Source organism: Lepus europaeus, chromosome 11 (genome assembly GCF_033115175.1).
Source record: "Lepus europaeus isolate LE1 chromosome 11, mLepTim1.pri, whole genome shotgun sequence".
NCBI lineage: Eukaryota > Metazoa > Chordata > Mammalia > Lagomorpha > Leporidae > Lepus > Lepus europaeus.
Window position 1 is genome coordinate 41,935,003 of NC_084837.1, and position 1,076,281 is coordinate 43,011,283.

General features: G+C 41.5%; 3 protein-coding genes, 2 non-coding genes and 2 pseudogenes across 9 annotated transcripts in view; 1 reads left to right on the forward strand and 6 right to left on the reverse strand.

Annotated features, from left to right (window-relative positions):
- NPAS3 (neuronal PAS domain protein 3) overlaps nt 1-52,954 on the reverse strand; it is a 913,697-nt gene extending 860,743 nt beyond the window's left edge. For both annotated transcript variants that reach the window (XM_062205293.1, XM_062205292.1), the window contains exon 1: nt 52,797-52,954. In XM_062205293.1, the coding sequence (XP_062061277.1) occupies nt 52,797-52,954 (158 nt within the window). The remainder of the gene's footprint in view (nt 1-52,796) is intronic.
- An 85,601-nt stretch (nt 52,955-138,555) lies between these two features.
- On the reverse strand, nt 138,556-638,876 carry AKAP6 (A-kinase anchoring protein 6). 2 transcript variants are annotated; one of them, XM_062205295.1, is made up of 14 exons: nt 638,846-638,876; nt 515,017-515,374; nt 416,960-417,211; nt 404,471-406,234; nt 380,462-380,584; nt 361,392-361,488; nt 360,096-360,259; nt 282,131-282,279; nt 264,985-265,105; nt 220,817-220,963; nt 217,537-217,761; nt 182,993-183,208; nt 145,001-148,415; nt 138,556-138,927 (listed from the first exon to the last, which is right to left on the reverse strand). In XM_062205295.1, the coding sequence occupies exons 2-13, from the start codon at nt 515,338-515,340 to the stop codon at nt 145,038-145,040; spliced, it is 6,960 nt and encodes a 2,319-aa protein (XP_062061279.1). In that variant the 5' UTR covers nt 515,341-515,374; nt 638,846-638,876; the 3' UTR covers nt 138,556-138,927; nt 145,001-145,037. The 2 variants fall into 2 exon arrangements, with proteins under 2 accessions (XP_062061279.1, XP_062061278.1); XM_062205294.1 differs by having other exon boundaries at nt 360,096-360,262.
- Nucleotides 638,877-737,304: 98,428 nt separating this feature from the next.
- On the forward strand, nt 737,305-737,411 carry LOC133770643 (U6 spliceosomal RNA). The gene has a single exon (XR_009867353.1). It is a non-coding gene; the product is annotated as a U6 spliceosomal RNA (small nuclear RNA).
- A 590-nt stretch (nt 737,412-738,001) lies between these two features.
- Nucleotides 738,002-738,108, reverse strand: LOC133770644 (U6 spliceosomal RNA). The gene has a single exon (XR_009867354.1). It is a non-coding gene; the product is annotated as a U6 spliceosomal RNA (small nuclear RNA).
- Nucleotides 738,109-775,646: 37,538 nt separating this feature from the next.
- On the reverse strand, nt 775,647-864,283 carry ARHGAP5 (Rho GTPase activating protein 5). 3 transcript variants are annotated; one of them, XM_062205297.1, is made up of 7 exons: nt 864,225-864,283; nt 849,491-853,374; nt 819,051-819,198; nt 786,492-786,569; nt 785,426-785,557; nt 783,660-783,765; nt 775,647-779,187 (listed from the first exon to the last, which is right to left on the reverse strand). In XM_062205297.1, the coding sequence occupies exons 2-7, from the start codon at nt 853,208-853,210 to the stop codon at nt 778,860-778,862; spliced, it is 4,512 nt and encodes a 1,503-aa protein (XP_062061281.1). In that variant the 5' UTR covers nt 853,211-853,374; nt 864,225-864,283; the 3' UTR covers nt 775,647-778,859. The 3 variants fall into 3 exon arrangements, with proteins under 3 accessions (XP_062061281.1, XP_062061282.1, XP_062061280.1); XM_062205298.1 differs by lacking the exon at nt 864,225-864,283 and adding an exon at nt 863,848-863,979 and having other exon boundaries at nt 819,051-819,195; XM_062205296.1 differs by lacking the exon at nt 864,225-864,283 and adding an exon at nt 863,848-863,978.
- A 52,765-nt stretch (nt 864,284-917,048) lies between these two features.
- On the reverse strand, nt 917,049-917,382 carry LOC133770466 (cytochrome c oxidase subunit 6A1, mitochondrial-like; annotated as a pseudogene).
- Nucleotides 917,383-1,057,825: 140,443 nt separating this feature from the next.
- LOC133770467 (large ribosomal subunit protein uL6-like) lies at nt 1,057,826-1,058,427 on the reverse strand (annotated as a pseudogene).
- Nucleotides 1,058,428-1,076,281: the final 17,854 nt, after the last annotated feature.

Below are 1,076,281 nucleotides of genomic sequence, written 5' to 3' on the forward strand. Positions count from 1 at the left end.
GAAAGGTATCACACAAATACAAGAGTTTCCCATGCTTCTCACATAACAACGGACCAGTTGCTTGAATCCAAAGCAAGTTTATGGATTAGTCAGGTTCCTGTCCATTGCTATGTTTTAATCAATCACTGTGAATATATGAAATATGTCTGTTTCTAAACTACTGTCAAACACCAGAAGAAATCATTTTTTATTATTTTATTTGAAAGTATTGATTTTATTTGAAAGGTAGAGAGAGAGAGACTGACTGACTGACTGACTGAGAGAGATCTCCCGTCTACTGGTCACTTCCCAGATGCCCACAACAGCCAGGGTTGAGCCAGGCCAATGTCAACAGCCAGACATCTGAAACTAGATTATTTCAGGGTCTAGAAATACAATCCAGGGTCAATCTGATTGTGCCCCATGGGCAGCCAAATCTAACTGCTTCTCAAGCCACCATCTGTTGCTTCCCAAAGTGCGCCCTCGCAGAAGCTGGAAACTGGAGTGGGAACCAGGGACACAGGTGTCCCAAGAAGCTTCTTAACTGCTACACTGAATGCCTGCCCAAGTGTTAAATTTTTTTAAACTGAGGAGATGAAAGGTTAAAGAAAATTGTCCTATTGTGCCTTGTATTTCACAAAGTTCTGCCATTGACACCCAGAAAAGATAGCTTTATGGAATAAAAAAAATGGGTTTTTGTTTGTTTGTTTGTTTGTTTACAGGACCAGTAGATTAACTTTATCAACTGTTCAACTAGGAACCTTCATTCTGTTGTTCCCAAAGTAACCAAAGTGCTATAAACAACTACAAAATTCCCAAAAGCTTGATAACATGCCTACAAACACCACAAGCTCTCACTCATCACAGAGAAATTCATTAGCAGAAATGTCTCTTAAACGAAGTGAAGTCAGGAGTCCTAAATATCTTCAATCCACGGCTGAGCTGGAAAGTGCATTTTCCTGCTGCCTCCGTTAAGTTCCTCCACGTCGCTCTATTACAGCAGCTGTGTTCTCACCCCCGAGAAAAATCCACGTGTGCGCGCACACCCGGGATATGCAGCCCGAGTGAAAGGTCTGTCCAGTCTCTTCGTTTTCCTGTCATTTCGAATGGTTCAATTTCTGCAAAGCACATATAAAAAGTAGACAGAAGCTGCCTTCTGCCAGCCTCTGTCGATTCCTGAGACTTCAGGGTCTGAACAAACGCTCCCTTTCCCCGGCCCCTCCCTTCCTGCTCTCAGGGCACATCACAGCACTCTTGAAACTGCCACAGGATAAGGTCAAGGCCCTCGCCGGCCTTGCCCTGCTCAGCCTACACGACCCAGCCATCTCTTCCTCTGTTATTTCTTTCTGGGCAGGCAGAAATATTTTGATCTAACACTTCTCCTGGTACAAACAGCTCAACCATCTATATAGAATGATTAATACTTCAAGTTATAACTAACCAGAGAATTGCAGTGCTCAAACATCAGAACTAAATATATAAGCAATAAGTCGCCAAATCAATGGCTTCTTAAGTCTGAGTCGACTATTTTACATATTGGCATTTTGATATATTTCACTGAAATGTTACTAGCTACATTTTTTTCCAGAATATCCATTTTCTTCTGTTGATGTAGAATGAAGAGTGGAAACTCATAGCAGTAATTAACTTCATCTATAAGGATGCTGATAGTTGAAAAGGGAATAAAATAGGCATGTTTCTTTCCCAAGCTGAAGGATGACAAAGTGTTTAGTTGCTATTTTAATTGACATGCACTGTATCCAAGTACAGGAAATTTTATGAAAATGCTCCAACCTAAGTCATGGTAATACCCAAGAAGAGCAAAAGAAATTAAAGAGAAAATAAAACATTTTTAACATACAATCTCTTAATCGCATAGATTAATAAAACTATATTGTCCTAAAACAAAGCCACACATTGAGGACTTAACATTCGCAGTTGTCAGTTTGTGCTTTTTATAAAGTTTCCAGCGTTTTGCAGTCCGGCTGTTGCTGCTGGCACCGGTGACTGGCACGCTGTGCACTGGAGGGGAAAGCGCTGGCCGACTCTGTCCCACGGCCAGAGTCGTGTCTCTAATGGCTGGAAATAACAAACCTTTCGGTACAGGGCTGACCTAACTCTTCCCTCGAGAGGATCATCCTGAATTTTTTAATCCATCCTGGAAAACGTAACTTTTTTTTTTTTTTTTCCAAGCAGCTGATGCCCTGCAACCCGCTGGTCTGAGCTGAGCATTCCTTCCTCCTGATGTCATCTGCTATGGCGTTTGTCTCAGAAGACATCTTTTGTAGCTGTTACCAGACGGCAGAGAGAGAGAGAGAGAGAGAGCGCGAGCGCGCGCAGGGCTGTGAATGGGGAGAGAGGGCAAGAGGAGGAGAACGGCTTAGCCCGGGTCACGGAAGGAGAGAATTCTGACACAAGCCTGTACCTTTTTAGGGACTCAACAGTCTTCCTTGAAAAACGAAGCCTTCCGACTTCCAGGGGGGCACTGTGCTTATTTCCCCACTTTTGGTTTGCAAACTGCTCTCTGCTGTACGGGGGAGTGTGTGGCGGGGAAGCCAGCGATAGTGCCATGAAAGGCGTTTTCATCTCCTCAATAGCTGGGGCCCAGGCACACGGCTCTCTCGCCCGGCGAGGCCCCGAGCGCAGAAAACAGTGCAGCATTCATAGCTCATTCTCAGCACCGCGGGGCAGCGCACAGAAAAGCTTCTCTAGCCTAATGGCTTACATCACTCCAAAGTCTTCCATTTGGCCTAGGTGAAAAACATGAATGCATGCCTCATTCATTTCGCCACCTTAAAAAAAAAAAACATGCAAGCAAAAATCATATCCCTCCCCCGCCAGAGCTGCAGCCTCGCGTTCCCACAGCCCCAGCGAAGCCACCATGGCTGCAGTGGAGCCACTCACCTTCCTCACTGCCGCTGACCTGCACAGGAAGTCGTGCAATTTGCACCACTGGTGCAAATGGCCAAGAAGGAGCCCCCAAAATAACTTCAAATTCTCTAACAGAAAAGTCTTAGAGGGGTGTGAGCCTTGCGTTAGATGTATTCGGGTCACATTTGGAAAATGTCCTTGTCGCTTGGTAATGGAACCAAATACCTCACCCTCGCCACTGACATCACGCAGAAGGCCACTCGCTCAGAGTGTCCCTGTCGCCTTCCCCCGTGCCCCTGCTGCCAGAGGAAGTCAGCTGCGTCCGGCTCTTTTCCCAATGTGCCACGTAGCTGTGATTCTTTGGAAGGTAGGCAGCTGGCAGTCTATCCAAAATATTTCAGATGGAAAAGAATACACTTGCCTGTCTCACCAGAATATACCTTCAAGGCTCACCCCTAGTGAACCCCATGAGGCCGTCTTCACCTTTTTCTCAAACACAGGCTCAAGTCCCAACTCAGGAAGGGGGAAAAAAAAACCCATCGCTCACATTCTGTTCTCTGAACCAAACAAATGAGAGAGCGAGGGCTGGGTCAGCCTGGCGCCCTGGCTGTGAGTTTAAAAAGGATGCAAAACACCCAAAACCACAGCTGCACACAGACGCCCCGGAGGCGTGCACAGTTCAGAATCCCCACAGAAGTCTCGGGCGGACAGGAAAGGTGGCTGTGAGATGTCAGCAGCTCCCTGCCCGTCCTGCCGTCTGTCTGTCTGTCTGCACGACACAGGGAAGCCACGTCAATGAGGAAGAATCGTGGGCTTTCTGACCATAACTCACTCAAAGCCATTTAGTCCCTGGATGGTGTGCATCCATCCCCGCCTGGCAACCCATGACATGACTCAAGTTTGTCGCTTCTCCTAAGTTGGCGCCCTGCGTCACAGAGAGCTGAGCTGCTGCCATCCCTGGTCCCAGTCTGAACCCTGGCATCCTTCTGGAATGTTCCTGCTAGTAGCATTTGCACTCCTACGGGCCTGAGATCTTTTCCCTCCTTTCCTTTCCCTTCCATGGTATATCCTGTCTTGCGAACTTATTGACTTTTTGTTTCATTTCTTTTCAAACATAATCCTTAACTAGCATACCTTGGAAAAGTAATCTTCCCCCAGAAAGGTGACACTGAAAATTCCAAAAGGAGTTGAATTCCAAAAGAACCTGATGTCTTCACCAAACATAACATATATTTTGGGCACTAAACGTTTTACAGAAAACAAGAATAAACACCAATTCTTTCAGTCCTACAAATTCCAATATGCATGGAAACAGCCTCAGAATGACAAGGAGCTTCTTTTTTTAAGATTTTATTTTATTTATTTGAAAGACAGAGTTACAGAGAGAAGTAGAGACAGAGAGAGAGGTCTTCCATCCACTGGTTCAATCCCCCAGATGGCCGCATCGGCCGGAGCTGCACTGATCCAAAAGCCAGGAGCCAGGAGCTTCCTCCGGGTCTCCCACATGGGTCCAGGGGCCCAAGGACTTGGGCCATCTTCTACTGCTTTCCCATCTTCTACTGCTTTCTCAGGCCATAGCAGAAGAGGAGCAGCTGGGACTCGAACCAGCATCTGTATGGGATGCCAGCACTCCAGACCAGGCCTTTAACCCGCTGCGCCACAGGGCTGGCCCCTACAAGGAGCCTCTTTTAATATGCAAAGATCTCCTTACTCCGTTATGCGTATGATACAGATTTTTGTGTACAAGAGATGTTTGACTCTGCAACAATGTCCAAGAGTCTTTAGACTGCATAGCTGACCCTCTCTCTTCCAAGACAGAATTCCAGCCCTACCTGCATGAAGCATAAATGAGATGCTGGCACACTTGCAGGCTACTTTGTCCATGCCCATCTAGAGGATCTCCTCTTTGTTCTCTGCTTGCATTATCCATATATATTGGGCTCTCTCTCTGCCCCACAAATAAAATATTTTGTACACATATAGATAGATAGAGTTGCTTATTTGACTATAAGCATGTCATATTGACACATCATACCATATGAGCTCCATAAATATCAAGTAATAATCATTACCATGATTGAAAGAACTCCCATTATGAACAAACAGATATAACTTGGCCCTGAAACTCCTTACATCTTTCTGCGCATAATACCGAGGGCTTAATTGGCTTACAAGGCAGCCATCAGGTCAGAAAATTCCCTTTGATGTGGTCATCTTAGCAATTAAATCAAGCACTGGGCTTTAAGAATGCAGGACTGACTATACTGGGGCCATAGACTTGGTGGCTACTCCTCTACGAACTCTGTTAGAAGACAGGGCAAAAACTCACAGAATATTCACATGACTAAGGATAATTAAAGTCAACCATTTCCACCCTGCAAGAGAAAATGGAGCTTCTGTGAGGAATGAACAATAAGGACATTCTGTGGGTCCCATTGTGTTTTTCTGAAGGAGTTCCCATCTCTACAGAATACATACAAACACAACAGCATTCCAGCTATTCCAACACGACCCAATTCACTGATAATATTTTTTGGAAAGAGTTTTGTAAGCACTAAAAAAAGTTTAAACTGTTCTAAGCATTATTTCCATCCTAAATACAGAAGAAGAAAGGCTGACAGAGAACTGAAGCATGCGTATTTAGGAAGCCTTTCAACTTAAATGGCCATATCTCCAAAGACTGATGAAGCCAAATATTAATTTTTTTTAAAAAAATCTGTTTTAGGCTGGCGCCGTGGCTTAACAGGCTAATCCTCCGCCTAGCAGCGCCGGCACACGGGGTTCTAGTCCGGGTTAGGGTGCCGGATTCTACCCCAGTTGCCCCTCTTCCAGGCCAGCTCTCTGCTATGGCCCGGGAAGGCAGTGGAGGATGGCCCAAGTGCTTGGGCCCTGCACCTGCATGGGAGACCAGGAGAAGCACCTGGCTCCTGGCTTCGGATCAGCGAGATGCGCCGGCCGCAGCGGCCATTGGAGAGTGAACCAACGGCAAAAAGGAAGACCTTTCTCTCTGTCTCTCTCTCACTGTCCACTCTGCCTGTCAAAAAAAAAAAAATCTGTTTTAGTTCATCTCTTTCCTGTTTTGAAGTTACTGAAAACTTTTCGAGCATTGTCACCTTGCCTAAGAAAGTGATGAAGAAAATGACAAGAGTTTAGTGAGCTCATCACTCCACTCCAAGTAGAAGACCCTTGGAGAGCAGGAGGAAGAGTCTTCACTCCACTTTTAACTCCATAGGAAGCCAGGACTGGAGCATTTTTCATAACATGGGGCGACATAGGCTCTGCTTTAAAATGCTTTGTGTTAAACAATTTCTCTACTGAATGAGCTGTTCTGTAAAACTATTAACTCCATTTCATTCAATAAACTTTACTAAATTGCATAAATATAGCCTGGCATCACTAACTTATGGCCATTATTGAAGAAGAAGGAAACCCAGCACACATCACATGGTTTTGGCCAAAGATAAACTCAAGGGTACTTGGCAATTCTGGATAAATAGTTGTACAAATTACTTTTTCATTTTTAAATAGACATGTTGCCCTTAATATCACTGTTGGAAGAACAAAAACAAGTGAAAACTTACAATGCCTGATCAAAGTGTTCGACCCAAAAATGAATGATTTAATACAAATCAGTGGCCTCCCTTCTGATTCTTGGGTTATCAATCACAATAAGTCATTCCATCAACACAAAGTGTGTACATACACTATTTGGAAAGATCAGGATGGGAGGATCTCTATTGTGTACAGAAAAATATAAAATTGTACTTTCTTTTGATCCTTTATCCTATGGTTAGCAGAAAATGCCCACTGACTGGTTCATATGATGTAGTGGATAGGTGTCAGGGACCATGTAGAAAGTAAGTGTGCAGAACTTAAGAATTCTGGGTTTCAGAAGAAGGCAGTTTCCAGCACTGCCAAACCTAAACATATACAGCACAAGTAACAGCATGGAAGCACAGACACATTATTGTAAGGGGCTTCTTATTTCAGAATTTAAGGTGCTGGGGACACACGTTGACAGAGGAGTCCACTGCACGGTCAGAAAGACAAAGCAGACACTGAGGCAAGAGAGGGGAAGAAGAGACGACAGGGCTGAGGCATGAGGCATGAGCACAGGGCTGCCAGGTGACCCGTCCGGAAGGGACCAGCAAGTGACGGGGATTATTTGTGTTCCTGCAATTCAGAGCGGAGGGGTGAGCTGCTCCCTCTGCACTGCCCCCACCCTGCCCCCGCTCCAGGCAGTGAAGCTGCTGTAAGAACGAAGAGAAACACTGTGCCGGAGTCCTCCATGGCTGGACAAAGAGCTCAACAGAGATAGGCTGGCGCAGTCAACTTCCTGAGTGTTTCTCCGATACAAAGAGCTGTCTGGGTTTTAGGAAGAAGAAAAGTCAAGTCTAAACAATGTCGTACAAAATATAGTATCTAAAAGTCCTCAGCGACCCGCGCTGTAGAGAGGTGCAACTGAGCTCGGCGTGGACCCCGTTCAAAACCACTCAAGGGCTGCCACCTTCCACCCAGAGGTGAATGCCTCGCATGTCCATGGACCTCAAGATCGCTCTCTATAAGGACTGTCAAGAAACATGTTCCGCTTACAAAAGCTCTTCAGGTTAAAGTTATTTTTTTTTTTTTGCAAATGCAAAATAAGAATTATTGTCCTCCTCATCATTTGGATTGTTCTGGGCCTGTGAATGGCTTTTGCATCTGGTGGCGCTCGGGTTTTACCCCAGCAGGGCGGCTGGGTTGAAGTCTAAATTCTTAAAGCAAGACTGTAACACTGAGAGCCGGAGTGACGTCCAAGAGGGATAATGACTTCCTGATGAAGTGAGCGGCTCCTCCGTGGGAAGAGGAGAAACGTGGAACCTGGAACCTGGTGCAAGCTCCCTGCTCTGGAGGTGGATAAGAAATGGCTGCGGGCAGTTCTGGCCGCTTCTGCCTGCGCTTGAATGGAAAGAACCTCTGCAGGTCACAGGGCTGAGGAGCTTAACAATCTGAAAGATGTGTGCGTGTGTGTGTGTGTGTCTCTCTCTCTCTATATATATATATATATAATCTAAAAAATTAAATTGAAATACTATTTTCTAAATACCTTCCACAACATAAGTGGCCTGTATCGTCTTTCAAGACAGAGTATCAGTTTATTTCAAATTTAGAGATACTGGCCTCGATTCAAATTCATGGCAGTTATAGAAACCAATGTTCCGTGCCTTGATTCAGGTGGCAAGCATTAAATCTTTTCCCGGCTGTCATGCAACAACAACTTTAATACAAATTAGCACTGCCAAACTCAGTTTCCTGGGCTCAGAGGTCCTTGATGCTACTCTGTGAATTTGATTCCGACTTCCACGCGAACTGTGTGCTCTTTGGAGAAGGTAGTACCCCAGAAGAAAACCCTAAACAAAATACAATTCAATTATTCCCACTTCAGGATTCTACTTCACAATACACTACAAGAAAAAAATGGGTAGCCCTCTTTTTGCCATTTTGATTAATGGGAAACTTAGTCATTGCATCTTACAGGAGAATGCTCTTAAATGCAAATTCCGTTTTCAAAACTGCAATTCTCCCTTCAAGCTGTTTACGCGGAATAGAGAGCTGTCAATCAATACTAACACAAAATATAATGCTTGTGTTAGACTCTCATGGTCTCAGGGTCAAACCTTCTTTCCCAAGCTCGCAACCCTAGGAACAACAGACCAAAATGAGCAAGCCATCTCTTCTCACTGGATGGGAAAACCCAATTAACTGTGAACTAACTCGATGCTCCAAAAAATTTTGGGATAACTTCCAGCAAGGGAAGCTCTGTCAGAGGAACAACAAACATTTCAAGCTAGGAACGGATCCTTCTTGGATCTTAAATTGGTTTTTAATTAAGATACCCTAGGAGGAAGCAGAATGATAGAGAAATTGGTGCGAGCTTCCAGGTCTCCGGTATGTTATATATTCAAAACCACGATGCTCTGGCAAAGTTGAACACTCACCCCCACTCTATCGAGCTGCCTTAGACAGGACCTCCAGGTCTTTTCTTCTCTTTCCTTTGTTTTTTAAGAAATTTTTTGACAAGTCAACTGCTATGATGCTAAAACAAAATGGACCTCCTACTTTAGTAGCTGCCTGAATTTAATAACCACTTCAAAATTCCCACACAGGCAATGGGACACTCACCAAAAACTCATGGCCAATGGTAGTCAAGCAGTTTTATTCTTTCTAGATCTTAGAAATTCAGAGTTCACTGTTTAGACTGATCACCATAAGAAAAAAGGGGGCAGGGCTGAAATTTTTAAAAATCAAAGAGCAGTGTGGGCCAAACATCCATTCTGCATTGATGCATTTAAGCCTCCCCAAAGGGCAGATTGGGACTCTGCTACATTGCAGCTCTTGGGCTCAAAGCAAGATGTCACAATAATGGTCCTTGCAGGCACACAGCCATGTACGTGGTCTCAGGACTGAAGAGTACAGGACAGCGGTACAGACATTGGCTATTACGACTTATGTGACCTTAAGGACCCCACGGCTCCTGACTGTTCCGAATTGTCAGATGAAAGCAATGGTGCTTCAAGGGACTTTTGCCAGAATTAATTGACTCAAAGTGTCCAACACTGATGGGGCTGAAACAAAAGCACAGTTTAGATCCACTTGTCGGGTCCCAAACGCCCCCTCCAGCCCCCTCCATGGGGAAACTTCCCAACCCCCTGCATTCGTCCTCACAACCAGCCTATGAAATCCTAGGCTGTGCAAGCAGCCAGGCTCTGGGTCTCACATCAACCGATCGAAGGTCCCTCTCAGGTTTACTCCTGAATAAACCTGTCTGTGCTGTTGAGTTCATGTCCCGCTCCCTTTCCTTCTTCCCTGAAAAATCCAGTGACACATGACACACACTGAATCCCTGTTAGTCCTGAATCTTAAACTTCATAGCCATCCGTGAAGTGGGCATTCGTATCCCTGTTTTACAGAGTAAGAGAGAAAGAGAGCTCAATGCGTGTTTTTGAAGGCATGCTGGTTTTAAGTGGCAGGAGCCTGGAGTTATTTTTCGAACAGACAAACAGCAATAAGTAGAATAATAACAATAGTAACAGAAAACTTGCAGTGTGTGCTTCTAACGTGGCAGGCACTACACTATGCTTTTTAAGCTATTATCCAGTTTAACCTCTTAAGGACTCTAGGGATATTCATACTATCATCCCCATGTCACAGATAAGGAGGACTGAGGCTTGGAATCACTGAGGAATTTTCAATCACTCAACTACTTTTTGAGTCTTGAGAATGTGCTAGGCTTAGGGGACACAAACACAAGAGGACAGATGGAATTCCAGACCTCTCAAAAAAAAAAAAAAAATCTCACCTAGCCAATCTTGAATGGTTGACACCTTACAGCCTGAGGATAGCCTAAAACTGAATATAGTCATTATCTGACACTTTGTCTTAAAGGGGAAAAATTCCCAAGCAACCCACTGAAGGTCACTTCTAACTAATCCACCCAGTGTGTCTCCTGCACACAAAGCAGCTGTCATTTCCGTTGTACAGAACATGGAGATGGAGAAATGTTAACAGCCGCACATTTAGAGACTGAAAAAGTTGTGAAGTGAAACAGATGCTTCTAAGGGAGCCGAGACACCTGCTGAGCCCCTCCCCTGGCAGAGACCCGTCTACCTTCCTGAAGAGTCTGGATGGCTCTCGCCGCACCTGCTTCCCAGGTGCAGAGCCACAGTGAGCTGCTCAGATTGGCAGGTGCCTTCCCAATGGCTTGGCTTCCGAAGAAGCTCTGCAGAGTTGCAACATGTGGCTGGGCTCCGGGGGCTCCATTCACATACAAGAAATAGTGCCCTGAAAGTCGCACAGGCCTGGCCATGCCCCTCTGGGCTAGGGCAGGCATGTTGGTGTCTCCCCAGAGGGTCTGTCCCCACCCAAACTTCCACCCTTGCCAGAAAGCACCAGCGTCACATCCTGTGAGCAGATCATCAGACACCCTGCTGAGGAAGGGCGCCTTTGACACCTGCAGTCCTGCTTCAGCCCGGCTGAGGGACAAGACAAGTGGTTCACCTCCCCAGGCCACCAGTTCTCAACTGCAAAACGGGATACCAACAACAGGACCCACCTCAAAGAGTTATTGCAAAAATTAAATGAGATGACTCAGGGCCCCTCCCCCAGTGCCTGGCACATGGGGGCTCAGTGAATAGTATTCGTGGTTGGCTGTCTTAGTATCACTTTACCTGCAATGCTGCCGTCCTTCTAACTCTCCCAGACCAGTGCAACAAGGCTGAGAAGTACCAGGAAGGAAAACAAAGCACGAGTATCAGAAATGAACCTCTTAAATGAGAAACCAATAGATCTCAGAGTTTCAGACACTGCCTGTACTATATGGCTACGAGCCTGACAATACCCTCAGAAACTGCCAAAGTCTCCCACATGAGCAACTTGATGTGTGTTTCCCCCTTGATTGACAAGTCAACTGAATGGATTAGTTGTGTGTGTGTGTCAGGCAAAATTTCTAAGTAATAATGGTCTTATGGCTAGAAATACTGACCAGAAGAAATTGGATTAAAAGGAATGTAATCTTTGGTGGAGACCAAGTCTGTTTTAAAGAACAAAAATTATGGGAAGCAAAAACTTGATGGATAAACCTCTGCCTGTGATGCTAGCATCCCACACGAGCACCAGTTCGAGTCCCAGCTGCTCCACTTCTAATCCAGCTTCCTGCTAATGGGCCTGGGAAAATAGCAGAAGATGGCCCAAGTGCTTGGGCCCCTACCACTCGTGGGAGACCCAGATGGAGTTCCAGACACATGGTTTCAGGCTGGCCCAGCCTTGGCCACTGCAACCAGAGGATGTGTCTCTAACCCTCTCTCTCTTTCTCTCTCCCTCTCTCTCATTCTTTCCTTCTACCTCTCTGTGATTCTGCCTTTCAATGAACAAAAAAAATCTTTCAAACCAAAAAAAAAAAAAAGGGTGGAGGGATGAAAGCTGAACTAATGGGACTATATTCATAATTATGGTGACAAACTAGTGTTTTTAATTGTAATTTAAAAATACATTTTAAAATATACTGCTGTGATGTGAAAATAGCACATTTTTCTTTCTTGAATATACATACTTTAAAAGAGGGTTTTTATGAACAGAGGAGAAGGAGTTGAATAGATATTGAGCAGTATAGTCTAGAAAATCCACTTTTACTAAAATCCCCCCCGGAGTGGCTGAGCCACTGTGGCAGAAAGGTGAGCCCCACTACCAGCTAAGGAGAGGCCAGAACCAGACCAACTGAAGTCACCTTGCTTCTGTTCTGATTTTCAGTAGGGCTTTCTCTAAATAAAGTTATCAGATCAGATCAGTGACCTTAGTACACAAACATTTCTACCTGACATTAGTTACAAAGCCCTTCCTTCCTCTGAATCTCTTGCTATTCTCTGTGTATTTATATACTAATAAAAAATCACTGACTAATGTCAATATCTAAGTGAAAAACAATTAAGGAACAATAAACTCCTGCAAAGAGCTAGGCAGTGGTATGGATTTTGGCCTTGTAAATCGTTTAAAACCCTGATCTCCAAACTTCTTTGATTGTGCACCACTAAAACATCTTCTAGAACAGGTATTCTAGAAGAACATGGACTGCTCTATTCCTAAATTATAAATTAAATATGGGCAACAGTAATAATACAATAGAGCACATACATTACAAAACCTGGAGTGAACATGGCCCAGGTGGAATACTTCTTGATTGATTGATTGGTTGACTTGACTTGAAAGGTACAGAGATACAGAGAGAAAGATACAGAGATCTTCCATCTACTGGCTTACTCACCAAATGCCTGCACAGCTATGGCTAGGCCTGGCCAAAGCCAGGAGCCTGGACCTCAGGCCAGGTCTCCCACATGGGTGGCAGGCACCCAAGCCCTTGAGCTATCAGCTGCTGCCTACGAGGGTGTGCATCAGCATGAAGCTAGAGTCCAAGGTGAAGCCCACACCTGAATCCAGTCACTCTGATATACAAAGTGGGTGTCCCAAGTAGCAACTTAACCACTGCACCAACTGCCTACCCCACACATCCCATCTGGACAGTCCCTGATTTTTGACCAGGTGAGATACACAGAGAGCTGGTGTAAGAGCCCTCATCTTAGCTGGCCTCACCAACCTCACTCACCGTCAGCATGAGCTTCTCTGAGTGGAGTCAGCAGTCCACTTGCATCAGAACTGTCTGGAGAACCATACACTCCCAGTCTCCACTTTTGTCCTGCTTGATAACTCAATAGGTCTATACCTGTGCATGCCTATCAAGCTCCCCACAGCACCTGTATGAACACTGACGTCTGAAAGCCACTGATAAATACCAATCCTCAGGTGCTGACCGCCTTTGCTCCTCCTAGGTGTGGCCCCCAAGGAGACTGAAAGAAGATAAAGTCCAGACAAGGTCAGGGTGGTCCAACAACAACACACACCAAGGAGGAAAATCACTTTAGGAGGTAGAGATGCTGTAAACAACACAGAGCTGTTTGTTGCTTTGCTTTATGAACCACATAAGCTATCAGTCTTCCATGATCCACTGCATTTTTGGTCTTCCTGTTCTGCAAAGAACTTCACATTTCTCCACTAAAAAAAAAATTGTAAACACAAAAATAAAAACAGATGTAATACCAATTCAACAAGAAATTGTGAGCACCTTTTGGCTCCATCACACTGGCCTAACGACTTGAAGACAGTAAAGATGCTTTTTATCAATCTCCTCTGTTGATAAAAATCAACAAAGGTGACCATGACCATTTGAAAGAAAGAAAGAACAGAGCAAGGTCTTTCTAGAAATTTAAAGAAAAAAACAAATATACGTCCTCAAACACAGGCAAGCAATCATCCAACTGTTAATAAAAGTTCTTTAGGCTAGGGTTATTAAAAAAAATAGATATGAAGGTGAAGGTTTCCTTATTGAGATTTCCCCATCCATTAGGAGTGGTGAGGATTCAAATGCATAGTCTTATGTCCTATTTTTGTTACCGTTGAACAGTGGAAAAACTATTCCACCAACAGCATCGACTAACATAGGCAAATCTAAAGATCATGATTGATTACCTGCTACATTCTGACAGATTACTTTATTGATCACTCTTTCTATATATATCCTCATTAGTAACACTAAAGAAAATCTTGTTTTGTTTATGTTTTGTTTGTGTTTGATTTTTTTAAATACCTTTCCAGTATGGTTATGATGACACCATGGTAATCGCTGGCAGCAGGTGGCACCAATCTGGCCAATGAGATGAAAGCAGAGGTCAACTTGGGGCTTCTGGGTAAGTCTTTGCTTTTCTGATAAAAAGGCATGACAGTGGCTGTACCTGCACTTACACTCACCCTTCCTGCCTTGAGAGCAGACAGAATGGACCTGGGGTAACCAGAGGGGGATTAAAAAAAAAAAAAAAAAAAGCCAAGGGAATCCAGGAAGACATCAGCTTTGCCTTTACTTGGGTATTAAACCAACACGTCTACTTCAATATGTCTAACTATGAGGGGGAAAAATTAACTAACTTTTGTATAAGCCACTGCTGGCCATTTCTTCTGCAGACAGCAGTGCAAAGTATCCCTCACTGATATGCGAGTCTTCCCTCAGTGTCCACAGGAGATTGGTGTCAGGATTCCCCTCAGATAGATGCCCAAGTCCCTTATACAAAATGGCACTGTATTTGCATAGAGCCCACCCACAGCCTCCCGTGTACTTTAGTTCATCTCTAGATTACTTATAAACCCTAACACAATATGCATACATATAAGTAGTTGTGTTGTTTAAAAAATAATGACGTGGAGGAAAACTATAAATGGCCACCACAGATGCAGGTTTTTTCCTGAATATTTCTGATTTAGTAGTTGGTTCCTGTGGATACAGACAGCTAACTTTTCTTTGCCACACTTCCAAATTCAAGGCCAAATGTCACCAAACAAATGATTCATTTGAATCATTCTTACCTGCTGACCTACTACAGCACTTTATCTGTACCTAAGTATTAGCTCTCATCATATTTTCCTGTGTTTCTTATCACCACTGTCCCAGTGGAAAACAAACTCCTTGAGGGAGCAGGTCCCATTTCATGCCTCTTGATTCCCATAGAGAGCTTAGAACACGAACAATCAATTAAATATTCACTGAACGAACTGATAATCCAGGGGACCTCCTTTTTCACTTAGATCACAACAATCAAACCCAAAACCTCCTACCATGAATGTCCCCTATGCAGATTCTGTTTTTACACGGAACACCTACAATGTACAAGACAATGTACTATATGCCAAAGGAACAGAAACCATTCAATATAGTTCTGCATTGAACTGATTTATATGAAATGAAAATTTTAGGTAGAAAATAAATATATTCACTTAAGTTTTACCCTCTGGCTATTTCAGGTATCAGCACTTAATCTGGGTATTCTTATAGTGGAAATGACATTTTAAATTCAAAATATACTCCTAGTACTACAAACAGATTTTCATGTACAAGCAATTCCAAACTTACAAACAAATGAAATTCTAAAAGTACATTTTTATATGAAAGTTGGACCCCCTTTTTTTTTTTCAAGCAAATGACTTTCTAGATTGTGGTTAGGCGTCTGATCAGTCCCAGATGCCTGTTTAACCTTAACGTAGCAGAATCATGGAGCATGTATTCCCAGAATGAATACCACGTCAGTGAAAGAGGAAAATACAGACAAAAATTGTTTTAAAAAGAGACATGAACCCCATTCTACCAGACTCCTTGTTTGGGTTTGGGGTTTGGAGTTAGCTCAAGACAAAACTTCAGACAGATGCATGTGTCCTTAGAATGTTTTTATTATTATTATTTAGAAACTTCTCTTTCCCAGATACTTGTTCAAGTCTTTATCACCACAGAAGGGTGTGCACAGAGCTGCTCCATCAGCACCACAGTGCCATTCTGTGTTCTACCCTAACACCACAACAAAACTCACCGAACCTCAGATATAAGAAAGAAGGCAATGTTATCAAACTTGGGGCAAGAATGTCTTCCAACAGTATCTACCTTGTACAAACACAAGTCAACCATCAAAATGAGGTGACTATTTTCATTAGTTTGCCAGGGGGTAGGGATGGCACTTCCTTATAAGTAAACAGCCTGAAACTAGCTATAAGCTACCCTACTCTGATACCTCCATTGCATCTAACCATTTTCCACTCCTGAACTCAACAGTTCTTAAAGACCCTGTCAAAAAAAGTCTTCAGTTCAACAAAGAAATGCAAAGGATCTACTATATGGCAAATTGTTTCTTTTCCCTTCTTTCCTATAGTAGGTTCAACAGCAGACACAACAAGGATTTTAATAAGGGAGAGAGCCACGGGTGAGCAGGGCCAAGGGGCTGGATATATTATGGGTCATCTGAAACTTGCTAACCATCTGTACTCGTAGGGTTGAAGACTTTAATTAAAGCAAAAGCATGATTATAGGGAATTTAATGGTTATGCTGAAGACTTCAACAAAGATGGTGTGTGTGTGTGTGTGTGTTTCATTAGGCAAATTTGATCTCTAGGGATCTTCAAAACTAATAATAGGCATAAATTATTTTTATATTTTTAAAGCTAAAAAAGCTTATATTTATTCCTCAACAAGACTTAATAGGGTAAATAAAACATCAAGTTTCTTTGCCTGTGACTAGTATTATCTTGGCAGTTTTTTTACTATATGGATATCTCAGGCTGACCAAGACACCCACTGATAAATATCTGTCACTAACTCAGTAAGAACAGCAAGATTTGAAATATCTTGGGGCCGGCACTGTGGCGTAGCAGGGAAGGCCGCCACCTGCAGTGCCTACATCCTATATGTGTTCTAGTTCAAGTCCTGGAAGCTCCTCTTCCAATCCAGTTCTCTGCTATGGCCTGGGAAAGCAGTAGAAGATGGCCAAAGTCCTTGGGTCCCTGTACCCTGTACCCGCGTGGGAGACCCGGAAGAAGCTCCTGGCTCCTGGCTTCAGATCAGCATAGCTCTGGCTGTTGCGGCCAATTGGGGAGTGAGCCAGCAGATGGAAGACCTCTCTCTCTCTCTGCCTCTCCTTCTCTCTCTGTGTAACGCTGCCTTTCAAATAAATAAATAAATATTTTTAAAAATAAAAAATATTTTTAAAAATTTGAAATATATTACTAACTTTTATTTAAGTATTTCAAACGCTGGTTAAAATATTTCAAAATGGACTCAGAAGAACCACAGTTTTTTGAGCCCTTAAGGATAAAAAGCCTGGAAACCATGACCATGGATTTCATGACACTATGAACAAACTGCAAAAATTAAATACTTTACAGAGAAGTTTACATGGATATTATTCATCAAATGAGGAAAGAGCATGAGTATGTACAGAAGAATTAAAATGTGATCCAGGGGGCCAACACTGCAGCATGGCAGGTAAAGCCGCCGCCTGCAGTGCCAGCATCCCATATGGCGCCAGCTCGAGTCCTGGCTGCTCCACTTCCAATCCAACTCTCTGCTGTGGCCTAGGAAGGCAGCGGAAGATGGTCCAAGTCCTTGGGCCCCTGTACCCATGTGGGAGACCCAGAAGTAGCTCCTGGCTTCGGGTTGGCCCAGCTCCGGCCGTTGCGACCATTTGGGGACTGAACCAGCAGATGGAAGACCTCTCTCTCTGCCTCTGCCTCTCAGTAACTCTGACTTTCATATAAATAATAAATCTTTTTAAAAATATGATCCAAAATGTGGCTCAGAAAATATCACTTCTTCTATTTTGCCTATTAAAAGTTATAAGGGTTATTTAAAGTTATTTAGCATCTGTTTAGGAAGCAGGAAGATACAAGTCACCGTGACCTATAACTCCCAGTTCTGCTTTTCAAAGCTTACCCACTGCAGTAACAGAGGTTGAAACAAAAGCTATCTTTGTGTTAGAGATGATGCCCAGGTAGTGAGACTACAGAGAAAACACAGAAATCCTCTTCAGGAAGGCGCCGTCTTGATTAGCACCAGGAAGGGGGACAGCACACACTACCGGGTGGTGTTGTCTGGGCTGGAAATGCTACCCAGTAAAACCTGTCTAATCCTGCATGGGTGTCAGGGCCTGGGTCCTCCCCACAAGAAAAGGTAAAGTCTGAACTCCCAGGCTCTCGGAATGTGCCCCCATTCGGAAGCGCCCTAATCTGATACCATCAGTGCTCTTACAGGACGGGGAAACATGGGCTCAGACACCCACACAGGGGGCACAGCGGGTGACGATGAAGGCGGAGACTGGGCAGCACATCCACAAAGCCAGGCGACTCCACAGGCTGGGAGGTGTGGAACAGCATCTCCCTCACAGCCTGGGGACAGAAACGCTGGGCCGACATCTCGCTCCTGGACTTCTAGATTCTAGAAGGATCAGAAAATACAGCTGGGTTGTTCAAGGTACATGGCTTGTGGTTCTCTGTACAGCAGCCTTGAGAAATGAATACAATAGGATTATTTTTATTTTTATTTATTTATTTTTTTATGTTGATTTTTTTAACTTTTATTTAGTAAATATAATTTCCAAAGTACAGTTTATGGATTACAATGGCTTTTCCCCCCCATAACTTCCCTCCCACCCGCACCCCTCCCATCTCCCACTCTCTCTCCCCTTCCATTCACATCAAGATTCATTTTCAATTATCTTTATATACAGAAGATCACTTTAGTATATATTAAGTAAAGATTTCATCAGTTTGCACCCACACAGAACATACAAGTGTAAAATACTGTTTGAGTACTAGTTATAGCATTAATTCACATTGAACAACACATTAAGGACAGAGATCCCATATAAGGAGTAAGTACACAGTGACTCCTGTTGTTGACTTAACAATTTGACACTCTTGTTTATGGCATCAGAAATCTCCCTAGGCTCTAGTCATGAGTTGCCAAGGCTATGGAAGCCTCTTGAGTTCGCTGACTTCAATCTTACTTAGACAAGGTCATTGTCAAAGTGGAAGTACTCTCCTCCCTTCAGAGAAAGGTAACTCCTTCTTTGATGGCTCGTTCTTCCTACTGGGATCTCACTCACAGAGACCTTCCATTTAGGTTTGGTTTTTTTTTTTTCCAGAGTGTCTTGGCTTTCCATGCCTAAAATACTCTCATGGGCTCTTCAGTCAGATTCGAGTGCCTTAAGGGCTGATTCTGAGGCCAGAGTGCTGTTTAGGACATCTGCCATTCTACGAGTCTGCTGTGTATCCCACTTCCCATGTTGAATCGTTCTCTCCCTTTTTGATTCTATCAGTTAGTATTCGCAGACACTAGTCTTGTTTGTGTGATCCCTTTGACTCTTAGACCTATCAGTATGATCAATTGTGAATTGAAATTGATCACTTGGACTAGTGAGATGGTATTGGTACATGCAATCTTGATGGGATTGTATTGGAATCCCCTGGCACATTTCTAACTCCACCATTTAGTGCAAGTCTGATTGAGCTTGTCCCAAATTGTACATCTCCTCCCTCTCTTATTCCCACTCTTATATTTAACAGGGATCACTTTTCAGCTAAATTTCAACACCCAAGAATAAATATATGTTGATTACAGAGTTCAACCAATAGTATTAACTAGAACAAAAAAAATATTAAAAGGGATAAAAAAAGGATTATTTTTATAAACATTCTTTAATTGTGTGTGTGTGTGTGCTGTGTAGACTTATCTGAATGCATGTTTTAATCAACAATAAAAAGGGAAAAAATATTACAAGCTTTAAAATCCTCCTGCGGAGGTAAGAGAAAACCATGACACTTTGCGTGAAGAGCAAAACGGACATTCATGCTAGGTCTCTGGGTTGGAGAATTGATCAAGTCTCAGAGCTTGAGGCTGATGGGAGAATTCAAGGCAACAACAACACAGCGAGGACAGACAGGGACAGAACCTATCTGTAACTCAGAATAAACTGGTAGGAAAGAGCCAAAATCACGTTCAGCTGCTGGACCACGAGCAACCTTTGAGGGATGTGCATTTGGCACAGGGGTTAAACCACTGCTTGGGAGTGCCTGCGTTCAAGTCCTGGCTCTGCTTCTGATCCAGGTTCCAGCGAGTGTGCACCCTGGGAGGCAAGCAGGTAGTAGCTCAAGTACTTGGGTTCCTGCCACCCACAGAGGTGGGTCAGAAGAGTTCCCAGCTCCTAGCTGCTGCAGGCATCTGGGGAGTGAACCTGTGAATGGGAGAGCACCCCCTCTGCCTTTAAAATAAAATAACTAAAAAATTTAAATAAAACATAACCTTTGATTCTTTTCATACCATGTTTAGAAATTCTCTTCACAGGTCTATAAAATCAATTTTATTAATATCTATGTATTTCAGTTATGTTTTAAATTTTTACTCCCTACAATTACTAATATTCTTAACTCAAGTTTTATTTCACTTGACTTATTCAACCTAAGAGCTGCTGTGTCACTGTTCTTTTGAATTAGCTTCATTTTATTGCTTTCAGGTATTAGTACTATGGTTTATTTTTTACTTACTTAGTTTTCAGAGGCAATCTTGATGTTTTTATATAATGAAATTATTTTAATGCATCTTTTCTTTAATTTTTTTTCAAAAAGTAAACATTTGCCTATTCATATACTAATTCCACTGCCTAGCATTTCTTGTTCATCCTCAGGCTAGGATTTTTACCAAGCCTACAAGGCTGGCTGATTTCAGAAGTGACACAGTAACATCTCAATCTGGCACCTACAGTTCTCTCATGGTAAACACTGCTTTTCAGTCTGATACAATATATTCCATCTAAACCAAAGAATTCCATTCAACAAAATCACCAAGTTCTATTCAAGAGGATTTGGTTTGGACTTTTAAAAATGTACACTTTTGGGGGTACAACATGGGCAGTTTTTTCACACAAAAACTTTGGGACGGCCGGTGCCGTGGCTCAACAGGCTAATCCTCCGCCTTGCGGCGCCGGCACACCGGGTTCTAGTCCCGGTCGGGGCACCGATCCTGTCCCGGTTGCCCCTCTTCCAGGACAGCTCTCTGCTGTGGCCAGGGAGTGCAGTGGAGGATGGCCCAAGTGCTTGGGCTCTGCACCCCAGGGGAGACCAGGAAAAGCACCTGGCTCCTGCCATCGGATCAGCGCGGTGCGCCGGCCACAGCGCGCCTACTGCGGCGGTCATTGGAGGGTGAACCAACGGCAAAAGGAAGACCTTTCTCTCTGTCTCTCTCTCACTGTCCACTCTGCCTGTCAAAAATAAAAAAAAAAAAATAAAAAAAAAAAAAAAAAACTTTGGGGCGTCACTGGCACAGCTGTTTCCTAAGGAAACCTTTGCTGTGGTAATTTAATTGCTGTCCAGGACAGCTCCCAACAGCCCCCCTCCCCAGTGCTTCACCCCCACCGTGCTCCCCAGCCTCACTCACTGGGCCAGGGTTGGCCTCTGTGACCAACAGAACATGGAGCGACACTTCCAAGATTAGGCTCTGAATGAAGATGCCTTCCCCTTTAGGTTCTCTCTCGTTCCCCGGTTCTCCCTTCCACCATGCGCTCTGATGGGAGCCAACCACCACCCAGAGGACACTCAGGCAGCCTGTGGAGGTGCAGGCCCGAGACCATCAGCCAGCAGCCACAGGAACAGGGAGGCCTGTCCACAACGGAGGGAGCTGACCCGCTGAGGGGCAGACACTCCAGCCTCAGGATTTGGCTTCAGCTTCATAGGATATGCCCCGCTGGTACTACCCAGGCAGGCACTCCAAGATGCATGGCCCTCAGAAATGGTGCTAGCCAACCAATGTTATGGCATCAGTGCGTGACTTATGAATGTATTATTTATGATAGAGTGGGAGGTGAGAGGAAGGAGGCATTTAGTCCAGCAATAAGATGCCCCGTCCCACACAGTAGTACCTGGCTTCTATTCCCAGCCCTGGCTGAACCCTTCTGTTAATGTGCACCCTGGCAAGCAACAGGGTCGGATCATGCACTTAGGTTCTTAAAACCCTTGTCGGAGACCCAGATTGAGTTCTCCACTTTGGCTGACCCAAACCCCACTTTGGGGGGCATTTGGGGAGCCAATCAGAAAATGGGAATTCTCTAAGTTGTCTTCTTCTGTCTCTCTGCCTCTCAAATAAATATTTAAAGAATAAAAGAGGGGCCAGTGCTGTGGTGTAGTGGGCTAAGCTTCTGCCTGCGGCACCGACATCCCATTTGGGCACCGGTTCATGTCCCAGCTGCTCCACTTCTGATCCAGCTCTCTGCTATGGCCTGGGAAAGCAGCAGAAGATGGCTCAAGTGCTTGGACCCCTGCACCCGCATGGGAGACCTGGAAGAAGCCCCTGGCTCCTGGCTCCTGGCTCCTGGCTTCAGATTGGCCCAGCTCGGCCATTGTGGCCATCTGGGGATTAAACCAGTGGCTGGAGAACCTTTCTCTGTCTCTCCCTCTCTCTGTAACTTTACCTTTTAAATAAATAAATAAATATAAATAAAATCTTAAAAATAAATATGTTTAAGTGTGAAAATGTATCATTTTAAACTTTATTACTGAATTCCTAAAACCTGTCATTCATAATTATATTTCAAGAATAAACTGATTAATTCACAAGTAGAGTTAAATATGTATGAAGACACCAACCTACAGTTAAATCTCATAGTATGACTCATTAAGGACAGAGTCCTACATGGAGAGTAAGTGTACAACGATTCCTGTTGTTGATTTAACTATTAACACTCTCATTTATGACGTCAGTGATAAAACTTGTTTTCAAACAGTACTTTATATTTTGTGTGTGGGGGGTGTAAATTGTTGAAATCTTTACTTAGTATAGAGTTGGTCTTCTGTATATCAAGTTAATTAAAAACAAACCTTAATGAAGAATGGAATGGGAGAGGGAGTAGGAGATGGGACAGGAGTGGAGTGGGAACGGTGGGTATGGGGGTAGAACCACTATATTCCTAAAGCTGCACCTGTGAAATGTGTATACATTAAACAAAAGCTTTCTTAAAAAGAAAGACACCAATCTAGGTCACCTCCAGAGTGTTAAAACCAATGGTTCAAATCAAAATGTTTTATATACACTTCTATTTTATAGCAGGTATATCAAGAATACTTTTAGGCTCTTGGTTAGACTTTCAACACTGCCACCTGGGGAGCAGGAGGTATCCTAGCAGTTATGATGCCCCCATCTCACCCCACAGTGCCTGCATCTGATTTCCAAATCTGCCTCCTAACCCCAGCTTCCCACCAAAGCAGACCCTGTGCCACCCACATAGCATACCTGGCCCCAGCCTCAGTACCTTCCTGGCTACTGTGGACATCTGAAGAGGAACCCATGGGTGGGAGCGGGCTCTCTCTCACTTGTCTTCCAAATAAATAAAAAATGATTTTAAAAACTTATAAACTACAATGCTTTATGCTTCTCTAATTTCACCCTTTAAACTTTACAAATTTCCTCTGGCAGAAATAAATACCCTATCTGATGCATCCATTAAATCTTGAGAACTTCCTCTGCTTAGATGTAATTTTCAGTGTCTTCATTGTACATATGTAACAATTACACTTTGTAATAAGAGAATGGTCAGAATATTGGGGTCTGGGGAATTCAGCTTATTTGGCATAAAGAACATGGTATAAGAGGTCTTCAGAAAGCTCATGGACAGGCTGGTTTGCAACACAGTAAATTAAGCAACCACTTACCAGCAACTGTACTGGGGCACCAATTCCAGTCCAGACTGCTCTGCTTCCAATTCAGCCTCCTGCGAATGTGCCTGGGAAGGCAGTGGAAGATGGCTCAAGTGCTTGGGGCCATGCCACTCATGTGAAAGGTATAAATAGCATTTCTGGCTCCTAGCTCCTGGCTTCGGCCTGGGCCTGGGACTGGCCTAGCCCTGACCAATACAGTCACTGGGGAGTGAACCAGTGGACTCTCTCTCTCTCTCTCTCACTCTTACTCTGCATGTATGTCTGTGTATGCCCATACCCACCACTTTGACTTTGAGATAAATAATCTTAATTATAAGACAACTAATGGATATGAAAAAAAAACTACATGTAGATTTCAAAATTTTGGGTACCAAAATAAATTTACTGCTTAATTTCATTCTTCTGTGAACTTTTTGAAGACCAGGAAGGAACCTGGGCCCTGGAGTTGAGGAGACCAAGGCTGTTTACTTAACCTCTTTATATCTCAGCACCCTCCTTTATAAAGTAGCTACAACAACACCTATCTCACAGAGTTAAACAAGGGATGAAGGATGCACAAAATATTTTAGCTCAGAGCCTACCATTTAGCAATCATGAAATCAATGAATGCTCATCATTTTTAGTGCAGGAAAAAGTGGGAAAAAGCAGCATAAAATTTCCTAGTTGGAAACAACACTGTTTGGGATATGTTGGATAATATCACTTTTCCCATATTCTGATCATTATTATTTTTGTACATGGCATCACCTCGCAATCTGCATGTCAGTAAAGGCAAAACAATTAGCCTTTGGATATTATTTTACAGTGTAGCAAGGAAGAACAAGGAGTAAAAACTGATCTTTCCATTAATTAATAGTATGTTCCAAATCGAGGCTTCTCCAAGTCTATTTTTCTTTGTCCTGTAACAACAGTACAAGCACTCACATTAAGGATCAGGGCTGTTTGTGCCACGTGATTATATATCACTTGTTACTTAGAACTCCAGAATCTATAAAGCGCTTTCCCATGCATTATTGTACCAAATCATATACAAGGTACTTCAGAAAGTTCGTGGAAAAACAGAACCGAAAAATAAGTTTATTTTGGTGCAAAAATTCTGAAGTCTGTTCATTCTTCCAAGTTCTGGCTGAATACTAAACATTAATTTCAAAAGCAAAATTAACTTAAACATTAGAACGGGGAGTCCAACGCTATGTGACTTCAGAGTAGATCCAAGCACTAACCACTGCCTCTGCCTCTCGGGTTCTCTTTCCCAGGGAAGGAGGCCATGGCTGGCCAGAAGTTGTGCTCACGAAGACCACAAAGATGTCCAGGGGCTGCAGACTGCCTTTGTGTCAGCTGCACACACCACAGCTAATGCTTTGCTGAGGTAAAAAGAGAACCTCTCTTTGAAAACTCCAGAGAACACCGTTTCAAAGTTCCTCTCTGCTTTTTCCCCCCAAGATCTGCTTTGGAGCCACCTGATTATTACCGTTTGTAGCAGCTCATTATATCAATTTGATGCCCAGATTGCACTCATCCTCCACTTGGCAAAGCTGCTTTTATCAAACGTTGTTACCCTGTATTTACAATCTGAGAGATAGCTAATCCGGAGCCCACTACAGCCAATATAGAAAAGACTATTTATTTTGCTACAGTTTGTTTGCATTTGGAATGACTTGCACTTTCTTTAAGCAACTTCTTTAGTCTCAGAAAGTATAGTGTTTCTCATTAAATTCTATTGAGATGTTCTTGAAGATCACAATGAGAAAAGCCACTGGGATAGTACCTATTCAAGCAACAAAACGTTTGCAGAAGGGAAGGAGATGAAGAGATCTTGAATTCAAAGAAAGTAAGCACTTTCAAATTGTGGTATAAATATTCCTAAACTTTACCATTTTCTTAGATTTCATAGCGTGTTAATCACTTCTGTCATGTTAATGTTTGCATTTACAATGGTGCCATTTTTTTAAAAAGATTTATTCATCTATTTGAAAGGCGGAGTTACAAAGAGGCAGAGAAAGAGCGAGAGATCTTCCATCCGCTGGTTCATTCCCCAAATGGCGGCAACAGTCAGACTTGGCGCCAATCCAAAGCCAGGAGCCAGGAGCAGAGGTCCAAGGACTTGGGCCATCTTCCACTGCTTTCCCAGGCCATAGCAGAGAGCTGGATCAGAAATGGAGCAGCCAGGTCTCGAACCGGCAACCATACGGATGCTGGCACTGCAGGTGGCGGCTTTACCTGCTATGTCACAGTACCGGGCCCCAGTGGTGCCATTTTAAAGCACAGTTTCTTCTTCAGACTTTTCGTCATTTATTTATGCCTTATTAAATGGTTTTATCTAATTTCTTCCTTTATGCTGATGTTATTACTTGCAGTTGGAAACAAATTAGTGCTAACTTTTTAAGCCATCACTTTTAATAATAATGAAATGTGCAGTCTTTATGTTTTTTGATTCAAACTAATGTTAATCAACCAACTCATGCCTTGGCATCCTCCTCATGTCCTCTTCCTCCCTTCAGTATAATAAAGCCCTAAAACTCAAATAAGGACAGTCTCTCCCTAACACCAAGAAGCAATACACCCTGAACCAAAATAGTTAGTCATCCCTTTTCTTTCTAATTGTTTCTTCTCACTCAGCAATGCAAAAATTCTTGGAAGGGTTTTACACTTGTGTGCAATTTCATAGGAGCATTTCAACTTGCACTATACTTAGGTAACAGTATATCATATGATAGTCTATATTTGAACTTCTGGGTTACTCTGTTTACTTTATTCCCTTTTATTTGCAACTTTTGCAAATAGGGTTTAAATAAGTTCAGAACTAACTATGAGACTCTTAACTCTTACAAGGTTCACTTCTTCACCCACAAAATGGAGATATATCTTTCTCAAGGGTTACTGGGAGAATGTATCAAGCTAATGTGTGCGAAGCTCTTAGCACAGTGCCTGCAATGGGAAGAGCTGAACGTATGTCCATATTTGTGAGGATGACAGCCTTGAGGAAGACGAAGGGCGTGGCCCTGCAGGACCCCACCCAGTACTCACACAACCAACATCCAGCAGGCTTCTTCCCCTGAAGGAGCCACTGATCTCAACACTGGATGCAGACTGCATGTGAAAGACAACTGAACCAACACCAAAATCAAGTAGGAATCCACAGTTTTCAGAGAACTCTTAACTCTGATTTCAAATTACTGGTCAAATATTGCTTTGAGTTTTAAGTTTCTGTAATGGAAATAGTCACCAAATATTTTTGAATTTAAAAATGTTTATTTCAAGAACTGCCATGAAATTACCATTTATGTGGGGAATTAAGCAGTACAAACATTTCCCTAAATACTTCCAGAGGTTGGTGAACATGTTTAAACACATATGCTGGGGGAAGTAAAAGAAACACAAACTCAAAACACTGCTACCACGGTTCTCAGGGTTAAATGAAGCTGGCTTGTTGCAGGTTTTCATCCCCATTATTTCTTAAATGATTGCTACTAGGTTTTACATAAGATCTCCAATTTCTCCTAATTCCACATTAAACAAATAAATATATATGGAACATGAACTAAACTTATGGAGAAGGAATGATTTCATCCTATACTGAGACTCGAGTAATGGTTAAAATTCAAATGTATTGGGGTCGGTGCTGTGGCACAGCAGGTTAACTCCCTGGCCTGAAGCGCCAGCATCCCATATGGGCACTGGTTCAAGACCCGGCTGCTCCACTTCCAATCCAGCTCTCTGCTATAGCCTGGGAAAGCAGTAGAAGATGGCCCAAGGACTTGGGCTCCTGCACCCACGTGGGAGACTCGGAGGAAGCCCCTGGCTCCTGGCTCCTGGCTTCAGATTGGCACAGCTCTGGCCGTTGCGGCCAACTGGGGAGTGGACTATCGGATGGAAGACCTCTCTCTCTCTCTTTCTCTCTCTCTCTCTCTCTGCCTCTCCTCTGTATAACACTTTCAAATAAATAAAATAAATCTTTAAAAAAAACCAAAGTTATGACCACCTTTGACTAACTAATAGAGCAAAATCTATTTTTATTATTCCTGAATAAAACCTATAATAGTGTACAGAATAACTATTTCCCCAGCACCACCAAAATAAATATATATAGAGAGAGACACTGATAATTTGCCTTTCCACTGGTGTCCTGATTTTCTGAGATGCTCTCTCAGCCAAGTACCTTAAGGCTCAGCGAAAGATATAGCTCTTGAGCTTCCATTTGAATTTAAACTGACTCTTTATATTAAAATCTGATTTTTACTTTTTCTTTTCTCCTGTTCCAAGAAACATTCAAGTATATGAACACATAATAAGACACGGCTTCTCCATAGCTACTCAATAAATATTACTTTCCCTGCTTCTCTGTAAAGAATATGTCAATGACAGTAAAGATTATTTAAGTCAATGAAAAATCCTAAATGCTTGGAAATATAAAGGTCAACAAATCCCTTGGATGATCTCCCTTTTAAGGTTCTCCCTAATGCTTCATTGCTACCTTATAACCAGTATATTCCCCTTGCCTTCCAAAGCCCCCTGACACAGACCTGGATGCCTGGGAAATGCTACAGTTTCTCCCCAGTCAACAACTACACACACAGACTAACTGTAAATGCAGGCTCACATGAGACGTTAGACAATGGTATGCCCCTGATAGAGTTCTCATAAACGGCTTACTCTCAGTCAGCATATCCCTACACTTGGAATACACCTGGGCAAAGGCAGACTATAGATAGGATCATTCCATGAACACTTCCTACCTGATAAATTCAGCAAGTGGGGTTTTTTCCTCAGTAAACCTGAACATATTCAGGAATCCTAACCCAAAGTGGTGATGCTGTGATTGAGGAAATGAAGTGTGCTCAACACTTCTGAAAACCAGCACCATGTGCATATTCATGGAGCTTATGCTGAAAAGGTTCACTCCCTTTTTATCACAGTCATAATTAAGTCCCTGTCTACCAGAAACTTGAACACGATTCATGCAAGCTGTAAAACACTTCATGAAAGAAGTTTAAAAGTGATAAAATGATAACAGAATCAAAGTGTATGAAGTATTTATCCACATACTTGCAACTCTGCTTTTCTGAGGGTTAGCTTATTTCAACTGCCTACCTTCAATATTACTAGTCTCAAATTCATTTCTCAGCTTTAGAATCTTTATTGGAACTACAATTTAACAACCCATGCACTCGTGTGTACATACACACTCAGCCGTACATGTTAAATACCAAGCACCCCCTAGCAAAAATCGGGCAGGGTGTAGGATTAAAGTTTATGTGGTTCATGAAGCCTACGAAGTAAGGCAAAGTATTAGCAACAAAAACATAGAGAAGTTCAAGAATCAGCCAACATAAGTACAAACTGTGTCTGAAAAACAGGAGGTTGAAAGAGATGTAAAAAAGACCAAATTTCAGTGATTAAGACAGGTAAGAGTTATATACGTCATGGTTTTGGCACAGTCAGATAACAATATCACCATCAACACTTTGATATGAGCCTGTCCCTGGGCTTATTTTCCAAAGTACAACATATTTTCCTGCTCAATTATGTATTTATTTACCTACACACCCATGTGATATATAATATACCAAACACCCACTATGTACCAAGTACCATATAGTTTGGGGTCCCATTGAATTTGCTCATGGGACATCATATGAATGGCCATGGACAATTCATGGTTGTGTACATGAGTTTAGTGACCAGGAGGAAGATCCTGGTTGAAAACCAACAATGGTGATGTTGTCAGCATCTTTATTCCCTTATGAAGCCATGGAATGAAGGTAGGGTACCAAATGGAGTACAAAATCGGATTAGCAGAAACTCAAGACAGAACCAGGGACAACAGAGAACTGGAGGGAATATAGGAAAGCATGGCATTAGGGAAGTAAAGGGAACAGTGTCACAAAAAAGAAGAAGTGATCCACAGTGTCAAATGCCACCAAGAAACCATGAAAAATAAAGACAGATAGTGTCTACAGGCAGATGATCTTGGGTTAGAGGTATACCAGAAAGCTGAATGCAGGTGGCTAAGGGAAGATTAAAATAATGGTAGGTTCCTAGGGACAGGGTGATGGTATAAACACTTCTAGAAGCATTCAATTATTTTAAAGAATTTATATGACAAGGGGGGAAAAAGTCAAGGCAGAGAATAGGGGCCACAGGATTTATTTAAAAAAAAAAAAAAGAAAACAAATCTTTGGTGGCACTTAAAAATGGAAAGGCCCAATTGTAAAAGGAACTGATGAAGTATATTTAAGGAACACTGGGTGAGTCTGAGAAAACAGAGTCTAGTGGTCAAAGCGAAAAAGTTAAACTGGAGCTTTTCTGGGATGGGGCTGGGATGCACTAACTGATGGATCGAGGACAAAAGTCTTAGATCTATTTTAGTACCTTGCCTACTGACTGAGAGCAGGTCCCAACCTCTGCATTATTCCTCAATTAGCACAACCCCTCACACATCCCCAGGGCCCTGGGAGCAGAAGGACCAGGACCTTACAGCCTCCCTGCAACACCCCCTCCTGCCTGTACAGGAGGAAGCTGGCTCTCTGTCCTCTCTAGCAGGGGGGGCCCTCTCACGTTGTCTCCAAATAAACCTGTTCTGGCTGTGAACTTCATGGCCTGTTTCTTCTTTGTCTTGCTCTGTCTCCTCCTTATCTTTGATCTTATATTCTTACAGGGACAGTACTGCAATGATTCAAAAGCTACAGTTTCTGCATTTATGCCACAAAAAATCCTAACTCATAAAACTCAGAGAAAACAAGAACTTGCATAAGTCTATAATTCTTGCTGCGATTTTACCACCATATTCAGGATTAAGAAATGCAGAGTCCCTGAAATGAGAGACAAAGTTCAGTCCAAAGGATAAGACAGTGACTCAATTAAACAAAACAAACATTTTAAGCTTTCAAAATTTCTAAGATAATAGGCAATTGCAAAGTAAAACCTAGGAAAAGAAAATAAACACTCAAAGATTTGAAGATGGGTTACAATGGCACAGCTCATTAAGCGGTTGCCTACAATGCCAACATCCCATATCAGAGCACAGGTTCAAGTCCAGTTGCTCTACCTCCCATCTAACTCCCTGCTAATACACCTGGGAAAGCAGCAGCGGATGGGCCGAGAACTTGGGGCCACGGAGTTCCAATGCAGTTCCAGACTCTTGGCTTTGGTCTGGCCAGAATTGCAGCCATTTAGGGAGTGAACCAGAAGATGAATATCTGTTTCTGTCTTTCCATCTCTTTGTGTCACTTTGCATTTCAAATAAGCAAAATAAATCTTTTCTCTTTTTTTAATAAAAAAAAATAGGAAGCTGTGTTAAAGAGCTTATTGCTATCTGGCACATAATGTGATAAACAGTAATTACTAAAATATTGTATTAAAACTGCAAAGCAAATCTTTAAGATAGAAGGGAGCAGTACAGAGACAATGTCGGTTTTTCAGAGAGCAAACTTCTCACATAGAGTTTAGACACATCTGGAGTTGGGAAGCCCGAGTGGATGTGGAGAAATTAATTCAACCCATCATCACAATAAGGTGGCATACCAGTTAGCTATTCATGCTTTTATTTGTTTCTGGAACTCAGTGTTCTCATTGGGAAAATAGAAAGCTTTTGTCCATGAGATTGCTTTCATTAATAACACTGAACAGAATGTCTGTGTTACAGGGTAGAGCTCTGTTCATATTTGCACAGCATGTATGTGAGAGGGGCATATTTTGGGGATGTATTTTAATATACTTAGGTATATATATCAACATGTGGGATCAAAATTTGGTTTGCGAAAATTAGATGTGTTTCCTTACCTGGATAATACTAAATTGGTAAATTATATTCTAAAAACTATTCAAGACATTATGTCAATATGTCTGAAAATGGTTAATATGCACTAGTGTCTACAGATTATAAACTTTGGAGAAAGTAAGCAGTGTCCAAAGTAAAGAAAGAAAGGAATAAGTATATTTGAACTGCTGATCTACTCTTTCCCTAGAGTTATTAATTATTTCATTTCTTTTTATATATTAAGTTCAAGCAGGTTTATCAAGATTTGGCTCTCTACTGATTTGTTTGAAAGTAGCAATATTCACCACCATTAATCAATCATGGCGAAGAGCTAAATTAATCAATTATTAAATATGTTCTGACATAAGCCCTTCTGTGCAAAGATTTTTGTTATAGTTACTATGTACATAAGGACATTTGATGGCTGAACTATACTACCAGGGAAGAGATCCCCAGAAAAATGTCAGCTTTCTTTGCAACCTGTCCTATTTTATGTGATTGAATTTTTCAATTTTGGTCTAATCAACTCAAATTATTATAGTTATAATTTTGTGAAATATGGAATTAATGGAATTTAAATTTTATGGAATTATAATTGACTATAAAATGAGTTTAATATGAGTCTAATCAGAAATACAGTAGTTCATTGTTGCAGAATTCATCTATTTGGTGCTATCACTTGGAGACTTAAAAATGCTAGCAATGGTATACTTAGTTCTAATTAATTTTCTTGATTCCTTGCTTAATAGAGACTTGTGACACATCTTGAACCTAAAATGATACTCTTTAGAGTCATGGAGCAATAATCTTCAAAGAGTCCACAGTAGAAAAATGTAAATAATTCAACTTTGAAACCAAGAATATACTAAGAATTACTAAGCATTGGCAAAAGATTTGTAATTACACAATGTTTATTTTTCTCTACTAGCTTCTTATTTAGATGTGAAGTCATGAGGTCTGCCAAGGGTGGTTACAGATTTTCAACAGACATAGAGGGTTCGTGGGATGAAATGTAAATATGAAGTAGGCAGAATTAGAGCTGGACTTCATTCATTCCTGCATTCAATTACTCTGTTCCAGGAATGTATTTCCATACTGGGCATGCAAAATGAAGACTAATTTTATTCCCTTTCATGGAAGTCAAAATGTATGTAGAAAGACAAGTACAGAAGAACACAATTTATTTCTCCATCACCCATCACTTTGTTTAAAAGTTCTCCAAACTGGCTATGGATATTTTGAGATCCAACAAAAGGTTCTGATGGAGAACTGTGACCTGCTTCACAACAAACACTTTCTATAGAACATTGTCACCTGGTCATTAGCCCCACTTAGCTTGCAATCTTGGCATGATCTTCAGATATTAGACTGACACTTATGTAAGTAGTTCCACTGCAGAAAAACATTCTAGAATATATTTAACTGACAATATTTGGGCCTGAAGAGTCTCATTATCTGTTAGACTGTGCTTTGATAACTAATTTGGATTATCATTATACATTATATTCGCATATGTGTATTATTCCATTATATTGAGATAACAATTGAGTTAGAAAAACAAATTGTCAAATTACGTGCCACTGATCTGAGGTAAACACCTAATTTTATAACTGAATCTGAGTTTACCAGAAGTCAGGGTTATTTTAACCAAGCCTTTTACTGAGTTACATTAATAAACTGAAATCCTATGCAACATACAGGAACATATTATGATTGTTAAAGGGTCCATGCCACCATAACCCCCAGGATGCATGTGCATGGAATAGCTTATAAAAGCTCTACAGGAAATAAACTTCACAGTGTAAGTTGCTAAGCAAGATCTTAATCTCCTTATAATAAATTTTAGCATTACCCTATGTGTGACTGCAAAGTTTTGGTTAATCTGTTTCTGTCATAATTATAATTGTTAGCTTTACAGAGGTAGTTATAATAAAATCTAAAGATAAGGAAGGGGATGGTATAGTCTAATTGTGGAGGAACAAAAAGGTTTCATACCTCCACGGGAGTATGTAAGAGAGGAACTACAGCATCAGCTGGCCCCATCCTGAGGTGAAGTGTAGGGCAAGGACAAGAAAAAGGCAGCATCAAACAGAAAGGAAATAATGGGGAAATACAGAAGCTCCAGAGCAAATAGCTGAGTAGAAAATGACTTCGCAGGAAGGTACCTAGAACGATGCCAGGATATCATCCTCATCCATACAGCCTGCAGCTGAAGCCAAGTTTCAGCTGCTTACTATCCTACTTTATCGGGTTATGGAGAAATTTAAGTGATACCACGCAAACACACAAAATGAAACTCCAATAAGTTAAAGTGTATGGATAAACAGAGAAAATCAAGGAGATGGTGTGCTTACAAAATAAAGCAAACATCTACTAGGATAAAATGTAAGTCATGAGAACATAAATATATGAATATCATAAGGACTCAATCACTATTGACTCAGCCAAATCTATATGAGGTTAATGTATTGCATCATAATTCACACTTAAGCAATTTGGTGGATGACATATTAGGAACCTTTGTTTTTTTCTCTCCAAACAATTGACTTTATGTTGGACTAGCCTCAAAGAAGGTCTACACTCTAAGATCACTCCCACACCAGATCATCTCATCCCTCTATAATAACCTCCAGAATAAAGTCTCTTGTGGAAAGACAAGTCTATGGGTTTCACATTTCCTATATCTGTCAACATCCAAACTGTCCTTTCTGTCTGCTTAAAGTGATGTGCGTAGAAAACAGTGTTGGAGGAGAGAGGGCGGGAGCTTCCCTCCAGCACCAAAGGAAGACGTATTTACAGCCCATCCTGAAAACTGCGGATTCCCTAAGCCCGATGTGCCTCTTATAACAGAAGCTAGCATTTGGCCTTCTTCACATCACCCTATGGGAAATGGGGCTCAGACAGCCGATTTAAATGCTGACACTCTGGTTACTGCTGAATCTGGGAATGTGAAATTGTCCTCCATCTCTGATCTCCACCAGCATCCACTACACTGTGGCAGACGGACTTCTGACTTCCAGGAAGAGTAAACTTCAAGACTCCTCACAGTTCTCTGGGGAGCCACACCCCCATGAGTAACTGCTGCAAGGGTAGGAATATGCCATTTCAGGAGACCCCCTGAAGCTCATTCAGCAACCATTATAATAGGAGAAGCCAAGCTCACCGGGGCCTTTGAAAATCTTTGTCATCGTGTATGAAATAGAAGCTGCTGATGGACAACACAGCAGCAAAAGATGGTGAGGTGTCTATTCTTGGAATAAGATTGTCAAAGAAGGAAAAGGATCAGGTCTTGTGAAGTCTAGTGTGGTTTGGTTCAGTCCAATTCTAAATGCTTGTTGTGGATTCCTTTCTACAAAGAACAGTGTGGCCACCTATAAACCCCCAACTGAAATTCTATTTCAGCACTGAGCAGATATTTCCAACTTTGATGTCACCATTTATCACCCAGTCCTAAATTTTTTTACTTGGTGGTAGATCTTCATGAGTTGAAAACTTCTACTGGACAGAAAAATATATGGTCACCAATATCTGCAAAATATTAATTTAACCCAATTCATGATATTCATCTATATTTATACTCAATAATGTAATAAAATTGGAATTTTTTTCTGACACAATGTCACTATGAGTTCTTACTTCAAAGAGGTATTTCAAAGCATGGACTACCATATCCACGAGGAATATATGGTATGGGTGTCAGGCTAGGGTACACTAAAGGTTCTCCATTTTCTAATTGAAAACGCATTTGTTATTATAGGCTCCAAAATGAAAATAAGGCTCACTCCAAACTATGAACAGTTCTAATCATATACTCTTCTTCCATCTAGAGAAAATTAGCTTAAGAAAGACAAACTTTTGATGAGCAAAAAAGAAAAGAAAGAAGTTACAGATGTTCAGTTTACATTATAAAAATTTTTCCTGATTGTTTTTTTGTAATGGAAAAATGAAAATTTACCATTAGAGGAACAAAGTACTTCTTTTTTTTTATTTTTTATTTGACAGGTAGAGTTATAGACAGTGAGTGAGTGAGAGAGAGAGAGAGACAGAGAGGAAGGTCTTCCTTCCGGTGGTTCACCCCCCAAATGGCCGCTACAGATGGCGCTGCGCCTATCCGAAGCCAGCAGCCAGGTGCCTCCTCCTGGTCTCCCATGCAGGTGCAGGGCCCAAGCACTTGGGCCATCCTCCACTGCACTCCCAAGCCACAGAGAGCTGGCCTGGAAGAGGAGCAACCGGGACAGAATCCGGTGCCCTGACCGGGTCTAGAACCTGGGGTGCTGGCGCTTAGCCAAGTAAGCCACAGTGCCGGCCCCAAAGTACTTCTTTAGGGGAAAATATTTTATCAACGGGGTTCAATTTTCATTAAGAAGAGCATAATATGGGTATAGAGGTAAAATGTGCTTAATCCATATTCTACAAACAAATATACATATAGATAATCCACGTATACACACTCATAGAGATAACCCATATAACTGGATATATAATCTATTTATGTGAATTATCTATATACACATGTAGATTTTACAAATAGAAATGTAGATACAAATACATATTATTTCACTATATAAAACAGGCACAATAATTTACTAATTCATAAGAATATACTTTCAGTATTTGTTAATTATCACTAACTGGAAAATTTCAAGAAAAAAAACAAATAAGTGATTCACCTACTTAAAGGGTCACTAATCCACTAGCAGCAAGAGACTTTACCTAAGCAGAAACCTTTAAATCTGCCTACATTACAAACACTAGATTAGTTCACCTGTAGAAATGAAGGAGCCGAAGAAAGCTCTCCTGAAAAACAAGATTAAAAGGACATAAGCAACTGCTGTAGTCTGGATGAATTTATTTAGTCTGGATAATTTATTTCTCTATAAATTCTCTATAATTTTCAGAGATCAGTTATTTCCCTATACACTTGTCTGTCCAACAAATATTACATTGCTGAAGTCCTTCTTCATGTATATCATCTAGTTTTCAAATATTTCCAGAGTTGTATTGTCACAATTGAATTCAACCTACATACATATTTATCTCTAAACATTTTTAGTTCCACATTGAGTCGTGTGCATACAATGTCACTTTAAAACACAACTTATTGCATCCTACTGCTTCCATTGGAATATTCCCTGGTCATTCTTGCAAGAAAAAGTTCCCCTTTAAAGATGCTTTCACAGAAGAAAAATATTTAAATATCCTATATTTTATTGACAAAAACCTCTGTGATATGTATCATATTTGACCTAAAATATTTATTTTATGGTTTTTTATAAACTAGAATATTAGAAAAAATCTGTCATATACTTCAACTCATTATTTTGTATGAAATAACCATGTAATTATAATCATGCAAAGATCTTGGTAGCTGGGAGGAAGTCTGAGGGGGCCAATATACAAACGAAGAAACTGAGCCGGCAAAAGGTGCAAGGACCTAAGCCCGATGCAACTTCCTAGGAAGATAATGGAAAAGTGACACTCTTCACCAGGATGTACACCACTGGTGCTTCTGTACAAGTTCCCAAGGGGTAAATAACCGATAGAAATCCATAATGTATTGCCCTGACAATCTTGATATCCAAGGGCTTCTGTCTTAAGTACACATTTATTACTGAGTAACAGAACCCTTGCTTGTTTGCCTTCCCATTGCTGTACCCAAAGACTGACACCCTATGGTGCAGTCTTGACTGTGAAGGTTCTCTCCACCAACTTCTGCGGTTTGAATACCCCAAATCAGCATTGCTACATAGCATTACTTACCACAGGTATCTTTTAAAATATACAAAACCGCATTAGTTAAAGAATGGGGCTGTGGTCACAGGAAGGGCCAGGTTCCAGCCCGGTGTTGCAGCTGCCATGCAGCCAGAGCAGTAGGACACAGCATCGGGCCTCAGGAAATTCTTAACATTCTAATGAGAAACACAAGGATGTGGGGAAATTCTTTCCTTTTGCTAGGAATGTTCTACCTTGCTAGCAATTGCATCACCTGGGAAATGAAGGCTAAAAGATGGCTTCACCTAACTTTTCACAGTTACAAACTTCCCGTTATTCACGGGAAGGCTTTCATCTCATTGTTTAAATGATCCTGACTTTTTTGTCCCAAAAACAAAACCAAAAAAAAAAAGTAAATAAAAGATGCTGTGTGAGACTTAACCTTAAGGAAGAAACCACATGGAACAGCAACACAGGCGCTGGGAAAATGTGCCTGCACAGTGTCTTCTGCTATCTGTGTTGCTAACTATAACTCTTGCATATATAATTCCATTATACTTTTATAATTCAGGGCTTTGAAAATGCTTTTGAACCATTAATATATTTTCCTGGTTAAAATTCTTTGAGATGTTCTTAACAAGAGTCTTAGATAATGAATTTGGGCAAACTCTGGAACAGTCTTTACAGTATTATCATTCTCATTAATTTTCAGAACTACCCACTGTGTTGAGATGATTGTCATGGGCCTAAGACTTCAATTTGGCTAAATATTTTTGCATATATTTCAACATATAAGTAACTAACAAATGTTTAAATGTTAAGTTCATATGGAAGAAAAGGTTAAGTGTTTTTAATCTCATGATTTCTTTGCCACACTAATTCTTATTTTACTATTTCCCAATGTAGTACACAATTTCTTCTATACTTTGGTCTACAATGGACTAATACTTCTGAAATTCCTTAAAAGGGAACAGTCCTTTCAAACATTCTGGAATTTGCCATTTGTGCATATGCAGTATCTAACACATGTAGCATCACTAGGTTTTAAAATAGTAACTCAAACATTATTTTTACAAAACATACAGAGTTCCTATAAAGCATAGGGCTGTGCTTTCCCTTTTCTTTTTGTTTTGTTTTGTTTTGTTTTAGCAGAAAGAGTGGTTTCCATTTATATTCTTATTTGGCTTTAGCAACCTGGTATCTGATACTGGCCTAACCTGCCAGAAAAAAAAGATGGGGATGGAGGCTAAAAACAACATTACTTCCAGAGACTTAATGCAGTAGACACTCCACACTTTCATGCAGTTTTTGCTTTTTTTTTTCTTTGCCTTTTTGGTTATCTCTGCAGACTGCTTCTGTTTCCATTGTTTCATCCTTTCGCATTCACATATCAGAGCAATAAGTATTTCATTACTGGTTTATCTGTCCAGAGGCTTGAGAAGCGGTAACAATTAACCCTCCCTTCACAGTGATTGATACAGGCTTTGCTTTCAATTTGTTCCACTACACAGATCATGAAATTCTGAATGCAATCATCCTCATTGACCTACACTTTCAAACACACAGCTACAATGAGACGAAAGTAATTATGAAAAGGAACACAGGACTACTGAGATCTGAAACAAAGTCTTTTAAAAATCTGTTAGATGACCTTCTGGCAAAATTGCCAAATTCTGATGCTCGGGAAAATGATAGCTTCATGTCCCGGTCTGGAAATGCTCCACACAAGCTGGTGGATGCACATGATGGTGACTGTCCTGGCTAAGGCATACACTGAGAAAATATAGAGAGACATTCTAGAACTGTTAAAAACAAAAAGAGGTAAGCCCTTAACAATGAAGCTCAATCCATCTGAAAATTGTTTAAGGGAAACGAAACTTTCTGATTTGTACACAAAGAAGAATCACTCACTGGGGTGATGAATCAAGGCTGGTAAAGCAATAGTTTCACTCTCCACGAAGACTTGCATAGCTGAGCCCTATATTTTCCTCTCCCCCTCCCTTTAGATGAAGATTCACCGTAAGAAATGAATACATTTTTCACAAAGTCTGAAAAATAGCTTCAAATAAATATTAATCTACTGCAATCGATATATATGAGCAATGGTGAAGGACTGGTAGCAGAGTGGTGACTACAGAACTATATTAAAACAAGGGTTGCAGTTAAAGAAAATCAGAGTGGAAAGCAAGGCACCAGGCCTGAGGCTCTAATCACAGCACAGAATGATGGAGATGAACCAATACTGCATGGATTAGCAATGAATTATTTTGAGCTGTAATCATATGCCTGCACAGAAGAGAGGCAAAAACTAACCATTACTCATAAACTGATCTGCTGATTGAGAGAAAGAGAGAGAGGCTCAAGAAGAAGAAGAAATTCGTGCACTAAACGAATTTAGAATAATGAAAACCTAAAGATGTGGTTACACTTCAAGTAGCATTTTATTTTTAATGTCTGCTGCATACCACATAATCCAGAGGGTTTAGAATGTAAACTGCAGAGGACTGGGATTCAAACAGGATTAAAGGAAGCATCTCTTCTGAGATTCGGATGCGAGAGTGTCTCCTTGCTCCACTCTTCCTTACCCAACAGAACCATCTTTGGATAACTTTGACATCTCCCCAGGCCCCAAATAATTTTTTAAAGTATCTACTTATAAAGAAACACTGTGCACGGAATTCAGTGCCTTTGGATAATCTGGAAAAAGAAAATATATCAAACCAAGATTCAAATGATAGAAACAATTTTGTTAAGAAGAAAAAAAAAAATCAAAACTGCTGGTAGCAAGAGATTCCTGAGATTCTTCCGAACAGACTGTTTAAATGAAGAGCACTTTAATCAGTAGAGGAATCCTCACGTTTCTAATGTCTCGCTGTGCATTCTGCAGGTTATAGTAGCAGCTGGTAGAGGTCATATATCTTTTGTGAGCATCCCAAAAAGGCTCACTGCCAGACTGTTAAATTATGAATAAGCAATGAACAAAAGAATGCAGATACGGTGGTGACAAGATAATCCAAGCAAATTTATCTATGACAAATTTCACAGGATTAACAAATTACATTTACACAGAACAATAAAAATGTGCAAAAAAAAAAAACGATGAGCCTACTTTTCCTTACAGCATTAGGAAAACAAAAAAGTCACCAATCCACTGCATATATTTAAATTTAACTCCAACTAAAGTAAGACGTTTATAATTGGGTAGATATCTTTGTAATAGTCTTCTACTTTAAGTAGACTCAGTATATAATTTATATAAACATATGTTGCAAACAGTATATATGTATGTATATGTATATATAGCTTATATATAAATTGTGCTTATCATATACAAAAATGTGGACAATCAAAATATTATCCCATTCACATACTCATACATGAGTAGAATGCATATGTCTTTCAGAAGTAGAACCAGAAGAATAAATTATTTTTGGAGGGAAAAAAACGCTCCCTCAATCAGCACAATACGTATTTCTTACTAAAGTATCCTTATTGGTTGATGTCTCCTTTTAGGAAAGGCAGGAGACATTGAGCAGTTGCCCCCACCAACATACTGCAGTCTGAGTCATCTACTCAGGAACAAAGTTTCTATCTAGCATATTCCTCCCCCCACACACACGCCCCTCAGTGCTACCAAGTAGCTGACTAGGAGGATTGGGAAGAGCCAGTTGATTGCAGCTCTGTCTCCATAGAGATGACTCTTAGTCTAATAATATTAAGTTTTTATTTATAATATAATTCTTTACATAATATTCTTACAAATCCTACAAATGAAAAAGCACTCATCCATCAGATGTAATGAGATGTTGATGAAATGATCCATGGTTTCAAAAAGTGATCTTTTTTAAAATGGCATGTGGTGCTACTTTTCAAAAGATGTACTCTGGCCAGAGCCCTCTAGGTCTGCATTAACACACCAAGGGTAATAAAACACTGTAATCAGATTCAATGATTTTAAGGTGATCTGACTGCTGTTTTAAATTCTGTAGTCTCTTCTCACACTTCTGACTCTCGCTTTTTATCTTTGATATTTTAATAAAGCATCTTGCTAAATGAGGCCCTCCCCACATTTTGTAAGGCAACCTTTTCTTTATGAATGTTAGGGAATATTTAAGATGCACAAGCAAAATACCCTTTTCAACCACAAATACTCAAGAACTGCTACCCGGTCCTTTGAAGTTCTGAAATTTCGACCATACATTGTATGTTTAAAGTAGCTATTTGGTTGACAGTATTACACTCAAAAAGCTAAAGATAAGGGTGACTTGGTTCTCTTCTGCAAATGTAGCTTTGGGTCCAATGTTACAAAGGTTCCTAGGGTCTAGTTTTTTGCCCAAGAATTGCTACCTACCCTACCAACCCCTGTGATTCCTGGCATAGAGAAATAAAAATGGTCCCAAGGCTCAGACTTTCCCTTTGTGGAAGTTGTGGGGTGCGTGTTGAGGGGAAGGAGGCCTAAATAGCAACTTCCCATTTATGTAGTTTCATATGGTCCATTTTTTAACACGTTATATTTTTAATTAATCGAGTTTATAGGTAAAGTCCTTATGACAGTATCTGTTTATTAGTGCATAATGCTATATAAATGCTTGCTATAATTATTACAATGCCAAATAATTTGGGAGGAGGCCAGCTTGTACAAGTCCTCATATATTTCAGCGACGATATCCAGGGACAGGCATCTGGCCTGGCAGTTAAGATGCCTGCCCACATCCCCCAGTTAGAGGAGCTTGGTTTGATTCCAGGTTACATCTCCGGAACCCAGCTTCCTGTAACTACAAGACCTGGAACACAGTGGTGATGGCTTAAAGAACTGGGTCCCTGCCAGCCATGTGGGAGCTCTGGATCAAGTTCCTGGCCCCAAGATTCAGCTTAGCCTAGTGATGGCCATTGTGGGTGGGTGTGTATTTCTCTCGTTCTATCTCTCTCTTTTTTCAAATAATTTTTAAAAACACAATATCCACAAATACAGTTAGGTACTACAAGATGTTATTCAGAAACTCCCTTGAGGCTGTTTCCACCACTCAAGTGGCAAACCTACCATGAAATAAATGGGCCTCAACCATAATCTTCAAGGAGACTGCAGCACCCTCTGAGGCGTGGAAGGTGCACATGGACGTGGCCCTTTCTACTCTGCATGTTGTGAGCAAAGAGGCACGAGATGGAGCAGACTGATTCTCCCAGAGCCATTCCGTGAAAATCTGCCCTACGTATACACAGCTGTGGATCTGGCCTAAAATCTCCTGGAATGTTGAAGTGTGAGGTGAGGATACTCCACACACTGATTCCTCCTCACACTGCCTTTCAGAAGTTCTCCAAATACCTGATGAAGGACCAAAACAGAAGAAACATGGGTCACTAGCCATGTAGTTTAATGAGTCTTTCTGCTACTTGAACTGTGTGACAACAGTCCTGTGTCTCTGATTTGGGAAAATAGGAAAATCTATCAATCTCCCCTCTCTCTCTCTCTCTCTCTCTCTCTCACACACACACACACACACACACACACACACTTGTTACACATCCACAGAGACCACATGGCCTAAATCCTCATTGGACACAAACTCTCTTCCATCTCTGGCTCCAGCACCCTCACTAGGGTTGTTTAGCCTCTATTTGTTCTACCATATGTGGGGGCTATTCTAAGGACAGTAAGGACAGTGGCAACATTAATGAGAAGATCACCATGCAGTATCGCATACAGTGTCTGAAACACGGCTGGTGTAGTAAGTGTTCATTACATGCAATCAATTGTCAAATCCCATCAAAACTTCTTTTCTAAAATCTGTAATTTCACTTTACACAAGCATAGTTCAAAAAGTCTGTGGAAAATGGAATAAAAGGGTAAGTTTCTTGTGGTGTACGAACTGTCACAGAAAATGCATTATGAAAAATTTGCATGAATTTCAGAATGTTTGTCCCAAAAAAGGTTACTGTTTCATTCCATCCCCATGAAACTTTTGAAATGCCCTATATTCAGTCAGCAATGCTTCCCTTTCTTTCCTTCTGAGCCTCTAACCCACTTACAGTAACCAATTACAATCGTTTACAAATCGGTTGCCTATCTTGCCAGAACACAAAGCTGCCAGAAGTGGAAAGATAACCTTATATTTCCATGAATTCTGCACTTTTAACCCACCAGAAAAGATTGTTTTCTGAGTCTCCATAACATTTTGCATGTCCAGTCTAAGAGCACGTCTACAACCCAAGCTACTGCTCTTACAGGGCACAGGACCCAACATTGTCCCCAGCACAGGCCACTGTGGTCCAAGGCAGAGGTTCGGTAAGCAGAGCTGAGTGGAAGAGCCCATTGATAACCACAGGCCAGGGCCAGAAGGCTATCATCGTGCACCCCATGATTTTGTACACATACTAGAGGTAGTCCAATTAACGCACCACAACATAACACCTGACAAATGCACACAGACAACCACCTCTGGGGCTGCTTCCTCTTGTGACTGCCGGGGTCCTTGCAGGCCCAGCTGCAGTCATTCTATTCTTTCTGAGCCATATCCTGTTTATGCACTGCAGTATTACTAATATTACTACAAATTATTCTAACTATGTAAGGTTCTATCAAACTTAATAGTGCAAACATCCTATTCACACTAATGAGGCCCAGCGCAGTAAAAATACCATTCAGTTACAGTTGGTTTATTACACTGTCCAATGAGGGGAAAAAAAGGCCACTATTGACTGTGAAAATACTAACATCATTAAATGCAAACAACTGAATTTTCCCATAAATTCTTGAAGTTCTCACCTAATCACTGATTTAAATATTTGAAGTTTTATATATTCCTGTATGTGCAACTCTGGTAACATTTAAGACTTTAAGCGTAATATTTAATCAACTACTCAATGAAAAATGTCAACATACTAACTTCTTCACTAAGTTTCCAACTCAGCCATCCTAAACAGCTAAAGACACATCCATAAAACAACTGAAGCTGGATTCTAAACCAATTGCAATACACAGCTGTTCATACACACACACACAAAAACAAACAAAAAAACTAAAATGATTAAATGCTGTAAAGTAGGAAAAGCAGGCCATGCAAAACACAGCATGGGGCAGGGTTGGTTCCACTCTCATGTGCCTTCCACTCTCCTTAAATTGAGTGACATTCTGCCTAAGAAAGAAAACCACAATTGCAGAAAAACCAGACTGGGGTTATTATGGATAACAAAGCACCTGAGGATGGTTACAAGAGAAAGCATTACCTGGAGTGTTTGAGAACCTTCTGTGACATATTCCCCATCAAGATGCCAAAGTATGAATCTTGACAGTTTGTTTTTAAAAAAAATCTAAATAAAAGCTGAAACAGAAGCTGCCTGTAACCTCTCCCCAAAGTGCCGTTTTATAAAAGCATGTTATTCGTATGTATGGACGTGCAGGTGTGTTGTACCCAATTGCAGGAAATGTCGCCAAAGATACAGGACTGCATGTCGCACTTCAAACAGGTGGCGATTTAACATGCCAGGGAATCCCACGCCAAGATGAAGGGCAGAGAAAAAAAGTTAATGGTTCTTAGAAATCCTGTCATTCCCATACAATGGTTTTATTTTAGAGCTAAATAAATATATGGAAGAATTGCAGGATAAACCCCAAATTCACATTACTGAAATTATCAAACTGTTCTAATTTGTACATTATATTTAAAGAGCCACGTACCTCTTACCAAATTTACTGCTGGCAGGGGTACTCATCACACGTAACTGTGAGTCAAACATCAAAGTCACATTTTAAGAAAACAGAAAGACCTGAGGAGTGAAACATTGCTCAAAACAGCATCAGGCACTGAAAATACCTCACGCAACTTTTCGCAAGAGACCAAAAGCGTCAAGTGACACTGAATTCCAGTTTGCTCACTGTATCAAATGAAATCTAATGATGGGCATGTTGCTTACTTGGAGTCTCTCAATTCATAAATGAGAAATTGGAAATCAGGAAGCTGTGAAGTGGGGGGGGGGGGGCTGTCCTGTGTAATCCAGGTCATTAGAACTCTTGACTCTGGAGCTCTGCCATCTAATATCCTCTCTCGTGGATCTAGGATATGCCCATGCATTACAGTTCTTGTTGACAGTCTGTTGCCTTGGAAATATTTCATTATTTCAGTTTTTCCATTTGTGGACCCTTGGCCTTGCGATACGAAGGCCATCCTATTTCATATTTTCGATTATCATTTAAGCAATCTTGTGGAGCTATTTATATATATAAGCATGTGTTAGACAATGCATATCATCATTTATCACTCCGTGTAAGCTTTACACTGTATAGAGAAAGATCTCCAAAAAAAATCTCCACCCCACCTTTACTTTTTAAACCCATAATTCCATGCTACCTGACTATGCTTTGCAAACGAGCACGGGCATCCGTCTGCTTTTCCGCCCTATACATCCACAAAGCAGAAAAATCTCTGTGGCAGCGCTCCATAATTTGAAATCTATTGGAGTTTCAGGAAAATCGAACAAGTTTATACACAGAGTTTCCAGCTTGCTCTTCCAGGATCTCATGAGGCACTTTCTGTATGTAGGATTCGGAGACATCTGAGTAGCACTACATCGTAAAGAAAGGCATTGTCAAGAACAAGTGGCTTTTTCTAAAACTTATAAGGAATGATCTCTGTACTCTCAAACTTAAGCCAGCCATTTCATAAATAAAGGAGACAATTCAAAAGACAGATTTTTTTTTCCTATGGAAGTTTCTGACCACAAGTATATTTGAAAAGCAGTAGTCTCCATAAATGCTTTTGTAAAATCGGTGATTTGGAAACTGTTGTGGGAGTAAATGGAAGGATACAACTTACAACGCGTCCACAGAAAGTCACCTCCTCTAAACACATCTGTGTTCAACACTTACAGAGAAACACTCCCGTGAAGCAGCAAATTCGGCACCAAGTGCAAACGCACTGGGCGACGGCCTCAACCTAGCTGAAGCAGGTAACCAGGAGCAACATCCTCCTCCCAAACAAGCTGACTTCTCATTACCGAACCAAAGCAACTTCAGGTGTAATGTTTACACTTACAGTGCTAAGAGCATTTAAACCCTGATAACAAACCAAACCCTTGGGGCATAAAACAACTGTTTGGATAACAGGCCAAGTTTGTGATTATTGCTGTTTGCAATGCTTAGTTTATAACTCCCTCCCTCATCGCCTCTGTAATGTTCCTCTGCCCCCTTGCCCCGTTATTACTCCTCCCTCTCCCTATAGGTTAAACCTTCTCAGATCCAACCTTTAAAATGACAGCATCCAAGCTGAACAAGAAGATGCTATTAAAGGGCATTAAATTAAATACAGTATATCCTCCTACAACTTCAATCAGAATTTCAGACCAAGTGTTATTTAGTTCAGCTCTCAAGTGGAGCAGAATAACAAATCGCACGCTTTGATTTACCTTCTTCGAATGCCAAATGGAGACAGGTGATAAAGAAGGCGCTCATGCACAGGCTATGAAGTTTCCCCTAGAAATTAATTCTATCTTCAAGATTCCTATCTCAGAGAAATTCCCAAAATGGCACACAAATAGGCCACTGCTAGAGAGATTACTGAGGCCAACCCAGTAAATACATTTACTACTAACTGAACTGCGGGGGAAGAAAGAAAGAGGGGAGGAAGAAAGGAGGAAGGGAGAGAGGGAAAAGAGGAGGGAGGGAGGGAGAGAAAAGAAGGAAGGAGGGATAAAGTGGAAGGCAGGAAAGGAGGGAAGGAGAAAAAGAGGGAGGGATGGGGCAAGGATAGAGGGAGGGAGGAAGGGAGGGAGGAAGAGGAGAAGGTGGGAAGGAAGAGGAGGAAGAGGAAGGAAATCAATTAGAAACTTCTGATTTCAAAAAGTATTTGTCACCATGTTAGAAAAGAAATAGCCATCAAAAGGCTTGCACAGTGTTGCAATAGATTATTTTCTCTACCTCTAAGAGTAAAATATTTAATATGTGAATTCATCACAAAACACTAGTATTTCTTAAGAATTAAATGTTCATTTGTAACTATAGGAGCTGTCAGGTCTTCTGCCCTTACCGAGTCACAGTTAACGCTGTGTACATTTAACCTCTTTTTAAAACTGGATTCTGGATGATTTACCTTGATACATGACTTTGACAGATTCATCGAGAGTTTGGAATTAGTCACTAAGGTAGCCACTTAGCCAAACTAGTTCCAAAATCCTGACAAGCCTGCCATCCCTTTTGCACGACAGAAACAAGCAACACTCTAAACAGAACAGCTTTTAAAGGCACTGACATCTGAGGCTCTCCCAGCCTCTCCTGATGTTAAACTCTGGGTCCCATTCTATGTTGCCTCAACGCAGTCTGTGGTCTCACAAAGAAAACTGGCCACGTAACAGCAATCGCATCTTGCAGGTCCCTCATCTTCCTTCCACGTCCACGGAAGCCTGCGAGGCCACTCAGGGTCCCTTGCCCGTGCTGTGGGGGTGCCCACCGGACCGTATTTGTTTTCCTCCGGAGTCAACGGGTAACATTTCATGCTTCCTACTGAGGCATTCCTCGGCCAATATGCTATATGCGACTCATGTCATTAACGCTGCCAATTAATAGCAAATCGGATTCCAAACAAAGTAGGCTGGGTGGACAGCGGGAGGGAACACCACGTGCTTGGTTACTGGGCATCCTCAGCATGCCATTCACGTAGGACGGGGCCAGCGTATTTGGAACGCCAACTCCCGTTCCCTTCGGCTCCACTAGTTTAACTAACTTCCAACAGACACGCTCGACTGGCTATGCAATTCTCACCAGGAACTTTTTCAAAACACAGCTCCCCAAACAGGAACGAACGGGGCACAGCTGCTCCGACTGCGGGCGCACCGGGCAGCTCGCCGTGCGTCGGCGGCTTTGCAGCGAAAGGGGTTTGCTTCTGGCTTTTGCGGTTTTTCGTGGCTGGAGGGGGGTGGGAGTGGGGGTGCGGGTGCGGGTGGGACTAAGAGGGGCGCGAGCGCGCGGAGGGCAGAGCCGGGCGGGCACCCCGACTGGCCGAGGCTGCGGCGGGGAGGCGGTGGTGGTGGTGGCGGCGCGCGGCTCGCGCGCGGCCCGGCCTAGTGCTGGGCGCGGAGACGGCCCCCGCGCGACACCGCCGGGCCTGGCGCGAGCTCCGCGCTCCCCGCCCCCGGCCTCCCCGCCTCCGCCCGCCTCGCCCGCCCTCCCCCTCCCCAGCCTCCTGCCCTTCCTCGAGAGCAGCTGCCAAGGGACCCGCGGCGGCCCCGGGGATCCCCGGCCCCCCACCCTCGCCGCCGCCGCCGCCGCCGCCGCTGCCCGGCACACTGCGGCGCCTTCTCCTTTTCTGCTTGTTTCGCTTTTTCTGTCTCGCTCGCTCGCTCTCTTTTTTTTCTTTCCTCTTTTGCATTTCTTTCTTTTTGCTTTTTTTTTTTTTTCCGGCGAGTCACTCCATTCGCCGAGCCGAGGGGGGTGCGACTGCTCGCACAGCCTGGCGCCGCCGCCGCCGCCAGAGCCCGCTCGCTGCCGCAGCCGCCGCGGGCGGACAATGCGCGCGGGAGGCGGGCGGGCGCTGCGCCGCAAGCCCCCGACGCGGTCCCCGCGGGCTCGCGGCCCAGGAGGCGGGCGGCGGCGCGGGCCCCGCCACCCCGGCGGCAGGTTCAATAAACAGAAAAGTGTTACCGTTCTCGCCTGGAAGGATCCTGCTGAAAGCTGGGCTTGGTGGGCGCCATCTTCCTGCTATTTTTTTTCCTCTCTTACTTTTTGCCTCTCTCCCCCCCTCCCGGGGTGGGGGCGCGGGGCGGGCGGGGGTGTGCGTGTGCGTGGGGCGGCGGGAGTGGGTGCGGGCGTGCGCGGCGCGCGCGGCGGCGGCGGCGGCGGCCCGGCGGGCGGCGGCCGTGGTCGTGGCCGTGGCCGTGGCCGTGGCGGCGGCGGCGGCGGTAGCGGCCGCGCTGCTGAGGCGGGGAGGCTACGGAAAAGTAGTGGGGCCCGAGCCGGGCCGGCGACCGGCCGTCCCCTCGCGCCGCCGGTGCTCCCCGCCGCAGGTCGCCGCCTCCTCTGCCGCCTGCGCCTTCTCCTCCCCCTGCTCGCCGGGCGCCGCCGTCCATGCGCCGCAGAGCACCCGCGGCCCGGGCCGCCCCGGCTCCCGAGACATGCCCGGCGCGGAGACAGGCGACCGGCGGAGGAGGAGGAGGGGGAGGCGGCGGCGGCGGCGGCGGCGGGGGGAGGCGGCCGCGCGGCCCCGCGGGCGGCCCGGCCCAGGGCCCCGCCGCCTCCGGCTCCTCAGCCTCGCGCGCCGCCTCGCACGCCCCCGGCCCCCGCCCCCGCCGGCGCTGGCCCGGTGACAGGTGGGGCACACACGCTCCCCGGCGGGGCGGCCGGGCCTAGGCCCCGAGGGGCGGGGACGAGGACGACACGCAGGGGGCTCCCAGCTTGACCGCTGTGAAAGTATTTCTGGGTATTTTCCAGCTGCTTTGCTCCAGAGCGCTCCTCGCACGCAGACACACACCCCCTTCGTGCTCTCTCGCTCTCGCTCGCTCGCTCTCTCTCCTGCTCGCTCTCTTTGGGGGGACGGGGAAGCCCGGCTGCCGGCGCAACAACGCCACTCAGTTGCAGTTGCGAACACTTCGCTTCTCTGGAGGATCGCAGCCAGAAGCCAAGAAAGAAAGCGAAAGAGGAACTGGGCGGCCGCGGGAGTGAGCCGGGGCAGGACAGCGTCCCGCGCGCGCCTTCGGGGCAGCGGAAGTGAGCGCGGGCGGGGGCGGCGGCGGCGGCACTGTCCGCCGCCTTCCCGGAGCCGGCGCCTCTGCACGGGTCGCGCACAGACAGGCGTGCACACCCCCAAGGTGCACAGGTGAATGGCCCAACCCTTGAGATGCCCCTCCAGACTCGGGGCCTGCTCCCTGGCACTGGGCAGCCGGGCCTCTGGGCTCCAGCCCTGTCGCCACCCCGCCCCGTTAGGGCGCAGCGAGGCCTAGAGCGACTCGGTGTGGAGCCAACCCTGGAATCCTGGCCCCTGGGTAGAACCCTGGTCAGCGCGCCTTCCTCCCTTAGCCACTGGGCAGCAGCGTGTGGGCAGCTTTTTGCGCGGAGACTTGGGTCAGTCACGTGTCAAGCGGGCCAGGAGAAAGCACTACTACTCCCTGAGCATTTCCACTTGGAATAACTGAAAAGAGCCCGACAGCCGGACATCAGTCCTGTGTGAGGCTTTGCATTCCGCCTTAAAGTGCAGAAACAAAGCTCTGAAAAGGGGTCTCTCCGCATCCCCTCCTTGCAGTCAGGCAGGGCTAGGAGCTGCCAACTTGGCAGGAGAGCTTCTGTGGGTTTGGTGGTGGTGGTGCTGAATCGGCCTGCTGGTGTGGGAGCTCTCATTGGACTACACTCTACAGGCAGGAGAAGATGAGAGCTGCCGAGCTGGGGACTGGCAGGTGTGGCCCACGGGACCTACTTAGGCCACTCCAGAAGGGGGAAGTTGCTAGTTGGAAGTCCTGGCTCCAGAGCAGCCCCAAGGTGACAAATGGGAATGGCTTGTGGTCTCCACACAGGCAGCCAACTCACTGCTTGACGGACACCCCCCCCCCCCTGCTGTCACTCCTTCGTCAGACTCCCAAAAGTACTGAAAATGTTTCTTCTGTAAGGTGGTGTGTTGCCATTCAGTTTGGCACACCTATCCAGCGCCCGAGGTGCAAACTCAGTGTGTGCACTCGGAGTCCCTAGAGACAGACGTGGGTGGCGCACAGTCCCCAAGAAGTGCTGGGGGACAGGGACTTGCAGACCCACACCCCATCGTTAGCACACCTGCCACAGGACTCAGCCTTCGGGCCCCCAAATTCCCTCCAGTTCAGGACAGTAACAGGTGTCATCAAATCTGAGACACAAAACCAAAGAAGACTACATTTTTCACAGCGATCATGTTCTCTTCCGCCAAAGTAACAAGACATGGAAAGGGAAGGAAGGGATAATACATCCCAACGGCTGAAGTTGAGGGCTGACCCTTTGGCAAGCCTTAGGCTTTAGAACTGCGGGGGCGTTCAAAGGCTTGACAAATAGCCCAAATCCAAAGAGGAAGGCAGAAGGACCCGTTCTGTGTGCAGGTGTCAGACAAGGGGGACTACTGCTGGGTGCTCCAGTCTTGAGGAGAAAATGAGCCCTGAGATGATCTGGTGGTGGAGGACAACACTAACACTCTGAGCAAACGCAAAGGCTGGACGTTTTAGACTGCCCCTTCTGCCCAGTGCCTATCTCCTAGGGTAGCTCCGGTCCCCAGAGGGCCCTGAAATCCTGCAAAGGCCACCTGACATGTCTGAGCCTTGACTCCCTACTGCACAGATCACACTATTGTACTATTGCCTGCACTTCCTAATACTGACCGCCAGATTCTATTGTCATTGAAATGTTTTATAAATGACAAAAAAAAAAGACATACCTGAGCCATGAAAAGGGGGAAAAAAAACCTTTAACTCTTGTTTAGTCCTTTATGTTAGAAAGATTCGCAGAGCTTTTGTGCTAAACGTTCTTGTAATCACTGAAGTAAAACAAGACTAAAATCATTTCAATAAAACAATCTCTTTGGCCAAGGAATAGTCCCTTTTTGAATTATTCTTAGACTCTTTTTAAAACTTCCAACAATCAGCAGAGCCCATAATGAAGTCTTCGACAGAATATGTGCAATACTGGGCATCAAGTTGGAAAGCACTCAGTGTGTTATGCAAAATCTGCTCTGGTCACTGGGCCACTGGTTAGAAGGCACAAAATATGGCATGATCGATTATCTTAACCTTTTCAGTTTAAATACTGTTGGTTCAAATCAAAGGTTCTCAAATCAATGAAGTTTGAAATACAAGGTAAAAACAGGAACTGTTATTTGAATTATGCATTGTGTATATTTTAAGTTAAATGCCATTGGCAAATCTCTCAGATGGTTAATCGTGTGCAACCTGGGAAACACAAATATTTAATTTCACACTTTCATATGTTCTTTTTTCTTCCATCTCATAGAAAACTGAGCTCACCTTTCACACTACATTGTTCGTTTTTCTCAGCGCAGGTTTGTGGATTACATTTTTGATAAAAGCTTGGAATATCGAAAGTTGTTCTTCAGGAAAAAACTTTAGGGTTCTAGGGCTGGTGATGGTGGTAAAATTTCCCCCTTCCCTCCCTATCTGAGTCAAAGAATATTTCCTGTTTCAGTATCACATCTGGCATTTTTTAAAAGATATCTGCAAATATGCTTTGGAGAAATGCAAATAAGCAATACTTTAAAACTTCCTTCACACCACCTAGCCTAACTTTGTGAAATTTGCTTGCGAGCTCGGATCTCCGAATCTCACGCATTTGCATTATAATGCGTTTAAAATGAATACTTAACAGCGCCAAAGAGACTCGGATTTCATGCTGTAGTTCCCTGTAGTAACAGGTGACATGATAACACTATTATGTAGAATCGCAAGGCTACCGCTACACGTGAAAATCGTTCCTAGTCTGTTTGGAAACAAATGATCAATCAGCCTCCGGTGATCAATTGGCCCCCCTGGCTGTCCATCAGCGCGGGTCCGCACTCGGCAGAGGCGAGGAGAAAATTCTGCGGCAATTTGGGACCGGGATCCCAAACTTTGCAGAAGCACCTCGTGCGACGTCTCAGACTTCGCTGCAACTCCTCCGCTACTCGGGGCCAAGGCTCCTGATTTAGGGGGCGGGCAGAGGGCGAAGGATGACTTCACTTCGCCAGCGCACTGTAATGCTTTCCAGTCTGGATTGTGAATTATATTATTATTATTTTCTTCCTCATCTGTAGAACGAGCGGGCAGGCAGAGTGAGCCCTGGCAATGTTGCCTGTGTGTCGCCAGGCACCAAACAGAGGAGCAAAGTGAGTCCCAACCCAGCACCCCGGGGCGGAGGCACCATCCCAGCCCGGGCGGAACTACTCACCGCTGCTGGTAGGAGGTGATGCCCTGGACGTTCTGCGGGGTGCCGTTGGCCGCGGCGCCGGCCCTCCCCATGCCCGCGCCGGCCGGCACCCCCGCGGCCGCCCCGCCGGCCGCCGCGGCCGTCACCTGCACGCTGAAATCCGGAAAGATTCGGATCATCGCCGCGGCTTCGGCCCCCGGGCGCGGCGGCTCTGGGCTCGGGCTGGCGCGGGGCTCGGGCTCGGGCTCCGGCTCGGGCGCGGGAGGCGGCGGCGGCGGCAGCAGCAGCAGCGCGAGCAGCGGCGGCGGCGGCGGCAGCAGCGGAGCCAGGCACCAGCCTGCAATCCCATTAGTGAGCCGCGGCCACTGTGCGCGGCGGAGAGGCGCTTTGATGTGCGCGCAGCGGGCTGGGGGGCGGGGGGGGGGGGGGGAGCCGCGAGCGCGGGGAAGAGGTGCGGGGGGCTTGCGAGGGACTTGCTAACAACCCAACGTGTCAGGGTGGGGCCTTTTTTCCCTTTTGGGGGGCAGCGGCGCTCCCCCCTCTTTGCAGGATGTTGCTCTCACTGGCTGCTCGGGCTGCGCCGCGCGAGCCCAGCTGAGGCGGGGAGGGGAGGGGTGGCGGAGGAAGGATGCACCGGGAGGCTTGGCGAGGACTTGGCCGGTGCAAGGGAATGACCGTCAGTGGAGGGTGCGTTTCTTTCCCGCCCCCTCTGCGCGCGCGCACACACACACACACACACTCGCCTCGCACTTCCGACCCAAAGTGCACGACGGCGCGCTCGCTCCCCTTCTTTCTCTAGAGAAAATAGCCAGCATCCAGGCAGGCTCGCGGCTTTCAGCCACCTGGACTGGCGCCCGCGTGCACGGCCATGGGGGCGCAGGGCCGCCCCTCCTAGACGGGACCCCTAGGTGCCCTCCTTGCGCGCGACGGCCCGCGCCAGGGTTGCCGAGCGCCAAGTTGAGCTCCCAGAGAACTTGATACTCAGTGAGGAGCGATGCTGTGCGGAGCGCAGCGGGGAAAAGAAGCCGCTTTTGTGCAAAGGAGAGTTTGCTTCCGTTATCCGAACGGGTTCTTCCCGCTCCTGCTGGGCGGGCGGCTCGGTCTCCCCCATCCCACCGCACCAGCTCGGAAGGTGGGGACGGCGGTCCGGCTAGAGGGACCCGGGTGTGCCCCGCCGACCCACCCCGGTACGCCCCTTTCGACCGAGGAAACGAATAAATTAGCAGCCGCAATTGAGACCAACTCTGCCAATTCCAACCACCAGGGAAACAAAAAGAGAAAACACGTGCGTTTATTTCCTCGCGTCTCCCCCGCGACTTCTCCACATTTTTGCACCCGCGTTGCTCGAGGGGGTGCGGCGGGGTGCGTGTGGTTTGGGAGAGCCTCTCCCAGCGCAGCATCCTCCTCCTCCTCCCCGCGCTGCTGGGTGGGGGTGCCGGGAGTCCACCGCTTCCCCCAACCTCGGCCCGGGATCCCCGCTGTCCCGCTTCCTCCCCTTTCTTCCGCCTGTGAGCAGGGAGAGGAGTTGCGGGCGGCGGGGTGAGAAGGGGGGGTTGGTGGGAGCAACCCCCGTGGGATGCGGGGCTAGGGCTCCGTTCCCATCCCGCGCCCCCACTTTGCCGGCGCTGCTGCGGGTTTCCCCCTTCTCGTTCTCCTTTCCACACCCCGCACGCCAAAGGCCCGGACCCCACAGCCGGGGGACTAGTGGCCCGGGCACCCTCCGCGCAAACCCAAGTTGGGCTCAGCGAAGCTTGGCGACCGCCGCCACCCGGGCCCTTGGCCAACAGGTTTAACCCTTTGAGCCTGGGGCGCAGCCGGCCCGCGGGAATCCGGAGAGCCAGGACCCATTGGCCAGAAGTTGCCGAGGTCGAGAGTGACAGGGGCCGCCCGCACACGGGCCGGGGGCTGCAGATCCCGGCGCGCCCTTCCACCCTGCTGACTCTCGGGCTGCAGCTGCGACGCACAAAGGCGAGTGGTGGTCGCCCGCGGCGTCTCGCGCCTGCAGGGGCAGACCCCCGGAGCTTCCCGAACCCACGGCAGCTTCCGGAGCGGCCGCCGCGGGCAAGCGGAGGGAGGGAGCCTCGGCTCGCGCTGGCTGGGCCCACGGCGCAGCTGCGTTTCCATTTTCCTCTCAAAGAAAACGCTTTGGACGGCAGATAATACCAGGAGATATGAAACTGCTGGGTCCCCCCACGTGTTGCACGGAAAAAGAATAGCAATGAGCATCTGTGGCTGGCGCGAGGGATCCCACGAGGTAGCTGAAGCCCTGACCTGGGTCCAGACTCCCTCAGGCCAGAGAAGGGGGCGTGTTCTGGCGGGACCATGGCCTGCCTTTTGGGGACACTGGGTCGTTCAGGGTCAAGGGAGAGGCGGTTGGACGCGGGGGCGAGAGCGCCATCCGGGCCTGGGCGGTGCCGGGCCGCCCCGTCGAGGGCTACAGCCTAGCAGAGTTGAGGGCCTGGATCTGAATGCTCCCCCTTTCCGGGAGCTCGCCCTCAGGGTGGGGTCTGAAGAGCCCTCAGGGGGCTCCCTTGCCTCCCCTGTTGCCCGACACGGGAGATCACGGGGACTCCTGAGGATCGGGAGCGCCTTGGAGCTGCCTTGGTCCAGGCCTGCAGTGTTGTTGTTAGCCAAAGGAAGCCCAGCAGGAGGCTGATGAATGAGACCAAAGACGAACCCGGATGCAGGCCATTGCTTTGTGTCTGAAATACTGGCTCATCGCACCAGGTGGCGGGTGTGCCTAGCACTGAAGCCTAGGCCAACCAGTGGGCAGAGGCCGCCCTGTGCGCTTGAACTCTGCTGACGTCATACAATATTCCAGGTCAGAGTCGGGCAGTTCCAATGTCCCAAATGAGGCAGATGGGAGAGAAAACCCATATTGGCCAAAATAGCAGCATCTTTCAAAAAACTCCTTTCCCTCACACAGACTTTGTGCACAACTGACAGCGAGTCCTATTGGTAAGCAAAGAGGTTGACTGTTTCAGCATCATTTCTATGACTGGAAGAGACAGTTAACCTCATTCACTGATTTCACAGGGTAGTTGATCAGAAAATGTGTAACCCCATTTCCCTTCCTTTTTGGAGTGAAATTTTTGCTCTGAAGCCTAAAAGGGCAAAATTGTCCCATTAGAAACAAGTGAGTGTTGTTGTTAGACATTTAAAGCTGTATAGGCTGAAGCCTCCCCAATTGTAAACTATTAAGGTAGGTTAATGAGCACATTCAAGTTCGAAGTTCCAAGCTTTCAAATACCTATATTTAAGAGAATAGCCTAGCGTCTGCCCTCCAGAAGTTCTCTTTTCTAAACCAGAAACACATAAAAATACTCAAAGACAAAAAAATGCACAATAGGTTGCCTTAGAATGCCCAGGTTTGCTCTCTCTCAGCATTTGATCCTTCCATGTATGGTGTCAGAAGATGGGCTTGCATGCATGAGAGACACATTTCTTATTGGATCTGCTTATCTCCATGTTCATTAAGGACCTTGAGCAAAATATAAGTTTATTCTCTCATTAGTAATTCAGATTTCATTACTCTGCTCCTTCAGTTAAAATCTTGACATGCTGGTAGCTGTTTAGCAGTATTCAGAAATTGCCCTTAGCATTCACTCCACCAAAAAGACCACAGTTAGTGCTCAACTTAGCATACTTTTTCATTTTATAGCCTTCTCCTCAATGTATATATTGGTGCATGTAGACATTTAGAAAAGAACTGCATGATGTTTTAATCCTGAATGCAGGCATGTGATATACACACACATGTATATATCACAATTACATATTTACATCTGCATCCTTGTTGTCATAGTGCAACTGTGCCTTTTGGTCATATGATAAAAATATCTATTTTGAAAATTCATTTCCATTTCCCAAAAAGGCTTTACTGAATTTTCCCTATTGGATGTCAGAAGCTGCCAATGACAGGTAGAAGAGAGGAGATGACAAAGCTTGATTCTAATTTTTGCTTTACTTTGATCAGATATACAGGAGGAAAATAAAATAGGATACAGAGATCAGGATAAGATAGAGCAAAACATAAAATGAATAGAATAAATATGCTATATGTAATGAATAAGTGTAAGTAGTGCTGTACTCTGATGTTGGGTGTTTTTATTGAAGTGATTGTGCTGCAAATAAGGGAGTTTGTTCCATAAACAAATTCATATGTTAATTTACAACAATCTGAGAGGCCAATCTTCATTGTAAGAAGAGCTCTGAGCTAATATTATGGTCCCTCCATATCATCGGAGGAAGATTTCACATTGCATAGAGGGGTTAAATATTTGATTTCACCAATTTTCCATCTTCATTCCTCAATCCAAATTAAATTCAAGCTCTTACTGTTAAATTTTATCTGCTATTAATATATCTCATAGTCCATTCAAAAGCAAAAGCAAAACAATAATATCATGGGAGGAAAAGAAACCATAAACTTAGAAATATAGCCCTTCTTGATATTTCAAAAGACCAAACAAGGAATTAAGAATATGTAATAATCATATATAACATATGCATATCCATATAGAACATGTAAGAGGATTTTTTCATACTAATACTACATGTGTCCAACACTGAAATAGCTGAAGCTTTATGCTAAACTAATTCTCAGAGAACTTCATAAATATATAGCTAGAAAGAGGCAGTTTAGTTAGAAGAAAGAATTCTTTAGCTGTATGTTATAATTCAGTAGTAGGCAGCTGGGGAAGAAAAATTGTTTAGAGAACCAAGTGAATGGGGAAAGATATCCAAATGGTTTTTCTTGGTTAAAATAGTCACATGATGGCACATATTACTCCAAAAACATGTGCAACTCAAACGAATCTCACCTAAAGATAAATTCATTTAAATGCAAAATAACAAAATACTCAAAGCATATATTAAAGACAAACATCTGAAAACAACAATCTTAAAAGTTGCTTTTCCTTAATTTTTCATGATGGTGATTTGGTTTTGAAGTTTAAAGACTTTAAATGAATCCGTGAGTCTCCAGGAGTCCCCACTGTTGGTTTCAGTTTGCTCCTGCTGTTACTGGTGGCAGGATCATAACTTGCATGGAGCCATGGAGGTAAAATCGGTGCTAGCACTGCAGGTCCAGCAGCAATCCTAGTTTTTGTTTCAGTGAAAAGTGCACGGAGTACTAAGTGGAACTTTTGTTTCTGTTTGATTTGGTTCCACCAGGTAAGCATATCCATGTAAACAATGGACTCTTCGCTGAATTTTCTTACTGATTGTAAAGTTATTAAAGCAGTGCCTGCTTTGAGGAGTAGCTAATTGCTTTGGATGGAGTTTTGTTGTTGTTGTTTTCATTTTGAAAACAACTATACTAGATGAGTTTCTTTACATGAAGTTTTCATTTTCTGTTAAGATAAGATATTGTTTAAGCAATACCACAGCAAATCAGATAACTGGTTTCCATCCTATTTTTATTAAACTTTTATGTTCCTTCACTGAGTGTGATGGTTTGCAGATTTCAGCATGCGTCAGAATTACTAAACGTGTTTGTTTAAAACACAAATTTCTCTTTACCTGTACAAGATCTTATTCCCTAACTCTGAGATGGAGCTAATCATTTGCATTTCTAACATGTTCCTCAATGATGCTGATGCAGTTGGTCCAGGCACTTTATTCGAGAACCACTGGTCTGGATGGTTTATGATGGTTACACACTAAGTGGTTAAGGGCAAGTTATTTATACACTGAGTGAGGGGTCAAGGGCAAGCTGGCTTTGGCAACCTGGTATTAATTCAATCTAGCAAACATGGATTGGTCAGGTTTGGTAGGGAGCCAAGAGTTTATCAGCAGAAGTAGATATGTAAAGAAACAAACTGCAACAAAGTATCCTAAGGACAAGGATTGATTTGTGGAGCAAGAAGCACAACAGTGGACTGAGAGAGATGGGAGATGGAGACACAGCAGAGGAGGAGAGTTATAAGAACACGGTCCAGAGCATGGGTTGAGAATCATGCACTCTACGTTGACTATGATTCTACCATTTATAAACCGAGTGACTTCAAGCAATTTATTGACTTTCTCCATGTCTGAATTCCCTCATCTGTAACATTAGTAATACATTTATCAAATGATTGTTGTAGCAATTGATACAAAGTACATAAAGGATCTAGTGCTTGACTCACATTGATTACTCCAAGAAAGGTAATCATTCCCATGGAATAATCTCTAAAATCACTTTTGAGTTCTCTTCCATGGAGACAGAAGAAATCTCAATGATAACTCAATGAAATATTTGTATGTTCTATTTATGAATGTCAACAAGTCTGAACTGCTATTTATTCTAAATTCTCTAACAATATATCTGGAATTATGGCTATTTTTTTCAATCAAAGCCAAGAAAGATACCTAGTAACACCAAATAAAAGATCTGCAAATGTTCCCTGAAGCTAGGAACAGGTTTCTGGAGACCTGAAGTTCTGCTGTATATAAAGGGTTGTACACTCTGGCACCCATCACATACAGGAAGTGTACAGGTATAAAAAAAAATAGCTTTACAAAGTACAAATACAATTTGGATAGCAGATCCCCTATTGGGAACAAGGATCCAAATCTTTTGGATCAATGAGGATAGGAATAATTGCAATACGTCACTGAGAACAACCTAGTGCTACCAACCACAAACATTTTGTTTCAAGTTCCCTTTAGCTCTTTAAAGTTTTTGAGCCACTAAAAACAGATTGGGATTACATCTACTCCACTGACCCATACTGAAGTTAAAACATGTTAAAATTTTTATTATTGTATCTAAAAAATAAACTTATTACCTAACAAAATTTCATAAAAAGAAGTTACTTTTATCCATAGCAAAAGCAAAAAAAAAAGGTAGATATGTATGCTTTACATTTTTTTTTAGTTCTCCTTTAATATCTGGCTTAGTAGAAAGTAGATTCCCATATCTCTGCTGTGGTCAACCTTTTGTGGTATGCTGTTTTGATTGTATGTGAAGAACTTTCAGCCTCACAGTTTGTAGTTAGAAAAGATATGTTAAATTTTAATATCTTTTGTGGATATTAAAATTGTGAATATTTTTCCTTGCTTTACACTGTAACTCAATAAGTAGTAGTTTCTTATAAGTTAGTTGTAGTGTGGGATCGTATTAAGAAACTTAATTTTTTAAGATAATTTTTTATTTATTAAGATGAACAATTTTCATGTTATACATAATGTGTATATATATATGTGTGTGTGGATATAGATATAGATATAGATATAGATATAGATATATAGGTGAGCATGTGATATTTCCCACCCTACCTCCCTCCAACCCACACTCCCAACCTCTCTACTCTTTCCTTATTCTTGCATGGACAAAAATCTACAAATCAATGGGTATTCATGAGTATACCAAAAGAAACGGTTCATAGTATACTCAAGAACATCTATTGACCTGTAGAATTTTTGTTCATGCATGATTTTGCATCAATGTACATCAAGAATTTTAAAAATATTGATGGAGTTATAGAAATAGTATAAATACTGACACACTTCATTACACAATATTGAAAAGTTACATTTGCTAATATCACTACCAATCTGATCAGCAAAGCCTTTAAGCATTGGGAAGCCATCAACCTCACAATGGCAGTTACAAGTTCCCTAAAATTCTCATTTTCACTTGAATATTATTATTATTGTTAGCAACCAAATGTTATCAGTTACCTTTATTTTTAGTTCTTAGTTACTATCTTTCAAGTGACAAGTACATTATGTTATTTTCAAGAAATTTGGCATAGGCCAAATATCCAAGTCTAAATAACGGTAGTTTGCCTGCTATTCTTTCAAGTGTAAATGGGAGTTCATGAAAAATCTGGCTACTTCAGCTTTTGAATCAAGGAAGTGATTGTCCAATTGCTGCTCTGGAGATGCTCACTGTAACTGGGCATGCAGCAATGTGCTGCATGTGTGCTTCCCATGCTATCAGAAGCAACACTTAAAAGATATGTGCTTAAGGGTCCAGATTTAATAAAGTTAATATTTTTTACTGCTTCATCAAGAACATTGTTAAGTGAAACTGGCAACTTTTTGTGTGTATGGCAGGAGGGAGAATACAGAGACAAGTAGGATTATTTGATGTCACTGCCCTGATTCATCCTAATTCTGCAGCAATTTTCCTTTCCTTTGTTTTTGTACCATCATTGCAAATGTCTACAGCAAAAAAGGGTAAATAAATTCTTTGTATTCTAGTAAAATAGTTTTTACTTGATAAAACAGCAAAAGGGTCCTCAGTCCTCACTTTGAGAACTGCTGCCCTAGTAACAGGCAATTCTCAAATTGCTATTATAACTGACATACTCTCCTTTACATTCTCTTTTTGCTATGTTTTCTAAAAGAGTGAAAATGCATTTAGAAGTTATGTATTGCTTCACTATAAAACTATGAATGGATTATTACTAATGTACTTAGGATTCTGATTTTATGCAGAACTCAAAAATAAGTACTTGGTTTTCTTATACTATTATTCAGGAAGTGGATACAGTTTTGAGCAAAGCCATTCAGATACTTAATATGGAAGATTTGGGATCAAAAATTTTATTTCTCCTCTACTCTCTGAGAAAGGGGAGGGAATACGAAAGTGAGAATGATGTTCCAGAAGGATGGCAGGATGAAGCGCGTATGCAGTGTCAGGTTGGAAAAAAGCTTTACATCATACAAGTACCTGCAGAGGGCCACTCCTAAAGAGGCTGAAACTCCCTTACTTGGGACACAGGAGGAACATGTCAAAATTAATGGGAAAATGGAATTAAATAAGCTTCCTTGGGCACAAAAAGTTAGAAATCCATGCACAGATTTTCATAATTCGCATTTCCACAAACTCTTCGAAGATCCCATGTATTTTAGCAGAACAAGATGACCACCTCCTAGGAATTCAGATGAAAAATTTTGCACTAGAGGTCTGTTGGAGTCAGTGTCCTCCAAGTTCATGACTTCCTTAGACCCTGTACTTAATGTCACATCCATATCATAAGCATATATGACAACACAGTTGTACAGTCTTTCTAACATGGTTTTCACAAGCAACCACAAACAATTTATTGTTTATCACTATTCTCATGCAGGAGGATATCAAAGTCTGGTTCAAAATGGAAAAGCAATTTGGATTATTATGCAAAACAATTTTACTTTCTCAAAAAGAAAAGGGAAAAACATCTGAGAGTTAAGTATTTACAATAATTAATTTTATTTAAGTACCCTGGACAGCTGCTCAAGATATAGCTCAAACAGAAGAAAAGCTCAACCTTTTGAAGTCAGACACTACTTGTTATTACTCTTTCTTAATCAAAGGAATGTCTCAGAGAGATAACAAATCACTGAAGAATTAATCATTTTAGAGAGGAATGAATATACTCTTATTCAAGAATTATAATCTGTCAGATATATACTTGATGAAAATTCTAGAAGCAACTTCTTGGTTGACTTTTTTCTAGAGACAATTTTCCAGCATTGGAGTCACAGGGGAATCAACAGATTCTCTGTATGTCAGAGAAATAATTATCTTTGTACTTTTGCCCAAAGATAAGATGCTAACACAATTCTGTCTTAGTTCTACTTATTTTGACTGAAATGATTCTGCCTTAAAAGTGATTTCTTTCGTCACACCCAATGAGAACTGTAAATGTAAGGAGAATTCACTGAGAATTTTAAATTATTATATATAAGGGAAGATATCTAAACCACCTGTTCCAATTTAAAATGTTTGTATTTTAATATGTTTGATTTTGAACAGGGATATAAAATATTTTCACTTAGAAATGTTCTTGTTTCTAAAATTGTTGACTTATTATGACTTGCTGATTTTTAACTTTTTCAAAAAGGAAATACTGAACAGTATAGAAGTAAAATATACTGTATGTCAAATTACCTTAGTTTTTGTAACAGAAGCACATTTTAATAGTTGCTTATATGAGATAGAAGTTCATTTCTTCCTTATAGAAAGTGTAGAAGGTGATGGTCCAAAACGGATGCATTCTCCATTCAGGATCTTCCATGTTGTTGTTCCACTAGGCCATGGGTGTTGCATTAGTGCATCTCACCCAAGAGAACCTGAAGCCACATCCATAAGGTGGGTAGAAAGATTGAATTATATGAATGAGGACAAGAAGGGCATCTATTTTCTGTGTAACAATAGGGTGTGGAAGTAGCACGCGCTTCCCTCACATCTTATTGGGCAAAATTTAATCATATGGTTGTGAATGGCTGTAAGATACACTGGGATATGAAGTCGAAAATATGATCGAGCCATGTGGCCAGATAAAAATCAAAAGTTCTATTATTATAGAAGAGGACAATTCAATTTTAAAAATCTACTGGAAATTAAGAGACAAACAGAAATCCCACATAATCTGAATCTAAAATATCCCAAGTAATTCTTCACTGAAATTAATGAGGAATAATTTTCAAGTTATTTATTTGGAATCTATTAGTTAAAAAATTAAAACAATTCAGAAATCTATACCTATGAAACAGATAAAGATGTATTTCTGACTGCCAGGGAAGCCAAAGAAAAAAGACATAAGGGTAAAATGGGATGAATTTTTCCCTTTGTTAAAAGGCAGATTAAAAGCTTCTATGAATTCTAGTATAAGAAATTTTATATTGTGAGTTATAACTGTAATTTGATTTATGGTACTGAAGTTAGACCCAGGAAATAGACAAATATCATTTACTCAATATTCAATATGGCCATCTATTATTTTTTGATCCATATTCAAAATAAGAGGGAAAGACATCAAGGATCAAAAGTGTCCTACCACCGTGTTTATACTCTGAGCGATTAAAAAAGATGCACTCAGGCCACAGCCACACCTCTCACGGACAGAAAGGCTTTACACATTCAGCAGCTTGAGCATCAGAAGCTCTGTTGTTGATCTCAGATGTCTTTCCATTCACGGTCTGGTTGTGCACTAAGCCATGTCCTCAGAATAGCTTACTCCCTCCTATGTTCCCTACCATACACTACCCGTCCCCGCCCCCCAGAAAACTTTTACCTAATGTATACAAACTTTATGCATCTCATAAATACAATTGAGGAACATAACAGTGTGTGTAATATCAAAAATGTAGTTGAAAAATAAACCTGTAATTTTGATAAAAGTTTAAAACTAATATAAGTTGAAGGTAAGAAAGTCTTTAGAACATAGGGTGGAAAGAATCACTATGGTCCAAAGACTTTCTTACCTTCAACTTGCATTTGTTTTAAACTTTTATCAAAATTACAGGTTTATTTTTCAACTACACTTTGATATTACACACACTGTTCTTAGAATTTGAAAGTTAAGGGGACAGTGCTGTGGTGTGGTAGGCTAAGCCTCTGCCTGCATGCTGGCATCCCGTATGCATGCCAGTTCCTGTTCTGGTTGCTCCCCTTCCGATCCAGCTCTCTGCTATGGCCTGGGAAAGCAGTAGAAAATGGCCCAAGTCCTTGGGCCCCCGCACCTGTGTGGGAGACCCAGAAGAGGCTCCTGGCTTCGGATCAACCCAGCTCCAGTCATTGTGGCCAATTGGGGAGTGAACCAGCAGAGGGGAAGACTTTGTTCTCTCTTTCCCTCTCTTTGTCTGTAACTCTAGTTCTCAAATAGTCTTTTGAAAAAAGCAAAAATTACAAAGATTGTACAAGTGCCTCAAGTATTTTTAAAAGTGTAGAAAAGACCACATTGTATGGTATATGTAAGGAGTGAGGAAAGGGAAACTGCAGTCAAAGCTGCTGGATTTTTTTTTTTTTTTTTAAGAAAATTATTTGGCCGGCGCCGCGGCTCACTAGGCTAATCCTCCGCCTTGCCGCGCCGGCACACCGGGTTTTAGTCCCGGTCGGGGCACCGATCCTGTCCCGGTTGCCCCTCTTCCAGGCCAGCTCTCTGCTGTGGCCCGGGAAGGCAGTGGAGGATGGCCGAAGTGCTTGGGCCCTGCACCCCATGGGAGACCAGGAGAAGCACCTGGCTCCTGCCATCAGAACAGCGCGGTGCGCAGGCCGCAGCGCACCTACTGCGGCGGCCATTGGAGGGTGAACCAATGGCAAAAGGAAGACCTTTCTCTCTGTCTCCCTCTACTGTCCACTCTGCCTGTCAAAAAGAAAAGAAAAGAAAATTATTTGAGAGAGAGAGAGAGAATCTCCTATCTGCTGGCTCATTCCTCAATGTCCACAAGAGCCAGGGCTGGGCAACAGCCAATGCTGGGAGATAACACAATCCAAGTCTCCCATGTGGGTGGCAGGAACCACTTTCCTACAGCCATCACCTGCTGCCTCCCAGGGTCCACACTGACAGGAAGCTGGAGTCAGGAGCCCAAGTCAGGAATCAAACCCAGATATCTGATATGGGATGCTCACTAGGCTAAATGCACATTTCCAGCACCTGGATTTTAATACTAGCTAAGGACTTGGGCTGAATTACTTAACCTCTCAGAGAAGGTATCCTTTCATTGATACATGAATATATTTTTTAAAGATTTATTATTTATTTAAAAGGCAGAGTTACAGTCAGAGAGGGAGGACAAGGAAGAGGGGGTGGAGAGAGATTCCATTCACTGGCCCACTCCCTAAATGGCTGCTCAGCTGGTCCAAAGTTAGGAGCCAGGAGCTTCATCTAGTCTCCAACATGGGTGCAGAGGCCCAAGCACTTGGGCCATCTTCTGCTGCATTCCCAGGTACATTAACAGGGAGCTTGAGCGGAAGTGGAGCAGCCGGGACTCGATCTGGCTCCCAAATGGCATGCCAGTGCTGTAGGCGGTGGCTTTACCCGCTATACCACAGTGCTGGCCCCCAATACAGGAACATATTTAAGCAAATACTTGCACAACCACTATACGCCAAATATTCCTTCAAGCAGCAGCATGACAACAGGCTATTTAAAAAGACTCCTGCTTGTGTGGAGTTTTCATTATAAATAAGAGGGACAGCAATGAACAAGTATCTGTAAAAGTTAGAAAAGATAACCTCAAAGGGCTATTAAAAGGACAAAATTAGGCAAACAATATAATGTATGTAGTGCAATGTGTGACATACAAACATATTCCTTCCTAAGTGTAAGCTATTATTAATAGCTATTACATAGATCTGGGAATAGTACAATCCAAAAATAAAGAGTTTACAATAGTCTAAAATAGCACACCTTGTCTTTACTGAAGGCATTATTCATTTTTTCTAAAAATCCTATTTTATTTCAATTCTTGTATCATCTAATCAAAAGTAATCGCACATTTTGGGTTGGCATTTGGCTTAGCAGTTAAGATGCTGTTTAGTGAGCTGGCTCTGTGACACAGTGGGTAAAGCTGCCACCTGCAGTGCTGGCATCCCAAATGGGCACCAGTTCAAGTCCCAGGTGTTCCACTTCTGATCCAGCTCCCTGCTATTGCCTGGGAAGGCAGTAGAAGATGGCCCAAGTCCTTGGGCCCTTGCACTCACCTGGGAGACCTGGAAGCAGCTCCTCACTCCTGGCTTTGGGTGGGCCCAGCCCCAGTCGTTATGGCCATCAGGGAGTGAACTGGCAAATGGAAGACCTCTCTCTCTCTCTCTCTGCCTTTGCGTCTCTGTAACCCTGCCTTTCAAATAAATGAATAAATCTTTTAAAAAATGTTGTTTGGGTCACCCACATCCCATAATGGAGTGCCTGGCTTCAAGTCATGGCTCCTCCACTCCAATTCTAGCTTCCTGCTCGTGTGCACTCGGGAGGTAGTGGTGATGGCTCACCTAGTCGACTCCCTGCTGCCTCAGATGGAGTTCCTGGCTCTTGGCTTTGACCTGGCCTGGCACTGGCAGTTGTGGGTATTTGGGAAGTGAACTAGTAGATGGGAAATCTGTCCATCAGTCTGTCTCTCTCTCTCTCTCTCTGCCTTTCAAATAAATAAGAAAATTTTATAAAAATCATACATTCAATATACTTTGTATCTCCCCTTGCCTATTTCTCTGGCTTTTCAGATAAAATATATTTTAAAAATATGTTCATAAAAAATTAATGGTATTAAAATAGGTAAAGAAATGAAAATGAAAAATTAATATTTCTTGATCATTGCTACTGGTTAGATACTATTAGGCATTCTGTGCACAAGCTCTTTTAACCCTCAATACAACTCTGAGAAGTACATTTTTATTATTCCACTTTTAGAGACAAAAAACTTCATAAGTTCTACAGATGCCACTGAATATTTAGGATAGGAGTTTTGAACACAGATTTTATTTTTCAGTTTCTAGTTATTGTTTTATGAATAAGTAGCCATATGCACTTTTACTATAAGAAGCAGGCATGTAATACCACCCATCAGACTGAGCTATCAAGGCAGGTTTCATATATTATTATTTGCCCTAAAAAATAAACCAGGATTTTTCAACTTTCCCTATTAAATTCATTCAGTTATGAAATCAGACGGTTACAACACTCTAAATCACTTGGTAATGCTTACAGAAGCTGCAGGGTTCTTTTTCTGCCATTGGGTAATGATAGCAATGACACTGATCATTGGCTCTCACAGAGGGGCCTCGGACTAGCATCCTCAGCATCTCCTGGGAATTTGTTAGAGTTGCAATTCTCAGCCCCCACTATTAAATAAAATAAAACCTCTGAGAATGGGGCCAACCATCTATGCTCCAAATGCCTCCCAGGTGTTTATGCCATGCTCTAAGGTTGGAGGGCCACAGGCATGATGATTGCTAACCAATAAACCAATCAGTAATGCCATTTTCTTTGAGAGAAACCCTCTCCCCTAGCCATCAGAATTTGTCGTTACTTTCTTCCTAGTATAAGAGGAAAACAATAAGACTTTCCCTTAAAGACTCAAAATTTCAAGAAATTTCTACATATCATCAATTTGGGAGCTGCACTGATAGTAAAACCAGAGCAAACATTTCAAAGGCAATCAAAGTCCAATTCTCTTCTCTGAATTCATCTGCTTCCACAAGTGTCAGGAATATATTGCAAAGACTCAAGATCGGGAAAGCACAGAGGAGCAAGCCGAAGAAAAGGTGACTGGCGCCCTCCCGATTGTGTGGGAGAGCCTTGCTTCCCTACCTGGAGGGCCAGAAAGAACAGGTCCTGTTCAATATGTAGGAGGCCAGAGAGCCGGATTGGTTTGTTAAGGCTGTCACTGAGATTAGAGCTTCCCGAAGCTCCTGTCCTAACATCCAGTCAATTTCTTGCTAAACTCATTCTCATTTTAAATGGGAAAAAGATTAGACTGTTGAGTGCTTGGGGAAAAATATAAAACTGGCTGCTAGGCAAGCTTTCTTTTTTAAAAGAAAAATTTCCCTCAGCCTTCTGAACTTGCAGATAGCTTAATAAAAGCAAAGGAAAAGACGAAAAGCGGAGGGAGAAAAGTAAGAGAGTAAGAAAAAAGGAAACCAGATCCCACTTATAATCAGTGCTTGTTACATAACAGTGCAGGAAAACACCTTTAAAGTTTTTACCGTTGAGACCGAGACTAAAAATTCAAAATTATGTTTGGAGACGTTAGCTCCAGAATAATATGGGAGACACTTGGCAGGAGAAAAGTGCACACGTACAATAGCCATCCTTCCCAGCTGTGCACCTGCCCTTCCCTGGAGTAGATGCCCTTCTCACCACCTAATGAGAAGCTCCTCGGATGGAGGCCTGCTCTAAGACATCGCTGGACAAGAGCAAAGGCGGCTGCACTTTATTCTCATAAAAATGTCAAAAGTGGTAAAGAAAGGGCTCCCGAAGGTTCATTTCTCACCCCAGCCTGTTCACCACAAAGCTACAGCCTGCACCAGGAGTTTCCAGAAATGAGGCTAACGTGAAAGGTGCTGGCGCTCCTGGTTTACTGTCCAGAGCCCTGGTGAAGAATTTCCGTGGACTGAGTTGGAAGAAAGGCCAAATGTTCTTGGAGCAGGTGGGCAAGGCAGAGTTTTAGCTGACATCAGAATCTGATCAAGGTACTCAGTCATCATGACTGGGGATTGAACACCGTGATGAAGACAGGAGTGCAGAGGGTTCGTCAAGCAGGTGGTGGTGACGCCTGTAAAAGAGAAAGGCAGTGGGACTTGGCAACCAATGCCTGCAGATCAGGATATACAGAGTTGAGCTTTGTGCAGGAGGAAAGTGAGCAGGGAGAGTCTGAGACTGTGGAACAGATGGAGGATGTCTTAGAGGAACTGCACGGTGGCCAGTCCCTGTGCTCAGTGTGAGTACGGCACAGTGGCTGGTCCCTGTGCTCGGTGTGAGTACGGCCTTGCTCTCCCAGTTCCAGCATGCTGTGAAGGCACCACTGCTGAGTGGCAGGGTCTTTCTTGAAGGCAGATCCCCACAGTGCAGTCCCTGGCGGCCACAAGCCACATCTGTACATTTCTCTCCTGCAGGTGACTTGCACTTCTTTTAAAATCCCAGGGCCTACAATGAGATTCTCCAACTGTATCTTTTTCCACCACTGTATCTTTTTCCACCACTGAACAAAATCACAGGTTTGGCCTGATCTGATCATCTGGTCTGAGCAGCAGCTAGCACATGCAGCCTGCCCTGCACCTGTAGCTGTCCCTGGTATTTGGCCCAGAGCCAGGCTCCTAGGTATGAAATGTGTTGTCTCCAGAACTCACAGAAACATAGCGGACATTGTGCTCCTTTCTTTGCATTGGCTATCTAAGATGCAAAAATCAGCATGTCTCTCACTGCTAGGTCCTTAAGAACCTCACTGATATGACAGACCCATGAACACTCAATGGTTTATTTCCTGTTCTCTTCAGCTCATGTGCCTTATCAATAAGGTAGCATCTCTTAAACCACCTGTGGTCAGCATATCATCACCCAGTCAATGAGTATCTCAGAGGATGTTTGAATGTTGCAGCTCTCTTAGGACTACATTATGACAGAATGAACAGAGCACAGGGACAAAGCTGTGAACATATTTTGTCTAGATCTCAATGAGATATGACCATTTTGCGTACCCCTTTCTTGATCAGAAAAAAAAAAAAAACAACAACACCATGTTTTGTAAATCAAAGACAACAGATCATGAGCCTGATTGAAGTCCTTGTGAGGGTGCAATCTTGTATTCCTAGAGAGTGCCCTTCTGTTTGTAAGCCCTTCTTTCTGATGTTCTGGCCTACTCCGTCAAGCATCTGGAAATCCAATCCCAGGGTGCCTCCCCAGTGTCTGCTGGGAGAGCCTGACTCATTTTGTAGCAACTTTGAGATAAGATTTTTTCTCTGTTGTCAGGTCCAGCACAGACACGGGTTATGCTGAGACTTCCTCCCAGTTATCAACATGGCAGCCAGGAAGCAGTGGAAGATTGGTAAACCCATGGCCATGCAAGGAAGAAGCACCAGTAGTGTGTTCTCACATGGGGAGAACTCTAGCTTTTCACAGGAATGAGTGAATTCCCTACACAGGCCCTGGGTTCGGAGCAGTCGGGAGAGCCAAAATCTTCAGGGGAATCTACTCAGCTGTGCCCATCCCAAAAGTCAAGCCTCCTGACTCTCCCAGTGAATCCTCTGATCATTGGACCTGCCTCTATTGAACAGCCTGGCCTCCCTGAAGCTTAGGGATTTTAAGACCTGAAGTTGATTTTCAGCTTCTTTTGCTTTCCCATGGCAGAAGATAAAGACTGCTGTTGAAGTGGCCAACTCGACTTGTGTTTTCAGGGTATTAAGTGCTGTTGACTTTCACTTCTCTTTTGCAAGGTTTCAATTCTGTCTATAGCACCAAGTCAAGTTTATGGTCCTGTACACATGATTCCCCAGCCATGTCCTACTCAGCAGTTCTCAAAGTCCTCAATTCATAGAGTGTCTCCCTGCTTTGCTATGTTGTCCTCAGTTCCCCACTATCAAGATTTTAGCAGTGGGGCAACCACCTTGTGCCAGGACCAGCATGCTCTGCTTACTGCCCACAGTGGGGTCCTCACTGCTAGAGGAATGCTGAAAGCCCCAGGCCCTGAAGCCCAACTTACCATCAGTTAGGTCACTAGGAGAAGATGCTTAGAGTAAAGAATGCACAAGATTTACTGGCAGAGGTGATACCTGTGAAAGGGAAAGGAAACAGGGCTGGACAGGAAGAGCTTTCAGAGTGAGGTGCGGATAGGAAAGTGTGAAAGCAAAGTGAGAGGAACAAACTAGAAGAGCCTGGGACTGCCACGATGGTCTAACACAGTCTTAGCCAACCCAGTGAGAAGCTCCCAAGAGAGATCATCCATACAGGAGTCCAATAATCCTGGATTATGAGGCTGTTGAAAAGTAGTTACCAAGGTGGGCATCATACTATAAGCTACCAGCTAAATGCAAGCTTCACTTCCATGGCTGCCTCAATTATTTAATGAACAAACAATTATTTCTTCCATGTCGAAGAACAGGGGTGGGTGTGATAGGAGATACAGAGGTGAATGCAAATGTTCTTGCTAACTGAGGAGTTGGTGTGAAAAAAGCAGAAGGGCCACACACATCTCAAAAGAGGTGACCCAAATTGCACAGTTGCTGGGGGCATTTGCTGCTTTTTTCTGTTTGGCCTCCACGGCCCCTGGAAGCAAAGCATAACTCAGCTTCTCCTCTCTGCTCACAAGGAAATGCCCTAGCACCCACCTCTCACCCTGGCAGACTCGGATCTGGCCACTGAGGATCCGTTGCAAACCCCCTCGCTAGGCGCTCTGCTTGGTCAAAGGGGGAAGTAAGCCTGGAGCTGCCAGGGAACTCCAGGTGGAGACAACCTGCCTGAGAATGAGCAAAGGAAAGCTGAGCTGAGAAAAAGGACTTGGGAACCTGGATTTCGGTGACCCACTGGGAGCCTGATTCCTGCAGATTTCAACAATCAAGATGTGCTGCTCTCAGTCATGGGAGTCAGCAAAGCACCTCTTTGGCTCAGGGCACTTTGAGATGGGCTTAATTGTAACCCAGAAGGGTCACTTTCAGCAACAAGATTCCCAACACAACAAGGGCAGAGTCTGGAGGCACAATCTAAGGCACAACCATGATTAACATGGGCCCAGAGAAGAGTCATTCAGTACTAGAATCAGAAAAGACCTCACGCAGCCTCCAGTTGCCCAGTCCCTTTAAGAGTCAGGGAAAGCTTAGGGACTGCTCTCAGGTCACCACTCGGTAGCAAATCACATTTTGAGTCTATGTCTGCAGGCTTCTAGATCACGGCTACTTCCACGGTAACATCCTGAGCCCTTTGAAAGAAACAGGGCTATTGCAGAATGTTTAACTTCATGGAACACATTGAAACTGAAAAAAAAAAATTAACTTATAAACAATAGCAGTCAACTAGTGCTAATTTAGTGTTTAATGTCAATAATCCTGGATAATGTGGCTATTGAAAGATGGTTACTACTGTGGGCTTCATATTTAGCATTACTTAAGTAAGAACAAAACCAAAATACATCCTCTTGGACAAAGTGTGAGACATATTTAATCTCTATTAATTCTTTTTTCCTTAATGGCTTGCCTAAAACTGTCCCTTTCCTGTGTTCTACACATTTCTATTCTTTAGAATTTATTGGTAAAATCTCGAATGTTCTATGAGAAAAACAATTTTGGAAAATTAAAATTAAAATTTTCAAGTGCCTTGTAATTTACTTAATGATTGCAAAGAACTTCAAGGAGACTCATCTGTCTTGAAAGTGCAGCTGCCTTATTTTTATAATGTATTCTGATAGCAGCATTTAAAAAATAACCCTTCTGGATCTTAAAGTTTAGTTAAATTAAAACCAAATTTTTGAATGATGACTGTGTCCACATAAAACACCTTAAGGAAAAGGTGAAGAATTTATAGGTTTATGAGTAATTGGTTCTCTTATAACTTTTTATTTTCTAGAAAAGGGCTTCTGAACCATTTGGGACTTTCACAGAAGATTTATTTGTAGGTTTTTTTTTTTTTCTTTTTCTTCTTCTTTTTTTTTTTTTTTTGTCTTACACAGCCATATATTTTAAACATTATTTCTAATTTTAAACTTATTTGGATCTTTTGCTATTGCCAGATTTGGGGGGGGGGGGGTATTACCTTCATTTTTCCAAAAGCAAGATTATGATCAATTGCATGCTCACTGTTGCTTAGGTCAACAAGAGTCAGTTTGACAGGCTGCAAAATGAACGAAAATTGAAGAGGGGCAAGGAAGGGAGTGCACTCCCTTATGCATACTTCTTTTGACAACTCCGGGCTCCTATTTTTAAAAATAAAGCTCAATTCAGAACATTTGTCTGTCACCTTCACTTCAAATCCTATTGTTCATTCTCAAGATGTCCCAAGCTAATCTTCATATTCATGACATCATAATTGCAAATGGATGGCCCTTAATGTGTATACAAATGTCCTATCTTTGAAAACACCCAGTTAAAAAAACATATTGATGGCAAGGAAAGCAAAGGAACAAAACTTGAACATGTGAATAAGACATAAGAAAAGTAGACCTTGATACTTCATCACCAACAAAACCTGTTCTTGCCTCCTCCAATTCAACAAATTCATGTGTACCTAAAGGAAATATTCAGAGTATCTATGTTTAGCACAGGCGATACAGACATGAATGGAGCTAATCTCCACCGCTGGGGAACTTAAAGAAGCAAGGAAGACAGGCATATAAACAAACAGCTAGCGTACCACGTGAGATAATCTGCAGAACTTTGTGATGTTGATGTGAACAGAGACAAGAAGGCGAATGTGACCTGAGCAATGGAAGAGAGGACAAAAGAAGCCAGCATGGACAAAGACAGTAGAAACTGAACAGCTGGACAAGAAAAGGACATTCTACGTCCACAGTTTCTAGAAGGTTGATGGGAGTGTGTATGTCTCATGCAAAGAATGGACCATGGGGAGAAAGTAGGTGGAGTGAGTGGCAGGATGTAGGGGTAAAGCAACGAAACCAAATGACCAATGAGAAATTAAATTCAGGTTTGCAAGGTAGGCAGGAGTCAGAGTTGAAAGACCTTGAACGCCCTATCATGGAATTTGAATTTTATATTCTCTATAGAGAGCCATCAAAGGTGTTTTCATCTTGCTCTAACAAGATTGTGGCTTGTCAAATCACAATATTGAAAGATAAATTCTGCAGGATTGTGGGTAGATTAGTGGGAAAGATTCCAGTAGAAAAGGGCATGGATGAGCACTGAAACATAGGAAATAGCAGTGGAATAAAGGAAGGGGAAGGCAGCTTGCACAAATTGAAAACTGGTGAGAGTAACGGAGGTAGGAAAGAAGCGCGGGTTTGCAAGCAAGTTTGCAGACATGGGGTGCAGAACTGGAGAAGAGGGGTTCACTGGCTTTGGAACAGCTACACTGAGGTGCCGGTGGATAACTGAACAGAGCACACGTGGCCGAGGCTGCCGAGAGCCAGATTCCACTGCTGAGCACCTGCACTGAGGGAGGACAGGCTGGTATGGGCAGTGCCAGTCTATTTCTTACAGACCACAACAAGTTGTAGCTTTCATCCTAATTGTCTTTTGGGTGGTTACAAGCAAATAAGAAAACATTTCTGAGTTCAGGCAACTGTCATTGCAGGGTTAAAGAACAGCTGTTCAGAGAAAGCAGGTGACTGGCCTCAGCTGCCCACTGGTTAGTGGTAGAACTCAGAATAGACTTCAGGGCTCCAGGCCAGTTGTGTCTCACAATCAAAACGAAAAGAAAGGTAACCCAATGCCTGCTGTAATTAAGATGTCAAACTATTTGGGCTTCATTTGGGATGGGAACAACCCGGAACTTCCTTTTGACAATAAAACTCTATCATTAGATGCCGTCTAACTGAGCCAAACCTACCTTTTTTTTTTTTTTTTTTTTTTTTTTGACAGGCAGAGTGGACAGTGAGAGAGGAAGAGAGACAGAGAGGAAGGTCTTCCTTTGCCGTTGGTTCACCCTCCAATGGCCACTGCAGCCGGCGCACCGCGCTGATCCGAAGGCAGGAGCCAGGTGCTTCTCCTGGTCTCCCATGGGGTACAGGGCCCAAGCACGTGGGCCATCCTCCACTGCCTTCCCGGGCCATAGCAGAGAGTTGGCCTGGAAGAGGGGCAACCGGGACAGAATCCGGCACCCTGACTGGGACTAGAACCCGGTGTGCTGGCACCGCAAGGCGGAGGATTAGCCTGTTGAGCCACGGCGCTGGCCAAAACCTACCTTTTCTAATCCTGGTTTATCATATACAAGCTGAGTGAATTTGGCCAAAGTACAAATTGAAAAAAGCCACTTCTTCATCAGCACAATTATAAAATAAAGATCTGAGTACTGCGGCAGTGCGCTTCTCCGCTAACCACAGTGGTTATCAACAAAGCTCGGATTAAGGCACAGTGGTGCCACTACCACACATTCTCTAGAATGGCTGGAACCAAGATGGCAGCCGCACAGAGCAGCTCTCAGTTACCTCCGGCAGGCATGGAAACCACCGGGTCTGAACGCGTGCATACCCTATGGCCCTGCCTTTCCTCCCAAAAGAAACCCACTCATAGCTACTAGCCGGAAGTCAGGCTCAAGAATGGTCATGGAGAAACCATTCGTCTGCACCCCAAACAGGAAAGGTCCCCGAGGCCATGGAAGGTAGAACAGATAAATAAATCCAGCACAGGATAGGATGAGAATGAAAAGAACACAACTACATACAACACAGTTAAACCTCACAAGGAAAACGCTGAGTGAAAGAATTCAGACACAAAACAGTGTCAATTTATATAAAGAGATTCAAAATAGGCAAAATTGCACCATGCTACTAGCAGATAAGAAGTGGCTGCTCTCAAGGTGGGAAAAAAGAGTTGCTTCAGGAGGGCTGACAGCATTCTGCTCCTTGATTTGGGTTCTCATTGTACCAGTTGGCTTGCAGATTCACTTAGCTCTTTACATCTTCTGCAATTACATGATTTGAACAAATTTCTTTTTAATTTCCCAGTTCCTAAATCATAATTAGCATTCTCTATGAGTAAATATTTCTGCATAAATCTATACATATACCTTCTAAGAACCCATCTACCTTTCTATAGCCCCTTACTTCTCTGCTTAGGTCAATCCTTTCTGTACAACAGATGATTTGCTGCAATGCAGGAAAGCACAACAAATGAAAACGCCCTGCTTTCTAAATACCAGTTAAGGGGTTCTGAAATATTTGTGCCTGAACATAAAACCATAGTCAACTAGATTTTTGAATGAATCGGCAAGTAAATCATTTTTCAAAGAGTTGAAGTCATCATACAAATATACCTCGTATTCCGATCTCCTTGTACACTATAGTCTATTTTCATCATAATTTATTACATTATGGAAAATTAATGTTGATTCTACTGTAAATGATGCTTTCTAATTATTGTAACCTGGCAGAAGTATGTCCTATTGATTAGATTACTATGCTAATGAAAACCTGCAGTTTTATTCATTCCAACATTGAGGCAGAAAACCAATCCTTAAAATTAGATAATTTTAAAATATGACACTGTCAGAGATCTAAAACCATGAAACTAGATGGGGAAAGGTTGTAATAATCACTTCAAATACTCACTATTTGTGATAATACAAAAAAATTCCAGGTTTTTAACTGAATTTTTCCAAGATAGCTCACATGTTTTATTCAACTTTAATTTGTGTGAAATGCAAGACCTTTTCAATACAATTGAAAACTATTATTTTTCAAACTTGAAGGAAGGTTTAAAAGTTGTTAGGTGAATTAAGATCAGTGCCTTGAATATAATAACACCCAAGTCTTCTAATTCTCTAGCTCATCTCCTTTGTCCCAATTAAAACCCAAAAAGGGATATTAGGTTTCAAATTTCGTATGATTTATCACCTCTTACTGCTTTTTATATACAAACTGTCTTAAGATAAGAAGAGCCCTCCTCAAAAGCATTTTAAGTTTCTTGCAGGAGAAAAATAATTAAATTGCTTTGTCACATCCAAAAAGAGTAGACAAATAATGGTGACAGAAGTAGGCACACAGCAGCCTACCAAGAAGGGTGCAGTCTTCCTTGTTTGCCTACTAGGAGCTTTAATAGGATCACTGCTTCTCAGCTCTGGGTTTTGCTCTTGAATATGCATCACGCTCATGTTGAAGGAAGTGTTCTGTCATTCAGCTTTCCTAAGTGACAGTAGACTGGCTGAGGGTGGCATTCTTAGCAACATGGATTCATAGGTGAAGGAAGTTTTGGTCACCTGGCCCCTAACTTCAGAACTGGTGAGGACCTTGCAGGGCCACCCTTGCCTCCCTCCTGCTTCTCCTCCCTTCCCCTTCCTTTTGATTCATCCCAGTGTCAGAGCCTTGAGGAGTGTTGGTTTCAAACTTTCATTTCACAACAGGGTCACTGCAGTTGGATTTCCAAAATAAATAACACCCATCACCAGCCCCCTTTCCCTGTCTGATGGAAAAACACCAATTAAAAGAAGAAAACAGGTTAATGTAAAAATTACAGCTTTTAGAAAAACAACTACTAATTTTATTCGTAGAGCAAAAGTGGAGGAAAAATACAAGTGTTGGTAAACAGGCAATTGTGGTGTTAAGATGGGATGAGTAGCAGCTTAGCATTGAAATTCCAATAATCACGGGTACCAGAAAGCAGTGGCAAAATGAAGGTTAAAAGAGAGGGTGACAGATCTGCTGATTCAAAACGATCTTCAAAATGAGCTTCCCTTGAACATTAAATGGAAAAATCCAGAGTCTGGATTGCCAACTGTTTACAAAGAGAATACTATTCCGAAGAACTCCGTGACTTAAACAATAACATCTTTCAGATTCCTCTGGGAAGATTGGGAGATAATATGAAATTTAAACTAGCACTTGGACTTTCTCCATTCTATGCACAGTGAAGACGTTTTTGGCATGCCATTTGAAATATTTTCCTATCAGTTTATCATTCCAAAACATAGTGAAAACACACGTCTGCAGTCACACTCTGGTATATAGAAAAAATACTGTCAAAGGCAGAGCCCTCTTTGCCTTATATAGCCATGAATAACAATCCCCTAGATCCCCTTACTGCTTACTTGCAACCTTTAATGTGGGTAAGACACGGGCTTGAAGAAATTCTTTGTAAGAGAAAAATCACCATGTGCTCTTCGGCAAGTGAGGTAACATTGTCCCTCCCACCCCCATGCTTTAATTTACCAATCTAAAACATGGGGACAATAAAAGGACCTACTTCTTGGTATTATTGTGAGGAATTAATGAAATTGATAACTAAAATCCACTTGAGAAAGCACATGCACCAGTATCAACAATAAAGAGAACACAAAACTGTCAGGAAAAAGGAAGGAGCACGAGGCGGGAGCTCAACAGCCCGGATGGACAGGTGTAATGAGGAGTAAACCTGAGAGAGAGCCTCCACGGACAGGTGTGAAACCCAGAGGCTTGGATTTGATAGGCTGGTTCTGAGGAAGAAAGCAGAGGGTTGGGAAATTTCTCTGTGGAGCAGGGGTTAGGATCTGCACTCAGTCACAGAGGCAAGGAACTGCAAAGTGGATCAAAACTGCCACGAAACCGGTTTCCTGCTTTCTCTCCTGGCTTCAGCCATTCACAACTTTCGTTCTCGCTGCATCGAAATCAGTGAGGAAATACTTACTGTTCAGAAAATGACCAGCTATTAAAACATGTGTAGCTGCTAGGGGGAAAAAATGTAAAATATGTTGACGAAGACCATATGAGGACTGCAAAGCCTAAAATATTTTCTGTTTGGCCCTTTACAGAAGTATTCCCCCAACCATGCTGGAAAAGAGAAATTCTGACTACAATAGATGCATTTATTGAGTGTAAGTGAATAACACATACTGAATGTTAGCACTACTGAGAGTTTTCTCTGGCCTACAAAGCATTTACTAAGCTTAAAAACTGATTACATGGGACCTGCATTTTAGTGTCGTGGGTAAAGTCACCTCCAACTCCAGCATCCCACATGGGTACTGGTTTGAGTCTGATCCAGCTCCCTGCTAATGCGTCTGGAAAGCAGCAGAAAACAGCCCAAGTGCTTGGGCCCGTGCACCTGCATGGGAGATCCAGAAGAAACACCTGGCTCCTGACTCCTGATTTCTGCCTGGCCCAATCTCTGCCATTATGGCCATGTGGGGAGTGACCAGTAGATGAAGACTCCCCCCCCCCATCTTCCCACAATCTCCCTCCCTCCCTCTCCCCCCAACCATAATCCTTTCAAATAAATAAATCATTAACAGTTGATTACATAACTGAATTATAATTTCTAGCAGAAGTTCAAACATCAACAAGTACTCATCAAAGAAAAGTCCTCTGAATAAAGAAGGTCTGATGCCTGATTCTGATGGCAGCAAATTGTTAGTTGGGGTTTTTATTTTGTTCTTTTTTTAAAAATATTTTATTTGTTTACTTGAAAGTCAAAGTTACAGAGAGGCAGAGGCAGAGGCAGAGAGAGAGAGAGAGAGAGAGAGAGGAGAGAGAGAATGTCTTCCATCCTCTGGTTCACTCCCCAGATGGCTGCAAAGGCTGGAACCGTGTCGATCTGAAGCCAGGAACCAAGAGCTTCCTCCGGGTCTCACACATGGGTGCAGGGGCCCAAGGACTTGAGCCATCTTCTGCTGCTTTCCCAGGCCATAGTAGAGAGCTGGATCGGATGTGGCGTAGCCGGGATTCGAACCCGTGCCCATATGGGATGCAGCACTGCAGGTGGCGGCTTTTCCCACTACGCCACAGCACCGGCCCCTTTGTTCTGTTTTTAAGCCTGGGCTATGAACTTAATCCCCAGGAACCAGCAGGATACACAGGTGCTTCCAGGCTATTACTGCCACACCAGCCTCATTTGGAGCTACACAACTCCAGGGGACTCCAGTCACATCGTTCCCCATGACTTATGCTCAGGGCTTGCCTTGTGTGTGAAAGACAGCAGGAATGAAGTCCCTTTGTGGTACCCCCCAATGATACTAACCTCAACTCACTTTAAAAATTGATCTATTTTCAAATTTATTTGAAAGTCAGAGAGACAGATTGACAGAGATCTTGTACCCTCTGGTTCACTGCCAAAAGCTGTCATAGGCACAGGTGGGCCGAGCCAAAGTCACAAACTCACCCAGATCTCCCATGTGGATAGCAGGGAACCTCCTGCCTCCCATCAGCAAGAAGCCTGACTGCAGGATTCCACCCCAGGCACTCTGATGGAGGCATCCCAAGTGCTATCATAACCACTACACCAAACACTGGTCCCTCAGCTCCTTTGTAATTGGAATTAAGCTGGCAAATAAGGAAAGTAATTTAGACAATGTTTTGTTTCTTTTAAATATTCACATCTTTTTATTATTTCTAAATGTCAGCACTCTCGGACAGACTTGAAAACATCTAAGATTTATTTATTTATTTTGAATGTCAGCAATGAGAGAGAAAGGGAGAGATAGAGAGATCTTCCATTCGCTGGTTTACTCCCCAGATGGCCACAATGGCCAGTGCTGGACCACACAGAAGCCAGGAGCCATGGGCTTCATCTGGGTCTCCCATGTGGATTGCAGAGCCCTAACCACTTGGGCCATCTTCTGCTGCTTTCCCAGGTGTATTAGCAGAGAGCTGGATCAGAAGTAGAGCAGCCGGGATTCAAATCGGTGCCCATATGGGATGCTGGTGATGCAGGCAGGGGCTTTACCCACTATGCCACAGGGCCGGCCCCTTAAAAATATTTTAAAACACATGCTTGGAAAACTTCAAATTATTCTTGGTGACCTTGACATCTCTCTGGCCATAATTGGGATTAGAGAAGCATATAAAAAAAAAAAAAATCACTGGGGGCGGCACTGTGGCAATAGCGGGTAAAAGCTGCTGCCTGCAGTGCCGGCATCCCATATGGGTGCCGGTTCGACTCCCAGATGCTCCCCTTCTGATTCAGCTCTCTGCTATGGCCTGGGATAGCAGTAGAAGATGGCCCAAGTCCTTGGGCCCCTGCACCTGCATGGGAGACCTGGAAAAAGCTCAGGCTCCTGGCTTCAGATCTGCCCAGCTCTGGCCATTGCAGCCATCTGGGGAGTGACTCAGCAGATGGAAGACCTCTCTCTCTCTCTCTCTCTCTGTGTAACTCTGACTTTCAAATAAATAAATCTTTTAAAAACACACTGCAGGAAAAATATTTTTAACGGGACATTTGACAAACTCAGCCTTGGTATCTTCTTGCCAAGAAAGAGGGATGTAGCTCAAATGTTAGCACAATAATTTAAGCAGATTGAATACTGTTTTCCAAAGATTTAAATGTCATTGACTGATGGACACTATCTCATTGGGGGTCAGAACAGTGGCCTCGTAGCTACCATTAACAGTCATCTTGGTCTAGAAAAGCTGAACTTAATTCTAATTTATGATCTAAATGAGGACACAGATGTTGTCCTAACCAAACTTGTGGATGACGTACAAGTGGAAGACCTTGAGGATAGTAGGTATGGTTCTCAAATGAACATTTTAACAATGGCTCAAAACTAAGGGAATTACTCATACTAGAAATCAATTCTTTGCATGAAGGAACCTCCTAAAACATGCATCTTTCAATTTTGATATGTGTTAACTGAATTTTGAATCTAAACATATTTTGGTTTTAACAGACTGAAGGACATTTTTAAAAACTGGGTTAAGTATAGAGAACAGTATTTTCCCTGTGTTTCAGACAAATAAACAAAAGAAGTAAATTTGGGGGCTGTGAGCACGTTGGTGTGCTGACACAGTTGTATAACAAGCTAAGATCAGAGCTTGCTGCATTGCATTCAGTATCATACATAGCCTTAAAGAAGGAATTATCCCTACAGGAAGATGGGCTCATTTTTCCTCAGAGACAGAAACAAAGAGAGAGGGTGAGCATGGCTGTAAATTCTGAGGTGAAAATAAAAGAAATTGAGGGGACTCGTGTTAAAATCTCTTTTTTCAGTAAGGTAGAAAATAAGGCCACCTACGGACAATGTGTCTCCAAGATCAGGGTTGGAAGGATAGGGAATACACGAAAGGCAAATAAAGAATATGCAGGTCTAGTGAATCAAAGATATATAAACAAAATCAAGGAGGAAAGAGTACGAGTCTGGAGATGATTCTGGTGTCATGATTTTGGAATATTTGCTCTATCAACCTTTGATGATAACCACACATACAGAACCAAGAAAGTAGACCGAAGGTTTAAAAGGCCTGAGATTTTAAATATACTTCACATACTACTGACATGTTTGCTCATTTCAAGGAGCCTAGCCTAAGTAAGGGAGCAAGTTTGAGTGTCTAGAAGATGGTTTGGGGATCATTGGCAGGCACAGTCTAGAGCAAGGACAAGAGCAGAGGGGATGTGAAGAGAATAGGTTGTGAACTCAAATAATAATAATAAATTCCTGTGCTCAAGACTAACAAGTGAAGAAGTTCTGAGTGATGATGTCACCATAGGTACAGCTGTGCCAGGGGTGAGTGACATTGAGGGCTGACTGAGAAGATGTGGAGCTGTGAGACCAGGGGCTTACAAGGTCACCACCGTGTGTACTGGACTATAGAAAATGGTGACAGAGCATGAAGTGTTGAAGATGAAGGCTCCAGTGCCAGCATCAGTGAAGAGTTTGGGAAAACATCTTAGTGACTGGAAACTGAGGAGGAGAGTGCTGTGAGGGAGATATCATGGGTTCCAGACGAGGTTTGTTTGCTTCAAATAAATAAGACGACAGACTTGAATGCAGCAGTTATGAAGGAACTGATTGCTCTTCATCTGTATCACATCACGTGTCTCTCTTCATGTCCTCCCTAGCTACAGGTTGCTTCAGGAGCTGCTGCAGCAACCAAGGGCACACAAAAGGAACCTGACAGCATCTCAGCTCAACCAGACCACTCAACTCGTCTTCTGCTCAGAGCTTTTCTGATGATGCAACGTGGCACTCACTGGTGTGTAATTTAAAAACAGAGAGAGTTAAAACTATCAGGATAACGTTTGACTGACATGTAGCTGCTAGATATATGCGACCCTCCTCCTTCCTTTGGGCAAACAATTCCAAAGTGCCTTCCATGTTCCTCAGAGCACCCAGAGGCTTGTTCTCCAGCTGTCCACAGCACAACTTATTTTGACTTCCCCTTCCTCCTGAGCCCACTCTTCTCAGTTCCATGTCCTGTTCTCCAGAGTTGCTTTTTAGAACACGCTACCTGAAGACAAATCCCCGGTACACAAGGTCTTGGAGGGAATCCAAGATCCTTATCTGCAAGAGGAAGCCATCCAGTGAGGAATAGGCAAGATTTCATGGTCAAGCAAAAGCTAGGTTTCAGTTTTAAGTTGAGGATGAAAGAAACTTGAAAGACACAGAGAAGTTTCTTATACAACACAAATTTCAAAGCCATTCTCCCGGAATGGACGGCAGGTCAGAACAAGAGCAGGGCTGATAGAGATGAAAGCAGGGGAGGGAAAGTAAGAAGGTTAAGTATGAATCATATATGGTAAATAAGTCACTCTGTACCAGAAAATAAATACACTAATAACCATGAGGGGCACGTTGTAGACAGCTGTATTTATTGCTGCAGCCTGGTATTTGCCTTCATCTTCATTTGTTCCACCCCAGGCAGAACATCAGACAGTCTAGCCTTGCCGTGTATCTCTGTTTCTTGCCAACATGTTGATGTCACCCTGTATCAAGCCCTTAACGTCACTTCAATTCACATTCATGTCTTTTGTCTTTCTCCTGCTATCTAGTTTACTGTAGTTTCATTGAACTTGCTTTTCTCTAAGTAGGATACATGGTCAGTTCATCTAAGAGCAAATGTCAAGAAAAGAAACAAATCATATGTACACCCAATGACAGCTTGTACTGTCCATTCGGAAAATGACTTAATACACATTTATATATAATTATATAAGTAAAACATTTTTAGGATTATTTGAGATTATATACATATACATGTATATATATGTATATGTGTGTATGTATATATATATATATATATATATATATATATAGAGAGAGAGAGAGAGAGAGAGAGAGAGAGAGAGAGAGAATGAATCTATTTTTTCTTGGTTCACTCCCCAAATACCCATGGCAGCCAGGGCTAGGCTAAAGCCAGGAGCTAGGAACTCAATCCAGGTCTCCCATGAGGGTGGCAGTGACTCAAGTCTCCCCAGGTATGCATTACTAGGAAGCAGTGTTCTGGGGTGGAGTGAGGACTAGCTCCAAAGCCAGTGAGTTTGCTACATCAAAACTCACTCCCATAATTACATAATTTTCACAAATACATGTGTATATTTGTTAATGGCACAGAATTCTGACAGAACACTAGATTCCTGGGGGATATTTTTATAATAACACCACTCAATTTTGCCATAGTCTCTGATCTTTTAAAATTTGAGCCAATGAAATACCTTGAGTTCTATTTATCTTGAGCTGAATTCTGTTACTTTCAGACATTTTGATTTAAAACATAGGTGGTAATAGATATTGGGAATGAGTTGTAACAAAGAGAAAAAATACATCTGTTGTTACTTCCTGAGTTTGTTGAATCACAAGCAGGTCCCCGCACCAGGTCCTACCAAACCCGTAACAGAAGGTAGTCCTGGGAGGGTCTGCAGGTTTGACATGTGACTAAATCTCAAATTGTTACTGCATAGAAAGAATTTGCAAGGGAGACATGTTTGTTTAGGATCAAAAGACACCTTTGAGGTCATCAGCTCTGTACTTCCTGCATGTATTTTATATTACAATTGTTTTATTATCTTCATGTACTACTCAGCCTTAAATTTCTTCACAGATGACTCTTAATGCAATTATTCAGCAGTGGGATATTACAGATGAAACTGTTACTGAGTATATGTATACAGCTCTTGCCTGTAGAAATACTAGGTCTGGCCTTTTTAATGGAGATCAAAATTTTGATTACTCAATTCCATCACCCTTCTCTCACCATCCCACACTGACACACACCAGAATCCTCTAACTTTCATGGTCATGGCTTAATTAGTACACTCAGCTTTTAGAATTCATCCTCTTTATCCAGGCTCTTTCAATTATTTCTGCTATTTGTTTTTTAATGCTTGCTATTGTACCTCTCACCTCTCACTGATGAGGTTTTAGCACACATTTTCACATTTTCCCCTAAATATTATTCATCATCCCATCATCCTAGTTAGTGGTGTCAGTTTAAATTATGGATTTCTTTTTTAATGCATTTTCTAGAATTTTTAAAATTAATTAACTGTACCATTTGAGAGAAACAGAGCACTCCCATCTGCCAGTTCGCTCCCCAAATGCTAGGGAGCAGAGGCAGAGCTCCAATCCAGGCACTCCAACATGGAATGTGGGCATTCCAAGTGGGGTATTAACTCTTGTGCCAAATGTATCCCTAGTTACGATTTCAAAGCAAAACTCAACAAACTATAATCCCAACATCCAAAGGCTAATCCACGGACAGGGTCTTGTTTGGCATTCTCTCTCTTTTCTTGAACAGCTAAGCTTTCCAAACACTGGTTGGCTACAGCAATGTTCATGATCAAGACTAAAATGTATTCATTAAGCATGAACTAGCAGATGCTTACTGAGCCCCATATTTTTAAAAATTGGTTTTAATGTGATGATGAGAAGGTTGCAATCTAGATTGCCTATATATGTATATAGCTAATTGGAGGAAAACAATATTTTAATACTAGCATGTGTGTATGTGAACTGCAAAGTGCAGCAGACTTGGGCTGTTGTCCACAGCCAACTTTAGTTATTTCCTTTTTATTTTTTGCTTGGAGGGTGGAATCACTCCATCCCATTGTCAATTCATGGGACTTGGTTAGAGCTGTCCATGCCCTATGTCTTCTAGCCCACACAAACACATGCTTACACACACTTGCACACATACACAGACCCACTAGGGCTGACTCGGCTTGACTGCTCATAGCTCTCTACTCATTCACTACAGAATGTGTTTTGGGAATGAGACTGAGATATAAGTCCAACAAGGCCCAGTCATAGGACTTCTGTGTTTCCAGTGAAGTTTGGAGTAGGTGGCATGCAAGCGTAGAAGTACTGGTGGCCATCTCATCAACTCCTGTGTAAAGACTTCTCAAAGAAAACAACATAGAAGAAAACAAATCCAAAAGATGGAGATTGATCAAATTCTGATGATGTTCTTCGAAAAGCAGCAGATGGTCATATTTCACTGAAGCCAGTTACACCGCCATACCTGTGAGTCATATGAGTCTGTTCTAAGTCATGTATTTTGGTTTGGTTTGGGTCCCTATCACAACAGGAAGAACCCTTACTGATGAACACAGTTTGTCAAATAACAAGTTTGACCATCCATTTACGTCAGAGCTTTTGCATGCCAGTACTTCTCTGAGCTACACATCACTCCCTTCTGAAGCATCTGGGTGCATACAAAGTGACAGATTCTTTCACTGCCCCCCTAAACTTCTCAATCAGAATCTACAAAGGTGAGGCTCATGAATCTCATATTTCACAAACAACTTCTGGCGAATTTATGCATATTAAGTTTTGAAAAGTACTATTGAAGTCATTACTTTAGATTATACCAACTCAGATCAGGTAGTTTTTTTTTTTTTTTTAAATCAAATTGACATCTGAGTTGTCAAATTCTTTTCACATGTTTGTTCCCCAGATTGTGCCATGTGAGCAATGATGAAAGTAGAAAACTAAGTTCGTACTCAACAGCACGTGTGAAGAAACCATGATGGGACTCACAAGTCAAATACCTGCTGAAGTTCCCCGTCACATCTTCCCTGTGATCCAAGTGACCATTAGAAGAAGCAGGCTTCTACCAGGTAAAGGGATCGGGAGCACTGGCTGGTGGGGAGGTGGAAGGGAAGGCGGTGGGAGCGGAAGCTGCAGGAACCAAGGCAGACTACAGTGGAGACAGAGGACTACTATGTGTCTTTGTTCTTTCAGATATTGCATGAACTGTGCATCCTTCCACATGGCATTAACTCCCCACACGTGGATATTTCCTCATTTCCCAAAGAGACAGCATAAGCAAAAGTCCTTTGTTGGTGAGTACAGGATTCCTGAACACCCTGGACCTTTTGTGTTACATTTAAATAAGATGTGCATAATTGGGAAAACCTTTAGACCCAACTCAAGGAACTGACTTCTCACCCAAGGGCAGATAGAATATGTGAAACAAAATCAGCATAAATTTGCCAATCAAAAGATAAACAATTCTACAAAAGAGAAAGAATGAATGAAAGGAAGAAAGGAAAGAAGATAGGAAGGAAGGAAGGAAATACAGGGATTTCAATAAGTATGTGGAAAATACACATAATCATTTTGTTCTTTTTTTCCACAAACTTTGAAGTCCTTTCATATTAATACATATAATGATACTATTGAAGCCAGAAAACCAGTAAGCTCAATGAAATAATACCCAGTAGAGTACTGATACAAAATTCTAAAAATGGCAGGACTACCATGGTTGGGTGTCAGGAGAAGGCACCCACCATGAAGTGGAACAGGAAGACTATTCAGGGTGATGGGATTGTCCTATATCCTGATTGTAGAGGATACATGACTGTACACGACTATCAGTTTATCAAATTGTATACCTTCAATGGGTGAACTTATGTAAATCATATCTCAATAAAACTAGGATTAAACAACAAGGTTAGAATGAGTGGGAACAGCTTTTATCAGAGCAGAAGCAAACACACAGAACGGTTGTAGGGAGGCACTGACTGCAGTGGGGGGGGGAGCAGTCTGTGACAGCTCCCAATAAAGGAAGCACCTGGGTGGTGCAGTGGGAAGAAAGAGAGCATCTTGTCCTTGGGCAGTGACCTCCTCACTCCTATCTTTTGTTGCTTTTTGGTCTCTTGGTCTCGGTGCCACAGTGATCAGAGCTGGAGGAGGCTTAGAGCTCTGCATGAAAGTGATCAAGTCAGGGACAAAACCTGATAGAAACATAGGGGGTATGGCTGGGAAGGGCTGGAATGGATGACAGTAACACAGAGGTGGCACCCCAGTGTGGCCATCTGAGAGAGGACACTTCCTAGTCTGTGTGTTAGTGCCCTTGGAGCTTTTCTGAAGCTAGGAGCAGAGTATTGGATCTGTCAACAAGTTCCAAGCTACCTACATGCAAAAAACTTAAGGATACTAGCAAACACCCATGGAATTAAGGCTATTCTCTGGGTGCAAAATGCTTTGTACAACTTATTCTTAAAAATGGAGGGCATGTAGCAAGCAAGCTTGATTAGAGCAGCTTTACCTTGGACCTTCACAATGAGAACAGAAGCTCTTTTTTTTTAAGTGCTTTCCCATAAATATCCTGTCTGCATGCTGAGAGAACAAATGCAGACAGTCAAATTCTGTCCATTCTATGAACCCCTTAAAAATAATGGGGTCTTCCTATCAGCAGTGTTTGATGGGCCAGAGGATGGCTCTGGGCTGCCAAGTGGGATGACTTTTTATTTAAATCCCAATTTTCCCTTCCAGCCACTTGCTGTCATAAAGCAAAGAAAATTTGGCTTTTAAAAAAAGTGGCAACTCATGTAAAGAAACAATTAGGGGGATTATTAAAAATCCATAAATTATATTAAATTTATAAAAAGCTCTTAGTGCCAATAAATAAGTCATGTCCTTTTCTAGACCCATTCAAACTGGGCACCAATAAAAAAAAAAAAGCACAAGGAAATGAAAAGTTCAAATGGAAGAAAAATCACTAGATGAATTACTTCATCCTAAATGTTGCAATTGGCTTCTTTTACAGGAACAATCTTTTTTCCAGAGGTGATAAACGCAGAACCTCATCAATCTGGCTCTTTACCCTTGGCGGATGCTTGTCTTCCTATATGCATTTTTTTTCCCCTCTCTTTGGCTCCAGACACAAAACAGAGTATCATTGTGATCCAGGATTTGTTTGAAGAGATTTCATCTGGAAAGAAGTCAAGCAAGGCACTAGCAGGGGAGCTTTTACAGATTATGACCTATAATCTGGTTAATACTCTGAGACACAAAGATCTGCACGGTCGGCTAAGATGACTTCCTATGTGGCCATGTGCCCCACTTCCCCTAGTCTCTGGAAGAACCCAGCTTGTGCATACTGGCAGACTGGGAGGGAAGACAATATAGATAGAACGGCCCATATCCAAATCTAGCACAGGATCATCTAATAATAATAAAATTTGCTTATTCTGCTATTACCGCCATGGGAATCCATTTTCTTTACGGTAACGGATATCGTATTCTTGGTGCTTGATAAAGACTTGGTGTTGGGATTGAGTGAAAGGCTTTATTTCCACTCAGATATCTGGGCTACTCCTTAACATTTCACTTTTTTACTAAAAGATGATATAAAGCAATGTTCAACTTTATATATCCATTTGGAGGCCAGTAAATTTTAATTCATCCTCTTTAGGGACCATCTGCTGAAAGTAAATCTTCATAGCATCTAAATTAAATTGTGAATATGCTTTCCTTTATTTAAACACCAAGAAGTTTCTAGAAGACTCTAAGTAAAACAATTTTTTCAATCAAAAATGAAAGATTAATTTCCCAACTCAAATTTGATTTTTTTCAAGATTGTAGAGCTTACAGCTTTTTAATGACTGCTTTCAAGTCCTGAGACACTATTTCTGTTTTGAAAATATTAAGTGTACAAGAGGGACTAAACCTCCAAAACTCTGCTTTTGTGCAGATCAGTCTTCCAACGCATTCACTTGCATACCCATGCTTGTGAGAGTGAGGATTAAATATCCCAACAGTGATTCCCCAAGTAACGCATACTTGACTTAAGAACAATTTATATGCGGAAAAAGTTACCAGAGGAAGCAAACCCAAAGCTCCTGGTTCTTCTGGGTACCATCTCTTTGTTTCCCAGCCTACATGGGGAATAACTCATTTACAGGAATGCTTCCTCTTAAAAACATACCAACAGAGAAGTCACTGGACCTTGAAAACATCACCCCACGTGCTTTTTGAAGGGGTCTCTGTCCTCGGAATCTGTGCCCCCAACACCAGTGTAGCACAGCAGGGCAGCACGTGCGAGCTCAGGTGCACGGTGTGCCTGGAATAACGTTACAGTTCCTCCCATCTGATGGGTCAGGTTTTTAGAGAGCCAAATTACATTTCTAAAATTATATCCAGGAAGAAATTCTAAACTTCAGACAATTGACATGAGTGCTAACCCTTAGAACTGGCCCACTCATAAGGTAGGAGCTTCTGGGTTTATTGCTCAGAGTCAGTTCTTTGCCGTATTGATTGAGAAACTGAAGGTAGGCTAAGCAATCTCCATACAAGTTTCAGAGTCTGAAGTGATTGAATTCCTTGACACATCTATTCTACAGATTATTCACCTCATTCATCCCATAGATTATTTTGTTCACAAATAAGCTTACTTGTCCAAAAAAAATGAGACAAAGCATTGTTCCAAGTGAAACTTTAAGTGTGAACTTTTGGGTAGGCTAAACAGTAGATTTTTAACTCTCAATTCTTCCTTGATTCCATGGAAAAGGATCAGTTTTAATACTTCCTGCCTTCACCTCCCACACTATTCCCATAAACCTCACATTAAGAACTATGTTTGGGGGCGGGTGGATTAAAGCCACAGCTTACAGTGTCAGCATTCCATATGGGCACCAATTCGAGTCCCAGCTGCTCTACTTCCAATACAGCTCCCTAGTAATGGTCTGGAAGAACACTGCAAGATGGCCCAAGTGCTTGGGCCTCTGCACCCATGTGAGAGAACCAGAAGAAGCTCCTGGCTTTGGCCTGGCCCAGCCCCAGTTGTTGTGGCCATTTGGGGAGTGAACCAGCAGATGGAAGATCTCTTTTTCTCCTTCTCTGTAACCCTGCTTTTCAAATAAATTAATTTTAAAAACTATATTTGATGCATTCTATCCTGGTAGAAAAATAAAAGGGAAAAGGGAGGAATTCGAAATGTTCAGATGACTTTGGCACTTAGGAAGTATCTGACTTCCTTTCTGTACTTATGAGCCCTGTTTCTCAATGCATTTGGATGCTGAAACTTCTTAAAAGAGATTTTTTTTTAACTTTTATTTAATGAATATAAATTTCCAAAGTACAGCTTATGGATTACAATGGCTCCCCCCCCCATAACTTCCCTCCCACCCGCAACCCTCCCCTCTCCTGCTTCCTCTCCCCTTCCATTCACATCAAGATGCATTTTCAATTAAAAAGAGATTTATTTTAATAAGGAAACAACAGAACAAAATTTCAGACTCAATCAATAACAGTTCTGGGCTGAAGCAAAGGGTTAATGCAAAAGCGAAGTGCACTTGAGAACAGGTAACCTTTCTCAGGATGAACTTCCCACATAAATCCTCTCCTTTCTCTGGTCGCTCGGAGACAGATATCCTGGCTGTCAGAACCAGAGAGCTTCAGATAGGTGGCCTGGGGCAGGTGGCATCATTGTCACATTTTCCTCATCTATAAAATAAGGACACCAATGCCTTCTTCCTCAATGACACTATGAAAACCAAACATTAAAATAACTCATAAAACAGTCCTCATTTTGTAGAGGTCCAGTCCAAAATATGAGTCTCGATTCAAAGACCACTAGACCAATCTGTGACTTTTAAAAGCCCAAGTGGGGAGTTCTAGTCCTTTTGACTATCCAAAGCTTTGGTCTCCTTTCTTTTAATCTTATTTTCAGCTTATTAAGTTTGGGTATTTATATGTACTGTGCTCCCAATCCACGATACTTGAATACTGCCACATATATTATTTCATTGGATCTTCACAGCAGCTGTGTGAGGTAGATACAGTTTTTCCAGTGACGGAACAGAAGGACAGAGAAGCTGGTGTTTCCACTGAGTCTCCCAGCCTGCAGCCATCAGCCTTGAACCTAGGTCTCCTGGGTCACACAGTCAAGGACACAGCAGTTCCTCCCAAGGTACCAAAAGGCCAAGTCTGTCTTTATCCCCCTTGCTATCAGAGCTGCATGAATATCCACCAGAAAAATGGGATGACTCCTCCAGGAGGGATACCGATATGCATGGACACAGCAAAGAGAGCAAGGATCCTGCACAGGCAGCCACAGGGTTCCGCGCAGTTCCACTAAGAACTGCGAATCATTAGTCTTTTGCTCAATTTGTTCCAAAGAGTGTTTCCTAACCATCAGATGGTGGTTGGGAGCAGGAGGGAACGATCTAGGAAGAAAACACCAGTCATCGTGGTGAGTGACCGTTGCAGGGGTACAGTGACAGCTCAAGGTTTTACTGTCATCATGAAAGTGGAGCAGTAAGTAGAAAACAGCAGTAAGTCAGAGGGTAGAGCTGTAAGATGGTCTCCGGGTGTCTGCCCGCCGCCGCTCTAACAGCCTGAGAAAGGGTGACTCGGCAGAATAAGGGCAAACTGCTAACTACTGAGTCTGGCTTTGAAGAGAGGAGAAGAGAGAAAGCGAAACTTGACCACCTTGCTGTTTCTGGGAACTCAAAACACCTGACCGATTTCAGCGGCCGTTTCACGATGGGAAGGCAAGCACCTGCTCTTGATGCCTTCAAATTCAAGCTGATGGAAACCAAACGCAGAGATGGTGGACAAACCGCTGTGGTGTGGCTGCTCCTACCTGCAGGCCTCCGATCCCAGGAATGGGAGTGCAAAGAGCTCGCCTGGGATAATAATTACTCAGAGGAAAAAAAGATTCTGAAACCTGACCATGGGTACATCTCAGCTGAAGTGGCTACTGGGGGAAAATACAAAATTTGCTTTCATTCCTGACTTGTCTTTCAGTTGGTTAATGTTTCTGAGCAAAGGCCCCAGGATTCACGCCTACTGCTTAGATTCAACTTTCCTACCACACTAGTGTATGAGGGCCACCACCTCCCTTCCCTTCTCTGTCAATAAAAGGGACCCTGTACCAGACTCTTCTCTTGGTAGCTAACCATCAGTTAGGAGTGATACATTTCCACTCAGAGGAAATTTCCCACGGGCCTTAGGATTAGCACTGAGCCACCACAAACATTTCAACCTCATCACTTTATATTAGCAATCTCATTCACTCAACCAGATACTGTCATCGACAACAAAATGCTCCTCAGCCCATTTCCTTGTATGGAAAGTCCTTCTTCTTAAAAAGTACCACACAATTCCAAAAACAACTATGTAGGAAAGGAGTCTTTGGCCACAGGAGGGAACTTAACCAGAGTACCACTGATATATCTTAATAAAAGAAAAATCAAGCTTAAAATAGAGAATTGAATACTTGAATGCAAGATCTGCTCCCATAATCTGGGAATTTTATGGCCTCCCTAAAGGAAAGAGTATGTGGTCTGTTAAATCAGATCATAAAATATCTCCTGGAGGCCTTAAAATGTAATGTCAGATGTTCCACCCACTCAGTGTAGGCCAACTGTGGTGTGAAGAAGTCAGAGCCCAGTTCCAGGACAGTCTGGGTATTATTGCCATATTCTGTTCTACAGCCCTCAGGTAAAGGATGGAAACGATAAAGCCAAAGCCACATTACAACTATTAGGATAGAAATACATTATATATTTAAATGTACTTGAATATCCTATCTATACATCTACTGTTTAATATAAGATCTGGGAGGACATCGATTAAACTCTAAGTAAAATGCATCCTTTATTTTCACTTTATATGTGACCATATCATTTCTTTTTTTACAACATGAATTTATTAATTTAGCAATTAAAAATAAAATCAACAGGGTTTTCTTCCACCCCTCCCCCCAAAGAACATATGCTGGAAGACTTTTTAAAACAATCTAGGTCTGGGACTAGCACTGTGGCACAGCAGCTTAGCTGCCACTTGCGGTGCCAGCATCCCTTACTGGGACGCTGGTCACTCTGCCTCTCATCCACCTCCCTGCTAACGGGCCCCTGAGAGCAATGAAGGGTGGCTCCTGTGCTTGGCATCCTGCCACCAGCATGGGTGACCAGGAGGGGGTTCCAGGCTCCTGGCCCTGACTGCTGTGGACAACTTGGGGAGTAAACTAGGAGATGTAAGATCTCTCTCACTCTGTCTCTCAAATAGATATCTTTTTAAAAATCTGGTTGTCTCAGTGCAGAGTTAAATCAATTATTTGGGGGTGATTTTGTAGCAAAAACAGAAATCATGTCAAAGGATTATTTTTTATATTGACTAGAACAGCTCTATAAATCCACTACATGATCCTAATTTTTGTAATGAGTTTGAGATCAAGTAGTCAGCAAAGACTTACGCCTCAGGAGGACAAGCAGCTGACATTACTACAAGTTCATCCCACAGGAGTTTAGAGCACCAATTCTAGGGAGGTACATGGCAGACACACAAGAGCACTTCAAAAAGTTCATGGAAAATGGATGCACAAAGCCTCTGAAATCCACGCATAGCTTTTTCTTAATATACCTTTTCCATGAACTTATTGACGATCATTCATATGCATAGATTTCAGACTTTTGGCACCAAAACAAATTTATCTTTACATTTCAGGTTTGCACAAACTTTAGGAAATGTCCTCGTTCACTCTTACGGTTTCGATTTAGGAGCTCATGTTCAAGTAGTAGAATAACAGCAAGACTGCAGCTTTTGAGCAAGATCTTTAACAATCCCATGCTGCTTAGTAAGCTGGCACACACGGTCATAGAACTCTGTATCCTGAGATACACGGTTTCAAACTGAACAAAGCACATCCTTCAATACACACTTTTCTGTGAGGAGGGAAACTAGCAACCAGAGTATACTTAGGTTTCCTTGCTTTCAGATCTTTAAAAAAATATCACAGAGGCCAGCATTGTGGCAAAGCACTATGGCACAGCAGGTTGAGCTGTGGATTGCAACATAGGCATTCTATATCAGAGTGCCGAATCGAGTCCTGACTGCTCTGCTTCTTATCCAGCTTCCTGCTAACAAGCCTGAAAAAGCAGAAGACAGCCCAAGTTCTTGGGCTCCTACCATCCAAGTAGGGAGCCCAGATGGAGTTCTTGCCTTCTGGCTTTAGCCTGGCCCAGCCCAGACTGCTCTGGCCATTTGGAGAGTAAACCAGCAGACAGAAGACTCTCTCTCTTTCTCTCTCACTCCCCTCCTCTGTCAGTCTTTCAAATACATAAAATACAGACTTTCAAAAAATAAAAATACATATAAAACACCAGAGTAGAAACAAGGGAGCTGGTGCTGAGACTGGTGGGGCGAGTAGGGGTGGAGGAATGGAGTTAGCTGGGTGCTTAGAGCTGTCCATTCCATTTCACTCACAAGGGTGCAAGAAGTTCATGGAAGCCTGTCTCTGCAGGCAAGTCCTGCAGAAGAGACATCCTGCCTCAAGCCATTGAACAAGGAGAAAAAGGGCAAGACAGAGATACATAAAGCCAGGCCTGAATCAAGGCTTCCTGCCCTACACCTTCACATTTACACTTAACCTAAAAAGATTAAAATATCATAATAATTCTGAGATTTTCTGGCTCTCAAGATTTCCATTATGCCACATCAATAAAGCCGGGCAAGGTGACAGAACGGCCGGCTTTCATTTCCTGCTCATTTGAAGGTCACTTTTGGAGATAAAGATTGTATTTTTGCAGAACCAGAGGATACGCGAACATTTCTAGAAACTTGTAACATCAGATGTTCTGAACGAGCGAAGGAAAATGAATGATCCTATTAAGATACTTCTGACCATAAATCAGAGGTGTTCAGCTCTGACTGGCTAACTTCAGCTTCCCGTTTGACTCATTTGAAAATGGAACTGATGTGAATATAGATTGAGGGAAGACACTCGGTACCATTACAGGTGGCTCATAAGCGAATACTCACTGCTCTCAGATTGAAATACAATGGGCTTAGCACCTAGGGACAAATATTTGCATCGTTTCTTTGTTAAGTGACTCTGCACAAGTAGCAAAAAAAAAAAAAAAAATTGGGTGTCATGCTTGTAATACAAAGGACTGCTTGTGTAAAAACTCATAGGCAAGCGGGAAGAGTGGTGACTCCCTAGCATCTGGCGCTAGGGTGATCTCATTTTGAAACGTCCCCCTGCCCTCCCATTTGCAAACCTATCTCCGCAGGTGCAGGTGTTCCCAACTCCCTCCCGCCCCCAGCAGTCTCGGTGAGCTTCTGCTTTGACCCTTTAACAACGTGACCCTCAGCAAGGAAGAGGTGCACCCATTTGCAGAAAGATGTACCCTTCCCTCTGGGCTCTAACTTTTCAGGGACTCTCCCCCAGGTGGCATAGTGAAGTTGGCCCACTCACTCACGGACAAGAGATTTGATCCTCTTGAGCCTCAGTTTCCCCATCTATAAAAATGCAGCTAAAATAATTCTCTTCCCAGAGCGGAGCTGAGAGGCAGAGAATTGGATTTGCCAATGTATATAAAATATCTGGAATTTTGTACACAGCCCATGAATGGGATCTTCCTTCTTCTAAACGAGTGCTATGCAGATAAATTTGAATTCCTTGATCACAGAAAATTAAGTGAAATGATTGTCATTATTGAAGAGTTGAGCACATCTACCCTTGCTTTTGTAAGTCTCCATTCAGTGTGTGGCACATGAAATATCCTCAATTAATGGTTGTCTCGAAACTGTCACTTGCAATGACCTATCAATGCCAAGAAATCAGCGGTTTCAATGGTCTCCCAGAGGGGACAAGCCAACAAAGCCATCTGAGAAGTGTCAGTGTCAGGAGTGTGGGGCATGCCTCTGCCTGCCTCTCCTCTGGACCAGGTGTGAGCGCTGTGCCACGTGCCGCTCATCAGTACAGCTCACAGCAGAACACTGGAAACAGTTGTTGAGGGATTTCACAACCACCACTTACCCTCAGACGCAGGACAGTGACATAACAGTATACACTTGTGTTTGCAACGACCATGGCAGACACACCCCGGGTCTTTAAAAGAAACAAAATTAGTGACTTACACATTCTAATGTAACTACCATAAGCAACACAATTAGGGAAAGTCACATTTGATTGTCCAAAAACCATACCCTAAGAACCAAATAATGACTGAATCTATAAATTAGAATTTTATTATCTAGGCAATGTCTTTTTCTTTCTTTTTTGATTTATTTGACAGGCAAAGCTAAAGGGAGAGGCAGAGGGACAGAGAGAGAGAGGGTAATCTTCCATCCACTGGTTCACTCCCCAGAGGGCCATTAAAGCCAGGTCTGGGCCATGCTGAAGCCAGGAGCCAAGAACTCCATCTTGGTCTCCAACGTGGGTGGCCAGAGTCCAAGTACTTGAAACACCTGCTGCTGCCCTCCTGGGTGCACTGCTAGGAAGCTGGTGGAGAAGCTGAACAGCCAGGGCTGGAAATGGCACTGCTATATGGGACACTGGTGTTGCAAGTGGGGGGCCCATCCCGGCCTGTGTTGGCCCCTCAAGGCAGTTCCTTTAAACTGCAAGTTGTTAAGGCTTCCATAGCCTTGGCAACTCGTGATAAGAGCCTAGGGTGATTACTGATGCCATAAACAAGAGTGTCAATTTGTTAAGTCAACAACAGGAGTCACTGTGCACTTACTCCTCATGTAGGATCTCTGTCCTTAATGTGCTGTACATTGTGATTTAATGCTATAACTAGTACTCAAACAGTATTTTGCACTTTGTGTTTCTATGTGGGTGCAAACTGTTGAAATCTTTACTTAATATATGCTAAACTGATCTTCTTTATATAAAGAGAATTGAAAATGAATCTTGATGTGAGTGGAAGGGGAGAGGAAGTGGGAAAGGGGAGGGTTGTGGGTGGGAGGGAAGTTATGGGGGGGGAGCCATTGTAATCCATAAGCTGTACTTTGGAAATTTATATTCATTAAATAAAAGTTAAAAAATTTTAAAAATTTTAAAAAATATTATAAAAAATAAAATAAACTGCAAGTTGTTGAGAAATAGAACTAAGCACTTTTCATACTTAGGGTTGGAAATATAAACAACAGTCCGTCAGTACCAACACATCTTACAGAAATAGGAACAGAAGATACGGAAGTCAAAGTCTAGAGTTATTTTCAATGAAGTATTCCGTGGCTAAGTCAAAATTGGAAAGCAGACACTTCAAATAAAGGAGGGTCTCCCTGTCAGCCTTGGTGCATCTGAACTGAGATTATTTTGAGTAAACAAATGGTCAAAACATCCTGCTGAGACTCCAGAATCTGTCTTTATTATCTGAGAAATCCTGGGAGAGGACACTAATTTTGTTTCAACACGTTTGCAGCGCGTCTAGGAACGGCTTTTGCACCTACATACACGTACTTCCAAGTTGCAAGGCTTCAGAAGTTATTTGTTTCTTCATCCAATGGCATGCCAAGACTTTTCTTTCTACCCAAGACTGCTTTTTTCACTCAAGTTGGAAAATTAAACTAAAATAATTAAAATATCAAATATTTCCCATAAATTCTGAAACTATTCACTACTGTTGTTTGGTGGAAATGGTAAAATCATAACATATTTGAAAACTAGGCTTCTTACCACCTATGAATATTCTGAAAGTCTTCCAAACCTCATCACAAAGGGGAAAAAAGAAAAGGAAAGAATGTAGCTTTTGCGGGGGCTGGGAGGAAGATTTATTTATTTATTTTAAAGTCATAGTTACAGAGAGAAAGAAAGAGAGAGGAGAGAGAATCTTTCATCTGCTGTTTCACTCCCCAAATGGCAAAATGTCCAGGACTGGGCCAGACCAAAGTCAGAAGCTTCTTACAGGTTTCTCATATGAGTGGCAGGAGCCCAAGTACTTGGGCCATCTTCCACTGCTTTTCCCAGGCCATTTGCAGGCAATTGGATCAGAAGTAGAGCAGTGAGGAAATAAAAAAACAATGCTCACATGGCTTGCCAGTGTCACAGGCTGTGGATTTACCCGCTTTTCCACAGTGCTAGCCTGAAGAATACCTTTATTTCTTACCTTTATGATACTATCTATGTGATCACATATTCCAACTACAATATCCACGGGTTCCTATGTTCACCCATTCATTTGTTCACTTAAATGTTCATCCTACCAATTTTTGTTGTTTCTCTAATATGTCCTAATCTCTGGATACCATTATGAACAAATCCCACAATATACTCTGTCCTCACAGAATTTATGATCTAATACAGGAGAGAGACATTAAGAAATCGTACAAGATAGGTAAGTACAAACCAAGCTAAGGACTCTGAAGAAACTGGATTGCTTGTGATGGGAACAGAGAACAGGGGACCAGACTGGTGCGGTGGCTCAGGGGCAGGAGAGCTGGACTGAGATGTGAACATTACTGGTCAGCCATTCATGGGGACAAGGCTCTAGCTCTCTACGGGAATGCCGGTTGATGGACCTTGTTTCAAAAACTAGGAAGACTCATTCCACTTTGAAGCATGTGGAGAGAAGACCTGGGTAGCTGCAGACTTTGAAGCAATGTTTCCCAGCCCTGGCTATTCTTGGGGAGCTTTTAAAAAATAAAATAAAATAAAATGCAGAGGCCTGAGGCCCAGCCTCAGGTTATAGGTATAATTATTAGGCGATGTGACTAGATTCTAGTGATTTTGTTAAATTTTCCCAGGTGATTCAAATGTGTGCCCAACACTGAGAACCCTTGCAATTAGACCATTGAAGTCCTTTGAATCCCTTGTGGAGGTTTTTGATCTTTATCCCAAGAGCAATAGAAAGGCTCTGGAAGACTAGGTAAAAAATGGCTATGCATGGGGAAGCACCATAGGGGTGCTGGTTCCAGCCCCAGGTGCTCCACTTCCCAAACAACTCCCTGCTAATTACCTGAGAAAGCAGTGGAAGATGACCCAAGTCCTTGGGCCCCTGAACCCACATGGGAGACCTGGAAGAAGCTCCTGGCTCCTGGCTTTGGATTGGCCCAGTGCTGCCACTGTGGACACATGGGGAGTGAACCACCACATGAAAGACCTCTCTCTCTCTGTAACTCTGCCTCTTAAATAATTTTTTTTTTTAATGGCTATGCGAAAGTGATGGTGGCTGAGACAACAGTGGTTACAGCCGGGAGCAGACTGTTAAGTTTAGTGCCGTGGATACATTCTTTCGCTCCTTTGGTCATTTACTGTTTTCCTTTGGAAGGTCAGCTTATTGAGAGATTAATTTGTGCTTTCTCCTCCTAAATTTTTAAATCTCTCGCTGCTTTAAGCCAGCAAACTCTCTTGCCTGAGGGAAGGATTAGGTCAAAGTTGTTTAAAGGAAATGCTCTTTCTATCTCTTGTAACAGATTATCATTGAAGAACTTATTTTATTAAAGTATTTTATCCTAAGGGCTGGCACTGTGGCACAGCAGGTTCAGCTGTGCTTGTGGAGCTGCCATGCCACACCAGAATGGGCCTGGATTTGCGACCTCCCCTCCAGCTTCCTGCTAATGAGCCTGGGGGCAGCGGAAGATGGCTAGACTGAAAAGGGGAACTAGAACAATATCTGTTTAGATCTGGCTCAACGAAAAGTCATGAAGAACACATGCACATGGGTGCACGCACACACACATACACACAACTATCAGAACTAATAAAAGAGCTCAAGGCTGGCGCCGTGGCTCACTTGGCTAATCCTCCGCCTGCGGCACCGGCACCACGGGTTCTAGTCCCGGTCGGGGCGCTAGATTCTGTTCCAGTTGCCCCTCTTCCAGTCCAGCTCTCTGCTGTGGCCCGGGAGGGCAGTGGAGGATGGCCCAAGTGCTTGGGCCCTGCACCCGCATGGGAGACCAGGAGAAGCACCTGGCTGCTGGCTTCGGATCAGCGCAGTGTGCTGGCCGCAGTGGCCATTGGAGAGTGAACTAACGGTAAAGGAAGACTTTTCTCTCTCTCTCTCTCACACTATCCACTCTGCCTGTCAAAAAAAAAAAAAAAGAGTTTATCAAGACTGCAGAATACAAGCCTGATTTGAACACTCACAGATAAAAATCAATTGCATTTATGTTGGTAATGAACAGCACCTTGATAATTAAAGAAAAAATATGCCATTTACTATAGCATAAAAATAATAAAATACATATGGATAAATTTAACAAAATATGCACAATATCTATACATTGAAAACTAGAAATTATTGAAAGGATTGGGGCCGGCAATGTGTCATAGTGGGTGCAACCACTGCTTGCAACAACAGCACCCCATATCAGCACTGGTTCAAGTCCCAGCTACTCCACTTCCAATCCAACTCCCTAATGCACCTGGGAAAGCAGCAGAAGATGGCACAAGTTGCTTGGACCCCTGCACCCATGTGGGAGACCTGAAAGAAGCTCCTGGCCTCAGACCAGCCCAGCTCCAGCTATTGTGGTCGTTTGGGGAGTGAAAAAGTAGATGGAATCTCTCTCTCTCTCTCTCTTACTCTGCCTTTCAAATAAATACTTAAGTATTAAAAATTTGAAAGGAATTAGAAAGCTAAGTGAATGGATGTTTATAGATTTAAAGATTTAAAACTGTTAGTATGGCAATATTCTGCAAATTGATTCAACTGGTACAGAGTCAAAGTAATCTCTATCAAAACCCTAGCTGCCTTTTTATTTTTTCAGAACTTGACAATGATATTGAAGTTTATGCAGAAATGCAAGAGACTGAGACTAGCCAAAAACAATCTTAAAAAGAGGAAAACCATTGAAGACTTCACTGACAGACATGTAGACAAATGGAATAGAATTGAGAATCCAGAAATAAATTCATGTTTATGCTCTGCTGCTTTTGAACAAGGGTGCCAAGACAATTCAATGGCAGAAAGAAGAGTCTTTCCCACAAACGGTACAAGGCAAACTAGATGTCCACAGCTATGAATGAATGGAGTAGGACCACTGTGTTACACCATAAACCATAATTAACTCAAAATGGGTCACAAATTGAAGTGTTAGTAATATAAAACTCTTGGAAGAATGCAGGGGAGTCAATCTTCTCGACACTGGCTTAGAAAATGGTTTCTTAGACACGACAGCTAAGGCACACCAGGAACAACCTGTATCAGGAGCCAGCATCAAACAAGTGAAGACAACCCACAGAATGGGAGGAGGCAATAGTGTAATTGAGAAGGGATTTGAATAAGCATATATAAATAAGTCTTTCAACCCAACAACATAAATATAAATAACCCAATTGTGAAATTCTCTAAAGATTTGAATAGTTTCCCAAAGATAATCCATAAATTTTCAGTTAGTAAATACAAGATGTTCACCATCATTAGTCATCACAGAAATACAAATTAAAATGACAATGAGATATTACTTCATTCCCAGTAGGACGGCAGAACTATATAAACTACACAATAACAAATATTGGCAAGCATGTGGAGAAGGAAAACTTCTAATTTGTTGGCAGGATCATGAAATAGCACAGCCACTTTGCAAAAAAAAGTGACAACTTTAAAAAAAGAAGTTGAACATAAGGTTACCATGTAATCTAGTAATTGCACTCTTAGGTATATACTCAGAGACCTGAAAATATATCTCCACACAGAAACTTGTAAACAAAAATTTATAGCCAAATTACTCATAACAGCCAAAACATAGATACAACCCAAATACCTATCAACTGTTACGTGGGTGTTCAAAATGTGGCATATTCTTAGACTGGATGACTATTTGGCAATGAAAAGGAATGGAGTACTGACATATATTATGACATGAACAAATCTGGAAGACATTATGCTACATCAAAGAAATAGGAAGGAGAAGGCCACATATTATAGATTCCATTTGCAGGCAATATCCACCATCGGCAAACCTATGGACCTGGAGAGCCCATTAGTGGGTTGCCACGGGCTGCCAGGAGGGAGGAACAGAGACTGACCACTGATGGGTACCAGGTTTCTTTGGGGAGTTATGAAAATATCCTAAAATCAGATAGTAGTAATGGCTGCAAAATTCCATAGATTTATTAAATATCATGGAATTGTACACTTTAAAAAATGAATCTCATGGCACATAAATATCACAATACTATTATAATATGCAATTATAAAAACATACATTTGCTGTGGTGGATTTATACATAAAGAATTAATCCATTCTATTAACCATGCCATAGCATTCCAGTATAATGAAAATATAATTTAGATGTGTTTCCTGTATTTCCAGTTTTTCCTATAAAGACTGTGCTGCTACAAGCATCCTTGTAAGTCCCACCTAGAAGAGTTTCCCAAGATTGCGTGCACTGAGTTTAGAGACTGAATTCCTGGCTCTACACATCTTTGATGTGGCTCCATTGCCCTTCAAGGGGATGGAGCAACTGACAGTCCCAGCTGAGTCAGAGTTCCTATCACCTCACACCCTTACACCCTCACCCCCAGCAGCTATTTGCAGATTGCTCATTTTTTCAATCTACTAAATACCAAGTTGTGTATCAATGTTGCTTTAGTTTGCACTTTCTTGTTTACTAATGAGTGAACACTTACACTCATGCTAACTGGGCAAGTGGATTGCCTTTTCTGAGAATTTTGTGTCATACTGCAGAACTGTCCAACCAGGGGCTGGCACTGTGGCATAGTAAGCTAAGCATCTGCCTGCAGTGCCGGCATCCTGTATGGGAGCCAGTTCGTGTCCCAGCTGCTCCTCTTCTGATCCAGCTCTCTGCTGGGCCCCTGCACCTGCATGGGAGACATGGAAGAAGCTCCTGGTTTTGGCCTGGCCCAGCTCTCGTCACTGCAGACATTTAGGGAATGAACCAGCTAATGGAAGCCCTTTCTCTCTGTCTCTCCCCCTCTCTGTCTGTGGCTCTACCACTCAAATAAGAAGTAAAAACAAAACAAAAAAAATTATCCAACTAACAATAATTATTTAGAAGTTTTCATGTTTTTGTTATTTTCTTACTTACTTATATTGATAATTAAACATATTTGTTATTTTAAATCTCTTAAACATTAAATTAGTTTTAGGAACCAGAATATATTTTTCAGATTTATTTATTCGAGAGGCAGAGAGACAGAAAGGTATCTTCTATCCGCTGGTCCATTCCCCAAATGACCAGAATGGTTGGAGCTGGCCAATCCGAATCCAGGCGTCTAAGCACCTGGGCCATCCTCTACTGCTTTCCCAGGCCGTAGCAGAGAGCTGGATTGGAAGTAGAGCAGCCAGGACTCGAAGCAGCGCCTATATGGGGTGCCGGCACTGCAGGTGGTGGCTTTACCAGCTATGCCACAATGCTGGCCCCCAGGATATATTTTATGTTGGTGAATGTTCCACATGTAATTAGAAAGACTGTGAATTCTACTACTGTTGGACAAAATGTTCCATAAATTTGTTAATCGTGTCTAATACTATTATTCAAGTCTTTCATATACTTTTAACTTTTTCTACTCTATGAACTACTGAGAGAGGTTCAAAATATCTAAATATAATCGTGGATTTTTCTATTTTCTTTTTCAGTTCTATGATCATTTTGCAGCCTGTGTTTGAAACTCACTAGCTATTCATATTTCTCATTACAAAATATACCCATGTATTCCTAATACTATTCTTTGTTCTTAAAGTAGTTCTTGAAATGGCTTCTTCAATATCAATTCTTTTTGCTGTATAGTCTTTTCATGTGAATTGTTTATCATATTTTATTTCTAATTTATCTTTTCATAAAGTAAATTGCTTGTAGACATCAACTAGTTTGGTATTATCTTATCAAACAACCTGAAAATTGCCACATTTTAATTGTTTTTTTATACCAGTTACATTTAATGTGATTATTGGCACTACTGCTTTTAAATCTACCATTTTGATACTTATTTTTCTGTTTGCCTCATCTCAGCTCCTGGCACCTCTCTATCTGTGAGCCTTAGACCTCTGGAACACACATCTTTAACTCCACTTTCTAGGATTTCCTCCCTGCTTTTGGTTCTTGAAGATGTTCATTTATTTATTGCAAGGTTATTTCATGTAATGTTGTTTGCAATATTGAAATTTGTTATCTTTCAATATTTTATCATTAATCCTTATATATTTATGGCTCATGATAAACTGTCAAATGTTGCTTCACAATAGTAGGAACACTTCAGTTTTACTCCTGTGTGGAGAATGATTAGAAGGGAGCACAGAGAGATCAAGAGAGAAAGGCAGGAGATCAGGATGAAATCTATGGGTAAAGGCCAATTAAGAGGTATGGATACAGTCCTGTTAAGAGGTAATGATGGCTTGTGGTAGTAGGGTGATGCCCTTCTAATTATCTATGACTGCTTAACAAGGTTCCCCAAACTTAGTGGCAAATCTAAACATTTTTATTTGTGCACAGACTGAAGTCAGAACTTTAAGTAGGGAGCAAAGTGGAATGTCTCATTTCTGCTAAAAAATGTTTAGGGCCTCATTTAGAAAGACACCAAGGCTGGGGCAAGTGGAATGGCTAAGGGCTGAAGTCACTCCACGTTTTTTCATTCCCATGTTTGGTACCTGATTGCAGAGGCTTCCAAGGCTAGCCCAGCAGGGGTCCCACTGGCACTTCTACAAGTGGCCTCCCCATGGGGTCTAGGTATTGTCACAGCATGACTGCCATCAGGAGTGTTACTTATTGACAGGGCTGCTCCGGGCTTCAAGTCTAAGTGTCCCCGAGGCCAAGGCAGAGGTTGCATGTCTTTTGATGACCTGCCGCTGGAGTCCCACAGCACCATTTCCCTCCCTCTTTGCTTTAGAAGCAGGTATAAACCTACTCAGATAAGAGCGGAGGGCATCAACCCCACCTTCCTATGAGTTAAGACTGTTAGAGTTGTGCAAACATGCCTGCATGACACATACATGCTCCAGGTAGCTAAACTGAAATGGCTACTGTGTGCATAAATATTTTAGGTTGATAATTAACTTCCTATTACAAAGATGAAAAAATAACTTGATATGTTAATGCGAAAGCAGATTAGGATATCCAAATTTGCAGAGAAAAAATGCTCATCGCAATTCATGAAAAGGCTTTTTAAAATTCCAAAATAAAGCCTAAGATCTTGAACAGAAGTAACCCAACAAAGGATATAAAACACACTTGGAAAACAAACTGCATTTCTTCATTAAGTCATTATTGAGTACGTGCCATGAGCTCTGTACTGTGCGTTCAGTGGGAGGACCCAAGGTTCGTGAAGAACAATTCCTGTCCACAGTACTCTTCCAGCCTAGGGAGGAACAGCATCGTGCGTACCACATCCCAGAGGCTGACGGCGGGGAGAAGACATGCACGTGCGCCCTGCAGCCCTCACAGTTCTTAGAGTTAGGGGTAGGGCCCTCTAGTCTCATGCCTGCCTGGAACCCATCAGTCTGGAGAAGAAGAGGACTTTTCTGGACGGAGACAGCTTTTCCAGCCTACAGAGCTATGAACATGTTCTTTCTGACAGGCACTTCCTTCACAAGACTTAGAGGAAGCCACCCCACACTAAGAGCAATCAAACATTCCACCATTACCCCACAATGGGGAATTAACTCTGGCGACTTATAAAAACCATCTTCTAAATCATCTGAGACTACATGCTGGGGCGGGAAAGCAGAGTTTGAAGTCAGAAACTCAAATCCACATTTACCACTGTCCTCTCCGACATTTTCCAAGCATACTTAAATTATACTTTGTTCCAGGTAAACATTGCTAAAACCAGGTTGGTCAAGTGAAGGCAAATCTTCATCTTAAATTTCAGGACAAACCTAGCATCCTGACACTTGCTTTTCTTTACCATCTGCTAAATATAGCTTAGAGAGCAGAGCATCCAAATGGACCCGCATTCAATGCCAGGGAATTTTCAAGAAATACGTGTTCAGTTGTATTCATTGAGAAACGGCCAGAAAAGTAAATTATGCTGGAGACAAGCACAACAGAAACAGACTTGGTGCTTTCTGGAAACATCGTAGTTCTTGGAGGAAAGATGGTGAAGACACTTTTCTCAGCCAATAACCTAAACTCAAAAGGGAGATCTTCAGTACTTTTACTCAGTGGCTTCTTCCTTTGGGGGCTGCAGTAGCAAAGTACCATAAAGAGACGGCTTAAAAACAACACGATGGGCCGGCACCACGGCTCACTTGGCTAATCCTCCGCCTGCAGCACCAGCACCCCTGGGTTCTAGTCCCGGTTACCCCTCTTCCAGTCCAGCTCTCTGCTGTGGCCCGGGAGTGCAGTGGAGGATGGCCCAAGTGCTTGGGCCCTGCACCCGCATGGGAGACCAGGAGGAAGCACCTGGCTCCGGGCTTCAGATTGGCGCAGCGTGCCTGCAGTAGCGGCTATTTGGGGGGTGAACCAATGGAAGGAAGACCTTTCTCTCTGTCTCTCTCTCACTGTCTAACTCTGCCTGCAAAGAAAAAAAAAAAAAAAAAAAGAATGTATTTCTGGGGCTGGTGCTGCAGGTTAAGCTGCCTCCTCCTGTGGCAGCTGCTCCACTTCCCTTTCCTGCTAACCCGGGGAAGCAGCAGCAGCTGGCCCAAGCATAGGGTCCCGGCCACCCACCTGGGAGACCCGGATGGAGTTCCAGGCTCCTGGCTCTGGCCTGGCCCAGGCCCAGCCATTGCAGCCATTTTGGGAGTGAACCCACTGCTGACAGATTCTCTCTCTCTCTCCTCCCCTCTTCTTCTTCCTCCTCTTCCTCTCTCTCTCTCTGTAATTCTGCCGTTCAAATAAACAAAATAAATCTTTAAAAGACAAATGTATTTCTCACAGTTCTGAAGGCACCAGCACGCTCCGGGCCGCCTGAGGGCCCACACGGGGCTCACAGAGGGCAGTTTCCTCACCCTGGCCTCACACGTGGAGGGAATGCAGGCGCTGCCCGGGCCTGCCTCATTAAGGCGCTAAGCCGCTCGAGGGCCCCGCCCTCACGCCCTCGCCTCCTCCCGGAAGTCCCACCTGCTCACGCCATCACTTCCGGGGTGCGAATTTCCGCATACGGATCTTAGGCACAACCGGTCAGAACACAGGACTCAGTGTTTTCTTTGAAGAGGCAACATCGCTAATTTGATGTAGATTTGAGGACTATTTTTTTTTTTAATCAGTGAAAATTAAAAAACGGGAATCTGAGTTTCTCTTCAAGTCAGCTTTGTGTGTTATGAAGCCCAGGCCGAACAGCCTTGTGGGAGAAGCAGCCATTCCCACACAGTGTGTCTATCACTGGCGTGCCGCATGGTCGGCACCTGCAGCTGCAGGCGAGCGTCGGAAATCTCCCTCTCCCTCCCCAAGCAATGCAAATAAACTAATAGTATTTCCCACTGGGAAAGTAGCTGATGCCAATTTGCCCCTACAAGTGTGTAAATGATTCTCAGGAGACAGCACCCAAGGACATTCATGTCCATCTCCATGTTCAGACAGGAGCAGAGAAGCCAGTTCCCAGCAGTCCTTGGTGGCCTGTTTGGCCAGCTGAATCTAGCACCTTTGATGATGGAAAAGAATAGGTTGTTACGGTTTCTCCCAGCGGTCATGCATTTGCTATCAAGGACCACTCTTTTGTTTTTGCAGAATGTCTCGTCTTGCTGAATTCTGGAGGACACTGTCTTCTTGTTAAAGTGGCTCAGTGGGTGGAAAGAGCGTAGAAGTCTCCCAGCTTCATTCCAGTATCCAGATACCACTGGTTCCATAACATTGCCCCATACAAGTAAAAGTATTCTAGAGATTAAAAAATAAAAAAACAAACCTATTTCAAAACACAATTTCAAAAGGTTCAGGTTATCAGCATCTGCTAGCATTTAGAGACAAATGTTTCCTTTGGCAACCTGTTCTTGAGCATCCTTGTCACTGGTTATCTCCTAAATGATGCTAGGTTCAGTGCTAATGCCACTAGGCACCATGCCTGTGTGTTGGATCTTTTGAAATCCCAGGTAATTATTTCATATGTGAAATAAGGTCTGTAATAAGTTCCATGCATAACAATCGCTCTATTGTTAGTAAATCTAACACCTAATCATTGCCAGGGTAAAATACTCAGGTATTAGTTTCCTCTTAGAAAGTGCAGATTATTCACAATTACATCTCCATGGAGAGAACAGAAAGATGAGGCCTGAGCTCTCCTTAATTTTAATATTTTAAATTCTTAATGAGGAATGGAGATTACAAGGAGAAGAATGCTAGGAATTACAAACATGAGGTTTCCAGGTTAAGCTCTTAGGCAGCCGGTGAGCGGAAATAAGTGTGTGACCTAGGAGGGTGGGATGAGCTGGTTGGAAACTTCTGGTGCTTGCTTCAACAACTGCTAGGTGATTTGTTTCAGGTATTAAGTGATTCGTGCCCAAGCAAGGTGTATGCAGGTTTTGAGCCAGATTGATTTGCTGAGCTTTTAGTGGGTGCAGCCAATTTGCACAGCTCAACAACGCAGTGCGCTTTCACAAACAGAACAGCCAGCTATGGGTTAGTTCCGGTTGATCTTTGTAACCTTTGATAGCCTGCCTCCGAGATGGCCTCCCATCACCCTTGCCTCTTGGGATTCAAATTTTTGGGCAGCCTCCCTGTGGTTGAATTGTGGCTGGGCTGAGAGACCAACAGATTATCACAGAGGTGCAGCGTGTGACTTCCTGGGTTAAATATAAAGGACAATGACGTTTTTACTTTGTTCCGTTAGATGTTCTTTCTAGAAGAAGCTAGGATGATATGAGGACACTCAAGCACCCCTGTAGGGAGGTGCACACAGAGAGAAACTGAAGCCTGCCACCAATGGCCACCCTAAGGGGAGATCCTCCAGTCTCAAGAAAGCCTGCAGGCGACTCCAGCTGCAAGCCATATCTGGAGGAACCTCATGGGAAACTCTGAGCCAGAACAGCCCTGACACCGAGGAGGTCATGAAATCCTGATTCACAGAACACATTTCGTTGCTGTTTTCAGACATCAGGTCCTATGGTAACTTGTTCCAGAACAACAGATAACTATACTGAACTCCGCTTCCTGTACTTTCCATGTGGTTTGCATGGGTTACACAGGGTATCGTAAAATATCTCAGCTTCAAAGCTAAGCCTAGCTCAGGGCTCATCTCCTGGTGGGTGGCTGGTTGTTCACCAAACCTATTTTCCTTCCAGGATCCACAGCTTCCTTGAAGGTTGGCTGGGGCCAGGGAAGGTGGGAAATAGTGTGATTTGAAAACTGGCCCATAAAATCCCCTCCAAATGTGCTCCCCTAAGGCCTTGTCCCTTTTTGCCTGATTGAGATGTGACTCGTTGGTAGACCTGTGACGCCACGTGTTGAAGATGAAACTGCTGAGGCAAGTCTGGACCCTTGAAAGACAGGTGGAGCAACATGGACTACTGTGTAAGCAGGAAATGGCCTTCATTCTGAAGCTACTAACTTTGGGGTTTATTTGTTCCATCGACCTAACTGATTCTATTTAGCACACCCCATCTTTCTGACCCTTTCTGGGATCTTTATCAAATCTTTACCTATGTATATAGTACCCATGTACTATTTTTTTTTTTTTTTTTACTGTTAAGGTACCCTGTAAACTAACAAATGAAGCTATTCTAATGTGCCCAACAGGTGCACCTAGGGGAGGGTTTGAGCCCTTCCAGGTAACATTCTGCCATTGAATGAGATCTTCTCGCAGATATACATTAAAGGAGCAGCTCCTACGAATTTGAGGAACTGTAGCAAACCTGTGAGTTACACTCTGGAGTTGAGGGACAGAGAGTTTGAGTGACTCTGGTTGCAGCACGCTGGAAGCTTCCCACTTTTGTAAGATCTGGGTGCTGAGCCATAATCAGCCGTCTTCAGGGAAGCTGGTGTGTCTGCAAGTGTGGTGTTTCGCCACTCCCCTTGGGTGTGCAGCTTCCAGAGACTGGCATTTGGTCTCCTTTCTTATCTATAGTTGTTCCTGAGCATGTTTATCCTGAAATGTTTTCCATGTCATTCCATGTCAGCAAGAGGGGAAGCCAAATATAATGACCAAGGTTTGTTCTGTTCTAGCTCTTGATGAAGAACATGTTAGGTTGAGTAAAAATAAAAAAAGGAAGGAAGGAATAAAATATCCACATGGTGTCGGCCACACCTGGGAGGTTACACCAACTAGGGAAAGATTAAGCCACAGTCAAAATTTCACCCTGATAGCTTATTAACGTTTGCAAGTGACAATAGGGAAGTTTAAAGAAGTCCTTATAGAGATGACAATAGGAAAACATCTGTTTGTGTAGTCCCATGTTATAGCCGGAGTTCCCTGAGGCCGAGAGAGTCTGTGTGTGTTTCCTTCATTGAGAAGGAATTATACTCCTTAGGAAGCGGAGGTGAGGGATGAGCGGTGGGGAGCAGGGATACAGGACAGAGGTACTTTCCAGTAGTTTCCTTACCCAGTGGCTAAAGATTTTCTCCAAAATAACTCCTCTGAATTGCTGGGCTGCACTTGGGCAAGTGGAGAGAACAAAGCACTGGCGATCAGCTTACATTCCTACAATTTATGCAAATGGGATCAAGGTACACAATAATTTTGCAGAGTCATCTCTGTTGCTGTTTGCATCAGCTGTTATGATGTATATCTCAAGGCGACCTTGAGTGCCCATGCTCTTTTACAAACCCCTTGCTTGAGTGGGGTGGGGGCCTGTGACTTACTTCAAACCAACACAATGTACTGAAGGTGATGGGTGGCAACATCCTACTTATTTTACTTTGGACTTACTGTTAGATTTAGATTTTTTTTTTTTTGGGGGGGGGGGCAGGCAGAGTTAGTGAGAGAGAGAGAGAGACAGAGAGAAAGGTCTTCCTTCCATTGGTTCACCCCCCAAATGGCCACCACGGCCAGCATGCTGCACCGATCTGAAGCCAGGAGCCAGGGGCTTCCTCCTGGTCTCCCATGCGGTTGCAGGACCCAAGCACTTGAGCCATCCTCCCCTGCCCTCCCAGGCCACAGCAGGGAGCTGGACTGGAAGAGGAGCAACTGGGACAGAACCGGTGCCCCGACTGGGACTAGAACCTTGGGTGCTAGTGCCACAGGCGGAGGATTAGCCTAGTGAGCCACAGCGCCGGCCTAGATTTAGATTTTAATCACCTAGAATTTCTTTTGAATTATGATGTGAAGTGAGATTCTAGATTTAAAAATAGTAAGTGGTCTGGACATGATTTCTTCATCCTGTTTCCCCATTATTTTACAGTGCTAGTTTTATCATACATTAAATTCTTATGTCTAGAACAGATCTCAGATGAATAAGAGTTTTCTAAAAGTGAAAGCTGGTGAATGGAAAATATAAAGAGATATAAGGAGACAAATTAAAATATTGCAATTAATGAGGAAGATTGTTATCAATAAAATGTGCTTTCTGATTCTAAAATTCTTATAATGTTCTGTGTAAAGAAATTTAAAAGGATAAATTGAAGAAGACATAAATAATATCCTGTGTTCATGGATTGGAAGAATTAAATTGTCAAAATGGTCATATTATCCAAATCAGTGTAAAAATTCAATGCACTCTATCAAAATTTCAATGCTATTTTTTCCACAGAAATAGAACAAAAATCCTAATATTATTGGAAACCACAGGAGACTTCAAAATAGCCAAAGCAATATTGCACATAAGAAACAAAAATGGAGGCATCATACCACCTGATTACAATATACTACAAAGCTATAGTACCCAAGACAGCATGTTCCAGATATAATAACATGTATAGATCAGTAAAAGAGTTGAGAGCCCAGAAATAAATCCACCCATTCATAGCCATTGATTTTTGACAAGGATAAGAACACACAGTGGGGAACATACAGTCTATTCAATAAATGGTGCTGAACAAAATTGGACCCTTATCTCACACCACATACAAATATCAATCCAAAATGGATTAAAGACTTACAAATACGATCTTAAACTGTAAAACTAATAGAAAAAAACATTAGGACAACGCTTCTTGACATATGGTTGGGCAATGATTTTTGTGTGCTATGGTTTCTCAAACTTAGACAATGAAAGCAAAACTGAACCAGCAAGGATATGGATTCAAACCACATGTCTAAAAAAGAGACAAAAAGATTTTTAAAAATATGAGTGTATATACTTACATGAGTATGTATATGATGGAACACTATTCAACCTTTGAAAAGAAGAAAATCCCATCACTTGCAATAACATGGATGACCCTAGAGGGGACATTATACCAAATGAAATAAGCCAGGCACAGAAAGAGAACTATTGTGTGATCTCACTTATCCGTGGAATATAGCATTGTCCAACTTAGAGCAGATAGAACTGTGGTTGGCTACCGCTGAGTGAGGGGAAGAGAACAGAAATTTTTGGGCAAAGGATACAAAGTTTCAGAGAAATGGAATGAATGAATTCCAGAAATCTACTGTGATGCATGGTAAGTATAGTTACTAAGGATACACTTCCCACTTGCAGAGCGCTAAGAGAGCAGATCTGAAATGTTCTCACGTGAGAAAATATATACATGAGGTGAGGTATATGTCAATTATCTTGATTCCATTATGTCTTGGTGTTTACAAATATCAAAACATCATGTTGTACATTGTGTATACACAAAAGTTTATTTGCCAATTCTACCTTAATAAAGCTAAGAGAGGAAGAAATTTACAAAAGAGAAAAAATAAGTTTCTGATAAACATAATAAAAGTGAACATGTTAACATGCCCCAGTCATCAGACTAAACGCTTTCCATGAGTCTTATTTAGCCCTCAGAGCAGTTCTACAAAGTTGGAATATACTTTAATATCAGAAAAAGTGCAAGATATTCATTTTTACTTGGCAAATTAGCAAGTTGTGGAAATGTGAGTGGGAAAACAATTTCTCGGGTAAGATAACAAAGTACGAGTCATAAAAGAAAAATCATAAATGTGCCATATGTAAAAACTTGCTATATTCAAATTACACTATTAAGAAATGATGGGACAAACAAAAAACAGGAGAAAATATTTTCATCACAAACATGGAAATTTTTCCATGAATTCTTTGAAGTATTCTTGTGTATCTGACAAAAGGAGTTGTATCTAGGACTTCCGAGTCCCAAAACTCGGTAAGACAATTAACTCATTTAAAAAACCAGGCAAACAACAATGTGGGAGAGACACATTAGCAAAGACATACGAAAGACAAACAACACAGGACAGGACTCAGCATGGCAAATCTTTAGGGAAATTCAGCTAAAAACCACAGTGAGATACCACTTCAAATCAGACCAACTAGGATGGCTAAGGTTGCAAACACTGACCAAACCAGTTGTCGGCCAGGACTGGAAGCATGTGTACTCCAGCCCACTGTTCAGTAGGGTATCATTTCAGAAAAATAGTTTGATGGTTCCTACAATGTGAAGCACCCACCTGCTACATGACTCAGAAATCCCACTCCTAGGTATTTGCTCCAGAGAAAGGATCTCATTTGGAAACCTGGTAACATAAATACATGTCCAGAGCAGCTTTATTCAAAACAGCCAAAAACCTAAAGCGACATAAATATCCCAGTGGGAGAAAGAATAAACAACTGGTGGTCCATCCAGTACTTAGCAATAAAAAGCAACAAACTACTTCACACATGACAACAGGGATGAGTGAGAAAAGCCAGACCCCAAAGCCTGTGTACATTGTGTGATTCCACTTCTACAAAATTCTAGAACATGCACAGCTTATTGGTGACAGATCAATGGTTGTCCGGGCCAAGGAGATGGGGAACACAAAGAAACCCTCCCTTTAATGGAAATATTTTATATCTTAATTGAAATAGAAGTTGCATGGGGATATACTTAAAAAAAAAAACTCCTTTAAACTTAAAATTGGGTTTATTATATTGGAAGCAAATTATATCTAAAAAATAGCCGATTATTAAAGAAGATTTTCATCTCAGTGGGATTTATTTTGCATTATTGAGGCTAGAAAGCCAAAAAATTGAAAAAAGTTTTGCCACACAAGAGGAAACTTTGCTAAGGAAATAATGGCATAGCCCCAAGTTAGAGTATTATATATTTATTAGACAAAGCATGAAGAATATTTAATGACATATGAAAATGATCAAAATGGACTTTAAGGAAAAAAGAATCAAATAGCTATATGAGAATTTTACCTCTCTTCCAATTTTTTCAAATCAGCCCTTATAGCTTGAAATTTAATTTCTTTGTGCTTGCATGCTTTCCTGTTAAATTTTCAGATCTTGGCAAAATGCTTGTTTAACTGCATAACCTTTTCACAAATTATTGTGTGGCCCAAGGATACTTTTTTTTTTGGTGCCTGAGTTTCTGTTATAATTGGAAAGACAGAAGAATGTAAGTTTGTGATCTCTTACTTCACTACACGAGAATATATACAGTCACATGGAGACAGACAGCTTGCAATGTTATTATTATTATTATTATTATTATTGACAGGCAGAGTTAGACAGTGAGAGAGACAGAGAGAAAGGTCTTTCTTCCATTGGATCACTCCCCAAATGGCTGCTACGGCTGGTGCACTGCGCTGATCCGAAGCCAGCAGCCAGGTGCTTCCTCCTGGTCTCCCATGTGGGTGCAGGGCCCAAACACTTGGGCCATCCTCCACTGCCCTCCCAGGCCACAGCAGGGAGCTGGCCTGGAAGAGGAGCAACGGGGACAGAATCCAGTGCCCCAATCAGGACCAGAACCCGGGATGCTGGTGCCGCAGTCGGAGGATTAGCCAAGTGAGCTGAGGCACCAGTGTCTTGTTAACAGAATCGAACTAAAACAGAATCATTGAAATTATTTTTAAAATTTGGTATGAATTCTAACATGTTAAGAACATATTTAGGTAGAGTTTACTGTGATTGTGCTATTTTCTTCCTTGAAAATTCAAGTTCATGAATTTTTGCACAGTCCATGATTTTATGGTTAAAATAGTTATACAAAGAAGAAATTAGATTTTACTTTATTTCACATTTATTCTAAGACTTGATAGTTTTAATTGTTCCTGTGATTATTTGTGTGCCAGAGGAGTCATTTGCATTAGAAAAGTCAACCCAATTCTCTTTAGTGGAGGGAACAGGATCAGAAACTCAGTCATTGGTCACAGCCTAGGAGGGAAATTGAATATCAGTTCCATGCAGGTTCCACTGAGTGAAACGTGCAAATGATCTGTTGTCATCCAGGCATGAATACTCCCACTGATAAAATATTTTGAGAATTATTTCACTTTGCCAAAGACCTTCCCTCAGTGCCTTCTAGATGGCAAATAATCTTCATTCTCAGTGTGGAACTCAAGGTTTTCCATGACCAACACCTGTTTCCACCACTTATAAACTGTGACTTGGACCAAGGTACTTTTTTCCTGTCTGAGTTTCTTCATTACTTTGAGAAATATACTGGGATAGGGCTCTCTGGCTTTTAGACTTGTTGTGGGCAATACACGAGTGAAAACATTGGGCACAATAGGCTACGTGGCATAGACTAAGTTGTCTGTAGAAGGGAACTATTCGCTTGATGTGTTCCTATTATTTACATATTATTTATCACTTCCTCACCTGGGTTGTACAGGAGAGAAGAGCTGTTGTCTTTATTGTCCTTGTACCTGGTCTGTGCACTGGGTAGGTATCGAATGCTCACCACTGCCAGGCAGCCTGCTGAAATTGGCAGCTATGCTGGTGAGGAAGTTCTATAAGGCACCAGCCCTTAAGTGTCTCTCCGTGCAGTGGGTGAACACAGTCAACAGACAAGAAAAGAAACCGAAGGGGGCCGTCAGCATGGGGTGGGGGTGGAGACTCAATTTTGTAGTTGTCGGAGAAGGGATCTCAGAAGTGGGCTGAGACCTGAGGAATGAGGAGTAGGATGTCACACTCCCAGGGGAGGGAATAAGGTAGAGTGGGCTGCCCCGAGCAGGCAAGCTTGTGGGATGAGGTGGAGAGGAAGGGCTGGGAACGGACGTGCCGCAGGCAGAGGGTCCTGAGATGTCCCAGGCAATCTGCAGGGCATGGATCTTCCCAGCCCCGCAGCTTGGCCAGGGCACTGTTCTGAGTGCTGTGGGAAACCACTAAAGGATGCCAAGCAGAGGGGTGATAACAGACGGCTCCCCTAGGAGTCAGGCCATCTGAGGATGCAAGGCCTGGGCCTGGGGGCAGGCGGGATGACCATGGAGAGGGACAGGCGTGGAGGGCTGACCAAGCACCTGCATCTTGCCCATCCCCCAGCCCCTCCTAAGAGCCTCTCCCTGTTGCCGCCTCAGACAGGATCATTGACTGTTGTTCCCTGGGGACCTTGGCATGACTTTGGCTCTCTGCCTGGCGTGCTCCTTATTCAACTAACTCCCGCCCTGTGGCCCAGATCTCAGCACACCTAGTATCGTCTGTGGTCCCATGCTGAATCCCTAAGAGTTCGTAGTTCATTCTAAAATGATTTACTGGGTTAAATAATAAATCTAACATAGGAATAAATACATTTGATTATTTCTAGAATTTTATGACGCGAGATTATAGTAGTGAGTAGTGAATTTCGGAAGTCTGAAACAGCACAGACCCAATAAGCTCTCGACATTGGCAGCCACTGGACTATTCAACTTCCTCGTAACTTCAATAGGAGACAAAGATAGTTTTTGCTTTCCTGATGTTTCTCTGACAGTCTCTTGTCTTCACGCTCTTTACCGTCTGGACTGAAGGTGGTTTGTCATGGTTTTGAGCAAGCTTTTCAAGGTTTTTTAAATCTGAAGGTGTGAAAGTTGGCAACACGATTTTAATTAACCTTCACAAAACTCAAAGAAACCCAAAAGAGAATGTTGTCACAAATTTCCACCTTAATGGGATTTGATAACTAAAACTTAAATACACCTATTAAAGGGGTTTTTGTTTATCTGTCAATCTATTGCCTTACATATTTATTTCGTTGAAAATTCTTAACAATTGTGTTGATAAGCAACATGAACAGTTTGCATCATATATTATAGCAATTAAACTTGTAATAATTTTTTTTTCTAAGGGATTCCTTATAGAACTTAAAGCACACATCAGATTTTTCATCCTAAATTTTATCTAGATTATTTACCTAGAGTTTGAAATAAGTGTTCAGATATTAACAATACACCTTAATGATATATCTTGTTGTATTACTGATGTTGTTACTCTGATAATAATTTTAGAAACCTATGTGATCACCCAACCATTATAGATTGACAAGTGCAGAGATTGCCAAAAAGTATCTTGATGTAGCCATTCAGTAATTTGGCTTGCAAAGGCTGAAGTCCAAGACAAACAGCAGATTTTGTCTGAGAGTGAAGTCTGAACAAAAATTATAGCGTCTGTGACCACCATTGCCTCCACAACAGAACTCTGTTTCACTATCATTTCTGTATTCTTGTTTTAGACAGTTGTTCCGTGAGCATCAGGATCTCATCTGTCTTGTTCAGCAGTGTGACATCCACCCTGGCACACTGTGGATGTCCACTGAAAAGTTTGCTAAGTGTCATAAGTGATCACAGATGGATGGATGGACGGATGGATGGATGGGTGGATGCATGGACAACTGCTACTGCCACATAGGCAAGAAATGATGGCGGCTTGGACATTTATCAAAGAACTGGGGAAAATAATGGCTGTTTTTGTGCACAGAATCAGCGAGGCCAGCTAATGGCTTGAATGTGGGAGATGAAGGCACATTATGAACTAGAGCTGACTTCCAGAGTTCTGGCTTGAGAAACTTGTGTCTTATTGGTACTGTCCAGTCGGACACACAACAGATGCCCTAAAAATTGTTTGATGTTTGTCAAATTAGTGATTGGCCTGAGCTCAGACTCTGGTGGATCAAATTAGTCGCCCTACAACTGAAAAGCATCCGCGAGTGTTTTGGACCCGATTTTCCTGAATCTGCGCACACCGCTGATCCCTGTTCTCACCTTGCTTTCCCTGGGCCTCAATCAGGAAGCCCAGGTCTTCCGAGCAGCACAGCGACGTGTTTAGGAAGTCGGATCACAAAAGCAGTGTGATCGTCACTGCTCACATTTTGTGGTTTCATCCCGTGGGCTATAACTGGAAGCAGTTTTCAGTCTTCGGCTTCTTTCCCTGGAGAAAAGATGAAGAACACTAATTCAGAAGAATATGGCAACTTTTCAAAGTAATTATTGGAACAGCACCTGAACCATGAAAAACTCTGTTTCCAAAAGAGGATTTAAAAAGCGCATACAGCACTAATTGTCATAGAGACTGTGTTACATTTTATAGATTTTTCATTTTGGAAGGCAGTGACTCATTCAAAAGAAAAAGTTGAATACCAGTTCCCGCAAAAAGGTAAATTAATACAGACATTAGCCCAGACTCTCTGACGTGTTTCCTGCAGGTTCCACGCAGCTCTTGTTCTTGTTCCTGAAGACACCACACATGGGAAGACAACCTCTGATTTCTTTGCTGCTAAAACTCTAACTGGAATGTGAACCCTGATGTGTCCTTGCTCCTGAAATCCATTATGTGGGCTTCAAGGGCCTCCTGGCCCTCTAATTAGCCAAGTTTTCTTGCCTGATTTCTTAAGAAAGAGACAAAGCTATTTGAATGCATCAGTGTCTTGCACAATACGGAGTCTGTCGATTTTCCCCTCTCAATGATTTTACAAATAATGATGTCTAGAGCAGAGGGAAGATAACATTTCAGCATGTAGCCACCAATCATCTCTTATTGTTTCCAAAGAATGGGCAAGTGTTATTCTACACTTTGGGTCAAAAGAAATTTTTTAAAATTTGCTAGAGTCATATGCATGCATATGTGGAAAAGTTTCATTTTTAGAATCAACAAAATCTTAGTATCTTCTGCCAGCTGTCCTCACCACATCCAACGTCCATTGTCCATAACGATTCTGAAGTGCCTATCTCCTCATATCTTTTCCTTAAGCCTCCATGACCCTTACTCTCAATGGTTCTGCACACGTCAAGCGAGCAACAGAGTGGGGCAGAGCAGTGAGAAAATAATAACGCTTTTAGAAGAGATGGGCCTAACTTCAAATATTGGTTCAGCCCGCTGTCGCTGCGTGACCCCGGCAGAGTGGTTTGTCTCCATCTGTGGGATAGGTTTATCAATAAACATCTTGCAAGGTGTTAGAGACAGGGTATGTAGAGTTCCTGCCGTGTCCTAAGTGACCAAAGCTGGCAATATTGCTGCCTGTACTGTGGCCCATACCCTCACAGCACCCTGATTTGCTCATTTATCAACAGGACCACTTTCCTGTGAGTGTTGTATTGTGCAACTCTCCCTTATATTCTGTATGTTGAATATTTCTCCATCTTTCCTCATTTGACAGACATGAACTGTGGAATTACGATGTCCAGGTCTAACCCCACTGAAAGTGCTCTGGAAATCTTCTTGGCCTTTGGAAGACTGTGTCACACTGCTTTAGGTATTACAAAAAATCCAGGATGCCCTTTATCTAAATATTTGTATGTATTTCAGTGTTAACACCAATTGATTGAGAGCTACAGTTTTGGAAGGCATTAAAAGATCAAGATGCAGCTATGGACCAAGTATTTCAAATAAGTAACTTTCTAAATGCGAGCATGATTTAGGCTTGGAATATTATCATCTGCATTGTGGGAGGCCATGTAAGATCCGAGGACTCAGAGAAAGTAATATAGATAATAGCATGTCCTCCACTTTATCTAAGGTTACTACTTCCTAGACAGTAAAAAGTAAACAATTTTTATATGCAGTACAGCACCTGAAACACTTGTATCTTCAATCATATCTAAAAATAAAAATCTCATTTTTATGAATGGGCCAGTTTATAGTACTCCTTAACCTCTGAATTTTGTGATTCTAAGTCGATGTTTGTAATTGCAAACATTCTGGGAAGAGATTACAGCAAATACAATTCTCTGGGGAGTTCTGAAGCAGAAACTGGTTCACTGGTCCCTGAACATAACATACCCACCCTCATTTCAGTCAAAAGTATCACTGTGTTCCAATGGGAAACTTGTGGCCAGGGCTCCTGACAAACAGCAAGATAGATGGCGAATGCTGGTCCACACAACCCCCCAGGCCTCTGAACTCAAGGAGCATAGGCAAGGATCCCAGGTCTGGCCACCCCAGAGTGAAGCCAGGCTTTGCCCAGGAACCTGGGGAGGGCCTGCTCATCAAGCGGGGTTATAGGGAGTGAGGGATGTCCTCGTGGTGCAGAACCTCAGCCCCGGGAGCACACATCAGGAGGACTCTCAGCATGCATGGGGCCGGGGTGGGGTCACCAACACCCCACACTGAGAGGAGTGACTCAGCCCTCCTGGTTCTGAAAATTCCCAGAAGAGATTATTCATGCGATAATGATTAAGTGCCTACTACGTGCAAAAGCTCTGCCTTGCATCTGGCATTGTGCATGACCTTGATTGTGCTTTTATTCTCCTCCAGAGAGTCCACCAGCAAAATCTGGTTGTTAGGGAGAGTAAAGTGCTCTATTTGTCATTTCTGAACTGAAATGCTTCCATCAACCTTGAATTACAGGAAAAGTCTCCTAGACTCCGCTATTGTTTGCATCATCGTCGTCATCATTATTCCAGACTCCCGAAAGGGAGCCGAGAGTGCTTCTTTTAATGCCAACTGTGATTTGCATGTTCATAGATGGTTTGAAGTTTCAGAAATTAAATGTCGGGGTGTAAAATTTTCTTGAAGGAAGAAAGTATGATTGCATCGAACTTTCAAAGTACAATCAAAGTCTAAAGGAAATATAATTATTATTGTCGGTTTATCACCTCAAACATGTTGTTGTAAATGTCATTATATCAGATGAGTTTGGTAACAGGTTTTCCATTTTGCACTTTATTTGACAAGGTGATTCATTGTTTAGTGCAGTTTAAGATGTCAGTCCTTCTGGAAGGAATTGAGCTGAGCTGATGTGCATAAGAACATTCTTCCATCAAAGTATATGATTAAAGAAGGGTTAGGCTCCCGAAATAGTATTTCCAAACTTGCTTTGAATAAGAGTGGTTTCTTTGTGTAGATGCTTTATCACTGGGTGTGACAGCTGGGAGAGGGTGCATGGCTCTACATCCTGTCTGTGCAACTTTGTACAGCTCTAAGCCTGGCTCACATAACCCTATCTTGGGTCACTTTGTCTCTGTCGTGGAAGCCGATATATCTAATAATGAGAGTGGTGTCTTTTGGTGTTTAATTTTCACAAACAATCTCACAATGACCTCGGGTCCTAGGTATCGTGTTCACTGTTGCTGTAGTGGACTGGGTTACCACGTGTCCGCTGCCCAGTATCAGCAACTTCACAACAAAGCTTCCAGCCTTTCAAGCACCAGAACGGAACCACAGCAGCCTTTTCGACATTTTGATGATATTGCATTATTTTCTCTTTGTAAATTTCCAATATTGAAATTTCAAGTAAGAACCTAAATCTTCATAATAAAGAACACTGTTTTTAAATATTTACCCACAAAATACCAGGAACTAGGTTAATTAATGCATTACTTTTCATGTTCAAAGCCATCTTGTAAATTATTTGTATTCTCCTTATTCAGTGGAGGGATCTGAGGCTTTGAAGGGTATGTACTTTTCCTAAAGACACACAGCCATCCAGGGCTGGAGCTGGGAGTCCAGCTGAGGCCCCATGACTCCAGGGGCGTGGGGGTGCTTTCTCCAGTGTGGTCAGTCAAGCTTAACCTCAGTAGTAGCAGTGTGTCCTATAGGTTTCACTACTTGCTTAGACAACACCTATTTTTATATACAGTATCTTTCAAAATTCCATTTGATATCTACTAGTGTCTTATTTTAGGTGCAATTGCACTCAAGATACATAAGCTGTGAAAGGAAATGTGTCCTCGCCTTCCCCAAATTGAAATATATGCTGATTTCAACAATGGTGAAAATATCCCAAATGTCCTTTCTATAGGGAAAAATGGAGGTAAACAAACTCCCAAATAACCTCCAAATCACATTGTTTAAAATTAACCAAGGTTGGAGTGCCATGAGATAAAAATCCTTGGTTTAAATAGAATTGAAAGCCTTTTCATGAAAGATGCAATGACCAACATTTGAGAATTTAAAATAATACTGATGTGTTTATGCAGCTGCCATTAAAAAATGACAGATATGTCATAGGTCAATAATGTCCTCTCAGCAACAAAAACAGAGACAGAATCAACACTCACGTGGTTCAAGGCTGAAATGTTTTCAAGACCCCTCAGTTTTCCTTGAAAGTGGGAAGTCTAGAATAATATTCAGGATTCTTAGCTCTGTTTCTGCTCTGTGGCTGGGAGTTGGCGTCAAAACAGCAAATTTTGGATCCACTTGATAAGTCAAGGACTGTGTAACAAACTAGAGAAAGGCTTGTGGCAACATCCAGTTTATGTCACTGCCCCAGATGCTTTGAGATTTGGGGTCCTTGGTTTGTATTTCCATGAATAAAACCTTCTCTGGACAAGAGAGCTTGTTTTCATTTCATTATTATTATTATTATTATTATTATTTTTACAGGCAGAGTGGATGGTGAGAGAGAGAGACAAAGAGAAAGGCCTTCCTTCCGTTGGTTCACCCTCCAATGGCTGCTGCGGCCGGCGCACTGCGCCAATCCGAAGCCAGGAGCCAGGTGCTTCTCCTGGTCTCCCATGCGTGTGCAGGGCCCAAGGACCTGGGCCATCCTCCACTGCATTCCCGGGCCACAGCAGAGAGCTGCCCTGGAAGAGGGGCAACCGGGACAGAATCTGGCACCCGACCGGGACTAGAACCCAGGGTGCCGGCGCCATAGGCGGAGGGTTAACCTATTGAGCCGGGTGTCGGCCTCATTAATATTTTTAAACCGTATATTTGCTTGTGTATAGTATCTACTTGCACATACCTACCAATAAATGCATAATTTATGTTTTAAAATTCATCATAGAATTGAAATAGTCACCATACATTCTATCAAAACCCCATCTTGGTTCCGATGCTTGGTCTCTGATGCCTAGGTTCATATCTCATTTCTAACTTCTCATTATTTTGGTGCCTTGGACAAATTACTTAACACCTCTATTCCTCAGTTTCTCCACTTTCAAAGTGAAGTATAGAATCCATAGGCTTGAGTTCTTATTCATAAACACCTAGGAGGGTATTTGGACAGTTAATAAGTGCTAGGTAACCGTTGACTGCATACATGAAGTTTTCCTAGAAGCAACATGATCATAATGAATTATGAACAATATGTTTAGAAATACATTTAGAGAAGTGTTAACTGTTATGGAGTTTTACTTGGTTCTCTGGAGGAAGTAACTGGTACAGTTTGATGATAAAAGTCATCTTTTAGAGTGAGTTGACATCCACAATTGACATCTACAAAACCAGAATAATGCACACGGTGCAAGCCATTATTCTGAACCGTTATTCTTGGAGACAGTAAGCAACTGCAGTCAGAGGATTAATCTGCTTGAATCCAAGCTTGACCTTGGATGAGTTATCAAACGTCCCTGAGCCTCAGTTTTGTCATCCATAAAATGGAAATACTAATGGATGCACCTGTCATATTTTAAGAGAATCAAATGAAATAGCATTCATTAAGCACTACTAATTCAGTAACAGTTAGCAATGGTCAATATGCATATTGGTAGCTTTATTATTTGAGTCTCTCATTCACATTATTGTCCCATCTGTCTGTTAAGAAGTATAAGGAGTACTAATTGATTCCACTTAAAATGGAAAAAAATATGTGAGAATGATGGCAGACCACAATTATAATTGAAGATGTCCATTTGCACATGTACAATGATGACCAGATTCTTTTAGCATAATGTGTCAAGTTTCAATTTCTGTAGTCTAAAAACTATGTGGAGAAATTAGAGCAAATTTAGAGAATCAAAAAATGCAAATGAAGTATTAAAGACATAGGAAGCCAGGCCTAAGGGGAAAAAAAGAAAAAGGATTTGCTTCTTTACATAAGGAGAGACTAATAAGGGACTTGTGCAAGGCTTCGAAGGGTAGTTTTAATGGAAATGCTTCTTTTCATTTATGAGAAGCTGAAGGAGCTGCTTGTTGATAGTAGGAAGCAAGTTGGGCAACACTAGGATTCTTGTATATGAAAGGTGTTCCTACAGCAAGACAGGCTCTCAAAAGAGACAGTACAATTACAACCTCTAGAGAGCTTTAGACATAGGTTAAGTACTCTCTGTGCTAAATATTTATAGTAATTAAATCTAATTTCTGGGCATGAAAACTAGACCTGATAACCATTTTTCACCACAGGATTTTGGTTTTGTATACCACAGACCAAAGCTCGCCAAATGCCGTAGCACACCAGAAGACAGAACTGAGGTTGGACTCTCTTATCTGCCAAGGTAGACCTCCATGGTAGGCCACAGGGCTGGTCACTTTGATCAGCCTCTGAATTTACTCCAGGCTGTCAGATCACTTTCTGTATGCCATGAGGTGAAAACACAGGGAATCATTGATTTGATTGTATAATATACTGAAAAAGAGCAAGAATCTAAATAAAATATGTTTTCAATCAACTGAAATCCTTTTGGATGCCAAATACACTCCTGGAATTTCTACATGGGAAATAGGACAGAAATGAGAAAATTAAGGAACTTGCAGCTTTCATGACTCAGTCTGTTGGGGCATTCTTTGGGTTTTCCCCAGGAAAAGGATGTTGGAAGAATCCAACTGGAAACCTACAAGGACTTGGCCAATGTGACAAGCTCTGGATCTCCATGGCAGGTGCTGATGGAGCTTATCCATTTTCAATGATCCATATCAGAAAAATCTCAAGTGACAGGATGCCAAATTTCCCTGACAGAAAGCCAAAACAACCTCTCAAGCTAAAGGACACAACACAACGCACATTCATCGGATCTTTCTGTGTCTCCTAATTATTTGGCTAGGGACTTTATATTTTATCATAACCAAAGGAGGAAATACTGGTCCATGTGTTCATTTATATCTAGTCATTCTTTTATTTAGTAAAGAATGCATGCATTTATGGAGTTATTGCTTAAAGCTTTGAAGGATCCAATAAAACCAGAAGCTAATTCAAGCTATATGACATATGCAAAAATAATTATAATATAACAAAGTATTGAAGAGGCATGAGGATACATTAGAAAAAATATTCTGGACGATTGGCAGGGAGATAAGAAATCAGCATGCAGCATATACTTCTGGAGATAAAATGCAGTCTCTCCATCAGTTAGGAACATTGTAAGACTTTTCATGGAACTCATTGATTTATCATTGGTCATTGAATCCATAAAGAGGCCTAAGTGTATGATCTCAACATAGATTCAAGGCTTATAATTCTCTCCCAGAGCCATTACTGCTGGCCAATATGGCACAAATTAACATGGATAGGAGAGGCCTTCTTTTTGACAGATGAAACGTCTATTTTAAATGGCATAAAACAGGGTTGGATCCCAAGTGCTCCCCTTTTAATTTTATAACTGAAAAAACTGGCTGTCTTTAAGTGACTAGCCACAGCAAGACAAGCACCTCTTTCTTATTGATGACATGCTTTCCTATAGGGTTCAAAAAGTGGCTTTGACAAGCAATTCAACATATTGGCCAACTTCTGTCAGGAAAAGCTGTAAATATTAATTCTCTTAAAGCCAAAACAATCAGATTTGGCAGCTATATTTTGTTGTCCAAATGGATAAAACTAGTCTGCTCAGGGCATTGCTGTGTTTAGTTTCTAAGGGTCACAAGTTGTGATTTACTTGGTTAACCCTTGGGATGCAGGTGCTCTTGGGATTAAACATTTGCAGGAGTCATGTTAAGGATTTTCTGTAGATGAGCAGATCTTTGTACCTGTTACCCTCAAAAGATTTTAAGATAAGCCATGGCCTTTGTGTTTATGTAGTATAGAACTCTGAGTTTCCATCAACAGTTTGTACAGACACAGAATTGTTCTGGGAGAATTGTTCTTGATCCATTTGATGGTGCTCACTTAGCTCACTATTGTGCAGGGGTGAAGTGACCCTCCATTAAAATACAAATATCAAGACACAAGTGCTTCTATTTTCACAGGAAACAACATCGTTGTCATCTACACGTTGGATCTTTTTTTTTCTTCAATCAGCAATGTGGACTCTCTGTGAGTAGACCTGGATAGGAATCTCAATTTTGAATTGTCTGTGATTCAGTTCCTGCCAAAGCCAATGTGAGACTATTTAAAGGAGCCACCAATCATTTAGCTTCAACATCCTCCCAAATGCGACCATATTATGCCCTCAATTCTTAAGTTCATCATAAGAAGTAGTCTATGTGGGCTTCTCTTTCTAAAAGGACTTGAGTTACATCATCCATTCACGTCACTGAATGGTCCTTAAATAAAGACCTATGGTTCAAGCCCCTCCCGACGTTCGGAAGGCTACTCCTTCGATTAGATGAGGGATTCTCGCAGGGATCGTGTTGTCCTTTTCCCTTGACCGCTAGCGCTCACAGTGAAGACGTATGCTTAGATTCAGCATTTCCTCTTAGTTTGCATATTCATGTAATTATTCCCTTGACCATTTTTACTTTTTGGCTCAGGTCTTTTATTATATTGAAAGTTTTCCAGTTAATTGTGATTTTTATTGTAAGTTGTTTCACATCACACATTGCTTCTGGAAGTAGGAAATATGTAAGTATATATGAAAAATATTGTCTCAACCCCTCTACCCACAAGGGATAAGTGGCTTTTCTCCCAGTCTTGGCTGGAATCAGCTGTAAGCCACATCCATCAAACTGTCCTCATAAGGGTCTAGAGACACCCCCCCCCCCCCATTTCCTCTCTATGAAATCCTCTCATTACCTGGTTAAGGCTACTCTTAGGATCACTGGTTACTATTCTCACCCTGTCTTTTATACTACAGTGTCTAAGTGTTTACAGCTGGTGATAATGGAACCAAACCAAGGCCTTCAACAACCAGGCGGTCAACCAAATGCTGCTACAGGGATATACTCGGCTTCCCACCCAGGAGACAGCAGCTTGAGACATCGCCCCCATGCCAGCGAAGAGTACCTCGTCGCCCCATGTCAGCAGGAAGTAGCTCTAAAGACAGATCATCGTCCCTCTACCCCTCCTGGACTTTTGGGGCTAATGTAACCCCATACAAATCCTGCTTTATAAAAAACAAAAGGGGGGAATGTTAGGAAACTGGCGCAGTTTTAGCTAGGTGGCCGCACAGCCCAGCTACCTGAGCCAGGCTCCACCCCCATCCTAATGGGATTCGCTGCTCCTGCTTCCCTGCTTCGCCCTTCCTCGGGCGAAGTTTTAAAAGGGCCTGCTCCTGAACACATGCTCTCTTGGCTCTTCTCTCTCAGTTCCTCTCTCTAGCCTCCTCCCCTGGTCTCTTGGCTCTCTCTCTCTCTGCTCCTCTCCCTTCTCTCCTTGCTAGCTCCTCTTCTGTTTCTCTTATATTCTCTTTCTCTTTTTTCCTTCGCCGCCCCTTCACTCCGGTCTGTTGGGTGTTCCCCAATAAACCCTTTCCCTTAAAAAAAGAAAAATATTGTCTCTTCAACAAAGATTGAGATCAGACATTGCCTGTAGGAATTTCTCAGAGAGCATGGATCAATGTACTACTACGAAGACAAACACACCTACAAGGAATATTTGTTCTGTAGATTCCTAGGTGCTGTCCCAGGTCTACTGAATCAAAATCAATGTAGAAACTGAGAGTCTTCATTTTCACTGCTCCTCCGGTTAGTCTTTTTTTTTTTCTTTGTTAAATAAAGATTTATTTTTATTTATTTGAAAGGCAGAGTTACAGAGAGAGTGAGGCAGAGAGGAAGAAAAGAGAGAGACAGATCTTCCATCCACTGCTTTATTCCTCAAATGGCTGCAAGGGTCAGGGCTATGCTAGGTCAGAGCCAGGAGCCCGGAGCTCCACTGGGTCTCCCACATGGGCACAGAGGCCCACATGGGCCACTCTCTACTGCTTTTGCAGGCACATTAGCAGGGAGCTGGGTTAAAAACCGAGAACTACTGGCATAGAGTTTTTCTCTGATAAACTCACATCTGTAACTCTGTCTCCCAAAGTGTGCAAACTGCCTTTAAGAGTAGAATCAACCTTGTGTTTCACAAGCATTGTCTACAGCTCTTGCAGGGCACACTTTAGATATTCACAAAAGATCTCATAAGCTGAAATGCTTGGGGCAAAGTAAACCCTGTGAGTGACCCAAAAATGGAACTTGGCAATTATTGCTGCAAACCAAACGTGCACGTCATGTGAATCTTGGCGTCAGGTGGCAGTGGGGATGGAGTGGTCACACAATGTTTCAAAATTTGTGCGATCAGGACTTTTGGTGGTGTCTAGTCTTCAAAACTGTCAGTGTCAACAGAAGACAAACAATAGTCAGGAAAACATTCCCAGGTTAAAGAAGGCTGAGGAGATAGGACACCTGAATTCAAGACCTCGGATCACATACTGAAGGGAGGAAAATGATGTCCAGGATGTTAGCAGGACAGCCGACAAAATTGGAAGACATAAGAATGTAGATGAGACACGAGCATTCTATCAATGGAAATGTATAAAGTTGATAACTATACTATGGCTATATTTGATAATATAGCTATATCTTAATGGTAAAGATATAATGAAGCATTTAGGGATAAAAGGCTATGGTGTGTGAAACTTACCTTCAAACCACTCGGAAAATAAACACCAGAGAGAGATGGAGAGAAAAATAAAGCAAATGGGATGAAATATTAAAAGGTGAATCTCATATACTATTTTGATTTTTGTAATATTTTATACATCTGGAATTATTTTCAAATGAAAAACTCAAAAATACTTGTTATTTGTTATTAGTTTAAATGTTTATCATGGTTTTTTCTGCAGTGAAATTCACTAGCTGGGATCCCAGGAACTTTGCTGTGTTAGAAACGAGCTCTTATAGGCAATGGTGGCCGGTGCCTAGGCTCACTAGGCTAATCCTCCGCCTTGCGGCGCCGGCACCCCGGGTTCTAGTCCCAGTTGGGCCACCGGTTCTGTCCCAGTTGCTCCTCTTCCAGTCCAGCTCTCTGCTGTGGCCCGGGAAGGCAGTGGAGAATGGCCCAAGTGCTTGGGCCCTGCACCCGCATGGGAGACCAGGAGGAAGCACCTGGCTTCTGGCTTTGGATCGGCACAGCACACCAGCCATAGCGGCCATTTTGGGGGTGAACCAACAGAAGGAAGACCTTTCTCTCTGTCTCTCTCTCACTGTCTAACTCTGCCTGTCAAAATAAATAAATAAATAAAGGCAATGGCACACTTTGAGGGAGGGAATGTTTGTGTCAACCGAGATCTCAGCAGTTGCTTCCAAAGGTTAAAATACTTTCGGGGGAGCAAAAGGCCCATGTGAACCAAAAACCACTGAAAACATTGCAGGAATCAGAGCAAAACCTACATTTTCATTTCATGAAATTAAAATTTAATTTGTACTTAGACTTTTCAGAATTTGCCTCTCTCCACCACCTCCTTCTGATAGGAAACAAAATAAAACAAAATGTGGAAAATTGCATAGTTGAAAGCACTTCTCAAGCAAAATACAGATGATACAAATATCTGTTCCTGCTGGAACGTGAATCTCGTCCTCCATAATCAGCTATTGCCTTCTTCTTTCATCAGGCTCTGACCTTTAAGGTGCTCCTGTTGTGTGTGTTTTTAATGCCTAACTTTTCTAGAAAATGCGCAGAGGTCATAATGAGGCATAATTATATACAGTCTATAATTTTCTTTGGCCTTTTTCAAGTGCTAATTTAGCTAGCATTTCTTCCTATAGAATTTTTTTAAGAAATGTTTCTGAAAGTGAAAGTCCTTCGGTTTTGGCATGAATTAGTTTATGTTCAGTAAGTATTTTATATAGAAAGACAGGTAGCAATGTTTTACATATATATACACATATATACACACACATATAGATGGATATTAACTGAACATTGTACAATAAACTCTTATTTACCTAGGTGGCAAGTGAGCTTTAAAAGTAACTAATTTTTCCCCTCCATACTTTGCAGTTGTCAATTTCCTTACTATGAAATGGATGTTGTCAACTGTGGAGTATTGTCAGGGTTGAATTGAGTGTGCAGAAGGCTTACACAGTGCCTAGCACATAGTAAGCACTCTAGTGAAAGTCACTTTTTTTTTTTAATTTAACAGGTAGAGTTATAGACAGTGACAGAGAGACAGAGGGAAAGGTCTTCCTTCCATTGGTTCACTCCCTAAATGGCCAATATGGCTGGTGCTGCGCCAATCCGAAGTCAGAAGCTTCCTTCTGGTCTCCCATGAGAGTGCAGGAGCCCAAACACTTGGAGCATCCTCCACTGCCCTCCCAGGCCACAGCAGAGAGCTGGACTGAAAGAGGAGCAACTGGGACTAGAACCCGGTACCCGTATGGGATGCTGGCACTGCAGGCAGAGGATTAACCAAGTGAGCCACGGCGCTGGCCTGAAAGTCACTTATTTTACTAGGATGTATATTTAGCGTCATTTAAAAAATAACATATAGAGTGAGATTCCTGAATTCCTACAACTTACTCAAATATTTTTATATAATTGGTCAACATGTAGTGATAATAATTCCTCAATGATTCAATTTTGTTTAAAAATATTTGATTGGCCAGAAAGTTACATACGAGTTAAATTATCCAATCCATAGATTGATAAATCAGTCTATTGTTCAATTAGTCTAAATCTGTTGTATCTTTTCTTTTAAAAAGCTACCCTTTAAAGCATTGTCTCCCTACTATAGAAAATGCCTCAATCTATAAATTATTAGTAATTTTACCATCTAAAAGTACGTTTACATATAGCTTCCATGGAGAGACATCATTAATAAGTTGAAAGCAGCTATGGAGAACTTTAGAATATGGATAGAAGTTTCTAGAAAATAGGCAAAAGACATGTGTGCAAAAAATGGAATTGTTCCCTGAAAATTTAAGGAGTTGTCACTTTACAAAACCTTGCCGTAAGCATCCTGAGTCATTTGGGACTGGCAGGGATGAGAGCGCCGGTCTGAAGACGATTTGATTTGCACACCTCTTAATGACAAGATAAATTTCAGCAACTTGTCATTCTACATAAAGACACTTTAAAATAAATGAAACATATCTGCAAGCAAACACTCACACACAGAGGGAATTATTTGTTTTGAATTGCTGACTTAGTGTAAGCACCTTGATCAACTAATAGAACCAGAATAATTCTCTAAACCGTGGAGTATTTTTTATAAACCAGTGGTTAGGGAATATTGGGATTTAAAGAGGATCTTATGCATTTTTATGTTCCTAATGCTTTCAATCATTTTAAGTCCTTGAATAAATTTTGCTGAATAATATTTTGCTTTATGTCTGGAATGGCCCATTTGTTTATAGAGCCGCAATGTTTTTTTAAATGGCAGGATAGGTGTATGGACAAAGAAATGTCTTAATTTTGGCATAGTTTCTTATCAAATCACTTGCACTACATTAATAAAAATCCATTATCATATGTCTTCCCCATGTGAAAAAAAATACCAAATTACAGCTGGGGATTCTAATCAAACTCCCCCACACAACATGGCTGAAGAAGGGGGAAAGAGGAATGGCACAGCCTACCAAGCTGATGAACATGGTGGCCAAATGGCAGAGACACAAAAATGCTTTTTGTATAACTGGAAAATCTTGCTGTTGCTATCAGTCCACGATTAACAATGCGCCAAGTTCTCTGAGCCGAATGACCAGGACTATTTCGTTCAGTGTAAACGTAAAGCTGATTCTGTTGCATTTTACATTCACTTTTTCCTGAAGAACACTGTAGGTACTCACCAGAAAACACCCGCTCTTCATGGCGGTGGGTCACTGGGCAGTCCGTGCACGCACAGTGGGGTCGATTCTCCGGTTCCTTGGAAGCACATTGCAGCTTGTGGAAACACCTCATTTCACACGAGAGAGTGTCTCAAGGATCGTGGTTCTTAAGCATGGTATCACAAGGTTTGTAATCAATCATAAAGCAACAATGGGGTGGGCATTGTGGCACAGCAGGTTAGACCAACTACTTGGGACACCCACTTCCCAAACTGGAGTGCCTGGAATTGGGTCCTGCTTCTGCTTCCAATCCAGCTTCCTGCTCATGCACACCCTGGGAGGCAGCAGGTGACAGCTCAGGGAATTCCTGGCTCCTGGCTTCAGCCTGACCCAGTTCTGGCTGTTACAGGTATTTGAGAAGTGAAGCAGAAGAGCAAAGATTCTTCTCTCCCCCTCCCTCCCCCCCTTCCTCCCCTCTTCAAATAAAATTTTATAAACAAGTGCCAAAATCTAGGAGTCATTTTTTATTTACATACGAGTTAGACTGGCTTCAAAGAGTAATGTCACTCCCTTCAGCGGCGTTAGGATACCCGCCTGGAGTGGCAGAGACAGGGGCAGAGTATTTTCTGCACTGGAAATTGTTTCTTAACATATTTGACAAATGTCTGGAAGTGTCCCCTCTGCGGTCTGAGTATTCGAATCCCCCCCTCCCCAAATTCACATAATGAAACTTAATCCCAGATGTGATGGTATTAAGAGGTGGGACCTTTGGAAGGCTGTTGTTGTAAGGGCAGATACCTTAAGGATGAGATGAGTGTGTTTCTGGAAGATGCCCAAGGGAGTTCGTGGATGCCCCTTCCACCGGGTGGAGAGGAGGCAAGCAGCAGCCATCGACCAAGCCCAGCAGGAGCCCTCCCCAGGAACTGCGTGGGACTTCCCAGCGACCACGACTTTGAGCAATGCATTTCTGTTGCTTACAAATGACCTGGTCTAAGGTATTCTCTTACAGCAGTGGGAACGGATGAAAAACAGCCTCACACACGTGAATGCCTTCCGCGTTCTGTTTGTTGCATTGGAAAACAGACTGAGAAAACTGCTTTATGATTTCTGGCAAACACAGGGATGAGCAAGCTGAAAAATTCTCAGCTTTGGTGCAAGCCCAGTAATCAAAAGTCGGAGTGGTCTTAAAGCATCAGCCACAGCTGCCTTTGCTGAAGACATCTTACCATTCTGGGCCTGACCCCCACACATCATTTTCTTATTTTACTCTGAAAATACAAATATACAGAATGTCTCAAATTAAAGAGTCTTTGTTCTATGGAAGGCATGAGGTTGCATTTAAAGAAGGAAGTGGCCAAAAACCCTCCTGGACTGTTCCTTTGTAGGGAGGTGGCAGGTCATGCTGACCCAGGTGAATTAAGGAAAAAAATTAAAAAGGTCTTTTGCTTTTGAACATCTTCTATTCAATAAGAGTGTCCACCTATGTGCACAGCAGGTGAGAGGAATATGTATTTCCTCGGTAAATTCAGATTCTATGTATGACCAGCAGTCAAGAAATGAAGGGATACCATATACATTCTTTTGATCATGGTTTTACTTTTTTTTTTTGGATTGAAAAATAAATTTGGGAAAAAAAAAAAAACCTGTGAAGTGGTCTGGATTTAATTTCTTGGACCATTTTAGAAAAACATTTAGAGAAAGGATTCCAGTTTATTGGTGCATTGAAGTGAGTTTAGGTTGTGTCAATTTTGCTGATGGTTTTGATTGAACTAATTATTTAGTCTGTAATTGACTAACCCACTAAATCAATCAAAACCAGGCAGTAACAGTTAGTGTACTAAATTTAAATCCTTAAACAAACTATGGATGTGGAACAATCTTCAAATGTGTCAAACAAAGCACACTTTATTTTTCTAAGGTAATGTGAAACAGAAATTGAGAATGCAATAAAATATAGAAAGAGAAAACACAGCTATTGCAGGTGCAATGTTACACTGACTTTGAAAATATAAATCTATCTATGGAGAAGAAAATGATGTCAGAGTTTAACATACCACAGATCAGGGCTCAGAAATCTTTTTCTGTAATGGCCACATAATAAATATTTTAGACTTTGCAGGCCATGGGATTTCATTGCTACCACGTCACTCTGCAGTTATAACTTAAGAGCAGCCGTAGACAATATGTAAACACATCTGTGTGTGTTCAAATAAAACTTTATTCATGAACACCAAAATTTAAACTTCACGTAATTTTCCCACGTCATGAAATATTCTTTTGAAGTTTTCCAAACACTTAAACATGAAAAATGATTTTTAGTTCATCGGTCTAACCAAAATAGGCAGTGGGCCAGATCTGACCCAGGGGTCATAGCGTGCTGAGCCCTGCCTCAGACTAATGGAGCACGAGCTGTACAAATAAGCCGTGAACTTCAAGAAATATCAGGAGGTTCCTAAGTCACACACACTTCATTACGGAGCGGCTGCGGAGCACCATGTCCCTTGCATACTACAGCTGGCACGAGTCTACCCTGAGTTTAATAATGAGAAAGCTACTGGGCCCATCCGCATCGCATCACGGGACATTCTTTAAAAACAGCCTGGGTTCTTCCCAAATGTCAGTGTCAAGAATAAAGGAATGAAGAGGAAAAAAAAGCCCAGGGAAAATGTTCAAGATGAAAAGGACATGGAAACAACGAGGGAGATGCGATCTCTGTTTGGGTTCTGGATTAAAATGAAAACAACCGCGAGAGGATATTCCAGGGCTGTTTGGAGAAATCTGAACGTGGCTAATCGCCAGACAACATTGTTTTCTCAATGTGACATTTCTGGAGTGTGAGGTTGGTATTGCAGACTTGTAGAAAAATGCTCTTGTCAGGTGATACACGCTGAAGTGTTTTTAAAATTAAATATTGTACTGAATCATTTCAAATGGCTCAACCATGTAAAAAAGTATGTGTAGGGGGGGTCAAGGTGGCAAAATTAATAAGCAATTAAAATGAATAAATGATGAGTATGCAAATGTTATTGTACTACTCTTTGAACTTATATAGATCTGAACTTAATCAAAATAAAATTGGGAAAAAAGATAACTGTAAATTTAGATGGGTCAAGTTACATTTGAAATATAACAATTACTTGGTACTTGAAAAATCATTCTTTAAAATTCTAAAATAATTCCAACTTCATTTGGAAATGAAAACAATTTGACTTATCAGAAATTGCTAGATCATTTCACTGCTTTAATTTTTCATCTAGTTTGTTCCATGAGTTATACAACAGGTAAAACTGAAGCAGGATGAATGATACAATTAAATCATCAAACTCAGAAAATCAGAAGTTATAAATTTAGATTGTTCTATTGTTGTATAAGAAGTATTTTTTTTTCAGCTGATCAAAAATCTGAAACATACTTCTCCCCTGGAATTAAAACCAAGTCAGTTCTGATAGTCACCCCCAGACCATTCTGCACACTACTCAGTGGATTTTTGAAAACAGAGAAACTAGAGAAGAGTCAAAGTAAATGGGGTCATCATTTAATCTGGATAAAAGTCAGAATAATTCTATTCAAGGATATAAAAGGCACTCAGAAGAAAAACTGTAAATTCTTTGGAGGCAGAGACCATGTTTCAGTTGTCTTTGTCTATCTACTGCCAAACGCAGCAGCTCACACCAGTAGCAACTCAATGAATGTTTGTTGAATGACTGAATGAACAAATGAGTATAGACATGGATGACGGATCCTGCTTTACGTGGATACACGTGAGGTTTGGATTCAACGTAAGAAAAAATTCAAGATGACTCTGGCACTGGAATGGGCCACTGAACGGTCGCGGATTCTTTATTTCTTTATTGAAATTTACAGTAATAGAATAAACATATATCTTGAATATACTCTTAGAGAAAGCTTAGCACTTCTCTACATGTATGATGATGAAGACAGCTCCCCAGTTTCAAGGGTTCTGCCTGTTAACATTCAGTCGGTTGAAATGTGAAAACCATGAAGGGCAGCTGACGGTGAGATGACTCGCTGGCCTCGACCCTCCTCAGGGCTGCCATGGGAAAGAGGAAGGAGAAATACTGCGAGCTGCTCCAGAAGAGAACGGAGACCAGTGAGCCAAATTATAGACGGGGTCCAGGCACTATGCAGACTTTAGCAACCTAAGAAAGAACTTCCTGACAAAGAGACGTGCCCCACAGTGGAAGAGCTGGCCTTCCCAGAGAACGAACCACTGTGGCTACAAGTGCGGAGCAAGAGTTGGCGTGACTTTTTGGAAGGGTCACATCTAAACACGGTGAGAGATTGAGGATACTCCATCCTTTCCAATCTGAAAAGACACGGTTCCATAAACCTGAAGGTGGTTCTACAAATTTGGTGTTGGTATGAAGCAGATAATGAGAAAATGCTTCCAGTGCCTCAAGGCCTTTCATGGGCACATAACAGGTAAATAGAACATCGTGGGCAGTTTTTCCTGTGGAGGTGTTGCTGACAGAGGTAGACTTCACGCAAGTTGCCCCCCAAGGACAACAGAGAGTGTAAGTGTGCAGAGTAAGACCACCTTCCAGCAGAAGGCCAGAACACTCTCAGGTTCTTCGAAGACCAGGATTGGACCTTTCCCTACCTCCTAAGCCACTGTCCCTGTGCACTCTGTTAGCATCTCAAACCTAGCTTTTTTCTACAGCTGCCTCCTAACTAGACAGTTTTCTCTAATCTCTCCCCCCCCACCCCATCATCCTCTTGAACACTGCAACTAGATGACCGCCTAAAATCCCTTTGGAACAAATTACTATCTATTCAAAAGCCTAGAATGATTCATCCTTTTAGGAACATGGATAGAAAAGATTAGAAGGGGCATAATGGCACCAATATCCATTAAAGTGGTAGGATTATAGATACGCATGGTTTAAATGCTCCTGGTGTGGTACTAAGAAACTGCTAACGTTAAAATCAAGTGCAAAACAAAGACTCCACCCAGTTCCCTTACTATTTAGCATAATACAGACAAAGCTCCAGCCTAACATTGAAAATGATTCTCCATCAGCTCTCTCAATTTACCTTTTCTCCTATCACCTCTGCAGTAGAGCTCTGCTAACATTCTATTGTCTAAGTCTCTCCTAACCCTTTATCTTCCTCCCTGTGCCTCACTGCTGCTCTCTCTTGGTGCCTCTCTCGCTCCATTTCCTCTCTTCCTCACCTCCAAGACAACCACGTGGCGCTTGTGTGTTCACTCAGGGCTCGTGCGGGTAAGCCTCGGTGAACAGGGCCTTTGTCTGTACACTGCTGCATCCCTGAATCCAGAATCACAGCTGGCAGATAAAAGGTGTTTACGAACTCCCTGTTGAATGAATGATTGTCATGTCTGTGCCTACAGGATTCCATGACATTCTCTCCACTTTCTGAATTTTGATACACACTGTGGAACTTTATACTGCATTACGCCCACGTTTGCCGGTAGGGCTTTTAAAGTTGAGAGATGGATGTCATCTGTGTTATCTAATTCAATAGTTGCATTCAGTATGGTTCTATTGAATACCTACTGTGTGCCAGGCACTTTAGTAAGCGTTAGGATAGAAATTTAAAATTGCATTTAAGAGACAGTAAAGGCCAAATGGAATATTTCTCTGCTAATTTCTTTGCTACAAAATAAATAAGTATAAAGCCTATAGACTAAATCAAAATAACAGTCAATTTTCAATACTTTTCTTCCAACCTTCTATCAAACCCATCCAAAAATTTTTAAATAAATTAAGACATACAAATTAACCTGAAATCCAACATTATGCCTGATGAGTAGAAATTGAAAATCTAATATAAATTTTTATTAGCTGAAGTGAACTGATGTTTCATCATTTGCTGTTCCAAGGTCTTTATAGTGACCAGAAGATTGAGAAAATTGTAAAGGCTTCAGGTCTAGTCTCCAGTTTAAGTAATGTTAAGCCTTTTATGCAATATGGATATTTTGGAAGCTGTTACAGGTTACAATTTTTTTCAGAACCGGATGCAACAATCTGGTAAAGAACACAGGTAGAAGAGATCACTAATTTTCCTTTTCCCCCAATAAACTATGTTTATTATGCCAATTTTAATTACCATGCAATCTAATAGATTTAAGGCTTATATTTTCCACATCACTAGACATCACAAACATGAAAGCGTTTTATACTGTCATTATACATCAATGTTCGGAGTTGGTTATTCATATATACAGAAATTATTCACACATCTTAACCTTGCTATTTCCTCCTTTCAAACCAACAGAATTTTACCATGAAAGCAGCTTTTTAAATAAATGGTATAAGAAATACAGCAAGGCACACTTTTTTAAAAAACTTTTTTTTTCTCATTACCACCTCAAGAAGCATAAAAAACAAAACATATATAATTTAATAGAATATCACCAGTTTATAATATACAACACCATATAGCTATTTCTTGAAGTGCTGCATAGATTATTTTCAAAATAAAATAAATAAAATGGCGCTTTTAACAGTTGTTTAATTTGAGAGGAACCAGTACTTCTTCTCTATGCTGCAATCAAATCAAATGCTGGCTTTCGAGGTAAACCTCTTTCAATACACACAGGCGTCACACCAGAACCATATCCACACTGAAACATGAACTTGGTCAAGAACCGGGGGTGGGAGGTGGGGGGGTGGGGGGTGGGGGGGCATTCCAGACAAGTGAATTGAATGGACCATCAATTCGGTGAACTGCAGAAGTTTAAAGAGCAGATGGGGTGGGGAGAGGAGACAAACAGAAGTGGCTGGCAGGAGGGGGTGGGTGGCAGAGGTAGCTTGGGACAGGGGCTCCACGGGAGGAACGAGCAGCTCTGCTCAGCTTCAAAGACGGTCACCTAGGAGAACCGGCACACGCATCCGGATCCCAAGGCTCAGTGGACAGACAGCATCAGGAGGAAGCTTCATCTCGGGAAGTCCATGTAACGTACGGCAGTGACAACGGGATGCAACCGGAGACCAGCCCAGGGCAGGAGGATGGGGCCACCCCTGAGATGCAGCCAGGCTTATCTGCAAGAAATGAAACAGTGATAAGGAAAGCATTCAGAAGGATGTTTTTCATTGCAAAATCATGGCCCCTGAGGGGTCCACGAAGGCTGGCTTGAGCCAGCGGAGCCATGGTGGGATTATCTGCTAATGGTCTGAAATGAAAAGATATGTAAACTGTAAATATCTTCATAATTTTAATAGCTTAAGGTTCACATTACTGACAAAAAAAAAAAAAAAACACCATTCCAGGATACCCGTGGAAAATACACCCTTTTTAAAAAGAAGATTTATTTATTTATTTGCAAGTCGGAGTTACAGAGAGAGAGAGAGGAGAGAGGAGAGAGGAGAGAGGAGAGGGAGAGGGAGAGGGAGAGGGAGAGGGAGAGGGAGAGGGAGAGGGAGAGGGAGAGGGAGAGAGCTCTTCCATCCGATGGTTCACTCCCCTATTGGCCACAACAGCTGGAGCTGCACCCATCAGAAGCCAGAAGCCAGGAGTCAGGAGCTTCTTCCGGGTCTCCCACGTGGGTGTAGGGGCCTAAGCACTTGGGCCGTCTTCTACTGCTTTCCCAGGCCATAGTGAAGAGCTGGATAGGAAGAGGAGCAGCTGGGTCTTGAACCAGCACCCATATGGAATGCCAGCGCTTCAGGTACCGCTGCACCACAACACAGGCCCCTACACCCATTTTTTTTTTAAAGACATATTTTCAGGGCCGGCACTGTGGCTCACTTGGTTAATCCTCTGCCTGAGGTGCTGGCATCCCATATGGGTGCTGGGTTCTAGTCCCCATTGCTCCTCTTCCAGGCCAGCTCTCTGCTGTGGCCCGGGAAGGCAGTGGAGGATGGCCCAAGTGCTTGGGCCCTGCACCTGCATGGGAGACCAGGAGGAGGCACCTGGCTCCTGGCTTTGGATCGGCACAGCGCACCGGCCGTAGCAGCCAGTTTTGGGGTGAACCAATGGAAGGGAGACCTTTCTCTCTGTCTCTCTCTCACTGTCTATAACTCTGCCTGTCAAAAAAAAAAAAAAAAAAAAAAGACATAGTTTCAAAGAATGTAAGAAAAATCACTTGAACTTTTCTCTGAAACAAATCCACTCTTCGGACTGATTATTTCAGGTCCTCTGATCAGCTCTCAAGAAAAGCAAACTTTGGCTTTTCTGGAACACAGAGCTCTGAAGTCTGGGATCAGGTGGCTTTATTGCCCTTCTAGGGCCATGTATTTTCATTCCATTTCCCTCTCTTTTCCTACAATCTTGCAACTTGTATAGGAGCTACAGGAAGTTGTGAAGAGATGAAAAATTATCAAGAACGGGAGAGATGGACAGGAACAGATGGAAAGCAATGTGGTACAGTAAACAGTGCAGGAGCTCAAGAAAGCACAGTGCACTGTTCAAACGCTGAGCCCGTGACTCATCTAAAATCTGGCCATGGAAAAGGGAATCCATGGGTCAGGCAGATTGAGTCCTGCTAAGTGCCGACATTTACAGTCTCTCCAGATAGTCAGTTCTTTCAACTGGGGCTACCTGGAAATAGGTAGGACAAATTAGCTGAAGCACAGAATTGGGGGGTGTGTGTGTGCATTTTGGGGGGGAGGGAAAGGGGGGAGGGAGAGAGGGAGGGAGGGAGGGAAGGAGGGAGGGAGGAAGAGAGAGAGAGAGAGAAAGAGAGAGAGAGAGAGAGATGCTGTCCCATAAAATCTTTGTTATTTAACACAGCAGGTCCAGGTTTTCAGAAGTGCTGAAAAATTTGAACACATGAGGCCTGCGCCGTGGCGTAGTGCGTAAGGCCACTGCCTGCAGTGCTAGCATTTCATATGAGCACTGATTCAAGTCCCAGAGGCTCCACTTCCAAGCCAGCTCTCTGCTGTGGCCTGGGAAAGCAGTAGAAGATGGCTCAAGTCCTTGCACTCCTCCACCTGCGTGGGAAACCTGGGAGAAGCTCCCAGCTCCTGGCCATGGATCAGCCCAGCTGTAGCCATTGTGGCCATGTGGGGATTGAACCATTGGATGGAAGACATCTCTCTCTCTGCAACTCTTTCAAATAAAATAACTAAATCTTAAAAAATAATTCAAACATACTTGACAGTCTAAACCTTGATTTACTAGTGATTTTAAGGTAAATTTTATAAGATTATACCTAGATTTTCTAATGAAAAATGAACACACTATCACCAAAGGTAGTTTCTTAAACCTGCTTGGTCAGCTTTGGACAATATCAAACGCTTAGTGTCAAGCCAATTAATAGAATGAGAATTTGCGTTGCTTATATGATAAATGTTTGCCTTTAGTTTTCTCTGTAAAAACTGAGCAGTAGCACTTTTAACTGTGTATGTATGCACTTTAGCATTCACAAATATAAGTAATTGCCTGAAATGTAAAATCTATAGGCCACCAACTATCACATTTACAGACCAATAAAGTAGGAAAGGCAATGAAATTAAGAGGTTCTAAAGGAAATGTATGCATTCTAAGTAAACACAGCCTCCAACCTTACCCCCAACACACACATCCACCCACCCACCCACACACACACATATACATGCACACAGTCACACCGAACCCCAAACCCAAAGGAAAAAAGGCATAACCAAAAGGGAAAAACGTATACTCAGGCTGCATCTGATGAGTTAAATTTTTATGCCACGGGATTTTTCCAGCCTGCAGTTTAGGGTTAACCCATTCATCAAAGATCAGAGCCTTATGATGAGGATTATGAAGAAATAACTGTCAGAATACAGAGGAAAGATTAGTGCAAAGTGCATCTCTTAGGCAGGTCCGAGAAGGCACTCCAGACATGCATTAGATGCTTCTTCCAAATTACGCAGAAAGCGCTGCGTCTCTCCACTTACCTTTCCTTTGATGTGGTTTGCTGTAACTGACCTCTCTATTTTTATAGAAACATGACACACAAATGAAGAAGTGAAAAGCACAGCAGTGAGCCTGGAAGTTGGTGCAAATGCACACTGTTAGATCACGCTAAAGCTTCTCAAGCAGTTCCAGTGGGCTTTTAATTAGAACACAGTAAATAAAAAAAAAAAAAAAAAACAAAAAAAACAAAAACACCTTTTCAAAAAATTTTGCGACTGTGGCATACTGCATCTCTTATTCTATGTTATATCCTTTCTGGAAGGCCTTATAATCATACCATCATCTGATAACATACTTATGGGAAAAAAAATTAGCAATGGAAGTTGGTGAATTTTACTGTCCTGAATTAAAAAAAAAAAAAAAAAAAAAAAAAAAAAAAAAGCAGTGCACCCTAGCTGACAATTTTCAAATGACTTCAAAAAGTCAAGCTTTTCCTTTTGCTTTTTTGAATCTTCTAGAAGAACAACAATGACAACAGTTGAGTTTTTTCAGACACTAAACCTCATATTTTGCCCCAATTTTATGATATACTCCTAACATAAACTACTGAAGGCATGTCCACATTTTGAGATCAAATAACTTGTCCTGGTTGATAGTACTTTAAAGCAGGTGACCATTAACACCCAGGTACCCAACGCTAATGACTGGAGAAAAATTCAGGCGTCCACAAGATACTGGAAAACAACTAGAACAACAACTGCGTGGGCCCAGCAAACATGGCTGTTCAAACGGCTCTACGCTGACAAGGAGTCACTTGGGGGCGATGTGAGTTCTGCAGAAGTGGAATCTGGCTGCTTCTTCCTTCGCCCAGCGTAGGGCCAGCCTCCGCAGAGGCTCCACAAAATCTTGGTGACTGGCAGGTGGGCTGGCTGACAGTTCTACACTGTCTCTGCTTGTAAAATGTGAGGGCTACACAGATCCCTTAGCGCATGCGCTTCCCCCACGTCCAGAGATGGAGCTGCTCAGCGCTTACATGTCCTGCCGATTCTGTGTCTAGGGAAGAGGGAGAAGAAATTTCCAGAGGACCAAAAAGGGCTGGTGCTCCCCCGGAGGCTTCTCCAAGGCCAGAGTTTCCGCAGCTCCAGATCTCGGCACGACTGCTGACTTGAGGGTCAGAACCGCGTGATGTCATGTTCAGAGTGGTGTTGCTTGCAAGCCTTTATCCCCTTTTGGAAAACAAAATCAGCCAGGCTCCACCAGCCTTTCTGCGGAGGTTGGCAGCGCCAGCGGTACAATTGGTTCTAATAGGACTTGTTTTGACGCAGCTTCTGGAGTGCCAGTTATTTTCCCTTAATGGTCAGTTTTACCGCATACTGAAGGAGCCTGTGATTATAGGGCCGACACGAGCCGCAAAAAGTACATTTGTCTCTCCCCTACTTCTGTCCTCACTTGCAGCCAATTGTAAACAGAGTCGGAAACATGGAAAATTAGTTGAGCTATATTAGTAAGAAGGATGCATTTCTTCCATTTTGCATACTGAGTTTATTTTTAGGGTATATGTATGGTATAGATTCCCCCCCACACTCCCCGTTTCTAGCAGCTCTACACAGAATCACACATTTTAATGAGCTTAGGGCACAGGTGTTGCAGGGAAAAAAATAATGATGTTTGCCATTCATCTTTCAAATTAAATAATGTGTTTTTAAATAGTAACTTTTTTCATAATACATTATGTGAACAACATTTATCTGTCACATTTTAAAAGATGTATTTGTAATAAATGTAAATTACTTTTAGAAAATCAGTAATTAGGCTCATCAAAAAATAAACAATCTGCCACAAAAAAGATAATCTTTAGCATAGTTAAGTATAATAACTGTTATTTGAATAAGTTAACAAATTAGGGTAGATTGCTTCTGTAATTCATTTCCTATAGCACGAGTTTAGGTTACCGCATTAAGCTGCCGGAGTGGGGGGGGAGGCGGGTGTGGGATGGCACTTGGCACCTCACACTTTGGTGAAATATGACTTCCACATTGGAAAGCTCTGATCTCCTTCTTTAAACTTGATAGAGAAAGCATATTCATCACTGGGGCTTAGAGATGGGAAACAGCAGAATCTCTGTGTCACTTTTAGAGCTACATCATCATCTCAGGATTATCAATCAATAGCTGTCTTATTAAATATAAAGAGGGGAATGACTTTCTTAAAAAATTTGATGGAAATCAGCCTGTCGCTTTCAGGCAAAATTCAAAAATTCTGTTTTTATCAAGGCGCTATTAGCTTGTCATGGATTCTCTCTACATTTGCTTTCTATGCCTGTTCCCCATCTGTGTGTGGATAAATAATAGCCTCTTCTTTAACATCAACTTTCCCGCCCTGTTAGAATCCTCAGCCCTGGCGGTGGTTAGGAGCTGTGACAGCACAGCCTTCTGCTGGGGAAGAAAACGTGAAGATAGTTACCTAGGACAGAAGCATCAAAGGACGACCCATATCAGGAGGTGCAGCCTTTAGCCCAAACACTGGCCATCTCTGGGCCCTGCATGAGCGAGGCAGCTCTGCCCGGGAAACGGAAATGGGGTGCATTGTTCCTGTGTATGCATTTTTTTTTTTTTACAGGCAGAGTTAGACAGTGAGAGAGAGAGAGAGACTGAGAGAAAGGTCTTCCTTCTGTTGGTTTACTCCCCAAATGGCTGCTACGGCTGGAGCTGCGCCGATCCAAAGCCAGGAGCCAAGTGCTTCCTCCTGGTCTCTCATGCAGGTGCAGGGCCCAAGCACTTGGGCCATCCTCCACTGCCTTCCCGGGCCACAGCAGAGAGCTGGCCTGGAAGAGGAGCAACCGGGACAGAACCGATGCCCCAACCGGGACTAGAACCCAAAGTGCAGGCGCCACAGGCGGAGGATTAGCCAAGTGAGCCGTGGCGCCAGCCCCTGTGCATGTATTTTGATCATGGGGTATAGCTGCACATGGATAACCTTGTTTTCTCCCTCAGTGGAAGAAACTAAAACCCAAAACATCGTTCAGTTATTTCCTTAAATTTTGTATTCTTCTTGCCAGAATGATGTATTAAAGACAATGTCACTAAACTCAATTTTCACTGTTTCTCCCCCACTTCACGTCACACTTACTTTCATTGTGGAGAGCATTCCTTCTACCTAAAATTCTTACCTACATACACACCTGTGACACCAGTCATTCTGACTCCTTTTCCTTTCTATCATGAGTCACGAGTTTGTAGAGTCAAACCTCAATTTTCAAGTACATATAAACGGTGTTGGGACTCTACATACCTTTCGTGAGATGATTTCCATGCTGGGGGCACACATTCTATCTATGCATATTTCTGTGTCGTACTTCATGAATGTTGAGAAGCTTTTCTTTACAGATTATAGCTTTGGGGCTGGGAGGCAACGCAGTCTTGGCTTTTGCCTGGTGTTTTTGCAAGGAGAGGTCTTCAACTTCAGATCTGGCTGCCGTAGCATCGTGTTCTTCTAGCGTTCCAGATGTACTTGCTTTTCCTGCACTCTCCTTTGCATCACCTCGTCCTGAAGCAGTCAGCTCTGAGCTTTCTGTGTCGCTTTTGGAAGTTTGGGGTAAACCATCCACTTCCTTTCTGACACTCATTTCTTTCTGAGGGGCAGGCCTTGAAAGAGCCAACGTGTCTGCACCATCAGCTAAGAGACAAGGATCCCTGGTCTTAGGAGAGCTTGCTGGAGCTTGTAGGGGCCCTGTAGCTTTCTCAGGAACTGGGGATTCACTGGGAGGAGCACTTGAGAAACAGGGCTCCTCTCGATCACGGTCATCCTCAACGCAGGCCTCAAAGAAACATTCAATGTCTTCCTTTTCATCTAAGCCGGAGTCTGCAGTGTCCAGCGGCAATGGAGTGTTGCTTTTCTCGTCTACGTAATTGGTGACCTCCCCACAATCGCTGTCATGAGATGAGAGAGACAAGTAGGAATAAAAGTCTCCTTTTCTCAGCTGGAGGGGTCGGTGAGAATGCTCCAACACCTTCTCCTTGATCTGAGTTAATGAAGTGGGAGCAGCCACCTCGTTTTCAGGTTGGGATTTACTTTTTAGGGCTGTAGAAGCCATGCCAATGATTTCCTTCACAAAGTCATGTACTGAGCAGTCTTCAGCCTCTTTGTGATGGAGAACATCTGTCTCACAGTTGCAACAGGAAGTGCCATCGCTGAGAGAAGCATTTTCCTCAGTATCGTTTTGTTCAAGTGCTAGGCAGCAGCCAGCAGATTTTGCAGCCGAACTTGATGTGTCATTAGATGAAGATTTGGGAACATCACAGTCTTGTCTGTTGTTAACTCTGCTTTCTACAGCTAGTTCTGGGCAAGACTGCTCAGTAGGAGTGGAATCAGCACTTTGATTTTCAAAATGGGGGTGATCTTGACATTTCTTTGAAAGATGTCTGACAGTTTGGGGAACAAAGTCCTTTCCAGCAACACTCGAACCACCCGAACTATCCATGAATGCTGAACACTTACAGGGTTCACTCTCTGAGATCTTTTCCTCATTGGAACCAAGATTTTCCGATCCCTTTGCAATCCCATTCATTTTGCCCTTCTGCCTTTCTGGAGTGCTTTCAATGTTGCCATTTTCCATATCCGCCACATATGGATCTTTATTAACTTTGAAAATGGTTTTCTTATTTTCACCCTTTGTCCCTAACTCACAGGTATGGGGTGCGTTCTTAGCATTTCCATTATTTTCAGAGAGATGTTTTATGGAGCCATTCAGGAGGGCCTCAATGTTCAGGGTATCAGAGGGATGGGTCATCTCATTGCTACTCACATCTTTACTGCCCTTCCCTTCATCACTGACATTACACCGTTTCTTATCTCTTGCCAAGGACAATTTAGGCCTAATCCAGGTCTGCAGTTCGTTCTTTATGTAGTCCAGCCCTGACATCAAGGTGCAGTCTTCATAAATTTCATCATCCGTGGCGATGCTGGAGTCGTCATCTTCATCTTTGATACACAGCTCTTCTTCCGTCAAGGTGAGTGTGGAGCTGGAGAGGAGGTCGCTGTCGTCTTCGTCGTCCGTGCACGCCGAAGTGCAAGAGACATTAACGATCATGCTGACATTGACATCACTTTCATCAGCCACCGAGCGGTTCAGGCGCTTCCTGAATGATGCATTCGACTCTGGGATCTTGTTCTTGTGCAACACAATGTCCTCTGAGCAAAGGGAGAGCTCATCACTGCTGCTCAGTTCTGTAAGAGATGCCGCCGAGTCTTCGTTGATGGAAGAGGCCATGTCCAGGGACGTCTGGCCAGTGAAGGACATCTTGTGGGAACTGCTCTGGAGAGTGATGTCAGAGACGCTTCGCTTCATCTTTTGCTCCGAGGGGCTCTGGATGTTCTCCAAACGATTCAGGAGATCTAATGTCCTTTTACTCAGCTCACCAACTGAACCACTGCTCACACTTAGGTCCCCAGAGCTATGGCAGCTGAAAAGATCTTCATTGCTTTTATAGGATGTCAACCAACTTTCTAACGAAGTGCTTCGCTGGAGGCCGTCACTGCCATTTTTAAAGATGCTCAATCCAAATAAATCCCCCCCTGGAGAAACAGACTCAATAGATGAACTGCGAGACACGAGGGAGAGCTGTTTGGCGTTGTGCATGCCCGTGAGTGTCTTCTCTAGTTCACCACTTTTATACAAATTGCGATCCATTTCATGGGATGCACTTGCCAAGATCCTTCCATGGGGAGGTGTATCTGATTGTAACTCTGTAGCCTGATGTTTAGATTTGCAGGATTTTTTATCAAAATAAAAACCACGAAGAAGGGGATCTTCCACATGTGCTTTTTCACTTTGTGACTGTTTCATTATCATTGGTAATTTGAGTTTTGAGCCTTGGAGGTATGAGTAATCATAAAATGTAAACACATCATGTTTTCCTGGTAATTCTTCTCCCAAACAATCAGGGGTATGTTTGGTAACACTGTTTAAATCTCCAACTTTTCCATTTACACAACCCACTGGTGAAATGGATGACTGAGAGCTATTTGGAAGTTTAATGCATCCCTCCTCATCTTTAAATTTTTGCTTTAACACGTTAACTGCATCTCCCATTTGTGGGTCCAGATGTTCAGTTTCAGGGTTACTGGGGGACCTATCCACTGCATTGAGCAAACACATTTCAGAGTTGGTCGTGGTTTCAGTGTCTCCTTCACTGACGATTCCACTCTCACTGCCTGAATTCTGACTCATGTCTCCTCCATAGCATGAGCAGGGCTTTACCAAGTTGGAACCCCCTAGAAGATCTGGCAAAGATTTGGTGGATGAAAATGAGGAGTCTTTGCTGAGACTCTTGGTTAAAACACTGGGCTGTGTCATGCCAGTGAACTTCGGGTTGTTCTTCAGAAACGGCATGTGGCTGTCTGCGTAGAGTTCAACATTGTGTAGGCTATACACCTGGTAAATGTGTGGACTGGAGGGGGCGGTAACATTGGTGGCATACTGAGATCCCCCGTGGTCACCCGCCTCCTCTTCATAACCAGGGTCCTCACTACTTGTCTCTTCAAGCTTCAAGGAAGGCAGGACAGGTTGGGGTTCTTGGTCAAGGTCATTTGAGTCTTCATTCAAACTAATTAACTGGTTGCTTATGTCCATTTCATCCCATTCCAGGGCATCCTCACTCATGCCATTTAGGTCCATCAGGCCAGGATCAATCACATTCAGAACTTCCTGTGCAGGAGAAGGGGTGGGGAAAGAAGAGGAATTAAAGAACATAAACAGGACCATTTTATCCATTCAAAATCTTTTGGAAAGGTTGGCAAAGGAAACTGCCTGAAGCATGGATCTAAAAGACAGCACAATTACCAACTCCATTCCTCTCTGGATTAACATCCAAAATTTATTGAAACCAGCTTTTGTATCAATAGTAATCTGTCACTGAAGGGAATAACATAGATTAAAAAGCAAGATAATTGCAATCAAATTGTAGTTTCTGGAATTAACCATTTCTCATTGATTCTTCTACATTTTAAATGTTTGGGCGAAGATAAAACTGTCAGGCAGATGAAGGTAAAAAAGCACGGTCTATGACATCACTTGATAAGCATTCAGCGTCAACACTGTTTAGTTCTGGAGTCCAGAATGGAATAATACTTGAAGTCAAACATGGCCAGCTCCCTCTTGCCCCTGTTTTTGAGTTCTCCACTTGAAACAGCTTGGGCTAGGAACTTTAGCTACCACGGAGAACCATCCACTGGCCAGAGGCTACTGACTGTGGCATGTACTCATCCTCATGCCTTCTCTTCAGGTTTCTGTCTCTGCAGATCTTGGCCCCCCTCCCATTCACAACCAAGAAGAGTAACACTTCACTGTTTCCTTCACCTCCGTCTTCCTGGACCCTGAGTGCTCCAGTGTAGTTCCTTAATCAGAGTCTTGCGGTCCCTCTCTTCCTCAGTCTCTCTCTAGGATAGAGGATTCACTTTGATCATGGCTTACAGATGGCACTGCTATCAGTCTTACCTCTGTTTCTCACCATCAAAATTTCCCCTTTAAGCTCACCTCCAGCCCCAGAATGATAACTACCCAAAGACTTCCCTGATTCCTGAGGACCAAGTAACCCAGATTCCCTTCGATGCTCTCTGTCTGCTCACATGGATGCTTGATCTTTTTTTTTTTTTTATTTCTGATTTTCCCCATTTAGGAAGAGCTTGATACATTCAGGGACGCAGGAGCTGGGTGGGCTCCTGGACTCTGGCTAGATTCTTCCCCCATCCCTACTTACTATTAGCTGTCTAGATTTGTGCTAGATGCAAGGAAGGTGGGAGGCCCTGACAGGCTCACTCATAGAAAAAGAGACACAATCCAAAGCCTTCAATTCATCTTGTGCAGCTGGATGAGCATAGCTCTAGAGATAGCAGAACAGCTCAAGAGCTGACCAACTGCGTGACCTTGAGCAAGTGACTTGTCCTTTCTGAGCACAAGCCCCATCACCTGTAAAGGGGGATGGTACTATTACCCTTGAAGATCACCGTGCGTACTCAATGAGCTGATGATTGCGAAGTGCTCAGGAGGCGGTGTCCGGTAGTTATAATTCTGAATGTGTGCAGAATTGCTCTGGAGTGGTCTTGAGTCAATTCATAACGGTTCCCACTACCTATCTCTTTCCCTCCTTCTCATCATTCCTTCCAATTTGCTATCAAAACTGAAGAGGATTCATGGCATGCTAGGTAGAGTATTGCCACATGGGATAACAGGTCAGCAATTTCGCATTACAAGTCGGAATTATGAAGTGTCTGGTGGAAAATCAGGCCACGATGCTTTGATTCCTCAGTAGTGAGGAAAATCTTCACCTGCAGCACATTAGCAGAACTGTCCTAAGAAGCCCTCAATCCTTCCTAAGACTAACAGTTAAAGGATACCGCACAAACACATTAAGTATAAAATACCCATTAGCACTTTATTATCCTGGATATGTAAGAGATTATCTGTATAGCCTACTTAAGTTTAAAAGAGTCTGGTTACAAAGTAAACATTAATTAAGGGATATTTTTACATTTTCTAACAGAAATCTTTCCTGCTGCCAATGTTACAGCAGTTAATCTAGTACACTGGCAGTCATCACAATTGCTTAGGTATGGAGGACATCTACTGTGATGAATTTTTATTAGAATTTCTGTTTATTCTTTGCTTGCTGATAAAGGAAGTACTAATGACCGATTTGTATGGCCAATGAATGTTAAAATCTTCAGCTGTAGGTACAATCAATCAGTCTGATCAAATGGTATATTAATTTCAAATGCTATCTTGGCTGTCAATGGACTCTGAAAATGCTAACGAATAATTGAACAAGTCTTTCCAAGGTGCTCTTCATACCTCTCTGGTTGACTTTAACATTGAGCAGCACAGGGTTCCCACAAAGGTCCCAAAGCTCTGGGCTCACACATAGATGCTATCTGGATGCAGCTGGCAGCTAAGCCAAAAGGATTCCTGCAACTCGGACTGGTATTCCATGACATCATCATCATCAAATGTTGCCTTTATGGCTTTAAAAATTCAAGCCTAAGGTTGTATAAAACTTAACAGCAGCTGGGGCCGGTGCTGTAGCATAGTAAGTACTATATGGGTACCAGTTCAAGTCCTGGCTGCTCCTCTTCTGATCCAACTCTCTGCTAATGTGCCTGAGAAAAGCAGTGGAAGATGGCCCAAGTGCTTGGGCCCCTGCACTCATGTGGCAGACCCGGAAGAAGCTCTTAGCTCCTGAATTTGGATCAACCCAGCTCTGGCTGGAATAGCCATTTGGGGAATGAACCAGCTGATGGAAGATCTCCCTCCCTCTCTCCCTCTCTGTCTGTATGTAACTCTGAGTCTCAAATAAACTAAATAAATCCTAAATCAAAACAAAACAAAAAAAACTTATAGCAGAACCTAAAGGAACAAAATCCTTTGTTAAATAAAGTAGTAAGACTAAACTTTGGGATGTAATATTGCCACTTTCAAACCCCCTCAGCCTATGGAAGTTTTAAATATGTTATGATTTTTGAACATTTTTTTCTATGTCAATTAAAGAGATGATCTAACAGGATCCACTAGAAAATTTTCAGTTGAGGCTTCAATTTGTTTCATTTTGGAGAACTGCGACTAACTGTTCTCACTCCCTTCCTGGTAAGGATTAAATTCTATCAATATTTTCAATAAAATCTCCATTTCCTCAGGATTCAAGCTCAACCATAAAAGTCACTCCTGGGTGGGCAGTGTGGTGCAGTCAGTTGAGTTGCACGTGGGACATGTGCCTCCCATATGGGTGTGCCAGTTCACGTCCTGGCTCTGCTTCCAATCCAGCTTCATGCTAATGCACCTGGGAGGCAACAGATACTGTCCAAGGAGTTGGGTTCCTGTCACCCATCTGGGAGACTTGGATGGTGCTACTGGCTCCTGGTTTCGGCCAGGCCCTGTCCTGGATGTTGTGGGAATGAACCAGCAGGTAGAAGATATATCTCTCTGTGTGTGTCTCTCCCTAACTCTGTTATTCTGCCTTTCAAATAAATAAAGATCATTAGGAAAGAATAATTCCCCTGAGGCAAGAAAGTAGGAGAAGTTTCCAAGAGGAAGGACATTAGAATATTTATAAAACTAAACAACGTGGCCTTTGGGAAAAAAAAAAAAAAGATTTGTATACACAGAGATGTAAGGGATGGGAAATTGTTGGGTTAAGTGTTCTCTCTCAACATAGCCCAGCAAGGCCAACAATGCTCAAGTTAGTTAGGCATTTGTTTTTATTTCAGTTGTTTTCCTAGAAGATTATATGGTACTTTTTTTTAAAAGACACAAATGTTTCTGCATTTAATAAAGTGACCAATCTAAATGAATTTAGCCAACAGCTCAGATATTTGAATGAAACCAAAAGGAGTAGGAAATTGAGTTCAAATAGAGAGCCTTTAGTTCCAGAAATAATTCTGAATTAAATTGACTTGTCCTGGGATCTTTCATTCATTAACTTGCTTCATGGGTATAGAATTTTGACCTAAACCAAGGGTCCTACATATTTACACACATACAAAGACACATATATTTATACAGAGCTGCTCAAGAAATAGAGTTAGTTGGTTCTATTAAAATTAATAGAACATATGTGTCTTTAATTTTAATAGAACAAACTAATTAATGAATTTAATGGAACCAACTATTTATTAATTTTATTTGAGGGAGGGAGGGAGGGAGGAAAAGGGAGGGAGAGAAACAGAGAGCTCCCAACTGCTAGTTCACTCAACTCAACAGCCTGTCTGGGTCAGAGTCAAGAATTCAGAATTCAATCCAGGTCTCTTATGTGGGTGTCAGTGATCCAGTTACCTTAGCCATCATGGTCTGACACCCAAAGTCTGGTTTCACAGGAACCTGGAGGCAAGAACTGAACCCAGGTACTTCCAAATAAGACATGGGCATCTTAACTATTAGGTCCAATGCTTGCCCCTATTTTATTACTTTTATTCTAGGAAGAAGAATATATATTACCACAATATATACAAATAGCAAGGTAGTGACAAAGTGGTTGGAGACGTGATGGTGGTGATGAAGCAGAAGAGGCAGAAGCAGCAGCAGCAGGTGATGATGACAAGGATGAGCAGGAAGAGGAGAAGGTCAAGCACTGAACAAGAGGAAGATGAAGAAGAATGAATGAATGAATTAGGAGTCCAATTGCAGCCAGCAATACATATATGAATTAATATCTTCTGTACTTGGATGGCTTTAATTGAATTAGGTTTCCTAAGATTGCATTTTCAGGATTTTCTTAAAATTTTAGGTTGAATAATAACTGTTTATAAGAGATGAGAAACACACTATTGGGTAGAGTAGAGGTGAAGGAATCTATCATTCTACAAAACAACCACTGAATAGAGATCCCACACAGCTCTTCTGGATTCCTTTAACTTCCTTAAATCGTTGAAACTTCGGGCCGGCACTGTGGTACAGCATGTTAAGCTGCTGCCTACGAAGCCAGCATCCCATAAAATTGTTGGTTCAAGTTCGAGCTGCTCCATTTCTGATCCAGCTCCCTGCTACTGTACCTGGGAGAGCAGTGGAAGATGACCCGAGCGCTTGGGTCCCTGCCACCCATGTGGGACACCCACATGGAGTTCCGGGCTCCTGACTTTGGCCTGGCTCAGCCCTGGCTGTGTGATTATTTGAATAGTGAACCTGCTGATGAAAGATCTTGCTGTCTCCCTGTCTCTCCCTCTAACTCTGTGTTTCAAATAAATCAATCAATCTAAAAAAAAAAAAGTTGCAACTTTGAAAAGGCTTTTCCTTAAAAAAAAAAAAAAAAACAACTCAAAATGACTAGGGTGAACGGAGTATTCTAGTCAACCTCCTGGTGCTCAGAACAGGCAAAACCATGTGGAGGCCCAGCAATGTCTGTTCTAGATCCCTGTCTGTTCTACATCTAGGAGCTCACTGAACAGCACTGTGAGTGGGGCTCTGTAGAGCACTACTACACCAAAAATACAAATAGCAACAATGACCAAACCAAAACAGTATTAATTGTTAGAGGATAAAGATATCATCCTCGTCTTAGGGTGAGAAGAAGACCCATGGAGATTTGAGGGGGTATTGAGAGAAGGGAGAAAATAATGCACTGATAGGGTGGAGAAAGCCACTTGAGCAGGGGAAAATTCTAGCATCATACCCTGACTCTTCTTGTTTGGTACAATATTTTCCCTAGTCCTGCCCCTAACCTGAAACTAAGTGTCTGAGCATTAGCTGCACAATTACTTTCCTAAGTTAGACTGGGGGAGAAACTTTAAATTAAAAAAAAAAATAACCAACAGTAGTAGCTGCTCCCCAGAAAACAGAAAGACCATTTTTAAGAGAATTCTGAGTTTGCAGTACTATGCTTTTTGTTGTGCAGAGTAGAGATCCAGAGTTAGGAAAAAAAAACACAAAAGAAAATAAAAGAAGGACAAAAAGACTAATGTTCACTGTTTATCACCCATTTGGGGATTAGAGACAAAAACCCAAACAGCTCTGGGTTTGAATCCGGGATACCCCCTCCCACCTGCCAGCTGTGTGAGCCTAGACAATTTCCATATGGCTCAGTTCCATCTGAGATATACATACACATACACATACACACACATATACATACACACATATAGGATAATCACATATAGATATACACACATATACATATACACACATATAGGATAATCATATATATATATACACACACACATATACATACACATGTACACACATATAGGATAATCACAGCCCATTGTGTTTAACCTTTTAAACTGTTGAAGACTTGAAATCCGAAAATGTGTGTAAATTCCTAGGAAGAAGGCCTGGCACACAGTGGGAGTACAGTGACTGGCAGCTATCAGCATATATTCCCTGAGCTGAATCGCTAGGAGGACAGTATGACTGCAGGTTACATGACTGTAACAGTGTTTGCTTGAAGGCTGGTAATTGTGCGACTAATCTGTTTCGTGCAACTACATGCATGAGAGTCAATGAGATAAACACTGGTCAGGCTCCTTGCTCCCACTGAACCAGAAATGGGGTGATGCATTTGTCTTTCCATGCCCTAGCCTGGTTTATCTCACAGAAACAACCAAATGAGAAAAAGACACCTGCCTAGCCCTCCGCCAGGCCCACAGCTCAAAGAATTTCTATTTCCTGAAAATAATCTTTTTTCAAAAGGCAAGTCCATTGTCTGTGAAATTCTATCACAACTGACACATTAGAGCAATCAAATCCTGCTCGCTATCTATCAGATTGACAATAATGTTAAAGTAACTTGTCTCAGCTCAGAAAACGCTTTGAAAGTCTATCTCACACTAATGATCAAAAACTGGTCTAGTGAATGCTCTTTTTCAATAACAAAGCCGATCAGAAACTCAAAACAGACAAGTAAAATCCAAAGTCATCTCACAAACCTCACTAAAATGAGTACTGACACAGACACATTTCCTCATGTTGACTACACAGATAATTCCAAAGCAGATGAAAATGGAAATGCTTAAAACTAAGTTTTATAATAGTAAAAACTCCTTTGTTCTTACCTGGGACCAGGGACAATAGGGAATTGGACAGTACAAAGCAGAGTTTTTCTTCTTATGAACAAATGTCATGAAGGCAGGGACATTGCCTGTCTTGTCTCCATTAGAATCATGGTACCTAAAACAGTGGCTGGCATAGAACAGGTTCTCAAAAACTATTTACTAGGGCCAGCGCCATGGCGCACTAGGTTAATCTTCAGCCTGCGGCGTTGGCATCCCATATGGGCACCAGGTTCTAGTCCCGGTTGCTCCTCTTCCAGTCCAGCTCTCTGTTGTGGCCTAGGAAGGCAGTGGATGATGGCCCAAGTGCTTGGGCCCCTGTGCCCACATAGGAGACCAGGAGGAGGCACCTGGCTCCTGGCTTCAGATTGGCATAGCTCCAGCTGTTGCAGCCATTTGGGGAGTGAACCAGCGGATGGAAGACCTGGCTCGCTCTCTCTCTCTCTCTCTCTCTCTCTCTCTCTCTCTCTCTCTATAACTCTACCTATCAAATAAATACATAAAAATCTTTTTAAAAATACTATTTAATAGGTGGATTGAAGGAAAAAAGACCTCAGGATCTCCTGAAGTGTCAAAGAGATCTGGGAGAAGGTCTTGAGGTTAAACCACACTCAGACAAATCACCAAGAAAATCTCTGGCTTTCAAACTGGTACCAACTCTCAGTTTAAAAAGCTAACAGCCATGAAAACCTCCTCAGTGAAAGAAGCCAGTCGGAAAAATCACACCCAGTTAGCTGTCCCTCAGTGTCTAGAGAGGACCGGTTCCAGGATTCCCTCACACATACTAAAATCCATGGATGTTCAAGTCTCTTTTATAAAATGGTTTTGCATTTGTAAGTACCCTATGCAACCCTCCCATGCACTGTAACTTCATCTCTAGGTTACTTACAATATCTAATACAATGCAAATGCTATGTCAATGATTGTTAACTGTGTTGTTTAGAGAATGACATGGAAAGAAAGTTTGTCCATGTTCAGTACAGATTCAAAAAATTTACTTATTGGTTTGAAAGGCAGAGTTGGAGAGAGAGACAGAGAAAGGGAAACGGGGCAGGGAGGAGAGTGATCATCCATCCACTGGTTCACTCCCCAGCGGGCTGCAATGGCTGGGGCTGCAGCTGGGTCAGGCCAAAGCCAGGAGCCTAGAACTCCACCTGGGGCTGCATGGCAGGGACCTGAGTACTTGGGCCATCTTCCACTGCTTTTTCAAGGCACATTAGCAGGGAGCTAGATTGGAAGCAGAGCGCCTGGGACTTAATCATTGCTCATATGGGGTGCAGCATCACAGAAGGTGGCCTAACACCCTCACCACATCGCTGGCCTCTTTTTTTGCCAAATATTTTTGGTTAGCAGTTGGTTGAATCCTCAGATGAGAAACCTATTGTGTTGGTGACCCAACTGTACCCTGTCCATTTATGTGAAATATTCAGAATACATAAATCCATAGAAATTAAAGACTGATGGTTGCCGTGGCAGGAAGTGGGTAAAGAAAGGGAAGAAACTGCCTAACATGTGTGTGATTTCCTTTTAGGGTGATAAAAACATTTTGTAATTAGAGGTGGTAGATGCACAACACTGTGAATCTGCTAAATACCAATGAATTGCTCACTTTTACATGATTACTTTATGTGAATTAAGAAAAGCCACTGAATAAACAAAATCACGTTGCTACTTTAGAGACTAAGGTTAGATCCCCAGGTAGATAGTAGATAGTGTTAGAACTAGATTAAAGGTAGGATATCCAGCAGGTGGCCAGAGAGTAGAGTTCCTTGGTATAAAAAAAGTCCTAGTTTTGCTTTCAGAAATGTTGTGCAGGGGCCAGGGCTGTGGTGTAGTGGGTAAAGCTGCCACCTGCAGTACCAGCATCCCATATGGGCTCCAGTTCGAGTCCCAGCTGCTCCACTTCTGATCCAGCTCTCTGCTATGGCCTGGGAAAGCAGTAGAAGTTGGCCCAAATTCTTGGGCCCCTGCACCCAAGTGGGAGACCCAGAAGTAGCTCCTGGCTCCTGGTTTCAGATCAGTGCAGCTCTGGCCACTGCAACCAACTGGGGAGTGAACCAGCAGATGGAGGACCTCTCTCTCTCTGCCTCTCTGCCTTTCCTTATCTTTCTGTGTAACTCTGACTTTCAAATAAATAAATACATCTTTGAAAATAAAGAAAGAAATGTGGTACACAGAGAAACAGTGTTGTTAAAGACAAGTAATATTTTTGTGCCAATTAATTAAGGAAACATAGATATGCTGTAATTTCTAAATCTTCTCATTCACAGTTATTTCAGTGCTGGTATTATTAAAGTGAAAGGGTGATGGTAGAATAGCTCCCAACAAGTTATATTATTCTTAAACAAGTTAAATCTTATGTAAATCATCATTCCTATTTGTTTAGCATCAGTCCCAAGAAAGTTACTTTCCCACTCAACTCTGAATGTTTTACTTGAAGCAACCAGAAAACTAAGCAACTTCCACTGGTAACTTATTTTATTCTATCCCTCTATACAGGAACATACTGAAATGTTTATTGTACACAGAACAGACTGAATAAGAAAATTGTTTTGTTTTCCTCTTCTCAGTCACTATTTTGTTTCCTTGGAATTTTCTTGAGAGTTTCAAGAAGTACCTAAATTTAGAATTGTTTAAAACGAAATTTTAAAAAATTAGGTAGAGGTTTTGAAACAAAAAGGATTTCCATAAACTCTTTAGTGTTATATAGAATGGAAATAAATAAAAAAACTCAAAAAGAAATATAACCTCAAAGAAGTTGTAAAAATTCTAACTGGGGGCTGGCGCTGTGGCATCGTGGGTAAAGCCGCCGCTTGCAGCGCCAGCATCCCATATGGGAGCCAGTTCTAGTCCCGGCTGCTCCTCTTCTGATCCAGCTCTCTGCTGTGGCCTGGGAAAGCAGTAGAAGATGGCCCAAGTGCTTGGACCTCTGCATCCAAGTGAGAGACCTGGAGGAAGTTCCTGGCTCCTGGCTTCAGTTAGGTGCAGCTCTGGCTTTTGCGGCCAACTGGGGAGTGAACCAGCGGATGGAAGACCTCTTTCTCTCTCTTTTCCTCTCTCTCTCTCTCTCTTTCTCTGTAACTCTGACTTTCGAGTAAATAAATAAATCTTTAAAAACAAAAATTCTAATGGAAGGAAAATGGAAGCCTATTTTTTTTTTCATTCTACCACATGGTAAATCTGGGTGACAATGACAGACCCACACACCAAGTTGCACAAAGGATTTTCTCCCCTTAGTGATAACATCTGGCTTCATTTTTCTTGCATTGTTCTGGCTGATTGCTGTTTGCCTCTGACTGCCAGGAGTCTGAGTTTTGTGTCCCTGGATGTAATTTTTGCTTCACCTTTATCTTAGGGAAAAATATACCCCTTTCTCTCCTTTATAAGGAACCCATATAAATAAAAATCTATGATTTTTAACTTACAAAGCATATTTTTTAGCAAATATAGACTTAACATCCCAATTTTCAGACTGAATTTTAAGAAAACAGATTCTTAGCATGATCTTTAGGTAGCCTATTATACCAGGAGAGCTTTGGTAACATGCTGAGGTCTCACTGAAAAGTCACACATCAGAGAACAGAGCTGACTCACGTTCAGGATTCATCCCCTTTCCCAAGTACATATGGAAATCCCCCCTTCTCTGCGGTTTTGCTTTCCAAAACCATGGCCCAAAAATAGCACCTGGGAAACTCCAGGAACAATTCATGTTTTCAATTGCACACTGCTCTGGGTAGTATGATGAAAACTTGCTCTGCTCCTCCTCATCCTGCCTGGGAGGTGACTCTTCCCTTTGTTCAGTGTATCCACGCTGTATAAGCTACCTGCCAGTTAGTCACTTAGTAGCCATTTTCATTATCAGATTGACTGTTGAGGTATCTATTGCATTATTTTACTTAATAACAGCATAAAGTACAAGAGTAGAGATGCTAAGAACCCAGAGATGTCCAAGAGGAGCTTTGAAGCACTTTCTTTAAGTGAAAATTAGTAATTTTCAACTTAGTAAATTTTAATGAAAATTAGTAAATTTTCCACTTAGTAAAGGAAAAAAAAAATCATATGCTGATATTGATAGTATCTGTGGCAAGAATGCACCTTCTAACCGGGAAACTGTAAAGAACGAAAAAGAAATTTCGTTCATTTTGCTGTTACATCTCAGACTGTAAAGTTACAGCCACAATGCATGGTAAGTGCTTAGTTAAGATGAAAAAGGCATTAAGATTGTGAGTAGGAACAGACCATAGTATTTATAGGTTATGGTATGATCTGTGGCTTCACTGGAGGGTCTTGAGATGCAATCCCTGAAGATTATTGTTGTTCTTGCTATGAGATTATGATTATAACTCATTATTCAGGGAAAAGATAAGAATAAAGTGTAGGCCAATATAGATTAGTAAATTATGAATGATCCGAAATGGTACAAATTATCTTAGCTTCTATTCCATCTTATGTATGCCAGTCAACCAAACTTGCTTTCCCCATGTTTTTTACCTGATTATTCCAAAGTTTAGGCTGATTAATGGGCAGGTCAGCTATGATTCATTTTCTTAAGATGGCTTAGCCCTGTTTCTATATCTGATTTCATTTCATTTGATTTATAGCATTGTTTAAATAGCCTCTCATAAAGACAACTGCTTTTTGTCTTAGGGGATACTAACAAGTCTCAGAATTGCTAGAACATCTCCCCTGAGTTTACAACTTACACTTGATGCTCATAAATTTGCTTGAAATTTCAGAATGAATTTTCCTAGAAGGTAATGAACGTCTTTGAAGTAAGTTTCCAGGAGATTTCATATTTCTGATTCCTGCTCTAGAGCCCTCAGATGTGTTAAAAATGTAAACTCCCTGGAGGATTTTCTTTGTGACCTCAAGGGAAAAATACCAAGGATCCTGATATTTGATTAAATTTTAAAACTGGAACAGGAGCTTCAATCCTGGGCTCTTGAGAGTTTTATGTGTCAGGACCTTAATTCAAACTGCAGTGCAAACCAAAGATTCCCGAATCAAAGAAATGAAAATTTCAATCTCGAGAAAAATGATCTGAAAATCTGAACTCATTTTGCAGATTTTTACAAAAGCAGTATTAGGGGCTTGGGACCTTAAGCCAGACACTAAGAATACACTGAGTGCATAGCATAGGGAGGCAAAGACACTGACCAGCTGGTGAGCTAAGACCTGGGGAATTCAATCCTCCCGGCACCTGACCATAGTAGCATCCACATCTTGTATCTGCTTTGCAGGCATGCAATATACTGGGCACTACATAAAACTTGGCTGCTCTTTTTCCTCTTATTGAAGAGCAAGCAGTCAGGGAACTACAGTGCCAGATGACCACTACACCTTGGACTAACCCAATGTTACTTTTCCAGGTCCTACTCTGTAAGGCGTTCTCCTGGCAAACACGGTTGCTGATCCCAGGGAGCTTGCATAAATGGAGACCCCTTACGTCTACCTTCAGACAGGTTCCACAGTAAACTGACAACTGCTTTATTTTCTCTCTAAAATTAAAGCCCCCTGCCAAATTCATCATTTTCCTTCATTATTTAGTGAAGCCACTAGATGAGGTGTGACTCCATAAACTTTTAGGAACTCATTTATTATGTTGCATTTATTTACACAGTGCACCCATAAAGCCCAGCTTTCATTAGCACTGGGGAGGAATAGGCTTGCTCCCTTCGCTGGGGAAGGTGAAGCTGGAGATGATAATTAACCATGAAACAATAAGGAGGCTTGCTGGGTAAGCAGTAGTGTGAAAACAGTTACTCCTCACAAAAGAGGGGAAATTAGCTTGCTGGGTAAAAAAGGAAGTGTCAGATTGAAGACTGAAAGGCCTGCCAACAGAAGTAGATAGCTCTATGCATCATTAATGAAATTTTTTAACACTTAAACGCCACAGCTGTCCACATTTAAATGCCTGTAACTGCCATGTGTTTCCAGAGATTAATATGCATGTTAAAATAGTTCTCTCCCCCTTAAACTTCGAGATGTTGTCTCTGTCTGTTTCATTTCACCTGTTTTCTTTCCAAGAATAAAAATGCACCAGCTTTCTCAGCATTGTGTCCTCATTTCGAAAGCCCACGTTTGCCGAGCTTCTTGGAGATGGGCAGTGTGCTCATTGTATTTGAACAAACACATTATTTTACATGCATAATACTGATATTTTAGTAAACACAAAGTTTGTTTTGATTTTGCTGCTTCGCATAGTGAAGACTTATGATGTGTGTTTCCTTTCAAAACTTCCTCCTGGAGCATCAGTCCTCCCTGAAGCAGCCCCATTTTGGCAGAAATTCAGTTCTGCGCAGTGCCAGAAGAAATAGAATAAACAAACACTGCTCCATGCAGCTGGCGAGATAATTTACATATTACTGCACACCAAACATGAAGACCTGAATATGGATTAGAGCTACGGTGATGACACAAATGTCATATAGATAAAGAGAAACAAAATCCAACACATTGTTGTTTATTTTACCACTGCTACCGTAGGAGTGCTGCTCAGAGAGGGGAAAAAAAAAAAAAATGGAGGAATTGCTTTTGAAAATCGGACTCCCGTATTTGAAGTGGGCGCTTTCAGATCGTAAAACAAGAAAAGAAATGAGAAAAAAAAAAAAGGCCTGGGTTCTCTTGGATCCCCTAAAATTCTCTGCATTTGCCTTATGAATTAAAACAATTTTAACGTGCATCAATTTGGACAAGGTAGGCTACTGATCTTATATGATTAACCTTTAAAATACAAAGGTGCCTAATTTCCCATCTAACTCTTTCCCAGTCATTGATAATTTTAGATGCACTCTAAGTTCTTTAGCCAATAATGAGGTCCTTCATGGGGACGCTGAGTAGGCAGTACAGGCCTATTGAAGTTCCTTTAGGAAACACCACCCCGTGCGTAGGACTTGCTCAAAGTCCTCCACTCATGTGTCTTCTCTCACTCCTGCACGGACAGACAGCCGCACAGCAGCTCATACCTCCTGACCTCGGCTCCACGCACAGTTATCCTGGAGAAGAAGGGATATCTCCGCATATTTATCGCTGTGACTCCCTTTCTAGTTCTTGGGGATGACAAGAGCTGCATCAAGAGCCGGGAAAGGAACACGGATGCTGATGTCAATGGGGTGAGTAACAGAGAATGTGAGATATTTCAATTGCTAGCAAATTAAAAATTCTTCATCCTACATTACAAAGTGGAATTTTTTTTACATGTAAAATTGCTCTTGAAATGGGATTATTTTAGGAGCTTCTAGCCCTTTAGTGTTTAGAAGTAGTTGTCATTATTCAAGCTACTCTAGCCTGGTTTCAAATCCTGGTCCTGCTCTTGGTTCCTGCTTCTCCTTACTGTGTATCTTGGGAGGCAGCAGGTGAGGACTCAAGTAGCTGAGTCCTGCCACCCACATCGGAGCCGTGGATTGGGTTTCTGGCTTCCAGCTTAGGCCTAGTTCACCCCTGGCTGCTGTAAGCATTTAGGAAAAGAAGAAGATGAGAGATCACTCCTTTTTTTTCTCTTTCTCTTTCTCCCTCTCACTCCCTCTCCCTACTCCTATTTTCAAATAAATAAAATAATAAACAAAACATAACTACTATCACTTAAGTGTAAAAATAAAGGGAAAGGTCAGGGTTATGCGGGTGAATCTAGTTAGCTAAATATCATTAAGGTTTGGGGCTGGTGCTGTGGTGTTGGTAAAAGCCACTGCCTTCAGTGCAGGCATCCCATATGGGTGCTGGTTCAAGTCCTGGCTGCTCCACTGCCGATCCAGCTCTCTGCTACGGCCTGGGAAAGCAGTAGAAGATGGCCCAAGTCTTTGGGCCTCTGCACCGGCATGGCTCTTGCCTCCAGATCGGCCCAGCTCTGGCTGTTGCAGTCATTTGGGAAGTGAACCAGCAGATGAAAGACCTCTCTCTCCTTCTGCCTCTTTGTAACTCTGTCTTTCAAATGAATAGATAAATCTTTAAAAAAAAGAAAGAAAGAAAAACACTCTGATCACTTAAAAAAAAAACAACACTGTGGATAATATTTAAAAATAAATAAATAAATATAATTAAGATTTAAGTTAAGGAATGCTTTTTAAAATTCAGAAAATTGCCTGGAAAAGATCCAGGGAGTTGTAGTGATTTTACCAGACAAGGAAAGACTATTTTTTAAAGCATTTGAAAAGTTACTCTGACTAGAACAGTGAAAAAGCTCTCTATCTCCATGACTCCAAACTTAAGAAAAGGAATCACATGATAATAAGAAAAAGTAGGTGGGAGACAAAAAAAATATCTATTATTAAAAGAAAAAATAAACATTTTCACAGAATTCTCATGAAAAGTTGATAAAAGCTTTTCCCCAGGCTTTTTGAAAACAGAATAGACAACAATATGTTCAGGATAATCCTACAGTTCACTTTCAAACCAGGCTTCTTGAAATAAATGATTATGTTTGCCTTTTTAAAAGCAACAAAAAATTTCAGTGAATATTTTCCCTTCCAATTAGTTTGACTTTCTAAGGTGTTCTACAATCTAGTCACATAAAGTGATTGAAATTTAATTCTCGATACTCCCTCAAAGCTAACTTTCACTTTAGAAATTACCTCATGAAAAGTCCTTGTTCCCTTGTGCTACCATGACTTTGTTCATAATAGGCATTCAATAAATGCAATTGAATGAATGAATGAATGTGGTTTCTATCAAAATCTCTCAAATTTCAATCTTATACTCTTCAAAATATCTCTGGTTACTCAGCCCTCAATGATTTCCTTCTCAGTTGATTCTTACACTAAGAAAGAATCAGATAATGCAGCACTTAAACTCATTCATTCATTTCACGAATGTTCACGCACTGCATAGTACTGCCCAAGCACTATGCCGATATGAAGGTGAATCCAGCGCAGACTCACTTCTCAAGGACCTTGAAGGTTTGTATTCAGTTTTTTTTTTAAAGATTTTATTTATTTATTTGAGAGGTAGAGCTAAAGACAGTGAGAGGGAGAAACAGAGAGAAAGGTCCTCCCTCCATTGGTTCACTCCCTAAATGGCTGCCACAGCCTGAGCTGCGCCGATCCGAAGTCAGGAGCCAGGAGCTTCTTCCCAGTCTCCCATGTGGGTGCAAGGGCCCAAGGACTTGGGCCATCCTCCACTGCTTTCCCAGGCCATAGAAGAGAGCTGGATTGCAAGAGGGGATGCCAGCGCCGCAGGTGGAGGATTAACCTACTGTGCACAGCGCCAGCCCCTGTGTTCAGTTTTATAACTGGTGCTGTCACTTTCACCCCAGTTTGGGATAATTATTATCTCAATTATGTCAAGATTATCTTACTACATATAGCTTGCAAATTCTTTGAGAGTGAAGATCATGTCTGTACCACCTCTGTGTAGATACATTCCAGAACAATGCTGAGCATACAGTAGGTACTCAGAGGGGAACTTCTTACAGGTTCAGTTCTTTCCAACACATAATCCAAAGGACTCACACAATAAACTGCCCTTGCAAATAGATTAATCAGAATTCTATATACACTTGCATATTTAGTAGTGATATACTGATGGTATTGTAGCTATAGAAAGAATATTTAACTTATGTTAACATAGCTTTAGCTTTTTGATCTTAGGTCTATGAGCTTGCTTGCACTATTCTGTACTGCTACTTTCCTCCATACAAGAATTAGTTTTTTCAGTAGCAGTATATTAATTTTAGCTCCCTGGATGACTAAACATAGAATCTTTGCTTTGACATTCATCATTGGTCATTTATATGTTAAAACAATCATAAATATAATTCAAGTGAAACAACAGACCTAAAATATTAGACCTGAATTTTAAAAAATCAGAGTAACTCTCACCTATCTATAGTGGGATAAAAGAATTATTTGACCCTAGAGGCATTTTCCACTTAAATGTTTTCTCTTCGATCAAAATTTAAATGTGACTATTGCTTCATGATCAGCAGTTTGATGGGAATGCTTGATACCTATCATTTCTAGACCAATGCTTCCCAACTTTTCTCAAGCCATGACAGACAGACAATGCTAATATAGGCCTGCATAGTGCGAAGGAAGAGGCAGGCTGCTCACTGCAGAAGACAACTGGCCTGGACTCCTCCTAGCCCCCAGCCTGTTAGGGTTTCTATACCTTAGCCCAAACTAACTGATTCAAGCACATGGCCAGGCAACTCTGCATGAGATAACTATAGCTAGAGGTTTCTTTGGTTGCCAAAAACATGAATATATCAGAGGGTAGGCAGCTAGTTCAACAAAGACAAAATTAGTGGCTGGTTGACACACACGAACAAAAAATAAATAGGTAGACCAAAGCAAGTTACCATAAACTTTCCATGCATTCACTCATTCATTCAAGAAACACATATTCAGCAAATTTATTTATATACTCAACCTATGTTTATCGAACTTAAGGTATTGAGAAAAACAGACATGGCTTAGCCTTGGGATCTAGAAGTAAAGTCATAATCTGTGATAATTTATAAGAGGTGGACTTGATCTGTTTTAGGAGGTCTGGAAAAACTTTGCCGAGGAAGTGGCTTTGAGCTGATTTCTGGAGGCTAATCGGAATCTTCTGTGTGTGGCACCAGGGTGTGGGTGAGTAGTGAAGGCAGAAAGAACATGGCTGTGAGGCACGAGGAGGGCCTGACAGCAGGTAGCCTCGTTGGCCTGGAGAGGGAGAGAGGATATGTGACTGGAAGTAAGTCTGGGAAGGCAGGAAAGGTGGACTGATCAGCTAAGTGGTTTGAAAACATTACACAGGCTAGAGTGTAGACAGCAAAACGTTACTGCAGGGGCCGGCACCATGGCGCAGTAGGTTAATCCTCCGCCTGCGGTGCCGGCATCCCATATAGGCGCTGGTTCTAGTCCCGGCTGCTCCTCTTCTGGTCCAGCTCTCTGCTGTGGCCCAGGAGGACAGTGGAAGATGACTCAAGTGCTTGGGCCCCTGTGCCCGCGTGGGAGACCAGGAAGAGGCACCTGGCTCCTGGCTTCGGACTAGCAATATCCTAAGTAACTTATATGATTTAACTTGCATGTGAGAGATTCTGGTAGCTTGGACTAAGGTGGTAGATCATTGAGGAAAGAAGATGGACTTAAGAGAGCAAAACCAATTGGACCTGAGGAAGTAGAAAAATAGACTGAAAGCAAGTAGGATGTCAAGGGTGACTCACGTACTTCGGCTCTTCATAGCTGAAGAGGTGATGTAAAACGTCTCTCCTTGAAATCCAGAATTCTGGAGAGGGATTTGTTAGGAAAGATCAGGAGTTTTATTTTCGACAAACTGGGTTTGAAACATCCTACGGAGACCCCAGGAGAGTACGAGAGCTGTATAGATGTGTCTTGATGCTATGGACATGGCTGAGATCACTGAGACAGGAAAAAAGAATGAAAAGAACACCCCGACGTGAAAGCTGGGTAGCGAGGGGTGAACAGAGAAATGGGAAAGATCAATGAGGATGAGGGAAGTCAGAGGGAAATATGAAAAGTGGTATTAGAATTGAACTCTGAAGTTAGGTAAGATTTTTAGAATTTTTCTCCTGTAAAATTATGGGTTTTTTTTCTGTATAAAAAGACATAAAGAATAAAAATCACCCTTAATAATCCAGAGGCAATTCCTGTAAATATATGATCTAATCATATACACATACTCTGTTTTTTGTTCTGTATTGTATCATAAATGCCTTTCAATTTATAAACTATGTCTGAGAATCGTGATTTTAATAGGTTTGAATATTCTTTTTTTAATTTATTTGACAGGTAGAGTTATAAACAGTGAGAGAGAGAGAGAGAGACAGAGAGAAAGGTCTTCCTTTTGTTGGTTCACCCCCCAAATGGCCTCCACAGCCAGCCTGCACCAATCCGAAGCCAAGAGCCAAGTGCTTCTTCCTGGTCTCCCATGCAGGTGCAGAGTCCCAAGCACTTGGGCCATCCTCCACTACCCTCCTGGGCCACAGAAAAGAGCTGGACTGAAAGAGGAGCAGCCGGGACTAGAACCCGGCGCCCAAATGGGATGCCGGCGCCACAGGTGAAGAATAACCAAGTGAGCCATGGCGCTGGCCCCTGAATATTCTTAAAAGTTTACTTAAAACTGATATTGTTCTAAATTCATATTATTTCCTTCTTTTCTGGTTTTATAAATAAAACATTATGGACATCTTCATATGCATAGCTCGGATTATTTTCTGGGGGTAAATTTGAGAAAGATAAATACTAGGCCAAAGGATATGTATATGTCTCAGGATGCTGATGAATAGCTAAAGATTCTGCAGTTTAAAACCCGCTCTTCCCTCTCTAACACAAGGATATATCATGAATTGTCCTTCTTTTTGAGGGGTAAACAAAAGCAACTGATAAATTATGTTACATTGCATTTTGTTCATTACTAATTAGATTGGACATTTATTTGTAGATTTGGTAACCATTTGTGTTAATTAATTTGTGAATCAGCTGGTCATATCCTTTGCTGATTTTTTATTATTATTTAGAATTGACTAGATAGACAGGCTATTATTGGGGGCAACATGGTTAGAATGGGATCAGTCTACAGAGACTTAGAAAGTTGTGAACAATGATTTATCAACAGAATGGAGCTATAATATATCCTGGCTAAATGGGATAACATAATTATAATAGATTTGAGTCTTTTAAGCCACATGGTAGTATGCTGGGTGGAATGGGAAGAGGTATTTGGAGACATATAGTTAGTCTAGCCATCCGGTGATTCTGACAGACGTGGAGGAGGAACCATTGTGAAGCAAGTCCAGAATGTTCTCCACAGTAAAGATCTACTCTCTACTTTCTAGAGCCGTATCTCCCTGAAATCAGGGCTCTCTCCAACTTCAGCACCTTCTAGTCCTCCTGTCTTACCTAAGCAGTGAGGAAACTAAGAAAAACCTGTGAAAGTCACAGCCCCAGGACAGAAGCCCACTAAAGGAATAAGAGCTAATTTTAAGGTTAGAGATCACTCCCCTCACCCCTTTCCTTTTCCCAAGAGGGCTCCAGATAATCACAGTGGATTAAAGCTGAAAGAAATTAAAGATATCTGATTAAGAATGCTTAGCAAACACCAAAGACAACAGAAGAGACCAAAAAAAAAAAAAAAAACACAAAAACAAACAAAAAATCAGTGAGTAAAGGAAGCTAAAGCTTGGCATGAAAGAATTATAGGTATGGCAAACATGAAAATATAGCTCATATCCTAGCCAGATTAGCATAAAACCTCACTTGAGAGGCCTATTTACCTCAAGGCCTAGTACCTGCTACATCGTATCCAGCTTCCAACAAAGAATTTTATAAACATACAAAAAGGCAAGGAAAAACACAGCCTAAAGAAACCAAGCAGGCATCAGAACCATACTCAATGTGACAGAGCTTTTGGAATTATCAGAGAGAAAACTGTTCAAAAACTGTGACTGATATACCAAGGGCCCTGATGGAAAAATCCAAGGGCATTCTGCAGAAACACTCAAGCACAGATGGGTAATGGAGCAGACTGACAGAAGCTTTAAGAGTGAATCAAAAAGAAGGTACAGAAACAGAAGTGAGGAAGGCATTTGGTGGCTCGTCAGTAGACAGGACATGGCCAAAGAAAGAATCAGTAAGCTTGAAGACAGGCCAATAAAAAATCCCCAAACTGAAATGCAAAGAGATAAAAAGAATGAAGCATCCAGGAAGCATGGGACAATTCAAAATGTATAACACATGTGTACTTGGGATGCCAGAAAGAAAGAATGGGACAGAAGAAATATTTTAAGTGAAGTGCTTGAGAATACTCCCAAATTCATGACACCAAATCACAGAGCCTGGAAGCAAGATAAATAACAACAGCAACAAAAACCCTACACCTGGACAAATCATATGCAAATGTCATAAAACCAAAGACAAAGAGATAAATCTTAAAAATAAGGCAGAGGGGCCGGCGTTGTGGTTCACTTGGTTAATCCTCCGCCTGAGGTGCCGGCATCCCATATGGTCGCTGGGTTCTAGTCCCAGTTGCTTCTCTTCCAGCCCAGCTCTCTGCTGTGGCCCAGGAGGGCAGTGGAGGATGGCCTAAGTGCTTGGGCCCCTGTACCCACATGGGAGATCAGGAGGAAGCACCCAGCTCCTGGCTTCGGATTGGCGTAGCTCTGGCCATAGTGGCCATTTGGGGAGTGAACCAACAGAAGGAAGACCTTTCTCTTTTTTATTTTATTTTTTTTAAGATTTTATTTAATCTGGCGCCGTGGCTCAACAGGCTAATCCTCCGCCTTGCGGTGCCGGCACACTGGGTTCTAGTCCCAGTCGGGGCACTGGATTCTGTCCCGTTGCCCCTCTTCCAGGCCAGCGCTCTGCTGTGGCCCAGGAGTGCAGTGGAGGATGGCCCAAGTGCTTGGGCCCTGCACCTCATGGGAGACCAGGAGAAGCACCTGGCTCCGGCCTTCAGATCAGCGCGGTGTGCCGGCCATGGTGGCCATTTGGGGGGTGAACCAGCGGAAGGAAGACCTTTCTCTCTCTCTCTCTCTCTCTCTCACTGTCCACTCTGTCTGTCAAAGAAAAAAAAAATATATATATAAAAGATTTTATTTATTGAGAAGTGGAGTTACAGACAGTGAGAGGGAAAGACAGAGAGAAAGGTCTTCCTTCCATTGGTTCACTCCCCAAATGGCCACAATGGCCAGAGCTGTGCCAATCTGAAGCCAGGAGCCAGGAACTTCTTTCCTGTCTCCCATGCCGGTGCAGGGGCCCGAGGAGTTGGGCCATCTTCTACTGCTTTCCCAGGCCATAGCAGAGTGCTGGACTGGAAGTGGAGCAGCCGGGACTAGAAGCGGTGCCCATATCGGATGCTGGCACCACAGATGGAGGATTAACCTACTGCGCCATGGCGCTGGCCCATTGTGGCCATTTGGGGAGTGAACCAATGGAAGGAAGACCTTTCTCTCTGTCTTTCTCTCTCACTGTCTAACTCTATCTGTCAAATAAATATCTAAAAAAATAATAATAAATAAGGTAGAGAGTGAAAAACTTTACCTATAAGGAACAAGAATAAGAATTACACTGGCATTCTTATCAGAAATAACGCCAGTAAGAAACGAATAAAATATTTGAAGTGTGATAAGAAAAAAAATTCATTAACCTGTAAGTCTACATCCAGAAAATTCTCCTTCAAAAACGAAAGAGGAGTAGGTGTTTAGTGTAACAGTTAAGATGCTGCTTGTGATACTGACAATTCCTATCAGAGTACCTGAGGTCAAGTCCTGGCTCTGTTTCAGATTCTGGCTTCCTGCTAATGCGTGCCCTGGGAGGCAGCAGGTGATGGCTCAAACACTTGGAACTCTGCTCCCATGGAGGGGACTCAGGTTTTGGCTCAGCCCAGCCCCAGTTGTTGGTGTCATTTGGAGACTAAATCAGCAGATGAAAGATTTCTCTCTCTTTCTCTTTCTCTCTCTCTTTCAAGTAAATACATTTTTTAAATAAAAGAAAAGTGAATGCTCCCTCAGACAATCTAACACTGAGGAAATTCACTTTAGCAGAACTTCCTTGCAAGGAGATGAAAGTTCTCTAAGGAGAAGGAAATGTTAGAGGTCATAAACTTGGATCTAGATCAAGAAAGGAAAAGTGTTGCAGAAGAACTAGATGAAGATAAAATAAAACCTTTTTTTCTTATTATTAATTGAATTAAAGTTTAACTGTTTAAGTAACAGTAGAGATATTCAATTTACAATGGGTTATATCCTGATAAACCCATTATAAGTCAAAAATAAAATGTAATACACCTAATCTACTGAATTTATGGCTTAGCCTGGCCTCACTTACACATACTTCAAACACTGACATTAGCTATGGTTAGATAAAATTATCTAACACAAAGCCCATGTTATAACAAAAGGTTGAAAATACTTTACTGAATACTGAGGTTGAAACAGAATTGCTGTATGTGCAAGCCTTTGCACGCAATCATAAAGTTGAGAAGTCATATGCTGACTCATCATAGTTTGGGGTCATCTTCAGTAACAAAGCATTGGATGATGACTAAATGAATTAGAGGAATATCATAAGAATGAGAGAGAGAAATGAAGAATACTCTATTATAAGTTACCTGCACTATTGGATTAGTTTAAAATGTACTCTATTGCAAACTCTAGGTCGACCCTCAAAATTTTTTTAAAAAAGTATAATTCATATGCAAACAGAAGAAAAATAAAATCATGCAATATACTCAATTAAAAACAGAGAAAGCAAAAAAAGGAGAAAAGAACAAATGCAATGAACAGTAAATAATTTATAAATATGATAGAAATTAACCTAACAGTACTAATAGCTACTTTAACATGAATTGTCAAAATAATAAAATTAAAATATAGGATAGATAAAAGGTTAATACCCAACCATGTGTTGTCTAAAGAGACTGAATTTAAATACAAAGATGCATATTAAAAGTAAAGGGATAAATCGAGAAGACACATCATGATAATGCAAATCAAAAAAAGCTGGATTAAGTAAATTGATTTCAGAAAAAAAGGACCCAAAATGAGGAAAATTATCAGAGATGCAGATGGGCACTATAGCATAATAAAAGGGTCAGTTCTGTTAGAAGACATACAATACTAAACATGTATGCACCTAACAACAGCACATCAAAATACTGAGGCAAAACTCATACAACTAAAAAGGGAAATAGAAGATCTGTTATTTTGTTGGACATTTCAATACCTGTCTTTCAGTAATTAATAGATCAAACAGGCAGAAAATCATTAGTGATACAGTTGACCTGAATAGCACTATCAATCAACTTGATCTAATTGGCATTTATAGAACAGTTCATTGACCAATTGCAGAAAACAAATTTTTCTTGAGTTCACATGCAACATTCTCCAAGACAGACCACAACCTGGGACACAAAGCCTTAACAAGTTTAAAAGAATAGAAATCATATAATGCATGCTCTTAGATGATAATGGATTAAACTAGAAATCGATTATAGAATGATAGGTAGGAAAAAAAATTCCAAATATTGGGTTATTAAACAACATACTTCAAAAAAAAAACACATAGGTTAAAGAAATCTCAAGATAAAATATAGGGTCAGTAGCAGGTAAAGCCTCTGCCTGCAGAGCTGGCATCACATATGGGTCCTGGTTTATGTTTCGGCTCTTCCACTTTGGAGCTAGCTCCCTGCTAATGTGCCTGGGAAATAATGTGGCAGAGGGTGGTCCAAGAACTTGGGCCCCTGCACCCATGTGGGAGGCCTGGAAGAAGCTCAAGAATCGGCCCAGCTCCTGCCATTGCAGCCATCTTGGGAGTGAACCGGCAATGGAAGACCTCCCTCTCTCTCTCTGCTTCTGCCTCTCTATAACTCTTTCAAATAAATAAATAAATCTTTTTTTAAAAAAATAGATAAAATATAAAAGTATCAAAAATTAATAAAAATAAAAATAAAAATACTTCTTTTCAATGATGGTAAGAATATACTAAAAGTAGCATTTATGGGGAAATTTATGGCATTAAATGCATATGTATTATAAGAGAAGAGAGGGGCCGGCATTGTAGCATAGCAGGTAAAGCTGCTTCCTGCAGTGCCCACATCCCACATGGACATCGCTTCAAGTCCCAGCTGCTCCTCTTCCCATCCAGCTCTCTGCTATTGCTTGGGAAAGCAGTGAAACATAGCCAAAGTGCTCGGTCCCCAACCCCCACGTGGAAGACCTGGAGGAAGCTCCTGGCTCCTGGCTTTGGATAGGCTCAGCTCTGGTTGTTGCGGCCATTTGGGGAGTGAATGAGCAGATGGAAGACCTTTCTCTCTGTCTCTCCATCTACTGTCTGTAACTGTCAAGTAAATAAATAAAATCTTAAAAAAAAAAAAAAAAGAAGAGGAGAGAGATAAAATTAGTAACCTAAACTCCCACCTGAGGAAATTGAGACAGGAGAACAGTTGAAGCCCAAATCAAGCAGACAGCAACAACAACCATAGAAATTAGATCAGAAATTGATAAAATGAAAAATAAGGAAATAAAAGGATCAACTAAATCAGAAGATACTGAGAAGCATGTATCCAGAATTAATTCAACATGTTCAGTTTTAGCCCACTCTCCCTAGAAAAGATAAGGATAAGGATGGATGATTATGTCAACCATGGAACCTATAACTTACTAAAGGATTTCCTCATCTACTCCCTTCTCTGTCATTTGTTCACATGTATTATTAGGCAAACATATAGTATTTGCCAAATATGCCAGGAATGTATTATTCCTAAATAATTACAAAGATAAATAAGACTTGGTCCCTACAGTGATACAAATAATAACAGTGAGTGATATTTACTAAGTGGCAGCTGCTGTTCAAAACACTGTTTCACACATTAATTCATTTAAACCTCACATAGCTAATGAAGTAGGTATATTGCTACCTCTACCATAAGAAGGAACTAAGGCATAGAAATGTTAAATAAGTTACCATGACCACACAGCTACTAAGCGGGAGAGTCTGGCCAAGCTCTTAGTCACCATATTCTGTTGGAACATTCTAGGAAATCCCTAAACTTCCCTTGAAAAGCTACTCTGTTTACTGAAAACCCCCACATTAAGGACCCAAATTTTATGTTTAACATCAAGCATTTTGACTTTTACCTTAAAATCTCTTTTTACAATTTTTATTTATTTGAGAGATAGAGGAAGACACACACACATACACACACACAGCTCCCATCTGCTGGTTTATGCTCCAGTGTCTCCCACACATGTGGCAAGAACCCCATTACTTGAACGACCACCACTGCCTCCCAGGATCTACACTGGGAGGAAGCTGGGGTCAGGGCCTGAAGCTGAGTAACGAATCCAGGTACTCCAACACGGCATGAGGGCATTTAACCACCAGGCTGAATGCCTGCTTCTGCAGCTCTCTGTATGATGTACTTGCATATATTTAAAGGAAAATGTTTAGGGATTAATGAAAGAAAAATAAATTTATTAGAGATTAGTTTTTAAACAGCTTTTTTTTTTTGGTATTTGAAGCTTGGCTAGAAATACTCTAAAGAAGAGAGCTGCTTTTGACATGTATAAAGATTTTTTTTTTTTAACAACCATCTCTTGTAAGTAATTAAGTACAAGTAATTACATAATTACTTGATTATGTAGCAGCACTAAAATTTTACAGGAGGTTTTTCACTTAAACTCTAGCCTTATAAAAATAATTGCCACAAGTCAAAATTATTTTCTAAATGCAGTAATTCTTTCTGCTTTTAATTTGGAGGTAGCGGGGGGAGGTGGAATCTAGGTCTATTTTTGTTTAGCAACCAGAGCTGGAGAAATATATAATTTAATAATGTGTCACCGGGTTCAGACGCTAACTTAAAAACGTAGAATGAATCCCCAAGTTTCAATGGTGAGAAACACCTAGATGAGAAAAGAAATTATAAACAAAGGTCATCTTCTACAGAATTTTTTCTTGTTGGTCATAAATCTGTAAATCCACAGTCAATTAACCTGAGAAGGCTGTTACTGTAATCACAAAATAACATGTTAAGATACTTGATGTCTCAAAATACATCCTCAAACAGAAAGATTAAAGGAGGGAAAAAGTGTGAGGAATACAGACGACTCACAAAACATCACTTTATGTAATCTCTGCTTGCAAGAAATAAGCTTGGGGGACGTAATTTGTGGGGGTCTCCACCACCCTTGTCTTTCATTCTTTGTTTTTTTTTTTTTCTTTTTTTAAAGTGCGCTGTCTCATCATTGCAAATTTTCTCAAGTTCTTAGAACTCTAATTAAAACGTGGTAATTGGTTATGTTACCTCAATTACCATGATGCATGGACATTGATGCAAAGTGACACCAATTGAATCCCTTGGGTGTTTTACCCTGGGGCCATCCCATTTATCGTGGCCTTATTATTTTCAATTACGTGGCTAGATGTGTTGCATACCTTCAAGGCCAATAAATGCAAGGCTTTTCTGGACATAAGGTCTTGTTTTCAACACTAGAGCTCTGGAGTGTCAGAGCACAAGCAAAAAATATATATATTTTTTGTAAAGAGTAAAAGCTTAACTTTCTAAATTCACTAAAGATTTAAAGGCACACTCGCTGAAATAAAAGTATTTCAAAGAATCCAGATTATTCCTATTTAAAACATTTGTTTAAAAAGCAAGAAAGATTTATTTGGTACTGATAACTATAGTATGAAAGCAGCTATGATAACTCACTATGACAATAGCAATGGGGCCATTCAGAAGCCTTACCTGAGAAAGGACAGGTGAGGAAATTGATACAGGAAAGATAAGTTTCCTTGCCTTCATCTAAAGGCTTGGGTTTCCAACAGCACTAAGCAGAGCTGTACTAAGTACACACACACGCAGAGACACACACACACATTATGTGAGATCTGTCCTCAGCATGAATGTGAAAGTAACAGCATTCTGCAATGGTTATAGAAGAAATCGTCCCCCTGTGGGGCCAAAGTTGCCATCTATGGGAAAATCCATCTGCATCCAGGGCTGTTCTATGCATTGCTACTGTTGTCTCTCCAAACCCACAGGTTCAATGCCAGTGGTGACCTCAGTTATTGTGAAGGACCCCGGGACATACTTCTCACAAATCTAGCAGAAAATGACATTATTTGGGGATATCATCAAAATAAACAGAAAATAATACTTAGTCAAAGCAAATTTAGCTTCATTTTCTAAACGTGATCCTTCATTAACTCTAAAAAAAATCATTCTCAGCTTTCTAAAAAGTGAGGAAAATTTTCTTTTATTTCTTACTTTGCATTTGCTGTATCTCCAAATAGGAACAGCACTTGCTCAGATGGCGCAGAGAGATGACAGAACAATTTGAACTTGAAAAGCTACGAGGGAAAAGTGGCAGAGTAGGAATATTGACAGTGCAGTCATTACTTTGCATCACCACTCAAAGAGCCTTATATTACAACACTTTGAACATATTTTTCCACCTGAGCCTCACATCCATGTTAATGGACAGATAATTTTTTCGCTTTGGATTCAAGAAAGGTGTAACAACAAACTCGAGAGTTTTATATAGAACTCATTCCATTACTCTTATAAATACTTTTGAAGTACAAAATATTGAATGATGATAGTTGACCTTATCCAATGCATTTAATTTATAAAAAATAGATGTTAAAATTTAAACTTTATTATTCAAACTGTTTATTCAAAATTTAATTTTTTATTTCACTTATTCAAAAGAAATTATTTCCCTTTCTACCTTTAGTTTTATTTATTTATTTATTTATTTATTTATTTTTAAGTTTTATTAATGAATATAAATTTCCAGTGTACAGCTTATGGATTACGATGGCTTCCCCCTCCCATAACTTCCCTCCCACCCGCAACCCTCTCACTATTTATTTATTTTTTGACAGGCAGAGTGGACAGTGAGAGAGAGAGAGACAGAGAGAAAGGTCTTCCTTTGCCGTTGGTTCACCCTCCAATGGCCGCCATGGCCGGCACGCTGCAGCCGGCACACCGCGCTGATCCGAAGCCAGGAGCCAGGTGCTTCTCCTGGTCTCCCATGGGGTGCAGGGCCCAAGCACTCGGGCCATCCTCCACTGCACTCCCAGGCCATAGCAGAGAGCTGGCCTAGAAGAGGGGCAACTGGGACAGAATCCGGCACCCCGACTGGGACTAGAACCTGGTGTGTCGGCGCCACTAGGCGGAGGATTAGCCTGTTGAGCCTCGGCGCTGGCCTAGTTTTTTATTCAGTAACTTCTTACTGTAGAGTTTGAAAATTTCCAACTAATACCAATACTAATTCCATCCATGCATTTGTTCTCATGAAGTCAACTCTTCATAGAAAAGCCCATGGATGAGAATGGAGGAAAGCATTGGGTTTTTTCCCCAAATATTGTTCTTTAAATCCAATATACTTGAGTTTTCAGATTTTTCACAAGTCATGGACAAATGTACTGTTCAAATGCAGAATACTGATCAACTAACAGCAAACAGTATATTAACAGAAATTACTGTGCCGGGGCCAGCGCTGTGGCATAGTGGGTAAAGCCGCCGCACGCAATGCTGGCATCTCATATGGGTGCTAGCTCAAGTCCTGTCTACCCCACTTCTGAATCAGCTCCCTGCTAATGTGCCTGGGAAAGCAGCGGAAGATGGCCCAAGTGCTTGGGCCTCTGCACCCACATGGGAGAACTGGAAGAAGCTCCTGGCTTTGGACTGGTCCAGCTGCAGCCATTGCAGCCAGTTGGGGAGTGAACCAGCAGATAAAAGATCTCTCTCTCTCTCTCTCTCTCTCTCTCTCTCTCTCTCCCCGCCCCATTCTCTACCTCTGCCTTTCAAATAAAATAAACAAATATTAAAAAAAAGATATGGTAACATGTAACTAGAATATTGTACTTGCTGAACACAACAAGCAAGTAACACAGCAGCCTCACCCTTGTGCTGATATTTACACAATTTGAATTTTTAAAGGGATCTTTGCCAGAAAATTAAATAATCAAAATTAATATGAGAAAAACATTTAAAACCATGAGAGACATATTTCCTCTCACTGATGGCACCCTCTTGCATTAGTAATTTGGTGGATTCACAGGATGGATTAGACTGACCCTGTCCAGTGCAGAGAGGTATACCAAGATAGCATTTGAAAAAATAAATTTGATTTGTGGTCTCTATAAATCACCACTGGAAAACTGGCCTTCTTACTAGAATTTCCATGAATGTCAAGTTTCTGTAAGGCATGTGTGAATTTAATAAGAAACTCCAGTACTCAAGAGGAAATGCTTAAATAAGTGTCAACGAGCTGTTAGTGGTCAATCAGTTCACATGGCTACCCCAATCTCTGTACATTTTCCCCAGTACTTTGAAAAAGAAAATGCTTGCTTATCCTTTCTTACAGTTCTCATAAATTGCTACTTTTCATAGACAATTTAGGTGTGGTTCATTTTTTCAATTAAAACTTCTTCATATGATAATACAGGAATTTGACCTGTAATTTCTTATATTGTATTTGAAAAGCAGAATCACCTAATTTCCAAATGTGATTGTCTTAATTTATATTTTTAAAAGTCCTATTAACTGATTTAGAAGCAGCTGCAAATATACCATTATTTCATTAAAAGAGAATTCCTCAGAGAGAGAGGCTGTTACCAATTCAGGAAACTGACCCTAGTGGGTAACCATGGATAACCTGCTGAAACTTTTCTTCTGTAAAATTGGGAAGATAATAATAGAACAGATATGGCTATTAAAAATATTAAGTGACCTAATATGCAAATCCCTTTGACCAGTGCCTGCTATCTTAGTACTATGTATTAGCCGTTATTACCATGGTTGGTCCCTTGGAAAAGGAATGCCCATTTTCCTATAGTTACTACAAGGCAACTCTACTCCCTGCTGGGATTCAAAGCAATCTATCAGGCCCTTTGTAATGAACATTCTGAATAGGTACATATGATTTTTAAAACAGCTTTAATGATGTATAATTTGCATAAAATAAACTGTATATATTTACAATGTAATATTTTAGATATATGAATACACTCACAAAATGATCACCACAATAAAGATAATGAATATATCTATCATCCCCAAGAAGATTCTCTATTATCCTTTGCAATTCCTTCAATGGTCACAAAGATTTTAGCCAAGAATTTTTTGAATTTGTTCATATGTAGGTCAATAACCCATTATGACTTCTGTTATCATTTTTGGTATGTTTGAAGGACTTTCCATAATTCTTCTTGTAGTATAAGTCTATTGGTTATGTGTATTTTCAGTTGTTCATATTAGAAAACTCTACAGTTTTTTCTTCTTTTTTGAAATGATATTTTCTCTGTGTATATCCATTGGCTTCCCAGATGCACTAGCAGGAAGCGAGATTGGGAAGTAGAGCAGCCAGGACTTGAACCAGCATTCTGATATGGGATGCCGGCATCACACACAAGTGGCAGCTTAATCTGCTGTGTCACCACACCAGCCCCATGCATTGTTTCTGACAAGAAGTCTGTTATGACTGTCTTCCTTCTTCCTTTCCCAGTCTCTGTCCCCCTCTTCCTCTTGTATATGGCATCTTTTTTTCTTCTGGATACTCAGGATGTATTCACTTGTCATTGGTTCTAATCAACTTCATTATGCTGTTCATTGTCTACTCATGCTTACTGTGCTTGAGGTTGGTTGAGGTTCTTGGATCTCTGAGTTTATAATTTTTCTTAAATTTGGAAAATTTGACCATTTTTTTCTTTTTAAAAATTTTATTTGGGACCAGGGTTGGGCCACTGCCTGCAACACTGGCATCCCATATGGGTCATGGTTTAAGTCCAGTCTGCTCCACTTCCAATCTGGCTCCCTGGGAGGGTGGTAGAAGATGACCCAAGTGCTTGAACCCCTGAACTCATTGGGGTTCTTGGATGAAGCTCCAAGTTCCTAGCTTTGACCTGCCCTAGTCCAGGCCATTGCGACCATGTGGGGAGTAAACCAACAGATGGAGGATGTCTGTCCGTCTGTCTGTCTGTCTGTCTCTCTCTCTCTGTCTCCTTCTCCCTCTCTGCACCTCTTCCAAATAAATAAAATAAATATTTAAAAAAGTTATTCATTTGAAAGGCAGAGCTTCCATCTGCTGGTTCACTCATCAAATGCCAGAAATTGCTGGGACTGGCAGGGACAAAACCAGTGGCTGGGGATGCAACCCAGGTCTCCCACATGAGTGGCAGGAACTCAGTTATTCTAGCCACTGTCTCCCTCTCCCAGGGTCTGCATTGGTGGGAAGTGGAATCATGAGATAAGGCTGGGTATCAAATTCATGAACTCTGCCATGTGACAAAGGCATCTTAACTTGCATCTTACGCACTCTGGTTAATGTTTACCTGTATTATTTTTTTAAAATATTCATTCTCATTCTCATTCTCTCTCTTACTTTCTCTTTCTTTTAGAGATTTTGATTACAGTTATTTATTTTTTCCTTTCTAGATAGTTCCTCTTGCTAGATTTTCAGGCTTATGAATTATTTTTTCTGTGATGTCTAATTGTCTTTAATCCTATCCAGTGGATGTTTCATCTCAGTAATTATAGTTTCATCTTTAGAAGTTTGATTTCAGATAGATATGTTCAATGTCTCTACTTAACACGCTCAATATTTTTCTAGCTTCTTAACCATATGGAATGCAAGGGTAATAACTTTTAATGTTCTTGTCTACCAATTATATGTTCTGTATCATTTTTGGCTTTTTAAAAAATTGACATTTTTTTACCCTCATCAGCTGAAGCTTCCTGCTTCTTTGCATGGCTCTTGATTGGAATCTTGGCACTGAATTCTACCTTGATGGATTCTGGGTACCTGAACTCCCATAAATATTGAACACTGTCTTGGGAGGTAATTAAATTACTTTTAGACAGTTTGATGCTGTCCAGTGTTGCAGCCTTTAGTCTCATTTTGCCAGTTACACATGCTTCTGAGTCCTCTCTCACATGCTCTGTGAGATAAGAGCTTCTACCGTGACCAGAGGAAAAGAGAACCATTCCTAGCCCTGTGCACACTCCACAGGTTACCACTCCTCCTTTTAGGTTTTCCTTCTGAGGAAGGCTCCACTCTCAGTGGAGCTCCCTCTCCTCTCTGGCATTCTGCCTGCTAACAACATGAGCCACTGTGGCTTCCCCAGACTTCATGCGGAGGCTACAGTCCCCTTGAGTGGGGGATGCAGATCTCAGAAGAAAGGTTAAAGGTCATCTTCTTGGTAAAATATTTTTATAGAGTATGACAACACTCAAAGCCACTTTGTGAAAAGGTGAATATTTTGAATATAGATATGAGAACTCCAAACCAAATGCCAGAACTGAAGTTATTAAATAAAAATGCACATGTTCATGCAGCACGTATTTATCAAACACCTACTATGTGCAAGCATGTCATAGGCCCTGCAGGTACAACAGTGACAATCCCTATACTCAAGCAGAGGATGGAATTACATGATGAACAGGCAAACAGACCACCTAGAAACTTCTGATTCTTGGCAAAGATGGCTTCTCTGACTGGTTAGATAGTCATGTGCCCATCAAAGCATTGTAAACTAGTCACCCAGTGAACAGGGATGAGAGCAGAGAAAAATCTCCACAAATGATACATCCTTTGTTCTTTGTATTGTTTGCCATCCGCCCATTCTCTACTCTTCCATCCTTCTCCTGTCAGTGATTTCAACATTTTTTGTATGGAGGACATTATTTACTACCTTCATCATTCAAAGCAACCCATACATATAGCAGCCAACCTAAAGGGGATACTTTTGTCTATCTGCAATTTATACCTCTCTGTAGCAGCTTAAGTCTCCAAAAAGCAGCTCTGCTTTCTCAAAGCTAAATCTTCACTTTACCATAGAAGTTGAGCAAAAATATTGACAGGCAGTCTGCAGAGATCCAGTCCAGTGATTCTGATCATATGATTTCAAAGAAAACCAGTTGCATCTCCCCAAAGCACTTTGAATACCTCTAAAATATTTGAACATTTCCTGCTATAGTTGGTTTTTGCCTACATTTTATTATGGTCACTACCATACTCACAGGCTTCAAAGTATAGAAAAAATAATAGCAACCTCTTCTGCCCTACCAGTCTAAGGGGAAAAAAAGCAAGAAAGGAAAAGGAAAAAAAAAAAAAACAAAGGGAAACATGCCAGCTAGATAACTCCGCAACAAATAGGTCATTTCAAGAAAAGACATCCAATTATGTAGACTCTGATTACGGGTAATAATTTTGAAGTGTTAGGAAATTTAACAACTTCCATTCAAAACAATTAAATAGAACTATTGAGGATAAAATCATGGCCTAGACTCAACATAGCTACAGGTGCAGAAAGAATGAGCAGGCTCACTGATTCCCTGTCCTTTCTGTAACCAGTGCCTAATGCCAGACACATCAGATAGCAAACATTAAAGCTTTGTTAAAATTAGAATTCACAGGAGGAAACCATTTTTCAGGGCAAGATTTTCACATTTGATTTTTTAATTTTGAATCCTGATCTTTCCAAGAGATAGATCTGACAGTGAACACATTTAAAGAAAACTCTCCATTCTACATGTGTATGTGTGCTTTTTTTAGACAAGTCAAACATGAGGGGTGGACTTTTAATTAATACCTGCTGGCCTCAATTGTCTTTGGAGGATGTCATCTTTTTATGGTAAATTCTTTCCTTAAGGATATAAAAGCTTATGGCGCAAATGAGCATCCTATATTTTAATAAAACAACTTCTAGTCATATATATTTCCTTCATCTAGAAATAGCTTAAATCTGAACTCAATTTGGAAAATTCTTTGGAGAAATCACCTCCCCTATAAAGCATGGCATTAAAACTTTAGAAGGAAACCTTCCAGTTTTCAGAATGTAACTCTATCAGCAGAGGAACAATAATGGACTGGTGAACAGACAGTGTTGACTTATATCATGCAAGAGAAAGGTAAGGTAAGCAATATACAGCATTCCATTGCATTACCTGCAGAGCATACACAGTGTTCCATATGCACCGCCACCTGCTAGCAAAACATTTATGGGGTATTGTATGATTGATGGATATTGTTGGTGAAACAATGATTGAAAAGAATTAATGGTTTAGTTTAGTAAGGTTAAGTGGAATTTCCACGTGACTTCTTAAAAAGACAATGGGATACACTAAAAAGCACCTTATCCAGGCAAATAAATCTCTGTGTTATGCCAAGCGAAATTTCTTTTAGTGGACAGCTACCCTTTTAGTTGGCAAAACCAGCTGTAAGATGAACACATTTTCCAAACCCGGAAAGAATTATTTCTTGTCTTAAAAATGATGACAGACCATTAGGGTTTAAAAAACATCACTCACAGATTCCTTGCCCATCTTCTTTTGTAGCCGCGTTTGCCACTGGACGGCTTGCATGACAATGGCTTCCCACCTTCTTTCAAGATTTACGATGATCAGCTGCATGGGCTGGTGGTCTGCATTCAGATTGCAGGTGTCCCGGTCATCCAGGAGATGCTGGCACAATCGCAGGATGGAGGCCACTCCTCGGCGACGCTGCTTGATTTCCCGACAGAGGGACTGCAACACAGAAACAGACCCAGCTGTGAGCGTTTCAGGGTAGAGTTTCCCAAACATGAAACAGCTTCTTCCACGATCATTTCAGATTCCAGTGACTTTGCTCAGATGTGAATACAGGACAAGAAGGGCCTTGAGATGGTCTCTGGATTGGAGGCCTCCTGGAGAGGCTCAATAATGCAAAAGAACTCAGCTACATCTCGTTTCTTTGCTCTGTTTCACTGATTTCCCCCTGTGAAATTTAGGGTCCTATTTTGACACCTTGGTCATTACCAATTTCTAACCTAATGAAATAAATCATGGAGGTCACAAGAATGCCAATCGGATCGACATGCTTTGATTCAAGGTCAACTGAAACACAAAAGATAGAAACACCCTCCAAAAGCAAATGAAATGCCTTCAAATTTAGCCCTACTACTTTAAGGCAACGAAGTCAGTTTTCCTACTGGCTGAGAATAAGTTAAATAAGATTGCAACGAATTTTGATATATAAAGTCTGTTATCTGAAAAAATAAGATAAGCATTATTTTTCTTCCGAAGCTTGATTAACAAAGCAATAATGCTCTGAAAACAGAAATTAAGATACTGGATTATTACTGCACTATTTGTTGGTTGCTGCGTATCCTTTAATAGACATTCACACTATTTAAGAAGGATAAGCATGCAGCAAAATAGCATTTTGCCCCCGGAAGCATTTGTATTACTGCAGTGACCCTAAGCTGAACAAATCAAGCAAAGTAGTGGGTATACATGTCGAAAAATATTATATCCTTTCTTTGCCTACGGATACTGTGTAAGCGATATTTTAATTCAAAGCCTTCAGGAGAAATGATGATTATATCTACAAACATCATGGAATTACTAATCTCCATCTACTGCCACAATTGGACTGTTCTAACAGTTAACAGATTGCTTATTAATCAACAAGGGTAAACAAGACAATGCAATTTCATTTAGTGTGAGAGTTTTAATGCCTAGAAGTATTTGTGCTTAAAATGTTAATCTAGATAAGGCTTCATTAGAAGAAGTCTTAAAATGATTAAGTGCAGTTCATTGAAATGTGCTCGGAGTGGGGGTAGTAGATCAGCAGCAGGTGGACACTGCACACAGATGTTCCACTTACTGATAGAATGCACGCTACCACCATTTAAATGACCCTAACTCAGTAATAGCTGGAATTCTATTATTTCTGTAATGAGAGAGCCCTGTTCCTTTAATATTTCTGCATTTTAAATAAGGTGAATGACAAACTCCCAAACCTCTATTTATGGCAAAATATGACTAGGAATTTTATTATTCAATTTATACCAGTGCAGCAGTTTCAGTTATGTTTCCTGAACTTATCCTTATTTATTTTCCTAGGACTCATTGCTATTTTCCTATATAACTCTTGATATAACCACGAGGTCTGACAAATTTCTTTTCTGATGCTATTCATTAGATCAACGCTGAATAAAGAGAATCCCTAGAAACTCAAAGATGAACCTGGGGTGGGGGTGGGGGGCTACTAAAGCCATAGGCATTGTTTTCAACTCCTCCTCTAATCCTGCTAACTGTCCCCACTAGACCCACAGGCATTGTCTCCTCTATCTGTGTATGTGTGTGTCTCTCTCTGCCTCTTGTGTCTCTCTCACCCATCTTCCCTCCGTTCTTCTCCCTCTTCTCCCCTCCCCTCCTTCAATTTGTTCTCTTACTATAGAAACACTGTTGGGCAGAGCAAACTATGAAGCCACGGATGCATCTGCCAATTTTTGGCCAATATTAAACCCTTCAAGATAACATAACCAACTGAAATTGGCTAAAAGTGAAACCTACAAGTATGAATATTGAGGATTTTGGTTTTAGTTTTGTTTTTAATTTGCTAAAAGGGCTAGAAAAATAGACGTTTCAATGTCATAGGACTGTATTTTCCAAAACTATTTTTGAATTTGGATAAATGCATTACTCAAGCCAACAAAAAGTCCCAAAGTTCTTAGCCAAACTAAAATATGCAATGGGTGTCAGTGTTAACAGACCACAGCAGGAAACATTTGCACAGCAATCCAAATGAACTTCATTCACTTAGCATGCATTTCCAAAGTTGATCAGCAGGATGCTTGAGGTTACTAAAGGAATTTTTCATTGGCCATAAGGTTTTTTGTTAGGATCCAGAACATACTCAATATTTAAATATTCAAATGTTCCTTACTTCTATCTCAATGCTAATCAGTCAAGATGAATACTGTGGGGGCAAGTGTGGACACATTAGGTTAAGTTGTTGTCTGCAATGCTGGCATCCCATAGGGAAGCACAGGTTCAAGTACTGTTTGCTCTGCTTCCCTATCCAGCTCCTGCTAATGCACCTAGGAAGACAGTGGGAGATAGCCCCTGCCACCCACATGGGAGACCCAGGTGGAGTTCCTGGTCCCTGCCTTCCGCTTGGCCCAGCCCCAGCCATTGCTGTCTTTGGGGAGTGAACCAGGGGATAAAGTACATGTGCACTCTCTCTCGCTCTCGCTCGCTCTCTCTCTCTCTCTCTCTCTCTCTGTAACTGTCATTCAAATAAATAAATAAACGTTAAAAAAAGATGACTACTGTTGTTTAAAAATTGTGAAAGCAATTATTGGTGACATTTACCACCTAATTTTAACACCTAATTTGGATCTTCACAATTCTGATAATGTTTGTAACTTTAAATATCCAAAAGGCTTAGTCTACATTCTTTATCCTATAAACACACATATACATACCTACACAATTTATCCTATATACACACTCTTAAGATATGGGAACATTTGAGAATTTTATGTGGCCAACACATTTTTCAGTACCTTTTTAGACACAGGAGATTCAACTGATAAAATAGCATTTTTCACATAAATGGGTTTCTGTGACAGCCATTCAGAGACACATATTTCTAATTACAAACAGATACTAAATAAAATCAGTGAATTTGCTGGCAATGTTTCCTAGAATCAGTAGCCTACATTATTTCCATGACAAACTATGCATGGAGAAATGTTACATATAACTACAGAGGAACAAATGATGACTATAACAATTTTTGGCCTATATTTCAGAGAAAATGCAATTTTTCACATAAATTCATGTTTGGCAATGTAAATAGCACACAGAAATAAGACCAACCAGCCTCCCTGACCTTGTCAAATGAGTCCCACACCTTCCATTTGCTAGATATTCCTTCAGGAACGGAGGCCTCACAAAAGAGCAAGCCACAGTGCCTTCCCTCCAGGAACTGCGCAGTCCACGGGTAAGGCAGAGAGGAAGGTGGGATCAGACCTGCACGCAAATTCGCTGTCCGAGAACGGGATGAAATCTTCAAGAAAATGGCTGTGGGCCAGATGGTACAAAACTGGTGATGGTGGAGTGAGAGTAGAAGGCCCAGAGGCACGCAAAGTTGGAAAACAACCCAGCAGCCTTAGGGCTGGGAGTGCTGCGTGTGTCAGGGAAAATGAGAGAGAAAAGCAGCTGGGGAAGGAGGCAAGGCACAGAAAAGTCTGGCATCTTCCCCATGCTTGCTCGTTTTGAAGCATTTCCCTTGTTACCTAATGTGATCATGTTGGTTTCCAGGCATAGCATTCATATCCCTTGCCACAAAGTGTAAAGACAAGAGGCAAAGCAAACTTAAAAAGAAAAACACAACAAATTATAAATATGTCTGAGGAAGTGGCCCCAAATATCTTTAATTTTAGTGGGTTTTGTTTTACAGATTTCTTTATTTATTTGTAAGGCAGAGTGGCAGAGAGATAGAAGGGGAGAAAGGGGAGTAGGAAGAGGGGAGGAAGACAGAGGAAGAGAGGGAGAGGAAGAGAGGGGGAGGGAGAGAGTGTGTTTCTAGCCAATGTTTCACTCCTCAAATGGTTGCAATAGCTAGGGCCAGGCCAAAACCAGGAGACTGGATCTTTATCCAGGTCTTCCACAAGGGTAGCAGGGACCAAGTACTTGGGCCGTCACCTGCTACTTTCCCAGGCACGTTAGCAAGGAGCTGGATCTGCAGCAGAGTAGCTGGATTCAAACCGGCACTCTGATATGGATGCAGGTGGTAGTTCACCTGCAGTGCCACCCTGCTGGCCCCTATTTGTAGTTATTTTTATTACTTGGTAATCTCCAGGCAATTTCTTCCTGCAAAGCTACTTACGTTAGTACAGGGGAATTTTGTTTTTGTTTATCTGGTTTTGTCTCTCCTGACCTCCTCTGTCAACTTTTCAACTGTTTCTTCTGCTCGTATGACTAAGCCAAGTGTGATGTGACATCATTAGTGATATTAGCATCAGTTTAACACTACTGAAGCTAAGCCTTTCAATACTGGCATTTCATTCTTCATTACGTATCGGATGAATGCATACACTACATAGAAAGAGTCTATCTACTTGCATATGCACACGCTTGATACTATACAAGTGACATCTACTTCACAAAAGTAGATGTACATCAGCTTACAATAAAAGATAAATAAATAAAATGTAAGAATGAAATAGGGAAAAGAAAAATAAAATGATGCTCATAAAACACCAAAACTAAGCATATGTTAAAATCAGAGGAGTAGATCTGAGAGAGTCCTAAACAAGCTGTCTCCAATATTTCTTACATAGTTTTGTTCAGCAGGTTAACTTAGAATTGTTTGGCAGATCACTGTGTGCAGTGATGGGGCTTTAGATGATCTGTTAAATTTAAAGACAAAAAAAAGATGCAGTTCCACTCATAGAGGTAAACAGTGCTTCACTGTATAAACTAACAAAATTTACCAAATTTTGATAAATTTTATCAAAAGTATGCCTTCAAGTGGCAAGTGCAATCAAAGCATGATCTACATATTTGATATGTGCCTGCCTTCAATCTAGTTACAGTGAGGAAGCAGAAAGAAAAGGCAAACAGTTGGGTTCCTACAGTTTAAATAATGTCAAGAGGGCAGCTCCATCTCCTAATCTGAGAGTTTCCTATACTTCTCCATGTTTTTTTTTTCTCTTTTGTATTTTCTATGTACGTATTTTACCATTTTAATTTCATAAAGTGGACCGTTGTTGTCTCTTTGTCTAATACCTATGGCTAGACTTTCTAGAGCAGATGTCCTGAGTGTGGTTTTCAGACCAAGCAGTCCACAGACACCAGGAACTCCTTAGAACTGCAAGTTCTCTGGTGCCACTCCATGTCTTCTGAATCAGGAACTCTGGGTGAGTCCCCCTAGCCACGATTTACCAAGCTTTACAGGTGATTCCAATGCATGCCACAGCTTGAGAACACTAGTGTACAGGAGCCAATTCTGCTTTTCATGTAAGAGGATGTAGTTGAGCAGGTTTTTGTTTACTTCTTTGGTTTTTAGAAACATAAAAGTAGAAGAGGTAGAAGTTACAAGTTCTGATTCTGGACTCAAACTAGTAGCCAGGAGCTTCGGGACCACATTCAATGTTAACCAATTATTTTCTTATTGATACCAAATGACCAAAAAAAAAATGTAATAAATGGATCATTGAACAGATCATTTCACCCAGAGATATCTTTATTTTCTTGATGATCTCCAGAATTTTCAAAATAATCATTAAGAACACCAATGTGTTTGGTTGTTTGCATCCAATACTCATATTTGAGGATTTTAACCCTTCTCTGTTATTTTTAGCAAATAAGTCATTACTAAATAATGACTATAGCATAGGACATCATGCTCAATTAAATAGCTCTTCAGCTTTTGGAAAGCTTACATTGCAAAACAAAGCAATGAAGACTGCTTGTAAGACACAAGGCATCAGGTACAGATAATGTTAATGCCTGCAGAGCAAGTAGGAAAACATAAGGGGCTTTTCTGGACTTCTAAGCTTCTTCATAAGATGTTTTGACTGATTGATTTAGGATCATTGTCTTGGGAGCAAGGTTGACAAAGATCAGATGAAAGATGTTTCTTGTAGCCATGAGCATATACTGGCTTCAGTGACGAACTGAAAACTGCTTTCATTACAGGATTAGCATTAGTGGGTAACAGGTATATAATAAAATGTGGTACCTATTCCTCAGAGACTATAATCTGGCTAGAGAGACTCTGATTCCTCAAAATGGGAGAAATAAAAGAAAGGCAAAGGTTTTTGATAGGACCCAACCCATCAGGTTTGTTATAAATAAGGTAAGAAAGTGAATGTGCTTTGTGAATAGTGAGGTCACTACCCAAATTAAGCGTGTGGGTGATATATATGGTTATTTATGGGAATTGACTTGGGAAATGGGAAAGAACATTACTAGCTGGAGAAGACAGATTAGGATTCACGGGACTTGAATGAGGCTGTGAAAGCTGCTGGAGACTGGAATGGGAATGAAGGGTAGACATGCATTGCAGGTTGGTGGACATTACATGGTGGCACGTGGACGGAAAGGTCAAGAAACACCCCTGTTATAACATATTAAAACAGGATGACAAAATACAATAGAATGATGATGACCATGATTCAATCATCCATCCAGATATCTTTATTTAATGCCTCTTATGTTCTCATAGGCACTGTTCTCAGTGGTGAGGATATAATAACACACAAGGTATACAAGATACTTGCTTTCGTAGAACTTACATTCAAATTTATAGGTGGTGAGTAGTTGTATATAAAATATAAATATACAAGAAAGTATCAGATGTTGATATGGGCTATATAATTAAGTGGGGTAATAGAAAGTAGCTGGGGAGTTACTTTAGATTCTATCTTCAATAAAATTTCTCTAAGGAGGTAACATATTATAATAAATTCAGATCCAGAGACAAAATATAATGGTGTTCTGAAGCTAAAATAGATAAAACAAGATAATGTTTGTAAATCAAAGATAATTTATGACATAAGAAGTTATATTTTATGATTAAGTACTGGGTACTAATTATTACATATTGGTTACTCATCAAAATACATTTTAAAATTTGGGATACAATTAAGTAAAGAAAGAACTATCTTTCCCACTAATGAAACTAAAACAACTATCCATGTGCAAAAGAATAAATTTGACCTCTGTCTCATATCATATATAAAACTAACTCAAAATGGACCACAGACCTCAGTGTAAGAGCAGACACTATAAAAATATTAGAAGAGAATATATGAGTAAATACTTGTGATCCAGGTTTAGGAAATGATTTCTTACTTATGACACCAAAATACTAGCAACGTTTAGACTTTATCAACATTTTAAAATTTTATACTTCAAATGACTCCTTAAAAAAGGGTGAAACTACAAACCACAGAGGAGTGTTAAATATCTGAAAATCACATACTCAATATTCAATAAGAGATCTATATTCCAAGATATACAAAAAACTCTTCTTTTAAAAAGATTTACTTATTTATTTGAAAGTCAGAGTTACACAGAGAGAAGGAGAGGCAGAGAGAGAGAGAGGTCTTCCATCTGCAACAGCCAGAACAATGCCGATCCAAAGCCAGGAGCCAGGAGTTTCCTACAGGTCTCCCACACGGGTACAGGAGCCCAAGGACTTGGGCCATCTTCTACTGCTTTCCCAGGCCATAGCAGAGAGCTGGACTGAAGTACAGCAGCCAGGACTCCAATTGGCGCCCATATGGGATGCCAGCACTGCAGGTGGCAGCTTTACCTTCTATGCCACAGCACTGGCCCCTACAAACAACTCTTAATACTCAACAATATGGGTCTGGCGCTGTGGCATAGTAAGCTAAACCTCTGCCTGCAGCACTGGCATCCCATATGGTTGCCAGTTCAAGTCTGGGCTGCTCCACTTCTGTTCCAGCTCCTTGCTGATGGCCTGGGAAAGCAGTGGAAGACGGCCCAAGAGCTTGGGCCCCTGCACCAGCATGGGAGACCCCGAAGAAGCTCCTGGCTCCAGTGGGTGGAAGACCTCTCTGTCTCTCCCTTTCTCTGTCTGTAATTCTGCCTTTCAAATAAATAACTCTGTTGTTTTTTTTTTAATTTTTTTTTAATTTTTTATTTTTGACAGGCAGAGTGGACAGTGAGAGAGAGACAGAGAGAAAGGTCTTCCTTTTGCCGTTGGTTCACCCTCCAATGGCCGCCGCGGTAGGCGCGCTGCGGCCGGCGCACCGCGCTGATCCGATGGCAGGAGCCAGGTGCTTCTCCTGGTCTCCCATGGGGTGCAGAGCCCAAACACTTGGGCCATCCTCCACTGCACTCCCGGGCCACAGCAGAGAGCTGGCCTGGAAGAGAGGCAACCGGGACAGGATCGGTGCCCCGACCGGGACTAGAACCCGGTGTGCCGGCGCCGCAAGGCGGAGGATTAGCCTAGTGAGCCGCGGTGCCGGCTATAACTCTGTTTTAAAAAAACTTAACAACATAAAGATGAGAAATTCAATTCAGTTTTTAAAATGGACAAAGTACTTGAATGGGCATTTTTCTGAAGAAAACATACAAATGGCCAATAAACCTAGGAAAAAGACATTCAATATCATTAGCAATCAGGTAAATACATGTCTAAACCATAATTAGATAACATTTTACCACCATCAGGATACCCACAACAAAAAAGAGTTGATATAAAAAAATTGGAACCCTCATCCATTGCTGGTGGGACTGAAAAGTGGCACATCCACTTTAGAAAAAGCATTATATTTCCTCAAAAAGCCCAACATAGAATTACCAATTGATCCAGCAATTTCACACCTAGGCAAAAGACTCAAGATAACTGAAAGCATATGACACACAAGCCCTGTACAGTACACAAATACTTGTTACAGCATTCTCATAATGGCCAGAATGTTGAAATAACCCAAAAATCTATCAACTGGGGAGCAAACAAAATTTAGTATATCTATACAATGAGACATTATTTGGCTATAAACCAGGAAGGAAGTATTGGTACACACTTTAACATGGATAGACACTGAGTTCCTTACCTAAGTGAAAGAAGCCAGACACAAACAGTAACATGTTATATGATTCCTTTAATAAAAATGTCCAGGAAAAAGCAAATACACTGAAACAAGGAGTAGTGGTTGCCAAGGGTTTCAGTGAAGGGGAAACAGGGAGTGCCTGCCAATGGGTTAAAGAGTTTCTTTAGGTTCTGGAATTAGATTTTATGGTAAGTGAATTTTATCTCAACAATGCTGTTATTTAAAAAGAACTCTTGGTAAGGCCAAATATAATTTGTCAACCACATAAATGATGATATAATCAGAGAATTTATCATTCTTCTAAGGTGAGTCATGACAACACATGCTTATGATATTACTAATTACCATGGTCCTGCAACCATGGGTCAATACAGGAGTAACATAGTTAGAAATGCAAACTGAAGGCTTTTTTTCTTGTTTCCATAATGGCTATAGTTTCCTCAGATAGAGTAATTATTATAAACCTGTAAATCTAAGTCAACAGATGAGACATTGTGTTATATGATAAAAGTAAGGCAGTATAATTTTAATATAGCTGTCTTACTTCTAGAAAGATGAAATATAAACAGGGAAGCACACATGGCTGTGGCTCTGGAATAGCAAATGTGGAAAATCAAGGATGTCAATTAAATCTAATTATTACCATGATGAGTTTAATTTATGATTACATGTATCTTAAGAAATCACAATGTATTGTGTTGTTGGTGTCAGTACAAAAATTAGAGACCTGTCATCAGATGCATTTCAAGGACTTCACCAAAGATCATTCTGATATTATATACCTGAAGCAACACAAAATAAAAATAATGTGATAGTGTCTTCAAGGATTTCAGGATTCAAATAACAACAACCAATTATTGGGACTTATCAACTGATACTGGACTGTTTTCTCTCTTTTTTTTTTTTTAAGATTTTATTTGTTTATTTGACAGGTAGAGTTATAGACAGTGAGAGAGACAGAGAGACAGGTCTTCCTTCCGTTGGTTCACTCCCCAAATGGCCGCAATGGCTGGAGCTACGCCGACTGATGCCAGGAGCCAGGTGCTTCTTCCCAATATCCCACATGGGTGCAGGGGCCCAAGGACTTGGGTCATCCTCTACCACCTTCCCAGGCCACAGCAGAGATCTGGACTGGAAGAGGAGCAGCCGGGACTAGAACCGGCACCCATATAGGATGCCAGAGCCGCAGGCAGAGGATTAACCTAGTGCGCCATGGCGCCGACCCCTGGACTGTTCTTAACAGTATTTCTTAGTTATTTTCACTAATCCTCTGTATTAATGCTATTCTCATATATTTATATGTATCATGCATTTTCCAAGTACTTGTATGTACTGACTCATTTAATTCTCGTAGCAGGATGATAGTATATATGCTACATCATCTACTTTAGAAATGAGGAGAAAGATACAGAGAACTTAAATAACTGACCACAGGAACATAACTGAAAAAGCAGCAAAGGCAGGATATTAATCCTGACAGCCTGAACCCCAAGCTTTTCATAAGAAAGCTGAAGAAGCTTGTGATATTTCTATATTTTCAGACTAACTCACCCTTAATTTCTAACCAGAAGTACTCACAGCCAGAAAGTTACTACTGATAAAAAGAACTCTTTTGCACACCTTTCAGAGGTCCAAACTTATCCCCATTGCTAGGCTTACAAACATGTAAGAATTCATAGTCTATGCAATAGGGTAAGTGTAGTTATGATAACGGAGGTGAAAAGATAGTAATTCATTCACTGAATGTATTTATCGAACACCTACTATAATGGACACTTTTCTAAGTGCTTGAGTTACATCAGTGAACTCAACAGACAAAGCCTTCTCTTCTCAAGGACCTCATATTCCAGCAGACAGCAGGAGTAATCTCTTTCCTAAGCTAGATATAAATTTTAAAAATAATAAGAGATCGAACAAAGATAGGAAACATTCATTGGGCGGTTATCATTTTTAGTGTGGGGTCAGCTGGTTTTTTGATCCTGACAGTGCCATTTTTGAGCCAATTATGTACTTAGCTACATCTAATGTATAAACTGTTCAGATAAGAGTTTCTTTCCTGGAGTTGTAAAATAATTCTTCCAGACAGCAAAAGATAGTTCAAATGAAGGTATGTATGATAATTCACATATTTTAAAGAAAATAATGGGTACATGACATCTGTGTATTTTAACTGACTCCAAACTTCAATGACAACGTCAGCCAGCATAGACTCAGCTCAGTTGCAAACCCTGGGACCTAATCTATATTGAAGCTAAATATTCTATAAGCATGCAGCGAAGTGCAAAAAATAGCAATTGAAAAATGACATGATTAAATGGCACGACATGCAATCATTTGCTCTCAATTATATCAATGTATCTTCTTCATTTCTAGGAGTCAGGCAGAAATATTGTTTTTTAAATGCCTCTATTAAATTGGTCACCAATAATAAAATAGATGAGGGTCCTAATAAGCTCATTTACATAACATACATCATACACTACAAAACTATTCTCTCCAAACAGTTTTGCTCATAGATTTGTCTCTTAGTTGTCATGAATCTTCGCTACATTAGCAGATTTTAAAGGCGTAATACTGCCTTCAGGACCATTTGTACAAAAACGTTTATGAAACTTTACTAGTTAACCCTTGGCAGGATCCTTATTGCTAATTATGGAAGAGGTATTGATATAATATCTTGGCTGTCACATTTTATTATGGTGATGGTAGAAGCAGAATCTAGATCTGACATTTTGGAAATATCATCTAATTGCAAGTCAGAAACAGAGAATGACAGTTTTAAGTAGATTATAACTTCTTTCAAAATAGCAAACTGATTTATTTAATGTAAAAGCTAGATTTTAAAAACAGCATTAAATCCCCCTGAATTGGTTCACTAAGCACATCTCTATTGATTCTGTGAAAAGGAGCTGGATTGTATGCCAAAATAGTTTTGAAATTGTACATGCCAATGTAAGCTTAGATTCAAACACTAAATTATTTCTTATAACCATTTATAATCAAAATATTTTAATTTTTAAGAAAAACCATTGTCCCTCTGTTAGCTCACCTGGTCAGCAGATGAGTGAGGTCCAGAGACAGGGCAATCACCTTTATTTCCAAGGCTGGAGTAGCATGGCCTTTGGAAATACAAAACGATCACACTTTGTCCTGTAATCTAGGATCCTTACCAAGCGAAAATCGAATCATTAAGGGTCACCAAGACTATTAATACTACAAATTATTGGAGACCCTTGGATAAACAGTGTCATCAAGAAAAAAGAGGATCATTCTTTTACCAAATTCATTTATGTTTTAATAGTATGAACGTACATCTTTTGAAATTTTATACACACATACACATATTCTATTTGGAAGAGAACATTCTTATTCTTGTTAGCTTTTTCAAAGGTGTAGATCAAAAATATAATAACCATTTTAAAAATGCAGACCCTCACTGTGCTACTGCATGAAAGCTGTTCTTATCCCTGTGTGGCATTCCTTAATTTCTTTGTTACTTTCCCTACACTAGGTTAAGTACTTTTATATATGTTTGTTTTTAAAAATCAAGCTCAGTGGCCTTGTGCTTTGTTTATATTCACATGTAATTAGTAATATGTTATATACTTCCTTTTCTAAATTAAAAACACTATTAAAATTCCAGACATACAAAACAATATGAAGATTAAGTTACTCTAAAGAAAACTGTAATAGCTTACAGATTGCTTGTATCATTACTAAAATGCTGGTATCTATTACAGAGTCTCTCTGGAATAAAGAATGTACTTTTGGCAATAATCTTTTAAAAACATGTCCATTATTGTTAAGATGCTAAACTAGTCTGCAATTATGGAAAGGTAACTTTTAACAGCAAGGGGAAAAGGGTGTTGGATATAAATGCAACTCAGCCATTATATTACAAAGTACTTTTCCTAAATCCCCCACAATCACTCTATTCATAAGCAGATCAGACATTAATTGCCTTTTTTTACATTATTATATTTTGAAATATATTTATAATACCCAGTGTGGTTTTATCTCTTATTGATTCCATAGGAATCGTTTGAAAGTAATTCTGCAGAGTGTATGAGGGAAACACTTTTTTCTAGATTATCTGTTGACCCCAGATGCCTGAAGTCATCTTTGTTTTTAATGGATCTTTAGTGTTCACTAGCCAGGTCACAGATGTGCGGTGAAGTCTTCAAGAGGGAAGAGTTATGCATGACAAAGTGCAGCACGACACACTTATTTTATAAAATCTATGAGACAAGGATCAGTATAAAGAGCATGCCTGGAGAATGAAGGAGCTTTAAGATGCTGTGTTTTAAATATAATTTGCCCTTTCCCAAACTCACATAGATATGTTTTTAAAGATTTTTTTTTTTAATTTTATTTGAAAGGCAGAGTGACAGACAAAGGGGGAGAGATATAGAGGGAGACAGATCTCCTTGGGGAGTGGTGCACTCCCCACTAGGCCATAAAGGCCAGTGTTTGGCCAGATCAAAGCTAGGAGCCAGGAGCTTCATCCAGGTTTCCCACGCAGAGGGCAGGGGCCCAAGTACTCAGGCAATCCTCTGCTGCTTTCCCAGGCACATTAGCAAGGATCAGGATTGGAAGTGGAGCAGCTGGGGGACAGAAATCAATGCTCATGTGGGATGCTGGTGTCACAGGTGGCGGCTTAACTGCTCTACAGTGTGAGCCTCTCTCATGCAGATGTTTAAACATGAAAGTCATAACTTAACAGAATTAACAGGGTAGAAACGTAATACAGGTATGATGTTTAGCAGTTAAGGCCTAGTGAGAAGTCCTTAGGTCCTTGTGAGACACAACTTGTAAGGTAGTTCTCAAAGGAGAGTTATTAGAAAAGCCTGAGTGTGAGCCTAGCCTCTCTCTCTGCTTCCTGGCTTGCTATGTGATCACTGGCACTCTGCCACATGCCAGCGGGCCTTTGCTGAAGCCTGCATCATGCTATGTTCATTTGAATCCTCTCCCCCCCAAAAAAAAATCTAAAAAAAAAAGCTAAATAAAACTTTTCTCTTTATCAGTTAGCTATCTCAAGTATTTCATTGTCATAATGAAAAAGCTAACTGAAAGCAGGAGCCAGGATGACCCAAGAGAAGCTCTAGTGGCTAACGTGGGACACACAGGCAACGTGGCCCAGGGAAGAGGGCAGATTCTCAGACTAACCAATTTCCTGACTTGCTCAGTCCTGCTGCCTGGTATTTTTCTCACTGTCTCATGCACACACAGTTGGCTATAGTCCACCCCTCTCCTCCACTGAACCCTATTTTTCAAGATTTATCTCTGGCTAACATACTCTTTTGTACAAAGATTAATATATTTATTTGAAAGGCAGAGAGGCAGAGGCAGAGGTGGGGGTCGGGGGGGGGGAGAGAGGGAGAGGTAGTGAGAGTCTTTCATCTGCTGGTTCACTCCCTCAATGGCCACAAAAGCCAGAGCTGCGCCTATCTGAAGCCAGGAGACTGGACATTCTTTCAGGTCTCTCATGCAGGTGCAGGGTCCCAAGCTCTTGGGCCACCTTCAACTGCTTTCCGAGGCCATAGCAGAGAGCTCGCTTAGAAGTGAAACAGCCAGGACTTGAACTGGTGCCCAAATGGGATGCAGGCATTGCAGGTGGTGGCTTTACACATTACACCACAGCGTCGATCCCTAACATACTCTTTTTTCCCTTTGAAGCCATTCCCGGATCTCATGATTAAACTCCAGGTGTTATTGGAATGATTAGCTAGGAAGTGATATTTTAGAGTATTCTCATTATTCCACAACCCTACAGATGGGAAACATGGACTCAAGAGCTCCAGGGACACAACAAGAATGCAGGAAGAGAGTCCGGCTATGGAAAATTATACCTCTAAAGAGGAGGACAATGATACTAGACAGGAAAAGTTAGCATTAGAAAAGACCCTTCTATGTATTCATTTATTTCTCCCTGACGTGGAAAATGTAGATAAAGACAACCTTATAAACTCCATATTCCTGAATTTAATAGCATCTAAAATAAATGGAGGAGATTTTTCTGTGAGTTTGGACAGCTGAGAATTTGTGTCCTAGCTGTTTCCTTTGTATTTGTGGTGGGAGCCCATGGCAACTTGGTTCTTTTTCACCAGTTTTCAGTACTCCCAAAGGTGCAGTAATACTAAAGACACTCTCAAGGTTGCTTAGACATTTAATTAATATATAACAGCAAAACATTCTTGAACTATTCTGTTAGGTAGCAGAGAGAAACTGGCTAAATAGTAGCCAACAGGTAGATGGTTATAATGATTGTTAGCTCAAAGCAATATTTTAGAAGCTTGAGAAAAGAGAGTATAATAAGAACTTCATTCTTTAACCACTCTGCTAAAATAAAATAGGGGTTCAAAAGCATTTTCTTGAAAAAAGCTAATTTTCCTTTTACAAGGACTCGGTTTCCTGGAAAGGGACACTACCCTGTTTCCTGTCTGTATTCTAAAAGAGAAGTGAATGCATGGAGGGTAGTCCTCTGGAAATTCATCTAATCATTCATGTGTTTTAATGGAACACTTAAGAAGCAACTTGGGTTGAGAAGGAAACCACAATTCAGTGTCTTCTAGTTTGTCACAGCTAGTTATTTGATTTCAACTAAGTCACATAATTTCGATGTGTCCTTAGTATCCTTTCTCTAAAATGCACTGATCTTTAAAAAAAAAAAAAAGATTTATTTATTTGAAAGGCGGAGTTACAGAAAGAGAAGAAGACAGAAAGAGATATCTTCCATCCACTGGTTCACTCTCCAGATGGTCTCAAATGCCAGGGCTGGGACAGGCCAAAGGCAGGATCCAGGAGCCTTATCTGGGTTTCCCATGTCGGTGGAAGGGTGCCAAACACTTGGGCCATTTCTGCTGCCTGTCCCAGCAGGGAGCTGGATTGGAAGTAGAGCAGCTGGGACATGAACGCTCCCATATGGATGCCAGAATTGCGGGCGGAAACTCTAACTACTAAACCACAATGGCAGCCCCAACTGCAATGATATTTTACCTTTTAACAGCTTCTGGCACCATTTTCTACATTAACCTTATTGTGAAACAGGAAAAATATCATACGGTACCCTATGATAGCCTTTCACAAAATAATTTTAAAATGTAACTTATGATACATCTCAAATGAGTTACAAATTGGCTCTCATCTGATAAACTTCTAGGTGTGATAAAATATTATTTTCATTATTTTTTTTTAAATTTTACTTTCTTTTGGGCCCTAACTCTGGAACAGTGGCATCAACTAGATAAATACATTGTTGCAATCATAAAAGACATGAAACAACTTTGCTTGTTCTCAGATTCTGGTCATGTCACAATTATATTTTGACATCTTCAAAGTTGAACTCCAAATAATTTTATAGTGACAACCATAGGCCTAAGCAAAGCATACAAGACTGAAAATTTAACTTCCATCGCTGCTTTGCTGAAGCTTTCAAGTGCTCTGCACCAGTTCTTTATTAAGAGTTAGGATGGCATGGTTGAATGGATACTCATTGGCTCTCTTGCTGGAAGTCTTGGCTGACAGATAAAAGGGTGAATGTATCATGAAATATCTTCGAGATCCTAAAAGTCATTTCTTCTGGGTCATGACTGAAGGGTAACAAAGAAGAGCATTTTGAGAAAGGGAGGAGGACATGAGGGGGAAGAAAACCTTGAGCTACTGCCTACTCTGTGCTTTCCAAAGAATACTTCAAAGTCGCACCTGTCAGTCTATATTTTCACTTATCCTTGTGACATTAAATTCAAAAAGAGAAGTAAAATATCCATGGGGAAAAGAATGTGATATTCTAAACATACACAGTATAACTTAGGATTTAATCAACAGTTTAGAGCATCAGTGAAATTAACAGAGATAAGTTAGGCTATTTTTTTTTTCAGATGGGAAAAATGATTTATGCCTCCACCCTATCTTAGAGAGGTTTTGGGAGGATTAATGAGCTAATGTCTGTAAAGCTCTTTAAGCTCCTCATATAAAGGTGTAACATAAATACAAGGTGAAAAATGCTAGCAAAGTCTACATGGAATTGAGCTCCCAAGAGTAAGCCCCCAGAAATGAGAGGCTGTTCCAGGTCAGGATGGTAAACCTGAGTTCCAGTGCCATGGGGTTTGTTGTCAGCTGTATGCTTAAGTCTGCTTAAAACAGTCCTAGTAGTATTAATATGCATCTCTACATTTCCTGTTCATCGCAGTGTCTCTCATGATGGCCACTTTTTATTTTCATTCACCAGATGAGGTAGGATCGCTATCTCTATTTTATGGAGGAAAAACTGATATCCAAAAATTGCAAAGACATCAGTGATGACCCACAATGAACAACTGGTTCGGCATTATTGGACCATGGTCTGCATTGAGATTCAGAAGATGAAAGCTTCCATTTGGCTCTGGTTGTGTGGTCTTGGCTAAGTCATTTAATTTATCAGACTTGGTTTCCTAGTCTTTGAAATGAGGAGGCTGAGCTAGCTGGATGCTTTCATGTCTCATCTGGGGATGAAATGCTACAACCTGCTAAATAGTTGTGATTATCTGTTGACTCCAAGATAATATCGCTGGTACTATGAAGGGCATGTAAAACAAACAAAACTTTAAGATAGTTCATACTCTTAGAGCTTATACTCTAGTTTACTGATAAGATACACAGATTCCTATCTACACATACCTGAATAACATGTAAATAAGCACATAAAACAACACAGGGATTTGTTTAATCACTTATCTGCAGGCTTCTACACATCCACATATTATTCTGTTCCCCATTTCACTTCAAATCTCAATTTACAGTCACTTACTCGAGAGATTTCCTCATTTCTTGCCATAAGAACACACAGGTCCCTATCCAGGAATTCCCATATCAAAATCCTATTCCCTATCAAATCCTATTGTACCTACCTCATCTTAGATGCTGCATTCCTTGGAAGAAGATGGCTCATGGCAGTATCCCTAGAATTGTCTGTCACAGTACTGGGCCTGTGCTGTCTTTCCTTTCTAAGTAGCATGACCCTGTGAATCTTACACATACAGCATTATTTTCAATGGTTTTCATGGAGGTTTCTCTTTCTTATTTAAAAGGAACTGTGGTCTGATGCATTTCAGGGAAAGAGAGGCTCTTCACCAGAGGAAGGACTGAGAAACCCCCCCCCCCATGCCCACAATCTACCCCAACTGGCAAACAGTGCCAAATCCTAACATCTCTAACCCCGAGGTCACTCTTACAGCTAGCCTCCTAGGAAGGTATCAGCAAGATGGCAAAACAGGAATTCCTGGGGCTCATTCCCCTGTCAGATACATCCAACTGAACAACTACCCACTCATAAAAATATCTTTGTTAAGAATTAAGGGGCCGGCACTGTGGCATAGCAGGTAAAGCTACTGCCTGCAGTGCCGGCATCCCATATGGGCACTGATTCAAGTCCTGGCTGCTCTACTTTTGATCCAGCTTTCTGCTATGGCCTGGGAAAGCAGAAGATAGCCCAAGTGCTTGGGCCCCTGCACCCATATGGGAGACCTGGAAGAAGCTGCAGGATTCTGGCTTCAGAATGGCACAGCTCCAGTCTTTGCAGCCATTTGGGGGAATGAACCATCAAAGAGAAGAGTTTCTCTCTCTCTCTCTTTCTCTCTCTCTCTCTCTCTTTCTCTCTTTCTTTTTCTCTTTCTCGCTGCCTCCGGGTAACTCTGCCTTTCAAATAAATAAATAAATCTTTAAAAAAAAGAGTTAACAAAAGTAGACACAAGATTATAATTCTTAGATGTACCACTGAAATAAGACAAGACATACTAAAGAGGGTAGGAAGGGTGGGTTCACATTACCAGTGTCATTCTTCCCCCAAGCTTGAGCAGAAAGATTGTAAAGAGGTATCTTCTGTCTGGGGGAAGGAGAGGGAAGTTGAGTGGCTGACTTTGGGGCTCCAACAACATGACAGTCTCTACTGCTTCAGGCACCACACTAGACCCTGCAGTCCCCAGCCTAGTGCTAGTGGACTCAGTCTCCAGGTCTCTCCAAGTGTCAGGTTTGCTTGTGCCCAATACAGATGCATGGCCCTAGGCACTAGGACAGTCTCCTTAGATATACATTCCAGTATGCCCATCCCCAGGCCAGTCCCCAAGGCCTCATACTCCTGTGGGCCAGGCTACAGGTTTACCCCAGCTCTGGGCTGTTCCTCAAATACTCCAGGATCACACCTTTGAAGCTAGGCTGTGGGCCAGCTCCAGGACCCAGATCCTACCCCAGACTCAGGTTGCAGGCCTATCCCCATGGACCAAAGTGCCAGGCTTAGTCCAGTGCCTGGCAAGCCCTGCAGATTAGGCTCAGTTTAGTTCTAGCAAACCCCGGCTGAGAGTCAGCTCCTATTGACACAGGTTTTAGGTTCACTTCAGTAGGACCTAGCTCAGTGCCCACCTCAGTGGACTCAGCTCAGTCCAATTTCATAGACCCTGGTTACAGGCTGGTCTCTATGGATTCAGCCACCAGGCCAATCTACCTACTGAACTAGCCTAGCCAATATACTTGAGGACTCCAGAAGCCTGCCCATGGACCCTGACAAACGCTCTACCCAGAAACTGACTGGCTGATTGGTAAAGGAATTTCTGTGACGAAGCCAGTATAAAAAGACAGGAATAATTGACTGCTTCCTCAGATGTGAAGACATTAATGCATGGCCACAAAGATTACCAACAATCAGGGAAACATGACACAACAAAACAAAGTAAAGCAGCAATTATTGTCCCCAAAGAAATGGAGAATTACAAACCAGTGGGCAAGGAATTCAACATAATCGATTTAAAGAAAGTCAACAGGCGGTGGCAAAAAACAATCTAAATGAAAGATTCTGGTGAACAAGACCCCAGCAGAAGGAACAGGCCATCAAGGAGAGAGGTGCCTTTCTCTGACGGGAGGAAGGAACCTCCACTGTGACACGGCCTTGACTAAACAAGTTCAGAGTCAGTGAACTCAAGGGACTTCCATAGCCTAGACAGCTCACAGCAAGAGTCTCGGGTGATTGCTGACGTCACAAATAAGAGTGCCAAGTGTTAAATCAACAACAGGAGTCACTGGGTACATGCTCCCCACGTAGGATCTCTGTCCTTAATGTGTTTTACTATGAAACTTAAAAACACTACTAGTGGAACAATACTCTATACCTTGTGCAGTTGTGTGAATGCAGCCTCTTGAAATCCTTGCTTAGTATATACTAAGTTGATCTTCAGTATATGAAGGTAATTGAAAATGAAACTCGATAAAGGGCGGGATGGGAGAGGGAGAGGGGAGGGCCACGGGAGGGAGGGAGGTTGGGGAGGAAGCCACAACAATACAAAAGTTGCACTTTGTAAATTCACATTTATGAAATAAAAAATTAAAAAATTTAAAAAAAGAAAGAAAGTCAACAGGGGGCTGGCACTGTGATATAGTATGTTAAGACTCTGCCTGCAGCACCAGCATCCCATATGGCTACCAGTTTGAATCCTGGATGCTCCACTTAAGATCCAGCTCTCAGCTAATGACCTGGGAAAGCAGTGGAAGATAATCCAAGTACTTGGGCCCCTACACTCAAACGGAAGACCCTAGAAGAAGCTCCTGGCTCTTGGCTTCAGATTGGACCAGCTCTGGCCATTGTGGCCATTTGGGGAGTGAACCAGCTGATGGAAGATCTCACTCTTGGTCTCTCCCTCTCTCTCTTTCTGTAACTCTGCCTCTAAAATAAATAAATAACTTTTTAAAAAAGAAATTCAATGAGTCATAAAAGAACATTGAAAACTAAACTAACTGTGGTGAATAATACATTTTTTAAAAAAGAAATAGTTCTACAAGGAGATGAAAATGATAAAAAAAAAAAATCCAGGCAGAAATCCTGAAGCTATGAACACAGTAACTTAAATGAAAAATTACATAGAAAGCTTCAATGGCATATTCAAAAATAGAAGAACCAATGAGGTGTAAGAAAGGTCACTTGTGATTACCAAGTAAGAGAAATAAAAATAAAAAATGAAAAAGAGTGAAGAAAGCCTATAGGAATTATGGGACATGATCAAGTGAAGTAATATATGCATATAAGCATCTCAGAAGGAGTAGAAAAGAAAAATAATGAGAAAGCTTATTTAAGAAAATAATTACAGAAAATTTCCCAAATAGGAGAGAGACCTAACATCTAGATTCACAAAATTCAAAGAATTTCAAATAGATTATACAAAGAGATTGTCACCAAAACAGATTACCAAAAAAAAAAAAAAAAATTGTCTAAAGTCAGAGAGTTTTGGAAACAGCAAGAGAAATGCAAGTCATCTCATAGAAAAAAAACAACCGTGCAACTGAGAGGATTACTTAGCAGAAACTCTGCATGCCAGGAGAGAGTGGGAGGACACAAAATTCTGAAATAAAAAAAAAACTGTCAACCAAGAATATCATGCAAAGCACGGGTGACGTTCAGAAATGAAGGAGACATAAATACTGTCTCAGAGAAAATATAGCTGTGAGGAGTTCATAACTACTAGAGCTATCTTATATAAAACTCTTTTTTAAAAATTTCATGTAAGGTAAACAAATTTATGTTTAGGAACATAATGATACTTCCCACCCTTCCTTCCCTCGCATCCACGCTGCCTCCATTCCTCCTCCTTCCTCTCTAATTCCCTCTCCTAAATTTTACAATGATCTTCTTTCAGTTTACTCCTTACACGAAATTTTTTTTTTTTTTGACAGGCAGAGTGGACAGTGAGAAAGAGAGAGAGAAAGGTCTTCCTTTGCCGTTGGTTCACCCTCCAATGGTCGCTGTGGCTGGTGTACCGCGCTGATCCGATGGCAGGAGCCAGGTGCTTCTCCTGGTCTCCCATGGGGTGCAGGGCCCAAGCACTTGGGCCATCCTCCACTGCACTTCCAGGCCACAGCAGAGAGCTGGCCTGGAAGAGGGGCAACCGGGACAGAATCCGGCACCCCGACCGGGACTAGAACCTGGTGTGCCAGTGCCGCAGGCGGAGGATTAGTCTAGTGAGCCATGGCACCGGCCCTAGTGGTTTACTTTCAATCTCCCTGACATCAGACATGACTCCTATGCTTCAGTATCAATAGGCAATTTGCCATTTAATGTACATAGTCTATACTTTCCCATCAATGAATTTTAACCAAATTAAAGAGAATCTAAATCTTCTATCTCCTTTTGTATTCAGGTTGAAATACTTGTATAGGGAGCACTTTATGTACTGCCAAAGAGGACCAATCTCAGCACTCTGTTCTAGATAGCAAAAGCTCCTCCTTAAGAATAAATAAACGGAGAAACCAGTACACACATCAGCATACATTGCGTTTCAAAAGAGGGCCCAGTGTGAGGACTGAGAACAACAGATTCCTCTTGAAATAAATTAATACAAGAAAAGAGAAAACCTCAGAAAAAAATCAGTTCACTTTTTGAAAATATGCACAAAGACATTATATTCACAGCACTGAGGCAGGTACTTCTGAAGATGGAATGATCGGTAAACACTGTAAAGAGATGAACAGAACTTTATTTGAATTAAAATTGCAACAAAGAGAGCAAATTGCAAAATCAGCTGCTACAGAAACAGAAAACAAGCCTGAGAATTCCTTGAGAGGCCCTGGATAAAGAAGTGAAAATACAACTTTCATTTTTTTAAGGATTTTAGTTATTTATTTGAGGCAGAGTTACAGGCAGAGAAGGGAGAGACAGAGAAAAAGGTGTTCCTTCTACTGGATCATTCCCACAATGGCCGCAGTGGAAGGTGCTGGGCCGATCTGAAGCCAGGAGCTTCCTCTGGGTCTCCCACATGGGTGCAGGGGCCCAGGCACTTGGGTCATCTTCTACTGCTTTCCCAGGCTATAAGCAAAGAGCTAGATTGGAAGAGGAGTGGCCAGGACATGAACTGGCACCCATCTGGGATGCCGGTGCTACAGGTGGAGGTTTAGCCTACTAGATCACAGCTCTGGGTCCAAAAATACAACTTTCAACAGGTCATCAAAGAAGGAGGTACCTTTCTCTGAAGCGAAGAGAGAACTTCCTCTTTGACTATGACCCTATCCAAATAAGATCAAAGTCGGCAAACCCTAAAGGCTTCCATAGCCTCGGCAACTCATGACTAGAGCCTAGGGAGATTACTGACGCCATAAGCAAGAGTGTCAATTTGTTAAGTCAACAACAGGAGTCACTGTGCACTTACTCCTCATGTAGGATCTCTGTCCTTAATGTGCTGTACAATGTGATTTAATGCTATAACTAGTACTCAAACAGTATTTTGCACTTTGTGTTTCTGTGTGGGTGCAAACTGTTGAAAGCTTTACTTAATATATGCTAAATTGATCTTCTGTATATAAAGATAATTGAAAATGAATCTTGATGTGAATGGAAGGGGAAAGGGAGTGGGAGAGGGGAGGGTTGCGGGTGGGAGGGAAGTTATGGGGAGGAAAAAGCCGTTGTAATCCATAAGCTGTACTTTGGAAATTTATATTCATTAAACAAAAGTTAGAAAAAATACAACTTTCAAATGAAGGGAAGATCTAGCAGATTCAATACACACAGAGTAGGACTCAAAAGAATCACCAGGAGTTTTGATGGTAAAAGATTATATTTCCGCTAAAAAATATTATATTCAGCCAAGCAATTGTTTATATGTGAGGTAAAAGTAAATATATATTCAGGATTTCAAGGGTTTGGAAAATATACTAGGAATGTACTTTTCCTATGAAAATTATTAGAAGATGAGCCAATAGCCAGTACAAAGAATAATTAAAAAAATTTTTTTGGTGGATCATGGTATGAAAAAAAACTGAAGTTGAGCTATGAAAAGAGTATTATTAAGAATTAACTGAGTTACTTTTAAAATTCTTGGAAAATACAAATGTCAAAAGAAATGATGTGGAAAATTGATAACAAAGATACCCAAGGATATGCAAAGCCTTTATATAGGTTGTACAGCACTTTAAGTCTCCTAAGAGATGAGAAAAGAAAAGGCTAGCCTTGTATTTGTACAGCTTTTGGTTTTGTTCTGTTGGATTCAAACTCTCCATATCTTCAGCCTGGTTGTTAATGTTATCCAAGTTTTCTGTCTTCCATTTCTTAGGTACCTGTACATTTGCTTGTAATCACTGTGCCAGCAGTTTATTGGTGTGTTTGTTTCTACTTTAAAAATAACTCAATCAAACAAGTCTCTGTTGATTTATAATCCAATGGAAATATATTCATGTTATCTACACTGGCATCCTGGCTGAAATTCCTAGGAAGGATTCTCCCTCTCCCATCTGTATTCAAATACAGATGACAATCTTGGAAAGGACATGGTAGAGAAAGCTTACCACCATGGTGCCAAAAGCAGTGACACTGAAACTTTGGTTCAAAAGATGCTTTGCCTTTTTGAAACATCATTTTTGATAAAGTAAATGTGAATCCTGGTATATAGGTTTGGCTAGATCCCACAGAAATTTTATGCCAAACTGAAAGTGATGTATAGACATTAAATGACATCCATGATTGAATAAGAATAATAATTGAATAGAAAAAAATTGGCTATTACATGATCACAGAATGTTAGAGTTGAAGGGAATCTTTTCAATTCAGAAACTAAATTTACAAATAAAGAGTTATCAGGCAAAGAGAAATTATTTACCAAATATTACATACTGAAAGTCCTAGCTTATAATGTTGTCAACCAAAAGAACCTATTGAAAGCACTTACTAAATACTATTTTTTAAATATTTATTTATTAATGTATTTACTTATTTATTTGAACAGGAGAGCAACAGAAAAAGAAGCAAAGACAAAAAAAAAAAAAAGACACAGAAAGATATCTTCCATCTTCTGGTTCACTTCCCAAGGCTTGCAATAGCCAGATCTGGACCAAATCTCGCAGGCAGGAACTCCATCCTGGTTACCCAAAGACATGGCAGGGGCCCAAATATCTGGGCCATCTTCCACTGCCTTCTCAGGTGCAATAATAGGAAGCTGAATTGGAAGCAGAGCAACTGGGACTTGAATTGGTACCCCAATAAGGGATGCTGGTGCTGCAAGTGACAGCTTAACCCACTGTGCCACAACAGCAACCCACTAGATACTATTAACTGGAAAATAATGATGTGATAGTAAAGTTACAGAAGATGACTGCCAATTCAATATTAACATTAAAAATAAATTTTGTCTCTCTCCTTAATTGAGGGCCTAATCATCTGTGTGTCTTGGGGTGGGAGCAATAATCTTGGGAAAATATGAAGATGTAACAGGAAGGCTTATCAAAGAGGGTCAGGGAGCCAAAAAGAAAGAGAAAAGAATGAAAGAAAGGCAAAGAAAAATGGATTCCATGTAAGAGGTTTGTTACTTTGTTCAAAAATGGAAGAGTTGCCCTCATGTGGAGACCCATCCTTAATTATCTCAGACTTGGTTTTCTTCACCCCTAAAGTGCTGTCCCTTCCCACAAGTCAAACGTCACACTTGGAAGGTGTCCTGATTACCTCATTTCTTCCTACTCTTGAGAGGAAAACAAAAAATCCCTGTTGTTTTAGCTAGATAGAAATAGGTCCAATTAGTAGATAATTCAATTATTATAGACTGCATATATAACACACCTTAAGTAACTGAAACCTCAAGGTGTGAGTTTTATCTATTCACCATAAATCTACTTTATTAAATATTAAAAATGTACAGGCTCATGATTTAGAAATTATAATGCTTATGGGTAACATATTTTGTACTGAGCAGGACCTATTTTAAGCAGCTTTCATATATCTTCTCCAATTTAACACCACAACCACTCTTTGATGTAAGCACTATTATAATAGCCAATTTTAAGATGGAAGCCAATGCCTTTCATCAATTAGAAAGATGTAGATCTGGGATAAACTCAAGCATGTTTAAGCCCTCAACACAATGATGGATCAGATTAACTGTTCTAATTAGTTTTTTTTTTTCATTTGTATGTATTCATTTTCATTTTATTTGAAAGACAGACACGAGAGATATTTTCCTTCCACTGGTTTACCTCCCACACGCCCACCACTCCCAGGGCTGGGCTGGCCCAGAGCCAGGAGCCAGGAACTTAGCTAGGTTTCCCATATGTGCATATGGGTGGTGGGAAATTTATTACACCTCTGTCTTCTGGGGTCTGCACTAGCAGGAATCTGAAGCCAGGATCTTGATACAGGAATCAAACCAAGGCAATTTAATGTGGGACATAGGCATCTTCATTGGCATCTTAACTCCAAGGCTAAACGCCAAGCCAGGGGGAATAATCCCCAATGCCTGTGAACTGTGTTTAGCTCTTTTGTAAAAGTACATTAGTTGTATTCCTTTCTGGAGTAATTACTTGGTGATGCTGCACATTTCAGAGCTTTGCATCCTTTTAATGGCTTTACTCTATAAATTTTAATTTCCAAGATTTAAAATATTGACTTGCTGACTTTTTTCAGCTGGCTGCTAAATATTACGAAATAAGATAAGCAACAACAGAGTAAGCTACCAATTAACGTGTTTTTCTCCTTCCGATTTTTGACCTAGAGATTCTTGAGTTTATAAAGTGGTTTCAGATTCTGGAACAGTGTCTAGGTCTGACTATTGGCTCCGTCACTTCATACACGTATGACCCTGAGTAAGTGACTTCCATTTTCGCTGCCTCAGGAGTCTTGTCTATAAGTAGGGACTAATAAAGCCACCTGCTTTAGGATGAGGAAGACTGAATAAGTAAAGGAAGTAAAACATTTAGAAATCTGCCTCACGTCTCAAGAGAATTCACTAAATATTAGTTGAAGCTGTTACGGTATAAAAAGAAACATTTTTGTTCTCCTAATGCAATCTGATATGATCTACACTTCTTAAAGGAGATGAAGATGGTAGCCCTTCCCATGCTTTCAATAATTTTTGAAATTCAGATCAGGGTCAGGAAACCACGGCCTGTGGACAAACTACAGACCACTGCTTGCACTCCATGCTCATAATAATTTTTGGAACCCAGAGCAGGGTCAGGAAATCATGTGGCTAAAATAGAGACCACTGCTTGCTTTTTATGAACAGGCATTTTTTCAAAGGATGAAACACCAATGGCCAACAGACATGTGAAAAGATGTTCAGGATCACCAGTCATCAGGGAAATGCAAATCAAAACCACAATGAGGTTTTACCTCACCCCAGTTAGAATAGCTTTCAGACAGAAATCAACAAACAACAAATGCTGGCGAGGATGTGGGGGAAAATGGTACCCTAACCCACTGTTGGTAGGAAAGTAAACTAGCACAATCATTATGGAAGACAATATGGAGAGTCCTCAGAAACCTGAAAATAGACCTACCAGTGACCCAGCCATTCTACTCCTGGGAATTTACCCTAATGAAATGAAATCAACATATGAAAGAGTTACCTGTACCCCCACGTTTATAGCAGCTCAACTCAACAGTAGCTAAAATATGGAATCAACCATATTGATGGCTGTATAATTGATGACTCTATAAAGAAATTGTAATACACACACACACACACAAATAGAATACTACTCAGTCATATAAAAGAATGAAATCCTGTCTTTTGCAACAAAATGGATACAACTGGAGATCACTAGGCTTAGTGAAATAAGCCAGTCCCAAAAAGACAAAAATTCTATGTTTTCCCTGATTTGTGGTAACTAATACACAGAATACAAAAAAAGTAATGGATATGAGTGAAATTGACATTTTGAGACTTGATTGTTTATAGCCCTTTGTCTACACTCTTGAGGAAACTACTACTTGTTGAATTCTTTATTTAATAGAAAGTTAAGCTTGTGATTATAAAGTAACATGGAAGTATATCATTAATTAAGAAAAGAAGGAGGAGAGAGTTGGATGGAGGGAGGGTAGGGTGAGAAGTATCATTAAGCTCTTAAATCTGTATATATGAAATACATGAAATTAGTTCCCTAGATATAAAATTTTTAAAGTTAAAAAATATAGAAAAAAAATAATAAATAGTTTTGTGAATGAGTTCCTTTGAACATGGCCACATGTATTCATTTACGTGTTGTCTGTGGCTGCTTCTGAGCTGGAATGGCAGAACTGAACCACTGTGACAGATATTATATTACTATCTGGTCTTTAGTAGAAAATGGTTGTCAACCCCTGACTTAGTGTAAAACAAAGTTTCAAACTTTATTTGACAGGTCAGTGAAAGACAGGATAGGAGACTATTGGAACTTGTACCTGAAGGCTGTCACTTCTGCTCTCTTTTATTGGTTGCTGTGTGAATTCAAATAAGTCACGTTAACTTCCCACAACTCAAGTTCTTCATTCACAAAAGTAAATAAACACACATATAAGAAGGTGATCCTAGGGATCAGCGCTGTGGCATAGCAGGTAAAGCCCCTGCCTGCAGTGCCAGTATCCCATACGGGCACCAGTTCAAGTCCTGGCTGCTCCTCTTCTATCCGGCTCCCTGCTGTGGCCTGGGAAAACAGCAGAAGATGGCCCAAGTCCTTGGGCCCCTGCACCCACGTGGGAGACCAGGAAGAATCTTCTGCCTCCTGGCTTTGGATTGGCCCAGCTGTGGCAGCCATTTGGGGAGTGAACCAGCAGATGGAAGATCTCTCTCTGGCTCTACCTCTCTGTAACTCTGCCTTTCAAATAAATGAATCTTCAAAAAAAAAAAAAAAAAAGGTGATCATAATTTTCAGCTAATGTACACTTTAAGGATAATAACACACATAAAAGTATACAAATTTAAATTTGAGACATTAATCATTGACGTGGTTACTGACCCCTCGGATTCGCCTCATTCACCTTCTTGATAGGGTCTTGCAGCAGTTCTAAACTAGCCCTTCCCAGGCTGCTTCTGGACCCAGGCCAGCGCTGTGGACTTCTTTAGCTGGCAATGAATACGTTCTCCCCAGTTTGAGTCTTTAGGATATGATTAGGTTTGGAGATACAGTGAATATGATTAGGTAACTATTTTTTCTCTGAAGGATTATGGTTACAAATAGTGGTTCCTAGCCAATGACGCTGAAGTACAAACACAGCTCTAAGGCGCGCTTTGCCATCTGGCCTCATTAAGTCCCTAAAATGCTCTCCTGTGTTTTGCTGGCTCATGTGTTCAATTCTTTGACAACTTTGCATGTCTGTCCTAGGCTCTTAGGCTCACACCTTCATGTATCTCCCTCTTGCTGAGCTTTGACTCTTTCTTTATTAGGTAGAATTTCCTCTTGTGCCTAATTATACAATTATGACACTCACTGCTTTAAAGAAAAAGAAAACATTCCATAATTGCTGCTTCTTTTCTTGTGAAAAATTAAGATCTTGACCCCTTCTCTCATTGCAGACCAAGCTATGAGAAGGAAACATAGTTCTGTCTACAAAGCAATGGGTTTTCTTTTTGCACGCAACACCCTCTCTCCTGGGCTCCTGAAGGGTACCCTGTGGTTTATCTATCATTACTGTGAGTATCCTGAAAGGAATTCCGGTCTGTTAAAAGCCTGGGATTTTAGTGCATGGAGAATCATAAAGCTAAGCCCTACAGATAAAGTCAGGCCTCCTCTTCTGTGTGACCAGCGATGTGAGAACCCCACAAGAAGAGGCAGAGCTTGGCAAATAGTTTCCCACATATACAGTGTTTAGAATAACTCCCATCTGAGCTGTTTTATTTATCACTTAGAAAAGGAGAGGGCATTTGTTCTTTGGATTTCTGGAAAGTAGAACATTTTTATTCTGTATGCACTTATTACCAGTTATGATTTTGATGGGTTATGAATATTATCTTCTATTATTATTATATTACAAGCATTTGGCTCTATTCTTCCAGTGAATGTGGTAAGACACAAAACACTTGCTAAATTATATACTAAGAACTTAGAGGTAGTAGCTTGGAGATACTTAGAATTCTGGCCAGGAAAGGCATTTATTCCAAGAGATAATGGTAAAATTCTCTTTAAAAATTACAGAAAAGGTGCTAATCAAGATCCCCTTTAGCTGATCAAAGTCCTTCAGGTCAATTGTGGAAGAGAACTATAGCTTTAGGTCCTATAGAAACATCACCAGAGACCAGCATGGTGTAGCAGGTAAAGCTCCCACCTGCTATGCCAGCGTCCCACATGAGGACCAGAACTTGTCCCAAATGCTCCACTTCCAATCCAGCTCCCAGCTAATGACCTGAGAACGCAGCAGAGGATGGCCCCAGTGCTTGGGCCCCTGCATGGGAAACCTGGATGAAGCTCTGACTCCTGGTTTTGGCCTGACCCAGTCCTAGCCATTGAAGCGATTTAGAGTGAACCAGCAGATAGAAGATTGATCTCTCTCTCTCTCTCTCTCTTTTTCTCCCTTTTTCTGTTTTCCTTCTCTCTCTGTAACTATGACTTTCAAATAAATAAGTAAATAAAAATCTTTAAAAAAAGAAAAAAAGGGTTCCATAATCTCAAAAAGTTGGACAAGTTTCAATTTAAAACATGGCACATGACAGAGAAGTTTATATTAATATAGTCCAAAATGTAAAACAAATATTTTCACATCTTCCCCCTCCCTAGTATCTTTGATAGCTAATGCTATTTGGTATTCAGGTCAAACTGCTGAATATCATGACTGGTAAGCCTACCATGAAGAAACAATGACATTTAGTTCTGTCAGGCTCTTTGAGTTACCTGTTAAGACAGGACATTCGGCAAACATCAACAAATATCAACTGTGCACAGTAGCTCAGAGAACTGACTTCAGAGTCAGGCAATCCTGGAGTTAAACCCTATTCCACCACTCACTATGCATGTCCTTGGACACCCAACCACCAGTTGGGATGTACACTTCCCATATTAGAGTGCCTGGGTTCAAGTCCAAGCTCCCCTCCAAATTCCAGCTTCCTGCACCCTGGGAAGCAACAAGGGATAGCTCATATAAATGGAGTTCTTGCTACACAAGAGAGAGACCTGGATTGAGTCCCAGGATCCCAACTTCAGCCTGGCCCAGTCCTGGCCACTGAAGGCATTTGGGAAGTGAATCAGGAAATGGAAATGTGCTCACTCTCTCCCACATGCACTGCGTGTGTGTCCAATATATATATAAATACATTGCAAAAACTTAACATTCTGTGCCCTGTTTCATACCTGAAAAAATAGGATCTGAATAGAAAGTGCATAGAGTTTCTGTTAAGATTAAATGTGATATATGCGTATTCTCACAAGAGAATATTTTACAGTTGTCAATATATGATTACAGCCATATCCAACAACATAAGGAATCTTGGCACTTTAATAGTGAATGAAAAAGGAAGTTCTAAAAGATAATTTTTTTTGACAGGCAGAGTTAGACAGTGAGAGAGAGAGAGAGACAGAGAGAAGGTCTTCCTTCCGTTGGTTCACCCCCCAAAATGGCCACTAGGGCTGGTGCATTGCAGCCGTTGCGCTGCGCCGATCCAAAGCCAGGAGCCAGGTGCTTCCTCCTGGTCTCCCATACGGGTGCAGGGCCCAAGCACTTGGGCCATCCTCCACTGCCTTCCCGGGCCACAGCAGAGAGTTGGACTGGAAGAGGGGCAACTAGGACAGAATCTGGCACCCCAAGCAGGACTAGAACCCGGGGTGACGGAGCCACAGGTGGAGGATTAGCCAAGTGAGCCACAGCGCCGGCCCTAAAAGATAATTTTAAGCATGATTACCTTTTAAATAAAGTTGAAAACTAAGATTAAAAAAAAAAATTCTTTCCAATAAAAGGAAAGCAAGAAAACCATGAATATGGAGTTCAGGGATCATGTCTGCATTAGGAGAGAAAAACAAGAGATGGGACAGGGGACATCATGGTTAGTTGTGTGTTACTGTCAGGATCCCACCTTTTGTTTATGGTAGGGGATTCTAATGTACTTATTACATTATTTGAAAATTGCTAAAATAGAGTGGGATATACAAACAGTTTAACAAATGGCAATCCTGGGCCGGTGCCGCGGCTCACTAAGCTAATCCTCCGCCTTGCGGCGCCGGCACACCAGGTTCTAGTCCTGGTCAGGGCTCCGGATTCTGTCCCGGTTGCCCCTCTTCCAGGCCAGCTCTTTGCTGTGGCTAGGGAGTGCAGTGGAGGATGGCCCAAGTGCTTGGGCCCTGCACCCCATGGGAGACCAGGAGAAGCACCTGGCTCCTGCCATCAGATCAGCGCGGTGCACCAGACGCAGCGGCCATTGGAGGGTGAACCAACGGCAAAAGGAAGACCTTTCTGTCTGTCTGTCTCTCTCTCTCTCCACTCTGCCTGTCAAAAAAAAAAAAAAAAAAATAGCAATCCTGAAAATGTTTCTGGGGAAAAGATATATATTTGAAGAAGAGAAAATATCAAAAGACATGCCAGAGTATCTATGGCACTTTCAAAATAAAAAAATTCTATGATAATTTTTAGATATGAATATGCACTTTGTTAATGCTGATTTAGGTGTGGCGACTATTCCCCTAGTGGCTAGAAAGTGTTAGTGCAACTTCAGCAAAATACAAGGATGGTAGGAAACACCTACTGATGTGGAAGCCTAGAGACTGTTGGCTCTCAAACATACTTTATGAGTCTCTCTCTATCTCTCCATCTCTTAAGTCCTTTCACATTTGTTACTAGGATCTAGCTGAAAACAATATTGATGGCAGTGTACAAAGCCAGAGCATAAAGCTCACGTCCTTTGAAAGTAACAAAATTAATGTGTAATTGGCTATGCTTCCATATATAATAAGAGCAAATATTTCTTTTAAAAAAGTGGTTTCAAATATCTATGAATGACATAGGTTGTTAAGTAGGTAGGTAGTCAAGTATTACAAATACTTGCATAATATTTGGAAGCATAATATACAAACCTTCCATTGTTGCTTCCAAATATTATGCAACAGCCCTGAGCTTATAATGTTAAGAAATTTCTATTATTTTTCTTTAAAACATTTATTTTAATTTTATTTGAAAGGCAGAGAGACAGAGAGAGTTCTTCTATCCTCTGGTTCACTACCCAAATGCCTACAACAGCCAGTGCAGGGCCAGGTTGAAGCCGGGGAGCCAGCAACTCCATCCAAGTCTGGTGGCTGGCAGAGACCCAGGTATTTGAGCCATCATCTGCTGCCTTCCCAGGTGTGCATTACCAGGAATCTGGATCAGAAGTAGAGCTGGAACTCAAATCAGGTGCTCCAAAATGGGATGTGGCCATCCCAAGTGGATCTTAGCTGCCATATCAAATATCACCCATCAACCCCAAGATTTCCATCCTTTACTAAAAATGTACCACTACAAAAAGCAGAAATAATGATTTACATATGTAAACTCACATCTTGTGAAAAAATACTATTAAGAAACCCATTTTATAGAAGATGAAATCAAGGTGCCAAGGAATTAGGCAGAAAAACATTCTCAAGGGTCCCACGGCTGGGCTGGAACTTGATGTATGGCAGTGCTGAGGCCTTTACTCAATTCACTAAAGCTACAACAAAAATGCAACACAAGGAAATAGATTTCTCAACACCTGCCGCACTAATTGTCAGAACTCTAAAGAGTATAAATAAAGCACTTGCTGAGCAGAGAGAACAGGGGCAAATGCCTGAAGAATGCATCTCTGTGCAGTGCGGGTGAAGGAGGAACAAGCGAAGATGAAATAGAAAATCATCTGCATTTTAAATTTTAAACACTAAAACCCGTTTGCCTTGGCAAGACACTTGTATTAATTTTCAATTAAATGGCAGAAGAGAAGATTTTCAGGCAAAACAATTTCTAGGTGTGTAACACACATGGCTGACTGGCAAGCAATGAGTTCTCACCCTGGAAGGTGCTTTCTCTTGGGTCACATAGGTCGGCAAGGATGGCATGAATAAAACCTGGTCCTAAGGAGAATTTGAGAGGAACTGGTTGCTTGGTCCCAAGAAGTTCTTTCCTTCCTGGTCATCCTCTGTAAGGCCTTGTGTGCTAGGAGGTTTCTTGCCACCAAATTTCTATTTCACAACTCCAAAGCCTTTGGTGGACATCAGTCAGAGCTCAAATTTTACTCACTGCATTTTGAGGCAGATTCAAGCAGTAATAGGATAGTTCCTGGTGGACATACAGTGGTGCTGCTAAAGTTGTCATTACTCAATAATGAAATGTGCCCATAACGGAGGAATCGCTTTTGCTTTCTTTCTCTCCATATATAGTTCACTCTTTCGTATGTAAAAATTATGCTTCCTTTAACATTAATGGCCTTCAATTAAACCTGTGCTTTAATCATGTTAATTTATGCAATTATTTTCAGCCGAGTTAGGTCTATCTTTCAGAGTCCCTAGTAAGCCTTAGTGTTTGCTGATCCACTTTTTAATTTAGCAAAGTCTTTCCTCCATAGGCATTGTAGAAAACACAGGAGCAGAGAGATTTCCCCTATACAATGTGTATTTGATATGCTTAACGTTCATGTTTATACACACAGAGACGTTGGCAGATAAGGAATGTGGAGGGTGTATAAATTCAAGGAAACATTTAAGTGCACAATGATACATAGATACATGGTATAATACTTTATGTACTTGATAAATATTTCATCCACACTATAAAGAAAGCTTTTTATCAACTTTGATTGTTTTTTTTATTACCTTAAAGTATTGCAGTTGTTTCTCAGCATTCATTGTTCCTTCCTTTTCTTGTCTCAGACAGGAATTGAAGATGAAAAGCTCTGTATCTCTTAGCCACCCTTTCAGTTCTTTGATCCTGACCTCCAGCTGCCTTACCAGGCTTCCGCTTTCAGGAGAGAGCAGGTCACGTGGGCCCGACCCACTGTGCCCTGCCATTGTGTCCTGGATCTTCTCTCCAAGGGTTTTCTAATGTAGCAGATTTAAAACAACAAAACAAAACAAAACAAAAAAAAAACACGACAACAAGAAACAAAAACATACATCAGCTTAGGTAACAAATATGCATCACATTTTGGCTGGTAACAAGAGCCACCTGGAAGAGTCCAGCTGTCCCTGCCACCTCTCAACTGACATTCAGTTCAGATTAGCTCATTGTTCCATTTGGGATTTGAGTTCTTGGACAGGGCATGTTGTTCTGACTACCAGTGCATGCTCAAGAAGATCTCATTCATAACAGAAAGGAAATCTGGCTCAAGAGTTCACCGTGGTCACAGATAAAAACTCATTTGAATTCTCATGTCAAGAGTTTATAGAGAAAAATTCTCTGCATAGAATGTTCAGGAGATACAAGCCTGAGTTTAATCAATATACTAAAAGGAGTAAGAGGAGATTGCGCATGCAGAATTAAATTCCATCTTTTCTTGTTCTGTGAAGTACAAGTCCCCCAGTTCTATGACTGAGGGCTTTGAAGAAGTAGTTTCCTTGGTGCTGCTTGCTGACCATCCTTGGTTTGGAAACTGCTTAAGCCCACAATTCTCCCCATTCTGAATTTGTGGATGCTACACTTTCTAGTATATGTTTTAAAATAATCCTCAATTCACTATGCTCGAAGCCTACTTAGCTTAACCATTATGGCATGAAGCTGCCATCAGGCTGTTTGTTTGCTTGCTTGCTTGCTTGCTTGTTTTTGGTGGAAAAACACTCTCCTCTTTGGAGGATCAATAGGATTTAATCTATAATGATGAATTAAACCTACAAAAATAAGCTTTAAAAGACAAATAAAATTAAGTCAACAAACATTCATCTGCTGTGTAGTGTTCTGTAAATAGTATCTTTAGGAGACTGTAACAGAAAAATAGCCTCTCTTGGCAACACCCTTGTATTTTCATGGTGCAAATATTGATAATTTGAAGACCCTCAGTGGAATCCAGATTTAGCTATTGTTTTTATGCTGTAACAAAAGTAGCAGCAGGAGGTGAAATCAATGCCCTTGGAGGGTAGGGTCACAAAAAAGAATTTATTGCCACTTTTTTGTTCTGGAACAGTTTGCAATCATAAATTCTTCATAAACAGAATACTTCAGAGAATGGTCCGTCTTCATAAATATACGACAGAGGACATCAATTTCATTTAATTCACAATTTGTGTCAGCACAGCAGATGCCAATGCCTGCCTTGATAGGGTTGTTTAATATGCAATTGAGACAGAGTAATATGCAGCACAGGGGACAAAATTTCACAGATTAAACTGTACGCACCACTGACATTTCATTCTAATGTATTTCCATTCCACACTGTTCACCTTAGATGAAAGTAATATTAAAAACCATATCCCTCTATTTTACTATTGTTAGAAGTTAAAATCCTTGTCTTTAATTTTTTTCATGCCAATTAAAATGTAATCATGCCAATTAAAACAGTATGCCTGGTGGTGTTAATGTGGCACAGGTTTTGTTAAAATCTTCCCTCCACCACACTCTCTCCCCAAATCACTGCAAAATCGCATATTGCATTTGAATGATATTTTTGTCAGAATGACAACCATTTTAAGGTACCTGATTAATAAAGGATGGCTAAATATTGCTTCTTTTTTTTTTTCAACATAATATTAATTTAAAATTTCTGTTGAGGAGGCAATATACATATTTTAACTAATTTCTAACTAAAAATATCATTATTATTTATTTATCAAGTAAGCAAGTTACTAAAATGCACTGTTAACAGATTATCGCTTTATCAAGCACATAAAGTTGCACATAGAACTCTTATGTCTTCAGTAAACAACCTTTTAAATGTCATACACTACTCACATTGCTCCTTTCTGAAATCAATGAATTCTGTAGAATTTAGTAGGTTCTGAATTACTATATTATGAAGTGAAAGACATTAATTATTATCAGAAAGCAATAGTTCAATAGATTAAAAACTTTTAATGCTTTAAGTTACTTTGCACACTGTACATTGCAGAGAATTTACATGAGATGCAAGGACTTAACCTTGCAGTGTTTTAATCACCTAGATTAAGCCTAGCATACACTGAACATTGGCATCCCTCCAAGTCATCAAGGTACATGAGGAGCTTTTTATTAAAAATATTTTGGAGTATTATTTCTTTTTTAAAAAAAAGTTTTAAAATGCAGAAACACAGAAGGCATGCAAAATTAGGCTCCAAAACTGACACCACCCATACTTAGCTGTTATAATTAATCATTTAGATAATTGACAAATTTAGCTTACCCTTGATTTGAAGTGAAGGCAATTTAGGAGAGAAGCTGATGAAAAAATACAGCTTAACTTCTCTCTCAGCTGTCTTCCCACAAAAGGACAGTCCTGTCTCCCGTACCATGCCCTCCTGGTCTCTGGGTAACAGAGGCTCTATATTGCCTTTTTGCCAGGTTCTTGCAACTCAGTCTTTGGCTGAGACCCAGCCCATCATTGCGTGAAATGAATTACATGAAACTTTTTTTTTTTTTTTTGGCTTTTGTAAAAAGTGAGCTGGAAATTGAGGCACAAAACAGAGGCTGATTTAATTCTGCAATTCAGATGGGGTCAAATTTGCATCTTTGTTTTGGTGGCTTTAGTGTGATTTGAAAGCTGTAGTGACAACTCCACTTTTCATCTTAAGGGTACAGTAAATAGTTAAACAGAGGATGTCTCTAACATGTACCTTCAGAATAAATTCTATTAACATTCATTCAAGCATGACAGTCAGTGTATATCAGATATACTGTATTATAGTTGACTTGGTGCATTCCCATAATACATGGCATATTTTACTTACTTTTTATGTATTAAAGAACCAAAATTATTAAAATCTGAGAAGAGACAAGCTCAGAATAAAAAAAAATCAACAGAAGAGGAAAAGCAGTGTTTTCCCCATAATAGCAGAATAGCTTGTTTGAAATGTAGGTAGTGAATTGAAAGAGATATTTGTGCCTCAAATTAGAAATCAGACAGATAGAGTACTCCACTACACAAAAAATGTACATATAACCTACAAACAGTAATAAAAATGCAAATACCCCAAGCAGTTCCCATTTTTCATTAATTGAATCCACTTTTTCAAGGAGATCATTTGGTAGTAAAACGCCACCTTTCTTCAAAGCTTCAACCTTACTCAGCAGCTCCGTCTTTTTCAGGTGCCTGATGGACATTTCCACACTGTATCGCTGCAATGGAAAAAGAGGTAGCATTAGGGAGAGAGGTGTTCTTAGAAAAATCTTTGAGCACAGAGTTTGTGTTGCTTAGAAATGTTAAAAAGTTTTGATTCCCATACAAATGTGCAGGAAGAGTAAACTTAAGTACCTTGAGTACTTGAAGAATATTGTTGAAAATAGTGAAAAAATACATATTACACCACCATGCACAAATATCTAAGTTACTGAATGTTGTTGACTAAGATTTATGTCTTTTTAAATTCAAGTTTTACATACCCATTTGATCTTTAAAGTATTTCTTATGGGAAAAATACCAGTTCTGGGAGGGTTTAGTATATAGCAAACTTTGGTCAATATTTGGTTCCATGGAGTATTGCCCACTTCTTATCTATGCCCCCAAAGGACCAGTCTCAAAGTGGTACAATTAAAAGTATCTGTAAAGATTCTACGGCTTCCTCTTTAACCTATGGGTTTCCTGAATCTTCAGTTAATGTTTTGCTTTATTTTTCTATCACTTAAAAATGTGTGTGGACTTAGAGAAGAGGTACATAGAGAAGCGAAGCCAAACCAAACCAAACCAAACCAATGCCCTGAGAATGGTTACAAATCAATGTCCCCATACTGAAGATTACAAGGCTTCCCTATGCATCACAGTTGATTACAAAACCCTCTCCCCAATATATATTATATCCTTAAAAAACTGCAAAGTGAACCTCTCTAAGAGATGTTTTGCTGGAGATAATGTGCTATTTAATATGACAGTTACTATGGTGATTCTCTCCAAATGACTCTATTTAGATAACTTCATAGTTAGTGGGCTATAAATGACTGAGGCTTCATTTTTTTTAACAAGAAATTACATGGAAAAATACCTCTGAGTAGAAAAGCTAGATTTCGGTTAAAATATTAAATATATTTTAGCACATTTTCAAAAATTCAGTAGCAATTCCAAACTCTTTCTTCTTAGGGACCAAAATTGGGTCACTGAGCTCTATGGTAGCAATGCTCTTTTTGTCCTAAATGAACAAGGTTGTACCAAGGTAAGTATTCTTATCATATCTGATAAGAAAAGCTTTTGTCTAAAAGTAGCAAGTCAGCAAATTCAAAACATACCCAAACACTTGAGTGGGTTTTTATTCCCCTCAAAAACAGGATTTTGTATAAGACTCCAAACTAAAAGACAATTGGAAGCAGCTTCGAGGAAAAGAAGGTGTGAAATGACTGTTTCAGTTAATAGATCTTCAGCCTTCGCCTGCATGTGTTTGCATACTTTTAGTTTCATATTTTAATCTTTCATTTACACTAAACATGCACATCATTTGTATTATGTAAACTTCTCCAAATGTTAGTCATTTGTGGATCACAGAACAAAATGTTTTAAATGAGGTGATTTAAAGCATTTCATATTATTAATGAATGTTGATCAGGGTGTCAGAGTATCCAAAATTACATGAATATGCATAGTGAAGAAAATCAAGGGTTGCTTTAGAGCGCTTTCAGAATTGGGCCTGTGATACATGGGAAACTCTGACTGTGTTTTCTGATGACAGACAATTACCAGGACCACGTTACTCCAACACTTAGGAAACACACTGTCCACTTAAGGTTTCTGGACTCAACACTCAACAAGTATTCTGGAAAACTAGACAGTGTAGTGTCAGAGTGATGATTGGAGAGGGCAATCTGCTTCATATTACCAAATTTCCATGTAAAGATGATGTAGTAGACAAAGGTTTACATAATTAATTTGGTAAGACTGACATAATGTTGGGGAACCAGTGTATCACGCAGGCAGAAGAGCCTCACTCAGATCTGTGACTTCCGCCATATCTCTTCATCAACAGAAGAGTCTCTGGAATGTTCTACCTGGAAGGGGCTCCTACCAGCTGTGACAGGACCATTTCCCCTCTTCACCCCAGTTTTCAACAGCTCCTACACAGCAGATCAGTCAAAAAGAGAACAATTTAGATGTGTCCCATGAAAATGATAGTCTTGTGATAACAAAAATATAGAAGGCAATTAATTGAACTTTAGATATAATAATTCTCTTTGTGAAACCTAGTATAAAATGGTTGTTACATTCTACAAATCTGGCTTTTATGTCTGCTCCCTGTCTTTGTCACTGTGCAACCTACTGTATAAACATGTTGATGAGCGATGTGATTGATGGACAATGCCTTCAAACTATAAAAAGCTAAGAGACTCCAGTTAATTATTAGAAGTATTGGTATGCGAATGAAAGGCACTAGATTGTCAAGTAATTTAAGGTAAAAAATATCTACTTTCATTTTTGAGTCACTCTGAGGGTTGATTCTGATCTGATTTAAGACCTCAAACTGCATGTGTAATAATGCCAGGACAGTTGTATGTTTGTTGACGCTAGTCTATTTTCGCTCCTCTCTAACATCTTTTCAGAAGCACTAGATGGGAAGAATCAACCACCAGCTCTATCAGTTCTCGGTCATCCCATCAAGTAGGGCTACTTTATCCTGTGGTGAGAAGATAATTTAATCTTCATATTCATTCTATCCACAGCGGAAAGTGAGCAGAGGCTGCCCCATTGTGTCCTGTAGTCTGGGGATGCTATGATATAGACTACTCATCAATAGCCAAAAATGAGATTAGCAAAGTTAAAGTCAGATGGCTTTTCTTGAGTGCTAAGGTAAATAAGCATCCAGTATTTAATTTCCCCACAGCACCTGCTGTGGGCCTCTCTGTCTAGTCAAAAATAAAATATACTCCATTGAAAGGGCATATTTACATTATTAAGTGTATTTGCTTGGCCAATTCAATTTTGACTAATGAATCCTCCTAATAGATATGTGAATGATCTAAATTAAAGACCCAGGCCACTACTATACTAAATGCCACTCCTGTGTGTGTAAATATAAAGAAAACTTAAAGAAGTACCGAGGGGAAAAATAACCACAAACACTAGCTCACCGTTTTAACTAAGAATTAAAGAAAATATTAGCAAATTCTTAATGAGTGCTTCTTTTTTTAAAGGCACAAATGCTAAGGTTGAATTACAAGTATAAAACAAAGCCAGCAAAAACAGGGATTTCTGAAATAAATATACTTAGAAATGCATGAATACTTGATTGAGATAACTTTTTTGACAGTTATGCTAAAGGCTCCCCCCCCACCTCCAAAAACCTTTTTTTTTTTTTTTGTTAAAAATCACACCGAAAATTCTGCCCAAATGGAGACTGGAACAATGCCTTGAAACAGTGTTAATTGTCACCATGGAAACCAGAAGAATAAGCCATTTTGAAACTGGTATAGAAGGCACACATGGAGCAACTCGAGCATTTTTCTGCCTCCCTCAATGTTAAAGAACAAGATGCCTTGTCACTGTGAGGTCAGAGAAAGAAAGCATCATGAAAGGGTTGTAGATGCTCACCATCTAGTAAATAAAAAAATAAAAAATAAGCTATATGCAGCTAATGCTGTAAGATTCTACCCAGTGAATCTTTGTGAAATAGAAAGATCATCAAAAGATGGCCAGGATTGGGGGATGGCTTCCACCTAAGCAAAACTTCAGGGCTATATTATGTGAACCTTGCCCCCAAAGCTCCCTGGGAATTCTGCTGTTGTAATAAAACTTCAGAAGAGGAAAGAAAAAAGGCAGCATGATGGAATTCAAAATAATGCTCTAAAAGCACACAGAGAGATTAAGACATCCATTGTAAGACTTTTGTATGGTGCTTCTGTTGGTTATGCTGAAAAGAGACCAGACATTGCTGAACGGAGAGTGAAGCTTTGGCTACGAGAATCACAAGAATTAAACCAAAGAATTTTCTCAATTATTAGAAGAGGGCTGTCAGATTCTGAGTCATCAGGGTTTAAGTATTCACATCTGACACCATATTAACTGCATTTCTTGTGAATGTACTTTAGAGTAAAAACAAGGAAAATGAACCAGTTATTGGAATGACAAATTTGAATACATTTCCCTATGTAAATTAACATCTCAAACACCTGTATATCCAGCAGGGGTCCCTCCCCTATATATATGTTATAGAGAAACAGAGAAAATACACTGAGGAAAAAAGTAAGCTACATCTTGGTCTATTGACAAGAAAGCATGCGCAAAGAACACACCAAACCACCATACTACTGGCAAAATTATGCACGAAAATATGCAGTTTTGCACAAAAATGCAGGGATGTGTCTGTCTGTGACTCTCACATTGTGTTTTCTGGCTAGTGTTTGCCCTCCTCATTTGAGGCTTCATGGTGGCCCCTCAGCAAGTCCATGCCTAATGCCATTCAGTGGTGAACAAAGAGTCTTTTGATAAGAAAGTCCAGGGTCCACAGCTCAGCTGCACATGCGGGGTGCAGGAATCTGCTAGAGGCCAGTGTCGCCTTTGTAGCAGCTCTTGTGCTGCCCCCCTTTTCAGAAGACCAGTGTCCAGCATCTTGCAATGCATGATGCTTCACATGAGGTCAGTGTCACCAAGACTTCAGGGAGACGTTCAAACTTGGAGAACAGGGTTCAAGATCGAGACAAATAACAGTCGTTATTTCTTGCAAACTCCTTGTGTTTCACCAGTGGAATTTATGGCGAATAATTGCACAGAGAAATTATAAAGACTCCTACAATTGTCCTTGTAAATTAATAATAGGCTTTCTTGATTGGGATAAATTTGCTGCTGAGCCTTTGGAAAAATTAAAAAGTGCAATGTCATTTAAAATTGCCAGAACTCGCACAGCAAATTACATCTGAGGTTAAGAATTGAGTTTTCCCCCCTTTCTAGCTTATTCCATTTGCATGATCTGGAAATCACATTACATTGGCCATGTATTGTTAATTGGACATAGATTGCATTATCTTTAATATAAATCAAACTACAAATATTAAAATGAATTGCAAATTCCCTAATAGAAGATCATAAAACAATCTTTTTTAAAGTATCTCCCATTAATAATTTAATTCCAATTATATCACTCAGAAAACTTAAGTAGGAGACCTGGCAACTTATTTTCCCAATCATTCCTTTATACATAGCAAATATCTAAGCCTTTTAAAATAAATATAGCCAGAGCAGAATTCATTGTTATAGAACAAAAATACAAACAGCAGTAACTGAAGACTTATCATGTCAATTTCCTATAAAATATTCCATAAGAACACCAAAGCTTCTCTCACCTTCCCTCCCCATGTCAGGAGTGAGAAAAACGCCTCCTACAGGAAACATTGACCAAGTTTAAGAAATACTGTGCTCATACCCTTGAAAATGATAAAATTGATCATTGTTATTCTATTTATTTTTTAAAAAAGGTTCGCCAGCCCCCGTAGATATTTCTATAAATTTGATATCTTCATGAAGCCTTTGCATGGCCTTTAATGAGTTTATATTAAATATTTAATACTGTTTAGGGCATATCCACCACTACCAAAAACAGTTATATTCCCAGCAGTCCCACTGTTTCAGGCAGAGGACTTGATTGATCCTTCTAGCCTGAATTGAGTAGAATGAAAAGAAGCAGTTGGAAAATAGCTGCAATCATTTAATGCAGATGACCTCTGACAGCCTCGCAGCTCTTCTATCTGAACAGAAATTTGCATGGGGTCTCTGTGCAGAGGAACAATGTAACCTAAATGGTAGACAATCTTTATTCTAATGAAGTGGGTGTCAAGGTCAATGTAAAACTGCAATGATAAATGGTGCACCACTAGGCAAGAGAAGTTGCATAGGCATTGTAGTGCTTTCACATTAATTGAAGACTGAAATGCACTGTGTGAAAAGCACAAGCCTCTCTTTTCACCATAATGTGTTAATGCGCCAATGCTGAAATGATTTCTTCAAGATGTTTGCCTGTTGACATGCATCTGATTACAAAAATAACACAAATATGGAATTATGGCCCAAAAAATGGACATTTGAAAAGTTTAGTGTTTTCCTGGAATAGAATTACAAAAATGAAATAAAATGTCCCCAAACAACATCCTGACACCTAATGTAATTCCTTTGATCCCCTTTTCTTTTCTTTTTCTATTTAGACCTGTCTTTAATTAGTTTCAACCAAGCAACCTTTTATAGAACCCTTCATTGGGTACTTTCATGCTGAGCTAACTGTAAAAGAAGACCAAGAAGAGGAATACAATTCAGATAGTATTTTTCTCCCTCACTTTAAAGTTTTTCAGCATAGTCTGCAGTTAAGACCTTCAGGTGTTGTTTGTCCTAAATCAAAATATAATGCAAAGCCTACAGTTTATAAAAGAAAGTATTTTCAAGTGTGGGAACAAGGCAACTATAATCTGTTCATCTGATATTACCAAAATGACTGTACAGCAATAATTACACCATTTCTTCAGTGGATGCAGCAATTTTGTGGCAGTCAATATTTTTATCCCATAAAAATAAGGACAATAAACTGCTTTTTAAAAATCCTGATCTACTTAAGCCTGTAGAAGGGACATTGTTTGCTAATATACTCATTAGTAACCAAGCACTTTAACTTCATCAATTAAACAGGAAATGGAGTTGCACCATTAGTTTCACAATTTGCTAAAATACTGATAAGAGCATATTACTAAGATTTGAGAAATATTTCCAGGCTCAACTCATCATCCCTTATAAACTGGATGCATTTTTATGATTGACTTTTTTTTTCTAATTCCGGTATATTGTGATACAGCCACCTTTCCAATGCTGAGTTTCCTGCTACAAATAGATTTTGATAACACAATTACAGTTTTACTAGTCAACAATGGTGTATAGGTCTGTGGTCTTGGTGACTAGAAGACTATTGGCTTACTTTACTATAAAATAAATGATATTTCTAGTTTGTAACTTTGATGTAAAAACAAACTGTTTCAAAAAAGAAGTCAACATTCCTGAAATGGTAATTCAGAGGAAAAAAAAAAAAAACTCAACATGGAGGAGGATAGTAAAAAAGAAAAAAAGTTACTGATGAAACTGTTTAAAAAACTGTACAGCTTCATCTGTGTGTGATTTGTCAGGTCTGAAGCTTTGACGTGCCCAAGGGGCAGACCCCAGCGGGGAGTAGGCTGCCGAGCTAAATAGCTGTGAAAGAAGTCTTAATGTAGGATGGAATTCAAACTAACCTTGACATGACCTCGGGAAAAATATGCAAAAAGTAAAATGAATGCTCTCTGCAAGATACATCCTAATTTTGTAGTGGAGCTGGTTAGTTTTACAAACATAACTGAGACCTTAAAAGAAAAATAGAAAGCTAGTAAAAGGGGAAAACTTTTAGAATTGAGGCAGGGAAAAAAAAAAAAACCGTAAGCAGGCATGATGTGTTACTGTGAAGGCATGTGAACCCCTTGGAAAGAATCCAAATAAAAGCCCATACCGAACAATATTGTTGTCAGCCTGTCTATTCAAGAAAATTGTTTTTCTTTTTTTTTTTTTTTAAGTTGAATATAAATGACACAAAGCCAAGATTACATCATTGCATTACAAAGTCTGTTGTGGCTTTTAGCTGAACAAGCCCCATGGATCTATTGGTTTAGGACAGTAATTCAGTAAGGAGGCTTGAACGTGTTATTTTTCCTCCAGTGTCAATAAAAAATAGAAGAATTTAAGGAAGAAATACCCTGTATGCTCTCTACTCCTTTTCTTGCTTTTGATCTGTATCTGATAAGCCAAACTCCAGTTTCAGCTGGTATATTTAGTTCTGACTTGACTCATTTATAAATTTTGCCTGTTGTGAAGTCATCAGCCTGGTAGGAAGGTATTTGCTCTGGCTCCCTGGCTGAGCACTGGCTAACTCACTGGATATATGGAAATTTTAATTGAGTGTCAACTTGTGTAGAAATTCAATCCTATTACTTTCTCAATGCAATTTTGTAGCAATACCAGTTATTTACTACACTACTAACCATATTTTAAACATAATTAAATTGCTAACAACTACACCAAAAATCTAATGACTTAAACCCCTGCAGCAAGGATGTGAATTCCTGGATCAGGTATATGCACTTCCATTAGATTTTCATAAACATAAAATGAGCAGATGGATATAATCACTTAGAAGCACAGAAAAACAAGAAGTTTTGCTAAGAACCTGTTGAACACCCAACTATAAAGGTCACTGATGAATGGACATGTTATGCTATAGGTCTCTTCTTTGCTTCCATCTTATTGAATTTTTTAATGATACAGATAAGGAAAAAATGAAAATGGCATATTAATCAGATTACAAGTATATACAATCGCACTGATTAATAAGAACAATAAGTATTTTAGCTCAGAGATCATAAACTCAAAGATAGGTGGATAGTGATATGCTAGTAAACTGGCTCTTTGGGGAAAAAATAAATAGAAAAAGTGAAAGCCCTGACTTGTAGCATTCACCGATTTCCCTGGTGTAAACACTCCCACCATGGTAGATTACAAGTTACCAATGATTGTAACTACTGGCAAAATTCCGGAATATTTAACAATTGGCTCTCCCAAGTTGTATTAGCTATGAAAAGTAAACATTTGGTTTATTTCTATAGCAAAGTGTTTAGCTCTGAGTAGACAACTAGCCAATATAACAGCTTGAAGATATATGGAAAGTTACAAGTAGCTAGCTAGCATAACAGCTAGCTTATGGGCACCTGGAAAGTTCTTAGGCAAAAAGGATGTTAGGGGTGGCCAGAACAGCCAAAGCAAATGCTGGGAAGACTGCAACCCCACAGTACCCAGTCAGTGAGAAACTGAGGAAGGGACTTGCAGGCTAGGAAATCAATAGCTTGGTGGAAACCACCCAGGCGTGCTGGCCCACCAGGCACTTGATCTTATGAGATAGTTAATAAAGTCTTGTTTTAGCTGCATTTCCTAGTTTGAATCTATCCTTTAGGTGGACATGTGAGGTTGTTTCTCACACTAGCCAGCTCCAACACTCCACTACCTGATATAATGTAGACAGTTCAAAGGGGACAAAGATAAGCCTTCTTTTCTCATTTACATTGCAGCAATTGCTAATGTCATGGAAAAAATGCATAAATGTGATTGCTACTAACACATGAGCCCAGTGAGAGGGAGCAAAGAGGAGTTAGAATGAATGTGGAGGATGAGAAAATGCACTGCATCTGAAAGTGGGCAGACATTACTCAGCTCTGCTAGCAAAACCCATGTGGAAATACGGATTCAACATGGCTTCAGTTTGCCCAGGTAAATTTTTAAAGAGAAGCCAGAAATGCATATTTCATGTGAATTTTATAATTTTTATATGTTGCATTAAAACTTTTTTATACTACACAGGTCAAACAGTGTCCCTGACTTGGATATGAATGTGCAGACTTTACAATGTCTATTTCAGAAGGTAGTATTAAACTCCAATGAGAACAAAACATGCTAGCATAATAGATTAAATCTAGAAGGAAAAATGATAAATGTCAAGCCTGACAGAGTTAATAACCAACTCAACCCATCCCACCCCACCTCTCACAAAAATCTTAAAATCGCATAAAGAATGGAGATGACAAGGTTTCAACTGCCTTTAGATTCAATATGAGTGAGCAGGGACCAGCATATGGCTGTTAGTTCAAGCCCTGGCTGCTCCACTTCTGATCCATCTTCCTGCTAATGGCCCAGGGAAAGGAGCAAAAGATGGCCCATGTGTTTGGGCCCCTTCCACCCATGAGGAGACCCAGATGAAACTCCTGGCTCCCGGTTTCAGTCTGGCGCAGTCTTGGTTGTTGCACCCATCTGGGGAGTGAACCAGTGTATGGAAGACCAATCTCTCTCTCTAACTTTCAAACAAATTAATAAATCTTTAAACAAATGTGTTAAAGAAACCTTGTTTTTGGGTTGGATTGAAATGAATACAGGATCAAAAATAAGACAGGTTATAGTCAGATTAGATTGACTGTGATTTACAAGGCCTAAAACTCATTTCCTGGTTCTGCATGTGTTCCATTTTCTAAAAGGGACCCTAACATTTGAAGGGAAGGAAGTGAGAGTATTCAACACTTCCATAAAGAACAAGCTCTTGAAGGAGCTGGAGGTATCCAGTAAAAGAGCAAATAAGAGAAGTGAAAAAAGAGGAAGGACAGTTAGCAGATTCTAATTATTTAGAAGGATTCTGCACACAAAAATATTAATGTACTCCATCTGACCTCAGATTTCTGGCCAAGGAGGAACAGAGTACTGAAGACAGGGAGTACAAGTTCACCTGAAGTGTTCTGGTCAACAGCAGAAATCTACCCAGTCAGGAGGATTAAAACTGAAGTTTTCTGTTTTAGCAAATTAAGTTACTTTAGGTTCACATTTATCAGACCAAACATAACAATTACTCTACCCGTTATTCTGTGAAGAAGATAGGTCAAGACTGGAAGACACCAAGTCATGAAGAAGCTGTCACTTACTGGAACAAGATTCAGATATAGGATTGTTATGGAGAAAACCTGGCAGCAATAACACAGGGACATAAACCATAAGTGGAATAACCCATACTCACAGAGAAACCAAAGCAAAGGGCAAGCTGGAAATTCTGAAACCACCTTCAACCCATCCTACTTTGAAGAGGTATTTCATTGAATTTGAGGTACTGAATGAAAACCTTCAAATCAGTCTTTTTTTCTTTGTGGCAAACATAGGAGACTTATACTACATAATTTATGTTGTTAGGCCCATATTTCAACAAAGTACTTCCAGTAGTGTTTTTTTTTAAAAAACAACATTGCAAATGCCACTCTCAAAAATTTCCTTCCATCAATACAGATCTTTCTCCAACAAATTTCCAAGAAAAGCATTACAACTCTTGTTACTAACAGCATGGTCATAACAGCGATCTCTCTTCCTTGCTATGAAACTTCATGGTTGTGCTACATTATGTTGAAAATCTACAAATCTCAATGGGTTTTCTACGCATTCCAATGCACTTCAGTGACAATGTGGATCATTGCCATAATACATCATGACTGCTCTAATTACGGTTTCATTATGACTCACCATATCAGAGCTGTTGTAATGTCATGTCAGCACATAGTAAGAATAGTTATGCAATTAGGTAATATCTGTTGGAGTAGGCAATGCAGGATGGAAAAAAAAAGATGCCAGGAGGAGAAATTAATGTAGTAAAACTCAGTCTTTTAAAAATGTTTCCAGGGCGACACCGTGATGATGCAGGTTAAGGTGCCACTTGGGACCCATGCATCCCATATTGGAGAGCTGGGTCATATCGCAGCTCCTTTTTTCTTTTTTTTCCAGCTTCTTGTCAATATATCCTGGAGGGCAGGAGATGATGACTTATATGCTTGGGCCCCTGCCACCGAAGTGAGAGACCCATATGGAGTTCTTGGCTCCTGAATTTGGTCTGGTCCATCCCTGACTGTTGCAGGAATTTAGGGAGTGAACCAGAGAATAGACAATCTGTTTGAGTGTGCATGTGTGTTTCTCTCTCTCTCTCTCTCTCTCTCTTTCTCTCTCTGTCTCTCTCTTCTTTTCAAGTAGATGTAAATAAATTTTAAATTATTTAAAAGTTTTCTATTTCTAATAATAATTTATTTGAAAGCTAGAAAGAGAGAGCAAGAAAGAGAGAGAGAGAGAGAGAGAGAGAGAGAATCTTTCATACTCTGATTCATTCTTCAAACACCTACAACAGTAAGGACTGGGTCAGATGGAGGCCAGGAGCCAGAATCTCCTTCAGGGTCTCCCAGGCAGGTGGCAGAGACCCAAGCACTTGAGCCATCACCTGCTGCCTCCCAGGGTGCACAATAGCAGGAAGCTGGAGAGGAAGCAGAAGTAGGACTCATATCCTGGTGCTCTGATAGGGAATGTGAGCATCCCAAGTGGCCAAAATGCCTGCCTCATAAGTTTCTAGTTTAAAAGTATAACTTATTTTGTTTTCCAACCCTCAACCTAAACAAAAATCTCCATGCATATCTACTTTTTTTTAATTGGGCACTGTGTGCAATTAAATAAATTTTTAATAAATCAAATTAAGAAAAGGAAAATTTCTAAATTTAGCTATTCTACATATGTAACAAATGAATAAATTATCTACTATGTGCTACAAGAAACCCAGCACAAATTTTACTGCAATAAGCTAAAGTCCTCTGCATTCTCACTATTGTCAAACACAACATTGCACTCTGTGTTTGTCACTTGATGAGCCACATCCTAAATAAACTATGATAGCAAAATAAGATAAAGCATTGATATCCTCATTTCCTTCCCCAAAGTATTACCAGAAATACTCACTTGCCTTTAGTCTACTGCCAAAACCTGCCCAAATATCTACAAATTGTCTCATAAATTTGAAGAATAAACTTTCAGAAGATGAGAGCTATATCTCCTTTGGTTGACCATGGAGTAGCTTGACTATTTGAGGCCTCCTGAAAACACTAAGGCAGTGAATAGTGTCTCAAACTAAGTGATCCATGAATTGCTGCTTGTTGTTTTAATATACAATCATACAAGAGTTTATATACCAAAGCTTACCACATATCTTTATAACCGAATCACAGGCAATGCAAGTATTTATAATGGAAATGCTGATGAGGCCTAAACTACGGACGTGTATGGTTGTGCAGCAGCAGCCATTTCAAATATAGATATATTTTTAGCATTAGGAGGCACCAAGTTTGTTTAAATCTGGACTTTTTTTTTCTACAATCGCAAGTAATGTTAATAGCACACTGTAAATGTTACGTCTAAGAGTGCAATGTCAAAATAGATTGGATCTCTCTGAAAACTGGAAATTCAGGCTTTTCAAACATAATCCAGATGTTTGGCTTTTATTCAAATTTCAAGAAAGAGGGAACTAATATGATATAAAATTCATACATGCATATTTCATTAGTGCCTTTTGTATCGCTGAATTAAACATTCTGAAACGTGCTTTTCCCAAATCACGTAGCATTTTAAACCAAAGCAGTTGCCAAGATGTGGTGCACCTCAGAAATAATGCCAAGTTAATTTCATAAGGAAGAGACTATATATTTCTTACGTTAAGTCTGTTGATAATGTTTCCTCAAAGAGAATACATCACTTTCCCTTTGAGAATAAGAAGAAAAATGAAAGAACACTCGTCATTGTAGTTCATCAAAAAGGTCTTGCCGCCGAACATGTTGACTTTCAAAATCTTCGACACTCAGTGGCTTACATGAAGGTGGAAAGTAACATTATCATCATGACCATCAGCACAGACTCTACTTTTCATCATCAAAAATTTTATTTTCAAGTTTGGTACAAGTAAGCAGGGACTAAAGATTCCAACAATGAGAAGCCACACCCTGGCTTGACCATGTGGTGGTAGGGGTTAAGACAGTTGATCAAAGCATTTCCTAGGTTGCCTGCTCCCATAACACCAAGCAAATGCCATCATACTTTTATGTATTCCCAACGTGACTTTTTTTGGGATAGGGTATTTTTAATTTTTCAAAGTGTTCCCATGTATAATCTTAGGAGATTCATAATGCCATTGGGGTTTCTTGGTGACTGCCCAAATCCTTGTACAGTGAAACATTTCTTGCCTTAGGCCACTTTTTGAAGTAATCTCTGGTGTCTTCACTTCAGATGAGGACAAATGTGGTTTCAGAATTGGATTACAAACTCCTGCAATGGACTCTATGAGGTCAGGGACAATGTGTTGTTCATCTTTTATCCACTATAACTCTCAGCATTCTGGTATAGAGGTAGAAAGTAGTTGTATAATGTTTATTCACTTGAATTTCTCCCAAAAGTAAGATCAAGTGAGCTAATATTAGCTGGTGAAACCTAAGTATATGCCTGATATAGTACTAATATACAAAAATGAATAGATGTGATTGATAGTTTATCTTTGAACTTCATTCTCTGCAAAAACAACAACAACAACAACAACAAAAACAAAAACAAAAAAAACTTACTTGGTAAAACGTCTCGGACAGAAATAGAGACTATGAACAAAGTTGATCATTTCCCATGGCCAGAAATGGGTAACACAAGAAAAATTTCAATGAAAAGTATCAAAAAAAAAAAGAGGAAACGACAACAGTTTTTTGCATGGGCAATATTTTTTCTTAACAGCATTTGGTCAGGATGCAAGAGGCTTGCTCTAATTTCCAGTTCCAACTGTAGGCTGGCGCCACGGCTCACTGGGCTAATCCTCCACCTGCAGCGCCAGCACCCCGGGTTCTAGTCCCGGTTGGGGTGCTGGATTCTGTCCCAGTTGCTCCTCTTCCAATCCAGCTCTCTGCTGTGGCCTGGGAAGGCAGTGGAGGATGGCCCAAAGTCCTTGGGCCCTGCACCTGCATGGGAGGCCAGGAGGAAGCACCTGGCTCCTGGCTTTGGATCGGCACAGTGCCGGCTGTATTGGCCATTTGCAGGGTGAACCAACGGAAGGAAGACCTTTCTCTCTGTCTCTCTCTCACTGTCTAACTCTGCCTGTCCCAAAAAAAAATTTTTTTTCTGTTGTAGTCACCCTCCCACCCTACTTTTTTTTTCTTTTGGGGTACTAGTCCATAATTATCAGAGAGAAATTTTAAGAAAATATATTTTAGAGATTTTATATTTTAAGCTTTGAACATTGTTCATTGCTCTAGCCTCAGAAAACTTGACTGTCATTTCAATAGACAATTCTTTGTTTTTGTTCTGCTAAGGTAAGCCCATGGGTAAAGTCAGTAATATCACTTCTGTTTTACAGATTAAAAATTGATACACAGAAGCCAAATGACTTGCCTAAGGTCAGTTAAGATAGTGCTAAATCCCAGAAATGGAATTTCAGGAGAAATTTCAGCTTAGCTTGAGAGGCCATACAATCGCTCTCGAGAATGCATCTTTAGATCTCAGTCCAGAAGTCTGAGGAAATTGGTGGACCGTGGGAGTATAAGATAAAATAAGGTCAAGAATGCCGTTCAAAGTGACTCTGGAGTGGCCTAAGTACAGTTGTGAACCCCACCCTTATGGCCCCAGGGGCCAGATTCATTTTGGTATAAATTCTTCCTCCAAAACTCCATTGATTTTTAATAGCAGGAGGTTGAGTCTAAAAGGGCAGATAGTAGAGTTCTCACTGATAGTCACGCCTGTCACTCAGAAGATGACTGCTCACAGTTTAAAGGAGCTCCAAGGTACAGGTGGAAATTTATTTGTATAAACTACAACTATAACTAGCAAATATGATAACCATGTTGGAGTATTTTGCTAGCACTGTAAGGGACCCTGCCAAATCATACAAAGAAGTTTATTAGAATAATATCATCAAAGACAAAGAAATATATGTGTGTGTGCATCCAAAAGATAAGCATGATAAAAGTATGAAGGAGGAAGAAGCAAAGACTTGGAGAGCACATAGATTTACGGGGAGAAAGTAACAAGTAAATAGGGTAAATTTCAAAGGTTTCACCAGATAGAGGAAACAATTACTAAAGCACAGAGAACAAATGCTAAAAACTACATAAACACAGTATCACATGGAAGGAAGGAAACCGCAGCTACAGAGGTCTTCGGTGAATGACTCCCTGAAATAATCTGATGAAAGAAATGATGACAATGACTAAAATTCCCAAAGGCTGAAAATTTCATTAAGAGGAGAGCTGAACCAAGAGAAGCAAAAGTACCAGGATGTAGCCATTTAGGGTAGTTTACAGCCAAAACATCCGATTACATGAGAGAAGGAACTTGTGATGTTGAGGATTTTCCCTAAGCACAAGTGACAATGACGTGGAATGGAACTCTTCCACTGGACACCGTTGATTCTGACACTGTTACTTCTGCCTTTAATCTTTTGGTGGCTTGCTACCTGATCCAAAAGAAATGATTTCATTTTTCTACGATCATTCCACATGTAAAACAAAACAAAGATATATTTGCTACTATTTTTTTTTTAACCTCAGATATCTTAAGAAGTAAATAAGAAGATCATGCTTCTAAGAAAGTTTACATCTCTATGTAAAATGCACCATAAGAGAGGCCGGCTCTGTGGCGCAGCAGGTTAAAAGCCCTGGCCTGGAGCGCCAGCATCCCATATGGTTGCCACTTCTAGTCCTGGCTGCTCCTCTTCCGATCCAGTTCTCTGCTGTGGCCTGGGAAGGCAGTGGAGGATGGCCCAAGTGCTTGGGCCCCTGCACCCACGTGGGAGACCCAGAAGAAGCTTCTCGCTCCTGACTTCAGATCGGCCCAGCTCCTGCCGTTGCGGCCATCTGGAGAGTGAACGAGTGAATGGAAGACCTTTCTGTCTCTCCCTCTCACTGTCTGTAACTCTACCTCTCAAATAAATAAATAAAATATTTTTTTTTTGACAGGCAGAGTTAGACAGTGAGAGAGAGACAGAGAGAAAGGTCTTCTTTTCCGTTGGTTCACCCTGCAAATGGCCAATACAGCCGGCGCTGCGCCGATCCAAAGCCAGGAGCCAGGTGCTTCCTCCTGGTCTCCCACGCGGGTGCAGGGCCCAAGCACTTGGGCCATCCTCCACTGCCTTCCTGGGCCACAGCAGAGAGCTGGACTGGAAGAGGAGCAACTGGGACAGAATCCAGCACCCCAACTGGGACTAGAACCCAGGGTGCTGGTGCCGCAGGTGGAGGATTAGCCCAGTGAGCCATGGCGCCGGCCTAAAATAAATCTTTAAAAATACACCATTACACCTTTCTCTCTGTCTCTCTCTCTCACTGTCCACTCTGCCTGTAAAAAATAAAAAATAAAAAATAAAATACACCGTTAGAAAAAAGTCTTCACTTTCAATACCCAGGATTTTTATAGTAAGAACTTTTGATCTGTTACCCATTTGCAAGTAAGACTGCAAATTTCTCATTGTTTTTAACTATCTGCCTTGGATAAACATGTATTGTAACTATTGTCTGACCATATCAGAGAATAAAATAAGTCACAGAATGGAATATAAATATATTAAATTCCCATCTTTTATAAAATCCAACAAAGTATTACCATTTTTCTCTACCCTTAATTAAGGATAGAGGGAACATGTGGATGTTACCCAGCAATACTACTTCTCAAAACCTACATACACATAATGATCTAATCACTCATTTCTACAAATGTGGTGACAGAAAAGGATCCATGACAAACAACATTTTAATTTGTAAATCAAAGATTTCAATAAGATTGGCAGAAAATGCAATAAAAAATTAGAACATGTGCACAGCCAGACTTTAAACTATGTTTAAAGTTTGCTTGTACTGCTTAATGGCTGTGCCCTTCCCAGTGCCTTGGCTGCTCATCTGGGAACAATATTAATTCTTACTTCATATGATTACCACGAGGATTGGATGAGCTAATATATGCTAAGATCCTACAACAATTCCTGGTACATAATAAGCACTAAATGCAAGTATTTGCTCAAACTGGATCTGAATGTTTCACGCTAAGAAAATATAAGCTGAGGCAGGCATTGTGGCGCAGTGGATTAAACTGCCAAGTGGGACACCCACATCCCCCATCAGAGGGCCTGTGATCTAGTGCTGACTCCGCTGCAGATCTAGCTTCCTGCTAGTGCACACCATGGGAGGCGGCAGGTGATGGCTCAAGTGTGTGGGTCTCTGCCACCAGTATGGGTGACCTGGATGAAGTTCTTGGCTCCTGGCTTTGTCCTGGCCCAATTTTGGCTGTTGCAGGGATCTGGGGAGTTAACCAGTGGATAGATTTTTCTCTGTGTTTTTCCTCACTATTGTTGCACTTTTCAAATAATAAATACTTAAGAATGTTTTTGATAAATTAAAAAAATGACCTTCGGCAGACTTTCTCTCATCTCTTTCATGCCACTAGTTTGCACAGTTGTGTATGTAACTTCACTAAACGAAACATTTAATCTAGGAATCAATATTAAACAGAATGAAGAAAAGACATGGGGTAAAGCCTATTATTTGTCACTGGTTTTTCACTCTTCTCTAGTATGCTGGTTTTGGTAAAAATCCAAGGAGTGTCTCAAGTTAATCTCTAGATCTAAATTTTTTCTTAACTTTTCTATATTGTATTTTCCACTTATTTAACTACTTTCCAGCAAGGCTCATCTCAAGTATCATTTCTCCCATGAAAACGTTCTAAGAATGTTAGTACTTGTTTATCATACCCCCCAAATTTGCTATCTTTGCTATTATTTCATGTTGTTTCATTTTACTTTTTAAAATTACCTAAAGAAAAGTCTAATCTTTATTTGGCTTTCCACAGCATTCTATTACATATGTTCATTGCTTCACCCTGTCACTAATATGAAATAACATTATTCCTTACAGCAATTTTTTTTAACATTTTTTATTTTGATTTTAAACACTGATTTGAGAAACAGAGTGGCACAAACAGAGAGAGAGATAGAGCAAGAGAGTTCTCAATGGCTACAGAATCCCCCGATGTGTCTATTTCCCGAGAATGTAACCCAGGTCTCCTACATGAGTGGCAGGAACCATTTACTTGAACGATGACTGCTGGCTCCCAGAGTCTGCATGAACAGCAGCTGGAATTGAACCCAGGCACTCTGATGTGGGACATGGATGTCTTAAGTGCTAAGCTAAATGCCCACTTGAGCTTACTTTTGCTCTTTGAGTGCAGATGGAATTATTAGACTATAAATCACTAATATATGTATTAGGACATATCAAGAAGAATAATTTTCAGAATATTAGAAAATAAGAAAATTAAGGTATGAAATATCCTTGTGCTCAGGTACACAGAAAGTGATGCAAATTTCATAAATTATTAGTTGGGTCTGATACCAATTAATGCAGCATAAAGTAGAAAAACTAACAACCAATTTTTCCCCTGGCAAATATGAATCTGACTTAGACCGAATAGTTCTCCAGAGAAGTGTCATGTCTCCTACAGGGAATCTGAAATCAGAGTGAGTGCCTATATCTAGGTTTCTCAGGGAAAAATTTAATTTAAAGAAGAGCCAGCTCTTTAAAAAACAAAACAACCTAATTGAGATATAATTCACATAACATTCAATTCACCCAAAGTATAGAATCCAATAGCTTTTAGAGTGTTCACAGAGTTACACAACCATCGTAGCAGATTCTACAACATTTTCGTCATTCAACAAAGAAACATCATAATGATTAGTAGTTATCCCTCATTTCTCTTTTTTCCACTGCCACAATGTGTACACTCCTCCAGTCTCCCCACCCAAGGCAATCATTTACCTACGTTCTGTATCATTATACTAGCTTGGTCTGTACATTTTAAAAAATAGTCCTCCTATCCAAGTCTAATTATACGTCCTCTGATTATTTACATCCTTTGAGCAATATTGCCCACCCTCCCTAAGCACCCAAACCTCTTATGGAAAATCGTTGCACTCTCTGCTTCTGTGACATCAACCCACACATTAGTGTTATAACACAGTATTTGCTTTTCTGTTTCTGGTTTATTTCACTTAACAGAATATTCATCCACATTATTGTAAATGACAAAATTCCATTTTTATGGTTGAATAGTATTCCAATGTGTGTGTCTGTATATACACACACACAGATGTGTATATATATATATATATATATGTATACATGCACACACACACATTGTCTTTATTCATCTATTGCAAAACATTTAGGTTAATTAGGCAAGAAAAATAATCAAAAGCATCCAACTAGAAAAGGAGGAGTTAAACTGTCTATATTTAGGGATGACAGGACCCTAAATAGAGAAAATTCTCAAAGATTCAATCAAAAAAACTCTTATATCTAATAAACAAATTTGGTAAAATTGCAGGTACATCAATATATAAAAATCAGTAATGTTTCTATACACTAATATTGAACTATCTGACAAAGAAATGAAGAAAATAATCTCATTTACAAAAGCTACAATAAAATAAATGGGAATAAATTTAACCAAAGATATAAAACATTTCACATTAAAAACTATCAAATAGTGATAAAATAAATGACAAAAATAAGCAAGAAAATTCATTTTTATGAAACAAAATATTGATAAAATGTCCATACTATCCAAAGCAGTCTACATATTAAATGCAGTACCTGCCAGTACACCAACGATATTCTTCACAAAAAATGAAAAAAACTATTCTAAAATTTGTATGGAACCATAAAAGACCATAAAGTCAAAGCTATGTTGCCAAAAAAAAAAAAAAAAAAAGAACAAAGCCAGAAACTTTTTGGCACCTGAATTCAAAACACACTATAAAGCTACAGTAACCAAAACACTATAGCTCTGGCATAAAAAGACATGTAGATCAACGAAAAAGAACAGAGAATCCAGAAATACATCTACACATTTAATCAATTTTTGGTGGAGATGCCAATAACATCATACAGAGAAAGAATAATCTCTTTAATAAATGGTATAGGGAAAAGTAGATAGCAATATGATAAATAATCCTTATATTTCACCAAATATAAAATCAGCTTAAAATGGATTACAAGCAAATATAAAACCAAAAACTGTGCAGCTTTTTCTAGCAACCACAGGGGCCAGCTACATGACATCGGTCTGGGCAATGGTTTTTATGATATGGCCTCAAAAACAAAGGCAATAAGAACAAAAATAGACAGTTGAGGGTTACATCAAACTGAAATAGAGCAATCAACACAGTAAAAAAAACAATCAATACAAAAAATGGGGAAAATACCTAGACTACACATCTGCAAAAGGGTTAATATCCAAAATATACAAGGAACTCAGAAAGAAAACAAATAGTCTGATTTTAAAATGCACAAACTCTGAATAGAAATGCTTCAAAGAAGACAGACATGGACAAGAAGTATGTGGGACAAAAAAGTGCGACATCACTAATCATCAGGGGATTATAAATCAAAATGAGATATTACCTCCCTCCAGTTAAAAATGGCCATTATCAAAAAGAAAAAGGATGACACTTTGTTGGGGAGGATGTAGAAAAGAGGGTAGTTTTGCATAGCTTTGGTGAGCATATGAATTAGTATAGCCATTATGGAAAATAGCATAGAGCTTTTTCAGAAAAAAATAAAAATAGAATTACCATGTAGTCTAGCAAACCCGCTACTGGGTATATACAAAGGAAATAAAATGAATATATTGGAGTTTACCACACTATCCTCAACAGCTAACATATGCAATCAACTTAAGTGAGCCTGTTTTTACCAAAATGCCTTAAGAAGCATTCAAACCCTTTCTTCATAGATAGCTAAATGCCTTGAGCTGTGTTTGCCATGACATACAATGTGACAACTCAAATATAACCAGTAATATGCATACCACAATATAAACAGAAGGTAAAAATAGATTGCTTGTATGATACGAAATATCCCATTTTCGGTGGAAATATAAGTGAATATACCTCTTCTACACTGTGGAAAAGACTGAGAAGCATTTGGGGACTGTATATAAAAGTGTAGGACAATTAAAATGTGTAGACTAGCACACGTCAAAGAGGAAGCTGAAGTTTCATGACAGACTTAACAAACGACACTGCGGAGAATAAAACTGAGTAGTTATCCACCAGTGAGTGAACGTAAAGGGAAAGGAAAGGTTCTAAGAAGCTTCATAAACTATGTATTTCTGATATTACTTGAAACAAATGGAAAAAATAGTGTGGCATTTAGAATCGCAAACTTTGAGTGGCAGTTAAAAAGTATGACAGGTCTGGCTGCTGTGGCCATTTGGGAAGTGAACCAGCGGATGGAAGATTCTCTCTCTCCCTCTCCCTCTCTCCTCCCCCCTTCCATCCTTCTCTCCCTCTTTCCCTGTCTCTGTCCATAACTCTGTCTCTCAAATAAATAAATAAATCTTTGAAAGTAAATAAATAAATAAATAGTATTACAGGAGTATGCATTTGTTTAGTCTAGCAGTTGTTAAGACACCCTTGTCCCATAATGGAGTGCCTGGATTTGTTTCCCTGCTCTGGCCCTGACTCTGTATCTTCCTGCTAATGCAGACCCCAGAAAGTAGCAGTGATGGCTCAAGGAAGTGGGTTCCTGCCACCCACACAGGAGACCTACATTGAATTCCTGGCTCTGGGCTTCCACCCCAGCCCAGTCCAGGTCATTGTGAGCATTTGGGGAATAAACCAGAAGATAGGAGCAATGTCTTCATCATTCTCTTTCTCTCAAATAAATATTTTTTTTTCTTTTCTTAAACAAAGCCAGGTTCTTTCACTGCTCTCTCAAGCCATGTTTGTTTGTTTGTTTGTTTTTATTTGACAGGTAGAGTTGTGGACAGTGAGAGAGAGAGAGAGAGATGGAGAGAAAGGTCTTCCTTCCACTGGTTCACTCCCCAAAAGCCCACCACAGCCGGCGATGCACTGATCTGAAGCCAGGAGCCAGGTGCTTCTTCCTGGTCTCCCATGCGGGTGCAGGGGCCCAAGCACTTGGGCCATCCTCCACTGCCCTCCCGGGCCACAGCACAGAGCTGGACAGGAAGAGGAGCAACCGGGACTAGAACCGGGCGCCCATATGGGATGTTGGTGCTGCAGGCGGAGGATTAATCAAGTGAGCCACGGCGCCGGCTCAAATAAATAATTTTTTAAAGTATTGTATTTACCCATGAGTTTGTTCAATTAGCCTTTGGAATTGAATTATGAAAATTGTGATTTTGCCAGATTGCTTATAAGAAAAGTCAATTACTAATTGAAACAATCTTTGATTTTCTTTCTTTTTTTTCCCCAGAGAAATGAATGGATCTCAGAGCCACTCAGTGTATCACCCTCATTTCATACATGAGGAAACTGAGACCCGAGAAGGTGAGAGCCATTGCCAGACGGAAATCCAGTCTCTTTTTCCAGTGCTTTATCACACAGCTTCTCACTCTTTCTGGTGTTTAGCAAAGCTTAACACAAGATCAAAGAAAACAGATTAAAATAACATAAACTGGGGCACTTCAATGAGGTCCATCCATTTCCTTCAAGAGCAATTAACATATGGAGATCTGAGCACCAATGGCCTTTGGCTTTTCCTAAGAAAGAGTCCAGATGTGTTAACCCAACATGTATATGGAAGGGAGGCAGAGTTGTGGTAAAGCTATTAGAGCGACATCCAAGCTTCTTTATTAAAAATCCACTTTGGTATATGTGTGTAAGCATTTCAATATTTTTATTTGTTTTTATTATTTTCACTATCTCTATGACCTGGAACTCATTTTCTAAAAAGATCAGTGTGAATTTATTGATATTTTGAGGCCAAATATGAAATGTAGGACTCAAAGCGATTTCAAAGCAGTGGAGCTACTAGAGAATTCAGTAAGGCGGCAGTAACAGCCGAAGTTGAAAAGTGCATTGGATCCATTTTTGGATTTTCCTTGGGTCCCCTAAGCACAATAGAGTATAGGAGGCCACCTGGTGGTGAAATGATCCAATAAACCATTTAGTGTTAAACTACAAGACAAGAAAAACACAAGAGTTCAGGTTGTTATAAAAGGAAAATTAGAACCTTGGGCAAAAGAACAATAGTCAACAGATAATCATGACATACTCAGACAGAAAAAAAAGAGTGGAGAAATCATTCAAGTCCATAGATTAATGTATATTCAGAAAGTGTTGCTATTATAATTGTTATTTGTATCAGGGATCGCCAAAGTTTTTCTGTGACGTTCTAGACAGTAAATAGTTGAAGTATGCTGGACATGTGCTCACTGCTCAAACTGCTCAATGCTACCATTGTACTGTAAAAGCAGCCATAGATACTACATAAATGAGTGTGCCTGACTGTGTTCTAATAAAACTTTATTATAAAAAGTGAGCCATGGACTGGATTTGACTTGTAGGCTACACTATGGCAGCCCCTGATTCAGTATTATGTTTGAACATATACTATTTACCAAGAGCCAGGTCAATCCTTTCCATACATTACCTCACTGAATCCTAACAAAGATCTTTCAAGGTAGATCTTACTCCTAGCCCCTAGATTTGAAAACTGAGGTTTAAGAGGCGTAAATAATTTAGTGGAAAGCGCACTAAACTTTCTGCTTCAGAAAAGCTTTGTGCAGCCTCATGGCCATTTTTTCTTTCTGTGATTGTACACACTTGTTCTGACCCTGTCTCCCATTTAAACTGGGGAGGCTGCTTTTGGTTTCCTTTTTGCTCCTGTGTTTTTTTTCCACCTCATGTTCCCTTGCAATGTTGTTCATCTCTTATCCTCTCTTTCTCCATCACTTCTTTTATGTTTAAAAACTTGATGTCAGTTTTCAAAACAACAGATGTGAGCAAGCATGAAAAGTAGACAAAAGCAATGTATTAAAAATAGATCGCCACATATACAACAATAAGCCAAGGAAACTGTCATACTGTGTATGCTCCAAACGGAATGTGAGCCAAAGACATGATACTCACTCTCACATAAATAATATATTACCCATCCACTGGGAGAAGCAGCAGCTCTGTCCCTAAAGGGAAAGACGATTTTTTTGGGTCCATTTTTACTTTTTCTTTTTAAACTCTTTTTTAGGTACTTACTATAAGTCATACCAGCTCAGTCCACATTCCTCTTCCAAACCATCCATGAACTATTTTATTAACTGCTAATAAGAGAGAGCTGAAAAATCTGACGGAGAAATCCATGGAGCTTGTTAAAGCTCCTCAAATATATGGATTTGCCAGCAGTCTTTCAACATTAGCATATTTTCTTCTACAAACGAGGATGGAAGTGGTTTCAGTTAGATGGAGTATAGACAAAACTGAAAAAACTGTAAGAAAAATGTTTAACTTGTAAAGAAAACCATAAAAGCTAGAGAAATGTATATAAAAAAAAAAAAAACAGAGAGAAGAGGTTTAATTACAGAACATGGCTTCTGACTGAGTTGACAATTAAACCTAACAACGGAGCAGATTTGCACCAGAAATCAGAAGACACGGAGAGTTGCTCCACATTTTCATGGGAGGCTGTGGAATTCCCTCTGGAAAGATCTTTAATGGAGGACAAATTTTCTCCTATCTGGATGGAACGCATAAAAAACAATCCTTGAAAGAGAGGAAATGAGATGAAGGTGCTTTCGAGGTCACCGGCAGTCCTCAAACTCCACAGAAATTCTCACTTTCCGCAGAGTGAAATAACTATACAAAACCCCTAAGAGACTGACTTCGGAATATTCAGGAGAAAACAGTCACTAAGCAGGTGTGTCAATTCAGTAAGTATTTATTGAGTGCTAAATACTACCGAGCCCTGGGGAGATGTCCTCCCCAGTGGGGCACAGGTCTGAGCAGCAGTGTGGACAACGGCCAGGGAACACAATTATTCACTTCAGTTAAAAACCAAAACAAAGCAAGCAAGCAAACAAACAAAAAAACCCTCTGTGCGCCAATCAGCTTTTTGAAACTATTTCCTGAACGTGGTGAGCTCAAAACTCCCACAAGAGCTGGCTGTCATAAGAGATTTCTGGCATTGCTCATGGTATCCCTGGATCGCTTCGTAAACAGAAAAGGCTTCTGACAGTGTTTCCATACTTTATTTCTTTTTCTAACCCAAACTTGGACGGATGGAGCCTCGTGAAACTATCAGCAAAACATGTATTATAAAATGCTAGCCAAATTCAAATTCCATTGCTATATTTCCATGTTGCAGAAAAAATATTTCAATTAGCTCCACCCTAGAGATTCAGTCTGGGGAACAGGAGGATTTTTGCTTATGATTTAGAAGACAACCAGTGTTTCACAGAATGGGTCTTTAGCACTGCCCAGGCAGGTGAGAATGAGGAAGGAAACACAAAATGATGCAGACAGGAATGTTTTCAGGGCATGATTGTGAATCTTAGTGTGTCCCAGCTGAGGAAAGCTCAGGAGGAAGGGTATAGTTGAGAGTGGAGACAGTAAACCCAAAAGGATGCCAAGGTGTACAGGAAGAGGGCCAAGAAGTGAACTCGTCACAAATCTTTGCCAAACTCATGTTTTAAATAGTGCATCTCTGAACTTTTTCTAAATTGCTTAAAGCCATTACCGTTCACAATTCATTGCTACACAAAATAATTACAAATGACCATGTATGAGGATCATTTATTAAAATTATGAATAGTGTAAATTTTTAAAAAATACAGGAGGGCGTTTCAAAGATGCATTTCAACCCTCCCCCTGCATTAGAAGTGCAATGTCATTTTAAAATATTCATATTCTGAATTAGCTAGCTACTGCTTTGGGAAAATGAGCCAATATTTTAGACTTTCTGTTTCTCTATCCTCCCCCCCATCATGATGGATCTGGACTAAAGGGCCAGCCCAGGTCCAAGTCTTTTATTATTTTTCCTCATCTCCTTCATGATTACACTTCTATTTTTAATTAAATAGCTTTATTTATTTGTAAGGCAGAGACAGACGGACAGAGATCCTCCATCTGGTGGTTTTGTGCCCCAAATGCCCACGACAGTGGGGGGTGAATCAGGCCTAAGACAGGAGCCTGCAGGTGGCAGGGACTCAACAAGTTGTTCCATCACCTGCTGCCTCCCAGGGCTCACTTAGCCGGCAGGGGGATGGAAGCAGAGGAGCCTACGGGATGCAGGTGTCCCCTGGCATCCCAACCACTTCACCACACGTCCACCCCCACGATCACAGTTTTAGAAACACATTCAGGCCTGCACCGCGGCACAGTAGGTTAATTCTCTGCCTGTGGCACCAGCATCCCATGTGGGTGCCGGTTCCAGTCCCGGCTGCTCCTCTTCCAATCCAGCTCTCTGCTATGGCCTGGGAAAGCAATAGAAGATGGCCCAAGTCCTTGGGCCCCCGCACTTAGATGGGAGACCAGCACCTGGCTCCTGGCTTCGGATCAGCGAGGCTCTGGCCATTGCGGCCATTTGGGGAGTGAGCCAATGAAAGGAAGACCTCTCTCTCTCTGTCTCTCCCTCTCACTGTCTGTAACTCTACCTCTCAAATAAATAAATTGTTAAAAAATCTTAAAAAAAAAAAAAGAAAAACACATTCACCTGAAGTCAAACCTAATTTTCCGCAGTGAATGTGTCAGTAAACTCTCTTGCCAACTATGGTACAAGAACAAATTGTGCTAATATACCTACCATTTCTAATGACATCAGGTGTGCCTGCTTTGACGGATTGATTTTTAGGTCTCACATGTATATGGTATAGGACATCCCTACGTGGAGAAAGAATCATACTGGCATGGGTCTAAATAATGAAGAAGGCATCAGAGAATGCTGCATGGTTTGAGAGGTTGGCGATTACTACAGAACCATGATGATTATTTGTCTGTTTTTGTAGCATTTATGTTTCAGATACGGATGCATTTGTCCTTCCCTTCCCCCCTCTGTGTCTCATTCTCTAAGACTTTTTCAATCACAACCTGGTCAAATCTGAGCACTCTGAGTATTAAAGACTGCTCTTACTTCCCTTTGATTTTCCAAAGATGTTTTTGTTTTTGTTGTATAGAGACAAACACCCAAATTATTTATATGCTTTGGAATGCCCCTTTTTCTGTGAACCGAAGAGGGCACGAAGTTTTAGACCTGATTATCCTAGCATGAAAATAGGGTTGTTCACTCAGAAAAAATAAAGCATTTATAGCACAGTTCTGATTAATAGATTTTAAATTCATTATTGAGTAAGGCTTTTAGGAAACATATTTTTCAATATACATTTGTTGAGCTATTATGTACTAGACACTATACTAGGGACTGGAGATACATCAATAAATGACACAGATATGAAATTATAATCATTACCCCTCAAATTTGATCCACAAAGTCCAAATCTGTCATCATTATTTAAAAATATATGTTTGGGGCTGGCACTGTGGTACAGCAGGTTAAATTCCTGGCCTGCAGTGCCGGCATCCCATATGGGCACAGGTTCAAGTCCTGGCTACTCCACTTCTGATCCAGCTTTCTGCAATGGCCTGAGAAAGCAGTAGAAGATGGCCCAAGTCCTTGGGCCCCTGCACCTGCATGGAAGATCCAGAAGAAGCTCCTGGATTTGGATCAGCTCAGCACTGGTCATTGCAGTCATTTAGGGAGTGAACAAGCAGATGGAAGACCTCTCTCTCTCTCTCTCTCTCTCTCTCTCTGAGGCTCTACCTCTCTCTGTAACTCTTTCAAATAAATAAAACACATCTTTTAAAAAATAAATAAAAATACCCATTTAATTCATAATAATGTATTCTTGGCTAACTTATCCATAGGAGGGCTTTCTCAGAGAGACCCTTGTGTCTATTGAAAGGCATAGTACTATTGTAATGACAGGAACAAATCTAGTATGCCAACTTTTATAATACAGAACATGCTCTCAACTAAAATTTGGCATATATGAAGGAATTTCATATAGTTATTTAGATATGCATGATTTAAATGTCTTGGGGCTACCAGCATATCTGTTCCAAGGAGTTAGTTTCATCCAAGTTCAATTCTGTTTTATTTAACTTAAAAGAAGGTAATACTTTGGACTCATGTGTAGGTGTGTAAGAACATTTATGTGTGCATAGGCACACTTGTGCATGTGTACCACTTGCACAGAATTCCCTGTTTTCGATCACTAAAATAATAGGGGGAATATCAGAAGTCACAATTTTTCCTTATGCAAATATCTGTGAGTGTAGAGCATCAACTACTTAGGAAAACGGTTCAAACAGTAAGTGCAGGTGAGTTTCAGGAGTGCATGGACATCCTTCTTCAGAAAGGCTAGACATATGTACAAGAAAGTTAGGAAGTAACAGTGAACTCAGCCCCAACGCATTAAGGGTATTAGTTTGGTTTTCTCTTTCTTACCCTCAGAATAAAAAAAAATAATATATATATGCATATTGTATGTATATGTATATATGTATGATGTATATATATGTGTATATATATGTATATATACGTGTGTGTGTGTGTGTGTGTGAGTGTATGTTTTGGGTCTTATGTAAATGAGTCAAGGTTCAGCAGGAAGACCACTCCTTCCCTCTCAGCCTACCCCAGTGTGCCTCATTAGGGATAGAGGGTCACTGAAGTGCCTGGTTTAAGAATGCATGAGCTTCACGAATGTCCATATTATTAAAAATGTGCTTAGCAATGCCCTTGTTTCTGAGAACTGAAATCGCTTCCTCGACAGGACTGGAAAGCGGCTTCTCTGCAGATGATCTTCCTACAGAGCGTCTCTCCGTGGGGACCCTCCTTCAGTACTTCCTTTGGCAATAATAGGATACACGAGGTTGAATCCTTCTTGGGTAATGCTGCAGTCAATGCGCCTCCCAAAAATGCATAAATATTTTCAGCCCTGGCTTTTCTGAATCTGACAGACTACAGGAGGCCCTTGTGAGACCCAACGTGGCAACACTACCCCAGAGTGTGAGGTGCTCAAGAAAGTTTGGAGGCATCACAGAACAGCCCAATGATTGGTTTCAAAAAGTCAACCCAAGGTCATCAGGTTTGCTCTGCAGGTGTGCCATCGGGCATTTGGGACCTCTCTTTCTAACTCAGCACAAAAGCTCACATAGATGGAGGAAAGAATGGTCTTGCAAGAATTCCAACCACCGTACAGAAGATTTGTGGGGCAACCCTGAGCAGGCAAGCAGCGTTACAGCCACCCAGTCCTAGTTCACACCTTCATCTATTCACTGAGTTCTTGCAGTAGTTACTGGTAGAGCTCAATTCCTATTTCTAGCTTTCTGTGTCTGCAGCACAAGGTAGAGTTGCATTCTCCACCCACTTTAAAGTCGGTTGGTTCACACAGTTAGTTCTGGCAGCAATCCTGAGTGGGCAGAATATGCATCCCCCAGACGGAAGGTTTAATGCCAAAACGAAAACCTCCAGAGCTCCATTTTCTCTTTACTGTAACCAGGGGATATTTTCCTTAAAGATTTATTTGTTTGTTTGTTTGAAAGGCAGAATGACAGACAGCAGGAAAGACAGAGAGAGATCTTCCATCCAAAGATTCCCTCCTCAAGTGGCTACAACATCCAGGTCTGGGCCAGGCCAAAGCTAGGAGCCAGGAACTCCATCCAGATCTCCTATGCGGATAGCAGGGGTCAGAGCACTTGAACCATCTTACACTGTCTTTCCAGACACATTTGCAGGGAGCTGGGTCAGAAGCAGGGCAGCCAGGTCTGTACTGAGCACCCAATATAGGATGGCGGCGATACAAGTGACAGTTTAACCTGCTGTCCCACAATGCTGCCCCCAGTGAAGGAACGTGTAAGAGAGTGATTGTTCTGGGGCTGGCATAGCGGGTAAAGGCACAGCCTGCAGTGCCGGTATCCAATATGGGCACTGGTTTGAGTCCCGGCCGCTCCACTTCTGATCCAGCTCTCTGTTATGGCCTGGGAAAGCAGTAGAAGATGGCCCAAGTCCTTGGGCCCCAACACCCACATGGGAGACCTGGAGGAAGCTCCTGACTTTGGATCAATGCAGGTCCTGCTGTTGTGGCCAGTTGGGGAGTGAACCAGCAGATGGAAAACCTCTCTATCTCTGTATCTCATTCTCTCTCTGTGTAACTCTGACTTTCAAATAAATAAATAAATCTTTTTTTAAAAAAGAGTGATGGTTCTATAAGTCTGAGTCCTGGATTGATGGCAATAACTATGTGTGATGGATATGTAGTACACCTTAGAAATAAATCTTTGGGGCTGGAGTGTGGTGTAGCGGGTAACACCGCCTGTGATGCTGGCATCCCACAGGGCTCCCATTCATGTCTGAGCTACCCTTCTTCCCATCCAGCTCACTACTAATGGCCTGGGAAAAGCAGCAGAAGATGGTCCAAGTGCTTGGTCCCTGCACCCACGTGGGAGACCTGGATGAAACTTTTGACTCCTGACTTTGGACTAGCCAGACCTGGCCATTGTAGCTGTCTGGGAGTGAACCAGCAGATGGAAGACCTCTCTCCCTATTTCTCTCTCTGTCTCTGTCTCTCCCTCTATATATATAACTCTTTCAAATAAGTAAATAGATACAGCTTCAAAAAAAAAAAAGGAAAAGAATTAAATCTTCATAGACTTAAGTCTCTAAGATCTTGGGATTGTTTTTATTATCTCAGTACACCCTAGTCTAGCCTGATCAAGAAACTAATTCTGTATCTTTTAGGCCAGCTGCTTAAGCTCTCTGTATTTTAGGCCTAGTATCTATAAAATAAAGATAATAACCCAAGAGCATTGTGAACGTTAAGATAATATGGATGGGCCGGCATCGTGGCTCGACAGGCTAATCCTCCGCCTTGCGGCGCCGGCACACCAGGTTCTAGTCCCAGTCGGGGCGCCGGATTCTGTCCCAGTTACCCCTCTTCCAGGCCAGCTCTCTGCTGTGGCCTGGGAGTGCAGTGGAGGATGGCCCAAGTGCTTGGGCCCTGCACCCCATGGGAGACCAGGAGAAGCACCTGGCTCCTGCCTTCGGATCAGTGCGGTGCGCTGGCCGCAGCGCGCTGGCCATGGCGGCCATTGGAGGGTGAACCAACGGCAAAGGAAGACCTTTCTCTCTCTCTCTCACTGTCCACTCTGCCTGTCAAAAATAAAAAAAATTAAAAAATAAAAAAAAGATAATACGGATGGGCATTGATACAATCAAACCGTAATATCTGACCAATGTTAGTTTCTTCTTCCCTCCATCCAACTCACATTTGATACCACACACACACACACACACACTCACACAACACAGTTTTTTTTATCAAGTGGGGAAGTAGACAAGCATCTTAGCCCCTGTTCTGGATTTCTTCTATCACCTTCCTCCCCTTCCCAGTGCCCTTCCATTGTAAGTCAGGTTAAAGCTGGCGTTTATGTCAATGTTATCCTCCAACTCCCCTTCCCCTAGAACCTCTGTGTCCTGTGGAGTACATTTTATTTTTTAACTGCAAAGAAAGAAACCTTAATAATGGGATTTGAGGGGCTGGTGCTGTGGCATAGCAGGTAAAGCCACCACCTATAGCACCAGCATACCATATGGGTGCTGGTTTAAGTCTTGGCAGCGCGCTGGCCATGGCGGCCATTGGAGGGTGAACCAACGGCAAAGGAAGACCTTTCTCTCTCTCTCTCACTGTCCACTCTGCCTGTCAAAAATAAAAATTCTGATCCAGCTCCCTGCTAATGTGCCTGGGAAAGTGGCAGAGGATGGCTCAAGTGCTTGGGTCCCTGCACCCACGTGGAAGATCAGGATGCAACTCCTGACTCCTGACTCTCGACTTTGGCCTAGCCGAACCCTGACTCTTACAGCCATTTGGAGAGTGAATTAGCAGATGGAAGATCTTTCTATCTCTCTCTGCCTTCCCCTTTGCCTCTCCTCATTCTCTGTAACTCTTGACTTTCAAATGAATAAATAAATCTTAAAAAAAAAAAAAAAAGAAGAAGAATTGCATTTAAGACAGTATGAGGGGCTGGCTCTATGGTGTAGTAAGTTAAGCCTCCACCTATATGGGTACCAGTTCATGTCCCAGCTGTTCCTCTTCTGATCCAGCTCTCTACTAATGGTCTGGGAAAGCAATGGAAGACAGCCCAAGCATTAGGCCCCTGCACCCACACGGGAGACCCAGAAGAAGCTCCTGGCTTCAGACTGGCCCAGCTCCAGCCATTGTGGCCATTTGAGGAGTAAACCAGCAGATGGAAGACCTCTCTGTCTGTAACTCTGCCACTCAAATAAATAAATATTTTTTAAAAATAGCATGAACATTTAGTAATGGGGATAGTTGGGTCAAAGAATTCCTAATACCATAAAAAATGCATCCCTTGAATAATCACAAATTTATCTCCTTCTAAAGTTAGATATGGTTGTGAGCAAGGAACAAAACAGGAGGAGGTTCATGAGTCTGAATGCGAAAGCGCCGTGTCAAGCTTTTCCCTTTGGCACTCCCCACCTATTCGGAACAGGTACTAGAACTTTTTGAAATAACGACAACGTTATCTAGTTGCCTACTAACTATACCTTCAGGCTCCATGCATACATGCATGAAATTCAAATAAATTATAAAACTATAATAATCAAGATGCAATATCTGGATTCAATAGCATGTATCTCTTGTATACTTCTTTGTGGTTACAGTTATGATACCCAACGCCATCTTGATGCAATTACATGGAACATTAAACTTAATATTTATCCTTCTTATATTAGTACATCTTTTCCAATGATAATATTTGATTTTCATATTTCAACTTTGGTACTGCATTGTTTTTTGAGTAAATAACCTCAATTCAAACCATACATTTTAGTAAACTTTAATCAGACATCATATTTTTTTTCACTTCAAATCATGCTTTCACAAATATGAATATAACCACTAAAGATATGTAATTTAAAAGTAGGAAAGTCTGAGGATGGTGTTGTGATGTAGCAGGTAATGCTGCTGTCTGTGATGCCAGCATTCATACGGGTGCCCACAGTTTGTGTCCCGGCTGCTCCACTTTGGATCCAGCTCCCTGCTTATGGCCTGGGAAACACAGCCGAAGGTAGACCAAGTGGTTGGGCTCCTGCTACCACCTGGGAGACCCGGATGAAGCTCCTGATTTCATCCTGGCCTAGCACTGGTTGTTGCCGCCATCTGGGGAGTAAACCAGCAGATGGAAGATCTTTCCTCTCTCTCTCTCTTCCTCTTTTCGCTGTCTCTCTGTAACTCTTTCAAATAAATAAATAAATCTTAAAAAAAGGAAACACTAAGATGTTGGGGGAGGGGCAGTGTGTGTTATGTTATTCTCCAGAAGGTTAGGCCAGCATTTCTAACGCCAGGCATCCCATATCAGAGTCTCAATTCAAGAGCCACCTACTTTGCTTCCACTCCAGCTTCCTGCTAATGTGCCTGGGAAGACAGCAGCAGATGGCCCAAGAAATTGGGCCCCTGTCACCCATGTGGAAGATTTGGATGGAGTTCCTGGCTTCTTGCTTTGGCATGCCCAGACCTGGATGTTGCAGCCACTTAGGGAGTGAGTCAGCAGATGAAAGGTCTCTCTGTGTCTCTCCATCTCTTTGTCACTCTCCTTTCAAATAAATAAATCAATCTTTTTTAAAAAAAATGACTTGATCCAGGGATATCTTAAAAAATAAACAGCTAAAAAGTAGATGAGGGATACTAAGTCACTAACCTGAAACATATACATAGTACTGAATAGTTCAGGGGCCAAAGATGGTAGGAACTAAACACCCTTTCTTGTTAGAAATTTAAATGTTCCTGTAATTTATTTTATAAACACCAGAAAGAAAACTACACATATCTGTGACTAAAGCCAAAGCTTTCAACTTAGCACAGGGGGGATCATTGCACATTACCATCTAATTAGGTAAAATTTTTCAAAAAGTTAAAGGCTGTAAATTTTTTGCAGTATAATCCTAACTCTTTTTTTTTTATCAACAAATGCTAATGACTATTCTGATTGCAATTAATAGAACCTCCCAAATGGGTCAACTCATTTAAGTGCCATCTATAACTGTTTGGATTTTACCATGATGCTTATTACTTATTACCCAGAAACCAAGCAGCACAATGAGATATTGATTACTTTTAACCTTTAGATCTAAGGATTCAAGAAAGGTCAGAGAAGGGGGACACTGGACCTCCATTGGCTGGCAAACGGATAGCCTTCAGGAGAATTCAAATGACTCCCATCAGCCAAGTAGGTCCAAGATTAGTTTATTCTCTGTGCTGGCAAGAAATGACGATGCTTTCAAAAACAATACTTGGCACACATTTTAGTGAAGCGTTGCATTTATATAGCCAATGCCCTCAGATGAGCTTCATAGCAAGGTAAGTCTCAGGCTGGTAACCCTCTATCCAGTTTTGTTCAGGGACGCCCCTTCATCGGAAAGAGATATTAAATATAGCGGTTTTCACTGGAATCCACTCATCTTATTAACCTAAGAACTCTGGGTAAGTTTCAAAAGGCTGAATACGATTACTGGCCACCATTGGCTACTAACATTTCTTTTGGCTTTTTTTTCTCCATGACAGCATTTAGAAATATTTCTCACTTTTGTGCCACTGAAAAGCAAGGAGTCCCAGGCAGGGTCCAACAGAATTGCAGGCAAGAGAAACATAACTGTTATGTGTTAGATTAATTTGCAGAACACTTGGCATTATTACTGCCAAGTCGTCAAATTGTTCCAAGTTGTTCCGGAAGGTTGTTATTAATAGTATGTTTTCTGAGGAAAGTTCTGTCTACTTTTGGAACTGCATTTCTGTTGCCAAGGAAACTCCTTTAAGCACAGTTTTCTGGGAGCACACTGCTGCTTTTGTTTGCCGGTGTCCTATTCATATCATCTAAGTAAGCGTTTTACATGCTCCAGCCTTCAGCCCCAAATGTTGAAGGTTGAGCCCATTTAAGTTGCTTTTTCAAACACAGCTAACGTCTGCTATGATTTCCCTCTCTCCTTTTCTCCCTGCTCCTCACTCTCCCCCCTCCAAGCAAACCCCCTCCACCATGCCCGGCTCTCGCTATTCAAGGTTTATTTTTTTTTTAAACAGTTGCAATAGGGCAGATAGTTTTCACGAGTTTTGATAAATTAACTTCAATTTGAATAATAATTCCATAGGTTGCAGCATTAGTCCTTCAAGTGTTAATTATCTTTTCACTCTAAAATTAATGTAGTCATTTCCTACTGACTCCTCTACCCCATTTATTGAAGTGCTGAGGAAAACATGTCATTGAGTCCCGAGCCAGCCCTGTTGTTGTGATTAAGCGTGGTCACATGGCCCATCTCTGCCAAAAGGAGGGCCCTGAGAAAAGGTGACAAAGACAGTGATTTCCTGTCAGCAAAGAGTACGACAGGGCTGTCTAGAAGTGATGCAAATGAGGGGAACTTTCCCCACGGCTTGTTTGATCCACTCTAGGCCAGAGCCAGCCGGGCCCGGGAGAGAGGCGGCAGCACAATGCAGCAGAGGCCAGCCCCGAGAGCCAATGCACCTTCCGGACAGCAGCGCGCCCGCCGGAGACAAAAACTGCTGGCCAGCCTTCCCTTCCTCGCCCCTCCGCACACACAGCCAACTATTTCTTGGCATCCTATTCTCTCAACATCCTTCTTTTTTTTTTTTTTTCTTCTTTTTTTAAAAAAGTGATGCAAATAGAAATGTTAGGTTCCAGGATGAAGTGTTTCATACATTGTCCAGAAACTACATTCATCTACTTTTTGTCCTGCGCATCTTCAGGGGGCCATCCTGCCCACTCCCCTCACCCCAAAAGAGAACATGGACACTGAAGTAGTCACAGCAAACACCGATCTGTGAGAACGCCAGTGAAAATGACAGTCCATCTAGGGACTGTTTCAATAAAAACACAACAACAAATCCATTTCTACTTAGCAGTGGAGACAGTCTGGGTTTTTCTATTCTGATCACTTTAAAAATGACTAAATAAAATGCTACTTGAAATAGTGTAGTGATTTTCAGTGTATTCTTCTTATCTTCATGGAGTTTTAATCTAAGGTACAATTAAGTTATACAATTAATCTAACAGGAAGGAAGTAAAAAATTATCATGAAGTTGTTGTGCCTGATACAGCTCTAACATTTTTACCTTGACTGCTTCAGAGTCTGGTGATCTGTTCCATTCTGAACAGTCCAGGTGGAGATGTGAAACTTGGAACTGAAATCCCAACCTAAGGTCTAATGCACAGAATTTACTTTTTTCATGTGGACTGCTATACACCAATGTGAAACTCTTTAAAAACTTAATCGATTTGTTCCTATTTTAAGTCTAACTATTGTAATGTGGACTACAAGCCAGACTAGCATAACATTTTTTAGGAGTTCCATGTCAGTCATAAAGGACAGGAAGTCACATCTGAAATAATTTTAGATCAGCTGATCCAGACCAAAATGAAAGAGATCTAGCACACAGAACTTTTTACTTTCTGTGATTAGTTTATGGCTAGGATAATATCATTTTGGCATCAATAGTTATAAAATAACAAGGTAACTATGTCTAATTTTTCTTCTTATACTCCATGTTTTTCTAATCCTATGCCAAACATGTTTCTTTCCAAAGTTATAATGCCTATCTCTTAACACACATACAAGGGTTGATGTTGTTGTGGTGCAGCAGGTTAAGCTGCAACCCTCAATGTCAGCATGCCATACTGAACCCTGGTTCGAGTCCCAGCTGCTCCACTTGCAATCCAGCTCCCTGCTAAAGTGATTGGGAAAGCAGTGGAGGACAGCCTGAGGATTTAGGTCCCTGTCACCCATATGAGAAACTCAGATGGAGTTCTAGGTTCCTGGCTTCACCTGACCCTGCCTCAACCTTTGTGGCCATTTGGGGAGTGGACCAGTGGATGGAAGATCTCCCTCAGTCACTCTGTCTTTCAAATAAATAAATACTTTTTTCAAAAAAAAAAATACATCCAAATTCTCTTAACATTTCCCCCTATTCTTTAAAATGAACTCCATCTCTGTTATATATCAATTCCTCTTCCATTTTCAGCTTTTAAAGTTTATTTGCATTTTTTCATATTTTCTTGCCTATTTATCCATCCACCCATGATTTTAATATTCTATGTTCTTTTTAAATTAGATTTGTGTTAACTAATTTTTTTTTTTTGACAGGCAGAGTGGACAGTGAGAGAGAGAGACAGACAGAAAGGTCTTCCTTTTGCCGTTGGTTCACCCTCCAATGGCCGCTGCGGCCGGCGCACCGCGCCGATCAGAAGCCAGGAGCCAGGTGCTTCTCCTGGTCTCTCATGGGGTGCAGGGACCCAAGCACTTGGGCCATCCTCCACTGCCTTCCCGGGCCACAGCAGAGAGCTGGCCTGGAAGAGGGGCAACCGGGACAGGATCGGTGCCCCGAGCGGGATTAGAACCCGGTGTGCCGGCACCGCAAGGCGGAGGATTAGCCTATGGAGCTGCGGCGCCGGCCATGTGTTAACTAATTTTAACTGCTTCTCTTTTTATAAATACTTATATTTCTCCTTCACTCTGAATATTCTACCCTTTTAAATACTGATGCCCCCTCTTATTAATTCCACCTGGCCAACCTATTATGAAAAGGAGCAGGCCGGCGCCGTGGCTCAACAGGCTAATCCTCCGCCTTGCGGCGCCGGCACACCGGATTCTAGTCCCGGTCGGGGCTCCACATTCTGTCCCGGTTGCCCCTCTTCCAGGCCAGCTCTCTGCTGTGGCCAGGGAGTGCAGAGGAGGATGGCCCAAGTACTTGGGCCCTGCACCCCATGGGAGACCAGGAGAAGCACCTGGCTCCTGCCTTTGGATCAGCGTGGTGCGCTGGCCGCAGCGCGCTAGCCGCGGCGGCCATTGGAGGGTGAACCATCGGCAAAGGAAGATATGTCTCTCTCTCTCTCTCTCACTGTCCACTCTGTCTAAAAAAAAAAAAAGAAAGAAAGAAAGAAAAGGAGCAACCTTTTGGACAGAGTTTCCAAACATCAACAGAATTGGAAAAAAATAGTTAATCTACTTGTTAGAAACACTGTAGTTAAAAATTTATTTGTAAGAAATATTGTGGTTAGACATACTATTCTAATCTCTTATATAAAAAAAAAAATCCTAAAATGCTTCCATTAAAAGTATTAAACTAAACTTAATTTCCTCAAAGAAGAATGATGCTTTTTCTCACGGAAAGTATAAGGCTTGTAACTGAGCACATTTCCCTTTTTACGTTTGCCACCAGGAATCCCAAAATTAAAAATTGGAATCAAACTTTAGTAACAGCAGGGCTTTGTGTTCCATATGCAGGCATTGGCTCTTCTCACAGAAGCAGTCTATGTTTGCTTTCCCCAATTCTGATTTGTATTTATGTTTTTAAAATATTTTTATTATTTTCATACGGATCCTCACTAATAATCTCAAATTCATAGCAGGGTAAAATGTAATTAATTTGTTTATTAATCACTGTATTATGACAAATGGATAGTCCATTTCTTTTAAACACAGAACATCTTTGGATAATGCTGATAGTAATGGGAAAAGATACAGGAGACATTTTCCTCATAACAACCAGAATCATATAAATAACTGACCCTTAAAATTAAATTTAAAAACCTCCAGAGTAAATTTCATGAAAGTTGAGGTTGAAGGAGGTGCATATTTCATGATTTTTGAGCTGGAAGGGTTGTTTTGTTTTGCATTATTTGTATTTGAGAAGGGGGAGAGTGCGGAGGGAGAAAGTGTTAATTCCCATCTGTTGGTTAATTCCACGAGAGCCTGCAGAGGCCAGGTTTTGGCCAGGCCAAAGTATAGGGCCAGGAGCTCAATTCATCCTCTCCTATGGGTGGCAGGAATCCAGTTGCTTAAGTCATTACTGCTACTTCCCTGGGCCTGTATTGGCAGGAAACTGGAGCCAGGAGACAGAGGTGGGTACTAAACCCAGGTACTCATTAAAAAGACACAGGTAAGTTAACCACTAGGCTAAAGATTCACAGAAAGTTTTTTTTTTTTTAATTCCATATAATTTTGAAAGAGTTTTTTAGAATTATTATTTATCTGAAAGGCAGAGTGACAGAAAGGGAAAGAGAGGGGGAGGAGAGGAGGAGGGAGAGAAGGAAGGGGAGAGAGAGGTCTTCAATCTGTGGTTCACACTCCAAATGGCCACAAAGGCCAGGGGTGGGTCAGGCCAAGTCAAAACCAGGATCTGGGAACTCCATCTGCATCTCCAACATGCATGGTAGGGGCCCAAGTACTTGGGTCATCTTCTACTACTTCCCCAGGACCATTAGCAGGGAGCTGGATGGGATGCAGACCAGCCAGGACTGGAACCCACTCTCTGACGTGGGATACCAGTGTTGAGGGAGGCAGCTTCGTCTGCTGAACCACAATGTGCACCATCATACAATCTAAGGTTTTACTGATGAGGAGCAGCTAAGCTATTGACTCAAGAACAATTCTATCAATCTGATGTTTTAGCGAGCTTTATATTATCTGAAAACAACCCCTATTCAATTTTAACAATAATCACAAGGTTGCAACCTCTGAATTTGGCCCTTGGACTACAGAAATCCCCCAGCCATCCCAATGACAACCTAGGATCCCTAGGAGCTCTATCATCTGTGCTCCGTAGGAAGCAGAGGACGAGCAGTACTCAGTGCATGGGTATGAGCTCCTGGTAGGCAGGTATACGCTCAAAGTCCTACAACGTCACTTGTGACAACGTGGGTGGGGCGAATCAAGGGGGGAGGGTGTCGCAGGGCAGTACAGCAGCAGCCTGAGTAGCAACTCTCCAATTCTCCAATCTTGAAATGCTTCCCAGTCATTCAGTCTATAAAATTTATGGGACGGGGAGGAGGTGATAGAGCTTCCCTGAGCCCAAGAATAATGCCACCTTTGATCTTTAGAAAAGAAAAAACAAATGGAGCTTTTTCTTTGCAAGTGGTTCTTAAATATTTCTCCATTAATAGTTAATGCACATGCAGACCAGCAGAGTGACAGCTCCCTGCGATTATGAATTCTGACTCCGTAACTCCAGTCCAAATAGAAGCTGAACTTTCAAAATCACGGTGGTTACTTTTGACAAATTAAATTGTCCTACTTAGGAAGGTAAGAGGAATAAAGAGAGAGCGCAAGCAAATTCTCCTTGGATGTGATTCTCAGAGCAAGAAAAAAAACGAGGAAGGACTATGCTTGTGTTTTCTAGGCTGGTGATGCTGCCAACGTATATTAGAGAATAGGTACAGAGGGCCCTAATCAGAGGCAGGGCAAGTCGGGGATGGGGAAGAGAAGAGAAGACGTTGGCAGCGTGGTCACTGTCTCAGTACAAGGAAGAACATGCAGCTAAGGGAATGGTTAGTTTTCCATAAGAAGTGGGTTACTCTTAAGACTCTGCAATTTGAAGTTAATTAGAAAGAAAATGGTTTAAAATTTACAACAATATGAAAAGAATGAGAAATGATTTAAACAGAAAGCCCACTTTATAGCTCACAGTAGTGTTAGCATTTCTAAATTAGGTCAGGTTATATGAATGTACTCTTTGTTAAATCCAATTCTCTTCCTTTTTTACTCCCTTGTGTATTTAACTGGCTTTGGGTAACCAAAATACCACAAGTCCCTTCTGAAGAGCAATGGGATGGATGGTCTACGGTATTTATCTGTGGTCTGTAACTAGGAATGAAGGCCAGCTGGTTTCAGCGGAGACCAGAATATAATAGTAGACAAGTCAGAAAGGTAATGTCAAATGTTGAAGATGCTAATGAAGCTTCACTCCCACTAAATACCGTCTTAACTAGATTTTCTCCAACCCAACATTTCCAAATGCGTATGTTGAGTTTCAACTGACGACTACATAAATACACTAACTGGGGTCAGGGTCTATCTATCCACGATAGATAAGGAGCTAAGTGATGACATACAAAGAGCCACCCAGTGAGGGAACAAAGGTTTTTGAATGCTATGATAGTAGGAACAAGCTTCTGAGTTTCCTGGGATTTTGCTACCATTCAGCTGAAGATCTCCCTTAAAATTTCACCCTCATTCTTTCTCTAAATAACAGGTAGCATGAGCTTCATTTGCATCCTCACAGTGACCAGGAACATGAGTAGTAAATGTTCTGTGGTACAAGGACAAAAACTGTCCCAAATGTCAGTGGCACCCTTAATACAAAATGTTGATAAAGCACTGATATCTTTTGGGACCAATAGATACAAAGATTAAAGATGATTAATGTCAGGGCCAACATTGTGGCGTTGCAGGTTAAGCCGTTGCCTGCAACGTTTGCATCACATATGGGTGCTGGTTCATGTTCCGGCTGCTCCACTTCTGATCTGGCTCCCTGCTAATGTACCTGGGAAAGCAGCAGAGGATTGTCTAAGTGCTTGGGCCCCTGCACCCTTGTGGGAGACCCAGAAGAAGCTCCTGGCTTCAGCCTGGGTTAGCTCCAGCCATTGAAGCCATTTGGGGAGTGAACCAGCAGATGGAAGATCTCTTCCTCCCTCCCTTTCGCTCACTGTAACTCTGCCTTTCAAATAAATAAATAAATAAATAAATAAATAAATAAATATAAATTAAATAAATAAAAATAAATAAATAAAATAAATAAATCTTTTTTTCTTTAACAAAAAGATGATTAATATAGCTTCAAATGGTATTTAAAGCCTATGAAGGCCTTAGGAATAGGTGAAAAGCCTTACTTCTTCAGGAGTATCTTTGATTAGTAGTTTACAAATGCCCCTCCCTCAAGGTATCAGTTCTGTTGATTCATGAAAAAGCAGATTAGAACAAAGGAATGGGATACTGAAAATGTTGACCCAATCTGAGAATCCCTGGAGAGTGTTTTGCAGAACCTGAAATTAATGCTTCTCCATCCATTTTTCTAATGCAGAAGCTGCCCAAGTTCTAAATGATTCCTTTGTAAATATTTTCAGGATTGTCTTAGTGGTTTTGTCACCTCTAGAATAATCTGGGGGGAGAGGGTGTCACATAAAGAAAGATGCTACAAGCATGCAGCATTTGCTCTTGGCTTCTAACTCAATTTTTAATTTTCTTTATGAGCCAAATACAAAGTTAGAGCTGGTCTTTGTTGAACACCTAAAAGGAGAAGGATGGTGACAGGATATGAGTCACAAATGAAAAAGCACAGTACGGAAAAATGTCTGGAAAAATACCATAACCCAGAGGTACCGAGTGGGCGGAATAATGGCCTTCACTATGCCAGAATGGGAATTCTCAGGCAAAGCGCTTACAAGGAAATCACAAGAAAAAGAAGACTACACTTTTTGTTCAATGATTTCCTATTAATTGTGATGTAAATTATACGGATATGATTTTGACAAAGAATAGCACTGTTTCTGAAAAAATAGTGGCTTATGTGCAAAATATAAAAATGCATTAAGAAGAAAAGAAATGTTATTTGGCATCATAAGTGCAATAAAGTCTGAGATAATGGCTTATGATTAGGTAAACTTTTGCATTTATTTTCCCTGTTTGGCTCAGATTTTAATGATGAAGTCTCAGGAATAAAATATTTTCCAACCTCCACATTTGTGTGGAGAGAGAGGCATTTTTCATAAGTAATTCCTGATCCTGACATGACATGTGAAATCACCTAGCTTTAGCTATATTAGGTAAACACTGTTACTCTAACAATACCTTACGCTAGAAGATATATTGGGTAGCTTTGTTGTTAATGGGGACAGCTATCCATACAGGATACAGCTAACAGTCAACACACTTGATTAATGTTAGATGGAATTCTTTAGAGAATAAAATAGCCCCATTTTCTGAGTCCCTGGGGAACTTAGATCTTCTCTTAACTAAGCTAATTCCCAGGGGATACTAATTAAAGTCAACCAGACAGACCCTTGAGAAGTACAAATATCTGTCTTTAGGGGCAGCGAAAGTTAAAGTAATGTATCAAAGAAAGGTAAACTCAAAATGATAAAATTGAAGAAGAAAGAAGACAACTTTTATTTGACCTTGAATGTACTTCTTGTTCTGTAGAAATTTTAAAAAGCTAGAGGGTAGTTGTTTCTTGTCATTATACTGTTGCTGATTCTGTGGTTAGTTATTAATTTTATTTTTTATGATTCACAATCTGCTCTTTGAAATATGCCATATGCTCAAAGCAATTCAAGGATGACAACTGTCAGAATTACTCCAATAAAAATTGCCTAAATGAGGAAGATTTACTGCAGTCTGATATTTCAGCGGAAAGTCCCTCTTCCCTCCCCAGCAGCTTTTTCAGGCACTGTGAATCTCGCAACTGTTGTCTCCGTCAAAATCACATGGCTGTTTTGTAAGAACTTGTAAGACTTTTTTGTGTAGAATTGGTAACAGACCCTAGGCTAAGGGTGAATTAGCAGACATGGAAACCAATATAGGTGGTTATCAGCTGGATTGCCTGCAATCAATATGTGAGTTCCAAGTCAGTTTTCTTAAATCACACGCAAATGTATCGACTTAATATGACAATGTCTGCTCTGTGTATCTCTAATAAATATTAAATTGGACAAGGCCTGTGCCCTGGCAGCAACAAGCCAAACCAAAGGCAAATTTCCTTTTTTCCCTGGGAAGATCTGAGAGGTGGACAGAATTCACCTGAGTGCTCCAAACAGAACACACTTTGTTCAATGTTACCAGTCCATTTATCCTTCATTTTGTTTCAGTCTATTTATTAATGCAGCTTCATTTATTGCTATTCATCTTGAAGAGAAATCTTTGTCCTGCTATAGAATTACACCAAATAGAATGTGATAAAGGGAACTTTCTTGCAATTATGATGTCGGTGCAGCCTGTCAGCACACGAGGGATGGAAATGAGTTCGGGGACAGGAGAGGGAATTCTAATAGACACCATGATACATACAATGAACGCAAAGATATCCTGAGAGAGAGACAGACTTGTCAGGCTAATCAGATCTTCCGCAGCAAGGTAAAGGCAGGAAGGGTAGCTCTAACCTTGTAAAGTTGCTGCTGCTGCTCCTCTGACATCATCAGGTCGTGGCTGTCCATCACAAGGGACTCCATGTCAATCAGCCAATCCCAGAGCTCCTGATGTTCTGAATCAAAGTCCAGAAGCCTGAAGATAAGGCGTAAAATGTATTATGCATAAATACAATGTAGTTGTTAAAATCTCATATTAGAATAATATATTCTTGAAAACCCATGATGTTCCTAGGTGATACCTGTGAAAAGAGAAGGAAAAAAAATTCTGTGTGGTTTCCACAGTGGGCAGATTAGGAACTTGAGCCTGTGACAACAGTCACTTCCCAGATTTTGAAAACATAATGTGTAATTCGGATGCTCAGAACTGAAACAAGCCACGACTGTTTCCATTTGCTAACCCTTTCTGGGCATTAGCAGCCATTGAACAAAATGACAACCATACATCTTTGAAACAGAGCACTACCATTTAACAGATTGAGGAATGAAGGGTCCATGGCTTTCGGAGGACATGTGGTCCAGAATTCTGGATAATGGCAGCGCCCTGGAAATTCAAACCCCTTTTGCATCTACTAGATTTTCCACAGATAGTCATCCCAAAAGATTTACCCTTAAGAGAACTAATTTAACTAATTTCTCTAAAATGATCACAATATACTTTCAGGTACAAAATATTATTTTCACTGGGAAATAACTCAATCACTTATCTGTCCTTCCGCTGTCTATCTGCCTATCTCTGCAAACATATATCCTACACTTATTGTCATGGATGAGTAACTTGCATTTCAGCCTAACGCTCACAGATAGGCTTGAGTGACTCTGGTAAGCCACTGAGAACCAGTGGCAGATCCAGTATTAGACAGGTGTTCCCCACAGACATGTAGGAAACAAAGGTAAGGACAGGAAGTCAAAACAATGAATCTTTGAATAGCCAGCAATCATTAAAATTCAAAGGAGGATCACTATGGTTTTCAACAAAATAAATCATTAGAATAAGGAGCTTAAAAGGATTAATGTGATTCTCTATTGAAAGCCTGGTGCATAAGTAAAGCCTAGATTCTTCTAAAACACTGTGATCAGAAAACCAAAGTGAGGGATGAAAAACTATGACTTTGTCCTGCCCCCCAAAAATCATCCCCCTAAAAGACCTGCCCTCCTGTCAAACTGTAACTCAGTAAGACTCTATCAGTACTAATGAAGCAGTACCTTGAGGTATGAATCTGAATTTCACAGCTGAGTCTTTTATTACTACCTAATTCCTGTCTCTATACATTAAGTGGCTGCTTTCCAAGAAAATGAACATCCATTTTTAATAACTTTTAAATTAATCTTAATAGATCTGTCAGAAAAATGTAAGGTGGGCCTAGTGATCAGGAGACTAGATAAAAAATTTCCTGTTTTACTTTAATTACTTTACCATAATTATAAAGATCCTTGATTAGGACCATAAGCACCCCAGGGCACAAGCCATCACTGGTTAACATGTAGAATTGATTAATACATGTTTACTGAATGCCAATGATTGGTATGGTTTTTGTGGTCATACCTTCAGTGAGGGAAGTATGGTGGTTATAGCAGTGTGAGCACGCTAATATACTTTCAACAGAGTTGAGGATCTTTTTGAAACCAAGGTTCTGTATTTCTACAAGTGTTGGCAAGGCTGCTGGTTCTATTACATAGAATAGTAAGAAATTCCAGTACACATGTGAAATCTGGATTAGCATCCCGTTTCAAAACAATAAAGGAACCAACGACTGTAACAGGGACAAATAAATTGTGAGACTCTCTTTACTATGTGACTAATAATAACTGCCTAAGAAGGATTTGCTTTTGTTGCAAGTATAACCATCTAATATTACCTCTGCTTGGGGGGAGGCAGTGTTGTGGCATATTGGGTAGACCTGAAACCTGTGATGCCAGCATCCCATATGGGAGCTGGTTCATATCCTGGCTGCTCCACTTTCAATCCAGCTCCCTGCTAATGATGTAGGAAAAGCAGTTGAAGATGACCCACGTGTTTAGGCCCCTGCCACAAATGTGGGAGACCTGGATGAAGCTCCTAGCTCCAGGGTTCAGCCTGGCCCAGCCCTGGCCATTGTGGTCACCTGGGGAAGTGAACCAGTGAATGGAAGATCACTCTGTCTCTTCTCTCTCTGTAACTCTGACTTTAAAAATAAATAAATAATTTAAAAATTAAATAAATAAAAATAAAAATACCTCTGGAACAAGGGTCACCATATCTCTTTTTGCCTTCTCCCATATTTTAACCATGAAGATAGGGTAAGGTAGAATGCTGCCCACAAAGTTAGGAGAATATGATTCAGGAGACATTAAAAGTAAAGGGAGGAGGGAGGTAGAAACTAACTCCTTCTACCTCAATAGATTTGGAAAACTGGAAGAAAACAAAGGTAGAAAGAATATATGTTCAGATGTGCAGCCTCTACTCTCTTGGGCTAAGACCCAGAGGGGAGGCATGTAAGGCAGGCAATGGGAAAGCCAAAAACTCAAGAATGTGAACTCCATCTCCTGCTAGGAATTCTAGGAGAAAATTGCTTTATACAGTTTCCCAACAAGAAACTGGAGTGGGGTGTTGTAGATAGAGACCTCTGGTTAGGACTCGCTGGGTCATCTTATTCTTAAAGGTTCCTGAGAGTTCAACAGGTGAACTTGACAGAGGCACTGCCATGGAACAATGAAACCAAAGAGAGCCAGGTGGGCTTCTGAAGCCAGACCTCAGAGAGCTGGCAGGGCTAGCGAGGGCTGACATGAGGCTTAGTTATTAAGAAATAACACTGGGTCTTGAAAATGCCACAAACAAGCCCAGCCACAGACGTTCAGGGGTGGCAACCTCATAATGCCCTAGTTGAGAAATCATATCAGTGAACCCAGCCAACTTGTGTTAAACCAGGAGACCCCAGTAAATGCAAAATTCATAATATCAAGTAAATCCCCACATGCTCAGTCATATGCCATCTTGGAGAAGAAACTGGAGAGGAACAGTAAATTTGAAAATCCTGAGCACTGATCCCAAGAGGCTATTCCCTCAAGAGAATATTTTAAATAAATTAATAGGTAAGAAAAAAATGTGTTTTCTTTTCATACATATACATAGTTTTTAAAAATAACTCTGATTATGACTAAGCAATTTTTTAAAAAACATGTATTTATTTATTTGAGAGGCATAGTCACAGAAAGAGAGGGAGAGACAGAGAGAGGTCTTCCATCTGCTGGTTCATTCCCCTAACGGTCCCAATGAGTGAAGCTGAGCTGATCCACATTCGGGAGCCAGGTGTTTCCTCTGGGTCTCCCACGTGGGTATAGGGGCCCAAGCACATGGGCCATCTTCCACTGCTTTCCCAGCACATTAGCAGGGAGCTGGATTGGAAGAGGAGCAGCCTGGACACAAACTTGTGTCCATAAGGGATGCTGGCACTGCAAGCAGAGGTTTAACCTACTAGGCCACTGCGCTGGCCCCTGACTAAGCGTTTTAAGAGCAAGGACTGAGTCTATTGTCTTTGTGTCCCCAGTGTCTAGTCCAGTACCTGGTGAACAATGAGAAATGAAAGTCAACTGCAAAGGAAACTTCAAAAGAGTAGCTAATAGTATCTCAACCTCAAATACCAACTCCAAAGCAACCAGTGCAATATGGACAGACTCCTCCCCTCACCGTGAGGTAAGATTTTGTTTTCAGAAATTATAATAGCCCCTTTGCTTACTTAAAATGAATAGTATGGACTGTGCCCTTGACCTCTTTCTCTTTGCTATGGTGAAAGGTAAAGGAGCTTTATGAACTATTAATAACTAGATTTTTAAATTTTTGTTTATTTTATTCATTTGAAAGGCAAAAAGACACAGAGAGAAAGAGATAAACACACAGGGCTGGCCCCTTCAAGTGATTTTATAAAATACAATGTCCACTAGGAAAAATACCACTTACTAAATAGGGAAACAGAAAAGATTATAGATGGGTGACTTTATCAATGGTAGCACAGAACTAGTTAGCAGCTCTCTATCTCCTTGATTGCACTGATTCTACCAGCTGAATTCAGAACCAGCTTCTTTTCCTGAGTGTCTAGCGGAAAACTCCCTAACCTCTCTTTTAAAGAAGACAATAGAGGTAAGTGATACAGTGGCACACAGTTCAGAATCTTATGTGGGACATGAGTGCATTTTAGCGGGACACATGTCTTCATAATATTTCTTTGTAATTGCGTGTGGGTTTATCATGTCAACTTACATTTGTTTTCAAATGTAATCTTGATGTTAAAAGGCCTGAAAGCACAGTTTTGATACTCTATAAATACTACACTCTCTATGAAAGTGTTGGAAGACCAACTCAAATATACTCTATGGAAGTGTTAGAAAGCGAACATATCACCAAAATGGGATTCTTTTTGATAGTTTTCTTTTAAATTGTTACAGACCTGATCTTAAAAAGGTACACAGTAAAAGAGTTGGCATTCTGTTATAGGTATAATATTCCCATTTTAGGAGGTTTAAAACTTTGATCATGTTAGGGGGAAAAATTCTTTTACATTCCAAAATCAATTTTTGCTAGACAAATATACAATTATGAATGTGTTTATTATGGCCTGAGACTCTAAAAGAGACAGACACAGGCTATAGAGAAATAGATGTGCCATTTTTTTCCTTTAGTGTTCATTTCTAAGTGTGGGTTTAACTCTTTTGGGTGATTGCCAAGTGAATTTCCCAATACCTTACCCACTATTTTTCTCTGCCATGTTAATGTTAAAGAATATTGTAGGTGTGAGTGCCTGCGTTTGAGTTCCAGCTCTGGTGGCCGTTTCCAGCTTTCTGCTGATGTTGATCCTGGTTTGAACACTTAGATCCGTATTACCCACAGCAGAGAGCTGGACTGAGTTCCCAATTTTTGGATTCAGCCTGGCCCAGCCCTGACCATCACAGGCATTTGGGGAATGAACCAGCAGATGGGAGCTCTGTCTTTTTCTCTCTTTTCTGCTTAAATAAATTTTTAAAAGATTTTAGGGATTTTCAACAAAAAAAAATAATAAAATATTACCAAGCTTACACTTAGTGTCATTTTTTGGCAGCTTGGATGGCAATGTATTATTTGTGAGGCTTGTATAGTTTAAGAAATCATCCTTGGTTTAAACCCTGATGGGAGTTATGTTTGACTAGCTAAGTGTTTGAATACATAAATGCATGCAGCCTTTGGTATTTAAAGTGAGCATCATTAACTCAACATTTCAACTTAAACTTTGCTTAAACGATAAAGTTTCACCCAAGTGAAATCAATGGGAGATGTGTGTGAATATATGAGGTTTCAGCTTGGCTCACCAAGGAATCTTGATTAAAATATGCAATCAAATTTTAAGAATTACCAAAACAGCAATTATTGGTTGAAGAAAAGATAACATTAAAATGTCTTCACAGTTTTACTACATAAGGGTGGGTAGGTAGAAATATAATCTGTCTCTTTCTATATATGTATATATACACTTAGGCCTTTAAGAATTCTTCCTTTGTATGCTTAATGGTTCATTTCACACTAACACATCTAAAAACACCAGGCTGGTACCTGAAATACCACCTTGTCTATACTGGGAGTTCTATTAAATGATCCAATTTTCCTAGCTTCTTTAGCATATTGATTCTTTCCCCAAATATCCACTGAGTGCTCACTGTTCACATTATTTGCCCAGGGAAGTTTGCCTCTGGTTTTCAAAAAAAGACACTAAAAGGGAGTAGTAACAAAATCCTACAAAAATACAGTTTAAGCATTTCACTGAAGTAAAATACTAATAATAGATCATAATTTCCCATCATCCTCTACTCTGTGTGGCACACCAAGCACAGAAGGGAGATATAACAGTGGCACCCAGCCCAATCATAATGTCATTAAAGAATAAAATTTAGCTTTCCAGACATGGAATCTGATATGCACAGTTGCATGTAGAATCCCTTTCCACTCTAAACATATTAAAGTGTGGACACTAATTTACTATTTTGAATGAAAATTCATGAGCAAATTCCTCATGAGGAAAGCAGCTGCCTTTGCCATTAATAAATAACAAGGAATATGGAGTTCTTTCCATCAGTAATTTTCTCCATTCTTATATATATCCACATACATGTGAAAATGTCTAAGAAAATGAAGTCAAGCCTACAAACTTGTTAATAAGAGGCATCAACGTAATCCATAAAATTCTAGCCGCTGAGATTGTCCATGAAATTAGATATATCACTGTAAATTTCTGTTTATAGTTAGAGGATTGTTGGGCTGTTGGGAAATCAAAACCCTTTACAAATATGCACGTAACACAATGACTTATGTTCTATTTAAGAAACTAGAAGACATTCTGAAAAAATTTTTTAAAAGCAATAGCTGGGAGAACAAATGAGGGAACTGTGTGTCATGAGACAGAACAAGAAATGCTTTTTTTTTTTTTTTTCTTAAAAAAAGATAAATCTTCCCATGTCATCATTTGTGTGCTAAGAAAAGACTGGATCCAGTCCTTCTATTGGCAGGCTGGCAATTCAACCTTCTGTAAAATCAATGTGTTACTCCAGGCCTTGTGGGTATCCAAAGATTTAATAGGCCATAGAGAATATCTACCCTCTGATTTGTGGTAGGAGGTAAACAATCTGTAACCAACTATTTTACGCAATCCCTAACAAAAACTGAGAAGTAGAATTTGGAAAGTCTCTCAAGATGACTCCATTTATCTTCTCCATGGAGGATGATCCTGCCCAGAGAGCACCATGCTCAGACTGATGGGTTTTAGTTACCTATGGAACTGCTTTTCCTAGGTTTTAGTTACTTATGGAACTGTTCCTGATTGATACTCCAGCATCACTTCTGCAGCCCATATGAGAAATATTGCCTTGGGAATTGTTCTTTTACAGGGATGTATTATCACAGATGCCTGTCTTCTCCTTAAAGAACTATAGGGGGAAAAGTCATCTCAGGTCTCAGTAGCATAAGAAGTTGTTCTTCACTTGGTATCCATTATTTGCAATCTTAGGAAACCATGAATTCTATAATTAATGAGATCTCAAACATTCCTTTGGGTGTGAGATGCTTATAGCCAAATCATAGTCCATCTGAAGGACATCATAAAATAGGCATTTTTTTCTTAGATATTTTAATTCTGCCTAAATGACTTCAAATGTTTACCCCATTTTATTGTCAATATTTTTGTAAGATGACAAACATGCTGTGGAAGGAGATGGAAAATGAACAAAGGAGCAAAATGTAAAGAAAAGGGTTAAGCCTTGCACACTTACATGAAGTAGATTAAAACTCCCTTAGGTGCCTTCTCATCTTCCCTGTTAGCACCTCTTACCTTCTTCTATGGGGCCCATCAACTCCACAAATCAGTACAGAAGTGCATCTTAAGAGATCAGTCTATCTATTTATCTATCTATCTGTATCTTTCTATTTGATGTCACTATCAATTTTGAAGTTATTTCCCCCAGAAAGAAATCTCTCTGGTTTGCTTTTTGTTGGCTGCTGGCATGGGTGGCATTAGATCACTGAAGTGGAAGACTGTCTAGGTCTACAATAAGTTTAATGCATTCTCACATTAAAGGGGTATAATATGATGACCCTAAATGAATACATGTCTACCACTAAAGCATTTTTTTGTTTGGTTGATTAGATTTTGTTTTAAATTTAAGAGGCAGAGAGATGGACAGAGAGAGAGGAAGTTTCCACCCACTGATTCATTCCCCAGATGCCCACAACATTCATGGCTGGGTCAAACTGAAGGCAGGAGATCAAAATCCAATCTAGGTCTCCCACATGAGTGGCAGGGACAGAACTCCTTGAGCCAACACTTGCTGCTTCCCAGGATGTTTACCAATAGGAAGCTTGAATTGGAAGTAGAGCCAGGACTTTAAACCCAAGCATTCAGATATGGGACAAAGCATCCCAACTGGACTCTTAAATGCTAGGCTAAATGGCCACCTCTGCTTGGTTCAGCCCAGAAAAACCTATTTTAATAGTCACACAGTGGTCAGAATATCAGTTACCAAGAAGTAGCCAGGCACTTTCTGCTTCTTTTGATATTGTAATCTTTCTTTTTAACAATACTGGAGTACAAAAGAAGGAGTAAAAAGGGCCTGAATTGAACACTAATCAGTAATTCATGCATTGAGGTATGGCAAGAGTCAGGAGAAGGAAGTAGAGACAGAAATAAGGTTTCTTTGGGTTGTCTGGTGATTTAATTAATCTGTGAACAAGTTCTCAACATTGGCAAATAAAAAACATAGAACTTCATTCTATGGTTAGTGTTTTCCAAAAGGAAGACATTCCATGAAGTAATGTTCCAAAAATAGCCATCAAAATGATTGTGTATGTGTGTGTGTGAGAGAGAGGGGGAGAGAGAGAGAGAGGGAGAGAGAGAGAGAGGGAGAGAGAGAGAGAAGGAGGGAGAGAGGAGAGACAGAGAGACAGAGAATGAGACTATAAGAGAGTAACAATGTTCATCTAATTGTAGAGATATTATTTGGCCTATTGCTCTAGAAAAAGCCAAAAAGACCAGAGAAATTCAGGGTGATTACATCCTTCTTCAAGTGGTTATTGTCATTCAACATATCTTACTGATTAATCAATTAATTTAGAGAAATACACTTGGTTCTTTAATCCAGCAACATTTTAAACAGTGATCCCTTTGTTTTCATTTGTCAGTATCACTTCTCTTTGGGGCTATTTCAGGTAAGTTATTGCATGTGTTTTCACAGTGATCCAGAGGAACTTCTTTTCCTAAAGGAAAATCAACTCCTCTTTCCTGCCAAATTTTAGCCTTTTTCCCACTTAAATTTCATTTCATTCAGCCTGTCATGTTTTAGAATAAGCTATACTCATATATATACCTATTTGGACTTGAGGAGAAGATTTATGCTAAAATTTTGCATAGTGAGGAGTAAATTACTTCTATATTCTTAGATACGAGGCATAAACTTCAACTATAACTGCATTTGTTGACATTGCCCTGATCCCTCACAGACAGGGGAAGGATGGCGTGTAGCTATGAAACTGTTTCTTCTAGAACTTCCCAAGAGCAGAATTCCCTAAGAACTTTCTGAGGAACCCCTCCTGATCCCAAGAAGAAGTCAGGAATCATCTCTAATCCCTTCTGCTTCAACATCAAAGTATTCATAAGAATCCTCAACACAGACCCACCTTCTCTACACAGTTCCTAGCTGGTGGCTGAAATCTTCTCACTTTCACTACCCAGACCTATTTTAATGGCTAAAACTTATGCATGTTTTAAGACAGCTCAACAGTTTCCTTCTTCAGTGACCCCGTCCATCATCAGATAACCCTCCCTAGAACTCCCAAACTCTATATCTTGAATTTTGCTTAATTTTTTTCATAATGATACATCTAAATCTGTCTCTCTCCCTCTCTCTCCTGTCTCTCCTCTCTCTCCTCTACATCTGCCCTCCAGGTTCTGTGGAGATTCAGTCTTAGGTATATTTTTCATTCCCAGCATCTCACACCATCCCTTGCAACACAGTTGTTGCACAAAAGAAGTATTAAGTAGGTTTTCGTATGTCTATTATATTCTAAGTATTTTAGGTATTTTATCAATTACTGCATCTCCTTGCTGTAAAAATACATGACATAGAGGGGGATAATGATTCCCATTTTGTAGACTGAGAAATTGTAATTTGGAGAGGTTAAAAATCCCAACCATGGTTGTACAGCTAAAAAGTTGCAGAGTGCCAACTTGAAGATCCAGTCTTAATTTTCAACCCAGTATGTTATCTCTCCTCATTTAAGAAATTAGACTAGAGTGAATTTAGGACAATCCCTAAAGAAAAGTATTACTTTATAAGTTAGAAAAAATTCTGAACAGACCTAACACATTTGAATATCTAGGATCAGGAGCTTTTACCTATAGCTTCAAGACAGGAAATAAAAGTCAAATGTAGTCCCAAATTCCTATTAATGAAGATACCATCTGGAATTTTTAATGGTGGAGTCCTTATTTTTGGAAGCTTTATATGTTATAGGAGGAAACAGTCCAGCTGCAATCAAAATGTTTGCATTATCCATGGTGTTTAAAACAAGCATTCCTTAAAGACAAGATTATGTCCACCCGGGGACTACCACAAGGTAAGCTCCTAGCTCTCTCAGCCCCTCTGCTCCCTAGTCATCACACTGTCCTTGTCAATCACTTCTAGGCTCCAAACCCACTTCCTGGACCTTTCCACTAGAATGTGTCACAGACCATCAGGAGAACCATTCCCGAACACTTAGCTTCCTTCTCCTCTTCCTCATTCCCCACCTCACTGAATGACATATCCTGCCAGAGTGCAAAAGCCTGAACACTGGAGGTCCATTCTTAAATGTTTGTTTATTATCATTTTATTTGCAAGGCAGAGAAAATATGTGTGTGTGTGTGTGTGTATGAGAGAGAGAGAGAGAGGGAGAGAGGGAGAGAGAGATAGAGGGATAGGAAAAGGGAGAGGGGGAGGGAGGGGGAAAGGGAGATAGAGAGGGAAAGAGGGATATCTTCCATCAGCTGGTTCATTCCTCATATAATCCCAACAGCCAGGGCGCTGGGCCAAGCTGAAGCCAGGAGCCCAGAATTCAATCCAGGCCTCCCACGTGAGTTGCAGGGACCAATATGCTTGAGTCATCTACCTTTGCCTCCAAGTGTGTGCATTGGGAGGAAGCCTGATAGGAAGTGGAGAAGCTGGGACTCGAAAGAGGCCCTCTGATATGGAATGCAGGCATCCCAAGCAGCATCCTCACCACTGTGCCAAACACCCATTTCAAGTGAGAAGGTCCATTCTGAAATACTCCTTCCTCAACAACCCCCAATCACTCAGTGACCAAGGGTTGTCACCGTCCTTTCTTTGTCTTAGTTCTGGCTCTAGTTCTCCATTGAATGATTAGATTAGCCTCTTAACTGAGCACTCGTCTATTCTTCAATTTGTGAATCCAGCCATCTTGGATACTCTTTAGTGCTTCCAGTTATTACAGCGTCTTCTCTGGGAGAAACTCTCTTGTTGTCATATTTTTAAAAGGAGACTTGGCACAGCTTCTTTTTCTTTTTAAGATTTTATTTATTTATTTGAGAGGTAGAGTTACAGAAAGAGATAGGAAGAGATGGAGAGAAAGGTCTTCCATCCGCTGGTTCACTCCCAAGATGGCAGCAATGGGTTCTTCCAGGTCTCCTACGCGGGTGCAAGGGCCCAAGCACTTGGGCCATCTTTCACTGCTTTTTTCACAGGCCATGAGCAGAGAACTGGATCAGAAGAGGAGCAGCCGGGACATGAACCAGTGCCCATATGGGATGCCAGAGTCACAGGCAGAGGCTTACCCTGCTACTCCATATCGCCAGTCCCTGTTGTCACTTCTAATCCTGGACCTTACTCCATGACAGCTTCCTGGAGAGCTTTCCCAATTCACCCACAGCTTCCATATCCCCAGTGCCTCGTACACCTGAACTTAACACATGCTCAGTAGATATTAAATGGTGTATTGCATCAAAGTCATTTGAATCCAAATGCTCCTGCTTTGCTTTTTCCTCCTTGAGCCAGCAACTGGGGCTTCAAGGTAGATCCCCTTCTCTCATTCATTCATTTCCCTTACATGAAGGGTCACAGAGGCTTACTGATACTTTCTGACTTTAGTCTCCAATCCAGTCTCCACATCCTCCAATAATTCCCAGCGTAAAAAATCTGCAATGCCCAAAGTGATGTTTCTCAAACTTTAGCATCAGAATCAAGTTTTGTAAACACATGTTTTTTTCTCAACCCAAAACTTTCTAATTCAGTAAGTCTGGAACAGGATCCACAAACAGCATTGCTAACAAATTCCTAGGAATGCTGATAGTGCTGGATAGAGACCATACTTGGAAAACCACTGAAGTCATGGTTCTCAACTGGTGGTAAGCATTAGAAAATGATCATTATTGGGCTGTCACTGTGGTTCAGCAGGTTAAAGCCACAGCCTGCAGCGCAGGTATCTCCATACGGGCATTGGTTTGGGTCCCACCTGCTCTACCTCCCATCCAGCTCCCTGCTGATGTGCCTGGTAAAGCAGTAGAAGATGGCCCAAGTCCTTGGGCCCCTGAACCCATGTGGGAAACCTGGATGAAGCTCCTTGGCTTCTGACTTCGGCCTGGCCCAGTCTTTGCTGTTGTGGCCATTTGGGGAGTGAACCAGCAGACGGAAGGTCCCCCTCCCTCCCTCTCTGTAACTCTGCCTTTCAAATAAATAAATCTTTCTTAAAAAGACAATGATCATTATCATCCATTCCCACATACGGTAAGACAGGCCTGTTTTTTTCCACATCAAAGCTCCACAGATGATTGTGCTGCACTACTCTGGTTAAGAGACATGAGCTCAATGATTAACTCCAGGATCTGGACTTCACCTTCTTCCCAGGTCTTATTTTTCCACACCTCCTCTAACTTTCTACCCTGCTCTCTAGTCCATGGAAAAGCAGCCAGTCTGATGAGTCCAGATGTTTTTCCCCTTCTCTCTTGGTTCATTCCCCAGCTTGGTTCATTTATTCATTCATTCACTGAGCACCCAATGCATGCCAGTCACTGCACCAGATGTAAGAGGAAGTACCATAAACCTTGCAGATGCGGCCCTGCACACACCCCATCCCAAGCGCTCCAAGCTCCCTGCGCATAGCTCTACTTCCCTCACTGCACAGGTAAATACTGGCTTCATGCCACACTCTCCAGCTAGACTATAAATTCCATGACAGCACAGACTAGTCCGTCTTTGTAGATACTCAATACATGTTTCTTAGATTAAACTGAAAAGCTCTTCCCACGCTCTAGGCTTCTTTTGAAAATCGCCTTCAGCCCTCCGGTGTGCTGTCCCGGCTTGTCTGATGGTCCTGAGCAGAGTCGCGTTGAATTGTGCCTTCAATGATCCCGTCCCCTATCTCCCACAGATTTCAAACTCAGCACCCGAAATTCTTTCTCCTATGTTGTTTGTAGGCCTGGCTCCTCCTATGAAACTGAACTTCTCAAGAGGAGAGACCATATTGTTTTTCACTTTTTTTAATCTCAGTACTTTATACCGAGGCAGTCATATAGCAGGGATTTAAAAATATTTGTCAAATTAATGAATGAGTTTATTTTGTTTTGACTTAAACCTGTATTGAAATGTTTTGGGGGCTAGCACTATGGTGTAGCGGGTAAAGCCCCTGCCTGCAGTGCTGGAATCCCATATGGGCACCGGTCCAAGTCCTGGCTGCTCCACTTCCAATCCTGCTCTCTGCTATGGCCTGGGAAAGCAGCAGAAGATGACCCAAGTCCTTGGGAACCTGCACCCATGTGGGAGACCCAGAAGAAGCTCCTGGCTCCTGGCTTCGGACTGGCATAGCTCCAGCTGTTGCAGCCATCTGGGGAGTGAACCAGTGGATGGAAGACTTCTCTCTCTCTCTGATTCTCCTTCTCTATGTAACTTTTTCAAATAAACAAATAAAATCTTTAAATAAAAAAATTGTTTTACCCCAACTCCCATGTGATTTTAATGAAATTGCTTTAAGACGATTCCATTTCTGCACAGTAGGAGGATGCCTTAACTCAAGTTTCATACAGGATAGAAAACATACAACACAGTATTTTAAGGGAAAAACTTGACCACAGCTCTGGTTGAAATCCTCAGAAGGTAAAATATCATTAATGAATTAGCTGCCACATTCTCAACTCAGGCTCCAGAACTGACGTCCTCGCTCTATCTTACACCTTTTATCCCAGACAAGTGAATCACCCAGCCTTTTTGCCACTCAATTCTCTGATTCATATACTGAATAAAAGACATAGCTTGGAGTCTACACCAAGTTTTGACAGCAAGTAGGATACTTCTTAATGAATCAAAGAGCATCTTTGAAATTCATTTCAGAAATGAAATCAGACAACATCTCCATGGAAGGTTGTCCAAAAAGACACGGTTACCCTTTATGAAATATACAGAGCATAAGTGTTCTTGACAAACTGTGCTCAGAACATCATGCCATGTACAGAGCGGGCCTTCAATGCATACGTAATGGACGAAAGAAACAAAACAACTGACACATGCTCTCACTGCCATCAGAAAGTGCTGAGTCCTGCTACCCCTGAGATCACCACAGACCCACGCCCTGCAGGGCATTCCGAGAGCACTGGTTCTACCTGGCGATGCCGGAGCCAGGACCAGGCGTCTTCCATGGGCGCACATGCTCCTTACTGGAACCACACTGCCTCACATACACTCAGGGAAATCTTGTGGCCTGTCATACTTATGACTGATAACCACGCAATTCATGGTTGGATAGAAGCCATGAAGCAGCATTTTGATCCACACCTCTTTAAAGTCAAGACAGAGAGGTTATAAATTCATTTCTAAAATTCTCAGAAACTTAAGACGCCCATTCTATGTCGTAGCACAGTCTTCCCTGAGGCAGTCTTACTCCTTTTATCATGGATCACATACAATGTAAGATATTACACATCAGTACATAGAATCTTCATGCATGAAGATAAGGAGAAGAATGAAAACATATTTTCATATGTATGTAGGCAATGAAGACTTTGGAAAGCCCATACTAGTCCCACAATTACTTTCTGAAAACAATGCTCATTCTATGTAACAAAAAGGAATGGTTAATGAAGTTTATGTATCACTGGAGCAGATAATTTTTCACAAGGCCATGTTCTGAAGACTGTAGAATTAAGGATTTGACCGTGGGAGCAGAGAGTCTTAGGGGCAGAACACCCCAGAAAACCTCACCCACGTGCATGTCTCAAACAATGCTTTTCTCTATGTAAACAGAAAAGAGAGAGGGGTATATGGTTTTTGTCCTTAGTATTAAATAGTTGGCTTTTCTTCTGTGCACTCTTAAATTTCTGCACAATGCACAGCCTTCAGCACCCCAAGGAGCATAAACAAAGGCTACCAGGCAAGTTCACCTACTCCCACTTCACAGAACAATGCTTGTTGTTAACTAAGCAATTCCCAGGGTAGACTTATGATTTGTGGAGGCCTGAGCAAGTACTCAGGTTAGGTCCTTGGAATCTGGGGTCAGAAGCACGAGGTGCTGGTAATCTCTAGGGCTTTTGGAAAACATGGAAATGTGACCTTGTGCTTGCATGTACACAAGAGACTATTTAGGCATTCAGTGAGATTAAAGCATAATAAGGCCTCCAAACAACTTGTTGTTCATGCTCCAAGATTTAACCTTTTCTTTCTTACTTGCTGCTATAGTTTTCTTTTGGTAAATAAATGTCTACTGGGGCTGGTGTTGTGGCACACTGGGTTAAGCTGTGATGTTGGCATCCTATGAGTTTCAGTTCGAGTTTCAGCTTACTGATCCAGCTCCCTGCTAATGCACCTGGTGCTCTTCTTCTTCTTCTTTTTTTTTTTTTTTTTTTTTTGACAGGCAGAGTGGACAGTGAGAGAGAGAGACAGAGAGAAAGGTCTTCCTTTACCGTTGGTTCACCCTCCAATGGCCGCTGCGGCCGGCACGCTGTGGCCGGTGCACTGTGCTGATCCGAAGCCAGGAGCCAGTGCTTCTCCTGGTCTCCCATGCAGGTGCAGGGCCCAAGCACTTGGGCCATCCTCCACTGCACTTCTGGGCCACAGCAGAGAGCTGGACTTGGAAGAGGGGCAACCGGGACAGAATCTGGTGCCCCGACCGGGACTAGAACCCGGTGTGCCAGCACCGCAAGGTGGAGGATTAGCCTATTGAGCCGTGGCGCCGGGCTAATGCACCTGGAAAAGCAGCAGAAAATGGCTCAAGTACTTGGGCCCCTGCCACTCACATGGGAGATCCAGATGAAACTCCTGGTTTCTGGCTTCAACCTGGCCAGCCCCAAGCATTGTGGCCGTTTGGGGACTGAACCAGTGGATGGAAGACTGATCTCTCTCTTTCCTTCCTTCTGTCTCTCTCTATAACTCTTTCAAATTAAATAAATATTTAAAATCAAATAAATATGTCTACTTAATCAAATAAGATGGATTGAATATGTACACAATACATCTGAAATATTTTAAAAATAGTGAAAGAGCAACAAATTACCCGTACAGGTAAATCTGAAAACTTGAAAAATGTTTCTTCTTGTCCTAAGCAGAATTATGACAATGATTCTTTTTCCATATTCTTAGACCCTAGGTTTTTATAAGACAGAATTTATACTCCTTCTGGTTAATTTAACCTTAGACTTTATGAAGATTGTAGATCAGTCAGAACTATCAGCACTTTAAAAGAAAAATGCATGAAAAGGCTTCTTCCTCCTGCCTTTTCAGAGAATATTTTGGCTATAGTAATACCCTATAGATTTATATGATGCTATTAACAAATAGTATAACTTTTGGGAATAGTTTCTCCTTCTTGCTGTGTGGCTCAAGTATAGAAGTGAAACAGGTTACTGTTTCTGTTTTTATGAGTGTGATTATTATCAAGTCATTAAAACTATTAAATAATTAAATTCCATCAGTACTCTTACTTTTAGTAAACAGCTACTGAATATTAAAATTGAATCAGAAAAGGGAAAATACAGACAGTGTTTGCATAACTTTCAAGTCATGTGGAAATATTGGAATACATGACTTAACCACTTAATGGTAGGAGTAGCTGGTGTTACATCAATACAGTCACACATCTCAGGCTGAATGAAACTGTTGATGGGGTACTGAAGGAATTGGGTCCTTTCACACCCTAGACAATTCAAATGTTAGCTTCTTGTTGTAACTGACTTTATGTAAAGTTAAATAGCTAGCCCAATTTAACAACTGTTAAATTTCTGTTATTCAGGGAAATTACATTTTGCCAAATTTCCAAGGAGGTTCTGGTATTTGAGATTTCCTTAAATAGAAATTAAAATAAATCATGAAGTTGATAAAAAAAAAAAGAAGGCAATACACCCAAAAATGTATACAGGAGAAAGACCAATAGTGTAGGCACACTGTGGTCCCAAAGACTCTTGTTTGGGAAAAAAAAAAAAAAAGTAATAAAAGTAGGAAGTTTTGAGTTGGATGACAGAGACTGATAAAATTCATAGCCCTTAATTCTGCCACGAATTTCACAAATGCCTGATCTACTGAGCTTCTCCTTGTCTGTTAGCTGGGAAAGAATGCCTGCCTAACACCTACCAGTAGAAAATCACTGAAAAAGTAGATTAGTGAGAATAAAACAACAAAAAGAATAGCTCCCTACCCATTGCTTCCCAGTGAATGAACTTTTGACATATCAGCAAACTCTTCTTTTCTCTTGCTGCTGCTGGTGTACTGCTCACTATACAGCTTGAGGGACATCTGCTCAACAGCATCTCTTTGTGCTTCCAGGTAGCATAGTTGAGCCTCAGCCTAGAGAGACAGAAACAAAGAGGAATTGCTGTTTTAATCCAGAAGGAATGCATTTCAAGTGAAGTGTAACGACTCAAAGAATGGGAATTGTTCACATCATTATACTGCTCCTTTTTGGGCTGGATTTAATGGGATCAGCTGGGCATATTGTAGTATTATATTTTAGATCTGAATCTTATAAGTTCTTCCTTAAAATATGACCTGAATAAATGAACTCCCAGAAGACTCAGTAAATATCACAAACATCCCTGAGATCATAATACTGTATGTTAAGACTTTACATAAAAATTCTGTGAAATTCCTTAATAATATTATTCCTTACATTGTCACATATGTAGCATTTATTTTTAAACATTCCCCTCCCATCCATACAACGGGATATATACCAGACATCTATTGTGAATGTTTCTCTGTTATCTTCTCCAGTAATAAAAAAAACCCTACCATTAATTGTGGTACTTATTCAATAGTGACAACAGACTTCCCTTATTACATTTTGTTGGTTTTCTACATCCTTGTCTTAACACTTTTAATGTGGAAGGAATGGTGGTTTTGCTTACATGCAGGTTTGTATTGTTAAATCTTTCATAGTTACTTGGGGCTCACTGTAGTAAGGGAGAGGAAGTAAGTTCACCATGCTGTTTTCCATCAAACCAAGGCCAAAAGAATGCTGAATAATATTTGGCATGGAAATGTATTGAATAGATGCTTTATTTATTGCAGATGTTGTGATTCTTATGGCTTCAGGGTTCCCTAGAACACCAGATGAGACCAAGAATGAAGTCTTCTCAGGGCAATGCTGAGTTCATACACAGTGCGGACCGAAAGTCTTATTTTCTTTTAGTGCACTTCACTAAATCCAAACACATTTATTAGCATTTCTGATAAACCTTAAAACTGCTACTTTATAATTTTATTACATAATATCCTAAGAAAACACTTCTGGGTTGGCTGAATAGTTACCAGAAGGCTATAACATGAAAAGTCAAGTTAGACATGACCTATTTGTAGAATTCAGAGCCAACCAAAGCCTTTTGTCTGTCCTCTAGTATTGTACACTTGACTCTGGAGGGAAAATTGGGTATCATAAAGTGGCTGCTTAAAGGCCAAATGAGGATGCTATAAATAAAATGAGTATCTTATCAAGAGTAAGGTCTTAAACCATTATAGAATCCCATGCTTTTGTTTATCACAAGCAACTAGTTACAAATGTTCTATATAGCCAAGGAAGAACTTAAAGAAACAATGTTAAAATTAGGACAGTTAATAATTGAAGTTTCAGAAATCAACTCAAAATTGCAACCTATGTATTTGGTAATGTGAACTTTTCTAGCCCAAATGAATTGGCCTGGACAGTTAAGAATTATGTCAAACGCTATAAACACAGGAGTATATTCAGTTGGATGTAGGAGGTGTTGCTGATGGAAAGACACAAAGGAAATGCTGGATTAGTGTAATTTTGCATTGTGTTAAGGATGTGGAAAAGGACCTATGCAGAATGTTAATAGCATATATAGCAGAGTGTGAACTAAGAGGTTCGCAAACACAGGAACTGCCAGAATAATTCCTACTGACTTAAAAATTTTTTTAAAAAAAACAATAAAGTTAATATTAGAAAAACAAAGGAACATTGTCTTATAAAAGGACAAATTCTTATGTTATAAATGAGGTAACAAAAATGCTGAACAATTGTCAAAGAACTTAAAAACAGTACTGCTCCCAAATGCCACCCTCTCTCTTCTACCACAAAGCAATAGGGCATAGCAAGGAGGATGTCCTTTATGTGAGCATTCCACTGGCAAGCCATGAAAATAATGCACCTGTACCATGAGGTGCTAAGGGACATGTTTGATATCTAGAGGTTTCTGATAGTTTTTAACCTTCTTAACTATCAAGCTGCACCATGGCTCTCTCTGGGTACTGATCTCACTTCTGTGTATCACTGGTCACAAAAAGGATCATAAAAAGGGAAGTAGTGTAGCCTCATCTCTACTACAGAAAAATAAGCAGTATTCAACCCTTTGTGATCCTTGGCCACTTCTGTGCACCAGGGAAACACCTCTCATATGACAAGGATGCACAGGAAGAGAACAAAGCAGAAAGCAACTTGAATGACAATTAGTCATCTTACAAAAATGATTGAAAGGTTGTAATCTAAGACTTTTATTGCACAATATCTCACAGGCATTTGACATGGAAAACTTCTCTGCACTAACAAGGAGATGAATTAGATGGCCCAGGCCTTTTTAATCCATCTCTATCTCCGCTTTCAGTGATTCATTCCTAAATGTGCTAATAAAAATAAAACCAAAGTTGTTCCGTCTGCTAAGGTTGAATGACTTTGCCAGTCTAAATCTCTCTGCAGACTGCAAAATTTCTCATCCTATATCTTAGTCCAAAGATAAACGTTCAAGAGGAAGAGATAAAAAAAAAAAAAAATAGAGGCCAGCGCCTCACTAGGCAAATCCTCCACCTGCAGCACCAGCACTCCGGGTCCTAGTCCCAGTTGGGGTGCCGGATTCTGTCCCGGTTGCTCCTCTTCCAGGCCAGCTCTCTGCTGTGGCCCCGGGAAGGCAGTGGAGGATGGCCCAAGTGCTTGGGCCCTGCACCCACATGGGAGATCAGGAGGAAGCACCTGGCTCCTGGTTTTGGATCGGCGCAGCACACTGGCTACAGCATGCCGGCCATAGTGGCCATTTGGGGGATGAACCAACGGAAGAAAGACCTTTCTCTCTGTCTCTCTCTCTAACTCTGCCTGTCAAAAAAGAAAAAAAAAAAAAGAAAAAATAGAATCTGGAGAAAACAGTAATACCATCTAATAAGAAATTTTATTAGCATCTATGATAACAGATAACTTTTTAAAAGTGACTATATTTTACAAATAAAATTGAACCTTATTAATATTAAGGATATGTAATCAGCAGGATTTGGTCTATCACCGTGTTTCTATGTCACTGAGAGACCCACCGTAGCATCAATAGGAGTATATGAAGAGCAGTATGGGTGGATGGAAGAAATGAGCTGCACTTGAATGTTAGTTTGCAGTACTGGTGGGATGATCTGAATAAGCTGTCCAGCAGCAGGTGGAGATACTGGGATTGAAATGCAAACCTAGCAGTAACTCTTGAAATGAAAAGATGAAATGAGATGAGGATATGATGAGAAGAGAAAAAGAATCAGTATCCATATACTGTAGCCGAGGCCTGCATTACCTGTTGACTGACCCAATGCAACTGATTCATAATTGTTCTACCTCCCTCCTTTACAACCGTCCGCAAATTCATATCGTAACACTGATCCGCCTTTTTGAATCACAGCTGAGATCACTGGTGTGTGGTTTCAGGGCTTGATTCTAGATCTCTTTGCTTTATCCACTTCTCTTTCAAGGATTTAAATGCCACCTCTACACCAATCCCCTGCTCTGAGCTCCATACTTACGGACCAATCAATCTCCTTACATTGCTACTTACATTACTTCAGACCCTACTGTTCAAAACTGAACTTCTCATTCTCATCTCTGCTACATCCCTCAAACTTTTCTATATTTAGGTCTTTCCTTTTAAACAAATGTGTGATCTGTTGCTCAGATCAGAAACCTGAGAGTCATTATTGACTTCCCTTTATCTACTTTCTAAATTGTTGATTCCTCTTCCAAAACATCTCTCCAGTCTGCTCTTCAACCTGCACTGCTACCAGCCCAGTCCAAGCCTTCATGGTCTCTCACTTGCAGTTTATCTTCCAAACATGTATCACCCCTCACTCATTCCTACCCCACCAGTCTCTTCCCTTGCAGTGGCCAGAATGGTCTTCATAAAACATGAGCTGATTTCATAGCACATTGACAAAATTAAAACAGACTTCTCTCCATGGCCTACAAGGTTTGGTTTCTACCTACTTCAGACCTCAGGTCCTACAAGTCTTCCTTCTTGATCACCATTCCTGTTATCCTTGTAGTTGTTCAATTCTTGAACGTTCCAGTTCTTTATACAACTCTTTCCTGCCTCAAAACCCTTACATATGCTTTCCCCTTCCAATGGAACATTCTCTCTCTTTTTTTTTTTACAGGCAGAGTGGATAGTGAGAGAGAGAGAGACAGAGAGAAAGGTCTTCCTTTTTGCTGTTGGTTCACCCTCCAATGGCCGCTGCGGCCAGCTCATCATGCTGATCTGAAGCCAGGAGCCAGGTGCTTCTCCTGGTCTCCCATGCGGGTGCAGGGCCCAAGGACTTGGGCCATCCTCCACTGCCTTCCCGGGCCATAGCAGAGAGCTGGCCTGGAAGAGGGGCAACCGGGATAGAATCCGGCGCCCCGACCGGGACTAGAACCCGGTATGCCAGCACCGCAAGGTAGAGGATTAGCCTGTTAAGCCACGGTGCCGGCCAGGAACATTCTTGTATTAATGTCTGCTCATCCTTCAGCTCACAACTGACATGTACCCTTCTCAGAGAGGCCTTCTCTGACTATCAAAACAGATCCATTCCACTTTGCATTATTTCAGAAGCAGATCATCTTCCCTCAAAGACATATCACAGTTTAAAATTTGTTGCATTTGGTGGTGTTGGTTTTGTTCTGTCTCAATCTAGTCTCCAAGCTCTTAAAGCACTGTGTCTGTCTCCTTCGCCATTTTGCATTCCCAGTAACTTGGCGGTATCTGGAACATGAGAGGGGCTCGGTAAATAACTGTCGCATGATTGAATCATGCATTCACTCACCAATACATTTATTTCTGTTTGCTAAGACTTTCACAGGTCTCAACACCTGCATCAGGAACTGTGGGTCAAAGGAAGAATAAAACACAGTCCTATCTCCTGAAGAAGCAAGTGTGGTAGAAGGGAGAGCCACACCAACTCCCACTATGCCAGGTAAAGTGATTGTGGGAGAAGACAAGAAATAAAATAATTGCTGAATGGTGGGGTGGGCAGTGAAAGCTTGTGCCATTGGAACAAGAACTAATAAGATAATGAGTGTGACATTATCAAGTGAAGAAGCAGCTGGATAGCTGTAGAGGCAGAATAATTCACTTGTTCACATGCCCAGAATCATGCAAGGATGCATTCAAAGAACAGTGGCTAGAACGTAGGGGCATTTGGGTGAAGAGGCTAAAGTAGAAAGGCATAGACTTTTCCTGTCACAATGAGTTATCTGATGGGCCCAGCTAGATATGCGCACACAGCTCCTGCTGCTTGGTATATTTTGAGTACACCTTGTTGAGAAGAGTCTCAGCAGTTCCTATCAGACTGGAAGCCCAGAATCCCAGAGTGAGAATGCCTAAGACATTCTCCTCACTTTTCCCTCTAGTAATCCTCTCCTACAGTATTATGGGCTGCATTGTGTCCCCACCCACCCAAATTCACATGCTGAAGTTGCAACCACCATCATTGTGACTATATCTGGTATAAAATCCTTTTATTGTTTGGAAGATTCATTTATTTATTTGAAAGGTGGAATTACAGAGAGGGGAGAGGCAGAAAAAAAGTCTTCCATCCACTGGTTCACTCCCCAAATGGCCACAGTGGTCAGGGCTGGCCAGACCAAAGCCAGAAACTTCTTCCGGGTCTCCCTGAGGGTGCAGGGGCCTAAGGATTTAGGCCATCTTCCACTGCTTTCCCAGGTGCATTAGCAGGGAACTGGATTGGAAGTGGAGCAGCTGGGATTTGAACTGGCGTCCATTTGGGATGTTAGTGCTGCAGGCAACAACTTAACTTGCTATGCCACACACCAGCCCCTGAATAGAAAATCTTAAGGGGTAAGTAAGGCTAAATGAGGTCATGAGAGTGGGGTCCTAATCCAGCAGGAGTAGTGACTTCATAAAATGAGGAAAGGACACCAGAAGCAACAGTGTGCCCACGCAGAGAAAAGCGAAAGGACTACCCAGTGAGAAGGTGACGATAAGCTGAGGAGAGAGCCCCGACCAGAAACCAAGCCCGTGGATAACTTGCTTTTGGATTTGCAGCTTCTTGAACTGTGACAAAGATATTTCTGTTGTTTAAGCACCAGGCTGTGGTATTTTGCTATAGCAGCCAAATAAAGTTATGAGATTTATTATAATTGCTTTGTGATTTATTAATAGTATGTTCCCTCTCTTTATTTTTTTATGTATTTTGCAACTAAATCATTAGCCTTCACTTAAACAGAAAACAAGACACACTGTTCTAAAAATATTTTATTTAGGGGCTGGTGTTGTGGCACAGCAGGTTAAGCCACCACTGTGACTCCAGCATCCCATATCAGAGTGTTTGTTTCAAGTCCTAGCTGCTCTGCTTCTGATCTAGGTTCCTGGGAAGGCAGAGAAAGATGCCCCATGTTCTGGAGCCTCTGCCACTCCTATGGGAGACCGGGAGCCAGTTTCCAGCTCAAGTTTTCTGACCCAGACCCAGCTGTTGAGGGTGTGTGGGGAGTGGACTAGCAGATGGGAGATCTCCATCTGTGGCTTTGAGAGATCTCCGTCTGTGTCTTTCTTTCCCTGCCTCTGTGTCTTTCAAGTAAAATAAATAAATAAAAATTTATTAAAAATGTGTTAGCATTATTTTTCCTTAGGAAGATAATCATTTTTTTCCCTCTGGCAGAAAATCATTGAAAGTATAACTTATTTACTATTTTAGAATATGTGCTGCTGAAGCACATATAACTTGTTTACTATTCTCTAAGAAAAAAGAAAAGTTTATTTAATCCAAGAGTCATTTGGGGTTTTTGAAGAGTCATCATCAAACCACAGTTTGCATTTAAAAGAATCCACAATATCTCTGGATAAGCATGGGGATCCTTTAGTATAAATAAGAAGGAAACTTATTTTTCTGGCAACAATTTTGCCATTTGGGATTATTTCCCCCACTTTAACTGCAGTCTTTTTTAAATTATATAAAAAAAAGGACAAGATACAACCAAACCTTGTTCTATTGTTACCCCAAACCACCAGTTCAGCACAACTATGTAACTTGTATTCTTCAATGCACACAATCTTCCTCTTTCTTGATGTCATTGTAACCAACAACCCTAAATTCAGCGATTCCCCTGATTTTCTCTGATTTCGTCTCTATCAAATTCTTGGAAAGCGTGACCAGAACTGGTTCACTTTAGAGTCAACATTCCTTGCATGTGGTCTCTCCAGAAAAGGGTAAAGGGAGAGAGGGGGAAGTCTTGGTCTAACTCTCCATATCATCTCACCTCCAGTGACCAGCAAAGAAAGAACAAGGGAGGACGTGAGCTGCACTCCAGGAAGCCCTTCCATTCACCATTTGTCCAAGTGTGGTGTGGAGCTCACTGGAGATACACGATAAAATGCAGATTCTGGAGTCTGGACCCAAGACAGTAAATCTGCATTTCACCCAACTCCCTAGTAGGGATTGGAGAACAAAGGCTTTAATGTTAGAAAAACTCAAGTCTCTTTTAGATTCAATTGTATGGGTAAGAGGGGTCTTCATAAAGTTCAAAGAAATGCATATTTTGGAAAAACAATACACAGATTTCAAAACTATTTCCTGCAGGTTTTTTTTTTTTTTAAACTTTGGTTTCGGCCGGTGCCGTGGCTTAACAGGCTAATCCTTCACCTTGCAGCGCCAGCACACTGGGTTCTAGTCCCGGTCGGGGCGCCAGATGCTATCCCGGTTGCCCTTCTTCCAGGCCAGCTCTCTGCTATGGCCCGGGAGGGCAGTGGAGGATGGCCCAAGTGCTTGGGACCTGCACCCCATGGGAGACCAGGAGAAGCACCTGGCTCCTGGCTTCAGATCAGCGCAATGCACTGGCCGCAGTGGCCATTGGAGGGTGAACCAACGGCAAAAGGAAGACCTTTCTCTCTCTCTCTCTCTCTCTCACTATCCACTCTGCCTGTCAAAACAAAAAACAAAAAACAAAAAAAAACACTTTGGTTTCAGTATCTCTAAGCAAATGCCTTTATGTTCTCTTCTTTATATAAAAATTTACTATACCCCTCTTCTTCCCTCTATGCAACTAGTCCATGGCATCCTTTTTCTGGGTCTCAACACCCTACAGGCTCTGCCAAGGACTTCCAGGGTTGATTAGAATCTAATCTCCGGCCGGCGCTGTGGCTCAATAGGCTAATCCTCCGCCTGCAGCACCGGCAAACTAGGTTCCTCTTCCAGGCCAGCTCTCTGCTGTGGCCAGGGAGTGCAGTGGAGGATGGCCCAAGTCCTTGGGCCCTGCACCCCATGGGAGACCAGGAGAAGCACCTGGCTCCTGCCTTAGAATCAGCGCAGTGTGCCGGCCACAGCGCACCGGCTGCAGCTCGCCAGCCACTGCGACCATAGGAGGGTGAACCAACGGCAAAAGGAAGACCTTTCTCTCTCACTGTCCACTCTGCCTGTCGAAAAAAAAAAAAAAGAATCTAATCTCCACTCTTGTTTGGCAAAGATCCCCACGCTCATTCCAGGATTTAGAGTTGTCACCTTTACAACCCCCTCCCTCCTCCCTCCAAGATAGGTTTTTTTTTTGTTTGTTTTTTTTTTTTTGAAAGGCAGAGTTACAGAGAGGCTGCAATGGCAGGATCTGGGCCTATCTGAAGCCAAAAGACAGGAGCTTCTTCTGGGTCTCCCACGAGGGTCAGGAGCCCAAGGACTTGGGCCATCTTCCACTGCTTTTCCAGGTGTATCAGCAGGGAGCTGGATCAGAAGTGGAGCAGCTGGGACTAGAATCAGCACTGAAGCCTGCAGTTTTACCCACTATGCTAGAATGCCGGCCCCACATTTTTGGTTTTCTTGGTCATTGTTGGTGGTTCATAATTTCCCAATAACTTGCCTTTGGGACTGAATTCAAAGTGTATTTCTTTTGTCCAGAAAATATCTATGAATATGTTTTACTACATGATTGGCTACATTCTGGCTAAGTGCAAATAACATTTGGCATTACAATGAATTAGAATCTCATGTCATTCTCAAAGTCTTGTATGCATGACTGAGTGAGATGTCAAAGCTTCCTTGCATAGAGTCAGAGGTGAATCACAGGGCTAAGCGAGCAATTTGTTTCTTTGGAGTGAAGGTGATTAAGGATCTACACTTAGTTATTTAACAAATATATCCTCAGTGTCTCTTTTGAGTAAGACATTGTGCAAGATACAAGACTGGGTCAGGCTTCAGTGAACATATACAGAAAAATACAGAAAATAGAAGCTTAAATATTCAATCTAGAATAAGACCGATATTACCCCTCAAAAATGTTGCCAAATAATTATTAGCAAGCTTGTTAGAATGTTACTTTTATCATTGTATAAGAGTTATAAAGGTATTATTATTGTTTTTTTTTTTTTTTGATAGGCAGAGTTAGACAGTGAGAGAGAGAGACAGAGAGAAAGGTCTTCCTTTTCCGTTGGTTCACCCCCTAAGTGGCCGCTATGGCCAGTGTGTTGAGGCCGGCATTCTGCACCGATCCAAAGCCAGGAGCCAGGTGCTTCCTCCTGGTCACCATGTGGGTGCAGGGCCCAAGGACCTGAGCCATCCTCCACTGCACTCCCGGGCCACAGCAGAGAGCTGGACTGGAAGAGGAGCAACCAGGACAGAATCTGGAGCCCCAACCAGGACTAGAACCCGGGGTGCCAGCGCCGCAGGCAGAGGATTAACCTAGTGAGCCACGGCGCTGGCCATTATAAAGGTGTTATAACTCCAATCAAGAGTAGTTAAAAATCAAGCACACATAAAAATTTAACAAAGATTCTCAAAGCTATTTCAATATTATTACTGAGCCAAGAATATTTATATAATACCAATCTTTGTAACTTGGTATACAAAACTGTGGTCATATTGGCAGTTCCAGAAAACCTATCTTAGGTTCTCAAGGTAAATCTCTGATCTATATGCAAAAGATAACTTATTTAAGTCGAAAGTATTATATTTTCCTTTAAATGCCCAATTTTGTTTCTATTGACTAGATGTTGTTTGATAACCATTAGAAACATTCACTTTACAATATTTGGGAAACTCAATTTTAAAGCTGTATCCTTAATGATATTACTCTAAATGGTAAACATTTAAACCAAGTGGAGAAATTAACATTAACACTATTATCATTATTTATCCTGCATTTGTTTGTGTATAAAGAAAAATGTCCTCTTCCTGTATTAATGACAGAGGAGATGCTTATTAAAAACAGCAACAAAATAAACCACAGTTCCATCTACCAAAGAAAAAATATGTCACACAATTGCATTTATGGAGCATTTCATTCACCATCTTCTTCTTCCTTTTTGTAATCCAGGTGGTTAAACTCTTTAAAAATTCAGCATTTTATGTCCTGGGCTGTGGTGGGAAGGAGCTGTGATGACAGTGTGTAGACTGGAGGAGACAGGAGACGATTAGAATTTCTGAAGTCTCTCCATTGCTTGCTCCTTAGCAAACCTACACACAATGACACAGGCATCGCGTCTGTGTCTATACTCTACAGCAGTGTTCTTATTCCCATCTTCTACATTCCACTATGGAAAATCCTTATTTACTTTCTGGAAGAAACTAAAAATTAAAGATGTCTAATATGAAGACACAATCTTAGCTTCTCTTGCCCTGCAGGACTAGCAGTTCCTTCCCAAAAACAATTATGCTGGCAAATGTGACCGTTAACTCTGTGACTACGAGGAGGACATGTACTCCGTTGCTTTGAAATTCTATAAAACAGTTGTCCTTAGACGGTGATAGAAAGGAAGGAATAAAGCAGGAACAACAAGAATTATTTTACATACTAATAATAACAATTTAGTTATCAAAACAGAACTGAACAAGTGTGCCTTTATGCTGTTCTTTTTAAAAATTTAGCCTCCCAGGGTTCTAATAATCAGTGCCTATGGTTCAGGAATGCACAGTAGCGCTCAGCTCAGTGCCTATATCCTCATTTCAAAGAGAATCATTCAAGCCGACATCCACCCTGTCAAGAATCTCGACTTTGAGCTGCTAATGTGGAATAAAAATCAATATAAATTTTGATCATTTGATGAATATTTACCTCTTTCTTTGGTGTTTGGGGATTTGGAATGGAAAAGTGCTGAATCAAGTCATTTTATTTTTTTGTGTTTGTGCCAACACCAATTTACTACCCTCCAGAAAGTTCCTGAACAAGATGTCTCAGGTGGCATGCATGTTGGTTTTTCCTGTCAATCATAACAGTATGTCACTGGGGAACCATAATCATTTCCCTTTCATACTCTTAGTGTTCCAAGAAGGAATATTTTGATTACTTCGCTGGAAAAGGTAAACTTTCTCATTTAGGCACACCATTACAGCTTGGGTGTCTGTTGTTTTTGGCATTCAGTGGCGTCTGAACTGATACAATCTATTAAAAGTTAAACACTTCATTTGAGGCTCCAAGGGTCATGCACAATAAATACAGTTTACAAACGGGTTCCTTTACAAGCAAAATTCAGTATCTTCCCCAAAACAAAGAGCTTTTATAGAAGCTGCCATCATCTTCTGCTATGCATTTTCTAAGAAATAATGAGGAAATATCAACTGATTAATCAACACGAAGACTTCACAGCAGAAGACTTTACATTTTTATTACAAATAAAAACAAAATGCATTACAGACAAATGATAACAAGAAAGCTTAGCAATTAAATTGTGACCCAGCGTGTGGCTAGGTATATAAGGAGAGCCACATGCCACCATTTTTATGATGATATTTTATATATATCAAAAAATTTCACAGTTCTTACAGAATGGTCCCACAGGGATTTTAAAAATAATGGTCTTTTCCCAATTTGAAAAAGACTAAATTAATTGCAACCACCAAAAATGTAAGGTATTCTCATTTTTTAAAACTCTTATATACATGGTTTAGTGGCAGCAGATTTGATATTAAGGAGATATGTTTGTTGGTTTCTCATAAATTAAATAAAAATGGCAGCAGCTGCCTTACCAAAGATGATATAGCTCTGGACAATCACTAGATAGTATATAGACAGATGTTTTAAATAAAATAAAGTATTTAGATTGCTAGATACCTTCCTAGATATGAAGGCAATTATAGAGTGTCTTTGTTAAATTACATTTTTCATTTTTGTGAAGGGAAAAAAGAATCGTCCTGGAAACAGTACCAACAGGAAATGATCCTATATCTAAAACAGCTGGAGACTGTAACTAATATAAATTTACTTGAGAATAAAAATGCTGTGTGCCTCTGGAGACATGCGGCAACATGCCATAAAAACAGATGAGAATATAAAAGTATTTAAAAGGGAGAAAATACATTTTATCTAGATGTTATACTGAGATGTGGTCCACTGATAACACAGAAGTATCTGATGGAAAGAAAAAAAATCACACCATTTAAAAATCCTACTGGACAGATTTTTTTAAAACCAATATGTAGGAAGACAAGAGAATTTCTAGGAGAAAAACCTTTGCTTTTAATACGTTGGTTATCAATCAACTTCTTAACTCACGATAATAATGTAAAGGTAGATACTTGTGTTTAACTAGGAAGCACAGGACTCTGCGAGCCTGCTAAACACCATAAATGTTGGAAACAATATTTCAGTAAGTCTCCAGTCATATGTAAGAGCCTTCACTCAAGACTCCTCACTACCCTTGTCCACTCCTCTGCCTCTATTCTTGTTAGCTGCTGAATTAGAAAACCATCTGATACACTAATTCATATCAAATAGTCACAGGCATTAACAACTTAACACAGAACTAGAACACAGGCAAGTTCATGAATTTTAATATACCTCACTTAAAGACTGAATTGCATTAATCCACAAGATAATCTTAAGGAAAGCTCTGGATAGAAATCTCTTTGCACAAGAGGGTAGGGAGAGCCTGGAAAAGTACCCCCAAATCTTGGTTATTCACTTCCCTCGCCTATTTCCAACACTCATCCTGGTCTACTTCCTATGGCGCTGGATCTCAGGCAGGGGGAGAACATGCAGAGCAAAAATGTCTTAACAGGCCCCAAATCAGAGTCTGGGAAGGTTCCAGACCCTTAGAAGTTGATGTGTGCATGGTGGAAAGGAGAAACCAACAGGAGGAAAACGAGATGAGGAAAAAAAAAGAGTGGAAGGGGAAAAACCAAGAATTGATGATAAATATGAAGAATACTTATTACAATAGTACCAACAGAGCCCAAAATGAAATGTCCTTAAAGAATATATTAGCTTAAATAAAAGCCTTTTCAATGCAATATTATCTTCAAAAGTGACACACAAAAATCTAAACTAAGCCCCAAAAATATACATGATATTTTTTCTTCTTTTCTGTAAGCTCACCGAAGTTTAAAAGAAACTAATGGGGCTGTTTTCTGGGATATGACAAAGCCACACACACAACACTACAACCGTGATGCCCATGCTATTGTTTGTATCTTTACAATGACACAGAGTGATCATCACTGCAGCTCAGGGCTTAGCAAAAGTTGACTTTTAGCTTAGTAGTTCCTGAACTTTCTTACTAGCTCTTGACTATTATATCCAGAGAGGACTGGGGGAAAAAAAAAAGTACAAATACATCTTTCTCCCCATCTTCAGTGGCTTGATTCCAGTAGGGCATAGAAAACCATCAAGCACATTGATATTTTCACTAAGAACCTCCTGCTTTCTCCCAACTTTGACTTACTCCAATTCCATCATTTTCTGCTATGAGCTGGAGTAAAAAAATAATAATAATCATAACTACTGTTATCTCCTCAAGTCAAAAAACTAATCATAAAAGGCTTTTATACATTGCTCTGTCCAAAGCTGACAAATTTCAAAAATTGCTCCATTACTATTCCAGTTCTCCCCCCATCCCTTAAGTAGTTAAGACAACACACTCAGAGGTATTAGACGCTATGCCCAAAATCTGTTTAAAGGAAAGATCTGACCTCAGCCTCAACAGTGTGGTGCAAACACATCTCTCATTGAGTACTTGAGTCTTTTGGGGCCTGCCTTCTCTGGCCTTCACTGTCCAACACAGCAGCTTCCTCCTGGGCTCTTCTTGCCCCTGCTCACACACTCACACACATACTCGGTTCTTTCCATTTCAATCCTTTCCTACCTTGGACATGCTCTTCCCTCTGCCTGGAATTTTTCTCGTCTCCTTGGATTCTCAGTGCAACTGTTATTTCCTTCCCTAATGATCTTATCTAAGATGAGTATCCCTTGTTATTCTCTCTCTCAGGCTTTATTTATTTTCCCTAACATGTACTACAGCTTACAATTATATTTATTTGAGCAATTTTTATTTTATTTTGCTGTGCTTCTTGGCATGCTTGCTTGTTTTTGATCCATATCCCACTGAAATGTAAACCCTACAAGGGGAGGGAACACATCTTCCTTGTTCATAATTGTATCCCCAATGCACAGAAAAACGTGTGTGGAATGAATGAGTGAGTCACTGAGGGAAGCTTATGAACCCTCTCAGTAGGTGGACAGAGGTGAAGTGATGTCCTTGTATAAAACTGTTACCCTTGGCCAATGCTGACAAGCAACTCATGCTGCCTGAGAGGTAATATGCCAGTGGTCCTGTTGAAAAACATCCTGATTTCTAGCAGGATAAATATCCTTTCTGTAAGATTTGTTTTATTTATTTGAAAGACAGAGTTACAGAGAAAGAAAGAAAGGCAGTAAGAGAGAGATCTTACATCTGCTGGTTCACTCCCCAAATAGCCACAATGGCCAAGACTGGGCCAAGGCAAAGCCAAGAGCCAGGAGATTCCTCCAGTTCACCCACATAGGTGTAGGGGTCCAATCAGTTGGACCATCCTTTGCTACTTTCCCAGATGCATTATCAGGCAGCTGGATCAGAAGTGAAGCAGCTGCAACTCGAACTGGTGACTATATGGGATGCTGGCATTGGGGCAGTGACTTTACCCGGTATGCTGCAAAGCTGGCCCAAGGATAAATATCCTAAAAGAGATGCTTTGAACAAAGTCAAAGTTTAAAAATAGAGTGGGATCAGGGCTGGTGCTGTGGTGTAGTGGGTAAAGCCGCCGTGGGCAGGGCCGGCATCCCATATGGACACCAGTTCGAGTCCCGGCTGCTCCACTTCCAATCCAGCTCTCTGTTATGGCCTGGGAAAGCAGTAGAAGATGGCCCAAGTGCATGGACCTCTGTACCCACATGAAGCTCCAGGCTCCTGGCTTCGGATTGGCTCAGCTTTGGCCGTTGAAGCCAACTAGGGAGGGACCCAGCGGATAGAAGACCTCTCTCTGTGTCTCTGCCTCTTCTTCTCTCTGTATATAACGCTGATTTTCAAATAAATAAATAAATCTTTTTTAAAAAATAGAGCGGGATCCCCTAAGAAATGCAAATAGGAAAGACCCTTGGAGACTACTAAGCCTCTATGTTACATATTTTAAAGTGATTGTCATTAGGGGCCAGTTTGTCCTGTCTCAGTGTGCTAGTTCAGGTCAGCTTCCTGCTAATGCACCTGGGAGAACAGTGGATGACAGTCCAAGTATCTGGGTCTCTGCCATGCATGTGGGAGATCTGGATGGATTCCTGGATCTTGGCTTTGGCCTGGCCCAGCTCTAGGTATTGCGGCCGTTTGGGGAATAAGCCAACAGATAGAAGCTTTCTCTCACTCTCTTTGTGTCCCTGCCTTTCAAATAAATAAATAATCTTAAAAATAATAATAATAAAATTATAACGATTAATTTTGGCTGGACTCTAGGAATCTTGAACCCTGGAGATAAAAGATCCAATTGAATAAGGATGCGGAGAAAAAAATATCACATTCCAGACCATATGAGTTATTTTCAAAGTTTTAGAGAAGGACAAATAGACAACACATAACAGTTAGCAAAGTTCAAATCATGAAGGAACCAAGGGACAATGAAAATGATTATTAGATGGTTAGACTGCATATGCTGAGACTCTAAAACATACCTCAACTCAATTATCAAAGGGAGGAGGAATAGAGCAAGTTGCCTCTTGAAGCCCAAATAATTTTTCTTTTCTCATATTTAAAATTGAAGTCTAAGGTATTTTATATCCTTAAATGGAATCTTTTCTATGGATGACTATCACAATATAAAAATCAAGTATAATGTCATTGTATTTGTAAGTATAATTGAGGCTGTTTTTCTTACATAGTATGGCTTTAACTCAACAATTTGGGAGTTGAATTCTTGTTCCTGATTTAGCAGTTTTCTCTGTTATATCCAACATGGAAGCTATTTCTTTTTGTTTGTTTGTTTGTTTCTTTTTTATTTTTTTTTAAAGATTATTTTATTTGAAAGGCAGAGTTACAGAGAGAGAGAGAGGTCTTCCATCCGCTGGTCCACTCCCCAGACGGCCGCAACGGCCAAAGCTGAGCTGATTTAAAGCCAGGAGCCAAGAGCTTCTTCTGGGTTTCCCACTTGGGTGCAGGGACCCAAGAACTTGGGGCATCTTTTACTGCTTTCCCATGCCACAGCAGAGAGCTAGATTGGAAGTGGAACAGATGGGACTCAAACCGGTGCCCATACGGGATACCAACACTGCAGGCGGCAGCTTTACCTGCTACGCCACAGCCCTGGCTCCTGAAGCTATTTCTTCCAGTTCTTGATATGATAGTTTCCAGTGGCTTGTCTCATTTTTCCCATATGGTATGTTAAATTATGATGTGTTAAATTAAGCTAGACATTTAAAATCCTACTAACATATCAACAACAAAAAGTAGCGGCCTCAAATATAAAGACATAAGCAGTTTCATTGTTACTAGGCTTTGGATTTTCAGCATTATTTGGTTATTTAGGTCATTTTGCTTTTCTATTGTAGCTAACATCATTAAAACTGACCATGGAGGCAACACTTGGAGGTATAACTCTATCAACATTTAGAGAAGGAAGGAGTTTTACACTTGGGACACAGATACCTAAGATGTTAGAATTTCTCACTATTATGGGCATTTGAACAACCCCTTATGAAGTTACATTAAAACTCTTTTGGTAATCTGCTACTGCATGTGATACACAAATTACAGGAGTAGCTAGTAACCTTGAACTTGAGTCATTTTACCCAATACTGGTCAGCTTATTCAGCATCCAACCTACCAACTACATGATTACATTTCCCCTCGTGACAGGCCTAACAAGAAAAGGCCTCTATATGAGGCTTCATATAGCACACAAATCATAATAACAAAAAGTGGGTTTTCAGTGTTTGCCATCTTCTTCCTAATGAAACAACATGTCTCAGCACAATATTTAGATACCTCATGGTTGGATCCCTACTACACCTTCCCATGTATCTTCCCTGACTTCCTTGTCTGACAAATAGCAACCTCCCATCCCCATGCGCATGTCAGATGAAACCCTGTCCCTCCATATGATACAGCTCTTCGACCTCTTCTTCCCAGGATTTTCTCCATTTCTGCAACTCTGTATCCTACCTACTTCTGCAGACTCAAGAGCCTCTCCCAACCTGAATCTCCTGGACCCGTGATCAATCTCCTGTTTCTGTATTTTTGCTATTCTTGACTCCTCTATCCTATTAGACTGTAAGCTCCCCAAGATTGGCCTATGAGCCAGATTTATAATATCCACCACAGGTTCCTGACACGTAGCAGATACTCATCAAGTACTCATTGAATGAATGACTGAATTGCTCAGGTTTAAAGGGGGCCTAGTAAGACTTTTTTCTCCCTAAAAAGGGTTGAAAACATCATCTCAAAATTTTCTCTCAAAGTTTTGGGAATGCAAAGTGCAAGGTAAGCCTGAGGCATCTTCTTGTGCCAGTAAACCAAGGGCTTTCACTGATGAATAAGGATCTGTCAAAAGGACCCAGGTGCCCTGATAAAGAAGGCAGATGTGCAGAATAAAAGATGTGCATCAAAAAGAATGACTGTAACTGATTATTGCATATTGAATAAAAATCAGTCTATAATCATAAGAAAGAAAAAATTGCCACCAATGAAGGTGACTATTGGTACATTAACTCCTCATTCCAAAATTTGGTTAATAAAAAAAGGACTGTCACTTACTTTTGAAAAGAGGAACTTAAGCTCATCTAAAGTGGGTAGAAAGTTTTATTGAAAAAAATAATGCCAGTCAAACATGTGGAATAAATGATGGAATTTTAAAAATCACCAAAAGAAATAACTGATTCCAGAAAAAAAATCATCAATGAATTCTAAAATTCTTAAATAAATCTTTGATAGGGTACTGAATGCTCACATGATGCCCATGTGCTGCTCCACAGACTACCTGCCAATAAGAGAAATCTCATCTATATACAGACGGTATCTGGCTGTCACACAAATCCTGAGACATGTGACATGATGGCATCCCATTTAAAATACTGAAGGCAAAATTGTTTAACCTGAATCCAGCAAGCTTCTGGATCAAATTTACAGTTTAGGATTCAGAGAGTAGAGGTCAACTTTATAAGAGACCACGAGAATATAATCAGACAAATCTAGAACATGAAGCAACCCATACAATGATTCACCTGGCTTCTTCAAAGTGTGATGTAAGGACTATTGGGACCTCACTTTGAGTGGAGTTTTGAGAGAGACAAAATATATGTAAAAAGAAAAGAGAGCGGTGAGACACAAAGCCATTTTGTATTGGCATTAAATACACTGCTGTCTTGATTTGCTTCTTAGCAGCTTCAGAACCAGCCCTAAGAGAAAACTGTACTCTTAAGAAATGATGCATATTGTACCATCAGAGTCCCACACCCAAAATGAACCTCTCTGCCATTTTATAGGACATTTAAAAAGAACTATAAAATTTCATGTTTTATATAATTATTTATATTTTATAGTTTTGTCCCAAATAATCTGTTATCCTATGAAACATGCATTGATTTTGTTGTCTGAAACAGTATGCAAATTAGCAGATTAATTAGATGTGGTGATTCTGGACTCACCATCTATCACCTACATCAGCTCCCCAGTCACTGGCTGAATCCTGAAGTGATCATTGACAGTAACGTTCTGCTTGATCAGGTACCACTTGCTAATCAGCCATATTTTGTAGCCATAGTTTGACGGCTTGCAGTTTCCTGTGTATTATATTTGATAATCATAACAACCATGTGCTGTGCCCAGGTAGATCAGGTACTGTTATCTCTTCTTAACGGATGGATGCAAAGGCCAGAAATCAAAGACGTTATTTGTCCAAAGTCATTTAACTAATGAGAGGAAGAGACAGAGATTTCCAACTCCAAGCCCAGTGATGCTTCTGCTAACCAGCCCAGGTATCCTCTCTAGTCACGAGTCCTTGACTGAGGCCGCTAGCACAGTCACAGACAACCAAAGCAACCGGCAGCTGGGCTGGGCCACCAAGTCGGCCACGTAAGGTATGCAGCTCATTCACGTTCTGCAACGCTCCACATTCCTTGTCCTGTGAGTCTTAGACTCAGTCAAAACTCTCTGCTCCTGCTGCCTCCAGAAACGATACTGAGTCTGCAGCTTTGCAGGCTGTACACCACCACTGTGTGCTTCTTGCCTGCACCCTCTGATTCCCTTGCCCCGCTACGACTTACCTAACTCAACTTCCTTGCCACCCCTTCCCTCATATGTTCAGAGCATGGTGGGCACTGAAGCCCCTCTGTGAGAATCATTTTCTTGATGATTCTGATTGCTAAGTCTGATTTATTATCATTATCCTGATTTACAGATATATAGGATTCATGGGAGTCCTGCAGTAACTTGGAAATTTAGTGCTGGGGTTGCAGCATGGGATGAGCCTTGATTTCTCTGCATTTTGTCTCCCTACTAATCCTTTCTGGAGATACTCTTCCTGTTGCCCCCAAACTCCTTTCTACCCATTTGCCACCATTTCTCTGAACTGTCTCTTCAGGGCATGGTTTTCATACCATTCTCACTCAACGATGCTGGCTTACTCCTTGTCTCTCTAACTTTCGGCTCCTCATTCTCTTTCCCTCTTTCTCTTCCCCTGTAGTTGGATTCTTTTTTTTTTCCCCTCAGATTTTACTTACTTATTTTAGAGGTAGACTTAGAGACAGAGAGAGGGACAGACAAAAATGAAAAGTCTTCCATCCTCTGGTTCACTCCCTAAATGGCCCCAGTGGCCAGAAGTGAGCTGATCCAAAGCCAGGAGCCAGGAGCATCCTCTGGGTCCCTCATGCAGGTGCAGGGGCGCAAGCACTTGGGCCATCTTCCACTGCTTTCCCAGGACATAACAGAGAGCTGGATCAGAAGAGCAGCAGCTGGAACATGAACCATGCCCATATGGGATGCTCGTGCCACAAGTGGAGGCTTAGCCTACTGTGCCACAGCACCAGCCCCCTGCAGTTGGATTCTACCAGGCCCTCTGCTGAAAGTAATCTGCTTTTTCTGAAGAGGACTTTTGGACCCCAGTTGATTGGAAATTGAGAATGTAAGATCCTTCACAGGAGTGAGTGATTCTCCTATTTGTTTTCATTTTATTTGTTTGAGCCTGGAGACAAAACACAGAACACTAAGTTAAAAAAAAAAACAAAAAATTGGGGTAGGCATTGTGGTTAAGCCACTGAATGGGATTCCCATATACTATATCAGAGTCCTAATTCAATTCCTATCTTTACTTTTAAAAGAAAATTATTATTTATTTTACTTGAAAGAGTTACACACAGAGAGAAGGAAAGGCAGAGAGAGAGAGAGAGAGAGAGAGGTCTTCCATCCCTTGGTTCACTCCCCAATTGGCCACAATTGCCAGAGCTGCGCTGATCCAAAGCCAAGAGCCAGGAGCTTCCTCCAGGTCTTCCATGTGGGTGCAGTGGCCCAAGATCTTGGGCTATCTTCTACTGCTTTCCCAGGCCATAGCAGAGAGCTGGACAGGAAGTGGAGCAGCTAGAACTCAAACCGGCGCCCACATAGGATGCTGGCACTGCAGGCGGGGGCTTTACCCGCTACTCCACAGCGCTGGCCCCCACCTTTGCTTTTGATCCAGCTTCCTGATAATGCACTTGGGAGGCAGCAGATGAAGGCCCAAGTACTTGGGTTCTTGCTACCCACATGGGAGAAGGGGTTCCTGAGTCCTGGCTTTGGACTGGCCCAGACCCAGCTGCTAGAGGCATGTGAGCAGTGAGCCAGCATATCTCTATCTCTATCTCTCTCCTTTCAAACTACATTTGGTACAATAGCTACAGTGGGAACTTGATGAAGCCTAACACTTATTGAAAGAAAGCCTTTGAATAGACTTTAAATGTCTAGTGGGCCAGGATGAGACCTGGGAAATTCACTGATCTCTTGACACGTTTAGTTTTCTCTTTCTTTCTTGTCACGTCTAGATTTGTGTATTTTGGCACAGGCTACATGGAGCAACTAAGGATCTGTCTTGCAACCTGTGCGATAATCTGCCCTAGTCACCTAACAGGCATGAGTAGTCTTTGTCTCACCAAATTCTGCCCACCAGCCCCCTAGGGAAGGCTGTCTTCATTATTCCTGTTCTGTAATAATAAGTTCCCAAGGTGAAATGTTACTGACTCTGGGTTGAGCCTTGAAAGAGAGGTTATGAAAAGTTAGATAATCCTTGTCAGAAAGCAGGAGAGTGAGCAATGAGACTTGGATGGTCAAGGACAAATCACTAGATAGGGAAAAAAAAAAAAAAGAGGAAATACGGAGCCTAAAATAGCCAAAAAGCCTTTTTATATTCCATCTAGATTCCAGAAAAATCATAAGATAATAAATTAAGAGAGGAATGACAAATTGAGTTGTTAAATTTTAGTCCACCTCCCTTGCGCCAGTTTAATGAGTGCTTCCATATTCTGTACGCACACTAATCCTTCCATAACCCTCATAACCCTCAAAATCCTGTGCTTTAAATATTTTTCATGATTTGGTAATGATTTAAATATCTTACTAAAGTAAATTTCAGATTTCAGGTCCATATACCCACAGACTATTTTTTTCTAAATTGTTCTTATGTAGAACTTGGAAGACCACGCACTAAAGTCATCTTTTCAGTTTCCTCACATCCCTGAACTAGAATTTATTTTTCCAGCCAATTCCCCTTCTCACCAACCAAAACATTGAAGTTTCTTTCCAGGCTTTGTGAGTGATTGCTTTACAATTAGGCACAGCCCAGCATACCTATTAGGTTGTCTCTTCCTACCAGATGTTTTCCAGCTGTTCTCAATGTCTTTCTGTTAATGCTTTGCCATCTGCCACCTTAATGGTGGCACAATGGGGAATGGATGCTATGGTGACTTTGCTCTTTGAGTTATAAAGACCTGGCCCATTGCCTCATCCTGGGAAAGTCTGCTAGGCACATTTGTCACATTTCTCAAACTAGTCATCTCATTTTTTCCACCTACTAACTAACCAATATCAAGCCATTCATAACAGGAAATGTGTGAGCTGTCACTACCACATCTCCATCTACATTGTTCTTCATTCACGAATGCAATCACATCTCATTTCTGGCTATCACATGTTTTGCCATCAGAATGACAGTGAATATCTTTTTTCCCTAATCAATACTAGTCCTTTTTACACCTTTTTATGTGCATGTCCATAGCACATCAGGACAGTAATCAGTTATGTGCCTTTTGTCTCACCTTGCTGGTTACTCTGTACACATGGAAATCTTGCGCTTGCTTGATATTCTCTACAGTGGAATGAAGACAAATCTGAACCCTCTGAGATCAATGCTCAGCTAGCAGAGTCAAAGTCTGCTAAGGCACAACAGTTACTGATCCCAACTTCCAGGGACTGGAAATCACGTTGTAATCTATTGTATATACTTCTGGAGAGGATTATTGCTTCCTTCAATTATGCAGAGTAATAGAAACTATTTTTCCTGAAACTGTGATTATACTAGATGTCAAAAAGGTTAGTACCATTAGCTCATAATCCCTTCCAAAGACCCAGTGGAATGGTTGTTATGGGCACTTCAGCAAACATCACAGTAAGTTCAGGAGAACTGATTATGCACACTGATTGCTATGTACCTGTCTCCAGTCCTCTATTTATATTTTTAATTAATTATCTTAGGATTTGAGCCCTTACCAGCAATAGCTCTACGTGTTTTCTTCCAAAATAACAAAAGCATTCTATTGTTCTCTTCCCTGAATAGCTTATTTAAAGTATTTGTGTTTATAGTCACAAACCAGATTTATTTTCAGTATGGTCAAATACCAAAGCTGGACTCAAAGAGGGTGTTAACATCATTCCTGCCAGTATAAACAGATGTTCTGGTCACCTAACACGAACTTATCTTGAATAAGTACCCTTTTCCCCATTCCAGCTCACTTTTAGCTGAAATTAACAAAAATGGCAGTCTTTCATCTCTCAGAGCAGTAAGATCTCAACAGCAGCTTCACGCTTTCCTTGGAGCAGCCATAAATGTAATAACTGTGCTACGGTCATAGGCTAAAATCCATTCATTTCTGCTTGAGTCAACAAATGTATCCAGTCGTTTTACAAACAAAGAATGTCCTCAACTGATAAAACACACTAATATATTACTGAATGTGCTTGTCCTCATATGGAATGAAGACAAGCAGCTTTTAGTTAACAACGGACACAAACTGTAACATGAACTATAAATCAAGGCTTAATGATATAAAAGACTTAAGAGCAACAAACTGAGGCACTAAAAGTAGGTTAGGAACTGGAAAATACTTCATGGAAGAGGTGGTTCTTTCATTTGGTCTGGACGGACGAACAGAATTTGATTAGTAGACAAGGAAGAAATATAGTTAAGCTTAAAAAAGAGTCTTTACAAATGAACCTACCAAATTCCACTGTACTTCATATAATCACTGCTATTTTGCACCCCTAAGAGTGTTATTTAAGTTTTCAATGCAGTTAATTGAAACCCTACTAGATGCAAATCAAAAGTTTCAACCTTAATTGAGATATTTTGAAAATTGAACCCATTGCTTCAGGCAGGTGCTACATGAGATTCCATTAATATAGGTAATTAACATTAGCCTCTGCTTTAATTAACATGCACACTTTAATTAGCAAAGCATTAACCAACATTAAAAAATCTGATCTTCATGCATCACAAAAAACTGCAAAGTTATGACTACTATGTTATTTTTCTCCAAGGTTGTAAATCACAAAACAACGATCACTTTTGAAGTACATATCAAATTTAAAATATTAAACAGGGGTTATATATATACAATATGAATGAAAACTCCATCAAAATGAAAAAGAATGTTCTTTAGAAAATACAGAGCCAATGACTTTCTTATTTTAAATTTGAATCACATTAAAATCTTTCAATGATCCTTTGGAAGCCAATAGACATTAACAAGAAAAATCACCATATATGGTCACCCTCCTTATATGTAGTCAACAAATTACAACATTACAGCAACATCTTTGATGTGTCCATCTACTTTCCAACTTATTTTTCAGATTTTCATTATTTGATAGGCAGAGAGGCAGACAGTGAGACAGACCTTCCATCTGCTGGTTCACTTCTCCAGTGTCCACAACTGCTGGGGCTCTGCCAAGACAAGCCAGGGCCTGGGACCCGGGCAGGAAACTGGAATGTAATCTAGGTATCCCAAATGGATGACAAGAACCCAATTACTTGAGTCATTACTGCTGCCTCCCAGGGAAGGAAGCTGGAGTTAGGAACCAGACCCAGGAATTAAACCCAGACATCCTATGTGGAATGTGGGCTTCTTAACCTCTAGGCTAAATACCCCTTAACCGCTTCTTATTCTTCCCAGGGAACAAATAGAGCATCAGTTTCTGATAATATTTAATATTTAAGGTCTCCAACTAGCAGAAACTTCATTTTAAACAAATCCATGTTGCTTATTTTATCTTTTAGATCCAAATGTGTTAGAATGGTTCTTTATTCTCAATGCAGCACGGGTGCTGGCAAATGAACAATTAATTATTAAGGATGCATTTTTGTTACATACAAAATTGACTTTCATGTTCTTGCCTTACCATGATCAATTAGATAAGCCAATTTTCAAGTACTATTCATAGCCTATACATTATCTATTTTTATTATGTTAGTGAAAACAGCTTCATCATTACATAGAAGTATTGTTGAAATGGTAACCACATAGCTCACTGTTGTATTCTTTTGTCCCAAGACATGTGGAAATTATAGTAAAAAATATATCAAGCTTTTTAAAAACACACCTTTGCAGAAAAAAACTGGAAATATCGTGATTAAGCACACAAACATTCATAATACTTAACAACATTAAAATAACTAAGTCTCCACTAAACTCTCTATATTATGTAAGACAGCATTTTAGACACAGAAAAATCTGAATGACCACAATAAAAAGCGTCTCAGATTTCACAGGCTGATATTTGAATCTACACCAAAAATAGCAGAAATTATGGTTGCTGGACTAAATGTTTGTGCAATGAAAGAAAAAGGGCTGGGGAGCAGCACTCCTAGATTTGCAGGCTCATTTGTGGTTTCAAGCTGTTACTAACAGTGGAAATGCTTGTTTCCGGTGACTTCAAAGAGGGTTGGGTTTCTCCCCTGCGCCTACCCCGGCCACTTCACCACAGAGTCAGCCTGAGTCAGCATCTTCACCTGCCTTTGCGATTGACGAATCCAGAAGTGAATGTTTCTGGGGTTAGCAGAGCCATTCTCCAAGCTGTTGCGGCCAATTTCTTGGCCCTTTTCCCTGTGGCGAATCAAGCGCCCGGCTCCCAGGAGACCACCAGGGAGTCGGGTGTTCTTCCTGCAGTGGTGCTAAGGGCAGGGCCCTGGAAACAGGTGCAAGGGCACCGCTCAATTCCGCTTAAATGAATTCGCGAAGCCCTGTATCAAATTGCTTCCCTATTCTGCAGATTACTTCATGACCAAATTCCCCACATTGTGTGGTTACACATCAGTGTTGCCCAAGCTCTGCCCATTAAATTCACGTGGGCTTTCGCTCAGGAAAGGAACAGGCAGGATAAACAGAGAGAGGAATATTTAGTGCCAGAGCTTGAAGAAGCACAGAATACTAATTTTTAAATGTGTAACAAACCTTCCCACACATCCTCTCACCTCCCTGCCCAGCTTTAAGTTCCTAGGAACTTCCTTAGAGAAATCTTCAGAGACGTAAGACTGGACTTAGGAGCGTCAAGCACTGAGCCATTTGCTTAACTGCATATAAATATTTAACACAATTGCTGATGAACTTTAACTTGCTCTCACTAAACTGATGGATTCTCTTTCATTCTAGAGCAGCGTTTCTAAGAAAGCACCTCTCTCGGAGCACCAGCTTTTGAAACAGGTGTGGAGAGACTTAAATGCAAATCCCAGGCCTAGTTAGGCCGGACTACATCCGTTTCCAAGGGTGGCTGTGTTGACCAGTAATTCCAGGTGATGCTAACTCACAGTAAATCTGGCAAACCACTGAGAGAGAGAACCTATTTACTACACTATAGCAAATGGTCTTGAGAACAAGCAAAGATTCTGAATCTAATCCTAGAACCTCCTTACTGGTTGGTCTAAGAGAAGAACAAAGTTTGATCCGCAGATGATAAAGGTTACATAAAACAAAAAGGTTTAGGTTTACTTTCAACTTATTTTTGTAGCCATCTCTGCTATAAACATTGCTTCATAAGTGCAATATTTTAAGCATGGAGTTTCAGAACAGATTTCTTACAAAAAGAAACCAAGTTAACCCTGTGGTAGAGGATTCTGCTTTTAACATTTTTACTTCATCAAAAGATGGCTGAGTCATCATGTCTCATGTCAACCAACTCTTTATGGATGTCACTGAAATATCTAAAAAAGAGATATTTATTTCGAGAGAAAACAGACAAATATATATTAAGAGAGATGGACTTTCTTTAGATTTCTGATTTTATTCTACACGACATGATCACCATAAATCTGGGACATTATGGTCCAACTCACCTACACAGACAAAAAAAAATTAAGTTGGCAAAAAGGCTTTCCCAAGGCTGACCTCTTTTTAATCTGACCTCTCATCATTTTCTATACAGCCTCCTTCCCAAGCCACATGCTCTGTTCATTACTAGCTTCCAAACAGGAGTATGACCCAGCCCTGCCCCTTTGCAAGCGACATTGCTCCTACCCGAAATGCCTTCTCTAATCTGCTCTCTTACTTAAATGAAAACAAGACATCCTCTAACGGCCAATACAGACACAGCTCTTTTGCCTCCCCAGCTCCAGCTCTTTGACCCCTATCCGTTCACTCGGTGGCACTGACCACCTTGCATTACTAGAGCTCTATCCGCTCAGGTGTGTGAGCCTCAGCTTTCTAACTAAACCACGAGCTTCCTTCAAGTCAAGGCCTCACTCAGCAGTACTTAGGACCCTGTCTCATACATCAGAGCTATGTGAAAACTTGACATCAACGTTTAAAGATCCAAGAATAAATCAGAATGGGGTACAGTCAGCATTCATATCTACAATCCAGTTGAGAAACCAGACAAAATTAGCTAGTTCCCAGGAGTCCCCGAGGTAGGACAATGATAGAATGTTAATGTCTGGATAAATAAGGCCTAAGTCTTAATTTAAATAAAACTTCACTTTCTGATGATATAGTGATTTCCACCACAGTCCATTGCTTCTTCATGTACTGCATAGTCACACTTCTTCTGATAGTCAGTATTACTATTTCTTTTTATTAAGATTATTTATTTATTTGAAAGAGTTACAGAGAGAGAAGTCTTCCATCCCCAGTTGACTGCAACCAAGCTGTGCCAATCTGAAGCCAGGAGCCAGAAGCTTCTTCCGGGTCTCCCACATCAGTGCAGGGGCCCAAGAAGTTGGGCCATCCTCCACTGCTTTCCCAGGCCACAACAGAGAGCTGGATCAGGAGAGGAGCAGCCGGACTCAAACCAGCACCCATATGGGATGCTAGCACTGAAGGTAGTGGCTTTACCCACTCTTTGCCACAGTGCCAGTCCACAATATTTCTACTTCAATAATCAATTTTACCCACTGACACTTTATTCCAATTGATGATTTTTTTCTGAATTCAACTCCTCAGTTGAGATTTCCTCAACAAAATATTTTACCAACCAAAAATTTTATATTAAGGTTGAGACTGCAAATGTTACATACGTTGTTTTGTGAATTTATTTAAGTCCTCAGAACAAGATTACTTTGTTTTCTTTATATGTTGTGTAAAAATAGCTGCTTCATAATATTCCTAATCAAAAGCATCTTTCTCAAAGATTTTCAGTATATGGTATGTCTTACGCTAATGAATCTACAGAATTGTATGTTTACCTGGGTTGCTGTATTTGTGATTGCGTTCTTCTCAATTCACTTTCTCATAGAGGAGGAAATTCTCATTTTAGACAATGCCATTTCATTTCATGACAGAACATCCCGTAGGGTAGCCCTTAGGGTATGAGAAATGTGCTATAGGACCTTGTCAGAAAAACAGACCCAGAATGTCAGTGATACAGGCTTCAGAGTCCAACTCTTATGAAACTAGAGTTCAGAATGGCTTCACAAAGCTCTCCCAGCCAGTTGCAAACGGCATACCAATATTAAATTGAGCATGACATTTTTTTGAAAGATGAAATTACACAGCAGACATATGGTTGCTAGAAGTTATGAGCATTTTCTAGTTTGATTTTTAATCAAGATCTGAAACAATGACTTTAAGTTTGAGTAATTAGTTAAAAGTAAAAGGTACAACGGTTTCAAATGAGACTTGTGCTCATGGCAGAAGAACCCAAATGGTTCAGGACATGGATCTTTTGATTTGCTACTATGAGTCTGCACAAGCTTTCAATAGGCAAAAACCTAGAAATTTCAACTTTTATGAAAGTGAAATGATAGTAATCAATTACTGTGTTTTGCTGCTGAGAATATCCATTCATGACCATAAATAAAAATGAAGCAATATTTTGTTTGCTTCTGTTATGCTAACACAGTGACCAGAGAAAAAATGAACTAGAAACCTGCTACTTATAACCTATCAATTTCATTATGTTCTTTAAGATAAATATTATTATTCACAATTTATAGTTGTAGAAATTAATAAATATACAAATATTATTTATGGATGAATAAGAGGAAAAGGGGGGAAAATGGCCAAACATGTTAACCGAGTACTGTCAATGGTAAGATACTGAAATTTAGGCCAGACATGTACCTTCCATGCTTTCAATGTTATGACATGCAAAGTTGCATGGGCGTTAAGTCAGTAATGGATTTAAAAGATTAAAGATAAACATTCAGAAAGAGAAATGGTAAGAAAATAGCTAATAAGGAGAAAGGTGAACAAGACCAGAGGACTGTAGCAGAGTTGTTGCTTCAATGGAAAGTAAAATCTTGATGAGAAATAAAAGTTAATTTGGTATAAATAAATATCAGAAGGCAAAATGATGCTTACAAGTAATCCAGTTCCTTGATATTCTGGGTTTCCAAAAGAAGGAAGGAGAAACAGGTAAGAGGCAGGTAGAATAATCAAGAAATAAGGGGGTAAAAGTCTAAACTCCGATGATAGTTTGGGAAATAGAAAAGCATGATTCCTAAAGGCTCTGGACTTGGCAGGGTTTCATGGCTGATGATTCCCATTTGGTAAATAAAGGAGAGAAGAACAGTAAAAATTACTTTCAACTTCTATTGCTGAGGAGCCTGGCACATGTGGCTGGATAATGACATGAAAAATAGGAAAAGAGAAGATCAATCTAGTTGTTATGCAAAGTTTCAGATGTGAAAAGCATATAAAACTGACAGTCTTTATAAGCATTTGAAGATGGAACTATATATATATATATATACACACATGTATATATATATGTATATGTATATGTATGTATATATATATATAGAGAGAGAGAGAGAGAGAGAGAGAGAAAGAGAGAGAGAGAGGAGAAGAGATGATCTAGAATTACAGTGACTTGTTAATAATCCTGTAAGAAGTGCATCTTCTACAAGACCCCAAGATACAACTGACTCCTACTCTGGTTTGAATAATGGTGTCCTTTTCCAAAATTCAGGGTGAAACTTAATCCTCAATACAAGAGTAACAAGAGTTGTGGTCTTGGTAGAGGAGTAAGTCAGAGGGACTGGTATTATTGTGAAAGGGCTCCAGGTTGAAGGGAGTTTGCTCTTGCACTTCTGATCCTTCCACCATCTGAGACACAGCATTCATCCCCTCTGGATAACAGAACAACTAGGCACCATCTTGGAAGCGAGGTCAGACCCTCTCAGGAACACCAGACTTCAGGTGCCTTGATCTTGAGTAATCTAGATGCCAGAACTGTGAGAAATAAATTTCTATTCTTTTTAAGTTACCCAGTCTTAGGTATTTTGTTACAGCAGCACAAATGGACTAGGAAAAACTCATTAGCATACACTACACCATCTGCAACAACAAGACAACCTCATTAGCATACACACCATCTACAACAACAAGACACCCCACCACCACTAAGATGACAATGAGATATTCAAAAAAACACAGGAAAGTGAGAAAATTGATTAAGCCCATGATCTGTGGCTGCTGTGACACATGCAATAATCATAGCTCAAGGCAGAAATTGCACAATTTATAAATATGGGCCACTAGGTATGCAAAGTGGCAGCTATTAAAATATAGGTTAAAAGTCAATGAGGCCCTGCTAATGTGCCTGGGAAAGCATCAGAAGATGGTCCAAGTACTTGGGCTCCAGGCTCCCTGTCTGACCCAGCCCTGGCCATTGAGGCCATTTGGGAAGCAAACCACTGGATGGAAGATTGTCTCTCTCTGTCTCTTTCTCTGCAACTCTACCTTTCAAACAAATAAAATAAATCTTTAATTAAAAAAAAAAACAATGAGATGTTAATGGACACATTCTTATGACAGGTGGATATGAAGAGCATTAAATAATATATACAAGTGCCAAGGCCTTCTGTGTTCTTATAGGTAACCCCTGGTTATTTCTGCTTATTCCAATCAAAGAAGGAATTGTTAAGTATCATGGATAATTTTTTTCCTTTATACCAACTTAGAATTCAGAACAAGGACATTTTACAATCACCTTTGGTGAGTCACATGGGTTACATACATAAAAATATAAAATTAAGAGAGTTCATGAAACTATCTGGCCTTTTTTAACAACAGGTTTTCTATTTTCTCAAAGTAGTGGGAATGTATGAACAGGCTAGGGGGACATAAGACAGGGCTAAAAATGCTATTTTTACTATTATTCCACTTTTTGAGAAATCTTGGTCTGATCTGAACACTGAAATCTGGTAACTGATTTACTTTTCTCTTAGGTAACAGTTCTTGGGAATTCATTGCACTTAGCATTTAGAAGCCAATCACTGATATATATTTAAAAGACAACTACCATAAGGTATACTGGGCTTCCTGCACAGCACAAGGTGAAAGTCCTGCAGAGGGAAGTGAACATACTTCTTTACACTGCACAGTACTTCAACACTGAGCACGTTTCACTTCAGGACAGAACAAGACCCTAAAGAGGTTACTGTTATTCAGTCTCTGAAATTTTTAGTTACGGGTCAAACTCAAATCCAAGAAAAACTTTTTTAAAAAAATCCCAAACCCTAGATAATTAATTCAACACCTTTGTTGCGGACAAAAACAACAAGCGCTTTTGTCAGGCTCTTTTTAAAAAGTTTTTTATAGGGCCAGCTTTGTGGTTCAATTGGTTAGGCTGTCTAGCCTGCAACCCATCCCATCTGAGCACCAGTTTGAGTCTCCGGCTATTCTGCTTCTGATCCAGCTCCCTTTCTAATGCACCTGGGGAAGCAGTGGAAGAAGGCCCAATTGCTTGGGTTCTTGTCACCCATCTGGAATACTTGTATGAAGTTCCTGGCATTTGACTTCAACCTGGCACAGTTCCCACCATTGAGGCCACTCAGGGAGTAAACCAATGGATGGAAGATCTCTCTTTCACTTTCTCTCTCTCTCTCTTTCTCTGTACCTCCACCTTTAAAAAAAAATGCTATATTAAATGTGAACAGTGTGTGCCACTTAAAGAAACCTGGTGTCACCATCAAAGACAAGCAACTTGACAACACACTCTTTGTGCCTTTTCTTCATTTGTTAAAGTAACTTAAAACCACTTACCAAGCCAATTTGTTAACCTAGCTTATTGACCAACCAGTTCTTATTCTATTCTATTATTCTTAGGAAATGCAGGTCACGTCAAAAAAGGGGTTATATAAAATTAATCATAAATTATTTAAAGTGATTTGTTTACTATTGCATTTTTGCTCCATATTTGTATTCAAAATTTATAGATGGCTAAACATATTTTATTAACTCACATTTATAAAAAAGAACTACTTTATCAGATTTATAATAAGAAAAAAATGACTTTAAATTTATAAATGATCAACACAAAACAAAAATAAAATTTCACTGGAACAATTGTAACCTTTCAGTTCATGCATTAGAAGCACAATGAAATTTCTAGAAATTTAATGAAAACTTTGCAGCACAATTAAATGTAAAATAAGTTTTAACATGCATTTCCCCTGCCAATTGGCATACATAATAGAAAAATGGTAGAGAATAGGTTAAAGAGTCTAAAAGGATTTTAACCTTAAATTTGACAGAAGTTAAATGGCTGTGACATTGGGTTCTTCTGCTTTATTCCAGCTAGTAATCCACCCTCAAAGTTCCTGTCAGGTAAATGACCTTGTATTTCATTAACTGATAATTAAATGGATTTATTCCACTAACGGTTTTAATTAAAATGCTAGAAATATTGATTACCCCTCTCATCCTTATTCCCCCAGATGAAAAAAAGGTTTTAGGAATGTTTATTTAGAGAAGACAGAGAATTAAATTAGATTGAATCTCTATGAGACCCGAAGACTGGTTCTTTCATTTCTGCTGCTCAAGCAGAAAAAGGTTTCAATTTTTTGATGTTTGATTAATTATTTTGAAATCCATTTATGCTTACCTTGGTGTTTAATTAAAAATGTCATTTTTAGCATAATTAAATTGGCTATCTGTGGAAGACTAACTTCAAACTTATATTTTAAAAATTCGATGCCTTTTTTTTGGTAAAAGAAACTTTTCAGTTATTTGCTTTTTCAGCGGAAGTATCACCTCATGAATGAAAAACTAAAGGAGAGCTGGAGCTTAATTGGATTTCCTGCATTTGAATATTAGGCCACATATGCTTATGACTAGTCTACGTTTATTTGGCTGTGTTCTTTAATCCATTAGTGTTTTATTCATTCTAACAAACACAGAGTATGCTCTTCCAAATGTGTTGGATTTCCTAGTGTTTACACTGACAAAATGTGCCTCCTAAAAGCTGTCTTTGGCATGCCTGAAAGCTTTTCCACAGCACTGATTCAAGTAAGTTAAGATACAGTTTCTACTGTCAGTTCTGTCAAAGCACATCCAGGCAATTGGAAACCATTTTCACTAAACATCAGACCTGATAATGACAGAGTGGGAAGTGTAATAAACAGGAAAAGAAAAACCAACCCTTCTTGCTTAAGGGGCTTCACCAAAAAGAATATCTCCAACAAAATGGCAATCCTGAAAAGGATCACCATTATTATTTACACAATCATGCTAAAATACTAATTTCTACATAGACATATAGTAATTTATAAGAAAGCTACAACTTCACTGGTACCTAATGAAAAGTAAATCTTATTCAAGAATGAGATATTTTGTTATAATTTTTAAACCAAAACTAGCTTAAATCAAAAAAAATTTTTTTGCTAAAATGCCTGTTTTCAAACTGCTAAATTCTCCTCTAGCTAAGCTAGGGCTAATGCATAGCTCTGGCTTCCTGGACTCACAGATATGAGAACACATGCAAAGTTCATCTCTACTACTACTACTTGAGACCATAAGAACTGACAGTGGCCATTTGCACTATTTTTTAAAAGATTTATTGATTTGAAAGGCAAAGGGAGAGAGAGAGAGAGACAGAAAAGTCTTCAATCTGCTGGTTCACTCTCCAAATGGCCACAATGGCCAGAGCTGAGCTAATCCCAAGCCAGAAGCCAGGAGCTTCTTCTGGGTCTCCCCTGTGGGTGCAGGGGCCCAAGTCCGGACTTGGACCACCTTCCACCGCTTCCCCAGGTGCATTAGCAGGGAGCTGGATGGAAAGTGGAGTAGCTGGGACTGGAACCAGTACCCATACGGGACACTGGTGCTGCAGGCCAGGGCTTTAACCTGCAGCACCACAGCGCTGACCCCTAGATAAATTCTTATTTTGGTACATTTCCATATGTCACAATTTGTCTTTTCTATAGCTTCTTAGTATATTCTTTCTCTGGTGATAGAAAAAGTAAATACAGTGATGCTGATAATGTACAACTTTGAATCTGAGTTCTGAGTATGTGCTCTGAGTAACAAAGTTTATTTCAGGGGCAAGGCATTGTGGAATAGCAGTGGTTTCACTGCTTAGGATGCCCAAATTCCATATCAGAGTCCCAGCACCTCTGCTTCCATCCCAGTTTCCTAGTGATGCATCCTGGGAGGCAGCAGATGATAGCTCAAGTGCTGGGAAAGCTGCCACCCAAATGTAACTCCAGGCTCTTGGCTTCAGCCTGGCCTAGCCCAGCTGCTGCTAGAATTTGGAGAGTAAACTAGCAGATAGAAGGTAGGTTCTCTTTCTCTGTCTCCCCCTGTCCTTCCCTCCTCTCACTCCCTTGCCTGCCTCCCTCCTCCCCCCATCACTCTGTCTTTCAAACAAATAAATAAATAAATCTTTTTTAACTACAGAAACGAAGCATATTTCACAGAGCTGAGTGTGCTAGAATCATGATGGCCCGAAGTTCCTTAAACATGAACCTCTGATCTTCAATTACTAAAATGAACAGTCACTTTTTACTCATATTACCTGCTGCCATCATATATTGGCTAGATTTTAGCACTCTGATTTCAATGTTGTGAAATTTTCAGACTGTTACAAATCACTGGTATGATTTTATCTTATCTTGTTATTGGAAGAAGTCTCCGTCAAAGCTTTTGCCAAACAGCTGCATTTAAAAACAGAAGGTGCCACTTCAAGCCTGCTCAGTCTTCCTAATAAAATAAAGAAAAAAAGAGATGGACACTTTTGCTTGTATAAAGAGGACTACAAAGAGCAAAATTGAGCAGGATTCTAAATTTCTATTTTTCTTACCAGGAAAAGGAAACAAATATGGCATCTACCTCAGTTTTCTCATCTACCCAATGGAAGCAATGTCTAAGGAGAAGGATTCTTTTGTAAAGACCTGACAGCCAGAGATGCGAGGCCCAGAGAACACCCTTTGCAAAATAATAATGCATTAAAGGCTCAAATTTACATGGAAGAACAAAAGACTCCTAGATAAGGGATGTTGACCAAAGCTACTATTCTTGAGAAATGTCACATTTAATCTTCATAACAATAGAAGCAGGGTTTTTCCTGATGCCTACCATTTCTGGTATTTGAACAACTATTTGTCAAGATTACTGATAGTTCTATCACGTACACCTACCTTCTTGACTATTGTTTGGGAGACAGCAACACGCTATGCCCTGAGATACATATGGAAACACTGTCAAGCTACCAATATAGTTTTAGTACCTTTCCTATGAACTTTAAGAAACTAGTTAAGATAGATAAGTCTATTTTTAACACTTCTATACGACATATTTTAACCTGTCTACATATAAAAGTAGAGCTGTTAACAATTGCAACTTTCTTCAAGTGTGCTATGAATCACTATATTCCGTTTCCCTTTTTTCATGCACCATTGCCACTATCTTACCTTCAGCGGTTTTGCTAGATTTCAATGAAGATGGAACTAGGGGGCACACATTAGAATTTTATATCAGTTCAAGAAGGGGAGAAAAGAAAGACATATGAAGCCAGAATGACATTCATTGAAGGTTCCCTAGGGAAGATAACACATGTTTTTGTCTCTCACCTGCTAGGCATGCTAAATCAGTGCACTGATAAGCTAATTTATGAAATATATTTCATTGAAACCTGGACATCTTTACTAGTCTTTGCCAGCTCAGCCATTAGAATTTCAGAAATAATGGCAGCCTAATTTTTAAAGCATGTAAGACTTGAATTTCCTCATATAACTCCAGTGGTAGCTCTTGCATACAGCTTCAAAATTCTAACAAAAATAATTGTTACCGTGCTTAGCCTAAATGCAGAACCTCTATGTCTCTATGAAATTTGTCATGCCAATGTTGAATACTATTACTTTTCATTCCTGTGGCAAAGTCACTGGGTTTGGTGGAACTCAGATAAATATATATATATATATATATATATATATATATATTTGTTACAGATTATGATGTGTTCTCAGATGTAAAACTGGCAACTGGTTCTGTAAATACCCCTTTACAATGCTTTGTAACTCAAATGTCCATACTTGGCTTTTTCCCTGCTTTTTTAATATCCAGTCTTTATCCATTTTTCTTTGGAACTATAACTTGAACAAAGCTATCAGTCAATCACAACCAGAAGAGCAGGCCCACAGATGACAAAGATGACCTCAGAGGCATGCCCTTCAATGTTTACAGGTAGGCACCATTAAAATACAATGTCATCATGGTAGTCCCTGAAACCAGTTCTATTTTGTTAGCAATAGCACAGATAGTTTTTCATATGATCAATGCCTTCTCCAAGGAATGGTAAATTAAACATGGATCAAATTAAAAGCATCTAAGCATAAAATTAGAGCCAAAACAAGAATTTCCATTAAAAAGTGCTATTCAGCGTTCTGCGGTGTTTTCCAGATTCCTCCCTTCCTCGGTCGGATCCTCCTGCCACATTCCTAGGAACTGTATAGAAACAGTGTCTGCCTCCCTTAGCATCCACTTGCTGCTCTTGCCAGACTTATGTGAACTGAGCACAGCCCTGGTGAGGCATAGGAAGTCATCAACATAGGAGTGAATTCCTCTGTCACTCACACCAGATAGTGCCATCAAGAAGCATATAAGGTAGGAGGAGGCCAGTTATAAAAGAAAGAGTCTCTGTTTACCCACAAATACATTGGCAATCAGCAAGGAAGGTAAGGAAAATGCAGCAAACATTACTGCTGGCTTAATGGCATTTAAATAAAATATTCAAGGTTGCGAATTTCCTCAGTACTTCCTTGCTCTTTTAAGTGTGCTTCTTTTAGGATGAAATAGCAGCGCCTAACACTATACGTACACAAATAAATACACTGCTTAGGGTACTTGTTTAATGATCTAATTTTTCTATACACAGAGTTAAAATCTGGGTAGCTTAACTTTTTGAGGTTAGGTCACTGTCAAAAGGAAATATTTGTTTTCCGTAAGTGGATAATAGGACCATTTTACGCTATGTACTGATGCATGTTTTAAAACAAAGATGATAAAAGATTTAGGTTTGTAACAGAAATAAATCCATAACTGGGAGGTGATTGGTTTATAACTTTTGTGTTTCAATGATCCATTGATTACAGTAAACACATCTATTAGTGGATTTTTAGAAAGTAAGAGCCCTCTCTTGACAAAAACAGAAGAGAATTTTAATGGAAAATCATTTAGAGGACTAGTGAGCTCTTTGTGTCAAGAATAAGGGATACTAAATGAGATGACTGAAAATAAATTATATATTTAGGGAAATATGAAATATGGATGAGTCAGTATGTGAGAGTTAATGGGGAAAGAGAAACAGAAAAAGAAATAGGAAATGAAAAACAGAGAGGCTAAGAAATTAAAAAAAAAAAAAATCTTAGTCCTCCCAAACACAATAGAAAACTAAAGCCAATTCCAGGTCCTGTTATATGGACTTTGTGCCATTTTATAGCAAACTAGAAAAAAATTTCAAGTACTTAAAACCTTTTTTACTTCCTAGGCCAGAACTCTCGGGAACATCCTAGAAACAAAACCCCCTGGGCAGTATTTACAGAGAGATCAAATGGATGTCTCAAGAAACCAGCACTATGTTGGAGTTTCTTTGCTTCAAGGTCACCAGCTATAACCTGGCCAGGTTAGAAATTACTGACAGCTTTCCTCTCTGATGCTGGCCTGGAAGCACTTGCTAGGAGGTAGAAATGACCTTCACAGAAAGAGTCGTTTCTTTGGACATTATCTGACAGTCTATGGAGTAGCCACTTCTCTTGCCTAATACCCCTTCAAATTCCTGAATAGCAACCTCTCAGCTCCACCTGGACTGAAATCTATAGAGGTGTTACATTAATAAGGCCATCTACATAATTCTGCTGCAAAGAGAAGATCACCAAGCCAAATCAGGCCACTTAATATTGAATGATCAGGGCCGGTGCTGTGGCAAAGCAGGTAAGGCCGCCACCTGCAGTGCCGGCATCCCATGTGGGCACTGGTTCGAGTCTTGGCTGTTCCACTTCCGATCTAGCTCTCTGTTGTGGCCTGGGAGTGCAGTGGAGGATGGCCCAGGTCCTTGGGCTCCTGCACGCACATGGGAGACCAGGAGGAAGCTCCTGGCTCCTGGCTTGGCTTCAGCCCAGCTCTGACCATTGCGGCCAATTGGGGAGTGAGCCAGTGGATGGAAGACCTCTCTTTCTCTCTCTGCCTCTCCCCTCTCTGTGTAACTCTGAATATATATATACACACACATATATATATACATCTTTAAAAAAAATTGAATGGTCTATGGAAAATGGTCTAATTGGGCAAATGCTCACCCTCAAGGGTGTGCAACAGAGTAGCTTTCCTAAGTTAAAATTACATGTTGTGTGTGTACATGGACATACATGAGCATGGTAAGGTGGACATGTCTCCAAGAAACAACTGCAGTCAGCACGATGAGTATATTCAAGCCTGTGGATTGAATCCTAAAAGTTGATGAAGAACTTGCACTTTCAATTTCTATTTCAGATGGTTTTGGCCTGAACAGAAAATCAAAACTAAGTATCAAGTTCATCATCACAGCTCAAATACCCATTTATATCAAAGGACGTGTCTCTCATCCTTACGTTTCTCCCTAATGATACATGGCTGACATCGGGAAAACCTGTAATTCTTCTCCAATAATGCAAGAGTTTAAAAGGGGGGAAAAGGAAAACATACTGATGAGCCAGGAGGGAGAAAAAGATGGGAAAGGATAGTATTAGCAGAAAAAAGAATGTAGGAAGAAAGTGAAGAAGGAAAGCCAAAAAAGATGAAAGGAGACAGGCAAACAGGAACTACTGTTCTCCGCATAACCCACGCTGGCAGATGGGTTTACCACTGATTCCTGCTGTCTGCTTTCAGAGCTAGAAAATGTCAAGCGTGGGCTAGGACAATCCACTGGTAACCGAGTCCCTACTAAGAGACTCAGAGCAGTAGTCTTCCTTACTACACGTGTCTCTTCCGAGTTGTACTGAAAGGTACCCATTTGGTCTAGTTGTCCTAGTAAGTCTTGCCTTATCCTCTTACACTATAACGAAGACTATTTTTATCCTACTGAAAAAAACTGCAATACTATGTGGAGCTTTAATTGTATTGCCAATTTCCTCATCACACGGTATTCCCATGGCAGAGTATTAACACTGATACACCTTAACTGAGCTTCATGTATAAATTTATACACATAAAGGCATATGCATTTTAATGTGATTTACCCAAGTAATGCTAATGGGGAAGCACACACTTTATGTATCAACATGAGAATATATATCTGCCTATTGTCAAATAAGGTTTCTTGGGGGTTCATTTAACATTTCTGGGGGATTCATTTATATTTGTAACCAGTTCTAGTCTTCTGAAGGTCATAGCATGTGGAGTTATTTTTAAAGTGCTCACTTCTGTGAAGAATGAAAGGAATAGGCTATGTTCAAATTTGTTGCTCTTCTCTGAGCCCATTTAAAAATGAGAATCCTAATTTTAAGGACATTTACCTCCTACTTTTAAAAAAAATCAATTTTTGGAAAGACAAAAATATACAGCTGCCAAGTATATAAGTTCAAAAGTTTTTCTATTGCCTGAAATAGAGATGCAAGAAATTACATTAAAGTTTTAAACAGAAACAGAAGTTTTCAACCGATGTAGATCAAAATCTATTAGAGATAAAATTGTTTTGACAAAAACTGTGTAAATACAATGCCACTGGCTGCAAGCCTATTATTGAATGCAAGTGGAAAATAAGAATAGCTCTCCTGAAGGGGCATTGCTAAAGTGACACAAAATAAACACAACCATTTCAGTATAATTTTTCACATTAATTATGTTCTCTTATCGTAGATGTATAACTAGCCAAGTATAACAACAATAACAAGATAGCACCGAAGTTATTTTGCAAACAGGAAAAAGCAAATAAAATAATACTGATATGCTAGTTATTAGATTACTAGCCTTTTATCTTGTGGAATAGCTCCTCTGAACAAAAAGACTATATTAATCATTTCTGTTCCTCCAAGTAAATGATACTGCATTTCTGGAAAAATAATGTTAACAGTCTTTTTCCTTAAAGATACCTTCATTTATTTGCTGATTTGCCATCTCCAAATCTCCAGCTCCTGAGAACATTTTCGAAAACAACTTCAGCATAATAACATTCCTTTTTTCATCCCTCTTTCTTTGTTAAAATGCAATCCCCTAAAAATATGTCCCCCACTTTCCTTAAAAGGAACTCTTGCACCCTAGAGTTTAGAATTTTATTAAGGAAATACTTACAAATTACACCATTTTTTGATTCCTCTAATAAACTTCCTCTTCTTTAAGTTCTAACTGTAGCTCTCATGATTTCTCACAGAGTGGAATCGAGAGACCATACTGAATTCAATGAACCTGAATCGGTAATCTTCAAGGTTTGTCCTCTAGAAACCATCACTCCTGTCCATTTTGTGCAAAACAAGCCCAAAGTTCAAGTCCAATAGGCTTGAGTAATATAACAACTTCTGTTTTTACTTAGGAGACACTAAGAAACGCTCTTCCTCTTTGCCTGGAAGGTCCTACCTTACTGATTTTCTTTCTTGCATTGTACATTATTTTATGTAGTGGGCTCTGCATATCATCAGGTTCTACATCTGTAGATTCTATCAAGTATGGATAGAAAATATTTGGAAAAGAAACCCAGAAGGGTCCAGAGAGCGAAATTTGAATTTGCCTCACACTAGGTACAATAATGAATCCAATTGCTCTCCCTCCAACACTCATTATTTGAGCTTGTTCACCCACATCTTGTTCACATACTATGCAGTCGGACCTACAACTGTGCTGTCCAGAACATGCACGGGTTTTCTGTTTCTGCCACTATTCCCTAAACAACACAATATAACAACAATTTACATAGTGCTTACATCATATCAGGTACAAGTAATCTACATATAATGTAAAGTATATGGAAGGATGTTCATACATTAGAGGCAAAGATCATGCCATCTTATACAGGGGACTTGAGCCTGCTGGAATTTTGGTATCTGTGGCAGCGTAGGGTGAGGAAGGAGTCCTGGACCCAATCCTCTGCAGATACCAAGGGATCACTATGTGAGATTCGTCCTTTTTCATTTATGCATTTTTCATTTATGTAATTTCTACTTTTCTCTTGCATTCAGATCTATCCTTCTGTAACTAAGCATGACAGATTTAATTGAATATATACCTGATTACTCATTACCATCACAAATGGGATATGAGAATTTTTTTTTTTTGTATACTAAAAAGTCATTGTTACCAGGAAGAAAAAAAAAAATCACAAGAACCTTTCAAGGAGTAAAAGAACAGTAATTTATTTCCTGTACATCCCCACTGAAAATGGTATACCCGATGGGTCTCAAAGGAAACCTGAGGACTACCTGGGTAGTACTTACAATGGCAGTAGTTTATGAAAACACACCACCAAAAAAAGGCCATCAGAGAGAAATGGCAGTGGCTAATCACTCCTCATAATTCACAGCTTCAGGCTCTTGTTCATACATTTTTTGGTTATATTTTTCTGTAGCACAGAGTCCCATGCTACTATTGCACAGATTCTCAGAAGCAGTAATTCTTTGTCTCCTCTGAATTGTATTCTTTGAGGCTTAAATTGATAAGGTTTAGAACTTTGATCTCTGGGGAAAATTGAGCATCATTACTAGAACATATTGCTAGATATGCCTAAGACTCTCAATCAGTAGTGGGTTATCTGTGTGAGCGCAGGCAAGAGCAAGTTGGTTTCTACTCACAATGTGAGGTATTCTGAAGACTGACTTATTTTGAGGATTGATTAGAAGAAATGTTTATGTTTATACTGTATTCGTGTAGACATTTAAGAATTATTACAAAAGAAAATTATTTATTTCTATCTCCTTACATTAGATATGAGAATGAAGAAGACATGTTAAGAAGAAAATTGGAAGGCCATGCACCTCAAAAAGAAAGAAGAAAACTCAGTCTCCTCTAGGGCCTAAATCAAAGCTCAAGAGTGATCTAAAATGTTTTTAAAATGATTTTTAAAAATGATTTAATATAGTGAGTTGAGATACATTACATTAGATATAATTAGACCTAGACAGGAAAGGTGGTTCTGAGAAGCTAATGAAATATCATTAAGGTTGAATATAAGATTGTTGATTAGGATAAAGCTAATCCTGATTAGGATAAACAAGATAGGAGCTAGAGCTCTTATTTTTCTTCTTATTTATTTTACAAGTGAAGAAAAGATGTGCTATCTTGCTTTTATTGGAAAGAAAAAATAAAGAATATTATCATTTTTATATATTGTTAAAATATTCCATCATAATAATGTATTTTCCATTTCATTTTTTGGAAAGGCTTTTGCCTTGAGATATGGCTATATTAAGGTAAAAGATATGAATAAAAATTGAATTTACTTGCTATGTATTTTGCCTTCAAAGCAAAGAACTGCAAGGCCCCAAGCAGTCTGGCTCCTCCTCCCCAAACCCCACACCCCCTGTTCAATCTGTTCCAGGACCACGGTCAGTCACCAGTCTGAAAATCACCAGTACTCTTTCAGCCGGAAAAGATTTTCAGTCTCGCCTTCTCCAACCCCAACCTTTGCCTAATGAATGCCTACCCCCTGTTGAGATCCCCACTCCATTTTGCTTCCTTGGCAAACACTTGCACAGTCTCCCTGGCTAGATCAAATCAACTAGAAGTTCTTCCAACACTCTGGATTTCTCCCTTGTCACACTTTTCACAGGTGCCATTTTATTTGTGAAAATATTTGACTACTCAAGCCTCATGAAGGGACAAATCCTGTTTGATTTTGCTCACTGTTGTTTCCCTAAAAGCTGTATATGCTTCCCAACACATGAAGGGACTCAATGAACATTTGACAATTGAATGAATAAATGAACATATGAAATGACTTTCACTTTTCATTGGAAGGGTTAGCGTTATGCAGACACAAGTAATCATTAGTTTGAGTTCTGAGACAGATGAAGGTGGCTGCAGCATCCTTCCTGTGAGGAGTTAATACATAGTTGAAACCTTCTCTTCTCTAAGAATGAATGTCTCTTTTCTTTAAGCACACACATCAATGATTAGGCACAAACCATAAGGTCATGTAGACTCATGCAAAAGCGATTCAGATAGATACTTTTGGATCATTTCTAGTTTCTTTAAGCTTCTTTGGTCTCAATCCTCAGTGTGAATGAACCATCACATTAATGTGCACCTTTCAACAGAAATAACATTTAAATACTAGGTGTTGGCCGTATGTCAGCTATCCACAATGATGGGAAGAAACCAAAGTAAATTCTACATATATGAAGTCACCTAGATTTTGAAATGCAGAGAATGCTATTGCCATACTGGTACCACAATTCCCACCAATATACATAAGTTCAGTAAGTATTTCACGTTCTCTAACTGCTCTTCCCTCCATACTTCTGTAAGGTAACATTTATTTCTTAAATTTTGCCCATTTTTATGCTCCTTTTATAATTATATACACTGCCAAGTGTTTCCATCCAAGAACCTTAGGAATGGCAACCAAGTTCTTTTCATCGTATAGCACCTCTAGCACCTCACCTCACAAATGACCAAGTGTGTTATTCAGCAAGTATGAAATACATGGGAGGGAGGAGAAAAAATAAAGCAAGAAAGAGCGAAGGAGAAAGTAAACGGACTTCAAAAAGTGCTTTCCCTTGTTTGATAACATTTTTCTGCATTCAGGCTATTAGAGCCTATCAACTTCCAGCACTTATTTTACGAAAACTCAACATTTTTTAAGGGTTTCATCAAAATGTGCAATCACCCACTGATTAGATTTTCAGTCCTCACTATTTCTCTCCCTCAATTATCTGTCTGACATGCTAATAGCTAAGGAAATCAGCAAAACACTGGACGCAGAAGAGACAAGGAAACTAAACACTGGCACATAAAATACAGAGATAAATATATTGCCCTCTTGGCCACCAGCTATGGACACTTTGCTGTGTCTCTTTTTGAAGAAGTTTGGGACTAATTAATTCCATCATGCCTTGCATTCTTGTCATTCTTCACCACCAATGAAAGAGGAGCCCTTTCCCCATCTTTCACTTACTCTCACACCCACGTTTACCAGCTCATCTTCCCTCTACATCCCCCCTAGCCCTTTCCACAGAAGTAGAGGCGGCTCATTCTTCCCCTCTCTGTTCATCATAATATGCAAAAGAGAGACTTTGTTTTCCTATAGCCTTTTCCAAACCATTGCTCCTTTAACCTAATTTAAAAATATGTCCCTTGAGACTCATCATGAATCTTTCCGTGCGGCTCATTACTCTCGGATTGTTTCTCTTCTTTGGTTGAGGATTATGGCAACTGGATTGGGATCTTTGTCTTTCCCACTCATATTCTACTTGGGACAATGTTAGCCCTCCATATTCTAGTGCCTTGGCTTCCTCAACTTCCATGACCGACACCATTCTACAGCCTATGCCCATAACCACACCCTTGCCACATCTAGAATGTGAATATAAGCCTCACTCTTCTCCCACAAACTGACTCTCCCTGCTCACATACTCTCTCCTCACCCCCTCTCTTTCTTCTCTTCTTTCCATTTCCTCTCTCCAGATATGTCCTGGGTAATTCTAACACCTGCCCATATATCAGTTCTCTTCTGCCTTCTTGTTTTTTTTTTTTTTCAATGTAAATCTGTTAGTTGCTTCCTTGCCACTATATTTTCTGAGTCTTGACTCATTTATACAGTTATGTGTGTGTGTGTGTGTGTGTATATATATATATATATATATATATATATATATATATATATAAAACACTCCCAACCAAAAATAAAATAACAAAAGAAAACTATCAGACCCCTTCACTTGGCTGTCGTCTTGCTTTCCTTCTTCCCTTCACAAATATCTTACCTCTTGTACAATTCTTCACCCTGAATTTCATTCTTGCACCGACTTCAATCTGACTTCTATCCTTCAGCATCCATCCCTGCTCCAGTTACTTAGCTCAAAATACCACACTATTCACCCATTACCTCTTCAAAAGGCTGCACTTGCTCATGCTCCACTTTCCTTCTCACCAGCTATCAAGTCACAGTGGTATATTGTTATGTATCATAAGCCAAAATGTATTGAACTTACACTGTGTGCCAAGTGCCGTGCTGAATGCTTTACAGTGAATCCTTGTGCCAATCCCAGGGAGTACATACTAATGCTATTGCCATTTTACAATGTGCAAATTATAGAGATGATGATCCAGGCCTCCTCACCATTCCATGAACGCGTCCTTTCCTCTCTATTCCCACCGTTACTCCCTTGCGGCTCCCACTTTCTCACTGCTTCTCCTGGCTCCAGTCTGTGTCCCCCATCCATCTTCTCCATTGCGGATTAGGAGACTTCTAGGTTGCACACTGATCAGGTCACCTCCCTGTTAAATACCTTCAAAGGTGTCTCTTAGCTAGCAGGCTGTAATTCAGCAGTTGCACTGACCATGTCAGTCTGTTTTTAGTCTGCTCTATGCCTCCTGGCCTCACCTTACGCTACTTCTACTTCCCACACACCTCATTGGAATTATTATTCTTAGCAGTGTTGTACTGCAGCCTCTCTGAACTGGCTGAGTTTTAGTCATTCTTCAGAACTAGGTTCTAGCACAGCTTACCCAGAAAGCCAGGGTGATCCCTTGGTAATAGATGGCCTTTCTCCACCATGGTGATTTACTGAACTCCCAGCATAGTGATGTGTCAGTCTCTCACATTCAACCATGAAACCCTGCAGGACTGGGGTTTTTCTACTTTGAACCACCAATGCTAGTAACATTGCCTATCAATACAGAAGACCTCTATTACTTATGCTCAATCGCTTTCTAATTCAGCTGCCCTAATTTGAACTGATGCATCAAAAGAATACTTTTCAAAATCTACCATATATATAAGGAAATTTTTACAATCATTTCAACACAGCAAATACAACAAGTGATGTTTTGATAAGTTAACATTCCTAATGAAGACAGCATCCATGAAATCAGAATAAAACAAACACCATTTGCTTGTTTTGATGGGAAGTCATTTGATTGCCAGCAATTATGTTACATGTTTGTAGATTTTTCTGTACACATATCTTTAGTTGTATTTCAGAATTTGCTATTTTTTAAAGGTATATAGGTTCTGCCTGATACATATTAGGAAATCTTTCATTTTTACATAACTTAAAAAGTAAATGCAAAATATTTCTGGGCAAAAAACAAAGTCCTTACAAATACTAGTCTATATACAACTGAGAGAGGAGACCACTATTTGCATGTAAATCAGTAAGCTTAATGGTGGATTTCAAGTCTCCTGAGAACTATCTAACATAAAGCAAGGAATAAATTGAATGGTGCTGCATTACTCTCACAAAAGCTAATAAACATGTCTTTATAACACCCTATTCTTTGAAGTAATCTCCTCCTCTACCATTACTTGGTTTAACTTATGTATTTCTATAACTTCCACATATATATTAAGACTTAAAATATTAGGTACTGCAATTAATCATTTATTTACAACACTCTTCATATGTGTATGGTAAAGTTTGTCCACTGATCATGGTAATTATTCCATATTTGACATTCTTTTACTCTACACTAATTATCAATACTTTGAGTGTATTCACTTTTATATTTTTACTAGTGTTCTTTCAAATAGATTTTGTTCTAACTCATTCATCCAATCTAGCTACAATACTAGCTCCCCACTTCAAGACAGCTTCCTGGCCACAGCTAAATTAATAATAGAGTTCTCTGTTCAGGGTAGTACTTTATAAAATTACTTTCGATTTAATAATTGCAAATACATCAGTGATGTACTTTCATTGCATGACTTTTTTAGAGAATGATACAAAGGAAAATGGACAATAAAATATCTATGCAGAGACCCAGTTACTAATTTTGTACATAACTTAAAGAAACCTTAATCCCAGAAGCAAGGCTGCTTCTTACTTTGACGATGACTCATAGAGCAAGCTCTCCACAATTCCTTGTTCTTCACGGTTGTATAGAATTGGCAAGTTGCTGCTCTCCATACCCTCACTTTCACACTAAAATAAATTGACTTCCAGAGTTTCCTGGAAAGGCTGAAACCTTATTTTCCAGTCTGAAAACAATTAATAAAGTACTCAGCAGTGAGTCTCAAATAATATAAGACAACTTGACCTTGGCAGGACATATACTTCATTTAGTGAGGAATGATCTTCTTCAAAACTCCCCTGACTCAACTCAGTACTGCTAAGGTTACTCTAGGGATTCACACTGAAGAGCAATCCTGGTGACTGGGCCTCACTTCCTTTGGTTTTGCATTCTTGACAGGTTTCTATCTTGTCACCAAACCTGTTGTTATGGCTACATGATTCTTTGAAGTTGGAGGCATTTTAAGAAAGAGAACTGGATGACATGACAGATGCCAACCATTTTTAGATTGTTATAAAATCAGTACTCTGCTAAAACTACAGGCATTTCTATACAGATTCCACCTCCCTCAAATATAACTGGCTCTCACAACGAATAACCACAACAGGGAATTTTCTATCAATCTATTAGATTGGGGAAGCATCATCTTTGGCCTAGAAAAAGATACAGAGTAGATTTAATTTACTATTAGTCTCCAAAAGCATTAGAACCAGGAAGAAGAACTTAGTTCACAGGAAACAAGAATGAACAAATAAAAGCACTCAAAAAATTGCAAGAGAAAACATCGTAGAGAAAGTAACTTTGAACTCAGACTTGAAGTTTCATCAGAACTGAGATAAATTAGAAAGAAAAAAAAATCTCTGGTAAAGTAGAAATATAAGGCCAGCTAAATATTATTAAGCATATATATATAATGTATTTCTTGACCTAAGCATTTTACTTGTCTAATATCAGTGCATATTGCAGCCCTGTGAGCTGAAAATTACTCCCATTCTGCAGATAAGGAAATTGGAGTTTCTATAGCTTAAATAACTTGTTCAGGATTACCCATTGAGTTAGTGATAGGACCAAGGGTATCCTGGGGTGTCCAAATGCAGAAGCCACCCTTGACCACTATTTTCTAATGCCCTAAACACATATGTAGAGCAGGACAATGAAGAAACTAGCCCAACCACTGATAAATGCCATGTAGATCAAAAACAGAAAATAAGTTTGACATATGAATTAAATTATAGGCACTGTTGGAAAGAGAAAAGTTTCAAATTTGAAATAAGGAGCCATGGAATATTCGTGATCAAGAGAGCAATATTAGACACTTGCAAAGTGCAAAGTGGTTTGAGTTTGAGGAAATTCTTGGTCCAGCTTTTGCTAATTGTATTTGGTAAGCTCTGCTTTACTAACAGCCCCCAAATGTTAGAAGCTTACAAAGACAAATGTTTACTTCTCACTTACATTACACGCCCGCTAAGGATGGCTGTGAATGAGTTGTGGGTTTTCTCCATCTGTCTATTTCATTCCTGGATCCAGGCTGAAGGAGCAGTCCCTATTTGGACATGCTATTCTTGTGGCAGAGGGAAAGAACCTGAGAGCTGGCAAAGACATGCAATGGCTGTTAAAGCATCTGCTCACTTGCCATTATCCAAAGCAAATCACATGGCCAAGCTCTATATCACTGGGGCTGGGGTACATCCTCCTCCACAGGAGGCCTGCGAACCCCATGGTAATAAGCAGGGGTATATAATCCTCTTACAGGAAAGGGGAGTGAATCGTGGGAACAATAATGCAATCTACCAGAGTAAGCTAGTGCTCTTTGCAGATGCTGTCACTATAAATTAAAGCAACAGACCGAAATGAGTAAACTTCATAGAAAGAGGTGAAATCTCTTGTTCTCCCCAGATAGAGGGCTCTGTCCTAAGGAGAACAACTGCTGCTCTATTTCCATATTTTCTGATGTACAAGCCTTATGTTGCTATGTTTTTATCATCCTATTCTTAAAATCTGTCCAGGACTGAAATATGAATCAAAGATAGTTCATATGAATTGATGGGGTGGATATGAATCCTTTATATTTGGTTTTATCACAATTACAATTAAAATAGAAAAATTAAACAGAGAAAGGACCTGGTTAACATATGTCAAGCCATTCTTGATTTCAATCCCAGATGACATTACAGTTGGGATGGTTTTACTCACTGACTCTCTGTGGCTGCTGACCTATTCCTATCTAATACAAAATTCATATGATACAAAGGAGTGAGAGTTAACAATAAACTAAATACATTTTGGTACTAACAAGTAATCTCCAAATAGCAAAATGACTAAATAAAGGAAAATGATGTAATAATATTCTTGAATAATCTCCAAATAGCAAAATGACTAAATAAAGGAAAATGATGTAATAATATTCTTTGAATGCTTTATTTGGAATTTTTAAAAACATGCAAAGCTAAAGTATGAATCTTCCATTTATGCTCTCTGGTTGTCATACTCAACTCTCTTGCCCTATTGGTCATTTGTAGCTTCCAAGCTCTTTGCACAAAGTCACTCACTGTTTCTTTCCCTCAAAGCCTGTTTTTTTTTATTGTCTTCCCAACCCCCATCAAGCTCTCAAGTTTGCATCCTTATAGTGCAAATTTACCACTTCATCTGAGGCCAAGGTTTGATGAATCCAGAACATTCCCATTAAAGATCATTTTTGCCTGACATTCAATTAGAAAATAGTCTCTCTCCTTTCTTGAAATTCTACCAAACCTCACATAGGGGAAGTTCACGTTTTTCCAGAACACAAATCTTAAATGGTAGGGAACACAGGGATTTGAGGTAGATATTAAGTTCTCAATAAATATTTATAGAATAAATAGACGGACAAATCAATAAAAGAATTGAATAATGCCCTAGCAGTTAACTCTCTCTTATATAGCAAAAGTTCCTAAACTTTTATGTGAAGACATTTAAGTAAATTTTATATATGTTTTTCACATAAGTAGCTCAATAAATATTTGCTGGGGTTAGCATTGTGGAGTAGCAGGTTAAGCTGCCATCTGTAACACCAGCATCCCATATGGACACTGGTTTGAGTCCCCACTGCTCTACTTCTGATCCAGCTCCATGCTAACATGCCTGGGAAAGCACTGGAAGATGGTCCAAGTGCTTGGGTCTCTGCTACTCATATGGGAGATCCGGATGAAGCTCCTAGTTCCTGGCTTTGACTTGGCCCAGCCCTGGGCATTACAGCCATTTGGTGAGTGAACTAGCTGATGGAAGATCTTTCTGTCTCTCTCTTTGGCTCTCCTTCTCTCCTTGTAACTCTGGCTTTCAAATAAGTAAATAAAGCTTTCTAAAAACTATATTATTTGTTGTTTACATGGGCAAGGAGGAAAATGGTGCCCAGCAAAACAGATATCCCAGTTATTCCTTCCTATCCTCCCTCATTTTCAAGAAACAAATCTTTCTAAGTCTTGAGAGAAAAGGAATGAATACAATGCTGAAAATTGTAACATCAGAAAGAGAAGGCTTTCCCACTTCTGTCTTCTAAAATGTCTTTCCCTAAATACTACAGAATGCTTCAGAATGTCATCAAGATCTAAACAGGCTTCTTTTGTATTATAATAATCTACTACTCAGAGCCATGTTTATCAAAGAACATTGACAACTCACAGTATAGTCACATACAGGGTGATTCTGTACTCGTTTCTAAAGACCAGCTCCTAAATTGACGATCAAAATGTTCCTGCAAATTTTTAAATCATTTTAAATATCTCACTTGTGTAGCAACTTCCACAGCTTGCTCTAAGGCTATTTTGGAAGTGTGACTCAAATGTCCTATGACCTGCATCTTGCTGGTCAAGGCTGACTGTTGGATTCAATCACAGCTAAGAACTTCAAAGTTCTTTGTGAACAGAATCCCATCTCTTTACACTGCCATTACTGCTCTTGGGAGGTCAATAAACTTCTTTCTCCTAGTTTTGTATAACCACACAAGTATAATATATAGTGTTTACTAACTCTGTTTTGCTACATTTGTAAAGTCAATTTAAAATCTAACCAACCTCAATCTTAAAAAATGATTAACTATTCCATCATGTAATCTTAAACTATCCAAGAAAGCATTTTGAAAATTGGAAAACTGGTAAATGTAAAACCTGTCATTATAACATCATGAGTTTATTTGCATAAGCAGAGAAATGGTACTAATCTTAATCTTATACACAAACATAGGACTTCAAAGAATAACTTTCTAAAAACAAAACAGCAAACAATACACAGGGCATTTCAAGCACAATATGAGATTTTAGTAAAAAAAAAAAAAATTGTGAGAACAAAGTTCCCAAACAAAATGAAAAATGAGACATGGAAATCATATTTCTTAAGAGAAATATAAATTTATAAAAAAATCTAATTTAAATATCTCTATATAATCTGTGAACTTTAAAAATTTTACCCAAACTGTTAGCAATAGAAAACAGACTAGAAGGAAATATTATTCATCAAAATATTAGTCTCCTTGTCATTCCATAATAAAATGTCTGTGATTTTATTTCTTGTTTTATTTTCTGTACTTTCCAGGTTTTCTTCAAAGAGCATCTACTATTATTGTCATAAAAAACAATAAATCATTTAAAACATCAAAAGAACTAACTACACTTTTTCCATCAGGAAAGATTACACTGTTACGCAGACTTTGCACACGTTATGTGGAAGTGCTTACTTTGCCTTCAATTTCAAAGAACACTAGAGGCTCACAAATCAGGTTATAATTTTACTTCTATTGGGATTGTTGCATGTTCCTAAATCTTGGCAGGTGACAGCTTTGATAGGGATATTTTCTCTCTGGTCCAAAAATATCTTGCCTTTCTCCCCTGAACTACTGTAAAACATTATTACAAAAATGTCTTGGAAAATAAAAATCAATGCTGATACCCAACTCCAATGCATTAACAGGTTTTTCATTAAATTCAACAAGTAATGCATTATATTACTTTCCTTTTACACTACAGCAACATGAGGTAATTTCTATTATACTACTTTTATAGTTGAAGAAAAATCTTTCATTTTCTAAATACTGAATATAAGCTGCAGCTTATATTCTCATCTGGGAACTTATTTTCAATTTCAATTTGAAGATAGTTGGAAGTAAAGTAAATGGGCCTCTAAAACAAGATCTTCCCATAGTCCAATCTTCAATTAAAATTTTTACACATTAAAGTGTGACAGCTTTATCTAATGGGGACAGGAAAAGGCAGTTAAGAGCTGCAGCCTCAGTTTGCACACAGGAATAGAGAAATCTATAAGCTAGAAAAAGACATTTGCAGGTATCACAGAGCCGTTGTCATATGAAACTAGCTTTGGGGATGCAATTAATTTTCTTTTCCTCTCATATCAAGGTCATTGCCAATTAATATTTTGGTTAGCCAATTAATAGGGCAGAAGATCTGCCTTAGAAAAGGCGATTTCAAGGCACACTGAAGTACCGAGTTCTGTTTGGATATCTAGGTTCTAGTCGTCTGGATGCCTGACGAATGAATGCTTCCATGCACCTCGCTGCACTGCAACGTGTCGTAGCCCTACGTCCATGTTCTCGCATTAGAAATGAAGCTCAGGATTGTCCCCACACTCACAAAACAAGCCCACTTACCACTGGGCACCACAAGATGTGGCACCAGTTACAGTGCTTACTTTTAGGCTTTTGGGGGAAAAAGTACACAAGATGGTGTTCACACTGAGCAAACACAGGCTCGCTGTTTTCCATTTCTCTCTGTCCCCCTCCCATTTATGGAGAAGCTAGCACTTCAGCACATCACATTGTTGCGCTGTGTCATGATGCATGATGTTTTCATAGTAATGTGACATGTCTAAACGACAAAAGGCTGGCTACCTACCAAAAATGTAAAGTAGTTTCAATCCATTTCCAAAGGGAAAAAAAAAAGGCTATTATCAATTCCTTTAGTAGATTTTTGCTGTAAATGGCAGCCAACCAACTTAACATGAAATCTTCATAGAGATTTTTAGGTAAGGATGAGTTTATTTATAAAAATATTCACTGCTCATAGCTCCTGCCTTCTTGGCTCAAAGAGGTAAAATTATGAACCTTGAAATTGCCTTATCCCTCTTTTGTTCCCAGAGAAGGAGCAATAGAAGATTCCCTCCCTTAAACTGTACATCACTCCCACTTTTCCATGTGATCTGAACTGCAGGTGGTTGGATGTTTTTATTTAGAACACAGCATATTTATAAATCATGAATGGCAAAGTCTAGCACAAACTTCCATTTTTGTTTGGCTTAATTGAAACACTTAGTACAATGTTTCTTTTAATGACTTCTTTCAGATACTGTAACCCTGATAGAACTGGTGACACAGGGATGTGCTAATTCTTGAGAGATGAGTATCTAAAATTTAGGGAAGGCAGCAGGTCTTTAGCCTAGAAATTAAGATGCCTGGATCACATATCAGGGAACCTGGGTTCAATTCTCAGCCCTGTTCCTGATTCTAATTTTCTGTGAATACAGACCCTGGGAAGCAGGGGTGTCCCTGTCACCCATGTGGGAGACCTGGACTGAATTCCCTGCTCTAGGCTCAGGCCCAGCCCTGACCCAGCAGTTGGGGAAATTTGGAAACCAGCAGGTGGGAGCTCACTGGGTCTCTCTGCCTCTTCAATAAATGTTTAAAAATTTAGAGGGGAAAAAAATCCAAACTCCTATTTAGTTTAGAGAGAAAGGAAAAAAGCAAGGGAAGAAAGAAGGAAGGAGAGATGGAAGAGAGAAAGGGGGAGGTGTATATTTTATTTTAAAGGCATGACAAATGTATCCAAACCTTAACACACAAATGAGTTCTTTCACCTTAAAAAAAAAAAAAAAAAAGGCAAAACAAACAAAAGAAAAAAAGAAAAGAAGCTTCCTCTCCCTTTTCTTTCTTTTTTAAAAACTTTTCAGTGGTCCAGGTTAAAATTATTTCCTGGAATCATTCACCCAGCCCTAATTCTAATAGAAGACTTCAGAGCAGTTTGTGTCTAATAACAGCTCTGTGGAGGCCCTTGAAATTCTAATAAAGACCCATCAACCTATCAAAAGAACATGTAATTTTATGTTCATTACTTCTTGGTGCCCGACTGTAGAATTTGGATGGTTGCACCTCAATTAAAAGTTGAATTGAAGCTAATATCATTTAAATAAAAACTTCAATAAAAAGTTAAAGTTCGACTCTTAATAGCATTAATACCCTCTAATGACCGCTACGGTCATTACCACCAGATAACTGACCTCCTTGACCCTTTCCTCCCCGAAAAACTTGGCAACACTGTCAATTATTTAGCCTAATGAGAACTCAATGGGAGATTATTGTGTAACTAAGTACCTTGACTTACCATTCTGTTATCTTCATTTTTCAATAAATGTTGCATGTTTCCATTATCTTCTGTTTTTAAAAGAGAAAGCTACTCAAGCTCCACACCCACTCCCTCTTTCCCTGCAAAAGTTCACAATACAATGGGCAAAAACTAGAAGTAATCAAAATGGCACAAAGGAGGGAGGACGCTGGCTTGCCGCCTATTAAAGACCTTAAGCTCCACCATTTGAGACCACTCTAAAAAGGGAGAGGGAATGGGGAAGGAAGGCTTTTAAAGGAAGTCAAATGTGGCTTGCCAGGTCTCTAACCAGGCTTTGCTTATACGTCTAAACTTAGAAGTGCGGGACACAAAAAAGAAAAAAAAAATCCCAATGGGTGATTTTCACAGGACAGACTTCACAGATCCTTTGAGAACTTCATTCCCTATGTTCCTTTCCTGCCATTAATTGGTGGTGGTGGGGGGGGAGGGGGGTAGCAAAGAAGAAAGATACATTAACTCGATTAGTGAAGGCTCAGCTCCTGAGAACACTGAGCAATTCCTACTCCTTAATGTAGCTATTTTAGGGCCACTATTTAAGGAAAAAGAAATCTTATATCTTAATGGGTGGGTCAAGTTGGTAGAAAATAATTCCAATTTTTTGTGGCAACTCAAACACATGATCTGGAGAAACAAAATAATACCAAATATTGATTAATAATTAACTTTCTTACAAGTCAAATTGGGCTACAGATTGAAGCCAAGCAATGCTGACATCCCAAGTTCAGAGTTCATTTATTCTGTTTCTCATTTTCCCTTTGGATTTTTAAATAGGAGATCACTCAAAGAATGAAGACAAGGAAAACTTTACAGACACAAGATGAACTGAACATTTGACGGTCCATTCAGATGTCAGCAAAAGAACTGATTAAGGTGGATTTTTCCACTAATAGAAGGGGCTGCTCTGAGGACACACATAGCCTTCCTCCGAAAGTCTGCCAGATAGATTTAAATCTACACCCAAGTTTATGAAGCCTGAACAAAAGCAAGGAGAATGTGTTTACATCCACCTAATAGTTCAGTGATTCCCAACTGTTTCAAGGCCAAAACAATGAAATAGAATAGTGTTGACTTATTTATCCATAAAGTAGTATCTGTTAGAGACTGCAAAGCATTGGGAAGAAAAACATGATGAAAGAGGTTCCTGCCCTCAAAAAGCTTATAATCCAGCAGACATATAAGACAAAACAAAACACGTGGGAAATCACACAGAAACAATGTGCTGAGGGAATGTAGCACATGTGATCCATTTTAACTAAGGGTGAATTAGGAAGTATTTAGTGGTTGAAGCAGTATTTGGGCTTGATTTTGAAGAAACGGGGGTTTTAAGGACAGCAAGTACAGAAACGCACTCACCCTGAGGAAAGAGTGTGGGTGGTGGGTGGTGTGGCCAAATGTGATGCTGCAGAAGCAGTGGGGAGTCACCCAGTGGGGCTAAGGCCCAGGCAGTGCAGAACGAAGGACCAAGGAGCCTGGAGGAGTGACTGGGTCTTGATCAAGGGAAATTTTGAACACCTTATTAAGGAGTTTATTCATTGACCAGACATTTGAACTAGAATTTGATGTGATTCAATACATAGTTTAGGAAGATGACAATGGAAGTATAGGAAAAGTAGTAAAACTGAAGCCAAGGGCCAAAAGTCAGTAACATTTCTCAATTCCCAGTACTGAATAAGAGAAATTTTATTAGGGTAGGGTGGAACCTACCAACATTCACTACAGGATTACGGCAAACAAGCCAGGAGACTCTTAAAAGCTCATCTGTAAAATAAAAGTTATTTTTTTATAACTCAACTCAATAATTCTGTGAGAAATTTGGTTTCTAGGTAAGTCTGTAGCCCCATCTGATGGGAACAATGAGGCCTGGACTGAGTACAGCCATCGGGTATAAAAAGGAGGGAAGTTTAAAAACAACTCTTTAGCTCCACCAAATGCTAGTGTCTCCATTGATTGGCCAATAAAATACCCCTTGACTCAAGCTGGAAAAACAAACCAAGTTAGACACACAATTTGCTATAACAGTGGGCTTCCTATGTGGTCCCTATTGGCCTCTGCCTACTTTAGACCAAAGCAGGCCAAAGTGGAGTCACCTAAACAGCACCCGAAGTGACCCTTGAAGGACGGGAATATCATTCCTTTGATTGAAATGGGGCTTAACTATTGATTTCCAGCAGACACAGGGGTAGAAAGAGCAATGATCTACACACAGCAGGTGCTCAGGTATGACCACAGATGAGTTTCCACAGACCAAAAAGAAAAACTGTCAAGCCATCATTTTTACCACACTGAAAAAAAATGGAACAAGAGGGTTTTTTTTTTTTATTTGTATAAAATATATTGTTCTTCCAGGCTGCAGTGAAATAGTTTCTATTTAATTGCACAGAAATCCTAAGAAGGTTACAGCAGTGAAACATTAAAATTCTAAGGGCAACTAATAACATTAAAACTTTATAGCCCCAGATAGAATAATTTAGACAAAAACAACATGAACATATGTTTTGTGTAATAATAACAAACATTTATAGCTGTCAAGAGAGAAAAACACAGGTTTATGCACACCTTAATGGTGTGCATGGGTGAGCATGAGTATATTTAAAACATAATATATTACAAAAATGACAGCAGGCATGGCTCTTCTGGGTACTATGTTAAATCAATGAATAAATTACCAAAAGTGAGCTGTGGCTGTTTGGATGTGTAATTGAGCTTAACGTATGTAGTGTTATTTCAAAAGAAACTGTTCAAGGAGTTTCGAGCCCAATCCACTCTGCATCTATCCTAGGCAGTTTACAAATAGCAATAAATGAAACTGTTCCACAGTAGGAAGGAGGTTTAGTTATACACATTACTTAAATTGTGGAAAAGTTAATTTTAATATGCTTTATAGGAATTGAAAACAAACTTATAATAATTTGCTTATGTTCACCAAACTGGAAATTGAGATGTTAATACTTGAATTTAAATTTATTTTAATTATTTACTGTATGACTCACAAAATCACTCAAAATTATCTGTATAACCGAAAACAAATACATGCAGAAACCCCTTATAAGTATATGCTTATTATTCTACTTGTTTAATTACACCACTTGAATTCCACACTTTTTCAAAAAAACATTAGGACTATAGAATAGGAAATAAATTTTAAGCTTGTTTATGCCAACAAGTTATCAGTACTAACTGTGCTGCAAACAAAGCCATTAATGTGATTTTTAGACTAAAAATAACTTCTCATAATTTCCTTTCTAATTATAAGGCTGTTTGTCTCACTTAGTAGTCTACCAGTTTTATGAAACAGGAAAAGAGGTATGTTTTCTTATTTTTCCCTGCACATTTTTCCTAGCCTTAATTGTCTCATATTTTTCTGTCATATATAATGCTATGACCCTTTCACCTAGGAAATCTGAAACAAAATTCCTGAAGAATTAAGTCCTGAGTCTTTTGAATTACAGACTTTGCCAGGTAGCCAAAGGGGCTGCTCAACAAGTGTAATTTCATTTTAGGAGACTGCAACTTCAAGTAATTTAGAATCTTATGATGGGCTTAGGGACCAACCATGCTGATTCCTTATTTTTCATTTCATTTCTATTAATAGGGTCATTACAGCATGGCTGATGCAGAATGCACGAATGTCCTGTGTTTTATGAAAAGGAGGCTCTTTTTCCTGGAACAGTGTAGTTTCATCTGTCCTATTAGTCCAGTGCTTTGTTGTCATTTATGGCCACCAAATATGAGTACAATGAGCATCTTCCAATGCTCTCTACCACTGTGTGGGGCCCTGGATTCATAAACCCCAAGACTTGCTTTTCACATGGCACTAGGTGAATAGCTTCTTACCAACATTGAAAATAACAAATGTAAGTTTGTACTTACTGAGATCTTTTTAAATAAAATAATAATATAATTAGACAGGAGATAATTTTTCTGCATTTTCGGCATCACTTTTACTCAGATTGTCACTGTTAAGTCATTTTGCCACTCTATTCTCTCCATCCCAATGTCACACAAACCAAGCAATTTACTGACTGAGCCTACCACAAATCCACCAGGGCTTCCGTGCTTTTATGAGTGGATGATGATTAACAACACAGTTGGGACAGTCAGACAAGCCAGACAGTGGAGTCTACCTGCTGCTCAGTGCTGGTTAGGAGACCAAGCTAGTATTTGGACAGGAACTACTGTTACAGACTGGGAGTTTGAAGACTCCGCCAGATATGCTGAGATAGGAACAGAGACTTTCCCAGGCCACTCTTACTTTAGGTGACCCATTTTCCTTTTCAGATTTAAACTGAGTCCAACAGAATTAATGGTCAAGGAGGGGGATGATGTGGGAAGTAGAAAGGGATTAGCAGCTAGGTCAGTGTTAGATCAACTAAGCCAGCTGTCATGTTTCAGGTGCTACACCATGAATTCAAGATCTAACAGGAGTAGATAGTAAACACGGTCATAGAGGCAGTTTTACTGTAGATTTCTAAGTACATGTTAACCAAGTCGAAATATCAAAGACCCTTGACAAAGCATCATAATCATTTCCAACAACAGAATTTCTATCATATTTTAAGACTTCAGATCCTGTATCACTTCCATCTTGGGATCTAGTCACCTTGGGGGATAGTGCTGGAGCATAAAAAATGAACAGGAAGATGTCAAACACTGAGCCTGTGTGGGCCGCAGGACCACTATTTTTCACTGAAGAGAGAATCACGGGATGCTGTAGAATAGACCTGTGCTGGGACTTATTTTTTGACCGGCTAATAGCTCTTAGCACCACTGCTGCTGCCATCACTAGGACCACCCAAAGTCTTATCATAAGACTTCCAGCCACGAGTACTAGAGATTCATAGTAGTTTTCTCCAGGTTCTACTTCCTGTTTTCTTTTTCAAACTCATTCCCTCTGCCTCTTGTTGCAGACTCCATCTTTGCTTCAGACTCAACCTTTGGCCTGCGGGCCCACCTTCTCTCTAGGTGCTGTGACTCTCCTTCATTCCATGTCCCACTCAAAGCTCTTCGCCATAGCCCAGAACACAGCCCTGGCTCCCTATGCACCACTGCAGGAGAACAGGGAGTCAGACTCCCACTCCAACAGCAACTACAAGAGTTTAGGAACGTACCGAATATCTGTGGTCATCTTAGGAATCATGCATGAATTAGCCAACGGACTCTGATATTTTTATGTACATATAATCTAATCTCTTCAACAAGACAAGGAGGGAGGAAGGTAACATTACCACTTCTCATTTGCAAATGAGGAGACAGCTGCAAGGGAGGGGTTTTCTGACTTGTTGGTCCCCAGTGTCAGCACATTCCATTTGCCTTATGGCTTATGGATATATGGACTTATTTTAAGCTCTCAATTGTCCAGCTCTGGAATTATGTCTATTTGTCTCTATCATTATTTCTAGTCTCAAGGTTCGTTCCTCTCCAATGAAAGTAACTGATAACACTAGCCTTAAAAAAAAATCTTGCATGTTTCATAACCTGAAAAGCATGTGAATCACTACATTTTCACTATTATATTATGTTATATATTCTTATTACAGCTTTAGCTTCTTTGAAATATTAGATTATCAAATCAACATTTTCCTTATCATAAAAATTACTTAGCTATTAATAACATATATTACAATTAAGAAGTACTAAGTAGCTAAAAAGAAACAGTAAAAACTCAATAGTTTTATAGTAGTGTACTCTTTCCTTCTCTAACTTTTGGTACTATTTTTAAATATAATGCAATTCTCAGATGCATTCTATTAAGAAATAACTTTACAAAGGCTACAGGAAACAAAAAATAAATGCAAAAGGAGATACATCTCATTGAAATTACATATTTATTTATTTTATTTTATTTTTTATTTATTTTTTTTTTAATTTTTGACAGGCAGAGTGGACAGTGAGAGCGAGAGACAGAGAGAAAGGTCTTCCTTTTTGCCGTTGGTTCACCCTCCAATGGCCGCCGTGGTAGGCGCGCTGCGGCCGGCGCACCGCGCTGATCCGATGGCAGGAGCCAGGTGCTTCTCCTGGTCTCCCATGGGGTGAAGGGCCCAAGGACTTGGGCCACCCTCCACTGCACTCCCTGGCCACAGCAGAGAGCTGGCCTGGAAGAGGGGCAATCGGGACAGGATCAGTGCCCCGACCGGGACTAGAACCCGGTGTGCCGGCGCCGCTAGGCGGAGGATTAGCCTAGTGAGCTGCAGTGCCAGCCTGAAATTACATATTTAAATGTCTGTCATTTTAGTTTTACTAAGGTTTGAAATACAAAGCTATGTGATTTTTTTCTCTAAAAAAAAGAACTCCACCTCAGTTTTAACCAACTGGTCTATATTCAATTGTATCAATTAAATCAATTTAGTTCTACACAATATTTTTAAAATAAAGTCCATTTTAAAATTTTTACTTCGTATTTTTTCTGAGAGAGAGAGAGACAAAGAGAAGAGCTATATTGCATATGTCTGTTTACTCCCCAAATTCCTGCAAAGCCCAGGCTGGGACAGTCTGAAGCAAGGAGACCCAAACTCAATCAGAGTCTCCCATGTAGGTGTCAGGACCCCAAGTCCTTGGGCCATCACCTGCTGCTCCCAAGGTGCACATTATCAGGAAGCTGGAATGCAGAGCCATTCCAGGACTAGAACTCATTCTATATGGAATGCAAGCATCTCAAGACATGTCTTAATCAGTGTGTCAAATGCTCACCCCACAAATATTTGAAGGACTAAAAAAATTACCTAAAAGGACACCCACATAACAGAGATTTTGATTTCTGTTGTGAAGTTTTTGCTTATTCAAAAAGCATTTTTGGAGAACGGTTTCAGAGTGATATATTGCACCAAGCACTGCAGTGCACAGAACAATGAACAAGAAATGTTCTCCACCTTCAGATAGCATGCAACCCAAGGAATGTCTTTAACACAAAGTTGAAAGCAAATATATATGTGCAAATATATATGAAGGTATAAATGCTATGAGTACATTGAAGAAACTGAGAGTCACGCTGACCTAAATGAGTGCTGCATGGGAGAAAGGGCCCTGGAGTCACCACTTGTGTAGAGAAGGGTAAAAGGCGGAGATGGGTAAAGATACAGAAAGCTGAGTGAGAACAGCACAGGGAAAAAAAGAGAAACCATGCTGTTTTGGAGACTGGAAGTAGCCTCATGTGGCTACAGCAAAGGCAAACAAGGGAAACTTAAAGGAACAAAGCTAGAGAGGAAAGAACTTAAAGATAGGCAACGAACGCCACTTCAGGATTCCAAGCAGGAGAGTCACAGAGCAAATGAAAAAAGGCAGGAGAGGCACCAACAAAAGATCAGATTTGGAGGCTACTTTTAGAACTACGTCTTAGGGAACCTGAGAGCTTTGCAGAGGTCAGAGACAGGGAGAGCTAGAAAAGATGAAGGAGGCAGTGAGCTAGGGACAAAGCCCCCAGGTTCTGAATGAACCAAAAAACTCCACTTTGGTTTATCTTATATGTTGGTGTTATGTGCAAGATTTACTTTGGAAAAAAAAAGTTGGCTTTTTTTTTTTTTTAACTGAAAGCCACCAGTGAGGATCAAATGTTTTATTTTTACATTAGGAAGCTAAAACTGAGAGATCATTTGATTTGGCAACCAAACAGATGTGAATGAACACTAAAGAGAATAATTTCAGTAGAATAACTGTGGCCAAAGGCACCATATAGCAATGTGTTAAAAAGAAATTTAAAAAAAAAAGATATGATTTGGGGGGAAAAAAGTAGAAGTATTTTGAGATGTAACATAAAATTTCAAATTATATCTTTCTCACAGCAGTCTATTATGTTTCATTAAAACAATGTAATTGGTTAGGATGCTGTGTCCCTCATACAGAAAATATCAACTCAAACTAATAGAAAGCGAAAAGAATGAAATCACAAGAAAATATTAAAGTCAGGACATATCCAGGGTTGGTTAACTCAACTGTTCAGTGATATAAAAAACCCATCCTTTCCCTCTGCCATCCTTGGCATGTAAAGATTGTCCTCAACCTGCTCGGTTCATATGACGGGATGGCCATCCCTGCACAGCTTCTGGTCCTTGTGCAAATACACAGTTTTGTCTCTTTCTATGAGACACAGAACCTTCCCCAAAGCTCCTCAGGGACCACTGTTTCATATCTCACCGGCCAGAAGTGCATTAAATGGCTGTGCTCAAACCAATTACTGACATGGGAAAAGGGGCCCCAGTGGTTGCCTGAAGGATTCAATGTTATTCACCGCCTTGGCTGAGGAATAGGGTCCTCCTTCCCTGACCAGCACAGTATGGAAGACAGTGGCTATGGAGACAAAATAGGTGGCCCTATTAGGAAAGAGGAGGAGGAAAATGACCTGTTGGTTAGGCAGTCCACAGTGCCTGCTAAATTAAGCTTAGTAAACATTATTTGATGCTGCTGTTGATGATTATATCATTAGTGCAACATTCCCAACCCATTTCCCTTTCATAAAGAGAAGTGTGTCTATACTTCCTAATATCCAATTTTATCATTTATAAGAACTATTGATTGCCTTGGGAAAGTACACAAAGCAAGAGTTTCTATTTCAAGGCAGTCATTGTCAGAAGGCTGCTGTGAGAGACCATCTACTTAAAATGCAGGATCTCCAAAGAGATTGTATCTTGCAACTCTTTTACCTGATTTCCCTTTTGTGTATCAGCCCAGTGGAGAATAGTCTAAGCTTTTTGTGTACAACTGAGACTAAAAGAATCTGCAGAAAATGATAGAAGATGCTATTTGTCAAAGGTCTGAAGCAGGAATACAAGAATCTACTACACAATTGGACAAGATACAAAAGTAATTACAAAGGAAGAAAAACTCTCAGAACATCAAATTTACCTTTATTCAACAGAATCTTTGTTCAAATCACTGTTCTCTGTCCTAAATTGTACAGTTAATAATTCTTAGCCTCCAACCAAAAAGGGAAAGTTTCAATTATTGATATAAAGTTTGAACTTAAGAAATGAGATGATTCCATTTCATTCTAAAGTGCAATAAAAATGAATAACAGCAGTATTTGCTTGTGACTTTGAAAAACACATTTTATTTTCTGTTCAGTAATATTAGTTTAATTTACCTGAGATAAACATTCTGATACAAGAACAACATTTGTGAGAATAGAGAGACCTAAAAACTGCCCTTTTAAACAGATATTGTTCTTAGAAGAGTTTACCAAGAAGAGGAATAACATATAATCAGAAATCAGGGTCAAAGTAAGAGCACTTGCTAAGTGTATAACTGGTGAGGTTCTGGAATCTTTAAGTCTCCAGTAATGGGGGGAATTCCAACCCATTAAACTGGTCTACAACAGTCATTATCACTGATACCACGGAGCCTGCTTAGCATCAGAATCATCCTGCTGTGAGTTTACATCCTGCTGTGACTAGTTTACTTTTGGCTAGAAACGAAAAAGAAACTCTGGGCTTAAGGGAATTTAAGGGGAAAAAAGAGCTAAGACAGAGAGGAGTTCTTCAATTCCTCAATAATTTAAAATGTATAACCCTGTAGGGTATTGTTGTGCAACAGTTTAAGCCTCTGCTTGGGACACCTGCATGCCATAATACAGTGCCTGGGATTAAGACCCACCTCCACTTCCAATCCAGTTTCCTGCTAGTACACTTCAATGGCAGGAGATGATGGCCCAAATGTTCAGGTTCCTGCTACCCATCTGAGTGACCTGGATGGAATTCCTGGCTCCTGGCTTTGGCCTGGCCAAGTCCAGCTGTTGTAGGCATTTGAGGAGTGAACCAGTATATGGAAGATCTCTCTTTCTCCATCTCTCCCTTTCCTTCTCCACCTCTCTCCCTCTCTGCCACTCTGCTTCTCAAATAAATAAGTAAAATGTTTAAAATACCTGTAGCCCTCAAGTTATGGATGAGCTTTCTGAAGTTCATATAAATATGGGAAGTTCAAATACATGGAATTCATAAACAAAACCCAAATAATTAGCTTCTGGTGTCACAACTGGACCAAAAGTTCCCATAAGAGATGAATAATTTTACCAGTTTTAGCTAAACAGACTAACCATCCAGTGAAATTCAATGTCCACAACCCCCCTCCCCCAAGTATATAGTGACAGCCTGAGTACATGGACCAGGTAACAAATGAAAGAAAGGTGTTACAGAGACTGTGTTCCAGAAAAGGGAACTGAGGTCTTTTTTACAGAGCACAGCTCCCCAACTCTGTATTTCACATAAAGGTCTACAAGAGTGGAAGCTATGTTACATCAGCTAAGTCCCATCTGTCATTTACTAGAAGGTTGTGGGTGTATACAGATTACAGTGGACCAAATATAGTATGTCAGAGATTAGACTTTGTTAGAGATTCAAATAGTGGTATGATCTAGTTCTGCCCTTTGAATTTATGTCAATTTAGAGACCTTTATCTTCTCAGGTTCAATCTCACCTAATCTTGTTAGAGAGCTTTAGAGCAAGAGTACAAATTTCATCAACCAGTGTATTGGTGAGCTACAAAGTCACATTAGAGGCTTATAGTTGTTGTTTTTTTTTTTGAAGAAGAAGAAAAAGAAGCTACTTTCAACAAGCTTGTTCAAACAAAAACTTAAAAAAAAAAAACTAATAAGATTTTAAAACAACCAACTAGACTTGCCTTTAGGAAGTACTATCATCATAAAATCCTACTACTTCTATTTTTATGGTATTCATTACTCCTTATTTTGGGAAAATTAAGTGACATGGCTATTTTAAAGGTTAATTTAGGAGGAAGAAGGGTGGGAGTATGGATGAGAGGGATGGTAGGGTGGGAAGAATTACTGTTTCTAAATTTGCATATATGAAATGCATGAAGTTTGTATACCATAAAAAAAAGGTTTCTAAAAAAACATGAAAAAAGTTAAAGATTTTTAAAATAAGAAAAAGCAAGGAACAAAAAAAGACAATGAAAGTATCATGAAAGAGGATAAAGTGAGATTCTGTGTTGACCTTTAAAAACAATATTATATATCAACCAGATAAAATTATTTAAATGTTTTTAAGCTCAAATAACACATAAATGAATAAATCCAAGAAGTTTGTGATATAGTTGTTGCCCCGTAGAGTGTTTAGTCATGGCAAAATAAAATCACCTTAAAAGTTAACCATAAAAGACACAAATGGAAGTGCAAAACAACAATGGAAATGGTGTCATGAAACTGTGTGTGATTAAGGACCGAATCTATGGTATGAACGATAAACACGATACAGTTTGGAGGAACAGTGAGCATGCAGGTCTGGAACGGTTGTAGGAAGTCCCTTTTAAGAGGATGAGATTTAAATCTTTACTCTGGTCTCTGGTCCCTCCCTCCACTCACATCACCGCTCCACTTAGGAGTCACCTTCAGTCTGCCTTCATTCTAAACCCTTTGGCTTTCTTCCTTCTTGACTGCTGCTTCCTACCAACATTCCTTCTTTCTCTCCTACCTTAGAAGATGCATCCTCCCTTCCTAGAACTCATAGCTTCACACAATTCACTCCTTCTCACTTATCTGAATCATTGTGCCAAAAAATATCCATCTTCTTCTTGTTCCTCTTGAAATGATTGTCTTCAATCGTCCCCTTTTCACTAGTCCTATTCTTCAGTTTATTGACAAGCTAAGTTCACCCTCTCCCATGAACGGTTCTTTTGACACACATTCTGTTAGTCCTACAGCTGCCAGAATTCTCAATGGCAGGGATGGGGGTTTCACTGTTGAGCAAGCAGATTCTCACTTAAACTCCAATTTCAGTATTGAAATTGAGAGTACCCCCGCTCTCCACTATCCCACATTTTCCAAGGTTCCATCACACCTTTACTTTATTCTCACTCAACAGTCTCTTGTTTGTTAACATTGACTTCCAAGGCCACATGTAACATTACTGTTTGGACTGCCAACCCTACATCTTAAGCATGCACCTCTACTTCAATCTTCAGGCTTATATTTTCAATTGAGGGTTGCACAAGACAATAAAGATGGTCTTTAGACTTCTACTATTCCTAAATCACTATTCTCAAACTTGTCAGCATTTTAGAATAACCTAGGAATGTTATAAAAATGTCCATGCCCAGATTATACACTCAGAGAATTGTATTAATTGGGCATCAAGATCACTGTACTATATAGTTAATTATCTTTCCTTTTAAAACTTTCCCTTATTGGCTGGCGCCGCAGCTCACTTGGCTAATCCTCCGCCTGCGGCACTGGCACCCCAGGTTCTAGTGTCGGTTGGGGCGCTGGTTCTGTCTTGGTTGCTCCTTTTCCAGTCCAGGTCTCTGCTGTGGCCCGGGAAGGCAGTGGTGGATGGCCCAAGTGCTTGGGCCCTGCACCCGCATGGGAGACCAGGAGAAGCACCTGGCTCCTGGCTTCGGATCGGAGCAGTGCGCCAGCCATAGCGGCCATTTGGGGGGTGAACCAATGGAAGGAAGACCTTTCTCTCTGTCTCTCTCTCTCTCTAACTCTGCCTGTCCAAAAAAAAAAAACAAAAAACAAAAAACCTCTCTCTTATCACAATGTGTTCAGTTTCACTTAGTGGTAACACCATCCTCCTAAGTGTTTACATTCAATTCCTTATCATTGTTAATTCTTTCCTGAGCCCTTCCCACATTTCTTCTATAACATCTTACGTTTTTCTTTGCAGTATCATAGCCACTGTGATTTTCCCCTCGGCTGTCTTTAGTTATTGTACTAGTTTTCTAATTCATTGCCTTGACTTCAGTCCTTCTTCTTTCATCCCACCTCGTGTATTTTCCATGGCCAAATCAGTCATTAAAAATACTCATGCACAGTAGTAAAACACAACTCTGTGGCCTGTATTCAGGGCTCTCCTGTATATAGGTCAAGGTTTTTCTGGCTTTATCTTTCATTAGGTCATCCCTTCCCATGAACACATGCTCAAAAAGCCAAAGCAGGGGTGGGTATTGTGGCACAGTAGGTTAAGTCACCACTGGGGATACTTATATCCCATACTGGAGCACTTGGGGTGGAGTCCAAACTCTGACTTTGCCTCTGATCCAATTTCCTACTAATGCTCTTGGGATGCAGCAGAGGATAACTCAAGAATTAAATCCCTGCCACCCACATAGGAGACATGGATGGAGTTCCAGGCTCCTGGCTTTGGTTTGCCCAAACTCAGCTGTTGTGGGCATTTGGGGGAATGCACAAGCAAGTAGAAAATCAATCAATCAATCTCTCTCTCTCTTTCTCTCTCTCTCTCTCTCCTTCCCTGCCTTTCAAATCAATAAAAACTAATACATATCCAAAAAGGCCAAAGTATTCATTGCCCACCAATCTCTGATGTCTCATATTTTCTCCTTTGTATACTTCTAACCATGCTATTTACTCTGCCTGGAATGCTCTCCCTCCAATACCTTCCTACCACCAATTTAGCTGAACATCAGAGGCTGCCATAAAATCTGTCTTATCTTGGGGAAGAGTGGGAACATCCCAGAACCCTTAAGATTGAAATACTATCCCATCCCTGGATTTCTTTATTGCTGTGTGCTTATTATACTATTTATTGTACATTCTGCTTTTATTTAGAATTATGTATGTTCATATCCTTCCCTACTGCTACGCAGTGAGCAAAGAGAGGTGTAGTGTCTTATCAAGAGCTATGTCATCACATATAGCTGCACATTAAATAATTCTTAATGTCAAGGATGGGTAAGAGCAGTATGGATAGAATGAGACAAGTAACAGCAAAAACGAAGGGAAAAGAAAGGGGAATATTAAGGTGGGAGATGCCAGGTAGATAAACATGAAGATTTATGAAAAAAAAAAAAAAACAGGGACATGAATCTTCACTAAGCATGTAGAACCCAATGTCAGTGGAAGGAATTTGGCTTTTACTCTGCCACAGAAAGTTTTAAAAAAGACAGTCTCAATAAGCATGATTATCAAGTATGTTTGAAAGCTAAGTTACTCCATCAGTAAAGTGAAAATGATAACAGGAATTAGGGCTCCTAGCATGGTTGGGAAGAATGAATCAGACAATCCAGGTGCAAGGTGTGATATGAGCATAAACCAAGGCAAGCTTGCTGTCAATGCTAACTTCCATAGAACATGCTGTATAAACACACCCACACTCAAACACACACATTGTTCACAATTAAATCTAAGGTGTCTAAAGTAAGTTTCTCTGGTCTTGGTTTCTAAAGTTTGAGAAAGGAAAGTATGAGAGAGACAGAGCGACAGAGAGAGACCATCCAACCCATGAGAACACAGCTGTCCATGATACACACTTGCTCAGCCTGTAGGGCCTCTAAATGGTGGCCATGTCTACTGCATGTCACTGGATAATGCTTCTTCCTTCCTTTATCTTTCCTCTTTTGTTCCTCTTCTTTCTTCTTTCCTGATGCCCTGTGCCATTGTTTTACTCTCTCGCTTTAGGCTTCCTTTTGTCTCCTCACCCTTCTCACTCAGCAATGTCCAAGACTCTGCTTTGCCCTGCAGAGTGCAACACTAAACAAGAGTTTATATATAAATGATGAGAAACCACCACCCCGACAGAAAACAAAGTGGTCTGGAAGCTGCAGTAAGATGGGTCCCTAAGCTCTTGCCCAGCAGGAACTCCCGCCCAGTTCACGGTTCCTTCATTTAGGTGCAGTGGGCCGCAGAACGGGAATGCTGTGTGAGTCCTGGTGGCAAAGAGCACTCAGTACTTTGATAGCACAGCTACATAAATGACTACTTTCCAACTGAATTCTGAAGAGGAGGAAAATGCACAATGTGGTTATCTAAATGCCTTCTGACTTGTCTAGATGGAAGAGAGTCTGGGTGTGAGAACAGTTAAACAAGCGTTTGGAGTATTTAGGCTGTTGAGTGCAGGTGTGTATACATTTTAAAAGCTGCTGTTTTATAAGAAGTCCTAGGTGACTCAATAAACACAAGAGCCAGGGTGGAGTAATCCCTTTAACAGGCAGGGCTCTCCCTGGCTCAGCCGCTCTTCTGCCAGAAACAACACATTCCTGGAAAAAGTGTAAATTACACACTGAGGTCATTGTTTCACACTTTCAAAGAATTGACTAATTTAAAGCATTTTTTAAGAAGGGATTCAGTGTCTTGCTTTCTTTTCATGTGTTAAAATAGAATTTTTTTAAAAAAAATCTTGATCTCCATCACATTTCAAAAAGACCCTCTACAGTGTTTACTGTACTCACATTTAAATAACCTTTAAAATAGATTGAAGCACAAAATGTGAGCTCTGCTAATAAAGGATGGTTGTTTTCCATAGAATGTAACTTTGCATCCAATACCATGCATCTTTGTAACTTCAGATATTACAGTCAAAGATGAGGTACTCGTGGACTAAGTAGGAAAAAAGTAAACTACCTATTCACATCCATGACGTTTTCCATGTTGATTGGACACACCAAAGAATTTCACTGCCAGACTCTTGCTGAGCCAAATCTTCCCACCCTCCAGGCCATCAGCAATGGAAGTATAGTGTGAAAAAAACAAGATAAGCTATGGTCTCATGTAACATATAGACCACGATAAGAATGATCTTCAATTGTCCTTTGACCTAATGTATATATTTTTATTTTCTAAATCACCTTGTCAGAGTTGCAGGCCCTTAAATTTTTTTTCTCATCTTGGATCCACCCACACATCTGATAATATGCAAATTTAAGTGCCTCAAGGAGATTAGAGGAACTATTTTTCATTCGATTTTATCACAAATTTAGTAACCTCACTGATCTTCAAAGAAGTAACTCACTTTTGTTTCTGTCTTTCAAAAATACTTTTGAAGAAAAGTTGCCCTTCTGATAACAAAAAAAGGACTATTGAAAAATCCACAATAGAAGAAAGAGTTCTCCCTAGGTACTGCAAACCAGGACTATGTTTATATAGTTCAGCAGGAAAGGAAGTGGATCAGATACTGGCTTTTAGGGAGAATTCTGCACGAAGAAGTGGAATTGGTAATACATTTAGTACTCATTTGCTTGCATCAAGAATCCTATTTGATTTCAATCTGCCAACATCCTAATTAAGATGATCTGAATCTTAGGTGATCTATTATTCTAGATTTAAGATAGCCCAAGCTCCGTTAGACAAGATGTTACACTGTGTGCTTACACTGAAATGATAAGACCACTGAGCAGAAAAACATGTCTTCTCGCATGTCTGGCCCAGCACTGGGCAGAGTTCTCTGTCAGTGCTCAATAAATAATGGCAAGGCCCGTGCTGTTGTCCTTCTACTACTCTTAGCACAATTCAGTCTTACCATATCATTTCTAATCCTTTTGACAATATATACGTGGGGTCTTTTCATAACAGAGAAAAGTGACTCAAATAGTTCTTTACACGTGTGTGTATCACTGTGTGTGAGATGAACAACATATCTTTGCAATTCCCATTCACTATCTTAGTGTTATTTCTGAAGATTCTACATTAAAGAACATGCTAATGACTTAAGCTTCTGAACCAGAGTGAAAGGAATGCAGAGACAATGTTTTGTCTCACCAATGACTGGGAAGATTCAATACCAAATACCATTCGTGGATGGTAACATCCAGTTGTACTACTACCTGAGAAACACAACACAGGAAAAAAAAAACATATCTTATAAAGACATCACCCAAAATCAGCTCCTTAATATCCCTTCAGCTAAAGAAAGTTATTCATAATCCATTGGTATAAACACTGGGATAAGACTTGTACATTTGATAAACAAAATTTGATAACTCTAGACTTCCTCTCTGCTGACATCTGAAGTAAGGTTGGCTTGTCAGCAGCACATCCAAGTTACACACCATGCAGGTTTCCATTCTCCATGATACACCTAATTCAAAGGCCACACATATGTCACTCAACCAATACCTGAACCTGTCAATAGCAGGGCTGAGCAAACATTGTAAGAAACTCCACACGGCAGGCATTGGGTACAGCACTGGAGACATGGTTTGGGATGTTCATCTCCCATACTGGAGTACCTGAGTTCAGGTCCTAGCTCCGCTTCCAATTCCAGCTTTCCATTAATGCAGTCTGGGAAGCAGTAAGTGAAGCCGAGAGAGAGCCGACGGGAGACCCAGATGGAGTTCCTGGCTCCTGGCTTCGGCCTAACCCGGTCCTGGCTATTGCAGGCATTTGGGGAGTGAACCAGCAAAAGGGAGAACTCCCTCTCTCTCATTCTGTGTGTGTATATGTGTGTGTTTGTGTATGTATGTACATTTGCCTTTCAAATGAAATGAAAATAAAATGCTAAAAAAAATTCTTTTCCTGCTGTTGTTGAAAAGATAACATCGATGACTTTCATAGTCTGGTATCCATGTCCACTGGATGATAGTTTCTGTCTAAGAACACCAAAGAAGGCAGAAAAATCAAGCCCAATTCTAAAGTTCAAAGTTCTAGTCTTGTTTCACTAAGGAAATGAAGATATTGGTGGGGGCCCAGGCTAGCTTACCCCTGGAGGAGCTATAAAGTTTTTCAAATTTACAACAAAATCTTCAAGTATTCTTCGTTCTGTAAGCCTATGCGTTTATTTTAAAAGGACAAAGAAACTGTTGTTTTGTACTCTGAGTGATGCAAAGCTTGATATGTCATGTGGGGAAATCTTGGCCTCAATTCCAAGACGTCTGCAATGATGCGTGCTCTATGGGTGAAAAGTAAAAACACAGAGGATAGGAACATGTTAAAGGAGGAAGTGTGCAAGATTTAAAACTCCTTTCTGGCCTTCAGGATCTTTGGTTTTTGCCTTGAGAGGTCAGAAAAGGAACGCAGCCTTTGTTAGGCATGGGAGAGTCACTGTGGTTGGAAATGCCCACAAGCCCTACTCCAGTGAAACACTTAACACGGAAAGCCTAATTGAAGGTGATAAACTTTTACCAAGCTATCTTAAAACACATAATTACAAGCATATTTTCAGTTCTTGGATGTGAGTGCCAAAGCTTTATTTCTCCAACTGGTGAATTCTGTTCTCGATTTCCATGTATAAAAGATCTCACAGTCCTGGGAAAACACTTTTTTAAAAAATGAAATACAACAAATAAGGTATGCTGCCGAGTCCTGGGGGAGAAGTTTCCCGGAGTCTTTGAATTTCCTCCTATCCTCCTTCTTTACAAGATTTCTAAGACCAAGTCCTTTTCTGCAGTCTCTCAAATAAGGTAAAAAAGAAAAATACCCCCTAGATATATTCCTTAGATTTTCTATTATGCTTCTTAAGCTCCCAGTAGCTTCTGAAGTAAACCTAAGATGAATTCTGGAGTTATTTTTTATTATGTTTTAATTTTAGTTCCTCTTTTAGGTCTAAGATGAAATAGATGATCATAACTGCTATACTTGGAGATGCATTTCATGGCACAATTTGTACACGACCTGTGCAAGGTCACTTCATGGAAAAAGGACTGGTGTGATGGGTAAGAAGCAGATTCCAGCTTTCAGTCTTAGAGAACTTCAGGGTAGCCCATTTAAGCTGGCTCTATTTAGTGCAACATAGCGAAAAGACCACACACACATTTTATGTTTAAATGGTATATATTAGACATATTCTGGAATAGAGTTCTCTGTCTGGCTTGGATTTTGTCAATCAGAGACTTAGCAGGAATTATTGCTTGAATTGTTGGTCACTACGGACAATCGTTTGTTCTGGGGTGAACCTCAGTGCAGGCTGTGGCAACCTGGCCCGAGCATCGCCAAATGCAAAGTCCTGGGTTCCAGACAGATCACATCTCTTTAGTCTTCTTGGTCTTTGTATGGGCAGTTCTCTCAGCTCATTTTCACCCTGGCAAAAATCCTTTCTCCGTCCATTTACAACACCAACTCTATTGTAAATCTTGCCTCAATACCCCCAGAAAGGGTTATCTTCTTCCCTGTGGGTTCAAGGCACTTTGTATCACTGTTTTTAGTAGACTATTTATCAGATCAATTATCTGTTAATTTAGTGTCTCCACCACCAGCATATGAAGGCATATATGAGGCTACTTAAAAATGCTCCTGGAAAAATGGACTTGGGAAAAAAATTGAAACCCATGCATAGTTTTTTCACAATATGCAATCTTCATGAATATCCTGAGGATTTTTTTTTTTTTTGACAGGCAGAGTGGATAGTGAGAGAGAGAGACAGAGAGAAAGGTCTTCCTTTTTGCCATTGGTTCACCCTCCAATGGCTGCTGTGGACGGCGCATCTTGCTGATCTGAAGCCAGGAGCCAGGTGCTTCTCCTGGCCTCCCATGCGGGTACAGGGCCCAAGCACTTGGGCCATCCTCTACTGCCTCCCCGGGCCACAGCAGAGAGCTGGACTGGAAGAGGGGCAACCAGGATAGAATCCGGCGCCCCAACCGGGACTAGAACCCGGTGTGCTTTTTTTTTTTTTTTTTTTTTTTAAAGATTTGTCTATTTATTTATTGGAAAGGCACAGTGAGAGAGAAAGACAGAGACACAGAGACAGAGACAGAGACATCTCCCATCTGTTGGTTCACTCCCCCAATGCCTACAACAGCCAGTGTTGGGCCAGGCCACAGGCATAGGCAGGGAGCCCATCTGGGTTTTCTACTTGATTGTCAGGGAACGCACGTATTTGCGCCATCATCTGCTGCCTTCCCACGCACATGACCAGGAATGCTCTATCAGAAGCAGAGCAGCCCGGATTTGAATCAGCCCTAGGATATGGGATGCCAGTGTTGCAAGCAGGGGCTTAACCAGCTGTGCCACAAGCTGGCTCTCCTTTTTTTTTTTTTTTTTTTGGTTTTGTTTTGGACAGGCAGAGTTAGAGAGACAGAGAGAAAGGTCTTCCTTTTCCATTGGTTCACCCCCCCCAATGGCCGCTACGGCCGGTGCATTGTGGCCGGCACACTGCGCCGATCCGAAGCCAGGAGCCAGGTGCTTCCTCCAGGTCTCCCATGCGGGTACAGGGCCCAAGCACTTGGGCCATCCTCCACTGCACTCCCGGGCTGGACTGGAAGAGGAGCAACCAGGACAGGATCCGGCGTCCCAACCAGGGCTAGAACCCGGTGCACCGGCGCCACAGGCGGAGGATTAGCCTAGTGAGCCGTGGCACCGGCTGGCTCTCTCTTCTTTTTTCTTTAGGATTTACTATGTGCCAAGCACTCTTCTAAGCCCTTTAGGTATGCCAACTCTTTTAAATCTACATCATAAGCCTTTGAGGTGAATATCATCATTACGTTGCTTCCACAAATGAGGAACCTGAGGCACAGACAAGTTGAGTAATTTTCCCAAGAACACACAGCTCATAAGTGTCAGTCCTTGAACTCGGGTAGTCTGACATGAGTCTGAGCCTTTTGGTAAGCCTGTATTTGCTACAGGGACTAAGAGAAGCAATGTACACCATTACACACATAGGAAGAAAGATCATTGTGATTTCTCCAGAGTTTCTCAAGCTTGAATTTTATACTACATATGCTTTGTCTTAAAGAGATTTCACATTTACCCCTGAGAATGGATGAGTTTATTGGTCCAGAGAAAATGCAGCCTGACTGGGAAGGAGAGAACAAGCCAGGAGGTGGAACGCCTGGGGTGTCAACCTCTACTGCTTCATCTAGGTTGCCTCCAGTTAGACACCTACACCACAGGGCACACAGCATGTGACGGATGTGACCTAACAATGCTTTGGGATGGAAATCCTATTAACAAGAAAAACAAGTTCCTTAACAACAGATGAGGCTCAGGCATTCTTACTTTTGGAGGAACTCAAATAGAGGATTTTTCTTCTTCTTTGTAAAAGTGAGGCACCAAATCATTATGAACCAGAGGTATTTAGTTTTCCTCCTGATACTAAATTCATTTCTCAAGTCCCCTCAGTCCAATGTCATCTATTTTATATTTTAAATGACCATGTAATTCTTATATATTTTACAGGTATTCTCTATTTTTATAGTAATTCTTGCTTATGGTACAGATATAGGAAATTCAGACATTTAAATATATAAAGTTGCATATTATAGACCATCTCAATTTTCAAAGTTCTCTTCTAAAACATTATTTTTAATGGCTATGACACTTTGCAGTGGATATAATTTAATTAAATAGGTCCCATTTTCAGTATTTCTATTGCTACCAATTGTTTCCTACTGTAAGTAACAACGAGACACCTACTTGCTCCCTCACGCTGTGCGAGGGTCCTGTGGTCCTACAGGCAAGGAGGCCTCTTACTACTATGACAGGACCTCCCTGGCAGCTTCTTGGAATACAGATTCTGGGCCCTAACCCAGGGGTTCTGACACAGTCTGGGAAGGGGCCTGGGCAGGTAGCTCTTTTTCAGAAACACTGGTTTTACCTTCCCTGTGAGAATTCATTCTCTCTCTCTCTCTCTCACATCTCACATCTCACATCATACACACACATACACACACACACACACTGGGTTATCATCTTCATACCATTTCCAAACCTCTACAAAAGGAGCTGACTTAAAAGTGTACATTTCAAACTGGCCCTGGCAAGTGGAGTTGCTTCTTTTCAACACAGCCATTTTACTAACTTAGGGGACTGCACCATCTCTGCACTGCGACTTTGCCACACCCTCACCCCACCCCTACCCCTTCCCCTGCCCTCAACTCATTCCACCCCACCACTGATGCAGGCCCCGCACAGCTGCCAGGGGCAGGTTTCATCCCGCAGTTCAATCGCGGTGTTTCCCTGCTGCTCCCAAAGCATCCTTCAGCCGAACATAGGCCCTCTGGTTTGCCCGGCACAGTCCTCCCTCTCTAACCCTACTGGCCTGCTCACCAAATGTCACTTCCTCAAAGAGGCCTTCCACGATGCCCTAGTCTAAGTCACATGCTCCTGCCCGAACTCGTCTCACTCCCTTTCCTTTTCTTTCATCATCATCTGCAAAGGCAGGGATTACTAGACTGAAATCCATCTCCCAAATTTGACCACAAGCCCTATGGGACGGGCACCAGGAGCTCAGATTCAAATCCCAGCTCTGCAACTTACCAGCAAGTTGCTTAACTTCTCTGTGCCTCCACTGTTGATCATAACAAAACTACTTTATATAAATTTGCTGTGATGATTGAAAGAGACTATAGATAAGAATGTAATATAATGGCTGGCATGTAGAATGCACCCAATACAGCAGAGCTTTTGAAAAGTAGACACTCAGTATACTTTTGTTAAATAAAACCCAACAGTGTTTTAGGTGTCTTTTCTCACCATCCTTCCCACTACACACGCACCCATTCAACTTCCCCCTGCAGCCTACCCCTGCAAATAGCTCCACGTCTACCCTGAGAAGTTCGCTGAATCCACTCCCCACTGCATATTAGTTCCAGCTTTGATCCTTTCATCACATCACTTTGTAAAATATGTGCTCATGTGCCAAGTCACCTCTCTTCCTTCCTTCAAGTATTTCCTGAAACATAACCTCCTCGGAGGAGCCGCCTTTAACTGGAGCTGAACTCATCATTCTGTCCTCTGTTTCCAACAAATAAGTGAAAGGTCATCGTTTGAGGTTCCAGAGCTGTAAATCGTCTCAGCTTTTCACAGGCTGCACGAGTCTGAGCATGCCAGGGCTGGCTGGACTCCCCCCTGCCTGCCTTGAAGAATGCGAGCCTAGGAGGGCAACGTGTGTGTTTAACTTGCTCTGTGGACATTCAGCACAAGGCCGATCCACATGGAGGCTGAAGAGAGGCCATTTGATGATGATTTACTCACTTTGTCCATGCCAGGAATTGAAACCATGAGCTCTTCAATCTGTTTGCCCCATGTTACAAGACACTTTGATACTGACTTTATTATGGGACTGGTTTTCTGCATTTACTTCTCTCTCTCTCTCTCTCTCTCTCTCATGCACACACATACACACACACACAGGAAGGGAGGGAGGAATGACATGAATATATCAAATTAATAAAGGGATTTCCACATTGTGAGTTCAAAGACACCTGAAGAAAGCATTTGGCATTAGAAGGGACCTCATTGAAAGTCCAGCGGCAAGTACTTGTTGTATTCGGCGCATGTGCCATTACGGAGAACTTACACTCAGAACAAAAAGATTTGTAGCGAAGCATATGACCTTCTTCCCACCACAATGACCATCCCCTAATTAGGCAATGCATCTGATAGTCATTAACAGGAATGAGATAATGAATCACTTTCTCTCTTCTTTGTTAATTTGCTGTAACCAAGCGGCTAATGGATGTCAGAGCTGAGTGATTGCACTGATTATAGTGATTTATAGTTGCAACAAAACAATTTAAAACCATTCTGATTATTCATGTTAAAGATGCTTTATGTTTTGTTTACTAAATGTTTTATGTCCCCTTCTCCCTCACCCTCACTGTAGGACCATCCTCCTCCTACCCTACCACTTTTCACAAACAGACCCCTTCCTGGAAAACTTGCAGGTTGTAGGCTTTGTGGGTTTGGTTTTAAACCGAGCCATTTCACTGTGTTGATGGAGATGCATAAAGTTTACCCACGAGAAACAAAAAGCCTTCGGGGTGGAAAGAAGACTTCAGTGGTGCCTAGTTCAAAAGAAGGCAGAAATAAGAGGAAATAAGGCAAACTTCAAGCCACTTACCTTGGGGCTTCCAGTGCCTCCCTCATCCTCCACAGACACATCAGTAGCCAGGATCTCGGCTTTGATGGCATCCAGAGCCCGCAGAATCCAGCTGTGCTGCCGTCTGATTTGCCTCTGCAGCTCCTTCCACTGACTGGCGATCATCCGCAGCATATCCTTCAGGCCTTCTCCAAAAGGAGGGGAAAGCACAGGTTGTGGACTGCATCTCTGCCTGCTACCGCTGGCTTTTTTTTTAAATTTAGTAAGTGAGGTGGCTATTTCAAACAATGCGCATATTTTTAAATGACCTTTACCATCCACCTGCCTTATTAGCGTTTGTCGCTCAGAGACTGGCAATTCATGATACAAGGCATAAGGGCACAAAAATGAGATCGCCACACAGATGCCTGGTTTGGAAAATGACCTAATGTATTCATGGAAAAAGACACACGTGGGACAAAAATCAACACATACGAAGTTCCGAACACTTGAGCTCCACATCCCGAGTTAGAGACCCTGGGGTTTTCTGTGTAGAGACTGTATAGTGATCAGAAAGATGGACGGGAACAGGTAAAGTCAGCTCAATGAGAAACACAGGCAATGGGCCGGAATGAAGAGAGCAGTTTCAACAGCAGCACATCCGATCACTGCAGTTGTTTTCTTCTTCAGCTGCAGTAACCTCAAAGTCAGAGTCTAATTGTACCTCCTCCTGTCTAACAGACTTCTGCTCTCAGAGCAAGTGTAACCAAATAACAAAACTATTTTTGTTTATACTCTATTCTTCATAAAAACATAAATACTGAGATAAGAATCAGTTGAAAACCAAAAAAAAGTCTGCTAATGCAAAAACCAGCAAAGAACATGCGAAATGTTCACGTGTGTGAATTGTCAGGGAGACCATCAGACGTCTCCAGAATGCCTGCATTATATCTGTAATGTTATCTACAAGTATCCTAATGCATATGCATTATAACTATATGCACAATTCTCATTCATTATTGTAATGTTATTTCCAGAGCACCTACATCAAAAAGCATGTCAATATGAAGTTTTCAGGAATGTGATTTCAATTGAAACTCAGGTGAACAGCAAGCCCAAAATAAAATGAACAGACCATTTGGAGGCAGTATTTCATCTCCTAAGTATCACAGCATTGTATGCAGTATATGAAACATTTATAAATCCTGAAGGTCAATCTGATAATGTAAATATTAATAATACATAAGGAAGTGAATATATGCAGTAATTTACAGCAATGCTTCTTCATTCTTAATAGTCTGGAGACATAAAGACTTGCAATATTTCAGGAGGATTTACCTGCTTTGTGGGATGCAATGAGCTCGAGAAGTTGGTGTCCTTCCTCCTCCACGGCTTCCTTGAGAGCACAGTGACTATCTACGTTCAACTTAAAGCTCTGCAAGGGAAAAAATATGAGCATCAAACCCCGGCAAGGCAGTCACATAAAAAATATCCATACAAAGTCACCTGCTGCCTTTTTTTTTTAATCAAGAACCACACAGCCCAATTTACCCATAGACAAACTAATTGGTAGTACTAAAAGCTATTGATATTTGGGATCTGGGCTCAAAATGTTCCCATTCGATTAGCAGAGTGCATCTGTTTGGAAACAGCTGACAAATTGAGAAATTCATTAGGCTTTTATGAAGAGTCACATCCCGTAGGCTATACCAAGAGTAGCAGTGTTCTATAAAATACCCTGAATTTCTACCAGCCCATATGAGCACTTTTCTTCACTTTTTAGAAATGTTAGTGATAGCACTATTTATGAAGCCATAAAGATTGGCAGCATAAAATATATTAGCCTTATGTGCACATACATAAATCCGTTCATACAGTAGTGCTTCACGCAGCTCTGTTTCTCAGCCTTCACACAAACCGCACAACATGGAAGTGGGTGTAGGTGCTTCACTGAGGAACCAAATGCTTTTGAAATCCTTGCTTTTTCAGTTTGTTCCTTAAAAAGTGACACTGTTTTACAAACGAATACGTCAAGCACTAAGCACATCAGGGTCATTTTTCTCTCATGATAGTCATTCAGAAGACAAAAACTGGGGCCGGCGTTGTGACAGAGCAGGTTAAGTCCCCACCTGTGACACCAGCATCCCGTGTGAGCACTGGTTCAAGGCCCGGCTGCTCCACTTCTGATCCAGCTCTCTGCTAATGTGTATGGGAAATCAGTGGATGATGGCCCAAGTCCTTGGGGCCCTGTACCCATATGAGAGACCCAAATGGAATTCCTGTTTCCTGGCTTCAGCCATTTTTGGGGTGAACCAGTGGATGGATGGTCTCTCTAACTCTGCTTTTCAAATAAAGTTTTAAAAAGACAAAAACTGCTATTGTGGTTGAATACCACCTAGGAGCCCTGTCTTCCAGGCAGCCTTCTCTAATGTCTCACGTGCAGAGAGCCACTCCCTTCCCTTTTCTCCTTTAGAATTTATCAGACTGTTCACTGTCACATTCTATCCCTGGCCACCAAATTGAAGAATTACCGGTTTCACATTTATCTCCATCTCATGTCACATACAAGGTGTTTGATAAATGTTTGCAGGAACAGTGGATATCTGTTGAACTTGATCAATAACATTCTCTGAAGGGGTAGGTTTTAATTTAAATATTTCAAGAAACACATATGGTGTTCCAAAGATATTTTTCACCTCTGGAATGCTGCAAGGCATTCCAAACACTGGCAGTCTGATGCAGAGTGATCATCGTCATAGTAACCAATACGTTGAATCAATGGTTAGTCTTCAAGATGAAAATTCATTCCTTGACTAAGTGGAACAAGCATAGATTTAGAAATACTGCTTGCCAAATTTTAGCTCCACCATGATAGGGCTCCAAAATATACAGCATGCTTTGCTGTCATTCGTTGAGTATTAGTCATCTACACTGCACTGTACTTGATATTAAGAGTGTTTGACAGAAGTTAGAAATGGTACAGACCCAGTTGGAATGAAATCAGGCATTCGTCCATTCACTTAGAAACCATGTGCTTTGCCTATTATGTTCATCCAGCTGGGTAACAGAGATTTGGGGGGGGGGGGAAGGAGCATAGTCTCTGGCATTATAAGGTTAACTGCACAAGAGCCGCAGCTCCAACTGTCACAAGGAGAACAAAATGCAGCTTGAGTCATCGTGGACATCCAATGGTGAGTCTGGGCTGGGCTCTCTTTCTTAAAGCTCAGAAGACAGAAATAGAATGATCAAAAGAACTCAGAAATGATAGATGCAGATCGGGCTTTGAGGCATGAAGATAAGAATTTTGACTAAAAAAACCCAAAACTGACCCCCAAATGAAGAATAATTTAATCTGAGCCCAGGCATAAAATACAGGGATATAAAAAAGAAGGTGATAATACCAAGTTTCCCCAAGGGTTGTTCACTATTTCTTGTATTATTCTCTTTTAGCTACAGATATTTAGTTAAACAAAACAAACTAAGGCACTAAGGCAATGCATAAATAAAACAAACTAAGGCAATGCTTCTGATCAACCCAAACAATAAATGAAATTAAAAAATCAAACACTTATTTTTATTTTAGAGGAAGAGGGAGAGAGCAAGATGGGGAAGAGAGAGAGAGAAGAGAGAGAGAGAGAGAGAGAGAGAGAGAGAGAGAGATGGAGAGAGAGAGAGGGAGAGGGAGAAACAAAGAGCTCCCATACTCTGACTCACTCCCTAAATGCCTGCAACATCCGGAACTGGACTAGGCTGCAGCCAGGATCTGGGAACCCAACCCAGGTCTCCTGCATGGTGACATGGATTCAACCCCTCAATTCGTCACCTGCTGTTCCCAGAATGCGCATTAGCAAGAAGCTAGAATCCAGAGAGGAGCCAGAACTGAACCCAGGCACTCTAACATAGGTTTCCTAACAAGCTTCTCTTAATCACTAAGCCAAATGTCGCCCCAACATTTATTATTTTATAGTCAAAACATGGCTGCTTTTTGTGACTGCTGTAGAAATTCTTAACTCTGAAAGAATGCCACACAGAATGAAGTACGTCTGTATTTCAGGACGAAGTGACATGGAAAAGAGAAACACTGGCAGTCAACCTGACGGCACCAACATTTAGGAAGAAATGTATTCTAGAAATTTCCTCATAGTTGTCAATATAGCCTAGTGCTCTATTTGATTCCCTGTTGACTCACAACAGACTTGTGTTGAATGGTTGGAAATCATGAGCCTCAAAAGAGGTACATCAGGCCTTTCCATGGTCAGAGCAAACAAGAACCTGAGGACCTTTAAGTAGGCTGGGTAATCTGACAGCATTGAAACCAGGAGTACAGAAGAGGTGCAGCTGGAACCGGCTCTGCCTCGAGATGATGTGGAAACATTTGATTAGGAAATTGGAAAATATGAGGTATTCATTATCACACAAAAAATAATCTGATAAGCTTGCTGCTGTAGAAAAGAATCATTTAACATAACTATTACCTAAATGGGACAATATTGCTTGATTTTCAGGTGCACCCATTACCCATTAATAACATCAACCTAGGAATTCACACTGGGCCTCTGAAAAGGCAGCCAAGCGGGCACATTAACAAAATCGTCAATGAGATGTCGGCTGCTAAAGGATTCTGTAATAAGCATTCCCCATTTTGTTTCCACCTCTTCCCTGGAGAAGTAAGCTTATACGAAAGGGGTTTAGTCTTTTTTTTTTTCTTTCCTTAAATTTGATACTTGGACACATTTCCATTCTTGTGCTACTAACACACTTTGTCAACAGTGCCTGATGGTGCATAATCCCGATGCAACATCCATAGCACTTCCTCAAAATGCAGGGCGTTCTCTGGACACCAAATTTATGGCAAGAACATTGCCACAGGCAGATACCGTGGTCCTATGTCACTGATTATGTGAAATTCCATAAACATGAGCAATCTGGGTCCTGGGAACAGCGGATCTTTTTGAAAGCAGCGAGTAACTAAATGACTAGAAGAGAATAACTACAGAAATGGAAAAATACAAGGACTAATATAAAGCACTAGATTATCAAAAAGATGACACATCTGGATTTGACCAGTGGGCATTTCCATGACTATAACTGCTGGCATCAGCAGAGATCTGCATGTGTTACCTCTTGGCCAGACCCAAATTCAGATATGCTCACTGATTTTCCATCATCATAATCAGACTTCACAAAGCAAATAAAATGATACATCTAACTCTGTTCCAGCCACATTTCTAAGTAGCCCAGTTTGACAGTAACAGGAAGGCCATGTGGACATGAAAAGAATCCAAAGACATGCATGCCTTGATGAAAATGAAACAATAGGAAGGATGATAACTCATGAGCAACCACCAATACTCACAGTTATGGATCCCCTGGTATAGGAAATCTGGGGAAGATCGTAACGAAATTCAATAGTTGGAAATATCTAAAGTGGATGAGTCTTAGCAGCATCAAGTCACGAACACAGACTTCTTTCTAATCACCACATGAAATACTCTGTTGGGGGCCACTTAGTTCCATGATTCATGTGATGTTTGTGAACAGTCAGAGAGGCCTAAAATACTTCCTGAGTCTTTCCTGACCTAACTTAGTTTCTTAAAGGTGCAAATTCATAAAACAAATATTTATTGAGCAGCCTCTGCCAGGCTTATTGAAATAAAAGTTAACAATACACAATCCTGGTTGTCAAACAATTGATAGTCTATTAGATGAAAGAGATAAGAAAACAAGTAGCTTTATATGTCCCAGAAAAGATAAATGTGTAATTAGGGTTTGGTACATAATACAGAGTGGCGGGGCCGGAAGTAAACTCAATACTGATATGCTTTCCCCAGGGAGATTCAAGTTTTGCTGTGTTTTGTTTTTAATGAAACTGTTATGCTGCATTCCATATGGGTATGATAAGTGCTAGATAGGTGCTGTGGGGACCCATGCTTGGATCCAGGCTCAGCAGAGCCTAGCAAGGAGTTTGCAGAGAAAGAATTGATTTGTTCACTGGGATAAAGACACTTAGTGTAGCTTGAAGCTGGGAGCCATGAGCAGCATAGTGTGACTGGGGTAGGGTGCAAGGGGGCAGCGTGGCAGGGGCCGGAGTGAACAGCTGTTGCTAAACAGAAGTTGACCCCCAAGCCGTGAAAGAGTCATGGGAGAAGATGCCACGGCGATTTGAGAGCATGACTGGTACAGATCCACGATCTGGAAAGTTCTTTCTGGCCATTGCACAAGCTGGAGACAAGGAGGCCATTTAAGAGGCTGCTGTGATAACACAGGCCAGATGTTTCTACGTAGTTATTTTTCTAATTAAAAAAAGGTATGCTTTTTCTTCTAAATGAATGGAAAAAGGAAAAATGGAGTAAATCTCCTGTCTTTTTAAGTTTTTCTCAGTGCGTGAGAGCAGCGTGTGCCAGAATTTAGTTCTCTGGCTGTTCTGATGATAAATACCAGAGGTTATTAGTCAGGAGTCTCCAAATGTGAAAGACATATTGAACTGATGAACTTTTACTCCCACTGTCATTTTAAAGAGATGGTCTATATGCTGATGAATAAGACACTTGATGACACTTTTTCTTCATGCAGAAGATTTTTACTACCCTAAGAAAATGAAGACTTGTCTTTTTACAAGGGCAGGAGGAAGAATGTGTGTTCAGTCAAAAAAGCCAAGGCTTGAAAAGTCACCTGCTATCTGCCTCGGGCCATCTCTGCCTGGGCTCCACCCCAGTTCTCTGTTCTCAGAGGGACTCCTGGAGGGAAGAGCCCCTGCAGAGCCTGGTGGCTTCTCTCCTCTCCACAGTGCCATCCGCAGAGGATGGTCAGACATCCTGACACTCCAAATATAAAGTGTATCTTCAAAATGCCCTACGCACTGGAAAACTTCTGCAAGCACACATTTCTTTTAGAGCCTCCTAAAAGCTCAATAAGGCATTACACAGCTGCTAAAACGAAGACCATGTGATCACGAGGAAAATATATGACATAAAAAAGCAACAAATGAAGCCTCAAAAGTGTCTCTATGATAAAATTATAGCTATGTAAATAAATAAGTTCTGTATACGAGAAGAAGACGACCTCAAGGAAACACAACCCAAGGTTCACATCACTCATGCAGGGCAGGCCTTGTTGTCACCAGGGTCTGATCTGTCAATACAGAGCAAGGCACGAAACACAAAATGGAAATAATGCTGTCTACCTTGCAGGTTGTTGTGAGTACAGATAATGAGAGCAAAGCATAGAAGCAGTGCCCAGCAAAGAGCAAGGCTTTAAAAAAAAATCACCACAGATCTTTAAAATTCATTTTCTCTATTTTCCAATTGTTCTATGTTGTAGATGGCACTTTGTGACATTTTCAGATGTTATGAAGTCTGTATTTTTGAGTTGCTCTTAATTCCCAGGGGCACATAACAGGTTTCCTTTGCTTTTGTGTCAACATCCAGTCCAGGCCGACCCACGGGGACACTCACAACAAATGATGTTATCCGAGACCTGGGAAAGACAAGCCCAGGACGGGAAGCCAACGAACCTGGCCTTCCTTCTGCCTCAAGCATGTGCCCTTGGACATGTCACTTAACTCTTCTGGGCTTCTGCTTCCTTATCTATAAACCAGGCATTGCAACTTAATATTTTCCAGCCCTTAAATTCACAGATTTTTACCTTTCTGATCCAAGAAGTTAAGGATTGGCAGTTTGGGAGAATTTTTATTTCTTTAAACCAGAGAATTTTCAAAGGGAGAAAAATCCCAAAGGCCATCTAACCACTCATCAAGCCCCCGGCAGCTCTGTCCCTCAGCCATCCCAGGCAGATGTGTCCATTCTATTTTTAACCACCTCCAGGGAAATCTCTTCTAACATTTCATTCTAAGTCCACAACATTTCTTCTAAGGAATGTAAGAGTTCTGTGAAGAGCAGCGTGAGCTTCCCTCTGCTGTGGATTCTTTTGCCAAGTCATCTCTCCAGAGTATGGGCTGGAAATCAGAAGCGTTGTGAGAACACGCCAACAAAGCCCACATGTTCAATCAATCACCAAGCCCGGCCAAGTTATTTCTTCATCCTCACCTCTCCCTGATGACTCAAAACACCTTAGATGCAGGCCCTCATCGTTGTCATCCCTTGCCAGCCATGGCTCTCCCATCCCTCCCTCATTATTTGTTGGGTGCCTAGGAAGGGGCAGGCAGGCACCATCTGAAGTTTGACAGCTCTGGCTATCAATGAGAAGAACATGGGCCTTGCTCTCACAGAGCAGTCTAGGGTGTGCATGAACATGTGTCTGGGGGTGGGGGTACAGGGGAAGTGGAGAAAGGGCGAATAAACAGTGACTTGCAGTCAACTGGATCAAGGGAGCTATGACATGGTGTGGGAGTGGGCCTGTGACAAGCAAGGGCCCTAGAGACGGACAGCCTGGCTTCAAATTCTGGTTTCTCCATCACCCACTGTGTAACTTTGGGCAACTTCGGTGTACTCAGTGTCTTCATCTGTAAGAAGAAGGAAATGTTTGTGCCTACTCCATGGGGTGACTGTGAGGGTAAGGGGTAAGCAGAACACAGCCAGGCACGTCGTAATCACACAATAACTGTTTTTACCACAAAACAACGGTCCACAAAACAACTCTGACAAAGATCCTCTTCTTCACCAGCTCCTCCAATGGTCACCAAGGCCGTGGAGTAAGCAAGGCCTTTAAAAGGCCATCTGAGATCCTGGCCAAGGCAGCTCCACAGGTCCTATGTGTGCCCTGAAGTGTGCCTGAACTGTTACAAGGTTTCAGCTCAACCTGCTTTAAGATCTGCTCTTGCCAGCGCCTCTGCCTGATAAACCCCTGGCTTCTACAGCCCTGCTCCTCCTTGAAACCTCTCTTCAGATGTCACCTTCTGTAGCTCGTGTTCCCTGACCTCTTCTACCCTATGCATTCTGCTGCCCTCAGCAGCCACAGTACTTGTGCAGAACTCAAACCTCCACTTACTACGTTGCATTAAAATGATCGATAGATGCATCTGCATCCCACATCTGAGTTCCCTGAGACTAGAACGGTGCTGTCACTTGTTTATCTATCTTTAGTGCCACACAATAAACAGATGCTCGGTGGAGGGAACGCATGGAGAGTCACATCAAACCTTTCCATGTAGCTTTCCAACAGCCTGTAGTATTTTGGGAGATATTGGTGCAATCATTCTTCACTTGGAAGAGGTTGATAAATGTCCCCAAATTTTACTCAGTGAGCACCATGTAAATGAGCTGTCATGTTCCTTCGCTTACAAAATTACTTGCCAATTACACTTAGATGATCCTGGTGTAATTGCCATGTAAACTGTACCCTGGCTGAGATAGCCCAAATCATCAATTTAACTTTACTCACTCATCATATGGTATTTGCCACATAATTAAATAAGTGGTCAGCCAGTACCACAATTGTATATTTCCCCAACAAAATGAAGTGGCTACATTTGTCATCGATTTATTAGTTCCGACAATTTGTAACATACCTCCAGGTGTATCAGAAGCTTGAAACAATTAAAAGGACGCTATACTGACCAAACAGGTAAGTATTATAAAAATATTTATTTTCCAGAAGGAGAGGAGGAGGAAAAAGTAGCAGAGGGAGCAGCAACTAACCGATAAGGGCAAAAATCCTCATTCTTCCTAAGGGAACTTTCTCTCTGAAATCTCAGGTAATAAAAACACGTCCAAGTCTTTAAAAGTGACTTTAGCTCTTCAAACAACTTCAAGTTATCTCAAACAATCAGCTGCATTGTATGAGTGTGTGTGTGTGTGTGTGTGTGAGAGAGAGAGAGAGAGAGAGACAGTGAGAGAGTGAGTGAGTGAGAGAGAGAGAAAGTTGATGCATTTTACTGAAGTTGACACTCTTTTCTGATAGACTGGCTAGTATCCATGCAAGAATTAGATAGATGGGAGAGATTCTGAACTTGATGGTGCCTCGGAGTGACAAATTTGCATTCACTTCTCTGGATGCTGCCTCCACACCTGACACACGTAATCACATTGACTTCTCAGCATGGCTACATTAGGCCAAATGGATTCTCAAACAGAGGTTCTCTCTGAAGGGACCATTTGACTTCTAGAGCACATTGCTTGGAGGCCCTGACTGAAAAAGAGGTCAATCCTGGCCCAAATCTCTCTCTACCCCCTGAGGTGGAATAATTGATGTGCAGCAGCCCCTACAGATGTGGAGTCACCAGGGTGATGAATGGATATAAGCATATTATTCACACATACACCTCCTAATATACAGGGCCAGTGCAAACACCAGGACTTAAGAATATTATGTGGATTTAGGACAATCCCTGAAGGACTCAGGTTCCATTAAAAATTTGTTTGGCAGCCTGGGGCAGATCTATCCCAGCTCCCCCATGCTTCACACATTTGAGAAGGGGAACCAAACCTTTGAAAATAAGTTTAATGAACTTTTGTTAATGTCAAGTCATTAACATCCTGTCTGGTCATGCAGCCTTCATATTGTGAAACAGTAACACTAACCTGTGGAATTCTTTGTAATCTTTCTTGTATCTGAACTAACATTTTTATTTTCCTTGTGTTTTTTGCCAAAGGGGATGAATTTATCCTGAAAACAGAAGAAAACATTCCTATTTTTTTTTCTCTATATAGATATTTTTCTTGTCACAAATATACTAGACAATGCTCAGAAGGCCCTATGACCAAAGTCCATTTTTCTTTGTAAATGGTAGAGGAAATGACTCGTAGACATACTAGGTTACTGTTTGATGCTTTAACATACTAGTCAGAATTATTTTCTGCCTGTAATGGTTGCGATACTGCCTTCATGGAGGCTCATTCATTCGTTTAGGAGGTATTTTTAGTGCCTATTCTGCACATGCAAGGACAGGTGTCAGAAGAGACACCAGAGAGACACAAGCTGTCCCTCAGGTAGGTGACATCCGCAAGAGCAGAGCAGAGGGGAGGGGTGGGGAGGAGGGAGAACTTCAGCGTCTTGAGGACACCTGAGCTGTTCCTTCCACACGTTCTCCATTCTCCATGGAAGATGCACACAACTCTCCCACCACGAAACAAGGCTACTCACATACCACGTGCTTATTTGATCTTCACAGTAACACTGAATAGATACGACCGGCATTTTTCTGGCTACTGTAAAGAGATGACACTATTACCATGGCGTTATTTACGCCAGTTGAATTGTCCCAAGATTTCAAAATTCCATGTAACACAGTGTTCAGGAGGCTCCATATGGGGGTCTACACAGGGAGAGGTGTGGAGGTGAGTGCACCCAGTGCCCTCCTCCCTCCTGGGCCTGCATGCGCCCCATGGGGCAGGGCCTGTCTAAACAGTTCCTTCAGTGCTTGGTATGCAAATGCCCCATATGGGAAATGCTTAATAAACGCAGTGCTTCCCCAGCACTCTGGTTATAAGCAATCATTACTTCCTAAAAAAATAAATAAATAAATAACAAATCAATAAAATATCTGGGCACCAACAATCTCTTCAAACCAATGAGTACCTCTGGGGTATTATGGCCCAGCAGTCCCTAAACTGAGTAAGGCAAAAAGTACACTGGCAGGTGCATTGAGCATGGAAAGGATGCTAACTGCGCAGGGGAGAACGTACGATTCGTCTCCTGGATGTACAGAGCTCCTTGTATGAACAAAGGAATGTAGCTCAGGACTTTCCTGGGTCCACAGTGAGCCTCCTGCCCCTCCCCTAACCCCACACTTCTACCTTCCAACACCCCAGTCTTGTAAATTCCTGGCAGACCTTTCTTCTATCCCTGAGCCCCAGAAGCAAATAACTTAAGGCTGGGAGTTGAGAATTTCCAATTCCCCAAAGAGAAAGAATATTGCTGCTTGCTACTAAGCTCTCCTTGAACTGCTGGGATTCGATGGGGACAAGCAAACGGACTGCAAAGCTCCCGGGAGGCCAGCAGCCTGCACATGGAGGCTGAGTGAGATGGCAGGCAGGCTGACCTAGCTCACACAGCTCCAGCTTTTGAAGTACCAGCGACCGCTTCACACTGGCTGAGCAGTGTGGCTGCATGGCGGCTGCTGCTCCTGTGAAGTCCAACTTGGTCGACCACAGTTGCCTCAGATCCCAGAGGAGAAAGGCAGGTGGAAGAGGTGGGTGCCAAGAAGTCAGGAAAAGAAAAAGCTGTCAATTTTTTAACTTTAAGCAATGAAAAATGGGGCAGAAGTGAAGATTGAAGGGTGAGCAAAAGAAAAACAGCAGAAAATATTTTGGAAAATTCTCCTGCATGGCTAAAAGCTCTTTACCATGTAAATTGTCTTTTGTAAGATACAAATGAAAGCTATTTAATCAGAAATATGATGTAACATGAAGATCCAAATACAGATGATAAATGCATGCAAATACACACACACACACACACACACGGAGAGAATATATCATCAGCCAGACACATTATCCATTAAATGATATCTGTTTTTATAAGTACTTAGGGTTGAGACCGGCGCTGTGGTGTAGCGGGTAAGGGTACCACCTGCAGTGCCAGCACCCCATATGGTCGCGCCGGTTCGAGTCCCGGCTGCTCCACTTCCAATCGAGCTCTCTGCTGTGGCCTGGGAAAGCAGTGGAGGATGGCCCAGGTCCTTGGGCCTCTGCACCCACGTGGGAGTCACAGGAAGAAGCTCCTGGCTCCTGGCTTGGGATCAGCACAACTCATTGTGGCCAACTGGGGAGTGAACCAGCAGATGGAAGACCTCTCTCTCTCTCTTTCTCTGCCTCTCCTTCTCTCTCTGTGTAACACTGGTTTTCAAATAAATATATAAAATCTTACCCAAAAAAAAGTACTTAGGGTAATGACATAAAAAACAAACATTTTCAAATCCTTCATAGGTACCAAAAGGGTAAGCACTGCTTGCAGGATTTGTGCCACCTTGTGGCAGCCACCTGAAATTGCAGGCACCAATCCTAACCTGAACAACAAAGTTCAGGGAGGTGTGCTTTAAAGTGAAATAAGCCAGACGCACAATGAGAAATACCAAATGTTTTCCCCTGTATATGGAAATCTGATCACAGTAATTGCTACAGGATGGGAGGGGGCAGGTAGAGGGATGTTAGGCACCAAATCAGAATAAGACAGAAGGTCCAAGTTCCTAGCATTACACAGCATAGTGGGGTGACCACAGTTCACAATAACCCATTATATATTTTCCAAGCAAATAGAGGAGAAGAGCTCCAAGGCTCTAATCATAACGTAATGACAAAGAGGGGGAAATGTTAATTACCCTGATTTGATCAGTACACACTGCATACACACATTGAAATGTCACATCATACCCCATAAATATGTATGATGACCCTTAAGTAAAAGAAGTGTACCCCTATGACTCAAAATTCATACATGAACAAAAATGGACCCAAAACACATACACAAACAAACACAGATCCTACTCACTTTTTAGGACCCAGAGCAAAAGCTGTCTCTTAAGTGCAACAGACTCTCATTACATGGAATCGTTGAGTTGCTGCTATAGACAGACATGAATGGGGCAAGGAGGAGATGATCAACTACTATTAAAACAATCTGAATGTTCCTTGAGTGTAATTTGCAAATGCATAAATAAGGAGGCAGCTTAAACGCCCATTACGATGGGAATGATGAAATAAACTGTGGCACAGCCAGACAACAACATATTAAAGAGCCGCTAAAATGGGCAGTAGATCTTTGTATACTAACAGAAGGACATCTGCAATATGTTTAAATTAAAAAAGCAAGATGTTCTACAGGAGGTATAACATGAACTTGGAAATCTTTACAATGTATGCATTTTTACATGAAAAGATTCAAAAGACTACAGAACAAGCTGTTTACTTTGTCACACAAGGGAGGGCAGGCTTCTTACTTTTAATTTTTATGCTGCTTTAAATGGTTTGAATTTTTCCAGTGAGTGTAATTTAATGGTTTTCTTTAACAGGAGTCCTATCATTACAGTAGATCTGTGAAAGACTGCCATGCCGCTGCTACACACTGGGCTCCTGGGACAGCTGCCCCTTTTTTCTGGGTGACTACAGTTTGTGATGTTCACCTGACCTGGTTACACACCCCCACAGTGACCCTGGAGCCTCAGCCCCAGTCCATACACAGAGAAGCTGTTAGCACCTTCCACACTCTGCTACATTCAAGTCCTGCTCAGAATTCTGTCCGCTGGAGAGCAGTGAGCCTTCCTGTCCTATTCATGAGGACATCACCAGCCTTCAGGGAGGCCAGGGCAGACGAAACAGATGTTGGTTATGAGTGAGTCTCAAAACACACTGCTGGCATGTTACTGTAATCTGTCCCTCTTTCTCAGATCCATCCCCTCCTTCTCTACTCTTACCTACAGGCAACCAACCCTGACCATACTGTCACCATTTCTCTCGTTGCTCAGACATCCTTTCATCCACTCATTCAACTATAGCATCTTAACCCTGTCCCTCGCATGGCTAAGTAAGCAAACTCCTTAGACCACAGTGGTCTTTCTAGGAAGAAACCCAAAAGTGTTTTCACAAGAGGGAGGGACTATCTGGCCCTCCAAGTCTGCCTAACTCTGGATTCCTCAAACTGTTAAGGCTTCCATGTTTCCATGTTTTGCTCCCCCTTTTTTGACAACAGAATCTACAGAACAGTTTTTTTTAATACATATTTTTATTCACATCACAGACAAGGGACTAATTCCCTTAATACGTAAGCTTATATACCCAGAAGTAAAAGACCATTCAACAGTCAGAAAAACAGGCTGAAAGTATAGGTAGAGAGTTTCAAACAAGAAATAAAACTGACCCCTAAAACTACACCAAGAATCTCAGGTCTACTTAGAATACAAGAAATTCGGACTCAGCCACAGGAAGATGCTGTTTGTGAGAGTCAGAGGACGAAGTCCGGTCGATGTGGTAAGATACTCTGACAGCCAGAATGTGAAGGGATACACAGCCTCATACATGGCTGGACAGAAGCGGACACAATCTCTATTAAGGACAATACAGTAGTAAGTTTGACAACACACGAAACTTTAGATGTGCATAACCTCTGACTCAGAAATTCCTCATGTAAAGCATTTCTTTTAAGGATATACAATGGGAGAGGAAGAATTTCCAAGGATAATCACTGAAGCACCATGTGTAATAGAAAAAAACTGCCAACTACCTAAATTTCCATCATAAGGGACTGGTTCAATAAATTATGTCATATTCATAAAGGGAATACTCTCCAGCTATTCAAAATGATGAAGCTGTTCAATATTTACTAATTCGGAGTTAATGCTGACATGCACTAAGGGAAGATGAGTAGATAACGATGCAAGTTTTAAATGCCTGGAATAACCCTTAAATGATATAAAAGAACAGTTGCCACAAGGGAGCAGAAATGGTAACTAAAGGAGAATAAGTGGAAGAGAGACTTACTTTTGCCTTTTTATGGCTTTCCTTTATTTACTCTTATGAATTTTGTGTCGAAAAACCTAGTCAAAAACACATCCTAAGAATTGGTAATGCCTTGCTTGTACCAGTATATCCTTCAAATACTACACTCAATCCATTTTCCATTGTGCCTAGAGTTATTCTTTTATCTGATCCATGAATCTCATCCAGTAAGTCCATGCCAGGCTGACCCTCATCTCAACTGATTTATGGTTTTGTTTTAAAACAAAACCAAACTTGCAATGAGTCTCTACTATCTGCAGAGAAAAGTTCAGTCTGTTAAAAAGACACTCAATTCTCCTGCACTGCCTCACCCCAACCTCGTCTCAATACACCTGGGGGCTCCCCACCCCTTTCACCTCGCCAATAAAGTTTCTTTCCTCTCTTTTCCTCACCTCTCTATCCAAGAAATTTACACACAACTTTTGGAGCCTACATCAAATTACCTGAGTCCTTCCTCTCTTCTGGAAGAACTGAGACAAGCTTTCTCTGTACCTCCCAAAGTATGTTGCTTATCCTACCATTTGATCATTTACTGATCACAATTAGTATTCACTTATGGGTCTACAGATAACTACATATAATCTGTGGCTACCTTCCTTAGACTGAAAAATCCATGAAAGAAACAAACCAGGTTCATTCATCATGTGTTCCCAGCATCTAAATAACTGCCAGCACTCACAGGTGCTTAATACAGATGGACTTGAAGACACAGTTATCACTTTCCCCCATGTTTCTCATTTATCACATTGAAATAGGAAAGGTGGTTTCCCCATGGCTATTTCAATGTGGTTGGTTAACACTTGCCCAACATAACAGGGTGATGTCTATGTAAATTTATTTCCCAAGTTTAAGACGGGACCTCATGGTTCTTTTTCCTGAATTTCACACAGCAGTCTGGTGTTGGTTTGTCTTCCCTACTGGATATTCTCATTGGCTATAGCTAGAATAATTTCTGATTTGTTTTCCCGGGGTTGAGTGCACATGATGGGGTGCCCATTTGGTGAGTTAGGCATGCATACAAGTGTCTTGGTAGGTTGGAGCATTATTTTAGGAGCAAATGTGTTTAGATGTGAAATGAAGTTTCTAGAAGGGGAAGTTGTTCACTTGCTCAGCTACTTTTCTCTTCAGCGTCTAAGCCCTGAAGATAACCATAAAATTTTTAAAGGGAAAAAAAATCTACATAATTTGCCAAGAACAACTTACGGTAGTTATTTACAATGCTTCTCTTTATTATGTTTTTACTCAATGCAGTGTTTGGTGTTTCTTTAGCCTATAAAAAAAATCTTGGTAGGAGAAATGGCTTAAATGTCCATCAACACGTGAATGGAACAAATTGTGGTATATCCATACAATGGAATACTACTTGGCAAGCAAAAAGGAGGAATAAATGATACATGCAACAGCATGTCTTACTTCAAAATAACTATGCTGAAAGAAACCAGACCTCCCCCCACACCAGAAAACCAATTTTATATGGTTTGTTTCCATTTACATAAAATTTTAGAAAGTATGAACAAATCTAATAGTGACATAAAGTATGTCCATTGACTGCTCAGGGTTGGAGGAGGAACTGAAGAGGGGCTCAGTTTCTTTAAGAAGATTGGGGGTTATGGACATGTTCATTATCTTATCCATGTGTATGTTTGTCCATTGTCAAAACTTCGAAAACTGAATACTTTACAATATGCAATTTAATGTATATCAATTATATCTCAATAAAGCTGTTTTAAAATAAACTGTCAGAAAGAAGACAGAGGTAATGGATGAGACAGAGAGAAGGGAGTCTGTTCTGGAGCTATCTTGACAATGCTATTTTAAAAGTGGCTTTCAAGCAAAAGGAATGTTCAATATATACAACACTTGCAAAGCACCTCTCCAAAATGACATTTTCCCGAAAATGTCCTTTTCTAAGAAGATAAGAACTGTGGTTTTGAAATGAGCAGCCAAGTTGCAAGCACATGATTAATTATCATGGAAAATCATTGATGTATCATCACAATTTCACAGTATTTATTACAGTGAAAATAAAGCTCATGAAGGTAATATGAAACTTTGATTTCTGTGGTAAAAACCCTTGGTTACCACCTTGGAAAATAACTGAGGTAAGTACTAAAATACAAGCATACAGTGTTTGTTCTTTTAATATTTGGTTTTCTTTACAGTAAATACCAAAGGGTTCTAGGTATTCTAACACATTATTAAACCACAGGAGACCAACCCCCAGGGGCCTGCACCTTTGTTCATTTCATGTAAAATGACTGTTCCTGTACAGATGTGTGAAGAGCCTGGGTAGCTGTTTCTACCGCTAGATGATCTTGCGAACACCACTTGCCCACTCACTAAGCAGCAGTAATGATTTATACAGGGTGAACCGAGGAAGGTGGATCCCTAGGCTTAGTCATATTTTTTATTTTATGGGAAGGCAGGCGGGCTTTCTTTTTTACTTCATTTTTGAGAAGAGTAATTTAATATTAGTTCAGCATAACACTAGGGAAATACGATAAAAAATACAAACGAGAGCATTGGTTCAGGAGGACAAGACCAATATTTGAGACAGAATGTCTACGTTTATTTGAAAGCTGCCTGAGCCACAGACTCCATCTGGAGTAACAGACGTGATGGACAACATAACAGTAACGCTTACGGACTGTCCTTAAGTATCATCAGCAATCTCTACACACTAGGTCTTCAACAACTGCTAACCATTCTTATCCATAATTTCAGGAGTGAAATTTGAGATGTGACTTACACCTAGTGAACAAGCCTGGAGAATCATAGCCCCTCACTATTTGCAAAGCAAAGATAAAGAAGAGGTGCTTAGGATATCTCTACTCCAACCAATATAATCAGATAAGACCTGGGAGAAAACTCATTGAAGAATCTCTAGACAGAATCAGGGCTACTCCCTGAGACAACTACCTTGAGAAGGACTCTTTGCCGGGAGTGGCTACACTGGAGACCCAGAGCCAAGTGGATACTGATTCCCTCATTTTGGGGGAGAATGTCACGAGGCAGGTAGGGATACCTGCAATTCAGCATGGCCACCTGAAAGAGTTTCGCAGTGTGTAAGGCTACACAGGAAACAACACTCACCAGCTGTGTGCGGCGAACTACAGTGAAATATAAGGTAACTAAAAAATTCATTTCCTCAGTTGCACTGGCCACATTGCAAGTGCAAATAGGCGGATGGTCTTAATAGCATCCCATGGGAGATGGTGCAATATAGAACACTCCATCACCATAGGAAGTTCCAGTGGATAGTGTTGGGTTAGAATGAGATGGAGGCTGACACAAGACTGACAAATAAGGAATTCTGCAATACGGGATTTGAGAATGGGAGGGCACACTGGCCACAGAGGAGCTGCATCACTCACCCCCCAAAGAGGAGAGAGACCTTGGTTCCTGCTCCCCCCCGCCTGGCTGTCCATAAATAACCTAGGGTTCAAGTGCTCTTTATGCCCCCATGCCCTGTGGGACCTCAAAAGCCAAATGTGTGTTTTCCATAAAATATTAAGTCAAGAAAATTAAGACAGCACACTTAATGTGAAATAAAGTTCATATACTCCTGTTTAAACACAGATTAGAATTTCTGTCAGAACAATGCCAGTGAAAAGTTGACATTCTAATTAATACAATTTACATTATAAAGCACTGAATATCTTTATCTTGCTATTATAAAATGTCCTCTTTTTTATTTAAAAAAAAAAAAAAAGAGAGAGAGGGACTCTACTCAACAGGGATTTGAGTACTAAGGGCAGTATTTAAAAATCCCTGTACAATCGAGGGGGTTAGGGTCACTGACACTTTACACACCATCAGCCTCAAAACCTAAAAAATGCCTGTAAAGAGGGAAGCAACACTCCCATCCTCGGGCACATGGTTTCGTCATTCTTTAGCTTCCATGGGCAGCAAGAAGATTCGGAATCTTTTTTTTGTTTTGTTTTGATTTGATTTGTTTTTTTTTTTTTTTTTTTTGCAATGGTATAAAACAAGCTGCAAAACACAAACATGCAAGAATTAAAACATTTCCACATTTCCTCTCTCCTTTCTTCTCTCCTCTCCATCTCTCCCTTGTCTCTCACTTAAGATCACAGAGAACGCTTGTGAACTGCCATATATGTAGGACTCCCATTCAATGTTTACTCAATCCAAATTCTGAGAGTGTAAGAGGGGCAGAAAATCAACCCCACAGTTGGGTACCCAAGAATTCTTGTTCATTGCCTTTGTCAATTTGACGCTATCGGTGGAAGGAATAAAGATGAGATCCTTAAAGCCTGCATTTTCATTTCCTACGACAACGTGCTTTTGCTTCATGCTTTATCACACTCCAGCACTTGGTTTCCACCCCTTCATAATTGATATAGGCCATTCGAAGCATTCAGTAAAAACCTCATGAGGTTCATCAAATGTCCCTCAGTCTATAATTCTTGCTTCTAACATATTCAGAAGCATATTCATCCAAGTGTTTTCCACTTCCCCTCCATAGCTTTCACTGTGCACGGGGACGAGTGTAATGACAGTTGTACTAATTATCTGCTGAAAAACCCACACAGCAGCAAAAATGATGGAGATCATCGTTTTAAATATTTTATTAAAATAACCCACTGTAGAAGAGATAAAGTAGACCCTCTTGATAATGAGGGATTCATTAATTTTACAAGAATTCTAGAAAGCTTAGAATGGTCATCAAAATGGTCTCTCTCTTTTATTTATTATTTTTAAGAAGAGGAAAACCTTCAAGTGTTGCTTTAGAGAGCAAAGGTCTAGTAAAATTTCCTGAGGTATTTTTACAAATCCTTTTGGGAAAAGCTTTGAAAAAATAGCTTAAAATAAGAAGGATTTAGATTTTATAGAAGACTTGAAATGCCTGTAAATTTCAGCTTCATCATTTACCCGTAAAAACTCCCTTTCACTAGTGTATGACTTTTGATAAATAAAATTGGTATTCTCCATAGAGAAACAAGCAGTGTGGTCAAATCCTCCAATTACTGGTAGCAAAAGCTGAACAATCTTGCCTACCAAGTGCGTCTCCAGGTACAGTTTAAGGCCGTCAGTCTCTGCTTTAGGGGGAGTCCAATTCTCAGTGGTTTCCATGGCTTCGTGTAACCACTGGATGAATTCATCTAGTTTGTTGACAAACCCCTTGTGAGAGAAAAGAAAAGGGGAGAAAACAAGAGGAAAGGCATGTTAGTTGGCTATTTTTCAAAAAGGCAATCTTAAAAATTCTTAGCGTCACCCATGATGAACTGAACACCACTTCACTCCCAACCCAGTTTGATATTTGCTGTGACGGGATTTCCTAACCCGGAAATCTATCAACCTGGGAAAGGCACTGTTAACAATTCTTAGGAATTCTTCGCTGAGAACTTCGGTTCAGACTGTAAGGTGTCACTATATGCACGTGGCCTCAAAACAGCAAAATGTTTCCAGTATCTGACAAACTTCTCCTTGCCAAAAATTCAGGTTGGATGTGCTAGGAGCACTCATTGGCTCTGGGAGATACAAGCCTTCCTGCAAAGATGATGATCTTAACTCGGAAGCCTATAAAGCTGAGCTGCCTTAGTTGTACTAGAAACACATTCTGAAATCACACAACTGGTTAAAGGTACTTGGATAGGCCCTACAGGCAGCCCAAGTGTCTGGCACTGAGCCTCGGTGCTAAGCAAGCAAGAGTAGATGAGTGGGATTCATGAACAAACGTAAACACCTCACTCCGGGTATGTCCAGACATAAAGAAATATCCTTGGCTAGGAAGCACAAATCACAATAATCTCTCAATTTTTCAAATAGTGGTTATAAAATTTTATTGACCATTTAAAAGAACACATCTGTAGAAACGGAAAATATCTTGAAAAAAAAAAACGGAAGCCAAGCTACAGACCAAAGCAAAGGAAATGGGGCCCGGCTCTGTTTTTCATGTCTGGGTAAACAGCACCACCTGGAGGTCATAAGGAGCAAAGGCAGCTTTCCACATGAGTATTTACAGAGTTGAGGCTATTTCCCTATTAAACTTAACCCATTTGTCAGATTTTTCCTTTTGATTAATTTTGATTAAACTTTGTAGTGCCTAACAAAATATATCCTGGGACTTCACTGAGAACAGGTGAGACTTCATTTTCTTTATCGCACTTCTCAGAAGCTAAGCTTTGTTATTAAGATTTCTCCTAGACAATATTTTAAGATTCATAATCCTTTAATTCAAGCAACTGCATTTGCCTCAAGTAAATTCTCAGAAAAAGAGAAAGCAGAATCGGGGAGGGTGGCAAAGCAAGCAAGTGCTACTCAGAAACACATTCCTGTCTATTAAATGGGGACAGGGCTGAGTTTTGGATCCAGAGACCCACACTCAGACCAGACTACCCCACCAAGCTCTGGTGTGTTGCCAGCCTCCATGGAGCTCAGTGTGTCAGCCTGTGTGGCAGTGCATCATATGGTTTCCCATGTTTATGACTGGCACCCAAAGCTCTCCTGTCCAAATAGCTCTACTATGCATAGTCTCAGGACAATCACCCCCAGGGATACACATCACAACTAGATTTCACAAATGCAAGACTTGCCATTTAGCATCCTTCTGAAAGTCCATCATAATTTTGGAGTTTTGGCAAAGCCAACAAGAAATGCCATCACAGAGACATCTTAATGGGGAACTGAAACCTACGGCTGAACTGGGACTAGGAGGTAGCTTAATGCGCTTCAAATGCTAGTCTCCAACCCTACACAGATGATATCACCAAGGCTTCCTTTAGTCCTCACCTTCACCTAGGTGAGGTGAGAAGCTGTCCAGGGGAGAAGGTTGCCTGCATTTCAAACAATCAACTCCCTTACTGAACACATTTACTGATGGTCCGTCCAAATCACTTGTTTTTCTCATTTTCTCATGTTGCAATCTTCTCCTAAACGACAGGAATTCTGCCCAATAGTTCATTTTGCCCCTTAGCATACATTCAGGGTGGCAGTATCTCTGGAGTTCCTCCTGTCCTGCACTTCCATAAATGTGAGACTTGTTCTTCTTTTCATTTACTCCCAAATCCTTGACTTGATGCAGCAGTTGCTTCCTATTCAAGCCCAGTTTCTCAGCAGAGCCTCCAACTGGTTCTAACAGCCATTCCCCAAATCACCCCTTTGGACATACTAGCTAAGGCTCAGGATGTTTCAAAAGCTCATCCATGACTTGATGTTCCCCATAGATCCCCTCAGATGTGCCCAGAACGTCTACTTATGAGCAGAAGCAAGGGCAGGGTTTGTTAGATACTTTCCTAATTACGCTTTGTGAAGGATCAAGCAACACTTGGTTGAACACTGCCTATCATCTACATAAGCTAGTCAGAAAAACAAAGTCTAAATGGCTGATAGGTAATGAAACAAAAAGAGTATTTTATAGTAATTCTAGTATTAAATATGAGTGTTTATGATTGAGTTTGGACTTGGGTTGTTATATATGTATATTTGCAATGAGGAGAAAATTAAATCAGATTATTTTGGAACTGATTATATCCAAAAGGTCAAAGAGTAAATAAATATAGCCAACAAATGAAGCAATACGTGTGTACAAGAATGCATAGGTACCTCATCCCAGTCTCAGCCAAATGGTAATAAACAGCATGTGTCTGATTTCCTAACAGAACCATGATTACATTGTTAGCTGGGCCCTTGGGTCCTGGGTGAACCTTTCTAGATGACTCTGTGTAGCCCAGCCAAACAACAATAACAAAAACAAAGTATGATATGAAGGGGAAAGGGTTCTTTCAGAGTTCTCTGACTTTATTCTGAATTACATTTCCTATCCTAACCAATTATTCACTTGTTGCATATTTTTCTCCTTTCTTGCTAAAATAAACTTTTATCAATCACAACGAAAACCTGAGAAGTTCCAGGGTTCCTAACTTTTGATTAGAAAAAAAAAAAACCTAAGAATCCTTCCTTCTTAGAGGTATCTTAGCTTCCCACATCCTCTCCTGCTTCTATGCGCAACTTCAAGAATATAAACAGAAATCACCGAAAATGTGAAACTGGAGTCCATCCAATTCTTGATACCTTTGTCACCTGCTATTTCTCAACTTCTCTCAGCTCCCTTATCTGTGTATGCTCACTAGTGCTTTGTGTACAGTGCACTGCATACTATCCCCATATCACGAGATGCTCTTCTTAGAAAGATTAAGAAAGGGCCACTCAACACACCAACAACATGGATGTCCAGGAGTATTTGGACACACAGAACAAACGGCTGCTGTTCATTTTCACAAACTCTGCTGGGGTCTTTGTGATGTGAATGAGGAGAATAAGGCTGACACAAGGAATAATAGGGAAATAGAAAAAATATAAAACACAATTCTCCTGAATTGCAGGTCAGTTTTTAGTACAACAAATATTGACCATTCATTCAATAATTATGTGTCAAATAGCTACTAAGTCAAGGCACACTGAACATTGCTGGATGTTGCTGGGAATACAAAGAAAAGTATCATGACAAAGGTTTCAGTAACAGATAAAGTGCACCTAAACACCCACCTGCTGAATTCAAATAATTTTCATTGTTAAAAAAAAGAACTTTACAATAATGGGGTAGGTGTTGTGGTGAAGCAGGCTGGGATACCACTCTAGGATGAGCCAGATCTGGATTTTATAGACATTTGGGGAGCATACAAGTAGATGGAAGCTTGCTCTCTGCCTTTCTAATAAATAAATAAATCTTTAAATACAGAATTTTATAACAAAAGGTTGGGACACACTCCCAGAGCTTGTAAAATGTATTCAGGCTGTATCAGACTTCTGTCTGTATTCAAATTCATTCCTATTATTCATAGAGACCTATCTATGTGTGTTTCTCTAACATGCAGACTTCATTCTTACCCAGAGGGTCAAAGGTATCTACAAAAATCAGATTTTCTCCATATACCCAATGCCATCAATGTATTACATGGAAAGCACATTCAATGCACATTCGACACACCTACATGGGTTGAATCCCATACCACTGAAGGCCATCTGGGAGCTGTCATTGTTTAACTCCTGCAAGTCTAATCGGTTCAGTCTCCTTCCTGCCATGCACCACCAATTTCCTTCTTGTCCCTTTCTGATACTTCTTCCACTACCTTTCCCTGCCTCTCTGCCTCCCTGCCAATCCATCCCGGGGCATGTGGTGGACGCCCCAGTCCACAAGCCCCAGGCCTCCATGCCTCCTCTTGAGGCCTGAGTCCTCTGTGTGAATCCCTTGCCATGTCCATTCTTGCTACGGGTTCTAAAAGCCTGAAATTCTCTACTGGAGCCATGCAGGGATTCGACCTCCAGAAGAGACCCCAGTCACCAATCCTGGGAGAAAAGGGAATAGCTCGTGGCCCCGCAATCACAGTCAACACATCCTTCTCACTTGCAAATCATTTTCATACTAGAAGTTCCCTCAGGAGGTCAGCTTTCTTTACAAGATTTCTTTATTTATTTGAAAGGCAGAGTTACAGATAGGCAGAGGCAGAGAGGTCTTCCATCTGCTGTTTCACTCCCCTAATGGCCACAGTGGCCAGAGCTTGGCCAATCTAAAGCCAGGAGCTCCTTCTGGATCTCCCACGCAAGTGCAGGGGCCCAAAGACTTGGGCCATCTTCTGCTGTTTTCCCAGGCCATAGTAGAAAGCTGGATCAGAAGTGGAGCAGTAGGATCTCGAATTGGCACCCATAAGGGATGCCGGCACTGCAAGAGGTAGCTTCTCCCACTACAGCACAACATCAGCCCTCGGAAGTATGTTTTCAAAAACTTATGTTTAAACTTTCTTAAGCATTACTCTCTTTCAAGACCAAGAAGCATGGTGAAAGTGCATGTAAACATACACTTATTAGTGTGTGAAATCATTTGCTAAAGCCCTTAGCTGCCTTACACACATTTGAAGACTTCTATTCATAGGGAACACTTACAGCCAAGTCTTGCACTCTGATAATAAGTCAACAATATTCATTCTTTCTTTTTCTACTTTTCTTTGTCTCCTACAAGCAGCCTTATTCGGTCTGAAATGAACTGTAGGAGTGATGACCTGTGTGTTCTGTTAAAGGTGCCAGGCCTAACCTAGACAAAAACAAGGGCTTCCTTGCACCCCACATGGAGCTTGACAACTGCCACACAGTAGAAAACAAGACATGGTCTCTGTCTCACGGACCTGAGAGTGTAGGGGTGATTTTCTAAGGGCTTCGCAGGACTTTCAGACCAAAATAAAACTGAGAGCACTTCAACTGAGATGGCAGAGCAGAAGCATTCATCAAGAATTAGACACGGCCAGCGCAGTGGCTTAACAGGCTAATCCTCTGCCTTGCGGCGCCGGCACACCGGGTTCTAGTCCTGGTTGGGGCGCTGGATTCTGTCCCGGTTGCCCCTCTTCCAGGCCAGCTCTCTGCTATGGCCCGAGAAGGCAGTGGAGGATGGCTCAAGTCCTTGGGCCCTGCACCCGCATGGGAGACCAGGAGAAGCACCTGGCTCCTGGCTTCAGATCAGCGCAATGCACCGGCCGCAGTGGCCATTGGAGGGTGAACCAACGGCAAAAAGGAAGACCTTTCTCTCTGTCTCTCTCTCTCTCACTATCCACTCTGCCTGTCAAAAAAAAAAAAAAAAAGAAAGAAAAAAAAAAAAAGAATTAGACACAACGTGGCCAGCACAACTCTGGGACGTGGTGCTGATAATGGCCATTTTGCAGATGAAGAATCTGAGGATCAGAGAAGGTGAGATCTCCCAGGGGCAGAGTTGAAATTCGGGCCTGGATCTCTCCACAGTCTGTTCCTTCTACAGTGTCACACTGCTAGACAGAAGCAATGCTCCTTCCGAGACACGCATGGTCAGACCTGGTGGAGGACAAGTAATGTCCTCTCCTAGCCCCAGTCCTGCCAGTGAGATACAGTTACCCAAGTCGCAAAATCCTGCTGTTTTGTACAGGAGCTATGATGAAGCTAAATGCTTAAAAAGAAGTACATGCTTTAAAAAAAAAAAAAAAAGGAAGCAAAGATCACTGTAAAGTTCATTTCAAACTTGCAGAAAATTTAAGGGAGTTGCATGCTTGAATGAGCCCATTCTACCAGTGTCTTCATTAAAGATGCGTTAAACTCAGTTTAATCAGAGAGGAGATGGCCTTGGTCCTCAGGACCAAGGAGGCAGCTCAGCCACCCACTTGACCTGCTCATTTCCTTTTGGAATTTGCTATTTGGATGTGAATGAAAAGTGTGATTCCTCCCCAGGAGGAGTCACGTTTCCCAGCGCACAGAGAGATCAGGAGTGGCATCTGATCAAGTCACAGCCTCCAGACAGACACATGATGAAGGGCAGCAAGAAAGTGAAGCATTCTCACCATATTCAAGAATTGGTCAGCCCCCTGCCACTGAATCTTTTACACTATTAAAAAGTGTTTACCTCTTTCTTAGTATTCCAAGGTTAACAGATTCAGGGAATGCGCTCAGCTGGGCAACTCCAGCTGAGACAGGAAGTAACCCTCCTACAGCACTAACTATATGGGAGGGTCTGTTCTAGGTTATTGTATACACGATAGTCATTTCAGTCACGTTAGACCCTGTGAGGTGGAGAGACACAAGAGTGAAGCCCAGTAGATATAGAGACCTATTCAACACACTGTGGCTGGAAGGTGGTGGGGCCCAGCTGGCGCTGCAGGCAGTGGGGATCCTGAAAGGCCAGCTGATCTAACAGCTTGTCTACGTCCCTGGCAGAAACCAGAAGCTGAAAAAATGAGGATTGACTGTGGGGAGGATATATTAAAAGACAAAAAGGAGGGGAAAATGCCCATCTTGAACCAGCATGGATAATGTTAAGAAAACATTGATTCCATATAGAAACTCAATGAGCTACTTAATGTCCCTCCACTTCAATTTCTTCATGTAAAAAATAAGGACAATAACATTTATCTCGGGGTTATGTGAGACTATAACAGAAAATGTATTTTACAGCCTGTTGTAAAACCATGACTTGATAAGTGATTTTAAAAATCGTTCGTAATCAATAAGCTTCAATTTGATCTTTAATCTCATCCTTTAAAAAAAATGTTGATTATGGGCCAGCGCTGTGGTGCAGCGGGTTAAAGCCCCAGCCTACAGCGCCAGCATCCCATATGGGTGCCGGTTCAAGTCCCGGCTTCTCCACTTATGATCCAGCTCTCTGCTATGGCCTGGGGAAAGTGCTTGGGCCCCTGCACCCAAGAAGAAGTTCTTGGCTCCTGGCTTTGGATCAGCTCAGCTCTGGCCATTGTGGTCATCTGGGGAGTAAACCAGTGTATGGAGGACCTCTCTCTCTCCACCTCTCTCTGTACTCTGTCTTTCAAATAGATAAAATAAATCTTTAAAAAATTTTTTTTAAATGTTGATTATTTACTAAGCACTGTGCTAGGTGCTACAGAGGAGATGGGTGGGGAAATTTCCCACACAGGCACAAAGGTGTGGCAGCAATTGCCTTGAGCATTCAGAAGAGGGAGCCCCAGCTTCTGCCTCACAAGATCTGTGAGGCAGTGTGGGTGAGGCAGAATTTGCACCTGCCTGTTAATGAGGATTTCACCATCCCCCTCCTCCACTGGTGGATCCAGACAGCACCATATTTCTCTGTTAATAACCACAAGTTTAAGAATAATATGACTTAACTGTTCAGAAAACAGGCCATATTCTTTGGAGAAAGTTTATATATTAGCAATAGGACTACCAAGGAGTAACAGCTCCGGCTCTTGTAGCCAATTGGGGAGTGAACCATCAGATGGAAGACCTCTCTCTCTCTCTCTCTCTCTCTCTCTCTCTCTCTCTCTGCCTCTCATTCTCACTGTGTGTAACTCTCACTTTCAAATAAATAAATAAATCTTTTTTTAAAAGTTAATGATTTAATAGTAGCTTTCCCATATCCAGTATCATACATATCAATACTTATCATGTGTGTACTCTCTACAAACTATGCTAGTTACATCTAAAGTTGTTGAATTGTCACAAATTTCCCCAATAGACAAAGAGTCTAAGGCATAAAGGACTTACATAATTTAGTCAAGATCATAAAGCAACAAAATGGTTATTAAGTAGTTTTGTTACCAAGTCCAAGCTCTTGACTCCAAACCAAAAATATCTCTCCCATCTAACCAGACTTTCTTCCAAGAGGTTTTCATTAACAAAGGATGGTAATATTCTCTGCTGTCCATTCTTTCTTTTTTTAAGATTTTTATTTTATTTATTTGAAAGAGTTACAGAGAGAGGCAGAGACAGAGAGATGTCTTCCATCTGCTGGTTCACTCCCCAGATGGCCTCAATGGCCGGGGCTGCACCGATCCAAAGCCAGGAGCTTCTTCCAAGTTTCCCACGTGGGTGCAGTGGCCCAAGAACTTGAGCCATCTTCTACTGCTTTCCCAGGCCATAGCAGAGAGCTGGATTGGAAGAGGAGCAGCTGGGACGAGAACCGGCACCCATATGGGATGCTGGCTCTTCAGGCCAGGGCTTTAACCTGCTGCGCCACAGTGCAGCCCCTGCTGTCCATTCTTACTTCCCTTTATGAGAACCCAATACTCGTCCCACATCCCAACCATTCCCATCACAGCCCTGCTTCAGATCATTCCTCGGACATCCTGTGCTCTTTTTTCTTTCTCCACTATTGTTGGTCTTTTTATCTGTTTCCTCCTTCTCCACAGCCCCTCTCCTCCCTTGCTCTCATTTTCTCTCTTCACTACCCACTCTCTGTTTCTCTTCTTTCCTGCTCATTCCTTCTCTCTTTTTTTCTATAGCTCTAAGTCTCCCCCCAGTCCCAGCCATCTTCTTGGGGACTAATCAGTCACTTTTAATAAACAACATTTCCTGACATAAAGTTTTAATGAAAAGGGCTGGATCCTTGACACTGAAGTGCAGAGCTGAAAATGTTGTTATAATCCTGTGTTTAGATTAGCTCTAAATACTTTCCTGATTAGTAAGACCTCCTTGTAAATCAAATATCTGGAACAGGAATGCACGGGCCTAGATGGGAGGGTTTATAGAATATTAAGGTTAGTCAAAAGATACTCTGTGGTTATTGAGTTGTTCTTTATCTAAATATTCTAGATTTTCTAATAACAATTTTTTTAAAAGAACAATATGGAATTCCATGTGGGTAGTTTATCAATACTGAATGATGAAGAAAATGCTCTAGCCAACTTTCTACTAGAGAACCGCAGGGCAGCAAGTCAGGAAAGGGAAGTAACTCAGCCAGTGCACTCTCATTATAGCCAAGAAGACAGAAAACAGTATTATCTAAATCTGCTTGGAAAGGAAACATATGAAAGTTCCCCTAGAGAGGAGAAACACAAACCAAAAAGCCCTGAGCATCCATCTAGCTCAAAGGCTCCCTCTCCATTTTACAGGTGAGGAAAACTGAAGCTTGGAAACGTTAAGTATCCGACTGACAACACACAACCAGGAGACAGCTGGGTGGCCGAGCCAGAGCAAGCTCTTAGGTGTTGTGTCAAGTAGAGAGCTTTCATTGTTCATTTTCCACTTTTCACAGTCATCTTTTGGATAAGATTTCTGGAGGTTGTAAAAAAGGAATACTTAACTGAATGTCTTTAATGTAATATAAATTTTACAGTCCTACTGGTTTAGCCAATTATATACACAATCTAGGTTGGGTAGTATTAGACCAGCTGAAATGAAGATTGTCTTGTTGTTGTTCAAACTCCATGTGTATATATGCATACATACACGTGTGTGTATTAAGTTTTTTATCGAGGAACTATTTATTGAGCCGTTACTACGTATCAGAAATTGCATTAAGGCCTGGGATTTACACGAATGACTCCCATTCTTTCCATAAAGGGTTCAGAGCATGGAGATGTGATGTGTTTGATGATGTACATCTGTGGTTAACTAACAAACTATGACCCCAGGACTCCTTGAGATTATTAAGAATAATCAGGGCCCCAAAGAGCTCTTGCTTCTTTGGTCTACATCTATCAATATTCATTTTAATAAGTTAAAAAATATCAATTTTAAACTAACAATAATTATGTGCTATGTTTTCAAACAGAGCAAAAAGGGGGGTATTCTTGTAGCTGTATGCAAAAAGCAAATGTCTAGCTTAATAGAAGAGAGCTGGATTTCCATTTCTACTTCTGCATTGAATCTATTATGATATCACACGTCATGTAGCCTCTGTAAAATGCCACTATTCACAGAGTAAGAACAAGAAAAGCAAACAACTCTTCAGCATTACCATGAAAACAGCTTTGACCCTGTGGACCCACAGAAAGGATCTTGGCAATACCTAGAGGCACCTGGACCACTCTTGGAGAACTTCTATTGTAGCCCACCCTGAGCAGTCAGCAGCTACTGGAAAGGCGCTGAACTCAGTCTAGGGGCATCAAGGAGGGCTTCTTGCAGGAATTCACAACAAAGCTGAGCTCTAACGGGAAAGTCTAAGTGACTGAGCAAAAGAGCAGAGGGCACTGGGAGTAGAAGAGAAGATTCCTGCAGAAGAAGCCCACGAGAGAACAGCTCCCTTTGGGAACTCTAAGTAGCGGAGCAGGACAGACCCTCTGCTGGCGAGTAGGAAAACACCTTGAAATGAGATTGGAAAGCTGACCAGGAGCCAGACCACAGACAGCATATTCTGGGGTTTGGACTTTATCCTGAGGACAATGGGGTGTTCATTAAAGTTTCCAAGCAGAGGAGTGAGAGAATCTGATTGGCATCTTAGAAGATTCACTCCGGCTGCAGTGTGGAGAAGAGATTGACAGTCATAAGCCTAGAGCAGAAAGGCAGTTAAAGGGCTGCTCTATACTCTGTGGAGAGGTTGACGAGACTAGGCTAGGCAGCGTCCACAGACATGAGAACATGCCAAGGCACAGGGAGTGTTAGAGGGCAGAATGGACAGAAGCAACTGGGCAGGACAGATGAGAAAGGTTTTAGGAGCTGAGATGAACTTTCTGTTTTTGATTGGATGTGTTATTCCTTAAAAGAAAGATTAGGAAAAATTGTTTGAAGGAAACTCCTGAACCTGATAGTACAAATTAATTTTTTTTTTCATTTAAAAGGGAGGGGGGAGAGGGAGAGAGGAAGAGAGGGAGAGAGAGAGGAAGAGAGGGAGAGAGGGAGGGAGGGGGAGAGAATCATCTATCTGCTGGTTCATTCCTCAAATATCTGCAACAACCACAGCTGGCCAAGTTGAAATCAATAGTCAAGACCTAAATCAGAATCTCCCACATGGACAGCAAGGACTCGATCAATTGAGCTACAATCTGCTGCCCCCCTGAGTACACATTAGTAGGAAGCAGGAACCTGAAGTGGAGCCTAGACTTGAATGCAGGCATTCCAATGTGAGATGCAGATGTCACAAGCAGTATCTTAACCGCTACACCAAATGTCTGCCCATGAATGTGGTTTCTGAACTCAGCTGATGTGTCTAATAAGGCAGCTGGCTCTACGAGCCTGGAACTCCAGAGCAAGATCTAATCAGAGAAAACAACAGACGTCCAGAGAGCACTGGAGACAAGGATGAGCTGTCCAAGGAGCAGTGTGGAAAGAGCGGACCTACGAGGTCTGAGAGTGCAGTGCCCTCAGCCGTCCTCACCCCAGGACCTCATTCTGTCACCTGTCTCAGTGCTTCAGGATTGATCATGCAGCTCTTCATAAGCAAACTGAACTTGGAGAAGAAAAATCTCCTGAAAGTCTCTGAGGGCTGCGAGGAGCTCACAGGTGCAGAGCACTGGGAACATCTCAGGTTGGTCTGGGGGAAAAAGTCCTTGCTGTCCCTTTGTGAGGAGTCTGTAAGATCTGGTGTAACCTGGAGACAGGACAGCCTCATAGCAGGTACTGGGGTCTGGGAGGGAGGGGTTTCAGTTGTGAAGTGAGGACTCTAGGCTGCATGATTTCTCGATTTCTCAGGTCTCTCCCAGTGTCAACATCTGTGGCTCTTGCACACACAGTCTCCTTCAAAGCCACAGGTATTCAGATGGTTTACCTTTCCTTTGCTAGTTAGCCAGGGAATTGATCTTTGGTGCTTTCCATATACCCTCCTAATGCCTTTTACTCCACTCATATTTATCTTTCAAGATCTAGTTCAACAACCCCTCACTCCCAAAATCATCCCCATCTATTGCCAGCTTTCCAACACATTTTCCTAATCTTCCCAGCTTTAGCAGTCAGGAGATTGAGGGGCAGTTCTAAAGCCATCAGAGACCTCTGCTTTTTCCTCCTGTAATGTTCTATAATGACCTTACCTCTAGTTAAAGAGTGCTGTGAGAAGGATTATTTATTAGCACAGTTATAAATACATATTATAAATATATGTGATAAATAAGTACATATATTTATAAGGCTCTTGTGTGACAATATTATAAACTAGAATGTCTGTGTTTGTCCAGATATGCATTTACAGTGGAAATTCCCCTATATAAACTTCCTAAGATGTCAGAGAAGTGCATTAAATAAAATTATTGGGCCAACTAGAAGATAATTATCTCTAGTACAATGTAAGAATCATATCTCAAGACAGGAAGCCCAGAGTCTCGCAGAGAAAGGGGAGCAAGAACCCAGGGTGGCCATTGTAGGTCCCAAGCAGTAGGAGGGGTCTACTTAACTGTTGTGGCTTGGGGGTTGCCTAAGAGGCTGAACTTCATAATGACCATGGGGGCTGAAGGTAGAGAAGAAACCAGGGGGCGGTGGCACTATCCATAGGGAGTTGCTAAAATCTGATCCCTCCTCTCCCACAGAAGAAACAATAGTAACAACCACGGGCACTAACATTTCTCCCATGGAGCACCACTGTATGCCAGCCCTTTAATTATTTTATATTTAACTGTCACAACTCTATGCAGATTTGATTGCTAATTCTGTTTTGCAGAGGAGGAAACTAGGGTGCAGAAAGGTCGAGACACGTGCTCAGATTAACACAGGTGACAGGAATAGCACAGATGATACACAGCTGGGACTTGGTTTAGGCAACGTGGCTCCAGATCCCAGCCAAACAGCATCACAGAGAGAACCTCCTCCACGAATATGCATCACTCCGGAAATCTCTTCATGTCTAATGGAATTGTTCCTTTGCCACAGAGCTCCTTCCATCTACTGCTTTTCTGAAGATTCACCTTCCTAGTGCCTTGAGCAAGGCTATTCTTGGAGTTCTTTCCAGCTACATCTGCCCTACATAAAAATGTGTCTCGACACAGAAGTCAGCATAATATGATTTTTCATTAAGACGACCCTGGTCAGTAGTTTCTTAAATACAATGGCACGTATTTAACAATATGTAATTTGAGATGTGGTGAGGATAGGATAAGGAGGATGGCTTTAGTGAAACTTAACCTTGGAAAAACAAATAGTCTTCTCTATGCTATAGAGGAAAAGGAATTGAAAGTAAAAATACTTTTGTTAATTTAACTTGCCAGCTTTATTTTGGGGTTCATGCGGGAAGAAGATGGAGATTACAAAATTGCCAACTGTGACATTTAGCTTTCTCCACCGCTGCCATGATTCTCTGAAGTGGGCAGTGCTGAATACTCTCCACACAAATCCAAAAATCTCAAAGCACCCCCTCTACAGTCTAGCTTTTCTGAAAGTATTACAAAAGAAATAATATTAACCTCCTTTATTCCTAGATAAACCATGAAGGCCAATGTCACAGTCACCATTCATTACTAATAGGTAATGAACTCAGTCTTATCCACCTAAAGGATGGGCCTGAGCTTACAGGCAGTGCCTTTCCTGTAAGTTCGCTTTTTCTTGCAGGTTCACTGGGAAAAAATCCAGGCCAATCATCTTTAGCTATTTCAAGATAAAAACACGACTCTTCTTAGACACAGTCTGACATCATCAGTGACTTTGACATGGCACTCACATTCTTGGCATGATTCTCCCCATCCTGTCCAAATGGAGCACAAGCAGCAGTGTTGATAGGTAAATTTAAGACATTACAAAAGCAACTCTGCCAAGACAGTATGTTTCCAATCTGTCTCATTTAGCTGACTTTGTTTGCCATAAAATTCAGACTAATCCATATCTAATTCTAAGTGGGTTATTCACTTGTTTACTGTAACCACTGAGCCTGGTATCTTGGCATCTTATAAATTCTAGCCAGGCCCCAAATTCCTCTAGGGTGTCTGGTTCTTGTCCTGCAACAGTGCTAGGAATGCAGCATGAATAGTTTCATATCTCCAAGCTCGTTAATGTCCTGGCTTCACATTCACTTACCATTAGGATCTTCTAAGGGGAATTCACCCAGAATCCCACAGAACACAAAGGCAGCCATGTTGAAGTGATATTCTCCAAAGAATATTTTACAGAGAAGTGCCTGCTTCTCTCAGTTACTCCTTGTTGTCAGTCTCATAACATTTAAGAACTAAGGGGCATTTGTAAATCGTTCAATTTCTTTATTTATGCTTGTTTCTCAAAACTCAGACTTGAGAGGTTAGGTTTCCAAGGCCACAATGCTACTTAGGGGCAGAACTGAGGTTTCTATTCTAGGTCTTTCTAGTATGGTTGATGCTAATTCCTTGGATTCATAGGAAGACTCACGAGAGTTATCCAAGTAACATTTATATAGGCTTTCTGATATACAGGCAGCCTTTGCTCCTTGTAATTTCATGCCTTGGTCTGTGTGATGACATGATAAATGTAATTAATATCTCATTTTTAAGACCGTAAGATTTGCACGTAAACTTTAAAAGATTTATTTAAGGTTTCATAGTTTAAAAGTGGGGTTATGTACTGAGCCCAGTTCACAACTTGAAAGGATTTTCTGCCTTGAAGTCCTAGATCTTTGAGCTAACAACTAACTTCTCAATGTCTCTCTCTTCACTGGTGAAATGGGAATGTAATATAATAACGTGTGCATCAAGAAGAGTTTTCAGCCTTGAGAATTAAGGGCTTTGTCTGACATGCTACAAGTATGCAATACACGTCAAAGTTTTCTTTTTTCTTTTTATTTTAAGATTTATTTTATTTATTTGAAAGACAGAGTTACACAGAGAGGTAGAGACAGAGAGAGAGAGGTCTTCTATCTACTGGTTCACTCCCCAGATGGCTACAACGGTCAGAGCTGAGCCAATCTGAAGCCAGGAGCCAAGAGCCTCCTCCTGATCTCCCAAGTGAGTGCAGGGGGCCAAGGACTTGGGCCATCTTCCACTGCTATCCCAGGCCACAGCAGAGAGCTGAATTGGAAGAGGAGCAGCCGGGACTAGAACCGGCACTGCAGGCCAGGGCTTTAACCCACTGCGCCACAACGTTGGCCCCATCTTTTAATTTTCCAATTGTTATGTTTTCAAAGCATTCAACAAGCAATACAAAGTTACTTTAGGCTTAAAAGTCCCTTATCAGGTTCAAGTCTGGTTCTTCCATTTCTGATCCAGCTTCCTTACTAATATGCAGGCTGAGGGGCAGCAGATTATGGTTCAAGTGCTTGGGTCCCTGCCACCTACATGGGAGACCTGGATGGAGTCCTCGGCTCCTGGCTTCACCTTGCCCAGCCCTGGCTGTGGTGGATATATGTGGAGTGAACCAGCAGATGAAAGATCTCTTTCTGTCTCTGTCTGCCTTTCAAATAAAAACAATATAAAAAAAAATGTGGTTAAACACTATCATCCTCTTGATACAACAAGGTATTGCTAGTTCCCATTCATTGCAAGCCAAGGAAAATCATAAAGAACAATTTTTGGTTTCATGTTTAAAACTGCAAAGAGCAGATATCTTTCCTGTGTTTCAGAGGCCCAAAAAAAAAAAAAAGCTGAAAGCTGCAGTGATGAGATACTACCTCAAGGTGGTGCTAAATCATCACAGATAAAGCCTCAAGACCTAGTGAGGACTCAAATGTTCCTAGCCTGTTTACCAGCAAGGAATTTGCCTTGGATCCCCCTGGTTCCTCTCCACTATCCTTGTGAAATGACCTTGACATGCTCAACAAATCCATGAGCAATATTACCTTGCAGGTTTTTCCCTGGCATTGCAGGAAACGTACTTAAAAGATTTTTACTACCCTTAAAAAGAATTGTATAGCATTATCTTTAAAAATGCTTGATTTACAATTCTTAAGGTGGATTTGAGTCATTGTGTTTGCATACAAAATAATGTTTATAGTTTACTTTTCCGCCATTCACCCCCTGTGAATCTTAATTTCACAAGTATCTTGGAACAATGTGTCAAATTCCTTATATCCCACCCCCCAAATTCCAGCTTGAAATCTCAATTTTTAAAGTTTCCTTGCTCCTCTGCTCTCTTACTTTGAAGCAATCACAAAACTATCAATTTGTCCTTTATAACATCTCGCACCTATGTCTCTCTTCAATGTGCTTCCAAAACCACATTTCAGGTCCTTCAACACACATCCAGGCTGTTGCAGTGCCCTTCAAAATTAGCCCAAGAGAGTCGTTTCCAACCTTAATCACACACTGCAATTGTCTGAAGAGTGTTTAAAAATCCCCTTTGGGACATGCTCAATCAGACTTGCCCCAAATGGTGGAGTTAGAAATGTGCCAGGGGATTCCAATACAATCCCATCAAGGTTGCATGTACCAATGCCATCTCACTAGTCCAAGTGATCAATTTCAGTTCACAATTGATCATAATGATAGGACTAAGAGTCAAAGGGCTCACATAAACAAGACTAGTGTCTGAAAATACTAACCGATAGAACAAAAAAGGGAGAGAACAATCCAGCATGGGAAGCAGGATACACAGCAGACTCATAGAATGGCAGATGTCCTAAATAGCACTCTGGCCTCAGAATCAGCCCTTAAGGCATTTGGATCTGGCTGAAGAGCCCATGAGAGCATTTCAGGCATGGAAAGCCAAGACACTCTGGCAAAAAAACAAAACAAAACAAAACCTAAATGAAAGATCTCTGCAAGTGAGATCCCAGTGGAAAGAACGGGGCCATCAAAGAAGGAGGTACCTTTCTCTGAAGGGAGGAGAGAACTTCCACTTTGATTAGGGCCTTGTCTAAATAAGATTAAACTCGGCGAACTCAAAAGGCTTCCAAAGCCTTTGCAACTCATGACTAGAGCCTAGGGAGATTACTGACACCATAAACAAGAGTGTCAATTTGTTAAGTCAACAAGAGGAGTCACTATGTACTTACTCCTCATGTAGGATCTCTGTCCTTAATGTGTTGTTCAATGTGAATTAATGCTATAACTAGTACTGAAACAGTATTTTACATTTTATGCTCTGTGTGGATGTAAACTGATGAAATCTTTACTTAATATATACTAAATTGATCTGTATATAAAGATAATTGAAAATGAATCTTGATGTGAATGGAAAGGGAGAGGGAGCAGGGATGGGAGGGTTGCGGGTGGGAGGGAAGTTATGGGGGGGAAAGCCATTGTAATCTATAAACTGTACTTTGGAAATTTATACTTACTAAATAAAAGTTAAAAAAAAAAATCTCAGAGATTCTGATTCAGTGAGTCTGGCGCTGAGCCAGAGGTTGCAATTCTTTAAAAGGCCCTCAGCGGTCATGATGTGCAGCCCCAGTTGAGGGACATGGCACCGAGAGCTGTACCCAGCACATCACAGCAAGATTAACCTTCAACTACCAGTTCCCCGAGCCAACAATTTTAAGTGGTTTCCCGTCTTTACAAAGACTGACTTGAAGGCCAAGACTAACACGGAGATGTGTATTATTTGATCTGCTTAAAGATTGTTCAGACCCAACATAAAAAACTTGGGAGATGTCACACAAGACCCAGGTTTCCTACTTCTCTTTCAAGAGTCAAAGATCCTGACACAGGGCACACACTCCTATGCCACTGTCACCTCACGGTGAGTCATGGCTTCCCTGCAGACCTGCCATGCGCCCTCCAGCAGACTCAGTCCATCACTCCCTCGTGACACCTAGCTGTAGGGCTTTGTGTTTACTTGTATTATCTGACCTCTTAGAATCACTCTAGTCCAGGTCTAGAGCTTAAAGTTCAAATTCAGTGATACCTTCACTCACTCACTCAGCTACATGCTCATTTATTCATACATCCATTAGACAGGTATTTTATTTTTGCCTTTGCTATGCAAACACTGGGGATTCAAAGTCACTCTTATTTTTGCTCTACTCTTTCTAACTCTATGTTCCCCTTTCCTTGTCATAAATCTTATTCTAACCTGTGATTGGTTTAAAAGACAGCCCCCAATATGATACTGGATTTCACAATGATTTCCTAATATGGCACAGCCAACAAAAGCAAAAACTGACAAATAAGAGTACATCAAATGTAAAAAGCCTTGTGTACATCAGTAAAGTGAAAAGGAGACCTACATAATTGGAGAAAATACTTGCAAATAGGACATACATTAAAAGGTATTAACACTCAGAATATATAAAGGACATCCATAACAACAAAAATCTCTATTTAAAAATGGGCAAAGGACTTGAACACACATTTCTTCAAAGAGGCCAAGCACATGAAAATGTGCTCAATATCCCTAATCCCTGGGGAAATGCAAATCTAAACTACAATGAGATATCATCCCACACCCATTGGGGTATCTACAACCAAAAACGTAGAAAGTAATAAATACTGGCAAGGATGCAGAGAAATTTAAACTATGCACTTTTTTTTTTTTTGACAGGCAGAGTGGACAGTGAGAGAGAGAGAGACAGAGAGAAAGGTCTTCCTTTGCCGTTGGTTCACCCTCCAATGGCTTCAGATCAGGCACCGCGCTGATCCAAAGCCAGCAGCCAGGTGCTTCTCCTGGTCTCCCATGCGGGTGCAGGGCCCAAGCACTTGGGCCATCCTCCACTGCACTCCCGGGCCACAGCAGGGAGCTGGACAGGAAGAGGAGCAACCGGGACAGAATCCGGCACCCCAACCAGGACTAGAACCCGGTGTGCCAGCGCCGCAGGCAGAGGATTAGCCTAGTGAGCACAGGCAGAGGATTAGCCTAGTGAGCCGCGGCGCCAGCCTTAAACTATGCACTCTTGGGGAGAAACAGAATAGAGATTCCTCAAAACATTAAAACTAGGACTATCATACAACCCAGGAATCCCTCTTCCAGGTCTATACCCAAATAAATTGAAAAGCCAGATCTCAAAAGATATCTGGGGGCCAGTGCTGTGGCTCAGTAGGTTAAATCCTCTGCTTACGGTGCTGGCATCCCATAGGGACACCAGTTCTAGTCCCAGCTGTTCCTCTTCTGATCCAGCTATCTGCTATGGCCTGATAAAGTAGTGGAAGATGTCCCAGACACTTGGGCTCCTGCACCTCTGGGAAAGACCTGGAAGAAGTTCCTGGCTTCAGATTGGTGAAGTTCCAGCCATTGCAGCCATTTGGGGAGTGAACTGACAGATGGAAGACCTTTCTCCCTGTCTTTCCTTCTCACTGTCTATAACTCTATCTCTCAAATAAATAAAATCTTAATAAAAATATACCTGCACTCCCTTTTTCATAATAGTACTATTCACAACAGGCAAGCAGTAGAAGCAACCCACAAGCCCATCAACAGATGAATGGATGAACCAAATGAGATTTATATATACAATGGAATATCATTCAGCCTGAAAAAGGAAGGAAATTCTTTCACATGTTATAACATGGGTGAAACTTGAGGACATTATACTAGGTGAGCAAACCCAGTTATAAAAAGAAAGGCATGGTATGATTCCCCTTACATGAGGTACTTAAAATCCTAGAGACAGAAAAGTAGAACTGTGGTTGTTTTTTATTGGGTATGGAATTTCAGATTAGCAAGATGAAAACTTCTAGAAATATGTTTTACAACAATGCAAATATATGTAACTACTGAAATGAATGCTCAAAATGATTAAAACAGTAAATTTTATGTCATGTGTCTTTTTACCACAATAAAGAAAGGAAACAAAAGGGAAAGCAATGAAAATATGGGGCTGGCATTGTGCTGCAGGTTAAGCCACCATCTACAACACCAGCTTCCTGAACTTAGAGTGCATATTTGAGTCCTGGCTTCTCCACTTCCCATCCAGCTCCCTGCAAATGTGCCTGGGAAAGCAGTGGAGAATGGCTTAAGTATTTGGAGCCCTGCCACCCACGTGGGGAGACCCTGATGGAGTACCTGGTTCCTGCTGGTTCCTGGCTTTGACCTGGCCCAGCCCTGGCTGTTTAAAGATCTTTCTATTTGTTTGTCTCTCTGTAAATAAGTCTTTAAAAAAAAAACCTCAGGATAATATGGTGTTTCTTTAACGACTGCCACCAGTGAAGGTGCCAGTGAAGCAATAAAAATGAAGGTTGCAGTATAGAGCAAGTCTTGTCTGCAATCATTTGACCTCTGAAAGAAGAAATGCTAAAATCTGTGTCAAGTTAATCCAAGGAAAAACCTTTTCTGCATTCACATCACACTGGAACTACCACTTCTCACCTTCATCTGTAGTGGCTGCCTTTGAGCTACTACCACACAACCAGGAATAAACAACTGAAATTGTACACGGTCTAGTTTCAAAGACCAAGCCTTGGCTAAGCATGGGCTGCACTGAATCCAAAATAACTTACGTGCAAGTACATTCTCAGTGGCACCAAGGAAGTTTTTTAAATTGGGTTACAGAAGTGTTCAGGACAAAATATAACAGCAGCCGAGTCACTGAACGATAGCTGAGACGGCAAAATGGGACCCTTAATTTCTGAGGCCACAGGGAAACAAGCTCAGCAGTGCCATGCATCCATCTACTCAGGACCAGAGTCACACTCAGTGGAGTGACACTTTTCAGAACAACTTGTAAGAAGTTAATGAGAGCAGGTCAGCCTTGACCAATCTCTCACAGGCCAGATTCCCTGAAATGCTTCACTGACATGGCAGCCCCCTGCATTCTTCCAGCCTCTGTGGGATTCCCATGGCTGTCAGCGTGGCATCACTCATTTCCCACCGTGGACAAGTGACTATTTGCCAAGCAGTTCATTTCTACTCCGGTCATGATGAAGAAGCCATGCCATGGCTTGTGGGCTTTATAAACGGATCTTATCTGCAGTGTGATTATTGTCTACCTCTGCATTTATACACCTCGAGGAGAAAACCAATTCAGCTCTGACTTCATACTTGGACTTAGGAATTAGGGCATCTGACGGATAATACGTAGGTAGAGAAGAGTGACAAAGATCCTAAAGGCAAGAACAAGCCAAGCATGTTCTAGGAACAGCAAAGAGGCCAGTGGGAACAGAGTGAAGTGGGTACAGGGAAGAACAATTGGAAATGAGGTGAGGGAAGAAACCAGGGGACTGGTCCATGTAGGACCTCTGTCTGCAAGGTCAGCTGTTGAAGGGTTTTAAATAAACTCTCTAGCTGCTGGGGAAAGTACACAGCATATGCCTACCACAAGGAAGATTCTAAGTAACACTGTCTCCCATATTTTGCAGGTGGAACAGGTTATCTGGAACGGTTTGGGGGGGGGGTGCGGGGACAGAACCTAGGCTTTGACATCCAAGGTCAATTCATCTGCAGGTTGGCAGCTGCCATCACCTAAAGTCATGAAAGGAGGCTGGGCTGCAGGAAGGATTTAGTCTCTTGTCGGCTTCCTCCTCACACCCCAGCTCCGGTAAATCACTTCCAAATTCCTATAAGAAACTTCCTTTTAAGAGCTTTACCATATACTCAACATTTCAAAAAGATGATCTGCTCCACTTACCTAAAACCCGCTACCCACCAAAATGATACCTTTAATTAGAACTCTATAATTCGGGCCAGAGCTGTGGCACAGCGGGTTAACGCCCTGGCCTGGGACGCCGGCATCCCATATGGGCTCCGGTTCGAGACCCGGCAGCTGCACTTCCGATTCAGCTCTCTGCTGTGGCCTGAGAAAGCAGTAGAAGATGACCCAAGTCCTTGGGCTCCTATACCCACATGGGAGACCCGGAAGCAGCTCCTGGCTTCGGATCGGTGCAGCTCCAGCCATTGCGGCCAACTGGGGAGTGAACCAGCATATGGAGGACCTCTCTCTCTCTCTCTGCCTCTCCTCTCTCTGTGTAACTCTGACTTTCAAATAAATAAATAAATCTTTAAAAGAAAAAAGGCCTTGGTGTGGCCTTCAGGATCTTGCAGCAACCAGGTCTATTAAAGGCATGGAAAACTTTACTGCCCTCTGATCAAGACCTCTGGGTCAGAAGAGCTCTCATTGCAAGCCCCAGATGCTCACCACCTGGCTTCATTTGGGCAGAATTATGGAGTCAAGGCATGCCACCACTGAAGTTATAGCCTTGATCTGGTTAAAACATCCCTTTACAAGTAAAGACATAAGGCCTAGAATGGCATCGACAGCTGTGGGCCACACCAGACTTTAATAATGAGCCAAAGGCTGAAAATGGTTTTCTGGATCTTGTTTACTCCCCTGACATCACCCCCTTGCCTGGTTCACATCAGAACAGTCCCCGAGACTGGCTGCCGTCGTCACCTGGGTCCCCACCGCACTGCCGAGAATATCCTTCCTGTTGTTGGCAACTGATTCTTCCAGAGAGGCTATGGGAGGACATGGCCTGGCCTGGGTGTGCCGGCTCTGCATTCACATCCTGACCACATTTACCAGCTGAGAGGACTTCAGCAAGTTTCCAAGTCATGTTCTACCTTAGTGTCTGCATCTGAAAAAAAAAAATGCCCACCGCCTAGGATACAAGTAGAAGAAGGCATGTTAGATACGTAGTGCCAAGCCCAGCACAAAATGACAGATCAAGGAGTGTGATATATTATGTTGCTACAGATGTCTGTTGTGCAAAATCTAATGGGCATGCTGTGACCTTTAGGACCTTGCAGCCACCACGTCTGTTACAGGAACGGACACTTTCACTGCCCTCCGATCGAGACCTCTGGTCAGGAAGGCTCTTTGTGGCCGCAGCCACGCTGGCTCCCATTTCCACCTCTGAATTTCAGTCTGTGCATGCCATTTCCCTTCTCCCTGTCTACCAAAATCTCCTGCACATCCTGCAAAGCTCCAGCTAAGGTTTAGCACTTCATGAACTCTTCCTTGACAAATGCAAGCTCCATCGGTATTTCTTCTCCTCAGTACTACAGTGACTGAGGAGTGACTGCTTCCTTAAGGAAGGGGTGAGGGAGTTCAGTTCAAAGAATGGGCTCTAGAGCAGTCTGCCTTGTCTCTCTCAGCTTCAGTCTCCCCCTCCATCAAATGTAGCTATTATGAAGGTTTTTTTTTTTTAAGGAAGTCTGGATGCATAAACACCTGATGTTTGTTAATCATTATTAATGTTCTTATTATCATACATTTCTACCTTTATGAACCTGCATTTTCTTCCACCAGGTTGTTCTGGCATATGCACTATAATCCCAGAATAGTCCCAGAATAGTGTTCAGCAATGACTGGATGTAAGAAGACTGGAGGTGTAGCTCCAAGCCACCCAAGAGGGTTACACTAATACTCTCCATCCAATCTGGATGGCTCCTGGGTCTTTTGTCTCCCCCTTCCCTTCTGGTTTCCTAGTGAGTAAGATACTATTAACCTGCTGCATGGAGGCAGCATGGAGAAACCCAGACCAAGGAGCAGAAGACAGGGATTTGTGTCTCAGCATCCCAAGCGCAAAGGTTAGTTAGTTGGTGGTCTGTCTGCCTTTGTGTGCATCTATATATCTGTCTTAGCTTGGGAAAAGTCACGTAAGCTCACCGAACCTCTCTGTTCCTGTGTCTGCAAAGGGAGGATGACCTGCCTTCTTCACAGGATGGCAGTGAAGCTCCAAAATGCATAAGGAAGAGCTCTGCACATGGTCAAGAGTTATCCACATGCAAGGCACAGTCACTTGCATCATCACACAAGAAACCACCATACTGATCAAAACACAGCAGTACAGGGGTGGGTGCTACGGTACAGCAAGTGAAGCCACCAACGGGGATGCCTGGGATCCAGTCCCATCTCTACTTCTGATCCAGCTTCCTACTAATGTGCCTGGGAGGCCAGCCACAGATGGAGTTCTAGACTCCAGGCTTCTGCCTGGTCCAGCACCAGCTGTTGCAAGCATTTGAAATACTTTGCTTCCCGTGCCTTCCTATTCAAATACTTAAAAAAAAAAAAAAAAAAAAAAAAGCAGCACATTTTATAATGGAGCAGAGAAGAGTTGACATTACTTTCAAAAATCAGGGAAGAAAGCATTCAGAGTGAGACCACCTTACCTCTATTTTTGCCCACACGGCTTCGTAGTTGTCTTGATGTTGAATATCTTGCATTAGTTTCTGAATTAAAGCAGCTTTTGCAGCAGAATGGCTCTCATTTTTCTCGGAGGAAGAGGCTGTCTCTGACTTCCTGTCAGTGTAGTTTTTCGAGCCAGAGAGAGGCATGCACAACTCCTCATCAGAAAGAATGTCACTCAGGGGCCCAGATTCAATGCTCTCTCCCAGTGAGGAGGCTAGGTCACTGGATGAGCTCGTGGACACCCTGCCCAGCCTTGTGTGTTTCTTCTTGACATGGTATGTCGGATAGATCTCAGAGTCTGAATTCATTTCAGACAATTCCCAGTCATCAATATCCTGAATGGTCTCTCCTCTGGGTTTCTGAGGCAGAAGCTTTGTTAGGTTTTCCAACTTGAGAGCTAATACTTCTGTCTGCTTAAGGTGGGAGGGCAGTGCTAGGTATTCATCGGAGCCGTACCAGGCCTCCACGACCTGACCGTTCCTGGTGACGTGACTTGGGGAAGAGGAGTAATCTTTTTTGCTTTCGTGTTTTGAAAGCAGGGGTATGGGAGACGAGCTGTCTGAGCCGATGAGGGAGTCGCTGCTCTGAGTGAATGGTGGTGAGTGGGATGTCTCTGACTGCACTGGCCGCTTGGCTCTCCGGCTTCTCTGGTTACCCAGCTCCAGGGAGGAGGTGGAAGCTGAATCTGTTTCTGGTCCCTCTGGGGCCTTGGAAGCACCAGAAGGCAGTCCATTGGGTACCACTGAGCTCTTCGTGTTTTCAGCTTTCTTGCCTGAACCAGCTGCCCGCTTGGGTGTTCGGCACAGAGGCGCCTCTTCTGAGGTCTTGTGTAGCTTTTTAAGCGGAAGTTTCTCTTTGTGGCAGTCACTGAGCCTGCCCAGGCTGGAAGAGATTTCCTTAATATGACTTTGGACTGTGTTTTCCATGTTCCCATCCTCCACCTTGTGCAAACACTCATAGGACTGGCTGGCAGCGGAAGGGCTGTTGGAGTAGGAAGACCGTAACACCAGGCAAAGCTTGGATCTGTCGGGCGGGTCCACCAGCGAGGGGGTGCTTCTGCTCATCTCGGGCTTCAGATCAGCCATGTGCTTCTTTCTGTCACTGCCTCTCAGACTGTTCTTAAAATGTTCCTCCTTCAGGAAAAGCCCTCTTTTTGGCAATGTGGGCTGTGTGGGAGAATCCTCATTATAGTCAGAGCAATCTCTGATGGATCGCTTCGGGGTTGCATTCTCACCAAGAGGCTGTTGGTTCTTTGCACCAGGCTGGGAGGAGGAAGTGGACTCTTGCTTCGCAGCCTCCGGAGGAGGAGACTGCACAGCACTGGTCAGGGCGTGCACCGAGGCCGCCACGCCCGATGTCAGGCCTGGCTGCTCTTCGGCTGCAGAAGCGCCGTCTTCCTCGCGGCCACCCTGGGAGTCCGCTGGAAGAGATACTTGAGGCGCCTCCTCACTAACTGCTTCACTGCCATCGGCAGGGATGGCGTCAGGAGCCACTGTAAGTAACCCAACGCTTCGGATAAGCTCCGGGAACTCCTTTTCCATCTCACTGTAGCTCCAAGAGTCAAAGGGTTTGGCCTTGACCTGGGTGGAGGCCATGTCGTTCAGGCCTCCGAGCAGATCCTCACTTGGACTGTAGTCGGACAGCTCGAAGGCAGTGATCCCACAATCCAGAGACAAGTAATTCTGAGAACATTTGATGGTTAACTGTCCTGAGTCATCCACTTCCGTTAGAGAGTCAAGCCGGCCCTGAAACAGACAGTGGCAATGGTTTCAGTAAATGCAACATCAATACCATTCAACTGTGCTCCAGGTGAAATCCCAGCACGGGCTTCTATAAAGGTCAGAAATGCATCAGCCTCAATTGCTTCTGGTTTGACATATAGAAAGGCATAATAGTCAATTACCTCATTGCTTTATATATACCATTCCAAAGATTGTTCTTTAATCTACACTGTAGAACCTTAATGGAAATGATCAAGGTCAAGTCAAAAATGTCCGTTGTTATCTCAGTTTTCTATTTTAAAATAGTGTACTGTTCATTTCAAAAGCATTTCTGAAATGGAGCCTTAAGTAACAAAATATCTAGAAACATAGTAATTATAAAATCTGTATGAACATCTATTTTACTGATCACTATCACTCCAGTACCTTCGACACTAGCTAGCTCATAACAGATATTCAATAAATACTTTTAGTGGAATAACTGATTATATAGAATCAATCATTTTATATATGTATTCAGCAATCACAGGGATGTAAAATATTAAATTTGCACATATATAACAGACACCATTCCAGGCCAATTTTTTTACACCATCCTTTTGAAGGCATACACAGGCAATACCACGGAAAATGAAAGAATGTCAAAGCTTTATCATCTTAGCCCACCTCCTCCCTATATATGCAATTCTCCCCTCCCTCCACCTCGTTTGTTATTTATAATTCTAGGTCAGCTTATTTGACTTGAAATCCCCCATACTAAATAATTAAGTATTTTAAACTTATAAATATTTCACTGCAGGATTAAGGCTTTTGTCTCATCACTGATGCTGTTTCTGATATCACTCAAACATAGATTTTTTTAAAATTTTTATTTTATCTTTTTTGACAGGCAGAATTAGACAGTGAGAGAGAAAGAGACAGAGACAAAGGTCTTCCTTCCATTGGTTCACCCTCAAATGGCCACCATGGCCGGTGTGCTGCACTGATCTGAAGCCAGGAGTCAGGTGCTTCCTCCTGGTCTCCCATGTGGGTGCAGGGCCCAAGCACTTGGGCCATCCTCCACTGCCTTCCTGGGCCACAGCAGAGAGCTGGACTGGAAGAGGAGCAACCGGGACAGAATCCAGCACCCTAACAGGGACTAGAACTCGGGGTGCCAGTGCCACAGGCAGAGGATTAGCCTAGTGAGCCGCAGTGCCGGCCAACACACACAGATTTTTGATTGATGATTTGGAAGAAGGACCCAGGAATCCAGTTATGCTTACCACAATGCACAGGCAGCCTGCTCTAAGCTTGTTCCTTCAGGAGATGAGGGAAGGAAAGGCAAAAAGGGTTACTGTAACCTCTGTTCAACTGGAGGAGGAACTGAGGTAACCCAACTAAAACTAGATCCCATGTCCCCATCAACCAGGTTTTCTCACGATTTGGCCTCCCTAGGATCTCACGTGGATTCATTGCTCATTTGTTTGGTTCTTGGAATGTTCTCCCATCAGACTTTCACCTGGCCTTAACAACTCCCACTCTCCTTCCTCTTACTCCACAACATCCAGTTAATAATGATAAAAAGTCTCTAACTTTTCTGAGCCTCAGATAGCTCATCCATACATGGGGCAGAAATGAGGATGGCTGGGTACTAATACTACTTTTTCATTTAATCCTTGTAACTTTTTCTGGGATATGTTCTGTTACCTCTGCTTTATGTAAGATGAACCTGAGTCAAAAGAAGGTGACTAGGGGCCGGCGCTGTGGCGAAATGGGTAAGGCCACCGCCTGCAGTGCTGGCAGCCCATGTGGGCACTGGTTTGAGTCCTGGCTATTCCACTTCTGATCCAGCTCTCTGCTATGGCCTAAGAAAGCAGTGGAAGATGGCCCGAGTGCTTGGACCTCTGCACCCGCGTGGGAGACCCAAAGAAGCTCCTGGCTCCTGGCTTCGGATTGGCTCAGCTCTGGCCATTGTGGCCAACTGGGGAGTGAACCAGCAGGTGGAAAAACTCTCTCTTGCTGCCTCTCCTTCTCTCTGTGCAACTCTTTCAAATAAATAAATAAATAAATAAATCTTAAAAAAAAAGAAGGTGACTAAGTTGCTCATGGGCCTCATGACCAAGGGCCAAACTAGGCCTTGGACTTAGGATGTCTGGCCCAATGTCCATACTCTGACCACTGGACATTACTTTAAACTGATATGTCTCCTCTTCTGATCCAAACTGCCACTAGGGTGACTTTTAAAAATTGCAAATCTGTTGCTGTTACCTCTCTGCTTTAAGTCCTTGACTAACATCCTGAGGCTCTGAGGTTAAAATCAAAACCCTCCCAAGTCCAAGCATGATGAGGCTTCTCTCATACCACTACCCGCTTGTTGGTCGCACCCAACCACAGTGTCATCCAGCATAACACGTTCCCTCCAGCCTCCTGCTTTTCTGCTCCTTTGCATACATGCTGTTTCTGCTATGTAGAAAGTTTACATGTATACCCTTTAACTAGTTCATTCACCTTTATCAGCTCAAGTTCCCTTCTTCCAGATGCCAGTTGCTTTCCTAAGTAAGAATTCTAAGCTCTCAAATATATTTTAATATTTAATATTTGACTAATTTGCTTCTATCATTAGTTTGGGAGAATGTAAATCATACAGTACATGGCTGACTCATCAAGGTACCTGCAGCGCTTAGCATGGTGATTGACATAAAATCAGTACTCAGGGCAGACGCCGCGGCTCACTAGGCTAATCCTCTGCCTTGCGGCGCCGGCACACCGGGTTCTAGTCCCGGTCGGGGTACCGATCCTGTCCCGGTTGCCCCTCTTCCAGGCCAGCTCTCTGCTGTGGCCAGGGAGTGCAGTGGAGGATGGCCCAAGTGCTTGGGCCCTGCACCCCATGGGAGACCAGGAGAAGCACCTGGCTCCTGCCATTGGATCAGCGCGGTGCGCCGGCCGCAGCGCACCTACCGCGGCGGCCATTGGAGGGTGAACCAACGGCAAAGGAAGACCTTTCTCTCTGTCTCTCTCTCTCTCTCACTGTCCACTCTGCCTGTCCAAAAAAAAAAAAAAAATCAGTACTCAAAGATATATCTGTTGAATAAATGAATGATGACTTTTTGGAATATCTCTTTATACCCTTATTTAATTTCTTCCTCTGATTATGATTCTGGCTCTAGCACTAAGTAGGTGTGTGACCATAATCTAGCATCTTGATGTCATAAGCCATTTCCTCCATCTGTATGTAGAAAGGAAATGTACCATGTCACAGGGGTGTTGAGAGGTTTAAAGGATATGATATATGGAAGACATAGTCTGGTACGAGGATAAGTGCTCAATGGATGTTCACTCCTATTACTGTTGTTTTCAGCAATAAAGTATACTAATGAGGAAGCTTTCATTCAGATAAGAATTACCCCAAATGCTGAAATACACTACAAAATATGACACACTACACAATGCTCACTGCTGATCTCAACAAAAATTATCTAAATGGAATTGTGCGACTTTTGTGCTTCCTACTGGACTAAGTTCTTTAAACAACAAAGCCAGAAGCCAAAATAAAGGAATGAGTCAGCCAAACTAAAGTCATATTAGGAGAATGACAGTGAGATCCCAATCTAAAAGCAGGCTGTTGTGTTTTAAAATCTTTTAATTTAATGATCCATTACTCAGAATTCACTCTACAGAAATAGCATTATAAACGATGGTAAGTTCCAAAGCTATCCTTGAATACCTAGTTAAATTACCAACTAGTTGAAATTTGCAACATTATTTTTTATTATTATCAGTTACTGCACTGTAATATGAAGTATAAAGAGTCATTAAAGAAAAGTGTTTCTATGATGAGTAGAGAAAAAGAAATTTGAGAATTCAGATCAAAATCAGACATCCCTGAAAGTATCCCGCCTTTGGACCAACAGAAAACACCAGGTACTGGGAGTGTATCTGATCCCCATTTTTAGTGGCCTGATCACACTGACACTGTCTGTCTTGCTTGAGAACAATAGGCACTGAATAAATGTTTGATAAATATATTTGTTATATGAATACATGAATACATCTTAGAAAACAGAAGTACAGCTGCTTTTTCCTAAGTCTTTAGGGATTCTAGGTAGTTCCCGATTTGCAAAAGAAAATAACATACTCAAAAATACATAATGCTCCACACACAGCCACTTCTCATCCTGTACCCAGCCAGGCCAACTATTTCAGCTGCTGAGGTAGCTGAGTGATTATCACTCATGGGTAACTATTTTTAGTCAGACTATATTTTTTTGATGTGAAAAAAAAAAAATCCCTGAAAGCAAAACAAAACAAACAAAAGAGCCAACTCAAACAACATATAGTCTTTCACCATACCAGGCAAACTTAAGAAATGAGAGTTCTCTAAATTTTCCAACAGATGAGTAGTGTATTTCGTTTTTTAAAGTATTGCTTAGTAATACCAATATTTAAAATTTAGTCCCATAGCTTCCTTCCACACCACCTTCCCAGATAGTTTTCTAATGTGTTAAGTAATTAAGTCTCAAGTATATATGGGATTAGGAAATGAGAGTATGCCGGTTTTATTGCCTTTTGATGTAAGAAACAGCACATTTAATTGTGTAGTACAAATAGCTGTGTCAAGGCTGCCTAGCAATGTCTCCACTCAAATATACCTTCATTTAATATACTACAAAACAGCTTTTCAGATGCAGGTTACATTTTATGCAGGTAGTAGTGTATTTATTTTATTGCTGGCTTCAATCTTGTCTTCTCCTGTCTCTCTTTTTTCCAATTTGAAGCAAGGTGTTTTTCTTTGTTCCTTAAGCATAATTAAGTTAGCTGAAGCCTAGTTCCAAATGCCTTCTTAGATCTTTTTTCTTAACTATATTTTGCCACCAATTGAACATGAGATTTAATACTCATAATTTAGATGTTTTAAGATCTCCCTATTCAAATGTCCCCAAGAGTATATATCAGTGTCTACTACTACCGTAAAGTCAGTTGTGCATGCTAATTTAATGTCCTTCCTAAGAACAGAGTTGGAAATGGAATTTCACTGATTTAATTGTGGGTAGAGTAAAACATTTCATCCGCCTGTTTCTCCTTCCTCCCCTAATCTCACTGTAGGTTGTCTGTTATGCTTTAATTCCTAACATATACATCCACAGACCTCTTAACTGCATATGAGGGTTGCCAGAGTCCTCAATCACAAGGACTATACTCTCAAATTCTTTTCAGCTCTACTGTATTTGGATCCTACTGGCTCTGAATGCATTCCAGAGGGCAGCAGTAGAATGAGAAAAGCAACTATGACAGGATATCATTTCTGAGGACAAGGGGAAAATATGCATAAATCTTTAAATATTTAAACTATATTAATATTTGCTAAGAATTTCCATTTTCTATAGGCTAAAATTATGTCAGGCAATTAACCTTCATGATTAATTTCCAGCCCACCAACCTATTTTCTCTCTCCTACACCCAAAACAGTGATGATCAGTATTATTTGATTTGATTCAACACATCATTTATCCATAATACAAACTAGGTGCTGTGGCAGATGTAGAGAGAAGGTAATCTGCAGCCAACCTTATTGTCGCTCAAAATTTACTACATACTTTGTCTTGTTACAAATTGGCCCATGGTAAGTGTTGGTGAAGGAACACAGAAAGTGCAGTGTTGTGAGGGTTCTAGAAGGACCACCACATCCCCAGCAAAAGATATCAGTTAGGCATTCCCACATGGTAAGCTCTCAATCAGTGTTGACTGCTGTGCTGATGTCATTAAAGAGTTGTCAACACAGGGCCAGTGTTGTGGCATAACAGGTAAAGCTGCTGCCTGCAGTGCCGGCATCCCATTTGGGTGGCGGTTTGAGTCCTGGCTGCTCCATTTCCTATCCAGCTCTCTGCTATAGCCTGAGAAAGCAGTAGAAGATGGCCCAAGTCCTTATGCCCCTGCACCCACATAGGAGACCTGGAAGAAGCTCCTGGCTTCGCTTCGGCGCAGCTCCAGCCATTGCAGCCAATTGGGGAGTGAATCAGAAGATGGAAGACCTCTCTCTCTCTCTCTCTTTCTCTCTCTGTGTAACTCTGACTTTCAAATAAATAAATCAATCTTTAAAAAAAAAGAGTTGCCACCACCCGTGTGACAACGCCTCTATCTCAGTGCTCTCATCTGGACAAAGGGTTGTGAGACTAACACCTGTAGAGTGAGGATAGCAACCTCTGCCACGCTCACTGCCCAGAACTGTGCAGATCAAACAGCATTACAAAGGGATGCCCAACACGTGGTATTCATCTTGTAACACCTGTTGTTTATATGTCATAGGCACAGAATAAATATTTATGGATGCTAAAAAAGGAGGGAAGAAAGTGATGGACGAGAGAATTATTACTAAGATATCAATTAACTGGTTTTGTTTTGTTTGTTCCTAAATGTATTTCCTTAAGTATTCAAACTTAAACTCTCAAAATTATTTTTCAATCTATAAAATTGAATTATTTTGAACATATTTTGTCCTCTTTACTAAATAAAATGTGCACAGTGCTTATCACAATGTCTAGAATTAGAAATTTTAAGTTCAACACGTTTTGCACAATTTTGTACTGTGCCTTTAAGGGTTTTTTTGTATTTTTATTTTCACTATTGATTTCAGAGATGGAGAACTCTCTCATCTTGTGATTCATTGTCCAAATTCCTGCAGCAGCCAAGGCTAGGCCAGGCTGAAACCAAGAACTGGGAACTCAGTCTGTGTCTGCCATGTGCATGACAAGGATGACAACAACCTGAGAGATAACCTTCTGCTTCCCAGGGTGCACAAGGACAGGAGGCTAGAATCAGGATCAGTTCAACACGGGATGCGGGTGTCCCAATTGGCATTTTAACCACTAAGCCAAAAGTCCTCTTTTTAAAGTGTTTTATTTGGCTGGTGATTTTAGTCTAGTGAAGTATTTGTCAATTTGTTCACAAGATACAGCATTTTCCAAATTTAAATGAAGAATAAAATTCATATACTTGGTTTAAGGAAAGAATTTGCCACTTTCTGAAGCCAAACTTAACACTTGGATACATGGCTCTGAAATTTAACTCACTCCCAAAAAGAGAAAAATGAGTTCCTCTTCCCGAAATGACATCGACAACTCCAACTGACAGCACTTTTTATTGTATTTCTCTCTTCACTGCACAATCTTTCAAGCTGAATTTATTCTGATAAAACTGAGGATTTTATTCTAATTCCTTTCCTGCTTTCCACAATTCCAGTGTACTGGAAGAAACAAACGAAACTAAGCAGTCTCTCCAGTGATCTCATGGAATCTCAATAGAAACATAAACAAATGGGATCAGAAATCTAGTTTCAGGAAGGATGGTAATGAACGCATAACTTTAATTCATAGAAAAACAGCCACAACCTAGATGGCTGAAATTCCATCCCTATCCCTCACACAACATATTTTTGCATCACTACACCAGGACTGAGGACTGACCTCAAATAGAAAAAAATGCAGTAAATTTCTAGTTGTAAGCTCATAAATAATTTGCAAGTTTACGTTGTGAGCACCAGAATAGATGCTACTTAGGAAAAACTCACAACATAGCTGAGAAAACAGTGGCCAGCAACAATTAGTCTCAACAGCTTTTCATCAGTTACAGAGCTACCGCTTCACAAATGACACAGGTGCAAATAAGTGCATGATGAATGTAATCCATGAAACAATTACACATTGATAACAATAAACCCTAGAGCCCAGCTCTGACAACAAAGAGTCAGTTATCAACAAATGCTTATTGAACAAATGAATGAGTAAGAATGTTAAATAAGCTGCTTTGAGTCAATGACTTCTAATGCCCCCTCCAGCAGTAGAAAGTGGGCAGATCTAATGACACATCAGTATTGAACGTGAGACAGAGCTACTGAACATGAAGCAGCATTGGGAGTGGGGGCGGGGAAGGGAGGTGAAAGGGATGACAGGTAGGCATCTAGAGAAAGCTCTCGTTAGAGAGGTTAGACAGATCTTCCTCATCTCCGATCTCCAATTAGCACATACCTTCACAATTAGCAGGTGCGGGGCACAGTTCATCAGCTTGAGATTCTTTGTGGTAACCCACCACCAGAGTGACAAGCTGGAGCTCCGTAGGGGTCTAGCTTGGGAGGAGTGGCATCTGAGAGGCAACACAGAGCCACATGTTTCTCCTATGGTGGCAGTATGAAGTCTATGTCATCCTCCCCACAGCAAGGATTTCAGAGAGAGCTAGCTAACCTAACTGCAGAGAGAAACCTGGTAGATTTTGATTCCCGCAGACTTTTAGGCCCTGCAGGGAGTTTGCCACAAGAGCAGCTCCATTTTGAGTAAACAGAAGTCAACAAGAATAAATTATTTATGAGAATAGATATAGATTTGTTTTTGTGTTGTTGATAATTTTGGAGCCACGGAAACATTAATAACTTAGTGAATTATGCAGCACGCATTATAGGGCCTTTTAATCTTATGCATTTATAAAAGTGCCTTATAAACTAGTAAAATGGATATTTCCACAAAATTGTTTTGACACTGAGTTAAGAGCCAAAGGACTTAGTACACACGCAATGTACCTCTATATGTTTTAATCTACAACTACTACTTAATCTACTTAGAAAGCACAATGCTCTTTTATACAAATATATGACAATTTAACTTAATAATGGGAGTTTGTGTAGATTCAAATTTACAGTGTCCATTACTAAATTATCTATTAAGGATATAACAGGAGTGTCAGTGCTGTGGCACAGCAAGTTAAGCCGCTGCCTATAATGCCAGCATCCCATGTGGGTTTTGGTTCAAGACTCCACTACTCTATTTTCAATCAAGCTCCCTGCTAATGTGTCCAGGAAAGCAGCAGAAGATGGCCCAAGTGCTTGGGCCCCTGAACTCATGTGGGAGACCCAGATGAAGCTCCTGGTTTTGGCATGGCTTAGCTCTATACGTTGTGGCCATTTGGGGAGTGAACTAGCATATGGAAGATCTATCTCTCTATCTCATCCTCTCTCTCTACAACCAGAGATCCTTGTTTGGCCTGATAATTGACACCCACATCCCATTTTGGAATGTCTGAGTTCGGGTCCCAGCTTTGCTTTCAAGAGCAGCTTCCTGCCAGTGAAGAGCTGGGGAGGTAGTAGGCAGTGGCTCAAGTAGTAGAGTCCCTGTCATCACATGGGAGACCTGGATTGGGTTCCCAGTCCTAGCTTTGTCCTGGCCTGGCCTCAGCCATTTCAAGTGAATGGGAACTCTATTTATCTTTGTCTCTTTGCCTCTCAAATGAATGAAATGACTAAAGAGAATTTTTTAAAAATAACAACAGACTCACAAAAGTACTATTAACATGAATAAGAAACATCAAATATATTGATGTATAACATTCAAATGTCCATGTGATTCACTGAATCTAGTGATTTTTCTATACTTGATTTTAGTCAGAAAGTCAAGAAGCGATGAAAGTGATTTTCCTAAAGCATGAATGCAACAATGGCAGTTCCCTGAATAACACATTATTTTTTAAAGACTTATTTATTTGAAAGGCAGAGTTACAGGGCCAGCACTATGGCGCAGCAGGTTAAGCCACCAGCTGCAGCACTGGCATCCCATATGGGTACCGAACTGAGTCTCCGCTGCTCCACTTCCAATCCAGCTCCCTGCCTCTCCCATCATCTCTGTAATTCTGCCTTGCAAATAAATAAATCTTTCAAAAAAAAAAAAAGAAAAGAAAAAAGAAAGAAAGCAGAGCTACACAGAAAGGGGAAGAGACAGAGATATTGCGCATTCATTGGTTCACTCCCCAGATAGCCACAACGGCCAGAACTGGGCCAGGCAGAAGCCAGGAGCCTGGGACTCTATCTGGGAATCCCATATGGGTACAAGGGCCCAAGTACTTGGGTGATATTCCACTACTTTCCCAGGCTCATTAGCAGGAAGCTGGATTGGAAGTTTAACAGCCAAGACTTGAACCAGTACTCATATGGGATACTGGAGTCAAAAGCAACAGCTTAACCTGCTGAGCCATGATACCAGCCCCCAGTGTCTTTAAAATAAGGTCCAATTCTCTTATTATAGCTTCAAAAACATTTTATCTTCTTGATCTGACCTCCAAATTCCTGTTGGCCCATATCCTGCCTCTTGGCCTCTTGAGCTTTTTGCTTCCATCCCATCTGTAGCTCCAGAGCTTGCCATTCTCTCACTTAGTTCTGGGTCTTTGATCTTACCACTCCTTTGGTCTAGAGCACTGTCTACCTCTGTTCAGCAGTCTAATCCTGCTTCTCCTTCAGCTCAGGTCATACTCACTTCTGGAAAGCCTCCCCTGTCCAAATTAGGAGACCCTTTCTTTGTCCTCCAAAGGCATCCAGTAGGCTTACCACAGCTTGGCCTTAATGTCTGTTCATTTGTCTCCATTCCCCACTAGACTAAAAGTTCCTTGAAGGAAAAGACCATGTTTTGATCATTATATTCTTAGTACCTAGTGCTTGGTACTTGATAAGTGCTCAGTAAATATTGATTAGATAATTGAACAGGAAACAGGAAGCTAGATTAGCACTAAAAACTATGGATAGTATCTGAGCAAAGTATCAGGTGTGAGTTAACTCTGGGTAAAGCCCCATTCACATCACAAGTGCCCTAGCCTCTCTTCACTATACCAGATTCAAAGTCCAGCTCAGGGTCTGCTTATTTACCCACAAAACATTCCTTTCCCATATCTCTAAACTGAGACTGTTCTCAAACTGTCACACTTGACACGGCATTACTTGACTTCAAAGAAAACACTCACCTCCTTGGTCTCTTCTGAGAAAGCTTGCAGAATGTCTGTCTGCCTGGTGTAGTTGCCATTGGCGTCCTGCAGACCTTGCAGAATGCGCTCCCGCAGAACCAGCACTGAGACTCGGAGCTGGTGCCAGAGGAGTTGCACTGCGTGAATGTCCACAATCACATTGACGGAGTAAGACAGCAGCTTCAAGGAGAACTCTGTTTCCAGGAGGGCATGGATTTGTTCAACATGATCAGAAATATCTTCACAAATGTCCTGCAGTAAGAAAAGCAAAATATGTGAGGACTACTTGGCTATATCCCGGGGGTGGTACAAAGGGTTACCCTGTCACCCAACACCAGTGATTGGGACCAACAGAACATGTTGGAATCTAGCCTTTGTTTTAGTTCAGATGCACAATTGTACTTACAGTGCCCTGGCCCTTTAGCACATAAATCTAAGTTGATTTTTCCTAACCACAAAAATCCTACTAACCTTTCAGACACAGACATGAAAGTTCAGTCAAAGTGAGAAGTTCACCTTACCAAACCACTCTGCTCTTTTTCTTACTGTTTGGGATTCTGTCAAGGGAATCAACCACTGTTCTATTTGCTACCCATGTATGACACTGAGCATACTATATTTCAGGACGGAAGCAATATCAAGAAAGACTGGCTAGAACATGTGTTTCATAGGAGCTCCCAGCCATCCTCAATAAGTTATGAGGTCTTTGGTCACTCTCCTACAAGGGCACAATTTAATATTTAAATTCACAATGGATATCAAAATTTTAAACATGTTTTACAAGCAGAATCACCCTTAAAAGCCAGAAAAATTCCATAGATGGAAAAAAGTCAAAATTAATTTTCGTTTTATTTTTAAGACCCAGACATTTTAAACAAAAGTGTTACTAAATCAAAGTTTCCATTCACACATACTGTATGGCAGGCAGATTTGGTATCTGACATGTTACATGTTCTTAAAAGTTCTCAGATTTCCATTGCACTGTCAGAGACCAACTGCATGAAATAAGTGACATCAATAGTATTATTTACTTGGACAATTTAAGAGATTATTATGCATCAAGATGATGTTGTCTGCCTAAAGTACACAGTTACTCCTTTTCAGCTGTGCATGTATGATTTTTTAAAATGAGACTTTTATCTGCGACTTTAAGGCTAAAATTTTAGGACAGCATTTGAGTTCTAAGCCCTACTATCATTATAAACAATCCTTCTAGTTTTTAGGCTAGAAACATGATTTCAGGTAATTCAGTTACTTTTTAAAAACTAAAATATATAGCATATTTAACAATGTGCAATAGTGCTAGTCCAAAAACCTATTGATCAATGATGGACAGTTGTGAATTTTGAATATCAATTATTACACAATTCCAATTAATACTCCAATATTGGTTCTTGAAACCTGTAGTACATATTGGTGGTAGAAACTAAAACAGATTAAAAGTTTAAAGTACATAGATTTTGGAGCCCTCATTAACCCACGTTCTTCCAAATGTGGCTCATGAGCCCACCAAGTCCAAAAGTGATCTGGGCCAAAAATTAAAATACCCCACTAACAAGTACATGGGAACTAATCACAGCTGGATTAACTAGTCTCTGCTGGCCTCAGCAAAAAAGAAGAGTCCTCTGGGGCCAGCATTGTCGCACAGCAGGTTAGGCCACTGCTTGTGATGCCAGCATCCCATATGGGAACCATCATTTGAATCCCAGCAACTCTACCTTCCTGCTAATATGCCTAGGAAGGCACATAAGATGGCCCAGATACTTGGGCCCTTGCTTCCCGTGTGGAAGACCTGGATGGTGGTCTTAGCTCCTGGTTTCAGCATGGCCCAGCCCTGGATGTTGGGGCCATTTGGGGGAATGAACCAGCAAATGGAAGATTTCTCTCTTGCTCAGAAGAGGAATAACAAAAAGAGCAGGCCTCTCAATGCTTTCATCAGATATTCCACACTGCCTGGGGTCTCTGCTTGGAGAATCTACTCTATGTACCCCACATCTTTATTCTTGTTATCCTTTACTCTCAACCCAAAGCAAATGCCCTGTATTCTTTGTCTTAGGATGGTCAATTCCATCTTGTACTGTGTCAGCGTGGGAAGCTCCCTCCCTCCCATAGCTGACCTCTCCCAAATCTCTATACTTTCATGTCTAGCAACTCCTTGCCCTCATGAAAAAAACATTGCTTACTTTCTTCACAGAATGCTAGTCTACCTCCTGGTCTCATCCTTACCTCCAAGCATATTGCTTCCTCTGTTGCCTTCCCAGGTGAGGCTGCTTATTCTCCCAACCTTACCTAAGACATAGGAATGGGCTGGTGGGGAAAAGACTGGCTTCAGTGCCTATCTGCCACCTCACCACCTTCTGATCTTTTTTTTTTTTTTTTTTTTTTTTACAGGCAGAGTGGACAGTGAGAGAGAGAGAGACAGAGAGAAAGGTCTTCCTTTGCCGTTGGTTCACCCTCCAAAGGCCGCCGCGGTTGTTGCGCTGCGGCCGGCGCACCGCGCGGATCTGATGGCAGGAGCCAGGTGCTTCTCCTGGTCTCCCATGGGGTGCAGGGCCCAAGCACTTGGGCCATCCTCCACTGCACTCCCCGGCCACAGCAGAGAGCTGGCTGGGAAGAGGGGCAACCGGGACAGGACCGGTGCCCCGACCGGGACTAGAACCCAGTGTGCCGGCGCCGCTAGGCGGAGGATCAGCCTTGTGAGCCGCGGCGCCGGCCCACCTTCTGATCTTTAACCTTCATGCTAACCCACTGCTCAAGTAGATGCCTACTGTCTGCTAAACCTTGATATCTTCCTCTCTTAGTGCTGTACCCACATCTTTCCCTTTCATTCCTCTTCTTCTATTGAAGAAGGCATCTTCTTTCTTTTTCTACATGAAGCATACCATTAAGTTATTTTAATATTTACACTAATGAACTGACCAACACCCTAGCTTTGAATTTCCTTTACTTCCTAAGTGCTAGGACCTCCCTATCTATTCTACTGGGACAACTCTTGGCTATAGCTCTGTTCTTGTCCTTGTCATTACTCTGCCTGTGTAACAGTATCACAAGGTCCCCTATGCCACCAACTGCTCTTTGTCCAACTTACACCCATCTCTCACTATAGGACCCTTAAAACCAGTAGCCACTGCACTCCTTTTTCTCATGCATCAGCCCCTCCCTAGCATAACCACTCCCTGCAGTATTCTTAACTTTATCATGCTCCCAACTTTATAATTTGGATCCATTAGCCTCTGTGTCCTGGTTCTCACTTGGATTCTACAGATACAGAATAACTTAAATAGTTATCAGAGAAAAAGGTTTATGTAACCTTTATGCCATCTGTTCACAATAGCCAATAGGCATGTCTTGCCAACTCTACTCCCATCAACCAATACAAATGGTTATATACAGTCCTGGCACCATAAAAGCTTCATGCCAAAGTACATGCCACCCACTCCTCTTACCCGTGATTTGGCGCCTTCATAGCAGATATAGGAACATGGTCAGCAATAGGTCATGGGTCAGGATTGCCAGGCCACCATCCAAGGGAAGTGCACATAAGGGGCACTAAAGCATCATGGGTGACAACTAATTTAGGTTTCCACACCCTACCCCTTACATAACTGGGCAAGTGAAACTGGCCCTTGTCCCCCAGAAGCTGATGAGCCCTGAGAGAAATAAACACCCTCTCTGCAAGTGCTAACCCTTGAATATGTTTGGCAATGTGCACATGAAGTCTCCACTGAAATTCTGAAACTAAATGATGCATAGTGGTACAGCTTTCCCAAATCTACTAATTTAATTATTTGTATGGTTTCTACTCTGCCACCAGTTATCTGGTTTGACAAAAATCACATGAACACAAAAACTTTGAAATACATGCTACAGAGATAAGGGTACATATGTGGTGTGTGTATGTATGTATATTCTTCCTCCCTAAATATTGACTTTACTCAGAACATTTGATAAGAGATGTTTTTTTGGAGAAAGATAACTAATTTTGAATTTATATACATGTTTTAATAACGAAGCATCTGATTTTCCCTGTCTATATAAATGTTGAACAAACATTTAAAGAATAACTAGAAGCAAGCATTTAGCCTGGTAGTTCAGATGTATGCATACCAAATCAGAGTATTTGGCTTCTATTGTTGCCTCTGGCTCCTGACTCAGATTCCTGCCAATGAGGACCCTGGAAGGCAGAGGTGATTGTTCAAGTAACTGGATCTCTGTCACTCATGGGAAACGAATTGTGTTCCTGGCTCCCAGCTTTAGCCTTGGCTCAGTCCTGGCCATTGCAGGCATTTGGGGAGTGAACCAGGAGATGAGTGCTCTCTTTCTTTCCTCCCCAATCCCCCTCTAAATAATTTTTTAAATACAGAATATCTATACTTTTAAAAATACAGACAAATTAGTTTGAAGTTTCCAATACTTAGCCCCTTCACCCGTGCCAGTTGCTGGACATTTATGTGAAAGAAGTGGAAGATCATGAGAATTCTGTTTAGTTTAACACAAATAGGTATTAGAAACTCTGAAAAACAATTTGCTGAATGGCTGTCTTCCCAGCAGGAACTGCTTGGAATTAAAAGGCTCTAAGAGATCTGACCTGTTGGAAGCCCTGCAAGCATTTGATTAGCAGGGTGAAGTGGAAGCCTGGGGTGGGGGGTGTTGGACCCACACCCAACTGTTAATATAAGGACTGCTGGTATTTGCACCGGATTGCATGTGTGACTTCAGCAGATGGCAACTAAAAACTGGACCCAGTTCACATGGCTGAACTGCTTGGTAGATCACAGACTTGCAAGCACAGTGGGCTATGCAGAGGAAACAAAGCAGTAATTTCAGAAGAGAATCATGATTATTTTTGGAAATACATAAAGAATCCTTTCAGAACTAGAGATTGGGCAGTCAGTCTCTCTATCCATCTATCTGTCAGAATATTATGATTTGAATGTCCCTCAAAAGTTCAAGTATTGCAAGCCTGGTCTTCTTATTTCATGGAATTATCTCATTTCTCTTGCTTACACCTAATTCTTGCCCATATTTCTGATAGTTTTAGCTCCTCTCCTTAATGTCACCTATGGTCACTTTTCTTCTCTGACCTTTGGATTCCTCTCTTAATCCTGAGTTTGCCTTACCTAGGACGATAGACCAAGGATGGATTCACCAGTTAGGACTTTTCTCATTCTCAAGATGCCAAAGTCAGACTATTTTCCTCAAGGCAGCTCCCAGCCCTAGTAAGCCAGGTCCAGGAACAAAGAATTGAGGGACTTGGGGAATATGAAGGTAGAGGAAAAGCAGAATCAGAGAGAGGTGGCCAAGGATATCAAGACAAACCTTGTTAATCTTTAGAAGCTTGCCTGTAACTGATCCTGCCATCTTGTACTGTTGCGGATAAATGCAAGCTAAGGGGCCAGCACTGTGGCATAGTTGGTAAAGCCACCACCTGCAGTGTCGGCATCCCATATGGGTGCTGGTTCAAGTCCCAGCTGCTCCACTTCTGATCCAGCTCTCTGCTATGACCTGAGAAAGCAGTACAAGATGGTCCAAATCCTTGGGTCCCTGCATCCACATGGAAAACCCGGAAGAAGCTCCTGGCTCTTGGCTTCGGATCTACCCAGCTCTAGCCATTGCAACCATTTGGGGAGTGAACCAGCAGATGGAAGACCTCTCTCTCTCTTTCTGCCTCTGATTCTCTGTAACTCTGCCTTTCAAATAAATAAGTACATCTTTAAAAAAAAAAAAAAAAAAAAAAAGGCCGGCGCCTTGGCTCAATAGGCTAATCCTCTGCCTGAAGCGCCAGCACACCTAATTCTAGTCCCGGTTGGGGCACCAGATTCTGTCCTGGTTGCTCCTCTTCCAGGCCAGCTCTCTGCTGTGGCCTGGGAGTGCAGTGGAGGATGGCCCAAGCCCTTGGGTCCTGCACCCGCATGGGAGACCAGGAGGAAGCACCTGGCTCCTGGCTTCAGATCAGCGCAGTGCGCCAGTAGTAGTGCACCAGCCGCAGTGGCCATTAGAGGGTGAACCAACGGTAAAGGAAGACCTTTCTCTCTGTCTCTCTCTCTCACTGTCCACTCTGCCTGTCAAAAAAAAAAAAAAAAAAAAGGGACCGGCTCTGTGGCGCAATGGGTTAAAGCCCTGGCCTGAAGCGCTGGCAGCCCATATGGGCGCCGGTTCTAGTCCTGGCTGCTCTTCTTCTGATCCAGCTCTCTGCTATGGCCTGGGAAAGCAATGGAGGATAGCCCAAGTCCTTGGGCCCCTGCACCCACGTGGGAGACCCAGAAGAAGCTCCTGGCTCCTGGCTTCAGATCAGTGCAGCTCCAACCGTTGCGGCCATCTAGGGAGTGAACCAACAGATGGAGGACCTATCACTCTCTCTGCCTCTCCTCTCTCTGTGTAGCTCTGACTTTCAAATAAATAAAATTAATCTTTAGAAAAAAAAAGAAATGAAAGGTAATACATCTAATTTCCTATCAAACAGTAACTGGATGCTGTTTCATCTGATTCATGAAGATTTTGTCATCAACAGATGGTAGCTTCATTCTAGAGGATTTATCTCCTTATGTATATGAATTTGCTCCCTACCCAGAGGCTATTTCCTCAGGATCTCTTTATATAATTACTGGCTGCCACTAAGTTGCCTACTCAAGAATTTTGATGACATAGATTGCCCTTTAACTGACTGAAAATGAACAAAAAAATTAATAGATAAAATTATTTGTTTTATTTTTAAGTATCAATTGCTTCAGCTACAAAAAATTTTCCAACAATCTACATGGATTTCACATCTCCTTATATCTTGTCCTTGGAGAAAAGGTGTTCTGGGGTGGGCTTTGGTGTAGCTAAGATGCTACTTGGGATGTCTATTTCCCATATTGGAGTGTATGGGAGTCTCTGTTCTGCTTGATTCCAACTTCCTGCTAATCACCCTGGGAGGCAGCAGATGATAGCTCAACTCCTTAGGTCCTTGCCACCCCCATAGGAGACTAAATTGTGTTCCCAGCTCCTGCTATCAGCCAGGCCCAGCCCCAGTTTTTTTAGGCATTTGGGGATGGATGATTCCCTATCCATCTATCTATTGCTACCTCTTTTTTTTTTTAACATTTTCTCCTGTGTTTTCTTTGAAGTTGTAGAGCTTAACTCTTTTAGAAATCTATTTATGTATTTGAAAGTCAGAGTTAGAGAGAGAGAGAGGAAATATCTTCCATCTACTGGTTCACTCCCCAGATAGTGGCACCAGCCAGGGCTGGGCCAGGTGAAACCAAGAGCCAGGAGCTTCATCTGGGTCTCCCACATGGGTGCAGGGGCCAAAACACTTGGGCCATCTTCTGCTGCTCTTCCCAGGCCATTAGCAGAGAGCTGGATTGGGAGTGGAGTAACTGGGACACAAACCAGCACCAATATGGGATGCTGGCATTACAGGAGGCAGCTTTACCTGCTATGCCTCAGCACTGGCCCTGTTATATTTCAAATAAAGTGAAAATAAATACAATTTTTTAAAAGAGAGAAAAGATGTTTTCCAGCAAGCTTACTTCAATGACTAATCAACAAATGTCTCAAAGAATAACAAACTCTTAATTGTAAATCAAGAATAGCCTCACATTTCATTCATGGAAAGCCAAGACACTGTGGTGAAAAATGTTCTACATGAAGGACCTCGGTGGGGAGACCCAAAGGGAAACCAATGGTCATCAAAGAAGGAGATATTTTTCTCTGAAGGGAGGAGAGAACGTCTACTTTGCTTATGGCCTTGTCTAAATACAGAGTTTGTGGATTTAAAAGGCTACCATAGCCTAGGCAGCTCATGTCAAGAGCATTGGGTGATCACTGATGTCATATATAAGAGTGTTAATTGTTAAATTAGCAACAGGGGTCACTGTGCACTAGTTTCTCATGCAGGACCTCTGTCCTCAAAGAGTTATGAGAGTTAACAGTAAAACTTATTCTAAAAGAAAAAATATTTGATTTGATCCCCATTTTAGGAGTAAGTATTTAGTATCACATCATTAAATACTATGTTAGATATGAAAAAAAATGAAAAAAAAGAATATCTTCAAAATGTCCTTCAAGCAATACTTTTAACACAACTCAAATTGTCCCCAATTCAACCTAAAATTATTAAGGTCAGAAAGATAATGTCTGTGGAAGTTAATTGCCTCTGTGAATGCACTGAACACCTATTAGGTACTATTCAATGTGCTGGGGATGCAAGAGGGGATAACACCCAGGCCTGCCTCTCTGGAGGTCCCTGCCCCATGGGAGAAGGTGAGCGATCAGAAATTATAGCCAGAAAGGCAAGTGTTCGTGAAGGGCATACAGGTGAGGAGGAAATGCCCTCAGCAGGGAAAGGAAGAAGGAAAGCCTTTCAAAGAAAGTAAAGTTTGGTCTCGAAGCAGACAACTGAGCAGATGAGGCAGAGAAGAGCAGTCTTGGGGCAGTAAGTACCAAGGTGATCTAAATAACTACGAACTTGGGGTTGGGCAGCATGTTTCTTAGACACAGGACCAAACACAGAATCTGTAAAAGGAAAACAAATTAGACTTCATCAAAATTTAAAGCTTTTTCTCCATGAAATACTTTTCTTTCAATTTGAAAGGCCCAGAGACAGAGGGAGTGAGGGGGAGAGGGGAAAGGAACAGAGAGGGAAGGAAAAAGAAAAGAAGAGACAGAGCAAAAGTGAGAGAGAGAGAGGGAGGGAGGGAGGGAGGGAGAGGGAGAGAGGGAGAGAGAGGGGGAGACAGAAAGATGGTGGGGGGTTTCATATCCACTGGTTTATTCTCCAAAAGCCTGCAACACCTGGGGTTGGGCCAGACCAAAGCCAGGAGCCAGAAACGCAGTCCAGGTCTCCTGCATGAGTGGCCAGGTACTTGAGCTATAATCTGCTGCCTCCCAGGGTGCACATTAGCAGAAAGCTAGAAGCAGAAGCAGAGCTCAGACTCAGTCCGAGGCACTCTGCCATGGGATGAGAGTGTCCCAGGAAGTATATTAACCACAACACAAAATTTCCATCCCAGAAAAATATTTTTATAAAAGGAAAAGATAAGCTACAAACTGCGAAAGAATATTTGCAATCATATATGCAACAAAGAACTTAAATCTAGAATACATAAAAAATTAACAGTAAGAAAACAGCCAATCAATTACAAAATAGGCAAAAGACTTAAATAAACACTTTACAAAGGTACAATGATAGCAAATAAACACATGACAAAACATTCAAGTTCATTAGCCATTAGGGAAATGCAAATCAAAATCACAATGAAAACACCTATTAGAATGTTTTAGAGTAAAAATTATTGATAGTACCAAGTGCTAAGGAGTTCAGAACAATTGCACTCTTCTAAGTGGTTGTTAGGAGTACAAAAATGGTATAGTGCTCTGAAAAACAGTTTAGTAGATTCTTACAAAGTTAAACATATAATTACCATATGATCCAGCAGTTCTACTCCTGTGTATTTATCCTAGAGAAATGAAAACTCACATATACACAAAAATGAAAAGAAGCTCCACTCATAATTACCAAAACCTAAATGGTCCTCAGTGGTTAAACAGATAAACTATAGTACACCTATATAATAAGCAGCCCATAAAAAATGAACCATTGATACATGCAATGATTTAGATAAATCTCAAAGGCGTTATGCTCAGTAAGAGGAGCCAATTCCCAAAGGTTACACGATGGCAATTCCACTTATATGACGTTCTCATAAGACGAAACTGCAGTGATGAAAAATACATGAGTGGCTCCCAGAGACTGGGGGGTAGGGAGGGCATGACCACAAATGCAAAGTACAAGGGAGTCTGTGGGATGATGGAACTCCTCTGTTCCTGACTACAGAGGTGATCATACAAATTTGTATGTGGGTTAAAATTCGTAGAACTGAACACCAAAAAGGAAAGTCAATTCTACTATATGATATTTTTCAAAGTAATATAGGAAAGAAAGCCAGCCAACAGTTCCAGTAAAATGCGTATAGAAAAGTAGGACTTGTCAAGTCACGCTACCGTGAGAGGGAGCACTAAGCCTATATAGTCATTCAAGATAGCTTCCACATCTTCAGGCAAGTATAACAGAAAATAAGATTAATTTGGAACCCGAATCAAAGTGAAGTAAAGCAAATGACAGTGGCTAACAATATATAAGATTTTTCCCACAGTTATCACTGTGCTAATATGGGAAAGGGCGGGTCTCCCTTGCCTTGCTTAGTTCACATACAGCATATAGCTTCTATGGTATTCAGAATGACTCACAACACAAAATTCACTGAACACATTAAGCTGCCAACTGCTCACTTCAATCTAGACACACTGCAGTCTCAAAATTGCAGCTGCTGCATCCTGTCATTGAGATGAGAATCTTCCACGGTTACTGAAGTAGCTCATACAAACAGCGATGTGATCTGAGACTTCTTGCAAATAAACTAGCTGCTTGGGTCAGTTTGCTTTTTAAAATTTATTTATTCAAGAGGGAGAGGGGTAAAGAAAGAGGGAGATGGGGTGGGGGAGAGAAAGATAGAAAGAGGTGCTCCCAGGGCCAGTGCTGTGGTGCAGAGGGTTAAGCCACAGCCTGCAGCGCCAGAATCCCATGCAGGCGCTGGTTTGAGCCCTTGCTGCTCCAGTGGAAAATGGCTCAAGTCTTTGGGCCCCTGCACCCACGTAGGAGACTGGGAAGAAGTTCCTGGCTCCTGGCTGTTGCAGCCATCTCTCACACTCTGTAACTCTGCTCTTAAATAAATAAAATAAAATAAAATAAAATAAAATAAAATAAAATAAAATAAAATAAAAAATAAAGAGCTGCTTCCACCTGCTGTTTCATTCCCCAAATGTCTCCAACAGCAGAGGCTTTACCCAAAGTCAAAAGCTAAGAACTCACTCCAGGTTTCCTACATGCATGGCCGAGGCCCAACTACTTCATCCATTACCCCTGCCTCCCAGGGTCCAGACTAGTGGGAAGCTGGAATCAGGAGATTGAGCCGGGACTTGAAACTCAAAAAATGTAGGAAAAGAGCATCTCAGCCAGCATTTTAACCAAGAGGCTAAATGGTAGCCTCCATTTTGTTTTAATTTGTATATGTGCTTAAGTGAGAGGGGTGTCATAAAAAAAAAAAAAAAAAAAAAAAAAACAGATTGTTTCAGTTCACCAGCGTGGGATAGAAATGAGGGCACCCTTCTTGTGAATGCTGTAATTGCTTACTCTAATAAGTGAGCCTCAGCCGCTTAACGCCCTGGCCTGAAGCACCAGCATTCCGGCGCTCCTTTTCCGATCCAGCTCTCTGCTATGGCCTGGGAAAGCAGTAGAAGATGGCCCAAGTCCTTGGGCCCCTGCACGCGTGTGGGAGACCGGGAAGAAGCTCCTTGCTCCTGGCTTCGGATCGGCACAGTTCAGGCCACTGCGGCCAACTGGGGAGTGAAACATCAGATGTAAGACCTTTCTCTCTCTGCCTCTCCTCTCTCTGTGTAGCTCTGACTTTCAAATAAATAAATAAATCTTTAAAAAAAAAAAATTACGTGAGCCTGACTATTGATCATCCCTGCATGGGGATCTCTTTGTTGCCTCAACATATGGCTACCAAACCTGTCTCAACCACTCTCAAAACATTTCCAAGGGTTTCCTGTGAACTTACAAGAATACATGGATCAACATTGTGCCAAAGCACCCCAAAATGCCAATCTCCAGGGCTCCATGGTGAGCTAGAAGGAAACGTACCCTTCCTATAACTTCCTCATCTAGGTACTAAAGCAACACTTGACATCGCAGCTTCATAAAGTCTCTCAGACCCAGACTGTCCCACTTCTCTCTGCTTCTTGCTTCCCTACATGCAGTCTTCCAAGACAAAACAAAGTAAATTTCTCCTGTCCTACAACCTGCCTCTCCATGGGAACAAACAATAACCAACAGGCATTTCCCCAGTCATATACAATCCTGAATAATGTTTCTCTTCCCTTTCCCCTAAAAATAATTTCACTCCTATCAAAACATGCTTGACTTACATTTATGCAACTGCAGAACATATGCAGATGGCTTTTGCTAAAAAAAAAAATGAGAGTAAATTGAAGGCTACTTCTAAAGAACAGTTCTTCTCACTCCAACTTATTTTTCTTATAAAAGTTTAAAAAAATCTTGGACCAGTACAGGTGTTTAACCAAAGTGGTTAAGATGCATATGTTTCATATTAGAGCACCAGGGTTCATTTCCTGGCTCTGGCTCCTGACTCTAGCTTCCTGTCAGTGCAGACACTGGGAGGCAGCAGGTGATGGTTCAAGTACTGGATGTCTGCCACTCTTGTCAGAGACCTGGATTGAGTTCCTAACTCCCAGCTTCAGTTCCTGGACCAGAGCCACTGTGGGTGTTTGGGGAGGAACCAGAGGATGGGACTACTCTTATTTCTCTCTCTCTGTCTTTATCTATCTCTCTCCCTCTTTCCCTTACTCACAAATAATTTTTTTTAAAGATTTGTTTATTTGAGAGCTAGAGTTACAGACAGAGAGAGGGAGACACAGAGGGAGGTATTCCATCCACTGGTTCACTCCCCAAATGGCTACAACAGCCAGAGCCAGGCTGATCTGAAACCAGGAGCCAGGTGCTTCTTCTAGGTCTTCCACATGGGTGCAGGGGCCCAAGAACTTGGGCCATCTTCTATTGCTTTTCCAGGCCATAGCAGAGAGCTGGATCAGAAGAGGAGCAGCTGGGACCCAAACCAGCACCCATATAGGATGCCAGCACTGCAAGCTGAGACTTAGCCTACTAGGCCACTGCATTGGCCCCAAATAATTTTTTTAATGGGTCAAAAAGCCTAACACACAATTCACCAAAGAAAATATTCAAATGGCGGGGCTGGCACTGTGGTGTAGTAAGCTAAGCATCCATCTGCTGTGCCAACATCTCACATGGGTGCTGGTTTGTGTTCTGGCTGTTCCTCTTCCGATCCAGCTCTCTGCCTGCGGCCTGGGAAAGCAGTGGAAGATGTACCAAGTGCTTGGGACCCTGCCCTCACATGGAAGACCTAGAAGAAGCTCTTGGCTTCTGGCTTTGGATTGGATCAGCCCAGCTCTGGCTGTTGCAGCCATTTGGGGAGTGAACCAGTGGATGGGAGACCTTTCTCTCTGTCTCTCCATCTGTCTGTAAGTCTGCCTCTTAAATAAATAAATTATTTAAAATAAGAGAAAATATACAAATGGCAAGTAAGTATATCAAAGATTTCTATATCATATGTCATCAGAGACATGCAAATTAAACAGTAATTAGATGCTACAACAAATACATAAGGAAGGCCAAAACCCAGAACACTGACCTCTCCAAACGTGGGTAAGGATGTAGAGCAACAGAAACTCTTACAGATTGCTGAAGGGAATGCAAAATGCTACAGCCACTTTGGAAGATAGTATGGTGGTTTTCTACAAAGCTAAACACACTCTTATCATATAACCTAGTGTTTCTTGGTTCTTATGCAAAGGAGTTAAAAACTTATGTCACAAAAAAACCTGCACACAGAAGTTTATAGCAGCTTTATTCGTAAACACCAACATTTGAAAACAACCAAAATATATTTTAATAAGGGAATGGATAAACACATCAGGATGCAGTGAGAAAATGGAATATTACTCAGTGCTATAAAGAAATGATCTATCAGGACATGGGGGAAATGTAAATGCTTATTATTAAATTAAAGGAGCCAGTCTCAAAAGACTAATAAGTGATGTTCTGGAAAAGGCAAAACTATGGGGCAGCAAAAAGAGTAGTAGCTGTCAGAGGGAGGTGAGGAAGGAGCATAGGGGATTGTGAGGGGAATTCAACTACTCTGTATACTATGTAAGTGAATATGTGTCATTTTATTTTCAGCAAAAATCATAGGACATATAAGACCAAGTGAACCTAACATGAACTGTAGACTGCAATTGGAAATTATGTCATTGTAGGTTTATCAGTTCTAACAAACGCACCACTCTTGAAGTGGTGTGCATGTGTGGGGACCGAAGGGTATCTCTGAACCTGCTTCTTAAGTTGGCTGTGAATCCAAAAGCTGTTGCACAAAAACATCTTTAAAAATCATACAAACTAGATTATCCTCGAATCCCTTCCTCCAGTAAACATACATTTCTAATGGTCCTGGTTTCGCCTTTGTCACATTGAGAATGACCCTACTAGAGAGGAGTGAAAGGGATGCTGAGACTTCTCACGAACACCTTAGTACTTCTCTCCAACATCTGAAGAATAACAGTGCTTTTTCTTTATACTGCAAAAATTACAGGAGTACTGTGCCTGAAATGAGGTAACTTTGGGAAAATAGTTCTGCTGCTATCATTAGCTGTTACTTACCCATCTCCCTGACTGGACTATACCTTTCTAGGAACAGGAAATATGTCTTACTTGCCTTTGTATCTACAATGCCACACCATTAGAACCCTGTCTGTATGTGGGAAGTAAGCGATGGATGTTTGCAGGATTGCATTCAGTTAGATAAAATATTATATTTCACAAATCTGGGAGAAAGTCCTGAAAAGCAAGTACTATTTTAGTTTTCTCTCTGATATGTACACACACTACTCTGCACTCTATCAGCAAATGGAAGTAACTGACATTGGAAACCTCTTGTTTTCATTAGGAGAGGCAAAGCTGGGAGGGGAGAGGGTAGGAGGTGGAAGGTGTAGAAGCTGAATACAGACTTCTGCCTTCACATCTCTGAATGTCTCCTTTGCCTTTAATTGATAAAAGACCAATTAGAAATTCTGGCAGGCCCTATCTGGCCATATCCAAATGACGATTATTCTGGTTTGCATGATTTAAAAGTTTTTGCTCAGAATTGTTTTTAAAAAGTTTCATAGGATTCATAGATTGAGCTATCATTGTAAACACCTAATCCAAGGATGTGATGATTTCTTTCAGGGAGTGGGGAGAAGTCATGAGGAAGGACAGGGATGACTCCCTTTTTTTGACCAAAAAGTTTGGAGGCAAACTGAACATTGATACTGATGATTGGAAGAACTGTTTTTCTAACTGGGTTACTGCTTAGTCACACTTGCATTCGGCATTCTACATGACTCAGTTAAGTACATATTCAAAATCTGAGTTCACCACTAAGAAAAGCCATGGCTACAGCCTTGACTCTCAACAGCTGATATGGAAATTACTCAGAAGATCTGTACTTCCCCATGGTATCTTTAAAGAACTAACTGCTCTTACGTGTACAGTGTTCTAGGCAGGAATCAACAGGGAAGTCAGGAGTGGTCTTGCTCTGCAGTGTGCTTGTTAACAATGTAGATACCTGGGCCACTCCTTTTGAAGATACGTAGGGCCAAAGAACCTGCTTTTTCTTAAGAACACGGTGACTATGATGCCAGTTTCCCATGCACCACACATTGAAAAAAACTGAGCCAAAGACTGGCCATCTGTCCAGGCTGTTTGACACTGAAATGGAAACTACACACATGCTTGCTGCTGCACAACTGTGAAAACAAAACCACACAGTAACCTGAAAGGCAGCCTGCCACTGACATTACACAAACATATCTACAGAAGTCACACTCTTTGTGTCCCAGAAAACAGTTTTCCACTTTATTTACCCAGTGCTGACAGTGTTTTGATCATCTTTAGGGCGGTATCAGTCATGTGCATTTTTTTAACATGTAGTTTCTCTATTTTCCTGTTCTTTAAATATTTTTTATGATAGAATGAAACATAGAATACCATGAAAAAAAGCACAGCTCAGTAAATTCTTATATGATGAATACCCTTCTAACTATTGCTTACCTCAACATTCAGAACTTTGCCCATCACCCCTGAAGCGTGCGAAGTGCTGCCTTTCATCATAGACCCTCCATCCCTCCACCAGTGACCACTATCCTCACTTGCACAGCAATCACTGCAATGCACCTCTGATTTTGACACCTTAGGATGCATTCCTGGATACAATCATTTCCTTTTGCCCAGTTTTTAACTTTTTAAAATGTCTACAGTTTCCATTTAAATTCTTTTCTTTTTCATATAATTAATCGGCTGAAGAACCTGGGACATTAGCTCTATCAAGTCTTATATAATTTGATTTGCTGATTGAACTATGCTGTTTCCTCTGTACCTTTTACTTTCTACAAACTGGCAGCTGGATCCTGAAGCCTGATTAGTCCCAACTTTAATGTCTGTGGTAAAACTGTAAATACTACTGTGTCTTTTTCATTGAGACATTTAATTTTGACTTTTGTTCTTTTGGGATAGTTGATGCTATTAACTCTCTTGGTAGATGATGATGAGTGCCTGGATCTATTAATGTGTTGGGGGTTGCAAAATGACAGTTTTTCATCATTTTTTCATTTATTAACTGGAATAACTTGATTGGAAATTGGTTTCCTGGGGCCTGCAATGGTTACTCTGCCAGCTATGACACAGTACACCAGTTCAGAGTCCCAGCTGCTCCACTTTCAATTCAGCTCCCTGCTAATGACTGGGGAAAAGCAGCAGAAGATGGCCCAAGTGTTTGGGCCCCTGCCACCTATGTAGGAGATCCAGATGAAGCTCCTAGTTTCAGCCTGGCCCAGCCCTGGCCATTGCAGCCATCTGGGGAGTGAACCAGCAGGTGGAAGATTTCCTGCTCTGTGTCTCTCCCTCTCTCTCCCTCTGTAACTCCGACTTTCAAAATAAATAAATCTTTTTAAAAAAGAAGAAACACAATTTCTAAGTTCATAACTGATATTGCAAATGCAAACTCAAGACTACAGTGTTTGTAGTAGACATCTTGTATACTATATCTGCATCGCCTTTTGGCCATATCAAGAAGCTTGGGTCCAAAGACTCAAGGGTGAAGGAATTAGGAGGTCCCGTAACTATTCATTTGTTTTGTCTCACTTTATACACTGGACAGTTTCAGAATAACAATAGTACTCTCTTCTTTTTAAAAAGATTTATTTATTTATTTGAGAGTCAGAATTACATATAGAAAGAGGAGAGGCAGAGAGAGAGAGGTCTTCCATCTGATGGTTCGCTCCCTGATTGGCTGCAACTGCTGGAGCTGCGCCGATCCAAAGCTAGGAGACAGGAGCTTCTTCCTAGTCTCTCACGTGAGTACAGGGGCCCAAGGACTTGGGACATCTTCCTCAGCTATCCCAGGCCATAGCAGAGAGCTGGATCAGAGGAGGAGCAGCCGGGACTAGAACCAGTGCCCATATGGGATGCCGGCACTTCAGGCCAGGGCGTTAGCCTGCTGTGCCACAGCACCGGCCCCAATACTATCTTAATATTACTATTAATACTGGCCATGGAGCCAAGGATTAAGACAGAATTTGTAAGACACCTGATCAAGGTCACTTTTACATAATAGAACAAAATCACTTTTGGTTTGCCCTTAACTAGTCTCTTAATTAGTCTCTAGTTCACTACAATTCACATTACCCAGTTTAAACATTGGGCACTTTTTAAAGTTCCTTGCAGTTCTCTGACTACCTTCAAGGTCCAAGGGAAAAAAGCCTCACTAAAAATATGATTAAGAACCACATAATTACCCATTCTCTGGGGAGGAACAAGCTCTTTAGCTTTGGGAGACTTCCTGCCTCAGCAGAGGCTTCCAGACAGGGCAGACCATCACGGAATATGCAAAAGGACAAAAATCGATGGAGACAGCAATCAATACCATACCGAAGCCACTGAACTCTACTTTGGAGTGTGCCAGGTAAAGCACTCTATTTTTTTTTCCTTTCCAGTGTAATGACTACAGACCGCAGGGTTAACATTACTTAATAATTTTAGGCTAGCCAGTGGTGAAGATGCGTCCTCTCTCCAGGCCATGGACAGTGAGCGTATCTTCATTTACTATCTCACAGGGCAAAATTGGGCAGCGTAGGTATTTACTCTATATTTTCAATGGTCTGTATGTCATTTCTCTTTTGATGAGTCTCTGCCTCAGGAAATTCCTGCAGAACGAGTGCTACACTTTTCCTATTTTGTTTTGTAGAGTGTAATATCACATGCAAGTAAATTCGTAATATAGGCTGGTTATTGGTATTGAATCCAGAAAGCATGAATCAAAGCTTAAAGATAATCATGGGAAAGAATAAATGCATCACATGATGCATCCACATTGCTTTGTACTGGAGGAGCGGCAGTAGTCTGAGTTACTGGCCTCCATGAGTTTTGGTTATCTGTGTCCCCGTATATTGCTCAGCCTCCATTTCCACATCTATGAAAACCGTGCTACACAGATGATATCTACTTTCAAACCAAGATTTTTTTAAATTTTTTTTTATTTTGTGTATCACTCCCTTCACTCTAAGCCTAAATTCTAGTTACCTAAAAGCTTTGTCTATCTCTGAAAATCTTTAGAAAACAGCTGCTATTTCTGACCAGTAGTAGATTAGGGACAGTGAAAGCTATCTCTCTGGTTTTTGCAGGTTACCTTGTCACAGGCTGTGAAAAAAAAAATGCAAGTCCACACCACCAGGCTGAACAGGGAAGATCTATGGTTCATGCTGAATGGGGGGCCTCCATGCCCCCACTGCAGTGTGGTTAATGTCCTGAGGATTTTTTTTTCCTTAGTCATCGTGATGGATTCAGGCCACTGCTCCTCCACTCTCCTACATCACCCCACTTGGCAACACAAACACACACGTTCTTTTGAGGTTCATTTTTTTTTTCCTATCTGCCTACACCACCCACTACTCTTTCTTCATTGCAGTCATTAAAGATTTTATCCCTTAAATATCTATCAACACCTGTTAGTAATTTGGATTTTTTTTGCCTATGACAGAAATTTTGTAGTAAGTCTCCAACATAAAAGGGCTATTTATAGACTCACTTAAAATGCACTCTCGATCTATTCATACAGTTTTCATACTAGGATAAAGAAGGAGATGAAAGTTCTATTTGGGATTTCTGTTGACTCATTATGTGACCTTGGTCAGGTCAACCTCTTTCTTAGTGTAGTCTTTATATATTTAGATCATTAAGACCATGGCACAGATTCTAAGGATGTGTTTCCATGTTATCCTCCCCCACATAAGCACCCACAGTAACTAACTTGGCTGCTGATTTGTATTTAAACACCCACAGCATGCTGTTTGGGCTATAATATTATAGAAACAAGTTTTTATGTCTCACATCTGAGAGCCTGGAACAGGAAATGAAACCTCATAGGATCAGAGATATAAAAGGAACTAATTTTAAGGGCCATAGTCAGGACCCTCTAGAGGAAATAACAATTGATCTTTTTCTGAAACCAATGCTGCCTTTTCAATGCAGAGCAGATGAGAACACAAGTTGTCAATTAACCTTCTAGAAAGTTCTCATTGCTTCCCATGAATCAAATAATTTCATTTGTGGGAATTTCTCCTCAGACAATAACGGAATTACATACTAAGATGCTATCACAGAGCTGTTTACAACAGTGGAAAACTCTAACAACCAAAAGATGCAAAGAGAGGAGATGGTTTTAACATAGTGTGGTGTCCCACACAATGAAAAAATGCAGATGCTAAAAATTATGTTGCAAAATATATTTAATGGCATGAGAAGATGTTCAAGATATATGTTAAAAGATAAAAAGTCATAAAAAGTCCTATTAAATCATACCTGTGTACTCTCATAGAAAAATAGCTTAAAAAGATGCCAAAGCTATTCATAGCATTTTGTTAGGCAGTATTTATAAATTATTTTCATTGTACCATTTATCTATATGTTTTAAATTTTCTCTACTGGAGATTTATATTGTGAGAAATAAAAATAAAATAAAAACAAGTCAAACAACAAAGAAGTAAAGTCAGTTCCAAGACAAAACAACAATGAAGGAACACACGTTACACTATGCATAACAGTACACTATGCTTAAAGTACAACAGCAAGGAAACTGAGGAAGACTAATGCCAAAGCAACAGGATCTTCAGGTTCCTAGCACTCTTTCTGTGTAAGGAAGAACTTATCAGTTTGTTCATAGCCATCCTGTCCTCATCCACTAGAAGTTCCATGTCCCGTGCCCAGGTGCAATTAGCCATGTACTAACAGATAAATAAATTATATATCAATAATACTGGTTATTAAGAGTTTTAACTGTGTCTGCTTTGACTGCTTTTTTCTTAAATTTAGTATGTTTGAGATCAAGACAGAAGTACAGTAAGACATTTGGTCATATGAACATGAGTAGAAATGTAAACATTACTCATCCCCTCTTCCTTTTTAATTTGATTGATTGGCTAAATAGATCACAAACACTCCTCCACATTTTCAAGCAAACCCATAAGGGAGGTGCTGTTTCTGAGGATAGATTTCACCACTTGACAAAGAAAAGACCTAGCGTATCTCCAAGAGTGACCACCACCACTCCCCTCCCCATCCCCCAACCCAACACAACTTAGGATTCAGCATCTACTTTCAAGAATTTAAGTATCAGAGGAATGCAGATAACTGACTACTTGGTGTTTCTTTGGGGGTACACTTTACAGGACTAAAATTTAGTCCCAAACTTCTTAGGAATTATTACAATACATAATGTTTGTTAGTTGGTTTATATAAACTTATATTTCTTTTCATTGGGCCAAATAATTTATACTGGTGGATGTTTGTGCTTATGCTCATTCCTTCAGCCAGGAGAATAAAAAAGAGCAAAATGGATACTTCTAGAACATTTTCTAGAAATTTTAATGCTGAAGGCATCAGAGACTAAATTAAAACACAGAATCCAGCTTATGTCTTAGTTTAGAAAATCTATTTTGGTATTTTGCCTGCTCTATGCTTGACTGACTCCTTACATTAGAACCACTCTTCAGCAAGCCCCAGACATACAAAACAAGACGGAAGTTATTGAATTCCAATAATGTGGCTTTAAATCTACCCTCATTGCCCTTTTCCAGAGGCCCCTTTGGGAAATAAAAATGGATCAGAATAAAATATCTGACCACCAAGTGCAGCAGCCATCCATTATTAATGTCTCAATGACACACCAAAATGGAGGATCAAGGGTCCAATCAAATAAACCTATAACACTGATTCAGGTTCCTCAAAGGACACTGTACTTTATTTTTTGAAATCAGCTACCAGCTAAGAAATAAATTCAATTTCAATGCACTTTCCAAACCTCCAGATTAATTTTACCTATAAAGTCATTTTTAAGATCATTGCTTACTTAGATTGAGTATAAATTTAGTGGGGACGAACTTTGTTTTCTCTTGATTACACACACAGAATTCTGTTTGTATCAAACAATGAAGAGGGTATCGGAATGTGCACAAAGGAAAAGCAGGACCAACCATGAACTCTGAGCAAGAGCAAGTGTCAACATTACCTCAGGTCATTATTCCTTCAATACTTAACGCATGATTAATAAACTACCCTCCCCTATACCAGTATTCTAAATCTTATGCCCATCCTACACAACTGCAGGCAGAAACCAACCTGTGAATGACTAGTGAAAATCCAGGTGTGTACACGTAAATTAGCAAGTAAATAAATTAAGAGCCCAATTAAAGGGGAAAACTGAGCTGGAAATGCAGAATGCACGTAAAAGACTATATGAGAGACTTACAAGGATGAGACAGCATATTATTTCTCTATCACTCAGACTCACCTACTTTCCAAAGACAGAGGAGATAGCAGATGACTTACAAATGATAAAATGTACTATTAAACATTTTTTAAGTCAAAAAGGAGAAAGATGAATGAGACACTCAAAATGAGACCATAACTTCAATCAAGCCCTCAGTTTAATTCAGGGAAAGGAGAAAATATGTGGTCAGAAGTGGATGACTGAAGAAAAAGAACTAATGTGAGAAATTAGAAACATATAGGAGCTATAGATAGTTAATACAAGAAGGTAGCAGTGAGCAGAGTGAACCAAAGACAGACCTGGAACACCTGAACAGGGAAGATCTTACTTCTTTAAAACTACAATAATTCAGATTGTGAACGGAAGAAACAGTCAAGCTTTAGCAGAGGAGGCTAGGTGTAGAAAGGACTAGTCTGGAGAAGGCTGAACTCATTAATTCGCATTAACAACAAGGAAATTCCCAAGGAAAATTTATCACTGAAGACAGCAAAAAGTGGACTGTGTAATTAAACTCATACTCTGTGGAGGATTTGTGCTCTAAGAGTGCTCACGCAGGGGACTAAAAGGTTCCCACATTCTAAGCAGAAGATAAAAGGAACATGCAGGGTAATTTGCTTCAGGACAATCTAATCTCCTCCTTTATCCTTCAGGTCAGTGCAAAGGTCAAGACCATTAACGACCTCAAGGAGCCCTCTGTATTAACAAGCCCCTGGGGTTTCATCAGCGTTCCAAAGAGTGAGGATCAGACTGGCCATTGACTCCTGTGATTTCCCTCACTGGGCTGACAAGAGAAACTAAGTGGAGATGGCCAAGGCCTTCTTGACACTGGAAAAGTAATTGAATACCTAATTTATAATACCATCCATTTTCTATCAAAAGAATAAGTCTATTTTGTGTGAAAAGTATTGGTACAGACACAGGTTAAGATCTAAAATGGGCTAAGTAACTGGTAGAACAAAAGCTGAGAACAACCATGTAAAGTAGCAAGACAAGTATACAAAGAAAAAACACCAATGTATTTCTGGAGAATACAACTGCAAGTGATTTTTTTCATAGATGTATCCATATGTTTTTATATACTGTAATTTATTATAAGGAACACAGAACACTTTTTAAAAAGATAATCTGGTGCTCTTTTGTTTGCATACTTGTTCTTCAGAATATTCACAAAGATCCAGTATTTTTTTAAAAATATGAGGTAATGATAAGGGTATTATAGTAGAATGAGAGAACTAAGAGTCGTGGAAGAAGAACTGGGCAGAGGGAGGGAAAAGTAACACACAGGCTTTTGTATAAGGGCCCTGGAATCTGGTCATAGCCACTGATAGATCCCCCTTTAATGGACCTGCCTGCAAAGATATTAAGGCCAAGTACTTGCCCAGCAACTCACCCCAAAACTTTCTTTAAATGTAACCAAAATACATTTTGTTTTTGAACTGTGGGAGGTCAGCTGCATGGCAGGGCAGCAGCCAGGGTTTATGGAATGACAGAGATTTCCGGGACAGACAACCTCAACAGGAATAAAGGCGTGTCAAGTAACACACAGCAGATGTAAGTGGACACCCAGGCTGGAAGCACCAGCCCCCCAGCAGGACGAAAACCAGGCAGCAGCAGCACAGTCTCATCAGTAGGACTCTGTCTGTCACGGAGCCACACTGGATCTGGGCATTCTTCCAGTCTGGCCTCCAAGGAGCAGACACACCCTGATCTACCCCATGCAGGAAGCTGGTGTCCTGGAGCCACCTCCCCTCTTGTGCAAGACCTGGATAAGACACAAGACTGCACAGCGTCATGTCTAACAGTGGCCCCTCTATTCCACTTGCACAGTCAAGGAGGGCTCATAAACCACAAGTATCACACAAATGGACAATGGGAAGATTTTTGAAAACTGCCTTAAATCATTTTTCAACAGAAATAATGTGAGCTCCCTGCAAAAAAAAAAAAAGTTGGAAAAGACAAAATAATTAATTAGGTACCACATCTATCTTTTCTACCACTTATCTCGAGACTCCAAATCAATGCCTGGCATATGAGAGGAGGCATTCAACAAACAATCATTACATGAAAGCAATTCCAGAACAGATAACTTCAACGGGAATAAAGGCAAGTCAAGTAACACACAGCTAATGTAAGTGCACACCAATAATTGGATTTTTCATACAAGACAGTATATAACATATTCTAATTCTGTTATATATTTGCGTGGTTTTTTAACTCAGTAGTACATAATGAATATTCTTTCATGTCAATAAAGAAAAGTTTCACAAAATTCTTTGTGGCTGCCTAATATTCCATTTTATGAACATATAATAGTTATGTAGCCAGTCCTTTATAGCTGGACACTCTGGCTTGGAGTATATAACTTTCTCTTAAAGGCACAAATACTGTCTTCGGCAATCACCAAATCTTGCTGAGTTTTTCCTTTTGTTAGAATGGAAGTTCACGAGAATCAGAGCTTTTTCTTTCTTGCTTACTACTGGATCCCCAGAACCTAGTATAGTTTCTGATGATCAGAAAAGAATGAATAACAATGATTCTACTGTCTGTCTCCCTTTTTAATTTATATTTCAACTGTCCTGCTCCCATCTGAACCACTGGCACAGCCTCCAAGTTGGTGTCCTTCCTCCAGTATGTCTCGCTCCCTTTCCCAAAGCAATGATTGTTTACTGAATTTGATACCAATAATTGCCCTTTTCATATGTGGTTTTCTCAGCCAGCATTGTGGCACAGGAGGGTAGGTTGCTGACTGTAATGCTGGAACCCTATGTGGGTGCCGTTCCAGTCCTGGCTGCTCCGCTTTCAATCCAGCTCCCTGCTAAAGTGCCTGGGAATGCAGCAGAGGATGATCTGTGCACTCAGTGGAGTTCTAGACTCATGGCTTCCGTCTGGCCCATCCCGGGCCACTGCAGCCGTATGGGGAATGAAGCAGCAGATGGACGATTCCTGGTTCTCTTTCTCACTAATTCCGCCTCTCAAATAAATCACTCTTAAACAAAAAACAAGAACCTCAAAATTTCTAAAATATGAGGCGAGAATCAAATGTCCGTATTCTAGTGTATCAAAGACCACCACCACCATAAGAACCATAGAACACTTTAAAACAGGAGGCTGCTTTAGAGATTTTTTATTTTCAGTCTGAAAATGTGATTTCCCATCTCAGGTAATTGACGCCCAGACACAAAGCCTAGCGAGTGACAGAACCCAGGTTTCTGGGTCTGCAGGATTCGCTTGTTCCTTCAGAGTTTATCAGTGGCTTCCCGGTATACTTTGCCAGCTTTACCTCCTACCCAGATCCTCATTTCAAGGGGAGACCGTTTTCACACTAGCCCTGAAACAACCTGGCTCTTACCCCATTGCTGTCGCCTGAACTGCCATCTTGTCCTACCTCTGCGTCTGATCAAATCCTTTTCAAGGCAGTTCAAGCCCTGTCTTCTTGCAATGCCTGTCCCAGGCCACACTGAATTCTTTATCCTCTGCTCCCTAGCAGCACTTGCCTGTCCTACTCATTCCAGCACTTAATCACACATTGCCTTGTAACGGTAAACATTTCACAGCTGAGTGAGATAGCTTGCTGCATGTGTAGGAAGGGAAAGAAGGTTGGAAATGGAAAACATACCAGAACATGCTGAGCCAGCCACATACATTCTTCTGCTGGAACACACCACTTAATAAGCACAGCCACCCAAGCATTGCATCTTAATGTTCTCCATCACCCCTCCTCATTCTATTTAAAAAATGTTTTTCTCAGGGGCAAAGAGACAGACATACATAGAAACATACACACACACACAAAGAGTGAGAGAGAAAGAGAGAGAGTGAGAATGTGCAAGGGAGCACTCTCATCTGCTGGTTCACTCCCCAAATTCTCAAAATGCCAGGGGCTGGACTGAGGCCAGAGCCAGGCTGGAATGCAATCCAGGTCTCCCACAGGGATGGCAGGAACCCAGTCACTGGAGCCATCACCACTGCCTCCCAGGGTTCGTATTCCCTGGGTAGGAAGCCGGAGTCAGGAATCAAACCCGAGCACTCCAGTGTGGGACACCAGCATCTTATCACTGGAATCAATGCTTGCTCCCATGCTTTCTTGTTTTAAATGTAAAACTCAAAGGCCAGTGTTTCTGATTTACTAGTTGTAAAATTCTTCACTTAAAAACAAGATTATTTTTTGCACAATGAGGTATTAAAGGGTTGGGTCTCTGATGGAAAGGATTGTGCCCTAATGATCAGTATTTATAACATTTCCTCATGTCAACATTAAACTATAAATTCGGAACAAGCCTGATCACTTTTTTTTTAAAGATTTATTTATTTATTTGAAAGGCAGAGTTACAGAGAAAGAGAGAGGGAGGGAGTGAGGGAGGGATAGGTCTTCCATCCGCTGGTTCACTCCCCAAATAACCGCAATGGCCGGAGCTGAACCAACCCAAAGCTTCTTCCGGGTCTCCCACATGGGTGCAGAAGACCAAGCACTTGGGCCATCTTCTACTACTTTCCCAGGCCACAGCAGAGAGCTGGATCAGAAGAGGTCCAACTGGGACTGGAATCGGCACCTATATGGGATGCCAGCATTGCAGGCAGAGGCTTTACCCATGACACTACAGCACTGGCCCCAGAAAAAACATTTTTTTAAAGAAAGAATTTTACTTAACTTCTGCAACAAACAAGAACATCTCTAATATACTCATTTTAACTGATAATAGTCAACAGTGTCTTCTCTAATCTATAAATGAGGAATACACTTGTGCTTAGACACATACCTAGGGTTTTTTCTTCATATTTTACTTAAAAATGTACAAGTATGTATAATTATATGTGCACACACAGAAATCAAGATGGGCAATTTCCTTAAGATAAAAGAATTAAAAGAAGATACATGTATGAAAGATAGTTAATAAACTGTAAATGCCATAAAGCTGTATAGGTTATTTATACATTAACATACACGTTTGGGTTTTAATGTCTCTTTATATATCTCTGAATTAGGGGCTATATGACTGATCTATTCACAGATTTAATGACGCAGGAAGGAACCATCTCCGCTGATCAGCCAATAAGTCCATTTGTGTCTAGGTAATTACATATGCATACATATATAATCAAAGTCAGATGCTACAGTGATAGCATAGCTGGAATCTGGAGTGAGGGAGCAGAGACAGATCACAGGGTAAAACGCTGTTCTTTCCATAATACAGCACTTATCATAGTATTTATACCATCTTTTGTCTTTAATTTCTATACCATAGCAGAATACGACTGTGACTTTTGTTTTACAGACCACATAGCTGATTCAGGGCTCTAGGGCAGTTCTATCAGGTATCCGAAAGTTGCCAACCACTTAATCCCCTATCTACCTCCCTACTCCACCCACCAGGACCTTAGAGCATTCTTTCAAGTAACTGACACAATAGAGGAGTCACATTAATGCAATGTTTTGTTCATTTTCATCTGCTCTATTGAGGTTTCTCAAATTGTATTAATTTGTTTTTTTGTTTTTTTTTTAACTTTTATTTAATGCATATAAATTTCCAAAGTACAGCTTATGGATCACAATGGCTTCTCCCCCCCATAACTTCCCTCCCACCCACAACCCTCCCCTTTCCCACTCCCTCTCCCCTTCCATTCACATCAAGATTCACTTTCAATTCTCTTTATATACAGAATATCAATTTAGTATAAAGATTTCAACAGTTTGCACCCACATAGAAACACAAAGTGAAAAATACTGTTTGAGTGGTAGTTATAGCATTAACTCACAATGTATAGCACATTAAGGACAGAGATCCTACATGAGGAGCAAGTGCACAGTGACTCCTGTTGTTGACTTAACAATTTGACACTCTTGTTTATGGCATCAGAAATCACCCTAGGCTCTTGTCATGAGTTGCCAAAGCTATGGAAGCCTTTTGAGTTCACCGACTCTTATCATATTTAGACAAGGTCATAGTCAAAGTGGAAGTTCTCTCTTCCCTTCAGAGAAAGGTACCTCTTGCTTTGATGACCTGTTCTTTCCACTGGGATCTCACTTGCAGAGATCTTTCATTTAGGTCATTTTTTTTTTTGACAGAGTGTCTTGGCTTTCCATGCCTGAAATACTCTCATGGGCTTTTCAGCCAGATCCGAATGCCTTAAGGGCTGATTCTGAGGCCAGAGTGCTGTTTAGGACATCCGCCATTCTATGAGTCTGCTGTGTATCCCGCTTCCCATGTTGGATCGTTCTCTCCCTTTTTTGTTCTATCGGTTAGTATTTTCAGACACTAGTCTTGTTTATGTGATCCCTTTGATTCTTAGTCAAACTGTATTAATTTGAAAGACTGAGCTACAGAGAGAGGTAGAGAAACAGAGATCTTCCATCTGCTGGTTCACTCCCCAAATGGCCACAACAAATGGAGCTGAGCTGATCCAAAGCCAGGAGCCAGGAGCTTCCTCCAGATCGCCCACATGGTTGCAGGGGCTACTGCTTTTCCAGGTGTATTAGCAGGGAGCTAGATCAGAGGTGGATTAGCGGGGGCTGGCGTTGTGGAGTAGTGGCTAAAGCTGCCACCTGCAGTGCCATCATCCCATATGTGCGCCAGTTCAAGTCCCGGCTGCTCCACTTCCAATTCAGCTCTCTGCTATGGCCTGGGAAAGCAGAAGATGGTCCAAGTTCTTGGGCCCCTGCACTCAACTGGGAGACCTGGAAGAAGCTCCTGGCTTCGGATCGGCACAGCTCCGGCCATTGTGGCCAACTGTAGAGTGAACCAGCAGAAGGAAGACCTCTCTCTCTCTCTCTTTCTATCTCTGCCTCTCCTCTCTGTGTGTAACTCTGACTTTAAAGTAAATAAATAAATCCTTAAAAAAAAAGTGGAGCATCAGGGACTGGAACAAGTGCCCATGTGAGATGCTGGCGCTGCAGGATGGGGCTTTAACCCACTGTGCCACAGTGCCATCCACAAGTAGTGTTTCCCTTTAAAGTTATTATACACTGTGGAACTAACAACCTTCTTCAATAGTACAGTTAAAATACAAATTCCCAGAATTGTTTTAGGAACTACCTTCGAAGTGACTTCACAAACTTCATAATTAAATGAATATTATGTCTTCGCATTCATTTCTTATCTTTAACCAAAGATGAATACTCATTCCAATAACTACTTACACAGCACCTGCTCCTAAATAATTTTTGATTTTTTGAAAAACTAAACATACCATAAAAGAGATTAAAATTAAGCAGCATGGAGGACTTTCAGAGAGGTATGCAAATATCTCTAAACGAGATTCTAAAACAATGAATTCTTAAAATATTGTAAATGTAATTAGACTGACCAAAAAGAACTACGTTTGTGTGACAGAAATTCCTTTTGGCTGGTTAACTAAATTGAGTCATTTGCATTTATACATCTCATGAGTAAAAAGTAAGTATACATTATGCCTGTAATATGTACTGTCATAGCTCTAACCCTCAATAAATATATTCTGCCAATAGTTGTTCATAAAGACACGACGTACTGTTTTCCCATTTTGCTTCAGGCTCTAACATGGCTCAGCACAGCACTGTTGTTGATTCTGTCTTTATTTAAATTTTGATATTTTGTTCACCATGGATGTGTCTTATTTTTGGTTTTCAAAAACATTACACCAACATGTTACATATCTTGACTACTAAGGAGACTTTCTGGTCACAGTCTTAAACTGTGTGCCCGAGTCCCTTACTTGTCTCACCCTAATCCCAAGCCCTGCCTTGGCCAACTTACTGGTTTGAGAAAGATGAGCAACACACAGAGCCTGCTACACAGCCACATCAGCCACTGCCAACCAACCAGCAGACACATGAGCTAAATATATGCTTATCGCCATGTGCCACTGAACTGTGGACTGGTTTGTCATACAGCAAGAAGCAATTGATAAACAGCAACAACAATTATAGTTCTACACAAATTAAGTACTTGGGATTAGTGGACTGTAAATGTTATGATTTATTATTCAGTGTTTGTTGTTACTTATCTGGAATAATTAGTTAGGGTCATAGCAGAAGGTACTATGGGTTTCTAATAGTCTTATACTGTCCTCTATGAAAGGACTGTACTTCTTCAACCTACTGATGTCAGGCCTAGCTAGATAATTTGCTTTAGCCAATGAAATCTGAGCCTAAATGAAGTAGCTGGAATTTTTTAGAGATTCATTTATTTTATTTGAAAAATTAACATTATGGAGAGACAGAAAAACAGAGAGAGAGATTGATCGATCTTCCATCCTCTGGTTCACTCCCCAGATAGTTACAATGGCCAGGGCTGGGCTAGGCTGAAGCTGGGAGTCAGGAGCCTCATCTGAATCTCCCACTTGGGCCATCTTCCACTGTTTTTCCCAGGGCATTAGCAGGAACTAGATAGAAATGGAGTGACCAAGACACAAATCGACATCCATATGGATGCCAGTGTCACAGGTAATAGCTTTATCTACAACACCACAAAGCCAACCCCAGTAGCTAGAATTTTCAAAGGCCCACCCATCTTCATACCTTCCTCCCTGATTTCAGAAGCTGAGCATATTCCCAGATGGAGCCACTCATTCAGCGTCGTCCCAGATGATAAAGACATGGAGCAGAGCTCCCCCATCCTCTGAGGGCCATAGGCACATGTAACCAGAGCAACAAATATGCCTTGTTGTTTGAGTCATAGGGATCTGGGAGTTGTTTATTTCCATAAACCAACTTATTGTAAGCTAAGGGAGACAGAGTAACTACTGGGATAGAGAAGGTAAGTCCACACTATCCAAAGATGATTTGACTGTATGCTTGGGAAAACCCAAGAAGTGACTTAAACATTTCAACAACAAAACAGTCCTGACAGTGAAGTTAAAAAAAAAAAAAAACCTACCTAGAAACCAATCATTATCATATATACAGCTAACAAGCTCTTTAAAGATTTCATCAACAATACAACAACAAAGATAAAGTGCTTTGGAATGAGCTAAAAAGAAATGTGGCAGACCTAAATGAAGAAGATTTTAAAACTCTATTGAAGAATTGGAAAAAAAAAAAAAGATGAACGAATAAGGCAACAAAGCATGTTCTCAAACAGAAAAGCTTCACATCATTAAAATGGCAGACTTCTGTAAGTTATTTTATAAATGGAATATGAGTCCTAACACAAATAGCAACAGGCTTCCCTTTTTAATTGGGGAAGAAGCTGAAGAGTGGGAATGGGAACTAGTCTAACATTAAAATAATTAAAATAGACAATCAAAAATAGCAAAAAAAAAAAAGTGAAAAAATAAAACAGTAGGGGGAGGGTAATGAAGAAAGACTAAACTAGCAAATACCAAAAAAAAAAAAAAAAAAAAAAAAAAAACAAAACAAACAAACAAACAAAAACAACCAAATCTCAATAATTAAAACTGTGTGACACTGGCACATAAATGCAGAAACAACTGGAAAGAATAAGTCTAGGGGTCGGCGCCATGGCTCACTTGGTTAATCCTCCGCCTGCAGTGCTGGCATCCCATATGGGGTGCCGGGTTCTAGTCCAAGTTGCTCCTCTTCGAGTCCAGCTCTCTGCTGTGGCCTGGGAGGGCAGTGGAGGATGGCTCAAGTGCTTAGGTCCCTGGCCCCACATGGGAGACCAGGAGGAAGCACCTGGCTTCTGGCTTCGGATCGGTGCAGTACCGGCCGTGGCGGCCATTTGGGGGATGATCCAACGGAAGGAAGACCTTTCTCTTTCTCTCTCTCTCCCTCTTTCTCTCTCTCTCTCTGTCTGTAAGTCTATCTGTCAAATAAAAAAAAATTTTTTTAAAAAAATAATAAGTTTAAAAGTAGCATCAAGTACACACAAGTATCCTACCATGGGATAAAGGAGGTGTATCATATCAGCAGGAGGAAAAATAATAAATAACAGCAAAAAAAGAATTAAGACACATCTATACACAATAAAAAGTGGATCAAAGATTTAAATGTAAAAAACCAAACTATAAAAATTACCAGAAAAAATATATAAATCATTTATAATCCTGGAATAAGGAAGTTGTTTTTGAAATTCAGAGCCATTAATTCTACCATTACATGGTTTAGAACAGAGGTTCTCAACTAAATCTTGACCCCCAAGATTTATCTGACAAAATCTGGAGCTATTTTTGGTTGTTACTAACTGGGAAATGCTACTGATATCTAGTGGACAATAACCAAGGATGGTGCTGAACATCCTACTATGTACAGCACAGCCTCTCATAACAAAGAATTACCTGGCGCCAAATGTCAACAATGCCAAGGTTGACAAGTCCAGGTTAGAAAGGATGGTACCATTTCATGATTCCAGAGTAAGTGGAAAGTGAGAGACACAAATCTAGCAGGATGTAGGGTCAAGAAAGGGTAAGACTTGAATCTTGTTAATAGGCTGAAAGGAAAAAAATGGAAAAGAGAAAAGTGAAAGGTAATAGAAAATTAGAGGCTGCTCGATGAGAAAATAAAAATCCTTCAGAAGCAGTGAAAATGAAATTTAAAACTCAGATGGAAGAACTAGACTTGGGTAGGAAAAATAGAAGCTTTCCACTGAAACAGATTAGAAAAGAGAAATGACAATACAAATGGATTTGGTATGTTAGCCTTAGGTTTCATGGAGAAATCTACCAAGGTATCAGGTTTGGAAGTAGCTAGGAGGAGAGTGATTAGAACAGAGATTTAAAAAAAAAATCAGAATAATCACAAAATAAATAATAAATAAATAAATGAATAAAAGTGAATGGAGACCCAAATGTGAAAATAGATAATAAAATTTAGCTTCTTCCTATTTGAAAAAGAGACTGAGCCAACAATTTGGGTAAATCATCTGAATTTGCAGACTGTGAGTGTTTCTGTCATAAATAATAAGAAGTTATATGTACATTTGTGTTGTCATTTTTATTTTTAATTAATATAGTGACTAACAATGATTAAATAGTGCTTTACTATATAAACCTAAAAAAATTCAGAGTCATTAAGAGAATATGAATTCCACTACAGTGGAATCAGAAAAAGGAAGAAAAAAAACATCTGTGTATAATTATGAAAAAAAATATACCACAAATATAGTCAAAAGACAAATGATGAACAGGGACAAAATATTGTAGTTCCCACTTCACGGCATATCTCTCTAGTAAACACAAGGCTCCTATAAATCAATACGGAAAAGAACAACAACACAACAGAAAGCTAGACAAAGCATGTGAACATGTTTTATCTAAAAGTAATAGAAATGGTCCTTAAACATATGAAAAGGTGCTCAGCCTTTCTCATTGTAATTAAAACGTAAATTTAAACTACACCAAAATATTATTTTACAGATCCATAACAAAAACTTTAAAATTTTGTGAGAAACTACTGGCAGGAAATGTGTACTATTATGTAATCCTGGTAGACAAATAAATTAGAATAACTACTGTGGAAAGCAATTTGGCCACTTCTATCAAATCCAAATGCATACACACATTAACCAGCAATCCTACTTCTGAGAATTCATGTCTCTGGAATATTTATACATTTTGTGAAATGATTTTTGCTCAAGCTTATGCATTTCAGTAGGGTTTGCAATATCCAAAGATTGGAAACAGATCACATGTCCATTACTAGGGTATATTTTTTTTGTGGAATCCTACACATCTATAAAAAACAATGATGATTTTTAAGAAGGCTCTCTATATTCTGACATAGAAAAATCTTCATGATACATACACTGTTAAGTTAAAAAAGCAAGATATGGAACAGTGTATATAGAATAAAATAGGAAAATTGAGAATGTATATTATGTCTGCTTATAAATATATATACAAACTCTGGAACAACATGAAATAACCAAATAAAAATGAGTACTTACCTGATTGGGACACTGAAGGGAGAAACTGGTAGAAGAGCCTGCTGTCTGCATTACAGGATGGAAGGGTGACTTTGTGCTGTAATTTCTTTTTATTTTTATAGCTTCTCCCATGAATATATTTAATATTCAAAAATATAAAGCAGCAAAAACTCGAAACCAGTTTGCTGTGGATAAGACTGAGGGGAAGTGCCTAATTACACTGTCTTCAATAAAACCTGCCCTTGCTGGACACTTGTGTTATAATCAGTAGTCCACGAAGAGCTATCACTCTTTACCCCTGGTCTGCTTTGAGGATTATTATCTCATTTCCCTATCGAAAATATCCCCTTCCATCTAAGAAATAAAGCAGCTTATCCAAGCACTTCAACTCAATAATTTCACCATTAAGAGCACTTCTGTTACTATTCTTCTAAAGCACTTTAAAAAAAGCTAAAAACTTCAATTGAAAAGACTGCTCATTATAACATAAAATGCAATTTTTACATTGATTGAAATGGCTTGATGAGGACCTTAATAATGCTTTGCTTTGAATGAGGAGCTTCAGTATGCAGAAGGAAAAGGCCCACTCAAAATGATAATGTGGCGCTCAGAATAGTACTATTAGTTGAACCATCCAGTAATAAGGCATATTTGCTTCATTATACTGGGCTGCCTGTCAATTTCTAAAACAGCAGTAATAGGATACTGTCATTAAGTGAGAGCTGATGAGATACAATATTGAAGACATCAGGTCTACTGTAAAACTGCATCGACACAGATAGAGTTAAAGGGAACAAACAAAGGAGAGGGGAGGAAGGAGAGCAGTCTGGTGACAGAAGAAACATAACTCTAGGGAGTGAAGACCTGCATTCTACCTACGTTTTCCCATTAACTATCCTGTCATTTGCTCTGCTTAGGCATCAGTTTTCTGATTTGTAAAATGGGGAACTCATGATACCTTATCTGCTGTGGGAGAGACTGCTTTGTGCTCACCAAAGCTATTTCCTGTACTTCCTGTACACAGCTACACCATACTTCCCTGGTGCCCCAGAACGTAGTAGTCTTACTACTGAGTGTAGCCCAGTGAATATGAGTGGAAGTGATATACTTTGATGCGAGGGCTGATTCCTGAAATCATCTTTAAGATTGCCTCTGCATTCTTTCTCTTACCTGCTGGCCATATTCAGATGATCCAGAAGATTCTGAGATCCTGAAGGAATAGGCTTCTATATCTACACTGTCCAATACGACGGCACTTGAAATCTGGCTAATTGAATTGAGATGTACTATAAAATATAAAATACACTGTGGGTTTCAGAGATTTCATATAAAAAGAATTTAAAATAGCTTACCAATAATTTATTGACTATATGCACAATGAAAATATTTCAGACCAATAGGAGTTAAATGAAAAGATATTAAAGTTCATGTTACCTGCTTATTGTTACTTTTAAAAATGTGATTACTAGAAAATTTAATATCACATGTGATTCACATTTGAGGCTCATAATTATATTTTTATTAGATTACTCAGGGTGGAAGGAGCTTCAGCCCCTGAATAACTGGATAAAACTGAGCTCTCTCAATACCATGCTATGCCATAGACCAAAAAGTGCTTGCAAGGGGAAATTGTACGGCTTGACCTTTGTTTCTTTAAGTTAAAGTCCTCTGTGTTTATATCCTCCCCAGTAAGGTGAAGGGAAATGGATTTGTTCACATCAAGCCACAGCAAAGAGGGTGAGGGCAGAGCCTTGTGATACGATGGTGCCCATGATCATCATCATACTTTTACACTCTAGAAATATTTGGGAGGGCCAGAGCAGTGGCTCACTTGGTTAATCCTCCGCCTGTGGCGCCAGCATCGTATATAGGCGTCGGTTCTAGTCCCAGCTGCTCCACTTCCAGTCCAGCTCTCTGCTATGACCCGGGAGTCCAGTGGAGGATGGCCCAAGTGCTTGGGCCCTGCATATGCATGAGAGACTGGGAGGAAGCACCTGGCTCCTGGCTTCGGATTGGCGCAGTTCCGGCCATTGTGGCCATTTGGGGGAATGAACCAATGGAAGGAAGATCTTTCTCTCTGTCTCTTTCACTGTCTATAACTCTACCTCACCCAAAAAAAAAAAAAAAAAAAAGCAATCCCCTTGTAAGAATTTCAAACGGAGTAGCATATTAAAAGAAAAAAAAATATTTGGCAAACATGACAAAGAAAAGGAGAAAAGGTTGCAGCTGAGAACTCTGAATATTTCTGATAGAGATTTTTTTCCCCCCACATGTAGACAAGGAAGCCTCATGCATACTAAATCTTCATCATTCTACTTACCTGCACTGGCACACCATGCCAGCCCTGGATAGATTTCAACCATTGACACCTGCACATCACAAATGGCAGGTGTGCCTTCCTCCAACCCAGCGGATGTATATTCAGTGTCACAGAGTGATGTAAATATGAACAATAATTGGTTGAGTGCCATATTTTCCCTCTATCCTTATAGTAAGAATCCTTCAGACACCTTGCACTATTACTTTTCATATAAAAATATCAATACATAAATTCTATCAAGTAAATATTTCACAGCAACCTGCCAAACAGATAATTAGATGTATGTGGGTGCCTACCTCTCCACAAAGTTCATTCAAGTCTCTGCTAGCAAAATCATTGCTAAGAATAATTTACTTATATTTCCTGTAGATAATTTCATGGATTTGGGTCAGTGGGGTAGAACAGCGGGATAAGCTGCCACCTACGATACCAGCATCTCATATGAGCACTGCTTTGTCCCCGATTCTGATCCAGAACCCTGTTAATGTGTTTGGGAAAACAGCAGAAAATGGCCCAAGTCCTTGGGTCCCTGCTACCTACATGGAAGAACCTGGATGGAGTTCTAGGCTCCTGGCTTCAGCCAGACCTAGCCTTGGCTCTTGCAGCCATTTGGAGAATGAACCAGCAGATGGAAAGCCTTTCTCTCCTCTCCTTGTCTCTCCCTCTGTCTCTGTAACTCTGCCTTTCAAATGAAATACATACATCTTAAAAGAAAAACAATTCCATGGATCAAACTGAAAAAAAATATGCTAGTCAATTTTCCTTCCCTCCTCTCATCTCTCTCTATTTGAAAGTGAAGACTGACTCTATGTAGGCCAATCAAAAAGATACTGGAAAAAGAAGAAAAATCTGGCCTCAAGTATTTTTAGACACATAAGTATAGTTAAACTTTTATAGATAATAGCTAAATATAGGTATACTAGTTTTGGTTCATACAAATCTAAGAGGTTCTTACTGAAAAGCTTTTATTTTTTTACCAGGTACATATATATTTAATGAACAAGTAACTTAATAATAAGTATTTGGTATGAGTATTCATTAATTCCAATTGTAAAAATTTTAAGTTAAAAACCATGAAATAAATATTGTATCTAATCTACCTCTCAAATGATTAATGTTTGAAAAATTAAAAATGTGAAATAGTATCATTTTTGCTTTTATGATAAATATGTAATATCAAATATTACCTAATGATAAGCTTGATGGAAAACATTATGCAGTATTATCTCAAATATCGTATAACAATTAGTGATAATATTTGTTTAATATGTTTACTACTGTGTCAAAATGTTATCTAAGTTCTATTATGAGCATCAAATAAATGCTTTGTATTGTCAACCATGGAACAGGTTAAATTGTAATACACAAAGACTGGTCTATGTAAGATTGGCAACAATTGAAAATCCAATCATCTAAACACTGAATAAAGAGGCAACTTTCCAAATTCTATTAAGAATAATAGCCCTAAACAAATCAATAAAAATGAAAACTCCTTCTCTCTCCTTTTCTTGTTGTTGCACTAATATTCATTTTTCTGTTTTTAAATTTTTGTGTTGTGAAATGTGGCTTGCATAATTAAAATTTTGTTAAACATAAATTTACATCATAACAAATAATTATAATATGAACAAACGTGTAATCACCACTGCTGAAGAAACCACATTGCTGACAGCCAAGATGCTCACCACATGCCCTTTTGCCCGAGGTGATCAACCATATTACTTTATGGTAATCACTTCTTGATTTTGTCTTCTTTTTTTTTTTTTTAAGAAAGCTTTTATTTAATGAATGCAAATTTCATAGGCACAGCTTTAGGAATATAGTGATTCTTCCTCCCATACTCGCCCTCCTACCCCTACTCCCACCCACCTCCTACTCCCTCTCTCATCCTATTCTTTATTAAGATTCATTTTTAATTAACTTTATATGGAGAAGACCAACTCTATAATAAGTAAAGATTTCCACAATTTGCACCACACACACAATGTATAAAGTACTGTTTGAAAATGTATCATGCTCATAGAACAACTCATTAAGGATAGAGGTCCTACACGGGGAGTAGTAAGTTTACCATCTTACTTGCCTAGTACACACGCCTAAATAAAATAGATTACATTTTCTCTTTCTCATCTTTATTTAAACTGAATCATAGAATATGAATTCTTTTGTCTTGCATCCTTTGCCTAATACTATATCTGATCAATGTTTTTCATATCCCAGGGTTTTTTTTTATAATGAAAGAATGTCTGCAGTTACAGAAGAATATATCATTTGTATGTAAGACTTATAAAAGGAGTACCCATCACCCCACTTTAAAAATTTCCCTAAAGGCAGTGGAGGATGGCCCAAGTGCTTGGGCCCTGTACCCGCATGGGAGACCAGGAGGAAGCACCTGGCTCCTGGCTTGGGATCAGCGCAGCGTGCCAGCCGTAGCGGCCATCTTGGGGGTGAACCAATGGAAGGAAGACCTCTCTGTCTCTCTCTGTGTCTAACTCTGCCTATCAAAAAAAAAAAAAAATTCCCTAATTTCAAACTGGGTGTATCTAACAATTTCCAAACTCTTTACACAGAGAAAGAAAAGAAGGGAAGATGTGCAGGTAGCTCAGATCCTCAAAGCATGGCTACACACTGGGATAGTGTACCGAAAGCAGTCTGCCTTACTAACTCCAGTGGCTCGGAGCTGACCCAGGCCTACTTGGTGACCAGAACTAATTGACTCCTTGTGGCCCAGGCGGCTGAGGCTCCAATTTGCAGAAAGAAACAATGGCATGTGTTAAACCCCACCAGGACCGGAAATGCTGTTGGAAACTGCCTTTCTCCACAGCACTCACATTACTCTTGTTAGGCAGCAGGCAAAATTCTATTGTCCCTATGATATCGATCCTACAGGAACAATCCAATACTCATTCCTGGGGCACTGAGAATGTATTCCCTACAAGCTACAGTGGCAAGTCTGCGCTGCTATCCACTTCCTCCAGGAAATACTGAGCTCATGATAGGCCTGAACAAAGCTCCAATTTCTTCCTATTTCTCCATGGTAGACGCAACTATCCATTCATATCACAAACACATATTGAGCAGCAATAGTGTGTAAGGCACCCCACTAGGTAGCATATATTAAATCGAGTATGGAAAGCAGAGTTAGAGCTCCAGTAAAACTTCACACATGAACAAATACATATATAGCATTGGGGCCAGTGCTGTGAAGTAGTGGGTAAAGCTGCCACCTGCAGCACCAGCATCCCATATGAGTGTGGGTTTGTGTCCTGGCTGCTCCACTTCTGATCCAGCTCTCTGCTATGGCCTGGGAAAGCAATGGAAGATGGCCCAAGTACTGGGGTCCCTGCACCTGCGTGGGAGACTTAGAAGAAGCTCCTGGCTCCTGCCTTCAGATTGATCCAGTTCTGACCGTGGTAACCAGCTGGGGAGTGAACCAATGGATGGAAGACCTCTCTCTCCATCTCTCTGCAACTTTGACTTTCAAATAAATAAATAAATAAATAAAGTCTTTAAAAAAATATATATATATATATTATTGATGGTAGGTTGATTATAAAGCAAACAAAGTCTCTGGCAGAATGAAACAAGAAATTATCATAAAATAGTTGCTACCTTTTTGGAAATAAGTGAACTAATTTATTTTTGGCTCCTACACCCTGAGAGACCATGTCAGATCAGAGAGTCCTCTCTTAAATTCCACAGGCTGCACACCTTTTTGCTAAACTACATCCTAAGTGTTCCAGAACTGGAAGAGGCTTCCCTCTCTGATTACAGTAGCTTCTTTTTTTTTTAAGATTTTTTTTTTTTAAAGTCAGTTACACAGAGAGAGGAGAGGCAGAGAAAGAGAAAGAAAGAGGGGTCTCCCATCCACTGGTTCACTCCTCAGATGGCTGCAACGGCCAAAGTTGCGCCAGTCCGAAGCCAGGAGCCAGGAGCTTCTTCCAGGTCTCCCACGTGCGTGCAGGGGCCCAAGGACTTGGGCCATCTTCTACTGCTTTCCTAGGCCATAGCAGAGAGCTGGATTGGAAGTGGAGCAGCCGAGTCTCAAACCAGCACCCATGTGGGATGCCGACACTACAGGCTACGCCACAGTGCTGGCCCCTACAGTAGCTTTATTTTTAATTTTTTTTTTTTTATTTTTGGCAGGCAGAGTGGACAGCGAGAGAGAGAGAGACAGAGAGAAAGGTCTTCCTTTGCCATTGGTTCACCCTCCAATGACCGCTGCGGCCGGCGCACCGCGCTGATCCGAAGCCAGGAGCCAGGTGCTTCTCCTGGTCTCCCATGGGGTGCAGGGCCCAAGCACTTGGGCCATCCTCCTCTGCACTCCCAGGCCACAGCAGAGAGCTGGCTTGGAAGAGGGGCAACTGGGATAGAATCCGGCACCTCGACCGGGACTAGAACCTGTTGTGCCGGTGCCACTAGACGGAGGATTAGCCTGTTGAGCCACGGCACCAGCCTACAATAGCTTCTTAAGGGTGAAATTAGGTAGTGTTGTTCAGCCTTAGATTTCTAATGGATGACATACTAGAGGACTTCCATAAAAAAATTAGTGAATTAATGAACAAATATTTGCTACCTAGAACATCAGCCAAGGGGCTGGCATTGTTGCATAACAGGTAAAGCCACGGCCTGCAATGCTGGCATCCCATATGGCAACAAATTTGAGTCTTGGCTGCTCCACTTCCAATCCAGCTGCCTGCTAATGTGCCTGAGAAAGTAGTGGTGGATGGCCCAAGTCCCTGGGTTCCTACACCCTCGTGGGAGCCCTGGAAAATCTCCTGGTTCCTGGCTTCAGATCAGCCTTGCCCTGGCTATTACAGTCATATGGGGAGTGAATCAACGGATGGATGGATCTCTCTTTCTCTCTCTCTCTCTGTAACTCTGCCTTTCAAATAAATAAAATCTTAAAAACAAAAGAAAATCAGCCAAAATCTGAAATAAACATTTTAAAGATCCCTTTCAGAATTTTCCCATCTGGTCCTAAGATGTTGCTATATATTAACTTGATTACTGAACAGCTCCACAGATTCTAAATGGTCAAGAATTTTTTTCCTTGTTTTGAAACAGGTATCTACAAAAGCTAAAGCTTTTTATGTGAATCACCAGAAAAATAAATGGTTCCTGCACCTAACTCAGGGGACATCAATTGTTAAGTACTCAGGATTGATATTCAATCAATACACATCAGTGAGGCCACATCTGTTATTTATAGCTAGCAGCCATTCTGCTGACTGCTGCTCAGTTCCCACCAGGCATCATATGTAAGGACGGTAACTTACTATAAAGTAATCACACGGCAATGGAGGAAGAATGGCTAGAGAAAACCTAACACTGCAAAAATGGAATTGCAGAAGGACATCACATTCAGTGAATTCATCTTATACCTCAATTAAATAAATACATGGACCTTGAGAAAGTTTGTGGAAAATGGAATTGAATAATGTGAATTCTCCTCTTGAAACGCCTTAATGTATAAGGGTACTTGACAAAGTTCATAGGCAAATTAAATGAAAAGAAAAGCTTAATTTGGTGCGAAAAGTTTTGAAAGGCTGGCATGGTGGCGCAGCGGGTTAAGTTGCTGGGAATGGTTGGAGTCCCAGCTGCTCTACTTTCAATCCAACTCCATACTAATGGCCAAGAAAAGGCAGCAGTTTGGACTCCTGAACCTATGTGGGAGACTCCAATCAAGCTGCTGGTTCCCGCCTCAGCCATTGCAGCCATTTGGGGAGTGAACCAGTGGATGGAAAACATCTCAATCTCAGTTTCAATCTCTCTCTCCCCCCACACACTCTGCCTTTTAAATAAATATCTTTAAAAACTCTTGAAATCCATTTTTATTCTTTTCATAATACATATTTTCCACAAACTTTTTGAAAAATATTCATATTAAAAAATAAAATAGTTGCACAGTTTATTTTTGAATAATACCTTAGATTAAAAACTCCCTAAAAGAGAAAAACCTTTAAAAGGGATATAGAGTGACAACATTAATGTCACAAAAAGTAAATTTCAGAACAAAGAATATTACCAGAGACAAGAAGTCTTACTTCATAATGATAAAGGTATAAATTCCTCAAGGGACATCACAATCCTAAACATTAATGAACTAAATGAGAGAATTTCCAAACATACTAGGCAAAAAGTAATGGAATTTCAAGGAGAAACAAATTCATAATATAACTGGAGATTTCAACACCATTCTTTAAATAACTGATAGGACAAATAAATATAAAACGACTAGGAATATAGACTGAGAGATTTGAACACTAGCAACCAGCATGGCCTAACTGATATTTTAAGGTTGATGGGGAGAGTCAATGCATTCTTCCAAACAACAGCAGAATACATGTTCTCCCCAAGCACCCATATAGCATTTTCAATAGATATCACAACTGTAAAACCAGTTTCAGTATATTTTAAAAAATTAAATCAATATAGGCTCATAATATGTTAATCTTAAAAATTTTTTAAACTTTGAAGTGAAATAAAATAGGAATTCTCTCAAAAAAAATAAAAATGCTCCCTGATCACAATTAAATTAAATTATAGTAATGGAAGCAATAACAGAAAGACCTATGGAAAATCCACAATATGCAAAGAGTAAACAATATACTAATTCTAAATAATCTGTGAGACAAAGAAAAAGTCAGATGGCAAGCAAAGAAATAATTTTAAATGAAAAATAATAAGCAAACACTGTCTAAAAATTCTCACACTGGGGGCAGATGTTGTGGCACAGCAGTAAAGCCACATCTACCAGAGTGCCAGTTCAAGTCCTAGTTACTCCACTTCCAATCCAGCTTCTTGCTAATAAGCTTGAGAAGGCAAGAATAACAGCCCAGGTGCTTGGGTCTCTGTCACCCACATGGGAGACCCAGATGGAATTCTGGGCTCCTGGCTTTGGTCTGGTCCAGCCCTGGTTATTGTGGGCATTTGGGCAGTGAAGCAGTAGATGGAAGCTTTCTCTCTCTCCCTCTCCCTCTCTCTCTCCCTCTCTCTTTCCCTCTCTCTCTCTTTCTCTCTCTGAGACTATCCTCAAACAAATAAACAAATCTTTTAAAAAAAAAATAAGTAAAAGCTGACAGGAAAAGTACTTTGGAAAAAATTTATAGCACTAACACCTATATAAAACATGAAGAAAGGTCTCAAATCAATGATCTCAGATTCCATCATAAATTAGAAAACAAGGACCACTGAGAAAGCACACATAGAGAAACGCTAAACTGTGACATACACTTGAACTTTGGCAAGCTCTCAAAGGATGAACCTTCTCCAAGACATCCCAAACCCCGCTAAACTCTTCAACCACTGAGGATGTGTGCCCACAGTCACCGGATCTGATAAAAAACTGTGGGTAGCACTTGGCAGGATCACCAAGTTCTTTCTAAAAGACCAAAAAAAGAAGTAAAGAATTGAAAGGATATAATACATACCTACTGGATTTATTCACAGGAACTAACACCTGATGATACTATTTTTAACTAGATAGCTTTCATACTTTAATTATGAAAATATCTGCCCCTTTCTACTGTTATTGGGAGCTAACCTTTCATTAATATGGTTTAATGTCCATTAAACAATTAGGTTGAGGTGTACAAAATTGCCATTTTATAGGTCCAAAACTCTATAAGATTGGCAACTTCACGTTGTTCAGAAGATAATTCCTGAGACTGAAATAGTTAACAGTATGTTAGAAGAATAATAGCACAGCTTTTCAATTAACTTGACATAGTGTACAAACAGAATATTCTTTCCTACTTGAATTTTAACTTCCTTTTTCAGATCATGACACCTGTCTCTAGAAAATTTTTCCCCACCAAAAAATACAATTTAATACCCACTATATCTAAAAGACCACCCTAAATCCTACCACACAGATACCCTTCCAGGGTCCCCTGAAAGGCTTCACATAATCATATACATATATACGATTCACACATACACACATGTGCCTCAATAATGAAAAAGCAGTTTTTTGTTCCTGAGAAATTTATACAAAGTCATGCAATATCAATGAATTTCAATTTAGGAATCTGATGTGAAAAAAAAAAAGAACCATTAAAACATTAAGTTGAGACTTCCTATTTATTTTACATAGAGATTTCTTTACAGTGTGCTCAGCTATTGAAGTATGTGTTAACCATTCCAATTACAAAATGCTGTTCACACATACATTTCAGGAATGTCACATGATGTGGGGTCCTTGTATGAGGTCGAATAATGCTGGATTAAATGACCCACACAGGTGGAAGCTCGCAAGCATCACCTGCAGCATTTGTGTATTTATTTTATGCACCAGATACTTGAAAGTCAAAACTAAATTTGATACCTTACAGTGTAGGCCAACCTTGGAGTAAGAAAAGCAACAATACTGCAGCATTTTAGGCTCATTGCACTGATATGGGTAGAAACAGTAGTTTAAGTGAGGCTATTTGGAGAAGAGTAGTATTGATTTTCATTTTAGTCTGAAAATAAAACCCAGGCTCTATTAAGCAGTTTAAAAATATATGAAACCATGTGATCTAGAACTCACTAAGAAGCTTAACGTTTTCTCCCATTGTTTCCCACAAATATAATGTCTGCCTTTCAGAGTTAAAATAAAGGAAATAAAACACAAAGAGGAAAGATCAATCTTGAAGCATTTCACCTGATTCCAGATAAATCTCGACTCTTTGTGAACTGCCTGTCTCCTTAAGGTCCCACAACCTGAGAGCACTTGAGTAACAATAGCACAAAGATCTCCAGTTAGCATATCGTCCAGCTAGGGAGTGAAAGACCATGCCCACCAACACACGCACACCATGTGCAGGACGGGCACTTCAAACTCCCCTGCCCAACTCTGCAGTTGAACAGCTCAATAACCTCTGCCAGTCTAAAAAGAATTCCACAGAAGCAGCAGCCTACCTGGACTGCACAGCGAGAAGAGGTCCAAGGCACAGGGGGGTCCTACCGAGTCTGCTGCCATTCCACGTCCCTCGGCCAAGCCATCCGCTCTAGCAGTTACTCCACCGCCAACTGACAGGTTGAAGCAGGGTAGAGAAAGCCCAGCTTTTGTAACCCAAGTCGATTTGCTTTTTAACCAGCTGCCACTTGTTAACCAGCTTTACAAACAGAGAATCTAAAACACAACATCCAGTCTTCTTTCCACACCTGAACACTGAAGGGCTTTGGGTCTCATTGCCTGGACGCTTGTTATGAACCGTAACTATAGTAAGGTTTCAAAGGCTCAGTCACTCAGCTCCCAGACTGCTAACTGGAATCTCATGGCACATGTGCCCCTCACAATTAGCAGGGTTATTTTAGGCACTGACCTAAGTTCTCGGAGAATGTAAGCTGATGGCAAAGGGGCGTCTGATGTGTCAGTTGCTTGGTTACAGTCAAAAGCTCATATGTGAAGTGTACAATTCGTGTGCTTCCTCAACACGACATGAGTTTTTACTTCTGCTCAAAAGAAATGCTGAAATTATACACCTTTCTTTAAATACCCACAGAGAGCTCAGACCCTTCGTGAATGAGCACAGAGCAGTTACAGCTTTGTTAGAGTATGGATTATCAGCGGGCAAAGAATTCAAGAGAGGCATGCAAATGACGTGCACAGCTGTTTTCTGAAGCAGTTTGAAATGCTGACTGGCAGTATCTAGTCACAAGGTGCATTGTTCCACAAGATGCCCCAGTGAAAACAAACTACCCAGAATTTTATGAAGATCATTTACTATACCGTTCCAGGTTCTCATGGAGAAAACTATAAATACAAAAATGTTATAGACATTTTTCACAACTGTGAAAGTTAGTTCCCATCCACCATTTGACACGTATCTACTCATGCATGCTATTTCTAATGAAGTACTCCACCTACTGGCTAACAGGACTGTTTCGGAGACACCTAGCCCACAAGAAAAATAATCCCAAAGAAACAACAGAAGGAAATTGCAGGCTGCCTTCTTACCAGGGAGTCCTTCCAAGCCAACACCAAGTGTTTGGACTCCCAGAGGCGACACGGGAGAAATTCACAAGCCTTCCAACTTCCTCATCAACAGGCCAATTCATGGTTTCCACAGAAGTCAGACCTCCATGAGACAGCACAAATTCCCAGGAGGGAGTGGACATACGTCAGATATAATGAAGAATTTCTTGGGTTGGAGATTTACTCAGAACTGCTCTATAGAAGGAATCAGTCATGTCTCCTTGCCAGAGAGGTCAAATAAAAAGGTGAATCAATCTGTTGCCAATGGCTAGTCGTGTTCTACTAAAACAGAGCACCAAAATGGATGAGGGTTCCAAGTCCCTCCTCTTCTCTTGGCTTCCATTCTCTCAAACATCTTGACCATAAGCCCAGGGGTCAATTCTTCTAGAAGCCCCTTGACTCCTGCTGGGTTAATATCGCCTCCTTGATTCCCTCGGGCTTTGCCTGTGCCTGACATCTTAATGTTCTCTTTCAGTCTGGCATTGCTGTGTCAGGTTCATCTTTGCAAGGCTGATTTAAAACAACACTGGAAGGGTATGCATTGTGGCATAGCGAGTTAAGCCACAGCTTGGGGCATCTGCGTCCCATATTTTTCTTTTGGAAGTTATGAAAGTTTTCTAAAATTATATAGTGGTTATAGTTGCATACTTCTTTTAATATACTAAAACTTAGTGTATTGTACATGTAAGGAAGATGAAACCTGTATACATATTATAGCTCACAAAAGTTGTTACTAAAAATATAAATGGTCTAGATGCTCCAATTAAAAGCAGATTATAAAATGGGTGTTGTGGTACAGCCAGTTAAACCACCACTTGGGACACTCACATCTCATATCAGAGTGCCAGTTTCAGTGCCTGCTACTCTACTCGAGATCCAGCTCCTTTCCAATAGACCTGGGAAGGCAGCAGACAACCGCCCAAGTACTTGGTTCCCTGCCAATCATATAGGAGAACCAGATGGAGTTCCTGGCTCCTGGTTTTGGCCTCCAGCCCTGGCTGTTGTGAATATCTGGTGAGTGAACCAACAGATGGATTTCTCTCTCTCTGGGCCATCATCTGCCTTCTCCCAGGGTGCGTATCAGCAGGAAGCTGGATCAGAAATGGAGTAGCCAAGACTCAAACCAGGCACTCCGATACGGGATGCAGACATCCCAAGCAGCAGCTTAACCTGCTGAGCCACAATACCTGCCTCTAACTAAATAAACTTTAAAAAATAAAAAAATGGCACTGGACCCTTAGCAGATATCAGCAAACATTTGCTGAAGGAATAAACTCTGGAATGTTATAGAATCACTAGAACACACATAGCCTGTTTCTGGGTTCTACAAGCTATGCCGCCCAACTCCCAGTCTTCAGAGATACTGTTAACTCAGTGTGACCAACAGCTCTGCAGTGGCACAGTGGATGTATTACAGACTTCTTTATAAGACACATTATAAAATTCAATGAATATCTGACAAAGGAGCAAACACATGAACCAATAACAAGTGGAGATTTTAATAAAAGTGTGACGTAGAGCCCGTTCCTAGTGCCAGTCTTAAACTAGGCCTTACTCTGGTCAGTCTCAATAATAAATAAATAATTGGATTTCTCACACAGTTCCCTCCCTAACGTACAATTATCCTTTCCCTCTGCCATCCCAGTTTCTACTTTCTATAAGCTGAGATGCTTCCATGTTTGACACATTGCAGAAAAGGAGACCGCCACCAGCAGTCAAAGCCAACTCACAATGGGGATTAATCACAGGTTAGCTCAGCTACACCCTGGTGGCACTTCAGCCTGTGACTATCTGTCAAGAGTAAGAGAAAGAGAGTATTTTCTTTTAGGAGTGCTCAAAGTATTTGGGCCACTAGAATTGTTCTTAAAAGTTATTTTTGTGATCAGTGGTTTTTTTCTATCTCCGATAGCATAGCCTGTGGTAATTCTTTACTTTTAATAGAGAGTCATACAACAACAGTTCTGTGGCCATTTATATCCTGGCAGCAACAACAAAGACAAGGAATGTGTACTTCACAAGGTCCTATTTTTAATTCTCATTGAAATAGCTGTCAGCTCTTTTCAGTACAACAGAAGAAAGATGACAAGATCAAGACAAGATTTTCTGACCAGAACCAAATATTAACATCAGTCTGGAAAGCTACACATATCTGAGAATTGACATTCTCCTCAGAGAATTTAAGATACATTCAAATATAATTTTCGACAACTTTGTCACACAAAAAGGTTATACAGGTTGAGTATCTCTTATCAAAAATGCTTGAGACCAGGCCAGCGCCATGGCTCACTTGGCTTAATCCTCCGCCTGTAGCGCCGGCACCCCAGGTTCTAGTCCCAGTTGGGGCGCAGGTTCTGTCTCGGTTGCTCCTCTTCCAGTCCAGCTCTCTCCTGTGGCCCAGGAAGGCAGTGGAGGATGGCCCAAGTGCTTGGGCCCTGCACCCACATGGGAGACCAGGAGGAAGCACCTGGCTCCTGGTTTCAGATCAGTGCAGCGTGCCGGCCGTAGTGGCCATTTGGGGGGTGAACCAACGGAATGAAGACCTTTCTCTCTGTCTCTCTCTCTCTCTCTCTCACTGTCTAACTCTGCCTGTCAAAAAAAAAAATGCTTGGGACCAACAGTGGTTCATATTTCATATATTTTTCAGATTTTTAAAATATTTTAATATACATAAGGAGTATCTTGGGGATGAGACTCAAAACTAAACAAACTTTTATGTTTCATATAAACCTTATTTACATACCCTGAAGGTAATTTTATATAATCATTTTTAGTGGTCTTGCATTAATTTTTTTTAATTTGAGAGGTTAGAGAGACAGAAAGTCAGAGACAGGAGCACTCAGATTCTCTAGCTCATTCCTTCAATGCCTGCAACAGCCAGGAATCAGGAACTCAATCCAGGTCTCAAATGTGGGTGGTAAGGACCCAATTACTTGAGTACAATTACCTGCTTCCTCCCAGGCTCAAACAGAGGTACTGTGATGTGGGACAGAGGCATCTTAACTGCTAAGCTGAACATCAACCTCATTTTGAGTGTAACTCATCAGATGAGGTCAGGTGTGGAGTTTTACACTTGTACCATCAGATTGGTGCTCAAAAATTTTAGACTTTGGATCACTTCAGATTTCAGATTTCTGGATTATGGACACTACACACAAACATACACACACTCATTCCAAATAAAGGCACTTGATAAATTGTCTATTAGGAGAGTACTTTCATGATTCCCATAAGAGGAATCTACATTTTTAATACTTCTCATCATAAAGTATATTCATTCAATTAAACATAAGTTAATTTGTTCAATATCTAATACTTATAAAGCTCAAGTCTCGGAATTTTTAAAGATTATTTATTTTCATTTCATTTGAAAGGCAGAAGGAGAGAGAGAAACCTTTCATCTACTGGTTCACTCCCTAGATGCATGAAACAGCTAGAGCTGGGCCAGTCTGAAGCCTGGAACCCAGGAAGAGACCCCAGCCTCCCACACGGGTGGCAGAAACCCAAATACTTGAACCGTCACCTGCTGTCTCCCAGGGTGAGCATTATCAGCAAGTTGGAATCCTAAATGGAGCTGGGACTTGAACCCAGGAACTCCAATATGGAATTAGGGTATCCCAAGTAGCATTGCGTCCATTGCACCAAAGGAAGTTAGAATCTGGAGAGACAGATAAATGAATAGTTCATGATGCAGTTTGAGAAACACAGTGATATCTGCAGAGGTTATAAGGAGAACAGAAAGGAGAGGAGGGGGCACCTAATACAGAGCAAGACAGAGAAATCAGTTAGAGGATAGGAAGCAAAGCCAAGATCTAACGAATTCTCTTTCTCTAAAGTAAGAGAAAGGCAGACATGGGGAGAAAGAAAACATTCCAAGGAAGAAAAAGCACCCAGGCAGAAGACCTGGAAGCAGGACAGGATGAGGCACTTGTGCTGAGAAAGCTGAAAACATCTCAGTATGAGAAGAGCCTAGCACTTAAGGGTGGGAATGAGTAGAGAGGCAAGAAAGGAAACTGGAGAATAAAATAACCCATTGTGCTTCTGGCCAGCCTGAGGAAGGGCTGTCTAGGATCATGGGTTACACTGCATCTTCAACCTGAGCCACTTCCATCAGCCTTTTAGTGGTACAGGAGTTCAATTAAGTCATGACTTAGTTTCCTGTTTGAGCCATGAATCAGAACAGATAAAAGCAACTGTTGCACATAAAAGTTACATAACTGACTTAATATTACTCTATATGGAATATTCACAACCTAAGATGGTTGCCTCATCTTTAAAAGTATATATAATTTTTTAAGAAAGATTTACTTTATTTGAAAGGCAATGTGACAGAGAAAGAGAGAGAAAAAGAAAAGAAAAAGATCTTCTATCCATTGGTTCTCTACTCCAACAGTCAGTTACTAGGCCAGGCTGAAGACAGGAGCCCTGAACTCCATCCAGGTCTCTCACGTGAGTGAAAGGGGCCAAGCACTCAGGCTGTCTTCTACTACTTTCCCAGGTGCATTAGCAGAGAGCTGGAACAAAAAAGCAGCAGCCAGGACTCAAATCGGTGCTCATAGGAGACGCCAGCATCACACACAGTGCTTAACCTCATGTGCCACCAACATTGGCCGCCATAATACACTTTAAGGCAATGATTCAGAATCACAAAGTCGTTGGTGCTGGAATATTTGGTTCAAAGTTCTTATTGTTGAGGACAAAATCAGGGTCTGGAATCAGAAATCCAAGTACTAAACTGCTAGAAATGGGCAGCTCCTACACAGAGGTTTGTTTACCCCCAGCACACATTACCTGCTTTCAGTATGTGGTGCTGGGGATATACACTTGTAACACATACAACTTTATCCCGGCAGTTATAGACAGTTGCTAGATTTTAAGCACAGTAAAAGACTTGCAGCAGTGGGGAATGTCCCACCTGTGGGCCACATAAGATTTGCAAAATCATCTGGTCATGCCCTGCCAAGGCAAATGCAGGTGGGTGGGACCCGAAATTTGATAAATCTATAGAAGGCTGATTTTTAAGTTGATACTTTTGTATGTCCCACAAATGTTGTTGTAAATATCCAAAAGGCCTTTGGCAGAAAAAAGGGTTCCCCACCCCTGAAACTTAGAGCGATATTTTCTTGTTTTGAAAGGGGAGTGGAAATAAGGGTCTTTTTAATAATGCAGAGGATGATGATAGTTGGGTGCAGGCAAAGACAGCGGGAATGGGAAGCAGTGAAAAGGTTATAACAGCATTAGGAAGATGTTATAGACATGATTTGGGGACTGCTTGGACATAGTAGGTGGAGTAGAAATGCTCAGGATGAGTAACTTTTCCTGACCTGGTGCGAGTAACTGAGTAACCCAGAGGAAGCATGGATGGGATGCACCTGACGTGTTTAGGGAGAAAGAAACTGCTTCCTACTTTTGAGACAGCAGAACTAACTTGAGAGTGATAAAGTGACAGATGCCACAGCCAGATCACTTTCACATTCCTTGGATAGTAGGTGGCGTTTTTGGTATCTGAGGTAGCTTAGGCTACCTTTGCTCCTCCTGGAGTTATCATAAAACTAGAATCACTACTCCTCAATAATCCTATGGTACTTAAAATGTATCTTAAATTGCCAGTTTATATCATTTATTGATTTCTAATTCTGGTTATGCAGACTGGCTTATGCAGACCACCCACTTCACGGAGAACAACTAAAGAACCAGGCAAAAAGGAATCAGTTTGAAGGCACCTGAGAGTTTCCAATGCAGCAGGGATTTGAATCTTCAACCCACAGAGATTGGAAACTCAGAGAAGATAATCAGCACCATTTTCCTCCTCCAGGACTTCACAGCTACACAAGCAGAGCTGAGAGGCTGAGAACCTGAGCTGGACTTTTTTTTTTTTTCCTTAAGATTTAGTTATTTATTTGAGAGGCAGAGTTACAGACAGAGGAATAGACACAGAGTCTTCCATCACTGGTTCACTCCTCAAATGAAAACAATGGCTGAAGCTGGGCTGATCTGATCAGAAGCCAAGAGCCAAGAGTCTCCCACATGGGTGCAGGGGCCAAGCACTTGGGCCATCTTCCACTACTTTCCCAGGCCATTAGCAGGGAGCTGGATTGGAAGAGGAGCAGCTGGGACTTGAACTGGCGCCCATATGGGATGTTGGTGCTGCAGGCAGAGGCTTGACCTACTACACCACATCTCAGGCCCCTAGCTGAACTTCTAATAGCCTTCAGCATGGAAGGATGAAAACAGCAGAATCCTATCCTCCCTAGTGAGGCGGGGCCTGGTAAGAATGAAGGCAATCAGAGAGGCCATCTAAAGGACCACTCCTTCAAAGGACCAGGAGTAAACCAGAAACAGACCAGTACTCACAAAATGAATCTATAATACATTTAAAAAGATCGTATTTTTTGCATCATGATTAAGTTGGATTGATTCATTCCAGAAAAACAAGGTTAATGTTTAAAAAATAAATGTTTGAAAAATCATATGATGATCTCAACACATTTAGGAAAAAAAGTGTTTGATAAAAAAGCAATATTCATGGAAAACACTTCATGGTACTTTGAATATGATTTTATTCCTGAACTCATACAGAACCTTAAGCCCCAAGGTCATAAGTTAATGGTATTAAGAAAATGGAAACTAAATCTAATTGTGGTTTCTAGAGGTGAGACCTGGTGGGAGGTCCTTAGGTCACTGGGTGAGTGCCATCAGAAGGCATCCTCATGAAAGGTTTGTTATAAAGGCCGAAGTTTGAGCCCACTCACTCTCTGCTTCTCCCCACACATGAGATTCTTCCACTGTGTATGTTCCACCATTGCCATCCACCACCAAATCAATGGGTCTGCTTAAGCTTGGATTTGAACCTCTAAAACTGGGAGCTAAATAAATCTTTCCTCTTTATGAATTGCCACAGGTATTTTGTTACAGAGATGAAAAGCTGACTAATAAACCTCATAAATATATTTTGGGCAAAAGAAGCCACATACAAAAGGATATATTTAGAGGTCGGCACTGTGGCATAGCAGGTAAAGCCGCCACCTGCAGTGCTGACATCCCATATGCGCACCAATTCAAGTCCTGGCTGCTCCACTTCCAATCCCACTCTCTTCTATGGCCTGGGAAAGCAGTAGAAGATGGCCCAAGTCCTTGGGCCCTGTACCCACGTGGGAAACCCAGAAGAAGCTCTTGGCCTTGGATCGATGCAGCTCCAGCCATTGTGGCCAACTGGGGAGTGATCCAGCGCATGGAAGACCTCTCTCTCTCTCTGTCTCTCCTTCTCTCTGTGTGTAACTCTTTCAAATAAATAAATAAATCATTTTTTAAAAAATAGGATATATTTATATCAAATATATTTATTTGAAGCAACAGCACAGGGAAACAAATCTGTGATATTTAAAGATGGGTAGCAAAACTAAAGCTTGGAAATGACAATCAGAGAGTCATAAAACCAGTTACTTCTGAAGGGATAGTCGTGGGGGGTGCACCAGAGAGAGGTGTGTAGTGTGTCACCATATTCCCAGGAAAGTTCTTTGTTTTTAAATCCAGGTTGTTATAGTCTTCACACAATGAATCCTTAAATATGAGATTGCAGTGAGATTATCAAAGGGTGGGAAAGGAGGAATTGGAAACAGTTACTAGAGACAGCTTTTCATGGATAATTACGGTAAGGAGAACAAGGAAATTGGGTAACTGGAAGGGACTGTAGAGACCAAGGAAGAGTTTCTCCTCTTTGAGGCTGGGGATGTGACAGCTTGTTATGTGCTAAAGCGAAATGACCCATCTGCAGTTGTTGTAAAAGAACATAAAGTTCATAGCACTGACTGTCTCTGGAGAGAGGAACTGTCAGTCAGGCAAAAGCATAAACAAAGGCAGGGGAGGCCTCCTTTTTAGTGCTTACCATTTTATTTCTCATCTTTGGAATTTTTATCTTGGCATACATTATCTAATCTTGATTAATCAATCAATAAAATTTAACAAAAAAGGTCAATCTCTACATAGTGATGCGGATAGAGGTCCTAAAATACTACGTGAAACAAGACAGTTACCAACATACAATGGCAGTAAACAGCTTGTCTTCATGGTGTCAATGTAAATACGGACTATAGAAGAAAGTACACCAGGTTGCCAACCATAGTTACCTATATAGAATACGAAAGAAGATTTCTCACTGATCTACTGTTTGACTGTTTTTACAATCTTATACATCAGAAAAATATACCCCATATTTTAAAGTATCTTTATCATATGTATGAATCTGCTAGATGAATTAACTCTGTGTATTGAAGCAACCAGGAAACCAACTAGACATTTTTCTGGGCCAGTAGGATCTTTAGCCTTGTACGGGCAGGGATGAGAGCAGAGGAAGAATAGGAAGAATCAGATGTGGGCTGACTGGAAGTCTACTGAACCAGGCTCCCGAGAGTGTATCTTAGAATGCTTTACATAGAAATCTTAGTACAGTGACTCCTAAATTCAAACAAATTATAAATGAAAATATATTTTTAAAAAAATCTTTGGGATCTACAAATCTTTTGGCTCCACTCTGGTTTGTACAAATCACAAAACTGCTTGCTTTCTTCCCTCAGAATAGCTACATGACTCACTTTACATAAATATCTACGAATCATGGAAAGAAATTCAACATCAGAAAGCATGACTGTGAGTGGGCACTACCACTGTGACTGAGGCACGAACACTCAAGGAGAAAATCCTTTCAGTTCTGCATATTGCACTGTTGTTTCAATCACAAGGCTTCAGGACCTAACACAAATCTTTTAATACAAAATTCCACACAGGATTTACAATTCAGGTCCACTGTCAACTCTTTCCTCTTCAGCTATGACCCAAACATTCTCTTACTTGGAGCTATGATTGTTTTCTACCCAGTTCTGAAGAATAGGTCAACTGCTTCTTTCTTCAAAATATCTGATATAGTAGCCAATATTTCTCTTTCAACCAAGAAGCTCCCTATCATTCATTTGAATTAGGAAATAGACATCAAGTCAGAGCCCTCAAAAGAGACTATTAAGAGACACAAACCCAAACTCCAGGTTCCAATTGCTTTAACTTTACAGGAACATTTTTCCTACTTAAAATTTAAAGCACGCTGCAAATGCCAATTGCTCATCCTACCTCCCACCTGAAGCATAAACCGTCACTACAGTATGAGTAAAGCCTGTCAATGCATTTGGTTTTCTATAATAAAATCATAAACCAGGTAGCTCATAAACAACATAAATATGTTTTTCACAATTTTGGAGGCTAAGAAGCCCAAGATCAGGATGCCACTAAATTTGATACCTGCTGGAGGCAGCTTTCTGGTTCACAGGTAGCACTTTCTCACTATCTGTGTCTTTATATGATAGAAGGTCAAATGGTCTCTCTTGTATCTCTTGTTTAAGAGTAGTAATCTCATTCATGAAGGCTGCACCGACATGACCAATAACCTTCCAAATGCCTCACTTCCTAATACCATCATTTTGGGGGTTAGGATCTTTACATACAAATTTTGAGCAGGACAAAAACATTCAGACCAAAGCAAAATTCCTTAGTAATTAGCTTACTAGAGATTCCCTGAGCATATGAACTTTGAGAAACATAAATACATGGACTCATCTACATGACACGGAAAATGTTCAGAATATAATAGTAAAGGACAGTATATAAAACTGCTGGCAGTTTGAGTCCAATTTATATACTGATGTATATAAAAACTGGAAAAAAAGGAAATATAACAAAAATCGTAATAGTGGATGTCTCTAGTGGGTCATAGATAATTTATTTTTACCATCATTTCTGTAGTATATATTATTCATATAATCAGGGGAAAACAGTAGAAATTATATTTAAAGCAACTGTATGTGTTTAAACGCAGTTGTATTCAGTGCCAAAAATCCACAAGTGTGAAAAATTGGTGTTCACTTGGTATAAGCTTCCTGTTCCTAAATGTAAACCACCAGACTCAATGGAATTTTTCTCTGAAAGCATTCTTCCCATATTCCTAGGGGTTCTTTAACATGGAACTAGGAGTAGGCAGCTCCATCCAATCCTCTCCTTCCAATTTATTTTCCTAAACAGTTTCCCTGTGTCTTCCTAGTACTAATACTAATACTAATTTTATTCTGAGCCAACGAGGACAACACAGTAGAAATCAGGAACTGCTGACTATTACACCAAGGAATCTCATCCACTTTCTTTCTTAATTCGGGTACTGTCTCTCCCTTGACCTATGCAGCTGGCCTCGAGCCATCCCTATTTCCTGTCTAAACGAACCATCATCATCTTCCTTCATATCTAATCATCACAATGTAGTTTTACAGGTTCCAGGAGCTCCTCATAAAATCCACCTACACATTTACCTTCTTTCCTGTGACTGGTACCTGGAGCAGATGTGTACCTCAGGCTAAACTCAGTATTCCACAGGTTGATTTTTCTGGCATCACTTCATGTGCCTTCTGATGGCAGAAGTCTCCTCAACCCCTTTTGACTTCCCCTGCTAAGGACACTTAGTCTATCTTTCATCCTATCATCCCTAGGCTGTTGGTTTAGCACGGCTGCTGCTTCACCTCTTCACTCCAGGTGGAGCTGGAATTTTCCTCCTCACTATGTTCTTAATCATTCAGACACGTGTTTAGTGGAAGGACTCTCGTCTACCTGACATCCACTCCACAGTTTCACAGATCTGACCACGATGTCTTCCTGATACATTTGATGGCAGTGAGTCGGCTTGTGGGCACACGTGTGTGTGTGTGTGTGTGTGTGTGTGTGTGAGAGAGAGAGAGAGAGAGAGAGAGAGAGAGAGAGAGAAAGATGCTTCAAGAACTCAGAACACCATACATGGCAATGCTCAGCATACACTTTGCTATGAGTCTTAGAGCCTGCTTTTTGCATATAGGGCTGACATCCCCTAGATCTGTAAAACTTTGTAGATGATTTGCTAAACCTCAGCCATTCAATGCCTATTGACAGGATCATCTAAGACTCTCTGATCATATTAGCTATATTTATATAATGCTATATGTATATAATGTTTACTAGGGTCAGGCATTGTGCTAAGCATTTCATAGCTACTATCTAATTTAATGTTCATTGTAGTCCTATGAAGTAGATGCTATTAGTCGGACCATCATTCTATAGAAGAGGAAAATGAGGCACAGTTTTCTGTCTCATACAGCCATGTAAGAAGTGGAGATGAGGGGCGGGGGGTGGCATTGTAGCACAGTAGGTTAAGCATCCGCCTGTAGCACTGGCATCCCATATGGGCATGGGTTCAAGTCCTTGCTGCCCCACTTCCTATCTAGCTCTCTGCTGATGGCCTGGGAAAGCAGCAGAAGGTGGCCCAAGTATTTGGGCCCCTGAACCCAGGTGGAAGACCTAAAGGAAGCTCCTGGATTCTGGCTTCAGATCAGCCTAGCTCTGGCTGTTGCAGCCATTTGGGGAGTGAACCAGCAGATGGAAGACCTCTGCCTCTCCCTCTCTCTGTCTTTAACTTTGCCTCTCAAGTAAATAAATAAAATTAAAAAAACAGTGGAGCTGGAATTTGAATCCATATAGTTGGGCCCCAAGAATCAACTATCTCAATCACCACTCCAAATTGTCTTTCATTTTTAACAAAATATATATAAATAAAAATACTTCACTACTAAAATATCTGGCTAAATATGATTTTAGGAACCAAAGTCACAAATATGCCACAAAGCATTTTTGCAAGTCCACCTTCAGCGTCTTTCTTCAGCTGTTTTTACTTATGTTTCTCTCTCCCCACCCCCTCCCCTTCTCGCACCCTCTCTCCCCATTACTTTCAACTCTATAATTAAGAGAAATCCTCAACATGGCCCCAATGGCTAAGAGTTTTAATCCTCACCTGGAAGATTCAACTATGGTTCAAAATATGGTTAGATAAAAGTCTATATATGGGAAATAAGGATCAAAAACCCAGTAAGAGTCTTGGATTGCTTAATCCAGTGCATGCTTTTGGCAAAAACATTCAGTGATGTTTTAATGAGTGAAACTAATTTCTGGCTTCGAAGTCTGCTCATCACATTCAAATGTAAGGATGCAGGTGAGTGGGTTGGTTGTATAATCTAGTGCAGCAAACAAAAGTTGGTCTCGGCTGACTTTCCACAGGGAGAAAATTCGGGAAATGCTTTTCTTGAAGCTTTGCTCTTCATAGAATTAAAGCAGGATAGATATGCGAGCTAGGGTGGGCAACCCAATATATTGCAAGCAGTAAAAATGTCACAACCACCTCCTGACAAGAAACAGGCCCAACCTAAGGATGACCAGTCAGACCCCAACCACTTCCTTGCACTGGTCAGAGGAGATCTTTACGGCTGACCAGCCTTTGCTTCATTATAATAGCAAAAAGCACATCCCTAGGTGGAGACTTAAGATGCTAATGAAACATACAACATATGTTACAGCACATTATCCCAATTACACCTGCACAAAGAGCCACACAGAACACGATGAAGGACACACTCATTGGTAATGGGTGCTTCCCCAAGTTGACATAAGAATCTACCTCAGAGAGGGGACTCTACCTCAGCCGCCCCTACGTGTACAACTTATTCTGGAGCATGCTCCCTCCCACCCCTCAAATGAGTACTTCTGCTTTGTCAATAAATCTCATCTTCCAACTGGCTCTTGTGTCTCACCCTTGAGTTCTTTCCTGCATCAGTGACAAGAACCTGGACCTCTTAGCCCCCCAACAGAACTGTCAATATGCACCTGCCACCAGTCCTTCAGGACACCTTGCCCAAATGTCACCTTCAAAATAAGAACTGACAACAAAAAGATTCATTAAAAATGGTAAATTGGGGAAGATAACCTGAACCAGTTGAAGCCAGTGTGAAGGCAGAGTGGCATCATGATTAAAGGATCATGCTCTAAAGACAGACTGAAAGACTGTCCTAGCATTACAATGGCCAACTATGGGGCACTGAGAGACAAATGCAACTTCTATGCCTCAGTTCCCTCATTTGTTCAGTGAGTTAGGACTAGGACACACACCACAGGGCAAGAATGAAACTGCTATTGCATGCAATGTACCTGACGCATATATTAAGCGTGAATAACAATTCACTGTATTACACATTCATAAACCATTGGAAGTAAAGAATAAAAGAGCACTGCACTGAGATATCCATTCATTTGTATAATGTTCATCAGGTCATAGCTCTACGTGTTCTTTCCCAGTGGGAAGGTTTTTTAAAAAAAGTACTCCCTAGGTCTCAAATACAGATATAAAGTGGAGAATGATTGTGCTAGAGCTGTGAACATGAACAAAGGAAACCTCTGCTAAATGGATGAAAGGTCAGTGTTTTCTTCTGTTTTGCCAAAAGCTGATATACTTCCTGTTCTCCAAAGCAAAGAATATATAAATAAATTTACAGAAATTTAACACAGAGTTCTGGAATCAGAAGACACTGTGGAAAGTGAGTGAAGTACAAATATCAAACAGGATTTTAAAATAAATGCTAAAGTGAACTGGAAACACATTCCGCAAAGGAAACATAAATCCTCTTCTTCCTCTGGGAAATGAGTTTCCACAAAGATGTAATCCTTATTTCTTTTATGTGTCTATGAACTATAAGCCAGCCCCACCTGAAATTCAGCTTGGTTAAAAGTGAGTTTGCCAGTCTGTTTACCTTGAAATCTTTCTTCTTTAGAGAATCCTAAGTAAGCAAGGTACTAACAGTAATGTTTTTTATATCATACAAGTTGTTTGTATACATAGAGGTTGAAACATGTAGAACTACCTACATTCATTTGTCTTTGACCTACAAACCAGAAATCTCATATGGTACAAATTCATCTTCTGTAAGTTGGACAGATGCAGTCTTGGAGGAGTTTTGCTTCACCTCCTCAAAATTTTTGTGTCATAAACCAAATACTTTTGTGGAACTAGAATCACTTCATGCAAAAGAAATTAAAATCTCTTATCACCAATGAAAAATCACATGGATGTTCACACTGACAAGAGCAGTAGGGGCCAGCACTGTGGTGTAATGGTTAAGCCTCTGCCTGTGGCACTGGCATCCCATATGGGTGCCGGTTTGTGTCCTGGCTGCTCCTCTTCTGATCCAGCCCTCTGCTGATGGCCTGGGAAAGCAGTGAAAAGATGGCCCAAGTGCTTGGTCCCCTGCACCCAGTTGGAGACCCAGAAGAAGCTCCTGGGAGGCTGTGTGGCTATTTGGGGAGTGAACAAGCAGTTGGAAGACCTTTCTCTCTCTCCTGACTATAGCTCTGCCCCTCAAATAAATAAAATCTTAAAAAAAAAAAAAAAAAAAAAAAAAACAGGAGATTCATGACCCAATTGCACAATAAGGTATCCTTTCCTTGATACCTTAGTGCAATGACTAACAAAAGGAAAACAAAGGCTCCCTGCCCTCCATACTGGGCTAAAAGCCACACGTGTGGTGGATGAACAAGTTCTGAGAAACAAGATCAGGCACTTAGCTACCATGTAAAGCACTAGATTTTCAGTCCTCTCCCCTGTAATCCACACCCCTTCAAATGAACCTTGTCCAGACATGTTACTAAGTAGTAGCAAAGTGCTTGGACTACGAACCCAGGGATTCAAGAAGCAAGCAGCTCACCCTACCATTTAAGCATTGGGAGCTCTTCTTCCCCCATCCCACTCTTTTTCCCTTCTCCCCTCCTGCTTTGGGATTTTCATTAGACTATGACATTTGACTCATTCTAAGAGCAAACACTACAGTTTCTGGTTTTCCTAATTTGAAAACCAGATGGCCTGTACACTTAGCCCCAGGGAAGAAGGAAAACAACTTGTTATCAACAATTTCATTTGTTTCTAGTTTTCAAAGACGCAATTCCACTCTTACCTGTCATACATGCACCCTAGAGGCAGTACGAGCAGCCAAGGGAGCAGCTTCCAGCACATCACTGACGTCAGGGCCCATCCCTCATTTACTTTCCTCTTCATTCTGATTCCTGTCCCCACTGCCCAAAAATCAAAATAAAATACGATTCTAAATTGTCATCTAAGTTATATTGGAATTATTGTTTTAAAACGTATGGCAAGAAAGCTATAAGCCAATCTTGGAGAAAATAAATGCAACACATAAAAACTACTTTCCACAAAGCAGTTCCAACATTCCAAAGAGATTTAAATTTAGGCAAATGTACGTGTTTGAGGGGACTTCTGGACTCTAATCATTCCAGTCAGATAACAGTCCAACCAGTTGAAACTGGATTTTCACTCTTTGTAACCCATGTGGCATTCCAGACATTTCTAAGAATTAGGATTACATCATTTTCTGGAGTTTTTGTCTTTAATACAAACAGCCATTATATTCCATTTTCACGACCTTTAAGTTCTCAATATCAAATTACCCAGCTGTTATTTCAACCTCTCTCTGTTGCTAAGAGATGGAGATGGTGGCAGACCAGACCAATTTTCTTCAACACAGAATTGCTAGTTGACATAAGAAGGAACTAAATTCAGCCAATGCACAATGAGCCCAACAGTTGGCAGCCGGGCTGTGTGTCTTTTCACAGCGGCAGGAGACAGTTGGTTCAGAGAACCTCGTCGCCCATCTCCCCGCCAACATCATTGCCATGTTTTCATGCATTCTCTACAAAGCCTCTAAGCAAAGAGTGGCAGTGCCATTTGCATCACAGGGATCAGTCTGCTGTAATATTGCCTCTTGTAGAATTAAGTTTCGTGGCTAAAGACTGTAATCCTTTTCCGGGACAAACCCTCCTTTAATAAGAAGAGAGAAAGCACTTAGACTCTCCCCACCCCCTTTCTGAGTAAGGCACTTATTCCCCCAGCTGCCAGGAGTGTTGGCTGCTTACAGCACTCAGCTGAGAGCTCTCCTGGGAATTGCCCTCAGCTGCCTCAACCAAGGTCACTCGCTTCCCAGAGAACTTCCACAGCCAGTGCCTGCTCAGTACTGGGGGGTACAAAACCTGGGGGATGCAGGGCGTCACTTCAGAGTTCAGGATATGAATGACCACAGCTTCTATCACATTTGCACAAAGGTTCAGCTTCTCCCTTGGCTCTCAAGGGCTCACCCAAGAAACTTCCAGCATGCAAGTCTCAGAGCCTAAGAATCTGGGAATTCAACCTCAGACAAAAGTAAACTCTCAAGCTTCTCATTTCTTTTAGCAAAGTCCTAGCTGTCTGTATATTAAAGTATGAAATTTCAAAAGGACTAGTTTACACATAGAGCTTGGTTTACACATAGAACTGTGCCAGTACAAAAGTCCTAACCCAAAATGCTTGACACACTGCAATATCTGTGCTGCCTTAGTTGAGGCCAGTAATGCAATGTCCAGTTCTCATCCTTAGCCAAACTCCAGTCAGTGAGCAATGCCAATAGAATTGCTTTCAAATGGGGTTAAATGAGGCAGAGAGCAAACTACAAAGCTAGCTGATATGTTGTATGCAAGCGCAGGTTGCAAATAATGTTAATTGTGCAATAGAGATATTAGCTGCAGCTCTGATGGAGATACAGAATGCCATATACCCAAGATGGGTGAGAGAACGTTGAAAGAGTTTACAATAAAAGCTGAATACACTCAGGGGCAAGGGGTGTACAGCGTTGCCAAACTAAGTCCTAGCTGTTGGCCATAGACTTGGGTTGCCCCACAGACAAGGAAGACTTGAACCACAAGAGGGTTCAGCATAGTAACAGTTTAGGAAGCAGCACCACGGTCTTGCTTTCTGGTCCATTGTGTCTTGTTACTGTAACTGCCCATAAGTGGACTGCATTATGCATCAAGTTACTTCAGCTTTCTTTAGTTGTGTGACTAGGAAACACTAGGATCATGAAGAAATAGAGAGATGACAACATAAGCCTAACCTCTGGTACTTTTTTATTTTAGTAAAGCCCAATTTTAGTGGGAAGTTTAGTGATTATGGAGGTATCATTTTTGAAATGTTTTAAAGATTCTGAAATATTGCCTTTAAGTTTTAACTTGAAATATTTCCTAGCCATCATCTGAGATTTTAAGAAAAGTAAGAAGTAGGTGTTTGGCACAGTGGTTCAGCCACCACTTGGGACACCAGCATCCTTATCAGAGTGCTTGGTTCAAGTCCTGGCCCTGGTGTTTTGGGCCCAGCTTGCTGCTAATGCAACTCTGGGAAGCAGTGGTGATGGCTCAAGTACCTGGGTCCCTGCCTCCCCAGTGGGAGACTCAGACTGAGTTCCAGACTCCAGCTTGGCTCAGCCATGGCTGTTGCAGGCATTTGTGGAGTGAACCAGTGCATAGACACTCTCTTTCTCTATTTGAAATAAAATGAAAAATAATTTTAAACATTGATTTTAAAAAGAATTTGATTAGCTTTATTATACAAAAGAATCTGGTTTGTCATAATTATAAATTCAATTTATTGTACTTTAAGATTTTTAAAATTTATTTGAAAGAAGAGTGTTAGAGAGAGGGGGAGACACAGAGTGAGTGAGTGAGAGAGATCATCCACTATTTCATTCATCAAATGGCCACAATGGCTGGGACTGGGCCAGGCTGAAGCCTGGAGCCTAGACTCCATCCAGGTCTCCCACAGGGGTAGCAAGGGCCCAAGTATTTGGGCCATCTTCTGCTGCTTTGCTAGGTGCATTAGCAGGGAGCTGCATCAGCAGTGGAGTCGCTGGTACTCCAACCAGCGCTCATACGGGATGTTGCCATTGCAGGCAGTACTTTAACCTACCACACCACAATGCTGTCTCCTAGTTTATCGCATTTTCAAAACTTGTCTAGGTCCATAGAAAGATACACCTTAGGCTTCTAAGTCAATCCTATTATGCATCTAAGGTGTTTAAGATCATTAGATAGATGCCTAAAGAAATTTAAATTTAGAATGCTATTAATTTGTTAAACTGGTGAATTGAACATTAACCAAAATACAAATGGCTGTGACAGCTATTATTTTCATAGTAAATTTACCAGATTTATAAACAGAAGACATGATAAGGTAAAATTAATATCTGAGAAAGGTCAAGCTTTAAAATTTCAAATTCAATTGTAATACAGGCTCTATTTGATCATCATCTATTGTCAGAAATTATTTAAGCCTTACTTTCTACTGTCCAAATTATGATTCTATCACAGCAAACTTCCACATTGGTTAGCATTTGCAAGCCCTAAAATTTCAGAGTTGGCAGTTTTCCCCTCAGCTAATCTAAACAGCTCCCTAATTATGCTCCTCCAGAGACAAAGCTGACGGATCTGGGTGGAAAGGACTGTACCTTCTTTGTTCAGTTTCTGAGTTGAGTCTCAACAACAGCAGTGATACAACTTATATGCAGTAAGCCATGAGTCAGAGAAGAAAATTGTGTAACTTTTTCCGAGAATAAAATATTATAAATCCAAAATTGCAATCACAGCCCTTAGTCTTGGTTTGGCGGATGTTCAATCACTGGGTGGGGATGGAGGGGTTCTGGATGAGCGGGTAAGAAATCTCTGAAACTGTGCTTCTGAAATTTTAATGTTCATGTGAATCACCTGGGGATCTTATTAAACTATAGGCTGGATGTAGGGTTGGGAGGGCGTTGGAATCAGAGATCCTGCTTTCCTAAGAATCCCCAAGTACCACCTAAGCGTTCACCCATGGACTACATTTTGGATAGCCAAGCTCTAAACATCAGTACCCCGCTAACATTTTGTGGTTTTTATTAGCAGTGATGCTTCTACCGGGAGTGGCAGAGAAGGAATGGCAGTATGTAAGTGTTAATCATGGACCTAGTATGACATCTAATATTAGTCATATTAGGAGGAATTTCTGATTGCCATTTGAAGATTTATTGGTTGACAGAGTAACCAAAATGAAAGAAAATCAGTAATTTCCCAGTAAGCTATTTTACCAAGAAAAAAAAAAAGACTTGAAAACTGATACAGTATGTCATACATGCATGTCCATAAATATGTCAATCCTGATCATTGTGTGACTGAAAGCATAATTCTTCATTTTAGAAATAGGTATAATTCAATCTGTGTTTTACAACGGCTCTCAGGCCAAGATGCTGTTTCTGTTAACTAGCAAGGCAAAAAAAGGAAAGCTGTGAAAAGCTTGTTTCTCTTCTAACACTAGGTGGAGCCAGAGTACAAATAAACAGGAAAGGTGCAGCAAAGGCCTTCCTTTGCCAGGATTCAATTAATGATTGAATTAATCACCACATCTTGCACACTTTCTTACAGATTAAGATCAACACTGCCTTGATTTTATTCTGAATGTTACTAGACATGTCTTAAAGTTTACTACTTAAAACACCAGGAACCCACTAACAGTTTAATACATAACTGAATACTTTTTTAAAAATGTATGAACATTTGTGTGGACGTGAATTTTAATTCTTCTTATATTACTTGTGGGATATTAGTCGTCACAACACTCTTTATACACTGCATACAAAGGAGGTTGTAAAAAGCTCCTCCCTTGGAGATTAAGAGCAACACAAAACCCTCTATTGCTTTCACAGGCCTGCTTCAAAGCAGGTTGATGAACTTTACCAGACAATGCCTTGAAATAATTTCCTGGCACAAGGTCTCATGGCAGAACAGCAAAGCATTTCCCCAAAACTGCACTAGTTCTCACAGTAGACTCCATGAGTCAGGGAGGAGAGGAGTGACAAAACAGAGGAGGGATCAGCACATTTGCCAGTGGAATGTTTAGTTAATACCTTTCCCAACAGTGTCACTACAGAGTTTAGGACGATCTGTTTTACACATTCCACTAAACAGAGATTAATTAGGGCTAAACCTGCCCACTGTTCAGATTTCATGAAGAATCACTTGAAACAAATGTTCTAAGGTCAGTATCCTACAAATAATGATGTTGTTGAAGGTGGTGTGTGGCTGCTGAAGCCAAGGAAGGCAAGTCCAAATGGAACGCAGGACCTTGGAGGACTGGAAGTCTTTGGAGGTCGTTGCGATGGCGCCACTTTGATCACAACAACACAACATGAAGCAAGGGAGAGAGAATGGAGAGAGAAAGATGGGAGAATAACAAAATATACCAAAACTAAAGTCCCATTTTGCAGTCTTGCCTCAAGCCATGGTAGTGGAGATGTGTGACCATGAGACCCTTCCCAACACTGGCTCTACTCTACCCTCAAGGAGCTCCCAGACCAACGCTGTGGTGCGATCGTAACAGAGGGGAGCTAACCGTCACTGCATGGAAATGCAAGGCACTGTCTCATGAGGCTGTGGTACAGTCATTTCCTGGATAGAAAACAGAGCATGTAGGGATGGAAACTAAGTCCAGCACCTCAAAAGCCATAGTGTAAGCAATTATTTTTGGTGTGAAACCAGCTTTTCTAAATGTGTCATTTTACTTCCTCTTCATTGATGTCATCAGTAAAATATTTACTCTGTTCAAGGTACCAGTGCTCTCTTAACTTTCTTTTTGATAGGCAGAGTTAGACAATGAGAGAGAGAGACAGAGAGAAAGGTCTTCCTTCCATTGGTTCACCCCACAAATGGCCACCACGGCCTGCGCTGCACCAATCCAAAGCCAGGAGCCAGGTGCTTCCTCCTGGTCTCCCATGCGGATGCAGGGCCCAAGGACTTGGGCCATCCTCCACTGCCTTCCCAGGCCACAGCAGAGAGCTGGACAGAAGAGGAGCAACCAGGACAGAATCCGGTGCCCCAACCGGGACTAGAACCCGGGGTGCCGGCGCCACAGGCGGAGGGTTAGCCAAGTGGCCCTCTCTTAACTTTTGAGTAGAAAAATAAGTCTTCCTCAATTCTGAATGCTACTGTGGGATGCGGGCATCTTAACCAGCACTGTAATTGCTAGGCTAAATGCACATCCCTAGATTTTTTTAAAATGGAAATTGTCAAACATACAAAAGCAGAGAACACAGTTCAGCATTGTGGCTTATCTGACGAAGCCACCACCTGCAATGCTGACATCCCATACAGTTCAAGTACCTGCTGCTCCTCTTCCCAACCAGCTCCCTGCTAATGCACCTAGAAAAGCAGCAGATGATGGCCCGAGTGCTTGGGCTCCTTCCACCCATGTGGGTTACCTGGAAGCAGCTCCTGGCTTCGGACTGGCCCAGCTCCGGCTGTTGTGGCTGTCTGGGGAGTGAACCAGTGTATGGAAGACCTTTTTGGCTCTCTCTCTCTCTTACTCTGCCTTTCAATTAAAGTAAAAAAAAAAAAAAAAAAAAAAAAAGAAGAAGCAGGGAACACAGGATAATGAATTTCCATGTACCCACTCCCCAACGAAAATAGTCAAATCCTTGGCCAGTCTCATTTCATCTACATTCCCACCTCTTCTCAATGACTTCAAATTATACTGAAGCAAATCCTAGACAACCTGCCATTTCACTGAAATAATACTTCAGTACATATTGCTAAAAAATCAAGGACTCTTTAAATACAACCACACACTATTATTACACAGCCACAAAAACTAATTCCTTAATATTATCAAATATCCAATCAGAGCCCAGATTTCCTCAATTGTCCTATACATTGTTTGTACAACTTATATTTGAATCAGAATCCAAAGTGAACACATTGATTAAGGTGTCTCCTCTCTCACCTTTTTAAAACATTTATTTATTTATTTATTTATTTATTTGAAGGCAGAGTTAGAGAGAGAGAAAGAGAGGCAGAGAGAGTGTGTGTGTGTCCCCATCCAGTGGTTCACTCCCCAGATGGCCACAATGGCCAGAGCTGCGCCAATCCGAAGCCAGGAGCCAGGAGCTTCCCTACAGGTCTCCCACGTGGCTGCAGGGGCCCAAGCACTTAGGCCAGCTCTACTGCTTTTCCAGGCCTTAGCAGAGAGCTGGATTGCAAGTGGAGCAGGCAGGTCTTGAATCAGCACCTGCGTGGGATGCCGGCACTGCAGGCAGCAGCTTTACTCGCAATGCCACAGCACTGGCCTCCTCTATCACTTTTATTCTATTGTCTTCCTATCTCTCGAACTCCCCTTCTCCTGGAATTTTGTTGAAGAAATTGGGTTGTTTCACACAGCCTGGATTTTGCCAGTTGCAACTCGACGGTATTATTTATGCAGTCTTCCTTGCCTCTTTGTTTTCCGGGAGCTGATTTTATTCTGGATCCCCCACCACACCCCCGTAAGACTAATCCATGGAGGGTGTTGTATGGTTTTGTCAGTAGCGCATGGCTGTCTTATTTCTGTGATTTTATCAGAGTGGTAATCACTGCCAGTAGCCCTTACGTGGATGCTTATCCGGTCACTCTGACCACCTATCATAAATTCTCCCGGAGATTCCTCAGGAACCACTCAGGGGAACAATGTTTTCTTGCAAGCATGTCTACAGCCTTGATAATTCAAGTTCTATTAGGCTGAATACTTCCATCCCATATTCCTTTTCCAATTATCCTAAATATGTTACTCCATTATCTTTTGGCAATAAAGTAATCAGCTGACAAAAAATTCTGCTGAGAGTCTAATACTGTTTCCTTTATTAATGACTTAGGTGAATGGCCTGGATGACCATAGAATTTTTTTTTCTGACCATGTTTCCCTTTTTGCAGTTCAATGGTTTTCAGTTTTCTGGACTTTTTTACTCTTATGCGTACTGCTTTTCAAGTAGTAATTTTAAGTTAATTAAAACTTTATTGCAGAAAATTTTTTCTTAAGTAGAGATGTTAATATTGATTCTATTCCACTTTGGGTTTCTTTCTTAGAGATTCCCAATTTGCATATGTTGAATATTCTCAACAATCTGTCTGTATCTAACACTTTTTATCAAATCCATTTTCTCTATTTTTACTGAGGTGCAGTTGATATAGAATAGGATTCATCTTTTTATTTGGCAAACATTGGGAAATGTAAATAGTATGGCTAAAATACAAAACATTTCTATCACTCCCAAAAAGTTCTCAACTGCCTCCCCCCCACTCACATACATATATCCTTCCATTTCTGGCAGCCACTGATCCACGGTCTGTCTCTATCTTTAGCCATTTTTAGAACGCCATTTAAACAGAATCACACGCCATACAGGCCTTCTTGGGTCTGGCCTACTTCATGTAACATGCTACATTTGAGATTTATTCATACTGTTGCATATAGGAGTAGTTTATTCTTTTGGCTTCTAAGTAGTACTCCTGTATGGATGGAAGTTTCTTTCGGCGCCAGTTTTGTGGCACAGCAGATTAAGGCCATCCATATGCAGCAGTCCCAGCTGCTCTACTTCCGATCCAGCTCCCTGCTAATGCACCTGGGAAAGCAGCAGATGATGGCCCAAGTCCCTGGGCCCTGAACCCATGTGGGAGACCCAGATGGGGTTCCAGGTACCCAGCTTCAGCCTGGCCCAGCCCCAGCTGTTGCAGCCATTTGGGAAGAAAACTAGAGGATAGAAGATGGATTCTCTCTCCCTCCCCGCCTCCCTCTCTCTCCTTCTCCTTCTCCCTCTGTAACTTGGACTGTCAAATAAATAAGTCTTTCAAAAAATAAAGTTTCTTCCTGTTTTCAACAACTGATAGTTTAGGTTGTTTTCACTTTGGAATTATGAGTAAGTCTTCCCTCCTATACATATTCTGCTTTTCTTAAGGTTTTATCTGTTGTATTCATTTGATCTTGTGTTCTTGCCTTCTAACAGTCTTCATTCCTGAAATTGTTTTTCCTTCTATAATCTAATTCTTTCCTCTTTTCATGTTGCTTTTAAAATCTTTATTTCTTTGAATGATCATATTTCTCAGTTTTTCTAAATCTGACTCATGGTTTTATTTCATAGTGTCCATTGCTGTCTTAATAGCTCTTGGCTCAACTGGAAGTATTAGCTATAATTTTCATATGTTTTGTGGGCTTATCTGTCTGGCATGCTTTTATTGTCTATGAAGATCTAATTCTCTCCTTATTCTCCTCTTTAAAAATAATCATTTTTCATGGTAAATGACCTTTTCTGTTGCTCATAATATTTACTGCTAATAATACTTGTAAGGGCATTTGAAATTACAAACAGGAAAACTTCCAAAGAAAGAATATATGAAACTAAGTAGAGCACCAGCAATACTTATAATTACATAGCTTCTGTCATTTGTGGAAAGTAGGTAATATTATAACTGTGAATTCTATGAAGTGAGTATTTATCCTTACTTTACCAAAGAAGAAGTTGATATACCAAAATCTAAAAGCTTCTTCAAGTTTATAGTAAGACAATATTACAACTCTATGCTCCTAATTATCAGACTGTTTTTAAAAATTACCCTAAAGGGCCGACACTGTCAAGTAGTGGGTAAAGCAGTGCCAGCATCCCATATGGGCACCAGTTCGAGTCCCAGCTGCTCCACTTCTGATCCAGCTCTCTGTTATAGCCTGGGAAAGCGTAGAAGATGACCAAGTGCTTGGACCCCTGCACCCACGTGGGAAACCCGGAAGAAGCTCCTGGCTTTGGATCTACTCAGCTTTGACCATTGTGGCCATTTGGGGAGTGAACCAGTGCATGGAAGACTTCTCTCTCTCTGCCTCTGTCTCTCTGTAACTCTGCCTTTCAAGTAACTAAATCTTTTTTTTTTTTTTACAATTTTACATTCACATTTATTTATCTAATACAACGGGAATACAAAGGAAAAAGTTAAAGTGTCTCAATAAGTAAAGGACAGAGCTAGCTTTTTTTGGGAACTTTTTAAATCTTTCTTATTTTACTCTTAAAACTACTGTTGTCCAACAACATTTATATATCACAGTGTTTCCACATCAAAACTGATGGCAAAGTTACATGTCCGCAGGGAACTTAATTTTTTCTTTCCTAATTGCTAATGCTGCAGTCAAAGCTGCTAATATTTTTTGCTTAAAGCACTAATGACCTATCATAAGAAAGGGTTGCAGCCCCAGTCCCCTGGTCTTTTTTACTGGGTTTTAGAGGAAAAAATAAAAGTAGAGGGCAGGGTGGGAGAGAGCCCTTTTTTTTTTTTTTTTTTTTTCTGTCTTGTGGTTTGGATTTTTGAGGAAGTAAGGGATTTGGGGCATGTACCAAAGTTGAGAGCTCCACCCAACCTGAGAATACAGATGGGGTTTGGTTTTACATTGAGCTCTAGTAGCTTCCTGATCAATAACATTCTCTTTCACAGCCCCTGCCCTCACCGCTGGGTACAGACAGATAGCAAGGCAGATCTGAAGCTACCCTTCACAAGAAAGCTGCTTTTTCCTTCTGTTCCACTGTAATCAAGAAGTAGAAGGGGAGGGACAGGTCCATTCTGAGGGCTCAACGCGGTGTTACAAATACTCCCTTCTGACAGGAGTCAGTTAAATGCAGCACTAGTCATTAATATATCAGCTCCTTCCCCTCCCCCAACCACCCCACCATTCCATCTCCTGCCCAGATCTATGGTGGGTGTCTCTGGGTGTGACTAAGTGGTCCGCACTTGGAGCCCAGGGGATTGCTGATGGATTTCTGCAAATTGCTGATGCTGAAGTTCTGCAAGGAGGCAGTTCCGACAGGCTGGAACTGGCCAAGTGGCTGTGGTGCTGGGCCACCTGTCCCACTCCACTGAGTGCCAAATGGGGCAGCTGGAAAACCGTACTGCTGTGGGGGGCACATGGACTTGGTAAAGTGACCTAGAGAGGTAGCTGATGCTGCAGAGAGGGGGGCAGAGCCGCCCAGGTTCAAGGTCATGGAGATGCACAACTGCCCAGGTGCAGAGAACTTCCTTGCCATTCCAGGGCCCTCGTAGTTCATGTGCCCTTTGCTTCCTCTCCTGCCTGAAAGATTCATGGCATCTTGGGCCCCAGTTGTCCACCAGCTTGTGCAGGTCGTCGGTGAACGTGCCCTTCCTGCTGGATGTTGCGGCAGGAGGCTGAGCCTGCGCAGCCCAGCTGTTCACTGGCCCTGCAACGGTGTTTGTGCTGCTGGTCCCTTGACCTGGAGCAGAAAGGCTTGGTACTGAAATGGCACCATCACTGGTGAAACCTGAATAGAGGTTGTCACTGGACGGAGATGGCTTAAGAGGCTGTAACAGCTGGTTCTGCCCGGTCTCTGAGATGTTGCCAGGAGGGTGGAGGGTTTGCTGGGGGTGCAACACTGAAGCTGCACTCTGACCAGACAGGTTACCTGAAAGCTGGGGGCTTTTATTCAAGTAACTAAATCTTTTAAGCTGAAAAAAGGTCTAAGAAGGTTTTTTTCCTCTGCTTTAAGCTCCTTTTCTATTCAATTATTATGCACTCACTTATATTTATTTGAAAGCCACAGAGACAAAACAGACAGAGATCTTCCATTCTCTAGTCACTTTCCAAAGGCCTGCAACAGCTAGGGTTGGTCCAGGTCAAAGCCAGGAGCCTAGAACTCTATCCAGGAGTGGGCAGCAGGAACCCAACTACTTGGGCCAGCACCTGCTGCATCTCATGATGTGCATTAGCAGGAAGCTGCAACTAGAAGTATAGCTGGGACTTGAACCTGGGCACTCAGACATGGGATGTGAAGAGGCATTTTAACAGCTGTACCAAACACCTGTCCAAGAGTTCCTTTTTTATAAATGAAAGCAAATTTAAAATATTTCTTTCTAGTAATATTTCTTTAGAGTGATAAAAGAACTGCCTCCCTAAACAAGTTAATTTTTTTTATCAACTTTTATGTATTATCCGAGGCCTTCCCTTCACACTAACTTGTTATCAAGGAGGCAGATGGACATCATTTTTTATCATTGGGGAATATCTGTAGCTAAACTGTTGGAATCCCTAAACAGCAAAGTAAATAATTGTGTGTTGCTGATGATGGCCAGGTCAGCCTTGCAAAGTTGGGGGAATGAGGTCTCAGGCAAGAGCCTGGAAGAGAAATGTTTAAATCCTCTATTTTGTATGACGTGGGTCCCAATTATATAATTAAGGCTTATGGCCTTTAAACAGAGATGAAAATGCCAACAAGAACATTTCAGAAATTTCATGTTTATGACGTAGATGAAAAGCATGCAGCCCGGAGACCAGGCCCTGTCTGTGCAGCCTCACCAGGCGCCTGAACTCTATCAGGGTGTCAGCCCCGGCAGCATACTGGGGAGAATTTCCAGTGTGGTCATCACACAACCATCCTTCTGTTTGGTTTCACTCTCTCATCTTGCACTGTGCTGACGTCCTGGAGTTGCTCCTAGATGATTAATAAGAAGCCTGAACGTTTTTTTCAGATCTGCCTGCCCCAGCACATTGCTGAGGACAGCAGGGGAGGGAATGCGCTCGCTGTGTTTGCTGCATCAAGAACTCTCAGCTCCCCGAGGCAGATTTCTGATTCTGAGCTGCCTCCCTCCGCTCCATGCCAGGGTGTTTGTGAATCAAGCAGTGAGGCAGACGAGACAGGGGTCAGGGTCCTCACGACGTGACCTGACACCACTAAAACACCCAGTGCCAGAGGAGCTTCAGGCCCTCCCCCTCCCCGAGCCTGCTCAAAACCCGCAGGCTTTCGTCTGCTGCATCTCCCCAGGTTCTACTGAGCAGATGTCAAGGCCTTGTCAGTAGATTAAATGAGTGGTTCTCCAGCCTTGTCTTCACCAAGAAACCTCTGTTGTCAGCCAATCCTTTCTCACAGTCAACCTGGACTTTGAAAGATTGGATAAATTACATGTATTCAGAAATGATTACTTTATTCCCCCACCCCCCACCCCAGCCCAACCATTTAATAAATGACAAGTACAACTGCCTCTCAGATCTTCCTGACCAACCTAACAGGTGTTCCCTCCTGGAGTTGATATCACTTTCAACATAAAGCAAACAAACAATGCAGTCTATGAAGCCATAGCATGGATAAAGAAAATATATATTCCATGGAGCATTTTGAAGTTTCCAAGGCAGTTTTAAAACTTATTTGGAGGCCGGCGCCGTGGCTTACTAGGCTAATCCTCCGCCTTGCGGCGCCGGCACACCGGGTTCTAGTCCCGGTCGGGATGCCGGTTCTGTCCTGGCTGCCCCTCTTCCAGGCCAGCTCTCTGCTGTGGCCAGGGAGTGCAGTGGAGGATGGCCCAAGTCCTTGGGCCCTGCACCCCATGGGAGACCAGGATAGGCACCTGGCTCCTGCCATCGGATCAGCGCGGTGCGCCCGCCGCAGCACGCCAGCCGTGGCGGCCATTGGAGGGTGAACCAACGGCAAAGGAAGACCTTTCTCTCTGTCTCTCTCTCACTGTCCACTCTGCCTGTAAAAAAAACAAAACAAAACAAAAAACAACTTATTTGGGGGCTGGCGCCATGGCTCACTAGGCTAATCCTCCGCCTGCGGCGCCAGCACACCAAGTTCTAGTCCTGCCTGGTTGCGGCGCTGGTTCTGTCTCGGTTGCTCCTCTTCCAGTCCAGCTCTCTGCTGTGGACCGGGAGTGCAGTGGAGGATGGCCCAGGTGCTTGGGCCCTGCACTCTCATGGGAGACCAGGAGGAAGCACCAGGCTCCTGGCTTCAGATCGGTGCTGTGCGCCAGCTGTAGCAGTCATTTGAGGGGTGAACCAATGAAAGGAAGACCTTTCTCTCTGTCTCTATCACTGTCTAACTCTGCCTGTCAAAACAAAACAAAACAAAACAACTTATTTAGGTATTACAGGTTAAAGATTCCTCATTTTGTTTCATTCCTCATTTTGTTAAATGATCTCTCCTAATGCATGTTATTCTCTTTTCTTTGTAAGGTATCTTTGACTAAAGTACACGTAACTATTACCACTAAGGAAGTAGCAAGTCCATCAATAGTTATATTTGAGATCCTTAGACATGATCCAATTTTCTAACTGTGGTCATGATTAGTTCTGTCTACTACCCACAGAAATGTGGCAACTTAAGTTATCTATTTTGAGACAGATATTTTGACCCAATCATTTGACAAACCATCAATTGAGTCATAATATAAATTTGACTGACTTAGAATTCACATTTATCAAAGTTGTTTGTTTCAATTTGAGAGCATAAGTCATTTTAAAAGGATTGCTATCAGCTACAGATTTTTGTTACTTGATAATGAAACAATCTTGCATGTTTACCTCTAAAAACAGTTGTATGTAATGATTTGTTAAATAGAATTTTAGGTTTTCACTCTTGATTTTGATAAAAAGAATGTTGATCCCTACTTTGTCTTTTATTAAGTTTAAAATTATACTACTTTTCAGTAGCATAAAGGTGATATTTCTACTTTCTTTTTCATTGTGAAAAAGTTATCAGGAGCCATCATTGTGGTCTATCAGGTAAAGCTGCTGCCTGCATTGCTGGTATCCCATATGGGTGCCAGTTCACATCCCAGTTGCTCCACTTCCAATCCAGCTTCCTGTTAGTGGCCTGGGAAAAGCAGTAGTAGTGCTTAGGTCCCTGTACATGGGAGACCTGGAGGAAGCTCCTGGCTTCAGCCTGGCCCAACCCCTGCCATTGTGGCCATCTGGGGAGTGAATCAGCAGATGGATGATCTTTCTCTCCTCTGTCTCTCTCTGTATCCTTCCTTCACTCTTTCTCTGTAACTCTTTCAAAATAAATAAATAAATCTTTAAAAGAGATTTATCAAATAAAGTATGATGGGAGTAATGACATTCAAGTACCATAGGATTAAAATTGAATCATGATGGGGCTGACACTGTGGCATAGTTGGTAATGCCGCCTCCTGCCAACCCTAGCAGCCCATATGGGTGCCGGTTCAAGTCCTAGCTGCTCCACTTCTGATCCAGCTCTCTGCTAAGGTACCTGGGAAAGTAACAGAGAATGGCTCAAGTGCTTGGGTCCCTGAACCCATGTGGCAGACCCAGATGGAGCTCCTGGCTCCTGGTGTTGGACTGGCCCAGATCTGGCTGTTGCAGCCATTTGAGGAGTGAACCAGCAGATGGAAAATCTCCCTTTGTGTGTGTGTCTCTAACTCTACCTTTCAAATAAGATAAAAAAAAATTTAAAAAACTGAATCACGTTGCTTTTCATATAAGACCCCATATAACACACAAATTTCCATGGATCCCACTGGCACAGTCACTATCACTGTGCCTGCCTTATAATTAAACACATTCATGCATTTATCAAATCTTAAGCACTCATAAATTTTTCAAAAGCATATGTAACTGCCCTTTTCTATCTATATTTCTCTAACACTACAAAAGCAGAAACAAGGATGGGCATTTGATTAAAGCAGCTGCTTGTGATGCCAGGATCCCATATCACAGAGCCTGGTGAAGTCCCAGCTGTTCTGCTTCTGACCCAGCCTCCTACTAGCAGCAGAAGATGGTCCAAGTTCTTGGGCCTCATCACCAATGTGGGAGACCAGAATGGAATTCCTGGTTCCTGGCTTTGGCCTGGCCCAGACCCAGCTGTTATGGCCATTTGGGAGTATATCATGAGAAGGAAAATTTCTCTCCTCTCTCTCCGATTACCCCCTCCTCCCTCTTTCTCTGTCACCGTGACTTTCAAATAAATAAATCTTAAAAAAACAATAAAACTTCAGTTTCCACTGCCTGTAGTTTACAACAGAACTCCTGAGTTTATGCCTTACTTTCATCAAAGTGGCCACTCCAGAAAGTCCTTCTTTGGTCAGTCACTGTCCCCACCACTCCATTTTATCTAGGAAGATGGATGGTTATTAAATTTAGTCATTTGGGGTCAGCGCTGTGGCACAGTGGGTTAAGGCCCATACAGGCACTGGTTCAGGTATGAGCTGCTCCACTTCCTATCCAGCTTCCCACTAATGTGTCTGGGAAAGTACCAGAGGATGGCCCAAGTCCTTGGGCCCTGCACCTACATGGGAGATCCCGAGGAAGCTCCTGGCTTCTGGCTTCGGATTGGCGCAGCTCTGGCAGTTGCGGCCATTTGGGGAGTGAACCAGCAGAAGAGGACCTCTTTCTCTCTGTCTCTATTCTCCCTGTAACTCTTTCAAATAAATAAAATAAAACTTAAAAAAAATCTAGTCATTTGTTTAGGAAATACTTCATGCATTTCCAAAGCAGCTCTGAGCAGGTTATAGGCATTACGTAATATAAAATAGGACAGAGCTGACGGAAACAGATCAGAGCAGATCCAAAGGAGATAAAAGGGTCAGGAACTACAAAGCTGACCATATTTTTTTTCCTCTAGCATCAACATCACAAAGGAAAATTTTTAAGAGAACCAGTTTTGCTTCAAAAAGGGGGGGAGGCAACACATTTATTTTAAATTAATTTTCAAGAAGGAATTTCTTGAGATTTTTGCGTAAATCAGATGAGGGCAACTTAGCAAATTTCCTGAGATACTGTTCCAGTAAATAATTCTCATATCTTCGTCATCACACTATTCAGTTGCTCCATATTCAAAAAAACATATAAATAAATTCTTAAATGTAAAAAAGAAAAAACAATTTAACATTAACAAACAATTATAATAATTGTTATACTTCCCAACATGGGAAGTGGGAGACATAGCAGACTCATAGAATGGCAGATGTCCTAAATAGCACTCTGGCCTCAGAATCAGCCCTTGAGGCATTTGGATCTGGCTGAAGAGCCTATGAGAGTATTTTAGGCATAGAAAGCCAAGACACTCTGGCAAAAAAAAAATAAAAAAGAAGAAGGCCTAAATGAAAGATCTCAGCAAGTGTGATCCCAGTGGAAAAAACGGGGCCATCAAAGTAGGAGGTACCTTTCTCTGAAGGGAGGAGAGAACTTCCACTTTGACTATGACCCTGTCAGAATCAGATCGAAGTCGGCGAACCCTAAAGGCTTCCATAGCCTCGGCAAGTCATGACTAGAGCCTAGGGAGATTACTGACGCCATAAACAAGAGTGATAAATTGTTAAATCAACATCAAGAGTCACTGTGTACTCACATCCCATGTGGGATCTGTCCTTAATGGGTTGTCCAATGTGAAATAATGCTATAGCTAGTACTGAAACAGTATTTTTACATGTGTTTCTGTGTGGGTGCAAATTGATGAAATCTTTACTTAGTATATACTGAATCGATCTCCTGTATATAAAGATAATTGAAAATGGAAAAAAAAAAAAAAAACTTGGTGTTAAATTGGAAATTACACAGAAAATTAATCAATTTTTAAAAAAAATATATCATGTAGGATCTCTGTCCTTAATGTGCTGTACACTGTGATTTAATGCTATAACTGTACTCCAATAGTATTTTTCACTTTGTGTTGCTATGTGAGGGCAAACTGTTGAAATCTTTACTTTATATATACTAAACTGATTTTCTGTATATAAAGAGAATTGAAAATGAATCTTGATGTGAATGGAAGGGGAGAGAGCTGGAAAGAGGAGGGTTGCGGGTGGGAGGGAAGTTATGGGTGGGGAGGGAGCCATTGTAATCCATAAGCTGTACTTTAGAAATTTATATTCATTAAATAAAAGATTTTAAAAAAACTGTTTACATAAGAATGTGTATTATCTTCATCTTTTCATGTAATAATACATTTTTCATTGTAGTTGGTCTTTCTGTTGGTGTGCTACAGCAAAGCATTAGTCCTACATCATGGTACTTCATTTTCTACAGCTTTTATACTTAAAAATATCAGCAAGTGCAAGACCAAGTATCTCCTGTGTGTAGCCTTGTGTCAAGGGAAAGGACTTTTCTCTGAGGCACATTCAGAGAGCACTGGGAGAACTTGGCCACCAGTTGGATTTTACAGGCTGACTGAAATTTCTTGCATAACTTAGGGCTGTCTGTGCTCATAATCTTTTATGTGAAGTCAAAAAGTAAATTTAAATTCAGCGGTGAACAAAAGACAAAGAGTCTGAGAGCTTCACTAAGTAATTTGTTTCTAAGGAATGCAGTCTAACTTGGATGCTAGTCACGAGAAGTAGATTTCATTTGTAATTTAGCCTCAAGAGTCAGTCTGGAAAATTCTATTTATCACTACAAGAATTTCAAGTGGCTAATAAGAATTTGGAAGCCTGACTTTGAAATGCCCCAGTTACCCTAGACAAGCTCTTATTTTAAGAAGAAATGTCTAGATAAGTTTTAGTTACCAAACTAGATTACAACACTAGGTTACCTTTCATCTGAGAGACGGTAAAAATCCTGCCTACTTCTGACTGCCTCACTCCAAGCTGTGAGGTGATGTAGACATACTGGGTAGAGGGTCAGAGGCTGGGGTCTAACTTAGAGGCTGCCACTTATCAGAACTTTAGGTTCTACTGAGCCTTTTAGCCCTCTGTTTCTGCCACTAGTCCTAGGGCACATTTTGCCTTGTCAGAGTTCCAGATACTTCACAGATATCTTTTCTTTTTGTTTCCCAGTTGTGTTAACTTTTAATTTTAAAATTTGACTTTTTTCCATGTTCGCTTCATAAATAGACATTACATATACTATTTTTTCTTGCAAACAGGGATTTTTATATTAATAACATAAGTTTATTATTACATATCCATTAGTTGACTTTCAATATCACTTGAAACATGCAAATACTCCTAGAGATGATCAATTCTTCCAGTGCCTCTTATTCGATACACATAAATTACTCCCCAGTAATAAATTATAATTACCTTATAAATTACTGGGGAGGTATTCTGTTAAAAAAAACAATAAATCATATAGCCCATATGAATCAACTCTTGTTACTGGACACGAGTTTAATATTTATCTGGTAATTCCCAAGTTAACTAGAAAACATCATGGATGTGTTGCAATAATTTTCTTATATCGATGCAACCTTCTAGATTTTTGCAGATAGTTTCATAAAATCACTGAATATTATAGCAGGTAGTCTGATGCAAGGGAAGATCCCTAAGAATGCATCATCTGATTTTGTTCATACCTCCCCTGGAACACTTGGTATTTAGCTGCACTTCAAATCACTCATTTCAAAAAGTGGTCAAAAACACATCTGGAGAAACTAGCTAACCATATGACTTACTGCTTTATGGAAAACAGGGATATTAGTATCACAAAAAGTGGGATTTGCTATAATGATCATAAAGTAGAGGAAAAGGGCATATTGCCACATGCCTGGTATAATTCAGGAAAGCAATATTTATAACAATATATACCAATTCACTTCACGTGTCTGGGCCTCCGCTTTCTTATAGAAGGGGGGGTGGAGTTGTGTGATCTGATTTCTCACAATATTCGCCTCCTAATTTAAAACAAAAAATATCCCACTTCTTCAAATGCTCCTGTATTGTAAATTCTACCTTCATATTGATATAGCTATACCAACAATAATAACCAATGTTTCTGAAGCCAGGGGACTCTTTCCTATATGGAAGTCTTTTTAAAAAAATATTCATTTATTTGATAGTTAGAGATAGAAAGAGAGAGGGAGAGACACACAGAGAGACAGAGAGATCTTCCATCCACTGGTTCACACTCCCCAAGAGGCTGCCAGGAGCTTCTTCCAGGTCTCCCAGTTGAGTGGCAGGGGCCCAAGCACTTGCGCCATCTTCTGTTGCTTTCCCAGGCCATCAGAAGGGAGCTGGATCAGAAGCAGAACAGGTGAGACACAAACCAGTGCCCATATGAGATGCCAGCAACCCAGGTGGCAGCTTAACCTGCTACACCACAACACCAGCCCCATGGAAGTCTTCAAAGGTAACCAGCACAACCATCATTCCTTAAATTGCAGAGGATTCAGGGTCCCTGACTTCTACTTTGCAATCAACTGATTGCTTAATAACTTAAAATATAATAATTACAGTCTAACTTTCCTTGTATTTTAAAAAGTATCCACATATTTTATTTCACTTATGATAGAACTATCTAGAAGGGTAAGTGGTAGCTACTATTATTCCTATTTTCAATAAAATAAAATTAGAGAGAATAGAGAGTTTCAGTGACTCATCCTAGTACACAGGAATATGCTTTCATGTATCTCATGATACAGTTTCTCCAGGTCAGCCCAGCAACACATGTGTACACCAAAACATAAAAACATAAAACATACATTGCTGTTGATCAAACAATTCTAATTTTAAATCTTTTCCACAAATACACAAAGATGTACCCTCAAAGATAATAATTACATTTTTTATAACAGGGCAAAAATAGAAGCAACATACATCTTCTTCAATAAGAGACTAGGAAAATAAATTAAGCTACATTTCAGCAGTAGAATACTGTATGGCACTAAAGGGATTACTCGAATGGTTATTAGTAAAGTGGAAATACAGCCACAGCTTACCTCTGGGTTAGAGAAGACTTGCAGGGAAGATAAGGCTACAAGAGAACTGTCTGCAATTATAGAAATGATCTTTAAGGGGCAGGCATTAGGCACAGCAATTAAGATGCCTCCCAGGATGCTTGTATCCAATACTGACGTGCCTGGGTTCAAGCACTGACTCCGCTCTCAATTCCAGCTTCCTGCACACCCTGGGATGCAGCAGATAATGGATCATGTAATTGGCTCCCTGCCACCTGTGGGATACCTGGATTGAACTCCTACCTCCTGGTTTGACCTGACCCAGCCCTTGCTATTGCAGGTATCTGGGGTGTAAACCAGTGCACAACTATGGAGCTGAATTTGTTTTTAAATTCTTAAAGATTTATTTATTCAAGAGGAAGAGTTATAGAGAGAGGGAGAGACAGAGAGGTCTTCCATCTGCTGGTTCACTCCCCTAATGGCTCCAACAGCAGGAGCTGGGCTGACCCAAAGCCAGGAGCTTCTTCCAGGTCTCTTACATGAGTACAGGGGCCCAAGCACTTGGGCCATCCTCTACCACTTTCCCACGCCATTAGCAGGGCACTGGATTGGAAGTAGAGCAGCCAGGACTCAAACTGGTGCCCATATGCAATGACAGCACCACAGTCAGAGGCTTAACCTACTACCCCACAGTCCAGCCCCTTGTTTTCAATTTTGAATGATTTAAGTTGAAACGACCATATATGGCTAGTGGATACCATATCAGGATAGTGCAATGGACATAGTTATTGTGTTACTTTAAAATAGAAAATAAGATGTTATTTAAACAATAGTAACAACAAAATCAATTAACCTATTATTTAGAAACAACCAGAAGATAACAGGAATAAATTAGTCAACAACTTTACCTAAGTAGCTACTGTGCCTGTAGCATCAAACCCTGGTGCAGGTTTTTTACACATGGTTCCCATATCTGTGCATAACTTCTATTCTGGAAAATTTCCTAGATATCTGCCCACATACACTTAAAATCTATGAGAGAAAGTATACTTACACATAGCAAATAAATTGCCCTTATCTCAAGAAAGCTGTATCTTTTGTGCTGACTTGGCAAAACAGATCAGGAGAGAGCGGTGAAGGAAAGAAAACCAAACTTGGGAAGATAGAGTATTGAAAACAGAAGATTTTTTATTTTTTGAAAAAAATGATAATTTAACTTATTGAATGGATTTGTACTAAATGGGGTACTCATGTTTTCTACTTACGAGTTTTGATTACATTAAAATATAATGAGGCAATATAATATCTTCTTAGATATCAGCCCATATAAAATTTAGTCTTAGGGAATTGGGCAACCAGCTGGTGGCTGATTTGACTTTAACTCGCACAAAACAGGAAGGCTGCTTCTTCACAGGTCTTTCCAAACTTCAATCTATTTGCAAATATACAATATTTTCCCAAGTCAAACAATGTTTTCCACTTCCAGATTATTAAAAGCAGCACAATATTGAAACCACCTTCCTCATTAGTGTTTTTCTCAATATTTTGCTATTAACAAGATAAACATCCTCATACAAAAGGCTTTCTTCTATATGGGAGATTTAAAGAAGCCTTTTAAGGAATGAAACAGCCCAAATTATAGCATTATTAACAATAAAATGGTTATTAACCAAGGTCCTCAGTTAACTGAATCCCCCACATTCCACTTCCTAGGAGCAAAAAATGCAAGTCCCAAGCAATGACATGGAAAGAAGGAGCAAACTTTCAGTGTCGCTTATACATCTAAACATGTTATACAAACATGATGTTCCAAGTGTCAACTTTAAAAACTTAAGGATCCTTAATCCTGAGAAAGAATTAGCTATGTTCAGCACTATACACTTAAAATTCATGGCAGAAAGTATACTTATACTTAGCATGCTCTTAGTATGATATGAAATCAAATCTATTTTATTTTATTGTAAAGATTTATTTATTTTACTGTAAAGGCAGAGTTAGAGAGAGAGAGAGAGATCTTCCATCTGTTGGTTCACTCCCCAAATGGCTGCAATGGATGGCATTGGGCCAATCTGAACCCAGGAGTCAGGAGTTTCTTCCAGGTCTCCCATGTGAGTGCAGAGGCCCGAGCACTTGGGCCATACAACTCTGCTTTCCTAGGCCATCAGCAGGGAGCTGAATTGGAAGTGGAGCAGTTGAGACTTGAACCAGTGCCCACATGGGATGTTGGCACTGCAGGCAGTGGCTTCATCCACTACACCACAGCACCAGTCCCAAATTTATTTTATTTTATTATCTAAAATTTTAAAACACAATATATCTGCCACTTGTAGGGCTTGTTAACTAAAGCTATATTTTATAGTGTTTTAATGGACAAAAGCAAATTATAGAAAAGCATATTGATTGGTAGTATATATGTTGTCACACACACACACACACACTTTCACTCATCAGCTCATTCATAATCTACAGTCACAATAACAACACAGCATTTGGCCTGGTAATTAATCAGAATCAGAGCTCCTAACATTTATGTAGCTATATGAGAGATTTTAAAGAAGGATCTTGATTTTTACAACAACCTTTAGAGGTAGATATTTATGGTTAAAGAAATTAAGTCTCAAAGAAACTACAGAATTGCTTCCTGTCTAACTTGTAATAGATAACAGAGATAGACCAGAACCAGGCCAACCGTCTCCAAATTCCAGGTGCTTTCCACTCTGCCTTGCTCTTGGCATTGGACAGCAGACTGGGAGAGGGCGCCAGGGCAAGGATGACCATTAATGGTCACTAATTTGAAGAGTTCCCCTTCTGAGATTATTATGAGTTGGTGGAGGCTAAGGCAGAATCAAGCTTTCATTACTCCCAATGTGCTTATGAAATCTCTGAGGCATCTTGAACCAAATGAGCCACCATCAAGAAACAGAGCCATCCAGATAAACAGGATTGCCTAACAAACGTGTCCTATAAACACCAGAAAACAGCCACATGCCAGTTTTAACAGTACTTCAGATTGTTTGAGCGGATACAACCTATGTGCTTGGAATCTAGACTTGAATTAGATTTGCGGTCCTTAAACCACATGGTTAAAAAATGGCCATTTACTGGCAAGGTCTCTTTCCGAAACCTTGCCCTTCCATCAGCCCTCTGGGAGATCAGACCTCTCTCCTTCTCCTAAAACCTTTTTAAGACAGTCTCTCGTATTTACTCTTGAAGAGAATGTAAGCCAATGCATTACTCATCCTGATAACATTCATGTTTAATGCTTTAGAAAGAAAAGCTTTGTGGAGGGTAAAGAATATTCTAGCACAAAAGGCATAGTGGAAAGTCAGTCTTTAGGGTGAGGATTTCTTCTGCAATTCTTCCTTCTACCTGGGACTAGTAAAGCCCCTGACATTTAGGTCTCTTCAGATACATAAAGGAATCCAGATAGCCATTTGCTACTGCGTGTAAGATTGTAAGATCAAGTGTGCGATTTCCATCTCTTTCTCTCTCTGAATCTTCTCATTGCAAAATCAGGAAAAAGTGAAGTGAAAACCCAGGATGATATAGCATTCTATGGTGTTAACTTGGAGTTCCCACAAATGGATTTCAAAGGGGCTCTTGAAGGGTATGTCCACACAATATTTTAAGAAGATGAATTACAGTTTCCAACATATTGCCAAAGAAATTACTAACCTGAAAAAAGTTAACACAGATTAGAAAGGCCTAATTTTTATTCCTAGCTCTATCTTTTTCTAGCAGCATGACATCAGGCAAGTCAATTAGCCTCTCTGTGCCTCAGATTACTCAGCAGAGGACCAGGGATTAACAAAAAGATTAACAGAGATAATGCACGCAAAGAACTGTGAGGCAAGCAAAGCGTAAATGCTGGGTATGATTACCAGAAAGGCAAACGATGTGAGGAACTACAAGAGGAAGAAAGAGTCCCCTCACAGACATAAAGAGGAGATCAGGAATCAAGGTGACAAACTGGGCAGAATTTGGAGTTTTCATAGCTCATGCCTGGACATCTTTGCTAAATGTTGGGGCTAGAAGGTGCCCTGTAGTTTGGTCATGTTACAACTCAAGAAGCTGAGGCATTACCACACCATCAAATTACTAACAGGGCATGGACACTAGATTTGATTCTACTCCAGACAGTTGAGAACAAAGAGAACCCACCACTGAGTTATTGTTATCCAACTTCTGACAAAGCCCACTCAGTTTCGCCTGATTTATAAACAGTTTTCCTCACAAGAGGACCCTTCATCCAGGGCATCATTAATCAAGATGTCAGTGCATTTCCTTTCTAACCCCTCCCTCTTTGCTCTCCTCACTACAGACAAAGCAATGTGCATGGGGAGATTTATGACAGGCTTAAATATGTCAACGTACCTTCTTTAACCTTTGAAACCAAGACTCCCAGTGTGGGAGCAGTTAGAGTGCTGTGGGTGGGCACACTTCCATGTAGGTACTCTCTTGGAGAGAGAATGGACACAAATACTGAGCTGCCAACTAGTCCAAGATGGAGGTAGTCACAATTCTACTTCCTCTCAAATACATGACAGCAAGGAAACTTGGAAGACTTGAGTTTAAAAAGGATTTAAGGCTTCACTATTAAACTTGGGCTATAGTAACTGGAGTCTGTTGTCTTCGAATGCACTTAATGTTACTTAATTTTTCATTGTTATTAAGAAAAATGTCAAATTATGCTCAGTTAATTCCAACAAAAATATGCTTGTTCTGGTCAAGCTCTAACCCCAAAGCTTCTGTGAACAATTATACTATTTAAAAATTCTTGTGAATACACATTAATTCCCTGAAATAATAACCTAGGAAAGTTAGTGGTGTTCCTGGTACACTATTGCCACTTAGAGAAAGCACAAAGGAAATTTTAAAATGATAATGTGAGGATTCAGTCATCCAGGTGATCAGGAAAAAAAAATAGTGTTTGCAATTTTATAAGAAGAAGTAGGAGAACCTGCTCTCTGAAAACCTTTTAAACTCATTTGAGAAAATTAGAAAACAACTTATTTAAAGAGCAAATAAGAATGCAAAGTAAAAGAGACTGCTAAATCTGGGGCCAACAGAGAAGACACTTTAAGAGCAGAGTGGGCTTGGCATGCAAAAAAAGCCTTCTGGTGGAGAAGAGAGTGGTGTGCTTGGCTTTGGCTCACTGGTGGTTCAAGTTAGATGTGGCTATGAACAGTTGTGAGTGGAGAATTCATCCTGTGATGTCTAACTGGGCCATGATACAAAGAAAGAGAAACATAATTATCTTCAATAGTTTGGAGAAAGTTTTTTTTTGCTGTTTTTGGTCAATGAGTCTACAAAAATATCAATAAAAGACTACAAACAAAAGAATTCAAGTTTGAAGGGGATATGCTTTTATGCTTTTTAACATAAAAGCAAAACCATAAAATTCTACTAAGTATATGTATAGTCTTTGTAAAGTCTTTGCTTTGAAATCTTAAATTTATTCTGGCAACCTATAACACATTTATGCAATTGCATTTTAAAAGATGCATTTACTTTTAAGATAATCACATTAAACATAATGAAATATTTATTTGTATTTATGGCAAAAAAATACAATTGCTTACATATCTATAAGAAATGCTAAGCCCAACAGTTATAAAAACCTAAAACAGATGACAATAACAAAACAGATGTCTACCAGCTCTAAGAAAATTCATCATTTTTTCTAACAATATATTCTTATACAAAAGCAATTTGTAAAATTGTAAAAGGAATATTATTTTTAAGTATAGACACCACAAGCTCATAACTAAGAAAAAGAGATGCATGTGGATCACAAGAAGCAGAAAGACGAAAAATGAAAATGGATGCAGGTAATCTTGTGCCTGTAATACAGCATCATCTCCTGGACTAATCCAAACAGACTTCAGATTCACTGAAATTTATCTAGCTCATTGCTCACTGTAAAAAACTATAATCTAATAGATATACAAATACATGCATAAAAGCAAAATATTGGAATACCTTTATACAGAATTCAGAAAATCATTGTCCATGAGGGTGTTTAATATTTTTCCCATGACAATGAGGTATCTCTGTACCCATTTTCACATACCCTACAATTGTCTGTACAAAATATGTTACAGAAAAATTCAAATATGCTAAAATCTCATATTTTAATATATTCTTTCAAAAACACTTTTTTAAAGAATCAATATTTTATTACCCACGTGATTTACATCTAAATGTTGATACATTAATTCTTTTATACAAAACTTTTGAGGTAAGGGTTTCTCATCCAAGTCCTACCCTAAAAAATGCAGTGTCCAGGATGTTCTGCCTTAAGCCAAATAAAATGAACATCCTATATACTGTATTCCTTCAGATTGCTAGTATAGGTATAAAAACTAACTCTCCCTAAGGAAGAGAAGTCAATTATTTCATAAGTATGATACTGGTTTATATATAATCAACAAAATAATAAAAGGAAATGTGTTTTGTGTTGGTTGCTTTCCTCTGTTCTTATTTCAACATTAACAAATATATCAATGTAGATACATAGTTCTAGAATAGAAAGAACAGATTCCTCATACCAACTAGAACTGTATTATCTAAAACTAAATGTTGCGTTCATAACCATTACACATTAGACATCATATCCAAGTATGAGAACACACAGAGGGACTGATTAGCTTGGCCTGCAAGATTGTTTCACCAAATAGGCGACATTTTAGCTGCAATTTGAGGACACATAGCAATTTCCCCTGGCAAAAAAGCTTGAAGCAAAGAGTAAGGTGATTTACCAAAGAGAGAAAAGACTATGTCCCAAGTAGTGGAATTTAGAAAAGTCTTGTTGGAGGTATAGGAAGAGAAATGTCATGAGAATTACCACTTATTGTCCACCAGGCCAAAGCCAGGAGCCAGGAACTCAATCCAGGTCTCTCACATGGGTGGAAGCAACCCAATTCCTTGGGTGATCATCACTGTTGCCTTCCAGGATCTACAGTAGCAGTAGGTTGGAATCAGTAAGTTGGAGTGGGGAGTCAAACCCAGGTACTCCGACCTGGGATACAGTCACCCCAATCAGGATCCGAACAACTAGGTCAAACATCCACCCCTAAAATAATTTTTTAAATGTTTTACTCCTAGTTATTTCCAGGATAGGAGCACAGACACATACATCAAAGAGGTAGTCTCCTATATGACGTTTGTTGAAGGACTCAAGAGCAGCTGTTAAAGAAAATCTCTCTGCCCACATTGTTTGACTTCACCATTACAGAAATCAATTCCTTTGGCCAATGTAATACTAATAATTCCCTACATGGAGGTAAAAGGCTGAGCTGCAGCGACCATTAACACTATTGCTTGAATTACTCTACAGAGCCTTTTTTTTTTTCTTAAGATTTATGAGATTTATTTGAAAGGCAGAGTTATGGAGAGGCAGAGGCAGAGAGAGAGGTCTTCCATTGCTCGTTCACTCCACAGATGGCTTCAATGGCAAGAGCTGAGCCTATCTGAAGCCAAGAGCCAGGAGCTTCCTCCAGGTCTGCCACATGGGTGCAAGGGCCCAAGGACTTGGGCCATCTTCCACTGCTTTCCCAGGCCATGAAAGAGAGCTGGATCAGAAGTGGAGCAGCCAGGACTCGAACTGGTACCTATATGGGATACCAGCATTACAAGCACCAGCCCCCTCTACAGAGACTTTTGATAGAAATTAGGTTTCTGAAAGAGAGAGAAATGCAAGAAGCACTGAAAACTTTCTTCCTACGTGGTCTAAGGCCAATTTCCCTCCTTGTGGATAGATTCTCTTGTGGACCTCATACCCATCCCTTTTCAATGGGAGAAAAGCAGATAGCTTTCCATATGGCATTTCACATAGTCCTTTTCCATTTAGTGGTGTATCTTGTATGCCTACTTTATTTAAGTAATGAAGAAAATTGGCGTACTACAGTATCACAGAATAATATGAGGGTACTTCAAAACTAGAATTGAAAAATAAGTGTATCTTGGTGCAAAAAAAATTGAAATCCAAGTGTAGTTTCACCATTATGATGTATTTCCCATGAACATTTTTGAGGAGCCTTCACACAAACTCTATCAAGTCCTCACTCTCAACATTGATTCATTTTAACTGTATAATATGAGAAAACCAAGACTATTATCTTATACTTTATAGTCATTTAAATTGCTCACACCTGCACAGTGGTGCTTCACCATAATGCTAAAGGAGAAGGAATATTAGATATGAAGCTGAGAAATGCATGGTTTGACTCCTGAGATGATGGCTAACTAAATTTTTGAGTCTTGAGTTCCTCATTTTTGATGGCAGGTTGCTGTGAAAATTAAATAATATATTGAAAGCAAACTCCTAGTGCATATGAGACATTCTGTGAGTGCTACTGAAATGGAAACTCTCTCAACAAGGGAAGAATTAACTCATATCCTGACTCTTGGTTGCCCCTTCAAACATTACCCACTAAGACCAAAAAACTGATGGCTAGCGTTGCTCAGTAATAACACTTGCAAACATTTTTAAGCAACAAACACCAATAATATTTCTCCAATCCAAGTAGTACCTGTGACTTCAGGCTTTACTCATTTTCAAATAATTTTATATTTATTACTTTTCTCTAAATTCAGTTTTCATGGTTTCTTTCAAATTGTGAAGTCTGTGAAAATCCTCATTTTCCATGTTACTTTTGTTAATTAAAATTACATAGCTGGACAATCTGGTACACTTGTTGAGCCACCTTAACAATTCAATCTCCAATTCTGAGCTTAAATACTTTAGTATAGATGGGTAACATTCATGCACATCCAAAAATCTTACATAATAATGTGTCAAAAGTGACCAAATTTAATTTTCCCATATTGCCCTCCTTATTCTTAGCCAGGAATGTCTCCATGAAGAAGAAAATAGGTGCTAGATCTCAGACTTGGACCATTTCCCAAACCATGATGAAAATATATCAATCATTCAACAATCAAAAAGTATTTCTGTGGGGCCAGTGCTGTGGAATAGTGGGTTAACCCTCAGCCTGCGATGCTGGCATCCCATTTGGGTGCTAATTCAAGTCCTGGCTGCTCTTCTTCTGATCCAGCTCTCTGCTATGGCTTGGGAAAGCAGTGAAAAATGTTCCAAGTGTTTGGGCTCCTGTACCCACATGGGAGACCTGGAAGAAACTCCTGGCTTCTGATCCTCAGCTCCGGCCGTTGTGGCCATTTGAGAAGTGAACCAGTGGATGGAAGACTTTTCTTTCTGTTGCTCTCTTTGTCTAACTCTATCTCTCAGATAAATAAAATCTTTAAAAACATTTTTTGTAGCATGTACTCTGTTGAACAGCATTGGATTTGTGTATAGGGAAAGAGAGATAAGTACCTAATAATTAATTGAGACAAATTCTTTAACATCACTGGGCATTCTAAATATCCAAAATTAGACTTTGAACATCAAATATCTTTTTTATTTCAATCATTTTTATTGGTAAATGGTACCAAATATTCTTTCACAATATAGGCACTGATACAGGAAAAACTTTTCCACTATCAAGCACCACAATGAAACCACACTTCCAAGACACCTAACAACTAAGATGCCGTTTACCTAAGAAGATACCTGTAAGGAAAACATGTACATGTATTTAAACTGTCATAACAAACCACCTTAGACCAGATAATTTATTTATTTATTTTTGACAGGCGGAGTGGACAGTGAGAGAGAGACAGAGAGAAAGGTCTTCCTTTGCCGTTGGTTCACCCTCCAATGGCCACTGCAGCCGGCACACTGTGGCCAGCACACTGCGCTGATCCAAAGGCAGGAGCCAGGTACTTATCCTGGTCTCCCATGGGGTGCAGGGCCCAAGCACTTGGGCCATCCTCCACTGCACTCCCTGGCCACAGCAGAGAGCTGGCCTGGAAGAGGGGCAACCGGGACAGAATCCGGCACCCTGACCTGGTGAGCCGGCGCCGCAAGGCAGAGGATTAGCCTATTGAGCCATGGCGCCGGCCAAACCAGATAATTTATAAACAAGAGAAATTTATTTCTTACAATTCTGGAGGCTAGAAGCCCAGGACCAAGATGCCAGCAAAATCAATGTGTGGTGAAGGTTTGCTCTCTGTTTCCAAGATGGCATCTTGTTGCAGGTGGAAGGTGAGGACAGCTACCTTGCATCTTTTTTTTTTTTTTAACAGTCATAATTGCATCCATGGAGGTGGAGTATTCATGACTAAATCACTTCCTAAAAGGACCCAACTCGTAATTAACATCGCTTTGGCAATTACATAATTACATATTTTATATATATGAGTATATATAAAGTTTGAGAGGACACATTCAGACCTTAGCACACACCAATCATAGAGATATTATAACCACACATCTCGGCTTTAAGAAAAAAATGTTTAACAACCTCATACCCACCAACATATAAATCAATTTGATCAGTTAATTTCCTGAGATTTAGATTTGCCTTTGGGGTTGCCAATTTAGTGAGCATTTTCATGTAAGGTGTGTTTAATTTATTTAATTTTATTTATTTAAAAGGCAGAGAGACAGAGAGGGAAAGAAACAAAGATGTCTCCCATCTACTGACTCACTCCCCAAATGTCTACAACAGTGGAGACTGAGCCAAGCCAGAGCAGGGAGCCCCTAACTCAATATAGGTCTCCTATGTGGGTGACAGGGATCCAAGCCTTTGAGCCTCCCAGGCTGCACATAGCAGGGAGCTGGAAAAGCAACAGAACCAAGATGTGAACCCAGGCACTCCCATGTGGGATGCAGGCATCCCAAGCAGCATCTGAGCTAGTGTGTCAAACACCCACTCTTAATATAAGTTTTGATCCCATATAAAAACAAATAAAAATAATATTGCACAAATTAGCACTGGATAACAATAACTTGCATAGCATGCACCAAAATTAAAGTACATAGCAAAGATATTGAGCAAAGTTGAAATGATCTAAAGTAGTAACTATCAAACTGTTCTGGCCTTGACTCAGAGACAGACATAAATTTTACATCATGACCAAGCATGGATACTTTTTATAATTAAAGCCAAGTTTTACAAAATAGCACATTTGCTTACTTCACATACTTCCATCCTGTTTTATTGTTTCAGTTCCGTAATTCACTGAATTGATTCCATAAGCCAAAGGGATTGAGGCCTACTTGTTGAAAAATGGTTGCCTAAAAGTTAGAAAATGTCTGCTCTTTCCAGAAAACAAAGATACTTTTGCTTTCCACCTTAAACTGGTACTTACATGATTTAACAGGTATTAGAAACTACTCAAAAATGGTACGATTTTGAAGCTTCAGACTTTCACACGCAGTCACGCTAATGCTAAGATCCAAATCCTTCAAGTTCTAAACTACGGATGTCAGAAGTTTAGTTTCACTCAGAGTTGTCTTTATTGAGAATTTCTGGGAACCCCAGAATGTTTTTCAGATGTACACAAGAATTAACTCTGGTTGTTGCTCACTGTCATGCCCAGCAGACCCTGAGCTGCACAGCTGTCACGTTGGTACTCCCACTGCCCACAGGCAGAGCTCACTGTTAATGTTCCAGCAGTAGGAGAGAGAAAATTCTTTCCATCTGCACCTGTCAAATGAGGGAAGACTCAGCCTCAGCCACTTGGGAAGTAATCGAAGTCATAACCCAAAGTGTTTCTCCCTATTGGCTATCCACATTGCCCCGGTGTCTACTCAGGATAGGATCCTGCACTATCAATGCATTGTAATATGGCCTACCATTCCCTCCCACCCTCACACCAGGGGCAGACTCCTTATCCTCTCCAAGGAACCCCATCACCCTGGGACTTCCATCATCTTCAGTCATCAAGCATATCTGATGTGCCAAAGCAGAGCTGTGAAGAGGCAAGTCTTGGTCCCAGCAGGGCCTCCAGCCCCAGGGGAGTCATGAGTATGTGAGTTAACCCCAGATGTCAGACACATCTCATTCTGGGGCAGTCCAGTTGGGACATCTTGTAACTAGAGTCTCTACTGAATGCTCAAACTTTAGGAATCAGTCCTAAGTCAGGGACACAAGCCCAAATCTCACTGGAGGAGGTTCAGAGTAGAATTTATCTAAACTAGCTTTTGAGGGAACTAGTTCCAATTGAGTTACGTTAAGACTTCCATAGGCTATCCAGATTCATCATTTAGCCTATGCCAGCTGTCATGTTTCTGGAATACAAACAATATTCCCCCCGAGAAGACCGTTAATCAGGAAGCTGAGGTGCTTACACTGTCTGTTTAGCACTGAAATACATTCACCCAGACCAGAGACCTCAGTTAAAATAAAAACTATTTAAAAGTTTTTGTCTGATTTTCTTTCACAGCCCAGCTTCTGAATCCAAAGAGGGGAGGAGAATAGATCTAAAAATGATTTGGCTGCTTTCTCATACCTCTTACTAAAAAATTGTTGAAGCCAAGAAGCAAAATATGTGGATTGCATTTTCAGTTTAAAAAATGGAAAAAGTACTCAATAAATACTCCTATATTTCAAAGTTTCCACTTTTGGATCTTCAAGTCAGATATTTTTATTCACTCTCAAGAACAATCACTCCACCAAGAACTTGGAAATGAGAGAGAGAAGAGTAGACAATGACTATGAGATAAGCAAAGTTCCCTTAAAAAAAAAAAAAAAAAACCATGGCTCTGGGTCTAAAAGACCTCAAAGTATACTTATTGACCAAAATCATTACCAAAGAAAGAGTCCAATAGGCAAGAGGGGTGTGAGGCCAGGCACAGCCACCTAAAGAAAGAGTAAATTCTTCTGGTCAGACTTTGTAGGTAAGATCTCTAAGACTTCAAAATTACTCACAGACTCTCCTTCATAGAACAATGTACTAAACATACTGGGGCCTTGATTCACTCCATGTCTTCGTCCTAATGCAATTCTCACTGAGCAGTCATCTTTATGTGACTTATCATGCAAGTTTATCTTAGGGAGAGAAGGCACCGACCATACAATCTAGAACTTGTTATGCAACCACAGATGTTAAATGAGCCACCAATCAAGTGCTCCACCTTGTCCTAGGCAATAGAGATACTGGAGAGTCAGACATTTGAGGTCTTTGGGGGAAATAAGTAAACAAGTAGTATAACAATTGAAGCTTGTGATAAGAACCATTTAAAAAAAAATAAAAGTGGGAAAACACTAGATAATGGCTAGGAGAGAGACCAGATATTTTAATAACACTTTCCAAAAGCATTTTTCAACTAAGTTTTTTGTTTTGTTGTTGTTGTTGTTGTTGTTTTATAGAGCTATACATTGGTGTGATGGTAGAGAAGACCATGTTGAAAAGACATAGGACAAGCAATGTGACAATAAGTACGAGACAAAGGGACAAGTTAGATAAGGGCAGTTTTTTTTTTTTTTTTTTTTTGTTTGCTCTTCATCCAACACAGGTCCTACCTCCTCACTCTCACCCACTGTCTAATCCTCTTCCAGGCATGGCCTTCCAGATATCAGAAACTGGCTGTTCCTCTGACTAATAGCTTGGTGAGGATCTAGATTCTTCCAGCCAAAAAGAAGGGAAGGGAGTTTCTAGGCAGAGGCAATAGGAAAAGCTGTGAGGCAAGAACCTATCATTTCTTTGGAATTTCCAGTGCACCTGGAGCTTTATGACCACGGGAGAAAGTAACAGGAACCAAGGCCAGAGAAGCAGGCAGAGTCATAGACTTGGGAAAAAAAAAATTTTTATTACAAATCCAGTAAGAAGCAAGGGAATGACATGCCCTAAATTAAATTTTTACAGATCTCATCAGCTACTGTGTGGATAACAAACTGGTAAAGATAACAATGGAAGCAAGGAGAAACAGCACTTTAAAGGTAGCCAGGCAAGCAGGCATATGGCTTGTCTCAGGGCAACAGCAGTAGTGCTGGAGAGCAGTGAATGGCTCAGAGCACATTTTGGAGACAAATTCCTAGCTTGTTTCTTCAGACCCCATTCATTTCACTGGTTCACTCCCCTAAGTGATCCCAAGAGTGAGGAAGAGTGCCAAGCTGAAGCCAGGAGCCGAGAACTCAATCTGGGTCTTCCGTGTGTGTGTGTGTGTGTGTGTGTGTGTGAGGGACCCAATTACCTGCTGCCTTCCAGGGTGTGTATTATCAGGAGGCTGGACTCAGGAGTGGAGCCAGAACTGAAGCCCAGGCAGTCTGGTGTGGGATGAAGACACCCACACCCCTCACAACCATGCACCAAATGCCTGGCAGACATGCAAGGAGTATTGAAAAAGTTCATGGAAAAGGCACATTATGGAAAAATAGTAGATTCTAAAATTTTTTACACCAAAATAAATATCTTTTAATTCCATTTGCCATGTACTTTTTTTTTTTAATTTTTTTTTTTTTATTTTTGACAGGCAGAGTGGACAGTGAGAGACAGAGACAGAGAGAAAGGTCTTCCTTTTGCCGTTGGTTCACCCTCCAATGGCCGCCGCGGTAGCGCGCTGCGGCCGGCGCACCGCGCTGATCCGATGGCAGGAGCCAGGTGTTTATCCTGGTCTCCCATGGGGTGCAGGGCCCAAGGGCTTGGGCCATCCTCCACTGCACTCCCTGGCCACAGCAGAGAGCTGGCCTGGAAGAGGGGCAACCGGGACAGGATCGGTGCCCCGACCGGGACTAGAACCCGGTGTGCCGGCGCCGCTAGGCGGAGGATTAGCCTATTGAGCCGCGGCGCCGGCCGCCATGTACTTTTTAAAGTATACTCATATATATAGGGTAGAGAGTCATGCTTTGGCTTAGCAAAGAGTGGTACCTTTTACTGAAATTGGGAATATGGTGGGGGGGAAGGATTAAGAGCAATTCAGTGGGCATATTCAGTTTGTGATATTCAAAAGACACAAGTGAAGATATCTTTTGAGTATGCTCCTCACATTGGGAAAACATGGGGATGGATACATAAATTATCTGTGCCTAGGTGACCTCTAAGGTCAAGGGCATTCCATCCCTGTGATGGTTAATTTTTATCATAAATAATCAGCTTAGTGGGAGTCAAGCTGAAACCTCAAAGGCCCTCTGCTTTGCCACAGGCCTCCATTGAGAGCTGCTTCTACAAGGTTGTTTTGTTGTACTTCCACATAGAAAGCACTGTGTCCAAGTTCCTTTACATTCTTATGGATCAATGTGGAAATCTGACAAGGTCACATGTATTTGAAAAAATTCATCAAAGTGTTTATTTGATTGAAAAAAGAAGTACTATAAAAGTACAGGAGAGATTTTAAGTAGGTTGAGATAAAACTAAAACCTCATGTAGACTGCTGTAGAGGCCACATCTTTTTAACTTTGGGTTCAAGTGAAAGGTCTCTATTACTACAGAATATCTGAGAACATTACAGAGAACGTTGGGTTGGTTAAGTCACATGATGAAGCCAGCACCAAAAAAAAAAATCAATAAAGATTCTAGAACCAGATGAAGTTGGACAATTTCAGTTTATCCCTCAGAAGTCGGGATCTAGTAGCTCTGTATGGTTACTGTGTTTCCTCACACCCTCCTGTGCCTCCCTTCTCAGCAAGGAGGACAGAACACACCAAGGGGTGGAGCTGACAGAGGCAGGTGTGAAATGCCTTTTGACCAGAGCGAGGTCAAATGAGCGGTTCCAACAAGAAAACAGACTACCTTACACGTGATTTCCCAAACAAAATTTCATACTGAATGGAATTTTCAATTTATTGATATAATAGACACATTGTTGATATACTTAATTGACCCATTAATGTCTTTAACAGCCGTTAGCAACATTCTCAGTTGAGTTTTCTAAAGATATTTCCATTTAGCCCGCATTCTCCTTTACAGTTACTAACCTTTCTGTGTAAAGTTGAAAGGTTCTTCGGGCTGGCACTGTGGCACAGCAGGTTAAAGCCCTGGCCTGCAGTGCAGGCAACCCATATGGGTACCGGTTTGAGTCCTTGCTGTTCCACTTCGGATCCAACGCCCTGCTAATGTGCCTGAAAGCAGCAGAGGATGACCCAAGTCCTTGGGCCCCTGCACCCACGTGGGAGACCCAGAAGTTCCTGGCTCCTGATCAGCTCAGCTCTGGTCATTGCAACCATTTGGGGAGCAAAGCAGCGGATGGAAAACTTCTCTCTTTCTTTATCTCTTTCAAATAAGTAAAACTAAACCTTTAAAAATATATAAGTACATAAATATAGATAGATTCTGGAGAGCGACAGCTTTTCTTACAAACCCATCTCTATATCTACTTAATCTACTTACAAGAGACACATGAGAAAGGGAAGGGGGTGACACAAGCTTCCTAACGTCTACTTCACTCCAACCCCAAAGAGGTGGAGAGCTGCTCCTCTGATTGCAGAACCCTGTTTCAGAGACTCGGTCCATCATGCCTTGCTACCACAGCAGGAAGCTGGCCGGGCCTCACAGTCTTCTGAAGCTGCTTCCTAGCCATCTCTGTAACCCTTGTATACCTTCTTCCCAAGAAACCACACCAAAGGAGCCTGCAGGCCTGCTCAAGGCAGAAGCCCAGCTACCTTTGGTTCTCTGGCCCTTTGGTGCTCTCTCTCCCAGACCCTTCTCTCCCACTCCTGCCCACCAACCTGCTCTCAAACATTCTAGAGCAGCAGCAGGGTCCAGAACCTGTTAAACCAGCTGAGAAGGCTGAGGTAGTGCCCACTCTGGGCTCTGGGAGACAGGTTCTCTCTTCACAGCTTATCTTTTCCTCTCTGCCAGTGGTTGCCTGCTATCCGTCATTTAAGTGTTAAAACATCCAAGCATCTACTTAAGTCTTGTTTCAGGTCATTTAGGACGAATTAGTTCAGCGAAAGCCATTTTCCTTAGACTTCCATGTACCTGACTAGAAACTTACACTCCAGTTTGGAATTAATACCCTGATTGATTACAAATTCACCTCACTTTGCCAGTCAATGACCTGAGCACTATTTCACTCAAGGACCTGGGAGAGAGGAGTGGCTATAGCAGAGCAAGATTCACTGTTCTGTGAGGTCCCCAGGCCAAAAACTATTAATAGCACTGTACTGGTGCTTTCAGATTGCCAACAGTCAGACATTTTGAGGGCCCTAGACTTTTTGTAAACGTTTGAACAGCAGATGAGTTGTCATAAAAGCACCATAGTTCTGTGTGATGCATTGTACCTGGATGAAAGGATCCTTTTTAAAAGGAGCCCATTGCCCTTCCCCACCACGCCAGAATTCATCGTCGGGCACAAAGGCAGCATCGACTTCAACAGAGGGTAACAATCACACACAGGCTCACAGTCTCGTCTCAGCTTGATGTTTTACCTATGAGAGTCTTCTATTAAATCCTTCACATCAGTTCTTAAAACGCTTTTGTTCTTTATATCTGATAGCTACGGACATCGCATAAAAATGCCTCTCCCTTTCCTCACTCCTTTGAACTATCCCCAAAGCTAATGTTATTCTAAGTAATCGGCATATGAAGCAAAATCAGAAAAGTATTCCACCCCTGTTTATCCACAAAGATAATGGCTTCATACCTGTTACCATGGTTTTCTTCCTAGACATTTCCTCACTGGGAATTAGAGAACTCAGCTCCAGATGTCACAGCCTCTCTCAGACTTCTGTCTTGGGAGAAGCTGAGCCCAGAGACCTGCCTTACCTTTAGTTGCACTAGGTGCACATCCACGTGCTTGCTGTCCGAGTCCTGCTGCACTGAATAGGTTAGGTCCCGGACCCTCTCTGAGGTCATCCGCAGCCAGGTCTCAATTTCAGGTAAGTGGAGGACAATCTTCCAGTCAGCCCCTGTGTGTAGTGGGGGTGGCTTTTCGTACTGCTGGTCGGAATCTGTGTCCTTCATGGCCTCTTCTCCCTCACCCTGCTCCACGGTGGGTGTCATGTTGATGGCCATGGGTGAAGCATCAGTAGCCATGGGATCCAGGTCTTGTGACCTCAGGGGGGAAAGTGTCACACTCATGGTTAACATGGAGAAGTCTAAACCTTACTTCTTTCCAAAACAGCTGAAAGGCAAGAGGAAAGAAGAAAGCGAGTCAGACAAGATTGCCAAATAAAGAAATGATATTTCACAAAAGAAAAAGGATTTCTAAATTAAGCCAGATTTCTAAATTAAGAAACCGTAGTTCGTAACAAAAACAAGAAGTTTTGATTTTCTGTTTGGTGGCCCCAAGATCCAGCATATGCTAGGAACACAGAATCCTAGTGGAATTATCTACCCAAACATCCATCTCCCCTCTTCCTTAGTAACAAAATCATTATTTTTTTTAACTGTGCATTTTCCTGCACATAATCTAAAGCTAAGTTCATCTCCTTTCCAGCTACAAGTGGCTGTGTGACTAAGTTCAGCCAATGAAATGGAAGTGGAATTGCTATGTAGAAGTTCTGAGACAGCTGTTCAAAGGGAGCTGACTCGGGAAGGCCCCCCCTTTGCCCTTCTGCTTTTGCTCTTTCTTCCAGACTATAATGTGGACTTGATGGATGGAGCTCCAGCTGCCAACGCAGACCCAGAGATGTTTTTAAGTATGTTGGGTAGAGGACAGTGGAATACAGAGGAAGGAATGTGATAATGAGAAATTACTTTATTAGTCCTGACTGCTGTCCTGGACTTCTTTTATGTGAGAAAAACTTCTACCTTATTTAAGTCATGATTATTTGAAATTTTTCTACCATAAGTATCCACACATCATTTTGACTATAACCAATATATTCAATACTTAAACTAGCTAGACAGTGACGATATCCTAATTATAAAAAACAGTGTGCTAACTTCAGGAGATACTGCTGCTTTCCATGATTTATTAGGAAAATAGGTACCACGTGGGAATTCCAACTCTTGACTTTCCTGAAAAGTATAAATCATATTCAATAGATATAATTACCTCTCACCCTAAATTATACTGATATTTGATTATATTGCATTTTTAAGAGGCTTCTGGAATTTCAAAAGTAATAAATTGCCCTGAAATGCCTCACAATAGAATTTAATCAAATATGTGAAAACAACCTAAGTGTGTCAAGATAAAGGTTGCTTTTTAAGATACAGTTAATTAATTTACTAATGATATAGCTACTAAATTTATCTTTCTTCTGGAACCCATCTAGTATAAAGTAACAAACTTTTGGCTCATGTTCTTTAAAAATAAGCATTTTAAAACAGAGATAATTTTTAGCCTTAGGAGCAATTTTTCTATCCAAAACAAAGAATTTCTTTTTCTATTAGACTTTTCTGGCTCTACACACTCAAGTTACTTTCTACCCTATTTTTCCAAAGATGAGAAAGGTGTCTCACTGAAAGATCAGAAATTAAATATGATAGTCAAAAGTAACTTAAACGGCCAGCGCCATTGCTTAACAGGCTAATCCTCCACCTTGCGGTGCTGGCACACAGGGTTCTAGTCCTGGTTAGGGCGCCGGATTCTATCCCGGTTGCCCCTCTTCCAGGCCAGCTCTCTGCTATGGCCCGGGAAGGCAGTGGAGGATGGCCCAAGAGCTTGGGCTCTGCACCCGCATGGGAGACCAGGAGAAGCACCTGGCTCCTGGCTTCGGATCAGCGAGATGCGCCGGCCGCAGCAGCCATTGGAGGGTGAACCAACGGCAAAAAGGAAGACCTTTCTCTCTCTCTCTCTCTCACTATCCACTCTGCCTGTCAAAAAAAAAAAAAAAGTAACTTAAACACAGCAGCAAAATACAAAAACAAATGGGATATCAAACTAAGAAGCTTCTGCATAGCAAAAGAAACAACCAACAAACTGAGGAGACATCTGTAAAACGGGAGAAAAATAAATATGCAAGCTATTCATCTCACATAGGATTAAAGTGAAGGATAAATAAAAAATTCAAATGACTCAGCAGGAAACATGACAGTGGTTTGACTTAAAAATGGGCAAATGTTATGAATAGACAGTCCTGAAAGAAGACACACAAATGACAGATATATGAAAACATGCTCAACATCAGGAATCATCTGGGAAACACAAATGAAGATCATAATAAGATAGCATCTCACCCAGTCAGATTGTTTATCAAAAGGATAAAAACTAATAATTGTTGGTGAGGATACAGACAAAGGAAAATTCTCTGGCATCCTGTAGGTAGGAATGCAAATCAATGCAGGTATTATGGAAAATAGTGTGGAAGTTCCTCAAAAAACTGAAAACAGAACCACCATGTGATACAGCTGTCCTACTGCTGGGTACATATCCAAGGAAACGGAGCCACTTTACAAGATACTTCTGCACTCCCAGATTTATTGAAGCTCTACTCAGAAAACCCAAATGACCAAAAAAATGGGGGTTGGGGGAAGGCAGATCAAGAAAGTTCCTAATTTTACCAGGAACATGTAAATTTCCAAACAGGAATGGACACAGGGAATAAAAAGACATACTGAATTTACAAAAGTCTTAACAATAAGTTACTTCTATCATTTTAAAATCCTTCCAATACAGTAGTGTAAACCCATTCCCTAATTTCTTAAGTATCTAATTTTTAAAATAAATGATCAGGTTTACAATCCTATTAGACCTGGCTATTTTTAATAATGAAATTTCCCTGAGAGGGATAAAATTCCAAGAAAAGTGTGTTACCCTGACACTTCTTCCTAAACCACACCCCAGCCTTAGATAAGCTCCAATTCTGACTTCCCAAAACAATTTTAAATTATTTATCAATTCACTGTGCTCTGGGACATCAGTTTAGAATCACAATCCTAGAGAAAGAATCTGATACACAAAGGTTAATAAAGGTTTCTAGTTCAAGGACATAGAACTGGTTAGAGGTAAAGATGACACTGGTGTCACAGAGGTTCCCTGTTCCAAAAAACTAGATTGACTGGTACCAGAATTCTAAAAGGCCAGGGTGATGAATAATGAATGGTTAGGCAACACCTATACACACTCACTTGTCCCTAGACCCCTGCCCAAGAGCTCTACAAAACTGAAAAAAAAAGGTGCTTGGTCATTGTGTTTTCTCTGAAATTCCCAAATCAAGGCAGGGCCTTCTTTGAAACACACATCCTACTACAAATATAGAACTTTCCAGCCTACCATAAACTGAGGAATCAGTGCAAGGCAATTTATGTCCTGTCCCATGTGTCCATATATACCCATCAGGCTGGGTACCAAGTAAGTGCAGTACAGTTTTATGTGACTTGGGGCAAAATGCTCCATTTTCATAGGTTTCAGTTTCTCATATGTAGAATAACAATGCTAAACTACATGATCGGTAAGATCCCATCTAATCCTAAGAATTTGTAATTGCCTAGAGTAATTTATTCAGAGATCTCAAAGCATTTGGAAGCTTCCTGCCTAGAATGAGTGCTGGGACACTATTGAATGATGACCCTCCATTTTATCAAAGTACACAAACAGTATCAACAGACTTGTCCTGTATAAAGCAAAGAAATAAATTATCATCATGACAGACAGTGCTTTGTAAATCATTGCTTACACATTAGATGTTGCCAGTTCTTCCCTGAGGAACAGACATGGGAGATTCCCCTCCTGAGTATTTGCCACTTAAGAAGAACAACATAGATGTAGTTATATGTGTGGGGGACACACGGAATAAAATATACGAAACAAAAATGTAGCTAGAGAGGACATGAGTAACAGGCATAGAAGCTTGATATTCAACTTGCTAAGGCAAAATTTTCCTGCATCTGAAAAACTTCAACCTGGATGCCATGTCTCCACGTTTAACTGATAAGACTCTCAACAAGACAAGTTCTATAACCCAGAGAAGCAAAGCAAAGCAAAGCTTTACTCAAACTTCATTTTATCTTTTGTCTGTTTACTTTCCCTCGCATATAACTTTGTCACTAAGAGAAGGAATGCTGTATTTGTCATAATAGCATAGCAAGCCTGGGAAGTGGCATAAAATGAATTAATTACCCAGTTTTAAAGAAATTACTGTTAACATTTGATTTTCAATTCTAGTAGATCACATTTAAATGTGACACCCATGGATGCCCACATGTTCTTTCTGATCTTCCCAAAATCAGAGCTGACTTGCAAGATAAATTCATAATTCAAAAGAAAGATGCTCTGGAATGTAGAGACTTATAAATCTTTGTGTATATTTTCCTGTTCTTATCATGACGATTCAAGTTTGCTTCCCCAAATTATTCCATTTGAATGCAAACAGTGGGAAATTCAGCACAAGTCTGTATTTCTAAATACTCTAAGTTTTGTATCCTTCCCCTACAAGTCACTGTGCCAATAAGATTCCTTTCTAGTCACAAAGAAATTTAAAAAAAAAAAAAAAACATTAGACAACTTCTGATCATGCAAACGAAAGCATCGGACTAAGCACCCACACGTACCCACCAAACTACAACTCCGGCTCCAAGACAGCGTGACAGGAAAGACCCACCAGTCCTTTGGAACCCAGTGACCTCCTCCTCCTCTCCCTCCCATTCAGTGCTTGTCTGTGGCCACCTTTCTAGCATTAGAGATAATGCCACCTTTATCCTAGCTGCTGTTAAAAATAACATCCATCAAATCCTTTCCTTTGCACAAATCCAAAGAGGAGGCAATATTTAAATTGCAAAAGCTGAAAGCAGTATGATTTTGGAGTTCTTTCTTAATCTGTGGGAGTGTTCCCCCTCTCCCTATCTTATTCCATTTATCATCCTTTAGAAACAGAAGAAAACATACCATGGATTGCTTATTAATAAGGACTGGTTCTGCTATCTCCCTGACAGTCCACAAGTTGACATTAGCAGAATGCATTTGACTTGAATAAACAGATGCAATTAAACCGGGTGAGTTGTTCTTTGGCCAAATCTGGAGGAAAAAGAATCCAGCTACGTAGCCATCTAAACTGCCCATCTCTTTCTCCTTCTCCTTTAGTGTTCTCTCAAATAAAAGAACAGAAAAGCCGGTATGTGCCGACTATACTCACTGTAAATGCTTTTGTTCCTAATGGCCTCAGGATTAAGCCTCTGGCTCCTCCTTCTCTCCCCCTCCCCTGCTTCTCTTCTTGTAGCCAAACAAGATAAAAGCCAGTGTGGGGACTGCTCCATGCCAGTAGGGCACTAGCTCTGTATGCCCCTAGTGGCCTTGATTTCTTGCTGAGGGCTGCCACATAGCCCCTATTTGGAAGCTAACGTGTAAGTTCCAGGACTGTGCAGTTAGAGACAGGCCTTTTGTAAACAAGAGAGGATAGATGAGCTGAGAAAAAGGAGACAGTTGCTAAAACAAGGATCATTATGGAAAACTGTTTGGTGGACACAGAACACCTAGTCACTGGTCAGAAGACCAAGACCATACTCACAAAACCAAGCAATCTGAAGGAAGGATAAATTAATAGTACTGTGTTAAAATGACCAGCTGATAGAGCAGATCGGATCTACATAGATTTAAGCTCTCTCTCTTTTCTCGGGAAGAAACTGTTCATTCCAAGTGAGAACATCGTCGTGTGTACAGTCTAAGAGGCAGTCTTGTTGCTGTGTAAATCAATCCTGAATCTAAATACTTGCTCATAATCCTGCTCTGCCCTTCCTCCCTAATTTGGAACTCTAGCCAAAATAACTGACTGGCTTGTTAAAAAGAACATATTACAAAACAGAGAGAAAATTATGTTAGACATCACTAAGAGCCCTAGTTTCTTCCTCTTCATTTCTTTAATAGACATTTTAGAAAGCAAAAAAAAAAAAAAAAAAAAAAAAGAAAATACTCTGGACTGTCTCAGGTTTAGTCTAAGGTTAGAGCTCATGCTTTGATTGCATTAATAATGGACAAGTAAATTAACTCAAGAGGTGCAGCCTGTACTCCATTCCAGGATACCAGAACAGGACTTGGCAAAGAAAACACAAAAATAAGCTAATCAATTGCTTAATTAAATGCTGCTACCTACCCATATGAATGAGGATCTAATGTATCACCTGGTTTTAAATCTTGCTGTCTGCATACCTCCCAGGCCTTTTGTGGGGTCAAAGCTGAGAAACTTTAAATGGCTTTCAGCTCTTAGGTTAAATTTGTACTTGGAGAAGAAAAGAGAAGGTGGCTTTTGTAAGATGCTGCTAAGGAAATTTCCACAATGGCTCTCTGAAGCCTCTCTCTCCTTGGTGCTGTTCCCCTCGACTCCATGCCCTCTGCACACACCTGGAGAAATACTATTTAGTGGGATCACTACAGTAACCCCAGATTAGTCTCACTTTCTAATCTGCCTGCAGTAACCAGCTAGCCTGAAAGCACATACCAGTGAGGATGTCAAGGGCCCCAGGGTGGGAAACAGCCAATAACAGAGGAGCCCTGAGAGATTTCCACAATTTCAAAGATCTTCTTGGGTTATCAGTGGTGTTTCCTCTCTTTCTTCTTTATCCCCTTTAATATTTCCTTTGTGTACAGCTGTGCTCCGAGCCAGACGGCTGGTTCCATCGTGCTAATCACTCAGAGGCTGCGCACCTTTTCCCAGTTCTCCCCTCAATCACCCTCCAACTCCTCTGCCCACGGCACAGTATCTCCTGTCAGCCACAGCACACTTCATCAATCATCTTTCTCCCTCCCTCCCTCCCTCCCCACCACCTCCCCCTGATTATTCGGATTCTTCTCCTGTGCCAGGGACTCCCGGACTGGCTGGGCTGCTTATTATGCCTATGTTTTCTTTCCTCTCCAACAGCAATGAGCTTCTGCCTCAGGAAGTGCATCTGGTCAGCTGCAGTGGTGCCCTGGGTCAGCAGCGTGAGGACCTGGACACAGTGAACACTAAGGAGAGGGCTCCTATCTCTCACCCTAAGCTGCTAGAAACCACCTTTAACCACTGGGCAGCCATCCTTCTACTGTACAAGCCAATGTCTTGAGAGGGACTGGATTAGGAATACTCTATTATACAATGGTTGCTTTTGTCAATGCTATGAATTGCAAAAGAAATAATATTTATTTCAACTTCTGATGCTACTGATGCTTCCCTAGCAGTTAGGATTCAAATCAACCGACATTACTTAGACTTTGAGGCATTATACGTACATGACTCACAATATTCATCCTCAAGGAAACTGTAATTTAATAATCCCCCCCCCCACTAATACTTCCTGCACAGGTAGGCTTTGCTCAAATACACTGGAGGCAAAACACAAAAACCTGAGCGAGTCCAGTGGTATGGCATTAATTTTAAGTGGAGGAAAGTGTAACCTTTACTGGAGAACATAACACTGGAACTGTAAAAATGAGCCTGAGTTAGTTAAGCATAGGCAGAAGGAGATGATAAAGGAATTCTAGGCTGGGAGAACTGCCTGAACAGATACCCCAATATTAAGAAACTGGGAGAATCACTAAAAACAATAATTCAGTGTTGCAAACAGTGGCACTGTGAGGGCCGTGGCCTTGTCCCCCATTGCACCCTGCCTGCCCCCTGGCCTGGCTGCAGCCGACTTGCAGTGTTCGCACCCAGTGCCTGGGACCCTCTGCTTGTAGAGGGTAAATTCACAGAGAAACATGAATGGATAACAAGACAAAACTGTACTGGAATGGTGGGAATCAGCAACTTTGCACAAGAAGCTTTGAGAGATGTTGTTTATTGTAGTCTACCTGAAGTTGGGAAAAAAATTGAAAACACACACACACACACACGCACGCATGTACACAAGATGTTTGGTGCTTTGCAAGTGTGAAAACTGCTAGAGAACTCTTCTCTATCAGAAGTAACTGCAGTTAATGAAGCCCTTGCAGAAAATCCAGCTCTCCTCAACTAATCTTAGGAGGTGCTTGGCTGGTCAAGTAACACTGGAATAACAAGTGAAGAAGCCTATCAGAGCAACATCTATTGAAAAATTAAAGTGGAACCCCTACTTGAACGAGTATGGAATGACTTAATGCAGCACAGCTCTCTTAAATTAGCGGTGGAAAGCAACTTTAAGCAATATGGATGGGAAGATACTACTTTCAACTCTGCTACTGGAAGAATACCCCATGATGTTGTAATGATTGCAGATAAACACTATATGCATCTTTTCCACTCCTCATGCTCCAGACACTAGTATTCAGAATGCATGAAATTAACTGTGGTTAAAAAAAAAAAAAAGCTATGTCTATAATGTAATTCAGGGATAATATTGTGATCTTAAAACTTGTATGATATTGTAGCTTGCACACATCCATCCCTGGACTGGGGTCAGAATTTATAATGAAATTTCTATTGGAAATAACTGGGAATAGAGAACACTTTTTGTCAGTTGTGCAGTCAGATCAAGAACAGTACTATCTTAATTTTGCAATACACTGCATTTACCGGTGTTATTTTATAAAGTGAAGCAATAGCTTGGCAGCAAAATATGAAACAATAAAATTTTCAACTTCTTCTTGAAAAACATAATAATTCAGTGTTGAGAGGATCCAGGAGCCTGATGGGGCCCACAAACAGATAAGGCTACAAAATTAAGTCACAGGGGCTGGCACTGTGGCACAGCAGGTAAAGCCTCCGCCTGCAGTGCCGGCATCCAATATGGGTGCTAGTTCGAGTCCTGGCTGCTCCACTTCCAATCCAGCTCTCTGCTATGGCCTGGGAAAGCAGTAGACAATGGCCCAAGTCTTTGGGCCCCTGCACCCGAGTGGGAGATCTAGAAGAACTCCTGGCTCCTAGCTTCAGATCAGCTCAACTCTGGCCTTTGTGACCATTTGGGGAGTGAATCAGTGGATGGAAGGCGTCTCTGTCTCTCACTGCCTCTGCCTCTCTGTAATTATGCCTTTCAAATAAAATCTTTTTAAAAAAGTAAGTTTCAGCCATATTAAAGAGTGCTCTGAATATCACGCTATGGGGTTTGGGATGAATCTTACAGTGAGCAGATACTCTTGAAAAATGTATTTTAAAAAAAGAGAGAGAAATTTGGGGTTGCAGTTGGATCCTAGAATGGGATGAAAAACTTAGTATGTGCACTGTTATTTCCCAAGAAAATTAAATGAGAAACCAACACTATAAGAAAACCAACATCTACTTTTCCAAAGATTAACATAAAATGTCACCTTAAAACTTTTTCTACTCCAGAAGAGAGACAGACTGAGACTACAAAACTGACTCTTGGAGCAGAGTGATTAAAGGAGCTCTGTCCTACCTACTCCATTAAATATAAAAAGAATTCTCCATTTTTAGTTCTTCATTAACCCTATTCACAATTTTAGCAGCAGAGACTCAAAGTGGAAAATTTTTAAGGATAATTTTATATAATGTTTTCACTTTTTTGTATTCTGAAATTATTTTTAATTAAAATATGTATTGATCCAATCATTTTAAAAATATATAATATTGAAGATAAGAGAGCACTCTATATCCTCATATTCTCATCCTCAGTCAACAAGTGATGAGAGGCTATTTATCTTTTGAGATCATAGCATTTAAAGTAGAAAGGAAATGAGCCCCACAGGAAGTGTTAATCTTTAAAAATTCTGAAATCTAAATTAGTTATTTACTTGCATTAATATAGTGATATGGAAGTGTTTGCTAATTCAATGTTTATTTACCAGGTGTTAACAGGTAGTCTAAAATAAGTTGCTACTGAAAATGAGTTGGAAGAGTGCTGGGCAGTTTCTAGGTAGAAATGGCCAACTAAGTGCACAAATCTTATTTTGCTGTTGCCCAAAACCCATGAAACTACTAAAAAAGGGTTTCTGTTAAGTATAAACATTCAAGAGAAGGAGGAGAAACAATATTTTAAAAACTAGAAATCACTAATAGATGAACAAATGGTAAGTGACTTAGCTAGCTAATGAAAACTAAATCCTAAGGTAGTAGGGTAGAGATCAAAGGATCAATTTGATTTTTACTTCAGAATCCGTAAGGTATTTTGGAACCGGTATAACCCGGTAACTCTAGAAGTAGACATTAGGGGTGCATAGGGAAAATAATGTTCTTAGGTACACTGGGCATTTCCAAATGGGAATAAGAAATAAGGTACTTTTCAACATTTTATTGCTTTGTTTTTGGTAAAGAGTATCACAAGACTGGGGGGAACGGTACAACTTGATTGCTGCTGAATTTAAAATACTGAATTCCCAGTTGTGCCAACTCATTCCAAATCACCTTATTTTTTAATGCAAATATGCTCATTGTGACCCAATGCAATAAGGCTGTGTTTGTTTCACTCAGTAGTCCCTTGGAGAAACAACTGCTTCCTATGAAGTAAACCTGATCTTCTGATGAAAGCCAAGGATGACTAAGTGATCGAGTTGAAGGGGAGTTTATTTCAGCACTTATCCCACGAGTAGACACACTGTGGACTGAATAACTTTTGCTTTTTTGAGGACAACTGAATCAGACTGAGATATCAAACAATGAATTAAGCCAAATCTTTCAACTAATATTACATTTGTTTTTTGCTGTTCATGCTGCGACATGAGCACTCATCAAATAACCACACATACTGTTGTTCTTTCATAAGCAGAAGGCATTTTACGGGGTGATGAACTCTCATAAAGACCAGGATTTTCAAAAGCATTATTCCTGTTCACTATTATTTCCTACTCAACCTGCCCTCCCAGACATGCAGAAAAGATTTTCTTTAGAAGACTTAATGTCAGATCAGAAAATACTGACAGGAGCCAGCAAGGGCTCTTTATATCCATAGGTCTGATGTGCTCAGAGATCCTACCTCTGAGTTTTTTACTATAGAAAGAATAATAAAGATCTGCTACTATGTCACTTTGCAAAAGAAGCAATGTCAGCAAGGAAGAATCTATTTCAAATACATTTCATGATTTTGTTTAAAATGCATCAAGTTCATGGAACAATCAGGCATTTTACCCAGACAACCATTTAAATTGAAGGTGTGTGTCTGATAAATCTGACTTGTTCTAAAATGAGTTAGGGTTTTTAAAAATAATGCCTGTAACAAATAAAAGATGTATATAGGTCTTCAAATAAAAATAAAATACATTCTCCTAGTAAAAAAAGCTCATAAATATTTTGTTCTGTTCATGCTGGCTGACAATAAAAGCAAGGGGGGTACAGACCAGCTCAGCATAAATTCACCTTTAGTGAACTTTTGTCTTTTTCTAAATAAATTATTTATTCTCTTAATAAAATAAATAGCAATAATCGGAACTGCTGAATAATAGCTAATAATTTAAAAGCCTCAGAAAAAAACTGCAGCTCCGTCATCAGTCCTAGAAAACTGGGTATAGACTGAGTTTTATCAGATGCTTCGCCAACTCTTTTGTTCAGCAAAAACAGAAAAGATAGTTTTCATCTTAAAATTTAGGGGCCTTTCTAAATCACAGGAACATTAAGTCAAAATGCTAAATGCTTGAATAGGCTAAATCATACTTGCTCCCCTTTGCCGTAGGAGGCCTAGGTTAGAAAGCAAACACCCCTCAGCCATTTGATTTTATCACTTACCACTACCGGAAGTTCAGCTCTGGTGTAGAAGGAAGGGAATGGCAGTTTCCAAGAGCAATCATGATTTCTGAGCTTCCCGCTTCTCAGTTTCCTTAGCTAAGTATTGGGTAAGACTCAACATCCAAGCACATGCAAGCTGCCACTCAACAATAATTTAGATACTTGAAAGCTGATTGCCCCTAAGCTTTTCATTTTAATGTTTCATCTCTGTTAGCAATAGTTTCGTACAGTCCCTGTGACACATGGAAATGATTGGTCCTCCTCAATATGCTCTAGAAGTCATCTATTTATAGTTTTCCACTAATGCATCACAATTGTAGGCCTCACATGACAGAGCTACTTTTGGTCTCACTTAGTCATTTGCAGCCCAATACAAAAGAATCTCAGACCAATTTCTGTTGATCATAGCCTCTGTTCATTGTGCTCTTTGCTCTGATCCTACAATGCTTAATATTTCTGTATGACTCTGATAGTGATTTGGATATTCAGGGTTCTTTGAGTTTCCTCAATGGGAAATGACACCTCACTTAGCTGAGAAATGAATAATCTAAAATATTTCATTAACTTCCAGCAGACTTGGCTTTTAAAACAAGAACATTTGGGACTTTGTTTAATTCAGCTAGAGTCTATCAGGTAAAAGTTTGGTTTTGTTTTTTAATATAATGTGAAACAGGGGCCAGTGCTGTGGCGTAATAGGCTGAGCCTCCGCCTGCAGTGTCAGCATCTCACATGGGTGCTGGTTTGTGTCCCGGCTGCTCCTCTTCCCATCCAGCTCTCTGGTGTAGCCTAGGAAAGCAGTGGGGGTTAGCCCAAGTGCTTGGGTCCCTGCACCCATGTGGGAGACGCAGATGGGCAATGAAAACATTATGGATATAATCAAAATATTTATGCATCAAAAATTATCAGCTAAATTAATACAAATCAAGTTGACACAATTTTTTTAAAGAGTCATTTATTTATTTGAAAGGCAGAGTTACAGAGAAGCAGAGAGAGAGAGAGAGGTCTTCCATGCATTGGTTCACTCCCCAAATGGCCAAAATGGCCAGAACTGGGCCAATCCAAAGCCAGGAGCTTCTTCTGGGTCTCCCATGCAGGTGCAGAGGCCTAAGCAGTTGGGCCACCTTCTACTGCTTTCCCAGGCCATAGCATAGTGACAGATCCCATATGGGATGCCAGCACTACTGGCGGCGGCTTTACCTGCTAAGCCACAGTGCCAGCCCCCATGATGTGATTTTTTTTTAAAGATTTATTTATTTATTTGAAAGTCAGAGTTACACAGAGAAAGAAGGGGAGGCAGAGAGAGAGAGACGCCTTCCATCCACTGGTTCACTCCCTAGATGGCCGCAACAGCCAGAGCTACGCCGATCCGAAGCCAGGAGCTTCTTCCAGGTTTCCCACGTGGGTACAGAGGTCCAAGGGCTTGGGCCATCTTCCACTGCTTTCCCAGGCCAAAGCAGAGAGCTTGATTGGAAGTGGAGCAGCTGGGACCCGAAATGGTGCCCATATGGTACCGCACTGCAGGCGATGGCTTTACCCCCTATGCCATAGCACTGCCCCCCACAATTTGATTTTAATGAAAAGATAATTCAGAATACAAAATAAAAAGAAAGTAATCAAAAAGTATTTTTGATAGTCTGTTTTTTATTACTTTGCCTAAGATAGCAAAAGCAATTCCCAAATGCTTGAGTATCTACTCAAAGTACTGATATAGTCACCCACATATACACGCTAGGAAATGTGCATACACTGCCTAAAATAACATTGGAAGATGACAGTATGAATTACAGAACAGGTCTTCTCTACCTGTGCTAGGAGTTGAACCTCCCAAAGAATTCACAGTCATTCAGACCTAGTCCCTCTTCTTTTGCTTCTTTTCCAGTACCACCACTTATGTCTGTATCCAGAAAATACTTAAGGAGAAAAATACCTAAGATCTTATTCTAAGGTTATTCTTTTTTTTTTTTTTTTTTTTTTTTTTTTTTTTTTGACAGGCAGAGTGGACAGTGAGAGAGAGAGACAGAGAAAAAGGTCTTCCTTTACTATTGGTTCACCCTCCAATGGCCGCTGCGGCCTGTGCGATGCGGCTGGCGCATCTCGCTGATCCGAAGCCAGGAGCCAGGTGCTTATCCTGGTCTCCCACGCGGGTGCAGGGCCCAACAACTTGGGCCAATCCTCTACTGCACTCCCTGGCCACAGCAGAGAGCTGGCCTGGAAGAGGGGCAACCAGGACAGAATCCGGCGCCCCAACCAGGACCAACCCAGTGTGCCAGCGCCACAGGCAGAGGATTAGCCTATTGAGTCGCAGCGCCAGCCATTATTCTAAGGTTATAAGTGGATCACTTACTTCTGTTCAAAACTGAACTGGGGGTTAAAACAATGAGTGAAATAATTACTTTTGCTTGAAACTAAACATGCATCCAAATTTTGTTATCTGAACAGAGGCAAGATTAGCACAGTGAGAGTGTTAGCCTAGTGAGTTATTCAAGGTCATTCACTCCCTAGGGCAAAACCAAACAGAGATTCAAACTGCCCAGAAGTTTCAGAAGGTTTTCACATTTTTTTCTTGTTGATTTGTGTCCTCTTTAAGACATTGCCTGTATAATAAGGATAAAATATATTAATATAAATGCAAGATTAAAATATCTAGTGTAGAGCTACCTCCAGCTTTTTCCTATTCAAATGCAAATAAACAGACCAATTCATTCAACTGCAAAATTTCCTAAGATGAACTCTGACATCCAACAGAAGAAAATGTTCTAAGCCGAAAAGTTGAAGTTTCTAACGTGAATATAGATAGTATCCAGAACATGAGGTCCAAAAATGTAGTCCTATGAAGTACTTGTAAGAACATATTTAGTGACTGACTCATTTGACAAAGACATCGTACACACATTACCGCCCAAGAGTCTTCAGAAAGAAACTTGTTAATCTCATATAACTCATTGTTTTCCAAAACCTATTTTTCTCCATGTAAAACAATTATTTATTTGAAAGTCAGAGTGATAGAAGTGGGGGGAAAGGGAAAAGAGAGAGAGAGAAAGAGAAAGAGTGAGAGTGTGAGCTTCCATCTGATGGCACTTGGTTCACTAAGTACTTCATCCATCATTTGCTGCCTCTCAGGGTTTGCATTGTAAGGAAGCTGGATCAGAGACAGAGATGGTACTCGATCCCAGGCACTCCAGCATGGAATATGGGCTCCCCGAGCAACAGCTTAACCTGCTGCACCACAGTGCCTGCCTTTGACTTTTGCACTTCTTACTCCTTCATGCCCAACCTGACCCAAACTCAAACTACCAGTATTCAAAGGAGAAAAAACTGCAAGTTTTGTTAGTTCCCATTTTTGTTATCTTTTAATTTCATCTCTAATTTTTCTGATAAGTTTACATCCCTTTCAACATCCTCTTAGTTTCAGACTCAGACTCTATTTCTGGCATTCTAGATTCTGGCCAGTGAAATCTATGACTACCTTCTGATAACGGTTTCTTTCAAGCTCAGAGTCAAGCTTTTACATTTGTTCCTGTGTGGAGGTCTGTCATTTTAGGTCTGTCTCTACTTTGACAAAAATCAGTAAAGCCAAATTCCAAACAGTGACAAGGAGGATGCTCTATAGACACACAACACTCAAAAACTGTTTCTTGCAGCTTAGATTCATGTATCAGTCGATGCAGAAATGCTCTATAAGCTCCCCTCTCAACCAGACAGCATGCTAAGAGCTGTGGGGAATTCAACAGAAAGCACACTGGCAGGACACTTTGCTCATGTTTTAGGGATGAATCGGACCAGGAAGAATGGGAAATATTTGTTCTTCAACAATTGTTGAGTTTTCCCCATCTCTGGTTGCATATTAGAAAGATCTAGAAATACTTTTCCCTGAATATTTTCTTTTGGTCCCTAAGACTATCCCTTACCTGTTTGACACTATCCTGACATAGTGTCATTTGGTGATGAAGACAACAGCTGTTAAAAGACAAGTAATTTAAAACAGTGTATCCACTAGCCTCCACTGTAGGAACCCAGGAGACACTGAATATAAAATGGCGCACTGTGAGGTGGATGGCCTTATTTACAATGAAAACCTCCAAATTTAAGATTAAGACAAACAAAAGTGCTATGTCAACACCTACTCTCAACCCCACGTTACCATCTTTTTTCGTTAACTAAAGACGTTTGTTAAGAAATATGAGTATAGGATTAGACCACGGCGGGTTGCTGATACCATAATTTATGGCATGTGTCACTGAAGAACAATTATGCACATGGATACCTTAGCATATGTTAATTCATTCTAGGGAGATAGTTTCTGGGTGGAAAGTTATAACTATTGGAAGCTCCTTTGGCTTATCAGCAATTCATTTTTAGCTTCACTCCCTAATGACTCAATGGAGCTATGAAGGAAAGTGAGGAGTAACTTTTCTTTGGCTACACCATATAAATGGAGTCCCTCCATATTTATAACTTCTTATTTCACGCAGATACAGCCTGACCCAAAGATGCCTTTAGAGTTGACGTTATAAAAGAAGAGTAGTGTTGTTCCAACATGTTCAAAGACTATGAAGTATGTCACATTAATGGAAACATAGATAATTTACTTCCAAAACACATAAAGACCTTTAAAGCAAGGATTGTGTGACACAACTTCGTGTCTGACATAGCAAGCCTATGATAAGCACATACTGAGTATGTGAAGAGTCACTGAGTAAATAAGAGAATACGTAAGTAACTCAACTAGTAAAGAAATAAAAAGCCAACAAAGCCTTTATGTGAATATGCTGGTAATCAACAGTATACTGTAGAGTTCAGTTATGAGAAATTAATTCAAACCGTAAGTTAGTTTAGATTAAATACATTTGAAATTAAGACTTAATAATATGTAGTATGTTAAGATTAAATGATATAAAATATGGGGCCAGTTGCAAGAACCGCTGTTCCTCTTTGTAGATTCAGGCTTAAGGGTATGGGAATGAAACTATTCCTGGAATTTAGATTCTTCCGTCTTCCTGTATGATGCCTATCCCCTAAGTTGCTCAAATGTACCAATAAAATGCATAAATTTAGGTAATTGCCATATAAGGAATAAGGAATTCACCTACATGTGTAGCAACGTATGTACTTGTTTACTTGAGTGCATAAAAATGATGGGAGGGGGAGGGATGGGGCTTCTTGTCTCAGCACTGTGCTACGTCATAGGTGCCGGTAAGAGCCCCAGCTAGATGGTAATAAATCCTCTTGCTGTTGCATCCAGCCTGCCTTTTGTGAGTTGTTTTGGGGAGGGTCTCAAACCGGGCACAACAATACTACATATTAAGTAAATGGATATGAAATAGTTAAAACAATTTAGAGAGGCTAAAAGTATTGGAGAATATTTTGTTTAAATTACTGGAAAATGTTTTTGTTCATTTGTGGGTTTTTTGATTTCTTTCTTAGTAACAGGTATAAGTTTTGAGGCAGCATTCAACCTGGACCCTGTTTCATAAAAACCAAGATACTCAATAAATCCTGAGCACTGTGTTGTGATGTTGTGGGTTAAGCCACCACCTGCAACGCAGGCATCCCATATGGGTGCCAGTTTGAGTTCCAGCTGTTCCACTTCCTTTCTGGCTCCCAGCTCTTATGTGTGAGAGGGCAGTGGAAGATCCAGATGAAGCTCCTGGCTCCTGGTTTCCATCCTGTCCCAGTCTAGTCATTACAGCCATTTGGGGAGTAAACCAGCAGGTGGATGATCTCTCTCTCCCTCTCTCTAATTCTGCCTTTCAAATAAATAAAATAAATCTTAAAAAATAAATCCTTCATACTTCATGTATTTGGAAGAGAAAAAAAGTTTCTTCCTGGTATTAGCAGGCAAATGTAGCAGCTCATGTTACAGAAAATATATTTTATACTTCTGGTAAAGACAAAGTTCAGATGATCTCATTACCTTCTCCCTCCTCCCACAAATATATCACTAAAGGAATTTTTTTAAAAAGCAAAGAAAAGGGTGAGTAGTTGGCAAGCAGTCATGACTCCACTTGGGATACCCGCACCCAGTATCAGAGTGCCTCAGTTCAGGCCCCCACTCTGCTTTCCTTCCAGCTTCCTGCTAATGTACACCCTGGGAGGTAGCAGATGAGAGTTTGAGTATTTGGGTCCCTGGCAAATATGTGAAAGACTGGATTCCTGGCTTCAGCTCTGGCTATTACAGACATTTGGGAGCATACAACAGCAGACAGAAGGGGTGTGTGTGTTCTCTCTGTTTCTCTTCCTTTCTAAACAAACAAACAAGAGAGGAGCCAGCATCATGGCATAGCAGATAAAGCCACTACTTGGGACAAAGGCGTCCCATATGAGCGCCAGTTCCTATGCCAGCTGCTCCACTTCTCATCCAGCTTCCTGTTAATAGTCTGGAAAAAGCAGTGGAGGATGGCCCAAGTGTTTGGGTCCCTGCCACCCACGTGGGAGACCCAGATGAAGCTCCTGGCTTCAGTCTAACCCAGCCTTGGCTTTGCGGCCACCTGAGTGGTGAACAAGCAAATGGAAGATCTCTGTCTCTCCCTCTATATATATAATTCTGACTTTCAAATAAATAAATGAGTCATTTTTACGAAGAGAGAGAGTGAGAGTAAAAGAGGCAATAATATCAGAAAACTTTGGAAACAAGAAAATAAAGAAGTAACTGACTCAGCAGATCTGAGAAAGCTAAACCCTAAACTGGCAGTGAGGAAAATGGGTTAACCCAACTTTCGGGTGGGGTCCCCAAATATCCAGAACTGATGATATCTGTTTCCTTGAAGTGGGGTGAATGTGGACCCCAATATAGGAAAATTGCCTGGAAGCCAATTTTAGCAGCTGCCAGAATCCAGATTCTATCTATTGGGAGTCTTGTTCTCTCTGGAGAGAATGAAATGGAGCTGCTCTTGACTAGAGGATACCAAACACAATTGGAGGCAGGGGTACCTAACCCTAAACTTGGGATTTAGGCCAATATATGCTTTAATGTTTAGAACCCATCTTCTTCCTACACTCAGCTCCCAGAATGCTATTAGCACGGCCTTAACTTTCTAGTCAGCAGGCTAGAATTGGATCAGATTTAAAGGAAAACCTAAAGATACCAAAAGAGAAGAATATTCTATCAAAAAAACACCCTATAGAAGAATTTCTCAACCTTGACACTATTGCCTTTGGGGGCTAGATAATTCTTTGCTGTGGGGCTCTGTTGAACACACTGTAGAATGTTTAGCAGCATCTGTGGTCTCTACCCACCAGATGCCAGTAGTACTCCCCACCTCTGCATTCATGACACCAGAAATGTCTCTAGATATTGCCAAGAATCTCCCGAGGGCAAAATCACTCTTGGGTGAGAACAACTGCTTTATTTTTTCTTTAAATATTTATTTATTTTACTTAAAAGTCAGAGTTAAACAGAGAGAGGAGAGGCAGAGAGAGAGAGAGAGAGGTCTTACATCTGCTGGTTCATTCCCCAAGTGGCCGCAACAGCGGGAGCTGCGCCGATCTGAAGCCAGGAGCTTCTTCCGAGTCTCCCACGCAGGTGCAGGGGTCCAAGTGCTTGGGCCATCTTCCACTGCTTTCCCAGGCCACAGCAGAGAGCTGGATCAGAAGTGGAGCAGCTAGGACTCGAATCAGAGCCTACATAGGATGCCGGCACTGCAGGCGGCAGCCTCACCCACTAAGCCACAGCGCCAGCCCCAAGAACAATTGCTTTATACTGCAGCTCATGATGACAAGCCCCTTCCACATACTCAAGAGTTTCACATTAGCTGCTCAGATATTAACTGATACTAAATGTAGTTATGTATGGATCAGTTATAGGTACACTTATAATTTATACTTTAATTAATCACTTAAGAAGCATAATAGGTCCAGTTCTTTTCAAATAAGATTATTTTATTTTTCAAAAATATAAACTTCTAAAAATATCTCTAAAAAATCATTTAAGGCCAGCGCTGTGGCTTAACAGGCTAATCCTCCGCCTTGCGGCGCTGGCACACCGGGTTCTAGTCCCGGTTGGGGCGCCAGATTCTATCTTGGTTGCCCCTCTTCCAGGCCAGCTCTCTGCTATGGCCCAGGAAGGCAGTGGAGAATGGCCCAAGTGCTTGGGCCCTGCACCCGCATGGGAGACCAGGAGAAGCACCTGGCTCCTGGCTTCAGATTGGCGCGATGCGCTGGCTGCAGCGGCCATTGGAGAGTGAACCAACGGCAAAAAGGAAGACCTTTCTCTCTCTCTCTCTCACTATCCACTCTGCCTGTCAAAAAAAAAATCATTTAAAGTTAAAATTATCTAAAAAGAATTAGAGGCAGGCATTGGTACAGCAGTTATGATGCTGCTTGAAATGCCAACATGGCACTTCAGAGTGCCTGGGTTCAAGTCTCAGTTCCACTTTCCGTTACAGCTTCCTGCTAATGTGTACACTGGGTGGTAGCAACTGATGGCTAAGAACTTGGGTCCCTGCCACACACACACAGAAGATGCAGATTGTGTTCTGGAATCCCATGTTCAGCCTGGCCCAGCTCCAGCTGTGGCATGATTTGGAGAATGAATGGGAGTAGAGAAGATCTCTGGTTCTCTCTCTCTCTCTCTCTCTCTCTCTCTCTCTCTCTCTCTGTCTCTCCCTCCCTCCCTCCCTCCCTCCTTCCCCTTCTCTCTCCCCTCCCCCTCTCTCTCCCTCTCCTTTCCTCTCTCTCCCTCTCCTTGCCTCTCTCTCGCTCCCTCTCTCCCTTGAAAATGAAAATAAATAAATCTTTTAAAAAACTTTCAACTTGTAGAAAAGAAATTGAAAAGTTAAAAAACTGTTAAACCAATCTATAGGAAATGAATTGGGGTTTACTTCACTCTATAAAATTCTAAATAGTTTCCTCTTTGTCATTCAAGGAACAATTGTTGTCTTCATAACTATACCAGTCTTTTAAAAATCTCAACATATATGATTAAGGGAAGTGAGTAAGCCAAGAAGACCCTCCTGAGATGCCTCTGAGGTTCTGGTCCTTAACAAATGAATATCTGACATGAGTTCACACATGTGTTGTTTTATTACCTTTCAACTATTCACTAGTTTTAATGCCAGTTTCAAATTAGAGGGGGAAGAAAACTCTTGGTATTAGACTATATCATTATATGAAGCACATTTTGCATGTCAGGAAATTCTCTTTTATGGGAACCACACAATTTCAGACAGGAACCTCATACGCCACCTGTCAATCTCACACCTAAGGAATCACTACTGCAATATTCCCACATGTTCAGCGATAAAGGGCTACCATTTCTTAAACATGGTTCATTTTTGTGAATCATCTAAAAAAGCAGCCCAAGCCTGCTTTTATAACTTCTACCCATTGGTCTTAGCCTTTAAAGAAAAACATGGTTTTTCTAATTTTCAGTTTTAGTTCAAGAATTCTATCTATGCTCCATTTTCACTCATGTGGTTTTGCAGGCCACTCCTCAAATATTCATAAGCTTCATCAACACCATGAAATGAGGAAACACAGCAAACTTCCTTGAGGCATCTGACAGAGCATCCCTGATACCGAAGGTCTTCCTGCATGCACCACACTCCCTTCCAACACACGCCAGTCATCTTAGCAGTAGCACTTTCAAAAGGGAAGGGCATCTTTGGAAAAGATGGAGCATGTGAATTGATTCTTGACTGGCTGCATCAACTAACACATGTAGTCCTTTCACCATGACTCTCTGCGGATGTGAGAGTCCCTACCCTTCTACAATCTCCCCACCAAGCCGAGGTCCTCTTTCCTACACCAACACTGTGACAGTAAACGTACAGGGATCTCTCTTTCCCCTACATGTACCTATTTGGAGATTTTTAAAAAATTTTTGACAGGCAGAGTTAGGCAGTGAGAGAGAGAGAGAGAGAGATATCTTCCTTTTTCCATTGGTTCACCCCCCAAGTGGCTGCTACGGCCGGCGCATGCCAATCCGAAGCCAGGAGCCAGGTGCTTCCTCCTGGTCTCCCACGCAGGTGCAGGGCCCAAAAACCTGGGCCATCCTCCACTGCACTTCCGGGCCACAGCAGAGAGCTGGAATGGAAGAGGAGCAACTGGGACTAGAACCCAGGGTGCCGGTGCTGCAGGCGGAGGATTAGCCTAGTGAGCTGCAGCGCCAGCCCTGGAGATGTTTTTAACTAGAGCAAAGTTTAACTAATAGCCTACTTACAGTAACAAGCTGAGGTCAAGTCACACTCAATTTACTAGTGTCGGGAAAAACCCCACAGCAGATGCCCAAGTTCTCGTCCTTAGGTTTAGAGAGGGTCCTCATCGAGACACAGAAAATTAAGCGCAGTCCCAATAGATAAAGGCACCACCAAACTATGCTGCCAATTACTCTGAACACTGAAAACTTTTTGGTATAAATATAGTTGCTAATTTCAGACCTATTCTTTTCTTTAATCATTTTTAAGTTTCTAGCCCAATTTGAGTCAATCGCTTCAAAGTTTAATTTGCAAATGATACAATGACCACATTTATAAGATAAGGCAATATGTGAAGACTGATTAAAATTTTATTGTATCCCTCAGTAGACTTTTGTTCTTTTCCCTCCTTCCCTGTTCATTTCCACTTGCATAATCCTGGCTCCCAGCCAGTCAGTCTTGGAGAAGATTCTGCTCTTCCACCCACTTCCCACCCTTAGCCATGGTGTACCAAATAGTAATTTTTACTCAGGCTATGACATCCTCTATCTTTAGAGAAGCATTTCTGCTTGCTTTATGGTAGAGTTTCGGAGAGTTAAAATGTCTGTGATTTGTGCATTTAATCAAGGATTCTGACAACACCAGAAACAACCTAATCTTCTTGGCTCATTTCTACACATTATTCAACCGTAAATCCCATTTGCAGTCCAGCAAAGAATTCATTGCAAGACCTTGGGGGTGTTTCTGTACCTTAACTCTGAACAAGTGGTAAAACCAAATGTTTTACCCAGATGCATCCTATCTACCACTATGGAAACCATGCTTCCTCCAAGTTAGTTTCTCCTAAGGCAGAATCCTTGGAGATTGTGTGTTTGTGGATGTTGGCAACAAGAAATGAGTTCTAGGCCTTTGCTCTGAGGTCACTTCATACCATTTATTAGAGAGCCCTTAAGTCTAAAACTGTGGGTTCCCAGAAAACTACTAAGAACGGAAATGAGAATGAAAGAGCAGAAAAAGGAACAAAGGAGGAAGCAGAGACACAGACAACCTCAAATCACCTTGCAGACATTCCGTGATTATCAGCTTCAGGAGCCCTGCAAACATGCCTGGACCTCTGTTCAGGTCAGCCTCCCCAGCTAGCTCTCTAGGCCTGGCCCTCATCTTCATTGTTCTGCCGGGCCTGGGGCTCCTTTCTGTGCCCCTGTGGGGATCTCCTCAGACATAGCTGAGCTGGAGAGCTGACGCTGCCCAGGCCTGAGAACAGTGGGGACTGAGCAGTTTGTCTAAGTCTCTGAACATAAACTTGGCAGGAGGTTATTTGAGTTACCAAGCAACTGAACGTCTGACATGAAGCCTTTTAACAACCTTTTCCATAGATTACAAAAGTTCCCAGAACAAATTCATGTCTGGTTCAGTGATGAAAGAAGGAAACAGAGGTAGCCAAGAAGGGGGAGAGGGGAAGAAAACCAAGAGGGCAAAAGGTACTAGCACCTCCTTGTGACAGGTGGAAGCGTCAAGAGGAAGGAGGCACAAAAAAAGGCCGGGGCTGGGGGTGCAGACGGGGGGCACCCAGGAAGGAGTATTATGAACAGAGGATGGTGCAAAAGAATCCCAGGATGGCATGTGCTGTACACTCCTGGGAGCAAGAAGAGAACCTGTGTGGTTTTCGTTTGTTATCTGGAATTTCAAGTCCTTCCTTCATTTTGACGTAAGCACTCACCTCAAGTACAAGGCTATCAGAAAATCAGCAAGGATAAGAAGCTAATGGGCTTGGCCATCTTACGCAGATAGACAAGGAGTAACTTGCAAAGTTCTCAGTTCAGAACTTCACATCCCTGGAAAGATGCCTTCCTGTTGTCCCTCCAGATCTAACCTCTACCCTGCCCTATGAGGCAACGGCTTGTTTGTGCAGAAATTGTAAAGCAGGAATAAATTGATCAAAAATCAACCTGCTTTTTATTTTTTAAATTATTTTTAAAGATTTATGTATTTGAAATATAGTCACAGAGAGAGGTAGAGAGAGAAAGACAGAGAAAGATCTTCCATCCACTGGCTCATACCTCAAATGGCCACAACAGCCAGGACTGGGTCAGGTTGGAGCCAGGAGCTTAATCCAGGTCTCCCACATGGGTGCAGGAACACAAACACTTGGGCCATGCTCTGCTGCTTCCCCTGGCCATTTCAAACTGGCCTTTTATTAACACCATAGCTAAAATTCTAAAACCAAGAAGTACTTCAGGTTTAATAATTTATAGGTAGGCCTCAAATTAGTATTTTCTTCTCTCTCTCAAATTTACTTTTAGTACATGTTGTAATCTATTGTATTCTACCTGGAAGTTAATTAAGAGAGCTTCAGGTGCACTATCAGCCCTGACACACAGAGGTCAGCTACAAGTGGTCCTTTCAAGTATAAGTTCCGGCCGGCGCCGTGGCTTAACAGGCTAATCCTCCGCTTTGCGGTGCCGGCACACCAGGTTCTAGTCCCAGTCGGGGTGCCGGATTCTATCCCGGTTGCCCCTCTTCCAGGCCAGCTCTCTGCTATGGCCCGGGAAGGCAGTGGAGGATGGCCCAAGTCCTTGGGCCCTGCACCCACATGGGAGACCAGAAGCACCTGGCTCCTGGCTTCAAATCAGCGAGATGCGCCGGCCGCGGCCGTTGGAGGGTGAACCAATGGCAAAAAGGAAGACCTTTCTCTCTGTCTCTCTCTCTCACTATCCACTCTGCCTGTCCAAAAAAAAAAAAAAAAGTATAAGTCTCAAGACTCAAAATCACTGGTGCTGGCTGCAGGGCCAGCTCCTGTCTCCAACCCCCACAGTGCTCACAGTCTTTAACACAGATTAGAAGGTGGGTGTCAAGAGGAAGAACCAACACATGGGTTCCATCAATTCTGTCATTCTAGGTGGCCATTTGAACTGTTTAACTCATGTTTTAGATTTAAAACAGTTAAACAGTGTGAGCTGCATAGGATAATACTGTTGTTTGGTAAAAGCAAATTTTGATTATACATGAAATATTTTACTATGTTTGAAAATGTCTAACATTTTAATTTAGTGTTTTTAAATTAACTATATTTGTTGCAAAACTCAAGGATAGATCAAGAAAATAATGATTATGACCAAGTTTAGATGTTTTCCAACTCAGGATAGTGTTATGTTCCAATAAATGCATTGTAATTGGAAAATATCACTAAGTGGAAAATGTATTTAATCCACCTAATCAACTAAATATCACAGTGCTGAGATGCAGTACACCATACAGCATTAGTTATTTACCTTCTCGATCACATGGCTGACAGGGAGCTGCCTGCCACTGCCCTGCACCACATGAAAGAACTTTGCCAAATATCATTAGCTAGAAAAAGATCAAAATTCAAATATGGTTCCCACAGAATGCATACCACTCTCATATCATTGAAAGGTTGAAACATCATTAAGTTGAGCCACCAAAAGTTTGGGACCATGGTATTCACATGATTATTATTGAAAATAATTTTCCAACAAGAACGGTATTAAAAATGATCTGCTCTGGGTGTCGAAAATGCTCTATAGACTACTGCCTATATGGACTCCTTGAATGGCCTCTTTTGCCCTCCAGCTTCTCATTGGGTTCATAAAGGACCCTAACAGCCAGATCGCTGTCCAATATCAGGAAATGAGGAGAGAAAGGTTGGAGTATTCATCCCTTTCCCTCCCTGCAGCCTCCTCTGGTCGGGGAACATCCTTTGATGTTGACCAAATTTCTAGCTCCTGTTAGAGGCCCGCTCCACAAACTATTTCTCAACATCGTTCATTCATTCATTTATTCATTCTCTCATGTATTATGGTAACTGCTTGATGTTCTTTCCAGGTCAGATACATGAATGTAGATCTCACCCAGACCTTACTTTCCCTATAAGCTGCCCAACTTCTAAAAAAATCAGTTTTATTAAACTCTGAAGATGACTAAATTTGCAACAGATTTCAATTTTTGCACCAAAATGAATGCATATTTTAATTCTACTTTCCAGGAGATTTTTTAATTACCCTTGTATATATCAGCTACTTCCTCTTGAGATGCTAATATATATTCTTGTTCCTCATAACCCCAGTTTCCATCACAGGTCCTCATTAACTCAGACCTCACATGGAAATTTTTATCCTCCTGAAATATGTATATTTCAATTCCAAGAGCTCTAAGAATCATGGAGATGGAGCAGTTGATAGTTGTTTCAACACAGCTTCATTGCTCAGGAATGAGTCGGGGAAGCATCACAGGATGTGCACTTAGCTGAGGAACCTGTTGCAGCATAGCCTCCAAAAATCACCCTCCTTGTTCAAATGCTTGCAATCAACTTAAAAAATAAGATCTGGGGGCAAGCGTTGTAGCATAACAGGCTAAGCCACCATCTGCAATGCCAGCATCCCATATGGGTGCCAGTTCGGGTCCTGGCTACTCCACTTTGGTTCATCTCCCTGTTTATGCGCCTGGGAAAGCAGCAGAAGATGCCCCAAGTCCTTGGGCCTGTGCACCCACATGGGAGATCTGAAATAAGCTCCTGGCTTTGGCATGACCCAGTCCTGGCTGTGTGGCCACTTGGGGAGTGAACCAGCTAATAGAAGATTCTCTCTCTCTCTCTCTCTAATTGTACCTTTCAAATAAATAAAAAATAAAAATAAATCTTTTATAAAAATCCCTCATTTTAACACCTGATTTTGTGGCCTGAAATTGTTAACTTTATGAAAGATGCAATATGTTAGCTATAATCATTAAAAATCTTATTTTCCCTGCCAGTTAGTGCTTTCTGCCACGTCAGTGTCACTCTGCTCATCCTAGCTCAGGGGTCTGCTGAGAGGACATCACACATCTGGAAGCCCTTGTCCCTCCTTCTCAGAAGCAAGCCACAGTGTATATTGCACTGTTAACCATGATAAGGATGCCTGTCAATAGAAATTGGCTAGAGGCTCTTAACTCGTTTCCCCATGGCCAGAAGAGCCAACAGACAGAAATTTATTTTGATTCCAAGGTGGCTTTGTATCTCATTAGCAATCCCATGAGCCTCTACCCTTTTCATTCAGCTGTCAGCAGTCCTTGATGCTCTGAATAAAGAAGCTGTCCAAACTGAGATTAGAAAGAGGAAGGGGGGAAAAATCATGGTTCCCTTTCTTAGACTCCATGTGAAGATGTTGAGCTGGCTCAACTCCCTGGAGACCTCTCCTTATTTTCTTTGCAATCCTGGTCACGATTCAGGATTCAGACATTTGCATCACCCAATCTTGATTCCTGCTGCAATTCTTTCCAGCAAAAATACAACACAAAAGGCTACATTTGAAATTCTGGTAGAATCAATATTGAGTTGATTGGCAAATTCTAAAAATTGGAATCAAGTCTGAAGGAAGACAAATTAAGTAACTAATTAGCTATGGTTGCCAGGAAATGGCAAGGTATAGAAACATATTATGAGAAAGAAGACATCCAGTAAAACTGTCATCATGCTTTCAGCCTGAAACAGACCCCGCAGTCCCACATGTGCAAATGAGATGCAAGCTTGAAGCAGTTGCTTCCTTTCAAGGGATTCTCAATTTTGAATTGTTATAGCATATTCCCAGAAGACTGGGTAAGCTCTGAGGGGGAAGGGAGAAGTGCAGAAGAAAGTGTCACAGAAAATGCTTAGTTCAAAAAAAGAAATGAATGCATAATTTGAAATGAACTCCAAATACCTGTACTCTGGCACCCTATCACTGAGCGTGAAAGGGAATAAAACTCAACATATCAATATGATGACTGCACCACTGAGGACACCAGAGATTGCCAAGGTCCAGGAAACCTCGATTCAAATTGTGTTTACCTTTAAAAATGGTTTTCTGCTTATATATTACCTCACATAATAACAGGGGTAGAGTAGGTCCTGGCTAAAGAGAAGCTATCAGGATTCCAGCTCTGGGACCATGAGATTCTCTTGGCTGTGCCTTCTTGCTAGACCGGTTTCATCCTCAGGATAAAGGCAAGAAGCCTGTGGCAGGCTATGCAACATGTTCTGACATGACAATATCCACAAGAAAAATAGAGGCCATTTTTCCTTTTCCTCAGATTGGGGCAATCATTCCTGGAAGCCTCCGGTAGGCTTACTCTTCCAGCAAATTTAGATCACATTCCCATTCTGAAACTATTCTTCAGGGGGAATAATAGGATTGCCATGACTGATTTCCAAAGTGTGTCCCCAGACCACCAGGAGCATCTGAGAACAATGCAAACAATCAGGACCAACTCCAGACTTACTGAATTAAGATCCCCAGAGTTGGAACACAATCATCTGACTGATTCCACTGCACTCAAATTGGTGAACCACTAGTCTAGATGAGAATGGAATGCTAGTTTGAGTCCTGACTGTTCTATTTCTAATCCTGCTCCCTGCTAACGCACCTTGGAAAGCAGAAGAGGATGGCCTAAGTGCTTGGGCCTCTGCACCCATGTGGGAGACCCAGATGGAGTTCCTGGCTCCTGGCTTTGGCCTGGCCCAGCCCTGGCTATTTGCAGCCATTTGGGAGAGTTGGGGAATTAACTAGTGGGTGGAAGTTAGTGTTCTCTCTCTCTCTCTTTCTCTGTGTGTGTGTGTGTATCACCTCTCTCCCTGTAGCTATGCATTTCAGATAAGTAAGTCTTTAAAAAAAAGACCAGAGTTTTTGAATGCTTCCCTTTTTTTTTCTTTTTCTTTTTTTTTTTCTTTTTTTTAAGACAGGCAGAGTGGACAGTGAGAGAGAGAGACAGAGAGAAAGGTCTTCCTTTGCCATTGGTTCACCCTCCAATGGCCGCCGCGGCTGGCGCGCTGCGGCCAGCGCACTGCGCTGATCCGATGGCAGGAGCCAGGTGCTTCTCCTGGTCTCCCATGGGGTGCAGGGCCCAAGGACTTGGGCCATCCTCCACTGCACTCCCTGGCCACAGCAGAGAGCTGACCTGGAAGAGGGGCAACTGCGATAGAATCCGGCACCCCAACCGGGACTAGAAAAACCCGGTGTGCTGGCGCCACAAGGAGGAGGATTAGCCTGTTGAGCCACGGCGCCAGCCTCCTTTTTGGTTTCTAAAAGTATACTATCCTAAAATACTCCTACATCAAGCACCTGCAAATGCTACATAATATAACCAACAAAGTTTTCAATGCAGAACCAAATTTTAGTTTGAAAACCCTAAAGACCCAAAATAAATAGAAATCTCAAAAACAGACACTCAAGTTCAGACTCAGCAACAAAGGGTCTTGTGTGGAAATGACACACAGGGTGGCCAAAGGTTAGGGCAATGGAACAGAGATGCTTATGTTGAGCCAGGACCCTAGACGACCAAACACTCTGAAAACAAATGGAATGGCAAAAAAATCCACCCACAGAGGGAGGCAATAACGAAATTTTTCTATTTCATGGTGAGCTATGGATGAGCAAAAACAAACTCTCCTGTAAAATAACACCAGGCCTGACCAGATGTGAGTATGAGATACTGATCGACACTATTGACAAGGACAAGTAAACTGTTAGCAAAGAAATTCACATTAAAATGAGTTCCCAGGTGTCTCTGCTAAGGTTTTTCTTTCTTTTTCATTTTTTGACAGGCAGAATTAGAGAGAGAGAGAGAGAGAGAGAGAGAGAGGTCTTCCTTCCATTGGTTCACCCCCCAAATGGCCACCACGGCTGGTGGCCGATCCAAAGCCAGGAGCCAGGTGCTTCCTCCTGGTCTCACATGCAGGTGCAGGGCCCAAAGACTTGAGCCATCCTCCACTGCCTTCCTGGGCCACAGCAGAGAGCTGGACTGGAAGAGGAGCAATCGGGACAGAATCCGGCACCCCAGCCAGGCAGGACTAGAACCTGGGGTGCCAGTGCCACAGGCGGAGGATTAGCCTAGTGAGCCATGGCGCCGGCCTCTGCTAAGGTTCTGCCTGAAGGAAATAAGAAGCCTCTTGGTGAAGATACATCCTCAGGGCCAGCCTTGTGGTACAGCAGGTTAGGCCACCACCTGCAATGCCAGCATCGCATATGAGCACTAGTTCAAGTTCTGGCTGTTCCACATCTGATCCCGCTCCCTACTAATACGCCTGGGAAACCAGCGGAAGATGGCCCAAGTATCTGGACCCCTACCACCTATGTGAGAGACCCAGATGCAGCTCTTGGCTCCTGGCTCCTACCTGGCCCAGCCCTGGCCGTTGCAGCCATTTGGAGAGTGAACCAGCAGAAGGAAGATCTCTCTATCTCCATCTCTCTAACTCTGCCTTTCTAATAAAAAAAAAAAATCAAAAGAAAAAAGATACATCTTCATCTCGGGCCACATAGGATTCCCACAGACAACCAGAGCATGCAACCCTAAATCACAAAACATCCACAGAAACATGGCACCAGATCACGCGTCAGCAGAACAATAAATACGCACTTGAGCGACCAGAATTATCAGGAGAGGTTATAACACGTTAGTTTTAAATTATATTTTAAATAGGGCTGGTATTGTGGTGCCGTGGGTTAAGCTTCCCTTTGTGACATTAGCATTTCATATCAGAGCACTAGTTCAAGTCCTAGATATTCTGCTTCCTATTCAGCGCTCTGCCACTGTGCCTGGGAGGGAGCAGATAGAAGCCCATGTACATCGGTTCTGGTCACCTAAGTGTGAGACCTGAGTGGAGCTCCTGGTTCTAGCTTTGGCCTATCCCAACCCTGGCTACTGAAGTCATTTGGGGAGTGAACTAGGGTTGAAAGATCTTTCTCTTTTCCTTTCTCCCATCCCTCGCCCTCTGTTTCTTCCTGCCTGTCACTCTGCCTTTCAAATAATTTTTTTTTAATTTTTAAAAATAAAAGCAGTAGGAAGGAATGTGATACTATTTTTAAAAGAACCAAGCATATTTGGAAAAGAAAGTGGGGAAATGTCCAGCTTCTATCTGCCTCAGCAAGAAATGTACAACCTCAAGTAGAAAACCTGTGGTGGAACAGACGTTGTCAGAAAGGCTAAGGAAGCTCGAGGTGACTCTCATTACCCTGTGACGTGGTGGGGGGAGGGGCAGGACCCCAGAAAGCCCTGCTTTACTCACGTAACCAATGTCTACCCTGTGGGGACACGGAGAGATTTATCCCCATCCCCTGCTGTAACATGTCAAGAAACTGGCAAACAGCTGGCTGATGACATTTTTGATAATATGGGAGGAATGTCTGATGAAAAGCTTTTTGTGAAATTTCTTGCTCTGAAGAACCTCCATATGTCTCAACCTTTCTGCTTTATATTATTTTTTTAAAAAAAGATTTATTTATTTTATTTGAAAGAGTTACACAGAGAGAGAGGAGAGGCAGAGAGAGGGAGAGAGAAGGTCTTCCAATCGATGGTTCACTCGCCAATTGGCTGCAACAGCCAGAGCTGCGCCCACCTGAAGCCAGGAGCCAGGAGCTTCTTCCAGGTCTCCCATGTGGATGCAGGGTCCCAAGGACTGGGGCCATCTTCTACTGCTATCCCAGGCCATAGCAGAGGGCTGGATTGGAAGAGGAGCAGCCAGGACTTGAACCAGCGCCCATAAGGGATGCCGGCACTTCAGGCCAGGGCGTTAATCTGCTGTGCCACAGCGCCGGCCCCTCTGCTTTATATTCTATGTATTTCACAACAAAGTCCAAAAACATTTCAGAAAGAATCATATTAAACCGAAGCCTCTGCTTATGTGAGTATTCTCTATCAAATTTCTATCTTTTTTCTATAATTCCCTAAGAACAGAGCATTTCCTTCCAAATTTATTTCTGCGGTAGGTGTTGTGGTGCACTTAGGTCATCACTTGAGATACCTGTATCCTCTACTGGAGTGCCGTTCCCATTCAGCTTCCTGCTAATGCTTCCTGGGAGGCAGCAGATGATGGCTGAAGTGCTAGGACCAAAACGGCCTGTGGGGAGTAAACCAATGGGTGGACGATTCTCTCATTCTCATATATTCTCTCTCTCTCTCTTACTCTGCCTTTCAAGTAGATGAAAATAAATACAAAAAAAATCATTTCTAATAATTTGCAGGGATATAAAGGGAGAAAATGTGTGCAAAAAGTACCATCAATCTGCACCAAATCAAAATTCAGTTTTGTGGGAGAAATGCCACTTATAAAGACCTACAGTTTGGTAATCACCATGTATTTATTCAGAGACTTCCTCACTCCTTCTGCTGGATAGACCCAGCAGAAGTCTAAAACCACTGGATAGCCCAGAAAACATGGTGTGGATGGCTGGGAAGTACTAGGACATGTCAAACCATGCCCATCAAACTTCCTGTTTCTACCTCAATCCATCATTAGCTAAGTGGAATGCCACACCTTCCATTCCCTTGCTGGCTTGCCAGCATACATGAGTCACTTGGCAAAACCTGACACCTAAAGAAATCAGTAGTGAGTGAAAGTGAGGAAGCCCTTGCCAGATTCTGCCTCAAGGTGAACAAATTCCTAGTGTAAACAGAAGCCTGGAAAAGCAGATCCTCCTGGCCAGGGAGAAGGTTCACACCTGCTGATTCCTTCCATCACAGGCTAGAGAGAGTGCCTCACTGCATTTGGGACCACCGTGTGCTACTCGGAAAGGAGGCATGGAAGTCCTCTCTGCCCTGCGCCTCTGCCCGAACAACAATTATGTTTCTTATTTAAGAACCAGTTATTTGCCTGAACACAACATACATGACGGGGTGGGGGGGCTGTCTCTTCTCTTAGCAAGTGATGGTTTGTTATTTATCTGAAACACAAGAGGTCTCCTTGATTATAAACTTGGGGTTGACAATTCCTGGAGCAAGGACAGTATATTCAACAAATGGTGCTGGGAAAACTGAATTTCCACATGCAGAAACATGAAGCAAGACCCCTACCTTACACCCTACACAAAAATCCACTCAACATGGATTAAAGATCTAAATCTATGACCTGATACCATCAAATTATTAGAGAGCATCAGAGAAACCCTGCAAGATATAGGCACAGGCAAAGACTCCTTGGACAGACCCCAGAAGCCACAGGCAGTCAAAGCCAGAATTAACAATTGAGATTACATCAAATTGAGAAGTTTCTGTACTGCAAAAGAAACAGTCAGGAAAGTGAAGAGGCAACCAACAGAATGGGAAAAAATATTTGCAAATTACACAACTGATAAAGGATCAATAACCAGAATCTACAAAGAGATCAAGAAACTCTACAACAACAAAACAAACAACCCACTTAAGAGATGGGCCAAGGACCTAAATAGACATTTTTCAAAAGAGGAATCCAAATGGCCAACAGACACATGAAACAATGTTCAGGATCACTAGCCATCAGGGAAATGCAAATCAAAACCACAATGAGGTTTCACCTCACCCAGGTTAGAATGGCTATCATACAGAAATCAACTAACCACAGATGCTGGTGAGGATGTGGGGAAAAAGGCACACTAATCCACTGTTGGTGGGAATGCAAACTGGTAAAGCCACTATGGAAGACAGTGTGGCAATTCCTTAGAAACCTGAATATAGCCCAGCCACATGACCCAGCCATCCTACTCCTTGGAATTTACCCAAGGGAAATTAAATTGGCAAATAAAAGAGCTGTCTGTACTTCAATGTTTATTGCATCTCAATTCACAATAGCTAAGACATGGAATCAACCTAAATGTCCATTAACAGAAGTCTGGATAAAGAAATTATGGGATATGTACTCTACGGAATACTACACAGTGGTAAAAAAAAAAAAATGAAATCCAGTCATTTGCAACAAAATGGAGGAATCTGGAAAACACCATGCTGAGTGAAATAAGCCAGTCCCAAAGGGACAAATATCATATGTTCTCCCTGATCTGTGACAACTAACTGAGCACCTAAAAGGAAACCTGTAGAAGTGAAACTGACACTATATATGAGAAGCAATGACTTGATCAGCCCTTGTTTAACTGTCAAGGAACAGCTTACTATTTTATTCTCTTCAGTATTTTCTTTTTCTACTTAATACCATTGGTTGAACTCTTTAATTAACACAGAATTATTCTTAAGTGTTGAAATCCAACGAAAATTGATCCCTATTAAAAATAAGAGTGGGAATAAGAGAGGAAGGAGATGTACAATCTGGCACACACTCTCTCAGACTTACCCCTAACAGTAAAGCTAAAGACTTGCCATGGGACTCCAAATCCCATTAAGTTGCCAGGTACCAATACCATCTTACTAGTTAAAGTGATCAGTTTAAGTTCATAACTGATCATAAAGATAGGATTAAATGTCAAAGGGATCACATAAATTAGACCAATGTCTGCGAATAATAATTGATAGAATTAAAAAGGAAAGAACGATCCAGCATGAAAAGTGGGATACACAGCAGACTCATAGAATGGCAAAGGCCCTAAACAGCACTCTGGCCTCAGAATCAGCCCTTAAGGCATTCAGATCTGGCTAAAAGCCCATGAGAGTATCTCAGGCATGGAAAGCCAAGACACTGTGGCAAAAAATGACCTAAATGAAAGATCTTCGTGAGTGAGATCCCAGCGGAAAGAACGGGCCATCAAAGAAGGAGGTACCTTTCTCTGAAGGGAGGAGAGAATTTCCACTTTGATTATGGTCTTGTCTAAATAAGGTCAGAGTTTGTGAACTCAAGAGGCTTCCATATTCTTGACAGTCTATGACAAGAGCCTTGGGTGATTACTGATGTCATAAGTAAGAGTGTCAATTGTTAAGTCTACAACAGGAGTCACTGTGTACTTGCTCCCCTTGTAGGACCACTGTCCTTAATGAGTTGTACTATGAGAATTAACAGTAAAACTAATCTTCAAACAGTACTTTATACTTTGTGTGTCTGTGTGGGTGCAAACTGTTGAAATCTTTACTTAGCATAGAGTTGATCTTCTGTATATAATTAAAAATGAATCTTAATGAATTAGAATGGGAGGGGAGAGGGAGTAGGAGATGGGGTGGTTTGCAGGTGGGAAGGTGGTTATGGGGGAAGAACTGCTATAATACAAAAGCTGTACTTTTGAAATTTATATTTATTAAATAAAAGTTTTCTATTAAAAAAAACTACACTCCCCATAAAGAAAACATTGCTGGAACTTCTTAGAAACCAGGTAAGCCCTTATTCATATAATCATCATCCTAAGCTAGTTTTGCTTCCTTCTATTGTACCAATACTTGCCTTAAAACATGCAACCACAGAGATACCTGCTCCTTGCAGGGGGAGGATGCATACTAAAATGAATTCAGAGTTCAGCTAAGGGTGCAAATAGAAGGAATGACTGATAGGCAAACAACCCCCAAACCCACTAGTTTCCAAGCACATGCTTTTAGGACAGGAAATCATCTGCTTTTGACATGATGTTTAGCAGAACCTAAACATCACAAAGCTGGCAAGCCAATACCACACACCCCTTAACATTGAATAGCCATTAGCCTACAGTAAAATTTATCAAGTTTTACAGGCAAACTCAAGAGTTAATTTAACAAGAAAAACTAGCTCCTTCTTTGTTCTTCTGTCATTCTCCTTCTTTTCCTACCCCATAACTATTATTTTCTTTTCAACAGGCACAGTCTTGGCCATTTCTTCACCAATATAAATACATAGCATGGATAATTAACGATATAATTCACTAACAAGTAATATCCTAGAGCTATTTTTATAGCATAAAAGATATTAACGAGAGCAACAGCTCTAAGCCAGGCACAGTGCAGAGCAAAGGAGACACAATGATAAATAAGGGGGAAAAGGAGAGTCAGGGACTCTCCATCTCTAGTACCCATGGAGAGACAGGGAGACAGGCACATGAGCCAGTGAACACATACAGGGTGCAGTGGGCAGTAACAGAAGTACTTCCACACTATAAATGTATTATAGCTGTCGAGGGTTTTGAAGGATGAATAGGAAAAAAATAGGAATTTCTGACCAATCCTTAGAAGTCATCATAGACAACGAAACATTGTCCATACAGCAAAGCAGGAGAACTGTTCTGAGGAAGGATGCTCTATTTCCACTTGCTCAAGGGCCATTTATATCAAGTAACTTGCTACTAATAATAAAGAGCTAGAATATGAAAATAATTAACCAGTTAATAAATTAAGTAAATTCAAAGGTATTGCTATAATCCTGTTAATATCATTTGCATTCTCTTGTGCTTTCTGTGGTGGAGGAGAAAAGATATGGATTTATATTGAGACTATTGGAAACTAAACAGGTTTCCCATTACTGCGTACAGTGAATACGAACAGGAACTGACTGGAATGCCTGATGAGAAAAGATTAAGAGAGCACCTCTAAGATGACACTATGCTACCGGCTAATACCTTAAGTCAACTCCTAACTTGTGGTAACCAAATAGAAGTGGCTTGCTCTTGCTCTAGGATCTACCTTATAATGAATGTCACTGTTGAGCAGATACAATTTTTACATGCATAATTTGCTTTGTCCCACAATTTTTTCAGAGACTGCAGTCTTCTCTCCACTTCTCCTTTAGTTCATAATTATGGTAAATATGAGTATGATTCAAAACACTTGTGGGGAAAAAATGGAATTAAAAAAGTTTAGGGAAAGGCATTTGGTTGGGACACCCACATCTTATATAGGGGCGCCCAGGTTTGAATCCAGACTCAACTCCAGATTCCACTTCCCTGAGAGGAAGTAAGTAATTGCTCCAATAGTTGGGTCCTGGCACCCACATGAGAAACCTGAACTGAATTCCTGGCTCCCAGCTTTGACTCGGCTCACCCCTGACCATTGCAGGCATTTGAATAGTGAAACAGTAGATGGGACTTTCTCTCTCTCTCTTGAAATAAATGAAAGAAAAATTTTCCAAGATACATGTTTGTCCCCCCCCCACCGAATTTTAAATCCAGCTTTTTTTCATAATATATACATTTTCTAGGACTTTTTGAAGACCCCCCCCATACACATGGTTTTCAAAATCATTTTGCACCAAAATAAACTTATCTTTTAATTCCACTTTCCATGAAACTTTTGAAGTAATCCATTAGTATAAAAAAATACAGTAAAATCTTTACCTAGCTTCTCTGAATGTTAATATCTTAAATAACCACAGTACGATAGTCAAAATCAGGAGATTAACACTGATATAGTATTATGAACCTGAAAACCTTATTCAGATTTTGCTATTTGTATCAATAATGCTGTTTTTCTGGTGTAGGGTCTACTCAGTTTCACTCAGTTCATTTATCTGTCATGTCCCATAAGTCCCCACCAACCTGTGACAATTCTTCAAACTTCGTCTTTTAAGGGCATGTTAATTTTTTTTTAGTTTTATTGTATTTATTTGAAAGGCAGAGTTACAGCAAGAGAGAGAGAGGAACAGAGACAGATAGACAGACACCAATTTAGTCCCCAAATGGCCACAAAGGCCAGGGCTGGGCCAGGCCAAAACCAGGAACTTCTTTTGGGTCTTACACGTGGGTGCAGGGACACCAAGAGCACACCAGCCATCTTCAGCTGCTTTCTCAGGCCCATTAGCAGGGAGCTATATAAGATGGGGGGCAGCCAGGGTTCAAACCAGTGCCCATACAGGATGCCAGCACTACACGCAGCAGCTTTACCCACTATGCATAGCACCAGACCCAAAAAAAAATTTTAGAGAAAATGATGACTTTCCACTTGAAATATTAGGTATTGATGTATTTGTTTTTCTCCCTCTTTAAAGTAAACAATTGTAAATGAAATATCATTTTCTGAGAAACCAAAATTGCCAACCCACACCCCTGTGAAAAACAAGCTATTAACAGGAAACACTACTTGCACACAGTCCTTTTAGTCTTTTGCCTTAAATATATAATCAAAAACTGTTTTCCAATGTTGCTTAGGTTAATTATTTTTTCACCCCATTGATTAGTATTACATTATTGATGTGTAATCTGTTTTAATTTGTATTCCATTTTAGATTTGCCCACATTCTGAAAGATTTTTTGAACAAATCAAGCATCAACAGGGTTCTCAAAGTCAGAACTTTATTAAAAAAAAAAAAAAAAGCACATTCAGAGAAGGCTCACCTCCCTTCCTCTCTCCTACTCCCTTATCCACTCCCCTCTACTCATTCCCTCCCACCTCCCATATAACCAGTCTCATCTGTTTCTGGTTTAGCCATCCTGTTTTTCTTTTTTTCTTTTCTTTTTTTTTTTTTTACCAAAGTATATTTTCTTTTTGACCATTTTTACATATTTTCATTTTATTTGAGAAGCAGAAAGAGATCGATCTTCACCCACTGGTTCACTACCCAAATACCTATATTTCTTATCTGCCTATCTTTCTTACATGAAAAGTGCCATGCTATAGATAACTACTTGCTTTGCTTTTCTTAACTTAATCACATGTTAAGGAAGCCATGCTATATCGGTTCACAGAAATAATTTATTTTGACATCTTCTGTTTGGGGATAAGATGTTCTTTAGAAACATGGAGAAAATATTATAACTTGTTCAAACTCTAGAATATTTAAATGATTTTCCCAAAGAAAATGTTTCTAAAAAGCACCATGGTCATGTAAGCATGCCTACATCTGACAAAATTCCTCCATCTAAAGCACAAAACAGGTCCTCACTCATCTACAATAAAGCAACTCACCTACAACAATATTCCATACAGATTTCTACTACTTTATCATTTCAGGTGTTTCTTTTGAGTTGTATTTTAACTACCTGGTCATTTTATTAAATTATTAATATTTATTGAATACCTTCTAAATGCTTTTAACTATGTTCCAAGATACTCTGGAGCTAGGAAGATAAGAAGTACAATAAAATAGAACCAGTGAAAAGTCTAAAAGCCTGGCCACATGCCAGGAAAGCACTGTTTAAAATGTCCTAGGAATTCACAAGGAGAGAGCCCTGTCAGAAGAACATTTGGAGAGACCCAAAGATTTGTGGGTGTTACTAATGTCACTGAGCCAGCGAAGGTTTACTGTTGTTTCACTAGTCAAGTTTAGTTCATTAGTAAATCAGCTTGAAAAAGAACCTAAAAGGAGAAACATTCATCAATAATGGAATGTAACAAAAATCAATAACTCTAAACTCCAAACTACTCCAAAAACTCAGTGGATCTGGATTCTGCTCCTTCAGACACATAATTTAATCATCACTGGAAAACATGAAGAAGTTAGAAAGAAAACAAGAACATTCTCAAGCTAGACAGCAAAAAGAATGAATGACAACTAAATTTCCACTGGGGCAGTTTTCTGGCAGTCTGAAGATCATTAACACATATAACAGTGTTAGCAGAAGCAACTCTTGTGAATCCCTCAGTTCACACCATAATTTTAACTTTTTTTTTTTAAGATTTATTTATTTATTTGAAAGGCAGAGTCACAGAGAAGCAAAGCCAGAGGCAGAGGCAAAGAGAGGTCTTCCACTACCAAATGGCCACAACAGCCAGAGCTGGGCCAATTCAAAGCCAGGAACTTCTTCAGGGTCTCCTACATGAACGCAGGGGCCCAAGGAGTTGGGCCATCTTCTATTGCTTTTCCAGGCCACAGCAGAGAGCTGGTGGAACAGCCAGGACACGAACATGAGCCCATTTGGGATGCTGGCACTGCAGGTGGTAGCTTTACCTGCTTACGCCACAGAGCCGGCCCCAATTTTAACTCTTAAGAATTCTCTTTCTTGGTTCTCTTCTCAACTTGTTTCATTATTGACACTTCTCAGGTGGTGTGTTAGACATATTTTTTGTAACTATCCCCATAAAATGTTAATACAAAAATATATGTGTACTGGCCAGCGCCATGGCTTAACAGGCTAATCCTCCGCCTTGCGGCGCCGGCACACCGGGTTCTAATGCCAGTTGGGGCGCCGGATTCTATCCCGGTTGCCCCTCTTCCAGGTCAGCTCTCTGCTATGGCCCGGGAAGGCAGTGGAGGATGGGCTCTGCACCCATGTGGGAGACCAGGAGAAGCACCTGGCTCCTGGCTTCGGATCAGCGAGATGCGCCAGCCGCAGCGGCCATTGGAGAGTGAACCAATGGCAAAAAGGAAGACCTTTCTCTCTCTCTCTCTCTCTCACTATCCACTCTGCCTGTCAAAAATATGTATATGTGTGTGTGTGTGTACTGTACATATACCTACACTTTATACATGAAAAGAATGGAATTTTTCTGCCCTCTGAATACCAAGTTTTGCCTACTTAGGGAAGAATCCATTTCTCCCCCTGCTGAGAACGCAGGCTCTAGATAGTCTCCACATTGCCATTTCTTCCATTTCCAAAATGAAGACATTAGAAATAGCCAGGTAAGTGTCAAACTAATTGGCAACAAATAAGAGAAAAGTCAGAGGGCAAAAAATTTCTAACTAATAAAAATAAGAACTAACCTATTATTCAGATATAAACGCAGGATAAATGAAAGCGGGTTTTGTGCATCAGTAAGATTGCACAGCAGTGGGAAATGGCTACTTGATAAAGCCAGCTATCTCCCAACGCTGGACCCCACACAGTGCCACTAAAATGACATTCATGGGGCCAACACTGTGTTGCAGCGGGTTATGCTGCAGTCTGCAGTGACAGGATCCCATATGGGCGCTGGTTTGTTTCCCGGCTCCTCCTCTTCTGATTCAGCTCCCTGCTAATGCATCTTGGAAAGCAGCAGAGGATGGCTCATGTATGCTTGGGCCCCAGCACCCACATGGGAGACCCAAGAGAAGCTTCTGGCTCCTGACTTCAGACGGGCCCTACTCTGGCCATTGCAGCCATTTCACAAATGAACCAGCTGATGGAAGCGCTCTCTCTCTCTCTCTCTCTCTCTCTCTGTCTCTCTCTCTCTTTCTGTCTCTCTTCTAAGATTTTCAAATAAGTAAATAAATCTTAGGAAAAAAAAAGAACTTCATTCGCTGCTAAAACTGCTAGGGGTGGTAAAACACCAAATGTTTTAGCTTTGAATCATATTCAGCTATGTCACTCATGATATTACTATCAGAGAAAAGTTAACAAGTAAGCAAATTAAGTCACCGTTTTTAAAATAATGCCCAGAAGGGAATGATTTTCTCAGAGATTATTTTTCAAGAGGAGGCATGTTGGATGCTTATTCCTATGAAACGAGAAAAGTAGGAGATTCCCCTTCACATTAGCTATGGGGATTTCAGGACCTTCATTTCGCAATGAAGTTGAAGACACAATAGTGGGACTTTCCCTGCCTAATGCCCCAATATCCCCAGAAACAAATGCTAGGGAAGAACTAGCATTATAATCTTTTCTGAAATTATAACAGAACTGGAATAGAGAGAAGCAATTCACATTTAAATAACTTGATACATTTATTTCTCAGAAATAATCCCATGAGGTGATATTTTATTTCATTTTAATAGATGAGAAAAACATTGCCTAGAAAGGATCTGACTTGCCTCAAGGTCAAGTAATTATGACAGAATGAGATGTCTATTTAGATACACATCTAATTCCAAAATTAATACCTTTGCTCCATAATCAGTTCAAGGCTTTGCTATAGTCACTGCCCTTCCTTTCTCTAGGCAACTTGTCCCTATATTTTCCTACTTTCCTCCTTACGTAGAGGTTTTCACATTCCCTTAAGTGTATTTTTTTCTTTCTCTTGATTAGTGCTTCACTGGCATTGGGTTCCTTCTCTAAAACTCCAAAAAATATTTGAAGATGCAGGTGTTTCTTGCAACTCTTCCAGAAGACTCCTTATTTTTATTTATTTTCATTTTATTTGACTGGGGATGGGGTGGGGGGAGTAGAAGGAGAATGGGAAGGGAGAGAGCTCTTCCATACACTGGTTTACTCCCCAAATTCCCATCATAGCCAGGACTGGGCCAGAACTCAATCCAGGTCTCCCACATGAGTGACAAGGACCCACCATCTGCTGCCTCTCCAATGTGTATTAGCAGGAAGCTGGATCAGAATCAGAGGAGCCAGGACTTGAACCAAGCAATTAGATATGGAATGTGGGCATCCTGAGCAATGATGTGTCTACTGCACCAAAAGTTCACCCCATTGTGGAGGAGTCATCCTTGCTGAATAACCTCCTTCTCGTTGCTAAGTGATGCAGGTACAGTAATGCTTTGTATCATACTTCTTGGCATTTTACCTTGGTTTGTTTCCCTTTTATTCTCAATCCTGAGCTTTCATCTTCAAGTAAATCACCTATATTGTTGCCTTGGGCTCTGTTTTCCAGAAGAACTAAGTAAAAACTCTTACAATACTTAGGACTTTTGGGGGTCTGGTATTGTGGCATAATGGGTTAAGCTGCCTGCCGCCTGCAATGCCAGCATCCCATATGGGTGTCAGTTCAAGTCCCAGCTGCTCCACTTCTGTTCTAGCTCCATGCTATTGTGCCTATGAAAGCAGCAGAAAATGACTCAAGTCTTTGGGTCCCAGCATCCACATCAGAGACCCTGATGCAGCTTCTGGCTCCTGGCTGTGGCCTGGCCATTGTGGCCACTTGGGGAGGGAACCGGCAAATGGTAGTTCTCTGTCTCTAACTCTCCCTTTCAAATAAATAAATCTTTTAGGGGCATGTGCTTTGGTGTAGTAGGTTAAGCCTCTGCCTGCAGGTGCCAGCATCCCATATGGGTGCCAGTTTGAGTCCTGGCTACTCTACTTCAGATCCAGCTCTCTGCTATAGCCTGGGAAGGCAGTGGAAGATGGCCCAAATACTTGGGACCCTGCATGCATGTGGGAGATCTGCAAGAACTTCTTGGCTCCTGGATTTGGATCTGTCTAGCTCCGGCCATCGCAGTCATTTGGGGAGTGAACCAGCGGATAGAAGACCCCTCTATCTCTCCCTTACTCTGTCTCTCCATTAAATAAATAAATCTTTTTAAAAATTAAAAAACTAAATCTTTTAAAAATATTTAGGATTTCTTAAATACATGCTACATAAGATTTTTTTCAAAACAGACTACTTTGCAGCAGTTGTATATACACTATAAAGTTTTATACTAAGATAGAATTATTTTAATTCCATCTTCCATGAACTTTCTGAAGTACCCGTGTATTTAATCTTTTCAGATTGTCTTCTTTTACTTAGTAATCCATATGAATGGATTTCAAAATTATTTTGCACCAAAATAAACCTTTCTTTCATTCCACTCTTCCATGAATCTCAGTTTTTACTATTAATAAGAATTAATTCTTTAGTAACACCTCAATTCTTATTAGCACTAAATAATGTTCCATTATCTCAATGTACCATGGTTTATTTATCCACCCACCTGCTGAACAAAAGCCTGGTTGCTTCCAATTTTGAGCAGTTATGAATAAAGCTGCAATCAATACCTATGTGCAAGATTTTGTATGGACATGAGTTTTCAAAGCCTCCATATGATTAGAACACATTTAGTTTGTAAGAAACGGCCTATCATCTGAAGTGGCCACACCAGGCTTCATTCCCACAAGCAACAAATCAGTTCTTGTTATTCTACTTCTTTGGCAGCTTAGGTATTATTAAATAGTGTTCGCTTTTGTAGCCATTCTAACAGGCATGAAATAGTACCCGACAGATAACTATCCCTTATCTGAAACACTTGGAACCAGAAGTGTTCTGAATTTGGAATTTTTTCAGATTTTTTAGTATCTGTTATTATGATTTGAATATTTCTCTCTCCAAACTTGGGAGTTTAGTTTTATATTAAGGTCTTATATCAATACTACTAAGGCAGTCTTATAATCATGGTAGTAAGAGAATGCAATTTTAATACAGTTTTAGTGCTTCGAGGGGTAATCTTTAGGAAGTGATTAGACTGTGTTAGGTCATTAGAGTGGAACCCCCATTATTGAATTCTGGTGGCTCTAACAGAGACCACACAAACAAACAGCTGTGTTCCCTGTTCTTGCCATGCGATGTCCTATGCCACCTTGAAACTCTTTCAGCAAGGATGCCATCACCAGAGGTCCAGCCAATGGAGCTGGCCCAACCTTGGACTGTGAATCTCCAGAATTATGAACGAAAATATTCTTTTACTGAGAAACACCCTACCCCAGGTGTTTTATTATAGTCATGAAAAGCTAATACTTCCGCATAAGTATGATAAGGTATGTTGGGGAAGGGAACCAAATCCAAACACAAAATTCATTTATATGCATTTTTTTAGTGTACCTACATTTTAACTGTGACAGAGAGGTCAAGTGTGGAATTTTTCACTTGTGGTATCATTTTACCACTCAAAAAGTTTCACACTTTAAAACTAATTAAAATTTAAAATGTAAGGAAAAAAAATAACCTTCCTCATGGAGCCTTTTGTGTTCCCTCTACCAGAAAGAAGTACAACCTTACCTAACTCTGACAGCACTTCCCTACCCCACTTTCAACTCTGTATTATGGCCCATCATGCACACGTGTGTATATAACTATCTTCCTGAAACATGGGCTCCTTGACTAGTTTCTGCTCTTCCCTGAAGTCCTCTGGACCAGTCCAGAGTATGTATCGAACATACTCTACAATTGAGAATGGCTGTGATTCTTGCCAGAATGTATCTAGAGCTATTCTTGTGTATCACCCTGACTCAGAGGGCATGGCACTGCAATGGGACAGCTATAATGAGCAAGATGAAGAGGGAAGACAATACAATTATAGATTTGTAAAACCGCTCAGATTTTTAATTTCAGTTGAACAATATAATGAAACCTATTAAAAATCTCAGGTCATTTGAAAAATTCCATTTATATCTTTCTCAATAGAGTCCCATTTATTCTCTGAAATCATACGTTGGTTTCAAAAACTGGATCACGCTAGCAATATTAGTATCTTAGGATTGTCTTTTTTTAATATGAAAATGTATTTGGGTTTCACACATAGGATATTTTTACATGACTAAATAAAGATATTCTGAAAACAGCTGATAAAAATATTTCAGACTTTGTATCATTTCAGATTTTCAGATTAGGGATATTCAGTATATATTACTATTTCCCTAATCAGTATTTCCATAATAACATGTGATATGGAGCATCTTTTCATATACTTATTTTGCCATCTGCATGTCCTTCCATGAGGTGTCTGTCCAGATCTGCTCATTTATTAAATCAGGTTGTTTTCTCTTTGTTGAGTTTTATGATTCTTTGTATATTTTGGATAATAGTACTTTCTCCCCCTCTGGATGTTAGTATTTTATTGTTTTTGTGTTAAAATAACTTTTTCTAAACTGTGGTATTTTTAACCCTTTAAAAAGTTTTAACAGGGTGGGCATTGTTGTACAGTGGGTTAAGCTACTTTCTGGAATGCGCACATTTTATATGAGAATGTTTGGGTCAAGAACCAGCTACTCTATTTCTACCAGCTTCTTCCTAATGTATATTCTGAGAAGTACCAGGTCATGGCTCAAGTACTTGGGTCCCTGTCAGAAACCTGGATAGAGTTTCTGGCTCCTGGCTTCAGCCTCAGTCCAACTCTGACTGTTGCAGGTGTTTAGGAGGTAAACCAGAGATGGAAAATCTCAATCTCAATCTGCATACATCAGTAGCTGCCTGTTCAATTTCTGACACCTTAATTTCTTTATCAGGTGAGGTCATGGTTCACTAAAAATTCTTTACGCTGGTTGGTGTACAATGTCATCTACACATTGAAGGATAGGAACTTTTGGTTTCCAGACTTTGTATTCTTTGTATCTGCTTCCCAGAAATTCTAAGCAGTCTATTATCTGAGCCTATGGACACTTCCACTATTTCAGCACAAGATGGCATCCTGAGTCAAGGTGTGCCACAAATGTGCTGTTTGTGTGCTACAACTTTTTCAGCACTAGATGGTGCACCTGTCTCAGGTCCGCCCCAAATCCACAGCTGGTGTGACGTTGAGAATGAACTCCAAGAGGTTCTGCCTGTGAGCCCTGGCCTGGGGACAGAGGCTTTGGGGATTTATCTGGTCCTGGGTCTCATACACGGTCTCAATTGCTATAGTTTTACAGGAAGTCTTGAAGTTAAGTAATGTCAGCCCTACAATTTTGTTCTCCTTCAATAATATATTGGCAATTCTGTTTTTGCTACTCCATATAAACTTTAGAATTAGTTTATTATTGTTTACAAAATAACTTCCTGGGATTTTGTTTGAGATCAAAATCAATTTATATATCAAATTTGGTAGAATTTACATCTTGACAATATTGTCTCCTTATGCATGAATACTGAATAGTCCTCTATTTATTCATTTCTCTTTTTTTAAAGATTTATTTATTCAAAAGAGTTACACAGAGAAAGAAGGAGATGGAGACAGAAAGACACAGAGAGAGAGAGAGGTCTTCCATCCGCTGGTTCACTCCCCAATTGGCTGCAATGGCCAGAGCTGTGCCGATCTGAAACCAGATGCCAGGAGCTTCTTCTGGGTCTCCCATGCAGGTGCAGGGGCCCAAGGACTTGAGCCATCTTCTGCTTTCCCAGGCCATAGCAGTGAGCTGGATTGGAAGTGGAGCAGCTGGGCCTAGAACTGGCACCCAAATGGGATGCCAGCGCTTTGGGCGGTGCCTTAACCTGTTACCAGCCCCTATTCATTTCTTAATTCTTTTCATCAGAGTCTTGTAGTTTTTCTCACATAGATCTATATATTTTGTCAAATTTACACCTAAGTATTTCATTTTGAGGGATGTTATTGTAATTTATCCATTGTTGGTATACAGGAAAGCAATTTACTTCTGTATATTAGCTTTGTAGCCTATAACCTTGCTATAAATGCTTAGTAATTTCCAGAGTTTTGGAATTTTTACATAGATAATACACTAGTTTTATTTCTTCCATCCCAATCAATACACTTTTCTTGTCTCATTGCATAGCTCAGATTCTAGCACAAATTGAAGAGCAGTGGTAAGAGGGAATATTCTGCCTGGTTCCTGATCTTAGTGGGAAATTCCAGGCTTAGGAATAGTTGTTTGAGGTTTTTGTTTTATTTTGGTTTGGTTTGGTTTTGGTAGTTGTTTTTATCAAGGGAATTTACTTCTATGACTAGGCTGTACATAAATAAAAAAACTAGGTTTTTCATAAACAGGCTTTGACTTTTATCAAATGATTTTTCTGCACCTATCGTTATGATCATGTGATTTTTCTTCTATAGTCTGTTGATATAATAAATTAAGTTAATTGATTTGGGGGCCGGCGCTGTGGTGCAGCAGGTTAAAGCCCTGGCCTGAAGTGCCGGCATCCCATATGGGCGCCAGTTCTAGTCCTGGCTGATCCTCTTCCAATCCAGCTCTTTGCTATGGCCTGGGATAGTAGTAGAAGATGGCCCAAGTCCTTGGGCCCCTGCACCCGCGTGGGAGACCTGGAAGAATCTCCTGGCTCCTGGCTTTGGACCAGCACAGCTCTGGTTGTTGCAGCCATCCAGAGAGTGAACCAGCAGATGGAAGACCTCTCTCTCTCTCTGTCTCTACTTCCTTCTGTAACTCTGTCTTTCAAATAAATAAAAATAAAAAAAAATTAACTGATTTTGTAATGTTAAATTAGACTTGGATACCTGGGATAAATCCCACTTAATCATGATAAACAATTGTTATTACACATTGGATTTGATTTGCTTATTCTTGTATTTTGTTGTTCCAGTGAATTTTTACATAGAAATGTAGTTTTTCTACTCCAACAGTGTGATAACTACATTTAAATATAATGAAGAAAATGAGGGTAAAAAGAGATATGACTCAAAAGCCTACCTTCTAAGCAAACCAATGTCATTTTCCTTTATGTCTTTTTGATATTTTTATTTGTCTCAGATAATTCCTAATGAAAATGATAAATTTTTTATATTTGAAGCTAAAAGATGAGATTCCAAGATGACAGATTAGGGAACAACACACTGCACTAGACTAGGGATAAATGGTTAAAAAAAAAAAAAAGTGTAGGAAGTGCACTGGCAGGGGAAAATTGGAAAGAGAACTGCACTGGGAATCCTATAAGAGGAAGAGGAAAGCCATGGACCTGTGTGGAGGATGCAGAAGCACAGCACAAACATGAACACAACGCCCAACTGCAGCAGCTGAGAGCCAGAGCAGGCGGCAGCTTGGAGATGGAAGTGAGATCAAACTGCAGCAACCCATGGTGATACAGGCAGGGGAGAATATGGTGTGAGTCTGGACTGGAGCCCTGAGGATTTGTGGTTGCCAGCCAAGGCCTGCGGACCCAGTAGAAGTAGAGGGGGCTCGTTTGTCTCATCCCAATTTCCCCACAACAGCAGGAGGACACCATTTGGGGTTTGGGTGGGAGCTGCAGAAGACTTTGTGCACACACATAGCAACTGGCTGAGACAGGAAATCATCTTTTTTGGCTGCACTGGCGGCAGTGGTAGGACAAGAACAACATTTGGCCAGTAGCTCTCATATACACATGTGACCCAGAGATTCTAGCAGAGGGAACAATCCACAGTCCCCACTGACTTTGAGCCTGGCTGGGAGGTGACTGGGCAACCACATAGGATGGTGAGGAGCCCAAGCCTCCCAGATCAAGATACCTAAGTGGAGCTGTGTTGGGGAACATCTGCCTCTCTGATGACTGGACAGGCTGCAGGGCAGAAAGAAAACTCTGTACCCAGTGAGTGTGGGAGCCTGTGTGCTGAGACCATAGGGACTCAGTGGTTATGTAAAAAGGTGCAGGGTGTAGCTGGGTCTCTAGGCAATCACTGGGTACGGCTCCACACACTCAGAGCTCCTTGGTTGCCTAGAGCAGGTCATTGCAGTGGGAACTGTGCTCAGAGGACTGCAAAAATCATTTGCGCAGTTCATACGGTGGCATGGAAATCACTGAGGACTAACATACAGGCATTGAGATCTACCACACCCAACTTGGGAGTTACCCTGGAAACCTGTCCCACCGTGCAGAACTGACTAGAACTCCCTGGCCACACCCACCACATACTTCTTGATATTCACTGAAAGTGCAGACATTTCACTAAGCCACAGAAGCATAACTCAAAGAAAAACTCAAACAAAAATCAGCTCCACAAATGCCTAAAAATAAACACAGAATTTCAAGAAACAGGAACAAGGAAAACACTATGACCTCCCCAATGGACCACAACATCTCAATATTAGAATGTGAAAAGGAAGAGATTGAAAAAATGCCGGAAATGGAATTAAAAAAAATTAATCATAGGACTACTCAAAAGCAATTAGAAATAAATCCATGAACTAAAGAAAACCATACATGAATGTTTTTCCCATGAAATTGAGATTTTAAAGAGAAATCAAAATGAAATATTAGAAATGAAGAATTCAATAGATCAAATAAAAAATGTGGTGGAAATTCTGAACAGCAGATTTGGCAAGGCAGAAGAAATATCCAAACTAGAAGATAAATCTTTGGAAATCTTACAGTCAGACAAAAAAACAAAAAACAAGAATAAAATAAAGTAGAAAAGTTAAAGACAGTGTTGGAGATCTATGGAATACTATCTAAGGCCCAACATGCAGTTCTTAGGAGTTCCTGAAGGTATGGAAAGAAAGAATGGACTAGAAGGCCTACTTAGTGAAATAATTACAGAAAATTTCCCTAATTTGAAGAAAGAAAGGGATGTCCAAGCAGAGAAAGCACAAAGAACTCTTAACAGACGTGACCAGAAAAGATCTTCACCACAACACGTTGTAGTCAAACTCTCCACAGTAAAACACAAAGAAAAGATTCTAAAATGTGCATGAGAGAAAAACCACATTATTTTCAGAGAATCTCCAATTATACTCACAGCTGACTTCTAATCAGAAATCCTACATGCCAGAAGAGAATGGTGAAATATAGTCCAAGTCTTAAAAGAAAAAAACTGCCAACCCGGAATACTGTACCCTGTAAAGCTCTCATTTATAAATGGAGGTGAAATAAAAACTGTCCATAACAAAAAGAAATTGAAAAATTTGTCACCACCTGTCCATCCTTAGAAAATACACTTAAGGATGTGCTATACTCAGAAACACAGAAAGATAGCCATCATTATGAAAGAATGTGAAGGCAGAAAATACAAAAGAAATCCAAAGTAAACAATAGGAATATTTATGCAAAAGTGGCAGGGCCAAGTTGTTACTTAAAATAGTCACCTTGAATGTAAATTGTCTCAATTCTCCAGTTAAAAAATACAGATTGGCTAAATGGATTAAAAACAAAACCCATCCATTTGCTGCCTACAAGAAACACATCTCACCAACATGTAGACTGAAAGTGAAAGTATTTAAATAGATAATCCATGCCAACTGAAACCAAAAATGATCTGGTATAGCCCTCCTAATATCAGAAGAAATAGATTTTAACACAAAAACTGTTAAAACAAAGAAGGGCACTATGTAATGATTAAGGAACCGAATCAACAGGAAGATGTGACTATAATAAATGTATACCCATCCAATTACAGGGCACCTGGCTATTTAAAAGCAATGTTAATGAGTCTAAAGGGAGACATAGATTCCAATGCAATAGTAACTGGGAACTTCAATATCCTGCTTCCATCAAGGAACAGATCAACTGGACAGAAAATCAACAAAGAAACAACAGAGCTAATTGGCACTACAGACCAAATGGACCTAACTGATATCTAAACAATTGTTCACCCCACAGTTGTATAATATACATTCTCATCAGTGCATGGAACTTTCTCTAGAATAGACCATATGCAGGGCTATAAGGCAAGTCTCAGCAAATTAAAAAAAAAAAAATGAAATCCTATCATGCATTTTCTCTGACCACAATGGAATGAAGCTGGAAATCAAAAACTCAAGAATCTCTAGATCATATGCAAACACATGGAGAATGAACAAGATGCTCCTGAATGAACAGTGGATCATAAAAGAAATCAAAAGAGAAATTTAAAAAAAAAAAATTCTGGGCCGGCGCCGTGGCTCAACAGGCTAATCCTCCGCCTTGCGGCGCCGGCACACTGGGTTCTAGTCCCGGTCGGGGCACCGATCCTGTCCCGGTTGCCCCTCTTCCAGGCCAGCTCTCTGCTGTGGCCAGGGAGTGCAGTGGAGGATGGCCCAAGTCCTTGGGCTCTGCACCCCATGGGAGACCAGGAGAAGCACCTGGCTCCTGCCATTGGAACAGCGCGGTGCACCGGCCGCAGCGTGCTACCGCAGCGGCCATTGGAGGGTGAACCAACGGCAAAAAGAAGACCTTTCTCTCTGTCTCTCTCTCACTATCCACTCTGCCTGTCAAAAAAAAAAAAAAAATTCTGGACACAAAAGAAGACAACAATACATCATATCAACATGTATGGAATACAGCAAAAGCATTGTTGAGGGAAATTTATAACAGTCAGGGCCTACATGAAAAAATTGGAAAGGTACCAAATCAATGAGCTATCAATGCATCTCAAGAACCTAGAAAAACAACAACAAATCAAACCCAAAATTAGTGGGAGGAGAGAAATAATTAAAATTAAAAAACAAAATTGTAACAACCAAATAAGATCAGTAAAGTGAAGAGCTGGTTTTTTGTTTTTGTTTTTTTTTTTGAAAAAAAAAAATTGATACACCATTGGCCCAACTAACTCCCCCCTAAAAAAAGACCCAAATCAATAAAATCAGAGATGAAAAAGGAAATGTAACAACAGATACCATGGAAATAAAAAGAATCATCTGGATTTACTACAAAGAGCTGTATGCCCAAAAACTGGGAAAGCTAGAAGAAATGGACAGATTTTAGATACATACAATCTACTAAAATGGAGTCATGAAGTCATAGAAAACCTATACAGACCAATAACCAAGACAGAAATTGAATCAATAATAAATACCTTTCCAACAAAGAAAAGCACAGGACTGGACAGGTTCACAGGTTCACTGTCGAATTCTACCAGATGTTTAAAGAACTAATTTTGATTCTTCTCAAGCTTTTCAAAACAGTTGAGGGGACCAGTACTGTGGCACAGCAAGTTAAAGCTCTGGCCTGCTGTGCCGGCATCCCATGTGGGCAACAGTTTGAGTCCTGGATGCTCCACTTCTGATGCAGCTCCCTGATAATATGCTTGGGAAGGCAATGGAGGATGGCCCACATCCTTGGGCCCCTGCACTCATGGGAGACCTGGAAGAAGCTCCTGGATCCTGGCTTCAGCTCAGCTCAGCTATGGTCATTGTGGCCATTTGTGGAGTTAATCAGCAGATGGAAGACCTCTCTTTCTCTCTACCTCTCTCATAACTCTTTCAAATAAATCTTTTTTAAAAAAACTGAAAATCCTTCCAAACTCCTTTTATGAAGCCTGCATGAACTTAATTCCTAAGCCAGAAAAAGATACAACAGAGAAAGAGAACTATAGACCAATATACCTGATAAACATAGATGCAAAAATCCTCAACAAATATTAGCTAATTGAATCCAACAACACATCAGAAAGATCATTCACCCAGACCAAGTGGAATTTATCCCTGGTACGCAGGGTTGGTTCAACATTCAGAAATCAAAGATATATGATTCACATATCAAAAATATATGATACGTCACATTAATAAACTGAAGAACAAAAACCAAATCGTTATCTCAACAGATGCAGAGTAGACACTTGATAAAATACTACACCCTTTCATGATGAAAACCTTAAGCAAACTGGATCTAGAAGGAACATTCCTCAACACAAACCAGACAATTTATCACAAACTCACAGCCAGCATCCTATTGAATGGGAAAAGCTGGAAGAATTCCCCCTAAGATGCGGAACCAGACAAGGATGCCTACTCTCATCATTGCTATTTAATATAGTCCCGGAAGTTTTAGCGTCATTAGGTAAGAAAAAGAAATCAAAGGGATACAAATTGGAAAGGAGGAAATCAAACTATCTTTATTAGCAGATGACATGTTCCTATATGTTGGAGATCCAAAAGACTCCACAAAGAGACTACTGGAACTCATGAAAGATCATGATAAAGTGACAGGACATAAAATCAACATGGAAAAATCAATAGCTTTTGTATACACAGACAATGCCATGGCCAAAAAAGAACATTTAAGATCAGTCCCATTCACAATATCTCCAAAAAGAATTAAATACCTTGAAAAAATTTAACCAATCATGTCAATTATCTCTGTAGTAAAAATTACAAAACACTAAAGAAATAGAAGATGACATTTAAAGCCGGCACCGCGGCTCACTAGGCTAATCCTCCGCCTTGCGGCGCCGGCACACCGGGTTCTAGTCCCGGTCGGGGCACCGATCCTGTCCCGGTTGCCCCTCTTCCAGGCCAGCTCTCTGCTGTGGCCAGGGAGTGCAGTGGAGGATGGCCCAAGTTCTTGGGCCCTGCACCCCATGGGAGACCAGGAGAAGCACCTGGCTCCTGCCATCGGATCAGTGCGGTGCGCCGGCCGCAGCGCGCCTACTGCGGCGGCCATTGGAGGGTGAACCAGCGGCAAAAGGAAGACCTTTCTCTCTGTCTCTCTCTCACTGTCCACTCTGCCTGTAAAAAAAAAAAAAGAAGAAGAAGAAGAAGATGACATTTAAAAAAAGGAAAAATCCTCCATATTCATGAATTCAAAGAATCAGCATCATCAAAATGTCCACACTACTAAAGCAATTTACAGATTCAATGCAATCCCAATCAAAATAACAATGACATTCTTTGCAAATCTAGAAAAAATGATGCTAAAATTCATATGGAAACTCAAGAGACCCTGAATAGCTAAAGTAATCTTATACAACAAAAACAAAACTGGAGGCATCACAATACCAGATTTCAAGACATACAGGGGAGTTACAATCAGAACAGCCTGGTACTGGCACAAAAAACAATGGGTAGACGAATGGAAAAGAATAGAAACTCCAGAAATCAATCCACACATCTACCACCAACTTATTTTTGACAAAGGAGCTAAAAATCAATCTGTGGAGAAAGGACACTCTTTAACAAATGATGCTGGGAAAGCTGGATCTTCACATGTAGAAGTATGAAAGTAGACCCCAGAAGCACAGGTAATCAAAGCCAAAATTGACAAATGGAGTTACATCAAGCTGATAAGCTTCTACACTGTAAAAGAAATGCTTCAGCAAAGTGAAGAGACAATTGACAGAATGGGAAAAAATATTTGCAAAACTACGCAACTGATAAAAGGTTAACATCCAAAACCTATAAAAAGCTCAAGAAATTCAACAACAACAAAACAAACAATCCAGTTAAGAAATGGTCAAAGGACTTGAACAGGCAGTTTTCTTTTTTTTTTTTTAATTTCTTTATCAATGTTTTATTTTTTTATTTAATAAATGTAAATTTACAAAGTGCAACTTTTGCATTGTTGTGGCTTTTTCCCCATAACCTCCCTCCCACCTGCAGCCATCCCATCTCCCACTCCCTCTCCCCCCACTGTTCATCAAGATTCATTTTCAATTATCTTTATATACAGAAGATCAACTTAGTATATACTAAGCAAAGATTTCAACAGACTGCACCCACACAACCACACAAGATATAGAATACTGTTCAACTAGTAGTTTTACCATTAATTCTCAAAGTAAAACACATTAAGGACAGAGATCCTATGTGGGGAGCAGGTGTACAGTGACTCCCATTGTTGTTTTAACAATTTTTTTTTTAATTTTTGTATCTTGACTTTGTATCCAGCCACTTTGCTAAATGTACTTATTAATTTAAAATTTTATTTTAATTCATATTTTTGCATTCCACATGGGTTTCATATATGTGTTAATATGCAATATTGTATGGAACAAAATGTGCTATTTCAAGACATTTTTTTACAGCAAGCACTGACTACATCACAATGCTCAGCATTCTTATTCCTATCACTTCTTTATGTCCAGAAGGGTCAAGCTCATCTCTTTTAATAAAATACATCATAGTTACTTTGAATGATAGTCAACCCAGTGAACATATTCTTTATGTTCACTAGAATATATTCCACCTATCTGAGTTTAGGTACCCTATCCAACTTCCCTCTACTTCCCTTCCTTCCTCAACCTTTAGTAACCACTTTTTTACATCTAGGTCAACTTTTTTAACTTTGGCATATGAGAGAGATCATGTGATGCTGGTATTTTTTGTACCTGGATTATTCCAATTAACATAATGCACTCCATTTCCATCCATTTTGCTGAAAATGCTAGGATTTTATTATTCTTCATGACTAAACAGCTGTGTGGCTCTAGGGTTTTCTTTTTCTTTTTTTTTTTTAATTAAACTTTTATTTAATGAATATAAATTTCCAAAGTACAGCTTATGGGTTACAATGGCTTCCCCCTCCCAAAACTTTCCTCCCACCCACAACCCTCCCCTTTCCCGCTCCCTCTCCCCTGACAATTGACACTGTTATACTCTTATTGATGATGTCAGTAATCACCCAAGGCTCTTGCCATGAGCTATGGAAGCCTTTTGAATTCACCAACTCTGATCTTATTTAGTCAAGGCCATATCACAGTGGAGGTTCCTTCCTCCCTTCAGAGAAAGGTGCCTCCTTCTTTGATGGCCCATTCTTTCTGCTGGGATCTTGTTCACCGAGATCTTTCATTCAGATCGTTTTTGCCAGTGTCTTGGCTTTCCATGCCTGCGAGACTCTCATGGGCCTTTTAGCCAGACCCGAATGTCCTGAGGGTTGATTCTGAGGCCGGAGTGCTGTTTAGGACATTTGTGAACAGGCATTTTTCAAGAGAAGAAATTCAAATGGCCAACAGATACTTGAAAAAATGCTCAGGATCACTAGCCATTGCATTCAGGGAAATGGGGCAATTCAATACAACAATGAGGTTTCACCTCACTCCAGTTAGAATGGCTTTCATACAGAAATCAACAAATGACAAATGCTGGCAAGGATGTGGGGGAAAAGGTACCCTTGTCCACTGCTAGTGGGAATACAAACTGGTGTAGCCACTGTGGAAGACAGTATGGAGATACCTCAGAAATCTGAATACAGACCTACCATATGATCCAGCCATCCCACTCCTGGGAATTTACCCAAACCCAAAGAAATGAGCATATGAAAGCGTTGTCTGTACCCCCATGTTCATTGCAGCACAATTCACAATAGCAAAGATATGGAATCAACCCAGATGTCCATCAACTGTTAACTAGATAAAGAAATTATGCTATAAATATACACTATGGAGTATGATTCAACGGTAAAAGGAAAAGAAAAGGAAAGAAATCCTGTCTTTTGTATAAGATGGACCCAATTGAAAACCATTATACTTAGTGAAATAGGCCAGTCCCAAATAGACAGACATCAAATGTTTTTCCTGATCTAAGGTAGCTGAGTATCTGAAATGTAACGTACTGGAGTAAAATAGACATTTTGAGATTCGATGATTGTTTATAGCACTTGTCTCTTCCATTGAGGAACAGTATGGTTTTTTTGTTTGTTTCTTCATACTATTTGTTGAACTCTTTTACTTAGTGTAGGGTTAACTATACAATCATTAAGCAAACTGAAAATAGATCTTTATAAAAATTAAAAATAGAAATGTGAGCGGGAGGAAGAGGAATGGTTAGAACATAGGCAAGAGGTAGGGAGGGGGGAAGAAGTGTCACTATGTTCCTAAATTTGTATATATGAAATATATGAAACTTGTATAACTTAAATTTTAAAAAAGCTCAAAAGCTAAAAGACATCATAGAAGTTAAAAATAATAGTTAAAAGAGAACAATATTCAGGCAGCTAAAAGAAAACAAACTATGTTTTTGTATACCTAGTTTATTATTAGACCAAAAAAGTCAATCTATTTTACATGTATTATTTGCTTTAAATACTAGGTAGACTTCAATAATTAGGTTTGACTTTTATCTCATAAAAATTTTTTAAATAAGAAATACAAGAAGTTGAATAATATCCCAAAGATAGCAATTTTCATGCATATTGTCAGTCTCTTAAAACTGTAATTTTGATTCACTGTTCAAGTTTATCCCATGTTCCAGGATGCAATGCTGCGCACTGCTACAGTAATTGCTTTTATTTCCAAATCACTATTCTTGATTAACAAACATATCCAAGTAACAAAGCCAGAAGTCTGCATAAAAAACATCTGCTATCCTTGCTTCTTAGTTAACATACTTAATACAAAGCATATTTCTAAATGAAATGGTTTTTATGTATACTTACATATTTCATTTGAAATGATACATTAATGTCACCTTTGAGAAAGGGGGCCTGTTTTAAGAAATGAGTTTTAATTCCCACAATGTCTTAGCTCTATTCACATAATGGAACATGAGGTAATCATTTTAAAGCGTAGCAAATATCTAAATTCTCTGATGTGGAAAGATGTCCATGACATATTGTTGAGGAATTCCCACTTCTGAAAATAGGGGATTAGCCAGGGTTCAAAATTATCCTTCCATTATCAACAGTACAAAAACTAGAAAAAATCTATCAAGCAACTGTTTTCACCAAGGCTAGGACGAGAATAAGGGGAGACAGGCAATAGCACGATATAATAAATCTCTCATAGCCAACATTTCCTTCCTTTGCAGCTCATTCTCAACCACCCGCATGAAGATACTGCTTATTCTCCAGCTCCCTCATTCTTATTACAGTCAGACAAGCCAAGGTGTAGACATCAGCCATGTACGTTTATCATTCCTTTGCTTAGAAGAGATGGCATAAAATCTCTCTCCCATCACAAACTACAGGTCGGGGGTTCATTTCTGGCAGAAGGGAGTATGTCTTCTCACCAGATTCCTCTTCTGCTACTAAGATCTCACCCTGCTCTACCGCAGGAGCCCTTCCCTCAAAATCCTCCTTACCTCAATCTCGTTCCTATTGTAGAATAGGTCAGCTTCTCCTGCCTTCGCCTCAGATTCAATCCCAACCAGTCCTTTTTCTCTTGAGTCTCTCAGCTGTTGTTGGTGTTGGCACAATGGATATGTACACATTATGTCCAGGGTGCAGTTGAAAGTCCATAGAACGCAAGTCAGAATAATTGTGTCTGCTCCCTGCTAGGCCTCTGACTAGCTGGTGACCCCCTGACAGAGCTACTTAACATCACTGTGCTTCAGTTTCTGCTTCTGGGAAATGAAAAGTGAAATGGAGATCTTTTCAAGCTCTCATACTAGAGTTGTATAGATACTGTCTGGTCCTTAATGACATACAGCCAAATGCTTCCTATGGTATATGAGAAAGTCTGGCATATTTATTTCTATCTTTAAAAATGTAGTTGAAATGTATCATCTTCATTTTCACGGATATTGCTGAATAACAGGGTCAATTCCCAAATCGCAAATGAACATAATCCAGTAGACTGTGTAGTTTCCCTTTCAGTCTTTTTCCCACTTTCAAACAGATGTGCTCATTCCCTCTCCTCCCCCACCCCTCCTCCACTCTCTGCCTCCTTCCTCAGCCCTCGACTGTGCACATCTGCTCTTTCTACCTCTCCTTCCTTCTCTTCCTCGCTCTCTTTGCTCATGGACAGCAACAGAGGTAATAATCAGAAAGCTAGTTAAACTGCTGAGCTACATTTAAGAATAAGATTGATGGCAAAAGTTATCTGTATATAAACTGTAATGTATTACTATTTTGGGGTGATAAAGCCCAAAAATAGGTTGAAAAGCTAGTCCCATCCCCAGGTGACTCCCATCAGGCCTCTGTGGACACTTGCTGGTTGTAGCCTGGGGAAGTCACACATAGATGCACTGATTTCTGTAAGGAGAAGGGGGGTTTAGGCAGAGTTCACTGAGAAGCTGTTTTCCCAATTGCCAGATAGTTAGAGAGGGGCTGGTTCCAAAGTGCAAGCTTGAAAGGAAAAGAAAGTCTCTTAATATGCTGGATTTTCATATATTTGTACAAAAGCATATAGGAATAAAGATAACTAAAGCAAAAAGAGAGTGAGTGTTTAGCTACTGCTATTGGAAGCAGGCAGGATTCCTTCCCACCCCCCACCCCCCACCCCCATTGATAATAAAAGCCTGGGAAGAGGCAAAGAAATTATCCAATACACAAAATAAAAGCCAAAGAACCAAGACCAGGGCATAAGAGAAGTAGATCTCTATAAGAGCAGAGAGAATTCTGCCAAGGAGTTCTGCAACATCCTAATCTAGACAAACTGGAGACTGAAGATGAGAATGATCCTGTGTGTTATTTGTTATTTGCATTTGCTTTAAGCTAACATTTAGCATTGTGGGATCCTTCCCATTGAATCCCTCAGCTATTTTAACAAAGTTCCCAGTACAGAACTGGGTTGTGTGTCACTGGGTCCTAGGTGTTAGAGTAGGCTGCTACCCAGGTAGACACAAGGGCCCCTAGGCTAGTACACCTGCACTCTAGCGATTAAGCAAGGAAACAAAACCTAACCAGGAGCCAGAGAAAGGTGTGGTTAGACCTTCCAGGCCCCAAGGAGGGCTCCACCTTCAAAATCAAATCTGGTCCCACCATACTGGAACTAAAATACTTTCATCTACTCTTTCCAGGAAACCCCTCCCCATCCTACAGAAACTTTGTCCTGTGGGAGGAACAGCCCACCTCTCAATTTAGATACATACAACAAAGGACATTCCCAGGGCCTGTCAAGGCAGCCCTTTCCTGGAGGAAGCTGCACGTACCTGTGCTGTGCTGGAACTGGCTCTGAATTCTTTCTTTACCAGGTTCAAGAATCAAGGTCACACCTTCTGCACCAGACATCTAGTAACACAGGGAACAACTGCAGATCCTACACCCATAGTGCAGAGAAACAGACCCTTATACCCAGGTTTCTAAACATGGCTTATTCCTTTTAGGTGTGGTACATACTACATTAGTAGCAAACAGAACATTTAAAAAACAGGCCACTAGCTCCAAGTATGAAACAATAATCTTCCTAAAATAAAACTTACATTCAAGCCAATGCCATCAAGAGATAAAGGGGAAGAATGTCTTTTTTTTTTCTTTTGGCCATGTGACCTGAACTCTGGGACTTCAAAGCCTCAATCAGAGTAAACATTTAAGTAATGCTCTCAGTCTGCACAATGGCTGTTGCTTTCTGAGGCCCACCCTCTTCTTTCCAGGGTGTCAGGAGGCTACAGGTAGTTTCTTAGAGAAAGAAGACCAAAGATAGGTAAAGCGCGAGAAAGTAATCCACAGCTATGTATCATTTCAAATTTGCTCTTTGCAGATGTCCCTAATGCCAAGCAGATCAAAGCATGGAATATTCATGAAGCCTCCATTAATTCTATAAGCATCCATTACCATAAATGAAATCAATTTTTGCAATTGTGGCTTTTATGATCAACACCATCCTTTTTCCTTCACCCATCCTAATCTACCCCATTCGAATCCTTCTCCCCCCACTTGCACATATAAGCATAAAATGTTTTCAGAGGATATGCTCACTTAACACTTTGCCAGTGATAAGCCTTCTCCCTAAAACCGAAACAAGTAATGATCATGTGGACTTTGTTCTAATCTTTTCTGTGCGCTCTTTGAAGGGCGGGGCTGTACTACTATAAAACAGGTTAAACCAGTTCCTATTAAACCAGTTTATCAGAGATACTGTAATAGAAGACAAGGAACGCACCAGCAGAGGGCCAAAACAAGTTCTGGTCCCAGCTCTGCTACTTATTTTCTCCTTAAACAAATTATTTCACCTCTCTAAAAGTCAAGAAATAGGCTTGAGGTCCCCTTCATTACCAAAATTCTATGGTTTAAGACTTCTTGTAGGGAGCCATTATCAGTTATCCTTGGCTTCTTTCTTCCCCTTATCACTAAGCAACAGTAACAAAAACATGAAATGACAATCTTAGATGTTCCCAGATTTAATCCTCACAACATCCCTCCCCCATTCTCCCATGAGAACTTGCCTAGTGGTATTAAAAATATTCTAAATGTTTGCAAATTATAGCAATGTTACACACAGAATCTGTACCCCAGAGACTATGTTTGTTGATGGAACAAGGACATAAGCCTCAGCCATTCTAGAGTCTTGTGCCCCCTACCTTCTTTCAAGAGACCAGTTCAGTCTCACATCTGGTATTGTTCCCCTTCTCACCCTACCCCCTAACACTCTTCCTCAGTTTTGGAAGCTGGTGGGCCAAACCTGAAGGACCTATATGAGGAAGCTGACCTCCTCTTACTGCTCCCCACCCCCACTTAGCCCACCTAAGATATAAAAAGGCCCAGCCTGCTGGGGTCTGGGTCCTCTGCCACATGTTTGGTCTGTGTGCACGCTGGCAGTTGGTTGACCTCTGTGAGTTTATTTTCTTTGAATAAATTCGGTCTTGCTGCAAGTTGATATTCTGTCTCCTCTCTGTTCTCTGTCCCTTTTTTCTTACATTTGGTGCCCTTTGTGAAGAGGCACCAATTTGCACCCCTTTTTCTTTCATTTGTTTCTGTGGCATTATGAGAATTAACCCAACCTAGAAAGAAAGCTCTTCCTTCATTATTCTAGAAAGAAGGGATTACGATGACCAGATATTCTTCATGGGCCTAATGCCTAGATTCACAAGTTAGAAGATTGTGCTCGTTCATAGCTTTTCACCAAGCCTATGCCTTTAGTTAGCAGAGTGTTAACTCACAATTGAGTGCTCCTAATTCCAGCACTACATTACTGGTGACCATTTGCTTAGCATGACCCAGTACTTCAATGGCCTACTCCTTACTTACTTACATGTACAATGGCAAAAGAGAGAACATGGGTTAGAGGAGGAGGTATGGAATGGCAAAATGGAGTGAGAAGCTGCATTTCACCAGGACTTTAAGCTCTTGAAGCAGTACATAGGCTCAAAATCTCATTTTGAAAATCAGTCTTGAAAATCCATTAGAAAAGGTGCCACATTACAGACTGATGCTTGGCCTCTCAACAATGCTATTTTCCTGAAGGGTTAGAACAGATAATGGCTCTTTCATGGGTAAAGCAATAGATGGAAAAGTTGGCTTGCACTCAAGAATCAGGTTGAAACTCCAGAATCACCCTCCGCTCAGAGACATTCTGCCACAATAGGAGGCCCAAGATAGCGGAGATAAACCTAGAAGAAGCAAAGGCATATTTATCATCCCCAGGGAGCCTTGGGGCAGGCCAAGGCTCACTGAGTGAACTGGTATGCAGAATTATTTACAATATTTAAATTTCTTTCCAATGCCCTGGGTTGAATTTGTATATGTTAAATGTCACGTGATATAACTTCTCTATACTGTCTCTAGGCAAGCATACTGGATGTTCTGGAACAGGCCAAATTTTGGTTACCTCAGCCTCAGAGTATTTGATAAATTATAGGTTTCAGAAACTGTAACCTTCCTAGAAAATCATATAGTCCCTTGAAAGACAACCTCATTCATCTTTCAGACTAGAATAGGAAATGACATGGTACTTTTATGTACATACACAGACACATACATGCTTTAAACACACACAGTCCCGTCTTGTTTCCTATTAAGGAGCACTGGCCTATTTCTGTGGCAACTATGTGATATATTATTTTGACAAACAGTTAAATAACAGATTTTTTAAGTAATTTCAAAGCTGAGACTTAAAGAAATATTGGGCTTTTTTATTTTTATTTCTTAATTTTTATTTTATTTGAAAGAGTCAGAGAAAGGTCTTCCATCCACTGCTTCACTCCTCATATGCCCAACAACAGCAAAGGTTGGGTCAGGCTGAAGCCAAGCAAGACCTTAGAATTCAATCTGGGTCTCCCACCACGGGTGGCAGGGACCCTAGAATCTGTTCCAACACCTGCTGCCTCCCAGATTGCGCATGAGCAGGATGCTGGATCCGAAGTGGAGGAATCAGTACTCTTACCAGGCCTTCTGACATGGGATGCCAGTGTCTCAAGCACAAACCCAACCACTGGGCCAAACAAATGGACCCAACACCTATTTTCTTAAAGTTGCTTTAAGACAATTTTTTTTTTTTACACACTGAAACATTTTACTGATGCTCAAAAGTAGTTTCACCTTCAGTCTTTGTTACCACTTTTCCCTGGGGGGTGAAAAAGAAAACATGAAGATAAGGATCCTGTCTAGAATCTCAAAATTCTCTCTCTGAGAATGAAGCATGATCTCTCTAAACCCCTGTGGGTTTTTGTTTGTTTGTTTAAGTAGGAGCTGCAGGGCTCTGGTGGGATTAGGCTTTCAGAGCTGGTCTGGAGAGGCAGAGGCCAGTGAAGACACCAAAGGCCTGCAGTGGCGGCAGCGGCACCCTTTGCCCCCTCTCCTCAGTCCCGCTGCCACCACTCTCTCCTGTCCCAGGAAACCACATCCAAATCAAGGCATCCTTCCCTTCTACTTGGAGTTGCCTGCTTGGAGTTCACTGCTGGCACACTTTCTCTACCATGAGAAATAAAGCAAACACACACTTCCATGCCCCTTCTACCACAGGCAGTGAAACCCTGCAAGCATCTCTCAAGGGCCTGCTCCAGACACACCACTGTAACTGGCAATTGAACGCTGCAAACCTTCCATGTGAGATCAGAAAATGATGCTGGGGCATACAGGAAGACACTCAAAATTTTTTCTAAACTGAAATATCTATGAATGACAGCTAACAATTACTGAGCACTTATAATGTGCTGGATGCTAAACTAAACCTTTAATGCAGTAGTTCTTTTAATCCTTACCATAACCATCTAAATAATTATTATATCCAAATGGCAGATGAAGAAACTAGACAACTATGGCATGAGAGCTGCCCAAAGCCCTCACAGTGAGTACACGGTAGGTAGGAACAACACCTGAACCTGTAATGTCTGACTCTGAAGCATGTACAGATATTTCTCATCTCAGAACCTCCCTCGGAAGCCCTACTTTCAGACACAAGGGTAACTAACTCCAGGCAGGACTCCAGAGGCATTATCTGAGAATATGGGGAGATTAAAGAGCATTGATATCAGCAGAGAAGTGAAGGAATGGGAATAGCAGCAAAGAGCAAAGCAGGGAAAGAAAAGTTTGTTGAGGACCAGCTGGGACTCACAATCCCATAAGGTATGTACTACTACTAACTCCCTTTGCAGAGATAAGGGTACTGAGGCCCAGAAAGTTAATTCACACACCAAAGGTAAGCTAGGCCTCCACTAAGCAGGTAGAAGTTTTCATTCAACTAGGAAAAGAGGGAAGACATGAGAACCTACAGTGAGTGGGTGAAGTTTTAGGGGCAGAGGTCAGGAAACAGACTGATTGGAAACTGAGAGACCGGCACCGTGGCTCAATAGGCTAATCCTCCGCCTGCGGCGCTGGCACCCAGGGTTCTAGTCCCGGTTAGGGCGCCAGATTCTGTCCCGGTTGCCCCTCTTCCAGGCCAGCTCTCTGCTGTGGCCAGGGAGTGCAGTGGAGGATGGCCCAAGTCCTTGGGCCCTGCACCCCATGGGAGACCAGGAGATGCACCTGGCTCCTGCCTTCGGATCAGTGCAGCGCGCCGGCCACAGCGGCCATTGGAGGGTGAACCAACGGCAAAAAGGAAGACCTTTCTCTCTCTCTGTCTCTCTCTCTCACTATCCACTCTGCCTGTCAAAAAAAAAAAAAAAAAAAGGAAACTGAGAGAACCTCTCCTACATTTGGTTGGATGTTCCAGGAAACAATTGGATGAGAGGAGGTGAGTTAGAAGAAAGTAACAATGAAGCAGAGACCTAAAATAGAAGGTGCACAGAGCAACAGGGGGAACTAAAGGAACAACCAAGGAAACAAGATGTTGGTCTCTTCTTCCCCTTTTGGGCTTGCTCTCCTCTCCCAGCCTTTCCCTCTAACACAGACTTTGCTGTATCTCCTAATTCCCTACTGTTCTGCTTCCAGATCTTAGTCCTATTTATCTTTCTTCTTTTAGTGACCCAAACATTGGAACTATTTTATATACCTATTGAATAAAATTGGATGGTCCCAATTTTTTTTTCCAATATTTATTTATTTGACAAGCAGAGCAACAGAAAGAGAAAGAGAAAGAGATCTCCCATCAGTTGGTTCACTCCCCAAATGCCTGCAACACCCAGGGTTGTGCCAGGCCAAAGCCAGGAGCTCAGAACCCTATCTGGGTCTCCCATGTAGGTGGCAGGAACCCAAATGCTTGAGCCATCATCTGCTGCCTCCCAGGGCACATTAGTAAGAAGCTGGATTAGAAGTGGCATAGCCAGGACTCAAACCAGTACTCTGATATGAGATACAGGCATCCGATTCAGCAGCTTAATCACTGTGGCATAACACTGACTCCTTCAACTTTTAAATTACAGATAATTTTCCACTCTCTGCCACTGCCCATAAACATTACTACAATTAGAACCAAGTTTATCCTCATAAGTAAGGAGACCTTTTAAATATTTTCTATGTTTCTTTAAAAATTTCTTCTTCCTACCATAGATTAAGAGCTTTGAATATATGCTGCTCCACGGGATCATCATTTTTTTAAAAATACGACTCTGGAGCTACATTTGCTTGATTGATAAACCCATCAAAAACACTAAGGAAAGAAACTCGTTTGTTAAAGCGTCTGAATCAGAAATTAGAAGTAGAAGCTCTGAAGCAGAAAACTGTGCTCCAGTCTTGCCTCTATGTGGTTTTAATGATAGGGAGCTGGTTTTCCTTGTGCAACAAGGACCCTAGCAGCAGCCAATTCTGGGGTGCTGTGGGGTCTCAGGGACACCACTAAGGAGCAGAACGTTCTGTCCTCAGTGTGTCAGTTCTGTTTTTCCCTTATAAGAGGCAAAAATGCTGTGTCTTCTATCTGTATGAATCTTAAAGAAACAATTTTTTTTTAAAACTTTTATTTAACAAATATATATTTCCAAAGTACAGCTTATGGATTCCAGTGGCTTTTTCCCCACCATAACGTCCCTCCTACCCACATCCCTCCCATCTCCCACTCCCTCTCCCATTCCATTCACATCAAGATTCATTTTCAATTATCTTTATATACAGAAGATCAATTTAGGATATATTAAGTAAAGATGTTTAACAGTTTGCACCCACACAGAAACACAAAGCATAAAGTACTGTTTGTGTAATAGTTATAGCATTAATTCACATTGCACAATACATTAAGGACAGAGATCCTACATGAGGAGTAACTGCACAGTGACTCCTGTTGTTGACTTAACAAATTGACACTCTTGTTTATGATGTCAGTAATCACCCTAGGCTCTTGTCATGAGTTGCCAAGGCTATGGAAGCCTCTTGAGTTCACCAACTCTGATCTTATTTAGACAGGGTCATAGTCAAAGTGGAAGTTCTCTCCTCCCTTCAGAGAAAGGTAAATCCTTCTTTGATAGCCCCATTCTTTCCACTGGGATCTCACTCGCAGAGATCTTTCATTTAGGTTTTTTTATTTTTTATTTTTTTGCCAGAGTGTCTTGGCTTTCCATGCCTAAAATACTCTCATGGGCTCTTCAGCCATATCTGAATGCCTTAAGGGCTGATTCTGAGGCCAGAATGCTCTTTAAGACATCTGCCATTCCATGGGTCTGCTGTGTATGTCGCTTCCCATGTTGGATCGTTCGCTCCCTTTTTAATTCTATCAGTTAGTATTAGCAGACACTAGTCTTGTTTATGTGATCCCTTTGACTCTTAATCCTATCATTATAATCAATTGTGAACTGAAATTGATCACTTTGACTAGTGAGATGGCATTGGTACATGCCACCTTGATGAGATTGAATTGGAATCCCCTGGCATGTTGTTTTTTCAAAAAAATTTTTTTTAATGTCTAAACCAGCTACTTCAGTAATGTGAATGACAGTTTAAGCCCAAATGTAAGTAAAAAGACCTCTCAAATTTTTTCATTCATTCAATCATGCATTCATTCTTGAAATACTGTTTGATTCCTACCTGATCTGAAATCGACACTGGAATGGAGGTTGAGGGAATATAAATAAACTGCAAAATGCACTCTCCAGGAGCTTTACTTTGGGTGCAGGAGACATAAAAACCAGTTCATTACAGGTCCCCTAGTCAAGCACTTATTATAAATGAGGAAAAAACAGAGGATGGGGAGCCCAGAGAAGGGGCAATGCCTGCCTGAAGATGCTGTGGAAGGCTTCTTAGAAGCAGGGCTGGCGCTGTGGCACAGCAGGTTAAAACCCCAGCCTGAAACATTGGCATCCCCCATCGGCACTGGTTCAAGTCCCGGTTGCTCCACTTCTGATCCAGCTCCCTGCTAATGTGCCTGGGAAAGCAGCGGAAGATGGCCCAGGTCCTAGGGCCCCCACACTCATGTGGAGACCCAGAATAAGCTCCTGGCTCCTGCCTTCGGATTAGCTCAGCTCTGGTGGTTGCGGCTATTTGGGGAGTAAACCAGCGAATGGAAGACCCCTCTCTGCATCTCTACCTCTCTAACTCTTTCAAATAAATAAATAAAATAAATCTTAAAAAAAAAAAAAAAGACACTCCCTACAGCCTTGAAGGATACGCACACATTTGCCTAGTGTATTTCTAAAGTCAGGAGCAACAGGCTCATTGGATAAAGAAGGAGATAGATGAGATTACAAGAGGTGATAGACGCTCAGTGAAGACAAATGGGATTCTATATCTAAGAACATGCAGTCAGCTTCCAATTTTAGCAAGAAAACGCGTGACAGTCCGAAGACAGGTTCGTACAAAGAAGTGATCAGCGAGGACGTAGTTGCGGTCATCCCCAAGATATGACCAAGGATTATGCATGTCAGCAGCAACGAAGAATGGCGCCAAAGGGAAGACACTGACTTTCTAAGGTCGATATGACAGAGTCTGATAAGTAATTAGATAGGGAGATGTTGTCAAGGACAATTCATAGATTTCCTGGCTAGGTGGAGGCTAGATGGAAGGTGATATCACTCACAGAGCTTGAAAATTAAGTTCTTGGCAGGAACAGCTGAGCTCCCTTGTGAAGTGTTAAGTCTGAGGCTCTGGGAAGCATCCAGGACAAGATCCAATCAGAGCGGAGCTTAAGCCAGCAACCAAGCATTCACGGAGGCATCCGGCGTGCACAGAGGTGTCAAGGGGGCCAGAAGACAAAGGAAAAGAAGCAGGAGGCCCAGGAAGGGAGGGACAGGAAGTGATGAACAAATTGAGATGAAGGGAGAGAGAAAGGAAAAGCCAAAGGGGACAGCCTTAATAACAAACCCTGAAGCAGAGATATAAATCTACCTCTGGCCTCCCTTAAGGCAACTCTGCGTAAAGTAAGACAGCAGAACAGAAGCTGAGAACCTGGACTACAAAAGACAATTGATGGCAGCAGGGAAGAGACAAAAAAAAAAGAGAGAGAGAGAGAAAGAAAGAAAGAGAATTCACTGCCTAACTTACTGCAAAGTATTTAACAGGATTTTTAAAAAGATTTTTTATTTATTTATTTATTTATTTATTTGAAAGTCAGAATTACAAAATGAGAAGGAAAGACACACAGAGAGATCTTTCATTTTCTGGTTCACCCCCAAAATGGCCACCATGACCAGGGCTGGGCCAGGCTGAAACCGGGTGCTTCATCTTGGTCTCCCAAGTGGGTTCAGGAGCCCAGGGCCTTGGGCCATGTTCTGCTGCTTTCCCAGGTGCATTAGCAGGGAGCTGGATCAGACTCAAATTAGAGCTCAAACCGGCGCCCACATGTGATGCCAGCACTGCAGGCAGCTTAACCTGCTGCGCCACAGCACTGGCCTTGAGATTTTTTTTTTTTAAACCCGAGTAATCTGAAGTAATTTCAAACAGAAGACAATAATTGTAACCTCTCCAATGATTCCTGAAGGAGTTACTCTATTGGATAATTACAAGTTTCAGTTATCTGGAAAATTCACTTAGATGAAATAATGTTTATGAGAGTGTCAAGGTAAAAGTAATACTTCCATTTGTAAATATTCTTTTTCCCCACCTCAACCACATAAAACAAAACAAAACATCACTATCCTAAATTACTGGGTTTGGTCATCTCAATAGCTTTATAATACTAGGAAACCAATCAGACCACTTTGGAAGTCGCTCTGGTGTGGAGCCTACCAGATGATCCACACGAGGGCCGACAGTAAATGCCGTTTTCTGGGGATGATTAGGCCAGCCCCTCTCCCCCAGCAGGCACCCAGTCTTCAGCCATGTTCTTCTCTTCCAGGCATGAGCGTCTCACTGACTTCAAAGGAAGCTTTAAAAATGGATTAAAGCAAAGATCATATATTGACTTCAAAGGGAGCATTGAACACACAGAAGATATTTCATGGGGGAGGGGATGAAGATGGAAATCTTATTCCTCTTATTATTTCATGCTTAATGAATACCATCAGCATTCTCTGTGCGTCTAGCCAAAAGTTCCCATTGCAACACTTTCCATTTTGATGACATAATAATAGTTGTTCCATGTATAATATGGGGGCAGTGATAATAAAATTTTATCACACCAAGCAAAATATTGCCATTTTAATTACACATCATAATGTCACTATGGGAAATAATGAGAATTATTCTTGATAGCATGATGGACTTCTGCTACATACAGCAAGACCTAATTATCAGGACTGTTTCTTTCCCAAAATGCAAATAATTTAATATAATAAAACTAGGACTTCCAGTGTAAATATCTATCATACCTATTACCCTATGCATGATAATGATCAGTGCAGAAATTCAAAAGATGGGGGAGGCGGCAAGATGGCGGAATAGGCAGGAAGCACACTTAGTCCGGGGGGAGAGAAAGTTTAATATAAGTGGAGATACTGCAGTGTCAAGGAAGAGTAGGGGATGAAACAGCAGAGGAAACTCTTCCGGAACTAGTGATTCACAGAGGACCTGCGTGGAGAGCGTGGGAGCCCAAGTTCGGGACACCAGCGGCAGACTCAACGCACCAGCGCTGGAACGCGAGGTGAGCCGAACCTCCATAGCCCGAGATACCAGCAGGCAAACGGAAAGAGGAGGCTAGAGGGAACGAGGCTTGAAACTCCGTGGGGAAAAGTTCACCAGGCTAACTAGAAGAGAGAGAAAAAAAAATAAAAAAAGTGACTGATACGGACACAAGTTTCTCTCTCTCCGCTCAACCTCTCACAGGCGAGCAAGACAGAGCAGGCGCCATTTTGGACATACGTCATAAGCAGGGCGACCTCAGGTCTGCACCGGCCCTGAGCCTAGCAGAAACACCTGACTCTGTGGGGAGGGGTGAAATAACAGGAGATTAGCATCTAACTTGGCAACCCAGTGGGAGACTGCAGGAGAATTGGAGCCCACACTGAGGGCAGCAGAGATTCCCTGTGTGGTCCTTGGGAAAGAGCTTCCGATCTCTGGCTCCTGTGGGTATATCATTTGCCTGCTAACTACCTCCAATTATGTTCAGCTGTGCGGAATTACTTCCCTTTTAAATCAAAAAAAGAAAGAGAGATTTACCACACCTAACCTGGGAGTGTCATCCTTGACACACCCTCAACCCTGAGGAACCAAACACAGCTCTCAGTCCACACTCATCTCAAGCCTCTAAGGCTCCACTGAAAGCAGACAGTCCACTTAATATAGAGCCATAGTGTAACAAGAAAAAACACCACAATGAAGAAACCAAATATCTCCAACATGCCAAACAACAAACGCAAAAACCAAGCTAACAAGAACAAGGAAGAAACTATGACGCCCCCAAATGAAAAAGACACCCCAATTCAAGATTATGAAGATGATGAGATCGAAGAAATGCAAGAAGCAGATCTCAAAAAATTGATAAGAACATTAAGAAGTTCTCAAAAACAAATTCTTGAACTACAGAAATCCTTCATGGACAAGATAGAAAATCTCTCTCGTGAAAGTGAAATATTAAGGAGGAATCAAAATGAAATGAAACAACTAGTGGAACAAGAAACTCTGATAGTGACTAGAAATCATAATGAAATGAAGAGTTCAATAGATCAAATGACAAACACATTAGAGAGCCTTAAAAACAGAATGGGCGAAGCAGAAGAGAGAATATCAGACTTAGAAGACAGAGAACAGGAAAGGAAACAGGCAAACCAAAGAAAAGAAGAAGAAATTAGAAATCTAAAAAATATTGTCAGGAATTTACAGGATACTATTAAAAAACCCAACATTCGGGTTCTAGGAGTTCCTGAAGGCATGGAGAGGGAGAAAGGATTAGAAGGCATTTTCAGTGAGATACTAGCAGAAAATTTCCCAGGTTTGGAGAAGGACAGAGGCATCTTAGTACAGGAAGCTTATAGAACCCCTAATAAACATGACCAAAAGAGATCCTCACCACGACATGTTGTAATCAAACTCACCACAGTGAAACATAAAGAAAAGATCCTAAAAGGTGCAAGAGAGAAACATCAGATCACTCTTAGAGGATCTCCAATTAGACTCACAGCAGACTTCTCATCAGAAACCCTACAAGCTAGAAGGGAATGGCGAGACATAGCCCAGGTACTAAGAGAGAAAAACTGCCAGCCCAGAATACTATATCCTGCAAAGCTCTCATTTGTGAATGAAGGTGAAATTAAGACTTTTCACAGCAAACAGAAACTGAAAGAATTTGTTGCCACTCATCCTGCCCTGCAAAAGATGCTTAAAGATGTGTTACACACAGAAACACAGAAACATGGTCACCAATATGAAAGAAGGTAAAGGAAAGAAACCTCACAGCAAAAGATCACAGGAAGCTCAATTTCTCTTTGACATAGAATTAAACTCTGATGCTCTGTAAAAGCAATGTGTTAAAGTAATCTATTATGTTCTCTTGATGTCTGTTAAATTCTAATTGTTCAAAAACAGCTGAATTTTTATTAAGAGCTATGGGTTATTTAAATATGTGCTTTTTTCAAAAATTTGAATATCTGCTGCTCATAAAACTAAAGCGTTGTTGGTTCTGTGTTTAGCTGTCCTCCTATAGGTTCCTATGGACTTTTTCCAGCCACTTTTATTGTATTCAGTACTTTGGGATGGCTCTGTAAACAGATGAAGCCAATAATGTATTAACAGTACCAACTGAGAGAAAGTATGGTTAACTGAGGTTACTAAAAACAAAAAGCAATTCAAATCAATTGGCAATCTACAAAAAGAGTTAAAGATTTTAAAAGCTATTATTAAAATTGCTATATTGGTCTATTATGCTATATTATATGTGTGTACATATTGTATGTCCACATGGGGAAATTTTATTAAGAGTTTTATTTTAAATGGCTTATAGATAAGATTGTCCATAAATTTAAGCTGCTAAAATCAATCAAAGATACATTTTAATTTGTGTGACCTGAATCTGTGTATCATATGTTTTAGACTTGTTGGTAGAAAGAAACTAAAAACATTTTAGATGGTTGTGCTTAAGTTTACTGGCTAAACAAACTACACCATGTTAGATATTTAAGAGGTGTTTTCAAATACATGATTCTTAAAATTTATAGAAGGCATTGGACCTTCTGGTAAATGTTTTCTTAAGTTGTTATCTAATGGTTGAAACGGTTTGCTAAGTATTCATGTGATATTGCTATTGTCAGCAAGCGATCTAGGACTTGCTCCCTCATTTCTCTATTCTAAGCCCAACTTGTTCTTTCATTTCTCTATTCTCTTCAAGGTAGGAAACTAATTCTATTATGAAGGAATCTGTAGGATGCACAATTTAATCTTTAGACCTTATAAAAGAGATGGCTAACATTTTTCTGCAATAGCATAGCCAAAATAAGAACTCAAATAATAATCTCATAGCTAGATTCACTTCGCCATCAGCAAAGTATACAGTAAGTAGAAAAAAACCTCCCTTTCAGACCAAAGGGAAAGAAAGTTTTAAAGTGAGAATATAATTTTCCTCATGGGCATTGTCTACCTTAGAAAAACTACTACAGAACATGCCTGTGACTATAGACTTGTAGTTCAGGCCACCGAAGATTAGAGATGGGAAACGGGCACTCCCTTGACTTGCATCCTCTGGTCTGCTTTAACACAAACCAGGAGGAAAAGAAAGCTCGGCATCAGAAGCAATGGGTGGCAGGCCTATTAATGGCTGATCTGTACAGTGATCTGCCCTCAAGGAGACCCAACAGGCCAGTTCACTGCAGTGGCTTTCAATGTGGTAAGCCTGGGCTTCAGCAGAAGTCAGCTTGTGAAGAGCCCTGGCAGCTCTGCCAAGAGTTGGATCACTGGAAATGGACCTGCCCTGGAGTCGAAGGATGCCCAGGTCAGAGCCACAGATCTTATTGGCTCTAAGCTGAAAAGCCCTTCACTCAGCCCAACTTCCAAAGTGACCACTGCAGCTGAGGGGATGGTCAAGTAGGGTCAGCAACATTGCAGGCAGAACTGTAAATTTCTTGTTAGAGATGCCCCCTGCCTTTACCTGGCCAGCTCTCCTCCCAGGCCAGCCAAGTAATGAAAGTCAACAGAGTGCCTTCCCCTAGGAGGTTCACACCTCCCTTAGGATATACCCCATGTGAAGAGATAGATAGGTCTGGGCCTCTTAACTTACAAGGCCTAAAGCCCACCAGATTATTATCAAGCCCCTTCTATCAGGTTCTATTTGCCTCTCAATCAGAAAACTTAATTGTAGCTTAGACAGCACCTTTCTTAGCTCCTCTAATAATGACTCTGTCCTTTGTTCTAGGCCCTGTCTAGTGCACTTGGGCCTCATTCCTTTGTAATCATAACCTCTACTCTACCACCAATGGCTCTACTCCCAACATGTGTGTACTGATGGTCCTCTTCCCCACTTAATGCTGTATAATTGTTCAAACCTGGTAAATGCCACTCTTAGGATCATTGGTTACTATCCTCACCCTGTCTTTTATGACCTTGTCTAAATATGATCAGAGTCGGTGAACTTGGAAGGCTTCCATAGCCTTGGCAACTCATGACGACAGCCTAGGATGGTTACTGGCGCCATAAACTAGAGTGTCAATTTGTTGGGTCAACAACAGGAGCCACTGTGCACTTGCTCCTCATGTGGGATCTCTGTCCTTAATGTGCTGTACATTGTGATTTAATGCTATAACTAGTACTCAAACAGTATGTTTCACTTTGTGTTTCTATGTGGGTGCAAACTGTTGAAGTATTTATACTAAATTGATCTTCTGTATATAAATAGAATTGAAAATGAATCTTGATGTGAATGGAAAGGGAGAGGGAGCGGGAGAGGGGAGGGTTGCGGGTGGGAGGGAAATTATGGGAAGGGGAAGCCATTGTAATCCATAAGCTGTACACTGGAAATTTATATTCATTAAATAAAAGTTAAAAAAAAAAAAAAAAAAGAAATTCAAAAGATGGAAATTCAGGTAATTTATTCTTCATGGCATTGAAGAGATTCTAAAACTAAGAAAGCATACTCCAGAGGCCAACGCTGTGGTGTAAAGGGTAAAGCCACCGCCTGTGGTGCTGGCATCCCATACGGACATCAGTTCAAGTTCTGGCTGCTCCACTTCCGATCCAGCTCTCTGCTGTGGCCTGGGAAAGCAGTAAAGATGGCCCAAGTCCTTGGGCCCCTGCACCCACATGGGAGACCCAGTAGAAGCTCCTGGCTCTTGACTTTGGATCAACACAGCTCAGGCCGTTGCAGCCAACTGGGGAAAGAACCATCGGATGGAAGACCTCTCTCTCTGTGTAACTCTTTCAAGTAAATAAATACATTCCTTTAAAAAAAAAAAAAAGCATACTCAAAATAGGGCTTGTGTTCTTCATGAAAGAACTTCAGATTCATTCTAAAACAATAATTACGATTAATGAGGGCTCTTAAACAAGTACTATGAGTTAATAACTCCTACGGAGCTCTCTAAACCCACAAGGGTTCTGGTGTTCTGCTCCAGAAATAAGATGCCCAGCTAGCAGACAAAACTTGAACACAGGTGAAGTTGCTGTCTGTGTGGAAGGAAAGCAGCATTTTTACCCAAATGCTCAGGCCTTTTTGAGGGATCTCCATGCTCCTGTGATTGCCTGCGTTCACAGCAGGCCTACCTCTCTCAGCATGGCTCATCTTGGCTTCTCTCTCTTTTCCCCCCTCTCCCTCCAAAGGCACTTTTATACAGTTTAACCACTCGTGGGATGCACGATACAGGAAAGAGTGTGAGAGGGAGTCAGAGCAAGTTTTCCTCTATCCCCATCGGGAAAACAGGGGAGGGCACAGCCAAATGTATCATGAATTCAAAGGAGAAGAAGATCAGACACAACATCACATGTTATTAAATTCCATAGAAAGATTCACAAATGAAATGGTGAGACTGTTAGGATTACTGCCAATGAGAAGCCATAAAAAGCAAGAGAAATAATTGCATAAAACCAGTAGGAAAGGTTCAAAGGTATGGGCATGCAGTGATTTAGCAAAGAAATCCAGTTCTGATTTTAAATTAGAAGACAAAATCAGAAGAGCTCAGGAAGAGTGATGTTCCCAAGACCTAGTGTTATATCCCATGTATGATCAGTATGGAAATAACAAAAATGGTGTCTTCCTCAATTTACTCCTTAACTAAACTCAAAAGCAAATGGTTCAAACAAAAACAAAAACCCAAAATGTATATTTTTCTTATTTTCAAATAAAAGCCTGCCTTCAGTCTAAATCTGCCTTCAGTCATAATTTGAATTAGATAATTCTTTTAATAAAGAACTAGGTTTTATTTAAAAATACTAATGTTGGGGTAGGTATGACGAATGTGTCCCAGATCTGAGTAAGTGTATAAATTACTGGGTTTGGTCATCTCAATAGCTTTATAATACTAGGAAACCAATCAGACCACTTTGGAAGTCGCTCTGGTGTGGAGCCTACCAGATGATCCACACGAGGGCAAACAGTAAATGCCATTTTCTGGGGATGATTAGGCCTGCCCCTCTCCCCCAGCAGGCACCCAGTCTTCAGCCATGTTCTTCAGCCATGTTTAAATCTTGCTACAGCTCCCAGTTGCAGTTTCCTGCTAATGGAGATCCTGGGAGGCAGCAAGTGAGATGGCTCAAGTCGTGGGGTCCCTGACACCCACGTGGGAGACCTGGATTGAGTTCCTGGCTCTCAGCTTGAGCTCAGCCATCTGTGGTAGGCATCTGGGCAGTGAACTCACTTGGGCTCTCTGTCTCTCAAATAATAAATAAACACACTAGTCTCCTCCATGCTTTGTGCATTTTATCCCTTCCTTCAATAGACATTGAACAAACAATTAACATAGTAAAGGCACTGTACTAGTCCTCCAGTTAAATACCTGACACAAGTAATTTTATACAGAGAAAACATTGCTTCAGCTCACCGTTTTGGAGGTTCCAGTCTAAGACTGAGCAGTTCTATTGGTTTGGCTGCTGCTGAGGATGACAGATGGCAATGGAGAAGCATGGAATGTGTGCAAAAGAAGGATCACACCAGCCAGGAGACAGAAAAAGAAGCTGGGTCTAAATTCAGGCTTTTATAAGCCCCCTTTCATAAGAAGTACCTTCTGAGGGCATGCCTCCAGTGACCTAAGGACCTCCCACTAGGTCCCACTTCCTAAACATAACTAGACTGAGTTTCCATCTGCTTAGTACTATTAACTTATGGCTTTGGAGTTTAAGGTAGTCTATCACTTCAGGGACCAGATCATATTCAAGTCACAGTATATCCTACGTAAGAACATAAAATGAGGAGGGGTGATGCTGTGGCACAACAGGTTAAGCTGCTACCTGTGATGCCAGCGTTCAGTATGGGCACCAGTGCAAGTTCCACTGCCCCACTTCCAACCCAGCTCCCCACTGACACAGCGGGGAAAGCAGCTCAAGATAGCCAAAGCCTTTGGGCCCCTGCTTCCAAGCGGGAGACCCAGATGAAATGCTTGGCCCGACCCTGGCTAGTGTGGCTATTTGGGGAGTGAATCAGTGCATGGAAGATTTTCTCTCCCTGCCTCTTCTCTCTCTGTAACGCTACCTTTCACATAAATAAATCTTTTTAAAAACACACACACAAAATCAGACATTGGACTCAGTTTTTCTGGGGCCACAGGAAGGGTACAGGGTACAAATAATATTGTGGAGAATGTTTTATATGGTTCAGATAATGCTTTGTGTATCTCACTTAAAACCAAGGAAAAGTAAAGCCCAATTTCATCTGGAATGTTGCAGAATCCTCGTCCTGAGGGAAGTTTAGAGATTTTCTAGGGGGAAGGAGGGAAAAGGTCCCAAAGTTTAGTAAGTTTGGGAAACATTTGACAAAGTTAGAATAGGTTCTTCGTTTTGTGGTTTGGTTTTTTACTTTTCCCAGAGATTTTATTATCTTATTTTTAAATTTTAACTGATAATTAAAAGCTGTACATATTTATGGGATGCCATATGATGTTTTGATACATGTACACATTGTGTAATGTTCAAATCAAGGTAAGTGTATCAATCTCCTCAAACATTTTTAATTTTTTAAAGAATTATTTTATAATCTTTTTAAAATTATTGAGGTATTTTTCTTGGAACCTGAATAGTTCTTTTTTTATTAAAAATATTTATTTTATTTTTTTATTTGAAAGGCAGAGTGGGGGGTGGGAATGAAAGAGACCTTCCTGGGGCCAGCGCTGTGGCGTGGCAGGTAAAGCCGCTGCCTGCAGTGCCGGCATTCCATATGGGCGCCAGTTTAAGTCCCAGCTGCTCCACTTCTGATCCAGCTCTCTGCTATGGCCTGGGAAAGCAGTGGAAGATGGCCCAAGTCCTTGGGCTCCTGCTCCCGTGTGAGAGACCTGGAGGACACTCCTGGCTCCTGGCTTTGGATCAGTGCAGCTCTGGCCATTGTGGCCAACTAGGGAGTAAACCGGCAGATGGAAGACCTCTCTCTCTCTCTCTCTGTGCTTCTGCTTCTCTGTAACTTTGCTTTTCAAATAAATTAATTAATTTAAAAAAAATCTTCCATCTGCTGGTTCAATCCCCAAAATGGTCACAACGGGAAGGATTAAGCCAGGCCAACACCAGGAGCCAGGAACTCCATCTGAGTCTCCCACATGGGTAGCAGGGACTCAAGTCCCTGAGACATCCTCTGCTACCTCTCAGATGCATTAGCTGAGAGCTGGATCAGAAGCAGAGCAACCAAAGCTGCAGCTGGCGCTCCAAATGCCATGCAAGCATCCCAAGTGGCAGCTTGACCCACTGTGCCACAATATCCAGCCCCATTTATCATTTCTTTATAGTGGAAACACTCAAAATTGTTTTAAAATATATAACTATCTGTAGTTACCCTTCTGGGAAACAGAGCAACAGAATTTCTTCCATCTAACTATAATTTAGTGCCTTTAACCAATCTCTATTCCAGGCCCCTCTCCCTTACTCTCTCCAGCATTTGATACTACTGTTCTGCTCTCAATTTCTATGTGATCAATTTTTTGGATTCTACATTTGAGTGATATCATGTAGTGCTTGTCTTTCTGTGACTGTCTTATTTCACTTAACATAAAGCAATCTCAAGCAAAAATAACAAAGTAGGAGGCAATATATTACCTGACTTAAAAATACACCGGGCTGTGGCATAGTGGGTAAAGCCACTGCCTGCAGTGTCGGCATCCCATATGGGTGCCGGTTCAAGTTCCAAGTGCTCTACTTCCAATCCGGCTCCCTGCTATGGAAGACCTTGATGAAGCTCCAGGCTCCTGGCTTCAGCATGGCCCAGCCCCAGCCACTGTGGTCATTTGGAGAGTGAACCAGCAGACAGAAGATCACTCCATCTCTCCCTCTAACCCTGCCTTTCAAATAAATAAAATAAATCTTAAAAAAAAAAAAAACAACCTGTTCCCGTTGAGTGATGCCTTAGACTTCCCCTGGCTTGATGCATCCCACATCTACAAACACAGCCCTGACACTTCTCCAGAACTCCAAACAGCACCTAAACATATCTACCTGAAATGTGCTGTAAGGCACCTTAACCTCAAACTGCATTTAGTATCTTTTCCAAACCTACTTTCTCCTCCCAATTACACATCTCGTCATCAGATAGATAGACTAGAAACCTTTGAAATTGCTTTTCATTTTTAAAACTCCTCCAGTTCTGCCCTTTACCTCTAATACTCCCGCCCCACATTCAGTTGGTCGACTGATCCATTGAGTCCACTTCTGATTATCTCTAGAATCAATCAGTATCCCTACATTGCTATCACAAGCTCTCATAATATTCTTGTCACCTCTAATTTAGATTTATAAAGTATGTTTCTGATTTGTTTCCCTCTTCCAACTGATCTACCACATCATGACATTTCTGAACTTTTTATTTATTTGTTTGAAAGGCACAGAGACAGACAACCAGAGGTTTCTGGTTTGCTAGTTCAATCCCCAAATGCCAACAACAGCCAGGGCTGGGACAAATCAAAGCCAAGAGCCAATCTGGAAGTCAATCCATGAATCCCACATGGGTAGCAGGGACCTAACTACAAGAGCAATCACCTGCTGAATCCCAGGATATATGTTAGCAGGAAGCTGGAATCAGGAGAAGAGCAGGGACCAAAATCCAGGAATTCTGAAATGCGACATGGGCATCCCAGGTGGCACCTTAACCACTACACCAATCTCAACTATGCCCATCTCAACTATGGTATTTCCCAAATAAAAAATGGATTAACTTATTCACATACTTGAAAAGCTATAAGGAATGGGGGTGGGGTGCATGTGTCACAGTAGTTAGCTCTGTGGACACCTAGATTTGTATTCCCATCTCTTCACTTCAGTCTGACCAAACCCTAGTTGTCACAGGTATTTGGAGAGTGAACCAGCAGATGGGAGATCTCTCTGTGTCTGTCTCTCTGTACTTCAAACAAATACAAACTAAGAAATTTTAGGGGCCAGCCCTGTGGCATTGTGTGTAAAGCCGCCACTTGCAGTGCTGGCATCCCAAATGGGCACCAGTTCGAGTCCCATCTGCTCCACTTCTGATCCAGCTCTCTGCTATGGCCTGGAAAAGTAGTAGAAGATGGCCCAAGTCCTTGGGCTCCTGCACCCAACATGGGAGGCCTGGAAAAAGCTCCAGGCTCCTAGCTTCAGATCAGCCCAGCTCCAGCTGTTGCATTTGGGGAATGAACCAGCAGATGGAAGTCCTCTCTCTCTTTCCCTCTGTATCTGACTCTCTGCAACTCTGCCTTCCAAATAGATAGATAAATCTTTTTTAAAAAAAGAAATTTTAAACCTCTAAAGATAATTTTATATAAAAAATATTAAGAAATGAATTCTACTTAACGGTAATCAGACTGAAGTATTTGGAGAGGAATATATCAAAACTATTTTGAAATGTGTAAATACTGAAATGGTTTCATGGATTATAAGGGATGAACAAATAAGGAATTAAACAAGTATAGAAAAATATTAATAGTAAAATCTAGATAGTAATTACACAAGCACTCATAGAAGAATTTTATTTGCCATACATTTTTTAAATATTCGTAATAAACTATTGAAGAGGTAGGTTACAACTTGGCTCTAATCTACCACTTGAACCTACATTCTCCCTCCAGTTTTCAGCCAATGTTCTAAACAAATGGAATAGCTCAGCAAACCTTAATGTCATTATCCCGCATCTTTTGTTTTTTTTGTTTTTTTTTTTTTTTTTGACAGGCAGAGTTAGACAGTGAGAGAGAGAGGCAGAGAGAAAGGTCTTCCTTCCATTGGTTCACCCCTCAAATGGCGGCTGCGGCCGGCGTGTTGCACCGATCAGAAGCCAGGAGCCAGGTGCTTTTCCTGGTCTCCCACGTGGGTGTAGGCACCCAAGCACTTGGGCCATCCTCCACTGCCTTCCCAGGCCACAGCAGAGAGCTGGACTGGAAGAGGAGTAACCGGGACTAGAACCCCGCACCCATATGGGATGCCGGCGCCGCAGGCGGAGGATTAACCAAGTGAGCCACGGCACTGGCCATTATCCCTCATCTTTAACCTGGCGTAAGTATGGTATCAGCACATAGCACTATTGGATTTGAATCTGAGTAGGTTGCATACTTTTCAGACTCTGTTATCTATAAATATGGAGAAAGATCTGTGTGGTCTGTGAAAAAAAGTGGAAGGTGGGCCAGGTCCTTTTACATGGACATGTCAGTGACGAGAAGCTCACTTTCAACTTGCTAATGCTTGGTCTATTTCTAGAAGTGCTAAAAATAACTTTATACAAACAAAAAAGGAGAATTTTTCTTCCATCAGAACTTCTACCAAAGCATGCATCTAGCTTCATCTTTCCCTAAAGCTTAACGGGCAACAATTAACAACAACATTTCAAACTCTCCTTTCACTTACTTATCTGTCTCAGTGTTCTCATAAGAAATTGCCACCAGGGACATACATTGGATGCAGCTGTTAAGAGACCACTTGGGATGCCCACACCCTTTGTCAGAGTTCCTGGGTTTGAGTCTGGCTCTGCTTCTGATCCCAGTGTCCTGCTAATGTACACCCCAGGAGGCAGCAGGCAATGGCTCCAGTATTGGGTCCATGCAACACATAGTGGGATACGCAGACTGAGTGCCCAGCTCTGGATTCAGCCTCGCAGAGCCCTGGCTGTTGTGGGTAGTTAGGGACCAAACCATTAGCTGGAAAATTTCTCTCTCTGCCATCCAAATAAAAATGAAAATAAGCAGAAATGTTTTAATAAAAAGAATGCTATACAAGCAGATATACATGTACACTGAAAGAACTAAAAAAAAATTTAAAAAGAGAAAAATCTTCAAAATGTCTCAAAATTCTGTATCACTTGTTCCCTCACACACATACACAAACATATGCAAAAGCACAAACAACACTGAAAATGTGTGGAGGTGAAGTTGTCTACACCACTCATCTTGAGAAGTAATGATATTTTGCTTTGGGGGTTCCCAACCCCTCCTACTATTTTCAGAAACAAATCTTGTCAATTAGAAATTCAAAGTTTGATTCCAAAAACTTTAGTCTTGACATTGTCTCTACTTTGCCTCCAGTTTGCAAAAATCAAAAATGTGATTTTTAACAACTATAATGTTAAAAGGAAATTTACTCTAGTAGGAAAAATTAGGACTGTTTCACAATTCGTTATTATGGCATTGATCTGGATGACTAGCACTTCTCATCCATTATAGACACTGCATTTGATCCACTCACTTTAAAACATCCCGGAACTCCTCTACAGACACAGAAAACCACAAAGCACCTATCAGAAGTAAGAGAAAAATATATGTTAAATCAATAAACTCTTGGGCAGATCAAAATTGTAACCACTTTGTAAATGCTAACAAGCCTTCCCGGACTGCCAGCCTGGTAACCACACCCTCCTCAAGCCGGCCTCTGCAGGACCATGCGCACCCTTCCCCATGGCCATTATTTGTTCATCTCCTCTATGAGGGTGATGGGGGGCATTCTCTCTCCCCAGGGCAAGTACAATGCCAGTGAACACATGAGCAAAGGTGAGGGACAAGGGGAACAATGGAAACAGAAGAAGAAATGTAAATAAACAAACAGAAATAAAGAAGGAAGGAGAGTGGGGAAGGGACGAGTGGAAAGAATCATCTTCACATCTCAGGTAAGGACTTGCCTGAGGAGCCTCCACTCAGCAACCACATCTAGGTGTGCCTTGTTCCTCACTACCTTCCACATCGGAAGTCTCCCACCTTTGACTTGCTCTTACCAGCTCGTCCATCAGAAAACAACTCTTAGACCTTTTTTAATGAAAGTTTCCACGTCTATTTCAAAGAAAGACAATGGCACCAGTTTTTATACAATCATTTTGATACAGCACCAAATAATCATAGTTTTCAAGTGTATGTTTTCTTGTTTATTCTTTTTCAGTAAATATTTTAAGGTGACTTTTTAAACACATGTATGTTATATATTTCTTAAAATCCAAGTAAATTCATTAGGGGTAAGGGTTATGACTCATAAGCTTTGCTTATGACATCTTTTAGGTCATAGAAAACAAGATAGTAATTTATTTTTAAGACTCAATGAAGTTATATTTGTGGGAGTTCTCTTGTCATAATTTAATGTATACTCCTCTATTTCTCAATTTTGCTGTTTAAACTACCAAATAGCTTCCTTTAAAAGTTTAAGTAAGATTATTTGTTGACTCAGTTTTACACCGTCAGGAATATACTGAAACTAAAGTCAAGAGTCATCCATGAGTCACTCCTCCTCCTCTTACATAAGGAAAGAAGAGACAACTATATGAATGGGATACACAGAGAATGAGGCAGCTCCTCACAGTACTAAAATCTCCCTATGTCTTCGCATGCCTGCAAACCTACAAAATAGAAACCCCAAACAGATCTCTAACCACTTACTCATTTGTTTTTATTTTGAGACTCTGTATAAGAGGAATACATTTTAGCGCTAAGAGAACTACCCATCTCTCCACTATGCCCAATAAAGTAAAATATGTATTTTATGCAAGTTAGTCCATCTATTGTTTCACCAGCACTAACAGAGTCACTGGTCCCCCTGCCCCAATCAATCAAGTTATTTATAGCTAAACCTAGGATAGTGCAATCAAAGATATTGCAGAACTCTGGGAATAGTCACACATCTAGCACAGTAGTTCTAGTTTGTGGAGACTCAAACTCAGTCATTATGTTGGTGCACTCTTAGTAATTAAGCATTTAAATAGCACTTCGCATATCTACCATCCGGCAACTATTTTTAAAAGCATTTCAGGTAAGACCTTAAAACACCAGATCAATAGTTCTATCTTTACAAGCTACAAAGGGATGGTGGCCAAGGACTAAGAAAGTCCCTCCCCTCTGTGAGAAGGTGACACTACTCCCTGGAGGGCAAGCACCAAGTTGCTCTTCCAGCAGTAGTTTCTGGGTTGTACTGATTTGCCCGGTCTCATAGCACTTTAGTAATCCCCTAGTGATACATGTCAGACATTTCAGAAACCCTGTCCTGAAAAAAGCCATGCCTCACAAACTGTGGCGAAAGCAGAACAAAACAAACTGGCTTAGAAATAATGCTCATGCAATGACCACATGTTAAGCTGCTCTAGTGATTTATGCTTGAAAGGGAAGTTACATGCTCGGCTTTGTTTTAGATCATCACAAACAAAAAGAATCTCTATATTTGGAGCAAGTCAATCACCAAAGGGAAACTCAGTGCTTCAGGTGGATTGTTCTGTCCTTCACCTGTGTAGGAAAAGAGCTTTAATTCGATGAGATCAGTGTATGGTGCAATAACCACAAGGCAGAATTTGAAAGGGAAGGAAACGATGATCCCAGGATCAAGAGGATGCTCACTGTGAATAAGTCGTGTCAGACTAACCACCCTGTGTTGAAGCAGTTCAGAGAATAAAATCTATGTATATATCTGTTAAGATTTCATACAGAATTTTCAGTTGATTGTGGTATGGACGAGATAATATGGCAATTGGAAAACAGCAACTTACCTAATGATGCTGTATAACCATTACTCATATCCGTGTCCTTATCAATCTGAAAGGAGATTTTTGGAGCCACACTCTATTACCTGTTGCTTGCCTATTTTGGACAAAAGGTCTCTTCCTCTAAGTGCTTCTGAGAGCCATCCATTTCTCTCTGCCTCACTGCACATCTTGGTACCAGTCCTGGTTGTCTTTCACCTGGGGCCATGGAACAGCCAATCTCTTCCTATAGTCTTGGTTTCCCCCACATTTTAAAAAAAAGATTTATTTATTATTTATTTGAAAGGCAGAGTTGGAGAGGGAGAGAAAGATTGTCCATCTGCTAGTTCAATCCCCAAATGGCCAGGGTTGGGCCAGGAGTCTGGAACTCCATCCAGGTCTTCCACATGGGTGGCAGGGGTCCAACTACTTGGACCATCCACTGCTTTCTCAGGCACATTAGCAGGGAGCTGGATCAGCAGTGGAGCAGCCAAGACTCAAACTGGTATTCACATGGGATGCAGGCAGTGGCTTACCCTGCTGTGCAAAAATGCCAGCCCCTCCCCACATTTTAAAAGAGTGCCCATCTTTCTTGCTTTGCTCAGTTTATGCCTATTGTCCTAGAAAAAACAGTAACAAAGCCCTTTTCATTCTCAAAAGTGCCCCTCCCCACTCCCATTGGGTGAACTGATATGCCTGATTTAATCAGTGCAATGCCAACCACATCACTCCCTTGCTTAACCTTTTTTGAAGCTTCCCTCTGCCCTTGCAGTAAAGCACAAATTAATTTGGCATGGCATTTTAACTTTGTGATTTTCACTAAATTGTAAGTTACATGAGGGAGAAACTATTTTGGTCTATTTTGTTAATTGCTATAAACTCCATTTGTGTTCCCAGCACTGTGCCTAGCACATAAAGGCAAACACATGCTGAATGATTTGTTTTTAATGGGCCCACAGATGGGCACTGCCAACCCTCCCCTCCTTCGTCTCTGCCTTCTCCCATTCACAAGCTAATCTTCAGGCAGACTGTACTGTTTTCAATTCCTTTCTCGCCTCAAGGCCTTTAAGTATGTCCCTTCCTGCAGTCTCATGTTTTCCTCCTTTTTCTACCTCCACCTCTCTCATCTCCCTAATTTCCTGCCAATTCCTTTATGGTCCAGCTTTCAGATCACTTCCTCTGGGAGGCCATCTCCAAGCCTCTGGTGGAGAAATGTCTTCCTACTGTGTAAGCCCACACTAACCCACGCTACTACTCACCACAATCCTAGGCTAATACTCACCAGACTTTTCACTTAAGGATTCTTTAATCTCCGTCTCTCTCTCTGCTGTTTGCTCTGTGGTAGCACTTATACTTAGTACCAGCATTCACTGCCTAGGCCAGTATCTATCATCTGGAAAGCAATTAATAAATAACTTCCAAATTAATGAAAATAAGCTAATAGGCTTTAAAGTGTAGTGTGGAGGCTGACATTGTGGGGTAGCCCATACAGCTGCTGCCTGTGGTGCCAGCATCCCATACAGGTGCCGGTTCAGGTCCTGACTGATCCATTTATGATCCAGTTCCCTGCTAATGCACCTGGGAAAGCAGCAGAAGTGCTTGGGCCCCTGCACCCATGTGGGAGTCCCAGATGAAGCTCCTGTCTCTTGGCTTCAGCCTGGCACATTCCTGACTGTTGCAGCCATTTCAGCAATGAACCAGCGATGGAAGATCTTTAATGCTGCCTTTCAAATAAATAAATAAATCTTTTTTAAAAAAATTTTTTAAATAAAATGCTATGTAAAGATAAAATGGAATGATAGTCTTGCCTTACTCTGCACTGGAGTATGTTCTTGTCCTGGGTAACATAATCCCTGCCTACACAGAGAAAAGCAATCCAGATGGTCAAGAGACTACACAACAGCAACTGACAAAGTTTAGCCTAGGAAAGAGGAAATGAGAAGGAAGGAGAAAGAAAATAAAAAACATAACTGTATTCAAATTTCCAGAAAAAAAAGATTAACCATGTTTCGTATGGCTCTGATGAGACCAGAGGAAGAAACTTGAAGAGCAACAGGTTTGGGCTTTTTTTATTTCCCCCAGATCTTCCATCCCCTGATTCATTCCTCCCTGTTGGCCACAACAGCCAGAGTTGGGACAGACTGGAGCCAGGAGCCAGGAGCCTCATCCAGGTCTCCCACATGGGCGCAGGGGCAATCTTCCACTGCTTTCCCAGGCCATAAGCAGGGAGCTGGATTTGAAGTGGAGCAGCTGGTACACGAACAGATGCCCAAATGGGATGCCTGCACTGCAGGTGGCGGCTTTACCCACTACAAAACCGGACCCAGGTTTGGGCTTCTTTAGAGTCCAAGCTACCTGAAAATAAACATGTTGTCTGGGAGGTACTAAGTCTCCTATCTCCAAAAGCATTCATAATAGGCCAAGTTATGACTGGGTAGAAACATGAAGTAAGTAGTAGGGAATAAAAGTAGTGAAAGCAACAAAATATCAAAAAAAAAAAAAAAAAAAAGATAGGGCCAGCACCTGCGGCACTGGCATCCCATATGGGCACCAGATTCTAGTCCCAGTTGCTCCTCTTCCAGTCCAGCTCTCTGCTGTGGCTTGGGAGTGCAGAGGAGGATGGCCCAAGTCCTTGGGCCCTGAACCTATATAGGAGACCAGCTGGCAGCGCGCCAGCCATGGCAGCCATTTGGGGAGTGAACCAACAGAAGGAAGACCTTTCTCTCTGTCTCTCTCTCACTGTCTATAACTCTACCTGTCAAATAAATAAATAAAAATCTTAAAGAAAAGATAAAATAAAAAAGTAGTAAACACCAAAATAGCTGAGCAACTTGAGTAGATTGGGTACAAAGTATGAAAAAGGCCCCAATGTGTTCCTCATAGAGCTAGGTGGGCATTCACGTGTATGGGAAGGAAAAGCAGCTGCATCCAGTAAGACAAAAAGCCAAGTGTTATGTGCAGAATGCTAAAGGGGATTCACTCACAGAGAAAATTAAAATCGCAAAAATGTGGACAATGGCAATCTCCTCTTCTTTGAAAATACAATAAAAAAAAGTACAAACAGATATTGGAATCAGTAGTCAGCTTTTAATAGGAACAAAGAAAGCTGAGTTACTTTAATTCTAGGTTAATGTTTGATAGTGCTTCTGTTCATAAGCTTAGCTTCTGAAGAACCAATAATTCAAAGAGCAAAAGCAGGCAAGGAGGAGAGTTGACAGCCACTTAATTCCATGAGCATGAACACTCAGACTACCGCATCTCCTTCATCCACACTCCAAGTCGCTAGTGCTGAAGTGCATGTCTTGCTGTGCCCACACCATGACTGCTGGTGACAGACAACACTGATCGGTGTTTAAAGGCTGTGTTGTTTTGTTGATTTAGAGGGATAAGAAACAAACTCTTGGTTTTTGTGTCTGAAATAGCCAGGCCTATCTCATCAAATAGATCCTGTCCCCAGGGAGTGGGACCACTCTCTCAAGAGGGCTTCGAAAGGCCTTTTATTGTTTTTGTAGGTTTTTTTTTTTTCCAGCTTGCGCACAAGTTTTAACAGCACAGTTTTACACAAAATGCTAAGAGCTCTTTCCTTTGTATTTTACAGAAGGGGTTGAAACATATGGACACTTTCTATTAATATTCATACCATAGCACATCCAAATCTCCCAAATAGATCTATTATGGTTTGTTTAGAATTTAAAGGCTTCATGGTAATAATCAGGTTAGGAAAAAGAGTAAGCTTATTTTATATAACTGACTGAACAATAAATTCAAGGAATAGCGAATAGAATTTAATATGGTCTCACAAACCCTTAAGGGGGTGGTGCCCAATTTGCCCAAATAATCTCCTATTTGGAACTTCTGTGACTGCTGGGTCATGGAATCATCAGTCCCTTTTCTGCCAGACACAATGCTGCAATCTCCTTTACTCGATGACCAGGTCTTTTAATATTCGTAGAAACAACTGCAAAATTGAAATGTGTGCCCTTCTTTCTAGTTTCTGGGTATATTTCTTTTACTAAACTAGTCAGTTCTTTCAAAGTTGCATCCATCCAAGTTTAGACCTGCAGCTCACTGGACAGTACATTTCCGTGGGAGAACTCATGCACCCAGTGGTGGCACCATTATGGGTGGTGAAGACCCGAAGCAGCAGCAGGCACATCTTCTTGCAGTCAGCTGGCTTCCCTGGCTCCTTTGTAATTTCCTCCTGGGTAACCCAGGATTCTACCACCATCTTCCTCCCATGGCCCTCAAGACTCTTGCCCTGACTTCCGTCCCCTGCAGTGAGCACAAGGTCCCAAAAGACCTTCTGAATAATTCTTGCTCTGAGTTGGAGCAGCCCAACTCAGGGGATTTTATAATGCCCCTGTGTTTGATTACCATTCTGGTCCCTTTCAAGAACCTATCCTGCAGCTTTAGGTCGGGCAAATGTGTGAAGCACCCTGGCGTGTGCTCTGGAACTTCTTTTCCTCCAATTCCGGCTGAGTTGTATGGAGACCTAGCCCAGGTCTTTCTGCTAGGAGACAAGTCTGAGATTGGAACACCTCAACTTTCATAATTAATATTTTGGCTAAACAGACTAAGCATAAATCAAAGTGCTTTTTGTAGCTTTGAGGAACTTTCCACCACTACTTCCCAACACACCTCCCCCTACCACACACACACATCATTTGTTAATCCATATGTTACAAGAGAAAATGTTCACTCTCCAGTTAGAAAAGAAACACAGCAGGAAATGAAATATGCAATGTCAGTTAAAGTCAACATTCTAAAAACGTAGAAGCCTTGGTTCTCAGGACAGATTGTCTTGCTCTCACAATGCTTTTCTAAAGACTTTGGACTGAAGTCAGAGCAGAGAGTGTCTGCCAAAGATCACAGCCCTCTCCCCCTCCACCCTACTCCCAGCACCCAGCAACCACTGGGTGGTGCAGGAGACAAGCTATCAGTGCACAGTCTGACAAGTCATCTGTAGGAGACTTCAAACCCAGAAGGGACTGCCCCAGGAAGAACTAACTCGCTCCCTGAGATTCCCAGCGTCAAGTTCCACATAAAAAAAAAAGTGAAGGAGGACCTGTCACTAAGTAAAATTATGAAGTCTGAGAATCAGGCCGCTGCAAATGGGCAGGAACAGGACAGGCAGTGATGGCCTGGGACCTGACTAGATGTGGCTGTTCACAGAGCGGCCCAACAGGGAAGGGTGGGAGAGAGGAAGTGGTGGTGGAGGGAGGAGGCGAGGGCCAATGGAGTGCTGCGAGATGTATGTGGTTTAGCTTACATGTTTGTTTTAATGGGAGAGGTTTTGAGGGTATTGATATCCTACGGGGAAGGAGCAGTAAAGAGAAGGCGTGAAGACAAAGGAAGTGGAGAAGGGTTTATCCCGTGGGCAAGGAGCCCAGGAAGCAAGAGAGGGGTGTACTAACTACAGATGGGCCAGAGACTCCTCTCCCCAAGGGATGATGAAATGGGAAGCGCAAATGGTGCTAAACACGTCTGGAGCAGCCAGCAAGCTGAGGCCTTCTCAGCCTCTGGTCAACAGTTTTTGGTAAAGAAATGAACATGATCACTCCCCTAGAGAGGAGGGACATGAGGTCATGTGAAGAGTTTTGAGGCCAATGTTAGACTAGCTGCTGAGAAGAGAGAGAAAGGTTGACCAGGAGGATAGCTTGTTGACCCAGAGACCCTCTTAAACAGACAACCTGAGTATAGGTGCACCCAGAGCAGCAACCACAGGAGATTGTAACAGAGTAGAGTCCCTGGGGCTATCTATGCAGAAGAGGGTACAGGTGGGAGAAGACTGAGATTGGTAGTCAAGAGAGTAACTGATCATACAAAGCATGCATTATCACATGGTCAGTTACAAAGGAAAGCGGGATCAGTCTTCGAGTTCTCACTTCAGTTCTGATCAGACATCAGACACCGGTGCTAGCAGGCATCCTTGTGAGTGTTCTACAAAACAGAGAAACCCTAGTCCCAGCGTGAAACACTCAGGAGAAAACGCCTTCTGGTCTGCAGATACCTGTCTAGAGAATCTCTCTCCTGATTCTCTTACAACTTAGTCACTAGAGAACTAACTGTATCATCCAGAGGTGACTCACTTGACCCAGGTACTGCTGCCTTACAAAATGAAGGGAGAGATAAGAGCTACCCCAGAAGCAAAGGGAAAATGTGGTCCTATGTCCACTGTCCTATAGCACAGCCACATGTCAGGCAGTGAGGGAGTCAGGTGAGGATGCAACAGAGGCCCACTTTGGCTCAGCATGGTAACTTGGGCACATGATGAGTGTCAGCTTCTTCATGTTATAAAGTAAGGGACTGGTAGAGGATCAAGATAATGTCAAAGCTTCTGCCTGGTTCTATTATTCTTTATAATTCCATCATTTTATAACTTATTTATTTACTTACTTAAAAGGCAGAGTTAGAGAAAAAGGCAAAGACAAAAAGACAGAGATTTTCATCCGCTGGTTCACTCCCCAAATGGCCACAACAGCCAGGTCTGGGCCAGACTGAAGCCAGGAGTGCAGAACTCCATCGGGTTCTGCCACATGAATGACAGGGGTCCAAGTACTTAGAAAATCATCCAGTGCTTTCTCAAGCATGTTAGCAGGGAGCTGGATCAGAAGCAGAGCATTGGAACTGTAACCAGATCTCCAGTATGGGATACTGGTGTCACAGGTGGCAACTTAACCCACTGAGCAACAACACTGGCCCCGATAATTTCATCATTCACTTATGAATTAAACGCCCATTCCAGAGTCAAAGTATCTTTGGCAACCAAAATCTACCAATTAGCAAAAATAAAATAAACATTCTGACTGGGACCCTGATTCAGCTGTCATGATTTGTTCTTTATGCTGTCAAACACAATCTAGAAAACTTTGTTCCCCACTGGGACTTACAGAGTGCAACTTGTGGGAATGATTCTGAAGGCACCCCCTCCTCAGGCTGTCTTTGAAGAGAAAAATCTTATCTCCTTTCCCTTGAAATATCTACACTTCAGTCACGGTGGGAACACAAACCTATATGCAGCCTGGAGACTTCTCAGTATCAGTATCTAGAAGAATCCTAGAGAATACTTGACTGAGTTGATCAAAATCGATTTCCCTTCTCCTCAATAATTTATTTTCCCCGAACCTGCCATTTCTTTCTCACACCTTCCTTTTCCTGTTCAGCTTTTACAAGCCAGACTCATGGTCTCTCCATCTTCACCCACTATACGGCAGCTTCCCATCATCACCCCCACCCCTGCCCCATCCCGCTTTTCTTGTTCTCTTCTACCACTTAGAAGCAAAGCTCCTCACCTCACCCCACTTGCAAATTAATGGGCGGGGGGGGGGGGGGCAGTCATTTTCTTTACAATCTATTCTCTTTAATGACTTTCTGGCCTATGCAAATGTTATTCCCACTCTGTGGAATACCCACCACCCTCTTGTCTCCATAGTAACCAGCCATTCACCTCTTCAGTTGAAACTGAAATAGCACCTACTCTTCTCCCCAGCTGAACTCAAATGCTTGTTTCCCCATGTTTTGGCAGCACCCTCATAGTATATAACACCTGTTATTGGTAGTGGTTGCATTTGATGCTTTGGTGGTAGTGGTTTTTGGGAGTGGGGCGGGGCATCTATGCACTCACTAGAGCAGCGACTCATTTGAGGGAGGGAACTCTGTTTTCTCTCTGTAGCTCCAGTGCCCAGAAGAGCAATACACCTAACTAGCAAACTAAAAGAAATGTTATCTAATCTATACCTCAGATAATAGCACTCCATCCATTCAACTTTTCAAGCTACAAATCTGAGGGCCGTCTTTGCTAATCCTTTTCTCTCTCTTCCCCAACTCCATCAAAGTCTTGACATATACCTCTGAAATACTCTCTCTTCTGTTCTTAACCCAAAGTCACAGCCTCATGCCAGCCCTGTCTTTTCTCTTTGGGTCAATAACAATAACCTGTTCACTAATATCAGTCCTCCAACTACTGACTTTGCATGTCATTCCAAAAGCGATCTCTAAATATAGGTCTAATTGTTTAACTTCCCTATGCAATCCTATAAAAATCTTTAACTTCTTAGTGTGGCTTCAACTCACTTCTCCAGTGCCATGTCATTATCTCACCTCTTGCTTCTGATTTGCTTGCCCCCATCAGCCATTTATTTACCTTACCCAAGTCATAAGAACAAGTGCATGCCATATGTATTCATGTCTCTGTGCCTTTCCACATGCTATTCATCCTACCTGGACCTCCACTACCTTTTCCCCCAAAACACACACACAAACCCTTTTCTGGCAAATTCTTACTCGTAGTAAGGGTCCAGTTCAAACATCAACTCCTCTCTGAAGCTTTCGCTGTCTGGCAGAATACATTGGTTTCTTTCACTCTGTACTCACATTATATTGTTTTAATGTGCTAATTTTAATTCAGTCTACACAGCTATTTCCCTTATAATCCTGTAAACTTGTTGGTACCACATCTCTTACTCACCTTTGAAGGCAGATAAGTCATATAGTACTGATATATGTGAGGCTTTTAATAAGTAGTTTCATACCTGCTAAACATGACTGTGGAGTGTATATGCCTGGTAATATTCAAAAAGGAAATATAAAAATATTTACCTGAATACTGGTCCACAGGCAGAGGGAGAGACTAGACAATCCTTCTAGGACCCTCTCATTCTAGTGAAATTCTCAGAGCAGCTACTCAGTACTTACAAAGACCAAGCAATATGCTAAATAAACTTTTAAATCAATCACCTTATTCACTTCTCACAACAGACCTGTGAGGGAGGCAAATTTTCCATTTCAGAGCTGAAGAAACAGAAGCTCAGAGAAAAGACTTGCCCAAGTTCCTGCACTCAGCCAGCAGCAGAGCCTCCTACAGACAGGCAAACCAACAATAAGCCTGCACAACAGGAAGCAGATCTCTTTAAAAATGGAAACACAGCAACACCCCACTGGCCTTCAGTGAATGGGAAAGAGCAATCAACTGATAATGAATGAATGAATAGAAATCAAATGGGTTTCCCTGTAGTTTAAGTGAGCTCTGGTCTCTGCTGAGATTGAGCCTTATAAAGTATAAAAAACTTTAATAAAAGCAGTAAATTCTTATTTGTATCCCAACTGCAGTTGGAAATATCCCCTGCAGGAAATAGAAAGATTTCAGATCAGTCCCTCACATCACACTTTACTCAGCAGAATCCAGAACAAAAACCTAGATGGCCTCACTTTAAATGGTCCAGTGATCCGTTAGTTACTGTGCTTTGAAACAGCTGCCAACTCGGCTGTCTGTTTGCTGCCTGCTTTCCGGCACTGGCCTCACTGCCCTGCTGGCCTGTGTTTGTCATCTCCACCCTCTCCTCTGCCATTTACAACATAGCCTAACCTCCAGTCTCCAGGCCCCAACAGGATCCTCCCCACTGAGATCATGGCTCACACTTCTCATTCCAAGACAACCCTCCCTAGCTTCCCAAAAATCTATATTTCGTGGTCAAAACAGGGACAAATCTGAGTAATTGTAACCTTATTGTATTATAACTAATAATCACCTTATTGAATTTTAAAAGAGAATAAATATCCATGAATCTAAATTGATATAAATAATTGAATAAATGCACAAAACATGACAAATATTCCTCATAGAAAAAAAATTCCAACTAAAAAATGTAGAGGAATGAGGCAAACAGAAAATCACCATTATAAAACCACACTAGTAATTACTGTAGGTGATTTCCATTGATTAATGCTATAATTAGCAGACAAATATTTAAGAAAAATAAGATACTTCCATAGCATCTAACTATCCCCCCAGCCCAATTTATTTAATGAATCTTGTGATATTGACACACACCCACAGACCCTTGGACAGAGTTCCCTCTAAGAGGTGGAACTCAATTTCTGTCTTCTGAAATATGTCTGAACTTAGTGATTTGCCTCTAAGAAATCGTAGCATTGAAAAGGCAAAAGAGAAATCTTATTGGCAAACACCACCTTAACCATGTGACAAAGGTTAAAATCACTATTAATCAGTGGTGTGGATGTTACGAGGTCTCTAATAAGATGTAAATAGAAAGGTCTATCACTTCCGTGGTATTCTCCCTGCCAGTCTGTTTGCTCAAGTGAAAACACCAGAATACTCAAATTCTGACAGTCTACAGAATATCTGACCAGTAGTCTTCAAAAGTGTCAAAGTCATAAAAGACAATGAGAAACAAAGGGTCATAACTGGAGGAGACTAAAGAGATATGACAACTAAACACAATGTGGACTCCTGGATTGGATATTTGAATAGAGAGGGGACATTAATGGGAAAACCAGGAAAATCTGAAAAAAAAAAAAAAAAAAAAAAAAAAAAAAAGTCTACAGTTTAGTTACTAATACACCATGTTAATTTCTGGGTTTTGGTAAACACAAGTGGCTAAGTCTGGTGTTAACATTAGAGGAAGCTCATAGATGGGTAAAATAGTCTACTACTTTGACAACTGTTTTCTAAATAAAATTCTTTCAAAATTAAAGTACATCTTTCTACTTCTTACATGTATTTTGTACTTTTTTTTTTCTGACACAACCCTGTCCTCCTTGAAAAATCAGGAATGAACTTCCATTTTTAAAGATCAACTTCCTGAAAAAAGCTCCTCTCAGGAAGGTAAACTGGTCTTCATGCTGCATTCCCTCAACATTTTGTCTGTTCAGAAACTCCTTTGTAGCACTCAGCTCATCCTATTTTATTGTTGTTACAGCTCTCTTTCTGGCAGCGCTACAGAGGCAAGGGCCCTTTTAATCTCACCCAGCACTTAGAAACCAATGAATGGAAGCTGAGTTATTATGGAAGGAAGCCTCCATCCATCTGAAGCCGGTCACTGAGCCAACCCTAGCTTTGGGACCAGCCTGCCATCTGCTCTCTTCTCCAGATCTCTGCACCTGGGATCTCAGTAGGTGTCTGCTCTGATGTAAGACTGTACAGCGCTCTCAGGCCTATCAGTTCCACAATCATTCAAATCCCTATCACCCCTGATCTACACTGCAAACCTTCATACAGCCTGTATGATCTCTGACCCTGACCCAGTGGGCTTCTTGTGTTCATCCAGGCATTTTCTCTTCTCACCCCTATCCTGTATTTTCCTCCCTTCTCACCATCCACTAGGAAACTCCACCCACCACTCAAGCTCCAAAGTAAACAAGCCCACCCACAATCTGTACCTAGCCTCAGAATGTTTCACCCACCTCCAAGTTTTATTGGAACCATGGCTCTCAAGTTAGGTCACCCTTCCCCTACTCAATAAACAAGTCAGAGACCAAACACAGAAGTAGGGGAAATAAACAAGGGAAGTCAAGTACATTCAAATTCTCTTACAACAAAAACTTCATTTTTATAAGAAAATTATTATTAAGAATAATTCATTTTAACTTGGGGAAAAATGGTTTTCTGGCTTCCTGTGCCAAGTATCAACCCTAGGATTTGTACTACAGGGATTCCAAGCTCTGGTCCAAAGGAGTGTAAGAACTGGCAAAGATCAAATTCTGGCCATAACTTCTGATGTTTTACCATAGTCCTAAAATTTGTATTTAAAAATCTGTCCCAAGTTTCTGGAATAAGAATTTGAGAGCTGAAAGTATACCTCTGGGGAGCCACTGTTAACACATGTACTGTTGTAGAACCCTTGAGTCTGTAACACTTTCCAAACCAGGGAAACAGTAGTCAAAACACAGTGCCGTTTGGTGCCCTGATTCAATTCTGTAAGAGACAATGGTCTACATGTGATTTCCATGTCATTCGGATGCACTGAAACTTAATTGCTTCCCTGTAGTAAAAGGAAGCTCTTTCTGTTTTTCATCTGCAAACCTTCCCACCTTTTGAACAGTAAATGTAACCAAACCACACACAAAGAAAGAATACTACATAGAATTCTACAGCTCAGGCTGCCATAGATGCCACAATGCGGCACTATTTTTAAGGGGCTGCCCTTTGCATCATACATACTGTGTTTCTACCCTATTCTAATAGGATCTGTTAAAACACTTTCCTAAAGGTGGAAATAAAGTTGAGGTGGGGATTTTTTTTTTAATTTGCATAAACATGTCACTAGGCTAGCAGTGGCCATGATCCAATTGCCTATTTTTCATTCAGTAATTCTATATTTAAATTCTCACACATCAGTCCACTGTAAGGACCCACAAATATTCCTAACTTTTTGGCTATTTCTCTAAGAGTTTCTGCTTGCAGTAAATCTAACCTCAACTCAGATAAACATTCACAGATATGGAGAAAAGAACAATAGCATACAAAATAGTGACATATCTAGTTAAAACAGTACTTTGAAACAGACATGGTTGGCTGAGCCTTTATATACAGAAATTCATACCAGTCTCTCAAATGTCTACAATTTTGTTCTTCCTATACCACAACAGTTCTTTGACCTAGTTTCTCCAGTAGACAGCTCCAATTATGTTACAGAGAGGCTAAAAGTGTGTCCTACATTTATAATGGAAGAGATTAACTTGCTCTTGCACTCTGAATAAAAAAAAAAAAAAAAAAACCTACTGTTTGCATGAACCACATTAACAGTTATTTCCTTAGGTTAACACTAAAAATGTCAACAAATTTTTTTTGGAACAATCACTATTGCTAAGAACTCTTAACATGCTAGGATGTGGAAATATACAAATGAATACAATATGGTCCCCTTCTCCAAGAACTTTATTGATAAAGAGAAATATTTGAATACATGATTGTAATTCAGTGTTATTACTCACATGTTAGGTTCAAGCACAGAAAGGAAGAGTAAGGTGTTAACTATTTGTGAGGCACCAAAGAAGCTTCCCAGAAGGCACCTAGAACTAGTCTTGATAAATGAGTAAGAATTAGCAGGTGGGCAGAGCTAGGGCATATAACAGTCCAAGCATAGCTTCAAGGCTTGAAAAATCAAAGGACACTCAAAAGCCCCAAATATATGTACATGGTTAAAGTGAGTTTCACCATGATTAAAGTGAGTTCTGTGCAGGCAAAAGGCAGAGTCAGAGGGGAGGATGGAGAGATGAACACGGCAAGAGATGTGAAGCCTGTGACACTGCCCGTGGAGGGCTTTTCATGCCATGCAAATAATTTTTAGTTTCAACCTGTCGGCAAAGGGGAGCCAGCAAAGGATTTTATGTAAGGTAGTGATGCATTCAGATTTTAGAGCATTTCTGAATCTCACACTACCCCAGTTTGTTTTCCAGGATTCCTTTCTTGGTCTTTTTCTCATGCTAACCCAGGGGTTCTTGAATTGTGCCACATGCCCTCTGGCTTTCGGGGGAAGCCTATGGATCCCTTTTCTGGATAATGTTTCCTAAATACATTGAATGAGATATATAGCATTACAAAGGAAACAAGTTATACAGAAATGAAATTATCAAAATTTGTCTAAAAATTGTGATATTGGGTGCCAGCATAGTGGTACAGCAGGTTAAGCCACCACTTGTGTAGTTGGCCTCCCCTGTTGGAGTGCTGGCTCTTAGTCCTGGCTACTCTACTTCTGATCCAGCCCTCTGATAGTGCACCTTAGAAGGCAGTAGATGGCCCAAGTACTTGAGCCCTACCACCCATGTGGGAGACCAAGATGGAGTTGCAGGTTCTTGCCTTTGGCCTGGCCCAATCCCAATCATTGAGGCCATTTGGAGAGTGAACCAGCAGTTGGAAGATCTCTCACTCTCTCTCTGTCATACTGCCTTTCAAATAAATAACTAAATTTTTTGAAAATTAAAAATTGTGATACCATTACATGTGTGTGTGTTTTAAAATCAACACACTAAATAACAAGATCCAGTGGTGTCCCTAATAGCTACCACAGCTTTGAAGTGGTAATGAAGTTGCAAGACTTAAGGGCCAGTGCTGTGACACAGCGGGTAAAGCCACCACCTGCAGTGCTAGCATGCCATATCCGTGCTGGTTCCAGTTGGGGCTGCTTCACTTCCGATTTGGCCCCCTGCTGGTGTGCCTGGGAAAGCAGAAGATGGCCCAAGTCCTTGGGCCCCTGCACCAATGTGGGAGAACAGGAAGACACCCAGACCCAGCTGTTGTGGCCATCTGGGGAGTGAACCAGCCGATGGAAGACCTCTCTCTCTCTCTCTCTCTCTCTCTCTCTCTCTCTCTCTCTGCAACTCTATCTTTCAAATAAATCAATCTTAAAAAAAAAAAAAAGAAGAAGAATAAATCCGGTAGAGAGAGTAAGAGAAGTAAAACAGCACAGCACTGCAGGTTTCAGAATAGAAAGTTTCAAGGCCAAAGTGGTGAACAGTTAGAAAATAAATTATATAAAGATTGAAACACTTAAATTTACCAACTAAGATTTGCATCAGAATACTTTTTGCTATAAGGAATAGAACCAACAGTTAAACATAAGCAAAAAGAAATGTATTGAATGTATTGAATGGGACGGATTGTAGACTACAAGAAAAACTGAAGAATTAATCCATAGAAAAGAGAATTTCCAGAGGAACTTAGGGTAGGGAGAAGAAAATGTCACTACCTGTCATTCCCCTGACTAGCTTGTCTGCTTGCCATCACTTGTGGTCTCGTGTCTACCCTGGACTGGGAGAGAACAGAGCACCTGAACTGACAGGTAAACCAAGACACACAGAAGAGGGTAGCACCCTGAGACTGCACAATGCCACTAGCGTGGGAAAGGATCCAGGTGAGGAAAAGCACATGTCATCTTCAGGTGGACTTACTGGCCACCCTAGTGAGAGCAGTTTCTGTGTAAGTTTAGTCTTAAGAGCGGACGTAGGATCCAGTGTTGTAGTGCAGCTGTTAAAGCTACCAGCTGTGATATCGGCATCTCAAATGGACACTGGTTTGTGTCCCAGCAACTCCACTTCTGATCCAGCTCCCTGCTAATGCACCTGGAGAAAGCAGCAGAAGATGACCCAAGTGCTTGAGTCATCCTGCACCCACGTGGAGACCTGGATGAAGCTCCTGGCTTCTAGCTTTGGCCTGGCTCAGCCTTGGCCATATGGTCATCTGGGGAATGAACAAACCAACAGAAGATCTCTCCCTCTCTCCCACTGTAACTTTCAAATAAATTTTTTAAAAATCTCAAAAAGAAAAAAAGAGCTGACTTAAAAGTGAAGCAGGGTATCCTATCCCATCAAAAAGCTTGATTGCCAAAAAGGGTAATAAAATAACAATAAAAATAATTAAAGCAGGAAGTCCTAACCAGAGCAATTAAGTACAAAAGAAAAGGCATTCAAATAACAAAGAAGTCAGTAAAATTACCTGTTTGTAGATGACATGATCTTACATATAGAAAAAACCTAAAGATGACCAAAACACTGTTAGAATTGATAAATGGTCCGGCGCCGCGGCTCACTAGGCTAATCCTCCGCCTTGCGGCGCCGGCACACCGGGTTCTAGTCCCGGTCAGGTTGCCAGATTCTGTCCCGGTTGCCCCTCTTCCAGGCCAGCTCTCTGCTGTGGCCCGGGAAGGCAGTGGAGGATGGCCCAAGTGCTTGGGCCCTGCACCCCATGGGAAACCAGGAGAAGCACCTGGCTCCTGGCTTCGGCTCAGCACGGTGCGCCGGCCGCGGCGGCCATTGGAGGGTGAACCAACGGTAAAGGAAGACCTTTCTCTCTCTCTCTCTCTCTCTCACTGTCCACTCTGCCTGTCAAAAAAAAAAAAAAAAAAAAAAAAAAAGGAATGGCTATGTTTCTCTTCCTTTAAAAAAAAAAGAATTGATAAATGAATTTAGTAAAGTAGATAAACACACAAACGATAAACACAGAAATTAGCATAATTTCTATCCACTAACAACAACTAGATGAAAAAGAAATCAAGGCTTAGATGGAGTCCCAGGCTCTTAGTTTTTGCCTGGCCCAACCCTGGCCATTGCAATCATCCATACGCCTATGTTTATTGCAGCAGTGTAAACAAGAGCCAATATATGGAATCAACCAAGGTGTTGACTAAAGGATGAATAAGCAAGATGAATACATATACAGGGGAATATCGCCCTGCCATTAGGAAAGGACAAAGTCCTGTCACCTGTGGCTACATGAATGAGCCTGGCAGATGTGATGTCAAGTGAAAGAAGACAGGCACAGAAAGACAGATTCACACCTATATGTGGAAGCTGAAAAGGTTGATGCCATACAAGTTGGAGAACAGTCTGTTACCAGAGATTGGGGAAAATAGGAGAAAGGAATATGGAGAACATGTGAGAATATGGCTAACAGGTACTGGGGTGCAGTTGAATAGGAAGAATAATTTCTAATTTTCTACAACATGGTAGCATAACTGGTTCATGACAATTGAATATTTCAAAATACCTGTTAGAAAGGATTTTTAAAGTTCCAGGGACCGGCACTGTGGCGTAGCAGGTAAAGCCACCACCTACAGTGCCGGCATCTCATATGGGCTCAGGTTCGTGTCCTGGCTGCTCTACTTCTTATCCAGCTCTCTGCTCTGGCCTGGGAAAGCAGTAGAAGATGGCTCACGTCCTTAGGCTCCTGGTTTGGATCCGCACAGCTCCGGTCCTTGCTGCCAATTGGGGAGTGAACCAGCGGATGGAAGATTCTCTCTCTCTCTCTCTCTCTCTGCCTCTCCTTTTCTCCTGTATAACTCCGACTTTCAAATAAATAAATAAATCTTTAAAAAAGGAAAGGATTTTGAATGTTCCAAACACAAAGAAATGATAAATATCTAAGGTGATAGATATACTAATTATCCTGATCTTACCATTACACTGTGTGTATATATATGTGTGTGTGTGTGTGTGTGTATACATACACAGAAATATCATATTGTACCTTATACATGTATAATTATTATGTGTCTATTCTGATAACATTGGGTAAGAAAACCTTGGGAGGAATTCCACCTATTTCAACCCAGGAAACCCTTTGTCTAGGAAAAGACAGTGGGGGAAGGAGAAACGGCAGAAAGAACTGGACCCCATAACCTTATAAGCCCCAGTCTGAATGCAGAATGGGCTCTTAGTTCCTTGACAAGATGCCCACCGAGCTTGTTAGGTGTATTCTGTTTATTAAACTTTGCAACCTTGCTTACCCCAGTTTGGAGACTGAGTACTTGCATTCATCTGAAGAGGTTTTCATCAGTTCTGATGAACGTCCTACCTAATTAAACATTGCTACCTCATTCACCACTTAAAAATTTAAAAATATATGTGTATTTTTAAAATAAAGGCAGGATCGAGAGGATTTTTTTTTTTTTTTTGGTTCTGATGTTCCTAACCCTGAACAAATCTGAGCATATTTATAGAAAAAGTTAAGAAGCCCAAACAATTGGAGAAACTTAAGATTTGGATGAGTCCTGGAAGATGACTGTATGTGAACAGAAAGTAGTTAACACTGTTATTTCCACGCCAGACACTTACTGTGCCAGACACAATGGTGAACAGACTTTATCTGAATTATTTTTCATACTGCCAGGCAGGTAATATTCCCATCGTACAGAAGTAAGTGTTAACAAGCTTTCAGTAAACTGTGCAAAGTTACACAGCAGCAGTGGCAGACCAGGGAGCAGACAACATTCCTTCCTGATTTCAAAACTCCTAACAATATTTTTGCCTCTTTCTTTGAAACCTACAGAAAGAAGAAAAGAGGAGTATTGCAGCTTACAAGAGTGTAGCAGGAAGGGAAGGCCTGGGAGGGATTCCCATTGCTTAGCTTCACTTCGCTCTGCAGGGAAATGCCAGCCTTTCCTTGCAAAATGGGAAGTTGGGAACGGCACAGTGAGACTGACCGGAGAAGAGGAGTTACATCTAGGCTGGAAATGGGAAAGGACTGCCTGTGACAGGAGAAAAATCCTCAGGACCTCACTGAAGACTCCTCTACGTACACAGAGAGCTCCCCAAAGTTACACAGGAACCAATGCCCACGGCTGTGTTTTTTGTTGTTGTTGTTGTTTTGTTTGTTTGTTTGTTTTGACAGGCAGAGTGGATAGTGAGAGAGAGAGACAGAGAGGAAGGTCTTCCTTTTTGCCGTTGGTTCACCCTCCAATGGCCGCGGCCGGCGCATCTCGCTGATTTGAAGCCAGGAGCCAGGTGCTTCTGGTCTCCCATGTGGGTGCAGGGCCCAAGCACTTGGGCCATCCTCCACTGCCTTCCCGGGCCATAGCAGAGAGCTGGCCTGGAAGAGGGGCCACCAGGATAGAATCCGGCGCCCCAACCAGGACTAGAACCCAGTGTGCCGGCGCCACAAGGTGGAGGATTAGCCTGTTAAGCCACGGCGCCGGCCCCCACGGCTGTGTAACTGCACAGCTTCTCCAGCAAGGCTACAGGGCAGAGAAAGGAGAGCAGACAGCTCCAAGTTCAAGTCCCAGCTCTAGGTGTGTAACAAGGTGGGGGGAGAACCCATTTATAATCATTTAGATTAGTAATTCCCTTGACTATGAACCCAAACAATTAAAGGTCATTATTCTTATCCTATCAAAGACAGCAGTAATGCTTTTAAATTTTATATACATATATGTATGAATATATATAATATACACATACAGATTCTCAATCTTTATAACAACTTCAGATAAACAACCATCTACAAAGTTATAACCTAAATGTGGTCAATTAGCAGCAGCATTCTTCATACATCTATTTTTTAAAAGATTTATTTATTTGAAAGAGTTATACAGAAAGAAGAGAGGCGGGGGGGGGGGGGGTGTCTTCCATCCAATGGTTCATTCCCCAATTGCCCACAATGGCCAGAGCTGCACCGATCTGAAGCCAGGAGCCAGGAGCTTCCTCCAGGTCTCCCACATGGGCGCAAGGGCCCAAGGACTTGGGCCATCTTCCACTGCTTTCCCAGCCATAGCAGAGAGCTGGATGGGAAGTGGAGCAGCCAGATCTCGAACCAATGCCCATTTGGGATGCCGGTGCTTCAAGCCAGGGTGTTAACCCACTGCACCACAGCGCCAGCCCTTCATACATCTATTTTTTAAATTATTAATAAATTTCTTTTCTTAGTTAATGCTTCTTAAAAACCCTTGATTACCAAATACTATTTTTACAGCAGAGTAGGTAAAAACCTTGAGTAATATGAAAAAATTTGTTTGAGAAATGTCTAAAATGTCCTCTTAGGCTTCCAAGCTGGAAAAAGGGAAAAAATTGTTTAATGTCTAAAAGACATTAAAGGCTTATAAGTAAAGGATGATGTAGACTTGAGAGTTTAATACCTTTGTGGAAGCAATATTGTCTCACAAACATTTTTAAAATGCCTGGAAAATCATTATATTCTGTCTTGAAATCAAGACTATGATATGGTATTTAATAGAAAGTAAGTCACAGGATATAATGAAAAGTAAGATTCAGTTTAATTACTTGTAAGTATGTACCTATAAGTCATAGACAACATCTGGAAAAATTTAGGCCAAATTGTTAAACTATTTACCTCTAGGAATGGAATGGGGTAGGCTTGGAATTCCTACTCAGAAACAAAGGGAATTGTTAGTTTTCACTTTCTACAATATCCTGACTCTTTTTAAAAGGTTTATTTTATTTATTTGAAAGAGTTAAGAGAGAGGTAGAGACAGAGAGGTCTTCCATCTGCTGGTTCACTACTCCCTAAATGGCAGCAACAGCCAGAACTGGGCCAATCTGAAGCGAGGAGCCAGGAGCTTCTTCCAGGTCTCCTACACAGGTTCGAGTGCCCAAGTTCTTGGTTCATCTTCTGCTGATTTCCCAGGCACATTAGCAGAGAGCTGGATTGAAAGTGGTGCAGCTGGGATTCGAAATGGCACCGATATGGGATGTTAGCACTGCTGGCCAGGGATTTAGCCCACTGCACTACAGCGTTGGCCCCAATATTCTGACTTTTTAAAGCTGTTTGAAAGTACTTTTAAAAGTTTGTGGGGGCCGGCGCTGTGGCTCAATAGACTAATCCTCCGCCTGCAGCGCTGGCACACTGGGTTCTAGTCCCAACCGGGGCGCCGGATTCTGTCCCCGTTGCCCCTCTTCCAGGCCAGCTCTCTGCTATGGCCTAGGAGTGCAGTGGAGGATGGCCCAAGTCCTTGGGCCCTGCACCCCATGGGAGACCAGGAGAAGCACCTGGCTTCTGCCTTCGGATCAGCGCGATGCACCGGTCGCAGTGCACCGGCCGCGGCGGCCATTGGAGGGTGAACCAACGGCAAAGGAAGACCTCTCTCTCTCTCACTGTCCACTCTGCCTGTCAAAAAAAAAAAAAAAAAAAAAAAGTTTGTGGGGAAAATAGAAATAAATGATAAATTTTGGGGTCAGCATTATAGTATAGGAGATTAAGCTGCCACCAGTGACACCAGCATCCTTATAGGCACTAGTTTATGTCCCGGTTGCTCTGTGCTAATGTGCCTTGGAAAACAGTGGAAGATGTCCCAAGTACTTAGTCCCTGGCCATCCACATGCGAGACCTGGAGAAAGTCTCTGGATCCTAGCTTTGGCCTGGTCCTGCCCCTGCTGTTGTAGCCATCTGGGGAGTGAACTAGCGGATAGAAAACAGATTGATCTCTCTTGCACTCTCTGTGTATGTATGTGTAACTCTGCCTTTCAAATAAATAAATCTTCAAAACATGGATTTTTTGTGAAACAAAAAAATTCTGAAATCCATAATTTTTTCATAATATTCATTTTCCATAAACTTTTTTGAAGAATCTTGTATGATACATTTCAAAGTTTTTTCACCAAAATAAACCAATTAACTACCCTGTCCATGAACTTTGTGAAGTACCCTTGTACTACTTTTTAAAATCTGTTTTTATTTAATAAAATTTTTATTTTAGATCTAGAAAACCTGCAAATGTAGTACAGAGAGTTCCTATAATACCCCTCATTCTGTTTCCTCTATTGCTAACTTCTTACATTACCAAAGTACACGCAAAAAACCACTCCTCACCTGCTACGTCACAGCGCCAGCCCCAGAAATTATTTTCAAAATAAGACTCAACGTTGGTAAAGTTTTTGGTAAAGTATATCATGTGAAGCCAGTGCTGTGGTGTAGTGGGTAAAGCTGCCGCCTGCAGTGCCGGCATCCCATATGGGTGCTGGTTTGAGTCCCAGTTGCCCAGGGACTCTAAGCAAAGTCTCATAATTCTGATGGACATTGTCCTTCCTCTTCTCAGAAAGAGGTACAGGAGAGACCAGGTCAACAGAAAAAGGGTTCTCCCTAATTTTTAATATTGGAATATTACTATTAACTAAACTTTAGACTTTGTTCATAAGTGGCATGTTGGTATCACAAAGAGAATAAGGAAATGAGAATCATTTATAATAAGGTTCAGTTTATTATCTAACTCCATCATCTGAAAGACTCTGGGCAAACCACAGATCACAAGTTTCAATGCCAGCAAAATAGTAACCCAGAGTTATAATACTTGTAACTTACTTTAAAATATTTCCATATAATTGGTGTGATATGCAACACAATTAATTTAAGCTTCATTTCTAAGCCAAGTCAACTAAAATGATACCTGTAATGCATTAACTTATATCAAGCTTAAACAGGTTTCACTTGGGAAAATTAACAATATTCCAGACATGTATACTAGCTAAAATAGTTTAGAAACACTTGCAAGAAGAATGAGTAAGAATCCTCAACTTTGCACTCCTTAATGGTGTTGTCTGAGGCTTATTCCTCACATGTCCTTGTCTCCAACCATTGTTTAAAAGGATTTTTGATTCTATAATAAAAGAACCCTACTTTGAATCAAAAACTTGTATTGACGTAAAATTGGAACATGTAAAAGGAAATAAAGCTGGGAATTCATCAAACCTACCAAACAGGATATAGGAAATATTTTATACTTGCTTTGCTAATGAATACTAGTCTAATAAACATGCACGTGGCAGATTTTGGTCTGAAGTTGGCGTTCATTACCACTTGGTATCAGGGTGGTGTAAGATTAACTATCAGCACTGCAGATTTCTAGGGTGAGCACTATGAGTTCCACAAACACTGCAAAATTGAGTATGATCATATTGGCTTCAGTCAATTCTCAGTTTCCAATCTTCATACTCCACAGAGTTCTTCAGATGTTATGTATGAAAGTGGTTGGTAGACTCTAAAATGCAGTACAAATATCCTGCATCAGAAATAGTTTTGATGTTGTACAACTCAAATTTCCCCAAAGGTACCACCCTGGAGGTACAAATAGAGTTACAGTATTGGCAATGTCCTATGTTTTTGCACATCTTACTCTTCCTACCTCACTAAGTCTAGCTTGCTGAAAAGATGGTCCTAAGCAGAATTTCACAAAGTTCTTGCACGGCTCTCACATGTATGCCCACTCATCACATTGTGGGCACCTTTACCAGGAAAAGCTGCTAGTTCTAATTCTAGGCACCACCAGGCCCCTCCTACTCATGGTGTACAGCAGTGATCTTCTTGGTGGGAGGCTTGCTCCAAAGAGGATGGTATGGTAAGCTTTGGAGATGTAAGGAAAAATAAAAATTAAACAAGTTTTAATGTTACCATTTTTAAACTGTTAAGTACACTTTATGAAATACATGAGAAATTAATACAAGAGAAAGCCTGGACATTTTTAAATAAATATAAATGTGAAACCAGAGTTTGGGAACCTCGGGTTTACGACATCTGTGGATAGAAGGGCACATGCCTTCCTCCCTCCCATACAGTATTCTGTGCTGAAGCCGACTGAAAGCCTTGGTGTTGTGCTCAAACGACACAGACTCTGGAAGACCAGTCTTGTATACAGGCCACCTGCCCCTCCGCAGCCTTTATAGGACTCAGCCCTGAGTCCAGGAAATGACTGCAAACACACTTCCTGATGACGCATCTTATTGGCCTTGGAATCACCACACCCTTTGGTGACTGGAGATTCCCATAGCTGACTCTACCTCTCAGGGTAAGTTCACTCCAGAGGCATCTTCTGACCCTGGTGCCAACACACTGATGGGACAGATCACCACCTCATCACAGACACAGAGACGACGCTCAGCAGACACGCCTAGATATGTCTGGGGCTCTGTGTTGGAGAAATTGAATAATACTGGCCACAAACTGAAGCTAGCCTGAAGGAATATTAACCCCTCATTGCTAAGTCATATAATAATTTCTAAGGCAATGCTTTACTTGTATCTGAGAGAACTCGGGGCAATTTCTGCTCTCTGAGAGTAGATATGCTGTCTACCCATATATTCAATACCTGTTGGCTGGGTAGGGGAGGAGGATGTGAAGTTAACTGTAGAATACTTTAATATCTGAGTGTGCAATAGACTGAAATGAATCTGTTTTAAAGAAGTAAAAACACACATTTTAAAATGTGTAACTTCCCTTGACAGCATTTTAAGTTTTAATTGTAAGTTTATTATTTGTTGAGCCCAAAAATTTTTTTCTATGGAAATATTTCCCCAAATAGTATAAGAAAAATGAAATTTGATACATAAATATTCAATTTACACAGCCATTTTGTGAAAAACTCTAGTGAATCCTGTCCAGATCTTCTTTTCAAGCTTCATCCCATGTCCTTGCAACACCATTGTTCTCCTTACCTATACTCTTATAGCCTGCTCACACTTAAACTCAGGAGTGTCCTGTCTCCATCCATCTGGGACCTCCAGTCACTCCTCAAAGTTCAGGTCAAATTTGCCTCTTGTTGGACCTGGAATGAATTACCTGCCACCTCACCTACTTTTGCACAGCAGATTGCCCTTACTGGAACTAACTGGAAGCTTTTACAATTTTTCTGAATCCCTCACTATCTTGCTCAGCTACGTTTGTTCTGTATGATCCTGGTCACTGATCAATGCATGTTGAATTGAAGAGATGCTGCATGTAGGAAACTGCACAGAATCCCTTGGTCTTATAATCCACGGCTTGTCTACACCTAGCTCCCAATACATCACAATTGGACACAGGCATCTGGGTGGATCATGAGACATTGCCCATGTCTTAGTTCATTTGCTGATCCTGTAACATAATAGCTTAGATTGAGAAACTTATTAAAATAAATGTGGGGCCAACATTGTGGTGTAACTGGTTAAGCCACTGCCTGTAACGCTGGCATTATATATTGTTCGAGTCTTAGCTGCTCCACTTCTGACCCAGCTCCCTGCAAAAGTAGCAGAGTGCTTGGGTCCCCGCACTCATGGGGGAGACCTGGAAGAAGCTCCTGGCTTTGGCCTGACCAGCCCCGGTCATTGTGAAGTGAACCAGCGGATGGGAGATCTCTCCCTCTCCCCTCCCCCGCAATACAGCCTTTCAAACAAATAAATAAATCTTCAAAAAAAGAGTTTTATTCTGCTCACAGTTCTGGAGAGAGGGAAGTCCAAAATCGAAGGGGCACATCTGGTAAGGGCTTTCTTGCAAATGGACCTCTCTGCAGAGTCCCAAGGCAGTGAGTGGCATCACATAGCAAGAGGGGCACACACATGAGACAGAGCCAAACTGGATTTTGTAACAGACCCACATTCAAGATTATCCATTAATCCATTAAACCCTGAAAGTATTCATCTGTCAATGAGAGCAGAGCCCTCATGAATAATAAGAGTGCGTGTATATATATATATATATATATACATACACACACATACATATATACATATATGTATATCTACATACACTTATCTCCCACCTGATCTCAACTAACAGTACCTAACATGGGCCGCCGCTGTGGCACAGTGGGTTAATGCCTGGGGTGCCAGCATCCCATGTGGGCGCCAGTTCGAGGTCCGGCTGCTCCATTTCTTATCCAGCTCTCTGCTATGGCTGGGAAAGCAGTGGAGGATGGCCCGAGTCCTTGGGCCCCTGCACCCATGTGGGAGACTCGGAAGAAGCTCCTGGCTCCTGGCTTCGGTTCAGCGCAACTCCGGCCGTTGCTCCCAATTGGGGAGTGAACCATCGGATGGAATACCTCTCTCTCTCTCTCTCTCTCTCTCTCTCTCTCTCTCTGCCTCTCCTCTGTGTAACTCTTACTTTCAAATAAAATAAATAAATCTTTAAAAAAAATAGTACCTCACAATGAGATTTTAACCTGAGTTTTGGTGGGGAAATTTAACCATAGCACCTTGGGAAAGCAAGACTGATGGCAGGCTATATGAACAGCTTCCAGGCATCTATGAGCAGCAGAAAGGACTCAAAACACTGAGTGAGTTAAGTTGCACCTGTCCCCATTTCTGCACAGGGCCAGCTGTGAGCACCTTTGTGCCAGAATCCATGGGGAATATGAGAACAGCCAGAGTTGCCATTGTCTGAGGTGCTTTCAACTGCTTGGGAAGACAAACTTTAACACGTGAAATGACTCAGAATATTTGAACAAGCAGTAAATCACGATGAAAATTATTACTATATCAGGAATTCAGAGAACTAGAGGAATGAGCAAAGGCTTTTTTTAAGAAAAAAAAATTATTTTTGCTTTTCTTGAAAAGCAGAGAGAGACAGAGAAACAGAGATATCAATCTCCCATCTACTCGGTCACTCCCAAAATGCCCACAACAGCCAAGGTTGGGCCAGGCCAAAGCCAGAAGCCTGAAACATCTTCAGGGTCTCATGGGTGGGAGGGACCCAAGTATTTGGACCACCACCTGCTACCTCCCTGGATGGTCATTAGCAGGAAGCTGGATCAGAACCAGTTACTTCAGTATAGGATGTTGGTGTCCCAAGCAGCATAGTAACTGCTGAGCCAAATGCTCAAACTTAGGAAAGAATTTAAGAAGGGTGTGAGGCTTGGGTGGGGTATAAAGCAGGGGCCAAGTTCATAGGCAGAGCTCTTGCTAGTCTGTCCAGTTCTTTAGTGTCAGTGTGATCCTGTGACATGGTTGTCTCAGTCGGACTTAGTGAGGAAGCAGGCCAAATGTATTAGATGCTAGTATAAAACTTATTTGAGCATTCATAACCCACAAGCCCGGAACTGAAACAGAAATTCTCCTAAAACAAAGGCCAAGCAGGGAGGCTGGCCACCAGTTAGCCCCTATTTACATTATGAATAGCTCCAGTCCCCACTGAATCTCCTGAGCACTTCCTCTATGCCAGGCCCAGTGCCAAGGGCTTGACACACATTGTTTCTAAGCCTCCCAATTCTTAACAAAGCAAACACCATGAAGAGAAGCACCCAGAAAGGTCAGGCAATTTCCCTAGGCTCAGAACTAGTCACAGTGGGACTGGGATTTGGACTCAAAAGATACAACTACCCTTGAGCCCAAACTCACCAACATCCCACCTGTCTTCCTCATAGGGCCAGTCCTCTTAATCCTCAAGAAGAAGACAAAGAAAAGGTGCTGTTTGCTTTTTTGTGATCATGACTGTGAATAAAAATGCCGGTGTTGTGGGTCAGAGTTAAAAATGGGCTCCTGTCCAGTGAAATTAATTCACAAACAAGAGTCGTGCTCACAAAAACACATTCTGTTGCAGAAGTCAGCAGTATGTGATCCCCTGGAGTCAGGACATGCCAACTTTGGGGACTCTGATCAGATAAACTTTTATTTCAAAACTGAAAAAACAGCAAACCTTATGCATCTGGGGTAACAGATAATTTGTGCAATGCAGCCCTCATCCCTCTTTCCCTGCTCGCCACCAAAGTGCACTTGCCACACAGGATACTTGAGGCCATCCTAGACACGAGTTTTCACAGAACTGGACAAGGATGACAGCAGCTAGGAAGATTATGAAAATAACAGGGCCCTTCATGAGAGAATGTTTAACAATATCAGGTGCATAATTTAGAAAAAGGGAGGCCAGGAGATGAGGAAGCATGACCTAAATCCATCACACAATATAAAAATCATATGGAGTGACTCTAGCTCATTTTCACCAAATCCCAAAGGCTAAGAAACAAGATAGGACTTGAGCGAGGGGACAGATGGAACAGAGGGCTGAGGATGACTCCCAGTCTCCACCGTGTGGGACAGGATCGAAGACAAGGCTTTTTTTCAGACAGGGAGTTCACGAGCAGCTACAGGTTTGCAATAGTAAGGAGATGAGATCATTTGAGGGATGTGGACACAGAAAGCAGGAGAAATTTAAGTCCAAATCTTGGAAAAAATTACCAGGAGTTAGAAATCTAAAAGTATGAGTCATAAGCATATGAGTACAGGAGAAGCCACTGACAAGTATAAATCATCCCGAGAAAAGGAAGAGAATTAAAGATCTGTCCCTTCCCATCTGGACCAGGCTCCTGGTTTCATGAGAGTCATTTCAGACTAAATAAAACATTAAACCACTTATGTAGTATACATTACATATGTAGAACACATGTGAACACATGACCAACAGTGTTTTTACTCTAAGAATTTTACAGAACAAAACATGAAATGTATTTGTTACAAATACACACAATTTAAGACTGTGGTTTCTTTATTAAATGTTTGTTATCGATACCCTAAAAAAAAAAAAAGAGTATATTTGCACATGCCAGGTAAACTACAGAATTATTGCTTCAAAAACAGTTACTGGAAAGAATAGTTATGTGAAAGATGGATTTTCTATCCTCCCCAAAAATGCCCCCCTTGAAAACCTTGTCAAAAACATACACTGATTTGCAGTCATGACACCAAGCCATGCTACCAGGAAGGCCTTTTCTTCCCAGGACTTCTCTTCTCATAACTTTTTCATTTCTAATCTATATTTAGGTCTACTTGTTTGTTTGTTTATAATTTATTTATTTGAGGGGCAGAGAGTGCAAGAGCTCCCATCTTGCATCTACTCGTTTGCTTCAAAAATGCTTGTAATGATAGGGAAGTCAGGAAGCAGGGGCCAGGAACTGAATCCAAGTCTCACATGTGGGTGGCTAGAATCCAACCATGTGAGTCATCACTTTTGCACAGGGTCCGTATTATCAGGAAGCCGGAATCAGGATCCAGAGCTGAGTACCAAATCCAGGTACTCTGATGTAGGGCTAGACATACTAACTGGCATCTTAACATCCACCTCTCTTTGTTCTTTTTATTATGGAAACATACAGATGTTTGTGACTGAGGGGTACTGTGATGGTTACAGTATCATGACCATTTACAGAGTGTCAAGCACATAGCAGACATCATTATTCTCAGCAAGCTTGCAAGGCGGGTATTGCCATTTCTGTTTTACAAACAAGGAGATAAAAGCTCAGCAAAGTTGAGCAATTTTCCCAAAGTTACAATGTTGGTAGCAGAAAAGCAGAAATCAATCCCAGATCTGTGTCTCAGGTTCTTTGCACTGCTTTTTCAGCTCATTTTAAGGACTGGCTTTCAAAAATAATAGAGACTAATACTATCATAATAATAAATAAGTTACTGGGTTAAGCCACATGAACTATGTATAGTTCAACCTAATAAAAGTATATTCACTCATTTTATATGTCTAGGGCAATAATATGAATTTTCAAAGACATTCTACACTCAATACTCAGAGTAAACCAGAACTCATCCAACTCATTAACAGCAGTTACATGTTGTAGCTTAAAAAGATAGAGAACAAAATATTCACAAATTTGTAAGATAAGGAAACTCTGGGGGAAAAAATGTGAAAGACAGTAACTTGTAGCTTAAGTGAAACCTTATGTGATGTGTTGAGTACAGGTTGACCACCAAGAGCACTGGGAAATACAAGCTAATGGAACACACAAGTGTGACAATAAATTGGCATATCTGTAAACACTCTTGTTTGAATGTTTGTATCCCTCCAAAAATTCTTACATTGAAATTCTAATCCCCTAAGTGATAACAGAATTAGGAGGTACGGCCTTTGGGGAGTTATTAGGTCATAGTGGGACAGCCCTCATGAGTGGGATAGGATTAGTGCCCTTATAAAAGAGATCAAAGGGAGACCCTATAACATGTAAGGACAGAGCCAGAAGATCCCTTGTCCTGTCTACAACATAAGGACACAGAGAGGAGGTGCCAGCTGTGATCCAGGAAGTAGACACTTACAAGACACTTAGTCTGTGGTGCCTTAATCTTGGACCTCCCAGTCTTCAGAATTGTGAGAAATATATTTGTGTTGTTCCTAAGCAAACCAGTTTATGGCATTCTGTTATAGCAGTCCAAACAGACTAAGACAATAAATTGTTTCCATCAACATGAAGGCACAAAGTCAATTTAAAGTATGTTATCAAACATCTTTTTGAAAACTAACAAGGCTGAACAACAGAAAGGTATAGAAAGATATGGGAAACTATAAGGAACGCATAAAGTATTAGAGCTAACAGGAAACAAAAGTCATTTAAATGCAACCCTTTTGTTTTATTGTGAAGGAAGCTCTGCAAGGCTCAAGAAGGGTATTTCAGCAGGTAGCAAAACTCCGGTGCTTTACTCCCAGTCCAGGGCTCTCTGAAATAGGTTAACACCCTTTTCAAACAATGTGCTCTTGTGTATTGCAACTGGCTATGCCATGTACTGCAAATATAAGAAAATTCTCATGAGGCGTAATTTTTATCTTATAACATAATTACGTTGTTAAAAGAAAACTCATTAAATATGGTTTATAAAGTAAAACCATCGTGAGTTTAAGACTTAACAGCATTACATTTTCTTATTTGTCCTGCTGTTTGTGTGGTAGAATCAGAACACTGCCTTCTCCCAGGATGTTTTTCTAATTGCTTTCAGATATTGTTTGCCTTTTTTTTTTTTTAAAGAGGAAGGCACTCTAAAAATAGGTTGCTGTCAAAATGGTTTGAAATTCAAGAGAAAAAAAAAAAGCTCACACCTGCTCCCTGAGAAATAAATATTCAGTTTCAAACACATGACATTTAGAATATGCCTTTGGTACAAAATTCAGCTATAGATACGCCCAGCTAAAAGGTATTTAGCCTCTAATTCAAAATAAACAGCAGAAACCAGCTATCTTAATTATTTCCTTCGTTTATGAGGCTGTATGTACTTCTGGCCAAACAACTCTACCACTGTGTTCCTGTGCTTTGCTCTATTTCTCATTAAAGCACTTTTAATAGTAACAGGGAATTAAATTAGCAACAGGCAAGGGCTGACTGGCATGGCTTATCTTTCTCCCTTATCTTCGTGCTTTCATTGAAGATCCTTCAAATGCCGCTGATCCATCAGAGGTTTACAACTAAGAGTTCATGGTTTAAAGAATAAGAACTTTTAGAGAAAGAGACAACCACCAGTACAAGAATCAACTTATATTATACGAGAAGGAAACAAACAAGTAAATTATGTAGTTTGTAGATGGTGACAAAGGTTATGGAGAAAAAGCAAATTTAATAATATAAGTGCTGGGCACAGTATAAGCATTTAAGCTACCTTAAAGGGTTTGTCATTTGTTAATAAAATCTCTAAAAATGCTTTCCTTAGTTTCATGAATGGAGTTGAGGAGAAAGTATATTTTTTTCTTGGGGGGGGGGAAATAATATTCCATCTCATTTAGTATGTGAAATAGTAACAACTTCCATTTATCAAATCCCCAACTTTGTGCCAAAAACTTTCTATAAAATATTTTATCCTGTAAAATTAATATTCTCCCTACTTTATATTCGGAGAAAATAAAACTCTAAGGACCTCAAAGACAGAATATCTAATCATTTTGTGGCAGCCCTTAGACTCCAAAATCTGGGTTCTGTTTTTCTGAGGTGTTTCAGTACTAGGTCTCAGGAGATAGACTGAGTGTAGACAGGAAACATGGCACTGCCCCCATTCCCCACGACTACGCACATGCCCAGAGCCCATTACTCCATATACATGTGTGCACACTGTAAGATGTTAGGATTCCAAAACCCAAAATGGAGGCTTCCCATTTGGTATAAGATATTCAAAACAGTCACTTTAGGTTTGGTAACTTGATATTTTCCCCATCATTTGAGGTTCTTGGGTATTTCTGAAAAGGGACATTTTGTTTTCTACTCAAGCTGGCAGCATTTAATTCACCACTTCTTATTTGGGTATCTGAGCATACACTGCATTTAGATAAAGATGATAAGAGTTAAGAAACAAGAGAAAAACATGTCAGAGATGATGATTTCTATTTTTTTCTTAAAGCATAACTTTTAAAAAGTTATGAAAAAATATGGGTTTATTTGCGTTCATGAGAAGTAAACTAAATCCTGCTAACCACAGCAAAGTACAAAAGAAAAAAACTAAGTAAAAGCATAAGCTGGTTATATTATCTTTTTCTTTGATCCTCTCTACCTCTCGCTCTATCTATTCCTTTTTGAGTTAAAATGTAAACGTTTAAAAATCCTGTTAATCATTTATTATGAAATTAGTCTAAATCATACCATTTTTTTTTAAAATTTATGTATTTGAAAGTCAGAGTTAGAGGGAGGGAGGGGGAGGAGGAGGGAGGGAGGGAAGGGGGAGGGAGGGAGGGAGGGAGGGAGAGAGAATATCTTTCATCTACTGTTTCACTCCCCAGATGGCTACATCAGCCAAAGCTGAGTTGGTCTGAAGCCAGGAGCTTCTTCTGGGTCTCCAGTGTGGATACAGGGCCCATGGACTTTGGTCTCTCTCCACTGCTTTCCCTGTCACATTAGCAGAGAGCTGGATCGGAAGTAGAGCAGCCAGGACTCAAACTGGTGCTGCCACAGCGCAGGCCCCATAAACCATACCCTTAATTCACCAGTGTGAGTCTTTATTAGTTCTCAGACAACCACAGCTGATTTTTCTGGCTGTTTTTATTTTTTTTTTTCTTTGTTTTCATATCTGTCCCTTTTTCTTGGAGGAGCTGCCCTTTTGAGGCAGGTGTTTGCTAGAGTCTTCTAGAAACTACACACCATTCCTAGACAAGGCTGCATCCTCCTGGCTTCTTGCTGTTGTGCCCACCCCCTTATTACCACTCCCCTCCCCTTATTTTTGTGTGTTATTAATTTAAAATGGAATGTAGCAATAACACTTAGGAACATTTTTTTAAAAAACTACACTGCACACCTGTTTTCACTTTTGCATATAATAATCTGCCACATATGGCCCTGCTGCTTCAGTTATGTCCAGCTGATTCCCACACAGATTTCCAGCAAGAGTAAATAGCATGAATTTTAAAGGGTCATTCCCTTTTAGTTCACACAAATATGGAAAAGCAGATTAAACATAGGGTGGTATTTGAATAAACTATTAAAAGCTAAATCCAAGTGGATTACTGCACAAGGGCCATATCTGAGAGACTGGCCTTAAATCGGCTGTGTTTTTGGTAACAACGGAGGCCTGGGGCACTACTGGTGAAGAGGCCTGTGGGGCTTCAGGACTGTCCCAGAAGGTAAGAGTGGCTGGAGACTGGGTGGGACAGAAACAAACTGTGAGCAATAAGGACTGAGAAACCCGAGAGTGGCAAGCAAAGGGAGTGACTTATTAGAAAAGCCTTTCGATCAAGACATTTAACGAGGAGGATGGAAGATGAGAGGGCAATGGCAGAGGCGCTGGTGCTCCACCTCAGGGATGTCCAGAGCAAGCAGAGAGCTGATCAGGATCATCCACACAGAGCCCAGACAGCACAGCGCTAACTCTGTGACCAGCTCACCAAGTACCACACACGTCCTTGCCTTCAGTCCTCTTTGTCAAACGCTTGTGCCTTTAGCTTAGCACATGGGAGACATCTGACATATTTGTTGACTGTTGACAATTAGTGAAATTATCTGAAACAGCTGGTTTTAAAGTTGGTACAACAATGGCCATGATGAGCATCAGAACTTCTAAGGATTACGGTACAAGGCCATGAGGCTTGATCCTTGGAGAAGATTCTACAATTGAGGCTTACAAGAGGTACAAGAGTACCTCATGGATTTGTCAGGTCCTGGATTATTCACACAGTAAAAAAAAAAAAAAAAAAAACACACACACAAAACAAACAAACAAAAACCTTACTTTTTTCCTGTGCTGCAAGTACTTTCATTCATATTAATTTTCCAACAATTCTTCAAATCTATAGATTAACACAGCCATTTCTCACTGTTACAAAATGGGTAGAAATGTTTTAACTATCAAAAGGTCCATGAGTCTGTCAACATCTCATTATTATAAACAATAATGGTGAATCTGGACTCCAGAAATTAACACAGCTAGAACTGCCTTGCTGGAAAAGTGTTCATTATGAATATGGGCTGTAATTCCTTTTCTAATTAAAAAAGTGAACTCTTCCTACAGTAAAATAATCCCAAATTATAGGCCCCCAGCCTCCTGGAGGGAGAAAACAAAAAGTACAGTAAAAAAAAAAAAAAGTGTCCAGAAAGCATAACTATATTGTGTAATTTAAGTGAGTTAAGCAAAGGTGACAAAAATAACTAAGTGGTAAACAAAGGGCAGAATTAATATAAAAATTGAACCAATAGGATTGCTAATTAGCTTGCTTTGCACAGAAGATTTGATTTCTCCCCTGAAAGCAATGGTAATGACAAATAAACCTGACCTACCAAACATCTTCAGGTATAATGTAATATGTCCCCCAATGCCTATAAAATAAATGCCACTGAATTATTGTGCCAGCTGCTGAGTTCACGCACAGGGCCTTTGCTCTAGGTTGTTCTGACAACAATGGACCCTCAGTTTTTAAAACTCAGTTCTTTCTATTTGAATTGTTCCAGAGATGGAAGAAAGGAGTTTCAAATACAAACATCTACAGGGCTCAGGAAGTCCCAGTTGGGATAACAAAAGTGCAACACAGGACTGCATACTTAAGAGAGTCCAGTGTAAAAGAAAAACATGGAGCCCCTTAACCAAAAATTATTAATTCAAAAATGTTCACAGCAAGGACTGGCATGTGGTACAGCAGTTAATCCTCTGCCTGTGGTGCCGGCAACCCATATGGGCACTGGTTCAAGTCCCAGCTGCTCCTCTTCTGATCCAGCACTCTGCTGTGGCCTGGGAAAGCAGTAGAAGATGACCCAGGTGCCTGGGCCCCTGCACTCTAATGGGAGACCCAGAAGAATCTCTTGGCTCCAGGCTTCAAATTGGCCCAGCTCCAGCTGTTGAAGCCATTTGGGGAGTGAACCAGCAGATGGAAGACCTGTCTCTCCCTCTCACCGTCTGTAACTCTGCCTGTCAAATAAATAAATAGAATCTTTTAAAAAACAAAGAAAGAAAAATGGTGACAACCATTAAAGAGCATTAAAACAAGTGTGGAACCTTCTTAATGCAGGGCCACATGCCATGACACAGATGCCTGGGCCGCAGAGCCTGCCCTGGAGCCATTTAAAGCAAGATATAGGACAGTTTCAACTCAAATCTTTGCCACTTTGAGACTCTGTTCTAAGAGTTCCAGAATCTCTCCTTAGTTCCCTTGTGACTCAAAGCACACACTTACATGACAGCTAAAGAGATTGGAACACGTCCTGTGCATGGCTGAGAAGCAGACAGAAACATGACTGATGGCTTGCAAGGGGAACAATGCCATTCCCTTATTCTCATCAAGCCTTACACCAATTTGAGGATGCTTACAAGTACATGCTTGAGGAGAACTCTTAGGCCTCATTAAATCAAAATATCTGTAAGTTGTTGTTATAGTCAAAGTCCTCTGAAAAGGTGACATTTTGCTCAAAAGCCTTCTCACTCAAGGCACTTCTACAGTGGTCATCATGTACAATTGCTCAGAGGTGGACATTTATTGCAGAGGTTATACCGCTTGGGATGCCTGCATCCCAAATACGAGTACCTGGTTTGAGACCCTACTCCTCCACTTCTGATCCAGCTTCCTGCTAATGCACACCCTGGGAGGCAGCATGTGATGGCTCAGGGACTTGGGTCCCTATCACTGACATGGGAGACCTGGATTGAGTTCCACACAGGCTTCAGCCTAGCCCAGCCCTGAGTTATTGTTGCATTTGGGGAGTGAACCAGAAGATTGGAAGACCTCTCAGGCTGTCTCTCCCTGCCTTTCAAACAAAGTGAAAAATAATAAAAGTTTTATTAAAAAGGAATACTCCGGGCTGGCGCCGTGGTGCACTGGGTTAATCCTCCGCCTGAAGCACTGGCATTCCACATGGGTGCCAGTTCTAGTCCTGGTTGCTCCTCTTCCAGTCCAGCTCCCTGATATGGCCTGGGAAGGCAGTGGAGGATGGCCCAAGTGTTTGGGCCCCTGAACCCGGGAGGGAGACCAGGAAGAGACACCAGGCTTCTGGCTTCAGATCGGTGCAGCTCCGGCAGTTGCGGTCATTTGGGGAGTGAACCAGAGGATGGAAGACCTTTCTCTCTCTCTGCCTCTCTCACTGTTTGTAACTCTATCTGTCAAATAAATAAAATCTTTAAGAAATAAAAATAGGCCGGCGCCGTGGCTCAATAGGTGAATCCTCCGCCTGCGGCGCCGGCACACCAGGTTCTAGTCCCGGTCGCGGCACCGGATTCTGTCCCGGTTGCCCCTCTTCCAGGCCAGCTCTCTGCTATGGCCCAGGAGTGCAGTGGAAGATGGCCCAAGTCCTTGGGCCCTGCACCCGCATGGGAGACCAGGAGAAGCACCTGGCTCCTGCCTTCGGATCAGCGCGGTGCGCCGGCCACAGCGCGCTGGCCGCGGCGGCCATTGGAGGGTGAACCAACAAACAGCAAAGGAAGACCTTTCTCTCTGTCTCTCTCGCTCTCACTGTCCACTCTGCCTGTCAAAAAAAAATTAAAAAATAAAAAATAAAAAAAAGGAATACTCAATCTGCAAGTGATTGTTTTTTTCTGCTTGAACATACCAAACTAGAAACGTTATGCATACATGAATTTGTGCCTAAAATTTTGTATGAAAATACAGTTATAGCTGTAAATACATTAATACGACTGCTTGCAGAAATGCCTCCTATTTCAAGCGATGTTTGTAAGGCACACTCAGGCAATAGACAAGGCTGGAGGTAACTGGTACACTGACATCTCTGTGGAACATGTCTCCACCAATGTGTGAATAGAATGCTCAATCTCTGGACAGTTTTTAAAGGTGATAACTATCTCTGATAAAAATGGGAAAAAAAAAAACCCTCTCCTTAGTTGATTTGTCACACATACTTCATATCTCCACATGTCAGTTTTGTTGACTGATGTAGGTGCTTAATTATTGACTGTATTTCTCATACTAGTTTATACTAAAAACATGCTAATTACCATACCTGCCTTGACCATACCTAGCAAGATTCTAATCCAAATATAAGCAGGAAAAAGCTATTATTCCACTTATAAACCACATATAAGAGTACTTCAAGAAGCCCATGGAAGATAAAATTCAAAAATAAATTTATTTCGATGCAAAATCTTTTTACATCTATGCCTTATTTTTTCATAATTCACATTTTCCATGACATGAAATATAAGTAAGTAGAAATAGTATTGCAGTATCAGAGGGAATAGATTAATCTACTAAAAATTTACTTGTTCATTATGGCTTCTCCCTCTAGGAAGCAGCAGGGGAAGAGATTTGCGCCAGCCTTGTTCATTGCTATCTATGTTCCCTAACAACACCTGGCACATAGAAGATGCTCAGCAACTATTTCTTTAATTGAATTAGATCCACAAGATCAAAACAAATTGCTTCTCACTGGTTCTAGAACTGGAAAGAGAAGGAAATCAGAGACCATGTAGCAGGACCACCAACTTTGCCAAATTCCACTGGCTATTTTATCCCCAATTGGAACATAACTCCTTCAGTCACCACACCTAGAGGGTGTGTTGCTTTCTGATCAGTCTGTTGTTGCTGTATCTTATACAGACACAAGCTTTTGCCTCCTTGGAACAATCTAGGACAAAAGTTAACTTCTCCCCAGAACCTGGAACAGACTAATGAGCTCTGTGGAATAATATTTCTAAGTATTCACCCTACTGGAATCAATACCAGTGTGCTGTCAGTGTATCCATTAGCCCCACTCTCAAACAAAGAGCAGCCCTCGGTGCCCAGTGATGACACTGGGCGTGGACAGCTGGGGATAGGCAAGATGATGCAGCGATGACTGTATCAGCTCTCCTCAGACACAGAGCTTTCAGGATATTGCACAAGACTGCCATTCTTGTACTTTGTCAGAGACAGACAGCTTTTGGTATCAGCCACTGATACATCCAGCAAAATACACCCTGTTTTTATCTTCTGGATCCAAGAGATGGATTCAGATTACACTTCAGGGCTGTGAGAGAAGTTTTTGTTTCTATTCCTTGCCTGAGAGGGAATGTAAATGTCTTCAAGCTGGGAGAGTACTACTTATTTGGCAGATAAGACCAATACAACAAACTGGAATCATTACTGACTCAGGTAAGACCTGCATTAAGCGCAGCTGCATCATGCCCATGCCCATTCATGTAGCATTTGCCATACGCAGATCCTGCTAGAAAAACATGCCAAGGAAGGGTAATGGTAACATGTCCAAGGATCAATTCTTCAACTCTTAACTCTCAGGGAGCAGAGTAAATTTTCACATCTGACCAAAAAGAGTATGCTCATCTTTACAGTAAAATTGATTTTAGTATTGTAAATGAGACTTTGTCCTACATGAGCAATCTGATTTTCCGGCAGGCATGAGAAGAGTCAGGTGAGTGTGATGGAGAGTAGATGGCTTATCTCTCAGGTATACACAACTAAGGTGTCATAAAACAGAAATGCCTGTGAGTAGGAACATGCGCTTCGCAGCCTGGTCACATTGATTTGGAACCCCAACCCAATCACTTATAGCAAAGTTTGTTAACCTAGCTAAGGATTGGCTTCCACAAAATATGAATAAATAACACATAATCTTACAGAGTGAAACTGTCATCATGATTTATGTCATTATATGGCTAAATAAGGTTATACAAAGCTTGGTATTGTACCTACAACATAATAAAAACTGAATAAATGATTGCTGTAGTTGTTTTAATGATTATTTTTTATCATTCTCACCATGTCCTAGTTACCTGCAAAGAATCAACTTCTTTAAGATTTTGTAATTCAATAATGAGAGCCATAGCCAAAAGGATTGAACAAAAAGGTTAACTTTGTGTGAAGATTCCAGGGTCTAAACATGGTTTTGATGATCTATCAGTCATTACTGTGAAACAAAATTTTTTCAATTCTAAAAGTTTCAGTGAGGCACTAACAAATATAGTCACAGATTAATCTCTCCCTTCCCCACACACATACACACAAAATCCACCCCTTGGGGATATATTAAAACTAAGGCAACTGAAATAGCCTTAACCAGTAATTAAGACACACAGCTAATCAGAAAGCAGCACAGGCTGTGGCCCTCTGAGAAGGAACGAAGCACCAGGATGACAGCTCCCATTACCAGGGCTTTGTTCTCCAAGAGCAAAAAGGGCACAAGAACAGAAAGTTGGGGGACTACAACAATTGCATTTTGAACATTTGCTGGAAGGTGGAGGCAGAGGGAGAAGCCCTAGGCTTGTCTGTACCGGTGGTTGCTGCGCTCGGTAACTGCGTCAGCCTACACCCACCAGCGCCCTTCCCCACCCTCAAAGCATGACTCCACTTTTTCTAATGCTGCCCTTAAGGAATCTGGCCTCTGCGACTTCCAGTAATTGTACAGATCACCCATGATGAAGCAGCTTAGGGAACGGTTAGACAAAAGAGACAAGAATTAAGCAAACAGAAAACTCATTTAAATGCTGTCTTCAGTTGTATCACTCCTGGCAGATCATGTTACCAAACAAGTCTTGTTTTGTTGCTTTTCCTTGGAAGTAACTCTTTAAAAGAATCCTACCAGGCACTGATTTATAATCCGGCCACTAGATGCAATTTCCCTTCCCCCATCACCATCTAGCACTCCTCCCAGCCACCTTAGAGCTGCAGACTGAGCTGTGCTCACACCCAGCAGTCCCAGCAGAGCTTTCTGCTCACATTATACAACATTAAAGAGCAGGCAGCAAACAATTCATGGTCCTAAGCGTTTGTGATAACACCAGGCTGAGCCGACCTCTCCCATCCCATGCAGCTGCATGTCAGCCACATAAGCTTAAGGGACTGAGAGGAGCATGTGGTAGAAACAAAGTAATTAAAAAACCCAAGGTCTTTCATTCCGGCTAGTGCCTGACGGAACCAATATGCTCAACTCTGGGGAAAAAAAAAAAAAAAAAAAAAAGACAATCAAGCTGGCTAGAGGTCTTGCTTCTCCCATTTCCTATGATACATCTTATTTAGGTTCGATAAATAGCCTAGAAGGAGATGGCCTCTGGGGTTGCCATTCTTCCCTGTAGGACTTTACCAATAAAAATGATCAACTCCGCAGCACTGAGCGACAAGACCACTCCCTGATCCTAAGTGGACATATTGATCAATTGGACTGACATGTGCCTCCCTCCTTTCTCTCTCCTTGTAGCAATAAACTGCACCAGAGAAATTCATTTTATTTTCCATAAAAAAGACAACACACTGCTCCTTATCTGACACTGTCAGGTTATATTTACATATTTATATATATATATATATATATTTTTTTTTTTTTAAGGAACAAATAGTAATGATGTAGATGCCAAAAGACAGAGCTTAGAGTTGAAATGAAAACGACAGAGTTTCAGAATTGAGTTGAGGCTAAAACTGAGTCCAGAGATCTATAATCCCTACAAGCACTGAGGATCCTGATATTTATGCATCACACCAGATTTTAGGTAAAGTTAAGCAAGAGATGGCAACACCAATGCCACTTCCAGAGGCTCTCTCCAAGGCTCATCCTTGACTGCGACTGCCGCAGAGACTTGTGCCTTTCTCAGTTACAAGTCAGCCTGCAAACAACTCCAGCTATTTTAGAGACTGGCTCGAGATGGGAAAATAGCGTGGCAGTGTTTCAATTAACTATGAAGGACACAGGCTAAAGAACTACTGTATAAATTTAAGGCTCAATTCATTTCATTTGGTTTAGGTCTTAATGTTTTTAATAAATTCTCTCTTGAACGTCCAAGAGATCCCCTTTCACATCAGGGTTATGTCAAATGCTTATTCAGCATTCATTCCCTGCCATGAAGAAACTGAAACCCAACCAAGGAAAATACTGAATTTCATAGTGCAAATCATTAAATATTTCATAAATCACAAGAACAAACAGGGGACCAATTAGCTCTGCTCCATAAAAAAGAAAAACATATCTTTACAATGTTTAAATATTGTAAACTACTCATTTCAGACCTTAACTGGGGGTTTTATGAGAGAAAATTGTTGTATTTATGAACAATTCCATGAGAACACTAAAAATAACAGACTGAGACGGAGCAAAAATAATTCTAGGTATTTGGATTCCCGTACGACTCTTACGGGCCTTTGTCTTAACCCAGCAGCCTGAAAAACAGATTTAGGTAAAACAGCCCTTCTTTCCTCAGTCCATTTTAAGCACACAAACATCCCCCCATCTCCACCTTAGCAGACACCGGCGAACCAACAAAACAGCCAGGCAATTAAGGCCCAGACATGTAACACTCACCATCTCCTGCTCCCACCGTCTTCTTTTGATGTTTACGGCACATCTGTAGGATGCAATACTAGGAGATGCCTTGTTTGACCTGCTGCATGATGCTGTGACATCAGTTCAGATGATGCAGCTCATTATGGGAAAGACTGCTGTTGCTATGGCAACTGGGATGTGCTAGGAATCCTTGCTGCATTTCCAGTGGAGCTTGAGACAATACGGAAGCCCTGTAAGAAACAGACGACATGCAAAATTTAGACCAGAGAGAGAGAGGATTCCTCATTGGACTAAAATCTATAGATTTAAAAGGGATTTCCTGAAATCACTTTGGAAAAAATTAAAATTACCTCCTCCTTGTTATACATTTAGGAAAAAAAGTGGTAGGGGAATAGATTTAGCATGAAACAAAAACTCAGACACAGTGCTTCCCTGGTAGGCAGTGTGACCACTTTTTCCTCTCCAGACACTGCAACACCTTTTTAAAAGTTATTAAAAAGAGTTTTTGCTCATCTCTCAATGAATAAAAGAACAAAGCAGGGAATAGGAAAATAATTTGAAATGGATTATAAAGAATTGACCAAGTAACTGTAAGTCTAAAGTAAACAGGCTTTAATTCTTTAAAAATGGGCACTCAGCCAATGAAGTCTGCCTGGATCAGTCCCTCTAATGGGCACCAACCCACAGAACCTTCTCATACAGAGTAATTTCGGGTCACACCTGATCACTGGACTGCAGTGGAATGTTTGGAATGGAGGGGCATACAGCATTCCACCCTCAACTTCTAGGGACCCTTCCCATTCATGGGTAAAATGCGAGAGTCTTTTCTGGGGCAAACCCTAGTGGTTGGAACAAGTGGCAGACCCGACAGAAACTTCCTAAGTCATTGGCATTCCAAACATTGGGGTCTGTTTTCTTCTCCTCAGGGCAATTATACGGCCTACCACACAGGAGGAGATTACTCACACCCCTCCCCCAGTGAAAGCTGGAACTGTGTGAAAAGCCACATTTAAACAAGACACAGTGAGGTATTTCCCCAGTTGGTAAAAGAAAAGCAAATCTAAAGCAATCACTTCTTTCCAGTCCTGAGCAGAAACAAACATCACGTGGTGAGAAGCGGGTGGGGAAGGAGACATGGACAGAGCAGCCCATCTCTTGCATATTTAATACTTGCAGACCATTGATAAGACACAGACTCAAGCTGACCTACATCCACTCGTTTTACAACTCTGTGCAAGAACAACATTCTAAAAGCCCAAAATATAATGAGACGATTATGTTGTCCCCTCCTACTTGACATTTTAAATGACACTGTTAACTGACAGCAAGGGAGGTGGGCAATGAATGGCAGAAGGAATTCAGACCCTGTCTTTGTAAATAGGGGCTGATAAAATGTCTGAGAGGTGCCAAGATCCTAGCAGGGTGTACCATCAGCCACACACAGAGCAGCAGTGTCCCGGATGGGAAGCTTTACATAATAAGAAATCAGAAACCAAAAGAAATGTGAAGCTGCCTGCCCAGGTCATCCATGGGCTACAATAGCAGGGACAGAGCCTGACTCTTCTCTGCATCTTAGCCTTAGACCACATACCATGCACACTGAGGAAGGTAATAGGCAGCCACTCCAGCACAAAGAGCACTTATCTGGGATTCACCAAACGCAAATATGAATGCCAATTTCTCCCAGACATCTGTGTGACATCAGGCCTATCAATCAGGCTAACCTCTCTGGGCCTCAAGTTTTTATCTGCAGAGATGATGGGTTGAGCTAATAATCACGGTTTTCAGATTTTTTTTTTTTTGGTAGAATGCTTTTTCTTTGAAAATTTTTATTTATTGATTTATTTGAAAGTTTTGGGTGGAGAGAGGGGAGGAGGGGTAGAGAGAGACAACTTCCATGCACTGGTTGACTCCCCCGAATGACTATAATAGCCAGGGTTGGGCCAAGCCAAAGCCTATAGCCAGGAACTCCATCATGGGAGGCAGAAGTCCAAGCATTTGGGCCATAATCTACTGCCTTTCCAGGCACACTAGCAGGAAGCTAGAACAAAAGCAGAACAGGTGAGACTTGAAACAGCACTCCAAACTGGGATGCCAGCACCACAACACTGGCCCCTGGAACTCTTTTTTTTTTTTTTTTTTTTTTTTTTTTTTATGAAAATTGGCTTGGTTGAGGGAGATAAGAAACCTAGAGCCAAGACTGATGGCCTCTCCTTATCTGCTACATCCAACGTTGTCTGCTATGAGAGGACCCTTGGAAGTTATCTCTTAACAACTCTTCAGTCTCTGGAGACAATGAAATAAAAGCCGTGGACCTAGAACAAGATTAGACTTTCCAGAGCTAAAATACCATGATTCTGTAAAGAGAAGAGGGCAGGATGGAACCAGGTGTTCTAGAATTGAACATGGCTTCTCAAAATGAGAAGAAGCTTATTAGTCTCCTTTGCTAGCAGCAAGTCATCTGCTTAATGAGAAGTAATGAATGGTTCACTAAATCTGGGGCCAGCTGAGACTTTCAACAACTTGAACTAGCTGAATAGCTGGCCCACAGAATAGCCCATCACTGCATCCTCCCAACCCATTCTCAGAATCTCAACATACGGAGGCCCAGAGAAACAGAAGCTCAGACTTGCCCAGGAAGCCACTAGGAAGACCACCCTGAGCAGCTCAACCACTGGAGGCCCTGAAAGTCATCAAGCAGCCCTTGGACCCTCTATGACCTGGTCCCTGTGCAACCCTCAGGCATTGACAGGCACCCCCCTGCACTACTGAGCATGCTGCACCACACCCTCCTGGGCCCATTGTCTACATGGTGGACACATAGTCCAGAGAAACTAGTGGGAGCTCCCACTCCCGAAGAGTGTACAGTGTACCCAGAGTTGCCAGAAAAGCCACTCTGCCTAAGGGACCTTCATACTAGTTCCTGGTACAATTCCACAACCCCTACAGACTAGGCCAGTGAGATACTCACAGACATCACCTACATTAATTACAGCTAAAGAAGCTTCACAGACATTATATTAATGCACTCAGCTGGAGCCAAAGTCAATGAAGCTTATCTAACCGATATCCTCAGACAAATAGCTAGCCAAAAAAAAAATGTTTTACTACAAAAATCATGCTATAAAATTAACAACTGGCCTGCCAGATGCAAAGAAAAAAAAATTTAAGGACACAGAAAGCATTAAAAATAAGGTAACTTGACATCCCCAAAGGAACCCAATAACTCTCTATTTACGGACTCTAAAAAAAAAAAAAAGAAAAAAGAAATTGACAAACTGCTTGACAAAGAATTCAGAATGATGATGATTTTAAGAACACATAATACCGACAGGATAATTCAATGAAATTAGGACAACAATGATATGAATGAAAAATCCTGCAAAGAGAGAAAGAGATCATAAAAAAAGAACTAATCAGAAAACTTGGAGTTCAATAAATGAAACAAAAAATACTCATGCAGTTGAAAACCTCAACAGCAGAATCAATCAAGCAGAAGAAAGAATTTCTAAGCTTCAAGACAGGTCTTTTGGAATAATCCAGTCAAACAAAGATAAAAAAGAAAAAAATAATAATAGAATGAAGAAAACTTTCAAGACTTATGGGACATCTTTAAGCAAGCAATTACATTAGGGGTGTTCCAAAAGAAAAGAATCTGTTCAACTAAATTATCTCTGAAAACTTTCCAGATCTTGGGAAAGATAGGGACATCTAGGGTCAGGAAGCCCAAAGAACTCTCAACAGATGTCAACTAAACACAAAATAAATTAAAATGTTCCTTCTGATAATATAGTCAAATTGTCAAAACTACAATATAAAAAGAGAAAAAGATAAAAACAGCAAGAGAAAAAAAGCACCAAGTCACTTCCATGGGAATCCTCATTAGTCTAACAGCAGACTTCTTACAGAAACCTTGCAGGCCATGAGAGAATGGGATGATTTACTCAAAGCCTTAAGGAAACAAAAATGGCTAGCCAAGAATACTACACCAAATAAAGCTATCCTTCAGAAATGCAAATGAAATAGATGGTCCACAAGAAGCAAAAACTAGGATGTTCACCACCACCAGACCAGCACTACACAAAAGACTTAAAGGAGGGGCCACAGCTGTGGCATAGCAGGTAAAGCTGCCACCTGCAGAGCTGGCATTCCATATGGGTGCCAGTTCAAGTCCTGACTGCTCTACTTCTGATCCAGCTCTCTGCTGTGGCCTGGGAAAGCAGTGGAAGATGGCCCAAGTCCTTGGGCCCCTGCACCCATGTGGGAGACCCAGAAGAAGCTCTTGGCTCCAGATTGGCTCAGCTCTGACCTTTGCGGCCATTTTGGGAGTAAACCAGCGGATGGAAGACCTCTCTGCCTCTCTAACTCTGCCTCTCAAATAAGTAAACAAATCTTTAAAAAAAAATACTTAAGGAGTCCCACACTAGAAGTAATCATTTAGAATGATAGCTATCATCATGAAAACACAAAGAAGTTTAAAACTCAACAATTGTATAGGTTAACAAAAAATAGACTAGAATTAAAACTTCCCAATATCGAAAACCATCAAATCACAAAAATGAACAACAGAAGAGGAAGAAAGGAACCAAGAATATATAAAACCATGAGAATAAAATTAGCAGAATGCCAGAAGTATTTCTTTACTTACTAGCGATAACCTTGAATGTAAATAGATTAATTTCCCACCAAAAGAAGTAAGACTTGACTGAATGATTTCAAAAACAAGATGCAGAGATATGCTACCTGCAAGAAACTCATTTTATTTGTAAACACACAAACAGACTGAAAGTAAAGGCATACCATGGGAAAAGATATTCCATGCCAAGGGGGGAGAAAAGACTAAGAAGTAGCTATATTTTATGAGACAAAATAGACTTTAATTAAAAAACTGTAAAAAGAGAAAAAAGGTCACTGTATAATGATAAAGGGGCTAATTCAATAAGAACAACTGTAAATATACATATGCCTATGAATGTATATATATATATATATACATATATATATACACACACACACATACACACACACACACTAAACGGAATACCCAATTATATAAAGCAAACATTATTACATCCAAAAAGATAGAATCTTTTTTTTCAAAGTTTGATTTACTTATTTGAAAGGCAGAGTTACAAAGAAGCAGAGGCAGAGAGAGAGGTCTTCTATCCACTGGTTCACTCCCCAAATGGCCACAATCAGCTGGAGCTGGGCTGATCTGCAGCTGCGAGCCAGGAGCTTCTTCCAGGTCTCCCATGTGGGTGCAGGGGCCCAAGGACTTGGGCCATTTTCTACTGCTTTCTCAGGCCATAGCAGAGAGCTGGATCAAAAGTGGAGCAGCCAGGACTTGAACTGGCACCCATATGGAATGCCGGCACTGCAGGCGGCAGCTTTACCTGCTACGCCACAGCACCAACCCCAAAAGATTCTAACAATAATAATTGTTAATTTCAACATCCAATCTTCCTCATTGGATGGATCATCCAGACAAAACACACAAAGGAATATTACAGTTAAACTATACTGTAGACCAAATAGATTTAGCAGACATTTACAGAACAGTTCATCCAGTCACTCCAGAATTCACATTCTTCTCAGCAGCACAAGAAACATCAAAGATAGAGCATATATAGCTCACAAAACAGTCTCAAAACATCAAAAATATTGAACTCATAGCTGGTACCCACTGTGACTACAATGTAATGACCAGAAATAAATAACAAGATAAACTTTAGAAATCACACCAATACATGGAAACTAAACAGCATTCTCTTCAACAATGAATGGATCAATGAAAAAAATCAAAAGAGAAATTAAAAACTTTCTTGAAAAACAGTAGGCATTTGGCACAGCAGTCAAGAAATAGCTTGGGATGCCCACATTCCATATCAAAGCACCTGGGTTTGAGTCCTAGTTCTGCTTCCAACACAGCTTCTGGTTAATATAAACCCTGGGAGGCAGCAAGTAATGGCTCAAATAGTTGGGTCCCTTCTAACCAAATGGGAGACCCAGACAGAGCTCTAAACTCCTGGCTTTGGCCTGATCCAACCTCAGCTGTTGTGGGCATCTGGAGAGTGAACCATGAAAAATACAGATAGATAGATCTCTCACTCAGTCTGCCTACCAAATGAGTAAAAAATAAATTTTTTGAAAAAGGAAAATTTCTTAAAATAAGCAAAAATGAAAACACAGCATACCAAAACTTATAGGAAACAATAAAAGCAGTACTAAGAAGTTTATAGCAAAATAGCAAGATTCTAAATAAACAATCTAATGATGCAACTCAAGGAACTAAAAAAACAAAGACAAATCCAAGATTATTAGAAGGAAAGACATAAAAATGATCAGAGCAGAAATGAATGAAATAGATTACAGAAATGCAATCACGAAATTACTTTTTAAAAATGATAAACAAAATTGGCAAGTCTTTAGCTAGAATAACCAATGCAAAAGAGAGAAGACCCAAAAAAATAAAATCAGAAATGAAACAGACACTACAACCACTACCACAGAAGCACAAAAAGAATCAGTAGGGATTGTTTCAAATGACTATATACCAACCAATTAGAAAAATCTACAAGAAATGGATACATTTCTGTGTGTGTATAAAACCAATCCCCATGAGGACACAGAAAATCTTAATAGATCAATAACAAGTAGTGAGAATGAATCAATAATATAAAGTCTCCCAACAAATACAAGCCTAAGACCAGATGGATAAACTGTTGAATTCTAACAGTCTTTTAAAGAAGAACTAATGCCAAGTTTTTCCAAATTATTCCAAAGTATTGAAAAAAAGGGTATCCTGGGGCTGGGGCTGTGGTGTAGCAGATAAAGCCGCCGCCTGCACTGCTGGCATCCCATATGGGTGCCTGTTTGAGACCCAGCTGCTCCACTTCCCATCCAGCTCTCTGCTTAAAGCCTGGGAAAGCAGTAGAAGATGGCCCAAGTCCTTGGGCCCCTGCACCCACATGGGAGACCGGGAAGAAGCTCCTGGCTCCTGGCTTCAGATTGGCGCAGCTCCAGCCAGTGTGGCCAGTTGGGGAGTGAACCAGCAGATGGAAGACCCCTCTCTCTCTCTCTCTGCCTCTCCCTCTCTCTCTCTGTAACTCTGACTTTCAAATAATAAATAAATCTTAAAAAAAAAAAAAAAAAGGAAAAAGAAAAGAAGGGTGTCCTTACAAACCCGTTCTAAATGGCCAGGTTACTCTGACACCAAACCCAACAAGATCATAACAAAAAATAAGAATCACAAACCAATATTCCTGATGAATGTAGATGTAAAAATCCTCAACAAAATGCTAACAAATGAAATCCAACAACACATCAGAAACATTATACAGCATGAACATGTAGGATTTATCTGAGGCATGCAAGAATGGTTCAACATATGCAAATAAATAAAGGCAATATATCATATCCACAGAATGAGGGATAAAAAACATATTATCATCGCAACAGTCACAGAAAAAGCATCTCTCTATATAGCTTTCCCTCTCTTTCTTGAACTTTTCCTTTCAAATAAATAAAAAATAAATGAATCTTTAAAGTAAAAAAGAATCAGCTTTTTTTTTAAACAGAAATAGTGAAAATGTAGAGAAAGAAATCAAAACAATCCTATTTACAAAAGCTACAAAAAAAGTAAAATACCTAGGAATAAATTTAACCAAGAAAGTTAAGGATCTCCACAATGGAAATTTAAAAAAAAAAAAAAACACTCATAAAGGAAATAAAAAATGACAGTTAAGAAATGGAAAGTTAGGCCGGCGCCGTGGCTCAACAGGCTAATCCTCCGCCTTGCGGCGCCGGCACACCGGGTTCTAGTCCCGGTCGGGGCACCGATCCTGTCCCGGTTGCCCCTCTTCCAGGCCAGCTCTCTGTTGTGGCCAGGGAGTGCAGTGGAGGATGGCCCAAGTGTTTGGGCTCTGCACCCCATGGGAGACCAGGATAAGCACCTGGCTCCTGCCATCGGAGCAGCGCGGTGCGCCGGCCGCAGCGCGCTACCGCGGCAGCCATTGGAGGGTGAACCAACGGCAAAGGAAGACCTTTCTCTCTGTCTCTCTCTCTCTCACTGTCCACTCTGCCTGTCAAAAAAAAAAAAAAAAAAAGAAATGGAAAGTTATACCATACATAAATGGATTAGAAAAATTAACATTGTTAAAATATCCATATTACCCAACACAATCCACAAATTCAGTGTAATTCCTACCAGAATATCAATGACAGTCTTCACAAAAAAAAGAAAAATCCTAAAATTTATATGGAACCACAAGAGACCTTGAATAGACAAAACAATCCTGAACAAAAGGAACAAAGCTGAAGGCAACACAATATCTGATTTTAAAAAATACTACAGGAGCAGGCCTTGTGGCACAGATTAAGCCACGGCTTGACACACCAACATCCCATATTGGAGTGCCTTCTGCCTTCCTGCTAACATTCCTGGCAAGGCAGTGGAAGATGGTATAAATACTTGGGTCCTGACACCCATTTGGGAGATGAGAATGGCATTCCTAGCTCCTGGCTCTAGTCTTGCCCAGACTTGGCTATTACGGCATTTGGAAACTGAACTAGCAGGTGAAAACTAAGCTAGTTAGCTCTGTCACTTTGCCTTTCAAATAAATAAATAAATCTTAAAAAAAAAAAAGTGACCAAAACAGCATGATATTGGCATAAAAATAAACACATAGACCAATGGAGCAGAATTAAGAACTGATAAAGAAATCCACACATTTACAGCTAATTGACTTTCACAAAGACAGCAAAGACAGACATTGGAGAAAGTCTGATAAATGATGCTAGGAAAACTGGACATCCACATCGGGGGGAAACAATGAAATCACACCTATATCTCTCAACTCAGAATGGATCAACTATGACTTGGAACTACAAAACTACTTGAAGAAAACACAGAAAAAAAACTGCTTCTAGACATTGATCTGGGCATAGGTTTTTTGGATGTGACCCCAAAATCCCAGGCAACAAAAGCAAAATTAACAAATGGAAATGGAATTACATCTAAATTGTTTCTGCATATCAAAGAAAACAATCAATATAAACAGCCTTCAGAATAGAAGCAAATATTATATTTATTAAAATATTTAATATATTCATTCCAACAAGAGATTAATTTCTACAATATATAAGAACCTCAAATAACAGAAAAAAAAAAAAACCCAAACCAAAAAAAAGATCTAAATGTTTCTCAAAAGAGGACACAATAGCCAACAAATGTATGAAAAAATGCTCACCATCACTAATTATCAGAGAAAAGCAAATCAAAACCACACTGAGATATCAGCTTACCCCAGTTAGAATCCCAATTTTCTGACAAAAAAATAACGAATGCTGGCAAAGATACAGAGAAAAGGGAACTCTCATACACTGCTGGTTGGAAAGAAAATTAGTACAGCGACTAAGAAAAGCAGTATGGAGGTTCTTCAAAACCTCTAAATAGAATTCCTATATGGCTCAGCAATCCCACTGCTACACATATTTCCAAAAAAACTAAAACCAGGATGTCAACGATCCATCTTAACTCACATGTTTATTCACAACAGTCAAGATGGGGAGTCAACCTAGGTATCCAGTGAAGGATGAATGGCTAAAGCAAATGTGGTGGGGATCCACAAAGGAATATTATTCAGTTACAAAAAGAAATAAAGTTTTGTCACTTGCAGTAACTTGGACGGCACACAACAAATGCTGCATGTTCTCATTTACATATGGAAACTAAAAAATTCATCGCAAAGAAACAGAGACTAGTGATTACCAGAGCCTGAGAAAGGTGTGGGGGAGGTGACAGGTATGCCAATTACCCAATCTGATCTTTTTTCTTAAAGAAAGCTTTTATTTAATAAATATAAATTTCATAAGTACAACTTTTGGATTATAGCAGTTCTTCCCCCATACCCGCCCTCCCACCTCCAAACCATTCCACCTCCTACTCCCTCTCCCAACCCATTCTTCATTAAGATTCATTTTTAATTATCTTTATATACAGAAGATCAATTCTATACTAAGTAAAGATTTCAATAGTTTGCACCCACACAGACACACAAAGTATAAAATACTGCTTGAAGACTAGCTTTACTGTTAATTCTCATAGTACAACTCATTAAGGGCAGAGGTCCTACATGGGGAGCAAGTGCACAGTGACTCCTGTTGTTGATTTAACAATTGACACTCTTATTTATGACATCAGTGATCATCTGAGGCTCCTGTCATGTGCTGCCAAGGCTATGGATGCCTTTTGAGTCCACAAACTCTTTCAGTATTTAGACAGGGCCATAAACAAAGTGGAAATTCTCTCCTCCCTTCAGAGAAAAGAACATCCTTCTTTGATGGCCCCTTCTTTCCACTGGGATCTCACTCAGAGATCCTTCATATAGATCATTTTTTGCCACAGTGTCTTGGCTTTCCATGCCTGAGATACTCTCATGGGCTTTTAGCCAGATCCGAATGCCTTAAGGGCTGATCGTGAAGTCAGAGTACCCAATCTGATCATTACACATTGTATACATGTACTCATATGCCACATTGCACCACATAAACACACAAACACTATGTATCAATTTTAAAGCGGGGGGGGGGGGAGGCGGCCTTGTTGGTACAGTGGATTGGGCTGCTACCTACAACACTGGCATCCCATATGGAGCTCCAGTTGGAGTCCCAGATACTCCGGTTCTGATCCAGCTCCATATTAATGTGTCTCTCTCCCCTCCCTCTCCCTTTCTCTCTCTATTACTGTCTTTCAAATAAAATAAGTAAATCTTTAAAAAGGAAAGAGGGGCAGGCACTGTGGCATAGCAGGCAAAGCTACCACCTTCAATGCCAGCATCACATATGGGCACCAGTTCTAGTCCCAGCTGATTCACTTGCATTTCACTTCCCTGCTGATGCACCTGGGAAAGCAACAGAGGGTGGCCCGAGTCCTTGGATCCCTGCACCCACATGGAAGACACAGAAGAAACTCCTGGCTTCAGATCAGTCTAGCTCCGGCAATTGCAGCCATTAAGGGAGTGAACGAGCGGATGGAAGATCTCTTTCTGTGTCTCGTTCTCCCTTTCTAACTCTGCCTTTTCAAGTAAATAAATCTTAAAAAAAAAAAATGGAAAGAGTAGAGGGAGGGAAGGAGGAAGGTGGAGAGGAAGGAAGAAAGGATAGAAGGACTGACAGACGAACATATTCTCCAACCCCTGGTCAGATAACACATGTTATCAAAAACACATGGTCAGATAACACATGTTATCAAATCACTCATCAAACATAAGTATGTGTGCATACAAATACACACACACACACACATATATATATACATTTAAAAACATAGGTGAGAAAAAGGTTTTGCTCAGAACATCAATCTTTGCCTCTTACTCTATTCAATGACAGCATGATATTTTTCAATTTACCAATTTACTACTAGAATGAACATTCTATCAATGTACTTATCATGAAAACATTTCAGCATAAAATATTTTTGCTTCATGGGATTCTTTAGAAAAAGATTATACAAACAAAAGTAAATGCATAGTATTGATACATTTACATATTACAAAAAGAACATACAGAATAATATATAGAAATATCATAAGCACAACAAAATCAAGTAATAAAACTATTGCTTTCCTTAGCTCTATGTTTATAGTGCTTACCTAGCTTCTATGTAGAATTTGGCAAAAGAGGTAAATATTTTCCTCACTAACATAAGATTAAAATACTCTAGAGCCTGTCCCTTGGCTTAATGGCTTAAACCATGTAAGAAATTATGGCCTAACTGAAGAAGAGTTACTGTGGTTGGTCAGAACTCTAATAATATGGAATTCAAGGTTTTAAACAATCATATGCTATAGAATACTACCAATATACCACATCGGGTAAGTTAAACTAAAGAAAAAATGATGTCCCAAGATGAAAATGAGCCAGTAGCATTTACAAATGTGGAACTTCAAGTATTCATTTATTTATTTTAAAGATTTATTTACTTGAAAGGCAGAATTACAGAGAGAGGGAGAGACAGGGAGGGGGAGAGACAGAACATAAGAATCTCCCATCTGCTGGTTCACTTCCCAAATGGCCGCAATGGCAGGGGCTGGGCCAGGCCAAAGTCAGGAGCTTCATCCAGGTCTTCCACGTGGGTTGCAGGTGCCCAAGTACTGGGGCCATCTTCTGCTGCCTTTCCAGTGCATTAGCAGGGAGCTGGATTGTAAGTGGAGCAGCCAGGACATGAACCAGTGCGCATATGGGATGCCAGCATCATAAACAGAGACTTAACCTTGTGCCACAATGTTTAACCCACTGCCCCTCAAGTGTTTACTTTGAAACAGGTAAAACAGAAGTCCCTCCCCCAACCCTCCTTGAAAGAGGGGCCACTCTGAGCTCCTGAAAGAAGTGCTGCCTCTGATGCCATGTAAGGCTCCCACGTGCTGCTAGATTGTCGAATCAGCCTTGTCTGTTCGTCTGCAGGATTCAACCTTTTGAATAACTGTCACTCATAAGGTGGATACGAGAAGAATGCAAGTCCCACCCGCCCCACAGTCTCCCTCACAAACTTGCTCTTGTTCCGAAAGCACCTCAGAATTCAGTCCACTCAGCTGGAAGCTGATGAATGCTTTGGAGGATTCACTGCCATCCACAACCTGGGTATCTACAAGGCCACACAGGCTGTGGGAAAAGCACTAATGAGACGAGCAGCAAGACAACTGGGTCAACACACCAGCGCCAACAGTCATGGGAAATCAGGACATGACTTAACCTATCAGAGTTGAGGAATAACTGCTCTGCTTACCTAACAATACCATTACAACCTAAGAAGTAAAATGCTGTATTTATAAGTGCTTTAAGGGTAAGGTGGAATGGATAAGGGGCAGGGAATAGAAGGAAAGAAGAAAAAAGAGGAAAAGAAAGAGGAATAAAAGCGATAGAGATAGGAGGTTGCTCCTCTTCCAGTCCAGCTCTCTGCTGTGGCCCCAGGAAGGCAGTGGAGGATGGCCCAAGTGTTTGGGCCCTGCACCAGCATGGGAGACCAGGAGAAGCACCTGGCTCCTGGCTTCAGATCGGCACAGTGCGCCAGCCGTAGCAGCCATTTGGGGGGTGAACCAACGGAAGGAAGACCATTCTCTCTCTCATTCTCTAACTCTGCCTGTCCAAAAAAAAAAAAAAATGTCATTGATGGAATAAACTCTGAGGTATTATGAAACACAAAATAAAATAAGCCCAGATTAATCAGATTGGCCAGATTCCATTCCTATGAAGAAATGGAATTTCGAAGAGGTAAACTTTAAAAAATTTTTTGTTTATTTGAAAGGCTGGGGGTGGGGGAGAGAGAGAAGGTAGGAGGTAGAGAATGCACTTTTATTTTATTTTATTTTTTTTTTTTTTTGGACAGGCAGAGTGGACAGTGAGAGTGAGAGTGAGAGAGAGAGAGAGAGAGAAAGGTCTTCCTTTGCCGTTGGTTCACCCTCCAATGGCTGCCACGGCCGGCGCGCTGCGGCCGGTGCACCGCACTGATCCTGGTCTCCCATGGGATGCAGGGCCCAAGCACTTGGGCCATCCTCCACTGCCCTCCCTGGCCACAGCAGAGAGCTGGCCTGGAAGAGGGGCAACCGGGACAGAATCCGGCGTGCCGACCAGGACTAGAACCGGCGTGCTGGCACTACAGGCAGAGGATTAGCCTATTGAGCCACGGCACTGGCCAGAGAATGCACTCTCACCCTCTGATTCACTCCCCAAATCCCTGAAAAAGGCTTCCAGATGGAGCCAACTGTGGGCAGGGAACTCGATCCAGGTCTCCTACACAGGTAGCAAGGACCCAACAACTTGAGCCATCACTGCTGCTTCCCAGGCTCCGCGTCAGCAAGAAGTTGGCATCAGGAGCTGGAGCCAGGTATCAAATCTAGGTCCTCAGTTGCGGGACATAGGCTTCCTAACCAGCATCTCAGCTGCCAGCCCAGACTCTGAACCCAGAAGAGGAAGACCTTGATGAGGAAGGGAAGAAAGCTGACACACTAGATGATACGTGGGAAAAAGACTAAGGTGGGACCTAGTTTGCCCCCTAGAAGACTAACACTGCATCCGAAGAAAATTTCTAACCAACCAGAAACACCTACTGTAGTTGTTAAATGAAGAAGAAATCACTACATTATTTGGCTATTATGTATGCTTTCTTCAAGTCCCACAGGGTCAATCATCCAGGATTGAGAAACAATCAACAATTCATGTTTGAATAATTGAGAGTTGCTCCATTGTACTATGTGAAATATAAACACATAATAATTAATCTACATGAAGAATCAGGGCTAGAACAGAAACGTGTGAGTTTTCCTAAGGGTGACAGATTTGTACTAACCCACAATCTTCTTGTTCACTTGACTTATAGGCTTAGTAAGTTAGGCTCAGTTAGTGGTTAAGATCCCCATATCTCAGATCAGAGTATTTGGGTTTGAGACCAGGCTCCACTTGCAACTCCAGTTTCCTGCTAATGCGCAACCTGGGGGTAGCAGATACTGGCTCAAGCAGTTTGATTCTTGCCACCCCAATGGGATACCTGAGTTGAGCTCCTGGCTTCAGCCTGGCCTCTGGCTGCAGTCGATATTTGCAGAATGAACCAGCAGATGGGAGGCCTATGTGTGTGTCTCCCTTCCTTTTCAAGTAAGTGGGAATAAATTTGTTTTAAAAAAAATCTTGCCTATGAAAAGTTGGTTGGTACAATCTGATACTAGTGGTCATATAATAAGTATTCAATAAATTCTTGTTGATCAGAGCAACAGGCAAATAGTCAAACTATTTAGCTCCCATATCAATTCCCAACAGGCATTTACTTTCATACTTTAACAGCAACACTGCTAAAGGGGCAAAGATGCTATAAAGAGAATGCTGTTGATCAAAATGACTATGGTCACACAAAGTAGTAGCATGACAAACAGACAAGAAAATACAGTCCCAATCATTGCTAGGAGTCTGGACATTCTGGTGTAATTTAGGTATTAGGCCTGTACTAATTTGCAGGGTTGCTTTACAAAGGCAGAGTCAATAAAACAACTGTTGCTCCATAGGGAAATAGAGTACAGGGCTGGGAATTGGGTGCCCTGAGTCTTGGTCCTGATAACTAGTTCAAAAGGTCATTCACATTCTCTCTTTTTATTTCATCTTTTTTCATGACACATGTCCCACCATTTCTGGGACCACTGTGAAGACCCCAGAAATAACAAAAGGGAGGTTGATTTCTGAATTTAAAGGCAAAAACTGGTCTACCAACCCAAGTTTAAAACCTAACTCTACCATTTACTGCTTGCCTTCCCTGAACCAAGCAAGACCTGGCTCGGTATTCCCAAAATAACCAATAGAAGGGCTGGCACGGTGGTTTAGTGGGTAAAGCCACTGCCAACACCCCATATGAGCACTGGTTTGTGTCCCTGCTGCTCACTTCCAATGCAGCTCCCTGCTAATGGCCTGAGAAAACAGCAGAAGATGGCCCAAGTGCTCGAGCCCCTGCCACCCACGTGGGAGAGTAGGATGAAGCTCCTGGCTCCTGGCTTTGGCCCTGCCCAGCCCTGATTTTTTGCAGCCATTTAGGGAGTGAATCAGCAGATGGAAGATATCTCTTTCTCTCTCTCCTCAACTAAATAAATAAATTTTTTAAAAAAGATACCTAAATGAGCAAGCTGGCACATAGTGGTACTATATAAATGAAAGTTACTGTGCTGGCTTGCCCATCACTTCTCAGGTTAGTCTTATGTAGACTATATATATCTTGAAGGCTTGGACAATTAAACGTCTGTTTGTTTGTTTGTTTGTTTGTTTTTAAATTTCCGCAGCAACTAGCATAGAACTGAAAATGTGAATGGGGGGCTGGCACCATGGCGCAGTGGGTTAATCCTCCGCCTGCGGTGCTGGCATCCCATGTGGGCGCCGATTCTAGTCCCGGCTGCTCCTCTTCTGATCCAGCTCTCTGCTATGGCCTGGGAAAGCAGTAGAAGATGGTCCCAGTCCTTGGGCTCCTGCACCCATGTGGGAGACCTGGAAGAAGCTCCCGGCTCCTGGCTTCAGATCGGCGTAGCTCTGGCCATTGCAGCCATTTGGGGAGTGAACCAGTGGAAGGAAGACCTTTCTGTCTCTCCGTCTGTAACTCTACCTCTCAAATAAATAAAATCTTTTAAAAAAAAAAAAAAAGAAAGAAAGAAAATGTGAATGATAACTAGCAGCACCAGAATGACCAATATTAGCTATAGCAGAAACACCCACGGCAGCACCAGCAATAATCACTGTTAGGGTAAGAGCAGCAATGATGATAGCAGTAGCAACAGCAGTAGGGCAGTAACAGTAACAGGAGCAATAACTGCAAAGCTGTCACAGCCTATTCTGTCTTATACTCTCAGTTATTAAAAGATAGTCTCCCGAGCCTGCGCCGCGGCTCAATTGGCTAATCTTCCACCTTGTGGCACCGGCACACCGGGTTCTAGTCCTGGTCGGGGCGCCGGATTCTGTCCCGGTTGCTCTTCTTCCAGGCCAGCTTTCTGCTGTGGCCTGGGAGTGCAGTGAGGACGGCCCAAGTGCTTGGGCCCTGCACCTGCATGGGCGACTAGGAGAAGCACCTGGCTCCTGCCTTCGGATTAGCGCGGTGTGCTGGCCGCAGCGCGCCAGCCGCGGTGGCCATTGGAGGGTGAACCAACGGCAAAGGAAGACCTTTCTCTCTGTCTCTCTCTCACTGTCCACTCTGCCTGTCAAAAAAGAAAAAAAAAAAGATAGTCTCCCATACTAATGAGCACTCATCTGTAGCCACCGGGTCAGCAAACAAACCCTACAAGTTAGGGAAGTTCAGTTGCTAAAGGATGTTAAATACATTTTTCACCATACTAGTCCACTAAGTTGTCACCCCCATTGGTACCAGATACAGCATCTCCACGCCACTGTCCGAGGCAGCAGTCACTAATGAAAGGAACTGGTAAAATTTTGAACAGACTTGTGACCTAGATTCACTCAAAGCTGAAAGAGAAAAAATTCCCAGGTACCTGTACTCTCCAAACTTCACCTTAGGTCAGATCTTTCTTCTATGATCCTCAAAATGCCCGAATCTTAAGAGGCTACACTCCTCCTAGTTCAAAGTCACTTTTCAGATATCAGAAAAGGAGCACAAAGGCCCAGATCACTAGCTAAAAGGCCCGAGTTCATCCTGGATACCATGGGGAAAAATGACAAAGAGGCTGAGAGAATGACTATTGTGTAGCCAACAAAATAAACTTAAACACTGGATGGAGTCCTCCATTTATCTCACAAGCAAAGTTTTCCTTCTATGGGAAAGATTTTAATCATTGTTTGAGAAAGTAACTAAGGGCATAGGTGAACTAGAAGTCCTGCTTTTTTATACAACTTTCCTTAATGAAAATTAGGGAGCAACGGGGACCAGTGTTGTGGCACAGCAGGTTAAGCCACTGCCTGTGATGCCAGCATCCCATTTGAGTGCTGGTTCCCATCCCAGCTGCTCTACTTCTGATCCAGTTCCTTGCCCAGGAAAGCCTCAGAAGATGGCCCAAGTGTTTGTGTCCCTGCTGCCCACACAGGAGGCTTCAGCTTTGCCCAGTCCCAGTCTTTGTGGCCATTTGGGGAGAGAATCAGTAGATGAAAGATCTTGATTTTTCTCCTCTTCTAACTCTGCCTCTCAAAAAAAAAAAAAGTACATAAGTTTGTTTAATAATATTTGTTTACACATGGGTATGTATTTAAAAAGACTTTTTAAAAAAAAAAGTTTTAAAAAGAACAACATTATAAAGATCCTATGTGAGCAAAACTTGACCATGGCCACATATAAAGAAACATCCTCCCAATAAGGTCAGTTCTAAAGGGGAAAACACATTTTCTGGTCAGCAAATACATGTATAAAGACATCTGTACAGCTGTCCAAATACACGTATGGAAGACTCAGTACAGCCACAGAAACTCAGTACATCAAAATGACAGCATGCCATAAAATAAACTTCCTAATAGACTAGCTCACAGCAGCTAAAATAAAACGCACCAGGAATACTCTCACTCACCACTACCGGATAGTATTTTTATTAACGAGAGAAGGAAGATCAATCTGCCCACTGAAAACAAACAAGTCGGAATCACTGTTTTCTGTACAGGCCTGAAGAGCTCTTCAAAGCCCAGCACCTTCCTCTTTCCTCACCGAGGTCAGAGGAAATCAGAGGTCACAAAGAAGGTTCGGTTAGGCTGAACCTCAAGGGGAGAAGCAGTCTGCTCGGAGCTCTCTAAGCAATCCAAAGGTTAGGACGCTCAGGCTCTCTCTTGTCTGTAGCAGACACCTACAAACAGTGATCTTTGTGGTTTAGTGGGTACACACAGAAATGTGTTCTTTCTGGAAGAAAACATCCACAAAGCAAAATCCCATCCTCAAGGTCAGTTAGAGATCAAAGGTCCTGAAATTTCCCTTTATCCACCCAGGAACATATTTCTTGATTATAGATCGCTAACCTTGACAAGTTCAGCATTGGCCAAAAGTGGGTCTCAACTGACTAATGGAAAAATACAGAATCTGACAGCATCAAATGCAAACCTACAGGCCAATAGAATTAAAAGATGAGTTTATTTTGGTGAAAAAAAAAAAATACTTGAAATCTAGTTTTTTCATTATACCTGTTTCCCATGAACTTTCTGAGGGCCCCTTATATACACAGATTTCAAAATATTATCAGTTGGATGACTGTGAACTAGGATGAAAAAGTAAATACAAGGACTTAGATTAAGGTCTTTGTGCTCAGTATGAAGACGTGGTTATCTCACAGACAGCTATTTCTTCTGGATGGCGTAGATTTCCTCATCCCTTTTTGGTGTCAAAGGCAGGCAGTGGCAGTGCAGAGAGTATGGACTAACTTAGCAGAAGCAAAGGCAAGCCCCTATGCCCAACCCCACCACAAACATCCATTCAATATTTGAAGTTACTCACCAGTTTGGACTGGACCAAAGTACACCTCCCCAGGATGAACCAACTGGTAAAATGCAGCTTATGTGAAATGCCATTTTTCCATTCAATTACTGTTTATAGCTGTTCTCTGTGTTCCTACTAAACTAGGGTCTTTTTGTTTTTTGCTTGTTAAACTTCTTATTTGGTAAAGCATTAAGCCTTTTACTGTAATGTAAATTTTTTTATTAAACTTTTATTTAATGAATATAAATTTCCAAAGTACAGCTTATGGGTTACAATGGCTTCCCCCTCCCAAAACTTCCCTCCCACCTACAACCCTCCCCTAATATATACTAATATATACTAAACTGATCTTCTGTATATAAAGAGAATTGAAAATGAATCATGATGTGATTACTGTAATGTAAATTTAAAAGACGTTATCTCAAAAACTAGAAAAAGAAATGGAGAAGGAATGTTGGTGAGAGGGAGGGAGGAAGGGAATATCATTATATTCTTAGAATTCTATCTTGGAACTATACAGAATCTATTAAAAACTAATTAAAAATTTATAAAAACACACACACACACGAAGATATAGCTTGTTATCTTTTACTACCATTTCAAAAAAGATAACATCCAGATTCAATTATTTGTAAATTATAATTTACTCTTATTTCTTTTTTAAGATTTATTATTTATTTGAAAGAGTTATACAGAGTGAGGAGAGGCAGAGAGAGAGAGAGAGAGAGACAGAGAGAGAGAGAGTCTTCCTTTTGCTGGTTCACTCCCCAGATGGCCGCAATGGCCGGAGCTGTGCCGATCCAAAGCCAGGAGCCAGGAGCCAGGAGCCAGGAGCTTCTTCCCAGTCTCCCACATGGGTGCAGGGGCCCAAGGACATGGGCCATCTTCTACTGCTTTCCCAGGCCATAGCAGAGAGCTGGACAGGAAGTGGAGCAGCCGGGTCTCGAACGGGCACCCATATGGGATGCCGGCACTGCAGGCCAGGGCATAAACCCACGGTGCCACAACACTGGCCCTTACTCTTATTTCTTATCTTTAGCATGTTAATGGTCTAGGTTTCTTCAGTGAATTTTGCAGCACTTATTAGTTATGTTAAATATTCTCCACAGACATTCTACATGAATTAATTGGTCAATTGAGGAAAAAGAAAAAAAATTTTAAGATTTTATTTATTTATTTGAGAGATAGAGTTACAGACAGTGAGAGGGAGAAACAGAAAGGTCTTCTTTCCACTGGTTCACTCCCAAAATGGCCACAACGGCCGGAGCTGGGCCAATCTGAAGCCAGGAACCAGAAGTTTCTTCTGGGTCTCCCACGTGGGTGCATAGGCCCAAGGGCTTGGGTCATCTTCTACTGCTTTCCCAGGCCATAGCAGAGAGCTGGATTGGAAAAGGAGCAGCCAGAACTAGAACTGGCATCCATATGGTTTGCTGGCGCCACAGGCAAAGGATTAACCTACTGTGCCACAGCACCAGCCCCAAAGAAACTCTTTTAAAAAATGTATCGTGAATTGTGGCACAGCAAGTTAGGCCACCACTTGCAGGGGTGGCATCCCATATGGGTGCCAGTTCAAGTCCCAGTTGCTCTACTTCCTATTAGCTCCCCGCAGATGTGCCTGGGAAAGCAGTAGCAGATGGCCCAAATCCTTGGTCCCCTGCACTCATGTGGGAGACCTAAATGAAGCTCCTGGCTTCAGTCTGGCACAGCCCCAGCTGTTGTGGTCATCTGGGAGATGAACCAGCAGATGGAAGATCGATCTCTCTCTCTGCCTCCCCACCCTGTACCTCTGCCTTTCAAATAAATAATTTTAAAAAAAAAAGTTTTTCCTTTTAAGAAATATTATTTTCCATTATTGAAAAGAACACTCACTACACAGCCTGAAGTATTTATATTTAGATGATTTTTACCAATATTCAAGGCTATTCTGAGCAACAAAGTTAGTTGTTTAATTATAGTTACATGCTCTAAAGAATTTTCAAAACAAAGAAACACTATGTTCCAATTATTCCTGCTTCTACCCATTACATACACAGAAACCACATTTCTGTGTGTACCTTTAGAATGGGGAGTTTTTCCTCCATTCCAGGCACTAGTGGTTCTGGGATATAGAAGGCCAGCTTTAGAGGCTCACCTGTTGCAATGTGTGATTCAGTACCAGGCGAAGGCAATGAAAACCACAACATGAGCTCTGGCTACTCCTAAGATTATTCAATAATTGACAGGTAAAATCTGGGGAGTGGGGGTAGTGGAAGGGGGAGCTACTATTTAAGTACTGGAAGCAACTCTATCCTTGCAGATACAAGGATAATGAATTCTCTTTGGGGTGAGCAGAATCTTTGAAAGAAAAAAATCCAAATGGAACCTTGGACACACCTACCAAATTTTCTTGAGAAAAATGTGAGATAACTTAAACATAGATTCTTCAAATTAAAAATCTAAATATTCTGTTTTCAGATTTTAATTTTGGGTTGAGCATGAGTGATCTTTAGATACAATTTTGTCCTTTCTTTGGAAGGGAACTATAGACTGAGGATAAGTTTTCCCCAAAAGGAACGGATACTCACAATCACTGTGTGAGAGGGATAGTGAAACAATAATAGAGAGACGTGGAGAGCTGACTGAAAGGAAAGGAACTTCTCTTTCTGGCCCTTGGAGCAGGAATGCTTAGAATTCTTCTAAGCAGACATACTCAAAGCTCTCCTAGTGTTAGTTTGCCTCTGCCACACAGAAGCACGCAGAAAATTAAGCAGGTAGGCACTAGAAAGTCTCCCAAAGATACTCTAGAGCTAAGTATTCTGAAAGGAGTCACATTGCTACACACTGAATTGGGTCCCTCACCCCTGAATTCATATGTGGAAGCACCAAACTCCAATATAACTGTATCTGGAGAAAGCCCCAAACGCCAATGTTACTGTATTTGGAGGTAATCAAGGTTAAAAGAGGTCATAAGGGCAGGACCCTGATCCAACAGTATTAATGTTCTTATAAGAGTCCTCAGGGGCTGGCGCTCTGGTATAGTGGGTAACGCCACAGCCTGCAGTGCCGGCATCCCATATGGGCGCCAGTCTGAGACCTGGCTGCTCCACTTCTGATCCAGCTCTCTGCCATAGAATCGGAAAGCAGTAGGAAATGGCCCAAGTCCTTTTTTTTTTTTCCAAGTCCTTGGGCCCCTGCACCCGCATGGGAGCCCCAAAGGAAGCTCCTGGCTCCTGGCTTTGGATCGGCGCAGCTCCAGCCATTGTGGCCATCTGGGGAGTGAACCAGCAGATGGAAGACCTCTCTATGCCTCTCTGTAAATCTGCCTTTCAAATAAATAAACCATTCTAAGAGAGAGAGAGATAAAGACCCTAGACAGGTTACTCGGTCTCCCTTCACCATGAGAACACAATGAAAATCTGCAAGCCAGAGAAAGGGCCCTCACTGGAAACCATATTGGTCAGCACATTGATCCTGGATGTCCAGACTTTAGAACTGTGAGGAAATAAATGCTGTTGCTGAAGCCATCCAGTCCAAGTTATTATAACAACTTGAAAAGACTAATACACACACCTAGTAACTTTTTCAGGATTTTGTTTATATTTGTTTCATTATTCCTTCACTTTTACTATTTTCATTAAAACTGCTACTATAGCAGAATTTTTAAGTATTTGGATGCTTAGTCCAAATGGTAATGACAACATTCTATGTAAAGGAAAACAATGATGAATAACATAGTCACAGTCTCAGCTTTTATTACCCAAGTAATTCATAACAATTATGACAAGTGCTACCAATGAGAAGTGTACCCTATATGTATGAGCATACGGAAGTCATTCTCATGCTGCCTAAAATTATGGGAAGATGCTACTCCCTGTGTTGCACAGTGAAGCAGAAGGCAAGGCCATATGGTGGTGTGGCCATCATGCACCAAGAAGATCAGAGATCCTTGGGCTACAGGAGGCAATGGGCAAGCACAGCAGCTCCACGAGGAGACAGGAACACTAGACTGAAAGTACCATGAGGGCAGTGACTCGCCTGCTTTCTCTCTATCTCGTTAGACACTCAATAAGCATTTCTTTGATGGATGGATGGGCACAAATGACAAGATATCCTGAGGAGACTACAGTCCTATATTTCAGCATATAAATTCACAAAGTTGCTATGGTAAGAATATGAAGAGAAAGTGACACCTTATTGTAATTCCAAGGGACACTCCAATAATATTAGGTTGAAGGATATGTTTGGGAACCACATAAGAAACACTTTGTAATAAACACATCTGTTGTTTCTGTCCAGTACCTGCTTTCAAAATTTCTAAGGGAATGCAAAGTTGAAAAGGGAATCCAAAATTCTTTCTGAGAAACTACCTTCCACCATTCTCCAGTTTTGTGGTTTCCATGGAACCAACTCCAACCCTAGTATATGAGGGTGGGGGGAAGGAGCTGTCCCTGACTTAAAATAACAGCACATCCCATCCCTGAGGCTACACTGATTAATTCCAGAATGGTACATAGTCTCATGACAGCCAAGAAAACATGCTTTTTCTTCTGGAATTGGCAGTGCTAGGATGAAACCACAGGGTGAGCCAGTGAAGCTGACAGCCAGACAAAGAAATCATAGAGACGGATCCTGGTGATGATATTTGAGCACTGGATCAAATTGCATTGGAAGTTTAGCCTGCTTGTGGACTTTTTACATGAACCAATGAATTCCCATTTTGTTCAAGGTACTTTAGGCTGCCTTTTCTAGCATCTACAATCTGAGAATTTTTTTTTTAAACTAATGACCACATAGTAGGTTTTCTTTTTTATTATTATTATTTGACAGATAGAGTTAGACAGTGAGTGAGAGAGTTAGAGAGAAAGGTCCTCCTTCCGTTGGTTCACCCCCCAAATGGCCGCCATGGCAGGAGCTATGCCAATCCAAAGCCAGGAGCCAGGTGCCTCCTCCTGGTCTCCCATGCAGGTGCAGGGACCCAAGCACCTGGGCCATCCTCCACTGGCTTCCTGGGCCACAGCAGAGAGCTGGACTGGAAGAGGAGCAACTGGGACTAGAACCCGGTGCCCACATGGGATGCCAGTGCCATAGGCGGAGGATTAACCTAGTGAGCCATGGCGCCAACCCCACAATCTGAGAATTCTAATGGACACATGCCCCATCCTCTACTCTTGTAGGTTAGAGCAGGCTGGGTCTTTAAAGCAAAAGGTCTCCCTGCCTTATGGCTTCTCAGCAAGGGCTGCAGGGATTTCTCAGGCATGTCTCCATGGTTATCTGACCAGCAATGAATAATCCTGGGAGGGCTCCAGCTTGCAACCTGCCCTTTTTGCATCTGTTTCCTATCGCAGGAAGGCAAATGCCTAGTATAAGACAACTGGGGAAATCTGCAGACTTAAAACTAGGAGTTATGATTGCAAGCACAGAAGAGCTATCTCCTTTTTTGTCCCAACCATGTTAGTATCTTAGCTATTATTCAAAACCAAAAAAGGAGACCCTCAGGGGCCCACTGAAATTACAGAGACAGGGAGCAATCAATGCCCCTGAAGGCCAAAAAGAAAGTGTTGACTCCTCCAACACTGTCCCACAGCCTAAGATTAAGGGGCCATGACCCTTTCCTTCAGTTCAGCATCAGAGTTTTCTAGTATATAGCCACATCCTTATGGCCACAGGATGCCATAGGCTTAATTGTTTCCCTGCAACATTCCCATGTTGAAGCTCTAACTCCCAATGGAAGCATATTTGGAGATTGGGCCTAAAAAGAAGATTAAGTACAATCATAAGAAGAGGACCCCAATCCAATGAGATTAGTGTCCTTAAAGAAGAGATACCAGGAAAGTTCAAGTGAAGATACAGCGAAAAGGAGACCAACTGCAACCCGGCAAGAGAGCCCTCCCCAAAACCAGACCAGCTGGAACCTTAATCTTGGACTTCTAGCCTCCAGAAGGATGATCAATTTCTACCATCTAGGCCACTCAGTCTATGGCATTTTCTTATGGCAGCCTGAGCCAACTAATACACAGGTTATAGTTACCTAAACTCAATGGGAACAAACTGTGATAAGGCTGTCCAAAATTTAATAACATGTCAACTTGCATTGAGAAAAGAATAAGGTGCTATCAATGGACAGTAACAGTCATATTTTATTCTACCATACACAAAGAGACAGAAATTGGGCCAATCAGAATGATGAGTCACTTTTGACAGAAACTGGAATTGCCAAGCTTGGAAAAGACAAGATAGTGGTTTCCAAATAGCAAATGGAGTGTCATGGTGACAAGGGAGCTGATCTTATGCTGGGCTCCTCAAAAACTAGGAGATCAATAAAAAAGCAAAAGTTAAAGCTGATTTCAGCTTAACATTAGAAAGCAGTTATCACAGCCAGTGCCGCGGCTCACTAGGCTAGTCCACCTGAGGCACCGTCACCCCGGGTTCTAGTCCTGGTTGGGGCACCAGTTCTGTCCCGGTTGCTCCTCTTCCAGTCCAGCTTTCTGCTGTGGCCCGGGAGGGCAGTGGAGGATGGCCCAGGTCCTTGGCCCCTGCACCCGCATGGGAGACCAGGAGGAAGCACCTGGTTCCTGGCTTCGTATCGGCGCAGCGCGCCGGCTGCAACACACTGGCCGTAGCGGCCAGAACTAGAATATTGATTTCAAATCCAACTCTGTCACTTACAAGCTATGTTTGACTATGACAAATTATTCAACACTTCTTTGTCTCAGTTTCCTCACTTGTAAAATTGGGGCACTAAGACAGTCTCCTTAATCTTATGGTGATTAGAAGAGTTATGTGTCTGTCCTATGGCAAGCCCCAGGAATTTTAGCCACTGTTACTCAGCTGGGTAACAACTTTGTGTGTAATCCCTTTACAACTAAAAAGTAGCACACTAACATTTTGTTGTTGTTGGTTTTGTTTTAAGAAAACTTTTAATAAATATAAATTTCGAAAGTACAACTTTTGGATTATAGCGGTTTTTCCCCCATAATCTCCCTCCCACCCGCAAACCATCCCATCTCCCACTCCCTCTCCCATCCCATTCTTCATTAAGATTCATTTTTAATTATCTTTATATACAGAAGATCAACTTAGTATATACTAAGTAAAGATTTCAACAGATTGCACCCACATAGACACACAAAGTATAAAGTACTGTTTGAATACTAGCTTTACCGTTAATTTGCATAGTACAACACATTAAGGACAGAGACCCTACATGGGGAGTAAGTGTACAGTACATTTTATACATAGTCCAGAATAATGTATGAAAACATCAGGGCCAGCACTGTGGTGCAGCGGGTTAAAGCCCTGGCCTGAAGCGCCGGCATCCCATATGAGCGCTGGTTCTAGTCCCAGCTGCTCCTCTTCCCATCCAGCTCTCTGCTATGGCCTGAGATAGCAGTAGAAGATGGTCCAAGTCCTTGGGTCCCTGAACCCATGTGAGAGACCCGGAAGAAGCTGCTGGCTTCAGATCAGCGCAGCTCCAGCTGTTGCAGCCATCTGGGGAGTGAACCAGCGGATGAAAGACCTCTCTCTCTGTCTCTACCTCTCTCTGTAACTCTTTCAAATAAATAAAACAAAAATCTTTAAAAAATCTGTAATCTTCAAGAAATCAGCAAAATTCCCACTGAAGATGAAGGAATGAAAAATTAAAAAGCTGAGTAATCTGCAGATAGTTATAAGGTGATGGTAAGGATTCATCTGTATCAGGCTCCTAAAGGTGGACTCTCTCCATTCCAGCAGCCATTTCAGAACTTGTCTGCTCCTACTACCCAATTTCACTCTTGACACATACTCTGAGGTACAAAGAGTAGACAGTATCGTGCCGGAATTAAGTACATAGGCTCCGGAGACAGGCAACCCAAGGACAAATGGCAGCTCTGTCATTTACTAGCTGGATGACATTAGGTAAGTTACTCAGTTCCAGGCTCAGCTCCTTCACTGTAAAATGAAGAGGAGGATAATAATAATAATACCTCTATCAAAGGATTTCTGGAGGATTAATACACAGAAATTACCTGGTACTTGGCTAATTCTAGTAAAGTGTTAACTATTACTAGCATCTCCATTGACAAATAAATTGAGAAAAATTAGTGAAATAACCTACACTGAAAACCAGGTTTCTTACTCCTCAGCCATTTTTCCACTTGGTCATTTATGGTCATGCTGGACTAATGATGAGGTTATGTTCTGAGAAATGCATTATCAGATTTCATCATTGTACCTGCACAAACCTAGATGATGCAGTCTATTACACCAAGTCTATATGGTATGTAACAGGTTATTACGGTATAGCCTGTTGCTCCTAGGGCCATGCTGAGTGAAATGACACAGATTAAATTAAGCACAAGAGAAGGTAGCTTCATCAAGAGATGTGGTAAACATGGAATATTCAAGGCAGCTGCCAGCATAACACAGCCTACTTTAAACTTTTTATATGTAGAAGAAATCAAACTAAAATGACAATATAAAACATGGTATAGTAAATACATAACTTTGAACAGTCACTGATTTTCACTAACAAGTATTATGCACTATATATAATTGTATGAGCTATACTTTTATACCACCGGCCATGCAATAGGTTTGTTCACATGAACATTACCACAAGCATATGAGTAATGCACTGCACTATGATGTTATGATGGCTACCATATCAGAAGGCAGTAAGAATTTTTCAGCTCCATTCTAATGTTATGAGACCACTATTGAACATGTGGTCTGTTGTTGACTGAAACATAGTTATGTGGTACATGACTGTGTGTGTATTGACATGACATGTTAGTATTTCTCTTCTAAATAAATAGACAGGATAGGGCCAGCGTTGTGGGGTAGCAGGTTAAGCCTCTACCTGCAATGCCGACATCTCATATGGCTGACAGCTCCAGACCTTGCTGCTCTTCTTCTGATCCAGCTCCCTGCTAATGTGCCTGGGAGGGACAAGGAGTTTGGCCCAGGTGCTTAGGCCCCTGTATCTACTTGGGAGACCTGGAAGAAGCTCTGTGCTCCTGGCTTTTGTCTGGCCCAGCGCCAGCTGTCATATGGGGAGCAAACCAGTGGATGGAAAATCTCTGTCTTTCCGATTCTCTCTGTAACTGTCTTTGAAATAAATAAAACTACATTAATAAATAAATAGGGGCAAGCACTGTGACACAGGGGGTTAAGCTGCCATCTGCAGCTCCAGCATCCCATATGGGTGCCAATTCGAGTCCTAGATGCCCCACTTCCCATCCAGCTCCCTGCTAATGCACCTGGGAAAGAAACAGAACATGGCCCAACTCCTTAGGCCCCTACACCCTTGCGGGAGACCTGGAAGAAGCTCCAGGCTCCTGGCTTCAGCCTGACCCAGCTCTGGCTATTGCAGCCACTTGGAGAATGAACCAGTAGATGGAAGACTTCTGTCTCTCCTCTCTCTCTCTGTGTAACTCCTTCAAATTCATTCATTCTCTCTCTCTCTCTCTCTCTTCCAAATGCAATAAATAAATCTGAATAAAAATAAAAGACAGGAGCCAGTGTTCATCTTAGCAGTGAAGATGCCCGCATTTCACATCAGAGTACTTGGATTCAATTCCCGGCTCTTGCTCCTGACTCCAGCATCTGCCAGTGCAGGTCCTGGGAGGCAGCAGTGATGGCTCAAGTCTTTGGGTCCCTGCCACCCACATAAGAGATCTGGATTGAGTTCTCAGCTTCCAGCTTCAAACTCAGGCAAACTCCAGGCATTGCAGGCATAGAACCAATAAATGTGCACACACATGCATGCATGCATGCCTTTCCAATACAAAAAATAAATTAATTAATTAATTAATAACATATCATATTTTCACAAACTTAAACACTTCTAACACTGACTGGTCAAAATGATTTTATTTCCACTACCTCTGCAAACCTCAAGCATCCATTATGTTTTAATACAAACATCTTAATCTGTAGCCATAACCAATTAGATCCCTGATAAGCCCTCCTCTGCCCACCTCTCCAGCATCACTCAGTAAAAGATGCCTCCGGTTCTAATTGTGCCCCTAATCACAGCCTCCACAGTCAAGGACACTTCCAGGCCTCAGCTCCCCTCCTCCTTGCCCTGTTACGAACCCAGGGATCCGGATATTATAGAAATGCTACTTGCCTCACACTGGTTCCACTTTCTTTACAAAACAGTAATGTTTTCACCTTGTGATTTTTCCAATGACCACTGCTAGATTTGTAATAAACCAACCATTAGTGAGCATTTCCTCTTGGCGAAACTCCTTGCCAACCTGACACTGATTATTTTTTCCTTATTACAGTCCTCTCTCCTACTATGGCTTGGGAACCAGAATAACAGTCCTTGAATTAAAAATGCTTTTAAGAGAGACAATTGGGGATTAAAAGCACTTATTTTCCTCTCGCTCTAACTCTTAAATCAGGCCTGTGAGCCACACTTTCACATGGACGAAGGGGTTTCTACCAGCCTGGAATCCTAATTCCATGCCAAATCTTGTTCTCCCATATGGTAGAAAGGGTTACTGCCATAGGACAGCTGCTAAGCTGCAGCTAAATCCTGTACAGAGCATTTACGGCCCGGAGGGTGTCACCTCCAAGATGTGCAGGGCTCCATCTCTCCCTCCCTGCCTGCCCATTAAGCTTGGAAGCTGGCAGGCAGCATAATCACCCTGCCTCTCCTGGATCCCTGAGGAGAACCCCTCCTCGGGGTGGAGCGTCTGGCAGATGGCTTCCAGGCATCTGGTTTTAAGCAGATTTTTGTTGAGAGGTGAAATGGTGCCAGTATTGTACTCTTTCCCTACCCTGTGGACATTCATCAGAGTAAATGATGAGGGAAGATGAGACCATCAAGGATCTGAGTTCCACTTTGCTAAAATGGATTATTTGGATCCAGAGTCTTCAATTATATGTACTAGGGCTCCCTTTCTAGTGTTCGAGTGTCTGCGGCTTTAGTTATCTTTCAGAGCTTATATCCCTGTCAAGTTATCCTCTACAAATACACATTTTTCAATCTTTAGTTTGTTTTACTTTTTCCTTATAATTTCTCAGTGCCCTTGTTAGTGATGTGGAAACATTTTGCACCTCAAACTCAGGTTGATGAATATTACGGATTTCAGGTTAAATCAGCAAGAAGTTGGGCAATACCAAGGGCAAAAGCATTCTCCTTCCTCAGCATCACAAAGTCCTGGAACTGGAGGGTTAGCTAAGTAGTCTAGCTGGGGACAGACACAAGAGTAGGAACTGGCAAAGAGTGACACTATTCAATGCTATCAAGAAAGCAAAGAGAAAAAAAGGACAGAAGGTAGCCAAAACAATGAAAAAGGGAGATGAAGAAATGAACATTAGCATCTACTGTGAACCAAAATATTACAAAATGATTCCATATTTGTTTAATCCCCATAAGGGTTCTGTAAGAGAGATGGCACCTCATTTTCATAGAGAAATAACTTGCTGGCATTGTCTGATATTTGTAGCTACAAAATATAAGAACAAAGTTGAAGTTTGTTCTATCTAGAACCACATTCTAATACATTACTCAATTTCAAGTCTAAATGACTATTTATGCTCAGTCACTAAAAATAAATAAATAAATAAATAAAATCAATGTAGGAACAGGAGTTTAGCACAGTAGTCAAGTTGCCTCTGAGAGGCACGGGTTCAAGTCCTGATCACTCTGCTTCTGACCCAGCTTCCTGCTACTGCACAACATGGGAGGCAGCAGATGATGGCTCGAATACGTGGATTCCTGCTTCCCAAGTGGGAGGCCCAGATGGAGTTCAGACTCCTGGTTTCAACCTGCCCAGCCTGGCTGTTGCCAGCATTTGGGGAGTGAACCAGCACTTAAAAGATCTCTCTCCATCTACTTCTCTGTCCTTCTGCCTTTCAAGTAAAATAAAAATAAATATTTTTTAGAAAAAATGAATACAACTCTGTTCACAGTTTTGTGTGTGTATGTGTGTGTGTGTAAATTGTTGAAATCTTAATATAGAGTTAGTCTTCTGTGTACAAAGTAAATTGAAGATGAACCTTAATGGAAAATGAGACTGGGAAGGGGAGAAGGAGGAAGAGGAAGGGTGGGAGTGGGGGTGGGAGAGCAGGTATGGTGGGAACAATAACTATATTCCCAAAGTTGTACTTATAAAATTTGTATTCATTAAATAAAAGGTTTCCTTGGGAAAAAAAATGTTAACACTAGAGAGGAAGCCAGGTGACAGGTATATGGGAACTCTATACTATCTTTGTAACTTCTAAGTCTAAAATTTTTTCAGGATAACAGTTTTTAAAAATTAATATGAGAGCATTGCACATGGTATACATGACCCAGAAAGGATACAGTGATATTGTAGATTAAGAGCCTATGTCCAGGCCAACTCTGTGGCATAGCAGGGTAAGGCCTCCGCCTATATATAGTGCCAGCATCCCATAAGGGCGCCAGTTCAAGTCCTGGCTACTCCACTTGCAATCCAGCTCTCTGCTATGGCCTGGGAAAGCAGCAAATGATGGTCCAAGTCCTTGGGGACCTGCACCCATGTGGGACACCTGGAAGAAGCTCCAGGCTCCTGGCTTCGGATTGGCACAGCTTTGGCCGCTGCGGCCAATTGGAGAGTAAACCAGCAGATAGAAGATCTCTCTGCCTTTCCTTTCTCTGTGTAACTCTGACTTTAAAATAAATAAATCTTTTCTTAAAAAATAAAATAAAATAAAAAAGAGCCTATGTGGACAAAAAAAGAAAGAATATCTATAATTTATCTCTTTACCTGTTGATGAACAAAAAAAGAAAAGTCTATGACTTGTGGCTGGTTCTATAGCACAGCAGGTAAGCAGCCACCTATGATACTGGCATCCCATATGGATACTGGTTTAAGTACCAGCTGCTCCACTTCCAATCCAGCTCTCTGCTAATGTGCCTGAGGAAGCGGCAGAGGATGGCCCAAGTGCTTGCGCCCCTGCACATAGGTGAGACACCCAAAAGAAGCTCCTGGCTTCAGCCTGGCCCAGCCCTGGCTGTTGTAGCCATTTGGAGAATGAACCAGCGGATGGAAAATCAATCTCCCTTTCTCTCTCCACTCTATCCCTGCCTTTCAAATAAATAATCTTTTTTAAAAATTTCTTTGAGAGGCAGAGGGAAGGAGAGACAGAGACAGAGAGAGAGAGAGAGAGAGAGAGAGAGAGAGAGAGAGAGAGAATCTTCCATCCACTGATTCATTCCCCAAATGGTCTCAATGGCTGGAGATAGGCAGATCCAAAGCCAGGAGCATGAGGCTTCTTCAGTGTCTCCCATAGGGGTGCAGGGGCCCAAACACTTGGATCTTCTTTCAGTGCTTTCCCAGGCCATCAGCAGGGAGCTGGATGGGAAGTGGACATGAACCAGTGCCCACATGAGATACCAGCTCTGCAGGTGATGGCTTTACCTGATACACCACAATGCCAGCCCCGAGACAGAACTTTTGAGCGGAATTTTGCCTTCTGCTAAGTCCCTTGAATCTCCCTCTTCTGATTTCATTATCATATGAGCTGACACCAAACCAGAACCTAGTCCACTATGTAATTAATTGCTGTGTGACTCAATCTGCTCTACTACCTTCAAATTAATCAGATCCTTGTTCTCAGTCTTGTGTCCTTCCATGGGTTTCTCATGGGTTGTGGCGAGTAGGAAAGCATCCCCAAAATGGGAGCCTTGGGTTATCAGGAAAGAGCATCAAAGAGCAGTCCTCTTTTATAATACAAACATACCAGTGATGTAGGGTCCAGCTGCCAGGAAGAACATGATGTTTCTGACCCAAACAAGGCCATTGGTCTGGTCATCTCTAAGATCTCAGGTCTGAGATTATCTCTAGTAAGGCCCAAGGTCTGAGCGCCTCCCACCTGGCACAGTCCACCCTGAAGAATAAAGCTCTCAATTCCCGGTTTCCTGATGATTACACACAAACACAATGCCTTCCACAGAGAGGGAGGGGAAGAGCCAGCAAGGGTGGGCCAAGCCAGCAGGCCTGCTTCAGAGGCAGCCAGTGGGCTGGGCTGGCAACGGCTCAGAGCCTGCTGCCTTCCACCGGGGGTTTTGCTGACCAGATCAGAGTGACACTTGAGAAGGCAGCAGCTGTGGCTGGAGCCAACGCCCCCGATTCCTTCTTAGCTAATGAACTGGAAGGATCCAGAGGGAGCCAGGGCAGAATGGGTCCCCTGGGGCATGCAGGGAGGCCTCTCCTTCCATGAATTTTCCATTTTTAATTAGGCTTGATGGTTTGGTTAGGATAAGACTTAGATGAAACATCAGACTGAGCAGGCATGCCTAAGGCCTAATTCATCAGATCCCTCAGGTTTTCAGACCCAGAGCTCCCCTCATCTGAGTCTCATGACTTGCCAAGAGGGAAGGAATAAGATATCTTTTAATTATGGTTTTTATTTCAAAGGGAACACATGGTAATTATTTAAAATTGAAGCATTTTTGAAATATACAATAGGGGAAAAAAATGTGTTCCATAAACCTACCTCCCCAGAGGATACAATTGTTTTTACTTAGCTTTTTAAAATAGATATACAAAAATACATGTGTGTTACCTATACAAATATGTGGATGTTTAAGACAACATTATGGTATTCTACACTCTTGCAACTTGCATTTTTCCACTTATTATAGTTATAGCTCCACTCAGTTGCTTAAACAGCTATAGAGTGTTCCGTTCTATGTTTATGCCTTTACTTAACCAATATTTTACCAATTACTACTATTACATACTTCTCAAAACGTTTCAGTAAATTAAACCCCTGATAGAGGAATTGTTAGATCAAAACATAAATATACTCATATACCAGTAAATATATATAAATATTCTAATAGATACTGCCAAATTGCAATATTTTTAGTTTTTGTTCATATAAGTATGCTTCAAAACCTCTATGAAAATTATTTGATTAATTTAGCCAGGAAATAAGGCCATCAGCAAAGTCGCTACCTAGGTAACTTTTTTTAAAATTCAGGCATGTGGCTATGGAAATAGTTGGCAAGATCACAGAGAATCCACTCCAAATATACAAAGCCATAAACATTTATGTGTATAAATAATTGCAATTTTACATTCAATTTCTGACCCTAGAAATTACTCACATTATATAGTATTAAGTTCTTTGAAAGTCAAACTCCTGCCTCTTCATGTTTCTATATGAAATTCAGTCTAGGCAGTTTGAAAACTAGAAAAGGAACAGGATCTGTTAAAAAAAAAAAGAGAGAGAGAGAGAGATAACATTCAATGCCAATGCCACAATGCTTATGGCATGAAATAAGGAGTGGGGAGTGAGGAAGGTCCCTTTCTGACAAACACTTCTCTTATGCAGATGCCAGAAGCCCCTATCTTGGCTACTGAATAAGCATCAGTGGTATTTCTGTCTTTGCATTCAATCAGATGGAGAAAAGAAGCCAAGAGAGCTAGCCCCAAAACTGCTGCCACCCAAAACTCAGCTCTTTTTACCCTCACAAACTTCCCTTCCAAATGAGACAAGTCTGTATCCTTGCTTTCTTAAACCACAGCTGAGCACCCCTACCCAATGAAAACTAGCCCAGATCTAATCCCAAATTGTTGTGACTAACAGAAGCATTTCTTTATTTTAAATTAACTTATTTGAAAGGAAGAGAGACAGACAGACATCTTCTGTCTACTCATTCAGTCCCCCAGTGCCCACACCACCTGGGGTTAGGCCACACCAAAGCCAGAAGTTAGGAACTGGGATCTCAATCCCAGGTCTCTCACATGGGTTGCAGGTATCCAACTACTTGAGCCATAATTTGATGCCTCCCAGTGTGCATATTAGCAGGAAGCTGGAATAGGAAGCAGGACTCAAACTCAGGTACCCAGATAGGGGATCTCAACACGTATCTTAACAGCTGCATCAAATGCCTTGCCCTAGCATTGCAACTTTTGACACCAAAGGAACCAAAGATCATCAGAGAAGAACTAATGGATGCATCCATTCTCATTAAAACATGTTTCAATCTTTATAGACCATAAAATTTGTGTCTGGTGTTTGAATAAGAAGGAAATACAAGGGGCTGGCACTGTGGCGCAGCTGATTAAATCCATGGCTTGCAGCAACAGCATCCCATATGGGCCCCAGTTCAAGTCCTGGCTACACCACTTCCAAATCTCTGTTATGGCCTGGGGAAAGCAGAAGATGGCCCAAGAACAATGGGAGACCCAGAACAATCTCCTGGTTCCTGGCTTCGGATAGGCTCAGCCCCAGCCATTATGGCCATTTGGGGAGTGAGCCAGTGGATGGAAGACCTCTTTCTCTCTATGTCTCTACCTCTTTCTGTAATTCTTTCAAATAAATAAAATTTAAAGAAATCTTTAAAAAAAATAAATACAGTAAAGCAATGTGTTCTATTGTTGAGCTTGGAAAGTTGCAATATGAATTCAAGTGGCCTTAGATATTTACTTCTATCCACAAGCTCAATTTTTAAAATATGGTTCAAAATTAATGACTGCTGATAATTTAAGTTCTGTGTAAACTGAAGATACTAGAACAAAAAAGGAGAAGCAGAAGGGAAGAAAGCTTCCAAGAGTGGGTGAACTGTGTGTTTTAAGTAAGATAATTTGAATTGTCAGCAACTTTGTTTTGAAATCATAAATCGAATAAATTAGTGAATAATTGAGTAAGCTGGGTGCTATGGCCTGAATATTTATGTCACTCAGAAATTCCTATTTTGTAATCTAAAGCCCCAAATTGGTAGTATTAGGAAGTGGGCCCCTTTGGGAGGTCCTTAGTGCCCAGATACAACCGGCCCCAGGAGCCAAGTGAGGACACAGCTAGAAGTTGCCATCTATGAACCAGCAAATTGGCCATCATCAGACCCTAAGTCTAGATTCTTTTTGTTAAAGTTCCAGGAGCTTTTCATAGTTTGAATGCCAAACACCAAACCAGAGAAGTCCCCAGAAAATGATAGTTATATTTCATTGGTTCTTGCCCGTTGGTCCTTCATCTTCTATGCACTTCCATTTTTGTTTAGTGATAACAGACATTCATGTTTATCACAAATTGGATAAAAAGAATTAGGGCCGGTGCTGTGGCTTAGTGGAAAAAGCTGCCACCTGTGGCACTGGCATCCCATATGGGCACAGGTTTGAATCCCAGCTGTTCCACTTCCGATCCTGCCCCCTGCAAATGTGCCTGGAAAGACAGAAGATGGCGCAAGTGCTTGGGCCCCTGCAACCACGTGAGAAGAGGCTTGGGGCTCCTGGCTTGCAGCCATCTGGGGAGTAAACTAGCAGATAGAAAATCTAACTCTGCCTTCCAAATAAATATTTTTTAAAAAGAATTAAGTAACTTCCTGAGTGGCAGGATCCCAAGTACTTGGACCACTATTGCTGGTTCCCAGGGTACACAATAGCAGGAAACTGGACTGGAAGTGGATGAGCCAGGACTCAAAACAGACACTCCAATATGGGATTCAGGCACCCCAACTGGTAAGCTTAACCCACTGTGCTACAATGTCCACCCCGGTTAATTTTTTAAATTACTATTAATCCTAGTAAGCTTCATTTTCCTTTGTAAAGTTTGTTATAGGTATATTCTCGTATAGTTCACGTGAATACACTGATTTGAAGTGAAATAAAACAGTGGGATATGTTTGTGCATATACCCCCATCTGTGCTTACATATACTCACACGTTTCCTGTTACAGAGAGTCTATATTAAAAGTAATAATGCTATGTAAAGAAGATGAAATGGTATCTTTTCTGTATTGTAAGTTATGTGATGATATACATGAGCTGTTATATTAGCATTTTATGCTAACATTGTTATCCATTAATGGTATTCAGAACTGTAGGCAGCCCATAAACAAGTCATAGACAAGTCAAGGTCAATCTTGGCTTGTGGAATTCCTGGGATGAGAAAGTCACGTACTCCCATGTTGAAGGAGGATGATTAAACAAGAGCACTCTGCTAAAATTAACTATGTTGTGACTGTGTTACAGAAAGCCCGATAAGTTGTTAACTTCTGTGTTGCCTTGAGCTGCAGTTGGTAATGTATAAAATATCGCTGAGACGCTGGAATAAACGAGCCTTGATCAGACTTTTGTCTTGGCTCCATTCTCTGTGCCCTTGTCCCTCTTTTCATTCCCACTCCCTCCTTCAGGTTCCGTTCGACAAGTGCGGCTGGCCTGCACCACAGAACACCCTTCTCTTTATCAATCCATATTAAACTATTCCAATAGATTATTAGCAACCTCATATAGTTCTTATATAAACTCCAAGAAACAGGGGAAACAAAGACACACTGCATACTCAGAACCACAGGTAACTGAGCATGTCCTGTGGTATCACAGTTTGCTGAGAAATTTTAGAACGAATTTGGCTCATGAACAAATTCTAGGACCTCCGTGAGTGAATGCTCCTTAACTGTCTGTTTCCCTTGCACATTGTATAGTATGACTCTGTTCTGAATGGATCAGGAATAAGCATGAACTCTAAGCCATATCAGAGTCCTTTTAACCTATATAAGAATTGAAATAGCAAAGAGGATGAAGAAAGATTGGCTTTAGCCTTTTCGGATGTCTCACCCAGTTTCCACAGATACAGGCTTCGGACCTTGTAGGCTGGCCATCCTCCACTTGTCACGTGGATCAAAAGGCAGAGAACGAAGCAGCTATGCCAAGAGACAACAATGGTGGCATCAGGATAGTGTGCCATGCCTGATTCCAGGTCCTCCAAAGGCCTGGCTGCACTCTTTCTCAGGGTTGAGCCAATCCTGTATCTTGCAAATTATTTTTTCCTTAGATAATTTTAATCAGAATCTGATACTTGCCACCTCAAAAGAAAAAAAAAAAATCACAGTAGTATATATTTGTGGTGGCTTTGTAAAGTGTCAACTTAGCTATACTGAACTACATTTCCCAGGATTCCCTTCCCTGTATATTTGTGACAAGATAATTCCAATAAGAGATGTAGCGGGCAGAAATGATACAGCAGCCATTTTGCTGCTCACACAGGTTGCTGCTTCTCTGTCCTGGCCCACTTCATGGGCAGGATGCAGCAAGGTGTTCTCCTTTTCCCTGGCTTTTCCTTCAGCTGCTCTTGTTCTTAGGCTAGGTGTATTTAGCTGTAAATTTAGAATTCTAAATGTGATTTTACCCATATATTATTTCATCCTATTGAAACATGGCCTATCTTCCCAACATACTAAGACCACTATTAAAATTTTATTTTTATTTATTTCAAAGGCAGGGTGATGAGAGAGAGAGAGAGAGAGAGAGAGAGAGAGAGAGAGAGAGAGAGAAATTGATCTTCCATACACTTGTTCGCTCCCCCAAATGCCTGCAACAGCTGGGCCTGGACCAGGAACTTATCCAGGTTTCCCACATGGATAACAGAGACACAAGTACTTGACCTGCTGCCTCATTGGGTGTGCATTAGGAGAAAGCTAGATTGCAAGTTGAGGTGGGACTCAATTCCAAGCAGCAGCTTAACCCATGAAGCCACAAAGTTATCTGTTATTCTGTGAAGTTAGCTACTTACACTTTGTTATAATTACATTCTGACCCCTGGCTATCCTACCCATACCCTTATTAATATTCCTGGAGTCCTTCCCCATATTCTAGAAATCTATTAAATGCATTGGGCAAGAATGGAATGAGAGCTAATACATTAATGTACTTGTCCCTTCCTTACTCATTTAATGAATATTTCTGAAGAAAATGGCAGCCCAAGGAGTAACTTTTGCAGAACTGGAAATAAGACTCAGAGTATCAGGCCTGAAGGCAGAAAGGGGCCCCAAGGTAAAAGGTCACTTACTGTGACTACTCTTGCAGTGAGCTCTGGCCACCAAACCAGAAAACAGGAAGCCCCAGCTTCTTCCAACTCCCACATTGAGGAGATGAACATTCCTTACTTTTTTCTTGTCCTTTTCCATAGGACTGTAAGATCATGAGGTCAGGAAGAGTTCTGGCTGGGCCAGCTTTGTGGCATAGCAGGTTAAGTCTCCATCTGTGATGCCAGCATCCCATATGGGTGTTGGTACGAGATCCACTTCCAATCCAACTTCCTGCTAATGCCCCTGGGAAAGCTTAGGCACCTGCACCCACATGGGAGATTCAGAATAAGTGCTGGGTTTTGGGCTCCAGGATCCTGGCTTCGGCCTGGCCCAGCCCCAGCAGTCACAGCCACCAGGGGAGTGACTGAATGGATGGAAGAGCTCTGTCTTTCCTCCACTCTCTGCAACTCTGCCTTTCAAATAAATAAAAAATCTTTACAAAAAAAAAGTGGCCTGTTTCCAGCCTTATCCCTCTTGTCTTATATATGCCTGGCATATGCAGGTACTCAATGATATTTGCTGTTCCCTGCTACATAAGCTTATACAAGGTCCATGTTGACACTGACGACTCAAGACATCCTAGCTAGCCCTGAAAAACTGAGGTGTGAACACACACTTCTAGTCCAGAGTAGAAGACACATTTCCAGCACTAATTTGAAACAATACTATGGAGTAAGAAAGGAAGGGGGAAAAGGTGGTAATTTATTCTTTCTTATCAAACTCAAAATTTTAACTAAAAACTGTAGACTAGTCAACTATATTACTATTCTTAAGCTCTAATGAGTCTTTGAAATTAAATTAAAAAGCACTTCTGGAGAAAACTATTATTTCACAGTTTAAGATCGGAGACAAAGACATGAGATAGATAAACAGTGAAGTAGATATACAAAGATAGCTATCAAAAACAGGAAAGGGTGATAGAGGGAAGGAGGGAATAAAGTCAAAGTATAAAAAATAAAGGTAGATTTCTTTACACATACTTTGCTGGTTTGGCTGGAATAAGAAATGTTTTGTATCATTATCAAACAAAACTAAATTTTTTTTAAAAATCCCTGGATATTATGCATCTATACTTTAAAAACCATATGCTGGGGCCAACATGGTAGCATAGCAAATGAGGCCACTGCCTGCAATGCCAGCACCCCATATAGGCACAGGTATGTGTCCTGGCTGCTCCACTATCAATCCAGCTCCATGCTAATGGCCTGGAAGAGGCAGTTGAGGATGGCCCAATTACTTGGGCCCCTGCACCCACTTGGGGAACCCAGAAGAAGTTCCTGGCTCCTGACTTCTACCTGGCCCAACCCCAGCCACTGCGGCCACCTGGGGAGTGAACCAATGGTTGGAGACCTCAATCTGTCTCTCCTTCTCTCTATAGCTCTTTCAAATAAACAATCTTTTTTAAAAAGTACCCTATGATTTCATTTATGTGACATTCTAGAAAAAACATAACTATAAAGACAGAAAATGGAGTCATGGTTGTCAGAACCTGGAGGGTACAAGGAAACACTGATTACTGAAGAGCTCGGGGCAATTGTAGAGTTAAAGTATTCCATATCTTGATTTTGGTAATTTAAGCACTTGTCAAAGCACATTTAAAAGTGTTAATTTTACAGCATGAAAATTAAGCTTTAATAACATAAAAAGCAATCCTTAATAGTAACAGGATAATGAACCTAAATGAATGTCCACTTGGTAACATAACCATCAGAAACAAATCGTTCCAGGTGACTTTAAAATCTAGTCATATATCTGGTCACTTGGGGCTGCGGGTCGGGAGGGGTACTACACCTACACCAGGGATAGACATTTAGTCTAGCAGTTAAGATGACAGTCAACAGACCCACATCCCACATGAAGTACCTGGGTTCAAATCCCAGCTCAGGTTCCTGACTCCAGCTTCTTGCTGAAGAGAAGCTTTCGTGATGGTCTAAGTAATTGGGTTCCTGTCACCCTTGTGAGAAATGCTGCTCCCAGCTTCAGCCCCCAGCCAGTGCTGTTGTAGGCATTTGGAAAGTAAACCAATGAGGATCTCAATCTCGATCTCTCTCACACTCTTGCTCCACCCTCCTGTCCCTTCTTCTCTCCATCAAATAAACATTTTTAATTTAAAATTAATGATACTGTTGGAAGTAGCATTAGTAATATTACTCTCAGATTGTGGATTTATGTGAGATAGGGGAAAATGAGTAATCAAATTGGTGTTACAAACAGATTTCTGGGGCCAGCACTGTGGCATAGTGGGAGGGGGCACCACCTGCAGCGCCAGCATCCCATATGGTTACCGGTCCAAGTCCCAACTGCTCCACTTCCCATCCATCTCTCTGCTATGGCCTAGGAAAGCAATGGTGGATGGCCAAGGTCCTTGGGTCCCTGAACCCATGTAGAAGACCCAGAGGAGGTTCCTACCTTCAGATTGGTGCAGTTCTGGCTGTTGGACCGTCTGGGAGTGAACCAGCAGATGGAAGACCTCTCTGTCTCTGCCACTCTTTAACTCTGCTTTCAAACAAATAAATAAATCTAAAAAAATAGATTTCTGTAAAGGAAGGAAGGAGACATTGATGTAAGATCAATAAAATGGGGGCCAATGCCATGGCATGGCAGGTTAAGTTGCTACCTGCAGTACAGTATCCAATATGGGCAACAATTTAAATCTCAGCTGCTCCACTTCCAATCCAGCTCCCTGCTAGTGGACCTAGGAAAGCAGCATAGGATGGTCCAAGTGATTGGACCCCTGTACCCATGTGGGACAACTGGATGAAGCTCCTGGCTCTGGCCTGGCCCAGTCTTGGCTGTTGCGGCCATTTGAGGACTGAACCAGTGGGTGCAAGATTTCTTACTGCTTTCTCCCTCTCCCTCTCTCTCTCTCTCTGTAACTCTGCCTTTCAAATAAATACATAAAAATTTTTAAGAAATCAATGAAATAAGGGAAAAAAATCCTGCATTTTGAGTTAGAAGCACCAGTATGAATATATATCATTTTATTTTAAAAAAATTCCTACCTCAACTACTAAAAGGACTTAGAAATAATTACCAAACCAGAATCAATAGGCACCCTTAGCATACAGGTAGAGGTCTCTAATATAACTCAAGGCTTCTTGAAGAAACAGCAGGTTCAAATTTGGGGCAGGAAACATAAAAGATGAACCTGAAAAAACTGGATATGTCAGAAAATAAAAAGTCACACCACTAGAGTTGTATCCAGAGGACACAGGCATCAACTTGGATGTTCCTACTGGCGAAAAAAAATATTTGGGCCACAATTATGGCCGAACACATCACACGGAAGTTTATATTTTTTAAGCTGCTTAATAAAGGCAAAGAGTCAAGCACCTCCCCTGCCTTGCCTGTACATCAGCGAACCCTAGTAGTAGTGCAGGGGAAGTTATTCCAGACAATAAAGGAAGAAGTAAACAGAATGTCTCCCTTTATTACCTTATGAATTAATGGACCTAGAAAACAGTCATTAGTGGTTGCTAACATCCTCAAAACAAAGAAGATCAGACTTTGTGTACCTCCTGGTAGAGTTCCCAAAACAACAACCTATGAAATAGCTAAACCACTAAATTTAACTACTAATTTAAAGGAACAAATCCAGCAATACCACAAAAATACAAACAGCAAATACAAAATGTGAGAAGTTATACAGGTCTAATTGCTCCAACAACAGCAACGAAAAATTGCAAGAGGTGGAAAAAGAGATAGAAGTACAATCATAGATTAAAAGAAACTTAAGAAATGCAGTCATGCTTTGAGATGCTATGACTGAATAGCCCTTGTCTTGACTGTTGAGTTACAGTTTTTTCTTCCATATTATTTGTTGAACTGTTTACTTAGTATAGAGTTAATCTTCTGTGTATAAAGTTAATTGAAAACAGATCTTAATAAAAAATAAGAATGAGAAAAGAGAGGGAGGAGGAAGAAGCGTTGGAATGTGGGTAGAAGGACAAATATGGCAGGAAGAATCACTATGCTCCTAAAGTTGTATTTATGAAATGCATGAATTTTGCATACCTTAAACAAAAGGTTTCTGGTCCACTCCCCTAAATGCCCACAATGGCCAGGGCTAGACTGGATTGAAACCAGGACCCAGGAACTCAGTCCAGTTCTCCTGTGAAGTGGCAGGGATCCAACTACTTGAGCCATCATTTGCTGCTTCCCCAAGAAGCTGAAGTCAGGAGCCAAAGCCAAGAAAAGGCTCCAGGTACTCTGATACAGGACATAAGCACCTAAATCTACATTTTAGCCACCAGGGCAAACACCTACCCCAACACCAGAATTTAAATGACAAAAAAGAGGGAGCAAAGGAGAAAGTGAGTAGTTGGAATCAGTGTAGATAAACAGCATTTATGTTATGAAGCAATTCATATTAATGTTGAAAATGAGGGCTCTGAGACTAGACTAGCCCTTTATGGAATGGAAACACCAGCCAAATCGTAAACTTATTAGAGAACTTCAAAAGCACCATTAAAACTTCTTGATATACTAAAAGGTTGGAAAAGGCCATGGAGGAAATTTTAATTAAATATTTAGGCAGGAGTCTGTGCTGTGGCAAAGCAGTTTAAGCCACCACTTGGGATGCCCACATCCCATATTGAAAGTCTCTGCTTCCAATCCAACTTCCTGCTAATGCACACTGTAGGAGGCAGCAGATGATGACTCAAGTACTTGGTCCCTGTCACCCACAAGGGAGGTCAAGATGGAATTCCAGGCTCCTGGCTTTGGCTTTGCCCAGCCCCAGATGTTAAGGGCATTTGGGGAGTGAACCAGCAGATAACTGGTATCTCTCTCATTATCTGCCTTTGAAATAAAGTGAAAAAAAAAAAAAGAAAACCAACTATTTAGGGAAACCAAAGAGATTTAGTTTAACTGGGAGATAAGTTATCTAATTCAGGTAAACTAGTGGAACAAAAGTAAATAACCTAAGACTACTAGATTTGGATATTTTAAATGTGGAACAAGCTTTACTAACATAAGAATATGGAATAAACCATCTAGTATCCCCAAAAGAGAAGGCTACTGGAAAAACAGTTCTTAGAACTGACTGATAGATATTTTTAAAGGGAAAGTGGAATTTATGAAAACGGACCTACCAAAAGTGCAGAAAACAGATGTTGGTGCCATCATCCCAGAATAAGTGAAGCAATCTCTGACATTGTGTTTTGGAATCCCTCTTCCAATACACCAAGGAAAATTCTCAAAAAGGATAGTTTTCTGTCTTCCAGGAAGAAGAAAAAAGGTGAAAGAATAAGGTGAAATTAAAATAAAAGAACTATCCAGAAATATGAAAGAAGAAGCCTTCAAGGTAAAGAATATCTTTCTTAGGAATATAATATGGACTAGATAGCTCTTTGAAATCTACTGAGAATTTTTTCAAGTACAGAAAATCAATGAGACCAAAAATGTCTCAAAAAGAGGTAGGTTAACTATTTCAGAGGGAAGAAGGAAAGCTAAAATAAAAATGATGTTTTTGAAGAGAAAAGCCAAAGAAAAGATGGGGGAGGAGGGAGTATGGGAATAATCTGAGAATAACTTGATTTACTCAAGGAAATATTTGAGGTAAGCCTTTTCTCTTTTTTTTTTTTTTTTTTTTTTTTTTTTTTTTTGACAGGCAGAGTGGACAGTGAGAGAGAGACAGACAGAGAGGTAAGCTTTTAAAGTTAGGTAGAACATAATAAATGTGAAAACGTCACATAATGGCAAGATAAGGAAATGTCTTACCGATGAAAAAACATTTTATTAAATCATTTTAAAGGAAAAGAACATCAACAAAGATTATGAGAATACTTCATAAATGTTGTGAAGAGTCTGGCAATGGGGCTCAGCAGAGTAAGACACTTTTTCTGATGCCCAAATCCCCTATCAGAGTAACTGGTATGAGTCCCAGATACTCAATTCCTGATCCAGATTCTTGCTAATGTACCTGGGAGCCAGCAGATGATGGCCCAAGTACTTGGATTTCTGTCACCCATTTGGAGTTCCTGGCTCCTGACTCCAGGCTGCACCATACATGACTGTGTGAGCAGATGGGGATAGAAGATATCTTCCTCTCAGTCTCTCCCTCTCTCTGTCACCCTGGGTTTCCTATAAATAAATAAATCTTTTTCAAAATGCTTTTCAGAAATTAAAAGGTAAATTTATTTTGATGTAAAAATTTTGAAATCCATGCAGTTTTTTATAATATGCATTATCCATGCACTTTGAACACTCATATCATTAAGAAAGAAGGTAGCTGGTCTTCTTTTGAAAAAAAAAAAAAAAGCAAACCAAAATGCGGGTGGGCAACATGGTATGGCAAATCAAGCTGCAACTTGAGATTCCCACATGCCCTGTAAGAGTGCCTGTTCGAATCCTGGCTCCTCCACTTCTTATCCAGCTTCCTACTAAGGCACCTGGGAATCAGAAGATGCTGGCCCACGTACTTCAGTGCCTGCCATCCCTATGGGAGGTCCAAGTTTTGACCTGGCCCAGCTGTGGCTGTTGCAGAGATTTGGGGAGCGAACCAGCAGATCTCTCTCTCTCCATGTCTCCCTCTGTTTCTCTCTCACTATACCTTTCAAGTAAACAAATGAATCTTACAAAAAACCCTCTTTGTAAAAAAACGAAAAAGAGAAATGAATAAAAATAGAGAAACATTCTTTAAGGCAAACAGCAATTGTCATCTACAGATCAAAATATGAGTGTTTCACGCATCTCAAACACAGTGTTTATTCTGTATTGCCTTCAATAATTACAAAGTTTTTTTTTTCCTTTGCAGGCAAGAATTTCTCAGCCAATTCACTCAGTTGATTGTTTCCTTTCCTAGGCAGAAGCTATTTAGCCCACACTCTCACTTACACAAGGACAAATACTGCGTAATTCTACTACATGAGGTGCTTAAAATAGTCATGCTCACAGAAACAGAGTAGAATGGTACCCTCTGTGGTCTGCATGAAGGGGAAAATGGAGAGTTGCTGTTCAAAAACGACAAAATTTCAGTTACACAAAAAAAAAGAAAGTTCTAGAGACCTACGGCACAGCAGGGCTATGTCTCTGGGAGAGGCTTGAGATCTCCATTTTATGGAAATCACACTCATCCTTATCAGTCTAGACTAGCACACAGTATGTGCTCAAGTAACAATGAGTAAGTGACAAAATGAATTAACAGAAAAAACAGACATGTTTGAAAACACTACTTTTTCTGATGAAACAGCACTCAAGACTTCTAAGCCACGTCAGAAAACACCAAAAACTATTTTTTCTTCCCAGTTAGGGCGCCGGATTCTGTCCCGGTTACTCCTCTTCCAGTCCAGCTCTCTGCTGTGGCCCGGGAGGGCAGTGGAGAATGGCCCAAGTCCTTGGGCCCTGCACCCGCATGGGAGACCAGGAGGAAGCACCTGGCTCCTGGCTTCGGATTGGCACAGTGCGCCAGCCACCTCGGCCATTGGGGGGTGAACCAATGGAAAAGGAAGACCTTTCTCTCTGTCTCTCTATCACTGTCTACTCTGCCTGTCAAAAAAAAGATGAATCTACTATTTAAAACAACCCTTTTAGCAGATCATGAAAACCAATTTCAGAATTAAATTCTTGGCTCTCACTGAATAAGTACCAATGCCTATATTCTTGCCCAAGAATACAAGCAAGTGAGCACTTGATTTTTTCTTACACTGCTTTCACCAGCCCTAGTTGAATCCTGTTTCCTGTTTTAAGACTCTTTTTTTTTTTTTTTTTTTTTGGTAAGGCTGCAACACATTTTATTTACAACTTTTTGTGAAAGTAGCCTGGAGATAATTATGATTAATTAGAAGCTTTCATAATTAGTGTAATTTTTCACTAATAGAAATCTCTGCATTTTTAAACAGGTTAATCATTACATTCCAGGTAATAGTATTTTTCAGCTGAAATCTATACTCTTTTGTTAGACACAGGATAGGGAAGGGAAGATTTTAATACCAAACATGAGGCCGGCGCTGCGGCTCACTAGGCTAATCCTCCGCCTGCGGCGCCAGCACCCCAGGTTCTAGTCCTGGTTGGGGTGCCAGATTCTATACCGGTTGCTCGTCTTCCAGTCCAGCTCTCTGCTGTGGCCCAAGTGCTTGGGCCCTGCACCCGCATGGGAGACCAGGAGAAGCACCTGGCTCCTGGCTTTGGATCAGTGTAGCTCCGGCTGTGGCGGCCATTTGGGTGGTGAACCAACAGAAGGAAGACCTTTCTCTCTGCCTCTCTGTCTAAACTCTACCTGTCCAAAAAAAAAACAAAAACAAAAACAAAAAACCAAGCATGATACCCAAAACAGGCTTCAACTTTACCTCAAAGAAAGCCTTTCTGGACTAAATGAAGCAAGAGAAATCTACCTGGCCCTACCATCACTCACAGCACACCTCACCTTACCTCTACCATATAAAAAAAGGTGGGGAGACTGGGGAGAAGATGACAAAGATCATCTGTGGCACACATCTGCCTGCTTCTAGTCACTGGACTGAGTCCTTAAAGCCACAGATTAAACATGACTCCTCTTTGATCCTATTCCTAATATAAGATGTTCTTAATTTATCTTAGGTGAATGAAGATTCATCAGTTTTGGGTATAAGATCCAAATCAGATATTTAATTGTGGAGAGATTTGCTGTGCTACCAGGTTATGGGGTTAACATTCTATTTAGTTTTGTATCCTGGAAGGCTCATTCCTTTTCCCACCAACATTAAGCATCTTCTAGAACCAGGCACTGTTAGTTTGTTCGGGATACATCAGGGAACAAAACAAAAATTCCTTTCCCTTATAGCCTACCTTCATGTGGAGGGAGACAGATAATATGAAATAAATACCAATAATTTATATCTGATGCTAGGTAATGACTACTATGGAAAATAGAACACAGCAGGTTGAAGGGGATCAAGAGGATGGGTGGGTAGACATGACTGAAACTTTAACTGCAGTGGTCAAGGTAGGTTCCCTGAACAAAGACCTAAAAGACACAAGAAAACAAGCCATGTAGGATTTGGGGGAAGGGCAGCGAGCAGAGCCAGTTTATGCACAGGTTTTATGTGTAGAGAGCTTGGCCTACTTGACAACTTATGGGAAGCAGCTAGAATGGAGTGGGCAAGGGGAGAGTTGAGGTCAGAGAAGGGGGAAAGCGTATGTCATGTGGGCTTTTGTACAGACTTCGGCTTTCATCCCAAAATAGAGATCCTCTGGATCGTTGTGAGCTGAAGAGTGATATAACCCAGTTTATACTAAGCAATATCATTCTTACCTCTGTTGGAAAAGGCTAAATCAGAGAGATCAACAGGGAGGAACTTGCAGTAATCCAAATAAAGGTATTATCTGTATTGGTTTTCTAGGGCTGTTCTAACAAAGTACTACAAACTGGGTAGCTTACGCAACAGAAATGCATTGTTCCACAATTCCGGGGGCTCAGTACTCTGAAATCAAGGTGTTGGCAAGGACACCCTTGCTCCCTCTGAAAGTACTGGGGATGAAGCCTCTGTAGCTTCAGACATTCCCTGACTTGTAAGTGGCCATCTTCTTCCCTTGTCCTTTCATATCCATGAATAGTAAAGTAAGATTTGATAGGTTTGGTCACAGTTTATCTAGACAAATTTAATACAGGGAATGTAAAAGGAAGATTAAAGGATGATGACACAATTTTGACCGAAGCAATAAGAGATGTTCCTATTAAAATAGGGAAGAATTGGGACTGGCAATGCATTCAGCACCTGCGACACCAATATCCCATATGAGCACCAGTTCGAATCCCAGCTGCTCCACTTCTAATCCAGCTCCCTCTAATGTGCCTAGGAAAGCAGCTTTAATGGCTGAAATACTCAGGTTCTTGACACCCATGTGGGAAACTCAGATGGAATTCCTGGCTCCTGGCTCCAACCCTGGCCATTGCAGCCACTTGGGGACAAAACCAGCAAATGGAAGATATCTTTCTCTTACCCTCACCCCGGCTGACCTGTAACCCTGCCTTTCAAATACAATTAAAATATCTTAAAAAAATAAAATAAAAGAAAGAATGAAAAGAAAGAAAGGAAGGAAAGAAAGAAAGAAAAGAAGAGGATCTGATGGTGCAGTGAGTTAAAGCCCAGGCCTGCAGTACTGGTGTCCCATATGGGCACTGGTTCAAGTCCCAGCTGCTCCAATTCTGATCCAGCTCCCGGCTGATGTGCCTGGGAAAGCAGAAGATGGCCCAAGAGTTTGGGCCCCTGAACCCACATGAGAGATCCAGAAGAAGCTCCTGACTCATGGCTCCTGGCTCTGGATTGGCTCAGCTCTAGCCTTTGCGATCATTTGGGAAGTGAACCAGCAGATGGAAAACCTCTCTCTCCTTGTCTCTACTTCTCCCTGTAACTATGTCTTTCAAATAAGTAAGATAAATCTTTAAAGAAAAAAAAAGAAGAAGAAGAAGAAGACTACACTTAAGTGGGGGTGTGGCAACCATGGACAGGCACCATTCTGATCTCCCTGCAATGCATCTGGCAGTCTCCAACCCATATACCTCCAGTACTGCCCAGGGATTCTACAAGGGGCTATTTCTACCAAGGTAGGATGCCCAAAAGGTAATCTGCTCTGACTCCTTATGAGATCTTCCAAGCGATACAACATGTCATTAATTCTTCCTCCCCTTTCCTCTCCCTTTTCACAGGTATCAAGTTGATAATGTCATCTAAAGGCTCTGCATGCTATTCCTACTCCCTCTTCCCACTTTATGCTTCACAGTTGTTTCCTCCTATATATTCCTCACACTTCTAATTCCATTTAGACATCTAGAAAACATGAGCTGACAAAATTGGTAGCAGGAACAGTCTGAGAAGCAGGTGATAAGGGACTGGATTTGACTGGATCATCCACCATTCATCTGGCAAAGACAACCACATCCCAAGTGGTTTGTGGGGCCCAGAGAGCCCCTGGCACAGGGTGGTGGGACAGTTGCTGAATATTTCACTGTTAGTGATATAAGAACGCGTCCCATTGAAGGGAATGGCCTTGCCAGTAAGATTCAGAAATTAAAAAAGATAAGGGGTAGAGGGGTCAGGAAGGACAAAGCGCAAAAGAAAGGACAGGGCAGTTGACTAGTAAGAGGGATAATGAACAACCTGAGAGCACTAGATAACAGTTAAAATCTAAGCACAGCAATCCAAAAGCTTTCTTGGTAGTTTACATAAAGTTTCTCTCCCACGGTGGAAAAACAGACACACAGCTGAGGATCAAACACAGGAGCCAATAGTGCTTGCTCCTTAATCATTTAAATGCTTAGCCAAGGCAGACCTGTTGGGCATGAATCCTACCTGGAAAAATCTGGAACCTGAGCAGGGCATCTGAATCACTGCCTTAATGATAGGACTCTGCGGACGCCCTTGGCCCCTCACAGCCCACAGAGGTGGCTCAGCACTTCTTGTAAGGAAGAAACAAATTCCCCATGCAAGAAGACACTACAGAATCCTCTCCCCCACAGGGCAACACATGCCACCTTCAAAACTCCTACACCTTGGGAGGGCAGGAGTTTCTAGAATTAGTCTAATTCCCGTCCTGACAGGAGAACCTCTGAGAGTGCTTGATCCAGGGGAAAAGAACACAAGACCACAGAATAGTAAAAATTGACTTGAGGCCACTCTTTTGGGATAAGAGATTGCTGGCAAGGACCCCAGCATAGCTCCTGAAAGCATGAAGAAATTTAGCACTTCTACTGAGTACAACAAACATGCATAGAGGAGGGGATAAAGAGGATATGGAAGGCAGGCACACCGGAATGGCTACATTAGGGGATGCTAAATGAGCCACTAGAGGAATATATTTCATGGGACAGCCAAAAGGACACTTCATTCACCAAAGCCAGGAAGAGTTGGCTGATCAGGAGGAACCAGCATCAATAGGGACTTCAGTAGCAACAGCCCTCTCCGCCTCTCCAGAGCCTACAGTAGGTTTGTTTATAGTAACAGGAGTGATCGATCTCCAAGACCATAGAGTTCAGGTAGCATCACAGAAACCAGGAAGTAAGTACTGCAGTGACTGACAAAGTTAGAGGGCTATCAGATGGTCAGGAATCTGAAAGGAACATATATCAGGGCAGAAAATAAAAGACTCATAACTGAACAGTTTTGAGCTTAAAATGTGAAGACTTTTGTGTTCCATGTTCATATCCAACAGAAAGCATATACCATAGCATAGGCCTTAGACAATCAAACAGGCAAAACAGCTTAGCCAGTAAATATAAGTCAGCCTTTTTCATCAACTACATCAGAATCAACAAAATGGGCACATGCTTACAATAGCAAAGATCATGATTCAACCAGAGCAGACCAGCATGATTCCCACCTACTAATTCCAATATTGCTATTGCCACCTACAGATTTCAAACCTCAGAGATAATTGTCAAGTATCCTATATGGGACTACTCCTCAAAGAGGCTAACCAGTCAGTCATCTGGCGGGAGTTTAACACTGTACCCCTTCCACTTTGGATGGACTAAAGATTTACTCTCATAGGAGCCTGAGTTTACTACCTGCTTGTCCTCAACCAGTACCACTCTCCAGGGACCATAGTTTGCCTATTACACAGACAGAATCCCATAAACATTGTATCTGACCAGGTAATTTCCTTTCATAATGAAAGACATGAAGTGGCCTCATGACCATGGAAAACAGATCATGTTACATACTGCACAATTCAAAAGTCACTAACATAAGGGCACTGCAATGCCTTGTTGAAGAAGTAGCTAAAGTACCATGTTTGAAGCAATTCTCTGCAAAGAAGGATTATCATCCTCTAAGACTGATCACAGGTAATCAATATTTGTGGTACTGTGTCCTAACAGAGACAAGTCTAGGAACCAAGAGTTAGAAGCACAACTGGCCCCCTACCATCATTCCCAATGACCCACTTGAGATTTTCTGCATTTCTTGTCCTCATTACTCTGGGCTCTATAAGTTTGGAGATATTGATCAACAAATTCTTAATTTTTATATAAGGATTAAAATGTGTCCATATATTTATACTCACAGTGAAATTTGTTTTCTTTTTTTAAAGATTTATTTATTTATGAAAGTCAGAGTTACACAGAAAGAGGAGAGGCAGAGAGAGAGAGAGAGAGAGAGAGAGAGAGAGAGAAAGAGAGACTTCCATCCAATGATTGACTCCGCAGATGGCCACAACACCCAGAGCAGCGCCGATCCGAAGCCAGGAGCCAGGAGCCTCCTCTGGGTCTCCCACACGGGTGCAGGGGCCCAAGGACTTGGGCCATCTTCTACTGCTATCCCAGGCCATAGCAGAGAGCTAGATCAGAAAAGCAGCAGCCGGGACTAGAACCGGTGCCCATATCGGATGCCGGTGCTTCAGGCCAGGGCTTTAACCCACTGCGCCACAGCACCAGCCCCAAAATTTATGTTTTCAAATGCTTTTGTGTTAGAATTTAGCATGTTTTCACTTCAAAATGAACTACTCCTTTTGCCATTTCTCATAAGGCAGTTTTAGTGAAAACAAACTCCTTGGGTTTTCTTTCCTTTAAGACTTACTTATTACTTTATTTGAAAGGCAGAACAACAGGGTGAGGGGAGGAAAAAGGAAAAGGGAGAAAGGGGGGGGAAGGGAGGGAGGGGGAGAAAGAGCTAGAGAGAGCACGCAAGAGAGAGAGAGAACGAGCGCTTCTATTGACTCACTCCCCAAATGGCCACAAAAGCCAGGGATGGGAAAGGACAAAACCAGGAGCCAAGAACTTTATTCTGCTCTCCCCCAATGAGTGGCAGGGCACAAGTACTTGGACCATTTTCTGCTGCCTTCCCAGATGCATTAGCAGAGAGCTGGATTGGAAGCAGGGCAGCTGGGACTTGCACCATTACTCTGACGTGAGATGCCAGTGTCTCAAGCAGCTGTTTATCCCGCTGCACCACAGCACCAGCACCACTCCTTCAGTTTTTGTGAGTTGTGGTGGGTCATGTGCTAAGCTAAGGACAAAGACAGTACTATGGTCTCCTGAAGCTCCATCATCTGAGGTCAGTCAGCCAAGACCACAAGTATCCTCGGGGCAGCAATTGCTGTTGGGCTCCTCAGTTTTAAAGGCTCCTCGGCTCCTGTTTTTTCCCCATGGAGGGATGTCATGATGTAGGACATCCATCTTGGCATCAGGTTCAGAGTCTAAAGCAAGGGAATACATGTAGTGACTGTGGTTCTGGGGTCCAGGGAATAGTCATGCTCACTATATAAAGCACAGGTACCAGAAAACCACCACAGAGCCAGAGTCTGGAGGTGTGAAAATGTGCATACCGGTGGTGTGTTGGTGTGCAAGGCATGGGCACTGATGAAGTGGCTGTGCAGCATGTGCACAGCAACCATGGCTCCAGGGACCAGACATGCACACAGTTGTCAAGGTAGAGTGGCATCTTCAGACTCAGTCTTCTCAGGCATATTAACAGCATTTTCAATGGTTATTATGGTCCTTGGCGGTGAAAACTGCTGGAGTCCTCTGCAGAGCTGGCTACAGGGGACCACGCTGGCACCTGCCATGTGGTCAATACTGATATCCCACTCCTTCCCTGCTGTTCCAAATCATCTCCAAATGTCTCATCTATGCCAATGTCCTCAGAAATCTGGGTGGGGTGAAACTGAAGATGATCCTCTGGGCAGTGGTTTCAAAGTGTAGGTGCTCATCCAACTTTCCTTTGCTGTATGAGGGGAACTCATGGAATAGGGAATTCCTTCTTTGCACTGAGCTGTGCTTAGTAGTTATTTCTTTTTTCTTCTCCACAGGGTTGCTACTAGACTTGGGCTCCTGGACTGTCCCAGAGATCTATTTATTCATGTATAGCTGTCTAGTTATACTTTACATGGGGGACAAAGGTTGGAAGCTCCTACTACACCATCTTGCTGACATCAATCTCCATTCTCCCTCAGCTATCATTTATAATTCCACTTGAATATCTACTCACAGAGGATCTGGACTGACAGAGAAGGAGATCAAGAATTCAGATCAAGTGTGTGAAGAATTCAGTTTTAAACAGTAATTTTGAGTTATCTATTAGATTTCTAAGTAGAGATGTCAAGTAAGATACACAAATAGACTTAAGGAGTAAGTTTTGGGCTGGACACATAAATTTGGTACCCATCAACATATATGTGGTATTTGAAGCCACAAGACTAGATGAGGTCCCAAAGAGAGTGAACCTAAAGCATTCCTAGGATTGAGTACTACATACACCAATTTAAGAGTCCAGAGAAAATAAGAATCAGCAATGGCCACCAAAAGGAGCGACCATGAAGGTAGAAGAAATCTAAGAATATGGTGTCCTGAAAGCCAAGTGAAAAAATATCAGGAAGGGAGGAATCAACCATAAAAAATTCAGCTGATAGGACAAATTAGATGGCTATAAAGAATTGACCATTGGTTTTAACAAATTAGATATTACTTGTGATTTTGGCAAGAGCAGTTTCAGTGAGGTAGGCAATGGGGAGAGTGGAAAAATTAAATGCAGCTTAAGAGTGAGTGGAGGAAGAAGAACCAGGTCACCAAGTGAAGTCAACTTTTTCAAGATGCTTTGTTGCAAATGGGAAGCAGAAAAATGGTGATTTTTGGCAGGAAAAGTGACTCAGAAGCAGGTTTTCTAAGGTAACAGACAAGTTTGCATGTAACAAAAATGCTCCTAATAGAAAAGGGAAAACTGATGATATAAGGAGACATAAAGGGCTGGTGTTGTGATGTAGCAGGTAAAGCCTAAGACACCAGCAACCCATAAGGGTGCCATTAGAGTCCATCTGCTCCACTTCTGATCCAGCTCTCTGCTTACAACATGGGAAAAGCAGTAGAAGGTTGTCCAAGTATTTGGGCCCCTGCTACCTACATGGGAGGATGAAACTCTTGGCTCAACCCTGGCCATTGTGGCCATCTGAGTAGTGAACCAGCAGATGGAAGAGCTCACTCTCTCCCTCCCTCTCTCCCCTTCTCCCCACCTCCCCAACTTACAAATGAATAAATACATCTTTAAAGAAAATAAGGCAGGAGAATTTCTAGAGCTATGCTCTTGATTAGGCTAGAGGTGGCAGACTGCAGCACGGAAACAGAGCAATTGAATTTCAACAGAAGCACAGATAGTTCCCCTGCAGTAACAGAAGGAAAGACGGGATGCTGGGATGTGTATGATTGAGGACATGAGAGTCTGTGGACTCTATCCCTTCTGATTGCCTCAGTGCTCTCAATGAAATAGGACAAAAGGTCATAAATTGAAAACAAGGAAAACTAGCAGATGTGAATGTGTGAATGTTTATTTTACCAAGAATACGGATAAGCAACAGACAATATCCAGAGTACCAGGCTTCCTCTGTATAGTTCCTGAAATTCTCTCGTCTGTGAGGAACATGCTATTTTAAGTGAATATTCAGTAGGACTAGATTTTTCATTTAATACCATCTGAGGTCCGATTCTATTAGCTTACTTCAACACTGCTGGGAGGAAAGCTTACTAGGAGACTTTGCATGACTGTTGCCCTATAGATACTCAGTACAGACACTGAGGATACTCTTTCTTGCATCTCAAGTGCTGTCAAGGCTCTAGGCTAGTGACAACAGTAACATTTAAGACCTTAAGAATTACTGAAAGTAGTTGTGTACACATTGATACAAGTGTGCATGTGTGGGTACCTGTGTGTGTACATTTCAGTCCCCATTTGCAATGGGGCTGACCATTCTCAACTGTCTTACATCTAGCCTAGTTCACTAGAACATTATCTGCACGCCCCATGAAGGTACTTAGAGTCACCCTTTTTTCAAGAGATAACAAAGGAGTTAAGATGAACTAAGATTACTAATAATCCTAAATTTAAATGGCCATATATTTAATACCTGGTCATGACTACACTTTAGCCCTAGTGTTAACTGCCTGCTCCCTACCCCCAACAAAACAGCTGTGTAAGCCCCAACCCAACACTAGCAGTCCTGATCCCTTTTCATGTTCCTAGTAATGCATTCATCCTCCTGTTCAGTTTCAGCCTGATTCATCCACTCCTTGATCCTAGACTGGCAGCTCTCTTTGGTATTACATACAGCCTACTTAAAGTATACCCCCTTAATCCCCTTCTTCAGTTTGGGATTCCAGACATAGGCAAGACATTACCAACCACATTTCCATGGCTCATGAGTGGATGGTGCAGAAATTGCATGACTGAAATCTCTTGTGCATCCGGCTCCACCACTACTTTATGTTTGAAGCATGAAAACATGATCTATCATCCACTTTACATGCATGCTGCTTATTTAATTTGCCTTGAGGGCTCTTTCTTGTAAAAGTCACAGTTTAAGGAAAGATCAAAAGAACCACCTGCTGCCTGGGGCCAGGACAGAGTTGGTTGGTGAGTCACAGTTTGTCTATTTAATTCTTTCCCATTTGCCAGATGTGAATGACACTGCCTCCTCTTAGGGAGCAGAAGAGGAAACAGCATTACAAGGAACATCTGAGACATATAAAATAGCCTTCTGCCATGATGGAAACAGTGTTAGAAATCATGTTCTTAATATGCAGAAGTGAAGATGGCATGTTGCCTTTTCTGTAGTGAATTAGAAAGTGAGCAGGTGCTTCTTGACTACGATAGGAAACAGAAGGCAACAATCTAACTGATAAGGGGAACTGAGTAGAGAAGGAGGTAGGAAAAAATGAAGCTGGAAATTTTTTCTTCATAATTTCTGTGTAACACTGGGTTGTAACTCCACTCCCTTACCTGTCAATCCATTATGCTCATTCCCCTGTGATGCACCTGTGTCTCGTCCAGGGCCAGTAAGGACCATCATGGCCATACAGAAGTAAAGCTCCTTGTGGAGGGGCCTCAAAACTCCCAGAAGGCTTCATGTACACTCAACTCCACCCCATTTGTATATTCAATTAGGTACCACTGCCTGCCTCATAAAAGGGACTGATAAACATGGAGGGGCCCTTTTGCTTTTTGTCTTCTGGACCTTGCTTTTGGGTCTTTCTCTGCCCTCTTCCCATGCTCTCTCCTCACAAGCAACTCTCTGGCCCCTCCTTAATGAGTCTATCTCTGTGTGGAATTGTTCATACCCAAACTCCCTCTCTTAAATAAAGCCTACTCTCATTTGTGCATTATATGTATCCCTCTGCTTTGAATTATTTCTGTGGGGGCAAGACTTTTATTCCAAGTTCTTGCCCATAACATGACCACACCCTTCCTCCTAAAACTTAGAAAATGTGTGATATTTTGTTGTGATGGGTAACTAGGATATCTGAATGTTTGAGATACAGAAGAAACTGAAGAGTTAAATCTCACTTACCTCACAGAACAAAGATAAATGGAGATCTTAGATGTCACTTCTTCCAACACAAACAGTGCATGGGCAGGCATTTAACCCATCGTCTGAAGGTAAATTTTTCACAAACTATACAAAGTGTATGTGTTCTACAAAATCATTCCTTCTTGAAGATCCACAATCAATGAAGTAACAATACTGCAGACAGCTATTAAGATCAAAAATAGAGTCAGTCCAAAAAGCAACCTGTCTCTAGAATAAGCTTAACACTCAGATACAAGTTCATGCAGGGGTGGGGAACGACCAGCCAGTGGGCCAGGTAAGGCCCATGAGACCATCTGGTCTGCCAAGGCAGCCACAGGCAGGCCTCAAAAATCAGTGAATCTATAGCAGGTTAATTTTTAAGTTGGCAATTTTGTATGGCCTGTAAATTACTTCATAAATATCCAAATGGCCCTTGGCAGAGGCAGAGGGTCTGAAGAGAAGGGCTAGGTTTGTAAAGACAAATAGGTTCGTGTCTAGACATTGGCCCTCAAGATGCCACTGACTTGGCTTCGGGTACCTTGACCTTTTGAGTCAAAGCCGTAACTACAGAATGAAACAGAGAGTTGTTGGTTTTGAGGTCCTGCAGTGGAGTTTCAACTTCCTGGCATGCCACGGGAGGAAAGTTCAGGCCAACCCTGCCAGCCATTTCTGAGAGACAGCCAAACCCTAGTGATAATCGGATGTAGGCAGCCAAGAAGTCTTCGTTTTGATCTAAGGAAAAGTTGGGAACTTGCCCAAAGCAACAGAGAAGGGAAGAGGCCAGGATGGGGATAAAGCCTGTGAGATGCTGCCTGCCGACACGCTGGGCAGGCAGGTCCAGTTTGCCACCTCCTGCTTGCCTGCTTCTCAGGACTGTGGTCAATACGGAGCTGCTGCTGAACCTTTACGTAGAGGACAGACTCATTTGATGTGTTCCCGTCATGCTGTTGCAAAACATCTGAGAGAGCGATCTTACAGTGACTGATGTCCCTGAGCTAGACATCAGGATCTTGCCACCTTTCTAGAACTCTTTTCTGGGAGGTCCAGATCAAATTCTTGCTCTTCAATGCTGGCCATGGAGGCAAGTAAGCAGGCTGAGAGCCCAGTAATAGGCAGCTGGATTCAACAGGCCTGTGGAAGCTGCTTTCTCTGTAGCATATTACTAGGCAGGATGTATGATGCAATGGTTTCAAAAACAGGTCATGAAATCAGAACTGGGTCAGTTCCCAGTTCTGCTGCTTACTAGATATATAAACTCCCACAAGATATTAAATCCCTATAAGCCACTCTTTGCTCATCTGGAAAAAAAAAAAAAGGAAGGAAAAAAATAACACACCTGTATCACCAGAAAAAAAAAATAAAGTAACATAGGTACAGAGTTAGGCATATAGTAAGTTGTTGATTACTAGGTTTTCCTTATTACCAAGAGAACAATGGGTTGAAGCAAAGGGAGACAGGAAAGCAACTCTTCATCTGTGACTGTTTCCCAAGTTTTAAAATAAGCATGAATACCCTATCCCTCACTTTAATAGATATCTGAATGCCAAATGAGATGACAGAAATGAACCCCATTGGAAAAGAAATACAAGATGGTATCATGAACACAAAGCTAGGACCCGTGTAAGCCAGGCCATAGCCCTGACATTTGCCTTCCAATTCTCCTGCTACATAGAAGAATTTACACATTCAGTTGCTCTTGAGACACATACTGAAACTTTAAAATAAAGGTGACATCAAAATCCCATAAGCCCTTTAAGATAAGAGTTTTTGAAAAGGAAAAACCATGGGGCCAGTGCTCACAGCAGGTTAACATCCTGGCCTGAAGTGCCGGCATCCCATATGGGCACCAATTCGAGTCCTGGCTGCTCCACTTCTGATCCAGTTCTCTGCTATGGCCTGGGAAAGCAGGGGAAGATGGCCCAAGTCCTTAGGCCCCTGCACCCACGTGGGAGACCCAGAAGAGGCTCCTGGCTTCAGATCAGCGCAGCTCCAGCCACTGCGGCCAATTGGGGAGTGAACCATCAGATAGAAGACCTTTCTCTCTGCCTCTCCTCTCTCTAACTCTGACTTTCAAATAAATAAATAAATAAGGAAAAACTACCAGTTAATGAAAAATGAAGCTTCCATATGCCAAGACTTCACTAAGTTAACAGGCAAATTGTAGTGAACTTTTATTTTTTGCTGGAAGAAAAAAAAACTGTCTACAGTTTATTGCCTTTCCTTGAAAATAATATACACAAAGTCTTAAATATTTACCAGATGATACAATCTGCCAGAGTTTTTGGCCAAGTTCTAAAAGTTTCATGAAATCACTTCTTGGACACATTTCTAGCAATCTGGCCCATGAAAATTAACTAGAAGAGATTCTTCTACCTTTTTCACATAGCTGATAGGTCACAAACTCTGTGTGTGTGTTCATAAGATATACACAGTCTGCAATCATGAATCTCTGTTCACTCAAAGCAATTGTTACTGACAAACATTTTAAAAGTTTAGTTTTTGCTAACATCTATTTCTAATGAAGATGCCATGAGTACTGGCTTCAGTACAAACTAATTTTCTCAGTCCCCACCTACTGAGATCTCAACTATTTGTCCTCATTAACTAATTTCCTTCTCCAAAATAAATTTGATTCCAAGTTTTTATAATGACAATTTTCATTAAACCTGTCTCAAAGTCACTCCAACGTTTCCCTCTAATCTTCATAAATGTTGTTTACATTATGGCTTTAAAACACTTAAAAAAAACACTCTTCCATAATTATACTCTGTAATAAGCAAACGAGTTTTATTATGTCAGTTGTGAGATTTCTTTTAGCTAATCACATATATGAAAATGTCATGCTTTAAAAATCTTTCAAAAGTATCGTACGTCTATGAGAAATTTCAAGAAACAGGGAAGCTGGGCCTCCTCATCCTGTCCCGGTTGCCTTGAAGGTCTGGCTGCCAAAAACCTAAGCCTTCCCCTGGGAGTTCCACATCCAAATCCAGCCAGGAAGGTCACATTCCATGGAGAAGTCCAGAGGAAGAAAATGATCCAAAAGGGTACAAAACCAGGCCAAGCATTTACTACAGACCAAAATTCATCTATAAAGCAACGACCCAGTTAGTGAAGAAACCTTATCCTCATTCTACGACATTCTTATTTTTGTGTTTCTATGTGGGTCACAGCACAGAAAAGTCCACGGAGAATTTGCCAGGGAAAATATGGAAGTTACAATCGAGGATTGTTGACCCCACTTTTCCACTCAAGTTGTCACATGAAGGGAACGGTAAGGCCACAGGAGGAGCAAACTGCATTTGCCCAGACTTTGGGACTTCATGACAGGAAAGTATGTTAAAAGAATTAGGATACTTTTTCAAAATTTTTGCTTATTTTTCATTCTATTTGGAAGGGCACTAGAGAGACAGAAACAGATGGAGCGAGATCTCCCATCTGCTAGTTCACTCACCAAATGCCCACAACAGCCAGGAGCCAGGAACTCCATCTAGGTCTCCCACATGGGTTGGCAGGGACCCAAGTCCTCGAGCCATCATCTGCTGCCTCGCAGGGCACACACCATTGCAGGAAGCTGGATCAGCAGCAGAGCAGCCAAGACTTGAACCAGGCACTGCAATATGGGATGTGTCACCAAGGGGTGACTTAAGCACTTTGTCACATGTCTACCACACGAACATTTTATTTTGCCAAGTAAATCTATGATTGTAATGATAAGTTTCACCTAACTGCACCATTTTGTAAAAGGGCATTTGAACACTATCATGTCAGGGAAAAATGGGAGGGGCATTCCTTTTCCTGAATGGGCAGTTGGCCTGAAGGCAGTCTTTGTGCTCCCTATTTTGGATTTAATGTTTTGTTTTGTTTGTTTCCACTTTAAACCAGTGAAAAATATTTCAGGGCAATCCCAGTTAAAATACTGGGTCTCCAGAGGAATGAGGCCAGATGATGATGTGAGGCAGGATCCCAAAGCAGCCCAGCCCTGAGGTGGGTGGCCTCGCTCAGCAGGCTGGAGAGGAAATCCCTGCTGCCAGCTAAGGAGACCCAACAAAAACACAACCAAACAAAACACCAGGCAGGCCGTGGCGTTTCACAAGCTTTGCTGTACCCTGTCCGGCCCTCGGAGAGAGACGAAGGGTCGAGGCTGCACACCCTCCTCAGCTCTGCCAGTCAGCTTTCCAAGCTTGGTGATCCTTTTCCAGTAGGTGGCAGAGCAAACACATAGAAAGTCGCAAAGCCACCCTAATTTTCTGCCTTTCGGTTGGTCCTTGGTGTTATTTCTTTAAAAGCCAGCCTTGTGTGGGAAGAAATTTGCAAATAAAAAACCCCCGCCCACATTCCACCCTGGAAGCCTGTTTACACAGTACTTGAGTTTTCACAGAGTCGTAGAAACTCTGCAAAGAAAAAGGCCACAAAGTAAAGCAAGCCTGGCCAGTAAACTGCCGGGACCAAGATCAATAACTTCTAGCTGCTGCAGAACCTGGCAAAAAACACCTGCAATGTTTAAACTCAGTCAAAGCTTTCATTAACCTCCATCACACGGACCTTTGAGGGTACAGTTATGAAGTGTCTTCTCTAAAGGAGCTCAGGGATTTTACATGTGTCTTTCCAAGGAGAAGTCATATGGTATCCAAAGTTACACAATGGGTCAGGAAAACAGCCAAGAATACCAGTTGGGTATCTCTCTCTATTGGAGCGTGTGCTCTCAAAAGCAAAATCATGCTTCAAACTCAAAGTATTTCCTAAAATATACTCTAATTGAATATTTCAGGTACAACAGGAAGTAGGCCTCATGCTCCCTAGGAGCCGAAGAATATGGGTAATATGGGTCGGCAGTACCCTGTGTCCACCCTAAATAGGAAAGTTAAAGGTGAAACATTCAAAAATCCACACCATAGAGCTTTTCAAGCAGTGGCGGCAGCTTGAGGGTCAGGCCTAATTATTGTGAACCAGGAGGCAATTTTGAAAACTAATTTGACCTATAAAAGTAAAACCAATTGGGCTTTCTAAAAAAAAAAAAATCCAAGACCACAATATTGGTACCACCACCCTTCCTTCCAAGGCAATTTCTAGTCAGAAATTGAACCCGGGAATCAATACCCTAGAAACACTTTTTAAACAGGCTAAGTTTAATTGTCAAATCCTATTCCTTTTCTATATTCCCTTTTATTTAGCATCCAAGCTGGTCCCACCCCAGCCCTAAACAATTATCCAGATTTCCCAGTGGTGCCCCATGCTCTGTGCCTCCTTGAATGCTGTCTGCCACACAAAGCAGAAGGTTAGAGCTAAAAGGGACCTAACAAGAATTAGTACAGCTGTTTGCCTAGATGAGGAAATCTTGGCCCTGAGACAGACTCCACAAGGCCACAGCTTGCCAGTCCTCCAGTTGTCACTCCACCCCCCAGTCCTTCTATCCCTGTCAGTCTTGTCATTTTGACTAGACAGCATGTGTGCCGAGGAACTCCGTCAGTGATACCCGTCTCAGAAAGCAGACCTTTAATGAGCAAGGGGTCTGCCTTCAGAAATTTTAGAAGCTGGTCAGAGAGGACACAATTTTGCGTACTGGGTATTTTCTATGTCCTCAAATCTCATCCTTGGCAGTCATAAAGCACGCAAGCTCCATGAGGGGAGGAACTCTGCTTTATCCATGTCTATACCCCTAGCACACAGAACAAAAGCCATTACTGAACAGCAACTCAAATAATTGTTAGAGGAACAAAATGAAGGAAGGAAGCATCCCTCTGCCTTCTCTCTCGTCCCTCTCTACACTCCCTTTGTTCCCTGTTAGACTTAAGATCTACTTCTTTGATCAAATCTTTTTTTATCTGGTAAGTATCATTTACACTTAAGTCGCCTTTAAATTGCCCCTTGGAGTGTTTGGAATATCAGTTTCACCTCCTCTAAAAACAATCATTGGCCCTAGCATAGGGCCCTGGTCTCAGCAACCAAAGGCCTCTGTGGCAAGGCCCTGACCGTTCTTTGGACTCTGAAGAATGAAGAAGTGTTCATAGGATCATCTCCTTCCCCAGGGACCCAATTCCTTCCCATGGCTCCTTTGAGCCTTTACATTTTTATAAAGTGCTCTAAAACCCCATCTAAGGCTATCTCTAATCTTCCTCTCTCAGCTGCTGTGGCATACTTCCCCTCGGCTAAACTGTTTAATAAATGGTAAGCTGCCTGTTCCCCACACCCAACACTTCGCCTTATTAAATGAAGCAGGAACGTATCCTTACCTTGTAACACTAGGGGGTGCTGTTGAGATAGCCAGACCCAGGCCGCTTGGAAACTAGAGTGGAAAAGGAAGCCAAGGCGCCTTCGGAGTCCTGGGAGACATTTCTAGCTGGGCCTCTCTCTCTGCACAAACCCTCTGAACAGTTCCTCAGCATCACAGAAGAGCATACCTCACCGAGCCACAATTCCAGAACAAAGCCCACAAAGGGTGCAATACGAAGGGAGAGCTGAAGATCTGCAAGCTAACGGTTTTCAAGACTCAGGTAGATCTGTGGAGATACATAACAGTATTTGTGATGAACTGCTGGATGTGCCTAATTAGTCTTCAGTCACCACCAGAAAAGAAAATTTTGTTTAAACATCCAAGTGGCCACACCGTCAGACAAAATTAGCTACAGTGGGGCAGCCAGGAAACACTTGGATGTGGGGTTTGTCCCTGCTTTTCACAATCATCTTTCCTGGTATGTGATGTCTAGGACTCTGGGAATGAAAGCTTTATATACAAACAAATGAAACGCAGTCTCTTTCAGCCCCCAGCTTGGCTATCTGCACAAAGCTTCCAGGCTGCAGAGGAGTGTCCGGCCCTTGGTTAACCCTTTCTGTGAAAGAGCGGAGGACCCACATGGCAGCGAAAGCACTCTTACATCAAAAGGCCTTTACAAATTCATCAATAAATCATTGTCACAAAGGAATCATTTTCTTAGGCTTGTGGATGTTTCCAAGATGAGTTTAAAAAAAAAAAAAAGACCTGTGTTTAAAAAATTCTCTGAATGAAATGTTCACCTACCACAGGAACATTAAACATTCCCACGCAGAGAAGAATGGCTCTGCACCATGGGAAATAAGTCTGGTATTAATCCAAGAAGAAACAATACTGCTCACCCCTCCTCCCCCCAACCAGCTAGGGTTTCACACCCTTTGTTGGTGCGATTTGGGTATTCCTCACAAATGTTAATGAGCAACAACCACTAATGCTAATGATCAGAACTCTGGCCCCAAAAGCAACCCGGCCCAACTAAACTTGCAGAGAAAGCTACTCAGGGACTCAGCCACAGGTGCCATTCTAGGGCGAATCTTATACTGAATGGTTTCCTTTTTTCCCTTAACACTAGCCCTAAAATGGACAGGATCAGAGCCATAGCTGCATCAAACTTGCAAATAAAATGTGAGGAATTTCCTCTCCCAGGTTTTTGGCAGCTTCTACACTGGCACTTCCACAGAGCTCTAAAGACAAAGATGAATATGCTATACTTAATAAGAGTGTCAAGGGACCTTTTAAGAAAGTGGCTCTCAATAGAATTTCTGCCCTCACATACCCAGAAGATACACACCATCAACTGCCCACTGCAGTTGCATAGCTGGGGCCCACACTAACCTGGGAAGCAGACCAAGATGGCAGAAGAGGAACTCAACTCTGATTGGTAAAGTTTTGTATAATTATTGGGCTCTGCCAATTTAACAAGCCCTATTCTTAGGCTCTTACAGGATTCCTACCTAAGTGAATTAATATTATTCAAGAATGTTAAAATAACAGCATACTGGGAGATGGGATGGGGGGGGGAGTAGTTTGAAAAAGTCGATCTGAAAAAGCAAGTATACTCTGAAAAAGAGATACTCCCCCTCCCCCCAGGGTCACTGAGAATCACTGGAGTAAACATGATCATACTCCAGAGTACACAGGTGTGTAACACCAATACAATCATAGTTTAAGGCCCTGATAAAAGGTAAGTGAACATTTCCAAAGTGTGGAGGGAGCTTTACAAACTTTCCAGGTCCACCCATAAATGTAAATTACCTTCCTGGGAAAACCTGTTGGACCATGGGAAAACTCATCCTAAGAAAAGACTTCAGATTACACTTGTTGCAGCAGTCAGCCTCTGGCTGTCCTGCCTGCTCTCCTGCAGCACTTTCAATAAATCTAGTTCTGCTCACTCTGACGGCTCTGGTGAATTATCTCACCACCCACAACACTGGCCTCCGGTTGGTCACCACCCACAAGAAGTTCAATTCTGAAGTTGTGTCCTTTAAAAGGGCAAAAGACAAACCCTTTTAGAACTACTAATGTCCTGAAAACATCACCTGTAAAATACTGATTGGTTTGAAAAATGACAGCACAGAACAAGTTTTAGTTTAACCTGATCAGCTACATTCTTTTAAAAAACTGTATTATAGGGGCAGGCTTTGTGGTACGAGTTAAGCCACCACTTGTGACCCTGGCATCCCACATCAGAGCACTGTTTTGAATCCCAGCCATTCAGCTTCCAATCCAACCTCCTGCTACTGTGCCTAGGAAGGCAGTGGATGATGGCCCATGTACTCTGGTCTCTGCCACCCCTATGGGAGACCTTGATGGGGTTTCTGAATACAGGTTTCAGCCTGGACTAGCCCTGGCTATTGTGGGCTACCTGGAGAATAAATCAGAGAATAGAAGATCCCTCTCTCCCTCTCTCCCTCTCTCCCTCCCTCCCTCTCTCCCTTTCTCCCTCTCTCACTTTGTCGCTCTGCCTTTCGGATAAATAAATCTTTTTTCAAAAAATTTCTTTACATTTGATGCATGTAATTTCTTAATCCAACAGTGAAAATGAAAATCCAACCATAACTCTCAAGTTTGTTTGCCCAGCAGATCCACCTGGAAAGACTAAAATCCTTTGCCCCCAACACCATCCCAATGGATTGTCATTTTCAATCATCTAGGAGTAGGACTCAGCCATCAGTACATTTTTAAACTCCTCGGGTACAAGGCCAGGTGGAAAACAATATTAGATTACATCCAAGCCGACCACCTGAACATAACTGTTTCCTTTAAACTTCCTCCTATCTGAATCTTATTATGCAAAATGAAGTCAAACAAGAATTCGTTTTTCCTATTTGGATATAGCGAAAAATAAAACTAATCATAAAGAACTTTGAGGTAATAAAAAAAAAAAGGAAGTGGTTACTTTGATCTTGATATTTGAAACCAACTGGCATTGCTGAAATGAAGTCACAAGATTCTAATGAGATGGTGAATTATATAACAAATGTGTTCCAAATCAGTAATTTTTAAAAAAGATTTATGAATGCATTTATATGAAAAGCAGAATGACAGACACACAGATCTTCCATCGGCTGGCTTACTTCACAAATGCCTGTTAAAGTCCAGAATAGGTCAGGCCGAAGCCAGGAGCCAAGAACTCCATCCAGGTCTCCCACATGGGTGGCAAGGGCCCAAATACTTGGGCCTTCATCTGTAACCTCCTGGGCACATTAGCAGGGAGCTGGATCAGCAGTGGAGATGGAAGCCAAAACCAGGCACTCCAATATGGGATATGGGAGTCCAAAGGGTCAGTTGAACCCTCTGTGCCACAGTACCCACCCCTGCAAATCTGCAGTTTTGAAGTGGAGGTATATTACATCTCCTTACCAAAGAATTGACCGCATTGTGGAATTTAGCATTAAATTCGAACAAAGAAGTGGGACAGGAAGAAAGAGAAGTTGAAAACTTTGGACCATGAAAAATGTAAACAGATTCAGATGATGGCAGAGGAAAGGTCACCCAGATATGAAGTCATTCATGCGTAGGCCTACCTGCCTCCTCTTCGCTCTTTATTCCCCTTCCCTACCTGGTGGGGATGGGCCTTAGTGGGATTCCTGACTGAGCCCACCCCTAAAGTCCCCTCTGCCCTGAATGGTGGAAAGCAGTCAGCCCCTCATCCATTGGCAGAGGTTAGAAGGGAACATAGACCTCCTGGGACAAAAACATGCTTCAAAATCAAATCAGGTCTCAGGAGTGAGAACAGACAGATCCCCTAGAAATCAGGACTCCCTGAGCCCTGTGGAGCTTCAGAACAAGAGGCCATGTTTCACCTGAGATACACAAACTCCGCACTGGGAATTTCACCTTATCCAAGAACAAGAATCACTGGCATAGGGCTGTGCATCTCCACTCACCCACACCTGCAGCATCACCATGACAGTAACACAGCTGCTACACAAGGACAAAACACAAGCAACACCTTACATAACCAGAGATACGCAGAGAAGTGACAGGTATGGACCTGTGTTGGAATTTCACACAGGTAAAAGTCTCCAGCTCCTTTCAAATGTATTTAGAGTGACCTAATTTGGTCAGGATTTTGGTGACACAGCTTAGCAACCAACACAAAGTAACTTCCTTATTCCTTCCCTCAATGCACCTGTAATCCCCGATTCAACTCTTCTCTCACTGTTCCCCAGTTAGGGCTCAGGCTTTTAGTTTTCTAACTGGGACCTGGGCTATTGCAATGAATCCTTATGTAGACACCCTCAAACTCTTGCTTCCGAGAGACTGAAACAGCCTTCCAATAGCCACCAGGTATCAGGCCCACCCTATGTTCTAGGTTCTGAGCTCAGTTTCATCTACACAACAATTTAGAAAGCAGGCCTATTTTCCCAACTTTACAGAGAAGGAAACTGGGGTACAGAGAAACCAAATAACTTTGGTCACATAATAAATCAGTAATCAATAGAGCAGGCTTTGAATTCAAGTTTGTCTGATCTGAAGCCCGTACTCTTTAAATAATAGTCGGTGCTTTGATAGCATTATGTGCCAGGCACTGCTCTAAACATTCTTCAGATAATTACTTAAACTAAATGCTTACAAAAACCCTAAGAGAGAAGCATTATTTTTTCCCCACTGCCATTATACAGATGCAAAAACTGATGAACACAGAGGTTTACCAACTCTTTTGAAATCACAAAGCTCATAACGGGCAGTACCAGGATTCAAATCCAGGAAATCTGATTTCAGCATCCATTTAGATTGTAAACATTACACACACTACTCCTTTCTCTCTAATTTACTTCTTTCTATATTCAATCCTTCATTCAAGAACTGCTTATATCTTGATGGGCACCTAAGATCTTACCAGATTTACAGAAAGGAAACCAGTATGTGATGGATTTCTTCTCTCAAAAAGCAGCAACCTAGATGGGCAAAAATCAATTAAGTGACATAAGGCAGCTGCCAGGAGACTAGTGCTGTGGCACAGTGGGCCAAACTACCACCAGCAATGCTGGCATCCCATATTGCAGTGCTGGTTCAAGACCCAGCTTCTGCACATTCAATCCAGTTCCCTAGTGCACCTGCGAAAGCAGCAGAAAATGGCTTAAGTACTTGGGCTCCCCCCACCCTAATGGGACCCCCTGTTGGAGTTCCAGGCTCCTGGCTTCTGCCTGGCCCAGCTTTTGCTATTGTGGCCATTTGGGAAGTGAACCAGCAAATGTAAAGATCTCTTTCTCTACCACTCTTTGTGTTATTCTGCCTTTCAATTAAAAAAAAAAAAAAAAAAAAAGAGCAGTTAGCAGATTGTGAGGCCAGGCAATGCACCCCTGGGGCAGCAGCATGACTCAAGCACTGAGACAGAGAGGAGGACCCGCCTGTGGTGACCGTGAGCTCCAGACAGTGGGAATAACGCGCCAGAGAAGGGCCAAGTGAACAGCACTGGGATCAAGGGAGGCGACTCCTGTCACATCAGACTCTGTACTGCTTTGTTCTGTGTGTATTGTTTTATCTTTCTGCAGGTGTGTGAGGCATTCTCGTTTAAAAGATAGAGAAAATAAGGTATAGAAAGTTCAGCAATTCATCCAAGGTTACACAACAACAAAATGTCTGTCTCCAACACCCTTTCTCTTAATCTATAGCCCCTACACACAGGTAAATACAAACTGATGAGGCTGGGCTATCACCAAGGACTGGCAAGGCCAGGCAGAATCTACCTAGTATGACGTGTAGGCCACTGAACAAGCAATTAGGGCTCTTCACCTTCCTTCCAGTCCCCAGAAGGCAGGTGTATTTTCAACATTGAGCCTCTTCCTATGGTGTTCCCCCTGCAAGCAAGCTTTCTGTCTACCCAATCACATATGGAAGCTTTCCTGTTCCAAATACAGTACAACCTTCTTGAGGCAGCCCAGCTTACAAGGGAAGGGACTGGCTAAAGGTAAGTGCTAGTCTTGGTGGAGACACAGGCTAGGTGTGGGGGACCTCAAGGATCCCCTAATCCAGACCTCTGTGTTAGGAGGGACTAACAGGCTGAGAGAGTAGAGTGAGTCACTCAAGGCTACACATTCCACCCCCCCCCCCAAAAAAAAAAAAACCTTGAACTCCATAGAAGTGCTTTGGCAAGCAAAGATCTGAATTCCTGTGACAGCTTGGAGAGGAGGTAACTAAGGATCTGCCTTCCCACAGAGTCTGTCTTTAGACTCCAATGCCGCAGCAACTAAAAAGAGCACATGTTTTCTTAGCAAGGTTCGAGCTTGACTCAAATTTTGTGTCATTAAGAAGGACATGGAGGCGGAGGGGCATCTAGACGTGAATCATCAGCTCTGAAACAGCAACCTGGGAAGTGGGATGCTTCGGGAAAGTGCACCTTCTCGAGGCCTTGAGTTCTCTTCCCTCTGCAGTCAAAGCAGGCCCTGATGTTACGGCACCCACTTACAGTCTCTGATAGCATGCCTGTGACAGCACCCACTGCCTGTAACAGGAAGATGGATGTCGTGATGTTTCTGCCTTTGTACTCCGAGGTGGCTTGAAGTAGTGAACCTAGTCACAGCAAAGGACAATCTGTGATCAGAGAGTAAAAGGAGCACCCATTACTTCACTGTCAGAATGTTTAAGATGTATATCAAGGTCATTACTCATCAAACTTTCCCTCTGGGAACATTGCTCTTTCTAAGGCCAAAGGACTGTGCTCTACCTTCCATTAATATTTCCTGTCACTCTTCAGTTCCATTTTCACCAATCATCACATTAGACCATAGCCAAAAGACATAACTGTTTTAAAAATGTACTTACCTTAATGTGCTCAGAGTATTTATAGGTCAGCTTCCCTGCTGGCTACTATTAGTGTGGCTGTACAGTCTATAAAGAGGATTTCTCCTCTTTAGCTTTTGGTAAAATCTTCAGAGGGAGCAGAACCTAAATGTGTTTAAATAGACTTATGACTTTGGGCTATGTTATTCACATGGTCATTGCTAGATATGCTTCCCCTACCCCTCAACCTAGACTTATTCACCAGAAGTAATTTGAGATATTTGAGAACCTAGAGACTTAATGACATAAAGGTGAGCAAACTGGGACAACCACTCGCTCTCAAACTCTCGTCCTCTCTCACCTCCCTATATTTACCTCCTACCTCTCTAATCACTCATGGTTAGATTTCTTTATGCATCCCTCTCTACCAAGACTTTTCTTTTTTAAAAAAGATTTATTAATTTACTTGAAAGTCAACTACAGAAGGGGAGGGAGAGGGGGAGAGAGAAAGAGATTTTGGTTTCCTGCCACACACATGGGAGACCTGGGTGGAGTTTCTGGCTCCTGGTTTTGGCCCAGCCCAGCCGTATCTGTTGCAGACATTTGGGGAATGAAAAGGTGTCTCTCTCTTCCTCTCTGTCACTCTACCTTTTAAATAAAAATAGATAAATAAATCTTCAAATGCCTTAACTGATTAAAGACCTTGTATAACTTGGCTTCATGTATACCACTTCAGCCTCATCTCTCATCAGAATTCCTTCACATTGCATTTTTCCAGCCACATTGAATCTCTTTCAGAATCTCAAATGTACTTTCTCTCTTGCCTCCTGGCCTTCCTAGAATCACAGAACTGTAGAAAAAAAGAGACTGGAAAATACCAAAATCACATCTTTCCACCAACTCCCTTCTTATCTTCAGAAAATTCAATCCCATTTATTCATTGCATGTCTGCCAAAGGCAAAAATACTACAGACACATAATGAGTAAGGCACAATCCAGTTCATGCCATGCCTACAGTGTCTGAAATCTCATTGCTTTCCTTAAACCTCAGTTTAAAACTTGACATTCCGGAGTGGGGTCATTGAGCCTCGTAGTTAAGAGCCATATGTTCCACATTGGAGTGCCTGAGCTCAATTCCCAGCTTGGGCTCCTACTCTACTTTCCTGCTAATGTGTACACTAGGAGGTGGTGGTGATGGCTCAAGCAACTGGGTTCCTGTCACACCCATGGGGGACCTGGACTATGTTCCTGGCTCCTACCTCTGGCCCCAGCCCAACCCTGGCCATTGCAGGCATTTGGAGAAGGAACCGAACCGACAGATGGGAGCACTCACTCCAACTTTGTTTCTCCCTCTCTCACTCCCTCTTAAATAAGTTTCTTCTAAAAATTTAAGTCCCTGAAATGCAGCTCTCTTCTTCAAACGTAAGTTCAAGCCTAAGAACCTACCTGTCCCTGATGATACAGTTTTACCAGAATGTTTCATCCTCTTTGCCAATTCACAGCCCACACATCTCCTCCCAATCTCTAGACTTCAAGGAAGCTTTCCATCATAGCCCTACCTGGTTGTTCACACTTAGATCTGAAAACTTAAGTTTCTGTTGGCTTTCTAAGCTGTTGCTTAGGGCACTACAGTTGGCACCAATCACTAGGGAGTCTCAGACCAAAAACCCTACATTTAGTAGTAGCTATGTATAGTGTTGCATCAGTCAGGGTTGGCTAGGATTTTGAAGTTTAAAATTATAGGGCCCAGAAGGGAAGTAGAAGGAAGGTCCTTCCAGAAGAAATTTAATAGCAAGCATTTCTGGATTGCTCCTGGGCATATACAGGGCAAAATGATGGAGCTGGGCAAAAACACGTATCTGCAATTAAAAAGCTCTATTCTGTATCTTCTGATTCAAGGAATGTGGCTTCCTAATGGAGATATGAATCTTGGTGGGAGTTTTCCTTCTGTAGATGACTGGAAGGCTTGGTGTTATTAGAATTGCAAAAAACCATCCACTTAGAGTTGACGAGTTATAAAGTAGTCTTCCATACTCAGTGACTGGAGGCAGGCTTTGTACATGGATATTACAAGCCTACATGGAGTTGGCCCTGTTTGACACTTTTTTGCTTACCAAATTAATGGCTTCTATTACATAAATGATGGATAGTACCTAAAATTTCTTACCACCCATCACTGAATAAGAGGAAGTCTTCTTTCCCAACAGAGAAAGCGGATAGAACACATTCTGTACACCTCTGTACTTCAAACTTATTTGAACTTTCCTAATAACTGAACCTTCTTCATTTGTTTGTAATGGCCCATCCCCACACCACCAGCCATATCAATGAATCAGAAATATGGATTGTTCAAGCACAACAAAAACAGAATTCATAGCAACTAGAGTTTTATGCAGAGGTAGTAATGAAGCATAATAATCCCTGTTGACCAGAAGCCCAATTACTACTAATAGAGAAAAGAAATGCAAAAGCATCAAACAGGGTAGAAAGCACACAGCTAGGTTCAAATACTGAATTAGGGACAGTGCTGTGGCATAGAGGGTAAAGCCACTGCCTGCAGTGTCAGCATCCCATATGGGCTCCATTTCAAGTCCCGGCTGCTCCACTTCTGATTCAGCTCTGCTATGGTCTAGGAAAGCAGTAGAAGATGGGCCAAGTCCTTGGGCCCCTGCACCCGAGTGGGAGACCTGACAGAAGCTCCTGGCTTCGGATCAGCTCAGTGCCGGCTGTTGCGGCCATTTGGGGAGTGAACCAGCAGATGGAAGATCTTTCTCTCTGCTTCTCTGTAACTCTGCCTTCCAAATAAGTAAATCAATCTTAAAAAAAAAATACTAAATCACTAGAAATAGGATCAAGTGGCCATTTGTCCTACATCTTATGCCTTTTGGTTTTGCTTTGATTTCCCCAATGGAGCACATACTAGCCTAATATTATTTCAAAGCCTACTGAGGATTTTAGATGCTCCTCCTAAGGCATGCTCTGGGCTCTAGTTCAGCTGAATGTTTATGAGTCTAAGACACCTTTTCTTCTATCTATTTCAAAATGGGTTTGTATATATATATATTAGGTAGAAAGACCAATAAGCCCAAGAGTGAAATGATTGGATATAACACCAACCCCATGTTTTATCCATAACCCTAGAGGACTAAAGATTCTGTGACCAAGATAGCAAAAGTTCCCCATAAAACTGCCTGCAGAGGGGCTGGCGCTGTGGCACAGCAGGTTAAAGCCCTGGCCTGAAGTGCCGGCATCCCATATGGGCGCCGGTTGTAGTCCTGGTTGCTCCTCTTCTGACCCAGCTCTCTGCTATGGCCTGGAAAAGCAGTAGAGGATGGCCCAAGTCCTTGGGCCCCTGCACCCACATGGGGGACCTGGAAGAAGCTCCTGGCTCCTGGCTTCAGATTGGAGAAGCTCCTGGCTCCTGGCTTCAGATTGGCGCAGCTCTGGCCATTGTGGCCATCTGGGGAGTGAACCAGCGGATGGAAGACCTCTCTCTCTTTCTCTACCTCTCTCTGTAACTCTTTCAAATAAATAAAATAAAATTTTTTTTTTTTGACAGGCAGAGTGGATAGTGAGAGAGAGAGAAACAGAGAGGAAGGTCTTCCTTTGCCGTTGGTTCACCCTCCAATGGCCACTGCGGACGGCGCATCTCGCTGATCCGAAGCCAGGAGCCAGGTGCTTCTCCTGGTCTCCCATGCGGGTGCAGGGCCCAAGCACTTGGGCCATCCTCCACTGCCTTCCTGGGCCATAGCAGAGAGCTGGCCTGGAAGAGGGGCAACCAGGATAGAATCCAGCGCCCCAACCGGGACTAGAACCCGGTGTGCCAGCACCGCAAGGCGGAGGATTAGCCTGTTAAGCCAAGGCACCAGCCAATAAAATAAATCTTTAAAAAAATTTACATAGAGGGAAAAGGACAATGAAATAAATAAATACAAAAGAAGGACAAAGTCCAGCTGTCTAGGGTTGAGATTTCTGAAAGAGAACCAAATTTGAAACTCCACCATCAACACCTTTTAAATATTGTTAATTCTACCCAAGAAAAATCTTTTAATATCTGCCAAAGAGAGAAACTATAACAGACAGAATATGTGCCTTGGAGAAAGTTGTACTCTATTACTATTTTCTGAACAGAGGCTCTGAGACCTACTTTTCTTTTTTATTAGAAAGGCAGAGTTACAGAGAGGAGAGGGAGACAGACCAACATGAGAGAGAGAGTGAGATACCCATCTTCCATCTGCTGCTTCACTCCCTAAATGGCCACAACAGCCAGGGCTGATCCAGGCTGAAGCAAGGAGCTTCATCTGGGTCTCCCACATGGGTGCAGGGATCCAAATGCTTGGGTCAATCTGCTGCTGCTTTCCCAGGTGCATTAGCATGGAGCTAGACCAGAAGTAGAGCAGCCAGGGCTGGAACAGGTGCCCTTATGAGATGCCAGCATCACAAGCCGTGGCTCAATCCACTATGCCATAATGCCAGCCCCAAGACCTACTTTCTAATCGAGTTGGTTTTGATATGGATGATTTGGTTAAAAAGATAGTAAACTAACCAACAGATCAAAAGGATCAGAATGGCCCACTGAGGCAAGATCACAATCCATCTACTAGCAGATACTTAGATTCTACAGCAGACTGGCAGGCATACAGACTTACTGATCCAGGAAGATGTCACCATAACCATGTGCCCCAAGGCCCTGTCACTATTTTGCACCCTGGAAAGACAGTAATTGTGGTCCTAGCAGGAAAGTCTGAAAAAAAAATCAACTGCAGGGCTTCCCAGTACAGTGTATCTTAAAAAAAAAAAAAGCTTTGCTGATATGTAGAGCATTCAAGAAACTCAGGATTCTGAAAACCCTCAGCCAGACCCACTTCAACTTGAATGTAATTCTTGACTTAGGCCTAGCTCTGAAAGATATCAAACACAGAAAGAAAGAAGGTCTGGGAAAAAAAACATGACTTATTCCATGTGGAGGATAAAGAATGAAACGTATAACAGATGGAATGGGGAAGGGCAAAGGGCTTAATAAGATTCACTACAGGATTAGGCATTCATTTGATTAAAACCAGCCTATGCAGGGCAGAAGCAGAACAAAACCACACTGCTCTGACTCATCATGCTTCAGGCTGGGCAGCCACCACCATGTGGGCAAGGCCAGGTGGAATCTATTTACACACAAGCACTGTTAAGGAACTTCACAACTGGTGAACTGGACTGTGAAAGTTTTGCCTTACTCTTCAGTGTTGAGAAAAGTCTAGGGCAAAGAAAAAACAACTCATCTAGGATAAAAGAAAAGGGTGAGGTGGGGGGGTCAGCTTCACATCCTCAATGCAGTGCCAGACACATCATTGCTTAATAACTTAACTCAATGTTTTGAGTAAGTGAAGATTCTAACCTCTTAGTTACACCCATACTGTCTGGGACGATGTATAGGCATAGTCTGGGACCATATCAGAGCACTTCAGCAAGTCTATGGAATAATGCAATTAAAAGTTTATTCTTTTAATTGCAAAGAAATGTTGAAATACATGCATAGGTTTTTTTCATAATAAATGTTTCCATGAACTTTTTGAAGACTCCTCTACATAAGAGTTTCCAAAGTTTTTGTGCCAAGATAAATTTTCAATTCCTTTTTTCCATGAATTTTGTTGAAGTATGCTCATTGTGTTCAGATATGCCTGACAGTCTTATAACTTTGTCTCAGCATAATCAGTAGTACCCCCTTTCATTTGCAAAAGGCTATCAGTTTGGACCACAAACTGTTCTTAGGTATTGTCTACCACCAAAATGAATCATTTTGCATCGATTAGATTTTCACAATACATGTGGGCCCTTTATTCTTCCTGTCAAAGCACTTCTCGGGCCTCACACAGCCTGTCTTCTGTGGGCTTTACGAAGTGCTTTCCTCTCTGGTCTCCATTATTTCCTCTATCTCTGTCTTTCCCTCAAATGTCCTGGCTCTATCACTGGGAAAGGGAACACCAATCAGCTTCTCTATATCCTATCAGTCTTGACTATTGTAGTCCTTCAGAGTTGCACAGAGACACCACAGACGACACCACATTTCCTCAAGATTCACTATTTTTAATAGTACAACTTCAAAATGCCACTGTGCTAACAGTCTGTCTTTCCTCCAACTTACCAAATACTCCTCACATAAAAATAAGTGATGAAGAGAGGGAAAGAAAGAGAGGAAGAAAACTATTTCCTATAAATAAATAAATGAACAAATAGTTTGAAGAAGGTCATACATGGGGACAAGGAGATAAGACTTTTAGCCTTATAAATTTTTCTCATCAAAAAGAAAGATCCAAATTATACGCTTGCTTTTTAAGTAAGCACACTGATTCATTCCTTATATCTATTTCCATTTATTTAGCATAGAGTTTACACCAGCAGGATTCAAGAACAAATTCTACTTTGTTCAAGATAAATCATCATTCACTCCAGGAAGCCCAAAGTCATCACAAAAATAAAGAGAAGTGGGAGGAAAAGGGAATGTAAGAATTGGATCTATCAATAGGTTGGGATTTTGATCTCCCCACACACACACACATAAAATTTTTTCAACCTTTCTCTCAGACCATCAGTGAGAGTTTATTATCTAGTGGGTAAACTTATGGGAATTTACATCATTACTAATAAGGAAATAATAGATGCACATTATTTTTCTTATTGAAAGGAAGCAAGAAACTCATTTGACCATGTCAGATGCAGGGCTGAATTAGGAATCTTAAGATAAATTCAAGGGTGGGCATTTAGAAACACAATGAAGACACTGATTAAGATACTGATTTCCCACACTGGAGTACTTGAGTTCAATACTCATATTTGGCTCTTGACTCAAGCTTCCTGCTAATGCAGACCCTGGGAGATGGCCATAATGGCTCAAGTAACTAGGTTCCTGACACTAGTTTGGGAGACCTGGATTGAGTTCCCAGCTCCTATTTCCAGCCATTGTGGGTATTTAGGGGGCAAACCAGCAGATAAGAGTGCTTGCTGTCTGTGTGTATGTGTGTTTGCCCCACAAATAAAAAAAAAAAATCAAAATCAAAGTAAATTCAAATCTGCATAGTATGATGTAGCATCAGACTCTCAAGACATGGATTAGAATCCTGCTCTGGGGAAACCAAAAGTCTTATCCGGCAGAATAGGGAGGGACTTTACTGCTATAGTTTGGGGAAGATACTCTAAAGAGAGAGTGCAATCTCAGGAAAGAGTTAGGGAGAAGATAACAGAGGAAAGAAACTCCATGCAAATTAGATGGACATTTGGATCTACCTGAAGGGTGTGGATGCACTGAACTCAGGACCCCAGGCGCTCAGAGCCTCAGCACCAGCTTTGGAGAGTGAGACCAGACTAAAGCAGCCCAAGCCACTGGCGATAAAGTTGTAGGAAGAGCCTGAGTCTGGCTTGGAGCCCCATGGGGGATAGTGTACCTGCTAACCTAGAGGAAGGGGGGAGGCATGCACTTTTCTCTCCCTGACCACCCAGCACCAGTGTCCTGTAACTAGCTGAGGCGAGTGGGTGCCATTTTGGATATATGTAACAGCTGTGACAGCTCGTGCTCGTACATCCAGCAACCAGCTGAGAGGAGATGCCTGAGTCTAGCTGGGGAATTGACAAGGGGATGGGTGCTTGTATCTGTGGGAGCCTTGTGTGCTGGACTGTGAAAACACTGTGGCTGCATGTGAGGATGCAGGGTGTGGCTGGGTCTTTGGGTAGTCACTGTGAATGGCTCCACACGTTCAGGGCTCCCCGATTCCCTGGTGAGGGTTATTGCTGCAGGATCCATGCACTCACCAAGGACTGCATGGATCCTTTGTATGGTTCTTGTGGCAGTGAGGACTAATATTATACCCACTGGGGCAAGCACCCAGGCACTGATCTCCTTTGAGGATAGGAGGTGAGTGTGAGATAACACCAACAGAGCTGAATAAACCTCTCCTCTGATTAAAAAAATAAGAAAAAAGAAATTACAAAAAAAAAAAAAAGAGGAGATTTACTGTGCCCAATTTGGGAGTCATTTTAGACACTCTCCTCACCCTGAAGCACTGAACAGAGCTCCCTGACCACACCCAGCACATGCCTCAGGGTATTCACTGAAAGAACAGACACTCCACTAATCCATAGAGGGATAGTTTAAAGATAAAAGCCATCACAGGGAAAGAAATTAATAAGCATCTCCATAAATGTCTGAAAATAAATGCAGCAAATCAACAAGAATAAGGAAGACAACAAAATACCCCCAAAGGAACACAACACTTCAATTCTAGAATGTAAAAAGAGACTGAAAAAATGCCAGAAACACAATTCAAAAAATTGATTTTAAGATTACTGAGAGGTAATCAGAAGCAAATCCAAGAACTAAAGAAATCTGTACATGTCATGAAAGAAAATTTTTCTCATGAAATTGAGACTTTTAAAGAGAAATCAAAATGAAATATTGGAAATGAAGAATTCAATAGAATAAAAAAATGCAGTGGAAAACCTTAACAGACTCAGTGAGGATCAAAGAAAATCCAAGTTAAAAGACAAATCGCTGGAAATTTTACCATCAGACCAAAAGAAAGAAGTTAGAAAGACTAAAAAACAGTGTCAGAGATCTATGGGATACTATCAAATGACCCAACATACGGGTCTTAGGAGTTCCTGAAGGTGTGGAATGAGAGAACAGCTTAGAAAGTCTTTTTAGTGAAATAATTACAGAAAAATTCCTTAATTTGGAGAAAGAATGGAATGTCTGAGTATAGGAAGCACACAGAACTCCTAATAGACATGATAAGAAAAGATCTTCACTATGACACACTGTAATCAAACTCTCCACAATGAAACATAAAGAAAAGATTCTAAAATGTACACAAGAGAAATGCCAGATGACTTTCAGAGGATTTCCAAGTAGACTCACAACAGACTTCTCATCAGAAACCCTATAAGCTAAGAGAATGGCAAGATACATTCCAAGTATTAAGAGAAAAAAAAACTGTCAATCCAAAATAGCGTCCCCTGAAAAGCTCTCATTGATGAATGCAGGTGAAATAAAAATTTTCCATAACAAACAGAAATTGAAGACATTTGTCACCACCTGTCTAGCCTTACAAAATATGCTTAAGGATGTGCTACAACACAAACACAGAAACATGGTCATCACTACGAAAGAAAGTGAAGGCAGAAAATCTCCCAGTAGAAGTATGAAGGAAATTTCAAGTAAAAAATAGGAATATTTATGGAAAATCAGCAGGGCCAAGTCATTACTTGTCAATAGTAACCTTGAATGCAAATGGAAAAATGGGAAAAAAACAGAAAACATCTACTTGTTGCCTACAAGAAATACATCTTACCAACAAAGATACATGCAGACTAAAAGTGAAAGGATGGAAAAAGATATTGCATGCTAATAGAAAGCAAGGAAGAGCTGGTGTAGCCATCTTAATATCAGACAAAATAGACTTTAACACAAAAACTGTTAAGAGAGCCAAAGAAGGGCACCATGCAATGATTAAGGGATCAATTCAACAGGAATATATGACTATAATAATTGTATACACACCTAATTACAGGGCACTCGGCTATTTAAAGAAATGTTAAGGGATCTAAAGGGAGACACAGACTCCCATATAATAGTAATGAAGGACTTCAATACCCCACTTGCAGCAAAGCATAGATCAACCAGACAGGAAATCAGCAAGGAAACAACAGTTAATTGACACTATAGACCAAATAGGCCTAACAGATATCCACAGAATTTTTCATTCTACAGTTACAGAATACACATTCTTCTCACCAGTGCATGGAACTTTCTCTAGGATAGACCACAGCCCAGGCCATAAAGCAAGTTTCAGCAAATTCAAAGAAAATCAAAATCATACCATGCATCTCTCTTACCACAATGGAATGAAGCTGGAAATCAACAACTGAATGATCTCTAGAACATATGCAAATACATGGAGAATGAACAACATGCTCCTGAATGAACAGTGGGTCACAGAAGAAATTAAAAAACTGTTGAACATTTTTTATACTATTTGTTGAACTCTACTTAGTATAGAATTAATCTTCTGTGTATAAAGTTAATTGAAAATAGATCTTAATAAATAAAAAAGTAAGAATGAGAATAGGAGAGGGAGGAGGAAGGGTGGGAGTGTGGGTGGGAAGGCAGGAATGGTGGTAAAAATCACTATGTTCCCAAAGTTGTATTTATGAAATGCATGAAGTTTATAGACCTTAAGTAAAAGGTTTCTGGGAGGGGGAAAAAAAAAGAATCCTATCCTGTCCATGCTTAAGTATGTGACCTTGGAAAAATCCCTTCAAGTTTCAGTTCTCATCGCACAATTAGGTACCTGTTTGCTAAACCTCAATCCACCACTGAAGCTCTATGAATCTGCGACATTTCATTTGGCCAGGGACAATTTTTTCTACAATCAGTCCCTTGGAAAAGAGCTCACACTCATCTTCTATAACCACACCATACAAGTTTATTGTCCAATACCCCTAAGAGAAGCCCCTGGGATCTCTGTGCTCTCTCATTGCCCCTACCCTTTCCTGGAATCTGATCCTTTGGCTATTTCTGATAAACAAAAACTTCCCCCCATCATAGTACCTGGCTATACCTTGGCTACCAGTTCTCTGAAAACAGCACTATCTCAGATCAAAGGGTCCATCATGTCTTGAGCTAGGAAACAGTATGAATAACCAAGTTTACTACAAATTGGTTCACCTCTGAGAAATCAATTGCTCAACCTTCCATGTCTCTTCTGAGTCAGCATACATTCAGTGGATTCAACAAAACAGTTTCAACGCCTGCTCCTCCTTAGCAGGGAATGCAACTTCATTACACTTGCCTAGAAAGGCACCAAACTTCTCTGACTTGTTGTTAGCCAACAAGTCAAACTTAACTCCCAGATGTGTTTGTTAAAAAGAACCTAAGTAAAGCACATGTTACTCATTTTCCATTAGAGAGGAGATTTTGCAGGATCGTCTGCAGAAATCCTTACCAACATGGTTGAAAATGAATGGTCACAATTTGCTAGTATTCTCTATTCCTATAAGATGGAAACACCTTTACATAGTCTGGCCCAGAGATTTTAAATGCTCAGGGATTCTGATACTTCCTAAAAGATCCCTTATAAACCTACCTCATGGAACTTCTGGGACCATGAAAAAAAAAGATGATGTGAACTGTACAAAACCCAGCACATTATAGGAACTCTATTTTCCCTGCAGTGGGTGGGAAAGATGACAGAAGAGGTAGACTGCAAAAGCTCTTCAGGTAAAGTTGTAGACAAAGATTACCATGAGTAAGCGGTAAAATTTTAAGGGTAAGAAGAAAAAAAAAGAATGGATGCCTAAGTAGATCGAAAAGTAGAAATAAATAGAAACAAATGTGGACTAAACCATGAACACAGTGTGGAAAAGTTCTCATGGCTTCTGGCTCCTCAATATCCCAATGGCCACAATCATGAGAAAGGTTTTTCTGGGAGGTCTCAAGTTCCAATCTTATCACAGAATCTGTGTTCTACCTATACATAAATGTCCTTTTTCTGTTGTCTAAATGCCACAAGCATAAGAACACACTCTCCACCCCGGAACTCTTATGTGTGATTCAGACATCTCCCCCAAGGTATCTCTACATTTGATTTCTGTGGTCTGAAAGCAAACAGGCACTGGAGATTATTTTACAGGTAATTTGGTAAATTCTACAATGTCAGAGCCTCTGCCTTAATTCTTAGTTCCCTAAGAATTGTATTCACCAATGCTCTTCTATATTCAAGGGTCTCTGATTGGTACTTTCTTTAAGGCAGTCATAGAAGGCACACATAGACTTCCAAACACTCCAGCTAGCTGAAAACAGCTTCCAACTCAAGAACTGTCCTGCTCCAAACATCAGTGCTGCCCCTCAACCCCAGGCACACACACACACATGCATGTACCAGTACTCTCTCTCTTCCCCAATAAAGTACTTTCCAGAAGAGAAGTTCAACAAAAAGCCTCCATAGTCCCAGCTTTAAGGCAGATTCCTCCTGGTCCCTGAATTCCACTCCCTTGTCCCTACAAGCCAGTTTCCCGAACAGCGGTTGGCCCAAGACATTCTTGAACTGAAACCTCCCACTCAGATCTCCCACAAAAATCTAACTTTCAGATTGACTGGACTTTCTCCAAGTCTCTTTTCCTTGATTTACTTTCTCCAGTTTCCTCTGTCCTCACAATTACTGCTTTGCCTCCTAATTGCAAATCAGTTGCTTCTTCTGTTATCTCTTAAGCCTCTGGCAAGTTCTGGCAATTATAAAGTAGCAAGGATGCTTTTAAGAAAAGAGAAATGAAAACAAAAAGAAGAATGGAAGTGTGCATTTAGCATAAAACCATGTGGTTTCCAGAACTATCTTAGCCACTATCACTAAAGAGCCCTGAGAAGAGAAATCAGACTATGGGGAGTATCCAGGCAGCCCTGTAAGGTGATATTTACCAGGACCTTCATTGTATGGGGACTGGATTCCCAGTAACTCCTTCCCTGGAGCCAATTACTAATAGCTTTATGACCATAAGAAGTCACTGCACACCTGTATATGGAGGAAAAGGGGCAGGGTGAGAATTAGATCCAGGTCCAAAGTGGCAGGGGCACAAAAAGCTGCCCCTGGAGGAATAAAGTCTGGGAACTGATCTGGTCACCTGGTAGCTTGAGTGTGTCAATAGTTGCAGAAAATGTCTAAGGTCTAAGCCAGCTCTACACTGAAGAAGAAAGCATAGCCTCAGATGCTTCTTCTAGAAGACTGGCAAGACAACCTGGTGTCAAGCGCTAAGCCTCCTTTACCATACACCAGTAGGAAGGCATCCCTACTATGAGGTACAACAACATTGTCATTACAGATGACAGATGAGAGATTTAACAGCCTGACCATCTTATGCAATGTGAAAGAAAAATCTGGAAAGTAGCTATAGATGTGTTTCTGTATGATCATCCCAATTTAACTTATGTCTTTGCATAAGTTATAAGGTCCACACTCCCATACATGCAGAACCATGAGTGAACAGCTTAAGCAGAGCACATCTTGCTTTTCTGCCCCCATGGCTTCCTGTGCTCAAAACAGTGCATGACACACAGGCACACACAGCCCCATTCCATAGCTCAGGGACTAAAAATAAATTAGCTTTTACACAGTGCTGGAAAACACATCAGGTGTCAAGCCTCATTCAGGTAGACCCAAAGGCAGCCTTTCATGTCCCTCTGCACATTGGGGCATCAGTCTGTGCCATGTTACTTAAGGACAGAGGGTTCTGGGGAGAGTATGGGGAGAGAGAACATGGTGGCCCTGCCAGGACTCACTCTGAAGCCAGCTACCAAGATGTGGCTACCAAGACCCGGTACATCCTCAGCATCAGGGTTAGTTACTACCATCTATCTCTGAGGAAAATTTTCAAAAATGACTCATGTACACTTGCTCTGGGTGCAACTAGGGATCCAGCAGTGATAGCAGGTGTAAAAACTGGACCCAGCACCTTGGTCACCAACTAATAAACAAAACAAAGAAATAAAAGCTCCAAATCAGGACACCTTGGTTACTGAAAGAAACAGGATGAGACATACCCCTCCTACCATTATGCCAAATGCAGAGAACAGAAAAAATGTAAAAGGCTAATAAAAAGTTAAGCTGTAACAGCTGGCGCCGCGGCTCACTAGGCTAATCCTCCACCTTGCCGCGCCGGCACACCGGGTTCTAGTCCCGGTCGGGGCACCGGATTCTATCCCGGTTGCCCCTCTTCCAGGCCAGCTCTCTGCTGTGGCCAGGGAGTGCAGTGGAGGATGGCCCAAGTCCTTGGGCCCTGCACCCCATGGGAGACCAGGAAAAGCACCTGGCTCCTGCCATCGGATCAGCACGGTGCTCTGGCCACAGCGCGCCAGCCGTGGCGGCCATTGGAGGGTAAACCAACGGCAAAAAGAAGACCTCTCTCTCTGTCTCTCTCTCTCACTGTCCACTCTGCCTGTCAAAAAAAAAAAATTAAAAAAAAAAAAAAGTTAAGCTGTAAAGCAGTAGAAGATGGCTCAAGTCCATGGGCCCCTGAACCCACGTAGCAGACCTGGAAGATGCTCCTGGCTCCTGGCTTCGGATTGGCCCAGCTCCGGCCATTTGCAGCCATTTGGGGAGTGAACCAGCAGATGGAAGACCTCTCTTTGTGTGTCTCTCTCTCTGCCTTTCTATATCTGTACCTTTCAAATACATAAATAAATATTTAAAAAACAAAGATTAAAGGGTTAGTGCCAACAATCTCGAGAAATATAAGTCAATAGTTTCTACCAAACTATACAAATCATAAAAGCTACTAGAGAGAAAAGACAGATTCCTATAAAATGATGACAAAGAGACAAAAGATTTATTATCAGCAATAAAAATGCCAAAAGAATATGGAGTAATATGTTCCACATACTGAGAATATTGCATCCACCTTGAATTTTATACCTAGCTATTCAGGTATAGTGGACCAAAAGGTTTTACCATCCTCAGACTCTCACTAAAACAAAACATTAACAACAAAAACCAACACTTAAAGAATCTATTTCAGCAATGGAGTTCAGAGGTCAACTCATAGACAAAAATATAGTGGTAGATTTCTTAACCATAAAATAACTACTGTGGTTGAATGAGAAGGTGAAAAGGTCATGCCAAGATGGCCACTGACAACAGAAACTGCCTGGCAACAGGCTGTGATTGGATGGCTTCGGAAACCACATAACAGAGCCTGACTGACAACAGGCTGTGATTGGATGGTTTCAGAAACTGGATGGCAATAGGCTGTGATTGGATGGCTTTGGAAACTGCCTGGCAACAGGCTGTGATTGGTTAGGGCATAGACCGCCCCTTGGTACAACAGCTTATATAGCCAAGGCAGCCAATCAATTGAAATAAATGAGTCTGCGGGCTGCTCGCCTCTGGCCTTTCACCCGACTCCCGGGGTCTGTGTGGTGACTCCGTGCCTCTTGCCCCCACCATGCTCCTCCTCTCAGAAACGAATCCTCTCAAGAACAAATCAACTGCAACAAACTACTTTGTATTTTTTGTCAAAATTGAAATAAAATTCTAGACAAAAAGTAAGTATAAAGCTATGTGTAGGTATCTGCATAGGAGTAAAGCTGTCTGTGTAATATCTGTATGAGGGAAAGGAGAATCAAAAAGATTCTTTTCTGAGAAGAAATACACCAGATAAATACACATTTTATACAAACTTTGAAAGTTAAATATGTATGTTCAAAGTGTAAGAACCACCACCAAAACAAAAACAAAATATATCACATATATTCCAAATCAACAAATCAAAGAAAGGAAAAAAACAAACACAACTAACAGTCCCACAGAAGGTGGGTAAAAGCAGTGAGGAAGAAAGGTGGTTGTGGCAGAAGTGTCCAAATGTGTGTCAAAGGCCTGTGTTCCTCTACCAGAGTGCAGGACTGCTGTTGGGAAGTGGCTGCCACACCGGGAACTACATTTCCCAGGCCCTTCTTGCTTCTTGGTGGGCCCCCCCCGTGACTAGTTTGCATCAATGAAATGTGAGAAGTGATCTGTAAAGGGTTTCCAAGCTGATGTGGTTAAGAAGCAGGTGGTCCCTCTCTACCCTCTTTCCCCTTCTGAGTGATCTTCGAACTTGTGCAATAGGAAAGACAGAGCCACTAGAACAAAGTAGCTTGGGTTCCTGAATGATTGCAAGGGGCAGCCTAGCCCTTGTGCCACTGACTTGATTTCACAAGAGAAGATACCTACTTCTTTTGTGCTGAGCTGCTGAGAGCTCCAGGTTCATCTGTAACCTCAGCTGGCACTGTCCCAAGTAATACAGATGGTAAACAGAGCATACAAAATGAGATGAGCAAAGTCCAAATATATCACCCATCACAAAAATATAAATGGATTAAGCCAGACACTGGCAAACTATGCCTGGCAGGCCAAATCCAGCCAGGCCTATTCATCTATGTATGATCTGTGGCTGCTTTAGAAGAGTTGCAACAGAAATTACCTATAGTCCACCAAATCAAAAGTGTTCACTACCTACCCCTTTACACACACACACAAATTGCCAAGCTTTAGATTAAATCCACATGTTTAAATAATAGGATAAGAGAATGGGTTGGTTTTTAATATCCCCAAATTCTGTTTTTACGTATTTTCATCTACTTGAAAGGTAGAAAGAGAGAAAAAAGGGGTTGGGGAGAGGGAGATCTTCCAACCATTGGTTCACTCCCTAAATGTCTACAACACCCAGTGATGGGCAAGCAGAAACCAGGGGCCAGCAATTACATCCAGGTCTCTTACATGGGTGGCAGCGGCTTGAGCACTTCAGCCATCATCTGCTGCTTTCCGAGATGCATTGGCAGAAAGCCTAACCAAAAGCACAGGTGCTAGGACTCAAACCAGCAACTTGATATGGGAGGTAGGCATCCCAAGCAGCAGCTCAACCCCCTGTGCCACAACCCCTGCCGCCCAACAATGCTATTTATGAAAAACATGATTTTTAAAACTCACAAAGGTTTGAAAATAGAAATGGATAAATATATGTCAAGCAAACACTTGCCAAAAGAAAACATGAATAGTTAGCAATACTAGCATTACACAATATAAAAATGGCATCAATAGGGATAAAGAAGTATACTACCTGGGGCCAGTGCTGTGGCATAACAGACAAAAGTTGCTGCCGCTGCCTACGGCACCAGCGTCCCATGTGGGGAGTGAACCAGCGGATGGAAGATCGATCTCTCCCTAATTCTGCCTTTCAAATAAATATAGGTCTTTTAAAAGGTACACTAAAGACAAAAAGAAACATCTCAAAATGATACAACAGGGGCCAGCACTGTGGCATGCAGGCATCCCATATAGGCAGTAATTCAGGTCCTGCCTGCTCCATTTCTGATCCAGCTCTCTGCTTTGGCCTGGGAAAACAGTATAAGATGTCCTAAGTCCTTGGGCCCCTGCATTCTCATAGGAGACCTGGAGGAAGCACCTGGCTTTGGATGGGCACAGCTCTGGCTGTTGTGACCAATTGGGGAAGTGAACCAGAGGATGGAGGACTTCTCTCTCTCTGCCTCTCCTTCTCCCACTGTGTAACTCTTTCACATAAATAAATATTTTTAAAAATGATACAACAATCTTGACCTTGTAAGCACTGATTATATAAAGCAGAAGTGATAAAACTGCAAAGAAACTCTTTCATAACCTTCACCACAAATATTTCAGAACATGAGAAAAATCATGATAATAAATTTAAGTTCTATTAAAGGAGAAGAAATTAAATGATTTGAAAGCTATGACTCCCAAGGGAGAGTTTCATGGGTGAGGGTTTCACAGCCACCTAAAGAACTTACTCATGGGGCCAGCACTGTGGCGTAATGGGTAAAGTGCTGCCTGCAGTGCAGGTATCCCATATGGGCTCTGGTTAGGGTGCTGGCTGCTCCACTTCCGATCCAGCTCTATTCTATGACCTGAGAAAGCAGTGGAAGATGGCCCAAGTCCTTGGAAACCTGCACCTGCATGGGAGACCCAGAAGCTCCTGGCTCCTGGCTTTGGACTGGCGCAGCTCTAGCCATTGAGGCATTTTGGTGAGTGAACCAGAAGTTAGCAGACCTCTTTCTCTGCCTCTCTGTAACTCTGCCTTTCAAATAAATCAATCTATCTTTAAAAACAAAAAAGAACTTATTCAAAGAGTATATATACTTCACACTTGACCCAGAGAGGTAGCAAGGGAGAGATCCTCCAAGAACAACTGATTCTGCACACCTCTGTCATTGTGAGGAAGAGGTGTCCTTTAGCAGTTTTAGGCTATGGTCTCAGCCCATTTTGTGTGGCTGTAACAAATTACTTGAGATTGAGTCATTTATAAAGAACAGAAATTTATTTTCTCACAGTTCTAAAGGCTCAAATTCTGGGGCCAGAGCTGCAGCGTTGTGGGTTAAGCTGCGGCTTACAGTGCTAGCATCCCCATAAGGGTGCCAGTTCAAGTCCCAGCTGCTCTACTTCTGATCCAGCACCCTCCTAATGCACCTGGAAAAGCAGATGATGGCCCAAGTCTCTGGGCACCTGCACCGACCTGGGAGAACCAGAAGCAGCTCCTGGCTCTGGCCTGGCACAGCCCTAGCCATTGCGGCCATTTGGGGAGTGAACCAGTACATGGAAGATCTGTCTCTCCTGCTAGCTCTACCTTTCAAATTAATAAATAACTTTTTTAAAAATGCTCAAATTCCAAGGTGTGGACATGTTTGATTTCCTGGTGAGGGTGCAGTCTCTGCTTCCAAGGTGGCACCTTGGGCACTGTGTCCTCACAGGTCAGAAGAGCACTCCCTTCCATCAAGTCTCCCCCAAGCACACAGACTTTTGAGAAGCAGAGAGACAGAGAGCGCTCATCTTCTCGATCACTTCCCATTGTCCACAGCTGGTGCCCCGAGGAAGAGGAAGGACAAGACAACGATATTTCCAAAACTTAGGTCTAGGCATGATGACAGCAAAGAGAAACCTGTATTTATTAATGGAAGATTAGTTTTAGGCTCCTTGAATATAAGATAAAGGATAAAAAATTAAACTTAAAATCTAGGCCAGCAGGTGGAAAACACAATGGTTCTCCAAGGGTAGTCTCGAGTGCAGCCTCAGAATCTCGAGTGCCTGCTAACACACAGAGTCCAGGCTTCTCTCCACACCTGCTAAATCACAATCTCCTGGGTTGTGGCCCAAGAACTTGCATCACAGGGGTTAGGAGAGAGTTACTGAAAGATGTAAATATGCACATTCTATAAACCAAATCCCAAGTGCCTAAGATTACCCACAGTTATCAAGCAGCACAATTCAAACACTAAGCCCCAGGTTTGTCAATAATCACAGGTTATGAACAAAGGGTAACCAATGAAGGCTACAGAAAACAAGGGATTATAAACTTAGCATGGACATGAGCTACTATCACACGAGTGAGTTTCTAGCAGAAACACCACTAGGAGTTTGAATGCTGGTTTTTTAATCGCTGTTGTTCTGAAGTTCTAGATGATTACATTGGGACTTCTAACTGACAAAGGATAAAATTTGAGCCTGCGGATACCCTAGACAACATCAAAGACTAATAAGATGATACTAGATACAAGTACTAAGACATTTGAAGTCTAAACTTCCTCTAAGTAATGGCAGATCTTATCTTGGCCATTTTCATCATTTAAAAAATTATTTATCTTAAAAGGCAGAGAGAGACAGAAATGAATACGAGTATCTTCCATCTGCTGATTCACTCACTAAATGCCTGCAACATATAGAGCTGAGCCAGGCTGAAGCCAAGAGCCAGGAACTCAATTTGGGTCATCTGCATGAGTGACAGGGACCCTACTAGAGCCATCACTTCTGCTCCCAGGGTACACATTCGCAGGAAACTGGAATGAAGAATGGAACCAGGATCCAAATTCAGGCATTCTGACATGCAATGCAGGTGTTACAAGTGGTGGCTTAACAGCTGCACCCAACACCCACCCCTCATCATTTATTTAACAAAGATGCCCCAAATGTATATAGCATTTGGGTTTTTAAAAAATAATTAAGAAACCTTTTCAAGCAGGTGCCTAACATTTTAAGCTTGGGGGTGAGGTGGTTATTGGTCCCAAGTGGGCTTTCCCTCAAAGTTACACTGTTTCCTTTCCAGTGTTGTTGTTTTTAAATGTGCATAGTTTCCAAGGTAACAGCTAACAGCAATTTCCTTGTATTCCTTGGCTAAAGAGTTATAGGCAGGTGCTCTTGAGGATGGAGTGAAGGTCTCTGATGCAATACTCAAATGATCTTCTTGAATTACAGAGTTAAAAAAATCCAGTCACTGTAAACTTCAAAGTCAAAAGAGCTTCTCATTACAGTCACAGCAATTGCACACCTCCCATGCTTTCCAATGCACAAGGCACCATGCGTTTCACATAAATCCTGTCAACCCCAAGAGACAAGCAGGGCACACATTATGATTATCCCTAGTTCACAAGGGCATGTGGGTTATCTAAGCGCTGAGTGCCCACCAGACTCAAATACTTTCCGTGATACCCAGAATACCCACTTGACTAAAAAGATGTATTTTCCCTCTTCAATCACAGAGGATTTGATCAACATTTTTTGCAGTTAACGTTATCAAATATAAAATGGGATGACATGCATTTTCCGGGGGGTTTCAAGTTTATATTTCCTGGGAAACAAAAACCTTTGGCCGCATGAAGAGTTGGGGAAAGTGAAACCACAGAGTGGATAAGGAGATGTCAAACACAGCTGCTTTATACAGCTGGGATCCTGGCTTAAGAAACTTTACTCAACTAACAATGCAGGGACACAGCAGTGAGGCTGGCCCACAGAGTCATCCAATATAAGGACCCGAGTGGCCTCCTGAGGAAGGAGTGAGTAGAGGTTCCTAACAGATATCCAGGATTAGGGACCAAGAACTGGGTGTTTGCCACTTAGATGCACTGTTCTGAAATGATTCAAGGATAAAGCCTAGGTTGAGCAGAGATTTTTTTAAAAGAACATGTTAAAGAATTAGCTCACTCACTACCCTCCTGCGATCCTGAGAACTCACGGTCACACTCACGGCTTTGTGGTGCCGACCGTACTGGAGAATAATGAGAACATTGTGGGTTCTAAGAATTCTAAAATGGCCCAAGTAAGCAGAAACCATCTTAACATGGACTCAATAGAGCCATGGAAATATGCTCTACAGTTGTGCGGCTTTATTACATATTAACTCATTCAGAAAGTAGTACCGAAACCAGACTTTATGACAGGCACCGTTGTGGGTAGTTGGGATATAGCAACAAACAGAATGGATGAAGTCTTCTCTCTGCAAGTTTTATTCTAGTGAGAAAAGACAGAAAATAGACAAATGCATGAGTGACAGAGACAATTGCCATAGGAAAAAGTGAAGGAGGACAAAGGGAATTTGACTTGGCAAAACATAAGTTGTCTTTCTATTTTGTATTTGTTTTCATAAATCAAATATCCATTTGATTAATCGTAGTAGTTGTGGTTGTTGAGCAACATTTCATGTTGACAAATAGAATTTATTCACAAGAAGACACAGAGATCCTGAATATGCATGTAACAACGAAGCTTCAAATACATGAAGCAAAAACTTTCGGAACTGGGGCCAGCATTGCAGCACAGTGGGCAAAGCCACCACTTGTGACACCAGGGTTTGAGCCCCAGCTACTCTGCTTCTGATTCGGCTTCATGCTAATGAGCCTAGGAAGGCACAGGAAAACATCCTGTAATGCTTGGGCCCCTGCCACCCACACAAGAGACCCGGACAGAGTTCCTGGCTCCTGGCTGTTGTGGCCATTTGAGGAGTAAACCAGTGTATGAAAGATGTGTCTATCCATCTATCTCCCTCCCTCTTCCTTTCTCTGTTGTTCAGTCAACTAAAGAACTCCACAATTACAACTGCTCGTTAACAGTGCTCACTAGCTGATTGGAGAAATACAGAACATCACTAAGGATAAGCACAATTTAAGAGTTATCAACTCATATTACTTATTCACATTTATACTGGTGGTGGGTGTTGTGGCACAATTGGTTAATCCACTACTGGGAACACCCACATCCCATGACAGAGTGTCAGTATGAGTCCTGGCTACTCGGCTTCCAATCCGCTTCCCCAGTAAATCTGCCTACGAAGCATCCGATGACAGCTCAAATACTTGAGTTCCCACCACCCACATGGGAGACCTAGATGGAGTTTCTGGCTCCTTGCTTCAGCCTAGCCCTGTACAGGCTGTTTTGATCATTTGTATGCATATGGAAAATGTCTGTCTCTCTCATTGCCTTTCAAAAACATAAATCTTTTAAGAAATGTATACAACAGAAGAGACATATTGGTTTTCTGTGAGCATGGAACATCCACTAAGGCATACCGTATCATGGGGCATGAAACAAGCCTTGATAAACAAAATAAGCAAAATCACATCACAAGGGAGTTAATTACAAAATAGCACAAAGATACATGGAAAAATAATCAAATATTTAAAACTAAAAACATACACCTAAATAACTGATCTGATAAAAAGGAAAAGAAGGTAATATTTTTAACTAAATGAAAATATAAACATAGCATACCAGAATTTGTGGGATATAGCTAAAGTAATGTCTAGAGGTAAATGTGTTTTATATTAGCAAAGAAGAATGGTCTAAAATTAATAACCTAAACTTTTACAAGAGTAAATTAAACCTAAAGTAAATAGAAGGAAAGAAATAATCAAGAACTGAAATCAATAACAGAAAATGAACAAGCAACAGGATAAACAAAGTTTTTGAAGAACAGAAAAGTCATAATGTCTAGCCAGACAGATCAATAAGAGAAAATATAGGAATGAGAGACCAAACATAAAAAAAAAAGATAGTGGAGAGATTAAAAGAAAATAAAGCAGTATTTAAAAAACTTCATGTTGCTACTTAAAACTTCTCTGAAAAACCATTAACTATGTTTCTAAGTGTAATCTTAACCATTTATAATAATCTAAACCATAGTAATTTCTATTTTGCACAGAAAAAATTTTTTGCACAAAATTACTTTTATTAAAAGGCACAGAGACAGAAAGCTCCTATCTGCCTATCTTCCCTTTAACTGTCCCAAATGAAGCTGGGATCCCAGAACTGAAGCCAGGTCTCCCCCATGGGTAGCAAAGACACAAGCTCTTGAACCCTAACCACTGCCCCCAAGGTTGTATTAGCAGAATCTGGAATTCGGAGTCAGAGCCAATGATTTCACACAGGCACTCCATTATAGAACACAGGTGTCTTAGCCACTCAGCTAAATTCCCACCAAAACCAACTCAGTGAAATAGTCTAGTTCACCAAAGACTTACTTAAATTATGTTAATCTAAATTCTTGAAAGGTTTCTGAGATGGTTGCTTTAGAATACTTTTTAAATTTAGCACATTTGAATTTTTAGCTATTTCATTTTGTTATTTCATTTTCCTATTTTCTGAGAAAATACAGAAGTACTGTATAAGCAGTTATTTATCTCATTAAACCAATTAGAATAGGGCTCCTCTAATTTAGGCCAGATAATCTAATCATTAATATCATCTGGATTTAGGAAGCTATTATACACTCATGAGATAAAGACCTCTCTGAATTAAAAAAGTGATTTTATAACTTCAATTTTAAAATGTCACAGGAATCAGGACTTAACATAGAAGCACAAAAAATTTACCAGTCAGGTATCAAAGAGTGGTTCCCTTGGTGAACACAACATTCTTAATTGATCTGTGCCCAAAATAGATGAAAAGCATACAAATAAGGCTAATAACCAGTTTTCCTGTACTCTCTCACCCACCAGAGACTAGATCTCTATAAATCATTAACCCATTCACAGAGAACACCAAACTGTCAAACCCTAACACCATGTTCCCCATCATCGCCACCAAGAGTCAGTGACTTATTCAACCTAAAGGAAACAAAGACCAATGAAATATATGAAATCTGTTCTCTATATCAATAAAAAAAAAGAAGATGAAGAAGAATTGCAAGACTGAGAGGATATTAGAATTAGAAAAACAAAGTCAGCCAAGTGTTATTGTCATTTGGAAGCCAAGAAAAAAAAAAAAAACACACATGTCTGGGCATTATGCAGTCCACAAGCTGCACATCTCTGGTGAAAAGTTTACCTTATCAGGTGAATCCATTGAGCAACTCAGTGGAGCACTTCAAACTTTTATTTTTTAAAACAAAAAGCTAAGATCATCTTCCATATGGATAAATGAACATGTGTTAAATTATTCATCACATTAATCAATGAAAGAGCATGGTAGATGTTATAAGGAGAAATCAAAACAGCACAAGTTGATATAGAAGAAAAGAATGTTGAAATAAATGTGCAGACAGAAGTAAAACTACCTCACTTCCATAGCAGAAGAGGTAAGTCAACTAAACTTCTAATGGTCAAAACTTACGTAACTATAACCAAGAACTGTGTTGCATTGCTATCAGTAATCCACAATTTACAGAGTTATAAAATAGCTTCCACAGAACAGGAATCAGATACTGGATTCCAAACAACGCGGTTTCCCACCTGGGCACAAGTGTGTCCCCCCACACACCCCCCCCCCCCCGAACAAGGCACATCTTTCCTCTAAAACTAAAGACTGGGAATAGAGGATATGTGTATAGGTAGGTAAGTCTGTAATATTTATAAAAAATTAAGAAGTCCATCTCTGACAGTCTCCCCCCACCTCACCCAACTCCCTTCAGTAACACAGAACACGTTACCTACTACAAATTAAGGGAACTGGTTACTGTGAAGGGCTCCATTCACTTTTCACTTCGGCCTTACTCAGACTGACTTTGTTTCATTAAAAGTTTAAAAGGTCATCTAGGAGACAGTCCAGATCATTCTTTGAATTCATTGGCATATACCAATCTAAATCATTAATATCATTAACCACCCCTTTGGAAACTGTAAGGAGTTGGCTCTGGGGAATCTATTAACTAGGCCAGCTTGGGTAATACTATCCTAATTTACTGTAGTGTATTGGATTAGCTGGAGGAGTCCTGAAAAAATAAAATCTAGACTGGAGAGGTTTTAAAGATCTTCGTGGTGCTTTCCAGGTGGGACATTGAGGAGGAATCCTGGGAAGCCCCTGGAAGTAACATGAACGAAGTAGATTTGGCCAGTAAAGGAAGGGAGCAGCAAAGGAAGGGGACTGGTGAGAAACTCAGACAAGATTCACCTGATGCACAGCACTTCTGACAGAAAAAGAGAGGGAAGAAAAAAAGGTGCTGACAAGTTTGCAACAAACATTATAAAGGCTAAGAGTCGCAGGAGAAAGGAAGGGTTGGAGGTAGAGGGAGGAGGAGGCAGAGAAAGAATCCAAAAACAGATCTCACAGATCACAAGCCCCACTGAGAGTAACTGAATCAATCTCCAGTGGAGGGCTCGGGCACCTGTATTTTGAAAGACCCTTATCATAGTTACAAGCTGAGGTCCGGGTTGATAAAGTCTCCTCCCCGGCTTCAGTGCATCAATTTCACCCTAGGCAAACCTAGGTCACTGATGCTGTGGTTCTAAGTGACTCATTTGTTCCCTGCTAAAGAGGATGCGAAAACTTGGGTTCAATTCCTTCTTTTTAATTAGAGCAAAATCGCTGAAGAAAAAAAAAAAAAAAACTTTCAACAGAGTCACATCACTGAACACTCCTTTCCATAAGTCAAAGGAAAAGAGAACAAGATAGAAAGTCCATCTGTTGGTGTGTGCTATCCCACTGCTGGATCAAATGAGAGAACTCAGAAACGTGGTTGTAAATGGAGGCTTGAAGCTTTTATCCATTCCTTTGTAACTTATTGCAAAAACAGTATAACCTAGTAATACCACCAGTGGAAAAAGCAATGGACTTGGCCTTGGAAGATGGTAGCACCATCGCCATTATTATGAGGGGATGTTGCTATAATAATCGCAGCCTCAGCTTTCTCCTCTGAAAAATGAGACATCTCTTCGGATCTAAAGCATAGTTTCAATTCATTGTTAATGTACATAGTTGGAACTATTACATTTATTTATTTATGTGTTTATTTTTGACAGGCAGAGTGGACAGTGAGAGAGAGACAGAGAGAAAGGTCTTCCTTGGTTCACCCTCCAATGGCCGCTACGGCCCGCGCGCTGGGGCGGGCGCACCGCGCTGATCCGAAGCCAGGAGCCAGGTGCTTCTCCTGGTCTCCCATGCGGGTGCAGGGCCCAAGCACTTGGGCCATCCTCCACTGCCTTCCTGGGCCACAGCAGAGAGCTGGCCTGGAAGAGGAGCAACCGGGATAGAATCTGGTGCCCTGACCGGAACTAGAACCCCTGGCACTGCAAGGCGGAGGATTAGCCTATTGAGCCGTGGCGCCGGTCCTAAAGTCAATTTGTTAACAACATCTATTAAGAGTCATACTCCTAAACAAACCCAATCCTTTTTTTCTTTTAAAGATTGATTTTGAAAGTCAGAGTTACAGAAAGAGAGTGAGACAGACTGACCATCCACTGGTTCATTCCCTCAGATGGCCACAATGGCCAGTGCAGGGATAGGCTGGAGCCTGGAGCTTCATCTGGATTCCCCCATGTGGGTGGCAAGGGCCCAAACATTTGGGCCACCTTCCCATGCTTTTCCCAGGCCGTTGGCAGGAAGCTGGATCAGAAGTGAGAAGCCAGGACACTAACCAGCACCCATATGGGATGCTGGCAATGGCTTTACATCGGCCTCCAAATGAACCAAATTGTTAACTCAAGATACAAGGATTATTTTATGAGGCTTATGCTGTAGCACAGCGGGTAAAACCACTACCTGCGTGCCAACATCCCATATGGGCACTGCTTCGAGTCCCAGCTGCTGCACTTCTGATCCAGCTCCCTGCTGATGTGTCTGGGAAGACAGAAGATGGCCCAAGTCTTTGGGCCCCTGCACCCACATGGGAGACCCGAAGAGGCTCCTGGCTTCGGATTGGCCCAGCTCCAGCCATTGAGGCCATCTGGGAGTGAACCAGCAGGTAGAACACCTTTCTGTCTTTCTCTCTCTGCCTCTGCCACTCCACCTTTCAAATAAATAAATACTTTTTTTAAAAAATATTTTACTAAAAAGCCACCTACCACATAACTTTGCTGAATGACTACCAAGCGACATGATAAGGAACACTATTCCGGGGGCTGCATTGTATTTCAGCAGGTCAAAGCAACACTGGCATCCCATATCAAAGTCGCTGGGTCCAGTTCTGGCTGCTCCACTTCTGATCCAGCGCCCTGCTAATGCATCTGGGAAAGCAGCAGAGATGGTTCAAGTGCTTGTGCCCCTGCAGTCATGTGGGAAACCAGGATGGAGTTCTGTATTCCTGGCTTCCGCCTGGCTCAGCCCTAGCCACTGAGGCCATTTGAGGGTGTGGAAGATCATTCTCTGTCACTCTGCCTTTCAAATAAATGTCTTTTTTAAAAACCCACTATTTCCACCTAAGAAAGTGATTGGAAATTCATATATTCTCAACCAAGGATGACAAGAGCAAGACTTTTTATCAGAATGTCAGTCCAGGACCTGAAGTTTGGTTTTTCAGTGTCACAGACGCCAGCAGTATTTTAACGTTGCCAAATGTGGAGCGTGAAGACCTGAGTGTCTATAAAGGCGTAAGGTGAACTGTGCTAACGTGCGGTCACTGACGTAGGAAATGAGGTGGGGGCACAAGCAACGGGAGGACAGGACTGCAGGGAAGGCGAAGGGTTTGAAATGAAGACAACAGCCGGAACAGACCTGCGAGAACAGATTAAGGACCTGCAGGATGGTCGGGCTGAACGCACCTGGTCTGAGTCCTACTGCGTGAAGACGTTGATATATGCTTAGCCTGACAGAAAACATCCAGGAAAGAACCAGCAGCCCACATCCAGAAATGAGAGAAGGAGCTATTTCCAGGACAAAGGGTAACTAACGGAGAGCAGAGCAGAACAAGGCGGGCAATGGCTCCCCAAGAACGTCTTCGCTGAAGACAGGAGGCTTCAACGTAGCTTAAGAAAGGTACACTGTTAGCGCGAGTAATCAAACTCTGCAAAGCACCGGGTCCCGGGAGCGAGCGATTCAGAGACTCACACAGCACAGCCACCCTTCATTTCTTTTCCAGGTCTCATTCTCTCCATTCTTGTCCACGCTAGAGCCAAACCAAGCGCTCCTGACCTGGACGATGTTCACAGGCGATGCGACAACGATTCAGCCAGGGGCGCGGGCTGCTGGGCCTACCAGAACCGCGGGCCGCGCTGGGGCAAAGCGACAGACCCTGAGGCCAAGGAAGCCTCCAGACGTGCTTATAAGCGTTCAAGGAACGTGGAGGACAAGTTTAACACCACCTTCTGTCGGAAATGAACCGAATCCAAGGCTTCCACAGGGGCAAAGGTCCCACCTCCCCCATAAACCAACCCGAGTTCAGAAGCTGAGGCGGGGGCCGCAGTCACAGAGACCCGCGGGTCACAGCAGCCAACACCAGGTGGGGCCCAGTCCGAGGCCTTATGACAGCAAAATACAAGCAACCTCGAAGCAACGAGGAAACGTGTGAACGCAGACCGACTACGGGTGAGATCAGGGAATTGCCTTCACTTTCCTAAGTACGACGAGGGCCAGCTGACTGCTTTTGCTTTTTAAGTGCACTCAACGGAAGTGTAACGACGTGCTCCAGACTCGTGTCGCGCCGCCGCAGCCCTCCTGGAGGCTCAGCAGCCTCCTAGGCGCAGGGCGCCTCCTGCTCTCACGGGCCCCGCAGCGGCGCCGCGCGCATTCCCAGCATGCCGCGCGGCACTCAGGAGCATTCACAGCCCCGGGGCCAGCGTACCGCGAGGAGGCGCTTACCCATGGTGCACCGGGCGCTCATTTGCATGGCCCACGCAACAGGTAGACCCCCCACACACACGGCAATAACGACCCGGAGCGGCCTGCGGGAAAAGCGCGCAAGCCTCGGCAGGTAGTTTCCTGGCACAGAATCGCCCGAAGTGCTCTCAGCTGCTCGCCAAGGGCCGCGGCCTACTCACCATACCTAGAAAAGGGGAGCGCTGCCCGGCCTTTATATACGGCCTGGGCGCTGCCACAGTCGTGCTCGCTTCGGCAGCACATATACTAAAATTGGAACGATACAGAGAAGATTAGCATGGCCCCTGCGCAAGGATGACACGCAAATTCGTGAAGCGTTCCATATTTTGCACCCTCTCCTCACAGCGTATCTCCAGTACCCACCTTAACACAGTGTACTGCCTTACCCAACTATTCCTGTCTGCATGTGAGTGCCTACGCTTCCTGAACTCTTAGCACAGGCAGGAGCTCTGCATTGAATTTCTCTTCACAGCATCCACCCCTACCGGCATTTCTCCGTCTCCTAAGACCCTGCCCAGCTGGGCCTGCAGCTCAGGAGTCCACAGGCTGAGGCCAGCCCCGGCTGACAGGGCCTCCGTGGAAGACGGGGTGCAACACTCATGTTCCCAGAGAGCTCGGTGGGGTCGCAAAGTAGGCGCGGGAAAGGAGCTTCAGGGCTGCTGTCCTCTGCTTTGGCAGCTCCTCTAAGTGGGCAGGGGCCTTCGCCTGGAAAAGACCCAGCTCCTCGGGTCTCAGGAGTTGGTGATGAGGCAGACAGCGCCGGGAGTCCACCTCAAAATAGAAGTTTACCTGGGGAAAGGCAATGACATTTCCTCACCCCTCAGATGCGCACTACATTTGCACACAACTCGGGTCCGCTCACTTCGCAGCCCGCCTCACGCCAATCTACATTTCCTTCGAGGGAGACAAAAGGTTTTCACAAAATATGGAACGCTTCACGAATTTGCGTGTCATCCTTGCGCAGGGGCCATGCTAATCTTCTCTGTATCGTTCCAATTTTAGTATATGTGCTGCCGAAGCGAGCACGACTGTGGCAGCGCCCAGGCCGTATATAAAGGCCGGGCAGCGCTCCCCTTTTCTAGGTATGGTGAGTAGGCCGCGGCCCTTGGCGAGCAGCTGAGAGCACTTCGGGCGATTCTGTGCCAGGAAACTACCTGCCGAGGCTTGCGCGTTTTTCCCGCAGGCCGTTCCGGGTCGTTATTGCCGTGTGTGTGGGGGGTCTACCTGTTGCGTGGGCCATGCAAATGAGCGCCCGGTGCACCATGGGTAAGCGCCTCTTCGCCATACCCAAGCTCCAGGCTGTGAAGGCTGGCGCGTTCCTCCCGCGAGGCATGACGGGAACATCGCCACCTGGGCAGTTGCCAGTTGCCGCGGAGTGACAAGCGCCGGGCAAGCTGCAGCAGGCGGTATCTGAGAGCTCGGGCCTGGGTCACTGGGTTCCTGCTTCAAGCACAGGTCCCCAAGGGAAATACGGGATGTGGCACCGATATTTCACCATGACAGACAAGCCCTGTCAGCCAGAAGGCTTTGAAGTGAGCGGGGGAAGGGGGGGCCAGACCTCCCGGCCTCCCCCCAGCCACTTGACCTCTCAGCTCTGGAACAGCTGGCGCCACACTCTAGGTTGTCCGGGACTCCCAGAGCATCGGGCACGACTGTCTCGGGTCCAAGTCCACTCTAAGCAGTGACCGGTCGGGTCGGAGGCGGGCCTGCTTGGACTGGACGGTCACCCGCAGGTAATCACAGGCCTGAGCTTTTGTGCGCAGGCGCCAATGCTGTCCGGAGGCGCGGCCGCGGCCCTGCCCCTGCACAGGTGTCTCACCGCCCGCAGAGCTTCTGGCAGCCAAGCTTCCAGAACGTTGAAGAGGGCCAGGCAGAAGCCCGCCTGGCTGGCTGGAGAGGTGGAATTGAGGGCTCGGACTGTTCATTGGCACCTGGGCTGGAGCCTCCTCCTGATGCTCCAGCCCTCGCACTGTAGGATACAAACTGCAGGACGGGCCTCCCTGCAAGAAACGCTCTATTGCATGTCTTTTTAAACTACAGCCAAAATCATTCTGTTCAAGTCCCAGCCTTGCGCGTTGTGAAGGGGGAAGGGCAAACGTTAAAGTCTGCGATAGTGATTGGTTTCAGCATTGGACACATCGAGGGGCAAAACGCCGGCGAGGCCTCACCTGGGATCTCACTGTAATACGGTGTATTACAAAATACGCTGGAGTTCGCCTTTTTCTCCCTGTCGTCCTAAGTCCCTCCCCCTCCCAAGACGGACAGGATACTTGAAGTAAACACCTGCTACAGATTAGTAATTTGGGGGCATTTTTTAATTGGTACCGAATTTTCTGATATACAAAAATAAAATAGTGTGAAATCATATAAGTTTGTTATTACAGAAGGAAAAAAAAAAGGAGGCCCACAGGGATTATTGCTAAACCTGTCTTTGTGTTTATGGTTATAATTATTTTCTTTCACACCTTTTGAAAAGTAATAAAAACCTTGTCCCTTCCCCTCCCCCTAAAAAAAAATCAGACAAAAATAGCATGCCTACTGAGTTAAATTGCCGAATTACTAATAAAATACACTTTGATGTGTTTCTCCTAATGGCCTGTCTTATGCTAAGCTATTTCTGACTTCAAAGCAATTAAGAAATAGTAAGTTGATGTTCAGTTTTATCATTTGAAGAAATATATCAAAACTCTTTGATTTTCTCACATTCTTAAAACCTTAGCAACTAAACAGTTTATTAAAGGATACATGGGTAGGGAAATCTATAGTTGGAAAGAGGGTCAGAATTTCGGGGTCATGAATTTAAGGTCCCTCCAAGTCGTAATCTCTGAGAATCAGGCTACACGCTCAGATGATCACTTGTAAGCCCTTTGTACTCTAAAAAGAGGAAAATGTTTACCACGTGCAGAAAAAGAAAAAACACGGAGGTTGTCAGATCAGATTCACTGGGAGGAGTTGGAATGACTTTAAATTATCACAGGTGTACAGGAATAGCAGGAGAACTTAATTTGAGAGCCATGGCTTTACTGAACAATGTAGTGTTACCAGAGCTGATTTATGTGATCAGCTGATTTATGTCATCTGTATAAGATCTATTTTAAAGCAAGAAATTGTTTCCAGACTTGCAGTGTTGTTACTTCTTTTGTTAAATATATATAAACAGAAAACTGGGTGTAAATTCCTTATTTAAAAAAAAAAAAAAAAAAAAAAACTTTGAGAGGCATGGAGATAGAGAGCTCCCTTCTGCTGGTTCACTCCCCCAAGTGCCTGAAATGGCCAAGGCTGAGCAATCCAGGTCTCAGCTGGGTGGCAGTAACCCATTAGCACCTGGAAGCTGGGGTCAGGAGTACAGCAAGGCAAGGCACTGAAACCAGGTAGCCTGGTGTGGGACACAGGCACCCTAACTGCTAGCTAAATCAATGCCTGCTCCCAAATTTCTTACATTTGTTACACAGCTCTGAAAGCAAACCAGATTTACAAGTTAAATACTAAACTATAAATCAATGCATTCAAATTACCATTAGTTTATTGCAGTGTATGGTGTTGGACACAACACACAATAGATTTGATCTGAGAGTCTCGAAAAGAAGAAAATCAGGGCTTGTAATATTGACAACAAGCAGTCCTTGAATGCCAACGTATTACTTGATGACTCTTTAAAGCTGTTACTACTTCATTCAACATGGAGTCAGCATGACAATATAGTTGAAATCATCACTAAATATAAACCCAGCCAACATGCGCCGAAATTCAGAACCAGGAAGATAACCTGAAGTTAGTTGTAAGTTCTTAAGAAATATTTTTTGAAATTTTGTTGTCATTTTAGTCCTGACTTCATAGTGAGTGAGACTATTGAAGATAAAGAAGGAATAAGACTTCTTGTCATGTTTTATTTATATCTGCCTGGGATTCTACTTGGCCAATATTCCGTAATTGTTGGCAAGAGAGAAAAGGATTAACAGAAGGCATCTGTGTGCTCAAAAATTCTCTCTTACCCCCAAAACAAGGCAGTTTCGTGTAGTGAAACCAGTCTGGCACAGGCATCACACACCTTGTGGTTTTTCAAACAGACTCAGCACCACATCTCCCATGAATGAGGTAAGGCTTGAAAATGCAGAATTTCACAAAGCCCATTAGTACATCCTGAAACTGATGCACTGAAACCACTTCAGAATTTCCCATAAATCAAATTTCATTGCTTCCGTTCTGCTTATAATACAGAGTATTCAACTGACAATTAACCTTAATTTGTACAGCATGTCTTGAAAACATTTGCTTTGGTGCAAATACATTATTTACATTATTCATCGCTCATTTCTCATTGGCCCCTACAAAGAAGTAAATTACTCAGTCACATGTTATTTTCATAATGTAAAGTCAAAGTACCAATTTATTAAATATAATAGTCTTGCTAACTGGAAATAGTACTCATATGTATGTTTTCAGTAGGAAAAGAAAATTTTGCCTTCATAGATAAATAATCTGACATAAGCATAGTGGCACGTACTGGTCACTGTGATCCTTTGGATAGCAGGACAGGCCAACCTATCAGCAGCAAGGTAGGAACAGTCCTGAAAGTCCTTTGGCTCTGTGAGATGATGTGGAAAATGTAAATGCTGATACATACTGAAATCTCATAGCAATACTTAATTATAAGGTGAAAATTCAGCTGCTTTAGACTGTTTCTTTTAATGCTTCAATATTACTTTTCGACTAAAAGCCATTTCTTTGATTTATACCTGTAGAAAATCCTCTGGCCCCTGAGAATCTTTCTGAAGACTCCAAGAGGCTCTAGATCCTAGTTTGAGAATTTCTAGGCAGTCTGCTATAGAAAAATCTAATTTCTGAAGTGTTTGTAGTTCTCTATATATTCTTTCCTGTGAAGAGTCGCTCAAGGAATAGTTGAAAAGGCAGTGGGGCAAAATTTATGAAATGCCAACTACTTAAAAGGTATTTCCCATGCAAGTTTACATTTAATATTTGCAATGATTATGCTGAATAGAAATTACCCTTTCTACAGCTGAAGGAAGTAATGCTTTCAAAAATTCTGTGCCTTGCCTACAGTTCATACTGGTTATGGAAGGAGATGACATTCAAACTGAGGGTCTTCACAATCTAAATCCCGTGCTCTTCCTACTATTCTGCGGTTGAATTTAACATTAGAGATATTCAAATATATCCTCAATGAGGAAAAGCTTGGGAAACTATTTTGAAATTCCTGGGCAACCAATAAGTAGAACATGATATGATGAGAAACTTCTGTCAAGTGTAGGTGTCTATTTCTGAATTATGAAGAAAAAAATTTCAATCTTAAAACCACTTCCTTCTTTTTCTCCCCAAAATGTTTCTTGCTGCCTTCTTTAGACTACTCATGGTCACACATGACATGAAAAGTAATAGAACTGTCATAGCCAGACAGTTGACTACAACAACCAAAAAGAAGGTAAAATGATCTAAGCTAAGTCATGTGTGTCCGTGTTGTTCTTCATTAATAGAAATGACTCAGAATTGCCTTAGTATTCAGTTCTTGCATAAGATAACTAAATAACTCAATGATTTGAATGCAGGTTTCATCAACCAAAATCAGCTTTCCGTTTCAGGCAATAAGCTCTTGTTTCAATCAAATAGTTTTCATTACAAAATCCCAGTAGAGTTCTGTAATGTCCCAGCACTGCTGAGACTTCCTAAAAGATGAGGTAAAAACTCAAGTTTTTTTAAGTGTTCACAAACCACAGAACAGCCAGAGTTTGCTGTTTCTAAGCAGTGCATCATGCTAGTGGAAACTTTCCACTCTACCTGTGCCTGCACTAAACATGCTCTGATCTGATTTGACTTAGCAAAGCGGGTAGACATTCGCAGAGGCTTCAGTGAAGTTGAATTTAGAAATACACGGACACACTCCTTCAGTTCATGGAATGTTTTTCAGTTTATATTAATTCCTTCAGTTAATAGATTTTTATTAAACAACTATGTGCCAGTCAGTGTTCCAGGCACCAGGAGTACAGCTTCATAGGGTTTCACTTGAGTGTAGAAGAGGCAATGAAAAGATACACAAAATAAATGAGCTAACTTTCAGATGATGATAAACACAATAAAAAAAATTTGGCCACTTTTTTTTAAAAAAAGAATTTATTTATTTATTTGAAAGTAAGTGCTACAAGGAGAGAGGGAGAGACAGAAGAATCTTCCATTCACTGGTTCATTCCCCAAATGGCCAGAACAGTTGGGGCTGGGCCAGGCTAAAGCCAGGAGCCAGGAGCTTCATCTGGATTTCCCATGTGAGTGGCAGGGGTCAAAGCACTTGGGCTATTTTTCACTGCTTTTCCCAGGCCATTAGCAGAGGGCTGAATCGGAAGTGGAGCAGCCAAGACTTGAACTTGTGCCATATGAGATGCGGGTGTCCCAGGTGGCAGTTTTACTCCTCAACGCTGGCCCCTCATTTCACTTATTTCTGAGAAAGGGTGTATAAATCACATATTTGCATGTCAAAGTATGTAATACTTAGGTCCATGGAGATTTTAAAGATCAATTCTCATACACTTGTATTCTCACTGTACAAATGAAAACAGTTTCAAAACATGAGAACATGAAGCCATATTTCACCAGTGCATTCATGCACATTTTGTTTTCCTACACACTCTTTTAAAAGGGACAGATTGACAATTCACCAGATCGTTACACACAAATTAAAAGCATATGGACTGTGTGTTTAAGTGAAGCACACCACTCTGGTGAAATCCACCATCATCTCTCTGAGAACTTTCTCTTTCTCCTCAGGGCTTCAATATGGAAGGAGTGAGTGACTGGGGATTTTTCTCAACTTATTTACTTGAGTTGACTCATAAAAATCAGACTACCCACCAAACCCTCATTCATCACATAATGCATTGTACAGGGTTTAAATTTCAGACACTAATAGTCTTACAAGTGTCCCGTACATTGGAATTGTGTGAGTATGCAATTGACACTTACTATTTTCCCAGTTTAAGCATCTGTTAGCACAACAATATTGTTGCTTTTGACCTTCTGCTTTTATAGTGGATCTCATCATGGAGTGACAGAAACAGGGTCTAACCGTTAGAGCTCCAGCTATGCTGGACATCAATGAAAAGCCAACATACTAATAATCTCAACTAAGACTTCAAGGCAAAAAGTGAGTGAGAGTGTTTCCTCTAGTTTTAGTTTCTACCATGGGAGAAATGGCGTTATATTTCATTAGTAACTGATGAAGGGAAACCACAGGAGACAAGCATCTTAGTCCTCACCTGTCTGCAAACAGCTCTGCCGGAGACAACACGGTGCATGCCGTGGCTTATTGGCAGAACTGACGTGAAAGCAGAATGCTGGGTTGTCCTTCCTGGGCTAATCTTCCAGGAGCCCCTCTACACCACACAGCACACACAGAGACCAGAAACCTTTGCTGATAGTCTTTACATACAATGAAAACCTGTATTTATGTTCATTTGATTTGCAAAATAACAACAGTGGTGATGAGTGCTCTTGAGAAATGACAGAGCAGATATTTGAGCGAAGGCAAATGACTCAATTGAGAGAAACAACTGGGGTTGCATGGTCATCCAAACAACAAGGAAATTAGTGATCAATGTAATAATTTATATAAATAGTAATATTAACACAAATGAAAATGGACTTCTACCATTTATACAGTGAGACTGAGCTTTTTTTCTATTTCATGAAAATATAGTCAGACTACTGGTATTCATATAAATAATAAAACTCACCTGTGAGCTTAAAAGCAGAGCTTGAGGCTGGTGGCAGAAATAGAAAAATGTCTGTTGATCAGATCTTGCTTCACATTTTCCAGCTGAACTAAGTCACACTCTTGGAAACCAATTCCAGATCATCCTTGCGTGTATACATGATGATGTCAGAAGTCATCGCGAAATGTTTTATCCCCCTAGTGCTTTCTCGCCACCCTGAGATATGTGGTCAACAAAGGAGCCTCTTTCAATGAATCACAAGCTCTTAGCCAGTTGGGGTTGTTAGAAACATGCTTGGGACCTGAGCTCCTGGCTGTTCTTTGTGCTTACGCACAGTTCCTTGAATTGGGGTAAAACCTACCTTGCCACATTATTGTAAGAACAAAATAAGATGGTTATGAAACATGCCTGGCTCCTAAAAGGTTCTATTGTAGTTCATTTTAACTAACTAAATAAACTATTGGTTCATATCCCCTCTGCTTCCTTCTTAGTCCATATCACACATTGCCTGATTTAGTTACCTGTACATGTCTTGTCTTTACTCCTCATTAAACTATAACCGACATAATGATGATGAGATGGAGATGAAAGCACATTCATTGTGTGCATATTAAATGTTAGTTCTTCTATATATACAGCAATTCAATGAAATAAAACCATACTCAAAATGTCCAGTGTTGGAGTGGGCCTTCATCGTGGTTGTCCAGACACAGGTTAAGACACCCCTGTCTCATATCCAACTGGCTGGGTTTGACACCAGTTCCTGCTCCTGACTTCAGTTTCCTGCTGATGCAAACCTTGTGAGGCAGCAGTGATGGCTTTTGTGGTTTGATCTCTGCCACCCACATGGGAGACCTGAATTGAGTTTCTGGCTTTAGCTTGGTCAGCCCTGGCCACTCGGGAAGGGGCCAGTGGATTGAAGCTCTCTTGCTCTTCTCTCTCTCTCTCTCCCTCTCTCTCACTGTTTCTGAAATAATTAAAAAAAAAAAAAAAAAAAGCTCAGTGATATCTCTTTTCAATAGAAGCTGGAAAAAAAAAAAAAAAACAGAAATAGACAAACCAGGCAAACCACCATGGACATATTCCTGAAACAAGTCACAGCTCCTCAGGAAGAGCCTCAGGAGGGTCCCTGCAGGTGTCCAGAGACAACATGGTTATCATAGGAGATGCTTATCATAGGAGATGAAGGCTCCATGTGACTTCTGGCCCCGACAGACCTTCAGGGGTGCAAGATGTGGAGGTGGAAGACAGTGATGTTGACGATCCTAACCCTGTGTAGGCCTAGGTTCATGTGTGTTTATGTCTTAGTTTTTATTATTATTATTTTTTTTTTTTTCGGACAGGCAGAGTGGACAGTGAGAGAGAGAGAGAGACAGAGAGAAAGGTCTTCCTTTGCCGTTGGTTCACCCTCCAATGGCCGCCGCGGCCTGCATGCTGCAGCCGGCGCACCGCGCTGATCTGAAGGCAGGAGCCAGGTGCTTCTCCTGGTCTCCCATGGGGTGCAGGGCCCAAGCACTTGAGCCATCCTCCACTGCACTCCCTGGCCATAGCAAAGAGCTGGCCTGGAAGAGGGGCAACCGGGACAAAATCCGGTGCCCTGAATGGGACTAGAACCCGGTGTGCCGGCGCCGCAAAGCGGAGGATTAGCCTGTTGAGCCACAGCGCCAGCGGCAAAAGCATTTTATAAATTTAATATAGCAGAACTATATAGTATGTACACAGTCTACAGTGGTGGATAGGCATGTCCTTGGCCTTCACATTCTTCGCCACTCTCTGACCCACCCAGACCTGTAAGCTCCATTCACAGTAAGTGCCCTAATAGGTGTACCACTTTTTATCTTTTATACCATTTTTTCCTTACCTTCTCTACGTTTAGACATCTTTAGTTGCACAAATACTTACCGTCGCATTATTGTGGCCAACGGTATTCTGTACAGTAAAATGTTGTACAAGTTGGTAACCTAGGAGCAACAGTGACAGTAAATGACCAGTAAGTGTAGAGGAGGCTATACTATCTGGGTTTGTATGAGTAGGCTCCGAGAGGTTCCCACAAGTACAAGGTGTGTATTTCTCAGACCGTATTCATCACCGAGTGATACATGACTGTATATATACATTTATGCATACCTATGTATATAAAACAAGCCCTAGAATTTTAGTGAATCTAAATGTGTTCAGAATTTCTTGAGCCAAGAAAACATTTTTTGTAGGTTCTTTAGGGATCAAGTGAATGGCAGTTATACAAGTACCTTGAAGAGCCAAAAAATCACATGAAAAATCCATCAGACTTTGCATTTTACCTTGAGAAAGCTGTAAATACACTATTAGTCTTGAATGCTTATGAATTAGTACAACATTCCTTTCTTTTACCTTTCTCTTTGGTTCTTTGACCTTAGACAAACTCAGTTTTTCTTATCTCATAGAGCTGTTTTAAGGATTCAATGTGGCAGGGTGGTGCTGTGGCACAGTGGGTTAACGTCCCGGCCTGAGGCGCCGGCATCCCAGATGGGCACCGGTTCTAGTCCTGGCTGCTCCTCTTCCAGTCCAGCTCTCTGCTCTGGCCTGGGAAAGCAGTAAAAGATGGCACAAGTGAGGAGACCCAGAAGAATCCGAAGTTCCTGGCTTCGGATTGGCACAGCCAATTGGGGGTGAACCATCTCCTCTCTCTGTGTAACTCTGACTTTCAAAAAAAAAAAAAAAAGGATTCGGGTGTTCCCAGCTCCTGCTGCGGAGTGAACTAGCAGATGGAAGACCTTTCAGTCTCTCCCTCTGTATGTAACTCTGCCTCTTGAAACAAAAAGGATTCATGGTCAGTACACACACTACCCAAGACAGGCTGGAGCTATGGCAGTGCATGTTGCCATTTGAGGCACGGCACAAGCTGGGGCCCACCAGTTAGCAGGAGAGAAAGGAGCTCTCAAGAACAGTACAGCCAGAAATTTCTCAATGCCTCTCGCCTAGAACTCACAGACATTCCACAGATCATTGCTGTGAATTACTGTAAGTATTCCAGTCGCGGTAAGATTCATCAAGAACATGACCTTGAAACCAGTCGAACAACCGAGAAGGGAGTGATTACCATTAGCTGGGAGAGCACTCAGGAGGGAGGTTCCTGGGAGCTGGCAGTGTTCTAGATCTGGGTGGCGGCTGCTGGTTTATGATAACTGAGCTACTCACTAAAGCTCCACACACTTTTCTGTATGTTAATAACATTTCAAAATGGAAAAGATCTATAAGATTGTGTGTGTCTGTGTGTGTCTCAAAAAAAAAAAAAATACCTTCTTGGATTTTCTTAGATTCTTGGAGTGTTTTGTGCTTCTCAGAATGCTGTCAAAAAGGTGACACACTGTGATTCTAAAAGGACTTCCTTTACACAATGCCAAGACGCTGAAAGCCTGCTCTGAGGTCCCGATAGAGCCTTGTGCAGTTGAGTGTTCATTTTACTTCTCCCAACTTCACTCCTAACCAGGCTGTGTACTTTACACCATGCTAATGTCGCCCATGCTTCTGGAATTTTAAATAATTAGTAGTTATGAATGATGTCAAGCAAATATAGAGAATAAGAAAACCTGACATTTACATTTTTACTTCTCCAATTTGCCTTAAATTTTGAAAAAGTAAATGACATACCAACACGTATCCTAATCCTTTGTGTACCTCTCTGAGCTGCCATTCTTTTTCCTCTCTTAAATTCCAATTTCTGAGTTTTAAAAATAATTTTCCACATATGTATGTACCGTACACAAAATATTCTTTTCCAGATTTTAAGACTTGATTTAAATTACATCATATTATAATATCCTCCTGCAACTGTTTTGTTTTTAAGCTCTAAATTGTTTATATTTATCATGCTAAGACATGTCACTGCTAGGCAGTATTCCTTGCCTGGATATACCCACATTTTAAAATGTATTCATTCTCCCATAAAGAACATTTAGCTTGTATAGAGTATTTTGCTACTTAAACAAGATTTTTGAACACATTCTTGTAGAGCAAGGATTGGCAAATTACAACCCATCCAGGCTGCTACCTATTGTTGTATGGCCCATGAGCCCAGGATGGTTCTTGCAGTTTTAAATGGTTGAGAAAAATCAAAAGAAGAATATATTTTTGTAGCACATGAAAATTGTATGAAATTCAAATTTCAGTGTTCTATAAATAAAATTTAATTGGAACATGACAATGCTCACTCATTTACATATCATTTAAAGCAGAATTGAGTAGTTGTGACTGACCTCACATCCACGAAGCCTAAAATATTTACTATCTGGCTGTTTATAGAAAAAGTTTGCCAATACCTATTACAGAGGCCTCTTTACACATATACGTGAGTTTCTCTAGGATGTATTTCTGGAACTATTGGGTCTTAGGATGCTACAATCATCAGCATTATCTGATGCAGTCAAACTGGTCTCCAGATAATTCCAGTTTACACTGTTACAAGAGAATTATGAGAATTTCTACTGATTTACTCATTAGCCATTAATGTTATCATGCTCTTAAGCTCATGTCAGTCTGATTAGTGTGAAATATTTCATTGTGATTTTTGTTTGCACTTCTTTAGGAGGATAACCACTTTTTGGGTTACTTTTGAAATTCATACATATTCCCATTTTTTTCTGGTGGGAGTTTATGATTTTATGGGTTCTTTTAAGTATTCTGGACATTAATTCTTTATAGGTTATGTTGCCTGCTGGTATCTCTTTCTCTCTCATCTCCTTGAGTATTGTGATAGGTACAAGCATTTGGTGAAATTGTTACTTTTTCCTTTATAAATTGCATAGTGTTTTTTCTTATCTAAACATCCTTTTTTTAAAAAAAAAACATTTATATATTTAGTTGAAAGGCAGAGTTACAGAGAGAGGTAGAGAAAGGGAGAGAGATCTTCTATCTACTGGTTCACTCCCAAATGGCTGCAACAGCTGGAGCTGCGCCAATCCAAACCCAGGAACCAGGAGCTTCTTCTGGGTCTGCCACTTGGGTGCAGGGACCTAAGCACTTGGGCCATCTTCCACTGCTTTCCCAGGCCATAGCAGAGAGCTGGATCAGAAGTGGAGCAGCCAAAACTTGAACCGGCGCCCATATGGGATGCTGGTACTGCAGCCAGCGGCTTTAATCTCTATGCCACACCACCACCACCACCACCACCACCACCACCCCCTTTTTTTTTTTTTTTTTTTTTTTTTTTTTTTTTTTTTGAGAGGCAGAGACAGACAAAGAGAACTCTCATCTCTTGGTTCACTCTTCCAGATGCCTGCAGCAGCCAGGATTAAAGCTGGGAATGCAATACAGGTCTCCTAGGAACCTAGCATCTTAAACCATCACCACTATCTCCCACAGTTCACATTAGCAGGAAGCTGGCATTGGGAGCTGGAGCCCGGAAGTGAAGCCAGGTACTCCAATGTGAAATCCATGTAAGGCTGCAAGGCTAAACACCTGCTCCAAAATTATTCTCTCTCCTTCTTCTTCTTCCTTTTAATTAAAAAAAAATTTTTTAGTACAGTTCAAATTGGTCTATCTGGCTCATTTCAACACCTTCAGTGCCAGGCCTGGGGGCAAGGATCATCCAAGATATAAAGGTACCTGCTGCATCGAACAATCAACCTCACATTATCCTTATTTTTCCTGAACTTGACAGCCTCCTTTCACTTGGTAGTGAGCAGAAAGTCCTGGATTTCCTTCTTTCCAACTCATGACGCGAGACCTCTACCAAAAGAGCAAGTGGCAAGCAGTGAGAATCATTCCCTAGCCTAAGGCCATAAAGACAATAGCCTGTATTTTCTTCTAAATCAAAATAATGGAAGTGTTAACAAGCGCTTCTCTCACCAGCCAAGTGAAGACCAACAGATGATCATTACTAACTTCAACCCAATTCTGCCCATGCTCCCGGAGCCTGGGGTAAATCTGGCTAGCAAAGGAGGGCTTTGGGAGGGACAAGATAAGATCGTAATTGAGGAGGAAACACACTGATGACTTTGGGAGAGTGCGCAGAGGTGCGATGGCATTACAGTGGGATGCTAAGTTAATAGGAGATACGGAGGGAAAACAAAATCATTCTTCCAATAAGCGTGGCTGTAAAAAGAAGGAACAATATAGAAACAGATATAAAGTAAAGAAGGATTTTTGTTTAATGATGGTAACGAGCACATTCATGGGCTGATTGGAAAACACAGGGCAGAGATAAACATTCAGGAGAGGGGGGCTCACTGCTGTAGCCAGGCTCCCAGGCAGGCCCACGAGGTGGGACACCGAGGTTGGATGAAAAAGGAAACCTCTCCTCCCTCCTGCTGCAGTCACACACACCTCCCTGGGGGCATCTCTTCTACTCTTCTCTTCCCCTCACAAAGCTGTACATTCCTAAATAAGATCACGCGGTATTGGCCCAGCTCTGAGTTTATAGAGACCTTTAAATCATATTAACAAAGTTTTACTGAGTTGAAATGAAAGTTAACGTATTGTACCAGAACCCTTTACGACAAACATGTCATCAGACAATGAGTACAGCTTCACCTTTCTCCACCTACTGTGCTGTTTCGTGCACAATGCCCTGGCATGGGAGGAAACTTCAGAAACACTAGCAGTCCAGCGCTGCTGCTTGGGAACATAACTGTTTTTGAGTAAGTTTCTTTTCATTTGGAGAAATTTTTTCTGGGATCTCAACAGGTGGGCATGCAATCTATGGGTGTAATTTGCTCCCACACAGAAGTCAGAGGCAATAGTCAAAGAGGATTTTAATAGTCAGCACATTGCATTCCCATGCCCTACTGAGGAGTCGGAGTATCTGTTCTCTGGAGTAAATATCCTCCTCCTTCATTTAGGAAGATATTTCCATGCAGCATCGCAGGGACATCTGCGCTAAGCTATTTATCCTGGTGAGAGTTGACAATCTGATGGGCCCATCCATCTTTCGTGTAGGGCTGTGCTTATCAGCTGCTCTGAGTGTTTGCAGGCAGTCTGATCAGGGATAGGAGTAGCTTTGTGACCACAGACCACTGCATAGATAAGAAGCCTCTGCAGGAAAGAATACACGAGTTTGGCCCCACATACAGCTTAGCCTAATCAACTGACCAAATCGGATGCTGCCAACCATATTTCCATAGCAATCCTTTTGTGCAAGTCGGCCTTGCAAGACTCCTTTCAGTGTTACTGGATTCTGACACAGGTGCCCATCTCTGAGCCCTCACACTCCCCAGGGAAGCTCCACTCACAGCTTTGTAACACCGAGCTGTGATTGTCTCTTCTGTGGTCTTTCTCCTCCTCTAGCTCATGAGAACCTTGCTGTCTTTTTTCTTTCTTTTTTCTTTTCCCTTTTGTTTCAGTCTCCACTTCCAAACACAGTACCTGGAACAAAGCTGGCATTTAAACAGAATTAAAACTTTGAATGAAAGAACTAATTGCAAACTTGATCTGTCACGTTCCTCACTTAATGATCCATTGTTAATATTTAGCCAAGCCTGGAAATTGATCATTAAACTCACCAGTCCGAATTTGTGTTGAAAAGTTTAATAGTCCAATTAAACTGGACATCGGACATTGGGAACAAAACCTGAAAGAGCACTGACTATTAATCATACAATATTAGACTTCTGTTTCTGGTAATATGAGAACCAGATGCCTTGAGGAATTCTCTCAGTGTAGAAAACCAGGGAAAATATGGATAAATGTAGCTTAAAATCTCTACAAATGCAGGCCAGAGTTGGCAAGAAATTTATCCCGGGACAGATAATAGCATTGGAGATGATCTCTCCCTGCAACATCTCACAGGTCCTGGTCACATGGAGCTTATGGGTGTAACTGACTGGATGCAAGAGCCGAGAGATGGGGCTGGCGCTGTGGCATAGCGGGTAAAGCTGCTGCCTGCAGTGCTGACATCCCATATAGCACCAGTTGAAGTCCCAGCTGCTCCACTTCCAATCCAGCTTCCTGCTATGGCCTGGGAAAGCAGTACAAGATGGGCCCCTGCACTGGTGTGGGGTACCCGGAAGAAGATGTGGCTTCTGGCTTTAGAGAGGTGCAGCTCCAGCCATTGCAGCCATCTGGGGAGTGAACCAGCAGATGGAAGCCTCTCTCTCTCTCTCTCTCTCTCTCTCTCTCTGCCTCTGCCTCTCTGTAACTTTGCCTTTCAAATAATAAATAAGTAAATCTTAAAAAGAAAAATAAGAGAGATTATCTACAAAAGAATCACTTTTAGGCTGAGAGCCAACTCCTCACCAGTTTTAATGGAAATAAAAGAGAATGGAATATTCTCAAAATCAACCATGAACCTAAAATTGTTTATTTACCTAGTGAAACTATTTTTTAATAAGTGCAAAACAAAGATGCTTTCTGAGAAATTAAAATTAGGAAATTCTTTCTAAAATAAGGTCCGTGGAATATATTCCAGAAAGAATTACAATGAATTCAGAAGGAACATCTGAAATGAAAGATGACAGAAGGGGTGGTAAGCAAAGGAAATAATGTGTAAGTAAATAAAAGCAAATGCTTACTGTATAAAATGAAAATAATTGGAGTTAACTTAAAATTAAAGTACTGAAAAGCAACATAGAGATGGGGACAATCAAACCTATAAAGCATTCTGAGCTCTTATACTATTAAGGAAAGGAAAAATTCACAGAATTTTTTAAGACAGCATGTTAAAAAAAGAACCAACATAGAATATAAAAATTTCCCAATTGGTAAAGGAAAGAAAATAAACCAAAAAGTTTACTGAAAGTCAAAATAAGACAAGAGAGACAAAGAGGGATGGAAATAAATTGGAACAAATGGAGAAGTAGATTAAAAAATAAAAATGGGGGGGCCCACACAGTGGGTTAAGGCGCTGCTGGCAGTGTTAGCATCCGGTATGGGCACTGATTCGAGTCCTGGATGCTCTACTTTTGATCTATCTCCCTGCTAGTGTGCCTGGGAAAGCAGTGGAGGATGGCCCAAGTGCTTTGGCCCTTGCACCCACGTGGGAGACCTGGCAGAAGCCCCTGGCTCCTGGCTTTGGTCTGGTCCAGCCCTAGCTGTTGTGGTATTTGGAGAAGGAACCTGCAGAAGAAAGATCTTTCTCTGACTGTGGCTTCACCTTGAAAATAAATAAATTTTTATAGATAGATGGATAGATGGATAGGTAGATAGCCACAAAAAAATATAAGATTTTTTCAACCATAGGATTAAAAATGGTTGACCTGGGCTAAAAATGCCACTCACATGAGAAAGATGAAACTTAAGGACACACAGTGGAACCCACCCAGCAAATATTAACCAAAGGAAAGCAAAAGACCTGTATCAATACTGGACAAAATAAACACTAAGGCATCAACAAAGATAAAGAGAGACATCATAGGATTATAACATCCACCACAAAGGGTTAACAATCATGAACTTTATGTTCCTAATAAAAGAACTTCAGATTATGTAAAGCAAAATTTAACAAAACTTAAGGAGAAATGCTAAATTTCATATCATGTGGAATATTCAACAGACTCATCTTAATAACTGAAGTCTTAAGATTGAAGGACCACAACTTAATCATCTTAGTGTAAGGAGCATGTGTGAACACTGTACCCAAGATTTATAGACTAGAACTTAAGTAAATAATCATTAAAAAGACTATCAAAATTTGTCAAATACAGGTATTATGCTACCCACAAGAGAAGTTACTGTTTTAAATGCATACTAAAGAAAAAAAACTAAAAATTGGTTATCTGAGCAAACAACCTAAGAAATAAAAATAGCAAAGGAAGTAAAAGGAAGAAAGTGATAAAGATAATATCAGTCATTTATGAAATAAAACACAAAGACACAACAGAATGACTAAAGCAAAAGATTTTTTTAAAAAAAGCATTAAGAAAATCAGCAAACTTTTATCAGGACTAATCACGACAAAAAAGATAAAAAGTACAAATAATCAATATTTAGAATGTAAAGGGGGATATTACAGATGTGGTAACAATAAAAGGATAATAAAAACATTATGAAGAATTTCATGTCAACAAATTTGAAAACTTAAATGAAAGAAACGAATTCACAGAAAAACATTACCAATCATCTGAGAATGGCATAAATGAGAAGTTCACAAAGGGTCTCTTGCAGCTACCATTTGGATTATCCTCCAGAGATGAAACACTTCCTGACCACGAAGGGGAGGACCACTGTCAGGTTTCACCGTGAGCCTCTAACGCGACAGTGAAAGACAAATTCAGAGTGGGAGGAAGGCAGGAAAGGACTGAGCATCAGCACCCCATCAAACGTGGAAGGTAACAGGCATGGAATTTCAGTAGAGTTCTCTGTGAGAGATCACCTCCACTGCTCGTCTTTTCATTCTTTTGGGCAACTTCAGAAATTCAATCATTGCAGCCTTAACTTGGAGCTGTGCTTTTTCAATTCCATCAAAACTGGAGCAAAATCAACTTACCCACTTACCTGCCACTTCCTGGTGCAGTGAGAATTCATAGCATTATTGATTTCTTTTTCAAATGACTTGCGGTTCCCATCACCTCTGCCCAGTTAACAAATCAAATAACTGAGAAACAGATGAGGCTCTGCAAGAATGTTGGGCTTTGAAGTCAGAAGAACCAGGATTCATAGCCACTATACATTTTGCATGGTTGTATAATGATAGGATTATTGACAGGATTACCAAGCCTGGTACGGAAATCGGTTACCCGGCAGGTACTTTGTTCTAAGTTCTTGACCCTGCTCCTCAGTTCGTGTGAAAGTAACATACTTCTAAGTGGATTTAACTCATATATGATGAAAATACTTTTTGGGGTCAGCGCTGTGGCGTAGCAGGTAAAGCCGCTGCCTGCAGTGCCAGTATCCCATAATGAACGCCGGTTCGAGTACCAGCTGCTCCACTTCCGATCCAGCTCTCTACTATGGCCTGAGAAAGCAGTGGAAGATGGCTCATGTCCTTGAGTCCCTGCACCTGTGTAGGAGACCTGGAAGAAGCTCCTGGTTCCTGGCTCTAGATTGGCATAGCTCTGGCCATTGTGGCCATCTGGGGAGTGAACCAGCAGATGGAAGACCTCTCTCTTTGCCTGTGTCTCTCTGTAACTCTGACTTTCAAATGAATAAATAAATCTTTAAAAAAGAAGAAGAAGAAGAAAATACTTCTCTCGGGTCTGGCTTATGAAGTTCTACACATCACATATTTTAAAATTCTATTGTTTGTACCAAAAGGTTTAGTATCAAGAAATTTTGCATTTTCCATTTATCTCATTTCCCAGGAGGATGGTTGACATTTTGGTTTATGTCAGCATAAAAGAGAAAAGTCCTACTTTTCAAGTTGCAGTGGAAGGAAGACTGCAGCAAACATAGGGGGTATCAGTACATGGCTGGCTGCCCAACCACAAGGAGCTGCCTATTCTGTTCTATCCTTGTGCGATACTACATGGACAGATGCTTTTGTGGTCTGCCCTGTTTTATACCCTTGTTAAACATACATTCCCCCAGGGGAAAATGTATTTTCAGTCTAAACAACTGAATTCCAATAATTCATAGTTGACAAATTAATCTTTCAGTACATACTGACATCAAGCTATATTTAGAGTTAAAATTTTCTAGGCCTACAATTCTCAATGTTGCCTTTTTTCTTTATATAAAAAGATTGTTTTTATTTATTTGAAAAGCACAGCAAGTGAGCAAGAAAGAGTGAGATTTTCCATCCCCTGGTTCGCTCCCCAAATGCCAGCAGCAGCTGGGGCTAAGCAAGGCTAAAGTCAGGAAGCTGGCACTCCATCTGCATCTCACAAGTGGGTGGCAGGGACCCAAGCACTTGAGTTGTCATCTGCTGTCTCCCAGGGTGCACACAGGCAGGAGGCTGGATGGGAAGTGGAGGCAGGACTCAATCCCAGACACTCCGATATGGGATGTTGCATCTCAAGCAGCAGTTAATCCACTGCACCACAATGCCGGCCTCAACATTGGCTTTTTTTAACTGTGGGACCTCACCTATCACATATAGTAAGGGAAAGTATTGTTTGGGAAACTTTCACATATATGTTATATTGTGAGTGTGTGACAACACACACACACACACACGCACACACACACTGGGTCATGTATCAAAAGGATTTCTTATTCTGGATCTTGATGGAAATGAGAATGGTAAGTGCTGCTTTTGAATTGTAGAAAGCTCTGTTGCCCAGTATGTGGGCCAGGGTAGAAGATTCTCTCCTATGGTTCCAAAATCTGAGAGCTCACCACATGCTCCCACCCAGTAGGCAACTCCCAGTGTTCAGTCTGTTAGTGAATCAGTTTGGGGGCACACAATACATCCTGTTTGTGAAGACTTACCAAACCAGCCCACAAAAGCTCCCTGACTTAAAATGCATGGTTGCTGTCGTACTGAATATGCTGGAACATTGTGGGTAGCCATGTTGCACAGGGACGATGCAATCACTTTTTTTTTTTTTTTAAAGATTTTTATTTATTTATTTGACAGGTAGAGTTACAGTGAGAGAGAGAGACAGAGAGAAAGGTCTTCCTTCCGTTGGTTCACCCCCCAAATGGCCGTCAAGGCCGGCGCTGCACCAATCTGAAGCCAGGAGCCAGGTGTTTCCTCCTGGTCTCCCATGTGGGTGCAGGGCCCAAGCACTTGGGCCATCCTCCACTGCACTCCCGGGCCACAGCAGAGAGCTGGACTGGAAGAGAAGCAACCGGGACTAGTACCCGGCGCCCATATGGGATGCCGGTGCCGCAGGCGAAGGATTAACCAAGTGAGCCACGGCGCTGGCCCCACAATCACTTTTAGCTTAGGAAGTGTGACTCACTAACCTGGTGATGAGTGCGCTTAAAGCAGTCATGTCTTTGGACCTAGACGTAAAATATTGAGGATCTTGTAGATTTCTTCTAACTCCACAGTATGATAATCCGATGTCTCCCTTCACTGTCTAATCTTGCTCAATGGAGCAAGAAGAAAGGATGGAGGGAAGGGGACAAACTTATTGTGTTAGTTTTGAGCCACTTCATTAGTTCTTTGCTCTCTGCTAGCCCTGAGTGATCTTATTACCAGGGGAAAATATATTTCTGATTCAAGAGACAATTGCCTAATATAAGCATTAAGTTAGCCATAATATTATAAAATACATTGGATATTAAAATTTTTACTTCTATTTGACTAGAGGTATTCTGGACTGGGAAAATGAAAACCACAGGGCCAGCCATCAAGATCAAAATGTTCTGTAGGCAAAGAGCTGGGAAAGTTAAAAAAAAAAAAAAAAAAGATGGGGGATAAGGACAAAGAGGATGAAGGAAAAATCTGCCAAGCCTCCAGACTGCCTGGTGCTTCCTGTTAGAGAGCAGATGGTTGTAAAGAGATAGCATGCTTTGTGGTTTGTTATTAGATTCAGAATCCATCCTGATTTGGCCATGGTCTCACTGTGCTAGATGATGCATATGGATTTTTGTGTGTGTTCCTTGCAAACTTGAGTCCTGGACTCCAGAATTTATTATTGAAGGCAGGCTCAGTTCCCACACTTGTAGAATAGGTACACTTAGCTCTTGGGACACTGTGGGAAATAAAACAAAACCAAAAACTGCAAACCCCATCACTAGCAATTACCAAAGCTATCTAAACCCTATAGCCAGGGTCATCTTTGCTTTGCCCCAGACGCTAGGATGAGTGACTTAAGGAATCTCAATTCTAGCATACATCAATTCTGGATCAAACTAGTCTTGCAAATTGTCCTACCCCAAATTCTTCCACAGCTTTGGAAAGTAGGCCCGTACATAGTTCCTTATGATTAAACCATTGCCTGATTTCTGGTTCCAGTATCTAAATAACTGTTGTATCACTTCCTGCTGTACCACAACTGTGTTTTCCTTACTCTTGCTAATAGTCTGGCAGACCAGAATCCTACCCTTAAATTCCACACCATGGCTGAATCCTTTTTAGAGGCTCATGCCCTTCTTGAACAGACTACTCCCTACAACCATCCATGGTCCTTCCAAACCATCTTTCCTGTGCTTTCTGCAGGTACCACTTCAAAACTAATCAGCAGTCAGCCTAGTGTCGGAGCCCTAGCCTTCCCTGCTCTAGGTTGGCTACCAGCCTAACAGGGTGACCGACTATCTTGGTTTGCCTGGAACAGAGGGCTTTCCTGGGATGGGAGACTTTCAATACTAAAACCAGAAAAGTCCTGGGCAATTCAGGCTAAATTGGTCATCTTATTTCCTACTAAGCTCTGGTTTGAATGTATGCCTTCATTCAAGGATGTCTTCCTCTACCTCATGACTACACAGGAGGTTATACACAAAAATTAAAGGTTTATTACTGTCTGGATCCATGTGTTAGAAGTCAGAGTTCCTGGCAGGCATGCCCACGCACAGATGAGTGTACAGGATATTTATTAGGGAGGGCTCTTGTGACGAGCACCTGAGGGCAGTGCTGGTAGATGCTCACTAATTGCTCTCAGCCGGGAAGGGAAAGCTCTGATTTGTATGGTTGGCTCCCACCAGGACTGATTTTAAACTGCCAGCCGGACATCAACCAGCTTGCAAAGTCAAGTCCCTTGCAAGTCTAACCAACTGGCTCCCATGATCTGCTACAAACCAGCACCAGAATGCCATTGTCAGTTAAGCATGAGAAGCAAGTAGGACTGAACAGAGGGAGAAGGTGTGCTGTGATACAATTCTAACAAAGGCCTCAGCCACCTGAGTTCTGAAGCTGACATGGCCATTCAAGGTTATCCCAAGTTAGAGTGAAGGGGCATTTACACCCGTATAACGACGAGATGCAGGCCACCCTCGGGAAAAGGACTGTTGCACTGGACAAACTGGCTCTTTTTAGTCAAGGGTCAAAGCCCTGAAGACGTGTCCTTCTCAAATGTTAGAGGACGAAGCTTTTCGACACTGCCTATCCGAAGCCAGAAGCCAGGTGCTTCCTCCTGGTCTCCCATATGACTGCAGGGCCCAAGCACTTGGGCCATCCTCCACTGCACTCCCGGGCCACAGCAGAGAGCTGGACTGGAAGAGGAGCAACCGGGACAGAATCCGGCGCCCCAACCGGGACTAGAACCTGGGGTGCTGGGGCTGCAGGTGGAGGATTAGCCTAGTGAGCTGCGGTGCCCGCCAACTACAGCTGTTCTTGAAGCGATAACACCTGATACACACAGGGGCCAATGTTGTGGCACAGCAGGGTAAGCCTCAACGGCATCCCACATCAGAGTGCTGGTTTGAGTCCCAGCTCTTGATGCTTCTGCTAATCTCCTGGGAAGGAAGCAGAAGACCACCCAAGTAATGGAGCCCCTGCCACCCATGTGGGAGACCAAGATAGAGTTCCTGGCTCCTGGCATCCTGGCTTTGGCTTGAGCCAGCCCAGACTGTTGTGACCATTTGGAGAGTGAACCAGTAGATGGAAGACCTCTCTCTTTCTCTCTCTCTCTCTTTTCTCTGTCTCTCTTTCAAATAAATAATATTTTCTAAAATGGCAAAGTATCCTCCTCTATGTTCCATTCCAGATGACCCTCACCGTGAGCTGAGTCTCGGCTGTTCTAAGTACCTAGCTGGCACATTGCTCAGACCCTTATCCCTAGCCCCTGGTCACAATGCATTTTCCCTGCCATAGCTGCTGCATTTGTTTATTGTCAAATTTCAGCAAGGAGGTACCAGGAGACATCCTAGCAGATCACCCAAGTGCCAAACAAATTTCTTCCTAGCCCCATGGCATAACAGCAGCTCTATTTCCTCTTGACAAGTAAGACAAATTACCCCCTGTAAAAATGGTGATTATTCTTATCTGCAAGCAAAAGTAACCAGGTGGGAGTCATAGCATAAACTTCCCATTTTAGGAAACATAACCTCTACATTCACAGGCTCAGAATTATTGGAACAGAAAGCATAAATTTCCCTAAGACAGTCACTTGGAACAGCCCTATAATTCCTGAACTCAGGTATTCCACCTATTGTTGCTTGAGCAAATCCTCTGTAGGATACTGAATCAATATCCAGAAAATGTGTCTTTTCTGATAAAAACAAATGGCTGAACAGGGTACAAAATAATCAACAGGCCATTAAGTGGCTGTTTGGTCTCCTTAAGAGTTGCCCTCCTTGAGAGTCTCCTTGAAAGAAGGCATTGGTGATTCACTATTGGTCTTTGTTGTTCAAAGTATAGACAGGTTGCAGTGGCTGCAGTGAGATCAAAAGGGTCGTGGGGAGCTTGTATTTTTAAGCCCATTCATAGTCTCCAGCCCTGTCACCCTGGCAACTCTGTGTACCCATTGCACCAACCCGTAGATGAAAAAGCCCACTGATGTCACCAGCCAAGTCATTCTAGTTGGTTGTTTAGTGCCTCTCCATGGTATGCACACTTTGGTGAGCATTAACACCAGCACAAAGATCTTCACATTTGTACCCATTCTAGTAAGTGCATCCATGTCTCTACCTCCAACATCTTGTTTGTAATAGTCCAGTCTGTCTAGATCGCAGATCATTTGCCATTTCCCATGAGTCTGTATATGTGTTAACCTTGAGCTACTTCTCTATCAAAGTGGATGATCAAATCTCCGCCCAAGAGGATTTCCTCTCACTGCCACCCTAAATGAAGTGAAGGTGAAGCTGCAGTTAGTTCATCTTTGGTTCATGCCAACACACACTGACAGCTCACTTAGGAAATAAGCCTGGATTTGTTTCCTCTTCCATCACCTGGCCATTGGACATCATACCTCTCTGGGTAGCCTGTATTAGTTTGGGATCTCTGGAAAGCAGATACCAAGACAGAGTTGGAAATGTTTACTGGGGAAACCCTTATGAAAGAGAGAGTAATAAAAGGCAGGAAAACCTGTTATGCCAGTATCTTCTGGATGGTATGCTACTGTGATATAACCAGTAGACCCCATGCTCATGGGCCTACACCTGCACCTCTTTTACTGGATACTGTGTCAAATGGGATTTCAAACCTATTGACCAAGCACTAATAAGTCCTCAGATAGTGGTACTGTTGATACTCTGTGGCTAGTAAAAGACAAACCTATACTTGGAACTGATGTCTATTCTTGTAAGAATGAATTATGGGCCCTTCCAGGTCACTAATAAAAATACAGCAAGTGACTTATTAGTCTTTTCAAGGAACAGTGCCATATTAGAGACTCAGTTTTGGTTTCTCTTGCTGGCAAACTGGATATACAGAGTAGCTGATTCAGCCTGAGTCAGTAGCTAGATCAACCTTGTTAAGTGAGAGTTACACTATTGGGCTCACTTCAGTTGCGCCTCTGCTCTTGAACTCAAAGTATGGCTGGGATAACTAAGACAAAGCTAATGTCATGTATGGCCCAGTTGTAACTCTGCTCTTGAGCTCAAAGTATGGCTGGAATAACTGATAACAAAGCTAATGGCTAATGTCAACTGGCTGAATCATCTTGGCTACTTGGTTGGCCAGTGGCTTTTCCCTACTCAATGCATTCTGGTAGGTATTACTAATAAAAAATAATTCCATACTTCATGCCCATTCCCATATGGGAATCTACATGTCTTCACCTCAGTCCTTACATGTGATTTTCTAGTGCTTTTACTTCCAATGCCCCTGAGTAGCCAGCCCAGCTATTCATGTCTGCCTATAAGTCCCTAGATGTTCTCACCTCAGTCTGTTTTCCTCCTACCAAAAGTGGATGACTAGGGGCACATCTCATAGCTCCATTTATTGTGAACATTCTGCTTCACCAATGTCTTTCAAGGCCACTCTTGAGAGTAGGTTTTCACTCTTTTTTCAGGTGCAGCCACAAGAAGTGACATAGAAGAGGCCATGAAAAACCAAGATCATTATACTCACAAGTCCTAAGACAGAGGTACAACACACCACACCAGGCCAGGTGGCAGGAAACAGCAAAAAGGGAACAGCATTAGGCCAAAGTCTTTATTTTCTGTAGGAAAAGCAAGGCAGGGCAGGGTAAATAGTCTGGAATGAGTTCGTTTGAATAATTCTGGTGCTCTCTAAGCTATTGGACTGAGTGGTCCTTGGTTGGCTGATACCTGGCCCTGAGATGATCACAGCAGAATAATATTGTCTACTAGGGTGTATAAACTCAATACTGGAGGGATGGCTCTAGATTGGTTACTTTGCTTGTCAAAGAGGCCCCCAGCTTGTTAATCAAGCTTGAGTTTTAATCTCCTTCCTTTGGAAATGTGAGGCCTCTCCTACAACTACAGGTGCGAGCTGAGGAAGGAAACAGGTACAATTAGGGTGAGCGATGTAAGGCTCTGGACTGCCTGGTTAGGTAGCTAACTTGTGCCCTCTAGTCCTGCTCACATGGGTAGATGTACTATTTGCATTTTACAATGGATTGCTGCTAGTCCTGTCTTTCTGAATTGATAGGTCTGACAGAAAGCATTCATTACGGGTAGTTCCAGATTGATGGTGAGATGTTTCTTTCTCTACCAGAATCCAGGAACATGCCAAGAGCAGGTTTTCAAGTGACAGAAATCTCCACTGTAGATAGTAGAGAAAAAGGGCCTTGCATTTTAATTGTCTTTTTTTTTTTTTAATTTTTATGATTGGGATAGAGAGAATGCCATTGACAGCAGCTTAGTTAGAGGCCAGGAATGCTCCCAAACATCCTGTCTTATGATTACAAGATGACTCCCTATACAAAGGATTATCTGATCTAAAATGCCAATGGGGAACTGCCTGCAATGCCAGCATCCCATATCATTGCACTACTTTGAGTCTTGGCTGCTCTGCTTCCAATCTGGCCCCCTACTAATGAGCCAGAAGATGACCCAAGTACTTGGTCATCTGCCATCCATGTGGGAGACCCAGATGGAGTTCCTTGCTTCTGGTTTTGGCCTGGCCCAGATCTAGCCATTGCAGCCATGTGAGGAGTCAACCAGCAGATGGAAAAATGTAAAATGTTTCCCTCTAGACATGCAGATCTTTTGAAAATGTATTACAACAGATGTTAGAGGAGTTAAAATAGTACTGAGGTAAAATTTTAAGGGAATATTGTTGTCTATTCCACATGTAAACTGTCTTCCCAAACTGTAGTATATTCCCATTTTTTTCCCAAAGCACTGACCACATAACACTTACCAGAGGCCTTATTAATCTGCTCTATCACTGATACCATGTTTGACATTCTATCTGTGATTAGGGCTACCACCTATTTAGTTAAACTTACAATAGTCTAGTCATTTTCCAGGATCCTCCTGATTTCTTCAGTGGCCAGATTACTGAATTAACAGAGATATAATAGAGATCACCAGCCCTGGAGTCTTTGCATCTTTACATGTGACACTAATCTATGCCACATCCATCTCTGGGGTAGCATCCTGTTTTTGATTTTCTATCTTGACTTGGGGTTGAACATGCTTCATTGGCTTCCACTTGGCCTCTCTCTCTGTTAGTTCTTATTCCACAAAACAAGGGCCAGGTGGGGATTACCTGAACACCTAGAATTTTCTAACAACCACTAGATGGGTCTGTGGAAAGAGTGGACTCCTTATAAGCTGTAATTTGGTGAGTAGTTCATTTATTATTTGACTCTCTATATTCCCATTTAACAAAAGGATGGTGGGAAAGGCTTTGGTCTCCAAGTGGCAAATATCAACTCCGAACCAATGTCCAATATTCTTCCAAATGTTAAGATACTCCTCTTCTTGAGTGTACACTTGCCCAAGTGAATGGTATAGATCTCTTCATGAAAGGACTGGGATAATTTTACAGTATGTACTTGCTGGGAGGTTGCAAGGTCTTTCCTCTTATAGACCTGTTTGCCTGTTAAGGCCTTTGACTCTGAGTCTGAGCAAGGGCTTCCATCAGGGAACTGAGAAAGGGATTTTAACTTTTGCTGGAATGGTTGCCCTCAGCATCTTGCTTCCCCAAACATACTCATCTTAAAGATTTTAGATATAAACAGCACTATCTTCAAATGTCCATCTATTTTGCTCCTAGGGATATCATGGTCTTTAAATCATCTACACAAATAACCTGCAGGTCAGCCCTTCACAGCCATGCCTCCAAACTGACAGCTCATTATAGGAAATATGGCTCTGGCCTTGTGGCATCTTTCAGTTTACTGTGCCACCTACTTCAGGGCCCGTGAACAAGCTCAGTTCAGGGCCCACCCCTCTTACCATCATCCTAGCCTGCAGATGAGAGGAGCCATCATGGAACTCCTGAGTGATGCTGGTAGCCCCCTATGTACATTACTGATGATCTTGATGAAAAAAATGGCTTCCTTATGATATTCACAGGACCCATTTGGCCCTTCCAAAAAAGTGTTAAAATAATATTTTTACTGATAAAAAAGACCATATACTATTGTATATTAAAATATTTTCTTTGACCCCAAGTTCACTTTTCTTTTTCAAAAAAAAAAAAAAAAAAAGTGGGATCTGAGCACTGCACCTACTGTGTCTAATGACAGTTGGGTAAAGTTCAATGTATCCTCTGGGTTCTACCCAGCAACATATCCCTCTGGTGGGTCTCACTGCGCATAATACATCTTCTCCAGTATAAGTATGACCTTGAGCCTTTTAATCACTTCCTCCATAATCTGCCATCTCAGAATTTCCACTTTGCTCACTATGGGCTATTACTTTCTTCTGCTTCTAATCACACCCTGATTTGTCCCATCCCCTGCATCCTGCCAGTGTTAAGTCCCATGTGATAGAGTGCCCCAAGCTTACCCAATCTCATACTCTCTTCATTAAGCATTCTCCAAATTCAGCATGAAGGTATTCCCCTTGCTCTTAGTGGGACATGCTAATTCTTGCAGCTTTTTAGGGGTATAATCTCTCTTATCAGGCCCACAAGTACCTTGCCAAGTACTACTGAGACTTAACATTGGCTCTTTGCCTGGAAGAGGAGGAGTTGGGAGCAGCCCCTGAGGGGGACACCAGATGCCTGGTGGGAGTGAGATTTTGCAGTTCTCCTGCACAAGGGGAATGTTAGCTCTTAATCGGGAGGGCTAAGCCACCTCTGCAGTTCTGAGTCAGAGCGATAATCCCCTGGTCATCTACCTACATGTCTCCATTCTATTTTCTAGGGCTTTTGTTTTTAATAACCAAAATAATTAGAATAACAGATTTTAATTGGTTGAATGTGTACCTTTTTTTTTTGAAAGTCTGTGACTTCCCAAACATTTATAAATTTTCTTATTTTATTGCTACTGAGTCTTAATTCTAAGCATGAAATCCCAAGTTTGTTCTTCAGCTATTTCCACTCTCCCATTGCAGGAGATAGGAACTTTTTAATTTGCTGAAGACTCTTCACCTCTAACAGTTCACTATTCCCTTGCTGGGCTGGTTGTCTATAATAGCCAACCAGCCAATCTCACTGAATTTGTATGCTTTCTTCTCTAAATATCTTTCAAACACCCGAGTACTTGAACAGCCTTTCTCCACAAGGACATATTTGCAAGTCACCAATGGTATATGTGGGTTGCCACCTTTATACTGAACATACCACTCAAGATGGGGTCTCCCTTGCCAGCGGCAGTAAAGGATCCAGACCTCTAAGTCCCATTTTACCATCTACTTTCTCAGATCACCCTTGGTACAAACTTTCTCAGTTCAGATCCGCTGGGAAGCAAAATACCAAGGTGAAGTTAAAAGTGCCAGAAACGTTCTTGTGAAAATGACTGAAAGAAAAAGGAGAGAGGGAGTAGGAATAGTTAGCAAGACATTTATGATAATGCAGAAGTGACACCTGTGGACCTGAGATGGGGAGATAATTGGTTAAGAGCCTTTGACTGCAGTGCAGCCGAGGTAAAGTGTGGGCCAATCCAACAGAAGCTTAAGCAAGAGAATTTCCAATAGAGAAGACTGTCGGACAGAGATGTCTACATCCTAATATCTATCCCATTCCCACCCCATCCTTGATCATTGGCTACAGGTACCCAAGGGCGGTATATGTCAAGGTTAAATACTATAGTATCCTGTATTCTCAAAGCACTGCTGCTTAAGACTCACCTGTCTGTAATCCTAGGGCAATTCTTTTTCAAAGGGAAATATGAACAGTGTACTTACATGGTTGCCTCCTGGACAAGATTTAGAGCTGAGGAAGATAGCAATGCAGTAACAGTTGATAGAGATGGAGGTTGGGGACTTACATGGCTTAATCTGGTCCATTGTTTCTGCTATTCCAAGAATACTGCTGGGTCTGCTTGACTTTATGACTGGATGGATCTCAGGAACCAAGCTCATCACAGGTAGTTCTAACTACAAGGTCAGTCACTTCATAGCTCATGCTGTCTCTTCCAGGGCCCAGGAACATGAAAGGAGCTGCTCTGTTTCAGATGGCACAACTTGTTCCAGAACTCAAGTCTATGCTGTGGTTCTGTTGAGGAATGCAATGCTACTCCTCAGGCTGTCTTATTCCATCAAGGAACCTTCCAATACCACTGCTGTCATATGGGCCTAACAACCTAAGTAACACTCCTTAATTGTCTTTTCAAAGATGAGTTATGACTTTCTACTGTGCTTTATCTTCTACATAATTTTACTTTTCTAATTTATTCAGCCTTCCTATACATGCAAAGTGCAAATCTTCTTTACATCCATCCCTAACTCATTATTTATAAATTCCAAACATTGGGGAATATCTCATTTTCTTGTTACTAATTCTTAATTTTAATGAGACCAAAGAACAAACTTTAATCCTTTAAACGTTACTGGGATTTGCTTTGTAGCTCAATTTTGTGATTATTTCAATGAAACAGCTTTAGTTACTGGGTGCAGCGTCTAACCCACATTCCTTATATCATGCTTGCTTATCACCTTGTTCAAATCTGATGCCCTTGTTAGTTATCTAAGTTGCTTGTTCCATTCATTATAAAAGAAAAGTGTTAATCTCCTACCTGGAATTGGATTTTTCTGTTTTCCCTTGTATTTTTAACATGTATTGATTTATGGAGTTATAGCAGTAATTAGGTGCTTACCAATTTAAAAATGCTTTATCTTTCTGCTGGATTGAACCTTTTTTATCACTATCAAATGTTCTTTGTCTCTAGGAATGTTTTTGCTTGACATTTGTGTAAAACTATGGTAACACCAGCTATTACTATCTATATAATCTCATCATTTTCTCCCTTTATTAAAAAAATCACTTTTCTCCTCATTCTGTAAATAAATCTCCTAAGTTCAAACAATTTTGGCAGCAGAGGAGGGCAGGGCTTTTGGGGCAGCAGCTACTTGGGATGTCTGCATCCCATATGGGAGTGCTGGGGTTCAATCCCTGCTCTACTCACAATTCCAGCTTTCTGTAGGTGACAACTTAAGTACTTGAGTCCCTGTTACACTCACAGAAGACCTAGAGTTTCTATTCCTGGCCCAGTTCGTTTTTACAGGCATCTGGGGAATGAACCAGTTGATGAGATTCTCTGCCTTTCAAAGTAAATAAAACTTTAAAAAGCCCCTCTACTTAATCTAGTACCTTGCTAAACAGGTTTTTAAATGTTCGCTTTTACATTCATGAATTAAATTTGCTTATCAAGATTATGCTGGCTTTATAAAATCTCCAAAAATTTCTTTTATTGAAGACTTCATGTAAGATTTTTTATTTCTTGCTTATTTAGTACACCATTTGCAAAGCTATATGAACCTATGTGTGTGAATTGGAAATTACAAATCCAATTTATCTGAATATTTGTAGTTCCTACTCTTTTCATGTAAGTTTTGATGTTATACTTTTTCTAAAAAAATTATTTAAAGAGTTTGAGAGTTAGAGACATAAAGAGGAAGGTCTTCCATCCACTGGTTCACTCCCCAGAGCTGAGTTGATCCAAAGCCAGGAGCTTCTTCCCGAGTCTTCCACCTGGGTGCAGGGGCCCGAGAGCTTGGGCCATCATCCGCTGCTTTCCCAGGCATTTTAGCAGGGAGCTGGATTGGAAGTGGAGCAGCCAGGACTTGAACTGGTGCTCATTTGGGATGCTGGCACTGCAGGCTGGGGTTTTAACCCACTGCGCCACAGTGTCAGCTGCCAACAAGTTGTACTTTTGGGGGAATTTTCTACTTCCTTGAGTTTTCAAATACACTGGCATGAAATTGTTCTGATTCTTCTAGCTTCTTTGTATCCTTATTTTTGGGGCAGTTCCTGTAAATAGCTTGATTTTGTTTATTCAATAGTCTTCCAATTCAATGCCACTGTTTGCAATCTAACATTAATTAGGTCTACCCTCTTCTTATATAAGAACTTCCCAATATGAATTCTACTTAAATTATTTCCAGTTTAGAAGTCTTAAATTCATTATACTTAAACCCACAAACTTCATACTAGAATATAGTTACCCACACATTTACAATTTGTTGCTTTTCATTCACTGCATATCAAGATTCCATCTGGGGATAGTTTCCTTCTGCTTGAAACACTCTTCAGTAGTCCCCTTCCTACCCTTCTCATTCACCACCACTCCCTGCCCCCCAGCTTTATTAAGGTATGGTGCAACATATATATATATATATATATATATATATATATATATATGTGTGTGTGTGTGTGTATATATATATATATATATTTTTTTTTTTTTTGACAGAGTGGACAGTGAGAGAGACACAAAGGTCTTCCTTTACAGATGGTTCACCCTCCAATGGCCACTGCGGCCGGCACACCGCACTGATGTGAAGCCAGGAGCCAGGTGCTGCTCCTGGTCTCCCATGGGGTGCAGGGCCCAGAACCTGGGCCATCCTCCACTGCACTCCCGGGCCACAGCAGAGAGCTGGCCTAGAAGAGGGGCAACCGGGACTAGAACCCAGTGTGCTGGCGCTGCAAGGCGGAGGATTAGCCTATTGAGCCACGGCGCCAGCCCCTCAATATGTTTTATAAAATAAAATTTTTCCTGCAGATCTTTTATTTTTAAAGGTTATTTCTCTCATATACTGAATTTTTAAAGATGCATTCACTTCTTTTTGGTTCCAGTTTTGATTGAGAAAGCAACTTTAGGATGGACCTTTTAGAAGGTAATCCTTTCAGGGCTCATATTGCAGCATAGCAGGTTAAGCCACTGCCTGCAGTACCAGCTAGAGTCCTGGCTGCTCCACTTCTGATCCAGCTCCCTGCTAATGCACCTGGGAAAGGAGAAGATGGTCCAACACCTTGGGCCCTTGCATCCATGTGGGAGACCTGAAAGAAGCTCCTGATTTTGGTCTGACCCCAGCCATGGCTGTTGTGACCATTTGGGAGTGAGCCAGCGACCGAAGGCTTCTCTGTGTTTGCTTCTCCCTCTATAACTGAGTTTCAAATAAATAATTATATCTTCAGAAAAAAAGGTAATCTTTTCTTTCCGGTTAAGATTTTTCTCCATGTAGTTTTTGGTTTCATTTTGATATGCTTACATAGATTTTTCTGTCTTCTGTGGAACTGAATATTTCTGAATCAGTAGTCTCTTTTGATGGTTGTGGCAAAATCTCAGCAATTACTCATCTTTTTCTGGAGTGTTTGATAAACCCTTATCTTTTATCTTGTTTTTCCTCTGTTGTTGCCACTGTCAATTTTATCTTCAGCTGTGACTAACTCTACTCATCGACTTCATACTTTCAGTTAGCATGTTTGATTCTATAACTTGCATTTAGTACTTTCATTTTCCAGAAATGTTTAGAAGTTCTTTTCCTCCTTGGACTTATTAGGCACATATATATTTTTTTGACAGGCAGAGTGGACAGTGAGACAGAGAGAAAGGTCTTCCTTTTCCGTTGGTTCACCCCCAATGGCCGCTGTGGCCGGCGCACTGCGTTGATCCGAAGCCAGGAGCTTCTCCTGGTCTTCCACGCGGGTGCAGGGCCCAGAGACTTGGGCCATCCTCCACTGCACTCCTGGGCCACAGCAGAGCTGGACTGGAAGAGGAGCAACCGGGACAGAATCTGGTGCCCGGACTGGGACTAGAACCTGGGGTGCTGGCGCCGCAGGCAGAGGATTAGCCTACTGAGCCGCGGCGCCGGCCCTGAATCAGCACATTTAAAAATCTTTGGCATGTTTAATTCTAGTTGTTTGGTCTCTACACATGCCTTATTTTGTGGTAGACATCTGATCTGCAAAACTGTAGAACCATCTGGAAGGCCTTGAATTTCAGTTCTTGTCCACCTACACTTTCAGGAGGCCATCGTAAGTATGGCTATCCTCTGATACATCCAATGGAAATTTCCAACAGGCAGGGGAAAGCAAGCCAAGACAGGATCACTTATCTGATGGCCTTTCAAATTGGTTCTTTGAAACCTCTTTTCCAGATATGCTCAATTACAGAGTTGGTCAAAATTGTCTTTCAGTGGAAAATATTTCTTACTTTAAGTCACCTAAATGCAGCTATATGGGAACCAGGCTCTCTGTAAAATAAATGTAGTTCAAGAAGGATACAGATGCCTGGGCAACGGTGGTTTAAAAAACACATAACCAACCAAAAAAACCTTCTCACCAAATTTGACAAAATTATTTTAAGTTCCATCTGAGCTTTATGTTCACATAAAATGCTTACTATCAGACAGATATGAATCCCAGGAAGTGGGATGACTGGGGCCATCTCGGAGGCAGGCTGCTCCTCAGTGAGCAAGCCTGACACTGCTGACAGCCTTTTCACGTTCATGTAATTCAGTTGTTCTCCAATAGGAAATTTTGGTACATTAAACTATGACTTCTTAGTGCATGGTCACTCCATTAATACAGCCTCCTGCCAGTGTGAATTCTCTGATTTACAATCAGACTGTTTTATAGGCGAGTTTTTTGAAGTTCAGTATATTCACACGTCTCTTAGGTATGAGCAATACGGCAAACAAATACATGATCCTTTGGTGACTCCTCCATATTGAACACATAAAATTTCTCTCTTGTTACCAAGTATTCATTGTATTTCCTGCAATTACTACATTTGTATCTTTCTCCATTAGAATTCTCTGACATGCAAATACCTTCCGAATGAAAACCTGCTCAGAATGGCTACACAAATAATTTCTCTCCTATGTAATTCTCCAACAGAATATGAATACTGACATGAATTCATGGAAACATGAATGAGGTTTCCTTCAAGAGACCTTCCATTAAACTGTCATACTTTCATACAAATTAGACATGTTTTCATTTTTAAGGTTTGTATTAATAACTTCACTAATTATGTGATTGTGATTAATGCACATAGGTGGAGATGCAGTTATTGCCCTCAAAAACCTTACTAAGGAATAGAAATAAGTGTGAAAACAATTCAGTTCTAATGTATATAATCGTATCATCAGTTCTACCTTCTAGATGCATCATGATATGGTTTAGATATCAGTTTGGCTGCTCAATATCCCTCCAAACGCCCATGGGTTAAAAGGCTTTGTCTTCAAGGTGGCACATGTGGGAGGAGGAGCCTGGTAGGTGGTTCTTAGGTCACTGTGTCCTGGGAAGGCAGTGTTTTTGAGAGGATTTTATAGGGCCTGGCTTGAGACGTGACCACACTCCAACATCCTCCCCAGAGACCAAATCAATGAGGCTAAATGATCCTGGGCTACAACTGTTAGGCTAAATAAGCCTTTTCCCTTCATAAATTTAGTTGCCTCAGTTATTTCATTATAGTGATGAAAAACTAATACAAATATTGTTTTAATAAAATCTTTAAAAATAACCATTTCACATAGCTTTTCTATGTACTTATAAAAATGATTTCCTTTGGAAATAAGGGTGATAGAACAGAGGTAATCATCTTTAAAAAAATTTTAATGAAATCTGGATTGTTCTGAATTTATCATAAATTATTTCACACAGATAAAACTTGGAGGACTTATTTTTACTAACAATCTATGCCAGCTATCAGCCAACTTTTGGTCTATGGAACAAATATGGTCTGGTGCCCATTTTTTGGTAAACTGAATTTTATTGGAACATGTTCATTCATTTCTACACTGCTTACAGCTACTTGTGCACTACAATAGCAGAGCAGCACTACAGGGATAATGCCTTTTAAGTCCTAAGATATTTACAATCTATCCTTTCCCAGAAGACGTTTACTAACTCCTGATCTATCCCATGAAAATAAGTGGATTGTAATTTAACATAATTATTTTATTTATTTTTTGACAGGCAGAGTGGACAGTGAGAGTGAGAGAGAAAGAAAGGTCTTCCTTTTTGCCGTTGGTTCACCCTCCAATGGCCACCGCGGCTGGCACACCGCGCTGATCCAACGGCAGAGCCAGGTGCTTCTCCTGGTCTCCCATGGGGTGCAGGGCTCAAGCACTCTAGGGCCATCCTCCACTGCACTCCTGGGCCACAGCAGAGAGCTGGCCTGGAAGAGGGGCAACCGGGACAGAATCCGGCGCCCCAACTGGGACTAGAACCCGGTGTGCCAGCACCGCAAGGTGGAGGATTAGCCTATTGAGCCGTGGCGCCAGCCATAATTATTATTTTGTAATTAATATTATTGGACAATATTTTATTCTACATTTTTTTTTTTTGACAGGCAGAGTGGATAGTGAGAGAGAGACAAAGGTCCTCCTTTTTGCTGTTGGTTCACCCTCCAATGGCCGCTGTGGCCAGCGCATCGTGCTGATCCGAAGCCAGGAGCCAGGTGCTTCTCCTGGTCTCCCATGCAGGTGCAGGGCCCAAGCACTTGGGCCATTCTCCACTGCCTTCCCGGGCCATAGCAGAGAGCTGGCCTGGAAGAGGGGCAGCTGGGATAGAATCCAGCGACCCAACTGGGACTACCCGGTGTGCTGGCGCCGCAAGGCGGAGGATTAGCCTGTTAAGCTGCGGCGCCGGCCTTATTCTACATTTTGAAAGTACATTGTTGGTAATGGTTTCTCTCATTGCAAATGCTACAATACTGAAAATTCAGCAGCTATGCCTGATTGCCAGCAAATAAAAAAAATCAAGAAAAGAAACTTCCAAGAAGTCTTTCTTAGAGAATAGCTAAAGACCAAGTTCTCTCAGATAGCTAGGTAATTTTTAATTCTTTCATTACATATTTAAAAATAATCCAAGCCCTATACAAATAGTTAATCAGGGAATTAAACGTAAGTCTTTTTCTTTGAACACCTACATGGGCATTTATTCAGAAAAAAAGAAACACCAAGAAGCTGGAGAAAGAGGGAACTAAAAGGTTCAAACATAAAGTTGGAAAATATTCTTAAGCACTTGTATCAAGTACTTAGAAAATATTAAACAGTTAGGACAAACAATTCACAGTTCAAGCCCAAAAGAATGATCTGGTGAGCAATATAATACAAAATTAAAACTAATTTGGGTCAATCAGTGAAGCAATAAACAGATCAACTACTAAAATCGTATCACTTATAGTGAAACAAATATACAGAAATAAACTTCAAAAGAGGTTAAAACACTAAGAAAATCTTAATAACTGATCACATTAGGTAACTATTAGGACAAGGGGGACATTATTACGTGGTTCTCAGTAACTTTTATCTCTGGGGCAAATAAACTGATTAGAAACACTAGACTGTGGGAGTAAGTATTAAGCTGCTTCAACTACAAATTCTATGACAGTTTGTTACAAAGTGCATATGGTGCAGGTCTCAACACTCTTTAAGTACCAGTTAAATTACTATACCAGAACTGCACTGCATTAATTTCAAGGTTTATACTTAGCGATCATTAAATGTTAACTTTGATGATTACTGATTAACTTTTCCAGATTCATTCCTACTATCTACGGAATTACAAAAAAAAAAAGACTAACATTACCCAATTTAATTAAGCTGAGAACAGCACAAGATTCAGTGACTTTCTCTACCTCCTTCCTGCTGACAAGGAGATAAAACTATTATTATATGGGGGAAAATGGAATCATGCATGGAAGATGAGGTTCAAAAAAATGGCAAAGATCCCCAAAGTTCATCAGTTAGTATTTTATAAATACCATGGTACTTGGATCACATCAAATGACTGGATATTGGAATATGATTGGTATTAATGTTTATACATACAGATGCTACTGTAAGAAAATAATTCTAAAAAAGTACTCTCTTCCCTTATTAAATCTTAGAAAATTTTATTTTCATGCGGCGCCGGCACACCGGGTTCTAGTCCCGGTCGGGGCGCCGGATTCTGTCCCGGTTGCCCCTCTTCCAGGCCAGCTCTCTGCTGTGGCCAGGGAGTGCAGTGGAGGATGGCCCAAGTGCTTTGGGCCCTGCACCCCATGGGAGACCAGGAGAAGCACCTGGCTCCTGCCATCGGATCAGCGCGGTGCGCCGGCCGCAGCGCGCCTACCACGGCGGCCATTGGAGGGTGAACCAACGGCAAAAGGAAGACCTTTCTGTGTCTCTCTCTCTCTCTCTCACTGTCCACTCTGCCTGTCAAAAAAAAAAAAAAAAAAAAAGAAAATTTTATTTTCAGGTATTTGATAAACTAAAAAGGCTGGTAGGAATTTCAAGAGTTCAAATATAAAAACAAAACAAAACAAAACATGTCCTGTACACAAAAACAAATTGTTCAGCCTAAGATTTAGCTAACTTAATTAAAATAATTAAATTCAAGATACACAAAGATTCAAGTCAAACAGAACTCACTAATAACCAAATAATCTCACAATATACACTCATAAGATTTGGCTTAATATTCACAATATCATGAAGAGAAAACAAAAGTATTATATTGACGTTAGCATCTCTACTGAAACTAGAACAGGCTTAAAAACATTTCCAGTGGCTCAAAATAATGTCTAGCCACTATTCAAAATTCAGGTCCAGACAATACCTGAGTCTTAGAAATCTGTGCACTATCTTGTTTTACCGACTATTTTTAAAATCCAATTTTCATCTATATACACCCAGAATAAATTTTGGTTCTTCTTACATGACGTAGGGAAAGTTGGGAAAAAAAAAAAATCCCCCAGTGGAATTTCTATCATGTTGACATAAATTTTTTCTGTTCACTTGAGGGAAAAAAAACCTTGATTTTTACCAAAGAAATGGTAAAAATAGAGGCAACTATAACTTAAAATTACATAGCTTCTTAATGTTTTATTCATAGCACTTATACATCGGAAGCTTCACTGATATTTAATTTACTGCAGCATCCTGTGGGTGAAGCACAAAATTACATTAATTATAAACAAAGAAACAAAGCACTTTTTGACTTTTTAAAGTTATATATATATATTTATATCCAGTTGACAAATAGCATCACAATTATTACTGTATAAAAAACTAAAAATCACCATGGAAGCTAAGGCCTAAGTTCTTTTGCCAATTATTCCCTTTATGTCTAAGAGATATTAGAAATTAGATTCCAGTACCTAAAAAAAAAAAGTCTATATTATTTACATACAGTATGGAAAATAAAAGCTGCTTTTTGGCTAAGATAGATTGCTGTTTCCTACAATATTTACATTGTAAATGTTAGGGGCAAAATTACTACTAACAAATACCATTTCAAATGAAATTATACAGTGCCTGGAGTTTTATTCTTAAGTTGTGTATGCTAGTAACTGTTGAATAGACTCTGACTTCTAACAAATCCAATACTATGTTTCTTTATATTGCTAATTTAGATACTGAAAGTCCAATATTTATAATTGCTGTAAGCACTGAACTTTAAATGAAACAATGGCAACATGTGTGTAGATGGAATTTTATTTTATATTATAAAATATAAGGCCTTAAATGTTTACCCATAATTATGAGACTATTTAGTATTCTTTTAATTTGTTAAGTCTCATATATGATATATCCCTAGACAGTGAAACTTTCCAGTAACTTACCAGAAAACAAGTATTTAATTGTGTTATTCTGTTGTTAGAATTCTTCTAATGTTTCAAAACATGTCTAAACCCTTGGCAAAAAAAAAAAATCAATTCAGTATAACAGACTGAGCTTTAAACCGTACTTTAATTGTCAGTAACTGTAACCTACTGGTTACTGAACCAAATGTAGAATATTTAGATGACTCGCTGTGAAGTGAGTCAAATCACTGAGAAAATGCATAGAAACTGGAGTTAAATTTTAGGGATAGTGCAAGGTGGTTAATGTGGAAAATGGTAAATGCTAGTTTCATTAACAAAAATGGTAATAAATGCAGATGAATGTTAAATTAACATAGTATAAAAGAGAACAGTTTAAATAAACTGGAATTCACACATTACAATAGCAAAGTTATGACAAAATGAACCGAAGACATGAACAGTTCTGAAAATTCTCTTTTCAGCCTACTTCCAACAGAAATAGTCAGGCTTTTTTCCTGTACATAGTTTGATGCTTTGTCTATACCATATATAGTAGAAAAATAAATTCTTTAGCAACCTAGAAACAGTTTATAAAACTCTTAAAGTTTAATTTTCTTTGCCAGACATGCCAATGTTAAACTGACAGCTATAAATTAAAGCTATATAGACAATAGGTATAAGTAATATAGAACAAGTTAAGAATACTACATTTACCGGTTATTTTTTTTAAAAATTACTGTACTTTCTTAATTCCTGTGTGCTTTGCAATAGGAATAATAGGGACTTTGTTTTCTTAGAAAAGATAATAACATGTAAGAGTATAACACAAATAAGATAATTTATAATATACATGTACTTCAACAGCAGCCTGGTTCATGTCGACATCTTGGTTCTGAAGTTAAAAATGGAAGTAAAATACCTAGGACATAATATTGGTAAAGAATATTTTAGGAAAAAATGGAGTAAATCAAACTCTTAGGAGCCTTGAATCTCAAAATTATCTATTTACTTTATCATACACATAAAATAATCTTAAAATTGCAGTATGAATGAAGACTACAACTTCAACCAAAGAATTTTCTTTGCTGCACAAAATATAATCTATAAATGGAAAACAAACCAATTTTTTCCCTTTCCAGTGAAAAGTGGCATGGTTTGACATTGAAAAAATTTTGAATGAAACCTAACAAAATTTACCTGTGCCATCTATTCTGAAAATCTTACTTATAATTTAGCTTTCTGGTTGTATCTTCTCTAACAAAAAGTTTAACCCCCAAAGCAGCAGACATTTGTAGCAAGTCTGGTACCAACATCAAAGGAAAAAATTGGTTTAAAAAATGGTGCAAAAGCCATTTTGAGTTTAGTACAATACATCTCAGAAAAGAATATGCATACAAGTTTGTAATTTTATATATACACACTCCAAAGAGTCTGTCAGTACCCAAAGTATTTTTATTGCTATATTAGCAATGAATTTTTTGGATATGTTTTAAAGGGCCACATAAAAATAGATTCAAGGAACAGATTAAATTGAAGTCCTAGATTAAAATGTTTGGTTTAAAGAATTTTCTACAACAAATTTCATGTTTATGTATGAAAAGTTATAGAACCTTATATGAAAATGTCATGAATTATTTTCTACACTATACTAAATGTATTCCCCAAGAGGGAATAAATTAAAATATCTAAAATATATTAGATTAAGATTACAAGACCATCATAGATCTTTTAAACATGCATCTGTTTACAGAATTAACCGTATACAAAATGTTTTTTTCATTTTGGACCACAAAGAAACGAGTTGGTGTCAAGTATCCTCTGCACAACATTATCAACTAACGTTAGCCACAAGCTTGTCCCTGGTATGTGTGTAAAAGAAATAGGTTCATTCATCCTTCATCAAATCATCCAAAGTTTACTTAGATGAAGGTGCAGAAATGTGAAATATGTTAAGTGAATTTTTTCTTTCTTTCAAACAACATCCTAAGCATGGCCTAAGTAGCCTGAAATTATAAAATACTTCACTGGGCTTTTAGTTATCTACAGAGACTGCTAGAATGTAAATTAAGTTGCCCAAATTAGCACATCAAATAACAAAACCAGCCATAAAGCAGGCTGAAAAGGATTAAATGTTTCATATATGAGTTTTTAAATCATTTAATTTCTATAGAAAAATTTTATTCACAATATAATGTGACAGAAATTGCCACAGGAATGATATACTGATTGCAATAAGGTTGCATGCAGCAGCAGTTTTGTATTTTATAGCTATTTTTGTTTATAAAAATTAAACCTCTCCAGTCATGCTTATCACGTGGTCTTAGATTTGTAATGTAATTGAATGAATAAAGAATACCATACAGTTCAAAGAGAAAATGTCCCATCATTCTGAATGTGAATTATCTGTATGAAACATGAGTATACTACTGAACCCTGAAACATGCATGTCTAGATTTGCTTTTTGTCCAATTTCAGGCTGTCTGTAATCATTTCCTACTTATATAATACCGAGAGGATCCGTCTGTAATTGTGGTTGTATCAGCTGAGGTTGCAAAGGTGGTGGTAACTGCAGAGGTACCATTGATTCCACCAACTGTCCTGGGTTTGAAGGTGGTGGAGGAGCCACAGTGTTCGCAGTTTCTACAATTTCTCCATTGTAAAAGAAAAACTGACACTGTTGAATAAATGTTTCAACAACAGATTGATGAATCTTAGTGGTAGACAGAAACTCTCGACTTTCAAAATCAGGTCTCATCAAGGTTGGCCAAAAACAGATGGATAAATTGTCTGCTGTCATTAGGTTGATTTTATTTTGCTGACTAACCCTGAAATTACAAAAGGAAAAAACAGAAATCAAAACTCATTATAATCACAGAATCCTAGAGGTAAAGGCATCTCAGATTATTTACTGATTGTATCTCAGATTATTTACTATTTTATCTTAACTTTAAATATAAAAGATCTTGTGCATTCTATATTCAACTACACTCTAAAACAGAAGACAACAGTAAAAAATTCATGTCTTATGAAAACAAAAGATAGTTACACCTTGGGATTTAAAAATTTACATATGGAAGCCTTCTTAAATCTTTTTCCCTTAGGGTAAGACCATGTGACAAATTTTAATGAGTTTTCACAACAGAAACAAGAAATTCTAATTGCATATCCGAATTCCCAGAATATTGTGAGAAGTAAAGTTAAATCAGGATATTCTATCTCTTTCAACAAGCCTTGGAAAAATTATTTTACCATCATCCTACCAGAGGAACTTTTACCTTTAAAAAATTAATTTTTTAGTAGTTAACAAAATAATTTTTTAAATCATTAACTACCTTGTATATGTTTACAAATCTCACCTAGAAGACAACATTCAGTTTATAACACATTCTACCATGAAATTCTTATGACTTAATAATTTACAAGTCATCATACATTAACTGACTTGCACCTAGTTCTTTAAATGGGCAAGCACATCTATCATCATCTCCAGTAAAAAATAAATATGAGAGGTAAACGTTGGAGTGTAACTCAAAATGATTAAATTGGGGATAGATTACCCAAATAAAACAGTCCACAAGTATGCATCTTAGCAGGAAAATCTACTACTACTACTACTACTAGGCCAAGAGGAAAATCTTAAATTTACAGATAAAAAATTTATATCTAAACCAAAGGAAACCCCCCCCCCCAAACACCAAACGTGCTCCTTGAGGTAATATATATGAACTAAAAATAGGTTCTCTGTGGTAAAAGCCATTACTATGTTAAGAGAATTTGAATATTCAGAATAATAATATTTAAAATAAAATAAACCTTTATCAGGGATGGGGAACCTTTTTTCTGCCAAGGGCCATTTGGATATTTTTAACATCATTTGAGGGCTATACAAGATTATCAACCTAAAAAACTTAGCTTGTTACAGATTTATTGAAATTTTGGGTCCCACCTGTGGTTACTTTGGCAGCCAGACCAAATTATTTCAAGGGCCTTATACAGCAGGACATTCCCCACCTCTGCAAAAGAGGGTAGGTAGTTTGGTGCCATCTAGAGCTAGGTTCTGCAAATACCTATAAAACTGAAAGGCACGCATATGGTAATCAGGTCTAACAGAAGTCAAAAACTACAGAGAAAATGTACTAAATAAGCTAGAAATGAGAGGCAAGGGCTGGCATTATGGCACAGCAGGTTAAGCAGCCACTTGAGATGCTGGCATCCCACATTAGGCTAGCATCCCACATCGGAGTCCCAGATGCTTGTCTTCCAATTCAGTTTTCTGCTATGTGTCTCAAACGGCAGCGGCAGATGGCTGGAGTAAACTGGGCTCCTGCCACCCACATGGGAGACCATGGCCTGGCTCTCGGCTTCAGCCTAGCCCAGACCAGGCTGCTGCAGCCATCTGGGGAATGAACCAGCATATGGAAGACTGATTGAATGATTGATGGATGTATTTTTCAATCTATCTATCACTATCCTCTTTGTGTTTGTGTGTGCATGTGCACGTTTTACAAATGAATGTTTTAAAAAAATGAAGAAAGAAAGAAATGAGAGGGATCAGGGAAAGCTTTTTCAAAGAATTACTATTTGAACTGAGTCAAGTGGGCATGTGAAGAATGATAGGAAAAAAGGGAATTGCAGTTAGAATTCTGGCTCTTAAACTTTAGCATTTATTGTGACTTGCTGGAGGGTTTGTTAACAAACAAGATTGTTGGGGAGTACATGATTCATTCTGTCTGGGGTGAAGCCCAGTAATTTGTATTCCTAATCAGTTCCCAGGTGATGCTGATGTTGCTGTTTGGGGGACCACATTCTGAGAAAAGTTCTGTCACAATATGATGAAGGATATGGCACAGACTGATTCTGGTTAACTGGTAATACTGTTTGTTTTAGTATAGCAAAGCCTGGTAAAAGATAGGAGAAAAGGAAAGAAAATAACTGAAGAAGTCAGAACCAAATACTTAAGTGTTAAACTTGGATGTTATCTTAAGGAAATAGGATACCATTTAATTCTAAGTGATGTTATAAACCACACACTTAAGTACTAAAGTTCGAAATTCATCTCAAGGTAATAGGAAACCATTTAATTTTAAGTAATCTTTACAGAAGATGTTTTAGATCATTCTGGCATGAGGATCAAGGAAGGATCTCGAAGAAAGGTTGGCAGGGAAAGAGCTCAATTACAATGAAATCAGAAGTCCCAAAGAGAAGTGATAAACCCTCATCCTCAGTGGCAGAGGAAAAGAAAATGGAAAAATATTTAGGGAAAAAAAATTTGATACTTGCTGAATGGTTGTGGAGAGTGAAAGAATATAAACAAAAAGTAACTCTACAGATTAATTTTGGCAACCTTTGCAATTTGCTAATCATCCATTGTACATTTATTTTTCTCCTATACAAGAATGTAAGCACCATGGAGTAACTATTTTGTTCATAACTGTGTCCCTAGCACTTAGTAGAGTACCTTACACATAGGCCCTTCACCAATTCCAATCTATCTGAATATTCCTCTTAAAACTTAAATCTGATTATGTTATCCCTCTGCTATACTCTCTAGTAGATCCTCACACTGCTCAGGGTAATAGAATGTAAATCATGCAATGCTTCTTTCATTAAGGAAGTGTGCCCCCATCACCAAAAATCATCAAGTGAACTGAACAGTGTGCTTCATGATATGAGCTTTATATTCTAAAACCTCCTTATCTTGTCAGTAAAACATTTTAAGGAGTAACACTACTAAACAGACTAATAATACTGTTCTGTATGACCTGCCACTATCCCTCCTCCCTGTCTTTATTTTTTACTCTGCTTCCATTACCTAGGTTTCTTCACTGTTTCTCAATGCATGAAATAGACTTTTGGCTGTTAACTGTTTTATTGTCAAAAACAATTCTGGAACAAAGTAATAGTAATCAAAATAATTTTCATGGTGGACCAGCCCTGTGATTCTGTGAATATGTTCTGACCTCTGCCCCCCTTGCCTACCCTTTTTAATGAAATCCAATTCTTATGCCAGCCAAACAATAAGGTCTCCTACTGAACCCAATGCAAGTCTATTATCACACCACAAGCTACTAGTATGGTATTTCTAAATAGAAAATTCCAGTAAATATACAATACCATGTACGCTACAATTTTCATAGAAAAGGTTATAAGAAATGTTAACACAATTTTATACTTCACTGATAGCAATAATAAAATATTAAAGTCATTAAATATTCTAAGAACTACTAGTTGAGACATACATAGTTTGGACATTGATATTATTAGTCAACAAATAGCAGTTCATTAAAATGCCAGTAGTCAATATTATGGAAAGTACTGTTTTGTAATAATTAGCATATATTAGTAATAATCTCATTCGGTTCCCTCAAAACTGTTTTTGTGAGCTATTATTATTCTCCTCTATAGTTAGGAAAATAAACATGTGGCTAGGATAAGTGATTTGGTCAACTAGCAGTATTTCAAACAGTCTGACTCTATAGCCTAACTTTTAGCCATTATACAATAAAGCTATGGGGAGAAGTCTGTTTTGAAAATAGAGTAAACTTGAAGCTTAATAGACTATTAATATAAGGATTAGTGCCTTGCATTTCATGTAAGTCAGGATTTCTGGTAAAATTTCACTATAGGTAGAACAGCCAAACAAAATAATAACCAAGATACATGACAGCAAAGGAGAATGGCAGAGAAAGCATATGGAACCCTTTAAGACTTACATTATAATCATAAAATGTGTCAATTTGTAACGTTAAACATATAGTTTTCCTCTTTAATTCTTAATTTTTCCAACTCCAAATAGGCTGATTTGGTTAATTATCTTGAATATAATTTCACAACTAAATTTCTAATATTATACACGAGAGAACTTCTAACAAATAAGCAGGATAAAAACAGAAAATAGGGGGCCAGAGTTGTAGCACAGTGGGTTAAGCCATAGCCTGCCATGCTGGCATCACACATGGGTTCCAGTTTGTGTCCCAGGTGCTCTGCTTCCAATCTAGCTTCCTGCTAATGTGCATGGGAAACAGTGCCTGAACCCCTGCCATCCACATGGAAGACCCAGGACCCTCTCTCTGTAACTCCGCCTTTCAAATAAACAAACAAATCTTTTTTTATTTAAATTTATCACTGTTTCCATAATTACTACAAGAATAATCACCATAACTTTTTAGCTATATATTAGACAACCAAAACTGAACTGTTTAGTTTGTGTCCCTTTTTATAGTTTTGTATTTTTCAACTTATATAAAGCTTTCAAGTTTGAAATGTATAGTATATTTTATTTGCTAAATAAAAATACCTGTTCAGATGTGTTATCACATATCTGAATACATCATAGTTTACAGGATGAAATTTCTTAACAATTTCTTTCAGGGCATGAAGACGTTCTGTTTTATCTGGGATTTCTGTAAAAGTAATGAAGAATTTTGTGTGAAACTAAAAAAATTTGATAGAGCTCCTTGCTCCACGTACTAAGAGACAAGTAAATATGGGTTTGAAGCACAACAGGATAGGTAAACAAAATCAAAAACAATGTTCTAAAGAACCCAAAAATCTAAGAAATCACTCAACTGATGTAATTTATCAACATTATCATCTATTACTTTAGTCTTTTTCATAAGTAAAGGAAATTACCTGTAAAGGTCAAAGCAATTCTGCACTGGTAAAACAGAAAACAATATACTAGCAATTTGCTCAATTTAAATAACAAAATTGTTATTCAGAATTAAGTAATTACTTAAAGATCCTTTATGCTCTTAATATTCATGCTACAGATGGTAAAAACTCAGGCTTTGCACATTCAAATATTTAACCCGGCAATTATAACACCAAAGGAGTAACCAACATTATTTAACAAATGACTATGGATGTGTTCAAATAAAACTTTTGGAATTTGAGTTTTGTATAATTTTAATGTGTCTTAAATTTTTTTCCTTTTGTTACAAAAACCACTCTCAGATCAAAGAGCCTTCCAAAAACTAGTGACAGGAGGCATATGGCCTTTGGGCCAGTTGTATTCACTCTGCATATGAAAGTTTTCCTTTACATTCAGTCTAAGCATTTAATTTATTACTCTCCAAGTTTATATTCAAATTACAAAACATGATAACTGAAATGTGGTCTTAAAACAAACGAGAAAACACAGTGCTTTTCTTTTCCTTCTCTTTCCATTTGGAGGTGCATATGCATACCACATCCTTACAGATATTTTCACTTGTAATATGTAACTTTTAAGTCAGTCATCAAACATTTCCTAAATAGGAGAGTTCTGAGCTTATTCTTCATGGTCAAGAAATAAAATCTAATGGAACTATTTTCCCAGTTTACACATGGGAGAATGAATAAGGCAACTATCGTTCTGACAATACAATGAAGTGGTTTTTAATTGAACAAAGCACAGAACTTTAATACAATCAAAACCATAACGAAGTAATTTCACTTTATACAACTTTAAAATGGAACGCTAAAGATAAACATTTGGAAACCACATTATTTTAGTTATTGACAGACAACCTGGATTATGCAGTAGGTTACCTGCTACCCAAATAGATCTTAGGTCTCATATTCCAAATAAATCAATATCTGGCACAGAAAGAAATACTCAATGAAGTCACACTATGTTCGTGTCTTACTTGTACCAGAAATGATTTAAAATAAGGGGCCAAAATAAATTTTGTCAACCTAAAATCTTTTTAAAAAGATATACACATGTACATACCATTCACAGGTTAATATTTTACTGAAGAACATTATAGATACATTCTCTTGAAGGATTCAACTTTCTAATAATGCCTTTCTAGTTTGAATTAAAACGATAAACCTCAAGCTTCAAGTACTTGAAGGAGTATTTCAATCACCTGGGAGGCTTTTAAAAACTGAATATTCATCCCTAGACATTCTAACTGTTTTTGGATTTAGAGGAAAATACTTTAAGAAACAGAGCTCTAGTGAGTTAAATTTTTAGAAGCATATATTCCAGAAGCAAGACTGATTTTAACAGCTAGCAATCAACATTAAAAAAACTGACATCATCATCTATTTCCAAAAAGGTAGGTTTATACTTACTTGCTGCTTCCAATAGCTCTGGATGAAGAGAATATGGAATTAAAGGATCTGGCAGATCTGCAAAGAAAGCCTTAAGAGCTCCAGCTACAGCATTTACTGTTACTTCCATTGATACTAGGTTGATATTGTGATCTACAAGGCAGAAATTAAAATTTTAATTTATCAAAAAGTTTTAATTTATTAGAGAAGAAATAAGCTAAGCAAGTACTCACAGATGAAAAGATACTTAAGTCTTCTTTCTAACCACTTTTCTTTAAAGGCCAACAAATCATATAGATCATGGCAAAAAAACAACTGAGTATTAAGTACTTTTGTTTACAATCAAAACTCTTGTCACACAGTACAGCAGTTATCACACTTATATCTCACACTGGAGTGTCTGGGTTCAAGTAGAGACTCCACTTTGGATTCTAGTTTTCAGCTAATGCACACATTGGGGGCAGATGATGCCTCAAATATCTGGGTTCCCATCACCAATATGAGAGACCTGAATTTAGTTTTTGGTTTTTGGCTTTGGACTGGCTTAGCCCTACCTATTGCAGGAGTTTAGGGAAAAAGCGTTGGATAATAGAAGGGCTCTCTGCCTCCTGTCCTTTCAAATAAGTATTAAGTAAATACATTTAAAATGTTATTAGGTTTATTAGTATATTACAGAATTCTACTAATACTAATGTTTTTAACTTTTATATAACAGTTTAAATGTAAACAGCTATCAGTTATGTTCTTACAAAATAAAAATGGAGGGGTGAGCGTTTGGTGTGGCAGGTAAGATACCACTTGGGACACTTGCACTCTGTATCAGAATGCTTGGATTCAAGTCCTGCCTCCACTTCTGATTCTAGCTTCCTGCTGGTGCGCAACCTGGGAGATGGCTGATGATGGCTTAAGTGGCTAGGTTCCTGCCACCCACATGGGACTCCAGGGGGAGTTCCTAACCCCTGGCATCTGCCTGGCACAACCCTAGCTTTTTGGGCATTCAGGAAATGAACCAATCGAAGGGAGTTTTCCCTCTAATTAAAAAGCATTCAAACAGAAAAACCCCACACATTTTAAATAATTATCTTACCTTGATCAAACTGCTTTTGAATATTGTCTTGATCAGTTTTGTTTCCACTGACCCGGTACAGACCTTCAGTACATAACCCTAATAGAATAAATATGCATACTTTTATAAATATATATATCTATAACAAATAATGTACTTATACATATTACTTAGGAACTTACAAAAATATGGTGGTAAAATATTTTAGAGCATTTTAAGTATGTCCTTAATGGACTACTTTACTTTCTATTTTAAACCATGTAGGATATCCAGTTACGAACACTATGAGAAGACATATTTCTCCTTATTCCACTCTTTTTTTTAAGATTTATTTATTTGAAAAGCAGAGTTACAGAGAAAACAGAGGTAGAGAGAGAGGTCTTCCATCCGATGGTTCACTGACCAGATGGCCTCAATTTCCGGAGCTATGCCGATCTAAAGCCAAGAGCTAGGAGTCTCCTCAGAGTCTTCCATGTGGGTGCAGGGACCCAAGGACCTGAGCCATCTTCTGATTTCTTAGGCCACAGCAAAGAGCTGGATCAGAAGTAGAGTAGCTGGCACTCGAACCAGCAACCATATGAGTTGTCGGCACCGAAGGCGGTGGCTTTACCTGCTATGCCACAATGCCAGCCCCCCATTCTATTCTCTCTCTCTCTTTTTTTTTTTACTTTTGACAGGCAGAGTGGACAGTGAGAGAGAGACAGAGAGAAAGGTCTTCCTTTTGCCGTTGGTTCACCCTCCAATGGCCGCCACGGTAGGCGCGCTGCGGCCGGCGCACCGCGCTGATCCGATGGCAGGAGCCAGGTGCTTCTCCTGGTCTCCCATGGGGTGCAGGGCCCAAAGCACTTGGGCCATCCTCCACTGCACTCCCTGGCCACAGCAGAGAGCTGGCCTGGAAGAGGGGCAACCGGGACAGGATCGGTGCCCCGACCGGGACTAGAACCCGGTGTGCCGGCGCTGCAAGGCGGAGGATTAGCCTAGTGAGCCGTGGCGCCGGCCCCATTCTATTCTCTAATATAGATTAGAACCCTGAATACATGGAATACAAAGAACACACTGAATGACAGAGAGAAGGTGGACTGGCTAATGATCTTACAACATAAGAATGACATGTTAAGTTTCCTAGGTTTTCTTTCTGTCTCTTATATATCCTAAACTGAGCAATGGTGCGGCCAATAACAGGGAAACAACAAAGAAGAAGAGAGTAAGGGGATGGGGCTCCAAACTGAACAAAGCAAACTAAAACAACAACAACAACAACACCCAAGAAAAAAGCCTGCTCTCTCCAAAGAAAAGACTGGGAAAGTTACACCTAGCAAGAGAAAACTTTTTTGATTTGCAATCACCCTACTCAAGCCAAACAACAAACAATACCTCCTCATCCTTGTCAGTAGAGCCAAGACTTTCACCCCTGCCTATATGTAAAATGAGCCTTTTATCCTCCCTGGAGTGTCAACAGAGGTTGAGTGGAGAGCCTAGACTTCCACTACTATCCTGAGCAAGAGCATCCTCTGTTTCCCACTATAATGCTACTAGCGGAGGCAAAGTGGGGAGTCTGGGCTTCCATTTCCCACCTTGTGACCCTAATGTCTTTGCCAATAGTCTATACTACTATCTCTGTGTTCAATGGGGCAGGAACCTGAAAGCATTTTTATGTTTTTAAATTTTTTTTAAGGTTTATTTATTTTAACTGAAAGGCAGAGTTAGAGAGACAGAGAGATCTTCCATCTGTTGGTCCACTCCCCAAATGGTTGCTGACAGCTGAGGCTGGTCCAGGTAAGAAGCCAGGAGCTTCTTACAGTTCTCCCAAGAGGGTACAGGGGCCCAAGTACTTGGGCACCTTCTACTGCCTTTTGTAGGCAGATTAGCAGGGAGCTGGATGGGAAGTGGAGCAGCTGAGATTTGAACTGGAACCCAATGGGACGCCAGCGCTGCATGGGGTAGTTAACTCACTATGCCACAGCACCAGTCCTTGAAGCATTTTTGAAAGGAGTCACATGGCACTATATTCCTATGATCTCAGTTAATGAAACAAAAAAAGAACAGCAATGGAAAAGTAAATTCTGTCAAACTGATCATTCCTGGGCCAAAATCAAGGCATTTGTGTGGGATAACATAATCCCTCCTCCATTTTTTCTGGCTGCAGGCATTTCATTAACTTTTCTTTAGTTTTATTTGTTTGAGAGATAGACAGATTTTCTGTCTGCTGGTTTACAGTCCAAAAGCCCACAAAAGTTTGAGTGACGTCAGGAGCCAGGAACTCCATCTGGGTCTCCCACATCGGTGGGAGAGATCCAAGTACTTAAGTCCTCATGTGCTGTTTCCCAGGATATACATTAAGAGGAATCTGGATTAGAAGTGGAAACAAGACTCATCCTAGGCACTCTGATATAGGATGCAGGTTTCCCAAGCAGTCGTTTTAATCTGCTGTATCTCAATGACAGTTCCTATTTCATTAAAAAATAAATAAAAATAAAAACTAATAACTGTTTTTATTTAGAAGGCAGAGAAATACAGAAAGAGATATACATACAGACAGAAACATACATACATACATACATACAGACAGAAACATTCAAGCCACTCTGGTTCACTCCTCAAACACCAGCAACAGGTGGGGCTGGACCAGCCAAAACTAGGAGCTGGAAATTCAATCCTGGCTCCCCTACATGGTGGCAGGAACCCAACTACTTGAGCCATCACTGGCTCCTTCCCAGGGTGCACAATAACAAGAAGCTGGGATCAGAAACAGAGTCAGGACTTGTATACTCCAATAAGGGATTGGTGTGGCTTACTGCACCAATCACCTACTTTTATTTCCTTCATTACAAAGAAAAATTAAGGCTGTCAAATGGAAACAAAGTATACCTCATACTGGGGAAACAGTTAATTTCCGGAAATCCATGAAGATGATAAAAATGAAGAGCCAAATTTTACCAACAAATTTCACAGGAGAGCAAAGTTGTAGCCATAAAAGTTGTGATATTTTATGGACATAGCCAACACAAATTAATTTAACAAATACTCTGGATGTGTAGAAAAAAATCAAACACACAAGAATAATTTGTTCTGATTCCATATACAATGTTTTAAAGCAGTCAATGCCTATCTATAATAGGGGGTAAAAATCAGAAAAGTGGTTGAAAGATTATTGGGGAAGGCACAAAAAGTGACAAAATGTTCTTTATTTTTACAGGTATGTGGACTGAACCAATGCACGCACAGCTGTCAAAATGCATCTCACTGAACCCTTAAGTTTGCTGTATTTCATGCTATGTAAATGGATCTTAAAAATGAACTGTAAGCAAATACCCAACTCATTAGTAGGTTTCCATTTTAAAGTGGTATATGTACTTTCTGTGTATTCTTAAGGAAAGGAATGATTAATACTGTAGAAAGAGAGACTAGAGCTAAAAACATACTTTGTGGTACTACATGGAAATTGGAGGAAGTAGCATGAATTCATGTTTCATTTAATAAAGATATAAAAATGAATATAGATACAGATATACATGCATGCAAATGTACATACATATGCTGAGACAGCCCTCATTTTTGGTTTCTTTTTCTTTTAAAGATCTATTTCATTTATTTGAAAGCCAGACTGAGAGAAGGATGGAGATATAGTGAATGCTATCTTCCATCCATTGGCTTACTCCCCAAATAGCACATGTCCATGGATGGGTTAGGCCAAAGCCAAGAGCTCCATCCTGGTCTATCCCGTGGGTGGCAGGGGTCCAAGTACTAGGGCTATCTTTCACTACTTTTTCACGTGCATCAGTAGGGAGCTAGATGGGACAGCCAGGACTCCAAGTGGCATTCCAATTTTGTATGCAGGTATCACAGGCACCTGCCTCCTTATTTTGGTGTCTGAATACCTGTCTCCATCAAAACAAAACCAGAGCTTTTTGGAGAAAAGGATCAATCCAAATCTGGAAAGGAATAGTATAACCAAGCCTTGTACATTTTGTACCAGAAAGTAAGCAAGTGTTAGAGAATTATGGAGACATATTCTTTTTTTTTTTTTTTTTTTGACAGGCAGAGTGGATAGTGAGAGAGAGAGACAGAGAGAAAGGTCTTCCTTTTTGCCGTTGGTTCACCCTCCAATGGCTGCTGCGGCCGGCGCACCGCGCTGATCCAAAGCCAGGAGCCAGGTGCTTCTCCTGGTCTCCCATGGTGGTGCAGGGCCCAAGCACTTGGGCCATCCTCCACTGCCTTCCCGGGCCATAGCAGAGAGCTGGCCTGGAAGAGGGGCAACCGGGATAGAATCCGGCGCCCCAACCGGGACTAGAACCCGGTGTGCCGGCGCCGCAAGGTGGAGGATTAGCCTGTTAAGCCACAGCGCCGGCCAACATATTCTTAAAATAATTAAAATAATACAGAAGCAATTAAAAGATCTTAGGACAATGTGAATACCTAAATATACAGGGATGGAGAGTAATGGGTTGCATCTCAACATACATAAGAATACCTAAGTTCATATTAACCTATACAAATAAGTAAAGTTTTAAAGGTACTATCAAATGTCAAAAACTAACATCAGTGATTGATATAGGTACAATTTCCAGATATGAGGCAGTCAAGAGGACAAACTATCATTTTGCAGAAATCTTACGCCAAAAAATGTGATTTGAATGTAAGGAGGAAACAAACACAATTTGATAAATATTTTACTAAATCAGCTAATACTGTTCAAAATTTTCATGGTGAGGAAATACAAAAGAAACCAAGGAACTCTCTAAATTAAAGACACCAAAAAAAAAATTAAAAATAAAAAAAAAATAAGCGCAATGCATGTACTTAAATTTAGTTCCTAGACTTCCTCCCCACCCTGCACCAAGAAAAAGCTTAAAGAACATCACAGGTATCATGTGATGGAATGTGAAACTTCGACACACTGTGGGGATCAGATAAACAGTATTCTGTTTCTGGCTCCTGGTCTTCAGCATAGCCAGGGAGTGAACCAGCCATTAGATGGAAACTCTCTTTGTATCTTTCTATCTCTCTCCCTTTCAAAATAAATTATTTTGGGAGTAAAGAGCTTTTGACTAAATTTAATATCCTCTCACAATTAAACATACACACATATACATGAACAAGAAGAGACAAGATCTTCTTCAACTTAATAAAGGGCAGTTACAAATAACCCATGTAGAGGCCAGTGCTATGGCACAGCAGGTAAAGCTGCCACCTGCAATAGTGGTATCCCATATGGGCGATGGTTCGAGTCCTGGCTGCTCCACTGGCAACCCAGCTCCCTGCTAGTGTGCCTGGGACAACAGAAAAGGTAGACCAAGTGCTTGGGACCCCACACCCATACGGGAGACCTAGAAGAAGCTCCTGGCTTTGGCATGGCCCACCCCAGTCACTGCGGCCATTTGTGAAGTAAAGTGGCAGATGGAATATCTTTTTCTCCCTCTCCCTCATTCTGCCTTTAAATAAATAAATAAAGATTTTTTAAAAATCCATGTGGTTAAATATGGTGAAAAATTGAATTTTCCCCCTAAGATCAAGAATAAGACAAATGGGTCTATTTTTGCCACTTAAAGATTATTCTGGAGTTCTAGGCAGAAGAATTAGGTAAGAAAAGAAATAAAAAGGAATCTATATCAGAATCAAGTAAAATTATCCCCTATTTGAAGATGACAGAACTTACACAGAAAACTCTATAAAGAATCCACTAAAATAATAGCAGAGCTGAAGTAAGAGTTCAGGGAGCTGGCATTGTGGCATAGTGGGCAAAGCTGCTGCTGTCATCCCATACGGGTGCTGGCTCATGTCCTGGTTGCTCCACTTTGTATCCAGTACCCTGCTAACAGCCTGGGAAAAGCAGCAGAAGATGGCCCAAATACCTGAGCTCCTGCCACCAATGTGGGAGACCCAGATAAAACTGGCTTCAGCCTGGCTCAGCCCTGTACCATGTGGCAACTTGGGGAGGGAGCCAGAGGATGGAAGATCTCTCTGTATAACCCTTTCAAATAAATAAATATTAAAAAAAAACAAGAGTTCAGCAATGTTGCAGATACAAGGTCAACATATAAAAATCAGTTGTACTTTTGTGTGCTATCAGTGAGTACAATGAATAGGAAAAAAAAAAACAATCCTATTTTAATAGTATTCAAAATAATTAAATACACAGGGATAAATTTTACCAAAAACTCCAAGATTTATAAACTGAAAACTAGAAAACAGTATTTGAATAAACTAAAGACTATCTAAATAAATAAAATACATCCTGTATTCATAGATTGGGTCACTACTGTGAAGATAATACTATTCAAATTGATCTACAGATTCAATAAAATTTCTATGAAATTCTAATTGACTATTTTGAGAGAAACAGAAAAGTATTCCCTCAAATTAACACTGAATTTTGTGGAACCCTGTGGCCAACGTATCTTGAACAAGAATAAGATAGAGGACACACCTTCTGACTTCAAAATTTACTACAGGATGAGAAACCTTAATCTGAAAATCTGAAATTCAAAATTCTCCAAAATGTGAAATGTTTTGAGGGGCAATAAGACACAAGCAGAAAATTCAACACCTAACCTTATGAAGTAGATCACAGCCAAAACACAGATGCATTAAAAACAGTGCATAAAATTATCTTCACACTATATGTATAAAGGTATATGAGATAAAAATGATTTCATCCCCAAGATATTTCATTATGTATTATAAAATTTCCAAATATCCTCAAGATATCTTGTTATCTATTGTAAAGTTTCCAAAATCTAGGGGCTAAAAAAAACTGAAATCAAAACATACTTTTGGACTCAAATATTTTAGATAAGGGATACTCAACCTGTACTAGGAGAAGCATGATACGTACTGATTTATATAATAGAATTTAGAGTCCAGAAATAAACCAATACAACAACTACGGCCAGCTGACTTTTTTTTTTTTTTTTTAACCAAGGTTGTCAAGGCCAATCAATGACAAAAACATGGTCGCCCTAAGCCAGTTAAATATCCACATGCTAAAGAATGAATTTAGGTGCCTATTCACACAATATACAAAAACAAACTCAAAACATATCAATGACTTAAATGTAAGAGCTAACACTATAAAACATAGGGTTAAAGGAAACAGTGACAAACTTGATCTTGGATTTAGCAACAAATTCTTATATGTTAATCATAGCATGAGCAGTAAAAGAAGAAATGAATTAGATTTCATTAACAGTTAAAACTTTTTGTATTAAAGGATATTACCAAGAAATAAAGTATATTATAAAGGAGAAAATATCTGCAAATCATTTATTTGATAAGGTTCTAGTACCGAGAAAATATAACAAACTCTTAGAACTTAATAAAAAGAAGCCAATCCAATTTTAAAATGGCAAAAACCTTTAAAATAAACTTCTCTAAAGATGTAGTAATGGCCAACAAGAACATGAAAAGATGCTCAACATCATTAGTCATCAGAGAAATGCAAGTCAAAACTGCGTGGGAGACCCGGAAGAAGCTCAGGCCACTGTAGCCAACTGGGCAGTGAACCAGCGGATGGAAGACTTCTCTCTCTGTGTCTCTCCTCCTTTCTGTGTAACTCCGACTTTCAAATAAATAAATAAAGGAGGGAGGGAGGGAGGGGACACAAAAAAATGGAAAAATCTTCCATGTTCATGGACTGGAAGAATGAATGTCATCGAAATGTCCATACTATCAAAAGCAAGTAGATTCAATGAAATCCCAATCAAAATACCAGACATTTTTCTCAGATCTACAAAAAATGAGGCTAAAATTCATATGTTAACACAAGAGACCCAGAATAGCTAAAGCAATCTTACACAACAAAAACAAAGCCAGAGGCATCACAATACCTGATTTCTAGACATACTACAGAGCAGTTATAGTCAAAACAACCTGGTCCTGGCACAAAAACAGATGTATTGATCAATGAAACAGAACAGAAACTCCAGAAATCAATCCACACATCTACAACCAACTTATCTTTGACAAAGGAGCTAAAATCAATCCCTGGAGCAAGGACAGTCTGTTCAACAAATAGTGCTGGGAAAACTGGATCTCTGAGTGCTGAAGTATGAGATTAGACCCCTACCTTACACAAAAAACCACTCAAAATAGATCAAAGACCTAAATCTATGACCTGATATCAGCATATTACTAGAGAACAATTGGAGAAACTCTGCAAGACATTGGCATAGGCAAAGACTTCTTGGAAAAGACCCAAGAAGCACAGGCAATCAAAACCAAAATTGACAAATGGGATTACATCAAGCTGAGAAGCTTCTGTATCGAAAAAGAAACGCTCAGCAAAGTGAAGAGACAACTGATGAAGGGTTAACATCCAGAATCTATAAAGAGCTCAAGAAATTCAACAACAACAAAACAAACAATACAGTGAAGAAATGGGCACAGGACTTGAACAGGCATTTTTCAAGAGAGGAAATTCAAATGGCCAGTAGATACTTGAAACAATGCTCAGGATCACTAACCAACAGGGAAATGCGAATCAAAACCACAATGAGGTTTCACCTCACCCCAGTTAGAATGGCTTTTATATAGAAATCAACAAGCAACAAATGCTGGTGAAATGTGGGGAAAAAGGCACCCTAACCCACTGTTGGTGGGAATGTAAACTGGTATAGCCACTGTGGAAGACAGTATGGAGGTACCTGAGAAATCTGAATATAGACATCCCATACGATCCAGTCATTCCACTCCTGGGAATTTACCCAAACCAAAGAAATGAGCATATGAATTATCTGTATCCCCATGTTCAATCAATATGGAATCAACCCACATGTCCATCAGCTGCTGTTGAGTGGATAAATTATGGTATATACATTATGGAGTACTACTCAGCTGTAAAAAAAAAAAAAAAAAGACAAAAAGAAATCCTGTCATTTACAACAAAATGGATGCAAATGGAAACCATTATACTAAGTGAAATAACCCAGTCCCCAAAAGACAGATAACATGTTTTTCCTGATCTGATGTAACTAACAGAGTACCTAAAATGTAATATATTGGGGGCCAGCGCTGTGGCATAGCAGGTAAAGCTGCCACCTGCAGTGCTGGCATCCCATGTGGGCACCAGGTCGAATCCCAGCTGTTCTACTTCTGGTCCAGCTCTCTGCTGTGGCCTGGGAAAGCAGCAGAAGATGGCTCAAGTCCTTGGGCCCCTGCACTGGTGTGGGAAGAAGCTCCTGGCTCCTGGCTTCAGATTGGCGCAGCTCCAGCCATGGTGGCCGATTGGGGAGTGAACCAGTGGATGGGAAATATTTCTCTCTGCCTCTACCTCTCCTTCTCTGTGTAACTCTGACTTTCAAATAAATAAATAAATAAAAATCTTTTTTAAAAAAATGTAAATGTATTGGAGTGAAATGGACATTCTGAGATGCAATGACTGTTTACAGCCCTTGTCTCTTCTGTTGAGGAATAGTGGTTTTTTTTCTTTACACTATTTGTTGAACTCTTTTACTAAGTGTAGGATTAACTTTATAATCATTAAGTAAACTGAAAGTAGATCTTCGTAAAAATTAAGAGTGGGAATGGGAGAGAAGGGTTGGAGCATGGGCAGGAGGGAGGGTAGGGTAAGAAGTATCACTATGTTCCTAAATCTGTATATATAAAATACATGAAACTTTTAAAACTTAAATAAAATTAAATCAATAAATAAAAATGGAAAATATCAAATGCTGACGAAGATGGAGAAACTGGAATCTGTTTACACTGCTGGTGGAAATATGAAATGGTGTAAATGCTGTGGGTAACAGCTTGGTGTTTCCTCTAAAAGCTAAACACAATATTAATTCCACTCCTACGCATACAGCCTATAGAACTAAAAACAAGTATTCACACAAATGTTTGCACATGAATGGTCATAGTCTATAGCACTATAACAACCTAAAATGGAAACAACCCAGAAACTCATCAATGGATGAATGGATGAATTAAATATTGTAAAGCATACATTGAGATATGTATTGATACATGCTATAGTGAGGACAATTCTCAAAATACTAAGAGCCAGACATAAAAGGTGACATTTTGTGATGTCAGTATATTCAATATTCACAATAGGCAAATCCAGAGACAGACTGGTGGTTGCCAGGACTGAGGGAAATGGTGTGTGAGAAGTAGCTTTGTCACAGGTATAAGGTTTTCTTTTGGGGAGATGAAACATTTTGAAACAAAGATAATGATTACAAAAGATGAGATATAGACATACTAAATATGTCACCTTTTTAAAATGGTTAACTTTGTATTTTATATGAATTGTACTTCAAAAAATTTTTAAAAGCTCACATGGAAAAAACACAAGAATTTAGAGTATACATGCTTTTTTAAGCTAAATTCTATACAGAAGGTATTCGCGTAAATGATAGTACTAAGACAAAATCGTACTTCAAGAAAACTGCACAAAGCAATACACATTTAAGTACATATTTATCAATTTTCAAAAATTAAATGATTATTTGATTATTAATTTGGCAAAGTAAATGCGACTATCCTTGTACTCATCACATTCCTTTTTTAGAAATTTGGAACTGAGATTCAAAAATACCTAGTTAGGCTCAGCCTGTGGTTAGGGGCAGGTTAATTTGTCTGCGACACCACCATCTTATATCACGGTGCCAGTACAAGTACCAGCTGCTATGCTTTCAATTCAGCTCCCTACTAATGTGCCAGTCCTATCCCTGGCTATTACGGCTATCTGGGGAGTGAACCATCAGATGTTAGATCTCTCTCTCTCTCTCTACTTTTTGTCTCTCCTTCTTAGTCATTCTGCCTTTCAAATAAACAAAAAATTGTTAAATTAAAAAAAAAAATACAAACCCTTAGACCTAAAAATCTAGGACCCATAAACAGACAAATCAGTCTAAAATCGAAGAGTAACAGGAAATATTGCTTGGGTTTAGCTCCCTAGTTGCTATGGGCTTCCTTAAGAGACCTTCATTCAAGTTAAATGTGTTTTTTTTTGCTTTTGGTTTTAATGCAAGAAAATAACTTACACAAAGAAAGCCTGAAGTCCTGGACTATGGACTAGTCAATTCAGTATTTTTAAGTAAGAGCCACACTTGATAGTGAGGAGACAACTGGATTGGAAAGAACATAAATGGGGTATAATAGATATTAATGCTGCAGAGACTCAGTAAAACAGATTTAAGACCAATACTGAAAAATTAGTGATTAATAGTACACAGGCAGAATGGGTGAAGACGTCAGATTTAACGAGATACCTGAACCTTGGCAACTAGAAAAAATCAAACTTGCAATATCAGAAAAAGGATAATCAAGAGAAGGAAGCAGTTTGGGAAAAAGATGAAATGTACTTCAATACTGTTAAGCTGAAGACATCACATCCAAGCAGAAATGTTCAGCAGGTGGACTAGAATACAGTAAAACCTTGAGGTCTGAGAAATAATCTGGTAGTCATTTTTTTTTTTTTTTAAATTTTTGACAGGCAGAGTGGACAGTGAGAGAGAGACAGAGAGAAAGGTCTTCCTTTTGCCGTTGGTTCACCCTCCAATGGCCGCCGCGGTAGCGTGCTGCGGCCGGCACACCGCACTGATCTGATGGCAGGAGCCAGGTACTTATCCTGGTCTCCCATGGGGTGCAGGGCCCAAGCACTTGGGCCATCCTCCAGTGCACTCCCTGGCCACAGCAGAGAGCTGGCCTGGAAGAGGGGCAACCGGGACAGGACCGGTACCCTGAATGGGACTAGAACCCGGTGTGCCTGCGCAGCAAGGCGGAGGATTAGCCTAGTGAGCCGCGGCGCCGGCCTGGTAGTCATTCTTATAAATGTGATGGCCCAGGTCCAAAAGCAAACAGAAATTGTACATACATACACACACACACATAAATGACACCAACACTAAAGAACATGGCTATAAACTACTGAAACTACTTAAGATGTACTTAAAAATGGCAAAGACGGGGCTGGGGTTGTAGCACAACTGGTTAAGCCACTGCCTGTGATGCCAGCATCCCATATAAGTGGGAGTTCAAATCCATCTCTCTGATATTACACCTGGGAAAACAGTGGAAGTACTTGGGTTCCTGCCTAACACATGGAAGATCTGGATGGCATTACATGCTCCTGGGTTTGACCTTGCCCAGCCGTGGCCATTTGGGGAATGAAGCAGTGGATGGAAGATCTCTCTCTCCCTCTCCCTATACTTTTGCCTTTCAAATAAATTTTTAAAAAGTGGTATGAGATATTAATGTGTGAAGACATAGGTTTTGATTTGAAATGTGCTGTTTCATAATTAAATGCCCATTATGTGCCATGTAAAAGAATTCAGTACACGATGTAAGACAAGAACACATGAATACTATACCTTACATTACACTGTATTTTGAGTGCCAGTTATTTTGTTTTAATACACTTGAAATAAATATGTTCATGCTGTTTTCAATGCTGTATTACTAATGGAACTTCACTCAAGTGAACTGAGATTTCTCATGTGCTACAATGCTGACAGGAATGAAGCAACAACAATGGAACAAGAACTTTTAGTAGTGATACATGACTTTTCAGCCACAAAGACATTAAAACAATAGCAAGACTGAGGGTAATTTTTTTTCGCTATCAGAAATAAGTTTTCAGTTTCACGGGGCAAGGAGAACACAATACATCACTACATTCTAGCATAGCTCTCCAATGTTTCATTGTTCTTATTACATGATTAAAAGTTCACAAACTAAATGTTTTTATTCCATTATAAAAATAACTAAAACAAGAGGCTTTATTTAAACGTAAGGAGGCAAGCTTGGAAATGTGAAATGATCTCCAGGTCACAAAGCAAGCAAACTAGGATCATGAGTTTGTCCCAACAGTGTACATATTTTTGAAATGTCTTCCATTAATTTTACATAGGTAGGTGGTTTCTTCTCTATATGCTTTTCTTCACTGGATTTGGGAAAGCAATTTATCTGGACTTTTTTCCTTGAAAACAAAATGTAAATACATAAAAAAAAATATAAAAGGACCCTTGCCAGGAACACGTTTAAAGACTCACCATTCAAGAAATGGGGGTGGGGGGTGGCGCTGTAGCGCAGTGGGTTAACGCCCTGGCCTGAAGCACCAGCATCCCATATGGGCACCGGTTCGAGACCTGGCTGCTCCATTTCCAATCCGGCTCTCTGCTATGGCCTGGGAAAGCAGTAAAAGATGGCCCAAGACCTTGGGCCCCTGCACCAGTGTGGGAGACCTGTAAGAAGCTGCTGGCTCCTGGCTTCAGATTGGCGCAGCTCCAGCCGTTGAGGCCAACTGGGGAGTGAACCATTGGATAGAAGACACTCTCTCTCTCTCTGCCTCTCCTCTGTGTAACTCTGACTTTGAAATTAATAAATCTTAAAAAACAAACAAAAAACCAGGGGACTACAAAGTCAATTATAAATATCAACACTTGAGATAGACCTTAAAAATTCCAAGGGCCAGACCAGAGTGGTAGCATAGCAGGTAAAGCTGCCACTTTTGATGCTGGCATCCCATCTGCATACTGGTTTATGTCCAAGCTGCTCTGCTTCCAATCCAGCTCCCTGCTAATAGTATGGGAGAAGAAGTGGAAGATGGTCCAAGTGTTTGGGCTCCTGCCACCCACATGAGAGACCTGGATGAAGCTTTTGGCTTTGGTATGGCACAGTGCTGGATGCTGCAGCCCACCTGGGGAGTGAACCAGCAGATGGAAGCTCAGTACCTTCCTTTAATTCTGCCTTTCAAATAAGTAAGTCTATTTTTAAAAGTAATTCCAAAGACTATCTTCTACATAGAATGAAGTCACTCACATATTAAAAGTATTACAAAGCAGTAACTTGAATTTTCCTCTTTGGAAAAATCCATGTATATTTACATGTGTATTTTGTATAGAGTAAAACTACAGAAAAACTTATCTTTGAATTATTAAATGGCAAGTGATTTTTAGTTCTATTTCTCAAGGCCTTATCTATATTTTCTGTTGTGCTATAATGAAATAGGTAGATGCCTTCTTTAATAACCTCTAATTAGTTAAAAATCATCTGTAAGCACTAATGTTAATCAGAATTTGGGTAGAAACTAATTGTGTAAGTAGTCAAGTTAATTTCTCTGGGTCTCAGTTTCTCCCTCAATAAAATGGAAAAAGTAACTGCAAGTGCATTCCACTGAGGTGTGAACATGAAATGAGTTACTAACATTTTTATTTCACAGCACACTATGCAAAAAGGAAATATTCAGTAGAAGTCAGTCTTTTACTACTCAAAGTTACTATTTCATGGGGCAAGGGAGAATAAAAAAGGTTAAGGGTTAGAATGTTTCTTTAGACTTGCACAACATTCCCCTTAAGTGCTTTAAGTATATATCGTCTGATCAACAACTATAAAAGAGGCAATTCCATATAACTCAAATTTACTTTTAAAAACAAAGCACTTGAGATTGCTTTTCCCTAAGACTGGCCTTTCTTTCATTATAACCACTGAGCATTTCGTACCCCGTATCACCTTTATCACCCGTATCACCTTAATCATCCACCGTTATCAATGTACAGAAGCACTGAAAATCCAGATTTTTATAATTTAATGCTCAGCATGATGCTATTTAGTTCACAAAAATTTAAATTAAGAAGAGTTCCTACAGCACAAATTATTGCATTCTCTCAACTTACGCAAAGCTCACATATTCTTTGTATCTGTAGAAAAAAAACAGTAATGGGGCCGGGGCCAGCACTGTGGCGTAACGGGTAAAGCCGCCGCCTGCAGTGCCAGCATCCCATTTGGGTGCCGGTTCATGTCCCGGCTGTTCCACTTCCAATTCAGCTCTCTGCTATTTCTCTACTGGGAAAGCAGCAGAGGATGGCCCAAGTCCTTGGCCCCCTGCACCCACATGGGAGACCCAGAGGAAGATCCTGGCTCCTGGCTTCAGATTGGCGCAGCTCCAGCTGTTGCAGCCATCAGGGGAGTGAACCACCAGATGGAAGACCTCTCTCTCTCTGCCTCTCCTTCTCTCTGTGTAATTCTGACTTTCAAGTAAATAAATCTTAAAAAAAAAAAAAAAATAGTAATGTTAACTCCACGGTGGAAAGCAAATACTCAAAACAAGCATTGCCAGTGTACAACTCATGTTATAAGAACACACACTTGGGCCAGTTAAAAAATTTTGGATTTTAAATATGTATTAAGCATATAATTATAAATTAGATATTGTTTTAGGAGCTAGGAATCCCTGCTATCATGGATTTTAATGGTCATGGAGAAAAAAAAAAAAAAAAAAGCTTGGGATTTTTGATTAGCTGCATGACCAGCTAACTTCAAGATGACAGTGTTCTTACCTACAGATAAAAAAATTCTTCAAAGCTAGAAACATTAATATACCAAAAAACCTCAAGGAATTGCTGATAGTCACAGGCATACTAAAACAATCTAAAGAAATGTTTCAAAGGCTACTCAGATTCCTCTGTGCTAAAGAATATATAAACAGGTCACCCTTCAATGATTAAATTTAGATGTCAATGATACCAACTTTAGCACTTATTTGACACTGGAAATGGTTATTATAAACCTCTAGTAGAATTCCGGGCTGGTGCCACAGCTCAATAGGCTAATCCTCCACCTGTGGTGCCGGCACCCCGGGTTCTAGTCCCGGTCGGGGCACAGGATTCTGTCCCGGTTGCTCCTCTTCCAGTCCAGCTCTCTGCTGTGGCCAGGGAAGGCAGTGGAGGATGGCCAAGTGCTTGGGCCTTGCACCTGCATGGGAGACCAGGAGGAAACACCTGGCTCTTGGCTTCGGGATCAGCACACCAGCCATAGCGGCCATTTGGGAAGTGAACCAATGGAAGGAAGACCTTTCTGTCTCTCTCACTGTCTAACTCTGAATGTCAAAAAAAAAAAAAAAAAAAAAAAAAAGCCTAGAATTCCAAAAACAACATAAAATATCCTTAAGTAACATACATTTTGTGCTTCTTACTGTGATGCATTGAGAAGGATACCTCAGCCCTATGCAGAATTCCAGCAAAAAAAATGTTTAAAATGAATCTCGGCATGAATTAGGTAAATAAAATTTAGAATCAGTTTTCAAAAAAAAAAAAAAAAATTAGCTAACAATCTTTAAAAAATAAAACTGACATGAACACACATGAAGAGCAGTAAACTATTCCAGATTAAAGAACACTAAACAGAAATGTTGTGGTGCAGTGGATTAAGCCACTGTTTGAGATACACCCCATATCAGAGTGCCTAGGTCAAGTCACAGCTATTCCACGCTTTCAATCCAGTATTTTGCTAATGCACCTGGAAGGCAGAGAATGACAGCCCAAGTACTTGGGTTCCTGCCACAAAGAGGGAAATCCAGATGGAATTCCAGACCCCTGGTTTCCTCCTGGCCCAGCCTTGACAGTTGAGCGCATCTGATGAGTGAACCAGCAGATGGAAGATCTCTATTTATCTCTTTCTCTGTCATTCTGCCTATCAAATAAATGTAACTTAAAACACTAACAACAACAACAACACTAAAGAAGCATTACAAGAAGTATAATGCATGGTCTTTGAGCTGGTCTAAACATGCTATAAGTTGACACTCTCCTTATTCTTGGGGGATATATTCATGTAACTGATTTAGTGGTAAAATTTCACATCTGCAAATTAATCTCAAACTGTTCAGTTAAAAGAAGTCTGGAGAAGAAATGGTGTGACAAAATGTTAACTAGTCTATCTATGATGCTTAGTCACACTATTCTTTTAACATTTCTGAAGGTTCAACAATTTTCAAAAATATGAGAAAAGAAAAAATGGTTATTCAGAAAAGCAACAATCCTTTATGAGAACAAGGGAACAAACAAACTGAGGAGAGGGTAAGAAACACAAGATGATGACTTTAGATCTGTGGTTGTATACTTAAAGTGAAATACACGGTTTATGTTTTTATACTGGTTTTATAGTTTGTCTCTATACTGGTTTTATGTTTCATACTGCTCCAAAAACAGAATAAGCAGAAAATTCAACCAAAGCTGAAGTTTCACCCAGTGAATAAAACTGTAGGAGCTGAAAAGGTATTCTAGGGAGTGAATATAAGAATGGATGGAGAAATATCCATCCATTCAACACAGCCCAACAACACAAGACCTAACAAACAACAGAGTGATATTCAATGAAAATATATGAGTGATGAACAAAGTGAGAGCTCTTTAAAACACCTAGTGAGAAGGCAAATTTAAACAAAAAGACTGTATTTAAAATTTTTATTTACATTCACAATAAAACAAAGACTGATTCATCCCATTTATAATTTTCAGACCAACATAGAGAGACTCCCACAAGCATTTGTCTTTCTAACTCATTTTTACCAGAACTACATCTGCCAAGGTAAGAGAATTTCTATTTCTTTCTAATTCACCTGTAACAGTGGGACATTCCAGATTAAACAAAAGCATATGCAAATAAACATTCTGACCAGAGAATAATACCTCACCTATCTAGAACTTTGTCATCTTATCACATAATCTATCATAACTGGAAAAAAAGGGAACAAATGGATCATTAACAGCCAAAGATATCACAAAGCCCTTCCAGCTAAAATACATTATTTCATTTATAGGAGGAATACAGGTTTTCCCACAGATTACTCTTTCTTTCTTTCTTTATTATTCTATTTACCTTCACCAAAAGGACAATTTAAGCTAACACTGCAATATGTTTAACTCACAGATTAGAAAATGCAAACTAGACAAGGAAAATGAGATTAGAAGCAGCAGGAGGTATAATCACAACAACCAGGAAGCTGAAGAAGTATAAAATGTTGAAAAAAAAAAAAAATCTCAAAAGTCTCTAACACAGGAATGCCTCAATAAATTCCAAAGACAGCACAACTTTAAAATCTGAGACTGCTGTCATTAAAACACCATTATAAGCCCAGTCTTATCTATGGCGTGATCTATACCCTGACAACGTCCTAGGCCCTAGCCCCCCCCCCCCCCATTGCTGGAAGCCAGGTAGCCACATGTCCCAAGCACAGGTGTCAGCCCCACCCCCATCCTAATGGGATTCACTGCTCCTACTTCTCTGCCCGCCCCCTAAAAAGTTTTAAAATAACCTGTTCTCTATCTGTCTCTTATGTTCTCCTTCTCCCTCTTCCTTCTTTGCCTTTTCCCTCCAGTCTGTAGGGTTTCCCAAAATTAACTCTTTCACTTAAAAAGAAAAAGCCATTATAAAGGAGGCAATACATCGTGATTTTCTTTTTTAGGTAACTGCCTGACATTAAAGCCAGACAAAGACACCACAAGCAACAGACCAGTATCCTTTACAAATACAGATGCAAAAATCCTCAACAGAATACTAGCAAACCGAATCCAATGGCACATTAAAAGGGCTATATACCACAAACAAGTGAGATTTGTTCAGAAATGTAAGGGTAGTTCAACACAAGAAAAATCGGGCAACGTAACATGTCAGTAGAACGAGAAAGAAAATCACATTATCTCAAATGACACAAAAGCCACTTAACAAAATCCAACAGCCTCTCATGATTTAAAAAAAAGAAAAAAAACTCAACAAGCTAGGAGTAAATATATTATGTGTTGAATAGTGTTTCTCAAAAAGTATGTTGAAGTCTTAACCCCTAATAATTAAGAACATGACCTTATTTGGAAATGGAGTTCTTGCAGAAATATTTGGGTAAAGTAATATGAGGTCATACTGAAGCAGGTTGAGTCCAAGACCTGTATGTCTTGTGTGAATATAAAAAGATACACACACATGCACACATACAATCAATAACACAGCCAAATAAAGAGATGGGAGTGATACTTAAACTGAAGTGCAGGACAAAGAACAGAAAGAATTGACAGCTTCCACTAGAAGCAAGGGAGGGGCAAAGAAGAATTCTACCTAGAGTTGGAGAAGCAACACAAGCCTGCTGACACCTTGATTTCAGACTTACAGCCTTCAGAACTGTGAGAAAGTAATTTTCTGTTTTTTAAGATATTGAGTGTATAGGACTTTGTTGACAGGCCCCAGGAAACTAACATAGGAAGGAATGTCCTAAACATGATAAAGAGCATTTATGAAAAACCCACAGCTAATAAACTCAATGGTGAAAGAATGAGTTTTCTCTTAAGATAAGGAACAAGACCAGGGGGCCTGCTTTTATAACCTCAATTCAACAATGCACTAAAAATTCAAGCCAGAACAATTAAACAACACAAAGAAATAGGTTATTTGAACCGTAGATAAGTAGGTATCTGTTCCCCCAGGAAACACACACACACACACCCCTAACAGAGCTTACCCAACAGTTCAATGAAGTCACAGGATACATGACTAACACACAAAAATCAGTTTTATATACCAGCATAAACATTCCAAAGCTGAAATTAAGAAAATAATTTCCATTTGCAGCAGCATCTGATACTCAAGGAATAAACTTAGCCAAAGCAAGATTTGTATGCAGGAAATTACAAGAGAATTGAAAGAAATTAAAGAAGACCTACATAATTGGAAGAAATGCAGCATCCATGATTTGGATGGCATGGTTATGACGGCAATACTTCCAAAATAACCTACAGATTAAATAATGTCCCCATAAAAACAGGATGGTGGCCGGCGCCGTGGCTTAACAGGCTAATCCTCCGCCTTGCGGCGTCGGCACACCGGGTTCTAGTCCCAGTTGGGGCACCGGATTCTATCCCGGTTGCCCCTCTTCTAGGCCAGCTCTCTGCTATGGCCCAGGAAGGCAGTGGAGGATGGCCCAAGTGCTTGGGCCCTGCACCCGCATGGGAGACCAGGAGAAGCACCTGGCTCCTGGCTTCGGATCAGCGCGATGCGCTGGCCACAGCGGCCATTGGAGGGTGAACCAACGGCAAAAAGGAAGACCTTTCTCTCTGTCTCTCTCTCTCACTATCCACTCTGCCTGTCAAAAAACAAAACAAAACAAAACAAAAAACCAGGATGGCTAGAATTAAAATATACATACACGCAAGCATTGGCAAATACGTGGAGAAACGTGGTATGTCATACAGTGCTGCTGGGAATAAAAACGGAATGGAAAATAGTTCCACAGTTCTTCAAAAAGTCAAACACAGAATTACCGTAAGAGGACCTACAACTTCACTCCTAGGTACGTACTCCCAAAGAACTGAAACAGGTACCTGAATGAATACTTATACTTGAATGTTGATAGCAGGACTACCAACAAAACCAAAAGGTGGAAACAACTTGAATGTCCACAAAATGATAAATGAATATACAAAAATGTGATATATCCACATAATGATACATGCTATTAACACAGATGAATATCAAAACGTTATGTTGAAACAAAGAAGGCAAATAGAAGGTCATGCATTCTATATCCCATTTATATGAAATACTCAGAATGAATCAATTCAGACAGAAAGCAGATTGGTGACTGCCAAGGGGTGGAGTAAGAGGGGAATAAAAAGTTACAGCTTCATGGGTACAAAGTTTTCTTTGAAGCATTTCTTTGAAAATGCTCTGGAATTAGATGAGCAGTAATTATAAAACATTGTGAATATTACACTTGATATCGAAACTGCACACTTCAAAATGGTTTTGTATGTCAAATTTTATCTCAATAAAAACAATAAAAATCATTCACAATGCTTAGAACCATGTTTCTTTCTTGTTAACATTTTTCTTCTCTGGATTCTTTTAGGGATTCTCTTTTTTTTTTTTTTTTTTTTTTTGACAGGCAGAGTGGCCAGTGAGAGAGAGACACAGAGAGAGAGAGAGAAAGGTCTTCCTTTTGCCGTTGCTTCACCCTCCAATGGCCACTGCGGCTGGCACGCTGCGGCCGGGACACCACATTGATCTGAAGCCAGGAGCCAGATGCTTATCCTGGTCTCCCATGGGGTGCAGGGCCCAAGCACTTGGGCCATCCTCCACTGCCTTCCCGGGCCACAGCAGAGAGCTGGCCTGGAAGAGGGACAACCGGGACAGAATCCGGCGCCCCGACCAGGACTAGAACCCGGTGTGCTGGCGCCGCAGGCAGAGGATTAGCCTAGTGAGCCACGGCGTCGGCCGGGATTCTCTCTTTTGCACAGCCTGGTTACACTGCGAACTTATCCTTTCACTCTATATGCTGGCCCTGAATTACATGAACTTACATTAATACTTACACAATGACAATTACCAACATTGTATCTAAAGGTCCAACCATCTTCCAGAGCTCCATAGCCATTTGTGCAACTGTATCCTGAATTCTAATATGGGTATCACACAGGTATCTTAAAAAACATTTTTCATTTTTCTCTGCTGTGGCCAGGGAGTGCAGTGGAGGATGGCCCAAGTGCTTGGGCCCTGCACCACCATGGGAGACCAGGAGAAGCACCTGGCTCCTGGCTTCGGATCAGCGCGGTGCGCCGGCCACGGCGGCCATTGGAGGGTGAACCAACGGCAAAAAGGAAGACCTTTCTCTCTGTCTCTCTCTCTTACTGTCCACTCTGTCAAAAATTAAAAAAAAAAAACAAAACAAAAAAACAAACATTTTTCATTTTTATTTACTTGAAAGGCAGAAGGGGGGTGAGGTGGAAACGGAGATACATCTTGTATCCATGCATTCATTTTCCTTTTTTTATTTTATGCATTCATTTTCCAAATGCTACTAACAGCTAGGCTGAAACAAGGAGTCTTCAGCCATCACCTCTTGCTATCCAGGGTGTACATTACCATTACCAAGAAGCTGGATCAGAAGCAGGCACAGGAATACTCAGGCACTCCAACGTGGGATGTCAGCGTCCCAAGTAGCAACTTAACCCCTGTGACAAACACCCATAAACTGGTACCTTAAAATTTAACATGTTCAGTACTGGCATTGTGGCATAGTGGATAAAGCTGCCACTTGCAGTGCTGGCATCCCATATGGGTGCCAGTTTGAGTCCTGGCTGCTCCACCTTCCCTGCTAATGTGCCTCAGAAAGTAGTAGAGGATGGCCCAAGTAATTGGGCCACTGCATCTCTGTGGGAGAACCAGAGGAAGCTCCTGGCTCCTGGCTTTGGCCTGGTCCAACCTCTGCCTTTGTAGCCGTTTGGGGAGTGAACCAGCAGATGGAAGACTTCTCTCTCTGTAACTTTGCCTTTCAAACAAACAAAATAAATTTTATATGAATTCATTATGAAGCTAGCAAATCTGCTTTCAGCTATTAACTTTTTCATTCATTGAAAAGGCATTTTTTCACTTGCCACGGGACTCCAAATCCCATTAAGTTGGCAGGTACCATGCCATCTTAATAGTTAAAGTGATAAATTTAAGTTCATAACTGATCATAAAGACAGGATTAAGTGTCAAAGAGATCACATGAATAAGACCAAGTGTCTGCTAACAATAATTGATAGAATTAAAAAGGAGGGAACAATCCAACATGGGAAGCAGGACACACAGCAGACTCATAGAATGACAAATGCCCTAAACAGCACTCTGGCCTCAGAATCCGCCCTTAAAGCATTCAGATCTGGCTAAAAAGTCCATGAGAGCATTTCAGGCATGGAAACCCAAGACACTGTGGCAAAAAATGACCTAAATCAAAGATCTCTGTGAGATCCCAGTGCAAAGAAGGTGCCAAAGAAGGAGGTACCTTTCTCTGAAGGGAGGCGAGAACTTCCACTTTGATTATGGCCTTGTCTAAATAGGGTCGGAGTTTGTGGACTCAAAAAGGCTTCCATAGCCTTTGCAGCTCATGACAAGAGCCTCAAGTGATCACTGATGTCATAAATAAGAATGTTAATTGTTAAATCAACAACAGGAGTCACTGTGCACTTGCTCCCCATGTAGGACCTCTGTCCTTAACGAATTGTACTATGAGAATTAACAGTAAAAATAGTCTTCAAACAGTACTTTATACTTTGTGTTTTTAAGTGGGTGTAAACTGTTGAAATCTTTACTTAGTATAATCTTTTGTATATAAAGATAATTAAAAATGAATCTTAATGAAGAATGGGATGGGAGAGGGAGTAGGAGGTGGGATCGTTTGGGGGTGGGAAGGCGGGTATGGGGGAAGAACTGCTATAACCCAAAAGTTGTACTTATGAAATTTATATTTATTAAATAAAAGCTTTCTATTTAAAAAAAAAAAAGCATTTTTCAGTCAAAGTTACCATCCTAATTAACTCTCAAAAGAAGCATACTGATCCCTTTCTTTTTAGTCTCTTTCTTCCCTTACCCCTGTTTACCTACTTTCAATTTATGCTAATACTCATTAGTCAGGGCATGCATTGTGATACAAAGTGCTAAGCCACTGCTTGGGATATACCCTTGGTGGGGGGGTCTCAGTTACTCTAACACCAGCTTGCTGCTTATGTGCCTGGGAAAGTAACAGATGATGGCTTGAGTGACTGAGTCCCTGCTACCCACATGGGAGACTATGATGGAGTTCCTGGCTTCCACTAGGCGCAGCTCTAGCTATCTCAGGCATTTGGGAAGTGAACCAGTAGATAGATCTCTGTCACTCTGCCTTTCAAATAAACATTAAAAAAAAAAAAAAAAAAAAATCCAAGGGTTATATCCTAACTGCGACAGCACAACTTATTATACAGTACTATCATAAAAATAGAAAATTTTTACTACAAAGGATTAACTGCTACGGAAATTACACTACTAGAGTTAACAATTAAAAACTGAAAAAATTATATGAAGCAAGTTTTGAGGCACTTAACAGGCAGCTCAAAACTATGATCTACCAGGAAATAATGAAATGAGACAAGTTATCTGAATGCCCTAATTAAAGTGCCTGGAGAGTCTTCTGGTGGTAGTGAAGGGGAATTGAATCCCAACACACCAGAGATATCTACCAGAGCTGAGGTGATACAGACAGGAATTCAAAAAGACTGAGAATGCTCAAATTCAGGGGAAGGAGCACTGTATCAAATAGATGGAGAGATATACAGAGAAATATCCTCAGATATATGCAGAAAAGTCTTGGTTGAAAAATGCACATATACGAAAGGAAACCTCTCGAGATCTGCAGTTGAAAATAGTTAATGTCTTGCACCAAAATAACTCTTAATATACACACAGCAGTAGGGCCGGTGCCGTGGCTCAACAGGCTAATCCTCCGCCTTGCGGCACCGGCACACCGGGTTCTAGTCCCGGTCGGGGCACCGGATTCTGTCCCGGTTGCCCCTCTTCCAGGCCAGCTCTCTGCTGTGGCCCAGGAGTGCAGTGGAGGATGGCCCAAGTGCTTAGGCCCTGCACCATGCTCGACTGACTGTAACTCCTCCCCTGCTCTAACATCCCCCTCTGGGTTGGGCCAGTCTCTGCGATCTCCCATCCGGCCCAGTTCCTCATTTAGCCTCCCAGTGGCTGTGGAGATGTCCTGCTGCTGGCTTGGCCCGTAGAAGACTGACCTTTTATCAATTTACTGAAGTCTGGGACAAGGGACACCTTGCCCGAATTCCAGTAGATCCCGGGCTGCCAGGGAGACCATGGGATCTGGCCAATCCCGAGGGTGGAACTCAAAATGCCCCCTGGCCTGCCTCCTAAAAATTCAGACAAACTGGGACTGGCCCAGGACCTATGGCGTAAATGCCTAGTTTTCTACTCAACCTAGGCATGGCCAAATTATGCACTGGACAACAGATACAACTTCTGCTGCAGGGAGAGAAAATGGTCAGAGGTCCCATATGTCCAGGCTTTCTGGGACCTCCGCTCCCATCCTACTCTCTTCTCCCCTACTCTTTTCTCTGCTTCACGACCCAGGTCTTGCTGGCTAAGATCAGGCCCCCACCTCCTAAGGACGCCTCTTCTGTGCTACTGCTAAACTCTCTACCCTCTACCTTTTCAGACCCTCCTGAATTCCTGGGGACCCTGCAGATAGCCAGGAACCTCCCACCCACATACGCGCATTCTGCCACCCCTCTGCCATGTTCTGTTCCACCCCTTGAAACCGGTCCTTCATCTAACCTCACTTTCACCATAACCTGCGATGAACCCCTTTCCCCATTACCTATGACCGGCACCCAGGTGATATCGCATCGCCCGTAAGCGCGTGCAAGTGGTCACATGACCAGAAGCCCCGAACCCTCCTCCCACTTTGAGAAGTGGCTGGGGCTGAGGGTATTGTGCATGTCCATGTTCCGTTCGTGCTACAAGACCTTGCACAGATTGAGGAAAGACTAGGGTCCTTTTCAGAAAATTGAACTAGGTTCATAAAACAGTTTAGATACCTTTCTCAAACATACGACCTCACCTGGAAAGACACTGATATTATCCATTCCTCCTCTCTCACTTCTGAGGAACAGGTACAGTTCCGACAGGCTGCCCGAGATGAGGCTGACAAAGCCCGATGAACTGATCCCACTCTCCCACCAGGAGCCCAGGCGGTACCAGAGGTGGAGCCAGGATGGGGCTACCAGGAAGAACAGGTGGGAAGAAAAAACGTGGCCAATATGATAATATACTTATTGACCAGCATGTACACTGTCTCCCACAAGCTGGTCAATTTTGATAGACTTTGAGAGGTCACCCAGGACCTGGGAGAAAACCTGGCTCTTTTTTTAAACAGGCTCACCAAGGCCCTAAGTTCACCAAACTGGATCCTCATTCCCCCACAGGGGTGGAGATTCTGGCCTCTCATTTCATTTCCCAGGCCACCCCCAATATCAGAAAAAAACTAGAAAGGGTGGAGGATGGTCCAGAGACCCCCATTAGAGATCTTGTAAAGATAGCTTTCTAGGTCTATAATACTCCGGAAGAGGCAGCTGAGAGGCACAACAGGCCAGGATGCAGAAAAAGGTTACCCTCCAGACTCAGGCCCTGGTGGCAGCCATCAAACCCCCAATGGCCAGTCTCTCCCACGAAGGTCAACCCTTGGGTATGGGATTTGTCAACACCATTGGTGGCGAATCACCACCAGCCAGCCCTATTAAACTCCGGGAGGGCATTCCGTACCCTAACCGACCTCAATTCCCCATCTCTGAAACTCACAGATGTGGCCTTAAACCCATCATTGACAGGCTCCTCCAACAAAATCTAATACCCACTAACTCCCCTTATAACATGCCCATACTCCCAGTACGAAAACCGTTGGGCGAGTATAGACTAGTCCAAGACCTCTGCCTGGACAATGCCGCAGTTATCCCTATCAACCTGGTGGTGCCTAATCCCTATACACTGCTATCGCATGTTCCCCCCAAAACCTCCCACTTTACGGTACTAGATGAGAGAACATCACCACAATTCCGATGTTCCTTCGCTGGATTAGCAGCAATCCAGGTAACTGCCCGCTGTGGTGGAGTTTACAGACATGACTGCTTTGGCAAATCCCCCGGATCAAAGGTCTGTATGACACTGACCACTCACTGGGGCTATAGTGTCGGGGGAGGGCACCAGGACTTTATAATCAACGACAGGAGGTTGCTAGGGTTAAGGAGGTCTCAAGGACCTGGGAGAAAACTTGTCACTAATAACCACTCAGTGTCGACCCTTGCCACCTCTCCCACAGAGACCCAGCCCGCCTCGCCTCCCATGGCCTGACTAGCTTTCATGTATCTCTTCTGTCTACCAGCTCCTCAACTCTTCTGATAACTCTCTGGCTGATGGTTGCTGGATTTGTTCCACCCTATTGCCTTCCTTCACAACTATCGAAGTCCTGACAAATTCTACTCCTGGACCTACCAATGAGACAACTTTTCCCTTACTTACTAATCTCCCTCACCCAAAAAACCTACACCAGTGCTTCAATCTAACCTCATCATTATCTACTGACCCACTATCCCCCAACCCTTTTTTTTCAACTCCACTCTCTATAATTCCATGACCCCTATAAAACCGGGAGACTGCTTAACCAGAGGTCACTTCCTCCAGTGCGGAAGCTCCCTAATCCGCTGTCTACCGCCTAATGCAACTGATATCTGTATTCCTGTAATTGTCCTCCCAGAGGTATCCGTGGCACCTCAAAACCAGTCTCTCCTGATATCGGTGCTGCAAAACGCCTGTGCTAAAAGGGAGATAATTATCCTTCCCTTTCTAGCAGCAGTAGGTGTTCTAACGGGAGTGGGGATAGGAGTAGCTAGCCTGGCATATGGTACTACCCAGATACAGCAACTGGCAAACACCTTAAATACGGAGCTACAAAATGTTGCAGCCTCCATTATAAAACTGCAAGACCAGATTGACTCCCTGGCTGATGCAGCCCTTCAAAGCAGAAGGGCATTAGACCTCTTACTAGCAGAAAAAGGGGGAACATGCATATTTCTGGGGGAACAGTGCTGCTTTTTTACTAACAAATCTGGAGTGCTCAGACACATGGCACAACAACTTAAGGAACGCATTGCCAAACGACAACAGGAGTACCAGGGACAACAAGGATGGGATCTATTTTCCTTTTTTCTCCCTTGGGTATTCCCAACCCTGGGACCCATAATAACTGTAGGGATAATTGTAATGATCGCTCCTTGTCCTCTCAGACTCAGAAAAGATCGAATCTAGGAAGACTCCAGAGTAGTGGTCAACCAGATGCTTCTTCATCCATACCTGCCTGTCCCTGCGGACTGTCAAGATACCTCCAGCGGGCTCCTGTAGACGACGTCCCCAATCAGCAGGAAGTAGCCTGAGAGACTCATCGTCGCCCCTTTTCCTATCAGCAAAAGGTCAGGATGGTAGCTTTGGGATCCACAAGAAGAGAAGGCCCACACTTCCGGGGATGGAGAGTCCCGACTCACACTTCCAGGAACCAAAAGTCCTTGTCAAGGTCCCCGCGGGTGCCTAAATGTCAACCTTTGAGGATGAGACCTGCCTCAACCTTTAACCCTCACGCCCTATATCTATAAAAGAAGCCCTCCCAACCTCTGACACGCGACTTCCCTGGCCTCCGCTTTGTTGGGACTGTGCAAGAATCTCGCCTGGGAGTGGAATTCCAATAAAAGCTTGTGAATTAACTGATTCATCTGACTGGGAAGATTTGTCATGCACTGGACACCTTGCACCTTTACCTGGAATAACCAAGAAAAAGAACCTAAGACCCAAATTAAAAAAATAAAACATATATGAAACAGGAAAGATTACAATTTAGATAACACAGAATACAATGGATCATTAGGGCCTATTGAACTTAGGAGAAAAGAAAATCTCAGTAAGTGGAGCTGAGAAAACTGGACATCCACATGCAAATTAAGAAAAGCAGACCTTTTACCATATACAAAACCAACCCATAATGGGTCAAAGATTTAAATATAAGACATGAAACTACTAGAAAAAAAATGAAACACTTCAGGACATTGGTATGAATAAAGAATTTTTTGGATATGACAACCAAAGAACACACAACAAAAACAAAAATTGACAAATGGGATTACACCTACGAAAGAACTTCTGTACAACAAAGGAAACCTATCAACCAAGTAAAGACACAACCTACAGATTTGGAGGAAATATTTGTAACTGTTCATCCAACAAGAGATTTTCAGAATATTTATTTATAAGGAACTCAAACAACAGCAAAAAGAAAAAAAAATCCAATTAAAAATGGGCACATGATGTTAATAATTCTTACAAAATATACAAATGGTCAAATGTGCCGGCGCCGCGGCTCACTAGGCTAATCCTCCGCCTTGCGGCGCCAGCACACCGGGTTCTAGTCCTGGTCAGGGCACCAATCCTGTCCCGGTTGCCCCTCTTCCAGGCCAGCTCTCTGCTGTGGCCAGGGAGTGCAGTGGAGGATGGCCCAAGTCCTTGGGCCCTGCACCCCATGGGAGACCAGGAGAAGCACCTGGCTCCTGCCATCGGAACAGCGCGGTGCGCCGGCCGCAGCGCGCTACCGCGGCGGCCATTGGAGGGTGAACCAACGGCAAAAGGAAGACCTTTCTCTCTATCTCTCTCTCTCACTGTCCACTCTGCCTGTCAAAAATTAAAAAAAAACAAAAAACAAAAAACAAAACAAAAAAAAAACAAATGGTCAAATGTATGAAAAATGCTTAAGGTCATTATCATCAGGGAAATAAAAATGAACTACAGTGAAGTATCATCTCACTCCTGTTAGAACAGCTATTATCAAAAAGACAAAAAATGATAAATGCTAATGAGATACACTGAAAGGGTACCTCACATACCACTGGTGGGAATATAAATTAACACAGCCATTTTGGAAAACAGAATGGAAGTTTCTTGAAAACTTAGAAATAGAACCACCAAATAATCCAGCAATCCTACTACTGAGTATATAACCAAAGGAACCAAAATCACTATGCTAAAGAGACATCTATACTCTTATGCTTATTGCAGCACTATTCACCCCAACCAAAATACAGACTCAGTCTAGGTGTCCATTAACAGACAAATGAAAAGAAAATGTGCTGTCTGTCTATACATACACATAAAAAAATACCTTTTCTATAAAAAGGAATGAAATTGTGTCATTTGTACCAACTTGGGTGGAACTGAAGGACATCATGTTAAACAAGTCAGGGAGGGAAAAACAAGTTAACTCTATGTTTTCATTTTTTAAAGTTCATCTCAAAGTATAAAACAGAACAGTGGTTATGAGGACTTAAGAAGGATGTGATGTATTGAGGGACAGATGGATAGGATGGGTAATGGGCATAGGGATACAACTGGATAGGAAGAATGACATAACGTTCTACAGTACAGCAGACAAACTAGTGGGTGACATTAATTATTTCACAATACCCAGTAGAGAGATTTTGAATATTCTGAAGAAATTATGTCTCAAGTGACAGAAATACTAATTGCTATAATAATTACACATTATATACACATGTATATAATGTGTAATTATTATATATTAAATATATGTATATATTTATATATTATATGTATATACATAGGTGTATATACACATGTATATAATATACGTATTATACACATGTCACACCTAACATATAATTAACGTATAATTACTCTGGATCCAAAAAAAAATGTTTTGGGAGGGGGGCAGAGAGGGAAGTAATATACTACAATGACAACAACAAACAGAATGGGCTTATCTTTTTTTCTATTCTTGTGGTCTTATGGTACTCACTGTATTTCTACATAAGCACTTAAATATATATTAATTATCTATATTGGCCTGAACTAATGGAGCTGAGTTAAGAATTGGACTAGAGGGGCTGGCATTACAGCACACAGATTAGGCAGCTGCTTCTGACAGAGGCATCCCATATTTGAGTGCAAATTTGCGTTTCTACCATTCTGTTTCTGATCCAGTTTCCTGCTAATACACCTGAGAAGGCAGCAAAAGATGGCCCAAGTACCTGGGCTCCTGCCACCAATATGGGAGAACTGGATGGCATTATGGGCTTCTGGTTTTGGTATTAACCAGACTCGGCTCTTGCAGTTATTTGGGGAGTGAACCAGTGGATGGACAATCTTTCTTTCAGTGTCTCCCTGTCATTCTGCCTTTCAAATAAATAATTAAAAAAAAAAAAAAGTTGGGCTAGAGTTGCATCATTATCTTATACTTGGAACTCATGCATTTTCTTCAGATACTACAAAAATATTTAAGAAATGAAAACTTTAAATCATAATAAATGTACAGAATGCTGATCCATCTTTATTTTAGTATTTTTCAATCACTATTTTATTATTTTTCAATAAGGAAAAGTATTTTCCCATTGTTCCATTTTATCCATAAAGTCATTACACAAGTATTACTTTGAGGCCAGTACTGTGGTGTAGCAGGTAAAGCCACTGCCTGCAGTGCCAGCATCCCATATAGGAGCCGGTTCGAATCCTGGCTGCTCCACTTCTGATCTAGCTCTCTGCTAAGGCCTGGGAAAGCTGTAGAAGATGGCTCAAGTCCTCGGGCTCCTGCACCCATGCGGGAGACCCAGAAGAAGCTCCTGGCTCCTGGCTGTGGATTGGCGCAGCTCCAGCAGTTGCGGCCATTTGGGGAATGAACCAGAGGGGATGGAAGACCTCTCTCTTCTCTCTCTCCTCTCTCTCCCCTCCTCCTTTCTCCTCCCTCTCCAGTCCCTTTTCCCCTCTCCCTCTCCCCCTTTCCCCTCCCTCTCTGCCTCTCTCTCCGCTTCTCTGTAACTCCGACTTTCAAATAAATAAATAAATCTTTTTAAAAAAGAGAATTCTTGGGACCAGTGTTGTGGCACAGTGGGTTAAGCCACCACAACACAGATATCCAGTAGGGGCAATGAACAGTTTGTGTAACTGCTCCAGTTCCAATCCAGCTCCCTAATGCACCTGGAAAAGCAGCAGAGGATGACCCAAATCCTTGGGCCCCCTGCACCCACATGGGAGACCCAGATGAAGCTCCTGGCTCCTGCCTTCAGCCTGGCCCAGACCCAGCTGTTGCAGGCATTTGGGGAGTAAACCAGCAGATGTAAGACCTCTCTTCCTCTCTGTCTCTCCCTCTTTCTGTAATTGTACCTTTCAAAAAATAAATAAATCTTTGTAAGTGACAAAGAATTATTAAATCCAAAGCAGGGAGGTAATATTAAAATAATTTTTGAATTTCTACTATGGTAAAGTCAGAAATAAGAACATTGAAAAAAAACTCACCTAATACATATTTTTCAAGTATTTGTTGAAGAAAAAAAATGTTTAAAGGCATATCCAAATGCAGCTCTATAAATTATCACACATGACCCAAAGCGGGAAGATAAATGCCAATTTCAACTGCAATACATATGTATAAGGTATTTATTGATTTTCTAACCCCAAATATTCAGTCAGCATTCTTCACTAAATAGACAACAAGTACAGAACTTGGTTGATAAACCAGACTAAATGGTAAAATATACATATACGTAAAAATAAGCAGGAAATTTCAGATATGACATGAGTATCATAGTTTTCTTTTCCCCAAACAATGCTTAAATATCAGAAGAGCCTGTTAAGAACAAAAAAGTCTGTAACTAACTAAACCTCTATTTTCAAACCTCTAATATTTGTACTTGTGTCCATTTTGAATATACTCAAATACAACAAAATTTAGCATTTTATAGTAGACAAAGTACAAACAGGCTTTTGGTCTTAAAATGGTGAGGTTATGTATACATTCTTTAGAAATATACCTCAAACCATACAAATCATGTCAAGCTATAATTGGTGAATAGTAACATCACAAATATGAAGGTTCTTCATAAAGTTCACGGAAAACACACATTATGAAAAAACTACATGGACTCACAAATTTTTTATAGCAAAACGAACATTTCTTAATTCCATTTTCCATAAACTTTTTGAAGTACCCTCACAGAACAAGATACTTTTCACATGTATAACTAGTGCTGCAAGTTTTATTTAAAAAAGTATAAAATAAATACTACAAATAAATAGTACTGTATTTTAAAATACTGAAAACTTTAAAATCATTGATTCAAATAACTAATCTCTTCATTAAAGATAATGTAATAATCAAGTTATTTCAAACTCTAGAATAAGTTTAACATTTTAGCATTCAACTTAGCCATTGATAAGGTTCAAGAGAAGTCCAACAAAACTATTATTCATCGCTAGTCAACAATAAAACGTCTTTCAAGTATCAGCTATTTGCCTTAAGAATTGATACTCAAGATAATCAATCCTTAAATGGCAACATTAGTTACAACCCTTTCAAAATTTAGCTTTAACAAATTACAAACATTTGACAAACTGTTGGCCTAGCAAAAGTGAAACTTTAAACAAAATCTCTGTGTCAATACTCTATCCTACCTGTATCTTCAATAAATTCCACACACTTTTCAACAAATAGTGGTATGGGCTTCTCAGCTGTAACCAGATCCTGGAGGGGCATCCCAAAGTAATTACTTTCCCAATTTCTACGTGTTGGTGGATTGAAGTTCTTAGTTTTCTTTTTCTGCTATAAGAAAACACATTCAAGTTAAAACTGTTAAAATAATTTCTTTCAGAAGATGAGTATTAAGCAGTGTAAATACACACTATGGATCAAAAGAAATATTTGAAAGACATAGCCAACCTCATGTCCACCAATATATGGGACTCATTAAATTCTGCTAGAAGCAGCAACAGCAATGGTAAGTAATGACCTATTCAGTTTAAGTGTGGTCTGTTATTTTTATTTGTTCTTTGGGGCAGATTCAAATGAAGATTTTGTATATACCTATTTTTGTAAGAACACAATAGAGGTTTAATTATTGAAATAACAATGAAGCTAAGTAACTCCATGAACTTTTAGCCCCATCATTTCCTCCTTAGTTTTTTAATTTCTTCCTATCAATAGAATCTATTTCTTTAAATTCTATCTGGCATTAGAGAGAAAAAGGTTTTTAACCACAAAGTTGGCATCTTAAAGACCTAACAAAGTACTGTCTGGAATCAAACTGCTAAAGAGATTCTGATTCCATCTTTGTGAAGTAAGATGTATCAAGTTATCTCCATCAATTATTTTACTGTGCATACTTAGCCGAGAATCTCTGAAGTATAGGAAGATAAGTTTTCAGAAATTCAAAGAAGATGTCAGAGCACTTTTACTGACAGACCTGTTTCCTAGTTTGCTCCACCAACAGAAAAACACAAAAGTTATAAGAAAATCTAGCTAGCTAGTCCTAACTGTTGCAATCAACTCTTAAGAAATGCTTTTTTTGTACTGGCCTTTTAAAAGCAATCAATCAAAACTTTCAGATAACTGAAAAGGAAAAAGCAAAGTCTAAACTTCATTGGGGCAACCTACATACTTAATTAAAATTGGAGGATTGAGACACGGAAGTACAATAGGTTCTCTGGCTTAAGCTCAAAAATCTCTCCCAACGTTCACAAAGTTTTAAGGGCAAGTTATTTAATTCTGCAGTTACACTAAGATTCTGTGCTAGTAATCTAAGATAATGAAAACATAAGTAGATTATAGCAAGAAACTGCTGGCCAACTTTAAAGAGATACTTTAAATATTAGCAAAGAGCTGCTCTCAGTCCAGTTATAATCTTGTATATGAGTGTGAAAGAAGTTGTGATTTGCTACTTTTTTTTTTTAACTAATTAATGACACTACTACAAAAAATTCTATGCAGAAAAATAGTTTTGGATTATAGACACCTATGTTAGGTTGTATGATGAACAATGATATATACAATTCCTTTTTTCTGTGATTTTAAGATTTATTTATTTGAAAGGTAGAGTTACAGAGAGAGAGAGACAGAGAGACAGAGGGAAAGAAATCTTCCTTCTGCTGGCTCACTTGCCATATGGCACACAGGTGGAAACCAGGAACCAGGAGCTTCATCTGGATCTCCCATATGAGTGGCAGGGGCCCAAGCACTTGGACCATCTTTCAATGCTTTTCCAGGCACATCATCAGGGAGCTGAATCTGAAATGGAGCTGCTGGGACTCAAACCGCCACTCATACAGAGATGTCAGCATAGCAGATGGTGGCCCAATCTACCTCACTACAATGCCAGCCCCAGCAATACCTCTTAACCATCACAAAGAGTTCTTTCAAAACAAATTACTTTTGAAAAACTCTTCACATAGTTCTAAGACACATTTCTTGGCTAAATGTTGCTGATTTATAGCTACAAACTCAAACCAACTCAAGATGATATATATGATTTAAAATCTATTTCATGAACCATCTAAAACTAATTCATTACAACTGTTATAATACAATGCTACTAAGGCTCTCTGAAATGCAAGAGAAAAAAATAGTAGAGCCCACGTCAAGGCACAGTAGGTTAAGACACCTGCATTGCTGGCATGCTATATCAGAGCACCAGTTATTACTCTGTCTCTGATCCAACTCCCTGATACTAATGTACCTGTGAAAGCAGTGGAAAATGGCCCAAATACTTGGGCCCCTGCCACCCATGTGGAAGACCTGGCTAGAATTTCTTTCTGATTCCTGGCTTCAGCCTAGTCCAGCCCCAGCCATTGCAGCCATTTCCGGAGTGAACTAGTGGAGGGATGATCTTTCTGTCTCTGTCACTATACCTTTCAAATAAATCTTAAACAAAAAAATTAGTACAGTGTTTTGTTGCTCAAATCTATAGTTTTTAATGAACCTTTAATCAGAAATGGCACCTTCAATTACATAATTATGCCAGTGGAAAACATGATCTGTTGAACGATAATCCAATTGTTGATTCATTATTACATTCATTCATATCTTAATTCCTGCTGCAATGCAAATGCCCACAGCCTTTTTGTAGCCACCTAAGCAAATTTCATGTGTACCCACAGTAAAATATTCCATTCAAAAATAATGTAAACAATTTGTTATTACACATCCAACAGAAATAAAAACTTCTCACTTGTGTAAGCAAACAAGACCAGTAGAATTAATATAAATAGCTAGTTCCAGAAATTGCCTTGCCTTCCTCAATAATATCAGCAACATCCTCAAATAAACCTTGTAATCAATAACGTTTAAAAAATTTTTTTCAGCTGCTTCACTGGTAACCAACACACTGAAGAAAAGTTCATAGAAGGGGAACAGCGCTGTGGCACAGTGGGTTAATCCTCCACCTGCAGCACAAGCATCCCATATGAGTGTTAGTTCTAGTCCCAGCTGTTGGTCTTCTGATTTAGCTCTCTGCTATGGCCTAGGAAAGCAGTAGAAGGCCCAAGTTTTTGGGCCCCTGCAGCTGCGTGGAAGACCCAGAAGCTCTTAGATCCTGGCTTCAGATCAGTGAAACAGCAGATGGAAGACCTTTCTGAGACGTCTCCCCCTCTCACTGTAAATCAGTCTATCAAATAATAAAATCTTAAAAAAAAAAAAAGTTCACAAAGAAGTTGACTAGGCTTTCAAAGGACCAATCCAGTAAACACAATACGGATCTCTGTTCTTAGACATGATTTCTGACTCCTTTTTTCTTTTCCTTGCTTTTTATTTGAAAGGCAAAATGCCTGCAACAGCCAGGGCTGGGCCAGGTTGAAGACATGAGCCTAGAACTCAATACAGGTCTCCCTGTGGTTAGCAGAGACCCAAGCACTTGAGCCATCATCTGCTGCTTCCCAGGGTGTACAAACTGGATGAAGTGGAGGAGCTAGAACTCAAATCAGGCACTCAGATGTCTCAAGCAGCATCCTAACTGCTGCACCAAAGGCCATCCCCTTAGATGTGATTCTTAAAGGATCAAAGAAGAAACAAAAAGACAATAGGAGTTTAAAAATAAAGAAACTTAAGTGGGGGATGGACCCATCATTGAAAGGAAAATCTCTTTAGAAGCAACAAGTAAAGCATTCATTATGATTGAAAAAGAGCAGAATAAAACAGAAAGAAGTTCAGCTTTCTTCTGAACTTTACAGGCTACTGTAAAACATCCTGACATCTTCACTTAAAAGCCTATGAGAGGTTTTTCTTAACATGTTCATGCTTTCTTTAAAATGTACCTTATCTACAGCCTTCTCCATTTCAGTTGCTATTAAGTCCATTCCCTCAGTTGATCGTTAATTTTTTTTTTTTTTTTTTTGACAGGCAGAGTTAGACAGTGAGAGAGAGAGACAGAAAGGTCTTCCTTCCATTGGTTCACCCCCCAAGTGGCTGCTACGGCCAGCACACTGCACCGATCGGAAGCCAAGAACCAGGTGCTTCCTCCTGGTCTCCCACTTGGGTGCAGGGCACAAGCACGTGGGCCATCCTTCACTGCCTTCCCGGGCCACAGCAGAGAGCTGGACTAGAAGAGGAGCAACTGGGACAGAATCTGGCGCCCCAACTGGGACTAGAACCCGGGGTGCCAGTGCCGCAGGAAGAGGATTACCCAAATGAGCCACGGCGCTGGCCTGCTAAAAATCTTAAGAATCATTCTTCTTCTTCTTTTTTTTTTTGACAGGCAGAGTGGACAGTGAAAGAGAGAGAGAGACAGAGAGAAAGGTCTTCCTTTTTGCCATTGGTTTACCCTCCAATGGGTGCTGTGGCCAGCGCATCGCGCTGATCCAAAGCCAGCAGCCAGGTGTTTCTCCTGGTCTCCCATGCAGATGCAGGGCCCAAGCACTTGGGCCATCCTCCACTGTACTCCTGGGCCACAGCAGAGAGATGGACTGGAAGACAAGCAACCAGAATCCGGTGCCCCGACAGGGACTAGAACCCGGTGTGCCGGCGCCACAGGCGGAGGATTAGCCTATTGAATCATTCTTGATGTCTCTTCCTTTTATCTCACACTCTAATTGTTAGGCAGATATATAGCTATGGAATCAAACTATTTCTTACCATCTTCACTGTTAATTCTTTGGTCCATAAAGTTTATCACTTCATACATCTAGATACTGCATTAAAGGACTAATTAACACTTCCTGCTTTCCACCACCCACTCTGCACAACATTTTCAAGAGTCAGATTGATGCTGGCTCCCCCAACAGTGGTCTGCAATACCATACACGAACTGCATGCCTTAGACTCAATGCAGTTTGTTTAATGGCTTTGCAGGCCATATTATGGCCTCATTTTCCTTTATTTCCATCATTTACCCCTTTTCTCCAGCCACATGGCTTCCTTGCCATTTGAACTTATCAAAAATACTCTAGCCTTAAGACTTTTAAAGGTGTTTCCTTTACCTTCTCAATGAGGCTCATACTGCTGTCTTCTTCAGCTCCTCCCCAGTATTCCCATTCCTGCTTACTCTGCTTTTTCTTCTACAACACTACACATTCACTTACTATCTTTTTATTTTTTATGAAGGTGGGCCTCCCCCTGCTACAATTTAAGCTCTACACACAGGCAGGGATTTTTATGTGTTTTGTTCATCAACATATGCCAAAGATTTGGACCAATGTCTGTAAAAGAAATTAGTACAAGTGGTCCAGAAAGGCATTTGAGGTCATTTCTAAAATGAACTAAATTTGTAGACTGATTCACCTTGTACTAGAAAAAACAAACAACAAATAGAAGTGAATCAGAAAGTTTGAGACTTATCATGCTGAATTCACTAAGCTTAGAAAAATCTTAAAAGCATCCAATCAGAAAAAAACAAACAAACAAAAACAACCAACAATGGAGGAAAATACCAGGCTATCCTCAGAGTTCTCAGGAAAACTAGAAGTTAAGGATGATAAGCTAAAATAGGGGCTTAATTCTTAAAAATAAACATCAGAGGCACATAAATTGACAGTTCCGTTATTTTTGTCTTTTTACTAATGAGGGAAGATAAAAAATTATTAAATAATAAAGCAAACACACTTATAAAATACAAATGATACAAGATCAGCTATAAAAAAACTTCTCAGACTTGATACAAAACTAAACACAACTACTATTAACACTTAAACAAAAACTTTTAAGTGATGAAAGTAAAAGATGGGCAAAAGTAATGATTTTTTTTTTATTTTTAAAAGACTTATCTTCAAGGCAAAAAATTTTAACTATATACAAAGAAACTCACTTGACAACTATCCAGAATTCAGGCAACCAAGCAGTAGCAACAAATGATAGCAGAAGTGAATATAAACATCTATGGAAACAGAGTAACAAAGTTTAACTGACCTCCCTTAGTCCTTGTTAGCTTAAATATGTCAAAATAACAAAAACTTGAATTAGGATTTTAATAGACTCATAAATAATAATATAAAGTTTCAGTATAAATATTATTTCTGTAAAAAAATCAATTGTAAATATAATAATTAAGCAAAAATTAAAGAGCAAATACTGAACTATTGATAATGATCTTCTGGGTTTGGAGTGGGAGTTTGGATGAAAAGAGAAAATATGGGGTCGAATTTTCAAGGTATGTCACACATTTCCGTTTTGAAAGGATAAATATCATTTGTGCAACCAAAAAAAAGATTTTAAAAACTGTACCTATCACATATAAATCCTCATCTTTCCTTTTCCCAAAAAGAGATCAGAAATCACTATTTAAAAAACCAAACCAGGAGCTGGCACTGTGGTGTAGTGGGCTAAGCCTCCTCCTATGCTGCCAGCATCCAACACGGCGCTGGTTCTAGGCCTGGCTGCTTCTATTCCGATACAGCTCTCTGCTATGGCCTGGGAAAGCAGTAAAAGATGGCCCAAATGCTTGGGCCCCTGCAACCACATGGGAGACCCGGAAGAAGTTCCTAGCCCCTGGCTTCAGATCAGCCCAGCTCCAGCTGTTTTGGTCATTTAAGGAGCAAACCAATAGATGGAAGACCTTCTCTCTGTCTCTCCCTCTGTTTGTAACTCTACCTTTCAAATAAATAAAACTTTAAAATATCATGAAAAAACAAAGTAGACTTTTTTATTTTTCATCTATTTGAAAGGCAGTGTGACAATAGCAGATAGTTTTTCCATCTGGTGGTTCCCTCCCCACAAATGTCCGTAACAGCTGGGGCTGGGCCAGGCTGAAACTAAGAGCCAAGTACTCCATCCAGTTCTTTCAAGTGGGTAGCAGGGGCCTAAGTATTGAGCCATAATCTACTGCTTCCCACAGCCATTAGCAGGAAGGTAGATATGAAGCAGAGGTGGCACTAAATCCTAGGCACTCCAATTTGAAATGCAATCATTCCAAGATGTGACTTAACCTGCTGTGCTACAACATTTACCCCAGAAATAGTATTTCCCTCCAGTGGCCTCCATTTTGAGTTTTCTATGATCTCTTGTCCCACTCAAGAGATTCTCAACTTATCCCAGCATATTCTGCTACCAAAGAAATCCATATAACTACAAGCATAATCTACCCTTCACCCTTTCCTTTTGTTCTCAAGTTACTGCCTCCACCCCAAATCACCTAAACAATAATTACTTTTTCTTCTCTCCTACATCTCTATTATTTGCCCCCTGTAGAATCAATTTGTTCCTTCCCTACAGTCTATATGATATAAATTCTCTAATCTCTCTCATCTTTAAAAACAAACACAAGGGGTCAGTGTTGTGTTGTGGTGGATAAAGCCACCGCCAGCAACACCAGCATCCCATATGGGTACTAGTTCATGTTCCAGCTGCTCCATTTCCAATCCAGTTCCCTACTAATGGTCTGGAAAAGCAGCAGACGATGGCCCAAGTACCTGGGCTCCTGCAACCCATGTTGGAGATGCAGAAGAAGCCCCTGGCTTCAAACTGGCCCAGCACTGGCAGTTGCAGCCATCTGGGAGTGAACAGCAGATGGATGATCTTTTTTTTTTTAAAGATTTATTTTTTTAAAAAAGATTTATTCATTTATTTGAAAGTCAGAGTTACAAAGAGAGAGAAGGAGAGGCAGAAAGAGAGGTGTCTTCCATTTGCTGGTTCACTTCCCAACTGTCCGCAACGGCCAGAGCTGCGCCAATCTGAAGCCAGGAGCCAGGAGCCAGGAGCTTCCTCTGGGTCTCCCACACAGGTGCAGGGGCCCAAGGATTTGGGCCATCTTCTACTGCTTTCCCAGGCCACAGCAAAGAGCTGGATCGGAAATGGAGCAGCCAGGACTCAAACTGGTGTCCATATGAGATATCAGCACTGCAGGCGGCAGCTTCATCCACTATGCCAACAGATACAGAGAGAGGCAGACACAGAGAGAGAGAGATCTTCCATCAGCTAGTTCACTGCGCAAATGGCTGCAACAGCAGGAGCTGAACTGATCGGAAGCCAGGAGCCAGGAGCTTACTCCAGGTCTCCCATGCCAGTGCAGGAGCCCCAAGGACTTCGGCCATCTTCCACTGCTTTCCCAGGCCACAGCAGAGAGCTGGATCAGAAGAGGAGCAGCTGGGACTTGAACTGGCGCCTATATGGGATGCTGGCACTGCAGGCTGGGGCTTTAACCCACTGCGCCACAGCGCTGGCCCTGGCTGTTCCTCCTCCAATCCAGCTCTCTGCTGTGGGCCTGGGAAAGCAGAAGAAGAGGGCCCAAGTCCTTGGGCCCCTGCACCCACGTGGGAGACCTGGAAGAAGCTCCTGGCTCCTGGCTTCGGATTGGTTCAACTCTGGCCATTGAGGCCATTTTGGGAGTGAACCAGTGGATGCAATACCTCTTTCTCTCCCTCTCACTGTAATTCTACCTCTCAAATAAATAAAATCTTAAATAAATCCTTAAAATCAAACACACACAAAAAAATCCATAATCCTACCACTGTCTTCTATTTACTGCCCTCATTTATTACTCCATTTCACAACTTTTTTTAAGATTTACTTATTTGAAAGACAGAGAGTTGGGAGAAAGAGAGAGAGGGAGGGAGAGAGGGAAAGAGAATGACTATCTTCCATCCACTGGTTCACTCCCCAAATGGCCATAATCACCAGGGCTGCCAGGATGAAACCTAAGAGCTAGGAACTCCCATCTGGATCTCCCATGTATGTAGCAAGCGTCCAAACACTTGGGCCATTTTCTGGGGCTTCTGCAGGTGCATTAGTAGAAAGCTGGACTGGAAGTGGAGTAGCCAGGACTCTTAACTGGTGCACACATGGGATGCCGGTGCTGTAGGCAGCAGTTTAACGCTCCAACACTGGCTCATACAGAAAAAAACTTTTAAAGTTTATTTATTTATTTATTTAAAAGGCAGAGAGACAGACACCTCCAATCCACTAGTTCACTCACCAAATGTCTGCAACAGCCAAGGGCCAAGAATTCAATCCAAGTTTCCCATGTGAGTGGCAGAGACCCAGCCACCAGAGCCATCCCGTTGCTTCCCAGGATAGGCATTAGTAGGAAGCTGGAATTGGGAATGGAGACAGGACTCAAACCCATGCATTCCAATATGGGATGTGGGTGTCCCAAGCAGCATCATAACCACTATGTCAAATGCTTGTCCAAGAGAAACTTGAATATGTCATCCATGCCACTAAACTGCTTGTCAAGATCAAAAGCACTAACAAATAAAAAAGAAACTTTACTTTTCATCCTTCTTGAGCTCTCAGCATCATTATTCTTTAATTTCTTTCTTTGGGCTCTCATGTCACTAGTCAGGAGTCTCTTTTCTCACCTTGGTTCCTTTTCAATCTCATACTAACTCTTACTCTTTTGCTCCAACTCAGTTCTCAGCTCACCTTTTGTCTCTAGCTGTACTCTGTCCTTATGTCTATTTATCTGATCCTACAGCTTTAAATTCTTATATATTCTGATAACTCTTGCTCTGAGTACAAGATTTAAACACCTCATATTTAGACTATTTAACATTTCCACTAGAATATTCACATAGATATTTTAAATACAAAAAGTATAAAGCAGATACCTTGATTCCTTCTGGCCTGCAATCTTTTACACTCAGTCTTTACCCTCTCAATAAATCCATCCAGTTGTTCAAATCACAAATCTATAGGTATTAATCTTGATGTTCCCTTTCTGCTTACTTTCCACAGTGAATGTATCAAAAGCTCTATTGATAGAATTTTGTCACATCCCCCCACCATTTTTATTTATTTATTTTGTACCTATAGGTATAGCATAATACTCAGCACATGGTGAATACTCAGTAAACACTGATGGAAGCAACCAAAAGTAAAAACAGCATCCAGAGGAAGCTTTCATCATATAAGATTTCTGTCAATAAATATACAAAGTTGGGGGCTGAGTGGGTTACCCTGCTGCTTGCACTGGAGTACCAGTTCAAGTCCTAGCTGCTCTGCTTCCAATCCAGCTTCCTGTTAGTGTTCCCAGGAAAGAAGTGGAGGATGGCCCAAAGTACCTGGGCCCCTGCCACTCATGTGGAAAACCTAGATGGGAGTTTCGGGCTCCTGGCTTCGGCCTGCCTCGCCCCTGATCATTGTGACCACGTAGACAGTGAACCAGCAGATAGAAATTCTCCGCCCCTTCTTCGTCATTCTGTCTTAAATAAACCTTTAAAATACTGAATATATAAAGAACTACTGGTTTATTTACTAGTATATGAAAACAATTTCATTCACCTAATTCTTCATTCCATTGAGAGTCTATATAGAGTGTAACCTTACGCATCCTAACCTAATCAGAATTCACCCAAAATCATTACTTATCAAAAAGTTATAGAAATAGCCAATGCAATGTGAATTCATTTGGACATAAGGTGATTTCTAACAGTAAGAACTGATACAATTCAGATAAACAATCTTTTAAAATTTATTTTAAAGAGAACTAAAATATTTTTACATACATAACATGCTATGTTACTGTGAAAGACCAAAACGGTTCAATTTAGTGTCCTCAAGTAACACAAAATCTATTATAAAGAAAAAAAACACCACAGTATCAGTCATTTAATGCACATGAAAGTAATATGTGATTAAATGTCAAAATAACTAGATCTAAGGTTTACGCCTAGACTTCAAAGGGTAGCCCTTACATAGAGGGAATTAAGACATTTGAGAAATCTACAAAGAATCCAGTCTGTAAGTGATTTACTCTTAACATGTAGGTGCCTCCCATATGTCAAGGTAAAGACTCAGAAATCACTAGAAAGTGCCATTTATTTATTGTTTACGTTATGCACTTTTTTAATACTATGAGCATAATCTTAATCTTCATGACAGCTGCTAGTTTACATCTGTTCTGACATACCTGGAACTTAAAGCAATGTATGTAGGAGCAAATAATGAAGTTTAAAAATGTAGGCAAAGATCACCCCGGAAATGTCTTTCGGTACCTGAGGGATCTGAACTTTGTATACAGATGCTACAAAAATTTTGTTCAGAGAAGGATCAGACACATATATTTTAGCACTACCCCTCAAAAAGCAATAAATAGAACAGTTTTGAAGCAATGGTGAACAGAACAGAGAAACTTCAGTAAGAAGTTATTGCCCTGGGCCCCGCACTGTGGCATAGTGAGTAAAGCCCCCACCTGCAATGTCCAGCATCCCTTATGGGTGCCAATTCCAGTCCCAACTGTTCCACTTCCAATCAAGCTCTCTGCTATGGCCTGGGAAAGCAGTGGAGGATGTCCAAGTCCTTGGCCCCTACACCCTCGTGGGAGACCAGGAAGAAGCTCCTGGCTCCTGACAGGCTCACCTCCAACTGTTACGGCCAATTAGCGAGTGAATCAGCAGATGGAAGACTTCCCTCTATGCCTCTCCTCTGTAACTCTTTAAAAATAAATAAATAAATCTTAAAAAAAAAAAAAGTTATTGCCCTATGCAGGACCTCTGTCCTCAAAAGAGTTGGATTATGAGAGTCAACATTAAAACTTGTTCTCAAAGATTTTTTTTTTTTTTGCGATATATATATTTTAATTCAAAGTGAATCGACAGTAATACACCATTAATTCTTATTTTGACACTCACCAAAATAGTCACCTGGAAAACCCGCTTTGTGTGACAAAGTACAAAAGGTTTGGTCACATTTAAATCACTGAGAACTAGAGAGAAATACTATCGCAAACCATAATAGACATTACATCCATAAAAATTTTCCCAGTGCTTATTCAAATATTGCACAGTGCAATTGCTGCATGGCAAACTAGTGTAGCATAGAAGTAAAAGCAAAAACAAACCAAAGAAAGCAAGCCACAAGTCTAAAATTGTTAAACAGTTAACAGTTCAAACTTAGTAATTAAATCTATATCATTGGATTCATTAAAACAAATCTTCCTACACCTTGCAGTGTATGATTTAACTTTTACTTAACACAAACCAAGTTCAAAATTAGCAATAGAGATTTTAAAAATGAAAAACTTTTGCAAATATAGTAAAAACATTTAATTAAACACCCTGAAGAAAAGAAAAACAACTAAATATCATGATATTTGATAACAATTTGCAAATTAAACTAGTATGCAAATATGCAACTTGGAAATCATGCAGTGTTTTATTTAAGAAAGCATTAAAAACAAAGAAATCTGACTAAAATGGTCTTAACTAAGTTCAGATTTTTCTGTTGATAGGTTAAATTTAAACTTTGTAGCAAGTTTTTAAAACTTAAAAATTTTAAACACACTTAAAAGTCCAAGATTGTAGTCAATTAAGAGCAATGTACTTGACTGGGATATGCCATCATCAAACATTACTATGGTTTTATAAAAATGGTGAAGTTTACGACTCGCTGTCAGTTTAACAAGATAACCTCAGCCTTAGAACTTGAATACAGCAAAAACGGCATTTTAGGGTCATAAACATGACCCTGAACAAAAAGAACTACATGGGTTTTGTATCTGTTGTAATACAAGCACTCTTTTGTACTTGGTGTTTCTGAAACATCCATTGCCAACACTGATTCTTTCCCAAGGAGTGAACAGATACTAAAAAAAGATTTACTTTGTTTTAATGTATTAAGTGGAGGATATTCTTATGTCTCATAAGCTAGTTATGTCTAAGTGCTCCCAAAAGATGTATCAATGGGTTCCTCTTCAAAATTAATTAAATTTCAAAAAAAAAGTTACTGCAACGGAGCTGGTGGTGTGGTGAAAGAGTAAAAGCCACAGCCTGCAATGCCAGCCCATCCCATTTGGGTGCCAGTTTGAGACTCAGATGCTCCACTTCTGATCTAGCTCCCTGCTAACATGCCTGGGAAAAAGCAGTGAAGGATGGCCCAAGTGTTTGGACCCCTGACCCGTGTGGGAGACCAAGATGCACCTCCTGAATCATGGTTTCAGCTTAGCCCCGCTCAGCCATATGGGGAATAAACCAGCAGACAAAAGATTGCTCGCTTGCTCTCTCTCTGTAACTCTTTCAAATAAATAGTTATTGTGCCACAAACACTGGTAAAGACAGTTAAAGTAGATCTATCATATATTGATGGTGAGAATTTAAAATGGTATATCCACTCCAGAATAGTTTCATAGCTTCTTATAAGACAAAATATGGCAAACTATCACAGAACCCAGCAATTTCACTATTGTGCATTTATCTCAGAAATATGAATACCTCATCTAAAAACCTTATTTGAATATTCATAACTTTATTAATGACAGACCAAAACTAGAGATAGCCTGATTTCCTTCAATAGGTTAAAAAAAAGTGATATATCCTTACCATGGAAAATTACTCAGCAATAAAAATGAAGAAACTACTCATAACAACTTGACTAAATCTCAAGAGAATTATCTTCAATGAAAAACTCAATACGAGGAAGTTACATACCATATGATTCCATTAAAATTTTTTTAGCTGATCAAGAAATATTTTATAGGCAAGGGCTATAAATAATCAAATGAAAAGATGTCAATTTTACTCATATATAGTAAAATTTAAAAATACTCAAAGATCATTAAAACCACAGTGCACCATGTTTTTAAAATTTTTAAATTGGGCCAACACAGTAATGCAGATTAAGTTGTGGTCTGCAGTGCCACCATCCCATATGAGTGTTGGTTCGAACCCCAGCTACTCAACTTGCGATCCAGCTCCCTGCTAATGTATCTGGGAAAGCAGTGGAAAATGGCTCAAGTCCCTAGTTCCTGCTACCAACATGGAAGATCCAGAAAATTTTTTAAATTACATACACGTAACATTCTTAAAGTGACAAAAATACAGAAATGCAAAAGAGAGTAATGGTTGACAGGGGTTAGGGGTAGGGAAGGGTAAGAAAGGGGAGAACAGTGATGGAACTCTTTTTGCATCTTAGCAGTAATGGCAGAAAAAAAAAAGTGCACAAAACACACACAAATGAGTATAAATAGCACTGAAGAAATCTAAGCTCTGTGGGTTACAATAAAGTCAATTATCTGGTTGTACTACTCTAGTTTTGCAAGATGATATACCATTGTGGAAAACTGGGAAATGGGATCTCTGAATTATTTCTAACAATGATATGTTACTCCACATTATCTCAAAATAAAATATTTAACTTAAAAAAGTCATTGTAATAATCCAGGTGAGACGTAATGACAATCTCAACTAAGACAGTGACAACTGAGTGGAAGCAACACATTTTATAACAGAATTAGGAGCATGAGGTAAACAGCAACAGCTAATAGCTCTGGCCCACAGTAGCACCTTCCTGAAATCATTCTTAAACCACCCTGGTGAGGACAGAGAAACAAACATACCTTGTACGACTGACTTTTATAACCTCATAGCAATTTCCTTAAAGACTACATTCTGCTACACAAGAATTTCTCACTCCCTAAATAGCTACAACAGTCAGGGCTGGGCCAGGTTGAAGCCAGGAGCCTGGAAAAATCTATATGGGTCTCCCATGTAAGTGTCAGGGTCCACTACTTCTTTTCCGGAAACATTTAGTAGGGAGCTGGATGGGAACTGGAGCAGCTAGGACTCAAACAGGTACCCATGTGAGATGCCCCAGCATCACAGGTGGCAGCTTAATCCACTAGTCCCTAGCATGTCAGTTTTAACCACTGTTGCTCCCTTTGCCACCAATGTCATCATCTGTCAAGTACTTTGTTACTCTAATGGTTGCTAATCAGAGCACTACTAAAGAATGAAGAAAATTTTCACTGCATCTTCCTCTTCCGTTACATCTTATTACAAATCAGTGTTCCTAGGCCTTAAGGAATCATGTCAAAAATTTAAGGCTCCATCTGTGCGTGTGCCCTTTCCCAGGGAAAACACAGAAACCTTTCCTCAGATTTTCAAAGATTAAAAACAAGTTCTGGCCAGAGCCATGGCTCAATAGGCTAATCCTGCGGCGCCGGCACCCCAGGTTCTAGTCCCTGTCGGGGCGCCGGATTCTGTTCTGGTTGCCCGTCTTCCAGGCCAGCTCTCTGCTGTGGCCTGGGAAGTGCAGTGGAGAATGGCCCAAGTGCTTAGGCCCTGCACCCCATGGGAGACCAGGAGAAGCATCTGGCTCCTGCCTTCGGATCAGCGCGATGCGCCGGCCGCAGCGGCCATTGGAGGGTGAACCAACAGCAAAGGAAGACCTTTCTCTCTGTCTCTCTCTCTCACTGTCAACTCTGCCTGTCAAAAAAAAAAAAAAAAAAAAAAAAAAAAAAAAAAAGTTCTAAAAAGTTCAAAACAATTACTTTATACAAAGGATGCAAAATACTTTTTTACTTAGACAAAGTTAAATAATCACAAGATAACTTTTGCTATATCCTTATATTCTGTTTGAGATGGAAACAACAAAAATTACCTTTAGGGAGTAGGCACTTAGCTCAGTGGGTAATATGCCTGTATTCCATATTGGAATACCCTGGGTTTAATACCCAACTCCAGCTTACTGCTACTGCAGTCCTTGGGAGGACTAAGTACATGGGAGATTTGGATTTGGTCTCTGGCTCCCAGGTTTGGACTAGCCCAGTACCCAGTTAACTTTGGAGACTTAACCAAGAAACAGAAGCTCCCTTAATCCCATTTACTGAAGTACTACTCTACAACGTCAGCTGGAATAACAAGAAAACATTACAAGCCTAGAAACCACAAAACTACTGTAAAACATTTACTCTTCTAGGACTGAGTAGGACAATTTGTGGTATGAGGGGGTTTCAAAAAGTTCATGAAAATGTATACTACAAAACAAGTATGCAAGGGCTTCAAAGTTTATTTACATAAAAAAACCTTTACTTTCCAATTCTATTTTCCACTAATTTTTTCAGTGTTCTTGTGTATCAAACTTTGTACATAAAATTGGTAATCCAATAACCTTACCGACTCTTTGCTATTGTTTGCCTCAATTCATACAGATTTTTTTTTTTTTTAACAGGCAGAGTGGACAGTGAGAGAGAGAGAGAGACAAAGGTCTTCCTTTTGCCGTTGGTTCACCCTCCAATGGCCGCCGCGGTTGGCGCGCTGCGGCCAGCGCACCGCGCTGATCCGATGGCAGGAGCCAGGTACTTATCCTGTTATCCTGGTCTCCCACGGGGTGCAGGGCCCAAGCACTTGGGCCATCCTCCACTGTACTCCCTGGCCACAGCAGAGAGCTGGCCTGGAAGAGGGGCAACCGGGACAGAATCTGGTGCCCCGGCCGGGACTAGAACCCAGTGTGCCGGCGCCGCAAGGCAGAGGATTAGCCTAGTGAGCCGCCGCGCCAGCCGAGATTTTTAAACCCTGAAGTCTAAACAGTTAATGGATTAAAATTAATGGTTTAAAGATTAATGGAAGATGCTCAATCCAGATATGATGTCTAGGAGGTGGGCCTAGTGGAAGGTCATTGGAAGCCTGCCCTGGAAAGCAGTTCTTACAAAGAGGGTTGGTTATATTATTCAAGCCTGCTCTCCATCTAGCTCTGCTTCCAGGCTCTCTATGTGCTCCACTCTCTGCACCTGTTCCACCGTCCACCACCTTCATCAGTCATCACACCAATAAAGCCACTTGATATTGCAATGTGAACCTCCAAAACTTTGAGTGTAAATAAACCTTCTCAAGTTATTTCCTCTCCAGTTAAAAAGTTTAGTTTCAGTAATAAAAAGCTGACTGATACAGTCTTATATAGTAAGACTGTTACATAGTATATATATTTGTTATATAGTATATATATTTGTTATATAGTAACAAATGTCTATGTGATAAGAACACAATATTCTGTTATCCAAGTACTTCCTTGATACATACTTCCCAAATATATTCTAACAATTAAAATTAACCTGCTGTAGAAATGAGTAACTTCAATGATCTGTGCTATGACAGTTTTTGCTAAATATTCAATATTCTGCTAGAAATACTAAGAAAAAGAAAAAGAAATTTACATTTGCCAAATTACTTTCAAATTAGTGAAAACAAGCATGCAGCTGACACAGCCTTTTAAATTAAATCTCATTAAAAAAAGAACATGAATCAGAAATACACTTTAAAAATTAACCACCTCATTACATTTCAGTCTGAATCTGACAAGCCATAAATCATCATCAAATGGCTACACAGAATAAATCAGGTGACACAGCAAATATAAAATACAGGTAGAAAAGCCTGCATTATATAAGCATATTTATATAGCACCACAAACTGGTATAGCCAGAATCATAAATAATACTAAAGAAATCAATGTTAACTTTATGAAAAATTATAGAAACACCACAGATCTAGTTAATCTATCAGAGGTAAACCAATTTAGTCAATTACATGGTAAGTAAGTAATGGAAGAATGAAAGAAAGCTTCACTAAATGTTTTCCAAATACAAAAAAGATTTAAGAGAAAAATTTGTTAAACCCTGTTGAACATATTTTTCAGAAAAATCAATTTAACTGGACTGAATTCCTTAAGGATAGCTGATGACTAAGTCACTCTTCTATTAGCTTCTATCTGTTCAGGTATAGTAAGCGTTCAGAAAGATGCTATTCAATGATTAGTTTTCATGAATCAAAATAAACTGTCATTATTAAACAAACATATGAATAGTTCTTTTATTACCATTTCAAGAAGGCCATGCATTTCATAGTGACTTTAGTTGATTACATTACAATATATTGTGCCAGGCCACAGAGATCAACTACAAACAGGAGTCTTGCCTTTAGTAGACACTGTGGTTTTCATTCCTTAGAAATTATGCCAGTTTGGGGAAAAGCCAACTTCTCCCAGATTGTTGGGATAAAGGCTCAGATCTAAATTCAACAGCATAATTCCATTCCTCTGGCATGTGCCAGAGTGTATTGGTTAGGACCAGATACAGGAACCAACTCAAGAATAGGAGTCTGGAAAAGGTGCTGGCTGAAAGATCTGAGTTGCTTACTTATTCTTCCAAACACACTTCCAGTAAAAAGGTGACTATCACTTTGTCTCATACAGGAGTGCCTGCAAGGTAATAATGGATATGCTATAACAACTGCCAAGAAATCTAATCATGATGTGCTCAGATAATAGTTGAAAAATATAGAAGTTGAAGCTTTCAAGAGGTTCAAGACTTTAAATGAAGAATCTTTGCTCATTAAACAAAGTGCAAGTCTACCCTATTGTATTTGTTAAGTACTCCTTCTAGAGTAAGCTTTTTAACAATTTTTTATTTGGCTTTAATTAAAATTCTACAAGAACCTATGAAACTGAATTAATGACTGTCAAGAGGCTGGAGTACATATACTACAAACAAAAGCCATGCTTACCCTGTAAGTTATGCATTTTGATAGGGAGAAACAACAGTTCAATACAGACATATTTCCACCTATTTTGTAATATATGCAATTAAAAATTTGCAGATCAAGTGAAAATGGTGGTCACTACTTGGTTAGCAATTATTTTAAAAAGGCATTTTACTTAATAAAGACTATGAGATTCTAGAAGTCAGAAGTCAAATAATTCTAAACCTAAGAGTTACTACATTCTAATGGAGCTACCATATTAACGGAACAGTATCAAAGCACTATTTAACATCAAATTAGAGGGCCTGGGAGCCGGTGCTGTGGGGCAGCAGGTAAAGCCACTGCCTGCAGTGCCAGCATCCCATGTGGGCATTGGTTTGAGTCCCAGCTGCTCTACTTCCGATCCGGCTCTCTGCTGTGGCCTGGGAGGGCAGTGGAGTACAGTCCAGGTCCTTGGGCCCCTGCACCCACATGGGAGATCCGGAGGAAGCTCCTGGGTTCGGATAGGTGTAGCTCAGGCTGTTGCGGCCAGTTGGAGAGTGGGCCAGTGGATGGAGGGCCTCTCTCTCTCTCTGCCTCTCCTTCTCTGTGTGACTCTTTCAAATAAATAAATCCTTTTATTTAACAGGTAGAGTTAGACACTGAGAGAGCGAAAGGAGTTCCTTCTGTTGGTTCACCCCGCAAATGGCCGCCACAGCTGGCACTGAGATAATCTGAAGTCAGGAGCTTCTTCCTGGTCTCCCAGGCGGGTGGTGCAGGGGCCCAAGCACTTGGGCCATCCTCCACTACCTTCCCGGGCCACAGCAGAGAGCTGGACTGGAAGAGGAGCAGACAGGACTAGAACCCGGCGCCCATATGGGATGCTGGGGCCGCAGGCAGAGGATTAACTAAGTAAGCCACGGTGCCGGCCCCCAATAAATCTTTAAAAACAAAAATATTAGGGCGCTGGCACTGTGGCATAGCGGTTAAAGCCATTGCTGGCAGTGCCGGCATCTTACATGGGTGCCGGTTCAAGTCCCGGCTGCTCCAGTTCCGATCCAGCTCTCTGCTATGGCCTGGGAAACCAGCAGAGGATGGCCCAAGTCCTTGGGCCCCTGCACCCACGTGGGAGATCCGGAGGAAGCTCCTGGCCCCTGACTTTGGATCAGCACAGCTCCAGCCATTGTGGCCATCTGGGGAGTGAACCAGAGGATGGAAGACCTCTCTCTCTCTCTCTGCCTCTCCTTCTCTCTCGGTGCAACTCTGGCCTTCAAATTTAAGTAAATAAATCTTATTTTTTATTTTTATCTTTTTACTTTTGACAGGCAGAGTGGATAATAAGAGAGACCGACAGACAGAAAGGTCTTCCTTTTTGCCGTTGGTTCACCCTCCAATGGCCGCTGCGGACAGCGCATCTTGCTGATCAGAAGCCAGGAGCCAGGTGCTTCTCCTGGTCTCCAGTGCGGGTGCAGGGCCCAGGGACTTGGGCCATCCTCCATTGCCTTCCCGGGCCATAGCAGAGAGCTGGCCTGGAAGAGGAGCCACCAGGACAGAATCCGGCACCCCAACTGGGACTAGAACCTGGGGTGCCGGCACCGCAGGCAGAGGATTAGCCAAGTGAGCTGCAGTGCCAGCCCATATATACATTTTAAAACCTAAACCTTCATTGTTTTTTATTATGAAAACATACCTATTTTGAAATCCTTCCCCCCAAGGGGTCTGAACCCTAGCATAATGGCTAAACAGCAAAAATCTCCCAAGACACTATCTGGTATTAGATAAAAGGGGAATAATACAATACGGGGCATGGGGAACATGTATTGGAATCAATATTTGAGAATAAAATAGGAGGTCATGATCGTTAAGTAAGAAAAGGAAAAGATTCAGGAACTGAAAATAAAATAGGAAAATAACTTAAACCAAAAATAAAATAGGAAAACAATTTAAAAGGAAGTCCAAAGTGAAAAATCATCAGAATGCCAGCTTATATTAATGCACCATAAGTTTCAAAATATTTTACTATTTAATCTCTATCTGAATTAAAATAATAGCACTTAGATATTAAAAAAAAACTAGCTTAAACATAATGATACCTCAATTCACTGAACATGAGCTAAAAACAGGCACATATATTAACACAATTCAAATTCATTCTCTTCATGCACTGCTTTTGAAACACTAGTAGGTTATCAAATCAATTCAATAGGTCACATTCAACACTTTTTTCACTGAAATGAACTAGAAAATCAAAATAATGCACAAAGTAAAGCTAAGTGTTGTTTTTGTGAAACTTCATTTCAGTTATATAGAAATGTTTATGTACATCATAGGTCACTCAATTAAAAAATAGTAATTCTCATTGCTGATTACAACCAAGAATGTTTTGTTACTAAACACTGAATTCTTTTTTTTTTTTTTTGACAGGCAGATAGAGAGACAGACAGAAAGGTCTTCCTTTTTGCTGTTGGTTCCCCCTCCAATGGCCACTGCGGCCGGCGATTCGTGCTGATCCGAAGCCAGGAGCCAGGTGCTTCTCCTGGTCTCCCACGCGGGTGCAGGGCCCAGGGACTTGGGCCATCCTCCACTGCCTTCCCGGGCATAGAAGAGAGCTGGCCTGGAAGAGGGGCAACCAGGATAGAATCCGGCGCCCCAACCGGGACTAGAACCCGGTGTGCCGGCGCTGCAAGGCGGAGGATTAGCCTGTTAAGCCATGGCACCGGCCACTGAATTCATTTTGTAACATAATACAAAATACAACCAAGTAGCAAGCATTCTCTTCGGCAGAAATGTCAGTTTTAATAAACCAGTATCTGAGCCTTCTTTAGTTGACACTAGTGCCTGAAAGTTAGGATTTTCCAGCTGTCAAGAAACCTGAAAAGAGATTCTTAGCCTGCCCCATCTTGGAATCAAAGAAGGAAGGTAAACAGAATGATCTTTTCTCTTGTACGGAAGAAAAAAAAAAAAAAGCAGGGAGGGAGGGAGTGTGTAAACTCAAGAATACAAAATTTTAAGAACATTTAAAAATCAGTTAAAACTAATGGAGCAACTAGGACAGAGGACTGCTCTGAAAAAAATGTGGCAAGCTATTTTAGGCCTGATGCTTGCATATATTTTTTGAATACTACATGCCAGCCACTTGGAAAGAAGCACCTCCTACATCTATCACAACTCAAGGGAAGTATTGCATATAATCCCTAATATAGGTAAGGGAACCAGATAAGAATGATTGGTTCATCCTCTCTCTCTGCCTATTCTTAACATCACCTCTACTATTTTGGCCATTCAAAATTGGCAACTCCTCAAAGCTCTTACGTTAGGCAAGCTGCTGTATTCACTCCATAGGGACTTCATTCATTGCCATCTGTAACTCATTGTGTCCTAGATAACATATCTCCAACTTAGACCTCTCCTGAAGATCTGTACTACCTACTTGATACTTCTAGTTGAACTCTGCAATCAAGGTTTTAAGTTCCACCCCACCACTCCACCTCCAAACCTAACAAATTCCTAAGGCTCTACCTCATGAACAGTATAGTATCAGCACTGATGAAGTTGTAAAAGCCACAAATCAAGAAGGTATCTTTCCTATCTTATTCATTATTCTCACACTGCAATTAATATGCAACACTATCAAATCCTATGCACTTGAATTGGCTCTCAAACCCATTCAGTTTCCTGTTATTGCCATTCTCCCTCCTCACTCCAAGTGTTCCAACTCTTCACCATTGTTTGCTAACACTACTATAATATACTAACTGGTCTTCTACATTCTCTCCAGCCTTCACTCAATCCATTCTCCATACGACAACCATGTTATCTCAAGAAACAAATCCATTCACTCTCTAGTTTCAAATTACTACTAGGCTAAATAACTAAATTCCTAACATTGCTAACAGGTCTCAGAATCTGGTACTTGCTCTTATTCCTATCCTTATTCTACATTCTTCCCTAGAGCATCAGAAAACTTTACAGCCTGGGAGCAAAACCCACCCTACCACCTGCTTTTGAAAATAGCTTCATTTGGCCAGCACCATGGCTCACTAGGCTAGTCCTCCGCCTGTGGTGCCAGCACCCCGGGGTTCTAGTCCCAGTTGGGGCGCCGGATTCTGTCCCGGTTGCTCCTCTTCCAGTCCAGCTCTCTGCTGTGGTCCGGGAGTGCAGTGGAGGATGGCCCAGGTCCTTGGGCCCCGCACCCGCATGGGAGACCAGGAGGAAGCACCTGTCTCCTGGCTTGGGATCGGCACAGCACACCGGCTGCAACGGCCACTTGGGGGTGAACCAACGGAAAAAGGAAGACCTTTCTCTTTCTAACTCTGTCAAAAAAAAAAAAAAAAGCTTCATTTGATCTCAGCCATGTTCATTAGTTTACATATCATTAAGCGCTGCTTTCACAGTATAAAAGCATACCTGACTAGTTGCAATAGACTATACGACTCTCCAACTCAAATACTTATCTGGCCTTTTACAGAATGTTTGCCAATGCCTGCCCTGGATCAACGACCAAACACACTAACCTTTAAGAACACACCATGTTCCTTTCCATCCCATTACATGCACATGCTATTCATTCAGCATTAAATACTGTCTAATCAACCCCCAATCTCCTGGATACTTCTTATTCATCTACCAGATTCAACCAAAGATGACACTTTTCAAGGAGGCCTGTCCTCACCATTTAAATTTGTACAACCCAATTCAGACCAACATTTCAAGTCTTCCCACCGCTCCCAGTTTCTGGGCTCTCTATTCGACTGGTTAATGTGCCTATCCCTGTGAAAACATCACACTGTCTTAAATACTAAACTTTTATTATGCAATAAAGAAAGCACACACACCACCACAGCTATTACCATCCCATTCTGAAACATCCTGGCCATTTTCAGCCACTTACTCTTTCAAATATAGATTAGAATCAACACATGACATTTCTTGAAAATCCTTAAGACTTCTAATGAAACAGTGCTGAATCTCAAGCTCAGTCTAAAGAATGTGGACTTCTTTATGAAATGCTATATTCATGAACTGGAAAGCAGTTACTTCACTGTTCATTTAGGTCATCTTTAATGTCTTCCAGTAGTTTTATGCTTCTGCACATAGAGATTTGCACATATTATAATGATTCACTCCTAGGGATGATAATCTGCCATGCTTTTGTGAATGGTTATCTTCTCATGTTTCTCATGTTTGTTATTGATATATAAAGATACAACTGACTTTTTTGATTACTGATCTTACATCAAGTCATTTTGCTAATCTTCTTTCATACAAGTGATTTAGCCGTAGATCCTTTCTGGCTTTTACACTGATAATCATTATCAGCCAATAATGGTCATTTTGTTTTGTCTTTTCTACCATTAATTTTTTAAAGAAAAAAAATTTAAGGATATTTGAAAGACAGAGGGAATGGGAAGAAGGAAGAGAGGGATCATCCATCTGCTAGTTTATTCCATAAATGGTCACAGCTAAGGCTGGGCCAGGCGGAAGACAGGAGCCAGAACCCCAACTAGGTCTGCTATATGGGTTGCAAGGATCCAAGTACTTGAGCCATCCTCTGCTGCACATTAGCAAGGAAATGGAGCAGTCAGGACTCAAATCAGTGCTGGCAGGAGATGTTGATGTCACAAGGTATAACTTAACCTGCCGCACCACAATGCCTGTCCCAACACTCATACTATTAACTTCTTTTTCTTATCTTACTGCTTTTGATTGATCTCTGTATAATAATGAATTTAAGTAGTGGCACTATTTTTTTTTTTTTACCTTGTTTCTGATTGAAAGACAATGTATTTCCCCATTTAGGAAGAAAATTGATGTCTACTGTAAATTTTGCATACATTTTTTCCTAATTTAGTAGTTTTCCCATAAATTTATTAACCTTTATTAAGTACTTTTTCTGAATTGACATACTACATTTTCTTTTATCTGTTACTGGAGTAAACTATATGTACAAATAGATTTTCTAATATTAAGCTATCCTTTGCCAATCTGGTATAAATACGACTTGAATAAGATTTTCCTTTTATATACTGTTGCAGGTTTGCTTGCTGTATTGGGTCCAAAATCCCTTGTTAAAAACTCTTAAAGTGAGAGATGCTTCAGAATTCAAAACAAGTTTAATCATTACCATAGCTATGATACAAAAAAAAAAAATCTATATTATGTAACAGGAGCAAATTGAAGGTGAGTACTCTATAATCAAACACATTAATATTTTTATAATGAACTGTATGGATATTCACTCTGAATAAGATAAACAACAAATAATCAGTCTCGCAGCTGCTCAAGTCAGGTTTTGCCACAAATAAGAACAGTTCAAATCAGGTTGTATTCCAAAGTTCTGAAAAATCGCTGGATTTTCATGGGTTACAAGATTTCAAAATTACAGTTAGGGCCTATGAACCTGTATTTTATTCCAAGAATTTTGCATGTACACTCATGAGAAAAACAGGAATATAATTTTCCTTTCTTGTAGCATCCTTGTCTAGTTCTAGAAATAAGGATAGATTATTTCAGAGATTGAAGTGAAAATGTTTTCCTTTGCTTTATATTCTCTTGGAAACTGAACTATTGCTTGAAAAATGTGTATACTTATCTGGACATAGTATTTCCTTGGTAGAAAAATGTAAATACTACTTCACAATTTCTCCTTGATAGTTACAAATTCTAATTTCCTAGCAGTTTGTTCATTTTGTATTAACTTTCAAATTTGTTGGTATAATATTAATATTTTTGTCTACTGTCTTTTTAATCTGACCTACCTTTTAATTGCAACTTCCTTTTAAATCAAGATGTTTCTTTTTTTCCCTTTATCAATCACGTCAGGCATTTGTCTATTTTTCTGGATTTTTAAAAAGTCAACTTTTGGGGCTGGCACTGTGGTGTAGTGGGTAAAGCCGCCACCCGCAGTGCTGGCATCCCATGTGGGTGCTGGTTCAAGTTCTGGCTGCTCCACTTCTGATCCAGCTCTCTGCTATGGTTTGGGAAACCAGTAGCGGATGGCCCAATTCCTCGGTCCCCTGCATCCACAAGGAGACCCAGAAGAAACTCCTGGCTTTTGGCTTCGGATCCCCATTGCGGCCAACTGGAGAGTGAACCAGCACATGGAAGACCTCTCTCCCTCTGCCTCTCCTCTCTGTTAAACTCTTTCAAATGAATAAATCTTAAAAAAAAAAAAAAGTCAACTTTTAGTTTTCTTCATTTCTCATGTGGTCTCTGTATCTCTAACACTCTATAGGTAAGTGACTGAGTAGTACATTATCAGATATGAAAGGGCCCAAATATAATTCAAAGAATATTAATTTTCAAATCAACATCATTAATTCTATTCAACATCTTTAATTAATTGGAATGAAGAATGTAATAAAATTCCAGAATATAATTTTGGCACATTCCTTCTTAAGGTACTCATAGTTGAGAAATTGACATTAAAAGACCTGTGACAGTAAGAAATTCTGAATCACTGTAATACTCAGGCCTTTTAAATCTAGTTACTTTCACTGTTGTACATTTATCCAGATGGAACAAACTCTGAGGGTGAGAATTTGTTAAGATGTCACGGGGAATACCTGCATCTCATATGGGAGACCCTCAGTTCAAGCCTTGCTTTCGCTTCTGATTCCAGCTTCCTGTACACCTGGATTGCAGCAAGCTCTACCTGCTTAAAGTAGTTGGTGCTCTATCATCCACATGCAAACATGGACTAAGTTCCCAACTCCTGGCTTTATTCTAGCCCAGCTTCACCTGCTGCATGTATTTAGAGTGAACTGGTGGATCAGATCTTTCTCTGCTTTTCAAATAAATGTACATATTTCTTAAAAGGAACACTTTTGGGACCAATGTTTTAACGTTGCGGGTTAAGCTGCCACCTGCAATGCCAGCATCCCATATGAGTGCCAGTTCAAGTCCTGGCTGCTCCATTTCTGATCCAGTTCCCCATTACTGTGCCTAGGAAAAAGTGGAAGATGGCCCAAGTGCCTGGATCCTTGCCTCCCACAAAGGAAACCCGGACGGAGTTCCAGACTCCTGGCTTCAGTCTGGCCCAGTCCCACCTCTGCAGCCATTTGGGGAGTTTCTCTCTCTAACACTGCCTTTCAAACAAACAGATCTTTTTTTAAAAACTAAAGGGGCTGGCACTGTGGTGTAGCAGGGGAAGTCTCCACCTGCAGCATCCCATATGGGTGCAGTTCGAGTCCTGGCTATTCCACTTCCAATCCAGCTCTCTGCTATGGCCTAGGAAAGCAGAAGATGGACCAAGTACTTGGGCCCCTGAACCCAGAATGGCTCAGCTCTGGCTGTTGTGGCCATCTGGGGAATGAACCAGCAGATGGAAAACCTCTTTCTCTGCCTCTTCCTCTCTGTAACTCTGCCTTTCAAATAAATAAACGCTTAAAAATAAAGACAAACTAAAATAAAAGAACACTTTTATGCAAACAACTGACCACCGCAGTTAAAAAAAAAAAAAAAAAAGCAAAAATGTTAAAAACTTGCAAACCTAAACAACCAGTTTTGATGTATTTGCTAAATGGAATACCATATAATCAGTAATATTATAATCGGAAAGGTTATGCAGCAATATGGAAAGATATGACTGTACTACTACTTAAAGGGAATGTTTTGGGGCCAACATTGTGGCATATTGGGTAAAGCTGCCACCTGCAACGCTGGTATCTTGTAAGGGTGCAGGTCCATCTCCCTGTTAATGAATACCCTGGGAAAAGTAGCTAAAGATAGCCCAAGTCTTTGGGTCCTTGCGACCCACCAGGGATACCTAGAAGCTCCTGACTTTGGCCTGGCCCAGCCCTGGCTGTTGTGGCGATCTGTGGAGTTAACAAGCAGATGGAAAATCTGTCTGTCTCTGTTTCTCTCTGGCTCTCCAGCTCTTAACTCTGCCTTATAAATATATAAATAAATCTTTAAAAAAAAATGAAGGGGAGGAAATGTTTTTATTCTTAAGGAATACACAGTGAAGTACTCAATGGTAGAACCCACTGAATCCAAGTTCATCTCATAGCTCAAAAAACAAAAAGCAAAACAATATACCCTACCTTAACCCCCACCACACACACAGCACTGCTCAACCAAAATGTAAATCAGTTAAATCTGAGTATACAACTCCTTTTACTATTCCTGGAAATACTAAGTTGAAAAAAATGTTTTTAAAAAATTAGTGTAACAACTAGATTTCTGAACAAAATTGGAAAAATAACACTAAAACACAGAAGCAATTTAAAAACAGACTAGATGCTATACCTTTGTTAATAAGGCAAACATTAAGTGGTTTTAATAATACAACTTGAGGGGCCAGTGCTGTGGCGTAGGTTAAGCCTCCACCTGCAGCTCTGGCATCCCATACAGGCATTAGTTCAAGTCCCAGCTGCTCTACTTCCAATCCAGCTCCCTGCTATGGTCTGGGAAAGCAGTGGAAGATGGCCCAAGTGCTTGGGCCCCTGCACCTGCATGCAAAACCCAGAAGAAGCTCCTGGCTTCAGTCTGGTCCAGCTCCAGCCATTGCAGCCATTTGGGTAGTGAACCAGCAGATGGAAGACCTCTCTCTCTAACTCTGCCTTTCAAATAAATCGTCTTTAGAAAAAAAAAGTGTTAAGTTAAATACAAGTTGAATATCCCTTATCTGAAGTGTTTGGGACCAAAAGCACTTAGTTTCTAGTTTTGCTTTTTTAAATTTTGAAATATTTGCACATACATGATGAAATACCATGGGGATAGGTCCCAAATTTAAATAAAAATTCATTTATATGCCATATAATCCTTATGCAAATGAACTGAATGTAATTTTATTCAGTATTTTTAGTATGTTCACGTTTCTGCTACAACCTAACATATGAGGTAAAGTGTGGGAGTTTGCATTTATTGGCATCATGACAGCGCTTAAAAAGTTTTGGATTTTGAAGCATTCTGGATTAGTGATGCCTAACCTGTATAAGCAAATCAAGAGAAAAACACTGAAGTCTTTCAGCAATCATTAAATGTGTATATGGGATTAACGATTACAGGCTGCAAGTGAAAAGATGCCAGAGATATTGACTGTTGGTGTGTGTTGTTAGTTAAAAAGAATATGTGCTGTAAGTCTAGATGAGTCTCATGTAAAAACAGCTTACTTGCCTAGAGAACTATTCATGATCATGTAAAGAAATACTATAGTTTAGTTAGAAAATAATATGGAGTCTACCCAACTAAAATAAACAAATTACTGTAAAATAAGAAAATTAAAGTAATCTTACTCAAAATAATTTGGCTTGATAAACAGCAGTTAGCTGTAGTAAATATGTATAATTTATAAGACTATGGATCTAATGAGGAAAAAATTAGCAAAAAAATGGTACCTAAAAGCCTACTGAATTTCCTACAGTAAGACCCCAAAAATCCTTGAATAAAAGTTTGTATACAATCAAGTACACAAATCTGATAGTATAAGAAGTAAAGTTGCTTGGGGCTGGCACTGTGGGGTAGTGGGTAAAGCCACTGCCTGCAGTGCCAGCATCCCATATGGGGGTCGGTTAGAGTCCCAGCTGTTCCACTTCTGATCCAGCTCTCTGCTACAGTCTGGGAAAGCAGTGGAAGATGGCCCAAGTCCTTGGGACCCTGCACCCACGTGGGAGACTCGGAAGAAGCTCCTGGCTTCAGATCAAGACAGCTCTGGCCATTGCAGCCACCTGGGGAGTGAAGCTGCGGATGGAAGATCTCTCTCTCTCTCCCTCTCCCTCTCTCTCTGGCTCTGGCTCTGGCTCTAACTCTGCCTTTCAAATAACCAACATAAATCTTTAAAAAAAAAAAAAAAAAGTTAAGTTGTAGGGCATGTGTTGTGGTACAGCAGGTTAACCCACAGCTTGTATCCAATCTAGCTTCCTGCTAATGTGCCTGGGAGGGCAGTGTAAGCTGGCCCAAGTGCTTGGGCACTTGCAGACACCATGGCAGTTGCAGGCTCCTGGCTTCAACACGGCCCAGCCCCAACCGTTGTGGCCATTTGTGGAATAACCAGCAGATGGATGACCTGCCTCTTTTTCACTCCTCCCTCTTTTCTGTCACTCTGCTTTACAAATAAATAAATCTATACAAAAACCCAAAAACTGAAGTTGCTAAAATACCACTATGAAACAGATCTGGGACCAGCGTTGTGGTGGAGCAAGTAAAGCTGCCACCTGCAGTGCCAGCATCCCATATGGGCACCAGTTCGAGTCCCAGATGCTTGACTTCTGATACAGCCCTCTGCTATGGCCTGGGAAAGCAGTAGAAAGATGGCCCAAGTCCTTGGGCCCCTGCACCCACATGGGAGATCCAGAAGATGCTCCAGGCTCCTGGCTTTGGAGCAGCCCAGCTCAGGACACTGCAATCATCTGGAGAGTGAACCAGAAGATGAAACACCTCTCACCCTCTCGATCTCTGCAGCTCTGCCTTTCAAAATATATAAATAAATCTTTTTTTTAAAATACCACTATGAAAAAGATCTAATGAGCATCACTGAATACAGCTTAAAATACTACACATATTTTGGTTTCTAATTCTTAATAATATCAGATGAATTAATATCTACTAAAAGATAAAAGATGAAACTTTACTATTTGATCTTATATAATTCAAAAACCTATGTGTGCCATTGGGTAGTAAACCACCATCTGCAAAGTTACCTAGAAAAGTGAACAAACCTCCCAGAATACAAATTGTTTAAATTTTATTATCTTAACACCTTTGTGAGACAGGTGTATTAAATAAATATTGCAAAACTGACAGGCAAGAAAGTATCACAGTTAAGATACAACTTAATTATGTCCCTCAGAAAGGTTCATGGCATTGCAGGCTTGGTCCCCAGGATAGCAGCATTGTGTGCTTCTGTGGAACTTGTCAGAGATGGGGACTAGAGGATGCTACTTAAGTCACTGAGTGCATGAGATAGTTCTCTTGGGACTCCTTGGTTAACTCTCCTGAGGGTTGTTCCTAAATAACAAGCCTGGTCCCTTCCTCTTCTCTTTGCTTCCTGCCTGGACACCTCCCTTATCTGCCACAGCCTGCACTATTTCATTTAGACTTTGAACCTGCAGAACTATGAACTAAATAAACTTACTTTCATAAGCAGCCTGTATCAAGTATTTCCTTATGATGACAAAGAGCTGACTAACACAAAGGGAAAACAGACCAACAGGACTGAAACCAAAATGAAACAAAAGAAAAAAATCACTTCCTATCTAGGTTTTTGTAAATATAAACATATTCACCCAGATTTAGTATGTTGAAGAGTAAGAAATCAAACATTATCTCAAATAAAGCACAGAAAAAGTACTGAAAAGTTTGCCCCAAGAAAATTATTCAGAAAATTAAGCTAATATTTACTGAATGCATTTATAAGTTATCATAGAAAAAAATCTCAAGTCTATTAAAAAATACATGTATACATTTTAAAGAGCAAAACCAAGCATCTTTATAAACACTACTGATCATACATCTATCAAACTTACTTTTTTATCTTCTTTTACTTTGTGGGTTTTCTTTTTCATCTTCTTATCATCTACCTCCTGGTCAGAAGTGATTGCAGGATTATCGATACCCCCTTTCCAAGTTTCAACAGGAGAAAGAAGTGGATCTTCCTCACTTCCACGATGCCTTCCTTTTCTTTTTGTTTTAGAAGTGGTAAAAGCCTCATCATCACTTGCATCTGAATGTGTTCTTCTATAGTATGACTTAGCTTTACTAAATAGGGTTTTAGATTTATATTTATATTTTGAAGGTCTCCGTTCACCATGACTTTTTGAGGTCCTATCAGAAAATCCATTTTCTTCATCTCCTTGAGTGTTATTTACAAACGAATTTCGAATTTTAATGATTCGATTCTGACTATCATCTGGGACAACATAAATCTCATCAGGATAGCCCTTCTGTTTGAAAATTGTGTCGATGGGTTCTGCGTAGTTATCTGAAGAATCCATATCTTCAGGATGTGCCAAAGGCACCCGAGAAGTCTGTTTTCTTGGATTCTTACCAATGCCAGCTTCAATTGTTTTTAGAAGGTTTGGATCTAGTTTTTTCACATTTGTTTTAGGTACAACTGGTTTGGGTTTAATAGGTGGAGGCACTTTATGGTTGCGTTCATGATCATGACAGTTTGGGGTGCTATGAATAGGATATTCATTTCCTTCCAAATCTAACCTGTATCTGGAACGATCACTAGGTGTTGGAAGCAACTGTACGTCATCCCCAATTGGACTGTAAGGAGGTGGTGCTTCTGTGTCATCGTCTGAATCAGGGTAATTGTTATAGGGAAAACAGTCTCGGGGAGATGGTAGAAAAACATCTTCACTTTGATGGGTTGATTCCCTTGTATTATCAGACAAATAGGAATTTTCTATCATATTTTTTTTCTCTAGAACATCACTAAAAAACAGAGTAAAGACCTCAGTTTGCCGATGATACTGAGATAAAGAATACAATGCTGTGAACTTAGCAGTGATCTCAGTTGCAATGTGTTCTCCTTCAGTCATTAACTCCTTGATAGCCTCATTTTCAAAAAAATCTGCTTGGCTATCAGTGACTGCCACCAGTTGCACAGGAATGGTGTCTTGAACTTCTGATAGAAATGCTCGAAGCATTCCCATCGATGCTTTCCGTTTGGCAGAGTAAACTAATATATACCCATGAACCAGTTCATCCTTCCTTACTCCAATTGAAGAGTGGTATGATAATATTGTTATCTGTATCCGCCTCCTTTTTTCACCAATGATTTTATCAAGCATTAATGAATTATTCTGTCCAGCTTGAGCAGCGCTGCAAGAATGAGAATCAAGGAAGGGTGAAAGAATAAGATCCACACTAAATGGATCACCACACATGGCACACATGACAATTCGCAAGTCAGCTTCTGATACATCTTTATTGGTGGGAACTGGGCTCACCACATCTAAATTATGTTTAACTGATTCCAATACTCCTCTCAGAGCCTGTTTTATTTGAGTTTCATTAAATTTACGAGGATATGTACCAGTAGGTACATCTACAAAAGGACACTGTAACTTGTTTGCCAACTGCTGTCCTTGGTGCCTGAGAATTGGTAGATTCTTACTAATGGAATCCCTCTGATTAGCCAGAATTAATGTAAATGGAAGATTAGCCATGTATTTATCTTTTCTGATCTGAGAAGCTTCAGTTCGTACTTTTCCAATAAATTCCCCAATAAAACTCAGTGACTCAATGGAATTAAATACACAGAAGCACCCATGTGGTTTAAAGGCGGCTGTCCATAACTGACTCAAAGAGTAAGGCGATTTGGCATCAACCGGCCGAATATCAAGTTCATAAATTTTTCCATCTAAGGCATATTCATCATCAGTGGATTGTGTCCTTATTTCATTTGCTAGTTCTTGAGCAAGGCCATCCTTCCCTAAAATGAAAAGGTTAACTTTATCTATATTGGTACTATCATGATACAACCGTAAGCGGCCATGATCCAACTGCAAAAGACTGCTGGCAAGTAGCTGTTCCACTTTAATGTCTGTACAATTCTGGCCACTAAGGCATGTTTCTTTAGTGGGATGATAAACAAATCCTATATGTTTAAGCAGAAGTGATTCCCTATCCGGTGCAAGTTTTTGTAAAGCTTTATATCTAGGTTCTTCACTCAGAACAGTATGAATTTCACTCATTTTATCTGAACTAGGTGTTGCATTGAGATCTAAATCGTAAAAAAGTTCAGAATGCTCAAAAAGCATTTCCTGAAACTCTTCTTTGGCTTTTTCAACTATTTCTCGCTGATGCCTACCGTATACCTCTTTGCTATCAGACTCAGTGATGTATTTGAAGGCTTCATCCTCCATAACAAAGCACATAACTTCCTCCCATGGCTGCCCAGGTGAAATGAACTGAATTTTTTCCAAAGTCTTTTTAAATTTTTCCTTCATTTCTACTCTCCGTTTCTCTGATATTAGATGTTGTACATGGTTCTGATAGACTTTTTCAGCTTCTAAAGTGCTCAGGAGGTCAAATGGGATCCGTCTATCATTAATTTTGTCAATATGGTCAGTTTCATCCCAAGGTGTTTTTTCTAGCACCACAAAACATAACTGGAAATCTGGTCTCTTTTCCATTAACTTCAAAGCTTCTGACCAATTTAAATGTTCAATTTCTTCTAGATTTGGCAAAAGAGTATTAAAAGCTCTTGGTAAAGTACTTATATATTCTTCTCTCCTTTTTCTTATATGTTCCTGTTTAAGTTGTTCTATATGTTTTGAGAATGTATTCCTGGCCTTTCTTGTTCCCTCTAAGTTGATGTATTCCTCGTAATCAGGATGATTTTTTAATTTATTACTAACAGTTTTCCAAGTTGCATGATAATCTCTCACAGTTTGCACAAGTTTTTCAAACTTATCTGTTGCTGTGACAACAAGTTGTCTTTGTGTTTTATAAGCATCCAGATAGGGAATAATTTTAGGCTTGCCACGAGTTTTATCCAGCATTTGTACCAGTGCAGTGAAACATGTCTCAATGTTGACATTAAATCGTGCTGATGTTTCCACTACAAGAAGGTTCTTTTTGTTCGAAGCAAATGCCTGAACTTCTCTAAGATAATGATCCACGCATTCATCACATTTAGTTGCAGCTATTATTACAGGTTTTTTTGACTTTGAAAGCTGGACAAAAAGGTTGTTCACAAATTTAAGTTGATCATCAAACTTCCTATTGCATCCCTGACTTACATCAATGCACAGTAAAAATCCATCTACATTGAGCTTCCCTTCAGGCATTTGCTTCTGCTCAAAGTCTTGCTCCAAGCCTAGTTGATCAGTGCAAATGTACATTAGTTTTTCTGCTGACTGCAATTTGGAGGCAGCTGCACGTTTTATATATGGTTGTAAATTTGTACTCCGATGAGGCAAGAAAGTCTGATCATCAATGAACTCTGTCTGTTCAATGACATGAATTTTGCAATCCACTCCATCTTCACCACTTTGTGTTATGTCACCCCAGTACAAAAAATGATCATTGTTTACCACTCGTCCTCCAAAGTCAATGGTGCTAAGCACAGAAGTATGCTCTGGATAATATTCATCTGCTTTTGAGCGTACAAATCTATTGCACAAACATGACTTCCCAACTCCACAGTTACCTTTGTCTTTTTCAGTCCCAGAGAGTCCAACTACACTGATAGTATAGGATGGGGGACGAGGCTCTTTGTTTTTTGCCATCATAACTCTCTTCTCATGTCTCTACATTCATAAAGGTAACCAATATACTTCTCATTCTGAAAATAATATCTCAAAGTACAGATTCTCAAATTCCAGAACTATATTTGGTTCTTGTATATCCCTCATTTCTGCGCAGAAAGGTCTTCAAGATCATATGGATCATCTTCCTACAAAGGGGAAAAAGGACAAATCTTAGTCACTGAGTACCCATACTGAATTATACATATTAAATAAACATAACAAAGCATCAACCTGTAATAATCTTTAAAAAATTGCCACATAATTTGATAAATACAAGATGACTTCAAAATTTAAAGTAAGCCCAACAGAATAAATACAAATCTAATATAATACTTCAGAAGTTTTAAAATAAACTCCTAGTATCCCAATGTGCACTGTGCTTCTAATTACTTCTTCCTTATCTAAGTTTGAGAAAACAACTAGTCCTTTCCACTCCATCAATTTTCCTATATTCTCTGACTAGAGGTTATGTTGGGTATAATTAAAATGTACTAGCTGCCTTTTCAACTCCCTCACAATTTTTAAAAAACAAACAATATGCTTTCTTCTTTGTAAGGGTGGCTCAAAATGTATTTCTTAAACACAATTTCTTATGAATTTAACAAGATTTTGGAATTTAAAAGTATTTTTAAGTAATGGCAACACATTCCTATGAAATATCAAATTTTATGCCCCAAAACAATTAAAAATTCAAACCATAATCAAGGAAATAGAAAAAATAATCGACAGTTAATAAAAATGACAGCAATTAAGTACATCATCGCTTCTCTATTAAGATGAAAGATAAAATATTTATCTCATACCTAGCCAAGTTTAAAGATACAACAAATAAAACCTCAAAAAATATTTACTTATATATTTGAAAGGCAGAGTAACAGTCTCAATAAATAATATTTTTAAAAATCCAAGTCTTGGGTAGGCATTATGGCACAGTGGGTTATCACTTGGGATACCTATCTTCCATTATCAGAATACCTGGATTGAGTCCTAACTATTCTGTCATTCTAACCCAGCTTCCTGCTAATGCACCTTGGAGGCAGCAGATAGATGGTCCAAGTACTTGGGTTTCTGCTGACACAATCCTGGCTCCTGGCCTAGTCCTGGATGCCGTGAGCATTTGGGGGAATGAACCAGTAGATATAAGACATCTGTCTCTCCTTGTCATTCTGCCTTTCAAATAAATAACTCATTTTTAAAAACCTAAGCTTCAGGTTTTTTTATTGGATTCCAAGAGACATAAAATTATCAAATTTTTTAAAATGCTCTTGGTGTCTGGATTTCCTCTCACAATATGGTATAAAGAGCTTAAAGATTGTATTTTGAGTATCATCAAGGTAATAATGGTAAGATTATATTGTCTTTTGAGACAAACTTTGAATTCTGATATGCCAACAGTTAAATAACTTTTATGATCTGCATGAAATTTAACTTCTGCTGTTTATTTACATGTAAGTCATCAATCAGTCTTTTAAACTTTTTTTTTGAGAAACTTCTCATTATTTTAAGGCTGAAATTTCAAAGATAAGAGGAAAACAATCCAGTAATATTCATTATATGTGAAATACAGTTAATAATGAACATGAAGAAAAAGATTTAAGATTACCTCAGCTCTCCCCCACCAAATACAAGTACCTTGCTCTTTTACTGACCTCAAATGCAAGTACATATCTATTTCAATTATACCGCACATCTGCATATTAACTAATGGTGAAGAGAAATTGTTTTTGTAAGTTAAAAGCCTTTAATGCTTCTAAAATTGTAATGATTTTAATATAAAATTTTAGACTTAATCTGATATTCTGTACATTTATTCTTTTTTAAGGGAGCTTGTATAATCCTGAAAATTTATTCACTTGAAAGGCAGAGTCAGATAGAGAAAGAAAGACAGAGATAGAAGTCTTCCACCCACTGGTTCACTCCCCTAGATGGCCGCAACGGGCAGGGATAGGCCAGGCCCAAATCAGCAGCTTCATCTGGGTCTCCCATGTGAGTGCAGGGGTCCCAAGTACTCGGGCCATGTTCCACTGCTTTCCCAGGCACATTAGCAGGGAGCCAGATCAGAAGTGGAGCAGCCAGGACTTGAACCAGTGTCCATATGGCATGTCAGCAGTGCAGACAGTAGCTTAACCCACTGTGCTGTAACACCAGTCCTCTGTCAATTTGTTCTTAGCACTCTCAAACTGTAATGACTAACCACTTGATGATCAAACTGTTATTTTGTTCAGTTTTGTAATAAGTTATCATATTGAAGGTAGCAACACAACGAATTAGGAACTATGAACTGACTTCAAAGTCTGATTCCTATCATTTACTAGTTGGTTCTAAAATGTGGCTGCCTGATTATACAAAGTAAGAACTTAGAAATTTCCTTAAAATGTGAAGCGCCTGGGGGCCGGCACTGTGGCTCAGCGAATTAAAGCCCTGGTCTATGCTGGTTCAAGTCCCAGCTGCTCCACTTCCCATTCAGTTCCCTGCTCATGTGCCTGGGAAAGCAGTGGAGGACGGCCCAAATGCTTGGGCCCCTGCACCCACTTGGGAGACCTGGAAGAAGCCCCTGGCTCCTTCCTGGCTTCAGCTAGGCTCAGTTCTGCCTATCGCAGCCATTTGGGGAGTGAACCAGCAGATGTAGATCTCTCTCTCTCCTTCTCTCTCTTTAACTCTGCCTATCAAATAGGTAAATCTTAAAAATAAAAACAGCAAACTACGTAACAAACAAAAGGGGCTTAATAAATATTAGTTCCATTTCTTAATTTGATTCCTGGAGTTATAATAAACCATTTATAATTTATGAAAAATGATAATAAAATTTGTGACTTACAAATGCTTATCTGGCAGCAACACCACACAGTAACAATAAGTAACCTAAATGGGGCAGTCCCATCCAATTCTAACACTTCAAGTAAAAATTTTTTTTAAATGTTCATATGGTAAAATTGAATATTTGAAATCAGCATCAAGTTTAACACTGTTTAACGTGTAAAAAAACAATTGGACTACTTTACAGATATTTGCAAAAAAACAGTATACTATTTGGATGGCAAAGTTACACTCAGTGATAAAAAGGAAAACCAATTTGTTTAAACAACACAGTAATTCCATAGTTTAGCATTAAGCAAAATTTGAAAACACAACAGAATACAAGATCTGTTCTTTCTCAATAGAAAAGGAAAATATGTAGATGTACGTCAGCCAGTGCATCAACATAAACTTATCTAGTGATTATCTTGGGAAATTTTTACTTTACACAGTACAAACACTAGAACTACATAATGAAATACTATATTAAATAAACATCTATTCTGAAAACTAAGAGTAATTAGAAGACCGTATTATCTCCTACTTGAAGAGACTAACATTGGATAACAGGAAAATAGCATATTGTATCAAAGATCTGAATATTGTAGAATTTTCAACTAAAACCTAATCCTTATCACAACTGTCACAACTTTATTAGTATTTTTTTAAGATTTATTTTATTTATTTGAAAGAGTTACAGAGAGAGGTAGAGACAGAGAGAGAGGTCTTCCATCTGCTGGTTCACTCCCCAGATGGCCAAAACAGCTAGAGCTGCGCCATTCCAAAGCCAGGAGCTCCTTCCGGGTCTCCCACGTGGGTGCAGGGGCCCAAGGACATGGGCCCTCTTCTACTGCTATCCCAGGCCATAGCACAGAGCTGGATTGGAAGAGGAGCAGCTGGGACTAGAACTGGCACCCATATGGGATGCTGGCGCTTCAGGCCAGGGTGTTAACCCACTGCACCACAGCGCAGGCCCCTACTATTTCTTAAATATACACACAGTACACTTATCCAAACCCAATGTAATTTTAGATATTAATTAGCCATTAAGAATCAAAGGAATGGGCATTTGGCCTAGCAGTTAAGATAGCTACATCCCATAACAGAGTAGGTGGGTTCAGTATCTGTATCTAGCTTTCATTCTCAATTCCAGCTTCCTGACAGCACAGATCCTAGGAGGTAGCATATGATAGCTCAATTAAGTTGGGCTCCTATCACCCATATGGGAGACCTGGATTGAGTTCCCAGCTCCCAGCTCTGGCCCCGACTCACGCCCAATCACTGTGAGCATTTGGATAGTGAAGCAGCTGATGGGAGTTCTATTGATCTATCCTGCTTCTCAATAACTTTTTTAAAGGTTAAGACTCACTTCCATTCTCCTACAGCATTAACCCCAAAATACTGATACACTCTATATATTAAAACAGAGTAAAAACATTCATACATGAAATTTCTATATTTAAATAAAATTTAAAAAACAATAAAATACAGATCATAAAAAAATAAAAACATTCTATCGTAAAAATTTTAGAAGCTTCAGCGTTTCAGAAAGACACATTACAGGTTTATAATCAGTGACTGAAGATTTTATTCAAGTACTTCTCTAGCGGGGGTTCAAGTAAGTAGAACTCTGGAGTTCCCCCCTTCCTAATCCCTAATCATCAAGGGCAATTCTTTTACCTATTTTTAGCTTTGGATATTGTTTGAAAAGTTTCATTGCTGAAAGTATTTGAAAACCAATGACCAAAACTATTTCCCAAACAGCATAACTGCAACCCTGTCATTGAATATACACCCTCCTAATAACATGTGCCCAACACCTTGGTGTGAAACTTACGCCAAACTCTTCCTTGTCCATTTCCTTATTCTGTGGTGAAAACTGAAGAACCAAAGGTCATCTCATTTATATCAACTTACCTAAACAACCCATATGTATTTACTGTACTTAACTACTATCTGCTTATTAGCCTTACGTCAGAAGTTTTAAAGGTACAAAGGTATGTATAGGCAAGAGCACTAAGCCAGAGCTACAAAAATGTTCAGTTCCCTTCCTAGATCTGAAACCTTCCCTTTCCCCTGACTTGATCCCTCCAACACCCCACCTACCTCGTACTCCCCAATCTCCTGGCTCTGGACAACTAAGGGAGGGGAACATGATCTGGGGTTCATACTGTAATGCTAGAAAGGAATAATCATTTTCATTACACAAACACCAGGTAAGGCAAATTTGAAAAGATGGGAACATTTGGTGATGGGAACATTAGGATATCAGATAAGAATCTCAGGAAGGGGAATTACATGGAAACATGTACTTTAAAAAAAATGGGCAAAAATAACTGAAAAGCATTTTCTGCATAAGAAGCTTTGTAGTACCAAAGCTGAGGGGATAAAGCAATTTGCTGTATCATGGAACTGATAAAAGCAATAGCAATTCAAAGAATTAAAAGATATATACAAGCTGAAATACCTTAGGGTACTGCAGTTTTCTTTAAACGGCCAGGTGGTAAACATTTTAGGCTTTGCATGCTGTATACTATCTGTCATATTATTCAACTACACTGTCAGTGCAAAAGCAGACATGGACACTAACATGAATGACTGGTTGTGTCAAACTTTAGAGACATGGAAACCAGAATTTCATATAATTTTTACATATGACAAAATAGTATGCTTTTCATTTTTTTCTTCAACCATTGAAAAGAAAAGTTAGATTTAGCCTAGAAGCCAAAATTTGCAGACCCTTGAAATAGATTAATGATATCAGTGAAGAGATTATATTTGTGTGAATCCTGAAAGAAAAACACATGGATTTAGATTCTAAAGATAAATTATTCCAGGTGTGTGATTACAGGGGTACGACTAAGTACATTAGCCATGCTGGAAGGTAGAGAAATAAGGCTGAAGATGTAAAATATAAGTATTGGTCTTCAAGGGCAAACAGTGAAGTTAGATCTTATAATAAGCAACAAGGAGCCATTACAGGTTAGTCTGCTAAGTAGAACACGATATCGGAGTTGGTGGGGCAAAAAGCCCAACAAATGGAAAAATACCAAGGCTTGAAGCACCCGAGCTAGCACCATAGAATTGAAAAGACAAATCTCAGAGAAAGATAGCTTGATGACTGCCTACTAAACATAATCAAGAAAAGATAAATGAGTCAGTGTTTAATAAAAAAAAAAAAAAAAAAAAAAAAAACTCTGATTTGGCGAAAGATGGTGGCGCCATCCGAGTTTTCATCCTTATTTCCACAGACAAATGAAATTTTAGTACAGAAATGAAGCAAGGTCAAGATTAAAAATATAAAGTTCAAGATCATAAACTGCAAAATTTGAGAGCACCTAATACTCTGATTTTATAAACAAACATCTCAAGAGTTACATACTCCACAAATAAAGAGGAGAAATTTGTATCTTTCAATTCCCTAGCCACACATTGGAATGTTAATTTTCTACTAGTTCTCTAAATAGGGAACCAATCAAACAAGAATCAGTACCTTGGTTCAGAAGCATTATAATTTCCTTCCTCAGTATATATATTTTTTTTACTTCTAGTTTCTCTTAAAACTAAAAATCAAAGATATACTCTGGCCATGAACAATTACAAAATATGTATCACTAAAGCTACTCAGAAGCATTATATGTATAAAGGGCCTTCAAAAAACTTCCTGGAGGGGGCCTATGTTATGACATAGGTTAAACCACCTGCCTGCAATGCCAGCATCCCATATGGTCACCAGTTCGAGATTCGAGCCGCTCCACTTCCAATCCAGCTTCCTGCTAATGAACTGGGACAGAGGAAGATGGGCCAAGTACTTGGGACCCTGGACCCATGTGGGAGACCTGGATGAAGCTCCTGGCTCTTGGCTTCAGCCTGACCCAGTTCCAGTTGTTGCTTCCATTTTGCGAGTGACTCGGTGGAACATCTCTCTACCTGTATCTCCTTCCCCCTAACTCTGCCTTTCAAATAAATGAAATAAATCCTTTTAAAAAAAATAAAATATCAAACAGTAACTATAATAGTTATGTCAATACATGTATTTCTCCATCACCCCTCCCATCAGCTTTGCATTAATACTTCCCCAAATCTTTGAATTTGGCTAGTAATGTATAAACTGAGGCTCTTACATTTCCACCTTATATTTTATCTTCACCTGCCAATCTTGTCCTACATTTCCCTGTGTTTTAAGCCCAATCATTAACTTACCCAAATGTACTCCCTAACCAATCTTAATGCTACTTCCAAGCAGTATCTCCTTTATAACAATTTTTACATCAACATGTAATGCCCTGCTTATAGCCATCTATTCTGTCCTGAACTGGCATTTAATTATTTCTAAATTGTTATGCTCTTTTCTTTGTACCAAAGTTATGATTTCTTCTCAAGTGAACAAAATTTTATATTTGCTTGTATCACTCACTGCCTAGCTGCTCAATAAAATTTTGGACAGGGATAATAAAACAGGCTAATTCTAATCTGAAGCTAGAGAAACGAAAATATGTTTTATGCCATTAGCTCTTTGAGATGACCAGCTTGAGAGTATAACCAAGTAACACTCTGTAGTCATATTTTAACCATCAAATGACAAGTTAGCAGAAGTTTTTCCCAAGTAACAGTTCTAATTCTAAAGAGTAAAACCCCAGATATGAACAAAGGCCAACAATGTGTTTCATTCACTGCAAATCTCAGGCACTGTAGACTTGGGGAGCAAGGGGGAGGCCGTCCCCGTTTGTCTCTTGGTTGAAACCTAAAAATGTTTCTTCTGTGAAGGATTCTCAAAGAAGCCCTGATAGAAACAGTTGTTCTCTGCACTTTTTAGTACTTTTATCTAATTATTCCTTCACAGTTAACTATCCCTCCAACTAAAGTTTGAGCTATACTCTTGTTTATCTTGATATTCCCAGGGCCAGGTACATATTAAGTGTTAAATAGAGGCAATCTGAATTAATGAATGACAAACTAAGTTTTAATAAATAACAAATCATAAGTCTAAAAACTGGCAATGCAAATAAATATAAAACTTCCTTTTAAAAGTTGAAATACTTTTAACATACAAAAATTGAAGCTGCCCTTGGTTTGGGACACTGGATTTTGAGAGAAAGGTTCAAAGCATCTAAAGAAGAAAACCTACAGGGCTTCAAGTAGCAGTTTGAAAAACTTCACACTAAAGAACTGTAAGCACTGATTTTTTGTAATCTCTAATACAGCTTTTCCCAGTCTGATGAAATCAACAAAAAGCCTGAACTTAAATAAAATCTTAATTATTTAACTTACCAAATGATGGATCCTTTATCGAAAATTTTCTTTATAGTTCTTTTAGAAATCAAATTTCCCTGATATATTTTAAATGTATGTTATTAACGTGCGGACATTACCCAAACAGAATGAGTCAATTATATCATCTGCACACTTTCTTGGTGTACAAAAAAAAACTTTATGGATCTGAAGGCCCAAGGCAGTTTTAAAATAGCACCTATAGAAATTAAAGTTGTGACACTTATTCTATAGCTATCAAGAAAATCTCCATTATAGCATTTCATATTCCAGAAATGAATAGATGGCAACACTTACATTCTGCTAATACTGAAAAAGTTTAGCACAGTTCTCATGAGACTTAACTTTCTATTGAATTAAAAGTTACAAAACTCACTGTAAGCTGTACAGTAACTTCAAATCCAAAGGAATACAAGAATTCCTTTAAAAATTTTTAATTTTCAAGGTCAAATATAACTCATTTTCTCCAAAAGATTAAGTGTATGAAATCTGCCTTTAAACAAAGAGGGAAGACAGTTTTCAAAACATTTAAAGTAAATCATGACACAATTAAGATGTTAATTTTGCAACATTTAAAAAATTGCTAAATTCATTTAAATGGGGAGGGGCATTACAAACAAAAATCTAACAGAATTGTGTGACAGTTCTTAAAGCTGTAACCCACCTTACTCCTTAATGTTCTTAATAATTAATGTACAAAGAAAGGTCAAAGAAATGCTGACCTGGGATTAAAAAAACTGTAGCCTACATGTGACAATCAAGTCGACTGTTATCTAATCATCCCTGTTGTCTGACTTATTTTGCTTCAAGGCAATCAGCTCAATACTCCTGTTTCTTCAAAGTTAAGGCTAGGGATACCTAGCCTTTCAGCTTGGCATGTTCAGTCCATAAAGTACTTTAATGTCTTTCCAAGTTTCTGATGACCCATACTTAGCCACACTCTTCCTCTACTGTATGCACCACAGATACAAGGAATTTGGGTTAATGACAGAATACATGAGAGAGAAAAATGAGAAATTTTAAATGGAATGAAAACTTGTTCTGGAAACTGACTGGTTACACAAACGTTGAATATGTAGACCTAAAATTACTAAGGCCCATTTACCAATATTACAGTACAAATAAAGTGGAATTGACACTAAAACATCTCCACATTTTACTGCTGTATCCTGCATCTAAAAGAAATTGTTGGCAGAAGAACCCTCTTATGTGGAGATGTAGAGAAACCTTCCATAAAGTGAACCGCCAAGATAACTATCCCCCAGCATTCTGTTCTAAACGAATACTGGTCCTGGATTTAAGTAGAACCGGCACCGCCCGCCCCCCCCCCCCCCCGCGCTGCCCCACACCTGTAGAAGGCAGCACAAGCAATGACTAGCAAATACAGCAGCACATTTCACTGCTTCACACGCGAACGTTTTTTGAGAAGTCATTATTATTTCCTACCCACCACAAAAGAAAAGGCAAATTCTCGGTGGGAATTTAAACTCAAAAACGCGCGCACTGGCACATTTTTAATCCAATATATTTGTTGGTCTAGATTTAGAACATTTAAAACGCCATTTAGTAAACATTTGGTCCAAACTGCGGTCAGGGCAGAAGCGTCTCTCCTACAACTTTCTGGGAAATTGGACTACTCGTTCGTCCCTACTTTGCAGCACCTTTCCGCCTCGGCTCCCCGGGGCCGCACGCCCGGACGCGGGTCTCGCGCCGCCGTGGAGCAGGGCGCGAGGAGGCGGCGAGTGTGTGTCTGGGTGCGTGAGTGCACGCGCGCGCCCGCGCCCTTCCCCACCCCCACCCCGATACTTTTTCTTCCGTGGAAGCCCAGGGAGACCTGGAGGTGATTCTAGCGAAAAACTCCAGCCTCCAAGCCTCAACCCAGCGGCAGTCCAACCGACAGCACTGTGTGTGTGTGTATGTGAGTGTGTATGTGTCTGTGCGCGCGCGCGTTGCGCAGCGCAACTTCTCACACCCCAGCCCAAGCTTTCGCAGCAGCTGGAACGCGGGTGAAGGGAAGCCAGGGAGGAGCCGTGGAGATAAGGGAAAAGTGAAAGGGCCCCCCTCTCCCCGAAAGGCGTGTTAAGTTTGCCACCGAGACTGCGCTTCCGCCCATCTGCGCCCACCCCGCCGCCCCCTTCCAGGTGGAACTCGTTAGCAGCAGCCACCCAGCCAACACACCCCGCCACCTTCCCTTCCCCACGTAACCCGCCGAGCCCAGGGCAAGCGAGGGCGGCGGGCGAGAGAGCGCATCGCCGGCCCCCACCAGGCCTCCGCCAACCCCCGGGCCCCCGTCACCTGTGGAGAAAGCGCCCCCTCCCCCGGCCTCTCTGCCCTTCACGCCGACCGTCTCCCCGCCGCGGCAGCCGCTCCCCGCCCGGCCTGCGGAGGACAGAGCGCGGCGCCGGGCTCCCCTCCGCGGCCGTGGGGGCCCCAGCGCCTCTAACTGGTTACAACCGGCGGCGGCGACCGAGCGGGGCAGCCGGCGGCGGGAGGGTCCCTGGCGGGGAGCGCAGGCCTGAAGGAGAGGGGAGGGGGGGGTCGCAGGGTCCTACCTAACAACGTCGGTCTCCTCCGGCGCCTCCTCAACGGCAGCGGCCCCGGCGGTGGCGGCGGCAGCGACATTCCTGGGGAGCGCTCCCGCCGCCGCCGCCTCCTCCTCCACTCTGCTAGCCTCTCTTCCCCGGCGCGCTCACCGAGCGCCGCGTCCCTTCAGCCACCTCCCCCCGCCCTCCCCGGCACACACGCCCCGAAACCCTAAGCCCTACGGCTCCCGCTGCCTGGGAACCCACCCTCCCTCCCTCCCCGCCACCAGCGGCGGCCCCGTCCCTCCCCCCTTCCCCTGCGCCCGCCGCCGCGCCGAGCTCAGTAATGGCGGCCACTCGGGCTCCCTCGCGCTGACGGATCTCTCTCCCTCTCTCCCGAACTTTACCTCAGCATCTCTCCCGGCGCGCACCGCCGGAACGCACGCGCGCCCGCGCGCGCGCGCAGCCACACACCCGGCCGGGGGCGGAGCGGCGGCACAGCCGGGACGGGGGAACGCGCGTCCGCGCGCGCACGCGCACGCGCACGCGCCTCCCCGTCCCACAATTCCCCCGCCCCCGCCGCCCTCACCTCGCAACGCCTCCCGCGCCGCGCGCCCGGCTCGGCCCCGCCCCTGCCCCCGTCTCCCGGGAGCCGGGGAAGGCACGAGCGACCGAGCCGGAGGGAGGGGAGCGAGCGCGCGGACCCGCGTCCTCGCTCGCGTCCGCGCTCCCCCATTGGCTTCTGCCCCTCCCCCTTCTTCCTCCGCCTCTCCCACCCATTGGTTCCTTCTGGTACTCCATTCCTTCTCACCTTTTCCCTTTTACCCATTGGCGTGAGTATTTTTCCTCAGCTTTCCCCTTTCTCCGCGCTCCGCTCCTCCTCCGTCCCATCCTCCACGCTTTAGGAGCTGCACACACTGCTCCGCTTTCTCCCCTTCCCTTCTGTTCCGGTTTCTGGCCGTAACTCAGCGCCAGCCACAGTACTGCAAGGGAACCTGATACAGTGTTAGCCGCTGCAGAACGTGGCAGGGGCACTGCCTGCTTCTCGATCGATCCCCCTGTGGTCTCTGAGCAGTAACGAATGCACAGGAGGAAAAGAGGCGCCCGAGCCCGCCCGCGGGGACCTGCTCGCGGGACAGCTCCTGCGTGTGCCGCCAGCTCCCTGCCTGCGATCGCTCGCCAGCTACGGACAGCACCCGCCCAGGACCCGGGGCCACCGTCACCCCGAAGCCAGAACTCCACGGGAGCAAGAGGAGGAGCCCTTTTCTCCGTCGACTCGGCACGGGGACGCAGGCCCCGGGTTCAGTCTGCCCTGATGGAAGTTGAGGGAGGCGGCGAGACTTGGGGCGGGCTTTAGGGGGCCCAAAAGACCCTGTTCACACACCACTACCAGCCCAACTTTAGGAACTGTCGGCCACCTGGCTTTTTATGGTACTGCCTTAAATATTTCTCGAGACTTCTAGAAATTTCACGAGTTTGGGGGTACACGGGGCTTTCGGAGTATTTTTTTTTCAACTGGGCATTGACACTGAGTGGTAGAATGAAAAAGGACGGTAAAAACCACTGCCTTTTACCGTTGAAGAATCCGAAGTCTTGTGACTTTCCCAAGGTCATCGGAATCTCTTACACCGAGGTCTTAAAATAGTTGCCAGCAGATAAAAGAATGATCAAAACCACAAATCTGTCCCCAATTCTTGGTAAAGTCTAAAAGAAAGAAGGAATCTGAGAATTTATAGTAGGCGAAAGATTTATTTCCTGCATTGAAAACAGTTTATCATCAGTAAAGTTAAGATATGCTAAGTCTTAAAGTCAACTACTGCTTTCTTATTTTACATAAGGTATTGAAGTTAGCCAAGGTTGCTTTTTTTGTGTTATAATGGTGCAGCTGCTGCCAAACAGAAGTACATTGACGATTTGTCAGTAAAGAAAACAAAAACTGCATGTTGGTAAAAATCTGTTAGAAAATATTTGTCAGTAAATCTGTCACAATATTCCAGCAGAAGTTCTGTTCACTTGTTCCATCCCCCCACCCCTCTACGCTCTGTATTTCTCAAAGGTAAACTTAATACAGAAAAGCAAAAAAGACCTTTCTAACTTATTTTTGTGTCTCTTAACTCCTGAATTTCACAGAGAGAATGCCTTACTCCAACCCCTCCCTTAGTTAAGTTGGGTCTGTGGGTATTCTTCAAATTAGGGACTGTAGGCATGAAAGAGGTCGCTGAAGAAAACTTGAAGTGGACATAAGAAAAAGAGAAGGAAATTGACCCATCAAAATGTGGTACTAATGCCATAGATGTCCACATCATTTATATCAGATGGAAAATTAATGTATTTAAATGTACTGTTTTTATATTTATACTAACAGTCCTTAAAATTACACAAGGCCAATTCAGTGATAACCTGGTTAAAATGCTTAGTACATATTGAGTGCCCACCTTAAAGATACTTTAAAAACTACTTACTAAAGAATATTAAGTTTTATAACCATGGACGTATATCAACACAAATCAATGCAGATGTGTCAGGGATTTTAAAGGAAACAACATAAAAAAGGTGTAATCCTCAGTTAGAGGACATTATAGTAGGGAAAAAAGACTCGAAAAAAGGAAAAAAAAAGTCATGGTTTTCAAACAATAATTTTCAGAGTTGACATTAATTTTAGTCTCACATCATCTGTAGTTATTTAGGGAATCTGGAAATTTAGGACCTTGCTTCTTGTTAGTAGTCTAAAGCTGCTTCACAGTACAAGAAAGATAGCATTTTTATCATTGTACTTGCTCATTTCAAAAAATAGACAGTTTTCTGTGCCAATAAAATTCTGAACATGAGAATTGGGGGCCAAACTGGTGCTGTTAATAATGCTTAGATAGCTACGAGGCATTAAAAAGCAGAAACTATGAAAGGATTAATGGCATCTTATAAAATTGATGGAGCCATGTCTTCACAGACAAAGCTTTAAAACATCCACCTTCCCCACAGGAAAGGAGAAATTTTGAGAAAATAAAGAATTTCTTCTTTATACATACATGTGCAAATATAGGAGAGAAATGAAGTATGTATTACTAAGCCCTCAGATCAACTACTCGTCTTATCTAAAATAAAAAAAAAAAATTAAGCACTTGTTCTTCTGTACTGGATAATTAAAATCACCCGAAGCTTTGTTCTTCGTTTACTTTGAAAAAATTGGCAGAATAAGATTTCAGTCAGGCATTTTTGGTTTTTAATTTAAATATTCTTCTCCACAAATTTCTAGTTCTTCAACACATCCTAATGAAGTATTAATATGCATGGTCTCTTTTGGATCAAAAGAGATGACAGTCACAAAAAATGTTATCATAATCCCAACTTCTACCATGAGTAACACTTCCATATCCAAACGTTTGATGTGATGGGGCTTCAAAAGAACTTACCCTATAGAAGCTGCTACACCCCCTGCTGGAATTCTTTGATCATAACAATTTTAGCTTCTGCAGCATCAACGAAGAACATATGAAAAGCCAAATAAAGGGCCTTTCCTTTCATGACAGAACTGACCAATACTTTTCCTATCTGACACAAGACATGCTTTTGGAAAACAATGTTAGACTATGATTTTGCTGATAAAAATACACCAAGAAGTTAGAGAATATGTAAATAACTAAGTCAAAGCTCTTGTAAGACTGTTTATTGTTTAATTTCCTGATGCATTTCACAATTCATTTCTACCCCCTATGTATTCATCTCCTGTCAGGGCTTCTCTCTTTGTCCCTGTTTCATATCCTTAAGCCTATTGAGGAGGGTTAAGTGTGGTGGTATTCCTATAGTTAAGCAAACCATGGTATACCAGTAACCACAGTAGCTATTTGCTAAGTTGAGGTACTTAAGGGCTTTCCTCAAATTTGTTTTATGGCGGCCGATGATATTTTCAACATGAAGAAAGGGTGCTAATTATGTCTTGGCTGTTACGGGAGAAAATATTTTGACAAGAGTTAAGGTAATTGTGAGTGTGAGATTGGAACAGGAGGAAGGTGATGTATTGACCTTCCTGGCATTTTGTTCCACACAGCCTTGTTCTGTTGATTTTCCAGAATTGTATTTTGGGACTAAAATCCCAAAGATGGTATCACAGTCTAGCTTCAAGGTGTCACATCCTTGCTACCCTGATCCTAGGATATAATTGAAACAGTGAAGACATCACTCTATTTTTAAATAATTAGTATTTTATAAAGATTATTTGTGATGCAGACTCCTTTTAAAGACATAATTCATTCAGGTCCCACCAGCACAAATACTTTAATTAGACAAAAATCTTCAAGTTATTTCCTCTCACAAAAGGAGGTATTGTTGGGCCATCTGGACCCTCTATTGAGTTTTTATGAACGATCACAGCTTGAATTTAATCAACCCCAATAAGGTTAACCCCATAAAGCTAAAAAATAATTGCAAGGGTTGCTAACTGAAGGATTTGAGTTTTCTATTTGACATTGTTACCACTGTCATTTCTACATCATAACAATGGGAAACAAGAATTTGCACTGCTTGACTATTTAACCACCTAAGCATGGTTTTTTGTGAATTTCCCTGTTCCCATTCTCTTTGGCCAAATTTAGACGTGAACTCCTTTAGGTAGGAATCACAAATGCATGTTTGGCTCTGTACATTAACTAGAAGATCATTAATAAAAAGCTCAATAAATGCTTGATAATAATATGAAACTCTCTAGGTTTTATGGATTTCTGTGGATTTATTGCTAACAGAAGGCTTTAGCTTGTATTTTGAAATACCAACTGAGATAATCACTTTGGAAAATACAAATCTTTTAAGGAAATTGCTGAATTAGCCTGTGTAAGTTGAGGTGGATGTCCTTCCTCAAGTACAACCTGCATTTCTCCATATAACATCTCTCTAGTAGGTAAATGCAAGTTCCTAGCAACAAATAATTGTGAGTCTGAAACATCAGGGAACATTCTAAAGAACTGGTGCAGCATAAGAGTTTGTGAAATTGACAATAAGGCGGCTAACCACTTCACAATTAAGGCTCTGTTCATTTGCCCTATTATTTTAAACTACCATAGCCAGTAAATACTTGTTTTGCAAGTCTGTGCTTCTGAATTTTCTCCAAAATGCCACAGAGACTTTGGCTGTTTTCCAGTTTAATGAATATATACTTCTAAATATTTCCATATTTCTCAAATTACTATGTAGTCTTCTTGATGGACATACAGCTTCTTTCATACACACCTGTTAGGTAGTGAGGAATAGTAACACTCACCTTCTTTCCCCAACTAGGCTTCCAACCTATCTTCAGCACAGCCCAGGACATGACAATATTACATCCATTGGTTCTCCCTCTAGTTCCCTTAGGGATGGACACAAAATAATTAATTTTTTTTTACTTTTTCACAAACACATGTATGTTAGGAATTCTAAGATTTTACAAACATGGTAACAAAGCAAAAATGATGTAGCCAAAACTTTATACAAAGCTATATGCATGCTATAAATTGAATTCTTATAAAATTATACTTAAATGGAGGCATTTGTTTAAAATAATAGGAAATACGTATTTGTTGGCATACAGAAACAGCCATAATATTTTATGTGGAAAAAAAAAAAAACTCAGGCTACAAAGCAATAAAGGCAGTATGATTTTTATAAAAAGAAAATATTTGAAAACAAGATAACAATGTTATTGACTAACATGTTAATAGAGGTTTAATATAGCTAATGGGATTATAGTTGATGTTTATTCTTTTTGTTTTTCTGTATTTTCTAATTTTCTATGATGAACAAGATATTTCTTATAAAATAAGTTTAAATTATAGAGGAGTTGAAAAGAGAGAGAGAGGAGAAAGGGAAAGAGAAGGAGAGAGAGGGAGTGAGAGACTGTGTAAAGCAGGATAAGGCAAATTGTCTTGCAGCAACTGAATGCCTACCACATGTATCTCTGTCTTCTACTCTTCCTTTTTCTTCTTTTTCCGCACCGTAACTTCTGCTGTAGATATTTCTAACTTGCTTTTTTTTTTTTTTTTTTTTTTTTACTTTCTGATTTTCCATATTCCTTTTCTTCTCTCTCAGTTATCTCTTGGGCATCCTACAAGCTGTCTTGGGCATTGCCTATTTCAGTTTACAGTAACCCCTGATGCAATGGAATGAAATGGTCTAGGCAAACATTATTGCCACCAGTGCATTGTATTGTCTTTGACAGTTTTTTTTTTAAGTTCTACAGACCAAACCATATTAAATAAGGTAACATTTTATTACATTTAATGATTCTCATTTTAGTTTTAATTATATAAATCTGTCATTCAATAGCATTGTGTGTACTGTAGATGGTTTTGATGGTCTCATGGCATAGAGTTTAAATTCTGTCCTATAGTGACTCTATGTTCTAAAGCTTTCAGGTACACACGATAATTTTCCCTAATCTTTTTTTTTTTTTTTTTTTTTTTTTTGAGACACAAAGAACTCCCATCTACTGCTTCTCTCCCCCAAAACCCACAGTGATCTCAGCTAGGCTGGGTGGAAATCAGGAGCTGGACACTCAATCCAAGTCTCCCTTTTGGGTGTCAAGGACCCAATTAGTTGAGGTATCACTGCTGCCTCTTGGGGTATATTAGCAGAAAGCTGGAATCAGGAGCTGGAGCCAAGACTCAAACTCAAGGACTCAGATAGGACACAGGAGTCTTAACCAGGATCTCAACCATCAGTATCAGGCCAAATGCCTTCTCAAGTTTTCTCTAATCTTGATAAAGCTGACTTGATTTTTTCACATGCTCTAGTACTTCCCTTTTGGGCTATAAGATTTATGAAACAACATACTCCACTTGGATGGTTTCTCATCTAGATTTACTGACACATGGGTTACCTATGGATTCCACCACTCCATGTGACTGACAGCTGCTTTTCCAAGTTAGGGCTTTCCTCTTGTGGAGCTACACCTTCCTCAGCATAGTTGATTAACAGTTTAAAGAAAAGATTAAAATGCTCTTTCTACAGTATAAATAAATTATGTACAAATGAGTCTATAATGCAAAGACCACTGAACTGGGGCATCAGGAGACCTGAATTTCATCTCAGGTTCTACTTACTGTGTGATCTTTGGAAGTCATCAGACCTCCCTGAGCCGAAGTTTCCTCATCTATTCCCTTTTGGTCTTGTCTCAGGCCCTCTACAAAGATTAAAAAAATGTTTAAAGGGAAACTTCATCCTGATGAAGCAAAGTAAGTGTATATTCATCCCAACTCCATTCCCCAAATCTATTTCATTAGGTTTGGAGTTCCAGGTTTCCCAGAAGAAGCCTATCCCATTTGTGTTACAAGGTCAACTGTTTTGCTGAAAGGTTGCCTTGTGCTTCCTAAGCACACAGTTCTTTAAGCTCTCCAAACGTGTTCATCACTTTGCTTCTTAAGCAATACAATTCACAGCACCTAGTAGCTCAAGCTAGATCCCCATAACTCTGGTTAGCAATGTATTCAGGCCATGTCTTTTCTCCTTGGTGCCCATTTAATTAGTCAAGTTTCCATTCTTAGCCTCTGTCAACCACTAATCTACTTTGTTTCTATTATTCTAGACACTTCATATAAAACAGATCATGCGATATGTGTTCCTAAGGATTTGGCTTCTTTAATTTAGTATATTTTTGAGATTCATATATGTTTTAGTAAGCTTCAGTAGTTCTTTCCTTTTGATTGCTGAATAGTATTCTATTGAATGAGCATACTACATTTTTTATCCATTCACCAATTAATTGATATGTAGACTGTGTCCACTTTTTGGCTATTATGGACAATGCTGATATGAACAACCATATGCAATGTTTGAATCAACAAGTGTTTTCACTTCTCTTAGGCAGATACTTACGGGTAAAATTGATGGGTCATATGATAAATTTATATTAAACTTATAAGAAAATGCTAACCATTTTCCAAAGTGACTGGATCATCTTATATTCTCTTCAGCAATGTGTGAGTATTCTAGTTTCTCCACAATCTGGTCAAAACTTGTTTTCATCTATTTTATTAGCCATTTTAGTGGATGTGAAGTGAGATCTCACTGTGGTTTGAATTTACATTCCCCTATAAACCAGGTGATGTTTTCATTGCTTTTAGCCACTGGTACCTCTTTTTTGATAATATATCTTTTCAAATCTGCCCATGTTTAAACTGGGTTGTTAGTTTTATAACTGAATTGAGCTTCACTGGACCTTAAATTCTGGGACTGAATTTTCAAAACAAATCCCTAAAATTTTTGCTAATGTATTGATGACCTTAATATTTTTTCCTGAAACACTTCTCAAGAATCATCTCCTTGCATATTTGCAGTTCTTTTTCCAAACTTGCATACAATCATAAAATATACAAGGTCATTGAGTAAAATACTTGCTCATGTAGTACATTCTTAGAGATAATACATGGTTGTTTAGATTTTCTTTCCCTATTGCTCCTTGCTGAAACACAACAGCTTCATGCCAGTTATCCTCTTTGATTTTGTTGTAGAAACAATACATTCATTCTATCGGAAAATCTGGGCATAGGACTACTAAACAGTAAGCAACATGCTTCCTGATCCACTTAGAACTGGGATCTCAGTCTCAATCACATGAGCCTTGAGCCTTTTGAGGCACATCAATCAAAAGTGGATGACTACAACTAACCTTCTTCTCCAAGGGTGTCTAATTCATTTTCAGTTAGTAAGTGTCTTTGAAAGTGAGTTAGCTCTTTTAAGCCAAGAGAGTACAATTTTAGAGTAGTTCAAAGTGATCTTTTCATTTGATACCTCAAAATACTGCCATGCCTTTTAATATTTTGCAGTGCAAGGCAAGTTCTTGGCCCCAAAGAAATCATGTGCCACAGTGATTTAGGGATTAGGAAGAAAAGAGGTTACTGTAGTTTGGATACTCACTTCTGATTTACTATGTGTACATCCACAGTGTGGCCTGAGGGTTCATGTTACTGTGGTACATATACCAAGTGTCATCCTAATTCTAATAAAAGAGCTCTGGCTTTGACAGTGTTCTGTATGCTTGCCCTGTAATGGAACAGGGTGCTGACAATTCTTTGAATTTACCTTCAGGTAAAACTTCACCATCCCCAATCATCTCACCAGTCAATTCACTGTCATCAACTGCCACAGCCCACCGTTCAGGTGAGCATTTTTAGCTATATCATCACAGGAATAGTTATTTGCAAAGTGATTTCCTGATCAGTCATTATGTAAACCTGCAGCTTAGAACATGGGCCTTTCAAACTCTCCTATAATATAGAGAAGAAATACTCTGTAAGTTACTAAAAGGAACTGTCCTCATTTGAAAATGAAAAATCTTCAAACAAAAAAGAAACACTTCAGGAACTGACAACCTAGAGATCCAGGAACTCTCCTCAGACTCCTAGTTCTACTCAACTGATAGAAATTTTAGTTTAGTTTTTTTTTTTTCTTTCCATTTCTCTTGAAAGGCAAAGAGAAATTAAGAATCTTCCATCTACTGGTTCGCTCCCCAAATGCCTACAACAGCCAGGCTGGGCCAGGCTAAAGCCAGGAACTGGGAACTCAATCCAGGTCTCCCACATGGGTGATAGGGACCCAAGTACCTGAGATACCTAAAATACTTCAACCATCACCTGCAGCCTCCCAAAGAATACATTAGCAGCAAGCTGGGATTGGAAGCAGAGCTGGGATTTAAACCAGGCCCTCTACTATAAGATACAGACATCCCAAATGTTGTATTAATTGCATTGCAAAAACACTCACTCCTGTTTTAGTTTTCAGTTTAAATTTTTTGAGAACTCTTATTTGTTTAAAAGAGATATATATAGGGGCCAGCACTGTGCAGCAGGTTAACGCCCTGGCCTGAAGCGCCAGCATCCCATATGGGCACCGGTTCAAGACCTGGCTGTTCCACTTCCAATCCAGCTCTCTGCTATGGCCTGGGAAAGCAGTAGAAGATGGCCCAAGACCTTGGGCCCCTGCACCAGTGTGGGAGACCCAGAAGAAGCTCCTGGCTCCTGGCTTCTGGCTTCGGATCAGCGCAGCTCCAGCCACTTCGGCCAATTGGGAAGTGAATCATCGGATGGAAGACCTCTCTCTTTCTGCCTCTCCTCTCTGTGTAACTCTGACTTTCAAATAAATAAATAAATCTTAAAAAAAGTGACATGTATAATATGTAAGCAGGTTATGGGTAATTATTTCTAGTTTACTCTTGATTATTTTATACATGAGACCTTTTTTGGGTTTTATATATTTTGGAAATGTTTTATACATTTTGGAAATTCAATATGATTTCAAAATGGAACAAATAAATATAAAGTACACAAATAGTTAAATAGTCTTAAAGGAACTATGCAAAAATGTTAGCAGTGATTATCTCACAGCAATTTTCTAAAATATATATTCATTTTACACACTTTCTTATATATTCATCTTATATTTTTTCTTATTGTATTAGTGAGTTTTGCATTACCTTAATAAAACACTTGAGAAGTACTTTTTGGGAAGGAAAGATTTATTTAAGCTTACAGTTTGGAGATTCATAGTGTGTGATCAGACAATCCCATTGGTCTGGCATCTGGCAGAGACTGGCAGTGGCAAAGTGATGCAGAGGAATGATCACATGGTGAGCCAGGAAGCAGAGAGACTCAGCTTATATAACAAAGCCTTTCTGCAGAACCACCTCCTTAGGGCCAGCCTCAAAACACATGAAGACGTCCCATCTGGCATACCTCTCAGAGACCATAATCAGATCAAGCCTCCACCGTCAATCCATCAGCGATTAACGTAAACCTTCAGGGTTTAAACATCTGTATGAGCCTGGGGATCCAAGTACTGTCCAATCCCTAGCACTTATATATCTTTATTCTTTCTTAAAATTTAAAAAGGGATATTTTTCATGTTTCACACATTGGTTATAACTTCTCATTCAAAACATTCAACATGAGTTTTGACTCTTAGACTTGTTCTTTAGAGTTCTACATTGAGACATTCTCTCATTCAACAACTGTCAGTTTGCACTCACTGCGCCAAACACTGTACTCAACCCAGGTGCACATGGCAGAAAGGCAGGACTCCTGCCTGCCACAACTTCATTTTCATTACCTAGGGCTGAGTCTTAGCTGAGCAGCAGATCTGTAGATTATATCTTTTAGTGAAGAGCAAATAAAGTTCAATTTTTATTACACTAATAATACCTTCATCATTTAAATTTCTCTTTTTTTTTTTTTTTTTGACAGGCAGAGTGGATAGTGAGAGAGAGAGACAGAGAGAAAGGTCTTCCTTTTTGCCGCTGGTTCACCCTCCAATGGCCGCTGCGGACAGCGCATCTTGCTGATCCGAAGCCATGAGCCAGGTGCTTCTCCTGGTCTCCCATGTGGGTGCAGGGCCCAAGCACTTGGGCCATCCTCCACTGCACTCCCGGGCCATAGCAGAGAGCTGGCCTGGAAGAGGGGCAACCAGGATAGAATCCGGCGCCCCAACCGGGACTAGAACCCGGTGTGCCGGCGCCGCAAGGCGGAGGATTAGCCTGTTAAGCCACGGCGCCGGCCTTAAATTTCTCATTTTAAACACAACAGGCTTGCTTTTAAAGACAGAGTCTTTTGGAAAGTGACAAATTTGAGTCCATAATAATTTCTCCTTTATCAAACTAACCAACTATTTGTTCAAATCACTTTTGTGATGAGGGCGCTTTCAAGACTCACATTCTGACTATTAAGGACACTTTAAATCGACTGTTGTTTTTTCCTTCTATTGTCAGACTTGTGGGTTCTTTTATTTATTTATTTATTTTTGTATGTGCGGTCTTTAAGTTAGTGCCATGCCACCAAATGACACAGAGGCCATTCTGAGACCAAGAGAAGTCTTGTTTTAACTGGCATATAACTGTTTTTATTTGGGTTTCTGTGGAATTTGGAAGTCTGTAACTCATCCAAAATAAGAGCATTCCACAAATTCCATTTTATAAAATCAGTCCCTCCTTCATATACTGTTTCTATTTCCTTCAGTATAATAAGCCTTTTGCAGGACATTCCAAGAAAAGTGATGAAGGGAGGTGTTTCAAAACAAGCAAAACACGGAATTTTTACACAGCATGTCCTCTTGGTGATATTAGTGGTAGTAGCAGTAGTCATAATGGTAGAGAAAATAAAAATAATATAAACTCTTAGAATATCCATGCTTTAAATAAATTCAGCAAATTCCAGAATTAAAAATATCAACATTTGTACATATATTAGTTGATTCAATACAATTAATATTCATAATTCCTTAGCAATGTATGTTATATCTCAAATTAATTTTAAAAGTCTAGGTTTTTCCAGGGAGTGGAAATCTAAAAATCTTAGTTTTTATTTCAAATGCAAAAATGTACTGCATAGAAACTGAGGGACAGATTCTGCTATGGAAACAGGCCTAGAGGAAAACTGTGGCTCTATTCCGGTTGTTCATTTCTCCTGTGGCCTCTTGTTTCCTGAGAAATATAGCTAATGGTAACTCCCCACGGATGGGGGTCAGTCATTTTGATGTGCTGTGTAAAACTAATGAAATTTAATGAGGATGAAACACATCCATCAAGGTGAGCAGGGAACCCACAGAAAACAATAGCAGAGGAAAGACCGAGAACATCAGAACATTTTGACTATGAATGGCCAGTTGGTTTGTTGAATGGAATAAGGAATGTATTCAGGGTCCCCCATCAAGATTTCTGAGGGAAAGCCTCATGTTTTTTCAAATCGCGCCTTTGTGCAGACTCATGGCAGATGTTTTGTTCAAGTGATGTGCTGCCCGCTGTCTCTTCACTGAGCACAATCTAATATAAATACTTCTGAGTGCACTAATGTATGGGAAATATGCACCATAAGAGCTGAAGTAACTTGGATTATTTTGCTTGAGAAAAAGAAAACTATTTTTAAGCCTATGAAGGATGCAGTGAAGAATGAACAGAAGGAAATGAGCTTACCCTGCCATAAGGTTAAAAACAAGGAAGAATGTCCTGACAGTGCCGATTTTAAAAATTAGATTCCATCGGGTTTTGCAGGCTTCTTTAGACAGGTTTAAAATTAGAGAGAATCAGCTGTGCTGCTGGTAAACCAGGATGAAATACTCGGTGGATATTCCTATGAGACTTCCCTTGTCGAGTGAAAAATGCCATTAAAATCAAATGTCTCAGGCTTACAAAACAAGGAGATTACCTTTCACTTGGTATGAACACCTGGTACATAATGCTCCACTGGCAGTCATGTGATATTGTTTCACTGCATTATATATCTGAGTCCTTGGTCTCAGACTCCTCTTTGAATCAATATTACTAGACCTTTGTTCCCATATTAATAATAATAACAACAGTAAATGAAATGAGGGATTATATCATTATCCCTTTCCAATATTTGTGACATTTTGAATCATGCAAAATTTTAACAGAAGAGATATATTCCATAATTCCCCAAATTTTCAGTCATTTCAAAACATTTCATAGGGCCAGCATTGTGGTATGGAAGGTTGACCCACCATCTGCAGTGCTGGAATCCCATATGGGCATCACTTAGAGTCCTAGCTGCTCCACTTCTGATCCAGCTCCCTGCTGATGCACCTGGGAGAGCACCAGAAGATGGTCCAAGTGCTTGGGCCCCTACTCCCACATGGGAGACCCAGAGGAAGCTCCTGGCTCCTGGCTTTGGATCAGCCCAGCTTCAGCCATTTTTGCCATTTGAGGAGTAAACCAGCAGATGGAAGACCTCTGTCTCTGCCTCTGCCTCTCTGTAACTCTGCCTTTCAAATAAATTAATTAATTAAAAAACATTCCAAAGGTTTCTATGTGATATTTTATATTATGATAAAATACAGAGGACAAAATTACCAAAAAAAAAGCCACCATGAATTTCTTCTTTTAAAAAATAAGTGGATTTTGTTAATCCTGGTGGCATCTACAGACATTTGAAGAATTGTACCTGTGGGACACTATTAGTTCAGACTGCAGAAGATGCTTGGCCTGCAGTCAAAGGGCTACAGCCAAAGTCAGCCATCTCAGGGCTCAGGACTAATGTGTTGGAAATAACAACCTCAGATGAGAAGGCCAAGCTCTGCAGTAACTGCTGGAACACATAAGAAGAAAAGATCTTCTGTCTTTCTGAACCCCAATTTTCCCACCTGTAAAATAAGGAAGTTGGATGAGCTCCTCTTTTTTTTATTATTTTATTTTTTTGACAGGCAGAGTGGACAGTGAGAGAGAGAGAGACAGAGAGAAAGGTCTTCCTTTTTGCCGTTGGTTCACCCCCAATAGCCGCTGATCAGAAGACAGGAGCTAGGTGCTTCTCCTGGTCTCCCATGCGGGTGCAGGGCCCAAGGTCTTGGGCCATCCTTCACTGCACTCCCGGGCCACAGCAGAGAGCTGGACTGGAAGAGGAGCAACCGGGACAAAATTCGGCATCCCGACCGGGACTAGAACCCGGGGTGCTGGCGCCACAGGCAGAGGATTAGCCTATTGGACACTCCCCCAAAGCCTGCAATAGCCAGGGCTGGGCCAGACTAAAGCCAGGAGCTGGGAACATGAGCCTGGGAGCCTGCTTCCTCTCTCTCAGGTTTTATGATAGCAAGAATGCTGGCATCAGGAGTAGAGCAGGTACTCTAATATGGGATGTGGATGCCCAACTGGGGTCTTTTATCATTACTGGTGATAGTACTATTATTAAGATTTATGTATTAGAAAGGCAGAATGAGAGAGCATGAGAGTGTGAAAGAGAGAGAGAGAGAGAAATTTTCTATCCATTGGCTCACTCCCCACATCCCTGCAACAGCCAGGGCTGGGCCAGGCCAAAGCTAGAAGCCAGGAATTCCACCCTGGTTTCCTATGTGGATGCCAGCAGCCCAAATACTTAAGCCATCTTCCATGGCTTTCCCAGGTGCATTAGCAGGAAGCTGGATCAGAAGCAGAGAGCCGAGACTCCAACCAGCACTCCAATATGGGATGCTGGCATCACAAGCCTCAGCTGAATATGCTGTGCAGCACAACACTGCCCCCAGCCCAGGATGTTAACTGCTAAGCCAAATGTCCCCTGCAATTATGCCAGTTTTTAAACAATACATTGTATTTCATATTCATTTAGGCAATGTCTTAGTCCATTTCAGTCATTAAGACAAAAATACCATAATGTTAGTAATTTATAAAGACCAGAAACATACAGAGAAACATTGAAATCTATCTAAAGAATCACATAGTATGTCAGTGACAGAGTTCAGACAGTGCTCTCATTAGATGATTTCTGCAAATCATGTTAAACGAATGTTTATACTATCTTCACAGCAATGAGTAAATTATTGAAATAATAACAGTGGGTGATTTTCTTTCCCCAAATTATCACTTTCCTAATTACTAATGACTATTAATTCAGTATTTTTCTAGTTTGTTATTTGATCATAATTAAGGTTGTAATGCTAACATATTAAAGTTTGTATATTTTTTAAAATGCTGAAGCTGAACTAAACCTTAAAATATTAATATCAATATTGCTTATGTAAATAGTATTTGCAGGAATTTTGGAGAGTAAATGAGTCAGTGAAATTCTAATAAGTTCTGCTATTGGTACAGCTCAATAAATTATCATACTTTCTAATTAATTTATTGTAAGTATTTTTATATTTAGAAGGCAGAGTTACAGAGAAAAAGAGGGAGACAGAGAGAGATGAGAGATCTTCTATCCATTGGTTCACTCCCCAAATTACCACAATTGTAGGAGCTGGACCAGCCTGAAGCCAGAAGCTTAGAACTCCATGTGGATATCCCATGTGGGTGGCAGGGGCCCAAGTACTTGGGCCATCTTCTTCTGCTTTCCCAGGTGCAGGAAGTTGGATTGGAAGCATAGCAGCTGCGACTCAAACTGGCACTCATATGGGATGACGCTTTGCCAGTCCTATATTTTTAATTAAAAATTATCAAATCACAATTTCATTTTAATGTTTTCTATTTTATTTTTTAAAGATTTATTTTATTTATTTGAAAATCAGAGTTTTATATATATAGAGAGAGATTAGAGAGAGGTCTTCTACCCACTGGTTCACTCCCCAAATGGCCATAATGGCCAGGGCTGGGCTAGGCCAAAGCTAGGAGCCAGGTGTTTCATCCAGGTCTCTAGGAGCCCTGGTACTGGGGCCATCTCCTGCTGCTTTCACCAGGCACATTAGCAGGGAGTTGGATGGGAAGTGGAACAGCCAGGACTCGGCTTAACCTGCAATGCCACAATGCTGGCCCCCCATTTTAATGTTGATAGACCTATTTGATATGTTTGCTTTCTTTTGTAATATGACTCTAGAGTTATTATTATCATTTATTTTACTTTTCCATGTTTTTCCTAAAGTGAGTATATAAAATATGACTTTAGATACAAACACACATATCTAATAGTTAAATGCCATGTATGTATTTTTTTTGCTCATTTTGAAATTTCAGTGGATATTTTAAGTGACTGTGGAAATAATATTTATTCCTAACTGTTCCATCATTTTGATACCTAATTAAAGGAAAATATTTTTGTTTTAAAATACTGGGAATCTAGTAGTGAAAAGATTTCTCCTCCAAGAAACTTAGGATAGGCCAAAGTTTAAGAGCAACTGAGCAACTAGTGTAGTAGGAAGAAGAGCAGCTTTCAGTTAGGAGCAATAGAACTACTGCCCAGAATAAACAAGTCCAAGGTGAACAAGGTTTAGTCTGTTTGCTTTTCACCCAGGTATTTAAAAAAAGTTAGATTGAGTGAGATGCAAGGAGTTCTGCCAAGATGAGATAAGCATAATAAGTCTGCAGAGTTAGCTGGCAGTGCACAGGAGAAAAACATGAAGACCTTAAGCCCAGAAAAGTTCTACAAAGCCAGGGAGTATGGCATTGAAACTCTACCCTGAGCCCTTCCTTTTTTTTTTCTTTCTTTCTTTCTTTTTTTTTTTTTTTTTTTATCTCTTTCAATCCTCAATGAACTAAGAGACTGAACCACATTGTAGGCTTTGATGAGGGGTGAGCCCCCTTCCCAGTCACTCTGCTGTGTGGAGATTGATGCATGCATGGAAAATGACTCTCCAAGCCAGTGGCGCAGCCTTTGCATCCTGATTAAGCACTTGAAGATTCAAGGCTGCTGAGCCCTCTCTTCAAGAAACTTTCCCAGCATTGCTCATCGGAGTCAGCAGAGAAGGATTCTCCTAAAAATACACTGAGTAGGGGATTGGTTCAGATACAAACTGGAAACTGCTGCGTGAGATAATTAGGGTCTGAAACAACCAGTCAGAAACTCACAACAGTATAAATAGACTCTTGATTAGTCCCTGCATGATGAAGAGGACACCAAAAATGGGATTCTAGACACAGACGCAAATAAAAAGCTGAGAAGCACTACTACAGCTTTCAAAGCTAAAAGGAAAAAAACGTTCAAAATTAATTTCAGCTTTGCATAATCACACAGGAAACAATTAAATGAAACAAGGCAACCCAACCTGCTTGTTTAGAAATTAATTTCTATGCTAATCTTGAATCCTAAATTTTTGTTAATCCTGTTTCAGTTTAATCACTTTTACAAAAGCACGTACATTTAGTCATGTTTTCCAAATGCCCCTGTTTAGCAGTTTTTACAACATATTTAGTTCTGATTTAGGTATTATCATTCTTATCCACATCCTAATAAATAATAAAGGGCAATCAAACCTAAACACAACCACACACAAATTTTGGAATATTTCTTAGTAAAAAAGTCCCCAGAAAAATTCAAAATCTTATACATTCATTTGTCCCTGTTGAATTGAGCAGAGAACCCTACAACACACCTCTGGAATAACTTCTATGGGCTGAGTGAGAACACAGTGAATGGATGGACATCTGCTGTCACAGTGCTTTTGTCACATCAACAACCACTAAATCATACAGTAGTCATTTTCTAGATAGTTATCCCCTTCACATATGACTTTAAAAAGTAAAGTTACTGTATCTTTAACATGACTCCTTGCTCCTATAGATTAAAATAACTTACGACATCTAAGAAAGGACTGTTCATCCTATTGGTTTATTCACTCAGTTGTTCATTAATCCAAGCAACATTTACTGAGGATTGTGCTCCCCATGTTGCAAATAGATTGACAAATTCAAATCCTCACTCTTCATTGTTTAATGTAAGAGACAAATAGAATAGTATCTAACCACAGTGACAATCATGCTACAACACCCTCCACTGGGAGGGAAGCTCTTCGGGGGAAGGCTTCGTGGAGGAGGTGGTGACAAAGCAGTCTGAAGGGAGAGAAAGCGCTGTCATGGTGAACAGAGGAAGAGCCAAGGAATGGGCACTTGTGCAGAAGGTGTGGGAAGAGGAGAGTTATAAGTTTTGATTTGAGTTTGTTTCATTCTGTTCTTATTACCTAATATTTTATTTCTTTTTTTTTTAGATTAATTTATTTTATTCAAAAGGCAGAGTTACAGAGAGAGAGAGGGAGAGACAGAAAAAGACAGAGATCTTCCAACCTCTGGTTTATTCTCTATATGGCTGCAATGGCCAGAGCTTGGTCAGACTGAAGAAAGGAGCCAGGAGCTTCTTCCAGGTCTCCCATGTGGATGCAGGGGCCCAAGGACTTGGGCCATCTTCCACTGCTTTCCCAAGCCATAAGCAGAGAGCTGGATCTGAAGAAGAAAAGCCAGGACTCAAACCAGCGACCATATGGGAAACTGGTGCTGTAGACAATGGCTTAACCCACTATGCCATAGCACTGGCCTCTATCTAATATTTTCTTAAAAATGGAAGGCTAGGATGGGGGAAGGCAAGAGAAAGAAACCTGATAGGAAAAATTGGGAAGGACAGATGACCTGTGATGACACTACACTGCAGCTCATAGTTTTATTGCTTCAGCCCAGGGGAAGGAGTCAGTAGTCTCTAAGGACCTCTTTTCTACTTTATAATTTTCTAGTTTTTGGAGCTGTAGCACAGGCTTAACAATTGAAGTGATAAAGGTCAACTTTCATCTGTGGCCACAGCAGACAGGATAGGTAGGGAAGGGTACAGAGAGAATACAGGAGGGAGTCCATGAGGCATCGCCAAACAACCCATAATTTAAGCCATTATCAAATATTTTTGCAAAACTCTACTACTCATGTTCCTTAACTTCCTTCAAACATGATTTGTAACTTTCCACTTGAGAACCTATGATACATCCCCATTTTTGAAAATCTCCATGACCTTTTAAAAACATAATTCAATGAGAATGGCATTGTGATGCAGCAAGTTAAACCATTGCTTGTTTGGCCGGCACCAGTTCAAATCCTGGCTACTCTGTTTCTGATCCAGCTCCCTGCTAATGCACTTAGGAAAGCAGCAGAAGATGGCCCAAGTGCTTGGGACCCTGCCATCCACGTGGGACACTCAGATGGTGTTCCTGGCTCCTGACTTTACTGGCCAAGCCCTGGCTGTTGCAGCCATTTGAGGAGTGAACTAGCAGATAGAAGATATCTCTCTCTCTTTCTACTTTTTTCTATACTACTCTGCCTTTCAAATACATTAAAAAATTCTTTAAAAACTGAAAACATAATCTATTTGGCTGTAGCCTAAATTTCTCATTTTCAACATTTAAAAATTCAGAATTCTTAGATGCTCCTTTTCTATAATATAAGGGAAATAATGGAAATATTTGTTTTAAAAAAAGACAGAAAATATGCATTAAATTTAGCAAGGACCATTTTGTGAGACCTCGGCAAAACCAGATTACAATGGTGTAAGCTAATGAGAGGCATTTCATTCCATTCTTGCCTGCCCCTTCAAATCCATGCTATGTGATAATTTTTTAAAGTTATTACTCCATTTAAATGAATTGTCCTTAAATGTGCTACAAAATAAATACAAAATTTAAACTGAACTCAACTTTAAACCAAATCTTGCTTTAATGAAAATCGAAACACTGAAACATCACAAAAATTTTCTGATTAAATTCACAAAAATGGCACAGCACAGTCTTTCTCTTGTCCTTCTGTTCAAGAAGGTAAAGCTTCTTTATGATAGTATCTCAATGTATTGGCAGGACAAATTAAGCCAGAGTAGAATTCTAACCTTCTATAAAACAAAGAAGAATAACAAAACAAAGAGCTATGATGATTAAGAGTAATAAGTATAATAAGGGATTGTTTTTTTTTTTTTTTTTTTTTTTTTTTTGGACAGGCAGAGTGGACAGTGAGAGAGAGAGACAGAGAGAAAAGTCTTCTTTTGCCGTTGGTTCACCCTCCAATGGCCGCCGCGGCTGGCACGCTGCGGCTGGAGCACCACGCTGATCCGATGGCAGGAGCCAGGTGCTTCTCCTGGTCTCCCATGGGGTGCAGGGCCCAAGCACTTGAGCCTTCCTCCACTGCACTCCCTGGCCACAGCAGTTAGCTGGCCTGGAAGAGGGGCAACCGGGACAGGATCGGTGCCCTGAATGGGACTAGAACCCGGTGTGCCGGCGCCGCAAGGCGGAGGATTAGCCTAGTGAGCCGCGGCGCCGGCCAAGGGATTGTTTTAAGTGGGACTCCAAAGTGGAATGCCCACGAAGACAGCAATTCTACTTCTAAGACTATATCCTGGCAATGGTAAACAGAGAATAATATCCATTGTTACACAATTTATACTAGGGAAAATGTAAAACAAACTCATTCTAAATAAAAGAGGAATGGGTAAAGTTATAGAATACTATGCAACTGTTAGAAAGAGTGAGGTAAATTTATACTGATGAGAACAAAAAGATCTCCATGGCATATAACTGAAAAATGCCTCCTACTGATCTCCATGGCATATAACCGAAAAAATGCCTCTTACTCAATCATATACATAACTGGAGACCTTTCATGTGAGCAAGAATACATGTGTGAATAGATACAGATGTCTGTAAATTTAATACACAGAAAAAGGTTTGGAAGGATGCATACCTGCAGATGAAGTACTAGTAAAGGAGTAAGACATGGTAAAGAGGAGTTTGTTATTTCTTGTGATATTGCTGATCTTTTGGTGATTAAAACATTTTTAGAATTAAAAAAAAAGTCAGCAATAACATACACCAAATCAGTACACTGCAATTGTTAACCAAGAGAAAAGAACAACAGGAACACAAAGTCTAAAATCAAAAAAGTTAGCATCCATAGAAAACCAGGAAGTTGAAAACTGTTTGAGAAGGCCAAAGATTGTCTTTGTAGGAGCTTGTTTGTTTCTTGATAACAGATGAAGTATTTTCAAACTCTGAATTATGTAACCCCAAAGCATAACAACTCTGATTGGTATTCACTGCAACTTTATACTATACAGATTGTATCATTTTGTAATATGCATCAAGCATGTCACTGGAATGGCATAAAACACACATTTTACCTGTGATAAATCATCTTGACTAGGTCACTAAACAAGTAGATTGTAGACTGGAAAGTTTTTTTTTTTAAGTGTCATATAACAGCCCTGAAACATAGTGACACTCCTCACATTTTACTGACATAAATGACACATACCATCAAAATCACAGCCCAATCTCACATCCATTACTTTTGATAAGTAATTTTCATTCAACAATGCTTGTTCAGAAATATTGGCAGGAAACAAAAAGGGTACATATCAGTTGGAAATTATGAAGGATTATTCAGTCATATTTGCTAAAATGCTGATAATTTCTTAAAATTATTGGAAAATGATAAAACATAAATAACTAAAATATAATAACGAATTATGTAGGTATTTTTGTTTCATAATACTCAACTTTATCCTGTACTTATTTCCCATCTTTTCTCCCTCTCTCCTTCCTTTTTTTCTTTTTCCCTTCCATCTTTTCTTCCTGCCTCCCTTCCATAAATACGTAATTAAATGTCTATAATGCTAGGAATCCATAGATTAGTATGAGACGATTTCTGCCTTGAATGAGTTCACATTATAGTGGGGTAGACCCACATGTAAACGATGAATCTGAGCAAAACATGGTACCATAAACAAAAGCTTTATGAGAAAGGAAATTATACTTATTGAGCATCTATTACACAATGAGAACCACACAAGATATGGTTTATATACGCTATTCATATCTTCACATACGTATACTTACTTCCTTTTTTGCAGATAAGAAATTTTAATGGCCAGAAAATTAAACAATGTTAAAAAAATTTCGGAGCTCCTAAGCAATGATCAGTAATTCTATTAGGATGGTAAATTATAAACTTGGCCAGATATATTGACTTGTCAATATTTGCTTCTGTATTAGAACCCCAAAATCTTGCTACCCTACCCATTGCCAAAACTCACATTTGGAAAGATAAAAAAGGGCTACTGCAGTTCATCACAAGGAAACATAGTGCTTGTTTCCAATAATTGATTTTTGAAGTTTAAGTCTAAGAAGAAAACAGTATCATTTTATTAATAATTCAGAGTAGAAAATAATTGATAATTGGCTAACTGGACTTCTCTGAAAACAAAAGGATTGCCACTATATACAGAAAATGGAGGACTCTAGAAATGCTATGAAGTGGATTATCTAATCTCCATTTTACCAAATTTCTTTAATTTCACAGCTTATATGCATCCTTAGATTAAGAGAAAGTTTTTCTTCTCTTTTTTTTGGCGGGGGTGGAATCAGGATTAGTATAGTTTCCAAAGCCAAGAAGTATCTGGAGGTCATAAGGCCTAAACCTTTTGCATATTGTATCTTACAAACTATTTTGGGAGGAGGGGCTGGCATTTTATACCCAGTAAAATTGAAGATATAAGAGTACTGACTAAAGGGTAAAAGGACAATTAATGAGCTTTCCTCACAAATACTATAGTTTAACATTTTCTCTTTCCTTTGTTCATATAGATTAAATGTAGTTTGCCTCTTTCCTTCTTTTCTTTGAATATATATGGATGCCTACTGTGTCCTGGGCTTTGTGCTCAATACTGTGGATAAAAAAAAAATGAAGGAGGGGAATGTATTTGGTCTAATGGTTAAGATGATCTTGACTCCAGCTTCCTGCTAATGCAGATCCTGGGAGGCAGCAGGGATGACTCAGGTGGTTGGGTCCCTGCCACTCACATGGGAGACCTGGACTGAGTTCCTGGTTCTTGCCTTTGGCTGTTAAAGGTCATCTGGGGAGTGAACTAGTGGATGGGATCATTGTGTGTTTGTGTGTGTGTATGTGTGTGTGTATGTATCTCTACCTCTCAAATAAAAAAAATTTTAAAAATGAAGTTCCACATCATCTAGCAAAGACAGACCTATGAGGAGATTACCATATTATAGTAGAGCTACTACTGAGTGTCACCACAGTTGCCCTATTCTGGGCACTATACCATGTACTTGACATGGATTATCACACTTAAAACAATTTTGTCAGGTAGGTCCTTGTACTGCTCCATCTTACTCCTCTCAATAGAGGTTGAGGACTTGCCCAAGGTCATACAGCCAGCATGTGGCATAGCTAGGTGTGGCCCTATTTTAATTACTACACGGTACTGCTATCACAGAGATATAAACAAAGACCTATGGGAGCCAGGAAGCCATAAAGCAGGGGACTGACTTCACTTCAGGCTGTCTAGAGGCTCTTTATTGAGGAGGCAATGTATGAGTTTTACCTTCAAAGAAGAAATAGTGAATAGTCACTGGGCGGAAAAGAGTGGAAGGGCATTATAGGTGACAAAAAAAATTATGCAAAAGCACAGAAGTGTAAAAGGACACTGCAAGGTTGAAGAAAACGGTTTGGGATCAGCAAGATATGAGTCAATAGACCTACAGCCAGATGAGGAAGATTTACACACTTTTATGGGGAGCTTCGTTTATCCTGCAGGCTGCAGAGAACTAAAAAGCAAATGGTGTGTGTGTGTGTGTGTGTGTAATAATGCTTGTGGCAATACAGAGAGCAGGTTGGCATACAAAGTGAACCTGTAATGGCAACCATCTAGGAGAGAAAGAAGATGCCACACTGAGACTCTGGTTCTGGTGATGTCTAGGTGTTCAGGAAGTTCTGCAGGATGCTGAGGGGAAGAGAAGACCAGGTAATGAGGAACATAATGATGTATACACTTCATTCATGCCATGTTGTTGCTAAGCATTTTACATGCATTATCTCAGTTTACTCCCATAACATTCTTGAGAAGTTATTTCCTCTCTGTTTTTTAGAGGAGAACTCTAATTGGTAAAGAAGTTATCCAAGGTGATCACTAGAAGAGCTGGAATGCAAACCACCCAAGTCTGACTTCCTCCAGAGTCCATGGCCCTTTCTACAGAGGTCGTGATCAAGGATACTACAATTGAATGGTTCCATTCATCTCGGTTCACCTTCATTGCACTTAAATAAAGTGCTTTCAATAGTCAAAGTGTTAAAGTAGCAAATAGAAAAAATAAAGGTCACATAGCAGATCTAAAAAATGAAGGACTAGTTTGGGCTGCTTTGACAAATATGTGTTATAACTTCACCTCGGTCAGCATGGTGCCATTCTCTTAAAAGGGGCAATTTCTAGAGATGCACATGTCACTTGCATTTGTGATTTTGGAAACTTTGCAGAAAATTGATCTGAATAAGAGGATGTATTAAGATGATGATAATAATAATAATAATGTAATAATAAGAGGTATTAAGGCAAAACTTACACCTAGCTTTATCCAACAGTCCAACTCCCAGAACCAAGGTAATTACCCAAATGATTTTGAGTAGTAGTCTTTGTGCACTTAGATGCATGCACATGCACATACACACAAGCATGTGTGTGCACACATATACAAACAGTGTCTATTTAGCAAATCCAGGCTAAACTGCTGCTCTCAGGACCTGTTTGTAAGATCACATTCCTATAACAAAATGCCCTGGATACCACATTATGTCAAGATTCCAACTGCTGTGGCAGAGTGTGCCATTATAGTTTTCTCATCATTCATTAAGTTTTACAAATGAGGGGCTGCCACCTGCAGTGCTGGCATTCCATATGGGCGCTGGTTTGAATCCCAGCTGGTCCACTTCTGATCCAGCTCTCTGCTGTGGCCTGGGAAAGCAGTGAAGACAGTCCAACGCCTTGGGCCCCTGCACCTGTGTAGAATACTCAGAAGAAGCTCCTGGCTCCTGGCTTCAGATCAGCTCAGCTCTGGCCATTGTGGCCATCTGGGGAGTGAAACAGCAGGTGGAAGATCTCTCTCTCTCTCTCTCTCTCCCTCTGCCTCTTTGTAGCTCTGCTTTTATATAAATGAATAAATCTTTAAAAAAACAAATGAATTGGAAAAGATAATCCACCCAATGTGGGTGCCATACAAATGTTGGTTGCTGCTACAGATTTTGTTTTTTGTCAGCATTACCATTACCACTGTATTTCCAATCCAGCCAGTCTTTAGCATTAGCACTATCAGGGGTAGACATTGAAACTTTGCCTTGAGGGCCTACTAGTAGCAGGAACTTCATATGCCTTTTTTAAAAAAAAATTTATTTATTTATTTGAAAGGCAGAGTTACAGACAGTGAAAGGGAGAGACAGAGAGAAAAGCCTTCCTTCCGTTGGTTCATTCCCCAAATGGCCGCAACGGCTGGAGCTATGCTGATCCAAAACCAGGAGCCAGGAGCTTCTTCCTGGTCTCCCATGCAAGTACAGGGTCCCAAGGACTTGGGCCATCCTCCGCTGCTTTCCCAGGCCATAGCAGAGAGCTGAATTGGAAGAGGAGCAGCCAGGATTAGAACCAATGTCCATATGGGATGCCGGCACTGCCGGACCCCCCAGTATGCCTTTGACCAAAGAAGTGTCTTCCATTATCTGAAAAGAGCACTCTCTCTTCTACATCTTCCTTTCTTCCAACAGACACCTTTTAACCTTGATATCTAATGTATCTATTCCTTCACAAATAGGTGTTGAGTGCCTGTGATAGGCCAGACCCAGCTCCAGGTGCAGTAAATAAAGCAGACAAAAAGTCTTGCTCCCAGTGAGCTGGCGTTCTAGTTGGTCAGTCATGCCATACATTGTCAGTCCAGCCAAGCACCTGTATGAGACACCCTGTCAGGACCCAGAACTGACAAGAGGTGAAGAGCAAAGAGAAGACAAAACCAGGCATCCAGATAGCTGCCACCTGCCACGGGAATCCTCCTGCAGAGTCTGGCTACATACCAGTAGGCTGAAGGAATAGCTTCCTTCTTGCCACAGTCACCTTTTGGGGGGAAGGTTGAGTGGTTTCCACCTCTGGAGTCCCACAGTTGTTGCACCCACAGTTGCAGCTCCCCTTTCCTGCCAGCAGATGCATGGGAGACAAGGTTTTTCAAAAGGAAAAACTGGAATTGCTGCATTTACAAGAAAATCAAGACTTCTTTTTTTTTTTTTTTTTTTTTTTTTTTTTTTTTTTTTGACAGGCAGAGTGGACAGTGAGAGAGAGACAGAGAGAAAGGTCTTCCTTTTGCCGTTGGTTCACCCTCCAATGGCCGCCGCGGTAGCGCGCTGCGGCCGGCGCACCGCGCTGTTCCGATGGCAGGAGCCAGGTGCTTCTCCTGGTCTCCCATGGGGTGCAGGGCCCAAGCACTGAAAATCAAGACTTCTGACCACAGGCTTGCAAAGGCTCCTTCTCTTTAGGTTTGAGTCCGAACTGGGTTCCCTGCAATCCAGGAATCCATCCACAGGCACACAGAACACATGTCAGCAATGCCTGAAGGGCATGGCCAGGGAGACTGAATTTGACCTACTTCATACACAGGCCCTTTCTCCGCAGGATCTTAATGAGTTTCGTTAAACCCAGCTTTCTGACTTTCCGTCAAAAGTAAAAAAAAAAAAAAAAAAAAAAAAAAAGACAAAGTGATTAATTTAGAAATATCCTTTTATCATATGATGTTGATTAAAATCACTATTTTCAAATGAAGACATTTCAAGGACACAGCTACTACTCATCCATTGTAAGAGCAGGAACAGAAACTATCTAAAACACAGGCAATTAGACTGTTAGAAAACTCAAAAATGTTATTTTGGCCAGCGACTCAGCCTCCTTCCCTCAAACCGAACCTATTACTTAAAGTAACAACATATGAGGAAAATGGATGTTTTGTCTTGCATTTCTTATTTCCCATTTCCTCCTTCTGATGAAGGTGACTAATGAACAGTGAAATGACCAAGAGATAGGCAGGAACCCACAGATAAGAGGAAGAGGAGCAAAGGACAGAAATAATCCCACACACAGTAGCCAGGTCTGAAACAATGTAGAATTCAGTGTATTTCCACTTTACAAAGTAAGGGGAGAGGCATGGAAAATAATAGCTGTATTAACTTGGATAATGACAGTAATTAATAGTTGCAGACCTTTTACCATGCCAGACCCAGTGCCTGCCAGGGATTTTATATCCATTATCTCTTAGCAATCCTGCCAGGATGGCATTATTCTTATTTTAAAGATGAAAAATGCAAAGCTCTGAGTGTTGAGGAGCTTGCTCTAGCCACATGGCAAGGTCTGGATTGGAATTCAACTTTAGTGCCTTTCCCTTTGATTACAAATCTCTTCACCACCATGTCTTAGAATCCACTGCAAAACATTACACATTCCTTGAATGGGAATATATTATGTTATTATGTCAATTTAGAGCATATTATGTAACATTCTAGTGAAACACGTAAGATAACATTGGCTTATAGAATGTAACTCTTAGTGTAAATACAAATTACCTGGACAGCCTGTTTACATTGCATCTTCCTGGGTCCCATTCCTGGAGATGGACATTCAATTAATCTGGGAAAGAGTCTGGAAATCTATATTTTCATCAGGTATTCAAGCAATTAATGTAGATGATCCCAGATAACACTTTGAGAAACATGGACCTTACCCCAAATTGCAATTCTCAGCCTCCCATTCCCTGGCCTTATTTATTTGAAAGGCAGAGTTGCAGAGAGGCAGAGGCAGAGGCAGAGGCAGGGGGAGAGAGAGAGAGAGGGAGAGAGAGAGAGAGGTCTTCCATCTGTTGGTTCACTCCATAGATGGCCATAATGGCTGGAGCTGCACCCATCCAAAGCCAGGAGCCAGGAGCTTCTTCCGGGTCTCCCACGCAGGTGCAGGAGCCCAAGGACTTGGGCCATCTCTACTGCTTTCCCAGGCCATAGCAGAGAGCTAGATCAGAAATGGAGCAGCCAGGTCTCAAACCAGTGCCCATATGGGATGCTGGCACTGCAGGAGGTGGCTTTACCCAGTACACCCCAGTGCTGGCCCCATTTCCTGGCCTTCTAACTTGCTTAACTTTAAGACATAGAAAGCTATATCTCTAACATAGTCTGGTGTAGTCAGGGCCAAAAGTACAACACTGCTGGGGAGACACTAGGATTCTAAGGAAAACTCTGTGGCTAATGACTTGGGAAAACTTAATTTATTTAAAATTTGTGGGCATTTGTTTCTTCATATGTAAATGAATAGCTTCTAAAATCACATGTCTATGATTTTATTTAAAAGGATAAAGCCAGGGGTCAGCACTGTGGTGTAGCAGGTGAGGCCGTCGCCTGCAGTGCCAGCATCCCATGTGGGTGGCAGTTCGAGTTCCGGCTGCTCCACTTCCAATCCAGCTCTCTGCTATGGCCTGAGAAAGCAGTAAAAGATGGCCCAGGTGCTTGGGCCCCTACACCCGTGTGGGAGACTCGGAAGAGGCTCCAGGCTCCTGGCTTCATATCAGCCCAGTTCCAGCTGTTGGTGCCATTTGGGGAGTGAATCAGAGGATGGAAGATATCTCCCCCCCCCCCCCCTTTCTCTCTCCACCTCTGTAGCCTCTGTAACTTTGCCTTTCAAATAAATAAATAAATCCTTAAAAAAAGATGTTTAAAAATAAAGGGATAAAGGTAAATATTTAAATGATAATAACTGATGGAGCTAAGCATTTCAGTGGTGAGATGTAAGAATTAGAGTTTACTTTCTTTACCAATTCATAATGTCTACACAGTGTTCCCAATGAGCATGGGTTGGGGTAAGAGAGTGGAAACCCAAAAATAGAAGCAGGCATAACTTAAGTTGTATCATTAAGGTTTTAATGCTTAGTAACAAACCTTCTCATTAGGTAATTGCATCTGTAGTGAAGAATCTTTTAGGTATATAGTATGTCACATCTTAGAAATCAAGGTATTATATAATCACTAATTCTAATTTTCAATAACATCCTGAAGTTCAAAGCTATTTTGAACTTGTTTCTAAATAACTAAAGATGCTTCTTGATTTATATAAACACAGCCCAGGATATTCAAAATAAGAGGTTAAAAATTGCTGATTTATGTCTTGGTTAAAAATGCCCACAGTGTGGCATATTAATGGGTAACATCTATGAAGACAAGCTTAATAAGTGAAATGAGTCACACAAATGAAGTCACAAGTTCCAAAAGAGAAGAAAGACCACTGATGGAAGAACTATGCTATGCTAACTCAATAAAGAAAATCATGATGTGAGCTTGTACCTTCAGAAAATTGTGTGTGTGTTTACCTCCCATGAAATATTCCTTTTGTTAGGTAACTTATTAACACCTTTCTAAGAATCACTCATTTGCTTGTTTCAAACACATAAATATAGCAGCAGATTTTGGTTGTAGGAAGACAAAGAAAAGATATATGGGAAACTTGAGTCATCAGAAACAAAAGAAACAATTCATTCAATTATGAACTAAGTTGAGATGCACCACTATAGCAACGTTGAGGGAGACATTAATTTCACATTTAGATTGTATGTAATATTTTCTCCAGCATTTTGCAGTATAATTTAACAGCTCTTATTTAAAAAGGAACTTTTCAGTTCAATTGATGCCAGTTTTATCTCCAAAGCTTTCAATTATACCACATTCCCCAAAACGTCATATTAAGTAAACTCAATGCATTCATAATCTTGCATAGCTTATATAGTATAGTAGAGTCACTTTGGGAAGTTACTGAGATTCATTTGCATGTATCAAAGGAAGAAACATACTTTTTCTATGTGTTTTCTAACTATTTCCTTCGCAAGATCTTGGGGAGTTCATAAATTGACTTCGACTTCTTATTTTATGATTCGGTAGCATTCAAGAAAGATAAAATGTTTTCTTCTGCAGCTGAGGAGTATAATAGTGCTGGAGTCTATTCACTCGTACTATAAAGCAAACTCAGAAGTTAAAATGAAAAGATTTTTTTTAGGTCAAGAATTCTAAGGAAAACAATTTTTAAAAAAATATTCCATACTGATCTTTAATAACATTCATGAATTCTATGACCTAAAAAGCCAAATAACTGCTTTTTTTTCTGACATAAAAAAATTTCCAGCCAATAATCTGTAATCCACACATAACCCAAAGCATGAACTTTAGAACTGAACCTCTGACAAACCATCCAAGACAGGGTGGTATTAAGCTCAAGCACCTTTTCCCTTCACATTTCTCTGCACCTGCTGGAGTGAAAAAAAAAAAAAGTTCTGTGAACCTGAAAGAGCCTAGTGGAATAACCCACTAAGACAAATGAGAAGAGTATGTCCCCAGTGGACTAGGGACTTCTATAACCACAACTTTCAGAAATCACTGGAATGCAACGTGGCCTACAAAATTTGCATTTAATTGCCCAATTTCTAGAGGCTCTGGGCCCACTTAAATAACTCTGGGTATAATTATGGTCTAAGTATATCCTATCAATGTTGAGCCCAGAGAGATAGGTCTTTGTTGGAAATGTGTCTATTTTGAACCTAAAGTATAAATAGCTTTTTCTAGAATTATTCTTTAGGCATTCAGAACTTTGGTAGACTAAATAATTCTGAGTAATAATAAATCTGGTGTCTGCAAGGCCCGAAGAAGAAATAGCAAAGTAGGTGAAGTAAGTTCATCATAATAGCAACTATATTGTGCCCAAGGTTTGACATTGATGATATTGGTGAATCCACATGATAGTCATCTGATAAGGAAACTGAGACCCAAAGAAGTAAAACAACTTACCTCACAATTCCCAGTCGCTAAAGGCAGAAAAAGAATTGAACCCATCCAGTTGGTTCCAGATCTGACTTGCTTCAACAATAGGATATGCCATCTCTTAAAAGGGAAGACTAGAAAGGGAATTCGTCTTTTGTTTCCATAAATACAGACTGACAATGGTCAGTCCATCTCTGTCTACTTGTCATTAGTTGTCAAGGAAATAAGACAAACTCTAAGGCAAGCAGTATCAAATGTCCAAATGGGATTTAAATAAGAAGCTTATATTTGTATTAGACATTGTGTTGTCAAAAGCCACTTATTTCATTCAGTACTTCAGAAGCTGTAATATTAATTTTGAAATGTGGCACTGGCAATGGAAGACTTGCCTTGTTCAATCTATTATTTTTTTTTTTCAACTGGAATATCTCTAGCATGGAGGATATGGAATCATAACCTCTGCGAACACATTACAATTTGTAAAGCTCCTTGCAAGGCTTTGGGAAAGGAATTGCAACTTTCTGCCTGGTTTCTGTCAGAGGGGGCCAGAAGAAAGACAGAAGTCTCACTCATGGTGCTTGACTGGGAAAACCTTGTTGCCTTGAGGTATCCAAAGAAATGTATTGCCAGCTCTGACCAGTGAGCTTGGGATCTCAGCAGCATCTCCTCAGCAAGAGTCCACTCTCCACCTTCAAGGACCTGGAGGTTTCTCAACCCCAACATGGATGCCAAGGCACCCTAGGAACTCTGCAGTTCCTGACATCTTAGAGGAACAGCTAAATACCTCACATTATTTCATCCGTAAGTTTTCTACTTCAAATTATGGGGTTCTGTATTATCTATTCCCACACAGATATCATTCCTTTGGAAAGTGACAATGATCGAGTTCTCTTCTTAAAAATAGTTTCAAGCTTGTAGTCAAACAGAAAAATTATTGGAGAAAGGCTAAGAAGGTTTTAGTAAATTACAAAACACGTAAGATTATTAAAGTGCCTTTTCAAAAGGCAGCATCCTCATTTGGCATCATATTCTTATTGTCAAGATACAAGTTCATCTTATATGCCATGGTATGTTTTATTATTTCCTTATCTGGCAATAGTTATTAATGAACCTGTGGTCAGAATAAGGTTCGGCAGATGGCACTTCCAATTTAAATGAATTTTTATGCCACTAAAAGGAATGTTTGCTCTGCTTTCGAACAGTATTGATGATAAAAGTCATAGGCTCTGGACCATTTCCTGTGGGATTTTTCCATTATCTTTCCAATTAGTCAGTCAAAGTGATTTTCTCTAAACATGATCATTTATTTTTCTCTGGAGGGTCATCTTCAATCAGGTTCCTGAAAGATGACGCTGAAAAAAAAGCAAACTTTTACATCCCCCCCAGCGCAATATTTATGATTAATTGCAGCCTCTTCCAATGAATGACTGAAGAAAAAAAGCAATGAGTTTCCTTCTTACATAAAAAAAAGCATTTGTTTCCGTTTGAGTCCCAGCCAACTTCTATTGTTTAGGCAATAATTAGTCAAATTATACCAATCACCAACAATCATAACAGAAATTACATAATTGTAATTTAGACCAATGACCTTGGACTTATGAAAAATAGGATGTGGGGTAGTTAATTCCACAATATGGCACTACAATTCTATACCTATATATTTGAGGTTTTTATATTTGTTGATTAATTTTACAATAACCTGGACCTAAACAATTGTAAAAGTGAAAAAAAAGGAAAGTTCCATGAAATACACAGATGACATTCATTTCAAACAAACTGATTTCTACTAAAGACAAGACTCTCATATAAATAATAACTTTAGAGGTTTCAGAAATGTGAATGAACTTTGCTTTGTAGCAAACATCTAAGTTGAACTCCTGCAGATAATTAATTGGGCCTGGTTTAAATCACTGAACAGCTAAAAGAAAGCAACATTTTTCTACCCAGGGCTGAATCTTTCCAGTACTCACTGTCACTAGAGTTCACCTTAAGAAACAGAATGGGTTATGCATACAGAAACAAACCTCTAGCTGGATGCTTCGCGTCAACAAAACACTGAATAAAAGACTCTTCCAGCACAGTAGGCAAATTGCCCCTTTAATAAGCAGCCAGGAAAAAGCAATATTTCAATGTTTGCTTTCCTCTCTCTGAGGGAGAAGGTCTCACTATGACTATTTTACTTCCTTTTTCTTCTGGCCTATTTTCTTGGCTCTCACCGACAGCTCCAGTAGCAACATGACAATGCCACTCTGCACTTGCCCAAAGCGTCTTTTCTCTCAAACCCTCGGCTGTGGTCTATGCGAGGAGCGTATAAAACAGGGGAAACGATACAAACATTGAAGTACATCGTCTTGTACAAACATTTTGAGAGACCCAGAATCACTTTAATTCAAGATGGGAAATGCAAGACACTAGCCCCTCCACTCCGCACCTTCCCCAGCCCAAGAAAACAAACCAAAAACTCCTCCTGAGATCCATACTTAGTATTTTTGAGGCCTCTGGCAAGATTCACCATTATCCTGAACTCTGACTCATATATAAAATAAAGCAAAGCAGGCGGGCACCTCGGCTCACTTGGCTAATCCTCCACCTGAGGTGCTGGCACCCCAGGTTCTAGTCCCAGTTGGGGAGCCAGATTCTGTACTGGTTGCTCCTCTTCCAGTCTAGCTCTCTGCTGTGGCCCGGGAAGGCAGTGGAGGATGGCCCAAGTCCTTGGGCCCTGCACCTACATGGGAGACCAGGAGAAGCACCTAGCTCCTGGCTTTGGATCGGCACAGCGCACCGGCCGTGGCAGTCATTTGGGGGGTGAACCAATGGAAAAAGGAAGACCTTTGTCTCTCTCTCTCTCTCTCACTGTCTAACTCTGCCTGTCAAAAATAAAATAAAATAAAATAAAATAAAATAAAATAAAATAAAATAAAGCAAAGCCATCATCCTTATGGGGATGTGAACTACATTTTCTAAAATAAAACAGGAAAATATCAGATTCTTGGAATTCTACAAATCAGCCTGAAGTGAGTACCTAGAAAGTTATCAATCTTGAATGTATGTTTCTGCAGTAGGGAACATTCAGATTTCTTTCTTCTTTTTGTAATGAAAAGATTTACTTGTCTGTGGCCAAAATAAAAAAAAAATCTCAAAAATTTTAAATGCCTCAAAATAAAACATCAAAAGATTGCTGATTCATTCTTTCCACACTTAAGAATACATATATCTGTGTCTACACTTATATTATCCATATAAGTATTTTTTAATGGAAGAGTGAATACTTTCTTTACAAACATCAAGCTCTCTGATGTATATTTAAGGTCACCATCGCAAGACAGAAGTTTTGGACTCCTCTGACATGTGATGAGTGCCTGGAATTCAGGATCTGTGCTCATCCCTTTGCTCACAGCATTTATAAAGACCTTTGAAACAGCAATTTCCTCTTCACATTTTGTCAACAAGAAAATCTTTCCTGAGTTGATAAGCTAATTAGATGAGCTGGTTTATGTGGCCTGGAAATCTCTTATCCTAGGTTTGAATTTAATAAACCTGAAACAGAATATGTATAATAACTAACTACTCCCATACCAAAAGAAAACCTTGGGGAGGGGATAATCTACTAAAGTAATCATAAAGAGCTTTTATCACATACATATGTTTCTTTAGATTAAAGAAATTTTTTTTTTTAAGATTTGTTCTGTTTATTTGAAAGGCAGAGTGACAGAGCAAGAGGTCTTCCATCTGCTGGTTCACTCCCAAAATAACTCTGATGGCTGGAGCTGGGCAAGGCTGGGCCAGGCTGAAGATGGGAGCCTGAAACTCCATCTGGGTCTCAAACATGGGTGTCAGGGGCCTAAGTATCTGGGCCATCTTCTGGGCTTTCCAAGGTTCATTAACGAGCTGGATTGGAAGCCTAGCAGCCAGGACTGGAGCTAGTGCTCTGATATGGAATGCCAGCATCTTAGGTGGCAGCTTAACCTATTGCACCAAAAGGTGAGTTTTCAAAATGACATTACAAATCAGTATATTTAGTGTCATCTTGTGTTTGGTTTCAAATACACATTCATACAAACAAATCAAATATATGTAGACAGGATATTATTATGGTAAAGAGGGATTTATTCTAGGAGTGCAAGGCTGGTTTAACACTGGAAAATTCAGTGTTAGCAACAGACTAAAGAAGAAAAATCATATGATCATCTCAGTAGTCATATAAAATCATTTGAGAAAATTCTATATCCATTCATGATATTCTCAGAAAGCTAGAAAGTAAAGGGAAATTGCTTAACCTAAAAATGGGTATATAAGAACCCTACAGCTAACATCATACTGAGGTTGACAGAATATATTCCTTCCCCCTAAGTACAGAAAAGAGAGAGAAGGTTAGCTCTCACCATTCCTTTTCTTTCTTTTCTTTTTCTTCCTTTCTTTTTTCTTTCTTTCTCTCTCTCTCTCAAGATTTATTTATTTATTTGAAGGCAGAGTTACAGAGAGGCAGAGGCAGGGAGAGAGGGAGAGAGGGAGAGAGGGAGAGAGGGAGAGAGGGAGAGAGGGAGAGAGGAAGAGAGGGAGAGAGGGAGAGAGGGAGATCTTCCATCTGCCAGCGCCGTGGCTCACTAGGCTAATCCTCCGCCTAGCGGAGCCAGCACACCGGGTTCTAGTCCTGGTCAGGGTGCCGGATTCTATCCCGGTTGCCCCTCTTCCAGGCCAGCTCTCTGCTATGGCCCAGGAGTGCAGTGGAGGATGGCCCAAGTGCTTGGGCCCTGCACCCCATGGGAGACCAGGAGAAGCACCTGGCTCCTGCCTTTGGAACAGCGCACTGGCCGCGGTGGCCATTGGAGGGTGAACCAACGGCAAAGGAAGACCTTTCTCTCTGTGTCTCTCTCTCTCACTGTCCACTCTGCCTGTCAAAAAAAAATTTAAAAAAAAAAGGTCTTCCATCTGCTGGCTCACAGTCCAGATGGCCACAACGGCCGGAGCTGGGCCGATCCGAAGCCAGGAGCCAGGAGCTTCCTCCAGGTCTCCCACACAGGTGCAGGGGCCCAAGCACTTGAGCCATCTTTTACTGCTTTCCCTGGCCATAGCAGAGAGCTAGATGGAAGTGGAGCAGCTGGGACTCGAACTGACGCTGGCCCCTCACCATTCCTTTTCAGTATCATCTGAAACGTCCTAGCTAATACAATAAAATAAATGCACACAGAATGGAAATAGGAAATAAAATTTTCTCTATTTGAAGATAAATGAACACATCTAAAGATATTTAATACTATTTAAAAAAACTGATAATACCAAATGCTGGTCAAGGCCTGGACCAACACTTGCTAGAGGAATATAAAATAGTATAACTGGGTCAGGCATTGTGGCACAGTAAGTGTAGCTGCCTCTTGTGATGCCTGTATCGCATATCAGAGTGCCTGGTTTTGAGTGCCAGTTATTCTGATTTCAATTCAGCTTCCTGCTAATGCATTCTTGAAGGCAGTCCATTATGGTTCAAGTGCTTAAGTCCCTGCCACCCACATGGGAGACCTGGATGGGGTTCCAGGGTTCTGGCTTTGGCCTGGTCCAGTCCTGGCTGTTATGGGCATCTGGGAAGCAAATCAGCAGGTGGAAGATCATACTGTCTCTCTCTGATCAGCCTTTCAAGCAGATGAAAATAAATAAATAAACATTTTAAAAAATAAAATAGTATAGCCACTCTGGAAAACAGTTTGATATTTTCTAATAAAGTTAACTGTGTACTTAACATATGATCTAGCAACTCCACTCAATAAAATACTACTACTAAAAAGTGAATTATCCTAATGTGCAATAGCATGGATGAATCTCAAACACCTTAGGTTAAGTAGAAGTCAGACTCGTAAGGGTATGTCCTGTATGATTCTATCATCCCCCCAAATTCTAGAAACAGAAAGTAGATCAGTGGTCAGCAGGGACTAGAATAGGAATGCAAGGAGAGGTTGACAATCAGATCAGGAAAAGGAATTTTTAAGGGTGGTAGAACTGTTTGGACCTTGACTGTGCTGGTAGTTACATGACAGTATATAACTCATAGAACAGCACCTCAAATATATGAGTTTAACAAGCTTGAAACAAAACACATATAACCACTCTCATACCTAAACATAGGGAAAAGTTCTACTGAAGTAATCAGAAGGAGTGTTTCTTAGAAACACACACTTCTGATGTAAAGTAGATAAACAGAGCAACTTGAAAAGTGAATTAAGCACACACTAACAAACATAAAGATCTGGAAGGACATATGCCAAATGCTGATGGTGATGATCTCTTAGATGCAGTATAATAGATGATTTTAACCTTCTTTGCCTTCTGAAATTTTAAATGATCTCCAATCAATGTGTATTACTTTTCTTTGCAGGAGGAAACAAAGTTTCATTCCTTCATTTGTGGAATGTGAATCTCCAGACCTCCTTAAGACTGCGACCTCCTCTTGAAAGCTGGCTTGAATTCTGTCTCCCTCCTCTTCTTCCTTTCTGTCCATTAAACTAACAGTTTCAACTGTCAATTTCCACTTGGTTCAGGAAGCTGCAGGGGTTGTATAGCACCTACTCAAGCAAGTCCTAATTTCTGTGTTGCCTTTTGAGTCTATTTCTGGCATAACAATATTAGGCAGAGATTTGGTGAGTCTTTATCAGGTGCTAGGTATTCTATGTGCAGTATCTTATGTAATTCCAGTATAGCAACTTACATGATGTACATCTTCTGTTGTCAGTGTATAGACACCCATGGTCACAAGCTAACAGAGACAGAAACTGGATGACCCTGGAGCCCGAGTTCTCGGTCACTGCAGTTGAAATGAGATATCCATGGCATGTGGAAGAAATCTGCCTAGGTTTTAAAGCTTGGCTCACTACTGTATGATTTTGGGGAAATGACTGAACTTCTTGGAGTCTGTCCCCTGAGAATAAAATAAGGATATCAGTAGCAACTAAATCAAAAGCTGGTTGTGAGGATTAACCTGTAGCATGCAGGTGAAGTGCCTGCAACTTAAAAATTGTCTGCTCCTCCTCTTCTCCACACATCACCATGTCCAGTCTTCTTTCCTCTATGGTTCTGTCAGGAACCTTCACATTCCCTTAAGGTGATCTAACAGTTCAGTAACAACACCAGTCTCCTCTTGCCTCTAAGTCATTGACTTATTATTCCCTCAGCCCAGAACCTTTCCCTCTCTTTTCCACCTTCCATCTTATCAGAGCCAACAAGTTTAACAGAAGTTCCCCTTTATTCAAGGTAACATTTCTTGACACACTTCCTTATGAATGGTCACTAATAGTTTTATGGGCACTAATTTCTCTCCAATTAAAGTGATCATCCAATAAGGTAGTCACTAGACTCACATGGTTATTTAAACCTAAATTGATTAAAATGAAATAAAATTAAAAATGTATTTCGGGTCCGGCGCTGTGGTATAATGGGTGAAGCCGCTGCCTGCAGTGCTGGCATCCCATAAGGATGCTGGTTTGAGTCCCAGCTTCTCCACTTCTGATTCAGCTCTCTGCTATGGCCTAGGAAAGCAGAAGATGTCCCAGGTCCTTGGGCCCCTGCACCTGCGTGGAAGACCCGTAAGAAGCTCCTGACTTTGGATTGGTGCAGCTCCAGCCGTTGTGGCCAACTGGGGAGTGAACCAGCGGATGGAAGACCTCTCTCTCTCTCTTTCTCTCTGCCTCTTCTTTGTGTAACTCTGACTTGCAAATAAATAAATCTTTTTAAAAATGTATTTTATGTTACACTAGTTACATTTGAAGAGGCTGGTGCAAACAGTGCTGCATAAAACCAACAGCATTTGCTTCATCATAGAAAGTTGTATTGACAAATACAAGAACAGAGGTAGGCATTAAGGCCTAGCCAGTTAGACATCACTTGGGATGCCTGCATGCCATATCGGAGTGCCTACGTTCGAGTCCCAGTATTGCTCCTGACTCTAGCTTTCTACTAATGTGCACTCTGGGAGGCCACAGGTGATGGATCCCTGTCACCCACATGGGAGACCCAGATTGAGTTCCCACCTCCTTGCTTTGCCCTGGCCCAGCCCTGGCTGTTGCCAGCATTTACAGAGCAAACTAACAGTTGGGAGATCTCTCTTTCAAATAAATACAACAAATAAAAATTAAAAAGTGCTAGTGTAAAATATAAATCCTTGGAGGGCAAGGACAACAGAAAAGATTCTATAACTCCTAACACAATGGTAGTATAGAAGAAACTCGGTTGAATTTTGCTTTACTGATTCACCAAGGAGATCCACATTTGATGGGAATACTAATGTGTGCATGATCATTTGACCTAGGTTACAAAATGCCAATTGACTACATTATTCATGCAATTTTACCTTTAGTTTCAAAAGACCAAATTTCTCAAGAGCCAAGTCCATCCTTCCCTTCCTAGGGAAGTAAGATAATTATTCTGCCAATGATCCCCTCAGTTAGGAGTTGATATCCTCTAAGACGCACGCAATTTACACCAAATCTTAGATGTGAAGCTCCCTGTGTTAAATAATCTTTTTTGCAAAGCCTTACCCAAAATATTTCTCTTAAAGTGAAAATATTTCCATGTGCTTGGAAAATACTACTCTGATACCTTGCAGCATTTCAATGAAAGTAAAATGCATATATTCACCTTATTTCAAAGGTGAAGAATTAGGGTCAAGTGATTTACCTAAGGTCATGTTTCAGCCCTACTACTAGATCCAGTTCCCTTGGACACCTGAGCCCCTCTCTTATTCTCTCTCCACTGAATCTCAGAATTCTAAATCACTCCCATGCCCTTAGGGCATTTTACACCCACTAATGATGCCACTTATTCTGAGTGCCTACAATTTGTAAGCACTCTACAAAAGCAGCAGAAGCTGAGACTGATGCAAACCCCTGCTTTGCCATCATGTAAACATCTCGGCTCTATCCCAGCTGAGTCACTGCCAGCCATAGAGTAGGGGACTCACAGAAAACCAGACCAAGCTGAAACTACTCCACTAAAGCTGCTGCACAGAAGTAGGTCATTAAGAAATAAAACATAAAATTAGCAAAACAGCATTTTCCCCACCATATGCTAAGAGGTTTCTTCAAATGATAACATGCAGCAAAAAATCCATATATCAGACAGGAGAATGATCGAGAAAGTGGCTTCAGGGATGTGTTGATTGAGATACTCAAGCAAGATGAATTGCTTTTTGATAATTAGATTTAAGGAATTTTTTTTTTTTGGTCTTCTGTGATTCCATTGTTTTGTGGGTTGCAAGGACATAAAGGTCTTTTTCCACATGTTTCCGCTCTGTATTTATATCCAAGACACCACAAGAGGACTTTTATAAAATTTCTCTTATTGGGCTTGTTTCCAAATATTTTCAATGTTCAAATGATTTCATTTTTCAACCAAACTATAATTAAGACGAAGTAGAAAGTTATTCCATGGTACATCATCAATATCCAAAAAGAATAAAAAGGGGGACAGATGTGAATTTCAACAAATCAAACTAGCAAAATGAAGCTGGTTTTGTATTTTAGGTATCCCCTGATCATTCCCGGAATCAGCACATATAGTGGTGCCAGTTATTAAATCTGAGAAATTTAACAAGGCACGAGATTAAAGTGCATAGGCACTGGGTTATCCCCACATTCATTCGGTAACAATTAATAAAAATGCTTTCAGCTGGGCTTGCACTTGGACTTCAAGAGGATTTCTTAACTGACAGCAAATTTACAGCCTTTTCTTATTGCAGCAAATTTGCTTGACTTTTGGTCTTTATGCTGACATTTTGATAAACTAGAACTCTAGTTCCATTGAGAAATAGCATGATAATAATCTATGGCAAACGCTCACAAATTAAAACAAAAAAAAGAAAAGTAGAGATAGCTGGATACCAGAGCTCTCCAGTGTCAGAAAAAATAAACAACAGTACCAACCAAAACATATTGGCAGCCTCTTCGCTTTTGTCCATATTGAAATCCACCCCTCCCCCACCATCCTCCTGGGATGTGGTTGAATTTTTTTCACTAAAAAGATCGATTAGGATAGGAAAGGAGGAAGAAATAGATTTAGAAGGACATACAGTGTGATAAAGAGATACACAGGCAGGAAGACACAGAAACAGGGGAGAGAGGGAGGCAGACAGAGCTCAGGAAAGATGACATGGAAAGAGGGCAGAAAAATAAATAAAAACTTGTAATTTAGAGCAAGTTAGAGTTAGGTTAGGTATTGAGTATAATAATCTATTGCAAAGCCCAAGAAGAGTGAAGCCAAGGTAGATGTACTCAGCTGAAATTGACTTTGCTCAGTGATCCAGTCATCTTTTCTCTGACCTTTCCACCACATTGCATTGCACCCTCAGTTCATGCTCAGAGACTGTCTTCCAGCGCCATCCAACCTTGGAGTTTTCACTCACACTGCTCTAGTCAGGTCAGTCTCCAGAGAGTGAAGAATACTAATGTATAGCCTCCAGGGTATTTGAATTAGAAAGCTATTTTTATTTGAAACTCATTGTCTGAGCTATTCATCCCCTGACACCATGATTCAGCATGGCTGCCCAGGATGCTCTCAGTTCCTGGCATTTCATTAATTACTACACTTCTGACACTTGGAGTTCGTCAAAGACTCCTCTTTACCACTGAAGCAGGAACTAGAGATACTGTAAGAATGACTTTTTCTGGGGGTTGACAATACAAACCAAGGGTCTGTGTGATTGGCTTAACATCTGGGGACATTGGCCTACTTGTCATATATACCAGAATATACTGGTGAACTTTATTTTAAAATGTAGGCCAGAAACATAAACTATTCCAATGGTTCTCGAACTTTAGCATGCATCAGAGTCCCCTGGGTAGGAGGATGTGTTAGAAGGCATACTGGGGGCCGGTGCCATGGCTCAACAGGCTAATCCTCCGCCTAGTGGTGCCGGCACACCAGGTTCTAGTCCCGGTCAGGGCGCCGGATTCTGTCCCGGTTGCCCCTCTTCCAGGCCAGCTCTCTGCTATGGCCTGGGAGTGCAGTGGAGGATGGCCCAAGTCCTTGGGCCCTGCACCCCATGGGAGACCAGGAGAAGCACCTGGCTCCTGCCTTCGGATCAGTGCAGTGCACCAGCCGCAGCACGCCGGCCGCAGTGGCCATTAGAGGGTGAACCAACGGCAAAGAAAGACCTTTCTCTCTGTCTGTCTCCCTCACTGTCCACTCTGCCTGTCAAAAAAAAAAAAAAAAAAGGCATACTGGGGCTGGGGAGGGAGGTGCTCCTCTGAGAGTTTCAAACTGTGCAGGTCTAGATACCATATTGAGAACCACAGACTTGGGCAATCCTAGGTAATCTAAGAAGGGAGTGCTATGAGAAAAACTGAAATGATCACCTTTGCAGAAGGAAGAAGGTGCCTCCTCTAGACCAGTGCTTTTTATTTAAAAAAAAAAAATTCTTAATTTTATCTATTTAAGGTGCAGAGAGAGAACCCCTACCTGCTGGTTTTCTCCCCAAATGCCTACAACACCTGAGGCTACACCAAGGCCAAGGCCAAAGCCATGAACTGGGCACTCAATTCAGTTCTGTCATATGGGTAGCAGGAACCCAACCACTTGAGCCACCACTGCTGCCTCCCAGGGTCTGCGTTAACAGGAAGCTACAATCAGGAGCCAGAGCAGGGTATCAAACAAAGACAGTAGGCTGTGGGTTGTGGACATGCTAACCAGTGGCTTACCTGCTAGACCAAACACCTGCCCCTACTGCCCATCTTTTGTTGGCTGTTGATGACATCATCAGAAAATGGAAAGAGGATTCTAGGAGGAGTGATAGTTTTAATGATCCATTTTGCCATCCATTAGCAAAAATATCAGTAAAGAAGGAAATAGAGGCCAGCGCCGCGGCTCAATAGGCTAATACTCTGTCTGCGGCGCCGGCACACCGGGTTCTAGTCCTGGTCGGGGTACCGGATTCTGTCCCGGTTGCCCCTCTTCCAGGCCAGCTCTCTGCTGTGGCCCGGGAGTGCAGTGGAGGATGGCCCAAGTGCTTGGGCCCTGCATCTCACGGGAGACCAGGGGAAGCACCTGGCTCCTGCCTTCAGATCAGCACAGTGTGCCGGCCGCAGCGCGCCAGCTGTGGCGGCCATTGGAGGGTAAACCAACAGCAAAGGAAGACCTTTCTCTCTGTCTCTCTCTCACTGTCCACTCTGCCTGTCAAAAAAAAAAAAAAAAAAGAAGAAGGAGAAAATAGAAACTATAGGCCATATTTTAAAATTTTTCTGTAAATTGAATTACTTCTTCCTTACCTATCCTCTTTCTATAGACAATCACAAATTGTTGTCTAGACTTTTGTTAGTAGTAAGGGAAAAATGTTTTTGTAATAATTACCTAATATGTTGCTAAATCCAGGAGACAGAAACTGTCTGCCAGCAAGTGCCATATTGAAGTTTCCTAACACTCCAGAAAATAGAAATTATTTACAGTTAGCATTCAATATTGGCAAACAAATCATGCTATTAAAGATGTATTTGCATATGTTTTATTAAGAGATATGCAAATGTATGTGCAAAAGTAGACATAATTAATCACTTCCACCTATGATCAATGCCCATTTTCCAATCTTACCCTCTTCTAATCCTTCCTTTTTTTTGGTTCAGATTCATTAATTTGCCAGAACACAGAGAGAGACAGATCCTCTGTCTGCTGGTTCACTCTCCAAATGACTGCAAAAACCAGGGCTGGGCCAGGACAAAGCCAGGGGTCCAGAACTCCATCCCCATCTCTCACATGGGTGGCAGGGGCTCAGGCACCAGGGCCATCATCTGCAGCTTTCCTAGGTGCATCAGCAGGGATCTGGACCAGAAGCAGAGCAACTAGGAGCCGGTGCTCTAATATGGAACAGCAGCATCACAAGCAGCAGCCCAACCCTCTGTGCCACAATGCCAGCCTGCTTCCTTTCTTTGAATGTGCTTCTAACCTCTTGGGATCACAGCATTTGTGCAGTAGCCATCCCACCACCACTAACTCTTGTGACTGCACCTACATGTCAAGGACTGAGAATCTATTCCCTGTTCTCATTAAAAGAAAATAAAGTTTGCACAGCAGTAATTATGGACAGTTGTTTCTAATCCTTGTCCCTACTGTCAGGACCCCAACCACCTCAAGGTGGCTCAGGTAGGCCAGGAAACTGACAGTTTTCAAAAACACCCCAGGTGCTTCAGGTGATCTGCCAGGTTGTGTTTGGGCTGGGGACTCCAGATGAGAGTTACTGCAGATTCTTCCCTCCGTGCATGAAAGAATTCAAAGGTAGAGGTATAAAGGTATACAGGAAAATAACATTTACCCAGGGCAAAACAAAAGTACAAACTCAAGAACTATGGACAAACAGCCAAAAAGGCAAACAGGTCCCAAAGAAAACTCCCTCACCAAGGAAAAATATCCAACAATGACAAATCCCTCCACAAAGGAAAAGGCCTCCAACCCAGAAAAAAAGCCCCCTCAACAAAATTAGGCCTTTCCTTGATACTCTCCAGAGGCATAAGGGATAATTTCAGGGGTGAAGCCAAATGAATATTCAAAAGGGGATGGAGTTTGGAATGGGACTTGAGCACTGGCCTTTTCGGAGCCCTTTTCAAGAAATATCAGATGGGGCCAGCACTGTGACGCAGTGGACGAAGCCTCTGTCTGCAGTACCAGCATCCCATATGGGCGTTGGTTTGAGTCCCGGCTGCTCTACTTTCTATCCAGCTTTCTGCTATGGCCTGGGAAGGCAGTAGAAGACGGCCCAAGTCCATGGGCCCCTGCACCCACGTGGGAGACCCAGAAGAAGCCCCTGGCTCCTGGTTTGGATCTGCTCAGCTTCAGCCATTGCAGCCATCTGGGGAGTGAACAAGCAGATGGAAGACTTCTCTCTCTTTGCCTCTGCCTCTCCATAATTCTGTCTTTCAAATAAATATGTAAATCTTTTTTTTTTAAAGAAATACCAGAAATGTCATGGCATCAAGTGCATGGGAGTGGGCATGCCCCTGTGGTAATGTTACCATAATGACCTACAGGTCATACTGGAGGGACACACCCTGCAGCCATTTTAGATATTTCCAGCTAGCACTGGTTGCAAGTTCTCAACACCGTGTTTTTGGTTTCTATGACTGAGAAAGGGGAGGGGCTTGCTGACACTGAGAGTTCTGATGTTGGTGTTACAGGAATAGTGGCACATGGAGTCTGTGGCTCCAGTCACTCAGGTCTGCATCTTAAAGATGTGACAGATTCTTTCTCTTGCTAGGTTGTTCAGGGACAGTAAAGTTCTGTGTGTTACATCTCTTTGTGTTACAACAACTGCTCCTCTATGGTGCTGCTGACTTTTTTTTTTTTTTTTAATATTTACTTATTTGTTTGAAAGAGTTACAGAGAGGAGGATTCCATCTGCTGGTTCACTCCTCAGATGATTGCAACATCCAGGACTGGGCCAGGCTGAAACTAGGGGCCAGGAGCTTCTTCCAGTCTCTCACATGGATAGCAGGAGCCCAGCACTTGGGCCATCTTCTGCTGCTTTTCCCATGCCATTAGCAGGGAGCTGGATCAGAAGTGGAGCAGCCAGGATGTGAATCAGTGCCCATATGGATGCTGGCATTGCAGGTGGCAGCTTTACCCACTATGTCACAACATTTAGCCCTCCTCCTTTTTCTTAAGATTTATATATTTGAAAGGCAGAGTTTACAGAGAGAGAGAGAGAGAGCGCGCTTCCATCTGCTGATTCACTCCCCAAATGGCCACAATGGCCAGAGCTGGGTCAATCTGAAGCCAAGAGTTTCTTCTGGATCTCCCACATGGATGTCAGGGGGCCAAAAACTTGGGCCATCTTCTGTGGCCTTCTTAGGCACATTTGCAGGAAGCTGGATTGGAAGTGGAGCAGCCAGGACTCAAACCAGCACCTATATGGGATGCTGGGGTAACAGGTAGTAGCTTTACCAGCTACACCACAAATCCAGCCCTGCTGTTGCCTTCTAAAATTACAGCTTCTCTTCTTTGCTGGCTCTGTCAAGCAGTACTGCCTTCTTCTGGGCTCCTGCTTCTCTTTCTGTGCTGAGTTCTTTGTCTTGTGACCATGAAGAATGAAGCCCAGGGGTAAGAAAGACGTGAAGCTCTGTGACAGATGGAGGGTCTGCCCCCACAAGGGGCTACCTGCTCTGGAGGACTTTTCGCCTCAAGCTGCCTCTGAAGACTGCCTGGCTCAAACTTTTATGCATTTTTTTTTTTTTTGACAGGCAGAGTGGACAGTGAGAGAGAGACAGAGAGAAAGGTCTTCCTTTTGCCGTTGGTTCACCCTCCAATGGCCCCCGTGGCTGGCGCGCTGTGGCCGGCGCAACGCGCTGATCTGATGACAGGAGCCAGGTGCCTATTGTGGTCTCCTATGGGGTGCAGGGCCCAAGGACTTGGGCCATCCTCCACTGCACTCCCTGGCCACAGCAGAGAGCTGGCCTGGAAGAGGGGCAACTGGGACAGAATCCGGCGCCCCGACCGGGACTAGAACCCCGTGTGCTGGCACCGCAAGGCGGAAGATTGGCCTAGTGAGCCGTGGCGCCGGCCTTATGCATTTCTAAAATAGGAAGTTCACCCTGATTGATCAATGTGTATGCTAATGAGGTATTCTATGTGAACCAATCAGGGAGCTGATTTTGGAGTAGCCTGTTGTGAACAGAAATGTGCAAATTGCTCAATCAGGTCCCTTCAGCAGACACAACATCTGAAGATTATACTGTATATGTTATTCCCATTTCCCCTCCCTCAGGGCTCCTGCAGTGTTTTTTCTTTCCCATGTTTTGTCTTTCCTTTCCAGGGATCCCTGGAGTCCCTCACTGGTGCATGGGAGGTGGGCCCGCACAGTACACAGAAAGGAAGGCTTTGGTTGTGCACAGAAAAGGGAGTTTGGATGGTGCAGAGACATGCTGAAGCTGTCCTGAAACAGGTCAGCCTCAGCTGTCAAAACACAAATTGCTGGGCAGGCATTGTGGTGCAGTGGGTTAAGCCCCTGCCTGCAGTGCCAGCATCCCACAGGATCAGATCCCTGATAATGTAGCTGGGAAAGCAGCAGATGGCCCAAGTACTTGGGCCCCTGCCATCCATGTGGGAGACCCAGGTGGAATTCCAAGCTCCTGGGTTCAGGCCTGGCCCAGGCCTAGCTATTGTGGCCATTTGGGGAGTGAACCAGCAGATGGAAGACCTGTTTCTCTGTCTCTCCTCTCTCTGTAACTCTGCTTTTCAAATAAATGAATGAATAAATAAATAAATCTCTTAAACACACACAGACATCACCTGGAGCTATCAATCACTGACCAGTGCTATCTCACAGGTAGACAAGGGCTTCCCTCACTACCTATGCTCCCACAATAGTTTGAGCACTACTGGAATACATAAAAGAAAACTGGACAGAGTAAGAGGACTTCAGTAAGACTGTAGTTATTATTTTTGTTAATATTCACTACTATTAATTGAATTCTTCCCACATGTCAGACATTTTTCAAAGCACTTTACATGTATTATCACTAAATCATCACAATAACCAACCATGTTATGGATGGAGAAACCAAGACTGGGAGAGGTTAAGCAATTTGCCTAAGCCACAAAGACAGTCAGTGGCAAAGCAGGAATTTGGTTTTATCACTGAGTAGTTTGTGAGTCATTAAATATTCAGTTATTAAATTTTCTTACCCAGTGACAAGGGGTGTTGGATTAGATCCTAGACTACATTTAAGTTTCCTTTAAGTTCTAATGTTTACTTATGGAACTGAATTGAACAAGAACACAAGGTTTCTGGCTTTCAGGTCAATAGGTGAAGAGGGTAAGAGGGTGACAGATTTCCTCACCCTCCTCCCCCCCCCCCTTTTTTTTTTTGACAGGCAGAGTTAGTGAGAGAGAGAGAGAAACAGAGATAAAGGTCTTCCTTTTCTGTTGGTTCACCCCCCAAATGGCCATTACGGCTGGCGCGCTGCACTGATCCGAAGCCAGGTGCTTTCTCCTGGTCTCCCATGCAGGTGCAAGGCCCAAGCACTTGGGCCATCCTCCACTGCACTCCCAGGCCACAGCAGAGAGCTAGCCTGGAAGAGGAGCAACCAGCACAGAACCCGGCGCCCCAACAGGGACTAGAACCCAGTGTGCCAGCACCGCAGGCGGAGGATTAGCCTAGTGTGCCATGACACTGGCTCCTCCTTCTCTTTTTAAATTTAAGGGGCCAGTGTATCTACAGCTCCTCATTTCCTCAGGCCAAAAGCTCCTTGAAGATCAGCCCCAGAGTCCTTCTCTCAAGCTACTTCTCCCAGAACTTCAGGGCAGAGCCCCAGTCCAGAAGGTTGCTCTTGCACACAGGGTTCTGTCTTGGTGCTCTGCCCGCTAGGATGCTCGATGGAATCCAGGCAACCCACATATCCATGCCCTTCTGAAGGCATCACTCTTTTTTGGGTCAGAATTAACTTGTGCTGTAATAGTTTGCTTTGCCTTGTTTTTAGGGAGAGAGAACTCCAGCAATCTCAGCTTCAAATGTTCCAGGAGGTCATCCACAGAAGCATGAGTGTACTTGGTAGTCTTTAGACAACAGAGCAACTTCAGTTATAGCATATGTGCCATGAGGGATGTGATTGATTTTCCTTTTGGTGATATTCTAGAGGACAGAGGCACTTGCCTTATTGGTTTCATTACCCTTTCATTACTCTTCCTTACGTATTCATCCATCTAAATATCCAATTATTTATTTTTATATATATACCATCATATATTGAAAATTTAAGTTGCCTTACATTTTCCTCAGCATATAATACTCAATTTTTTGTTGAAATAACATTAAATGATTTCCTATCATGCTTAAGTCTTTTGCAATCAGCTTCTTTTCCACCATCACTTCTGCCACCTTGTATAAAAACTATTTCTTCTGAAAAAGTAAGTAACAAAGCAGCAAAGGAGTGATAGCTATTAATGGAATGGAATGGAATGGAAGAGGCTCTTGTTGTAATGTAGCGGGCAAAGCTGTCACTTGAGACACTGGCATCCCATCTTAGAGTGCTGGTTCAAGGCAAGGCTGTGATGCTTCCCACCGAGCTCCCTGCTCATTCATCTGGGAGGTAGCAAACGACGGCCTAATACTGGAATCCTGTTACCCATGTGGGAGACCCAGATTAGAGTTCCTGGGAGAGTCCTGGATGTTGTGGCCATTTGGAGAGTGAACCAGTGGATGGAAGAGTCTCTCAGTCTCTCTCTCTCTTGCTCTTTCAAATAAAAGAAATAAATAAAATTTTAACAAAAAGAAAAGAAAACGAATGGAAGGAAAAATGTTAAATTTAATTAGTGCAGGCTACAGGCATAGCAAAAGAGACAAAGCTGACATTGTGCTCTGACCAAAAGATGAAGATCAAGGCCTGGTTCTTTAATTGGACCTATGCCCAGTACACTGCCTTTGTACCAAGCCTGGAACAGAAGCTAGAAAGCATGTAACCAGCGTGACCCGTAAGACTATGCAAAAGCAAGCAAGGAGTCACCAGCAGGTCCTCAGAGCCAGAGCTATCCAGTGCACCACAGCATAGGGTGGCCGTGATCAGGGAAAGAAAATATGGCAGGCTTCCAGAAGGGATTTCTGTATACCTACACACCAAGAGGACAGCATGCACAAAGGGGGATTTTTACTCAGTTCTGAATTTTCTCTTCATGAGTTACTGTTGCTAGGAGACCCATGGCAGCATTTACTGACTCCTAAGTTCTTGTTGAGCAGCTATCCTCTGTGTTCCCCACTTTCTTCTGCCACCACACTGGGATCTCCTTGGATTCTCTCTGCCACTCACACTAAACTGAAAGTTCTGTGAGGACAAAGTATAACTCATTTTGGTGTTCCCAAGGCCTTGCAGAGATAGATGAGGTGCTCAAGTAGATTTGATGAATTAATGAAGGGAAAAATTAACCACCTGTACTTATCAAAGGTAGTTCCTTTTAATAACCAAATGGGATTTTAGAGGCAGGTAGGGGTGTTCTGTTTGTGACATCTGATTAAAAAAGTACACTCAGACTTAGAGGTAAGGTTTGTTTTTTTTTTAATTTTATTTAAATTATACAAGTTTCATGTATTTCAGATATACAGGCTTAGGAACACAGTGACATTTCCCCCCACCTTCCCTCTTGCCCACACTCCATCTCTTCCTTCTCCTGCCTCTCACATTCCCATAAAGAGTAGGCTTTTGACCCTGGGGAGGTCTAAGCATGGCAGCCACAAGGTAGACAACATCAAGGTGTAGGAGGCATAGCTGGACTAAATCCCCCCCGAAACACTGAACGCCACATCGGTACTATCCCAGTCATTGCTAGGAAGCAGTTGTCATTTTGGCTTCATTCCAGCAGGACAGGAAAATGATTCCTTTGAAGCATTTGTCCCCTTCCTTCTGACTTTGAATGAGGATTTAAAAAATTCTTTTGAGGTAGCAAATGGTCTTCTCCTTGTTCCAGATGAGAATTAGATTTAACATTTACTTCCCCTTAACCAGGGTCTAGGAATTCTGAATCGACAATTTCAAAGAGGAATGAAATGGCCTTTGCTTTACAATGCCTTTTTCTGTCTCCCTATCCACCCTGCCATTTTCCTTTTGTAGTCCTCTACAATTAGTTTTTCCTTTTAAGATTTATTTTTTTATTTGAAAGTCAGAGTTACAGATAGAGAGGGAGAGAAAGAGAGCCCTTTCATCTGCTGGTTCACTTCCCAGATAGCTACAATGGTCAGGGCTAGGCCAGGCCCTGAAGCCAGGAGCCAGGAGCCTCAACCAGGTCTCTCATGTGGGCAGCAAGGGCCCAAGCCTCTGGGCCATTCTCTACTGCTTTTCCCAGGCCATCAGCAGGGAGCTGGATCAAAAGTGGAGCAGCCAGGACATGAATGGGCGCCCATATGAGACGCTGGAATCACAGGTAGCAGTTTTACCTGCTATACCACAACACCAGCTCCTAGCAATTAGTTTTTTTTTTTTTTTTTTTTTTTTTTGACAGGCAGAGTGGACAGTGAGAGAGAGAGACAGAGAGAAAGGTCTTCCTTTTGCCGTTGGTTCACCCTCCAATGGCCGCCGCGGTAGCGCGCTGCGGCCAGCGCACCGCGCTGATCCGATGGCAGGAGCCAGGTGCTTCTCCTGGTCTCCCATGGGGTGCAGGACCCAAGGACTTGGGCCATCCTCCACTGCACTCCCTGGCCACAGCAGAGAGCTGGCCTGGAAGAGGGGCAACCGGGACAGGATCGGTGCCCCAACCGGGACTAGAACCCGGTGTGCCGGCGCCGCAAGGCGGAGGATTAGCCTGTTGAGCCACGGCGCTGACCTAGTTTTTTCTTATGCCTGTCTAGAACAGGGATGTACTCCCCTGGACCCTCTACTTGAATATTGTATAATTATTCCACATTTGATGAAATTGAGGTTGTTAACAAATGGTTGAGTACAGATCACTGTATTTCCTTGTAGGGGAGTAGGGAACTAATTTTTAAGATTAGCATCAAAGGTGAATGACAAGTTATAAAAATGTTACCGCTTTCTACATTCTCTGAGCAAACCTTCCAACTCATTCTCAGTCATTTTAACAGTCTCCCAGTCAGAAATCAGATAGGAGATTCCTGCCTCAGCCCCATCAAACAAGATGTATTTAAAATACATTGTCCATGATAAGAGGTCCATACACGGCTTTGCTCCTTTTTCAGGTCTCCTTTCCCTAATGCACTCCTACAGTATAGGACCCAGCTGAAAGTCAACCTGTGGAGGTGGAAGGGATTGTTCTTTCACAGTTTCCTGACATCCTGTCTTAGGCAGACATGGGGCCCGAGGGCCTCAGATGACCCAGGCCTTATCTTCCTAAAGTTATCTTCTGCTGTTTGTATTGTTTGTGACTCATTACTTAAGTGAAGACTTTCTAGAAGGGCACTGCTTCCTTTTCCTAGTTTTCAAATTTGGTTAACTTATTATTTAAAAATAATGGTGTGCATGTGCGCATGTGTGTGATGGTTCTATCTTCTGTGGGGATTTTACACATCCTATAACCCTCTCAAGTTCTTTTTAGCTGGGAAATTTTAAAGTCAGATTAGATCTAGATTGAATTTAAGAGGAATATTTCAATGGCTAAAAAAAAAGCAAAAAAATTTTAAAGACCCATCTAAGAAAGCATTATCTACATAAAAATAGTTTATACCATCAAAGGATATTTTGTTCCTTCTAACATTCAACAATCCTGATCATTTCAATAGGCCATCCACAGAAAGTATAATCCTCCTTTCCCTACTCTATTATTTCTAATAGCGATATCACAGACCAAAGAATCATCAAAATTGGGCCTGGGTTTTTTCATTTTCTTCAAAGGAAAATGTCAAGATGAAGTACATGCTTTTAAAATCAGCTTATCACTGACAAGAAACTCCTTAGATTATTAAAGTCACAAGAAGTTCCACAAACATCATTTACTTTTTATAGAGAAAAAATTTAATTACCATGGTAAGAAGAGAATAACGAACGTCTACTCTGAAGTGTTGAGAGGCATAATTTACAAGACATTATGCAGCACTGTATAGCACTGTCAGCTCTCAATCATTCAAATTCGCTCACTTACGTGAATGAGAGAAATCTTTTGCTGCTGCTTGTCTCATTAGAGCGAGAGGTCCTTCCTAGTCTCCGGTGCATTGTTTCGCAAACATGTTGTGCAGAGGACTAACCTTCAGGATGATGGAAGAGACAGTAGAGCAGAGTGGCTGAGGCCATTTGGGTTATGGGCATGAGTCTTACATGGGCCAATGGCGAGGTATGGAATGAACCCAGGGTCCTGATTAATGCTGTGCACATGATGTCAAAATCATCCACCTCTATGATTATAAGTAAGTCATCCTTGCAAACCCTGTCTCATTATTCATAAAATAGACATGATAAAAGTAGTCTCTGTCTTACTGGTTTTGTGAGAATAAGACAAGATGATGCATGCCCATTTTTTTTTGTTCATGTATCTCTTTACTTGTTTACTGTCTGCTTCCCTCTACCTCACCCCTAAAATAAAAATCAAGGACTTTGTCTTTTTCATGCAGGACTCTCCAGTGCCAGGTACAATGTGGTGCATACAGAAGAGCTCAACAAATATTTTGAAATAGACGAATGAATGAATAAAAGAACCCATGAAAAGTTCTTAGCATAATGCCCAGCAAATAGTAAAAAAATTGTTATTAAAAAAAACCCTAGCTCTGTGAGATATGTTTCAATAAAGGATCTTATGCAGTACACACTATAAAGACTCCAAGATATCTTTCAGGGAAGTAATTTTCATAAATTTTTATTTATTTATTATTTTACGTTTAAGTTATTTATTTAAACCATCTCCTGCCGTAAGCAAAGAGATGGAAGATCAGGATAATGGTCATCATTTGATACAAGTAAGGAAGGTGAGCTTAAGGTCCCCATAGACTACTGTGGTCCGCATGCAGAGTGGTGGTTGCTGGTGCCTGTGAGGGTCCAAGTTCTCGTTATTCATCTTCGTAGCCAGTTGGAAGTAGATTCACATGAAGGTTATGGAATAGAATAGGGTTCCCATCTCCCCAGGGAAAAGGCTTGGACCTGATGCGGAGATGGGGGTAGGCGATGCACTCGGGTTTCTCGTGCTCTTCATCGTGCGACTTCAGATTAGACATTCAGCATGCTCACGCCCACGTCAGGGAGCTTGAGGAAGTAGGTGAGGGCCTTCCATATGCGAGCTGAGCCCTCCTCATTGTGGGCGCCACTCGAAATAGGCTGCCCCACCTGGAGGCGGGACCAACCTAAAAGCCAAGAAACCCTGGACCCAGCTGCCGCCACCACCATTTTCCTCCTGGACTGCCCGAGCACCGGAAGCGGAAGTCAATTTTTGTAATTTTTTTTTTTTTTTTTGACAGGCAGAGTGGACAGTGAGAAAGAGAAAGGTCTTCCTTTGCCGTTGGTTCACCCTCCAATGGATGCCATGGCTGGTGCGCTGCAGCCGGCGCACAGCGCTGATCCGATGGCAGGAGCCAGGTGCTTCTCCTGGTCTCCCATGCAGGTGCAGGGCCCAAGGACTTGGGCCATCCTCCACTGCACTCCCGGGCCACAGCAGAGAGCTGGCCTGGAAGAGGGGCAACCAGGACAGAATCCGGCGCCCCAACCGGGACTAGAACCAGGTGTGCCGGCGCCCTAAGGCGGAGGATTAGCCTAGTGAGCTGCGGCGCCGGCAATTTTCGTAACTTTTTAAAGTTCCATTTACCAATCTTATTTGGTCACAAAACCCTTTTCTGCTCTATACCTGTTAATTAACATTCTGCAACAACAGTGTATGTATGACTGAATATTCTTTAGGAGACAATGATTTAGTTTAACATCTCTATTTCAGAGGTAAGAAACTTGAAGTCTAGATATTAAATGGAGCCAGTAGCAGCAATTCCAGAACTAGAGACACATATCCCATCACTGAGGCCTGCATCTTTGCCCCAGGCCACGTAAGCAGCAGTGTATGGGCAGTGAACTTGTTCTTTGGTGTTGGAAGATACTGGATTTAAATCCCACCTGCATTTTTCAGCACTGAGATCTGTATCAGACACTACAGGTGCCAACCTCACAATCTCTCCTTCCTTAATGAGGCCTCTTTGACACCCACATAGAGTAACCAACAGGAACTGGCCTTAGTGAATGAGTAACCTGGAAATGGAAGGCTCTTCATGCCCCAACAGGGTAAACCTTGGCCAATAGTGGATGAGAGCTAATGGGTAAATGTATTCCCATTCCATCCCTGAGCCAGATAACTCTGCGGTGCATTGTTTCCTTTGAGGATCCTGCTGGGAACATTTCCAGTTGCCCACATCAGTCATCTAGTCTAGAACAGGATAGCAGCCTAGGTAAACTTTCCAAATCCTTTGCTTTTCTCCTTCACAGTCACGCTGCCTTTTTCCCAGGTGTGTTACTCTTTTGCTTACTGTAGAAAACATCTGTGTCCTCTCTTGTGAACCCATTAAACAGGTGTTGTGTTTCACACCCAAGGTTGCTTCAATTTGGCAGGCACAGGTGTAAAATGGAAACAACACCTAAATGTAAGTTGAACTCAAATGGAAGCCTCAAACAGATGAGAGGTGCTACTAACCGCAGTGCTCTGCTGTTTTTACCCTCCTGGGTTTTCAAGGGTTTGGGGGAAGGCATGAGAACAATGTGTTTACAAACATTCTCTATGTTTATTTATAACACCTTCTGGCTTTGCTGTTATGTTGAATAAAAAGAGCTACTCTTGATGTGGGAAACCTGTGCCATCTGAGAGAGTTCCCACATTCTTCTAGCAACTCCCTGGGTAACACCAGAGCAGCAGAGTTCCAAGTCTTAACCTTTTATTGCTCTTGGCCTCCAAGGTGAGAGAGGGAGATGGCATGACTGTATTAGTTAGACTGGAAACAAACAGACGGTCCAATCTCTGCTTCTTTCTTGCTCATGCAATGATACTGAGCAAGTGCTCCTGTTCAGTAGTTTTCTGCCATGTGATAGCTCAGGGATGTGGGCTCTTGGACTCTGTGGTCTGTTTTCCCTGGAGCCTTATGGTCATCAGTATTCAGCTGGCAGAAGAGGAGAGGATGGATAAGGCACTTTAGGCCTACAAGTGACTCAGAACCAAAGGTCATATTCTACTGGCAAAAACCAGTCATGGCTCCCTCTGGAAGCCAAGGAGAATTGAGAAATGTAGTGAGCAGCTAGGCAGGGTGACTTCCTCAACAACTGTGTTCCTTGGAATGGAGCACAGAGGGAGCAACTGCCATTGCTGCTACAGCCATGCAATCATCAACGAGGCCAGTTCCCGAATCCGGAGGGCCCCAGTTTGCCACTCCTAGCCATAGGAACTTGGGCACATCGTTTCATCTCTCTGAGCTCCCTTCCTCGTCCATCAAATGAGGAGGATGGAAGAATCCAACTCGTAGGGTCACCATGGGGTTTCAAGGCTATCATGCTCATACAAATCTTGTAATAGTGCTTGACACATCATGAGCACTCAGTACATAGTAGCTGCTTTCATCACTAACTATGAAGCAACACCACCAGCTCATTTGGTGAGATGTGTTCGTTTCCTTCACTTTGCAGGAAATAGTATACAAGTTATCTCAGTTAATGTGAGTTTATCTTTTGAGAGATAAAATGACATAAGAAAGAGTTTGGGGCCAGCTTCTGGGCACTGGAACCTTGCACACGTGATGAGAAGGGCTCCAGATGTGGGACAACTGTCCTGGAAGCTCAGGAGCCGCTGTCAGGAGAGGCACTGGTTGCCTCATCCCAGGACTCAGCTCCTCACTGCCTCCACACCCTGCATTGTCCTGCCTCTCACTGACCTCTTTGCTTTTCTCAGCACCTCCTGGTTTCTTCTTCCTCCTGGCTGCTAGGAGTTCTGCTTTTGTGTATCTTGACTTCTTTGCTATTGGGTTTTCTGCACATCAGTTCATGCCTTGTGCTCTGATAGCCCTAGAGGACAGACTTTATCCCAATAAGGAGCACCTACCAATGGCCAGAATCCAGAGCCAGTCTGCTCAGGATAGGATATTGGTGGCTGTTTTTCTGCCTAGTATGAATCTGTGACTCAACTAACTGTGACTTGTGGTAGGAGGAATATATTGTGCCAACACGGTGAGCTGCTGTCAGAAAATGCTTCATGCTTCCTTGTACAGAAAGGAACAGTGGTTGGAACTGGCACCCAGACTATGAGGAACAAAGCCAATCATTAAAAATTTCAGAGAGGAACCGGCATTGTGGCTTAGCAGGTAAAACCACCGCCAGTGTCACTGGAATCCTATATGGGTGCTGGTTTGAGTCCTGACTGCTCCACTTCCAATCCAGCTCTCTGCTAATGGCCTGGGAAAAGCAGCAGAAAATGGCCCAAGTGCTTGGGCCCCTGCCACCCCCATAGGAGACCCAGAAGAAGTTCCAGGCTACTGGCATTGACCTGGCCCAGCCCCACCTTTGCAGCCATTTGGGGAATGAATCAGCAGATGGAAGATCTCTCTCTCTCTCCCTCCCTCCCTCTCTCCCTCCATCTTACCCTCTTTCCCTCCCTCTCTTTCCCTCTCACTCTCTCTCCCGCTCCCTCTCTTTATTTGTAACTCTGTCTTTCAAATGAGTGAATGAGTTAGCTTTTTAAAAAAATCACTTTTCAGTGCCTCTCCCAGATCAATCACAAGAACTTCCCCTATTACAACCTATAAAAACTCCTAGATAGGGGCCAGCGCCGTGGTGCAGTGGGTTAATCCTCCACCTGTGGTGCCCGCATCCCATATGGGCGCTGGTTCTGGTCCCGGCTGCTCCTCTTCCAATCCAGCTCTCTGCTATGGCCTGGGAAAGCAGTGGAGGATGGCAGCAGCCCAAGCACTTGTGCCATCTTCCACTGCTTTCACAGGTACATTAACAGGGAGCTGGATTAGCTGGATTGGAAGCGGAGCAGCAAGGACATGAAATCAGCATCCTCATGGGATGCCAGCATTGTAGGCAGCTTAACCTGCTATACCACAATGTTGGCCTCAAAGTGATGGTTTTGATTGGCTAAGTAGATCAAAGTTAAATCTCCCAATCACAGAAGTTCTTCACAGAAGCTGGTTACTTGATTTTTCTCAGGTCCTCTGAGACTTATCTACTGATGGTGGGAAGGGGCCCTCTGGTCCCTGTCTACCTAACCAGAGAGTCTTTCTCTCCAACACGTCACTTAACTGGTATTCTTTGCTAAAGTTTGTTTGTACATAACCATCTCCTATACTGCCATCAGAATTCTTCTCCTCAAATAAATATTACAGTATTTTACTTTCTTAAAAGTGTAAATCGTTTCCCTTTGTTAAAGCCCTCAACTTAGCCTGCTTGCCCTACTCATCAGCTACCCTCCTTTCCACCACTCTTCTACCAATACCCCTCTGACACAATGTTCTCCATTTTTTCTCACTTTTGAGACTATGCATATGCTGCTCTCTGATTAGAATGTCATTCCCCACCACACTGCCATCTGGTAAATGCCCATTTATCCGAGGTCCAACTGAGTCTTCAACTGATACCTACTCTCAGAAGCTTTCCCTGGATCCACTCGTCTTTACCTCTCCCAGCTCTCCTTCCCTCTGCTTGTCCCTCTCCCAGATTCCCATAGCATGTTAACATATCTCCTCGGCAACGTTTATTATTTTACATCCTGGTTATCCAGACAGCAGTCTCTCAGGTTCAGCTGTGAGTCTCAAGGAGAGAGAGCACAACTTATTTATCTTTTACATTCCCAGGACCCAAGAAAGCAACTGCTGTCTATACCTGCTGTCTATATCCTATACCTGAATATTGGATTTTATTAGAATTCAAAACCCTGACAACATAGAGAAATTCAGAACATGAAAACAGAATCTACTCATTCTCCAATATGTGTTTCCTACTCAGGATCTTTACTTCTGAAGGGCCATTTTGTGGTAGACCACACCTTAATTGGTTCTATAGGATAGAAAGGAGAAAAAGTCCACATTTTCTATAGAATAACATGAGAAGTTCGAGTCTTTCTTAAGGTCTGGGAAGAGTATATCCTTTTTTGTATAAGCAACATGGTTCTCAAATGCCCTCTCGTGTTTTTCTTTTTATGTTAAGTGTCACCATAAGGCAATGACATTGCTAAGGTACCTTAACCAGAGATGGGGGTGGAATGACGAAGATCCCATTTTACCACAGACAGACATAGAGTGTCACTGGGCTTTTGCAAACTAACCTCCTATTACCAGGCCTCCTTTCTCCAGAGGGACACTCCTTCAACTCTCAGAGAAGTTAGCATTTGGAAATATGTATGAAGTTGGTATGGCTGTCATAGATTAGGGAGTGCTTTTGCCAGTTAGTGGGCAGGAGCCAGGAATGCAAATACCTTGAAATGCATGGAACAGTCAAGCAAACTGGATGTTGTACCACACAATGCCAATAACACCCTGGTTAAAACAACTGAGTCAAAGAGAATCTAAGTCCTGTAGTTGAGAGCCACTGAGTTAGAGATTCGCTTAAAGTTTTTTTTTTTTCTATTTTTTAGAAAAGAACACATTATAGGAATGCAAAAGGAAGCCCTTGCCTCAGTTTAAGGATTTTTGATTCAAAGAATTCACAGTTTTGTCTTCTGTGTGCAAAATATGGTCTTATATCATAGTTCTTGGAAACAGGAGATTGTTAAAAGAATCAACAAGAGAAAGCATTTAGCATGCCATTTTGCTCATGAATATAAGATAGAATAGCAGAAAAAAATGGTCTTTCCTTTGAAATGCATTTAATTTAATAAAATACCAAATTAAAGATAGGAAAGTCTTGTCCCTGTTACAAAATAAACTGCAGGGTGAAAACAGAGACATGCACAATTTCATTAACCTTCCATTCATAAAGCATAACATAGGGAGAATTGCCATTTTAGCATCCAACTGAATAAGGCTATCTCCATGCCTTGAGAGAGATTCACATATTAACATTATTTGTCAGTGTGGATATAGGAAACAGTGTGGAGGAAAAAAAATCCCATCCCAGTCACACAAAGCATCTGTCCTTGTAACAGTCTATCTTTTGAAGAAAGATATTTTTCCTTTTCATATAGCATTTTATCTGCTTTGTTAAATATCAGCAGCATACAGAAAAGAACATCAGTTTGTGACTTTAAGACATTTATAAAATCAGGGGATTGTGTTAAATCCTAACCCAGAAAATACAGAATCCTAGAACCTTAGAGGCCCTGGAGATCACAGGGTTCACACATGATACAGTCTAGTTGTTTGCTTTACATTTGAGAAATTGGAGGCTCAGAGAGATTAGAGAAGTGAAGGTGATGGCTTTCTATGGAAGAAAACAGAAGATTTGTAGACTTGCTTTGTGAGCTCTCAGTGTCTTCTAGTTATAGATGCCTTTGGTTTATCTCTGATTATTTTTGTAATAGGTAAAAGCAATTCAAAACCCTGACCATTTTGTAGTGTTATTGAGCTGTTAGAACTGATACAATGTACTTTTTCCCAAAAAATTAAAGAACGAAACTGGGGCAAAAACAATAAACCACACAGTTTGTAAAACTCTGAAACATAACCAGTTAGCATTTGAAAAGCAAGTCCTATTTCAGTAAGATATTACATTGCATTCAAATACACTCATTGCTAAAAGATGCAGCATCATTCCCATCCCTGGCTGTGATACACTGGAATAAGCCAAGCACATGCTTTGGCATCTACCTCTCCTCTCCTTCCCTCTCCCCATATGTCATTTGCAAATGAATTGTACACCTAACATTTACTTTGTGCAAATGAATTTTAAACCAAAGAAACAACCTAGTATATTTTACTATATTATAGCAATAGGCTTCAAGTTTAATGAGCTTTGGATCTAATGTAGCAATTGGGAAGTCTCTTCAAGCTTGTAAAAATGAGATTCTACCAGAGTTTATACTCTGGTACAATAACACTTGGGATGTTACCATGTCTAGTATCTAAGAGGCTTTTCTGGTGTATATGTAAAAGCAAATTTCCTATGAAATACTCCTCCTTCCTTCCCAGAGTTCTGTTCTATGACTACTGACACTGGAATTAAATGTCCCCATCCGATAGGTATTGTAGCATTTCTATAATTAGCCTAAAATACAGTTGATTTGTCCTCCTGCTGCTTTCCTTAAGGCTATTGTTATTTGAAAGCTTGTTTTAAAGCCATTCAACAAGCCGGAAGAGCCATACCTGTTGCATCTGATTTCCTGCCCATTAAATCATGATGAATAATTTAATAGGGACTGCTTATGCAGATACTCCAGTGACTGGATGGAGGATAAGACTGCCAGGCTGCTGGCATTTTTCACTACATCTGTCTGGTTTTGAGCCAAAGCTTGGTTTCTGCCCCAGTGTCACTAAGCCAAATAACCTAGTGATCTTGGACTTTCACCTAAGCCCTTAGGATGTCAGGACCTTTCCCCTGTAACAAAGCCATTGTTTCTTTTGTAACCATGGCAAACAATGCTAACTGGCTACTCAACTGACTTTGGCAGCCTCCATCTTTCTTGAGGTTGAAACAGGCAGATATTTTATTTAACGGTGCCTCAAAAACTTCATGGAAAATTTAAAAAGTTTATTTTGGTGCAAAAAATTTGAAAGTCATGTATAGGTTTTTCACAATATGCATTTACATTAAATTTAAATATGCATATACTTAAAAAAAATTTGGACCAAAATACACTCCTTTTAAGTCAAATCTTCCAAGCACTTTACAAAGTACCCTTGTGTTCTCTTTTGCAGGGGTGGAGCATGGTCATGTGACTCTAAATAATGAAGCATAAGGTAGAGTCCACGGAGGGATTTCTAGGAAGCCTCTTCTTCCTTAATTAACTGAGGTTTTGACACGATAGGGGCTCTAGAATCAAACTGCCAGAGTTTAAGTCCCAGCTCTGCCACTTCTTATCTGTGTGATGCTGCAAAAGTTATGTTCTTTGTGCTCTAGTTTTCTTTATCTTTGATTTGAATGAATGAATGAATACAAACATACTGTGTAGGACAGTGCCTGACATATAGGAAAAGCTTTTAAAATTTAGATAACATTGTCATTAATTACAAAAGGAAGGTATGTGATGCGCATTCCTGCTTTCTGTCTTTGCCAATGGCTTTGTGAGGTCAGGATGCTTGGAGTTGGGCAACCATTTTGTGACTATGAGTAGAAGGTCAAGAGAATTGCAAACACTTTGACTCAGGGTCTTTGCATTGTGGAGAAGCTGGTCCAAGCCTGGGATTACCTAGATAAAGATTTTCTTAAGTAAACAGCAAATATTCTTAAGGTAGATAGATTTGCTATTACCAGCTGCTGAACAATCCCATCTAAAATTGTCAATATTGAACTAAGGCTTAAGCCCTGCCACCTCCACCTCCAGCTGCTGTTGGCTTTGCTCACCATGCAGTGCCTCCTCCTCTGGTAGGGATGAGATGCTCACTCCTCAAGGTCTGAGGCTGATGTTCTTTCATTGCTCTGGAAGTCCTTTTCGACAAACTGTGAACTTGCTGAGAGTCTTCATTGTGGGGATCAGGGTTTAATGGAGGAGGGGGTGTTATTAACCCCTCTCCTACTTCAACTGAGTAGGCTCTAACTGCAAATCAGGCCTGAAAGCCTGGCCGCAGCATTCAAACATCTTAATGGACTGCAGGGATCCTAATCTGGCAACCAGGGAACCATATCTAAGGTAGCTGCAGGCAACTCATGGGGGCCTCTTTATCCTCCAGGGGCCATTGCACATAGGCTCTGCTGGGAACCCAAGGTGTGCATGTATATAGAGGGCAGGATTGAACTGATCCCTAAAGATCACAGTGCTTCTTTGCCAAGTCATTGCAAAGCTTCCCTACTTCTGCTCCCTTAGTGCACTTATGTCTCTTCTGGCAAGATTTGTTCTCCGTGCTTTCTGGTTATCCATATTGGTCCTAGACAGAATATTTTAGAAAATGTTGAAGACTATGATCTTGTGAAATGAGAGAGGGAAGAAAAAAATATACAGAGTTTTAGTGGGGTTCACTCTTCTCTAGACAAAGGCTTTTATTTGAGTGTCTTATGGCTCCATTTCTTTCTCCAATTTTGATATTAAGTCCCTAAGGATTTCCTTCTGTTCTTCCATGAAACCACTGCAAAATTACAGTAAAATCAAGGATAACAAAAACTGCATAATTTCATAGCCTACCTGGGTTCTGGAATTAAATCCAGCTCAGGTAAGGAAAAAGCCAAGAGACCCTGTTGCTGTCACCTGTCATCAGAGCTCAATGAAATTTTCAGTATTTAAGGTATACTTGTAGATGATTTTTTTCCTATCATATAAAATTGAGAATGCAAAGATAGTTTCTCCAGGGAAATACAGAAGAAAGAAAGGTATGTTCATTTACTGCCTGAATCTGTTTCATTTTTAAAGCATATTAGTGTATTTATTATTTAGCTAGATAACCACAAGATGTCATATATAAGGATCAGCATACTGCGATGGGCTACATTGTCAGAAGAAACTGGACCCTTCTGAAATCCTACATAAATGATTTAGGTCATCAGGGTGTTGATTAATGAATGCTCCAGGCATCAGCACCCCATGTCTTGCTAACACCCAGGATATGTTTCCTTGAGGCAACAGTTTGACTTGATATACATGATAGATATTATGCCATGAGTATCACTTGGGGGTGACTTGGGGCTGGGCAGGGACTTGGATTGTAGAACTACTAGAAACAGAAATGGCAACTCCTGCATGCCTTTTCCGCCTCATAGTGTCAGACTTGCCTAAGCCCCTTTCTCGGGTAAACTACCCCCCTGCTCCATGCTTCAGGAGTCCTTAATTCTTTTACTGAGAAGCCAGAAAAAGAGGTCAGTGCAAATGAGAGCTGAAAAGAAAAAACCCCGGGTCTACTACCAAGAGAAGCAGAGCATTTCTGAATTTTGGCTCTGACACAGAAAAGCCCTATCTCTAACTCTCTGCTCACCATGATTGCCTGGGGACTTGCTGGAAAAGTATTCTGGCTGGTGGTAACTGCCATGATCACGTACCCTGGGAGAAACATTAAATTTAAATGAGACAATAGATTAAAAAAAAAGCTTTAAGAACTGTAAAGTCGTAGATGTATACCTTGCACTGTGTCAAATCCTCTAGCACTGAGTGTAGACTTAGAAAATAAACTACCAGCCTCCAAGAACTTGGACTTCAGCAAGGAGACAAGATCACCGTATGCAAAATAAACAGTTAAGTGCTGGATCACTAGCGCAAGTAGAGCTTGCCACATGGGCATGAGAGAACACTGAGACTGAAGTCGTCAAGGGACACTTGGTGGGAAGTCACTAATTAGAAAGGATCAAAATGGAGCAACTGGTTTTTATCCACGAAGGTTATCTATGTAGATCAGGAATGCAATCAGACAACTTGGATTGGTCTGACTCAAACTTTGTACTTAGTTCAAGGTATGATTACAGTGTCAAACACTTTTACCTTCAAGTACAATTTGAGTTGTTTTTTTTTTTTTAAGATTATTTATTTGAAAGACAGAGTTACAGAGAGGCAAAGGCAGAGACAGAGAGAGAGGTCTTCCAGCCTCTGGTTCACTCCCCAGATGGCTGCAACGGCCGGAGCTGTGCCGATCCGAAGCCAGGAGCCAGGAGCTTCTTCCGGGTCTCCCACACAGGTGCAGGAACCCAAGGACTTGGGCCATCTATCACTGCTATCCCAGGCCATAGCAGAGAGCTGGAACCGAAGAGGAGCAGCCGTGATTAGAACAACGCCCATATGGGATGCTGGCGCTTCAGGCCAGGGCTTTAACCCACTGCACCACAGTGTCGGCCCCAAGTACAATTAGATTTTTTTTTTTTTTTTTTGACAGGCAGAGTGGACAGTGAGAGAGAGAGAGAGAGACAGAGAGAAAGGTCTTCCTTTTTGCCATTGGTTCACCCTCCAATGGCCACTGCAGCCGGCGCGCTGCGGCCGGCGCACCACGCTGATCCGAAGCCAGGAGCCAGATGCTTCTCCTGGTCTCCCATGCGAGTGCAGGGCCCAAGGACTTGAGACATCCTCCACTGCATTCCCGGGCCATAGCAGAGAGCTGGCCTGGAAGAGGGGCAACCGGGACAGAATCCAGAGCCCTGACCGGGACTAGAACTTGGTGTGCCGGCGCCGCAGGCAGAGGATTAACCTATTGAGCCGCAGCGCCGGCCCAATTTGAGTTTTTTTTTAAAAAAACAGATTTTACTATAGCATGTGGCTGTGTAAGAACAAAAATGTTTGATGGCTCTTTTTCACTACAGACACAATAAGTTAGGACTTTAGTTTTCAGGAAACAAACATCCATAGTTTTTTTTTTTTTTTTTTTTTTTTTTTGTTATTTTGCTAGAGAAAACAATTGGGTAAGGCACTAAATGAACTATATCCATATATTTCACGTTGTCTTGATTCCCAAAGTGATGGATGAGTTTTTAAGTAGCAATTGTTGGATTCTTCTCTGCTTTGTCCTGACATGCAGACCTATTTAAGAGGAAAATCAAGCCTGGAAAGAATTTAGAGGGGACAGTGTTGATGCCTACAGATCACTCTGGAATAGATTTGAATAGATGAGTCTGGGTAGATAGAAAGATGGATAGGTACACAGGTATGGGGCTGGCATTGTGGCATGATGTCGTGACCCCAGCTTCCATATCTTAGAGCCTTTTGGAATCCTGTCAGAATCCAGCTTACTGCTATTGCACCAGGAAGGCAGCACAGGATGCCCCAAGTTCTTAGGCCCCTCCCACCCACATAGGAGACTCAGATGGAGTTCCAGGCTCCAGCCCTTGGCCTGACATAGACCTGGCTGTTCCAGCCATTTGGGGAGTAAACCAGCAGAAAGAAGATCAAGATCTCTCTCTCTTCCTCTCCATGTCAATCTACCTTCCCAATAAATAAACAAATCTTGTTTTAAAAATATACAGATATGCAATGAGGCAAGTTAAAAAAATATTAACAAAAAATTCTAGGTATAGGAGTGTCCATTCAAAAGTATTTCAACTTTCAACTTTGCAATTAAATTTTTTGTAATAATATTATGGGAAAAAAACAAACCAGGGTTTGTCTTGCCCTTTCTCCCACCAGTTCAAGATCATTATCTGAAAGGACACAGAAATAAAATAACTTGGCCTCAGTACTAGACATAAATGAAAAGTAATAATTGTGTATGTGATATTTTTGAGGAACCCTTACATATATCCTTACTAATCAACTGTTGATGCCAGAAATTCCACTATGAGAAACATGGGCTTTTGAGTTAAGGGGTTATCCTTTTAAAAATCTCTTGGGATTCTTGGAGAACTACCAGATTAAATTCCATTAGTCATTACTACTCAACTGCAAATCAGTTTAAGTGACCACTTCCAAATACTGTGTAGCTAAAAGGACTTGAAAAAAGGGGAGGGAAAAGAGAAAATAAGCACTGAACATCTTAGGGGAGGAGTGGAGATGCTGTAAAACTATCTAGGGATACATTAACGATCAACCTTGTCTCTTTACAAGGTTATCCTGGGCCAACCCAAGTCCTGATATTGTTGTTTGCTGCTGTTGAATTTTACATAAAGAATAGAACTGCTCTTTGATAATTTAAGAAGAGTTTTTAAACTGCCTTTCCATGGCTGCTTCTACTTGACACTGAAACTCAAAGCCCAAATCTTCTCCATATGGGGAATACTTCATGCCATGGGCTGTTCATCTATTTCTTAACTTTGACTTGCTTTCCTCAGAGAAGAATATGCTCATTTTTGTACATATTCTTTTTCTCTCATTTTCTTACATTGGTTTCTTCCAAAAATAGACTTTAAAGCAAGAGTTTATGTGTCATTATTTTATTAGGAGGCACACACTAATGACCGGGAGGGAAAGACAAGGGACATAAGACAGGAAAAGAGATAAAATTGATGCAAGGAAATATATTGACCTGGCCACCATGGAACAGAACTGAGGGTGTGATATCACAGAACCATCTTGCAGGAAGCCATGTAAACAGTGTCTCAAGAATATCTCCTGGGGCCGGCGCTGTGGCGTAGTAGGTTAATCCTCCGCCTGCGGTGCTGGCATCCCGTATGGGCACAGGTTCTAGTCCTGACGGCTCCACTTCCGATGCAGCTCTCTGCTGTGGACTGGAAAAGCAGTAGAAAATGGCCCAAGTGCTTGGGCCCCTGTTCCCGTGCAGGAAACCCAAAGGAAGCTCCTGGCTCCTGGCTTCGGATTGGCTTAGCTGTGTGTGTTGTGGCCAATTAGGCAGTAAACCAGTGGATGGAAGACTTCTTTCTCTCTCTCCCTCTTGCTCTCACGGTCTGTAACTCTACCTCTCAAATAAATAAATAAAATCTTTAAAAATAAAAAAAAATATCTCTCTAGGGTTATGCTTCCATAACCCCCCAGGGGAGGGTTCATGGTCCTGCACAATCAGGTTGTATGTTTGTGGGAGTTGCTGTGAATTTCTATGTCTTGGTGTGAAACTTGGAAGTCCCAGAACAAGTGAGAAGTGCACAGGATGGGCATGACACAGAGCGCTGCCTGGGCGTGCCTTCAGGAAGTTGTTAGCTGCAGTTACCAGAACAAGAGATAAGGTCAAGAAAGCTACAGTGGTAGACATGAGCAGTGGAGCAGAATCCAGCCCTTGACCACACAACTGGCTTGTGCCCTCCATTATGTGACTCATGGAGTATATCTGGAACCTCTATTTTTTCTTAGAAAAAGATGCCCTCACTTATTGCATAAAGGGAGAAATACGAATCTCTGTGTAGTGATTATGGTCACAGAATCTTCCTCAAGGATGTGGCAGCTGAATTTCCTACAAGATCCAGGGTAAGAGGATTAGTGAAATAAAATGCAGCCCCACATTGTAGCTAGTCTTAGGCCATGATTGACATTTGCCATGCCCCTCTTCCATCTCCCTTTCAGATTGCTATCTCCTCTTGCAAACACTTTGCCACTCATTGCTCTACTTGCCTAGGAGGATGATGAAGACCTACATCACCTTAGGGTATGAGGTCTTTATTGTCCTGCCCTTGGGTTAAGATCGTTTTTATTATCCATTTTCTATAGGTGCACCTCATCAGTCTCGGGCTTTCAGAGTACTAGTCGCTGCTTAGATTCTGCAGAGCAATCAGAGCTCCTTGTGGTATTCAGTTCAGTGATTCTTTCCTTGCTTGATGATCCATCACCATGAGGAGCCCAACTTGACTCAGAGGCAATTACAGTTTTAAGTTCGTAGAAATCTTACAAAATCTGGAAACCAGAGCTTCTAAGCCTGGAAAATTCTGTTTCTAGAGCTAGAAGACACAAATTCCATGAGATCTTCAGCAGTGTTAAAGAGGGAGGCCATGCCTATGTATTCTAACTTCTGAGCACCTAACACCAGATATCGGTTATAGTTCAACACATATAGTGCGTGCCCAGAGGAGAATACTGTAACTCTGCAGGATGGTTTCCTCAAACTGGTGACTTAGCTGAGCCTTTAATAGCCCATCCCATCATTTTATTAGACTGGCTGCTTCCAGCTGAGCGCTACATAGGAGATCCTATAGTTAATGTGCATACAGCACACCTCTTTTGCTCTTGCTATAAAATTGATTTCATGTCATGAGGCCTACTTACTATACCAAGATACCAAGCATTGTGAAAGGCCTTGTATGGTTATGCTGATAGAGAAACTATGGCTAGGGAAAGCAAACATTCTATATGCATATTAGGTACCAGTTACAGTAAAGATGAATTGCTGCCCCATCATGGCAGAAGGAATCCATCGCAACTGACCCGCCATGAAGTGGTTGGCTGGTCTCACTGAAGAGATCTATTAAACAATCACTATTGGCCTCTGCTTCCAGCAGCAATAGTAGTTAGAACAGCTACTAAGATACAGGAGGTAATGGTAAAAAGGAGCCCATACTCTTGGCCAATGAATAGCTTTGAACCTTACTCCCTTGGTCACTCTGCAGTAGTGGTGAACGTCCAGCCGTGGGCCACATAAGTCCTGCAAAATCATTTGGTCTTATCCTCCCAAGGCAACTACAGGTGGGACTCAACATTCAATTAATCTATAGCAGGCTAATTTTTTAAAAAAATTTTTTGACAGGCAGAGTTAGAGAGAGAGAGAGAGAGAGAGAGAGAGAGAGAGAAAGGTCTTCCTTTTTCCGTTGGTTCACCCCCCAAATGGCCGCTACGGCCAGCGCGCTGTGGCCAGTGTGCTGCGCTTATCCAAAGCCAGGAGCCAGGTGCTTCCTCCTGGTCTCCCATGCAGGTGCAGGGCCCAAGGACTTAGGCCATCCTTCACCGTACTCCCAGGCCACAGCAGAGAGCCGGACTGGAAGAGGAGCAACTGGGACATAACCCGGCGCCCCAACCGGGACTAGAACCCGGGGTGCTGGCGCCACAGGCAGAGGATTAGCCAAGTGAGCTGCAGTGCTGGCCAGCAGGCTAATTTTTAAGCTGATAATTTTGTATCAACTACAAATGATGTTAGAAATATCCAAATGGTGCTTGGCAGAAAAAAGGTTCCCTATCCCTGGTTTATGGGATTACTGCACAAAAATGGGGCAGCTGAGATTAGATACAGGTATCTATGGATATAGCTATCTACAGATTCAGTCACTTGTGCCCTTGGTTATTCAAATCTTCCTCTGGGGTAGATCCTTGTTAGCATTCATTAATATAAGACACAAATCTGCAACCGGCCCTAGCAGACAGGCTACATGTCTCTTCTCTATAGCTTCTTGCTCCATCTGGTGGGGCCATCTTCTAAGAAACTTTAAAAATTGCCTGTTCAGGACTGTCTGTTGTTTGGGAATGGGGAAAGGAAAGTTTCTCCCCTGGCTTTTGGTTCCCACAGGGGTTGTGGCTCATGGGTTGGTTCCTATGAGTTGTGGCTCATGGATGGGTACCTCAGAGGGTCCTTCACATTTTTTTAATTAATTAATTTGAAAGAGTTTCTTGAGTTGGGGGGCAGGGAGATAATCTTTTATCTACTGGTTCACTTTCCAGATGGCAGCAATGGCTGGGACTGGGCCAGGCCATAGCCACGAGCCTGGAACTCAATCTGATTCTTCTACATGGGCAGCAGAGGCCAAAGCATTCAGGCCATCTTTCACTGCTTTCCCAGGTACATTAGCTGGGAGCTGGATTGGAAGTGAAGCAGTCAAGACTTGAACTAGTGCTCATATGGATGCTGGTGTTGCAGGGGGTGGCTTAACTCAATGTGCCACAATGCTGTCTCCAGTCCTCTGCCTATGTATCAACAAGGAAGCCTTGTGAAGAAGGTGAAGGGATTACAGGGCAGTTACGGGGATAGATAATGGCAGGTTGTACCTGTGTGAAGTCCGTTAGTGTTCAACCTGTCAGTCACAGCTGCAGCCTAATTGGGACAGGTGAGGCTGAGACCATCTGAAATGACACATTTCCAAAGTGACCTGTCTCCAGGCCTCCGGAGTAAGTGAAGCCATTTGGTCCTTACTATGGAGTTTCACTGGCTCAGGGCTCCTCCAGCCTGACTGCCTCTCTACAACTCCTCCCCCTAAGGGCATCTTTGGGAGTCCCAGGGATGTCTCAAAAGTTGTTGAGGCTCCTAGGCCTGTGTTCACTGTGACAGTGACTCTGTATGCAACTGTTCCCAACACTTCCAGCCTCTCCCCCTCCAGGCTGATGACCCTGCCTGTACTGATGTGTGGTTCTAGAGGCAGAGCTTTGACAAGCAGTGCCCTGGCCCTGTGGAAACCATGACAAAGAAAGGCAATGGCATTCTCCCTTGTGTGGTCCTTCTCCAGGGGAGAGGGTCTCATCCTGCCGTGGAGTTGCTAAGGTTCCATCGAGTTACAGAGTTTGGTGGCACTGCTTTTCCAGTTTTATTTATTCTTCTCTCTAGGGCCAGCATACAACATCAAGATAATTGGACTAGAGTGGGTTCAACTAATAGCCTCTGTGCTGAACCAAGGCTCATTACTCCTTTTGACCCTTAAGTCCTATTGCTAAGCCCAGCTTGCTGTGCCAGAATTTTTCTTCCCCTATGGATAAATTTTTTTCCCAGGGACTGTACAGCTCTTGCAATTTCATATTGGATACATCTTTCTCCCTCAAAACTCTTTCCTCCAGTTTGCTCAAGGACTCAGTACAAATTCTTTGTCCAGGAAGTTCCTGAAGACTCTTGTAAACCAGGACTGCTAAGGGCTGGGGTGTTACTACCTTAGTTCCTTCCAGCTGTCATATCTGATACTCAACTCTGGGCCAACCTCAGGGCTCCCTAGATCTTAGGAGGGGAGAACAGGGAAAACACACACACACACACACACACACACGTCACTTACTCCCTATGAGATCAGTGACTTAAAGATTTAAGATGGAAGTCATTCATAAAAAAGAATTCCTTTGAAATGTTTATAAAGCCACTTTGATGACTTCTTCCTCATTTGCTTTTGGTATCCCTCAAGGTAAATCATTTGGACCTTCGTAATACATGGAGACCAAGAGGCCTGACAATATCCTCAGAGAAGCAGAGAAATGTTTACAGGAAGAAGTGCAGTGGACATCCTCCTTGACCAGAGACTAGACATCACCCACTGTCACCACTTCTGGGTAGAGGAAACACAATGAATGGTCCCAACCCAAAGTGGGAGCTCATCACCCCTGCAAAGTAATCATAGATCCTGTCTTTGTTGGATGGAATCTTCCCCTGTACATTTCCATTGTCCCCTGGACAAAAGACATACAATTTTTTGCCAGCCATGATTTGAGTTCATCAATGCAAAACTTCCTGACACAGTATTGGAGAAAGTACTTTATATGATGTTGCACACCCTGCACTAGCTCCCTTGAGCTGAAATACCCATGTAAATGCCACTTCAAAATGAACACACACGTATGATTCTGGGACAGATTCCAAGAAAATGCTAATGTTGTTATATTGGGTTGTCACTTTATGGCGGTTTCTTAAGTGCAGTGGTCTTGTTGCCACCTTCCTTTGGATAGCACTGGGCACATAGTTAACATTAAACATGATTATTCAATCACTAGATGAAGGCATTATTTGTAGAAATCCTTACTTAAATTAGATGCCATGAACTGAGGATCTGTCCATGTTTCAAAATGATAGAGCAATTTTCCTTATAGGAAATTCTTTGGACAGAGAATGTGTATAGAACCCACTTGAATATTTGTCTAGACACTGACAAAGATGGACTAATATGGGGTCATAATTCTGATGTGCAAAGACAGGTAAAGAGGATAGCTATGTCTCTTGTGAAATTTCATTTGTACATAATTCTATGCTTTAGTAAATTACACCATGAGCCAGAGGCAATCTGCCAGATGTAATAGCTGAGGTCTAAAGAAAGGCAATGACTTGTCCAAGGTCACACATTAGTAGTAGCAGATTCTGGACAACAGCCCAGGTGGCTGAACTCCCTTTAGGCATTTTCTCCCTCTAACTCTGCTCAGTAATGAGGCTTTCCCCTCAGGTATATTTTTGCTACCATGTCACAGGAACATTTTCTCTTTAATTCTGAAGTTCACTATTGTAGAGGCAATCATATGATCAATGTCTGGCTTAATGGGCCGGCGCCGTGGCTCAATAGGCTAAACCTCCACCTAGTGGCACCAGCACACGGGGTTCTAGTCCCGGTTGGGGCGCCGGATTCTGTCCTGGTTGCCCCTCTTCCAGGCCAGCTCTCTGCTGTGGCCAGGGAGTGCAGAGGAGGATGGCCCAAGTGCTTGGGCCCTGCACCCCCATGGGAGACCAGGAGAAGCACCTGGCTCCTGCCTTCGGATTAGCGTGGTGCGCTGGCCGCAGCGCGCCAGCCGCAGCGGCCATTGGAGGATGAACCAACGGCAAAGGAAGACCTTTCTCTCTGTCTCTCTCACTGTCCACTCTGCCTGTCAAAAAATTAAAAATTAAAATTTAAAATTAAAAAATTTAAAAAATGATAACTCTGATGAGCTGGTGGAAATGTTGTTGCCTGAAATATTTCCACTTCAGCAACTACCTCTTCATTTCACTAGTTATGTTCATTTTAAGAGGGAAGAATATTTGGTTCGAGTCTTGGCTGCTCCACTTCTAATCCAGCTCCCTGCTAATGTGCCTAGGAAAACAGCAAAAGGTGGCCCAAGTCCTTGGACCAATGTTCCCATGTAGGAAACCTGGAAGAGGTTCCTGGCTCCTAGCTTTGGACTGGGCTAGCTCTGGCAGTTGCAGCCATTTGGGGAGTGAACCAGTGGACAGTAGATCTCTCTCTCTCTTTCTCTCTCCCTCTTTCTTCGTATTTCTGACTTTTAAAAAAGTAAATAAATAATTTTTTAAAAAAGAGTGGAAATATTATTAAGGAAGCAATTCGGTTATCAATGATACCAGGGGCTAGCAGTTGGCATAGCTGTTAAGATGCTGTTTGCGATGTCCAAATCCCCTATCAGAGTGCCTAGATTCAAATCTCCGCTCTACTTCTGATTCAGTTTTCTGATAATATGCACTCCTGAATGCAGCAGGTGATGGCACAAGTACTTGGATCCCTGACACCCACTTGGAAAATCTGTATTGAATTCTGGGCTTCGGACTTCAGCTTGGTCCAGCCCCTGCGTATGGACATTTTGGGTAGTGAGCCAGCAGATGCAAGCTCTCTCTCTTGCTCCACCTTTCAAATAAACCTTTTTAAAAATCTTTCAAAACATTTTTTTTTTTTTTGGACAGGCAGAGTGGATAGTGAGAGAGAGAGAGAGACAGAGAAAAAGGTCTTCCTTTGCCGTTGGTTCACCCTCCAATGGCCGCCACGGTCGGTGCGCTGTGGCCGGCGCACCGCGCTGATCCGATGGCAGGAGCCAGGTATTTCTCCTGGTCTCCCATGGGGTGCAGGGCCCAAGCACTAGGGCCATCCTCCACTGTACTCCCTGGCCACAGCAGAGAGCTGGCCTGGAAGAGGGGCAACCGGGACAGAATCCGGTGCCCCGACCGGGACTAGAACCCGGTGTGCCGGCACCGCAACAAAACATTTTTTAAAATGCCATGAGTTTCTCTTTCCACCTCCTGCTTTTTCTTTTCTCCCTCGCACTCTCCTCCCCACACACTTCAATTATTTCCTGCATTTGAAGGGCTGGAACAGAACTTGAGACATTTTCCCGTGTGTTTCCCTTATACATGACAACACCTGTACATCTCAGAAGCAAACAAATTTGTGGAGGAATCCACCCTTTAGGCTCTAATACTTATCATAAGGAGTGTACACCACAGAAAACACACCACACAGAAACACAGTGTAGGCAGCCAAGGGAATCAGAGACTCTCCTCTGCCCAGGAGGCCATGGAGGTGAAGAGGGAGGAGAGTAAAAAGCTAACCCATGACTCCATTCTCTGCACCTTATGCTCTGGATCACTGGCTTTTCCTGGGAGACATGCCCCAGCCAGGCACTCCTATCTGGATGGACAAACTCAAGCTATGGCTCAGTGTTTGTACCTGATATAAGATTCTCTGGATTAATCACACCATCCTCTTATCCAGAAATCGTTCCTACTCTAATTCCTTATAGTAAAGGCCACTCCTATTTCTTCTTATCGACCACTGCAAACATTTATTTTTTTGCATATATGTGTGCATATTGAGACAGCAACATTTTAAAAACTTGTTTATTTGTTGAAAGGCAGAGACACACACAGAGAGAGAGAGATCTTCCATCCACTGGTTCAATTCCCAAATGCCCACAATAACTAGGGCTGGGCCAGCCCAAACCAGAAACCTGGTACTCAATACAGGTCTCCCACATGGGTGCCAGGGACCCAAGTACTTGAGCCATCATCTGCTGCCTTGCAGGGGATGCAGTAGCAGGAAGCTGGAATCAGAAATAGAACAAGGACTCTGATGTGGGATGTGAGCATCTTAAGTGGCATCTTAACTACTGCACCAAATACCAAATAGAATTTTATTGAGAGCACCTAAGTGTTGAGCTCTTAGTAGATAAATTATATAGCTGGCGCCGCAGCTCACTAGGCTAATCCTCCGCCTTGCGGTGCCGGCACACCGGGTTCTAGTCCCGGTCGGGGCACCGGATTCTGTCCCTGTTGCCCCTCTTCCAGGCCAGCTCTCTGCTGTGGCCAGGGAGTGCAGAGGAGGATGGCCCAAGTGCTTGGGCCCTGCACCCCATGGGAGACCAGGAGAAATACCTGGCTCCTGCCATTGGATCAGCGTGGTGCGCTGGCCACGGCAGCCATTGGAGGGTGAACCAACGGCAAAGGAAGACCTTTCTCTCTGTCTCTCTCTCTCACTGTCCACTCTGCCTGTCAAAAAAAAAAAAAAAAAAAGATAAATTATATAAGCCCTGCACCTATTTCATCCTCACACCAACCGTATTAGATATTATCTCAGAGAGACTTGACTTCCCCAAGTCATGCAACTAATTAATAATAGAGCCATCTTGTTCTCCGAAGGCCACAAAGTCAACCACTGTGGAAAAACAGATGATTTCCATGGAAGGTGGTAGGAACAAGAAAGCAATGTGTCTAGAACAGCTCAGGAGCACAGAAATGTCATCTAGCTTGGTCTGACAAGTTAGAGGCAGCTTCCTGGCAGAGATGTTCTCTGACAGGCCTCAGACCTCCAGCCCTCAGTCCAGGGGCAGGGCCACTCTTGCAGTCACAGAGGTCAGTCCCCCCCTTCAACCCCCAACTCCATAAGTCACCTCTTATCAATTTTCCTCCCTGTTTTCCCTTGACCCACATCTTGGCTGGACACGCTCTGCCCGAATTGCTGTTGGTACTGGTACCAGACCCTTATTCAGAGGGAATTTATTCCCCTTATTCTTTTGCATCCCCCTTCCCCACCCCTAAATTGGGCTGGGCAATTCCTGTATGGTCTAGAGGAGTCAGAGAATTGGTGGCTTTGCTTGCTGCCTCCTTTTCACCATTAAGTGAACCCGGGTGGCAGGCGAGGAGAATCAGTGCATTGAATCTGAATATATCTGGGCTGGAGTGACTCCATTACACACTCATTGTGTCATACTTGAACAATATAAGGATTCTTCCCTTCTCCCAGAGAGCCCACAGCTGCAATATTTCTATGCTGCTTTGCAGACTCTTATCACGGTTTTAATGAAGTGTAGCTGGTTAGAAGTCTGTCGGTTCTCATGAAAAGAATTAAATTTTGGTCCTGCAATTCCTATTCAGGTCTAAATCAGACTCAAGGCTCATCACTCAGAAAACAGTAATTTATTTGCATCCCCCAATATTAATTGTGCTGCTGTATTTTCACCTGATGGGATGATGAGCTCATTATCAACAAGGGTTTGCCCATAGGAAACAATTGATTACAATGATCTAGAAACTGGTTGTTTAGAAGGAACTTGAAAGGGCCAGACCCAGCAAAGCTGAAGGGACCCTTGGCTGTGAAAAGGAAACTAATTACTACACAATCCAATCCAATTACCACACACATTACCAATCTCTGTGACATTCCAAGCAAGCCAGTGTGGCAATGAAGATGTTTGCAACACATATAAAAGGTCTCTGACTTAACTTTTCTTACCTAAAAAGCTTCTGGTTATGATTAAAGGGTTGGGGAATAAGACCAGATCTTGGGCCAGTGCTGTGGCATGGTGGGCTAAGCCTTCACCTGAGGCACTGTCATATCATATGGGTACCAATGCAAGTCCTGGCTGCTTCTCTTATAATCCAGCTCTCTGCTTATGGGCTGGGAAAGCAGCAGAGAATGGCCCAAGTGCTTGAGCCCCTGCACCCACCTGGGAGATCCTGAAGAAACTCCTGGCTTTGGATCGGCCCAGCTCTGGTCATTGCAGCCTTTTGGGGAGTAGACCAGTGGATGCAAAACCTTTCTCTCTGTCCCTCCTTCTCTGTAACTCTGCCTCCCAAATAAATAAATAATATATATAATTTAAAGACCAAGTCTTTTAGTCCAACCCCTTATCTTTAATTAAGCCTGTAAAGATTGTCAATAGTTGCCATCCCAGGGGGCCTGGCACATAAGTAGCTGGTCAGTAAACAATTGGTGAATGAACAAACAAAGCTGAATGCTTGTTCTGCATCTTCTGACTCTCCCAGAGGTAATCTTCAGGCAGACAGTCTATTTTAGATTCCAAAAGGCAATCGAATTTTTCTAAACATGGTTCTGGAAGGTTAAGAGAGCTTGGCTTATAAGAGAGGAGAGACAAAGGTGCTGGGAGAAGAGGGGGGAAAGAAAGCAGGGTATCCCGAAGGAGGAGGGGCAGAGGGGAGGAGGAAAGCGGGTGGTGGGCGCCTGGGCTGCAGGGCAGAGCAGGGTAACTTGGGAGAGCCGGCATCTAGTGAAGCAGTGGATGGTCTAACAGCAGCTTTAAGTAGCTCTGGGTTAATAGAAAACAAGTGATGTGACCTGGTAGTCTCAACAAATGGGAAGCAGAAATGGCCCTAAGGGAAGAATCTATGTCTCTGGTGGTTTAACCGACTGAATAAAAGGCTTAAAAGAAAGAAAAAAAGAAATATCCTCTTAGCTTTAGAAAAAAATCTATAATCTTAGAACTCTTGGTGGGTTCTCTCAGATTGTGATGAGAAAGGCACTTGCTTCCCCAAGGGACTTTTCAAGGCGAGGCCCTGGGATGGCCATCCCGCCTACAGGTCAGAGTGCTACTGCTGGGGAAGTGAGGGCTGCTGTTGCCGCAAAGCTGATCTCATTCACTCCTCTAACATTCAGATGACATGAACCACTTCCCTGTGAGAAACCTGGCTCTCATTGATCTCAAGACTGCCTATAGCCGAGATGATGGTCTTGCCCTGCTCAGCTATTCCAAATGCTCATAACCACCATGTCTTTACCACGTCCAAACTCTCCCCTGCTTCACCACGGGATGCTTTTACCCTTCTCTTTCTGGCCTCAGTGGAGACTGTGTACTTCTGTACTGTACAGTACAATCCCTCATACTTTTTACGTGAGGGTCATTCATTAGACATCTCCCCCCAAAGACGACTTTGAAAAAAAAAAAAGCTTAAATCAATCACATGCTCTGTTCCTGCTGCCTTTTCCTAACACTTCCTAGTGCACAATATCACAGATCTGCCATGGGAAAGAGAATCACTACTGTAAAAAGTTCTGATTGGGAGTGAACTGCTCATTTCCTCACATAGAGCACAATCACCCAAACATTGACCACACAATCCTCTCTTTTTATAAGACCCGCAATGGCAGGAACGACCATCTCCACATGAGGGAAAGAGAATGGAGCATGCTTCCCCCACTGTGGCAGGTTATCAGCCTAGATAGGAAAAATCTCCATTGTCAGGGTTTGAACTATCTTGTCCTGCCTACAGCCCCAAAACAATCAATAAGAGACAAATTCTCTCTTGAAATAAGCGTACCTTTGAATTAAAAGTCCAGGAAAAAAAAATCAAGGAAAATCCAAGAGCCATAGCTACAAAGGGGAGCTTGTTCCAGGTCCCTCGTGATCCATCCTCCCAGCACACCAGGCTTCTCACCCCGAACTTCTCTTTCCATGGAAAAGAGCCTGGCAGAAGTGCTCTGGCCATTGAATTGGTTCATACCACCAATTTTCTCAAAATTTTCCATTAGGCTTCGGCTGTTCTTTAAGTGAAACTGAAGAGAAAGGTCATCATCTTTCTTGATGCTTACACTGGAGCATGACTCAGAAGAACAAACAGGGAAGAGATGGCGGTAATCCCCACATTATTTTTTAATACCCCACGTGGTAATGCAGGCCCCATACAACAAGCTCCGGGACTAAAGTTAGTCCACCTTTCTTTGTGTAACTGTGTACCTTTGCACAGACTGCCTAATCTCCGGTATATGCAGGTGCCTACTGAAAAGGCATAGCATGCTTTAGTCCCTTCCCAGACAGAAATTCACTGAGACTGGCTTCTCTGAGGCCAGGGAAGCAGATGACAGTAAGTATGGTGCTGAGACTGTGGGAGTGGGCAGAGCTCCTCCTCATCAGAGAAGACAGTAGAGATGCAGGGGAGAGGAAAAGGCTGTATCCCCTACCAACACTCCCTCCCAGGCTCAACAGCAGGGGTGCAGTTCTATCATTAGAGAGCATTTACCATCTACTACTGGGAAAAGACAACAAATGGTCCAGTGAAGCATTCACAAGCCAGGGGGAATACATTTACCAGGTCTTCTTCAGGAAGGTGGGGACTGGGGGAGTGGGTAGGAGGCGCCAAGTCCTCCCAGGTTGGGGGATGGCACAAGGGCAGACTCTCCATCAGCAATGTCGCCCCAAGCATCCTCTAAGAAGATGCAAGTGGGAGCTATGGAAGGAGTGGGAGCAACTATCCTAGTCTTTCTGCTTGGTCTAGCCGATCAATGATTTTGAAGTCTGTGTTTTCTCCTTGCTGGCATGTTGGGTGACTGCACCACTTAAAAACATACACTCAGAACAGTGCTGGTCTCAGAATAGAGCCCCAGCAACCCTAAATTTGCAGCCCTGGGTTTTCAGAATGAGTTTTTCTAGAGTGTAACATCAGTTAAGTCAAGTGAATCTCATTTTTGTACCTCAGCTTGATTTTTAAAATATCCCATATTTATATGAGGGAAGGAAAGGAGGGAGGGAAGTTGATGCCTGCTCAGCTACCTTTTGGGTAAGCAGGAACTATTTACAGTGTCAAGTGTGAGGAGGACCCTACCCATTTTATCTAAAACAGATTGAATAGGCCTGGAGCCTCCTTTATACTCCAAATTCCTGGTTATATAGTGTCCCACTGGCAACTTCCAAACAACAGGGCATGAGCTCTCTGTTCTTGATTTTAGGCTGGACTTTGAGAAGTGATTTTAAGTTTGACTGCCATGTTGTCATTTTCTATGGAATTTACAAGTCAGCTAGCTGTCCATGAGACAGTTTTCATCTGCTGGCCCATGCCCTTGCCTGTGTGCATTTCACATGGAGGAAATCCCATCCTGAGCCAGGAGATTGCTTGCTTCATTTAAAAGAGCAAATCTTTCAGGACTCAGCCCACAGGCTAACCTCTAGGTTGGAGGACAGCAGGTTCTGAGATTTCCTGGGCAACAGGACACCCCTCCCCCCGTGCAGATGTATGCTTAGCCTCATGATGGACTGCCTCCCAGATTTTATAAGGTAGTTTAAGTGATATTTCCAACTAGAAAAAACTAGTAGAACAAGAAACACATCCATAGTTCTTTTCTTTTGTAACTAAGGTTTTCAAAGATCTGGCCAATTATTCTTCTAACCATGATATGTCTCAGATGGTTGGATTCACATTCTTCTTTGGGGGCAAGATCTCACCATCTCAATCACCATGAGAAATTGGGTTTATATCTGGGCCACATGGGCAAAAATCTCTCTTGGTCTGAATTGTGCAGATAAATTCAGGAACAGGTTAGGATTTTGCCTAGATGTTTATCTCTGTATTCTGTTTATTTTATTTTTATTTATTTTTTTTTTTTTGGACAGGCAGAGTGGACAGTGAGAGAGAGAGAGAGAGACAGAGAAAAAGGTCTTCCTTTGCCATTGGTTCGCCCTCCAATGGCCGCCATGGCCAGCGCACTGCGGCCGGCGCACCGCGCTGATCCTGGTCTCCCATGGGGTACAGGGCCCAAGCACTTGGGCCATTCTCCACTGCACTCCCTGGCCACAGCAGAGAGCTGGCCTGGAAGAGGGGCAACCGGGACAGAATCCGGCGCCCCGACCAGGACTAGAACCCGGTGTGCCGGTGCCGCAGGTGGAGGATTAGCCTATTGAGCCGCGGCACCGGCCTCTGTATTCTGTTTTACTTTGTAGTTTTTCAGAAATAACTGGAGTCTCACAACTTTCTCTTCCACAGATTATTTGACTCAAAGTGGATATATTATGAAATTGAAAAGGCATTAGATATTCAATTCTTAATCTTTACTTTCTTCTTGTTTTCTATCCTATTTTAGGGACAATAGAAGTTACAGATCCTCTTTTTCTGTTTATTATTTCCACTCCAAAGTGAAAGTGGAAGAAGTTAGTGATCGAATGCTTTTGATTGTCTGTCTCAGAACATTCCTAATGGTTCTATCCAGAGAGGATGAAGGATGTGTTGACTGTCTGAGAAAGATACACAAGTGGGTTTCAATAATGCATTGCTTCTCAATTTATTCAGGAGGTGGATATGCATTTGTTCATCACACCTAAATGAGAATTGGCGGGGACTGACACTCAAGGACACTCACGGGAGGGCACAGGGTGGAAAGGAGTAGTAGCGGGGTGGGAAGGGATGAGATGACTCATTGGACAACCACATCCCTAACCCACCACATTTGGTGATATTGCTATCACCATGCTGTATTTCTCAGACTAAAACACACACACTGCCCTCCTTGGGAATATATAGCCATGTGTCAGTTGTTGGTAGCCAAAAGATAAACAAGTCCATTTCCTAGAATATGAATTTTTCTCAAATCAAGCAATCTAATTGGCAATTTAAATAATTTTGTATTTAAATGCAACATTCTTAGAAATTTCTTAAGACAAAAGAAGAGAATTTTCCAACAGAAGTGACTAATTCTGCTAAGTGCTGGGCTTAGAGACAGGAGCTTCCTCACTCAGGCCAGTGGGGTACTGCAGCAGCATTTGGGAGGCACCCTGTGCTCTGTGCAGTAGAGTACCTGCCGCATGGGTGCTCTCAGGCTGCTCAGCAGCTAGAGTGCTGGGGCACAGGCTCCCCTATGCTGTCTGTATGACGCCTCTGCTGAAAAGAGCTCAGGCTCTGAATAGATCCCCTCTTGTGCATCCGATGCTACTGCTTCTCACTTGACGGTAGTTATGAGGCCATTAGTAGAAAACAAGAATCTGCTCTTTTCCCATCTGCATATTGGACAAGTCCTGCACTATTTAGCTCATGAGTCCCGATAAGAAGCCAGCACAATCTGCCCATTGACTGCTGGCCTTCTTTTCCAGTCCCAAGTACCACAGTCTCCTGGTTTAGACTCTTATTTGCATGTCTCTAGCTGTCCCCAATTGAATGCTTTTCAGACGCACCTGCATGGCACTTGTGAGAGAAGAGAAAGGGCCCCCTTTGCACTAATTCAAACTCCTGGCCTCACACTTGTTCCACTCTTATGTGTCTTGGGGATCTCTAATTTAAGGCCTAAACATGTTTACAGAATGCTGTTTTCATGCCTCCACAATGCTCTGTTTATTTTGACCCACACTCCTAGGAACATGGTGGATGATTCTCTCATACTTCTGAGCCTGGGTGGTAATGACAGGGCTCTTTCTCCTCCTCCTTCTTCCTGGTAACTCTGAGATTAGCTATGACCATGGCCAGGCCTTCAGGGAGAGTTCAGAATAATCTCTGGACCTAGTATCTTAAGTATCTTTGTAGATATGGTTCTCCTTTTGTTTATACTAAAGCACCATGGGATGTGAATAGCCTACTGCCATATTCCCATGAGGATTTAACACATTTGAAATTTGTGATGATGACAGAATATTGAATGTCATGATGAATTACAAAGTTCAGATGCCAGTTTATAACGCAGTGAGGTTTAAAATGAATAACTATGGTAACTGCTGCTACAAAAGTTCCTTTTGTGAAGAGAACTGCTAAGGCCCTAGAGAGTACAGAATATATATTTCTTTTATGCCTCCTTGAATACCAAATGCCTACCTCAGTGCTGGGCACATAGCAGGTACTCAATAAATGCTTGTAACAAAAAAAGAGTGAATAAAAATCCTAGTTATGGGCCATTTAAATAAACCAAATACAGCATCTGGAAGGACAAGGCAGAACAATGAAAAAGCTGAACAGCTATGTATAAAGGAAGAAATTGGTTCCAAAGAGAGGAGAGAAAGGGAAGAGCGAGGAGGCTGAGTAACATTTCAGGAGGCAGAAGCAGAGATGTTTAAGCTCAGGGGTGTATTAAATTCAGTTTTAAGTTGTTTGTATTTCAGAGGTATAAAATCTCTCCATCTCTTCATATTTATATAAAGTCTGCTCTACACCCAAAGGTCTCAGGTGAGGACTTTCATTGCTTCACTTGCTACATGGTAAACAGTGAAACACGCTGCTTTCATCTGTGGGAAAGTATCCAGGGAGCAAGGATTGCACACATGCGTGGAAAGGTTATCCATAAACGATTTCACTTGAACCAGCAGATAGAGGTGCCTCCCCTCTCCCCATCCCAATTCCAGGAATATTCAGTTAGCGTGGGGTACACCCTGCACCTGAGGGTGGGTTTCATTTGCTCTCCACTGACATGACCTACTTCATTGTGGTCTGCTCATATTGCTCAAGACTTAGGTTTTCTTTCAATCCTTCTCCTCCTCTTCTCCCATTCTTTATGGTGTCTTGAATTATTTATACTATCATGAAAAAAGAAAGGTTCTGCTAAGAAAAGCAAAGCATCTGAGGCCAGTGTTGTGGTGCAGCAGGTTAAGCTGCCATTTGCAATGTTACCACTCCAGTTCAGGTCTCATCTACTCTGCTTCAGATCCAGCTCTCTGCTAATGTGCCTGGAGAGGCAGTAGAACATGGCCCAAGTACTTAGGCCCCTGCCACCCACTTGGAGACCAGGGTGAAGCTCCTGGCTCCTGGCTTTGGCCTGACCCAGACCTGGTGGGGATATGAACCAGTGCCCATATGGGATGCCAGCACTGTAGGTAGCAGTTCATCCACAATGCCACAGCGCCAGCCTCTCTGCTTTTCAAATAAACAAATAAAAAGAAAAGCAACAAAATCTGAGACATGTTTAATAATGCCCATAATCTCTCAGAGACATTTAAGGCCAGTGCAGGGATTGATGGTCACCTATGATGTTGTCTGTGTGGACTGCCTTCTGGGAGACCTGGTTAAGTACAGAAAGAATGACTTCTGAAAAATTCTATCTTGAATCCAAACTAATAATTAATCACTATAAATATGGCATTATGATAAAATCTAAAACTCCAAATGAGTTTTCTTGAAGAAAATAATCTCTGAGGTCACTGAGAAAATGTGCTTTTCTCATCTCCAACCATTCAACCACCATGATGGATTACTGTGATTAACACAATAACTTTTTCTCCACCACTGACTATGATAATAGGTGTCCTTTATCATATCTCTTTATTTAAACTTTAAAAAAATGAATCTGATTAAATTTGAATTTGTAGGAAACTTGACTACCAAGAGACAATTTAAGGTTAATGTTCTTTGAAATTATTTCAGGCCTTTCTCCAAATTCTTCAGATTTTTCTCCTAGAACAATATCCTAGGAAATAAAGGAGGAGAGCAGGCCATTGGCATTTGAGGATTTCACATGGGCATATTTACAATCTGCAATTTCCGCTATTTGTGAGTGACCCCGAAATTGGATGATACAGAGAATTTATCATTGTGAGCCTCATCTCAATTTGAGTCTGTTGTTCTATATTGCTCTGCTACCCAATAACTTTCCAGAAGTGACAAACTCTTTTTCTATGACAAAGTGACCAACAAATATATATAGAAAATTGAAAAGATCGTCCATTCATGGTGTGAAGGAAGGTACAAAAAACCTTATTGAAAACATGTTTCTAGAAAAATCTGCCCTCCCAATGTAAATAGAGGAAACTTCTTCAAATATTAAGAAGTTTTCTATTGGTGCTGAGTGAAATAAATTAATCTTCAGGAAGAGTCACTTTCACTATCAGCTCTTAGCTGTCATTTTAATGCAGAGACATAGTATAGACATGATATTATACACAGATTCCATTTTTCACTCATTCACTGACCAACTATGTGAATCTGGTTTAACTACTTCACCCATCTGGCCACTGTCACTATCATCACTACCACCATGGCCACCACTTCTGAGTCCATATTACAAGTCAGGCACCACAGGGTCAGTACTGTGGTGGGTAAAGCCGCTGTCTGCATTCCATATGGATTCTGGTCAGAGACCTGGATGCTCCCCTTCTGATCCAGCTCTTTGCTACAGCCTGGGAAAACAGTAGAAGATGGCCCAAGTCCTTGGGCCCCTGCACCTGCATGGAAGATCTGGAAGAAGCTCCTGTCTCCTGGCTTTGGATCGACTCAGCTCCAGCCATTGTGACCATCTGGGGTGTGAACCAGCAGATAGAAGATTTCTCTCTCTCTCTCTCTCTGCCTCTGCCTCTGTCTCTGCCTCTCTTTAGCTCTGCCTTTCAAATAAATAAATCTTTAAAAAAACAAAAAGAAGTTAGGCACCATGTCTAGCTCATCTGGACTATCTCATTTACTTCTTATAACAACCTGATATAGTAGGCATATTAATACATATAGCATATATATTAATATATATATTATTATTACCTATAGAAACAAATAATACTGGCTAAAATAGCATATATTGAATGATTATTACTATGGTTTGTCAGCACCAAAATTCACATTGAAATTTGTTTGCCAATGATGTTGGGAAATGGGGCCTTTAACAGGAGTTCATGCTTTTCTTGGGGGAGTGAGGAATGCATTGGTCACAGTTGAGTAGGTTGTTGCACAGCAATCCTGGGGCCTCCTTCCCTACTCTTTCATACTTCTGCCTCTCTTCCACATGCACCTGCTTAAACTTCCACTTTGTTTTTATCATGCCATGATGCAGGACAAAGACCCTGTGATACGCAGGTACCTGATCTTGAACTCCTTGCCTTCAGAACTGACAGCCAAATTAAACCTCTTTTATTTATAAATTATCCAGCCTTGGGTATAGTGTTATAGTAACAGAAAACAGAATAACACACTTTTCATGGGAGCATATTGTACCAAGTATTTTACATGGCTAATTTCATGTAATCCTCACAATAAAGAGCTGGGTACTATTTTTTTTTTTTTTTTTGACAGGCAGAGTTAGACAGTGAGAGAGAAAGAGACAGAGAGAAAGGTCTTCCTTTTTGTTGGTTCACCCCCAAAATGGCAGCTATGGACAGCGTGCTGTGCCGATCCGAAGTCAAGAGCCAGGTGCTTCCTCCTGGTCTCCCATGTGGGTGCAGGGCCCAAGGACTTGGGCCATCCTCCACTGCTTTCCTGGGCCACAGCAGAGAGCTGGACTGGAAGAGGAGCAACCAGGACAGAATCCGGCACCCAAACCAGGACTAGAACCTGGGGTGCCAGCACCGCAGGTGGAGGATTAGCCAAGTGAGCCAGGGTGCTGGCCAAGCTGGGTAATATTAAACTTTTATTTAACAGATAGGAAGTTGAAGCTTAAAAAGGTTCACTAATTTGCCCAAAGTGACACAGTTACTAAGAAGTAAAGGGAGTTTTGACTTAAAACTTCTGTAACTCAGAAGTTCATGATCTTAACTACTAGGCTCTATTGGGTATAAAAATGGACAAATCATAATATAAAATAGATATCTAGGCACAGATATTGAGTTTCTCATATACACATAAGCACCAGGTGTTGGCGCTTTACTGTCATTGTCATGTAAATCGCACTTCCCATCAGCAAGGCCAGCCCTTTGAGCTGTTTTGCCATAGTAGTTTTCATGAAGTCCAATTATTCTCATGGGGCCAGCAGCAAACACTGACACAGCTAGTTGAGGTTCAGTAATAGAAATACTATGAAGTTGGCTGGTGCCGCGGCTCACTAGGCTAATCCTCCGCCTTGCGGCGCCGGCACACCGGGTTCTAGTCCCGGTCGGGGCACCGATCCTGTCCCTGTTGCCCCTCTTCCAGACCAGCTCTCTGCTGTGGCCAGGGAGTGCAGTGGAGGATGGCCCAAGTGCTTGGGCCCTGCACCCCATGGGAGACCAGGAGAAGCACCTGGCTCCTGCAATCAGATCAGCGCGGTGAGCCGGCCGCAGCGCGCTACCGCAGCGGCCATTGGAGGGTGAACCAACGGCAAAAGGAAGACCTTTCTCTCTCTCTCTCACTGTCCACTCTGCCTGTCAAAAATTAAAAAAAAAAAAATACTATGAAGCCAGTATTGATTTGGGGTAGCCCATAAGGATTGAACCTGTGTTCTGGTGGAATGAGCACTGTATTTTACCCAAGGAAACCAACATTATCATTAAATTCTAAGTGCTATCCTGAGTAATTTCATTTTTTGTACCCTGGCAAACAGATGGCAAGAGCCTGTTTCTTACAATTGAGCAAACTTTCTTTTTTATTCCCTTGGTTTGCAAAAATAAAGGAACAGAAGAACATGGAAATTCACTGGGATGAGTCAAAGGTAGATTTCTAATGTAGATCGTCCAAACTCTACACACACAGAGGTATGCACACACACACAAATCCACCAATAGCAGAACAACAGAGACAACAGGTACCAGAGATTTGTCCATCACATCAACAGCAGTGGGGGATTTGGTAATGCTTCATTTCCACATGTGTTTTCAAGGGATCACAGGTCAAATCAGACTTTTCATAGAAGACGCAGAAACAAATACAATCTGTTAGATTCATTGTAAATCTGAGGAGCAGTTGTATCCAAATTATAGTTATTAAGGTTATTTCTGTCTCTGGGGAAATGATAAATTACACTCAAGTCCATTACTTAGCAGAGTTATTATGCATTTAGGAACTTAATTTGGGGACAGTTTTGATTTTCGTTGGAAGAGAAAAGACAGAGTCATCGTTTGGCTGAGGCATGACTATTTCGGGCTGTAGTCAGATACCATCTTGTGCGAGACTGGCCAAGTGTCACTCTTTTTCCTCCACGGTGGTGCAGATGAAAAGAGGTGGCACACGCAGGGGATTTGTTCTTAGCTTCATGGTGATACTCTTCCTTTATCTGGAACTCACTAAAAATAACATTTGAATGAAGGAACTGGGTCACCTGGTGACATTTTTGGTAGTAGCAGAACATTGGGGAGGCAAACACTTTGTTTCTGTACAGCATTGCACAAATTCAATGTGTTAGGCTTGTACAATGCATTTCCAAAGAAAGCTATGGAAATTCCTCATTTGAATCTTTTCAAAGCACAGGAGAGAGGGATGCACTTCTGGGGCATCTTGGGGGCACTCCCTCCTAGTGATGGGGGCTGAAGTAGATAAAGCAAACTTTAAAGTCTCATTTCAATCTTGCAGTCCTATATCTTTTCCTATGTGATATGCTGGCCCCAGGAAGTAAGTGAATCACTCCACTGCCTTATCTCTCCTAATGCATTTGTTTCATTTTCAAAGTACAGAAAGTACAAACTACAGATTACTTTGGTGTCAGCTGGAGTAAAATGTGGAGCCTTCGAAGGCAGAAGAAACTTGGTACTCTAATTCCTGATGCCAGGACCTTTCAGGATACCTGGTGCACAGTGGAGTTCAAAAATGATGGCTGAATGAGTAATGATAATCTGAAACCTCTTATAGCCTCTCTCATATATCTTGTACTGCTTTCTCCCTTGCTCCCTCCCTCCACCCAGCCATGTAGGTCTCCCAGCCGACCCTCAGTCGTAGGAAGCGTGTTGTCTAGGAAGCATGTGTCTCCCTTTGCATTCATGGTGTTTGGGGCCTGGAATGCTTCCATCACCCATCTGTGGGACCAGCTTCTCCACCTCCTCAGGTCTCTGCTAAAAGGTCACCTTATCAGTGGAAGCCTTTTTCTTACCACCACTTCCATTTCCCCCATGTTCTTCCATTATTCTTGCCAGCACCTGATATAGTGTATTACTACCTGCTTGTTTGCTTAGAATCTTTCTCCCATGACTGGAATGTGAACTCCACAAGGACAGTGATGTTGCTTTGTTCATTGCAGGGTCCCAGAGCTAGAAACACACACTGATGGAGTGAATGTGTAGATGATTGATGGATGTTTTAGTTACAGCTTTTCTGGTTGATAAGAACACTCATTCAAGCTTTCTCAGGTAAGGGGGGTTTACTTGGAAGGAATCCTATGGAAATCCAATAACATGAACATTGGAAGTTCCTTGATATATCCAGGCATCCTGAAGGCAAGATCTGGAAGGAGCCACCAGCACTTCAGTAGCAGGACAGGGTAGTCCTAGGCCCTGGCCTTTGTCATCACCACCCTTCACGTCTTCTCCTGACTCCTTGTTTCCTCCTAACTTCGGCTGGTATCATGCCACATGACAACTCTTGTTCTGAGTTTAGTGCTTCACCTCTCCATTAGCTCTCTCAGTCTCAGTTTACCAGTAGCAGAATCCAGCGGTCGCAGATCATTGTTACGAGCCTGATCAACAGTCTCTTGCTCGGAACTGATCAGCCAGTGTCCTCCCTGAGTCTACTCACCTATGATGTGGAGCAGATATTATGTGGTCTCACCATTCAGTAGAAGTCACTGGCGGGGAAACTTCTAGAAGGATCTGGCTATCGGCATCCCAAAGGCTATCCTCCTCTTTCTGTGAGGATGCTCTTTTGTCTGTCACATACCCCTTTTAAAGGCAGTTGGAAATTCATTACACATTTTTGTTTGGTGTTTTTAATCAGTGTTACCCAAAAGTACCTTAAAATAATGATATGTGTTAAATACATTATTATTATTATTATTAAGATTTCATGTATTTATTTGAAAGGGAGAGTCACCGAGAGCAGAGGCAGAGATCTTCCATCCGCTGGTTCACTTCCCAAAAGGCTGCAATGGCAGAGGGGTCAATCCGAAGCCAGGAACCTGGAGTTTCTTCCAGGTCTCCCACATGGGTGCAGGGGCCCAAGCACTTGGGCCATCTTCCACTGCTATCCCAGGCCACAGCAGAGAGCTGGATTGGAAGTCAAGCAGCTGGGACTCGAACTGGCACTCATATGTGATGTTGACACTTCAGGCATTGGTTTTACCAGCTATGCCACAGTGGAGGCTCCAAGACTTATTATTACACAGAACCAAAAATCACATGCATCTTTCTTTTGGCTTGGGCATCACAGGTAGACTCTAGGAGTCTGACAAGTACAGCTGATACGGCGGGTGCTACACTGTGGTTCCTGGGCTGAGATGCTTTCATATACACAATTGACCAGAAATGTTCCATCCAGAGGGCAGGATCATCTTACCAGTTAAGAGCGCTACCTGAGTCTGGGACAGGGAATAATATTGAGACAGTTACATTTAAAGCAAAGAGACTGGCAGGAGACAATTATTTTTTTCAGCTTAGATCCTGCAAGCTAAGTTTCTTGAAAGATGTATAATTCCTTACATGTCCTAAGTCTTCTCTCTAGTCCAGAGTTTGTTTTCCTTTCTGATTTTAAGACTGTACAGTTGAGCACCCCATGCTAAACACGCCGAGAGCCAGCATGGATCCTGATGTTCCTGGGAACCTGTGAGGACCACAGCCAGGCTCAATCATTTGCCTTGACTATGACTGCTTTCCCTGAGACAGAATGGTTGTTACAGCAACTATATGATCCATAGAGCCTAAAACATTTACTTTCCAGATCCATAGAGCCTAAAACATTTCCAGGCATCCAGCAGCAATGAAGGAGAGGCAATGACCCACGCAGAAGCTCACCAGGGAGAGCCCTTGCCTCAGCTTTCTCACCTCTAAATCTCCGAGTAATGAGGATCAAAATCTAATTGAATACAGAAGCTTCCAAGGCTCCAAGCTTCTCAGGCAGGAAACTTTATCTTGTAGACCAAGTGCTGACACACTGTGCTCCACAGGCCAAAGTCAGCTCTCAGGCTGTTTGTTTTTTAACTGACACTTGTGCTAAGAATGATGTTTCTACTTTTAAAGGGTTGGAGAAAAATCAAAAGAACAATAACATTTCATGGTATTTCAATTATATGAAAATCAGATTTCAGGAGCCATAAAAAAAGTTTTACGGAGACACAGACATGCTCACTCATTTGTATTGTCTGTGATTGCTTTGCCATCATAGTGACAGAACAGTTAGAGACCACATAATCCACAGAGATTAAAACACTTACTTTTTTATCTTTAAAAATTTATTTATTTATTTGAACGGCAGAGTTAGAGAGAAAGGGGGGGACACAGAGAGAGGTATTCCATCCACCAATTCACTCCCCAAATGGCCTCAACAGACAAGGCTAGGCCAGGCTGAAGTCAGGAGCTTCATCTATGTCTCCTACATGGACAGCAAGGGCCTAAGTACTTGATCCATCAATCACTGCTTTCTCAGGTGCATTAGCAGGGATCTGGGTTGGAAGCTGAGTAGCCAGGACTCAGAACAGTGCTCCAATATGAGATGCCTGTGTGTAGGTGGCAGCTTAACCCAATATATTTGCCTTCTGGCTCTTGGCAGAAAAAGGTCACCAAGCTCTGTTTCAGAACACAGAGGCCGAGTCAGGCACACCTAGATTTAGACTGTAGCTTGCCACTTACTGGCTTGGCAGTGTTGGAAAGCGATTTAACCTTTGCAGCTCCAGTTTCCACATTGAGAAATGGAGATGAAAACAGTCTTGAGCCCAACAAGATCAATGGAAGGGACTGAAGGAGATCACCAGGAGGCACAAAGCAGAGATCCCAGCACAGCTGAATAAACCAAAGCATGAATCCAGGTCTCTTATCCTCAGCTTCCAGTTCAGTCCCTGGCTCCAAACAAGGCTTATGGACATATTTTAATAATAAATGAATAAGTTGTAAATATAAGTCTAGGATCATTTTGATGTATCACCTGGAAAGTGTCTGGTGGTGAGCAGTCACCAAGAGAAATAGGAGAGTCAAGAGAAGTTCAGGACAGGTCAGGACCAAGTAGAGTCAGACCAGCATGGAGCTGTGGCTGATCCTACAACTACTGCCCCTGCTCCACGGGGCCACCTGAGACCGGGTGTGGTTGTCACTAGATGCTGAGATTGATAAACCTGAGTAGGAGGAAAAACAGTCTTTCTTTCTGAAACTAGATGACAGTCATTCACTCACCCACCCACACATCAGGAAATCTTTTTGGATTGTCCCTTTTCCTCTCCCCTCCCTCTGCCATTCCTACCACTCTGGTTGGAGGCACTGTATCCTCTCTCATCTTGATCAGTACAATAGCCTAAGTGATCTCTCTCTTCCCCCCTCATCTTCCTGCAGTCTATTCTTAGTACAGCAGCTAGAATGATCCTTTTTAAAGATCATATCATGTCACTCCTCTGCTCAAACTGTTTTGTGGCTGCTCATCTCATGCAGAGTAAAAGCTGAAGTCTTTACAATGGCTACAGCTCTACTTGCTTGGTTCCATCCCATGACCTTTGACCTCCTCCTCCTCTTATGCTCCCGCTCCTGGGTCTCTTTGCTGTCCTCAAATGCCCTAGCAGTCAATTGTCTCAGGACCTTTCCCAGGCTGTTCTTCCATCTGAATGCTCTAGATATTCCCATGGCTAGCTCCCTCGCCTCCTTCAACTCATTCCTCACTTAGTGAGATCTATCCTGGCCACCCTGATCAATTAATCACACATATAATAAGAACCACACCCTCCCAATTTTCCAGTCTTCCTTACCTTGTTTATTTATCTTTTTTTTTTTTAATTTTTATTTATTTTTTGACAGGCAGAGTGGATAGTGAGAGAGAGACAGAGAGAGAAAGGTCTTCCTTTTTGCCGTTGGTTCACCCTCCAATGGCCGCCGCGGCCGGCGCATCATGCTGATCTGAAGCCAGGAGCCAGGCGCTTCTCCCGGTCTCCCATGGGGTGCAGGGCCCAAGCACTTGGGCCATCCTCTACTGCCTTCCCGGGCCATAGCAGAGAGCTGGCCTGGAAGAGGGGCAACCAGGATAGAATCCGGCGCCCTGACCGGGACTAGAACCCGGTGTGCCGGCGCCGCAAGGCGGAGGATTAGCCTGTTAAGCCATGGTGCTGGCTATTTCATTTATCTTTACTGTTTCTTTCTGCTATAATGTAAGCACCACGAAGGCAGGACCTTTTGTCTTTTTGTCCAGTGATTATCCCGAGCATCTAGATAGTGCCTGGTAGGTACTCAATAAAGTGTGTTGATTGAACCACTTAATAATTATAATCTTTTCTAATTCTATAGTCTTTTCCCCAGAGCCACAATCTGCCTCTGATTGATCTCTCTAGGAATCTGACCACCCTTTGAAGCCTTTGTCACTATATCTTAGATTTTATAAAGAGAACTCTAGGGGAAACTGTCCCCCATCTGCCCTGGGAAATCCGACACAGCCAAAACAGCACCCCAACTTCTGGTGTACCTGCTAGGCCAGGAATGAACATAGCCCCCCTCACTGGGCTGGATTATTCAGTTTTGGACTGCTCAACCTTCCTTGCTTTGACTTTGCCAACAGCAGTATTGACAAGATCTGCGTAACTTGAGCAAGGAGGAGGAAAGACATAAGGATCAGTAGCACTGGTTTTCCATCTTGCATCACAGATCTGAAAAAGGGCTTGAATTTTTTAAAGATTTATTTATTTATTTGAAAGGCAGAGGGATGGTGGGGGAAGAGGGAGCGAGTGAGGTAAAGAGAGGAGAAGGAGGAGAGGGGGAGGGGAAGAGAGAAGGAGAAAGAGAAAGAAGGCTCTTTCATTCTCTGGTTCACTTCCCAAATGGCTGCAATGACTGGACCTGGGCCAGACCAAAGCTAGGAATCTGGAGCTCTACCTAGGTCTCTCATATGGGTAGCAGGGACCCAAGTACTTGAGCTATCTCCTCTGTTGCTTTTCCAGGCACATTATCACGGAGCCGAGTTGGAAATGGAGTAGCCAGGACTCAAACATCTGATGAGATGGCAGCATTGCAGGTGGCAGCTTAGCTCACTGCTACCATGACAGTCCTGAGAGCTTGAAATGTTGACAAGAGTCAGGAGTAGAGTCTATGTATACTGAATTCTCCCAGTGATCTCAGATAATGGAGAGGTTGTAGCAACATAACCTCTATGGAAGATGAAATGAAATGTGGAAAGACTGTGAACTCCTCAGGTTCTGTGCTCTGGCAGACACAGTACATGATCTCATGCATATCAACCCCTAGGGGACTGCCACTCAGACATCTAGTTCCAACTGCCACACAACAAGGAACTGTGTGAATGTGAACAGAAAACGCCTCCAAGGTCTAGCCCTCTGGCCTAGGTTGCAGGAGAGACAGCTGTAGTCAGAATCATCCTAGAGTGTAAGAAAACATGAATCATAAGTAATGGTCAATAACCACATTATAAATTTTGCAAGCCTTGTTTTACTGGGATGAGATTTATCCTTAAAGATACTGGCAGTAAAGTCTTCCCCTACCATTTTAAGGCCTCAGAATGCTGAGCAATAAACAAGGAAAGGAAATGGCCTGAAAAATTTATTGAGGAGAGTCCTCAACAAGACACAGTTCAGAGCACTCCCAGTGCTTCTCTCTGGAGAAAGCAGAAGAGGTGCCCAAGGGGGTGTGTGGCCACTCTCCTCATCCTCCACAAGGTCCTTTGACTTGTTCAGTTGGTATCTAAAGCAAAGGGGTGGGAAGCAGAGGAAAACTCTCATGGGAAAACAGAGTATAGACTCTATTTCTGGATTCCTCTTCAGAACCTGCAGGTTTGGAGCTAGCATTGTGGTACAGCAGGTACAGCCACCGTGTGCAGCCCCAGCATCCCAGATGAACTCTGGTCTGAGTCCAGGGTGCTCCACTTCCAATCCAACTCCCTGCTAATGTGCCTGAGAAAGTAGCAGAAGATGGTGCAACTGCTTGAGCCCCTGCATCCACATCGGAGAACTGGTTGAAGTTTCAGGCTCCTGGCTTTATGCCTAGCCCAGCCCCAGCCTTTGTAGCCATTAGGGGAATGAACCAGTGGATGGACAAGCTCTCTCCCTCGTTTTCCTTCTGTCACTCTGTCTTTCAAATAAAGAACCTGCAGGTTTGAGGTAAACCTTCAATTCCTCTCTTAAAATAGAACTATTTACTGACATAAGCAAGTATCTACAATTGTTTTCCTATCAATTTTGTGTGTGTGTGTGTGTGTGTTTTTAAAACAAAAAAAATCCAAGCTCTTTGTCCTCCCTGCTCTGCCAGACACAATGCAGGGAATGAAATAGATGAAATCTTCATGGTTTGTCATGACCCCATGGCAGTGCCGCCGTCACCCTGGGCCAATGAGTCTATTTGCAAAGCTGATTTGTGATGGAAAGTGAAATGGAGTGAACAAGCTGTACCCCTCTGCTCTGATGAATATTTTCAGAGTGAGTTTGACCAGCCTTGAAATTCTTCACAAATTCAAGAGGAAAAGGCATTAGCCTTCTAAATGGCCTGGATCAGGTTTCCATAGTAGCTTGGTTAGACAACAGACCTTTCTGCAAGAGTTATGCAGATCTTGTCAATAATGCTGGTACGAAAACAAGAAGGCCAACAATGGGGTCTTGTTCCTTTTAAGCTGAGTCATGAAAACCGTGCACTAAACCATCCTTGGAGAAAGACCTGATTGGTAAAACAACAGCCACTACACTTGGAAGGAATTTCTCAAGGCAAATGTTACCCTCTGCATTCTGAAAGGCACTCAAAGCAATGAGAGATTTAAGAAAAATAATTTGACACCCTACTTCTCAACCTCATAAAACATTTTAAAAACTAACTCATTATCATAATTTATAGCAGGAACTAGTCTCTTAAGTCTCAATGGACAGTCTGTCTGACATCATGGTCCCATTTGTATGATTGATTTTTAAAAGAGGCAATCTTGCCAGACCATTAAAAAGTAAAACAATTAATTACTTTTATGATAGTTGGTTGCCTTCTGGCCCCTAGTTTTTCTCTTTACAGGGAACACTGTCACTCATGCAGTCCTGCCCGAGATTTCTGGCAATGCATTTCAGAATGCTCTCTGCACAGACACTGACCGTCCAAAACCTGCAAGACGAGGCCCTTATTTCACTGGGCACTGCTCCTGTCTGGTGTTGTTTACAGCTTCTGCCTTCCCCTGCAGCATCCCTGCACAGCAAAGCAACTGTTCAAACTGACCTGCACTACCATTACACCAAATGTCACCATTTATCCCAACAAACAGGAAAGCATTCGTTAAGAACAGAGCTGTTTTCTCTGGTGCTCTCTCAAAGGAGACTGTTGAGAAGGCTATGGTGATACAGAGTAAAAGAGTAGGAAATTAGTCCTTCTTAGACTCTTCTGATCTCCATGCCTGCAAGGACAGTCAGATGCCATCTAAGCCAAAGGGAGGCTGCCTTTCATATCTTCACCCCCTTCTTGCTTCTCCATCTTCTTTCCAAACACAGAAAAAGTAGACAACCACTTCTCTCATTAGAATTCCCATTGCTTAATATAATTACTACAGCAACAATTCTGAGTGGATTTTTCAATCTCTAATGTTTTACCACATGAAAAAATCAAGTCCTTTTATGAACATAATTTCATTAGTTCCTATAATGATATGCTGAGATGAAGCAAGGACCATGAACGTCAATACTCATTCTCCTTACAAATGGGGGAAGTGAGGCAAGGTGCTGGGAGGTCACAAAGAAATTAGCCAAGCTGGAATTAAAACCTACTGTTTTAATCTCCTTTAGTCCTAGTATTAACAGAAATGATTCTACATGCTAGAAACACAATATGAAGATCAGCCAGGATGAAGAGAAAAAAAATCATTCCATAAAGTTTGAAAAGGTTCCCTATAGAATGGCGAGACATAGCCCAGGTACTAAGAGAGAAAACCTGCCAGCCCACAATATTATATCCTGCAAAGCTCTCCTTTGTGAATGAAGGTGAAATTAAGACTTTTCATAGCAAACAGAAACTGAAAGAATTTGTTGCCACTCATCCTGCCCTGCAAAAGATGCTTAAAGATGTCTTACACACAGAAACACAGAAACATGGTCACCAATATGAAAGAAGGTAAAGGAAGGAAACCTCACAGCAAAAGATCACAGGAAGCTCAATTTCTCTTTGACATAGAATTAAACTCTGATGCTCTGTTAAAGCAATGTGTTAAAGTAATCTAAAAACAAAAAGCAATTCAAATCAATTGGCAATCTACAAAAAGAGTTAAAGATTTTAAAAGCTATTATTAAAATTGCTATATTGGTCTATTATGCTATGTTATATGTGTGTACATATTGTATGTCCACATAGGAAATTTTATTAAGAGTTTTATTTTAAATGGCTTATAGATAAGATTGTCCATAAATTTAAGCTGCTAAAATCAATCAAAGATACATTTTAATTTGTGGGACCTGAATCTGTGTATCATGTTTTAAACTTGTTGGTAGAAAGACACTAAAAACATTTTATATGGTTGTGCTTAAGTTTACTGGTTAAACAAACTACACCATGTTAGATATTTAAGAGGTGTTTTCAAATACATGATTCTTAAAATTTATAGAAGGCATTGGACCTTCTGGTAAATGTTTTCTTAAGTTGTTATCTAATGGTTGAAACGGTTTGCTAAGTATTCATGTGATATTGCTATTGTCAGCAAGCGATCTAGGACTTACTCCCTCATTTCTCTATTCTAAGCCCAACTTCTTCTTTCATTTCTCTATTCTCTTCAAGGTAGGAAACTAATTCTATTATGAAGGAATCTGTAGGACACACAATTTAATCTTTAGACCTTATAAAAGAGATGGCTAACATTTTTCTGTAATAGCATAGCCAAAATAAGAACTTAAATAATAATCTCATAGCTAGATTTACTTCGCCATCAGCGAAGTATACAGTAAGTAGAAAAAACCTCCCTTTCAGACCAAAGGGAAAGAAAGTTTTAAAGTGAGAATATAACTTTCCTCATGGGCATTGTCTACCTTAGAAAAACTACTACAGAACATGCCTGTGACTATAGACTTGTAGTTCAGGCCACCGAAGATTAGAGATGGGACTTGGGCACTCCCTTGACTTGCATCCTCTGGTCTGCTTTAACACAAACCAGGAGGAAAAGAAAGCTCGGCATCAGAAGCAATGGGTGGCAGGCCTATTAATGGCTGATCTGTACAGTGATCTGCCCTCAAGGAGACCCAACAGGCTAGTCCACTGCAGTGGCTATCAATGTGGTAAGCCTGGGCTTCAGCAGAAGTCAGCTTGTGAAGAGCCCTGGCAGCTCTGCCAAGAGTTGGATCACTGGAAATGGACCTGCCCTGGAGTCGAAGGATGCCCAGGTCAGAGCCACAGATCTTATTGGCTCTAAGCTGAAAAGCCCTTCACTCAGCCCAACTTCCAAAGTGACCACTGCAGCTGAGGGGATGGTCAAGTAGGGTCAGCAACATTGCAGGCAGAACTGTAAATTTCTTGTTAGAGATGCCCCCTGCCTTTACCTGGCCAGCTCTCCTCCCAGCCCAGCCAAGTCATGAAAGTCAACAGAGTGCCTTCCCCTAGGAGGTTCACACCTCCCTTAGGATATACCCCATGTGAAGAGATAGATAGGTGGGCCTCTTAACTTACAAGGCCTAAAGCCCAACAGATTATTATCAAGCCCCTTCTATCAGGTTCTATTTGCCTCTCAATCAGAAAACTTAATTGTAGCTTAGCACCTTTCTTAGCTCCTCTAATAATGACTCTGTCCTTTGTTCTAGACCCTGTCTAGCGCACTTGGGCCTCATTCCTTTGTAATCATAACCTCTCCTCTACCACCAATGGCTCTACTCCCAACCTGTGTGTACTGATGGTCCTCTTCCCCACTTAATGCTGTATAATTGTTCAAACCTGGTAAATGCCACTCTTAGGATCATTGGTTACTATCCTCACTCTGTCTTTTATGACCTTGTCTAAATATGATCAGAGTCGGCAAACTTGGAAGGCTTCCATAGCCTTGGCAACTCATGACGACAGCCTAGGGTGGTTACTGGCGCCATAAACTAGAGTGTCAATTTGTTGGGTCAACAACAGGAGCCACTGTGCACTTGCTCCTCATGTGGGATCTCTGTCCTTAATGTGCTGTACATTGTGATTTAATGCTATAACTAGTACTCAAACAGTATGTTTCACTTTGTGTTTCTATGTGGGTGCAAACTGTTGAAATCTTTATACTAAATTGATATTCTGTATATAAAGAGAATTGAAAATGAATCTTGATGTGAATGGAAGGGGAGAGGGAGCGGGAGAGGGGAGGGTTGTAGGTGGGAGGGAAGTTATGGGAGGGGGAAGCCATTGTAATCCATAAGCTGTACACTGGAAATTTATATTTATTAAATAAAAGTTAAAAAAAAAAGGTTCCCTATAGCACTTTGCCTGAAGTATAACATAGAAAACCCAGAGAGAGTAATACAGCAAACTGAAACCTTGGGACCTCTCAATGAACTAGATGGTTCACCTTTTTACCTAGGAAGCAAACTGAGGAAAAACCATCAACAACTGGTGGAAACAGAGTGTAACGTTTGAGGTACACTATGTATTCTATGGAGTTTAAAGGGAACTTCTGAGACATACCAAGGCCATTCAAACAAAACTCCATCAAACACAGTTAACCCTTTGAGATGAACCTTAGGTTTTTCTTTTTTTTTTTTTTCCAGATTTATTTATTTGAAAAGCAGAGCTACAGAGAGGCAGAGGCAGAGAGAGAGGTCTTCCAGCCGCTGGTTCACTCTCCAGATGGCCACAATAGCCAGAGCTGAGTGATATGACGCCAGGAGCAAGGAGCTTCTTCTGGGTCTCTCACATGGGTGCAAGAGCCCAAGGACAAGGGGCATCTTCTACTGCTTTTCCAGGTCATAGCAGAGAGCTGGATTGGAAGTGGAGCAGCCAGAACTCAAGCTGGTGCCCAAATGGGATGCCAGCAGTGCAGGCGGCAGCTTAACCCACTACATCACAGTATGGGACCTGATGAACCTTGAGTTTTATCTCCTCCAGGAAGCCTTCTTTGAGTGTTGTAGCCTGGGGGTAATTTCCATCTTAGCTAAACTTCCAAAGCACTTTTCATCTAAACCACAGTTCTAGCTAGAGAGTATTTCATTATGGAAGTGGGGAGAACTACTAAAATCATCTCAAGTAAAAAGGGAGTTATTACACAGTTATAGACTTTTATAGGAATTAAATAGGAGAAGCACAAAAATGTGGCTGAAAAAGTGTCAGGTAGGATTCTATATTTTCTCCTCTCCCTCTGGAATATTTCTATTTCCCTTTGTGCATCTACTCTAAATTCCTTGCAGACTGCTAACCCAGGGTTCTCGCTCCTCCATGGCTGCAACTTGGCTCTGACCTTGGCTTGCCTGGGCGCCCACTCTGTTGCCAACTCTACATGGTATTACCAGCCAAACGCCCACTATTATCTGATTGCCATCTCTGAGCCTCTTACTTCAAATTCTTAAAGGAAAATATCACCAACTAAGCCCTATCTGTGGATTGTGTTAGGTGTACAATACTGGTACTGCTCCAGTGGCTCGGATGTGGGAGAGGGACGGTGCATGTTGCAGGGGTGCCGCTCCAGTTGGAAGGGGTGGTAAGCCAGGCTTGTCTCACTATTTCTTCCAACCAGTCTCAGCATATAGTCAAACTCTATCTTGCCATAATAGTTAGCTTATTTTGAATGTGTTACCTGTTTTCCCAGATCCAGCTAAAAGCTTTCGGACATTAGGACTTGGTTTATTTCCTTTGTGCCTCTTTCAGGGCCTTGGAAATGGGTTATTGAGAATATTTGTTGAGCTGATTGTACTGTTCTTTTGTACACACCAAGTGTAAAACATAGATACTGTTGACCATTTGGTGAGTGAAGCAATGGTCTTGCATTTTCAATTATAATATTTTAAAACATTAATTAAAGAAGATCACAAATAATACTTTTCTTTATAGAAATTTGATTGTCTCATTTTCAAGAATCCAACTTTTTTAAAAAAGCATTTGTCCTTTATTGTAGTTCAAAATGGTTTGAATATGAGGTGTTCAGAGAGTTCAGCTTCCCACAAGAGAGTAACTGATACTTGACTTACTTTTGTGGTAATAAACTAACAATGAACAGAACACTCAAGGCAACTATTTTCAGAAAAACAACAACAAGCAGCCTAGGGCTGTAATTCTCAAGAGAAGGTAGCATGAGGTGAGCTCCATGGCTGCCCCAGCTTTCTGCCTGGGACACATTCCTGCCACAGCACAGGGAGATGGAGGCAAAGCAGAGCAAATGGATGAGGCAGGGATTTGTTCCCAGGTGGCTGACACAGTTGGAATTTGTGATGCTGAGTGCTAAAGAAGCACCTGTGCAGAGGCCGAGTCCAGAAGGTCTCGGTGAGGACTCACCATGGTTCTTGGGCCAGAACCCAGCTACCCTTGTGCACGGAAAGTCTCCTGAAGCCCAGCAGACAGTGACTGCTGCGGGCCCATGAGGTTAATAGTAATAGCAAAGGTCAGGTGCTCCTGGGAGATACTGGAGTTTTGGTTTAGGGTTCAATTAACACCTCATGAAAACTGTGCCTTAGGAATACCTCTCTACTTTAGAAATAAGACTTTTAGGCTAAGAAATAAAGCAGTTACCACAAATATTTTCAAGGACTTACAGTAAAAAAAAAGGTCAAAATGAGTGCACAGATATGGAATCTCAGCAGAGAAATGGACAATATAGGAAAGAACCACAAATCCTAAAACTGAAAGTATATGAAATGCAAATTTTTCTGTTTGTGTTTAACAGCAAATTAGAGACTTCAGATTAAATGACAAATAAACTTCAAGAAAGAGAAATAGAAATGATCCAACCCGAAGATAAGAGGCAGTTTTTAAAAAGTAAACAAACTCTAGTGACCCGTGAGACAATTATATGGTCTAATACACAGGTAACTGGAATTCTATAGGGGATGGAGATAAAGAATTGAGCCAAAAAATATATTTAAAGATATAGCCAAAATTTCTCCCAATCTAGTGAAAAACACCAAACTACAGATCCAGGAAACTCAGCAAACTTCAAGCAGGATGTAACAAAGAGAATCACATCTAGGAATATCCTAGTGAAACTCTTACAGATCAAAGATAAAGAAATAATGCTAAAAGGAGCCAAGGAAACAAAGAAAAGAAACAGTATTATAATGGATTGAATGTTTGTGTCCCCTCCCAAAATTCACATATTTGAATATAATCCCCAGCATAATGGTATTTGAGGTGGGGCCCTTGGGAGGTGACTAGGTCAAGCGGGAAAGCCTTGATGAATGGGACTGGTCAGAGTCAAGTTCACTCTCCTGCCACGGGAGGACATGAGAAGGAAGCCACCGGTACCCGGGAAGCAGGCCCCTCACCATTTATTCAATCTATCAAAACTTTTTGATCTTACATTTCCCAGTGTCTCGATCTGTGATAAATAAGTGTGTATTGTTTAAGCCACCGGTGTATAGTAACTTGTTACTGCAACTCAAGCTAAGGCAACTACATATAGAGGCAAAGTTTCACTTATACTTGTTAACTTCCCATCAGAAATATTACAGGCCAGTAGATAATGGAATAATATCTTTAAAGCATTGGAGTAAGGAAACACCATGAATTAAGAAATCCATATCAAGTAAAAATAAATAAGAGATAAATTTATCATAAATTTATCATAAATAAAAATTGAAGGGGCTGGCACCGTGGTGTAGCAGGGCTGCCTGCAGTGCCAGCATCCCATATGGGTGCCAGTTCGAGTCCCAGCTGCTCCACTTCCCATGTAGCTCCCTGCTAATGTGGCTGGGAAAGCAGCAGAGTACGGCCCAAATTCTTGGGCTGCTGCACTTACATGGGAGAAACTGATGAAGCTCTTGGCTTTGGCCTGGCCCAGCCCCAGCTGAAGCCATTGTGGCCATCTGGGGAATGAACCAGCAGATGGAGGACCTCTCTTCCTCTTCTTCTCTCTCTCTGTATCTCTGCCTTTCAAAATTTAAAAAAAAAATCTTTTTAAAAAATTGAGAGACTTTGACACTAGCAGATTTGTGCTAGTAAAAAAGGCTAAAGAAAGTTTTTCAAGCTAGAGAGAAATTACACTGGATGGAAATTCTAATGTGTAGGAAGGAATAAAGAGCACTAGTAATTATAAATATCTGACAATTACCTTAATTTTTTTGAAAGATCACAGGCCGTTTAACACAAAAATTATATAATTTTGTCTTTGTGGCTTTATCATAGACACAAAACACATGGCAAAAATGACATGAAGATGGGGGATGGAAAATGGAATTGTACTGTGGTAAGAGTCTTTTTTTTTTTTAAGGAAGTGGTATAACATTACTAAAAGAGACTATAATACAGATTCATATTGTAATTTCTAGAGTAATTGTTAAGCCAAATACAAATAAGCATATACACACACAAGTATAACTAAAAAGTTAATAGAAAAATTAAAATGGAATATTAAAAAGTATTTCATTAACCTAAAAGAAGTCAGGAAAGGAGAAATACAGGAAAAACATATATGCCAAATAGAAAAAAATATAAGACCACAGACTTAAAACCAGTAATTATATCACACGTAAATGGAATAAATTTTCCAATTAAAAGGCAAAAATTAGGGGCTGGCACCGACACTCACTTGGTTAATCCTCCACCTGCGGCGCCAGCATCCCATATGGGCGCCGGGTTCTAGTCCTGGCTGCGCCTCTTCCAGTTCAGCTCTCTGCTGTGGCCTGGGAGTGCAGTGGAGGATGGCCCAAGTGCTTGGGCCCCTGTACCCACATGGGAGACCAGGAGGAAGCACCTGGCTTCTGGCTTCGAATTGGCATAGCTCTGGCCGTAGCGGCCATTTGCGGGGTGAACCAACGAAAGGAAGACCTTTCTCTCTGTCTCTGTCACTGTCTAACTCTGCCTGTCCAAAAAAAAAAAAAAAGAGATCTACTTGAAGTAAAAAGATAGGGCTGGGAGTGAAAGGATAGAAAAATATATATAAACAAAAAGCATTAAAAAAACCACTGTAGTATTACTTGTAGTATTACTATTAGACAAGGTAAGGAGAAGAAAAAAGCCATTTCTTAATAGGAAAGTATAAACTTGGTACAGAAGACATAAAAATTCTAAATATATACTCACTTAAAATAGAATTTCAAAATACATGAAGCAATTACTGACAGAAACTACAGTGAGAAATAGATGATGATAGAGATTTTAATACTCTAATTCACAGAACAACCAAATTAGAGTGAATAAGAAAATTTGAGCAAAATTATAAACTAATCTGGTACAAACACCATTGTTAAAACAGCACACTTAACAACTGAAAATACATGTTCTATTGAGGAGCACATGAATGTTCACCACCAAATATCATATGACAGGCATAAAAATAAGTGAACAAAATTCAATAGATTGAATTCTTACAGTATACTTTGGAACTAAATTTGAATTAAATTAGAAACACATAAAAGAATGATATTTATAAAATGTCCAAATATTTTAAAATTAAACAACATACTTTTAAATCATCCATAGGTCAAAGAATTCACAAGCAAAGTTGGAAAATGTTCCAAGCTGAATGATAATATCAAAATTTGTGTGAAGCTGATAAAGCAATGCTTAGAGAAAATTTAGTCTTTTTTTAAAAAGAGTCCTGTTCTTATTTATTTATTTATATTTGACAGATAGACAGTGAGAGAGAGAGACAGAGAGAAAAGTCTTCCCTCCATTGGTTCACTCCCCAAATGGCTGCCATGGTTGGTGCTGCGCCAATCCAAAGCCAGGAGCCGGATGCTTTTTCCTGGTCTCCCATGCGGGTGCAGGGGCCCAAGCACTTGAGCCATCCTCCGCTGCCTTCCCAGGCCACAGCAGAGAGCTGGACTGGAAGAGGAACAACTGGGACTAGAACCCGGTGCCCATATGGGAAGCCAGTGCCACAGGCAGAGGATTAGCCAAGTGAGCCACGGTGCCGGCCCCTGAGAAAATTTAGTCTTAAATTTAGCTTATACTAGAAAAGAAAAATGGTTAAAATTCAAAGATTTCTGGATCCAGCACTGTTGCATAGCAGGTACAGCTGTCGCCTGCAGTCCTGGCATCCAATATGGGTGCTGGTTCAAGTCCTGGCTACTTCACTTCTGATCCAGCCCTCTGCTATGGCCTGGAAAGGCAGTGGAAGATGACCCAAGTCCTTGGGCCCCTTCACTCATGTGGGAGACCCAGAAGAAGTTCCAGGCTCCTGGCTTCTGATTGGTGAAGCTCCAGCAGTTGCAGCAATCTGGGGAGTGAACCAGCAGGAGGGAAGACCTCTCTCTCTCTCCCTCTCTGTAACTCTGAATTTCAAATAAATAAATCAATCTTTTAAAAAAAAATTCAAAGATTTTAGTTTTTATCTTACAAATCAGAAGAAGATGAGCAAATCAAGCCAAAACCAAAACAAAGAAACAAGAAAGATAACAAAAATCAATGAAATAGAAAGCAAAGGAACAACAAAAATGAAACAGAGAGAAAATACAAGTAACATTCAGAATGAAATGATATAACTGTGGATTCTACAGACATTAAAAAGTAATAAGGTACTATTCTGAAATTTTTCACACTAATAAATTTGGCAATTTACAATACTGCAAAAATTCCTTAAAGAGTTCTAATTACCAAATCAAAAACAAGAAGAGAGAGAGTATTTGGCAAGCTCCATGCCTATTAAAGAAATTGAATTTGTAATGAAAACTTTACAACAAAGGAAACTTCAAGCCCAAGTATGACTGTATAGTGCAATCTCTTAAACATTTAATGAAGAAATACTTCCATGCCTATAATACTCTCATGAGCTCTTCAGCCAGGTCTGAATGCCTTAAGGGCTGACTCTGAGGCCAGAGTGCTGTTTAGGACATCTGCCATTCTATGAGTCTGCTGTTTATCCTGCTTCCCATGTTGGATTGTTCTCTCCCTTTTGAATTCTACCAGTTAGTATTAGCAGACACTAGTCTTGTTTATGTGATCCCTTTGACTCTTAGACCTACCATTATGATCAATTGTGAACTGAAATTGATCACTTTGACTAGTGAGATGGCATTGGTACATGCCACCTTGATGGGATTGAATTGGCATCCCCAGGCACGTTTCTAACTCTACCATTTGTGGCAAGTCAGTTTGAGCTTGTCCCAAATTGTACATCTCCTCCCTCTCTTATTCCCACTCTTTTATTTGACAGAGATCACTTTTCAGTTAAATTTAAACACCTAAGAATAATTGTGTGTTAATTACAGAGTTCAACCAATAGTATTAAGTAGAACAAAAAAAAATACTAAAAGGGATAAAGTATTAAGTTGTACATCAACAGTTAGGACAAGGGCTGATCAAGTCATTGTTTCTCATAGTGTCCATTTCACTTCAACAGGTTTCCTTTTTGGTGCTCGGTAACTGATAGAATTAAAAAGGGAGAGAATGATCCAACATGGGAAGCAGGATACACAGCAGACTCATAGAAGGGCAGATGTCCCAAAAGCACTCTGGCCTCAGAATCAGCCCTTAAGGCAATCGGATCTGGCTGAAGAGCCCATGAGAGTATTTCAGGCATGGAAAGCCAAGACACTCTGTCAAAACAAACAAACAAACCTAAATGAAATCTCTGCAAGTGAGATCCCAGTGGAAAGAATGGGCCATCAAAGAAGGAGGTACCTTTTTCTGAAGGGAAGAGAGAACTTCCACTTTGACTATGGCCTTGTCTAAATAAGATCAGAGTCGGCGAACTCAAAAGGCTTCCATAGCCTTGGCAACTCATGACAAGAGCCTAGGGAGATTACTGACGCCATAAACAAGAGTGTCAATTTGTTAAGTCAACAACAGGAGTCACTGTGCACTTACTCCTCATGTAGGATCTTTGTCCTTAATGGGCTGTACATTGTGAATTAATGCTATAACTAGTACTCAAACAGTATTTTACACTTTATGTTTCTGTGTGGGTACAAACTGTTGAAATCTTTACTTAATACATACTAAATTGATCTCCTGTATATAAATAGAATTGAAAATGAATCTTGATGTGAATGGAATGGGAGAGGGAGCGGGAGATGGGAGGGTTGCGAGTGGGAGGGAAGTTATGGGGGGGGGAGCAATTGTAATCCTTTGGAAATTTATATTTATTAAATAAAAGTGAAAAAAAATACTTCCACCATTAAGGACTTTAAAGATACAGCGATGGTGATTCCCACGTTGTCACTGAACTTGCCTATTTGGCCTATGCAGAAATCAGATAAATCTTAGAGAAGGGCATTGATCATTGCAAACTTAACTAAAAGGTGGTTACAGTTGCAGTCACTATTCTAGATAGGGTTCACTGCTTTAACAAAGTAACACATCTACTGGCACTGGTACCCAGCTATTTGAGTTGGCAAATGACTTTTTCTTCATCCCTATGGAAAAGGACCAACAGAAGCAGTTTGCTTGCAGCTGGCAAGGTCAGCAATACAACTGACTATCCTAACTCAGGGATATGTTCATTATCTGCCCTATATAATAATTCAGTCTATGGGTAACTTGATTACCTTTTTCTTCTAGAAGACATCACACGGGTCCATTACATTGATGACATTACAGTGATTGGATCTAGTGAGCAACAAGCACAAATATTCTAGACTCCCTGGTAAGACATTTGTGACTCAAAGAGTGGAAAAGAAATCTGCCAGAAATTCAGGTGGCAGAGCTGGTGCTGTGAATAGTAGGTTAAGCCGCCATCTATAGCACCAGCATCCCATATGGGTTCCAATTTGAGTACCAACTGCTCCACTTCCAATCCAGCTCCCTGCTAATGTGCTTGGGGAAGCAGCAGAGGATGTCCCAAGTGCTTGAGCCCCTGCACCCAAGTGGGAGACCTGGAAGAATCTCCTAGCTCCTGGTTTCAGCCTGGTCCAGCCCTGGCCGCAGCGGCCATTGGAGGGTGAACCAATGGCAAAAAGGAAGACCTTTCTCTCTGTGTCTCTCTCTCTCTCTCTGTCCACTCTGCCTGTCAAAAAACAAAACAAAACAAAACAGAGTAGCCTCTGAAGGCACAGATAAGTTATATGAAGAAGTGGCTAAAAAGCCTATGGCCCCGATTCTTGATACACTTTTTCTTTCTCATTCCCCACCTATGATTGCATGGGGAGTCCCTACTGTAAGTGGACTGAGAAAGAGAAAACTGGACTCATGGTGCAGATTATCCTGCATGATATACAGGCATCACCTAACAGTGGACAGCAGCAAAAGTATAGTTTCTTTCTGCAACATCCCTGAAGGACAGTGGTAAAGAGAAATCTTCCCAGTATTAACTTCACTTGGAATGAGCAATGACCAGAGATGGCTCTATATTAATTCACAGGCTAGGGATAATGGTTTGGTTGGATGGGCAAGGACTTGGAACTAACATGAACGGAAAATTAACAAGGAAGTCAGGAAAGAGGTAAGTGGATAATCTTCCCTGAATAGGCATAAAGAGAGAAGATATCTGGGTCCCATGTGAATGTTCTCCAAAGGCTGACCTCAGCAGATGAGTGGCAAGATGACCCTTCCTGTAGATGCCTAAAGGGCTCATGGACGAAGTGGCCATGGTAGTAGGGAAGAAGTTACGCATGAAATCAACAACATAGACTTCTATTCACCAAGGCTAATCTGGACATAGTTACTGCTGAATACCTCCAACCTGCCAGCAGCAGAGACTGAGCACTCACTATGGCACCATTCCCTGAAACAATCAGCCAGCTATTTGATGACTAATTGATTACACAGGACAACTTCCATCATGGAAGGAGCAGTGCTTTATTCTTGCTACAATAGTTGCTCTGGATATGACTTTGCTTTCTTGGTAAACAATGCTTCTGCCAAACTACCATCTATGGGCTTATAAAATACCTTACCCACCATCATGGTGATCCACACAGCACTGCTTCTGATTAGAGAACTTACTTCACCATAACTGAAGAATGGTAATAGGACTATGCTCATGGAATTTGCTGATTTTACTATGTTTCCCATCATCCTAAAGCAGTAGCTTGGTAGAACTATGAGATGGCCTTTTGAAAACCAACTCAAAGTGCCAACTAGGTGGCAATACCTTTTAGGACTGTGGCAGTGACCTCAGGAGGCTGTCTACACTTTCCATCAGCATGTGGTATACTGCACTCCTTATGGCAGAGACAGGATTCACGGGTGCAGAATCAATGGGTGGAAATGGGAGTGGCATCACTCAGTATCACTTATAGGGGATCCATTAGCAAAAATTCTGTGTCTCATTCAGTTGACTTTATGTTCTTGGTTTCAAAGGAAGGAATGCTTCTACAGGAGATAAAACAATGATTCCACTGTACTGGAAGCTCTATCTGCCATCTGACCACTTTGGGCTCTTCATGCACCTGAGTCAACAGGCAAAAGGAAGATTATCATATTACCTGGGATTATTGGTCCTGATTATCAAGAGGAAATTGAACTGGTACTACCCAACAGAAATAAGGAAATGTACCTGGAAAACAAGTACATTTAGGGTACCTCTTAATACTACTACTATAGACCAAATGTTTGGGGTGAATGGGATTAGTGCTTTCACAAGAGACATGAAAGAGATTACCTCTTTCTCCATCCTGGGAAGATACAGCAAAAAGTAGCTATCTGCAAAATAGAAAGAGGACCCTCAACAGGAATTAAACTCATTGGCTCCTACATCTAGAACTTCTCAGCCTCCACAACTATGAGAAATAAATTTCTGTTGTGTAAGCAACCAAGTCTATGGTATTTTGTATGAGAAGCCTGAGCTAAGACAACCGCCTCTCCCTGAGGCTGAAATCAGTGGAAAACTACAACAACCCAGGTCAAGCAGGCCTGGTAATGGCTTAGTCCCCTGAGGAAGGACATTTTGGGTGATCTTACCAAACAAAACCCACAACCAGCTGAGATGTCCACTGCATGCAAAGGGAACATAGAAACAGCAGAGAAAGAAGGTGGCTGTAAGTCCCAGCTCTATGTGGCATGTTGTAGAGACAACTGTAATTGTTATGAGGAGTTCCCTCTTATTTTGTTATAAACATAGTTATATACATATATGTGTAATCTATATATCAAATATTTTTATTTTATAGTTTCTCATTATCTCATAACAAAGATATATTAAAAAAAACACTTACCTTTGCATCAAAGTATTTAAATTACAGGGTGTCAAGGAAAAGAGTGAACATTACCCAAGGTCTTAGCATTGTCTTGTGGAGAAAAGGTCTGAGTTTTGCGTTATGCCCAAGATAGTTGTATCATGTTAGACAGGAGTATGGCTTTGTTATTGTCCTTATTTATAGACTAAGTATGGTTGCAGGGGCACAGAACCCATTTTCTGCCAAGGACCATTGGGATATTTATAACATCATTCATGGGCCATACAAAATTATCAACTTAAAAATTAGCTTGTCATAGATTTCTTGAATTTCATGTCTTGCCTGCAGTTGCCTCAGCAGGGTCAGATCAAATGGCTTCGTGGGCCTTTAGGGCCCACAGTATGGATGTTCCCCCACCACTGTAAGGAGATGTGTGTGAGTACCAAGTTGACAAAGGGTTAACTGTGATGGTCAGTTTTATCTATCAACTCTGCCTGGCAAAATCCCTGGTTATACAATGAAGCAACCTAGGTGTCACTCCAAAAGTATCATATAGATGTTATATCTGCAATCAATGATGTTTAAGTAAAGGGGGTTGTCCTCAGTTATCTTGGTGGATCTGATGCAGTTGGTTAAAAGATCTTAAGAGCAGAACCCAGGCCTCTCTGAGGAAGAAAAAGTTCTGCCTGTGGACTGAAGCTTCAGCTTCTACCCAAGATGCAGCCTGCCCTTCCAGTTGGCTGCCCTAAAAGTTTTGGAATTGATTAGCCAGACCTTATGTTTGTATAAGCCAACTTCTTGCTATCTGTCTACCCATATTTACATATATACATATATTTAAATATCTGTATACACATACCTCCCATAGTTCTTTTCCTGGTGGAACACTGATTTACTCCCAACACCTTCTATGAAATCAACACTTGACAAAAAAAAAAAAATAGAAAATTATAAACTAACTTCTCTCATGACTATATAGACAAAAATTCATGATGAAATGTTAGCAAGCCAAATGCAGCAATATAAAAGGAATAATGCATTATGATCAAGTAGGGTTTATTTCAGAATGAAGGTTGGTGAAAACCTTGGAAGCAAGTTCCTCACTTCAACAGAATAAAAGAGAAAAGTGCTATTGACATTTCAATGAAGCAGCAAAATCATTTGACAAATTCCATATCCATATGTGGTAAATTCTCAGTACACAAGAAGTCAAAAGGAACTTTTCTGACATGATAAAGAGTATCTATAAAAGCCTCCAGCAAACTTCCTACTTTCTAGTGAAATATTAGTGTTTTCTTGCCAAGATAGGAACAAGGTAAAGATATCTACCTAACTATTTGTAGTCATCATCGAACATAGAGGTTGCAACCATTGCAATAAAGCAAGAAAAGAAAAAGACGTAAGTATTGGAAAGAAAAAGTAAAACTGTCTTTATCTACATTTTGTATGATTATGTTGGATCATGACTCTGCCATTAACAAATTTTGTGTTCTCGAGCTAATTACTTGGTTTAACAAGCTTTACTGTCCAGTTATGGTCATAAGATGAAATAATACACATAAAGTTCTTAGCACCATGCCAGGCTCATGAAATACTAGTACTGGTAATGATGGTAGTGGTGATAATCCAAGACCTTATCTAGAGTTTTGACCTCTTTCATGCCTCAATTTCCTCATCTATTAATTGGTGAGAATAACAACTGCTTATCTCATAGGGTTTTATGAAAATGACAGGCAAATGCATATGAACTGCTTATGACATTTCCTGAAACAAAGTGTTACCTACTTTTATTATAATCTAATCATATCTTCTACACTTAGGATAACTTCATATTTTTAAATTGTTCTCTGAGAAGCCATCCTCATAGAAAGAACTTGGGATTTAACCAAATGGTAAGAAACACAGAATTATGCTGGAACTCCAACTTTTAAAGAAAATTAATCCAATTTATTTATTGATTAACTAAATGCCAGTCAAATCTAGGTACATTTATATATTTTAACCTCCTCTAATTCTTTTTTTTTTTTTTTTTTTTTTTGACAGGCAGAGTGGACAGTAGAGAGAGAGACAGAGAGAAAGGTCTTCCTTTTGCCGTTGGTTCACCCTCCAATGGCCGCCGCGGTAGGCGCGCTGCGGCCGGCGCACCGCGCTGATCCGATGGCAGGAGCCAGGTGCTTCTCCTGGTCTCCCATGGGGTGCAGGGCCCAAGGACTTGGGCCATCCTCCACTGCACTCCCGGGCCACAGCAGAGAGCTGGCCTGGAAGAAGGGCAACCGGGACAGGATTGGTGCCCCGACTGGGACTAGAACCCGGTGTGCCGGCGCGGCAAGGTGGAGGATTAGCCTATTGAGCCGCGGCGCCGGCCAACCTCCTCTAATTCTTCAACCAACTTTAGGGTGGGTTCTTTTCTCAGAGTCATTTTACAGGAAAATGAAACACAGAAAGGTGAAGTAATTTGGCCAAAATCCCACTGCCAGTGATTGCCTGAGTTAAAATATCCCTTCAAGGCCTCCAAGTCTAAGCATTCTCTTTGCGTCTTAGTCATGTACAAATGAATGGATCCCAGCTGACCTCACCAGATTGTGTTTACTCTTTGTGTACAGATAAAATTAGCTAGTCACGAGCATTTATTCTAAATGTCCAAATTACCACTGCAAGTGTGTCAAGCAAATCCAAACTGTTACTGGGGGTGAGGGAAGTGGGTGGGAGAAGGTTTATCTGCATTCCAAGGGATTTGTATCAACATCGGTGTTTGCGCCCCAGCTTTCCAGACTCTATGCTGCAAGGAAGAGAAATTGCAGCCTGGAGTAGATGGAGTCTCCCCAAACTCCACGCCTAATTCTTGCCAGGAAAAAAAAAAAAAAAAAAAAAAAAGGCAGCAGCTAAAAATGTAACCTGTATTGGAGCTTGCACTACGTCTGCCTGTGTTACTGATACATGTTGGTCTAGAAGAAATATTTCATTAACTACACTCTTGCTGTAGATTTTATCTAGTTACCATAGAAACTTTGGAGGAAAAGCTTGTTTTTAACCCTTGGACTAGGTTTTCCACCAAGTTTTATGGCTCTATTTAAAGAGCCCCCTTGTTATTTTAAACTCTTCCCCTTCTGCTCGTCTGTTTTCTCCTCCTGTTAGACAGCTGGACTGAACCTGTTGATGACCTTCAAATGGCCACTTACTGTGATTTTTCAAGGAACTGTTCCCCATGATGGCTGGCTACAGCCAACAGTGCTTTTCTGTGTTTATCTGCAAGATAGACTCGGGTTACCACAGGAGCTTTTTTTTTTTCCCCCTTAAAGCTGGTTTCACTTCTTCGAAAATAAAAATGAACTATCTTGTTTCTATTGCTTCTGCCAAGCAAGCTTCCCCACCCAGCACAAGTCTTCATAGAAGGCATTGCAAGTCCCCACCCAGCTCCCCAGACAGCTTTCTATTTGGAAGCATCTGGGTTCTAGACATCCCCAGTCCTCCTGTCCTGCCATCTGCCCCCTCCCCACTGGAAATCTCCCAGTTTCCAAACACACCAGGCACTGCTTGCCCAGGCAGTTTTTCCTTCTGCGGGGCACACATACAAATCTCAAAGCTTTTCACAGCCAATGGGCCCTGAGGAGGTGAACTCTGGCTTGTCTCCCTGCTGGATGACATCTTCCCCACACTGTCCTTTTGTTCTCTTCATAGGGGACTCATTTGGTGCCTATTTTGTTCTGTAGGGGAGAGGTGGGTGTTGAACAACCAGGTTGTATTAAGTGGGTCAGACAGTGCCTGGCCTCACCCTGGACTGGAGGGAAGGTTGAAGACAAGATGTTGGAAATTTCTGGAAGCCAGAAAAGGTAAGGTGCAGAAGGTAGGAGGGTTTCTTCCATGTTCTTTTAATTTTGGTAATAGGTGGAGGTGCAGTCAGATGCCATGGCTAAGAATAATTTCAGAGAAAGACAGTAATACACCTGCAAAGGCAGAGCCAGTCTTCCAGCGGGGGAAGCAGAAGGAGGGCCTCATTGTGGCCAGGTCACAGTTGCTACTCTGGGGGGCTTAGCCCCTCAAGGTGAGGATGAAAACCAGGTCTGCAAGGAAGTTCCAGCTCACAGGCATGCTCTCTGCTCAGCAGGATGCCTGGGGTAGAGCTTTCCCTACCTAGTCCTGCACTTAGAGCTCCAGAGAAAAGCCTGAATGACTCCCACAGCATGGGGGAGAAAAGATTCATGGCAGCCTCTTCTGTTCCTGTGATTACTGAGGACCGCTGAGATGAGCCAGCTCATCAGCGGAACACTCCCTGCAGATGACAGGCCTTTAGGGTTGCCAAGCTGGGCAGTGTCTCACTGCTGGCAGTCCAGAGGTGACCACCATGGCTGACAGCATGTCTACACCTAGCCATGGGCTCTCAGAACTTCGGGTAAGCCCTAGCTGTGGACAACACAATCCCATGTTATCTATGGGCTACAAAAACCTTGCCTGTCTCAGTTCTGAATGGCTGCTGTGCCTCAGACAAAGCCTGCTGCATCATGGACAGTATACACTAAACGTGAACCAGAATTTTTGGACTTTGTTCTTTGCTCTAGATCACAGATTTCTTTCTAAAAATCTATTAAGATATACTTCACATACCATAAAATTTGCCCTTTTAATGTGTACAATTTAGCAGCTTCTAGTATATTTCCAGAGTTGTGCAATTATCACCTCTACCTAATTTTATAACACTTCTGTCACCTCTCCACTCTCCAAAACCCTGTACCCCTTGCTCATCACTCCCTATTGTCTCCCCTACCCCCAACCCTTGGTCACCCCTAACCTGCTTTCGATCTCTGACCATAGCTTTCTGACCACTGCATCCAGCAGTTCTATGGCTCTCTGTATAAACACCAACAGCATGGTTTCTACCAGGGTCACACCCTACAGAAGGCATTCTTTGTGTGCTCCTTGTTCTAGCTAATCCAGTCTCATCCTTTCTATCACCTAAAAGAACAGATGGCTGAATCCTTCTCCAGGCCAAGAGTGTGTCTCTGTATTGCCAAACATGTTGATGAGCACTGAAATTCAGCCCAGAATCACAATGAAAGCAAATGTGAAATACCTGGACATGGCCAAAGTCATTTAGGCATTTCCCTGTGTTCTAGCACCACTTAGCAGCTGTATGGGCAACCCATTCTGGTGCAACAACTCTTGGCAGGACTGGAATCTGGGCCTGCCAGGTCAGGCTCAGTCTGCAAAGGCAGGATTGAGGGCAGGGAGCAGTGTCGCCTGTGGAACTCACAGGAAGAAGTGCCGGTTCAGGATGAAGCCCCATAGCTGAAGACCAGGACAGAAGTGCTTCAGGAGCCAGGGTGGGCAGCCAGGTCTAAACAGAGGAATCTGTGGAGGTTGAACAGGGTGGTGCTGGGAACTGTCACCACCTGGTCAGATTTATTAGCCCAGGCCAGCAATTTCTGCCTGAGAGCATTTTGAAGGCATTACAGGATCTTTAGCTCTGGGAATTGAGAATGGTTGAAAGATAATGACCTGGAGGAGGTAGTGGAGGCAGCTCTTCCTCCAACAACTCAGCCACTAGAGAAAGTGAAAGTTGGTGAGAATTCTCCAGTTCCAAGAACATAATGGCGGCGTCCCCTGGTGGGAATGACAAGGTGGAGTGCTCTGTCTCTACCTGATGGAGGCCAAGCAGCTTTCCAAGGTCGGAAGGCAAGCTTCTTGCAAGGGGAGTCCAAGTTGCTTTCATCTTTGTATCTCCAGTGCCTAGAAGTACCAGGCACATAATAACTACTCATCAAAGACCTATTTCATAAGGACATGGATTTCTCGTACCTGTGTCCACAATTTTCTACAGAACTCACTGGCAAAAAGAGCACTCCTGTTCCCCAAGTCACTCTATCAAACAGGACAATTATGGTAAGATGAAAATGTTTCCTTTTAAATATGCTACTCTTATCAGGGGAAAAAATGAGACTGTACAGTCAGGAAGAAAACCTGTGAGCTGAATGAAGATTTTTTTTTAAAAAAGTATGTAACACTTGATTTAAGGCCAGGGAATCAAGGCCTTTGTGTTGGTGTGGGTACCGACTGGCAGGCTAGCCTCTCCTTCCCACATCAATGGGGGGTGCCGCTCAGCAAGTCCCAGCCATTCTTGGCCGTGAAACAGAGGCTTAACTTTCGACCTATATATTTCATACAGTTTCCCCCAGGTGGTGATGTTGCTAGACAGATCCAACCCATTCACTGTCGCTGAGCTAGAGGACAGGAAGGACCAAACTGGGGAGGGGCATCAGGTTGTCTAAGGAAGGTGAGAAAGGACCTGAGAGGTGTCCACTTCCCTGGCTGAGGTTGACAGCCCATTTAAACTTTCTCTGCAGGTTTCAGGTACAAGCAGAGGAGGTACAACCTATCTCCAGGAATTGCCCTGGGGTGAGATCTGGGGTCCAACGAGCTAAAACAGTCTAGAAGTCAAGTGAGCCGGCAAAGCCAGTTGCCACAGAGCCAGAGTCTGGAGGAGCAGCTGGTGAGAGACTAGGAGGGAGAGGATAAATTCCTCTGCAGGCCTGGTGGATAACTGAGTATCCAGACTTGCCTCGGCTAAAAGCTGCCCATACCCCAAAACTCCCTCCCTGTCTGAATGGAAAATCCCCATGTATACAGTTTGACAGAACAAACTTGCAGCAGGCCCTATGCCGGCAGCCACAGAACAACTTGCTTCAGAAGTGAAGGGGTGCAGAAGGGGCATTGGCTGCAGAGGTCAAGAAGACATCTCAGAGTTCCTGGGTACTGCTGCCTCCCCTTCCAGTCCAGCTTCCTGCTAATGCACACCCTGGGAGGCAGCAAATAATGGCTTGGGTCCCTGATACCCTGTGGCGTTCCTGGCCCAGCCCTGGTTGCTGCAGGCTTTTGGAAAGTGAACCACTGGACAGAAGATCTTTCTCTGTCTCTTAGTCAAGCAAAAATAGATTAAAAAAATAAAAAATAAAGCAAAGGGGTCTTCTCTGTTTTAAGATGGGCATCTCTCTTCTCCTGGCTTCCCAGGAGGGACCAACTGAAGATGACCTTGATTATAGCCTTTGGTTTGGACTTCCGTGTGAACCTGCATTCTTATACCACATCTTCACAGCATAGCTCTGCTGGACAGGTGACTGTAACTACTCTTTTGTTGCAAGGGAGAACTTGGCTCTGTTACAGGAGTGGCAAGTTGCCCGACACACAGTGTCAGGTTAGGGTCAGGCTAGAGGTGCTTCTTGTTCAAGACCACCTTCGGCCTGTAGCACTGGCTTGGGTACACTGAGGGTAGACAGGCAGGCAGCCGAATGTTTCCAATCATCACATTCAACTGTACATAGCCTTTAGCATTAGCAATCAGAAGAGCCCTGAAGGAATGCAGGTAGGAGCTACTATTGCCTAACTTGAGTTTTTAATGGCATTTTTCCCTGGAGAAGCTAGAAGCATTTTCTTGCTTTACATTGAAGGGTTTCAATAAATAAAAATTTTTAATGCTAATAATATCTTTCCAATATGCAGGTTTGACCCTGTGTCAGAGGGTCAGTGTATGGCTGCCCTACTCTCCCTTGGAAGAGAAGTCTGCCTGGCAGAGGAAGAAGTCTGCATTCACAGTGAGGAAGACCTCAGCACATACTAGCTGCACAGCCTTGAGTAACTCTGAGCAACTGTAAATTTAGGATAATACTACTTACTCCTTAAGGGTTGTCCCAAGCATTGACAGTGGGTAGATGTGAACAGCTTAACACATAAAATATAATGAGTCATGCTATGTCCATCCTTCTTGGGCAAAGATGGAGCTGGTGGCCTTGCTCTCATACAGTTGGCCACACAGGAGAAGACGGTCTAAGAGATCATTCTGGACTCGTGGGTTTCCATATGTCCAGACCACAGCCCTTTCCCCTTCTTGCTCTCTCTGCTGTGGAACTGGGCTGGGCTGTGGAGGAAGCACCCAGTGGGCATAGCAGACTCTGTCCGACTCCTATGGCCCTTGGCTCCCAAATGTGCCCTGTCCTTGGGGCTGCTTCAGGTTTACTTGCAATGAAGCACAATATGGAGAGAATTACAATTATTTCATTAGAACATGACAACAGCCCATCATAACTAGAGAGAGAGCAGCAGGGAGCGACACCACAATGCCACTTCCGTCCCTGGGAGGGGCTTGGAAACAGCATCTGAACTGGTTGGTGATGATCTCCTTCCAGGCGCAGAAAGCAGAAGTGAATCTCAAAGTCCCTTCCCCACCTCCTCCCCTTCCTCAAGAGCTGTGGGCACTCCCCTCTGCTGGGCTCAGACTCTGGCAGCTTCCTCAGCCAAGCCCCACAGCTTGCCAGGAGGTCAGATCCAAAATCCAATTGCAACAGCAATAGCAAAGGCTGAGCAAACAGCCTCAAAATGATTATAAAAAGCTGAACTAGAGGAGCAGGCAGGCTGTCTGGGAATGACACCAGAATGATAAATTGTGGCAATGAGGCCCCACATAGTCTAGACCAGGAGCTGAGCTTGAGGATAGTGGTCCAAGGGAAACCATTACCCATCCTGAGCACATTCTTATAAAGGGGCACCTATTTGGCTGTTTGGGAGACAGACAGACCTTCCAACTGCTGGTTCATTCTGCAAAAGCCCACAACGGCTAGGGTTGGGCCAGGCCAAAGCTGGGAGCCAGAAACAAATCCAGGTCTGTCACTTGGGTGGCAGACACCCAACTTCTCGAGCCATCAGCACTACCTCCCAGGGTCTGTATTAACAGGAAGTTGGGATCAGATCAGAACCAACCATTAAAACCAGGCACTCAGATGTAGGATATGGTCATCTTAAATAGTGTCTTAACTACTAGGCTATATGCCTGCTTTATCCCCTTAAAATGTTTTCATCACTTTTTCTTTTAAGGCATATTAACATGAAGGCTGCTAAGATCATGATGAAAGGCTGTCGGAAGAGAGTGAACTCGGGACTATGAGGCCTTAGAGAAGGCAGTCAAGGTTGACAGGGTTTAATAAGCAATTCTTACACTTTCTTCCACCCTGCTGAGCACCTGGCCCTCAGTTCAGCTCTAGCACAGCCTGGGGACTTGGTCCTGGGGGGACTCAAAGCTCTGTAAGGCAGCAAGAGGACCACAGGCCCTACACCCTCTGCCCAGAAAATAAAAATGGTACAGAGAACAGCAGGCAATTACTCCCTGCTCCCCTCCCCTCCATCCCTGCCCTCAATCCACACTGGAGGATGCTATGCTTGGGGACAAAGTAGAAAGGTGCAGGAACATGGCCCCAGAGAGGGTAGCCTGTAACCTACCCAAGGGGAGTCAGCACAGCAAGCAGACCTTCCTCCTCGCCAGCATTCTCACCCCGGCTCCTGGCTTCCAGGCAGCAGCCATGGAAGATTCAGGGATTCAGGCTTTCCTAGCCTTTCAGGAGCTTCAGGTGTCTCTAGCTGAGGCCAGCCTGTCATTTGTGTCTTATAAAGGTTGTCCTGGTTTACCTTTTCTTCTCTCCAATCACTTATACCCTAGCTCAGGTCCAAATGTTTCATTCTTGGTCCAATACAATGGCTGCTGTGTGGCATTCTCAGCACAGTACTCTCCCTTTCTGTTCTCCTCTGCTATGACCCTAAGCCCTTCTTCCTACTGCTGTGTTACCACGCAGCTCCCTTATCCATGACATATCATAGTGTCTGAAGCCCAGACCTGTGCCTGACTTTCCAGGTCCTCCCCAGTCCAGGGCCAGCTACCACAGCTCATGAAGAACCCGGCCTCTCCATGTCAGCTCACACCAGACTCAACCTCCAATACCATGTTCCTTCTTCCTGTGGTGTTCTCTTACCCTTTCTGCCTAATCAGATTCTACCATCCTTCAAGATCAGTTGTAGTCTCACTCCTTGAAGTCTGACCAGATTTCTTAGGCTTCCATGATTTCTTGTTCTGAACTTCAGCTGAACTTGAAAACTCAATATGGCTTTTTAAAAATTCATTTAGGTTGATGTATGTAACTATAATTCATTGATTTTATCTTATTTAGTTATTTGAAAGGCAGAGATACAGAGAAGGGAGGGAGGAAGGGGGGGGGGGAGAGGGAGAGAGAGAGAGAGAGAGAGAGATTTTTTTTATCTGCTAGTTAACCCTCAAAATGGCCACAATGGCTGGGGCTTGGCCAGGCCAAAGCCAGGAGCAAGGAGATTCTTCCAGGTCTCCTATGTGGGTGCTAGGGCCCAAGTATTTGGGCCATGTCCTGCTGCTTTCCCAGGCACATCAGCAGGGAGCTGGATCAGAAGTAGAGTAGCCAGGACTTTAACTAGCACCCATTTAGGATGCCAGCACTACAGGTAGAGGCTTAACCTTCTACATCACAGTGTGGCACTCAAGTTTCTGATTGTGTCATTTTTCTAGCTAGCATGCAAGGGTTTGACCACCCACTGTCTTTTTCAATGGCTTCCATAGAATAAGCATAAAGCATGGCATTCATTTATGAGAGGGCTGCAACTCATACTTGGTTCAAGTTGACCTTGAATTATAGGAAGTTCATTCATTTACATGAAAAATATCTATTGGGTACCTACTGTGTGCCATGACCTATGTTGGATATCAACATGTGACAGAGACAAGCATGTAGGCTCAGTTGGGGAACTTACAGATTAGCGGAAAATACAGTTAAATAAGCAGTTACAGTCCACACCAGCGTGAAGATGCTCTGGTAGGGGAGATAGCAATGCTAATGGGAAGATATAACAAAGGTACCTCCCAGGCTTGGGAAATCATGGAATGCTTCTTGGAGATGATGATTCCTAAAAGACCTAGAATTATCTGGGTAGTGGTGTTACACTGAATGATAAAAAGGTATTATTTTTAAATATTTATTTTGGCCGGCGCTGCGGCTCACTAGGCCAATCCTCCGCCTTGCGGTGCCAGCACACCAGGTTCTAGTCCCGGTCGGGGAGCCGGATTCTGTCCCGGTTGCCCCTCTTCCAGGCCAGCTCTCTGCTGTGGCCAGGGAGTGCAGTGGAGGATGGCCCAAGTGCTTGGGCCCTGCACCCCATGGGAGACCAGGAGAAGCGCCTGGCTCCTGCCATCAGATCAGCGTGGTGCGCCGGCCGCAGTGCGCCAGCCACGGCGGCCATTGGAGGGTGAACCAACAGCAAAGGAAGACCTTTCTCTCTGTCTCTCTCTCACTGTCCACTTTGCCTGTCAAAAAAAAATTTTATTTATTTTAAAAGCAGAGTGAGAGAGAGGGAGAAACAGAAAGAGATGTTCCATTGATTGGCTCACTCCCCAAATGGCTACCAACAGTCAGGGCTAGGCCAGGTAAAAGCCAAGTGCCCGAAACTCCAACTGGATCTTTAACATGGGTGGCAGGGGCCCAAGCACCTAGGCTGTAATCTGTTGCTTCCCAAGGCACATTAGCAGGAAACAGGAAACAGAGCAGTAAGGACTGGAGCTGCTGCTCAAATACAGGTTATGCAAGCAGTGCTTAGCCCACAGCCACAATGCTGGTCCCAAGGGTATTGTCAAAGAACTGAAAGAGATGTAGTGTGGCTTGATCATTTGATTGGAAAGTCACTTTGGTTTTTCTCTATTCATGTAAAGGATCATTTATGCCAGAAATAATGATTAAATGATATTGCAGTGGCCTATCTATAATTGTTGATCTATACAGGCATCCATCTATATATTTTTCACTTTGTTCCAAAAGTGGTATGAAATGACTTAAAACTTGTCTACTGCCTAACCAGGAATCAGCAGGAAAAATGAGCCAAATAAATTAAGGGTAGGACGGTAGAACAAAGAGGCAAAGCAAAGGGTATACCATCAAGTCCTACGTCCTGGGTAGGTGTGGTCTGGGTAAGAGTGTGAGGATGCATTTTCTCTAGGCTTTCATTCCCAGCTGTCTGAGAAGTTTGGGCTAGTGCTGCCTACAAATGGAAAGAAGAAAGGGTGAAGAGAGAGGAATGGCGTAGACACTTCCTCGTGGAACACTCCCATCCACTTGTTCCACGCACTCTATTGCTATTCATAGCATCTCCTTTTCAACCAAAACATGGGAATAATCTGACGGCCAAGCTATTATGGATGAAATGAAGAGGCTGCCCACATACAAATCTGCATTCCCCTTCTATTGCTGAGAGCCAAAGGGCTCGGGCCCTTCCCAGCTGGGTTTTCACACGTGCAGATTAGCAGGGCAGTTTGTTCCTTGAATAGAAGGCAGGCCATAGGCTTGCACATTGACCATTTCTCAGAACACAGAGGCACAGCCTGGATGTACTGCTGTGTTATTATACTGCTTCTGGATTATTTATTCAATATTGTTTCATTAAATTTTAAAGAACACAAGTGGTTTTACAAATAAAACATGAAATGCCAGAGTGCAAAAATGGATGGTTCCATTCAACAAATATTTTTAAGTTTTAGAAGGAACTGAAGCATGATGTCTGTGTGCCTGTGCAGGAGAATAGATCATATTCTGTGACTGAAGATCCTTCTAGTCACGTTGAGACCTGTGAATGCAGAGGCATGGTGCTGCCTAGCAAACTGAGCTCTAGCCTAATTTGTCAAAATACCACAACCTCCCATTCCCGCACAGAGTAAGCCTCTCCTGCTAAGTATTCAGGGCACAGACAGCAAGCTCGTTTTTGTTTTCCATGGGGACAGCAAAAGGCTGTGAAACACACTCACAGCCCCCCACTCTATTGACTGGTTTGGAAACAGGAAGGCCCTGGCTGGGACATTCAGCCACATTAAATGACCAGCATTATCCGGAGCCCTGCAACATGAGTTAATTGTGCTGGCCGGCCTTTGGCGCTGAGAACACTGGAGAAAGGCAGTGTGTAATTAGGAGCTGGTCTCCTGGAAAGGGCTTTGCTCACACCACAAGTCCAGGTTTTGTCCTCAGAGGAGGGTGCCAATCCGGAAAAGGCTGAGCTCTTAGGGAGATACATTGATAAAGAATGGTAAGGATGTGGGGCTATCTCGTTACGGTGACTGGGGTAGCGAGGAGATTCCCGGTCAGAATTTAGGCCACGACACTTGCCAGGGACACAATCTAATGGAGTCTGTGTTGATAACTGTGCACAGTGAACCACAGGCAGCCTATGTTTGTGAAATGAGATGTGTTTTTCTAATAAATCCTTCCTTGTCCAATGGGAATGGTTTCCAGGTATTTCAATGACTCAATGACTTCATATTTCATTTTAAGCCATGCTCTGCACAGGAAGCAAGGTTGACATTATTAGGATTTTCAGACTTAAGATGTGTCTCATCCAGGGTGGTTTCAAATCCTGAGGTGGTATTATAGAAATATTTCTTACAAATGTTAACAGATATCTCACATTGTTTTACAAAAAGCAGCATCAGTCTTTTCAATGGCTTGAAATAAAGAGAGGATGGAGGTTTTTTGCTCTCTTCTGACGTAAATGCAATTCCTCTGAATGGAGGCCCTCCCACCCACATAACTAGCTCTCATTTGCTAGACCACAGATTTCTGTAACCCCTGGACACTTTTGTTTGTAATATCTGAATACTCAAATACATTCCATTGTATGAGGAGCCTAATAATCTAAACAAGCTAACAAACTCTGGTTCACCTTCCTTTAACTCTAGTGTGGCTGCGATTTCCAGTAAAGCCCACTCCATTGTTCCCCACAGCAGTTAGCTTCCACCCTAGTCCAGCTGTTGAGTTGAAAGCTTGGAGCTCCAAGCAGGTGTGGTTGTGTTGAGACCAGCTATATTTAACCACATGCAAACTCAGGACCTCAGCATTTGAAGGGAAGCTGAAATCAGGTCTGTCTGGTTCAACCTTCTTCCAAACAGTAATCTGGTCTCTAAGAGAGTGTAGGCAACAGCTGACAGCACTAAGTGCCAGGAAGGTGTCCACCCCTGCTCCAGAGGCTCTCCTCGGCCACGCCATATTTCTTATGGGCCCCTGGCACAGCCCTCTCATAAAGCCTTAACAAGTTGTTTATGTCTCTTTTTTCCGTGCTAAACTCTTGAAGGCAGGAGCGCTGTGTTATTCATCTTTGTATCTCCATTGTGTCTGACAAGAGCTGAAAAGAAATGGGCAATTCTTCTAATTTTCCACTTCAGCACCAACTCATCTCACTCTATCAGTCAACCAAACGAATCTATTTAACTATTCCTTAATAAAACTCACATTTCTCCAATTGTCTCAGATGATATCATGAAAAAAATCTGCCCAACAGCCTCCTAAAATCCGAATGTATTGCCCTGGCCTTTAAATTTAAAATGACTTAAATGGGAATAAAAAATAAAAAATGGAGATGAACTTAATTTGTGATGATTTCTTTCTAGTGAATCTGTGTTAGAACCCTGTAATCAGGGGTTGGGGGAGCAGTGTTGTGGCCAGCAGGCTAAGCCACTGCTTGCAACACTGGCATCCCATTTGGGCATGCCATATCAGAATTCTGGGTTGTCCTGGCTACTCTGCTTCTGATCCAGGTTCCTGCTAATGTGCCCCGGAAGGAAGCAGAAGGTGGCCCAATTACCTGGGCCCCTGCCACCCATGTAAGAGATCCAGATGGAGTTCCTGGCTCCTGACTTTGGCTTGACCTAGCCCTAGGTGTTGCAGGCCTTGAGGAGAGATCTTTGTCTCTTCCTCACTATGTCACTCCACCTTTCAAATAAATAAATAAATCTTTTTAAAGAAGTTCATGGATACTCCATATTATGAAAAACCTATGCTATAATTTCAGAATTTTTAAAACTTTGATTCCATTTTTCTCATAAGCATTGGAAGTACCACCACGTGTGTATAAATTAGCCCGCAGAATGAACCATTTACTCCAGGGGAATTAATTTAATCAACAAATACCTAATAAAGAAAAAGATAAGATTTGCAAGCAGGACTGACTTCTGAGCAGAGGCCAGGAAGAAGCAGCAGGTTGAACACATCTTTTAATCCCTGTGAATCTTAGTTTTCCCATCTGGAAAACAGAGAAGCCAATACTGCTTCCCAAGACATAAACACTGAGATTCTAAAGACAAAAAAAGCCTTGTAAATTTTGGCAGTAACTTGTGGATATATGGCATTATTATCACCCTTAAAGCATGAAAATTATGACCGACTTATAAAAATTCTACTGACACAAATTTTTCTAAGGCACAGAATGTGCATATTATTGGCAGTCATTCAAAGCATGATCTAAAATTATTGAACGACAATGCAAAAATCAAATGACAAAGATAAGCAGCAAGCTTTAAAATGAATAAAATGTCCAACCTGAAAAGCAAACCTCTCTGGTCCAGACCATACTTTTTCCTCTCAGTCTGGAATATTCTGCTGACATCCCTCCTTTAGCCCAGGAAAACCTCTCCAGATATCTGAAGTGCTTACATCTGAGACTCTGTCTCCTTGTGTTTGCTCTTTATATCATTAGCTTCTGACACCAAGATGTCCCTCCGTTCAGAGAAATAGCCTCGGAGAAAGAGTCACAGGTTGCCCTTGAAATGCTTCAGCTCCTTCATGGCAGAAGGAATTTCACATCTGTTTCCTTTCAGAGGTTGCTAGAAGACTTGAGAAGCCTTCAAGCCTCTTGGAGCTCCTGAGCACCGAGCCTGCATAATTAATCGGTTGCGTTGGAAGACTGTTGCTTGACTTTTCTGAGTTCAGTTTAACAGCAATTTAAACACAGATTCCTCCTCTTACAATCTGTTGTTCTACAAGGAAAGGCCTCATTTCACAAAGTCCCATGCATAATAGAGCTTCTAGGCTCAACAGAGACAACTGCATTCATTATCACCAGCCCTGACTGCAATTCAGAGAGGAATCCTGTTTCAGTTCATTATCTCTCTGAGTTCCGGCTTCATCAGTCTCCATTAGGAGGCACCTTGCCTTCCTGCCAACAGGCCCTGCAGGTGAGTGGCCCCGTTCCCTGCCACAGGTGCTGGCTGCCAGCAGCCTCAGCAAGCGCTTCCCCCTCCACCGGCCTGGCGTCTGCAGGCAGAAATCCATTTTCCTCACGAGGGAGGACACGTCCTCTCTTCTGAAATCAGCGCCTGACACTCAGCGCCCCACAGCAAGCTCTTCCCGAACCTCCCACGCCCTTCCATCCATGCGCCTGGCTTTCCATTCCTGCTAGTGGGAGTTAGCTCACCACCTCGCTTCTCACCTCCAGTGAAACCCTGGTCCTCAGAGCCATGCAGACTGGCCGTTCAACCCACCTTGTGTGTCCTCCCACTACTATCAACCCATTAACAGGAAAAATACAATAAAGCAATCAAGGCCCGCTGCTGACGAAAGAAGGGGAAGGAAGAGGAGAAAGATGGTGAGAGTCTTAGGATACAGGGGTGGGGAGGGGCCCCTCCAAGGAGGGGGAGACTGCAGGCCTGTGACATGGTTTTTAATTGGTCTGGGGAAAAAAAAAAGTCTCCCAGCCCTTAATTTCACATAAAAGCCAAGGCGGTGGGCCTAAAATACGTTTATGTTCGTGGCCTCTGAGTTTGCTAAGACAAAAAAAAAAAAAAACACTGACCCGGTTGGCAGCAAGCATGTCCCAGCTGGGCCAGGAGACATGGCGTCCGCGCGTGAGGAGCCGAGAGGCAAGCAGGTCTTGTTGTGTCGCCCTCCACCCTCAAGGGTCCAAAGCCTCCCAGCCCCACACGAGAGACACCTCACGGGGCCGCGGCCATGACGGAGCACCGAACAGAACGCCCCACGTGCCTGACGCGGCCATGACGGAGCACCGAACAGAACGCCCCACGTGCCTGACGCGGCCATGACGGAGCACCGAACAGAACGCCCCACGTGCCTGACGCGGACATGGCAGAGCACTGAACAGAACGCCCCACGTGCCTGACGCGGCCATGACGCAGCACCGAACAGAACGTCCCCACGTGCCTGACGCGGCCATGACGGAGCACTGAACAGAACACCCCACGTGCCTGACGCGGACATGATGGAACACCCGACAGAACGTCCCCAGGTACCTGACGCGCGGACGCGATGCCGCAGGACCCAAAGACGGCCCCCTGTATCTGACGTGCGGACGCGAGGGAGCACGGAGCAGAAACCCAAGAGCTCCCCACTCACCTGACGGAGCGGGCTCCCTCCTCTCCAGACACCGGCTTCCCTGGGCCTCTGTGAACAGGCCACCTCAGGCCTGCTCACAGAGCGCGGAAGACACTGGGAATTTCCATTCCGGGAGGGGTGGGGCCATGCCTCCACCGCCAGCGAGCATGGGTTGCCAGGACCCCATTCCATGGAAGACAGGGCGTGGCCGCCTGTCTCCCAGAGCGTCTCACTTTGTTAGAGACTGCCCTGTGTTTCCCTTCCTGATCCCATGCCCCCGCCGATTTTTCTGGAGATACTTCCTCATCTATCACTTCCACCTGAGTCTTTATCCAAGTGAACCTAACCTAGGACATCCCAGGCTGAAGACAAGAGGCTGCAAGGGGCAGGGGAGGGAGAGAGAAACATCTTCAGCTGGTGGCAGGACAGGTGTAGGGGGAAATGAGAGACAAGGGCCCGACGAACGGCCGCGGTGGGGAACGCGCCACCCCCCAGATGCCCTGGGTTTTCTAAGTGGGGTGTGTGCACACATGCAACTGTGAGTGTAGGCTTTTCCCTTTCACTCTGCATTGCATGCCCTTCAGACATTACAAGCACTGCTTAAAGAGTTGCATATTATTTTTTTCCCAAAATGTGTTTTCTTCATACTTTCCTAACTTTGGTAACAAGAAAATAGCTTTGACAGGAAATAAAGTAAACGAAAACACAGTTTACAGAAATGGCATTATGAGAGCCTCTAGCCAAGTAACTAGAATAAACACAGGAGGAGGAGGCAGGTTCTCCTGCCTAAGCTAGGAGGGCCAGCCCCAGCTCTGTGGTGGGTTGAGGGTGCTTTGTGGTGCTTTGTAGATCTTAATGCATTTAACCCGTGCAACAATGCTTTGAGTAAATGTCGTGGTCCATTTTTCTGTTGCTATAACCGAATGCCATAGACTAAAGAATATATAAAGCTCAAAGGTTTGAGGCAGGCATTTGGCCTGGTGTTAAGATGCCAGTTAAGATGCTGGTGCCCTTTATCAGAGTGCCTGGGTTTGATTCTCAGCTGTTGCTACAGATTCCAGCTTTCTGCCAAGGCAGGCTCTAGTAGGCACCTGTGATGCCTCAAGTAGTTGGGTCCCACCACTAATGTGGGAGACCTGAGTTGAATTCCTGGCTCTTGGCTTCAGCCTGGCCCAGTCCTGCCCATTGTGGCCATTTAGGGATCGAACCAGTAGATGGGAGCTCTATCTTTACCTTTTGGATTAAAAAAAAAATTTTTTTTTAAGGGTAAAGCTTTTTTGACTCATGGTTCTAAAGGCTGGGATGTTCAGGATCAGCTGGCTGCATCTGATGAGGTCATTTGTGCTGGTGAGGACTCTTGACAAATGCCCAGGGATGGTGCAGGGCAGCCCATGGCAAGAAAGACTGTCCTAGATCAGGCCTGTCTTCTTCCTATAAACCCACTGAGTTAGGGCCCCGCCATAATGACCTCCCAGAGATCCCACCTCCAAATAGCATGGATTCGGTTTCCTCTCTTTCACTGCCTCACAGTGAGTGAATCTTGCTGGCGGCAGTCAAATCATAGTGACACATATTGTTACTGTCCTCGTTTCACAGATGAGGAAATTGAGGCACAGAATATAACAGGGGCTGGCACTGTGACTTAGTGGATAAAGCCACGGCCTACAAGTGCCTGTGTCCCATATGGGCGCTGGTTCGAGTCCCAGCTGCTCCACTTCCGATCCAGCTCTCTGTTATGGCCTGAGAAAGCAGTAGAAGATGCCCCAGGTTCTTGGGCCCCTGCACCCACGTGTGGGACCTGGAATAAACTTCTGGCTCCTGGCTTCAGATTGGCACAGTTCTGGACATTGCAGCCAACTGGGGAGTGAACCAGTGGATGGAAGACCCCTCTCTCTCTCTCTCTCTCTCTCTCTCACTCTCACTCTCTCCCTCTCCCACTCCCTCTCCCTCCCTTCCTCTGCCTCACTATAACTCTGCCTTCCAAATAAATAAATAAATCTTTAAAAAAAGAAAAAGAACATAACAAAAATCTTTTTCCTGCCTCATATAATGGAGGAATAAAATAATACATGTGAAATATTTTAAGTTTTTTAAAAAGATTTATTTGTTTGTTTATATGAGTTACAGAGAGAGAGAGAGAGAGAGAGAGTGCTTCGATCCACTGATTCATTTCCCAAATGGCTGCAATGGCTAGGGCTGGGCTAGTCCAAAGCCAGGAGCTTCAACCAGGTTTTCCATGTGGGTGGCAGGAGCCCAAACACTAGGGTCACTCTCCACTACTTTTCCCAGGCCATTGGCAAGGAGCTGGATGAGAAGTGGAGCAGCAGAGCCAATGCTGTGGTGTAGTGGGTAAAGCCGCTACCTGCAGTGCCTGCATCCCATATGAGTGCCAGTTCAAGTCCCAGCTGCTCTGCTTCTGATCTAGCTCTCTACTATAGCCTGGGAAAGCAGAAGATGGCCCCAGTCCTTGGGCCCCTGCACCCATATGGAAGACCTAGAAGTTGTTCCTGGCTCCTGGCTTTGAATCAGCTCAGCTCAGCTCTGGCTGTTGTGCCCATCTGGGGAGTGAACTAGTGGATGGAAGACCTTTCTCTCTCTCTCTCTCTCTCTCTCTCTCCCTCCCTCCCTCCCTCCCTCCCTCCCTCCCTCTGCCTCTCTGCCTTTCAAATAAATAAATAAATCTTAAAAAAAAAAAAAGAAGTGCAGCAGCCAGATACAAACTGGCGCCCACATGAAATGCAGGCACCCCAGGTGTTGGCTTTACTTGCTAGCCCACAATGTCCATCCCCCTTTGAACAAGTCTAATGCACCACAAATGTGTACAGTATTGTTACTATGACTGCAGTTATCATTGACCACAGTAACAACTGTCAGAGCTATGGACCTATCCTTGGTATAAATGATCTTTCCCTGAAAATCTTACAACACAGAAAGGCTACATGCCTGGGGCCTGTGTTTACCTGGAGGTTATGGGGTTCCTTGTGTCTGTAGTGGGAGCCTCAGTTTGAACCTAAGGTCTCTCTCCAAAGGATGTTGAACTTGCAGTACCAGTGCATGTGACCTTGCTTGGAAATAGAGCCTTAGAGATGATCAAATTAAGATGTGGTCATCAGTGTGGGCTCTAAACCAAAATGAATGGTATCCTTGTAAAAAGGGAAGACTGAGACAGACACCAGCTTACAGACATGGAGAGAATGGTATCTACAAACCAAGGAATGCCTGGAGCTACCAAAAGCTAAGACAAATCCTCCCTCATAGGAGAAACCATCCTGCCAGCCCCCAGAGTTCAGATTTCTACTTCCAGAAGCGATAGAATAAATTTCTGTGGTTGAGGCCACCCAGCATGTGAGGCTTCATTACAGTAGTCCTAGCAAACTAATACAGCCTCCCAGTGACACACCGCCTGCTCCTTCTGCCCCTGAGAGGGGGTACTCCTCTAACCCCCATCTTGGGTCAAGGCTAGGGGGAAAGAAGGTGGGAGAGTTCTGAGCCCAGGACAACCAATCCAAAGGCACCAGGATTGGTGCAGCTGGGCTCAGGGAGATGACCTCGAAGCACCACATTCTCAGACAATAGCACGTTGTAATGGGTGGTGGATTTGGAACTACATGAACTTTGGAAGTTCATGTAGACCCTGACATGTGGCAGCCATCTTGAGCTGTGTATAGGACAAGTAAGCAGAGGAAACTTGATAGGAGAATGGAAAGAGGCACAGCTAGGGAGGGTGAGGGAGAGGGGAGAGAGGGGGAGAGGAAGAGACACTAGCTGGGTCCTCCCTAAAGCCGGCTGTCTCTGGGTTCCCACACATGCCCTTTCTGTCCTCTGATGACTTGTCTGTTCTTTTTCTCATACCTGAAATGGCCTGAGTATGGCTCAAAATAGAAGTGTTAGTCCCTGGAGGATGCTACCTTGTATAGCTATGACTGAGACATTTTACTTGGTTCAGCTTCCCATGTTTCTTGTCTTAATCTGAGAAAAAGTGGAGCAGTGAGCGTTTTTATTTTTAAAAAAGATTTTATTTATTTATTTGGGAGGTAGAGTTACAGACAGAGAGAAAGATCTTCCATCCGCTGGTTCACTCCCCAAATGGCTGCAATGGCCAGAGCTGAGCTACTCCAAAGCCTGGAGCCAGGAGCTTCCTCCTGGTCTCCTATGCTGGTGCAGGGGCCCAAGCAGTTGGGCCATCTTCCACTGCTTTCCCAGGCCATTGGCAGAGAGCTGGATCAGAAGAGGAGCATCTGGGACACGAACTGGCCTCCACATGGGATGCCAGTGCCACTGCCGGCAGAGGCTTAGTCTGCTGTGCCACAGCACAGGCCCCAGAATTTAAATCTTAACAACTGCTTAATCTAACAGTCCTATGCCATTAGGCCCAAGGTGGAAGTGTTTCTGAACACTGTGATGGAGTGTAACTTCCAAAGAGGGAGAGATGTGGGGGCAGCAGTGGACACATAAGGCTAATGAGGGGCCTGCAGCTGGGGAGGGCTATGCAGACCAGTGCTGAAGAGCCTTGTAGACCGTCCCAAGCAGTTTCACCATTTCCCTGGAAAAGGAACCTGATGGGCATTTTAGAGAGAGGAAGACATCAGCAGGTGTAGAATGGAGGGGAACTGGGCAGGGGGTAGGGAGTGTAAGCAAGAGGCTATGGCAGGGATCCAGCTACGAGATGAAGGTGGCCTTAGATGAAGACCAGCCTGGGATGAGGATGGAGGCAGGGATCAAGAGAAATGACATGAAGGTGATGGGCCTAGTGAGTGAGGCACTCCCCTAAGAGGGGAGGCAGGTTGGAGGAAGATATGGTCTGTGAGGTGGCTAGGGACAGAGAGGCGAGCTCTGGGGCCAGGAATCAAGGGAGCAACCTTCCTACCCCATATCACTCCAAGGCTCAGCTCCTGAGGCTAATGGTGCAGGTAGCCCAGTGCAGCCCATCCCTCAGGGACTGATGGCGTGAGCCATGCCCCCAGCTGCAGACATGCTTCTCTCCAGGTGCTGCCTGCTCGTGCCTTTCTAGCACTCCGTGTTTGCACATCCGGGGGATCGGAGCTCACATAATCATATATGTGACAAAGGCCTCGGGATAAGCCACGTTAATGAAGACAGATGAAGCAGCCAAGTGCTGCAGCTCCCCGGGCTGTGCCCAGTGCACAGGGAGCTCCTTTATGGCTGCGGTTCTTGCCTTGCCCGACTGAGACGAGCCAGAAGCTGCACACCGGGGCGGGGGTGCTAGGGCCACTGCCTGGACAGCTCCAGCTGGGAGCAGGCGGTTGCTGGGGCTTTGAGGGAATTTTAAGAAGATTCTAAGAGCATGTTTACACACGTGTATGAAAGCTATCTTGAGGGAGATATGCGCGTAGAGATTAGCTGGAGACAGTGGTCTGATCCTGTTACATAAACAAGCTCATCAAGGGGGTGGCTGATTGGGAAAGTAGCTATTAGAATGTTCATTCCAGTCAGTGAGCAGCCCGCCCTAGAAGGCAGCTCCTCGCTGAATCCCCTTCTCCCATCTAAGGCCACTTAGACCATTACCCTCTTCTGTTTCTCTTTGTGACGGGAGAGAAAACATTCAACTTTGAGACCCTCTCCTGGGGTCTCAAAACAGGCAGGTCTTAGAAACAGGCAGGTGTTTCTGATCCAGCAGCAAGGACCTGAACTGGTAAAGTAGCTATGGCTGTAGCCAGGCTCTACCCCACCAGGCCAGGGTTTGAGGCTCAGAACCAGTCCAGACAGCCACCAGAGGTGCAAGACAGCGGTCTCATGTGCTTCTGTGAGGGAACTTGAAGAAGTGCCCATTTAACAGGCAGATCTGCTAGTTGTAAAAAGCACCGAGGCCTGGCAGCCAGAAGAATCCTGCAGTCATGGGGGTGGGAACTGTTATTCAGGAGCCTGCAGGAAGGACGGCCTCCTCTCCCTTCTCCAGAGGGGTGTCTCTGACAGGACATTAAAAAAAATCCCCTTATCAGAGTCTAAATGGAACATTCTCAGAAATTTCCCGGCACAAATTAAACAAGCCAGTTTCATTAGGTCAATATGAAAGGGTTTGAAACTAATTAGTCAGTGTAGTGATGAGATCAGCCAAAGACAGAGAGACAATGGAATGAAAAGTTGGCAAGCTGGTCAAAGGCCTGGGTTCAGACAGTGAGCTCACACTGGATCTCCTCCCCTGTGGAAGAAATTCCAAGCGCTCAGTCAAAGAAAGTCGAGTTGGGTGACAAATCTGCTGTCGCCAGCAATATTCTTCAGGGAATACTCTCTTAATGACACTCAGATTGATTTTCCATTCTTGGAAGAGACAGAAAGATGTGGAAGTGATCAGAAAACATAAATATCTTTTAATAAAACCAGGCAGGCTGCTGGAGGAATACATGTGTACAGGGGAAATAAACAATAAAAACACTGCTCTTTGGGGACACGAGTTTCCAGCATTGATAGAGTGTGTGGGAGCCAATCAGGCTGGGATGGAAACAGTGTGGTGCCTCTCTGTCGCAGTATGGAGCTAGCAGCCACACCCTCCTGGTGCGGGTAGAGGAGGAAACTCACAGGGAGGCCCAGGGCTCATCGCTCAGGCTTGTCTCCTCCTCTCCTCAGACAGAAGATTGGGCAAGATGAACTCTCAGCCTCCTTGCAGCTTTCAGATACCACTCTTTGGGACCAGTCCCGAGCTACCATGTAAGGTGGCCAGGTCAGTGTCAACCAAGAGCTGGCGACAATTGTGTTGTGGGAAGGAACAAGGTGGGACATCTGAATCAGAGCTGGAGCTGGCCTCAACCAATCTCACCACTCCATTTATCAGAATCCTCCCAGACCCTAATAAGATCTCACCACACTGCTTTATACTTGTGTGGCACCTTGCCAGTCATGTAGTGGCTCAAATGTACATTCCCCCCACCCCACCCCACCCCATCCTGTATCTTCTGGAGCAGGGAAAAGCCATCAGTTTTTGGAACCTGAAAGAATTTGGTTCAACTACCTGTTATACCTCTAGCTGGTTGTGTGAGTCTAGATGCTTATTTCCATACAATGAAATGTTAGGTAGCCAATAAGAAGAATGGAGTGGCTCTATAGGAACTCACATGAAAAGATGTTCATGATACATTGTGTTAAAGTAAATAGCAGGGGTTGGTGTTGTGGTGTAGCTGGTTGAGCCACCGCTAGGGATACCCACATACCATATTGGAATACCTGCTTCTGATCTGTCTTCCTCTTAATGTGCACCCTGAGGCAGCAGATGATGACCCAGGCACTTATGTCCCTGCCACCTATGGATGCAGTTCCTGGCTCCTGCATCCGATCAGACCCAGCTCTGGCTGGGGAGTGAATTGGCAGATGGGAGACATCTGTCTTCTTCTCTTTCTTTTAAATAAATAAACTAAAAAAATAATAAATAACAGTAAATAGTAGACAATAGGCCAAAACTCAGAAGCAACATAGGTGTCTATTGATGGATAAATGGCTAAACAAAATGTGGTATATGCAGATAATAGCATGTTATTCAACCTTGAAAGGGAAGACAATTCTGACATATCCTACAACATGGATGAACCTCGAAGATATTATGGCAAGTGAAATAAACTAGTTGCAAACAAATACTTTCTGATTCTGTTTGAATGAGATACCTAGGATAGTCAAATTCATAGAGGCACAAAGTGGAAGGGTGATTGTGAAGGGCTCAGAGGAGGGAGGAATGACAGGTGAGTGTTTTTCTAGGATTTCAGTTTGGGAAGATAAAAAAAGTTATGAAGATGGATGGTGGCAATGGTTGCAGGACAATGTAACTGTACTTAATGCCATGAACTAAACAACTAGAAATGGCTAAAATGGTGAATTTTATGTTCTATGTATTTTATCACACTTTAAAAAATAAATGGCAGAATATAGTAAGTCCAGCAAGATTCCATTGTGGTTACATTTTCTTGACTCTCCATATCCTTTGTGGATGGGGAAGTCTGAACAGCTGTATACCACACTGGCAAGTGGAATCTCTCTGGGGAGGTGAGATAGCGAAGGTGTGGTAATGGATGGCATGATGGACAAGGTGCTTGTGTCTCAAGGCGTAAAGACTTGCATTAAATTTTGACAGGCCAGCAGCAACAAATCCTGCCTCTCGAGAGCCTCTCTGTCTCAGATGGAAAAGGTACTCACCGTTTCTGTTGTCACTCTGTGACTCCTTCAGGGGACACTATGACTTTCTACCTTTTATTTTTAACACCATATATCATCCAAACTCCTTATCCTGATATTTAAAGTCCTGTGTAACTGGGATGCAAACTCCTACCATCCCTGTTAGCTGTCTCTGTGGCCAGGGTACCAATTCAATAGTCCCTGAGCATCGTTTCTCACTTCAGAGGCGTTGAGCAAGCCACTCCCTCCATAACCTGCCATCTTCCCATCTATATCCAGAGATCTCTTGTCTATTCTTCCAGGACATCATCTCTGAGTCCCTCAGGTGCAAATCTCCTTCCTCCCTCAGGGCAATCCTCACGTGGGGCCCATCTTTGATTCGTTTCATGTGTGTGTCTTCTCCCCCCACTCCCCCGTGTTCCCTGAGAAAGGACCAGGCCTTATGTAGCTTGGAATTCCCTGGGAACTCACTAGAGTGTAAAACCACAACTGCACAGTGCAATCTGCACAACCCTGAGAGCGGGTGCCTCCTCTATCTTTGCACCCAAGGCACTCTGCTCACTCACCTCACCTCGTCTAGCTACCATTCACTGAGGGCTCGGGAGCCAAGCACTGAGCTAAGGGAAGTGCCGCATCACTGCACGTTGTCCTCCCAACAGTTCCATGATAGAGCTGTTATTATCTCCATTTCACAAATGAAGAAGACACAGCTTAGAAATTAAACAACTGGCTAACGATCCCACAGCGAAAGTCAGGATTGGCACTCAGGCCTGGCTGATTCCAGAGCATGTGGTCCCAATCATTGCAGTCGACTGCCTCACCCGTATACTTGCACACACAGCCATTCAATGCTTGTACGGTTCACGAGTTTAACAGGACAGAGCGCAGCTTCCTGCTGAGGGCATAGTAACTGTGGACCAGGGGCTAGAAGAAACCACACGGGGCTCTGGGCTCCTTTGGCTGGGCTGGACGCTAGAAATATCAGTTTCGTTTCTGTTTTCAGCTTTCAAAAAGCAATTCCATCTGGCTTCTGTGGCTTTGCTATCTTCCTCAATTCATTTCAGACACCAATTTCTCTCCAGCAAAAACCAGGGCCCTGCTCATCTCTGCGGTTAAATCAAGAAAGAGGAGGGAGTGGCTAAGAAAACCTCACAAGATTCTGACTTCAGAAACATGGGCGTGAAGGGACATGCCCTGCAGATCCGGGGCCACTACAGCTTCTGAGCTCTTGATGTACCCAGGGGAGAAGAACGCAGGAAGGACTCCAAGGCTGAGCCCACTCTCAGGGAAAGGACTCAAGACTATTAGCAACCATCTGCTCCATGCTGGCCAGACTGGAGCTTTGAGCCAGTCAGGGAGGAGCCTGCCCGGGGGAGGAGAAAAACCCGATCTGGATAAAGGTACAGGGCCCAGCAACTGAACAGCAACAGGGAATAGAGCCTTAGATTTTCTGAGGTTGGAGTGACAGTGTGGGAAGAGAACAGCTGCTTCCCACAGTCCCCTGAGAAGGGTGTGGCCAACTGGCAGCTCCGAGGTCAAGGGGAGCCAGGGCACTTCCTTTCTCTGAGGTTTCAGGTATGCTACAATAAGTAAACGTTCAAACAGGGCTGCAAACACTGTAGTGGACTTTAGAAGTTTACACTGGGTAAATTAAGGCCTTCAAAATGTAAAATTAGGGGCAGGCATTGGTGCAGCAGTTAGGATGTTGCCCACGTTCCATACTGGAGTCTCTGGGTTCAAGTCCTGGCTCTGCTTCTGATCTCAGCTTCCTGCTAATGCACCTGGGAAGCAGCTGGTGATGACCCAAGTGCTCGGGTCCCAAGCCACTCATAACCCACTGCACCACAACGCCGGACCCTGGAAATAACACCTAAAAACCCAAATCTGAAGCCGTCTGTGGGTGTGAGATCCCTAGATGAAAAACCTCTTTGGTGTGCCCCCTGGACAGATCCAAGAGAACCCCTAAAAGAGACCCTAAGTGTGGCCCCTGAGCCGCTGTGCAGGGTCAGGCTGGGGGATGAGTAGAGCAGCCCATCTGGGCAGGTTTGGGCACATGGGAGGGAAACCAGAGCCTGGCGGTGTTCCTGAGTGTGCCAGCCTCCTGGGCCCACCCCACGGGTGCCTGTGCCTGCCCCTCGCCGCCCTCCTGGCCTCCATGCCCCTCTGTCCTCCAGCCAACTTGGCTGCTGGCAGCAGGAAGTGAAGCAATGACAGTTACAAGATGCTGTCCTTTCACCTGAAGAAGGAACTTCTCAAGTCGGATGCAGAGGTGTCGGGGAGGGGAAGAAATGGGGAGAAACTTCTCAAATAGCCCCTGCAGTATTGTGAGCTTGCCAACAGCACCAGAGGCTTGTCTGGACTCTGGGCTCGGGATGCCATGTGACAGTAGGCTGCAGGAAGACGGGAGAGCAAGCCAGCCTGAACAACTGTCACTGCCTGCAAAGCAGGTGCATCAGTGATGTTGGCAGTGGGGGCCCCAGCACATGCTCTCCCTCTGGGAGGTGCACTCGGACATGTGCAGCCTAAGGGACGACCAGCTGCATGCCTCAGGGGTCCTGCAGGAGGCCCACAGCTAGGTCTGTGACATCCAAGCAGGCCAGGCAGCCTGGGTACCGCAAGAGAAGTGGGTGGGGGCAAGGAGGAAACCCGAGTTCATGACTGTCTGCAGCTTTTCAATTTCCTGGAGACACAACCAGGAGCCTCAGGCTGTCTTCACCCCTGAGGAGCAAGGATTCCAGGAACAAGGGCCACACCCAGGCAGACTTGGGTGAGGCTGGGACTCAAAGTCCAAGGCCGGCCCTGACATGGGCAGAGAGATCATCTGCTGTAAAACCCAGTGTCTTCAGCTGGTACAGTAGGGTCTGCTTCCTGCCTTGCGGGTCTCAGCACCCTCCTCGCAGATGGAAAATATGAGACGTGGGGAGGGGGCAGGGCATGGAAGCCCCTGGCTGGCCAGCCCTCAGCGCCACGGTGGTAAACACCTGGAGAGAGGCCAGCCGTCTGGCGCCTTTAGCCTTCCATGTGTCCCCAGCCAAGATTCAGACCTGCATATTCTGGGCTCTTTCTGCCCCAGTTCACCCAGGCTTTAAATGATCCAGACCTGGATCCGGCTTACATTGTCCAAAATGTCCCTCTGGCTCTAGACTGCCACCACAATATGCATTCTTACAAGTGGAGTGCTGAGGAAAAAGTGCGGGCCGGCGCGGACTTAGTCTGGCCCCCGCGGGAGCACGCCACAACGTGCTCCTCCCTCCAGTGGTGCCAGGAGGCAGCAACGATCAGGTAAATTAGAGACCCCGCTGGAGCCAGCTAATCGTGGCAATTTAGGGAAAATAAGGCACATGCAGAGTCTGGGGGAATCAGTCCTGAGGTGGTCAAATCTCTCCTTTATTGGCTCATTCCAGAAACCACCCTGCATAATGAAAGATGGGAGATTATTCAGGAATGACAACCGGAACCACATCACAGAGTCTTGGAACACGCCTGTGATAATAGCAGTAGCGGTAATAACTAACGTGCTTCAGGCTATGCAACAGCGCTGGCTTACCACGTGCCTGGCAGTTCTAATGCCTTACAGGCACTTACCTGGGAACTTGATCTCCATGTGCACAGGAGGACCTCTAGTGCAAGGTGTCCCCAAGCAGTTCCCTGGAAGACACCCCTTGCTGTCTGCTCCACTTCTGACACAGACCTGTTGCGACTCTCCAACCCCAGCGTTCTAGCTCATGCTGCCATCACAGGAGCAGGTGCATAGGAGAAACGGACCGGAGGCACTGAAGTCTCTGGAAGGCAAGTCCGGTTTGCTTGCTGCTATTGTTCTTCCAGGGAGTGGGGGCTAGGAGCAGGGGTCAATCTGTGGAAACACAATAATAATAATAAAAACTACATAAAAATCATTCAGAAACTGTGAATCTAAAATCGTTGATCTCAAAGAAGTTGTGAGCAGAATGATGGTTATCAGCGGCTGGGGGGAGTGGAAAGGAGGGAGGGGTGGGGAAAGGCTGGTTAACGGTGTGAGTTAGTTAGATAGGAGTTAGAAGTTCAGTCATTCTATTGCAAAGTAGGATGACTATAGATAATGATGTACTGTACATACATATGCTTTTTTAAGATTCATTTATTTATTTAAAAGTCAGAGTTACACAGAGAGAGAAAGAGAAAGAGAGAGAGAGAGAGAGAGGTCCTTCATCCCCTGATTCACCCCTCAGACGGCTGCAATGGCCAGAGCTGTGCTGAACCAAAACATAAACCAGGAGCCTCTTCCCGGTCTCCCATGTGGGTGCAGGGTCCCAAGGACCTGAGCCATTCTTTACTGCTTTCCCAGGCCATAGCAGAGAGCTGGATCGGAAGTAGAGCCACTGGGACTTGAACCAGTGCCCATATGGGATGCTGGCACTGCAGGCGGCATCTTTACCTGCTATGCCACAGAGCCAGCCCCCATACATATGCTTTAAAAGCTAGGAGAGGGACCAGCATTCTGGTGTACTAGGTTAAGCATCCGCCTGCGACACTGCCATCCCATATGGGTGTCAATTCGAGTCCCAGCTGCTCCACTTCTGATCCAGCTCCTTGTTAATGGCCTGGGAAAGCAGTAGAAAATGTCCCAAGTCCTTGGGCCCCTGCACCCACATGGAGACCTGGAAGAAGCTCCTGGCTCCTGGTTTTGGATTAGCTTAGCTCCGGCTGTTGCGACCATTTGGGGAGTGAACTAGTGAATGGAACACCTCTCTGTCTCTCCTTCTCTCTGTCTGTAACTCTGCCTCTCAAGTAAATAAACCTTTAAGAAAAAAAAAAAAGCTAGGAGAAAAGATTTTAAATGTTTTCATCACAAAGAAATGATTAATATGTGAGGAAGTGTCGTTTACCCCAATCTGAGCATCACACAATGCATACATGTATAGAAACATGACATGGTACCCCATAAATAAGTATGCTTTTTATATGTCAGTTAAAAATAAAAAAAATAATAAGAAGCCTGCGCCACGGCTCACTAGGCTAATCCTCCGCCTTGCGGCGCCGGCACACCGGGTTCTAGTCCCGGTCGGGGCACCGATCCTGTCCCTGTTGCCCCTCTTCCAGGCCAGCTCTCTGCTGTGGCCAGAGAGTACAGTGGAGGATGGCCCAAGTGCTTGGGCCCTGCACCCCATGGGAGACCAGGAGAAGCACCTGGCTCCTGCCATCAGATCAGTGCTGTGCGCTGGCCGCAGCGCGCCTACTGCGGCGGCCATTGGAGGGTGAACCAACGGCAAAAGGAAGACCTTTCTCTCTGTCTCTCTCTCACTGTCCACTCTGCCTGTCAAAAAAAAAATAAGAAAATAATAAGAAAATAAAAAAATCAATTATTCTCCTTATAAAATAACTTATGCTGGAGTACCTTTCTGTACTTTCCTAAGTATATTTAAAATATAATTTTTTAAAAAAAGATTTATTTATTTATTTGAAAATCAGAGTTACACAGATAGAGTAGGGGAGGCAGAGAGAGACAGAGAGGTCTTCCATTGGCTGCAACAGCCAGAGCTGTGTTGATCCGAAGCCAGGAGCTAGGAGCTTCCGCTAAGTTTCCCACATGGGTGCAGAGGCCCAAGGACTTGGACCTTCTTCTTCTTCTTTTTTTTTCTTTTTGAAGATTTATTTATTTATTTGAAAGTCAGAGTTACACATAGAGAGGAGAGGCAGAGAGAGAGAGGGAGAGAGTTCTTCCATCCACTGGTTCACTCCCCAATTGGCTGCAATGGCTGGAGCTGTGCTGATCTGAAGCCAGGAGCCAGGAGCTTCTTCTGGTTCTCCCACGTGGGTGCAGGGGCCCAAGGACTTGGGCCATCTCCTACTGCTTTCCCAGGCCACAGCAGAGAGCTGGATTAGAAGAGGAGCAGCCGGGTCTTGAACCAGCGCTGATATGGGATGCCAGTGCTTCAGGCCAGGGCTTTAACCTGCTTCTCCACAGCGCCAGAGGACTCGGGCCATCTTCTACTGCTTTCCCAGGCCATCGCAGAGAGCTGTATCAGAAATGGAGCACCCAGGATCCAAACTGGCACCCATATGGGATGCTGGCACTGTAGGCGACGGCTTTACCCATTATGCCACAGCGCCAGCCCCATAAAATATGATTTAAAAATTAGATTTAATATCCCCTCCATCAAGCACACATGCGGGGCCAGTGCTGTGATGTAGCAGGTAAAGCCACTGCCTGTAATGCTGCCATTCCATATGGGTGCCAGTTCGAATCCTGGCTGCTCCACCTCTGATCCAGCTTTCTGCTATGGCCTGGGATGACAGTGGAGGATGGTCCAAGTGCTTGGCCCCTTGCACCCACATGGTAGACAGGGAGGAGGCTCCTGGCTCCTGGCTTTGGATCTGCACAGCTCCAGCTGTTGCAGCCAATTGGGGAGTAAACCAGCAGATGGAAGTCCCCTCTCTTTCTGCCTCTCCTCTCTCTAACTCTGACTTTGAAATAAATAAATAAATCTTTAAAAAAAAAAAAACAAAACAAAAAACAGCACACATGCCTTGCATGGTGCACGATAGAGTAAGTGTTGTTCCAACGCTAGCTTGCATGAACTATGTTTCTCTGGGGAGCTGTCCCATTGGGGTAGGCAGTGCAAAGAGCTTCTGTAGCTGGGGGCTGGGTGGTGGCTGCACAGCTGAGCACCGATACCTAAGGAGCTTCAGCGGCTGCATCATGTGTTGTCCTCTCAACAGACCTGTGGAGGTGGTGTAGCATCCCAATTACACATGAGAAAACTAAGGTTCAGGGAGGTCAAGTGACATCCTCACTATCATGCAGCCATTAAGATTGGAGCTTGGATGGAAGCCAGGCTTGCCTGACTCCAAGGACCACAACTCCAGACCAGGTGCAAAGCAAGGTAAGGACAAGAGAGTGTCCAAAGTTATGCCCCATGGCTCCCTAATTACAGATTGCAGAATGCTGCCAACTCCAGCCTTTCTGGTCTCCTTGTTTTCTCAATCCAGTTCCAATGCATGCTTTTTAGATGTGTCCCAAGTGGAGTCTGCCTTCAGCTGCAAAGAACTGCTCAGACGATTGGAGCTAGCCCAACTGGTAGGTCTGAGAAAAAGCGTCACTTCCGGAGCCGTCGTCCAACAAGCACAGCTGGACTAGAAGGACCCAGATGCCTGTCCTGGTGCAGGAGGGCTGCCCCCAGTCCTGCTGAGCCTGACCAGGAGGTGTCCTGGCTATGGAAGCAGGCATTGCTGGCTGGCACCCTGAGTCTGGAGGCTCTCTGGGAGCCCTCCCAAGTGCACATGAGTTAGCCTCTGTGTGGATTCACATCCCAAGGAGCCAACAGTGGTTCCAGGTCTGGCATGTCTAACAAATGCAGCACTCAAGCCCACGACACTCCAATTGTTACCTCATGTTGTAAAGGCCCTGAAGCTGCAAGCAATTAGCACTGCATCTGTAAGACCAAAAGAACAGGGGCTTAAAATGACTATTTTGGTCCATATGGAAAATTGGTAGGCTGTGTGCATGGTACACTCCTTTCACATATGTTTTTTAAACCTTACATTTTTAAAAATTGGGGTTTTAAATGTTATTCCAGAAAAAGCAGCAGGATTCCTTTACCATCAGACAGAGATCTGTAAGTAAATTAAAAAGCTGTTGGAACCTCCAGTAAGGGAATTAACATTATGAATGAACTTGGGCATTAGAGCAAATTAATCAAACTACATAAATTACAACTTTAATCAGTCATGGAATTTCAATACTCAAAAGGACCTTGGAAATTATCTGTCCTGAGAGCAAGAATTATGGAAAATAAATAGGCAAGTGGAGAAGAACCTCCAGACTGGAGAAATGCACAAAGAAACAAAGAGTCAGGAGGCAGTGTGCCTGGTGGTTTGAAAGCGTTCGGGGGTTTGCACCCACAGACTGGCTTCGCAGTGAGGCTCTGCTTCCTGATGGTAGTATGAACAGGTTGAGCTGTGAGTTCCCTGAACAACAGTGTACACCTCTATAAAACAGGTGCAAAATAAGGTGACCTCGAGTCTTAAAGGAGATCATTCATAGAGAGGGCTTAGAATAGTGCCTAGGACACCATATGGTGCCTGGGATATCAGCGCTCAGTAAATATTAGCTCCATGGAAAAGGAAACTCCACAGACAGAATCTAAGTGAGCCAGACTGGCCCTCTGTATATCACTGTGCTCCTTCTGTTTCATCTGTGCATGAAATGAAGGACAAAACGCAGTGCATGTAGGCACACAGATAGCTGACCACAAAACACTTTTTATTTCTGGATGGCAGGGAACCACATTTCAGCTGTGACGGAAGGCTGGCCTGAGAAGTGAGAGAAGAGGACCTGTGAGACCGTGAGGCCCCCCTCCTATAAGGTGTACTGAGAGCTGCTTCCAACGGCCAACATTCAGAATTCTGGGCGAATTCCTGGCCCAAAGGGGTTCAAAATGAATGAACAGTGACCGTGTTCTACTTTAGCCCGGGGAGAGAATTTGTGCTGCACTAGAAGTGACTGCACAGGAAAAGTTAGATGTTAACAATTAGAAATATCCTACAACACAACACGGACAACACTTACTGAGGGAATGAGTGTAGCATCCTGGAAGAAGTGTGGTTCCTGCAATAGAAAAAACCCTGAAGCTGTCAACGGGTACTGTGAGATCGGGGGAGGAGAGGTCATCCCTTCAACCCTCAGTTTTCCCACACAGAAGTTGTTGTTAAAGGCCAGCAATGAACAACACATCAGAAAGATCATCCACCCAGACCAAGTGGGATTCATCCCCGGTATGCAGGGATGGTTCAACATTCGCAAAACAATCAACGTAATACACTACATTAACAGACTGCAGAAGAAAAACCATATGATTCTCTCAATAGACGCAGAGAAAGCATTTGATAAAATACAACACCCTTTCATGATGAAAACTCTAAGCAAACTGGGTATGGAAGGAACATTCCTTAATACAATCAAAGCAATATATGAAAAACCCACGGCCAACATCCTATTGAATGGGGAAAAGTTGGAAGCATTTCCACTGAAATCTGGTACCAGACAGGGATGCCCTCTCTCACCACTGCTATTCAATATAGTTCTGGAAGTTTTAGCCAGAGCTATTAGGCAAGAAAAAGAAATTAAAGGGATACAAATTGGGAAGGAAGAACTCAAACTATCCCTCTTTGCAGATGATATGATTCTTTATTTAGGGGACCCAAAGAACTCTACTAAGAGACTGCTGGAACTCATAGAAGAGTTTGGCAAAGTAGCAGGATATAAAATCAATGCACAAAAATCAACAGCCTTTGTATACACAGGCAATGCCACGGCTGAGGAAGAACTTCTAAAATCAATCCCATTCACAATAGCCACAAAAACAATCAAATACCTTGGAATAAACTTAACCAAAGACGTTAAAGATCTCTACGATGAAAACTACAAAACCTTACAGAAAGAAATAGAAGAGGATACCAAAAAATGGAGAAATCTTCCACGCTCATGGCTTGGAAGAATCAATATCATCAAAATGTCTATTCTCCCAAAAGCAATTTATACATTCAATGCAATACCCATCAAGATCCCGAGGACCTTCTTCTCAGATATAGAAAAAATGATGCTGAAATTCATATGGAGACACAGAAGACCTCGAATAGCCAAAGCAATCCTGTACAACAAAAACAAAGCCGGAGGCATCACAATACCTGATTTTAGGACATACTACAGGGCAGTTGTTATCAAAACAGCATGGTACTGGTATAGAAACAGATGGATAGACCAATGGAACAGAATAGAAACACCAGAAATCAATCCAAACATCTACAGCCAACTTATATTTGACCAAAGATCCAAATCTAATCCCTGGAATAAGGACAGTCTATTCAATAAATGGTGCTGGGAAAATTGGATTTCCACATGCAGAAGCTTGAAGCAAGACCCATACCTATCACCTTACACAAAAATTCACTCAACATGGATTAAAAACTTAAATCTACGAACTGAAACCATCAAATTATTAGAGAGCATTGGAGAAACCCTGCAAGATATAGGCACAGGCAAAGACTTCCTGGAAAATACTCCAACAGCACAGGCAGTCAAAACCAAAATTAACATTTGGGATTGCATCAAATTGAGAAGTTTCTGCACTTCAAAAGAAACAGTCAGGAAAGTGAAGAGGCAACCAACAGAATGGGAAAAAATATTCGCAAACTATACTACAGATAAAGGATTGATAACCAGAATCTACAAAGAAATCAAGAAAATCCACAACAACAAAACAAACAACCCACTTAAGAGATGGGCCAAGGACCTCAATAGACATTTTTCGAAAGAGGAAATCCAAATGGCCAACAGACACATGAAAAAATGTTCAAGATCACTAGCAATCAGAGAAATGCAAATTAAAACCACAATGAGGTTCCATCTCACCCCGGTGAGAATGGCTCACATTCAGAAATCTACCAACAACAGATGCTGGAGAGGATGTGGGGAAAAAGGGACACTAACCCACTGTTGGTGGGAATGCAAACTGGTTCAGCCACTATGGAAGTCTGTCTGGAGAATCCTCAGAAACCTGAACATAACCCTACCATACAACCCAGCCATCCCACTCCTTGGAATTTACCCAAAGGAAATTAATTTGGCAAGTAAAAAAGCCATCTGCACATTAATGTTTATTGCAGCTCAATTCACAATAGCTAAGACCTGGAACCAACCCAAATGCCCATCAACAGTAGACTGGATAAAGAAATTGTGGGACATGTACTCCATAGAATACTATACAGCAGTAAGGAACAATGAAACCCAGTCATTTGCAACAAGATGGAGCAATCTGGAAAACATCATGCTGAGTGAATTAAGCCAGTCCCAAAGAGAAAAATATCATTTGTTTTCCCTGATCGGTGACAACTGAGCGCCAAAGGGGAAACCTGTTGAAGTGAAATGGACACTATAAGCAACAATGAACTGATCAGCTCCTGTCCTGACTTTAGATGTACAATGTAATACTTTATCCTTTTTAGTATTTGTTGTTGTTGTTGTTGTTCTAGTACTATTGGTTGAACTCAGTAATTAACACACAATTATTCTTAGGTGTTTAAATTTTAACTGAAAAGTGATCCCTGTTAAATCTAAGAGTGGAAAAAGAGAGGGAGGAGATGAACAATTTGGAACATGCTCAATCGGTCTGGCCGCAAATGGTGGAGTTAGAAATGTGCCAGGGGATTCCAACACAATTTCATCAAGATGGCATGTACCAATTCCATCGCACTAGTCCAAGTGATCAATTTCAGCTCACAATTGATAGCTCTGATAGGTCTAAGAGTCAAAGAGATCACACAAACAAGACAAGTATCTGCTAATACTAACTGATAGAATCAAAAAGGGAGAGAAAGATCCAACATGGGAAGTGGGATACACAGCAGACTCATAGGATGGCAGATGTCCTAAACAACACTCTGGCCTCAGAATCAGCCCTCAAGGCATTCAGATCTGGCTGAAGAGCCCATGAGAGTATAGCAGGCATGGAAAGCCAAGATATCATGGAAAAAAAAAAAAAAAGACCTAAATGAATGATCTCTGTGAGTGAGATCCCAGTGGAAAGAACGGGGCCGTCAAAGAAGGAGGTACCCTTCTCCGAAGGGGGGAGAGAACCTCCACTTTGAGTATGACCCTATCGGAATAAGATCAAAGTCAGCGAACTCTAAAGGCTTCCATAGCCCTGGCAACTCATGACTAGAGCCTAGGGAGATTACTGACGCCATGAACAGGAGTGTCAAATTGTTAAGTCAGCAACAGGAGTCACTGTGTACTTACACCCCATGTGGGATCTGTCCCTAATGTGTCGTCTAAAGCCAAGTGATGTTATGACTGGTACTGAAACAGTATTTTTATACTTTGCGTTTCTGTGAGGGCGCAGACTGATGAGGTCTTAGCTAATTATATACTGAATTGATCTACTGTATATAAAGAGAATTGGAAATGAAAAAAAAAACAAACAACCTGGTGTTAAAATGGAAATGGCATAGAAAATTAATTAATTTGAAAAAAAATTATGTAGGATCTCTGTCTTTAATGTGCTGTACATTGCTATTTAATGCTATAATTAGTAATCCAATGGTAGTTTTTTCACTCGATGTTGCTTTATGGGCAAAATGTTGAAATCTTTACCTAATATACACTAAACTGATCTTCTGTATACAAAGAGAATTGAAAATGAATCTTTACATGAATGGAAGGGGAAAGGGAGTGGGAAAGGGGAGGGTTGCGGGCGGGAGGGAAGTTATGGGAGGGGGGAAGCCATTGTAACCCATAAGCTATATTTTGGAAATTTATATTCATTAAATAAAAGTTTAATTAAAAAAAAAAAAAAAAGGCCAGCAATGGCCTGCCACACTGCTGGTACCAAATACATACACGTGTCTTCTTCCCATTTCTTCCACATTCATTAAATCCATAAACAGCTCTAGGGGCAGGTGTTTGGCATTGTAGTCAAGAAGTCACTTGGCATTCCTTCATCCCTTACCAGACTCTGGTTTGAGGCCTGGCTTCCTGTTAATGCACTATCTGGGAGAGTTCCAGCTTCCTACTAATGTACACCCTTGGAGGCAGCAGGTGATGGCCTAAGTAGATGGGTCCCTCCTGCCCATGGAGACCTGGTTTGAGTTCCTAGCTCCCAGCTTCAGCTTAGTTCAGCCCCAGCTGTTTTTGGGCATTTGAGGAGTGAATAGCAGATATAAAATCTCTCTCTCTCTCTCTTTGCCTTTCAACTAAATATAAATAGACATTTTAAAATTTAAAAATAAACAGTTCTATTTTTGAGCGGGAGAAGAGGGCTAGACTCACTTGACTGTGTATCTCACACTGATAGGAAGTACAGCTGTTTAGACAAACACCCAGGAACAGATAGCACTCTCCAGTCAGCAACAATGCACCTGAACTACAGAGGGAATTAGCTCTGGAATGCAAATTTCCCAAACCTATAGTGGCAGACAAGACAGCTGTAGAGCGAACAAGAGACAGGGGTCTTCACCCTATTTCTGCTAACTGGCTTTTTTACCTTAGGCTCCTCACTTAACATTTAACCTGTGTCTCTTGCTCCAAATCTATAGAATGAAGGCTTTCAGTAGACAATATCCAAAGGCCCCTAGAGCTTTCAAAATCCTATGTCTGTGGTTTGGCTCATGCTATTAAAAAAAAAAAAAAAGTGTGACTACGCTCAACTCCAACAGCCATAGGGCCTGGCTTCAAGTCTTCCTCCTCAGCTGAAGCCATGCATTGTGGCCTGGGCTGGTTGCTCCCTGTAGGTAGATACCGTACAAGCAACATACAAATGAGCCAGGCTGCCAGCTGTCCTTGCTGTCCCTGCTGTCCCTGCCCCTGCTGCTCCCTCAGAGCTCACCTGAAGCCATGTGAGCTGGGAAAATGTGGATCAGCCTGAAAAGAGGATCTGATTGTGAAAATGAGATTCCTGTTGAGTTTAGAGCAGCAAAAATGCTCTGAAGACTGCTTTATAGCTAAATGATGCCTCATGAGTTAAAAAAACAAAGCATTACCACCCACAACTCTTCAGGGTGTCCTATGGCTGAAACAAATTCTACTAACTCCCATCTAACCCCACCCTCTAAAACATTTTATGGTTAGAATTAGCATGGAGGTGCATGCTAATCCTAGTCCTTATACTCAAATCCATGAAAGAGCGTAGGTTTTACAGAATTTTAAGATCTCACATACCTAACTATCTGATTCTCCACTCTAACCTTATAGTGTTCCCAACACTTAGCAGAGTTTTGTATCTAGTAGGCTGGAGCTCCTCAAAAACAGAAGTGATACCTCCTTCCTTTCTACACTGAAATTGCTCACATTCATTTTCTAGGGCCACGATAACCAAATACTACAGACTAGAAGGCCTAAAGCATAGAAATGTTATTTCTGACAAGTCTGGACTTCTAAGATGAGGGTGTCAGCAGGACTGGTTTCTCTTGAGGTCTCTGACCTTGGCTTGCAGATGGCCCTCTTCTCTCCTGCCTTCATCTGTCCACATCTCCTCTTCCTACCAGGATACAAGTCCGGTTGCATTCAGGCCCACCCTAATCATCTCATTTGAACTTAATTACCTCTTTAAAGACCCTCTCCAAATACATCACATTCTGAGGGACTGAGTTAGGACTCCAACACATTAAAGGGGAGGTGGGGGCAAATTTAGCCCATCACGCTGCTCAGCAAGTGTTGTATGAGTGAATGGTGGAAGCATGGATGCATGGGTGCATGGATGGATGGACAACCAAGTGACCAACAGATACTGGATGGACTGAATGAACAACACAATCACTTGTGGACACTGAGTTTTGCTGCAACATCATCTCAAAGGTTTAAATCCAGTCTTAACATTTTTAACAAGTATTACTCATTAAACTCTTCCAAGCTGACAAAAAATGGCCACCTGCAGACTTACCAATGCTACTTTCTCTGTCCTAATCATTCCTGTCTTTAATGACTTCCTATAGCCAAGAGAAAATCAGCATTTGCCTATAAAAATAACTACTACCTTTTCCATAACTACCTACATACTTGGTCTTCACATTAAGGAAACAGAAAGAACTAAGAGAACAGTTTCAGATCTGTTGTTTGATATCTCAGTATTTGTTTGCTTTTAACTGAACCTGGATATACTCAATTTCTAATTGTTTTAGCACTTTGATTCCATTTAACAGATTATAGAAATGCCCATACAGAATTATAGGGAAGAGGAAAATGTCTACCACGGACATCAGACAATCTCTTTCCTGGTTCACCTAGTCACTCTGAGTGTTTATTACATCCCTAATGACATAAAAATTCACAAACCAACCCTCCATTACCATGGTTCCTTTTCTATTTTTCTCTCAGGATATAGAATGAACTTGGTCATATGGAAAGCTACCAAGGTCATTGTGCATGCGTCTGGTCAGGGGTTAGACAGGAGCCTGTGCACCTATGCCCTGCTCTGCCCTGCCCCGCCCTGAGTCCTGTGCTGGACGTCTGACTGAGAACTTCCCTAGCGCCAGCCTACATCACAGCAGGAAGTGCCACCTGTGGTCACACCCAGCCCTAATGAATGAACTGTTTCATGAGCCTGATTCACTGATGTATGAGCCCATGTGGGCATTCATAAATTTATTCACTCCTCATTCATCCATCCCCCACTGGAGATCTTGCTTAACAGATAAGCCATAGCATAATTGTCCCTTGAAGCAAATGTGGTAATTTTTAAAAGTTCCATTATGATTCAGAACATTTCTGTGCTTCTAAATAACAGAGAGAGAGAGAGATGCATAGTGCGCGTTCTGGCTGTATAGCATGTGAGTTAGGTATTAAAATTTAAACTTGAATTTATTGTGGTTTTTTGTCAGTGACAATGATGAGTAATCCTGCCTCTGACCCTTGGACAGACTGGCCGCTCTAAACTTAGAACTAACCTGTGCGATTGCCCTCTGCTACCTTCCCCCAAGTCTTTCTGGGATGAAGCAGAGAGAATGAAGATTCTTGACTGAGTACCCGTGCAGAATGAGTCCATGAGGCTCCAGGCGCCCCCCTCTCCCCCCTGCAGAGTTCTCTCCCAATCCTGCACAGCAAGACATTCCTCCTAGGAGCTGGTCAAACACATTCATGTGCTATAAAACTTCTTGTCAGGGACTCAAGCCAAGTGACCTCTGACCTCTCTTGTCTGCCTCTCTTTGAAAAATGTGCTTTAACTGTCCTGTTTCAGACACGTTTTACTGTAAACCACTTCACATTCTTTTGGAGAGTAGGTGGCACACAAGCCATAGTTGAAGAAAACCTTCAAGCCAGCATGATCTTTCCAGTGTCAGAGACATTCAGTGAGGAGGAGGTGACGGGGAGAGCTGGGTCCCCTAGGGCACACCCAACTGGGGCACCTGTCACTCCCATCATCAGGCCTTGTGCCCTGCAGGCTGAGGGATGGTGGAAGAACCACACAGAGGCCTGTTCAGAGACCCTTTCTGCCAGAAGCAGGGCACCTGATTCACTGGAGCCTTGCTCTGCTGACAATTTCATGTCCCAGGAGGACACGATGCAGCGAAGAGTTGCTGCTTGGTCCTATTTTTGGCCCAGGAGGGAGAACCAGCAGGATGACAGCCTGGAAGTGACTGGCACTTGGAGTGTAATGGGACCTTGTCATCATAGGATTTGCCAGAGCCATGGAAGAGAATCTGAATACTTTGTGTTCCTGAGACAGGAGGAAAGCAGAGCTCCACAAGTCCCGAGTAAAGAAGGTGATTCAGTGAATTACGCAGAGGGCAGCGGGATATGGGGGATAAAGTACGCTCGGGAGCCTGGATAGACATGACTCAGGCTCCGGGCCCTGCTCTTACAGGTGTGCAAACATCACCTCCCTCTTTCTCAATTTCCCCATATGTAATCATGCATCATAAGATCCACCTTATAGCTGAGTGTGAGCGCCTGAATCATGGTAAACACTCCATAATGGCTCGCTATGGTCATTGTAGTGCTTACAGTGTGTAAGACACAAAGCTCCATTCTCTTTTGACTCCATGGCCAGAGACTCTACTCATGTAGAACCTGGTACGAGGATTGGAGGCTCCACGTAACTCAGTGCTCACTGCCCCTTCATATACACTTTTGGAGATGAAGAAGACAGTGAGTATTGAAGAAACCACTATGTCTCCATGAGATTCTGTTTTGCAAGGACACTTAGAAAGGCAGGAAGGGACTGCAGCCAAGAGCAGATACAAAGGAGTGGCAGGGAAAAAAAAAGAATGCAGTCAGCCAAGTGGGAGGTGGGGGCTGGGGATCATACATCCCCAGAACCGTGGCGAGAGCAGGAATATGTTCAGAACAAGAAAAAGGACGAGAGAAGTGCTGGCCTGCAGCTTGGGGCAGATGCCACAGTCAACTTACAGAGAACGCAGAATGACTCTGCTCCTACTTTGTTTCCATTTTCTCTATCAAGAATGATCTTTGAGCCAGAAAGGAGAGCAAAAACATGGCTAAGAGGAAATTAACGTCTGAGATGGTGAAGAGATAGGAGAGTAGCACCTGGCTGGGGCAGGGAAGCCTCTAGCCTCAGACAAATTACAGCTCAGCACTGTCTGTACCAAAACTGAAAACCGAAATGCTCACTGCAAAAGGGACAGTAAAATAAACAGCCCCAGGCCCCTAAGAGAGTAAGAATTCATATGACGGGCATTTGGCACAACAGTTAAGCTGCTGCTTGGGACACCTGCATCCCATATGGGAGTATTTGGTTCAAGTCCCAGCTCTGCTTCTGATTCCTCTTGGGTTTCTAGCTATGTAACCTGGGAGGATGCAGGTGATGGTCAAGTGGTTGGGATCCTGCCACCCACGTAAGAAACCTGGATTGAGTTCCCAGCTCCCAGCTTTAGCTGGCTCAGCCTCAGCTGTTGGGGGAATGGAGGCATTTGGGGAGTGAAGCATCAGATAGGAGATTCTCTCTCGCTCTCACTCTCTCTTTCTCTCTCCTTCTATCTTTCTGCCTTTCAAAGACATTTTTAAAAAATAATAATTCATGACTACAATATCTGACATTATCTGAAACAAATGGCAATACAATAATATTCTCATATATGTGAGTTTATGAAGCATGCTAGAACTTCTAGAAATTCACAGAGAGACAAATATCTCTATTTATGAACAGATTTAGCAAAGCTCAAGCAGAAATTAGTCACTGTATTGCTCCAGAAAGACGAAGGCTGGCCAGATTAACCTCACCTCCTTTGACAGTGGCAACCCTGTGGTCCCTGGAACTCAGGTGCTAACTTTGTTCCACAGACATTGTCAGGTTAGGAAACGGTAACACACCAGGCTGCACAATCTCTCTGCGGCCCAAGTAGGAAAAACCACAGGCTCCATGACAGCACAATCAGGAGCACTCCAGAGGCTCAGAGGACTGGGCACCAGGGTCATATTTGTCTCTAGAAGGGTTCTAAGGACATATGACTCAGTCTTCAGTGAGGCTTTGCACAGACAGTGGTCACCAGTGGCAGGACAAAGGAAGTCTGCTGACACCTGCTGGGAGAGAGACCGGGAGGCAGCTGGGCAGGTGCAGAGGCCTGAGCACCCAGGCTATGTGATGTCAAGGAAGTTACTTACACTCTTGGACTTGATTTTCTCATCTGAGAAATGGGGGAGGGGATAACTGAATCTATAATAATTGTATCTATTGTACAAAATGAGGCTAAATACAGCATTTAGAACAATACTTGACTATGAAAGTTATTTTTGTGAATAGGATCCCAACCACCTCTAAGACAAAAGCTACAGAGATATTTACAACCTAAAAGTCTAACAACAGGTGGTCAACAGTATATACATATGATGAAATATTACAACCAATAAAATTATGTTACAAGCAACAAAAGCAAAAGTAAACAAGGGAGACTACATTAAATTCAAAAACTTCCACATAGCAAATGAAGCAATCAACAAAATGAGAAGGCAGCTTGGCCATCGCCGCAGCTCAATAGGCTAATCATCCGCCTTGCGGCGCCGGCACACCGGGTTCTAGTCCCAGTTGGGGCACCGGATTCTGTCCCGGTTGCCCCTCTTCCAGGCCAGCTCTCTGCTGTGGCCAGGGAGTGCAGTGGAGGATGGCCCAGGTGCTTGGGCCCTGCACCCCATGGGAGACCAGGAGAAGCACCTGGCTCCTGTCTTCAGATCAGCGCGGTGCGCCGGCCGCAGCGCGCCAGCTGCAGCAGCCATTGGAAGGTGAACCAACGGCAAAGGAAGACCTTTCTCTCTGTCTCTCTCTCTCACTGTCCACTCTGCCTGTCAAAAAAAAAAAAAAAAAAAAGAGAGAGAGAGAGAGAGAGAGAGAGAGAAGGCAGCTAAAGGACTGGGAGAAAAAAATACTTACAAACCACACATCTGATAAAGGATTAATATTCAAATATATATAAGGAACTCACAGAACTCAATAGAAAAAGCAAACAACCCAGTTTAAAAATGGGCAAAAGACCTGAAAGACATTTCTGAAAAAAGTTATAGAAAAATGGCCAACAGGTATACAAAAATGTGCCCTGTCACTAATCAACAGGGAAATAGGAACCAAAATCACAATGAGATGTCAACTCATACCTGTTGTCATGGCTACTATCGAAAAGATAAGACAGAGGCCAGTGTTGTGGCCTAGTGGGGCTACTGCCTGTGACAGCACCCTTACCCCATAAGGGTGCTGATTCAAGTCCCAGCTGCTCTACTTCTGATCCAGCTCCCCACTAATGCACCTGGGAAAGTAACTGATGATGTCCCAAGTCTTTGAGCCCTTGCCACCCACGTGAGACCCAGATGGAGTTGCAGGCTCCTGGATTTGACCTGACCCACTCCTGGCTGTAACAGTCATTTTGGGAAAGAACCAGTGGATGGAAGATGTCTTTCTCTGTCTCTCCTCTCTCTGCCACTGTGCCTCTCAAATAATAAATCTCTTTTTCTAAAAAAAAAAGACAAAAGATAAGTGTTGGTGGTGATGTGGAGAGAGGGAACCCTTATGCACTGTTGGTGGGAAGGTAGATTGATGTACCCATCATGGAAAACCATTTGGAGGTTCCTAAAGAAATTAAAAACAGAATTACCTTCTTTTTCAGAAATCCTTCTACTAGGTGTAAATCCAAAGGAAATGAGATCCCCCACATTATAATGAGATTCGCATTCTCATGTTCACTGTGGCATTACAACAGACAAGACAGGAAAACAATTCGAGTCCATCACACACATAGACACAAAAACACACACACTCTCCACTGGGATATTATTCAGCCTTTTAAAGAAGGAGATCCAGGTTGGCGCTGCGGCTCACTAGGCTAATCCTCCGCCTGGGGCGCCGGCACTCCGGGTTCTAGTCCCGGTTGGGGCGCGGATTCTGTCCGGGTTGCTCCTCTTCCCGTCCAGCTCTCTGCTGTGGCCCAGGAGTGCAGTGGAGGATGGCTCAGGTGCTTGGGCTCTGCCCCCGCATGGGAGACCAGGAGGAAGCACCTGGCTCCTAGCTTCGGACTGGCGCAGCACCGGCTATAGCAGCCATTTGGGGAGTGAACCAACGGAAGGAAGACCTTTCTCTCTGTCTCTCTCTCTCTCTCTCTCTCTCTCTCTCTCACTAACTCTGTCAAAAAAAAAAAAAAAGGAGATCCTGCCATTTGCAGCAACATGAATGAGGACATTATGCTAAACAAAGTAAGTCAGACATAGAAAAATACTTCATGATGTCACATATGTGTGTAATCTAAAAACAAAAAAAAAAATCAAACACACAGAAACAGAAGGCAAAACAGTGGTCCCCAGGGCTGGGGGAGGGAGACTGGGATGTTGACGGTCAAAGGGTACCAAAAAACAAGTCAATAAATAAAAACAGAATCCTGTTAGAGAAGCATAGTTAGTGCAATGGAGAACTGAGTCCCTCTAGAACAAGAGCGTGATGGAGGCCGAGGTATCATTTGGAGAAGGTGCTCTCTGAGGACATGGGGTCTGAGTGGGAAGAGCAAAGGCCCTCAACAGGAAGGGGCACACATCGGACAGAAGCTGAGGCGGCTGGGGCAAGTGAGCTGGGGGAGTCTGCAAGGCACTGAAGCTGGAGAAGCCACATCAGGTAGGGCCCTGCAGGCCAGAGTAAGCATGACTGGTTTCATTTTACATGAGGGAGAGGCGACGGGAGGACGTTGAGAGCTGAGAGCTATGATTTTCAAGAATCACACTGGTTATTTTTTATAGAGAATAGACAGAAAAATGGAAGCAGGGAAACCAATTTTAAGGAATAATAGACTAGTAGTTTTGAAATCATTTAGGAAAGAAAAGTTAGTAACTTAGATCCAGAGAAAATGGTGAAAAATGTAGACTTAGAATATATTCTACATCGTACGGTCCTAATATTATAACAAATAAACACACACACACACACACTCATACACACACTGGAAAGATGGGTCTGCAGATGGTCACAGTGGTTAACTCTGGATCATGCTATTCTTGCTGACTTTAATTTCCTCCTTTTCACTTTTCTGCATTTTTTCAAGGTTTCTACAACAAACATGCACTATTTAAGCAATCAGAAGTGAAAAAGGACATTCTTGAAAAAGAGAAAAATCAAGGACAGGCTGAATGAGGTATGGATCAGCAACAGCCTAAGTAAAGAGATGTCTGGGATTTGACTGGCAGCACGTTCAATGTCAGCTGACAGGGAAGTGGCCATCTAAATAAGGAGTGCCTGCCAAGACTGCAGGCGTAGGGCATTGTGCTCTGTGTTAGGAAAGGGCTGTTCCTTTCCACTCTGCTATGTTGGAGTTCACCTGACAGAGCACATGCAGCCTTGGGCTCCCCAGTCTGAGATCTAACCGAGCTAGAGCAGAGTCAGGACTGCCAACATGATAGCACTAAGCACTCACTCTGCTCCAGGCATTTTAAAATGTGATGTAGCTCAGATAGTATATGGCCACTTGATTCACTTAGGATGTCCAATGATTCACTTAGGAAACCTGGGTTGTGTTCTTGGCTTGCAGCTTCGGTCCAGTCTCACCTTAACCATTGCAGGTCTTCAGGAAGTGAACCAGCAGATGGGGGCTCTCTCTGTGTGCTCAGTGAGCAAATTAAAAAAAAAAAAAGCCCTAGGTGCTATATGACTTTGGACATGCTACTAAGACTTCCTAAGCCTCAGTTTTCTCATGTAGTCAAAGGAGGATGTTTTTGTAGATGAGGCTGTTTAAAATTAAATTAATTAACACATTAGAGCAGCTGGCATAGTGCTTATGAGCTCAATAAGCATCAGATAATGTTGTTAAAAACGTGAGATCACTCAGTGAGTAAGTATGGGAGCCAGCAGAGAAGAGTCTGAGGGTCTGCATGTTATGTGGTGAAGATCTGTCCCGTGGAAGAAGGCAGAGGCTCAGACTCAGAGGCTCAGGAAGCTGGACCAGATTCTGCAAACATGGCGGTTACAGGGTGTCTAGCAGGATGCAACCTGCATTCGGTTAGGTGGGCAATGTGACTTCCTTTTCTGCCAATGAGGACACAGACTATCCTCACCCAAAGAAGAGTCATTTAGTGGACATCTTAGTTATGATGCTGTGATATGCTAAAGCCCTACTCCCCTGGAAGGGAGAACCTGGTAGAGTAACCAGGTAGAATATGTGGGCCTGACAAAGCCTGCCCCTCCAACAACATCCCTTGTGAGATGCAGAGCTCATTTCTGATGAGAGGTGGAATGACTATCTGGAAATCAAGGAGCTTCCTGGGAGTTGACATTATTAGCACCTTCCTGATGGGTTGTGATAGATACACCCCCACACACACCTCTGCAACACCTTCTGTAGAAAAGGACACCTATAAACTTAGCACAAGAAAGGAGGTAGCCTGTAGCCGGGTCTGCTTGTCATAGGTTACCAGCAGGTAGACAGCTGCAGACGTAGGGGCAAGCTGGTTCCAACATGGCCCAGAGCTGAGACTGGAAACTCTTCTGGATGAGAGGGTAGCTTGAAAGCAAGGATGGCCACTGTGAACCAAAGGAACAGCCATCTTGGAGCCTAAGCACTCAGTACATGCCAAGGACCTAGGTCACTGTGAGAACCACTACAGCAGTGGTGAAGTAGCTGACAACTTGGGTACAGCCAGTTGTCAGTGTCACCCCATGGTGAGGAGCAGCAATGCTGGGAGCCCAGGTAGATGTTCCAGATTTTTCTCTGCTTGCATTTCAACCTGGGACTGGCTCTTTTGGAATGAACTAAGGCCAGGGTGTTCTTGGGAATCTTGGATGTTTAGAAGAGGTGGTGGAGCCCTTAAGAGAGACAGATTGGACTTCTTGCTAATGTGAACAGGATGATGTTCTCACAACTAATGGGGGGGGGAGTATCTGTTACATAGTCCTTTCTACCCCCAAGCTATTAAAGTAGGTTGTATCACTTGCATACATTTAATAAGACTTGATTAAGCGCAAAGTTAATGACTTTCTAAAAATTGAAATTAATACTAATAAAAGCAACTCTTTAATCATCACAAAACCCTACAAATGTGAAAGCAAACCAAGTGTCCATGAACAGATAAATGGATAAACAAAATGTAGAGGGACTGGATTAAGATGGCAGAGTAGAGAGGGAGCTTACTGCTCTAGTCTAGGATAGTTTAAAAAAAAAAGTAGAGAGTGCCGTCTCAGTGAAGAGTTAGGGATAAAATGGAAGAGGAAACTCCATACAAATAAAAGAGACACAGTGGACCTACATGGAGGGTGTGGGCACACACAAATCAGGAGCCCAGCAGCCAAGAGCCTATGTGCCAGCTTGGAGAGAGGTGAGACCAGACTGAAGCAGCTCAAGCCACTGGTGATAAAGCTGCAGAAAAAGCCTGTGGGAATCTGGCTTGGAACCCTACAAAAAACATATCTCACCAACAAAGATGCATGCAGACTGAAAGTGAAAGGATTGAAAAAGATATTCCATGCTAACAGAAGCCAAAAAGAGCTGATGTACCCATTCTAGTATCAGACAAAACAAACTTTAACACAAAAACTGTTAAAAGAGACAAAGAAGAGCACTATATAGTGATTAAGAGATCAGTTCAACAATAAGATGTAACTATTATAAATGTATACATCTAACTACAAGGCACCTAGATATTTCGAAGAAATGTTAAGGGATATAAAGGGAGATATAGGCTCAAATACATAGTAATGGGGGACTAAAATACCCCACTTTCAGCAATGGAGAGATCAGCCAGACAGAATATCAACAATGAAACAAAAGTTAATCAGGCCTGCGCCGCAGCTCAATAGGCTAATCCTCCACCTGTGGCGCCAGCACACCGGGTTCTAGTCCCAGTTTGGGCACCGGATTCTGTCCCGGTTGCCCCTCTTCCAGGCCAGCTCTCTGCTGTGGCCAGGGAGTGCAGTGGAGGATGGCCCAAGTGCTTGGGCCCTGCACCCCATGGGAGACCAGGAGAAGCACCTGGCTCCTGCCATCGGATCAGCGCGGTGCACCGGCCACAGCGCGCCTACCGCGGCGGCCATTAGAGGGTGAACCAACGGCAAAAGGAAGACCTTTCTCTCTGTCTCTCTCTCTCACTGTCCATTCTGCCTGTAAAAAAAAAAAAAAAAAAGTTAATCAACATTATAGACCAAATGGACCTAATATATATCTATAGAGCTTTCCATCCTTCAGTTGCAGAATACACATACTTCTCACCAGTGGAACTTTTTCTAGGATTGACCACATGCTAGGACATAAAGCAAGTCTAAACAAATTAAAAAAAAATCAAAATCATACCATGCATCTTCTTGGACCACAATGGAATGAAACTGGAAATCAGCAACTCAGGAATCTCTAGAACATATGCAAACACAGGGAAACTGCACAACATGCTCCTGAATGAACAGTGAGTCATTGAAGAAATCAAAAGAGAAACAAAAAAATTTCTGGAAACAAAGGAAGATGACAATATAACACATCAAAACTTATGGGATATAGCAAAAGCAGTGGCAAGGGGAAAGTTTACAGCAATTGGTGCTTACATCAAGAAATCGGAAAGGCACCAAATAAATGAGCTATCAATGCATCTCAAGGACCTAGAAAAACAACAACAAACCAAACCCCAAACTAGTAGGAGAAAAGAAATAATTAAAATTGGAGAAAAAAAATCAACAAATTGAAACAAAAAAATACAAAAGATCAGCAAAATGAAGAGCTGGTTTTTTGAAAAAATAAAAAAAATTGACACACCATTGGCCCAACTAATCAAAAAAAGGAGAAGACCCAAATTAATAAAATTAGAGATGAAAAAAGAAAATGTAACAATAGATACCACAGAAATAAAAAGAATCATAAGGGATTACTACAAAGAGCTGTGTGCCAGCAAACAGGGAAACCTAGAAGAAATGGAGATTCCTGGACAACCTACCTAAATTGAGGAATGGCATAGAAAACCTAAACAAACCCATTACCAAGATGGAAACTGAATCAGTAATAAAGACCCTCTCAACATAGAAAAGCCCAGGACTGGGTGGCTTCACTGCTGAATTCCATCAGACATTTACAGAAGAACTAACTCCAATTCTTCTCAAGCTATTCAAAAACAATTGAAAGAGACAGAATCCTCCAAAATTCCTTCTTTGAAGCTAGCATCACCTTAATTCCTAAACCTGAAAAAGATGCAACAGAGAAAGAGAATTACAGACCAATTTCCCTGATGAACATATATGCAAAAATCCTCAAATAATTAAAGCCGCCGGCGCCGCGGCTCACTAGGCTAATCCTCCGCCTTGCGGCGCCGGCACACCGGGTTCTAGTCCCGGTCGGGGCACCAATCCTGTCCCGGTTGCCCCTCTTCCAGGCCAGCTCTCTGCTGTGGCCCGGGAGTGCAGTGGAGGATGGCCCAAGTGCTTGGGCCCTGCACCCGGTGGGAGACCAGGAGAAGCACCTGGCTCCTGCCATCGGATCAGCGCGGTGCGCCGGCCGCAGAGCGCCAGCCGTGGCGGCCATTGGAGGGTGAACCAACGGCAAAGGAAGACCTTTCTCTCTGTCTCTCTCTCTCTCTCACTGTCCACTCTGCCTGTCAAAAAAAAAAAAAAAATTAAAGCCAATCAAATCCAACAACACATTGGAAAGATCATTCACCTGGAACAAGTGGAATATGCAGGGATGGTTCAACATTCGCAAATCAATCAATGTTATACATCACATTAACAAACTGTAGAACAAAAACCATATGATTATCTCAATAGATGTAGACAAAATATTTGATAAAATACAACATCTTTCATGATGAAAACTCTAAGCAAATTGGTATAGAAGGAACATTCCTCAACACAATCAAGGTAATTTATGACAAACCTATGACAAGCATCCTATTGAATGGGGACAAGTTGGAAGTATTTCCACTGAGATCCAAAACCAGACTAGAATGCCCACTCTCACCATTGCTATTCAATACAGTCCTGGAAGTTTTAGCCAGAGCCATTAGGCAAGAAAAAGAAATCAAAGGGATATAAATTGGGAAGGAGTAAGTCAAACAATACCTATTTGCAGATTACATAATTCTCTATATAGGGGATCCAAAAGACTCCACTAAGAGACTAGTAGAACTCATAGAAGAATTTAGCAAAGTAGTAGGATATAAAATCAATACACAATATCAATGGCCTTTGTATACACAGACAATGGCATGGCTAAGAATGAACATCTAAGATCAACCCCATTCAAATAGCTATAAAAATAATCAACTACCTTGGACTAAATTTAACCAAGGATGTCAAAGATCTCTATGATGAGAATTACAAAACACTAAAGAAAGAAATCGAAGAGGATACCAAAAAATGGAAATCTTCATGTTCATGGATTAGAAGAATCAATATCATCAAAGTGTCTATAATTCCAAAAGCATTTTACAGATTCAATGCAGTATCAATCAACATACCAAGGACATTCTTCTCAGACATAGAAAAAATTATGCAGAAATTCATATGAAAACACAGGAGACCCTGAACAGCTAAAGCAATCTTAAACAACAACAACAAAAAAAGCCATAGGCATCACAATACCAGATTTCAAGACATACTACAGGGCAGTTATAATCAAAACAGCTTGGTACTGGTACAAAAACAGATGGACAGACCAATGGAACAGAAATAGAAACACCAGAAATCAAGCCAAGCATCTGTAACCAACTTATATTTGACAAAGGAGCTAAAATCAATCCCTGGAGCAAGAAAAGTCTCTTCAACAAATGGTGCTGGGAAAACTGGATTTCCTCATGAAGAAATATGAAGCAAGACCCATAACTTATACCTTACACAAAAATCCACTCAAAGTGGATTAAAGACCTAAATCCACAACCCAATACCATTAAATTATTAGAGAACACTGGGGAAATGCTGCAAGACATTGGCATAGGCAAGGACTTCTTGGAAAATACCACAGAGGCACAAGCAATCAAAGCCAAAATTCACAAATAGGATTATAGCAAATTGAAAAGCTTCTGTACTGCAAAAGAAACACTCAGTAAAGTGAAGAGGCAATGGACAGAATGGGATAAATTATTTGTAAACTATTCAACTGATAAAGGATTAATAATTAGAATATATAAAGAGACCAGGAAACTCAAGAACAACAAAACAAACAAGCCAGTTAAAAAATGGGCAAAGGACTTAAAAAGACAATTTTTTTTTGACAGGCAGAATTAGACAGAGAGAGAGAGAGACAGAGAGAAAGGTCTTTCTTTCTGATGGTTCACCCCCCAAATGGCTGCTACAGCCGGTGCGCTGTGCCAATCTGAAGCCAGGAGCCAGGTGCTTCCTCCTGGTCTCCCATGCAGGTGCAGGGCCCAAGCACTTGGCCCATCCTCCACTGCCTTCCTGGGCCACAGCAGAAAGCAAGACTGGAAGAGGAGCAACCAGGACAGAATCTGGCGCCCCAACTGGGACTAGAACCTGGGGTGTCGGTGCTGCAGGCAGAGGATTAGCCAAGTGAGCTGTGGTGCCGGCAAAAAGACATTTTTCAAAAGATGAAATCCAAATGACCAAGAAATACATGAAAAAATGCTTAGGATCACTAGTTGTCAGAGAAATGCAAATCAAAACCACAATGAGATTTCACCACACCCCAGTTAGAATGGCTTTCGTACAGAAATCAACAAACAAATGCTGGTGAGGATGTGGGAGAAAAGATACCCTAATCCACTGTTGGTGGGATTGTAAACTGGTAAAGCTACTATAAAATACAGTATATAAAGACCTCAGAAATCTGAATATAGACCTACCACATGACCCAGCCATCCCACTCCTGGGAATTTACCCAAGGGAATAAAATCAGTAAATAAAAGAGTTATCTGCACATCCATGTTTATTGCAGCTCAATTCACAATAGCTAAGACATAGAATAAACCTAAATGCTCATCAACTGAAGACTGGATAAAGAAACTATGGGATATGCATACTATGAAATATTATACAGCAGTAAAGGAAAAAAATGAAATCTAGTCATTTACAACAAAATGGATGAATCTGGAAAACATCATACTTAGTGAAATAATCCAGTCCCAAAGGGACAAATATCACATGTTCTCCCTGACCTGTGATAACTAATAGAGCACCTAAAAGGCAATCTGTAGAAATGAAACTGACACTTTAAGAAGCAATGACTTGAACAGCCCCTGTCTTGACTGTCAAGGAACAATTTTTTCTTTTTAAATACTATCTGTTGAACTCTTTACTTAACATAGATTAAATATATGTGTATAAAGTCAGCTGAAAATAGATCTCAGTAAAAAATAAGAGTTGAAATAGGAGAGGGAGGAGGAAGAGGGTTTGGGAGTATGGGTGGGAGGCTGGGCATGATGGGAAGAATCACCATTTTCCTAAAGTTGTAATTATGAAGTGTATGATGTTGTAACTGTAAAGCTGTATAGTTCTGCACACATTCCTATGGACTTAGTTCTAAGGGTACAGTTTTAAAACTTGCCATATCCCCTCAAGCTGGGTGGTAAAAATACCATCTTAAGTGTTAAAGTGATCATATAGATAGGATTAATGGTCTTTTAATAATAACAGATAGAATTAAAAAGGAAGGAATGCTCCAACATGGGAAGCAGTCCACACAGCAGACTCATAGAATGACAATCACTTTGAATAGCATTCTGACCTTAGAATCAACCCTTAAGGCACTCAGGTCTGGCTGAAAAGCCCACTAGAATATTTCAAGCATCAAAAGCCAAGACATTGTGGCAAAAAAATGTCCTACATGAAGAACCTCTGTGGGTGAGACCCCAGTGGAAAAAAGTGATCATCAAAGAAGGAGGTACTTTTCCCTGAAGTGAGGAGAGAACTTCCACTTGGCTTATGGCCCCGTCTAAGTACTGATGAAATTTGTGGATTCAAAAGGCTTTTTATAGCCTATACAGCTCATGTTAAGAGCCTCAGGTGATCACTGACATCATACATAAGAGTGTTAATTGTTAAATTAACAAGAGTCACTGTGCACTAGTTAATTGTTAAATTAATGAGAGTCACTATGCACTAACTTTCTATGCAAGACCTTTGTCCTCAAAGAATTGTATTATAATTATGTCTAAGTGCTCACAAAAGATGTATCATTCTTTGGTGCCTCTTTAAAGTTAATTAAGAAAAAAAAAAGAAATGAAATTAACTTCAACATGCAATGACTTTGAACAGCCCTTGTCTCAACTGTTGAGGAACAGTTTCGTTTGTTTTTGTTTATTTTTCCCATGCAAATTGTCGAACTCTTTACTTAGTATAGAGTTGGCTTTCTGTGTATAAAGTTAATTGAAAATGGATCTTAGTGGAGAATGGGACTAGGAATGGAAGAGTGGGAGTTGGAGGGGTAGAAGAGTGGTGGGAAGGTGGGTATGATGGGAAGAATCACTATATTCCTAAAGTTGTGCTTGTGAAATGTATGAAGTCTGTATTCCTTAAATAAAAGGTTCCTTAGGAGGGAAAACAAATAAAATTAGTATATTCATAAGATGCAATATTAGTCTATATTAAAAAGAAAATAAATTCTGACATATGCTGCAGAATGGATGAACCTTGAAAGCATGATGCAGGGTGAAATAAGCCATTCAGGGTCAGTATTGTAGCACAGTGGATTAAGCCATGCCTATGACACCAGCATCAGATAGGAGCTCTGGTTCAAGTCCCAGCTGCTCCACTTCTGAACCTGCCCCCTGCTAATGTACCTGCAAAAGCCTCCTGGATTCCTGCCACCTATGTAGAAGACTCAGATGAAGGTCAAGGCTCCTGGCTTTGGCTTGGCCCTGCCCTGGCCACTGTGGCCATTTTGGGGAGTGAACCAGCAGATAAAGATCTTTTTTTCTCTCTGTCTCTCCCTCTTTGTCTGTTTCACTCTGCCTTTTAAATAAATGTTTTTTTCTTAAAAAAAAAGATGTTTTAGATTTTTAATTTTTAGATTTATAAAAAGTAGAAAGAAATATGCCAGTCACAGAAAGATTATGATTCTACTTATTGAGGTACTTCAAGTAAACAAAAATCAAAGAGGCAGGAAGTAGAATGGTCATGCCAGGAACTAAGGGGAGACAGGAATGGGAGTAATTGTTTAATGAGTAGAGAGTTTCAGTTTTACAACATGGAAAGAGCAATGGAGATGGTTGCACAACATTATGAATGTGTTTAATATCACTCAACTACACATCTAAAATTAGTTGAGACATTAAAGTTTATGTTAATGTATTTTGCCATAATTAAAAAAAAAAAGGTAAGAAAAACCTATGAGGTAGGGACTGTTTTTATCCTCATTTTATAAATGAGGAAACTGAGGCTGAGAGAAGGTGAATTACCTTCTTCAAGGTCACACAACAGTGTGGAACAAGAATTGGAGGACAGGCCTGCCCAATGGCAGAGCCTTTTGTTTTAACTTCCGTACCTCCTCCCTCCTTGTAAAGATGGAAGGGGAGACACAGTGCTGCCTGGAGATGGGGTGACAATAGACAGGTGGTCTGGACTGGAGCACCTGCAAAGTCCTTTTCTAAACTGCAATGCTGTGATTTTATACTTCCAACCTTAAGACTGTATCTGCTTCAACTAGCTCTACAGAATTACTACCAAAATATATTATTTGTCATGGGTGGAAAACAACCACAACATTTACAGAAGCAGGATTTTTGTTCATCTACAAAACATTTATTACCTTGTCTTCATGTGTGTTGTTTTAGAAGCTTGGTGTAAAGCCGTGAACTAAATGCATAAAGATCTTTGCCTTCAAGTCTTGGAGGAGGGTGAGGAGCAAACATAAACAGTAAACAATAACTGGTTCACCGATACAGCATCTTTGGGGCAATAGGTACTTGATCACAGCTGTGGTTTTAAATTAGGTTGGCAGGGAGACCCTATGGAGGAGGTGAGTGAGGGAGGGGGCTTTAACCTGAGTGAGGTGGGAGAACTGTTGCAGGGTCCTAAGCTGAGAAGCACCGTGATCAGACCCTCTGAATTTACCCAAATTCCCCGTATTTAATATTGTTTTGACTTGCAAACATGATCAGGACTCCTGAGGTAATGGAGCTTACGCCCAGGAGAGAGTCAGTACCACGTGATGAGAACCCCAGCGATCTTGAGATCCAAGTGGAAGCAGGAGTTGGGTAAAAATAGTTGTGTCATTTAGTTCAAAGAGCCACCGGGAGGAAAAACTCATAACAATAGCTGTAAAGGTCACTGCAAATATTAAGTGCTATCAAATGCTAACTACTACTTAGAAATAAAAGGCCCCTCGTTATTCTTCAGCCAGGACCTCTGATTGGCTGCTTTGAAGGGCTTTTCTGGGAGCTGCTGCTACCTGATGACTGATCTCTCATCCTCAGCTCTGCTGGAAAGACCTGAGCGATTTACCAGGTGTCCTGTGCCACAGAATACAATCCTGATGGGATTTGTTTATTCAGGGGAAAAAAAAAAAACATTAATTATTAAGCTGTGCTTACAAGCCTCCCTGAAAAGCATTATCCGTTTCAATGAATAACACGGGGGATACTTGTAATATGCTCTCGCAGTGAGTGGTTTACGCCAAACCACAGGGTCACAGAACTTTTGTCCGAGATTTGTTTGTGTGGGAATAACCCTGGAATACTAGCTTGCCGCAGCCAGCTTTGACTCTAACACAGGAATAGCTATTGTTCTAACGGAGTACCCAGAAGCTCATGTCTATGTACACTCCGGATGACCTTCCTTTTTAGAAATAACTTCAGGTCATTTATATACGCGTTCTTAAAAAAAAACAGGAAGTTTATCTCTCTTAAAAAAAAAAGACATATTTACTCATTTGAGGCAGAAAAGCAGATAGAGGGAAGAGACAGAGAAAGAGCATCCATTGCTGATTCACTCCCCAAATTCCCTCAATATCCAGGGCTGGGACAGGCCAAAACCATCCGGGTCTCCCACATGGGTTGCAGGGACACTAGTACGTGGGCCAACACCTGCTAATGATGTAGAAATAACTAAACTGTTCTATCAAGGCATATGAACCTCAGATAATCCAAGACCTCCAAGAAGACAGGCACAAAGTCGTAGGCAGGCCCAATATGGCACTGCCCACTTTGATGAGCCTGGGCCCATTCATGTCATTTCTCTGATGCTCAGTGGTCTGGAGGACAACAGAGTTAGCTTAAGGGTGGTCATTAAGTCCTAACCCATAAATCCTGAGGTATGAAAGAAAATGAGAATTATAGGTCAGCCACAGCACCATACATAAAAAAAGAAAATATACGTCTAACAGGAATTGATTGTCTGCTGATGTTTTAGAAAATCTTTAGCTTCTAGAATGCCTGCTCCATTTCCTGTCATCCACTGATATCCACTCTGGGATGGCAACTGTGCTGGTTAAGAAGCCATAATCTCTCAGCTCTACTTCTGTGTTCATTGTGGACTGGGACTCTGGGCTGCTGACTTCCTAGAAGGCTCAACCGAAGCTGCTAGACAGAGATGGCAAGGCAGGAGAAGAAAGAAGGGACCTGCTTTATCTTGTTCCCTTTTTGGTCCCTTCCTATTTGTCAGCACTCCCGAGTGTCACTTCTTCACCCCCACAGTGGCAGTTCATTCTAGCAGTAGCAGCTGATTCCAGTTTGAGGTTTTTCCCATACTCACAGAACCAGCCTCATAGTGTGCAACCATCAACACCAAAAGCTTTCAAGTTTTAATAATTCTGACCTCTTCCCATATCACTCTAGTCAGAGGACTGTTTCCTTCAGTTACCATCTGAATGTAGTCTTTGGCTTTTTGGTTCTTCAACACCTAGTTAACAATTAATTCTTTAATTAAATTCCCGCCATTAAAATAACGGCCGTGGTTTCTGTTTCCTGATGGATAGGTAATTAAATTTCTTGTTAATTCAAGTTGAAGGAAATTAGAAAGCTATTTGGCATATACTAAGGTCCAATATAAATATTTGGAAAAGAAATATTTAGTTCATCCCCTACACCCACCTAAGGCTGCCGGTGGTGCTGTCCCTGTCCAGTTTAGGACCCTAGACTGGCTCCTCACTGCACTGTGAATGAAATCCAAGCTCCCAGCACAGGCCTTCCATGTCAGTCTAAGCTCCCGCTCCAGAGCCACTGTCCTCACCAACGCCTTCTCCAAACCCACCATGCTGTTTTTCACATCCCAAGTCTCTGCTTAGTTTGTTTGCTTAGAATTTATCCTTCAAAGTACAGCTCAAACATCACCTCTTCTAAAACAGTGTCCCTCTTTCTACGCCCCCTCCAAGAACCAAACACTCCCTCCTCTGGAACCCTCATGCTCCTAAGTCTGACGCGCCCGCCTGACAGATCAGAGCTGCTGTAGGCCGAGGTGGACAGTATTCTGTTGTTTTAGCACTTGACACAGTGCTGGGCACTCAGTAGGTCTCAGTAAAATTGTAATGACGTAGAATCACTTCCGGTTTTTCCACTAACCAAGTTTCTTGCAACTCACATGAGGCATTTAATTAAAAGAAAAAATCTGGGTCCAGTGCCACGGCTCACTTGGCTAATCCTCCGCCTGTGGCACCGGCACTCTGGGTTCTAGTCCTGGTCGGGGCGCTGGTTCTGTCCTGGTTGCTCCTCTTCCAGTCCAGCTCTCTACTATGACCCAGGAAGGCAGTGGAGGATGGCTCAAGTGCTTGGGCCCTATACCCGCAAAGAAGACCAAGAGGAAGCTCCTGGTTCCTGGCTTCGGATCAGCGTGGCACGGTCCGTAGTGGCCATTTGGGGAGCAAACCAATGGAAGGAAGACCTTTCTCCCTGTCTCTCTCTTACTGTCTAACTCTGCCTGTCAAAAAGAAAAAGAAAAAGAAAAGAAAAAATCTGAAGGTTCAGCAAATTTCAAAAACTCACTTTTTTTCCTCTTTCGTTTGGACGTAATACTTCTCCAAACACTAAGCTGTTTGTCTCTCTTTGCATTGGCTTCCATCCTTCGGAGGTGGGGACATTTTTTTTTTTAAAGATTTCATTTATTTGAAAGTCAGAGTTACAGAGAGAGATAGAGACAGAGAGAGAGGTCTTCCATCCGATAGTTCACTCCCCAGTTGGCCTCAGCGACCGGAGCTGTGCTGATCCAAAGCCAGGAGCCAGGAGCTTCTTCCAGGTCTCCCATGTGGGTACAGGGGCCCAAGGACTTGGACCATCTTCTACTGCTATCCCAGGCGGAGGTGGGGACATTGTAATTTCTTCAGTATGATACCAAGGAGGGCCGTTGTCACAAAGACTGTAAGATGCAGTTTACCAATGAGTAAAAATGGCCTTCTACAACTTTGGTTCAAAGGACATGGTCCCTCTGACCAGGGCAGGCCACTGTGGTGCTGAGTAGTCCTCTCAAAACTCTTCTGAAGTTAGATATGATCTCCCCCTTAGAAGAACATAAGTGATTTACCTAACTGGAATCTAGAACTCAGCTCCTCCTTGTCACCAGTTATGGGGTTACTAAGAAGGTTACTCCTGGAAAGAACTGGTCCAAGCATTTAGTGTGGCCAGTGATCATTCATGGGGTAAGGAAGTGGTATTATTCCTGAGTTGGCTATGTCATCAAGACACTAGAATTTTTGTTGTCTCACATTTGGAAGCCATTTCTCCCAGTGCTTGCCTTACCCATGTGCTCTGTGGATCTGGAGGTGAGTTGCAGGAAGCACAAATCCAATCTGACCACTGTCTTTCCATGCTCAAGTTCCCAGTGGGAAGGCTGGGAGGGAACAAAGGCAAGAGGGCTCTCTTATGGACCTCTTGGTCTTAACATGCAAACAATAAGCAGCTGCTCTTGCTTGCAAGGAGAGCATGTAAACGGCCATGACCTCTCTGAGACAGCATGTCTTTACCATGGGGATGTGTTTTTGCACTGGTGGCTGGCACAGAGACCCAGTGGACTGAGAATAAATAATTATTCTGCCCCACCGGAAGAACAATCACATCTCTCAGTTTCTGTCACTTTGTTTTCAGGTGTTTCTGCCACACAATTGGATCCCTATTTGTCTTTTATTATTCTAATATTGAAACAGTGTACATCGATTGAGTGTGAAAAATCAATTTGAGATATGTGGCTTTGGTTTGGTATTATGCATAATATGGAGAATGAAGATAGTTAACAAAAAGAGATATGTTTCTTAATCTAATGTGATCTATTTAAAGAAACAAGCTCTTTACTATTTTCTCCTTAGAAGTTAGAACACTGTGTTCAAAATTCCACAGGAGGAGGACATCAGTTAGAAGGTGGGCAGGGTGACTTCTCCTTGCTCTTCCTGATTCAATCTCTACCACTTTGAGCAGTGCCCCAGGAAGCATAGCCTTTAACTGTTATTACTGAGACTGCAGCTTCCTGGCTTCCCATGGGGTTCTGCCATGGTGAACCTGAAAGAGATGGGCCCTTCTGTAAGTTATCCAGGCCTAATAAAAATCCTTGCCGTCAGAGCTGCTTCAGGTTCGTTGTCTTTGACTTAAGAGCATTTCTCTCAAGGTAGCCTTCTCTATATTACAGCCATTTCTCTTCTACCCACTGGGGCCCAGGTGAGGGCAATTTTGCTGCTCCGAGCCCTAAGTTACTGCACTCTGCACCACTCCTGTGGCCTCCATTCCTGCCACCACCACCCCACCCACACCACTGGCCACACCCACCACACCCAGGCACATCTTTGTAAACAGTTCCCTTATAAACAGACTCTCATCAGAGAGTCTCAATTTCAGTGTGCATCACTTTCTTGTTAGGACCCTGACAAGACAATGCTGTATTGCTCAATATTGAGGTACAGAAGCACCCAGTTTTTTTAATTGAAAGTCTGCTTTCAAGAGAGCTTGGTATTACACAGAGGTGCTATTCAAAATATTAACACAATGCTCCAGCAGGATCCTGGATCCCGATATACCTGGCATTATCCCTTTACTTGCTGGATTCTGGAAAGGTCTAGAGGGCCTGGAGAGAGGGACCAGGGCAGCAGGGCAGACAGAAATTGCAAGTGTCAGGATGGGCACTGTCTACCAACTAACACGGAAGGATTTAGTGTTTTAATAGCTGGTGCATCCCTGTGGCACATTAGACCAAGAAATATGTCTACCTATCTATTTTCACCTTTGGGTTAGTAAATTTCAACTACAAAGTTCATTTCTATGGTTACTTAACATGCTCTGAAGGCAGAAATGCAGTCTGCACATTAGCAGTGAACAGATGTTGCCTTGTAACTGTAATGAATGAGCAACGAATTCTGCATTCTTCCCATCCCCCACCCCAAATGAACCAAGAAAGAACCAATTTTAAGCCTCTGGTGGAACGGGTAGTGTATTGACAAGCTCAACATATGAACCAAATTTCAAAGGCTGTCCAGTGCTATCAGGCGATTTTTAGAACTGTGACATTTGCATCAAAGATTGTGTGTGTGTGAAGGATTTTGCAGTCCTTATGACAGTTCTTTTAATGATGGAATTTGGTTTCTCAATTTATTTGTTTGAGCAGAGAAAATAAAGCACTGTTTGATCCTTAGCCACACACAAAAAGTTTCTTGATTTTTTCAAGAGATGATCCCACGTAATATAAGCCATTATTCCTCCTGTGAGACATAATTATTTCACATATTTTTATATTTCCTTCTGCTGCTTCTATGGTGACACCATTTACATATCTTGAGTGATTAGTCATGAAAAGGGGCCATATGCTTGTAACACACGCTATCTGGGTTTCTAATCCTGTTAGTATAAGCCATGGACAATTAAATAAATTCCTTTTTAAATTCACTATGTTGTAAATGCTGAAAAACTACACTATCTTACTAATGAATCATCCGATTTAAGAAAATGGAACACCTAATGATTTTGCCAGTATTTAAAAGAGGATCTCTTCCTTTGGACGAATGTGGAAAAACATTAATCCCAGGAGCTGGTGGGGTTTTTTAAAAAGATTTATTTGAAAGGAAAAGTTAGAGAGACAGAGAGAGAGACAGAGAGAGAGAGAGAGAGAGAGATCTTTTATCCACTAGTTCATTCTCCCAAATGGCTGCAATGGCAGGGGATGGGCCAAACTGAAGTCAGGAGCCAGGAGATTCTTCCAGGCCTCCAAAGTGGGTTCAAAGGCCCAAGTACTTGTGGCATCTTCTACTGCTTTCCCAGGCACTTTAGCAAGGACCTGGATTGGAAGTGAAGCAGTGAGGACTCGAACCACTGCCCATATGGGATGCCAGTGTTGCAGGCTGTGGCTTTACCTGCTATATCACAGTGTCTGCTCTGAACTGATGTTTTAAATAGGAAATAGAGTGATATAACAGAATTAAGGCACAAACATGGAATGAGTGCATAAGAGGTACTTCAAAAAAGTTTGTGGAAAAAGCTAATTTTTTAAAATCCATGCATAGTTTTCTATAATATGTATTTTTCACAATTTTTTGAAGGCCCTCGTATTTAAATTTTTTTGCATGAAAATAAATTGTAATTCCAATTCCAATAATTTTGAAGCACCCTCATAAATGTAAAGAACCTGGGGGCTAAGGACAGTTAAAGCCACAGAAAGAAAATATTCTGGGGCAGGTGCTGTGGTGTAGTGGGTAAAGCCACCATCTGTCGTGCCAGCATCCCATATGGGATCCAGTTTGAGTCCTGGCTGCTCCACTTCCAAATCAGCTCCCTGCTAAGGTACCTGGGAAAGCAGTGGAAGATGGCCTGAATGCTTGGGCCCTTGTACACAGGAAGGAGACCCAGAAGAAGCTCCTGATTCCTAGCTTTGGACCAGCCCAGCTCCAGTGTTTGTGGCCATTTGGGGAGTAAACCAGTGGATGGAAGATTTCTCTCAGTCTCCTCCTGGGGACCCCCTACCCATAACTCTGACATTCAAATAAATAAATAAATCTTTAAAAAACATTCTCTTATGTTCACATATTGTACAGTACTGTTAGTATAAATGTCAATGTCCATGAATATCTATAATTCATGAATTGTATTTCTGGTTAATCTGCTATTCACAAGGCTAACTGATCAAGCAGGATATCCTGTCTTGAGACAAAAATAAGTTCAAAGTTTATTGTTGAGTATGTTTCCTTAATGTAATATATGAGTTTTGTACAATCAAACATTTCCCCCTATTAAAGAAATATAGTATGCTACAAGCCTTTAATTAAACAACTACTTCTGAAAACAGAAAGGTAAAAAGAAGTACAGCTAATTTATTGTGTGCTTACCATTTTTCCCTGAGGACATGAGCCAGGTCTTCAATAATTAAGTAGAATAATATTAAGAAAATAGAATTATCAAGCTATATCTAATATTTTCCATGTAATTAATCATTTCCAGAAAAGATAGGTATTTGGTCCACTTATGTGAGCAAATAAATTCTTTCAACATTTTTAAGTACACTGTGTCAAGAATTCTCTGAGAACCACAGCAACCTTGAAGGTCATTCATTGTCAGTCTCTCCTGCTCCAAAAGACTCTACACAAAAGATCCCAAGGCATGGAAATAATAATAAATCTTGGTTTCTTAGAGAAAGTTAGTTGTTCTGGGAATAAAATTTACTCTTACCTAACCTCCCAGTAGGAAGACTCACTCAAACTGCCATGAAAGTACAATCTGAAACAGGCAGAAAAGTAAACCCTTGACCTCAGACTGCTCACAGGCAGCTGTGGACACACACAGAGACCATCCCAGAATCCCCCACAATTCATTCAGTCAGATGAAATCCCATTTACCACGGCGCTGATGCTGTACATTTCCCTCTGAGTGTGCTGGCTAGTGCATCTGTGGCCAGAAGACACCCACACCGCCTCCGTTCCAGCGCTGGCTCCCCTATCTGACACTACTGCTTCAGTCCCCTGCCGCCTTGCTAAAATGCCCGCAACAGACTTCAGTTAATCATACGCAGACAACAACCAAGCCAACAGTAAGGTTCCCAAGCCAACTCATTTTCCAAGTGAGAAGCATACTGCTGATACTACAGTCCCCCAAGATTTAGACACCAAGCCATCTGGAGCCCCAGGGCACACTACTCATAACCAGCAGCACGGCAGGGAGGTGCAGACACCCACGGGACCCACAGGGCCCTGTGTGGGATGATCCCCCCCCCACACAGATGATGCCTGTGTCTCTTTTGGCAGACGATTCCACAGCCAGGGAGGCTTTTGCAAGGCCAACAGTGCTTGGGTCAAACTGACAGCTGTTCGTGTGAGTTGAGAACTTCCATTCTTGTGACACATCCTTTGATTCTCACCTTTTGTTTTCCTGAGGAAACAGAAAAGGTCTTTTCCTCTTCTCCCTTCCAGCTCTGCAAGAAGTTGATGTCCACAAGGATGACCGCTTTAAGATGTAATGTCTTCCGTTCCATTGACAAATGCTTACTGGCTGTCTCTGTCAGGTTAAACTTCGGATTCAAAAATGAGCATGCCTCAGTAGCAGATACGCATGTAATGACGACCACAGCGCAGAGTCCTGTGGAGCCTGTGAAGGATCTTTCTTTTCTCCATGGCAATATAAACTTTTTCTCAAGTCTTACCAGGAACAGAACAGATGAATCAGACTAAAGCAGAGCAGTTGTAGTTGAAGTGGGATGGGGAGCTCAGAACATCACTGACTCTGCCTCCCTCTATTCCCTTTGAAACACCCCCAGGGAGCCCCAAGACCCTGGGTAACCCAGTGTAAACATCCCTGCTGTGGGACCTCAGAGGACAGTGAGAGTAACCTGCTACTCAGATGTGGAGTGGTGCGGTCTGTAAAAGAAGGGGAGAGAAACCTCCCCAAAGTAAGGGCGTCTTGGGTTATAGATGTTGCAGTATGGACAGGACTGGGCAGCCAGAGCAAAGGCATGGAGCTGGCCATTTCAGCTGTTCTAGGGTCATGATCAGTCCAGAGAGAATGTGATAGAAAGTAGAGAGAACCAAAGTTATAAAAGTAGACTATGGACAGAAGGAAGCAGAATTTGAATGCTGTGCTATGGGATTTACACTTTTCTTAAAGAAAAGGTCACTGGAAGCTTTTAGGCCAGGGAGTGGTACGAAAAGACTGGTATTTTAGAAGGTTGCATAGGATGGTGCAGTATAAAATTTATACCACAGAATGGAACAAAGCAGAAGACATTAATAATGAGATTTATCATACAAGGTGAGATGATGAGAGCCTGTGGGAAGTATATTTGGGGGACAGAATTAACAAGAGCTGTTGGCTAGTGGAATAAAGGAGAATTCTAAAGGATGCAAACATTTCTTGTTCAAACTGTGCCAGGAGCAATTTAGAGTTTTAGCTTTCAAGGTTACAGTCTAGGCAAATAGGCAGTTAGGCGATCCACAACAAGAGTGGTATGTATTACTACACAAAATATATATTTCTTAAAAATAAGATATTTCTGCAGAACTGTGAAGTACAGATTGGTGCAGCTGGAGTTGCAGAATGGGGAGACTGCACTAGGAAGTGCCCACAGTACCAATGATTCTGAATATTTAAGACTAGCTGAGCGGCAGGAGGAGCAGAGTGCTGGGCTCGGACTTTAGAAGTGGTAAGAACGCGGAATCTCGAGACTTGAAGACCATCTCCATACACACCTCTGCAGTAAGCAGGCGAAGCTTTGTGGTTATGATGGCCAGCTTCTAACAGGACAGGCTCTATTCAGATCCTGGCTCTGTCACTTGGTGTGTGATCTCTAGTAAGATACCTCAGCTGGCAGAGATCAGTGAGCCACTCACGAAATCCTTATCTCTTTCCTTCCCGGGATACCACAAGACTCAGACTCTCTTTCTCTCTCTCTCTCTCTCTCTCTAAGATTTATTCACTTTATTTGAAAGTCAGAGTTACACAGAGAGAAGGACAGGCAGAGAGAGAGAGAAAGAGGACTTCCATCTCCTGGCCCACTCCCCAATCGGCCACAACAACCAGACTGAACCAATCCCAAGGCAGGAACCAGGAGCTTCTTCTGGGTCTCCCATGTGGGTACAAGGGCCTAAGGACTTGGGCCATCTTCTACTGCTTTCCCAGGCCATAGCAGAGAGCTGGATTAGAAGTGGACTCGAGGGCCGGCGCCGTGGCTCAACAGGCTAATCCTCCGCCTTGCGGCGCCGGCACACCAGGTTCTAGTCCCGGTCGGGGCACCGATCCTGTCCCGGTTGCCCCTCTTCCAGGCCAGCTCTCTGCTGTGGCTAGGGAGTGCGGTGGAGGATGGCCCAAGTCCTTGGGCCCTGCACCCCATGGGAGACCAGGAGAAGCACCTGGCTCCTGCCATCGGAACAGCGCGGTGCGCCGGCCGCAGCGCGCTACCGCGGCGGCCATTGGAGGGTGAACCAACGGCAAAAGGAAGACCTTTCTCTCTGTCTCTCTCTCTCACTGTCCACTCTGCCTGTCAAAAAAAAAAAAAAAAAAAAAAAAGAAGTGGACTCGAACTGGTGCCCAAATGGGATGCCGGCACTGCAGGCTTTACCTGCTATGCCACAGCGTGGCCCCTAGACTCTCTTTCCTAGCCTCTCTTGCAATTAAGAATGATTGAGTTCTGGCCACTGGAATATGGCTGGAAATTGTGCCGCTTCTAGGGCTGGCCCATGAAACTCCACACCTCAAATGCCCTGGCTGGTGGCCTGCTATGAACAACCGTGGAAGCTATGTGTGCAAGACAGCAGATGGAGTGAGAAGGCCACCCCATCATAACTCATGCTGCCAGTGAGATTTTAAAAGATTAAGAAATAACTGTTACATAATTAAGAATAACCCTCTTTCTTGTTCATCCAGTGAGATCTCAGATTTGTTTTACAACAGTTTGTCTTACCCTAACCAATTTATTTAACTCCTCTAAACTTCAGTTGCCTCTTCAGATATTAGCTATTGCCTACCTTTGTAGCATTGCTGATGAATATTCAAAGAGAATCTATGAACGAATAGCATAATACAGTGAATACAAAGAGTGTTAATGCACAATGCCTGGCAAGTGGTAAGTGCGCAATATAGATTTGCTATTTATTATTCTTTTTTAAAATGTATATATATATATATATATGATATATTTATTTATTTAAAGTCAGAGTTACACAGAGTGAGGAGAGGCAGAGAGAGAGAGAGAGAGAGAGAGAGAGAGAGGTCTTCCATCCGCTGGTTTACTCCCCAGTTGGCTGCAATGGCTGGAGCTGTGCCGATCCAAAGCCAGGAGCCAGGAGCCTCCTCTGGGTCTCCCACATGGGTACAGGGGCCCAAGGACGTGAACTATCTTCCACTGCTCTCCCAGGCCACAGCAGAGAGCCAGAGCAGAAGTGGAGCAGCTAGGTCTCGAACCAGCACCCAAATGGGATGCCGACGCTTCAGGCCAGGGTGTCAACCCACTGCACCACAGCGCCGGCCCCGTTATTTATTATTCTATGAAACATGTTGTTAATTGCTGTGGTCTATTATGTACAATATGCTCTTAAACACATTTGAAAATGCCCATTCCTTGCAGCCTGAAATTCTATCATTTCCTTTTGTGAATAAATGCCTTCTTCAAAGAATAATTTTTCCACGTTTTATTATAAAATTAACATGTCTGTATGTTTATTGAAAAAAATCAATAAACCACAAAACCTGTAAATAATGGAATATTGACCATTTAGAACCCTATCACCCAGAGATAATCACTGCTGGTATTGTGAAATATGCCCTCCTAATTTTTTATCTGTTAATACAGATACATACATACATACACACACACACACAGGGAATAATACTAAAAACATAGGTGCTTTTTCTACCTAATGTTTTTCCTTGAATAGGTTCTTACATGTTCAAATATACTCTGAAAAGATAGTATATATGAATGCTTATGGGTGTATAACTTATTTAACTATTGTATGGATATATCATATTTTAACTATAAGTCTACTGTTCATAGGATATTTTTGTTGCATTTACCAGAATGTATAATTTTAGAATAAATCCCAGCTACATAAACATTTGCTCTCAAATTATTTGCTGTTTCTGTTTTCATTTTCTTTTATCTGAGTCCCTTCAAAACAGAATTTTAAAAAATAAATTTTGACCTTGTCAAATGGTTCAACTAATACTTATTTCATCTTGATGTACATTTTATATGCTTTTTCAATATTTCTATTTTTTTTTTACTTGTCATTTTTTTTGACAGGCAGAGTTAGACAGTGAGAGAGAGAAAGACAGAGAGAAAGGTCTTCCTTTTCTGTTGGTTCACCCCCAAAATGGCCACTACAGCCAGAGCTATGCGGATCTGAAGCCAGGTATTTCCTCTTAGTCTCCCATGCGGGTGCAGGGCCCAAGCACTTGGGCCATTCTCCACTGCACTCCTGGGCCACAGCAGAGAGCTGGACTGGAAGAGGAGCAACCGGGACAGAACCGGCGCCCCAACCTGGACCAGAACCTGGGATGCCGGCGCCGCAGGCGGAGGATTAGCCTGGTGAGCCGCAGTGCCAGCTTTTTACTTGTCATTTTAAAAACAAAAATGCCTTCAGAAAACTCCCGGGATCTCAGTTTGTTTTATTTGCAGAAAAGAAAATTCCTAGAAGCTAGAGATAAAAGTAGTTCTGAGAGGATGGCATGGGGGTAAAGAGGAACAGGAAGTGGAAGTGAAATTAGAAATACATTCTCTGCCTACCTTGTATTGTTCCAACCACCCCGGTAGATGAACGGTCATATTTCTTTCCTCTATAAAGAAAAGAATGTGAAGCATTAACAAACTCGGTCTTGCTTAAATTTTTGCTGAGTATATAAACAGTATCAACAAGAGCACACAAAGGTAACAATCTACATAATCCTTGTATCGGTCCTCCTGTTCATTGAATGGCTTGGTCAGTGTCTGCAGACAGATGAATAACGGCTTCCTCTGCCTCTGGCAGCCAAATCAATGCCCCCTCTCCAGAGAAACGTGATGCATCATTTCTCTACCACATGCATCTTAGTAAAAATGTTTGGAAATCCACGGGAAAGCAGCCCACAGACTTTGCTAAAGGTCTACAAGTCACAATTTTATATTTTGCAGCCAGAGTGGATCACTTGATTCTATAACTTGTGCAGCAGAGTCATTATCTAAGGTAAATGCTCTCATATCTCCTTTGCATTTACTTCCTAATTGTCCTCTGGGGTGAAGGTCTAGTGAAAGATGCTTATTGGAATGACTGTGGTTCTGCTTCCCCTCAATCTTCCATCAAAGTGTAACATTAAAAAGATGGCTCGGGGCCAGGGTGGTGGTGCAGCAGGTTAAGTCACAGCCTGTGGTGCTGGCATCCCATATGCACACCGGGTTGAGTCCCAGCTGCTCGGCTTCTGATCCAGCTCCCCGCTAATGCAACGGGAAAGCAATGGAAGATGGCCTAAATCGTTGGGCCGCTGCACCCATGTGGGAGTCCCAGAAGAAGCTCCTTCCTCAGCCTGGACCAGCCCCAGCTGTTGCAGCCATCTGGGGGAGAGTACCAGTGGATGGAAGATATCTCTCTCTCTCTTTCTCTCTCTCTCTCTCTCTAACTCCATCTCTCTTTCTCTGTAATTCTGCCTTCCAAATAAATAAAAATAAATCTTGTCTCACATCTGTCTTTTCTAACTGTCCTTATACAAAGGATGGTCACTCTCATTAACATCTTCAAATAAAAAAGGTGACAATATGGGATACAAGCATGGTCTCAGCAGGAAACAGATGACAAACTCCAATGAAGGGACTATTCACAAAGCTCTGGGTAGTGCGAAGGGAAAACACAGAGGCAGTGTGACATCCCGACGAGCAAAGTGCTGGACAGTGACCAGCCTTGGCCAGGCCGAGAGAGAAAGGCAGCATGCGGTGTGGCCGGGCTGACTCACCCTTCACAGGGGTGCAGCCAGCACTGGGTTCCCCTGGGGACCAAACACCTGAGCTCACTCCCCACCGCCAAGCCCCTAGACTAGAAGAGTGTGCTCAAGTCACTCCGGGATGGGGGGCACAGAGCAAGGGACGGTGGAATGGAAAGCGGATCTGGAGAAGCAAACGAGAGGTGGCAGAGAGAGAGGAAGACAGAGCTCGCTTTGGCTGTGCCAGATATGAGAGCTCATCAAGCAGCGGTGGCAGGTAGGCTCTGGCCGGGGGCTGGGCACACGCACCGGGGGCTCAGCAGGCATTTAGGGCCCTGAGGCTGAAGCAGATCAGGGGCAGGTGTGTGTGCAGAGGTGAAGTCCAGCTTCAAAGGCTACAGAGAGGGGACAGCTCCAGAGCACACAACCCGGAAGGCACGTGAGCAGAGTGCTCAGGGCAGTGAGCGTGGGGCCTCTGGGCCACAGGAGGCTCAGGCAGACTCAGGTCAAAGGTAACGACGCGTCACCTCGTGTTGGGGTGCAGCCATGGGATGTTAGAAAGAATGGGAGCAAAGGAATGAGGAGTGAGCGCGGACAACTCTTTGGAGGTGTTTTTGCCAGGAGGGAGCCCTAGTGGGGGAAGTGGAGTCAGGGAGGGTGCCTTTCATAGGCAGAAAACGCATCGCTTTGTCTGCCCATGGGAAGCATCCAGGAGAGAGGGAACTATGGCAACAAGCAGCACACAGCTCCCTAAATTACAAGGGGCTGCCACTCGGCTCCAGCCCATTGTTGCCAGGCCACTGGTTTCTTGGGAGAAGCCAGAAATGGACATTTTTTAAACATAAAGTCTGCTGATCTTTACATGTTGGTAACTAGTTACAATTTTCATTTAACTTTCAGAAGCCCACACCAACCTCATGGGCGGGCTCCCCATTGCCAACCTCTCCTAGGCAGTAGCAGTTCGAGCCTCTCCACAGTTATCAAGTCTGGCCTCCTGGTTGTTTCATCTCCAAAATCTTTGAACTTGTCCGCATCCCCCTGGTGGTGCTGGGCTCAGGGGGCTAATGACACAGTGATTGTCCCTTTCACGAAGGGCAGCGGAACTGAGGTTGCCAGAGCCGCCTGCACATCCTATACTTAAGTCCTCACAGTTAACACTAGGCTTCTCATATACCCTTTACCTCCTCCCGCCTCCTCCTCACTAAGGAAACTGACTATTATCTGCAGGCCAATGCAAATAAAGGTCACCAAGAGACACTTGAGGGCCAAACACTGAATGCTGGCATGCAGCAGAACGGCTGATTGTTTGAGGGCTCCCAGCTAATAAAGAAAATGCCAATCAAAGGAGGCCTCCTGACCTGGTCCGAACTCAAATGGAGCCCTAGCTGTCAGCGATGGCCTGAGCAGGACAGCCGGAGGATTTCCCAGGATGCCCAGCAGCAGCACAGAAACCCCGCAGGGCCTGGGGACGTGACAGTCCTTCACCAGGGGAAGACGCAGGGCCTGCGTGGCAGGAAGGACAGAGGCTGGCTTTAGTCACATGTCTGCCACCCGAGGCGAGAGTGAGGAGGGAAGCCCCTCAGAGGGAGCTGCTAGGTTTTCATACTCACCAGACTGGTCTTTATAATGGGGTTAAATAAAGTCCTGACCTCTCCAATTCTCCTTGTGCCAATACAAGCGCTAAAATGCTTCTTAGGTCACGGAGCTGGCTCCCCTAGTGGTGCCTGTCTCTGCTTGGAAGTGTAGTATCAGCCCCAGAACACTTGTATCCTCAATTTCTTCCTGTTGAGGAATGAACAGCTACAGCTGTAAGTGGGGGCAGGAACAGTTTTCATCTCTGGAACATTCTGCTCTCTCTTTCTATTTGATTTGGTCCAACGGAGAGCAAGGCAGAGGGGTATTCTCACCATCACATCCTGCTGCTAAGCTCCAAAGCACACACGTTCCCCACCACCCTGCTGTAACCTGCCTGGGAGAACGGGATGAGGGAGGGGTCTTGAGCAGCCCAAGAGAGGAGAGAATTAGCTCTCCATCAAAAACACTTTAAGGTCTCCACCACAGACACACAAAAACCTCTCCCTAGTCTAAGCGAGCAGGAAACTGGGGGAACACTTATCAAGGGCTCACCCCCAGAAGAAGATTCCTGGCAGAAGTGACAGAGTTTTGCAATTTTTCCAAATACCCACATAAGAGTAGAGCAAAAAGATGACAAAGCCAAATACCCATGGATCACACTTATTACAAACCTAGGTCACAGTGCATCCCCATGAACTCCAAAACACAAGTAGATGTACACAGTTACCCACACTCACATGGTAGCCCATGGTAGCCCATCTGTGTGGGAGGAAGATGAGAAAAGCCACAGGGCCGGTGACCTACAGACCTGGAACAGAAAAACAGCAGCAAAGGTAACAGGTACCCACTGGAAAATATGGAGGCCCAGTGTGAGAGTAGTCGGTAACTGAGAGACATTGCCTTGTTCCATGGTCAGTGAGTGTGAGGAGCCTGCAGTAAGGATTGAAGGGGTCCCCATGGATGCCCCACACCCACTCCTCAGGGCTGTCTTGTAGGACTGGGCCCACGCTGGTGAGAAGCTGCTGGGCATGCAATCAAAACTGGGCAGAGTGGGGACAACGGATACAAAGAAAACAAAGTTCAGACCAAAGTAGGGGAGGGAAAGAGAGCCAAGAGAGCTCCACCAGCGAGCGGGGCTGCAGAGGATTTGAATACTACACAAAAACAACAAAGAGGGTGCTCAGTGAAGTAAGAAAAGCTGTTCTGAGCCCCGCCTCCCAAAGTTCAGAAAACCTAATTTCACTAAAAATGAGCTACAGAACAGTATTAAGCCAGATACCATACAAAGTTATTTTAAAAGAAGAAAGAAAAGAAGCAGTTGAACCAGAGGCAAAGGAAAATATGCTGGAGAGACAAGTCCACAAAATGACAAAATGGTGAACTAATACTCAGAATGAGTTAGTAGGTATTAAGAGAAAGATTGAACACTGACCAAAACTAACAAACTCAGAAAGAAAGTAACAATTCATAAAAATTAGAAATAAAATATTTCAGAAATGAAGAATAAACTAGAAAGAACATAAGAGCAAATATACACAACAGATGGGACCCTAAGAAAAACAAAATGTGCAAAAAATTTTTTAAAATCAAAATGAAACAAAAAAAAGGATTCAATACAAAATAGTAAAGGTATGCAAAAGAAGCTCAAACATACTGACAGTAAGAGTGTTTTGTAGAAGAAACTCAAAAGTGAGGAATAAAACAAACACTAAAAATTGTAATCTCCCCATTTTTTTTTTTAAATTTAAAAAAGATTTGAAGCTACACAATGAAAAAAACACACCATGTATCTGGGAATATCAACCCAGAATGAGACTAATACCAAGTCACATATCAGTAAAATAGCCAGGCTGTTTATAAAAGAGGACAGGGCAGGCATTTGGCTTAGGAGTTCAGCTGCTGGTTAGGATGCCCAAGTCCGGTGTGAGAGTACCTGGGTTTGATTTCTAGCTCCACTCCTGATTCCAGTTTCTTGCTAGTGCAGACCCTGGAAGGCAACAGTGATAGTTCAGGTGGTTGGATTCTTGTCACTTATGTGAGAAATCTGAATGAGTCCCCTGACCAGGGCTTCAGCCCTCCCTGGGAGCCACTACAGGCATTTTGGTGAGTGAGCCAGTGGATGGAAGCACATTCTCTTTCTCTCTCATTTCTCTCTCTCTCTCTCTCTCTCTCTGTCACATACACACTCTTGCAAATGAATAAACATATATTTTTTTAAAAGGCAGAAGAAGAGAGACTGGGAAGGCTGAGAAGGCAGGGAAGAGGAAAGGAGTGTATTGCGTAGGAGAAGAAGTAGAGATGAGATGAGAAGACTTTTGGGTACCTAGAAAAAGAACATGTGAATTCAAAGGGAAGAAGTACAATTGCAATTAGTTTTTTCCACAACAGTGCTTTTTGCCAGAAGGACATGGTGTGATATAGTCAAGATACTCAAAGAAACAATGAGCCAATAATTTTATATCCAGCACAACTCACTTTCAAGTGTAAAGGACAAGGACAGACTTAGCAACACAGAGGACTCAGGGATACCATCCCCAAGAGCCTCTCCTAAGGAGGAAGCTTTGAACAGTGGAAATGACCAGGGGGACACTGATGTAAGGACTGGTGGTGGAGATGAACTACAGATTGACCTGTGGAACGAAGCCTCCACAAGCATTAAGAAACCATATAGACAAAGTGCAACTATTTTTTAAAAATTGGGGAAGGGGAGATTCAAAATTTTTACATGTGTGTATGTATGTCTACGAATATACAAGGGGTGTTCAAAAAGTTCATGAAAATGTATATCATGAAAAAAATCTATGACCGGATTTCAACTTTTTCTTGTACCAAAACATATTTATCCCTTAATTCCATTTTAAACTGAACCTTTGGAAGCATCCTCATACACTTTTCCTGGATTTGTTCTCTGAAAAGGTCTGCAAACAAACAAAGATAAAGTGGCAAAGAGTGTCCCTATACTGGATGTGGTTTCAAAATACAATTTCCCACTCAAAGGACCTGAGGCATCTTTGATTCCAGGAATGGCACAGAAGTATGCAAGACAAGCTAGGATGTTCCATCCAACACACAAAACAAGGAGGCCACCAGAAGCTACTCAGGTCACGCTGAAGACTTAGGTGCCTCTTTGAGGAGGCGTCTACTGGCCAAAGATGTACTCATTTGAGCTTCAGTAATGATAATCAATACAAAGTACTGAAACCTATTCAATATGTTTAAATCCACGAGTTCTTAAGCAGGCTTTCAAATAGGAAGGGGTCACTTGTGAAGAATGATAAGAAACTAATTCCTTCTCTTGAGATTTAGTAAATAAAGGGTAAGAATCAAGCATTTATCTTTCTTCTTCTGTATGAACTATGCCATTGATAAATCAATAGTAAATGAGGTGCCTCTTCATAAGTATATTCCAACTAATAAATGGGAAAGAAATGACAGAATTAGAATAGCATCATTCTGTCACATTTAGGAATTAATAGATGTAGGTATTAAGCACCAGAGCTGTTCCTGTCATAAAAAAAGAGACAACCAGATATCATCACATGCCTCCTATGATCTTGCCAAATGCCACTTAGACTCTTGCCAACGGGAGTAAACATGAGTCTGATCCAGTATTTGGATCCACTTGCCAATTTTCAGGAAATCCAGAGGACAGGGGAGCAAGCACTGCACTAAGAGACTGCAATCAGCAGCATCTACACAAAAGGTCAAGTGGCCAGGATTCTTCTGCATAAACTTTAAGGAAAAAAAAAAAAGCAATGGAGAGAAAATCTATAAATTAGTAGAAATTTAAAGGTACCTCACATTTTTAAATGAGTGAGACTCTACAAGTACTAAGGATGTACACATGCAGGATAACACTATAAAATGCAACAAAGCGATTATGATAAAGTCAGGACATGGTTAGTTTGGCTGTTGGAAGCAAGATGCTTCTGGGTGGAAGATAAAGCTCTCTTTCTTTACTAGACCACGGTTTCAAGAATGTGGATGTTAGGACAATTCATCATACCATACAATTGTTCTGTGCTTTATTTTACAATGATGACAAGGAGAGAAATATGACAACAGCAATAATAAGTAGTTCCTTAAATCTTAACAAAGTAGTTGGTTAGACTGGCTGCCAAATAGACCTGTAGGATGAGAGTTAACTTCTAATGCTTGACAAACAAACAGATGTTGGCAAACAAACCATTCAATTCCCATTAAAGACAAGTAGGACATATAAACAGATTTGTAAAAATGAGGAATATAATAGAAAACTCTATTTACGTATCAATCACTGGGTAAAGGGAAATAGCAGTTCCCTGTACCATTAGGTTAGGGTTTAGTGATCTGTGGAAACAAAACAAGAGATTGAAAACAGGAAGGAAAAGGAGTCAAGATCAAATTCAATGACAGCATAGACCTCTGTGCTTCTACCTGAAGAGGTTCCCCACATCTCCTTGTGGGTGGCACCGGAGTCTGGTGTAGGATCGGGAGATAGACGGGAGTGATTCCCCCCTAAAGACAACATCGGCTAACTAGGAAGCAAAAGGCCTCTCCCATGGGCTGATGACCCACCAGTACATTCTTAGATTGTCCTCACCTTGTGGGGAAGATCATGGAACCCTCCTGAGAGAACTATTAATTAATATCCCAGATAATTACTATTTCTATGTCAGACATGCAAAAGCTACTTTAACTGAGACAAGTCAGGAAAGCTTAAACTAATTCTGCAGACATCTTTGGAAAAGGCCTGTAAATAGACAGGGATTGGAGAGGGAGTGGATGACCTTCTGCAACAAACAATAGACCTTGTTCCAGCCCTCACTGTCAAATCTTGTTTCATGCAGAGCTGTGGGCAATTCAGCTGGGTATGCTGTGCTATGGTTATCTCACTCTTGATGATTTAATGGCTTTAAAAATCTGGACAACGGAAACATTTTATTCAATTAAAAAGAAGACTTCCCATCACAAAAGCTTAATAGCTACTAGAATAGATTAGAAAGAGAAGTTCTGTCACAGAGCCTGAAGAGCCATCTATTCGGAATCCCTGGAGGGTACCTGGTGCACTGGACAGGTCAAGAACACGTCCACGGTGCCTCCCCAGGCGACCACAACTGTACTGCTCCATCAGTGCCCAGGTGTGCGGGCTGTCAGAAGACAGGACAGCACAGTGGCTGGAGGACGGACATGTCTCAGAAACATTCAAGCTCTAATTCTGGCCTTTGACACTAGATTTTTGACCTTGGGCAAATTAATTAACCTCTCCAAATACTCTTTTCCTCCCTTGTGGAATGCAGATAGTAATCACACTGACCTCATTAGGTTGTTGGGGTTGAATGTAATGATGGACATAAAGAGCAGGATACCTGCCACTCAGCAGGAGCTCACTCCTGGGCTAATCTCACCACTACTGGTTATTGTTCCTTGGAGAGAAGGCTCTATTCAGGAACAAGATAACTTCCACAGTGACTCTCAAACTGGCAGCTTCTGCATCAATTGCCTAGTCCTCAGCAGTGCAAATTCACCTCCCACCCTGCAGCTCCAGATCAACTGAATCAGAACTTCTGGGGTCTGGCTCAGCAATCTGTGTTTAAACAAACCCTCTAGCGATTCTGGGCTCCTAAGTGTCTGAAAACCACTTATCTAGAACAATCATATGTTGAAGCTTCTTACAAACCATAGAGGCCAGAGGCAAGCTTGAATTTTCTAGAAGGGCTGCTAAAATTTTGCTTTAAAAACAAATAGTGATGAATTAGATATTTCCTCTGCATGGGACGCAGGAATCCCAAGCAGCAACTTAACTGCTGGGCCATCCTCCACTGCACTCCCTGGCCACAGCAGAGAGCTGGCCTGGAAGAGGGGCAACCGGGACAGAATCTGGCGCCCCGACCAGGACTAGAACCTGGTGTGCCGGCAGTGCAAGGTGGAGGATTAGCCTATTGAGCTGCGGCACCGGCCTCAGTAATTCTATTTCAATTAATCCCTATAGCTCATTAAACATGTATCCCTGATAATTAAAGTTTAATTCTAACATGTTTAGAAAGCAGGAGTCATATTATCAAGTTGAAGTATCACATCTTCATAGAGAAAAATATCTTTTCCATTAAAAATGAGTACATAAACAACCACAATTCCAGAGGTACAGGAGAATTAAGTGGAATCAGGCCATACCTAGAGACAGTATAAAAAATATTAAAGTAATAAAAAAGTATAAGAGGCAGTAATGCCAGGATCATCTATATTTATTTTGCTTTTTGTATTTGCCCATCTATCAGTGCAAATGGCCCTGAGATAAAAGGAATGGCTTTATCAATATTAGCAAAACATATGTGGTTTCATCAGTGGAAGATCTATTGCTACCAACCTAGAAAGTTTGGTCTCCTGGCCTGGGGACACCACCTCTCTTGGAGACTTGACACAAACAATGAATGAAAAGCATACATTATCTGGAGCAGCTCTACGAGTTAGAGAAAAAGAAAAAACTGGATGATTGACAGTGAGTCTTTGGTGGGGCTTGATAAAATAATGCATAGTTAATGAATGATTTAATAAGGATGTTAGAGTCATTGTGTTTTACCTCTGGCTTAGGAATAACAGGAGACCCTCAGGCACTACTGTAAGTAGGCTGGGGAAGATAAGGGACATCCCTAAGAGTACAATTTACCGTCAAAGAGAAACTGCGGACTCACCCATTCATTCAGTTATTCATTCATTTCATTCTCTGATTTGGTACTTGAGTGTCCCATTACATGTAGTGTGGTATTCTAAAAGTAGGACGGTTAGTAGGACGTTAGAAATTAGCCTATGTGCGTGTGAGAGGAGCCTGAGGAAGCCAGCATCTGCAGAAGCTCATTCTGGAAGCAGCCCAGCAACTGCGCTTCAAAGTCCTGCCCAGATCCCGATAACCTGCCCAGTCCTTCCCCCGAGGAAAGCTCCCCAGGAGAATTCTCTCAAGACACAATGGGTTACCTGACCTGATAACATGAAGCAATAAAACCTTCACAGGCCAGTGCCGGGCTCAATAGGCTAATCCTCCGCCTAGCAGCGCCAGCACACCTAGTTCTAGCACTGGTTGGGGCGCCGGATTCTATCCCGGTTGCCCCTCTTCCAGGCCAGCTCTCTGCTATGGCCCGGGAATGCAGAGGAGGATGGCTCAAGTGCTTGGGCCCTGTACCCCATGGGAGACCAGGAGAAGCACCTGACTCCTGCCTTGCAATCAGTGCGGTGCGCTGGCCGCGGTGCGCTGGCCTCAGCGCGCCAGCTGAGGCGGCCATTGGAGGGTGAACCAACAGCAAAGGAAGACCTTTCTCTCTGTCTCTCTCTCTCACTGTCCACTCTGCCTGTAGAAAAAAAAAAAAAAAAAACCTTCAGAGCCCGGGCCCCTGTGGGGCTGTGACTGATGCAGTGGGTTAACACCCTGGCCTGAAGCGCTGGCATCCCATATGGGTACCTGTTTGAGACCCGGATGCTCCACTTCCCATCCAGCTCTCTGCTATGTCCTGGGAAAGCAGTGGAAGATGGCCCAAGTCCTTGGGCCCCTGTGCCCATGTGGGAGACCTGGAAGAAGCTCCTGGCTCCCCGCTTTGGATCAGTGCAGCTCCAGCCTTTGCGGCCAAGTGGGGAGTGAACCATCAGATGGAAGATTTCTCTCTCTCTCTCTCTCTGCCTCTCCTCTCTCTGTGTAACTCTGACTTTCAAATAAATGAATGAATCTTTTTAAAAAAACAAACCTTCACAGCCTTTCTCTGAGGCAGACAAAGCAGACCCCCTAGGGGAAGCCCCTTGCCAGAGCCAGGGGGGTTCCCCAGTCTGATAACACCAAGTGGTAAGCCTGGAGGGGGAATTTTCCTAAAGTAGCCTTCAGGAAACCCTCTGTCCTGGAGAAGAGGAGGGGGGACTCCCTTAAAAACTGAAGCCTGAACAAAGACTCAGCTCTCTGCAGAGCTGCCTGCCTGGCCTTGCCAGGTGTATTCTTTCCATTTAACCATGTGACCTTGCTTTCCCCTAGTCCGAGTGTTTGGGCGCTCTCACTCTCTCTGTCCCTTCCATTCTGACAGATGCCCTGTCCCCAATAAACCTTGTTACTTTGCTCTGTCTCATGCCGGAATTCTTTCTTGTGCAAAGACAAGAACCCCATCGCACATCCCCGTTAACAGGACAGCTGACTCGCCCACTTTTTTATGCATCGCATTTACTCTTCAGTGATTACAAACTCTGCAAGGCCTCCATTCTTATAAGATAGTTGGAGGACCTCTGCTCACTCTCTAATGTTCCAGTATTAATAAAACAGTTTAAGTTACACATGGTCTTGTCCCCAGTTTTTCCACTAAGAAACATTATTTACAGCCTTTAGTAGTGGTGTTCACATTTATGGGATAATGGGGAAAAAATGCAATACCTTTATTTTAAAGATCACAATGTCTGTTGAAACTTTGAAATTAAGGAATTTGGGAGATGAAAAATGGACCTAGACAAGAACAAAACGCTTTCACCCAGGTCAGTGTGTCAGTAACTCCCAAAGCTCTCTCTGCAACCCAGCCTCTGTCCTGGAGCTGCAGGCCATGTGTGGAGCTGCCTTTGGACAGTATTAACTTTGACAGTATAGAGATCTACAAGGCTTGTTTCAAATGCCCACTGTTCAAGCGTGCTTAAGCACATGTGCATACGTGTGTGCACACACACATACACACACACGTGCATGGATGGCATTTGCCATCAATTCATGAAATGGCCTTTAAAGATTAGGCCTTTGTTTGGGAAGTGAAACAGCTTCTTCGTCTAGAGGTATACTTGGGAGGTATACACGTTTTCTTCCAGGCCTGTTTCTCATGCCAAGCAAGGCTGCAAATGGCAACTGACACTTCCAGCTCCTCCCAGATGCCTGCAGTACAGTTAGGTGCTGTCCTTATCTGTCTTCCTGTTGGCCAGCATTTGAAGCAGCAATGACATTAGATGCTTAGGATGCTGACAAACAGAGATTGGTCTTTTGATGAACCTTACTTAATAGTCCTGCAAAAACTTGACCCAAACAACACAACCAGTGGGTGCGTGACTTTCGAGGTGTTTTCCCTCCCTATTAGCACAGCTGCCCTGAGCCCCCTCATTTGGGGTGAGCTTCAGATCATCGACCACTGGGCAGAGACTGTCCCACCCTGCAGTACAGATTCTAGCAGAATGCTGAAGCTGCCATGAGCTGGCACTTATCTCTGATGTGTGTGTATGGAATTCCTGCTGTAACAAGGGTCTTTTCTGTTACACAGCACAATCCTTTTCTTGTTTAAATGACTGGGATTAGGTGATTAGCACTGTTCTTTTTGTTTTAGCAACCTCTCAGCTGAAAATGAAACCCACATGGTCTGGAGGGAAGGGCGCACACCAGGCTGTACAATCCTCAAGAGGCCACAATGGCTACACATATTCCTCAGGCACTGGAGACTCAACGTGGCCACAGCCACCCAGCATCTTCCTCCTACAACCCCTGCTCCTCTTTCCACTGCCACTTCTCTGTGGCTGGTACCACTCTCCCAGCCACATCCACACATTGTGTTCTACCATTTCTATATCTTATTTAGGTTCCGCAGCCTGAGTTTCCGGGCCAGGTGTAGGAGTTGAAAGTGGACATTTCAGCTGTTAAAAAAAAAAAAAAAGAAAAAGAAATCCGGTCGTTTGCAACAAAATGGATGAAGCTGGAAACATCATATTTAGTGAAATAAGCCAGTTCCAAAAGGACAAATACCATATGTTCTCCCTGACCTGTGATAACTAACAGAGCACCTAAAATGCAATCTATAGAAGTGAAATTAACACTTTGAGAAGCAATGACTTTGAACAGCCCTTGTCTCAATTGTTGAGGAACAGTTTTTTTTTTCCTCATACTATTTGTTGAACTCTTTACTTAACATAGAGTTAATCATATGTGTATAAAGTTAATTGAAAATAGATCTTAAGTAAAAAATAAGAATGGGAATAGGAGAGGGAGGAGGAAGAGGGGTGGGAGAGTGGGTGGGAGGGCAGATACAGTGGGAAGAATCACCATGCTCCTAAAGTCGTAATAATGAAATATATGAAGCTTGTACTCCTTAAAAATAAATTAAATAATAAAAAAGAGAACGTGAACATTCACTAGGGGAAACAAGTTCAAAGACAGAATAGACAACCAGGGAGTGAGTGGGGAGAGTCAGGAGGCAATGGTTTTGCCCTTTAAAGAGACTTCTCTCCTGAGCCAATCATTCATGGCCTGTGTGAGTGGATCATCTTGCCTGGGGGAGACCCAAACCACACCCCCAGAGGCCAGAACTGATGGAAATACTTTTTTGTGCAGCTTCTCGGCACATCTGAGGGTGTCAAGAAGTCCTCATGGAGAAGTGCAATTGCTGTAAGCAGTGCCTGGCTGCTGACAGGCCCCTATTGAGGACCACGGGGCATCATGTCCAACACAGAGCCACTGAAGTCCTTAGGAACTGGGCTGTTCTGAATAGGCCGTGTCATCCAGCTGAGCCGCAGGTACAGGAACTGAATGCAAGCCTCTCCAATCACAGCCACTCCCTTTCCCCACGGAGTAAAGCAGCCGCCAGAATATGTGCCCTTGAGACACAAGAAGGTCAAAGCCACCATTCTGAATTCAAACTAAGCCCCTGTTTGAAGAGACAAGACAGAACGCAGGAGGCAGAGAATGGGAAAATGGGCAAGGAATGAAGGCTCCTGCAAAGACAAAACTGGAAAGAGGCAGCGCTGCTCTGGATGGATTCTGAAGATTAAGTGTAAGCACCGATGGGTTTCTGTCTGCTCCCAACCTTCTCTCACGTGGGCCAGCCACGACTGTTCAGATGCTGAGGACCAGGAGCAAGGGGAGCAGGTTGAGATGACTCATTCCAGAGACCGTGATCTTCACTGCCTAGTGACAGGTGAGTTCATCTGCGGAAAGAGGAAGGAAGAGATGAAGATGGGTAAGGGCCCGAAATAGCCTTTGTGGAAATGGAGAGGGAGTTGACTTGGGACACACAAGCGCTTCCCAGCAGCCCTGTGGACTCTGCTGAAGATGGAGACCACACATCTGGTGCGTACCATGATCTTGGACTTGCGGTTTTCTCCAGTGTTGAGAAGCCTCAGGAGAAGAGGAGACAGCAGGAGTGATGCAAGCTTGGCATTAACAAAGCAGTTGTAGTGGTTACACAGTGAGGTGAGGGAGGGAGGGAGAAGCAAACGCAGCAATTCCCTGTGTAGGACTAGGTAGGAAAAGAGAAGGCATGATGGTGAATTTTGGGTGTCATCTTGGCTGGGCTATGGTGCCCAGATATTTGGTCAAACATAATTCTGGATACTTCTGTGAGGGTAGTTTTGGATGAGACGAATTTATTTTTTTTTAAGATTTATTTATTTATTTGAAAGAGTTACACAGAGAGGAGAGGCAGAGAGAGAGAGGTCTTCCATCGATGGTTCACTACCCAATTGGCCGCGCTGCACCAATCTGAAGCCAGGAGCCTCTTCTGAGTCTCCCACGTGGGTGCAGAGGCCCAAGCACTTGGGCCATCTTCTACTGCTTTCCCAGGTCACAGCAGGGAGCTGGACCGGAAGTGGAGCAGCCGGGTCTGGAACCAGCGCCCATGTGGGATGCCAGCACTTCAGGCCAGGGCATCAGCCCGCTGCGCCACAGGATGAGACGAATTTTAATCACTGGGCTCTGAATAAAGCAGTTCCCCCCACCCCAAATGTGAGTGGCCCTCATCCAATCAGCTGAAGGCCAGAATAGAACACAAGGCTGACCTCCCCCAAAATAGAAAGAATTTTGCCAACAGATGGCCTTTGTACTTGAACCACATCAGGCCCTCTCTGCAGATGCTGCCCTGCAGACTTCAGACTTGCCAAACTCCATACTCCTGTGGGCCAATTCCTTAAAAGAAACCTCTCTTTATATAGACACACACCCGATTCATTCTGTTTCTCCCAAGAACGCTAACGCAGACAGTAAGGCAGGAAGGGAAGGACTGGGTGGAAGGCACATCAAAGCACCAGAGTCTTGAGGGAGCAAGTGCAGTACAGCTCATGGAATGTGGGAACAGGCAGGGCGTAAGGTACTACATTCAGAGTGAGAAGAGTTTCAGATTTCAAATGCACAGTGGATCTGAACAAGAACAAAGTCGGGCGTGAAGGCAGAGAAGGTGGAAACTAGAGAACACGTTGAGGCTTGGATGCTGGCTGGGCCATCCACGTGCACACTGAGGCAGTGCCTCCGGCCTGAACACGGGGCCTGGGATGCGCTGAGACCATTGCGAGCCAGGACGCGCGGGTGGACAGTGAGGGCTGCCTGCTGACATTCTTCAACGTCGTCCGGAGCTAATGTTCAACTTGTTCACGTAGCAAAGGCTCTTCTTGACCTGGCTCTTTGCTCCTTCCCAGCTCAACTCTTCTCAGCCCCAACCCCGCCCAGCTTAGTCACTCTGTGATCTGTGATCTGGAAGCAGACTGAACTCTCCGCCTTCAAGCCTTTGCACATTCCATTCTTCTAGCCTGGCAGCATGCTCTTGGCCCCACCCCTCTCTCCATACTGAAAGCTGCCAATGAAGCCAAAAAGAATTCTCACTGTGACAAGCATTCCTGCTATTCCAAAGGCCATCTGGGCAATAGTCTCTTAAAGGGCCAGGAAAACTTTGGCTCTTCTTGGACTCAGTGACTAGTTGTACTTTGAATGAAGCAAACTGCACCTTTCTGTAAACCACACTACAAATCCTTGTAAAAGTCTCAGGCTGCTCCAACCAAATCACATCCTAGGATTTGAGCTTTCGAGGTTCAATTCAAGTAGCAACAGAGACTGTATTAATTTCTTGCAAGATGATGATAAGTCCACAGCAAGGGGCAATGGGTGGCCTTATCTCTAGGGACTTCATTATTCAGGTACCCTTGTCTGCTGCCAACTCACTGCCAGACTCCTAATTTCAATAAGTGCAGATTCATTCTTTTTGCATTGATTGTACTATTCTTGACTTTCTCCCTAGAACTTCTCTTAAACTTGGTGCTTGATTTTAAAAGTGGTAAATAAAATATGAGCCTGGTTTGTAACATTGAAAGCATGAAGTAATTCAATAAGTAGGTAAGTGGATGGGTACTAATCAATTACTCTTGACTCATGGCTCTCCAACTGATAGCTGGATCAGAAACTCTGGTAGAAAGCTTTAAGGAAGCAGAGACTCGGATTTCTTTCCTTGCCCTGAGAAATATGCATCATTTTTTCTTTCCTCCATAAAAATTTCATGGGGAAGAAGACAGACATTAGGGAACTGGAGCGATTCCATTGTAGGTGGCTACCCTTGCATGTTTTGTCTATCGTAACCATTGCCCCCAAGTTCTCTAGCGATCCTGTCAAGGTTCCACCCACAGTCGGTCTTCCACAGATGACCTCCCTTTTTATAATTAAGCAAACCGAAGCTTCTGCTGACAGAAATAAAGTATGATTCCTTTCTTCCTTAAACTAAGTGCTCGCCTTCTTTAATAAATTTCTTATTCACTGTGAAATTGAAAACACAGCCTTTTCCTGATGACCAGATGGCCCAGCAAATGTAATCCCTTCAAGCACTCCACACTTCCTCTCCACTACTCTCCATGGTGAAGGGGGTGGGGGAAGGAATGAAGAGGCAAACTCCTCATTTCTCCCAGATGCCAACCTCTCCAGCCCCTCTTACGAAAACCAGATACAAAAGAGCAATGGAATTGGAGAAAGTAAATATTTCTTTAAAGCTATAAAATAAATCTTTCAGAGGAGTGTAACAGTAAATAAATAAGAGGTAAATCAAAATTATATGTTTTTTGGAAGTCTTAAATCAAGAGTTCTTTTATTGCATTATTAAAATACCACAAGTTAGACTTATAATCCGGGTTCTTATTTCTGGGGCTGGACAACTTTTAGACCATGATCCTCAGTCTGCTGAACTACTCCTTTTTCAGAAACATAGATACCATCCAAAATTTCTCTGGTATCCTTATTTTTAACTCTTGTTGCCTGCTGAATCAAAGCAGCTGACTTTGAAACAAGTTCAATGGCATTTCCTTCCAGGATGAATCCATCTCTCTAGCCTTGAGATACTGAACAAACAACATCTGGCCTCATCCAAACCCTTCAGATAAACTCACCCAGGAAATTTCAGATTTCAGCAAGGTACCCATTCTCCTGAACAACCACGCTGAGGGGCAAGCGAGCATACACAGATCTCATCTTATAATGGAAGTGCAGTGTAACCCCTTGATCGTATTCTGTCCATTACCAAAAACAGTGCACAGTCGCCAGTTCCTTTCTATCTCCCCACCATTTGTCAGCTGGAGCCTCTTCATTTTCTTTCTAAGGAGGCCGAGTTCTCCACTGATGTGACTGAAGTCCCTCTGCAGGGTTCCTCGGGGACCCTTCATAATAACTCGGTGCTCCTTCAGAAAGATGGTGACATTTTCTGGAACGTCCACAGTCTGATGGCTGAGAATGGTCTTCATTCTTACAGTAGATGGGGCAAAGAGAGTGAAATTACATTCTTGGTTGATGTTTAATCGAAGAGAATAACACTTTATTCTAATTTACCTGATATAGTTGTTTGAATTAAAATAGCCCTTCAAATTCATATGTAGTATTCCAAAAAGTAAAGTAAGAGATTCCAATGGATAATATAGGGTAATATGAACAGAGTCTTACAACAAATGATAGCCAATTAATATGGTGAACGACTGCAACTAATAAAGGCTTGTCATGAGTCCTGAATATATTTTCTTCTGTTGGGCAAATTTATTAAACCTTGCAAACTTTGCTTCTGAAAAAATGGATATCTTAGGCTTAATATCTACATATGAAAAAAATACAGAGAAAGAAATTCACACTTCCATGCACAGGCAAATTAAGTACCCAAAGAGAAAGTTATTCCCACAACTTGGCCTCTCATATCATCAGGAAATCATCTCCCTCCCCTTTCCTCAAACCAATTTTGGAGATGATGACTAATGCTCTTATTTACATGGAAACTGATAACTCCCTTGTTGCTTAAAATAATAGCATGTTAGGGCTGCTATGAAGTGTCAAGGAAAATTAGTTGGCAACAAGGGTTTTAATTAACAGAGTTGTGAAGTGAAACCTACACTGAAGGGGCAGCACTTCTTCTGCATGTGGAAAATACGCTCTTAGAAAATGTGCAAGCGAGTCACACACACACTTGTTCCCAAACGCTCAAGCACACTCAGGCGCTCTAAGAAGCATGGCAATACAGCCGTCATTCAGAAATAAAAGTGGATTAAACAGGTTCCAGCCTGGCCGCTTAGGTGGCATATTTTCCTATTCTTTCAGTACTTCATTCTATAAAAAGCAACTCAACTAGAGTTCCTGCATCCTATTCTCCACTAACAAGAAGTGGGTGTTAGGGATCCTCATGCTTGATACTCATTATAAACTGTAATTAACCAGAAGCTCTAGACTGGTACAAGATTATTTGTGTGAAAATTCCTCCTTAGAAAGGACATGAAATCTTCCTGCATCAATAGAAAACAATGGCTTGCTAATTCAAGATAGTAGAAGCTTCCTTCACCATAAAATGACACATAAACTAAGAAGAGGCTTTGAAACTTGTGTTTACTGTTGATTTTATTTACACTATTCATGAATGCTAGCTAGTGTAGGGGAGACTGGAAAAATGCTGTTTTTAAGGGACAATCTGAACGCTGACAACTTGACCCAGCCGAAAGATAGCGAACCCTGGTGACTCCTCCACACAACACATGAAGCCTGGAATTTGAACTACAGGGTCACAGAATATTTATTTTAAAACGTTCTTCTCTGTAAGAGAAACATGTCCTTGGTGCAAACGAGCAAACATTACCCAACAGTCCACAGAAATGCTTCAGTAAGGAAAACAGTGTATAATGGGAAAGAAAAAAAAAAAAGACCGCAGATCTTAGTTCCTAAAATAAACTTTTATGCAATCACAGGAAGCATTTAGATCCTTTTCTCCCCCTCTTGCAGGAAAATGAAACAATCTCTGGGCCACAGGAAATAACACAAGTTTTAGAAAATCCCTGAGGTATGAGAGAAAAAATCTCAAGTGGATCCCAGTCCAATCAATGACGTAAAGGACAACAGATGTTCAAAGACTCAGGTACTCCAACAACGAGTCATTGATTCCTGCTGGTGAGAGTGACGGCTCTATCCTGGGCTCATGAAAACAGGGCAGCAGAGTCACACTCACGGCACGCTAATCGATATGTCTGCACACAACCGGCTCCTGGCTTCATGTTGGCACAAGACGCCCCTGCAGGAGGAATAATGATGGCAAACAGTGCTGAAGACGCAGGGAGGCGTGGGAAAGAAGACAGAATGGACAGCGGCCTTAAGTTAGAACAGCTGTGCCCACTAAAAATGAGGACTATTGGCATCTTAATATTGATGGAACTACTGAAGAGAAACCAACAATCTAATATCCAAAAAAAAAAAAAAAGCAAAATTCGCACCAGAATGTAATTGGGTATAAGAAAAGATTCATAGCATACTATGGTGTGATTATGTACCCCCGAATCCGTGTGTTGAAATCCAGCGCCCAAAGTGACATTAAGATGAGAGGTGTTAAATCCTGAGGGTTCACCCTCCTGAGCAGGATTCCTGCTCTTCTGGAGGAGTCCCAAGGGAGCTGGCGGGCCCCTCCCCTTCCTCCCTGTGAGGAAACAGCAAGAGGGCTCCACCTCTGACGCAAAAAGTGAGCCCTCACCAGTCACCAAATCTACTGGTGCCTTGACATTAGACTTCCTAGCTTCCGGAACTGTGAGAAATAAATTTCTATTGTTTATAAACTATCCAACCTAAGGTATTTCGTTATAGCTCCCCAAAAGGCATGGCATTTTCATTAAATTTAATTACAGATACTAAGAGAATAAATCCTGTATCTACTTTCTTCCTTTAAAGTACTTTTATTTAGAACATTCTGTTAAGAGGGTATTTTTGGCATTGCTGCTTAGAGCACCATTAGGAGGCAAACAACTGTATAACTCCACCAAAGACATCAATTAAATCATCCCCAGGATAAAAGGTCAAAAAAGGGTTTATGCAGAACAAAATCAAGCAGAATTTCAGATTTGTAGATTCCTCCCCTTGTGGTTTTAATGCAAAAGTCAATTCCAAGGCCTTCTAAAGATTATCTCTGTTGCAACATCTTATGACCATACCTTGAATTTAACAGGACATTAATAAGATAACAAAATAAACTGCATTTAGTAGACTAGAAATGTAGTTTTGTAGGACTTTTTGAATTACTGGATTTGGGCAATGGTAATTAGGCAGACTGAATTGTTCAATCATTTACAGCCTCAAAATACAAATTTCACTTCCTTATGCTCTACCATAGAGCCCCACTGCTATCATCACCCTTTTCCAGGCCCTTGTTAACCATAGCTAGATTCCGGTGCTGCAGTTCCAGCTCTTTTTGATGGTTTTGTTACTGAATGCCCTCCACTGCCCCAAATTTGTCCTCAAAGTATTAGCTTATATACTTGTATGGGCTAAAGAAATGTTTGTGGGGCTGGTGCTGTGGCGCAGTGGGTAAAGCCTTCACCTACAGTGCCGGCATCCCATATGGGTGCTGGTTTGAGTCCTGGCTGCTCCATTTCCAATCCAGCTCTCTGCTATGGCCTGGGAAGGCAGTAGAAGATGGCCCAAGTCCTTGGGCCCCTGCACCCACATGGGAGACCCAGAAGAAGCTCCTGGCTCCTAGCTTCAGATCGATGCAGCTCCAGCCATTGCGGCCAATTGGGGAGTGAACCAGCAGATGGAAGACCTCTCTCTCTCTCTCTCTGCCTCTCCTCTCTCTGTGTAACTCTGACTTTCAAATAAAATAAATAAATCTTTAAAAAAAGGAAATGTTTATGATCTATTCTTTTCAGTATTAAATGGATTTTAGACTAGTCAGCACTGCCAGCCTTTAGGTCTAATAATGGGAAGGCCTTTTAGTTTGGATATGGTGGCTTTCTGTTGTACTTAGGTGAGTAACTATGATTAGAGAACTACAAGAGAAAGCCAGTGCTTAACAGAATGTATTTGCAAGGGGCTTTTACAACATAACTCAAAAGTACTCATCAGCAAAGACAGCCTAATAACACATTCTCCTGGTGGTTTACAATGTCTCTGTAGAGCTCCCCATCTGAAGAGATGATAAAGAAACCACTGTGTGAACCACAATTAAAGCCATTAGGCACAGTGTGAGAAATGATGTTTAAACAACATTGCAGCAGCTGCAACACCCACAATCTTCAAGTTTTTTTTTTTTTAACACTTGAAACAAATAGAGTTGAAGATAATTTATTGCTTCTATCTTACTTCTCAATTAAAGTAATGAAAAGTGAAAATCGTTGCTTGATGAATTTAATTTCTAAAAGGCAAGTGATGTTATGGTAAAGGACCAAACTAATCTGGAGTATAAAAATTATCAAAAGCATAAAGGGTACAAATGACATAAAACATTAACTATGGAATTTAAGACATTCTATAAAATAATAAATAGCAGGAAAGCAGCTTGAGAAAAAAACTTCAAGTATCCTTATTTTTTTTTTAATTAAATGACATTTGTTATCTGTTATCACCAACCTGACATTCATGGGGAAAAAGCCAACTACTTGTCAATTAATAAGTTGAAAGTATGGTGCATCAGTATTTAAATAGGTCATCCAATTTCACAATTTAATAGAAATTTCAGATCACTTTTTGGAACTTCAGAGTGAAGACTGGGTTTAAATGTATTTAAATAAGAGTTTCTGATCAGGAATGTAGTCTATGGTCAAATTCTAGAGTCACTATACTCTATGGAAACTTTAATCCAAACCATTTAAAAATAGCTTTAAACCTGGAAAGATCTACTGCTCCAGATAACACAATTGGATCTTTCAGTGTAAGAAAAACAAGTAACTGAATTTATTATTCTTCAAGCTTCACCTGATCTCTCAATGTTAGTAGTCACACTAAGTAGTAAGAGGAAGAAGAGCTCATTCAGTTTTTAACAAGTTATCTTTAGTTTAAAAACACAATTTTGGAAAAAGACATTTGAAGTAACCATAATGCCATTTCATGCACTTCTGGGTTAGCTTCTAATAAAAATAGTGCTCCAGGGAGTGGGTATTCAGCCTAGTGGTTAAGACACGTGTGTCCCATATTGAGTACCTGGGTTTGATCTCTGGCTCTGGCTCCTGACTCCAGCTTCCTGTTAAAGTTAACCCTGGGAGGCAGCAGTGATGGATCAAGTAATTAGGTTCCTGACCCCTATATAGGGGACCTCCTGGCTTCAGCCCAGGTTGGGGGCCACTGGGAGCATTTGGGAAACTAACCAGCAGCAGTCTTCATCTTTGTCTCTCTCCCTCTGTCTTTGAATCAAATAAACAAAAATTTAAAAATGTATTGTGGAAAGTAAAACACAATACTACAAAGTAATGCATTAATTATTTTTAGGAGTTTTATTTAAGCATAACTGATGTACAATAAATTGCAAATATTTTAAACATACAATTTGATGTTTTGAGCTACAAATATATATATATATATATATACACACACACACACACACCTGTGAAACCATCAGCAGAATCAAGTTAGTCAACATTTCTATCACTTCCAAAAGTTTAGTCATTGTCCTCTTATTTTATTTCTTTTTAAATTGTATTTGAAAGAGAGACAGACAACTCTCATCGCCTGGTTCATTTCCCAAATGCTGGCAGGGGCCAGGGCTGGACTGGGGCCAGAGCCAGTATACTGACCTTGCATTCTGCAATTTTCCTAAATCTACTTACTAGTTCTGCTTGCGTTTTGTGTATTCTTCAGAATTCCCTCCACAGGTAATCTAGTTATTTGTGAAGAAAGAGAGTTTTATTTCTTCCTTTCTAATCTGCATGCTTTACTTCCTTTCCTATTGCAATGGATAAGATCTCCAGTACAACGCTGAACAAAAGTAGCAAGCTTGGGCAGACATACAATGAAATCTTTCACCATTAGCTATGCTGTTAACTGTAGTTTTTTTCTGTAGATTCTTTTTATTAGGTTGCAAACGTTGTCTAGTTTGCGAGAATTTTTATTATACATGAATGCCAAATTTTGTCATATACTTTGTATCGATGCTTTGAGATAAACATGACTTTTTTTTTAGTCTGTTCTGCTTTTGCCTGTTTCTCCTTTGATTTATTTATATTGACTTCCAAATTTGAACCAACCTTGCATTCTCAGGAAAATGTCCTCTTGCTTATTGCACTATTGTGAAGTATGTATTTGTCCTTCCTCCTGTATCCTGGCATATAAATCTTAAAATCCTTGGAATTTCCAAAGTGTTAATGTATTTTTCTATGTTAATAAATTGACCGTGTCTGGCAGTACTTAGGCAACTTCAGGATGGGAGCTGACCACCACGACAGAATGTACCAAGGGAGGATTACAGGGATGGAACTTCCAGCCCCAACCCCCAACCTCTAGCAAGGGGAGAGAGGGAGGATAAAGGTCAGGTTGATCACCCATGGCCAGGGATTCAACCATTCACACACACGCTAGGAAGCCTCCACAAAAACACAAAAGGACAGGGTTTGGAGAGCTTTCAGATAGCTGAACATGTCACATTCCTGGAGGGTGGCATTCCTCCATAATTTGCCCTAAGCATCTCTTCCTGTGTACTCTTTGTACCATCCTTTGTAAATAACCAATAATAAACGTAAGAGTTTCCCTGAGTGCTGTGAGCCACCCCAGCAAACTCATGTAATCCAAGGAGAGGGTTGTGTGAAATCCAATTTACAGTTGGTGGGCCTGGAACACAGGAAAAATAACCCAGGGCTTGCAACTGGCATTTAGTGTGTGTGTGCACACATGCAAGCATCTTGGGGACTGAGCCCTCAACCCTCTGGGATGCAATGCTCTCTCCCGCTAGATGGTACCAAAACTGAATTGAATTTGAGGTCACCTTGCTGGTGCCAGCTGCAAAACTGAATGTTTGCTTGCTGATTCGGAGAGGTCCCCATACCTTTTGAGGTAGATTGTTGTGGTGTGAGAACTTTGCTTTTGTTTTTGGAAAGCAGTCATGACATACTATCCTTTTTATATACTGCTGACTCAAGTAAATGATATTTTGCTGCGGGTTTTCCTGTTTATGTTAATGAGGAATATTTGTAGTCTTCTGGTCCTGTCTTTGGTTTGGTTGTTAACTATGGTAATGCTGGCTTCAAAATATGTGTTGGGTAGTAGTTCCTCCTCCTTTCCTGGGAAAGTGTGTGTAATCTTGGTATATTTTTCCCTTCAGTGTTGGGTGCATGTTGTCATTGAAGCCATTTGAGGCTGGGGTTTTCTTTGATGGTTCTTAACCACAAATTACATTTCTTTAAGTGATTTATGATGGTTAGGTTATATATTTCTTGGGTGAGCTTTGGTTTCTTTCAAAGACATTTATCTATTTCATTTAAGTTTTCAGTTTTACAGGCATAGGTTGTTGATAACAGTTCCTGTTGTCCTTTTCATGTCTGTAGAATCTTATCGTTATCCCCTCACCAGCCTTTTTTTTTTAAGATTTATTTTATTTATTTGAAGGACATAGTTAGAGAGAGAGGTAGAGACAGAGAAAGAGAGAGGTCTTCCATCTGCAGGTTTACTCCTCAAATGGCCGCAATGGCCTGAGCTAGGCAGATCCAAAGCCAGGACCAGGAGCTTCCCCCAGGTCTCTCATGCGGGTGCAGGGGCCATCCTCTGTTATACCAGCTTTTGATTTCACTTTCCCTACTGCCTTTCTTGATTTTTTTCTTCCTTTCTTTGGTTTGGGTTTAATTTACTTTATTTCTAGCTTTTTGTGTGTGTGAGATTATTTCATTGATATGAGATTTTTCTTCTAATATAAAAATTTAATGATGTAAATTTCTTTCTAAGCATTGTTTTAGCAGCATCTCATTTTGATTTTGTTTTCATTCATATTCTGTACAAAATACTTTCTAATTTCCCTTCTTCCTTCTTCAATGAATCATGATTAATTCAGAACTGCTTTATTTTTAAAGATTTAGGTGTTTTCAGGTTATCACTGTTCTGAATTCTATAATTCTATTTAATCCTGTTATGATAAAAGAACACACAACTTCAGTTAAGTTAAATATATTGGGTGTGACCTAAAATATGGTCTATCCTGATCAATGTCCCATATGCACTGGAAAGTAATGTGTATTCTAATGTTTTGGGGTCATCTATACATGTTGATTGTTAGTGTTCTTAGAACTTTTGATCCTTATTGATGATTTTTTAAAAAATCTTTTTATTTTTTTTTTTTTTGACAGGCAGAGTGGACAGTGAGAGAGAGAGAGAGAGAAAGGTCTTCCTTTGCCGTTGGTTCACCCTCCAATGGCCACCGCGGCTGGCGCGCTGCGGCCGGCGCACCACACTGATCCGAAGGCAGGAGTCAGGTGCTTCTCCTGGTCTCCCATGCAGGTGCAGGGCCCAAGCACTTGGGCCATCCTCCACTGCACTCCGGGCCATAGCAGAGAGCTGGCCTGGAAGAGGGGCAACCGGGATAGAATCCAGCGCCCCGACCGGGACTAGAACCCTGTGTGCCGGCACCAGTAGGTGGAGGATTAGCCTGTTGAGCCACAGTGCCGGCCTGATGATATGTTCTTATTCCATTAACTAGTGAAAGTGGGATATTATAGTCTCCAAAAAGAATTTGAGCCTTCTCTATTTTTATTTTTAGTTATATTTTCTGCTTATTATTTTTATGTTGTTTTGTAGGTAGATACACACTTGGAATTTTTACATCTTTTTGGCTAATTAACACTTTTTATTACTATGTAATGCCCTTTAACATTTATTTAAATTGTTTGCATTGTATATCTTTTACTTTTATCCTATTTGTGTCTATATTTAAAATGGCTTATTTTATTTTAAAGATTTACTTTATTCCAAAGGCAGGGTTAGAGAGTTAGAGTTAGAGTTAGAGAGTTAGAGTTACAGCTACAGTTAGAGAGAGAAATCATTTGTTGTTGGTTCACTCCCCAGATGGCCACGATGACCAGGGCTGGGCCAGGCTGAAGTCAGGAGCTTCTTGTAGGTCTCCCACATTAGTGCAGGGGCCCAAGAACTTGGGCCATCTTCTGCTGCTTTTTTCAGGCCATTAGCAGGGAGCTGGATTAGAAGTGGAGCAGCCAGGACTTGAACTGGTGCCCAAAATGGGCTTCTTTTAGATAATGCAGTTGGGTCTTTGTTATCCAGTGTCTTAATCTCTGCTTTTTAATTAGTATGTTTGAGACATTTATATGAATTGTAATTATAGATGTTTGGACCAAAACCTGCTATCTTACTGTTTTCTATTTGTTCTATCTGTTCTTTGTTCTCTACTGTGTTCTTTGTTCTCTATTGTGTGCTTTTGGTTCAAGTAGTTTTTTATTTCATACTACTGGCTTATTATTTAACTTCATTTAAAAAATTTGGAAACATACAATGTTCTTTTTTTAAATTTACTTATTTGAGAAGCAGAGTTACAAACAGGGAGAGGGAGAGACAGAAAGGTCTTCCATTCGCTGGTTCACTCCCCAAATGGCCATGATGGCCAGAGCTGTGCCGATGCAAAACCAGGAGCAAGGAACTTCTTCTGGATCGACCGCGTGGATGCAGGGGCCCAAGTACTTAGGCCATTTTCTCCTGCTCTCCCAGGCCACAGCAGAAAGCTGGATTGGAAGAGGAACAGCCGGGACTAGGACCAGCATCCATATGGGATGCTGGTGCCACAAGTGGAGGATTAACCTACTGCACCACAGTACCAGTCTGATACAATGTTCAGTTTTAACTGCTAATAATTCTACCTTCAAATAATATACCATTTCTCATATAGTGTGAAAATCTACAACAGCATATTCTCAATATGTCCTCTTTATCTTTGGTGCTGTTGTTGCTATGCTTTACTTTTATACTACTAACTCACAATACATTGCTATTACTTTATTTAGACAATTATCTTTTAGAAGGATTAAAATTTAGCTAAGCATTTCTCTTGTTTTAAAATCCATTTTCAGAGATCTTTAAGTCTTTGTATAGGTCAATGTTTCTTTCTGGTAATTGGCCTTCCACCTGAAGAACTTCCTATAAGGTTGTGATATAGTCTGCTGTTAATGAATTCTCCCAGCTTTTGTTCTTCTGAAAAAGTTTACCTTTTTGAAATTGTTCTCATTGGTATACAATTTTGGGTTTACAGTTTTGTTAATTTTGGAGTTTTTAAGTTGCCATTCCCACAATAAAGTTTATGTATGGTTTATATACAGTAGGCCTGCTGTAATTCTTATTTTTGTATATATGTAAATGTCAATTTTTTCCTCTTCTTACTGACTTCAAGATTTTCTCTTTATTGATTTTCTTCAGTAGCTTCAATATAATGTATTTAGGTTTTTAAAATCCTACTTGAGGCTTTCTGAGCTTTGTGAATTCTGTGGTTTGATAACTTTTGAGAATTCTTAGCAATTATCTCTTTAAGTATTTTATCTGTCCCAGCAACCCTCCTTTCTCCTTATGATAAGATGCTAAATTATCCCTAGCTTTTGGATCCTGTGTATGCATGTGGGTGTTTTTTTTTTTTTTTTTACACTTTATTCTTTGTGTCTTAGCATGGGTACTTCCTATTTACTTATCCTTGAGTTCACTGATTCTTCTTTCATCTGTGTTGAATTTACTGAGAAGTCCAAAGGCGTTCTCTATTGCTAGGGTTTTCACTTGTGCTGTGGTTGCCACCTCTGCTGTACCTCCTCATCTGCTCAAGCACGTGACCTCCCTTTGCCATTAGACGTCTTACGATATTTATTGCAGGTCTTCAAGTTCCTTGTTTGACAGTACCAACATCTGTGTCATCTGGGTCTGGTTCTGTTGATGGCTTTGTCTTTTGCCAGGGGATTTTCCCTCCTTTTTTGCCATATATATATATATATATATATATATATATATATATAAATTTAATGCTGCTGGGCTTCATGTGGAGGACAACAGAGACTGAGGTCAAAAATAGCATTTTGGCTAGAAATGAACATTATCATCTTCAGCTAGAACGTTGGTGTGCAGGGCTGAGTCAGTCCCTTCAGGAGTTCACCTCACTTAGATTTTGTTGTTATGGTTACCTTCAGGTCAACCACTAGCTTCCAATCCCACTGGTGTCTTAGATTTAATCCCACTTTGTGCTTAAGTTTAAGGCTAGGTTACCAATGTATTTTGTTTTCATTTTTTTTTCTTTTTTAAGATTTATTTATTTATTTGAAAGTCAGAGTTACAGAGAGATAGAGGCAGAGAGAGAGGTCTTCCATCCTCTGGTTCACTCCCCAAATGGCTGCAATGGCTGGAGCTGGGCCAATCTGAAGCCAGGAGCCAGGAGCTTCTTCTGGGTCTTCCACATGGGTGCAGGGGCCCAAGGACTTGGGCCATCTTCTACTGCTTTCCCAGGCTATAGCAGAGAGCTGGATCAGAAATGGAGCAGCCAGGACTTGAACTGGTGCCCATATGGGAGGCTGGCACTGCAGGTGGTGGCTTTACCGGCCCCTGCATTTTTTTCTTAACGTCCCTGCTCTGCTCCTAGCTTTTGATGTTCTCTATTCACATTCTTTACTTCTCATCCTGCAGTAGACAGGTGCTGCTTGCAGTAGAGCACAGGGTTTTCTGTTGTGTCCACTTTAGGAAAATCTGTAGTAGATGGGTCTTAGCGATGAGGCCTTCTCAGAGTTCCGCCCCCCCGCCCCCCCGCCCAGTAGTGGGCATATTTTTGGCGGTCTATGGCCAGGGTGGCTTTTCATTCTTCCCCTGTGACAAGAGGGTCTTTCTATTTCTTTATCCATGGGTCTTTACCCATGACCTGAGGGCAAGATTTGCTTTCCCTGTGACTTATGTATTTGTTGTACAATGAAGAAAGGTCCAGACCAGGGCTTTTAGAACACTAGCCATTTCCCTCTATTAGGCACCCAACGAAGCCCACCGAGCAAACTCCATGGATGGGTGCAAAGTCTCCTAATGGTTTGGAGTTTCTAGGGATTCTAGATTCTTGTTATCCCACACTGAGTTTCTAGCAATTGGTAAAAAATGTTCACTTAACTTTTCTTACCTGTTGGTAGGGAGCGTGGCACCTCTTTCTTCTTTGCTTTGCCAGAGGAAAAGCACTGCTTGCGTCTTATATTCTCTTGGAGGGGTCTGTCTGTCCTTATACTTCAGGCTACCTGTTCTACAACTTCAGTTCTCTGGTGGGTGTGAGAAAGCTATGGTTCTGGACATAACATTCTTTTTCTTGTACATGTGGGTATGATGCTTTCTCCAGTCTTCTCCATCCTAAACAAAAACAGAAATTCTCTCCATAGTTTGTGGATGTCATTGTACTTTCTACAACTTATATGGAATACCAAAACATTCTTAAAAGACAACATGGTAATGATAAACAAGATATGAGTTACTGGTACAAAATAAAAAAATAAGCCAACGGAATAGAAAAGAGCTCCTGGAAAAAGACCATAGAAACAGATATTTTATATATAATGCAAGCAGTATAGCAGGACAGCAGCAGCAAAGATAGTCCCAGCTTTACTAGACCCATTAGATAGTTACAAAGAAAATATGAAACCTTTTTTTTTAAAAGATTATATTTATTCAAAAGAGTAATAGAAACAGGAGAGAGAGAGAGAGAGAGAGAGAGAGAGAGAGAGAGAGAGAGATCTCCCATCTGCTAGTTCATTCCCCAGATACCCCAGATGGCTGTAATGGCCAGTGCTGAGCCAGTCCAACGCTAGGAGCCTGAACTCCATCTGTGTCTCCCACATGGATGGCAGGAACCAAACACCTGGGCCATCTTCTGCTGCTTTCCCAGACCATTAGCAGGGAGTTAAGGGTGGAGCAGTTGGGACATGAACTGGTGCCCATAATCCCATATGCCAGCATTGCAGGTAGCAGTTTTACCCATTATATCACAGTGGTGGCCCTTAAAATATGAAACTACCTTACCCAATATGACATGTGTGTGCACATGTGTAGCACGTGTGCACACACACATACACACAAATCTCAGGTAGAGCATAGAACTAAATGTAGTCAGTAATACAATCACACATTCAGAAGTCTATAGGGTAGTATCTTCATAATCCTGGGGTATGATACAAAAGTCAGTAACAGTAAGTTTGATTCATTAAAAATTAAGGTAGTTTGTATATTAAAACACATCATCAAGAAAAACACAACCCACAGAATAGAAAAAGATATCCACAATGTACAGAACTAATAAAAGATTCGTACTAAGAATATATTGGGGCAGATGTTGTGGTACAGCAAGTTAAACCACCACTTGGGATACCTGTATCCCATACAGAGTACCTGGGATCAAGTCCTACCTCCACTTTCAACCCAGCTTCCTGATGATGGGCACCCTGGGAGGCAGCAGATGACGCACCCAGCAGGTAATGTACCAACTACTTAGGTTCTCGCTTTTACTGGGTAGATGTGAACAGGGTTCCTTTTGGAAAATATATCAGTAAGTGACCGAGACTGCTCCAGCTCACAAAGCAAATTTGTTAGAAAGGATAGGCAGAGACTTCCAGACCCTGGATAGGCAGGGCCTGCACTACGCCCCTCATAAGCAGGAAGCAGTTACAGAAGAGATGATTGGACGTCCATCAACTCCCCTTAGGATTAAGGGGATGGAGTCTCTGAAGGGGGAATGAAGTAGGAAGGCGTACAGGTTAAAATTGATTAGGTTTGTGAGCTGGAAGACCACGCCTTCACCACACCCCTGTGTGACCTCATGCCCCTACCTGGCCACACCTGAGTGCCCACCAGCCAATCAGGTTAATTAACCACACCCCTTTGGAAGTGGGTTAAAAGCCTAGGACATGGTGTGTCCAGCCCTTCTCTTCTTTGCCCTGGACTCTTACCAGCAGGGGGCTGGCTGTAGCCCTGCACCCCCAGGGTGCCTGGCCTTCGGGCCACCCGCCCTAGGCTTTCTGGCCTAGATATTCCTCCACGTGCCTGGTTCCTGGTGTTCGTTATGAACCCAGATTTACCCCTCTCTCTTAGACAAAGCTCTCTTTCTCCTATGATTTCTCACCAAATAAAAGCTTAAAATGTAAAAAAAAGAAAGAAAATACAGCACTAGATAGATGATTTTTGTCCCTTTCCGTGTGTGTGTGTGTCTCTCTCTCTTTCTCTGTCATTCTACCTTTCAAATAAATAAATAAAGAGTCTTTTAAAAAAAGAATATATACAGCACTCCAACAATAGAAAAAGAGGCAAAAATTTGACTAGGCTCTACACAAAAGAGGATATCCTCAGCCAGTAAATAGACATGAAGGTGCTCAATCTTGTTTGCAATCAGGGGAATGAGAGTTTAAACTACAAAGAGATACAAGGAAATGAATGCCAGTAATTCTACTTCTGGAAATAACAGAAATTCAAGCAGAAGAACAACAGGAAAACATGTACAGGAATGTTCAAGGCAGCATTATTTGTAACATTAAACACTGGAATCAATCCAAACATCCACCTATAATTGACTGGATAAGTTGTATATATTCAAACAATGGAATATTCTACAAAAAAGAACACAAACAAAACACAGTTACAAGCACAATGGACTTGGATCTCAGAAACATAACATAGAGTAAAAGCAGTTAGTACAAAGCAAAATAAATAGTATAGAGAAAATGAATGCATGGTGATTAACTCCATTTAATATAAAATTTTAAAAATAAGCAAAACTTCAATGTTTAAGGACACAGGCTTAGGTATGAAAATGTAAGTATCTGGTTAACTTCTAAGGGAAGGCGAGGATGGCAGTGCCAGGAAGGAACACTGGGCTTTTCGGATGCTGTTGTGTTCTACTGCTTAACTTGGTTGGCAGTCACGTGGGTATCCACTGTGGGACTAAGCTGCACACTTAGTCTTCTGTGTTCTACCATATATATTCTCTGTACCTTCTCCCACTCCCCTCTTCACCCCCATTCAAAAGCTTTTGGCCACTGATGAATTCATTTTTTACCAGATACGCTTCAAATAGACATGGAACTTTCTGGTCTCTAATAAACTCTACAGTTCTAATTTCCTAAGATTCTATAAAGACATTTCTAGAAGTCAGGTGGGGGTTTATTACTTTATTTGGAATTGAGAGATAAAGCATTCAGATACAGATAAAGGTATTGTCTTTATTACTGACAAAAACTACATTGGAGGATATGTGACCGTTACCAAATACCATAACCCTAAATTAGGCGGACTTGCCCACCCAAGTTCAAGTCCAGGGATACTTCAGGATTTCTTGTAGCCTGCCTGAGAAAGCAAAGGATAGAAATGCAGAGGGTTTGGGAAGAAATCTTCCCACAGGATGAGTCGCTCCCTCTGCTGTGAGTTTACCTTTTCTCTCATGGAGAGTAGAATGGAAATTCTCTACACCCTATGGAAATGTGAAGAATGAGGGATAAATATTACCTCTTTAACATCAGGCACACTAGCTATGCTTAAGAGTTTATCTTTGAAGTCAGCACTTTGAAGCTTAACAAAGTGTGCCCAAGGCAAAATTTTCAAATAAGCTTAGTTCTTGTGTTTACAGCTTCTTTCCCTTCCTCCACTTCTAAACCACCATTTTTTCCAGTAGCTTTCCTTGAAGCATCTGCACACACTATCAAGCAAAGGCAATGGCAAAAAGAGGCAGAGGAATGACATCGTCTGTGGATCTCCTCTGAGTCCTGTATGAGAGTAGTGAAGACTACCTCTCCCACTTCCCCGAGGGGTGATCTATATTTTGGCATACAACTTTAAGCACCTCTCAAGCTCACTTGGATTATCCTTTTTCCAGGGCAAGTTAAATCTGGCTGAAGTATCTACTTTTTGGTATTCGGAGTGCTCAATAATCCTATATATTCCCCCTTTCTTTATAAACAGACAGTAAAAACACAAACAAATATCTGCAACTTTAAGTCATTACTTCCATCTCAGAGTGATGAGTGATGATTACTGTGACCACGAAGACTTGTACTCATATTAATTAGTATGCAGAATATAGTAGAGAAAATTTAAATTTACATATAGCAGTACAGTTTTTTAAATTAAACTTTTATTTTTGAGATAATTATAGATTTACATGCAGTTTTAAGAAATAACAGAGGGAGATTCCATGTGTCCTTAACTCAATTTCCCCCAGTGGTAACATCTCATATGGCTACAGTACATCACAACCAAGACACCGGCACTGATGACGTCATGCTGCAGAACATTTCCATCCTCATAAGGATCCCTCATGGTCCCCTTTCAAAGACACACTCAAGTCCTTCCATTCCCAACCCGTTCATTAACACGACTTTCCATTTCTATAGCTTTGTCATTTCAAGAATGGTATAGAAATGGAATCATATAGCACACAATTTTTTGGGATTAGCTTTTTCTTTTTCTTTTTTTTTAAAGATTTATTTTATTTATTTGAAAGAGAGTTACAGAGAGAGGTTGTCCATCCACTGGTTCACTCCCCAGGTGGCTGCAATGGCTAGAGATGCACTGATCCAAAGTCAGGAGCCAGGAGCTTCATCCAGGTCTCCTACATGAGTGCAGGGGCCCAAGAACTCAGACCATCTTTTACTGGTTCCATAGCAGAGAGCTGGATCAGAAGAGGCGCAGTCAGGACTAGAACCAGCGCCTATATGGGATGTCAGTGCTTCAGGCCAGGGCTTTAACCTGCTGTGCCACAGTGCCGGCCCCGGGATTGGCTTTTGCACTTAGCATACTTCTCTGGAATTCAGCAAGGTCATTTTCTATATATACAATGTGTTCTTTTTATTGATGAATAGTATTTGATTGTATGAATGTATTTCAGTTTGTTTAACCATTCATCCACTGAAGAAAATATGGGTTGTTTTGGCTATCACACATAAAGCTGCTAAACATATTCACATATAAATTTTTGCATGGAAACATGTTTATAAGAGTATGCAACTCTCTGCCTAACTTTCTGGCTGATAACTAGAAAGCAAAAGAGATCAAGGCAGCTGTCAAAGGTCATAGGACACTCCTTATAATTGACAATTAACTAATGAATCAATTATGTCAGTTCTTGCAGTTTTACAGCTATCTGCCACCTGACCTTGCAAAGTCCCTGATATCTCTCTCTCTGGGCTTCAATTAGACAAGAGATAGGCATGAACTCCATGGAATGCTCCCAAAAGAGGAAGCAGATTTCATGGCCATGCTGAATACTACATACCTCCTATGAAATTGAGGAACACACACTGATGTGCAAAAGTAGGGACCCTGTAACCAACCACCCCATTCAAATCCCAGCTCTACACTTGCTAGAAGTGGTAACCCTCAGGCCGGCGCCGCGGCTCAATAGGCTAATCCTCCACCTGCAGCGCCGGCACACTGGGTTCTAGTCCTGGTTGCTCCTCTTCCAGTCCAGCTCTCTGCTGTGGCCCGGGAGGGCAGTGGAGGATGGCCCAAGTGCTTGGGCCTTGCACCCACATGGGAGACCAGGAGGAAATACCTGGCTCCTGGCTTCGGATCAGTGCGGTGCGCCGGCCGCAGCGGCCACTGGGGGGTGAACCAACGGAAAAAGGAAGACCTTTCTCTCTGTCTCTCTCACTGTCTAACTCTGCCTGTTCCAAAAAAAAAAAAAAAAAAAAAAGCAGTAAGAAATGGTAACCCTCAGCAAGAAACTGAACATTCTTGCAAGACACTTTCCTTATCTGTACAACAGAGATAACAACAGTACCCCACTGAAACAATCGGAAGATTATAAGGTCATGGAGAAAACCCTGGATGGATGTCAGCTGTTGCACACAAAAATTCATTAGAAAAGAATTTAGGGTACAAGGGAAGGCTTTAGTTCAGGAAGTAGTCTGCAAACTGGGTGAGACACAGCCTTCAGGTATGAAAGGAAAGTTTGACTCCAGAGGAACCAAGGGAAGGGCTGTTTCACTGAGCGAAAGGTCCTGCCCTGGTCTGTAAGCAAATGAGGGGTGCTGGCTTGTGACAAAATGCTCAGTCCTGACTGGCTGCCTTTAAAAGTGACCACAAGCCACAGCTCACTGGCCAGGTGCAGGTGGCAAAATGGGACCTTCTGAAGCGGATTTATCTTGGCAGTTGAAACAGAATTATGACGGGGCACAGGCAGCAAAGTGGTATTTCCAGGAACACAGTGCCGTTAAGAGTACAGGGGGAAACCCCAGTCAACAAATGGCTATTAGGCTTCAATCTGAACCGTAAGTCCAATTAACCACTCAGAATCCATGGTGAAGGAACAGTTCTCCCCAGAGTGCCCATTATTATTGTCATTATATTGTTGCCATCATAATCAGAAACATCATCAAAACTGTCATGATCTTGTTAAAAATA

Excerpts from the sequence above, each read along its gene's own strand:
- AKAP6 (XM_062205294.1), bottom strand. The coding sequence starts at position 515,340 with ATGTTAACCATGAGTGTGACACTTTCCCCCCTGAGGTCACAAGACCTG. Across the intron at positions 406,235-416,959 it reads TCTCAGAAGAGACCAAGGAG|GGCCGGCTTGACTCTCTAAC; the intron begins GTGAGTGTTTTC and ends TGTCTGTTTCAG. Across the intron at positions 380,585-404,470 it reads CCGTGTGGGCAAAAATAGAG|GGGTTTGTCAACAAACTAGA; the intron begins GTAAGGTGGTCT and ends TTCTCTCACAAG.
- ARHGAP5 (XM_062205297.1), bottom strand. The coding sequence starts at position 853,210 with ATGATGGCAAAAAACAAAGAGCCTCGTCCCCCATCCTATACTATCAGT. Across the intron at positions 785,558-786,491 it reads TCAAAAGCAGTTTGATCAAG|ATCACAATATCAACCTAGTA; the intron begins GTAAGATAATTA and ends TCTGCCTTGTAG. Across the intron at positions 779,188-783,659 it reads GTGATAACACATCTGAACAG|GGTTAGTCAGCAAAATAAAA; the intron begins GTATTTTTATTT and ends TTGTAATTTCAG.